At 41.7% G+C, this 933,443-nt stretch overlaps 3 protein-coding genes, 10 long non-coding RNA genes and 1 pseudogene across 42 annotated transcripts; 8 read left to right on the top strand and 6 right to left on the bottom strand.

The window, feature by feature from the left end:
- The first annotated feature begins 39,120 nt into the window (after positions 1-39,120).
- Positions 39,121-409,300, top strand: NCALD (neurocalcin delta). Of its 17 annotated transcripts, none has more exons than XM_035712638.2 (8): positions 39,121-39,184; positions 153,701-153,753; positions 239,311-239,358; positions 263,861-263,948; positions 353,588-353,733; positions 389,550-389,946; positions 403,566-403,671; positions 406,669-409,300. In XM_035712638.2, the coding sequence occupies exons 6-8, from the start codon at positions 389,569-389,571 to the stop codon at positions 406,764-406,766; spliced, it is 582 nt and encodes a 193-aa protein (XP_035568531.1). In that variant the 5' UTR covers positions 39,121-39,184; positions 153,701-153,753; positions 239,311-239,358; positions 263,861-263,948; positions 353,588-353,733; positions 389,550-389,568; the 3' UTR covers positions 406,767-409,300. The 17 variants fall into 17 exon arrangements, with proteins under 17 accessions (XP_035568531.1, XP_025306763.1, XP_025306760.1 ...); XM_049093290.1 differs by lacking the exon at positions 353,588-353,733 and adding an exon at positions 155,061-155,089 and having other exon boundaries at positions 39,124-39,184; XM_049093291.1 differs by lacking the exons at positions 39,121-39,184; positions 353,588-353,733 and adding exons at positions 95,748-95,810; positions 155,061-155,089.
- On the bottom strand, positions 281,807-304,511 carry LOC112662353 (uncharacterized). The gene is made up of 3 exons (XR_003138438.3): positions 304,377-304,511; positions 303,611-303,709; positions 281,807-281,935 (listed from the first exon to the last, which is right to left on the bottom strand). It is a non-coding gene; the product is annotated as an uncharacterized LOC112662353 (long non-coding RNA).
- Positions 409,301-413,798: 4,498 nt separating the features above from the next.
- Positions 413,799-571,397, bottom strand: GRHL2 (grainyhead like transcription factor 2). 5 transcript variants are annotated; one of them, XM_049093288.1, is made up of 17 exons: positions 570,950-571,397; positions 524,707-524,902; positions 518,830-518,897; positions 513,828-514,221; positions 502,322-502,377; positions 498,800-498,956; positions 494,444-494,555; positions 473,915-474,009; positions 471,797-471,823; positions 456,540-456,698; positions 450,204-450,291; positions 449,603-449,742; positions 445,126-445,157; positions 434,216-434,310; positions 430,031-430,116; positions 418,635-418,699; positions 413,799-416,724 (listed from the first exon to the last, which is right to left on the bottom strand). In XM_049093288.1, the coding sequence occupies exons 2-17, from the start codon at positions 524,872-524,874 to the stop codon at positions 416,610-416,612; spliced, it is 1,857 nt and encodes a 618-aa protein (XP_048949245.1). In that variant the 5' UTR covers positions 524,875-524,902; positions 570,950-571,397; the 3' UTR covers positions 413,799-416,609. The 5 variants fall into 5 exon arrangements, with proteins under 5 accessions (XP_048949245.1, XP_048949243.1, XP_048949244.1 ...); XM_049093286.1 differs by having other exon boundaries at positions 571,007-571,396; XM_049093287.1 differs by having other exon boundaries at positions 434,216-434,307; positions 571,007-571,394.
- Positions 571,213-576,777, top strand: LOC125752409 (uncharacterized). Its single transcript, XR_007401850.1, has 2 exons — positions 571,213-571,343; positions 574,429-576,777. It is a non-coding gene; the product is annotated as an uncharacterized LOC125752409 (long non-coding RNA).
- A 39,379-nt stretch (positions 576,778-616,156) lies between these two features.
- On the top strand, positions 616,157-641,390 carry LOC125752407 (uncharacterized). Of its 2 annotated transcripts, none has more exons than XR_007401848.1 (5): positions 616,157-616,508; positions 616,697-616,823; positions 637,127-637,182; positions 639,419-639,542; positions 639,640-641,390. It is a non-coding gene; the product is annotated as an uncharacterized LOC125752407 (long non-coding RNA). The 2 variants fall into 2 exon arrangements; XR_007401847.1 differs by having other exon boundaries at positions 639,414-639,542.
- On the bottom strand, positions 619,278-641,691 carry LOC125752406 (uncharacterized). 4 transcript variants are annotated; one of them, XR_007401845.1, is made up of 5 exons: positions 641,560-641,685; positions 641,069-641,170; positions 625,548-625,719; positions 620,340-620,424; positions 619,278-619,485 (listed from the first exon to the last, which is right to left on the bottom strand). It is a non-coding gene; the product is annotated as an uncharacterized LOC125752406 (long non-coding RNA). The 4 variants fall into 4 exon arrangements; XR_007401843.1 differs by having other exon boundaries at positions 625,644-625,719; XR_007401846.1 differs by lacking the exon at positions 641,069-641,170 and having other exon boundaries at positions 625,519-625,719; positions 641,560-641,691.
- A 58,236-nt stretch (positions 641,692-699,927) lies between these two features.
- Positions 699,928-710,840, top strand: LOC125752385 (uncharacterized). Its single transcript, XR_007401808.1, has 3 exons — positions 699,928-700,494; positions 708,148-708,318; positions 708,467-710,840. It is a non-coding gene; the product is annotated as an uncharacterized LOC125752385 (long non-coding RNA).
- Positions 710,841-772,677: 61,837 nt separating this feature from the next.
- LOC118353833 (uncharacterized) lies at positions 772,678-789,149 on the top strand. The gene is made up of 3 exons (XR_004813255.2): positions 772,678-772,802; positions 787,223-788,045; positions 789,011-789,149. It is a non-coding gene; the product is annotated as an uncharacterized LOC118353833 (long non-coding RNA).
- Positions 786,704-799,751, bottom strand: LOC118353831 (uncharacterized). Of its 2 annotated transcripts, none has more exons than XR_004813251.2 (2): positions 799,509-799,751; positions 786,704-789,555 (listed from the first exon to the last, which is right to left on the bottom strand). It is a non-coding gene; the product is annotated as an uncharacterized LOC118353831 (long non-coding RNA). The 2 variants fall into 2 exon arrangements; XR_004813252.2 differs by lacking the exon at positions 799,509-799,751 and adding an exon at positions 799,135-799,261.
- ZNF706 (zinc finger protein 706) lies at positions 797,929-808,161 on the top strand. 5 transcript variants are annotated; one of them, XM_035712570.2, is made up of 4 exons: positions 797,929-798,048; positions 802,897-803,033; positions 805,124-805,231; positions 805,948-808,161. In XM_035712570.2, exons 2-3 carry the CDS (start codon positions 802,899-802,901, stop codon positions 805,217-805,219), a joined length of 231 nt encoding a protein of 76 aa, XP_035568463.1. In that variant the 5' UTR covers positions 797,929-798,048; positions 802,897-802,898; the 3' UTR covers positions 805,220-805,231; positions 805,948-808,161. The 5 variants fall into 5 exon arrangements, with proteins under 5 accessions (XP_035568463.1, XP_035568479.1, XP_025306156.1 ...); XM_035712586.2 differs by lacking the exon at positions 797,929-798,048 and adding an exon at positions 798,556-798,579; XM_025450371.3 differs by lacking the exon at positions 797,929-798,048 and adding an exon at positions 798,686-798,877.
- LOC112662497 (60S ribosomal protein L32-like) lies at positions 801,708-802,237 on the bottom strand (annotated as a pseudogene).
- Positions 808,162-832,599: 24,438 nt separating the features above from the next.
- Positions 832,600-836,243, top strand: LOC112662259 (uncharacterized). The gene is made up of 2 exons (XR_003138315.3): positions 832,600-833,425; positions 835,474-836,243. It is a non-coding gene; the product is annotated as an uncharacterized LOC112662259 (long non-coding RNA).
- A 12,244-nt stretch (positions 836,244-848,487) lies between these two features.
- LOC112662362 (uncharacterized) lies at positions 848,488-861,001 on the top strand. The gene is made up of 3 exons (XR_003138456.3): positions 848,488-848,924; positions 849,036-849,301; positions 860,770-861,001. It is a non-coding gene; the product is annotated as an uncharacterized LOC112662362 (long non-coding RNA).
- Positions 861,002-868,559: 7,558 nt separating this feature from the next.
- LOC112662364 (uncharacterized) lies at positions 868,560-871,088 on the bottom strand. The gene is made up of 2 exons (XR_003138457.3): positions 869,707-871,088; positions 868,560-868,979 (listed from the first exon to the last, which is right to left on the bottom strand). It is a non-coding gene; the product is annotated as an uncharacterized LOC112662364 (long non-coding RNA).
- Between the last annotated feature and the right edge of the window lie 62,355 nt (positions 871,089-933,443).

The following is a 933,443-nucleotide window of genomic DNA, read 5'->3' as shown; positions in this document are numbered from 1 at the left end:
AATTGTTTATTTACCTGCATGTCTCCCTCTTACTAACATGGTTGCTCACCCAGGGTAAGAGCTGAGCCTTTTGTATCTTTCTATTTGTAGAGCCCAGCACTGTGCCTGGCACTTAGTGGATGCTCAATAGATATCTGTTGGTAAGCATCTTTATTTTCCTGAGAGTGGAAGCTCTTTTTTCTAAACTTCAAAAGTTTGGTTACTTAACAGGAGCAAAATTCCATTGATTTCCATGTCATAGCAAAGTTTTAAAAGCCCTTTCTTATTTAAGGAACAAAGCCATTTACCCTGTATCCCAGCATTAGTGATGGCTGAGAAGTAGGTAGAACCTAGGTCTTCTGTCTCTTAATCTATTGCTCATTGCTCTTGTCACTAGATGTCCCCAAATGAAAGATGGCTCATACAATTTTAACAGGTAGAAATCTTAGAGGGAACATTTGAAATGAATGAGGTTTTAAAAATGCTTAATTGAAGAAAATGTACCATTTTAATTTTTTTTTTTTTATGATAGTCACAGAGAGAGAGTGAGGCAGAGACACAGGCAGAGAGAGAAGCAGGCTCCATGCACCGGGAGTCCGACGTGGGATTCGATCCCGGGTCTCCAGGATCGCGCCCTGGGCCAAAGGCAGGCGCCAAACTGCTGCGCCACCCAGGGATCCCATTTTAATAATCTTTCAGAACTTTGCTGAGTCAGTAAGAGTTGAATTCCAAGAAAGGAGATATCCAGTTATATAGACCAAGTGTTTTTCTTTTCTAAGAAAAGATCTCATCTCATTTCACATTCTCTTGGCCACAGTGATTCATTCAGGAATGAGCCAATGATGTGCAAAAGTACAGTCACTAGGAATCCTGGGAGACCCTTAACTCTATTCTTTTGCTGGACATGAAGGAGAGAGGATGTAGTTGCTGGAACTTCTGCAGTCATCCGTGACCACATGGGGTCAGATGTCGGAACTAAGGCTAATGAAATGGAGAAATGTAAGGAGTGGGAATCCTGTTCTGGATCAATTTGTACCTGAAACCACACTAAAGTGAGTCACTACATTCCCTAGTCTTAAGCCAATTTGAATTATGCTTGCTAGGGGTAAGTAGCACATCAAAGGAAGCAGTATTTGTGGGTGAGGAAGAAAGAAGTGTTTCCTCTGGCTTTTCATGTTAAGCCAGGGAAATGGCTGGGTCATGGATAGTCATATATAGCAGAATAACCTAGGGAGGTTTTCAAACCTGTCCTGCCCTCCTTCTATACCAGGACCCATTCTAGAATCACTGGTGTGTGTGTGTGTGTGTGTGTGTGTGTGTGTGTGTGTGTGTACGGGCAAAGTTTAAAAGCTCTGCACCAAGTTATTCTGATACAAACCAGTCCAGTCGCAGGAATGCTCCCCCACCCCCAACAACATGACAGCTTGTTAATTCTATGGGACCAATTGAGGCCCAATAAAGAATTCTTCTCGCTAACTTTATTTAGAGTATTGGCTTCTCAGTGCTGTCTCAGGCCTTTAATGGTGCTAAGGCTTTCTGTATCTCTGTCCCCTGGGAGAACTGCCCCATGGTCTCTTACTTCCTCTTTATCCCCAATCTCACCTCTTCAGATTTTATTAAGGTTGATCTTTTAGGTCCTATGAACTCATCAGGTTGAAGAACTAAGGAATTAAATGGGAATTCATAATACAATTTCTACTGACAAAAGCTGATTACAGGGATTTGGAAACACAAAAAAATAGATATTTAAAGTGATGATGAGTGGGACATGGATACTAGGAAATAGGGCCTCTGAAGCTTAGAAGTTTGATCCCTTTTCACCCCCTCCCACAGTGGGGCCACACCAGTTGTCTCTCATTTCCTTTCTCTTTACCAAATACTACTTTTTTTTTTTTTATGATAGTCAGAGAGAGAGAGAGAGAGAGAGAGGCAGAGACATAGGCTGAGGGAGAAGCAGGCTCCATGCATCGGGAGCCTGACGTGGGATTCGATCCCGGGTCTCCAGGATCGCGCCCCAGGCCAAAGGCAGGCGCCAAACCGCTGCGCCACCCAGGGATCCCCCAAATACTACTTCTTAAGATGTTGTATTGTAGTTTCTCCTGATGCAAAACCAGTTAATTTTGCCTACATTTAGCTGACCTATTAGAACTAAAATATTGTTTAAAAGGTCAGAGGAAAGGAGATGCTCTTGTCCCACATTTTTGTACCACAAAAGAGAAAATGAATCAAAAACAAAGTCGTGAGCGTGGAACCTTCGATTGAAAATGGACAATGGAGTATTTAGACAGACTCTCTGTAAAGAATGGCTTCCAGGCGGCCTTGCCCAGGATAGATGTGGTGGTAGCTGCCTGAAGAAAGAGAAGAGGAAGACAGTAGGAGAGAGGAGGGGAAAGTGTCTACAGAGAATCATTTCTCAGTTTCTCTGGAGAGAAAAGTCTCTGAAGCTCCAAAACATTCCATTTTGATACTAAGGAGAGGCTTCAGAACACTCTCTTTAAGGTGACATAAATCCGTTTGCTATATATCTTATGCTCTGTATCAGTGTCCAATATATGGGACTATTTCTCCCGAAGCCAGGATTCATGAGCCTGTGATTAAAGGGTAGGAATGGGAGTGGCTAGTGATACAGCAGTACAATTTTTGCTTTACATCTCTGGGCCCTTAGGTTCTGCCAGTCTAGAGATCTAAGTTCCAAAGTGAGAAATAACTTCCACTAACAGATACAACAATGATTCCATTGACCTGGAAGTTGAGACTGTCGCCTCTTCACATTGCAGTTTTCATGTCTCTGTATCAGCAGGCAAAGAAAGTTACTATACTGGCTGGGGTCACTGATACTGATTACCACGGGGAAACTGAGCACCATTACACAATGGAGGTAAGGAGTATATCTGCAATACAGGTGATGCCTCAAGGATGTCTCTTAGTATTACTATGTTTTGTGATTAATGTCAAAGGAAATACAACAACCCAATTCAGGCTAGATAGCTAATGTTCCAGGCCCTTTAGGAATGAAGTCTTGGGTCACCCCACCAGGTAAAGAAGCATGCCCCCCTGAGGTGCTTGCTGAGGGCAAAGAGGATGTGGAATGGGAAGCAGAGAATGTCGTTATAAATACTATGACCAGATGACCAGTTGCAGAAATGAAGTCTAATTGTTATGAGTATTTATTCCTTATTTTTAAATAAATATATATTAAGCAAATAGTTGTTTCCTTTCCACTCTTATTCCTTTATCATCTAACATAAGATGCATTTGTAATTGTTAACTTCATATGATAGCATTTAAGTTACAGGATAACGAAGGAGAAGAGTAAACATCTTAGAACTTCTCCTTCTGGGGAAAGGGTTAGTGAGATTTCAGCTGTACACAGGATAGTTTTTTGCGTTAAGCTTTATGGCTTTATTATTGCCTTTATTTGGAGACTGAATGTGATTTAAGGAAATGTGTATGGGTGCCATATTGATAAGGGTTAGTGATAAGGGACTGTGATGGTCCTTTTAACATGTCAACTTGACAAGGCCAAACTCTTCATTATTCAATCAAGTACTATCTAAGTGTTGCTGTGAAAGCATTTTAAGATATAATTAAAACCCATGATCAATTGGCTTGAAGTAAGGGAGATTTTCCTGGATAGTATGGGTGGATCTGATTCATTTGATAAGCGTCAAAGAGCAGAGCTGAGGTTCCCCTGAAGAAGTAGTTCTGCCTGTGTACAGCCTCAGCCTGTGCCCTGGAATTCCATTCTGTCCTTCCTGGTGGCCTGTGCTATGGATTTTGGACTTGTTTACAATTAGGTAAACCAATTCCTTGCAGTAGGTCTATGAAAATATATCTTCTACTGGTTCTGCTCTCCTGGTTGAACACTGATTAAGTGAACCTGGCTAAAATGCTGTTTATGAAGTGTTAACAATGATTATTTCTCAGGAATGGGATTGATTTTAGGTGACATTTTTTTTACTTGCTTTTTTATTCTTCTCCATAATGTTCAAGTGTTTTAAAAGAGCATTTTAAAAACAGAATAGTTAAGAAATCAACAATTTAACAAAAATATCTAAAGCCTAATTCCATTTGCAAAATGTCTCACAAAATTCTAGCAAGTTTTTGTAAACCTAGAGTTTTGAAAAAACCCTTTAGTCTTTTTCACAGACTGAATAAAAAAAATTCACCTAAACTGTAATCTATTGTGTCTTTATTGTTTTTTGAATGTTTATTGAGCTTGTGGACCATATCTTACCTTCCTTTGTTCTACTTGCTATGCCTCACTCAGGGATGAGTACATTCTAAGTCCTTGTCAACACTTCTTTTTTTTTTTTTTTTTTAATTTTTATTTATTTATGATAGTCACAGAGAGAGAGAGAGAGAGGCAGAGACTCAGGCAGAGGGAGAAGCAGGCTCCATGCACCGGGAGCCCGATGTGGGATTCGATCCCGGGTCTCCAGGATCGCGCCCTGGGCCAAAGGCGGGCGCCAAACCGCTGCGCCACCCAGGGATCCCCTTGTCAACACTTCTTAATAAACACACCCCGTGCACATAAATATATCTGTTCTAATTTCCTTGACTTTTTTCTGGTAATTCCCCAGAGTATCCATTTCATTTTTTTCAAACTAGGATATCAAGTACTTCAATTTTAAAGCATACTAAATATTAAATTATAGCATACACATTTTCTTTATTTTATTAAAAATATGTAGATGGCACTTATTTTTATGGAATTGAAATAGCATGTACTTACCATTTCATACTTTATTCTTTTACTAATAATATTCTAAGCCCATATAACCCTGAGTCAACACAATCCATAAACTTGTCTTTTTAATGATTATAAAGCAGTCTGTCATGTAAATGAACCACAGTTTGCACATGTATTTTTGGATATTTGGATTGTTTCCAGTTTCTTTCTATTATAAATTATGTGACTATGAAGGCTTGTTTAGACCAATAGATTTTTAAAAATTATCTCTTTAGAGCCATTTCCTTAGGTCAATATTCCTAAAGATAAACTATTTGGAAAAAAAGACAGGAACATTTTGTTACCTATTGCCAGACTGCTTTCTAGAAAGCTTGAAACAATTTTACATCATTGTCAACAATATGTTTCCCAGGAGCCAAATTTACATTGGATTGTTAACATTATTATTTATCTTTGTGGGTTTACTAGGTATACACCAGCATCAAAGTTGCTATAACAGCCTTAATATTCTCAGAAGCTCTGTTGCTGGGGGTCTACAAATTATAACCTTTAAGATATTGAGAAGTATTTTTGTCTGGCCTAAGGGTCTCTTAGGCACCAACTTAAACCTTTCTGTCTTTGCAAAAGATCTTGCACCTTTGATCTGAATTTCACACTGAAGCTATGTTTTATTGATAACACCCTAGATTTGATCTTTGCTTTAAGGCCATTTCTTACTTTGAGAACATTTGTTACCTTTGAGAACATACATTCCCTGTAGCCTCTGTATTTCCTCCAAGTTCTGTTCAAATAGTTCTTTATTTAGTTCATTCCTTTCTTCTTGCATTTTATCATAGCATAGGAAGCTAAAAGAAGCCAACTGGCACTTTCAGCATTTTGCCTGGCAATCTCCTTTGCCAGATCTACAGGTTCGTGAGGCACTCTTTCTATTAATACGTGATGTTAACACAGGCAACTTCTCAATAAAATTTCTCCTGATATATAAGTGGTATCCCCTTTGTTCCAGCATCCAATAGCGATCTCCTCACTGCTCTGCCAGCCTTCATCAATAGCCTTCTTGAGAATCTTCAGGCTTCCCCTTACCATTTGCTCCCAAAGCCAGTCCTCTGTATTTTATGTTTTTCATACTGCAGCATTCTGACTGAGTGCTAATTTCTATTTTAGTTATGTATTAATGTGTCACAAATCACCCTTAAGCTTAGTGGCTTAAGACAACCACTATTGTATTATTTTTCACAATTTTGTTGGTCGATTATTTCAGCTGAGAGGTTGTTTTGTTCTATATGACTTTATCTGGGGCTGCAGAGGATAGTCAGTGCTGGAATGTCCAAAATGGTTCATTCATATGACTGGTATTTGGTGCTGGCCACCAGAGGGTAGCTGGGCTAGAGCTGCCATAGAAAGGACTTGAATCCTCCTCCATGTAGCCTCTCCATGTGGCTTGTTTCTACATCATGGTTACTGAGTTCCAAGAGGAAGGAGATAGAAGCTTGTAGTCTTCCTAAGGCCTGGGCCAAGAGATTCCAGAATGTATTTCTACTGCACGCTATTGGTCAGAGAAGTCCTAGGGCATGCTTAGATTCAAAGGAAGGAGAAATAAAACTCCACTTCTCAATGGAAGAAAGGTGCAGGTGTACAGTGAGGGAAGAAACTTTACAATTAGGACATCATACATGGTATGATCTTTATCTTTACTCCAATAGATGGAGTGGATCTATTATGCCAGGTTACTGGGTCATTACCAGCTTTTCTCAGAAGTCCTGTGGAAGTAGAAGAAACTTACTACTTATCCATCCACTCATTCATTCATTCATTATCAGTTTTTTGCTGACCAGCTACTGTGTGCTGGGCTTTGTTCTAACCATTGTGGATATAATGCTTAGGAAGAGAGACCCATCTCTGCTCTCATGGAGCTTACAACTGAGTTGGGAAAAAATTAAAAATACATGTATATTTAAATAAACAAAAAAATTAATAGTCATTGTGGATTGAATTGTGTGCACACACACATCCCCAGCCTGTTTATGTATGCCTTTCCCAATAAGCATAACATTCCCCCAGAGATCATTCACTTTCAGTCTTATAGGGGTTTCTAACTCATTGATCCCACCACTATCAAACACCTATGACCTCACTTTCTTCTCATCCAGTTTAGACACCAAGGTCCATCGTTTTAAATACTCTTTCCTTAACTTTCTCTCCAGTATACTCTTCTGGCATATTTCAAACCTAATTAAATCCAAATCCAGTGCTGACTCGCTGCCTGAACCCATGCTTGTGACTTACTTTGATCAATGAAAGTGATTGGAATTGATGTATGCTCTTTCTTAAGGGAAGCTTTAAAAGCCAATGGACAGAGGGAGGAGCAAGATGGTGGAAGAGTAGGGATCCTCAACTCACCTGGCCCCACAAACTTACCTAGATAATTTTCAAAACATCCTGAACACCTATGAATTCAACCTGAGATTTAAAGAGACAGTAGCTGGAATGCTACAGAGAGAAAAGTTTTCGCTTGTAACAAGGTAAGAAGGCAAAAAATACATATATAAAACAGAATAAAGTGGGAGAGGGACACAGCAAGGAGCCAGCTAACTCAGAGTGGTGAAAGCCTCCAGGACAGGAAAGCCCAGCCCTGGAAAAGTGGGAACTTTAAAAATCCACGTTGGAGTTTTCCCTGATGGAAAAGTGCTTAGCATGGAACTCGGGCAGAATCTCAGAAGGGGCAGTGAAACCCCCAGTTTCCTGGAGTCACTATAAGAGGAGGGGCGCCTGGTGGGAAAGCGCACCACAAACTGCCGGCGGATCTCAGGAAAGGGCTGGAGCGCAGCCCTCTGGGGCATTTGGGAGAAGCCAGTGGGTCAGGCGGGCTGGCTACAGATGGAGGTGGCTATTCTCCGTTCCCTTTGGGAGAGGAGGTCCCTGGGAGCACAGGTCCAGAAGCGCAGGGGCCCCAGATCCTAGGGCACCCAAGTGGACAAAGCCAGCGATCCTGCGCTCCCCTGGGACAGGCGGAGTCCAGGAGGACACAGGACAGCGAGGACGCTCCTGCCGCCGGGCGCCCCCGAGCTGTGCACATGAGCGCCCCCCGCCCCCAGAGCATCCAGGCCAGTGTGGACTGGGAGCTGCAGTAGTTACTGGGGGAGCTGACTCCAGGGCTGGGGAGCTGGCCGCTGCCAGTGGTGCTATTCCTCCTGGTGTCACCCTATGCCTGGGATGGAGCGGGGCCTCCAGGGGACAGGGGCCTCACGGGGTAAACAGGTCCCACTGAGCCCAGCACCCGGCAGGAGGTGGGACAGCTCCCCAGGTGCACACACTTGAGAGTCAGGGCAACAGACCCCTCCCCCAGAAGACCAGCTGGAAGGACCAGGAAGAGCAAGTTCTTGACCCAGCAGCACTGGAAAGCTCCAGGACTGAGAGAAAATAGTATATGGAATTAGAGGGTCCTTTTTTTTTCTCTTTTTCCATTATGACTTGTTTTTATATCAGACTAAAACCTTCCAATATTTTTTCTCTTTTCCCACCTTCACTACAATATTTTACCAGCTCTTCATTTTTAAGTTTTTTTCTTTCTTGACATATTTCTACAATTTTCATATTTCTACAATTACATGTCTTAGATATATTTTTCACTTCTGGATTCCCTTCAACGTATTCAATTTAATTTTGGTAGATACATGAGATATGGGTTTTTGTTTTTGTTTTTCTGACTCATTTTGTTTTACAATGGTGGAAGTTAGTATCTTCTAACACATGACCAATACCAAGTGGAACACCATGTTGGTTCATTCTGTGAGATTATATTCTCTCTTCCTTCCCATTCTTCCCCCCTCTTTTATCTTGTTTATGTTTTGGTGGTCAATGTTGGGACTTTCTATAACTATTACTGGTTCATATAAATTTAGGACTGAGCATCTTCTAACATAAAGAGCAAAATACACTCAGAACCAAGAGGATCACCCTCTAGGACCCCTCAGGGAGACCACATACTCTTTCCACTACCACTTCTTCACTATCACCATCCCCCTCTTTTTTTCTCTTTTCTTTGCTTTTTTTTTTTTTCTCTTTTTCTTTTTTCTTCTTTGTTTTTGGTTTTTGGCCTTTTATTTTTACTACTTTGTTTTAAAATTTGTTTTTCACCTTAGTGGTCCTCCTCTTGTTTTATTTTGTTCTGTTCTTCTTTTTCTTTAATTTTCTGGTCTCTGACCTCTTTGAAATCATCTAGGGTGTTTTACTTAGGTCGTGGTTGATTTTTTTTTTTAAGATTTTTATTTACTTATTCATGAGAGATGCAGAGAGAGAGAGGCAGAGACACAGGCAGAGGGAGAAGCAGGCTCCCTGCAGGGAGTCTGACATGGGACTCGATCCCGGGTCTCCAGGATCAGGCCCTGGGCTGAAGGTGGCGCTAAACTGCTGAGCCATCCAGGCTACCCGTGGTTGATATTTTTGACTCAGCCCACTCATACAGCCACTCTGCAGTGAACAAAATGAGTAGAAGGAAGAATTCACCATAAAAGAAAGAACTGGAAACAATACTCTCTGCCACAGAGTTACAGAATTTGGATTTCAATACGATGTCAGAAATTCAATTCAGAAGTACAATTATAAAGCTACTGGTGGCTCTGGAAAAAAAGCATAAAGGACACTAGAGACTTTGTTACTGCAGAATCAAGATCCAATCAGGCTGAAATTAAAAATAGATTAAATGAGATGCAATCCAAACTGGATGTTCTAATTGCTTGTGTTAATGAGGTTGAAGAGAGAGTGAGTGACATAGAAGACAAGTTGATGGTAAGGAAGGAAGCTGAGGAAAAAAGAGAAAAACAATTAAGAGTCCATGAGGAAAGGCTTAGGGAAATAAATGATGGCCTGAGAAGGAAAAATTTACATATAATTGGGATTCCAGAAGAGGCTGAGGGAGAGAGAGGAGCACAAAATATATTTGAACAAATCATAGCTGAGAACTTTCCAAATCTGGGGAAGGAAACAGGCATTCAGATCCAAGAGATAGAAAGGACCTCCCCCCCCTAAAAATAATCAATAAAAACCATTCAATACCTCAACATGTAATAGTGAAACAAGATAAAGAGATCCTTAAAGCAGCTCAAGACAAGAGATTCTTAACTTATATGGGGAGAAATATCAGATAACAGCAGACTTCTCCACAGAGACCTGGCAGGCCAGAAAGGGCTGGCATGATATATTGGCATGATATATACCGGGTACTAAATGAGAAGAACATGCAGCCAAGAATACTTTATCCAGGAAGGCTGTCATTCAGAAGAGATAAAGAGCTTCCAGGATAGGCAGAAACTGAAAGAATATGTAACCACCAAACTGGCTCTGCAAGAAATATTAAGGGGGACCCTAAAAAGAAAGAGGGAGCCCAAAGAAACAACCCACAAAAACAGGGACTGTATAGGTAATACAATGACTCTAAATTTATATCTTTCAATAGTTACTCTGAACATGAATGGGCTATATGACCCCATCAAAAGACGTAGGGTATTGGACTAGATAAAAAAGCAAGATCCTGGGGCACCTGAGTGGCTCAGTGGTTGAGCATCTGCCTTCAGCTTAGGGCGTGATCCTGTGGGTCCTGGGATCAAGTCTCACATCGGGCTCCCTGCATGGAGCCTGCTTCTACCTCTGCCTGTGTCTCTGCCTCTCTCTTTCTCTCTCTGTGTGTCTCTCATGAATAAATAAACAAAATATTAAAAAAAAAAAGCAAGATCCATCTATATGCTGCCTACAAGAGATTCATTTTGGACCTAAGGACATCTCCAGTCTGAAAATAAAGAGGTGGAGAACCACTTACCAATCAAATGAAAGCTGGGGTAGCAATCCTCATATTAGATACATTAAAGTTTATCATAAAGACTATAGTAAGAGATGAAGAGGAACACTGTGTCATATTTAAAGGGTCTATCCAACAAGAAGACCTAACAATCATGAATATTTATGCCTTTAATGTGGGAGCTGCCAAGTATATCAATCAATTAATAACCATAGTAAAGAGATACTTAGATAATAATACACTAATAGTGAGAGACTTCAACTCGGCACTTTCAGCAAATGACAGATATTCTAAGCAGACCGTCACCAAAGAAACAAGGGCCTTAAATGATACACTGGACCAAATAGATTTCACAGATATATACAGAACTTTCCATCTGAACGCAACTGAATACACATTCTTCTCAAGTGCACACGGAACTTTCTCCAGAATAGACCACATACTCGATTGCAAATCAGGTCTCAACTGATACCAAAAGACTGGGATTGTCCCCTGCATATTTTCAGACCACAATGCTTTGAAATTAGAACTCAATCACAAGAAGAACTTTGGAAGAAACTCAAACACATAGAGGTTAAAGAGCATCTTATTAAAAGATGAATGGGTCAACCAGAAAATTAGAGAAGAATTAAAGATTCTTGGAAACTAATGAAAATGAAGATACAACCATTCAAAATGTTTGGGATACAGCAAAAGCGGTCCTAAGAGGGAAGTACATTGCAATACAAGCCTCCCTCAAAAAAATTGGAGAAAAACTCAAATACACAAGCTAACCTTGCACCTAAAGGAACCAAAGAAAGAACAGGAAGTAAAACCTGCACCAAGCAGAAGAAGAGAGATAATAAATACTCAAGCAGAACTCAATGAATTAGAGACTAGAAGAACTGTATAACAGATTAACAAAACCAAGAGTTGTTTCTTTGAAAGAATTAATAAGATAGATAAACCTCTAGCCAGCTTTATTTAAAAGAAAAAAGACTCAAATTAATAAAATCACAAATGAAAGAGGAGAGATCTCAACCAATACCAAGGAAACACACATGATTTTAAAAACGTATTATGAGCAGCTATATGCCAACAAATTAGGCAATCTAGAAGAAATGGATGCATTTCTGGAAAACCACTAATTACCAAACCTGGAACAGAAAGAAATAGAAAACCTGAACAGGCCGATAACCAGCAAGTAAATTAAAGCAGTCATCAAAAACCTCCCAAGACACAAAAGTCCAGGGCCAGATGGCTTCCCAGGGGAATTCTATCAAACGTTTAAAGAATAAATAATACCAATTTTACTAAAGCTGTTTCAAAAGATAGAAAGGGATAGAATACTTCCAAACTCGTTTTATGAGGCCAGCATTGCCTTGATTCCAAAACCAAAGACCCCACCAAAAAGAATTATAGATTAATATCCCTGATGAACATGGGTGCAAAAATTCTCAACAAGATACTAGCCAATAGGATCCAACAGTACATTAAGATTATTCACCATGACCAAGTGTGATTTATCCCCAGGATGCAAGGGTGGTTCAATACTCATAAAACAATCAATGTGATACATCACATCAACAAGAGAAAAAACAAGAACCATATGATCCTCTCAATAGATACAGAGAAAGCATTTGACAAAATACAGCATCCATTCCTGATTAACACTCTTCAAAATGTAGGGATACAGGGAACTTTCCTCAATATCTTAAAAGTCGGGCAGCCCGATGGCTCAGCGGTTTAGTGCCACCTTCAGCCCAGGGTGTGGTCCTGAGGACCCAGGATCGAGTCCCCAGTCGGGCTCACTGCATGGAGCCTGCTTCTCCCTCTGCCTGTGTCTCTGCCTCTCTGTCTCTGTGTGTCTCTCATGAATAAATAAGTAAAATCTTTAAAAATATATCTTAAAAGCCATTTATGAAAAGCCCGCAGTGAATATCATTCTCAATGGGGAAAAACTGAAAGCTTTTCCCCAAAGATCAGGAACATGACAGGGATGTCTACTCTCACCACTGTTATTCAACATATTGTTATTCAACATAGTACGAGAAGTCCTTGCCTCAGCCATCAGAGAACAAAAAGAAATAAGAGGCATTCAAATTGGCAAAGAAGCCAAACTTTCCCTCTTCACAGATGACATGATACTGTACATAGAAAACCCAAAAGACTCCACCCCAAGATTGCTGGAATTCATACAGCAATTCGGCAGTGTGGCAGGATACAAAATCAATGCCCAGAAATCAGTGACATTTCTATACACTAACATGAGACTGAAGAAAGAGAAATTAAGAAGTCAATCCTGTTTACACTTGCACCCAAAAGCATAAGATACCTAGGAATAAACCTAACTAAAGAGGTAAAGTATCTATATCCCAAAAACTACAGAACACTTCTGAAAGAAATTGAGAAAGACACAAAGAGATGGAAAAACATTCCATGCTCATGGATTGGAAGAATTAATATTGTGAAAATGTCTATGCTACCCGGGGCAATTTACACATTTAATGCAATCCCTATCAAAATACCATGGACTGGGATCCCTGGGTGGTGCAGCGGTTTAGCGCCTGCCTTTGGCCCAGAGCGCGATCCTGGAGACCTGGGATTGAATCCCACATTGGGCTCCCGGTGCATGGAGCCTGCTTCTCCCTCTGCCTGTGTCTCTGCCTCTCTCTCTCTCTCTGTGTTACTATCATAAATAAATAAAAAAAATTAAAAAAAAATACCATGGACTTTCTTCAGAGAGTTGTAATAAATCATCTTAAGATTTGTATGGAATCAGAAAAGACCCCAAATAGCCAGGGGAATATTGAAAAAGTAAACCAATGCTGGGGACATCACAATGCTGGATTTCAAGCTGTATTATAAAGCTGTGATCATCAAAACAGTGTGGTACTGGCACAAAAACAGACACATAGATCAATGGAACAGAACAGAGAACCCAGAAATGGGCCCTCAACTCTATGGTCAACTAATATTTGACAAAGCAGGATATCAATTGGCAAAAAGACAGTCCATTCAATAAGTGGTCCTGGGACAATTGGACAGACAGCCTTGTGCAGAAGAATGAAACTAGACCAATCTTTTACACCATACACAAAGATAAACTCAAAAATGGTTGAAAGATCTAAATGTGAGACAAGAATCCATCAAAATCCTAGAGGAGAACACAGGCAACACCCTTTTTGAACTTGGCCACAGTAACTTCTTGCCAGATACATCAATGAAAGCAAAGGAACCAAAGCAAAAATGAACGATTGGGACTTAGGATAAAAGGCTTCTGCACAGCAAAAGAAAGAGCAACAAAACTAAAAGACAACCTACAGAATGGGAGAAGATATTTGCAAATGACAGATCAGATAAAGGGCTAGTGTCCAAGATCTATAAAGAATTTCTCAAACTCAACACTCAAGAAACCAAAAATCCAATCATGAAATGGGCAGAAGACATGAACAGAAATTTCACCAAAGAAGACATCCACATGGCCAACACGCACATGAGAAAATGCTCCGCATCACTTGCCATCAGGGAAATGCAAATCAAAACCATAATGAGGGCAGCCCTGGTGGCTCAGCAGTTTGGCGCAGCCTTCAGCCCGGGGCCTGATCCTGGAGACCCAGGATCGAGTCCCACGTTGGGCTCCCTGCATGGAGCCTGCTTCTCCCTCTGCCTGTGTCTCTGCCTCTCTCTTTCTCTCTCTCTCTCAATCTTATGAGTGAATAAATAAAATCTTAAAAAAAAAAAAACCCACAATGAGATACCACCTCACACCAGTGAGAATGGCAAAAATTAACACAATTAATAAGACAGGAAAAACAAATGTTGTGAGAGGATGTGGAGAAGGGGGAACCCTCTTGCACTGTTGGTGGGAATGCAAACTAGTACAGCCATTCTGGAAAAGAGTGGAGGTTCCTCAAGAAGTTAAAAATAGAGCTACCCTACGACCCAGCAACTGCACTACTGGATATTTACCCCAAAAATACAGATGTAGTGAAAAGCTGAGACACCTGCACCCCAATGTTCATAGCAGCAATGTCCACAATAGCCAAACTGTGGAAGGAGCCACAATGTCCTTCAACAGATGAATGGATAAAGAAGACGTGGTCTGTATATACAATGGATATTACTCAGCCATCAGAAAGGATGAATACTCCCTATTTGCTTTGACACGGATGGAACTGGAGGGTATTATGCTGAGTGAAGTAAGTCAATCGGAGAAGGACAATCATCATATGATTTCACTCATATGTGGAATATAAGAAATAGTGAAAGGGATTATAAGGGAAAAGAGGGGTACTGAGTGGGAAAATTAGAGAGAGAGACAAACCATGAGAGACTCCTAACTCTGGGAAATGAACAAAGGGTTGTGTAAGGGGAGGTGGGCAGGGGTCTGGGGTAACTGGGTGATGGGCACTGAGGAGGCCACTTGATGGGATGAGCACTGAGTGTTATACTATATGTTGGCAAATCGAACTTCAATTAAAACCAATTTAAAAAAAAGAAGAGAGCAGCTTCTTGCACTATTGCACTTAACAACTTCCTTCAGAATTTTTGCTTCCCCTGCAACTTTGAATTTTACTGGTTTGGAGGTCTTGGTTCTCAAGAGAGAAATGCTTCCACCATGAGACACAGCAAAAGTTCCATTAAATTGGAAGCTGAAATGCAACTTGGCTATTCTGGGTTCCTTGCACTTCTGAATCAACAGGCAAAGAATAGGGATCCCTGGGTGGCGCAGCGGTTTGGCGCCTGCCTTTGGCCCAGGGCGCGATCCTGGAGACCCGGGATCGAATCCCACATTGGGCTCCCGGTGCATGGAGCCTGCTTCTCCCTCTGCCTGTGTCTCTGCCTCTCTCTCTCTCTGTGACTATCATGAATAAATAAATAAAATCTTTAAAAAAAAAAAAAAAAAACAGGCAAAGAATAGTATTAGTATCCCAACTACCAAAGGTGAGTAGATTGCTACACAATGAGAGTGAGGAGGATTATATCTGGAACCTAAGGAGTTCTCTGAGTTGCCTTTTTTTTTTTTTTAAGATTTTACTTATTTATTTATGAGAGACAGAGAGGCAGAGACATAAGAAGAGGGAGAAGCAGGCTCCCTATGGGGAGCCTGATGTGGGACTTGATTCGAGGACCCTGGAATCACACCTGAGCCAAAGGCAGATGCTTAACCACTGAGCCACCCAGAAGTCTCAGTTGCTTCTTAATACTCCCATATCCAAGAGTAAAAGTTAATGCAAATTTACAAAAAAAAAAAAAATCAGGGCTACTGAGGATGCAGATCCTTTAGGAATGAAAGTTTGAGTCACTCTTTCAAGTAAATAATTCTGACCAATTGAGATTCTGGCTAAGGGCAAAGAAAACATGGAATAATAGGGGGAGAAGAAAGTCTAACAGCTTCTTGTGGCCATGTATAGACATGAAGACTCTAACAGTGAAGCTTATTTCCTTCTTGTTATGTGTACTACGTGTGTGTACATGTATATATATATGTGGGTGTGTATGCATTTAATATCTACTATAATAGTATCTGTGCTAATTATTATTCGTGTATGTGCATGTGTGTATTTGTATTTCCCTCAACTCTTCTCCTTTCCCTTATTATTCTATATGGGGATTGATGATATTAACTTTATGATTCACCTTTAGGTAATAAAATCCTCAGCATTGCAACTGTATTTGAGAAGTAATTAATGTAGCCTAGAGATATCTATCATGATTGTGTCATAAAGATTGATTCAATAACTTTTGAAATTTTTTATTTCTTCATTTTGGGGAGAAGATGAGAAATGTTTTTTTGTTGTAGAAAACTAGTTTCCTTTCGTCAGGTGAAAGCATAAAGAAGTTTTTGTTATTGTATGGGAGTTTAAAACATGTAGAAAAGTGGTTATGAATGTTGAGTAGCTAAAGGGATGAACTGTGTCAGTCATCAAACTATTGTGTATTCTGCTGTTGGGTGGAGTGTTCTAGAAATGTCAATTTATTATGTCAATAGTATTATTTGGGACCTCTGTATCCTTGATGAATTTCTGCCTACTTGCTTATTCTATTAATTACAAGAGGAATGTTGAAGTCTCCAGCAGTAGAGTATAGAGAATGGGTTAAAACTGAGAGACAATAGTTTAATAACTGACACAGTTGATCCCTTTGGCTACTCTCTCCTCCAAGCTAAAGAAGGAAAGAGGTTTGAAAAAAAAAGGAGAGAGTCAAGAGCTTCAAATGCTCCAGAGAGATTAAATAAGATGAAGCCCAAGAAGAGCTCATTTGCTCAGAGGCCTTCTTGTGAAGTGAATGAGGCAAAAGTTGGATTGTATTAGATTAAGAACTAAACAAAAGGTGAGAAATTAATGGAAAGTGGGTATTGACTAAATGTTGAAGGGTGTTAGCAGCAAAGTGAAGAGGAAAGAGGTTGGAGGGTGTTAGCAGCAAAGTGAACAGGATAGAGGTTGGAAAAGCAAAGGACTAACCTTTGCCAGGTTTGCTAGGTTCTATGTGTACTTTATTTTATTGCAGTCTAACAGCAGCCTGGTGAAGTATTATCATCCCCAATTTATAGATGGACAGAGTGAGGCTCAGAGAGATCAAAAAATTTGCTAAAAGTCACACAATGAGGAAGACAGGGCACTAGGTGGTGAGAAAGCAACATAGGTAGTGTGACAGACATCGAATGTTTTGGCCACTCAGCATCTACCTCCCCCTCTTCTTCAAGTGACCAACTTGAATTGTAATAAGGAAACTGCACGTTCTCTACCCTCATCCCATAGACTTCAGGTAACCCATGAGTGGACATATGACATAGGCTTTAATCAACACAGCACATATCACTCACATTCTCTTTTCAATCATTTTTTGGAAAATAACCCAAGGACTGGCATGAATAGTGCAATGACCCAGTTTGCTAAGAGCAAAATGTCAACAACATATTCATTCAAGTTACCTTCAACTTGATTCTTTCCTCCATTGCTCTATACTAACATTCACTGCCATGAGCATAGAGCTTGAGAAATGGGGAGGATGTGTAAAACAACAGAATGGGACACAAAGTAATACATGAAATTGGCTCTGTGAATTATCAAGGGTAAGTCATGGTTCTATTCGTTATACTGAAGTATACTCCTCAGAAATTGTTCATTGAGATGGACACAAAGCAAAGATCAGCTATGATGTCATCTCTCCCTAAGCCTAGGTTCTCTAGAAAGGTGAGCCTAAGGCAAGGATTAAAGTATGGTTGCTTTCTTTGAGTAGTGTGAGCCTAGTAGGAGGTGAGGGGGAAGAAAAGTAGAAGTAAGACACAGAAAGATATAAAGCAGTGCTATGTGATTTGTTACTATGCTGGCCAGGCCTTTAATGAGTCACAGAGAGATGTTATTCAACATCTCTGCAGGTTATTCAACAGGTTCACTTGCTGGGGCTATCGGACTTCTCTAGAAGGGGACTTTCCTAGACTTCATAAAAGTCCAAAGAAGGAAGAAAGAAAAAATGTATCTGCCCGGCTTACTCCCATCTACCATTTCCTATTAGGTAAGGTTGACCCCATGGCGAGCTAATTCCCCTGCACTGCCACACCAAGCCATCCAAACTCCTGGAAGCCACTGGGGAAGCCAGATTCCACAGCTGCAGGATGGAAGTCCATCCAGGTCTAGAAGCTGAAGGAGTGACTCAGTGCAGTTGAGCTCTGTGTGTGAGGTGTGAGGTACATGGTTCATGAAGACCTGGGGTTTCTTTTCTTTTCTTTTCTTTTTTCTTTTCTTTTCTTTTCTTTTCTTTTCTTTTTTCTTTTCTTTTCTTTTCTTTTTTTCCCCCACAATAAAGTTTATTATGAAAACAGGCTGGTGTGGGGACAAGGGGACAGACAAGTACATTCAGGTTCGGTGGCTCAGGTGAAGTAGTGCAGCTTCTTCACACTAATGCTATATTGGCTGGGGGCAGGGGTCAAGTCCTCCACGATTAGAGTGTACTTGCTCTTGCTTCGGGAGCTGCCAGAAGCTGTGCCCTTCATTTTGCAGTGCTGTAGGGCATCGCTGGCAATATCTGAGATGAATTTCTGGGCAGCTAGGGAGACGAGCCGAATTAAGTGTGGGTCCGAGGCCTCAAAGCCAGCACGGTTCAAGTAGTAACCAGCCACTGCATCTGATATCGTAGGCGAATAGTTCTCCAGCTGCAATAGTTCTCCAGCACCAGAGGCGTGCTGGACACCACCGGCTTCACGTCTCCGTTGGCGGTGCTCGGCAGTACATAAGCCGTTAGACATGACCCCCTCCGGGGGCGCCGCCTGCCCCCCCGACACGGAGCTGCCCCGCGCCGCCACCGGTCCAGTGCCCCCTGCCGCAGCTCCAGCCCCAGGTCCCCCCGCTGCAGGCTTGGGATTTCAAACTGGGGAGCCCTGCACAGGGTCTCCTGACTTCCCATGAAGATGTGCTCCTGGTGATCAAGGAGGACACTTGTCATGATGAGCACTGGGTGAGGTTTGGAAGTGTTAAATCACTGTATTGTACACCTGAAGCTAATATAACCCTGTATGTTAATTAACTGGCATTAAAATTAAAACTTAAGGGCAGCCCCGGTGGCGCAGCGGTTTAGCGCCGCCTGCAGCCCAGGGCGTGATCCTGGAGACCCTGGATCGAGTCCCACGTTGGGCTCTCTGCATGGAGCCTGCTTCTCCCTCTGCCTGTGTCTCTGCCTCTCTCTCTCTCTCTCTCTCTGCATCTCTATGAATAAATAAATAAAATCTTTAAAAAAATAAATAAATAAAATTAAAACTTAAAAAAAAAAAAAGCCATGCATCAGGGCAGTTCAAGTTGGAAAACATGCCAATCAATAAATACTAAAGGAAAAGTCTTAAAAATTTCATATTAAATTAAGATCTGTGGAGGATATGAAGACATTTGTAAGTCAATCTTTTCTCTTAAAATACCCAAATACACACAGAGATCAGAGTTCTGGACTGGTAAGGCTGTTGGAATTTTCAGGGCAGGGTACCTATGAAGAGGGAGCTACACAGGGGAGTGGCACCAGAAGTATGCATAAGCACTCATGACCAAGAGTTGATATATTAGTTATGTATTGATGCTAAACACCAAAACTTAGCAGCTTAAGATGACACTTTCACCACCTTGCAGTTTCTGTGGCTCAGGAATCCACGCATGGACCCTCTCCTTCAGTATTTTCATAAGACTGCAATCAGCCAGAGCTGGGTCTCACCTGAAGGCAGAAGTAGGCGGGATCCATTTCCAAATTCACTTACCTGGTTGTTGGCAGGATTCAGTCCCTCAAGGGCTGTTGGGCTGAAGGCCTCCTTCCTTGTTGGCTGTTGGCTTGAGGTTGTCCTCAGTTCCTTGCCACACAGGCCTCTCCACTATGGCAGCTTGCTCATCAAAGCCAGCAAGTCTGCTAGCAAGATGGAAGTCATGACATGCTGTAGCTTAATCACAGAACTGACGTGCCATAACTTTTGCTGTGGTCTACTGGTTAGAAGCAAGTAGTTAGGAGCAGCCCACACTCAGGGGAGAGGATTACATAAGGGCATGAATACCAGGAGGTGGGGGACCATTGAGGACCATCTTAGAATTCAGCCTTCCACAATCAGATTGCAGAGGTGAAAGATTGACAGGCCCCGAAGAGACTGGAATTAGGGAGCACCTGGGTGGCTCAGTGGGAGTTCAGCATCTGCCTTAAACTCAGGTCATGATCCCAGCATTCTGGGCTAAAGCTCCAGGACAGCTCCCTGCTGAGCAGGGAGCCTACTTGTCCCTCTCCTTCTGCCACCCTTGCCACTTGTGCTCTTGCCGCCCCCCCACACCTGCCCATGTCCCTCCCCCGCTACACTCAGGCTCTCTCTCTCTCAAATAAATAAGTAAAATCTTTTAAAAAAGATTTAAGGGAGAGAGAGAGAGAGAGAGAGAGAGAGAGACTGACCCTGAAGGGGCTGACAACTGGGAAAGTTCCAAATATTTAGAAATTAAACAAGTATGGGAGAAAGAAAATCAGAAAATATTTTAAACTGAATGACATTGAAAATGTGACGTGAAAATTTGTGAGCTGCATCTAAAGCCATAATTAAAGGAAAATTATTACCTTAAATGTTTATGTGAGACAATAAGAAAAAGTTAAAATCAATGACATAAATTGACACCTAAATAAGATAGAAAATGATGAGCAGATTAAACCTAAAATAAACAGAAAGACAAACACAAAGACACAACAGCAATTAGAAAAACACAGAAAAATAAATATGGAAAACTAATAAAACCAAAAGTCTATTCTTCGAAGAGATCACAACTGATAAACCCTTAGCAAATCCTAAGAGAAAATCCAAATTACCAGTATTAGGATTGAAAGAAGGGCATCACTACAGAAGCCATAATATTAAAAGTATGTGAAGAGAATAATATCAACAATTTAATGCCAACGTATTCAATAATTTAGATTAAAGGTGCAAATTTCTTTAAAAACTCAACTTACCAAGGAATGGAATTGGCACATGGCAGACACTTCCTTGGCCCCTGTTTGGCACAAGATCTTAAACGGGAAAGGGAGAATTACAAGAAATGCTAAAGGAAGCTCTTCAGAATAAAAGGAAATGACACCATATGGTAACTCAGATCGACAGGAAAATGAAAAATATAAAAAATGGTAGTATGTGGATGAATAAAAAAACTTAACTTGTGTGAAATCCATTCAACTTTTTAAAGCAAAAAGTATAGCATTGTGTTGTTAGGTTTAAAATATATGCAGGTATTATATAATTTCACTTTTAAGAAATGTCCAGAATAGGCAAATCCATAGAGACAAAAAGTAGATGAGTAGTTGCCAGGACCAGGGGGGCGGGTGGTGGTGGAAAGTGACCCCTAATGGGCATGGGGTTTCTTTTTGGACTGATGAAAATGCTCTAATATTAATCATGGTGATGTTTGCACAATTTAAAAAAAAACAAAACATTGAATTGTATACTTTAAAGGAGTGAATTTTATCCTATGTAATCGTGTATCAAAAATGTATATAAAAGTAATATACATGGTAAAAAATCGCAAAAAAGATGGGGGGAAATGCAACTGTACTACTGCAAAATTTCTACCTCTTTCTTGAAGTAGTTCAATAAAAAGTCTAAGAAGATTGTGATCAGTGTAAGATGCTTGGTATAATCCCCAGAACAACCAATAAAAATAAATAAAAAGAGCTATAGTTTAAAAAGTCAAGGTGAAAAACTTCTGCTTCCAATCCTGATAGAGTAATGAGGACTGGCCTTAACTTTCCTTGGTGGAAAAACTGAAGAAAATATATGAAACAATTGTTATCAGACATTTGACAATAGGTAACACAGGACAGTTTTCCATGAGAGGATTATTCATGATCACCAAAACCTGGAAGCAAGCAGGATGTCTTTCAGTAGGTGAATGGATAAACAGTTATAGCCAAACAATAGAATATTAACAGCACTGAAAAGTCATGAGCTATCAAGCCATAAAAGACATGGAGCAGGGATGCCTGGGTGGCTCAGCAATTGAGCATCTGCCTTTGACTCAGGTCATGAACCCAGGATCCTGGGATCGAGTCTATATCGAGCTCCCCACAAGGCTCCTGCTTTTCCCTCTGCCTGTGTCTCTGCCTCTCTCTGTGTATCTCTCATGAATAAATAAATAAATAAAATTTTTTTTAAAGACATGGAGGAACCTTATATGAGCACTACTAAGTGAAAGAAGCCAATCAGAAAAGCCTGCGTATCGTATGATTCCAACGTAAGACATCCTGGAAAAGGCAAAACTATGGAAACAGTAACAGATCAGTGTTGTCAGGGGTGAGCAGGGTGGGGTTGAGGAGAGCAGGAGCAATAGGTAGAACACAAAAGGTTTTTAGGGCGACAAATATATTCTGTATGCTACCGTAACAGCAGATACATGTCATCATATATTTATCCAAACCCATAAAATGTACACCAAGATAGAATCCTAACATAAACTCTGGATTTGGGGTGATAATGATGTGTCCATGTAGCTTCATCAATTGTAACAAATGTACCACTCTGGAGGAGGCAGTGTGTGTATGAAGGCAGGGCCTCAATGAGAAATCTCTGTACCATCTACTCAAATTTTGCCATGAACTTAATGCTCTAAAAAATAAAATCTATTTTTAAAAGTCTCACATATTCCCTGACCTAACAATTGTATTAAGAATTTACCTCACAGGGACGCCTGGGTGGCTCAGTCACTTAAGTGTCTGCCTTCAGCTCAGGTCATTATCCTGAGCTGGGATCAAGCCCCACATTGGGCTCCCTGCGCAGTGGGGAGTCTGCTGCTCCCTCTGCCTCTGCTCCTCCTCCCCACTCATGCTCTCGTACTCTCTCGGTCTCTCACTCTCTCTCAAATAAATAAAAAAAAATTTTTTAAAAGAATTTACCTCACAGATATACCTGTCTATGGACACCCACACAAATTTTCAAGGAATTTTATTGCAATATTTTTATAGCAAGAGCCTGGAAACATTATTAGTATCCATCAATATAGGATTGGTTACATAAACGATGCTATATCCATATAGTAGAACACAGAGCAGTCACGTAAAAGAATTAGGCATTATGGAAAACAGTTTGGCAGTTCCTCAAAAATTAAACATAGAATTGCCATGTGATCCAGCAATTTCATTTCTGGGTACATATTCAGAAGAATTGAAGCAGGAGCTCACCGGATACTTGCACATTCATGTTCATAGCAGCATCGTTCGGAGTAGCCAAAAATTGGAAGCGACTCAAGCAATCATGGTCAGATAAATGAAATACTACACAGTCATGTACAATGGAATATTATTATTCAACCTGAAAAGAATGAAATCTGGACATACACTGCAACACAGATAAACCTTGAAGACATTATGCTAAGTGAAATAAGCCAGCTGTGAAAGGACAAAGAGTACATGATTCTACTTGTATGAGGTATCTAGAGTAGCTAAGCTTGTAGAGAAAAAAGTAGGTCAGTGATTGCTAGGGCTTGGGGGGAGGAGACAAAAGTAAGTTAGTGTTTAACGGATGTGGGAATCAGTTTGGGAAGATGAGCAAGTCTGGGGATGGATGATAGGGGTGGTTGCACAGCAGTGTCAATGTACTTAATACCACTGAAATGGATACTTACAAATTGTTAAAGTGGTAGATTTCAGGTTATGCGTATTTTGCCACAATAAAAAAATACAACTCCAAAATGAAATAATTTAATGATGTAACTAAGTTCAGAGATGGAGAAGAAGAAGGTGAATAAGGAGGAGGAGGAGACAGAGAAGAAGGAAAAAAAGAAGGAGATGGCGACAAAGAAGAGGAAGGAGGAGTTGGAGGAGGGGGAGGAGGAGAAGAAGAGAAGGAAATGGAGAAGGGGGAAGAGAAGAAGGATCCAGTCCTGTGTGTACTGATAGTGAACAATGATGAATATTTTAAATGAAAAAAGCAAGGGCAAAACAATGTGAATAACATGTTACCATTAGTAGATCAAACAAACACACACAAATAATCTCTTGTGTGTGTGTTTGTGATCTGTTAACAAGAGCTATTTATAAATACAAAATATAAACACACCTCTGTGGCTAAATATGATAGAATATTTGTGAAAGGATACACAGGTAGCTTGCAGAGTCAAGCGTCTGGGGTGGAGAACTGGTTGGCTGGCAGTCATCATATCACAAAAGTAATTTTTAAACATAAAATTTCCAATGCTTTGAATTTTGAATCACGGGCATGCATAGCCATTCAAACTTTCTAAAAATATATTTCTAATAAGAATTTGTGCAGTGTCTTTGGTGGATGCATAGCATTTGGTAAGACAGAGAGGAAACACATCAGCCCAGCTGATGAAATAATTTGCACAAAGAGGCAGAAATGGAAACTTCCATGTTGTTTCTGAAGCAAGGCACATAAATCATTTGGGATCCTTGAGGATGACGGAGGAGGCACAGTGGGACTGTCCCACTGTGGGATGACTGACTGGGGCCAGGCGGTAAGGGGCCAGCAGATTGGAGCTCCCTACAGGGCCTAGCAGAACCCTGAGAAAGACTGACAGGGACACAGAGGAAGGAAAGAGGATTGAAGAAAGAGAAATCAGGCAACAGCGTGGGTTTAACCTCCAGGGCACGAGTGGGCAGTTGCCTGGGGTTTGGCAGGTTGAAAATAGCAGAAAATAACAGAGATGACAAGGACAAACAATAGGGCAACAGAGCTCTACAGAAAAGGACTGAGCCAGAGACGGGGTAAGAACAGAGGCAGAAAGATCCAAGGGCAAGACCTCAGAGGGAGGCGGTCCTGGTTTCTTATCCCCAGTTGTTGGCATGCCTCAGATTCACCTACAGAATGTTTTTTAAAATGCTGAGTCCTAGTTCCTAACCTAAATCTACAGAATTGGAAATGGAATGGATGGGGGAGGCAGTAAAAATATAGATATTGATAACCATCTCCCCCATTAGCTCCCTAGTCCAGAACACCATCATTTTCTGCCCATAGTATGGCACATGTGCATAAGTGGCTCCCACCTCCATTCCTGCCCTCTCTTATAGTCTACGCTCTTCTTCAGGACACCCAGGATGATCTTCTAAAGTTAGACCTTAGTCAGTCATCTGCTCAAAACTTTCAATGCCTTCCTATCTCACTCAGCATTAGAGCCTAAATCCTCTTGATGGCCTAAGGTCCTTCCTAATCTGTGCCCAGCCTCCAGCTCCCTCCTCTCACTTCCCAAATCTCCCTCCATCCCAAACTCACTCATTGTTAGTCACTACTGGCCTCATTGCTATTTCTTGAAGAAGAACAAAATTAAACTGGTGTTCTTATCTCAGGACCTTTACACATGCTATTCCTTCTGCATAATGGCCCTTTACCTAGATATTCCCCCCAGATATCCATATTTCTTCTTCTCTCACTTCCTTTAGGTCTCTGCTCATATGTCATCTTATCAGAGAAGACCTCTCTGACCATCTGTCTAAAATAACATGTCCCCATTCCCATTCCTTTTGTGGACCTCACTCCACTTTATTTTTTTATAGCACTTGTGACAATCTGACATATTATATATTTATGTGTCTATTTATCATTTATCTATGACCCTCATTCTGCTTTATTTTTCTTCATAGCATTTGTGACCATTTGATATATTATATATTTATGTATCTGTCACATGTATAAGCTCCATGTGAGCTCCAAAATTTTTTTTTGTTCCCTGCTGTATCCTCATGTTTAAAGAACATGTTAGTACTGGTACACATTAGAGACATAATAAATATTTTTTAATAAAAGTGTTTATAAGCTCCCCCAAGTGAGCCTTACACAGCTACCCTGGTGTGCAACTACTTGTATAGCTAAGATGAAGCAAATCCTCAAATATTAAAATGTGGATTTGGCACTGCATTTCTCTCAATTAGCACTGCTTTCATGGACAACTAGGGAACAGATGCCACACAAAACTATCCTTTTAAAGCTATGCCTGGGGTAAGGCATCTGTTCTGGGGACATCAGGGAGCAGAACTTCTGCTCATTTTGTTCCTTGTCTGTTCTCTGAGGCAACCGCATCCCCCCTTCTCATCTGGATAGAAACAAGACTGCATCACTGAAACCCTTGTGAAGGGAGATGTGCCAATTCATCACAGTTGGAAGAATTCAGAACTTACTGAGTGCTACTTTCATTGGTTGTGACATTTATCTTTTAAATTTCTAATTTGATAGTCTCAAAACTTAAATCATCTATCAGAAGTAACACAACAAAGAATAGAATCATGCTGATTAGGGATGCCTGGGTAGCTCAGTCCATTGGGCATCTGGCTCTTGGTTTTGGCTCAGATCATGATCTCAGAGTAATGAGATGGATCCCCACATCTGGCTCCTTGTTCAGCAGGGAGTGTACCTGGGATTCTCTTCATCTCCCTCTGCCCTTTCCCCAGCTTGGAATCTCTCACTGTCTCTCAAATAAAACAATAAATATTTATTTTAAGAAATCATGCTGAAAAAAAAAAAAAGAAATCATGCTGAATAGCAGTTAAAGGGACAAACAAATAAATATTACTTTCTATGTATTAGAACCTCATCACTTACAAAAGGTTTCCACTTATCTTATCCCACCTTGAACCTCTCAATAGCCTTGTAATAGACACAGTCCTGGGATCAAGGTCCATATTTTGCAGATAAGGAAACCATGGTTTATAAAATTTGGTTGTCTTGTCAATTAAAAATTGAGCCAAAGACTTTGACAGCTCATCAAAGAATATATGCAGATGGCAAATAGCATATAAAAAGATGCTCCATGTCATAAGTCATCAGGGACATGTAAATTAAAACAACAGTGAGATAAAACTACGCACCTATTAGAATGACCAAAATCCAGAACATTGACATCAAATGGCAGGTGAAAATGTGGAGAAACAGGAACTCTCATTCATTGTTGATGAGAACAGCAAAATTGTACAACCACTTTGGAAAACAGTGGTTTCATAGAAAACTAAACATACTCCTATAATATGAGCAAGAAATCATGTTCCTTAGTATTTACCCAAAGGATTTGAAAACATGTCCACCCCAAAACCTGCACACAGATGTTTATAGCAGTTTCATTCACAGTTGTCAAACTTGGAAGTGACCAAGATCTTCTTCAGTAGGCGAATGGACAAATAAAGAATGGTACATCCAGACAAAGGAATATTATCCAGCACTGAAAAGAAATGAGCTATCAAGCCATAAAAAGACGTGGAGGAACCTTAAATGTACACTACTAAGTGAGAGAAGCCAATCTGAAAATGCTGCATATTGTATGATTCCAACTATAAGACATTCTGGAAAAGATAAAATTATGGAAATAATAACATGATGTTGTCAGGAGTTGCCAGGGGGAAGGTATCAATAGGTAGAGCACAGAGGATTTTTAGGGCATTAAAAATACTCTGTATGATACTGATACATAAAAATACTCTGTATGATACTGATACATAATGATGGATACATATCACTATACATTTATCCAAACCTATAGAATTTACAACACCAAGAGAGAATTCTAATGTAAACTACGGGTTGGGGGTGATTATGATGTGTCAGTCAAGGTCCATCAACTGTAACAAATGTACCATTCTGGTACATCTGGGGATGTTAATAATGTGGGAGACTGTGCATGTGTTAGAAGAAGGAATATATGAAAACTCTGTCTACCTCCCTCTTAATTTTACTGTGAACCTAAATATGCTCTTTAAAAAAATAATAATCTTTTTTAGAGAAATTGTTTAAAAAAAAAGTTGACTGACAGTGCCAAAATGACACTGCCAGTGAATGGTGGTATTGTGTCTTAGATCTTCTGTTTCTAAATCACAATCTATTTCCACTGCACTATTTAATAAGATTGAGAAGAATAGACATGAATTTATGTCTCACACTTACTACAATATCACTACATTATGATCATTGTACCCAATACCTGTAGAATGCTTTTTCTGTACTAGGCTCACACTAAGTGCTTTACACGCAGTATTCAATGTAAGCCTCACAACAACTCAAAAAGGAAACATCATTATTACTTTAATTTTCAAAGAGGAATTTGAGGCCAAGAGGTTGAGGAACTCTTGCCCAGGTAACAAAGCCAGGTAGAGGTAAAAGTGGGTTTTAAACTACGTTCTGTCTAGCTCCAGAAGCAAGTTTTTAACCACAATCTCATATTTTCTTTATAAAGGAGTTCATGTTATAAAGATAAAACATTAATGTTACCAAGGTTCATGTCCTCATCTACTCTTTTCTATACTATAAAACTGTCCCTTCCCCAAATTTCTCCATATCTGAAGCCTTGCATACTAAAGTCTAAATAATCTTCCTAACAGATTAGGAAGATTGAACAACAATCTTGGACAACAGCAATCTTATTTGAAAATCTCCATTGATTCCAGGGTCCCTGGGTGGCTCAGTCAGTTAAGCATCCAACTCTTAGATTTCGGCTCAGGTCATGATCTCACCGTCATGTGCTTAGTGCAGAGTCTGTCTCTCTCCCTCTGGTCCACCCCACCCTCCACCCATCCCATGTTCTCTCTCAAATAAATACATAAATACATAAATAAATACATAAATAAAATCCTAACAATTCATTTTTGCTTTTGTTTCCCTTGCCTTCATAGATGTATCTTGCAAGAAGTTGCTGTAGCCAAGTTCAAAAAGGGTGTTGCCTGTGTTCTCCTCTAGGATTTTGAAGGATTCTTGTCTCACATTTAGATCTTTCATCCATTTTGAGTTTATCTTTGTGTATGGTGCAAGAGAATGGTCTAGTTTCATTCTTCTGCATGTGGATGTCCAATTTTCCCAGCACCATTTATTGAAGAGACTGTCCTTTTTCCAGTGGAGAGTCTTTCCTCCTTTGTCAAATATTAGTTGACCATAGAGTTGAGGGCCCATTTCTGGGTTCTCTGTTCTGTTCCATTGATCTACTATGTGTCTGTTTTTGTGCCAGTACCACACTGTCTTGATGATCACAGCTTTGTAGGACAACCTAAAATCTGGCATTGTGATGCCCCCAGCTCTGGTTTTCTTTTTTAATATTCCCCTGGCTATACGGGGGATCTTTTCTGATTCCATACAAATCTTAAGATGATTTGTTCTAACTCTCTGAAGAAAGTCCATGGTATTTTGATAGGGATTGCATTAAATGTGTAAATTGCCCTGGGTAGCATAGACATTTTCACAATATTAATTCTTCCAATCCATGAGCATGGAATATTTTTCCATCTCTTTGTGTCTTCTCAATTTCTTTCAGAAGTGTTCTGTAGGTTTTAGGATATAGATACTTTACCTCTTTAGTTAGGTTTATTCCTAGGTATCTTATGCTTTTGGGTGCAAATGTAAATGGCATTGACTCCTTAATTTCTCTTTCTTCAGTCTCATGTTAGTGTATAGAAATGTCACTGATTTCTGGGCATTGATTTTGTATCCTGCCACGATGCCAAATTGCTGTATGAGTTCTAGCAATCTTGGGGTGGAGTCTTTGGGTTTTCTATGTACAGTATCATGTCATCAGCAAAAGAAACAGTCAACAAAACTAAAAGACAACCTACACAATGGGAGAAGATATTTGCAAATGACATATCAGGTAAAGGGCTAGTAGCCAAGATCAATAAAGAACTTATTAGGGCAGCCTGGGGGGCTCAGCAGTTTAGCGCTGCCTTTGGCCCAGGGTGTGATCCTGGAGACCCAGGATTGAGTCCCACGTCCCTGCTTCTCCCTCTGCCTGTATCTCTGCCTCTCTCTCTCTCTGTATCATGAATAAATAAAATCTTAAAAAAAAAAAGAACTTATTAAACTCAACAGCAAAGAAACAAACAATCCAATCATAAAACAGGCAGAAGACATGAACAGAGATTTCACCAAAGAAGACCTACACATGGCCAACAAGCACATGAGAAAATGCTCCGTGTCACTTGCCATCAGGGAAATGCAAATCAAACCACAATGAGATACCACCTCACACCAGTGAGAATGGGGAAAATTAACAAGACAGGAAACAACAAACGTTGGAGAGGATGTGGAGAAGGGGGAACCCTCTTGCACTGTTGGTGGGAATGCAAGCTGGTACAGCCACTCTGGAAAACTGTGTGGAGGTTCCTCAAAAAATTAGAACTGCCCTACGACCCAGCAATTGCACTGCTGGGGATTTACCCCAAATATACTGATGCAGTGAAACGCCAGGACACCTGCACCCCATTGTTTAGAGCAACAATGTCCGCAATAGCCAAACTGTGGAAGGAGCCTCAGTGTCCATTGAAAGATGAATGAATAAAGAAGATGTGGTCTATGTATACAATGGAATATTACTCAGCCATTAGGAACAACAAATACCCACCATTTGCTTCGACATGGATGGAACTGGAGGGTATTATGCTGAGTGAAGTAAGTCAATCAGAGAAGGACAAACATTATATGGTCTCATTCATTTGGGGAATATAAAAACTAGTGAAAGGGAATAAAGGGGAAAGAGAGAAAATGAGTGAAAATATCAATGAGGATGACAAAACATGAGAGACTCCTAACTTTGGGAAACAAACAAGGGGTAGTGGAAAGAGAGGTGGGCGGGAGTTGGGGTGACTGGGTGACAGGCACTGAGGGGGACTTGACGGGATGAGCACTGAGTGATATGCTATATGTTGGCAAATTGAACTCCAATAAAAACAAACAAACAAATAAATTCCTAAAAAAAAAATCTCCAGTGATTCCAAATTACTCCCACAACAAGGGCTAAACTTCATGTCATTTCATTAGATGCCTTTCACAAATCAATCTTAACTCACTCTTCCAAGTTCATTCTTGTAGTTTCACTATGGTTAATGTGGGGTATATTCCCTGAAGTCATCAGACTTCTCTATGCCTTTTTACACAATGCTCTTTCTGCATGAGATATTTTTACTGTCTTTATCTGGCTGACTTGTACTCACCTGTACTAGTAGGTGTAGGTTACATTGTGTTGTTGAAACAAACAACAAACTCTCAGTGACATAAAACTCAAGGTTTTTTTCTCACTCATACTGTATGCCCATCATCAGTCAGCTTTGGGTTCTGTTGAGTCTTCCTTACTCAGTAACCCAGGCTTACAGAGCAGCCCCTATGTGGAGTGCTGTCAGGCACTAGACCAGGAAAAAAAGAGAGAAACAGAGAGAGAGAGAGAGAGAGAGACACACACAAAATTGTGCATTGGTTTTTATTTTTATTTTTTCATTTGTTTTAATTGAAGTTCGATTTGCCAACATATAGTATAACACTCAGTGCTCATCCCATCAAGTGGCCTCCTCAGTGCCCATCACCCAGTTACCCCAGACCCCTGCCCACCTCCCCTTACACAACCCTTTGTTCATTTCCCAGAGTTAGGAGTCTCTCATGGTTTGTCTCTCTCTCTAATTTTCCCACTCAGTACCCCTCTTTTCCCTTATAATCCCTTTCACTATTTCTTATATTCCACATATGAGTGAAATCATATGATGATTGTCCTTCTCCGATTGACTTACTTCACTCAGCATAATACCCTCCAGTTCCATCCGTGTCAAAGCAAATAGGGAGTATTCATCCTTTCTGATGGCTGAGTAATATCCATTGTATATACAGACCACGTCTTCTTTATCCATTCATCTGTTGAAGGACATTGTGGCTCCTTCCACAGTTTGGCTATTGTGGACATTGCTGCTATGAACGTTGGGGTGCAGGTGTCTCAGCTTTTCACTACATCTGTATTTTGGGGGTAAATATCCAGTAGTGCAGTTGCTGGGTCGTAGGGTAGCTCTATTTTTAACTTCTTGAGGAACCTCCACTCTTTTCCAGAGTGGCTGTACCAGTTTGCATTCCCACCAACAGTGCAAGAGGGTTCCCCCTTCTCCACATCCTCTCACAACATTTGTTTTTCCTGTCTTATTAATTGTGTTAATTTTTGCCATTCTCACTGGTGTGAGGTGGTATCTCATTGTGGGTTTTTTTTTTTTTAAGATTTTATTTATTCACTCATAAGATTGAGAGAGAGAGAGAAAGAGAGAGGCAGAGACACAGGCAGAGGGAGAAGCAGGCTCCATGCAGGGAGCCCAACGTGGGACTCGATCCTGGGTCTCCAGGATCAGGCCCCGGGCTGAAGGCTGCGCCAAACTGCTGAGCCACCAGGGCTGCCCTCATTATGGTTTTGATTTGCATTTCCCTGATGGCAAGTGATGCGGAGCATTTTCTCATGTGCATGTTGGCCATGTGGATGTCTTCTTTGGTGAAATTTCTGTTCATGTCTTCTGCCCATTTCATGATTGGATTTTTGGTTTCTTGAGTGTTGAGTTTGAGAAATTCTTTATAGATCTTGGACACTAGCCCTTTATCTGATCTGTCATTTGCAAATATCTTCTCCCATTCTGTAGGTTGTCTTTTAGTTTTGTTGCTCTTTCTTTTGCTGTGCAGAAGCCTTTTATCCTAAGTCCCAATCGTTCATTTTTGCTTTGGTTCCTTTGCTTTCATTGATGTATCTGGCAAGAAGTTACTGTGGCCAAGTTCAAAAAGGGTGTTGCCTGTGTTCTCCTCTAGGATTTTGATGGATTCTTGTCTCACATTTAGATCTTTCAACCATTTTGAGTTTATCTTTGTGTATGGTGTAAGAAATTGGTCTAGTTTCATTCTTCTGCACGGGGCTGTCCAGTTTTCCCAGCACCAGTTATTGAATGGACTGTCCTTTTTCCGTGGATATTCTTTCCTGCTTTGTTGAATATTAGAGGAGTGCTTTTTAAATGGAAATAAAAGATGTCTTCTGTGAAGTTATTGGTATTTGAATCACAGGGTAAGAAGGGACCATTGATTCTCCTTTTGATTTGAAAGAAATTATTAGGAATACTTAAACCTGTCAGAGAAAGAATGTAACATAAAAATGATAAGCATACTTTGAATTTTAATAATTAACTTGTTGGATGCAGCTCAGACTATTTTACAGTCACTCCTAAAATTTAATATGCTGCCCAAGTACCCAGAAGGCAACTTTTTCTATCTGTGTATTTAGATAAAATTTTCTGTTTCCATTTCTTTCTTTATTTTTTATTTTTTTTTAAAGATTTTATTTATTTATTCATTCATTAGAGATGTAGAGGGGGGAGCGCAGAGACAACAGGCAGAGGGAGAAGCAGGCTCCATGCAGGGAGCCCGATGTGGGACTTTGTGGGACTTGATCCCGGGTCTCCAGGATCAGGCCCTGGGCCGAAGGGAGGCACCAAACCGCTGAGCCACCCAGGGATCCCTCTTTCTTTATTTTTTAAAAAGATTTTATTTATTTATCCATGAGAGACACAGAGAGGCAAAGACAGACAGAGGGAGAAGCAGGCTCCTTGCAGCAAGCCCTGATGCTGAACTCCATCTCAGGACCATGGAATCACACCTTGAGCCAAAGGCAGATGCTCAACCACTGAGATACCCAGAAGTCCCTGTTTCCATTTCTTTAAACGTGTTTGTGATACAGTCTTGGACTTCAACATAATCATAAACATACTTTGCAAATATATCTACATATGGCTCATAGAATTTAGGACCAAATATTTCAAGCTACACATGCAAAAATATTGGCTCACAGTCTTCTAACTTAGAACTCAGGAAGAGAGTTCTAGAATCAAGGCCTTGCACTTTGAAATGAGAAAGAGTTGGGTCTATGTGTTGGTTTCCTATTACTGTTGTAATAAATTATCACAAATTTGTGGCTTAAAAAATGCAAATCTATTATAGCTCTGGAGTTCCAAAGTCGGAAATGGGTCTTACTGGGTCGAAATCAAGGTGTTGGCATGCTGTTTGCCTTTCTGGGGGCTCTAGAAGAAAGAGTTTCCTGGACTTTTTTACATTCTAGAGGTTACCCACATATCTTGACTTTGGGGTCCCTTTCTCCACCTTTGAAGCCAGCTATGCTGCATCTCTTTCTGTTTTACGTAGTTCGTATTCCTATTTCTTGCCCCCCACCACCTCTTCTTCTACCTTCTCCTTCTATTTCTTTTTTTTGTCTCTCTCTCTCTCTCTTTTTTTTTTCTCCTTCTATTTTTAAGGACCCTTGGGATTGTATTGGCCCACCCGGATAATCTAGCATAATCTCCCTATCTAAACCAATGGATTAGCATTCTTAATTCAGTCTGTAACCTCAGTTCCCCTTTGCCATGTAGGGTAAAATATTCACAAATCCTGGGAGTTAGGACATGGACATCTTTGAGAGGCCATTATTGTGTGTAATGGCCTTATTCTGGATTCTAATCCAGCATCTTCAGAGCAGTGTGTCATTGGGCAAGTCACTAATTTTTCAAAAGGCGTTATTTGATAATGGGGTACTAGTGGGCTTTTGGTGAGGATGAAATGTGCTAATAGGTGTCATGCACTTAAGAGTCCCTAGCACATAATAAACAGTGAATGTTAGCCAGTTTTGTCTTAGAATTCAGGTATGCTTGCTCACTGTGGGTCTGGATTAGAGATCCCTCTTCTGAACTGCCGTAAAAGCCCATCCTTCTCTGACCATAGTGTACCCAACATTGCAATGTCACCATCTGTTTACATGTCTTTTTCCTCTGTTAAATGAAGTTTCCTGATGGTAGGGAAACCAGTTTATATACCTTTGTAATCTTCTCATTCTTGGCACAAAAGAGGCTTCCCAACAAATGACTGGATTAAACTATGTTATCATTAATTGTGAAAAAGGAATCTTTTTCTAACCATAAGAAAAAATGCATAAAGTTTTCTCACTTGCATAATTTTCTCAAACTTTGGGGGCTTCTCACTTTTTGTCTTCTATGAAACCCTTTTGGATTAAGCAAAATTATTGTTAGTAAATGTACTAATTAATGAAAATCATTTATTTTGGAAAATCATTATTAATGAGGACATTTAGAAAATAACTGATATTCAGCTACCATTGACAAAAAGTTACTAGTCTGTTTTTCCACAGATGTACTTTGGAGATCAAGAGTAGTGCTGTGTGAGCAGCAGAAGATAATTCATATGAACAAAAACTCCTCTCTTCTCAAGCCCCCACAGTGATGTTGAGATTTTGGACTATGTCAGCATATCCTTAGCTAGTGGGCATGAGCTATAATTAAATGAGGACTATATTATTAAATGCACATGTAGGAGGAGAAAAACATGATCTACATGTGAGGATATGATCATACCTGATTGGAGACGAAGAGAGAGACATTTTAAAAAAAATAACCTCATTTTTATAGAGCTTGTACATCGAAGATGGAAAAACAGAAATCTGAGGAGAAATTTTCAAATCCTACTTAAGATGACAGGCTCAAATTATCTCAAAGAGAGTCCACACATTCTGAGACTCCATAACCAAGAGGAAAGCTGTGGGGAAAATCCAAAAAAGACTGGCATTTAGGTGTCTATGAGGAATATAGCTTTGATCTAAGGCACAGTGCCTTTAGTAAGAACTCAGTGGGCAGATATCCCTCCTTCTTCAAGGATCTAGAAAATTAAGACTGAGTAAAGTGAGTACACAGAGTATTTACATTGCCTTGTAACACAGTTTTGTATGTGTCTCTCCCACTAGACTTTGAGGTTGGTGAGAGCACATATTAAGCTTTAATTTCTGTATATTGGGGCCTAAAGTTGTGCCTGGCATATAGAAAACACAGAATAAATATTTGTCATTAAATAATGGAGCTTGTCTCATGGAATTTAAGAGCCAGAAAGCAGTATAGCTATCTTCTAGACTGTACATCTTCAAATTTATGTGGACATCAGAATTGCCTGAGGAGTGGGTATGGTGGGTGCTTTTAAAAAATACAGAATCTAAAATACATAGGGGATATACCCTTTACTCCCTCCAAGGGAAAGGACTCAAAGTATCTTTCTAATCACACTAAATACTTTTCCTTAATATTGGGAAAAGGCAAGGGTATCTTCTCCTGACACTTCCATTTGACATAGAACTGGAGGTTCCAGAGAGTGCAGTAAGACAAGAAAAATAAACAAAAGGTATTTAAATTGGACAGGAAGAAATGAAACCTGCTATTCATTAATGCCATGACTGTCTTCATAGAAAACCCCAAGGAATCCACAAAAATTTCCTAGAACTAGTGAGTTAGTCCATCAAGGTCACAGGTGATAAGGTTAATATACAAAAATCAATTATATTTCTATGTACAAACCATCAATAATTGGGAATTGAAATTTACATTTGCAATAGCACCTAGTTAAAAAAAATACATGGTTATAAGACTAACAAAAATGTGTAGGATCTTTATGCTTAAAACTACAAAACACTGACAAAAGAAATAAAAGATGACTTAAATAGAGATATTCATTATGTTTGTGGATTATAAGACTGAACATTGTTACAATGCTAATCCTCCCCATATTGGTCCATAGATTCAATGGCACCATAAAGTATCAGTAGATATTTTGTAGATATTGACAAGATGATTCTGAAGTGTATGTGGAACGGAAAAGGAACTAGAACAGTCGAGATAATTTTGTAAAAGAAGAACAAAATTGGAAGACTTGCCCCACTTGATTTCAAGACTCATAAGAAACCTACAGTAATCAAGACAACGTGGTACTGGCAAAAGGATAGACACATAGATCATTGTAACAGAATAGTTACAATGGGATCCCTCAAAGGAGTTTAATAGGTGACATATAAGCACATAAAAAATGCTCAACAGGGGATGCCTGGGTGGCTCAGCAGTTGAGCACCTGCCTTTGGCTCAGGGCATGATCCCACTAAAGTAGAAACAGTTCGAATGTCCATCAACTGATATATGGATGTACAAAATATGATACTATATCCATACCATGGGATATCATCATTTGTTCCTAAAAAGGAATGAAGTACTGGTGAACCATGAAAACATTATGGTAAATGAAAGAATCCAGTCACAAAAGGCTAATCTATAAAGGTAGAAAGTAGATTAGTAGTTAGTTGCTAGGGGCTGGGGCTTGGGAGAAAGAAGAGAATGTGTGCTAATAGGTAGAACATTTCTTTTTGGGGTGATTAAAATCAGTTCTAAAATTGACCGTGGTGATAATTGTACAAATGGTGATTATACTAAAAAATATTAAATTGTATATTTTAAATGGGTGAAGTGTACACTATATGAATGGTATCTCAAAGGAGCTTTTTTAAAAGCAGAGATCAGGGAGGCCTGTGTGGCTCAGTGGTGGTTGAGCGTCTGCCTTTGGCTCAGGGTGTGGTCCCGGGGTCCTGAGATGGAGTTCCACACCAGGCTCCCTCTGGGGAGCCTGCTCCTCCCTCTGCCTGTGTCTCTGCCTCTCTCTGTGTCTCTCATGAATAAATAAATAAAATATTTTTTTAAAAAGCAGAGATCATTAAAGCAAAATTTAAAAATAAAGGGGTTTTTTAAATCACTATCTCAGAGACACCCTTGTTTCCAAGTACTTCCACCTTCCCACTATTGCCTTCAACCAACTAGGGTTCTTCCTGTAGTCTGTAAGCAACAAGACCATAACAGCTGGCAAACTGATGATCTTGGGGCCCCTCATGACCTACAAACTCTGCTTTCTTGGCCTACAGAGCATTTAAAAGATTTTAAAACTTAGCTACCAACATTTTAAAATTAGAAGAGTTCACATTAAATGTGAATTTCTGGCTTCTCTGGAAAAAACAAAATGAAAAAAATCCAATTTGATGACCACACTGGCTCTGCATTTCCCATGTGAAAAGACAAGACAGCCCTCTTTAGGCACCGTGCCCTCCCTAGTGTGCCCCTGTACACCTAGTCTAAATTATTTGTCACTTCTTTTTAATACCTTAGGGACATCCTGAGTTTGCAATGCCTGCTCAGACTTTTCCTTGCATCAAAACTTTCTTATTTTGCACCTCATTTCCTCAGGCCCTGTTTGATGATTGGCTAATCCTGGGGTTTCTAACCTTGGCCGCACATCAGAGTCTCCTGGGGCCAAAGGCAAAAAAATCCCTAAGTAAGGGTACACCCCGACCAGTTAAATCAGAATCTCTTGGGTGGGGGTAGGGCTGGGGCACAGGCCAAACAATAAAAAACAAAACAGAAACCCAACTTTCTAGGTGATTCCAATTTATATCTAGGGAGGCAAGCCACCGGGTTAATCTGCTATTTCAATTCAAGACAAAGTCTTAGTAGCCAGTAATGGTTTAACGGCCTCTCAACTTGTTTTTCAAGCAGTGCCTGAATGAGTAAATGATGTGGAAATAAAAGAATGGTTTTGGTTAGGTGAACCTTTTACTTGATTTTCCAATCAGAGTGGGTGTTTGTTGGGACCTAAACGTAACTCATTTCTATAACAGTCATATTAAAAGATTTTGTAATCATTATAACAAGCACCAACAAGTCATGATGCCTTTACAGCTTTGGTGGTGCCTTTCTGTTATTTTTAATAACAAGACTTTTAATCAGTGAATTTAATTGCTATTGAGACCTTCTGTGGGTTCTGGCAACGCCACCAGGGTTGACAAGTACAAGAAGTTAACAGTGGCTTTTTGAGAGGTCATGCGTGGCCAACACCGGGAGACAGGAAGCTCGATAGAGATCGGTTGAATGAATCGACAAGCCATTTGCTTTTCATCATCCGCAGTTGGGATGGAAGCTTTGGAGAAATTTCGCAGTGGGCAACGGGGGTCAGGTGCGGTGTGTGGGAGAGGCCCCCTGACCCCCAGAGGTCTTCCTCCCGAGTTTTTGCTAAGCCATCCCTAGGCGATTCGCAGAAGGCCCTGGGCAGAGAAAATACTGGTTAGGCAAGAACAGCCCCCTCCCCCCGTGGGCCTGTCCTTCCAAGCATCCCTTGAACTTCACTGCCTCAGAGACCCCAGACTCCCCCTAATCAAAGCCTAGAGGAAGTTGCCGTAGGTTAAACCTCGTCTCCCACGACCCGAACAGGAGACAAACGGCCCCCTTGGGAAGTACGAGTGCAGCCTGGCTGCGGGCCGGGCCACGGCTAGGACCCGGGGGGGGGGGGGCGGGGGGCGGGGGGCGCCCGGGGGGAGCGCGCGTCCGCACGGGGCCGGCAGGCGGTCCGCCGCACCCGCACCCGCACCCGCACCCGCACCGCGCGCCCGGCCCCCCCCCCCCGGCCCCCCCGCCCCCCGCCCCCCGGCCCGCAGAGGGGTCGGCGGCAGGACGGAGACGGCGCGGCCGGCCGGGGAGGGGGGCGCGGCGCGCGGCGGTGCTGTCCAGGGGGAGGCGGGCGGAGGGAAGGCGCTGCCGCCGCCGCCGCCGCCGCCGCCGCTGCCGCCTCTGCCGCCTCGCCGGCGGCGACACAGACGCGGGGAGCGGCCGAGGCGGTGAGTCGCGGCGCCGTCGCTCGGGTTCTCTGCAGCCGGGGCCCGTCGGAGTGGCGGCCCGGGCGGCGGGCGGGCGGGGGGGCGGGGGCGCCGCTGCCGGGGGATCCGCGCGCCCCGGGCCGGGCGGGCGCAGGGGTGGGCGCGAGGAGCGCGCGGTCCTGGGGACCCGGTGCCCGCAGCCGTCCCCGGCGCGGCTCCCCGGGTCGGGTGCCTTGTCCTGCCCTCGGGGCCTCCGAGCGAAGAGAAGACCGAAGACCCCGGGGGCGGCGGCAGGAAGGGGAAGAGCCGCTGCTGACGGCGGACGGCGGACGGACGGACGGACGGACGGCGCGCAGAGGTGCGGGGCGGGCTGCGCGGGCGCCGGGTCGGAAGGGGGCGTCCGCGCGCTGGTGTCCGGGGCCCGCGGGAGCGACCCTCTGCGCGCGGGTGGGGTCGGGGCCCTCGCTCGCCCCCCTCGCTCGCCCCCCGCCTGCGGAGCCGGCCCGGAGAGGCCACGGGAGGCCGCGTGCGGTGTGGAGACCGGGGAGGGGGCTTGGGGAGGCGCCCGAGGCGGTAGTCGAACCCCGGGGAGGAAGTGGCGTGCGCTTGGGACCCGGGACCTGACAGATTTGCGTCTCTCGCCCTCGGGGACTCGGGAACGGGTGTGCTGCGGAGATGATGTGTTTGAGTGTTTTTCAGTGCATACCGGTTTATTTTTAGCTCCCAGAGAAGCAGGATGTGCAAAGTGGGTTGTATCAGCCCGGGAGGGGCAGGAGGTCTCCCTGTCCGCAGGAAAACACAAGTTTCTTGCTGCAGATGCTTCAACTTTGGAGCCCGGAGGAAGAAAGCGCTTGGCTCTCCGGCGCCCTCTCTCCGGCGCTCTCCCCACCGGGGCCACTTTCTCCCTGCGGGCCTGTCTGAAGCCGCAGGCCCGGCCGGCCGAGCGTCCTTCTCTGCTTGAGTGCTGGCCCCAAATGAGGGTACGGGTCCTGCGCGTAGGGCGGCTAGTGGAACACAGAAGTAGGGCTGCCAAGGTCTCGCTTGCTGAGAAGGAAACCACACAAGCTTGCTTAAAGTTTTCCGAGCTTTGTCTGATTTGAAAACAACAGACTTAAGCACGCAGCTGCCTTCCCAAGAGCAGGATTCTACGTCCAGGTTTCTCAGACCTAACTGGCCATGCTGGTGAGGTTTTTCACGCTGTCTGGGAGATGCCTGTGTTTTAGGGTCAAATGCAGGATGCAGGGACTGCAGAAGAGAAGGGGGTGGTATGATGGTGAGAGTGTGGGTGTATGGGAGGGAGACTACTGGGAGCTAAGTGTGGATCTAGGGAGGGGCTTCCTTCAGAGAAGGAGGCTCAGGAAGCTGAAATCCAAATGTTCAGGTGCCCAAACCAGACCCCTGGAAATTACTTCAGAGTCTCCCCCATTTCCAGCAGTCAGCATCAGTCCTGAAGATCCACTGACTCTCTGTAAGTGTGCTAGGTGACAGGGCTGTGGGGAGCATGGGCTGTGCAGCCAAACTGCTGGATGGGAGTTCTGGCTGGGACACAGGAAGCTCCTCAGCCCTTTCCTGATCTGTGGCATGAGATTGATAAGAGGTAGCAAACCTGTCTCAGGTGTGTTGTGAAGATAAAACGAATCAATACAGAGAGCACTTCACACAATGCCTTGTGCTTGTGTGCTGCAGAAATGCGAGCTCTTATTGTTGTTGTTGTTATATGTCCCCTTCTCTCTGTTTCTCCTGTCACTGATGTAGCTCATGTCCTTAGCACTTGCCTGAATTGTTCCAGTTGCCTTCACACTGGGTTCCTTGCTCTGAATCCAGACACTCTAGCTCCAGTCCATTCTCCAAACTGCAACTAGAATGCTCATCTGGAAAACAAAAATCTACGCCAGTCATGCTGCTTCATTTCCTTTAAAGGTTTTCCGTGGCTTTCAGGATAGAGTTCAGACTCCAGGGAATTTCATGACCTCACCCTCCTCGTTTCCTCCCCAGCCTCATCTCCCAGGCCTCTCCCTGTGTAGCTTCGGCTGCTCCCACCCTTCCTCATCTGGGTAACTCCTGGGAATTTTTCCCTACTCATCTGTAACAACACTGCCCACCAGCAGACCTCTTGGCAGCCCCCCTTCCCGGTCCCAGCTAATTGAGCTGCGCTTGCTTCCTGCTGCCATGTTACCCTGTGCATCCCCTCCCAGTGCCCTACAGCATCCTCTACACATGGATCTACCTCACTTGCAAGTGCCTTGAAAGATGGAGTGTGTCAGGAAATGTTTGTTGAATTAATAAATGGATATCAGTCAAGCAAAGTTCAGTCCTTTTCACTAAAGCCAGAAACAAACATGGAGAATAATAGGAAGACCAAACCAATCCTCAGTGTAATACTGCACAATAAAACAAAACAAAACAAAACAACCAAAAAACTTTGGGAGATATTAAGGAATCAGCAGTTGGTCAAAAGCAGTGTGGTGTGCTTCCTTGGAACCCAGTTCAGGTGTATTTTTTAAACTATAAAGGGACAGACTAATAATGGGGAAATATAGGGATTTGAACTCTTCCCTTCCTTCCATCATAAAAAGGTGGGGCTTCTCGCACTAGGCTGTGAGGAGGGGGGGGGGGGGTCCAGCTCTTTGAAAAGGTTGTGCCGTGAATTTGGTTCTGGAGGCAGAGAAGAACATTACCACATGCATAGGCTTTATGACTCTTCCTTGGATTGTGGCTTCCCTGGGAGTGTGGACTTCAGCTTGTCCTGGGAGAGATAGGAAGAGAGCAGGAACTATGCTGCCATCAAAGCTCCTCTGTTAAATTTTAAGCAATTCAGTATGTTGTGTGGGTGCATTTCTGACTGAGGCAGTATTTCCAACATCCCATTACTGGGATCTCAGGGACCTTGCAAAGGGAGCTAAGATGGAGCCCAGTTCTCTGAGACTGTCTCAGAGTCTCAAGGCTCCAGAGCAGGGGATTTTGGATAGCTGAGGAATCAAAAATACTTTTTACATTTTTAAAGGGTTATAAACAAAACAAATCGAAATACAAAGAAGAATATGTAATGGAGACCACGACTAAAACACTTACTCCTTAGTTCTTTATAGGAAAACTTTGCCAACTGCTGTTCTGGAGCTGAGACCATTGGTTTTATTTTTCAGGTCATCTTGGTTTGATTGGTAGTGGCTGCCTGGAGAGCTGGTTTGAGTAGGAATCCAAGGCTGGATCTGGACTCAGCAGGAAAGAGTTCTGTGGTCAATTAGTGATGTCTGTCAGGGTGTGGGATTAGGAAGTGGTAGCTTACAATTTTTGTCCTTACCATCCTTCTATCTTTATCACCATGGGAGAGAGTATCACTGAAGGATAATGAAGGCAGAAATCAGGGACAGAACACACGAGTTCAAAGTCAATCTTAGAAGAAGCCAGGAAATTTCTACCACTACCTTAAACTATTACCACCGTTAACATTAGTAGCTTCTTTTTATCCTTCCTATATGTACTATGTATGTACATAGGGATTCCATTAAATTTTGTAATAATATTTTCAGGAGATATGTATTATAATTAGGATTCAATTCTGTTGCAAGTGTCAAACAAACTTAAGTAAAAAAAAAAGGAACATTATTTTGGCTTTTTAACTCCTTGGTCCAGAGGAAGATACTTCAGGTATGGCTTGATCCAGGGCTTAAGCATCGTTACCAGGGCCTGATTTCTCTCTATTTACTGGTTTACTTTCTTGAAGTTGGCACCATTTTTAGGTTCCATTTCCTTGTGGGTTTAAATCCAGCCAGAAAAGGAGAGACTCTATCCCAGAATCACTTGCAATGACTGGCTGTGGCTTTATTGGCTTTGATTGGGTCCACCACCTCTTCCTTTGGCTCCAGTGCCACAAGTTAGTAGAGCTTGGGCTTGATCACAAGTTTTATCCCTGAGGCTAAGAAGCAGGGAGCAGGGTAGTTCTCCAGGAGAATATTGTTAGAGAACGTTGTTGTACTGTCACCAGGAGATGGGCCAATGGATGTTGGATTACAAAGTAACAGATGTCCACCATCGTACTGCTAGCATTCCCCTTCATAGATGAGGAAAACAGGTTCAGTGACACTCAATAACTTGTCCAAGGGCACATGGCTAATAAACAGTGGAGTTCTAATTTTAAACCCACAATTTATATGCTTAGTAGAATTATTTGTGAACAGAACATTTTTTTTTAAGTAGGCTCCACCCCCTGACATGGGACTTGAACTCTTGACCCTGAGATTAAGAGTCTCATGGTCTGCCTACTGAGCCAGCCAGGTACCCCATGAACAGAACAATTTAAAGTGAGCATAGTAAAAGCTCTAATCTCTTATATCTGAAAATATGGCTAACTAACTTCAAGAAATGCTATGTATTGGCTGGCTAGAAGATAGGAGGAAAAAGAAGAGAAAGACTTCTTTGGCTGGATTTTTACTTAGAATGTCAAGAAATATTTTTTTTTAGCAGTTTCCACATATTCAACATTGTGTTAAGTTCTAGTGATACAAGATGAATAAGATCTAGTCCCCTACCTTTAAGAAACTTATATTCCACTGTGAAAGTGCAAGACATACTTAGGGGACAGGTTGCCTGGAATGAGAACTGTGCGGTGGGGGAAGGTGGAGGAGCAGAGCCCCTTTGATGGGGACAGTGACCTTTCAGTTTGTTTACTGTCATGTCCCCACTGCAGTGCTGTGTGTGATAGGCAAGCAATAAGTGTTTCTTGAATATGTCATTTTTTTAAATTGTGGTTAAATATAAATAACACAACATTTACCTTGTGAACCATTTTTAAGTGTAAAGTTCTGTGGCATTAAGTACATTTGTGTTACTGTGCCACTGTCACCACCATCCATCCCCAGAACTTTTTCATCTTTCCTTTAAAAAAAAAAAGATTTTATTTATTTATTCGGGAGAGACAGAGACACAGGCAGAGGGAGAAGCAGGTTCCATGCAGGGAGTCTGACATAGGACCCGATCCCAGGTCTCCAGGATCACACCCCAGGCTGCAGACGGTGCTAAACCGCTGTGCCACCAGGGCTGCCCCTTTTTCATCTTTCCAAACTGAAACTCTATACCCAGTACAAAAAAACTCTCCTTCTCCAAATCCAGCCCCTGGCAACCACCTTTCATTGTACTTTGTGTCTGTCCGAATTTGACTACTCTAGGTACCTTATGTTACATGGAATCGTACAATATTTGTCACTTTGTGACTGGCTTATTTCACTTAACATTATGTCTTCAAGTTTACCCATGGTGTAGCATGGGTACGAATTTCCTTTCTTTTTAAAGCTGAGTAATACTGCGTTGTAGGTATACACTACATTTTGTTTATCTGTTCATTTACCAACAGGTACTTGCGGTGCTTCCACCTTTTGGCTATTGTGAATAATGCCATTGTGACCATCAATGATGGTATCTGTTTGAGATCTGCTATCAGTTCTTTTGGGTATATGCCCAGAAGTGGGATTGCTGGATCACGTGGTAATTTTGTTTAATTTTTCAAGGAACTGCCATGCTATTTTCTACAGCAGTTACAGGCCCACCAGCAATACACATGGGTTCCCATTCCTCCACGTCCTTGCCAACACTAGCTATTTTCAGGTTTGTTTTGTGTTTTTTTTTTTTTTTTTAATATAATAGCCATTCTAGGGAGTGTGAAATGTTTAACATAGTCTTCAAAGTAGATTGGGATCAAATTGTGAGGGACAGTAGTAAGTAGAGTCTGAATTTCATTTGGAGGAGCTGTTGAGTATTTGTTGCCTTGTGACACTGGCATGATCACTTCCCTACATTAGAGAGAGAGTGAAGAGAGGAAGGGCAGTAGGGAAGTTAGGGGGTGATTTTAATTATTCAGATGAGAGAGATCCTAATAGTTTTCTCCACATGTATACAACTGAGGATATTATATTTATTGCCCCACAAAAAAGTATTGGACTTGGGGAGGAAAAGTAAGTGTGTCACCAAGCTAACTCATGACCAGGGATGGCACAGATAAGTTGACCGCTATTGGTAACAATGACAGTAATGATTGCAAATGCCTTGATGCACACTTTCTGTGAACACGGCAGTGTTCTAAACATTAATTTGATTCTGATAAGTCCTTCAGAGGGTTTATCAGCCAGAGTTCATAGGGAGGCAGATGACACACTCACAGGGCATAACTGGAGAAAGTTTAGTGAGGGGACTCTTTACAAAGATGTGGGCAGAGTTAAGGGAAGCCGCCAAGAGTGGCCCGCAAGGCATGTAAGCCTTCACTATCCCAGCCCCGAAAGAGTGATGTGAGAGCAGTATGTGGAATTGGTCTTTAGTAGAGGAATACAGTTAATGCCAAACTTTGGCCTGTCATGGAGGCATCCAGGTGAGGGAGTCCCCAACTACTCTTTTCTCCCGTCTCTGAGTTCTGCTGGTGCACCTGATTGACCAACCTAATCAGAAGCCAGAGGGCAAGAAAACCTGTTAGATGTAAGGACTAGTCTTACCTGGAAATCAGCCTCCCAGGGCTGAGAGTGGAGTGGAGAAGGGAGGAATCTGGATCTGGAGAGGAAAGCAGAGAGGATCCAGCAGGCGGAGTGAGCACTATGGTGAGCCGTATTTCACAGGTGAGGGAACTAAAACATTAAGAGGTTGAATGACCTACCCAAGGTCACTAATAAGTTGTGGGGCTGAGATTTGAACCCAGGAACATTTTCACCATACATCCAGTCTGATCTGGTATGTTAGATTTTTTTTCCAAACCTGTGTGTTTTCATTCTTTGGGAATAATCTGATTTGTACAAATTTCGCTTGGCTGTCAAAATGGAGAGTAAATGACTGCTCAGAATTTCTTCCTCTTCCCCCCTCCCCTAAATAACAACATGTATTTCATATGTATGTTTCATAGCTGAATGATTATATTTAAATTAAAAATATCTTTTTATATAATTGGTGGGGGGTGACAATATGTCCTTGAAATACATGTGAGAAAGTTATGTTTGTTTTGTTTTGTTCTTAGCTGAAAGCTCCAAAGGAGTTGATAGTGTAACTTGGCTGCTTAAACATTAATGAGACCTAGGGCTGTGTTAGAAGGAGAGTGTCCAGTACAAGGGAGATGGTATTTCCCTCTGTGCTATCTTGGCAGGAGGAAGTTCAGCAAGCAGTGTCTAGTGTGGGGGAGCCCACCTCCCCCAAGGCATGTCTGAAGGCCTCTCTAGCCAGAAAAAGCTCTGTGGAAGCCCAATTATTGTGGTCTACACATATATGAAGCATTGCATCAGAGAAAAAAAATCTATTCTAGGGTCAGAAGTAGGCTGCCGGTGCAGCATGGGCTGCATTGGAAGGCCTCATATTTTCCGTGCTTGGAGGTTGTGAAGCTGAGGCCACGGGTGAGAGATGTGGTCAAGGGCTTATGTTAGTTTCCTGTGGCCTGTATAACAACTTACCACAAACTGGGTGGCTTAAAATAACAGAGATATGTTTTCTCACCGTTCTGGAGGGCAGAAGTCCAAAATCAAGATAGCAGCACAGCCAGGCCCCCAGAAGCTTTGTGGGGAGAATTCTTTGCTTGTCCATCCCAGCGGCAGGTGGCTGTCAGCATTCCTGGGCTCAAGGCTGCATCACACTCATCTCTGCCTCCATGGACACGTGGCCTCCTTCTCTCCTCTGTGTGTCTCTTATAAAGGACATTTGTTGTTAGATTTAGGGTTCACCTGGATAATCCAGGGTTATTTTATTTTGAGATCCTTCACCTGGATAATCCAGAGTTATTTTATTTTAAGATCCTTAACTTAATTACCTCCTTTTTCCAAATAAGATCATATTCACCTGTTCCCAGAGTTTGGAAGTGGGCATGTTTTTGGGGGGCCACCATTCATCTTGCTGCACGGCTCATGAGTGTACACTGCGACCCTTGATCCTCTGAATCTGTCATGATGCTCCTAGATTTGGTTGACCACCTAGATTCTAGGTTCCTTGACACAGTAGAGGTTTTATAAACACTTCTGATTTGATCTATTGAAATTTTATTCTAACTTTAAACAACAAAACAAACAAAATATTTAAAATCTACCATCTCTTATTTCTGACGTGGAGGGGTGAGTGAAAGAGGCTCTCAAATACCACTTGGTCCCTGTCTTGAATGGAAGCTTTCTGTGCTTTGCTTTACCTAGTGGCTTGGGAGGAGATGAATGGGGGCAAAAAAAAGACATTGTCCCTATCCTGGCTTCTCACCTGGACTTTCACAGATACTTTCACAAAGTAATTGCTCAGAGAAAGGCTAAGGATGTGGGGGTCTTTCAGGAAAGGGCAACAGAAGCAATATAGGCTCCAGTTTCTAGGCTTTTTGAAAAGCATCAGCTTGGAAATACGGTTTGTAACTGATGTTGGCCCATCAATGAGCCTTCTATGAATGTGTTTTCAGTACCTTGTCCTGAACTGGGGCCTATGTTCACTGGGCGCACAAGGCAAGGTCAAGGGTAGCACTGGCAATTACCTGGCTAATTCGAAGACCATATCCCATTACATGGGGGTACATCAACAGAGTCCACCCAGGGCACAAATTATTCTGCTTGGTTGTCTGCATTGATCACATTCACATTCTCTTATGAGGCCAAATCCATTCCCTCTGTGCTATGGAGAGGCTGTTGTATTTAAGTTCCGTGTCCCTCCAGGGGGCAGCTTATTTTGGTTTCTCAACCACTTTTCAGTTTGACTTCAAAAGAGAAAGAGGAAAGAAAAAAAAAAAAAAAGGTAAAATGGCCTCTCACTTTATTATGCTATATATTCTGCCGTATCATTGTGACTCTGGTTAATATTAACTTTGGGTCTGTTTGCTTTGAATAATACACTTGGAATCTTACAAAACTTAACAGAATTTCGTCTCACCAGCTAAGGAAAGCTTGCCCAAGACCAGCTACTTAATTTGTGAGGCCCAGTACAAATTGAAAAAATGTAGGCCCTTGTTTAAAAATTATCAAGAGTTTTGGGGCACCTGAGTGGCTCAGGCGATTGGGTGTCTGCCTTCAGCTCGGGTCATGATCCCAGGGTCCTGGAATCGAGTCAGTCTCCCTGCTCAGTGGGAGTCTGCTTCTCTCTTTCCCTCTGCCCCTGCCCCTGCTCATGGTCTCTCTCAAAAAAGTAAAACCTTAAAAAAAAATTATCTAGAATCTTAAAATGGTGTCAGCAGAGCATTAGACCAGCCGTGGGGGCTCTTCCAAGCATGGGGCCCCGTGTAACTACAAAGGGCACTTGCCTTTGAACTGCCCTGGCCTTACACACATGCTGAGGATGACACCTTGCTAATGTAGCACCTTCCACACCCCTGCAAAGAGTGACTTGGTCAGTTTACTCTGCCTTAGTGGGAGCACACTCTTCTGCAGGGGTGAGGACACAGCAAGCAGGCTGGACATCTCTTGTGGACTCTTCCACCTTCTCTTTCCTCCCTCAGCCACCTGCTCTGTGTCCTGAGAGGCATCAAGGGCCATCTTTGTCTTTGATTTCCAGTATAATTTGGCCAGTGGTGGGTCCAGCCCACTACTTGGGAGAGTGGGAGGAGAGTCGGGGAGGCCGTTTATTTCCATGTTCCCTCCTGCTGGGTTGCATGCCTCAGTTGGCTTCATGTGTGTGCTGAAGGCTGCAGCTCATGCCAGGCATCTTCTCCATCCAGCCACTTTCTTTGGAATTCCTTTACATCCCCACCTCACACACTGAGGCTGAGGGATGGTAACAGCTTCCTGCTGTTGTCAGTCTTGGCTGCTTTTCTAAACCCTTCATTATTCTTTTCTCAGTAGCCTCTCCAATAGGATTCCTTGGTGGGATTAAAAAGCACCTACTTCCTACCTGCACCCTGGCTGATTCAGCAGCCCTCTGCCAGGATGGGACCACACTTTGTGTTGCTACAGAGCAGAAAGAGAAGCTGATAGCTCTCCTGGCTGCTGTGCCAACTCCGGGTCAGGCTGGGCCAACGGGAAGCAGCATGTGCACATCTGTAGGGGCAGGGAGCATACACTTGGGGATCAGGCATTTTCATTCTCTGCTAACAGTTGGGGCAAGTCGTAGAAAATGAGCATAATGACAGTTCACTTCTAGGGCTGTTTTGAGCCTGGTGTGAGAGCAAATGTGCATGATGCCTAGCACAGTGCCTGGTATACAGTAAGTGCTCAAGAAGCATTGTTACCTTGACCACAGTTTGTTTGTTTGTTTATTTATTTATTTATTTATTTATTTATTTATTTATTTATGATAGTCACACACAGAGAGAGAGAGGCAGAGACATAGGCAGAGGGAGAAGCAGGCTCCATGCTCCGGGAGCCCGACGTGGGATTCGATCCCGGGTCTCCAGGATCGCGCCCTGGGCCAAAGGCAGGCGCCAAACCGCTGCGCCACCCAGGGATCCCTTGACCACAGTTTCTATGGAGTATCTCACTCAAGGGGATCCACTGTCCACTTTGTCTCTGATCTGAACTGTGCCACTTACAGCCTGGATTACATGAATGATTATCAATTATTCACTGCTTCACTGTTTTGGGTATTATTTCTGTCTTCTTAGCTAGATTGTAATGTTCTAGAAGTCAGGGACTTCTATTATTATCTTACAAAATTTTTTTGAACTAATCTAAGTTTTCAACCTAGTTGCTAGCACACTGTTAATTGGTTAAGAAATATGTCTTGGTTAAATATAAGGCAACCATGTTATTTATTGTTCATACTGGATACTTTTGAAAATGAAAGTGGAGTACTTTTTAAAGATTTTATTTATTTATTTTAAAGATTTATTTATTATTTATTTATTTAAAGACACACAGAGGCAGAGACACAGGTAGAGGGAGGAGCAGGCTCCTGTGGGGAACCTGATGCAGGACTCAATCCCAGGACCTTGGGATCACGCCCTGAGCTTAAGGCAGAGGCTCAACCACTGAGCCATTCCAAGAGGAATACTTTTTAATAATTACCTCAAAACAAGAGGTGTGAACACAGACTATCTTAGGCAAATGGGGACATAGAGTCATTCTAGTTAAGTGGAGCTTAAGATAGCTTTCCAGGGATCCCTGGGTGGCTCAGCGGTTTAGCGCCTGTCTTTAGTCCAGGGTGCGATTCTGGAGTCCTGGGATCGAGTCCTGTGTCAGGCGCCCTGTGTGGAGCCTGCTTCTCTCTCTGTCTCTCTCTCTGTGTCTATCATGAATAAATAAATAAACAATCTTTTTAAAAAAAAGATAGCTTTCCAAATGTTGTTTTAGAATTTGCTAGCCTACCCTCACTTGTATTAGTCTGCCTTTGGTTGATGAGACAAAAACATGCTATTTAAAAAATATAGGAAAAATATGTTTAACATTCCTAGTAAAATTTTGGCCTGATTTGAGGCAATGGGTTAGGGCTTCTTATATAGAGACCTACCTTTATATCTTCTTATTCTACTTTCTACTGGATACCAACTTATGCAACTCTCTTCTGCACTTACCTTTTTTCTTTTACCATATATAGTCTAGTTATTGTCCTTCTTGGAATAGTGATTACTTATGTTCAAAGATGGCAAAAATAGATTTATATACATATATTTTTCTGAACATCTTTGTCTTTGTATTTCTGGTTGCCTAGGTGACATTTCCAAGAGAATGCGCGCTAATCTGCTATTATTATAGCAGAGATACGATGGAAACTATTTTTAGGCCCTTTTATACCTCTCCTTTTCTCCACCAGACCATTTAATTGGTTTATTTCTTCTGTTTGCATTATTGAAAGGCCACCTATAACTTCCTTCCTCTGGTTCTGATTTGGGGACTGTAACTTTCTGAAAAATGATGCAGTAATTCAATACTTCATCATTCAGAATTACTGTATCTGTACGGATTGTCTGTTCATTTGGGTAGTTGATATCAGTTGTTGTTTTTACAGATTGTCCAAGCCAGGCTTAGGCAGGAGATATTTTTGGTGTAAGTAAAAAAGAATGTGGATGCATCTGTAGTTCTGTAGCAGAAAGAGCATATCCACTCTGGAACTGGATTGGCTTGGCTTCGTTCAGTCTTAATGCTGTCACTTACTAGCTGCACAACCTCCTGGAACTTATACCTTTAGTTTATAACTGGGGCAACGATGTTACTGCTTCATGGGGTTGCTGTAAGGGTTGAGAAGGTTAAGTGGCTAACACACATGCGAGCATGAGGTGCAACATCTCAGGTACAGAAGTTATGCTGCTGGTGTGGCTGTTCTTTCAGCCACATGACACATGACAAAGGTACAAATGCACCACCACTCAGAAAATAATGTCACACAAGACACTACAAATACTTGAATTTACTAAGGAGATAATTTAGAGGGATCGTTATTTTCTTCACTAAAATTTTTTTACTAACATCTTTTACTAAAATGTTCTTTTATAAATCAGTGTTAATATTTGGAATATTTTCTTTCATTATTTTTTTTTAAGATTTTACTTTTTTAAGTAATCTCCACACCCAACCTGGGGCCCCAACTCACAACCCTGAGATCAAGATCAAGAGTTGTATACTCAGGGATCCCTGGGTGGCGCAGCGGTTTGGCGCCTGCCTTTGGCCCAGGGCGCGATCCTGGAGACCCAGGATCGAATCCCACGTCGGGCTCCCGGTGCGTGGAGCCTGCTTCTCCCTCTGCCTGTGTCTCTGCCTCTCTCTCTCTCTCTCTGTGTGACTATCATAAATAAATAAAATTAAAAAAAAAAAAAAAGAGTTGTATACTCTATGGATTTAGCCAGCCAGGCTCTCATTCATTATTTTTATGTAAGGATATGTATGATGCATATCTCTAAAGTATCATGCAATAAGAGATTTTGAATGTTTACCTGACCATTTAATGTACCCGAAGGGGAAATATTTAGCGTAACTCAGTATTAGGGATAGGGCCTGAAATACTGCAATCGGGATTTGAGATTATTAATTTGGATTGCATGGCAAGTGTGAGGGGAGAGATGGACTTTAATCTGTTGTCATTTAAAATTGTTTAATATGGAGGTGTGGTCCTGGCTGGGGTTCCTTTAGTTCTCATTCTTTTTCATTGTTATTCTATTCAGGTTTATCATTTGATAAGTGAGGTAGATTGCTGCATCATTGTCCAGGAGTTTGTTTTGTTGCCCTTGAGGAGAAAGAGGGAGGAAGAAGCATCCAGGCAAACAGACCTACAGACAGGCACACGCAGGCACATTGCTTTAGACATGTGATCTAAAATTTCTATTAGAATATTTACAGGAAGAGCTCTTTGATGGGGTTTTTTACTGTGGTTTATTGGAAGGGGAGGATTGGGATGCGGTGGGAAGGCTGTGATGTTGAGTTCCCATCACCTCACCCTTTGGAAGACATGACAGCCACTTCCAAGCCAGGCCAAAGGACAAACAGTGAGAATCAGAAGTCAGTCCTGGCCTCTGAAGTTTCTTGAGAGAGTAACAGGAATTCTGTGCCTTAGATTTTTTCAAATGTAGTCGTTTATTTATATATTTATTTCAAATATATCATTTATTTTTTTAAAGATTTTATTTATTTATTCATGAGAGACACACAGAGAGAGGCAGAGACACAGGCAGAGGGAGAAGCAGACTCCCTGCAAGAAGCCCAATGTGGGATTTGATCCCTGGACCCCAGGATCATGCCCTGAGCTGAAAACAGACACTTAACCGCTAAGCCACCCAGGTGTCCCTCAAATATAACATTTAAAGAATATGTTCCCCAGACCTTGGCTACTATTCCCTCGATACCTTCATCTCTATCCTTATTAAAGGAAAGCATTATCATGAAATAAGATCTGCATGCTATAGATTAGAAAGAAAAAAAGTTACCATAATTCAAATATTCAAAGGCAAACAGGGTTAGTATTTGGAACATTTCTTTTCATTATTTTTATAAAGAAATCTTTTTCTTAGTTACACAGTCACACTTCTATGTAATTTTAAAATTAGGTTTTCATTTAACCATATACCCTGGGCTATGATACTGTGATATAATAAAAAATATATAGTTTGGGTCTCTGTCCCTAGTTCCTGGTACAGACCTCCTTAAAAACCCAGGGAATTTCTGAGTGATGGGAGTAGGATGAGTGTCCTTTATTGTTCATTAATAAACTGCTTCCAGCCACATCTGCCTTTATGCTAAAGGGGTAACTCTAGGAAGAGAGAGGCTGGTGGCCAAAGGAACCAACCGTGTAATCAGAGGGTTGGAACTTTCAGGCCCCTATTCTACCCCCAGGAAGGGAAGAGAAGCTGGAGATGGACTTCAATCACCAGTGGCCAATGATTTAATCACTTGAGTCTACATAATTTTGGAGCCTCCGTAAAATACCATATGGTTTCACTCATATGCAGAATTTAAGAAAGAAAACAGAGGAGCAAAGGGATGAAAAAAAGAGAGACAGAGGCAAACCAAGAAACAGACTCTTAACTATAGAGAACAAACTGATGGTTCCCAGAGGGGAGGTGGGTAAGGGGGATGGGGAAATAAGAGGTGGGGGCTAAGGAGGGCACTCATTGTGATAACCACCAGGTATTATATGGAAGTATTGAATCCCTATATTGTGCACCTGAAACTAATATTATACTGTATGTTGACTAACTGGAATTTAAATAAAAAGTTAGAAAAAAAGCCTAAACAGTGGGGTTCAGAGAGCTTCCAAGGTGCTGAGCACATCAGAGTGCTGGTAAAGTGGTTTACCAGAGAGAACGTGGAAGCTCCCCACCTCTTCCCCCATACCTTGTCCTATGCATCTTTTCCATGTGGCTGTTTTTGAACCATATCCTTTCATAATAAACCAATAATCTAGCAAGTAAACTGTGTTCCTGAGTTCTGTGAGCTGTTCTGGTGAGTTTTGGATCCAAGGAGTATATCATGGAAACCCCTGATTTACAGCCAATTGGTCAGAAGTCCAAGTATCTGTGATTTGCAACTGGCATTTGAATTGGGCGGCAGTCTTATGGGACTGAGCCCTCAGTCTGTGGGGCCACCACCTACCTCTGGGTTGTCAGCATCAAAATTGAATTATAGGACACAGTTGGTATCTGGAGAATTGGAGCATTGGTTGGTATGGAGAAAACCCTCACATGTTTGTGTCAGAAGTAAAACACTGAGAGTAAAAGAAATGCAAGTTTTTACTTCTATGAGAATTTTATATTTTGTGCTATATATTCTTTGTAGACAATGCTTAGTTGGGTATATAATATCTCATCAAATGGATATACCTCAGTTTACTTAGACATTCCATTATTGGTCATTTGGTCAAAATTTTAAATAATAGTTTTGCACAAAATCTTTTTCTGTATATGAGATTATAGCCTATGATATATTTCCAGTGGATTTAGGAGGTTAGATGTTTGAACTTCTATTAAAAACTCTTGACTTATTTTGCCATTTGCTTTCTAAATGGGAATTTGGAAATTAATGTGGAAATCTAAGCAGTTCATGTTGTATGACTGTGTTGGTTTAATCTACTTTTCTCTTACCTTGGCTATCATCATTTTGAAATTCTTTTTCTAATTTGGCCACCAAAAATATTTTATTTGCCTCTCTATTTCTTTGATTACTAATGTGGCTGAACATTTCTTTTTCAGGTTGTATTCCAGTTGCATTTCCTCTTTTCCTAATTTTCTATTATATGTTCTTTGTATATTTTTCTCATCAGTTATAATTAATTTTTTTTTTCAAATTATAATCCAGGACAAAGATACATGAAGGAAGGGCTTTCCTGGACAGTGTTTACTCCCAGGCCTCCCCAGCAGCCAGTGTGAAAGGCCTGAGGTGTGTCTCCCTACCTTTCTCTTTGTACATACAAATACAGTCTTTTTAAAGATCAAAAGGGACTCCTTTTCTTATTACCAAAACAGTCATATTAGATACATTTTTCTGTAACCTTGCTTTGTTTTACACTTAAAATAGATCTCACGGGCATAAGGTCTTTAATAATATGTAATAAAATATCTTTGGGCACATTTGCTACAATTATTTCCTCTGAATTGCTTGCACCATGATGTAGTTTTCAGTTGTTAAGTGGGCAAACGTTTCACTATGACTTCTACCATTGATAGGACAGCCTACTCCATTCTTGCACAGGTTTTGATAAATAATCAGCTCTGTTTTCTATTGGTTTCAAAGAATTCTTCACATTAAAGACCCCATATTATTAGTTAACACAACTATATTTTGGTGGAGAGCAAGGAGGAAATGAGGATGTAAACTGATTATTTTTCTCTTTTAACTTGCTAGCTAATTGTCTCAGCACACTTTACTAAATGGCGTTTTTTAAAATATTTATTTATTTATTTTATAGAGAGAGTGAGAGAAAGAGCACACAAGTGGGTGAAGGGCTGAGGGAGAGGAAGAGAGAATCTCAAGCTGGCTCCCTGCTGAGTGTGGAGCTAGACATAGGGCTCGATCCCATGACCCTGAGATTGTGATCTGAGCCAAAATTGAGAGTTGGATGCCCAACTGACTGAGCCACTCAGGCACCCTGGTGTTTTTCTTTTTCTCTCTCTTTTTCTTTTTTTAACCTTTCCATAAAACAAGTGACTTATCTTATTTGTGTATTTTTTTTACAACTATAAACGACTGGTATCGTAATCAGAAGAGTTTTTCCTAAGGGAAGGATGATTTTTTTTTCATTTCCCTGGATGCCACTCAATCTGACAGTTAATTATTTTCTATTATGCTATCTATTTTTCTGTTGTTCCTTTGGATTCCCTTTTACAGAGTTAAATTTATCTTTGAAACTTCAAGTTTGATCACCATGTAGGAACTCTCAGAGAGGTCATAATGATAGTTTGGCCTAGAAATTAGGGCTCTTCCAGGAGTAGTATTAATATTTCTTTAATAAACATTTGTTGTTTGTCTGCTCTGTTCAGGGCAGTCTGTCAGATGTGGGTAATACAAGATGAATAAAACACTTTTTAACCTCCTCAATGGATTTACACCCATTACCTTAGCATTTAGTAACTTTTACTAAATCGAGTCCTTCACTAAAGGATGACAATATTTTGTGTTGCACTCACTGTAATGTCTTGAAACCTCATGGCAGGGGATGACATTTTCTATTTTCTTTTTTTTTTTTTTTTTTTTAATTTATTTATGATAGTCACACAGAGAGAGAGAGAGAGAGAGGCAGAGACACAGGCAGAGGGAGAAGCAGGCTCCATGCACCGGGAGCCCGACGTGGGATTCGATCCCGGGTCTCCAGGATCGCGCCCTGGGCCAAAGGCAGGCGCTAAACCGCTGCGCCACCCAGGGATCCCTATTTTCTATTTTCTATTGAGCAAGTCTTGCACGTGTGTTGGATGCTGTACCCTATTCAAAGCACTGCTGCGTGGTACTTAAAAACACCCGAGGACTTGGCCAATGCATATTTTACAAGCTAAGACCAGCCAGAGACCTGCAGTATCAGTGTCTCTTGTTTCTAAATACACTTTTCGGCCCCAGCTTCTCTTCCTTTGGACATTTAGGTTACTCATTTGGCTACCCAGGATCTAAAAATAAACCTAGAAACTTTGAGTTTTTTTTTCTTGGCTGATTGATGTGTTTTTGTGTCTTCCAAACTGTGCTGTGTAACTATTTACTTTTGCATTATGTATAGCACTTAGCAACCAACAGTGGAAATGAAAGCTAAGAGCACAGGCAGTCCCCAGCTGAGCTAGGGGAATGGGCCAGCCCAAGCCTCGGAGAATTCTCCTTCTCTCCCCCCAATTCCTGCGTGTTGCCGCCATAGCCCTGGCATCCACCATGCTGGCCTCTGGTTCCTGCTTTTTGCCTTTTCTGCTGGTGGCCAAGTAGGGACCAGAAGGAGGGACAAGAAGGACCCTTCCTGCTTCTGCCCTTACCCGTGTTGGGGCCCTGAGCTGGTCAGCGTGGGTGGGGTGAGAGGAAGGAGGGCAGGCCTTGGCCACTACTAGTGTCTTGGCACTAGTGACAGTCCTGTAGGGTCAGAAGCCCTGAAACACTATGTCTTATTTGGAACTCTGAATGCATTTTCATAAAGGAAGGTCACAAGTTGTGTCTGGACTGTGCAGGACCCACAGGACAAAACTATGTGATTTCTTAGGAACTCTGGGTTTAGGATGGCTCTTTTAGGGTGACATAGTCAGTGCTTAGAACATTGTTGTTAGAGGAGAAGACCTTCTAGATTTTAAACATTCCAGGTTGGAACTGGATCAGAAACTTAGCACACCCAGTTTGTAATTCAAGGGACTGACTGTAAAGTCAAACTCTGGGCTTATTCCCACGTGGGAATGTCCTCTTGCCTGAGACACTGGAGTGTGCCTGACATGTTCATTTCTCTCCCCTGGCCCTCTTCTATAGCTGTAAGAATATGCTAGTTCTCTAATTTTTAGAGTAGCAACTATACTCAAAAACTCATAGCCTGACTCTACCAAAAGAGGGGAGGGAAAAAGACCTAGGGAATATAGATTTAATCCTTTGATTATTGCTTTTTAGCAAAAAAATGCAAAACCAAACACATCAGGATCCTCGTGAAAGGCTCTTGTTTTTGTTTCTTAAGAAATCAAACCTCTGTTCCTTTCTTAGGACTCCTATATGCCTCTGATTCTTAATACATTTTGAGGAACAGATTTGAAGAATATTTGTGTGGATTTTTTTTTTCCCCCTGTGGAAGTAGATTTTTTTTTTCAAAATAAAAAGGACCTTTGAAAGGTGATTCATATCATCTTTCTTTGGCAATTTTTTTTTTTTTTTTAAGGCTGGAAACATGGATCAGCAGTTCAGAACAATTAAACAATATTTATTTGGAAAGGGACAAAGGGGCAGCCTGGGTGGCTCAACAGTTTAGTACCACCTTCTGCCGGGGATCGAGTCCCACGTCAGGCTCCCTGCAAGGAGCCTGCTTCTCCCTCTGCCTGTGTCTCTGCGCCTCTCTCTCTGTGTCTCTCATGAATAAATAAATAATTTTTTTTTTAAAAAAGGGACAAAGTCTGTACAGTTGTTTGTGTAGCTTTTACAGAAGGAAACAGAACAGTTAGAGTACCCTCAGCCTCGAGGTGAACTTTTTTCCAACCTCAGAAGAGGTGGGTCTGCTCAAAACAGGAAGTAATCCACAGTACAGTGGTTTGAGTCATGAGCGAAGGCTTCTGGATTTGCCTTAGTTGTTTCCTTCATGCCAAAAGCTGGGACAGTCTATAGACACTCTCCTATTTCTCACAGCACCAGCATCTTTGTGGGGCACATGCTCTGCCCCCCTGGCACTTGATTCACAAGAATCAAGAGCTGCAGAAATAGCTGGAGCTGTAGATGGCAACTGAAGAGGAGGCTAAGCTTTGAGTCGTTGCAGACAAGAGAGAGAAGTGTCAGGAGTTGGCCTGTCAGCCCTGGTATATGGAATTTACTAGCCCTGAGGGGTCAGTGTGGGACGCAAGAGGAACAGGGCACCATAAAGAATGAGGACAAGAGCTTCATACTCTCTTTTAAGTGTTACCAGATTCAGCACTTCTGTGTGCTACCCATGGCTAAGGTTTTTCCCTGTTAAAGAGGATTTTACACTGTAGTTATATCTGGACATTGACAGCTCTATCTAGGTTGTATAGAAATATATTTAAGTTAATCATTTAGTGAATTGCTGCTTTAGTTTGGGCCCTCTCGATGTCAAACACTAGGATATTAGTTCAACTAATTCAGGTACAAAGGGCTCATTGTAACAATGGCTACTACTATCATTGCATTATTCTGAGTATATTATCATACAGATTCTTTACCCAGGAGGCAGGGTGTTATTATCCTTACTCTACTGAAGAGGAGCAGGTGTAGAGAATGTGGCCTCAGGCATGTAGGTGGGAAGCAGGAGTCAAGACTCACACCCAGGTGGTCACTTGGGAGCCTACTCTCTAACCCCTGTACTGCTGTCCCTTGAAAGGATTCTGTGCCTGTCAAACAAAGCAGAGCTGGGTCTCATGGGGGCCAAAACATAGGTCTGGAAAATTGGGAATAGAGCCATTATCTTTCTCAGAGGTCATGAGGTCTCTGCTCAATTGCCTTCTCTCTTTTTCTCTCCTATCTTGTTTTGCTGCTTCGTTTTACATATGGCCCCTGAGTGGCCATCCCATAAGGCTGTTGACTAAGACCTCAGTATTTCCTAGCTCGAACTTATAAGTGAGGGGTTTCCTCTTGGTCCAGCTCACTGAGCCAAGCGACAAAGCCATTGGAGTTGGCCAGCAAAATAATTAGCTGCCTTTGGGTTGGTTGTTCATCCCAGGTCCATCAGTGGGCTGCCTCAGGCACAGATTTCTTTAGCATCATTTCCCTGAGCAGGGGATTGTGGGTTAGCAGCACATGCTGGAATGGGAAGTTGTTCATAGCAGGGATTTTACATCTCTGGTATAAGCTCATTTTATACTTTAATATTTAAAACTAAATATTTTACTACTTCTGCTACCTCTATAAAGTCTCAGCTTAAAGGAATCTGTATCTGTTATGACTCTTCAGGTTGCAAAGGATAGAAACCTAATTCAAAGGGACTTAGAAAAAAAAATCAAATTGATGGGTTCTTATAACTGTAAAGGCAAAGGTGTGGCTGGATCCAGGTCTCAAAAAATATCATCAGAAATCTATCTCTTTGCTCTGCATTTTTCTGCATTGGTTCATTATCAAGCAGGCCATCTGTTTATGACATGCAGACACTACCAGAACTCCAGGCTTCTACAGGAGACACCCCAGCAAGTAGCTTCTCTTTCCCTCTAGTTGCATCAAAATTCTTGATTCTCATTGCCCTGCATTGGTTACATGCCAATTTTTCCTTTTTTATTATTATTTTTTATTTTTTTTATTTATGATAGTCACAGAGAGAGAGAGAGAGAGAGAGAGAGAGAGAGGCAGAGACATAGGCAGAGGAAGAAGCAGGCTCCATGCACCGGGAGCCCGACGTGGGATTCCATCCCGGGTCTCCAGGATCGTGCCCTGGGCCAAAGGCAGGCGCTAAACCGCTGCGCCACCCAGGGATCCCCCATGCCAATTTTTCAATCAAACATGGCAGTCGGGCCAACTGGTCAGTCCTGGGTCACTGCCAACTGCTGGAGAGGGATTAAACCACTCCCTTATTAAAGCAATGGACTGGGAATAGGAGAGTATGGTCTCCAATGACAATTGAGATGTTAGTACTCAAAGAAATGGGAATGGATGCTATCCAGGCAAAAATAGCCCATGTCCACTTCAGAATACGTTCAGGTGTATTATAAATAGCAGGACACCCATAACCAAGGTTTTAGGACTCAGGGTGACAGTCAGGGTCATTGACCTTATCTTATTTGTATGTGATGAATCCAAAACCCTAGGAAATCCAAGTGTTTGGGAAGGCCTAGATTTTCTGTTTGTTAGGTCATTAACCCTGAAAGATGATGCTATTAAACCAAAAGAAATTGTTACTAAGACATGCATCTTTTTGAGAAAGCAAATTTCAGGATGACTTAGCCTTTAATTTTTATCAAGTATGGGGATAAGACTTGAAAGGCTTTTGTTAGGTGCCCTGTGTTTAAAGTCTAAGTTATTCTGGCATTGAAATGATTTTGGTGAATTACGTAAAGGCTTTATGTAAACCTTTCTCAGAGCCTAGGATTTAAGACCCAGTTTATCTAGGTAATGATTAAATTGCCTTATTTATGTATCAATGATCTTAACACCCACTGGGAAATAACTGCTTTGTTTTTAACTATCTCATAAGTCAAGAACTTCAAGGCTGGGGAGGTTAAAATTGCAAGTCCTCATGCTCACAGATAAAGGTTGAATCTATGAAATCTCAGGGCTTGAACATTACTTTGAGGGTAAGGGTCTGTGTGTGTGTATAGATATAATTTTGTGCTGACAAAATTGTCATATCTCTTTGCTTACTGTATATACTTCAATGGCACCAGCTGTCCTTTGGAACAACTAGCTTTTTTTTTGCTGACCAAAGTTTCGCCGACAGTTGCCTTAATTTCTTTTACTTATTTAAAATTTTATATATCTATATATTTTAAGATTTTATTTATTTATTCATGAGAGACACACACACACAGAGGCAGAGACACAGGCAGAGAGAGAGGCAGGCTCCCTGCAGGGAGCCTGACATGGGACTTGGTCCCAAGACCCCAGGATCACGCCCTGGGCCAAAGGCAGATGCTCAACCACTGAGCCACCCAGGCGTCCCTAAAATTTTATATTTGTAGGATTTAAAAAGCCCCTTCATATGCCAAAATGTGTTTCTTTTCTCCTAATTTTCATCTAATTATGCTACTATTATTTGGCTTTATGCAGGTTTGAGGTTCTTAATTGCAAGCAACAGTGCGCACTCTGGCTAGTTTACAAAGAAAGGGAGTTTTGTTTTGTTTTATTTTAAAGAATATTAAGGAGCCCCAAGAATTTCTGGGAGGACCAGAATCAGACTTGGAGTCCAGGCAACCAGGAACACTACAAAATTATATGACCAGGGCTCCAGTGGAGACCCTAGTGTGGCCACCAAAGAACATAGGTCCCTCTGTTCATACCAGAGAGTGAGTTCATTCTGATGCGGTGCCAGAGATCCTGTCACTATTGCCTCTGCAAGTGTCTCTCTGCCATATTCCACCAATCCCCACCACACTGAATTCCACATGGCATCTTCCTTCTTTCTTTCTTTCTTTCTTTCTTTCTTTCTTTCTTTCTTTCTTTCTTTCTTTCTTTCTCTCTCTCTCTCTCTCTCTCTCTCTCTCTTTCTTTCTTTCTTTCTTCTTTCTTTCTTTCTTTCAGGATTTTTATTTATTTATCTGAGAGAGAGAGAGAGAGAACAAGTGCATGAGCAGGGAGAAGGGGCAGAAGGATGAGCAGATTCCCCACTCAGTGGGGAACCTGATGCAGGGCCGATACCAGGAACCCAAGATCTTGATGTGAGCCAAGGGCAGATACTTAACCAACTGAATCATGCAGGTGCTCTAGTACCTCCTTCTTTAACCCCACTCTTCTGAAAAGAATTTTTGCATGGATGTTGCTGATGGTGGAGCCCAGGTCACATGCTTGCACCTTAGGTGCAAGGTAGGTTGGATAGGCAAATGCCTGACTTCTGTCTTGGGGAGGTGAGGACTCATAAGTAGGCAATTTCTCAAATGTGCAAGAATATTCCAAAAAATGCCTTTTGGTCACAAAATATGAGAAATCATACACAACCTGAAGAAAAGGGTCTTGTGATACAAAGTATCCTCCAGATACTTTGCTATTCTAAAACAATGATTACCATTCTTAGCAGTAGGACTGTTCCCCACTGAGTGTTATTTGAATGATCCCAAGAAGGACCCCCTGGCATGATGCCATATAGGAGATTCATTACTTTTATTTATTTTTAATATTTATTTTTCAAATTTTAATTTAATTTTTAATTTTTATTTTAAAGATTTTATTTATTTGAGAGAGAGCAAAAGTGAGAGAGATCACAGAGAGGAAGAGAGATGTGGGTCTGGATCCCAGGACCCTGAGATCATGACCTGAGCCAAAGGCAGACACTTAACTGAGCCACCCAAGTGCTCCAAATCACTACTTTTAATTAAGCAGAAATCTAGTTACCCCCTAGACCACCCACCTCACCTCTTTACTGCCCTTCATTGCCTCAGCAGGATCAGCAAAATCAATCCTTTCCCTGTACAAAGGCAGAGGGCTGATCTAAAAAGCAAAGCTGAGGCCTCTGATGCTCAGAGAGGGTAACCCACAGGCCCAAAGTCACACTGCTTGTTAGTGAATACAACCGAAGTCTGTCTCCAGAGTGTACTCTCTTAAACAATCTGCAATATTGCCTTTGGGAACTTGAGGGTTTTCCTCATCAGTAGTGCCTAGATGGACCTCTGCTGAACCCCAGTATTGTTCTGCCCCTTCAAGGATGAATTATCCAATATAAGTGAGGAATGTGGGATTTACCATATGTCTTTGCCATGGCTAAGCCTCTGATAAAACCAAGAAATGAGTATTATTATTTGCAAATGGAAGCCTTAAAGACATTCACTGGAAACTTTCAATAATACAGTTTTCTTTTTTTTTTTAAGATTTTATTTTTTTATTCATAGACACAGAGAGAGAGGGGCAGAGACACAGACAGAGGGAGAAGCAGGCTCCACGCAGGGAGCCCGATGTGGGACTCCATCCCGGGTCTCCAGGATCACACCCCAGGCTGCAGGTGGTGCCAAACTGCTGCACCAGCGGGGCTGCCCTACAGTTTTCTTTATAGTATAATTCACTATTAGATGGTGCCATGGACTGAATTGTGTCCCCCCTCCCTCCACCCTCCACAAATTCATATATGGAACATTAAACCCCAGTGTGACTGTCTTTAAAGATGGGTCTTTTAGGGAGATAATTATGGTTAAGTGAGGCCATAAAAAAGGGTGGAGCTCTAATCTGATGGTATCCTTAGGAAAAGAGGCAGAGACACTAGAGAGCTCTCTCTTTATGTGCACAGAAAAAAGGCCATGAGAAGACACAGTGAAAATATGGTCTTCTGTAAGCCAGGAAGAACATGTCACTAGCAAAAAACAAAACAAAACAAAACAAAACACGAATGACACCTTGGTCTTGAACTTCCAGCTTATTGAACTGTGAAAAAATAAATAACTGTTGTTTAAGTCACCCAGCCAGTGGTATTCTGTTATGGTGGCCTGAAGAGATGAATATAAATAGATTTGCCTTAAATCCTGAACTGGAAGGTAGGGATGGTAGTTACAAATGCAGCAAAAGCAGAGGAGCAATAGAGCTTCAAGGAAGGTAAGGCCATGCCTGGTCAAGAAAGCATTTTATTTATTTATCTATTTATTTATTCTTTCATTCATTCATTCGTTCATTTATCCATTTATTTAGATTTTATTTATTTATTCACGAGAGACACAGAGATTGGCAGAGACATAAGCAAAGGGAGAAGCAGGCTCCCTGTGGGGAGCCCGATGTGGAACTTGATCCCAGTACCCTGAGATCATGACCTGAGCCAAAGGCAGAGGCTCAACCACTAAGCCACCCAGGTGCCCCTCAAGGGAGCATTTTAAAGGATTCACCAGAGGCAGTACCACATGAAATGGGCACTGCAGGACTGGGGGCCCTACAGACAGGGGAGCTTCAAGGTTAGGAGCATGGGCTCTGGGATCTGATTTTCTGAGTTTGAACTCTGACAGTGGTTTGCTAGCTGTGTGCCTATGTGAAAGTTAACCCTTCTGAGTCTTCATTTCTTTAAAGGGAGAATAATGACAGGACCCATTTCATAATGTTGGGGAGATTAAATGAGATAATGCATTTTAAACTGTTAGACCTGTGCTCAGCCTGTGTAGGCATTTGAGAAGTCATCCACATTAGCTAGTTATTAGTATTATTTTAGCTGGCAGAGAAAGGGGCTGGGTGTGTCTATCTGGAGCCCAGTCCACCAAGGTCCTCTTTCTCTGAGTCTATATTTTCCAATGAGTCTCTTCTTCCTGATTTTGCTTCCCTAAAGGTGCTGCAAAGCAGAATAAAGGATATCTTGGTCTGGCCAATGGTATGTTTCTTATTGTATGTGAATACATTTGCCTTCTGGTGTGTTGGTTGGTGTCTCCAGCATTTGGCTGGTGTGAATCAGTCCCCTAGGGTCTCATCGCCCTTGAGGGAACTGATAATATCAAATTACTGAATTTGCAGAGCTGCAGACCTTGGACCTATAGTGAGCCATGGAAGGTGCAGACATTGTGAGATGCTAGTGACAACAGAGAGCTTGCCTCTTCTCTCCACCCTCCTTGCTCTTGCCTTAAAACTCTCAGAAGGTGACAAGCTGAACCTCAAACATATCGTAGGACTGGGTAGAGCTTGTCCCACTAAAGGAAGATGCTCATTAAATGCGTCTTGAATGAGTGAAGAGTCCTTGCTGCTGGTGATGCAATGGGCAGTGGACTGGGGTAGGAGGGATCTTGCCCTGGAAGCAGGAATCTGGGTTCTGGTCCCTTCTCGCACTTACCATGTGCTTTGGAAAAATCCCTTACCCAAGCCTCAGATGCCTTATCTGTCCAACAGAGATAAAATCCATACTTACTGAAGGCAGAAGATAGCTGAATGCCCTGTGGTGTCTCTTCCAGCTCTAATATTTATGCCCTGGCAAAGTGACTTCCAACAAAATGTTGAGGATATTATAGCACATGTGAAACCCCAAGGGAAGCTCCTGGGTGGTTTCTCCTCTCTCCTGCCATCTCACTGTTTCGTGTTTGCTTTCTTTGTTGCCCCATTTGAAATGTAAGCTAGGTTGTTTGGGTGGAATGTTAATGGTGGGAAAAGTGGATGGACACAATCCTTACGTATTATCTACTATGCCCATTACAGCACTGAACATACCAAGGGTGCTCAGGAAACACTTGTTAAATTTAATCGAATATCACTGCCTAGCAATCAATTAATTCAAATTGCATTTTTCCACTAGAGACATCATTGGCTTCATCTATATAATAGGAATAATAGGATAAACGCAAAAAATAAAATTTGTTATTTTGAAGAACAGAGGATGCATTTTAAGGGCTATCAGTTCTGTTCCAGAGCTGCATTTTTAAAATAATAACATTATTTTAAATAATTTGAATAATGAATGTTTATTAATTCAGTTTTGTTATTTTGAAATTACCACCCCTGTCTCCCAACTTTGTGAGACAGAAGATTAAAACATTGATTTTGTTTTAAAATTCAGGTTCCCACAGCCCCATTTTCAAGAGTTAGGGGTGTGCACACTGCTAAGTGGTCCTTCACGTGATTTGGATAAATGCCACTCACATTTTTATTCCACCCTTTCTTCCATGGAATGTTCATTTCTTATCTGAGAATAATGTGAGAATCTGTTAAACTGGCCAATACATGAGCAGCCTGTTATTATACGTGCAAAAATCCTAAAGGCTGTCATTTCAGATACACAAAAGCAAAACTAAACATACATAAAACACCCTGTTTTCACTTATTTGTAGCTTCTTAGAATAAGGTATGGTTGTGATACACATGGATGCTTTGGATTCAATGGCTAGGCCAGCCACACATGCTGGATATGATTCCTCTGCACCAGCTGATGCTGTTCAGAACTCAGCTTTCTCCTCTCTATCTTGTGGCCTTCATGCCTACAGAAAATGCTGTCAACTCACTGTCTAAAGCAAAAGCTGTATGCTGGAGGCCTGCAGTTGTAGTGTTTTTGGAACTTTAAAAATTTGTTGCCAACTGAAAAAAGAAAACAGATGTCTCATAAAAACGTAGATTTCAGACTTCTCTTGAAAAATCATAATATCTGCCTGTAATGCTAGGTCCAGTTCCTACACAACAACAGTCAGTGAGCTGAGCAACACCTGTTGTTTTTAGAGAGGACACACGCACCCTCCGTCGCCAGAATCTCTACTCTTCCTGCCATTACAAACCTCAACCTGCTTTACTCACCCTCCAGGCCTGTCTGCTCCTATAAGCATTTGCTTTTTGGGGGTTGGGGGTGGTGGCAAAATATACATAGCATAAAATGTGCCATTTAACCATTTCTAAGTATGCAGTTCAGTGATACTAAGTAACATTCACGTATTGTGCAACCATCACCACCAGCCATCTCCAAAATATTTTCATCTTTCCCAACTGAAACTCTGTACTCGTTAAATACTGTCTTATTCCCTCCTATCACCCCCCCGACTCCCAGCCCCTGGCAATCACCATTCCACTTTCTGTGTTTGAATGTGGCTACGTGTAGGTGCCCAACCTAAGTGGAGTCCTACAGTATTTTCCTTTGTGACTCTGGCATATCTCACTTAGCACTAAGTCTTCAAGGTTCCTCCACGTGTGCCAGAATTTCTTTTTCCTTTTTCAGACTGAATAATAGTCCACTGTGCTATATACCACATTTTGTTTATCCGTTTACCTGTCAATGGACATGGGTTGTTCCCCTTTTGGCTACTGGGAGTTATGCTACTATTAACACACGGGCACATATAACTGTTTGAGTCCTGAAGCATTTGCAAGTTTGGGGCAATTTTTCCCAGCTATACTCTTGAAGCTTCAGCTTTACTTTCTTTCAGTGGTCTCCCAAGGGCAAAGCCCTCCGGGACTGGGCTTCTGCTTAACAAATTGACTTCTTTGGGAAGCACTGGAAAAACCTCCTTCAAGACATCTCATAAAAATGACTTAGATTGGGATCCCTGGGTGGCACAGCGGTTTGGCGCCTGCCTTTGGCCCAGGGCGCGATCCTGGAGACCCGGGATCGAATCCCACATCGGGCTCCCGGTGCATGGAGCCTGCTTCTCCCTCTGCCTCTCTCTCTCTCTCTCTCTCTCTGTGACTATCATAAATAAATAAAAATTAAAAAAAAATGACTTAGATTGTAAATTGTAAAATTGTAAAAACTGGTTATTGTGGGATTTTCAAAACTTAATGTCATATTAACAAAAATATCTGGAAGTACCATCTTGTAATTTATTCAGTCTTGAATTTAGTTATGAAAAGCTCCTGCTTGAGGAAGAAATTTGCAATATATTTGGTTTTCTTGATCCGAATGAAGCTTGTTCAACTTGCTTAGGTGTGCTACGTATGCTAGCTAATGAGACCTTTTTTCTGGTAGGTGTTGATAAATGGGAAATATAAAAATAATTTCGATTTTATTTCTGGATTTTTGGGTTGCAGTAAGATGAAAAAGTGTGTTTTTTTCCCCACTAAGTGCTAAATGGAAAGGTCAAATAAGTTTTTGCTCTTCTTTTTTGACAGAGCACTATTTCTGATTTTTTATTAATGATAACATCAGCCTAAATATCACTATCTGACATTGGCATATGGCACTTCCATGTTATAATTATGGGAACAAAATCTTGATGTTGACTTGGAATTTTGATTCTTTAGATAGACACTGGACTAGAATTTGGCTTGCTGATATTTATTTACCATTCTGGACTGATGTAGTTGTGGATGTAACTTTAGGAAATCAAGAGGGCACTTAGCATTACATAGAGAAAATTGAACTCTTTAAGAAACAAATTGTTTCTAAGTACTTACAGAAAAAGTTAGAATTTACAGTTGAGGTGCAAATTTCAAATCTTTCTAATTTCTCTATGAAAGCTGGTCCTCTCCTCATAGCTGTTGTCCTACTGTACAAGATTTTAGAGCTCCCAGTTTTGGTGTTTTCTTAGAAGGTTTAGGATTGCATTTCTTTAAGAGTGTTTCATAAACTAGGTTTTTACATTAATGCAACAAAGCATTGTCTGAATTACTGCTATAATTACTTTTTGTTATTTTTAATGTGCTTCCAGTTTTAAGAGAACATGCTAGTCTTAATGTGTATGGGCACATTTTTCACTTCAAATGGGCTTAAGCAGTAAATCATATTTCAAGGACCAATTCTGTATCTTGATATAGACTTACTGTTTTTCAATAAGGACTTTCCTCTTTTTAAAAAAATTTTATTTTAAAACTAATTAATACATTTACATTTTAAGTCATATAGGTGAAAGTTAAATGTTTGGGATGAGTTTCTCCTTGGAACTGGTCTGATGGAAAAGGGTCTGGTGTGAGAAGAAGAAGAAAGATGCCCAGGACACCAAGGTTCCTGAAAACTCTCCACAGGGAAGGACCAGTTTTATTCATCTTTATTTCTTTTACAGTGTATGACAAAGGCCTTAACAGAATGACTCGATTAATGATCATTAAATAAATGAACATATAAAAAAAGTGATTGAGGAGGGTATAGTTAACGAATTATTTATAGGATGTCAACAAGTTTAAGGAAACCATTGAGGGATGGTAAATGCCAGGAGCCAGGAGCTACTGGAAGCTCTGAGAATCCTCAGGCCTAAAGGGCTAAAGGGAAGAATTGTTCTGGAAACAGAGCAGTAGCTGAGGAGAGGGAGGCCTGATGGGGCCAAGGTCTTGGACTGAGAGACACACCAAACTGTACCCTGGTGGGGAAGAAATGCAGAGGACAAATACTCTGATCTCTCTCTTATCCTGAACTCCAATCTTCTGCTGTGCTTCCCATTGACTGAATCCATCTAGAAGCCAGAGGGCAAGTGAACCCTAGTGGTTTAGGACACGCAGATCAGTCTCCAGGGATGTGGAAGGACAAGTAGAGGTCATCCTAGTCTTTCTCACTCTTGAGCTTCTTCTGACCTAGTCCTAATGCAGATATTCTTACATGTATTCATGCTCTTCCTATTCGTACCCCAAATGCTGACTATACTTCTTGTACTGTCTCTGCCACATGCCTTTGCCAGGGTGCTACTCAGGCTACGTGGGGAGCCCCATTCACATCCTGCGAATGGCGTACTCTGAAACTGTGCTGTGAGGCTTGCTTCGTGGCCCAGCTTTTGCAGTCCCTTCTGAATTGTGTTCAGGGTGGAAGAGTCCAAGGAAAATGAGACAAAGAGATACAGTGGTGATTTATTATGTCATAGCTTCAGATTTGACAATAATAGCTTATGTACCTATCAGGGCTGTAGACTGTATTTTGTCAGGTTATCAGATGGGTGCTGTCAGGGCAGAGAGCAGAAGGACCAAGGTTTCACTGGTAAAAATGATGGGAGAAATTTGTGACAGTCCCAGAATAAGGAGATAATTTGAAAAGAAGTTACTGATTATTGTCAGAGAATTGATGCTAACAAATCAGCTCTATTGAGCCTCACATAGGCATCCAGAACTCCTGACCTTGGCCTTCATAACTCATTCACCTTCTGTTGAACAGTGTCTGTGTGTGTTGACTTTATCGGGAGTAATGGTTCTGGAGTAAACATGTGGAGGTGATGAGCCACAGAGAGCACAAACACAACAGCAAGAGATAATAATATTACCTCCTGCTTGAGTGCCCTTGGGTTTGGAGCTTGGTGTGGGGTCCTCTTGGTTGTGACTAAGAATCCTGGGAAACAGGCAGACTATCAAGTATGCTATGAGTGCTAGATGTAGTAAACAGGCCCATTGTTTGCTTTTCTTTTATTTCCCCTGTCCTAGTTCCTTTTAGTTCCTAACACTTAGTCAACCCTTTTGAAATGTCTCAGACATTACACGTCAAGCTATGACTTGGGTAAGTTAAGACTTAGAAAGCATAGGTCAGTTATCTGGGAATTGCCAGCTTTCTCAGATCCCTACACATCCATGATTTCTAGCTGTGCCCATGTTCTCAGGGCTGTGATAATATTTCTCAGAAGTTGCCAGAGGAATAATCCATTGTGTCTTGCATGTCTTTTCCCTAGCTCACCGTGGAGAAGAGGTAGCATCGCTGCCTTGGACATGCAACTAATTTGTTTCAGTAGAAATAACAAATATTTACCAAGCACCTACTCTGTGCCATCCACTCTTTTAGGCTCTAGTAATATGAGGATAGGTAAGGATTCTGCTCTCAAGAAAATGGAAATAAAGTGAACTGAAAGTAGAATTCTTTTTTTTTTTTTTAAGATTTTATTTATTTGAGAGAGAGAGGGAGAGAGAGAGAGCATGAGCAGGGTGAGGAGCAAAGGAGAAGCAGACTCCCCGCTGAACATGATCTGGAGACTCTGGGATCATGACCTGAGCCCAAGCCAGACACTTAACCTATTGAGCCATTAGGCACCTCTGAAAGAAATCTAACTGAAGTAAAATTATATGACCACTCATATAGAGTAGAATGATAATGGTACCATATTTTGTTGGATGGTCAGGGAACATCTCTGTGAGGAAAGAGGATTTAAATTGAGTTGTGGGGGATCCCTGGGTGGCGCAGCGGTTTGGCTCCTGCCTTTGGCCCAGGGCCGATCCTGGAGACCCGGGATCGAATCCCACGTCGGGCTCCCGGTGCATGGAGCCTGCTTCTCCCTCTGCCTATGTCTCTGCCTTTCTCTCTCTCTCTCTGTGACTATCATAAATAAATAAAAATTAAAAATAAATAAATAAATAAATTGAGTTGTGAATAACAAAAAGGAACGTGCCAGGAGAATAGTGGAGAATGAACATTCCTGATGGAGGCACAGGCAGGGCAGAAGCCTAGAGATGGGAGTGAGCTTGATGTGTGTCACTAGGTTTAGCCTAGCGGGCAAAAGAGAAGTGCTAAATATCAGGCTGCCCAGGACACAGGGGCTTGCAGGCCAGGGCATTGGTTTTGGATTTGTTCTAAGGTCAATGGGAATCTATCTATGAGCTTTAGGTTGGGAAGTAGCATGTTCCTTTTTTTTACATTTAAGCAGTGGTTACTTTTGATAAGAATGGATTGTAGGGAGTAGAAGCTGAAGCAGGGAGACTCATTAGGTTTGTTGTAACCCCAGATATGACAGTGCCTTGAAAAGGGCAGTAGTAGTAATGGAACAAGGCAAAAGGATTAGAGCCCTAATCTAATACCACTGTTCTTGTAAGAGTTTAGGACATAGACACACACAGATGGAAGACAATGTGAAGACAGAGAGAGAAGACAGCTGGCCATCTACTAGTCAAGGGGAAAGGTCTTAAAAGAAAAACCCTACTGACACTGCAGTCTTGGACTTCAAGCCACCAGAATTGTGAGAAAATCACTATTTGTGGTTTAAGTCACTCAGACTGCAGGACTTTATCATGGCAGGCTCAGCAAATTTATACATGTTAAGTTAAAGTACCAGTTGGACCCAAGAGGGGTTGTTAAGTCACCAGTTGAATGTATGGACGTGGAGAGGCATGAATGCTAGAGAGAGAGATTTAGGGGTTGTCAGTCTAGGGGTGGTATTAAATCCTGGACTGGGTGGGATAACCTGGGTTGTGAGCATAGATAGGAAAAGAGGGGGCCCATGGCTGAGCCAGTGTGAGTCCACGTGAAAAGTGACCTTTGATCTTCAGCCTGTTAGCCTCATTTTGGATTCATCTCTTGGACCTATCTGATTCCTACAATTACTCTTTGAATATATGTTTTGGATCTTTGAATCAGTCTCCTGCCCTGAGGTACTTGCTCACATGACCATTTCTCATTTATTAGAGGTAGGGTGACAAACTACCACTTTGCCCAGGACTGAGGGGTTTTTGGAAGGTGGGCCCTTAAGGGCCAAATCCAGAAGTTTTCCAGGCATAGTGGGATGGGTTGGTCACCCCAATCAAAGGAAAATTTTGGCAACATTTATTTCATCTCACTGGCTTCATTGAAAGGTGACTGGTCTAAGAGAATGTCATAACTATTAGAATTATCATCTTTGAAATGTTTATTTTTTCCTGGAAACTGTCTAGAACTTCTACCATGAAACAAGCCTAACAATGAAAAATGAGTTTGAGATACCATTCAGTTCCATTATCCCCTCCTTCGTTTAATTTTAAAAAGAATATTTTCTTGGCTTGAGTTTGTATCATTAGTAATTTCATACATTTCAGGGTGTACATTTTGAGTAATTATCTCCCCAGTGATTTTAAGCATTTGCTTCAGTTAATTGAACCCTATAATGAACCCACTAACAGCATCTTTGGCATAAGACAAAATGTAAAGTTGAGCCAGCTGCTATTCATTGGGTTTTAGCTGGTCCAATCCTAACAGATGTTCAAAAACTAAACACAGGGCCAAATTGATTTACCTTCTGTGGCCCTGATCTTGGTGAGTGGAAAAAATGAGGTCCTTCAAGTCTTCAGGTCCAATAAGGAGGGCTCCTGAATCACCATCCTGAATACTTGTTATTTGATCACATCTCACTGGCCCAGCTTGGTTCTTAAGTCCAAGCCACCCACCACACTTGGTTCTGCCTCTCCCCCACCGCATCTGTCCCCTTTCATCTCTCCCTTCCTGGACTGTGCAGGAGGAAATACTAGACACATTCCCACCTCCATCTGACTGGTGCCCCACTCCTACATCACAAGACATGGACATAACTTTATGCTTTAACCACATATATGTTCCTGCTAAAGCCGAAATAGCACAAAGTCAGGGTCAACCTCCATATTAGTTTCCTAGGGCAGCTATAACAATCACCATGAGCTGAGTGGCTTAAAACAACAGAATTTTGTTCTCTTATAGTTCTGGAGGTTAGAAGTCTGAAACCAAGGTGTCGGCAAGGCGATGCTCCCTCTGAAAGCTCTGGGGAGAATCCTTCCTTGCCTCTTTCCAGTTTCTGGTGGCTGCCCATAATCCTTTGCATTCTTGGCTTTTGGACATATCACTCCAATCTTGGTCTCTAGCTTCATGAGATATTCTGCTCTTAATGTGTTTCTGTGTTCAGGTTTTCCTAGGGCCCTCCCTAGTCCAGCATGACCTGACCGTAATTTTATTTCACTGCATAGGCCTTATTTCCAAATAATGATGAATTCACAAATACTAGGAGTTAGGACTTCATCCTTTCATATCTTTATGGAGGACATAATTCAATCCACAAGAACTTCTTAACTGATTAATCCTGTGAAGAAGAACGTTTGCTCATTATTAGGGCCTGATGAAGTCAACCACACATTCAAGATAATTGCTGGCTTTCAGGCTTCAATTCTGATACCAACTCTAGTGTGTGTTTTTCCCCACACCCGCAAGCAATGAACTCACTTCTGACACTATCTACCTGGAGATAATGACTGATTCCACAGGGTCAGAGCTTAGTCCCGAAGTCTGTCCTCACCACTCAGATGCCTATCACAAGTCCAAGCTGTCATTTGTGCATTGGACTGACCGGCTATTAATCAGAGGTTCCAATAACCCCTTCCTGGGGTTCAATTAATTTGCTAGAGTGGTTCACCGAACTCAGAGAAACATTTTACTTACTAGATTGTCAGTTTATTATAAAAGAATATAACTCAGAGATGACCAGATGGAAGAGATGCATAGGGCAAGGTATGTGGCAAGGGACTCCGAGCTTCCATGCTTTCCACATCTCCATGTGTTCATGAATCCAGAAGGTCTCTGAACCCATCCTTTTGGTTTTTATGGAGGCTTCATTATAGAAGCATGACTGAGTAAGTCCTTGGCCACTGAACTCAATCTTTAGCCTCTTCTACTCCCCAGAGGCCTGAAGGGGGACTGAGTTCGAATTCTTTAATCACAGGGTTGATTTCTCTGGTGGTGATCAGCTCTCATCCTGAGATGACCTTCAGGCTTTCCAAAAGTCACCTGATTAACGTAAAAAAAAAAACCATCTCTATCATTCTCAACACTTAGAAAACATCCAAGGGTTTTAGGAGCAACTTGCTAGGAACTGGGAGGAAGATCAAACATTTACTTCCTATTATAAAATCACAGTATCACAAGGCAGGATGGGGTAGTGAAAATAGTACAGGACATGGAGGCAGAAGTACCGGAGTCCCCCCTTAGCTGAGGTTTTGCTTGCTGCAGTTTCGCTTCCCAAGGTTTCAGTTTCCTTGGGGACAACTGCGCAGAAGGAAACTCCTTCTGATGAATCAAATTGTCAGCCAGTCAATAGTAGTGTAAGACTTGTCACAGTACCTACGTCACTCATCACTCATGTCACTTCATCTCTTCATGTAGGCATTGTATCACCTAACATCATCACTAGAAGGGTGAGAACATGAGATATTCTGAGAGAGACCACAGTCACCTAACTTTTATTACCCCGTATTATTTTTTTTAATATTTTATTTATTTATTCATGAGAGACACACAGAGAGAGGCAGAGACACAGGCAGAGGGAGAAGCAGGCTCCATGCAGGGAGCCTGACGTGGGACTCTATCCTGGATCTCCAGGATCATGCCCTGAGCAAAGGCAGATGCTCAACCACTGAGCCACCCAGGTGTCCCTATTACCCCGTATTATTATAATTATTCTATTTTATTATTGTTGTTAATCTCTTATTGTGCCTAATTTATAAATTAAACTGTATCATAGGTATGTACGTACAGGAGAAAACAGCATATGTAGGGCTTGGTACCATCCTCAGTCTCAGGCATTGCTAGGGGTCTTGGAATGTGTTGTGCCCAAGACTGCGAATCCGAGAAACCACCAAGGAGCCGACACTGATGCAAGCGCTCGAGGGTTTATTAGCAAGCTCGAGCTTGGGTCCAAGTATATCCAACACAGTGGAGCAGGGACTTGGACCCCGAAGTGGGTTACAGCTGGGTTTTTTATAGGCTGGTCTGGGGGATTTTCAGAAGGGGTGGAGGAATTTCTCAAGTTCTGTTTACATTCTGATATGGGGCTTTCAAGGGCATTGAGCTCTGTTCTTGTTCTGATATGGGGCTTTCAAGGGCATTGAGCTCTGTTCTTGTTCTAATATGGGACTTTCTTGTTCTAATATGGGACTACGGGCATGGGCTCTGTTGTCTTTCTGATATGGGATTCTCTGCCTAGGGAAATTCTGAGCTCTGTTGTCTTTCTGATATGGGATTCCCTGCCGAGGACATTGAGGACATTCTGCAGTTTTTCCTGTAAAGTCTAGCTCTTATTCACAGGGACCTAAGATGGCTGTACTTGTGCTAATGCTAAACTTGAGGTGGAATGGCCTTGATTTTTCTCAGCCTCCATAAACTTATGAAGTGTTATATGTCAATTAAATCTCAATACAGCTAAAGGGGGAAAAAAAAAAGATAGCCTTGTAGTCCAATATGGCTGCTGGAGCTAGAGCCATCACAACTATGCTCCAGGTAGAAAGATAGAGAAAAGAAGAGGCATAGAGCGATAACTCCCAGCTGAATCAATACTCAAAGCCTTACTCTCCATATTTTTGTTTTGTTTTATTTTTTAAATCCCACTAACTATACTGGTCTGTAAGGGAGGCTAGGGAAATGTAAATATTCTTAGTGGGACACTTTGTCACCCAATAATATAGATAGGAGAGAATGAATATGTTGGCATGTAACAATCTCCGGCTCAACTCTCTCAACTCATTTGATCAAGCCCTTTATGATAAAAATGCATTTCCTCTTACCCAACCACAATTGTCAATCATACTGAAGAGTCACTCATAAAGAACTATAAAGTAGTTTTTCATCTAGAGCACATAGGGTAATTCTTTAACTCATGGGAACTTAGTGAAGTCATTCATTTATACAAGTGGCCAGTTGTTTGTGTCTCCTAAATATCTGGCAAGGTAAGGCTCTGAGGACAGAGTAATGAGTAAGACAGGCATGGTCCCTTCTCTACTAGTTACAGTCGCTAGAGGAGCAGAGGAACATGGAGACATGAAGAATTTATATGTGATGACAAAAAATTACAAATCTTAGGTAAAATAAAAGGAACTCTGGGCATAGAGTTAGGGAAGGCTCTTGACTCTATGGATGAGTTGAAATTTGATGGATGGGTAGGAAATAACTGGTTGAAGGGGCTGTGTGGGTAAATAGCATTCCAGGAATTCCAGGCATTCCAGAAAGAAAGAATAGTACAGATGAAGGCCAATGGTGGGAGGAGCATGGAAAAAGGCTAGTTAGTGTGACTGGGGCATAAGAAGCTAGAGAAAGCACATTAGGATAGGCGATTAGAGAAGTGGGCAGGGACTAGCCTTGTGGGGATGTGTTAGGCATAATGAGGATTTCAGTTTTCCTCCCAAGAGCAATGAGAAGTCACTGACTTTTAAGGGGTGTGGGGTGAGGGGCATGTGAAATGAACATATTAGCTCTTTGAAAAGATTACTGTAATAGAGGATAGACAGGACTAGATTGAATAGTGCAGGTAGACTAAATAGGAGTCCAGGTAAGTGATGAATGGTGGCTTGGTGCAGGATGCTAGCAGTTGTGGGCATGAAAGAAATAGGAGGACAAATGTAGTTCTGAGGGCCACTTGACTTTTGAGGGCTGATGATGTTCCTGATGTGTTTTTCTGAGATACAGAATTTCATCTTTAATATAAAAGAGAAAGTGGTTACATTCAATTTATTGATCATAATATTAGATTTATTGGTAGATTAGACTAATTGCTCAATCTCAAAATAACTCAAGCTTCACCAGACTGGGGTTGGGATGAGATCTGGTTCTGGTTTGTTTTGGTCTTAGTATAATGTTTTTGATTTCATATATTTTTCTAACACTCAACACTGGGATTTTGATAAAATGTACACCAAAGACCTGTATGCTCTTTCACAGTCATGAAAGATGCATAGGCGATGTATTCCTTGCTGCTATGAGAGTTGTTAACTTTCATTTACCAGAATCTGAGAATTAAAGACTTGAGAGGTTTCAGGTTAAACATGATACCCAAATGCAATATTTATAATGCATGTTTACTCTCCCCCATCCTAAATACCACTAAAATGTCAGAGAAAGGATTACACAGCATTAACTCATGAGGGCAAAAAGAATAGGGAAGAGATGACTGTATACAAGAGATGCCAACAGAATTTTGAGATATGGAAAGTAATTGGATTAATGGTAACTGATTTGGGTTTTAGCTCCTCCTGCTATAGCCAATAATAAGCAAGCTGCTTTGTGTTACAAAGTGAAGACAGGCTCAGATATTGGTGGCACTAGATATCTTTGAAGGTGGAGCTGATTCCCTCCCTCCACTTGTGATGCCAGACAAGTATCTTTCCTCCACTCTGCACAGATAGGTTTATGTCTAGAGGGGATGAACTTGGGAGCTTCCAGACTATAGGACAAGTCAACAGATACTTGGCAATACTTGTAGACATTTTTCTTGTTGCAACTTGGTGGGAATTAGTCACTGGCATCCAGTGGGTAGATGCCAGAGATTCTGCTAAATATTCTACAATGCACAGGACTGCCCCCACAACAAAGAATTATCTGCCCCAAAATGTCAATAGAGCTGAGGTTAAGAAACTCTTAGTTAAGTGAAAATCTAGGATGAGACTCCCTGCCTCCTCACCCACTGAAGACATGTGCATGCACAGGACTACAGAAGATGGAAGAACATCTTTTTTGGGAAGGTGACTAGCCAAGACAAAGATACGGATATCTGTAAACCTCCCAACAATATGACAAGTTCCTGCCAATCACTTACTGTAAATTCCACCCACTCTCCCTGAACTTCCATTTATCTTTTTGAGACTGTCTTAAATATGAACAGAGAGCCAAGTCCTACCAGATAGGTGAGGAGAGTTTCTATATAAGAAATGGAGATAAAAATGAAGAAGAGAAAAGAGAAATCTAGGGCAGCCCCAGAGGCTCAGCGGTTTAGTGCCGCCTGCAGCCTGGGGTGTGATCCTGGAGGCCCAGGATCAAGTCCCATGTAGGGCTCCCTTATGGAGCCTGCTTCTCCCTCTGCCTGTGTCTCTGCCTCTCTCTGTGTGTGTGTGTCTCTATGAATAAAAAAATAAAAATCTTAAAAAAAAAAAGATAAAAAAAGAGGAATCTAGAAGAAAAATAAAGAATGCAAGCAACAGAAGAAAACATTAAAAATAAGTTATTATGTATCTCTAGAGAGGTAAGAGAGGCTATTGTACCTCTCAAACTAGAAACGAGAAAGGGATTTTGATAAAATGAAAGAAGTTATTGGAAATTAAAACTATGAGCAGAAATAAAAATAAAGCGTTGGAAAGTAAGGTTGAAGAACTCTTAGAAAGTAGAACAGAAGGAAATAGGAGAGAAAAGTGTTAGCAGGGGAGGAAAGTCCAAGAAGTCAACATCCAACTAATAGGGATTCCAAAAGAACATGAAAGAGATCAGAAAAGAAAAAAACAACAAGAAAATTCCCCACAGGGTATGAATTTCCAGATTAAAGGGCCTGCTGGGTGCCCAGTACAAGAGATGCATATCATCATGAAATTTTATACCAGGAATGAAGAAAAACTTAGAAACTATCAGAGACAAGAAGAAATCAGTTATCAAAGGGGGACTAGACTTGTTTTTTTTAAAGATTTTGTTTGTTTATTCATGAGAGACACACACACACACACACACAGAGAGAGAGAGAGAGAGAGAGAGAGAGGCAGAGACACAGGCAGAGGGAGAAGCAGGCTTCCTGCAGGGATGCCAATGCAGGACTCGATCCCAGGACCCCAGGATCATGCCCTGAGCCAAAGGCAGATGCTCAACCGCTGAGCTACTCAGGTGCTCCTGGAACTAGAAGTTTCAACAGAAACACTGGAAGCTAGCAGTTGCTGGAACATTGCCCTCAACATTTTGAAGGAAAATTATTTCCAATTAGAATTCTATATTTTGCAGAACTTCAGGCAAATGTAAAGGTAGAAGAAAAGCATTTCCAAAATTATATAACTGAAGGTACTTAACTCCTGTATATCTTGACTAGGAATATGCTGGAGGATGTACATCATCAAAAAGGAGTATAAATCAAGAAGGAGGGGGACGCCTGGGTGGTTCAGTGGCTCAGGGTGTGATCCCGGGGTCCTGGGATTGAGTCCCACATTGGGTTCCCTGCAGGGAGCCTGCTTCTCCCTCTGCCTTGTCTTTGCCTCTCTGTGTTTCTAAGGAATAAATAAAGAAAATCTTAAAAGAAAAAAAAAAAGAAGGAGGAAGACATGGGACTTGGAATCAAGTCAAGAACCCACATAGTAGAAAGTGAAGGGAATGCCTGATTTCAAGTGTACATCAGGCCATGGAGCCTGGGCAGATTGTAACAGGAGGATGGAGCACTCCAAGAGAACTATCTTTGAGGAAGGCCAATGAATACTACATCGTGTAATAAATGCAATGAAAAGAATTTTAGAAACTTGTGGGAGTTTTCAGGATATAATAGTGAAAGTTATATAGAATGTTAAGTAAATGAAAAGTGAGGCAAAGAAAAGAGGATGAACAAGAAAGGAAATCTATTCTGATTGTGCATTTAGAAGGCACTCATCCTATACCAGGCACTCTTTTCAGTGTTTGCGCATAATCATTCACTTAACCCTCACAGCAACCCATGAAATGGATGTGGACACAGTTTTCTTCCTACCATTACGGAAAATGGTGTACAAAGCCACATAACTGGTACCCTTTGGAGTCAGTATTTCAAGCATGGCAGTCTGGGTTCATAGTCATAACAATGTAAATTACATATTGTTTTAATGAAAAATAAGGATGTTACTCTGTTGAGGTGATGATCGGGTGAGGAAAGCATTAGCTTTATGTTCAATCACCCAGTTGTAATCCAAGCTGCTGTACAGGAAAGGGTCCCTGTCCCCATCCACAGGGGTGCTACACCTTTGATATTCATGACGGCAGCCATCATGCTGTGACTGCTTATGGGAAGGCTTGTAAGGGGTTTCAGAATGGTGTGTTTAAGTCCAAACCATTCAGAGCTGGTTTGAAATACTATTCATGGATTGTTTCAATTGAAGGAAAGTGTCTTCTTGGCTTGGGTTTGTAGGTTTAATTAGACAATTTCAGAGGCAAAGTTGTGCTGTTGCCATTTTAGGGTTGAGTCAGACTTTATGAACTCACTGATAGGGGAGACACTCAGGTCGTATATTTTTTCTGTTTAAGAGTCTTGCCTCCTGCAGCTATTTTTTTCGATCCTTATACACCAAAAGAAAAAGAATCATTGTTAATAAATAAAGGAGTGAAATACATTGATTTTTCTTTTGCTCTTTGGAAATAGGGGGAGGAGATGTGCATGTCTCAGTAGTAATTCTTGTTTTTGTCTGAGTCCATTATTGCATTATTCACCCATGGACTGCAGAGTGATTTAAATCAGAGCTGTGGTAGAAGGGCCTTAGCCATCGATGCAAAGGCAGGCCAAATGCTCCCATGAATTCGCAGCCCCATTACAAATGCACCCTGCTGTGAGGGAGCGCTGTTTCTTTTGCCAGAAAGTCTTCTGAACAGAAGAGGTTTCTATTTAACCATGTGTTATCTTGAAAACTTTCTCATTTTTTTTTTAAGCTGGAGACTTCTTGAGTGATACTTCCCATCAGAAAGAAAAACAATGATTCTAGCAGTGACTGAGGAAATATTAATTTCAAATATCAAGTAACACATAATGATGTTTTTCTTTCTTTTTTCTCTATAGAGGTTGCATATTTTAGACCGTTTGGAATGGATGTTGAAGGGAGGTGGATCCTCTGCATCCATTTTATTTGGAGAAGGACTTGGGGACTTTAAACTGCAATTTAAAGAGACTTTTAAATTTTCTGTTTCTGTTAGGGACAGAGAGCTCCTGTGTCAATCATATCTCCAAAGAGAGTTTTACTCTTCAAATTACTGCTGTCTAAAGGGCTGTAACTTGAAAATACTAAGCACAAAGAGACAGTGTCTTAGGACAAATGCTGATGCCTTTTTATTCCTTTTTGCAATCTTAGAGGTAGACTACAATTAGCTAACTTAGCTGTGTCAGCATTAGTACTTGTCTTCAAGGAGGGAGCAGAGTGGTGGGTAATGAAGTCAGATTTAGGAAGACCATTTAAATACAACCCTCAACTCTGTTCCTTTTGTTATGTGATTGCTACAAGGCAAAGCCTTAGGTTAGGATCCCCTACACAGGATCCTGCATAGGATTCAAACCAGCTAGGGCAACTCCTAGCTCACATTCCCACCAACAGACCAAATTCTTGTTTCTAGGATTGGTCTGGCAGCGGATGGGTTCCATTAGGCTTGGTATTGGTGAAAGCACCAGCCATGCCCAGCTGAGCATTTCTCTAGTGCCTTGTAAAGAGGCTTGCAGCTGAGCTCTTTAATTTTTACAATACATTTATGAAATGATTTCTGTCTTAGCTGGGGCTACTATAACAAAATGCCATAGAATGGGTGACTTAAACAACAGATACCTATTTCTCCCTGTTTAGGAGGTTGGGAAGTCCCAGATTAAGGTGCCAGCAGATTTGCTGTCTGATGGGAGCCACTCCCTGGCTTGCAGATGGCCTCCTTTTCTCTGTGTGTGCATGGCGCATGAACATGGAGAGAGATTCTCTCTTCTTGTCATATAAGGGTACAAATCTCATCATAAGGGCTCCACCCTCCTGACTGAATCTAAGCCTAATCCCCTTGCAAATGCCCCACCTCCAGTTACATCACCTTGTGGTTAGGACTTCAATGTAGGAATCTGGGGGCAACATAAACATCAGCTCATGACAATGTTCTATCTTTATTTTTCTTCTTATGATAAAAAGGGAATCATCTTTAAATACCAGTATGATGTCTTGCTTAAGGTATGTGTGCTGTATTTTAGCTGGCTGGCTGAGCCAATGGGAGGATTCATAAAAAAGGAGTGCTGGGACACCTGGGTGGTTCAGATGATTAAGCATCTGTCTTGGGCTCAGGTCATGATTTCCAGGTCCTGGGATCAAGCCCCGCATCGAGCTCTAGCTCATCGGGGAGTGTTGCTTCTCCTACTCCCTCTGCCTCTCCCGCTGCTCACGCTCCCTCTCTCTGTATCTCTCAGTCTCAAATGAATAAATAAAATCTTAAAAAAAAAAAAAAAAGGGAAAAAGGAGTGCTATTTTGAAAGAGGAGAGAGAGTGTGCATGAGTAGGAAACCAAAGAAAGGGTTTTTACCTTCCTGTTTTCTGAATGCTCCTCAACATTCAGTCAATCAGTGGCCCATTTACAGTACTAAACTGTTTTTAAGCCCAGGGACTGTTTGTGCCAAGGCACAGTCTTGTTTTTGTTGGTGTTAAGACACCAGTACTATTAAAGGCAAATTTCTGTAGGAGAGGGGCTTTGTTGAGACAGTGAATACCAAAGACTCATTGGAGACTTAACCTTAAAAATAATGTGCTAATGCATTTGAATTCTAAGCAGACTCAGTTGTAGGCTGGTCATATTGTATTCATGTTGATTTATTGACATTATGGTAAACAGTACATTTTCTAACATTATTGAAAGCGTGAATATTTTGTTCTACCTTTTTTTTTTTTGACAATAAGAGACAAACCACCAAGAGAAGTAGTCATTAAGACTCCCTTTATTGCTTCTATTCTTTTTTTTTTTAATTTTTATTTATTTATGATAGTCACACAGAGAGAGAGAGAGAGAGGCAGAGACATAGGCAGAGGGAGAAGCAGGCTCCATGCACCGGGAGCCCGATGTGGGATTCGATCCTGGGTCTCCAGGATCGCGCCCTGGGCCAAAGGCAGGCGCTAAACCGCTGCGCCACCCAGGGATCCCTATTGCTTCTATTCTTAAGGGAGTAGTTCTCAAACTTGGGGAGCCTATATAAAATACAGATACGAGTGCTTAGATTCAAACCATAAGGATGGGGCCCACAAATCTGAATATTTAACAAATGCCACAGGTAATTATCTTGCAGATGGTCTAAGCATCAAACTTTGGAGGATTAAAAACACCAAACCAAACCACACAAAACTCCATTCTTCAAACTCTCAACAGCAAACTTGTCCCATATATCAAATCCTTAGGCCTTAGTATGCTCGTAGAAGCTTGGCCTTAATGCCTAATGAGTGGGCTGGAGACCTAGACCAGCTGGAGTCCCTCAGTCTCTCTGGTAGTGTATAATTGGAGATCCAGTGGTTAGGTAGGACACAGGCCAGTCCTGATGTCTGCTTGTAATTGCAGTTTTTGCGGGGGCCCCAAGCCCTTCATGCCCATTGTGTGGAGTGGTCACAGAATTTTAGTATCCCCCAGAGGTTCCCCAGAGCCCATGCTTTTATTTGAGAGTCTTCCTTCCAAGTAAAATGAAACTCCCAAATCTTACTCTTTGATTAGTGAGAACAACTATGAAAATTCCCTCTCCCTACCCAGCCTCTACCAAGAATACTTTAATCCAATGGAGTTGAAGTCCCCCCTGAAGTTTCGTGACCAACTCTGACAGGAACAGAACAATAATATACTCAGGAGCCAACCTTTAAAACCCTCTGAAATATTTGGCTTGCCTCAGCCTCCATTTGTGCTATGTGAAAGAATACCATGGTGTGACATGGTATATTGTTTTTGGAATTCTGCAGGCTAGTCTTGAAATAAATGCTTATAGGAAGCTGTCAAGATGAACCTAGTATTAGGCAATAAAGGTCGGCCGGGGGTGGTTTAAATAAAGGTATTTGCTTGAGATTGTTCAGAATAATGGAACTCTTAGGTGAAAAGTGAAAATAGCAAACACGGCTGGCTGCTGACAACACACCGTGCCATTACCCTTTTGTGTGAAGTCACTGGAAGAGAGATGAATTATGTTTCCTGGGCGGAATTTTTTTTTTTTTTTTTGAAGAAGGAGGGTGGCAGCAGGGATCTATTTTTATTTAAAAGGCTTGAGAAGTGCAGTGGAATGGCTAGGAGTTTGCAATCAGGTCTTTGCCATTGTTTGACAAGTCATTAGCAATTGGCGACAGAAAAATCAGTAGTCCTGCCTCATTGCTGTGGCACTTCATTGGATGTGCTTTATAATATTTGGGCAAGTTTGCCATTACCCTGTGTCTTAATTTCTCACTTCCTGAAATATGCTTTAATGCCTCGTGGCATGATGGGATTTCCTTAAATGTTGGCAGATTGCTTTATATGTTCAGATGTGCAAAGGGAAAGTAATCCAATTTATTAATTATGCATTACAGTTAATAATCATATAAAGCTGTCAAGTGATTAGCTGTAGGAGGTGTGTGAGAAAAGGACTGTTAAAATGGCAGCAGTTGTTGCTATAGATAGGGCTCTTTGCTGTTACGCTCATAATCTTTTTAAAGAAATACATAGTTATGGCTTCAAAGCATTATTTTATGAAAATTGTGTTCTGGATGGCAGAGTTGTTTATATTCCCCTTTTGGGAAAGTAAAGGCTATCATGCTGTGATTGTCTTCAAAAGAGTGGGTTCTATGTACTAGGTATAGAGATCATCTTTCATGAGAGGAAGAGTTAATCCTTCCTGTCTTGAAATTCTAACTTTGCCAGGGCCTAGCTGGCTGTCATGCGAAAGACGCCTATACTTCTGGGTCTCAGTTTATCTCCCTGTAAAATGGAGAAATCCCACAGTTGTGCAGAGGATCCTCTCTGTCCAGCTCACTTCCTCAGGGTGATTTACCTGTGTTAGGGTTAGAAAAGGGAGAACAGGCAGCTGGTAGCTAGCATTGCAGTTTCTGCTCTAAACTGGTACTCAGTGCTCTTCGTGTGCATGAAACAAATGCTCAATGAAGCCAGCTCAGGTAAAGGAGGAAAGGATACAACAGATGGATTCAAACATAGGCCCTGGCATGTGAGCAGGCTACCCAGGCTTCTAGCTGCCGGAGGAAGATAACTGGAAATGGAAGCATGAGCCTCCATGCTCTGTAGCCCTGAGGAGTTGCCTGGCTTCTTTCACCTTTGAGTCTTCTCCTCTTAGCTGACTTCTTCCCAAGGTTCAGTAAGACTCCCAACCTTGAGTATTTATGACCCATGAGGTCTAGAAGTTACCGCTGACTGTCTACAGGCTCTAAAACTCATCTGCATTCCTGTGACAAGTATTAATGAGTGACTACCATGCTCCAGTGCGTGTTTTAAGTCTTGCCTCCAGAGGGAAGGTCAGACGATAACCATATAAACAGGCAAATGAATGAATGAACAGTGCGCTTTCAGATATAGGTAAATGAATAAAAAATAAAGTAACATAATGGGATAGAGAATGATAAACCATGAAAGACTCCTAAGTCTGGGAAACACACAAAGGGTTGCAGGAGGGGAGGTGGATGGGGGATGGGGTAACTGGGTGATGGGCATTAAGGAAGGCACATCACGTGATGTTATACTGAGTGTTATACTATATGTTGGCAAACTGGACTTAAAAAAAAGAGAGAGAGAGAGAGATGGGGGATGTTGTGCCACTTTAAAGAAAGGAGTGAAAGTAGTATTTGGATAAACTTGAATGAGGAGCAGAGCCAGAATTGTAGAGATCCAGGAGACCTGAGTCCCAGCAAAGGGAGCAGAGTCTGTGAAGGCCCTGTGTCAGGAATGAAAGTGATGGGTAAAAGGAACAGCAAGAAGCTGTAGTGATGGGATCCGATGGCGTGGCGCAGCGGTTTGGTGCCTGCCTTTGGCCCAGGGCGTGATCCTGAAGACCCAGGATCGAATCCCACGTCGGGCTCCCAGTGTATGGAGCCTGCTTCTCCCTCTGCCTGTGTCTCTGCCTCTCTCTCTCTCTCTCTGTGTGACTATCATAAACAAATAAAAATTAAAAAAAAAAAAAGAAGCTGTAGTGATGGGAGCATAATGAATGAGGGGTCAAGCGGTGGGAGATGGGGCGTGGAACAATTCATCAAGGGACTTGTAGCTTAGTCAGGAGTTAGGAGTTTTTCTAAGTGAAATGGAAAGCCATTAGAAGATCTTAAATTGGGGCTCCATGATTTGATTCACATTTTTAAAAGATCACTCTGACGGGTATGTTGCAAAACAGAATGCAAAGGGGCCAGTGTGGAAGCGAGGAGACCAGGGAGGAGGCTGCTTGCTGCACTAATCCCTGCGAGAGATGTTGGTGGCTTGGGTCAGGCTGGTGGTGGTGGAATTGGTGAGAGCCGGCCACTTAGGGACGTTACAGGATTTGCAGGTGCACCAGTTGTGGGGCGTTGAGAAAGGGATAAATCAAGGTTGATGACTAAGTGTTTTTCTGGAGGAACTAATTGCATAGAATTGACATTTGCTGCCATGGGAAGACTGGGAAAGGAATAGGACTGAGGGGAGAAATTAAATTTCTGGTTTGGACAGTGTTCAATTGTGAGATGCCTACTAGGCATCCAAATAGAGATGTCAGGCAGCTACTTGGATGATTAAATCTAGAGCATGAGAAAGGTGGGGACTGGTGATTAGAGTTTGGGAGCTAATTCTAACCTGGGCTCCAGCTGAGATCACCTAGAGAGATTGTGTCTACTGGGTAGAGAAGTAGGCCTGGGACTAATCCCTAGGGTACTCTGACATCTAGAGGTGGGGGAAGGGGTGGGGAGCCAGCTGAGAAGACTTGAGGAGGAGGTCCAATTCTAGAGCCAGTGAAGTCAGTTGATATCTAGCCCACCAATGTGGGCTTCAAGTTTGCTAAGTGCTCCTGGACCAATCAGTAGTGGCCAAAGTGAATGGGCTGTGAGGCCTGCTGAGGTCCACTGAGTTTTGTGGGCAGGATCATATTTCTTGAGAAGGGGAAAGGACAGAGTGGGGATTCTAAAACCTGGCTTAAAATGTAATTGAAAGTTTGTCAATGGGCTCTTAAGGATATTACTTCTCACTCTTTTTCTCTTTTATCATAGCTTTCTTTTAATTTATCTTATTTTTATAGGCTTATTACTAGGTCTGTTTTACCTTTTACTTTCCAAAGGATCTTAGAGGCCTTTAGTGCCACAGGTACCTATATTTCTCCCCCCTGTCTTCTTTCCTTTCTTGGCCCAGCCTTAAAAAATTTCCATTCCACATACACATTCATGGATATAATCCGCATCCATAAGCTAGCTGGAACTAACTTGTACCTGTGGAAGAACCATGGGGTGGGGCCACCACCATAGCTGACTCTTCTCCAGGCAGTGGTGAAATGATTCTCTCAATCTCATACACTTTGTCAGAATAAATATTTCACTCAGTTAGTGCTAAGGCATCCCAGGAGTCTAGATTAACAGTTCCCCTCAAAGAGTCAGGGAAGCATTATATAAGCTCAGGAATGCTGTGAGCAGCTATTAGTTAAGAGGCCTGATATGATTTCTAAGGGAAGGGGGGTGTTTGGGGAAGCTGGTTTAGCACTGCTTCACTCTATTCCCTGAATTCTCCTTCCTGGCCAGTTGCGCGGATGTGGACTCCAGGTGAGCCACAGTGGGATGAATGTGTAGGTGATTGTACAAATCCATCACCACCGTTAGAAAAACAGCTTTAAGTGTGCATTCTTGAAAAAGGAAGGCATGCCATTCATTGAATATAGTTACAATAACCTGTTCACCAGCTCCAGAGGGACATGCTCAGAGATACAAAGAGTACTTACTCAACACAAAAGTCTCTTAGATGAATGCAGGTATTATTTTGTGTCTGTTCCCTTGATTCTCCTCACCTGTGGGAGAGTGTATTCTCCCAAGCAAGTAATTTTGAGCTTCTGTTTCTCTCATATAACTGTGGATAATAGAGTTGACCTTTCTCACTTAGATTATTGAGTTTAATGCCCTTGACATGTGGCAAATGCTACATGGCCACTAAAATCTTGTTCCATTTCTCTGCTCCAATCCCTAGGTCTTGTTTTCAGAGAGGCATTCTGTTGGACCCCACAAAGCAATAACCTAAAAGGCAGGTGGTTCAGCCCCTTCTTGAGAAAAATGAGACTGATTTTCCTTACTTGCAAACCTATCAGGTCACTCAACTTGATAATTCACCAGTGTTCTCTTAGCAGAACATTTTACAAAGATTATAAAGATATTTCAAAAGTTGAGAAGGAGGGAAAACCTTTCAAATCTTTTCTAATAAACACAACTCTTTACGCCTTTTGTTGATCTTCCTACTATTTACATGCAATTTTGGAATTTTAATTACAGCATACACAAAGCTTGAATATTCTTCTATAATTTTTAATATTTCATAGTTGTATTTTTCTGAATACTATTCCATAGATTAGAATGACCATAGTTTATTTACTTTTCTTTGAGGGCATTTATTTTGTTTCTAGTTTTTCACTGTTCTGTCACTGCAGGGCCCTTGTTCTTTCTTTTGTATTATTTTCTTGGGATGAAGTCATGGGGCAGTAATATGGGTAGGGTTACTACATAAAACACAAGATTCCCAGCTACAATGGGATTTCAGATGAACCATCAATAGTTTTTTAGCGTAAGTATGTCCTATGTAATATTTGGTACATACTTACACTAAAAAGTGTTTATTTTTATTTGGAATTCAAATTTAACCGAGTATCCACAATTTTTTTTGTTAAATCTGGCAACCCTAATTTTGAGTCAAAGCAGGAACATTTTCATGAGTATTAATACAGATTGCCAAATTTCTGTTAAATTAATCATTAAGATTCTATTAATAATTTAAAGGAGGGGAAATTCTCAGAGGGGAGAAATAACAAAGAAAATGGGAACCCTAAGATGTTCTATAGGTAATTATCTAGGCTATTACATTTTCAGTTTTTAGGAAACTTATATAATCATACAATATTATATAAATATTCATAGAGACATAAGGAAAAATTTTTTGGACCGCACATACTTCTGGTAACATCTACCCAGTTTGTATCTGGTTTCTTGGTGAGGTACTTGTTATTATTTGCCTAATTGCTATGTGTGCCCCTTCTTTCTAACTAACAGAACCCTGATTTTGTTCAGGGCAGCAAGGGGCCCAGTTAAAAACTCAATTTCTCAGGCTACCTAACAGCCAAAGGTGGCTATGGGACTCAGTTCTGACCGAAAAAGGTAGGCAGAAGTCTGTAGTGCTGTATTTTTCCCTTCTTCCTTTGCCTGGAATGTAGCTGTGATCTTTAGAGATATAGCAGCCATCTTATGACCTGTGGAAAAAAGCTATGCGTATGGAATAGTGAAGTAGTAAAATAAGATTCATGGTTTGTATGCCCATAATTGATGAAATAACCTTATTCTAGTTTATTGCATATATTTTTATAAGCTTCTTCAAGTCCCTTGTAGAAGTGAGTCTAAATCTATATACACATAAATAATATTTTGTGGAAGTCAGTATGCCCACGGGAAGGGGTTGAGGAATTCTTGTGGAACTGCCATGACTGTTGCTGAAACAGTTCAGTCAGGGCTAAAGGCCAAGTCTAATTCCTGAAACTCAGAGACCAATGAGGCAGGATACAATTCACCAGTCTAGCTCTGGGGCACAAGGATTAAGATCTCAAAGAAAGTAAATGTGACAAACAGGAAGTTAGGTCGGATTCTTAGGGCTTCAGAATCAGCTGTCACACCAAGGTCAAGAACTTCTGAGGTAGTAGAGACAGGGAGAACTTTACAGATTACAACAGGAATTTGTCCAGAGAAGTGAATCAAAACTAGGGAAGGAACCCATGGACCCCATGCTGACTTCTGGTGCCCTTTCTCCACCTAAGTCTGTTTAGTAGTTTACCCTCTGCCTTAGTACCTCTATAGTCATAGAGTCCTGAAAAATGAGGGCAGATGTCAGTTTGAACTGAACTGTCTGCTGCATTCCTTTAAAGAGATGTGCCTGTGGCTCACACATACCCTCTGGGTTGCCTCGAGTGCTGCCTGACGACTTGAGAGCAGTGTATTTTTTAAAATAAATAATACAGTTTGTTTTGAAATTGTTTAGGCAATCCAAGCTGTTGTTAAAAACAAAAAAGAAAACAGAAAGAGCAAAAATGCACCTTTACTATAATCCTGCCATGTGGGATTTGGGTGTATTTTTTTATGGATATTCTTTTTATTGATATCTTTATGTTCCTCATCATAAAAAGGGGGACAATTTCAAAATGTTATTTTGGTGATTAGATTTATGGTGAGCTTTCTGCTATATTATTAAGTATCCTTATAAAAGGATGATTTTAAAAAATAACAGTGATATTCTTAAATTCCCCTTTAAAGGACATTTAATTTATTATTGAACATTAAGATTATTTTATTATAAATAAGATATGGCAAACATCTTTTTTACATATATCTTTATGTGCTTTTTATTTTTTTATTTTTTTAATGTGCTTTTTAAATTATGCACATAATAAATTCCTAGGACAAATTCCTAGAAGTGAAATGACTGAGTCACAAGATATGAAAAATTTAAAGAATTTTATATATACAGATATGCTGCTCTCTAGAAAGTCTGTGAATTTATATTTTTGAAAGAAATGTGTGAGAATGTTTTACTAAACCCTTGCCAGAAATATATGCTATTATTAAAAAAAAAAAAAACACAACTTTGGAATGGTCTCCCATGGTTTTAGTGCTTATTTCTCTGATTGTTGTGATGCTGAACATTTCTTAAGCATTTTGGCTTTGTGTAGCTTCTGCAAATTGTCAGTTCATGTCTTTGGGCAAGAGTCTTTTCTAATTAGACATTTTTAAATTAGGGCAAGACATTTCCCAAAAGATATAAAGTCTTTCATTCTTATTTTCATTATTTTGTGTTTCCCTGTCCTTTCTCTGACTTTTCTTCTCCCTAAATGGAGAGAATATCCATAAGAAAATATACCAATTTCCTTTATCTATTAGACTGAGTCATATGAAACTGAAGTTTTTAGAAGGTCAAACAAAGGTAAACTATCAGCAATTTTATATGGCTAAACCTGATGTATTTCTCTTGATAAACTGATTCAATCTTCCTCCCTACTCCTGTCTACTTTTCTGTTTGTCCATTCATTCATCCTCCCAACAAATATTTTTTAACCAACTGCAGCATGTCACCACTCTAAGGAGGACTCTCCAGCCATTGTTAGCTCTGACCTCTCTTCTGAGCTCTGGCATCTGTTTTTTGAGTTGGCAAGTCAGCCCTACTCTGGCTCTGTAATATTACTGACATCTTCTCTGTTCCCATTATATCCACCTCAGTTTAGATCTTCATTACTTAATGTGTGTCGTAGTCATAACAAAACTACTGTAAACTGGATGGCTTATAAACAACAAACATTTATTTCTCATAGTTCTAGAGGCTAGGATCTTTGAAGATCCTGGTGCCAGCAGAGTCGGTATGTGGTGCGTGGTGCGAGCCTGCTTCCTCATGGATGGGGCCCACTCACTTGTGTTCTCACATGGTGGAAGGGCCAAAGAGGCTCTCTGGGGACTCTTTTATAAGAGCACTAATCCCATTTGCTAGGGCTCACCTTCATGACCTAAGCATCTCAAAAGATCCCACCTCCCAGTCTCACCACATTGCCGACTCAGATTTCAACAAATTAACTTGGGGGAAAACATAAACTTTCAGATTATAGCCATGTGCAATGTTTTCTCTCCTGCAATATTCTTTCCCTTCTCTTACTTCACACTACATTTATTTAGATTCAAATCTTTTCCCTCTTTCAAGGGTCATTTTAAATGTGATACTTTAGACTCTGAGTGAGGGGAGTGGAGCCAGGGTGGAGAGCAGAGGCCGAACTCGGGGATCTGACAAGATGTCTGGGCTGCCCCGCGGGATTATCAAGGAGACCCAGTGTTTGCTGGCAGAACCAGAACCTGGCATTAAAGCAGAACCAGATGAGAGCAACGCCCGTTCTTTTCTTTTCTTTTTTTTTTTAATTCTTTTTTATTTATTTATGATAGCCACAGAGAGAGAGAGAGAGAGAGAGAGAGAGAGAGAGGCAGAGACATAGGCAGAGGGAGAAGCAGGCTCCATGCAGGGAGCCCGACGTGGGGTTCGATCCCGGGTCTCCAGGATCGCGCCCTGGGCCAAAGGCAGGCGCCAAACCGCTGCGCCACCCAGGGATCCCCCGTTATTTTCATGTGGTCACTGCTGGCCCCCAGGATTCCCCCTTTGAGGGAGGGACTTTTTTTTTTTTTTTTTTTTTTTTGAGGGAGGGACTTTTAAACTGGAACTATTCTTTCCAGAAGAATACCCGGTGGCAGCCGCTACAGTACGTTTCATGACCAAAATTTATCATCCTAATGTAGGCAAGTCGGGAAGAATATGTTTAGATATTTTGAAAGATAAGCGGTCCCCAGCACTGCAGGTCCGCACAGTTCTGCTATCGATCCAGGCTTTGTTAAGTGTTCCCAATCCAGATGATCCATTAGCAAAGGATGTAGCGGAAGAGTGGAAGACCAGCGAAGCCCAAGCCGTAGAAACAGCGAGAGCACGGACGAGGCTATATGCCGTGAATGATATTTAAAATCGATCTGATCATCAGGTGTGCATCACTTCTCCTGTTCTGCCAAGACTTCTTCCTTTTTTGTTTGCATTTAATGGGCACAGTCTTAGAAACATTACAGAATAAAAACCCAGACATCTTCAGTCCTTTGGTGATTAAATGCACATTAGCAAATCGATGTCTTGTCCTGATTCACTGTTGTAAAGCACGAGCAGAGGCTAGAAGTACCATCTGGATTGTTGTGAAACGTTTAAAAGCAGTGGCCCCTCTGCTTTTATTCATTTTCCCCATCATGGTTTAAGTATAAAGCACTGTGAATGGGTAGTTGTCAGGGTTAGCTGCAGGGGTGTGGGTGTTTTTCTTTATTATTTTTTTGAGGGGGAGAGGTAGTTTTATTTTAATTTTATGGACTCCTTTCCCCCTTTTTATGTGATCTAATTGCATCGGTTAAAAGCAGCTAGCCAGTTCTTTAGAATATGCTCTCTAGCCAAGCCTAACTTTATTTAGACGCTGTAGATGGACAAGCTTGATTGTTTGAACCAAAATGGGAACATTAAACACACATCACAGCCCTCACTAATAACATTGTGACTTTGCTGTCAAGTATAGAACTCTTCCTTCAAGAAAAAGCTTGTGACCATTTTGTATGGCTTGTCTGGAAACTTCTGTAAATCTTACGTTTTAGTAAAATATTTTTTGTTATTCTAAAAATAAAAAACAAACAAACAAACAAATAAATAAATAAATGTGATACTTTAACTCATCACTGCCTTCTCCCCATCCTTCATTACCCTGGGATAGAAGTTTCACCATTCTGATAGCCTTTTATATGTACATGTTTTCTAGAACTTTCTCCTCCTACCATTTGGTTATTTCTGTACTTTCTTTTATATTGAGATATCATTTACATATAGTAAATGCAAAAATTTAATTGTACAACTTGATACATTTTTACATATGCATATTCCTTTGCAACAACCACAGAAAATTTCCATCACCTTAGAAAGTTCCCTTATGATCCTTCATAACCACTGTCAGCTACCAATGATAACTAATAACTGTCCTGATTTCTATCACCATTGGTTAGTTTTCATGTTTTTGAATTTCAAATTAATGGCATTATGAAATATGTACTCTTTTTTATCTGGCTACTATTGCTCAACATAATGCTTTTGAGTTTCATCCATGCTATGTATCTATCAATAGTTTGTTCCTTTTTTTTTATTGCTGTGTAGAATTCATTGAATGAATATATTTTGTTCATACATTGTTCATACATTCTTCTGCTGATTTGGAGACTTGGATTGCTTCCAGTTTTTCACAATTATGAATAAAGATGCTATAAACATTCTTGAACAAATCCTTCTTTTTCTTGCACATGTACCTGGGAATGGATTGCTGGGTCACAGGGTAGGCATATGTTTAACACTAATAGAAACCACCAAACAGTTTCCAAAGGAGTTATGCCATTTTACATTCTCACCAGAAATACATGGGAGTTGATCTACATTCTTGCCATCATTTCATGGTATATATCTTTTTAATCCTATTATATGTATAGTGGTAAGTCATTGTGATTTTATTTTCATTTTTTTCATTGTGATTTTAATGAAGTATTTTTAATTCCATGATGAATAATAATGTTGAACACATTTTCATATGTTTATTGTCTATTTGGCACTTTTGTCTTTTAAAATGCCTATTCAAGTTTTTTGCTCATTGTCTTAATTACTGTAATTTTATGGTAAGTCTTAAGTCTGGAACTTTAAACTTACAACCCTTGTTTTTCTTTTTCAAAATTGTCCTGGCTGTTTTGGGTCCTTTAAATTCCCATATAAATTTCAGAATGAGTCTGTCAATTTCTACCAAAAAAATGCTTGCTGGGATTTTAACTGGGACTTTGTTGAATGTAGAGGTAAATTTGGGAGAATTAGTGTCTTAACAATCCATGACTATGGTATATCTCTCCATTTTCAGGTTTTGTTTCATTGTCGCAGCAATGTTTTCAGTGTAGAATTCTTGCATGTATCTTGTTAGTCCTATGTATCTGATTTTTTTTATGTCAATATGAATGGTATTATTTTTAAAATTTCTTTTTCTGATTTTTGGTTTAGGGTATATAGAAATACAACTGGTGTTGTTAGTAGTTGTTTTAGATTAAGTTCCTTTGGATTTTCTACATACATAATTATGTCATCAATAAAGAAACCTTACTTCTTCCTTTCTAATTTTATGCCTTTTATTTATTTTATTTCCCTGCCTTGTTACATAATTTCTGTACATTTCTTTCCTCCTCCACTAGACTGTAAGGCAAGATCTTTTGAGACAAAGCTCCCATGGTGCTTCAAACATGGGAGATATTGGGGACATGTGGGTGGCCCAGTGGTTGAGTGTCTACCTTCGACTCAGGTCGTGATCCTGCAGTCCTGGGATCAAGTTCCGCATCCGGCTCCCTGCTGAGATCCTGCTTCTCCCTCTGCCTATGTCTCTGCCTCTCTCTATGTCTCTCATGAATAAACAAACATGGGAAATATTAAGAAAACTTTGGTTGACAATGTAAATTATGATGGGGAAGATAATGAATTAAAGCTGTAAATTACTTTTCTGTATGATCAGTGAGTTACCACCAGGAAAAAGGGTGCTAGTTAAAACCCATTTTTGTGAGTTGGTATGTCTTATTTTATAAGGGTTGTTACAGGTGACTTAAAGACTCCCTGGATCATTCTACCTGGCTTGTGGTTTTCAGTTCCTGGATACTTCTCTGGTGTTATGTTAGCATTCAGTGTGTGTGTGTGTGTGTGTGTGTGTGTGTGTGTGTGTTTTATAAGATTCTTGCCAAGCATTTTGAAACTTCCAAAATAGTAGTGACTGCTTCTCCCCAGGATAGCATGGAGCAGATGGATTCCTGGACCTCACTGCCTTCAGTCCCAATTCCCCAAGCTTCTGTTGGTGTAGAAAAAAGAATCTGCATTTTCAATATTACTGGAGTGAAGCCTGGGAAATTTTCAGTTTTGAGCCTTTAAATTCCAACAAGCAATGTTATTTTTAGATTTCTAGTATGCACTTGGGGTTTGTGAGTGAAATTGTATTAAGGAGTGAGGATGAGGGCTCACGTAAGGGGGCGGTGGTCTTTTCCCAGTAAGCAGCTGCTCTTGCCGGTTCTGAAGATTCGTGGGACTGTGAAATGGCAGCCTGTAAGCTGCAGACACCCAGGGCAGGAGTAAAAGCACTCATTGGACTTTGATACCCATTTTTGCATTTTGGGTGCAGTAGTGATCTTTCTTTTATAGATTCCATTGTCCATGTGGCTGGACGAGGATGTTTCTTGCATCACATGAGGAGTTTGTGCCTAAGGAGGTAATTCCACTGTTTCTTTGTTTCTTTGCAAACTGCAGATATACTGTTAGCTATTTAAACAGTAGATTGGTAAAGTATTTACGGCAGTTTTGACTCTAGGCCACAGAGACTGCTCTGTGTTTCCTTTTGGTTGACATTTTTCTATCAAGTTAGACACATCAGTAGAGAACTAGCATGTGAATGAACTAATTATGTTTTTGCTGTTGAGTGAATCAGGATCACCTTGAAAAATGAAAGTACCAGAGAAATAATAGAAAAGAGAAAAAATCAAGGAATACATACCCTTGTAAATTTGGATTAAATAATATAAATGCAGGGTGATTTCTCCTAAATACTTGACATTTTCAACTTTTATATATTTGGGTCTCTTAAAAATTCACATAATGACATTAAAACAGCGTTCTAAGTATTTCTGTGATTATTATTAATAGAACATTTCTCTTTGTCCCCAGCAACAGGCACTTTGCCTGATCACCTAAATTCCTGCTACCCAGAAATAATTACTGTTTGTAATCATTGGGTACAAAATAATGACAATTAATTTCCATAGTTTGTTTTCATGCTGTAGCTGGTGTTTGGAAATCTCCTTTTGTCACTTAACAATCTGTAATATGGATATATTTGCAAGTTGAGAAATACAGAGCTACATTATTTTAATAGTTAACCAAGATACATTGTGTGTGTGTGCATGTGTGCACATGTGTGCACATATATTAAATAATTTAAGTGATAAGTTCTTTGTTGATAGATATTCTTGTTTTAGACTTTTTTTTTTTTACTATTATAAGCAACATTACAAGGGGCTTGTATATGAATGTTGTATATAAATCTTGAACATCTATCTGATTAGTGTCTTAGGATAAATTTCTGGGAATGGGGTTTTGGAGCTCAAACTGTGTATATTTTATCTTTTGATATATTCTGCCAAACTTCCCTGCAGAAAAGATGAATTAATTTCTATTCTCAGCAACATCAAATTGAAAATGTTTACCTGTACCATTACTAACACTATTGCAAATCTTGACTTGCTTGTATTTTTGAATTCTTGTATATTTGTCTCTGCATGGGGATTGTAAACTAAATTAGTCAGGATCTAGTCAGAAAGCCCAAGACAACACTAGGTAATTTAGATAGCTGGGATTTCATACAAGGAATTGGTTCCACATGTATGGGAAATCTTAAAGTGCAAAGGAAAATGCTGAAGTCACCCAGAGGAAGTAGCAGGAAGAAGGTAGAATGAAGAGAACTCAGAGCTCTGGGGAGGGGTCTGGCAGGGCTGGGCTGGGTCTAGGGGGAGGGAGGGGTTGTGCAGCCTGGCTGCTGAAAGGCACCAGAGACTGGCACTCTGCCTGCCAGGTGGGTATGGCCCAGCTGCCAGCACATGAGGGTGGCTGGTGTTGGGAGTGTAGAGGAAAGCTGGGGGCAGAAGCCAGCCTGTGCTGTTGTTGGTATGATGCTGGCAGAAACTAGGAACCAGAAGGAAGTCCCTTCTCCCTCCTCTTACCTTCCACTCTCTAAGGCCTTGGGTTGGCACAGCCATATAGAACACCACCTGATGAGGGAGTAAATGAAATAAATTTTGCAGTCCCAGCCTAAGCATCACAGATCAGAAAAGAGAATGCTCGGTTTGGAGCTAAGAGGCAATGAGTCAAGAACCAGTTTTATTTGTTTGCTTGGGCTGCCATAACAAAGTACCATGAACGGCATGACTTCAAACAACAGAAACACAATGTCTCACAGCTCTGGAGCCTAGAAATCAGAGATTAAGGTGTTATCCTTTTTATAAGGACACCAGTCATATTGGATTAAGGGCCCACCCTACTCTAGAATGAGCTCATCCTAATCGAATTACATATGCAATGGCTCTTTTCCAAATAAGATTACTTTATGAGACACTGGGCATTGGGACTTTAACATAGGAAGTTTTGGGAGCACACAATTCAACCCATAATGCCAGTACATAAACTTGTTTAGAACAGGGTCCTTTTAGCCCTAAAATGCTATATTACCTCCTTTGTATTCTTCAAGTTCTGAGTACATAGAATGTGCCTAATTATTATTAAATAAATGAATACATGCTAAGTTAAATGATGCACATTTATCTTCAGGTTGTTTTTTTTTTTAAGATTTTATTTATTTATTCATGAGAGACACAGAGAGAGAGGCAATTAGAGGCAGAAGGAGAAGCAGGGTCCCTGCAGGGAGCCCGATCTGGGACTCTATCCCTGGGACACTGAGATCCCCCCCTGAGCTGAAGGCAGATGCTCAACTGCGGAGCCACTCAGGCATCCCGATCTTCAGGCTGTTGAGTCTAAAGTCACGTATATTTTAAATTGAAATTACAAAGAAAATCCATCATATTTTTAAATGTCAGATGTTCTTAAATTTCATGAACAGTTAAATGTCACATGCATCCAGAGTATCCTAGTGATTGCAAAACTTAATCCTATATTTAACATTAGAGTATAATAAGTTTGAGTTATTTCATCTTTATCTGTAATGTCAAACCTTCCCATAGTTAGAAAATCACTTATTCCGTAAGAAAAAGGATTTTCTAACTCAAGTGGACTGAGGTCATCTCAAGTGGGTGGAGGCTACTTGATTAAAACTTAAGACCACAACACTGTTGGTTTTCGGTTAGGATTTGAGTCCGGGACATATATATATATATATATTTTTTTAGGGCTCCTTTTGGGGATCTAGGCAAATGAGATTTAACTTGCTGGCTTCCACAGCGTTCAGAAAGCTTGGTTGGGCATTTACAACAAAAATGGAGTTGTCAATGGCTGAACTGCTAGGGGATTTTTTTTTTTTTTCCATAGCCATGAGTCCCAGTGTGGGCTTCCTCAGAATGTTGATTTCATGAATTGGACTTGTCTGTTTCCCAGTTTCAATCAAAGAATGATATTTTCTAAATGTTAAGGAAAGAGGTTAACTTAATGAATGGAATTAAGTTAGATGATTACTATTGCTTCTGGCAGTACAGACTAGCAGATGTCAAAATGAATGAACAAGAAGTCGCAACATTTTAAAACATTAATATGCAAAAGCAGATGATCTTGCTTAGTTTAACAGCTCATTTTTGTGGGCTTGTGTGCTTCCTGCTGTAATTTTATGTCACATGAATGCATATTATGCTAGTAACTTGTTCCTAATGTATGAGTTAGAATTCCATCAAGTTCTGCAAAATGTGTAGAACATTGTGGCCTTTGAGTGAGATAAACTGTGATTCCAGCAATTAGATCGACATGGTTCCTAGCCTCTGGGAACTTACCAAGGAGAGGAGAGTTAGGAAAACTCTGGTTTAAAATGCGTGTGCCAAAGTCAAACTTACGATGGAGGAAGCTAGTGGTCAATGTCCTGGCTTCTTTGGTTTGAGGTGAAACCCTGAAACTTACCTCTGACTGTTGCCTTCCTCCTTCCTCTCTTTCCCTTTGTGATACTTCTTTGGAACTCAAAATTGGAGGGAGGCATTTTGGGGGAGAGATGAAGAAGTCTCTAACCTTGAAACTCTTGAAACTCAGTTCAGTGGTGGAGATGAACAAATATTCATACTCAGTAGGTTGTATGCTGGAGCAAAATTAGACAAACTCTGGGGGAGACCATGGGTCTGGGAGGGCCAGGAGTCCTGATCTTTTTGTTTTCTTGAGTCCTAGCTAGAGGCATGGTACCCAGTTGAAGGGGGCAACACAGTCCTGAGAGTATTCAAAGAAGGAAGTTACATTTGAACCAGGTATTGAAGGACAAGGAGGAGAAGATGATGGTGTAGGAAAGGAATCTCTTTTACCTATATCTTTTGTCCTTAAGCCCTCTTCTTTAGATACCACTAAAATTTGAGTTATAGCCCTGGGTGTGACCATGGCCCTTCACTCTGTAGGGTGTTTCTTGGGTAAAACTCCCCCCCCCCCCCCCCCCCCCCCCCCCCCGATCTCAGCACAGGACTGACTCAGCCAGTTGTCAGGAGCCATTGGCAGGGAGTCTAAGAAACTGGACTCCAGTGCCAGCTCCATCACTAACTTTGAGATCTTGAATAAGCCATTTAACATTTTTGAATAAAAAGCTAAATTATATGGGTAATGTGTTAAAATGTATGTAACACCATATAGTTATCAAGCATTATGTGAATTAGGAGGTTCATCTTACCTTAATGCTGACTTTGTGTACATAGATTACATGTAAATTATCTTTCAGGAGATGGATGTCCAAATGAGGGAACAGACTCATGATCTGAGGTTATGTGGGAGTGATGAGTGATTCTGGGTTAATTTATAAGGATTCATGGAGGATATGTTTTAGTTTATTACTAAATGGAGTGCTGAGGGTTGACCGCTGCCATTACAGGGGACAGGCTGAGCCAAGAGCTGAGGTTTAGAGAGGAGAGAATCCTACAGAGTGAGTGAAAATGAGGTTGTTTACTCATTCATTCTTCAATTAACTCTCACATTCCTACTATATGTCAACAGGGAACAAGACAGACATGGTCTCTTCCCTTTTAAAACTTTATATCAAGGAAAGCAGACAATGAACAAATTATTACATGATGAATGAATTATATTTATTATAATAAGTGGGAGGGAGGAAAAGCACAGAGTGCAATGGAAGCATAGTATAGAGACCTCACCTGATGTGTGTTGAAAGGGGAGGGAGCAGAGACAGAAAAATGAATTGGCCAATGGGAGGTGGTCACAGGAGAGAAATCAGTACAGTAGGATCCTCATATGTGAAGCTTGAGATGACAAGAAAATGAGAACCTTCCAGAAACCTCAAGAGGGTTGGGACAGAGCATCATGAAGCTAGAAGAGGGCAGGGCAGTATAGGCTTGGTAAATGATTTTGGATTTTGCTCTTGGAGCACTGACAACCTTGGATGTGGTTGAAATTGAGTAATTTTGGCCTGTATTGTGTAGGTGGAGATGAAGAGAAGTGGGCAGATGTTAAAGGAATTTCAGAGGAGGAATAGCTTAAATTGGGGATTGATTTTATGTAAATGGGAATGAAAGAGAGGAAATATTAAGGTTGACTGAAGGTTTCTGGGTGGATAATGAGGCTACTACATCTGAAGGAGGTACAGGCTAGGTGGGGGAAGTTAATGGCCATAGTTTTGCATGTTATAAATATGTTGTGAGACATTCAAGTGGAGATGTCGATTTGGAAATCTGGATTTGGTCTAAGGTTGGGGGTCTGGTTGGATTGTGGACTTAGATGTCTTTAATGTATGAAAGATTATAATTATAACCACCTGAGTGAATGAAATTGGGAATAAAAGAGAGACGGAGAAAAGGGCTCTATCTGATGGGAATAGAAATAAGGTAAAGGTGGGCAGGACAACAAAAGGTGATTATTTCAAAGCTGAGCCCTAGAGCAAAGCACCTCTATTCTTATTAGCCAGACATATTCTTAATTTGGAGGTTTGTGTGCTCTAACTCTGGGCTGTTTTGATTTGACTTAAATTTCCCTTTTCTCCCTTTAGGAGTGGTCTGTAGAGATGACCCATGACATTGGGCTCTCTGGAAAGATTTGCTTATTTTCCCTTGGACTTTTTGAGTGGTTGTAGAGTCTTGGCATTAAAAATTCTTAACTGACACTGGAGTCTCAGCCTCCCTCAGAACTGCATTTCTGAGCTGACTTGTTATATCAAAGATTTTTTTGTTTGGTTATTTTTTTTCCCATCAAAACTGTCTTCAAATTGTCCTTCTCTTTATATATTTTATTTTTATTTTACCTAACAGCAGCAACAGTTTATGTTGTCTGTGTCAAGTTTTCTTAATGTTGACCTCTTCTAAGTGTCCTGTTTGGCTTTTGTTTGTACATTAAATAAAAAAATAGTACATTTCATTTTGCAATTAGAGCTTTTACTTAACAATTAAAAAATAACATGGATTATTTTTATGTAATATTAGAAAGTTACTACCAATCTAACCAAGTCTTATCATCTTATCAGTTTTGTATCCAATTCAGTTTATTCTAAGAACAATGAACAATATCTATATATTTTTTACTATTGTATGAATCTAAGTTTTGTAGGGGAGATATTTTTGTTAGCTTTGTCTAACTTGTAGAAAAGTACTTGGCCCATTGGAGGTGTTCAATAAATATTTGTTAAATGATTGAATAGTGTGTGTCAGAAGTACAGGTAAAGGTGTTTAAAAGACATCAATATACTTGCCCCACCATTCTTCCCCCAAGTTTGGTGAACATCTTTATGACCATTACCTGAACTCTTTATCAGGTAAGTTATTTTTCTCCATTTCGCTAAGGTTTTTTTCTGATGTTTTATTTAGTTATTTTTTTCATTTAGAACATGTTCCTCTGTTTCCTCTTTTAATTGACTCTGTGTGTTTGTTTCTGTCTATTAGATGAAATGGCCCCTTCTCCCAGTCTTGAAGGAATGGTCTCATTTGGCAATGAACTTTATTGTTCAACTTTGCTCTAGCTCTTGGTTGTTTCTTGAATCTTTGTGATTGTCCTAACAGTCTATTTTATTTTTAATAGCTCCCAGTTGTTGAGGATGTGCCAAAATCTGACCACATCCCAAAGGGGAGAGTCTCAGTTAGTACCTATAGTCAGGCCAGTGGGAAGCCAGATCCTCAGGCAATGGCTTTCAAAGTATGCATATACACTCCTGTGGGATCACAAGCATAAGCCCTGCTGGCCATCAGACCAGGTGATTTGGAGGTGTTTCCTAAGCTACAGTCACAAAACTGGGGCTCCAGATGAGTATATAAGCTCCTTTCTGAGAGACACCTGTAAACTGTAGCAAGGTAAAGGGAGAGCACAATAATGACATCGACCAGTCTACGTTCCCTGCCAGTCTACAACTCCTCCGAGGCCTCTAGATGTGCCAAACCTGAAGTAGGCCCCTCAGTCTGAAGCTCCAGGACAAGCAAGTGAGCTTCTTTCACAGACTAGGGCTGTGTTTCAGGCTGCAGTCTGTACAGTGCCCTGGGGGGTGGTAGCCTGTCAGGAACTCTCTCTCTCATTGTTATAGTCCCACGGGACCCAGGAACACAACTTGGCGTTCCACCCTCCACCCCCAGCCAGACTCCACAGCCAGGTGAACAAAGGGTGTCCTCTTGACTGTGGCTGCAAAAACTGGGGCATCACACGGGCACAAAAGCTCCATTCTAAGAGACAGTGGTGCTGCAGACGTGTCTGAGGGAGAGCATGAAGATGGCACCTTCCAAGGAAAAAGAGAAAAAAAAGTTTGGCACCTGCTCTTTGGAAGGTAAAGATGACAACTGCCAAGAAAAACAAAATGTCTGGGGCTAGAAAGAAAGAAAGAAAGAAAGGAAGAAAAAGCCCCACTGGCTTTAGCAAGGGAGAAGGAGAGCAGGAAAAAATGGTGCAGCAGTACCCCTTCATCCGAGAGGGGAGAGAGTATCCCAGTAGGTCTTGTCCCCTCAGGTAGAGGCTTTGAGATTAGCAAATCTCAAAGATTTTAGAATATCTTTGATGTAAAGTCTGGTTATTTTTCAAATGGCTGCTTCCCACACTGGGCTCTGGGGTGAGTGAGTGTGCAAGAAAGCCTTTTAAGGAGCTTTTCTGTTTGCTACAGCCTTTCCATCTGGTGGATGTGCACTCCACTGGTTTTCAAAGCCAGATGTTTCGGGGATTTGTTTCTCAGGTGCAGGTCTTTAAAAACTGGTGTGCCCAATGTGGGATACAAACTCTTCACTTCTCAGGGAATAGCTCCTGGTTTTGTATTCCCTCTCGGTTGTGGCTTGCTTAACTGTGGGTGTTTATGCGAGCACCAGTTTTCAGCCTATCCTCCCTACCTTGATGTGGCTCCTTTCTTGTTTGCTGATATGAAGCAGTTGCTCAGCTAGTTTTCAAGAGAAAACTGTTCTATGTGTATCTGAGGATTCGGGGTGTCTGTGGAAGGAAGAGAGTTCAGGATCTTCCTATGTTGCCATCTCGCACAGCCTCCCAACATGCTTGCTTCAATCAGCAAATTCTCCCTGCTGTGGCATTGGATGAGTGGTGATTAGCTGAATTTCATTAATTTTATACTTTTTTTTTTCTTGGTTAAGAGTGTTTTGGTTTTGCTTTTTGGTCCTTGTGACTATGAGATTTCTAATGTCTATTAATTTATTCAACTAATCTAGCAGGTAGAAATTTCAGTCCAAAAATTTAGGCAAGTAAGAAATATTACATGTTTATTTTTAAAAATTAATTTAAATTTGACTTGGAGCTCTCATCTTCCAGACTACTGAAAATGTAATCTCAGCTGTTCTGGAAGCCCATTTCCTCATCAGGGGTACACCCAAATGGAGAAGGCTTATGGTTAAGGTACTTGGAAGATAAGTAAAAGGCCTCTAGTTGCAAATAGTGGGACCTGGGCTTAAGGTCCAGACTTTCTTGCTATAACACACACACAAACCTTGCCAGGTCTTTAGGATATTGTCAACAGGGGTGATAAGGTCCTTCCTTCTCATTGTGTCTCCCAGCCCCACCCAACTTGTACTAGCCATGGTAGACAACTATTGAAACACATCCAGAACCTCAATGTTTAACATAATAAATATATTTTATTTCCTCATGCACTGTTGAATGCAGATACTCTGGTTAGACAGCTCTAGCCCTCTAGGCACTGACTCAGGACCCTGGGCTGTTTCCATTTTAAAAATTCACCATCTTTCAGGGACTCAAAGTCCTTTGCCCCCCCCATGTGGAAGGAAGAAAAGAATATGAGGAATGAAACCCTTGGCCAGACAAGGTCATACAACATTTTCCATTGGTGAGAACTCATGGAGAATGAGTTCCAAAGGGAACTGGGAAATGTAGCCACTTCCCAGCATCAATTCTACACCATGAAAAAGGATATGAATCTTCTGTGGCAGGTCAGCTATGTCTGCCCATTCCATCTTTTTGCCAATGTCAGTTAGTTTTTACCCATATCCCTTTGTTGTCTTTAAGAGCACTTAGCTAATATCTTCAATGAACTCAAGTTTTAGGGAAAAAACATCAGGAAGGAAAATATCTTGCTAGAAACTTCACTTTGAACTTTGAAAAACAAGATTTTTCTAAGAGAGGTTGGCTTGATTACTTCCATGGAATAAGGGAGAAAGAAGTCCAAAGGGAAGAAACACAAGTTAATTCAGAAATCAATTATCTTGTCATGCAAATATTTATTGGACAGCTACTATGGAAAAAACTAGATCATTTCTGAAATAATAAGTAGACTAAAGGAAATCAGTGGGGTGATGGACTTGAGAGTAACAGGGTTGGGGTAGGGAGGTGAGTTTAGATTGGGTAGCCAGAGAAGCCCTCTCTGGGGATTTGAAGATAACTGTTAGGCTGAGATCCAATAAAAAACCAGCTGTAGCCTTTTGAAAAGCAGTGGGAAGAACATCCTAGACAGAGAAACAGCAAGTGCAAAGGTCCTGGGGCAGGATTATAGCTTGGCTTATGTGAGGGAATAGGAGAGAGGCCAGAGTGGCTTAAGCATGAAGAAAGAAGTGGTACATGATGTGAACTGAGGCTGGAGATGAAGGTAAAGGCAATGTCACCCAGGAACTATAGGCTCTGGAAGGAGTGGAGTTTTTTCTGGCTGCCCTGGACAGCCACAGATGGGTTTCAGCTGGAGCATGGGATCTCCCTGAACACTCCTGGCCTGGCACCTGTCACTTGGTGTCCAGCCTTTTGATGAACCTGATGGTCTTCTCCAGTGCATATCTGGCATGTGAATGCATGGAGTGTCATTTCTCTCTGCTTTAAAGCATTTTGGGCTTTGTGTCATGGTAAATCACAGAATTAGCTTTCAGGTGGACCTATGGGTAAAGCACTAGAAAATAAAGCCAGTTGTGTAGAACAAGACTGGTAAAGATAGAGGACTGGAAATGTAAATGTAATTCTACAGAACAGAGCAGATGTGATGCATGTGATGAGAGGATTCTGGCATTGTGAAGCCAGATGGAAAATAATATTATTAGACCAGGAAGGATAGAAGGGCAGGAGCAACAGGCCTCAGTGTGACATGAACGGGGAAGTCTATTTGCTAGATGTGATTCAGAGTAGCTCTATAGTCTATATTTCTGCTCCCTCTTTCATTGGGTCCCTGGTTCCTGCTGCAGGATTGTGAGGTGTGTTAACACAACAATACATGGAATGAGGTCCTGAGCTACAAATTCCTCCAATTAGGAGGAGAGAGTACAAACGATACTGTGTAGGCTGCCTAAAAGGTGTATGTTTAACTTTTAAAATCTGATTTATATTATTTTACAATTTAAAATACCAGCGTTCTATGGTATCAGGAGGCAGTTGTGATAATTCAGAGATAATTCCTCATGATACTTACTAGATTCTTAGATTCTCTTGCTGGAAAATCCTTATTAAGAGGAAATTATGTCAAGGTCATATAAGGACAGTTGTGTGTGTGTGTGTGTGTGTGTGTGTGTGTGTGTTTGGGATAAGAATGATTCTGTATCACTTAAAAGGATGAGAAAAAAGCTATAGCAGAGTTAAATGTTTGAATACGTTTTTCTCTGTTGATTTGTGATCTGAATTTGGTGTCCTCACAAGATTGCAGATTTAGAATCAGTTTTTGTTTTAAAGTGGCTTCACCTGAAAAAAGAGATCAAAAAAGCAGACTCTTTAATATAGGTTCCCACAGGGGTGGAGGATGGGGGGACATGTGAAATAGGTGAAGAAGATGAAGAGTACATGTGTGGTGATGAGCACTGAGTCATGTACAGAGTTGTTGAATTGCTATATACTGTATACCTGAAACGACTATAACACTGCGTGTTAATTTTACTACTTTTTTTTTTCAGTTAACAAATAAAGAAATAAATGGTAGTATATCCATGAAAATAAAAACCTGTGGAGTCTGGCGCTACCTCTGGGTAGTTAGTGTCAGAATTGAACTGAACTGTAGGATACCCAATTGGTATCAGAGAATCAAAGAATCAGAAAATTGGAAAATTGGTTGTTGATTACCTACCACATTTTGGAATGTCCATAGAAAGGAACGAAGTACTGATGCATGCTACAGAATGGAGGAACCCTGAAAACATGCTGAGTGAAAGAAGCCAATCACAAAACATCACATGTTCCATGATTCTGTTTATAGAAAATATCCAGAATAGGAAAACATATAAAGACAGGAAGTAGACTGGTGGTTATCTAAGGCTTGGGAAGGGGATGGTAATTTGGAGAGACGTAATTCATATACCACACATTTCACCCAAAGTGTGAACCAGTGGGTTTTTTAATATATATATTCACAGTTTTTCAACAATTACATCTCAATAAAACTGAAGAAAAAAAAGGGAATGTTATACAAATGCAATCAAGGTATATAACTCTTTGGTATTAGCTTTTTTCACTCAGCATAATCCTCTGGAGATTGATCCAGATGATTGCATGTATTGGTGCTCATTCCATTCCTTTTTACTGCTGAGTATTCCATTGTATGGGTGTGCTACTGTTTAAGTTATTTTAAAATCAATACTGAGAATGAGCATCTTTTAAGATACATGTTGATCAATTCCTATTCTTTCTCCTCTGCATTCTTTTTATACCCTGGGCCCCTTTTCACACTTCCCCTTTTTTTTATTAGTCTTTTGTCATTATACTATGAATTCTCCCCACCCCCCACCCCAACTTAACTTTGCTTAGGATGATTTTTGAAATAAAATTTTTGACTTAAAATAAATAAAATAAAATGGCTTCACATGTTTCCTCGCCACCTTAGGTGCTCCGGAAACTAGTGTGTTAGAAATAGGCACAGATAGAAATAAGAGTTTGCACGTATGTGAGGGAGTGGACCCATGTCTCTCCATGGGTTGGGATTGCACCAACAGTGTGGAGGACTCTCTATGTAAGGCAGGGTTTGTTGGGTCAAGCAGGCATCAATTTATCATTTTAATGTTTATAATCTGCGAGATTTTTCTTAGTCTCCTGGAATCCTCCTTTAAAGTGCAAATAATTCAGAACCAGGCCATTGTCACCCAATACCTCCACTGTCAGTTAATGTTTCTGCTGGAATGAGTAGAGATGATTTTGGAAGTAGGTGTCCTATGATGATGGATGGAGAGGGGTAGAGCTTGCAGGAGGTCAGAGGGCGTGCAAACAAGGTGTTGACAGGGGCTACAGAAGGGCTACATGGAGGACAAGTCTTAGATCAAATGCCTTCTTCATAATTTGGGGCTGTGCACAGAAGGACTCTCTGAAATGTTGTCAATGTTTGAAGACTTTAATATTTTGATTTAATTTCATTTTGTGCATCTCACACAGGTAACTTGGGATACAAAACTCACATCCCTTTCTCAGAGTATAAGAAAGAATTAGGTAGGAGGTTCCTTTTCAGACATGCCCCACAGTGAGCTCTTAACCCGTGGGGATGTGCCTGCCTCACTGCTGATTTTCCCTTTCCTCTCTAACTGCAAGTCTTGAAAGGAAATGGTTTTCACAAATTGTATTCTTTTTTTTTTTTTAAGATTTTATTTATTTATTTATTTATGAGAGACACCGAGGGAGAGGCAGAGACACAGGCAGAGGGAGAAACAGGTTCCCTGTGGGGAGCCCAATGTGGCACTCGAACCCTTGTGATAATTCCATTATGTGACCTTTGATGCGTCTTTTTGTGTGCTTCTCTGTGCTGTGTGCATGTTGATCATTTCAGTATTTACTGGCCTGACCATTTGGTGAAGGAGAATGTGAAGAAAAGTGACTCTTTTAACTTCTTGGTAGCGACTGCGTGTTGGGTACAGGAAAAGTGAAACTAATAGCTGAAAGAATCCTGGTGGGTTTTCTAGAGACTTATTTATTTGTCTTCCTATGAATAATCGAGAGCCATATATAGTTGTAAAATTATTTTAAATTGTCAAGAAAAACCCCACGGCACTCTCTACTTGGAAATGTGGTGGGGTGGAAATGTGCTGGATTGTTGTTTTGTTTTGTTTTGAGGGAGGGCATTGGTGATATTTATAATATTAGTGCTCCCATAGATAACTTCCGTAGCCCTGAGGGAGTTTAAGTTGGGGACTGAGGTTGAGAGTTAGGATGCAGGTGAGGTTGAGAGTTAGGATGCAGGGCAAAAGCAGAGTTCCAAAAGGCTCAATGCCTCCCCCGCCCACGGTGTTTTCCCTGCAATCACTCGGGGGCCCTCAGCATTGTAGTTAGCATTTGAACGAGGAGGAATAACCTTCCAAAGGTTTGAAGCAAACATTCCTTGGGACTCAGCCAGTCGCTGAGCAGGGGCCTGAGCGGTCCCTGGAGCTGATCACCCCAACCCCCACCCCCTCTCCCTCTGTCCCTGCCCCCTCAGTTCCCAGGGGGGGACAGGTAGCCTGCAGATGGGCTTCGTCAGGAGGTGGTGCCTGTGTATGGGGCAGTGGAAATACATGGCGGATATGAAACAATGCCTCACTGATTCTTATCAGAACAAAGTAATGTGACTCTGCAGATTAGCAGATTGAAATCTGCTGCGGCCTCTCAGCATTTCTATTTTGGGTCTGGAGAGCATCCTTCCAACTCCCACTTTTTTTTTTTCCACTCCCCCTTCAAAGACCCTTCTGCTTGTTAGCTTTTTCATTTTTCCAGGGCTGTGGAGTACACTGCCTGGCGTTTCTTGATTGTCTGCTAGGCTGAGAAGAATTGTTGTATCCTGATATTTTATCATAGGCTGGATTCAGCTAACGAAACCTCAGATTGAAGCAGGCTCAGGTCCTTAGTAAATGCTAACTGAATGAGTGGGTGCATGAGCAGACGAGGACACGTGTATGGAAGAATGAAGCACCAAAGAATAAAGTATGAAATTCTATGAAGGGAATCATTCAGTCCTGGCTACTTTGCAAAGGGACTTCCTACTGATACCAGTTAACTTTGCACACTGGCTCAAATATCCATGATGGAAAGGTTTGTGTTCCTGTTTGGCATGTAAGTTTGTGCATTTAATAGCATCAGTACGGCAGAAAAACACTCAGTTCAGTTGTCCTAGACAGTGGCTAGCTGGATAAGGCCTATATATACGTATTTTTCTCTTCTCTGTACCTCTGTTGGCTTGAGTAGCTATACAGGTGTTTGGCCATTTACTAGGATGGGACAACTGAGAGATGAAACTCAGTTGTTAAATTACATTTCATGAGCAATGAAGTACAGGTTCCTTCTGATATTTCATGCAAGGGATAAAATAAAATATTTAGAAATTGTTTTTAATTTTGATATTTTGTTTCTAGGGAACACTAACATTAAAAAAACTCTTTTCCTTTTATTTTGCTCTAAGTTGAACTCTCAGGATTAATCTCTTAAATGTGTCTATTTACTTGCACTGAGTGCTTTTGATTTAGCTTTTCCTTTAATTGGTTAGTTGCAGTATTTGTTTTGAAGATTTATTCATTTATTTGAGAGAGAGAGAGGGAGAGCATGTGTGTAGGGGGAGAGACAGAGGGAGAGGGAGAGAGAGAATCCCAAGCAGGCTCCACAATCAGCACAGAGCCCCATGTGGGGCTTAATCTCACAGTCCCAAGATCATGACCTGACCTGAAATCAAGAGTCTGACACTCACCCGATTGAGCCCCTCAGGTGCCCCTTGGTTGGTTGCAGTATTAATGACAGTGATGTTGAAGTTTCTGTTTCAATTCCCATCTTCAAGCCACAATTTATGAAAAGCCTTTCCCTCTCAAAATCATTATCATCATCTTATAGAAGTGCAGTGTATCTTCTTCCTTTTGTCTATTTTTAGATATAAAATGGAAAATAATAAATATTCTCATATTATCCAAAAATAAGTTGTTCCAAGAGCAGCTTCAGCTTTGGCTTTAATATGTGTTACATTTCATTAAGTTTCTCTCTGTGGACTTGGTTAATAGCTATAATTTATGGATATAAGACTGGGTAGGCATCTGAGGTATTCAGGATACTATATTTTTAGAATACATGTGTAATTGCTTTTCCTTCACTGTTTCTCGAGTCCCTTTGTAGCAGGTGTTGGAAGGAATAGGAGTGAGTTGTGTCCATCTTGAGCCAGTCATTAATTGGCATCTGCTGTAGCAGGTATGAGGGATAAAGGCAGGATCTCCACTCTCCAGGCATTGAAGTGGACTTGAACTGGCATATTATTGTCATAACAGTGCAGTATAGTGGCTGAGAGCAGGGACTCTGCAGCCAGATAGCCTGCTTTTGAACCCTTACTCTGCTACTTACTACCTGGGTGAACTTCGGTTACCTAACATCTGTAGACTGTTTCCTAATTTGTAAAATTGGAATGGTAATAGTAACTACCTCCTTGAGCTATTGTAAGATTGAATGTTAATACACATAGATTCTTAGAATAGAGACTGACACAGAATAGATACTCTATCAATGTTTGCTATGATGATGATGATGATGATGATGATGATGATGGTGGTGGTGGTGGTAGTAGTGATCCCAAAGTGCCTATGTATATGCTGGGATTGACTGAGTAATTGATTCAATCATTCTGCAAAACGAACAAGTTCATTGAGCAGGTACTATGTACAGACACTGTGCTTGATCTTGAGGTTTAGAAGTCAATAAGATTTAGTTTCTACCCCCAAGGGGTTCTCTGTCTGTTTAATGGTGTTTGTTTTTGACCTGTATCAGTTGTAGAAGTAGAAAGGGCTCCACAAATCTGTCAGAAAGGGAGGAAACAATGTTTATACAAAGAATGAAAGAATATAAAGTTGACTCAGCAGGTATTGGTTATATTTGGAAGACTTAAACCTAGTTGTGCTGTGGAGGTGTGAGAAGCCATCCATTGATTCTTCTTCAGCTTTTCTTGCCCCAGTACACCCATCTGAGGGGTCTGGGTATGAGTTAGAAGGGCGTAGTTCTGTTTTACACAAGTATCCAGTGGCCTTTGCTCTGAACCCTGACAATGTGGGGGAGGGACCTTTGTCAGTGCTCTCTCCTATAGTTGGGAGTTCCCAGAGCTCTGGGCCTGGAGGATGGAAGAGGAAGAGTTAATCTCAGGGCTGTAGCAGCTGAATATACAGCATAAACAGCATTTGAGGATGAGATCACTTCTGTTTTGAGAATCTAAAGGCAAACACAGTCACATTTGTTCGTGTAATCACTGCCTTGTTTGAAATTGTTTATGTTTAGAAATTCATGTCAGAATGTTTATCAGTTGGGGGACAGAAACTGACTCTGATTACTTAAGTCCAAAAGGAATCCACTGGAAGGCTATCTTGCAGCTCCTGAAATTGAAGGAAAAGCATGAATGGTATATGATTTGGCCTCAGAAAGGAAGTTGGTCGGTTTTGGGGTTCTAAATATTGGGCAACCAAGGGATAGACTTTTCAGGACTCCCATCAGGATGAATCAGCTACAATCGTTTCCATCCGGACATTCTTTCCCTGGAGATTCAAATTCCTGGAAGAGCAAGTGGGCTGGGTCATTTTGCCTATCCCCTTACCAGAAGGCCCACCCAGACTGCAAGCAAGGGTGGTGGGTAGTTCTGTGAATGCTGTAAAGGCAGGAATTGATATCTATCCCTGATGACAAAATAATGGTGTATTTCTCAGGCCTCCTTTTTCCTAATCTTTTTGGCTATTTAATCTTAGATAGTCTATCAATAATACTTTTGAACTTTTATTTTATTTTAAATATTTTATTTATTTATTCATAAGAGACACAGAGAAAGAGGTAGAGACATAGGCAGAGGGAGAAGCAGGCTCCATGCAGGGAGCCTGATGTGGGACTCAATCCCGGGACTCTCGGATCACGCCCTGAGCCAAAGGCAGCCGCTCAACTGCTGATCCACCCAGGTGTCCCACTTTTGAACTTTTAGAGCATGAGTTGGAATCATAGTGGAAATGTTGGTAACTCTGAATGAGCAATAGAAAGGCAACAGATGGAGCTGTCGGTCCCAGAACATGGGACTGTGTTCAGAGTGGCTTTATAATGCACTGTGGATAGAGAGCTGTAGATTGGAAATGGTGGGCTTTCTAGGTGTTTCTCTACCTGAGGCCTATGTTTCTCTGGGTGATTCCTATGAGAAGTTAAACATTTTGAAGTTTTATTTAAATAATGATCTTAGAAATATGGCCATTTATCTGCTTATCCTGGATCGTGTGATGACACTTAACACTACAAGCATCAATCCTTCTCTTATTTTTGGTGCATTGGGTTTTCTGAAGCACTGGCTCTGAATAGAAATTCATTAATTGTCATGGTCTAATGAGAAAAAAATAGAAGTGGGCGTAATATAAAAATGTGTTTGCATCAAGTGCAAATGATATTTGCAAATGATATTACCAAATGATATTACTGGGTACTGTTTTAAGAAGAGAGAAAACTGTTTGGGAAATGGGATCTTCATATGGCACACAGCAGCATAGGCATGATGAATGCAAAGGAAACCAGACCATAGGAGTTGGTCCCATAGCCAAAATGAAAGGAGCAATTTAGTTATGGCAAAATGACATAATCTTTTGCATGTACTAATGGTATTTTGAATTTTACTGGCTTTGTAGTTTTGTCTGGGTTTAGTTTGTGCTGTAATAGTGGTATAAGACTACCAGCACAAGATATATACAAGTTATTTTATATTTGTATATATTTAAGTGAATTATAATAAAAAATAACTAGCTAACCCTAGAGGTCCTTGGGGAATTTTGTTTTCTTTAAAATCAAAGGAAATTACTTTATTCAGGTTTTGGAAAAGCTGGTCTATGGGAGATACTTGCTCCCTCTCTACTCCACCTCCATGGGAGCAATATACTTCCTCATCCCAGGGATGTGACTGGGTGTGACCATGTGACTTGCTTGGGCTGGTGGGATATTAGCAGACCCAGAAACAGAAGCTTGAAAGGAGCTTGTGGTTTGGCTTGGCCTCTTATACTTCTCTCTCTCTCTGGGAGAAGATCATGGCCCAGGTGCTGTTGGTCCCAAAGAGGATGATAGACATGTAGAGCTGACCAGAACCCAGCTGAACCCAACTTAGATTGGCTAAATTCTCACCGACCAGCAGTGTGAGCAAGAAAGAAATACTTATCATTGTATGACCTGTGGTTGTTTGCCACACAGCATTATTGTGGCAATAGCTGATTGATATGGTCTAGCATATATTTTTTAAAGATTTTATTTATTTATTCATGAGAAACAGAGAGAGAGAGAGGCAGAGATATAGGCAGAGGGAGAAGCAGGCTCCATGCAGGAAGCCCGACATGGGACTCGATCCCGGGTCTCCAGGATCAAGCCCTGGGCTGAAGGTGGCACTAAACTGCTGGGCCACCTGGGCTGCCCGAGTCTAGCATATTGATTAGTTAGCCACACTAGAGTAAGCTTGGATTTTATTGAGCATGTACTACATGCCAGTCATTGTTGTAGGTGCTAGGGCTATAGCATCAAAAACAGACCAACTCTCAGCCCTTAGGGAATATATATTCTAGCAGATGATCAGTAATTTTTGTTTGGCTACTTATGTATCTGATGAATGCTTTGTTTTTTTCCCTTTTCCAAATAGGCAAACTAACTTTCCCTGACATGTTTGGAAAGTGACAATTATCTGGATAGATGTGATCTTGTCTACATATGGATTTTATTTTGAACAAAACAGTCAGGGAATAATTTGACTACTGATGTTGCTACCATTATCATCAAAACTGTCTCCATTAAGGCATTTACGGCTGTTGACTCATGTCTAGAAATGTCTAGAAAAGAATATAAAAATAGATGAAAAAAATAAGAACATCATCACTTTGTCTACCAATTTCATTCTTGCTTGATTTTGCTTTATACAAAGTTTTGACTGGGCTCCTTAACTAAAAATAATCTCCCCGTGTACATAAAATTTCACCAGGGTAAATGGCTGTGTGTGCACTTATATTTATGCATGTATGAAAGTTCTGCCGACTGTGGAGGTCGGTGGCGGCTGGTCTGGAATAAAAACATCATCCTGGGAAGGGAATTTGAATGTAATGTTGAATACATTTAAAAATATTATTCAAATGACTGAAAAGTTCAGTTTTATGAATTCAGGACTATTGGGAATCAGCAGCAAAAAATCGCATTTCTTTCTTCACGGAAAATGGGGCTAAAATGCAACTGTAAATATTCAATCCTCAGAGGCCTGAAAGCTGCAAGGCCCATTTCAGGTTTAACTCACAGAAAGTAAAGCTTGCTTGCCCAGATCAGTGCTGGATAGGTGATAACAAATAGCAGCCAGTTTGAAAAATACTGTATTGCACTTTGAAGTGCAGTGAAATTTGGACTCTTTTGCGTTGATGCCCAGCTCCCTGTGTCTATGGCCTCAAATGTCAGTGGTCTCGGGCTGGTGGGGTAACCCTACTGATATAGTCAGGAAGTACTTGGATGTCCATCAGAGCCACAAAAAGACTTTTATCTGTCCACCCTGGGGAGCTGTTGGTAAGGAGAAGTCTCAGAGCCATTCTGGCTTTCTCCTCTGCCCATTCTGCTGGTAACTGTGCTCTGGCTGGGCTCGACTGACTCCATAATCTTTGGAATGATGTTCCTCGTTCTTTCTCAGGACTTTTGCTTTATCTCACTGTTTTTGTTTGTTTGCTTGTTTGTTTGGGGAAGGGAGAAAGTGGGGAAGAATGGATTACAAGTGTGGGGGGTGTCTTTTTGGGGGAGGAGTTTGACCATGTTGAGTCTGAAAGAGCACAGTCAATCTAAGCAGTGAGAAATGAGGAGAATAGGTTACTATTGCCTTGTTGCCAGATGTAAATAATACTGCTAGGCCATGCGGAATTGGGAGGGAATTTTTAGCTATATTTTAGAAACAGTTCACCCATTTAGAAATGTTTTATTTCTATGTAAATGATTCACCCATTTGGAAATGTTTGATTTCTATGTAAAGAAGTTAATATTTTCATTCTTACTGAGTTAAGCCCAAAGCATTCAGGACAGTTGCCCAATTATAACATGATTTCATCAGATCTGCTCTTGAGGCTGTTAGATTCCTGGGTTCTCTGATAACCTGCTGCTTCCCAGGGCCTGGATGCTGTGGTTGGTCTGTTTTAATGATCAGCTTCTGGGCTCCAGTCAAAGGAGAGGTGTTGCAATGTCAGTAGGAAAGGATTAGCGCTGAGAAAACCAAAGCTGAAATGAGGGTCGGTTCCATAAGAGATATCTCTGTGTGCTTGGGGAGGGAGGAAGGAAATCATTTTACCTGGGGTTTAGGCCAAGGGATGCTGACCAGTGCCTGGACACAGAAGTGTGGTCTCCTTTGACTGTCCAGAGAAGCCAAAGTGGTCAGAGCCAGAGGCCTGGAGTAAGCCTTGCCCTAGATCAGTGGTTCTTAAAGTGTGTTTTCTTACTGGCATCTTCCAAATCCTTGGGAACTTGTTAGACATGCAACTTCACAGCCTATTCCAGACCTGCTGAATCAGATGCCCTGAGTGTAGGGCCCCAGACAACTTGTTGTAACAAGTCCTCCAGGAGACCCTAAAAGGGTGAACCACACCTTAAAGGTAAGCTAAAGGGCTCTAGGAACCCCAAATCTGTCACCTACAACTAGAGTACAGGGCTCATCACAGGAAAGAGAAATTTTCTCTCTTACTCAATAGTTAAATTTAGCAGGATGGTAATTTGTAAGAGTTCATTAAATGCTCATTTTTCCCACTAAGTGTTACACTAGTATGGCAGTGATTCATGGCAGATTACAAACTTATAAAAATGGATACTTAGATCATATTTTGATATTTTACCAATAGTTTTACATTGTTATAGTCTGATTTCTCTTCATATTTTCCTTGACTTCTTTTAGAAGCCTGTGACCTCAGTTTTTTTTTTAAAACATTCATTCACATACTATGAAGTACCTGTTACGTGCAAGATAGACATGGTGCTTAGTTGAGAATACATAGTTTCTGCCATCAAGGAAATGTAGTATAAGCAGATGATAGAGTTCTGTTTATAACAATAGCCACAGTACTTCCAATTGGGGTGAATATAAAGAAATTTGGGAGCAAAGAGGATGGAGTGACCCACATAACCTGATAGGAGAGTGGCCCCTGGGAAGTCTTCATAGAGAAGGTGATATTTGAACAGGGACCTATAGGAATAAAATGTTGACCAGGCAAGGAAGAATGTGCTAGATGGCAAGAATACATATAGGACTGTATTTGCTGTAATAAATTCCCACAAACTTGGTAGCTTAAATAATACAAACTTATTTATTATTCTGTAGATTAGAAGTCTGACATGGATCTTAATGCACTAAAATCAAGGTGGTGGCAGAGTGCATTTCTTTTTTTTATTTTTTATTTTTATTTTTATTTTTATTATTATTTTTTTTAGAGTGCATTTCTCTATGGAGGCTCTAGGGGACAACACACTTCTATGCCTTTTCCAGCTAAGAGAGTTTGCGTTCCTTGGCTTGTGATCTCCTTCCCCCATCTTCGAAGCCAGCAATGGCAGATGGTGTCCTTCTCACACTGACATCTGTCTGGTTGTCTGGACCCCTGTGATCAGATTGCCACCTACCTGACAAATATAGGGTAATCTGTCTACCTCAAGGTTGTTATCCTTATTATATCTGCAAAGTTCCTTTGCTATGTGAAGCAACATAGTCACATGTTCTGAGGATTAGAGCATCTTCAGGGATCATTATTCTGCCACTGGAAAGCATGGATGCCTGATAGTGTGGAGAATGTTTTAGAAAGAATAAGAAAGCTCTGTGTAGCTATGCTATTGCCAGCAGTGAGAGAGAAAGTGCTGTGGAGGTGTGGAAATGTGTATACGGCAAAATGAGACAGAGTTGCTCTTAGTAGAGGCCCAAGTTTTAAGAATTTTAGTGGCTGACTTACTTCAGTTGACATTTAGAAAGATAATCCCTTTCTTTGTAGAGGAAACATGGATGTTGGCCACAGGGACAGGTGTCAGTAGGTAGAAAAATTCCATTTCTTCATTTTCTAACTTTATTTATCTGTCTTACTTACTGATCCAGAAATTTAAGTCACTGTGAATCTCAGAAGTTTTGGTAAAGTTAAAAGGATTTGCTCCTTAGTAAAATCTAGCATTGCACTGCTGTAGTTAGAACAAAAACAAACAAAAAAAACCCCCAAAGCTTGATATTCACAGTATCTGAAGGTTACAGTGTCCCTTTGCAATGAAATAAAAGTAAATCTTGCTCATCTCCCTTTCTAAGCACTTTGACCTTTGTCCTCATTCTTTTAGCTACTTTCAAAGTTAAAGATGGCATATCATAAAAGGAGACTTTGCTGACTGTTTTGAAGTCTCTAGCAGTGAGCACACTAACCTGGGAAAACATCTTTCTTAGTATGATCTAGAATGTATTTTTGAATGGTCATCATCCAGTATTTATTGAATACTTATCATGAGCAATAATGGACTTTAAATTGGCCATAAACTATATGTCTTCTGATCCAATCTCCATCAAATGCTTTATCATATTAAAAGTTCAGATTGTGGGCAGCCCTGGTGGCTCAGTGGTTTAGTGCCGCCTTCACCCCAGGGCCTGATCCTGGAGACCCGGGATCAAGTCCCACATCGGGCTACCTGCATGGAGCCTGCTTCTACGTCTGTCTATGTCTCTGCCTCTCTCTCTCTCTCTTTCTCTCTCTCTCTCTGTGTCTTTCATGAATAAATAAAATCTTTAAAAAAAAAAAAGTTCAGATTGTAAGAACTTGGTGAATACCAAGTGTTTCATGCTGCAAAATTATCCTGAATATAAGTAGGTTATTATTGTTAAAAATGATTTTCCCCTTAATACTTCACCACTGGGATGGATAAGAGAGAAGAAAGTCAGACAGCGCATGTTAGATGGATCTGAGAACTAAATGTGGAGTCAGTGGAGTCAAAAGAAGTAATTTTATCCTAAACTGAGAAGAACAGTAGATTAGGGTAAGATTTGACTTGAATTTAAATCCTACCTTGTCAAGACAGACAGAAATGTAAAATGAAACAATTATTTTTAAGTAGTGGCTAGAGCTTGAAAATTTTAGCAATACATGTTTCTAACAGGGAAACCATAAAATACAATCAAGCTTACTTATTCAGAGAAAACTTCTATTAAATATCTAGCTGTGTATTCTTGCAAACCTTCTTCAGTATACTTACAGATGTTGAGGTCATAAGTAAAGGGATTCTGTAAATAACATCCTTCTCTCCTGCTTGAGTTCAGAACTAAATAAAAAACACAGGGGCCCCTGGGTGGCTCAGGTTATGATCCCAGGGTTCTGAGATTGAGCCCTGAGTTGGGCTCCCTGCTCAGTGGGGAGTCTGCTTCTCCTTCTCCCTCTGCCTCTCCGTACTCCTTGTGCTTACGCACTCTCTCTCAAACACCCCACCCGCCAAAAAAAACCCCAAAAAAACCCAAAAGAAAACCATAGGAGCAAAACAGATGAAAAAAATTATATATAAATTTTATAAAATTATATATATTTATAACATATATTAGATATTACATTATATAATAATATATATCATGGTTTTATGTTTTGTTTCATCTTTTAAAAATGGTCTCTTGAGTGGTCTGGACTGAGTATGTATATATGTATAGGTGTGTGTGTATCTACAAACCCACCCAGCCTCACATCTAGAGCCACATTGTTTACTCTGGCTCTAGATGGGGCATTAAATGCGAGGCTAAGTGGATTTGTGGAGTCAGCCGTAGGCAGCGTTAGAATGAGAATGTGTGCACCTCAAAGGCAGAGATAAGAGCACTGGACTCTGTGGGCTTGCAGGTCTGTGGAAAGGAGAGAGGCAGAGCACATGTGGCCGTTGCTGTCTAGTTATCAACCAGATAATTCACTGCTTCTTCCAGTGAGAATAACCCGTACTGCTGCTGCCCGAGGGCACACCGGGTCTGGCCTCATGGTTCCTACAGCTGGACTTAGCGCATTGTATTCCCTCCACAGAGTTATTGAATTCTACTTGTTGTTAGGACAGAGTGGTGATTTCCAGGCTCCTTCCAAATGTGGAACCAGGCACCGAAAGTCCTCTTGTGTCTTTTATTTTTTTTTAAGATTTTATTTATTTATTCATGAGAGACACACAGAGAGAGGCAGAGACACAGGCAGAGGGAGAAGCAGGCTCCCTGCAGGGGGCCCGATGTGGGACTCGATCCTGGGTCTCCAGGATCACATCCCAGGCTGAAGGCGGTGCTGAACTGCTGAGCCACCTGGGCTGACCTGAACAAATTCTTTGTAGAAATTTTAGAAAATAAACAATGCTACTAAACCTTCCCCCATATTTAATGATGTTAGTTTTCCTCTCGGATAATTTCTGTGAAGTGGAATTGCTTACTTAAAAGGTGTACAAAATGTTAAGGCTTTAAAAATGTATCCGGGAGGCTGATTTTGGGGAAGCATGCCAAATTATCTTCCAAAAATGTGTATTCTTTATACTAACCTGGTCCCAAAAGATAACTAAGGCTACATACACTGAAACCCAGCTCTGAGTGTTTGTTTTGTGCCTATCATATGTTCACTGTGCTGATTTTCAAGGGCTCTGTTTTGATTTACAACGATAGGAGGTAGAAAAAAGAATGAGGCTCTAATAATAGTTTGGTATTCACCAAGATCCACTAGGAAATAAAAAGAAAGCAATAAGAAAACTGAAGGAGAAATTAGATTTTAGTTTACTTTTGTTCTGTCAGCCATTCATTGTGAAATTCCACACAATGGTATGTTGTGTGTTTAAGAGAAAGATGGTGTAGTTCACACACTAGCAGACTGACTGATGATTGACCCCTTCCCACTCTTCATTAATTTGGTGATGAAAGAATCAACCAGCTGTGTCTGAGCAGAAAGGGATGATTCTATCATAAGGGCTCACTTGGTCCCACTGTAGAGTGGGTAAAGAGCCAGGGAGAAGGCAGGCATTTTTTTTTTAGCAGGTCGCTTAAAATGAAAACAATGAAATGTGTATTTTTATATCCTTAATGATAGCTAATGTTTATCAAGCTCTTACTATTTGCAGACACTGCTCTAGGGACTTTCATCTCTTTCTGTCATTAATGTAGGCTCTTCACTCTGGCGTGTGGGTGGTTGGTAAGTGAGAGCAGTTGCTGTTACTGTCTAGGGGTACAGTGAAGTCCAAATATGTTAGGCACAGTTCCACTGGCTTCTATAGCCTATTGTGAATGGATATGACTTAGGTCTATCTTTCTTGAATGATTTGAGATGGTTTTGAAACTTTCACACTAAATGCAATCTTTCTTCAGAAACTTGGGAACTATTTGTGTCAGCTCAGCAATGATACCCAGTGAGTCTGGCTATGCAGTGCCATGTGGTTTTTCTTCTGGTGTTGGGTCACAGGATGAGCAAACCTTTATCTTTACTAGACATCAACTGATTGCACCCCATAGTGGTTGTACAGGTTACACTCACACCAGCAGTGTGGAAGAGCTCCCTTTGTCCACTGTCCTCAGCAGTCAGTGAACTTTACATTTTTTGCTCAATCAGGGTTTTTTAGAGAAACAGAGCTAATGGGATGTCTGTGCATATGTGGGTATGCATATATATGTGTGCATATATATAAATAAATAAAAATAAAAATAGATATATGTGCACAGAGAGATAGAGAGACAAAGAGAGAGAGAGAAGAGAGAGAAATTTATTTTCAGGAATTGCCTCATGTATTTGTAGAGGCTGGCAAGTTTGAAATTTGCATGGCAGGTTGGCATGCTGGAGACTCAGAGAAGAGTTGATGTTGCAACTAGGGTCCAAAGGCAGTCTGGAGGCAGAATTTTCTCTTTCTTGGAGGACCTCAATCTTTTTCTCTGAAGGCCTTCAACTGATTGGACGAGACTCATCCACATTTTAGAGGGTAATCTGCTTTAATCAGAGTCTACTGATTGAAATGTTAATCTCCTCTAAAAAATATTTTCATAGTAACATGTTGACTGGTGTTTGATCAAATATCCGGGTACCATGTGCTAGCCAAGTTGATGCATAAAATTAACCATCACTGGACAGTATTCGGTTTTTAAACATTCCTGTCCCTCAGATAATAGCCCACACCTAGTAAGCATGTTCAGTGCAAGTGTTTTGGAATGAATGTGAATGAATGGCTGAAAGATGTGACTCCACTCATGTCTAAATTCTTTACTTGTGAGGGATGCCTTGAGGGTCAGTGAGAAAAATCACAATTAACATGTTCTAATATCTTAAAAAGATGTTCCTGATGGAATTGGAAAGGATATAATTTGTACATGAATAGAATTAAACTTTTGTGAGTGATTAGGTCGTTATAGATATATTTTACCTTAATTGGCAAATCAACTTTAAGATTGAGGGTCCTTAAAAAAATAGACATCCACTTGTCTGTAAAAGTAATATATAAATATCTAGAGGAATGAGAAACCATTCCCATTTTAAGAAATTACTGATTCAAAGTCAAAGGGAAATGACACCTCACATCTGACATATGTCAGTGTTGCCAGGTGGTTAACAATGCTACACTGTCTGGGTTTGGGTCATGGCTCCATTACTCATTAATTTTGTGCCTCATTTTCCTCCACTGTAAAACAGAGATAACAATGATCAGCCTTGCTGTGAGGATTGAATGAATTAATCGAGTGCTTAATCTAGTTCCTGGTATACAGTAAGTGGTCAAGCAGTGTTATTCATTAGCACCTCTATTCATATTTAACTTTTAATATGCTACTTTTAAAAGCCAGCTAAGAATAGAGATAATATTTTAAAATATACCAACTTTAAGTATTTAATATTTAAAATATTAAATCCATATTTAATACTAGTATTTTTTAAAGACTTATTTATTTGAGAGAGATTGAATGCAAGTGGGGGGAGGGGCAGATGAAAAAAGAAATCCTCAAGCAGACTCCCCACTGACTGTGGAGCCTGACACAGGGCTTGATCCCAGGATCCTGAGATCATGACCTGAGCCGAAATCAAGAGTCAATCACTTAACTAACTGAGCCACTCCGGTGCCCTCATATTTAATATAAATATTTAAATATTGAACATTTTAAACTCTCTCAATTTTTGAGAGGATGTATAAAATTAGATTTTAAAGGAATCAAGATTCCTTCATTAGGCTTGAATTTCATAACACATATAAAATGAAATTATAGCATATATGGTAATTTTTTAAACATGGGTGCTAAATATTTTCAAAGCATAGGGTTCTTTACATTTGTAAATTGGAACCTTATCTCCTTATAGGATTCCACAGGTAATTGCTAGAAGCATCTGGTTCCTATTTGTATTGTGATTGCCTAATGTTTTGACATTTCTTGTCAGGCAAATTATGACCTGTGGGCTAAATCTGACTCAATGCTTGTTTTTGTATGGCCCTCAAGGTAAGAGTGGTTTTTACATTTTTAAATGACTGGAAAAAAAACAAACAAACAAAAGAAAGGTAATATTTCATAATATATGAAAATTAAATCAAATTCAAATTTCAGTGTCCATAAATAAAGTTTTATTGGAACACAGCCATGCTGATTCCTTTATGTCCTTATTTATACTGGCTTTCATGTTTTAGCTACAGAGGTGAATAGTTGTGACCCAGACTGCATGGGCTGCAAAGCCTAAACCAAACTACCTGGCCCTTTACAGATGTTTGCCAACACCTGTTCAGTTCTTCCTTTTTTTTTTTTTTTTAAAGATTTTATCTATTTATTCATGAGAGACACAGAGACAGACAGAGACATGGGGAGAAGCAGGCTCCCTGCGGGAAGCCTGATACAGGACTCGATCTCAGGATCATGGGATCATGACGTTAGCCAAAGGCAGATGCTCAACCACTGAGACACCCAGGCATCCCACACACCTGTTCAGTTCTAAATGTGGACGGAGAGGTGAGATTCAGCTTTGTCGACTTTGGAAACTATTAGCAGGTGAGGTCAGAGACAGAAGCATTTAGTAAAAATAAGTTCATAATCGGGGATCCCTGGGTGGCGCAGCGGTTTGGCGCCTGCCTTTGGCCCAGGGGCGATCCTGGAGACCCGGGATCGAATCCCACGTCGGGCTCCCGGTGCATGGAGCCTGCTTCTCCCTCTGCCTGTGTCTCTGCGCCCCTCTCTCTCTCTGTGACTATCATAAATAAATAAAAAATTAAAAAAATATAAGTTCATAATCCATATGAGTGGCTTTAACCCCCCTCAAGTCCTCCTTACCTTCTGAGGTAATACATGTGAAAACCCTCAGAAGCACTGTGTGAGAGAAAGCTAAATGCCTTCACAACCAAAAGGTTAATATGGCAGGTGGGCTAGCTACTTAAGACAATCAAGAAGGGGCCTAGGGGGATCCCTGGGTGGCGCAGCGGTTTGGCACCTGCCTTTGGCCCAGAGTGCAATCCTGGAGACCCGGGATCAAATCCCACGTCGGGCTCCTGGTGCATGGAGCCTGCTTCTCCTTCTGCCCCTCTCTCTCTGTGACTATCATAAAAAAATTAAAAAAAAAAAAGAAGGGGCCTAGGAATAGAGGTCTGTAATCCATAATTTTTCAGGCCAAATGTATTAGATAAAAAGGACATAACCCAGTGGGAGTGTTTTCCCTTTTCTTTTCTGATATTCTTAGGCAGGAATCTTCTCAACTGCTTCATCAGGAATTATCTGCTGTAATTACTGAGATCTGTGGTCTGTGTTATCAACCTGTCAGAAGAACCAAGAAATTCTTTCCTTAAAAATTAAAAAAAAAATTATCTTAAGTTGCCAACCATAAAATGCTTAAAAAATAGTTCTTTGTATAACTACATAAAGCACTTCAGAGAGATTCTTCCTTTTTACCTTGATGCTGATAAAAATCCAAAGAACATTAAATTCAGTTTCATTCTAGATAGGAAAATTCTGATGGATATAATTCCCTACAGCAAGTTTAGAAATGTCCATTCTTCTGTCCATTTGAAGACCTACTTAAATTTTTGTTGAAATTCCTTTTGCAAAATAGCTCCTCATTATTGTTTAGAATGAACACCCCAGGGAAATGATATCTTCCAGGAGTCTCATGTTTAAAAACTATTGAAATAATGGAACATTGTTTTAACCTGATACACTGTGGTTCGGAGTCTGCATGGCACACCGTGGTTTTCAATTTCTTGTTTGGATGGCTTGGGCATTGGGCCAAAACTATTCAAGGCCTTATTGAGATGGTTCCATTATTTCTTCTGGTTGTCTTATCCCTATTGACTTTTGGAGTACAGTGCTGTTAAATTAAAGTGTTAACCCTCATGCCAACGTAGAGCTCAGCAGCATTTGCAAAAGCTGCAGCAATCGAGTTACAGTGCCTAGCTGATAAAAGGAAGAAGAGAATTATGGAGCATAGAGGAAGTTTTTGTGTTTAAAACAATGAAAAATGTGAGCATAAGTTATTAAAACTCAACAAGAAGAAAACAAACAATTAAAAATGGGCAAAAGATCTAACAGTCACTTCACCAAAGAAGATACACAGATGACAAATAAGCATATGAAGGTATGTGCAGCATCATATGTCACAGAAATTGCAAATTAAGACAACAACGAGATACCATTATACACCAAAAATTCAAACACTGACAACATCAAATGCTGGCAAAGATATGGAGCAATAAGACCTCTCATTCATTGCTAGGGGGAGGCTGCAAAATGGTACAGCCACTTTGGAAGGTAGCTTGGCCTTTTCTTACAAAACTAAACATACCCTTACCATATGATCCAGCAATCATATTTCTTGGTATTTACCCAAATTATTTGAAAACATATGTTCACACAAAAACCTGCAGATGAATGTTTATAACAGCTTTATGTATAATTGCCCAAACTCAGAAGCAACCAAGCTATCCTTCAATAGCTCAAAGAATAAACTGTGGTATAGCCATTCAATGGAATATTATTCAATGATAAAAGAAGCAAACTATGAAGCAGGAAAGATCAGAGGATCCCTCAATGCATATTGCTACGTGGGAGAAGCCAATCCAAAAAGGCTACATGTTATATGATTCCAACTATATGATGTTCTGGAAAAGGCCAGAGTATAGTGACAGTAAAAAAGATCAGTGGTTGCCAAAGGTTAGGGGAGAGGGAGATAGAGCTTAGGGAATGTTCAGGGCAGTGAAACTATTCTGTATGATATTATAATGGTGGTGTACATTATACATTTGTCATTATACATTTGTCAAAATCCTAGAGTGTATAGCACAAAGAGTAAACCTAGTGTTAACCATGAATTTCAGTTAAAAGTAATTTATCAATACTGGTTCATCAATTGTAACAAATGTATACCGCTGATGTAAGATGTTAATAGTAGCAGGAACTGTGTGGGGTGAGGGAGGGGACTTTGTACCTAAAATGGCTCTAAAATTGAAGTCTATTAATTAAAACAAATAAACAAAGGATAATAGTGACATCTAGGTCTTAACCTATTTCCCTTCCTGTTAACATTTATTAATTTTTGAAACTCTCAACCCCATTTATAAGAGAACAGCAATTCACCCACCCTTACATAATTAATTAGAATGTATATTTACACTGTTGCTCACACTGTTCGGAAATACATGTTGAGTAGAATGAATAAGAATGGGATGGAAGAATGAATGAAGACCAGTGAATCCTATTTTCCTTAGAATTAAAGAAGACTGTTGAGGCTTTTTAAGTGTTCTGAGAAAGGGAGTAATACCCTAGCAATGATTGGAAAGTTTTTTAAATTTCTATTTCTTTCAACTTTCCAATTTAGAGCACAATTGTGGTGTAGTCAAAAGAGGAATGAGGGTAAGGAACATTTAGTCAGTTGGCTCACTAGCCAATATTTATTGAATACTAGTGTGTGCTATACCTAGGTACATGGGTATTCAATATAGACATCTTTCCCTTCAAGGACTAACAGTTTAGTGACTGTGGTCATGGGATCTGGGATAGACAATCTGGGTTTTGATTCTAGCTATGACACCTGTGAGATCTTGGGTGTAAGTTTTAGTGTAGTATTCTCCATCTGTAAAATGGAGATAAAAATCATCCCTACTATTGATGGATCTGTGAGGATTAAATTAAAGTGTATAAAGCAGCTCATACATTGTATGCATACAAATTAGAAAAATATTTCCTTTTATCTCTCTATGTAATTGGAGGTACATCAAAGATGTCAAAGGCTTGGTACCCCTTTATCCTCTTTAAAGTTCCCTCGATAACCACCTCAAGGGAATGTAGTGAGGACAAAGCTGAATTAGAGGCAGCTATATGGGCCCCGCCTTCAGCCCAGGGCCTGATCCTGGAGACCTGGGATTGAGTCCCACGTCGGGCTCCCTGCATGGAGCCTGCTTCTCCCTCTGCCTGTGTTTCTGCCTCTGTGTGTGTGTGTGTGTGTGTGTGTGTGTGTCTTATGAATAAATAAATAAAATCTTTAAAATAGAGGCAGCTGTGTGAAGGATAAGAGACAACTAAATCTTTAACTGTTTGACCTGATAAAGACAAATCACCTCTTCTTAGAAAAATCCCCTTAAAAAGTAAATGTTCCAAAGCAGAACATGTGTGCACGTGTATTTGATTATTTCTCCTCTCCAAATAGAGAGAAGAAAGTACACAAGGAGACAAAACCCACAAATCTAAAACTCTTAATGAAATGTCAGTCTCTGTTTCTGTCTGTCTGTCTGTCTCTCTCTCTCTCTCTCACACACACACATACATACACATACACACTCAGCTCAACTGCAAGTGAATGACAGTAGATAGTTCTTAACTTATAAAGATTTCCTATGTTAGCTTGAGAGAGCATACTTGTAGAGCCAAGTGCCCATTTTTCTTATCTCTTCTTCTGTGCTGTAAGTGGAGGGGGCTGCTAATCCTCCAGTTCAGTTTCTGAGTGGTCAGCAGCAACAATGGTCAGAAGAGCCCATTCAGAGGGGACCAAACAGGAAAGCAACATCTGTGTTAGTGCTGGATGGCAGAAGGACACTACATACTCTCAAAAGATGAACTCCTGGGCTGCAGGACTTCTCAGAGAATTGCCTTTACTGACTTACATTTTCCTGTGATATTGTCTGCTTTTATAGAGGAGGAGAGATGGGAATTGCTTGAGTGTCCTGTATCTATCTATCTTTCTTTCTTTCTTTCTTTCTTTCTTTCTTTCTTTCTTTCTTTCTTTCTTTCTTTCTTAAAATTTATTTATTTATGATAGTCAGAGAGAGAGAGAGAGAGAGAGGCAGAGACACAGGCAGAGGGAGAAGCAGGCTCCAGGCACCGGGAGCCCGACGTGGGATTCGATCCCGGGTCTCCAGGATCGCGCCCTGGGCCAAAGACAGGCGCCAAACCACTGCGCCACCCAGGAATCCCTGTCCTGTATCTTTTTTTTTTTTTTTTCCTGTCCTGTATCTTTAATGAACACTGTGCATCAATTTGATTTCCTTGTTAAGAAAAAATGAGGGAACAATAGATTTTGTGTACAACCTAATGTCCCACATTTTTATTAATTGTTTATTATTATATTATTAAATATTTGCTTTAGCTGGAAACTTTAGTTAATCTTCTGTCTCAGAAGTTGTGTGATTAAAAACCTTCTTACATTATTATTTTTTCCAAATGATCTCTGCTTTTTTATGATCCTTAAGTATCTTAAGCACAGTTTAATCTATAAGCCCCCCTCCCATCCTCTCAGAAGCAGGCAAGAATAAATCTCAAGTAAATGTAAAAATAGTGTCATATCCTTAAGTGGGCAGGGATTCTCTAAACCATAAACACAATTGGAATTCTAGTTTACCTCTTGATCTCAAACCTTTTATTTAAATCACAGAGACATTTGTTTTTAGAACTGGAAGAGTCCTCAGTAGTAGAATTTTTCTTTCTTTAGAAGCCAGTCTTGGGCACTTAGATGGAGGGGATTTCTTTAAAGGATAAAGAAAAAGTCATTTATTCTCAAGTCTCATGTAGAGCTCTTTTTTCTATCAATTGAAATGAAAGTCACACACATACATGGCCAGTGGATATTATAAGAATTTCTGCTCTAGAGGCAGACCAGGTTGGAACCTCAGCTCCATGGCTTACCAGCTATGTAACCTCATTTCTTCAACCAAAAACACAGAGAATAATGATGGTACTTACCAGGTAAAATTGTTGTGAGAAGCAAATTGTATCATGTATGTAAAAAGGGCTTAGGCTAATGCCTGGTCCCTGATAAATTCCCAATAAATGGCTCCTTTTGTTATTATTTTCTTTATTATCAGGATCATTAGTATCCTATGATAAATATTCTAGATCTGCACTAATATACTAGCTGCTAGCTACATCCAACTGTTTAAATTTATAGTAATTAAAATTAAATTAAATAAAAAATTTAGTTCTTCAGTTGCTTCAGCCACATTTGAAGGGCTTAATACCACATGCGGCTAGTGGCTATCAAATTGGACAGTGCAGACATAGAACCCATGATCAAAGCAGATTATATTGGACAATGCTGCTTAAGAGTTGTTTTTCAAGTATCAGCTAATTAATTAACACCATCAGATAGGACCTCTGTAACATTTAAAACATACTCATTGTGAGATGAAGTAGGACAAAGCTGAAATAATCAATCATAATCATAATCATAATCATAATCATAATCATAATCATAATATGTGACCAGAGATTCGATATTTACCTACCTGGAAAACTTACTGGCAGAAGAATGCATTGCCTTTACTCTTCTCTTTTGTGAAGATTGCTTAAGAACATCTAAGGCACTTAAGAGTATGTGATTCTGACAAAGAAACTTAGACAGATATAGGAAGGTTAGACACAGGAAAGAGTAATATTGTAAGAACAGATTATGTTTACATTTTTTAGGAGAATCCATTCAGGTTCTAGGAGAATTTATCACACATGGTTCCCAGTTGGTGAAATGGAGTTTATAGGTTCTTGGTGCAGTATCAGGGAACATCCACCCAACAGTGACTTATTTTAATGTAATTGGTGGACAGGGTCTAACATAAGCTGTGGCCTGTAAAAGCAAAATTAATATCAGCATTGCTTATTTATCAGGTATCCAGAGTATTATCATATACATGAAGATGTTTTTAGAAGTGAATTATATAATTTGAGAATTATCTAAGCATTTGATTTTTTGCACAATGCTTACCATGTAATAGGCTCAGTCAACATTAGTGAACTCAACTGAGTGTCTTTGTGAGTTCCTAGAAATGGTTGGCAGGAATGGTGCAAGCAGCATTATTTAAACCGTAAGCAGTTTGTAATAATAGTATCAGTTTAGGGGGCCATGACCAGCATTTAACAAATGGAATTTATCAGACTACACTGCTTGTATTAAGACAAAAATATCATAATGTAAAATATTGGCTTCAAATATGTATGTATGGGCATACTGAGTCTCCATGAATTTTTTTTTTTCCTATGTGGGTTGTGGTCAAAAGCTAGTGGTGTAGAAGAAGTTCAAGTATCAACTGGGTAGTTGAACCTGGTTGATAATGATAATGATGACCAGAATAGCTAAAATTTGAATGTTTATCATAAGGCAGCACTTTTAGATTTTTACACAAATCACATTGTATTTGGAAAATGCCATATATAATGTATGTAGCAATGCTATATATAATAACCATATGTAGTAAATTATGTAATAAAGGGTAAAATGTAAGAATTTTCTAATTTCATTCTCACCTTGTTGAAGGGGAAGGGTAGGCACATAACACTCCCAGTCTACATTTCAGCGAGCCTTCCTGTTCCTATAGAACTTATGCTGGCTTTCACCACAGTCGGCAGGAGCAACTTCCCAAATTTTCTCTTCTTGGACCCATTTCTATGCCTCCTCAGCATCCCTAGCAAGGATGAACTATTTTTTCCCCATTGGTTTATTCATTGTTTAAAGTTGTAAATAATAACTTTGCAGCCTGTCTTCTCACATTCTTCTATCTCTTCTAGTATTTTATCAGACTGAATTATCCAATTTATCAGACTTAAATTCTTTAAAAAGAATTATTTTTAAACAACTCACATAGCAATTTTCCCATGCATTGTTTTAACATGTCTGCTTAAAATGAAGGCCAGAACTGGTGCAAGTAAGTGAAAATATGTTGAAATGTCAAGTGTTGGTGCTCAGGGAGTCTAGTAACATTTTAGTTTCCATTCTTTGAGGCAAAATAGCCTCTTTGGACAAATGCTCAAGTTGTTTTTCTTCCTAGGAGAGATGTAACCAGAGTCCTAGAGCTGAGGAGTAGCTACTAGATGTCTTCTTTCTGGCCTGGCTTATTCCTTCAGGTAGGAACTGGAAAACAAAGAGAATGAGTGGTTTCGAAATGTTCTTCTTCCAACCCCTACTTCTAACTCCAGCCTGATTTAGTACAACATATGTAGCCTTCTCCTTTTTCTTCTTCTTTCTTTCTTTTTTCTTTTTTAAATTTTCTGTCTGTAACAGTGATGCAGAACAGCTGCTTACTAACCTTCTAACATTTTGTCTTTCATGATTTCAGTCCCAACTTCAGGTCATTTCCTAATGGTCTCAACTCTCTTGCTTTTTCCTTTCTCAAGCTCCCCAAATTCTCACCTTTCAATTATTTTTATAGCATTTTGCTCACGTCCAGATTTTCAACCTGTGACAGCTTATTTGTGTTTAATTGGTAATACCAATATTTGTGGCTGGGAGAAGGGCATGATGGCTGTCACTCTATGGAACAATTATAGAAACCAGCAGAAGAACACCAACCCCCCCCCCCAAAAAAAAACCCCAAAACCCAACTAAACAAAACCAGAACTCTAAACTCTTTCTTGCTAATTAAAAGTTTTTCAAAGCTTAAACTTCAGTAAAATATTATCCTCAAACGGAAATGGGTAAAGAACTCACATAAGCCATATACTAATTGGGGAATTCAGTTAAATGCCTATAGTTATCTCAGGTAAAGTTAAAATAAGAATAAGCAGGTGTGGCTGATGTGACTTCCTTGTGTGTTCATATTTTGCTCCTGATGCACCGATGACGGCAAATCTAAGATAAATATAAGGAGGTATTTTTGTCGGAGTGGTATTTTGTTTGTAGTGGATGTGCTTCTGGAATATGGGGAGAAGGAAGGTAGTTGGCTCCTCTACTTATGTTCACTTCTTCTGCCCATCCCTGTGATTGTGTCCAAGGGGCAGAAAGATAAAGGGAGCCACCAAGTTTTCACTTGATAACACTGCTGTTAGGTAGCTTTATATTCTCTGAGTCTGGTAGGGGTTTAAGGCTAACTTTTTTTTTTTCTCCTGGCTGTTTCTGTGGATTTACTAGAAACTGTCTGCTGCCTCACTATCCCCAACACTAACCCCCTTTGCCTAGCCATTGGGACACCTTCATCTGTAGCTGCCCTGATGCAGATGGCATACTCTCGCTACTCTGGCTCTTCATGTACTGCTTCTTCATCCAAGGAACTTGGAGTCATCTCCAGCTTTCGTCAAGCATCCAGGAGATCCTACAAGATGGGACCTAATATGACCTCATAAGTAGCATTCCTGTGAGTGGCACCATTTCCATCTTGTCATGGGAAATACACAGGCATCCTTTCTGTGGATGAGCTCTGGGAGGGCAGGCCGGCCCAGATTCCAACACGGCTTCCTCTCCTTGAACTCATGTTGGCAGCTCCAGTCTACCTACCTGGAGTATTTTCAGTTCACCATGGCTTCTATTAATGCCAGAATCACAGTCAAGCTCTCTGAGTGGTCCCGTTGAATTGCCCTTTACCAGGCTTGAAGAAAGATTGGAAACCCCCACTCCTTCCCACATGTTAATGTACTGCTCTCTCCAAATACATCCTGCTCACAGATAATTTTCTCAGTTACTTTTCTCTCATCTCTGAATTTGATATTCTTGATATTCTCTGTATCTTCTAACTAGTTTGTGGATGCTAACTTTGAAATTCTGTCTTGGGTTTATTATCTCTAAACAGAGAGGGAATTTTCCATTTTGATGTTCTGTTACGTATATAACGAATAGATGAAACTCTCTGAGGACTATATGTACTAGTAAGCCTAGGCCAAGCTTTGCTAGGGCAAATTATGCTCTCTAGGGATATTAGCAAGGAATTCCTCTCAGGGAAAATAGACTACTTCATAGACCTTACCAGGAGGGAATGACTTCTACTAAATGGTTTCAAACCCACCCTACCATAGTAGGTGGTTGGATTTTTTAATTAGAAAAAGGAAACATTTTTCTTTTATCAAGATATCAATGGTAATTGGATGAGAGTAGCTGAGGCATTTCCTCTTGATTGTGGCCTTTTGTGTTTAGACTGGTTTATTATTCCAGCCTTTCATTGGACTTCCAGGCTGTGCCAAGTGGAGAATTTAGAGCTTGCAAATCAACCAGGGTGGCAATTTTCATAAAGTTCAAGCTGCTTTGACTTTCTCTTTGAGCTCCACATGTCTGCCTAGAGGTCTGCATTCCTTGTATCAAACTGGCCTTTTCAAGAGCCTCCTACTCTCTTTCTAGGTCAGGGGTCATTACAAATAAGTGGCTCCAGGCCATACATGGCCCACTTGTGAGATGTTTGTTTGGCTGTTTTGTTAGATCTGCACAGTGTTTTGAAAGGCAAGTCATCTAGGCTTGCTCATTTTAACTTACATTGCTCCTGTGTGCTAATTGCACAAAACCTGCAGGCATTTGAACTTTCTTACCTCTTTTTGGATCTCTTAGGACATCTTCCACTGCAAATGAAGGTATACTCTCTGAAACAAACCTCACTTATGCAATTGAGAGATAAGGCGAAGCACTTTCAGCGAGAGTTTTCCATTTACTTTCTCAATGACTGATTTGTTGTGGGGGAAGAGGTGTGGTGTACACAAAGAAAAGGACACTGGGCATGCCTCTCTGTGTGCCAGGAGGGCTGCACAAGTGAGTGTCAGACACAAAAGGAGTATTTATTACACACACACACACACACACACACACACAGAGCGAGGATTAGATATTTACTCAGATGCTCATACACCCCCCTCTGCCCCACCAGACACATACCAGGAGTACTTTAAAGCTTAATTTGAGAAATTAGTACACAGATAAGGGTTTGGTTGGTGGTGCTTTGATAGGACAAAAGCCACACTGAGAAAACATACCTTTAATACTCTTGGGTACTCTTTGAACTAGAAAGTTCCTATTATGAGCCTGTCTCTGTGGTATGAAGGTGAGGACACCTTGAACAGCCCCACTGACACAGCCACTACTGTCTTTGTCACCTACTGTCCTGTCACCAAGTCGGCAGCACCTCGGGAGGCATTGCCAGCCCTCCTGTGCCCACCCCAACTGGCCAGAAGAATTCAGGGAAGATGCTTTTAATGGCTTTACTGCTACCATGATCACTTGGAAGGAACACCTATTGGAGCTGATCAACACGGCAGCACAGCCCAGGCAGCCCTCCTGTGCTCTAGGATGTACAGGGCACAGGCTGTGTGAGTCCAGGTGCAGTGGCAGGAACCCACTTGCGTCTGTGTCTCATCTCAAATCCGGGATTCTAGGAAACCAGAATTGAAACAGGCTTCTCGGGCAGCGCGGGGGCCCTCAGCGGTTTAGCGCCGCCTACAGCCCGGGACCTGATCCTGGAAACCCGGGATCGAGTCCCACTTCGGGCTCCCTGCGTGGAGCCTGCTTCTCCCTCTGCCTGTGTCTCTGCCTCTCTCTCTTTCTCTGTGTGTCTCTCATGAATAAATAAATAAAATCTTAAAAAAAAAAAAAAACCCAAAACAGGGTTCTCTTTATAAGGCTACCTAAGGAAGCCATCACACTCCTGTTTGCCCCTGGATCTGTGATCTACTCAGGACATCAGCTAGAGGGTGGAGGTCCATTCTTCCCCTGCTTTGGGTTACCTTTCTCCAGGATAACACATGAGCTCACTGTTGTGGAACCTTTTAAAACCTTAGGCTAAATTCTTGCAGCATCTCCTGTTGGGAAGTAAACAAAGCTAACTTTGCTTCCCTGTGTGTTTAGATACTACCACTAATAGCAATGACACTAAACACGTATCCTGTGCTTACCAGAAACTAAACTTTATATAAAATCATTTAATCCTCACAAGCCCCTAGAGGGTAGGGATTATCATATCCCTGTTGTACAGGTGAGGAAATTGAGGCACAGAGAGTTGAGAAACTGGTGTGAGCCCATGCAGTGAGAAAGTGGCAGAAGAGAGTAAAATCTAGGCATCCTGGCCTCTGAATCTTTGTTCCTGATCACCACTAAACTCACTCAGATTAATGATGTAAAACTCTGATGAGATTGATTTGAAAGTTAAATCATCACCAAACTGTTACATAAATATCACTTATTACTCTCCTTGAGGATGAATTTTAGAGATGTGAATTCCTTCTGAAGAGTGGAAGTATGAGAAAGAATATTAGCAGCACATGTTCTGACGATGTCACAGTGGTCATTGTATTAGTTTTCTGTTGGTGTGTAACAAATTATCACAACATAAGAGCCTGAACTTCATAACAAACAAATTTATTATCTTACAGTTCCTGAGGTTTGGAGTAGAGCACAGGCTAGCTGGGTCCTCTGCCCAGGGTCAAATTAAGGTGGCAGCAGGGGTTGTGATCTCAGAGGCTCAGGGTCATCTTCCCAGATCACTGGTTGTTGGCAGGATTCATTTCCTTGAAGCTGGAGGACTAAAGTCTGTTTTCTTGCCAGCAGTTTGCTGAGATCACTCTCAGCTTCTAGAGACCATAATCTAGTTCCTTGCCAAGTGGCTCCCATGGGTAGTTTGCAACACAGGTGTTTGCTTTCTTCAGTTCAGCTGGAGTGCATCCTTCTGACTTCCCATCTCTCTGGTTGGCCAGGATAGAGTGGCTCACCCATCACCATTAGCCATGTCATCTAACCTAATTGAGGAAGTGGCTATACCATCATATTTATAGGTTTCACCAAACTCAAGGGGAGGGAATTATACAAGGTGTGTATACCTGCGGGTGGGAATCTTGGGGGCCATCCACAATTCTGCCCATTATAGTCATTGTGGTTTTGGAGCCCATGGGAGGATCTCAGCAACATTGCTAAATGAATTGTGAGAACATTGTGAAATGGGTTACTAATGAATATGGATACGCCACCAAATACAAATAGTACTTCTGCACTATTCTGGTTAAGTGCCGCAGAATCTGGAGCCCTTGTACTTTGGGCTTTTAGAGGCTTCACTGCCATGAGAACAATCAAGGCCACCAAATAGCCAGTGGTGAAAATTGCCCAGGTAGTTGATGGACTTGATCCTAGTGAAAGTTGAGGCAGCAGCTCTTGCAGGCTCATGGACTCGTCCTATTTCTTCCAGACTCTGCAAGCCCCATACAGAGAATTATGCAGTAAATGTCTCTTATCTAGGGCAGAGATTGTTCTTTGAGATAACTACTGCCTCTGTGCCACCAACCCATAGGCAATGTTTCCTTTCCTTACAGTGTGGACAGTCTGTGTGGTAAGGTGCTGGTTTAATTTCTGTCATGTTCCACTTGCCTTTTTCTTGGGGCAATTTAAATCTCAAAAGTGATTCAGTCAGAAATTAGCATGGAGGAGCTCTAGGGTCTGAGTCTTACAGTAAGGTAAAGACTGGAGATCCTGGTGAGTCACGGGGCAGAAGGCTCAAGAGTAAACAATCCTATCCTCACCTGACTGGGAATTTTGTTTGTGAAGTTAAATATCTCTATAGATATGTAAACATAGATGACTTAGGGGTGAGGTGAGGAATAAAAACTCTTTATTTGGACACAGGTTGGGTGCTTTGAAACTAGGTGTTGAACTAATAAAAATCTTTTATTGATAGAAAAGGTTATTTACAAAGTGCTATCAGTTGAGGTCAGGATACTTTATTCTTTAATTTTCACAAAGATTTATTTATTTTTTAAAGACGATTTATTCATGAGAGACGCAGAGAGAGAGGCAGAGACATAGGCAGAAGGAGAAGCAGGCTCCCTGCGAGGAGCTGGATGTGGGACTCAATCCCAGGACCCAGGGTCAGGACCTGAGCCAAAGGCAGACACTCAACCACTAGCCACCCAAGTGCCCCTGGTTTTCATGAAGATTTAACAACAATAATAACAGCAACTGTATCTCATGGTCAAGTAGGATGTAAATATGTGCGCAGCACTTCAGTTTATTCCAAGGAATCATGTTCAAAATTGGCATTAGCCTATCAGGAATACTTAAATGAGGGTGCTGAGAGCATTTTTGTATTTTAGTTATAGAATGTAATTAATATGTTAATTGTAAAACATGAAATTGAAAAGATAGAAGAAAGAAGAGAGTAAAAATGCCCATAATTCCAATAAGGGCTATTGGTATTTTGGCATACATGGATGGTATTTCATACATATATACAGATACACAACAATTTATTAACTTCATTAAAAAATTATTACACATATTCTGAGATTTTGAACAAGATATTAAATATCCTTCTGTAGTACAATGATATGATAGTTAAGAGTATGAAGTCTGGGATCAGATCGGACTGCCTGAGTTTGAATACTGCCTCAACATTACCTGATTTGGTGGTCTTGGGCAAGGTGTTTAACCTCTGTGCCTGAACGTTCTCTCTGTAAAATGAGGACAATGCTGGTACTTATATAATAGGATTATAGTAAAGATGAAATGAGTTTATGTATTTATAAGTTGCTTAGAATAGAGCCTGCCACTTAGTAAATATTGTATAATGTTTGTTTTTATTAATTTTTGCACAGAGTTCCTTCTTCTGGGTGAGGTGCAATTTATTGAATCTATCATCCATTGCTTGATATTTGGATGTTTTCAAGTTTTTATTATCACAAATTATGAAACTCTTATACTCATTTTTAATGTGTTCATTTTATTTTACTCAGTTAATTAATTTTTAATTGATTTATTGTCTTACTGAAGTATCATCGACATACAATATTATATTAGTTTCAGGTGTATAATGTAGTGATTTGATGTTTATATGTATTATGAAGTAATCACCATGATAAATCTCATTACCATCTGTCACCATATGTAGTTTTTACAATATTATTGATCATATTCCCTATGTTGTGCTTGACAGCTCATTGAAAACAAATCATTTCTTTAGGCTGTATTCCAGGAAATAAAGTTTTTGGACCAATATATATGAACCTTAAAAGTTACTATTATTTATTAGCAGATTTATCTTCAGAAAGGTTGTACCAATGGACACTTCCACCTGCTATACTGAGAGTGTCTGTTTCCGCTTACTTGCCCTTGTTGAGACAAAAGTAGTGGCTTATGTTCTTTTGATTGGCATTTCTTTGATTATGAGCTAGATATTTTTCCATCTGTTTATTTGCAATTTATATTTATTCTTTACAGATTATTACTTCCTGGATTTTACTTCTTTTTACATTTTCTTTTAAAGTAACATTGTTTCTTATCACAGACCTATTGAATACATTTAACAATGATGAAGATGAAGATGGTGAGAATAGTTGTCTGAGGTGTCTAATGCATACCATAGAGGCAGCAGCCTCATGAGGTCAGGTTTTTGTGCCAGATTGGTCCAGCCTCTGATCTATCATCAGAGATATTTTGTCACAGTGTCTCTGTTCTTCAGATTCTTCATTATTACTGTTTTTTGGTTATGCTTCTCTAGCAACAGTATAAATTTGTAGTATAGATAAATAATGTATTGTGCAGATTATTCAGGGAAGGGTTGCCATGAATGCTTCTGGCAATACTGCCAAAATGAGATCTTGCCTCTGAAACTTCAGAAATCATTTTGAACTGATAGGTTTTTGTCAGTGACATTTCATTAGCGAGTTTTCGTCCTTTCATCATGGTAAATATCATGACTACCTGGAAGAGAATCTTTTGGTTTATTAAATTTCTAAGTAGCCACCTAATGGGAAACTGTCAGTAATCCCGTGAACATGTGGTGAAATATTTATTTTTAAAGCCTGGATGTGCAACAGATCTCAGGCACAAGCAGGATTCACTATTTTAATTAGTTTCTGAATGCTGCTACTTCCCCTCTGGCTACTGGCTGCACTGTTGATGAGTGTTGGATATGAACAACAGTTGATATTCTCTGGATATTCTCCATGCAAATCTTGCTGTCTCACAGCAGGCTAAAACATACCTGATAAAAACATGTTTGTAACATAGCACGGAAAGATGTAAACTTTGGAAAATGAAGGGAACGTGCTCTGTTCTGGATCAATGGGTAGAAGTCCAACATTTTAGATTACTGCAAAAAAGAACTTTTTTTTTTTTTTTTTTTAAATCACACCAGAGGTGCCCACCCATAGTGTGGCTCAGCATTTAAAAACTGTCACTGGGGGATCCCTGGGTGGCTCAGCGGTTTGGCATCTGCCTTTGGCCCGGGGTGTGATCCTGGAGTCCCAGGATCGAGACCCACATTGGGCTCCCTGTGTGGAGCCTGCTTCTCCCTCTGCCTGTGTCTCAGCTTCTCTCTCTCTGTCTCTCATGAATAAATAAATAAAATAAAAAATTTTAAAAACTGTCACTGGGATTCTTCCAGCAGAGATCCATTGACCAAGAAATAGAGGTTACTGAATTTAAAATGGAAAAATGCACAAAGATAAACTCAAAATGGATGAAAGATCTAAATGTGAGACAAGATTCCATCAAAATCCTAGAGAAGAACACAGGCAACACCCTTTTTGAACTCGGCCATAGTAACTTCTTGCAAGATACATCCACGAAGGCAAAAGAAACAAAAGCAAAAATGAACTATTGGGACTTCATCAAGATAAGAAGCTTTTGCACAGCAAAGGATACAGTCAACAAAACTCAAAGACAACCTACAGAATGGGAGAAGATATTTGCAAATGACGTATCAGATAAAGGGCTAGTTTCCAAGATCTATAAAGAACTTCTTAAACTCAACACCAAAGAAACAAACAATCCAATCATGAAATGGGCAAAAGACATGAACAGAAATCTCACAGAGGAAGACATAGACATGGCCAACATGCATATGAGAAAATGCTCTGCATCACTTGCCATCAGGGAAATACAAATCAAAACTACAATGAGATACCACCTCACACCAGTGAGAATGGGGAAAATTAACAAGGCAGGAAACAACAAATGTTGGAGAGGATGCGGAGAAAAGGGAACCCTCTTACACTGTTGTGGATGTGAACTGGTGCAGCCACTCTGGAAAACTGTGTGGAGGTTCCTCAAACAGTTAAAAATATACCTGCCCTACGACCCAGCAATTGCACTGTTGGGGATTTACCCCAAAGATACAAATGCAATGAAACGCCGGGACACCTGCACCCCGATGTTTCTAGCAGCAATGGCCACGATAGCCAAACTGTGGAAGGAGCCTCGGTGTCCAACGAAAGATGAATGGATAAAGAAGATGTGGTTTATGTATACAATGGAATATTACTCAGCTATTAGAAATGACAAATACCCACCATTTGCTTCCACGTGGATGGAACTGGAGGGTATTATGCTGAGTGAAGTAAGTCAGTCGGAGAAGGACAAACATTATATGTTCTCATTCATTTGGGGAATATAAATAATAGTGAAAGGGAAAATAAGGGAAGGGAGAAGAAATGTGTGGGAAATATCAGAAAGGGAGACAGAACGTAAAGACTGCTAACTCTGGGAAACGAACTAGGGGTGGTAGAAGGGGAGGAGGGCGGGGGGTGGGAGTGAATGGGTGACGGGCACTGGGTGTTATTCTGTATGTTAGTAAATTAAACACCAATAAAAAAAAAAAAAGGACATTATAAGAAAAAAAAAATAAAATGGAAAAATGATCCATGCATTCAGCTGAATCTCAACTCTGAGATTTTACAATTATGTCAATTAAAACATTTTTTTAAAAAATCATGAGACTACTTATCTAAAGCTGTCAAATTCATAGAAACTGAATTTTCACATAAAGTACAATGGTGGTTCCCACAGGTGGTAGGGAGGAGGAAAAGGTAGTCGTTATTTAGTGGGTAGAGAATTTCAGATTTGCAAGATGAAAAAATTCTCGAGATCTGTTTAACAATGTAAATACTTTACATTACTGAAGTGTGTACTTGAAAATGTTTAAGATGGTGAATTTTGTGTTGTATGTTTTTACCACAACAAAAACAAAACAAAACAACCTTGTGCCTACTAAGTTTTGCCCTAGGGTGGGCACTGTAAGGAGCACAGAAATATAAGGCAAGACAGTTCCTGTATATAGTTGGCTTACAGTTCAATTCTGCTGTTAGAACCAAAGTGGTGGCACAGGAACCCAGGCACCCACATGAGCCAGTCATCATGTCATCATTGCTACTGCCACTGCTTCTCCCTTCTTGTTTTCCATTCTCTTGCTAGTGCTTCAACTGAGAGAACCCAACAGGCAGTCAGTTGGTAAGTTAGTCTGAGAAGTGTGGTATGCCATCAGAGGATGGTGCATGGAAGAGAGAATGTGGAATTGAGCAAAAGCAGAAACTATTAGGCACAGTCCACCCCTTTGTCCCTGCTGGACCATACACAGCATTCTACCCCCATCTAAACTTAGACAACAACAACAGCAGCATTCTAATGCTTTTGTGGATGCTACTATCACTTTCACAAATGAAGGCATACTCACTCTTTCTCTGATGAATGAGATACAAAAGTTCCACGGTCAATGCATCCATATTTGGGTGATGTTAATTTTGTTCATAGGTAAGCCCAAATCTTATTTACTTTATAACCTGGAAAACTAAATTGTACAGTGAACTATCAACCAACATTCCTTATATGATATAGGGAAAAGGAAAAGGGGGAAAATGATTTCTATACACAAAATAGGAACAAGGGGATGCCTGGGTGGCTCAGTGGTTGAGCGTCTGCCTTTGGCTCAGGGCGTAATCCTGGAGTCCCGGGATCAAGTCCCACATCAGGCTTCCTGCATGGAGCCTGCTTCTCCATCTGTCTATGTCTCTGCCTCTGTCTCTCATGAATAAGTACATAAAATATATTTTAAAAAATAGGAACAAGAAGAATACAAAAGAAAAGTCATGCAGTTGCTACAGTTCTCACTTCTGTAACTGATCCTAAGCTATAATTGATATAAATGTGTATATATATATATATCTGCATATAGACACAGGATCTACATATATGTAGGTCTATATTTATATCTGTATATTTTCCTTATCCATTTCTATGTTTCTCACTCCTTAAGTAGCCCTTTGCTTTGTAAAAATTCTTTTTCTGCTGGATTGGCACAAATCTTTATTCCTGAAGAGTCTGTCCTTAGATATCTGTCCTTTATTGGTCTGGTAAAATCTTCTATTAACTTTACTACTGGACATGGAAGTAATAAATGGAATCCCAGAGGATCCTCTGGATTACAGACATGCCTGTATTGTTCAGCATAAAGCCTATTTCATCTTGATAATTGGGATCAATCACCCCAGTTCATACAGTAAAACCTTTCTTTGTCCATTGGAGTCTAAAATGACCAGGGGAAAACACAAATTTGAGTTCAGTAGAACCATTCTTGTGCCTACAATGGAAATATTTTCCCTTGAAAATGAATAACTCTAAACCAGCAGAGCCTCAAATCTCAGAGACAGGAAACAAAATTGTGATTAGAATATTTGTTGTAAAAAGAGCAAATTCTCCAACTTTAACCTTTGGTTCCCAGATTTATGTATTCTAGGTATGGAAGAAATAATGTCCTCTATGGGCTGTTGATTCAAAGTGTATACTACATTCTGTAAGATAGTGTCTTAAAGTTTCAAGATGTTATCTCCCAGTGTACTTGAAAACGTGACATAATTGAGCCTTCAGTAGTTGCTTTCACCATTCTGTTAGGTCAACTGCTCCTGAACAATGGAGTATGTGGTAAGACCATAGAATTTCATGTTCATAAGCCAGTTGCTGCACTTCCTTTGTTGAAAAATTGCCTTAGCCAGAAGAAATGTGAGGGGAATTATGATGGAAAGTAAGGCATTGTCTAAGTATGTGAATGGTGGTGCTTGCAAAAGGCAAATCCATATCCAGAATATGTTTATTCCAGTGAAGACCAATCTTTGTCCCCTCCATGATGTAAGGGAACTGGTGTAAGTCAACCCCCTCAGATGGCTAGCTCATCTATCAGGGCTCCTTGTTGGCTTCTGCTCTTGAGAGATTGAGTACTCAGTAATGGTGGGAGCCAGATTTGCCTTGGTGAGTCTATATATAACCTGCTTGATTGCTGCCATGGATACTCTTAAGGAGAAGTCCTTGGATAAAGCACTGGGGTAGCTGGGAAAATAACGCTCACTGACATTCTTAGAATGTATTACCTTGTCTACCTGCCTACTCTGTAGTAGATGCTCTGAGTATGCACATGAGATAGGGATACTTCCAACCCTTCACCCATTCCAAAGGGTCATCCATATACCTATTCCTCTGTCCTCCTTTTAATCAGTTTTTTAATTCTCTTCTTTCTAATCCTCTGACTGTCTGGCCAAATCATTAACCACTAGTTATGAGTAAGTATAGATTTGTGCTTCTGGCCATCTTTCAGTCTAGACAAAGTGGATATCCAGATATACTGTTCCACCAATTGGGAAGATTTTCTTTTTCCACTGTATTTCAGGGAGTGATGATATATAATGGAGAATCATCTATAAAGCATGCCTGAGTCTCTTTTTCCCACTGTCAACAGGGAACTCCACTATTACAGGGAATTCCTCATGAAGTCATTATGTGTAGGTTGAGAGAAAGCATTGTAGGGGGCTGTAAAAATGTGAGTCACCTAATCATGCAATTTGTTTGTACCTTCAGGACATGCTCCAGACCCATCTTACGTGTCACTTTCACTTGGTGACAATGTGGCTACACTTACCTGATTTTATAGCACGGTGGATCAAATGACAGAGTTAGTTTATCTTGGGTAGTTCAGGTCATGTGGTCACCAAGAGTCCAAAGCCAGGAGTCCTACCTCCACAAGAACCTAGGAACCAGCTTTCAAGGGTAAATATCAGTAGCTGTTTCTCAGAGGGAGAAAAGTAGCAGAAAAAGGCTAATTTTGTTCCAAAATGTTAATATTCTAAGTTGTAATTCATATATAGGGCTAGCCCCTAGACTGTTACACCATTGCTTCTTGTACATAGAAGATAGGCCGCAACACTTTTCGGGATTACAGGGAGGTTCATTGGGAATGGAAGCCACAGAATTCTATGTATCTATGAACATATTTTTTTCAAGTTTTCTTAGTTGAACTATGTTCCTTTTTAGTTGATTTTTTTTTCTAGTATTGATCATGGAAATGTACTGAGCGAATTTTAACTCACCTTCCCCCAGTAGGAATCATTATTGCCTTATTTACCTATCGTACCTCCCCCAAATTTGGAAAATACCAGGTGGTTCTTTAGATGCTTTTTCATGCTTCTGAGGAATTTATTGGAAATTTCTTTCTTCTTTCTTTAAATTAAGCAACCTTATTGTAAAACAAAGCACAGAAAGACACCCCCTTTCCAAATCAAATATATAGCATAATAAATGTCCATAAGGCAAAATATTTATAATGACCATGCCATTCAGGAAATTGAAATTTTCTACCCACTCCAGAAGCCCTTTCCAAGTGCCCATTCTCAATTGTAGTCCTTCTACTTTCCTTTGTGAATGACCATTATTCACTTTTATAGCAATCACCCAAACATGTATCCTTAGATAATAGCTTTTAAAAATATTCACTCATTTAAAAAATTGGTGCACCTTTCTTTTAATATAGATTCCCACTCCATCTTTTTCTTTTCTGTATAGTTTAGGTGTGAATGTATCCAGTCCGTTGACCTGTAGTGTTTTTCATACTCTGGATTTTGCTGATTGTGAGTCTTTTTTTTTTTTTTTTAAGATTTTTCATTTATTTATTCATGACAGACACACAGAGAGAGAGAGAGAGAGAGAGGCAGAGACACAGGCAGAGGGAGAAGCAGGCTCCACGCAGGGAGCCCGACGTGGGACTTGATCCCGGGTCTCCAGGATCACACCCCTGGCTGAAGGCAGCACTAAACCGCTGAGCCACCGGGGCTGCCCTGATTGCGAGTCTTGATACATTTTACTGTGTTCCTTTGTCTTCTGTATTTTCTGCAAGGTTGATTTTGAGGTTCGACCAGACTCAGATACAGTTTTTTTGGCAATATTAGAGGAGTATTATTCCATCAGGAAGCATATAATATCTGTCTCACCCCTCTTTTTGTAAAGCTAACAATTGTTGATGCTCAATACTTAAAGGACTTACTTATTTATTAGGATTAGTAAAATGGTGATATTCTAGTTTAGGCTATTTTTTTCATTTATCAGGAGGAATACTTTTATAAAAAATTGTTTCCCTTCCTCTATTTTTGGTCACCCAGTGGTATAGTTCATATAGGAAAGACAAGAAAAACATTTGATTATTCTTCTTTATTTATCAGGTTTTAAAATAATGAATTTGTCTCCTTTCATCCTCCAAAGATGTATAGGCATGTGTGACTTATGGATGTAGGCATGTTCGATGGGCTGCATTTAGTGGCAATTATCTTTTTGAAAGCTCAAAGCCCAGTGGCAGCCTTTTAAAATTGGCTCCTCTTTACTTTCCCCAGATGTCCTTGTAGATATAAAACTCCATGGATTGAAAATTTAAGAGTTAGTTTCTAGATCAGCCTTTTCTTCATTCATTTATGAATAGTTTTTAAACAGGGCACACCCTCTATAGATAGGGAATATGTGCTTTCTGTTTACAAATACTCTAAGCTTTGTATTTAGAGACCAGAGCCCTAGCTTCCTGTTGGGCCATTCTCTCTGGAAATTAGATTGCTTTGCCAGTGTTGTTCACCTTTTCCGGGAAGATTTGGTATTAATAGTTTTCTCTGTAATGACGTATTCTTCTATGAGGCATGTGCTCTTGTCTAGTCAGATATCTGTAATAAAACTGAAAACAGTTGAAACATTGTCTTTTAATTATTCCCCCCTGAAATTCTCTATGTAATCCAATAAATATCTATAAATTAACCTTCAGGGAAAATTTAATTAATCTTATTAAATATGAGATTGCCTCGGGCTTTTTTGTGTGTGAGGTAGAAGAATTTGCATTAAAATTAACTTTGCCTTCAAAATGTAATTTCCCATCTTCAAAGAAAACTTATCACATCCCTCCTCTTTTGGTAGCTGCTTTTCCTTTAGCTCAAGTGCTGTGTTTTCAGTTTTCATCTTCTCAAGCTTGGACAATTCTGAACATTTAAACTCTCATTTCTGTTTCTGTGACACAGGCTTTCTGGCAATAGGGCTCCAAGAAAATCTGACAGAAGTAATACTCAACCCAGCAGACAAAATCAGAACTATCAACAAGAGAGAACAAAAGTGGTTTTAAAGCTTATGATATCAGTTACTGTGACAATTTCCTTTTGGTTTATATCATTCATGTTTGCAGACTGGCTAATATAAGTTTACACTTGTGGGTGTTCTTATTGTAGAAAACTGTTCAATAAAAGATCTTTTTGATTCTCTGGCCTTAAGTCTTTAGTTTGACATTCAAGGCCCTCCATGGCCTTATTACTGTCCTTCTCAAAAACCCTCAATGACTATTTGTTGCTTAATGGACTGAGCACACACTTTTCACTGTGGTTTCAATTTACCTCTCCAGGCTCGTCTCCTGTCTTTCCAATGGATACCTCTTCAGATCAGCTACATTAGATTGCTTCCATTTTCCTGGCATACTGTTATGCTTTACTACTTTGGCCTTTGTGCTTACAGTTTTTTTCCATTTGGAATGACCTTCCCTTCCAACTCTATGTACAGAAATACAATTATTGTTTAAGATCAATTTGAAAAATGTTGCTCCTTCATGAATTTCTTCTTGATTCCTCCAAAGGAATTACTTTATCCTACCTTTGAACTCCAAGCAATTTATGGATGGCAGTTGTTTTGTGTTATTTTGTTACATGATTAAATGAACATTGCTATTACCATGATTTATGTATTTGTCTAATATATCCGCTCAAGGGAGATAAATAGGATGACCATATATCCAAATATCCCTGAGATAGTTCCAGTTTTCCTGGGATAGTCCTAGCATCCTGTCTGTTAGCATCCTTTTTCACTATCAAAAGTATGTTCATTTGAATAATAAATTAAGTAGTCACTCTTAGAATAAGTTACTGGAGGATTGGGGGCTGCATTCATACCAATGTTTGAATCTCTGGTCATTTATCAGGAGGGGCAGTACAAGGGCAAAGAAGTTCATAGAAAGGAGACTGCCTGTGCAGGGGCCACTGTGCGGAGGCCATCAGGAAATGCTGAAGAGATTAGTTTGAGTCTTCCCTGTTCTACCCTCCTACTGGCACTGCCCAGAAGCTGTTACTTTTCTATCAGAAGCCTGGGTTCCCTGAGGGCTTCATAGACCATCTCAATATGAAAAGGTGTGGACATTGTTTCCCCCTCAGGTCAATGCAGTTAGAGCTTCAAAGGAGAATATTTAGTGGATACATAAAAGGGACTTTATTTCCTTACTTATTATTATTTCTTTTTCATTCCTTTTTATTTTTAAAATTGACCTACAGAGAAGTTGACAGAATAGTACATTAGTCACAGCTTCTTCATTTTGCTGCATGTGCTTTCTCTCTCTTGTTTGTTCCACAGATACACACATTGGATTAAGTTTGTGTTCAAGTGGAATTGATCTATAAATATGCACATTCTTTTTTTGACCCACTTGAATGTAGGTTAAGAACATCATGATATTTCACCCCTAAATACTTCCACATGCTTCTCCTGACAACAGGGACATTATTCTACATAACTGCAGTGTCATGATTATACCCAAGCCAATTAACAATAATTTCCAAATCACCCAATATATAGTCCATATCGAAATGCTCTTAAGCAGGTTTTAAGACCGGAAGCCATTTGATCCATTGTGCTTCTTCTACCTCTTTTGATCTTGCCGTCTCTGTGTGTGTATACAGGGTGTGTGTGCTTAAGTAATACGTACTGTAAACATGCAGTGTTTGAAATTCTGCCCCTTTTCTTCCTCGGAGAATTTTGCTTTTACCCACTCAGTTTCTTTTTCCTCTCCAATTCTCTAAAGATAGTTCCATCTTTGCCAGGTCTGCTCTTTGCTTTTTATAATTGAGTGATGGAGAATCTGAGATGAGTTAATGGGCTGGAGTAAAGGAAAGGTGGGAGGAAAAGTGGGTGCCTTGCAAGATGGTCCCAGGCTTTAGAAAGACCAAGGTTCCTCCCGATAACCCACCCGACCCAGTAGCTTTAAGATGTGGGGGCTTGGAGAGGAATGGAAGGAACTTTTACAAAGTAAGTGAAGCTCACAGTACCATGAGTTGGTTGAAAAACTTTTATTGTGTGCTAGGCACTGTGCTAGCCTTTGGAGGTAAACTTTGGACCTGAACCGTCTCTACTTCACAGAGGTAAGTGTCCATTGAGGGTAATGGGCTTAGAATGAATAACCACAATGATAAACATATAACCATCAGCCATGATTAGGTACAATAGGGAAAAGAAGAGTAGTCTACAGAATGTGTAGCAGAACCAGATTTTCTTTTGGGAGGTTAGAGAAGGTCTCTCACAGGGAGTCATATTGAACTTGAGACCCAAAGAATGAGTTCAAGTTAGGTAAGTGCAGAGTAGTTAGAAAAGGGCCTCCAATGTGTACAAATGGCTGCCTGGAGGAGGGAAGCAGACCCTCCAGAGGGCTGGTACAGCTGGTGCTGAGCAGTGGAGAATGGGGAGAGTATCAGGTGAAGAGAGAGGTAAGGGACAGACTGCGTTGGCTCAAGGGGGAATTTTCATCTTGAAAGAAGCAGAATTGTTAGATGGACCCTTTTGGAGGTGGGATGGGGAGGAGTTGCTTGATTAGAGGACATAGAGACCTGGATATCACAATCATTGGAAAACTATAAGCAGTGTGACAAGGCTGGAGCATGGAGTATGAGGGGGGGACAACATGTTGAAGTTTAAATCCTTCCTGTAAGTTACCCATTTAAGAGTGGGCCTGAGCAGGCAAATGACATATCAAATGTGTATTTGAAAAAGATAAATGTCAAGGATAGTTGAATTAATTGAAGACATTGAAGGCTAAAAGACCTTGAAATTGCCCACAGTAGATAGAGGGTGAGGGCTTGATCTAGGTAATAGAAGTAGGGACAGAGAATAGGAGACCAATTTGGTTATTGATGAGAGGAAGAGTATTAAATAATGTTCAGGTTCCTGGCTTGTGTGATAAGTAGAAAGGGATAGCCAGAGAATAGATGATACGTGCTAAGTGCTTGTGGGAGATCCAGGCTGATGTTAACCAAGTAACTGATTAATTAGTGTTTTCTGACACTGATGGAATTCTCTCTGAACATTTTTGATATGTTAGCATGGTATTTATTGAGAGTTGGAAACACGCAAGCTACTTATAAAGGAGTACTTATATTTTACAACTGACAGATTGCTTTACTCTGAATGGCTCATGACTGACTTATTTTTTTGTATTCGAGAGACGTTTGACTTGTCACGGTTTTGAAAATATGTTATTTTTGGTATGTTTAGATGGTGGTTTTTCAAAAACAGTTAAATATTACAACTAGGCTTGCTGCGTTTTGTTTTTTCCCCCATTCAGTTTCCAATTAAATATACAAGTATAACATCTGGCACTCTTCTTTTTAAGGACTCTGAAAAAAGAGCTGCAAGGATTAGACTTAGCACTTGACAAATCATCCAACTGTAATATTTTCATCTAGAGTTGAGTCTGAAGCTGACTGAAATGGCCATGTCAGGAACAGTACTGTGTAATGTCACAGAGGAGCCACTTAGGAGTATTCCTAATATGGTCGGGGCATTCTTGAGATGCATGGAATAGCCCATTCGTATGGTATCATCCAAGATGGGAATGCAGCCATAACGTGTCAAGTGACAGGATCCACAGAGCACTTCTTTTCTGTTATTTGTCAGACTTACAGCCCCCTTGGCTGATAATGGCAGTGCTTTCTTCTTTCTTTGCTTCATTTTTCAATAGCAAATCCTTGGACTCTGAACTGGAAAGTCCCTTTCCCGCTTGAAAGTCATATATTCTTAGAGTTGGAAGGGACGTCAAAATTATCTTAATCTGAACTCTGGCATTTTTGCACATGAGAAAAATGAAACACAGAAAGGTTAAGCAATTTAGCCACAGTCATCCAGACAGTTATTGAATTCTCCAGCCCACCTACAGTCGCCCTTCCAAATGGGCAGAATGGCAGCCTCCCTCTTTCTTTTAGTTTATTTGCCAGAAGTTTTTTTCACAGTATGGCACCACTTGGAAATAGCCTAATTCCTCTGAAAGGAGAAATGACATGTTTTACTCAGAAAACTTATTTTTATTTTTTTCCAAATGGGTTTTTATCCTAACCCAGTGTGACTCCCCTCTTCTGAGAGAGCTTTCACAGCACTGTGTGACACCTCTCTAATGGCCAGTGCTGCCCAGTTGGATGTCTACAGAACAGTTACAGCAAAACTCCATGCATTTTAGAGCATGGCATTGCCTCCAAATTCAGGAAAGCAGAGATGCTAGAAACTGGTCAGCACCTTTGCCCGACTCCTTGGAACAGATGATACTGGGAACTTCCCTAGAAGCAACCATTTTTCAAAATGAAACTTTTGAAAGGATCCTTGATTCTTGCAATTAAAAATCTCACACTTGTCTCATAGGACTGAGCATCCCTGTGACTCCTGAGGCCTGTAGTCTTCGCTGCCACCGGAGAGCCAGTGTTGGGTAGGTGAGGTGGGACCTGGAGCATGGCCTAGGTAGGAAAAGTAGGAAAGATTTGAAAATGAGTTTGAGTGAGAAGAGGGAAATTTACTGTTTACCATCTCAGCTTGTAGGGAAAGGATTTGGGAGCCCTGTGCTCAGGGAACATATGTCTGCTCAGTCCTTTCTCTCTTAACAGAATAATCCTCTGGGTATGGGGTTAGGGGCAGAAGCAGGTGGTAAGCATTGCTCTGGCTCTGTTGTCTGTGTTCTGAGACTAAGTGCTGGGGTTTAGGAAGCCAAAAATCTTCTCTGCCCCTGCAGGAACATCTCTTCTGTGAGGTGATGGACACTACAGGATCCTCCTTCTGGAAAAAGGGAGGGTCTCAGGGGATAAGACGAGGAGGGGGAAACATCAATTACTAGCTCCAAACAGAATCCTGCTATATTTGTAAGAGCTCAGTTAAAGGAAAACAGGGACTGCTTAGTGCAATGTTCTTAATCTGAGCTGTTTCCAAGAGCAACAAATGAGTGCTGTTATCTGAGCTATGCACACAGAATGATGAGAAAATGCATCCTGGTGGATTATCCTCAAATCTTTGGAGTAAACAGAATTTTTCTTCTTACTGTAGCAAAGCTTAGTTCTGTACCAAAATGGTCGTAGAATATTGGAATTCTATGGGAACACAGAGATGATGCGTACTGGGTCTTCTCCGTCTTCCGAGGTCTAGTCTTGCCCCTACTCCATGTTGTTCTGAGCCCAGGGACAGGGATCTCCAAGGATCACACCAATGAGTTTATCTGCCCTCTGGCTTCCCCTTGGATTTGGCCATTAGAAAGTATCTACTTCACTATTTGTTGGCAGTTTCCTTAACCCTGTCCAAATAACCCCTTCATTAAAACTCCATTTGAGTGTGTAATCTCTTTCTTCCTGGGACCCTGAATATGACTGTTTTACAGATGAGGAAACTGGCTCACAGAGAGGCCCACTGGATTTTCCGGTGGTATCTCTTTTCTGCTCCTTTTCCCTGCATAGTTGAGCATTCATACATTGAGACCCCAAGACCCTGAAATCCTGGATTGGGAATGAGGGAACCTCTGGCACTATAGTTTGGTCTGCTCTAACATGATGGCACATTTCTAAGAATTTTCCTTTTACTTTAAGATGGTGTTCTCAAAAATGGTATTTTACAGGTATATTCCTATAATGGAATAGTGTTTGGCCTAAAAAGAAAGAAATCCTGTCATTTGCAACAACATGGATGAACCTTGAGGGAATTATCCTAAGTGAAATAAGGCAGTCCTGTGTGATTCCACTTACAAGAAGTATATTCAATTATACAAGAATGACAAGTTCTAGAGAACCTGCTATACCACGTTGTGCCTCTAGTTAACAACACTGTATTATATGGCTGAAAGTCTGTTAAGTAGGTAGATCTCTCTCATATCTTTTAATCATACACACAGAATAAGAAGGAAAAAAAAGTATTTTAATAGGCTAAAAAGCAATTAGGGAGAGGACACACCTTGGGAAGGACTCTGTCCATGAGGGCATGGCTGGACTAGTGGAAAGTTGAGAAATGCCTTCTTACTCCATGGTGGAAGCACCAATGCCAAGGCCTGGCTGGAGGAGGGTGGCTAAATTTATCCTCTACCCCTCAGCCCAGTGCCTAGAGCACCTATCTCCCTATTTCAGTGTGTGACAAGTCAAAATTTCTGGTTATGCTTTTGACTGTGTGTGTGTGTGTGTGTGTATATGTGTGTGTGTGTGTGTGTGTGTGTGTGAGAGAGAGAGAGAGAGAGAGAATTTGCATTCTTCCTTTTATGAACTTTCCTAAATTATCTGAAGAGTCTTTTTTAACCTCTCGTATTTTGTTGATTCTAAGACAAGTTTTATTTTTCTCACATTTTGAAACTCTGTTACCAGAATGTGTCTACAACCAAAAGCACCTTTTGTTGCAATTGGTCAGGTGGCAGTTGTGCTGTAGTTACATTGTCTGGGCATGTGTGAACTTGGTAGTTCTGGTAGCATGACAAGACAACTGCAACCCTGTCTTGTTTCAGTCAGCGATCCCTTTGAGGGATCTGAAAAAGGAATCTAAGTCCTAAGTGTTGACTGAAATCCTATGGCATCTATTAGTAAGATTTTCTTGCCAACACTTACGGAAAAGTATCAAAAGCTTAGAAGAAAATCCCAAATATAATACATGAGTTCTCTTTTAGGAAATGTTGCATTACTAAAGCTCTTGGTGGCAGAGAGGACAGTATTGTGTAGGAAAATACACTCAAATATGTGTCAAATATGATTCAAAGAGTGGCTTCTGAATGTGAATACCTAAACCAAAGTAAATTTGCATAGCAATTTATTCCACCCACTTTTTCATGTTTTCCTTTTATACTGATATGATAAAACTCAGGTCTTACATAAGTCCAGTAGAGCTCTTTAAATAAGTATGAAATAAAAATTCTAAATCATAGTGTTGCATCACAGTTTATTGTGCAGCCGATTTTCTTTCCCTTATCGCTATATGAAGCAGCATTGTCTCTTACAATCAATGAATCTTAATAATCAATGATATGTAGTAGTAAAGTAGAAAGTCTTTTAAATTGGCAGCATGAATCAAAAGATAAGTTAGAAAGTTAAGAAGTGAGGGATTAGTTTAGTAATTCTTTTATTCTATAAATATTTATTAAGTTTTACTGTAAGAACAGGCCTGGGTGAGGCATAAAGATATAGCTGTGAACAAAACAACTGTGATTCCTGGGCTCACAGGTAAGGCAAGATATACTGAATTAGTAGTTGCATGAATGATGTTACAGAAGAGTGCCGACTTCTTTGAAGTGTAAATGGAGAAACTTAAGATGGTCCAGCGGAGTAGATGGCTGACTGAGGAAGTAACACTTGAGTGCAGAATGGAAGGAAAGTAGGAATAAGTCAGGTGGAGGTGAGTGGGGGAGGGGAAGAGGTCATCCTAGTAGAGGAGAGAACAATGTGTATGAAAGCAGAGAAGTGGCAGGGAAGGAGAAGCTGAAGGAAGTACAGTATAGCTGGAGCAGAGATGAGAAACAGAGCTAGAGAAGTAGATGGGCATCAGATAATGAAAGACTTTCTAGGACATAATAAAGAAGTTGCCCAAAGTAAGAGGAAGCTGTGAAGGGGTTTCAGGAGGGGTATGGTGTATCATGGTTAAATTTTAGAATCATCTTTCTGGCTGCTGTGAAAAAATGGAATGCTATAGGTCAAGAGCAGATGCAAAGAACATGTAGTAGCCATTCTCACTTGATTAAAGGGAAGGAGATTAGGAGGGACAGAAGTTATCAATTATGCAGGAGAATCCTGGAGCAAGTGATAGTTCCCATCACTGGCTGCATTCCACATCATACCCTTAGTTCCTGACAACCTAAAACAAGAACTTTCTTTGTTTTTGACAGAGTGACTTCTTCTGACTTGAGCCTACAGCGTGCTTTGAGAAATCTGCCACCAGGTAAATACAGAACAAAAGTTTTCAGATTTATTTATTTATTTTAAAGGCTTTATTCATTTATTCATGAGAGATACATAGTGAGAGGCCGAGACACAGGCAGAGGGAGAAGCAGGCTCCCCGCAGGGAACCCGATGTGAGACTCGATCCCGGGACCCCAGGATCACGCCAAAGGCAGATGCTCAACCACTGAGCCACCCAGGCGTCCCAAGTTTTCAGATTTATAAGCCACACTTCTCTCCCAAGACTCCCTAAGACCTAAATTCAGCATCTTATCTTATCCTTGCATGGCCCTAGGAGTCAGCTGCTGCCTTATTCCCATCTTGTACATGAGGAAATTGAGGCACAGAGAGGTTAGGCAACTTTATTAACAAGCACAAAGATGTTTATCACAACATAAATTATAGTAGCCAAATGAAACAAAGAGGAGAGAATCCAAACATCTAACAGTAGTTAAATTGTATCAAATCAATTATGGTAGATAATTTGATGGAGATATTTTACCAATATTCTTTATCAGATTAAGAAGTTTCTTTCCTACTCCTAGTTGATTAAAAGTAAATTAGCTCATTATGCTAAGTGAAATAAGTCAATCTGAGAAAGACAATTATATGGTTTCACTCATATGTGGAATATAAGAAATAGCACAAGGGACCATAAGGGAATGGGGGAAACTGAATGGGGAAAAATTAGAGAGGAAGACAAATAAAACATTTAACCATGTTAAATCTGGGAAACAAACTGATGGTTGCTGGGCAGGGGGAATGGGATAACTGGGTGACCCTCATTAAGGAGAGCACATGATATGATGAGCAATGGTGTTATACCATATGTTGGCAAATTGAATTTAAATTAAAAAAAATAAAGAAGAAATGAAGAATAAATAAATAAATCTTTAAAAAGACTTTTAAAAAAGTAAATTAGTTCACCTGCACATTGAATTTTATTGAATGTTTTGCTAATCTACTGAGGTGATCAAATGATTTTTATCCTTTGATAAAAATTTTACTCATAGTAATTTACATGTATGGATTTTCAAGTGTTAAGCTATCTTGCATTGCTAAGATAAATCCAACTTGGTCAATGTACTTTATCCTTTCTGTACTCAGTGAGATGTAGTTTCTAAATTATGTCCTGAGATTGGCTAAAATTTTCCTGTCTAGTATTTTCCCTGTCAGGAATGGTTTTCAAAGTATTAGAATTACTGGCTACTTGATTGGGTGATGATACTTGACACTAAAACAGTCGGGGCATGGTGTTTTCTTTGAGGGAAGAATTTCACCTACTGTTTTAATTTCTGATTTATTTAGATTTTATATTTCTTCTTGAGTCAGTTTTGGTAAGTTTTGGTTTTGGCTATCTTTACAATTTCTGTTGGTTTTGTATACAGGAAGGGAATTTCTGAGTCTTGGAGTAGGTATATGTTCAGCTGTATCAAACTCTATCAAAGAGTTTTTCAAAATGTTTGCATTAATTTAAAAATTTACATGTCCATCAGGAATATGTGATGGTTCTGATTTTCCATATTTTTTCTAATACAAGATATTTTTTGTTTTGTTTGTTTGATTGGTTGTTTTTTTTATTAAAGCTCTGTTGGGGGATCCCTGGGTGGCGCAGCGGTTTAGCGCCTGCCTTTGGCCCAGGGCGCGATCCTGGTAGGCCCGGGATCGAATCCCACGTCGGGCTCCCAGTGTATGGAGCCTGCTTCTCCCTCTGCCTATGTCTCCGCCTCTCTCTCTGTCTCTCTCTGTGACTATCATAAAAATAAAAAAAAATAAAAAAAAATAAAAAAATAAAGCTCTGTTGGTAGGTGTGTAGAATCATATTGTAGTTTTAATTTGTATTTCCCTGACTGATATAGTTGAGTACATTTTCATATGTTAATTAACTGTGTACTTTGTTTTATGAAAGTCCCTTTCAAATCTTAAAAAATATTGAGGTGAATATTCATGTCTTTTGAAAAAAATTGAATTGTCTTATTGAATCATCTTTCTAATTGAATTGTAGACATTTTTAATAATATGTATTTTGGATTTGAGCTTTTGCTAGATGTATGTGTTGTAAATATATTCTCTTTTTCCTGTGGTTTACCTTTCACTCTCTTAAATTCCTTTAAAATGGTGCAACTGGTACAAAGGTAAAATGGCTTTTTTCTTTTGTGGTTGACACTATGTGTCCTATTTAAGAAATCTTGGTCTTATTCTAAGTTCAGAAAGATGTTTTCTGTTTCCTCCTGAAAGCTATATTATTTCACTTTTACATTTTGATTTATAATACATCTGAAATTGATTTTATTGTGTATGATGTGAAGTAGAGGGTCAAGATTAATTTTTCTTTGTGGATACAACTTGACCAAGCAGCATCCTTTTGTACAATTTATCTGTTTATTTATTTTGGTTTGGCCTTCTGAGGAATAATTAACACACAGTAAAATGCACTCTCTTGAAATTTATGATTTGATAAGTTTCAGCAAATGTATAAAATCATGTAACCACCAGAGTAACAATGCAGAGGATAGCCAACACCTGAAAGTGCGTTCCTTGGCAGTAGATGTACTTTCCCTAGTGGCAGCCCTGACAACTACTGATCTGATGTCTGTCCCAGAATTTTCTCTTTTCATAATATGTAAGTGAAGTTGCAGAGTATGTAGACTTTCGTTTCAGACTTCTTTCATTTAGCATAAAGTTTTGAGATTCATGCATGTTTTTGCCTATATCAATAGTTTTTTTCTTTTCTATTGCTAAGTAGAATTCCATTGTGTGAATGTACCACAATGTGTTCATCCATTCATCAATTAATGAACATGGATTGTTTGTAGTTTTTGGTTATATGAATAAAGCTACTATAATCTTTAGTTAATGGATCTTTGTATAGATATATGTTTTAAGTTACTAGAAGTAGGATTATTGGATCATGTGGTAAGTATAGCAACTATATTTTTAGTACTATTTGAGAAAAATTCCTCTGGCTGTTTTAAAAGTAACTGTATCATTTTGCATTTCAGTCATCAATACATGAAAGTTTAGATGTTCCACAGCCTCCCAGCACTTGATATTAATTAGTCTTTGTAATTTTAGCATTTTGTGTTGGTATACAGTGGTACCTCATTGTAGCTTTCATTCTCATTTCCCCAGTGATTAATAATGTGAACACCATTTCATATGCTTGTTTACTGTCTGTATATCTTCTTTGGTGAAGTGTCTGTTCAAATTGTTCACCCATTTTTAAACTTACATTACCTTTCTGTTACTGATCCATAATTGAATATATTAGGGATATAAACCCTAGATCAAACATGTGCTTGCAAATACCTTTTGCCAGTCTGTGGCTTGTTTCTTCATATTCTTAAAAGTGTCATTAAAAGAACAGAAGTTTTTATTTTTCACGAAGTTCAGCTTTCAAGTTATCAATCTTTTTCTTTTATGGGTATCAGTTTTGTGTCCTAAGAAATCCTTACAAGGAGTTGTGTTAATCTTGTTAGCAGATGACAAGATCGGTAGTTAGTAGAGACTTAGTAGGGTGGGGTTGAGCTTCTGGTTGCTGTAGTTACCTTCAGTCCACTAGACTCCACCATTCTCCACTGGTGGCCAGTAGTTACCTTATGCTTAGTGTGGCTGGTGTGCCAGAGGGCTTTTCCCACTGTCAAACTCCATTCTCTGCTTTCAGCAGACCTGCCACACCTGCTCCACTGAATCTCTCCACGTTGGTGCTCACCTAGGTGTAGAGTGTTCTTGCTCAGTGCTCAGTGTAATGCAGTGGCAGTGGTGGTGGGGTTGTCAGTTCTGCTGGTCCAGCCTCAGTCTTGGGCAGGCCTGTGTGTCTACACTTTGGGACCTGACCTTTGTCTCTGTTCCTCCTCTTCTTCATGGCAGCCAATCTCTGCCTTGTGTCTCTGGGTGTCTTAGCGGGAGACGGCTTCCTGCCCCTCCATGGGTTATAGCAGACCTCTTCTTTGTGTCAGGACCAGATTCTGAATTTGAGAGTTTGTTGTCCGTCCATCAGGGCAGATAGCTTTTGCTTCTGCCTTTCTCAAGAATCGGTGGATCTTTGCTTGGATCTTCGGAGTAGGAAGGTTTTCTGCTCCTTTCCCAGTGGTTTAAAACTCTTGCTTGGGCAGCCCGGGTGGCTCAGCAGTTTAGTACCGCCTTCAGCCCAGGGCCTGATCCTGGAGACCTGGGATCAAGTCTCACGTCAGGCTCCCTGCATGGAGCCTGCTTCTCCCTCTGCCTGTGTCTCTGCCTCTCCCTCTCTCTGTGTCTCTCATGAATAAATAAATAAAATCTTTAAAAAAAAAAAAAAAACACCTCTTGCTTAACGTGGAATAAAGTTGTGAGAAGTGGATGGGTTTCTTGGTCCTTCTAAAGGATCACTCTTCTGTCTCCGACCCTGCCCTTAATCCTTCTCAGGAGTAGCACTGGAAACCTATGGGAAAACAAGCTTGAAAGAGGCTCCCAGGGACTCCATACTGTCATGCTAGCACACACTAGCCCTTGAGGACTCATGAACATTTTGGCTGTTTTCTTCCTCCCTGCTTTTATGATGACTACTTTCTCCGACAGCACTCTGTCAAAGGCGACAGTCTGTGTGTCCCATCTGTCCTTGGAGGTCCATGCCATTCTCTAAATTAGTTCACCTGGTTGTCTTGTAACCTTAGCTCTTCGACTGGCTCATAACAAGTTATGCTTCTGTTGATTATGCAGCTTTTTCTGGGGTTTTCTGTATCTTCAGTGGATACAGAACGATGTTGCAGCTTTCTAAGAGCCACTGGTATTAAAGGAACACTTAGATTGTAAATAAAAATGCCAGTCAGAAATGGTGGAAAGCCGAATCAAAAGAAGGCAATAAAACCACAATCCAAAACTTAATGGGAAAGCTGAGAGGCTTTAAATTTTCTTCTTCTCTTGGGTTGGCTCTACTTGGTATTCTCTTTAACTTCTCAGGAAGTAACTGCCTACAGTGGCAGGAATCACACAATAGAATAGCTTGATTCTGAGGGCTGGGGTGAGGAAAGGAGGAAGAGTGCCTCTCTCTGCCCTTGTTGCCTTTCAAGAGAAGGAGAGGAGAAAGAGAGTCACGGGAAAAGAAGAGGACAGAGACCATAGGCAGGCAACTGCAGAGGTTTGTAGCTTCTCAGAAAAGGGGTGTAAAGTGTAGTATCCTGAAGAACACCTGATGTCCACAGCACCTAGGAGTCCAATATCATGATTCCCCAGCTATCCCAGGAGCAGTCACATCATCTTGTAGCTTAGATATGTTTAACCCTCTGCATCCTTGCTATTCCAAAGGTGGTCCAGGGACCAGTAGCTGCAGCAGCAGCCGCTGAGGGCTTATTAGAAATGCAGAATGCGGGTCCCATTCAGACCTGCTGAATCAGAACCTGCATTTTTTAAAAATTTTTATTTATTTATGACAGTCACAGAGAGAGAGAGAGAGAGAGAGAGAGAGAGAGAGAGGCAGAGACACAGGCAGAGGGAGAAGCAGGCTCCATGCACCGGGAGCCCAACGTGGGATTCGATCCCGGGTCTCCAGGATCGCGCCCTGGGCCAAAGGCAGGCGCCAAACCGCTGCGCCACCCAGGGATCCCCAGAACCTGCATTTTAACAAGATCCAGAGGGATTTTATGCACTTGGATCTTTGAGAAGCGGTGTTTTACATAATCACTGTTTCTGTTTCTTTTCATTTTTAGCCAACTGTGCTTTTAATAATGAGATTAAAATCCTTCAAAGTCAAAATATTGTGAAGGTAATCCTACCTTAAGAATAAACCAGGGACATAGTGAACAAAATTAAGGCATTTAAATGAATTTTCTAGTTAAATTACTGAATTTAATTGAACAATAATCATTGATATGCATACTTAAAACTTCTTATTTTCAAATTCTTTCTTGAGTTTTGGTTCTTAGCACTCAAAACCTTGACTCTTGTAGCAGGGATTTTTCTGTTGCTTCTTATAAAGGTGTTTCTTAGACCTATGTAGTCGGCCTCATAGAGGCAGTCTGGCATTCCTCTCCACCTTGGTTTCAGCTGAAGAAACAGGCTCCTGCATGAAGCTTCTATTGTTGCTTCAAAACCAGGCCCAAAGGGTCCTAGCAAAGATCCATCCCTCTGTCAAGGTGCTTGCCAAGAGCCATCAGCTTTCGAAGCTTCCCAACTTTGAGTAATTTATGACGCAACAATGAGACTGTGTTGCCAGAATTTGAATTTTCTTTGTTTTTTCTCAACTTTCAATGAAAGTTAATTTTTACATTTATCCCAGTTCTTAAGTTGTTCTCTTTCCTTTGATACCGTAAAAAAGCCAGCCGCGATCACTGGATTAGAGTGTCTGCTTTCCTCTTATTTTTCCTTTTGCTTTCTACCCAGGTATTTTAAGGCCTGCCTGTCCTACCCCTTAGTGGGAGACATGAAGTCAGAGAGATCTGGTGATATTATTAATTTGTTTTAACATGCTTTTTTCACCATGGGACCATCATGTATGTGTTCTCAGCAGGTTGAGGAGGGCACAAGGTCATGGCTCCTGATGGAGGCAACCCAGGCAAAGAGTTGTCTCAGTTGTCCAAGGCCACTGAATTCTACTTTAGTGTCCGTGGTCAGCCTTAGCTGCAATCTGGGAAATGGATCTTTGAGTTGCGCATATTACTGCTATGAAGGAAATCAGGGCTAGCTTTGCTATGGGTGAGGAACTAAATGCAGACTGTAGACAAGGAGCTAAATCTTGGCTTTATTCTCAGGGATGCTGGGTTGGAGGAGCTTAAATTATGGTCAGGGTCAGCTATAATCAGGTCTCCAATTACTTTTGCTGCTGAAATATTCTTTCATGGGAAAGAAAAATAAATAATACTGAGGCCAGAAGTAGAAGGGAGGGTGCCCAGACGTCTGAGTTCTTTCCTTCACTCAGTCTCAGCCACTTGAGAAGTCACCCCCTGGAGGATGAGTGAAGGAATGCAGCTAAAGGAAGCAGTCACCTTCCAGTAGTTTTCAGAAGACAGTTTTATGTGCCCAGAGAATGGTGCTGGGGAGGAGAGCATGGTGCACCTCTGAATAATTGTTATATCCATATGTGTGTGTCCTACACACACAAAAACACACCCATGATCTTAGCATATATTATTCCCTAGTGTGACACAGCTGTGTTATATTTGTTTCTTTATATACTTTTCTCAATGCCTGTCGTTAATGACCTTGTAGTATAGACAGTAATCGGCTATAGGAGTTGAGAAAAGGGAGAGTCACAGGCACTGAAGTTTGTGAATTCCTCACACAGGAGATGCAGACAAAGTGTATACATTGCAAAGAGTGGGTAGCATTATCCCAGGAAGAGAAGGGTGATTTGTGGTGAATGTAGGATGGGCTGTAGCCAGCAGACTTCTAGTTACTTTGGGAGCACACTGAAGGGCTCTTCATAGGGTCTCCTCCATTGCTACACAGCAACGCACCAACCGACAAACAAGCTGCTGCTACTCCCCTAACCCATTGGTGTGCAACAGGGTCTGGCCCCTTTGTGCAGCCTTTTCATCCTTGACTCCTACAGTCATGCTGATTTGAAAACCCACAACAAGAAGCCCTGCTCCCTACACAAGGCTCAGCTCAGGCTTGTGAGCTGACAGCTAATTTTCGCTGCTGATTGCTTTGCTGACAGTGCTTTGTGGCTATTTTGGTTTTTTGCAAGCATTCTTTAATTAGAGGAAATGACATCGTGAGCTGTCCAATCAGTCTCTTGTCGGATATTATTACATTTGTAGGAGAATCAGGCAACATTTAGGTTTCTTCCTGCCAAGCTGATATGAGGGTTGTGGCCTGTGGTGCATTTGGCTTGGCAAAGCAGTGACCCCCACCCAGCTCTGAGACAGGTTTGCCACTGGTGTGAGGGAAGAACATTTTTCATTTCTAGTGTTAGCTCAAAGTGTGCAAGGCTCCATGGGGCCCCCTGTTCATGCAGCAATGTCACACTGAAAATTTATGCTTCATAGTGACTATTGCCCTGATAGGATGTTGACTCTTTTCTCTCTGCAAATGAGTTATATCAGGATTCTTCTGATATTTACCTTTCTGGTTAACATGGAAAGGTGCTTCTATTTTTCCCTGAAGAAACACAGATATGAATGGCTTCTATTTGATGAAGTTTTAGAGGTGGTTTTTCACGTAGTAAAGAAAGTGAGATCTTACTACATTGCTTTAATCAATAGGAAGAAAGAGCTTGTTAAAAATTATTCTGAATTATAAAATAAGTTTGAAGAGCTTTACAACTCTTCACAAAGTAACTGAAATCCACAGAATAACTTTTACTAATTGTTTTTTAAGTATGACTGCCTTCTAAAACTACTTTACTGAATGTTTTATTTTGGAATAGCTGTGTTTATTTTCATATGAACCATGTGTGAAAATTTGAAAAATCAGTTTATCTAATGCTGATAGATAAACTGCATTTTATGGACCTTATTTAATTATTTTTTTTCCTAAGTTTTTTGGTTTTGGTATTAACTGCCTTGCAACAAGGATTATTAAGCATGCTAGGGTGTCCTCAGGGTTAGCAAAACAGCCTGAGTTACAGTTCCTGCTCTCTAAAAACTTACCTTCTAATTGGGAAACTAACATTCTCTAGTAGTCCTTTCGGCATGGCTTCTTCCACACATCTCTGTGGTTACATGGTTTTTCTCCAGGAGTGTTGAATATTGGAGCAGAGAACACAGAATACAGGGTGGATCCAGGGTTAAAAAGAAAAAGACAAAGATAGTTAGGGTTCTGTGGAGAGATCATAAGCATCTCAGATTGTGCCCAGAAGGAAAGGAGGCCAAGGGGTGTGTGTGGGTGCGGAAGGGTGGGAAAGATCATGAAGATGGAAGAAATGATTAATGGACATGGTGGGTGTGTGGACACCAAAGACAGAAGGACTCCATGAGGTCAACATGGGGCAAGAGAGATAGAGTAAAATGCTATCTATTTTCTCCAAGTCTGTCTGATCTCTTCAACCAAAGGGCAAAATGGGCCAGGCCTGGCATTTCTTTTTGTGTCTTTTTTAGCTCTTGGTTTGCTGTGATACTCTAGCACAGGCTTCCTAAATGTTTCCCAAAGAAATTCAGCTCACTCTTGGGTTTTGTGAAGATCATTTGAGGTCATTATCAAATTTCTTTCACACATATGGAAATGATTGAGGTACTCATTTATTCATGTCTATGGTGACCCCCAAAGTGATTCCTGGCATAATCTGAGGGTGGCATGAACATGCCCATGTGCTCTATAGTGAAAAGGAAGTCTCTGTCATCTGATATTTGTTCATTACTGTTGGGTGAAGGGAAAATATCATCCCTAGAGAGACAGTTTAGGTAGACTTCAGAGAGTCCCACATGCCAGCATGTTACTTTGCTTTACCGATAAAGCCAAAAATGCTGTTTCTTTATATAGGTCAATAGTTTTCCTTTTCCTTTTCAAGATTTTTCAGGCTAAGTGCATTTGAGGCCCAAGTGAACAACTTAAACTTCCTGATCTTCTTACTGTTCCCCTGCTTAACATTCAACTTTTTCTTGGGTTTATATTTAGCTGAAGTAATCTTGATGAAAGACTTCCACAACTGAAGTCACAGCAAAAACTAGAGAATAAAATTTTAATTTGGAATAAGAGCTAAAATGTCACAAGATAATTCCTATACATTCTTGTATATTTCATAATTAACCTGCCATTCCCTGGGCATTATGCCCCCTGTGAGTTCTTTGCAATGGCATCTTACATTCACTTGGTTATCCTGGTGCTGGTCCCTTGCTGGGACACAGCAGGGGCTCACAGCTGTATGTACATCTGTGGCAAATGTGTCAGATGTTCAGTTCAAACACACCAGAAGTGACTCTAGTGCAGATTTTCTTAGGTAGCATTTTCAGGTTCCTTAACCTGTACCCCAGACACCACAGACTTGATCAGAATCATGCAGTTACCATGGTATCTAGAGAGCCCTTTGAAACTCATCGACTTCTCCAGGCAGAGAAAAAGATGGAAAACTGCTCTAATAGAACATTTTCTACCTTAGAAGCTGAGAATAGACACTATATCTGAAACAGAAAATCTGATTTTTCAAAACTTCTCTCAAGCATAATCTTTTATAACTGCTGAAAACTGCTCACAGGTTTTGTATGTACTAGCACTGACTTTAACAGATTTTTTTCATCACTGATCTGGAAGCTTCTTTTTGAATAAAATAGAAATGTGAGTGGCTCTGGCTAAGATATCCTTTTCAATTGTAGAGAAGAGTTAGACTAACTGGGCTCTCCTGTTTGTTCAGGGAGAGTGAAGCAAAAATGGGTCTAGCTGTGAATAAAATGGCAGGCCTGCTTTCTTCACAGGAGACTTCTCCCCCTGATAAGTTCTTTGATGCTAATTTAATTCTCACTACTTACTAACTCCAAAGCAACAGAGTTTATATCTTTGAAAGGGTTGCTTTTTATAAAATCTTGTCTGAAATTTCTGCTTAATGGAAAGGCCACTGAACCATTACCTTTCTGGCTTAGAGTTAGTAGACAGGGACTGTTTAAGTCATTAATTTGTATCGCTTGACATTTTTATAACACTTTACAATGTTCAGAGCACATTTACATCCATTGTTATTTGAGCTATGTAACAGCCTTTATAAGGCAAAGAGAAGTTTTGGGTTTTTTTATTCCCCCCCCTTTTTTTTTTTTTGGAATGACAGGAGAGTGAGAAAGATTATGTCTCCTTTAATTCATTGTTAGATCTCCTTCTTCCTTCCTTCATTGTTAGATTTCCAGGGTCTAGACTAGTGCTATATCACATAGTAGGTGCTCAATGAACATTTTTGTTAATAAACAAGTAATAATAATGATAACATTTTCACTTCTACTTTTTTGCTTCTTACATTGGAAACATTGTACATTCCAATGGCATAGAAAATGCTGAATATAAGCGTTACAGGCTACTGAAAATAAATAGTGACATGGGTATAGTGGGGAAGTACAGATTGTCAGTTCATCAAAGTAATGGGTGAAGAATACTGAACTGAGCTGTAGAAAAAAACACAGAAGACACTGAAAATATAGGTCCTGCCTTCAAGAGCTTGAAATCAACTTGGAGAAACCCACCATGGAAAAGATGAAGAAAGTCACTCAGTCTGTTTGGTTGGCCCTGCCCTCTTAGAAACTTGGGTGGAAAAAATAAAAAGGACATGCATTGAAAAAAACCTTGATCTCAGAGGGAGGAGGAAGTAGAAGAACTCTACTGTCACTTTCTTTGTTTGGTTCTATAATTACCTGTACCCTTTCAAGTGTTTTTATGCAAGAAACTAAATGCAGAGACTGGTCGAGGGATGAATCATTCATCCCTAATTAACTGGCATAGAAGGTGAACTTTGACAAAGCTTCAATTGGCTCTTTTCCTTAAATAGTCAAGTAATTATGCTGTAATTTAGCATCAGTAAACAAATCTTTCCATCCTTATCTCAACCAGAACGAATAGTTTCCAAGTCCCTTAAGGATGGTACTTTTCAAGTACCTGCTGCTTGAGTACCTGCTGCTGAAATTCTGATTCAGGGGCTTGATGCAGAGCCTGGGAGTCTGCCCCCACCCCCACTGCCTTTTACTATACATGCTATTTTGGAATAATTTTATATTCATAGAAAAGTTGCCAAGATAATACAGAAATTTCCTTTATTTCCTTCACCTAGCTTCCCCTAATGTTAACTTCTTAAATAACCAGAATACATTTGTCAAAATTAAGAAATTAATATCAGTGTAATAATGCTAAGCTACAGACTTTATTCCAGTTTCATCAGTGTTTGCACTAACATCCTTTTCCTGTTCAATCTAGGACATTCCATTCCATTTTGTCAACCTACCTCCTTCATCTCCCTGGATCTGTGATAATTTCCTTGGATCTGCATTTTTAAACCCCAAGTGGTTCTCAGATATAAAACTCAACACCCATTGCTCTTCCAAAGCCAGGGACACACCTGGACACATCAGACAAATGCTAAGAATCCTGTGGTGAGGGTGGGTAGGAGGGAGGGAGAATGTGGGTTGGGGGACCTCCCCTTGCCTGAGGAAACCTTGTGTTTTTCATTCCAAGTCATGCTCCCATTGGTTAGGGACCCAGCAGGAAACAGAAGGCACACTCTGGAGGACTCTGAGGAGAATTGAGCAAAAGTACTATTTACAGAGGTGTAGACAGAGTGAAGGGAACAAATAAGGGATACTAAGACAACCAGGAATGCCAGGAATGCTTAGCAATGAGAAGCTTCTACTCTTTTTGGAATGGGGGCAAGAGGAGCAGTAGTCAGGGATGTGTAGTTGGAGAGCCAGTCACTGCCAGAACTGTAGGATTCCTATGTTCAGAGGACATGGAGGAGGGAGACCTGGGTCTTTATCACACTACCCTGGTCTCCTGTTGGTGCCTCCCATTGGCAGAACTCCATAAGGAGCCAGAAGGCAGGGGATTAGGCAACATAGTTCCTGGGCACAGAGAAGGGAGGGATAGGTGGAGAATGGGTATGGACAATGGATTTAGAGAGGGGTGGAGGTGAGAACCAGCACTGTATAAAGCAAAATACAGAAGAGATAGCCTGATTAGTTCATTGTGGCTGAGTTAAAATGTGTGCTCTGCTTATTAATTCATAGCTACTATGTCATTAGGGGTCCGTAGCTTAATAAAAAAAAAAAGAGAGAGAGAGAGAGTATCCAATAAAAACATTACATTTAGCCTTGGAAACTGTACAGTTTATCAGCTTGTTGCAAAATCAACAAATATTCTTTTGGTAGATTAATGATATAAAAAGAAAGGTAGCCTCCAGCTAAATAAATAAATATCCAGACTGAAGAAAAAAAGTCCCACCTGAGATATGGTCATAGAACTGATCATGGATTTCGGTGTCATATACCAACTTGTATAAACTGGATAAACCAATGCATTAAGTTTTTTTTTTTTTAATTGGCCCTAGTTTTTGAAAGGCATTATCATCACCCTTTCTACAGTATAGTGAATTGAATTCTGGGCACCCCAAAAAAAGATTCAGACAATGTTCTTCTTTTCCTAATTGCCAAAGAATAGGGATGGATAAAAAGCTCATCTTTTTTCAAGCATCCATGTGACTTATGGAGAATCTCTAGTCTTTAGAATTGGCTTTCCTGAGGTGTATCCAATGGGAATTTACTGATGGTAGAGATGAAAAGTGTATATTTTGCCCCCTCATTTCAAAAAAAGAGTAGAAGTTACAAAGGATGAATATTAGCTATATTTTACTGCTGTTGACATTAAGCTTCACATTAAATACATTTTTCCCAAACAGAAAGCTTGGTGGAGGTTTGTTTTGCGCATGCATGTTTTTTGCAGATATTGGTCTTCTCTTGTGTTTGCCCACCATCCTCAGCCAGGGCATAAGCTCTTCTATATTTATTTTGCACAGTAGTTGCATTGGGATCTTGGCAGGAAACAGAATTTGCCTCAGAGAGTTTGAATTAAGAGAATTTAATGACAGGGCTGTTGCAGACCTGTTGGCAATGTTACAGAAACAAACAAGGGCTGGTTCAGCACCCAGTAACCAACAGCAAAGGGGAAGCCATTGCCCAGGCTGAAGGGATAAGGGGAACAAATAGTGGAGTCCAGTGAGGGTTGTAATTAAGGAGGAAGGGTCACTCAACAGAAGCCATAGCTGTAAAGGGAGAAAACTCTTGCCAGACACTGAAGTAAAATAGGGGGAGAGTAGGGGAAATAGTACCACACTGCTCTCTTCCCACCTTCCTGTATTTGACTGGTGCTCCCCACTAGTCAAACTCAACAGGAAGCTAGAGGCCCAGGGTGTATAGGTGATCACAACCCCTAACCCTACACCACCCCTACTCCACCCGCAGCCCTGGACAGGAAAGGTGAAGTATGGTTGGGGATGTTGTAGAGGGGGAATTGGGAATAACCAGCAAAATGATCCATTGTCATTGAGCCCCTAGAATGATTATTTTGTGACATTAGGTTTGGAGAAAATGCAAAGTGGATGCATTAAATTAATAAGCAAATTAATTTTCTATAAAGCCAGTTTTCCCTAGCCTGCTCTGAAGTTTTACTACATAAAGTTTTCTAAAGTTTCTTTAGTCTCACTGTGTGGTGAGAAACATGTTGACCTTTAATATAATATGGAACCTCATTTTGACCTCTGGGGGCCCTGAGGGAGGGAGATCAACATAGCTTGTGTTATTGGTTGTCCCAACTGCCATTCTCAGAGTTCAAATGTGCAATAGTTCCCTCTTATCCATGATTTTGCTTTCCATGGTTTCAGTTATCTGCCATAACTGTGGTCCACAAGCTGATGATCTTCCTTCTGAGTATCCTCAGAAGGTCGCTAGTAGCCTAATGCTACCGCATAGTGCCTGTGTCATTCATGTCAATTCATTTCATCACGGGGACATTTTATCATCTCACATCATCACAAGAAGAAGGATGAGTATGGTAAGATATTTTGAGACAGAGAGGAGACTGCATTCACATAACTTTTATTTCGGTATATTGCTATAATTGCTTTATTTTATTGTTATTGTTAATCTCTTACTGTACCTATTTTATAAATTAAACTTCATCATCGGTATGCATGTATGGGAAAAAAACCCCATAGTATATATATTGGCTTGGTATATCTGCAATTTCAGGTATCCACAGGGGTCTTGGAACACAGTCCCAGTAGATAAAGGGAGACTACTATATGCTTTTATTGTTTTAATGGGTTGTTTCCGTTGAAGCGAAATGTAAGTACCAAATAATCATTTCCAGTTGTTCATTGATTATTCGTGCATAAATTATTTAATGAGAATGGACCCAGATAACCAAGTGATAGGTTCATTTCTGGGAAAAATGTTGACTCTAGCCCATACCCCCCAGTTGGAGATTATTTGAAAATAAAAGCAGAGTAACAAAACTATCTTCAAGGGTTCCGGTAACTTGAACCAACCTGGTCTTGGGCTCATTTAAGAATTTTTTTCCAGGAGGCTCAGAGAAAGAGAACTGAAAATAGACTGGTTGAAGCAATTTCAGTAAAAGGACCTGAAAATGTTTTCTTTAGCGCAGGGTTTTTAGTGAGTGACAAGTCAACAGTGCCCAGAAGATTGCATTATTGGGAAAAGAAGTTCATATTTGATTTTCCTTTTCCTTGTGGGCTATTTCTCTTTAATGCATTCTATCGAATCTTTAAATGTGATGCATGACAGTCTATCAGTCTCCTCTATTTTCTGTAATATTTTTGTCTATATCACACACTTTTTCTTTCCAGATTTGTGATGGATTCTTAGGCAGGGCTACCTTCATCTAAACGGCTCCAGAAAAAACATAAAATCATGCTCTTAAACTTCAAGGGTCTTTCATAGCTTAAATGATTTAATTGCAATTTTGAGCAAAACTAAAGAAAAATCTGTTGATTATGCTTTATATGAGGGGAATGTCATCGCTTTAAGTGGCTAGAATCAATAAGCTGCTGATAGTTACTCGAAGGGAGTACTAAGACTTAATTTGCCTTTACTGATCTGACCTAGGCAGGGCGTTAGAGCAGGTAGGAAGTGGTTAGTGCTAGGCTATGCTACCTACTATAACTTAAGAACCTGAACCCATGGTAACAGGCATTAGTATTGATATCAAGATCACTTCTGTCCTTGCAGATATTTTTGTCTTGTGTCAGGATCTTTTTCCAATGATCCCGTGGAGGTAAACACTGATGCATCTTTCTTTAACTCTGGTGCCTTCCACACTCCCTCAAAATCAATTAGTCACTATGATCCTAGCTTTGCAAGAGAGACTCATTTCCTTTCCACTGTCATTTCAATAGGCAAGGACCCTCCTAATGGCCTAGTTATTGAGATAACCTCCTGCAAGGCTGCCAGCTCATAGTATTAACTTGCTTCTAGAAAGGAAGCTTCCTAGGCCATCATATTTATCAGGATCTGCCTCTGCTCAGAAACTTTCAGCCAGTTATCACTTACAGAGCAAAATCTCTGTCAGTAACCAACTAATAAATTTCCATGAGCAGCTGCTGTGGGCAAGGCCCTGTGCCTGGTGCTGTAGGAACACAGACCATGTCCACTTACCTGTTCACTTTGTGTCTGTCCTTGATTAATTTGTCATTTCCTATCAAGCAGGAATTATACTTGCTGTGTATAAGTGCACAGCAGCAAGATTGTCTTCTAATCAGCATTCCTGATTACATATTTTTTGTCGAGGATTACTATAAGTTATGCAGCTTGGAAAACTATAATACATAGTCTCCTCAAGGCTCCTTGGTGTGGCTCCTAATATTTCTGAAACTTTCTGTTTAGAATTATCTTCTGAACTGTTAAGTTGTAAAAGCAAGAGTCTAATTACTGCATTCTTTTGTTCAAGACACAATTTGCAGAATGCCTGCTTAGTAGTAGGTGCTGTGCCAAGACCTTAGCATGCTAAGATAAAAAGTCCACCAAACAAAGACTACCAGGGATACGCCATAGTCAAACAAACAGGTTTATTAGCTTGAAGCAGCAAGGGAGAGCACATACCATAGAGGGTTGTAGAGCATTTCAACTGGGTGAAGATGGATTTTAGGAAAGAATATCTACAGAGTTTGTAAAATGAATTAGTCATAGAATGGTCTTGGCTAGAGATTGGTCAGAATTTATAAAGTACGAAATTGCTGAAACAGTCAGTGGTCTTTAAGACTTATGGCTTTGTGTGGATTATTCTTAGACTAGATTGTCTGTGGTCTTATTTAGAATATCATTGGTCTAAATGAGCAGGTGTTAAAGAGTCTGAACTTAGTATGTCTTGTGTGTCATGGTTTGGTACAATTTTTCTATTTTTGTGAATCATAGTACAATTTTGCAAGTGTGGTTTCTGTTTCAATTTTCAATCCTCCCTCACATCCTATGGCCAACTAAACTGGTTTTCCCTTTTTTAGAAGAATAATGACAAAGCTCTTGTCCTCAAAGAATTCTCAGCCTAGGTTATTATAATATAATTGGACATATTCCATAATAAGATACAAATAAGGTGTTACGGAGTTCAAAATAAATAACTTCAAGAAAAAAACTATCATTTTGTTGAAATCCTAACATATACAAAGCTCCACATATATTATATACAAAGCAAATAACATGCATTATTTTATCTAATCCTCAGCACCCATATGAAATTGGTGGTACTTTTCATATCCTCAATTAAAGGCAAGAAATTAAGATGTGAAGAGTTTAAATAACCCACTCAAGCTGGCCACCCAGCTAAGGGATGATAGATCTAGGACTTTATTAAACAAACATTCACTAGATACTGTTCTAGGTGCTTTATACAATCCCCAAAATAGGCCTTTGTAGTAGCTACTGCTTTTTATCCTATTTCACTAATGAGGAAGCTAAGCAATAGAAAGTGAAGTAACCTATCTAAGGTCACAGCTTGTGACCACATTATGGAGGTGGGGCTCAGACCTGGGCAGCTTTCTTCCTGGTCCATGCACATCACTGCCTTGTCTGCTGCTTTTCTTGAGTCCTTGTCTTTGGCTTCTTACTTCTGTGTTCTTTTTTTTTTAAGACTTTATTTAAATTCAAGTTAGTTAACACGTAGTATATTATTAGTTTCAGGGCTAGTAATTAGTGATTCATCAGTTACATATAATATCCAGTGCTCATTACATCAAGTGCCCTCCTTAATGCCCATCACCCACTTATCCCATCCCTCTGCCCACCTCCCCTCTAGCAACCCTCAGTTTGTTCCTTAGAGTAAAGAGTTTCTAATGGTTTCCTTCCCTCTTTGTTTTTATCTTATTCATTTTTCTTTTTTTTTTTTCTTTTCTTTTCTTTTCTTTTCTTTTCTTTTCTTTTCTTTTCTTTTTTCTTTTCTTTTCTTTCTTTCTTTTCTTTTCTTTTCTTTTCTTTTCTTTTCTTTTCTTTTCTTTTCTTTTTTCTTTTTCCTTTCTTTCCCTATGTTCATCAGTCTTGTTTCTTAAATTCCACATATTAGTTGAATCATATGGTATTTGTCTTTCCCTAACTGACTTATCTCATTTAGCATAGTATATTCTAGTTCCATCCATGTCACTGCAAATGGCTGGATTTCTTTCTTTTGAATGGATGAATAATATTCCATTATATATATCACATCTTTTTTATCCATTCATCAGTTGATGGACATCTGGGCTCTTTCCATGTTTTGACTATTGTGGACATTGCTGATATAAACAATGGAGTGCATGTGCCCCTTCAAATCACTATTTTTGTATTCTTGGGGTAAATACCTAGTAGTCCAATTGCTGGGTTATAGAGTAGTTCTATTTTTAACTTTCTGAGGAACCTCCATACTGTTTTCCAAAGTGGCTGCACCAGTTTGCATTCCCACCAACATTGTAGAAGGTTCCCCTTTCTCTGCATCCTTGCCAACATCCATGGTTTCCTGAGTTGCTAATTATAGCCATTCTGAACAGTGTGAGTTAGTAGCTCATTGTGGTTTCGATTTGTATTTCCCTGATGATGAGTGATGTTGAGCTTTTTTGTGTGTGTATCTGTTAGCCGTTTGTATGTCTTCTTTGGAGAAATGTCTTTTCTTGTCTTCTGTCCATTTTTTGACTGGATTTTTTGGTTTTTGGATGCTGAGTTTGATAAGTTCTTTATCAAGTTTGAGTACTAGCCCTTTATCTGATATGTCATTTGCAAATATCTTCTCCCATTCCATAGGTTGCCTTTTAGTTGTGTTGATTGTTTTCTTTGCTGTGCAGAAGCTTTTGATCTTGATGAAATCCCAATAATTCATTTTTGCTTTTCTTTCTTTTGCCTCTGGAGATGTGTCTAGTAAGAATTTACTGTAGCCATGGTCAAAGAGGCTGTGTTCTCCTCTAGGGTTTCTGATGGATTCTTGTCTCACATTCAGGTTTTTCATCCATTTTGAACTTATTTTTATGGATGGTGTAAGAAAGGGTCCAGTTTCACTTGCCTGCATGTTGCCGTCCAGTTTTCCCAACACCATTTGTTGAAGACATGGCATTTTTCACAAAGCTGGAACAAACAGTTCTGAAATTTGTATGGAACCAGAAGAGACTCTGAGTAGTCAAAGTAATGTTGAAAAAGAAAGCCAAAGCTGGAGGCATCACAATTCCGGACTTTGAGCTTTATTACAAAGCTGTAATCATCAAGACAGTGTAGTAATAGCACAAAAACAGACATGTTGATCAATGGAAAAAAATAGAAATGGAACCCAGAAATGGACCCTCAACGATATGGTCAACTAATCTTAGACAAAGCAGGATAGAATATTCAGTCACCTCTGTGTTCTTAACTACTGTACTATTTGCTTTATTGGCAGAGGAAAAGCTTCATAGAAAGGTTGACATAACTGGGGTATAGTGATTAAATGGGATATTTCTGGACAGACTAGGGAGAAAAGGCTGTGCCATCCCATTTAGGAAGAGTAACGTGCACAGAACTCTGGGAGCAGGAAAGGCTCTACTTGTTCAGAGAATGAGGAACTTTGGGTACATAGGATGGGGGAGTGGTGGAAGCAGATAGAGCTGGGCACATGTATTGGGACCAGGCTGGGATTTTACAGTAGTTCCTCATGCTTGGCCAAAAAGATGCTCTTCTCTTCATCTATTACATTTGGCTCTGAGGATCTGAATGACCATTCTGGTCATAATGCATCTGCAAAGAGATTTGTCATTACCAAAGGTACTCCTGCTGGTGGCAATTCCAAATAAGTTCCAGAAATCTATTAAGCAAAGGAAACTTGAGGGGGAAAAATTGTTGCCTAGAAATACCTTGAGATGATTGCTTTGAAGAGCATAACATTCCTTTGAATGTCTATGTCCCTTGTAAGTTAAAGAAAAAAATATGTCATTACTTTCAATCAATCCAGAGTCCTTAATAGCAGCTTTTATTTATGGAGTTATGGAGCTGACATGCATTTAATCTTTATATCAATCGCATAAGGTAAATACATTGTTCATGTCCCACCTGTATAGATGAAGAAATTGAGGCTCAGAAAACTCATGAATTTTGGCACATCATATCATGTATCCTCACTCTGTGTTACTCCGTGGACACCAAGAAGTAGTTCAAAAAGCTGAGGCTGAAATTCTGGCCTTCCTTGGGCAATGGGGAACCCTCAGGCTTACTGGGACATGAATTCATCAGCCAATTAGTAAATACATTTGTATTGACCTTTCTTAATAGAAAGTGATTTCTAGAGGTTTGCTTATTTAACTAATGACAAGTGCCTTCATTAGGAGGGTGGGCACAGCAAGGTCTTTGCTGACTCTGGACAAGTGATAATCTTGTTAATTTTGGCTATGGTACCCCAGTTCTTCACAGCATCAGGGAAAAAGTGGTAGCAGTAGCTAATGAGCCTGGACTGCACAGTTTGGAAATGAAGGAGTGATTTGTTATCATTTTCTCTATACAGTATGCTTGTGAATTAATTGTATTAATTAGTTGACTTAACCTAAGAATGACCAGTCATTTGGCCTTATGTTTGTCCCTATCAGAGGCAATGTTAGATAGCATGGCCAATGAGGACCTGAGATGGTGTTATGCCATCAGATTCTGAATCCTGATGCTCGGCTTATCTTGGGCAAGTTACTTAAACTTTCTGCACCTCAGTTTCTTTATTTCTAAAATGAGACTAATAAGAGTGCCTACCTCATAGGGTTATTTTGTAGATCACCAAGAAAATCCTTGAAAATTGCTCAGCATGATTCAGTTCATAATAAGGACTCAATAAATGATAAGCAAATATTGAGTGAGCACTTGTTCTGTGCCAAACCTGGATATGGTTTTGCACTGCACAACTCCCAGGGAGCCTTCCACATAGACAGCCATGAGAACATCACCCTCAGAGTCACACAATGTAATGGCACTGTGGCAGGACCCACCCTAAGCACTTTACATATACATATTTTATAACTCTTTAATCCTCATGGCAGCCTGTTATTAATCCTGTTTACAATTTAGACACATGTGAGAATTACCTTGCCCAAGTTTAACTAGCTAATAAGTGCCAAAGCTGAGATGTTGGCCATTTATATTATTGTGGTATAGAGGAGCATGGTTGACAGCCACAAAGTGGAGGGCTGGTCTCCTTTGTAGCTTGGTGTGCTTCATCAACCCATAATCCATTGGTTGTCCTTATGTTTTTCAATCTTTTTGAAGCAATTTATATTTTTGGCCTTTATAAGTAATACATATAATTTTAGCTTCATAATGGAAATTCATTAATTCACTTGACCTTGAGAAAAGTCATACAAGTTTCCTTGTCATAATTTAATCATATGTGATTAGGATTGAGGGAGGGATGGAGGAAGTGAGGGAGAAAGAGAGAGAAAGAACAAGCCCATTGAACATTTGCGTAATACCAGCAGTCCTACCTGCCTCTCCATCAGGACCAGGTCACAGCCCATGTGCTTTGATCAGATGGCTTCACTTCTCACAGGACATCCATGGTATGAGATTCTTGCCACATGGAGTTTTAATAATATACTTTTCATACAACATGGCCCCAAAATGAAGCCAGGTAGTTCAGCTGCTACTCAACCAAGGAAACAGAGATTTATGCCAGTGCTGGAACAAAAACCAGCTGTGTTAAAATTTTTGACAAATGGTATGGCGAGGTCCCAGGGAGACACCTTCCTGAGGGACTATTGAGGCAACTGCCCAAAAGAGATCCCATTTGCTCTGGAGGGTGGGCAGTGAGAGGTCAGAAGCACAGCAAGTGTTTTAATGTATTGACTGTGCCTTCTGATTGGTCCAGGTTCTGTGTGGCTCCTGGTTTGTCCACAGACATCCTATAAAAAGCACCTCCAGGTTTGTTCCATTCTCCTTTGTTTTCTCTTTTCTGTGGCACCCTCTCTTTACCTGAGCTCTTTATTTCCTTATCTCTTTGGCCTGTCTTTTCCTTGGTTGGCATCCAAACTTTGGCCCTTCTTGGCCCTTCCTTGAACTCCCCTGGCTCCTATAAGCCTGCGGGGCAAACTCAGGCACACAAGTTGGTACTATTTATGTCAAGAAGATAACTTTTGCAAACTTCTGCATGTTTTAAAATTATTTTTTTCTCCCAAAACTTTACTGGAGAGGCAAAAGTAAGAATATTTCAGGATTAGGGGTTTTGTATTAGTAGGATTACAATGGAGATAGATCAGTGTTGAGTTCCTTTCTTCTTAAATTCTCATCCTGTGTGGAACCCTAAGGGTCTTAGCCTCATGGGAACAAGCAGCATTAGTGGTTTTTCCATGAGAGATTCAGGGGCACATGATAAGTTATAGCAGTTGTGACAAGGCTGTGTCAACGTCAAGTCAGTGTGGTTTCTCTGACTTACCACAGTGAGGCTATTCAGGACACCTTCAGCACTGGAGAAGATGAATCTTTTCCACAAAAATGGCATGTTATCTATACAATGCCCAGCCAAAGAAGATGAGTCAGTATGCTCTGTGCCATCTCTAAAAAAATAACAAAATATGTTTTCTTTTCTACTTCCTAAAACCAAAATAAACTACTTCCTACTACTATCATTCACAGAGCCAGATGGAGAGAAAGCATGTTTTCATCTAGGACAGAGGGAATCAAAATGGCAAGACTGGCAGTTGGTTTGAGGGCCTGGCCCATAGTGGGCAATTGGAGAATGTTACTTCATCTGCTATTTGCTGAGGGGAATTGGTTCCATAAATTACTTTTATAGTTGTCTATTACTGAAATGGTGTTTGGAGGCTGTGTTTAGGAGAATGTTATTCACCCTAAATCCAGGCTAGTCTAAGACAATATGACTTAGAAATGAGAATACAGATTCTGAATTGGGCCTATTTTCTCATCTTTCCTACATGATTGATTTGAATTCATTAGAATTGAATTAAGGGAGCATGTTATCTTTTCTTCCCTGACTTCCTCAAGCCTGGGTTAATTGTGCCTCCTTGGTCTCCCTATGCTTTTCCTCTCAAGCCACTCTCTACATTTTATGAGAATTACCTGTTCCATGCATCTTTTGCAAATTGGGACTGTGACATAATCTGTACCCAAAATGATATCTGGACCATAGTTGGTGCTCACTTGTGGAATGAATGAGTGAATGAATGAGTGGTGTTAAGATGTTATGTTTCCACCTTTTTTGCAAGTTCCTTAAATAAAAAACTAGGTGTAGTTCTATAGACTCTGTGGAAGGGATCACACAGCCTCTCAAAAAAAAAAAAAAAGCATTGTTCCTGCTTTTCTACTTGCTGTTTCAGGCATTCTGGGACAGTTATTTCAAGAAATGTGTTGTGAAAGACTTTATTAACCCCCTAACTCCAATTGTCAGAGAATGAGAAATTTAAAAAGCTTTAAAACCAGAAGAATAAAAACAAAAGCTTGCTTTCTCTTCCTTCCTTCCTTCCTTCCTTCCTTCCTTCCTTCCTTCCTTCCTTCCTTCCTTCCTTCCTTCCTTCCTTTTTTTGTACTAGAACTAAGGAAAGCAAGAGGGGTGAGGCCCAGATCTCTTTAAGCTAGGTGGGCAATTGCACCTGTTAGTCTGATTAAATGAAGGTTACTTTTATAAAGCCATTTAGTCTGAGGAAAATGAAGAGGTTATGAAAGGCTGGAGAAGCCTGGGCTATCCAGAAAACATCAGCAAACAGGGTTGTCGCCTGGAATTCTAAGAGCAGTGTTATTCTCTGTGTCCTTTAAGCTGGATGTAGATAGCTCCAGGATTAGCATTACTATTCTGAATTTTTATAATTTAATATTATATCATAACATTTTTCTTAAGTTTCAATATTATCATTTTGAGCAAAGTCATATCTTTCTATTAAATCAACATGCTCTATTTTGGTTAGTTTGTTGGTTGTTTCCATGTTTCTACTATTATAAATAGTGTTGCCATGAGCATCTTCCTGTGCACAAAATTTTTTCCTTTGGGAAATGCATTAGCCCTGCATGAAGGAGGATAAGTATTTTTATGGTTCTGGATACCTATTGCCAAAATAATTTTTAAAGGGCTGTAGTGAATACATCTAGGGAATATTTAAGCTCCTTTTGAAAGCTGTGTGCTTTACTTATGACATTTGCCACCATGTGTTAATCTGTTCTTGTTTTAAGTCTGAAACCATGTACTCCAAATTGTTCTCTCTGTATAACTTGTTTTACATATAAAATCTAGGTTCTCATGAGGTCCAGTCTCAGTACAATATCACATTCAAGGAACAACATCCAACAACCAAATGCAATTAGAGAAAATTAATTCCTGTCTTTATTGTACTTCTCAAAAAAACTTAAAAGGAGTTTCTTAAAACTACAGTGTCTTGGGGCACCGGGTGGTGCAATCCGTTAAGCATCAGACTCTTGATTTCAGCTCAGATCATGATCTCAGGGTCCTGAGATTGAGCCCAAGTTTGGCTCCATGCTTGGTCAGAGTCTGCTTGAGATTCTCCCTCTCTCTCTGCCCCTCTCTCCCACCTCTAAAATAAATAAATAAATAAATCTTAAAACAAAACAAAACAAACCTACCATGTCTTTTTCATTTCCATCACAGAGTGCATTTGCTGGAAGCCTTCCTTTCTCTCTTCACATTACTATCTCATTTTTAAAGTCTTCTCTGTTCCCTTTCTGCTGACACCTGCTATCTAACTCTAGCATTCAGCCATCTTCCCAAAAGCCCCCACACCCTGCATCTTTTTGTTATGTAGAACATCCCTTAGTAATTTGGCCTAAATGTTCTCTGGTAGATTTCCTCAAACCCAGACTCAGACTTCACACAACAAGAGAAAGCCCTTGAGCTGATCCGACAATCAAGAAATATATCCTCCTTAGAAGCAGGAAGGGAAAGGGGAAGACTATGCATAGTCACAAATCAATAGTTTTGTCCCTGTCAGAGATAACAGTAACAGCCAATATTTGTAAATGTTCACTATAGGCCAGACACTAAGTCCCTTATATGTATTGTTATAGAATCTTTCAACAACCTTATGAATTAACAAATATTATCAACTCTATGTTTTAGATGAAGAGTTCGAACCAGAAAGTGTAACTTTCTCAATGTCACAAAGTGACAAAGCTGGGATTTGAACTAGGTGGTCTGGCTGTGGAGTACAGGTTCTTAACTACTGTACTACACTCCTTAAATTTTAACATATATATGATCTATATATCTATGTCTGTATCTATGATCTCTAACTTTTTCTTACCTGTATCAAAATATTGAGCAAGAACATGAAAACAAAGTGGAATGCTCATTTATTATGAGTTACCTTTTTTAAATTAAAAATCACTTGGGGACTTTATGCTACTGTTGCTGTCAGCCTTCCTGTCTGATCTTATTGATCTAGACCATGGAGTTGCTTTTATTACTTCTTGTTATGAGAAAAGCCTATTTTGACAAGGTCAGTGGAAAGATGTAATTCATCTTAGACTCTGGAATTTAATGTGGTAAAAGACGATTTGCTAGTACCTTGATAGGGAGCAAATGTTGAGCCTCTTAGAGAATAGGGTTCATAATTTAACATGCTTTTATCAGTTTCTTGTTGATGCACACATCCAGCCTATGTTCTTGTTTTTTTAAATGCACAGGCTTTCATCTTTTGTATTTTTCTTTCGCATATGCTGATTGGTCTAATTCATTGCTTTCAGCCCAGAGACAGTGTATGATGCAGTGCTCAGAAAAGACCCCTTCTGCTTTGGAAAAATTGCTTGCAAGTTAGATACATGAACACATCTTGCTTAGTCAGAGGGGGTAAAATGGATTTTTGTTTTGTTTTGCTTGAGAAGAAAATGGCTAGCAATTAAGATCATCCTGCATAGTAAAAATTGACTTTAAAGCCATCATTCAAATGCTCACCTTGAAACACTGCCCGTAGTTTGCTCTGCAAAGAGGAATGTTCATTGAGAAAAGGCAACCGTCCTCCAGGTTTCCGTTGTGGAAAGAATGCTGAACAGGAGTTCAGAGACTTGAGGTCAAAGCCATTCCTGCTGATAACCAGCTGCTTTGGGGCTTATTACTTATCCTCTCCGAGTCTTACTGTCTTCAACTGTAAAATGAGGTTGACCCTAATTTCCACAATTTCTTCATTCATAATAAACACAAGATGCATTTCTGTGCTAGATAACCTTAAAGATCTTGCCTATTCAATGCTGGTAGGATTCAAGGGCTTCCTGGGCATGTCTAGCAACACATGGGCAGCCACCTCCCTGTTGGGAGCATCCCTGCTTCCCCCAGATACTTACTTACTAACCATAACTGATTGGCTCAGACTCAAAATTGCCCAGTTAAAGATTCATTCCTTATGAGTAGGCATTGGTCAAAGTAAAAATATTCCTAGCAGGCGTTTTGTAAGCTATTTCCCCATTATTCAGTTTATTTATCTAATCTAACAAGCAGCAATTTAACACAGAAAGTATTCAAGACACCAAGTGAGGCTCTGAGTGTGTTGGGAGTAGTGGGGAAGAATGGAAAGATGCTGAAGACATGGTCCTGCCCCTGAGGGACCTCTAAGCAGTAGTAGAGAATGGGCAAATTTGTATATGTGTCAGAGCACTGTGGGTTCTGAGTGCTGTAAGAGTTCAAATAGGGAGACAGATTGTGGTCACCTGCAATGTTCAGGGAAGTTTTTTCTTTTTTAAAAATTTATATTCAGCTTGAACATGGCTTTGAAAGATGGTTGACTGATAGAGAAATAGATAAGGGGTTATGGCTTGGCATGAATCAAAGCTTAGGGGTGGGAATAACCAAGGCACATTGAGAAAGTTAAATATATAAGGTGAAGCAATGGTACTGCAAAAGATGGACAAAGACAATTAGATTTAATGCAGTAAATAAGAAGAGGTGATCATTTGTTCTTGAAGGAGAGAAGGACATACTGATGGACATATTTCAGGAATTTCATGTGGCAGGGGAGTGCAGAATAGTTTTCAGGGAAAATAGTCCCTGAATCTTCAGAGCTTCAACTCTTACCTCTTGAATGTTTTTGAATGAGTGTTTCTGGAATTTGATCTGATGTCCTTCTAGGAAGAAGGGTTGACTATAAATAATCTTGCCAGTGAAAATAAGCAGCTTGGGAAGAAAAAGAAAATATTTGAGGGATCTTAAAGTGAAGAGACCGGGATTGGCACGCCCACTCGTGTCTGGTTCTCCAGCCCAAGCAACATAAATGTTGAATGCCTCTCCTCTTCTAATTTTTCTAGCCTTAAAAGTGAGTAAAGTGTCAAACTGTAAAAGGTCAAAGGTGCTTTTTTTCATTATGTTTAGGTTCTCATGATTTTAAGAAATATGACAGTTACAGAATCTGCCTCATCCCTCATTTCTCTGTCCTCTCACTAGATGAGAGCATATTTAACAAGTTTTATATTGGAATTACCAGTAAAAAGTTTGAGTCTAAGCATCTGTTCTGCATTTTATATATTATATATATATATGTATGTGTGTGTATATATATACATATATCTGCATTAAAAATCACCCCCAAACTTAGGGATATAACACAGCAATCATTTATATATCTCATGAATCTCCAATCTGAGCTGGGCTGGATGGGAAGGCCCATCTCTGCTCCATGCAGCATCTGCTGGGGGTAGGGGGAAGGGTCACCTGAAGGCTGAAGGATTCACTTCTATGATATACCCACATGGCTAGCAAACTGGTTCTGGCTATTAGCTGGGAGCTTTGGGTGGAAGAGTGGAGTAACCAGAAGTCTGGAGTAGAGAGCCCGATTCCACTTCATATTAGTCTCTCTATGGCTGCCTGGATTCTATGCAGCCTAGTCACTGAGTTCCAAAAGAAAATAGCCTGAGTAAGAGAGAGAACATGCCAGGCAGAAGCTGTATCATCCTTTAGACCTAAGTTACCAGCATAGCTTCCACCATATTTTATTTGATACACAAGTAACTTAAGCCATCCCATATTTAAGGGGAAGGGAATTCAATTCTTCTTCTATATGGCAGAGATGTCAGAGAATTTGCCAATATGTTTTATTTATTACTAAATATTTTCTTTTTTAAATTCCAGGATAGTTAACATATAGTGTTATGTTAGTTTTAGGTGTACAATATAGCGACCCAACAATTCTCTACATGACTCATGGTATGTGTACTCTTTAATCCCCATCAACTGTTTCACCCATCCTCCAACCCATCTCCCCTCTGGTAACTATCTGTTCTCTATAGTTAACAGTCTGTTTTTTGTTTGTCTCTCTTTTATCCCACCTTTGTTCATTTGTTTTGTTTCTTAAATTCCACATATGAGTGAAATCGTATGGTATTTGTTTTTCTCTGACTGACTTATTTCACTTAGCAGTATACTCTCTAGCTCTGCCCCTGTTGTTACAAATGGCAAGATTTCATTATTTTTTATGGCTGAATAATATTCCCATGTGTCTGTCTGTCTGTGAGTCTGTTTCTGTGTCTCTGTGTGTGTATACATTTATCCATTCATCTGTCAGTGGACACCTGGACTGCTTCCTTAATTTGGCTATTGTAAATAATGCTGCAATAAACATGAGAGGTGCATATTACCTTTCAAATTGGTGTTTTCATGTTCACTGGTGGGATTACTGGATCATAGGGTAGTTCTATTTCTAATTTTTTGAGGCACCTCCCTACTGTTTTCCACAATGGCTGTACCAGTTTGCATTCCCACCAAAAGTGCATGAGAGTTCCCTTTTCTGCACATTTGCCAATGATTTGTTTCATGAGATTTTTATTTTAGCCATTCTGACAAATGTGAGGTGATATCTCAATATAGTTTAGATTTGTATTTGCCTGATGATGAGTGATATTGGGCATTTTTCATGTGTCTGTGGGCCATCTGTATGTCTTCTTTAGAGAAATGTCAGTTTATGATTTCTGCTCATTTTTAATTGGATTATTTGGTTTTTGGGTGTTGAGTTGTATACATCTTTTATATATTTTGAATATCTACCCTTTACTGGATATGTCATTTGCAAATATCCTCTCTCATTCTGTAAGTTGCCTTTTAATTTTGTTGATTATTTCTTTCGCTGTGCAGAAGCTTTTTATTTTGGTATAATCCCAATAATTTATTTCTGGTTTTGTTTCCCTTGCCTCAGGAGACATATCTAGAAAAATGTTACAGTCAATGTTATAGGCCTTGCTACCTGTATTCTCTTCTAAGATTTTTATGGTTTCAAGTCTCACATTTAGGACCTTAGTGCATTTTAAATTTATTTTTTGTGTGTGGCATAAGAAAATAGCCCAGTTTCATTCTTTTGCATGTAGCTGTCCAGTTTTCCCAACACCATTTGTTGAAGAGACTTTTTCCATTGCTTATTCTTGCCTCCTTCATTGAAGATTAATTGACCATCTAATTGTGGGTTTGTTTTTGAGCTTTCTATCTTGTTCTGTTGATCCATGTGTCTATTTTTGTGTCAGTATCATACTGTTTTGATGACTACATCTTCGTAATATAACTTGAAATCTGGAATTGTCATATCTCCAACTTTATTTTTCTTTTTCAAGATTGCTTTGGCTATTCAGGATCCTTTGTAGTTCTATATGAATTTTAGGATTGTTCATTCTAGTTCTGTGAGAAATGCTGTTGGTATTTTGATAGGGATTGCATTAAATGTATAGATTGCTTTGGGTAGTATGGACATTTTTACAATATTTGTCCTAATCCATGGGCACCAAATATCTTTCCATTTGTGTTGTCTTCAATTTCTTTCATCAAAGTTTTATGGTTTTCAGAGTACAGGTTCCTCACCTCCTTGGTTAAGTTTATTCCTAGGCATTTTATTTTTAGTGCAGTTGTAAATGGGATTGTGTCCTCAATTTCTCTTTGGAACTTTCCAACATTTTTAAAAACCACTACAGCATCTACAGGATTCTATCCCTAACCCCATCCCTTTAGTTCATCTTTCCCTCTCTTTAATTATATCTTTAAATGTTCATAGGAGTGAATCTAGAACACCATCTCTGACAGGGCAAGATAGATCATGTAGATAAGTAAAGTGGAATTGTATAAAGGAGAAAAAGAACTAGCTTCTCCTAAAGCAGATGAACTCAGCTTCCCCAGGCTACCAGTTTAGAACATCTGACTAGATGAAGGAAGCTAGAAAACTGCTTTTGTTATTATCTAATTAGTCTCCTTCATTTTTTTTTCTTTAAGAGAGAGAGAGAAAAAACACATAAATGCAAGTGGTGAGAGGGAGGGGCAGAGGAAAAGGATGAGAGAGAATCTTAAGCAGGCTCCACATCCAGTGTGGAACCAAATGCGCGGCTTAATCTCATAACCCATAACTGAGCCAAAATCAAGAGTTGGACACTTAACTGACTGTGCCAGCCAAGTGCCCCTCCTTGATTATTTTTAAGGTCAAGAAGATAGCAGGTGACATAATCTTTGATGAGTCAGAAATGGAAACATGTTTTTAGAAATGTCCTTCATCTTCAAAGCTTGTGTTTAAACAACAGTTCTTAGGGAGTAGAAGAATGCTGGATTAAAGGGAACATGGGACTGGCCTTGTTCAGAGATATTCTGTGCTCTAATAAAGTAGATAATTTCTGGGTAGGTCCTTCAGCTTACATAGGCCCTTCAGCTTCCATAAAATGTATATCCTTGACTCTGGTGTCTGCTGTCACAGGGTACTTGGATGGCTGGTGTCTATTTGAGGTCTTCCAGCATCCCAAAGTGTATGGGGGGTTGCCTGAGTTCTCAGCAGAGGTGAGAAACTGCGTCACAGAGATATGATCTGAGCTGATGACAGGAACTCCTTGAGTGAACTTGTCTTGGAGAGTCACAGAGTCCACCATAAAATGCCGTTCTCTGTGATTTGGAAGTCAAGTACTTGTTTTTCAGCACTCCCTTAACCTTGCTCTTAAGGAAACTTAATCAAGAGAATGTTCCTGTACTCTGTTTTCTTCAGATGGGTTCTGCATGGCTAAAGTTATACTTGATAGCTTCTGGCTTGTCTTTAGTTTCAAATATGGGGGAGAGCAGATGTTATTTAGAGAGTCCTTTAAGCCCTTTCCACTGATGGAAAGAACATGCTTCAGTACTTGTTGATCTCCTAGGTTTCTGAGAGTTGTTTTTGAGTCATTTAGTAATAGCTGAACAATTTCCGTATTAAATTCCAAGCTCCTTTCACTTAAGAGCTCCAATATTTAGTCAGCTGTCCTGTAGAGCAGGTTTTTATTCTTAAAGGTTTAGACCATTTCTTCTCTAAATAATACTATCTGCTGTCAAAATGATATATGCTGTATACTGATATTTATTAAGACTATATCATGAAACCATATGCAGGCAGAGAGCTCCATCTATATTGTTAGTCTTGGGAACAGAAACTTGTTTTAATGGATGCAGACCTTAATATTGTGGTATATGATGTTTTAATTAAGCAGAGATTTTTTGGCATTAAAATCTTTAGAAATGTTAAATAACTAGAAACAGAGAACTGTCCAAAGAATAAGGAATGAGTCATTTTTATAAACAATATATAACCACTTGATTTCTTTCCTCTCACCAGTTCCTTTGATGCTCATGGTTTGTAGTTTAAATCTCAAGTGGAGGCATTTCAAGGCAATGCTGGTTTGAAAGTAATGTTATAGAGTCCAGGCAGGAAATAGATGGCACTCAAGCAGGGAGGGTAGTTGTAAGAGTTTAAGGAAAAACCTATTTATGAAAGTGTAGGCATGGTTAGAGGAAACTAGCAAAGAACAAAGAAAGCACCCTGGGGAGCCATTATTACTCCTAGGCCAGGAGGAGCATAGGGAGGGAACCAGGCTTAGATGTGGGAGAGGCCACTGGCTGAGGCTGTGCTTTTGGCAGAGGAACACATCCACACACCAGGAAGAAGACCGCAAGAGTAAACCTTCCAACTTCTCTTTTCTTTCCTACTGCTCATCTGCCAGGGCCTTCTATTAGTAGACCCCAACCAAAACTCAAAGAGAAGGCAAAAAGCCTTCCATAAAATTTAGCCTTCTAGAGTACAGGGTGGAGAAGAATAAATAGTGAATTTGACAGGCCAATGGAAAATATCCACCACGACAGATAAACACAACACTATAGTTTTGGTTTGTTAGTTGTTCTTTCAGAAAGACAAGCTTATTGGGTTGGCCTGATTGCACGATAAATTTAACATTAGCTTCTCTTGAATTGTATATGAGTGAAATTTAGATTGCATAAAATCTACCTTCTCCTCACTGCCCCACTCCCTGCCCTTCTTGGCCTTTCACTCCTTGCCAAATTAATTAGCTTGGGGACAAAGGGAGTTTGAGACTTCGTATCTTTGGACCATGGTGTGAAGGTGGAGTTCTGAAGGTAGATGGCAGAGGTAGTTGGAACTAACTTTTCTTAAAGAAAAGGAGACACTGGTTCTATAACAGAAAATAAACTTTTGGTAGATACCCCAAGAGGGCCAGGGATGGGGATGAGAAGGAAACATGCCCATCAATTAGAATGCAACACCCCTCACTGCCTGGTGATGGAGGGACAGGGCCTCAGAGACAGGTAAATTTCTGCAATAAATGTGCTCAAAAGGGAGAACAAGTTCTGGGAAGTGTCCAATCTATATTTCAAGAAGTGTATTTATTTGGTGGAACCTGGATATTTGGGGATTTAGAACTGTTTACACCATAGTTTATTTCTTCTTTAAAAATGGAATTGTCGGGACTCCTGGGTGGCTCAGCAGTTGAGCATCTGCCTTTGGCTCAGGGCATGATCCCAGGGTTCTGGGATGGAGTCCCATATCGGGCTCCCTTCAAGGAGCCTGCTTCTCCCTCTACCTGTGTCTCTGCCTCTCTCTGTGTGTCTCTCATGAATAAATAAATAAAATATTTTTAAAAAATGGAATTGTCTATGTTGTGCTTACCCAGTAAGGTCAAGCAAGATAGAAAAAAAGAGCATATGTCTACTGAGCCCTTTACAGTTTACAACATATGCTAGCTGGAAAATATATCACATGGAAATGGTATGTGAATTTTTTTTTTTGTATAAAGAAATCATAGGAATTTTCAAGTCTATAGGCTTTTTTTAAAAAAAAAAGATTTAATTTATTTATTTGAAAGAGAGAACACAGAGGGAGAAGAGTCCTGCTGAGTGGAGAACCTGATGCTGGGTTCAATCCCAGGATCCTAAGATCAGGACCCTAGCTGAAGGCAGATGCTTAACTGACAGAGCCATCCAGGTGCCCAAGGTTATAAGCTTTTATAAGAAACTTGACTACATGCAAGTGGTTTTCAACACATAAAGTCTGTGGTTTCCCATTCAATCTGCCTTAATAACAAAGGAGCAAAAGGACTTGGTATATGGCAAGTTCATGGTGCCTGTTTAAAAGCAGTATCTTAAAGCAATTTCAGCTTGTCAGGCTTTGGAATGAAGCTGGTTTCTTTCTTTCTTTTTTTTAAAATTGTATTTATTTATTCATGAGAGACACACAGAGAGAGAGAGAGAGAGAGAAAAGCAGGGACATAGGCAGAGGGAGAAGCAGGCTCCATGCAGGGAGCCCAACATGGGACACATTCCCAGGACTCCAGGATCAGACCCTGGGCCAAAGGCAGGCACTAAACCGCTGAGCCACCCGGGCGGCCCTGAAGCTGGTTTCTTATCCAAAAAATAAGGTTTTGGACTATCCTCCAAGTTGGGAATACATACACATTAAGAGCTGTGCCTGGAAAAAAGAAACGTTCACATAAATAGGTTATAGTCCTTGGAGGATCCACATTCAGCAAGTGTAGCCATGTGAAGACCCAAAAGGGCTAAGCATTTCATTATGGTCATTCAGTTTGAAAGTCACCTTAATTTGTTATTGGCCTTGAATTCAAATATTCACAAAGGCAGCCTCTGTGTGGGAGAATAAATCAGTAGTGTTAATTGCACTTGTTTAATTCAACCATGAGAAAAATTAATCCTTTCGTATGTGGCTGGTTTTCTGGATGACATTTTCTGCTGTTGAGCCATTCCTTTTATTTCATGATGGAAAAAAAGGTTAAAAATGTTTTTAATTAAAAGCGTCAATCTTTTTTCCCCCTTCTCTAAAAATATGCTGTGGAAGACTACTATTTTAGTTGGAAGAAAAATTTAGCTCAATAAAACTAAAATATAACTGGGTATAATCAGGAAATAAAATAATCAAGATCAGACATCTGAAAGAGCCCACAGCGTTTCTTGAATGGATGCACACAAGACATTTATACTGAGTTCTACAGTTTTATGAAGTAGGCACTGAGGAGTCTTGGGCATTTGCTATGTGCAAGGCACAGGGCCAGTTCTAGCAATATAAGCTGAGGTTATTTCCTTCAAGTTGCTATTGTCTGATTGCAGAGATAGAACCTGTGAAAGGTAATGGATATTCAAAAAATAAATAACTGTTCAATCGAAACAATGCCACAGGGCTGTTCATGCTTATCTCCTAGATAAATGGTATGGGTGACGAGTGCTTTATTCAGAAAAGGGAGGGATGATTATGGAAGGGCCAGGAGCGACTTGGAAATGGAATTTGCTTTGGATCTTTTGGGGTGGGGAGGGCTTGATAGGCTTAGGAGGACCTTGGGCATCATAGGAGGAAATCATAAAATATTAAAACTTAAAGTGGGCAGGGCTCCTCATGGTCACATAATCTGGACTGTACTTGAATACCTCCCCTGAATCAGAGCCATCATGGGTAACCTGTTCGATTTTTGCTCAGCATTAGTCACCAGAAAGTTCTTTTGTTTGGTCTTCAGGTGAAATGTATATCCTTTCGTCATTCCAACTCTTTAACCTCCATTTGAGTTCTTACAGGGAAACTTAAATCCCTCTTCAGATGTGAGCCCTTGGAGTCTTTGAAGGGGACTATTTTGTGTCCTCTAAGTCTTCTTGTTCTTCGGGGTTTTCTTGTTCCTCATTTTTCATTACTGCCAGATACTTTGCCATCTTGGTCACTTTTCTGTATGTATTTCAACACCCTTCCTTTGCGAATACATCTTTCCCCTATAGAACATGGATCTGGTCCCTCCACTATGGAAAACTTTCAGAGGCTTTCCTGTGCCCACAGAATGCACTTCTGGTTACCTGGCACTGTGGCATAGTTCCCCACTGGGAACCAAAAATGTTTGCACTATGTCCCTGCTTCTGTAAAACACCACCCAAACCAGAAGATACAGTGAAACTGTGATGTGGTATCCCTGCACTTCCTTGGGAGTGGATTTGGCTAATTCAAGGCAAGGTCCTGGTTAGGGGAGGGAGAGAGAGAGGAGGATGGGGGTTGTGATTATGGTATTTTTCCTTTGGTAAGGGAGCAAGGCCATTGCCTGAGTGTTCTGAGCAATTTTATTATCCTGGCCTCTGTGTGGTGGCTTCGGGGGATGCTCAGGCTGACATGGAATTGCCAGGCCTCCCTACTGCTCTGGCCTCAGCCTAGTGCTGTGTCTTGCTCCTCATAGCTGCCAAGTTTTTTATTAAGGCAGTGCCTCCACCACCCCTGTGCTGAGCGTGAGCTCACGAGGGCCCTGAGGCCCTGATGTAACACAAAGCTGCCTGAGTTTCTGATTTTCACCACTCCTTGAAGCTAACAGGGTCTTCGGTGGCATTTAGACTAGCTGGGAAAATAAATTAGTTCCTGGAACGTAGCTAACCAAGGTCTACAGAATCCATCTTCAACATTAGTATAGATTTTCATTTGCTTCTTTCTGTTTGCTTATCTTGCTCTGTTGTACAGTGATTTGAGTTGCTATAGTCCAACTCAGCATGCTTATTGCAGTGTTCTGAGAGGAGACATCTACCTATAAATTCAGGGAATAAGTGAAGATTGTAGCTTTTGGCTTTACTGAGAAAACTCAGAATGACTTCCTGGTTTTAATTTGGTTATTTTCAAGTTGGTAGCACGGTTTCTTTGCAGAGCTCTAAACCCATCCTGATATTGCTCATATTTAGTTGTTGATTTGCTGTAGGCTCTGTGAGAGCTTCCAGCATGCTATTTTAATTCTCTGCATAGCACTCATCACTTCCTGATATTTCTCATGTCAATTTGCTGATTTGTTGTAAGGTATATAAGAGTAGAAACCCTAATCTTTATTCCTTAGTCTGTCCCTAGCATCAGTACATGGTAGACATGCATTGAATATCTGTGGCCTGAATGTTGGTTACATCATTCTTAGGGTCAAATGCCTTCTCCATACTTTGGAGTGAAGGTGGCCTTATGATGTTGTTTGGTTTTAGCAAAAAAGAGAGAAATTTCCAGAATGACTGCTATCTGAAAGATGCCTTCCTGGTTACTTACTGGTCCCTTACAGTTGCTCCCAGTGTCCCACTACCAATGGTCATCTGTGTACTCACACTCCTGAGATGTTCTAGAGTGAAGATCCTGCATTATACTTCCCTGGGGTTTTGCTCTGAGTACTTTTGCCCATTTCTATGTGACTGAACAGATTGATCTAAGTGTCCCATTTATTATATGATAAATATTTTGTTCCCAGTTTTGTTCATTATACCTTTCTCTCCCTGAACAATGGAAAAACTGCCTCCCTATTTCTTAAGGGCCCATAGAATTCACATCTAGAAGTTGAGCTTCAGACAGTTATACATGTCTATCTGCTTCTTTAGTAAATATACTGTTTTCTTTTGAAAGCCTGCCTGCCTTCCTCCCTCTCTCCGTACTTCCTCCCTTCCTTCTTTCCTTCCTCTCCTTCTTCTTCAACAAGCATTTGCACCTTCTATGTACCAATCCCTGTGCCAGGTTCTGGGAACACAATGGTAAATATGACAAGCAGGATACCTGCCCTCTCAGAGCTTGCAATCATGAATGTTTATTAGAGACTACTATAAAAGCAATGCCCCACCCTGCAAACACCATCACACAATACATGCTTCAGTTAAAGGGTTAAGTTATATTTTAACAAATATCATTACAATGTAGAGACTGATGAGTGGAATTAAACAAGCCTGGGCTGACATCCCAGGTCTTCCATTTATTAGGTGACCTTGGGCAAATAACTTAACCTCTTAAGGCTTTAGCTTCTTCTTTGGTGAATGGGGAAACATTAATACTCACCTTATGGAATTCGTGGGAAGAGATGTAATTGATATAAAGCACTTAGGGCAGGACCCAAGTCTTAATAAATGTTGGAAATGAGAATGAGGATGGTGATAATAGCTGGGAGCCTAGATGAAGCATTTGGAAATAGTTTGACCTTGATCATGATATACATGCTCTTCTTTTTTTTTATTTTTTTTTTAATTTTTATTTATTTATGATAGTCACACAGAGAGAGAGAGAAGCAAAGACATAGGCAGAGGGAGAAGCAGGCTCCATGCACCGGGAGCCCGACGTGGGATTCGATCCCGGGTCTCCAGGATCGCGCCCTGGGCCAAAGGCAGGCGCCAAACCGCTGCGCCACCCAGGGATCCCTACATGCTCTTCTTAATCTCCAGTTGCTTGTCCAAAGAATAATGGGATCTGTTTAAATTCACAAAAGAGAAAAAGAGGTAAACATAGTTACATATGAGTACAGTAACCGTGTTTTCTGAGCTCAATCAGTCCCTGTCAAACATGTATATGCATTTCTTTGGGGAGGGAGCAGGGAATTTGCACCTGGGCCACTGGTCACTGTGTATATGGGCTACACATCTGCTGTAACAAAAAAGCTTCTGCGTGAAGACAAGGGGCTTGCTGGGGAGGAGCTTCAGAGCAGGGGCAGAAGGAAGAGAGAAGACAAAGCCCCTGGGCTTTCCCATTTCCTGCTCTATTTACCATGACTTGCCTCTAGCTTTTTTAGCCTTATCTTTAAATAATTGAAGACCATCTTAAGTACCAGGACCTTCTGTAAATTGCGTGGAAATGAGTAATATGCCCTATTGCCCAATGCTGACTAAATGGAAATTCTGGCCATACCACCCTAGGAAGACCGCTATGTGTGGTCTCCAAAATGGACAGGCAGGCACATGTGTGCCCTGAGCAGGGAAGCGGGGGGCGTGGAGGTCGGGGGGGGGGTGCGCAGCCTGAGAGAAGACCCAGATGCACTTGGGGTAGAGCAAATTCACCTGATAGGACAGTAGAGTTGCCTGTGAGTATTGACATGTGTGTAGACTTTTAATGGGGCATCTGTTTGAAATAGGTATAAAGCAGGTAAATGTCCAAAGGGGCTAAGTTGACATTCCCTCATTAACACCAAACTTGTTGCCTAAAAAATTCAGCTCATTTGACAATTGGTTTATTTTTTAGTGCCTTTTAAGTAATTTGAGTACTTAGAATGACTCTTTGGGAAACTTAACGAATTCCAACAAATCATCCTAAAGGAAAGAAAAAAATCTCCCCATTCTCTAGGAATACTTTGAATTTTTCAGGAGAGGTATCTAAACATAGTAGAATGTGAATATAGAATAAAAATAGTTTAGGACAAAAATAGAAAAGAGCCTTGTTCTCTGGATATAAAAACATGTGTAACAATCACAATATTTGTCTTTTTTCCCCCCAACTTAACCATTGCTGAATAATGTTTCATTCTGGACAGTTGTTTCTCCTTCTATCCTTCTTTGAATTCCCTCCTTCAACTTTTCAGAAAACTTGCATTCCTTATGCCTTTTTTCTTCTTTAAACTTAAATTTCCATTAAAAGACGATTCAGAAAAGACCATTGTGAGATGAAGTATGTCTGGGGAAATCTGCTGTTTCTTTTGCAAGGTCAGGCTACCCTCCACCAACCTCCTGCCCTGTCAGCCCCTCCTCCTATCCCCATCTTGCCCCTTTGCCTGGTGCACTCTTAGCATTGATCCTGTGCAACATTTATCACAATAGTAATCTAAGAATAAATTCTGTAATTCATTTTTTAATATCTCCCTCTTTTGTTGGACTGTGATCACCATGAGAGCAGGAGAGGAAACTATTCTGTTCAACTTCATATACACTGGGCTTGACCCAGTACCTGGTACATTGTAGAGCTCAGCTTATGTTGTTGAGTAATAGCTAACATTTATTGAATGACTGGCATCCTGCTAATGAAAGAACCAGTCTTCTTGAAAAATACTTGCAAATGACCAAATAAATAAAGTAACAAAATCCATGTGTGAGATCTGTTTTGCATGTAGCTTTGAATTTTTAAGTCATGGCATACATCAAATGCTACAAATAAGTTGGAAGTGAACATTTGAGATTTTGAAGGTGTGAATTGATGTCAAGTAGACTATTTTATCTTCTCATCCCTGTGTGAGATAGAGAAGGGGTGGATAGTTCTGTACAAATTAGGGCCAGCATAGAGAGAGTAAATCATTGGTAGAGGTAGTTCTGACCCCAAACCAGGGTGTCTCATGAGAGCAGTCAAGGAGACATGCTTGTGTACCAGTCAGGGGCCCAGCAGGAAATGGAAGTCACCCTCGAACTGGCAATTTGAGAATTTAGTAAAGCGATGACTTTCTAAAGTGAAAGTAGTGTTTATAGAAACTATTGATAGTGCTCAGGGCTAGCTACAGCTGGGAGCTGGTACTCCCTCTAGTCCTGAAGGGGGAGGATGGAGAGTTACCAACTACCCCAGGGAGGGTAGCTGACAGGAGATAGCCCCCTGTGAGGGGCTATGCCCTTTGGTAACTGAACACAACCCACCCAAGGCACCTTGATAGGAAGGAGTTTGGAGAATGCAAACAGCTACCTCAAGCTTCTGCCACCTGTAACCTCCTGCCAGTCCCTCCTACTGGTATAACCCAAATAGAAGTCAGGGGATAAAGGAACCCATTGGTTTAGTCCATAGGGTCAGTTGTAGGGCCTACAACATGGTAGAGCAAGGCAGAGGGTGAATATAGGGTGCACAGGGAAGATGTAAGGTAAAAGAAAATAGAAGACACAGCTTGTACCTCCTTCACTGAAACTTACCAGAGGACACAGCCTGGAAAATGTGAAAAACATAATGGAATGAGGATGTTCATGTGAGGGCCTTGGAGGGTCAACCTGGGCACGTTTCCAATGACAAAAAGTGTTGTATCCAATTATCATGGAACTGCTCAGTGGCAGCAGCTCACCTGAAATCCTAGAGGTCTCACTTGTTGGTCATTTGTTTTGCAAGTACTTCATTGTTTTGGGCGTGGGAGCTTGAAAGTTCCCTCATTTTCCAGTAGTGCAAGGCTCTCTCTGCATGCTGTCCTTCAGTATAGGTACTCAAGGTGAGGATCCTAAACCAGCAGCACTTGGGGGCTGGTTAGAAATGCAAACCCATGACCACAGTCTGACCTTCTGTATCAGCATATTTGGGGTTAGGCTTTAGAAACCTGTGTTTTATCAGTTGTCCAGGTGATTTCCTTGCAGGCTTGAGTTTGAAAACCTTTAATAGATATTACAAATGTTTGAAACATGGAAATATAAGCTCAGAGCTGTGAATAACACACATACACACACACACAGCCCTGCATCACTGCTGCTCACACAATTTTATCTTAATCTTGGTATATTTTCAAATAGTTCTGTAAAATAAGGAAATTGGATTTAAAAAATGGTTTTTCAATGTTTGTCTGATCCTCTTCAGAGCCAAAGGGTCACTGGGCCAATCCACTCAACTAAAATGATAAATTTATTTTTATAATATTTCATTTGAACGCATTAAGAAGAGTTTGAAAACCCTAGTTTGAGATGATCCAAGATTTCCCCTTGTTCAAATGTTCTATGGTGTTATGTGTGTCAATTGCATTGATTCAGTATGTATGGAATCTATATTTGTATCTTACATAGATGCATATTTTGTTTTATTTCAAGATATGGCATTAATAGCCAGAGGTGCTATTTTTCCATTTCCTGTCCTTTGTGGTACAGTTAAATATCCTGATTGCATGTGTGATTTTCAGAATGGCAGTCACTCCTTGGCAGCATGTCTTTAATTGCTTTATCTCCTACTGCTGTTTTGAACACAAATCATTTGCAGGAAGTGTCATTGTACTTCTTCTTGCATTATTTCACATGCCTGAGCTGTCCGTGTATGCATTAGGCTATTAAATATTTTAAAACAGAGAGTGTCTAATCCTGGTTCTGAATGTGATTTACAAATCCAACAGCTTGGGTGATCGCCCATCATTTTTGTGCTTGTGTTTTCTTATTTATCAAAAGACCATAATAGTATGTTGCCTACAATGTCACATGTGGTGGCTGTAAAATTTTTATATGGAAGAGAGTTGGGGGCAGTAATCTTGTTGCTAGGGATGGGTGGTGGGATAGAGATTTACTTGTCTTGAAGATAAATTTGGAAAGGAAGCACACATCATTTTACTTAGCTAATCAAAATCCATAAAATTAGAAAAATCTTCTGAAGATGCTTTTATTTACAGGATGCAGAAGATTGATAAAATGGTGATGAGTTCTATCAAAGAACACTCCTTAAAAAATATATATTTGAGCTGGCTATGGGAGAGAAATTATTGGGGCAGGAAGAACCAAAGTTCTTGCCCCCAGCCACTTCTTGACATTGCTTCTAAGTGATGTCAGCATATTGTGAAGATAATAAGCCAATAGAAGAACTGAGCAAGTGCAAGAATGGGAGAATTATCAAACTGGTGTCATTTTTATTTCCTTAAGGCTCCTTATTTTTATTTTTAAAGATTTTATTTATTTATTCATGAGAGACACAGAGAGAGAGACACACACACACAGGCAGAGACAGGCAGAGGGAGAAGCAGGCTCCATGCAGGGAGCCCGACGTGGGACTCGATCCTGGGACTCCAGGATCACGCCCTGGGTGAAGGAAGGTGCTAAACCGCTGAGCCACCTGGGCTGCCCTCCTTAAGGCTCTTTAGAGAAGAAGCAGTGTTCAGTTGATCACTGTGTATTTCCCTAGCTACTTGCACCCCGTGCAGTGCCTATTTTTTAGTAGCTGTTAAATAAATACATGAAGTACAGATAAATGTGTAACTCAGATATTACCTGGAGTCACTTGAATATACATAAAATGGACTTGAATCCATCCCAGGTGCTCTAAAATCCTGGAGGTATATGGTCTCATGGCCTACTCTTTCTCTGATCTTTGGTTGCTCTTGAGCTCATGTGGTTCATCTATTCTCCTCTCTCTGCCCTATGTGCACTCACATGTAGTTTCTAGCCCCTTTTCCTTGGTTCCCCCAAACAATTCTCATACCTGGCATTTGTGTGCAATAGACTTAACTATTTAGAGATATCAGTTGAAGGATCATAGCACATAGATAATTTAGGAGAAAATCTTAGTTTTGTTCTTTAAAATTCTCCTGTGGGAAAATAATTCCCATTCCTCAAGTGTGGGCTGCACATAATGACTTCCTTCCAAAGAGGATAGTATGGAAATGTGGAGGAAGAATAACTTTATAGTGGAGAAACCTGACAAACACTACTTCAGCCAGGTGGTCAAGGTCAACATCAACAGTCACAAAACATTGGTAATATGTGGTATATTTTCATCTCTCTGATCCCCAAACCCCATAACCCCAGTCCAATCATGACAAAACATCAGATAAATCCCAGGAGAGGGCCATTGTGTAATATACTTGAGTATTCCTCAAAACTGTCAAGGTCATGAAAAACAAGGAAAGTCTAAGAAACTGTCAGAGCCAAGAAGAGCCTAAGGAGACATAACTAAATGTAAAATGTTAGCAGGAACAGCAAAAGAGCATTAGGTAAAAATCTAAGGAAATCTTAATCAACTATGGACTTGAGTTAATAATAATGTAGTGATACTGGTTTGTTAACTATAACAAATGTAAGCTATTAATAATGGGGGAAGGGGTACAGTATATAGAACTCTATTATCTGCTCAATTTTTCATACATCTAACTTTATTCTAAAAAATAAAGTCTAACATTAATAATATTTTTAATTATTATTCACATACATGGAACAGAAAATTTCTGCCTATTTTCTTATAAGGTGCTGGCCCCGGCATCCTGACCCTCCATGTCACTACTCTTCTCTTGCTCATACCTCTCCTGCTTTGGGGCACCTCTAAATTTTATCCCCATCCCCTAACCACCACTAGCTTCTTTCATGGAGCACGTTGGGAGTTCTTTGCTCCACCCGAGCTCATCCAGCTACTCTTGTAGTTACAATGGTTTCTTTCTTCTGCAGATGAACAGACAAGCTGACCGAGAGCTGGTGGCTGCTAGGCACTGATCCAGTCTACCCTACACAGTGCTTGGGGATTCTGGGATCACAAACTTTCAGTGTGGTCTTAGCTCAGGGCAGCTGAATGGTACCGAGGAGATCAGTGTTTACTGTGGAGAAAAGAGTTTGCTCTTTTTTCAAGACTTTTTCTCAGTATTAATTACATGTGTTTTTCCTCCCAAACTTAACATTGAAATCTTTCTAAACTAAGCAGGTTGGGGGAAAAAGCACCAAAGAAACTTTAAAAATGTGCTTAGTGTTGAAGGCTCTGGAAAGAAGTTGAATTCAGTGAGTAGCAGATTTCATATTAACTTTCAAAATTCATTGTTCCTGCAGAAATTCTTTTCAGGTTGCAAAATTCTTTTCAGGTTGCAGGATCCATGGTATTCTCAATTCCATCCCAAGGAAAAGGAGAGAAAAAAAAGGGAAAAGATATTTAGCCCTACTTTCCTGGAGCAGTACCTTGGTTCTCTCATTTAATTCCTACAACATTTCAAAGTAGATATTTTTGTCCCAGTCGCAGACAAGGAAGCTGAGGTGATTGAACTCCCTTGTGGTCATGCAGCCTGGGAGTGGCCCACCCGAATCTGGAGCCCAGTGCCTCCTGACTCCAAATCCCTGTCGTCTTCTCATTGTGCTGCCTCCCAAACCAGCCCCTCCATCAGCCTTGCTGTCTCTGTCACTGGAAGCACTTGATTTTGTCCAGGTCCCTGGCTTGTGTTTTTATTTGTTGCCAGTGCTTTCCAGAAATACATGTTTTACATTGCACAGAGGTTTCTGCCCCCAGCAGCATTATCCTCCTCCTCTTCCTCGCATGAACCCATTAATTCCTGCTGGGGATTATGTGAGAATACTTTGGAAAGGTTATTTGTATCGGAGTCTCTTTCCATCCAAGACGAGTCTAAGGGCCCTCTCTCCCAAGTACAGAAGGTGGAATGGCTGTCTTCTGATCCTCTACATATTTTCTTACACATTTCCTAGCTTTCTCATACCTGGTACCTATGAAATGAAGGGGGAGAGGGAGCATAATTGGGGTTAGATCAGCAGCCAGGTGGAGAAAAATAGAATGAAGAGGCCAGGTCTTAGTCTTTCATTCAGATATTTGAAGAATCAATCTGATGGAGGCAAGCTCCTGATTGGTGTGCACTGTGGGTCCAGTACCACTATGGACCATCACTTAACCTTGGCACTCTGAGGGAAGGGGTGATGTTTCAAAGACATCAGAAGTTAAGTTGGAGACCATGATGGACACCAAAGCCTTATGCTTTGTATCTTTAAAACCCTTCAGGGAAATGACCTCAGCAGGAGGAGATATTTATTTATTTATTTATTTATTTTTCCAGAGATTTTATTTTATTAAATTCAATTTGCCAGTATTTAGTGTAACACCCAGTGCTCATCTCATCATCTCATCGTGAGCTCTCCTTAAAGGAGGAGAAATTTAACACTGTAACAGACACAGTAAACCCACATAACAGGTATGGGAATGTCTTCTGAATTAAAAAGCAAAAAACAAAAGCCTAAGTCTAATACAACCATGGCAGGAGTAGACTTCTGTAACATGCCTTCTTAAGAAGAGCTGGGTTTATGTTAAACCCCATGTTAAGTATGAGCCCTGAAACTTAACAACTCTATGGAGTAACATATTGCTAGAATATGGTTATCTTGTAAAACTATTTAGGGGCAGATAGAGCCTTACTAGTTCAGGCCGCACAAACCGCAAAATATTCAGTCTGTTTGAATGGTGGAAATCTCTCCTCCAGGATGGGGCAGGCAGTAGCAGTGATTGGAAATTTGCATGGAAAAAAAATTTGTTATTACAACACTATTACAATGCAATATAATAATGCAGTGAAAATATCCATGTGACTAAAAAAAGATTGGAAGGGAAAGTAGCAGTCACCAGAAGCAGTTTAAATAAATGAACAAAACTCCATAATTTTCTTGTTAAGAATAAGAAATAAAAGGCATACAGAAGGCTGTTATTACCTGCATTCTCAGTATCTAGAGAGTATAGGCTGAAATACGTAGAGACTCCAGCTTGGAAACTCTTGGTATTAGCTTAATTACCTACAGAAATCAAGCACTAATTGGAAAAATAAAGCTAGTAAGAATCAAGTTAGAGGCAAGGTACTTAATGTTTATAGTTGTATTTATTTACTTGTTATTTACATGCAGCTATTATTCTGATAGCATGTCAGGAGTTGTATCTCAGTGGCTAAGCCAAATGATTTATGCTTTATTATCTATAATCACACACATGTAATTAGATTTATTTCTGCTTTGTGCATTTCCCAGACCTGAAATAAAACTGAGAGCTTAAGCTTATTTATTCTACAGAAGATTGAAAGTTATAAAGTATTATACTGAATCATATGAAATTGTTTTTGTAAGTCAAAATAAGCCAAAATAGCAGTATTTCATATGATTTAATCTAATATTTGACAGGGCTTGGTAAATTCTAGATGTGTCACAAAATGTAATGAAATGCATCCATTAGTTGGTGGTAGTTACCACAGATGAAGCTTCATATTGGAAGAAATTAAAAAGTCCTTTGATTCATCTTAAAACAGTAAGGGTTTTGTGGGGTTTTTTTTTTTTTTTTTTGGTTTTGTTTTTTGTTTTTGTATTTGTTTTTGTTTTTGTTTTTTTGCCAGGCGGAAGCAATCCTCGGCTCTCGTTGGCAGTGGGCCCACCTAGGAGTCAGGATACCTAGGTTCACTTATGACTTTATTAAAAGAGTTGATAATTAATGTAATTAATACGTTCTCCCAACCTGTGGCTTTCCATCAAATGAAATGTATTGAAGAGCTTTGAAAAATTAAAGTTTATGGTGGGTAACATAATGTCATCATTATTGCTAAGTGTGGGGGAATTTGACTGAGGCTGTTCAGAGACCAGAAGATGTGTAATCTTCAATAGGAGAAACCACCCAGACTACTACATCCATTCTGAGCAGTGTATTCACAAGCTAATGCGGGTGGGGGTTTTCTTCCCTTCATGTGAGAATAGGCCTGCACAGCTTGATTTAGATAAAGATGAAGACATCATTTGGATGGCACCATATTATTTTTTTAATTAAAAATATCTTTAGCTTTGTGCTGAGAACAGCAAGGAACAAATGGTTCTGCATGTCACCAGATCCAATGGAGACAGGTGGTGTGTTCAGCCTTGCCCTGGGTACTTTCCTTACATGTGAGAGCGCCTGTGTTGCCAGATTCCAAGGTGGTTTAAATGACTGAGCCAATGGAAGCTCCAACCTGCTTTTTTCCTCCTGTGAACGTGGAGAATCTTCACAGTGCACTCTGCACTGTATTCCAAAGCAACCTGGGGTCTGCAGAGATGCTTACAGTGCATTTTGCTGACAGGTGTTTTTCACGAGGCAATGGAACCTTAAGCAAGCTGCTTCAAAAAGGGCTCATCAGTTCTGTTTACATCTTGGGGTTTTGCTGAGATTTTATTTGGAGGTAGAAAATCACTTTTCTGTGTTTGAACAGCACAGTGTAGAGAGCACATGTATGCCATTTGGATTAACATTTTGTTTTTTTGGTTTTTATTTTTTTTTTCTTTGTTGTATATGAGAAGAGAGTGGAAGGGTTGGAGTATATGTGGGGAGGAGGGAAGGAAATTCTGAGCACTTTCTTTATGTCAGAGTATTGCACATGCGTTGTATCATGTGTCCAACACACATACATCTATTACATCATGCATTCTTCATAGCATCCTAAGAGGCAGGTGGCATTGTGACTCATCTTACAGATAAAAAGACTGAGTTCGCATAGCAAAACACTCTAGGCAGTTCATTGGTCTCAACCAGTGACTTCAAAGAGATGACTTTTGTTTACCATGACTTTAGTCCTAGATGGTTTAAAACTGCAGCACAGAAAAATCTATTAGTCACAAAAATTGTGTATTGATCTCCTTGTTGGATCCAGAAAGGTTGCTCTGAGATATAAAGGGCTGGTGAAGTGGAACTTAAATCTATTTTTTTTCTTCTAAGCAAGACAAACTGCCCATTAAGGTTATTGGTTATTTCTATTTCCAGCTTTTGTGATTTCCTTATCTGGGAGTAAAACTTTATTCTGAGAAAACCCACTTTGCAGAGCCCCCTTTAGTTATATAGATATAAAACAAATATGCCTCTCACTACTCATTGACTATAACAAGAGAGTTTGAGACTTGGAGAAAACTGGCTTGGAGCTCTATAGATGGATAGATGTGGTCCTAAGTTCTCTAAAACTCATTATTATGCAGAACAGAAAGTTTCCTGGGCAGAGTGCTGGACTGATTTGCATAAGGCCTCTTAAGGGGCAACCTTCCATATTCTTTTTCCCTTTGAGGCTCTAACCCTTTCTCTTGGCTCACAATGTGGATTCCATACTAAGTTGGAGATGTTAGAGGGGAGGTTCTGATTTTAGAACTCCTCTGAATAACCTGCCTTGGCATAGCTCTGTGTGTGTGTGTGTGTGTGTGTGTGTAAATTGTAAATGCTGTACCAACAAGCTGCTCTAATGCTGGGACCCCAAGCCTGTTTGGAGTGGAGTGTCCAAGAGAGTGAGGCTGGGAGAGAATCCTCACCCTCCATTGTAGGAGTGGCCATAGAGTAGGCCTCAATTTCCATACTCTTGTTAGCATTGATAAACCTGGTTCTGCACCATCCACTAGTCGGTAGGCTCTGGTGCTGACAAGCTAGTCTTAGCGGTATCACTGTGGGTTGTCGCCAATGGTGATAAATGGGGCACTTCAACCAGCTGATCCAAATTTTGGCCTCCTCCTTGGTGAAGGGATAATAATCACATCTGACTGCTTGGGTTGAGTAGGAGTCCCTAAGATTCTTGTCCCATCCAAACAGGCATTTCTCAAGGAGACTTCACTGAAAGAGGAAGCAGTCCTGGAGGCATATTGTTTTCACATCAAAAGGGACTGAAGAAGAACTTAGGTGTCTTTGAATTCCTTAATCCTGTTTGTTCTCCCTCCTCTTGGAGAAATAGGAATTCAGCACACTGCCTTAGTAGCCTCTGTTGTGGGTTGTAACACTGTTCGTGAATCAATTGCAAAGTTTAAACATTTTAAGTTTATATCATAAGTAAGCACTATGTGATCACCAACAGATAAGTTAGAAGTAGAAAGAATTAGAATTTATAGTTTGTTCCAGAAATTTTCAGCAGCTGTTTAGAAAGCTCTGGTTCTCTCTCTTTATCAAGTATTCCAACTACTTGTTATCATAGATATGTTATCGTATGCTCCTGAATACATATATTCTATAAAATTAGGATTATACAGTATATATTATTTTGTTTCCTAACTTGTTTTCCCACATGACAGCATTTTGGATTATTAAATATTTTTCAAAAGTGTGACTTTTACTGAGTGTGTTGCATTCTCTTGCATAAATGTGCCATATTTTACTTAACCAACTTTTAGAAAAATGGATATTTTCATTTTACCATTAAAAATAATGCTATAATGAAAATCCTTACATGGGAATTTCTGTAACCTTCTCTGATAATTCTTTAAGGTAGACTCCCAAATATGAAATTTTTGGATCAGAAAACAATTTTAAGTCTCTTTATACCTATGTCAAACAGTTCTAGATAAGAATGGTAGGCTTAGCACTAAATTTTATTAATTTTTTTGAGAAAGAGAGAGAGCCTGAATGGGGGGGGGGGGCAGCAGAGAGGGAGAAGCACTGGGCTCAGCAGGGAGCCCACCATAGGGCTCCATCCCAAGGCCCCGAAATCATGGCAGCCAAAGGCAGGTGCTTAACAAACAGACTGAGCTACCCAGGCACCCTGGTTTAGCATATTCTTGCCAACATGGTTACTAACCTTTAAAAATGGTTTACCAAGTTGATTGGTAAAATATGAGTAACATTCCCTCCTTTGTGTTTTGATTGCTATTGAGCCAAACTATTTTATTATACTGATAATTTATATTTTGTGAATTGTCTAATCATGTTCTTTGTTTCTTCCATCAGAGAATTTATTCTTCATTATTTCATTACTTGCAAGAGTTCTTTATATTTCAGCGATATTAGCTCCTTATCCCAATCATTTCAAATATCTTCCCAATTTTACACTGTTTATTGACATATAGAAGCTTTAATTTTCACAGTCAAATCTATCCTTTATGATGTATTTCATTTTATTAAATAATAAATATTAATAGTGATGTAAGAATAATAGCACAGTATTACTGTTCTTTACAAATCAGGCAACAGAAAATCTTTTCTAAAAATAAATGTTTTTACTTTTGACCTACTGTTGCTCTTTTATTATGCTAAAGAGGAAATGAATTTTACTAATATACTCTAGGAAACCTTTGGAAGCATTCTTGTTCAGGTGTTTCCTATTCCATGCCAAAATATTTTTTATTTTTATGAAATATAAAAAATATGCTCCCATCCTGTGGGACTTTCCCATTCTCCTTTCAGTTAGTCAAGTCCTTGACTGTCCTTGTGAATAATTTGGATTTCTATAATTGTTTAAATATTTAGACAAATGTTTCGATGTTTTCATATGGTACTTGTGACAGATATTGGCCGTTTGCCAAACATGTATCCTCTTTCTCCTGATTACACAGTCAACTATGTTTCTCAGGCATGTGTTTTTAGTCAGGTATGGTATATCACCAAGTTATGGTCATTGGAATGGTAGCTGGAGTGATGTAGACTTTCAGACTTTGGCCCATAACCACACCTTCTACTAGATCCTCCATGTCCTTTCTGTTTTTGTGGTAGCTTTGAAAAGCAGGTGTTGAAGTTAGTGGAGCTGCAAGATGGAAAGATCCTGAGACCATGAATCATAACCAATCAGAATCCTGCTTTTGAATCTTTGTGAGGGAGAAATAAACTATTAGATTAAGCCACTGAAATTTGGTTGCATCAGCTGCTGTCACCTTAACTAATATTATATTATATTCTTGGTGGTCAAGTTAGAGAAAATTTAGATTTGTAATAAATGGAAACATTGTGTGCAAAAAATATAGATTCATGCAAACTGATACCAATGTGTAGGTATATGTCTAAAGGTATGCCACTGGTCTCTGTCCTTTCTATAGATAAGAATGGGAGATGTCTGGAAACTGGAAAGTAAGGTACTTAGAAAAGAGCCATTATCAAAATTTTCATATATCTCAACCTGTGATTTGAGACAGGAGAATTATGGCTAGTGACTAGAATTACAAAGATACATATTTAGTTCATAGTAAAGAATTTTAAATAATCAAATTACTGCCTTGGAAGGATGTGAATTCCTATTCACTTTAAGAGTCTGATAATTATAATTACCTGTCATGGATGCCTTTGGTGGGAAGTAAAATTATAAGATCATTCAGATCCTTTCCATATCTTTCAATGAGACTATGAATTACTATAACATATTGTTATCATAATCAACCTCTTAGTTGATCTAAATATATTTCCAAATAGTTTCTCTCTTCCTAGGATTATAAGGCTGGTAGAAACCATTACATGTTGTGTTTATGATGGCCTTATTTTATTTCACAGTGATGTGGCTTGTTGTTCTATCGAGGAACTTTCTTCTAGGTCTACCATTAGGTTTGCTTTCAGTTGTAGGTATGAAGCCTGGATATGTATTTGTTTATATAATGGAAAGTCCATAAGATGGGCAAGTTCAGCAAAGTTTGATTCAGAAAGTCGAAGATGTTATCAACACCCAGCTTCAGTCCATTTGTCTGCCATTTGCATTTCTAGTTCTATCCTATGGCAGTTTTTGCCCTTTATTGTTGGAAGTTAGATGGTAACAACTGAAGTGACATTCTTCCTAAATCATGGCCTCAAGAATTGGTGGGTTGCAGGAAACAGATGTGGGGAATATGGTCCATATTAAGGAGATCAAGAAAATGAAGTGGAATAAATGCAGTATGAGGGATGAGAGGTAGTTTTGAAAAACAGGAAAATACGATTACATATATGTGCTGAATAATTAATAGGGAAGCTTCTTAGGTTCTGGAGCAGAGGCATGGCATAATGAAAAGTTTATGTTTAAGAGGTCTAGCCTGATGTTATTTGAATAGGTGTGAGTCAGGAGTGGCCATGACTTGAAAATAAGTTTCCTTTTTGAGGGTCTTGCAATGATGTGTTGGAGTAGTTCATTGTAGTTTACAACAGCTTGTAAAAGCTGATTATTAAAGTTTCTGGAGTTTGGCATAACAGTTGTTAAATCATTGGTAGCTTGAAATTGATTATGGGGTATTTACACCTTGAAAATTGGCAAGCAGTAAAAATCGGGAAATTTCCCCTCCAGAGAACCAATTTTTACTAGCACACCATTGGTATTGCTTAATACATCTGGTTTTTTAATCTGCTCCAGGATTATGAGAAATCCTACTAAATAAAAAGGAAAAATAAATTTGAAGACCAAAATAATATCACAAAAAGACCTTATGAGGTTAACAGTTAGTTATTGTTCTATGATAGACAAGCTTAATAATCTCTTCTCCTTCTTCCCAAAGGAATAGGGATTTGTTGGGAATAAGTTTATTTCATTTGAAATAAATAACTCAAAAGCATTATTCTAACTTATTCCTTCTCAGACTTTAGTGTGCATGTCAATTACCAGGAAATTATTAGAAAGATAATTCTAATTCAGCAGATCTGGAGAAGTGCCTGAGATTCCACATTTCTAGCAAGCTTGAAGGTAATGCCACTGCTGCGGATCTGGGAACTTTGAGTAGCAAGGCTTCAATTCTTAATTTTTAAGTTGTGTTCCAGGAGAAAAGGATGAGGGTAAGACTGTTATTATATAACAGAAGTGTTAGATCAGAGGAGTCCTTTTTCCAGGTGACATTTTACAATAAGGACAGAGAACTATTCTTTTCATGTCTGGCTCTGCTAGGGAAACTGACTTTGGTTAAATTGATTAAATGGAAGGAGATTTTCCAGGTACAAATCAGGGAAGCAGACTTTTGGAAGCACTGAAAATGATTTGATTGAAGCTAGTTACCAAACAGAGCAGCAGCCAAATTGGCTCAATTGGTGCAAACAAATCAAGGAACGAGAGCAAGCTGAATGGAAAGAGATGCTTATCCTTTTTCTTTTGTGTTTATTTTATGTTGTAGGTAGATCATATGTTCTGTTGGACTATCAAGGTTGAAAGATGAATGCAGGCTCCCAACTTGAGTTTGGCAGACTCTGCCACAACACAGCTTTGTCTATGAGACACATTGCTTTGTTTTTAACCTCGTTGCCCAGGAATTGTTTTCAAGAGTGGATGATTGCTAAGCCAGTGAGTTCAGGGTTATGGAGGAGACTCACATGAGCTTTTGTGTGAGCAGTATAGGCTTCTGCAGTTTTCCTGGAAATATGAAAATACATGATCCACAATTTGGTTCTCTGCTTTAAGAGTGTTTCTAGAAACTCTCTCTTTGGAGATAAACTCCAAAGGATTACAGATTTCTATCCAGCATCTAGAAATTCCATGAAGAATATCTGGGTGAAATGCCAATCTTTATTGATCTTTTTTGAAGTTTTCCGGGGTTCTGCTCTGGTAAATCTTCCCTATGGCCCAGGCCAAATGACTATTAAGCTAAAACCAGCCTCTGTTTTATGTCTGGAAATTAGGGAAGGGAAAAGAGTGGAGGTGCAGTGGAAAATACAAGAACTCTGCAAAGTTGCCTGGAAACCCCTTGTAAACTTGAGCTAAAAGTATAGTTAGCAAATGGAAATTGGAATACCCTGGCAGTACTAAAATGAGCCTTTTTGAGATGCTGCTAAGGCAACAGTAGTTCATTTTTACCAGCAAAGAATCAACTTATCATTGGGCAAGGCTGGAAACTTTGACCATGAGATACTATTAAATTTTAATCCTGGAAGAGACTTTAGAGATGCTCTCACCCACCCTGCAGCACTTATAGATGATAAACTAAGGCTTGAGGAATTTATAGCTCACCCAAAGTTACCCTGCTAGCTGGAGAAAGAGCCAAGACTGGAATTTGGTATCCAGATCTTTTTTTATTATACCACAGATTGTTGATTTACTATGTATCAGCTTCTATGCCAAATATTTTACTTTTATTATCTCATTTAATACTTATGAAATTATATGAAACAACTACCATTCAGTCATTCATGTCATTCAAACTTATTTACATACCTCCTATGTGCCAGCCACTGTCGTAGGAGCTGGGGATACGATTAAAGTTACTGCACTCATATTCCTACATCCTAGTGGGAGCACTAGACAATAATTAGGTAAAACAACAAATATGATCATTTAAGATGGTGATGAGAACTGTGGTGAAAATAAAACAGGCTATATAATAGAGGGTGTCTGAGATAGAAAGAGACAACTTTAAATTGCGAGGTGACATTTGGGCTGACATCTGAGTGTCACTGAGTGACTATTTCAGGCAGAGGAAACAGTAAGTGCAAAGCCCTGAGGAGGCAAGAAGCTTGATATATTCAAAGAATAGGAATCACATCAGAGTAATCAGATTATATGGTGACAGTAAAACTGAAATATGATAGGAGTCATAAAGGATCCTCAAGGCCAAGGTAAAGAATTTGGAAAAGTCAGAAACCTTGGAGAGGGCAGTGATTAAAAAGCAGAGAAGTGAAATGATCCAATTTATGATTATTATTGGTCCTTTTTCTATCACTTTCTCATTTTACAAATGAGAAGCCAACGTATACAGAGGTTCTGTGACTTGCCAAAGATCATTCAGCTATTAAGTGGCACAAGCTCTGCATTGAACACCTGCAGATCCCATGCTATGCTGTTTTCCATTTTCTCCCCAATACTCACACTATTCCTACATGTAAAAACAGTTATACTAGTACATTAAGTGAATTTTCTTTTTTCTTTTTCTTTTTTTTTTAAGTGGTTGAACCAATTCTCCCATCTCCCACCCCCAGAAAAATGAATCAAGGGTAGTGTGCTTTACTGCATTCGGCGCTTACAGGAAGTGAAGGAACTTTTGTTTTCCTTAGATAGATTCTGATGTTTAAAAGTCTTCTAGCTGTTACTTCAATGAGTTTTGTTCTTCTGGGGTTGCCATTACCTTTTGGATACTGACCAGGCTAATGCAGCAGAATGGTATGGTGGACACTGGTGCATCTCAGTGGAAAGATATAGAAAGTGGAAATCAATAATATGGAAATTTTTTAGTGTCCCTTCCTTGTGAAACTTGTAAATGAGTTAGCAAACAAGATGATCTAAAGGCAGGCTAAGTCCTTCCTCTTCCTCTGTTTTTCTTGAACAATCCAGTCCAAAACTCATTCATGAGGGATGAGCAAGATATGTATTTATTTAGTGTGCATGGGGGGTGGACATCATGGGATTAGAGGAAGATGCTGAAAGTGGCTCAGGCAGGATGTTGGAGCCTAAGTTGGATGATAAGGCTGTCTGCGTAGTTAGGGCATATTGAAGCTGGAGACGGGTGAAAAGGATGTTTACACTAGTGGCAGGGAAGGCAATGGCAACAGGGAGCAATAGATATGAGCAAACCCAGTGCCCACATATTGGTTTCTATATAAAATTTTCCACTAAAAGAAACCAGGACTCTTTGGAGAATTGGCTGATTCCAGAGCTATGGCAGGGAAAGTACAAGATGAGCCTGGAACATTCATTATATTTTGCCAAAAAATAAGAAGGTATTTGAAGAATAATAGAATATGTCAAAAGAACACAGAAGATGGCTTGAAGGATTTCCTAGTCACTGGAGTACTTTGAGCAGAAAAAAATGTGCAGATTAAAACCAAATGAATAAAACAAGAATCTATGAGTCCATATTTTTTTTATAAATTTATTTTTTATTGGTGTTCAATTTGCCAACATATAGAATAACACCCCGTGCTCATCCCATCAAGTGCTCCCCTCAGTGCCCGTCACCCAGTCACCCCCACCCCCCGCCCACCTCCCCTTCCACCACCTCTAGTTTGTTTCCCAGAGTTAGGAGTCTATGAGTCCATATTAATATAGATATATACATACATACATACACACATACATACATATATAACTTGAAAGTTTATTGAGGAATGGGGTATTTACAGTCTCAAAGTATCTTTTCATGAAAAATGTATAAATTACAAAGAAAAAACTAGTAGTTTACATTGATGGGTCTGCTAGATTTCTCCAGTGAACATCATCAGTAATGGGTTATGTCAAAATTACGTGCCACCTGGTAAGTGCAATGAGAAGAATACAGCATCATTTCTGTGATATTCCTGCCAAAGATCAAAACTCAAATTTAATCATGAGGCTACATCAGAAAACCTCAAATTGGGGGCCATTCTTTAAAACAACTATCCTGTAATCTTCAAAAATGCCAAGGTCATGAAAGTCAAGGAGTGATCCAGAAGCTGTTGCAGATTGAAGGAGAGTAATAGCAATACAATTAGTTATAATATGTGATTTTTGAACTGGATCCTTTTGCTAGAAAAAACATTATTGAGGCAAGTGGGTGAACCTGGGTGGCATTTGAGGATGAGATGACAGCAATGCTTTAATGTTAATCTCCAGGTTTTGATCAGTGTGTTTTGGTCACAGCATAAATACACTAAAGCATTCATGGAGCTGAGGAGGCAAAATTCTAACAACTTACTCCCAAATAGTTCAAATGTACTATTTTTTTTTCAGCTTTTCTACGTGTTTGGCATTGTTTCCAAATAAAAAGTTTTTTTAATTAAATAAAAGCAGACTAGAAGATAAAGGGACTAGTGTCCCTTGTATACTGTACCACTGTATTTAAAATGAAACTTTGTTTGAAACATGCTAGTTCTGAAACCAGATTGTCTGGGTCCAATTCTAGTCCTGAGTGTCTTTGGGTGAGTTGTTGGTCCTCTTAGTGCCCATTTCTCTCATCTATTTGAGCACATGGGGTATAATAATCCATTTTATAGGTTTGAGAGGAGATTTTGGTAAAATAGTCATGCAAAGACCCTGACAGGTCCTTACATATGGTGAACAGTCAACAAATATTAGCTCTTATTCTCATTATTCCTTACACTGATAAAACATTTATGTAACTTATCCCCAGTCCTTTAACATCATAACCCTCTTGAATGAGCTCTAAGAAGGACTCTTTGTACTGGACCGCTCCTTATGTTCAGTGGTGATGTAACTAAGCTCCAGTTGTATGACCGATTATGCTCTAAAAGTAAATTCCCACAAACATGAGATTATGGTGACAGACTTACAGACTTCCTAAGAGCTGTTGGGGAGGTCTTCCTAAGATGTTGGTCCATCTTTGGGTGAGTAAACATAATTGTGAGATTTGTCCAGATGAAAACATGTTGATTGCTAGCACCCACGGCCAAGATTATGGAAGACCAAAAGGTAATTTTGGTCTGTTTTGAATCTAGATTGCTCATTATGATTTCGTTTTTAGAACTGGAAAGGACTTCAGAATTTAACAGACTCAACCCTCCCTTTTTATGGGTGAGGGGACTGAGGTATAGAGAGGTAAAAGATGCTCCAGGTAGGATCATAGCACTGGAATTCAGAGACATCCTGACAAGAGGTAAAGTAATGCTGAGTAATGGGCAATGCTGAGGTCCAGTGACAGGAGGAAAAAGGTGTTTCTAGTGGCAAAATGCACATCGTTCAGGTGATAGTGGAGGGATTGACCAGATTCCAAGTGGGGACTTTGCTGTGGGGGTGCCCTGCTACCTTCCAGCCCGGGGCTTCCATTCCAAAGCCTGGTAAAACTCTCAGCTCTGAAAAACTCCCAGTTTTTCTCAAGAGAACTGTATAAAATGTGTCTCACACACCATAGACAAAGTGCTGCCTAACTTTTTATTGCCGTCATCATGTTCCAGCAGGTTCCTGTATAGCCAGGCAAGGTATCAGGCCTATAGTCTTGAACTCCTGACTCATCTTTCTGATTTAATGGTTAAGTCAGATTCAAGTGACCTGATCACTTTATGTCCATTCCATAGTTTAGGAGACTCCCAACTATTTTTGGTCAGAAAACAAATATCCTCCAGGCTACCAGCAAGTTTGCCAAGACACATCCTGATTCATTATACAACCACCAAAATACAAAGCCCTAAAAATAGGGAACTTGCTTTAATATTTCATTTGGCATCAGGATGGTAAGTTCATATTAACTGCAGGCAGTACTTTAGACTGGTTTCATTTGACTTCCTGGGTATTATGCTCTTTGGCTGTGGAGGGCAACTTCTTATTTATCTTCATCTCTGCTTGGCTTCAGATTAAGGCTTTGTGCATTAAAAAAAGAAGAAAAACTTTTCTTTTCACCACCCATCTGTTTAATAATTATTTTCCCTTTTCTTTTTTTAACTCACTTGTTATGCTAACATTACTGTGTCTAAATAGAATGGCTATATTTGATTGTATTGTTCCTTTTGGAACTTTTTTCCTTGTTTGTTTAATTAGGATTTAGAATATGCCAGAACTAGATCCTTTTCAATAATGCAAGAATCAAAATTACTTTCATAAATCCCAGTGGGTTAATGACAATATCTGTGTTTATCTCTGAGATCCATTAAGGAAGAAAGCTTTCCTGTTTTCATTTATTTCTTTGGGTAGAGGGAAGCATTACATTTTTATTTAAATATGACTTGTTCAGAATTTAACTTTTACCTAGTTGGTATTTCTATATTTTATTAACCTGCACAATGAACTTTGGGTAAAATGTATTTTAAGAATGAAAGCAAAATGTAATTGTGACATGATTATACCCTTCTAGTTGGGCATGAGGTTGTGGGTCAGGTAAAAGGATATTCAGCCTTTTCAAGCATGTTCAATCATTTTCCTTGCTCAGGTCAGTGAGGTTATGTATGAGACTTGAGTTTAACTAATTGTCCATATTATTTCTTGATGGTCACCCAAGTAAGCAAGCTCTGTCTCCTTTACTTGCTGTTTGCATGACCTTGGGCGTGGGTCTAAGCTCCACTGTGCAGATAAAGAACCGAGGCTCAGAATCAACACTTGGTAAAGTCATAGGTAGGCCTTTACAGAGATACGACTCCTTGTCCTTGCTCTGCCACTTACTAAAGCAAGGGTTAATCTTTCTGGAAGAACCATTTATGGAAACATTAATTATTATTCTAGAACCATGCCTAGCACACAGGGAGTATTTAGATTGATGATGACGATGACGATTCTCATTTCTTTGTTCTCTGTAAGCATGAGTTTGAGTGTATCAGTTTATTTATGCTGCTGGGAGTGGCAAGCAGCTTTCATTTCCAGTGTTAACTGGATCGCTTTGTAGGGCCTTCCTGGAGCACTGTGGGTGGGGGGAGAATTCTGACCTCAATTCTCTCCTTTCTTCTTGTCCTCTCTTTTCCTCTCACATCCAAATCACTATTGATTGTTATTGCAGAACAGCTGAGCCATCCCTTTGATTGAAGGAGGGTGATGATTATTCCTTCCCAAGTGAGGATGAGAGAGAGAAGGAAGGTAAGGGGGGACATGAGAAGGGTGAGTTGAATAGGGAAATAAAAACAGAGGTCAGGCAAATCAGGAGAGGTCAGAGGAAATGAGAAGGCCCTTAGGACTGGGCATGTCTCTGGTTTCCATGTGGCATAATCTACCCGGCCAGGTGAGATGGGATCACTCTCATAGGAATTTCCAAGGTGGAAAATGTTCTGATCTGAACAAAGTGCTGTTGTATTCCATGATTTTAATTAGGCATAATTTACTGAGCACTTGGGATGTCCAAGTCATCATCCTAATTGTTGTAAATATGGATGAGTAAGAGAGTTCTGGTCCTGGTGTCCTAAGGTGCTGGGGCTCCTTCTGCTGTAGGCCCCATCATGCCCTATAATGCACTTCAAACAAACAAAGCTTCCTCACGCTCCTGATGCCTAGTCAGCATCTGCCATCCTGACTAGGCTTAGCCCTGTGAAGGGGGCCAAGGTCTGTGTCTCTTTCTCACCATGTGTCTGCACAGTCTATTGGGAGTTGCAGTGCAACTGTTACACTAATTAATACTTGGAGTTAGGTTAGATCTCACAGGGTAAGGGCTCAGGCCTCCATAAGACTGCCCTCACTTCAGACACTAGGCACAAGCTCCAGGCCACTTGCACATTTGATCAGCTGGCTACAAATTTGGGGTTTCCCCTACTTCTCCAGTTTCAGTAATTTGCTAGAATGATGTAGGACTGGGGAAAGTGCTATACTTATGATTAGAGTTTTATTATAAAAGATACAAATGAGGACTGTCAAATGAAGGAATGCATAGAGTGGTCCTGGGTGGTTCCCAAACAAGGTTTCCTTGTCCTCAGAATGCATCACCCTCCTGGCACACTTATGTATATTACCAACCAGGAAACTTAACTGAGCTTTGGTGTCCCAAGTTTTTATTGGAGTTCCAATACATAGGCATGATTGATGAAATTATTGGCCATGTGATTGAACCCTATGTCCAACCTCCTTCCCTTTCCTGGAGGTCAGGCTTCTATCACTTGGGGAGTTGAGTCTGAGGACAGGGAAACCAGAGGTTGGTCTCTACCAACACGTTTGGTTTTTCCAACATAGCCATCCTCCATCCTGAAACTATCTTGGGGTCTACCATTAGCTACCAGGAACCACCAAGAGCAACTAGGACATTTCCTATTACTTGGAAGATTCCAAGGGTTGAGAGGGTCCCTTTTAGGAACCAGGGACAAAGGCCAAATTCTTTATTACACTGCAGGAGTGTTCAAAAAAAGCATTGTTAAAAAAAAAGTGAGTCTATTAATACCTATAAAATGAGGCCTGGTGGAAATAGTGGCATGCTGAGGTGCCCAGAGAGGGTGGCATCTGAATGAGCTGGGATGACCAGAAGGTTTTGACAGGCAGAAAATGGAGAGGGGACAGGAGAGGGCAGGGTGAGGGGGAGGATGGGAAGGCCTGGGCGGGAAGGATCAGTGTGTGTGCTTCTAAGGAGTGAGGGTTGGAGGCACAATCAGTAGCACCTCAAAATGTGTGGCTACTCTGGGCAGGCTCATATTTTATGTCCTCTTAAAAATGTTATGTGGATATTTTTTCCATACATATTTAGTGAGGGAAGCCATAAATCAGTTTCCTATTAATAACTCTTTATTCCTTCTTTATGTTTTAATCCATATGTCAACTGATCTTTTTCCCCCTTCTCTGGTCTTCTCCAAAACAAAATTCCACCTTTATAATCTGTAGCAATGTGTGAGCAACATAGAGTGGATGGAAAGGCAGGTTGGAGTCTAGAGCTGGACCTGGCTCCATCACTTACTAGCTGTTTGACATTGGACAAGCCACTCAACCACTTTGTACTCAGTTTCTTCATCAGCAAAATGCAGATAACAGCATTATCTCCCTCGTAGGCTTGTGTGAACTAAACAAGCTTATATAGGTAAGCCACATACAGCACTGCTTACCGTATTATCTATGACACCATTATCAGATTATCATTCTTACCTATCCTTTCAAAAAGCAGAAGGAGAAAAAGTCTGAGTCATTTCCTTTGAAAGGATCAAGCTGTTCTCGACTTGCTTCTCTACCGTGCAGTTGCTGGGTTACCTCTCCCTTTTTTCCCCCTTTCCCACATTTGGCCTGCCCATTCTTTCTTAGACTGCCTTCCCTGGGCCTCCGTCAGTCTTTCACTCCAACTAGTAGACTCCCAGCCTCTCCTGAATCCTATTTTGTTGAATGTCTACAACTTTATTCCAAAAATGAAATCACTTGCATTTGTTTAGAGTGAGACCTTTCATTATGTACCCTTTAGGGGCTGGACATCTGGCTAACCTGCTGTTAATGTGACTCTGAACATGAGGGAGAAGCAGAGAGTAGGAGGAGATAGGCAGCCAAGGGCCAGAAGAGTCAGACTATGCCCTGGGTAGCCAGGGTTTAAATACAGTGGCAGTGGAGAGCCATTGAAGATGTTTGACCAGAAGGGCAGATACAAGAGGAACATTTAACAAATGGCATGAGATTTAACAAATCTCCAGGTATGATTATTCCAAGACCCTCTACATCCAAGCAGAAGGCAAGCCAGTTGCAGTGCTATAAGGCAAAGATGGCTGTGTCCTCTGAAATTCACATAGTCATTTTATAAACAACCTGAGGTCATCTCCTTCTAGCTCATCAGAAACAGCAAGCATTTATTGAGTGACTTTCATGAGCAAGACTCTAGACCAAGCCCTGTCCTCCATGTGAGTGGTTTTTATTGCAGGACCTCCTGAGGTTTCTGATCCTTCATTTCAAAATAGCAAGATTTCCTTGGCTCTTGAGAATGGCAAGTGATACTTCTCTGACATCTTTGTTCTACAAATTATTTAGTGCAAAGCAGATGTTTGCTTATAGTGTCTCTCCAGATTGCAGACAAGACAGATACTGAATGAAGCATGGTTGAATTAAGGCGAGGTCCTGATAGCCATCAGCTGCCCCTTAATTTATGTGATGAAAACTTCAATGGGGCTGTGGCAACCTCATGCTTCCTATGATGTTCTTTAAGTTAGGAAAAGAGCCAGCAGTCAGATACTCCCAGTTTGAGGACCTTATCACCATCAGTAGTGGCTGTTCTTCTTCTAGTGACAGATTAAGTGGGTGACAACTACCGCCCCATATATACTTCAGTTTGAAAGAGATGCTGTCATTCTTCCAAATGCAAATGCATGATCGTCCTGACAGCTCCCCTCCACTTAAGCAAGGAATCTGTATCCTGGGCCAGCTACAGAGGGACTCCTGAAAGAAATCCAGGCCCACTAGAGAGACCCAGGATGTGCAGCCACCCAATGCCTCAAAAACCTGTGGGGATGAAGGAGAGAAGGAAGACAGAAGGGAACTTGAGAAAGAGAAGGTGTGATTCCTAGAGAGAAGAGGATTGCTATTACCTCCCGACAGCCAGTTCTGTCAGACGTGTGTGCTCAGCTGGCAGGTAGCAAGTCCACATGGAGATATGTTCTCTCATTTTGACAAGGTGGAGATCTCTTGGCTCTCCTAGCACCCTGGAAAAAAAGCAGCCTGAGGAAACCTCTCAGGGCCATCCACATTTACTTATCTCTCATCATCACAACAAGCATGTCAAATGCCTCTGCCTGTTCCCCATGTTCCTTTTGCCTCTCCCCGGCAGGTATGTTAGGTGTTAAGCTATGCCTTCAGCCTCTCTGTGCTTTGGAGCTGATGAAGGGTCCCCCTTGCGAGCCTGCTGGCAACAAGTGTGCTCTGCAGCTATGATTGGAGATGGGCGGGGCAGGTGTGTGCAGGGGGTCAACACTGGGACAGGTTCTCTTGGAATGAGACTGAAGTGTGTCTGATTGGCATTGCCTGCGTGGCTCTGCCCTGTGCCTGCAGCCCAGGAAACCAGCAGGTAACGTGAAGTGCGGTTCTGCCCACCAAGCAGACTGAGGCCACAGAGAAAGAGAGATGCTGGAATCAGAAAGAGACACCAGAGCTGGGAAAAGAGAAGCAGTTTGTAAGCCCGGTCGATTTTCCGCTGGTCTAGTGTGATGAGCATATGATGCAGAAGAGATGAGCACGTGAAGATGTGAGCTTTTTTAGTAGTTTCCTTTTACAGACCTGGAGTCTGGTGTAGCTTTCATGGACAACAGCTAGTGCCCACAGCGCCTGGGGCTGGAGGACCATGAGGGACAGCTGTCTGGGCTTTGCTCCTGGATCCACACAGCAGCCATTTCCTATTTGTCTCCTGCCCACAATCTTCTGGGGATGCTAAGAAGCACTTGGATCTAATGCTGCCCTCTGAAGAACTTGCTCTTTTTTGGTGTAATGATCCAAAAAAAAGAAAAGAGAAAGAAAGAAAGAAAGAAAGAAAGAAAGAAAGAAAGAAAGAAAGAAAGAAAGAAAGAAAGAAAGGAAGGAAGGAAGGAAGGAAGGAAAGAAAAAAAGAAAGAAAGAAAGAAAGAAAGAAAGAAAGAAAGAAAGAAAGAAAGAAAGAAAGAAAGAAAGAAAAGAAAAAAAAGAAAGAAAGAAAGAAAGAAAGAAAGAAAGAAAGAAAGAAAGAAAGAAAGAAAGAAAGAAAGAAAGAAAATCCTTGGTAGCTGAAATAGAACTATGGTCTTTAAACAATACATAAACTAAATTTCTTTCTCTTCTCTCTTGTTTAGTCAAGCGTGGCTGTGGTGCCTTGACTTTGGGAGAAGCAGGGATTTGGCATGGAGGAGGTGGATGTCTTGGTTCCTATGGCAGGTGCCTGAGGGACAGTCTAAAGCTGAACAAACAGATCCCGGAAGTTCCCAGTCCTCGCGATAGCTTGAGAATTAGGACAAATATCCATCGTGGAAAACTGACATTGGAACAGACCAAGAGAATTGAAGTCAGGGGGGTTAAGTGACTTAAGATCATTTATTTATTTGTTAGGCAACTTTTGCTGAGTACCAGGCACCAGGAGAAATGTAAAACTATGATATGAATAATGTGCTTTAGGGGTCCCCAGATCTAATACCCTCCAGTCATGCCCAGTGGCAGGCACAGGAGTCTTTTCAAACATAGATGCTTCCAAATCAAGCTGGGAAACACCATCAAAGCCCCAGCGGAGAGAGGTAGGAGTTTGAGGTCTGCACTCAGTCTTGCACTCTGGGTCCATCCCAGAGCTGGACCTCTAGGGTTCCACCTGCCATTCATCCATGGAGCACAGTCTCCCTTCTAAATCCTTGCATCTGTACCCACTCCTTATGCACTTTGGCCTAAGGTTGCTAAAGATGCTCTAGTCCTCTTTGTCATTATTCTACCTGGAAACCTCCTTCCTCAAAGCTCTGAGTTCTTTAGGTAGATTTTCTGTCTTCCAAGTTACCATAGGTTACAATTATACAAAATGTTTTGCATTACAAAATATGGGACACCATTTTTTTCGTCTTTTATAGTATTTTCCTTCATTTTTTAGCCTTTCAAAAATATATATTGCCATATAAAAATATATTTATTTATGTATATACCACCTGTGACCTGTTCCAAAGCCAAATACCACATACTTTAGTTTTGTGAAGGCAGCATTCCACTTGTCTGGATCTACTGCATCTCAGTCAACTATGCTGTGCAACAAATAACCACAAAATATCGATGGCATATCAGAGCAACAAGCACTTTTAGCTCATGTGACTGCAGGTCAGCTGGACTTGGCTGTGGGCTTAGTGCAGGTCTGTTGTGTATGTCTTTCATTCTTCTCGGACCAGCAGTTCCTGGGGGCAGAGTCTGCCCACGGGCAGAGCTATAACAGGGACAAGTGGAAGCACACAATGACTTTTAAGGCCTAGACTCAGAACTTGTTGTGTTGGCCAAACACAACATTAGTGAGGCAGAGATGTAGTTTTTGTTTCTAGGACCTACAAAACCACATGCCAAAGGGAGGGATGAGGAATTGAGAAGATAATGAAATTTAGAATATACAGTTATCCTGCTGCATAGGAAGTGTATCTGGGGATCTGACAATCTTTTAAGGAGACTCTCAGTTAATCCTCTTGCTTTTAGCCCCAATATCAACTTTTTCTTCCAGAAATACCTGGTCCTGCCAATTCCTGAGCCATTTGGGGGATTACGTAAATCTAGTTGCTTCTTGTCTTTCCCACTGCTGCCTTAGGATTCATATTTTCAGGTTTGTTGAGTCAGTTACCACTTGCCCATCTGCTTTCCAGCTTCCAAAATTTTATTGCTTTTGTTTCTTTTCATATTTTCTTTGTCCTTGTGGGTTTATGCCTGTAATAAAATCCTTTTACTGTCATTTTCATGGGGTTTGGGGAGAGAGTAAGGCTAAATGCATGTTTTCAATCTATCATCATTCCCACCTGACTCTTTCTTGACACCTTAATGATCAGCCTTCTCTCCCTCTTCAGCTACTCTGGCTTTAATTACGTGCTGCTCAGAGCCCCTTGTTGCCCGGAGATAACTGAGTGGAGGAACTCTGAGGAAGTGCCTGATGGCGTGGTGACTCACTTTGCGGTCTGGCTGGTTGTTGGAACATGATGTGAGCTGCAGAATAACCCTTTCTGACTCAATATTGCATCTATAAACACAGATGTATTTGAAGAAGTCATCTTCCTCTTCAGAGTTCTGAATACACAACATCACTATTTTTGATCTGAACCCAAGACATAGGAATCATTCAGTTGAGCACGCACATGCACACATGTATAATAACAAGTTGTATTTTCTTACATTAAGTTGAAATGCAGAAGAATACAAAATGCAACCCTCTGCTCTATTTTGATTGCCTTCATTTTTTTTCTATCAGTTCATTGAAATAATGGAGGTGAAAGAGGGATATTCTATAACTCATAGTTCAATCAGCTCTTTAATGCTTTCCAAATGTGGATTGACCATTGGAGCTTACCGTCAGATAGATGGGAAGTCTGAAACAAGAGTGCTGTAGTAATAATAATACTTATGTACTAAATTACTCAACCAAAGGGCTCTCTAATGGTGCTAGCTAGTAGAAGGAGTTGTTGCAGATGAGAACCATCTCAAAACTGAATGGAAACATTTTGGAGTGCTACTGGGACAGGACCTCCAAATATAATATCCAAGCAGGGGAAGAAAGGAACCTGATTTGTAACAATTAGTGAACCTTGAGCCAGAAAACTGGGGTTCAAACCTTGATTCCACTTCTTACATTCTGTATTCCTTTGGGTAATCTTCTTGTTCTCCTGGTTGAGGAAACTAAACCTTCTTGCTCATAGGGTTGCTAGGAAAATGAAAGGCAATGAAAGCTCTTTGCTAAATAAAAGTTTTAGTCCCATACAGTTTTATTTGAGGGTAGCTATGAATGGAAGTAGTTAATACAAGATTGGTAGTAAGAAATCCATTCTTTATACCTTCCATTGCTTGGGACACCTCACTGCTGGCAAGCTGAATGAACTCTGCAAATTGTTGCAATCTCTACAAGTTTCCTCTGTAAGGCACAGTTAATGATATTTAACACCTGATGGGCACTTGGTAAGTGCCATGACCTCTTGTAAGCACTTTATAAATATTTAGTCATGTAATCCTCAGAACAGCTCTATGAAGTGGATTCTATAGATGTTATTATCACCATTTTAAAACGAGGGAAACTGAGGTGCAGAGAAGTTAAATAAAATGCTTAAGGTTGTATCATTTACTAGTGGAGCCCGGACCTACCTACGGGCAGCCTGGTACCTACAGGCCTCTGTCCATACTTCCCATTCTCTCTAGATAGTCTTTTCTGGGCTCTTTTCCTTTTTTATTTTTTTATTTTTATTTTTATTTTTTTCCTTTTCCTTTTTTAACTCACTAAATGTTCTTCAGTGTTCTCCCTTAGGCTCTGTTCTCATCTCACTACCCTCTCCCTGAACAATTGCTATAGCCATGGCTTTAATTATTATCTATATCTAAAGACTTCCATCCTTAGGTCTAGCCAGATCTCTCTCTTGGTGCCCAGAGGGGTTTATTCAACTGCTTACTAAATGTCCTTACTTGGATACCTTGAAATCATCTCTAATTCTTCATAACTAAAATTCTATTCATGATTTTTCCTTCTTGTCCAGTCAACCTACTCTTTCTAAGTCTGGCAGCACTATTCACCAGGTGAGAGACATGGGTCATCCTTGAGGCTCTTCATTCACCTTCTGTGTCCATCCATTCTACCTAAGTCCTGCCAACTTGTTCAGCCAAGCTTGGCTCATGCTCGACCATGTGTGAGGCTTTGGATGTTGAGTCAGTATTCTGGTCTAGGCCAGCATCGTCTCCCATAAGGATTGTTGCCACATCTTCCCTAAACAATCCTTCACCTCCAGTCCTGGAACCCTCTAGTCCTTATCTCACATTTAGTCAATATGATCTTTCCAAAACATAAACTTAATCATGTATTTTCTTGCTTAGTACTCTTCAAGGGACTTCTGGTAACCTTAAGCACCTTTTACTTGGCCTCCAAGTGTGATCATGACCCAACCAAATGTGACAGCTTCAGCCTCATCTCCCATCTCTCTTTTTCTTACATCCCTTCCTATAGCCATAGGAGCCTTCAGTCAGCATCCCTCTGCACCTGTCTCTCACCTCAGTACCTTTGCACATGAAGCTGTTTCTTTCTCCTAGAACAGTCCCAATCCCTCATCCACTACAGCTTTCTCTTCAGTTACTATTCACCCTTTAAGTAATTAACTTAAAGTCACAATTTTCTTGAGAAAGATTTCCATGACTTTTCTAGTCTTTATTAAGTGCCTTATAAGTATCCTATGTGACACTATAATTTTTTGCAATTACTTGCTAATTATCTGTCTTTCTGGCCACACTAGAAGTCCCTTAAAGGCAAGGATTATGTAGGTCTAGCTTATTACTATATCCCCTGAGACTAGCACAATGTCTTATAGGTAATAGGAACTCAGTAATTATTCACTGAATAGTATATGAATATTGTATAAAAAACATCAAAGGTTGTAAATTGTCCCATTCCCAAAATAAGACCCCCCAAAATACAATATTCTTTTGTCCCTAATGGATTATCATATGAGAAGGCAAACTGGAGATATATCTTCACTACTAGTTATCTAAGACATTGGAGAACAAAACAAAGTAAGAGGAGGACCTTCCTCCTCTTTTTTCCTCAGAAGCTTTGACCGGCCAGGGTGCCTGCGTGGCTTAGTTGGTTGAGTGTCCAACTCTTGGTTGGCTCAGGATCTTAGGATCAAGCCTGATGTCAGGCTCTCCACTCAGCAGAGAACCTGCTTGAGATTCTCTCCTCCTGCCTCTTTACCCACTTGTGTGTGTGCAGTTTCTGTCAAATAAATAAATAAATCTTTGAAAAAAAGAAGTTTTGACACCCGATTAACTCAGAGCACTCATACCCTGAGGGAGCAATGCAGTATTGAGGAGATAATGTTGGGTAAGGTGGAACAGCTTCTGAGAGGTACTTCTAAATGCTTTGTGCTGTCAGAAAAAGAATAATGATGAGAACTTTTCCCCAAATTGAACAAAGAAGATGACTGGCACCCCTTTGGGCCTCGTTTCATACTTCTTCAAACAATAAAATTCTTCTCCAAAGTCACATTTTCTGGAGACAGGAAATTTTGGAAGCAGGGATTGAGGACAGTGTCTGTACTGACAGGGCCACCATAATACTTGTCCTCCACATAACATACTTATCAAAACCCAGCCTCGGGATCCCTGGGTGGCGCAGTGGTTTGGCGCCTGCCTTTGGCCCAGGGCGCGATCCTGGAGACCCGGGATCGAATCCCACGTCGGGCTCCTGGTGCATGGAGCCTGCTTCTCCCTCTACCTGTGTCTCTGCCCCTCTCTCTCTCTCTGTGACTATCATAAATAAATAAAAATTAAAAAAAAAAAAACAAACAAACAAACCCCAGCCTCATCTGTTCTCGGTAGCAAAAGAAGTGTTGGAGGTCACATGGCTTTGCCCTATCATCCCAGGCATTTTTACCTAAACATGCTTATGTCACAATCTTCTCCATATTCACTTTTTATCAGTCTCTTCATCCATAAGATGGGTAGTTTGACCAATAACAACTCCAGTCATTAAACAGAATTGATGTTCTAAATAAGACTTCCAATTATTCTCTTAGCTTTCAATTTTCCTTTGACTCTTTGTCAAAGTTTGTAATTATAAGCTTATTTACGTGATTATTTGTTCACTGTCTGCTCCATTCCCTATTCCAACCCCTACCCTCCCTACTTTCCCGATCATTTTAAGATCCATGAGGGCAAAGACTGCCTATTTTGTTTTCCCTTGATCCCCAGAGCCTCACATGATGCCTGGCACCTAGTAGAGTCTCAATAGATGCTTGTATAAGAAAATCACTGGTTGAACGAATGTCATAATGAGGAAAGGCTTGTAGGTGACTCCCTGACTCCCCCATAGATTACTGAGGCTCTCCATATCTACACAGGTTACCTCAGGTGAAAGGATTTATTTAACAAAGGAGCAGGGAGGAGTAAAGACCCTCTTAGCAGACTTCATTACACTTATTCTTGTCTCATTGCTCTCTATTTTGTGTTTTTCCCCAAAACAGCCCCAAAGGGAAAAAAGGCTCCCAGACTGGGATTTGAAAGATAATTCAAAGAAGGGGTTGTTTACAGATGTGTGGGCAGGAGCAGAGGAGCCAAAGTGGGTGCTGAAGCAGTCAGGAATGACAATAGTGAGAATCACTCTGGAGTCCAAAGGATGAAAGCTAGAGCTGGCAAGTATTGGAGATAGGGAAAGGGCCATTGTCCTTGTAGAAGGACAGAGTCACTGTCAGAAGCATGATGCTGGGCAGGGAGGGAAAAGGGAAGAAATACTCCCAAATTCTTTCTCTTCCCATCCTTTGATCTCCTGCTATGTTTCCACTTGGCACAGCTCAATAGGAAGCCAGAGAGCAAAGGAATGTAAGGTGATACAATCTGTAGAGGTCAGCCTCCTGGGGCCTAGAAGGAAAGGGGTAGATCTGGATGGGGGCAGGAGGAAAGCTGGCACGTGCCATTATTGCTAGTAAGTAATTCTTTCTTTAAATGGAGAGAGACTGCTTGTTGTCAACTTCATTCTGCTCCTCACCACCCAAATCAATCATCGTGCCTGCTATTTCTTGATATTAGTTTACTCATCTGTCTTCCTGCTTTTTTGCCACTCTATGGTTTACTATTTTTTATGTCTTGCATTTAAACTCTTACAGAAAAAGTCTGATGGTGTCACACTCCAATATTGGGTAGGGTACTCATAGGACAGCCTGTAAAAACTGCTTTGGGGGCACACACTTGTCTCAAGTTCAATTAGCTACAAAGCAGCCTGGCCTATGATGAAAAAAATCTCTCAAAAAATGTTGTGGGTGGGTAGAGTTGTCAGAGGAAATTATCTGACTGGAAGCCACCTTGCATATCCAATACATGGTCACCCCCACTTCCACCCCAAGGTGACTGTCTTCCCTTATGAAGGATAATGATATCAATGTCAAGTTGCTGAGAAGGATAGACTAATGCTCACTATTAGAGTCTAGCAACACAGGACGAATTGCTTCTGTCGACTGGATTCACCAAATGTGCCTAACACTGGTATCTCTGAAGTATGCTGCATCTTCAGCTTCCTCCTCTAACAGCAGTTGTGTCCCAGATGTTATGTCCAGAGTCTGGTTCATGACCCGATGTCATTTTGCTTCTTATCAGAATACTCATATTCATTTGTCTTCATAAAAAGTAAATGACTCTGTCAGTGAGGTTCCTGATAAAAGAAACAGGGCATGATGCTTTTTATTCATAATCAGCTCTGCAAAACCTCCTGCAAATAGGAAATGAGTGTTTTCTAGCACTTTGGATTATGTTGAAAGTTGAATTTATAAAAAAACAACAGCAGCTGTTTGTTGGTGAAGTTTCAGGATGGCCACCTTTGTTGATGGCAGGGATGTTCTTCTTTCCTAGTGCCCATTTCTCTCTAGTATGGAGTCTTTTTTGAGACACCCCCTTCAAGAACAGATCAGTGGGGCAACCCCATCGTAGTTACTGAGCCATTTCAGACCACTTCTGAATGTCAGAACTCTCCACGATACTCTCCACGAACTCTCTGCATATACTTTTCCCTCCTGAGAACATCTTTACCCTTTCTCTTGACCTTGTGAAATTCTCATTCTTCAGGCTCAGCTCAGATGCCTCTTTCCATGAGCTAGCACTTGGGAGGGCAGGCTCTGCAGTTAGACCATTTACACTTCCTATCTAATCCAGCCACTCATCAGTTGGATCTTAATTTCTTTACCTGTAACTATGGGATGGTAAGGGAGTGAGGCTGTGTATTAGTGGTTAAGCATGGAGGTGGGAGAGCCAGATTGCCTGGTTTCAAATGTTGGCTTCACCACCTCCTAATATGACCTTGAGAAAATTAATGGACCACTCAGTGCCTCAGTTTCTCCATCTGGAAAATGGAGGTCAAAAGGATCTGTACAGATCTGCTGTGATGATTAAATGAGTTTATTAAAGAAAAAGCTGTTAGAGCAAGGCCTCACACACAGTAATGTTTAATGAATGCTGTACTTTATTATTTTCTATCTCATTGAGTTATAAGGATTAAGTTAGGTAAAACACATAAAGCATTGGAATCATGCCTGACCCAAAGTCAGTTCTCAGTAAATGTTGGTAGTTTTTTTGTTGTATTTTTCTTATGATTCTCCAAAATACCAGAGAGAGGTTGTCCATCTCTTATGTTCCTATGGTATATAAATCATACCTCTAATAGCATTTTTCACACTCTCCTTGTTTGGATTTTGTCTTTCATATTGGACTATGTGGTGCTTACAGGCAAGCATAGGTCATACATGCTTGAAATTGCTTAATATGCTTACCTTCATAAGGTTTTTGTTGCTAAACTTGTCAGGATCGACACTGATAGCTTTTCAGTAAAATTCTTTGATTAACAGGAGGCCAGCAGCAAATGGGTTGACTTTGGTTTTGAGTGCATCTGCCTCTCCTCATTGGCTCATATGATTTCACATGTACGTAGTCAGAACATGAATTATAGTGCTGACAGTGGGTCTTTCCCTAGTCTTCAGGTAAGTTATTTGCAGTGTTTGAAATGAATGATGTTGAGTGAGAGGTGGGGCCTCTCCTTTTTGTTCCCCTTTGTGTAAAGCATTTGCTTGTTTTCAAATGTAGTTTTCATCCAAACTGGAATTCCACCACCACAAAGCGTGTGCTGTGAAGACAACCATATCCAACAGATGACTCATTCAGGAGATGGCTAACTAAGTTCCCTCCCAAGCTCATGACTTGAGATGTCTGGGGAGAAAAGAAAAAGGAAATAAATAATGATTTATCACTTCCTACGTGGGGTTGTCCTGACGTAAAAAGAAATATATCTTTGCCTCACTTGAAATGATTTGACTGGTGCTTGTGATATATTAATGACTGTAAAAGAGTTGACATCAGACAATGATTTACTTCAGAAGTTGCTGCAGTTAGGCTGAAATGATGATGTCAACACTCCATGTCAACATGTCATCCCTGCTTGCTGGTAAGCATCTTTGCAGGTGCATGCACATGGCAAGTGCACCACGAAATGCCCAGTGTGAGCTCTTGTTTGTCATATCAGTGGGAAGGATGCAGATGCTATTTTTGCAATCTGGCTTATAAGTTTATGTTATACATCAGAATAATCATAAACATTAGCTCTTATAGATAGTAAATGAATGAACATTATATTTCTGATAAAAGAGAAGCATAGGCTAATTTTGAGGTTTAAAATGTATTATAACCTACACTACAGAAGGGAATTTCTCCAGTAGAATTTCTCCATTATATTTGTTATTTCAGACTAGATTAAAATCTTAAGTGTGTTGGCTTTATTTGTTGGTAAAAAGTTGGCACTTCTCTTCTTAAAAACACATTTATAAACATCCTTAATTTTATTGTAAGGTATGTATAGCATTGGCAGTGGGTTCTATTCAGAAGCCTCCGGGTGCATCCAACTGTGTTCTCTGTGGCAATGGTGGATTTAGCTGTTCTGTGTGATGTGCCTTTAACTTCCAGACAATTTGGCCTTGTTGTGTGTTTTCCATTCAGCAGCCAACCAATTAGCTTCGTACAGTTTATCCAGTATGTTGTGATGCTTTATGTTATCATTTGTCCAAACCCAGAGCTTGTCTGGGTTTGGATTGTCTGTTGGCCTTTCAGCTGTGGTCATTATACTATGTTTGCTCTCTGAGTTTCCCCAAACCAGCTCTGCCTACTGCTGTTTGCCTAGGCTCTGGGGGAGAAAAGGGCTGTCATACTGAAGGTTAAACAGATGCTGGGGCTCTATCTAGATTCTACTGTTTGGTGCTAATTTTCAGTGTATTTGTGTATGGGTTGTATTTTTAATTTCCTATGTATTATGATATTTTGAAACCTTTCTGGCTGGGAAGACAGTGCCCCTCCCTGGGCTATCCAATTCTTAGAGATAGCAAAGGACTCAGGGGCAGCATGCCCTTGTTAAGAAAACTAACCAATCCAGAGCCACACTTCCTCCATCTGGCTCATTCACACCAAGCCAACTTTTCCCTTGCCCTCACTCACACCGGGTCCCAGTATCAAACAGTGAGAGACCACCACTATAGCCCCAAGCCCATTGGAGTTATTTAAATTGGCCAACTGTTTCCTCTGCCCTGCCTTGTCTTTCCCATGGAAGCCCCAGTAAAGACTGTGGCCTAGACTCTCCCTTGACTCTTGTTTTCTGCCTATTGACCACTTGCAGCTTCCCCACATGGCCCTGTATGGCATGGTATGCCTCTTGTCCCTGGGACCTGTGAGTATAATAAACTTCTGTCTTCTCGAACTTCTCTTGTGTCTCTCCTTATGGCTGCACTGGCTGACCATCACATAAAACAGCTCAGAACAATTTGCATTTTCACCAGTAGGGTCAACATTTGAGGGGGACATGTTGGAGTCATTTAAAATCGACTAGGCTTTTGCTTCCATATACACTTCCTACGACGATGGTGGATTATTGATTGTGTGTGTATATATATATATATATATATATATATATATATATATATATATATATAATCTTCACACAAGGGTTCCATTAAATGTCCTTGGTTCATTTCAGAGCTTATCTTGTCTTAGTGTCAGGAGGTTCTCCTTAATATCTAACCCAATTCCTTCTATTGCTACCCAAGGCAACTGATTTTCCTGTGACTCTGCCTTAATTCATTTTCTAAAAATATTTGAGATTCATTTTCAACATGCCAACTCCAGAACACTCATCCAGGTACTCTTCCTCTTAAAATTGCAAATGCAACAAAATCTACAAAAATCTACAAAAATGCAAATGCAACAAAATCTGGGCTCTGGTATCAATAAGTTTTCAAAGAGCACAACTTCAACCTTGAAAAGAATATTAAGTGATCAAAAATAGTACTAAGCACGTGCTGACTACCACTCTCCTAGAAGCTCCACTTCTGCACTGAGTTGGCTCCCAGAGAATTGGGTATTTTTTTAAAAAACAATATGATGAGGAAAACACTTATGGGCTTTCAAGTAAGACTGTCCTAGAATCACGTTAGCCACTGTCACTTTCTACCTGTCTGATGTTAAGGCCACTATTTTACTTCTCTGAGTCTCAGTTTCAGCATCAGTAAAATGGGGATGATGGTAGCCGCCTCATGGTGTTGTCATGAAGATCAAATGACCTTATCAAATGGAAAATACTTGCCAAATGGTAAGTATTCCACAGTGTTGGTTTCTCTCCACCAGGTTTGTTAATACAATGTGACAGTAATGCTCTGTAGTGATAATTACACTCAATTTAATTTTTATCAGAATTTGTAACTATTTAGACAAGGTTGAACAGAAGTTTATTTTTTTACTAAGAAGAAGGGATTTACTAAGCAAATTTTTCTGTCAACTGGAATGGTGCTAAGGGAGAAAAGTTATTTATAGCTTTTAAAAATTCCTACTTGCAATAAAGATAATTAATTAAAAACAACCATTATCTAAGTCATTGAAAGGGTTGGGAAGACAACCTATTTAGTAATGCTTGCCACTGATTTGTGTGCATTTAGTTTCTGTGTGACTTACAAAGGCATGCCTCATTAAAACTAGTCTGTATTTCTCATCAATTAAGATGTCTTTTTTTCCCTTTCAATTAATCTGAATCCATGAGCTTCTCTGACACTGCAAAAAAGGAATATTGAGTCCAGGTAAGGAGCTGTCCATCCCTCACCAAAACTGTGGGAAAGACCTTTATTCAATTATGGTAATTTACATTGCATATTCATTATATTACACTTATGCTGATTATTGCTGCACTCCTATTTCTTAATCCTTCATTAATTCATAGAACATTTATTGACAGCCAATCAATGACCTGGCACTCAATTACAGATTTTTTCTTCTGGCATCAGGGAAAGAAAGAAAGCTTGCCTTTCTCCCACTATGTGCAAATCTTGATCAGATCCACATACTGATAGATACCAGGTTTAACAAGATGTTTAATAATGATATCTCATACACATTTTACTCCATCCTTTGAATGAATAAGGACAAGGCAAGAGTTAATTATTTGACATGCAAACATGAATACAGGGTTGACCTAGCCCTTAGCCACGGCCAGATAGACGTGGGTGGTCACCGTGTAATTACTGAGGATCTATGGGGTGAAAGTCTGACCTCAGCTTCAGGCTTAAGGATGCGCTAAAGGTTATTGTCATTATTCAGACATTTCCAGGATGCAATTACTTATTGCATGTTTCTATTGCTACTTGCAAATTTTTACCATTATTTCTTTGTCTGTTGAATGTTATTAAAAAATAAATAGAAATGACAGGACTGAGTTGGATCATGTTGTTTGCCTGCCCATTCTGATGTTACAATTTAGATCTTTTCTTCATAATATTCTCTAAATATGTGTGACTTGAAAACTCCTACAACCTTATGTCAAGGTCATCAGTCACCTCTTGATGATCACTTCTCAGGACTCATACTACTGGACTTTGCAATAGCATTTGACACATCAATCATTCTTTTCTTCTTCTTTATTTTCCTCTATCATTTTAATTATTTGAATTCTGTTGTAAACTTTAAACTCTTTAGTTTTATACTAGATCCAGAAAAATCTTATCTTGCCACTTGGTTTCATAAAAAGAACGTTTTAATGTCATTCTTGAGTAAATTTTTTATTTTTGTGTTTATTACTATCAAGTAAATGTGATCCTGTCCTCCTACATCAGTGCTCAGGGCATATTTGCCAAATTCAGGGTGACCGTGGTTTTGGACCCAGTTTGGTTTTGGAATAGTCCTTTATCTCCTACTTTATAATAACAAAGTCTGAAATTCTTCACCTACTTTTACTTTTTTTACCTTGTAGTTTTTGTAAAATTCTGTGTATTATTGAGTTTCCTTCTTTGATGTGGAATCCACTCATTTGGTCTAAGCATCTTTAACTCTTCCCTCCTCCCCCCACCATTTTTCTCATTCATTTGCTTCCAGATCTTTATTCTTCTTGGGATCTTTAATTTGAAACTTCTTTGACAAGTTCTTTTTATATATAGTCTCTTATTTTTAAAATATTTTTCTTCTTCCCCCGTTCTTGTTGTGATACTTGCACTTTAGTTTTATCTTAAGTTTGAGGAGAAAGATTCAAATTGATTCTTTTTTTCTCATTGTGTATTTAAATCTTATCTCTTCATTTTAGTGGCAGCTTTGTAAAGCCTATTTTTGTCTCTAAGGTTTAAAAACCTCACAAGTAGGCATGGTTCCCATGCCCTCGTCAACCAAGATACTTGAAAGTGCAGTCTCAACATGTTGCTTCCACTTTGCTCCCATTTTCTTCTAACCCTTTGCTATCTGGTTTTTACTCTCATCATCTAATGTACCTGCTCTGAAAAAACTTCTGGTTTTCTCTTGACCTTGTTAGGACTCATCTTCACTCAACTCCCTTCTTCTCAAAGCTCTCTACCCTCTTGGATTCCATGACACCATTTTCTCTTGACATCCCTCCTGACCCTCTTGGTCTTTTTTGGACTGATTTGTAGGCTTCTTTTCCTTTGCCTTCTTATTAACTCTTATTCCTCTCCAGCGTTCTGTCCTTGCTCCTCTGTTCTTATCACTATGCATAATCTTCCTGGAGGAACTCATCCAATCATATTGATTTAACTCCGCCCCCCCCCCCCCCCCCCCCCGCAAGACTCTGTGCTATTTCCTCTACCATGAATGCTCCCCTGTATTCCCAGGGAAAGTTTTCCTCAGTCCATCCTTTTGACTAACTGTCCCGTCCACTGTGCCCCCAAAGTACCCTTGTTGACACAGTTATCACACCACACATTACATTATAATGAAATTATCTGTAATCTCCTTAAGGGCAGGAACTATTGACTATTTTTGTATCTCTGTGCCTAATATAGAACTCAAGAGCTTTTTTTTGAGGCTTTATGTGCCTAATATAGAACTCAAGAGCTTTTTTTTGTTCTCTCTGAACAAGATAGAATCCTCTTCATGATCTGAGATTGTATTTCAGCTCAAAATAAATTTAAAAAATTATATTTAGACCACATTTTCTCTTAACTTTCTATGGTATCTCTGATAGGCTTATCATTTGCAAACTAAATCCCCTTGATCCACTTTCTAGTTCAGTCAAGGTCACTATCATGTGTTTACATGGTCTAGTTATGGTTTGACTTTAACCATCACCTATATGCTGCTAACTCCTAAATTCTTTTCTGTAGCCCTTACTGCTGTCCTAAATTGTTTCTGCACATCCTACCCCTTGCACACAAGCATTTCCTATCCTCATGCTACAGAGCTTCTGGTCCCTTGAGGTCTCCAACACCCAGGGCAAGTTGTTCAGAGTTGATGAAGAGAGACCTACTCCCAAATCCCTCATTTAGATATAATGTGGAGCAAAGATGGGTGGTGGTGAGATCAGCATAGAAAAGAAGTGTCAGGGTGAGAAGATGGTTGTATCAGTTTCCTATGGCTGCTGTAACAAAATGCCACAAAAATCCAGGATAATCTCCCAACCTCAAGATCCTTAATTTAATCATATTGGTGTTGTTCCATTTGCTGTATGAGGTAGCATTTACAGGTTCTGGAGATTAGGACATGGACATATTTGAAGGGCTTATCACAAGTGGTCCTGAATCAGGGTGAAGATAGAAACAAGAGTGTCTCTGCCTGCAGTGGAAGGAGATCCAGAATCTTTGATTTTTAGCAGATGTGAGGACCAAGATGTGTATATGTGTGGGCGTGATGGAAGAAAAACTATTGCTGTTGGTGCTGTTTCTAGGTAATAGAAAATAAATGTCAAGGGGAAAACATTCTACATATTTTTTTGTGTAAAAGTAACGAGTCATTTATATGAACTGCTTATGACTTATGCCTAAATATCTGATAGCAAAATAATATCTTCTAACTAGTTAACTTGTTACCTTATTGTCATTTAAGTTTTGTTTTAAAATACTATGCTCAGATGTCTGTTCCCCACCCCAACAAAGCCAGAGGTCATTAGCGTCAATAGTTATGATGAGCTTTCCCATTAGTGGAGCTTTGAAGCCAGACTTCAGGACTCTGAGCAAAGGAAGAGAGAGAGATTTTTAGCTTACTTTTTTCTCTTGCACCCTTTTCTTTAGAGAAGCCTGTGGTTAAAGGAAATAACTGGTTAATGGTGAAGAAAAGTAGAAAGTTCTTCATATGAGAAACTTGACAGCCATAGAAAATGCACACACATTGAAGCAAAATGTCTGTTAACAAGGCAAATGGAATTAAAAAGGTTATTGGAGGGATCCCTGGGTGGCGCAGCGGTTTGGTGCCTGCCTTTGGCCCAGGGCACGATCCTGGAGACCCGGGATCGAATCCCATGTCGGGCTCCCGGTGCATGGAGCCTGCTTCTCCCTCTGCCTATGTCTCTGCCTCTCTCTCTCTCTGTGTGTGACTATCATAAATAAATAAAAATTAAAAAAAAGGTTATTGGAAGATGTCTTAGACTGATTTCTCCTGAGAAGCAAATTTTGAAGTATGGATTTAAGAAGGCAAAAAGGGGTGTGATTATTTTAGAATGTCTCCCATTCTGGAGTTGTATCTAGAGGGCAGCAGTGTGTTTATCAACTCCCAATTTCCACTGGCCAAGAACCATCTCTGGGCTTTTCTCCCTGTGCTTCCTGGCTGCACCTGCAGACTCTAGGTCCTTGTAGCATTGGAGAATGCCTGGGGGCAGAAAGCCAGAAGATAACCAAGGGCATGACTAAGAGGACACTGGCAGCTCAAGAGGAATCTGCACTGCCCTCCATCCACCTTCTGGCTGTAGTTGCAAGCAGAAGGTCAGGCAGAAGGTGAGCCAGGTGCCAAAGGCAAGACGTACAGAAAAATCTCTTCTTAAATGGTAGATAGTGTGCAGTGAAGACTCTATGATGACTGTTTATCAAGAGAAAGATGCCAGTGTTCCTAATGGAACAGGTCTGGGCTGTGAATGAGACAGATATGGGATCACAGCCCATTAATACAGTTGTCACCTCCTCAAATCTGCATTCTTCACAGTAAAATAGCAACAATTTCTCCTTTTTGAGATTGTTAATGTGCAGTAGAAGTGGCGATGTATGCGAAGTGCTTTGCATGATGTCTGGGACATGCCTATACCTGTAAATGAGAGTAGTTGTGCCACCAGGAAAATGAAAGACACAGGAGGAAGAAGAAGGAAGAGAATAGAGAAAGAGAGAAAGAAAAAAAAAGGAGAAAGGAAGGAAGGAAAGAGAAGAGAGAGAAGAGAAGAGAAGATAAAGAAGAAAGAAAAGAGAAGAGAAGAGAAGGGAAAAGGAAGGTTATTGATTGAAGAGACGAAGAGAGACCTGATTGTAACCTGAGGCATCTGCTACAAGAAAAGTCACACATGTTCATATTGCTTACTGAATAATGTCTGTGATTATTTCACAACCCAGGACATAAAGTCATGCATATGTTTTATTAGAGTCCTGAGTCCAGATTTCTTTTGCTTCCCACTGCATTTCCTTGAATTTTTTCTGGTAGAGTGTCTGACTTCAGATACACACTCTTCACTTCAGGGTTGCTTCAGGGCTGCCAACATGACCTGGTCAGCCTTGAGAACAAAGGCCTGACCCTCCTCCATTGGAGAAGTCTTAGTTTTGCACCCCGACAAAAGATAAGTGACTGTTGCATGTCATCAACCAGGTTCTTATGCAAAGTTCAAATCACCACTGGGCAGCAATTTTCACCTTGGGATGGACTTTGCTTGTCCACTGGTCCTTGGAATACAGATAATCATCTGCCATAGGCCATATGACCTTGTGGTCCACAAAGAAATTTGGTAGAACAGTCCAGGCTGGCCTCAGACTCAGCAATGCCAGAAATAGTGGTGTTGGGGACACAGTCGTCTCCTCCTCGTTATATGACACCAATAAGTAGTTTCTAGTTCGGAAGGCAAAATCACTGGTGAAATCCCCCAAAAAGGAGTTGTACTTGCTGTACAATAGAAACAAATAGAGACTGCCAGAGCAACAATGTCACTCCTTCACTGGAGTTGAAAAAGTCAAAGTAATGACCAAGGGAATTGTTATCTGGGTTACAGAGAGATATGTTCACTTCTAACCCCCACACACTGGTACCAATGAAGGATGGTTTGGATGTCGCTATTTTGATCTCTGTCTTGAGGAGATAGTGTGGAGCCAAGACTTCATAAAAGCTCCAGTGGGATGAATGATGTTAACTCATCCTGCTGCACAGTTTCTATTATGTTCCCTGAGGGAGGCAGCACATTTTGATGAATCTGGATCAGAAGACCAGACTTCTTCTGACCTATTAAACCGGAAACATGAACCCTTTTTGGCTTCCTATTTGGTGTGATGTGGGAAGAAGAGGACACTCTGATCATGGGGATAAAATAGACTTGGAGGAGGGGAAAGCACAGGGTCAGATGCACTGTGAGCTCAGAAGCTCAGAACCTTACCTTTTGGCCCACGTGGCCAAATGTTCTTATGAGATTTTAAGGAGAAGGAAATTTTGACTACAGTTGGTTAAGAGCATTGTCTCTCCACTTTGCATTTATCCTTTAGTATGAAAACACTGGTGTAGCCAGAGGCATCTTTAGGATCAGTCTAAGAGGAAGGTGAATTAGATGTATTTATATGATTTACAGTCACTTCCATGTATAAATATATCTGGTGTTAATTAATAAAAATATGCAATTATGCTAAGGCATTTTTCAGACTTTGGAACCACGTGTTCCAGACACCTGTTTTAACAGTTCTCACTAGGAAACTCTCCTTAATTCTTCACATGGCACAAGGAAAAAAAAATCATAACACAATCAGAATGTGAGAATCCTGAATTATAAGCATGGAAGCTAGAAGCTAGGGCCACTACACTTAACTCCATCCATTCCTAAGGATACCCATTTCCACTGAATCCCTAACCTTAACTCATTAACTTGACCATGACACCAATGACATTTCTTATTATTTACCACACACTTGAAATTGTGTTTCCCAGGAGGAGAGTGGAGAGCTGTTAAGTTTGTGGTCTTTACAGTCAAATGCTGACTCAGCCACTTGGTATACAGTGGGAGCTTGGCTTGGTTTTAAAATGGGAATAGGTACTCATGGAGATAGTTGTAAAGATTAAATTGGGTAACTCCTATAAAGAGCTTAGCTCAGTACCTGCACATGGTTAGTGCTCAGAAAAAATTCTTTACTCTGAGTCTTTCCAAACCACAGTCATCTTTGAATCAGCTCCTGTGGTCACAGAGAGCTTTGAATATACTCATCAGAAATAAACTGAGACTTTAAGAGCCAGGGGAAAAAAGAAAGTTTATTGGAAGGCTATTAATAGCTTAAAGAGCTGAGGGAAGAGCTGACCAAACAGGTTTTGGGGAAGACAGGAACCAAAGTAATTGGGGGTCTCAGAAGCAGGAACACGTAAACCACCCTTCTGAGATGCTGCTGCTCTTGATAGCACAGCTGCCATTGCCCAGGAGGGAGAACCAGTTGGCCTAGCTTGGTTTGGGCTCTCCCCATAGTCAGAGGAATAGGTGTTTGGCATTGGCAAACTGGGAGACAGTCCGATGAGATCAGGACACTGGGCAGACAAAACTACCTGTACTCCGTGGACCTATGGCTAGGTGTCCCTGAGGACTTATTCAGCAGATTTCTCTTGACTAACTTTCAGCTTCTGCTTTGTCAAAAATGTAATTGCCTTCTGTAATAACCAACATAATTTCCACCCATCTTTCCAAATAATCATCTTTTGAATGGCTTCTATAATGATTACTTTCTTATACATTCATTTATAAATGTTTATTGAACACCTACTAGTTGTTAATTTCTGTTCTGGGGGCTGGTTTACCTGAGTGAACCAAAGAAATCCTATGCCTTCACTTTCTAGTGGAAGGAGATAGACAACCAAAATAAATAAATATATGACATCAAATGACGATGGTGCTAATGACCATGTGCTAATGAGAAAAAATGTCAGAAGGGAAAGGGAAGGACGCTCAGATCAGCTATTCAAGTTTATGTGAGTCTTTCATTCAACGGTTCACATTTTGATTATTTTGTTTACTTGTCTGTCATGAGTGACTAGCTGGCTTCTCCCCTCTAGGAGTGAGCATCTTAATGTTGAAGTCATATCATTCATTTCTACCTCCTAGCCCCTGCTTCGTGGTGGGTGCTCTGTAAATGTTTGTTAAAGGAATAGATAAACACATAGTATGGCTATTGGATGATTGTATTTTTCTACTTATGACCCAGCCTGCCATTCTTCCAAACAGGGCATTGCAGGAGGCCTGGACAAAGGGGAAAATTCAATGTGGGCTCTGTCCTTGTAGGTTCTCTGTTAATGTTGCTGACTGCTCAATTGGCTAAAAAAGACATTTGTTTAACCCTTATTTATCCAATCTCCCTTCCCTGGAGTGAATTTGGTTTCTTTTTGTTACTGTTGCTTTTTCTTTGTCATAACATGCTTTCTGAATTTAAGACCAGCTTTAAGAAGGAAATGAGAAAAACTATCCATTCCTCACAACTTGAGTCACAGAATCATAGCATCAGAATGAATCATACCATGTGAAAGCAGCTTAGGACAGCACCTAGCATAAGCGAAGTTGTGATATGAGGAACAAGGGCAGTAGCAATGATCCCTTAATGGAAACTAGAATCCTATTAAGCCTATTCCCTCCATTCTTGATTTCCATATTTACTGACATGGAGAGAACTAGATTAATCCTCACTTGAGTCCTCAGTCTAAAAGCAGAAAACAAGAGAATAGAATGTTTTAAAATATTTTTATTAACCATTTTGTAAAACAGAGCAGTATTGATTCCATGATGTTTAGAGGTGGCCTCCACCCTAGCAGAATTCATGTCCTTTCACTTTAGACCATGAATGGACTGTCATGGACATGACTCTCTGCTTGCGATGGTAGCTGTGTTTATAAATGATCAACTGTGTTGTGAATATATTTAGCTATTCTAAGTGCCCCTGAGAGGATGAATCTCATCTGTTTCTAGTTTAATTGGGTTTTGGAGCATGGCACAATTTTTTTCCAGATGAATAAATATTAAGCCTTTTCCATTTCCTGAGGAGAGTTAGGGTTGGATTCTGATATTCAAATTACAAGGTTTATTAAATAAAATGAAAATGTAAATGTAAAGAGCTGTTGATTCTATTTACAAGTTCTTGTCACAATATACTGCTCTGTAAAAATGCTATGTTTTGGCACCCGAAAAACTAGATATCAATACTGAGACGAGAAACCATTCTATTCATCATTAGCATGAATACATGTTATGGCTGATGGATAGGATAGGTAGAAATACTGGTTTTGGTAACTAAACAGTATCTTCATACAAAATTTAAAACATTTCAAAGCAGTTTTTATCTGAATGTTCTCAGACTTTCATATCATAAACCTTGAAATTTGTATATGCAACCCAAGATATATAAAGTAACTATTTTAAGCACTGACACCACTAAAAAAGCTATGCTTCTGAAAAGGCAGATTTGGCCACAGCTGTATTTATTTGCTTGTAAACCATAAACTTCCTGATAGAGATCTTAGCATATGTGCTGCCAAAGCAAGCACTCTGATAGAGTTCTTAAAAGTAAGGACCAACTTGAAACAGATGTCAGAAAGGTATCTTCAAGTAAGGCATGGACTTTTCTGTAAAAGAGGTCTAGAGATGGTAAGTGACTACACAAAAGTTAGCCCACTGCTAACTATGACCAGGCTGGGGCTAGACCTCAGAATTCTTGACTTCCCTTCTGTTCTTTCTACCTATCTCCTTGTTCCCCTGAAGTGATCATTTAAATTATCAAGATATATATGTAATCTACAAAATTTCCTTTATGTGTATGTTTCAATGAAAGTTGCTATTATATAAAAATAGATTCTATACCCTGTTCATTATTTACCTGCATTCTTATCTACATTCACACACCACTCACCCCACCTCCATCATTATCTTATCAATCTCTGAGAAAAAAAATAGGCAAGACAGGCTATGTTTCAATGTACTCCTTTGGGCAGATCATGAAACTTGTCTGGGGGCATACAGAACAGAAAGAGCTTTTAATACCCTTCAAGTGATGTTCTCGCCTCTTCCAAGTCCAGCTGACTTAGATGCCGCCAACGAGCTTGGTCTTTAATGGCCTGTCCACTCTGATACTAATGAAAGCTGCTGTGGTCCTATGTCAGGTCAGCTCTAGTAACTGCTCATTTATTTACCTTGCCATTTTAACAACTTTGTTGTTGTTGTTGTTGTTTCAGTAAAATCTGAAAGTCTAAATGGAGTTAACTATATTTTAAAATGTAAAACACTGTGAATTAACTTTGACTAGATTCCACATCCTAACAATGAAAAACTGTAAAATACCACTTTTCAAGTTGTAATCTGTTTGTATTTCAACAAAGTAGCTATGAGGTAAATGAAAATGTATAAAAACCATTTCATAAATTTTTTTACAGTTAAAAAAAATCATTCTTAGAAAGATTACATTTCATTAAGCAAAATCTCTTCTAAACATCTATATTATTAAAATATATAGGTTATTACAAGAAAAACATTAAGAATATATCTTAGATCAGAATTCTTATGTTGCTGGAACTAAAAATAACATAATAACTATTATTTGTGGAATATCCAGGGGCTCAATAACTTGCCTGAGGTCCTAACCACTGAAATATATTGTCCCTATTCTATGTTCGAAGGGGCAAATTTATTACCTCTTTGGTGAAACTCCTAGTTCTGCTTTAAGTATATTCAATACTGTGTTAAATGCTTGGAGGAATATGAGTCCTTGGTACATTGACTGAGATACATTTTGCAATGATGGTGTATCATCAAATACACAGAAATTGGTAGAGTGTTACACCTCTTCTAACATGTCAGTTCTAACACCTTTTCCTTGAATTATTACAATATTTTAAATTTAAAAGGGAGGCTATTTAGAAACCCAAACAATTGCACATTTATTGATATTTTATTCCTGATAAAAATGATACTTGGATATTAAGAATTCAATCATGTGAGTTGGGACTTTTGTTTTCTACATATTTCTCAAGAGGGCTTTGACCCTATTGATAGTTTTGAAACTATATTAGATAGACTAGTAAGATTGTCTAGACTGGTACCAAAATGCATTTTTTTTTTTCTCAGAGAGAGGTTGTAAATGTCAGAAATAAAATCTGAGAGACCACCCCTCTCCCATATCCATTGGCAATGGGATTCAGTAGATCACACCCCTTCCTTGAAGTCTTCTCAATCAAACCCACTCAGCTGAACTGAGTTAGCTCTTCACAGGCTAAACCCTTTGGTTATCCCTTTCCTCTGATCTATGAATCTAATCAATATATTATTCCACTTATTGACCTATTTTATTGTGATTTCTTATTGTTGCATTAAGGCACTGTGCTTGCTAATTCTTTTTGGAATGTACCTAACCTTTGGTACATCTGGAAGGTGACTCATTTGATGCTTGCTCTGACCTGAAAATGAAGGCCCATATTCTTGACTATCTGTTCTCTTGAGTCCATATCCTCTTGCAAGGATTTATAAATATCAGAAAGAGATCAATGCAAGAGTTCTCATTGTATCAGCCTCTGCTTTCTTTTTCTAGGAGAGTCCTTTCTTCCAAATCCATCTCCATCCCACCTGCCCTCCTGTTCCCAAAATGTGTTATTAACAACAAAAGCCGAGTCAGGGGAAGCTTCACAGAGCTCTGCCACTAAATATGTGGGGATAAATGATGTTGTAATCCTTGAAGATATTTGCATTCAGCGTGGTTATTTTGTCTGTTTCCTTTTAGATTATCTTAGCTTGGTCTCTGGGAACTACCCCCTGTGATAGTCATAAGGTAAGTGTATATTTAAATTTTTTTTCAGTCAGATGTAAATGGAAATCTCTGTTTTGTTCAATGATTTTCACAAAAGACAGTTTCAAATATTGTATTTTCAAATATTTTATCAGTGAACAGTTGCATAATGACTGGGCATTTCATATATAGGAAAAGATAATAAACTCCTTTACATTTGTGAAAAGGATAAGATAAAGGTAGGAAATAAAGAAGGCACTGCCTCCCACCCTTGAATAAGTGTATGTGCAGTCCCTGAGTGGAGTGGTTTCATTTCACCATCTTCATCCCATGTAGCTGCCAGAGTCCTCTCAAGGGGCACATTGCAACAGCCTCTTCCTTCATTTTAAATTGGGCCGTAGCCCAAGAAAGTATCTCAAATGGCATTAAGCCAATTAACATCTAGCACAGAATTTAGCACCTAATGGGCACATAATGGATATTTGTTGGAGAATGAATGTGGGTGGATTCATTAATTCATTAATTTTCTGCTTTGTGAGGTCCTCACCACTGTGAGGCAATGTGGTATGCCGGTTATTCCTCCAAATCTGGAGCGAGATGCTTTGGGTCAGTTCCTGGTTCTGTCACTCGCTAGCTGTATAACTTTGGCCTCATGTTTAAACCTCGTAGTATCCTAGTTTTTCCATTCATAAAATGGATTTAATAATACTACCTATCTATTGTTGTTAAGAGATTATTACAAGGATTTAATGAGTTAATATTTGCAAAATGCTTAAAATAATGCCTGACACATAGTAATCTTTGTAAAAATGTTTGTTGAATAAGCATGTATAGGAACATTCTAAGGTCCTGTGTTTAGAGAATGAAAAACTGGTTTGGCCCAGGAGCAATGACACTTTAGTAGCAATAAACATACCTACCACACAAATCTTGGTTTTAATACTATTTTCCAATAAAAGGAAGGCTTCTTGGAGAAATGGCTAATTTAGGACTGGGGCAAGAAATATGCAAAATGAGTCTGGAGTGTATAGTGCCAGAAAGTAAGGTAGTGCTAAAAGAAAAATGAAAAACAAAACAAAACAAAAAAACCCCACCTCACAATGGTGTAACACAAAGTGTGTCATGAGGATACAGGAGCCAACTAAAAATGCTCCTAATTGCCAAAGCTGGAACAATTTGAGCAACAAAAAAAGTAATGGTATAACCCAAAGCATAAAATAAATATATATTCAGATGTAAGTAATCGGATAAATATATGAGGAGAATAGACAAATCTTCCATGCTGAAGAATTCCAAATACTCTACGTAGATACTCTGTTTTCCAGGAAGAAAAGCATAACTCCCCATAGGGGCTGCACATAGTGATTTTCTTCCAGAGAGTACAGTAGAAAAGGGAGGGGAAGAAAAAAAATAGAGTCCCCTACCATCGAGAAACCTGACGAACACTACCTCAAGCCAGATCATCCAGATTCACATTCGCAATAATATGTCATCTTGATAATAGGTATCTGGTCCTCTTCCCCAAAACATATTACCCCACTCTTGTCATGAGAAAAACCTAAGACAAATTTCTTTTTATTTTTTTCCTAAGACAAAATTCAATATAGGTACCTCCTACAAAATACCTGATCACTATTCCTCAAAACTATCAAGGTCATTAAAAATATTAATAGTCTCAGATGCCTGGGTGGCTCAGTGGTTGAGCATCTGCCTTTGGCTCAGGTCATGATCCCAGGGTCCTGGGATTGAATCCCATATCAGACTCCTTGCAGGGAGCCTGCTTCTCCCTCTGCCTATGTCTCTACCTCTCTCTGTGTCTCACATGAATAAATAAATAAATAAAATCTTAAAAAATATATATATTAGCAGTCATAACCAAAAGAAGCCTAAGGAGACAAGACCATTAGTTTGTAATACAGGATTCTGGATGGGATCCTGGAACAGAAAAAGGACATTAGGAAATCTGAATAAACTATAGAGTTTAGCTAAATAAAATATATCAATGTTAGTTAATTAATTGTGAAAAATGCCCCATACTAATGTAAGATGTAAATGATGGAACCTGGGTTGGGATATACAAGGGCTCTCCATATAGTAATAATTCTGCAAGTTTAAAGTAATAAAACGTTTATTTTAAAAAATAAGGAAGTGTGCACATTAAAAAAAAAAAAACTGGTTTGGAGGTACAGTCTCCACTTTCCAAGTACCAAAATAGTAGATTTTGAAAAGTGCTGAATTTAATTAATTCATATTTTGAGAATCATACATAGAGAATTATATTTTGCACTAAAGTTTTGAATTAGATAAAGGTGTACATATCTATAAAACATTCTACTGTATCTCTGTTATTCTCAAATGGAGGAAGAAAATAACAATTGGCAATACAAACCTTTTCTTGTAAGAATAACAGTTTTTGGAGCTCAAAGTAGATTATGACTTGTGCATGAGTTACATATTGCATAACAAATTACCACAAATTCAGTGGCTTAGGACAACACATAATTATTATCCCACCATTTCTTTGGATCAGGAATCTGGATGCACCTTAGCTGGATCCTCTGCTTTGAGCCTCATAGAGTATAATCAAGATGTTGGCTGTGCTATGGTCCCCTTGGGAACTTTTTTCTTACAATTCATGTGGTTGTTGGTGAAATTCAGTTAAGGTTGTTGGACTGAAGTCCCCTGTTTTCTTGCTTGGCTGTCACCTGGGTGCTCTCATCCCCTAAGTGTTACTCACAGTTCCTGGCCATGTGGCTGCTGGTCTCTCACAGGCCCTGTCACAACATGGTAGCTAACTTCCAAGCCAGCAGGAGAATCTTTTATTCCAGTCTGCTAAGATGGAAATTTGCATAATGCAATTTATCTAGGGAGTGACTCTCCCATTGGCTTTGCTCTATTCTATTGACTAGGAATAAGTCACAGGTTGTGCCTGTACTCAAGAGGAGAGGACCATACTAAGGCCTAACTTGTTGGGGATCACCTTAGAGTATATCCACTACAATGGGAGAGTTTTGAAACAGATCCAGGCAGCTGGGTATATATGAGCAAACTAAAGACGAGGAGAGCAAACCAGAAATACTGGCTTCTTGTTTTCAAGCAAACCACAAGCTTGATGTAAATAAATAAATTTCATCCCCACACCCCTACCCCCACATACAAAATTATGTTTAAAAATACTCTTCAAAGTTTAAAAATATTCCTCAAAGTTATCAAATGAGAGTTACAATTATTCAAGATGAAGGAGCCAGGAAAATATATTTGGAGATCAATCATAAATGCATCACATTTTCCTAACGAATGTTTTCTTTTTTATTAGCGGTGAGGAAATTTGGACAAATTTTTAACAACATTTCTGCATTTTAAGAATTGTCATTATAAAAGTTTAAATTAGGGCAGCCCAGGTGGCTCAGCGGTTTAGCGCTGACTTCAGCCCAGGGTGTGGCCCTGCAGACCCAGGATCGAGTCCCAGGTCGGGTTCCCTGCAGGGAGCCTGCTTCTCCCTCTGCCTGTGTCTCTGCCCCCCCCACCCTCCCGTGTCTCTCATGAATAAATAAAATCTTAAAAAAAAAAGTAAAATAGAAGTTTAAATGATCTGATCTCATTTTTCAACATTTCATGACTTAATTTTTTTCCATTTTTGAGAGTGTTTGGTGTCTTAATATGTATCTTTTTAAATTCAGTCTACTAATAGTAATTAATAGGTTGATATTGTTTAGGTAGTGATTTTTACATTTTACATGATGCTTTTAAATGTATGTATTTTAAATATATTAAATATTCATCCTCACTGATTTCTTTTTCTGGATTCTGAACCCTTTTCTTATAAAATGTTAAATACAGAAATACTAATATTGTCATTTTGCTCCAGTATTGTAATCGCTACCCAGATTTTCAGGGTCTCCAAAACAAATTTTTTTCTAATCACTCCTTATAACACCAAATGTTCCAGAAATTCTAACATTTTGCCATTGGAACAATATTTGCCAAGTTGCTGCTTGCATCTGGAAATAAAGTAGTTGTATCATTTGTTAGATCTTGTGTCTAATTGTGGGTTTATATAATATGATCACCATATCTGTGCATCTCCACAGAGATTAATACAAACCTATTAGCTGATTGAGCCAGAGACCTTTGCTGTTTTTGTCTCAAATATGTAGCTGCTTATATCTCAAATATGCAGCCACCTTGAAGAAAACAGGCAAGTTGTGGAAATGAGGCTTATTAGCAAGTTGAAATAAAAGAAAAAAAATATATATATATTTCAATAATTCAATTAAGAAACTCAAAGGAAGAAAGATTTCTTGTGGTTCCTTCTCTCTCTCTCTCTCTCACCCTTTACCTCTTTTTCAAGTCTTTCTACCTGTAATTTTTCTTTTCAGTACCAGGCTCACAACTCAGCCTTAGGTATAGGTATTGGTTTCTCTTATGCAACATGTACAAAGGGTTGTTATTCAGAATGGTGAGAACATAATCACCTGTAGCTATTGGTAAAATAATTCATTTAGCTTATAAAGGTCAAAGCTTACTTGTTTGCTTCCTTCCTTTCTTCCTTCGGGTTATTTTCTTTGTGGGAATTAAATAAAGGGATCCTTAAAAAAAAAAAAAAACAAATAAGTTGGAGTAAATAGAAGTAACCTTTCCTGCTTCTGAAGTAAGTATTCAGTGAAAGCCCAGAAGAAGAGCATTTGGCTTTTGCTGGAAGGTCACAGGATAAAGCCGTTCTTTTTCAGAGCTGAATTCAGTGGAAGGTCTTGGAATTTGCCAAGGTTATTGGCCCACGGTGCTCATCAGATCTCTTTCCCTCAGTTTTAGAAGGGTTTAGACTTGCCTTTGTCATTTGTTTTACTGGCCCCACCTTTGTTTTGATACTTTCACCTATTACTGAAATTCTGGATTTATTTATTATGTTCAAAGCAACTATTACATCTTTTCATTTAAAAAGCTGGACTTAATTTGAAGTAATATATTTTCTAAATAGTATCTCTGTATATTATAACCATCTTCAGATTTTGTTTCTAGATCATATTAACATCATTTAGCCTCATGGTGATTAAATCCAAATGGATTTCTTTGTTTGGGAGTGCTGAGGTAGTAATTGGTTGTAGCCAACTTGGTCTTCTTTTGGCATAAGCTAGGCTTTCATCAAGTCATTTAATCTATCTCTTTATTTAGTACTGTTCTTAGGGCCCCACATACTCCAGTAAAGCTGAAACTGCCTCCTTCTACACTAAGCTCTTCTTTTCCGGAGTTTCTTATTACACATATATTTTGGGCTTTTCTTAAGACAAGACATTCATTCCTGTCTTGTCTTACCCATTTTTGCTATTGATAATTTTCCTCCACAAAGAGACTATAAGTTCTTTAAGGACAAGGTTTCTGCCTTCTTGTCTATTTTGCCTTCACAAGGCTCAGGGTCCTCAGCATTTGATGCCCACCTGCCTCTATGCCACCTGCCTGCAACTCTTACACCTGATCAAATAGTGTTTCCTCAAATCAAAGGAATTACATAACTTCCATTTGCCTCACTCTGTGATGGGGGCCACAAAGGTGGGGCCAGTCAAACAAAATGTCCACTCCTGTCTTCAGAACCTCCCATTCTCCTCTCAGGACCACTTCGCCCCCTCTCAGAGCTGCCAGGCTCTTTTCCAAGCATCTCTCCTGTGATTCATTCTCTGAGGCCCTGTCTCTCACTGAGGTCTCAGCTGAGTATGACTCCTCTTAGGGCAATCATATTCTATTAAAGCAACCCTGAAGACAAGAAAGCTTCAAGGCTCAAGGTAATGCACCTCCAGTGGTGAAATTACAGGCACCGTGATAGGCAACAGTGGAGATATTTTTAACCCATCCTTGACCAGTTTCCCTTAAATCATATCACACAGGCAGATACCTACTCTGCATGCTCACAGTCCCATTCTGCCTAGGGACTGTTAAAAAAAATGAAATGTTAACCTTTGTCCTTATGGTGTGAATACCTAGCAGGAGAGTTGGACTACATGTGCCTACCAAGGCAGACTTCTGCACTGTTTAAGAACCTATCTAATCACACAGTCCTGGCTTCTAATCTCAGTTTTTTTCTACATACCAGTTTTGTGGCCTTGTGAAAGTTTCAAAAATTTTCTGAGGCTCATTTCTTTCATCTATAACACCAGGATAATAAAACCCATCCTGAGGGGTGTCTGGCTGACTCAGTAGAACATGTGACTCTTGATCTTGGGGTTCTAAGTTCAAGCCCCACATTAGGTATAGAGATCACTTAAAAATAAGTGATCTTTTTAAAAAGAGAAAGCCCATCCCAAGATTTTTATGAAACTTCAACAAGCTACCATATGCCCTATTCTTAGCACATAATAAATATGCATGACAGGGGTGCAATCCATAATAATAACTAGAGCTAGGGAGGATTATAAGTCCAACGAGGCAGTTTGGAGGTCTGAGATCGAGAACAGGTATGTAGCACAAGACATTGATGCAGGTGGAGGAAGATGGAAAGGAACTTCCAAGAAAGGACCTCCTTTCCTCACAGGAAAGCATGAGTGCTCTTCAATATCCATCTGTGCTTGCTTAGCCATATGTACTTAATCCTAGGATCACTTGGCCTACACAGAGGCATTTTTGGCTTGGAAGCAGCCTGCTGGGGAATGGAAAAAATATCAGTGGAACCCATGAACATTGTTACTATACAGAGGAGGGGTAAGGTAACTTCACCCTTCTCTGAATTGTTTGTTTCTGAGTCTGTCTTCTCCATTGGACTGTGTGGTCCTCAAAGCCAGGACGGACCCCACTCATTCTGTTATCCTCAGGCCATTGTTGAGAGTATGTGCTCAGTGCTTGTTTACTGGTAGAGTGATTGAAAGGATGGAAGATCCTGGTGTTTTGCTGCACTACATCTTCTAACAACATAAGTGATCATGTAAGAGATTTACTAAGATTTAGTAAAAGTATGTGGACATATTTTCCTCGCATGCAAGAACATGACTCAGTCAAATGAGATATGGAAATATTGTAGTTTGTGGTTCTCCAAAGCAACTTTGTTTGTGGGGTCAGAGAAGAAGAAAGATGTGACTTGGGAAAGATGCACTAGCCTTGAAAATGCTGGTTGTGCTGCATGGAAGGAAAAACCAAAACCAAAAAATAATCCCCAAGTTTGTGAAACTGAAAGAGGAGTCTGTGCAATACAGCCTGGTGCCAAAAGAGACAAGTTGGCAGACTGGAATCGATCATTGCAAATTCCTGCAGCCACCTGGCTTGTGATTTAACACTTCTCTGAGCTTTTGTTATTCCATGATATTTGGGACTGAATTTATTCCCATCTTATTGTCCTTGTCAAAAGCAATAATTTTTTTTTAAAAGCTGTATGTTTTCTTTCCATCTTGTTTATACTTTGCCATCCTGCTGTTTACAAGATTGGTCTCTCACATTCTTCCTGGGGTGTTTTCTATTCCTGTGTAGTTAAAATTGCCAGAGGATTGTTTGAGCTGCTCTGTATTGAAGAATGGGGAAGCCATGTTGCCCCGTGGAATCCCAGAATGGTGTGGCCCCTCCCCAGTGAGGAGGCACGTATCTCTTATAAACTTGTGACTGGCTGTGAAATTTTGCACATTCAAGTATTTTAAACACTTGAGAGTGCCTGCTGTGCATCTTGTTATAGAGATATGATATCAGGTGTGACTTCTCACAGGGGCTGACGCCTCCTTGGAAGTTGCATGGAGTGACATGAAATGTGATTTCTTTCCAAAATGGAGTGCCTGACATTTTCTCCCCAGCTATGGGTTGGAATTGATGTCCTAATGTCTCATGCCCCTTTCCTCTGCTCCTGCATCCTGTCCTCACTTTGGTCTGCTTATTCTCTCCCCATCTGAATGGTCTCTACAGTGTCCTGTGTGGTGCTCCTCTTGATCACAAAATCATGGTGGCATGTGAACAACTGGAAATTATTCCTTTGCTTTCTAGAAGCATGAAATCTGAAAGGTTAGAGGGTTTGAGCAGAAGTTGCTTTGATCACAGTTGCTTTGATTATAATTACAATGGATCCTAGCCCCAAGAGGTCACCTCCTATACTCCTTTAAACCCTGCACCCCATAGATAACCTTCTCTGTTTCTTTTCTTTTTTTTAAGATTTTACTTATTTATTCATGAGAGACACACACACAGAGAAGCAGAGACACAGGCAGAGGGAAAAGCAGGCTCCATGCAAGAAGCCTGATGTGGGACTCAATCTCAGGACTCCGGGATCACGCCCTGAGCCAAAGGCAGATGCTCAACCACTGAGCCACCCAGGTGTCCCACCTTCTATGTTTCTGATGCCCCTGTTTTCTTCAGGCCTTCCTCATCAGGGTAGATAGGGTTCCATACCTTAGCCTCCTTCCCTTATGTGCTATTTTCTTCCTATTTCCCAGATATTGCTTGGGTTACTCACTGTGATCTGAACATGGATGGTATTGTTCCTATTTCCCAGATATTATTCCTTGGGTTACTTCTATTTCCCAGATATTATTCCTTGGGTTACTCACTGTGATCTGAACATGGATGGTATTGGGTCAAAGATACCTATGGTAGATGTGTTCCTCTGGAGTGGAAAGGATGTAATGAAAACTTACCAGGCCCCAGATGATCTGGGTTTTTAATTCTAGTTTTGCCACTTACTAGCTGGTGACCTTGGGTTATGTCACTTAATGTTTCTGAATATGTTCTCACTCATATAATGTATTTGATGAGTTCATGCTAATATGTCTAAAATATGAGATTTTTAGGGTGCCTGAGTGGCTCAATCAGTTTCACATCTGGCTCTTAATTTCGGCTCAGGTCATGATCTCAGGGTCATGAGATCAAGACTCACATCTGCTTGAGATTCTCTTGCTCCCTCTACCCTTTACCCCTTGCTCAAGTGCTAAATCAATCAATCATCCATCAATCAATATCTTTAAAATACGAGATTTTTACCTACAATCATAATAAAGCTCAAGTGAGATGAAGCATTTGAAAACTCTTTATAAATGAGAGTGGTTCTGTGCAAATATAAGATAGAAAGGCAAGAAAGTGCCTTAACCATGTCCAAAATGTCAGCTTCTTGACAGATAATGTGAGGTAGCAGAAAAAGCTTCAGCCTAGCTTTAGCGTTTTCTATAATCTCATTTTATCTGGGCCTCTGTTTCATCATGAATACAAAAGAGTATAATCAAGCCTCATGGGATTATCATGAAGATTAAATGAAATGGTGGATATAAAGTTCCTTAGCATAATACCACTCGGCACTTAGTATGTTTTTAATAAAATGTTAGTTCCCTGTCATCTTAATATGTCTTGTAAAAAATGACTTAAGAGAGTCTGGTACAAGATTTTCCACATGCTTCAAATCCACCTGTATATGTGGCAGATCCAGTAACTAGGATAGTATCAAAGCAGCCAAGAGGAATGATCTATTTTAAAGGCAACATTAAAGAGATGTACATCATTCTCTGAAATAGGCATGGACTTTGATAGTACAAAAGGTGACATGGGCTTGATTCTAAGAGATGAGGAGGGAGAAAGGTGAATAGGACACTCACTTTGGCACAAAATTAAAGAGGGCATTGTAAAACTCCATGATCAAGATAAATAATTTTGAATACAGTATTTTTTAAATCAAAATTAATGCAAAAAATTCATGATGAACAAAATATCAACATTTTAAATAAAAATATGACCAGGTACAGTGCTTTGCAGAGCCATATAGGAGACTGAAACTAAAGAAAAAATTTATTTTTTATTTGAAATATTCATGGTTTATTTAAAATGTTGATGGTTCATTCATTGCGGATGTTTTTTATTTTCAAAAATAAACTAAAGTATTATTTATTCTGATTACTGAGCTTTTTTGGTGCCTCCTTAAGATTTGTACCCAAGGAAAGTGTGCTGCTTACCACACTTACCTCATCCTGTCCCCACCTGGAGTGGTGTCCACTGGGCTGGGAGGAAAGTACCAGAGCAGGCTTCAGGTCCCCACTTCTTATTTCTCTTCACCCTTTTTGGGGACCTGAGTTTGGTTTAAGTATAATTTTGTGGGGAAAAAAAAAAAGACTATATCAGATGAAATTCCAGCCTTCTTTCCAATCAAGCGACTACCACAGTGAAATATAGTTTGGAAAGAAAACATGAAGTAAAATGGTTCATCAGAAGCTTGATTGAGGTTGAGGGTCAGCAAACAATGACCCACAGGTGAACTGCCTGTTTTTGTAAGAAAAGTTTTATTGGCACAGAGACCTGCTCATTTGTTTTTATGTTGTCTGTGGCTGTTTTGGGGCCACAATGGTAGAGTTGAGTAGTTGCAACAGAGACCATATGGTTTGCAAAGCTGAAAATATTTACTATCTGGCCTGATGTGGACCTCTGATTTAGATTATCAAAGCACTCAGATGTTTTTGGATCAGCATGTGGGGTTGGCAACAGTTTAGGATATACAGTCATTTGGAAATTTATGTAACAGAGAATTCAAGGATATTCAGAGAGAATATTATAATCTTCCATTTGTAAGAACTGAGGGAAATGAGGGAGGTCTTAGAGTTCAAAAAGTAAATCAAGAGAGGCAGCAGAGTGGGTAAGATCTCTATCTGTCTGTGACCCTGTGGGTCCTCTGTGAGAGTGCAGTTGTGACTTGACATCGCAAGGCATGAGATGTTTATGAGTGCTTGATATTGTCCATACGCATAGAAGGAAAAAAATGGGTTCATTGAAAAGTACATTCATTAGTATTATCACATAAATGGTTTGTGGATGTAATTACTCCATTTCTGTTAATATGGATAATTTAGAACTGACTTCGCAAATTTTACAAGCATTTAGTGAGCATCTGTATATTCAGAAATTGTAAGATTCACCCTCAAAGTAGTCTACTTCTAAGTCTGAGTGTGAGCTGAGATAGGAAAGTCCCAAACATGGTGTTGTGATGTGCCTTAGTTGGGGTGCATAGAGGAGACACAGGGAGATAAAGAGGAGAAAGATAAATTTATAGAAGGCCCTGAATGCTGGCTAGGGAGCTTGAACTTTAATCAAGAGCCAGTAGAATCTTCCTTGATCAAGGAAGTGGCATATTCATACCTGTGCTTTAGTTAGGATGTTAACTGAGCATGGAGGGGTGAAAGGCAGGTGAGAACAGAAGTAGAGAGACTAGTCCAAAGGTGATTTCAGTAGCCTAGTATGGTTTGTATGCCTCAGAGATGACATGGGCCTCTAGTCAGCAGTATCCATGGGAATGGGAAGAAAGACAGATCTGAGAGTGCTAGTGAAAGTAGTAAAATTAACCAAGATTCAGCCACTCAATTAAGGAGGGCTTCTGGATTTGAGAGGGTGGAGAAGATATTAGTAGAAATAGAGAAGCCAGGCAGAGAAGTAGGTTTTAGGGTCAAAAATACTAAGTTTGGTTTTATGTAAAATGAATTGAATATGCTATAAAAATACCCAGGAAAAAAAACAGAGGAACTGCATGAGACAGAAAGAGAGGGAGGGAGGAAACTGCTAAAGATGGAAGTTTACAAATTATCTGATGAAAGATAATCACTGAAGCCCGGGTATCAAAGCATCATAAAGGAGGAAATTAGAGAGAGGAGATGAGCATTGAAAAAACAACTATGGTAGAGTTGCCAGATAAAATACAGGATGCTCAGTTAAGATTGAATTTCAGATCAATAAAGAATCATGTTTTAGTATGAGAAAGTTCCATACAATATTTATCTTACCTGTACAAAAAATATATATACATTTTTGGTTTGAAATTCAATTTTAACAGAGTGTTCTGTATTTTTATTTGCTAAATCTGACAACCTTTGATTGTGGGGATGGCTCATAATTATGGGATGGTCAGAAGAGGAGGAGATCATAGAAGAGCCTAGAAATAGACAGATAGGTCCCAGGAAAGCTAGGATATTGTACTATCATTAAATCAAAGGGTAGAGTGGTTTTTAAAAGGGCTGAACAGAAAAATCAAGGCCATTGCTTTTGACAATGTGGAACTCATTAGGAATCTTAGAGAAAGCAGATGGAAGTCTGGTTGCAAAGGGTTAATGAGTAAGTAAAGTAAGGAAGAGGAAAATAATCTATGTAGATCACTCTTTTAGACATTGTGATGGAGAACAGAGGAGAGATATGAGATAGTAAAGAAAAACAAAATAGAAGGCAGGTTTTCAGGTTTAGAAAGGCCAGGGTTGTCCCCCCCACCCCCCACCCCCCACCCCGCCCCACCTCCTCCGAGGAACCCAGAGTAGTGGCATCCTGAAGATATAAGAGGTATGATGGGATTAAGGGGTAGGGCAAGCTGTGGATGATGCTGGAAGGGAGAATCAGGACATAAATGGAAGGATGAACCTTTGCATGGAGGATGTTCCCTCCTTATCCAAGTCATAAAGAAGGAGGGGGAGATAAGGACATGGAGATTCTGAGAATAGGGGAGAGGAAGGAAGGCTTTTATTTCTTTTTGCTGTCTGTGCTATTGAGAGTACATGTTATAGAAGAGGGATTAGGGGAACAGGATGGGAAGACTCAGGCTCAAGAATATACCTTCTTTGCTAATTGCATGGGACAGATATAATGAAGAACCTAAAAGTGCATATAATTTATCCAAATGGGAAACATTTATTTTCCTCATGTTGTGTCTTCCTCCCGCTCTGGTGATCCATATCAATTCATAACATAATCAAATTGCTCACCAAGGACAGAAAGAGAATTGAACAGACTCACTCTCCTCCATTTTATTAGACCAAGAGACTGTGGCCATGAAAGGATCAGGGTCATTTTTTCATGTCCCCTGTCCTAGAAGGAGACCATAGGAGCACCCAGCAGCAAAAGCCATTTTGGGAGAACATGTGGAATTCCTACTCTGTGAGCTCCTATATCCACCATGTAGATTGTGTCATGTGGGGTTAATAGCTTTGCCATGTCACACTCAGCATACCAGGGACTCAGAGACCTACAGGTGAAACACACTAATCCCAATCACCCTCTACATTCTGGGAGCTGAGGTCAAAAGATGACCAAACTATTCTACTGTCAGGAGACTGTGAAGTTGAGGAGCAAAGCAGCCTGTAACCTCTTAGCTGCTTTTCCTCTCTGCTGTCAAGAAGAGGTATGCCATTTGCAGCACAAGGAGGGAGCCATTTGCAGAGCTGTGGAAGCCTGAGAAAGCTGAGAAAGAGTTATTTCGGGGGATGGGGGGTACTGTCTGCCTGGGGGAGCTCTTAGGGCCTCCACCTCCAGAGAAAATTAACATTTCCAGCCCATTTTCCACAGCCCTCTTTCTCTCCCTCCTCCTCACCCCCAACACAAAGGCACAAATGAAATTCCTAAAAGTAGACTATTTCTGCCTAGTTATTTTTAGTATTTGCTCTTAGTATTTATCAAGCTTTTCAGTGTTAATTTGTCCTCCCACCCATTTCTCTTCCTGCCTCCACGTGCTGGGTTTGGAATGGAAGGAGCATGTACAAGAAGCAGCTGGTGATCTCATAGAAACATCCCCTAGAGAGAAGAGGCTATGGACCTTGAAAATCAGTCTCCCCCACCCCCACCTCGAAGAAAAGAAAGAAAGATCTATATTCCATTAGCTTTGGAGAACAACATAAGCATTGGTGAAAGTGAACCCATTAAAATGTGTGGGTGGTATGTAGCCAGGTCAAGAGCCCCAGTCAAGGAGCTGGGTCAGGGAATCAGCACATGCACAAAATGTCATAATGCCCACAAAAAGGATTGGAGACCAGGTAAACAAGAAGGATGCCAGAGGAAGATGATGCCAGAGAAGAGAAAAATTTAAAAATCCATGCAAAAAGTAAAGGATTTGAGGGAGCTAAAGGGTTAAAATAAGAAGGGGTGGAGTTAGGATTAAAAAGACCAGAGGAAGAAAACTCTCTATCACCTTAGCACTGTGGTATGTTACAGCTTAATACTCAAACTTTGCTTGTTCCTGCCTCAACTGCCTGCCCTGTCTGTGAGAGTCAGTTATGTCCAGAACAGGTACATTGCTCTGAAGAGCAATTCTCAGGGCATATTTCTAAAGAGAGGTATTGAGAAGCAAGATCTTATTAATCTGCATGGATATTGGACGCCTTGTCTGTCATCAGTGTATTCATTTCTTAGAAAGCAGAAAAGAGCTGTTTCCTTTTGCAACTTCAAAAAACTGTTTTGGCTTGATTTTTGTGGTCTTTTAACATTTTATTATCTTTTTCAGTTTCCTAGAAATTGAAAAGTATAATAAATGAAGTAAGAAATATTTAATGGGTAAGCTCAATAGTAGAATGGAAGAAACAGAGGAAAGAATCAGTAAACTTACGATAAAATAATAGAAAGTACCCAATCTGAACAACAGAGAAAATAGACTGAAAATGGAGAAGAAAAAAAAGACAAGGCCTTAGCGACCCAAGGGGATATAAAAATTATGTACCATGTGTATCACCAGCATCCTGGAAGGAAAGAAAGAGGAGGACAAGGTTAAAAAAGTATTTGGAGAAATAATTGCTGAATGTTTCCAAGTTTGGCAAACAGAACAGACCTATAGTGTCAAGAAGTGAGTTAAAACCCCAAACAGGATTAACCGCCCCCCCCCCAAAATCCACACTAAGACACATCTCAAACTTCTGATAAGTAAGAAAAGAAAAGAAAAAAAAAAAAAAAGATGTTAAAGCAGCAAGAGAGAAATGAGACCTTATCAATTATGGGAAAACAATTAGAATGACAGTGGATTTCCCAATTTCCCACCAAAAACCATGGAGGCCAGAAGTAAGTGGCAAAAAAATTTCAAATGTTGAGAGAAAAGAATTGCTAACCCAAACAGTGAAAACACCCTTCAGAAATGAAGAGGAAATCAAGACATTTTCAGCTGAAGGAATACCTAGAAATGTGTCACAAGCAAGGTCATTTAAAAAAAAAACAGCTAAAGGAAATAATAGAAGAGGGAACATAAGATAGAAGAAAGAATAAAACAAAGAGTGAAAATAGGGATAAATACAATAATAATCTTTTCTTCTCTTAAATTTTCTAAATTAGATGATTAAAGCAAAAGCTATAACACTGAGATGATGTGACTCTCAATGTACATAGAGGAAATATTTAAGACAGTTATTTTATAAATAAGGGAGAGTAAAAGGATGTAAAGGGAGGAAAGGATTCTAGTTAACTGAAAATAATAGACTCTGGGCAAGTTATGCATATGTAAGGGAGTATCAAGAACAACCATTAAAAAGCTATACAAAGAGATAAATTTTAAAAACTACAGATAAATAAAAATGGAATTCTAAAAAATGTTCAAGGATCCACAGTAAGGCTGGAAAATGAAAATGAGGAAAGAGAAAATAAAAAACGTAGGAAACAAAAAATAAAATGTCAGACTATAATCCAAGCATATCAGTAATTACATTAAGTGTAAATGGCCTAAGTATATGAATTATAAGACAGAGATTAACATGATAGATTTTTAAAGAAATGACCCAAATAGGGGCACCTGGCTGACTTAATTGGTAAAACATGCAACTCTTGATCTCAGGGTTGTGAGTTCAAGCTCCACATTGGGTGTAGAGTTTACTTTAAAAAATGACCCAACTATATGCTATCTACAAGAAACTATCGTCAAATACAACAATATAGGAGGGTGAAAGTAAAAAGATAGAAAAAGATATATCATGCAAACATTAATTAGAAGAAAGCAGCCATAGCTATATTAAGATCAGATAAAGACTTCTGAGCAAAGAAAGTGATCAAGGACATTACATAATGCTAAAACAGTCAATCCACCAAAAAGACATAGCAAACATAATATTTTGCATTCAAATCCTAAATATGCACCAAACAATGGAGCAAAATATGTGAAACAAACACTGATAAATCGGAAGTAATTAACAAGTCCATAGTTAGAAATCTCAACACACTTCTTTTAACAATTCATATAACTAGACAGAAAACCAGCAAGTACAGAGAACACAGCAACACTATAAGTCAACCAGATCTAATTTACATTTATAGAATCCACCCAGCAACAGCAGAAAAGACATTCTTTTCAAGCACCACAAAACATATGCCAGGATAGGCCATAAGCCATAAAACAAACTTCAACAAATTTAAAAGAATAAAAATCATACAGAGTGTATTCACTTACTGCAGTGGAATCAAATTAGAAATCAGTAATGGAAGAATGATAGGAAAATCTCTAAACACTTGGAACTGAAACAGCAAACTTCTAAAAACATCTGTGGGTCAAAGAGGAATTACAAGGGAATTTTTAAAGGTACATTGAAGCAAATGAAAATGAAAATACAACGTATCAAAATTCGTAAGGCTCAGGTAAAGCAGTTTGAAAGGGAATCTTAGAGCATTAAATATGTCAGGAAAGAGGAAAAATCTCGTTAATAATCAAAATTCCTATCTCCAGAAACTAATTAAAAAAAAAAAAACCTTGTCAAAAAGAGCAAATGAACCCAAAGCAAGCATAGGGAAGTAATAATAAAGAGCAGAGCTCAATAAAATTGAAAAAAGAAAACTAGTAGAGAGAATAGATTAAAACCAAAACCAATTCTTTGAAAAGATCAACAAAATTGATAAGCCTCCAACACTGAAAGGAGACACAAATTACCCTATATCTGGAATCAAAAAGACTTATCATCACTACAGACCTGTAGATATCAAAAGAATAATAAAGGAAAACTTCAAACAACTCTATACATATAAATTTCATGATTTATATGAAATGGATCAGTTTTCCAAAAAGTACAACTACCACAACTCATATAATTAAAGATAGGTAATTTGAATAGCCTTATAACTAAGAAAATTTAATTAGTAATTTAGAAACTTCCAAAACAGAAAACTCCAGACCCTATGGGTTTCATTGGAAAATTCTACCAAATATTTAGAGAAGAATTACATCAATCCTATAGATCTCTTCCAGATAATAGAAGAGGAACACTTACCAATTAATTTTATGAAGCTGCTCTGACATCAAAAGTAGAAAAAGACAGTACAACATAGGAAAACTAGAGACCAATGGCTCTCATGAAGATAAATGCAAAATTCCTTAACAAAATAATAAAAAATAGATCCAGCAAAATATACAAGTAATTATAAACCCTGACCAGGTGGAATTTATTTTAGGGATGCAAGAAGCATTTAATATTTGAAAATCAATCAGTATAATTCACCACATAAACAGTCTAAAGAAAAAAATCATAGTCATGCTAATTGAAGCAGAAAAAATTATTCAACAAAATTCAGTAATTCATGATTTAAAAGGAAAAGTAAACTCTCAGAAAATAGAAATAGGGGGAACTTCCTAAAATTGATTTAAGAATATCTATCAAACACCTACAGATAACAGCATACTTGATAGTGAAAGACTGAATCCTTTCCCCATAATATCAGGAGCAAGACAAGGATGTCTTTTCTATTACTCCTATTCAACATACTACTGGGAGTTCTACACATACAATAAAGTAAGAAGAGAAAATAAAACCATACAGATCAGAAAAGAAGAAATAAAATTGCTTATATTTGCAAATGGCATGAAAAACATCCAATGGAATCTACAAAAAACTAGAACTAATAAGTGAGTTCAGCTAAGTTGCAGGATATAAAATAAACATAGAAAAGGCAATTGTATTTCTATTTCCTAACAATGTATACATGGATATTGAAATTAAATATACAATATCATTTATAATAGCTCAAAAACATATAAAATACTTATGAATAAATCTAATATAAAACATATAGGATTTGTATGCTGAAAACTACAAAATACTGCTGAAAGAAATCAAAGAACCATACTATGTTTATAGATTGGAAGATTCAACATAGTAGAGATGTAAATTGTCCCCAAGTTGATATTTAGGTTTTAATGAAATTCTTTTAAAGGTTCAGAAAAGAAAAAATATTCCAGAAAGGATTTTTGTAGATATAGATAAGATTACTCTAAAAATTTATATGAAAAGGAGACATATAGATGGCGAGCAGACATGAAAAGATGCTGAACATCACTCATCATCAGGGAAACGCAAATCAAAACTACGATGAGTATCACCTCACACCTGTCAAAAATGGCTAAAAATCAAAAACACAAGAAACAAGTGTGAGCAAGGATGTGGAGAAAAAGGAACTCTCACGCATAGTTGTTGGAAATACAAACTGGTACAGTCACTGTGGAAAACAGCATGGAGGTTCCTTAAAAAGTTAAAAATAGAACTACCCTATGATCCTATAACCACACTACTGGATATTTACTCAAAGAATATGAAAACACTAATTTGAAAGGATATACCAAAAAATGGACTGTTAAGTATAGAGAACAAACAGATGGTTACCAGAAGGAAGATGGGGGGTGGGGGGATGGGTGAGATACATAATGGGGATTAGAGTCCACTTATCATTGAGCACTGAGTAATGTATAAAATTATTGAATCACTATATTGTATACCTGAAACTAATATAATACTCTATGTTAACTATATTGGATTTAAAATTTTAAAACTTCATAAAAATGAAAAAATAATTAAAAATAAAAATGTATATGGAAAGGGGAAGGAACTAGAATATCTAAAACAATTTTGAAAAGAATAAAATGGGAGGAATCACTCTATTTGATTTCAAGACTTATTATTTAGCTACAATAAGCAAGACTATGTAGAAATAGCAGAAGGATGGACACATAGATCAATGAAACAGAATAGTGAACCTGGAAATATCCACATATAAATAAAGTCTACTGATTTTTGACAAGTATGTAAAAGCAATTCAATGGGGGTATGATACTTTTTTTTTTTCCAGCAATAGTACTGGAGCAATTGGATAACCTCAACCTAAAAACCCCACAACTTAACTCAAAATGGATCATAGATTTAAATATAAAACATTAAACTATAAAACGTTTAGAAGAAATCATTGGAGAAAATATCCAGCACTTGTGTGTTTGAAGAGCCCTTAAACATGACACCAAAGGCATGATCCCTAAAAGAAAAATTAAATTGAAATTCATCCAAATTAAAAATGCCTGCTCTTATGAAGGCCTCTGTTAAGAAAATGAAAAGACTAGCTATAGACTGAGAAAAAAAAAATGCTTACAAAACATGTATCTGACAAAGGACTAATACACTATATAAAGAACTCAAAACTTGACGTTAAAACAGAAACAGTTCTGGGACGCCTGGGTGACTCAGCGGTTGAGCGTCTGCCTTTGGCTCAGGGCATGATCCTGATCCCAGAGTCTCAGGATCGAGTCCCACATCAGGCTTCCTGCATGGAGCCTGCTTCTCCCTCTGCCTGTGTCTCTGCCTCTCTCTCTCTGTGTCTCTCATGAATAGATAAATAAAATCTTTAAAAAAAGAGAAAGAAAAAGAAAAAGAAACAGTTCTATTAGAGAATGGGCAAAAGAGGCATTTCACTGAAGAGGATATATAGATGGCAGATAAGCACATGAAGAGGACATTACTAGCTGCTAGGGAAATGCAAATGAAGACCATAGTAAGATATCACTACACATCTATAAGAACAGCCTCAAATAAAGAGTGATAATGCCAAATATTGGCAAAGATGTGGCAAGACTGAATCTCTCATACATTGCTGATAGTTAAAATGGTACAACCATTCTGGAAAATAGCTTGGTAGTTTCTTAAAAACTAAATATAAACTGAATCATCTGACCCAGAAATCACTATCCTGGGCATTTATCCCAGAGAAATAACTTAAATCCACACAAAAACCTATAGACAGCTTTTTCTAACAGCTTTATTTGCAATAAGCCAAACAAAACCCCAAAGCAACCAAAATGCCCTACAGTAGGTGAGTGATTAAATAAAGCACAGTACATCCAAACCATGAGATACTATTCAGCCATAAAAGGAAGCAAACTATTGCTACAGGCAACAACATGGGTGCAAGCGATGCCTCGGATCTCAAGGGCGTTATGCTGAGTTAAAAAAAAAAGAAAGAAAACAATATCAAAAGATCACATATTATATGACCTTTAAATATCAAAAGGTCACATATCAAAAGGTCACATATATAATATGATTGTACTTATTAACATTCTAGAAATAACAAAATTATGAAGATGGAGAACAAATTAGTGGTTTCCAAGGATAAGGGATGGAAGCAGAGGGGATGTGTATGACTATAAAATGATGGGAGGATGGAGGTCTATGTGGTGATAAATAGTACTGTGTCTTGACTGCAGTGCTGGTTACATAAATCTTCACATGTGACAAAACCATATGAAACTGTAAAAAATGTATCACATGTGGGCTTAGCTAAACAAAAATATTTGTTTGTATTTGCCATTCTTGGATCTTATTTATTAAAAAAAAAAAGTCCCTTTCTATATGTCATTACCTCTATACTAGCTTTTTGTTCATTATGCTGTTAAGGTTCACCCAAGTTGTTGCCTGGAGCTCAGATTTATTGATTTTCCTTGTTGTCTAATATTTAATTATATGTATATTACTCAGTTTATTTAATTGCTTACTGGTTGATGAACAGTTGTGTTAAATACAGCTTTTTTTGTTGTTTTTAAGAAAGCCGTTATAAACATTTTGTGCAATCTACAAGAAATTCTCTAGAGAATATAGGTTAAGAGTGGGTTTACTCAGAGGGCATGCAAACATTTGGCTTTGTGAGTTAAGGTTAAATTGCTTGCAAGTGCTTCTATCAACTTCTACTCCTACCATCAGTTTAATTTGCATTTTCCTGATTACAAATGAGTTTGCTCATCTTTTTATATGTACATTTACCACTTTTGTTTTTCTCTGTGACAATGTGTCAGATTTGTTGCTCATTTTTTTTTTATTTTGTTGTCTTTTTCTTTCTGACTTGTAACATATCTTTATAAAAGCTAAATATGGGTCCTTTGTTGAGTTTACTTGTTGCAAACTTGTCTCAGATGTTGACATATCTTCTGCTTTATTATACTTTTTAATAAAGATCTTCATATTATAATAGGGCAATTTTATCAGTCTTTCCTTCTGCAATTAGCACTTCTGTGCCTTAAGAACTCCTTTCCCATTTGGAGATTCAAAAGATGTTCTCTGATGTTTTCTTCTACAAGTTTTAACATTTTGCTTTTCACAATTAAGTCTTTAAACCCCCTGGAATTGATCTTTGGGTATGGCTCCTCCTTGACTTTCTGGCTCGGTGAAATATTCCAACCTTTGTGAGAGCTCTGTTGTCTTTAAATTCCAACTTCCCGGCATTGACTGGTACGGATGCTTGCTCTCTCTCTTCAAATTGTGATTTTTTTTTTTCCTTTTGGTGTGCCTTGTAATTTTTTCCTGATAGCCAGACACGATGTACCAGGTGATAAGAGCTGCTATAAATAGATCTTTAGTACTGTTGGTGGTGAGGTTTTTCAGGGAGAGAAGGTGCATCCTATGATTAGGTCTGTCTTTTAGTGAGACTGTGCCTTTGGACTGTGACCTTCACCATGTTCTAGGTTTTTTCTCCCCCTTTTCTATGATGGTGAGAGTGGGCTGCACTTGAGTTTTTCCCTTCTCTTACAGTGGAAGGCTGGAGGAGACTGGATCCAGTATTTCCCTTCCCCAGGTCACTAAGGTTCTCAGAACACTCCAGCAGGTTAGGCTGTAGTTAACTAGTTTACCCTGAGGGCAGGCCTTGTTAACCCGAATGCTCTGTTATATTTCAGAATGGTTCCTTTTCCCCTTTGCATTCTAGAAGCTGGAGAGGATTTTTCTCTGATATTTACTATGAGAATCTGATAGATGTCCTGGAGAGAAATCTCAGAGTAATGTGAGGACCCCTCTTTCCCTGGGTCCCCCTAAGCTTTAATTGTCCTCACAGAGATTCCAGCAATTCATAAATTACAATTCAGGTTTTCCTACTCTCACACTGCTTCCTATGGCAGTTTCTGCAGGTAAGTCCCTGCTCAGGGAAGCCAAGACTCTCTGTATTCCCCTGTTGCTCTTTCCAATCTTGGGGGCAGTGGTTTGCCCTGTGTCCTTCCCTCTTCTACAGATCCAAGAAGAATTATTGAATTCTATTTGTTGTTAGGACAGAGTGGTGATTTCCAGGTTCCTTCCAAATGTGGAAACAGGCACCGAACATCCTCTTTTATGTATTTTTTTAAATTTTATTTATTTATTCATGAGAGACACACAGAGAGAGTCAGAGACACAGGCAGAGGGAGAAACAGGCTCCAAGCAGGGAGCCGGACATGGGACTTGATCCCAGGTCTCCAGGATCAGGCCCTGGGCTGAAGGCGGCGCTAAACCGCTGAGCCACCCGGGGTGCCCCTCTTTTGTCTTTTAAAACCTGAGTGAATGAGAAGGTCCAGGAAGAAGCAACTTCAACCATGGATTTGGGAAGATGGCCAATTCTCCCTTAGGCAGCTTTGAAAGAAATTTTGGTCAAATGATGCTTTCCTTTACTGTAGCCGAGGCATTCTTGCCTTAGCAGTTCTGCAAGTGCTTGAGGGTCATATGTTAAAAAGCTAAAGAAACAAAAACAAAAGCAATGAATCTCTTCTCACTGATTTTAACTATGACTCAGATCATTTAAATAAGCTATTTGATGAGAAAGAAAGCATAAATTTAAAATGCCTGTTTGTCTGGTATTCAGGGTATGCAGATTCTGCTGTTGGAGAGACACTGCAGTTTATTGGAAATATCACTGGACAAGGAGTCAAAAGACCCAGAATTAAGCCTTGATCTGTCATTATGTGGTTGCAAACCCTCCTTGTTTCCAAAGTATATTCAGCTGCAAGTAACAAGAATCCTTCTACAGTAGCTTAGCCAAATAGAGGGTTTTTTTAGTTGTTTTTTTTTTTTTTTCTCTCCCTCATGTAACAGCCTGGGGGCGGACAAACCAGGCCCAGTGCAATGGCTCCCCTTTTTTTAGTTTTGTCTTCACAGCATGTGGCTTTTGTCTTCATGCTTGTCACTTCATGAGTGCAAAATGTCTTTATCTCTGGCGTTGTATCAATGTTTCAGGCTCGAAGAAGAGGAAGGGCAAAGATCAAAAAGCGAGTGAACTCTTTGAAAGAGCTTTTCTGGAAGCTCTACCTAGTTACTTCAGCTTACATGGCCAGGGCTCAAACCATGCCATCTACCCATCCTTAGCTGTAGTTCTTACAGGGCAAATTGAACCAAATCAAGGTCTGTAAGGAAAAACAGCAGACTAGGAACTGGAAAGGTAGCCAGCAGTGTCTGCCCCACTGTCTAAGCTTCTATTGGGAATGCTTGTCCCCTCCCCCCAACCCTGCTACAGAGTTGTGTTTGGATGTCAAAATGGAAGATCAAATGCAAGAGCACTTCATATACTTTAGAGTGTATGTACTTCATAAACGCAGTGGAAATATTCTGACCTATTTTCTCAGAGAGCAAACCCAACATTGACAGAAAGTTCCAATTGAATGTAAAGATTTGGGTCCTCAATATGTCTTGAACCTCAGCTCATTTTCCTGTTGACATCTCTAGATAACTCAAGAGCTTGTGTTTTCATGGATGCACATCCTCAAATACCTATCTTCAGATTATTGTCAGACACTGTGGTGGACATTTGTTGATTTCCTCCACAATCATCTCTTTTCCTTTCCTTTCAGTATCCTGAATGACTTTCCATGTGATTTTTCTCTGGAACCATCCTACTCTCACCTCCAGGGATAAGCGTTGATTGGTTTAAAGCCATTCAGCTAAGTAGAGTGGCTAATTCAATGATGGGCAATCAGAACTTGGGACTGCCAGAGTGCTAACAGTATCTTTTTGCAAGATACATACATAGTCTTGAACTGCTACAGCTAGTATTTTTTTGCACCAAAGGGAGGCAACCCAAAGTCGAAATCAATCTTCAGAGAATACCTGTGCCAAGGGAATTGCAGAGAATCAAATGATATAGTGAACCTCTGTTTTCCAAAACCAGCCCTACATCTGGACATTTTTTCTCCAGCTCAATGAAGCAAAATATTTCCTTGTTTTGTTATTACTTGAATAAATGAGTTTGAGTTAGGGTTTCTGTTATTCACAGCCAAAAGATTCCTGAATGATAGTTTCCATATATGCTCCAGGAAAAAATATATACGTTACTTTAAATAATATATTACTTATATATGTATATATTTTAAAATAATATATTACTTATATAGTATATATTTATGTATATATATACACATGTATGTATATTATATGTAATATATATCCATACATATATATTAGTATATATATGAGTTTATTCTGAAGTTTATAGCCCTTCCAGGATTAAGGCCATAAGGTCTGAATGTTTTTAAGAAAGCCTGTTTCTCTCTGTAATAAATACCCTGAACAGCATCTATGTAAAGGATTTTAAACTGTGAAATGTTAGGACCCAAGTCCCATACTTTTTGGGGACTGGACTTATCACCCCTGTGGTATAAGACTCACCCTGGGTATTTTGAACCAAAGACCAATTAGGCTGAGATATTTCAGTGTTCTTGTAGGTGTGTTTCCTGTTTCCTGTTTGCAAAGGCAACTACAGAAGAAATAAAAGTAACAGCCTTACCTAAACTGCTTACTGAGCTGTCAAATGTTCAAGTAAAATATTCATTAATTATGAGTGATCTCAGTTGCAGGGCCGTAGAGCTGCTGGTGATTAAAATCTGTTGTGATACCGTGGAAGGCTCTGTGATCCCAGGTGCTGCCTGACTGAATATTGTGAGTTCCTTTTTTAACCTCTCGAATGTCTGGTTAAATTGTGATTATTATTAAGTTATGATTCAGAATGCAAAAACATTGCATCCTGTTGGGTAATTGTGTGTTTATATGTTTGCTATCTGGTAAATAAAAAATGTGAGTTTATTAATCTGCCATTTATCTCTGTCACAATGTATACATTTCTACTTTAACTTTTGATGAATTTGTATGTTAGTGACAAGAACACTATGTACCCCTTCTCATTTTTTAAAAAATCTATTCTCTTCCAGTGACTCTGATTAAATGGAAACTTTATTTAAGTGTAAGAAATTTAGTTAAAAAATAATAATAAACAGGGGACATGATCATGAAGTAAAACCCTGATTTTCTTCCTGGAAAAAAAAAGCAATATATATGTGCCCTTCTATACTTTCTAAATCTACTCTTTTGGTATGGAAAATTGAAGAGGATATTGTGCAGCAAGTAAATGGGATGTTTTTTTTTAATTCAGAAACAATTTTTTTCAAATTCTATTATGGTATAATTAGGGCAGCAACATGCACAATAGTGTATTTCCTGTTAAGATAGGAAAATTATTACTTTCCTAATTTGTTGATGTGGGTCTCGAAAGCCATCTCATTGAACATTTAGGAAATTGGCTTTTCAGGAAGCAAAATCTACTGGTATATGAAGTTCTTGGAAATTTTTCAAGATATGCTATTAGCCAGATGAGAGCCAGACAAGATTTATAGGGAAGGTAATAATATGGCTTAGGCCCTGGTAATACTTTTTTATAGCTGTTTATAAACAAGATATGAATATTATTCTAATGTTTACTTGACCAGATAGTTTTAAATGAAGAACAAATAGCAAAAATAAAATAAATGTGGGTTAGAACAAAACTTTATTTTGTATTTTCCTGATGTCTCAGGGAAGGGAAATAAGTTGATGTCAAATGAAATTTAAGTGTATTCAGCCCTTTCTCATCCTACTTTCTTTATCCCATTAAGTCTCTGTGGTTTAGGTATTAGATGAACAACATGGTTTATCTGGCTGTACCAAGAAAGTGAAAGTGAAAGGTCTGTATTCCAAACCTGATAGGCCAGTCCTTTTTTTTTTTTTTTTTTGGCCAGTCCTTTTAATGAGATACATAGGATAGTAATAAAATAGAGATCATGATAAGCAAACTTTAATTTTTTTTTCATATCATTGAGAACTAAGCCTCAACCCTAATGCATTTCTCCTAGAGGCCAAGGCAGTCTGAAAGGCTCTTTCTTCTTGTGATAGTCTGGTTGAAGTACTTATGATTATCACAACCATAAATATGACAGTAGCCATTGCATTAGTTCCTCAGATCTTTCTGACATCAAACTAAATAAGAAAATGTGTGTTCTTGCTCAAAAGACAGGAAAACATGAGTATGGTTCAACATAAGAACAATCCCCTTGACATGGAGATGCAGAGGATCAATATGTCTGCTATTAGCTTCTGGGATCCCTGTCCCTCCTCAAGCATGCAGATCTCTCTTCTGTGATCTCAAGGCCAGGAGCTTACTGTAGATTCTCTGTGTGAGTGAGCTCCAGCTACACTCTACTTCATCTCTGGTTTATGTGAAGCAAAGAGAGGCTAGGCTATAGGAGTTCATGCTGCATATTCAAGGCATCTTCCAGATCCAAAGGAGTACAATCTGGATGAGAAATTGACAGGAAAGGTCTTGAGGCAGTGAAGGAGCCACTTCCTGCTCAGCTTCTGTTGTCTTGAGAGAGGAATGGACAAGGCAGTGATGAGAATGACCTCTATAACTGAGGCTAAACCTCCTAACTGGGGCTTTCCAAATGGATGACCTAAGTTAGCAAATCTTGCCCCATTTCCTGTGCTTTCAAGAATTTCAGTTATTCTTACCTAGTGACAGAGATCCTGATTGCAATAGATAGGAAAGATATATGTAAAGAAACTATTTTAAGGTTAAGTATATGAATAGACTCCAGGTTTACAATTATTTCCAATTTCCTGTCATCTGGTTATCTCTCTTTAGCTCTTATCAGTTAGAGTCATTTTGTCTGGATCCCCCAAGAAATCCATATTTTCCCCAAGGCTTCCTATGTAAATAGCTTCTCAGTTATATATTACATGGAATTATATTTTTCTCTAGTTTTCTGCATTAAAGACCCCTTTCCTTCTCCTCTTAAAAAATATTATCTTAATCCTTTTAGCCTGGGAGTGTACTACTTTTTATTTTCAACGTCCTATAAATTCTCCTCTATCAAAAACAAAACGAAACAAAACAAAACACCTATTGTGTCAACAGAATATCTTTGTTTCTAGAATAGTAATGGGGGGGAGATTATTTCAGGGGCTGAGAACACAAGATGCCAAATATCTAAGGGATAATTAAAGTATGCTTCCAGATGTTTTCAAATAGAGACAAATACTGATCATCCAAATAATTGATTCCCTGACAACCATTTTCCACACAGTCATGTTCTTAATGCCAAAATAGCTAATAAATTTAGTGGAAAAAAAACAAACCAAGTTGCATTTTTATTAGTATGTAGAAAAGAAGAATAGAAAGAGAGTAATTGATTTTTCAGCAATTTTGCAACATGTTCTGTTAGTGTCATGTACACTTAGGAGCACATAGTTTAATGACAGTAGATAAATGATTTCAATTAACCAAAAAGTGTTGATTAAGTGCCTACTAACCTGGGCTGTAGCGGAGAATGTTATAGTCTAAACCGGACTTGTATATTTGGTAACATAATGTTCCTAGAAACATATTTATTCATCCAATAAATATTTATGGAGTACTTGCTATATGATGCGCACTGTGTTAAATGATGGCGATATTAGTGGGGAACAAGACAGGTATGGTTTCTGCCTATAGTTTAGTGGTGTGGGATGGGATAGAAATGTTAATCAAATAGTTGCCACATTTTACAAATGTGATTATTACTATGATGGGGAAAAAACTAATGGGAAACAGACCGTAAAATACAGGCACTACATTTAGATAAGTGGTGATCAGAGAAGACTTCCCTGAAGAAATTTGCAGAGGTTGGGAACATGGAGGCGAGTGTTCTGAGCAGAAGCTCTAAGGTAGCAGGGAACATAGAACTTACTGGGAACTGAACCAAAGCCAGTGTTGCTGGAGAGCAGAAGGGACGTGATATGAGGGAAAGCTAGAAAGGTGGCAGGGGCAGATCATGAAAGACTTAGTAGAAAATGAATGAACATAAATAGTTTACAACAGAATGAGTCCTATTGTCTTCTATCACCAGTGTGAAAATAAAAGAAGTTTGTGATTTTATAATAATGGTGCTCTTTGGGAGATGATATTCATTCATTCATTCATTCACTCACTCACTCACTCATTCTACCAGTAAACACAAGACAAAAATCCCTGTTCACATGGATCCTAAATTCTAGTGGAACAAGTAGATAACATGCCAATAAGGAAATATATGGGTCTTATAGTAATTTTTGCTTCTTCATGAGTGGTGTGGGTAGTCTCTAGGTGAGATTTTAGAAATAATTTTAAAAAATGTATTATATTGCATCTGAGTGTAGTTATTCCTTCATTTGGTTAAATAAAGTGATACATTCGGGCAGCCCCAGTGGCACACCGGTTTGGCGCCGCCTGCAGCCCGGGTTGTGATCCTGGAGACCCGGGATCGAGTCCCACGTCGGGCTCCCTGCATGGAGCCTGCTTCTCCCTCTGCCTGTGTCTCTGCCTCTCTCTCTCTGTGTCTCTCATTAATAAATAAATAAAATATTTAAAAAAATAATAAAGTGATACATTCTAGCAGTGCTGAGACTGTGCTTAGCACAGGTGTTCTTTATGTTAAGTCACAGTTAAAGACTTTGGAGAAACTCCAAGAGAGGAACATAAGAGAGGAAAGCTGTGAGATTTGTATTCTTGTTTCTGAGGATCCAGTGATACCTCAGCCCATCTTGCACCTTCCCTCCTCTTCTTGGAGTGGAGGGCGGAAGACGATAAAAAGCAATAAAAGACGATAAAAAGCAATAAAAAAGACTTAAATGAAAACAACGGAAGCTAACATTGATGGAGAAGGATCTAAGAGAATATTTCAGAGTTTATTTTAACACAAAGAGTTTAGTATGCATTACTATATACTTAATATACTTTGTAGATTTTGCACATTTACCATCTCTAAAAGAGATTCACATCTTAACAATCAATGTACACATTTGAGGAAAGGTATTTCTTTGCCACATTGCCAAAAGCTGTTATTTAATTGACGGTGCGTCTTAAAATTATAAGTGACTTTACAATTCAGAAAATCATACATATCTGGAACTTTCAGTTTTCTGTCTTTTCTCAAGATCTGCTTGAAGATTTCTTGATGGCAGTGTTTGTATATCTGCATATAAAGTATATATAAAGTATCACCATTGATGGGATTAAATGAGGGTAACTTTGAGAGTCACCTTCAGATCTTGCTTGCAGAAATCAAAGGATAGTTCATTCCTGCAAAGGGAGGCATAATAATTATGTGTTTTGGTGTCTGGGAATGTCCTTATTTCTGAAATTCAGATTGCATGAATCAAAGTGATGGTTTCCATGTATGCCAAGAAGAATAATGAAAATGTTAATGGGATCCTTTAGTACAGGCTTTCTTAACTGCAGCACTGTTGACATTTTGGATCAGTTCCTTCTGTCACCAGGGACTGTCCTCCGCAGTGGAGAATGTTTGGTAGCATTCTGGTCCAGTGGTATCTCCCCGTCATGACAGTGATTTCTAGTATTGCCAGATGCCTCCTGAGAGGGACAAAGTCACTCTTGATTGAGAACCACTGCTTTAGTATATCATAATCAGTGACTCCCAATGCTGTGTTCTAGCTTTGTATTATGGTTGTATTGCAAACACGGTCAATCCTAAACATATGGCTTTCAGTTTAGTGGGATAGTATCTTTATTAACCTATAGTTCTTACATAGCAGTTAAAAATAATATTATGAAACCAGAATTAGAAGGGTAACGAATTAGATTTTTACCCAAACATATGAAATCCTTACATGGTAATACATTTTTCTATGGGGGAGTGTGCCTACACTTTGAGAGGCTTGTTTTATTTGTTAAAACCTTATAAAATTTTACCCTCAAAGTTTAAAACTTTAAAACTTAGTGGCTTACCTCTTTTTAAAAAAATATACATTTATGGGAATCTTAAAAGGACTCCAACTCAGTCAGCTACAAGAATTAACAGGCTTTTGGTGACACATAGAAACTTAAATGAGGCACATTTAATGAGTGTAATTCTAGTTTTATGGGAAGATGAGAACAACAGAGGGGAAAAAAGTGCCACTCTTGTGTCCTTTAGTGATGGCACTTGACATTTTAGGGTAAGTTATTACAATAATATATTGGTTTAATGTTCCCTTAATATCTGTGGTTTAATCAAAGTTTCTGAAAATGGGAAGAATGTGTCTTCTCTCTGTCACTGTTAAGCTAAAAAATGGCATTTCAAAATCATTTCAATCATGCATGATTAGATCTTCTAAAGTGGTGTTTTACTATGCTGTCATGCCTGGGAAGACTTAATATTGCATACATTTACTTAGACATGTGACTAATATATAGCACCATTAGGGCAACTATTTTTTCAAATTCCTTTTTACTGTTATTATTTACTTTACCTCAAGGCCTCCTGCCTCAAAATGTTGCATATAGTTCAGATGAGGACCAATATTATTTTATAAAATAGAGCTTTCTTTTATTTTCCTATCTTGCTCAGGAATATTTAAAAACTACCAATTGTCTCAAAAATAAAGTTCAGTTCTTTTTCATGGTATTACAAAGCTTTCTACCAACTGACTACAATCCCCCTTTTCAGATTCCTCTTCTTTACCTCCGTTTGCTCCCATCCCCATATCTCTCTCTGACAGCAATGAACTAGGTGGCCTGAGTAGCATAACGAACATCTCCTTGCACTTTTCTGCGTTCATAGCTTTTCTCATGCTGTGATCTTTAACCCTTGAAGTTCAAATTCATGCTAAAGAATCATTTCTTCCGTGGAACTTTGCCAAATATTCTCAGTTGGAATTAAACTCTCTTCCTTTCTCTTCCTCTCTTTTCTTTTTTTTTTTCTCTCTCTCTCTCTCCCTCTCTCTTCCTCCCTCCTTTCTTCCATTCCATCCCTCTTTCTCTCTTTCCTATAATGCTTGGAAAGCCCTAGAGTAGTGCTTTTCAAACTATTGATGGGGAGGGCTAGATTTTTTTTTTTTATTTCCAATCCTTTGCATGCCGATATGTATCCTCTTGTCCATGATCAGTACTTAGACCTCTCTGTGTAAAACTTAGTATGCAAGTTCTGCATATACCCCCATCTATACTCCATTCAATGAGATAAGTCCACTCAATCACGCATTTGGATGTTGCAGCAATGTCTAACTACTGTAAAAATATCTAAACAGGTACTTCCAATATCTGTAACCTGTCTTGTTGTGGTCTGATAAGAATTGTTCATGAGGTGGTTCTGGTCCACAGATCACACTTAAAATAGCACTGCCCCAGACGATAAGCTCCAAGAGGACAAGGCCTGGATCTGCTTTTTTCATCATTATAATTCCAGCCCCTCGCATTACCCATCACATAGTAAGCACATTTATTAAATGTATAAGTATCATGCTATAGATAATAGCACTTGTCTCCAAATTAGCTTGGATCAGTTCTTGATCAATTTTTAACATCTACAGGCTTATCATACCTTACTTATCATACCTTACTATATCAGAAAATAGGAAGGAATGAGAATATCAGTCTCATTTATTTAAAAAAAATACTTCTCTTTAGTTTAAAAGCTACTGAAATAAAACATACCCCCTTCTTCTTACTGCTGGTATGGCTTTTATAAGTGAAGATCACTTAGTAATTTAATTTCCTCTCACTGGATGTTGCAAAAACTCACTGCATTCAAATTCACTTAAGTAAAATAATAGGAGTTTAACTTAGCCTGTTAAACAGCAATATTGAGAAATTGTCTGATAGAAATGTATTGCTAGAAGAAAAAAAAACCACAAAAACAAAACTATATTTAAAGCCTTTCTTTTATGCTGCTCAAGGGGACACATTGAAAGTCTTCAGCAGTCTAAAATTGTATTTCTGAAAATGAGCACCACATGGAGGTAATTTAACATCTACCACTGTAATTTCTACTGGGAAAAGCACCTGGGACGTGAAGAACACTTCAAAATTTAAAATGTAAGAGATTCAGAATAAATTACTTGATGATGCTATTTGAACATAGATTTCTAACTTTCAGTAGTTCAAGAGTATCTTTCTGAAGTGGTAAGAAGTCACTGCAGTTGGATTCTTTTTTTTTTTTTTTTTAAGATTTTATTTATTTATTCATGACAGAGAGAGAGAGAATGAGAGAGACAGGCAGGCAGAGGGAGAAGCAGGCTCCATGCAGGGAGCCTGATGCAGGACTCGATTCCAGGTCTCCAGGATCAGGCCCTGGGCCGAAGGCGGCGCTAAACCCCTGGGCCACTGGGGCTGCCCCTTTTCATCGAATATTTCATTATTTTAAAGTTAACAGCCAAGAAAAACAAGGACATTTACTATATGGTTTCCCACCCTTATTAACCACTTATTTTTCCATGGAACATTTGTTATTTCTGGGAAACATATGGCATATGACCAGAACCATAATTGGTAACAGTTTGATGTTATAGGAATTCAAATTTTGGCAATTTCTAGCTTCTTTAGATCAGTGGCTTCCTTTGAAATATAAAAGCAGCAAATACAGATCCTAAGGTTCCATTCTGAGTTAGTTATATCCTCCTTTACAAACTGAAGTATTTGCTTGTTTTGACTATGGAGGTATTTGAAGATTCTTACAAATGTTTAGATAATTCTGCTCCAGATCCAAAAGGTGCCAGAAGGAGGCACTGTTTTAAGCAGTTTGCATATATCAACTTACTTAATCACTGCAAGTAGAGCCAGGAAGACATTAATTTGCCCAAAGTCACTTCAATGGGAAATTGTGCAGTTGAGATTTACCTTAGAAAGTCTGGTTCCAGACTCTCTGTTCTTTCAGAGAGTAGAGTCTCTTATGCAGCAGTGCTCATCTAAGGAGATGAAAAATTCCAGCCTTCCATTGATAGAATCCTTCTGAAGAGGTTATTTTCTTGCAGACTATTTCTGCCTAATACTTCTGGGGGGAAAGGGGCAAGAAGCCATTAGTGGGCAGCTCATTCTGAGCAACATTCTAGCATCTATAAACCAAGGAGTAGTTGTCATCAACACAGGATCTGGGACTGTCTGCAGAGTTGGTCACCCTCACACAGAACCCCCCACAGCAGCATTATCTTTGAATCAGAAGGATGGATATCTGTAGAATGACTGTATTACAAATCTTTAAGGGTATGGTATTTAAAACTCACAATTTTCAAGGACTCATTATCTACACATATATAATGACCAAGGAGAGGAATTCTGAGGAAAAAATGTGTGCTTATTTATCAGTTCATGTACTTTTTTAATTTAAGATTTAACCGTGGGAGATGGGTTAGCAAAGAACCCTTAGACTTTCCAATAGGACATACACCACTGAGTTCTAAGATTCATCCCAGCTAGAGGACAAAGGATAATCATTTTTGCTTTGAGTTAGAAGCCATGGTTGCTGAGGCCAATTATTTGCAGAAGCAAGATACAGCATCTCATCAATCTCAAAATGTAGTTTGTCATCCTTTGTTACTAATGGAGTTATTAAGGACTGAAAATGCAGCATTGCTTAGCAACATGCATCATAGTTATTTACTTTTTGGAGCAGCAGCAGCAACTAGTTTGTCTTATAAATGTCTTAGGGGCTATTTTTATTTTCCTTTTTATCTAACCTTGCTTGTATTCATTGCCACGGTGGTAACCAAAGTGCTTACTGTGGCTTGGTAGGGTGGGTTTAGGTATACTCCCTCAAGTACAGAGATCAGCCCTGAAAGTTGGTATTAGTTCAGTCTAGAACCAAAAGGAAATTAGGCTATAGGTAAGAAAAAGTAGTGAAAGATTCCCACAACTCTAATATTCTATAGAAGTCTTCTAATTTCCACTGCTGGCAAGTATGTGATGGTGGTGATGTCACCCCTGTGAGATGTGGGAACTTGCCCTAATACTCTTCAGACTTCTTGTTTCTTTCGGACAATAGGAGAGTCCATAATAACCAAAAACCATACAGGAGAATCCTTATTTCCTCCTAAGAAAAATGTAACCAAAAAACCCCCAAAAGAAATCATCTTTATTTCCTCCTAATGAAAATGTAACACTTTCACTAATAGCAGTGTTAGCACTCTCCTACCATTTACACTTCTCATGTGTATTAGAGAATGAGTTGGTGTCTGGGGAAAATTTGACCTTGAAAGACTTCTGCCAAAGCCCTCCTTTCTTCTCCAAATTGGAATAGTAACTGTACATCTGAGAATCCTGGCATTCTTTTACTGTCTTCACTTTCTCAGCCACCATAGTCATCCTAGATGGGTCACTTCAATCTTCGTGTTCTAAGTTGCCCTCTGTTCTGATGATGAGTGAGAAATCCCAGGAGTTGGGGCCATCTTGCAGGAAAGACGGTCTCTGAAGAGGCTTGAACAATTGTGGGAGGAAAGAGGGGCCAACATTTTCCCATGAAAACAATGGGGAAAGAATCAGTTCAGTGCTAAAGAACAGAAGCAGCCATTTAACCTGGAGGGGGAGATGTTCCACTTGTGACTGTCACCCAATGATTGATGTTCAATCCCGAAATGCATGGAGGGGCTTTGAGGATTTGAATTAGTGAGCAGACTATTCAATTCTTTGCCCCTTTTGGGGAAGGGTCCTGGAATGTGTGTATCTTCTTCTTGTAGTTTTAGTTTTCAGTCCTTTCCACATCTTTGGCTTTGCTTTTCCCTTATTGTGTCCTAGAATCACTAATTAATTATGGACCTAGATCCTTCTGTGCACTTGCAAATTGGATGTTTTGGAAAATTGCTCCATGCTGGCTTAAATAACTAGACAATTAAAAGGCTGAGAGGTGCTGGGAAAGATAAAGAGGCCATGGCCATAAGAAATCCATCAAATATCACCCAAGATATCTGTTACCCCAGTAACCAAGGGAGACAGCAGTGGGACAGAAGAGTTAGGAGAAAAAAACTCCTCACAATGAAGTGCTGAAAGGGACAGGGTCAGCAAGAAAGTCCATTGTTGAGAACATTTTCACGGAAGGAATTTTGTTTGAAAGTTGTGTTGGGTGGCAGCCCTGGCCACCTGGTGCCACCTATTGGGGAGGTAGGGTTCCCTAAAAACAGGAGGAAGGGTCAGTACTTTGAAGTCTGACATACTGACATCTGTGTCTGGACAGTTTACTAACTGTAAGATTTGGAGCAAGTGATTTTACCTCTCTGAACATCCAGCTCTTCATCTGTAAAATGAAAAATTATAATGCTTGTCTCATAGAATTGTGGTGAGGACTAAGTGGGATCAAGTTGGTGAGTGTCTAGACCACTTCCTGGCACACAGCAGACTCTCAGTACTGACTAGCCATTATTATTATGCAGTTGTATTTTCAATTAATGATGTAATTATAACAAAGACATTACCATAGATAAGGTACTCAGCCTGACACAGCTCGGGAGGGAGGGGTTGGCGTTAAAATACATTGTAGGAGAATCAGTATTCTCATTCCTTCCTTTCTGCTCTTTTTTCTGGCCAGTTTTTTTTTTCTCCCCTTCTCTCTCAGCCCCCTCTCCTTCTTAGGGAGAGGAGAATAATTTAAAAATTGAGTAGGAAAGTGCAGCTCTTCAGCTGGGGGCTTTGGTTTGGGGAACGAGGCTGACAGACCACAGTTGGCCAGATAACCCATGGAAATCATTCCCAAAGTACATCCTATCATTCTGTGTCACTACTTATTTGTCATTTAGATATAGGGTAATTTGTAATTCAGATTCTAGATTTTTCTCCCTCATTAGAATGTAAGTGTCCAAGATGACAAGGATTTTTGTCTCTTTTGTTCCCTGTTAATTCTCTAGTGTCTAAAATTAATCTTTGCACATGGTATGTGCCCAGTGAATATTAGTTTGAGGGATGGTGAGAGGGAGGGAGGAGGGAAGAAATGAAGGAACGAAGGAAGGAAAGACAGATGAATGAACTTTACCTAGCAGATCTTAAGGCCAAAAAGAAAAAAAAGTGGTATTAGAAAGGAAACTCTCCTGGCTAGTCTAACAGGTTGGCAGAGGAGGCCTATAGGTGTTCAAATAGCAAACATTTAGTGAACACTTGTACCTGGCACTGAATTGGATGATAGCAATGTAACAAAAAATAAGATACCATCTTTGCTACCAAGGACAGAAGTCTCGGAAAGATCCAGATGGTCTTAAATGCAGTATTACTGGGGATCCCTGGGTGGCTCAGTGGTTTAGTGCCTGCCTTCAGCCCAGGTCATGGTCCTGGGGGCCTGGGTTCAAGTCCTGCATCAGGCTCCCTGCATGGAACCTGCTTCTCCCTCTGCCTGTGTGTCTGCCTCTCTCTCTCTCTCTCTGTGTGTCTCTCATGAATAAATAAATAAAATCTTTGGGAAAAAAATGTGGTATTACTAGATAGCCTTTGGAGTAAAGTGGATAATTTGTGTGTTATCAGATTGTAAAGGGTAGAAAATATTATCAAAGTATGTAAGTGCTGTTTCCTAGGGCTGCCGTAACAAAGTATCATAAACTGGTAGCTGAAAACTACAGAAGTTACTCTTTCACAGTTCTGGAGGCTAGAAGTCTGCAACCAAAGTGTTGGTAGGACCATGCTCCCTCCAGAGGCTTTAGGGAAGAATACTTCCTTGTCTCTCATCTCCGGCAGCCTCCAGCTATCCTGGGTTTGCGGCAGTATAACTCCACTCCCCACCTCTGTCTCCATATGGCTGGCTTTCTTTTATGTCTCTGTCTTCTCCTTTTCTTCTAAGGGCTCTAGTCATAATAGATTAAGGATATTCCAGTATGACCTCATCTTTATGTCTGCAACAACCTCATTTTCAAATCAGGTCATTCTGAGGTACTGTGGGTTAAGACTTCAACATATCTTTTTTGGGGCACAATTCAACCCATAATAGTTGCTAATATAGGATTTCAGAGGCAAGGTGGAGCCTTTAGTTGACACTGTGTATCAATATTAGGCCAGTTGATTCACAGTAGCTCTGGGGATATCAGTATAATCTTATATTTATACTGATATATATATATATACATATACATAAATACACACACTTATATGTGTGTATATATGTACATTTATACAAATAAATGCATATGTATGTATGTGTGTATACTCATATATACTCATATACACATATGTGTACATATTTTATATATACAAATACACAGAAATTAATATTGATAATTATATTTGTATATATGTAGGTTCATATACATGTATATATTTTCTGGCTGTCTATTGAGAGAGCCTAGAAGCAATGACACGCCAATAAAAATGAACCCATCCACCTCCTACATCTTGGTTTCTAAATACCATTCTCCAGTCAAAGAAACCAAGTTTCCTTGAAGGAATGGCTGATTTTAGAGCTAAGGCAGAGAAAATGCAAGACAAATTTGGAGTACCTTATAATGCTAGAAAGTTTGAAAGTGCTAAAGCCCCCCCACCTTTTTTTTAAGATAGAGCATGACAAAAGGATAACAGGAGTCAACCTTAAAGTTCTCTATAGACAAAGCTGGAACAATTTTAGCAAAAATAAGTGATAATAATGTGAGATTATCACTGAAAGAATAAAATAAATATTCATGAGTCCATAGAGATATAAATAAATGATTAAATAAATAAATAAATAAATGGAAGAAGGAGCATTTTTTTAACAGATGAATTCTAAACTATAAATAGAAGAAAATGGGCAATATAAGATTGTGATTAGCTATCACAGCAATAATTGCTGCAGGCAAGATGTACTGGTGAATCTTAGGATCAGTTGGCAAATATTTAAGGAGAAAGAGAATATTTGCATAGCCTCAATGTATTTCCCTAAAAATATTTACTAATTACTGTGATAGTTTTAATGTATGTCACAGATTCTTTGATAGTTCTTCATCCAGGATGTGGAGCTTAATTTTTTGTGGGTGTAGCCTGGACTTAATGACACACTTCTAACAAACAGAACATAGAAAGGAAGAGAGAAAATTTTCAGTGGGTAAACCTCATAGACATCACCTTAAGCAAGTGATCAAGGTTAATATCACTGTTGATAAGTCATACTGGTGGCATTTATCTGTTAATATGATGCAATGAGAAGGGCACTTCATCATGGTTGTATTCTTTCCCCAAATCCCTGATCCCAGTCTAATCATGAGATGAACCCAATTGAGGGAAAGTTTGCATAATACTTGACCTCTTCTAAAGTGTCAAAGTCATGAAAACAAGACCAGAAGCTGTCACAACTTGGAGGAGACTCAGGAGAACTTGTGACAAATGCAGTATGGTATCCTAGGCTGTATCCTGGAAGAACAATGAAATAATTAGGGGGAAAAAAAAACCAAACTGAGTAAATCCAGAGAAAGCCTGTATAGTTTACTTAATAGTGTTTCACCGATATCAATTTCTTAGTTTTGATAACCACACCATGGCTGTGTAAAATGTTAGCAATAGCTGGGTAAGGGGTATATGGGAACTGTCTGTACATACTACCTTTGCAACTTTTCTGTAAACTAAAATTATTCCAAATAAAACATTTTTTCCAAAATAACACATTTTAAAAGAGGGCTCTGAGAAGAGAACTCTATGATAGCAATATTATCAGAATTGTCCTAGTGACAGTTCTCTGCTTATGTCACTTCCTCTGGCTCTTTTGTCTGAAGGAGATACAACTATTAGCTCCACCTTTTGGCTGAATCCCCCAAAAGTTGTCATACTGGCCTACAAGTCCTGATATAATCTCCCCTGCCACCTTATATTGCCTCTCTGATTTTACTTCCTGCTACTCCCTTAAATCTAGCTAGATATAATCAGAAATAGATAAGACTTGGGGGTGAGAAAGACTCACCTGTCAAGAACAAAGTAGTAGAAAGATTTAGAATGAGCAGACTTTGGGCTTTGAGTTCTAGTTCCGCTACTATTCACTGGGATGATACTAACTAAATCATGTCACCTCTCTGTGCTTTTTAGCTTTTAAACTGAAAGGATTTTATCAGAGTGCTTCTAACTCTAAATCAATGGTAATATTATCCTTGGTTATAGCAGGATAAGAGTTTGATTTATCCATTCAGAAACATTTCTTACATATTTTGGTCCCTGGTGTGAAATTGTGAATCCCAGCCTCTGTAACAGCTGCATTCCCACCCTCTGCCCTAAGCTCAGGGCTTTGCAAAGAAGGAGGAAATATGGCCAGAAGCTGACATCATGCCCTGTTCTTCTTAGTTTCAAATCATTTCCATTAAATAGTGTTTCCCAAGCTTTAGTCGTCTGTGTCCCATCTTCATGATTTTTAACATACCCACAGTCCAACTATACTATTTTTACCTAATATCTTTCTTTAAAACACTCCCTTTTTATATTTGAACTTACATTGCCCTAAGCCATAATAGCTGTGAAATTACAGATTTGATATGCCAATTGTATTATTTATAATGCATATTACAAACAGACAACCCAAATCTACCATAACTATGCAGTACCTAAAATTTTCTTGAGTAACACTAATGATATGCCCAAAGGAGAGGGAAGAAGTAAACAAAGGTATTTTTCTGGCTTAAAAAATGGGAGTGAATAGCAGAGGAGAGTGCTGGAGAGAGAGTAGCAGGAAAACAAAGGGGTGGGGTGGGAGGAATACCGGAGGGGAATACAGTTGCTCACAGAAGCAGAGCGTAAAATGAAAGGTGAGAGACTTTGCAGAGACCCTCCTTTTTTTTGTCTCCCAGACTCATTCATGGTATGAGAACTGATTTGATACACTCGAGGAGCAGCTTGAAGGGGCAAAGAAATGGTATTCCTCAATAAACTTGCTGCTAATGGGATTATGCTCTGAACATGTGAGCTCTTCCTTGATACATAGCTTTGGCATGAAAAATTAATTTACTGTTATCAGACAGAAGGAATTAGAAAGATCTAGGTTTTCTCTAACATCCCTTCACACTTAATAAAGAGAGGGAAGGACATTTGTTTGCCTTTATCATTATATATATATGATTGATTCAAACCCACACATGTGCAAGGGTCAATCATATTTAAAGAGCAAATATTTTCTTTAAAAAAATCTGAATTCCAGAGGATTAAAATATCTCTGTTTGAGAACATCTTCCCTGGCACACAGCTAAAGTAAGTGCCTGCAGATGGTCACAGCCCTGTTGTATGTGTGTTGGAGGGATGCATGGTATTGGAGTCCAACACGCATTGCACTGGACTCCTATAAAAGCTGCTGAGTCCTAATACCATAGAATTTTGTTTGCAGGGGTAAGAGGGTTATGTTAGAAGCCAAGTCAAACGCACAAAAGCCAATCAGATTGGCCAACCTTCTGTATTGCTTTGTATTTTTCCAGCTTTTTCTATTTAAAAATAGTGCTCTCTAAAGGGGAGTACAGATATGGTTTCTATCTTTTCCAAAAGAGGACAGGAACTAGGAGGCTCAGAGAAGACTGGGTATGGGCCATACATTCAAGAGAACAGAGTCAGCCACAAGACAAGAAGCTCTTTGTCAAGCTGAGCCAAGAATGCTATTGATTGCCCTATCCTGGAATGAAATTAGGAAAAACCCAAGAATTAAATTGCCCTCAATGTACATGAAATGCAGCCTCATATACTGTTCTTCTAAAACCTCAACTAGGATATTTATAATAAGGTTTGGTTTCCTTCCAGACTTAAAAGAACACTCATCTGAAAATGTATTTTCTGGTCAATTTCTGCCAGATGTTCTTTAAGTAACTTACGAAAACTTTTTTCTTCTTTTTTCTTTTGGAGCACTGTCCCTTGGATTTCCCTTTCCTTTTTACCTACTTATTTTCTCTTCTACATTTTATAGTTGGCTCTCTTTAGAGGCAGAACCATGGAGAAACTATTTCTCCAGACCTTTCCTCCTCAAAAGGAGAGAGAAAGAAAGAGAACACACAAAAGCACTTTTCACATGCCTTGATTTTTCAGAATTTTCAAGACCATATCAAAGTTTGGACCCAGTCAAACACTTGTATAGAGTCTTTGAATCTCAGCAGCAGCTATGGTGAGTCAGCCTCTTCCAGAAGAGTATTCATCACATGGTATGACCACTGAGTTAATGTACCTCTGACAGCTCAGCTCACAGACCTTGGCTGGATCCTGGAATGATTCAAGCAAAGTAACAACTTAGATCGTTGGACCTGGAAAAAAAAAAAAAAAGTGGATTCCTTCATGTGATTTTGATTCTTGTTTATTTCTTATGAACCTTATGTGAACAAAGTGACTTGTAGCAAGTATATATTTATATATATAGAACAACAACAACAACAACAACAAAAAATATATATATATACAACCAAATCAAAATTGAAGAGCATCTTCCGAGGTAAAGCAGGAGCTGTGGGAAAATGTTTTCTTATTAGGTATTTGTTCTGCACATCCTCCAAAACTCTCATTTCCAGCACTGCTTTCTAGTAAGGAAAGGAGTCATTGTTCTATACACCTAAGCAACTGAAGCAATCACATTTATGATGGGGAACATGTTAGTTAAGGATATGAATTTGAGTCTTGAGGAGTCTGAGTTAAAAAGACCAGGCCATCCAATACAGACCTCCTTTCTCCTGGTGAATTAGTCTTGTACCCATGCTGATGACCTGGTGGATTTTCTGTTTTTAATTTCCTTAATTTTTGAATTGTAAAATAACATATTATGATGTCTGTTTCCTGGGCACAGTAAATAAAGTAAGTAAATATTTGAGAAATTTGATACAGGAAAATTTGATTCAAGGCTTATCAAAAAGGTGCATGAAAGTCCCAACAAAATGTTATATACGATTTATCTTGGTTGATGAAATTGTTCTTTATAGCCCCATGCTGAATAATTTCATAACTTCTGCAGAAGTGGATCGACTACTTGAGAACTGTTGTGCTAACAATACCTGGCATTTTGGCCACTGCGCAGACATAACATGTAAAACTCAAAATATATGTGTAGGCTACGGTTTAAGTCTTTTGTGGAAATAGTATCTTTTGAGCCTATATTACTACAAATTAGTATTTGATGCTGCTTGAGGCAAGAGTGCAGCCTGAGCTGGTAGCTCCTCACCTTCTCTTCCCTTCCCATCTCTGGCCCCTCAGGAAAGATTTCTTATACAAGCATGTTGTATGAGTTTCCTGTAAGCTGCTATAACAAATTGTCACAAACCTAGTGGCAGAAAATAATGCCAACTTATTATCTTGTCATTCTGAAGGTCTTAGCAGTGCTACATCCTTCTGGAGGACCTGAGGGGACACTCTATTCCCTTGCTTTTTTTAGATTTTAGAGGCTGCCTACATTCTTTGGCTCAGGTCCCCTTCATGTCATCATTCCAATCTCTTGTCTCCATCACATGTTCTATCACTGACCTGATCCTCCTGCCTCCCTCTTATAAGGACTCTTGTGATTACATTGGACCCATCTGGATACTCCAGGATAATCTTTTCATCCTAAAATCCTTAACCTCTTCATATCTGTAACATCCCTTTTACCATGTAAGATAACATAGTCATAGGGCTAGGATGTAGATTTCTTTGGAGAGCTGACCACATATGTGAACTTTCTAGTTCTGCATTTTTAAGCTCCATCTTTGTGCCACCAACCATCCCCCCCCCCACACACACACACACACATCTAAAGAGCTGCCTTACCTGCTCTTAAGAACCATAGTAGCAGTGCTGGTCTGCCCTTGGGAGAGCCAACCCAGACAAGGGCTTACCTAGGTCCTAGAAGAGGCTCAGAACAGCTGGACAGGAAATTCTGGGATCCTTGGCTGGAATGTAATCCAGACTTAGAAGAAGGTCAATGCAAATTTGATGCTGGCACATGCCCTCTGTTCCTGGACTCCTTGACCTATGAGGAGGAGTAGAGACAAAAGAAGACTTCTAAAGCTAGAGGCTCAGAGCAGGGATCATTCTTACCTCCAGGAGCCAGATGGGTGACAATTCAATGTCTGGAGGTGGACTGTGTAAAATGGAGACAACCTGCCCCTTCTAAAGGAAGCAGCACTAATACAGTCTAGAGGAAGGGTCCCCATGTTGTTGCATCTTTTGATTCTTTTGGACAAAGCTAGAAATCTGGTTTTGTGTTATTTTAAACACTGTACAAGGAAAAGGAAAGTGCACAGGGGCCACTTAGCTCTCCAATTTGCAAATGCTCTCTAGTTTAAAGGACTAAGCACAGATTCCCTAGGAATAGATAACACTATATTATGTGAGTGAACAATGAATGTCAATGCTAAGTTCAGAGATGATGCATTAATTAAATTACTCAAAGCTGGAAAATCCATCCCTAATTGTGCCACATTGCCCAATAGGCTCATCAAAAATTTAGCAGGAAGATTAAATGACAATATTAAGATAATTATTAATGAAATGCCAACAATATGTCAATGCCTTCAATTTGGTATAAACTTTTTCCTTTTGTGAATTTCACAGAGAAAAAGTCTATCAATTAAAACTCTCAAGTTAAAGTCCAACATAATTAAGGTCCAAAATCAAAAGCTCTTGCCCTTGAAAGTTAAAAGTTCAAGGAAATCAAAGTTCTAATCATTAAGGTTTAAAATTACTTCTGCAAGTTCAAAATTACTTCAGAAATTTCTGAGAAATTACTTCACAGTCATTTAGTCACTCAACAAATAATTATCGCGCTTTCCCAATGTGCCAGGCACTGTGTTAGTTACTCAAGATAGAGCAGTGAGCAAAACACAAGAAACCATTCCCTTATAGAGTTTGTATTTAAGATAGTGAAACATGCAAAAGTGCATGAGCAGGCATTTGTGAACAGATGGGTCTGAAGTTTAGGGGAGAGGGGCCAAGCTGGAGATATAAATTTAGCAATCATCAGTATATAGATTTTATTTAAAGCCATAAGATTGGATGAGAAAATCTTATTTTCTGTTTCACCAATATTCAGTAGGTCTATTATCTATCATACTGGAGATCACAACCTGTGAATTCAGATTTAATGGGGGAAATACACACCTACTATTACCAACAGAAAGAGGAGTGGGGGAGAAAGAGAGAGATCCTCACAGGGATTAGCCCTGCATCCCTAAGCATAGACTGGAAGAGTACAAGAGTGTATGCTTTCTGTAGGCAGTTAATACCCCAGAGAGGGGGAGAGAAAGAGTAAGGAAGGGCTTAGGCTACATATACCTGCTTCCTATCCTCAAAGCTCTGATTGGAGAAAACACTGCTTCTCCTCTAGGAGAGTGAGTCAGGGAGGAGAGAGGCTAGGAATATTCCCCCGGAAATCCTCACATAAGCACAAAGTCTGAGGAAGAAGGATTTGACTTCCACACTCCAAGCCCCAACAATCACAACAGGAAACGAAATTCAAACTATTGTATTTGGTGGATGCTTTGGTATAAGTCTGATTGGCAACAATCATAAAAATTTCATTGATTAAGATGAATTAAGGAATAAAAGCACCTTCATTATTCAAAATTTTATGCTGGAAAATCAAGAACTGGGTGTAGGCTATTGATGCACATAATCTTATATGAACATGTGTATAGGTCTGTCAATGATCCAGGAGAAACCAAAAGCCCCAGTCTGTTGAGTTCTTGAGAGTTGGGAGGCATTGCGATACATCACTCCAACCAATCTTTGTGATAAACCCATGAACAATTCTATCTCGAGTCCTCCATTCAAGATAGATAAAGATTATAAATACTCTTTTCACTTCTAGGAAATTAGAATAATTTTATCAGGTCATATACAATACAGCCTTTCTTATCAAATCCTTATAAAGAAGCTATTTCTTATTACCTTAAAATGCCTAGCTCACCTCTGTCTTCTGGTTGCTCTCTTTATTCCATCAGCATCTAAGAGTGCAGTCTTCCATGCAGGTGTTCATAATTAATCCCATTGACCCTCATCGGCACTGACATCCCAGCACCTAATATGCATGCTGGTTTTTGTTGGTCATAGTTCTGTTTTCTTGTTGGTTGTTGATATCCATGTATAAAAGTAGATGCATTTTCACTCACTGTGTTAGCCTCTTGGAAAGAGACTGGAGCTTCATAGCCTTCACAAATGACTTGAAGCAAAAAGCTCAAGTGGCTCCTAAGCCACCATAAGGCAATAAGTAGACTTGCTTCATGTGTCTTATAAGGTCAATTGAGATTAATTGGGATTACAATAATGTGAAAATGCGTTCAAAATATATATAATACTTTTTGATTTAAGGGGCATTCTGATTGCTGATTAGCATAGTTCAGTTCTCTATCCTCCTGCATGTTAGAGTTACTTCAATCTCCTTAAAATATTTTTGTGTTTTTTAAAGCACTTAATGGCTACTTAACATGAATTAATATATGTGGACTGATAAGGAATTTAAAATTCCATTGCCATGGAGCAACAGGAAGCTGCCCTCTTAAGGTGTCCTCTCTAAATTTCTAATACCCACCACAGAATGCAACACTAGCCTAAATCCTCCTGGCTGGTGGGAAGAAGCAGATGATAGAGGAAGCCTGCTTTTTTTTTTTTTTTTTTTTAAAGTGAGAAACATAGTTTTAAGGCATTTCAAAAAAAAAAGTGGGGGAGGAGATCCAATCTCTCTAAAAATTTCTAAAAATTCAAAACAAGTCTTTGGCAGAGGCCAAGCTGACAAATGGAAGGAAACTTCATCCCTACAGTTACAGAACCAATATCCAGATTGAGTGAATAAATCTGGTTGGTCAAAGAAAAACCTCAGAATTGAGAAAAAAATAGTCACGAATGACAGATGTGCTCCAATTCTTCCAAGTCACACCTCACACCTTGATGAAAGGCAATGAGAAGGCTATTGGAGTAAGGGGTTGAGGAGCTTAGTGGAAGTTTTGAGAAGCCAAGCATGAATTGGTGGAGTAGCAGGCTCCAGGGTCGACCTAGTTGGATTTGAACCCAACACTACCACTGCTGAGCAGCTATGAGGACTTACGGACTTGACTTTCCTATCTGTACGTTCACTTTCTCATCTACAAGGTGAGAATAACAAGAGTCCTGCCATATCAGATTGTGAAGATTTAATGAAATAATATGAAAAGTTTTAACTGAGTACTTGATAAATAGCAAATGCTTAACAAAGATCTACTATTATTAATGTCTTTTTTAAAGGTATGAACTATCAGAGAAAGCTGGAAAAAGTTTTCTTTTAGTCATGTGGCATCAATCCCAGGGAGCAAGGAACAAGACGTGTGACCAGTCTTTGACTCTTCCCAAAATACTGAAAGGGTTTTCTATTTGTCCCTGTTAGGGAAAACTAATGTTAAGATAAGTACTAAGTCACAGCAAAGTTATGAGAAATGCGCAAAGCTGTACTTAGGTATTTCTTATTTTAAAAATGTTTATGTAAATTGTGTTCCTTTTTTATTATGCTATTAGAGATTAATCTCATTTCCATGTAAAACCAGCAGATTTTCATGCTGAGATATTTTACTGCCACCAAAAATGTTGTATCGAAGTTCCCTCATTTATCCCCACCTGTTTTGCAGAATTTCTTACTCCAAAATGTCTTTCCATCCTGGTGAGCTTAAACCTGAATGAGAAGTTTTAATGTATCTGCCATCCGGGAGGTTCCAAAGCTGGCCGGGGCAGGCTTTTCTGGGATGTGCTTTTTAGAACTTTTCAAATAAACACTTATTTAACACTTAACTAAATTCCTGATACTATTAATAGCACTTTATGGATGCTAATTTATTTAACGCTCATTAAACCCATTAGTACTGATATTATTTTCATTTCACAGAGGAGGAAATGAAGCAAAGAGAGTTTGCAGGAGAGCTAGTGAGTGATGGAGCCAAGATCTGGACATGGGAATATGGCTCTAAAGTTTATGTCTTAACTACTGTGCTCTGCTGCCTCTCAGACTGCTTATTTATCTTCCTACTCAATGTTCTGGATCAGAGGATGAAAACTGGCATAGAAATATATATTATCCATGGCCCATTCACAATCCAAAATTTTAGAAAGTTTATATAGAAATCTGGATTTTTATTTTTTTTTACCTTCTTTTGAAAATAGGAATACTAAGCATTATTAAGCTTATGTTTCCAACTCAGCAACAACAACCGAGCCGCAATTAGCTGTTTGGACAAGGTACAGACATGCCAGTTTGCCACAGCCTCCACCACTAACCACAGCATCCAAGCTCTTACCAGTTTGTGGGCTGGTGACCTCTATTCTAGCTATGTATATGGATACTGCTCCAATACATCAGGGGCCAGCTCCAAAATGTGATCTCCAATCTTCTAGACTCCTGATTTTCTCCCTTTTTCCTATAACTATAGTTCTGTTATGTGTAATGATTGATAGATCTGCCCCAAAGATAAAGACTGAATGGAAATGAGTCACTCCCTCTGGCCCGGGATCCCAAACTCCTGTTGTTCTGGAGCAAGTTCTAGCCAAGTGGCTGATGTCATGGGTTGGTTCCCCACAATCAGCTGGATCATAGGACATGCCAAGTTTACATCCAGTAGTGAAACGCAAGTTTCCAAAACCAATACAAGTCCTAGGTCTGGAGGACCAATGGCATCACAGAGGTCACAAGTTCAGAGTTGGACACAAGAGTTAGGAGAGTAAGAAAATAAAAAGAACATAATATGAAGTAGCAATAGAGGAGGAACTCAAGTTGGGAAGACATGACTCCTTTGAAAGAGGAATTTAATATCCACTGAGTTTATACTGCCTTATTCATGTAAGGAAACAGCTCCAGCCTCATCGTACTGCCATCAACAGTCCGTGAAACTGTGCTCTCAGCGTTAGGTATGGCTCTGGTATGATCCATGGTAACCAAAAGCATCCAGGAAGTCTTGAGTGACCACTGAGAAGACTAATGGGCATTTTCAGTTTGCTGACATGCAGAAAGGATGCCTGGGGCGTGGCTGGGTCCAGTAAATTTTCAGGGGCAAATCCATGATGGAGATTGATTATTCATAACCCTTAACATGGTTTACCACAGTGTGTTTTATTTTCATTTTTAGTTGTTTGTTTATATTTAGTTTTATTTTCAAAAGTAAATGGACCAGAAGAGAAGGCTATGGTAGATCTGTGGGTGACAACGATAAATGATTCTTTAAATTTATTAATTACGACTATTTGTATTTTTTTAAAAGTTTAGTTAGAATGCCCTCTACTTCCCTCTCTTTTTATACCATTGAAATACAATACAATCCATGTTGTATTCATATTCATAATGCATATGACTTCAAATCACCTAAGTCATAGTCAAAATGCCTATGATTTCAAATCACCTAAGATTTTGTATTTTGTCATTTCTTTTCTCCCTTTCTCCTTCACTCCCTTCTTTCTTTATAGCATTTCACCGGTCCTGTCTAGTTCAGCATTTCCCAAAACGTAAACCAAGGTACCTTAATCCCACCAGATTCTCCAGGAATTAAAGGGTTTTATAAATAAATTTGGGAAATGCTTCATGTTTTATCTCCCTCTCTGAGATCTACTACACATGTTAAAACATATACAAGGCTCTGAGTTACCTTAAACTTAAGAAGACAAAAACCAAAAAAACTTTTAATCCAGTATTTCTCAAATGCAATTTTCCACGGATCTTTTCCTGTCTCACGTAAACCGTGTTAACACTCTGCTGGGTGCACTTGGAGAACTGTTGAGCTAGGTCTATTCATTAAATGACTTCCTAACCCTGGCCCTGGATTGATTATTGTCACTGCTGCTTTTATTGAAGGTGTCACACTCTATATTTATAGACTTATCTAACTCCCAAAGGCCCCACTTAAAAAAGAAAATCAGAATAACCTGTCTTCTACTCATTCCTTCACACATCTTTGAAGATAAAAGGCTACACGATGAGAAAACTCACACACAACATACATAGAAATTGTTTCAAGTCTTTCACCATTTTATCTTCTGTCTTCTCATGGCTTAAGAGATGGTTTAGTTTAGAACATTCAAGAGTTCTCCAATAACCCATAGGTTCACATATTCCTTTTCTTCCCCAAGTGGCCTTGTATTTAAGGAAAACTCTAGCCTAATACAAGTTTTTCTTTAGTACAAGTATGTAGCATTTTCCCCCCTCACAGGCTCTGCACACGTTTGTACTTCTCTCTCATTTATTTACAGAAAATATTTCCTAAAATTAGCCAAAACAGCCACTATGATCTCCTAGGAAGGTATTTGTTCTGTGTTAGGTTCATTTACACTGCAGGTCAGCTGGTGTGTACTGGTTGTATGTGGGCAGCTGTCTCCCTGTATCTTGGAAGTGCTTTGACTGGGGGTTCATCTGGGCTATGTCCCATAAAAGAAGTGATTCCAGTGATTAAATAGCCCAGAGGAGAGAGGGCTTCACATACAGTGAGTCTTCCTCTGTAGGCAGGTGGCTGATGCCAAGGCCTGTGGCACCTTTTTGGCTTTCTGAAACCTAGGGCCCTGTCAGTGACATGTACTCCAAAGAGCAGTGCCAGGTCCCTCTGACTAACATCAGCCAGAGCTGGACTGTGTACAGGCTCAGTCTGAGGACCTTTTCAGATGTGACAAGGGTATGGCTAATTGGACGTTGGAGGGTACTTTGAATTAACATCATTTGAAAAAAACTTTAAACATTTTTATTAGTTTAGGTCATCTGGGTGGCTCAGGTGGTTAAGCCTCTGCTTTCAGCTCAGGCCACAATCCTGGGGGTCCTGGAATCAAACCCCATTCGGAATCTGCTTCTCCCTCTCCTTCTGCCCCTTACTGCCACTTGTGCATGGTCTCTTGCACTCTTTCTCTCTAACTAAATAAATGAAATCTTAAAAAATATTTTATGAGTTTTATTGAAGTTCTTTGTAGAAGAACTTCCTGAATTATGTGGGCAGTTGAGGAGCCACAAGAAAGGGTCTCTGTCTTTTTTCTTAAATTTTTTTGTATATTTTTTATTGGAGTTCGATTTGCCAACATATAGTATAATACCCAGTGCTCATCCTGTCAAGTGCCCCCCTCAGTGCCCATCACCCAGTCACCCTATTCCCGCCCCTGCCCACTTCCCCTTCCACTGCCCCTTGTTTGTTTCCCTGAGTAGGGTCTCTGTCTTTAATGTGAATGTACTACATTGCCTTGCTCAGAGCCTGTCCTTTTGTTCTTGCTCTTCCTTTCAAATTTCACGTCAGTCAGAACAGCAGAGATGAAAGTTGGCATAAGCTTGTTTCTGCTCACTTATGATTCTGTCCAGGGCAAATTTATGAAATGCATGGTTCCTTCCATCACAGTGGCTGTGTTGGCTAATTTTAGAAAGATTTGAATGCGGGAGACTTCCGTTTCTATGCTAATGTGGCCAGGCAAGTTGCTAGCATCATTAAACTATAGTTAGTGAATTTCACCTTGGCATGTTTTCTGGTTTCCTATCTGGAAAATGAGCAGGAAAATGAAAACCTTTTACAGAGTGACATTATGAATAATTGACAAAAAATTATTACAGGGCACTTTACAAATCAACAGCTTAATATGCAAGCTATGTATCAACATATAATTTTTTATCTTGTAAAATAACAAAGTGGTCACAAATTCTTAGCACACTTTGAATGAGATATCAAATTCTGCTCGTTTGCCTTATAATTTTTAGAAGCAGTATTGTAGAACATCATCTTCAAAGCTAAATTTTATCTTTTTATTTTTTTGTTAATGTCAGACATGTATAAAAATTCAAAGTCAATATCATAGATTGTATTCCTTTAGTACAGGAAGTAGAGAAGAGACTCAGTTAAAGAAACTTCTTAATTCTCAAGAACAGAGGACAACTGAATGCTGAAAATCTTAGGAGCATTTCTGTGTGACTCTTCATGCAAACCCACAGATTCTGGGAACCATGACTTCTTTTCTAAATATAACTTCTCCAAACTTATGTTAAATGCTTTTGGATCTGGAGAGCACTTTGACCATGGGTCTTCTGAGAGGTCTAACAGCTTGCTGTGTCAGTGTGAGAGTTACTAGTTCAGCAGACCTAGTACATGTTCAGGATGTCTCAAATTCCCAAACAATACTTTTTCTCAAGTTTTTTTTCTTCTCCTTCACCTCTGAATTACATCATGGTATCTAAACCCATCAGTTTTTCTCCCATACCTTCATTTTCTCCGTATAGGTTGGTGCCAGAAGCTCGCTGGTACTCTGTGGAGGTCCCAGGATGCAATAGGAAAGGGGAGGTTGCTAGCTGACCCTTTGGGTTCCCTGACTTATTTAACCAGAATAGCTCTGTTTTGGGCTGTTTTTCTTATGATGCTTTCTTAAAATAAGGGCTCCATGAACTTAAAATGTTTGCAAACTAGTGCTCTTCCCCATTAAAACCACAGGCTCATCTTACTCAGCATTACTGCTGACTTCCAGTCTCTTTATATCAACTTTGGATCAGTTCTCTTCTTTCTTGAGACATTGCCTTTCTTAGACTTTTGTAATGTATGTTCCTCCTCATTTCTCTTTTGTACCATAGATAATTCTCCATTTACATCCCTATTACAGACCTGAAGATTTCCCAGCATCCTCTTGTCATGTAGGATCCCTTTTTTTTTTCATGAGATTAAATGGATCTCTTACTTCAAGATTTCTAAATTCAACCTCATGTCTCATGCTCCCCATACTCTCTGATCTAAATCTTTCTAAAATAGCTTCTCAGTATGCCTGGGGAGTTTTCTGGCTGCTTACCTTCAGGCCTCTGTGTCTCACATTTATCCAGGAGCAGTGTTTACTTCCTGTCTTCACAGCTATACCATAAGCTCCATGAAGAAATATATCTTATATTTTCCATCTCCACATCTAACATGGGTCCTTAAAATGATAGGTGTATTATTTAAGAATTTCATTGGCTGCAAATAACACGGATCCCAAAATAATGGCTTACATAAAGTAGAGCTTTCTTTTTTTCCCATATAATCAGAGGTGTATAGGTAGACAGTCCAGAGCTGGCATAACAGCCTGTGATGTCATCAGGGACCCAGACACCTTTGTCCATGCAAGCATTTTAGCATTTGCTGTCACCCAAACCCCTCCTAGCATCATGTCCACATTCTAGGAAAGAAGGAGGAAAATGGGCAATTTGCAGTGGACAGACTAGTTGGTAGAAAACACCAACTAAGTCAGCCAACCTCCTTTAAAAGGCTTTCCTAGAAGTACCACCTGGCGACTTCCACTTAATTTCATTGGTAAAACTATGTCACATAGATATCTAAAGCTGAAAGGAGTCTGAAAAATGCAGTGTTCTTGAGGCTAAGTGTGTTATTGCTCTTAATAAAATTGACATTCTGCTGGGGAAAGAAGTATTCATGGACATTTGGTAGGCAACCTGAAGTCTTTACCAGGATAAGTATGGAAAAATTCTGCTTTTGGATAAAATGGATGGCCCTCCACTAATAGACTGTGTTGAGTACCCAAAAGAGTTGTTTTCCAAGTGTAGTCCCCAGACCCAGACCAGGCCCTTCCTATCCTGACAGCACCAGAGAAAGCTGGGAAGGGTTGGTGACCATTAGACATTAGAAAATCTTTATAAAGCAATTCAATTCATCCAAATAGAGCCAGAACAATCCAAGATCATGATTTGCTAGGTACAGGAGGAACTTGAAAGAAAACCTTTATGAAAGTAGAACCAGGGCAACCAACTTTTAACATGCCAACAAATGTCAAAGACTTATTTCCTTTAAATGTTATCTTCTTCACTACTCATTGGAAGGATTTCTATCCTGTGCAGTAGCAAAACAAAGTATTACTCTAGGATTTTGTAATTAAAGATTATTTGAAATGTTTAATTCTTAAGCTCCAGTGGCTTGTGGGAAGGATGTTTTCACGGTTCTGTAATATCTATCCATACTTTCTCTAAATAACTGCAAACTAATACTATGAAGTAAAAACTGCTCACAGCACGTGGAGCTCTAAGCTAGATCTTATGGCCCAGGCCTCCCAAAGTGTGGTCCACATGGATCAATACAAGAACTCTTTGTTACTGGTCTGCCAGAAGATAAAGAACTTGAGCTAGAATGTAAATCAAGTGCATTACTAAGTTCATTGTTTATTTCATTCAGCTGACATTGTTTTCATACTAAGATTTTCTCAAAAGAGGAATTAGAGCAAGAGGGAAACAAATAGCTTGCCGACCGAGCAGGTCTCCTCGGCTCCTTCGGGAAGCACTATTCTAACAACTCAAGTCCAGTAAGACTGCCACCCCAGCCCTTTCTTCCTGGAAATTCTGGACTTGCCACTTTAGGTATCCTTCTGCCATTCATTTCTTTCTTTCTTCTTTTTTTAAAAATTTAAATTCAATTAGCCAACATGTAGTACATCATTAGTTTCAGATGTAGTTTTCAATGATTCATCAGTTGCATATAACATCCAGTGCTCATCACATCATGTGCCCTCCTTAATGCCCATCACCCAGTTACCCCATCTGTCATTAATTTCTTTAACACAAACTTAGTTGGGGCCCACATTGTAGCAAGTACCATACTGGGTGCTAGGGACACAGTGGGTAACAAGACTGTAAGGATATCATTTATCACCAAATGGTAGTAGCACATCAAACGGTAGTATGTGTGGAAGTACTTTATAACCCTAATTGTATTTAAGAATCAGGTAGTATTTTCTTCCCTGCATTAGATGGAATAAAAGGTACAAAGAGAACGTATCCCACATAGTATTGCCAGTATTAGAACTCACTGTGCCTGACATCATTGCCATTGGCTTGAGTTTACGTCCTTCTTTTCTCTCTCAATGGTGGGTCTTATGTGAAAGAACATTTGCTCTTGAACTTAAGAAGAGGCAAAAGAATTTAGAGTTGTATTTTGGATGAGAAGCATGTGATTTTAGTAATCACCCTCCCTCATGGGTGTCTGAATATAAAGCCCATTCTCAGCATCTACTATCAGAATCTAAGATGAGGCGTAATGAAGCTCCAGGTGATGGAAATTGCTGGCAACTAGGCCTCTGGGGGAACACCAGGGAGAACATTGCACTTCCATCACATGCTTGCCATCTCTTAGCCTAGCGTTAAGGAAGCAGCAGGAAAAGGTCAAGATGCCTAGGAACAGAGACCATCTGTCAGAGAGGGTTGGAAGAAGGCTGGGAGAGAATAGTGCCAGGTCTCACAACTTTAAAAAGACAGGCAAGCAACTCTGGCACATATTAACAGTTGTTAAATCCTAAGAGTATGTACGTGGGTGTTTTGTATTTTCTCTGTACTTTTCTTTACATTTTAATATTTCATAACTTAACATTGAGGAAATTTAAATAAGATCTTAGAATAGAGTATTGCCTTGAGATGATCAATGTAACCCAGAAAAGAAATTTTGTAGTAAATAAAATATTCATGTCCCTAAAATTACGAAGGTTGGAGATAGTGAGGTGTTTGTGTTCAGAATCTTCAGCATGCATTCACACCCCTTAGAATATATGACACAGATTACTGACTCCCCCTACTCCTCACTTAGTAAGTCTGGAGTGAGGCCTAAGAATTTAACATTCCTTTTTTTTTTTTTTTTTAAAGATTTTATTTATTTATTTATTCATGAGAGACACAGAAAGAGAGAAGCAGAGACACAAGCAGAGGGAGGAGCAGGCTCCATGCAGGGATCCCGACATGGGGCTCAACTGGAGGTCTCCAGGATCAGACCTTGGGCTGAAGGTGGCGCTAAACTGCTGAACCACCCGGGCTGCCCAGAAATTGCATTCTTAATAAGTTTTCATAACAAAGAAATCCTAATGATTCCTTGTGGAATAGATGTTATGTGCTCTTTTCACAATGGTCTGGATTGGTTTAATTCATTTATTCAAGGGATGTTTAGTAAGTATCTACTATGTGCCAAGTACTATGTTACATGCAGTAGACACACAGTTTATCTTACACTTACAACTCCTTATCAAGAAGCAGTCACTAAATACATTTTATATGTTTATGCCATGTTCATGTAAATGCTGAAGTAAACTGTTGTATGTTATAATAGCCAATCAACAGGCTAGGGAAACACCCTGGGGAGAGCTGTGTATGAAAACTTTGGGTTTTTTTGATATAGTAATTAATAATGATTATAGATAATTTTCCTTTTCTTGTCCTCCTTCCAGCCCCTTCCTATTCTTTCTTTCCTTTCTCCTTCCCTCCTCTGGATAAACATGGTGGATTGATCCAATAGCTATTTCAATTCCACTGCTTCCTTGCTTCCTATTATCAAAGTTTCTAGAAAACCAGATATTTGCTCTGCCAGATTCTCTGGCAGCCAAGGCTAGCCATGCAACCCAGTTATGGTCAATGAGACATAGTGGAAATATGCTGGGGGCCTCCTGGGACATATTTGTTTCTGTATAAAAGGAACAAGAATAAGAGGATGATCATTGGTACAGCCTGTTTCCTTGTCTTCCTGCCTTGAAGGGCAGACACGATGTCTGGGGTTGTAATAGCCATCTTGTGACCATGAGGCAATAAGCAATAGGATGCCACATCCAAAGATAGCAGAGTTGAAAGAGCCTGGTCTCTCGTGACATTTTTTTTTTAACCAGCTGAACCAGTGTTAGCAGATCGCATAACCAATAAAGATACAGCTTCTTTGGCTGGGAATAGAAGCCACTGCCCTTACAGCTGGTGGATGCTCAGAAAATGATGGGGACAAGATCATAAACAAGGTTCTGGAAGAAGAGTGGGTATCATCCAGGGTGATTTCTCCTTCCTATCCCTAATGCAAAGGGCATTTGGTAATGTCTGGAGATATTTTTGGTTGTTACACCTAGCGGCTAGGGAAAGAGTTACTATTGGCATTTAACGTGTAGAGGCCAGAAATGCTTAATATCGTATCACGCAGTCCCCTCAACAAAGATTTATCTAGCCAAAATGCCAACAGTGCCGAGATCAAGGAACCCTGTGTTAGAAAAAAGGAAAAGGGGTGGCTGTGAGGAAGGTAAGAAGCAGTGTCTGCTGTGGATGGAACTATGTGTGCAACACCTTCCTGTGGGCCTAGCTGGCTGCAGGCTACAGCCCTCCTCAGGGTTGGTCGCTGATCTGATTACACTGACCAGACAGCCCCCGTACACAACTGAGTGTCAGAGACCCGAGTGAGCCAGAAAGATTTGTGCCCACTAAAATTAGAAAAGGCAAAACAAATGATGATTTGGAAATAAATTTGAATATGCCTTTTTAGAACCTCTGAGACTGTAGGCAGACACACAAATAGAACTAAAAATATAAAAATATGGTAGCCTGTCACTCTAGTCACTAGATCTCACCACTCTGTAATAATGCCTTAGTCACTGTGTAGCATTAATGCCTTTTATTATGTAAAAGACATGAACGACCTTGTTTTAGTATATTGTTAGTATATATTTAAATTATTTTCATAATTTTGAAGAGTAGCTCTTTAAGTACTATGATCAACGATTAAGTTTTTTATATCCACCAATCTGACATTGTACCATAAGTAATAAATGTTATAATAAAGCATGCTTATGATTTAAATAATACCTCAACAATTTTAAACTTCTTTGCAAACATTATTTAAATATGATTCATATATGTGAATGATAGACACATTTGTTTCTACAAAGGTGGCTAGATTTTTTTTAAAAAATCAATACCGTCATCTGCAATTTCCTTTGCAAATGTATAATTTGTCCTGTTTGACTTATGGCTGCTGTTTGCAAGATCACATTTTTTTCCTCAAATAAAAATGAAAGAAGCGACATAGAAGATGTAGGCCAAATTGGCTTATAGCATCACAGTATCTGATTTTGTTAAAAGTGATCATGTGCCTACTTTTAGATATAATGTATTAGCTTTGGATATAGCAAAAAGCCAATAATTAGCTTAAATTGGCAGGCATTTTTCTGTTTTATAGGCTATATTTTACAGAGTCTACCAAGCAGCACTCTTGCTTAAATATTCCTTAATCAGTTCATTTGCAGCAATTTGCCTCGGACTTTGTTTTTTAAAGAATCACCACTAATACATTCACTTGTTGGTGCTCTTGTGCATTCATATACATTTTCTTTTGCATTTGCTTCTTTTCTTTTAGCCACTGCCTAGAAGTCAGAACCAGGATTTCATTCAGTCTCCAGTTTATTATAGACCTAGGGTCTTCACAGGAATATTCATTCTTTCTGAAGATGCTCTTAAACTGTGTTTTTCTATCTAGTTGCCTATAGATGACAGATAATGATGTTTTACACATTTAAGAGCACTTCATTTCCTTATTACATGGACATATTTCTAATGGCTCCAGGCTCTTTACTATTAATAGCTATGGAAGATGCACAGTACATCTAATTTAGCACTGCCTGGGGTGACACAATTGGTTCTCAGTTATTTTACTGCCAATAAATACAGCTTGTGCCACAGGGAGTCTGGAGCTAATTGACAAGATCCCTGCCCTCCAAGACTGAATCCAAGACAAGCTTCTCAGACAGTTTTCCTTTCAGTGACCTCTGTATCCCTCATTACTCCATTTATCTTTGGTTTGGTGCTGTGACTGAAAAAAGAAGCCAAGCCACCTCCTAGGTCTGACTTTATTCTAGACACATTTGGCTTTATCCATACACATCCTTCTGGAAAATGGAAACCTCAGAGGTGGCTCCTACATTTCTATATATTTAGGAATAGCATTAAAGAAAAAGACTAGGGAACTTCTCTTGAATGTGTGTTTGCAGGGGAAACATGTTTTGTTTTATTTTAATTGTGTTTTTTTCTGATAGATATTTGGTTGGGAAGAAGAGCATAAAGCCCCTTGAGTCACCCTTTGGCAGAGCCGCTGGTCATTCTCCTCATGGAAAGTCCCTTGTGGTGAGGCCACTGAAGGCCAATTATGTTAGTATGGCTTTTTAGATGATAATATTATTATCATTACAACATTATAATATCATTCTATTATCTCTTGGGCCTTATATCCCATCATCCTACCCACCCCAACCTCCCACACAGCCAAGCTGCAGTTGCACAGGGCTTGTGACCATTCCATGAACAGGATACAGCCTTCTTTTTTCTTCTGTTTGTTAGTTTTTGGTATTCCCAAAGTCTAGATTCTCTCCCCTGCTCCACCATCCAGGTTTAATCTTACTTCTCAGGTTTAATCCTACTTCTTTTTATATTTTCTAATTTCACTGACATAGAATTGATATACATCACTGTATATGTTTAAGGTGTACAGCATGATGGTTTTGACTTACGTATATTGTGAAATGATTACCACAGTAGGTTTAATTAACATTCATCCTTTCATGTAGATACAATAAAAAGAAATGAAAAAAAAATTCTCCTTATGGTGAGAAATAAGGATTTACTCTCTTAACAACTTTCCTGTGTATCATACAGTGGTGTTGGCTGTTGTCACCATGTTGAACATCACATTCTTAGTATCCCAGTACTTATCTTATAGCTGGAATTCTGTACCTTTTGACCACATTCCTCAAAGTCCCCCTCTTCCCACTCCCTGCCTCTGGAAACCACAAATCTGATCTCTTTTTCTAAGAGTTTGAATTTTTTTTTTGTTGGCTTTTTGGTTTTTTTTTTTTTTTTTGATTCCACATATAAGTGAGATCATATGGTATTTGTCTTTCCCTGTCTGACTTATGTCACTTAGCATAGTGCCCTCAAGTTCTATCCATGTTGCCAAAAATGGCAGAATTTCCTCAGTTTTTATGACTGAATGAGCTTTCATTTTATATATATATATATATTTCTTTGGATATAGTCCCAGAAATGAAATTGCTGGATCCTATAATTCTACATTTAATTTTTTGAGGATCCTCCATAGTGTTCCATTGTGGCTACAACAGTTTATAATCCCACCAACAGTGGGCAAGGTTTCCCTTTTCTGCACATCCTTGCCAGCATTTTTTATCTCCTCTTTTTGATGATGGCCATTCTAACAATCATGAAGTGATCTCTCATTGTGTAAACCCTACTTCTACAGAATTAATTACATCCTTCCTCCTATATGCTGACAGCACTTCCTCTACCCCACTGGTCACCGTGGGCCTGTCATGGCATTCTAGCTGTCCAACAAACAGCTTTCCTCAGTGTTGGACTGTGATCTCTTTGAAAGTAGGAACCTTGTCTTACTCACTTTGACATCTAGTGCCTAGATGGTTTCTGACTTTTGTCTGGTGCTCAGTAAAGGCATGTTGCGTGAAGCTCTCACTATTACTATGGTACTCTATCTTTACCAGCATTGACGTAGAAGGAGATGTTACCCAATCACCTGGTGAACAGGTAGCTAAAACATAACCTTATAAATGCTGGCCAGTTTTCTGGATCAGAAAATTTAAAAGAAAAAGATTTTATTTATTTATTCATGAGACATAAAGAGAGAGAGTCAGAGACACAGGCAGAGGGAGAAGCAAGCTCCGTGCAGGGAGCCTAATGTGGGATCCAATTCCTGGACCCTGGGATTACGTCCTGAGCCAAAGGCAAACACTCAAACGCTGAGCCACCCAGGCATCCCTGGATAAGAAAAAATGTAAATATATCCCTGCCTCAGTAAAAGGGCCTAGCCAATGCTTCGCTTCTTGACTTAGGAATCTTGTGAGCATTAGTTATTACACTGGACCCTCATATTATCAGCGTTCCGTAGCCTATAAAAGTGCCATGGAGTAATGCTTTTTAAATAAAACATACATATTGACAAAACAAAGCAGTGATCCGTTCAGTGACTGTCCATTGAAGCGCCGAATGTTAGTCTGTCAGATTTTTATTTCAATGAATAAATGCAGGTTGACTTGGCTTACAAAACGTCTGGAGTACACTGATCTTTCCCTAGATCATTTAGTATGAACTTCTCCAGAATTATTCTTGTTTCTGAAAAGTATTAAATTTGGGGAAGGAAACTTTTAAATACTAATGACCACAGAAAGCTATATGATCTTGAGCTATATTACATTTTTCACCTCTATTAGAGAATCAGATTGTCATCACAACAAAAATGGTTATATGTCACATTAATAAATGGCTCACCAGATGACTTTATATGCCTTTCATCATCCAGTCGTTCAACAATTACCATGTGCTAGGCATTGTACTAAGACCTTGGGACCTAAGACTGAACAAGATACACATGATTCCTGCCTCAAGGTGTTCATGTGTAGAGAGAAGAGACAGAGTAGCAAGCAGAATTGCAATGGAGGGTGTGCTTCAGTTTTGAGACTTTTACCAGTCCATAAAGCATTAGCCCCTGCTGCCAGGCACTTGACTCTCCAACAAACTTTCCATCACTGGCTTGAGAGACTGTCTGAACCAGATGAGGGCCAGTCATATGCTCCAGTTGCAGGGATCAGCGTTTCCCTGTGGGTCCACAGTGATCTCTTTGGACTTGGTTATTTTTGGTATTTTTGCAGGCACAGTCGGAGGGGTGGCTAAAGGTAACAAGATTTACATTTGTAATCTCAGTGGTTTGTTTGTGGAGGAGAATGGCGATGCCTATTAATAACGAGAAGGGACAGACACCAACGGGAGCTCCACTGGCAATGATTGTGTCCAAGTGAAAAAGTAGGAAGTAATCTTTGCTGTTGAATATTGGAGCAAAAGTTCCTACTTGGGGAGTTCCTAGATGCTTATTTTGTTTATACAATAAGATATGACTGACTTGCACAGACATTCAAATGTTAGTAAGTAATGGAATTAAACAGTTTGATTTACACCTATTGGTCTTTGTCACATGTGTCTACACTAATGTTTAGTTATTAATTTGGTATCTGTTGTATACAAAGAACCATGCTAGATACTGAGGGGGCTCTGTTTTGTTCTCAGGGGGCTTATAGCTCAGGAATGGCATCAACCAATGACACAAGGTATGTAGGTACAAGGTCACAGGAAGAATAGCCACCATGAATGGAAGCAGATATTGATTCCTAATGGAAAAACAAGATTACTGTTGTGTTGGGTTATTCTAAAAGTTCATTGCAGTGGAGCAATTGGCATGGAGTGTCCCCTCACATTTTAGTACAAGAGAAAGGATCCCTTAACCCTATCAAAGCAGCGTGGCTGATAATAGCAGGTGCTGGGCTTGAGAACAACTGTCAGAGGTCACACTAAAAATCAAATTTATTAGAGATTCTTGAGATTAAGGTTATCTACATTTGATATATAAAAATTAAATTTAACTAACAATTATTTGGAATCTACCAAGATTCTTCTCTCCAGGCCATGAGGGGTTTCATTGTATCTTCTACATGAATGAGACTAACTTTAAGACTTCCTAACAGACACATAGATAGAATTAAGGGATTAGAACAACCTAATTTTGCATTTTTACTGGTACTTTGGAGGTGAAAAATTGTCTTACAGTGGGACGAATGGAGGCCTTTACTAAAATTGTTTTAATCATGGGACACCTCGGTGGCTCAGCGGTTGAGTGACTGCCTTCAGCTCAGGGTGTGATCACGAGGAGGTCTGGGATCGAGTCCCGCATTGGGGTCCTTGCAGGGGGCCTGCTTCTCCCTCTGCCTAATGTCTCTGCCCCTCTCTTCTCTCTCTCTCTCTCGATTAAATAAATAAGATCTTTTAAAAAATAGTAATAAAATTGTTCTAGTCATGAGAATTAGTCATGGAATATTAGAATTGGAGATGTATAGTGATGTCTGCTGGGGGAGTGGTTTAAATGTTGTTTAGCCATAGAATCCTTTATTTAAACCAAATTTCACACTGAGTTGTGGTATGTCAGACAGCCAAAAGTGGAATTGGACATGGGGACTTTCCGTTGGCTTGCTCCATTTGAGCTCCAGTGGGTTCCCCAGGACACAATTTGCAAACCACTGCTCCAGGCCCGTTTCCACATTTTGCTAATGAGTGTACCAAGGCCCCAGAGAAGTGATTCTCCCCATAAGTCTTGCTTGTCAGAAGCAGAAATAGGTCGAGGTTCAAATACTTTGACTTACTTCATTGAGCTTTCCTCTGAAAACCTAACACAATTTGTATATCCTTTCATTTGTGTTTCTGAGTGCCTGTGGCCTCTGAAACTGGGCCACTGTCTGATTAGGGATAGTAACTGTGGAAAAGAATGATTGCTGTGTCCTGGCCTGAGAGGAAATAGGTTAAATCCACCATGTCTTTCTTGTCCCATTATTGTATTTGACTGTATTCATTTTTGCTCTTCAAATGGAAAAAGAGAATCTTCCAAGAGCTGTAGCCCAGCCTCCTCTTCCTCTCAGTGTGAAATGCAGTTCTATACTGGATAAATGTTTATATCACTTCCATGGATTTATTATTTTCAGGTGGATTTCCATGTCTTTGTGTGAGACTTTCTATGTGATTATGGCATCCAGCAGGTAGTTCAGGTTTGCTCTCACCGTGCTTTTTATGAACACCAAGGAGTCCTTTGTAGATTCCCTGGTGCTGCCACCCTTTGGGTACCAAGGCTTTATGTGATTTCACCTTACCACTGTCTGGTTCACTTCATTCCATAATTTGTCATCTTTATTACTAAGTGGGTTCGGCTGAGGAGACTCTGGGTAGCAGACAGGCAGATGTCCACCAGCTCTTCATGGTCCCCCCCTTGTGTAGCATAGATTTGTTTCTGGGAAATAGCTACTCAGTCAGAGCTCACATCTCTCCCACACCACACCCCCACACCTCCCACTTGCCCACGTGCACACATACACACACACAGAATTAGGCCACATAACTAAGTTTTAGTTCATGAAATGTCAGTAGAAGTTATGTGTGCACTTTAGATCTGACCATCAAAGCTTCCCATGCAGTGCTCCTTGGTGCTCTTTTCCTCCTGTTGGCAGAATTCAAGGACCTACACCAAAGTTTCTTAAGCTCAACACTATTAGAATTTGGGGCTGAATAATTCTTAGTTAGGGAAGCCTATCTTGTGCATTGTAGAATGTTTAGCAGCATCCCTGGCCTCTACCCACTCAAAGCCTCTAGTACCTGCCTCTAGTTATAGCAAACAAAAATGTCTCCATGTGTTGTCAAGTGTCCCCCAGTTAGGGGGGAGAGGGTGGACAAAACGACCCCCAGTTGAGAACCACTACTTAAAGTATTACAGAGCCACAAGATAGAATGAACCCCTGGGTCCCTGCATCACCATGGAATAGAAAGCTAACTGAGAATTACTATGTTGGATTATTAAGCTATAGAAATTTTGAGACTTGTTACAAAGCATCTGGTGGCACCTGAACAAACAGTGCTTTGATCTGCTTTGCGAATCAGAATTCTGTGTAAGATTACTTCTAAAGAAGGGGTTTCCCTTGAGAAAAATAAAGTGAACAAAACCTTTGGAAACTTTTCACCCAGTTCAGCCTCTTCCATTCAGAAATGAGAACCAGGTACAAAGAAGTAAGGTGGCTTGTCCAAGATCTCACAGCTGGTGAGAAGTGAGGTGACTTGTCCAAGATCTCACAACTAATGAAAAGCAGAGTCAAGAACTCTGCAGGTGCTCTGACCAGTGCCTTACCCTGCAGAGTCAAGGACATCTGCAGATGCTTTGACCAGTGCCTTACCCTGCAGTCACCTACCTGTAGCCCTCTCAAGTCAACAGCATACAGCAGTGATAAAACCAGCCACACTGAAAAGTAACACTGACTCAGAAACCTAGGTTCAGTGTAACTTGGCCAAAATCTGGGCCAATATCATCAACCCAGTCCTCCAGGTGGGATGAGTAGACAAGAGGCTCTTCAGTTAGTTTCTGCCATTGTGTTTCTTCTACTTGTTCATTGTATTTTATTATCTGAGTCACTATTTGGGGGTGTTCAAAAGCCTTGTTCAAATGCAAGCTATTCCTAGAAGGGATGTTATTACATATGCTATCCATTAGTTTAGATCCCTTTATTTCATTAGTCAGCTAGCCCAGAAGGAAGGGGAAGGCCTTAAAAGGGGGTTAAAGCAAGGCCAGCATGGAGTTCCAGTTGGGATGAGGAGAGGACTGAGAAATTAAGAAACCAGGACACTGAGGGCTTGGCAGGTGGCATAACCACACCTGGTGTGTACACCAAGCCAGGGAAAAGCCTAGTTGCTGGTTGAAAAGATATTTCCAGCAGAAGTTGAAGCCTGGCTCTCATTGCCACAAGCTCCAGGCACACTAAGTCTGCAGGCCTTTCCTGGGCACCTTGGTGACACTAGTCTGAGCAGGAAGGTATTGGCATGTCTTCACGCATTAGACAGATGAACTCTGGAGACAGCTGTGAAGTATATGTGCTAATGCACTTCACACACTCTTACAACCTCTTTCCTCTGTCCCATACTCCCTTTATCCCCCCAGCCAGTTCTGAAGATGTGGGTCTTGGCACCATTCCAGGATTTACAAATTTCCCCCAGAAGGCACCAAAATGCAGTCCTTTTCTACCTCTTTCTTGTGAATTATGGAGGGAAGAATGACTTACTCTCTCTGGGGTTATTACAAAACAATAGTCATCTGTCCCAGGTGGTTAACTTCCGATATATTCTCACCAGTAGCAGAAGCCAGGCTCTCACTCCTCGAAGAAAGCTGAGTGCCAGCTTTATCATTACCAAACTCATTCAGATCAGTTACTTTTCCTCCTGCTAACCATTCCTTTCAGCCCAAACTTAAGGTAGAAGAAGGGGAACAATTTTTCCTGCTCTTTGAGAGTTACAGATTTTATTTTAAATTGGGATACTTACCACTTTTAAATACTTCTCTCTCCCTGTCTGGATAATAGTTCAGCCTTAGGATGTCTGAGTTAGGGGCTAATTGTTGAGTTTTCCTGAGCCAGCAGCATTCTAAAAAAAAAAAAAAAAAAAGATTTCATCTTAATTGCTCATGGAAAAAAAAAGGTGAAGAAATGTGTCATTGGAGGTCCTATGTGCTTTTTTAAACTAAACTCTTAGCAGTCCTGGCCAAAGCAGATTAGACAGTCTGCTGAACTGGGTTACAGTTAAGGGACTTCAGTCTTTAGATCTTTAGCTTTTCTGTATTGTGTTGCGGCCTGTGTTACTTTACCTTTTTGCATCATTTTGAATAGAAAAAAACTGCAACACTGGAAGTGTCTTTAGAAGTCATCTAACTCCTTGCTGCTCTAAGTGTGTCCATGGACCAAGAGCAGCGTCAGCATCCCCCTGAGACCTTGCTAGAAGCACAAAATTTTGGGTCTTACCCCAAACCTATGGAGTTTGAATCTGCAATTCAACACGATCCCCAGGTGACTTGTGTACACATTAAAATCTGAGTTGCACCTGTCTCGTCTGACTCCTTCATCTGACATATGAAAAAAACTGAGACCCCGGCAGGTTCTCAGAGTGCAAGGGAAAGCTAGGGCACAGGAAGGATCTTAAAAGCAAGCTGCCATGAACCTATAGTCTCTCTTGGTGCGGGTCCCGGGGTGACAGAAAACTCTGTGATGATTTGCCTTGGTGGGCACTTTTCTAAAAACAACAGTGAAAGACTTACCCCTGTGGGACAGATTGGTACTGGCATAGTCATTTCAGCCCTGGCAGGTAAAAGATGAATCACCATCTACTCAGACCCCTGGCGTGACCAGTTTCACAGGGGTGGCAGGAACACAGTTGTCTCTTTCTACAAGGAATCTGGAGGTCAGAACCACAATATTTATGTTGGAGTTTTCACTGTTTATATGAGGAAGCATCCCCATTAATCTCAAACATGTCTGTTGTTGAGTAGGCCCCTGGAGTCAGGTGTTCGTTTAAAACAATAAACATAACCTACTCATATTTCAGGTTTGATGCAATTGCTACCTGAGGCAGCCTAGTTCTTTGGGGACTATATTAGATTTTATTTTCGCTGTAAATAGAACCATAAATTCAATAGAACTGATCACCCATGTATAGATTCTAACATTTTACTGTCATTATAAAAAAGAAATTGTTTCTGTCTATTAAGCCTTCCTATGTGCCGGGAAACAATTATTGTAGAAGTCAAGATAAAGAGAATTAAATGTCATATACTTTTGAGGGGAGAAGATGTCTTGTCACATGTATAGGTTTAAACTCCCTGCCTTAGGCACAAGGGTCAGGCTATTAGACACCCCATTTGAGGCCCCCTGGGTTTATGAGCCTGGAGAGAGGAAGAAGAGGAGGTAAAGAGTGTTTCTTTCCCCTGGAGGGGGTGGAAAAAGGAGGATTTGAATTCATTTGCTCTTGAGAGTGGGGTGCATGTAAATGAGATATAACCTACCTTCAAATGCAGACCAGACTGAGAAGTCTGGCATATAGGAACCACTCAACTATGTTCTTTCCTCACTCCTCTCTCTCTTTGGTATGGAGAGTCAGGCTGATGACACAGTCCCAGGGAAACCCAGAGGCAAATGTGGTTTGTTCAAGAGGACTCTATCTGTCCTTTTTATTTTGCTAATAAAGAGACACTCCATGAATCATGGCTGCTTTGTGAGAACAGCAGCCACAGAGGCAGAATCTTTATACCTCTGGGGTCATGAGAAATTTGGACTTCCTGACAAGGACTGGGGTTCCTGTGGGCTCAGGCTGAAATGATGGGAATGGAGCCCACTGTGATCCAAAATTGGCCATCTAGATCTGGAATATTCTAGAAGAGGTCAGAAGGAGCACATGGCAAATCAAACTCCAATAAAAAATATACATATAAAAAAAGGAGCACATGGCAATTCCCACTTAGTTCACTGTGTAAGGGCTCACCAGTTGACTCCTGGGCAGAAGGAAAGATGCCTGGGGGTGTATGCCCTCAGGATGATTCTCTGGGTTTGTGGACAGGCTACTCTGAGCCCACAAAGCAAACAACCTTTTAGGGGAAAACAAGTCTGTCTAATGCATCGCAGTTTTTCTTTAAAGAAAATATACAGGTATAAAAATGGGAAAGAGGACAGAAGGGAAACGATCTACTTAGAGTTTCAAATATCCTTTGGTAAGTTTCATCCAGTAGGTTATTACAATTCTGATTCTCTAGGGAACTGGAGATTAATTTGAGAATGGGTACATATAAAGTAGTGGACTTAGCTGGGTTAAGATAATTTATATGACATAGGTAGATCTTCCTGAGCAGTAATCATTTCTTTCACTGGTGTGGCTTTTCAGTTCAGAGACCATTCTTTTGTCAGTCTTACAAGGAATTCCTCCTCTAAGACTAGCATTCTTCTCATTAGACCAGTGGCCTCTAAAATGGGCAGCCCACTAGCTCACTACACTCTAGAGGGTATGCAAGATAATCCATTGCTTGCAAAAAACAAACAAACAAACAAACAAAAAGATCTTTTTTCTAAAAAATAAAAAGAAGAAGAAATAAAAAAGGAAAAAATAAAGCTTTATTAACATCTGTCAGTTTGTATGTCAGGCAGCCCTGCATCACATATTCCTAAGTGTGGTTTCCTGAGGATTGAGGGGTTTCCAACATGTCAGAGGCAGAGCCAATGCTTCTGTTACTCCTGGTATACGCTCATCGTCAGCACTTATATGATACCTAAAACAATGACAATCTCATCTGAGCTAGCAGGTTGCCAAAACAGTTTTGCAAAATGAATTACCTTCACTATTCTTGATGAAGAATGTCACCCCAAGTATCCTTTGTATCTTGTAACATAAACTCAAGAACATTAGGAAGCCATCATGAATAGCAACTCATTTAAAAACTAAACATCCAGAACATGAAAACAAACCTCTGCAGTTTATCATCCCCTCCGCCAGTGGCAGGTAAAGATTTTATTTTTTTAATTAATCTCTACACCTAACATGGGGCTTGAACTTAAAAAAAAATACATTTCTTCATCAGCTCATACTACTGGAATAGAGGTAGAAAATACCTCTATTTTTGAAGAATATTTGAAGAAGCAAGGAATAGACTAGATGATGCAGTGTGGGATGTTCACTATATAGTGGTATGAAAGCATGTATGTTGTCGATATGTTCCAGCTTAGAGTATTTGCTAGATACTATTTCAATTCAGAATAATGAGAATTTTAATTCAGAACTTTAAAGAACTATTTAATGTGTGTGTGCACATGTGTGTGTGCATGTGCATACATGTGCATGTGCGTATTTGTGCATGTGTGTGTACAGGGAATGCTATATCCTCAACAATTAAATTTCTTCTTTAATTAAAAAGCATTTTATGGAAAACCTAGAGGAATATGACCACCAAGACAAAGATAGGATCAGATGAAAGTCATTCCCTGACTCATCCACAGGAAAGCTTTTATAACAAAGTAGTTAATGCCAAAAATATACAAAATGTTAACTTTATAAAAACCAGACCTTTAAAGTACAGTGGAGTCTTTATAACTCTGTAAAATGAAATGGATAGTGACCATGACAATCTTGTGTAATACATAGAAGTTCCCTGTAAATTCCTTTATCTTCTGTCAAAAAATTAAATGAATTGTTGCACTCAGGATGACTTATTCATTTTTCTTTTGTTAAAAGATGAGAACCAATAGGCTGACCTTTCCTGCAATGACAATTACACTATCTAGAAAAATAACTTTGAGAGAAATAAAATTAACACTTAAAACTATCATGAAGAATAAAAGTGAGAAAGAGATATGACTATTATCTAATTGACCCATGAAGAGTGTGCTCAGGTGAGTAGAGTATTTGCCTTCCCAAAGCCTGTCGCCTCTGGCTAGGTCATGTGCCCTTGTCTTTCATTCTCATAAAAGCCCTGTTTGCAATCTACCCATTCATCCACCTATCTTTCCATCTATCCATCCTGTCATCCATCTATCCATCCATCCATACATTCATCACCCTTCAATCCAACAAATAATGTGTTCATCACTTACTAGATGTCAGCATTCTAGACAGCGGGAATACAAAATAGTGAACAAAACCATCAATTCCAGCACTCTTGAAACTTACATCTTATGTAGGGGAAATAAATAATTTTTAAAAATGAGTAAGTCACATAATAAGTTAGATAATAAATGTTATGGGGGAAAAACAAAAGAAGGAAATCAGGTGTGCAAGGGAATACATTGTAATTTTTAGTTTAATCATCAGAGAAAGCATCACTGAGAATGTGATGCTTGAATAAAAATTTGCAGGATGTGAGAGGGTAAGTCCTGCAGATGCCTGGAGAGAGGGTTTATGATGAAGAGGGAACAGTAGGAAACAGTAGCCCTGAGGAAATATTGTGCTTTGGGCTTAATTTAGGAGGAGAGGAAGCGGCTGAGATCAGACAGGTGAAGTCCTGGGGGTGGGACTGGCAGTGGCAGACAATGTGGAGTGTTATGGGCCTTGCAAAGTTTTTTGAATTTTAGTCCAAGTGAGATGGGAAGTTCCTGGAAGGTTCTGTGCAGAGGACATGACTTGGTCTGACTTCTGTTTTAACAGGAATGCTTTGGCTGTGCTACAGAGAATAGACTGAATGGGGTGTCTTAGTCTGCGCGGGCCACTGTAACAAAGTGCCAGAGACTGACTGGGTGGCTTATCAACAACAGAAATTTATTTCTCAGAGTTTTGGAGATTGAAAGCCCAAGATCAGGATGCCAGCATGGGTGGGATCTGGTCAGAGCCGTTTTCCAGGCTATTAGACTGCTGACTTATCCTGACATGGTAGAAAGCAGAGAAGGGGAGCAAGCACTCTTGTGACTCTTAGAGGAGCACTAATGCCATCAAGAGGGCTTCAATCTCATGACCTCATTTCACCCTAAATACCTCCCAAAGACCCCAGGTCCTAATGGCATCCCACTAGGGTGTGGGGTTTCAACATACCAATTTTGGCAGAGTGGTGGACTACACAAGCATTTAGTCCATAACATGGGGCAAGTGCAGAAGTAGAGGCCCGTTAGGTGATCAAGGTGAGAAATGGTCCGCGGTGGCTTGGGCCAGAGCGGAGGTACTGGGCGGTGGTTGAATTCTCTATCCCTATGTTATATTGAAATTATCTATTAATTCTTTCGTCCCCTCCACCTGCACAGTGCATTCCCAGCACCTATGACAATGCCTCACCTAGAAAAATCATAAAATCTCCTTTTTGGAAATAAGTTGTGCCCATTTTGTGGGTTCTACTGAATTAATTCTCAAGTTGGTGCTGTCACACTTCCCTAGCTCTCAGGCTGTTCCCTATGTTAATGCAGTGAATGGTCGATCCTCAAGGACAAGCCCTCCAGACAATGACCCCCGCCATCCTGTCCTGCGCACACTGGAAGTAGAGGAGCACCCTTACTGTGTGCTGAGTTAATTGAATGACCCAGCCTTCTGCTCAGAGCTGACAACAGATGCATGAAATGGGCTGAGGCTTGCCTTTTGGGAAGTGCTTTTTGGGAAGACAGTGGTGACCTCCAAACCTGGAGGAATCAAACAGGACGATCAAGTTCGGCAAGCCGCATCTGTGGCTGTAGTCACACTGGGCCACTTCATAAAAAAAGGAGAGGAGGAAAAATGCCTATATAATTGCCTCTTGGAAAAGATTCCGTGTCACATTTCAGAAGCAGAGTTCATGGTGTAATGATGCCGGTAGTTAAGAACATCCAGATTTCTCCCATCATGTGATTTACTATTAGTTTGCGTGGAATGATGATGGCCTCTGTCCAGTCTGACTACCATAGTGTGGCACACTCAAAAGAGCTTAGATTTTTCAGATCAAACAGACACAGATTCAAATACCGGGTTCATTTCATTCTTTTGCTACTTGCATCAATTTGATTACCCCCAATTTTGTCACCTGTAAGAGGGGATAATACTTTCAACTCACAGCATTCATGTCAGGATTAAGTCAAACCGTTAATATGAAAGACTTCTACACTGCTGGGCAATTAATAGCGAATTCTTCGCCCTTTTCAGCTGGTCTTATTGCTGAAAGGAAGCAGTAAATTTAATGAGCTTACTATCTGAAGAGGTGGTAGGAGCAGTGGTTCAGCCAAAAAAAAAAAAAAAAAAAGTAAGGATTTATATAAAGCAAGAGGATAAATATAAACATATAGTGGGTTATTAAGGGAAAACAGGATCTGTGCATATTTGACCCCAGTATGGTGGTTTTATTTGTAATTTGGAAGCTGTTGTCATGCTGTGAGAACGACAGCGAGAATGTTTCCTTCATGGACACAGCCTTGGGCACCATGAAGACTGTGGTACAAAAGGCCAATGGAAACTGACAGTGCTCAATAGATAGGGAAGTTGGCGCTTATCAGTAAGAAATACTGCCAGTAATAATAACATATTCCAGTTTCTATATAGAGGCTGGGAATAGGCCAAGATCACAGTTAGAACAGAGCATAGGTTCTGTGCTCTACTTACAGAAGGTTTTTTTTTTTTTCCTTGTCTTATTTTTGAGATCAGAACAAAGAAACAATTGACTGGATATAGAAGTTTCATGACAATTAAATGACATTCTGTTCAGGATAATTGTAGATTTACATTGTTTCCTTTTGACAGCTGATCAAAGGGAAATAAAAATTTGCAAGGCAAACTGCCCCTGTGTGGATCAATAAGTAAGCTGCTTACATTTAATTTTCTTCCTAGGATTTTGGAAGGCAGACTGAGAGATCTTTCCAGAATTTTCTTTCTCAGTTGACTCTTTTGGCATTGCCCTATATAATTACTTCAACTGTGCTGCCAGTGGGTGGTTGTCATCTTCCACTACACTCAGGGGACTTTATGACTTCTCTTTAGGGCTTTTCTGTATTCCGATCTTAACCCCCAGTTAAGTACATTAACAGCACATTCTGATTACAGTCTTGAATTTTCTAGTATTTTGAGAACATGTCAAATGTGTAAATACCCGTCGGCTCCTTCTCCTTTCTGTAGATGATTTTTTCCCATGCTGTTGGCCTTAAGAAGCCTGGAGACTGATGATCTTTACATCTGTATTTGCTCAAAGTCTTGCCAGGATTGGCCACAAATACTGTTAATACCTTTGTCCTAAACAGTTCTTGAAATTGTAAGGGGGACCAAACACAGGATGTTGGTTGGACTGGTATTTTCCAATGGCAAGGCTTTATATGTAGTTCTTGAAGGAAGAACATTGGTGGTAAACAGAAGTTCCAGGACCTCATTTTTCAACCACTTCCAGACTCTGTCTTTGTCTTCTCTTTTGATTAAGTAGAGAATTTCATGGCCTTGCTAACAGCAGGAAATTTTTTTTTCACATTTTACATGCACACTATATTTCAATTTCCTAAAACTATAACTACTTGCCAAAAATATTCAGTCATTCTATGAGGAAGTACCATTTGTCATCAGAAAACTTTTGAACTCTACATAAACGTAAAATATCAAAGGACATTTTTATATCCTCACATGGTTCATAAAAACAATTAGGCTGCATTTTATGGACTTCGTTGGGGTTGAATATGACTCCAGTCATCAGAAAGGGATTTCTTACTCATTCTTTGACTAATTTAATCAATAAAGTTTTAATTAGAAAGATAGGAACTATGTTAGGTATGTCAAACAAAGGAGATTTAAAGCAGGGGACTGATTTTAAAAGTAAAGCCTGAAGGAACAAAAAAGGGAAGATGGGTGAACTCAGACACCAGGTGAACTCAATCTGCTACTGCTGGAAGAAGACACAGGGCGGCAGTGGTGCCCCAGAGCCCAGGCGCACACTCATGCAGCTGCTGGAGTCTGCATCCACTTCCAAACCTCCAGCTGCTCCTGCAACAGCCAGGACCACTGGAACCCACCTGGGCTGGAAGGAGCCTATCCTTCCAAACCGCCCACTGCCGCCTCTGTCAGAACAGACCCACCCTGCTATACCTGTGGCCCAAAGTAGAAGGGACCAGTGGCTTCTCTCCTCCAGACACACACCAGTGTCTCCCACTGCTTGGATCTAATTGGCAGTCAGTTGACAGGATCCTGGAGAGTGGAGCTTGTAGGGTCTACTCCCTGCAAAACAGAACTGAGCATAGAAGGAAAGGAATGGAATTAAGGGCAAACAGGCAAGGGACCAGCTCATTTCTCTCCTTCACACAGAGATGAAATGGGTTCTAGATGAACCTGGAATGGAACAACTCAGTGTATCACTCGACACCTCCCCACTTCATGAATAAGTAGATGTCCACATGGCTTTCTTTAAATTCTCCAAAGTCTTTTAAATTTTAAATAGCTTTCATTTATTTGATATTTAAGGATGGGATATGACTGGGGAAAAAAAAACAAGCAGTACATTCTGTAGTTATCTTTTATGACTTGTTTCTCTAGAAAAGTTTTGGAGGGAGGCAACTGACATTGACCTATGTGTTTACAAAGATGCCAGGTGCTGCACAGATACTTCTCATTTAACACTTACAACAACCTTATGCGTTAGGAATTACTTTTATCCTCCCAGAAAACTGTGTCTCAGAAAAAGATTCACAGTTCTTCATTTCCAGAGTCGGTGCAAGAACTTTGCCTAACGATTTCCAGCCGGTATGTGGTGGCCTATCTCCTGGGAAACATTAAGATTTTTTACTCACAACCCAGGGGATACCAGGATATAGAGAGAACAGGATTTGTAAATAGGTTGCCAAGATATTTTTCCCACTGTAATGTTACTATGAGTTCAAAGAAACCGTGTACAATCCAATGTGTGGAGATACCCATCCTGGGCTTCTAGAGCTCTCTGCTTGGATCTCCTTACCGCACAGGGTTCTGTATGGCTTTTATGATATTCATTTGCTTGGACAAAGCCCATGAGGAAGGGAGGAATTTAGGTAGAGATTAACATAGAGTTGATATCATCACATCTCACCAGAGTAGATTAGGAATAGGCGAGAGAGAGATCTGTTTTGGAAGGTGCAAAGCTGTGTCTGGTAGGGGAGTGAAATCTGAGTCTCAGTGAGTTGAGAAGCAGAGGTCCTAAATATAATACACAGGCAAGGAAATACAAATGAAAACACTTTTGTGAAAATATGTTCAACCTATCCAGTAGGAAATAAAAATCCAAGTGATGACAGTTACTATTTCATTTATTAAGCTAAAAACAATAAATAAATGAATGAATGAATGAGTGGCTTGTATATATAAACATACACATCTGTTGCAGTGCTGACAAGCCTGTGGAGAAGAGGTATATTCACTTCTTGCTAGTGGCAATTAAAACCATTAATTTATTTAAAGTTTGAAGGGGCACCTCAGTGGTGCAGTCAGTTAAGTAATTGACTCTTGGTTCTGGCTCAGGATCATGAGATCTCAGGTCGTGAGATCGAGCCCTGCATTGGGCTCAGTACTCAGCGTGATGTCTGCTTGAGATTCCCTCTCCCTCTGCCCCTCCTCCTCCTGCTCATGCTCTCTCTGTCTCTCTCTCTCAAATAAATAAATAATCTTTTTTAAAAATCTAAAGAGAAATAGTATCAACAGGCACAACAATTTTCGTAACTATGACTTCATAATCACTCTCATTATTCTTAAAGATAAATGTCAAAGAAGAAAAAGTAAGTGTATGAAGATGTTTGTATGTTTGTATGTTGCTATTAATGATGGGGATAATCTAGAAGTAACTGAATTCTGCAGCAATCAGGGAATGGTTAACTATACCATGCATATCAGGACATTGGCATTTGAAACTGAAAGAATAAATATGGAGACTTTGAAGGCTCATAGAAGGTATTCATTAGCCCACACTGAATGGAAAAAGGGCAAACCTTTGGCTTCTAAAACCTTTGGCTTCTGGATTTGAGTGCCAGCTCTTGCATGAACTAACTCCCCAAATCAGGTCAGGCGTCTCAGGCAAATGATGACCACTCTCCTAAGACTGAGTCTTCTCTAGTTCCTAATAATGATCCTTACTTCATGCAGCCATTGTGAAGATCAAGCAGATAATTTACATGAAGCACTCAGCACCTGCCAAGTGTAAAACAAGCCAAAAAAAAAAAAAAAACTAACTATGTTTATTTTCTTTAGTTGTCAAATTAAAGGTTAGAAGAGGACACGAAGGGAAAGATCTTGTTGCAGGATAATGGGTGAATATTTTTGAATATTTTTGAGCGTTTCACTCTGTCACCTTTTATCCCTTTTTAAACTTGAGCACTTTAAAAACTGTCCTCTAAGCCCAGGGCAAGGGCCTCCCGCCAGGCCGGGCAGGCCGCGAAGGGGACGCCTTGTGTCTTTCCACTTTCCGCAGCTGTCCGTGGAGAAACTGCTGTTCTTAGATGCCTGATTATTCCCCACCTGTGAGGGCATAGTATCGCTCCCTGAGAACCAAATCACGTTTGAAACTTTTGGTGTCAGGCGGTTTTTCAAAAACGGGATGGCTTCGCGCTTCCTCCGAATGCCGCATTCACGGCGGGTCTTCCTCCTGACCTGCGGGAACAGTGGCTCTTTCAGGAGGCTGCGGCCCAGTGAATGGGACGCTCTGAACCTCCTCTCTTTAGGGGTGTTATTCTGAAATCCTCATTGTTGGCAATGCCCTCTTGGCAGCTGCATGGTAAAATGCATCTTTCTATCAATTCAATCTCTTTACTTTTATTTTTATTTATTTATTTTTGGTAGCGGATTGGCTAAAGAAGCAAAAGCCAGCATAGCTACACTTTATTTCTGTGCACCTGCATTATTTATGCTGTCAGAAACTCAAGGCAAGTGGCTGAAAGCATAATGATTATTAGGTTGGGAACCACTAGGACAGGCAAAGAGACTCTAAATGGATGGCAGGGAAACAAAATAACAATCAGAAAAGAACAAATTCTAAAGCATGAACTCCTAAAACGACCTGCCACTTAACCGTGAAGCGGATGGCATCTTAACCGGGCGCTTTCTCTGCTCCCCAGGCTTCCCGGGGCTTGTCCCCTTGCCGTACCAAAGGGGGAGATGCTGCTTCCATCAGGCTTGCAGGGCGCCTTCTCAGGAGGAAGAATAGGGGGGTTCTATTCTTTTTCTATTCTGGCATGTGAATCCTTTCCAGAAGTGCTCAGTTTGGGTTTGACCAAGGAATAGGAGCTGTCAGGAGTGTGCGGAGAGGCGGGGGCATCCTAAATGTCTTCTGATTAAAATACCATCTTCTGATTTGGAAACAGATAGAAATTTTCTGGAGACCAACCCAAGGAAGAGATGTGAAGATGTCATTTTTTAGAGATTTTTCTGAGTATAATAATCACTAGGTTATCTTCAAACCTACAGGGTTTTGTGTGTGTGTTTTCTAAGATTTTATTTGACAGAGAGAGAGAGTGTGCACATGTGAGCAAGCACAAGCAGGGGGAGGGGCAGAAGGAGAGGGAGAAGCAGGCCCCCAGCTGAGCAGGGAGCCCAGTGTGGGGCTCCATCCCAGGACCCAGGGATCATGAGCTGAGTGGAAGGCAGACACTTAACTGACTGAGCCACCCAGGTGCCCCTCCAGTCTACAGCTTTATGCAGTAAAAATGGGCAAGCAGCTGACATATGGGGAAGGGTCTGGGGTGCTTTGTAAAGGACAGATATGCACCAGAAGCCCTAGTCCTGAGACTTTTCTATGGCTCAGTCTGCACAAATCTGGTAATGAAAGACATTCTCAAGATGCCTAGCGTCTGTGGAGAAAGGATCTGCTGAGGTTCATCGTGTGATGCGGTACATCATGCAAGGTGTGTCCTGAGCGCACCTAGGGGCCATTTGCATAGTGGTCTTTGTGCCCATAGAAGACACATTTGTTCTATAATCAGTATGTGTTGCCTTTAGAAACAGAAAAAGAAATGTTAAAAGAACATTTCTTTAAAATGTTAATTGATCTTTATATTAGAGCTTAGATGACTTAGGATCCTCGCTGCCACCCACTAGCTGCGTGTCCTTGAGCAGTGGCTCGGTTACATTGCCACATTGGCTTACACAGCCCTCCATACACTGCTCCACGGGGGGCTCACTCACAGCGTGCCACTCACTCCTCTTAGCGCTCGGCCATCCTGGCCTCTTTTCAACTCCTCTATCATGCCAGGCTACCTCTCTCAGTAGGTTTCAAACTCCTGTTTTCTCATGTCTCGTACATAACTCCTCAGCGATCTCCCTCTTCTCTTTCCTCTTCACTTATGGGTCCTGGTCTCAGGGAACTTTTCTATGAAATCCCAGGCTGAGTTAGGTCCTCCTGGGCTCACGCCAGGTAGCTCTCCTTCTGTCTCATTCATTATTTATTAAATGTTGTAATTCTTCACAACTGTAAACTGCATGAAGCCAAGGTCGGGCTTTTTCTTACTCACTGCAGTATTCCCACAGCCTAGCACAGTGCCTGGCATACAGAAAGAAATCACTGAATATTTTTAAATGAATGAACGAATTGAGCTAGAGAATCTCCAAGGTCCTTTCCAGTTTTGAGAAATCAGTGGCACTAATTCAGTGAAGGACAAAGACGTGCTGATTGTGTTTGTATTAAGGCTCATTTGATCTCAAATGATGGAACACCTACTCAAGCTGGCTCGGCAAAAAGCGAAGTTATTGATATGATGCTGAGATGGCTTCTGGAACCTGTGGAGTTAACTGTAGGATTGGAAAGGTCATGGGGAGCTCAGAAGCTGTAAGTGGGTTCTCCTGCTATGTGGCTCTGACTCCAGGCCCCTCATCATTCTTCTGGTAGGTTCAACTGTTACTCATTCCTAAGTGGACAGCTTTGTCAGAAATGTTCCTTTCATCTTGACTCATGATTCTCCACCTTTGATGAGGGTTGCCCCCACCACCTCACCATCCCAGCCATTTTGCTTCTCCCATCCCTGTTTCAATAATCCCTACTGGCAGTTGAGGATTTCATGGTGAAATCTCTTATTAAAAAATTGTTTGGAGAAAAGGTCAGTGTGAAGTTTTGTTGCTGAAATGTTTCGGAATCCCTTCCAGCCCTGGCACAAGTGCATTTGGCCACCATGGGCTCTTGCTCCTTCTTGGTGAGGTTGCTGATATCATGGCTGAGTTCGAGGAGACTGGCAACCTAGCATTAGGGGGAGCTGAACAACTGAGGGTCTCATTTTACACATAAAAAAGTCAAAGTCATAAAAGCTTTGGTGATGAACTTGACTCACAAACTGTTTTGGTGGTGGTGGTGAGGGACTGGGATTTGCGTATCCCCTGAGTCTCCACCCAGAGCCCTCCACTCCGTGCCCCAGAGATCACTATGCCTCTTCAGAGGGAACTTACATTTTGGTTGTTTGGTTGGTACCAACATGAAGAATGTTGTGTCTTCCCACAAATAAGAGTACAGGAAACTAAAACAGCCTCAGGGCAGATTTGATAGGACAGGCATCTGGGTTAGCTTTGGTTATGAACCATCTCATCCCAGCTAAACTGAGAATGTACCTTTCCTGTAATGCTGGGTTAGGTCTTAACTATAGATGCTAGCAAGAGGGCAGTGTGGTCTCTTGGTTTCTTTTCTTGCTTGCAATTCAGCATGTTCTCTGACCTGAGCCACATTCAGGCCAGCTCTTAAAAATATTGTTTTTGCAATGCAAGTCTTTTTGTAGATAGAATTTCTAGAATCAGAGGACTTGATGGAATGATCAAGCGTCAACAGGGGCAACCCTTTGCCTTCTGGGAAGGCTGCTGTGAAGACACTGCAGCAGGTTTTCTAGTAGTGGGCCTGCTCCCAACTGAGAGGGCCCTATTCCAAGGTTACAGACTTCTTACAGTATCTTTACATGGTGGAAGGGGCAACAGGTTTCTCTGGACCCTCTTCATCCTCATGATCCAATCACCTCCCAAAGGCCCCACCTCCCAATACTATCACATTGGGAGTAAGGTTCTTGACAAATGGATTTTAGGACATGAACATTCAGATCATAACAATTTCCTTTCCTTCTCCAGCTTCTAGAGACTGCTTGCACACTTGGCTAATGGCCCTTTTCTCTGTCTTCAGAGCCAGCAACACTGGGCCAAGACCTTTTCAAGCTGCCACTCTCTGCCTCTCTTCCATTTTTAAGAACCCTCATGAGTACATTGGGCTCATCAGATAATCCAGAATAATCTTTCTATTTTAAGGTCAACTGATTGGCAACCTTAATTCATCCTTGACATGTAAAATAACATATTCATAGGCTCCTGGGATTAAAAGAGAGACATCTCAGGGGGTATGAGTAGAGAAAAGGGAGAGTATTAATTTTCCTATCACGTTACCCAAATACAATAAGTGAAATAAGTAGTCTGATTATTAGGACAAAAGTCAAGAAGATGGATACCTCCTTTAGTCAAATGTCTTTCTGAAAAGTTGTAATCAATCATTTTTTTCTGTAATTGAATTAGATTTTATATGAACCAGAGGAAATAGTTATGCTTTAAATGTTCTAATTAATTACTTTGCTACATTAAGATGTATATACATTTGATTTTATTAAGGCAAGATTCACATATTTTACAGTGTTATAACATTTGTTTTATACTTGCATTTAAAAAAGCCCTATAAATTTGCAGTTCTTGGAGTATATGGTATGTGCTCTTTTTAGGGGTGGCTTTTTTAGAAGAGAATATCAGTGAACTAATAAACTAATGTCTTATTTTCCCTCTTTTATGAGGAATAAATAATAGGCTAAATAGGAATTTATGCTGTGGTTTTAACTGTCATTAAGTGCTATTAAGTGGAAATACAGGCTATGGAAATATAGATCCATAGTTCTGTTGATATTAAGAATTGTTCTAATTTACTCTTTAAGGAACTCAATGAAAGTATAAAATCACACTTTAAGTAAATTTGTTTCTTAGAAAGTATTGATTTAGGGTAAACTGGAGCTTAATTAGCACATTTGTTAATTGTTAATTAATTAATTGTGAATATTAACTCTGTCTCTTGAACTGTAGCAGACGCACTATTAATTTGAACATCATTCTTTATAACCACCTTGCAAGGTAGTTTTAGAGTTTGCATTTCACAGATAATAAAATCAAGGCTCAGAGAGGTTAAGTCAATTGTCCAAAGCCACAGAGATAAAAGTCATATTTGGGAAGCCTACATATAAATCTGAGTGTACCCAACCCCAAAGTTCATACCCTTTCCATTCTAACATGCCAAGAATCGAAACGAACAAAGGGTGGTAGAAAGGGAGGTGGGCGGGGGGTGGGGGTGACTGGGTGACAGGCACTGAAGGGGGCACTTGACGGGCTGAGCACTGGGTGTAATTCTATATGTTGGCAAATTGAACACCAATAAAAAATAAATTAAAAAATAAATAATAAAAAAATAACATGCCAAGAATCCTTGATGCCAATGTTTTGCACAAAAACTCAACAAAATATATGACTTTGGGTTGAAGACGAATTTCAGGATTGCTTCTCTCTTCTTGTTGATAGGAACTGCATTTTCAACAGGCACCACAAGGAAGCCATCTAGATTCTTTACTCCTTTTGGTTTTATTTCCTTATCCCTTAGAAATTCAAAACAATAAAACACTTGGTGATTTGTAAAAGTCAGATTTGTAAATGTGCAACAGTGTCAGTCTGACAGCAAAGAAAGAGTTATGGTTCTAAAGCAATCTTCCCAAAAGAGCAAAACCAAAGATCTTATTACAATATTTGCTTTAAATGTACTAGATGTCACTGATAGAAAAGTAGCATTTTGCAGCTTTTCTTTTGTATGGGAAATTAAATATAAAGAGATGATTTGTGGACAATTTTTCTACAAAACAAAATCCTTAGTTTGCTGTGAGACATTCTCTCTCTTTGAGAAAATAATTTATTTCTCTTATTCAATCTATGAAAAGGCAGGCAGGGTGAAAGGAGAGGCCATTTTTATTCTTTGAATGATTTTGTTGTCTCTTTTCTCCTTTTTCTTTATCATCGAGCCATGCAATTCCTGAGTGTCCAGAAAGACCTTAAGGGATCTTTCATGAATATTATAACTAAAGGGTTTTAGTTTAATTTGGAGAAATGAAGAGCTATTATCTAGCACTTCTTTAACGCTTTTGAATGTATTACAATTTATTTTCTTCTCTAAGGATTCCCGGGAATTTCATGAAATTCCATAAACTTATTTAACAGGTGTCATTTCCCTTGCGCAAAGTTCCCCAATTTTTAAGAAAAAATTTTGAAGTAAGCATTACACCCAACACGGGGATTGCACTCATGATCCTAAGATCAAGGGTCACATGCTCCTCCACTCACTGAGCCAGCCAGGAGCCCCACAAAGTTCTCAACTTTTTTGATGGTGGAAATTCTAACAGTTGGAAATAGGTTTAACATGCACAAATTGTGCCTTAAATAAGAACTTTCCTTTTCCCTCTCTCTCTCTCTCTCTCTTTCTCTCTCTCTCTCACATACACACACACATCTGGAAGGAAGTAATGTAGGACTAGAATGGCAGCTTTTCTCCAGGAAGGCTTCAGAACCCAGGCTTCTTCCCACTCACTTCTCCACCATATATCTGTAGTGTATGTAGCCCATTTCTCCGTGGTCCACAGTGGTGCCCATCACCTCCATGCTCCCAAGCAGAAAGATGGTAAATGGAATGAAAAAGAGAAGTCTAAGAGCTTAGACAAGTTTGTTTGCTCATTTGTTTTTAAGGAAATTCCTGGAAGCTACACATGACATTATCTATTTACATTCAATTGGTCTGTCCTTAATCACAAAGCCACAGACCTACAAGGGAGGCTGGAAAATAAAATGTCTTTGTTCTGGCAGCTATTTCCCAGCTAAGCATGCTACTTCTATGAAGAGGAAAATGAGTATTGGGGGACAACTGGCAGCTGCAGACATAATAGCTACTCCTTTAGATCCCTGAAGGGCCATCATGTGAACCAAAGGATTCAATTTACTCTTTGTAGCATCAAGGAGCAAAACATGAGCCTGGCATGAAAGTGATGGGAAGGGGACATTTGGTTTGAGATTATAATAAGGGAGAACTTTCAAACAGTTGGAACATTCCCACAATGGATGACTTGACATTTTGTAGTGGAGAGCTCACTACATCAGTATAGGCATGGTATAGGGAGGATTTCTCCACTGGAAGGAAGCTAGGACTGGCTGACACTAAGGTATCTTCTATCACAAGAATCCAGGAACCTGTGAAATATATTATTTCTTAACATCTGTAGGATCCACAATGATGCCCTTTTCTTAAAACACACATATTGGTGTGTTTTTTTCTTGTTCATTCTTCTAGGTGTTTTATAAATTCTATTTGTTTAAAGAATCAACTCTGGATTTCTCATTTTCAATTTAATTAATATCTGCTTTCTTCATAATTTCCTTCCTTTTACCTTCTTTGTTTTACTTTGCTCTTTTTTTTCCACAACCACTCGAGGTAGAGGCTTAAATTGTGGATACTCGGCCTTTTAAAAAATTAAATGCTTGCACTGATTCAGAGTCAAATGAAATAGAATCATGAAAATAAGCCATAAAGCACAATACAAGGGTACTATTCATACCACTATTTACTGACTGCCCAGTAACTCTGTGAAGACTAATTTAATATGGCTTTCTTTGTCTCTTGTCCTGATCTCTGCTATGTTGTCTGCCACATTTGGTATCACACCCAGCTGTTAGGCCTCACTAACTTTTTGCTGATTGGGCTAGTGTTTCTTAAAATGCTCTGGGGCATAAATTGCTCCATAGTCTCATCCGATTACATTCATCAAAGGATTTTTGAGGCCAATCTTTGAGTTTTTTTTTCTGACCCCAAAAGGGATATTTTTAGCTGTTTCTTAGCTGGTTCTCTCTGGTAAACTATTGGTCTGGAGTTTGGCTTTTACTCTTCTATCAGTCCCCTCTGAATTTTTACACCTAAATCTCCATTGTTTTTAAGAGCACCCTTAAAATTGAACTTCACCACTCTCTATTTTAAATAAAGTTATTTCCTTTGGGAAGATCTTCATAGTTCTCTATTCTTATGGACTACCTCTCTGAAAAAACTCTAAGTAACTACTCTGGGCACTGGTCAATGGTGGTGGCCTCTGGTCTTCTCAGACTGTCTCCGACATAGAATCTCTGTCCTACAAGGGAACTGGGCTAAGAGCAATAAGACCCCAGCATTTTTTTAACCTATTGTACCTGGAGTAGAACCTGTACTCTTGTGAGTGGAGTTGAGGTGGAAGAAAGAAGCCCCCAACTTCTTAGCTGCACTGGTCAGGAATTTAACACGAGAACAAGAGAAATGCTGATGGCCTGCCTTTTCCAGTGAGGCACTACATCCTTTGATTGAGAGCTGAAGGGAGAAGGAGATCAATCTTATTGGTCACAACTTCCAAGGATTTAGCTTCCAACAAACTGAGCTTAAGGATTGGGAAAGAAGTGAGTCATGACTCAAGTGCCACAGACTCTCAATGTTCTTATCAAGTTTCAGTATATTTTCTTGAATAAACATCTTTTCGTTGGCTGTATGCCAATGAAGATTTTCAGAGACTTTAGGATATTTTAAAGTATTTTTCACAGTTATGTATGTTGCACTGGGAAGCAGGTCCATGGAACTCCTCAAAGTGCCATTCTAAAAGTAGAACTCATGTGTGCATGTGTGTGTATTTTAATATATTTATACATTTCCATTAGTGCTTTAGGTACATACAAGTTTTGATGCATTGTATTTTGTTGTTCAGTTCAAAATATTTCTAAATTGCTATGTAACCTTTTTAATCCATTGGTTACTTAGAAATGCATTGCTTACTTTCCATTTAGAGGTTTTCTATTTGTCTTTAATATTAATTGTTATCTTTCTGCCTCATTGTGTACAAAGAGTATATTCTGTGATTTTGATCATTTATAATGTGTTGAGACAGTCCTAGGGTCCAGCAGGTAGTCAATGTTGTTAAAAACATTTGAGAAAAAAAAATATGTATTTTGTAATTAAGATTATTCTTATGTTAATTAAGCCAAGTTTTTTGTCATTGAAATGTTCTATATCTCTACCTTTTTTCCCTATTTGTTTTATGAGTTACTGAGAAAGATATGTTAAATCAGTACTATGATTATGTTTTTTTCTACTTATCGCTATTTTATTAGGTGCATTTGCGTATTTAGAAAAGTGAATTATGAAGTGTTTCTCTATATCTCTAGTAGTATTTCTCACTTATATTACTACTAACCACTATTTCTTGATAGTAATATTGCTATAGCAGCTTTAGCTTGGTAGTTTGTGTATCACTTCCCAATTCTTGTATCCAATAAAGTTAGAATTTGCTTATTAATATAGTCTAATGTTTGTAATCTTTTAATTGGAGTATTTGGTTGGTTTAAGTATTTTGGCAATTACTGACATGTTTGAGATTAAATCTTTGATGTTACTATTTATCCTATCATTTTCTTTCTTTTCTTTTCTCCTTTCTTGCTTCTTTTGGGAATCAAGTAATTTTAAAAGTGCTTTTCCTGATCTATTAGTTTTTAGCTATGTATTTTTTTGTTCTTTTAGTGGATATGAGGATTACAATGTGCATCCTTACCTTATTAGAGACTTACTAATTAGTACTTTTACCAGTATACAAGAATCTTAGAACATCTTAGTTCTATTCATCCTCTCTTACCTTTTGTGCTAATTTTGCCCTATATTTTGGATCTACCACATTTTAAGCCCCACAGGACATCATTTTATAAAATCAGTATTCATTTAGATTTATCCACATATTTGTCCTTTCTGTATCTTTGTGTTTCCAGCCAAAATTATTTTTTCTCCCTAAACATCTTTTTCTAAATTTAGTGTAATTCTTTTGAAACAAATGCCCTCAGTTTTTGACTGAAAATGTCCTATGTTGTCTTCATGTAAAATAATTTAATTAAACTTTTATTTTGAGTTAAGTGTAGATTCACATGCAGTTGAAAGAAACAATACAGAAAGAATCCAGATATGTTTTACCCACTTTCCCTTAAAGGTAACATTTTCCAAAACTGTAGTATGATATTACAATCAGGATACTGACATTGATATAGAAGCTGTCAAAGTACAGAAGTTTTTATCACTACAAGGATCCCTTGTGTTGTACTTTTATAACATAAGCACTTCTCTCCCACCCATGGTCAGTTTAATTTCTGGAAACCACCAATCTGTTTTTCATTTCTAGAACTTTTCCATATCAATCGTGTTATATAAATGGATCATATAGTATGTGATCTTTTGAGATTAGTTTTTTCACTCAAGAAAATTCTCTGGACATTCATGTAGGTTTTTGTGTGTATCAGCAGTTTGTTACATTTTAGTACTGAATAGTATCCCTTGGTGTAGATATACTAAAATTTGTTTACCCATTTCACCTATTGAAAGCATCTGGGGACACCTGGGTGGCTCAGTTGGTTAAGCTGCTGACTCTTGATTTTAGCTCAGGTCATGATTTCAGGATCCTGGGATCCAGCTCTCCATCAGGCTCCACCCTCAGCACAGAGTCCGTTGAGGATTTCTCTCTCCTTCCACCCCTCCTTCCCACTTGTTCACACTCACACGTGTTCTCTCTCTCTCTTTCTCAAATAAGTAAATAAATCTAAGAAAAAAAAAAGCATCTGAATTGTTTCCAATTAGTATCCATCGTAAAGTTATAAGCTTTCATTTACAAGCTTTTGTGTTAACATAAGCCTTCATTTCTCTGAAATACCAGGAGTACCATTGCTGAGTCATATGGTAGTTGCATGTGTAATGTTTTTGAAAAACTGCCAAACCATTAATGATAGTGGCTGTATCATTTTACAGTCCCACCAGCAATGTATGAGTGATTCAGTTTTGATATCATCACTATTTATATTTTAGTCATTTTGATAGTTGTATAGTGATATCTCATTATGATTTTTCTTAACTTGCATTTCCCTAATGGTTTATGATGTTAGAAAATCTTTTTGTGTGTTTGTCATCTGTACATATTTGGCGAAATTCTCCTCCTTTCTTTTGCTGGTTTTCTTTAAATTTTTTTTTTTAATTTTTATTTATTTATGTATGATAGTCACAGAGAGAGAGAGAGGCGCAGAGACACAGGCAGAGGGAGAAGCAGGCTCCATGCACCGGGAGCCCGATGCGGGACTCGATCCCAGGTCTCCAGGATCGCGCCCTGGGCCAAAGGCAGGCGCCAAACCGCTGCGCCACCCAGGGATCCCCTTTTGCTGGTTTTCTAATTGGATTGTTTGTTTTACTGTTGAATTTTACTATTAAAAAGTCTTCTGTTTGCCTTTAAAGTTAATATGACTTCATGGTATTGCTGCTTTTAATATTTTGTCATTGCCTTTAGTTTTCAACACTTTGGTCATGTGTGATTTTCTTTATTCAATCCAAATAGTTGCTTCAGTGAAGACTATAATAATTCGGGCACAATTTTAGTCAGGAAATTATCACTATTGCACTTTGCCCATTTTCCTTGATTCAAATCTTCCTGATTAAATTTTTCTTGCCATATTATTCTTTAGGTCAAAGTTAGATTGAGATCATTAGAGTTCCCAGATGCAGAAAAGAAAAGTTGGTCTTCTCTCCCTCATAAGAAATTAAAAATAAAAAAAATAAAAATAAAAACAATTCTCAAGTATAAAATAAACATAAATAATTCAATTCTTTCTAAAAATACAGCAAATGTAAATTATTTCCCAGCACTTATGTAGCCAGGCTTCTGGAGTGTAGATCCTGGCTCTGCCATGTACTAGGTAGGCCAGTTATTTGACATCTCTATGCTTATGTTTCATCAGCTGTGAGATGTGGAAAGGAGTACCTGCCTCCTAGGGTTATAGTGGATGATTTAATATCTCTACAGCACTTAGAACAATGCTTCAGGTATTAAGTACTCAATTAATTTCAGTTACCATAAAAAATTATCCAACATTAATTAGCAATAGCCATAAAATACATCATCATATAACTTATGTACACTCATAAAAAGTATTCATGATTTAGTAGAGATAAGTTTGATTTACTTGGTAAATTTATTTGAACCCTTTCATTGCTATATAATGTGATAACTTCAGAGTTTTATTTTTCCTTCCTTTGCCTTTTTTGGAGTTGAGGGGAAGCTCTTTCTTCTCAGTAAGTGGGAAGAAAAGAGAACCATTTTTCTCTGTTGCCAGCATTCCCAATAGTTGAGACACTCAGCATTTACTGAGCGCTCATCATGTCCTGGGTCCTGTGCTAACCCCAGAGTTGTAGAGATGAATAAGAGTCTGTCTTTCCCTGAAAGTCTTTGTAGACTTATCAGAATCAGACGGATAAACCAGAAATGACATACCCATTAAGCCATCTACCCTGTGGCCAGGAGTCAGAACTTTAGAATACACTGACTTTATAATCTTCACAACAACCTTAGGATGTAGACACTTGCCCAGATGAGATTTGAACCCAATGTCTCCAAAAAAGAAGTCCATGGCCTTCCCACTAATATTAAGATGGGGAGACAGGAACATTTTTACCTAGAATTATCAAATAAAAGGCTGATTATAGTTGTCTACTCATGGCACATACCACCTGTTAATTCAGATGAGTGAGCCCAAGTCAGACTCCTTGTTTGGTATTTATCAGTTATTTCCAGCAAAGTGATCAAACTAATAATAGGCAGCCTTGATATTCATACAGCAAGTGAAAACTATGGTGTAGAACTATTTTTGAATGGGTATTTTTAAATTCAGTGAATCATTTTCACCTAAAAAAAATGAGTTATCATTTAAAAAATAAAATGACACATATTCCCTCAATATGGTGGGCTGTGATTGGAGAAACCCTCATCTGTATTTCCTATGATATTTTCAACTACATTTGCATTAATTAGCCAAATCAGTAGAAACCTCAGCTCCAACTGAGATCATCCTCTCCATTTAACCCCTGCAGGTAACTGATAGCTTCTTTAGCTGTAAGAAGAATCCTTAATCCTGGGTAGTTTGCAAAGGGAAAATGAGTGATGACAGGTTGGAAGCATGCTATAGAAAGGATGATTTACATGCAGCCACTTTTCATTTTGAAGGTCAGTCCACTGATTATTTTAACTTATAATGAGTTTAAGCCCAAGTCAATATATAGTAAAACATACCTATCATTTAAAAATGATAGAAAATTCAAAGTGAAAAGATGTTAGTTTTTGCTAAATTTCAAACTAAATTTCAAATTAAAGCAAGCCCTGAATTTTAGACCTATTCAGAATTGAGAACTTCTTATTTCAGAGGACATCACCTTTTGGCAGAGCTTGGTACTGCAGCTTTACTCAGATGCTGGAGCTGCAGAACGAGAACACGTTGCTCAGGCAGCCAAGGATCTGGAATCAGAAGGATCATAAAACAGGCAGCTCCGAGGACATGGGGCCCTGGAAAATCTGGAAAGACATGCTCTCTCTCTTTCCTTCCCATTCCACTCATTACTATGATATGCATTTCTGAACAAAGACCCAGAACTATAACTGAAAAAACTGCAAAATTGTGAATTGTGGCTGTTGCTGAAATCTGCCCCTGTAAGCAAATGGATAAAAACAGAAACTCAAGAGGAGCTGGAAGAAAAGATATCGTCAAAAAACCCCATAAGAATCCACACTGATGTTCTGAGACCATGCTAGTGATGGAAAGAAATACAAGAAACATGGGGGTAGTGGCGAGACATCTCATCCCACTTAGATGGACATTGGGTTCAATTAACCACTTGTTCTTGTGCCCAAAGGTAAATTCCCAACTGTCATGTCTCTGAAATCACTAAAGCACTGCAGCTTGATTTTACTTTTGCACTGCTATAGCTAATAGCTTCAGGAAAATAACTTTTCAAATATAAACGTATCTTTTCTTCCAGTTGGGGCTGGGACAGAAGTAAAAGAAAAGGAAGCTGGAATAGAAGGATTTTATAGCCACATTTTGGACATTAGTCTTTGTTCAACAAGAACCAATTTCTGACAATGAAGAAATTTCATTCTTTGAGAGTGGCACAAATGTAATCTGCTTAGGTGGTTTAGCTTCCATTTATATTTTGTAGTACTCCGGGAGCAACTCTTTTTTTTTTTTTTTTGTAAGAGCCAGAATGGAAATCCTTGTAACACTAGCATGGAAGGGTCCTTCAGGTTCTGAGAGTAATCTCCTTCCCTCTGCCTTTTAGCCCTTTTGCCCTTTGAATGAGTATACATTTTCTGCATGTATTTTTCATAGTACTTTCCTGTGGACTTCATTTCACTTTGTTTAATTGGCTTTCTGTTAATTGAGAGGGAGGATGAAGTAGGAAATAAGCATGTGTGAGAAGTGAGAAATAAGCAGGGATTGTCCTAAAGGAAATGAAGCTGAAGTTAGGAAATGTGCAGGACCGTCCCTCTATACTGCTGCTCTAGGCTTTCACGGCACTTTGTGTTTGTGGGGCATTGCCCATTTACTCCCTGCTGAGCCCCAAAGGGCTGTGGAGGAGAGCATTCAGGAGGAGAGGATTTGGCACCTGTTCGGTGACCTCAATGCAAGGGTCTAAAAGCATTTTAAATGTACTCACGAGGTGTTTTAATGTGGTACTGTTTTGCTACTTTGGTCATCGTTCTTGCATGGACATTTTACAGTGCAGGACTCCGGAATTCATCAGCCAAGTTTCTCCCCTTGGTGTCAGAGTCCTTAGATTCTCTCATCCGACCCTGGGCCTGGGCCACTACCCCCATGTTTCTTGTATTTCTTTCCATCACTAGCATGGTCTCAGAACATCAGTGTGGATTCTTATGGGGTTTTTTGACGATATCTTTTCTTCCAGCTCCTCTTGAGTTTCTGTTTTTATCCATTTGCTTACAGAGAGCTTTAATTAGCTCAGAAAACTTCCCCCAGAATTTTTCAGTTTCTTTCCTTCTGTTCTGGAGGGAGAGAGACACGCTCCATGCTGGTGATAACGAGACCAGTGGGAACTTACTTAGGGTGGCATGCATTTTCCTGCGAGGAACTAGAAAGAACAGACACCAGTCTTCAAGAGGAGAGTTGTAGGCATGCTTGAGTCACAACTTCGGAGGCTGAGGTTGTCGGGGAGCTGTCCGTGATGATTGTGGGGTGCGTGTGTGTACACACACATCCCCTACAGTGACAGATGACCTATTGAAATAATTTCAGAGCTGTTCTCTGGTTGCTACGACAACCAATGCTCTCTTGGCTTTCATCTGGCCATGTGACAGGGACTTTGACGTCAGCTGGAGGCAGACTCTGTGGCTGAGTCCACACAGTCAAAGGCCCGGGAGAAGCTGGTGGATGCGGCCGCGCCTCCTGCGGCTGCTCTGCGCCTGCTCTGCGCCTGCTCCTGCTCCTGCTCCTGCTCCTGCTCCTGCTCCTGCTCTGCCCGCCGCCGCCGCCGCCTCCCGGGGCGCAGAGCATGGACTGTTAAATCCTGCGCTTCTTTTGTGTGAGGTAATTAGTCGGCTTTATATACAATAGTTAGATGTTTATAGATTATTGCGGTTTTCCCCTCTCTTTTACCTCCTACAAGTTTGTCTTCATGAGCAATTATTGTTGTACCAGGGGAAAAAATGTGAAGCAGATTCTAGTTGCTAATTTTGTGCGGAGTCTCTGGAATTTGGTTAAATTTGGATTAATGTTCTCTAAAGTAAAGTTAAAATATAATCGCCCTTCTTGCTCAACACTTGCTAACATGACATTATTCAGAGATACGGATTTTGCAGCTTGAGCCAAATATTCCCCGTTGAATTCCAGGAATCCTCCCTTCAGCATTGTTTTGGGTTTCAAGACTCCAGCATAGTCTTGCAATATGTTGCTAACTGTTTTGTGTTTTTTTAAATTGTTACCCATTCTGAATCAGCCTAGAATAGTTTGGAATTTGGTTTCTAGCTTGCTTGCAACATGCATAATTAGCAACAATAGACACAGTGGGGAAAGAACATTATACTTTGAAACAAAAGTTGGGGTTTTTTCTTGTAAATAGGGTATTCTGAAAATACCAGGGAAACTGTCAACAGCTTCCTGTTTAGAGAAAAATAATCTAGAATATGCCAAAGAAGTTGGGGTGGAACCTCTTATGTATGTGTGCATGCAGTTGCTTTTTGGTTGTTAAAGCAAAGTGCACATTGTCAGTGTCTTCCTCTGCAAATTCAGCAGTGGAAGAGAATGGCATTGGATAGTCTTCACCGAGGAGTCCTGTAAGCTGTTCTTCTATTTAAGAACTGAAATATTGCCCACAGAAGGAAATGATAGCACTAAATCTGGATTATCATTGGTAGATGTTATTTTAATTCAAATACAGATATAGTCACTAATATTTGCTCTCAATTTTGAATGAATAATTTGATGACTGTGATTAATAAGGCCTTTTATCTCCTTATTCCTATTGCAGTAAACAATGCAAATTGTTTTATTTGCCTTTTTATAGTTCATTTTTCCCCAAGTTTAGTAATTTTGGATTTTCTATCATTGCACGCAGACTGAATGATTTTGTAGCTTGTAATTCAAAGAAAACCCTGGCATTTAAGTTAATCAAAGCCTGCCTTTATAACCAGGTTTCTAAATCTTACAAATTCAACAGGAAAAATAGGCAAATTTTAGGGCAGCACATGTAATGTACCTATTATTTTGTTGGATAGAAAATAATGGTTTAACTGTGTATATGAATAATATATATTTTGTGATATATGTATTATATTTCAATGTAATGCAAGAATATATTGTTGTTATTTTTTATATTCTTTATTAGTTTTAAAATTCTGATTGCATTTATTTTTTTCTTGGAGATGAGAATTTTGAACAGTATTTGGTTTCAGTGATAAGTGAATAACTGAGTGCATTAATAATTTTTCAGTAGTTTTCAATGACTGAATATTCATTGAACTGACTGGCATTTGATAAGTCTATTTTGGGTCAGAGTCCTCATGGAGGATTTTCCAAAAAGTCTAATGTGCTTACAGTCCAGGCATATCTACTGAGGCATCATTTCGTCATTTAATTTATCTCATAATTACACTAACTCAGAGGCCACACTCTTAACACCCCCTAGAAATATGTTAATTGATTTTTAACATTTTAAATAAGATGAACAGAACCAGTAGCATGTCATTTAAAAATACTATCTTTGATGGAGTACTTTGATGTTTGCTTCTTTTATGAAAAATAAGTAATTGTCATTATAGCTTAGATAGCAAAGATTTCTTTTTATCTCCCTTTATGATGTTTTAAATGAAAGTTCTTAAATGACTATTTCAATGCCCTTATAAAATACACTGGATTTCAGCAGTGTGGCATATAAGAGAACAAGTCTGTTGATGGCAAAATGTCATGATAAAGTTTATCACTAGGAGAGAAACCTATGCCATGACCTCAGAGATACTCTAGAATCTACAGGTTTTTTCTTGTGGCAAAATGAAAAAAAAAATTACTCTCATCACAGTCATCTACTTAAAGCAGTGAGACTGTGCTGATTTCAAGGTCAAGTTTGTTTCAGCTTCAAAAGATAGCAAAGAATGATTCGCATTGAAATCTGGTTGTTCTTTGTGTACAGTTTCGGGTTGTTGTTGTTGTTGTTGTTTTTTAACATTTTTGGTGTCATGGGCTTCTTTGGCAACCTGGAAAGCCTATAGACTTCTCAGAATGATGCTTTTAAATGTTAACTTATTCTTAAATAATACAAGCTAGCAGCAGGTATAGCTATCATAATTTTGAAGTAGTAATGAGTGTAAAAGATATTTCAGAATATCTATACTGACTATAACGTGATGTGAGAATATCCGTGATTTCTCTTGGTGACAAAATCACAGGTACTGTGGTTTGTAGCCTACATTTTAATTAAAAGAAATGCTAAATTTCAGTTTGAGACTGATGAAACTCAAAGTGTAATGTTTTTCCCATCCGAGTTCTTGGATCCTCTTGAATTCTATCCACCCTTGAGTTAAATGATATGTGAGCAAGTGATGCCAAAAGGTTTCAGAACTGCATCAGACAAAACACACACCATTTCCACATTCAGTTACACATCTGATTTTATTCTGTAAATGTGTGAATTTCACAGTATTCTCAAATTTCTGTGTGAAAAGGGATGATATATCCAGACAGCTACCAAACTAGAACTTTTGTTTATTTTCCAATCCATAGGCATTCTTATGTTACATGGATTGGGAAACTCTTACCTCATTAGATAGGAGTGAAGAGGAAAGACTCATAGTGTTAATGCAAGTTATTCAAGTTAAAACCATGGATCACAGAAGTAAGACTAAAGCTAGTTACAGAACAGCCTTTATTCACTCAGGGAAAATAAGCTAGTAGTACTCAGATGAAGAACACAGGATGTTATGTGAGGTCACTAGAGAGCTTATGTAACTTTCTAGTGTAAAATAAAGCACATACGTGTGTGAATCTATAAGTTGGGTACTCAGAATAGAACCTGCTAGTTTATCTACCAGAAGTCTCCAGGATGGATCACATTCAAAATGAAATGCGAATTAGAGACATTTTCCAAGTAATTTGAACTCAGAATCATATTTTACTTATTGTATATTTAAGAACATTACAGGAGGTATTAATATTATGGTTTAGCATGACTATATAAGCAATTGTCTCATTCTCACGTCACTTTGAATTTGCAGAAAATATTGCCTGATTTTCTTCTCCGACCAACTAGGTAGCTTTGCAGTTGGTTGGCTGATGTCATGTATCATTCATTACCTTTCCAGCTCTGCCTTTAGATTGTCCAAAGCCACTCTTTCTATTACATCAGCATCTCCCATCTCAGCGTCAGAGAATTGGAGCTGTGACATTTTGTACAAGCTGTTGTCTAAACTCAATCCAAATCCCTAACATTTGAAATGGAAGCTTAGCAATTTGCCTTCATGTGTTCTTGGGAAATTATGAAAGATGATTTTTCTCAAACATTTTTTATTCATTGGACAAGAAAAGAACACCTGCTTGGGGGTCTTTGAGTCTCTGAGGCAACTTAACAAAGAAACTTAGAAAAAGTCTAAAATCTCTGACTTCCAGCTGTATTGTTTGCTTCTTTGATGGCAGGTGTTTGAAATTTTAAGTTCAGAAAGGAATGTGCCATTACTCTTCATGAAATCAACTGTTATTTGAATGGTGCCCCATGATGGAAATCCAACTAGAAATAGCATTCCAGAATATAGTATTTTTTATTGTCTCCAGAAGTGATGCCATAAAAGTTAGTGCTCATTAAGACTTTGATATAAAAATTATATGATAAATATTTAAATTCACTGGAGCCATGTTCTTCAAACTAAAGACGGTCTGTTCTTTTTATCTCTTCAATGAACCTTAGTTTTTTGGGACATATTTCTATAAATGCCTTTAATTAGAGACACAGCATCTCTTTAAAATCTAGTTTACACTCATGTAAAACATACTTAGTGAATATTAAAGTTCTATATTTGATTTGCAGGAAAGTAATCTCTAATTGGAATGATATTCAGCTGCTGCTTGTCCTAATATAAGGATCGTTCATATTTTCTGAATTCTGTTTCAATGACTGCAGGAGAACCAAAGGCTGCATATTGCTTTTATGCAGGGATGAATCTTTTAAAGGATGATTCTAGATTTTCTTTACTTTTATGAATTTAAACCCTATCCATCAGAGGCAAATGTTGAGAAGTGTTATATTCTTTGGCTATCTGCTCAGCTCACTCCCACAGACTTTCATGTGATTCATACAACTAAAACCACAACCAATTTTGTGACCATATTTACACCATCCTCAGAGATAAAAAATAGCATCCTACAAAAGTTATCCCATCCTCCTCCTTCCCAGGCATTAGGTGCCACAGGAGGCAAGCATTTATCAATTGGTACTGCATCCACAGTATTATAGGAAGCACTTTGGGCCCCTCCCTCACACAGTCTTTGAGTGATATATGCCACTGGCATAAAGAACTCAGATTACTTTATGGACTTCTCATTTTTGTTTCCTTGAGCTTTTATTCAAACATTCAGTCTTTCATACATTCAACAAGTTTTGCATACCTACTGTGTGCCAGGCATTATCCTAGACACCGGGATACTATGGTGAAGAAGACAGGCAAGGTCCCTAACATCGTGGAACTTATAGTCCACTTTTAGGGAACCTATATATATCAACAGACAAAGTTTCTTCCTAATGGCCATGCTGACCAGTGTAGTCAAAGCAGAGAATTATCTTTAAAAACAAACAAGCAAACAAACATCAAAACAAAAGAGACAAGCAAACAACTGGAAGCCATTAGATTTTACACCTGAGTTAAACCTTAGAAGAGGCATTCTTCAGCTGGTGAACAGCCAACCTAATTTGTTAAGCAATCTGTTCATATCAGTGTTCAGTATTCCAGATCAGTATTCCCAGCCCTATTCTCAGTGGGCCAAAGGCTATCTGTCTTCTAATTACGAAGAAAATGAGACTGGTACTAACTGACCTAAAGAATGATTATCTTTTAGGCAAATATGCTGTATTATGCAAATAAGAAGAGCCATTTTAAGAAAGGAATCCTTAAGTTAGTGGTGCCCAAATGCTGTGACCCTTGAACAACATGGTGGCTAGGGGTGCCAACCTCCCCTGAAGTCAAAAATCCAAATATAACTTTTGACTCCCCCAAAACTTAACTGTTAATACCCTAAATTGACCAGAAGTCTCACCAATAGTATAAACAATTAGCACATATTAGTATATGTATTTTATAGTGTATTTTTATAATAAAGTAACCTAGAGAAAAGAAAATCATAAGGAAAATGGTTACAGTACTATACTGTATTTATTAGAAAAAAAGATACATGTGTATGGGATGCCTGGGTGGCTCAATGGTGAGCATCTGCCTTTGGCTCAGGGTGTGATCCAGGACTGGGGATTGAGTCCCATATCAGGATCCCTGCAGGGAGCCTGCTTCTCCCTCTGCCTATGTCTCTGCCTCTCTCCCTCTCACGAATAAATAAGTCTTTTAAAAAAAAAATACATGTATAACTGGACCCCTACACAGTTCAAACCCATGTTCTTCAAGGGTTAACTCTATCTTATCTTCCCTGTACTAATCCAGTCAAGATAAGCTTACTGCTATAATAAACAATCCCAATGGCATAATGCCATTCATTTTTCATTCACCTGCAAATCAGATTTAGGAGAAAGGTTTTTTTTTTTTTTTTTTTTTTAAGATTTATTTACTTGGGAGAGACAGAGAGAAAACATGAGTGGGGGAGGGGCAGAGGGAGAGGGAGAGAATCTCAAGTAGACTCCCCATTGAGCATGGAGCCAGGTCTGGAGCTCCATCTCACAACCTTGAGGTTATGACCTGAGCCAAAATCAAGAATCGGATGCTTAACTAACTGAGCCATCCAGGTACCCCTAGGAGAAAGATTTTATTCCACACAGTTATCCAAGAATTCAGTCTTCTATTTAGTTAAAATAATCTGGGGAAAATCCTACATCTATCACTTGCAGATGTTACTTTGGGCAAGTTATTGAAGTCACAGTTTTCCAGTCACCTGGATAATATAAGTGCCTACCTTATTGGTTTTTAAGTCAACTTAATTGGCTTAGTAAGTGACAGGTATTAGGTATTCAATAATGTGAACTGTCATCATTATTTTCTACCTCTGGTAGTGCTGCCACTACCACCATTTCCCCAGAAACCATGAAGTACCACTGCCCGAGGTGGAGTGGGTGTCTCCCTGGTATTATGATAGTAGCTAACATATAGGGAGCTAGATAGACTTCTAAGCTCTTTTCAAAATAACTAGTTTTTCTTCACAGGATCCCAATTATATAATTGAGGAAACTGAGGCACAGAGAGCTTAAGCAAACTGTCCAGTGTTACACAAGAATATATAACAGAGTTCTAGGTATCTGGCCCTAGAGTCCTGGCTCTTTATTCACTGTGCTATATTGCCTTTCAAGCTGGAATATATTTTATTTTCCCTATAGGTAACATGTGATAGCAGATTGTACTCTCCAAAATTGGCCATATAATTATATCTACTTCCACGTACTCTTCTAGAATCTTGGCACTCAACATAAAGAGCTGGAATCTGTTGGCCTCTCCTTGAACCTACATGGGCTTATGATTAGTCTAACTGGTAGAGCACAGTGGAAACAATGGTAGGTGACTTCCAAGGTTGGATCATCAAAAGATGCAATTTCTTTGTCTCTGAGGTATTCTTTGTATCTCTCACACATAACATTTGCTCTTGGAAATCAGCTGCCATGTTGTGAGGGAGCCCAGACCAAAACGGAGAGGCCATGTGTGTTTCAGCCAACACCTGCAGCTTAGGCCATAACGAATAGCCAGCACCAACCACCACCAGATCTATGAGTGGGCAAGCTTTCATAGGAATCCAGACCCTGGCTCTTAGGTCCCCCTATTTCCCCTATTCCTCCTGATACCAAGTGGACCAGAGATGAGCTATCCCTGCTGAACCCTAAATTGCAGATTCATGAACAAAATAAAAATTATTGTTGTTTTAAGTCTACAAATTTTGGTATTATCTCTTAAGCAGCCAGAGTAACTGGAACATTAAGGGTAATTAGATGTGACTAAAATACCTGTATAAGGGACTAAACTTCAGGTACATGGAACTTAAGTAGGTTTTTATGATTTGGGATAAGTACCTAACCTAATTAAAAGAATTTCTAGAGGAAAATGTATTTGAGTTACCAAATTACAAATGAGCATTAAGTACACACCTTGTTTGTAAATTCAGAACAGTGTCCTACATATTAATGCTTTTGCTGGTTCCAGAAGAACAGAACTTGACTGTATGCCTTAGAAAAATCTCCCTCATTGCTTCTGCTGCCTGAGACCCTTTCTGACAGACAGTCTGTGTGGACAGCAGTACTGATGCTATTTTTCCCTTGGTTACTGCTTAGTCCTTCTTATCTGCTTTTGTCTCCCTTGCTCACACCTACTCTGTCTAATCTACTGCCTCGTTTTCTATTGTTAGACCCTGCTGTCTTCTTGACACTCTCTTTTGGCTCATTTCCAATGCTTCTAAGCCTATTTTTCTGCTTTAATGGTTTACAGTAAAGCTAGGGAATTCCTCTTGGCCAGGTAAGATTTAGCTCATTCAGCAAAGTCTTCTTACAAAGCTGCCAAAATGGCAACTGTCCCATTGGCTTGTGGCTCCATGTGTTGGTCAAACCTAGCACTTGGAGTACTGAGAAATGTAGCCCTTACATCCTCACTCAAAGAGACACTGCTGGGATGCTTGGGTGGCTCAGCAGTCGAGCATCTGCCTTCGGCTCAGGGTGTGATCCCAGGATCTGGGATCAAGTTCCTCATCGGGCTCCTTGCAGGGAGCCTGCTTCTCCTTCTGCCTGCATCTCTGCCTCTCCCTGTGTGTCTCTCATAAATAAATAAAAAATCTTTTAAAAAAAGAGAGACACTGCTCTCTTGTGCTGCAGAGAAACCAATACCTGTTTTTTTCTTCTCGCTTACTTAAATGTCACCCTATCCTGATGGTTTTCTCACCTTCCTTTAATTGGTTTTTTCACTCATTCATGTATTCATTCAATACAGAATTAATAAATTCTATATAGTGGCCCTGTTGTTCTCCACCTATAGAAAGATTTTTTGTGTCCAAGGACTGGTAAGGTGCCTCCAGTTGTCTCTCATTTGCTTACCATTGATACCAGGCAGATGTGGTCCAATGATCCAACTGTTTCAATAATCAACACATGTCCCACTTTGTTCAAGATGTTCTAGCTAAGTAGGATACATCAAGCATAATACAGGACCAGCTAGTTTTTGAAAAGGTTATAGTCCAACTGGGGAGGCTGGACAGCATATGCATCTGAAATTGAAGAAGCTGTGTCTTGGTTACAACCTCTCATAATGCCCCAGGTAGTGCTCAGCACATTGTATCTAGTCATTAAATCTTTGGTAAGTGACTAATGAATAGATTAACCCTAGAAGGATATTGAGAGGCATCTTCCTTCAGGAAGGAATTAAGCTTTGAACTGAATCTTAAAGGATGGAGAATATTTGGCATGACCACAGAAGTGAAAGGATCATCCACAAGTAACAAACAGCATGGGTAATAGGAATTGACACCCATCTGGGATTGAGAAAACATTTGGGAAAAGGAAAAAAAAAAAAAAAAACATATAATACCTAAGGTGGGTCAGTGGGGATCTAGAATTTATTAATTTAAGGTAAGCTGGATTTGATCAGATAGATAACAGGAAGCTAGTGAAAGTTTGGGAAGAGGTAAGTGATGTACGTGTCAAATAGTGTTATACTATTTTAATAACCCTGTTTACTTTTGCTTCATACAGCTTATTTTAAAATCCCAAATATGTGTTAAGTGCTTCCTTTTTCTCATAGAAAAGTTCTAACTTTTTAAACTAAAAAAATGTGAGTTATCTTTTGCCCTCAATGCTGCGAGAGTGGCCCTTTTAACTTTAGCCAGGCGATATCTGTAGGGAGAGCTATGTAACTTCATAGTTTTAAGACTATAATCTGTTTTTAGCAAAGTCATATTTTACATAAAACTCAAGCCAGCCGAAAAATTGAAGCCTTCCTAACATTTTCCATAGAATTATACTATAGTGATCATTGATATTCATAATGAAACCCCTAGGATATTGCACCATTATTCTGATGTCTTTTAATGAGTCATCAATGAAAGACTAAATTATAGTCAGTGATGTTTTAGTTGTAAGTACATTTCTTTTTTTTTTTAAAGATTTTATTTATTTATTCCTGAGAGACACACAGAGAGAGAGAGAGAGAGGCAGAGACACAGGCAGAGGGAGAAGCAGGCTCCACGCAGGGAGCCCAACGTGGGACTGGATCCTGGATCTCCAGGATCACACCCTGGGTGGAAGGCGGCGCTAAACCGCTGAGCCACCCGGGCTGCCCAGTACATTTCTAATCTTTGAAAATTGGCCATCAGTGTATGTGTTTGGCAACTATCAGAATGATTTCTTGTTTTTGTTTTTGTTTTTTTTTTAAGTAGGCTTTATGCAACGTGGGGCTCAAACTCCCTGAGATCAAGAGTCCCATGCTCTACCGACTGAGCCAGCCAGGCGCTCCACTATCAGAATGTTCTTAATCAGAGTATCACAATCTCAAGAAAAATATTGTAAATTATACATACAGATGTGTGTAGAATATATATTTTTAGTGTATGTATATTAGTATTACATATGTATATATTTATATAATATATATATTTATACACACACAATAAAAGAGTAACAAAAACATCATTTGTTAATCCTTCTAGTGAAATGTGAATTCACATATTGATATTGGTTATAACTTTGCCTCTGCCCCCTGTAGGTTAGTACTGTCCCTAAGGTCCAGTGCCTGCCAGGAATTGAATCTGTGATATAGTTGTTAAGTCTCCAATTAAATATAGATTTTATTTTATTTTATTTATTTATTTTTAAATACAGATTTTAAACCAGTTGAGGACAGAGAGTAGATTATCTCCACCTCCGACAGAGAGTAAAGTCTATGCTTTACGTTTACACAACATGACTCGCCACTGCTGCTAGCGACTGTGCATGTTTGGAAATCAATTCTGTTTACTGAGCCCATTGCACACATTAATGCTTCTTGCTACCTCCTGGCTACTCAGCAGTGAATGGCCACGGAACATTTGGTGATCCCTGAACTCTCTTCCAAGGCCAATTGCTGGGGGCAGTTAACTCAAACCATTCACTCTCTTGAGGATCTACTTTATAAGGAAACTGAGCAGAAGTTTAACTGCAAGTTATAATTTTCATGAAATTATTTTCTGGCATATCCAGAAGTTGTTTACACAAAATAGAAGCTATTTAAGAAAGAGGCAACCTCTGGTCCAAATTTCATTTTGTAAAATAACTATCATTAAAATCTGCTAAATTGGGGTACCTGAGTGGCTCAATGGTTGAGCATCTGCCTTTGGCTCAGGTCGTGATCCTGGGGTCTTGGGATCAAGTCCCACATCTGGCTTCCCACAGGGAGCCTACTTTTCCCTCTGCCTGTGTCTCTGCCTCTCACTCTGTGTCTCTCAGGAATAAATAAATAAAAATTTTTCAAAAATCTTCTATATTCATCTCCAAAAATGTTAGCCAACTTCCAACTTTAAAAGCCCAATCCATTGTTCTTCAGAAAAGAGTTGACTTCTTCCTCTGGCCCTCAAAACAGCCTCACAGTTAATACCAAGACTGACCGAGATGGCTTACTGCTCTGTCAGCATCCCTCCCGGGAGGATTACTTTGTTAAAATCACAAAGGGTCTTGTAAAAGGTACAAAACTTAGTTGTGTTACAGGTTGACAAAAATATACTAATCTATAAAAATATACTGTTAAAAAAAAAAAGGAAAGGTCTCACTGAAATCACATTAAATCATGTCTGGGTTTAAGAAACAGGAAATTTTTTATTGTGGTAAAATACACATAACAAAAATTAACCTAAAAATTTCAACAGTTTTAAGTGTATAATTCAGTGACATTAAACACATTCATGTTGTGCAACCATGAACACCATACCTTTCCAGCAATTTTCATCTTCCCAAATTGAAGTTCTGTACCCATTATACACTAACTCCCCACCTCCCCACATCCCAGGCCTTGCTAATGACCATTTAACTTTCTTTAAGAGGTACATTTTAAGGAAGTTTGAAATAAACCTATAATTTTTCTTTCCCTTGTATACACTCTTCAATTAGTAAAATCTCTGTTAAAAGTCCCCAAATAACTGGGAGATTCTTAGGTTTACAAGTGGGCAAAGTTTATGCAGAGTTCCATGATGTAGAGGTTTCAGTTATACAGTGGAGATGATGGATTGAAACCTGTTTTCCAAACCACCTATTTAAATCCTATTCAGTACCATTTTTGCATAATTATTTGGCTCGCCACTTTGATTATCAAAAATAAAATCATTTAACCTGAGACTTTCTGGTCCCAGTGATCTACTCAAATAGTCTTCTACTAATGCTCATTTTAAGTAACTTAAGTATAGAATAATACATGTTTATGGTAAAACGTTTGGACAATATAAAAGAACATAAAGAAAGAAATCCTCTCTTAATATTCTACTGCCTAAAGTAGCCACAATTAATATTTTCAAGTTAAAAAGCATTATAATTCATTTTACTTTATTTTAACAGAAGAAAAAGAACTCTGAAATAAACTTGAGGATTTGAACTTCAGATGATTTCTTTAAAGCAGGAATTATTGGATTCTAATGAAATTGAATTAAAAATTAAAAATTAAAAATTTTAAATCAATCAAATAGAAAGAGATTGGGGAATCAACATTTCTTAAAAACTAATTGTTTCTTAATGGGTATATAGGTTTATATTTTCAGTTAGTTAAAACTTAGTTAACCATCTCATGAAGATCTGAAAAGACCATAGATAATCAAACAAAAATACCTTTGGGAAAATAAAATGTTTTTAACCAGAGTTCGAAACTTAATTTCACCCTTAGGAATATTCTCCTGGGAAAAAAAAAAAAAAAACTAGATAAAAAGCATAATCTATAAGAAACATCATCCATGAAGTTACAAACCTCTTTCAAAGGGGAAAATAAATCATACAATGGGGAAGCAGTTATTTTACCCAGTGAACTAGAACTCACAGAGATTTTAGAGGAATTCACTGTATTTATTGACCCTCTCCCTTGATCACAGAGGCTTAACTTTATGTGCTTCAGACACCAGTGTTTTTTATATTCCATTTATTAAATTCAAACTATATTTTGATTTGCTTCATATTGAGACTTGACTGCCTTTTATGGTTATTTTTTTAAAAGATTTGTATTTATTTATTCATGAGAGACACAGAGAGAGGGACAGAGACATAGGCAAAGGGAGAAGCAGGCTTCCCATAGGGAGCCCAATGTGGGACTCCATCCCAGGACCCCGGGATCACGACCTGAGCCAAAGGCAGACGCTCAATCACTAAGCCACCCAGGTACTCCAACCTTTTATGAATATTTATCTTCCTAGCATTTCTTATTTTCTTTCTCTTCTCTGGTTGACCTGAAGAAACTTAAATCTTAAGTACATATGTGGTGTGTCAACGTTTGCTTCTTGATTCTTAAGTATCCAGTAGGTCTTGATAACCATTTGTTTGTTGAAGAGTCTTCATTCTCCTGTTTCCTAATTCAGACTAAATAGGCTATTTCACTGGTATATCTTTCCATCAGAACTGGATTATTTCCATGATTTCGAGGTCTACCTACTTCTTGGATTCATTTTCAATTTTTCTAGAATATATTTCTAAGTTGGTCCCTCAAAACAGCAGACCTGCTAACTCCTTGTAAATTTCATTTTGCCCTTATAATTGAAAAACTAGATTCAAAATAATTTTCCACCATTTTATGGGCTTTGCTCTAATGTGTTCTAGCAAACTGAAAAGCAGATGCAAAGTCTGCTGCCATTCTCTTCACAGGTGGCTCTTTTATTCCCTCCCTGAGTTTTCAGAATTTTCTCATTGTATCTGGAAATCATAAAATTCACCAGAAAGTGTCAAGGTATGTCATTTTTTTCATTTTTCCACTTGAAGCTATATTAATCTGAAGATTCAAGGTTTATTCAGCTCAGGAAAATATCCTGTTACTTCTTTGAAATATTCATCTTCTCTGTCATCTGTATTTTCTCCTCCAAAAGCTTTTATTGTTGGAAAGATATTAGAAGACACCTGAGCTCTTGGATCTTAGATCTCTCTCCTCTATGTTCTTAAATTTTCTCTCTCTCTCTCTCTTTTTTTTAAGATCTTATTTACTTATTTGAGAGAGAGAGAGATAGCACAAGTCAGGGGGAAGCGGCAGATGGAGAAGAAGAAGCAGATTCCCCACTGAGCAGGAAGCCTTACTCAAGGCTCATCCCAGGATCTTGAGATCATGACCTGAGCCAGGGCAGGCGCTTAACTGACTGAGCCACCCAGGTGCCCTTCTCTTTTTTTTCTTTTATGTGCATTCCAAGAATTTCCTCAAATTTGTCTCGCAGATCTCAAATTTATTTTTATGTCATGTCATTTCAGTAAATTCAGCCTTTCTACTCAGGATCTTTTAAAAATCTTTAATTTTTTTGAAAAACGTTTTTTTATGGCTCCTTTTTCAAAATATCGTACTCTTGTTTATGGATACAATAGTCTCCCAAATTTCCCCGAAAACAGTAGTAACACTTTAAAAAAAAAAAGTTATATTCTATGTCCTGTTTCAACTCTATTTCTTTTGGCATCAGTTGTTCTGTTGTTCTTCTGAATCCTTGTCTTTTATGCTCTTGGCTTTTCTTACATAACTGTTGCCTTTATGGCCCAATCATATTTATAAATGAAGTCCTGGGTTGACTAGTAGAGGCACCTGGTGGGATTTCCTTGGCAGTTATACAGGAATGTTTTTCTACCGTGCTTCTCATACAGGGCAGGGCAGAGCAGGGCAGGCAGGTTTATGGTAGGAACATTTGAGAATAAGAAGCAGGTAGGCAAGCTATGACTGCCCATACTGCCCAAGTCAGGAAGACTATATTTAGAGGGGTGAACTGCATAGTGTACTGCCTTTTGTGCAGAGTTTGGAGTAGAGTGGGAAAAGATAGGGAAAAAAGCATTCTGCAGAGCCTTTCTATTAATTACCTTCTCTGCTCCTTCTCCCTGTGGCTCCAGATCTGAATTCTCTGGGGTTCTGTTGTTGGGAAGAACAGCTCTCACCTCTCTATCACCTCTCTCTGAAACCTAATCTCTGTGATGGTTTTTATTGACTCAATCCAACCATGTCAGTTCACTATTTTCCAGAAATTTTAACATTTCTGTCTACAGATGGTAACCTTTTCTGATTTCCATCCCTATTACTGATTATTCTTCTTCATACATATTTTCTACCATTTCAGTGGAACTTTTAGAGGTAGAATACATAGACTTGTATGCTTCGTCTGCCATTTTAAAGTGAAGTTGTATTAACATTCGCAATGTTTATCCCAATGTGTTAGTATGTGAGACTAGGGCACATGTGTTTTTCTCCACAAGGTCATTTCTTTTTCCTTCATGGCCCTAGACAGCACTCCCAACCCTGTTTGGACATATGATCAAAATGGATCATTTATACAGAGAAAAGTGAAAGAAGATGGATCACATTCTCTGATTCCATCATTAGACTCATAGTATCTGCCTCCAACAGGTACCCCCTCATCCTTCAGGACTCCACTCAAGCCCTGCCTTTTCTCAGAAGCCCTTGCTAGTTTCACCAGGACTCTTGCATAATACAAACCCGTATTATAACACTAACCACACAGTGCTCTGATTTCCTATTGTCTCTTCCATTAAACCTCATGCTCCCTGAAGGTAAATGAGGTGCTTTGTTTCAAGTCTGTATCCTCAATGTACTCCACAGGGTCTGGCATGCGCATTAAGTGCCTGATAGAGATCAAATAACCAAGTCACTGAATGAATGAACAAGGGAATGAACAAATTTGATGTGGTTATTAGAAACAGGTGTGCTGTATTTCTTTGCAGAAAATGAGACCACTGACTTCCTGATTGTCAGAAGAAGCTTTGAGTAGGGTGTTTCAGACAGATGGAGCATCATGGGAAAAGCCCAAGGCATGGATTTTTGGAGAAACAGGTGGAAGTTGTTCCCAAATTTGCTGTAGATAATTGGTTCATCCAAATACAATCTAATCTCTGCTGTGTCCTTTTCTGCTGAGTGGCAGTATTATTACAAGGTTCTTCTATCTTTGCCAGTTCAGTGAATACAGCCCTAATTAGAACTATTGTACTTTGGCAAAAATGTTGGTGCCTCAATTCCTCATGATTTGAAACCTTCACCAGTCTTCTTTGCAAGTTTACATCTAAGGATCTGCTTATATTTGTCTACAATATCATTACCTGTATTGAGCCCTCACTTCACAGGAACAGCATGAAACCACAGACAACTAAGAACCGGGCTTCCAAGCCCTACTGAGTTCCTGAAGCCTGCTGGAAATTGGTAAAGCATGAACCCCTCAGTTGCAGAGCTCTGCCTTTCACATAATTACCTAGCAGAACTTCCCTGCTCAAATGCCTCTGAACCAGGTCACCATCTGAAAGTCCTCTGCAGAAGTCTCAGGGCCTCGCCTCCCATTTCTGGTAACTTAATAAAAAGCTACTAGTTTTCAGAGCAGGTAGGCTCTCAATTCCTGGTTAATTAAAATGAGTCGTTTCTTTTCAAGATGTGTTATTCTATCCACATAGCAGGTGTTCAAATAGTTGTCAAATAGATGAATGAATGAAATCCAAAAAGGATTGGGTTTGCTTTTTCTGAAATTAGATTCCAGGAGCACATTTATTGGAAAGTACCCGACAGAGGTGCAGAGATCTGCTTTGGATTGCAGAACATTTACTCCTTCCATCTCAGTCATTTCAGTTCCATCACATACTATACACGTCACCCATCTCTTATCTTTGGGGGATTTAGACTGTCACTAAACACATCTCCATAGGATCATTTTATTTGTCCCTAACACAAGATCGTCTGGGGAATACGCTGCTCCCTGTGGGCCCCTCCTCACTTGCCAAGGTGGAGACCCTGACTCAAAGGGCACATCCATGACACCCCCAACTTTTCAGTGTTGCATTGGGCTTCTTTTTGAGAGTGTAGCTCTGTGGCCCCCCAGCAATCTGGTGTTAGATGTGGATGGAACCGTGTAAAGCAGAACATTCCCAGTTGTATGACTTAGGAGCTATCTTGACAACCATCAGTGAAATCCCAGGCCATGCTAACAGGAAAATGAGGTCTGGGAATGCTAATGGCATAAAGTGACTGGCAAAAAGAGACACATTTTTAGCAGCCATTGCAGTAGTCAGGGCTGGAGATGTAAGGAGACAAATGGCTGCATGAAGATGACACAGGAAGAGAAGTTCAAGTCCTCTCATTCAAAGTCCGAGCTAGATCTGAGCTGCTGTGTCAGTGAGCGGGAGCACCAGCCCAACTGACCCCCAGGGGCTCTTGGATAGGATCTTCCCAGGAGCCTGGGAGAAGAGGCATAAGGTCTAAACACAAGCCCTGGCACTGGGGTCAAATCTCAGTAGTGTGGTTAAAAAAATTAGGCTGAATTGAGGACTTTGGAATCAGAATCTAGAGGGCTAGGGCTTGGGATCTGCTTCTACACAAGATTTTCTAGGTGATTCTTAACTCACAGTAACTAACCCTTGATAGCCACCAGCACCTCTTAATCTTCTCAGTCTATGAGGATCTCTTGCTGTGGACAGACTGCCAAGCACCAGGAATTTTAGGCACATGTGGTCAGCATATAACATGAGGAAGCAAGGTCTTGCCCTTGGGTTTATTTAATTAATTAATTTATTTTTATTTATTCATTTTTTGAGTATAGTTGACACACACTATTACATTAGTTTCAGGTTTACAACTTAGTGATTCATTTTGCAATATTCACAAGTGTAGCTACCATCTGTCACCATACATCGCTATTATGGTACCATTGAATACATTCCTTATGCTGTGCCTTTTATTCTTGTGACTTATTCATTTGATCTGGAAGCCTGTGTCTCCCACTCCCTTTCACCCATTTTACCCAACTCCTACCTCCCTCTGGCAACCATCAGTTTGTTCTCTGTATTTATAGATCTGGTTCTACTTTTTTTTGTTTGTTTATTAATTTGATTTTTTAAATGCCACTTATGAGTAAAATCATATGGTATTTGTCTCTCTCAGTCTGACCAATCTCACTTAGCATAATACCATCTAGATCCATCCATGCTGTTTCAAATAGCTGTGCCCTTGGATTTAACAGGTGATTCTAGAATACAGGCATCGTTTTAGGCCTTGAAAGCAACTCTTGCCTTTAGGGATCAGTAAGTTATGAAGTCACAATCTGCACTCTCAATCCAACATGACCACTTAGCATCACTAGCATCACTAGAAACTCTTGTTGTGGATATATGCCACTGGTCACAAAGAGATCTGATGCAAATAAGAAGTCATCAGCCCAGATCACTACCACAACTAGAAAACAACTCCAAGCTCCTTATTTGTGAGGAACAGCCTAAGGATGGGACTAATTCATAAAGCTCACAACAGAGCCTACAGATATCTTAAGTAGGGCTATCAAATTTAGCAAGTAAAAAATACAAGACACCCAGTTAAATTTGAATTTCAGATAAACTTTGAATTTGTTAGTATAAGTATATTCCAAAAAGTATTTAGGACATACTTATGTTCAAACATTAATTGTTATTTATCTGAAATTCAGATTTAAATGGGCTTCCCATATTTTATCTGACCTCTGAGCTTTTTTAGGGACACTTCCCAAAAGATCAAGGTTATCAACTTTGGATATCTGGTCACAATAAGTTGACAAGAGTAGAGGGCAGGGAGCATGCCCTATTGTCTTCACCTTCCTTAGAAATCGTTCCTCAGTGTGTAGCACTCAGGGTATAATAAATACACAAGGGGTTGGTATCAAATGGTTCTTATTCAAAGGAGGCTAACCTCAGTGCTGGCCTCTTAGAAGCTGTAGGACAGAGCCTGGCTAGCAGGACTGATATGCCACAGGTGGACCTCCTCACATCTGTGGCAGTGAGTGCCTCCACCCTGCCTTACTGCCCACGCTCTCCATCACTTGTGAATGAGATGGTGGTTGGCAGGGGCTAAAACTTGCATCTTGAAATCTACATGTGTCTTTCTCTTAGAGCTCTTTCTAGCTTCATGAGAGTAAACTTCACTTCAAATATCATGAGTTACTGTAAAGTTTTTATAAGTTAAATCACATTTCCCCCCTGGTTAACATGATCATTTCAGAGTTCCATCTCTGTTTTGGAATGATTTTTTTCACCCCAAGAGTAATAAGTTAATGAACTATACACAAGGGGAGCTTCTATTTCAAGAACACTTTGGTTATTTTCTTTCATTGTAGGGCCCCACTCTGTTTGAGTCAGGGCAAAGTTACAGTCCCTGTAAACAGGGAACAGTTTGTCAGCAAGACAGCATTGGTTTTCTGGGAGTGTGCCAAAGAACCTATGTTCTTTTCTTTTGATTTATTTTCCCAAATTGCTCTCCAGAAGACAGATATTAACGGGAGGAAAGAGCAGCAGCCATCTATGGGTGATTAGTGAGTCCGAGCCATCTGCTTCATTGCAATTCACTCCAGTTTAAATGTACAACTACTGGGGCTTTCTTGGTAATATTTAAGAGGAAAATCACTCAAATCCCTTTGTTTGTCATAGAAGGATTTTAACTTTGCCTAAGGAGTACCTGATGACCACCTGAATTAATCATTTCTCATTACCCATGTTTGAGGTAAGTTAGTATTAATCCCTCATTATTGCATGAGAAAACAAAATCCTAAAGAAGCTGATTCTGGCCCAACAGTACATGCTGATCAGAGTCAGGCCTGTGATTCTTAAACCCTCTTCCCTCCTCTGAGTAAGCAGATTGTCATCTTTCACCAGCCTCTGTGGGATGTACAAAGACTCAAATTTAGGAAAAGTGTTTCCCCTTACAAACATAGCCCTATGTTTGGGACAGGAGTATTCAACTGTAGTGTCATACAAGAATCACCTAATATGCCAGTGGAACCCACTCCTGGAGATTCTTAGTCGTTTGGTCTGGGGTATGGCCCAGGCATAAGTTTCTTATTTTAAAAAAAGCTTCCAGGATGCTCATGTGCAGGGAGAGTTGAGAATGTTGGTCTAAGCAAAGTAAACGGTTCATGGGATGCTGAAGTTTCAAATCTGACTAAATGATGGTAGGTCTCTACCATCTTACCATTAGAGTCCCTGCATATGGAGTCTCTGGAGACATACACATTTAGCCTGGGTTTGAAGCATTTTGTTACCAGAAAGGGAACATTAGCACAGAGTAGTTCACTAGTTAACTCTAGTAGAAATACATTGCTCTGACAGAGGGACAGGAAAAGGAGAACAAACCCAGGGTATGGTGTGCTGACCAGACTGCTGAGGAAGGGGTGATATTGGGAACCGAGGCTGCCCCAGGATCATGACCACATAAGAGTGCCATGCTCCTGGGCAGTGGTTCCAGAAGGTGAATAGGTAGATCTTGTTTAGGGCGGGTGGGGGGTGGGAGGGTGGTTGTGGATCAAGGGAGGCTTATTGTACAGAGCAGCATGCACTCTGAGGTCAGACTGCCTGGGTTTGAATAATCCTGTTGAACCTGGTTCTATCATTTAAGTTCTGTGACTTTGGGCAAGTTACTGTCTCTATGATCAGTAACTGATTTGGAATATAATCAGTTTCCTGATTTGGAAAACAGGTAAAAATTGCAACTATCTCATCATTTGTTGGGTTAATGAAATGAGATAATATATGATATACCTCAGTACCCCACCCCTTAATCTTTCTAAGGAAACTAGATCACTACGAAATTTTCTTGGTTAAAATGAGGTAGACCATTAACTTTGCTTTCTAGTAACTAATTCTCACAAGGCAACACAAAGTTTGACTTCAGGTAATGAGCCATATGCTGACTCAGGAACAGGAGATTTCATGTATAAAACCTTACAAGAGGGCCCCTTGGCCTCAGAGTTGCAGGGTAATGCTAGGGGCTCCAGGGTCAGTCTATGTCCTTGGACCAAAGAATGAGAACAGCTACCAGGAAGCCAAATGGGATGATGACAAGATTCAGGTCAAAGAGGATGGACAGCTACCAAAGGTAGAGGATATGGACCCAAGCCCCAGGAAAATCTAAGATCCAGAAACTAGAGAAAGTACCTGAGGCTGAAGGAAGTGGTTTTAGGAATATGTTTCCAAAGCTTCTGTTGGGAACCAGTAGGGCTTCTTTGTTGTCTGCCTCCTTTGAAAGTTGCTTAAAGCCAAGGAAGCTCTGGAAGTGAGTATCTTAGTAGGCCTTTCTGACAAGTGTGTGTGCTGTTAGAAAAATGTGGCTTCTAGCTCAGAGCCCTCTAACTCTGCTGGAGGACTGTGGACCTATCAGCATTTCCACAGTGGGACCCACGAAAGGCAGGTTCTATGGGATGTTCCATGGTAAACATATTTGCTGGGTGAAGGAAATTTAGTATGCTTCTTAATTAGAAAAATTTTCAGCACATTTAATTTGCTTGTAAATGTCTAAGGGGAGGGGGATCCCTGGGTGACTCAGTGGTTTAGCGCCTGTCTTTGGCCCAGGGCGCGATCCTGGAGTCCCGGGATGGAGTCCCACGTCGGGCTCCCGGCATGGAGCCTGCTTCTCCCTCCTCCTGTGTCTCTGCCTCTCTCTCTCTCTCTCTCTCTCTCTCTCTCTCTCTCTCTCTATGTCTATCATAAATAAATAAATAAATCTTTAAAATGAAAAGAAAAAAATGTCTAAGGGGAATATATGATAAGATGTGTTTCCCAAACTAATTTGGCCATGGAACCCTTTCTTCTTGGGATCTAACTCTCATGGCTCTTTTGCCATCTTAACATGTGAGGATTTTGCCTTAACACCCTTTCCTCATTTCTCAGGGACGTGTAGAACTCTCTATGGCCTCATTCCAGGCCCCTACTCTTCACATAAAGGAATAAAATGAAGCTATTAACTGTTTGATGGCAAGCCTATGCCCATCTTGATCTCTCTGGCACAAAGTTGGTATTTAAATAGTGCTTATTTGTAGAATAATTATCATTAAGTGAATAAATGAAATAATCCAGTTACTATTTGTAACTCCAATTCCTGCCATTGAAAGTGCCTTGGGTGTTCAGGGTTAAATATTCAACTGACCCACTTTTGGGGGGAAGTGTTTTTCTGAGGTTATGTTGTTAATGGGACCAAGAATCAGGAGATGTGAGTTATAGTCTTAACTTGGTGCCATTCTTTTCCACTTACCCAAAATGACTTATTAATAATCTTGGTACCCCACTTAAGAACAATCATGGAAGTAGTTTGCAAAAATTAAACTCTCCACACATATAAAATATAATCTTAATGATTCCCTTATGAATTAGACCCATCTGTTAATGTTCTGTTGGGCCCTTTAGTATCTAGTCTGATCCTTTCCGAAAATTCAGGATAGGCAGTAAAGGCTACCCCCAAGTGTGTTTTATACCCATAGACTTTGTAAGTTTAAATGGAGAAGAGAGATGGAAAAAGAATGGGCTATTTTCTTTGACTATTTTATAGTGGGCAGTGTTTATTTTCAGCGGTTTCCCAAATAAGTAGAGCTTTTCTTCTATGCTTTGTGCTACTGCATCCCAGGAATTTTTTTGTGAGTTTTCACCCACTCTGACCTACCTTGACTTGCTCATCTGTAGGTAATTATGATGCTAACGTAGTTCCTGCTAAAACTGCAGAGGATCACAATAGACACACAGCCTAACCAACCACAGCTGTGCAAGGAGACAGGGCTTGTTATTGCTTCTGAAGTTCACCCATCTGCACTTACTGGATGGCAGTCATTTTTTATTTTTGTTTTCTGGAGAGGGTGGGCAGAAGGAGGGCAAGCAACTTGATAGGAAGAAATTGGGACTTATATCAGGTCCACAGGCTGCAATGACTAGGAAGAAAGGCTCATTTGTTTGAACTCCTGTGCATTGTAAGTTACGCTTGACTTGGGGAGTTAAATTTAAACCTTATTAATGCACATGATAATGTATAAAAATACAGTGACCATATTATCTTAACCCTGAATTGTAACACAGTTTAAAGATTTTATGTTTTTTAAACATTTATACTAACAGTCTTCAACTAGTATAAAGATTAAACCACATTTAGTTTTAGATTAAATAAATCACTGTGTTGAAAATAAAATTATTTGAAATCATGACTTTTGGAAAATCCAGGCTGTCTCTGCCCTGTGCTCTGGGAGAGCAAAAGAGGCTTGGAAGTTCATGCTGTTTGCCAAGTGGGTCAAGAGTCCCTGTTGTCCCAGATGACAGCTGGCACACAGAGGCATGCCACTCGCTCTAACTTTATTTTTTCCTGGTAAAGAAATAGCAATTGTTTGCCATCCTACTTCTTTGTAGGAAAGCAACAAGGTGTTTATACAGTGATTCCGGCATTTTTAATAATTTGTTTAGTGTAAATTGTTACTGTCACAGAGTAAGAAGGAGCCTGTTGACAAGGAGACCGTGGGTAATGGGGAAAATCTAGAAAAAAAAAATAATTACAATAATTTCGGCCAACCAGTATAATGCCAGCTTTAGATGAGATTTCTTTAAAAGACAGTCTAGTGTGCCAGGCACATAAGCTGTTTGGAGCTCTTGGCTGGAGAAATGAATAATACAAGAGAACCAACTAATGTTCCTTTAGCTATTTCAAAGCAGTCTAGTATCTACACAGAAACATCAATTATTGTGGTGTCCAGCTGGAGAGCACAGGGATACACAGCAGGTTTTCCAAAAACCAAAACCTACTCTCTTAAATGTAGGCCACAAAGGATGCATTTCTGAAATCTGATTGTTTTCTGGCTTGTTCAAATAACAATGACTGATGGTGGTTAGGAACCTTCCAGAGCTATAGACTCTTTTTTGTGCTCAATGACCAGGACAACAAAAGCCTCATCAATCTCCTAACGATCTTCACTCTGCTCTTTGAATTCTATTCCTGGGCTACTGGTTCTTCCTTCAGAGTTTGTTCTCTGTTCAATCTGGCTGGGCAGCATTATCCAGAGTCCTATGAATGTAAGTGGCTCAGCCTTGGTTAAATAGGTTATTTGATTTATTTTCTCCCTGGTGGCTAATTTTGTTGGAGATTTCACAGTGCTTCTAAATTTGTATTTGTAAACAAACAGGGACACTCTTTTCTTCATTTATTTAAATCAAAATTAGGAAGACCTTTTAACCTTTGTACAATCGATGTGATGAAAGTTGCTATTGTAGGTAGGTGTTGAAAATTTTCACAAATGTCTCAGCAAAAAAAGGGACTTTGCTTTCACTTCCAACCATGCCTGCCTGTTTTAGATTTGTAAAGCTGTGGGTCAGTGAGTGAATGTGTATCAATTAGAGGATAGTGTGCCTAGATTATTTTCCCAAGGAGAGGAAAATGGCCTTCTACTCCTAGGTTTGGGAAATATGTTTACAGTCAATGTTCAATTAAAAGCTTACAGGTAGAATATTATAAGTCATTTTCTTTATGAAGAGGGAGAATCAGATCAATTAGGACATCATTGATGGGCTCTTTGAAGCACCAGATAATCTTATGGATTTAAATAAATTTTTTTTAAAGATTTTATTTATTTATTCATGAGAGACATATATGCAGAGAAAGAGAGAGAGAGAGGCAGAGATAAAGGCAGAGGGAGAAGCAGGCTCCATGCAGAGAACCTGATGTGGGACTTGATCCCGGGACTCCAGGATCACACTCTGGGCCAAAGGCAGGTGCTAAACCACTGAGCCACCCAGCTATCCCCTGGATTTAAATACATTTGGTATAGGAGGGCTTCTAGGTGTTGTGGGGTTTTTAAAAGATTTTATTTATTTATTTATTCATGAGAGAGGCAGAGACATAGGCAGAGGGAGAAGCAGGTTCCCTGCGGGGAGCCTGATGTGGGACTCAATTCTAGTACCCCAGGGTCACAACCTGAGCCAAAGGCAGATGCTCAACCACTGAGCCACCCAGATGCCCCAGACTTCTAGTTTAATGCTGGACAATATTGTTATGAGACACTTGGAATATTCTCATTGAATTAGTTTCCTGTAACCGCTGTAACAAATCTCCACAAATGTGGCCTAAAACAACACATTTATTATCTTACAGTTCTGGAGGTCAGAAGCCTAAGATGGGTCAACAGAACGGAGTTCTTTTCTGGAGATGGTAGAAGAGGGTCTTTCTTTGCCTTTTCTAGCTTCTAGAGGTTGCCTGTAGCACTCTGACCTCTGCTTCTGTCGCGGCTTCTCTTCTGACTCTAACACTCCTGCCTCCCTCTTAGGAGCATCCTTGAGAAAACATTGAGCCCACCTGGATAAGCCAAGATAACCTTCCCATCTCAAGACTCTTGACTTAATTGTATGTGCAAAACCTCTTTTGCCGTATAAGGCAATAGATTTCTGGGTTTCAGAGATTAGGACATACACATCTTTGGGGCCCATTATTCTGCCTACCACACACAAAGTAATACACCCTTTCTAATCAGTTTTATTTATTGGTCTTCCCCAAAGCTGAAGAAGTTAATTGCAGCTCTGGTCTGCAGGGTGGACTGTGAATTTGAACAACCACACTGCAGAGAGACCTCCTATGAGAAGAAAGCCTGCTGTGGAATCTGCTCAAAGGGAAACTTCCAGTGGATGCCAAATTGGTGTTTTCTCCTTCTCCACCAAAATCTTGCAAGTGTAACATGTATGTAACTCATTACATAGAATCAAAAGTTGTGGTGGTAGCATTCATAAGCACCAAGGCTCTAGAGGGGTGCCTGGCTGGCACAGTTGGTAGAGTTTGTGACTCTTGATCTCGGGATCGTGAGTTCAAGCCCCACGTTGGGTATAAAGCTTACTAAGAAAAATATAAGCCAAAAAATCCCAGGGCTGTGGAATAAAATGGCTTAAATATCAAATCTGTCCCTTACCAATTATGTAATATTGCATAAATTCCTTATTTAATTAAATAAATGTCTATATCTAAGAGTCAGAGATGATAACTTCTGGACTTCCTGTGAGATTACAAAAAAGAAAGTGTGCAAAGTACTTAGCACATGTGTAGTGTACAGTTGTTCTCAGTGAGTGGTGGTCATGGTGGCCTGCCCTGGTGCTGCGCTGCCAGGCACACCAGAGCTAAGGAGTGCACACGAGCAGGACAGGGAGCACTGGGAGGCCAGAGCCGTTCATGTTAATAAATGAGGCAGGCCACCAGCATTGTGCAAAGGCTAATGGAATTCTGCACTTTCATTGAATGTTCAGTGTTTGCAGACATAGTCTGAAAGCTTAGTAATAAGATCCAGAAATGGGAAGGCAGACCAAATGGAATGAGAAGTGGTATGGATCATGACGATCTGAACATCACAGAAGAGGAGGATCCCAGAGGGTCCCAATCAGCTCAATCCACAGGCAATTTCTTTAGCCATTCTGGATAGGCTGACCGTGGCTGACACCGATCCTTTGCAGATTTACAGCTGTACAAATCATCATTCGCTCGCTGAATTACTCCTACAGAATGGATAATACCATCTTATTCTGGAATGTGGCTTCCGCGTTAGTCTCAATAATCCACTTTATTGTCATCCTAAATCCTGATTTGAAAAGCCTCCTCCAGATGTTGTTAGCTATATGAATGTGGACCAAGTGCATTCTATCTACTGAAAGCACTAATGTTTATTGAATATTTACTCTGTGCCAGACATTGCAAGTGCTGGCTGCCTAAAATATATTTTATTATTTATTCCTTGCATTAATGCTATTATAATTCTAATTGATTTTATAGATGACAAAACAGAGAGCTTCTAAAGTCTGAGTAACCTGCCAAACTTATGGAACTTGTAAATGGTGGAGCCAGGAGTCCAGTCTAAATTTTTCTGTCCCCAAGCCCCAAATTTGGGCACTTAAAGGAAGAAAAACCAAGTGTTAATTAAATAATATTGAGAATGACAACTACTTCTAAAATGGAAAATTTTCCCTAAATGGAAAAAAAATGAGTTACAGGGTTATATGTAGGTTATGATTAGATTTTTGTAAACTAAATAGGAATGTATATGTGTGAATACATAGTTATATATGTTATACTTTATATGCTATATATTCATATATATTTTTACATATACGTATATTTTGCATACAAGTATATTTTTAGGTATATGCATATTTATATTTATCTTGAGCTTTTTTGAAAACTGATAGAAGTTATAGTCCCTTATCCTTAAAAATGCTTCCACATACGTGCACACAAACTTTCTCACACAACTCTAAGAAGTTAAGATCAGGGATCTCTAACATATATGTATTACATACAGAGAATAACCTGGAAGGATATACATAAATTATTAATCATGCTCTTTGAGGGATGGTATTGTTAGGAACCTTTTACATTATCCTTTATATTTTTCTGTATTGGTTGAATATTTTTTCCAGTGAAGAGCATGCATCATTTCTATAATCAAGAAAAATAATTTTAAGATTATGAACAAAGTTCAGTTGTTTCCAACTTAAGATGGAATTCACTGCTTGTTTTTCTCCTGATGACCAGGCTTCTAATGTCTATGTTATAATGCAGACATGATGGATAGACCTCTGAAAAGCTGTGAAGAACGCCTCTGTGATATGTAGTAAATGCACTACCTATGGGCTATTTTGTAAAAAAACAAAACAAAACAAAGTTACTCTCCATAAAGGTAGTAACTGAAAACAAGTGGGTGTGTAGGGGGGGTAAAGGGGGACATTTCTGAAAGCTTTATCAGTGTTCTCCACTGTGAATAAGAAGGGTTCATGAGGCTTTTTGGCAGAGCTCTCTATGTGAGAATTAAAGCAACATTTATGGCTAGTAATGCTGCTCTGGAAGAACTGCACAGTGAGCGAGCTACAGTTGAGATGACCTCTTAATCCGCATTTTAAGCCAGGCTGGCACTAATTGAAATGGTTGTTTCCAGGGCATCCTGTCTTAACTGGGGGAGTTTTCTTAAGCTCTTCACCTACTCATTCTTGCTGTCCCTTGAACTGAGGCTTCAGGATCTTCATCTTACACGGTAGCGCTGGATTTGGCAGACACTCTATCTCCTCCTTATTACCCCTCCCCTACACATACATCCCATTTCTCTTTAGTGTAGGGAATTTCCATAGGGCTCTATAATCCAATCTTCTTCTGAGCATGAACAAAGATTCCAGGAGCAACTTACTTTTCACTAAGAAAAAAATTAATCATGCATTTTTTAAAAGGAAACTAATATTGCAGCCTGATTTAATCTTGGTATATTGGATTTTCATACGTGTCAGGGCTTGATAATAGCCAGAGACCTCAGGAGTTCTCATTGTCAAGGCTGGCAGTGAGCCTCTTCCCACCGCACCCCCCTCTCCAGAACAGTGTCCTCCTCTGTTTAATGTAGCAACTGCAGGAGCAGCAAATATGAAGCTCCCCGGATCCATACCAGTGTACCACGCAAGAAAGGGCAGGACTTCTTTCCACTACCCTGCCTATCTGAAAATAGAATTTACACACTACTGTCTGTTCCTCTCCTTGGATGTGATGTAAGGGCCATTTTCATGGAGTGCTGTGTATAGAAGTATTCCGCGTAAGGATATTGTGTTACACACTGCCATCCTAAAGGGTGGGACTGGAGAAGAATATAAATCTCTTTGCACACTGCTCTGCACAGTTAGGAGCTTTCTCATACCCTGAAAATCCTGACAGTTAACATTTGCCTGGGGCCCTTGCAGGCTTGATCTCTCTGAGGGATGCAGGCTGTTACGGGAGGCAATAAATATACTGTAGTGGTAAAGAATCCCTGTTTTAAAGTTTGAACAACCTGGAATTAAATCCTGGCACAGCCACTTACTAAATGTGGCTTTATAAAGTTTCTCACTTTCTCTTAACATCTGTTTCCTTGCATGAAAGACGGAGGTATTAATATCTGCATTGCGAAACCATTAGGAGGATTCAAATAGGGTGGCACATGTAAAGTACCTAGCACCATGGCATAGTGCTCCATAAATGTCAGCTAATGGTATTACTAACATGCTGTTAGCACTCTCGTTTAAAAAAAAAAAAAAATCCTTTTGATCCCCTTTCTCTACCAACAACTGTCCTGTTTTTTTGCATCCCTTTTGAACAAAGCTCTTCCAAAGAGGGTTCATACTCACAGTCTCCAATTTCCCTTCTCATATTTACTCCTAAACCCACTCCACCAGGCTTTGCCCTCATCTCTTCAATGCTATTTTTCTTGTCAAGGTCACTGATGGACACTGAATTGCTAAGTGCAATGGCATTTATCAATGGGCAGTGACCAACCAGCAGTATTTGATAGAGGATAACACTCTTTCCTCCTTGATGCAATTTTTGCCTTGGCTTCAGAATGTTGCTTTAGAGCAACACACTTCCTTGGTTTCCTCCTGTCAGAGTGGCTGTTCCTTCTCAAGCTCTGTGGCTGAGGTCCCTGATATTTAGACATTGCAGAGACCCAAGGCTCAGTAACTGTTCCTCTTTTCTACCAATATTTATTCCCTCTGTGATCTCACCCAGTCTTCTGGCTTTAAATACTATCTTTGCCAGTGATTCCCAAATATATATTAACAGCCCTAAACTCAGTTACAGACTCCAGACTCATATTCAACTGCCTAATGGACTTTTCCCTTGATATCTAGCACCATACATTAATCAGGTTCTCTAGAGAAACAGAACCAATAGGAAGTATGTATGTATGTACCAAAAAGATAGATAGATGGATGTTTATTTATTATGAGGATTATGAATACAGACAAGTCCCAAGATCTATAGGATGAGTTGGCAAACTGAGAGAACTGAAGATTTAGTTCCATTCTGAGGCCAAGGCTGAGAACCAGGAGAGCCAATGGTTAAGTTCTGGTCTGAAAACCAGCAAGCTCAAGATCCAGGAAGAGCTGATGTGTCAGTTGGAATCTAAAGGCAGGAAAAAGTCCATATGCCAGTTCAAAGGTAGTCAAGCAAGAAGAATTTTCTCTTACTTGGGAAAGAGTCTGCCTTTTTGTGATATTTAGGCCTTCTTCCGTTGATTGGATGAAGCCCACCCATATCTACTGATTCAAATGTTAATTTCATCCAAAAGCACCCTCACAGAAACACCTAGAAGAGTGTTACACCAAGTACCTGGGCACCTTGTGTCCACTGCTGATCTTCTGGACAAGAGTTACTTTACTCACACCTTTCCCTGGTATTGATTGACAACTACATCCTTTCAATTTGTCTTGAGCCAGAAACCTTGGAGTCACCCTGACTGCTTACCTCCTTTCACATCTCACATACAGCCTGTAGCCTGTTTACCTTCAAAACAGACCCAGAATGCAACCACAGCTTGCCATTTTCACTGCTACCACCCTAACCTGAGCCACCGCCGTCATTGCTCATGGAGGACTGTCACGAACACCATACTTGACATTGTTGCCACCAGTTTTCTTGCTCTCCTTTGCTCTAGTTTTATCTGTAAATACTTCTCACCTTTATAGGGCCATATAATGTCCTTATTCGTGCTGATTGTCCTTTTTCATTACACCTCAGGTAGCTGGCCTACAACAGTGTCTGATACACACACAATAAATGTTGATTGAATGAACTGCCATTGTAGAGATGAGGAAATTAGGCTCAGAGGAAGTAAGAATTTGCCAAGGTGACTCAGTTCATAGGGAGTAAATGGTACAATTCGAAAGTGGTACTTAAAAAGGTCACAGGCAAGAAGCACCGATCGATGTTAGGCATGACTCTGCAGCACTGTTGTTGGGCATCTCTTTTCAATTTTTTTTTTTAATCAAAAGTAGACCTTATCCAGATAGCAGGGTCTATAGACCAGTGCTAATTTATGTGATTCTGCTTGACCATAGGAAGAAGTCTATTATTTTATTCTTTTCTCTATGCCTTCTGGTCATCTGTTATGCTCCCTACATCATCTTTTTTGTTGTGCTCTTAAGCCAAGCTGGACATCACTTTAGAGTTGTCCTTGTAAGTTAATCTTTTTATTTTCTTATAATTCATATAATGGTATTGAAGTATTTTACAAGAGCAAAATAAGATTTAGTAACTATATCTCTGTATCATCATGCACAAATACGAGGTGAGCATTTATTCAATATGGGCTCTGTGATGGGGTTGGTGAAATAAAGAAGCTTCCAGAAATTCCTAGTCTATTAGGGAAAAAATATAGATAGGATATTAGTTGGGATATTGATTCAGCTGCTTTAATAGAGACCAAATAACAGTGGCTTAGACAAGTCAGAAGGATTCTTTCTGTCTCTCACTCTCTATCTCTGGCTGATAAGCAGTCAAGGGAGAGGAGATGGTCTCCCAGCGTCATGTGGTATCCAACTCCTTCCATGTTGTTGTTGCCCCACCATACCATATTCTCATGATGGTAGAATTTAGCTCACACTCCAACATGTACATTCTAGGCCCAGGGAAGGGAGTGGTGAGTAGGTAGGAAAAGTAAGCAAGTGGCTTCCTTTTAAGTATATGACCTGGGAAAAGGGAGAGAGGGGTAATATGGAAATTCTCTGTACTTTCTGCTCAATTTTCCTGTAAAACTGAAGCTTCTCTAAAAACTAAAGTCTCCTATTAAAAATAAAAGGAAAAAGTTAAAAAAAAAAGGGGGGGTATGACTTGGAAGTTGCACATCTCACTTCTACTCACATCCTATCCATTGGACAGAACTTAGTCTCATGATCAGACTGAAGACAAGCCAAGAAATGTTGTCTCTACCCATATGCTGAGCTTGGGGATTCTATTACTGAAAGGAAGGAGCAACTGACGTTGGGAGACAAGTGAAAGTCCCTACTTGGCCATGTCCATAAATATTTTTGCTACCTCCAACTAACAGGTCTTGAAGGTAGAGCTGCACCTTCCTTTCTTAGCACGTTGCATACAGTGCATGTTCAATAAATATTTGTTGATTGGGTGGTTTGGTTAATGCATTTTCATCCAAGAGATTTTATGGGGAGTTCTTATTATAATGCCCAAAACAAACACTATTCCATCCCGGGGTAAATACTGAAGGAAAATAAATGTCAAAGGGCAACATTGTCAGAGATGGGTTTTCCATACACTCACACCCCTGCCAAGCTGGAGAGGCTGCCTGTGGTAAAACATGCAAAGTACACTAAATGAGTTCATATTCCTGTTGATTGTCTGCTTCACTAATACAACCAGAGACTAAGCCACTCCTTCAGCAAGTTTACTAACCTAATTTTGGGAACTAGAAGCCAGAGGTAAGTGTGGTTTTGTGGCATACTTGCATTCCTTTCTTAATTCATCATGTTTCATGGGAACCAGGATCCCAGACTTCCCCTCCCCCAGGTAGGTTGGTAGAATTGTTCTCTCAGTCCATAAGGAAATGAAAACGGATCCTGCTGGAGGAAGTAAATAGAGCAGCAGTAAAGCATCCCTCCCCCTGAATCTGAACATCTGTTCAAACTTTTCACAGCTCCCACGAGGAAGGGACAGAGCTCAAGGCTGTGAGCTGTAAAGGAAAAACCTCATCCACTTGCACTCTGCTGACTGGCAATTTATGATCATTTGAACTGAACTGGTCCTGGGTTTATCTCTATGATGCCTTTGAAGGAAGACCAGCCTGGATAAATAAATATGGTAAAAAAAAGGAGTATAAGGGATGATTTTTACCATATTTATGAGGGCATAACTTTGCAGGACTTAACTTCACGAGCTATTGAATTTAAATGTCTGCTGCTTATGCCCAGCAAGAGACAGGTTTAGTACCAGAGTTTGATGCACTCTGAGCGTCAGTTTGAAACTTATGGTTAAAATCAAGTTGAGTTGCTTTATGGACTTGAAAGAAACAGCCTATGCTCTATGGTTTTGGAATTTCACTAATGCACACTGACCTTTCTTCATTTATCTGAATTAGCAAGGAGTCTGCTGAATCTGGTAGAGACAGTTCAGATGCCCTCCCACAACCTCAGCTACCCTTAATCCGCATGTCGGTTTGCATTTGTTTTAGGATGAATGGACTCCCTTCCCCCTTGTGCTGTCATCTGTCCTTCCCAGAATATTTAATGGCATAGCCTTTGGCCAATCCTTTTCTTCTTCTAGTGTAGAAGGCTCCAAGTGGTTGGCTGCTCAGCTGGGCCCCCAGTTGGCTCTTGTTTCCAGCTGCTTCAGGACCCATTGGCCTGGAGGTAGAGCTTCAGTGATAAGCACTGTAAAAATAAAGTCTGTTGCTAGCCAGGCCAGCCAAGCAGTGTGGGAGGAGTGGAAAATCCAGGCTATGTGTTCTTGGCATGGCAAATTGTCAGTATCTGAGGTGGTCTACCAGGAGAAATGGGATGAGATACTCTATAACCAGGCCTAATCTTGTATTATCAGTAGGTAGCTCTTAGAAAGTCATGTTAGAACCAAGCTGATTGGACTGGAGCCATAACCTTGGGCCAGCTTGTTTCCTGATCACCATCTTGACTAGCCTCTTGGGGTCTGGTATGGCCATGGAAACGCAGGGACAGAATGCAGGAGAGAATGCCCTTTATTGAATTACTAAGGAGAATAAGTTTAGCATGTTGTTTAATCAAGGACCAGGCCAGCCTCTCCTCTGATGTGAACTATTGGTGATACATTTTTATCTAACACTCTGAGCATCAGATATTGCTAGCCTTAGGGGAAGCTATATATTTTCACATTTCTTTCACATAAGGGAAGGAAATTATTACTAGAGACTGCTGCCCTTGGAAATTCAGTCTAATAACCTGAAACTTTAGTGACTTTTTCTGGTCTTCTTTGGGGATGTATTGTCTTGCTTTACGGCTCTCTGTTTGTTGTTCTATAGAATGCTTTGTTGTATGGTTGAATTGAAGTAAGAGTAGAAAAGAAAACATTGCTCTACCAGCCCTGAGAGTATGTAGGTCCCTGGGATGTTCTCAAAACCAACCTGAAATTCAGATGACAGCTCCTTCCAGATAAAAAAAAAAAAAAAAAAAAAAAAAAAAGGGCTCATTTTCTTTATTTTACTACTTAAAATTTCCCTTACGTACCCAGGGATTAAAGATAAGTCTGTCTCTCTTCTACCTCCCCCTTTCCTTCTTTCTTGCCCCCCATCCTTCACCTCCTCTCCCTCTTCAGTTTCATTGTCTTTAAAGGCACTGACAACCTTTCTGGCATGTTGCCTAGGCTTAGAAGACAGAATCTTTGTAAAAATTTCTTCTAGCCATTGACATGGAAGCACTGTATAAATCAGCAAGACACTTTGTTGTAAAACTTTCTCATTATCAACATTCACTACTGTTTCATTTTATGAATGCTTCTTTGTCTTCCAAAAAGCATTTTAGATTAAGCAATGCTGTTATTGAAAATGTGGGGTTTCTGCTTGTATGGTTGGCTGGTTGAATTGCAGATGGCTGCCATGAATATTACAATGCCACATTCCTATAGATGAATTTGGAATAATAATTTATAGAGTGGATTGGAGATGGAAGTGGAGATCCAGCTTCCTTATCCAATTGAATTGCTGGATTTGTTCCTACTAGGTAAAAAAGCTCTGAGCTCTACATGTAGTTCAACTATCTGTTTCAACTGGGATCAAGCTTTTTCCTGTTATTGGATGCATAGATTAAAATTCAATCAGCTAAAATAAAAAAAAGTGTTTATGCACATGTTATGTGTTCGTGCTACAGTGAGCACTAGCAGTATGGAGATATATAACCACCTTTGCTATTGAGGTGTTCATAATCTCTCCAGGGAACTTTCATCTGTCAACAGCAACTCCTATAATGTGGTGAGCACTAGCTAGAGACAAATGGCAAGGGGTGGGGGGTGGAATGGGAGATGGTATACTTGGTGAGTAAGAGCACCTGGTCTTTGAGGGCAGATGTATGGGGTTAAATCCTAGATCCACCATTATCAAGTAGATGCACATTTTAGGGAATGAATTAATGCCCAGCACTCATTGTTATTATTGGGATTTTTTTTTAAATATATGTTTTAAATATTTTATTTATTTATTCATGAGAGACACAGAGAGAGAAAGAGAGAGAGAGAGACAGAGACACAGGCAGAGGGAGAAGCAGGCTCCCTGCATGGACCCTGACGGACTCGATCCTGGGTCTCCAGGATCACGCCCTGGATTGAAGGTGGTGCTAAAACACTGAGTCACCCAGGCTGCCCTATTATTGGGATTAAAAGAAATACTAGAATGGTGTATAATGTGCTCAAGATAGCATTTGACACATAGAACATGTACAATGAATGATCATTGATAACTAAAGACTGAACATTGATTCAGGCTTTGTTTGGTAGAAGTTGGGGTCATATGAGGAAGGCCAGTGAGGGCAAGAGCTCACAGCCATTTAAGAAGAGCCTGCCTCTCCCCTGTGGTTGCAGCAGGAATGAGTGGAAAGAGGGTCAAGAACTTTAGAAAAGACAGGGCCAGATTGTGAGTCAATTTATAATGTCAGACTGAGAGGTTAGATTTGACATTGAAGATAATGGGGTGTCACTGGTATTTGCAAGCAACAAAGTGGCACAGAGAGTGGCACATTTTTTTGAAAATGGCCCCTCTGATAGCTGTGTGAAGAATAGTCTTGAGGGGAGACTAGTTAGGAAATGAATACACTAGTTCAAACAAGAAATTATGTTCACATTCACTCTATCAGTATTCTACTGAAGGCTGATTGTATCTGGGCATTTTGCTAGAAACAAATGAAAGCAGAGTGGGCAAGGGACGGAGAAAGGGGAAACAATAAAATAAACTTCGCTGAGATTGATAGCAGATATATGTGGTTAATAGAATAATTTAAAAACAGTGGCTATCTGCAAATGCAGGTAATGTTGGACAAATGAAAATAATGTCATGAAAAGCTGAGATATTTTTGACTGTTGGAATTCAAGATACTTCATCAGATTAAAGAAAGGAAGAAAGACAGCCAACTTCTTACCTTTCTTATTCCAGTTTTTCTTATTCTTTGAGAAGAGGAATCATAGGAGTTAGTGATGGCAAGCCCCTCTGAGCAATTGGTCCAGCAGCCTTCTGAGATTGGGTGGGCCATGTTCTTTATTGGCTTTCACAGAGACGATGAAAATTGAGTGAACAATGAGACATTAGCAAATAACATTGGACAATATTCTCACGGTTCATCATGGTTAAGTGTTCAACTAATTTTCTTTTTAAAAGAGAGCCCAGCATTGGACTTTGGAAAGTTGTTTTCCTGTCAAAGTGGAAATATTATGTGAGACAGATTAAATGATGGAAAATCTGAGGTTATTTGATGAGAGGTTGAGGACAGGATCTGAAGGCCATCATAGGCAAACAGTAGGAGTGAGTGGTAATGTGTAAATATTGACATGGAGCCCAGGAGGAAACAAGGAAAGGAAAAAGCATGAGATCGTTTTGCTTATTGGAAAGATGTTGTTGATAAAGGAATAATAAAATCTTAGAGAGAAGACAGAGACATAGGCAAGTGAGAAGGGGCCATTATTGCCTTTGATTGCATTAATCCCTCCAAAAGTTATCATGGGTATGAGGGTGTAATTTATTGCCAGGGTGAATAAGGTCAATAAAGTACACATTGCATATCAGAGATTCTAATAAGATAAATTTAATAACCATGAAACAAAACACACTATGTATGGTGTATGTTTGGACCAGATTCTTACCAGAACAATCTCATCCAGCCAGATGCTCTTGTCAGATGCATTTACAACTGGTGGGAACTTCACTTGTACCCCACAGCATGGGGTACATGTGAAGTAACATCTCTCTTATTTTTTAGTTAAATTTTCAGAATTCCCATATATCCTATAAGCAGGCAAGCCAATATATATCTCTCGATCTGATCCTTCCTTTAATTGTTCGACAATCTCCAGGGCTTATTCAGTTCAGAATTGGCCCTTGACTTCCACATGCCTACCCTAAAATGCTAAGGTCTCACTGGTCTACCCATACTTGCTTCTCACTGTCTCACAGTGGCCTTGTGCAATCTGACAGTCACTGCCTGTTTATTCCTGCAGGGACTCCTAGCTGGTCCTGCTGACAAGTCAGGCAAGAGGATGTCCCAACCAAGAGAGTTCCCCTGTATAGCCACTTCTTAGGATGCAGGTGAATCCCACATGTGCTGAGTCAAGGCCTCTTAAAGCATCTGCTACTTCATGGAATCTCTTTCCCAAGGTTTTTTTTTTTTTTAACGTAGTGAACCAGCTTTTTTTATTAAATTGTCAGAACAGAGGATCCTGAAACACCCTTCTCCATAGATAGCAAGGCCACTGGCTCTACATTTATACTCATAAATGTAATGTATAAATGAGGCCATCGAGATCTGATTTTTGCCATTTAACTTAAAGAAAAAGAGAGGCGGACAAAAAATTAATCTCTGGTGGGTCCCCTCTGATAACATACCTCAATAGGCATAGTGTGTTTAAGAATTATTTTACTTCTTGGGGTACCTGAGTGGTATAGTTGGTTGGATGTCTGACTCCTGGTTTCAGCTCAGGTCATGATCTCAGGGTCCTGGGATCAGGCCTGGTGTTGGGCTCTGCACTCAGTGCGGAGTCTGCTTCTTTCTGTCTCTCCCTTTGCCCTTTCTGCTCATGCTCTCTTTTTCTCTCTCTCAAATAAATAAACCAAAAAAAAAAAAAAAAAAGAAGAATTATTTTGCTTCTTATTCTCACCTCATCAGTCATAATTAATTCCAGAACTCAAAGTAGTTTAAGCTAAGGTCACGATGGCATTGACGTGTTGGGAATCTCTTGTTACTACCATGATACATTTTCGCTGGTTTAAAAAATATATATATTCTAGTTGATTGTGTGACCCCATTTTCCCAGAACATATACATATTCACATATGACATAGAGGCCAAAAGATAGATGCTTAGCCAGAAAAGGTTTGCTTTTTCCTATATTACTATTTATAAAAGGATGTCCATCTTTAGATGAAAAGATTTTAGCCACAAAGAGCTGCTAGACAATAACAGGATTGTTAGAATGCATTCCTCTGATTTTCAAACCTATTACCCCATTTCTGCTGGCAAGCCTTAGGATGTGAGATGCAAGCTAGTAAGAAGCTACTGGAAGGGAAACCTGTGATACAAAGGAGAAGAGATTTTGAGAGGCAGGAGAATATGGGATAAATGGTAGACAGAAGTGATGAGGTATGGTAGGCTTTGTTCATGAAAGCTCTCTGTGTTCCAGTATTGAATATGAACTTGATGAGTGTTGGATCAATCTTTATCCAAAAACAGCTGTGTTGGGCATGATTGACAGAGCATAGCTGAACAGGCCAAACTAAGTACTAAGCTCTTGTTTACCAGGATTAAGGTGACCATGCAATTTATTGTCTAAACAGGATTACTTTTCAGAGTATTTATATTACTCTATTAATAATAAAGCTGGGGCAATAGGTGTAAACCAAGCCTGTTACAGGCAAACCAGGAGTTATGGTCATCCTAACCATGATAGATTTGTCTATATATTAAGGATACTAGATTTTAAAATCAAGCTCTTAACTAGGAAAAAAATACGTGATTCTGATTGCTATGAGAGCTACAGAAAAGCTGTGCTGCCCAAAGGAATTGGTAATCTGGTTGTAAAGAAAAGACTCCTATGCAAAGCAGTTGCCAGGAGCCATTCAAAGCAGTGTCTAAGTGCCACATAAATGATAACCTTGGGTTGTCAACTATACCTCAACAAAGCTGGGGCAGAAATGATAGTCACAGAATGTGGTAGGAAGGACAATGGCTTTGGGATTAGAAGCCCTGTGTGAGGTCATGGACCTGTCTTTAGTTGGGTGCCTCTCTGCAAGGTACTTAATCTCTTTGAGCACGTGTTTATTTCATTTAATCAATTAGTTCATTTGTTCAATAAACATAGGGACTTGCTCTGTGCTATTGTATTAAGGTGGCAAAGAATATAACCTTTACAGACAGACATACCTGGGTTCAAGTTACTAACTTTGAGACCTTGATTTTATAACTAAACCCCTCTGAGCTTCAGTTTCCTCGTGTGTTAAATGGCGATGATAATACCCCACCCACAGAGCTGTTGTCAGCTCTGTAAATGAGACAAAATGAGGAAGTAAATGAAATTTTGTATATAAAACATTTAACAGTTTTTGACGCATAGAAAAAGCTCAAGAAATTATAGCCATTTTTTTTATTATTATTTTTATCCCAAATACTATACTAGTTACTGGAAATGTAAAGGAAGAATAGGGGAGAATGATGCTGTGCCGGTGAAAACAGACAAGACTCTGCCTAAACACCTCCTGGACTGTCAGGAGGATTTATGAGGTGAAAGAGTTTCACATGCTATCTAACATCCTGAAGAGAGGAAAGACATAGCTATTACCAGTGGTTGAGGCGTTGTCCAATTCTTCCCTTTTCCTATCTGTTAGGATGCTATCACTGGCAAATAAGGGATGACCGCCATGTCTGAAATAATCCATACATATATCCTCTCACAAAACAAGAAGCATTTTGTGGAACGTTTCCAGGGTTGGGTAATTCCATGGTTTAATGATGTCATCAAGAGTCCATATATCCACTCTGCCACTCTCAGATGTTGTCTGACTCCGCTCAGGATGACACTGGCTGCAGTAGTTCCAGGCATTACATCCTCACCACACCTCACACTAAAGGCAGAAAGAGATTACCCCCTCCTTGTATCTGTTCTTAAGATCTAAGAAGCCCCTCTTGGAATCCCACCCTTACCCTTACAGACTAATCTACAAGTCTCATTGGCCAAAATTCGATTTCATGTTCCTTCCTAAGCCAGTCAATGATAAATAAAGTTACTATAATTGGCTTATGCTAGATAAGATACACCCTCCTGGGGCTAGGAATCCTTTCGTCTTCTCCCCCGCCCACCACCAAACGAGGCATAGCAGAGGGTGCAAAACACCTGAACAAAATCAAATTTCTGTTAACAGAGAAGGTCAGACAAATCGTTACTGGGTAACCACGTACGGTATCTTCGACACTGCCTTGTCATTTCCAGTCAGTCACTACATCTCCTAATTCTGCCTCCAAAATAGCTTTTAAATCCACCCTGGCCTTTGCCCTGGTTCCCAATATCTCTTGTCTAGATTGTTAATTCCTTCTATCCCCCAACCATCTGATCTTCCCTTCAGCCACCAGTGAGCTCTTTGTGCAATGCAAGTCTGAGTATACCATTTCCTAACTTAAAGACTCTCAAGACTCAGTTCAGATGCAACCGCCTCTTTGAAGATGCCCCAGATGTTCCTTTTTTTTTTTTTTATGGCTCTTAAAAAAAAAAAGATTTTATTTATTCATTTGAAAGAGAGAAAGCATGAGCAGGAAGGAGAAGCAGGAGAAGCAAACTCCCCGCTGAGCAGGGCATGGCTCTTATATATAGCCTTATATATGAGGGTGGTCTTGCTTCTGAGCTCTTTGAATATTTTCTATACCTCCCACTATCTTCTCTGTTAGATACAGTAGCACTGGCCACATGTGGCCATTGAACATCTGAAATGTGCCTGGCCCAAACTGAGATGTGTTGTCAGTACAAAATACATTTTGAATTTCAAAGATTTAGAACAACGACCAAAAAAAGAGGGATGTAGGGACACCTGGGCGGCTCAGTGGTTGAGCATCTGCCTTTGGCTCAGGTTGTGATCCCAGGGTCCTGGGATCGAGTCCCACATCAGGCTCCCCGCAGGGAGCCTGCTTCTCTCTCTGCCTATGTCTCTACCTCCCTCTCTGTGTTTCTCGTGAGTGAATAAATAATTTTTTTTTAAAAAGAGGGATATAAAATGCTTCATTAATAATTTTTAAATTGATACATGTTGAAATGATAATGTTTTGAATATATTTTGGCTACATGAAATATATTAGTAAAATTAATTCCACCTGTTTCTTCTTAATTTTTAACATGATGACTGGAATATTTTACATTACCTATAAGTAAGTACACATTTGTACCCTCATTGTATGTTGGTACACTAGACTGCTAGCTCTTACAGAATAGGGACTATATCTTATTTACCTATTAATCACCATGTAGCTTTCCTTCCCCACTTCAGGGCCCATCAGAGTTGGAATCTAATCAAAATACTTTATTTGGTTAAAATAAATTGTAAGACAACTCTATTTGCAGATGAAAGAACACAGGATGATTTCATGTTATTTGCTGCTTTTATTTCTGACACGTGCATTTCTTTTCTCTGTTCTAATTAGTCTGAAGCTTTTTAAGTTTGCCAGGTACTTTCTATTGTGGTTACTTCTGGGCACTAAGTTGTTAGGAATTAATCCAAATTGAAAGAGGAGAAACTAGAATTTAAAGACTTTGATTAGGTTTCCTTGTCTCTGTTAGATTTCATTCTGTCTTATTAGACATTCCTCAACAAATTATGTTTTATGCCTCGGAGGTAGAAGTGTCTCCATGACTACAACATCCAGAATATTTTACTTATTTTTACAATTGTTATTAGGAATAAAGGAGATGTAAATTACTCTTTCTGTTTAACTCTACTGAATTATAGCCGGCAGTTACTTTTTTTCATGGATAAAAGAATTTTACATATATATATGTATTTTTACCAGTTATATTCTTAACCAGGATTATTAAGAAGATCAAAGAAATTAACATATTCTAGAAACATTTAGGAGGAAATCTGTTTATAATGGCACAATAAAATCAGAAACTTTTTAAATATTTCATGAGCAGGAGTGAGGGAGTTAAATTGTGTAGTTACAGTAGCCAAAAAATACCATTGTTTAACAGAAATCATCTTTTTTTTCCCCCAGAAACATCTACACAATTTACAGTTCTCATTTGGAAATAAATAGTATCTATGGTCATAAATCATGTGCTGGAGACTACAACAGGCTTATTGGGTTACTCTTTGGTCAAAGGTCCAAGCAGCCATTGAAAGCAGAATCCTTCCTGCCTGCCCCTCCCTGCCTCTGGGGTGTGCTGTCCCCTTGAATGAACAGAAACAATCCTGGAGTCCATTATTTTGTCAATGGGACTACTTTAATAAGTACTCTTTGCCAGGTTTTGTGAAGAGCATTGTTTCCTTTGGCTTTGATCTTGTCTTGGCCACTTAGAAAAGCTCTGTCCCAGTGACAAGTGGATGCTGGGAAGTCAGGATAGAATTCTGGGACCCTTCTCTTTCTTAGAGTTGGTATCCCAGGACCACTGGGTAGTTCTTTCATCTTTCTTTTTTCTTTCTTCCTGTAAAATATATACATCACATCAAATTTACCATTTTAACCATTTTTAGTGCACAATTCAGTGACATTAAGTACATTCACAATATTGTGTAACCATCCCCACAATCCATCTGCAGAACTTTCTCATCACCTCAAACAGAAACTCTATATACACAGTAAGCACTAACTCTTTGTTCACTCCTTTTCTCCTAGCCCTGGTAACCTCTATTTTACTTTCTAACTCTCTGAATTTAACTATTCACACAATATTTGTCCTTTTATATCTGGCTTCTTCCACTTAGCACAATATTTTCGAGGCTCATTCGTGATGTAGCATATTAGAATTTCATTTTTTATTAAGGCTGAATAATATTCTGTGGTGTGTATATACCATATTTTGTTTATCCATTGATCTGTTGATGGGCTTTTGTTTTGTTGCCACCTTGGCTATGTGTAGTTTTTAACAGAGCATAAAAACATGTAATGACACTCTGGCCATTTCTGCATTTGAATCCATTTCCAATGAAAAAAGAAACCCAGTTTGCCTTCCCAGCTGAAAAAGAGAGCCTGCTGTATGGAAGGATGTCACCTTTACAGTTCAAATTTCCCAGGGCCAAATGCAAACACCTCTCAGAAAAGACAGCCCTGCCTCATCGCCTGGCAAAAGATGAGATGCAAGGCTGTTCTCTCTCCACCATCCACGCCTAGGAGGAAGGGCTGAGGTTCTGACAGATAGCTCTTGCTGAGCCCTGTCTGGTTGCTAGCACGGAAAGGGAATTTTTAAAAAGGAAGTGGAAGCGTCTCTGTCTCCAGAATGGGAACACCTTGGAGGAGGATTGCATACCGCCTTTGTTAGGAGAGTGAAGCTTCTTTTTGGTGTGTGTTGGCTGCCATTTTATTCTTTATTCCTTGAGGTAGTGTGACTTGATATTGTACCAAGACCTGGAAATATCCAAATCCTGTTCTGCTAATCCCCTCCTCTTCCCACTGGGAACTATAAACATACAGACCTCGGGAAATCAAAGTTATTCTTACCGTTAGCCAGAAAACCAGGGCAGGCGTCCCCACCGATCAGGTTGGGGTGGATGATTTAGCCTCGAGGCTCATGTGAGGCCTCCACCCTCTCAACTCACATTTCAGTGTTAGCGCCATTCACGGCTAAGCTGGAGAGGATAGAGTCACTGTACTACCTGAAAGCAGAGGGAATAAGGGAGAAAGTGCCAGAGATTTCTGCTTATCTCTAGAGCCAGGTGAAAGCAAGCAGCAGAGGGAATGTACTAGGCTTTAGCAAATAGTAATCCTTGCTTTTGGCAAATTTATAACCTGGAAACTTACCCAGTGACATTAGTGCTTCCCGAGGAGTGACCTGAATAGAGGCAGAGGGAGGGCAAATTTTCCTCCTTCCTCTGTGTACGTAAAGGCATTTTATGTATGTTTCCTTTATAGCAACCACATGGACCACACACACTCATTGTTCTCACTGTTTTCAGGTAACAAAACTGAGGACCTGAGAGTGTGCATAGCCTCTGAGTGGCAGAGCAGGATTTGGACCCCAATCTGTTGGCCAACATGGCCTATGATCTAACAGTTATTCCATAATATTCCTGCTGTCAAATGTAGTCTCCGAAAGAGGTCCACAAGGCCCTAAGTGCGACACTTGCCTCAGTTGGTCCTCTTGCTAATTCTGTTCAGCGAATAGAGTGGGATTTCTGTGATGGGTCAGTTCTAGTAATAAGTCTTGGTTTTTGGGGGAAGCATTTCTGTTTGTGGAAACCATCCATTCTGCAGGGTCATTCATAAGGCTTAATTTAGAAACAATTGAAGTGACTATAACAAGAAAATTGTTTTAAAAGGAAAAGACAAATGATCTTATTTCTGGGTAATGTAATTATTTTAAGAGTACTTTCTAATCAACAGTCAAAAGCCTGGGTAAAATTGAAGATCAGAGGACAAAGCAGCAGTTTTGAAAAGTTGGTTGTTGTTTTTCTTTTTTTAGATTTTTTTTTTTAATTTAAGTAATCTCTGTTCCCAACATGGGGCTTGATCTCACGACCCCGAGATCAAGAGTCTCACACTCCACCAACTGAGGCAACCAGGCACCCCAAAAAGTTTGACTGAGGAGACTGTAAAAGCACTCAGAGTTAGAGCTACACAGCTGGCAATATGCTATTGCACAGTTACATTGACACCTGGCATACAGAACACACACGGGTGCACACACTCCAGGGTGAAAGGAGCAAAAGGGACCACACCCAAGTTACACGATAATTATACTGTGGCACCAAGAAATCTCACACGCTCCCTTCGGGTGGCAGGAGCCCTCACACCTCCTAGAGCCTTTTCACCCTCACCCACCTACCCAGGGTGCTGCATGGATAATGTTATCTCCTATGTGTGCTAAGAAACACTTGCTGTGTCCCATCACTACAATACACATACATGGTAAGTAAAATTCTCACAGATACTTTTCTGACCAAGCCTGACCCAAACAATGAAGATTTATGGTAGATAAACTAATGAAACAGGATCCCTGCTCAGCCTGAAACTCTAACTGTAGATTTCTTTAAACCTTGACAGGGAGAAGCTTTAATTTTTTGGGGGGCGGGGGGGGGAGCTTTAAAAGAAAAAAAAAGTCTTTTAAAAATCCACAAACACGGGCAGCCCCGGTGGCCCAGTAGTTTGGTGTCGGTGCCGCCTTCGGCCCTGGGTGTGATCCTGGAGACCCAGGATCGAGTCCCACGTTGGGCTCCCTGCATGGAGCCTGCTTCTCCCGCTGCCTGTGTCTCTGCCTCTCTCTTTCTCTGTCTGTCATGAATAAATAAATAAAAGCTTTAAAAACATTTTTTTTTAAATCCACAAACACTATCTGTCTGCTAGAGATGGAGACCTGTATTACTTTAAGGCTATTTCTGTGACTCTGAAAAACACCCAAGTGAACTTTGAATTATGCAAATGTGAAGCCATGATTCTTTTTGGAAATGGAGACATTTAAAATGCTGTAGGTTCAAGAAGCTAAAAGTGTTTTTTTTCTCTCTCTTTTTTTTTTTCCTTTTGCTTTGGGAATATGTGGGGTTGAGGGATATTCTGCCGGTGAGGTGAGCTGGGGTTCCCATCTAGGTCTACCCAAAAAAGACCATCCTCCCAACTACCGTGCTATGTTGCCTCCATTGTGAACATGGTGGAAGGAGGATGTCAGAAAGAAGGCTGGATGGATGCAGAGGGATTGGGCTGGAGTCCTGGAGGAGGATCATGAGGACCCCTAATGCCAAGCATGGTGAGAGCTGAGGAGGGAAAAAGAAGAGATAGAAATGGGGTGATAGCCCAGGGACTGAACCTTGATCGGTCTTCCATCCCTCCACCAATAAATGGTTTTCTCCTTGGAAGTCACACAGGGAACTTCCTCTAAGTCAGTGCCATGTGTTCTTTGTATTTTAGAATATTCCACCTTCTCTCAGGAGTTAGGTGAGGGCACACCTCCAGGACTCTAAACCACCTCTGTGATTTCCTGTCCAATATTGTGGCCCAAAGGAATCCTTTCCCCTTTACTGCTGTTGTTCCAAGTACTGGGGGGATCTTTGTTCACCCTTTTTGCAGTTCTTACCCAAGGAGAGAGGAACAGGTTTCACACAAAATTTGATCATGGCAGGCTATATTCAGAACTACACTGCAAACTTCATCCTCAGGATGTTTTTATAATTCAAGTCTGATATCATGTCCTCATAAATCTATGAAGAGGTTGGTTTGTTGTCATCCTATTTCTTCTGGCATCTATAACTAATGAAAACAGGCTCAGAATTTGTAGTGTCACTCACAGCTCCATGGTTTGTTTGTTTGTTTGTTTGTTTGTTTTTCCGAGAGTCTGAGGAATGAGGGGCAGGGAAGTTTTAAGAGAGAAGCATCACTTTCTCTTTGTACTCACCTGGTGCACTGGTTTATTCCCTTGTGACTGTAAAGCCACCTTTACCTTTTTTAATGAATAGGATTAGGGCGCTTGGGTGGCTCAGCCATTGAGCATCTGCCTTTGGCTCAGGGTGTGATCCTGGGGTCCCGGGATCGAGTCCCTCGTCAGGCTTCCTGCATGGGGCCTGCTTCTCCCTCTGCCTGTGTCTCTGCCTCTTTCTCTCTCTCTCTCTCTCTGTCTCTCATGAATAGGTGAATAAAATCTTTAATAATAATAATAATAATAATAATAATTAGGATTATACACAAAATTCAATCATTCTAACTACCCCTGAACCCAATGTCATAGTGAAAAGAACTCCTACTCTCAATGTTTCATGTGCAGCACATCATTGCCTTGCCTAGATCATGTTCCTTGACTGTAGAGACCATGTCTGTAATGTGAAACAATGCTCTATCTGGCTTACCAGCTGACTTGTTTGCCTTGCCATTCCATTCCACTTGAATCCATCTGTTCTTTGAATCCATTGTAATATCTTGCACCACCATAGGTACACAACACATTCTTAGGAAATTCTTGTGAAATCCTCCAAAGGGAAAGGGGATCTCCTGGAATGAAGACACTGCTCCAACCTTCTTCTGTATGTTATAGCACACAATTTCACTCCAGGAATGGTATTTGTTCTAACTTTTCAATCCTATATTTTATCCTATTTGGGGGGGACAGATTTAAACATTTAAAGGTACACCTTTTGGGGTACCTTTTTGGGTCCCTAAGCCCAGGTGGCTTAGCGGTTTAGTGCCGCCTTCTGCCCAGGGTGTAATCCTGGAGACCTGGGATCAAGTCCCGCATCAGGCTCCCTGCATGAGGCTGCTTCTCCCTCTGCCTGTGTCTCTGCCTCTCTCTCTCTCTCTCTCTCTCTCTCTCTCTCTCATTCTCTCTCCCCTGTCTCTCATGAATAAATAAATAAAATCTTTAAAAAGAAAGTAAAGGTACACCTTTTAATGCATATGTAAAGTTCCTGTGATCTAAAGGAAAGAAGTTATTTAAAGTACATTCATACCATGGTTAAAATTCAGATTTTAAAATTTTTGTTTTTGGCTTTTATGCAAAAATGAATCCAATTCAGTTTTGATCATGGAAGTGTATCAATTCTAGTGCCTTCACTATGCTTCTATGTTCTTATATTATTACTTTCTGCCCTATTTTTTGCATAATTTTCTTATAATGGAAAATGCTGCTCTTAAAGAAATCAGTGAAAGGATTTGAATAATATTCTGTTATCGTTTCATACTTTGTTGTATATTGTAATTCATGAATGAAGGGAAAGAGAAGTCTTGGCAAATTTATCTTCACCATTATTCACATAGAATAGTTACATATAATACAACACTTCTTTATTGCTTTTTTCCTCAATGAAACTATCTGGATACATTTCAGATTGTTATTATTATTTTTTTTTCTATAGTCATTTTTCCATAAAGTCCAAGTTTTACAATAGGAGTAAGCATATTTTAATCTTTGGATCTGCCAGCAATGAGAAAGACTTAGGTTGTCAGTTCTAGTTACTTAGAGTATAATTATACTGGTGTTTCTGAGTACATACTATATGCCTGTTTCATAAACTTAAGGTGTTTACTAGTTACACGTGATAAATGTACAGTCTGAAAGTCTCCTCTCCTTAGTTCATATCTGTAGCTCCATACTGGGGCATATTTGCTGACACCACAACGACTAAGTTACGTATATTAATAAGCCCTTTGGTAATGTAAGATTAAATAGAAAAAGGCCAAAAATTGCATTTTTCAGGAAAAGATAGGATGTAATTTTCTTTACAATCTCTTCTAATGAAGTTGGTAAATTTTGTGGTTCAGCAGCACAAGTACCTTGAGTGGGGTCCTGTGTATGTGCCTAGGGACACAGAATGCAGGATGCCTCCGCTGCTTGCCACATTAGCAGGGTGTAGAGACCATCTGATATTGCTCCAGCTGACCCTAAACCAGCTAGTGAGATGCCAGGAAATCACTACAGTGTTTTTGGTGTTTGCTGTAACATAAAGACAAGAAAAGATAAAGGCAACTCAATAGAAATGAACTGCTCCCGCTGGAATTTAGAAGGAGCAGGAAAAATGTTAGGTGGTTCCTGCTGGGAAGGGGGTAGATAGGTGTACAGGCTGATAAGTGAGTGAACCCACCCAGGAACATGTGGCCATGAAAAGGAAGTGATTGGCTGTTTAGACACAGAAACTGTACACAGAGTTGCACACCATCTCTTTGAGAGATGGGGAGGATCCTTTGTTTAGATTTTTTGTATTTAGTTCACTTTGCAGAGGTATTTTCACCTTCTCCCTTTTCAAATTAAGCTTTCATTTTCATTTTTTCTTAATAAGAGGTGGAAATAGCCAGCGTATAAATAGCTAGACAGAAAGGCTCTGCTTAAGCACAAAAACATACACACACCCTCATACACTTGGCAACATTCCCCGTGTGGCTTTGCTCTGTTTTTTACTGTGAGGCACTGCTGAGCGGATGAAGATCTGTGTTCTACTTCCACCTTTGACCCTTAGCAGCCATGTAACCTGGGGAAAACCTTTAAATCTTCACCTTCAATTTCCTTAATAAGTAACAATTATTCTTGACCCTTCTTTTACAATATTCCAAGGATCTACTGAAATAGGTTATGTGAAAGCCCTATAAACTCATGCAGGAAGAGGTCGTGATCCTGGGGTCCTGGGATCGAGTCCTACATCGGGCTCCCTATAAGGAGCTTGCTTCTCCCTCTGCCTGTGTCTTTGCCTCTCTGTGTCTCTCATGAATAGATAAATAAAATCTTTAAAAATAAATAAATAAATAAATAAATAAATAAATAAAATTGTTACTGGGAGATAAGGAAGGGTACCCCTGAGAACGTGACATTGGAGTTGATCTGAAGCAGGTGAAGAGTGAGGCATGAGGATATGATGGGGGGTGGGAGGAGATTTGAACCATGAGGATATAAAGGGAGGCATTCAAGCTATAGGGATGTAATAGAGTGGTGGCACGTAAGCCATGAGAATATGGGAAACACTTGAGCCATGTAGATTCAGGAAAACAAGGACATCCGAAGCCAGGAAAACAGCGTGTGCAAAATGCTAATGAGGGGACGTGCCTTGTGTGTTAAAGGAAAAAGATCAAGGCAGCTGAAATGGAGGGAAGGAATTTAAAGATAGAAGGCTAAAGATAGAAGGTCAGAGAAACAATAACATGATGAAGGTCACGATGATGGAGGAGGAGGAGGAGGAGGAGAAGTATTCCTACGTGCTTATTCTGCCAGACTCTGCTGCATCTTCTCACTTGATCCTGACAAAAACCCCAATTTACAATTAAGGAGAGTTATACATGAGGAAGCATAAGTCCCTAAGGGCCATATGACTAGTATGTCTTGTAACCAGGATTAGCTCTGAGGCCTCTCTGATTCTAACACCCATGTGCTTTGTCACCCCTCTTGCGAAAGGAGATCAGCCCCAGTGAGTGTCTTCTATTCTGGGGGACTTTGTCTTTTCTTTAATTAGCTTATAGTGATCATACTACCATCCAAAAAATCCTGAGACCACTCAGTTTCCTAGGTAAAACAAAGTGTAAGGAGAAAGCCAAACCTAATACCATTTCTGGGTATTATAGGGTCCACTCTGACCCTGGACAAAAAAGATATCAGCTCCCCAGATAGACTTAGTAGAAGAAAGATTCACTGAGAAAAAGTCTATACGCAGTAGCTTTGGTTACTACCAACTGAAAAATCATGAGGAATATTTGCCAACCACCTTGCTATTCACCTGGCACCAAAATATATAAATATCCCAGCTGTCCTCTGCTTCAGGGGATTCTTAAAAGTGAAAAGCAGGGGTCAATGGGAAATAGGCTCAGCAGAAGGAAGCTATCATTTCTTGAGCATCTTCCATACACTGGTGTCTTTCTCAGAATGGTATAAAGACACACCAACAAAACTCCATGAATATGCTTAATGCTCACTTGGAAGAGGAAGGACAGCTGAATGGGGGAAGCAGTGACCTCCATCTGAATGCCAAGTAAGATTTAATAAGTAGGGACGGAGAGAGTCGCAGTTATACTACCGACTATTAGGAAATACCTCAGTGTTTACAAAGGGTTTTGTGTTAATTTTCTGTTTGTCACCTCTGATTTTCCTATGAAAAGTTGGTTTAATAAAACAACTAAGAACCATTTCTCTCCCCAGGTAAGGAAGAATTGATTCAGTCAATTACTGATATCCTGTGTTTGTTACTGGTATCTAATATGTATCCAATTTGTCCTAAAAACACCGGTCTTATCTGGTCAGACCCTGGATTAGAGTCCTCCTTATAGCACTGGTACCTTCCCAGAGCTGGATGGCCTATTCTATGGGGTTCCTCCGAGCCTGCTCTGATTCTGCCCAAACCCTACTTAGCCCTTCCCAGCCTCAGGACAGAAAACCAGAGAAGGAAAGTGTCCTGCTCTCCATCATCTGCTTCTCTAATGGGACCTCTTGCTTAATTTCAGATTAAAATAATAACGTCTATGCGGGGAAAACACTCAGCCACAGGGGTCTGACAGGAGTCCTGGATGCAAATTCACAAATGGCCTTTCACATTTGGCAAGTGATCCCAGGGGAGCGAGTCAGGTTGGAAGCTATCTATCAGTGGTTCTCTTATTTTCTTCCCTTGTGACTATTTTGCTCTTGTTTTTCTAATTCTCCATTAAAGCAAGGAGGGGAGTGTTCCCAAATCTGGAAGGTCATCTTTGTGAACAACTCCCTGAACTCTTATTTCATTTAGATAAATAGTGGATGTATTGAACACCTGTTGGATGCAAGACACAATGTTGAGCTTTTCCCAATTCACTGGGACTCCTTTTCCTCATATAGTCCTTCAGACAACCCTAGGAGAGAGGTGTTATACCTACTTTCCAAACAAGAGTGAGACCAAGAGAGAAGTCAGATGAATTCCTCAAGGTCACATAACATGGTACTATAATAAAGACTTCAATTTAGTTCCTCCGCTGGCAAGTCCAATTCTGTTTCCACACAGTTTGATGCAGGATGCAAAAAGTGCAAGAGCTTAAAAGATGCTACTTCACAGTCTTCTTGTTAGTCTTCTCACTTGGACATTTGTTTGATGGAAAATATTCATATTTCAGCCATGTTAGCCAGAGTGGAAAGTGATTGACTAGTAGCTTCCAACAGAAGCAGCCCTTCAAACATCACAGCAGATGGAGCAGGGATGTGGAGGGGCTGGGTATGGGAATGGTGCTTCTGATCCTGCTCCTCTGCAGCCTCAAACTGCATGACTTTGTCATGAAGTTAGCTTCTCTAAACCCCTTGTCCTTAGAGTAAAACCAAGGTATAATATCCCTGTCACCAACTCTAAGCAAAATTGTGAAAATAAAACATTAATGAGACTGCTTTGAGCTGCAACCAGAATCCCAGATTCTCTTCCTTTTCCTATCCTATGTAGGATACTATTTTTAAAAATAAGAATATTCATGCTAAGCCAGGAAACAGTAGATATTAAACACATGTTTGCTGAATAAATTTTTAAAAAAGGAATTATGAACTATTCTTAGACTCTGTGGAGGGGCTTGTAGCAATGAACTAAATGCATTAGTGGCCCCCAGAGGATGTCTAAAAACAAGGAGTAGAGCTCCTCTGGTACTTCTGGCTACTGGTTACGTGGTGAGGCTTGGATCCCTGTAGTTGACCTATTTGTCTTCCTCAGCCTATGATGACTCACTGTTTTGCTTCATTGTTTTATCAAAACCCAAAGTAATAATTCCTGTCTTCTAAATAAGATAATATTTAGTGCCTTTAGTTAAGTAGACATCTATGGCGATCAGAATTCCCCAGAAGTTGGCCATGGTAGAGTCTTAGCCTATGACAGCTCTGGAGGCGTATCGAGGACTCCCAGAGGTCCCCCCTTTCCACGACTGTGGCAGGTACTGACCTGGCACCTGACCCTGAGACAGCCCAGACAGGCAAGTCTAATGGCAAGGGAACATCTGCAAGCCCTCAACTTCAGGCACGCCAACAATTTCTTTCTTTGAGACAGCTTTGTAGTTTCTGCAGGCCTGAAAGGTGACCATTTAATATGGGCCCTGTCCACTTACTTAAGGGCATGTTAAGCATACAATGTAAGTGAATTGTTGGCCACCCAGGAGGGAGTGGGGAGTCAGCCATTAGCTGGACGTGAATGAAAGTCAAGAGAGGAGTGTCAAGAAACAGAGCACTTAGGGTGCTGTTTGGACAAAAGATCTCTTTAGGCCAAAACAAGAGAGGGGGCATTTCTATGCTCATAGTCATGTACTCTTGAAAGAGCCCTCCTATGGCTCTTTTTCCATAGGGTGCCCTCCTATGCTAGAAATAGTAAAGGCTAACCTCACACACATGTGCCTGTAACACAGGAAGGCCAGAGGGACTGGGGTGGAATCCCAAATCCAATCCCAATGCTTATTCAAGTCTGATCCTAGCTGGTGTGTAAACTCAGGCAAAATGCGTGGTGAGGATGGAAAGTCTCCAGAGGAAAATGGCTTGTTGGAGAATTTCTAAGGGCGGGTCTAAAGATCATGGTACTTCTATAAAACATAAGAACCTCTTTGCAATACATATTCCCGAGGGAATCCGAGAACCAGGACTAAGATACATGCCAAGTGAAAAAAAAAAAAAAGGCAGAATCAACCTACCTGTCCATCAGGAGGGATTAATTAAACTAATATCATGCAGTGGAATGCCAAAGGGCTCTAAGCCTCACATCAGTGACCACTCTGTCAGGTACCTAATTCGGGGCGGGCCTCGAGGGCGGGGCTCCATACTGTCCATTGAATCAATCAATCAGTGAAAACTCAGCAGTTTAAAAAGATGAGATATGGGGCAGCGTGGGTGGCTCAGTGGTTTAGTGCTGCCTTCGGCCTGGGGCCTGATCCTAGAGACCCAGGATCAAGTCCCACGTTGGGCTCCTTGCATGGAGCCTGCTTCTCCCTCTACCTGTGTCTCTGTCCCGCGTGCTGTGTGTGTGTCTCATGAATAAATAAATAAAATCTTTTTTAAAAATAATAAAAAAATAAAAAGACGAGATACATCCATTATCTATAATGTGGGAGGATAGCCACAGTATACCTTTCAAGGAAAATAAAGGTCATAGAATAGGATGGTGTGATCCCATTTGTGGTTGGGGTGTACAGATTTCATTTATATGCATTTACATGTCTAAGAGGACATATATAAATTAAAATTGTCAATAGTGGTTATCTTCTATAGAGTCAGACTGGATCACAGCGAGAGTGTTCACGTTCCAGTTTCTATATCCCCTTATTATATTTTTTACAGTAATGATGTATTACTTCAGTAAACAGCAAAACCAAAAATGATATTTCCATTTTGGGGAGGGGGTGTTGTTAAATAATGTTCTATTCAGATTCTATCAGAAATACGTTTTACTGGCAGTAATAATGGAAAACAGAACTTGGAAAAGAGCCCAAGACCAGGCCCTCTGCAGTCTGAAATGCAGAGTCTATGCAACAAGAGCCCAGATAATTCAGAGACCGTAAGCCCTGCTCACCAGGAGAAGACCAGCTGTGTTTCCTGGACTTTATCACACAGCCTGGGGAAGGCAGCAAGAAGCACAAGGCTGTCTCTAGTGAGCCTCCCGCTCACTGCATCTTTGTACCAGTTTGATTCTCATCTCAAACCCTGTTACCTGTCTGCAAGGGGACCAAGCGCCAGGTGTGTGACCAGCAGTCACAGGTGTGGGTCGGCCTGCCCATCCTCATGGGGAAGAAGGCTTCCCTGCATGGAGTGGCCTTGGGACAGCCTTGGAGGGTGACCATTCTTCAGGCAATGTCAGCAAAGCCACCTTTGTGATTTCCATGAGGCTGTAGGACATAGGTCTCAGCTACTCTTACCAGAGGCCAGAGGAGAGAATATTCTTTGGGCAAGATGAAATGACGTTAGTGAAATTGTTATATAACTTCATTTCTCCCTCTTTAATATTTTAATCCTTCCTTTAATGCGCCACTACTTTATTTCCTAACTTGTCCACTATATCTAAATATATCAATTTATATATAGGTTCTCTTTTATACTCCCACTAAGAAACAAGTTCCACTGAAGAGAAATTTCTGGAGCAGTGTGCTCTTCAGATTTTTCTGTAGTCTCTTTTTTTCCAGTGAAAATCAAGGACAACTGACCTAGAAATTAATTTGCTGGATTTTAGCCACCTACAAAATTCAGATGGATACAATATCTGATGTCATAGTAAATGAACACTTGTTCCCATTCATCTATAATTTTTATTGTTTCCTTCCTTACATTTTAGGAAACTTTTTTCTGGTTGTGTTTTCATAATGTAGACATTCCATTGGTCAAAAATTCAGAGCAACTCTTAGAGGATAAGGTTACATGTCCCAGATAGGCACAGACTTTAATCAACCTGGTCTCTTTCTGGAATCACTGCGGGGTCTGTGATCCTTGTTGTCGCTCAACCTGACTTCACCTACTAGCATCTTGCAAACCCCATTATAGGAACCCTCAGTGCAGTTTGCATTGAGACTTCTCTGAAGTAAACCAGGCTTTCCAAGGGTAAGTGAGACTTTCCCTTAGAAAATCTAACTCTGGGCTCTCAAGAATTAACTCACAGAATTTGTAGAACCAGATGAGGATACAGAAACAAAGTACCCCACATCTTTCACTCCACAGATCCAAGATATAAAGAAGGGAGCACCTATATTCCAGAAAAGTGTCCACTACTCACCATTTCCTTTCCCCATGGCATCATTTTTAAGAGCTATTCCTTTTTTTCTCTTCATTTTAAGTGGAAAGTTAGCTTTATAGATTCCTGGTCATGGTTCTTTGCTGGTGGTTTGATGTCTTCCCATCTTGTATATTTTTCCTTTCTCATCTGTGGTCAGTATTAACCCCAGATTTATGTTTTGGATCCTGGGAGACTGGATGTGACCCAAAATAAGTTGGGAAATTCCACATCGTCCATCCCAGAGTAAACTACTGAATAACAGAATGCCGATGTCTTACAGAGTTGGCATGCACTTCACTTAATGAAATGCAGCAGATTCAGCCAAAAGTAATATATATAAATATTTATAGTCATAAAAATAGTTATACATTTATAAGATATATGATAAAGATTTTATGTATATTTAGTAAACATACGTATTTTTAGATATCTTATCTATATTTAAGATTTATGTATATAGGCATATAAACTAGAAGGCTGAGATATATTTACTACCTAAAAGTCTTTTTCAAGGCTCTGAAGCAAAAGCCCTGAGAGGTAAGAGATGGGCCATGTGGGAGGGAGCCCGGGGGACCTGGGCACAGGAGACCAAGGGATGAGTCAGAGGTGGCCCAGGGTGGCTCCTACAGAACCCTGAGGCCCATGGAGGAAGTCTGGATTTCATTCTAAGTGTGTTAGGAAGCCCCCTCCTAGAGCTTTACACAGAGGAGTGACATAGTCTGTTGTGTGTTTTTAAAAGGTCACTCTAGGGTGTGGTAGGGAAGAGACTGAGGCCCGGATGGGGGTAGGGAGAGGGGAGATCAGGGGAAGAGGGACATCCCACCCAAGAGAGTGATCTGGAATATGGGATGGAGATGATGGCAGTCTGGACTGAGGTGGTGACGATGGAGATGCTGAGAAGTCAATGGACAAAAGCAAAAGAAATGACCAAGGAGTCCTAGGGCTCTGGCTTGGGCGACTGGGCAGCAGATGGCATCCTCCACAGATGCAGGGCAGGCCGAGGGCACTGGGAGTGGGAACCAGGAGCCACGGTTCTTCTGTCCTGCACTGAATGCCTTCCAGGGCCTCCCTGAGCTGGGCAGGGAGGACACAGCAGCAAAGCAGGCCGAGTCAGTCTTGTGCTTTCCTGCCGCCCCGCTGGCCTCCTTCCTGTTCTCCCTTATCAGCTCCTCCTTCTCCCCAAGTCTACAGGTCAGATGGCTAAGGGCTCACCCCTCCTCTTTTCTCCCTCCTCTTTTCTCGTTTACCCACCATCACTGACTTGAGGCTGTAATCCAGTCTTTGGCTATAGATACCACCTGCATGCTGATGATTCCCACATTTATTCCCTCCCTGGACCTCTTCTTCTAACTCCAGACTTTGTCCATCTGGCTACCTACTTGACATCTCCAACTGGGTATATGCTGGGCATCTCAGAATGAATACCTGCGCAGAAGCACAGAGAGCCATGCCCCTGCCTCGCCCCAAAGCCCTGCTTCTGCATTTCCCCATTTCAGGGTCAATTTCATCCTTACAGTTGCTTAGGCCAGAACCTTGGAGTTATGCTGGACCATTCTCTGTTCACAAACCATCAACCAATCCTATTGAGTCTCCCTTTAAGCTGTGTCCAGAATCCAGCCACTTCTCACCTTCTCTGCTGCCACCACCCTGGTTCCGGCCACCATTGGCTCCTGTCTGGGTCCTTGAAGTGGCTTCCTAGCTGTCTCTCTGCCTCCTTTAGTTTACTCTCAATGAGGCAGCCAGAGAGGTCCTGTTAGAATATAAACCAAAATCCTGCAATGGCTCCATCTCATCAGAGTGGAAGCCACAGCCCTTACTGTCACCCATGGGTCACCTGTCACCTGGCCCTTGTTACTATTCTGCTCTCATCTGCCTTCCTTCCTGCCCTCCATTCCAGTCTCATCCTTGACACTCAACCTGCTCGCTGTCCAGACCCTTCTCAGTTGCTATTTTCTCTGCCTGGGACAGCCTTCTCCCAGTCATCTCCACGGCTACCTCCTTCACCTCTTCTCTTCCTTTCCAAATGTGACTTTTTTAATGGGGCCTTCCCTGGCTTCTTAGTTAAAATTTTGACACCCACCCCTGGCATTCCCCAATCCCCTTCCTTCTTTACTTTTCTCCTTGGAACTACTCTGTCTAGCATGTCCGTTATGTATCTTGCTTTTGGGATGTCTCTTGCCACTAGACTGTAAGTTCCACAAGAACTAGGGTTTTGTCTGTTCCCTGATGAATCCCCCAGTGCCTAGGGCCATGCCTTCCTCCTAGGAGACACTCAGCACCTATTTGTGAAATGAATGAGTGCTAATAGGAGATTGCCTCCTCTTTCTTAACTACTTGTCTTTGACTTTTTATGGAACTGTTGTCTTAATTTCTGTCTGGGCTTCCTCCATGGAGTTAGTAGGGCATAGTGATAAAGCCAGTGGACAGTCAACCACAAACAGAACTTAGCATTTGGCCGTCTTATTCCCAGGCTGGGTGACTTAGGATAAGTTGCTTGGGCCGAGTTTTCATTTCTTAGCTTATAAAAATGGAGGAAGCTGTCCTATCACTCAGGGGGGTTGTGAAGTTTCAATAGAATAATGGATGAAAGGCCATCAATGACAAGATGTGGTTTTCATTAACCACAGCAGCTGGCCCGGGCTCAATGCAGGAGCTTAATTATATGACTGTCCCATTTAATTCTCACATCAAATCAGTGAGATACAAACTCATACCACTGAACCCATTTTACAGATGAGAAAACCGAAGTGCACCAAAAAGTTAAGTGACTTACTACCCAGAGCTAATCAGCAATTCAGCCAGGCTTTGAACCCAAGCACTTTTATTCCATGGCCTGAGTTTTTCCCCCTGCTATGTTCTACTAGCACAAAGTTAATGTTTTAATAGCCAAATGGAGTAATGAAAAGGATTTGACCTGACAGGCAACTTCTGTCTCCAGATGATTTTTTCTGGGCTGCTAATTAATGCAGCATTTCCCCGACGGTATTTTTGTCCTCTCTTCAACTCAAACAGGCAGAAATCCCTGTCTTCCAAAAGAAAAAGGTATTGTCAGGCATTCCTCTTTCTTTCCCCTTCACCCCCAGGGAGAGAAACGCTATCATATGTTCCCCGAGATTTCTGTTGTACAGTCTGACCAAGTCCAGATGGTTTTCTCAAGTTCAGACATCATCCTTGGGAGAGTATTTGTATTTATCTACTGAAACAAATTCTGGACTAGATTGCAAACACGGCTTCCGAAAAAACTAATTCCATGCTCTTCTGCCTCGTTTGTGTTATGGCCTTTCTGTGCTAATGAATTTGTAAAAGTGGTTTAATTACTGTTTACTGAAAAATAGCTACACACAGATCAGTCTCAGTGGGAGACTTAGCCAAAATGTTGAGGCAATTTGTTTCTAGTGCAAAAACAGCTAATAAGTGAGAAGCACTTTTTAAACATTGGGGAAGGAACTTAAGTTTAGCTTTGAAGAAACAGTGGTTTATAGGCCCAGAAAAAGAAATCATTCTTTAAGAGGGTAGATTTAAATATCAAAATGGTATTTTCTTCCTAAGACTGGGCACACGGTGATTTGCACAGAACCAAAGTATAGGAATGGTGATTTGATTGAACACCACACCAAAGAGCTGTACTTTACAGAACCCCCAAAAAGGAAAACCCGAAATTACTTGTGAATTTCATACAAATGTTTCGGAGCTCTGTAAGCCCATGTATATGTATTACCTCACGGTTCTGAATTCTTGCCTCCGGCAAATTGCCAACTTAGCAACTGAATGACAGTTTTAAAATTCTAATACAAACCAGCCTCTCTAACTTTGCTTTTCTCCCTCCAGAAAGAAAAGGACACCCGGGCCTCTGGGGTGGCTCAGCGGTTTAGCGGTTTAGCGCTGCCTTCAGCCCGGGGCCTGATCCTGGAGACCTGGGATCGAGTCCCACATCGGGCTCCTGCTGGAGCCTGCTTGTGTCTGTGTCTGTGCCTCTCTCTGTTTCTCATGAATAAATAAATAAAATCTTAAAAAAAAAAAAGAAAAAAGAAAAGGGACTTGCGAGGGAAATGAAAGTTATTGGAAGGTTCACTTTAGAAATTATGCTTCATTTGGAGCTGCAGTTTAGGGGACCTTCCCGCGCCACTGGCCCTGCTCGTAGAGGGGTGCTCTGTTCTCCCGACTAATTTGGCAGGTCTCTGTCTAGGACGGGAGCAGAGCCAGTTCTGTCTCAGGCTCAGAACTCAGAAGATAAAATGTGTCAACTTTTCCAATTACTAACATCGCTTGGCATTTCTGGAACTGTGGATATAATGCAAGAAGTTTGAGCGGTGTGAGATGCAAACACTGCCCTCTAGGAGTTTATTTTTAGTGAAGGCAAAAGACAGGTATGCAGGCAATTCAATATAAGAGATCCCAAACTTGGGTGGGGGGGAGGCGGTGGGGACAACCAGGTAAGGGGGGTCAAAGGTACAATCTTCTAGTTATTAGATAAATAAATCCTATAGCTATAATGCACAGCATGGTGACAACAGCTAACAATACTGTATTGCATATTGGAAAGTTGCTGAGAGAGTAGAACTTGGAAGTTCTCATCACAAGAAAAAAATTAATAACTATGAGGGGTGATGGATGTTAACTCAACTTGCTGTAGTGATCATTCCGCAGTGTATTGGGTCATTATGTTTTACCCCTTAAAGGTATATACAGTGTTATATGTCAATTACATTTCAGTAAAATGGGGGGAAAGAAAGAGATTCCAAGACCAAGCCTTAACCATCAGATAGCTTTAGTGACTCAAATACCCTTTTCATAGCCAGAGGCTCGTCACTGTCACGAAGGACTCCTTTTCTGGGAAGATTATTACAGATTTCCATGTTGTAATGATTCATCTGTCTACCAGTCATTCCTTTGTTCATTAACTCACCAAATGTCATTTTTGGGGGCAGAGAGAGACAAAATAGTCCCGACAGAGACTCTGTCTCAAGGGGCTGACCCTGCAGAGGGAGGGAGACAGGCATTAACAACACCACAAGAGAAAATCTCAAAGAAAATTTGGAATAATGATTAAAATGGGGTTGTGTGGTCTTTCAGTCTCTGATTTTCCAAGCTTTACTTACAGGATTTTTTCCAATATAGGAAAAATGCAAAATACAAGTGCAGAGCCCCTTTATGAGAAGTGGCTCACCTTGACCGTGCTTAAATCATAAGACTTTGGAAATAGGAACTAAGTTCAGATATCACCTCCTCCAAGAAGGCTTTTGTGATAGCATCTATGCCCCCTTTTGGCTTGGGTGTCCTCTCCATGTTCTCTCATCATACCACCATTCCCCTAACAACCATGAATTGAATATCTATTGCACTATCCCCTCATGGTCACCACCACTTCTGAACTTACACAGCTGGGTGCCCCCGAAGAAGGAGGGGCCACATCTCACTCTTTGCATCCATAGTACCAGACACATGCCTGCTGCATAGTGCTCAATTAATGGTGAGTGGCTCTGTAAATAAGAAGATGATATTTCTAGGGGTTTTTTCTCACCTAACAAGACAAGAGTTGCCTTTGTTCCCCGTACTATGTTAAGTTTAAAAATAGGTAACAAAAGTGTATATATTCTTGTTTTTTGAAATGTAAATGTACTTAAACATTTGTTAATAACATATCTATATAAGCACACATATAAAAAAACTTAGGACACACACCAAAATGCTAGCAGGGTTATCTCTAAGTGTTATGATTTGAAATGATGCTAACGTTTTTCTTTATGCATCGCTGTGATGTTTTACTATTTTACTATAGATGTGTACTACTGTTATAATAAGAAAATATGAAGCTAATTGTATTTAAAAAGGAAAGTTTGGCCTCTTCCATAAACATACACATAAACAGTTTATGAAGCTTCATGTTTACCATCTGAACCCAATGTTGACAGTGAATTGACCTTGTGAATTTATACAACCCATCTAGCTTGGTAGCATTTAATCCTATTAGATAGATTTGTATTTTCCTTACTCATATCTGTTTTATAATATTCAGAAGGTACCAAAGCAGCACTTTCCTTGGGAACATTCAAGCAATAAAACATAAATTACCTCTTTTGCCTCTGTCTCTCTGAGTTCCCCTTAAATTCTCCCTGCTAATATTTGGACTAGATGTTAGAGCCTCAGATGTCTTAACGTGAGGCTAGACCTCATGCCAATAGAAAAGGCAGAGCTAAGTAGTCAACTTCTCTGTCTCCTGTCTCTGTCTGACCCCCTCCCTCCTTTTCTCCCTCTATTTCATCGCGAGTCTCTTGTATTCGCATGGCTCCGTACAAAAGAAGTATCAATTTTCTGGTCGGTGGTATTTCTGCTCTGCATCTCCTTTTTTTATTATTATTAAAGATTTTATTTATTTATTCATGAGAGACACAGAGAGAGGCAGAGACACAGGCAGACGGAGAAGCAGGCTCCATGCAGGGAGCCCGACTCTGGGACTCAATCCTGGGACCCCGAGATCACACCCTGAGCCAAAGGCAGATGCTCAACCACTGAGCCACCCAGGCGTCCCTGCTCTGCATCTTCTGACTGCCTGTCTTTCTAACATTTTGTTTGACTGAGTTGGAAAACCAGACAGTGTTGTGGACTAAAAGAGTTTATTTTTTTTTTCCCCAAAGGAACAATCACAAATGATAAAGTGTGCTTCTAAACAACAGGTTTAAAAATGATACATATTCTTCTCTGTCTGCAGCTGAATTCTCGCTGCCAGGATGGGGAAACAGAACAGCAAGCTGCGCCCAGAGGTCATGCAGGATTTGCTGGAAAGCACAGACTTTACAGAGCACGAGATCCAGGAATGGTATAAAGGCTTCTTGAGAGACTGCCCCAGTGGACATTTGTCAATGGAAGAGTTTAAGAAAATTTACGGGAACTTTTTCCCTTACGGGGATGCTTCCAAATTTGCAGAGCACGTCTTCCGCACCTTCGATGCTAATGGAGATGGGACAATAGACTTTAGAGAATTCATCATAGCCCTGAGTGTGACATCGAGGGGGAAGCTGGAGCAGAAGCTGAAATGGGCCTTCAGCATGTATGACCTGGATGGAAATGGCTACATCAGCAAGGCAGAAATGCTAGAGATTGTGCAGGTACGTAGCCCTAGACCTTTACAGACAAGAGTGCGAGTCACAGGTAAGAATTGGACAGTGCACAGTACAGCATGGTGCGGGTTGCAGATTGGTGCCCATCTAGGCTTTGATCCAGCCTACCCGGTGTTTTTAAAACACTGAACCCATATCCCAAACAGGAGATTACACATAAAAACAGAATGGTTGGTTATCTCTTAAAAACTCCAATCTGGCAACACTGGGCCCCCATTCTGGCCTGGCCTGAGTCACCTGGTGGTTTGTGATGACCTCCACCCTACAGATGGACGGAGCAATCATGCTCCTCAGCAAATCATGCTCAGTGTGACCTCTCCAGCCACCCATCCCAGTGACCTGCCCAGACCTCAAGTCTATGGGCTTATAGCCCCTGAGGTGGTGTCTAATGATCAACCCTGACCTGGGGCTCAAACCCTGCCCCTTTCAGTTACTACCTCTGTGACTCTGACCAACGTAATTCATCTAAGTGAGCCTCAGTGTCCTCATCTGTGAAATGGCACTTTCAGTGGTGCCAGTGAGGTTCCTTTAAGATTAGATGTGACGGTCCATGTCGGTGCTTAGCACAGTGCCAGCCGTATGGACAGCCCATCATCACACCAAGTCAGTTGTCATGAATCTACAACTTTCTTAGACTCTGAAATAAAGGCAGGGATCTCTAGGCTCGGTTCTGTCTCATCAGAACTACAAACATAGAATCAAGTCCTCCATCATTTTATTCTATTTTTTTTTTAAGTATTTATTTATGAGAGCGAGAACACAAGCAGGAGGAACAGCAGAGGCAGAGGGAGAAGCAGGAGCAGGGAGCCCGACAGGCAACTCCGATCTGACCCCAGGATCATGACCTGAGCTGAAGGCAGGTGCTTAACTGACTGAGCTGCCCAGGCGCCCCATCCTCCATCATTTTAATAGGAAGCACTCCATTCTGTTTCCCCAGATCACTCACCTAGAGTAAATATCCTGAACAGAACAGGAGAGGGGCCCTGGTGTTGGCCACATTTTCCTCGTCAGACCCCAGGGGAAGGTGGGGAAGGGGCATAAGGAGCTACGGTCATGGCTTTAACAGCTCGATGGGCAGGGAGCGGGACCCAGGGCGGAACGTCAGGGGACTGAGGCTCAGCTCGGAGGATCAGGACAGCTTCAGCTGCAGGCAATAAACAGGACTAGGTGGGTGGCAGCACCAGGGCGGGCTGGCCGTCACTCATCATCTTGGCAGGCAAATGGGCACAAGAGGGAAGCATCTGGAAGCAGACAGCAGTCCAAGAGAGTGGGCACTTGGCTTCCTGGAGGGCTCATCTCAGAAGCCAGCACCCAGGCTCGGAGGGAGATCTGCAGGCCCTGGGAGAACAGGATGGGGGTGGGTGGGTGCTGGACAGGAAGGAGGGGCTGTACCACAGGCGACAGAAATCACCGCACTGCTGGTGAGCTGGGGTGGGGGGGCAGGGCATTCGCTTTCAAGGAACCAAGGAGACCTGGTTACAGAAGCTAAGGTCAGATTCACAAGAGCCCCACGCGACTGACTGGTTATGGGACCCTTGTAGCTGAGGCCCGGGCGGCTCCTGGGCCAGGGGGTCTGAGCCCCAGGGGCAGTGAGAGGGACAGGTGCACCTGGGGCTGGGGGCTGAGCAGGAGCGCAACCGACCCCCAGACTAGCAAAGTCCCCAGATCTGCCAGCTGGTGCTCACTGCAGCACTTGACCCAGAGCTGCGACCACCCGACCATGGAGTCTCAAGGTAATCCCTCAGAGACAGGAGCTTTTTTTTTTAAGATTTTATTTATTTATTCATGAGACACAGGACCCCAGGATCAGCCCTGGGCTGAAGGCAGATGCTCAACCACTGAGCCACCCAGGCATCCTCCCCTCAGAGACAGGATCTTAAATAAGAATAGAGGATTTCTCCTCTCCCCCAAGGATAAATGTATGAATAATGTCAACTGTAGAAATATGGGCAGTAGAGAAAAATATAAAAGCAAAAGAGAAGAATTCTCTCCATAATGCCACTCCACCTACAAAGGGAATCACTGCTATTGATTTTCTAATGTGAGAAAATAATATTTTCTGGTCTTATTTCCATGCATTTAAAAATATCTAACTAGGGCCACCTGGGTGGCTCAGGCATTAAGCGTCTGCCTTCAGTTCAGGCCATGATCCCAGGGTCCTGGGATTGAGCCCCACATCGGGCTCCCTGCTCAGGGGGGAGTCTGCTTCTCCCTCTTTCTCTGCTCCTTCCCTCATTCATGCTCCCTCTCAAATAAAATAAATAAAAATCTTTTTAACAAAATCTAATTGACTTCATAACGTATATGAAATTTTGTATCTTTCCATTTTCACTCAGCATAATACACGTATTTCTCATGTCATAAAAACTTTTAATGATATTTTAATAGATGTCAGACACCATAATTTACTTACTCTTCCTCCATTGTTGGAATTTAGGTTGTTTCCAGGTTTTATTTATACATGATACTGTAACTTTTAAATATAAAATAACATAATTCTTGTGCATGAAACTTTTTCTATATTTAGGATTATTCCCTTGGAATGGATTCCCAGAAGTACAATTACTGGGCCAAAGGGAACGAACATTGATTTCTGAGGCACCCGATGCTCTCTGCCAAATTGTTTTGCCAAACGTGCTCCCGAGTGAATGAAGTGTGTGCCATGTCATTGCACTTTTCTGATTTTTCTTCAACAAAAATTAACATAATTCAACAAAAATTCAGATTTCAAGGGTGATTCATTTTAATTAGCTTTATTTTGTCTCCTTTTCTGGGTGAGTGCTGTGCTCTGCAAACCACGCTGGCCCTCGGTCCTCTGCCTTACTGCAGAGAAAGCAGGTGACTACGTTCTCCTTTTGAAGAGAATTGCTTCCTGATTGGGATCTAAGAAAAAAATTTTTTTGCTAGCCATGGTGCTGTCTCCTGTTGAACATTTTTCACAGTTCTGGCTGCTCTTGGTCAGTGGTTTGGTGGCCAGTGTCGATGAAGAGGTTGACCCCCAGTCAGGGAGAACCCTCCAGACCCCATGGCCTTATGAAAATCAAATTATTCGCACATTCGTTTCACACCTACCACTAAGGCCCTGCTAAGTAGCTGGCACTGGGGGTAAATAGTGTGGGCAGGAACACACACCCTCCTGCGCCGTGGAATTTGGTTGGGGACTTTGCAGAGGATGTGCGGAAGGTGCTAGCAAGCACTCGCTGAGCCCTTGCCCACTTAGTTGGGTTCAGCAAGGAACGTAGAAAGGGATCAGAAAAACAAAGGGGCATTCGGCCTGCCAAGACCTCGCCACTTGCACGGAGCTGCGTCCACTCACGGGCCCACGGGAAGCTTCCAGGCGGGAACAGGGGGGACCTGGGGTTCCTCAAGAACTACTTATCTACTCGGGGTTTTTTGGAGCCAGCAAATGGAAGCCTAGAGTTTCCTTAATTGTTTTCTACAGCACCACACCCTGATGATCAATATTCATGACCGTGGGGAGGAAGCACTGCAGGCACCCTGAGGCGATTTCCAAATTGCCAATGAGATGAAATTAAATTTAGAACCATTTTCCTATTAAGGGCTCTGTTACTCCATTCTGCTACTTTGCAGGCTGATAGTTCACGTATTCTCTCTCATTCATATGCTAATTCCCGGTTTTCAATGACTCTCGGTGAACTGGACCGGGGATGTTGCCAGACTTCCCATTTTATTATTTTTCTCTTTTTTCTCTTCCCCACTCGGAAAGCCTGCACTCCAGGCCCTGGCCCAAGAAGCTGTGTACCTGTGTGCAGATTCTCTTTTTTGGCAGTGTTGGGGGGGTGGCGGGGGGTGGTTCTAGCTGGTCCGCACCCTAGAGGAAGCACCTCTGCAGGGGTGCATGGACTTCAGAGGAGTCACCGTCCCTTGGATGTCTGCTTTGCGTTTGGGTAAATATATGTTAGCGCTGAGATGAGAGCAAGCCTGTGAGCCAGCATCATCATTCACAAATGAAGGTTTCTATTTGTTAAAATGAGTAAAACCTGCAGCTTGATTGCAAGCGCCAACATATAAAATTCTTGGCTGAACTTTTGCTCCTCCAAGACTCAGAAATTAAAGCAATTTAATAAAGTACAAACTCATAGTGTTCACCTGCGGATACTTAGAACTGGTTAGGGTGTAGACTGGGGTCCAAACAAGTTTATAATTAAGCTCAACGATGAATGGAGTGTAGTATTCCATAAGTTTTCTAGTTTTTCTTCCCTGGTGTTGCTTCTTGTAGTTTAGCTTTGGTGTCCACAGTATATTGTTTATGGTGACAAGCTTTGGTCTCTGTGGTTGACGCTAATAATACTGAAATATGCCGTGGGAGCTTCCTCTGGCTGTTATAGCCGGTCACCATAAACTTAGTTGCTTAAAACAACACAGAGTTATTATCTTAGCAGTTTGCCAGGTCAGAGGTCTGGAATCAGTTTTACTGGACTAAAATCAAGGTGTCCATGGGTTACATTCCTTCTGCAGCTTTAGGGGAAAATCTGTGTCCTTGCCTTTCCTGGTTTCTGGAAGCATTCCTTGGCTCATGGCCCCCTTCCCCCACGGACAGAGTCAGCAATAGTAGATTGAGTCCTTCTCAAACCAGCATTTCTCTGGGCATCTCACTTTGCTTTTCCCTTCTACTCATAAAGACCCTTGGGACTACTTTAGGACCAACAAGCTAGCACAGCCTCCCCCTGTCGCAAGCTCCTTAATCACATCTGCAAAATCCCTTTTAGTATGTAAGGTAACATATTCACAGGTTCCAGGGCTCATGACATTTGTATCTTTTGGGGAACTGTTATTCAGTCTACTACCTATGCCAAAATGCAGTTATGTTCCCTTTAAAAAAAATAATTTTGGGACGCCTTGGTGGCTCAGCGGTTAAGCGTCTGCCTTCAGCCCAGGGCGTGATCCTGGAGACCCAGGATCGAGTCCCATGTTGGGCTTCCTGCATGGAGCCTGCTTCTCCCTCTGCCTCTGCCTATGTCTCTGCCTCTCTTTCTGTGTGTCTCTCATGAATAAATAAATAAATAAATAAATAAATAAATAAATAAATAAATAAATAAATATAAACTTAAAAAAATAAAATTAAAAAAATAATTTTGTGCTATACAACATCTGGATGAACAAACAAAACCATATGCAGATTTATTTTTAGAATCTTAAATGAAAGTTTTTACATTCATGTGTTTGCTTTTTTTTTTTTTTTTTTAAGGGACACATTTAAGACATGATTTAGGCCCAGTATTTTATTATTGCATCAACACTGCCTCTCAGGAGTCGTAAGTCCGAGAGATCACAGCTCTGACCTTTCCTCATGGTACAGCAGATGATCTCCTCCAGGAGGGGAGAAGCCTCCCTGCCCTCCGCAGCTTCCTGTCAGCCCAGCTGGAGACAGGTCTGCACGCCTGCACTGGGGACAGCACAGGGTCTGCAGAAGGAGCTGAGCAAGTGGGAACGTGACATTGCCGATTTGGCCATGAATGCTTGGATGCTCCCTGGGATGTTAGGGGTGAGGGAAGGCTGAACTTTGGGATCCATCAGTGGGACCACAGAGCTCCAAGGGAGAGAATGTAGGAAAAAACATAGATAGAGTTAAATTGGTCTCCCTCTGTTCTCAGAAGTACCTGGGACTCGTGAAAGAACCAGTTTTTAATTACAGGACTATCATTGGTTAGAATATAAGCTGCATTGCATTACCATTCATTTATTTTTTTTAAATATTGGTTCATTTTTCTAAAGATTTATTTTGGTGGGGGAAGGGCAATGGGGCAGAGGGAGAGAGAATCTCAAGCAGACTCCATGCTGAGCGCAGAGCCCTATGCGGGGCTCAGTCTCACCACTCTGAGATCATGACCTGAGCTGAAACCAAGAGTTGACTCTTGGTTTGACTGTGCCATCAGGTGCCCCTGAGTTACATTTATAACTGCATGAAAATCACAGACTGAGACAAAAATTGGTCACCCATATCCAAAACAAAAATGAAGCGGAACCAAGGGAAGAATTGGCATGTGAGAATGGGTATCTTGGACAAGCAGATCAATATCACTTTGCCTCTCTCCTTGATCAATCTCTTTTCCTTTTCTTCCTTGGGCAAGTTTACCCAATCTTTCCGTGCACTGTTGTCGTGCTTTGTGAACTGGAACTCATCATAGCACCTGCCTCATGGGCAGTTGCTAAGGTCCAATGGTTGTGACAAATAGAGCACGTGTCAGTGTTATGGGGTATCACTCAATAAATGTTGGCTACCATTATCCTATCACAGTTTCCAGAACTAGGACAGGATGTTTTCCTGTCAAATAAAGGGAAGTTTCCTAAAGGACAAGGTAATAGAATCTTCTATTAAGTTCTAAGCTAAATTTACCTAGTCATAAAATGTATGTTCACAAAGAAGAGGGAGCTAACCCAATGAAACCCTCATTGGTGGAACTCACAGAAGAGATATTCTGGTACAGATGACTTTAGGAGTTCCTGAACTTCTTCACCTGCTATCTTTTCCATCAAACCCCAGCCCACCTGGGAATAACTAAAACTTCTGGGCTACTCTGGATGCTTGCAGGACTCAGATAAAAGAATGATCAGCTTTCCAGGAGAGAATGTGGTTCACACCAGGAACCCCTCAAACCCGAACTGTTGATTGACCTGAGCCCACAGGCAAACTTCATGCGTTGGGACTCTTTGGGGAGGATGTGGCTAGATTTGTTCTCAAGCTCAAGTTAGAGATTTTCCGAGAGGATATACACAGGCTGACATAATGTTACCCAGAACAGTCCTCAGGAAATTCACTTTGAAAACTGGCTTGGAAATTTTCTAATTAGCCTATTTGTTACTTGGATGTTAGTGATCGCTTCAAAAATATTGGTGTTCAAATAATTATTGTTTTGGAATCAGACTCTCCCTCCTCATTGTGACTCGGGATTAATTGGCATTGTTAATGAAGGCAGGGGGAACTTCAGGACACCCTTATCTGCCTTTTCATGCCTTCAAATGAATGAAACCCAAGGGCCCGAGATCGGTAGTATACTGGCAGCTCTTCACAGAAGATTTCGGTTTTGTTCTCTTCGCAGTATTGGATATTTCTTTTTTCTAATTGCCCCGTGTGGTGACAGGCGTGCATACCTGTACAGCCGCTGGATGAGGAGGGAGGGGGGTGATAGTGGGGACCAGGCAAACATTTGACCTCCAGGAACACCAAACAAATGCACAGATTCATCCCAATTGGTTGCAAAATCACCAACTGTGACCTTTCAGACAACCAACTTGTGTTTGTGCCACCGAGGCCCAAAATGAGGACCAGAACACATCTTTACATTCTTTTAGAGCCACTTCCTGAGTGGCACTTCCATTTTTTCTCCCAATCATCTTTCTAAATTGATGTCATAGACACTATGTCAATTTTAATATGTTCCTTGGAGACTTGACACTGCTCTTTTGATTCCAGAAAAAAAAAAAAAAAAGTGGGGGATGGGACAAGAGCTTCTGATCCATTTTTATATATGATCCCTGGGAATTTAGCTCCACACCCTTGCCTAATTCTCAGTTTTGAATGTGGACCACAGATGTGACCCTGGAACGCAACTTAGATTTCTTTCCTGGAGGAAGCTCTAAAGCAATTGCTTGCGCTAGTGACTTTCTCTAAGAACAAATCTTCGTGCTTATCAGTTATACTTGGTTTATCCCTTTCTTATTAGGGGATTAATGTTATTGCAAGAGTTTAACTCTTAGCATTGAGTATGCCATCTGGCAGCACGAGTGAGGCGCCCCTCCCTGGCTCTTCCCTCCCTGTGGCCTTCACGGACTCTTCTTCTGCTCCCGGAACATGGATACTCCCAAGCAGAGTCCCAGCTACAGCCCGTGTTTCCGTTCATTCTCTCGAGAAATCTCCTGGCCTCAGTGCTTGTGATGGGCCAAGCATTGTGCTGAGTGCTCGCCACACTCCGTTTCCCAGGGTGGCCGTAACAAATTATCATAGACGGGGAAGCTTAGAATAGCAGAAATGTATTCTTGCCATGGCTCTGGAGGCCAGAAGTCCAAAATCAAGGCATGGACAAGGTTGGTTCCTTCTAGAGACTCCTGGGGTGAGGGATGGTAGTCTGCTCCTAGCTTCGGTGGTGACTGGCCACCCTCAGGGCTTCCTGGCTCACAGCTGCGTCACTCTGGCCTTGGCTCCAACATCACTGTGTGTCTGTGTTCAAATGCCTTCTTTTTTTAAAAAATATTTTATTTATTTATTCATGAGAGATACACAGAGAGAGGCAGAGACATAGGCAGAGGGAGAAGCAGGCTTCTTGAGGGGAGCCTGATGTTGGGACTCAATCCCAGGACCCAGGGATCATGACCTGAGCCAAAGACAGACACTCAACCACTGAGCCACCCAGGTGCCCCCAAATGCCTTCTTCTTATAGGAATTCCAGTCACTGGATTGGTTAAAGCCTGTCCTAATCCAGTCTGATCTTATTTTAACCTGGTTACACCTACAAAGATCCTATTTCCAAATAAGGTCACCTCACCAAGTTCTAGGTGGACATGAAGTTTTGCTAGATACTGTTCCATCCGGGGCACGTGCATCATCTCTTTGAATCCTCACGACAACCTGATCAGCCCCACCTTATGGAGGAAACAACTCATTACTTCCACATCTCCACCTCTGTTATGTCCAACATTTTTTTTTTTTTAAGATTTTTATTTTTAAGTAATCTGTATGCCCAACAGGGGACTGAAACTCACAAACCGGAGGTCAAGGCTGCACGCTTCACATACTGACCCGGCCAGCCAGGCACCCCTGTTATGTCCTTTTCTTAGTGGACATCTCCACTGAGCTGTTGCACTGGTAGTTCAATGTCAGCATTCCAGAATCAAGCTCATCACTACCCCCACGTCCCCGGGTGAAGGCCTATAATATACATCAGCTTTAGAATGTTTGTTTAGGACAATGAAAGGGCTCTTTGACGGGGCTGTTTGAAGCTGCTTTTGCACTGCACTTTATGTAAAATTGAAAAAAAATATTGTCTGTATCTAAAAAGGTAAGTACCACCATGGACTTAAAAGAAGACAGTGGCAGGAGGAATGATAGATTTAAGAAAATATTAAGGAGGCAGATTTAATGGGTCTGCCAACTGCTAGATGTGGAGATAGATGACAGAGAGGTGCCAAAGATGTCTTTGACTTGACTTGACAACAGGATGGATGGTAGGGTAATCACACACACACACACACACACACACACACACACACACGTTTTGGGAGGTCAATGTTGAGTTTGCTTTCTTCAGGTGAAATCTTACATGAAACCTAATATAAGAATGTAGCTGCTTTCATTGAAAAGGGACAGGGCCTTCTCCTGTCATCCTCTCCCCTCCCATGAAAGTACCTACAGCACCTGGGTAGAACATTAGGAAAGTTCCTGGCTTACTGTCTTCTCCTAGTTCTAAACAAGAAACTACTTACACCATTCCAGATACATAGACATTGATCCTATTTCAAAAGTGTTTCCAAGAAAGATCCTCATGGCTTCTCCCCACCCTCGTTTCCTGATATGCAATATCCTTCTAAGCGGGGTGCTGGTTTTTATCTAGAATCTAAAAGCAACCCTGCTTAACTGCTTAACTTCTTTTGCTTTTGGTCAGTTGTCATGCGGCCCTGGCTGTTAGAAGACCTCCATCTTCTGGTGAGAAAAGGCAGTCTGGTTTCCTTCAGAGAGAAGGTTGAGCTTTAACCTCTGGAACTGTGCCTGCCCTCCATTAATTCTGCAACTTTTATCGGTGCAGACAGGACTCCTTTTCCAGCATCCCAAGAGGTGGTTCACTCAGAGGGAAAATGAAAGAAAAATATAGGCTATTCACAAAGCTGGTGAGAGACCTGGCCACAGGGAAGGCATTGTCCCAAGCCTATGTAGGGGCAGAGCCAGAACTGGGCTCTTGGGTATCCTATAGAGCTCTGTGTTTACCCAGATTCAAGAATAAGGCTCTTCAAGTTTTTTTTTTTGTTTTGTTTTTTGTGGGTTTTTTTTAGATTTTATTTATTTATTCATGAGAGACACACAGAGAGAGAGAGAGAGAGAGAGAGAGAGGCAGAGACACAGGCAGAGGGAGAAGCAGGCTCCATGCAGGAAGCCCGATGTGGGACTCGATCTCTGGATTCCAGCATCATGCCCTGGGCCAAAGGCAGGCGCTCAACTGCTGAGCCACCCAGGCGCCCCCAAGGCTCTCCAAGTTTAATTAAAAACAGGATGTCCCTGTTGGGCCTCTCATTGACATTGCTAAAAATAAGTAGGGAAGTAGCCTGGCCTCTTCATGGTTTAATCCCATTAAATTTGGGGAAGGGGGGTGGAACTGGAGCTAATAAAAGACATGATTTGTTTCAGATTGCTGTCTGGCATTGCGTCTTTTCTCTGCCTGTGCTGTGGAGCCCTCGATTCTGAAGTTCTAGTGCAATTGGCTCTACGTAGTTGATGCCGTGAGAAGGGGACAAAGGAACAATTTCCCAAATGTGGTTTTGCCAGGATGCCATCTACTTACTCATCTTGGAACCACTAGGACTTGTCACCTCAGCTCTTTGCTCACTGCTCTGGTGCCACACACGTCATAGGCCTGTGTGACCTGTTCTGCCAACTGCTAGATGTGGCAGACCTGGTTTTGTGAATGATCCACTAATCCCTATCTATGAGTTGATGCACACTTAGAAAAAAAATCTTGTCTTGGATTATGAAAGAGCTTTCCGGAATGTGAGCCCTCACTTCCTCCTCAACCCTACGATACACTCAGACATTGAGCCTTTGCCCCATTCCAGAAGTCCCATTTGCAAATATACTCATGTAAGGGCATCCTGACTTTCTCCATTGTTTTGGTTTGGGTTTTGATTTTTACAGTAACTCATCTTTATTTCTGTTTCCCAAACCACTTCTCTGGCCTAAGAGCTAAAGGCTAAATCTCTTAAAGACCATCTGTTGATGGAGTGCCTGGGTGGCTCAGTCTGCTAAGCATCTGTCTTCAGCTCAGGTCATGATCCCAGGGTACTGGGATCGAGTCCCACATCTGGCTCCCTGCTCAGTGGGGAGTCTGCTTCTCCCTTCCTCTCCCTTTGCCTCTCTCTGCCTCACTTGTGCTCTCTCTCTCTCAAACAAATAAGTAAAATCTCTCTTTTTTTTTTAAAGACTTATTTTCTAACACAAATTCATCCATTTGCTTGGTCTTTCATTCATTTGTTCAACCAAGGAAATAATCTTTGGGTTATTACACTGTTGACTTCCCATCAGAATTCTAAGAAGGAAAATTTCATGAACACCAAATCTTAAAGACTGAGAGTTTTAAGGAATGCTCCAGACCAGGGAGTTTACCCATCATTATGGGATCCAGAGGTAGTCTTGGTGAAGACTTCCATAACAGTTACTAAGACATCACTGGAATCACTCTACCCATCTAAATGGTGCTTATATAAAATAGGGTGCTTCTGGTCACCAATACAGCATCTCCTAAGCCCTTTGCCAGAGGATTGGTAAGCTATACAATAAGAAAGACTATATTGGTCATTTTGACCATTGACTCTCCACTACCTAGCACATAGTATTCAATAAATAACTGATGAGTAACTTATGAATGATAATTTTTTATCTTTCTTAAAAAAATTTATTTATTTACTCATGAAAGACAGAGAGAGAGAGGCAGAGGAAGAAGTAGGCTCCTCGCAAGGAGCCCAATGTGGGACTCGGTCCCGGACCCTGGGATCACGCCCTGAGTCGAAGGCAGATGCTCAACTGCTGAGCCACCCAGGTGTCCCAGTGAATGATAATTTTTTAATTCTCTGAACACCATTGCCTGTAAGTAAGGGAGTAGAGGTGGACTTGGAAAGTAGGTGAAAATAGGAAAAATCAAATTTAATATCACTTCTATCTTTTTTTTTGCTGCTTGTTGGAGAAATACAGATACCTTCACATGCTCTTTGAGGCCCCCGTGGTCTGTCCTGATCTGCTTCAGAGCCACATCTTATAACAGGCCCCCCTGCACTCACTTTCTCAGCCTTCTTGCCATTCCTCCTACCCAAGTGTCTAGGCACATTTTTGCCTCTGTCCTTTTCCTCTGTGAATTCTCCACTTTGCTCACCTCTTTGCTGCCTTCACTCCTTGGGAAAGCCTGCCTAATCCTCCTAGCAAGGAAGGCTCCCCTATTATATTTGCCTCATTGGACAATAGGCCCATGAGGGCAAGGATGGGGCAGCTAGGCCTGGCACATCATAGCTGATCGATAAATAGTTAGGGGATGGCTGAGTGAAGGGATGAAGGCTTGAGAAATGGGGAGGGGGTTAACTGAGATGAGGGATTTTCTTTACCTGGGGTCTGTGGATGTGCCCCTGAATCCACAAGCCCCTGAAGCTGTCTGAAACAGTGAGTGCAGATCTACAAGCACATTTGTCTGGTTTCTAAGGAAAGAGCACATAACTCTTGACAAACTGAAGAATTGTGGAGGCCAAGGGCAGGCTGCCCCATGATGGGCACTTTGGCATGAAGATTATTTTGAGTTAAAAAGCAGTTGAAACCCAGCAGATTCAGGAACAGCTCTTCACCTCTCCCATGACTGCCTAAAAAGAATTTAGGGAGAGGCCCTGCTCCAGGTAGAGAGCCGTCACCACAGGGAACTACATCATATGAACTAGGTATGATAGACGGGGAGGGACCTGGCATGGCTGGGGGCATTGGATCAAAGTCCTCCATGTCCCAGTGTTTCCGAGTGGCCCAGCACACATTTGCTTACCAAATATTTGCTCTTTTTCATCTTCCTCTGAATTACACTCTTTCCCTTTGAAGTCCCAGATCCCTACTCCTTCTCCTTAAGTCAAGAAGACATATATGCTTCATTTTGCCTGTCTTTGGAATCTTTGATGTCTGTGCGGATTCCCTGTAGGTACTCAATTAAGTTTGATTTTCTCCTGTTAGTCTGTCTCATGTCCATTTAGAAGGGTTTTGAAGAGCAGAGGAAACTCATCCTCTCCAACAGAATCTTTAAGAGGCTTCACATAAATATGTTTAATTATATGAAGAAAGGGAGGAGGAAAAGAAAAGACATGGGGAAGCTAAGACAACTAACAATGGATAAAGGAGAACAGAAGCGGAACAGAAGAAAGCTGAGAGAGGAGGAAGAGCCTGAGAGGAGGTGATGGGAGTTGGAGGGGTCCAGATATTCTTGAATGAATCCTCCAAACTTAGGGATTCCAAGTCTGTGGAAGACCCTGCGTTAGGAATGGCCAGGGTTCAATGCATAGCGCGATCCGACTGCTGCCCTTTCATCTACAAGGGGTTCTCAGGACAGCCATAGCAGCACTACACAGGAGCTTGTTAGAAATGCAGAATCCCAGGCCTCCATAACCCCTACCCCACCCTCTCCAGCAGAAAACAAGATCCCCAGGGGATTCACATGCACAGGAAAGTCTGAGACTCAGGGTTCTCACTGCTGGAGCAAGCTCTGCCCTCGGGGCTTCTCTCACTAGTCACTACACACCGGTTTTCTACAACAGGAACAGGACTCCCTGTGCTGATGGGAGACATCCCTTCACCCTTATATCTGGGAGGTTTAATGATAAGACTATTGGGTTTCTTACGATCACTTTGTTTCTGTCCCCAGGCAATCTATAAGATGGTTTCCTCCGTAATGAAAATGCCTGAAGATGAGTCAACCCCAGAGAAAAGGACAGAAAAGATCTTCCGCCAGATGGACACCAACAGAGATGGTAGGAGGCCATGTCTGCTTTGCTGTGCTCAGGGGGGACTGCTGGAGGGGCAGGGGCCAGCAAGGCAGGCAAACGCCACTCAGGGACAATATATGGGCCACAAGGACCTGGCTCACGGCTCTTTGTGAAAGTGGCTTATCCCACAAGCTCCCCAGCAGCCAGACCAGAGGACCAAAGTAGTCCTCGGCCCCAACAGGCTGGATCCCTGCAGCTCAGCTAATCAGAAAGCAGAGAAAGACTTGGCATCATTCCACCCAAACCCTGGTGGCTTTCACCCCAGCCTGCCCAGGGGGTGCAGCTGGGCTCTTCCGTGCATGCCCTAAGGTGTTGGGTTTCCTGTAGCCAAGTGGTCTTCCCCAGCCTTGTGGACAAGGGGAGAAGGAGAGTGAGCTGGCCAGCAGTTCCCACCCTGAGGGTGCCACCCACAATTCAAACCCAACAAGATGATTCAAAACAAATCCAAAGTGAAAAGGAAGATTGGATTTCCAACTCAAGAATAGTGGATTTTAGATGTTGGGTTGCCAGATGGAATAGAAGAGGCCCAATCAACTTTGAATTTTGGATAAATAACAAATGATGTTCTTTATAGAAGTATGCCCTATGTGATATTTGAGACACACCTCTATGAAAAAAATTATTGTTTTTTTTTTTGAAATTTAATGTTAATCCGGGCATCCTATATTTTATGTGCCAAATTTGGCAGCCCTATTCAGATGTGACACCCAAATTTAATATTTTTTTTAATTTTTAAAATTTTTTTGAGAGAAAGAGAGAGAGAGAGGGAGAGCACAAGTAGGCAGAACGGCAGGCAGAGCGACACATGAATGTAAAGTACTGAGCACTGAGCCTGGTGCGTAAGAAACCCAGAATCACCTGTGGCCCTTGCAGTTATTACCAGCTCCCTTTCCGCTGGGTGCCCCCAGCAAATCTTGTCAGCGATGTGTGAACACTTTGTATAACCATATGGCACTGGTGGACAGAACGACGGGAGGCTTTGTGGCACAGGGGCCTCTCTTTCTACCCCCTTGCCCCTCTGGGGCACTAGCTGCCAGAGACTCTGGTTTTGTGGGGTGCGGACCAATCTGCTTGCTTTGCTTCCTGCACAAAGCAAATAGTTACATCCTATTTCCCCTTATGCCCCTTAATTCATAGCAAATAGCTTGATTGTTCTGTAAAGACTAAACAAATGAAATTGTTTAACAGTCTCTGAACTTGCTGATTTTGAGCTGCAAGGTTTGCTGGTGCTCCGGGGGAGCACAGGTGGGTTTGGGTCCTGCTCTGGGCCCCACTGCTTGGGTGAGCAGGTGAGCAGAGGTGTAGACACCGCAGGACAAAACCCTCACTGTGTGCTGGTTATAGGCAAGGGGTTAGGGGATCACAGAGCCCTGAGCGGGGTAGCGTTCCTGGAACACCTCTCACTGCTAAAAGCCCTGTGTTTTCCTCAGGGGAAGAGTGGGGAGGGGGTGGGAGCTGTACCAGGGAGGAGGAGGGGCTCTAAGTCTGGAGGAGTCAGAGGAATCCGTCTGACCAGGAGACCTGATGCTTTGCTTTGGGACCCCCAGGCCAAGGCTGGTGCCCCCACCTGGAGCAGAGGCCTCACCTAGAGTCTCCTGACATTAGATTCCTCTTGGTGAAAGCTCTTTGCGTCTAGCCCCTGGCTGAGGACTTGAAAAGTCTGGACCCACAGACAAGTTAGCCCTGGAGTCTACTCAGAAGCACATGGGGAGCTAACCCAGGAGACCCAGACACAGAGGTGGAAGTTGGGCTTGCCCGCTGCTGCAGGCTGGAGGTTCCCAGAGCTCACCTTTGGGAGATCCTGACGGGTGCAAGTGGCCACTTCCAGCCTCCTCCCCTCGTGCCAGCCTTTCAGACCCAGGAAGTCATCACCATTTTCACCACTGCTGGAGCAGGGGCTCAGCTCACAAGAAACGACCAGGACACAAAGCCTAGAGGTGGCCTCATATTAAAAATAAACAGATAAATAAAAGCCCACCTTTCTCCTTCTTGCCGCTAACGTAGATCTGGTTAAACCAGGTGCTGGGGGAGGGCTTTGTGGCTAAGGGAAGCGTATTTGTTGATGTCTCTGAGTGGGGGGTGGTGAGGGCTTCAGTGGAGAGCACCCCTCCTGCGGCATGGAATAAGTTGAGAGATGAGGGAGCAGTCACTGAGGTGGAGGATAGAGTTTGTTGGAGGCAGGAACCTAGTGTGAGGCCCAAGGGCACGCAGACGAGCTGAGCCTGGCGGGCACTGGGCTGCCCTGGGAGGGCAGAGGGAGCAGGCCCTCTGGGAGCTCCTGGAGGAGCAGGCCCAGCGGCCCCTTCCAAGGAGGGGGCACCTTCTGGCCAGCGAGGGGGGGATGCTTTGCCCTCCCTAACAGTATGACAGAGGGAGCTTCCAGAAGGGAGATCAACACATATCCCTGCTTACTTAGGAAGGAAGGGGACACAGAAGTGGGTCCTAGGGGGGCCAAGTGTCCCTCCTCCAGCCCAAGGGACCACACCTCTTCATTCTCCTCACTCTGGATGGGGGGCAGCCTCCTCACATGTTGTCCAAAAGAAGGGGCCCTCTCCCCCCCAGATCCCTCAGCTCCCGTGTAGGGAGAGGACTTACAGCAAAGCCAAGCATCCCTCAGGGAGCCCGGAAGGCTCGGGGAAGCCCGGGAACCCCGCCATGGCCTCGGTGCTCGGTGCTCGGTGCTCAGTGCTCCAGTGCAGCCTGCTCGCTTAAAAATGCAAAGGCCACAGCTGTGCGGCGGATGCGGAGCCTCCTGCCCGGGAGCCACAGCGCAGGCAGGCCTGGTGCGGGGCCAGCGGCCGACCCGACCCGACCCGACCCAATCCGACCCGACCGCCGTGGGTGGGCTCCCAGGAGCCGAGCCGCGGCCCCCGGGGGTCCCACCGGAGCGGCCGAGCGGGCGGGCCAAGGTGGACGCTCCTGCCCCAGGCGCCGAGGGACGCCCCCGCCTCGCCTCCGCTCACCTGTCCTCTTGCTTCCTAGGAAAACTGTCCCTGGAGGAGTTCATCCGAGGAGCCAAGAGCGACCCGTCCATAGTGCGCCTCCTGCAGTGTGACCCCAGCAGTGCCGGCCAGTTCTGAGCCCCGCACCCCGCAGATGATAGAGCTGCTTGTGTTCCCCTTCGACCTTTCTTTTTAACAATTATTATTATTATTTTTTTTTTTTGCCAAACAATATTGATGGTGATGCCGTCCCCCGTGCGGTCAGAGGCACCTTCCTCCGTGTCGCCGTCAGCTTCCTTCGTCGTGGGAACGCCCAGAGCCCCCGTGGAGAGCATGGACAGTGCTGCAGTGCACGGACTGTGGTGTTCATTGTCCTATGATTTTTCATTGTTATTATTGTTATTTTTCTTCTGATTCCAATGTCTCTGTTCTAAAACTGAAGACTCGGGGAGGCAAGAGAAGGGAAAACCATCCAGTCCAGTGATTCTGTGGCAAGCTTCCAGGGGCTTGTTTGAAAAACAAAACTCCCCACCTGAGTCTGGAGTCACATGCCCTCGGGGTGATGGCACCAGGTGCCGGCTCCCCAAGGACAAGGGACCCTCTGGGGCCAGGCTATGAAAGGGGCATGGAGGCCTCCACTCCACCCCCTCTCCCCCAGCAGGCTGTAGTGTCTAAGCTGTGAACATTTCAAGGTAAATTCATAGAGAAGAGGAAAAAGGTGGCTCAGCTATTTCGTCACACGTTTACACTAGTTGAGCTGAGTTTCTTTGGAAATTAAACACAAATGGTAACTTATAAAACAAAACCAGACCCATCTTGTTGCCTATTGTGATTAAAAAAAAAAAAAGACTGCTGTATATAAAATATTGGGTATTGCAGACCAAATTAAGTGTTTTGCCTTGTTTAAATGAATGCATGTTTAGTGAGCACTAATACAATCTTATTACAGAAGACTGTTTTTAGTAGCTTAATGTGAAGTAAGCCAACTATAATGAATGTCTATGTCTTGTTTTAAAGTCATATCTGTCTTTGCACAAATGCACCAATCAACAGGTATATTTTATATATTCCAGAGAAGTACAAAGTCACCATGACTAGGGCCCAACCTTAATTTTGAATGCATTTCCAGAGTGGTGGTATCTGCAGAATAGAAGTAGGGCAGGTTTAACTGGCCATGTCAATCGGAACACCAGAAGGCTAATATTGATGAGAGACGTGAGGCAATGGTTAGGTCACTCAGCCCAGCAGCTCAATTGTATTAGATTGAAGGGATGGTGCTTTTCTGAGTAGATCAATATTCTGTTGACCTGGAAACAACAACAAAAACAAAACTCACAAAACGAGACAAATTCTTGGAACTTCCCAATGATTTAATCCATATTATGGTTAGGGAGCTGTATCTACAATGTTGATCTTTTCATGCCCCCAGGGCCCCTTCAAAGAGTCAGAGGTTGGGCAAGGCAAGGGCCAGTGCATCTGTGATTTCCAGGGCCCACTATGGGGAATCCAAAAGTATTTTCCACCACCACGTTCTTTGAATGCAGATTTCAATTTTCAGAAGTGACAGTGCAAATTTGAGTCACCATTTGGTCTGGTGACCTCACATACACTAACTGGAATTGAAAGTTAAGAATAAAAATTGCTGATCACAAGTAAGTCATATCTTCACAAGGGTAGGCCTGGGGAAGTCCAAACACTCAAGGATGTAGATGAGGAGAACTTGCCCCAGGAGGAGGCAGAGAGGTCCCTAGTGGGTTTACCTGTGGCCAAGCTACTTTCTATAGATCATGACCCACAGAAAGACAAATGTAACTATGAGGAAGATGATGCTGAGCCCATTCTAACTCCATGTTCTTCTGTATTACTTGAGTCCCTTTTAACTGGTAGCAAAAATCTGAATTTGTATGGTTGTCCAAAATGCATCAACTTTGCAGGATGAAATTTGGAGACATGGTAAAATAATCTTCATCTGAGTGTCAGTTCCTCACAGTGGGTCTATCCTGAGACTTGCCAAATTCTTCCATAAGGCAAGTGGTAAGATCTAGGTTTGAAAACTAGGGAATTAACCTAAGAGTGGAGGGCAGAGTGGGTGAGAGGTCCAGCAGAGGCGCATCCCACTGCCACCCAACCCACTGTGGACTGAAGACCTAGTTCCCCCTTTCAGTTCTCTTCAGAAGGGGAGTCAGTTACTGCTTGGGCAGGGCCCCCTAGACTCTACCCTCAGTCAGGACATTTTGTTGAGCCAGACTCAACCAGTTCCCTCCAACTGAGAGCTGGAGTGAGGAGCAAGAGGGGCTCCAGCTGTTTAGGAGAGAAAACAGAGCCAGACGTGTGGCTAATGAATGCTGACATGCCTGGGATGTACGCAAATAGCCCTGTCCTGGCCTGCCATTGACCCTGTCTGTATTTTCTTGATGGTTGTTTTTCTCCTTCTACTCCTTCCCAGGAAGGGCTTTGTATGTCTAGTCCAATGCACTTAAAGTCAGCCAGCGGACTCTGCAGCACCCAGAAGGCTGGATGACTAAAGGTTTATGTCACTCCTTTGCCGGGCTGTTCATTGTCATGGCTGTGGTGTGGGACCTCTGGAAATGGAGTCTGTTCTGTCTGAAATCAAGCCAGTCTGGGATGTTCAAGGGACTGGAATAAAGTGGCTTATGACTTGAAGGACAATACACAGTGGCCGACTGTTCATACTTGCTTAGGGTGGGGCAGGGGAGCTGAGGGTGCTGCTCCATCCTTCCTGTATGTCCAAGGGGACCCTTTCCACAAATGGATTTAATAATATACAGTTGAGCCTTGAACGATGAGAGGATTTGGGATACAGGCCCCCTCCCCTGTGCAGTCAAAAATCCACATATAACTTTTGACTCCTTGGAATTTAACTACTCATCACCCACTATTGACCAGAAGCCTTACCTGTAACATAAGCAGTCAATTAATGCCTATTTTGTATGTTATATGTATTATACACTGTATTCTTACAATGAAGTAAGCTAGGTACAAGGAAGTTATTAAGAAAGTCACAAGGAAGAGAAACTACAGATATAGTACTATCCTGTATTTATGGAAAAAAAATCTACATGTAAGTGGACCCATGTAGTTCAAACTCCTGTTGTTCAAGGATCAAGTGAGTATACGTATAGGTCCTATCATATGGAGTGGCCCCTGAACCATGACCTCATGTTGCCTGAGCTTGGCATTCAAGCATGTTGTCTCATGTGATTGTCTGGGACAGGAGGGTTTAATGCCTCAACTGCTGACCAAGTGAGGGTCCAGGTGCTGATACTGCACCCCCTCCAGGCATGGCTTCTGCCCTAGAAGCACAGGAACGAGGGTTCATGAGGGAGGAATGTGGGAAGTGCTGAGCCCAAAGCCCTGTCCGAAAGCATCCTTGGTCTGCACATGGGCTTCTTTACTTCTCTCTACCCATGCACTTCTTCACCTTCACTGTCTTCCCACCTCCCCTCCTTCCTTGTAACTGGAGCCGCAAATTCTAGTCCAAACATTAGGTGCAATGGAAGGCAACTTCCTCTTCAGTTACAAATGAACATCCTCTTCTCCCCTGTCTCACCCTCTCAGTCTGGAGAAGAGTTGATAGAAAAGATGACATGAAAAGATGACTCCACACCCTCAAAGCAAATTCATATGAGGGTTTTTTTGTTTTTGTTTTGTCATTATCATTGGCCCTACCTCCAGCAAATCTAGGAAAAAGGGACTGGGGGTCAGCTACAGTAGGTGTCTCATGGGCCAACTAGACCTCCTGTAGGAATTGAGTTGACCCACAGGGGTTCTGTCTTCATAGTTTGTCCCTGTGGACCAACAATGGACACTCATGAGTATTGAGCATGAGCAGCACCTTGTTGTTCATGGCTCCAATGGTGAGGTGGCTGGCAGCTACCAACCTGATCAGGAGCCTGCACTCCTGCACCTGTCGGAGGCCAACCTGCTGTTTTCCAGCAAATTTCCAACCCCGAGGCTTCTATTTTCAGGATGTTGTTCGAATACTCCAACCCAGCTGGATTCCCTCAGAACCTGGTCTAGGGATGGAGGGGGCACACTGGTTGAGGAGGAGTCTGAGTGTTAAGTCAAGGTAGAGAGATCACAAGACCTATCTTTGGAAGAAATGGACATACGTCACACATGCCTCTCTTGGTTTGAGTATGCCTAGCACACTGCTAAAGTTTTGTTTTTTGAGATGGCTGAAGAAACAAGAGAAAGAACATTGAGCCTTGTATTTTCCAAGGCAGCAGAGCATCAGCTAAATCCACCTAAAATAGAAAGGTTGTTGCACAGTGAAAAGATGTTCAGGCCAAGGGTATAACTGATGGTATATTCATTTCAAATGGGTTTTTCTGCACTTGAATGTGAATCATGACTTAGGTATGTCCTGGGTATTTGCTGCACTGTGTGCTAATGTGCCATGCATGGTCTCAGACATCCCTGGGCTTACAAACAATGGTCACTTGGAGAACATTCCACATTATGGAGCTAACCCCCTAGGGCAGCTCAGAGAGGCAAGGGCCTTAGAGAGGCTTATTTCATGACTACTTTTCACAACACTATTCCAGGAAATAGATGGCATTTTATGACTTCTCTAGGTGAAAGGTTTTACAATTCTGGGTAGCTCAATGGCCCTTATTAAATACCCAAAGCTGCTACTGGTATGTCATATACATGCAGACAGATGGACAGACTCTTTCACAAAAGGTATCTTTCCAATACCAGTATTTAACCACTTTGTGTGCTCGCACGAGTGTTCATGGTGACCCAACACAACACCGAGTGCTATAGTCTCGGAGATGTGTGTATGTTCAGAGGTTGGGGGTCGGGGGGATTAGGAAAGAAGTGGGAGGCCAAGCTCACAGCTCAGCTGATAAGTTTTGTCCAGCACCTTGAATACAATCACAAAGTAATCTACATCTATGTCTACCTCAGAGCTGCAATCAAATTCTTTCCTGAGTGGTGCACGAAGGGTGTTTGCTATGCAGGGAACAAGCTGCTGACATTTGTCTTTAGTGCCCTTTCAACATCCCCTTCTCTTTTGCTGCTTTGCTGATCAGAGGCCCGCCCACTGTGTTTCCTAGAATTCCAGAGTCTCTAAAATTAACCCATGCACCTGTTCAGCAGATCTCGGTAAAGTGTAGGGATGAAGGACCCTGAGGACAAAAGGTATAACATACAAGGGTATGTTCTATGTAGGAAGGGTAGACCAGGAAACCCATTCAAGGAACATTTACTTGTAATAGAGCATCCAGCGACGCTATGGGAGACCTTTCAGGAGGGGTTGGCTGTGGTCACCAGAGGGCTGTTCAGATCTTCCCTTTGGAGCCCCTGCTGCTGCAAGCACAGCTCACGGGATGATAGGCTTCACTCTCTGGGGCTGCTCCCAGTCAGCGACTGCACGAGGCAAGGCTATTGGGCCATTCTTGCCCCACACGGGATTCTTCCTGCATGTGACCTTCATGCAAGGACTCTGTGGGGGTCCTGGCCGAGGCAGTCTGAGGCTCTTCCCGCCCAGGCTTCTTTTCTCCCTTCCCTCCTTCAGCAGGGGTTAGTCCGTATGCTCTCCCTCTCCCCCTGCTCATTTCCCCTTTATCGTTCGTATGCATTCTCCGCAATAAATCTCTTGAATGTCTAATCCCATCTTGGTCTGCTAAGAGGACCTGAACTGACACAGTGACGTCCCCTCTCCCATTCCCATTGACCCTCAGATATATGGGCTCAGACACTCGAGTTGGCAGCCTTCCCAAAGTGAGATTCACACTGGTGATTTCTCATGTTGCACAAGAAGTGTTAAGGGTGGGAGAGGTTGTGTGTCTTAGAACTGCAGCTATGACCCAGCCCTGCTCTCCTGGGGTGAGCCCTTATTACCGTACTAATGATGCCAGGCCACTTTGCACATGAATCACTGCCTCAAAGGGCAGACTGTGTCTAACCCGCCTCTTTGTCCCCAGCGTGGGGCACAGTGCCTGGACCCTAGTAACTGAACTGAATTAGCAGAGTGGAGGCAAGAGCCAGGATTGGCCCCTGTGGCCCTGACAACTAGTCATCCTCACCTACCTGACCTGAGTCCTGCACAGGGAGGTGGGGGACAGGGTGGCACACATGGCAAGCAGAGGTCACTGAGAAGCAGTGCCTTTGCTGCCATGGGCCACAGGAGTGATTACCTCAGGGCAGATGTGGAGACCAGCTGCATCCTCTGTAGGACCTAGACAGGCCTGTGGGTCCACTCAACCACCCATGGGGGCTGTGGAGCATGGATCATGGCAAAAAGGCCTTGTGGCCCATTGCTAATCCCATGATCCTTCCAGAAGTCTCCTCCATCAGCTCCACCCCAGCCTCCTCTCCCCTGCCCTGATCCAGGCATAGAAGCTGCTTGAGGTGCCAGTGGGGTTGCCACTGGAGTGAAGTTGTCAGAAAAGACTTTCTCGAGGCAATTTTTTTTAAAAGATTTTATTTATTTATTCATGAGAGAGACACACACACACACAGACATAGGCAGAGGGAGAAGCAGGCTCCATGCAGGGAGCCCGACGTGGGACTCGATCCCGGGTCTCCAGGATGGGCCTAGGCTGAAGGCAGTGCTAAACCACTGAGCCACCCCGGGTGCCCTTTCGAGGCAAATTTTAAGCCAAGATTTGACAGCTGTGGACGTAGACAACGTGAGTTGCAGAAGGATGTAGAAATGCTGATTGGAGTGGAGAGGCTCTGGTGGATGATGGCTGAAGAGCTTGGTGGCTCAGTGGGGAGGCAGCGGGGCAAGACTGTCATGCTGTCATTGGAGTTTTAGCCATCAGGTTTCAGTCTCTGTGGAGGCTGGTACAGATGAACTAAAGAGATAACTCAGGTGGGGGTGAGTGCACTGGGAGTGAGGAAGGTAAAAGCGGGCAGGCAGAAACTACCGTCCGCTCTGGGGAGTTGGCCAAGAATGACCACCCAGGTGGGACGCCACTGTCACAATGAAGGCCTCTTGATTTCTTTAGCTCTCTTCTTGTGTAACCTTGGGGTGGAGTACAATCCACAGGAAGAGGACACACCTGCTGTACTAAGGCCTAAGACCCGAAAGTGCCCAGGGGCAGCCTAGAATCTTCCCAAGGCCACGCTGCAGCTTCTTTCCAACAGGGCAAAAAGCCCCAACACCCACTTCACAGAAAACACCAGACATTGTCATTTACTCTGACATTATGAATATTTATTTTTTCTTCTTAAAAATGTACAAAAAATAAAATAACTGTATTTATAGTTTATAGATTCCCCCTCTCCCATTTACAAAACTATTAAGTTACATTTGCCTTTTTTTTCTTTAAAACATGAAAGCAAATTGTCCATCTATCAATCTCCCTCACTCGTTTTTAAGAACGGGCCATTCAGAGAATTTGGCACAAACCCTGTTTCTCTTGCATTTTCCTAACTTTAAATAAGAAGGAAAATAAATGTTGATTCATTTCATGCCTCCTAAGTTTCTGAGTTCAGTCTTTTAGGATCCAAGTCCAAGATGATATCTGACTGCATTTTGCTGTTGGTCCCAATTTCCAAACACCTGTTAAGTCTAAGCAACTTGGATACATATAAGAAAAATACTTGTTTGACATGTCCCCCATTTTACATGGATTTTTTAAAAAGCATATTTATTTCAGTGTGATTAACTTAAGGGACAAAAGCAGAGGAGTCAGTTTTTCCTATCTTTCTAGAGTGCTTCTGCTCAGAAAATTGTGCTCATCGAAGCTCTGCTGACATACATGGTGGAGGACACATCCAAGCTAAGCCGCGGGCACTCTGAGGATGGAGCGGACAGGGTAAGGGTTGGGAGCAGAGCAGATGGGAGGTGATGCTCTGCACCACCCTTGGGTGGCACTGGCCTCACATTCTTTGTTCTGGTAGGTAGGGGTCACTACAGTGATTGCTTAGGGATCAGAAACAAATGAAAAAGCATCTCTGATTCATCCTCTGCCTAGGGCAGGACTAGCAAACATTTTCCCACAAGACTAGAGAAAGAAGGGTGGGGCTACCTGTGTCAGACTGCCCAAAATTGTATCTTATATACTATGCACTTCCCATGCTCCTTGCCTCAGGGGCCGGTTCAAACATGAGGGGCGGGTTCAAACATGACTGGCAGATGAAATGGCAGGTACTACTGGGGCACAGACTCCAGAGGACGGAACGGATAAGTCAGGTGCATGGGAAGTGCCTATTTCCAACACTGAATTTGTCTGTCATAGAACAGAGCTGCATCAGTACCCAGTGAGGTCCCCAAGCTACTGGTTCAGGGCATGACAGAGTGGGGAGGAGGGAACAGGCTGGAGCAGAACTGAATCCAGGATGCAAACCTTTGGCACCACAGGAAGGGGTAAGATGTCCAGAAGACACACTGAAAGGTGCCCCCATAAGACCACCCGGACATTTCCCTAGGTGCGGCCCCTGCCCTCTGTTCCATTCAAATCCTCTGCAGCCTCGAGGAGACACAGCTGGCTGAAAACAGCCCTTCTGGCCTGCTCTGGGCCTCAGGGGCAGAAGGGGTGGGAGGCAGGGAGCCCTTGGAGAGAGAGAGCCCCCCAGGTAAGACGTCAAAGTGCTTCTCAAATAAATCTGGGCCTTTACACAGAACCTGTCCTAGCGCAGGATCTTGAGGGGAGGGCGTGCTGACTACCAAAGGCTAGTGCTTCAGCCACATGGGTGAACGCAAACCCCAGACCACTGACCAGTCCTTTCAAAGAGAACAGCGCCCCAAGACGGCTCATGGTTTCATAATTGTTTAGGGAAGCGTTTCTTTCTCCTCTTTGTCTCCCAGGGCACGTGCAGGAGGACAAGACCTTCTCTCCCAGTCCTCCTCGGGAGGCTGCCTTCAGAAGAGCCAGAGCGCTCTGGGGGGGCACCCCCCCGCCCCCACCATCCAGCAGCCTGGAGCAGAGGCGGCCACAGGAGGCTGCCCTCACCTGTGGATTCAGAGCTAAGCTGTGGGCACGACTCTCAGCTGCTGCTGGGCTTGTAAGGGAGCCACTTGAGATGAAGGATGTGCGTGTAAACCGTGAGGTGCCACACAGGGGCCAGGCCCTCCCGAGCCCCACGGAGCTCGGCGGTGGCTCCGGGATAGCACAGCCTCTCGGCAGAGCTCCCCTCAACCGAGGGCCGAGGCCTCCACGCCCTGACCTTTCCCACTGCCTGGGCCACTCGGAGGCACAGGCCGGGCGTCGCCAGGAGCCCAGCACAGTGGCCCGCACAGCGGGAGTGCCCCCAGCATCCTCCTCGGCATCCCCCAGGGGTCCCTGACACCCGAGGCCACTTCCCTTCCCAGCGCCTCCCCAACAGCTCAGGGGCAGTAAACATGCCCACTGTACCACGGGTAAAATATATTATTGTGATATTATAAACACTATGTACACGATGTCCAGGCACGCCTTCTGAGTTACTAATTACATGGCAGCTGAATGTCTTCCTGTACAAGGCCTGGCAGCCACTCGTGACAAACCCTGGGAGGTATTTAGCAAGATGGCCTTCCCCAGAGTGGCCTGAAGGTTTGTGACCAGAAAGTGGCAGCAGCTCGTTTGGTCCAGCCACTCAGGAGAAGTGCAGGTGAGGCGGAAGGGCCCGGGCATTCTCAGGCTCTCTGGAGTGAACGGATTGGCTGTGTCTCCCTTGGAGGGGGAAAGCTCTGGACGGTCTCATCTGAGGCCAGCAGTGACCAGCAGTGCCTTGGCGGGCCTGGACCCTGGGTTCCCGAAGAAGGTGGAGAATAAATAAGTATCTGACAGGCCCAGCACACGTTCCTGAGGGCCTCAGGCTTCAGCTCCAGTAGGACCCTGCGGATGGGCCCAACACACGGATAAGAACCGGGGCTCTGTGCCTCGTCCGGCTCCCAGTGTGGTCTGTAACAGTGGTTTTGAGTTGGGGGAGGTGGGTGTCCGGGTTCCAGGCTGGGGCCTCCATCTCTCCTGGGGAGGAATGCGCTGAGGGCTCCTGCCAAGGGGATGCCGAGAGCTGGGCTCAGATTTCCATGAGTGTGATCTTGAAGCCTTCCACCATGCTCTCCATGTTGAGAATGAAGGTGTCCTCATTGGAGTAGTGCTCAATGATGTTGTCATCCATGTTCACCAAGATGCTGCCAGGGAGTGGGGTGGGGGGTAAGAAACAAAGATGCCGTCAACAAGTGGAGGGCACGGGCAGACTCCAGGCTGGGGGGAGGGGGTCCCCTCAGCTATTCCTTGGTAAGGGAGGCCGGAAAGGATGGAGGAGAGAGGAGATAAAGCAGGAAAAGACCCTCATCATATTTTCTTTCCCCAGAAACCAGCTTGAAGAAAATAAAGCCTCAATTTGTCAGAACTAACCTGGTGACTCCTTATTAAATGGGTCTTCAGAGATCCACCCCCCACCCCCCTTGCTTTATAGACTGGTAAACTGTGGCCCAGAGAGGTAAGCCTGAAATCGCTGAGTTAGCTCTTGACAGAATCAGGTCCTTAACTGTTTTCATTAAGCCCACTGCCTCTAGAAAACACACTTTAAGAAAGTACTCCATAGTGAGAGAAGAGGAAAATCAAGAACCGTGGCTATCCTTTGCTGAGCATGTAATTTGTTTCAATGTTTCAGAGACCTTGTCTTTATTCTTCCCAGCAGCCCTGACCATCGCCACCATGCAGATGAGAAAACTGAGTACAGGGAAGTGAAATCAGCTCCCCAGGTTCATCCAGCTGGGTCTTGGCTGAGTTGGACTGCAAACTGGCTTTGCCTCACTCTGAAGCTTACACTTCACCACATGTGACCTACTCCTTGGTCAACTATCCCAAGTGGATTTGGTTTTAAGAGAATCAACAACTTCCAGGGTCTGTCCGTGATTTGGAAATCAGACAGATCTCAGTTTGCCATTGAAGAACTGACTCATTTGACAGCTATGTATCATCTGGCAAGTTTTTTTTTTTTGTTTTATTCTACTGCAAACTAAGAAGCCTGCTCTAGAGTTGCTGTCAGGACTAACGTATTTAGTGCAGGGCCCAATATGGTGCTCGATGGAAGTGAAATGTTATGACCACTGGCATGCACGTCTGCAATGAGGATTTCTGCCCAGCAGTAAGACCCTGAGACACCGCTCAAATATCACCATCAAAGGAATAGGCTCAGCCTATTGCATTGACCATGGAGAAAATTGTAATGTTCATTTAAGTGAATTTGCCAACAAGGGCTCCAGTGGAAAAGGTTTCCCAAATTTGATTCCCAATCTGCCAAGAGACCCATCACTCAGAAAGCCGGAGCATCTCAGATAATCAATTTCCTTTATGACAGAGGCTCAGCGAAGAGTTTAAAGAGCCATATTCTGCATTTTGTAGAATAGCTCCAGAAGCTGACTCAGCAGAAACTCTCCTAGAACTAAACTTAGCTCCTATAGCCTCTCCTCTTAGAACCTCATACACATAGGAAGCCCCCAGGAGGCTGGAGGCGTGGGGAGGAGTCATAGCGCGGTGCATACAAAGCACGTGCAAGAGTCCCAGAATCTACTGAACGCCCCCAATAAATGAAGTATTGTTCCCCCAATAAATGAAGTATTGTTCTTAACACTGAGAACAGGCAGGTCCAATAATCATTTAGATTATTTTGTTGATAATTACCTCACAGGTATTTTCTATGCCCTGAACGGTTCTCACGTGTCAACATGAAACCAATCCCAGGAGCAGCATGTGATCCTTTATAAACTCCGCTCCCTGCACAGGGTTGACACTGCCTTTCCCCCCAGGGTCTTCACCACTTCTAAACCTCTCTATTCCACCGGCTTATCCTGTCATTAGAATGGGACATCTCAGCCGACATCAAGACAATGTGCTGTCTCCTTCCCTCCCTCTCTTATTAAGATCTCCAAAATGCTCTGCATTTGTAAGCTGCTCAGCAATCCTTTGTAAGGATGACACACACTTTTTATAAAAGGTGGACAACAGAACAAAAGATGGGCACCATCTTTTTTTTTTTAAGGTACTATGTAGATTGATTGGATCTGGAAGTCAGTGTAAGTTGTTTCTTTCTTACCCTTTTTTGCTTTTCTTATAAAGCTTTGTGATCTTCTCCACAGGCAGCCCGTACTTCTCAGATATCTGTAACACCAGTAACAGAAAGGCAGATGAGCACGGAAGGGGAAGCCAAGCAGAGGCAGGAGGGAAAGCTCAGTCTCACTCTCTTGGAAATTCTTGTGGTGTCCGTGTCCCTCACGCAGGAGTCAGGTTCCCAATATGCCCCAGTCGCGAGGCTTTCCCTTGGGCAAACCTTAAATCATTCAACAAGAGAGTCAGTCATGCAGCAATGTAATCTATGATGAAGGTGTCATCTCAGATTAGTCAGTAGAAGATGGACTCTGACATGCTGGATTAAATAAGAAGCCATATTGAAAAAAATTCAACAAGTCAAGCTGGAGCCCTTCTCCACTCTTTTTTTTCTTTTTTAGTAGCTCTAAGCCCATGACCCCAAGATCAAGAGTCGCATGCTCTACCGACCGAGTCAGCCAGGCACCCCATCTACTTCTCACATCAAAATAAATCTCAGATCAAAGATTTACATGTGAAGGCTGAAACCATAAAAGTTCTTTATACTGATACTATCGTCAAGGAAGGAAGATCGTTCCCACAAAGATATGAAACCTGAAGAAAAAAGGCCAAATGTTTGATACAAAAATCATAAATGCCAGTAGAGTAAAAACCACCACAAAAAGCTGAAGACAAATAATATTCTATGAAACCTTTTTGCCACGCAAATGACAACCAGGGAACTAACTTCCTTAAGTTAGAAAGAACTATGAATCCAGAAAAAGACCAACAATTCAATGGGAAAAGAAAGAACACAATATGAAGGAGTAATTCACAGAGAAAAAAACAAGGGGACAATCACATGAAAAAACATTACTGCCTCACTCCTAATTTTAAAATTTCAAATTAAAACAACAATAGGATATTACTTTATGTTATCAAACTAACAAAAACTAAAAGAATGTTAATATGGTGTCAGCCAGAGTGTGAAAACCATCAACTCTCATATTCCATAGATGGGAGAATAACAAGCTCAACCTTCCTGGAGGGAAATTTGATAGAAGCTATTGAGATTCAAAAAGCATATGTTCTTTTACCCACGTATCCTTCATCTAGCAATCTGGTCTACAGAAATACATTCAGGTGTACACAAAGCTTTTCAAAGCAACATTGTTCATAATAGAGAAAACTGTATATAATAACCATCCATTAAGCATGTTTTGTTATTTTCACATCTGAAAGCCATATAGTCATTTTAAAAAAACGTGGCAAGCCTATATGGGGAAAAAAAAAAGTCCTTAACACACTGAGGGGAAAAAAAGCTAACAAATTGACAAACAGTACATATAGTACGACCCCATTTGTATTTTTTTAAAGAAATAAGTATGTAAGAAAGGAGAAAATATGTGAAGGACCTGCTAAGCTATTAATAGTGGCTACCCTGGGCGAATGGACAGAAACAAGAGATCCTTTCACTTTCTACTTTGTACCATTCTGTAGTGGTTTCTTTTCCCTTTACAATGATTGTGATTTACTTTCTTTTGTTTTGTTTTAAAGATATTATTTATTCATTCATTAGAGACACAAAGAGAGAGAAAGGCAGAGGGAGAGGTAGGCTCCATGCAGGGAGCCCGATGCGGGATTTGATCCTGGGTCTCCAGGATCAGGCCCTGAGCCAAAGGCAGACACTCAACCGCTGAGCCACCCAGGCATCCCAATTGTGATTCACTTTTATGAATATAAAGTAATCATAGTTCGGAGATGGATTCTGGAGAGTCCTACCCTAAATGCCTTTTCATGCTTTCTCTGTCCCAAATCCAATCCACCAGGCTCTTCTGAGCCCAGAGGCTGGTGGGGCTCACAACCAGCTGGAGCAGGTGAGGTCTGAGACAGGAATCATGGGCAGTGGGGCAGAGGCTCCAATAAGAGGCTGAGGAACCCTAGAGCACATGCAGGGCAGCTCTGGATCCCCGAAGAGCTTATCCTACAGAGAATCATAGGTTCCCATCCCTTATTCCTCCTCCTGCATAGGAAAGCCTCCTCACTCTGAGAATAAACCCAGGGGAGTAGAACAGGTGGGCCAGGGCTAAGAGGGCTTCAGGAGCCTAGGGAACCAGTGGCCTGCCTGCCCCACCTTTACTGCTCCATCAGCAATGGGACTGCCCAGCTGCCACAGATGAGCTGAAATGAGCCCAGTAGGACAAGTAACATGGCCTAGGGGCAGCAAAGGAAATCCACAGCACTTGTGTGGAAGGCACTCATTTGAACTGAACATAAAAGAACACTTATGAAGATAGCACACACATGCAAAATTCTTATCTAAAGATATGATTATTGAACTAAAAACAACGTAAAGTACAGTCATGAATTGAAGGATGGGTGGTAAATACGGCAAACCAGGGCAGCCTCAGTGGCTCAGCGGTTTAGTGCCACCTTCCGCCTGGGGTGTGATCCTGGAGTCCCGGGATCGAGTCCTACATCAGGCTCCCTGCATGGGACCTGCTTCTCCCTCTGCCTGTGTCTCTGCCCCTCTCTCTTTCTCTCTCTGTCTGTCATGAATAAAAAATAAAAAAAAAAAAATACAGCAAACCAACAGTATTAGGAAAGCTCCATCAGAAACACAATTTCAAAGTGCAGAGCAAAGACAGCATAGAGGAACTCATGACCAGAACAAAAGATTTGAAAAACAGAAAGGAAAAGAGATTTGAAGAACAAAGATAGGCCCTATAAGGTGTGAATCTCCAGAGTCTCAGATAGAGAAAAAGGAACAGATGAAAAAGAGGAAATAATTAAACAAATAATGGAAAAAAAGACTCATGTTTTTGGACAAGACGGGTGTCCTGAATTCCAGGAGAGATCAATGTGGGAATACTCATGCATCTGGCCATTCTGAACAGTGCCAAATCTCCAAAGGGTAATAAAAACATTCTGGAACCTCCCAGAACAAATCACACTCTGCTCCCAAAGGGAACAGAAGAATAAACCTGGCGTCAGTCTTCTCATCTGCAACCCTAGAAACCAAAGGATAGTGGAGTAACCCCTAGAAATTACAGAAGAAAAGGACTTCACCTCAAGAATCCTGTATACCAACAAGCTACACCTCAGGCCTTGGGGTGAAAAAAAATGGTATTGAGGACAACAGGCAACTAGCATTGTGCAATAAATAAATTCTTAAATAAACAGTAACTCTACATGTACCATCTATCTACATATATCCCTGTCTATATTATATTGATATATGTGTAACTAAAGATAGACAGTTGTAAGCTCATATATACCTGTGTATGTTTACATAGATGGAGTGGGTATGCAAAGGAAGTGCTAAACAAAGATTCTCAAAGTAAAAAGGAGATGATGAAGGGGAAATCTCATGGTTTGCTAGACTGAAAGCATTCAACTATCTCAGCAACACCAAGAACTGGGAACGGGGTTGTGGGGACAGCAGGGTGCACACCCTGACATGCTCTGGCTGGCCAGAGAAGGCAGTGGAGGGAAAAACAAAAGCTCTGAAGCCTCGTCTCCAGGAGGGCCGGGGAGCTACAGAGTGTTCGCGAGAAAAGTAGCTGGAATTTTATTTTCAAATCACAGAGAAATAAGGAGGAGGGACTGAAATAATCTAGGAAGAGTAGAGAATAAGTTTGAAGAAAAGGTAGAAGACAAGTTAATATATCAGCCAAACTAAAGACAAAGTAAGAGAAAAGTGCAGAGTAAAATCAATAATTAAGAAAAAGGAATACAGGGGATCCCAGGGTGGCTCAGCGGTTTAGCACCTGCCTTGAGCCCAGGGCATGATCCTGGAGACTCAGGATCGAGTCCCACGTCGGGTTCCCTGCATGGAGCCTGCTTCTCCTTCTGCCTGTGTCTCTGCCTCTCTCTCTGTGTCGCTCATGAAAAGATAAATAAAATTAAAAAAAAAAACTCAAAATTTTAAAAAAGAAAAAGGAATACAGAAGGAAGAAAACCAGGTCCATCGGTCATTATAACAAATGAGATGAAATGTATTTTTCCACTGAAAGAGTGGGTAAAAAAAAAAAAAAAGTTAAAAGAAGGATGGATGTTGGGAAGAAAAACACTTAACAGGGTGCAATGAATAAAGGGGTGCAGGCTGGAGGCCCAGGGAACACACAGAAACAGAATAGTGTGGGAGGGAGTAGATTCGTGTGAGACGAGGCAAGAGGTAAGGTTGATGAGGTCAGAATGGATATTATGTATTGATAAAAGCACAATGTATGAAAAGGTAGAGCAATCGTAACACTGTATGCATCCAACAGCACAGCACTTCAGCCGAACACAGATATAGGGCAAACCTGAAAGGACAATTAGAGTGGGAGATTTCAGCACATCTCTTTCAGAATTGGGCAAATCCTAAGGCAAATGCATTAGAATAGCTGAATATAATCAATATACTAGATTTATTGTTTTATACACACATACATACATACACACATGCATCTTCTATCATGTGTTGGACTACAAAGATAAGCCAAATTACATCAGTATTCAACAAAATTACAAATATAGGATTTAAGGTTTCCAGAAATACTTAATAGTCCCTCCTTATCCTTGGGGGATATGTTCCAGGACCCCCAAAGGACACCCAAAACCTCAAATAGTACCAAACCCTCATGTTTTTTCCTACACATACATACCTATGATAAAGATTAATTTATGTTAGGTATAGTAAGAGATTAATAATAATAAAATAGGACAATTATTACTGTAATTAAAAGTTATGTGAATGTGGTCTCTCAAAACAGCTTACTATACTGTACTCACTCCTCTTTTTGTGATGATGTGTGATAAAATGCCTACATGGCAAAATGAAGTGACACAAAGGACATAGGCACTGTGACATAGTTAGGCTATTGACTCTCCGAAGATACTCAGAAGGAGGATTATCTGCCTCAGGAGCGTGTTTGACCACAGGTATGTAAAATTATGGAAAGTGAAACTGAGAATAAGGGTGGCTGTTGTACTCCTACAGGACCCTGGCCTTCTAACAGCTCAGCATCTCTTCCTTGGAAACCCAAGTTCCTTTAGCAACTGTTTGGGAAGACATTATGCTATATTTGTCTAAATAAACTCTAATATGAGCAAGTTTCTTTGAGCATCTTAATGCTATTTCCAAATCAGGTGAAATATTCTGAATAATGTAGGATTGACACCGATTTTGTCACTCCTCCCCAAATTCAATACCATTTCCCTTTGGGAGAATTTCTACCTCCTTTCTCTCTTCTTCCCAAGCCTGGCACTTGCACTATTTGTCAGGTCTGCTGGTGTATCCACACCTACACATTCAAATCAAAAGAGAACTGCTGACATGAGCTGGTCCTACATCCAGAGCCGTGCCCAAGGGATGAAGGCAGGAGGATGTGGGTGCAGCCATTCCTCAAGAGTGAGTTCACCCCACTCCCTAGGATTCTAAAACCAGTCAGGTAACAGAGCTGGTGCACAGAACAAATGTTGGAGGAGCAACTCTCCTTGGCATAATTTCTGGAGCTGCTATACCTTCAGCACTTCCTGGTTGGTCTAAGCTGGGGCTTCTTAAGCTGGGGTCTGCAGATGCCCAAAAAGTATGTACAAGAACTTGGGTGGGGAAAGCTTACGTCATTATTTTCACTAACCTTCAACTTTATTTTTTTTAATTGTATTTATTTATTCATGAGAGATGCACACACAGAGACAGAGAAAGAGAGAGAGAGAGAGAGAGAGAGAGAGAGAGAGAGAGGCAGAGGGAGAAGCAGGCTCTATGCAAGGAGCCCGATGTGGGACTTGATCCTGGATCCCCAGGATCACACCCTGGGCTGCAGGCGGCGCTAAACCGCTGCGCCACTGGGGCTGCCCTAACCTTCAACTTTAATTTAGCCTTCCCTTCAGTTACAAACATACAGTAATATAAGCAGTGCCTGTGTTTTGTTACCAATGGAAATTGTAGATATTTTCATGTCATATTAGAATTACTGCAGATGTCCCGAAATATCAATCACATTCACCCATACTTCGAGAAAGTAGCATATTTACTACTCCTGCCTATAGGTCATGATAGCTAATGCATGAATAAGATGGGATTCCTATATTGCAAACATTTATTATGACAGCAATGTTATCAATATAATTGGTTTCCTTAGTAATCCTATGTTTTTTTATTTTCTACACTGAAAAACATTATTCAGAAAAGGGTCCATAGAGTTCATCACACTATCAAAGACATGTCTGGCACAAAAAAGGGGAGAATCCCTGACAAACATTCAGTACATAAGAACTTGTCTGGGCAGCCCAGGTGGCTCAGTGGTTTAGCATCGCCTTCCGCCCAGGGCGTGATCCTGGAGACTCCAGGATTGAGTCCCGCATCGGGCTCCCTGCATGGAGCCTGCTTCTCCTTCTGCCTGTGTCTCTGTCTCTCTCTCTCACGGTCTCTCAAGAATAAATAAATAAATAAAATCTTTAAAAAAAAATCTATATATTAAAAAAAAAAGAACTTGTTGTCTGCCTGGGGTCCTAGAGTCCTGTTATTTGTACCTAATTATTCTGACTTGCTCAGTCTGAAAGAGTTTTTTTTTTTTTTTTTTTTTAACTTTTGTTGATGTCCTTTGGAATTTCTTTTTAAAATAAAACAGGGACATTTTTCTACCCAGTATTACCAGACTCATAACTGTAGGTTCCCCTCTCCTGAAAGAAAACTGATTCTGATTCTTGGTCGTTTCAGGGGTTTGACTCCCAGTGTCCCAAAGCATGAAAAATACTTCGGCTCATAAATCAATTAATAACCGTCAGCCAGAACTGGGCAATTTGCATAAAACCTGCACAATTCCAGGCTGGACCTGCGTCTGTTGGGAGTAGCGGTGGCAGCAGCAGCTAGCATCAGTGGGTGCTTACTCAGGTCCTATCATACAGGCGCAAAACACTCTGCACTTCTTAACTGGCTCAATCCTCCCATCATGACAGTGGAACAGGTCTTTTTATGAGCCCTATTTCTCAGGTGAGGCAACTCGAGCTTACGGTCATTACATAAGTTGCCCTGTTAGTAAGCAGCAGAGACAGATTGGAAAGGTAACAATTTTGCAGTCTGGTGTCAGACTTTGAATGCTTATGGAAAATGGGCATATTGAGACTGAGGGCAAAACTGTGCCCTCTGTGCAACTGGCAAAGGCAAAGGCAGAGGCAGCATGGTAACAGGCCACACTGACACAGCGTCCTCTGCCTCCACCCCAGGTGAGGAAGTATGTTTGGCCAAATTCAGAACCCTGGAAAGAAGGGAGACTGTGCTGGACATCATGTAGAAGAAGCTGGCCATCTGTCAGTGGGTTACAGAAGGAATCCTTCTGCCTGGTCCTGGATGATATCACCCATAAACCCTCCTTTCTATTCATGGAAAAGAGGTGCGGTGTGATAGTTTCACAAATGGGATAATTAGTTAGGACTGCTTGCTTTTTAATTTCTGCTTTTCGATTTATCTGAAACAATGATCCACTTTTATAATTCTGAAAACCCAAGACTGATATTTTTAAAGATCCAAAAGACTTCCTTTACAGCCAGGAGGATCCTAGATCTTAGACACATCTCATCAATGTGTTATTGGTTGTCTGATGATCTGTAATTTTTAGACTTTTTTTTGGTGGAGCATTCTCTTTGCCCAGGCACCTCAGGTATGTGATAGGCGGAACTTCGAGACTCCTATTGGTTTTCACCAGCAGAGACCTCAGTCTGCCTCATCTAGAGACATCCAACAGAACAGCCTGCTCTGGAACACAATGACTTTTATTTGGAGTTATGAACTGTTCAGTATGGGCTCTAAGATATACATTTAAGAAACAGGGGACTCTTTCTTGCAAACACTTCCTCAGTGGCTGCATTTAACCTGTCAAGACAGTCAGGGAGTAAGGACCTTTACTCCATGCATGAACAACTCAGGTAAATAGAAGAGAGTGCTACTGGGTCCATGAGCAAACTTTTACCTTGTGTGCTTCAGCTTGTTGCACCAACAGAGAACATCCCTGACCCTTTCTCTAGCACTTTCGGCATGGAGGATCTCAATCTGTCTCCCTACCCCGTAGTACTTACAGTCATCTTCTGTGTATGTATGTATGTACCTACCTACCATCTATGTATAGATGATTTCTATATGCTACTTATATACGTGCTACTTTTAAGTGCCACGTATGTAAACTCAATCTTCACAACAACCTTGTATGTCATTTTCTCCTTATCCTAATAATAGCATCCTTATTTCAGAAATGATGAAACAGGAGTACAGAGAGGTTGAATAACTTGCCCAAAGTCACAGCATGTGGGTAAACATGTTAGAGCTAGGATGTGAACCCCGATGTGTGGTATCATCCTCTACACATACGGATTCTTGCCTGATGGTTTCTTATTGCCTTATCTTCTTTCTTCAGTTGTTGTGAACTGTGACCTGGAAAGTTTATTCTTTTTTTTTTTTTTAATTTTTTTTTATTGGTGTTCAATTTACTAACATACAGAATAACCCCCAGTGCCCGTCACCCATTCACTCCCACTCCCCGCCCTCCTCCCCTTCTACCACCCCTAGTTCGTATCCCAGAGTTAGCAGTCTTTACGTTCTGTCTCCCTTTCTGATATTTCCCACACATTTCTTCTCCCTTCCCTTATATTCCCTTTCACTATTATTTATATTCCCCAAATGAATGAGAACATATAATGTTTGTCCTTCTCCGACTGACTTACTTCACTCAGCATAATACCCTCCAGAAGTTTATTCTTTTGAAATAACTTTTCATAAATGGACATCTCTCTAATTGGACTTAAACTGTTCAATGGCTTAAGTTGGCTCCACCACTTTACCTACCTTAGGAGACCCCCTTCCTGGGCCTCACTCTCCACCTCTGTAAAATGGTGATGATGATACTTGTACTGAAAAGTTCACAGGGGTATTGTAAGGATCTAATGAAGCAATGCATGTGAAATCATGCCACCCATAGCATTCAGCATGGTGGCATGTATATTGTAGGTGCTCAGTTCAGTCAAATATTTATGCTCAAAGATCTGGGGATACATAGAAGACACAAAGTCCCTGTGCTCATGAGCTCTATACTCTATTGGGGAAGAGAAAAATAATTTAAACATCTAGCAAATGTTAAATATGTCAAGTGGTGATCAGTGCTATGAAATAAAACATGCTTCCACTAAAATGCCAAGTTAGTGGAAAATTATACAATGGAATCAAAAGCCAAAACAGCTTTCTATCCTTTACACCATGTCTATAAAGCAGCTGATTATTTGAGAAATCTAAAATCTGAGGAAAAGGAGGAAGTCTTCACACTGTATCTTTGCTAGCTCTGATTCCTACTCAAAATAATGGTTTGGTAATAAAAGCTAACCTTTGTGGGGTCCTTAGGAACCCAGACAGAGAGTTCTATCTGTGCCATCTTACTTCATCCCTACAGCAATCCTATGAGGTAGGTATTATTATGATTTCCATCTGAAGGATGAAGAAGATGTTAAGAAGCTTGCTCAGCTAGTAAGAGCTAGTCAGGATCTACACATGGGTTTCTGAGTGCGAAGTCCAAGTGCTGGCTCAAAAGGCTACACTGTCTCCCTATGTGCCTGTTGGTAAGTGTCAGGATGGCAAAATGCCAAACATGAGAGAGGTGCTGGGCCTCAGAGAACATATGCCATGGAGAAAGCCATTTCTTATCCCACCCCAGCCCCAAAGAAACCTAGTATACAACTACAGCATCCTGCCTTCTTTTTTTTTTTTTTTTTAAGATTTTATTCATTTATTCATGAGAATACACAGAGAGGAGAGAGAGAGAGAGAGAGAGAGAGAGAGAGAGAGAGAGAGAGAGGCAGAAACACAGGCAGAGGGAGGAGAAGCAGGCTCCATGCAGGGAGCATGATGCGGGACTGGATCCCAGGTCTCCAGGATCATGCCCTGGGCTGTAGGCGGCACTAAACCGCTGAGCCACCGGGGCTGCCCAGCATCCTGCTTTCTTAATTCATGATGCACTCGAGTCTTCCCTTAAATAGAATCCATTGTCCTCGGTGGCCACCCCTAAATTGCAGGGCCTGCTGGTGTCATTCCTTTGGAACTCACCAGCAGACTATGTCACCTGAGAATCTGGAATCTGGCCTTACTTGCCAGATATATGAACCACTCAAGTATATATATATGAACCACTCAAGAAGCAAGGAGATCACTGTGTTGGTGCTTCAGTAAAACCTTTCTTTCTGGGTTTAACAAAAGAGAGAGGAAGTCAGAATTGCCCCCAAGGCATCCGCCCAAAGTGATCTCTTCACAGCCTCCAAGGTCAAAGGATATCACGCATTACTCTCCCCCACACCCACAGCCAAGCAAAGCAAGGACAGTGTAAGGAATTCCCCTAAACAAGATCAGAAGCTCGACTCTGCTGTGGAGGCAGTAGTGTAGGCAGTGGTTACTCAGTGGCTGAAAACAAGAGTTCAAAGAAAAACTTGTAAATGTTCACAGCAGCATTACTGACAACAACCAGAGGGTGGAAAAACTTCAAGTGTCTATCACCCAACAAATTTGGAAAAACAAAATGTGGTATATCCTTGTGATGGAATAGTACTCAGCGATAAAAAAGAATGAAGTATTGATTATACAACACCATATTTGAAACTATGCTAAGTGAGAGAAACCAACCACAAAAGACCACAATTATATGATTCCACTTATGGGTCCTATCCTATACATTTTAACATTCTGCCCCAACCCAAGATGTGCCAATATTACAGTTTTGCAGATCACAGATGATTTTAGACTGTCCCTTGGCAGTCCTGTTGTCTCCATCACCATAAAAAGCCCTGATCTTCTACAGCATAGTTGTACAGGGAAAATAAAAGGTGGGAGTGAGAAATATTCAGAGTCATATTAAAGTCATATTCAGATGGATAACATATGGACAAAATATAAAATTACTTCTCCTGATCCCAGGTTCTACAATACTAGGCTAAACTGGCATGAGAAGGGAGGGAGGGACCACCGTATCTCAGCAATATGTATGTGTGTGTGTCTGTGTTTTAACCAAAAGAGGACATAATTTGGGGGGGGGTTAGACTATTATAGCTAGCAAGATACTTCCTAATTGTTTTTGTTCTGTGCATATGTGGAAGTATCTAATCTGGTTTCATGCAAAGAGACAAATGGAAACTCACAGATTAACCTTCCTCTATGGCGCCTTGCTCTGATTAGCCTTAAATTGACAGGGAATTGGCAGTTCTTCAGTTTTCTTCTGCTTAAATGCTAATAAGCCACAATGGTGCGAGAGCAGTATTTCCATAAATCTATTTTTTTTTCCTTACAGAGCTCATTCCAGAGCCATCCCTAAGGCTGCATTTTAATGAACCAACTCCAGCTCAGGAGAACACAAGCAGGTTTCCTGGTAGCTGAGAGGGTCCGCTGCTTACCGCTTCCATCAGGCCCTTCACTGTGGGTGATTTCAACATCAAAGCATCGAACACATCGTCCGTCTCCTTCCGCACATACAAAAGCACTGAAAGAGAAGCAGAGGGGAGGCGTGACTGAGGAGCCCACACAGCCACCACCGCTGCCAGACTGCTTCCTGTCACAAGTGTCAGAGGCTGCCAGCATCTGTGAGGTCGCAGGCTCCTGACACAGGTGACCCCTCCAAGGCTGACTGCTGCACCTCCATAGATGATGGGCAGCCAGGGACCCAGGGGCCTCTCGAGGCATAAACTGACAAGTGAGTTACACTCAATGGACTGTGATGCTTTCCCACACTGTTCACATTGGAATTTCTCAAGGTAGGTCCGTGATTGCCTTAGGACATCTCTTTATGCAACCTGTGTCATCTTCTATTTATTCATTTGATCATTCAACAAATATTGCCAAACATCAGGCTGTGTACCAGAAGCTGAGGTGGCAGCAGTGAATTAAGATGCCTTCTGCTGTCAAGGAACTTGTAGCCACTTGAGAGGCAGGTAGTCCTCAAATAAGCAGACAGCCAGACGGGGCTGGGTGAGCTCAGAAGGAAAAAGCCACGAGACGGTGCTTACAGGGACCTGAGATTTTCATGGAGGTGGGAGATGGGGAGAGAGGACAGGGGGTGCACGTACCTCCTGGCAGACAGACCAACAGGGGCACGGCCTGGAGGGAGCCGGTGCGTGTCAGAGACATGAGGGAGAGGCTCGAGACCTGAGGCACAACAGGCCTGGCTTTGACCCCAGTGTAGCCTACTGCGGGGCCCTGCTCACTTCACCTCTCCAAGGGCTGGTCCACGCTGGACCACGGTGATAATAATATCATCTACCCCACAGGGTAGGGTGGCCATGGGGGTTAAATGAGTAGCAGGTGCCCAGCACACAGCATGCACCGTTCCTCAATCAGCGGAAGTCAGCATGAAGCACCTTTCGTGGTTGTTGGCCCTCGGTGAAGGCGAATGCGGCTTCGTGCTCATTCCCTGTAACATAGCAGTCTCGATCTGATAATGCACAGACTAGGAGAGATGGCAGGGACCCCACACACCCCCACACAGGGAGGAGAAGACGCTCTGTCAGGGCAGACCCTTTCTTACAGAGAGGGCATGGAGGCCCAGCTCCCAAGAAAGAACTGGGCCCGCCATTCAGATGCAACCCTACAGCCCGCTGCACCGGTGCTCTCTCTCTCCGTCCTCCAATGCTGTGGCTTCTGGTTCTAACTTCAGAGGGACAGAAAAGGGCCAAGGCTGCGGCCCTGTCCTCCTGGCTGTGACAGGAAGAATGCACAGTCAAGAAACCCTCCTGAGCACTGGGTGTTATAGTATATGTTGGCAAATTGAATTAAAAAAAAAAAAGAAAAGAGGGCAGCCCCAGTGGTGCAGCGGTTTAGCACCGCCTGCAGCCTAGGGCATAATCCTGGAGACCCTGGATCGAGACCCACGTCAGGCTCTCTGCATGGTGCCTGCTTCTCCCTCTGCCTCTCTCTCTCTGTGTGTGTGTGTGTGTGTGTGTCTCTATGAATAAATAAAAAATCTTAAAAATATATGGTTTAAAAAAATAAATAATAAAAAAGAAAAGAAAAGAGAAGAAAACAAAAGAAACCCTGCTGATCTTCGGACCAGAGTCAGGTACCCAGGGAGCAACAGTCCCCACCAGGCTGAAAGAATGAACTTGGCGCCAGGAAGTGAAAGCAGCTCTACCCCAAATTCTCACCCCTTCCCCTACTCCTCCCCGGTCTCCAAGGAGTTCGTTAAAGCTGCCTGCTTTTTAAAGGCAAAGTCGACATGGGTTCTGCCTACATTTTCTTTCTGCAGGCAGCAGATGTTCCGTTTGTGTATGACACCAAAGGAAAAAAAAAAACCCGAAGTATTGCAAAGTTTCTTCTCTTTACCAAGTATAAAAATAAACTACCAATTAAATAAACAGATTGAATGGGTCTCCAAAGATTTCAAAACGTAGTCCTTTGGAAGGAATATTTGTGTCTCCACTTCAGCTAAAACCATCTAGTGACCTATTGGCATGATCAGAGGACTCAAGGTTAATGGCACCATGAGAAACACTTACACCAGAGGACCTCCGTTAAACTAGATGAGGAAAATTAAACCGAAAAAAGTGGTGGCTGTTCCAGGGACCATTCTATCAGTTCTCCCCACAGGTCCCAATAGAAAAATGTCATTTCCAGGATGCTGACCCCCAAGAAAACCCCAAACATGTTCTATTAAATTGAGTACTGCTTCCATTGGATTTACAAATTTCTTCTTTTAAAATCATTGCCTTTGAAATAGTCTGGCTGATACTCTTGCTACAGGTGTCACTGTAAGGGGTTAACAGTGGTACGGTGGCATATGGATGGATGGGCTGTGAGAGGAAGGCCAGGCAGGGCAGTGCCACACATGAGCATGCTGGGCCTACAGCAGCCCCCCCACCCCCACCCCCGGCTTGCCCAGGGTGGTAGCCTCAGGATCTGTGTATCTGTGGCGGGGCTCACACAATAATCACTCCACTACGATGGCCATAATAACCAACATGCTTCCCAGACACTACAGGAGAGGCAGGCAGCCACAGGGGCCAGCTCCAAGTGACTCCCACCGGAGCCACCCAGAGAAGTGGCTACAAAGGCAGAACAACATGGTTTTGGTGATAATTATGATCATTTTCTTTCCTGGAGAACTTCTAATAAACAAACAATAGGAACCACCACTGACCCTGATTCCTCTTTTTTGTCAAAGACCAGTTCCAACTGGGAGCTCCAGGCAAGGGGCTCAGTAACTCCACTGTCCTTTTCCAAAGGAAAGCCACTCCTAGGACACTACTTGCTCTGTCGCTGGTAGCTTGCAGCGCCCTCGTGTGTTTCTGTGATTTAGATGTTTCATAGGCTGTAGACTTGCTTTTTGTTGTAGCCCAATAAAATTCCCAGTGGCAATTTCTGTACTGACTTCACAATCTCAAAATAATGTGAAAAACACAACCTTTGGACTAGCCAGCATGTACTAAATATGGATGCAAGCTACAATTACTTTTGCCTGTGTGATTCTTGATTTCCATATAATTCTGCCTTCATTTTAAAGTATGTGATATAAAAAGCATGCAGGAATAGAGCTCAAACTGCAGTTGAATAACTTGAATATTTGATGGGGAGCCTGTGAAGTCAATCTTTTAAAGATTTAAATGTTGCTAATGTAATTAACACCACCCAAGTATTTATGCTGTTTCCATTTTGAAACACTAATTACTTATTCACACTGAACAGACATAACTAGATCCAGACCTAATAATAACCCTCACAGCTACAATAAGTGAAGAGTGCTTACTATGTGCTAGGCCCCTGAGTTAAGTGTTTTACACATATTAAAGTTCATCAAGCCTCGCAGCAACTCTATAGGGAGGTATTCGTGTCATCCCAGTTTTCCAATGAGGACTCAAAAGAGCAAAGGGCCTTCCCAAGGTCATGTAACTCTGAAGGGCTGAAGAGGGCTACAGAGGGGATGCTCTTGGCCATCATGCAAATCCCATTACAACAAATAGAAAAGAAATAAAATCTCTCCGTAACAAAAAACACAAAGGTTGTGTGTTTGGCAAATGTATTTAACATGGTAATCTGACTGATTGAAAGTCCAGTGTGGTATGTCTAAGATCTCTGGTAGCTCTTGGTGTTAGCTACAGCAGGCTATGAGGGAAAGCAGCCATCTCCACGCTTTCCTCTTACTCCAAGAAAGGACACTGAGTCACACACAGCATCAGCGTGCAGAGCCAAACACTGAACCACTCTCACTTTGTTTCTTACTCTCCTGATGAAGTGGAATAACACCTCAACACAGAGAAAGTGAAGAAGCTGTGATGTCAGAAAACAGGCTCCCTTACTTGTCTGATATTAATTGTGTGCATCTATTGAATGATTTTCAACCACTGCTGCTTGTGAGATGCTACTGTCACATGAGCAGCAAGAGTTTCTCTCTGACCTTGGACTTCATGGCTGGCTGAATCAGCACCCTCATTCCATGTCTCCCAAGGTAAAGGAAAGAACCAGTGCCCAGAAAGAATAAGTGTTTGCTTAAGGTGCTTGAAAAGGACAGGGTTGAAAGGCCTTCTGTGTGAAGCGCCCCCACCATTCATGATGGGAGGGTGGGTAACCCTGCAATGCCAGAAAGGAGATACCTCGCTTCATTCCTTCTTCTTTCATCTGCTTAGACGGTGCTGGACCAAATTCCTCTTCCATGGGCCTGAACATCCGTTTAACAAGGACACTGCTGCTAGAAAAGATGAGCAGAAATTGTTAAGTAAATAAAGCCTGCAGGGAGTCAAAAGAAAGGTTCATGCATGTATCTGGCACTATCTTCTTCCTTTGTTTATACCATCCCTAGTTCTCTACAACCGGATCCATTCAGCAACCTCCTTCCTCCTCCCTGCAGGTCCCAAGTCATCCCTGTCTGGGGGAAAATACACACACACACACACACACACACACACACACACACACACACATCTTTAGGGCATGGACCAAGGACAGACTCCCCATTACTGCATATGGATCCACAAAGATGAGACCCCCGGGTTTTACCCGCTCTGTCCTGCATCTAATCCCCTTCCTCCTCAAAAATCAGGGCTAGGGTGGGGGGAGCAGGAGTGAACCCTGAGGTCTGTGTGATCTCCAAGTTATTAGCTCCTCCTATTGAGGTAGGGCCTGAGTGTCCTGCATTCTCTTGCCAGCCCCTTAAGGGCACAGCAGGGACCTTGAAATGGGATGGGCTTCCCTGGCTGGTTCTAGTTCTGAGGCTGCCCTGACTTCCTGCTGTTCTATGGCTCCGTCTGGTTGGAGCAGATGAGACTGCAGTGGTGCAAATTCTCCAGACCTTGCTGCCTGCAGTGGTGCAAAAGACCCAGACCTTGGCTGCCCAGCCCTTCCCTCCTCCTTGGGAGGGGGGGTTTCAGCATCCCCCGGACCCCACATGGTGCTGAGTCCCCACATGTCCCCACCTGAGGCCCTGCTGGTGGTCCTGCATTTCCTCCCAAAGTTCCTGTCCATTCTGGGTACTCTAAAGAAGGGGAGGAATCTTTGAGAGGAATGGAAATTGGAAGCACAGACTGTCACAGAAGTGAAGTCATTGGTGCTGAGTGTTGTGGGCTGCATGTGTGTGGTCTTCCCAAATTCATATGTTGAAACCCCACTCCCCACTAAGATGTTAATAAGGGTGAGGCCTTTGAAAGGTAATTAGGACATGAAAGTATAGCCCCTGTGATGGGATTAGCATCCTAATAAGAAAGGACTGCCATGCCAGACACTAACCATACGGGCCCCTGATCTCATGCTTCCAGCCTCCAGAACTCTAAGAAATAAATTTCTGTTGTTTAAGTCCATCCCGCCCCCCATCCTGTTTGCAGTATTTTGTTATAGCCGCCTGAACTGGCTTAGACATGGAGAAAATGCTCCGGAATGGAGTCTTGCTATTCTTCAAGCCTTCAAGGGAGCAGCCAGCTTTTCAGAAACTTTTACTCTCTTTGGAGATTCTTGAAACTAGGCACATGAAGCAATGCCAGACAGGCAGTTAAGCAGAATTATTAAGAAATGAACTCTGGGTCCAGATTACTTTGGTTTAAACCCCTGCTTTATAATTTACTAGTTATGGGAACATGGACAAGTTCTTCAACTGCCCTGAGCCTCAGATTCCTTGTCTTTAAAAGGATGCTGTTGAAAGAATTAAATAAATGTGACATACATAAAACACTCACGTGGTTGCTGGATACACTGTAAGTGCTACTGAAGTGTTAGAGATGATGATGACAGTGATAATAAAGGTGGAGAGGTCAGAGAAAGAGAGATATGCAGAAGAATAAATATGACAGAGAGCTTGAAAGATGCCAAAGTTTCCGTGTACCCTCAGAGAGCAAATAATCTGCATTGGTGCAATTTAAGGAACCAAGTTGGAAAAGCTTCCTGAATGGGAGGTTGACATTACATCAATGTCAAGCTTCCAAGATAAAATGAAACCCTGCTTCAAAGACAATTCCCCATTGGCATCATTGTCATTAAGAAGCTATTGTTGGGGCATCTTGGTGGCTCAGCCGGTTAAGTGTCTACCTCTGGCTCAGGTCATGATCCAGGAGTCCCAGGATTGAGTCCTGCGTAGGGCTTCCTGCTCAGCAAAGAGCCTGCTTCTTCCTCTCCTTCTGCCCTTCCCTCAGCTCATGTGTTCTCTCTCTCTCTCTCTCTCACTCTGACTCACTCTCTCAAATTAATAAAATCTTAAAAAAAAAAAAAAAAAAAAGGGAAGCTATTTGTCAAGCTAGTGGTAGGCTCCAAAGAACACAGGGTATAAAACTATGGATGGTCCAGAAAGTATTTCTATTAATTCTGATAGTTTAAATTATGAAACCAACAATGCTTTCATTTATCACCTCATTTGCTAGGTGCTCCAAAATGGTCTATCAATTTTTTAAAAGACTTCACATTTTACAAAGTACTTTTCATCTTCTTGGGTCAGTTAGGTCTCAGGAACACCGTGTGAGCCAGCCAGGGCATGGGTTAATCCTACCCCTATGTTAGTAAACAGCAAACTGAGGCTCAGTGTGCCTAAGTAGGATGATGTGGTTAAGTAAAACAGGCTGTTTAGAGAATACTGCTTTGAGGGACAATCTCATGATAAAGGTACTCAATAAATCTGAGTTTATGAGTGAGGGTATGAGAAATGATATTAAGAGTCAGCATTCTCTTTTATTCACAAGTAAGTCAAACTGAAAACAACTAGAGGGAAAACTCAAACTCAAGTCCCAGGTCACAGTGGTAATAAGCTGTTAGGGTGCTGTTCCCTCTGTCTTCACCCTCACTACCTTATCATAAAAGCAGGTCATGTTACTCCATTGTGTCTTGGAAATGGGGGTGACCATGATCCCAAAGGGCATATTATTAAAAATCAATCCACACAACTGCCAGTGACCAGTAAGTTACTAACAGGTAAATAGCCTGAAATATCACCAAACATGCTTTCATGCTGTGCGGGGCTTCTTAAACTGGTAATTTTCTTTTTCTCACAAAGCAATATTTATAATCTTCCAGTTCTGTTGACTTTTGATAGCACCCCATCCTAAGCCATGACAAACTCTGCTGTTAAAATAACACCTTGGATAAACCATATGTCTCTTGGGGGTTCAGAAATGCTTTTTCACACTTTCAGATCTATGAACCCAGCAAGAGTCAGTAAGGTTTGTGGTCTAGATTCAAATGTTTCATTTATTTTCAAAGCAAAGTGAGAAAAGAGGAGCAGGTATGGGAGACCCATTTGATAGATGAAAAAAACCACAGACTTCAGGTCTCCTAACGTCCAGCCCAATTACACCATACAGTACCATTGAAGGACCAGAGAACCAAGGGAAGGTGCTTTCTCTGTTGTCAATCTTTATGTCACTGGCAAATATGTGGCTAATATGTGAGGTGACTTCAGCAGAACATAAAGCCACTGCTTTGTGGGATCAATCTCAGGGAGAGAGAGTCCCCAAGGTATAAACAAAAAACTGCTAAGTCTCATCAGAAAAAAACTCTGGGAAGGCGTTCAGATCTGAAGCCTGGGTCTCTGGTCATACTCACCAGGCTGAGCTGCAGTAGCCATTTGCGCCTAGTGACGAGGCACCGAAAAGAAGTACAGAAACGGGCTGTAGGCACCACAGAGACAGTCTGTCTACTTCACAGTTCTGCTTATGGTCTGCATGCGCAAGTTACCATGTGTACCCCCCAAATAAATTTAGCTTCCTTCCCCATATTAGCTCAGAAAAGAGGAAGCTCTCTTATGTTCAAGTCCTTACACTGAAGCTCAGTATGGAGTAGGATCTCAATTAATTTTTTTTTTAATTTACTTATTCATGAGAGACAGAGAAAGAGAGAGAGGCAGAGACACAGGCAGAGGGAGAGGCAGGCTCCATGCAGGGAACCTGATGTGGGACTCAATCCCAAGACCCCAGGATCACGCCCTGAGCCAAAGGCAGGCACTGAACCACTGAGCCACCCAGGCGTCCCTCTCAATTAATTTCAATAACAAATTACACTTTGGGGTATTGATAGAATTCATCTGGCTGAATTAGGCAAACAAACAAATCCCACACATAGATTTAGAAACCAGTACTATAGTTAAGAGCTCAAAAATGCAAGTAATAACTCACTAGGGTTTAGTAGGTCCCAGAAGGATCATATGAAGAGAAAATACAGATATTTCTGCTCTGATAAGATGTAGTTTATGGCATGCCAATGTTCTCACCAAGAACAATGTGAAAACTGTATAAAATTAAACAAAGAAAGGGAAGACCTCTTGAAAATACTGGAGATTGCTAATGGGGCAGTCAGGGCTTGCAGAGCTGAGAGCTCAGGGTAGAGAATGCTGAGAGAGGAGCTAGTAATCAGTGAACCACTGTCCCCACTGAGCAAAAAGTGATAATCCCAGCTGGGCACATGTGCAGGGGCACATATGCAAGGGCAAAAAAGTCTGCACAGCTTTTGACAATCTTATGGTGTTAGAGAAACAGAAATTGGTATTTGGGGCTGCAAAGGCATCTAGGACTTATGGAAAAACTTTCAGAGAGAAGGGAAGCACAGAGAAGTGAGGCAGACAATGCAGTATTCCTTCCGAGATACTTGCCAAGTCCCTAAGCTACACAGAACAAGAAATTGAGCAGAAATTCCTTGAAAACTATAGAAGAGGTTTTGGTGGTCTCCTTAGGCTAAAGAGACAAAAATCAGATTTCAGATCCCGCCAAGGAAGAGGGCCAACAGAAAGTCCCTCAGAGCTACAGTCTAGCAGTTAGGATGAATTAGAGGTTTAGTCTGAGGCTAATACAAATTGCAACTAGGCTTAGAGTCATTTCTGCCCTGTGGAGTACAGTGATCTGCATTCACTCAGGCTGCACTCCAGAGGAGAGAAAACCTTCACAAGAGAAAAACATGGTCATCCAGATCTGTAATTTTTACATATACTGTTCACCATTCAAATAATGCTTATTAAATAAACCAATAAACAGGACCAAGAGAAAAACAGACAATAGAAGCAGGCCACAGAAAACATACCTTTAGCATATTATTGAGTTACCAGATATGAACTTAAAAATAGTTGTGATTATACAATAATCATGAATACAAATGACAAGACATACAGAGCTAGAATCTATTAAAATAAATAAACCAATTCAGTAAAAACCCTGTAATTAAAAAGTACAATAACTGAAATTAAGAACTCAATAGATGGGGGCAGCCCCGGTGGCGCAGCAGTTTAGCACCGCCTGCAGCCCCAGGCATGATCCTGGAGACCCTGGATTGAGTCCTACGTCAGGCTCTCTGCATGGTGCCTGCTTCTCCCTCTGCCTGTGTCTCTGCCTCTCTCTCTCTCTGCGTCTCTATGAATAAATAAATAAATAAATCTTAAAAAAAAAAAAGATGAATTTAAAAGAGTTGAAAGTTAGGTCAGTAGAAAATGCTCAGGCTAACACACAGGGAGCAAAGAAGATGGGGATTTCAGAAAAAGCATGTAAAAAACACAGGGACACAATAAAACGTTCTAATACATATTTCAAATCTCAAAAGAGTGCAGAGAGAGAACAGATAAGAAGCACTGTTTGAAGAGTTAATAGCTGGTAATGGTCCCAAACTGATGAAAGACATCAACCCACAAAGTCAATAGGTGCCATAAAATACCAAGCAGGAAAAAATATAAAGAAAACCTACATGTAGGAACATCTTAATAAAAATTCTGAAAAACTAAGAGAAAGAAAAACATTCTCCTCCTCAAACAGTAAGAAATGTAAGAGGGAGGGAGAGAGGACAATCACTTTGAAATAGCAACATTAAGGCAAACACACAACTTCTCAACAGTAATGATGGAAACCAAAACTGAAAGAAAGTACTTGACAACCTGGAATTTGGTACCTAGCAAGAATATCCTACAAAAGTGATGGTGAAATGAAAGCAATTACAATAAACAAACAATATGAGAGAATTCTTTGCCAAAAGTTCTACAACAACAATGATACAAAAAATCCAACAGAGTTCTTCAGGCAGTAGGAAAAGAATCCCAAGGAAAAACAGAAATCGAGGAAGAAATGAAACAATGGAAAGAATAAATATAGATTAAAGTTTTAAAAGGAGTCTTTAGTTTAAATCTTCCAGTTTACAAAAAAAGCAATCTAGTACATAAGTAAGAATAACTGGTACTAATGTAAGAAACTGATAAAAATATTTTAAATATTATATAAAATGTCCCTTGCCTATCATGCAGATTTGAGTATTACTGAGTGGGTTTTTTCAAAGCAATATATAAGAGTAAAAAATAAAAGTATATCCATTGAAAAGGGGGTAGGCTTCTTCCTTTTTTTTTTTTTTTTTTTAAGATTTTATTTATTCATGAGAGACACAGAGACATAGGCAGAGGGAGAAGCAGGCTCCCTCTGGGGAGCCTGATGTGGGACTTGATCCCAGGACTCTGGATCATGACTTGAGCAGAAGGCAGATGCTCAGCCACTGAGCCATCTGGGCATCCCAAGGGGTGGGCTTCTTAACAACTGCATATGGATCTGCCATTACTATGAAATAAAATTTTAATTAAAAACAATTGACAATAAGAGGCAACATTGTGGCAGACACTTGTGTAACTATTTTAATGTTATAGGAACTAATATCTGTGGCTTCAGATAAAATTTCTTAGGCTTGAAGATAAGGATCTGAAAAGTGCTGTATCTCTACTTCGACAGTAGTGAGATGACAGCAAACACATTATTTTAGTGATGCATATCAATTTTAGTGATAAGACACTATGTCAAAGATGAATTGTAAATAATTAAAAAAAAAAGTGTTTCATAAGATGCAACACACATTTCTGAATTGTGTTACTCCTTAAACGTAGGTTAAGTTATATTAACAAAGTAAGTATCAATAAATCATTGATTCTTTTGGCGATATCCATAATGGTTTAACTATTCAAACTGGCCCCAAAGCTTTAATTTATGTTTTTAGCTCCTCCTTAGGAAATTGAGGAAGTTGTCCTTTATTTTTAGCCACCTTATAATTATGTTTTTGTGGTACAACAGAGCCCATCATACCTTACATTTCATAGTTTGCTTAGCATCATTGAGAAACTTATCAAAGTACTTGGAGCTCTGCAAAGGTGCTCCTTTAAAAAAAGTAGTGCAGAATTCTCAAAAATTTTATTTTGTGCTGATGAACACAGGCTGGTGACTTTTTAAATTTAGTACCATGGTGATTAAATGCACTCACTGGTGATAGATTAATAATATCTATCTTCCCCAAAAGGTATTAAATTTTTTAAAGATTTTATTTATTTACTTGAGAGAGAGAGCACAAGTGGGGAGGACAGAGGGAGAGAGAGGAGAGGGAGAAGCAGCTGCTTCTAGCTGCTCCCTAGCTGAGCAGGGAGCCCGAAGTAGGGCTCAATCCCAGGAACCTGAGATCATGGCCTGAGCCCAAGGCAGATGCTTACCCAACTGAGTCACCCAAGCACCCCATCAGGTAGGTATTATTTGCTATATTTAGATGAGACTCCAAAAAGTTGTTATATAAGTTACAAAGCTTATAAAGGCCTGATTCAAATCATGGCTGGTAGGCTCCAGAGCAGTGCTTCTCAAATACTGCTCAGCTTTAGAATAACCTAGGGACTTTAGAAGGTTCTCTGTACCTAAACTGCATCCCACGTCAAGTAAATCAAAATGCCTGGGGGTGTTACCTATATGTGAGTATTTTTCAACTCCCTGGGTGACTCCAAATTGCAGCAAGAGGCCTACCACTGAGAAGTGGCATCCAAAGCCTCTCTATCAAACTTGTAACCCCAGCCTACGAACAACCCGAGTGGAGTCTGTCGATGCTTAAACTCAGCACCAGAAGTCACCCCCAATACTCACTTTACCATCAAAGAGGCAGAAGCAAGCAGTGTTCCTCTATTTGTTCTGTTTAGGCACTTGGCAGATGACTGCTTCCAATCTACCTCATCTGCATTTTCTCTACTTTCCCCCTTTAATCACACTCAGATTTGCCAGCACTTCGGGCCAGCAGGCTGTATTTGTGAACAGGTATGTATCTGATCTGACCACCACATTGGCCTCGGAGTTGCAAGGGGTGGGGATGGGGGGACTGTGGTGTGCTTTAGCTGTGCTACCTCCTCTGGCTGGTGGTTGAGTGAATGCTGCTGTCTAGACTTAATCAGATGCTTTGGTATGTATTGATTTTGCAGGCCAGGGATAGCCCTAAAGGAGGCTATGCAAATGCCAGGGAAGGTGGCACTCCTCAGGGCTCAGTGAGCTGATCTCCTTAGCCAGGTACACTCATCTGGGCTTGTCACAATATGGGTTCCGAGCTCCAAAGGGTGAGCCAAGGGTGTATCAAGGCCAAAAAGCTATCACAACGAGGCCTGTCTCTGTGCCTCTTTGGCAGCCACAGTTCAAGAACTAAGAGGGTTAGGTGACGAGCACGATGGCTAAAAGCAGGAGTCAGCTAGACCGGGTTCCAATCCTGCCTCTACCACGGCCAGCTGTATGACTTAGAACACATTTCCCTGCTCATTACAAAGTGGAGGTAATTATAGCATCCTCCCCATAGAAATTTTGGGAGCATTCACTGCAACAATGCATATAAAGCACTTACTTAGTACAGTGCCTAGCCAGGATATCCAGTGAGTGTTAATTATTCCTTTTACATATAACAATAGCCAAGTACCAACCATGTATTAACACGGAGGCTCCAAGGCCACCCACAGTGTTCAACTGAACTCTAATTAGATGTGTAAGTGATGGAGACTCGGGCCTCAGGCTTCCTGATGATGCAATAACAGAGGGTAATTCTTACAGAGAGGCCAAGCCATGGGAGTCAGAAGCAAGTCAATTGGCTACCTAAATGTTGCCAACCTGCCAGGAAGGACAAAGGCTGAAGTCAACTTTTCTGCATGTGAAGCAGAGCTGGGGTCTCAGGCACTTCTCCCTTATGAGGTTAACTTCTTCCAGAGAAGAGAAGAGGAGAATGTTAGTGCTAGATCAGACCTCGAGGATCACCTCATATAAGATCCTCATTTTACAGCTGAGGAGATTGAGAGCCAGAGGTCAAGGAGCCAGCCCAAGGCCTCACATCGGTAAGCAATGGCCCTGGAGTAGAATGTGGGCTTCCTAAGCTCAGAGCCACTGTTCTTTCCATGACACCACACTGTCCCTTGTAAAATACGTGAGCAGCAGATTAGAATCCAATAGTGCTAATGTTTCTGCTCATTCCAGCCACTGGGAATACATTACCTATGTGCCAAGATAAAAAGAATAATCCAATTAGGTATTTTGAAAATTCAGAACTCTGAATTTAGAGGTTAGATCCTGGACAAGGTTCTGCTCTTAACCAGCTGGGGGATTCTTTGACTCCTTTGTGATTCTCTATCCTTTAGGCCAGAGGGTGGCACACTTTTTCTGCAAAGGGACAGATGAGCAAATATTTAGCCCACACCGGTTTCTGCGGCAATTATTCCACTTTGCTGTTGTAGCACCAAGGCAGCCACAGGTAAGACATAATAGAATTAACAGGGTTGTGTTCCAATTAAACTTAATGGACACTTGAATCTCATTTATTTTTCACATGTCGCACAATATTATTCTTCTTTTGGATTTTTTTTTCAGCCATTTAAAAATGTTTGCAGACAGGGGCACGTGAGTGGCTCAGTTGGTTAAGCATCCAATTCTTGATATCAGCTCAGGTATTGATCTCAGGGTCATGAGTTCAAGCCCTGCATTGGGCTTCACGTTTTGTGTGGAGCCTATTTTTTTTAAAAAAAGTTTGCAGACTGTACAAAAATAGACAATGGGTTGATTTGGTTCTCAGGCTGTAGTTTAAAACTCTGCTCTAGGAAATGAACTCAGCAATATCTGTTCTACTTACTTCATCTTGAAATGTTTTATAAATAAAGATATTCATTGTATAACCATAGGGATGCTCTGGTTTGACTATCATCTGAAAAAATGATCTAGAGATTTTATATAGATATACCACAAACCACAAGTTTAGTTGTATATATGTAATGTAACATAGATATTGAAAAATGAATGTAGTTCTAGATTGCTTTAAAAGAAAAATAGGGTGTAGGTCACAAGAAGAAATTATCTCAATATCATCTCCAACTCATGTGGTTGAGAACAGATACTTATTTCTGAGAACCAATTCTAAGGAAATGATTAGAAATTTGGTGGTATCCCCTGGAATGCAGATGTTGAAGTGTAATAATAGGAATGGATGGGGCTTTTCTAAAAAGCAGAACTAGAGCCCATAGGTGGAAGCCAAAAGAAGGTGGACATCAGTGTAATAGATAAACTAACTTTCTGAGAGCTGCAACTGTCCAATGGTGTCATGAGCTACCTTACATACAGTGAGAGTATTCAAGTAGAAGCTGGCTGACTACCTACCCAAAATGTGGTGTACCATGTTACACTGCCTAGAAGAGAGGGTTAGCTAAATGACCTTGAAGATTCCTTTTTGTTTCTAAAATTCTAAGAGGGTATAAAGTGAGTAAATACACAGAAAGCACTATGCAAGACACCTGGGAGCCTTAGTGACCTGACGTAAACCCTCTCTTACCTACAATCCCAAGGACAGGGACTAGGCTCTCAGCTTGCCTAGTTTCATTCACACCAGCCTCACCACTGACCCCCAGGATCAGTTTCCCAGAGTGAGGGCTTCAAGAGGTTTGTGTGGGTGACCAGAGCACTACAAAGCAGGGTAGGCTGTCTCCCTGGTTTCCACCTCAAGCCCACCTTGATCCTGCATTGGGGCCAGAGATTTCAGTAATTGGACTATTGGTGAAAAAGTAGAATTAAAGAGATGTGTCACTTAGAAAAACAGCTAGTTATTCAAAGGCAGATCACAGGAGGGAGAGAGATATAAAGAAAGGCTTGGAAGGAGAACAGCATTTCCCCAGCCTTCGTCTCAGACAGTTCTCAAGAGTCAAGCCTTTCTCATTTCTCAGTCCTAAGTTCATGGTTATCCTGTACTCCAAGAGCCATGGCTACTGACATGAACTGACTTTGGGTGAAAAGTGAAAGAACTGAGTGCTTACCCTTCTCGTTCATCATCCGTGTTGTAATACATCTGTGGGAACAAAACAACAGTCTTACTATAGGTCAGACACAAGAAATGGAAATATATTACGTGATGCACATACTTTCCTAGGCTCTTACACTGTCTTAAAAAGACAAAAGGCAAATCTGTTTAATGATGCCTAAGTGTGTGTGTGTGTGTCCAAGGAAAGACAAATTTAACCTCATATTCTCTCTAGGGTTAATTCTTGGGTTTTAAGGAAGTAAAGTTGGAAATCTGATTATTTCTAGCTCAAGTCATTCTGATCAGACTATCTACAGTTCTAAGCCAGCTCTTGCCTTTGACATTAAAGAAGTATTTTAGCAGGATCTAAAAATCATTGTTTAGAAAGGCTCTGGGGCAAGGCCTGTGAGTAACCAATTCCATTGGGTCCATGGGTGAGCAAGCTATAGATACTGTACTCTGGCAAGGCAGGGGAGCAAGAGAGTCCTATGGCAATGCAGCAGAAACCCCAGGCCTCTGTGTGTTCCCCAAAAGGGCCTGGGCTGTCCTGGCATCCCACAACCACAAACACTTAGAGTCAACTGTCTTCGGGCTGGGAAAAGATCATATAGCTCTAGGAGGTCCTCCTGGTCAGAAGACCCCTGAGAATAGATTTCTTAGGTGGTCAGCATGGTTGCAGGCAGAATCAGATTTAAAGAAATTATGCAGCATCCTTATTATTTTATGAAACTACAGAAATCCAGAAGGGAACTGCTATGTATGTAGATCCTTTTGGGCCAATTATTTATAAAAATTAATTGTGGGCCTTTCTTGAGCTTTATCTATGTGCTTCTGGATCATTTTTGTTTGGGACAATACTCAAGTTAGCATCAGACATTTACACTTTAACTTCAAAGTGATTTGTGGTGCTAGTATACCTCATCACTGCCCCTGCCCCAGTTGCCTGGGAGAAAAGCTCTGCCTAGACTGACACCCTCCCTACACACTTTCTTAAAGGCTCCTGGCAGTTCCTGGGATGCCACCACTCCCAGACTTTGCTATATAATGAAGCTGGTTACCTGGAACTCCTTGGGTATGAGTCATTCTAGTCATTAGTCAGATTTCCACAGGGAACTTTCCTCTTGAAAATCTTTTGTATCTATTGTTGTATTGTATACTTTGTTTCTTTTTAACACAAAATAGCAAAGGTAAGATGTTTTCTTCCACCATATCCCAAATTTCAATGTGGCATTGGAGCATCTGCCACTGTGACGTTCTAGAAATGCGACTATTTCAGTGCATATGGAATGACACACATGAGTGAGGGAGCCTGGGTCATATCACTGGTCACACAACTGAATTTTCTGGAAAAAGCTCCTGATGTTGGCCTGATTTTTGCCAATTTCTTTAAATGCAGCATAATGTATCTGCCCTGTCTGACTATATGACAGGGTCATGGAGGGCTCCCTGCAAGTTAACTGGTGACCTCAAATGAAGCAGCCTTCTCTTAAGTGTTTTCCTGCCCTCTTGAATGCTCTCTACGACACTGTCCCTATCATGTTCCTTGCATTGTCACTTCTCTCCCTCAACCCACTGTTTCTTCCTTGTGGGCTGTAGGCCTTATTGCAGGAATTTAATTTTTAGACTATTTCTCAAATTTTAGAATGCATAAAAAATATCTGGAGATTGTTATAAATGTGAATTCCTGGAACCCTCTTCAGAGATTTTGATTCAAAAGACTTGGAATGGAACTTAGGAGCCTGAATTCTTAGCAAGCACTCCTGTGGTTTGGGAGAAGTCCGTTTACAAACTACAACTGGGAAGACTGCTCCATAGGGCACGAGGGAGGAGCAAAGTCCTCCTTGGGTTCAGGTTCCTTGAGGAAGTCTGACCAGAAAGATGACGCCTCTGTATCTCACAATTTCTCCAAACTTCCCTTATCACTTGTTTTTAAAGGCATTCCAGAGAAAAGCCTCGGTGACTATCTGGGATTTAATGTGAAGAGAAAGAGACTAACAACAATTTCCACGGTGCCTGCACATTGGGTTCATTCCCTGATTTTAGTTTTTGACAATTATCTGATGATTCCAACCCACATGTGAATCGATGAGATAATGGAAAAGGGAACATGTGGGCTGGCAGTGAAAACACCTACTCCCCCACCCATGTTCTTGGAATTGCTGTGCCACAGCTCATGAGCCCTCAACATGACAGGGGCGGGGGGGTCTCACTGACCCTAAGAGCTGAAGAGCTGAACACTTTCCAGCTGTGCAGTTTTGATGTTGCTGCACACCAACACCTACCTCTCCCCTCACCCCCAACCCTCGACCCCATATTTTGACAGGCTAATGCTGGATCTTGTTTGGCATGTTAAGTCAGCCACTCCCTGTCCCACACCCACTTCTAACTTTATAGCACTGCTGGCTTCCCTCCTGCCTTCAAACCCATCTCCCTATTTTCTAGCTCTTCCAAGAAAAGGTAGACTTTCAGTCCCAGCCAGCCACTGTAGGTGCTCCTGACCTTGGCCAAGTAAGTTGATCAACCATAGAATATTCACGCGTTGTTCCAGAGCACAGTGGACTGTGTTCCTTTGCTGCCCAGAGATAAGGCAGGCTCCGTCTCTGACCCCTGTAATTCTGCCTCCAAGGCCACAGGGGAAGCCTGAGGGCTCTGTAAGGGTGGCCCCGGACTGTAGAACTTAACTTCGCCAGAGGCCTGGGGGCACTGCCTGAGCTGCTTTGCAATCACTAAAACCAAAAAACTGTAAAGGCTACATTTTCCTTCCGATTTGGCCATAGGCTAGGAATCCAGCTCGATTTGGCCACAGGCTAGAAATCCAGTTCGGACATGGAGAGGCCAATGAGGCCAATGAGGCCAGTAAACTCAAGAGTCGTGAGCAGCCAGATTTGGTCACTGCTCCTCTGAAGAGTCATTTACAGCTTTGTATATTTCAGGGACTCGTTGCCAAGAGAACAGGTCAGGCTGTCAGCTTTGACACAGAGCCAAAGCCAGAATCATGACGGTGAACAGTAAGAACAATTTAACTCAATTGTCCCTTCTTCTGGAAAGTGTAGATACCCAGCTTCACAAAATCCTATGGGGCTAAGACTGTAAATATACAAATCACCATATTCTTGGGAATTAAAAAAATAAATAGAATGAGGTGCTGGCACTCATAGCTTGCTAAATCCTAACATTCCTCTTCTGCCTTGTGTCCTTGTTCCTATCAAACAAGTAAGACAAGAAAGGAATGTTAAATTAATTTCTAGTGGAATGCACTCTAAGAAAAAACTATAGGTATTTTGTTACCATGTTATGTCATGAACAGCAACAAAGAAGCCCAGTTGTGTAAGTACTTTGTCTCATACCTATATGAAACAACGTGGGGAGGGACAATATATTCTTAAGAAAGAACAAGTTGAGACAATAATGATTTCTCCTCCTGACTAAGGTCAATTCCACTGAGTGTCTGAACACTTGGAATGGAAGAAAAACCTGAGTATGTCGGTATGCTCCTATTCTCAAAACAAACTCTTCCTCAGAGGATTCTGAGTTTAAAAGAAAACTAGCCCATACACGATGCACTAAAACCTAACTGATTTAGTGAAAGACAAATCTGGCTAATGCTAGGGAGGTTCTTTTCTTCAATTCTATTTTATCACATAAAATACTAAATCCTAAAAATACTAAAGAAAGAAAAATCATCCATCACATAATCCTACTCATCAAGTGTTGGCAATTTTTCTTGTTACCTGCAAGCTCAGGTATATATCTAGATTCATGGTACAGACACAAACAGGTATTCTAATTTTTTCTTACACTGAACATTATCATAACTAGCTCCTATGTTGCTACATAATTTCTGTAATTATAATTTTAGTGGCCACATAATATTCCATCAACTTGAGCTACCATAATGAGTTAATTATTGGGTGTTTATGTTATTTTAATTTTAGTCTTTAATTTTGCTTGTAGGTATGACTAGAAGACAGGAATTACTTTTAAAAAGGCTTGTCTACAATCTCATTTTTCTTTCGGTGTGAAGTGACTCACCTATTCAATGAAAACTGTTAATTTACTAAGGGAAAAACTGCTTATATGGTTTTATGTAATCAAAAAGTGTTTCCTTTTGGGCAACTTTCTGAAGTTATAGGTGCAGTTCAACTTCCCACCATCAGGTGGAGCTCTACTGCACCAGGCGCATCCCACATGACCAGAGCCACAACACAAAACTTCCTCAGGTTATCAGCCTCCTTACTTTCTTCCCCTTCACTGCTTTGTCAACACTTCACTACTATCAGCTCACTCTCTTCTTCCCCAAACTAAGTCAGTTTCCTCTCCTGAGACATTCCTTTCTATTAAAATCCATTTTCTTATGGAATGACTGACTTTTCGTGGAATGCATGGAGTGCAGGTGCTATTTTCAAGGTCATCACGGTGTGATGGGACTGTCTTAAGGCTCCACCGGCCCCAGGGGGAGGGACGGCAGGTGGATGTTAGCAGGTAGAGCCTACCTGTCCTGTCCTCTGCAGATTTGCAAAGTGAACATCAGGTATGAAGAGGACTGGCTGCGAGTGCAGGTCAGGCATCGTTTTGAAGTAGGTGATGTCGCTTTTCTTCTGTAACGGTATTGCCGCCAACTTCCCATCAGAGGCTGGATGTAAGAGGGTTATGCATGACTAGAAACTCTTAGCTGTGAGCCCTAGCCTGAGTTCCCTGTTTTCTCCTCCAAATCTTTCCAAAAGCCACAGATGTGAACAGACTTTATCACCCCCTCTTCCACTGCCAAAACAACAAAGAGAGCGTGAACTTCGGGTGAGCACTCCTGAGCTGGAGCCCCTCATGCCCTTCTGTCCCTCTCTGTACCCAAGGTTCCTTGTCTGGAGGAGGAAGATGTTGGTCTCCGTGAGATTACAAAGTCCCTCCCAGCGCAAACAATCTATGGTTACATGATTCCATCTGCTTCTCACAGAGACCACGCATCCAGGCTTCGCAGCTAGGGAAGACAAGCCATCCCTCACAGGCCCATGGTTTTACCCACCATCCACTTCTTCCCACCTGTTCCCCTAGTGGACGTGGCCTGGCCAGAGCCCACCCCTCCTCAGCAACACTCACAGCTGTTGCACTGGGTTTGGGAGGCCTGGCCTTTCCCCTTCTTCCTGTTCTGCTTCCTCTCTTCGTCTCGGATTTTCCTTTCTGCTCCCTGACAGGGAAAAGCAAACAACGCCAGGTATGTTATTAGAGCATGCCAACACAGTGTCCACAGACGTGTCTCCAGGATAAGAAACAAACTGGGGGGTGAAGGGAGAGTGGGCAGCTCCACTGCTGCCCCTCCTGGGAGATCAGACCTCGGTTCTGAAGCTGAGACAGAACCTTATATATCTGTACCACATTTCGACCTCGGAGTGATGCCACTTCTTGTGGATTTCCCCCTTTTTTTGAAATCCTGTCTATTGATACAACTTCAATTTTGAATCCATACAGAAAGACCCAGCCCAAGTTCCTATCACAGTGAGGCTGCTTAAGTAACTTTAGTGATTATAATAAAATGTCGTTAAGATAAAGCATTGGTCTGTTAACATCATTCCTACGCACAGAGAGAGCATGAAAGTTGAGTGTGAATTCCCTATAAAACTTTCCCTTTGCTTGATGTCATGAAACTTTTAAAAATCATTACAGTAGGGATCCCTGGGTGGTGCAGCGGTTTGGCACCTGCCTTTGGCCCAGGGCGCGATCCCGGAGACCCGGGATCGAGTCCCACATCGGGCTCCCGGTGCATGGAGCCTGCTTCTCCCTCTGCCTGTGTCTCTGCCTCTCTCTCTCTCTCTCTCTGTGACTATCATAAATTTAAAAAAAAAAAATTTAAAAAAAATCATTACAGTAGTGGAAATGAGGAAGGACCTAAGGAAACTACACAAGATGTATGATCGCTTTGCATGTACAAGTATGATTTTGGTTTTTGTTTTAATGTGTTCACAAGTGCTTGGAGATGGTGCTTGTTCAACCAAATAGGAAAAAAGTTTGATCTATTCACCTCCTTTCCACTCCTCTGTTCCTGATAATCTGACCTTATCATTGGCTTCTCTTGCTAGCTTTCTACCCTCTGTAACCAACTGACCATCACCTAATATCTCTTTCCTTCTTGGCCTACAAGGATTCCCTGACATCATTATCATTATTATTGTCACTCTTCTGTGCCAGCTTTGCCAACTCATTTTCTTCTTCTCACCCTTTCAAATACAGATGTTCCAATGGTTTTCTTTTCCCTTCTCTTTCTCCTTTCTTGCTGCAGAAGAGTTCGGCTGCACCTCTATTTCCATGATGCTCTAGACAGGTGACATCCAGACACACACCCCAGACTAGACTCCTCCCCTAGATTTCGGATGTGCATTTACAGTTCCTTCCCTTTGTGACAGTATAGGTGAGGAGTGGTGAAGCATGTGCTGGCTGGCAGCCTCTAGTTAAAAACTGTCCCTAACTCATCTCACACAAAAAAGATTTGAAAATATAAAAATTTAATCCAGTTATAAAAAAAAAAAAAAGTCAATTAAAAGGCAAAGGACAAACTGGTGAAAATAGTTGCAACAAAATAATGCATAAAGTATTAAATCCTTAATATAAATAATGATTCAAATTTAAAAGACAACTAATACACCACTTTAAAAAATGGACCAGAGCCATGAAATAGACACTTCCAGAAAAAGACATACAAACCTTTGATTAAAACACAGAGATACATGTTTTGCTTATCAAATTAGCTTTAAAAAAAAAAAAAAAAAAGATTCCCAATTCTGGCCAAAGTAAATCCATGACACAAGAGATTTGGACACATGTGGGCAATGAAAGCTTCATAAAGGAGATAGCATTAGAGCTAATTCTTGAAAAATGAGTAATTATAACTAATATTTACATAGCACTTACTCTGTGCCAGGTGAGTTCTAAGAGCTTTACATAGATAAGATCTGGACAGATATAATAGTTTAGCCAGATATTTTAAAGATGTTTTTATGTCAAAAAACTTCTTACTACAAAAAGGGGGTAATTATTTTATAGTGCTTCATTTTAAAGTTTTGAATTGTCATTTATAATTATAAACCATGGAGATGTAGAAGAAGAGGGATTTAAAAATATAGAAATACATCCTTTGGAAGTTTCTTTATAATATATTAAGGTTTTGCAGAGTTTTGTATCTAGATAATATATAATATTTTGAAAAAAACAAACTGTTAATGTACAGACATGGCCTTGTTGAAATTGGTATGAGATATAACCTATCATTCATTTTTTGTTGAGTCCATATAAGACGTTTTTCTATGTACTTGGAGTTCTCTACAACATATTATTTAATACAAATAAAAATTTAAAACTTTATCTATCTACATAAATTATGACTCACTGTAGATACACCCCAAGGTTTGTCAAGCAGTTTTATTTCTAAATTGGTGCTTTATTTTGTACTATTACTTTGAGGAAAAAGCCTGCAATTAATTTGTTCCAAGACTTACATATATTCAGTGTCAATTTTTAGGCAATAAAGTAACCTGATTATTATTTGACAGGCATTCTTTGATATGCCAAACCAAATGGATCAACATAAAACCTACAGTGGCTCCCTACAGAGCCTAATCTTGGTGCCATGTCTATATAAGAAATCTCCTGCCCAGAATGCTCAGATATCATCAGCATGACAAAACAAGTCTGGATAGTACCCAAACATTTCTAGGAGAACCACAGCTCCCATTTCTAAAATAAAGCTTTGACTTCACAATATAACTTTCCAGAAGCTTAGATACTTTTAATTAAGGTGGAGAAAGCTTCCTTGAACATGACCTTCCATGAATTCCTTTACTTCCCTTGAATATTTGGGACCTAAAGCTTCTAAAAGATATTCTTTCCACTCTTATCAAAGTGCACAAAAGTTCAATTCTTCCAGAACAGTATAATTGGCTACAAAGACCAAATTTATCATTTAAAAATAACTTTCCTACCTAAATGTTCACTTTGGAGTCTTAGATTTAAAAAATATGCCTTAGGATTTCCTGATTATATTGTAATGTCTTGCCACCTTTTGAGAAGTGATGGTTAGCTTTGTTTTACTGCACACTTAAATAATTTCTCTTAAATTTAAGAATGTGTCCTTAACTAAATGAAAGTTGGCCAATGTACCAAGATGGTTTGCAGGGGCATCTTTAGCTTTTCATAATTTTCAACAGTCATCATCTCCAAATCTTTCCAAACAAGAATTAATAAAGAGAAAAAAACTATTATAAAAAAAGAACTTGGCTTTATTTCTCAAGTTTTACAAATTATGTACTTACTATTTACATTAATACAATTCTTGTTTTTCAGGAAAGCTAATGGAAGTAATTAAACATAGATATAAAGACATGAACGCAGGGTAGATATATAGACAGATTCCAAATTTTTTTAAATGCAAAAAAAATGCATTTCCATAGAAGTATAAAATATTAAAATAAAAATAGAGAAGGTCTTTATTTGATTCTCACAGGTGTGCTAATTATAAATCAAGCTGGAGGACTATAAATAGTGCAGAACTCCATCTGTTTACGAATCTTGACTGTGTCTGGGAAACAGGATTTTAAAATGGAATAGCTCTTACTTTTTTTGCTTTAGAGGAGAATTCAATCATTGGCATTTACATCCTCATTTAAAAGGGGTAAAAATTAAACATTTTCTCTTTGCATCTCCCAGGAGTAAGTTTTGTCTGGGTTTTGAAATTAGAGCTGCAAATATTACTGGCAAATTACAGCATAAGATTTTGTATCTGAGTTATTCGAAACTTTCCTAGCAGTTAAGGTTAATACACTCTGCTTGAGATTTCTTCCCTATCCTTAACATCAGGATAAGTAAGCTAAACACCACCCACTGGAAACACTTTATATCACTAGTTTCTCAGAGTTCTAGGACATAGCTGAACAACAATGTAACATTATCTATTTATCCTGCATGTTCCTTTTCTTTGAGTTTCAGTATTTATCATATCAACACTGTTGAAAAAAATAATTATATGAGCATTCCTTAAGGCCTCTCTTTCTCACCTTCAATTCCCAGCAGCAATGTAAAGGTAAATGGACTGCCCAGTGTCTCTATCCCATCCTTCCCTCCCTTCTCTCTGCCTGTAATCCCACGCCTTGTTTTCAAGGAGGAGATCCTCAGAGGAGGATTCTGCAACATTCCTTGCTGTATCTGGAATACAGTTGAGGATATTCAAACTATTTAAACGCTGTCTGTTTGTACTTTAAAAGCCCAATGTTATATGTCATTTGAAAATGCTTTCGTTAAAATAAAATGCTTTCGTAATGTTTAATATGCTAAATTAAAGATATTAACTGATTTTCGTTTGCTTTCTTTTGTTTTTAAAGGCTACCTTGGCTCTTTGTTGAGGTTTTGAATCATCAATTGTCATTTTGGCTTTTTATGTATACAGCTGTTTATTAATTCAAAGAGTATGGGTCTGGAATCAGACCTGCATTTGCATCCGGCTTCTCTACTTCTTTTCTGTGATGTGACTCTGGCAACTGACCCACTGTTTTTCTCATTTACACAACTGTGTCTATTGACTTAACTGGTCCCCCACGTTGTGAAGGCTACCTAACTGTCCCTGACCCGAGAGTGCTGTTGAAAAGTTTGATGGTAAGTTTCCTTACAAGTGACTTTTTATTCTATTCTATTTCTATTCTATTGCATTTTACTTAGATGCCTGAAGAATATTTCTAAAGTTTACTAAGTTAACAACTTGGTACTGATGATCCTGGGCCAATCTTCCCAAGTACTTAGTAGACTATTTAATATAGATATATTCATATATATATATATAGTTTATATTTTAAGTTTTCCTGATTTATCATATTTTAGCATTTGTTTTGCTCCACTGTTTTAGTTTTCTCCCTCAAAGTTTCCTATTACATGTATACTGGATCTTCTTTACCTCTGTCCTATATTATTTTCTTTTGCATCTCATTTTTTATTCCTTATGATTTTTAAAATTTTGCCGCTTCAAATTGTATTTCTCTTAAGGCATTCTCTTGTATATTTATTCATTCTTGCTTTGCTTCTAGCATAGTCTTTACTTCTAAAATATTTTAATCTTTGATTTCTGAATTCTTTCACAAATCTTTTCAAATCATTCTATGCTCAAAACAACTCTGGAGTTTTTCTATGGGATTTATGTTGATCTTCATGACTTCTATGATTTTCTTAATTTCATTTAGCTCATTTTGGAACATTAAGCTGTAGGTGTCACCTGTTTCATGGGCAGGTACCCATTGCCCCCAGGGATGTCAGTCTGAGTTTAATATCTTTTTTCATGAGACTCTGTTGGGATTCAACTCTTTTTCTTTTCTGATAGTCATTTTTAAGTAAAATGAGTGGACCAAGATCGTTCTGCCAGCTTCACAGCTCTCATGCTTTTTCTTCTTCTCTTCTGATGTGTTCACAAAGTGATAAAAAAAATATATCAAAAAAGTCTGTATTTCCTGAGATCTGTTTACTCTGTATCCTTTCTCCTCATCCTTTTTATTTGGAACTTCTCTTTCCTTTTTTTGGAGGAGTAGAGGGAGTCCGATTTAACTTGGATTCTACTCCCAGCAGCTTTTCCTCAGAGCAGAGTTTTGCCCTAGAAGGGAACTTTATTTTATAACTTTCCAGAGTTTTCAGAGCCCCAACACTTCAACGTTCCATCCCTTTGCATCTATCAACAATAGCAAATTGGAGTCTACAGAATCTGAATCTTTCCACCCTTGTTTCACATGCTATCCTTGGATGGCACACTTCACTCCCTAGTGAGTACCTTGGGGCAATTTTATAGGTTTCCTGTTCTCTGGTTATCACGTAGCCCCATTGCTTTCCCTTATGATGCTGGTATCATACAGGTCTCAAAACTATTGCTGTTTAGTCCCACTTATATTTGGGATTTGTCAGGATCTCATGTCACATAATTATAGGATTTTAAGCTTTGCTATTTTAATTGCTCTATCTTCTTATGGTGGGATTCAGAGAGATTAAAAAACTGTATCTCCTCTTGAGTGCATGTTTACTAATGAACTTATTTCATAGGTGCCATTTCCATTTCCAAAAGCTCTAGATGAGACACCATTTAATTCATAAAATATACTGACATGCTCTGGGACAGGCTTATACCCAGTAAAAAGTATTAATCTATTATTTTACTTATCTAAGTGAATTAGACTCATAGCACAGTGCAATGTCAATCAGCCATTAAATTAGTGGTAAAATGATTGACTAAAAAAAAAAAAAAGTCAACTGATGACTCCCTGGATATCTAATATGAGTTGAAAATGAAAGGTTACAACTCCCAGTGTGCTTGATAAGGTGATTAACTTGACACCACTAGACAAGAGAAGTGACAAAGAGGAAATGTCATTACAAGTAATATCTAATAACAAAGATACCTTTATGATCTTTACTCACTTTGTCACAGAAGACCTTGATCTGGCAGTAAGCTCTATGAATGGGCTTATTGCTACGATTATTATAACTGTATGTATCAATCTGAATCATCAAAGGAAGTCCTTTCACCCCTTTCTGGGAGGAGAAATCTGTACTCAGGCAATTCACAGTGATGAAAATCTGAGGGTGGGAGAAAGAAAGGAAAAAGTTCAGAAGTCACCATAAAAAGGATCCATTATAAAAATGCATAAGCCTTAGACTTAGAAGCAAAATACTAAATAATCTCATAAGGACAGCTGAAGAATATTTGGATACTCTGAAATAAGAACATGCTGAGCACATAAAACATGATATATTACAGAATTTATGATTTAAATATATAAAAATTGTTGCTTTCACATTAAATCTTGAAATAGACATACTTTCCTTCAAGTGTGTCACAAAATCTTACTTCTTTTCAAACATGAATAAACCAGATGTGTAAAGCATTATCTCTGCAACATATTAAAGCTATAACTTCTAATTATATCACTTTCTCAAATCTCTGACCTGTGGGGGTCAAAACAAAAACAAAAACAAAACTCAATAGCATCTTCCCTTGCACACTACTGCACTGAAACAGTGATTTGTTTATATACCTGTTTTTCCTACCTGACTCTTAACTTTGAGATTCGAGACCACTTCTTAGATTTTTGTATTAGTGGTACCTAATTTACATATCAGTAAAGGACCACATCCATAGGAAGGCTAAGATGAAAGGTCTTTATGACATACTACTTAAGACCACCTTGTGAAACATGCCACAGACTCTCACTTTTCCAGCCACCATCTGAAAACAAGTGGCTAGAAATGATCTAATGATGGATACATTCATTTCATTCAATCATTCTTTTTATTCATTTGATTCTTCATTCATCCTGTAAACATCAACATAAGCCTACGGTGGGTCAAACACAACAGCATATACCTTAGGGACAGAGACGAAGGCCAGACCCCAGTTTCATGTAGTAGATAGTTCAAAAGGAAGATGAATAATCCAGTAAGAACCACCACAGGGTGGTCAAGGCTCTCCAATGAGAGCTGTGTACAGAGGCTATGAGAACATAGAACACAGCACCAAACCTGGAAGACATGTGTGAAACAGAACCATTGTAGACACTGGGATGAGATGATGGACTCCACAAATGCTTGTGAATTATTTAGGAATAGTAGAGAAAAAGAATGGCTAAAAATGAAAATGTTAAGTGACTCAGGGGAGCTGAGTGATAGAGACCACTGAGAAAGAGTACACCATGCCTGTTTCTCCTCCTGAGCTTGCAGGGCAAAAACAGACAATGCTGTCTGCGGCTCCTGGAGATGCCTTAACTACAGAGAACACTCATGCATGACACAAATATTTTTAAATACCTACTATGTTCCTGAGATTGCGCTAGGTACTAGCACGGATGCACTAGTTATGGTCCTATAATCACAGAAATCAGAGGCTAGGTGGGGAGAGAGAGGCAATATGATGGTGCCCTAAAGATTCTAATAACTTCATCAAATGCTCATCTATTTCTGGGTCAAACAAATAAAAGCAACTTTCCTGGGAACACTTGACTTCTTTTATTGTTATTACTGACAGCGGGGTTACCTTGGCCAGAATGTATAAACCACAGCTTTATGACCCCAAATCAGTGATCACTCTGGGGAGCTATGCAATTGCCCCTATTTTTGACCACATATTTCATAAAGAAATCTTCCTGTAAAAACTGTCATCCACAGGGGTCCTCGATGTAGACTGTTTTTTTGTACTCCCTCATAACATCTGCCTAGTACTACAGAAGCAGGAATAGAACAGTGTGTTCAGAGGCCCATTTCCTAAAGTATTAGGATTCACACTCAGGTCAGGTCAGTGTTCCCTTAACCACAGATGGGATGCCCCACTTCCAGGTAGCTGCCGCCGGTCTCTCAGGGCCTACAGGACACCTTCCCCCATGTCCGCTATGAAGCTGTCCCACTCTGCCTGCCTTTGAGTCTCTGCCAAATGGAATCACCCATATATCAGGCATAGTGGACCACACTCCGACAGGCAGGATGCAATATTAACGGTGACCTTTGTCAGCTCCAATCACAAGTAAGACAGCTGGGCTGATGGAACATATATATTTACAAGGGCCACTTGAGTAGGACAGATCCAACTGGCCATATGCTACAAGAAATAGGCTAACCCATCGTTGGAGGAATGGGAACAGCCAGCCACCCATAGTTAGAGTCTTTGAATGCCAAAAGAGCAACAACACAACTTGATTCTACCTAGACACGCTTACATTAGTTTCCTTTAATAGAAACAGATTCTTAGTGGAAGGTCCAATGGGCTCTCTTTGACTTGTGGCATCCTGGTTCTACAGAGTAAACAACATGAGAATCCGCCTTCTATGCTACGTGAGTTGGCAGCGCCCAGAATTATCCTAACAGGCAGGGATTTTATAGTAGAGTTGGTGCTGCTCTCCCCTCGCCTGGCTGCCTGAACCAATAGCAAAGCAGTTTCAGTGCCTGATGGTATCAATCAGAGTCTTGCTGTGTTGCACTCAAAACCTACGTGGTTGAACTTTAACTGCAGTTAGGAGGTAGAGGGGTTGGGAAGGTATGGAAGGGCACTAACTAAAACCTTGGCTTGAGAACTGATAAGCATTTATTTGTTTCATCTTGCAAACCCAACCATGTCCCAGTTCCATGCACAACAGGCAAATGTGAAAGCCAATTTCTTGGAAGTTTATCTACAAAGCACTGTTTGCAAATGTGTATTACAGAAACTTAGGGAAAAGGTATGCTTTCCCCCTCTAAATGTTCATCCAAATATCAAGCACAGAAAATTCTTAACTCCAGTAGGAGCCCTGATTATGTAAAGAGCATATAGGGATCCCTAGGTGGCGCAGCGGTTTGGTGCCTGCCTTCGGCCTAGGGCGCAATCCTGGAGACCCGGGATCGAATCCCACATCGGGCTCCCAGTGCATGGAGCCTGCTTCTCCCTCTGCCTGTGTCTCTGCCTCTCTCTCTCTCTCTCTCTCTGTGACTATCATAAATAAATAAAAATTAAAAAAAAAAAAGAGCATATATAAATGCCATGAAAATTGGGTCTGTCACCCAATAATTATGAATGTTACATATGTTCATATAACGTTTTCAAAGTCTCAGTCTTTAATTTTCCTATAATTTTGACAGTACATAATTTATTCTTTAGAAAAATATTAATTAAACCAGGTATATCTAGGCAGATAATAGATAGTATTTAAATTTTGTCATTGGTTCAAAAATCAATTCAGATACACTGTAATTTATTTGAGAAAGAGAGCATGAGCAGAGGGAATGGCAGGAGAGGGAGAAGCAGACTCCTTGCTGAGCAGGGAGCCCAATGCAGGGCTCAATCATGAGTTGAGAGACTGCTTGCTCTGAGATCATGACCTGAGCCAAAGGCAGATGCTTAACTCAGTGAGCCACTCAGGCACCCCACAATTGACATTTCTTAATAAAATATTTTTACATATGAATTGCAATTTCCATTTTATAGTTCCAACATTAAGACAAGTGACCTTCTCCAGATTATAGTAACCCTCAGTTGTGTACTGTGCATGTAGTAAGATTTATTAAAATAAATACAGATCAATGGGCTTTAGAATTACTACATTAACTTAATTATTAATTCCTAAGATTTTTTTTTCAAGAGCTTGTCTTTAAAATGAACAGGTCTGTCTTTGATTTAAAAAACAATTTGGGATTTAAAAAATCACAATGTCTCTGACTTGATGCAAAACATTTATTTTTTTCCTCTTTAAAACAACTGTAGGGGATCCCTGGGTGGCTCAGCGGTTTAGCGCCTGCCTTCGGACCAGGGCATGATCCTGGAGTCCCGGGATTGAGTCCCACATCGGGCTCCCTGCATGGAGCCTACTTCTCCCTCTGCCTGTGTCTCTCTCTCTCTCTGTGTCTCTCATGAATAAATAAATAAAATCTTAAAAAAAATAAAACAACTGTATTTTGCATCTTTAAGAATCTTCTACATAAAGACAGAGAAAGCTACTTATTTCCGTATATTGAGGCTCCGAAGAGCTCTTTTCCAAGAAATTGCACATGCATTAGCCTCCAAATTACAGCAACATAGCATACACCAAGATATCAGCATTTTCGATCTAAAACACAAATAATATATAAATACATAAGTGTTCTCTTGCCAATTTCCCCACTCTGTTTTCCTCTTGGTTCCCAAAATTATTAAAGACCATATGGATGGTTTTCTTAAACATCAGCAGTTTTCTTCTATTTTATATGATGGTATTTGGGTGCAGATGCAATGCCAAATTGAGACAGAAAGGCTAAAAGTAGATGATATGAACGTGTGGTATCTCAGCCTTGGGCATTCATTCATTGCTTTCATGCATTCATTTATCAAATATTTATCAATTATCTTCTGTCTATGCCTGGCATTATGCCACATAATGGAACACATGAATCTGTGTCTTAGGGTAGACTCCCTACCCTAAGAGAGGTTGCTATTTTGTGGAGGATCTAAGAAAGTCTTAGATTTACTGACACCTCCATTTATATAGCACTTTTAGGGGATGATTTAAAACCTGAAAATATACGTCTTTATCTTCTCCTACAGATACTCTGGGTATGCTTGTATATACATACATACATACACAGTGTATCATAGTTTTCCATATTCTTTTAGACCTCAACTTTTTCCATTTCAAGAACATACCAAGCCTATTCCCAGGTGACAGCCTCCACTATTTGTCATGCTCTCTATCCTCTATCTCCAATGCTGTCCTCACAGACTACCCCATACACTGTCAGCTCCTTCTTCTCATTCAGATTCCAGTCCAATGTCAACTTTTCAGAAATACTGGCTTTGACCAGCCCATCTAGAGTTGTCTTCCTCCTCCTCTTCCCATTTCAGCCCATGATCAGAAGCAAACTCTAATACCTTGCTCTTTTCTATTTTCTTCATAGTACTTAACATTGTTTGGATTTATCTTGTCGTTTATGTTTAATGCTTAATCTCCTGTCTGCTCCGTGAGGCTTCAAGCTCATAAGAGAAGGCCCTTGTCTGCCTCAAGGTCACTCTATTCCTAGTGCCAGTCCCATGACAGACACTCAACAAATATTTATCCAATGAATTAAGAGAAAATTACCTTCCTAAATACACATTTCCCCTTTATCCATGCTCTTGCCTTCATAAGCCAAATCTTCTAGGAGCTGGGATTGCTTCAAGTAGCTGAAGTCATCGAAATAATACAGCAGTAAGCTGCTCAGGCCAGTTTTATCCTTGAAATTTGTTATCTGTATACCAACACATGTAAATTGAGCACCAACTATATATTCAATATAAATATGTATGTGTATATATGTACATGTATATATGCCATGGAGGATGCTATTTATAGATGCTATGGGAAAAACAGAAGTGTACAGTACATGCCTATCCTCAAAGGAAATGAGGAATATAACAGTTTTTGCTACCGTGGAATGAATACCATTAGATACCAAACTGACAATCCCAGACTATACATGCAGTTAAGACTTCATGAAAAGGAGAGAAATCAGCAAGGTAGCCAGGGAAGATCTGATGTAGGAGTCTTGAGCTTAAAGACAGATGGATGCGACTCTGAAAAGAATGAAGAGGTCAGTCTAATGGGAGAGGAGGGTTTGTGTTGGGGAGGTTGAGAAGGAGCCTGAAGGGAACTGGTGAGGAAGAGGCCAACCAAGATGTTTATGTCTCTGTGATCAAGTAATGAACACCTGATGAGGTCAAGTGTATAATATCAGGGCCAGGACAGACAGAACTCTGGCCATAGTATCCAAAGTCCATGTTACAAAGAGGAAAAGGGGAATGATGGCTGAGCAAAGGCCACCAAGTTCAGAAGTAATTAGTGTTTGCACCCCTTTGAAAAGCCAGACTAATGGAGACAGAGGCAGGAAGCTAAATTGCTGGGGTGAGACGGGAGTTGGAGATGGAGAGAAGGCATCTCAGCTGAGAAGTCTGGCGGCAAGCAGCAGGGCCAAATGCAAGTGTTCTTCCAAGATGGAGGAGGTGTTCACACAATAAGAGAGGATGAATATAAGAGGCTGCAGAAAGGTAGAGTGTGGGACCTAAGAGCCTCGGAAGCAAAGATTAAATAGGATTGACTCAAAAGTGAAGTATTATAAGAAAAAAGTCAGAGCTTTCTCTGAAATCAGAAGCCAAGTGAGAGGAAAGCACAGAAGAAAGAAAGAAAGAAAGAAAGAAAGAAAGAAAGAAAGAAAGAAAGAAAGAAAGAAAGAAAGAAAGAGTACAGGAAACTCAAAATTATTATGTACCCAGTGTAGATCACAGCAGTGTGGCCTTGGACTAATTATTTCACCTTTCTGAGCCTCACTGGCCTCATTTTTAAATAGGTACAACAATCCCTACCTTGGTAGTGTGACACTTTAAAATGAGAGGGCGTTTTAAATTGTAAAGTGCTATGAAAATCGAAGGGAGTTTTTCCTCCTCACTATGGTGCCTATCTTCGCAGATACCTGGTCTCCCAGGTGCTCCTAGTCTCTGACCCCAAGCCTTTCCTCACCCCCAGGACACAGCCCATAGGCCATCCATTTTGCTCTCCAAACTGCCCCTGCAAGGCTGCTCTCAGATCTCAGTTCGAGTCTTCCTACCTCTCTGGATTCTCTCTCAAGGCATTTTGTGATGCTATCTCCAAATGGTATAAAGGCAGATTCATTAGCACTCTTGTTAATCTGAGCAAAAAAGATATTTAATGGAGATGAACTGATTTTAAAAGCAGAAAAACCTATCTCTGCACACCACTTTTAGAGGGATGGAGTCACAGGTTTTGACGGAGAAAGCAAGAGAGAAATCTCTCATGCAGAACCTTTATGGCTCTTCCGACTGCTGGTTTCTGCCATCGCGCTGTGTCACCTGAACACAGCTTGTGAAACAGCACCTCAGGATAAGGAAGAATGTGGGCCTTGCATAACAGTGGGTTGGGCTGTCTCACAAATAATGAGCTCCCGGTCAGAGGAAGAATGTCCGCAAGACTGAAAGATTTACTTACTCAACTTGCTGATCATTTATTATTATTGTGATCCTTTTCGGTTCATGCTTAATACTTAAAACTTGTACTGAGTCTGTAATACTATGGCACGAAATTCAAAAGGCACCCAGGTGCCTTTTAAAGAGTTAACCACACCCACCCTGCATAGCTCCCCAACCAACCGTTTCAGTTTCCCATGTATCCTTCTAAAAATATGCTACGCGATACATATTATTTTTATACAAATGGCACCACAGTAAACATACAATTCTGCACCTTGCTTTACTAAATACATTTTGAAAGATATCTTTTCTTTTTTAAAGAGCCATGAAATATGGAGTGATAATTTCTTTAACATTGGGTTGTTTCTAGTCTTTTCATCTTACAATGACACAATGCATGTCTTTCAACACAGATTGTGTACACGTGTGCATATAAATTATTGGCGGTATAGAGGCGTCACTGACTTTTTTAGTCTGACTTTTGTTCCTCATTATTTTACTGAAATCGCTTTCTTCAAGGCTAGCCTTCTCTATAGCAAATTTATAAGCAGGGATTCTCGAATGTAGTATGTATCCAGGAGTTCTTGTTAACATACAGATTATAGGGCCAGATCCCCAAGTTTCCAATTCAGTAGGTCTGAGATGAAAGATCCAAGTATTTGCATTTCTAACTCTTTCCCCAGTTGAGATGGATGATGCACGTGAGGGACCATGCTTTGGGAAACCACTGCCTACAGCACTGACTTCACTGCTCAGTTCTTCTCTCTCCACTTCCCCTGCCTCTCTCTTCTCCTGTACTCTTCCTCCTGACCATCCCTTCCTTGTCTGGTTCCTCCTCCAACATCCCTAACTGGGATGAGTCTTAAGTCCCATCCTTGACCCTCATTTGCCCACTGTCCAATTCTTTCTGTGGCAATCTCCTCCTCTTTCATGACTTCTATTCTCCCCTTTTTACAAACAATTCTGAACTTCTCTCCTGCTCCGTAATTCCCTGCTCTACTCTGCATCTTCGAGCACCCTGTTCTGCCACCTGGCATGCTCTTCTTTCCAACTTCCACATGCTTAAAATTACAACTGACCCTTAAGACACCGCTCCTAAGCCAAATCCTCCCCCACGTCTTCCCTGGAATCTTTAAGTGCTGGAGTATTTCCAAGGGAAGTATAAATGTGTGTGTGTGTGTGTGTGTGTGTGTGTGTGTGTGTGTGTAAGCGAGAAAAGATAAAGGAAATCTGGCAAAACATTAACAATGAGTCAGTCTCAGTGAAGGGTATGCGGCATCAATTGTATTATTTTTTTCAACTTTTCATTTGTAATTTTTTCAAGTAAAAAGTTGGGGACATTTTAAAATAAAAAACAGAGTTCTCTCCCTTTCCAGAACTTTCCCGGCACCTTAACTCTATTTTTATTAGCATCCTCATAACTCTTCCTCTCGAATTACATTAGTTACAGCTATGTCTTACTTCTTAATCTGGCCAAAATGTTCTCTGAGAGCAGACACTTTTGCCTGGCTTATCTGTCCATGAATTTCCACCACCTGGCCTAGCACACAATATGCAGCAGGCAAGTTGCTTCAAAGGAGTGACTGTCCCTTTGTTGGGGATGGTGTAGAATATATTACTGCTAGATCCTCCCCATACAAAAAGGCAGTATTCAAAGAGCACATGATTTAGACAGTCCAAAGGGGGAGTTCCATCTCTGCTGTGTGTTAGCTGTGCAACTTTAGTTAAGCTAACTAACCTCTCTGGGCTTCAAATTCTTCATTATTTAAATGCAAAGAAATGCTATCCACTTGAAATATGAATAGTGCATAATATATATAAAATACCTGGCAGGCTGCCTAGTATACAGTAATCACTGAGCAACATTAACTGTGGTACATGTGCATGTGTGCACGTGCACAAACACATACACACACCAGCCTGTGAAATCCAAATCTGTAACTTAATTCTGAGCACTTACAACAGCTCATGCATGGAAGTTACAGAGCCCTAAACAGAATTCAGTCCAGAAACCATGGATACACCACATCCTAACCAAAGATTAGGGGGCTGATTTCTTCAGTGAGATGCCTTCCACAGATTATTCCTTTTATATATGAATCAAGTCTAGCTTTATAGTTTTTCCTGCCATCCATTACCTTATAAAACTGGAACAAAGGCATGGCTTTGTTTAAGTTCAATACCAAAGACTTCAGTAAATGTTTACCTTTCCCTTCTAAAACTTCCTTCACCCACACCACGCCCCAGCAAACACATAAAAATGCCATTTCCCCTGCTTTGCAGTGTGTATCTTGAACTTTCAAGACCCCTTGCAAGAGCCTCCCCCAAACCTTTCTTTACTTTTGAGACCATGAAAGATGCCTTATAATATTCTCGACATTTCCATTAGACTACTAGTTTAAAATTGTGTCCTACTTAGACAAAAAATTGAGATGTAACTTTTTCTTAATCAGTAATATCTATCAACCTGATGTCATTCTAGAGTGTCTTATAAGCAGAGAGAGAATTCCTCAGACTGCTGGCAGGAGATTGGGGACTGGGGGAATGAACTAGGCCATGAACCCACAGAGCATCAAGAAGAGTATAGTCTTCTTTGGCTAGTCCTCTGGCTTCTTTTTTCATCCTGAAAATCAATATTTACATATCTTGTCTCCTTTCTTGGTGTCCAGCACTGGAATTTGGCAGAAAGAGAACACAGGCCATTTAGAAACATCTTCCTGAAAGGCAAGATTTGTCAAAACTACCAAGACTATAATTTTCTAAGTGCTGTAAGGTGGCCCAATAAACGCTGATTAAATATTTTAGACCAAACCGAGATACTGGAAGGGAAAGAGAAGGAAAGAGGGAAGAAATACCAATTTAATGGATTTGCCATGTTTTGGTTATTTTCCACAAAAAGAGACTGAATAATTTGCAACGTACAAGACTTTTACATAGGCTGTGATCAAAGCACTGGCGTTTCTACCAGCCTGTCTTTTAAACTACTAAAATTGAGATAATGAGGACAGAAAGGCTGTTTTCTCCATCCATTAGCAGCTGATGGAGCAAAAAGTTAGGCTTCACTTGGTGACCACTAGTTGTACCCTGAAAAGACAGCATGGGAAGAGAAAGAGTTGACCCATACAGAGAGAAAAGGAAGAACCCTGGACTTTACATGAACAGAGTAAGTCACCCTACATGATAGTTCTACAGTACGCAGGAATCTGTGACACAGGCCACACCAAATGTCCTTAAGTCCAGGGCAGCTGCAGGACCATGCTAAGACATTAAAGGAACTTCATGTCCCTCTTTAAGGATGGATTTACAAATATAGGAGATAACCTTTTACTCTCAACTTCCACTTTGATTTTCTGGCTCAACCAGCTGACTCATCTCAGGACATCCATGCTTCCATCCTTCAAACTGGATCTCAGTTCTCATATAATATCCCCTTGGGATCAGAGCGAAATCAGACATAGGGCAATAAGTATAAGGCCCAAATATTAAGGGAAATAGAGCCCAGAAGAAATATCAACATGCATCCCCTTGCCTTGAATTTCCTCACAATTTGAAAAATTACGTGGAAATCTCTTTCATAATTCAGTCATTTAAAGCATCCAAAGGGACTCAAAGTTAGAGGAATCTACCTCTAAAATAAATATGGCCTATGTGTAAATATTTGCTTCAAATTTACTAGATTGGTAAATGTGGGCTTTCATTTACTGCATTTTTTAGGTTGCAAACAAAAAGCTAATAGCCAGTGTGTCTGCCTTGTGCAACCTTTACTTTCTCTAATAATGATCACCAGTCTTGCTTTGTATTTTTTTTTGTTGTTGTACTTCCTGCATGGTATTGCAAAAAAGAGAATAGTCTTCATGGTTCATAACAATGTCGTAACGCATAACACATAACAGAAGAAAAAGTGTAAAAGAAACATGTACGTAAATAATGTAAATTAGTTTGAAATGAAATTCAGGATACCAGGGAAAGGAGCTAGAGAAAAGTGAGGAACATGGAGTACAGAAGTATCACACTATGGTGAAGAAGGTACATTGCAAAGCATGCACTGATCTTTAATTAATACAGAGTGAAGTAATGATTATGCAAATGAGATCACCAATGTTAGGTAAATACACACCCAATTGAACAGTCCTCACTCTCATATGATAGCCATAGATAATGTACACCAGGGTAACCAAAGACACGGACAGGGAGAGACCTGTGTGCTGGAAGTACCGGATCAGTGAGACCATCTTTGTTGGTGGGAAGTACAGAGAAGAGATAGAGGTTGGCAAAAGCAGGGTGACTTAATTGAACTGCTTTGCTCAAGGAGATGGGACTCATCATTTGTTGTCTTTTTTTTTTTTTTTTTTTGGACCTGTACTCCATAAACTTCTTTAAGAAGGAAAATCATAGTATGCTTTGGTCTAAAAAGAAATGCAGATTTCTCTCTGTTGGGATGAATGATTAAGAGTATGGACTCTGGACTCTGAAGGGACATGTTTAAAGTCGGCCTTGTCCACTTGTCTAATCTTACAATGCTTCCTATGTAGAAAGTCGATATTTAGTGGAATCAGAACTGAGATACACAGGAAAATGACCTAAGATATCTCAGAGCTTCTCTGCTCCCCACTCCACCCTGACCAAGTCTCAACCCTACCCCCCACAATCTCAGCACAAAAATTTGCAAACAGGTATAAAAACATAATACCTTATCTGTGTCCTTGATCCTTTCTAAAATTGCAACAACTTTCTGTCTATGAGTTCCTCCCCAAACCCCCAAATGCAGGAAGAACATTCACTGCTGATATGACAGAGCAGAAGCATGGACTGGCCTGTTCCCTGAAGTCCTTCCTGCAATTCAGCACAGAGAGGGGAAGGAGGCATAGAAGAATAGGCACCACTCCAGAGTGTAATCACTCCTTCTGCAAACAGAAGTGACAGACAGCAAAAAGTAACCCAGGAGATGCAATTTAATATTATTGAATTATTATAGATTCTTTTAAAAATCAGAGATGGGAGATAGGGTAGTAGTGGGTGTATCTGACTGCTTGGTTATCTAGCAGTGCTGGTAAGTGACGGAGGACGAACATTCTTACTGGATCAAGATCATTCCAAAGGCTTGGATGCAGAGGGATTAAAAAAGTCTTCATGGGAAGAAGCTTCCTTCATCTTAGTTTATAAACCATTAAGAAGCCTGAAGCATAGAAATGGTGGGGGGTGGGGGTGTGTGTGGAATTGCTACCGTGTTCCCGTAGAAAGACACAAAAAGGAAACTTGTTTCTCAAAGCACTAAGTAGCATCTTAATGCTCAAGTAATTGTCTGTGATCACATGAGAGAGGCCTTTGTAGCACATTGAGGTTGGTTTAATCTTGAAATCATGGTGAATAGAGAAATCGGCACTGGACAAAAATAAAGGGCCCCATTTCAAGAATCTCTTTAGAAATCTGGGAGAAAGGGGAGCCTGTAATTAGGGTTTGCTACACTCCTACTCTGGGGGTGATGTCATTGCCTGGAGAAGGGCAGTGCTCCATGCCAGCAATCTGAGCTCACCGCTCTCCAATAATTCAATAAGGTCTTGCATGGGAATTCCTCATCTTGGGGATTAGTGAGCAGCAAATCTACTTTGTAGGTACCAATGTTTGGCTAAGTGGAAAAAAGAATTGAAATGACCTTGTAAATGGGAGTCCTGAAAGAACACAGTACTGTGATCTTCCCATTAGAATCACATAGATTGGACCCTAACACTCTGTCAACATCTACCTGGCTCCCCTTCCTGCCATCTGCCAGCTAAGAAAACTGAAGCTCAGGACGGAAAAGTCACAAAGCCAGCTATTCCAGGGCCACAACTAGCACCTGATGGCTTGGATTCCATTTCAGGGCTGTTTCTCCTGTATGATGTAGTGCTCCATCCCCGCATCAATTTCCAATCTGTGACAGCGTGGGCCCTGAGACCCCACCCAGATATTGCCTGAGTCATTCCCAGGGACTCCAGTTCATGTTACATGAGCTCCCAGATTGCACAGACCCTGAGGGGAAAATAATGTCCTGTTGAAGACTATTTCTGCTGCTTGTGTCACTGCGCAGAGGAGCACTGTGGTACAACCAGCAAAACCGGTTCTGGGTGGAAGAACTCTGATAGTCCTGCCAGAACCATGCTGCAATTGAGACAGAATCTGGCCTTAATCCCCAGACCTCATTTTAACTAATAGTTTTAACACCTTCCCTAGCCCAACTTTTCCCTACCCTTACATTAAACGATTGGAGTTTCACGTCCTTTCTTCTGTTTATGCTTAAGGAGAGCTAGAAATAAAATGTAAGGCAGCAACAAAAGAAAGAAGTAGGAACCGTACTCTAGAAAAAGCTATAACCTTTATCATGAGGTCTTGATTATAGATATGTGGTAAGACTACCAAATACTAGGCTGTTGTTGTTGTTTTTGTTTTTAACATTTTATTTTATTTATTTATTCATGAGAGACAAAGGCAGAGACATAGATAGAGAGGCAGAGGGAAAAGCAGGTTCCCTGTGGGGAGCCTGATGCGGGACTCGATCCCAGGACCCCGAGGATCATGACCTCAGCCAAAGTCAGAGGCTCACCCACTGAGTCACTTAGGTGTCCCTGTTATTGTTTTTTTAGTGAGTGTCCCAAAACTTAAATCTCCAAATAAAAGTTACCCTCTAATATAGTTATCATAGGAAAAGATATGGTTTTCTCAAATGAAGCTGCTGTGACTCAAAGTATATTTGTAGCATTTCTTGTGACATTGCCATCTTTAAAGCTGGTCTTGTACAAGAGAAATCTCATTTTTAACTGTGGAGTGGTGTTATCCAACTTGATATGTACTTATATTTGGGCCCAAGTGATTTTTGATGTTTTTCTGTAAACATCTTCAAAGATTTACTACCATCACCCAGATATTGCCTGGGCATTCAAAAGGTCACAGCAACTCTCTCGAACAGTGCTGACACAAGGCTTGCTGCCAAAGGCCTAGCCAAAGGAACCAGAGAATGCTGGAGGGGCTCCTGGCCCCACTACTCTCTGACATCCTGTGTCAACCTCAAATGGAAACTGCATATTCAGTTGAGGGAGTGTGGTTGAGGCATAAAAACTCAGATGTCCTTGAGGACCAGGTAAGGAAAGTTCCAGAATGGAAAAGGCCAAAGAAAGTATTAAAAAGAACAGGTAGTACCTCACAAGAACCACTCTTGGCCTTGCAAATGCTTGGCTTCACAGGTGCCAGAATCTTTCATTACACAAAAGAATCTGGAAGCCTAGATTCAAAAAAATCATCATCTCTTGATTATTAAATGTGGGCAAAAAATTTTAAATTTGAAATATAGCTACCTAAATGCATGACACACACACATATACACACACACACACACACATTCTGTGGGCCACATGAGAGGTGTAGGTCATAACTTGGTGTCCTCTGGCCATGTACACCAAAATAACATGTGACATTGATTGGAGCGCCAGCCTTGAAGCCCACAGATTTCTCTGTTGATATTACAAATAGTAACTTGAAAGCATGGACAACAGCTCCTGAGAAGCCCATCTTATAAAAATTAAAACTCTTCTGTGAGAGGGACACTTTTACTTCTTACTTTGTTGAAGCTCGTTTCTCAACAACCATAAAAATCTGTTTTTTGCAAACTGCTTATTATAAAATCAATACTATTTTATTTTTTAAAGATTTATTCACTTATTTTGAGAGAGAGAGAGAAAGAGAGTGAGTACATGGGAGCGAAGGGGGTGGGGGGTGCAGAGGGAAGAATCTCAAGTAGACTGCCTGCTGAGCCCAGAGCCTGTCAAGGCTCCACCTCACAACCCTGAAATCAGGACCTGAATCAAAATCAAGAGTCAGATGCTTAAAATCAGATGCCCCTAAAATCAATAATATTTTAAAGAAATACCTTGGGGTCTATAGGTTGAAAAAAAAATTCTAGTCTCCTAAATGAAGTGAATTTAACTTTTATGATGTTTCTTTAAAAATAAACCCTTCTAGTAGTTTGGGGGAAATTATTAGTTTTTTTATTACTTATCGATTAACCCAGACTGCATACGACTGCACCAACCAAGTCACCAAAAATAGATATTAAACAAACAAATTTTGCCACAATAAACAAGATAAAGGATTCTCCACTGCCATTTGTCAAAGTCTACATAAGCTTAAACTTGTCAGCCTGGAACAATGCATATGCACAACCACACACATTGAAAGAACAGTGAGCTCCTACCTGTGGGAGATGAGCATCTGCGCTGGGCTAAAAGAAAGGTCAGCCAGAAAAAAAAAAAAAAAAAGAAAGAAAGAAAGGTCAGCCTACCCCCAACTTGACTACCTCGCTGGTTCACCAAAGAGCTGCCATCATTTAAGCTATCCTTTCCGGTTAGGCATTTTTTAAAAAATTTATTTAAATTCAATTAATTGATATGTAGTGTATTATTGGTTTCAGAGATAGAGCTCAGTGATTCATCATCTTATTTAACACCCAGTGCTCATTACATCCCGTGCCCCCCTTAATGCCCAACACCCAGTGACCCTATCCTCCCATTCCTTCCCCTTCAGCGGCCATCAGTTTGTTTCCTATGATTAAGAAACTCTTATGGTTTGTCTCCCTCTCTCATTTCACTTGTTTTGTTGTTTTCCTCTCTTCCCCTACAGGCCTCCACTGATACATTCACTTCCTAGCACTCACAGTCACAGACTGATGATGAAAACTGGGCTATGAATGCAGTTCACAGTTAGAGCTGGCTTTATAGTGACCAGGTACTTTCGATGACAGGATCCCCCTACCCCCAACACAGTGGGCCTGCCTTTCGCCCCTCACAATGCTGGAAGGTTCCTGGATCCCCTGTCCCCCACCCTATCCTAACCTAGGCATGAGGTGTGGTGCAGCAGAGACCACTGGAACTGTGTTGTGTTCGTACATGGGAGGGAACTGAACTGAAGCCCAGGGAGGTCAGACAGCTCGCTAAGGACTCCAACCTCTGCCCCATGGAGCCACTGCACAGATGGCCTTTCATTATCTACCCCAGTCATCTAGCCTCTGAGAGAGTGCGGAATGAAGAGGCAGCACAAGGTTTGCATGAGGAACTCTAAAGGGAGGCGGAGTGGACTGCAGAAGACAAACTTCCCCTACAGTTCTGTGTGGGACCTGACCTCCCACCTGTTGCAGGGCGGCTTCCTTCCCTCAGATGCACTGAGCCACTGAACATTCTCCAGGCTGTTCTGGCACTCTGTTGCTGCTTATCCATTTGGGTCACCTTCCTTGGGCTTAAAGCCAATTTCACTTACATTGTTTCATACCTGAGTGAAATGAGACACTGAGCAATTCTTCTTCCATAACTCATGCCCACAAGCTCCCATCCAGCTTCCTTTCTTACCCAGCCTTCCCCCTGCTCACAGACAATGAAGCATTGAAGGTAACTATTTACATTGACCTTTTCATTAGTTTGAAGACAGAGTCTTCTAACACCCTCCTAAATGGTACATAACTGAGGCAGAAAACAAGCTTAGGTTTCATCTGGAACTTTCCCCTAAGTGCAAAATAAGGATCAAGGATCAGAGAAGCTAAAGAACACAGAAGAGTGGCACAAGCAGAAAGTCTGTAGTTTTCATAAAATCAGAGACTCATGCCTGGAAAGCAAATCCGAATATCACCAAGTCTTACTTTTTTTTTACCCAAATCAGCATGGTGGTGGACATCTGTCCTCAGGACACAACTCGCCAAAGATTTTACCACTGCCCTTTCTAACCAGAGAAAAACAGGAAAAGCTTCAGCACTCAGCATGAAAGACTAGGCTCAAGGTCACAGTGGTGGCTATACTGCAGCGAGTGAAGGTCAGAGACCTCAGCCCTGCATTCTGTACCTCTCCCTCAAAGAGGGTACACCTGGAAGGACTCATGGGGCCAGAGGCCTACCCAGTCACTTACCTACGGAAACATTAGCTCTGAACACTTTGCTGCCTCTGCAGAAGGGAGCAATCAGGGCTGTTTGGAGGAAACTGCAGTGTAGGTGGAGAAGGTTTTCTCCAGCTTTGCCAGCCCCACATGCCAAAATGAAGCATGGGGACCTGAAGGACTTGGTAGGGACACGTAGCTTGGCCTGTCCTGCAGGAGGCCACAAAGAAGCATGCACTTTTTCTCCTTTACCCCCCAAAAAGGTGATTTCACTGCACATAACTGAATGTGTGTAACTTCTAGAGAAAGAGAACAGGTTCAGTTCCTTTTTTCCTGGCTCATGTTAACAGATCTTCCCCTATTTACAGAGGCTTTTGCAAAAGAATCATTTGCAGAGAATGGTAGCATTATTTAAAAGGCACAAGAAGTTAATCAATACTATTTTTCCACTCACCTTCGCCTCTTCATTCACATCCCAGGTGAAGGAAACAGCATTATATGCAATCTCCTCAATGTTCCCAATTGTATTAAAGCTCTCCTTGTAATCAGCTATAATATTAAAAAAGAAAAAGATTTTAAGAGAGTAAGACACGTACTGAACTGCCATTTTCCAATGGGGAGAACTTAAACTTGGCTTACTCTTCCAGCTGACCCTCAGCAACAGTTAAGGATTTGTGCTTGTTGATACTCTTACTAATATTTACTCTAGAAGAATGTTCCTCTATTAGAAGAGTAAATCGAGGTCAAGTAATGTTCCTAAAAGATTGGTTTCATTTTTTTTATGAGGCTTATAAAATTATTAATTTTTCCCCTCCTGGATCTTTTGTTACCTACCCACTCCCTCACCTACTCACTTTCCTGCAGCTTAATTTTCCTGGAAGTGCCAGAGTATTCCACAGGGATTGTTCTGTAGAATAGAGTATGCTGTTTATCAGCCAGGCAGTGCCAGCAAGACTTCAGGGAAGAAATTCCAGAAGAGTAAACCTTTTTTTACTTCTTTTTGGATTTAGGCACAAAGAGTTAAGTTAATGATACTCAGCTCACTATCACCACTTATCCTTTCGAGGCCATTCTCTTCCTTTATTTGTTTATGTGATATTTATTCATTCATTTTTATTCCTACTATCTTCTCCCACAAATGCAATAGCTATCGATGTGTTTGCTACATATTCTTAGGAAATAAGTAGGGTTGATTTGCCTGTGTGCATAACTTTTATTTTCAGAAACTGGGTTGTTGGTTGCTAGAGTTGCCAGATTTAGCAATTATTTGGGGTATATTTATCCTGAAAAAGTACCTGTTGCTTGTCACTAATTCAAATTTAATTAGGCACCTTATATTTTATCTGGCAACCCTAGCTATGAACCCTTTTTTGATCAAATCACATTGCTGATTGCATGCTTATTTCTCATCATCTGCAGAGAATTCCAAGGTAACTATCGGCCCCTATTCACTTATCCCCTCTCCCCAAAAATAGACACTTTGGTGGTCTCCAGCTTTCTGGTACAGACTACACATTATTATGTTCTCCACAGTCACTGCCTTACTTGGCATTAAGGTCTGGACATGATATTCCTAGTTTTAATCCTCCCTACCTCCGCAGTGTTTTAGCTTATACTTACCATCTGGATTTTCCCCCTACTTCTGGCCTACCTTGATTCTGTACTACATAAACATTGGCCGTGTCCTGCCTGGTTGGCATCATGGTACACAGCCCATCTGCTTTCCTAGGAGGTCTGGATCATTCACAATGTGGTCACATAATCACAAATGTTCTTTCTCTCAAAGCCCCATGATTATTTTTCTAAAATGAAACTCAGATGATTGCTTTTTATAATTTTTTATAAGACTAAAACTTACACTATGACCTATCATGTCCTTCACAATCAGGCCCGGACATTCCTCTATGCCCTGACACTCCAGCCCCACAACTGGGGCCTGAGGAAGATTCAGTTCTTCAGATAGTTAGAGGTCTTTCTGTTTATAAAATCTTTCTGCATTATTTTTCTTTCTGAGCTAGGACAGGAACTAGGTATTATGACTGAAATCCAGGATGTATCAAGTGTTCCTTGTCTACAAAATCTGACATTTTTCTGGCCAAGTGGTCCTTTCTTCAAGCTACATTCTTCGAAGCTGCTGTGTTACTCCAAGGCTGGTGGCTTCTTGAGGCTTTAACAAGCTCTCTATATTAATGCTGGGCCATTTTGAAGTCTGCTTTCCTAAAGTTCACATATCTGATCATTTTTATCCATTTCTTCCTCGTTTATTATAAATTCTAAGTTCATGTGATCCTTTATCAAGATTTTAACTACTTTCTTTTAGTAATACAACTCATTGTGTTGTGTGAATTGGGCTGAGAGAAACGATAGTCCTATTTGCTTCTTTTAGCCATGATATAAATAATAATAAAAGTCCATGATAGTAACAAATCCATATTAATCCGTAATAAAATAAAGTCAGTTTGATTTGGTTTTCTCCTTATTACCAGGACTTGGATTGATGGCTAATCCCAGAAAAACCTACTTAATGTGCTCTCCAGAATGGCCCCTGAGACCCACTCTCTAGAATGAGTTGTCCCAATATAGACTTCTGCCAGAACTCTATTTCCCCTTCACCTACCAAGATTCCACTTTTTTTTTTTTTTTTTTTTTTTGCCAATCCAATGGGTACAAAGTGGTATCCTATTGACATAATATTTGCATTTCTTCACTCGTGAATTCAAACATCTCTTCACATCCAGGATAGCTAACCAAGGTGTCTATTTATAGAAACTACCTGTTCATGGCCTTTGTTCACTTTTTTATTGGTTCCTCCAGGGAAATTTTAAAGCAAAACTATGTATCTTTATATTTTAAATAAAACATATACCCTGTAATACAGAAGTATGTGTATTCTCCATAGTTAAAGAGACCAGAATCTACTCATCCACAACCACTAAAAGCACATGCGTGCAGACTTCACGTTTCCTACCTCAGTCTCTGAATCCCTTTCTCCAAAATATGTAAATATTTTTACACAATATTGGAACAATTATTTTTAATTTGCTTTCTCCCTCCTTAATAACTCCGCATCTTTTTTAATTCATGAGAGACACAGAGAGAGAGAGAGAGAGAGAGAGAAAGAGAGAGGCAGAGACATAAGCAGAGGGAGAAGCAGGCTCCAAGCAGGGAGCCTGATGTGGGACTCGATCCCAGGTTTCCAGGATCACATCCTGGGCTGAGGGCGGCACTAAGCTGCTGAGCCACCTGGGCAGCATGCTCCCTGCATCATCTTTCTAAGTAAATAAATACACTTGTGGAAAATACTTATAATTGCCAAATACTATTATTATTATATTGAATTTTTAAGAGTGCCATAACTTTATTTTGCTCTTATTGGTCACTTAAGTGATGTCCAATACTTTGCTACCTTAAACAGTACTTCATTTAATTATCATTATGGCTAAATATTCACACATACTTCATTATTTCATTAAGATATATTCTCAGAAGTGAAATTAATAGGTCAAAAGCAAATGTGTTTTTAGGGCTTTTAATTCATTTTGTCAAATTGCTCCTGGAAAGGTTGAAACAATACATATTCACGATAAGAGAGTATGAATTCCTGTTTCCTCAAACTGTTTCTCTCCAAAATGGTATGCAAAATGTGGTACCTATTTTAATTTGCAATTCCCTAACTGCAAAAGAGGTAGAACAGGCTTTCCTTTACTGTCTGGCTTTTTGTGTTTTTATATTCTTTGTTTTTGAAATTTACTCACTTATCATAATAGCTTCTTGTTATATCCTTTGCTCATTTTATTCATAGGGTATTCAAATTTTCTTATTGATTTTAAAGTAAATATCTAAAGCTAAGAGATAAAATAGAGAGCAAAGGAAAATAATTTTACATCCTACAAATTTAGAGTAAAAATTTATGGCTTTATTTGGGATGATTTTTTTTTTTAAGATTTTATTTATTTATTCATGAGAGACACAGAGAGAGAGAGAGGCAGAGACACAGGCAGAGGGAGAAGTAGGCTCCACACAGGGAGCCCGATGTGGGACTCGATCCCAGGTCTCCAGGATCAGGCCCTGGGCTGAAGGCAGTGCTAAACTGCTGAGCCACCCCGGCTGCCCCAATTTGGGATGATTTTAAATGCAAACCTGTGTTTTTTTTTTTTTTTTTTGATCAGGCCAGCCAATCTCTTAAAATTCTGAAGGGAGAAGTAGATCATGGAATTTAAAGAAAGGGAGTTTCCCTAATTCTTTATATCAATTTGTTTTAAAAGACAGTCTTATAATTTTTTTTGAAGTTTTTAGTAAGGATTTTAACAGCTTTTTAATTAGTTTTTTTTTAAAGATTCATTTATTTATTTATTCATGATAGATATATAGAGAGAAAGAGAGAGGCAGAGACACAGGAGGAGGGAGAAGCAGGCTCCATGCTGGGAGCCCCACGCAGGACAGGATCCTGGGACTCCAGGATCGCACCCTGGGCCAAAGGCAGGCGCCAAACCACTGAGCCACCCAGGGATCCCCCTCTAATTAGTTTTTAATAAGCATTTTAAGACAGCTTTAGTTCAATTGTAAATTTAAATAAACAATGTCATATTTAGAAATAAAGACAAACCAAAGTGGTTTGGTCAAACACTTTGACCAAGGATTTTAAAAACAAATGCATTACAAATACAAATACAAATACAAATACAAATACAAATACAAATGCAATGCTTTCTGGGTTCCCTAATCTGGCACAGGGCCTCTGTCGTTTCTATCATATTCACTTCATCAACAAATGTATTGAACAAATATGTACTGTGTGTTCCCTATTGCCAGGCAGTGTCCCTACGCTGAGGAAACAGCAGAAAACAAGAGTAGGTCCCTGATCATGCGGCTTTTATACTCCAGTAGGAGATAGAAGACAAATAAGTAGACAAATAATAAATGAACAACACAATTATGTTTAATAAGCTTTTTTGTGCCAATAACAAAAAACAAAAAGGTTGGTAAGGCTACTTTTTACTGGGTGGTTATACTACCTTGTTTATTTCCTTTATTTATTTTTTTTAAATTTTATTTATTTATTCATGAGAGACACAGAGAAAGAGGCAGAGACACAGGCAGAGAGAGAAGCAGGCTCCCTGCAGGGAGCCGGATATGGGACTCAATCCCAGGACCAGGATCACGACCTGAGTCGAAGGCAGAAGCTCAACCACTGAGCCACCCAAGCATTCCGGTTTATTTCCTTTATACCATGTGCCAAAATTTTATTTATTTGTTTACTTACTTATCACCAGCCATTTCCCATTAGCTATTTGCTCTTAAATACTGCTGTTTATTCAGTGCTTAACATCATACAGAAAAAATGCACTTCATACATTTGTTAAAATAAATGAGTTAAGTCAATGAATGTATCCATGAGCATTCTAAACCAAAAATATAACTAAGAGATTGATGTCACCCCTTTTACTTTTCTTTTTTGTTGTTGTTGTTGTTTTTTGTTTTTGTTTTTAAGATTTTTTTAAGAGGAGAGTACAAGCATTGGGGTGGGGGCACAGGGAGCAGAAATACAGGGAGAGGGAGAAACAGGCTCCCTGCTGAGCAGAGAGCCTGACATGGGGCTAGATCCCATGACCTGGGGATCATGACCTGAGGGGAAGGTAGACACTTGACTGACTAAGCCACTCAGGTGCCCCACGCCTTCTTCCTTAACCTTATGCAATACAAGAAGTATCTGCTCATCTTTAGTCTCTAACACATTCCTACAGATGGTAAAATAGCTCTATCATTTGTGACTATGAAAATTTTCTAAGACCAAACAGCTTATGAATATTGATGTTGTTTTGTCCACGTACTTTTTTGTCTAATGAATAAAATGCCGATAGATACATCTCCCATTTCTGAAAACTGTGTTAATGTTGTTTGCTTAAAGGCTTATGACTCACGGTATAGAAACAGAAACTCAGCTGCCTATTGTTAAGCCTTCCTTCTTTACTCAAGAAAGTTTCTCAAACCCAAATTTTATAAATGTTGATAGCTGCTCAACTAGTAAAAGGCACGGTGTTGAGCTGGTGTAATAAGCTTAGTTTCCTAGGGCTGTCATAACAAAATACTACGTACTTGGTAGTTTAAAACAGCAGAATTGTATTCTCTCACAGTTCTGGAGGCCAGACATTCCAAATCAAGGTGTTGGCAGTGTTGGTTCGTTCTGGAGACCCTAAGAGTTAAGAGGCTCCATGCCTCACTCCTAGCTTCTGGCAGTTGCTGGCAATCCTTAGTGTCCCTTGACCTACAGACCTATCCCTCTAATCTCTGCCTCCGTCTTCACATCATGTTCTCTTCTGTGTCTCTGTGTCTGTTCCCCTCTTCTCTTCTCTTCTCTTCTCTTCTCAGGATTTGTCATCGGATTTAGGGTTCACTCTAAGCCAGGATGATTTCATCTAGAGAACCTTAATTACCTCTGTAAAAACCTTTTTCCCAAATAAGGTCCTATTTCTAGATTCTGGGAGTTAGGACATGGACAAATCATTCTGAAAGTCACCATTCAACCTCCTGCACCTGGGATTCTCTCCTATGACCAGAAGTCAGGTGATTTGAGTGCACGGCTTATTCCTGTATGATAGCCATCATAGTTAAAAAGTAATCACCCCCCTCAAAAAAAATTATAAAGCACTTAATTGTGAACATATTACATTTTGAACGGACTTTTTTTTCCCTAAAAGATGACAAGGCAACATAAAAGCTACATGTATTTTACCCTGGTGTGTAAATATCTATAGAATACTAACATCTACTTAGTGAGAATGAGGATATAAGTGGGAAAATGGCTTAGATGTTTCCAAAAACCAGCATGATGGAACAAAATTATAATTAGCTGAAATAGGTTTCTAAAAAAATATATGCCAATTTAATCTGAGTTTTATTTCTTAATTTTTCTTAAGATTTTATTTATTTATTCGTGAGAGAAACAGAGAAAGAGGCAGAGACATAGAGGGAGAAGTAGGCTCCCTACAGCACCCCAGGATCACGACTTGAGTCAAAGGCAGAAGCTCAACCAGTGAGCCACCCAGGTGTCCCTAATCTGAGTTTTATTTTATTATTTTTTTAATCTGAGTTTTAAAGGTAGTTCTTATTAATCTTAATACTTTACACACAAAAGAACAACCATAAAGTATACAACTGACCTGAAGCGTCAAAAAGAACGGAACCATGAAAGAAGAAGTGAGAGTCTATCTAATGAAATAGGAATGAAGTTTATTTCATTGTTAATGTCATGTAGCTGGTGAGAGTCAAACTTTTCAGGGTCCTCTCTAGCAGTGTGTGTGTCTTGGAATGTCAGAGTGAAGTGGATGGGAATGCAAAGCCATATATATTCTCTAGGGCCTGTTAGGACAATCCCCAGAGATGGAGAATGAGTATTTCTGGATTCCAAAGCTTATAGGCTTGTGTGGATGTTCTATAACAGTGCTTCTCAAATCCTGGGGTGCATCAGAACCACTTAGAGGGCTTTGGTAAAATGTAGATGTCTGGGCTCACTACCAGAAATTATGATTCAGTAGGTCTGGGATGTGGCAAAGAATGTGCCATTCTAATGACCTCCCAGATGGGGCTAATGCTGCTGGTCTGGGGTCTACACTTTGAGTAGCACTGTTCTATGGCAGAGTGAAATGACTGAAACTATGGGTGTATCTGATTCAGCCCACATACATTCTTAGAGAAAGAGACATCTGTCACTAAAGTTCTCTATTGATTATCGATGAAATCCGTGTAATAGATTGTTCTTTTTCTTCAAAGATTTCCCCTCGGGTGGACACAAACTACACATATAGGAAAACCAGGCAGTTACCTATATGGTGAGCTCGGAGTACCACCTGCTCCAAAATGTCTGCTTGCTCTCTTGCCTGGGAGTCCCATCCTGAAACATCCATTCCTTTGGTAAGGATACTGTCATCTCGTGACATTAAAATGCAAATGTTCTTTGGATAATAATAAGTGCCATAAACCAAGAGCTTGCCGAGTGCCAAGCCTGTGTAGTCTTTTATCAACATTACCCCATCTAATCCTCACAACCTGTGAGGTAGGTGTTAGCATCCTCCACCCACAGAGAAGTTAAGTGGCTTGTAGAAAATCAGATGGCTGGCCAACTTGGGACTTGAATCTGGGTCTGTCTGATGCTAAAAATCATACTATTAATCATTGCCTATATTTATCTCACAAATTAAATACTAAATTGTCACCAGATATTAATATCTTGTAGAGAAAAAACATAGCACATCCTACATGGTAACTAGCTGGTAGAGAAACACTTGAGGAAGTTCCATGAGGCAGAGACTATACATTTTGGGCCCATCGTAAATTCCTTGACAAAGCAGGGCAGGATTGGGTACAAGGAAAGCATCTCTATATCCTGAGGGGTACCAGGAAGATTGAAAGACAAGTTCCAAAGTTAGTCCTTCTGAGAAAACAAGAGGTTTGAGGAAGAAAGGTGACAAACTACAATGTCTCACTGAAGGGCCGCTGTGCGTGGGTGAATAAGCAGTGCTTTTCATGTATGTTTTTGGCAAGTTACATTCTGCAGAGAAATTATGAGATTCAATTTTATTTTAATTGTTATGGAAAATATGATGGTGAATCCTTCTGCTGTCTTATTCTTTTATTTTGTGTATATAATCGGTGGTCTGTTAATAGGTTTTTTGACTCAGACTTTTGTAGGTTGAATTTTCTTCAAACTGTGTATGTAAGTGTGATTCTGGAATGCCGTCAAAGGAACTCTTAATTCCTTCACCTTAATTAAGCTTCACGTGCTTGGTAAATTACAACTATCCCTTTTAATTATTTTTTGTATATATTGTTGGAGATTAAAAGGAATGGTATAATTAATATAAAAATTGTTGCTCTTCCGAAATGTATAGATTCTGTCTGGACTAGTGAAATAATGAGCCTGGAATGCTGAAAATGGCTCAGGGCACGATTGCCAATTCAGTAAGTTACACCACAGCCTAAGAAGATGTTGTTTTGGGAAAGAAAGAAGAAAGAAAGAAAGAAGAAAGAAAGAAAGAAAGAAAGAAAGAAAGAAAGAAAGAAAGAAAGAAAGAAAGAAAGAAAGAAAGAAAGAAAGAAAGAAGAAAGAAAAGGAAAAAAGAAAGAAAAGAAAGAAACCAAAGATTTGAGGAAGTTTATATTTGGGGTTGGGACATACAAGGGATCAATTTATAGGGTGGGACATACAAGGGATCAATTTATAGGGTGGTACCCAAAGCATAGGAAGAAAGGACACTGGGGGTGGAGACACACAGACCAGAACTTAATTTCTATTCTCCTCTCAACAAGCCCTGTGACCTTGAGTGAGTTATGGAAGCTCTCTGAGCCTGTATTTTCTTATCTACAAAACAGAGACAATATATGGAGCCCCTGGGTGGTGCAGTCAGTCGAAACGTCTGACTCTGTTTCAGCTCAGGGTTGTGATCATGGTGTCGTGGGATCGAGCCCCATGTTGAGCTCCGAGCTTAGCAAGGAGTCTGCTGGGGTTTCTCTCTCCCTTTCCCTTTGCCCCTCCCTGTGCTTACACACACTCTCTCTAAAATAATAAACCTTTAAAAAAGAGAGAGACAATACCTAAAGAACAGACCTTGCTAGTCCTTTAGTGGGTGAGGGGAACAATCCTGGTCCCTACTTCCCCCAACCCACTTGTCCTCAAACATCTGCTTCCCTATGCCTGCAAAGACCAAATAGAATGAGCTCAAATTCAGGAAGCACTCGAGGGTCATTCTACAAGTATTTATTCTGACTTAAAATAGGTAGAATAAATAAACCCTAGTCCAAGTAGGTTTTGAGATTTTTTTGTTTTTCAAAATCAAAGAAGCAGCTTCTTGAAGCCTGGATGACTCCTAAGAACTCTAATGAGTCTATTATATTCTTTATCGTGCTTTCCCCTAGTCAGAGGTAACCTGGGTTTCCTTAAGTGTGTTGACACTTGAGCTGATTTTTAGAGGCTCTAAATGTATTTTCATCATTTGGTTCCAGCCCCTGAGCAAACAATAGGATTAGCTACCAGTTTTTGAGAGCCAAGTGTGTGCTAAATATACATATTTCACAAACATTACCTCACACAATTCTGATCAGTAGCTTTTTAAATTATCCTTACTGAGTAGAATAGGAAATAGGCAAATGTGTTAAGCACCTCCCCTCACTGACAACCACTTAGTTTTTAAGCTGCTAACCTGGGGTTGGAACCTAAGAAGTTCTGTCTACAGACAAAGCCGGAACCCTTTGATTTTTGTGACATACAACCTTTCAAATGAGCACCTTTTCACACATAATCTAGAACAATAATGGCTAAAGTTATGAAGATATAATTTTGTGACTCAGAATGTGATGGATATAGTGTGACTCTAGTATTAAAACTAGAATTAAATACTATATACTGTTTACTCTTCATAGTTGCTTATATTACCTTCATAGACATCATCTAAGAGGGAATCTTTCTTGAGCTAAAACAGTATTTTATTTGTGTCTGACTCACCCTTCTGTTTCTAGCAAAGGAATTTATAAACCAATGTACTAGCTTTCAACTGTAATGGCAATAAACTTACAGTAGGAAAGCATTTTCACTGTAGCCTATGACTATAGCCCATGTATGCTAGTATTTTTTACTCTTTTTTAAAGGAATGCTGGTCTTGATTTGTAAACTTGATTTCAAACTGAGAATAAGTCATATCCTATCTGTAAACACACAAACACATATGCTTTTATAGGATCTATATATGCATTATGAATTCTGACTGAATTTAAATAAGCTTGGATGGGCTTAAAATGAGGCACTTCTCATTAGTCTATGTTATTCAGTGAGATTTAACTTCAGTCTATTTTTAACTCAAATTATTTTGTCTCTTGAGAAATCATGCCTGGTACTTTCTGATAGTGTGCTGAATGAATGAAGGTATGGATAAGCGCTTGGGTAAATAATTTACTCTTGTATACTGCATGAACTACTCATGTTTAATTTTAGTTTCTCATTCTTCATCTTCTTACTTAATATACTAACACTCTTAGAGGTAGGGGTGGGGGCAAGAAGTTATAGGCACACAGGATTACAAGTTACTGCCCACAGTGGCCAATCCACCATAATCATCTCAGACCTACAGATGGGGCTCCTACCCTCCAGCACCACAGTCCCCAAAGTTTTTCCACCCCAGATGATATTTCCAGACACTGTAACTTCTCAGTTAAGCCAACTCTGACTTATAAAAGAAAACTGAACTCTTAGATGATGGTACTTTATCACTAGAAAGAGACCTGAGAACTGCCATTCTACGAGAAGATATTCCAGTCTCTTTCAAAGACCCATTCTAGTGCCTGCCAGCCTTCAATGTCAGAAATCAGTTTCAAATACAAAGAATTGTACTCTGAGTTTCGGACTGAAAACATTCAAATAAAAGAAATGACTTCTTGGTAACGGTGCAGGACACAGACATATTACAAAAACTGTAAATCCTCACATGGATTATCTTCCAATAAATCTGAACCACAAACCCAACCCGTTCAGCTGCTCAACTTCCCCTAAGATTAACCTCCATTTTAAAAAAGTTTTAATTCCAATGTAGTTAACACACAGTGTTGTATGACTTCCAAGTGTAAAATATAGTGATTCAATAATTCCATATATTACTCAGTGCGCACCAAGATAACGATACTTTTAATCTCCCTCACCTATTTCATCCATCCCCCCCCGCCCCCACTTCCCCTCTGGGAACCATCTGTTTGTTCACTATAGGTAAGAGTCTGTTTTTTGATTTCTCACTTTTTTCCTCTGTTTTGTTTCTTAAATTCCACATATGAGTGAAATCATATATTTATCTTTCTTTCACTGCCTTATTTTGCTTAAAATTACACTCTCTAGATCCATCCATGTTGCTGCAAATAGGAAGATTTCATTATTTTTATGGCTAAATAATACTCCATTGTGCACGTACACACACACACACACACACACACACACACACACACCTTCTTTAGCCATTCATCTATCTTTGGGTAAATACTCCGTGGTGCGATTGCTGGCTCAGAGAATAGTTCAATTTTAATTTTCTGAGGCACTTCCATACTGTTCTCCACAAGGGCTGCACCAGTTTGCATTCCTACCCACAGTGCACGAGGGTTCCTTTTTCTTTACATCCTCATCAACACTTGCCATTTCTTGTAGATTAATCTCCCTTTGCAACTTCCCAAGCTGCCCCTGGCTGCCCAATCATACACACCAAACTGGTTACCAGATATAGGAAGATGAGTGTGTGACATGTGTGATGGGCACAGGGTGGGGGAACCACATGAGCTATTCTAGTTCATTATACAAGTGATTTCTGCTTTAACTGCTACTTGAATTACTCACGCTTCTATTCCTGTTTACTTATTTCCCACCAATTATTAGAGGATTTAGATATCATTTTGAAATTAAAATTCCAATTCTCTTAAATATATTTTTTTAAGAAGCCAAATTTGCCCTTCAAAGGAGGGAAGCTGATGCTTCTGTTACTGTTTTCTTTTTCTTTTTTTAAAGAATTTTATTTATTTATTCATGAGTGGCACAGAGAGAGAGAGAGAGAGAGAGAGAGAGAGGCAGAGACACAGGCAGAGGGAGAAGCAGGCTCCATGCAGGGAGCCCGATGTGGGACTCGATCCCAGGACCCCGGAGTCCCACCCTGAGCCAAAGGCAGACACTCAACCACTGAGCCATCCAGGTGCCTTCTTCTGTTACTGTTTTCCCTTGTGATGTGGACCACAGCATCTGGGAACTGTGGGTTAGGGTTCAACATGATCAGCAGCCACCTAAGTAAAGCCGCCTAATTGCTCTAAGCTGGTTTCCCTATCTGTGAAATGGAGGTAATACCAAGACATACCTCAGAGGATCACCAAACAATGACGAGTCGCTCATTTATTTAGCGCTCCTTCATTTCAATGCTAGTCTTTTCAAAAGCAGAAAAACTAGTGGTGGCTCTGCATTCCTGGAACCTGTTCAAAGACTTTTCTTCACATTAGCTTCACCTTATTTTGGTTTATCCAACCTCAAAGAGCTTAATTTAATTTTGGTAAAAACTTTCTCTTGGCAAGTTTTAGGTTGTGTAAACAGAGAAGGAAAACTTTAGATTTGCACAATTTCTCACTTGGGGATATTGCAAAGACATAAATTTGTTTCTGTTGAAAAGTGTAGCAAGAGAGAGGCTTCTAATAAGTGCTCATGGATAGCTAACAATACCAGCTCTGTATTTTGTTCAGTACATAGATGAGCCTCATGAAACTGTCAGGATGTATCTCCAAGTTTTGTTTTGTTTTTTTGTAATTTTTAAGCCAATCAAATAATGCTAAAAACATGAGACTATCAGGTTACCTGCAATCTCATTAAAAGCACCTCTGAAGAGGGACCCCTAGGTGGCTCAGTGGTTGAGCATCTGCCTTTGGCTCAGGTCATAATCCCGGGGTCATGGGATCAAGTCCCACATCAGGTTCCTTCTCAGGAAACCTGCTTCTCCCTCTGCCTTTGTCTCTGCCTCTCTCTGTGTCTCTCATGAACAAATAAATAAAATCTTTAAAAAAAAATGTTTCCAGTTTGTTGGAACTAAAATTTTCAAGAAAAGCTTTACCTTAACATAAAACTGGTATTTTAAAAATGGGCTCTAACGAAATAGATTTGTATGAGGGCACAGATGAAAATCCAATAATCCCATGCTAATAACCAAAGATGAACTATAATTACCTGCTAATTACCATGGAAAACTACAAGATTAATATCAACAACAAAACTGACACATCCTGCTACAGGGCCAGATTACTGCAAATCGAAGCTGAAGACAGAGAAGGAACGAAGAGCAAATAGTTGGTTTCACAATTAACTGCAAATTTCTTTTTTTTTTCTTTCTTTTTAATAATAAATTTATTTTTTATTGGTGTTCAATTTGCCAACATACAGAACAACACCCAGTGCTTATCCCGTCAAGTGTCCCCCTCAGTGCCCGTCACCCATTCACCCCTACCCCCCACCCTCCTCCCCTTCTACCACCCCTAGTTCATTTCCCAGAGTTAGGAGTCTTCATGTTCTGTCTCCCTTTCTAATATTTCCTACCCATTTCTATCAATAATGGTTCATTGGATGTGACTATAAAGTAATGAGGCTTATTTGGATGTGCCTGTGGAATTAGTGTCATTACATTACAATCCATACCACCCACTGTGAAAATGCAAAAAACCACTGAGTTCTTTATTTTGGAACCTCTGCATCTGTAAAGTGGCAAAGTAAATCTTATTTCTGTTTGGAAAAGAGAAATTGTATGTGAACGTGCTTCAATTTATCTATTGTAGCTTCTGGCTCACATTCCATTCAGTTAATCTTAGTTGTTGAACCTCTTCTAACTTTCCTTCCCTCCTTGAAGGAGAACAAAGAGACAAAGGGTCAACCATTTGTACTTTCTGGCCACAGTCGCTCCTCTTGACACCCCTACCTTGGAGCAAGGCACCCATTTACTTAGCAAGGCCACACTTTTTATCTGTGATCCTTTTCTTCTCCTTTATCCTCACAGCCAGTCATCACGGAGGCTCTATCAGTTCTAGAATTTGTCTCTTGTTCCTGGGATAACTTTGCATCGCCCCTTTATAATGCACTCCTCTGGCTGCACTCCATCATTCACCTGGCTACGAATGGTCTTCTCACTACTGGTCTCTCCCTCCCTTCTGCCATCCTCCATGCTGGCCTGGAATCACCTCCCTGAAGTACAGATATCACCCCACAACAGTGCTGCTAAACCCTCAATGGTTATTCAAAGCCTCTGAATTCATGTACTTCAACTCATTACAAAGAAATGTCATTTCATTACAATATCCTATTTGCTTGCTATTTTTGCAAACTCCCCTCCATCTGTCCTTATCAACAATCTGGGAAGACTGATGTACAAATGGCATACACCCACTTGGATGAATGACAACACACAGGTAAGATTTTTATCCCTCTCTTACCTATTCTTGGATCTCTAGAATCCACCTGATTCAACAACAGAAAAACAGGATTAACTAAAAACAAGGTATGCATGCTACCGCTCATTATAAAAAAAAAGTACAGACACACACATATTTGAATATCTCCCCAACAAAACTTCACAGCAAGACTTTATGAAGCCAAGATTGTGTTAAAGCAGCCAAGGGAGAAACATCCTGAGCTTACTCCCCCTTCAACATGCGCAATGTAGCTGTGCTGATGCTCCTCTGTGAAGACCCTAAGATAGCATTTCCCAAATGCAAGACTTTCCACAACTATCAAACCCTTCTCCCTCATCTCCTCAACCTTGTTGTCACCTTATCAAAGAGACCTTCCCTGCCACCTTACCTAAATGGCACACCCTCATCACTCTCCAGCCCCTTTACCTTTGTTATATTGCAGAGCATTTATCTCCACCCTACATTTTACTTGTGTACAGATGTTTCTGTTTCTTATTGTGCCCACCCTCCAACTGGAAGGTAAAGCCCATGAGGCCAGACCCTTGTCTGGGTTAGCGCAGGACTGAGACATAGTGAGCTGTCAGTAAATCTTTTCCTGAATGAAGGAGTGAGTTAGTGAGTGGATGAACAAACGTGTGGATAAAACTCTAATTCCACTCTGGACGGAGTGAACTGGGTCCTCATAATGCTTCCCATGTGTTCCTTGTTTTCTGTGTACCAGGCTCTTTCTAGACGAAATATGTAAGCATTTTATCCTTCGTCCACAAAACAGCTAATTTTCTTGTTTAAAAAGTGAGCCGGTTAAGAATCAGAACTTCCCTTACCTTACTGCCTGTATTAGTTCAATCAAGGGACACTCTTACTAAGACGTACAACAGTTGCCACTGCCCCCATCTGTGCTAACAATTCCATCAGACTTTATAAGATAGTCGGCCAATCTCGTTTTGGTTCTTCTGCCTGGATTGCTATATAAGCCTGTGCTGGTTTCTTGGCTTGCAGCACCCTCCCCCACCTCACTGACCTCATGTGCTCTCACTGTCATTTCGGAGGGGTCTCAGAAACACTTCAGGGAAGCACTCCTCTAAGACACCATATGACACGTGACATCTTAGCCACTGATCTGCTTGCCTCCAGACTTGAGCAGGCTGAGGACAGGGGCTCTGTCTTAATTACCTCTGAATTGCTAGTTCCTAATGAAGGGTCTGGCCTGTTTTCTGAATGAAAATGGAGTACCTATACCTTTCTGCAAGCTGGTGGGAACACGGGACCAGCACAAACTCCGCGTCCTTACAGAGGGACATCCACAGAGACGAGCAAACAACAGAAACAATCTAAGTGGTTCTTTTTTTTTTTTTTTTTTTAATTTTTATTTATTCATGATAGGCACACAGTGAGAGAGAGAGAGGCAGAGACACAGGCAGAGGGGAGGGAGAAGCAGGCTCCATGCACCGGGAGCCTGATGTGGGATTTGATCCCGGATCTCTAGGATCTCGCCCTGGGCCAAAGGCAGGCGCCAAACCGCTGCGCCACCCAGGGATCCCTCTAAGTGGTTCTATACAGGAGATATGAGGTCTAATCGGCACAGGAATGCTCCTTGGGCTGCAGAATGTAAACTCATTTATGACCTAGAATAATTGCTGTTATTCAACAAGCTCACAAGAAAGAACTTGTGAGGCTTGGAGAACTCTGTTTGTGTGCTTTGAAAAGCAGCAGGACCCACACCAGGGCCAAGGTCTATTTGTTTTACTTTTATCAGGTAAGAACTAATTGCTAATGTTTCCTTCCCCGCTCCCCCAAACAAAATAGTTTATGGCCTGATGTACAAGAACCACATATCTGAACTGGCTTACAGAAATGTCAGAACTAGCAGCAGCCAAGAGTTCCACCCTCTCCCAGACTGCAAAACGTTCTCGACATCTGGAGAGGAAGGCATAGAGGAGGGGACATCAGCGCCAGGCCAGGTCACAGATGTCTGCAGTCACTCTGCGAGGCATCGGGGCCTGGTAGGGCCAAGAACTACCTACATGTTGCCATATAAAGATGAACTACAGTGGAGTGAGGACCGGAGTATAATAAAAAACAAGGAGTGCAAACTCAGACACTCTTGGGCTTCCATTCCACCTACACCAGTCACCAGGTACATGACCTTGGGTAAAATTCTTAACCATTCACCGGCTCACTTTTTAAACAAGAAAATGAGCTGTTTTGAGGACGAAGGATAAAATGCTTACATATTTCGTCTAGAAAGAGCCTGGTACACAGAAAACAAGGAACACATGGGAAGCATTATGAGGACCCAGTTCACTCCGTCCAGAGTGGAATTAGAGTTTTATCCACACGTTTGTTCATCCACTCACTAACTCACTCCTTCATTCAGGAAAAGATTTACTGACAGCTCACTATGTCTCAGTCCTGCGCTAACCCAGACAAGGGTCTGGCCTCATGGGCTTTACCTTCCAGTTGGAGGGTGGGCACAATAAGAAACAGAAACATCTGTACACAAGTAAAATGTAGGGTGGAGATAAATGCTCTGCAATATAACAAAGGTAAAGGGGCTGGAGAGTGATGAGGGTGTGCCATTTAGGTAAGGTGGCAGGGAAGGTCTCTTTGATAAGGTGACAACAAGCAAGGACCTGCAAAAAGTGAGAGAACAAACCATGTAATGTGCGAGTATCTGCCCAAGGAGAGCTGTGCCTGGTGTGATGTAGGAGCAGCCTCATTGGGAGCTCCAATCAGGATACAAGGAACCCAAGAGTCAAGGCCCCATGTGCTTTGAGGAGCCACTTCCTTTCCTGCACCCAAGGCCCTCCGGCCCCCACTGTTCCTTGCACAGACCTACAGGAAGGACTCCATCAGAGACACTGAGCGTCCTCTCCCCATCTGGCAACCAGCACTGAGGAGCTAATCAGAGGATCAGAAGTCTGTAGGAGATGAGGAACAGCCTTGAAGAGCAAACACCATTCTAATCCAAGTGAGATAAATGTATGTCAGGAAAGATGTAGACTGTTCGCCAGCCATCAAGGCAACAGACAACAGCCGGGACAATAGACAACAGAGCAATCCTTGAGCATAAGTGCTAAAGGGATGGGGAATAAGGAAAAATACAAGAGATGAAAGTTTCCTTGGGCTTTGCTTGGAGTGGAGGTAGAGAGACAGAGAGCTGGAGGAGGGCTGGTTAGCCCAGGAACCCTGAAAAATGAGAAGAAAGAATAAGCACACCTCTACACACAAAACTGTGTTGTGCATAACCCGAGGAGCTTGAGGTTCCCTCAAGTCCACCCACAGACTCCCAAGACCACGGGCTAGGAATCTCTGCTTCAGCGAAAGGGGCCCTATCTTGGTTTCTAACTCCAGTTTCAAGATCACTACCTAGACGGCCCAGTTGAACTGGGTGACCACAGTGACTGGTGGAGATTTGGAACCTGCAACCTGGGAGCCCCAATTGCAACCTCCAGTTTCACAGAGGTTAAAATGTTGGAGTCTTCCTTTTTTTCTTGAGGCTACTAGAAGGTTCTTGATCCACAATGATAACTACATGGTACATGCACCAGTCAGCCTCCCTTCTCCCTCAGCAGGCATTGCTAAACCCCTAGTGGAAGCAAGGTAAGGCCCTTCATAAATGTTCTCAGCACTGCCCTCCAGAGCTACCTGCTGACACTGCGCCACACACAGATGTGCACACCATCCCAGCATCAGCTCCTCCTTTATGCTGGAGATGGTGTTAACCATCCAGAGGAACACATGGTTTGACTTTTTTTTTTAAGTCTAGTAAAGTAATGAATTATATAAGATTTTTGCATATTTCCTCACCGTCCGTGAGTAGCTGACAGGTTGAAGCTGTGGGCAGAAAATCCATTTTCCATTTGAAGCTAAGGGACTGATTTAATACCCTTCAGGTTCAGGTTCAGAGCAGGTAGCGGAAGGAGTCACAGAGCTCAATCTCAAAGATAAATCATGTGTGTGCATGTGTGTGCACATGTGTGTGTAAAGAGTTACAGAGAAAAGTCCGAAGGCAGGTAAGAGGAGATAAGAAAGTTAAGATTTGAGGTCCTGTGAGGGCTGAGAAATCATTCTGGTCTAAGAAAAGTAAACCTTGTAATAATATCAAAGTTGAACCAACAGGTAAGCCAGTAAAATGCTTTTATTATTTGCCTTATTTGGATCTAGTCCATATTTCTATTTAATTGCTCCTCTCATTTTCTTAGGTAATAATTATAAGGCTAACTTTTCAAATAAAATAAAATTGTTCCTCTGCTCTATGTAGATTGGCTACAAAGCAGGTTAAGGCAAGTATTCCCAACCCCTTGTCCTAGTCAATCAATCTTGTGGTTTCTGTGTATGAACTGGGTGAAGAAGATTGTCTAATCCTACCTATTGCACTAATTATCTAAGGGTAAGCCACTTGGTCAGTGGGTCTCTCTCGGCTTCAGTTTCCTGGTTTATTAGATAATTATGTTTGACTAGTTAATAGAAGGTGTGTGTGTGTGTGTGCACATACATGTGCACATGGCATGCACTGGGGTAAGTAGGGGTGTAACCATTTTGTAGGATAAACCAACAATTAGTTTCAGTATGTTCTATTGTGAGTCTCTAACCTTAACCTAATCACTATCCTCTGTGCCACTGGTCAAAGGACTTTGGCAAAGGTGAGATGGAAGGTCTAAAAAAATCCATCACTGCAGTGTGTAAGAAACTAAAGCAATGACTCAATAATACCTTCTGATACCCCACACAATGGAAACCTTTGCTTTGCCTACGCTCACTGGGATTGCAGCCTCTTGGTCTGCAAAAGGAGGTAAGAAAGCCCATAGATAAGAATTTACTTACTTCTTACAAAAATAGCATAAAAAATACTAAAATTACTTAGAAACAAATATTTTACTGTCTTCATTTTTAATAATCTCTAGAAACTTTAAGATTCAATCCCTGACTTCCTCAGTTTTATTCTGTATCCCAGAGGTTGATTCCTACAAACTGCATTTGCTACAATCACGTACCCAATGGCTTCAGGGAAAATTTGGCTCCTGGAAAGCACTGGTGGGAGAGTACAAGACAGGGAAAAGACTGGGCATTCCTTCTCCTCCCTCTTGGCATTCTTTGAGAGGTGTGTCTGGCAGTGACTCCTCTGTGCTTCTTCCTCCTCTTGCAAAGCTGCTCCGTCTGTGGTCCCAGCTCCTGCTGAGGCAGCCTCCACTATGGCTGGAGCTCTTACTGGGTGGCTCCCCCAACACCCACAACCTCCTCTCTTTGATCCTCCAGCCCTGCAAGTAATAGCAACAGACTCCTGCTGTTGCTTATCTCTGGACTGCCTCATGGTGCCTGCAGCCCTCCCAATCTCTGCAACAAATTCCCTCCATGGGACCACTTGGCATGGGCTCTGCCTTCCTGGCTGAACTTGACTCCCACCCAACGGACTACAGGTCTCTAGAGCACAGAAGTCGTGTTGAAGAATACAGAGACTCCAGAAAATGTACCTGGCAGATTCATTCCTCTTCTGCTGCTAGAAAAGATCTCTCAAAGGTTTTGTCTGCCAGACCACCTAGTACTATGAGCAGCTGAAGGAACACTAAGAAAAGAATCAGGGAACCAGAACCCACTTTCCAGTCATATACCTTGACAAGTACCTTAGAGTCAAATGACCCTGAGGTTACTCATGTCACAGGGGGATAAGAGTTCATCTGGTCTGCCCGACTAGCCATTAGACCTAAACACAGGAGAGCATGGAAACATGTTTTAGAAACGGACAGAGTCCTTGCAAATCCAAATGTGTCACTGCTATTATACAAGGCACAGATGACTTCCATAGAACAAACCAGGCTTTGTACTCAGCTTAGCCTGATTCTGATGTCTCCGCCTGACCTGTACTAAATGTACTAACAAAGGAAAAGTGTCCAGACTAGTGCCTGGCACATCTTACTGAGAGCTACGTGGGTCCTCGCTGTGAGTCGTGTGCCAGGCTCTCCTTGGCATCATGACAACATGTCAGTTCATGGAAGACCACAAAGGGAAGTCAGGATCAACTTACCAATGTCAAGGACCCTCTGCTTTGCCGTATGCTGCCGGGAGTGCCAGTACTTCCAGTATTTCAGCTGCTCATCTCGGTTTTTGTCTTCACTGAAGACCACCATCACCACGCTCTGCAGAGGGGAGAGCCATGCATCTTACTTTCTGTTCACAGCCTCCGCTTCTGGCAGAGCTGTGTTTCTATAATGTTGCTTCTCTTGCTTGACAAAAGCCCAGACAAGCTCAGTTGTTTAAAACTGGGCCTCCTTAAAAAATGCCTGGGGAATGAGAACAGTACACAGGAAAAAGAATCCTACATCATTTTTTTTAAAGTTGGCTCCACACAGGGCTTAAACTCACGACCAACTAAGCCATCCAGGCGCCCTCCATATCATTTTTACCATGAATCATAACCAAATTCACCAATTAACAGCACGTCCATGTGAGGTGAACAGGAATACCAAAAAAATCTTTTTTGTACTGAAAACAAACACATTTCTGAAATACTGTATTCTTAAATGTAGAATTTGGCACCATTTGTAAAGAAGCAAGCATCTGTTTCTAGACTAATTAAGTGCCTCGGGCTGGAATACTGGAGTACTAAGAGAAATACTAAAGTAATGAGAGAAATACCACAAGATGAGTTCATACCGAGGAACACAGATCCAAACTACAGATATTTCACAGACCAAAAGAGGTAAGGCCAACTATTTATTTATTTCAACACAATTTGGATGTACTTGCTTGAGAAACTAATTATATCTTGTAGAAATAAGAATCCAAAACCCCTTTTGGTTCTAAATTATAAAAACCCTCATTAAACTAAATACACACTTATCACTTATGAGATGGAGAAGTTATCAACACATACTCCCAAAAATCCCCTTAACTACAGTATCAGGGATACTGCCTCTCTCCTTCTTACTCCATAACCAAAATATTCCTTAGACATTTTCCTACTATTCCAGAATATTTCATTGACTCTCATTCCTTAATAACTTCTCCTTTGTAGCATTTTGCACACTTGTAGTCATTTACTTAATTATTTACAATTGTTCAGTCGATGACAATGTGTTCCCCTTGACTTCAAACTCAAAGAGGACAAGGACAGTGGCCTGGAGCCTGGCAAATAATAGATACCAAATACATGCTTGCAATTGTACTGTTCTTTCAAAATCTGGCTCATTCCCAAAGTATGTGTGAATATTTGTTGGATTAGAGACCAGATGTTAGGAAAACTAGTTTAGAAATATGTATCCATATTATTCAAATACACTAGCGGCATGAACCTCAAAGGTAAGGTACAAAGAAATGACAAGGGGAACCACTGGCTGTGCTGGTGGAATATGAGCTACAAGCTCTTCATTCTTCTCTCTCCCACCTCCTCAAACTTTGCCATTTACAGTCGTTCCCCTTCCCCATGGTTTCAGTTACCCACATTTGGTCAACCATAATCTAGAAGCAGATGCATGCCTTCTGATATATCATCCAAAGGTCAGTAGTAGCCTAACATTACAGTCACAATGCCCACGTCATTCAACTCACTTCATCTTATCACATAGGTATTTTATCATCTCGCATCATCATGAGAAGAGTGAGTACGGTACAATAAGATATTCAGAGACCAAGATACCACATTCACATAACTTTTATGACAGTGTATTGTTATAACTGTTCTATTTTATTATCTGTTGTTGTTAATCTCTTACTGTGCTAATTTATAAGTTAAACTTTATCATAGGTATGTATTTAGAGGAAACACCATAGCATATATATGGCTCAGTATATCCATGGTTTCAGGCATCCATTTGGAGGTCCTAGAATGTATTCCCCACACATAAGGGGCAAGTCTACTGTTTATGTAAGTTCACTGTGTGGCCTCTTAGTGTTTATTATGTCTTTCTGTTCCAAAATAAAAATAACAGGTAATATTTTCTTTCCTTAGCAAATAACTATATTATTAGCCCAAGTAATGGCATATTCTTGATCTGGAAATTTGTCTTCACTGATAAAGCGAATGTCAGCTTGAAAATGCTATTACCAAGCAAGCATACATGCTTCAACTCAGAATGAAATACAGTTCTCCAAAGTAATGCAGGTAAGTTCCAAGTGAATCCCTCTTTCTCCAGGGTGCTTACTTACTCTCCTAGGGCTGAGGCATAAGAAAGATCCCCTCTGAGAGGCACCATTCTAACTCACCAAGGGTGTTAGATTGAAGTCCTTGAGAAAGGAGGGCTCGATTTAGCCAAAATAAAACAGATGGAAAGAAAACTTCCATATTAAATTATTTACATGATTTCAATGAAGCAAAATTCTTGGAAAAGTTTCTGTACTTAAAACTCCTGTCATGGCATTAGAATGTGAACCGTCCATCATCTTTTCATGGTAATGATAATGGTGTTGTTAAAGAGGGTGTTTGTGATTTATATGCTTGCTTGTAATGTACAAGATTGTTTTGTGAAAAGTAAGTTTATCCAGAGTCTTTTTACCTGGCATCTACATGGGAAGCTGTGGAGTGTGAAATCTAGCATATATATCCAGAGGTGAATCCCAGGCTAAAATGCCTCTGGCTTTTAGCCCTCCATGGGACTCAACACAGTGTACCCTAGTGGTTAAGAGAGTAGGTCTAAGAATCTGACTGCCTGGGATGTGTCCTAATTCCCTCACATTTTAGCTGTGTAACCTTGGCCAGTCACTAGCCTCTAAAAAGCCAAGATTCCTCATCTGTAATATTATGAAAATAGTGCCTATGTCATAGGGTTGTTGTTAGTTTCAAATGAATTGCTATATATATATGACACTTAACATAGTGCCTGGCATATAGAAGATATACTCAATAAATATTAGTTGTTATTTTGTGGCTCTTGTTATTGTTGTTATTATTAATTACAGCACCTCTCTGCCATTATTGTTGTTATTACTATTTTTTTAAGATGTTATTTATTTATTCACAAGAGACACAGAGAGAGAGAGAGAGACAGAGATACAAGCAGAGGAAGAAGCAAGCTCCATGCAGGGAGCCCAACGTGGGACTTGATCCTAGGTCTCCAAGATCATGCCCTGGGCTGAAGGCGGCACTAAACCACTGAGCCACCTGGGCTGCTCCTGTTATTACTATTTTGGTTATTATTACTATATCCCTCCACCATTATGAAGATAAGGAGGAGGAGGATGGCATCCCTCTGCCTTGACCAGAGGGTAGGAACACTCCAATTCCCCTGGCAGGAACATAACAAACCAGGCACCTTTCCACTTGCAATGGGCTCAGCCTTGGGTGGGACATGAGCTCCACATCTTCTCACTCTCAACTGCCCTGCCTCCTACAGCTCTGATCTGGGACTGGGACAGGGACAGGCTTGGAGGGAGGAAGAACTTTAGGATTGAGAAATGAGTGGCAATACTTCCTTCTCTTTCTCATTAAAACAAAGCCAGAAAATCTAGCTGTCTCAGAGATCACCACTGAAATTTGTACCTAAAGCTAGTAACTGACAAGCTGCCCAGCAAGTGACCAAATACTCTTCTTTCTCTTCTACTTTACTTGCTATCTTTGCAGGGGATTCTAGGATGGGGGCAAACACACTATGCTCTAGGCACAGCATGGCATTCTTTTCAGTGTGCTGAAGTGCTTAGGAGGCAGTAGCTACGGACAAAATAAGATAGGGTGGGCACTATGCACAGTGCATGTAAAATAAATCATTTTACAATAGGGCAGGAAAGCCCTTCAACCTCCTTTCAGAGAGCTCTGCTATGATTTTCCTTTTCAGTAGAGAAGGGTTACCAGTTCCCCCCCCTTTCTTGGCAGCAGAAGAATGCCAGAGCTGGTAAACTTCCAGCACGGTTCCATTTCCCACAAACAGGTCTAATACTTACGAAGGTGAAAATTCCACCAAGTCACTCCTGGTCGGGATCATATCATGCCTCACTTTACTCCTGAGTAAGCAAGCACTGGGCTCCAGAAGGCTTAACTTTAACCAAGTTGCAAAGGACACAATAAATTACATCCCCCCATACTGGAAACAGCAGCAGCTCTTTTTCTGCCCACAAATAAGGTCGGATGTACAGCCACTTGCTTGAAAAATTAAGATCAATTGATTGAAAACAAGAACAACTGGGTAGCACAAAGGCAATGAAGGAAGCTGGGAAAATACCTTGGATACAGTCAGAAAGCATGCCCCAACCATGTCCCTTCCCTGGCATTTATTGGTTACTGATTAAAATGATAAACTGGAAGCCAGTAAGTTCTCCTGCTCCAGCTCTCTGACATTTGTTCTAGAATTATTTATTTTGGAATTTTTTCCACGCCCTTCCACAAGACTGTTAGATAGCAATTCCCTTCATCTGATCCCTCTGTGCTTTATTTGAGAAATGAGGCTCATACCCGGACTTTGCTGATTGGGTGTCGGAAGCATTTGTTGTCTCCAGTCTCACTGAGCGTTATGGCATAGAACTGTCCTTTGTTGAGGTAGGTCATGGGGCCCTCCCCCTGCTTCTGACGCAAAGATTTGGTGGCTTCCAGAGTGTACTGAAATGTGCCGCTGTGAACAGAAAACAGTGGTCAGAGTCACTCACTTGGACATTTCTGCCTTCCTAATCAATTTCACATTTACAGTATTTTGTATAAATATTAACCAATACTTACTCTATTTCAGAGACAAAACACAGCAACCATATGGCAAAAGAGATGCAACCTGACCAAAGGTCACTGCCAATACAATGTATACAACATTTCTAATAGTAGCTCATAAACATGATGGTTTAGAAGGGGAGAAAGTCCACGAGGTGCCTGTCCAATTATGCAAGGCTATGCCAGGAGAACCTGTTAGGTCTTGGGTGGCAATCAGTAATGCCTGAGGCTTAAGAATTGATAGAATTTGCCACTTTCATCCTAGCAACAAGCCAAATGTGTGAAAGCTTTTGTTCAATTCATACCTGTACTTAACCGTCTTTTTTGCATAACTAAGATGTCGCAAATAGCTATATCCCACTTTAAAACATTTCAAAACGTGAAAATCTAAAACTCAGACCCTCACTGTTGAGAATCTAGTTCCATAACAGTGACTGTTGCTTTTTTATTTCGTTTTCTATTTTAAGACTGCAAAAGAACTCATTAAAGGATCACTACTGCTCCAAATCAGGAGTTTGTCAATAATGGACCACTCGTCAAATCCAGCTCCCTGCCTATTATTGTAAATGAAGTTTTATTGGAATAAAGCTATGTTCATTCTTTTTTTTTTTTTTTAGATTTTATTTATTTATTCACAAGAGACACAGCGAGAGAGGCAGACATAGGCAGAGGGAGGAAAAGCAGGCTCCATGCAGGGAGCCGGATGGGAGACTCGATCCTGGAACTCCAGGTTCACGCCCCGAGCCAAAGGCAGACGCTCAACCGCTAAGCCACTCAGGCGTCCCAGCTATGTTCATTCATTTAGATCTTGTCTACAGCTACTTTCACACTACAACAGCAGGGTTTAGTAGTTGTGACGCATAGTGTGTCAAATCTAAAACAGTCACTATCTAACCCATTGTAGAAAAAGTTTGCAAATCTCTGCTCTACACAATTTCCCTAATATTTTTAAAATAGTACTTAATTTACAAAATAAAAGCACTGATTTTCCCAACTTTGAAGAATGTATCAATTACTTAAAATAAACAACAGGTAAGAAGGTAAGAACCACCGTTGGTCAACAGGTTTGACCACTGTGGTCAAAAAAGACCAGAGTCTTTTTTGTTCAATATGTTGATTCAGAAATATGTATTTCTGCTATACTACAGGATGGCTGATAGTGATGATCCAATAACCAATGCTTTGTGCACTTCATCACCAGAAACTCTTCACTAGGCCTATCTATTTTCTTAGCTCTTTAATTTCATAGTCTTTGAAAGGCTAGGTGTAAAAATGCCTCAAAGTTCACCTCTGGAAATGGTCTACTTACAAGATTATGAGAGACCCCTATTTTCTAGGTTAAATATTTCTGCAACGTTTAATTTTTTGTAACTTCCATAAGGAGAAAGAAATTTGAAGGGCACAATAATATTCCTCTTTTTATGAGAACAACCTTACACATGAGCTGATTCCGGAATACATATCTTAGGACATGGTGGGAAATAAATCATTCAAGACAGAACCAATTTCACTGTTATTTTGCCTGTAAAGCAATTTCAATACAACCACTGAATCATAAAATTTGAGACCTGGACAGGATATTAGGAATCACCTAGACCAGCAGCTTGCAACTTTGTCTAGGGCACAGGCTGCCTTAAAAACAAAACAAAACAAAAAACAAAAAAACAAAAAAACATGAAGAAAGCTGTGAACCTTCTCCCCGGAAAAAAGCACATAGGAACAGAAATCATTCTGAATATAATTTTGGAGGTTTCATGCTCCCCAAGTGTATCCATAACACAGGAAATAAAAGCACCTTCCTCATTTCACAGGTGAGGAAAGGGTGAGAAACTTGATCACTCCAGTGGACAATGCAGCAGAAAGAAAAGATAGATCCAGTGATTGGTAGGTCAATCAATGCTCTTTTTACCAGCCTGATAGCTGATTACATGGCAATCTGGGTTTATATAGCATATATAATTTAAATTATACATGTATTTCCACATTTTAGAAGGGGACTTGGAACTCTATGTTCCCTACTTCACCCCTCCCACTCACAAACACCACACACTGAAACTGACTTGGATGATCTGGGGCGGATGACTGGGGAGCCTGAGGCTGGAGCAAGATCCTAAAGGATCAGGAGAACTGAAGGTGGAAACAGAGAGAATAGAAGAGGGCCACAAATGTAAAAGCAAAGGAGCGAGAAATATGGTGGGACACAAGGTTTAAAGTACAAAGGGACCAGCACATAGAGGGCCCTGCCCACCTTCATGAGTAATTTGTGTCTAATCCTGTCTGAAATGGTGACATCACTGATAAATTTTGTGAAACGAAAGAGATCAATTCATTTCTTGCCACTCTCTTCTATCTATGGGGCATGACCATGACCAAAGTCTTTGAACATCCGGTCCCTCCACCTAGAATGTTCTTAATCTTCCTTCTTTCCCTGGAAAACTCCTGCTCACAATCCTTTAGCACCTGGTTCCAATGCCCTCTTCCTGCAAGCTTTTCCCATCCCCACCACTCCTAACCCCCACCACACACAGACCCATAGGTCTTCTCAGCTATCTGTTTATGTATCTCTGTAGCAGGACTGATTCATCACTTAGCAAATTGTAATTGCCCATCACTATATTTGTCCCCTCCAAAAGTCTATGGGCTTCTTATAAGGAGAGGTTCTATCTTATTCCCATACCTTTTGCATTACTTGTACATGGAAGGCACCAGTATGATAGCTGGTAGCTAATTATGTGCAAAGTGGAACAGAAGAGAAAAGAAAGTGCTGGCAGGAAGATCAATTATATTACAACAGTTCAGAATATGAATAAGAGTAAGCTACAAGGAACAGGACACGTAGAAAAGAACATTCAGCACTTGGCAAGTGTGATTAAAGTGTAGCAAAAAGTCAGGTAGATCTTTACACCTGTAGGGTGAGTAACTGGAGGATGGTTGCATCATTAGCCACAATAGGAAATAAAAGCAGAACAGATATCAAAGAAGTGGAGAAGGAAGGAAGAAAAGAAAAAGAAAGGTAAAGAGTTCCAATTATTCACATACTATGTTGGAGGTCCATGTGTCTGAGATTCAGAGAACCACCTAAGAAGGGATATCTAACCAACAGAAGAACGGAAAAAGGGAATAGGCCTCAGAATATAGGTCAAGATTGGAAACAGTAATTTAGAAGTCACTATATAGAGAAAAGAATTTGTTTTAAAGGTTCAAAAGTATAAGTTGGGGATACATTTAAAGTGTGATCAGTTCATTAGTTTCTTGGGGCATCTCCTGATAACCTACCCTGATGTCTGGTCATACAGGTACTCCTCAGCCCCAACTGAAGCACTCCGGAATTTCTGCAAAATTTAAAAGTCATCAAAATTAAAACAAATACATAAGCCATCATGCAAAAAAAAAAAAGGGGGGGGGGAGTAATAAATATGTCCAAACAGTTTTATCCTCACTTCAGAAAGAAAGATAATACATTTTTTAGTATTGTTTTCAATTACAATGAAAATATTTACTTACTATTTGTGCACAGAACTTGCAAATCACCTGCACATTGAGGATTATACTTAACAGAAAAGACATTTGTGCTTTGTGTATTATTCATATGTCCATATTCACATGTCCACAGGAGTTCTGAAAGTGTGTAGGTACTGGAACCTATTTTTTCAAACATATAAAACATTGCTTCCATTTCCTATTATCTCCAATGCTTACTCCGAAAGTCACAAATTCTAAGTTAATATAACATTAACTACAGAGAGGCCACATGCATACAGAGCATAGGGCAGTATTTAGAATGGTTAGGGGCAGAGTTTCTAGGGAAAGGTTGTCTTAGCATCAAGTTCTAACTCTTACCCACTACCTGTATAAACTGAGGCAAGCGCCAGATTTTCTCCATCTATAAAATGCTCATTTGCAGTGATAAGCATAAATGTGATAAAAGATGTGAAGTACTAAGTACAGTATCTGGTACATAGTAAGCTCTATCTGTATTCAATTCTATTATATAGTAATCACTTGTGCATATTCAGTGCCCTTGTCTAAGACTGTCATTATCACAATCTTGTAAGTTTTGTACACAAAACTTTTAAGGGAAACTCTAAGTCCTAGTATTATACATGATGAAGCTTGGATCCAGAGATCTCCAGTTGTTGTTAGGTGCAAGTAGGATACACTTTGTTACATTTTAAAACCCTTTCAAAAGCAGATGCACAGAAGCCCCAACTCTTGATTCTTAAGTGAATATAACAGAATGAAAAAGCACTTGATTGACCCCAAACACCTGGTCCTCCCACTGTGACCTTTTTGCAGGATCTCTTTCAAAGAAATAACTTTCCTGCTTCTCATTTCCCAGCCATAAGCTTCCATCCTTTGACTAGCAGTTTGAAGGTTTCCTTCTCAGGAAAGGGTTACTCAGCTATTTTCCAAATTTTCTTCACAATCCCTAATCACCATCTTTAGAATTCAGTTTATATGTACATATATATGATCTTCTTTTTATGCAGTCTTATAAATTCCCTGGATCCAAGCAAATGGTTTGCCCTTCAAAGTGCATCCTAGGAACATTTCACAAATACTTGACTGATTCAGTAATTGTGACAAAGAATCAAAGATAACAGATTTGTGTTTCTTTTACAACCAATCAACAAAGCATGCAATGGGAATATTCTGGGGCTCCACCAACTGAATGGTGCCCAGAGAAATACAGAAAATATATAAAACACTGTCCTGGCCTCAAAAATATAGTTGAGGAGATATACTGGTGGAGGAGATAGGTAAATTCACATTAACAACAAGAACAAATGGAAGTAAAATACAGCAAATGACTAGATGTGAAAGTCTATTTTGAATCATTCATTCATTCATTCATTCAGGTGTCCTAGTTGGAGAAACACAAAATGAGCATTGCCAGGAAAGGAAAATCACCAAGATTACAGGAAGATTTCGTGGAAATTGTGGAGATTGCTCTAACCCCGGGAAGCTACAAGAGAAGCTGTATTAATTGAAGGAATAGAGAAAAAGTAATCCAGGGGACCAACATGAGTCAAGACAAAATGATAGATATAAATGTGGCTCATATATGGGGCCAAGGACATAGGCCTGATTTGAGTATGAAGAGAGGATCTAAAAATCTAGGTTAAACACTTAGTTTCTCAAGCAACCAGCCACATTTTAAATACTAAATTGCCATATGTGTCTATTGGCTACTACATATATGGCTATTGGCTACTACACTGGAGAGAATAAAGGAAATTTCCATCACTGCAGAAAGTTCTGCTGGACAGGCTGATCTGTGAAAAGGTATTTACGCTTAGTATAGTTAAGAATTAGGAAATTTTTGAGTAGGAGGGGAGCATGAAGAAAAGGGCATTTAAGGAAGACAGAGGAGATGCATTTCCAAGGTGTTCTTTGAAGGAATATGCAGTAACCCATAACAACACATGATGAACCAGTATCAGTAAACATGGCCCTCAGTGAATTTATTGTCCATGCCATAGAACTCTGAGGCCTAAGGCTTAACTAGCTTACTACAACATATTGGACTAATAAATTCAATGATTCTAATCCCTCAGGTGATGCAAGAAGGTGTGATACACCACAATTGTTCAGATTCAAAGAGATGATCAACTATATGCTGATTAAAATAGAGAATCTTACTCCAATAACATGAATGTATGTGGATAAGAACTATGAAAAAATAAAAATAGTAGACATCTTACCAACGTGAATACTACTTTTTTCAAGCTTAAAATGTTATCCTTAATTCTTTTATATTGTCTTTATAATTTAAGAAAAAAAAATTATTCCACCTGGAAAGCATCACAGTTCTTTATGAGATCTGATCACATTGACGGATCATATGGCCCTACGTGATTTGGTGAGAATTACAGCCGAAACATTTGGGTCATTACAGTTACCAACTATTTGGAAAACTTTTAATATAATTCATAGGATGCCAAAAGGCAGGCAGACAGCCAACATCACTATACCTTACCGTGATCTGATATAATGCATCCATACATTTCTTCATTCGGACTGACAAAATGATAGTAAAGAAGGTATAACATATTTTAAAGATTACCCTGAGGGATGCCTGGGCGGCTCAGCAGTTGAGCGTCTGCCTTCGGCTCAGGATGTGATCCTGGGGTCCTGGGATCAAGTCCCGCATCAGGCTCCCCACTTGGAGCCTGCTTCTCCCTCTGCCTATGTCTCTGCCTATCTCTCTGTGTGTCTCGTGAATAAATAAAATATTTAAAAAAATAAATAAAGACTACCCTGAAAGGACTTGAGATACCAGGCAATATTAGAATGTTATGTTTAAATTCTGAATATTAGAATTCTAGTGTTTTTCTTAGGTGGGAGCAAAGAGACACCTGCTAAGAGTCTAGTGTGAAAAGACAAATGATTCTTCAACTGTCAGAAAATCAGATACTTTCTGATTCCAGAAATGGTGGTCTGTGATCAGTCAACATTTTTTTTAGGTCTTATCATTCGTTTATTCATTCATCCACTCTTCCAATAAAGGCTAAGCATCTACTTTGTATCAGGCAGTGTCCTAGGTGCTACGGGTACCAACGTGAACCAGAAGAGGCCTCTGCTCTCATGAAGCTTCTGGTGTAGCAGAGAAAACACATTACTTGAAAAGAGCAACAGAGTTCCAGGAACTGAGAAAATAAAAATGAGTCCCACTGACAATCAGTCTTGGTGTACTACTTCCAGTGGCACACAGACAAGGCCAACAGCAACATTCCAACAGAAGCCCAGAAGACAGTCACACACTGCTATAAAAGTGAATAACATGTCTTCCTTCTGAGGGACTGCTGCTTTCTTGGCAAAGGCATCTTCAGTCCTGCTTTGCTCATCTCATCTCCTGAACCATGGTTACCCAGTTTCCGAGATGCCCCAATGTCTTATATCCAGTCCAGAGCTGACAGTCACATCTGTAATCCCTCCTTACACTTACCCACTGTAAGCCCAAACACTCTTTCTGACCTAAGGGTCCCCTGCTGAAGCAGGCTAAATAAATGTAATCCTGCTTACAGATGTGTTCATGGTGGTCTTTAGCTGGGAGACTTAGTTACAGAGAAAATTGACTCTACTGGGAACAGAAGGGAGGATGGGGAGGGCTTCCTTGAGTAAGTACACAGGAAGAAGGATGAGGGAAGGGGCAAAGAATATTCTAGAAGAGTGCTGTCCAATAGAATTTTGTGTAAAGATGGAAGTGTTCTGTATCTTCATTGTCCAATGTGGTAGTACTGCTCACATCAAGGACTTAAAATGGTAGTTAGTGGGACTGAGAAACTAAAATTCTTGATTTTATTTAATTGTAACTGCCACACATGGCTAGCAGCTATGGCATTACAAAGCACAATTCTAGAACGCGGAGCAGCATGTACAAAGGTCCTGAGGCAGGAGGAAGTATATCAGGTTCACAGAACTGTATGGAGCCCACAGCAGAAAGCATAAGGGGGAAAGAGGTCCAAGATGAAATGGGAAAGGCAGAGGAGAAGCAGAATATACAATGCTTTCTATACCTGTTAAAGATTTAGATATTAAAACTAAAAGCAATGGGATTTAAGTGATGCGGTGGTGATACAATCAGAGAAGCATGTCAAAAACAGCATCCCTGGTACAGTGTACAAAAACAGGCAGAGATAATGACAGATTGTTCCAGCATGGTGGAAGTGGAATGAAGAAAACTAGATGGCTTCGAGAGATACTTAATAAGTAATACTGGGGGCAGCCCTGGTGACTCAGCGGTTTAGCACTGCCTTCAGCCCAGGGTGGGATCCTGGAGGCCCCGGGATCGAGTCCCACGTCGGCCTCCCTGCATGGGGCCTGCTTCTCCCTCTGCCTGTGTCTCTGCCTCTCTCTCTCTCTATGTCTCTCATGAATGAATAAATAAAATCTTAAAAAAAAAAAAAAACAGTAATACTGACATAATTGACAATGTATGATGAAGGAGAGCAGAATATCAAGCAAATATCCTAGTTTCTTAAGAAACCAGGATGCTGATGCTACCAACTAAGGTGGAAAAGACAAGGAAAGATTATAAATCAGTTTTGGGATAGGTGGAGAGTCACAGGCAGTTGGATATAAAGGTCTGGAGCAAAGAGAAGAGAACTGGGCTAGAGAAAAAAATGTGTAAGTTTTTAGTATATACATGATAACTGAAGCTGTAGACATGAAGCCAAGAGCATTTTAAAGAAGAAGGAGTGATCAAAACATCAAATGGTGCTGCAAAGTACCAGCTGCAACAGATGAGGGTTTTCCATAGCCATGATATTCATGAGGTGGGAAGATGACTACTACGAATCTGAATAATGGTTCATCCAATCTCATCAAATTTCACTACACATAGAGAAATCTAAATCTTCCTAAAGTATAAAATATATACACTAGAGATTTTCCAAGATTTTGCTTGATCCAAAAACAAACTGATATAATAAAATGATAGAAGTCTGATAGTAACATATGCACTATGTCATATGTTTACAATAAACATAGTAAAATCAAGTGTATTAATCACAAGTGAAGCTATGTTCCAATTTAGTACTTGATTCCACATTAAGATTTTTTTAAAAAATTTTTTTAGTATAGTTGACATACAACGTTATATTAGTCTCAGGTGTATAACATAGTGAGTCAACTTTTCTCTATTTTGCCACTCTCATCACACATGTAGCTACCATTTGTCACCATACAACACTTTTACAATATCACTGATGATATTCCTTACGCTAGCCCTTTATCTCTACGACTTATTCCATAACTAGAAACCTGTATCTCACACTCCCCTTCACTCATTTTGCCCATCCCCCACCTGTCTTCCCTCTGCCAACCATCAGTCTGTTCTTTGTATTTATAGGTCTGATTCTGCTTTTGTTTATTCATTTGTTTTGTTTTTAGATTCCACATGAGTGAAATCATATGGTATTCGTCTTTCTCGAAATGACTTATTTCACTTTGTATAATACCCCCTAGGTCTTTGCTGCAAATGACAAGATCACGCCCTTTTTTATGATTGCTTATTATTCCATTGTGTGTGTGTGTGTGTGTGTGTGTGTGTAATACATCCTATCTTACTAAGGTTTTATTATTTAAATATGTGGAAGGAAATGAACTCCCAGTTAAAAATTAATCATGCTGGACAGGGCTTAAATTCAGGCTAACTTCTAGTATCAGTCTGATGAATATAAAATCAATAGACTAACCATTATATGTCTATTGAGTATGACAAATGATCATTCTTTGCTTTCATTTCAGGATTCTCTAGAAACTATGCTAATTTGACAAATAATATGCCAGGGGTTGAATTATGAAATGCATGGTAGAAATATCTGGTGCTTGCCCATATATAGTTCTTTTCCTGAGTACACAGCAGGACTGAACTTCTCAGCCCCCTTGCAGTTAGTTAAGACCCTGTGACTAGTTCTAGCCAATAACATATGAGCAAGAGTGGCCCATGTCACTTCCAGGTCAAAGTGTTTGCAAGTCAGTCTGCAATCTTATGATCTCACTTCCCCAGTAAGGGTGACTCAGAAGCCACATTTAGAGATGGTAATGTCATAAAAAGGAGGGAATTTGGATTTCCGAGTCACTAACAAGAAAAGAGGTCTGCAGACATGTATCAGGATTATTATTAACAAGAAATAAACTTTGAGTGTATTAAATCACTGAGATCTTAGTGCTCCTTTATTCACAAAACTAGACAAACTAATGTTAACTGACACAAAATCACAGTATAGAATAAAATTCTTCCTTCTATTTTGATTCTTTTTTTTTTTAAGATTTTATTCATTTATTCATGAGAGACACAGACAGAAAGAGGCAGACACATAGGTAGAGGGAGAAGCAGGCTCCCTGCAAGGAGTCCAATGCAGGACTCGCGACCCCACGATGACATCCTGAGCCAAAGGCAGACATTTAACCGCTGAGCCACCCAGATGTTCCTCTATTTTGATTTTTATTATGACTATATAGATAATTTTTCTATACAAACTCTTCCTTCCATGTCTTAATATTTACATGTTTCCTAAAAACATCCTAGGTGTTAATACCTCCCTGATTGTATTTATCAGTTATACTCCTTTACTTATTAGCTGTGTGACCTTTGGCAAGTTTCTTAACTTCTCTGAACTTCTATCTTTTCATCAGTAAGACGGAAACAATAACATCTTTTTGGAATTATAGTAAGGATTAGAAATAAAATGTGTAAGCCACAGTGGCTGGCACACAGTACTACAAAATAAATGGCAACTATCATTATTTCTCTTCACAGATATAGACAGATAGTAAGCTTCTAGAGGATAAAAATCAAAGCATCCTTCCTTCTGTCCTCTACTCCAACATCTAGCACAGCACCTAACACTAGTAGTAAACATTTACCAAATGTTTTTTACAAAGGAGCTGTACAATAAAATGTAAATCAAATTCCCTAAAATCAATCCATTAAAGAACTTTTTTCAATTTTTTTTTAAGATTTTATTTATTTATTCATGAGAGACACAGAGATAGAGAGAGAGAGAGAGAGGCTGAGACACAGGCAGAGGGAGAAGCAGGCTCCATGCAGGGAGCAGACTCAATCTCAGGTCTCCAGGATCAGGCCCTGGGCTGAAGGCGGCGCTAAACTGCTGAGCCACGGGGGCTGCCCAATCCATTAAAGAACTTTTTAATGCTACCACTGTCTTAAGAAAAAAATCCCAACCTGAGTTGAGCCAAACTGCTCCCTTCTCTGATACCTACCTACACACACATACAGAAGAATCAGTCTCTAATAAAAAATGAAATTTGTTGGGGTGGCTGGGTACCTCAGTCATTTAGGTGCCCAAGTCTTGATTTTGGCCCAGGTCGTGGTCTGGGGTTGTGAGATAGGGCCCTACAGCTCTGTGCTCAGGAGGGAGTCTGCTTATCTCCCTCTCTCTCCCCCTCTCTCTCTGCCCCTCCCCTCATTCATGATGGCTCTCCCTCTCTCCTTTCTCTCTCTCAAATAAATTTTTAAAAAAGAAATGAAATTTGCCAATCCAACAAGAATCCAAACATTTTAATAGCTTGCCTAAAAGAAGTACTAGATTTTAGACAAGCTTTTCTTACTGAAATTCACTTGGTGAAATTACTCTGAACTCACCTAATCTTACAACCAGTTAGGAATGCCATGATTTAATTTATGTCAGATTTAAATAAAATATGCAAAATAAACACTGATTTCCAAAGCTAAGAGGGCAGCTAAACCAAATTTAGTGAGAACAGTCTTCACACTGAGTTTCTGGTAAGTTACTTTCTCATCTACTTCCAAATAAAACCCAAACACAATAGTTTCCTTTCACAGGCCTCCTTATCTACAACACAAACACAACTGATAACACACCCCCCAAACAGCTTGATGGTTCTGTTGACATTGGGCCACATCCATGGGCTCTTCTGTGACTAATGGAATATTTCCACACCTGGTGAGAAAAACATCAGTGGCAAACTTTTAGTGAAAAAGCATGAGCCTGACATTCCCATGTGGAGTAATTTGCATTTCCTGCAGAAGCACTCCAGCTATTAACTATTTCAAGCAATATGGCCCAGGAAGCTAAGAAAGCTAAGTTTAAGACAATATTTTTTATTACAAGGACATTAAAAGTTTGATTATAAAGCTACCAGAACTCAAGAAATATGGCAGCCTCTTAAGGGCAGGGAATTTATCTTGTCTCACTTTGCTTTTCCCCAATTTCAGAGAATACAACAGGAATTCAGGAATGGCTGGTGCCCGAAGAAGAAGGGCTACCAGAGCAGCCTATCTACCTAACTCCCTGCCAACACTGCAGAGAGCTAGTCCCTTTGCTCTTCTTCCCCCATCTGAAAGATAAGAAAGGTGTAATGACATTGATAAAGGACACTCAGTTTAAAAAAAAAAAAAATGTTTAGGAATTGAACTACTGGGACGCCTGGGTGGCTCATGGTTGAGCACCTGCCTTTGGCTCAGGGTGTGATCCCAGAGTCTGGGATCTAGCCCCACATAGGGCTCCCCACAGGGAGCCTGCTTCTCCCTCTGCCTATGTCTCTGCCTCTCTCTCTGTGTCTTTCATGAGTAAATAAATAAAATCTTAAAAAAAAAAAAAAAAAAGGAAAGGAACTACTGAGGATTAGAAGACCCCACACAGTCTTCTTTAAGAGTGTAGAGATAATCGGTAAGGACATTGTTCCTGGAGCCTGATAGCTTGGGATGAGTCGCATCTCTGCCACTTACTGCAATATGACCATGGACATCGGTAGGTTCTCTGTGCCTCAGTTTCCTCACTTGGAAAATAGAGATGACAAAAATAGTTCATTCCTCATAGGGACTTCTCCAGGATTAAATGAGTATATTTCACTCAGAATGATGTCCAGCATATAGTAAGTAGGCCCATCAAATGTTTATTATTTTTAAATATTATTTGGGATGCAATCTCAATATGAGGTAGCTGCATTTTGTCCCAATGGTAACTAAGTGGGCAACAGGCTGCAAGCACTTGGCACACTGCCACCACACTAACTCCTCTTTAAGAAATTAGGAACCATGAGTTTCGCCTTTTGCCATTGTCTTTTATTGTCCTAGGTAGACAGAAAAAATGGGAAGGCTATGACCCTCATCTCAAATACAGAGGCATTGCTCCTAAGTGTCAAAGAAGCTGACATGAACCAATTAAAAAAAAAATGCGTTAAGAATTCTAGGTCAAACATTAGAGAACTAATTCAAGATTACACCAGATCCCAAGGCAACTACATGGAGACAAGACTGTCTTTCTAACAAATGGTGCTAGACCCACTGGATATAGATACCACACACACACAAATGGACCTTGACCGTTCCGTTATGCCATTATGAAAGTTACAAAAGTTAGCTCAGGATGGATTATAAACTATATGTGAGAGATAAAACTATTAAAAGCCTTGGAAGAAAAAAAGCAAGAGAAAATCTTTGCAACATTGGGTTGGACCAAGATTTCTCAAGCAATACATCAAAAGCCATCAACTACAGAAGAAAAAAAAAAAGATTAAATGTACTTCATCAAGATTAAATACTGATGCTTTTTGAAAGACATAGTTAAAAAAACAAAAAGGCTACCAGACTGTAAAACATGTAATTGACTTCACATTATTTAAGGAACTCTTAATTAAAGGAAGACAGATAACCCAATTTAAAAATTGGGCAAAATATTTCAAAAGATATTTCATAGAAGTTATAAGAATGACCAAACATGGCACATGAAATGATGTTCAACATCACTACACATGAAAGAAGAGAAAATTCAAACCACAATGAGATACCATCACATATCCACTAAAATAGCCCGTTAGAATGACCAACCAAGTTTGGGCAAGGATAAGGCAAATGGGAACCCACATATACTGCTAGTGGGAAGGTAAAAGGTACAGCCACCTTGAAATGCTGTACAGCAGTATCTTATAAAGTTACACACACATTTACCACATGATCCAGCAATTCCAGTCCTAGGTATTTACCTAGGAAACAAAAGCACACGTCCACATGAAAGCATATGTAGGACCGTTCACAGCCCCATTATTTAAACTAGCCAAAACCAGAAGCAACCAAATCTGTTAATTAATTGGTGAACAGATCAACAGACTGTAATACAGCTTACCACTATTTAGCAAGGAAACAAAATAAGCTTTTAAAACAAGCAACAAAACAGCAACTCAAAAAGTAAAAGAAAAAGTGAAACTATAGACAGAAGGCAGATCAGTGCTTGCCCAGAGCCAGAGAGAGGAGGAGGTTTCACATGCAGGGGGTCAAGAAAACTTTAAGGGTGAGGGAAATATCTATGGATTCTGACATTATATACAATTAATCAAAACTTTCAAACTTCACTTAAAACTTGTGAATTTAAAACAAACAAGCAGGGGGCGAATGGACGGTTTAGTCGGTTAAGGATCGTGAGCTAGAACACCAAACCAGGCTCCACAGTTAGTGTGGAATCAGTTGGAGATTCTCTCTCCCTCTGCCCCCCTCCTCCTTCTTTAAAGCAAATAAATAAATCTTTTTTAAAAACTTTAAAAATTAAAAAAAAAACAATCAGAGAATCTTGTTTGTGTAAGTTCTACAGACATGTGAAAAGAATATGTGGTTTCTATCTGTAAAGTATAAAAGGTATACATATACACACTTGATTATGATAATACAGATTCCTTCTTGAGTATCTCATCACACTAGGTCTTAAAGAGTTACACTTTCAAAAATGCATAGGGAACACTTTCAGCTACCACTTGGAAGGTTAAAACTAGAAAAACTTTACAAAGTAGGAAGTTTCCACACAAACATCTCTTCATTCCTCATAAATATTTAATTTCAAGACTAAAACTAAAACAACGAAATATCATTTAAGGGTCAAGAAAAATTTTTATTATTTTATTTTATTTTATTTTTCGAGAGAGTGAGACAGCATGCCAGCAGGGTGTGGGGCAGGGGCAGAGGGAAGAGAGAAAGAATCATACGCAGGCTCCACACTTAGTGCGGAGCCCAATGTGGGGCTCAATCTCACAACCCTGACATCATGATCTGAGCCAAAATTAAGAGTCGGATGATTAACTAAGTCACGCAGGCATCCAGGGGTCAAGAAAAATAGAAATACTCCTCCGCACACATAGATCAAAGATTTATTAAAACCTTTTTATAAAGATACAGACACATTTTTTTTAAACCCCACTCACAGTTTAATTAATCTATCCCACTTAAAAAGCAAACAGAAACAAAATTAGCTGGGGTCTCTGGGTTTAGGTTCTGGCTACAGATGACAGCGCCAGTACTCACCTCAGTGTTTCCATCCTTGAAGCTCTCACTGTAAGTGCTGTCCGGGGTGCTGCGCTGGTCATCTTTGAGGTAGGTGCTATGGCTGGCCATGGAGGGCACGCCATACTGAGTCTGTTCAAAGATAACCACACGTTGTTCCTCACCATCTCCCCGGGGATAGTGCACCGGTGGGGCCATGAAAACAGGTGTGAAATCTTCAGCTTTCACCACTGTGATTCCTGACACGGGGATGATGGCTGGGCTCTCAGAGATGTTTGTGCTATACTGTTCTCGTTTTGAATTCTCCAGGTGGTCTTGATTTAGGGAAAGGTTCACTGGAACAGTCTTTAGGACCTGCACTCGGTTTTCTCCTCCACTCAAATTACCCTGGGCTTCACTGGTGCCAAGACAGTTTCTGCATGGTGAAACCCACGCCCCCACACACAACATAACAGAATTAGAAAAATCACCATTTTGCAACTCCTAATAAAATAACTGATACAAGCAATAATCGGTAGATGTTAATGCCATTAGGGGAAAAGTTGATGGTGAATTTTACAATGGAATGCAGAGGATCTTTGCACATCAATAGAAGTAGGGCATGTGTTTCGTAGTACTATGCAATCAATCCACCTATAAAGTGCAATTGGGGAGAAAAAAAGGTGACCCTAAATTTAAGCAAGTCTTTATATCTAATTCCCAGCTCTCCGAAATTACAGGACTCTAGAAGAATGACTTAAACAACATCAAAAGGAAATAATCATACAAACACAACGTAGTACATCTTACTGACCTGGTTTCTTCAATAAGTTAGAGGCATGAAAAAAAGAAAAGAGAATGGGAAGCTTGTTCTAGATTAAAAGATTTGAAAGTTATAACAAATAGGATGAGTAGATCTTGTTTGGATCTTGATCTGAAAAACCAAAAAGGCATTTATGAGACAATAGGATCTTTGAGGCAATTGAATATGGACTGGGAGTTAGGTGACATTAAGGAAGTATCGTTCATTTAGTTAGATGTGATAATGATTTTGGATTATGCTATAAAACATCCTTTTTATTTAGAGATACAGATGAGAAGTAGTTAAAGATGAAATGACACGATGTCAGGAACTTATTTTAAAGATTACTGCAATTAATAAAAAAGAAGAAGAAGAAGAAGAAAGAAAAGAAAGGTAGAAATTAAGCAGATGTAACAAAAAGTTACCACTGCTGAATCTGGAGAATTGGATGGGTATGAGACACCTAGATATGTTTGAAAACTTTCAAAGGAAAAAGTTATAAAATAGCTTTTTTAAAAGGGTGAGGGGAAGACAATAATTTAAAGGGGGGCAGTGGGAAGAATATTTTTCACAGTTCTGTGGGTTAACCTCCTTGTAGAAAAAAAAAAGGCAATGAGAATTTATCATTAAGATATTTTCACTAAATTGAGAAACAACATGGGCTCATTGATATCCTCTTCATTGAATGGCTTTCACGACTTGAGGAACAGTGGTGGTATAACTTGGGCTTATGTAAAACAAGATCTCTCAGATCTCAGACCTCCTGACTGGTACAGCGAGAAAGGAGAGGGTTTGGAAAATTCATTCTCACCAGGCTGGAATAAAATACTTTCCATTTATACTATAGAATTCTGGGAGACAGCAATAGCAAAGAGAAATCCGTCAATGGAAGAGTATTGTTAATAGCACAACGATTTTACTAGCAAAGTCCCTGCAGTCAGTTAAATTTGGGGTCACCTCTCACTTATTTATAGATTATTCTAAATGATATGGAGAAAAAATACATATTTTGCATGGAGTCCTGTCTCCAATGTCTGTTTTTTTTTTCTTTTAAATTAGTGTGATTTCTGCGGCTAACTGGCATCTCTCATAGAAAAATACTTGAATAAAATTGTTTCTTCCCAGAATTAATCTCTCCTGACTCCTCTGAGCTTACCTGTCAAGCAAGACTATGTAGTTTTAGCCTTGATTTCTCAGACAAATCCTCAACGTGAATGAAGCTTGAGGAAAACATGGCTTCACATGAACAGAGCCAACAGAAAAATACTGAAACTTCTTGGAGCCTGTCACAAATCTGTAGAAATCATTCTAGAAAGTAATCCTTTAAAGTATAAAATGGCAAGTCTACAAACATCCTGCTTTAAGTACTAACCTGCTTCCATGGTCATAGCAATAACATGACTCCGTATATAAGACACAGCAAAAATTTAGAAATTATGTTTAACCTGAGTCCAGTTAGCTAGATGATGCCAAATCCAGACCACCCATTTATGTCAGCATTTCCTAAACTCCATTGTTTAGAACACTGCATAGAATGTTAATAGATGTTCCTCAAAGAAAAGACTCTATGACAAAATCAGTATTTTTTAAAAAATTGCCATAAAGCTATCCTGTTGTGGGCCACAAACGTAACACAGTAAACGCTCCCAGGCATTCCTTCACCTGTTTAATTATAACCCAGAATTTCCCAAACTAATTTTACCTCAGACTCTTTCGTGGAGGATTAACTATTAATATTTGTGGATAATGTCCTATAAGTTGGATGTAAAAGGAGCTGGTCTACATTGATTAGCTACCAAAGCAAGTGTCCAGTTCCGCTCCTCTGGACTTTACACAAACACAGACTTACTGCCTTTGACAAAATATTCAAAGTTCACTAACTCCATTTCAGGCCAAATTTATTAGGTCTTTAAATTCATGCAAAACACAAGTCAAAATATTTGGGGCATTCTTATAAACAAATATTAGTGGAACGCCTGGGTGGCTCAGCGGTTGAGCGCCTGCCTTCAACCCAGGGCACAATCCTGGAGTCCCCTGGATCAAGTCCCGCATGGAGATCCCTGCATGGAGCCTGCTTCTCTCTCTGCCTATGTCTGCCTCTCTCTCTGTTTCTCATGAATAAATAAATAAAAATCTTTAAAAAATAAAAATAAACAATTATTAGTGAACTATAGAATTGTATAAACCTAGTCAAATCGTCATTACCATATACGGGAATATTAGATGCAGCATCATCCTACAATGTGTACCCGCCTTGGTAGAACGGTAGTTTTAGAGGCTCAAGAACTTCAGAAAGATGTCCAAAAAATGGATGATTAGAACAAAGTAAGAATTATTTGGATCTACTGAATCACCTGCAATAGAATTTAAAATTGAACAGAATATTGTAATACGAGAAAAATGCAATGCTAAGAATAGTGCATTAAAAATACTTTTTAGAAATTTTGGATCATGCCATCAAGATTTTCAGTTATTTTTCCATGTACCAACTTCTATATACAGACAGTTGTAATGATATCATGCTAGCACATGGCACCTTAATTCATGAAAATACATTGCAGACCAAATGATATCCTTCCAAATTAAATTCAACCAGAAGTCTCAGTCATAATTAGTCTATACAAGGCGGTTTTGTCTACACCTCACTGCCAGTGTTTTTGAAGGTGCTCCACTGAAATCACAAAAATAACCATTAAAATACGAGGGGCTGGGACGCCTGGGCAGCTCGGCAGTTGAGCGTCTGCCTTTGGCTCAGGGCGTGATCCCGAGGTCCCACATCAGGCTCCCTGCTGCCTATGGCTCTGCCTCTCTCTGTGTCTCTCATGAAGAGATAAATAAAATCTTAAAAAAATAAAATGAGGGGATGTCACCCTTTAATGTTGTTCTAAAAGATGCTTTTACGAAAAATGGTCTCTTTTGTCCTTTATGATACAGACAGAGCACATATCTTCAAACATGTTTTCCCCTGACTCTTCTATGATACTGGTATACGATTTAACAGACAGGACACACTTAGCTTAATAAATACTGGCTAAATGGAGGAAAAGCCACAGGACCTGAAGAATGTCAGGCTCTTTCTCCCTGTGGGCTACTAACTAGAGCCCACGGCCCCAAAGACACTATGGAGCATCAGAAGATCCCTCTGAAACTGTAAATCAGATGCAGACAGCTTAATCTCTGCTGAGGATGTACTTTGGGGGTGATGCACAGCCCGGAGCTGCTGGGTGGTAGTCATTAACAAGATCATCATGTCACAAGCAGTTCCTCTCAAGGTCAGGTAAGATTCCAATGTATGTGCTAGCAGGGGATTTCATTTCTCCTGGCTTCATATTCCCATATAAAAGAACCACCAAGAGGAAAACACTGTGGCTTCTCCCCATTCCTCAGCAGAAGAGGGAGACATCTGATTGGTGGGTCTGGGAGAAGCAGCTGAGTGAGGAGGTTCAATCCCTCCTGTTCCCTGTTTAGGTCTGGATTATCCTGACTGAAGAGAGAGAACTCCAGTCACCACTGCCATACCATGGTGGCCTGTCCCTTCAGGGAGACCTGGAGACCTGCCTGAGATTGGGTGAGTAGACATATCTAAATCAGGATGGACACCTTGCAAACTGGATTCAAAAATCTCATTCTCCATTGGCTTAATCAGAAATAAAACTGATTTTTTTTTCCTTTTTAATTTCAATCTGTCTGCATCTTGTTTCTCAATTGGTTCTTAATTCAGGGTTGCAGGAAAGGTGGGGGTCACATAATGATCTCCTAACATCTTTCTTGACCCTGCACCCTCATGGTGTCTGCTGCTACTCATGGCTCTCTACCAGCTGCCTCCTGGAGGGAGAAACAGTCCAATCTCCTTCCTCTCCCACTCATCAAAAGCAATTTCTACATGGCTCACTCCCTCAGGGACTTGATTACAATTATCCAGCCATGGGAATGATCAGAAAAGTTTGCCCTGGCAAACTTGCCAGCGTTTCACCTCTAACCACAGATTTTCAGCCTTCTTGAAAGAAGATAGGATATATCAAGAACCTGCTGATGACCCTTTGAATGCACAACCAAAATATGCAATTTGCTCTCCCTACTAAGAGATACAGTTTGGGTCCAGACTAAAAGACAGAAGAGGCTAAACTCCTTGATCCCATCTCCTCTCAAAAGCAAAAATTATAGTTTAATGCTGTTGTTTTCAAAAATACAGAAAAAGAGTTATTTGGGGAGCCAGGCATATTCCTTTACATAACACCATACCTTTTATCCTGTTCTTCTTGGCTGTCACTTGCTTTGCTTACAGACAGCAGCCTCTTGTCTCGGGGAACCTAGAAATATTACCAAGCATAGTCAGACTTATGTAGATGTAACTGTGAGTAAGTATAGAGCTAGAGACCAGCATAAGCAAAGATATTCAAATGGAATGTTCTCCAGGAAAAGGTGGCACATCTGCCATAGGCAGATGAGTAGTCTGAGTGGCAATGACACTCAGACGCAAAAGGGGTGATGATAAACAGAAGGCCATAACGATCTTGGTTGTGCTGTGCACCTGCTGACACAGGCAACTCAACGTGACCACCCTCCCCCACCAAACCTGCCCCACCTTGGGAGTGAATGAGGGGAAAGAAACACCATGAGTGGTGGGGGAAACTGGACCCTGGAACAGATAGAAATCACCTTGGGTTTAGCATCCTCTCAAAGAACAGGAGCGGACCCTCCACTCTGAGGAGGGACCTCAGGTGCTGACACTGAGAGGAGCAAAGGGCATGCGGCTGTCCCGTGCAGAAGGACAGCAGCATGTAGTATACCTGGACCATCCTTGAACCACCACCCCTCCATAGCTTGTAGCCTTGCTTCCATAGTTGTTCTTCTAATGCACTTTTGTTATTGTCTTGGCAACCACAACACCAACACATTACCTGGAAGATTAGTGAAAATGTGCTACTACAGAAAAGAGATGCCTCTACCAGCCACATTTCTGACCACCATCCAATCGCCCCACTGCAGTACAGAACATTCTCTTGTCTCTGCCATAGTTTTCAAACACATGAATAAAAGGTTTAGATTTGTTTGTGTGGTTGATTGGATGTTTTGCTTTGTTTTTATTTTTGTGTTTTTTTGCCACATCTCCACATTTTCATGCTAGCCTCACTCCTTTGCACGCAAATGCAGCCTTCATTATTTTGACATAAAAGAGCCTTTATGAAAAGTATCTCTCTTCTGGATTCTTCCAGAATTTTTTATGGTTTCCACTCACCTGGATACACAGGCAAGCCCAGTCAGCTGGATAAGAGAGGCAGCATAGCATAGTAGCTACCAGTCAAGATCCAGACCTGATTATCTAGGTTCGAATCTCAGCTCTATCAGTAACTAAACTCTGCCTCACTTTCCCTATCTGTAAACCATGCTTAATGGCAGTCTTATGTCTCACAGCATTTTTACTAAAATTAAATGAGTTAATTTTTTTCAAAGCACTTGGAATATCTGGTACTTTATACGCATTTGTTAAACAAATATAAAATAAATCAGAGTATCTGGGTGGCTTAGTGGTTGAACGTCTGCCTTTGGCTCAGGTTGTGATCCTGGGGTCCTGGGATCAAGTCTCACATTGTGCTCTCCACAGGGAGCCTGCTTCTCTCTCTGCCTATGTCTTTGCCTCTCTCTGTCTCTCATAAATAAATAAATAAAATCTTAAAAAAGTAAAATAAATAAATAAAATAAATCAATTTTAAGTCTTTTGTTCACATGTCAATGTTGAGGGTTTACAATGTGCCAGGCATTGCTAAGTGCTAGATAGAAATGAGGTGAATGAAACATAGCTTCTACCACCAACTGAAGTTGACAGATAAACATAATGTTCACAGTATCATTATTCACAATAGCCAAAAGCTGGAAAAAAAACAAATTCTGTTCACAGATAATGAACAAAAAAAATATGGTATATATGTATACAATGGAATATTATTCAGCCTTAAAAATGAACTGTGGATACATGTTCTAACATGAGTCTTGAAGACACTTATGCTAAATCCCATATGTCTCAAATCTATCCACTTCCTTCTGGATGTTTGCCTCCTGGTTCAGCCTCCAATATCTCTTGTCTGGGCTACTGTATCAGCCTCCCAACTGGTCTCTTCTCTCCTTCACTTAGTCCCTGCAAATCCACTGGATCCATTAAGAAGATCCAGACTCACTTTAAAAATGCAAGTCTAATCTCATTACACTCAAACTTGAAATTCTTCAATGCTTTCTATTACTCTTGAAAACATGGCTCCAAAAAGTTCCCACCTCAACTTGAGCAGCCTCGATCAGTGCTGTGCATGTAGCCACACTTTATCTCAAACACACAATGCTCCTTCTCTCAGCAGAGCCATCAAAGTCCTCTCTGTCTTTGGATATCCATTCCACCTCCATATCTACCACCATTGCTGGACGGTCACAGCTAGTTAATGAATATTAGATGGGTGGATAGATAGATGGATATACAGATAGAAAGACAGATAAATGGGCTATATAAACGGACAAACAAGCAAACCAACAAACTGGTTTCCAGCACTACATGGTCAACAAAACAGATAGGAACCAATTAGCCAAAGAAGCATGTTTTCATAGAGCTGGAATCAGATAATAATGAACCACCAGCTCTCTCACAGGAAAATGAAGTAAGATAAAGTGAATGAAACCACTTTTAAAATTAACTAATGGAATTTGTTGTTTTTCTGCCATGCCTGAAATTCATCAAAAGTTCACATTTGACTTTAAAGCTGCTATGGATAAGTAGCTTGAACTGGATAGAAAATTGGGCTTCTATTTGAGGCCCTAAACTTTGAAAATTCTAGCAATTGGTTATTTTTTAATAATCTCATTTAATATAGTTTGAATGGATTTCTAAAAAGTTGAACCCATCTTTAAGTGGGGGTTCAAAAAGGCAATTTCTAATGGTGGACAGTGTCATGGACTGAATTTTATCTCTGCAAAGATCATGTGTTGAAGCCCTAACCCCAATGTAACTGTACCTGGAGATAGGGTTGTTTTTGTTTTGTTTTGTTTTTTTAAGATTTTCTTTGTTTATTCATGAGAGACACAGAGATAGAAGCAGAAACATAGGCAGAGGGAGAAGCAGGCTCCCTGCAGGGAGCCCAATGTCGGACTCAACCCCAGGACCCTGGGATCACACCCTGAGCCAAAGGCAAGACACTCAACCACTGAGCCACACAAGCGTCCCAAGATAGGGGCTTTCAAGAGGTGATTAGGATTAAATGAGGTCATAACAGTGGGGCCCTAATCCAATAGCACATGTCTTTATAAGAAGAGACACCACAAAGAAACATATACACTCAGAGAAATATACACACACATATGAGCACACAGCCAGAAGGCAGCCATCTGCAAGGGCAGGAAGGAAGAGAGGCCTCACTGGAAAACAACCATGCCACTACCTTGATCTTGGACTTCCAGCTTCCAGAACTATGAGAGAATAAACGTCTGCTGTTTAAGCTCCCCCTAGTCTATGGTATTCTGTTATGGTAGCCCTGCAGACTAATACAGTGTAATTATTCAGCATTAGGGAATGTACAGGACTGTCTAGTGACCTTAAGTAAATCCCATTTAGTAGCCTGAACTATAAAATATGATGGGCTTGGGACGCCTAGTGGCTCTGCGGTTTAGCGCCTGCCTTCTGCTCAGGGCATGATCCTGGAGTCCCAGGATCGAGTCCCACATCAGGTTTCCTGCATGGAGCCTGCTTCTCCCTCTGCCTATGTCTTTGCCTGCCTCTCTCTCTCTCTCTCTCTCTCTCTCTCATGAATTAATAATAAAATTAAAAAAAATAAAATAAAATAAAATATGATGGGCTTCACTGCAGTGATCCTATGGTGACAATTTAAAATTTACATGAAAAGACTTTGAAATGTATGAGGTATTATACCAAGATATGTCTTTGCAGTTTCCAAGGACACAGATCACCATTTCTTGAGTGCCTGCTGTGTGTCACACACTCCACTCTCTGACAAAGCCCACTATTGTCCCCTGAAGGGCGATGTACTCCAACCTTAGAAGTGAGGGAAAATAGTGTATTTAGGACTTCCAAAGAGGTATAAAAAAAATCTATAGAATTTAAGTGATGATATATCAGTAACTGTTACAATAATTTAACTTTCCAAAACATATTCAAAAAATAGAATCTTTTTTCATTAATATTTTACTTCATACAGAGAGAAGGTCTACCCTCAAAGTAGATTTAACTTTGTTGTAACTTTAGTACCATCACAAAAGTTGTGAATGCCAGAGATCTGACAAAGCCCCGAAAATTATCATTTGCACAGTTTCCGGAAACAAGACTAATTCTTAATGTTTAAAATGTTTCAAGTAAAAATATAATATAGCTTGTATGAAATAAAAGGGGCCATATAACTCTATTCATCCACACAATTTCAGGAAACATTTTATTTCAATATTTTATTTCCTAAATTAATAAATTAATCCTGAAAAATATTAATTCAATAGAAAGAGTTATAGACTTGGCAACAAATTGAGTTTTACATAAACTCTCTATTCTGCATCTGAACATATTTAAAGACAGTAAATGTTTCAACTTTCCTTTAAATATTAAAAAATGCAAGAGGAGAAGTAACTAGATACCATATTTACTAATAATTATTCTCTGAACCTATGGGAAATAAAATACATTGCTTTAATAAATTACTAAGTATTTTGTTTTGAGGTATACTTCTCTTTTCATTAATGAAAAAGAATTGCCATCTAATACAGGTATCTGAAATGATTTCCATTTCACAGAGATGGAATAAAATCTATTTAAAAAATTAGAACAATATGTCTTCAAAATATATCTTGACATTTTTCTTCAACATCTTACAAAACTATTAGCTAACATATTGGTTTAATATAGTTATAAAAGCCGCAAAAGGAAGTTGTCATGGCCCAAGTGATTACATCAGGGTCACATTAATGGTAGGAGGTCTTCAGAAGTATGAGAACTCTGGTTTAGGAGACAGGAAATAACACAACTTGCAAATGTGCAACACAACTGCTGGAAGGACGGAGAAAGCAGGAAACGAGGAAAACAGGAAGAAGAGACTAAAGCTTACTAAAAGGAGAATTGTTCTTCTTGGATGATCTCATGATGGAGGGAGAGAAGGAGGCGGGGACTCAGTTCTTATTCTAAAATAAAGCATTCACTGTGCCCAACCAACAAAATAAACACAGCCATTTTCACCTTTGTGCCAATTCCCAGCATAAGCCAGTGCTGTTTACAATCAAAGCTGGCACTCTCCTCATTCAGTAAATACATGCTGTTTTTTTACACTTCACCAGTGCTAACAGAATAGATCGTATCTTTCTAACAGACAGACCACTGTGTCCCTTAGGTTTCCTAAAATACTCCTATTTTGAAGGTATTGTGTGGCAGGTATTCTTGAAATGGAAGTGAATTATATTCATTTTGTTTTAAAGGTTTTTCAAAATAAATATTTATTACCCATCAAAACAAATAGAAAAAGGATTATAACAAAATTAGGTTTTGAAATTGCTACAAAAGTCTACCACAAAGCACTCATTAGAATATTCCTTATAAGACTTTAAAAAAATCAATAAATCTAGAAACCCTGAATGATTCTTATAAAATGAGAAATCTAAAAGCAACCTAAATGCTCAATAACCAAGTGATGACTAAATTGAGGTATAGCCATGTAATGTAATTTTTTAAAAGTAATCTCTACCTCTAACATGGGGCTTGAACTCACAACCCCGAAGTTATGAATCCCATGCTCTATTGACAGAGTGTGCCAGGTGCCCCTGTAATATTTTTATTCACCAAAAATCATAAAGAGAAATGGCAGCAAGGAAGTATTTGCAATATGGTATGAAGTACAAATTACATGGAGATAGTATGTACATATGTGAACAGAGGCCACAGAAGTAATTATTCCAAAATGAAAACTTCCTCTGGGTGAGTAGTGAAGTTGTACTCCATTGACGAGAACACAGGGAGACAATGAGAATAGCAACAGGCTGAATTCCAAAGTGAGTGTGGAAATACTATGTTCTCTCCCCTCTTCATACCAACAAGGAGAGTCTCTGGGGTCAGACAAAGGAGGGAGGCAGGGCTGCAGGATCTACCTTGTAGTAGTCATACAGTAGGCCCAGGGCAGCAGCACTGTCCTCATCACCGTTAATGCTCATCATCGCCTTGGTGGCCGCCGTCAAGGGATTCTCCAAATATGACTTCCAGGCTTCATCCTCACTGGTGTAGGCTCTTCTGGTATTGAATGGAGGGTCACTGGGCATGGGCACTAATGCCACCAGTCGTTTATTACTGGAAAATAAGAGAAGTGTGGGGTTCATTATCAGAGAAATGTTCCTTTTTCCACTAAAAATACATACATTAAATGGTTAATTTGTACTTCCCTAGAATGGAGAAGGGAAGTGGATGCCACATTGCATTTATGGAGCCCTGAGAAGTAATGATGGTCTTTACAAGGTTGGATAAGTAATGCAAGGTGATTCCCTCCACACTTGATTTTTCCTATTCTGTCATTCTAGGAGCCAAATCATTTTTATTTGACTGCTCTTTATTACTGAATATTAGAATGCATGTGACCCTGTGGGAAGCAGGACATTTAACTCTCTGAGTTGTAATTATACATAAATAAATAAATATGTATAATATATTAATGCAGTCAATACATTAGCAATTACCAAAAACTTTCATCTAGTTTAACCTACATTTGAAATTGCTTGCAAATTTATAGGCCCATCCAAGTCTCTTAATTAAAAATGGCAGAAGCTATTTTGTAAGTAAGACATTGCTGATATGCTGCATGATAAGAATATGAAGCAACACACAGACTTTATATGAGAATCTTGTGTTGCCCCCAGGATCATATTGAAATGACACAGAAGCTCCAGGCTATAAAATCCTCATGGAGAGTGAGGAGAGTATCTAGAGAATTTTCAGTAGAAACAATAAGGGGATGGAGTCATTTATCAATCCAAACCAAGCCAAACTTGGGTAAAGTAGCAATTGACAAGGCAATTTCTTGCAGAGGATGTGACAGTGACTCAAATACCCAAATACAGTGACAGTCCTCAGCAGGTCCCTGGGCCGGGACTAGAGGTGTTAGGTAAAGGAGCCTGGAGAGGCTTTGGCATTTGTTTCCTGGCCCTCTACTGTTTGTTCATTGAAAAATAACCAAAATGTAACAATGACATATTGTAATTCAATAACCACTACAACTCTTAATAACATCATACAGACAAGTGACAGGACTGGTGAAGACAACACCTGAACTAATGAATGGAAACTGAGCCACCATGGGTCCTCTATGGTCACTCAGCTCTAACCTTTCCTTTCAGAGGAACCTTTCAGCTGACACTCCTATGGGACCTTCCAATGGGAGATGGTCTCTCAGCTCACTCTGTGATAAAGAACTGGTGTGCACTCTCGATAAAGACTGCATGGAAGGCCCTTTCTGTGCTGGCACAGTGCGATGCCTGTGTGAGGTCAGAAAATGACACTGTCATTGGTGGTAAGATCTATTAGGGAATGACACTGGGAAATCCACATTTAGTAGAGTGGAATTCTAGGCTAGATAGACTCCAGGCCCCTGACTTCAACTCTGCGCTGGTGTTCGGTGAAACTGTTTGGGAAGAAAGAGATGATAATGAGTTGCAAATGAAGTGGATTAAAAGGGTCGTAATGAGGTTTCTGGAAGTAAAGGGGGAAAACCCTGGTGGAAGGGTTTCCTGAGCATGAGGCCATGAGGTGACATGGACTGGCAGTGGGTACTGGAAGTGAGTCCTTGCTCACCATTTACAGACAGAAAACTTTGAGTTTCAGCTTTTTCATGCCTTAAATAAGGACAGCAACGCCCACCCTACCAGGCTCACAGTACGCCTGTGAGAAGCAAATAACATAATAGAGAAAATAGAGTTCTAAATTACACTGTGCTATACAAATAGCAGGTACAATGATGAATGCACAGTTCTTTGTTTCTATGAAGTTTCTGGTGCAACAATTTTTGGTGAAGTCAGTTATAGTTTAAAAGTGTTAAAGATAACCATGTTAGGGGGAAACTGAAGTTGTTCGCTTAGCAATACTCCTTAAGTATTTACCGCAAACTCGATAGGAGCCAGGCCTTATGCTAGTCATCAAGGATGCAGCGTGGCACAGGAAACAGATGTTGTCCCCCTGACCACATAGCCTATAACCAAGTGGAGAGACAACACCACCATTACAAGAGCAACAGGTGAGAGAAAGGAAATGGACAGTGCCATGAGGGTATATGACAAAGGGGACCAACCTAACTCGAGAATCAAAGAGGAGCTGAAGTTTTAACAAAGACCTAAAGGTAGGGATGTGGTGGTCCATGCTGAAATGGGTAGATGTGGAAAACATTTTGCAAACTGAAGGATGTTTTGGGTAATTTGGAATAATGGAATATTTGACAAAAGGAGCACATTTCTATTCATTTTGGAATCAGCTAGAGAAATTTATACTATTCCAATCTAACAGTAAAATAGCATTTTCATGTTGTAAAAATTACTCATTTACATAGGATAGAGTTGGATTTGGGGACAGAAATGTTGGTGACATCCTAAGAGTCTATCAGTGGAAGAAATGAGGCCTCTGGGGAGAACCAAGACAGCAGAGATGGTAAGCCCAGGTGTGGCAATGCCACCACCACCCCTTCTGCAGTTGTTCAACTGGGGGCATCCTGGGTGATTCCCCCATATAGAGGGGGAGACAGCAAATTCTGAAACCCCATCTGTGCCCTAGAGGGTCCAGCCATCATGCAGCCTTCCTAAAATGCTCATCCTACAGGAAGAAATGAGAGCTTCATGTTATTTGCAGTGACCTAATTATCGAAAAAGATTTGGATCTGATTTTCTTTGATGACTGAGAGAAGCATATATTGCTGGGGAAAAAGAAGGTGTTAATTACAACACTGGCTAATTTCCAAAAGTCTGGCAGGAAGTGCCAGGCTGCAGGATAAGAGCCAACTCCTGGTTTGCATTTAGTGGTATCCTGATTCACTGGAGAGATTTTCTTCAAGTCTTCCTTCTTCAAGTCCCTACTCCTCCACCCTGCTGAGTCTTCTGGAGTGCCGATTTCATTGGTTCTTAGTACAAATGTTCAGTCATAAATTTAGATTCATCAGCCTTACCCCTATGATGAAATTGTTGATGAATCCTTACATGACTAGTGGAAAGAGATATTCTGGGAAAGTACAACTTGACTAGCTGTTTACTTTCACATTTTTTTTTAATTTTTATTTATTTATGATAGTCACAGAGAGAGAGAGAGAGAGAGAGGCAGAGACACAGGCAGAGAGAGAAACAGGCTCCATGCACCAGGAGCCCGACGTGGGATTCGATCCCGGGTCTCCAGGATCGCGCCCTGGGCCAAAGGCAGGCGCCAAACCGCTGCACCACCCAGGGATCCCACTTTCACATTTTTGATGGCCAAAGGAGCCTTTTATGCTCTTTTCTTTAACTGCATAATGACTCTGATTTTTGTTTTTTGGTTTTGGGTTTTTGTTTGTTTGTTTGTTTCATAAACTATAATCTCTCTGGTACAGAGCATTGTTGAATAAAGCTTGGTTTAATAAAAAAAAATAATAATCTCTGGTACACTAAGCAAACGTGTAGCTGTATAAAGACAGGAAAGTTTCACAGAGCAGATTTTACCAGAGTTTGGAACACATTCTGGAGCTGTTTCATCAATCGATCTTTTGGAATGGCAGTTCTACTTTATCTCTGGTCAATTTTTAAACATTCTTTTTGTAGTTTTAGGTATAGTATGTTCTGGGTAGCCTCAAACACAGAACTTAAACAGCAGCATAAACTCGATCCCTGATCCTTTGGAGAAAAGTTTAGATTAACACCTAAGACCCATTCACAGCAAGGCTAAAGGCTGTTTTAGGTCACACATACAACTTTGTGTTCTCCTTTTTTTCTTTAATCCACTACTTCACTCCGTGGATGTTGAGAAAACAGTTGAGAGATGAGTCATCAGCGGAAGTAGGGAAAGAGGTGGAGCAGTCATGTGATTGAGATCACAACTCAGAGTCAGGAAAAGCTCCAGATCTCTCCGCCAAAGGCAACCTACCATCCCCCCATGAGCATTAGCAAGAGTCTAAGGCAGGAATGCTTTGCTAGGGAGAAGCCAACGAACAGTAGCGTACCAAGTCTTTACCTTCTAAAAATATGTGCAGTAATAGTCAATAAAACCAGACATAAATCTGTTCCACTTGGGACCACAAAACAAAAATGAGGGCATGACATATTCACACAAATTACCACTTTCGATCTGTTTCTCATCATCCATTTCTTTTATACCTCCTAAAAGGTCGCCGTTGGTTTTTGTGGGTTTTTTGTTTTATTTTGTTATTGTTGTTGGGGTGATGGGGTGTCAATCCAGAGGGAGGATGGTATTGGAGTTGAATAAATCTCAGTTTTAATTTCAGTTTTGTCAATTGTTGAATTTGAACGAGTTACTTTCCTTCTCTGGGCTTCCTTCTTCATCTGTAACATGGTATCAATCTCTCATAGTGTTATAAAGGAATAACTCAGATATTTATGGCACATAACAGATAAATAGTTCCATTAATAATAGTTGGAAGTATTACTTCTCTTTAAGAATGATTCTATTCATCACCATTAATTCTATTAATTATTTTTATTTAGAAACAGTTATATTATTTTTCTGTTCAAAAATCCAATAGACTGTTCCCAGTTTTTAATCTCTTTGAATTTTCTCAGACTTTTCTTACTTCTGTAGAATCTTGCTTGCCTGGCTTCCCAGACATTGTAGGAAGGTGGTTCTCCTCTGCAGCTCACCATTCTTTCCTAGTTTTTATTCCACCTCAACTCTCCTCCTATTCCTCTAATTCTGATAATCCTGGGGTCTTTGCTCTTTTGTCTCCATTGTTGATTCTTATGACTTTCATTGATTTTCTACCTTAATGACTAACATGTATATTGCCAGAGAGCCAGTTCTGCACTTTCTGCTCAGATGCTCTTAAACTAAACATATCCAAACTAAGCTAACCACCATTTCTCAGTTGGGCACTCCTCACCATCACCTCTGTCTCTGGTCGTCTAGAATCAAATCTTGTGTACTAGTTTAAAATATAGACTCTGGAGACATAAAATCTTGTGTACTAGTTTAAAACACAGTCTAAAACACACACACACACACACACACAGTCTGGAGACATAAATCCTGGCTGCACTACTTACTGGCTGTGTAACCCTGGACCAGTTAGTTCATCTTTCTGTATTATCAGTTTCCTCACTTGTAAAATTGGGATATACCCCCAAATGAAGTAGAATAATGATATCCTTAGTATTTTTGTCAGAATTAAACACAGACACAGTGTAAAAGCTGCGTACCCATGAGCTAGTGTTATTTCTCTTTGCTCTTTACACAGAGTCAATTACCATATTCCATCCTCATAGCTTTGGTCTTCTCTCTTCAGGCCTCCACCCAGTCTCCCTATCGTTCAAGTTTCCCCTCTTCAATCCAGATTGCAGCCCTGTGGAATAATCTTCCCAGAACATCTAAGTAGAAGTTGTAGTTTCAAAAATGATACAGGGAATGCGAGGAGCCATATTTTTCATGTTTTCATAAAATCAATTTATGATGTACTTGTAAAGTTGGTTGTGAGCTATAAAGTGCTACACAAATGTAGGTTGCCTTTATTTTAGGAAGTATAACTGTACATTTAACCAGCATTGATCATATATAAACTTTCTCTTACCTCCTAATTCTCACCAATTAAATTAAGGATTCATTCTTCTATTCTCCTTAAATTTGAGCTACAACACTAGGAAACCAAACAGATTTACATAACAGACCAGAGGCAAAACAAGGGAAGACTAAAATCCAATCACTAAAGGTCTGAAAGTCATGGGCCATTCTCCTACCCTGTTGTCCATCATCCTCAACAGTGACTTGAGTTGGGGACAAAATAATTTTTCCACTTGGGACAAGCCACATCCCTCTCTCTCAGAAGTGCAGCTTTTATATCATTCTCAGGATTTCATGTTATATCCTGTACTTCAATCTCCCCCTCCAAACCCCATTCTCATCTCTTTCTTGTTCTCTCTCTCACACACACAGACTTTATCATGAGATAATATGAATTCTATTCTCCACATAGAATATTTTATCTTACACTCTGAGTGTTCAGCACTTGGGGTTTAGTCTTCCTCTATTTCAATAGCTTGAAGCTGATCTACTGTAGCTGATTCCTGGCATATAATTCCTTTAGCTCCAGGGGTGGAGGTGATGCCATATTCAGACCCTAAACTTAAGAGTGAAGTTTCAAGAAGTGACAATTATTCTTTCTTTTGGAATCTTAGCATTTTCTCCATTAACAAAATAATACTTGCAAATAGAAACTGGTGAACCAATCATCCTAGCCAGGGTTAAAATCACTGTTTAAATGCCAATGATGTTAGTCATTCCACTGCTGTCTTCCTTCAGCAGTGAATATTCTCCTTTTGGTGTTTGCTCGAGGAAATCACAAGAGATAGCAGACAGCTTCCATGTTAGAACAAGAGTTGAAATTCATTAGGAAGTATCTACACTGAGAACTTGTTCTTAATGACTCTAACCTTAGCCTTTGACCTCATACATATAGAATTCGAGGAAAATGAAATGAATCCACGAGCCTCGGGTAATATTGATAATCTTCATATTAATGACAGTTATATGTTTTAAAAAGAAAAGATCCGGGGATCCCTGGGTGGCTCAGCGGTTTGGCGCCTGCCTTTGGCCCAGGGCGTGATCCTGGAGACCAGGGATCAAGTCCCAAGTCAGGCTCCCTGCATGGAGCCTGCTTCTCCCTCTGCCTGTGTCTCTGCCTCTCTCTCTCTCTCTCTCTCTCTATCATGAATAAATAAATAAAAACTTAAAAAAAAAAAAGAAAAGATCCAATTAATTCAATATACATAATACGATGCCCTCCATCACGCAAAATGGATAGGTTTTAAAATTATAAACTTTAGTGAGGGTGCCTGGGTGGCTCAATGGGTTGTGTCTGCCTTCAGCTCAGGTCATGATTCCAGGGTGCTGGGATCAAACCCAGTGTCCATGGCTCAGTGGGAGCCTGTTTCTCCCTCTCCCTCTGCTGCTCCCCCTGCTTGTGCTCTCTCTCCATCAAATAAATAAAATATTTTGAAAAAAAATAAAAGACAAAACTTATGTTTATTGAAAATAATAGTTTCACTTTATATATACTCATTGCCAAATATGCTGATTCACTGGTTGACACTTATTACCTCTCTCTCCCTTCTCCTCCCTTCCTCCTTCCCCCGCCCTCCTGCACCTTTCTCTCTCTCTCATTGGTGTCCCAGCTTTGCTAGTGTCCTTAGTCCACCTAGTAAGTAATCCAGAACTGAGTCGGAGAGAATGAGGAAAATAACTAAGATATAGAAAAGGCAAAACACAGGGCACTAGTAACCACCATAAGGAGAAAGGTATTACAATCGGAAGTGGAAGGAAGAAGACAAGAAAGAATCACAAAATAAAAAGATTTTGCAGAGATCTCAATCTGTGCTAAACTAAAACTGGTTAACATGTGTTTGCCTGTAAATCAAAATTCAAAATGTTACCAGTGATCAAACGTGAGTTTTTATTTGCTTCTTTCTACTTTTACACTTTTCAAATAGTGTTCAATAATAAGTCACGCATACTTAGAGAGCACCTCCCATATGCCAGATATGAGTTTTCTAAACCCCTAACATGGGTTAACCTTTTATTCCTTACGATAGCCTTAAAGTCAGGCAATGGTAATGATGCCCTTTGCACAGATGAACACATTGAACAGAAAGTGCTAAGTAATCTGCCCGAGGTCACATAGCAATAAGCTCAGAACTGCTTCCCAGAGGGTGAGCTCTTAAGCATCCTTCCCTTCTGCCTATTCTTGACTATGCTGTACTTTCATAATCAGAAAAAAAAATAAAGTCACTTGAAAAGAAGGAACGAGAAAAGAGTCTGGATACAAGAGTCCAAAATCACAAGGGATTTCTTACACGGAAGGAAATGAGAGGATGTCTGAATTCAGAATACTAGAAAAATTGTGCAAAAGGGAAGTCTATAAGGTTCTTGAAAATAAAGACAACATGTTTAAATTACTTGTAGAATTCGAAGGTACTAAAACATTCTGCAGGCTCCATATCATATTAAGCAACACAAATAAATTGGGGGGGTGGGTAGAGGAAGGGTAGTAACTCCTCCTTAATTCATCTTCAGCGTGACATAGATAGAGGCCATCTGTTTTTAAATATCCTGTGAAAAATGTCAAAAACCTGAGATAACAGAAATGTAAATAGTTAGAATATATTAGATATACTATATTTATATAGCAACCAAAACTACAATTTTTAAAGGAAAAAATCATTTTTAAATTAACTTCATTTTACAAATTAAAAAAAAAGAAATCAATTGTTTGGAGGAACTTACCATGCTCAAATCTCTAGTAGATAAAACAAAATACAAAAGCCTCTTTAAAGGCTGCAGGACAGACTTCTATCTCAAATCATTCCATGCATGTACTTCTCTATCTCAAAGATTTCCCTGAAGTGAGAGAAGTAACCATGTATATAACCAATGTCGAAATAGAAATTTTAGTGCAATTCCAAAAAATAGAAAGCAAAAGAGGTTGGAATGGAGGAGAAACCAAAATCAAGAAGACTGCACCCCAACTCTGGGGCAAGAGGGGTTGATGTGAAAGTGAGAACTGGTTTTCCCACTGAGCCCAGAAAACTGTAACACAGAGCCTTTGGCATCCATGACCAAGCCAGTTCCTACATGGTGTATCCAGAGGAACTAGATGCAGCATTCAACATTCGCTTTTTTTTTTTTTTTTTTTAGAGCAAGCCAGGTAGTAGAAAGGGTGCAGAAGGAAAGGGAGAAAGAATCTTAAGCAGACTCTACATCTGGTGCAGAGCCTGACACAGGGCTCAATCTCACAACCCTGAGATCATGACCTGAGCCAAAATCAAGAGTTGGACACTTAGCTGACTGAGCTACTCAGGCACCCCATCGTCTACTTCTTAAATACAGAAGAAGTTTGCCTTTGGGGGGCCCTAGGACAAGAGAGAGAAATAATTCGATGAAATGCCTAGAGTAACTTCAAAGTACCAAATGGGAACAAAGAAAAAAAATTCAGCCTAAATCAGGAAAATCCTCTAATGTGTTCAATTCCCACTTTACCCCCTTGGACCTCACTTGTACACACACAGAGTACTCTTTCAGGTACCCTCAGCACCTGTGGGCCACTCCTTCCACTAAAGAGAACAGCCCACCCTGGGAAGAGTGAGCTCCACTCAGCTAACAAACACCGCCAGCTCTGAAAGGTAAGTAGTCACACTCTTCACCTTTAATAAGAGAACTAACAATCACCAGATATTTAAGGAAACCTAACATGAATGAAAGAGAACTCCAACAGCTTACTGATGAGGAAAATAATTAATGTTGGATATTAAAAAATAATGTTAAAAAAAGATAATGCATCTACAAAGTAAATGTAGGAGACTATGAAAAGGAAATACAAGATACAGAATTTCAGGAATCAAAAAAAAATTCTATGAGGGTTAGAGCAAAAAAATTAATAACCTGGGAGAACAAGGAAAGGAATTTTGCCAAAATTTTTTTTAAAAGGGAACTATGAGATGTAGTTTAAAACCATAAAGAATAGATTTGGGGGCATAATGTTCAATTAACAAGAGTCACAGAAGAAAGCAATGACGATGATGGAAAGGAAAAATAAATAATCAGAAATAATAGAAGAAAATGTTCTCCAGCTTTAGAAAAACTTTAGCCTTGAGAATGAAAGGCTCCAGAGTACTGGAAAGGATAATAAAAATAAACACATCTGTCCATATCCTGCAAAACTTCTTTGTTAAAAATTAAATGGAAAATGCTACAAACGGAAAAAGAACTAAGTAACTTTCAAAAAAAAAAAAAAAAACAAGAAACAGTCAACTAACTTTTCATCTATATCACTAAATTCTGCAAGAGAAGAGACAGGAATCTGAATGTGGAACTGTGAACACCGCAAAAAAAAAAAAAAAAAAAAGATCAATTCTGTGTGATGGCAAATTCTGTGTGATGGCAAAATAAAGACATGTTTGGTCATGAGAGGATTCAAAATCTATTCTACTCATACATCACTTTTTCAAGAATGATTCCTCATTTTAAGGTGAAAACAGTCATGGGTAGTGAAGAAAAGTGACACAGCAATCAGTATCAAGTTAGTAAAATGTTAAATTCATTTGTAAATAATTTCAGATCACAGAAATAAAGTTTATACCACTAAGAAAGGACTGTTAAGAATAATACCAAATGGGGTATCCCTGGGTGGCGCAGGGGTTTGGCGCCTGCCTTTGGCCCAGGGCGCGATCCTGGAGACCCGGGATCGAATCCCACATCGGGCTTCCAGTGCATGGAGCCTGCTTCTCCCTCTGCCTGTGTCTCTGCCTCTCTCTCTTTCTCTCTCTGTGACTATCATAAATAAATAAACATTAAAAAAAAAAATACCAAATGGTGTATGGAAATGTTGAATCACTAACTTGTACCTGAAACTATTACACTGTAGGTTAATCAACTAGAATTTAAATAAAAATTTTAAAAAGAAATTTATCTGAGAAAACATCTTTGTGGTGAGAAAACTCTCATTTTAATCATTTCATCAGTTTGGATTATTAGAGGCTAATTTTTGCTAAGAGAAAAAGAATAATACCAAATTCAAAGGAAATATCCGAGAAATAATAGGAGAGTAACTATTTGAAAAGTATACTGAAAATCTTGCTTTGTATAGAGGACCAGTAATGGATAATGGTTCATTCTTGATACTGATAGAAACTATAACTTTAAATATGTTTATTAAAAACTCCATGATTACAATTACCAGGATAAGGATAAGATGTAGAAATTTTATAACAGCAATTCTCATAACATGGTCTGCAAACCCCTGGGGTCTCTTAGATATTTCAGGGATTCAAGAGGTCAAAATCATTTTGGTAATAATACTAAGACACTTTTCGTCTTATTCACTCTGTTGACATTGGCACTGATGGTACAAAGCTAATGGTGGGTAAAAGTTTTCACTCCTGACATGAATCAAGGCAGTGACATTGAGTCATAGTGTTCTTACTGACACATATTCACAATAAAGACAAACCAAGCAAACAAACAAGCAAAAGTACTACTTGGGAATGTCCTTGATGAAGCAGTATGAAATATTAATTTTATTAATTTCAAACTCTGGATACACATCTTTCTAATATTCGTTGTGGGAACATGGACAATACCTACAAAGCATTTCTGCCCACTGAGGAACAATGATTGCCTCAAGGAAAAGCATTTGCGCAATTGTTTGAGTGGAAGCTGAACTAGCTGCTTTTTTTTTCACAACTGAACTTTAACATTAAAGACAGGGGGCATCTGGTGGCTCAGGGGTTGAACGTCTGCCTTCAGCTCAGGTTGTGATCCCAGGGTTCTGGGATAGAGTCCCGCATCGGGCTCCCCGTGAGCAGCCTGCTTCTCCCTCTGCGTGTGTCTCTGCCTCTCTCTCTGTGTCTCTCATGAGTAAATAAATAAAATATAAAAAAAAAAAGACCAACGAACTATGCTTTCAGACTTGAGTGTTTGCCTGACATCTTCTCAAAACGAAACCAAGTGTGACTCTGTCACTTCAAGGAAAACAACTGGCAATATTTGTCGCCAATGATAAAATTTGAGCTTTCAAACCAAAATTATAATTTTTAAAAATTTGCATCCACCATACTGATAAGAGATAAGGATTTCCAAAGAGATCGATGGAGATATTAGCAGATGTGATTTTTTATTAATGTATCATGAAACATGTTAACATTTGGAAGATCTGAATTAACTTAGTCAACCAATATTACCAAATACCAACACATGACATTATGAAATCACACACATGTAAAATATCCATTCAAAGTGCAAGACAAACCTAGGGACTGTAATGTCACAGAAAGTTCACTGCATGATTTTGGTTTCCACACTGCAACTAACCTTTAAAAAGAAATCACTTGTCAAATTTTGAGACCATATCAAAGAATATCTACATTGTCTGGAAAGGCTATAAAAAATGCTTTCTTTTTCTAACTATCAGTGTAAAGCTGGACTCTGTTCATACACTTCAAACAAAATAACATTTTGCAACAAACTGAATGAAGCAGATGAGAACCCAGCCTTCATCTATTAAGCCAAGTATTAAAGAGAATTGCAAAACGTAAAACAATACCACTCTTCTCACTAAATTCTTTTTTCAGATTTAATTTTTCACTTTATGTTAATACGTATTAGGTATATAATTATTATTTTAATTAAGACGTAAATATATCTTTAAAAATTGCTCATCTTTAATTTCTAATATGGAAGGCTCAACATGTATCTATTTATAATCCACACAAACAGTCTTTTCAGGGACTTCAATAATTTAAGAGTGTAAAGGGATTCTGAGAACAAAACATTTGAGAACTGCTATTCTAGAGAATTGCTAAAGAAAAATAACAGTAAAAGAAATATCTTTCAATGAAAAAATAAGAATAAAAATGATGATATAGCACGGGGATAATAAGAACCTATATATCAGCAATCGCAATAGTGAAAATGATTTAACCTTGCCTTTAAAAGATAGATGCTTTCAAAATGAATTTTAAAAGAGAAAGCTCCCATGATACATAAGAAATTTTTAAGCTCCCATGATACATAAGAAAATTGACACTGTATTGGGCCATTAAACAAGAACGTCTATTTCAAAGAATTCTTATAATATCAACTTAATTCTCTGACCACACATAATTAAATTCTAAATCAACAAAAAAGATGGATTCTAACTGCTCTACAATTAAAAATTACAAAACACTCTTCCAAATATTCACAGGTTAAAAAATAGCTCTTAAGAGAAATTTTTAAAAATTAAAACTAAATGATAAAATACACCCTATACATTGTGAGATATACATAAATCGGCACCTAAAGGTAAAAACATTTTTTAGCTTTGAATGCTTTTATCAGAAATGAATAAAAGCTAAAAGTTAAAGAGCAAAGTATACACATTAGAAAAAAAAGAATTGAACTACTCCAAAGAAAGAAGAATCTACTAAAGATAAAACAAATTAAGACATAAAAAGGACAAATTAAATCAAAAGTCAGTTCTTTGAAACGACAAAGAAAACTAACAAACTGGCAAGACAGTCAAATTTTAGAGAAGAAAAGAAGACATCATTTCAGATGCAGTACAACTAAGAGTTTCTGAATTCCTTAGTACTAATACATTTGAAAACTTAGACAAAATGGAAATACTTCTAGAAAAAATATAATCAAAACTGATTCAATTATTTGGAAAGAGAAAAAAGTTAACTTTACAGTAGAGAAACTTGTCAGCTGCTACTTAGCCAAGTCATGAAGGTTGACATCACTAATGATGTCATTCACATGCTGACATGATGCGACAAGGACACTTCACCTCTGCGGTGTTCTTTTCTAAAAATCCGTAACTCCAGGCTAATTATGAAAAAAACCTCAGACACACCCAAATGGAGGGGCATTATTGATGATTATTGATGACTGATTATTGATGACTAACTGATTATTGATGACTGATTATTGATGACTATCCTATTACAGTGTTTAATCAAGTAAGTATGCGAGTCAATAAGTAAGGAAATAAGGTCATGAACTAGAAAAATAAAATTAAAACAATGAACATTTGCAGATGGAACTGTCAGTGATTTGTCTCTATTTAGATTTTATTTAATATTGCTTATGCAACTGAATATAAATGAAAGAAAAGACCATCCAAGCTGACAGACAAGTACTGGATTGAAGGAATTAGCTTAAAAGAACTAATAAGCTGGGCATATTCTTCTCTGTGGCATCCAGAATTCTTGATCTTCCTTTCTCTGCTTCACACATAAAGGCTGGTCACAGCAACCTTTATTTGACTCATCGCTCCAAAGTATGAGGCTTCTACTGTGCGCCTTTCCCTCTTCACCCCACTGGAAAAACTCCCTCTGATTCCTTTCAAGAATAGATTTCTATTCTGTGAACCCTCCCAATTTGTGACCAAAAGGTCTACTTAGAAGAGAGATGGAATTTTAAAAAGCATCTCATATTTTGTGCAAAATATCAGCCAGCTCTTCCTTTCTTCCTTCCATCTTTCTTTCTTCCAGTAATCTTATCACCAGAGCTTCTACTAGAAACCAACAAAAATCTAATCCCAGTGCTCTCATTTGAGGACTTTTTTCCATAATAGGCTCCAATCCTTAGATACAGGAGAACAGGTCTAAAGATGTAACAGAAAATTGTATCGTGGAAGGCATGTATTTCATACACAGGGCACTTCTTTCATAAACCTCGAAATTAAGACATTGATTGACATTGACTGAATGCCAACTATGGGCTGGTATCGCTGTAACTACTGGAATACAGTGATAAAAAGGCACAGACTCAGTCTCTGCCTTGGTGAAGCTTTTGCAGATGAGTACACCACTGCAGATTTGACAAGTGCTAATGAAGAAAAAGCACAGGGCGCTATAAAAGAATTATGTGGATCCTGTGCTGGCCTCCAGTTCACCGTTCTCCATAATGATCAAGGGCCCATTGCCAGCTCTGAAATCTATCGTGATATCTGTGTGAAGGCCATGCTTCCTCATGGACTGCTGCTAGCCAATCATTACACATGGCAGGACTACTAGGACAGGCCCAGTCCTGGAAGGCAGGGATCTCCTCTTATGGCTGACTTTGGCTTAAAGATTCCCCAGTGAGGGGATCCCTGGGTGGCTCAGCGGTTTAGCGCCGCCTTCAGCCCAGGGTGTGATCCTGGAGACCTGGGATCAAGTCCCATGTCAGGCTCCCTGCATGGGGCCTGCTTCTCCCTCTGCCTGTGTCCCTGCCTCTCTCTCTCTCTCTCTCTCTCTCTCTCTCTCTGTGTCTCTCATGAATAAATAAATAAAATCTTAAAAAAAAAAGACTCCCCAGTGGCCTTGCTGAACCTTCCTTAGAATACAGCAGAGTCGAGCAGCCCGGGTGGCTCAGTGGTTTAGCGCCGCCGGACGTGACCCTGGAGACCTGGGATCGAGTCCCACGTCGGGCTCCCTGCATGGAGCCTGCTTCTCCCTTTGCCTTGTGTCTCTGCCTCTCTCTCTCTCCTCTCTGTGTATTCTCATGAATAAATAAATAAAATCTTAAAAAAAAAAAGAAAAAAAAAGAATACAGGGGGTCTTGAGGGTTTCCACTCAACACACCTTGCTGCTCTCCTTCACTGGGGGCCAGATGTCCTTGAGGGTCTGAGAGCCCTTCCCATCACTGCCAGCTTCCTCTCCATGTTTTCTCACAGGTGGTTGCCCTAATGAAATTCTTGCAGGCTTAATTCCATCTTTGAACCTTCATCTCAGAGAGTGCAAACAAACACAGGACCTAGTTTAGATTGAGATGAGCTGTTTAGGATTGGGTTACTGGGGAACTAAGACTCTGGGGTGTCTGGGTCAGTGTCCGACTCTTGATTTTGGCTCAGGTCATGATTTCAGTGTCAGGAGATGGAGCCCCACATCAAGATTCTCTCTGTCCCAGGGTGCTTGAGTGGCTCAGTCATCAAGCATCTGCCTTCACCCTAGGTCATGATCTCGGTTTCCAGGGATAGAGCCATGTGTCATCAAGCTCCCTGCTCAGGGGGAGTCTGCTCCCTCTCTCTCTGTCCCTCGATCTCTCTCAAATAAATAAATAAAATCTTAAAAAAAAAAAAAAAAAGATTCTCTTTATCCCTCTGGTCCTCCCAACTCTGCACTTTCTCTCTTTTTAGGAAAAAAAAAAAAAAAAAGTGAGACTCGAAGGAAGAGAAATCAGTCAGATGGAAAAAAAAGGAAAAGGAAAAGTGAAGAGGGCATTGCAGGAATAGCATATGTAAGGTCCCTGAAGCAGGATGGACCTTCTCCCAGTCAAGGAACTAACTCAAGGGCAGTATAACTGGACCACAGCATTTCAACAAGGAAGAAAGCAGGCAAAGGCCAGATTATACAGGGACTTATCATTTAATTCAAGAACTTTAAACTTTCTTCTAGGTGGATGGGGTAGGTAGACAGGGTCTTCAGCAACAGAACAACCTGATCAAATGTGTGTTTTGCAAAGATCACTGGAGCTGCAGTAAATGGATCAAAAAGAAAAGAGGGTGCTAGGAAATCAAGACCACTGAAATGGTCCAGCAAAGAGATAAAGGATTAATCTGAACCTAACAGGAAAAATCTGACATAACATGTGAATTAGTTCATATTCTTCAAAATTAACAGAAATACTCAATGGTAAAAACGTTAGACTACACCTCTATCCTTAATAGATAAGGAAATAGATTACAGACCCATAAATGTTACACACGGAAGTAATGTGAAAGCCCATACAAAGTCCACACTACACACACTGATAACACAAGATGTTCCTCCTCTAAAACAAAATAGAGAAAATACGTAGGCTTTACTCTATAATAAAGTTCACCTAAAATAAAAATGCTGGAAATAAGAAAAACCATGAAACTTTGGTTTGCCTCATTAGAATTTTTTAAGATTTTATTTATTTATTCATGAAAGACACAGAGGGAGAGAGAGGCAGAGACACAGGCAGAGGGAGAAGCAGGCTCCATGCAGGGAGCCTGACATGGTACTTGATCCCAGGTCTTCAGGATCAGGCCCTGGGCTGAAGGCTGCACTAAACCGCTGAGCCACCCAGGCTGCCCACCTCATTAGAATTTAGATGGGCTTCTGAGAACACTATGAGAAAAATAAGAACCAATTACTTGTTTATCTTCTTCTGGAAAATCATCAGAAACACTCAGTTATTCCTCTGTGCTTGAAGTTTTAAAAGATTCTCTAATTTTACATTTGTACATGTTATGTGAATGAATAGGAATGTGCACATATATATATATACACACTTGTATCTTTACATACACACACTTCGGGGTGTGGTGTGTGTGATGTAGGTAAAGGGGAGGAGTGCAGAAAGCAGTAGCAGGAAAACCAACTCAAGAAAGGCACAAAAAAACACTGTGTATAATACAACTACACTGTGCATTTATGTAAATTATGTGTGTGTATAAAATTATATACATTTAAAGAAATTTTAAAATAATGAAGGAAGGAAAAAGAAGAGTAAGGAAAAGGAAAGAAAAGAAGAGTAGGAAAGAAGGATGGAGAGAAGTAGGAAGGAAAGGGACTAAAGGAATTTCTCTTGGAATAAACAATGTTGGGGCAAGCAGATGAGGGTTTTTATTTCATCTGTGTGTCTGTGTAGTTAGATCCTTACTTGAGACCATTACTATAAACTCCAGACAATTTTTAAATGCAGTTTAGTATTCAATCACACATATTAAAATATAGAAGAATATGTAAATAAATATTTAATTTGTTCTTGGATTTGGGAAGAATTTGTTGAACACAGAAACAATGGAAGAATCCATGAAGAAAAAAAACTCTGACCACTTAAACACTAAAAGTGTGTAAGAATGTCAAGTTAAACACATAAAAGTGAGGCTGTAATACAAATTCCCTCTCATAAGACCTAACAAAAATGAGGAAAAAATAGCATATCTGTGTGTGTACCTCAAAATTTCATCAGTGAAGGAGCATGATGCCATGTCACAAAGTCCAACAGATGGTGCTTAAAGCGAAGAAACAGAAGGTTTTGGTACCAATGTGCCTCACACAGAGCAATACAGGAGACAGAAATTAAAGCACCAAATTATGGAACATTCTCACTAATATTTCCTCGGTAAGCCCAAGGACAGATGAATAACAGCTTGGGAAAATCTTTTGAGATAAATCATTACTTCCACCATCAGACTTTACCAGAAATGAAAAGGACTTGGGGTCTTTCTCATCTAGGAGAAAAGAGGAAAAGAATGAGCTCAACCATGATACGTAATGTGGTTGGTTAAGAGTGAATCATTCAGTACTGAAGGGCCATTGATGGAAAGATAGTAAGTTGTTTCAGTGACTTACATGGAGGTACTAGCAGAAATACCTAAGATGAAGATCAGCAGCATGCCAAATGGTTATGTTCTTATGACCAAACACATGAGGAGAGACTGGAACTCAGGTGGAGCTCCACTAAGGGAAGAGGAGACTGTGTGGGCACTACTGCTGGGTGCCCTAGCAAGTTTACTTTTATAATGGGAAAAGCCAATGGAAGTTTAATAAGTGATAATTAGGAGGGAAGAGATACTAGAGAGTTCAAAGAGGGCATGCTATATTACAGACAAAGCACAAAATCACAGTGGCTAAACCCACATTATGAATAAAGAGGATCATTTTGAGCCTGGAAGCTCTAGAACATCTAGGACTCTGCGGACACTCCAACTCTCCTGCTAACCACGTGACAAGATCAGTGTGAATAAGCATGGTGTTGGTAAATCCAAGGTTAGCCTTACCTCCCCTGCCTAGAGTCACTGCTGCAGGAAAATGTGCGGTTCTGTTCCCTGACGTCAACCATGTTATGCAGATGCTATAGCCAAATCTGTGCTAAGCCAATTAGAAATAGAGGTGGGGTTGTAGGAGACATAAAGCTTTCTAGGAATTGTAGCTGCTTAATTACAATGCTTGTGAAGCTTGTAACGAACTACTTCAAACATACCTGAAAGTCTGAAGAAAAGACAAATGTCAGTGTGGTAATTTTCATATTAGCCAACCCTCTATGAAAACCTCATCTTGTCTGTCTTGTTGCTAAGGAAAGTGGGCATTTTAAAAAATTACACAGATTCCTCAACAAATGTTAGAATTCTGCCCAATAAAAAAAGTCCTACAGAGCTCAATCAAATACAGTGCACACTCTGATTTCTTTGACAGGAAGAAGTCACTGGACTGCTAGTCAGCACAGTCTTTTGTCCCGGTGGCTTTTGTGACTTGCTGACATTATCGTGGCAGCTGTCTGGACCCTCTCTCTGCCAACTTTGTTGTCCTGGGGGCTCTGGTCTAGCCAGAGGGGTTAGGTTGAATGGAAGAAGAAATCGCTGATAAATATTCCCAGAAGTGAAGAGGAACTTAGCAGAAATGGAAACAAAATGGTAGATAAATTCAGCAAGATTCTTTGAAGGAGGGAAAACTGGAGAAGAGGCAGAGAGACTATTAAAAGCTCTAGCTGAAGTTTCTGACAATTTTCCACTACGAATTACTAACAATGGTGCCAACATTTTCAGGTACCCTTTCCTTTTAACCCAAGTGGCTATCGAGAGTGAGAATGGAACCAGAAAAGGATGCCTTCCTGCAGATGTAGAGTCAATGCCACACAGAGCATTTCACCAAGTCACTCATAGGCTACACAAGGCCAAGCTGAACTTTTTCCACACTGCCACATCTTCAAGTGCCTAGGCTTCAAGCTGGGTTTAAAAAGCCATGCAAACAGGTCTCAGATGGGGGGAAGACACTAAAGAAATCATTCATTTTGACTATAACAAAACAAGGTCTGAATAGAACAAATCAAGCATGAACAAGTCAAAAAGAAGGGGTATAGAAATAGGGCAAAAAAAAAAAAAGGGCAAAAAATGCTACAGGATATCAAATAACGAAAGAACATAGCATGCATAAGAAAACTGAACTAATCTCTCCGTTCCAAAAAGAATAAAATTCCCAGAAGTTGCTTTCTACTATAAAATATAATAAGAACATGAATTCCATAAAACGAAAGTACAAAGGGGATGGCACAACAGAATTAGGTAGAAAAGATAACTGCAGAGCTAAGAAAAGAGAGGACCAGAACAACAGTATTAGTAGAACAAAAAGGGAACTGAAAATGGAATCAATGACAGGAGAAAGGCCTGAGATAATCCCAGTGAATGTAGAAGGGAAACAGAAATTAAGAGTCACTAGATTTTAGACAATCAGGGACAAAGAGGAACAAATGTGGAGATAATAAATATCCCAGAAGCAGAATGCCAAACGAAGTAAAGGGAAATGGTATAAAGAGTCCTGAGAGACTTTTGGTTAAATATAGCAGGTTGAACATATTATCAGAAACCCCACTAAAATGGTAAACAGGTCAAAAGATTGGGAGAGGAGGCAAAAGCCCATCAGAAAAATCAATTTAGAGAGAGACAGTAAATTAGAAAAGTGGCAACTGCCCCAGCACGGTGGAGTAAATGAAGTTTAAATGCATATAGAGGAATATACAAAGAGCGCATCATGTAGTACTAAAGAACACGAAAGCTGGAGGAACTAGAAGCAAACTGGATCTTGGAATGTAGGAGTGTGGGGAGTGGCTGAAAACAGGAAGCTGGTTAAAAGTAATTGGAAGAGGGGTACCTGAGTGGTTCAGTGGTTGTACGTCTGCCTTTGGCTCAGGTTGTGATCCTGGGGTCGTGGGATCAAGTTCCCCATCAGGCTCCCGCAGCGAGCCTGCTTCTTCCTCCTTCTATCTATGTCTCTACCTCTCTCTGTCTCTCATGAATAAATAAATACAATTTTTAAAAATAATAATAATAATTGAAACAGTGAGCCTCTCCCTCCCTAAATCTCTTTTCCCACCCCCAGTAGTCAGGCATCTACCATCTACCTCTCCCACATCCTAGCGTAGATGGACAGTGAATTCTCAGGTAATACTGCACACAAAAGGCCCTGGGTTTGGGGGCACCAAGCACTGGAGAGAGATAAGGCCCTTGAATAAAAATAGAGGGACTGTGTGACAAGACAACATAATAAACCATGAGACTCTCCTCACTCTACCAGTTTCCAAAATCCCATTTCCTCACTTATAAGCACAGAGTCCTCTGGAGACAGTCACTGGCTTCTGGAGTCACTAGAGAAAAGACCTAGAGATACTGACTTTGGGGGGTAACCCAAAGAAAACGCACTGCCTGTCACCCTTCAGAGAAATGAGCCAGTCAAGGAGCCAGCCCAATGCTGCCCCGGCTGCCACTCTAGACACACGGCTTCCAACCAGCTACTGAGTAGCTGTTGCACTCAGCCATCAAATACCGAGCCACTAACAGCTCAAGAGAGAGGCAAGATCATGATGGTCAACACAAAAGCAGGCTGCAACAAAAACACAAGAGGTTTCAGGTAATAGAGATTCTGCAAAAACCAGAGGAAAATAAATGTAATATCCTCAGAGTGATAAAAGAGCTCACTGCACCTATACTGTAAAAAGAGGAGGCTGTTTAAAAAGAAAGAAAAAACTCTTGTAAACTTAAAAAAAAAAAAAAGGTATGACTAAAATGTCAAAAATCCTATGGAAAGTTCAGATGATGAAGCAACTCCAGAAAGCAGAGTAAAAGACAAAGAGACAACAGGAGGGAAAACGTGAGCCAAGTGGAAAAGCAGTCCAAGTGGCCCGAGCGTGAGAAAAGTAGGAGTTCCATAATGAGAAAAGAGAACTTTTTTTTTTTTTTTGAAAGATTTCATTTATTTACTCACGGGAGATACAGAGAGAGAGAGAGGCAGAGACACAGGCAGAGGGAGACGCAGGCTCCGTGCAGGGAGCCCGAGGCGGGACTCGACCCCGGGACCCCGGGATCACGCCCTGAGCCAAAGGCGGATGCTCAACCGCTGAGCCACTGGGCCTCGGAGAAAAGAGAACTTAATGTTAAGTGGTTATCACAGAAATAACATTAGAAAATTCTCCAGAACAGAAGCACCTGAAGGTCCAGATCAGAAAGTCCATGGAATACCCAGTACAAAAGCCGGGGCGGGGGGCAACCAAGGTATTTATCATGAAATTTCGGAAAACCAAGGATACGAAGCGGATTTTAAAAGCTTCCAAAGAGAAAAAAAAGTCCCACGCAAAGGGTCAGCGCCTCCGAAACTGAGGAAAAAGAATTCCGTATCTAACCAAACTATCAGTCCAGCACGATGGCAGATAAAGTACGAGGAAGATAGGCAGGGACTCGCGAACGTACCTCCGCTCCTGCACCCCGTCTCCGGCACGGCGGGAGGCCGCGTGGGGCCCGGCCGCCGAGGGGTCCGCCGCGGGAGCAGCGCCCCGAGCACCAGCCCCGAGCACCGAGCACCAGCCCCGAGCGCCGCCGCCGCCGCCGCGCCGCGCACGCGGGGTCACGGGGTCACGGGCCCGCCGGGCGCCTGAGCGCGGGCCTGCGGGCGCCCCCGCCTCCCAAGCGCTGCTCCGCGCCCGACGGCCGCCGCCGCTGGCCTCTGCCTCTGGCGTCTGGCGTCTGCCTGCCTGGACAGGCCTGGAGGGCCGTGAGCGGCCGCGGCGGCGAGGGCGAGGGCGAGGGCGAGGACTGTGCTGGAGGCGGCCCGCCTCAGCGGCCGTGGAGAGCCGTGGAGAGCCGCGCCGCTGTCCTGCGCCGCCGCCACCCTCGTGCCCGGCACGGCCCCCTGCTTCCCCGGCCCCACTGACGGATGCCGGCCTTCCGGGCCCCCGGCCCTGCGTCCTCGGTCCTGAGGGTCCGACGGCTGTGGAGCCTTGGGGGTCAGAGGGACGGGAGAACCTGAGGGGGGCCAGCCTGCGGGAGCCCCAAGGGAGCCACCGCCGTCGTGGGCGCCCCACACCTCAGCCCAGGCATCCGCGTCGGGGCCTCACCTCCCGGAGCAGCCCCGGGCAGCCCCCGCTCAGCCCAGCGCTCCCGAGCCAGGCCCGACCCTGCCGAGGAGCACAAGGCCAGCTGCCAAGCCTCCGCCGGAGCATCACCTCGTGTGCCACCGCAGGACTCAGTAACCCTGGCCTCTGGCTTTCTCGAACGCACCAGGAAACTCAGTGGCTTTGGCTTCCGCACGGAACTTCGACTTCTGGCTATAGCCAGGGCAGCAGAACTGAATGGTCCTGACTCTTCTCTCATTCCTAGTCCGGAGCTTGGGTTCCCCAAACTGAAGCAGGCAGCCTCCCAGTGGGGCCTGAGGAGCCAAACCATGGGCTGGTGCCCCTTGGGGCCCCCGCGCGGCCTGCTCTGCCCTTCCAGGGCAGCCCCTTGACTCGGACCTGAGGCTGAAATGTCCTTCTCTTTCCATCTCTCTTCCTCCCTCCCTCCCTCCCTTCCTCTCTTTCCTTTTGCCTCAGAGACATCAGAATTAATAACACTATTTTTGATTTGGGTTGGCAAAAAAACCTCTCCACGGTTGGACGTCAATAGATAATACCTAAAATGAACGGATGAAGTATTTGTTACCGAGACATACAGAGGCGAGTACGAAGGGAAAGCTCAGTATGGCTGCCTCTGGAGACCAGAATCCAGGGAGCAGATGGGTCTTAGGAAACTGTTGTTTTTCACAAGCCTTTTTAGTATTGTTCAATACTTTAAACGAAGTAATTTTTTTGATAAAAATTAAAGATACATGTTACAAAAACACTATATGAACCATATGAAGCATGTCTGCAGCCCAGAAGCAGCTCATGATGGCCAGTTTTCACCCACCAAACTACCAACTTTCTGGTGAAATAAAGTAGGTGAGTGGGCACAGGACTCTCCTGAGAAGGGGATCATGACCCCTACCTAGCCTGTTCTCTTTCAAAGGCAAGGAAGCATGATGACTAAATTCAGAAGTGGAGACAGACCTCAGGGCTTCTAATCCCAGCTCTGCTGCCAATTAGCTCAGGCACCCTGGGCTTAGTTACTTAACCTTTCTGTGCCCCATTTTCTCATCAAGTTTCAGAGGTCTGATGGGAGAAATAATTGAGTTAATACATGTAATGCACTTAGACTCCTACCTGTGGCACAGTAAGACTATATATTAGCTATTAACATTGACATTTGAAAGTTTGAAATTATTAAGCCATCCCTGGTAGATGGAAGTGACTGCAATGCCAGTCAGCTGCCAAAAGATACCAGAAGTTTCTTTTTTTTTTTTTTTTGGAAGCTTTCTTTTTAAAAGATTTAAAGATTTTATTTTCTTTAAATAATCTCTGTACCCAACATAGGGTTTGAACTTACAACCCCAAGATCAAGAGTCACATGCTCTACTGACTGAGCCAACCAGGTGCCCCACCAGGAGTTTCTACTGGGAACCTCACCAGAAGGAGAGGGGCCCATCAGGCTGACGCCTTGGGTGTGATCTGCAGGTCTTCGTGGGCATCCTACCTGCTTGATGTAGGCAGTCTCTCCTGCCCCAGCCTCCAGCACTATAGGTGTGCCTCAGGGGGGACAAAGCACCCTTAAACTGCCTCTCATCAAAACCTGAAAATTTAGTGACCCACAAACAACACACCTTGATTTCCAACAGTGACTCCAAAGGACAGCAGAAGCAGAAAGGGCAGAAGGAATGGAGGCTCCCTGGCCCCATGTCACAGTATTATTTTCCTGACTGCTGTGAACCAGGACTGAAATGTTGACCCAAGGAACCTGCAAGATTCATGAGCTTAATGAAGAGACAGGACCCTGGGTGGTGGGAGTCGATGGAGGGAGGCAGCCTGAGCAGAGGGGGAAGGGATGGAGGTGCTGAAGTGTTTCATTTCAATATTAAAAGAAACTTTTTATTTGTAAACAAAGCCTAAGAAATAGGAAGAGTGATTATACACACCCCAACCGTGTGCCTGTGACTGTGCACACATGCATGTGTGTGGGGGGGGGGGGGGGCGGGGAGGGTACGCAGAGAGAGACAGGGACAGAAAAAGAGACAAAGAGAAGAGAGAGGAAAGGAGGAGAATGAGAAGGATGCAGGGTGGGAAGAGCAGGAAGTAGAGGAAGGGGAGAACAGAAGAGAGAAAAGGAAGGGTTGGGAGTGTGGGAACAGAAGGACAGAGACTCTCTCTCAAATGTAAGCACACCCTATACCTGTGCACAACATCCTTCTGCTTAAACATCTCCAGTAAGAAGTCTCTACCTTACAAAATGATTCATTGCCCTGCTAGAAAGCTTTCATTGTTAGGAAGCTTTTACTCTGTGATGGACATCCACGTGCACCCTGTAGACCTCCAGCAGCCTAGAGGGAACAGACAACGGCCCAGCTGCCACTGAAGCCAGCCCTCCCACAGACGGCCCCCACCAGTGACTAAACTCAGCCTGAGTGCTAACACAGGTGCAGAACCGCTCTGATGGCACAAACTTGGGACTCCGAAGGCTTTGAGGACACTTCCATAGACTGCTGGGCAGGCAAGAGGCTTCCACCCAATTCCCCCCTCTCTCCCACATTCAGGGTCAGATTTGCCTCTGGGCCTGAGGCTTTCCCTGCCTTACCCAGGGCCCTCCCAACACTCCCTTAGAGGACTCTGGGATAAGGCTTTTCCTTCATAAAGTCCTTATTTATTTATTTAAGATTTTATTTATTTATTCATGAGAGATACACAGAGAGAGAGAGAGAGAGAGAGAGGCAGAGACTCAGGCAGAGGGAGAAGCAGGCTCCCTGAAAATAGCCTGATGTGGAACTGGATCCCAGGACCTCGGGATTATGACCTGAGCCAAAGGCAGACGCTCAACCACTGAGCCACCCCGGCGTCCCAAGTCCTTACTTATTTAATCTCATCTTAATGATGGCTTCTTGGAGGATCTGAATTAACTTATACATAAATTGAGCCAAAATCTTATGTATATTTTAACTGAAATGAGACAAAATCTCATTTTCAAGTGTTGGTCCCAGTTCTAGCTACATGAATCACTGCCTAAGTCTTTTCTCCTGTGGCCCCATTTTTTCTAGTCAGTTATCCATAAAGGTGATAATGAGCTGTCTTCTGTGTATGTCTGTGTATGTGTGTGAATGTGTGTGTATGTGTGTATAAGGGTGGGGCTGGGGTGAAGGTAATAGTAGAAGAGGAAATTCAATTAACAAAAAAAGAGTGACAAATTAGAAGACATACCACTGATAAAGAAAAGATCAGAGACTGATGATTTCCTGGAAAATATAAATGCTGAAAGTTGGCCTCGAGTAGACAGCCTGAATAGACAAAGGAAGCATACAAGAAACTAAAAGGTTAGTCAAGGACCTTCATCAGGCACAGGCAACCTTCAAGGAATAGATCATTCCAACATTGTGTGAATTGTTGCAGAGCATAGTAAGACATGGAAAGAGTCCCAACTCATTCTAATCAGCAAAATAGCATAACGTGGATATTAAAACGCAAAAGATTGCATGCACCTACACACACACACAACACACACACACACACACACACAGGAAGCAAGAGAACAGGATCAGTAACAATGACAATGAAAAGGAAGTTCAAAAAAAAAAAAAAAAAAAAAAGAAAGAAAAGGAAGTTCACTGAGTGTTTCCTATGTACCGTGGACCTATATACCTCACCCCAATGCTGGGAGGCAAGATCTCTTACTCTTATTCCTGTTTTATGGAGAAGAAACTGGGGCATAGAGAGACTAAAGGGCCTTACCCAAAGTCACAAAGATCCTAATTCCAGTATGTAGTGGGACTGGGGTGAATATAGCCATTAAAATCCTCAAAATAATATTGATGAACTGAATTTATCAATATGTTTTTATATCATGACCACACAAGGCTTATCCCAAGAATACAAGACAGCTCCAAAAACACTTAGGAAATTTATTAATGGATATCATTATAGTAAGAGAATAATATAATATGAAAATCATTCTTGAGAGTCAAGAAACCTATAGTACTGCCACATGTAAAAGTGAGACATAACAACCACTTCCTTTACAGAATGGCCTCTGTTACCTATTTCTCAATGTTGTACTTGACATCCTGAGCAATGTAATAAGAGAGAAAGATTTAAGCAATCTGAAATACTGGGATGCCTGGGTGGCTCAGCGGTTGAGCGTCTGCCTTTGGCTCAGGACGTGATCCCGGGTCTGGGGATAGAGTCCCGCATCAGGCTTCCTTGCATGGAGCCTGCTTTTCCCTCTGCCTATGTCTCTGCTTCTCTCTCTCTTTCTCTGTGTCTCTCATGAATAAATAAGTAAAATCTTAAAAAAAAAAAAAAAAAAGAAGAAGAAGAAGAAGAAAGAAATCTGAAATACTGAAAGGAGAGGAAAAAGATCATCATTATTTTGTAGACAACATAATTACTTAATGGACAATTTGAGACTCAGAGAGAGGAAAGGGGGAGATAAATGGATAGAAAGATATTAGAATAGAGGAGTTCATACGGGTAGTCAGGTACAAGATCACATAAAACCAGGAGCTTTCCAAAGACTAGATCATATTTAATGCTGAAACCCTGAGGACATTAGACAAGGATGTCCACTCTCACACCTATTACTATTAACTAACATTGCTCTATAGTGACAAATTGATACACTTAGAAATGAGAATGAAGTAAAAGGTTTAAAAATTGGGAGAGATGAATAAACATTATTTACACACACTATGACCTCATGACTGATACCCAAGAGAATTGAGGGAACAATTATTACAAGCAAAAATCAATAAAATAAGGTGGCTTGTTACAAAATAACATTCAAGAATCAGTATCTGGATGGGGTAACTGGGTGACAGGCAATGAGAAGGGCACTTGATGGGATGAGCACTGGGTGTTAATACTGTATGTTGCAAATTGAATTTAAATTTTTAAAATGTGAAAAAAAAAAAAAGAATCAATCTTTCCTATATAAAACCAGCTAAGACATGTAAAGAAAGACTCCACTTAAAATAATACCAGGGCAGCCTGAGTGGCTCAGCAGTTTAGCGCCTCCTTCAGCCCAGGGCATGATCCTGGAGACCCGGGATCAAGTCCCACGTCAGGCTCTCTGCATGGAGCCTGCTTCTCCCTCTGCCTGTGTCTCTGCCTCTCTCTCTCTCTCTCTCTCTCTCTGTGTCTCTCATGAATGAATAAATAAAATCTTTTAAAAAAAAGTATAAAAAAAATAATACCCAAAAAAACACACTTTTAAGAAAAGTTTTTAAAATAAACTTAACAATAAATGCACAAGAGCTATTATCTCTGATGAGAAACATCAAAGATTAAAATACACGAAGCAAGACATACTCTGCTCTTAAATAGATATAGTATTAGCAATATTAATAAAATTAATAAAGGATACAAAAAATTTTTTTAAGATTTTATTTATTTATTTGACAGAAAGAGAGAGAAGAGAGAACATGCAGAGGGAGCAGAGAGGGAGAGGGAAAAGCAGGCTCCCTGACCAGGGAGCCCGATGCAGGGCTCGATCTCAGGACTCTGGGATCATAAACTGAGCCCAAGGCCAACGCTTAACCAGCTGAACCACTCAGGCACCAAAGGATACAAAATTAATAAAAGATAATTTATAAAACTAATAAAATATCAACTCTATACCAAAGTTATCCATAAAATTTAATGTAGTCACTTCCTTCTTCCCCACTTCCAAATTAGGATTTCTTGAGAACCCAGAAGCTGATTCTAAACTTTATAATGAAAATGAAAAGAAAAAAAAGGGAAAAACAACCAGGAAGATGCTTTAAAAGATGAGTAATGAGATGGAACGGCACTTTCAGATATGAAAACATTATATAGAGATAAATGAATAAATAGGTACGTGGTCGCTTCTGAAGCATAAATGGTTAGGTCAGTGGAACAGATAAAAGAGCTGAAAACAGTCCCAAGACACATAGATATTTAATATGTGATAAAAGCTGGATTTTAAATAAGAAAGGGAAGTTTGTGTTATTCGATAAGTGGTACTGACACAATAGGGTGGCCATCTAGAAAAGCAATCAAGTAAAAAATTCTACTTCACTTCTTCATCAAGTAAATTCCAGATGGATCAAAGCTTTCAATGGAAATGTGAAATCCTAAATCAGAGAATGCCAGAATAAAGTTTGGAAGAAACTAGTGTTGGAGGAGGGGTTGTTTGAAACTTTAGAACAGAGAAAGCCTTCCTAAGCAAGGCATAAAACCTAGAAGCCATTTAAGAAAACATGGAGCTTCTGCGCAGCTCAGTCAGTTAAGTGTCTGCCTTTGGCTCAGGTCATGATCCTGGAGTCCCAGGATGGAGTCCGCATTGGGCTCCCTGCCCAGCAGAGTCAGCTCCTCCTTCTGCCCTTCACCCCGCTCATGATCTCTCTCTTGCTCTCTCTCTAATAAATAAATAAAATCTTAAAAAAAAAAAAAAAAGGAAAACAGACGAATTAAGCTAACAAAAAATTAAAAATCTTTGCAAAGCCAAAAACACAACACAGTCAAAAGACACATGACAAACTTGTAGACAACAGGCTAATCTCTGAGTACATACAAAGCTCTTAACATTTATCAGGAAAAAAAAAATCATCAGGAAAAAGCCAAGAGCACCATGTGATCCAGTAATCTCACTTCTGTGTATATTATTGAAAAGAATTGATATTAGGATCTTAAAGAGATCTTTTCATTTCACTGTTCATCACATTACTATTCACAGTAGGCATAATATGCAAATAACCTAGTATCCATTAACAAAGGAAGGGATAAAGAAAAACGTGATGTATACATCAAGGGAATATTATTTCACCTTAAAAAAAAAAAAAGGAAATCCTGCCATTTTCAACAACATAAATAAACTTGGAGGGCATTACACTAGGTGAAATAAGACACATACAAAAAGACAGGGGATCCCTGGGTGGCTCAGCAGTTTAGCACCTGCCTTTGGCCCAGGGCGCGATCCTGGAGTCCCTGGATCGAGTCCTGTGTTGGGCTCCCGGCATGGAGCCTGCTTCTCCCTCTGCCTATGTCTCTGCCTCTCTCTCTCTCTCTATGTCTATCATGAATAAATAAATAAAATCTTAAAAAAAAAAAAGACAAATACTCTATGACTTCACTTATATGAGGTGTCTAAAGTAGCCAAGCTCACAGAAAGAGAGAATACAATATTGGCGCTAGTAGCTGGGGAAGGAAAGGGAGAGTTGTTATACAACTGGTTTATCATTTCAATCATACTAGATTAATAAATTCTATACAACATAGTCCCTGTAGTTAACAATGTGGTATTATGCACTTCAAAATTTCTTAAGAAGGTAAATCTGATGTTGTATTCTTAACATACATACACACACACACACACACACACACACACACGAACAGAAAAACCTCTGGGAGGTGTTGTATAGGTCTATTATCTTGATTATGGTGATCGTACCACAGGTGTTTGCATATGTCCACACTCACTGATTTGTACATTAAGGTATGTACAAATGTCACATTAAATACATGTAATTCTTTGTATATCAATTACACCTAAACAAAGCCGTTTTTAAAAAAGACCAACAACAAAATAGAATAGGCAAAGAGCATCAACAATTCACCGAAGAGAAAAAAAACAAACGGCTTTTAAATACATGAGGTGCGCCTGGTGGCTCATTTGGTTAAAGCATTTGACTTGGGCTCAGGTCATGATCAGGGTCAGGGGATCAAGCCCTACACTGGTGAACCTGCTCAGTGGAGACTCTACTTCTCCCTCTCCCTCCGCCCCTCCCCTCACTCATGCTCTTTCTCTCTAATAAATAAAATCTTAAAAATGAATAAATATAATTAAAGAAATGTAAAGTAAGAGAATAGATACATGTTAGGAAAAATTTTGAAGACTGATAAGATCCACTGCTTGAGGGTAGGCAGAAATGGATATATTCAAACATTATTGATTAGAATATAAATTAAAGTAGCATTTTGGGGGGACAATCTGTCTTTCAATATGCATAGCCTTTGCCTCATTTCTATGAATTCATCCTTTAGCCACACACATATTCATACTGTAGAATACTGTGCAGCCATTAAAAAAAAGTGTTTTCTAAATTGACATGAAACAATCAAAAATCATGTAACAACATGTATAAAATCGTTTATGTAGAAAAAATGAAAATTTAAAAAATCTCAAATACATACACATTAATTTGTTTTTTTTTTTTTAATTTGTGATATAATACCTAGAAACATATGTAGAATGCTATTCAACAAACTCAAAATTCTGTTGAAAATGGTAGGAGCAAAAGAATTACAGAAGGGGTACTTGTTTTTTTTTCTCCTTAAATATATAGTCAATGATAGCAAACACACAGGTAATGATCTTTAGTCACTAAAATATTTAGAAAAAAAATCATAAAGTCATGGACAAATACTTCCAGGGTCAGACTGGCAAAAAGAGAAAAACATGCAATATGACCAATTACTTAAAGATTGCCCTTCCTTGGCATAGTGCTTTATAGTTTTTATGGGGGAAGGCCATTATTTCTACCTTGCAAATGGCAGACTTCCTAATTAAACAACTCTTAAATTTACAGCTTCAGGAAAATTGGAAATAACAGGAGAAAGAGTAACACAGATCACAGGAAATCCTAGATAATCAAAGAATATATTTAGAATAATGAGTTCCACCTTCGACTGGAATTAAATATTTTTTTCCTCCTTAATCAGTAGCCAAACTAATTTAGCTGAATTTTCCTTTTCATGCCCTCTGTTAGGTCTCTAGGAAGAAAAAAGTTGTATATCCAAAAGGTTAACCATTAGAGGAAGATTGAAGAGAAGATCCTCCATAATTAACAAACCAGATACGGGTTCCTGATTAATGCAGTCGGCCACCAACATTTTAAAATAAATTTCTAATTGTCCTAGATGTTTTAATGTTGTATATGTTTAGAAAAGTACCAAATCTGGGACACCTGCATGGCTCAGTGGTTGAGCGTCTGCCTTTGGCTCAGGGCGTGATCCTCGGGTCCTAGGATCCAGTCCCATATCGGGCACCCCGCAGGGAGCCTGCTTCTCCCTCTGCCTCTCAGTGTCTCTCATGAATAAATAAATAAAATCTCTAAACGAGAAAAGTACCAAATCACTTCCATAAATTTCCAGTTTCCACAGATGCTATCTTTAACACTTCAAGCAACATGTATATGACAAAGAACACAAATTTGTTCTAACCCCATTGCTCTAGAAAAGTTTTTTAACATAAAGTTTAATTACAGAGCCCTAGAGATTTATCTTTGAAAAGTGATTCCATTCTAAATAGCCCTACTATTTAGATAAACAAGCAAAGTGTTTCTTTTTTTTTTTCTTTTTAAAGATTTTATTTATTTATTCATGAAAGACAGAGAGAGAGGCAGAGACACAGGCAGAGGGAGAAGCAGCCTCCATGCAGGGAGCCCCATGTGGGACTCGATCACGGGACTCCAGGATCATGACCTGAGCCAAAGGAAGGCACTCAACCGCCGAGCCACCCAGGCGTCCCTACTGAAGTGTTTCTTAAACCACTAATAATAGACCCCCTTAAAAATGCAAAAGGATGAAAGCCTGACCAAGTCAGAAATGAAATAAAGTGACAGGTCTTTTCAAAGCAAAATAAAGCAGAAAATTTGAAGACTTGCACTATTTTGTCTTATTCTGGACCTTCCTGCCTCCAATTTTCCCACAACTAATTGCTTCCAAAATGGAAGGTAAGTGTACATTTTTTTCTAAATTACTTTTTTTTTCTAATTATATTGTTTAAGGTTCTCAGACCTTACACTAGTGGTCTGTTTCATCTTTTGGGGTCTCAGCACCTGGCATGGTGCCCAGCTCTGTGCCTGACCAACAAGCACTCGATAAATCACAAGGTGGAATAGATGTGTGTGGTGACCACTTATTTGTTGTTGTTTGAATATAGTCATCCTCTATTCAGTCATCATCAGTCAGCTTGGAGATATAGGCTCCTTGTCCCTGGGTGCAGTTCCCCGAACTTGTGAACTTTGGTTAGGAAGATTGAGTGCAGACTTGGGTCATTGCTTTCATTTGCAAAGAATGGATGCTGTGCATTAGGGACAGTTCTCAGACCCAGTGACTGGGAGAAGAGACCATGCCTGAATGTTCTGCTAACAGTCTCTTTACTGACGCTAAACTGTCTACAGAATCCCAACAAGAGCTTTTAAGATATCAAAATATTTTACACCTTAAAAACAAAACATGGGATGCCTGGGTGGCTCAGTGGTTGAGTGTCTGCCTTCAGCTCAGGGTGTGATCCTGGAGTCCCGGGATCGGGTCCCACATTGGGCTCCCTTCATGGAGCCTGCTTCTCCCTCGGCCTGTGTCTCTGCCGATTTCTCTGTGTCTTTCGTGAATAAATAAAATCTTAAAAAAATAATAATAATAAAGCTCTCCTGAGATAGAAAACACGATTTTAGTAAATGGAAAGAAATACAGTCCCAAATAACTTACCATTTTTACCCTACCAAACTGGCAAAGACTAAAAAGAGGATAATATGCATTGTTGGGAAGGAACGAGAGAAATCCTTCTCTCAGATATACTGTCAGTGGGAGTGTTAATGAGGAGAAAATATCTGGATGGCAATTTGGAAATATGAGCCAAATGCCTTTAAGAAGAGCATGCAAATGATCAGGGATTTCTATTCACTGGAATGTTTTTCAAGGATTAACTTAGTTTTCATAACTAAGAAGTATGTGAAAATTTAGCTCAAAGGATAATCATGCAAATATTCACTTTAATAGTAAAAAACTGAGAAAAAAAATCTAGATGTATGACAATAGGGAACTGGTTAATTTGGACATTTCCATTCCATGTAGAACTATGGGGCTATTAAAAATGCTTATCATCATGGGAAGTTACCCATGATCAATATTCATGTAAAAGATAAGTTATTAAACAGTATGTAAATTACTATCTCATCTTTGCACACATTTGTATGTATGTATATAGACAACACAGTAAAAATATAGACGTCAAAGTGTTAGTAGTGTTCAGATCTCTGTGTGGTAGTTTTGAAAATGATTGCATATTCTAATGTTTTTACAAGTAAGTATGAATTAATTTACCTTATCAAGGATCTTTTTTCCCCAAGTGCCTTAAAACTGAGGCTAAAATAAAGGGAAAAAAATGTAATGAGTTAAGCCCCTAAAGGTTGATCTCAGACTGCACATCATGAAAGCCATGAAAGTACTCACACATACACACAAGAGCTATATGATTTGACATCATAAAGCATAAAGCTCTGAACATGTTTTAAATCATGAAATTAAATGACAAGAAGTTGGGGAAACAATAGCCAGAATTTTGACAAAAGGGTTAATAATTACAGGTGTGTAAAGAGTTCTCACAAATCAATAATAAAAATATCAGCATCACAGGGTTTGTTTGTTTTAATGAGTGGAAAATAAGAAAAGGGCGCTGCTAACCCATATGGTGCATTTGTACAGATGGTGGAAGGTACCCTTTTCCCTGGGCAGGGGCCAGAGTGAAGCATAGCTGGATCTCAGCCCCAAGGCCCCCGCATCCAGGACCATAACAACACAACCATATACATATGCTATGGTGAGCCAGATCTTCAATAAAAAGAAGTATAAATGACCAATAAACATCTGAGAAAATGTTTAACTTCATTAATTATGAAACTGAAAATTACAACAAAAATACACTTTTATTTTGCCTTTTAAATGGACAAAAAAATTGTAGTTCTCATTTACTGATGACACGATGTGCAAGACACTAACACTGCTGGGAGAAAAATTTTTATAATCTTTCTAGAAGTCATTTTCAAATTATGAATCAAGAACCTAAAAATATTTATGTCTTTTCAATACTTCCAGAAACCTATTCTAATGTAATAACCAAAGATACAAAGATTTGTGTATAAGCATGATTTATAATAATGAAAAAGCAAAACAACCTAAATAAAAATAGAAGATGGTTGATTTCATCTTTAAGCGTTATGTGGAAGAATATTTAAAAGACTAGTAAAATGCTAATAATGTAACATTAAATGAAAACCCAGAGTGGCAGGAGTGATGTAAAAAAAAAGGGGGGGGGTTGTCATAACTTGTATGCTCTTTTATAACCATATTCACATGCAGGCACTTATTAAAAACTGTAAGGAAATACATAGTATTAGGATCCTGGAATTATGAGTGATTTTTTTTCTTCTATATACCTTTCTCTAATTTCCAGTTTTCCTCAGGACTCTATATTATGTTCATAATCAGAAAAAAGTCTCCCCAAGAAATGGTGCTTTAAAAAAACACACATGCAAATCCCAAAGTGCCTCATAAAATAGTTATAATGAAAGTCCACCTGGGAGATGGGCTTGGAAGCAGTTTAGTGGGTCATTCAGAAACAGTGATTTATAAAATAGTCCATCATATGTCCAGTACAGTAAGAATCTCGGAATCATAACATTTTCAATTTCCTCCATATTCCAGGAATATGTGATACAACAACAAACAGCAACAACAAAATCTGGTTAGTCCTGAAAGCTCTGAATAGAATGTGCAATTTTATTCACCTGGCCAAGCATGGGTATCCTGCAGTAGAAAAACTTGCGACTTGTAATTAAATGTATCCCAGGTATCTACCACACACATATTTCATTGTTTAGGAAGGATCAGGAAGACAAAAAAAAGCATATGGGCCCTTCAAATGAGAGGAAAGAGAAAAACCATCGCTTACCCCAGTTTATTTCGATTTTAGGACACTAGAAGCAGTCGAATGGTGTCCCAAAAATGTGTGGGCAAATTCAAAAAGCAAAATTGAGGTTTTGTGTGGCTGAATAGAATACAAACCATACCTTCTGGGTTGTTGATTAAAATTGAAAATAAATACAGGATTAAAAAAAAAAAAGTCCTTCATTCATCTCTCCCACAAGTTCTGTAAGAATAAGTGCTTATATTTAGACTTTAAACATTCAAAGAAAATAATGATTTTTGAAAATGTAAGACAGAGTATAAGAGGTCTGATGAATTTCAGCACAAAAAGAAGGAGCGTGTTGGGGAGGGGAAACCAGGGAGGCCTAGGAGAGAAAGAGGTAATTGCAAATTTCACTTTTGAATCCACAACCAAAAGGCTTACCCACCATATGAGTTTCTGCTTCACAAATTCTTGTGTTGTTCCCACATCCAAACGTTGTTTTGGTTTGCTCCTGTTTGCAAAGTTCAATTTCCATTTTTTTTAAGCTTCTCCCCCCACCCCTCGTTTTTTTTGTTTGTTTGTTTTGTTTTTTTGTTTTTCTGTTTTTCCTTCCTGACATAACTTCAGTGATTCTGTAAGGCTATTTTCTCTCTCAAGTTCCCATCATGTACTTTTTGTTCTCCTGCTGTGGATGCTCCTTGGATATGTTGATAAGCAAATAATTTCACATTTTCTACAAAGGCTCCATGAAAGAGCCTGCAGGAAATCCAGTGATGCAATCTCATACAGCTTAACTAACAGACTCCAGCGTGCATCTGGCATGATCTATGTACCAGCTTGTAGAAGCAGGTAGATGAGTCACACGCTCGGGCCCTCCAGGGAAAATGCAAGTCTACGTTATGGAAAAAAATAAACTGTGGTTAAAAAAAAAAATAGAAACTCAAACTTGCCTACAACTGCTTTTTATTCTTAAAGGAAGCCGTATTCTGGGCTCTCCCTGTTACTCCTAAAGATTAAATACAACTGGATTCACCACCCAGAGCCTCTCCCAAGAACACTTGGGTGGAGTCTTAGTGAAGGCTTTCTCCCCTACAGAGAATTTTCTTTAAGGGAAGCTACGCAGGCACAGCCTACATACTCTGTCCTTCTTAGTCATTCCTCTGCTTCAAATTATACGAAGGTTGGAAACTCCTACACCCATTTGTGCTATTCTGGAAAATAGTTGGAATCTGATCATTGGGCAAATCCAAAAATACAGAGTTGTTGAGACATAACGTCAACAAATCTACAGGTGAGTGAGGCACAGTGCAGAAGACACATGTGGTGCACCAGCAGTGAAGTGCAAGGTGGAGTGCCTCTTCTGTGGGGGAGCCAATACATTCTACCTTGAACCAGTAAGCAGGCACATTTTTCCATTTTATTTAGAGTACATATGTGTTACTCAAAAAAAAAAAAAAAAAAAATCCCTGGCAGAATGACTGTTTTAAAGTATAACCTTTAAATATTTCTCTTTTATTACAAAAGCAGTACAAGCTCATAATGCAAACTAGAAAAACATGGAGAGGCACAAATCAGAGACAGAAGTACCTATGATTTCTTCTACAGAAAGCAAATTACTGTTGATCTATTGTGGCCTTATTATTATTATTATTATTTAGGTTTTATTTTCTATGCTATAAACATTCCAGTAAAATACGTCATGAATATTTTCTCCTGCCATTAAATATTTTTCCAGAATATGATTTATAAAGCTTCCAGAGTATCCCGTCTCACTGAGCACAGCTTACTAAAACCAATCCTTGGTAGTTGGGCACATAAGGGTTTTTCGGATGTTTCACTTTCAAAAATAATGCTACAATTAATATCCTCGTTTATTTCCGTAAGACAGATGGCTATAACTAGAATTCAGGTGTGTTGTCAACAAGTAGTACCATTTCAGCCGGTTTTGCCAAAGTACCTTCCAGAAAGTTTGTATTCATTTATAATCCCCCTAGAAATGGATTTTCCCCAAACCTAGCTTTTTATAGCTTTTGTGAATTATCTACTCATGTTCTTTGACCATATTTCTACTGAGGCATCTGTCCTTTATTAAAATGCTTTCAAAAATATGTAAGATATACATATTTTTTAAAGTAGACACCAAGATTTCAAAGCAGCTAAAAAATCATGGTCTGCATAGGAAGTATAAATGTACCTCAAGGGTCATGTAACCTATAAAAAGTCCTCCAACACGTAAACCTTCCAAGGGCTATCTATTATCTATCTATCATTATCTATTTCGTCCTGGTATCAGTACTGACTTCAGAGAAGACTGACTTCGGAGAATCCTATATATATATATATAAAACTCTAACAGAAGGAGATTTTATTCCAGACCTAAGTGAATGGTCATTAAGTGCCTGATGTGAAATAATATATTATCTTATAATTGAAGCGAACCACAGATACTCTTTTCATCCATGTATTATTTAATACCTTCTCTAAACACTTACTAAACTATTGGCTTCATAATACTGTCTGGAAACGGGTGTCCCTGAATTATGTTTTATTAAGAGGAAACGGAGTATGGAAGAGGAGGAGAGAGGGAGAAGAAAAAAAGAAGAAAGAAGGAGGGGAGGAGGAGCAAGAGGGAGGGGGAGAAGTTATCCCATTTAAGTATCTCAGCTTTCTAAATTTTACTCAGTGTTCCATCCATTCTGATATTGCCTCACTCTCACTCCACAAACCTGCCCCGAGTAACCCACTCCCTAGGCTCTCCCTGGAAAGAGTTCTCAGAGTACCTGCCAGCTCTTTTTATCTAATTTTCTTATATCCTTTATGTATCAGCCCACAGTGAAGCTGTGCAGGTGTCCTCTAGGTAAACTACTGATTTTATTCCTAGTTGCCCTTCTGAATTCCATGGGCCCTCTGAATTCCTCCCACCTGCCAGAAGTCTGTTTCTCTGTCATCTTTTATCAAAAGATTCACCTTTTATTTTGGTAACAGGATGAGGGTGGCATGAGAGTGGAAGCAGGTCCCACTGTGCCCAGTACTTTCTTATCTTGCTAAGATCCATCACTGCTTCTGAGCCACCACCAAGTCTAGACCCCTCTGGAGGGAGAAAATGAGATGCACAAAATGTTGCAGCAGGTGATTTTATCCTCAGAGATCATTTATTTCAACTTTGTTTTACAGATGAAAAAAATGAAAAAAGAATCCTCTGATCTTATGTTAATTATCTTCCTGGCAATTCAGGAAGGAGGCAAAAACTACCTTTGTTCCTTGCTTCTTTGAGAAGTTAGATCCAAGAAGTACAGAAAGCAGTTATTTTATGGGGCTCAATGAACTGAGAACTAAAAACAATGATTTGGGGTGAGTGTGGGAAGGAAAGTCCATTCCAACTCACACTAATACTATCAGAATCTTAAACAGGTGTTTCATATATTCATGGTTCTATTTTAAGAAGTAAATAGGCAATGCCTCTCCCCCCCTTCCCCAGTCTCCCTTCCCCTCTCCCCCCAAAAAAGACAGCGTATTTTTCTCAAATTAGTTAAAAAGTCAGATTTTCAACCTATACTTACAACCTCAACATGCAACACAGAAGGAAAAAATGCCTGGCACTTTCCTCCTTAAACAAAACTTTTAGCTCCAAATCCTTTACTTGGTTACTCACATGCCCTGTGTAATCTCTATGGCTCATTCTAGCTCCAGGATTCTAGGCTTCAAGTTTTGTTTTTTTTTTTTTTTTAAGATTTTTATTTATTTATTCATTCATGAGAGACACAGGGTGGGGAGAGAGAGAGAGAGAGAGAGAAGCAGGCTCCATGCAGGGAGCCTGACCTGGGACTCGATCCCACGTCTCCAGGATCAGGCCCTGGGCCGAAGGCGGTGCTAAACCGCTGAGCCACCCGGGCTGCCCTAGGCTTCAAGTTAAAGTCAGTATCAATTCTCCAGAAGGGGAAACCACACGCCATCCCATACTAGACTTCAGCCTGGCTGGGACCCTCCTACTGAGAAAAACGCTGGCAACTCAACAGTAGCTAAAGCATGGTTTCTTCCTCCTCTTTCTTTTCCTCTCTTTTCTCCATTCTTTACTTCAACGCCTTTTCTGCAACTCCAATCTAAATTCAGAGACCTTAAAAAACAAGACTACGGCCCAGGGCGTGAGCCATATACTTGTACATCCAGCATTCAGATGAAAGGCCCGCGCCACAGTAAAGAGAAGCAGCAAGCAAATCTTGCTTTCTTTTTCTGCTCTGGAGGGTGTCTGCATTCACACTTGTAAAGGAAGCATTTCCTTGGGAGAGAATGTGAAGTCAGATCACTTTAAAAGTGCTTCCCACAAAGTTCATTGCCATGTTCATTACAAAGTAAAATTAGGCTCTTCATCCGCTGCAGGCAGCAATTGCTTCCCACTGAATGCCCATTCAAATGCATGAACAATCTCCATAACCCAACTTATTGTTGAAATGTACATTGAAATCCCCTAAAATGGATCAGCTTTTCTAGGATTCTCCAAAGAACTCTAAAAAGGTGTACTTGTGTGGCATATAGCAATTCAAAATGTTCTGTTTTTAGAAATAATGTTTTTTTAATCCTGGTAGTCTCCAAAACACAAGTTAAACACTTTTAAATCCTCTTCCCACTAAAAATGAGTGGGGGTGGGGGTTGCGAGGTAGATCCTCAAAGAGATACTTTCCTGTTTTTATCCAATTTAATCCATTATAGTCCAGTCCTTTTTACCATTTACCATTAAAAGCCTTAGAATAAAAAATAATTTCCTAGTAATTAATGGATGGATGGATGGATGGATGGATGGATGGATGGATGGATGGATTTGAACTGAACTGGGATTTCTCTAAAGGATGGAAATATACAGGGCAGGTGGAGAGTAAAGTGAATCTGAACTTTTGGGGCCTTCCCAAGACCTGTGAAGCTGTCTGCGGGACTCCCAGGTACATGTTGTTGTTACTAAGCAACCACTAGTCCTCCTGGGCCAAAGCAAAAATTCCTATTCAACCTGTTGCTGCTCGCTAAGGAATTTTTCCTGGACAAGTTTGCCAACCAATCACTACTCGATTTCAGCTTCGACTTTGTTATAATTGAGCATGAATCCCTGAATACCTCTCGAAAAGGAAGAGAAGGTCCACACCCTGATAGGAGGCCAGGCATCATAAGTGAGGACTCTAAGTAACTTAGGATAAGGCTTTACTTATGCTAAAAAGAACGCAAAAGGAAAGGTTTTCCAAGGCTAAACTCCATTGACTTCAATTAAATAAGGCAACATCATTTGGGCCATCTTAACTTCTGGCTCAGGTAGCAAGGATGGGGTGCTGATGCTCAATGTAAATGCTAAGAGAATGCAGCAAAGTTCGCTGACTAAAATGACACCTAAAATCACGTTCATCTCGATGCATAAAACCTGTGCATGTGTCAATTTCCACCAAGTAATATGAGAGGAAAAAACATCAAGAAAGTAGTATTAAGAGACAAACCAAGGAAGAAAGGAAGGAAGGGAAGGAGGGCCAGGGTGGGGGGAGTGGGAGAGGTGGGAATGTTTGGCTCAGACTAGGGAGAAAGAGGGAAAATATTCTTTATCTCAATTGTTCATTTTTTAACCAGAAATATATGCCTAGTCATGTCAAAGTCACCAAGAGAAACGGAAGCATTTGCATGAATTACCTAAGCCTTTTTAAAAAGTAGATTTAAAAACCTAACATCAAAATAATAATCTTGTTTAAATTATCTATAGATTTCAAACAAATACTTCTTGGGTTATTGGATATTGTTGTTTAAATGTGCCTATGTATGTTTGACTTACCTGACCACTTGTTTAAATTCTCCTTTTGACTTTGCAGAGTCTAACAGAAATTGCTAGATATAGCTCCTCATCAACTGATCCGGCACGTACTCTTAATCCTCCTTAAATCAGATGGCACTGGGCCCATTTGGGTGGCCTGATCCTGGCATTCAGTTTAAAACAGAACCTAATTACAGGACAACAGGTCTAGTACCATCTTATCAGGCTAATACTTAAAGCTACCATTAGCCCTAGAAATGAAACTGCAGCCATCATCCCATTAAATCATTTCACCAGGGACCAACATCTGACTGGAACTTGTTATCTTTGACTTTGCACTACAAAATAGATTCCAAATTCAATGAAATGACTGTCCCTAAGAAAAATGAACACCAGTTTTAGGTTCTAATGTAACACAGCAGAAGGTCAAGGTTGACCTAATTCTAACCTAGCACCCTAATGAGTGGGCTCCAGCCTAAAATCTGAGCTTGACCTTAGCTACAGGCTTAGCAGAGGCCCACATGGGTGACATCACTCCAAATCAGTTCTTTAGCAGCTCTGGAAATATATGACCTGTCAAAAGGACCCCATTCTTCCAGAAGGGGTAGTTCAGCAAAACAAGGAAAGCAAACAAAATTGACAAGAGGCCAAAGAATTCTAAAGCCAAGTTAAAATTGTATCAGAAGCTGCTTAAACAGGATAGCACAAGGAATGTAAAATAAAGCCCCCAGGTTTCATTTCCCTGTCACACTGGATAAACACTGGAGAAGTCAGCATATAAACTGAATTTATTATGTAAAGTAACATTGAGCACTCAAAGCATGATCTCACTAATAAACCCTATCATAAAAATGTATATAAAATGTTCCTGGGATAATTTTTTAATTCAGATGCCCTAGCCCCTCTGATTTCACAGCTCTGGGGTAGGACCCAAGAATCTGTAGTTTTACCAAATGCCTCAAGTGGTATTTTTGTAATCATATGAGTTTGGGAAGCAATGATTTAAAGGGCTTCTTGGAGATTTCTGTTATTAAGCACATTACACGTAACCACAGTAGTGTATTTATTAGGCACATACGTAATTCAACTTTTTTTAAGTCAATTAAAATTTTTATCTTGTTGTCTAGCATTTTCTTATTTTTCAGGTAGGTTACCTTTGCCTGTGTATTACACTTCACTTCATTGAAGATATACCAAGCTAACCAAGCACACTGTAGTGTCTCCCTTCCAAACACAGTGGATAAGTTCCTGTTTTCTGGAGGATATAAGTTTGTAGAAACTGAATGAGGGCAAGAGGAAGACAGGAAAGGCAAGCTTTATTTTGCAGGTGGCTAATGTCAAAGGAGCTGAAGAGTGGTAGGTTTCACTAAGGGTGACAGAGCAAACACCATTTGTACTTGGTCTCTCTTCTTCACTTCTAATTCCCAGGAGTCTTCTAGGATGTGTGTACTTATTCATCTCTAAGTTAAGGAGTATGTAGAATTTAATCCATTATAGAGAAAAGAACACTAGACCTTAACCATTAAACTGGTGATACTTGGGGAAAGAGATAAGGCTGATGCTATTAGCTTATTATGTACTTACCTCTCCATTGCCAGGATCATTTATTAGTATGATTTTGTCTGTTCTTGAATGTACAAATATCTGGACTATTAAGGAGAGAATAGTTTTGTTAGTTTACATAATTACCTCCCTGAATGACAGGCTCCTTTCTGAATATGCCAAGTATTCTTCTTGGCGAGACCTCAGGGTCTTTGCACTTGCTCTTCCATCTACCTGTATTCTTGTCCCAGGTATCTTCAGTGCCTGATCTTTCACTTCCTTCTGGTCTCTGCTCAAAGGTCATCTCATCACAGAGGCCATCCCTGACCATCTTATATAAAATATTTCCCATTTTTCTTAATCTTTTTATCCTACTTTGCTTTCCTTCATACCATGGATTACCTCTCATTTGTTATATATTCCTTCTTGATTGATCTACTGTCTGTTTTTCCCCCTACTAGAATGTAAACATCATGAAGGCAAGAACTCTGTTCTATTCACTTAGTGAATTTCAATGCCACCATCAATGCCTGGTATATAGTGGCACTCAGGATATATTTGTTAAATAAATGAATAGATATTTTTAATGGTTTGAGGAGGACATTGTCTCATTACTTCTTAATACTTGTGATCTTAAAATATACAAGCATGCATCTATAAAACTAAAGAGTAGAAAGTTTAATTAAAATGTTTCATCCTGTTACTTGAAAGTTCCTACCGTATGAGATAGCTATAACTTTGAGCATTTTCTGTTTCCTTTCTAGAAAAATGGCCAGACTCCTTAAACACATAGAATGACTAAAAGAAATTGTCCTAGGCAAAAGCGGGGTGAGTAAGGAGAAGAAAGATTGAGATATCATGACCTGATAAATACATTATCGTACTTACATTGTGACTTTTAGGCACTTGCCAGGTATTGGCTGAATTAAAATTATGTCTATGCACAGCTCGCTTTCCTTGAGAGTGTGAACCCCTTGAGGGCTGGTTCATCTCATACATTTTTTTACCCTCCTATAATGCCTATGTGAATGTGTTGCAAATAGTTTGTAACCAGAAAACATCTGTGTAGTGAAAAATACCTGTGGGTATCAAATAAAATTATATCCATATATGTAATATTATATTCTCCCTGAATATATTTTATATATTTTGACAATAAAAATAAAGTTTCTAAATCTATCACTGCCTTACTAAAATACACACGCTTGTTGACAAAGACCATAAATCTTATAGAATTTAAGGAGGAACAGAAAATCTTCAAATATGTACAAAGACAAGCTGTCCTAAAAATAATGATAGCATCAACATTACAGAACATAAAAAGCAGAACATTACAATCTGAAAAGTCCACAATCATAAAAAAGATGATGCTACTTCAGTCGGGACTTGCGACCTGGAATGATCTTCTATGCTATCCAAAAGATTACCTACACTTTGATGGGTTTATGCAAAAATATCCCGTGCGTATCCTTTCAGGTCACTTCTAGAAAACAGACAGGCATCCTGGGTGGATTTACCATGAAACGGATAAAGCTCAAGCTTCGGGACTCTTTGCTTGCTCTGGCAGGAAGGAAGCCAGAATAGGTTTCTCTCTTCAGCTCTTTTTTTTAGAGCCCACACTCCCACCCCACCTAACACACACAGTTGCATAAGCTTCAGGCCCGTGAAACCCAGACCCACCCCTCCGGTCCTCCACACTAAGGAAACAAAGCTAGAATTCCTAAAACCCCAAGTTATCATTTATTAATTTTAAGCGTTTCTCAATAGTCCAGGCAGAGGGAGAGAGGCAAGTGGGGTCCAACAGTCTTTTGTGGGTATTGTTCTTAATGGCATTACTTTTACCGGGATACAAAATTAAGTCTTGGAAAGTATGACTAGATAAAAGCTGCTTTCATTACATAGAAGTATATGTAATCCCGAATAGTTATTACCAATAAAAATTAAGTAATGCATCGTGGTGAAACCAGATTGCCAAAGCAGAACTTATTTTCAATACTAAACAGTCTGTTGGTGCCAGGAGTGACAGCAGGTTAAACTAAAAATCGGTCCGCTCTCGCTCCGAATCCAGCGGGGTCGCGGTGCATCACAAAACTCAGAGGGCCACCAGTGCTAATCGTGGGGTTCGATTAAAGAATCGCAACAAGTCGTATCCGATAAGCACTAGGTTTGCAACCATTTTCGACACGAAGAGGAAAACAATCCCAAAATTCCTGCTGTCATCTCCGGGCTTTGGCTACCGAAATTTTCAAGCTCGGGGAACGATTTCCTACAGGCTCCAGGAGCGAGCTCCGCACCGTCCCACACCTTCCGGTCCCGACGCCAGGCGTGGAGCGAGCGGCTCTGGGCTGATGGGTGGCACCGTCCTATCATCTGGTGCTGGTTCTGGGGGGCTGTGGTCGCTGTGGTGCGGGTGGGACAGCCCGGGGCGTCGGGCACTTCTCTACCCGCGGCGTTACTCGGAAGACGGCCCGCCCCGCCCCCGCCCCCGGCAGGCCCCTAAGGCACTCCCGCGGCCCGCTCGCGGCCCGTCCATCTGGGACTGGTCCCGGGCCAGTTCGGGGGGCACCGGCGGCCTGGTGGCGCCCGGCCCCGGCCCCGGCCCCGGCCCCGGCGAGGGCGCCTCGGGAAGGTCTCCTTGGGGCGCCCAAACACCGGGGCGGCGTCGCCGCGGGAAGCAGAAAGGCGGCCGCACGCCCTTCCCCGGGGCCTCGGCCAGGTCCCAGCCCGGCGCGCCCGAGCGGGAAGGGAGAGCCGCCGCCTAGTCCCCAGGAGGCCGCGGGCCCACCTCAGCTCCCTCCCGCCCCGCCGTCGGCCCCACCTCCCCGCTAGCACAAAGCCGTCCCGAGGCGGGGGCGGGGGCGGGGGCCGGGGCCGGGGCCGCGCGAGGCCGCCGAGACGCGACCGGACGGCGGACGGCGACCCCGAGGCTGGGGCCGCGCAGGCCGCCGATCCCCGGGCCCGCCCGGAGGTCCCGTCCCGTCCCGTCCCGTCCCGGACGGAAAGGCCGCGCTTGCCCGCGCCGCCCTCGGGGCGCCCGGCGCGACCCACGCCGCCTCGCCAGCCAGGCCCGGGGTGGCGGCCGGGTCGGGGAGCGCCGAGGGCCGCGGGCTCGCTCGCGGGGCCGTGCACGCGCCGCCCGACGGGGAGAGCCGAGCGGCTGCGGGCCCTCTGGCGCCCCCGCGGACGTGCCCGCTCGAGGCCCCAAGTCGATTCCCCTCCCTTCCCGGGGCCCCGCGCTGGCGCACCTGCGGGGGCGACACGCGGGGCGGGGCGGGGCGGGGCGGGGCGGGGGGACCCCGGGGCCGCGGCACCCCCGGCGCCCGCGCCTCGGCACAGGGGCGCACGGGCGGGCGCGCACACACGCTGCCCGGCCGGGCCCGGGAACATGGCCGTTTGGGCTCCGGTGTAAGGGCCCTTTGTTGCGCTCACACAAAAGCGGCCGGACCCGCTCGGCTCGCAGGCCCTTCGCGCAAATCGAGGGAGCTCGGCTGAATTTCCAAGTGGCCTTAGAGGCCTGAAGCGGCGGGAGCGACCAGGGGGAGAACGCAGGCCTCCCGCCTCGTCGGCCCGAGCTGTGCCAGGGGCCAGTGCTCGCCCCGGGAGGCGGCAGCGGAGGTCGCCCGCGGGGACCGTCTAGGCCCAAAGGGGGTATTAGACGTTCGCATTCTTGTAGGGTTCCTCCGCTTAACCAAGGTAGAAACGTAATCTGGAAAAGTCTGGATACAACAAAAAGAAAAAGAAAAAAGAACGAAAAAAAATACCAACAATAGCAACTAAAAAAAAAAAAAAAAAAAAAGCACACACCAAAAACAAAAACATAACAAACCAGTTGCCATCAGCCCAAAGCGGTAGCAGCAGCAGCCGGCGCGTGTGATCCACTTACTTGTCCGACTCTTGTGACATGTTTGATCCAATGAACTCGCTCCCCTTTTCCTGGAGCCTCAGCCTCTGGTGAAACTGGACTTTCAAGTCTGTGCAGGTGACGGTGTGTGAGCGCGCCCGAGATGGCAGAACAAGAGCTACAGGTAATTCTGCTTTTCCGTCCCCCCGCACCGCTCTCGCTCGCTCGCGCGCCCGCGCCCTCACCTAGCCGGAAAGGTGGGACAAGGGGGGCCTCACATGGGGCCCGGGCTCGGAGGCGGCCGCGCGGCGCGGAGTCCTCCCGGATCGTGGCAATGGGCGGCCACAGAGCAGAAAGTGGCGGACTTGGGCGGCCACAGGTAACTTTCTCGCAGGGAGCTGAATTCTTTCACTAAAGGATACAAGCCCGAGGGACGAGCTGCGCGGTGATTGGCTGCGAGGCTCCCTCAGGTGAGCTGCCATTGGCAGAGGCGCGCTCAGGTAAGGCCCTTCTCCAAGTGCAGGTAACTCACTCCGTAGTTTACCTGCGTGGAGCGGCGGCACGCCTGCAGCTCTGCGGCCGCCCGTGGGAGCGGAGGGTCGCTGCTCTGAGCAGACCTACGCCACGCTCCCTTCCTCGCGGAGAACGGCCCGGGGGGCGGGAGGAGAAAAGCAACACCTGCAACCACTAGGGATTGTGGGTCAAACGGAAGGCCTAAGGAGAGCTGAACTCAGGTACCCCAAGCCGGCCGGAATCAAACGCGCAGCCTGACCGCAAGGCTTTGAATACCCACTTTTTGACGTTGTCAGAAGAGTGAGGGCCTCAAGTTTACCTTGTGCTCCGAAGGGTAGAAACACAAAGATTGCCGAGTCGGTTGTGTAATTGCATTTTTAACATTCTTATCCAGAACAAACACTTTTCGTGTCCCGATGTGTAAAAGATACCAGGTAGATTACAGATTTTCACATGGATGAGCATCCTTTCATGGGCTAGGCCGATGAAGAGTGGGGTGGTTCTGATGGGGTGAGAAGATTTGGGGTGAATAGACGCTAAGATGGCCCAGGCCTGTGTCTTCTATCTCAACTCTAGCCTGGGATTCCAGAGCTGCAAACAACCACCGAATCCCTTCTATAAACCTGTTGTCATTTGACGTTTCCAGGCAGGCATCAACATTTACATTGTAATTCAATAGAAGCAGCGACTACAAAGGTGCTTTATCCTTCCAGCTTAATATGGTTGCTATGGAAACAATTCAGGATGAAACTGACTTTTTTGCGGTTCTGTTTCCCCTGGTTGGGAACAACGCAGATTACCAAAGGTTTAATTTATAACCACTTGTTCCTAAAGAACATTGGTGAAAGTTCTGACAGGAATGTAGTCCATACCTATGAATCGTTGAACTAAGGAAAGCATGGAGAGTATATCATATTTTATTTCAAGTTAATACTACATTGCCAGAAATGATACCCAACTTCTATTTTAATCTTTATGGACCAGATATTTCCTGAAAATTATGCCCTGAGACAGGTTGTTTGTTTGTTCCATGTTTCATGCTCAGCAAATGAATTAAAACTTTTATTCTCACACAGTATAAGCACACACACTTTTTAAATATAACATATTTAAATACAATACAATACCCACTGTTTCTCTACCTTCTTAATCTCCTTTCTAAAAGCATCCACATTCCACTTTTAGCCATCTCTTCTGTCATTGACCTCTTTCTTTTTTCTTTCTTTCTTTCTTTCTTTCTTTCTTTCTTTCTTTCTTTCTTTCTTTCTTTCTTCTTCTTTCTTTCTTTTTATAAAGATTTTAAGTAATCTCTACACCCAAGGTGGAGCTTGAACTCATAACCCCAACATCAAGAATTGCATGCTCTTAGGACTGAGCCAGCCAAGGTGCCCCGACCTCCCCATTTCTAAACAATTTATACTTTTTTTTATGCCACTGAGAGGGATTTATTCTTCCATGAAATTAAACTATAGCACTCTGAACTGTCTATTTAGAGCTGCAATTCCATCCAGGATTTATGTTAAGATTTTTCTCTTCACTCAAAAACAAGACTCCAAGGGAAAAAAAAAAAATCATTCAGGAAAAAGAAATTGAAAGCCCTCCAAAATAATTAATTTTGTTTACATCTGGAAATAAAGGCAGATGTTACCACTTTACACTGACAGGTGCCACACCATGGGCTCATCCACACAGGCTCCTCCTTATAAAACTTGTACTGCACTTAAAGTGATTTGACACCTAGAGCTCTCCCTTGAAGTCACAGATAGGCGCTCAGGACTTCCTCTGCAGAAGAGGCTCAAAGATTTTATAATTTATACTGATATCTTTTGATTTATCAATTTAGATGTTGTGCTTTGACCACCTGTCACCCTTCGAAAAGGATTTAGATCTTTCAAACTTCATACAGTTTCCCCTTCCACCATTCTACCAGCATAGATAGCTCTTTCACCATTTAGCGGTAGTAACTGGTGACTGCAAATACCAGTGACAACAGAGCCAACTAGTGTACTGTGGTTGTTTTCTTTCTTACAAAACCTTTAATCTGTTTACTTAGTAATGCACCAATCTTTATATTTTTCCTGCAACGTATCTATCAAATGACTATTACATTTATTTTCCAAAAGATCAAATAATCCCATTTCCCCCCACCGAAAACATCCCTCCAAAAGTTCACTGTCCTCCTATTCCAAAGGAGATGAATTTGTCTCAGGACTCTGTTGTCATCTTGAGACATTCTCTCATCTCCAGAGCAAGAACTCCATTTCTTTGTCCTGTGCCTTCTTTCTTGGTTTACCGCTTCATTTTTCATGGCACATGTTCTGGTAACAACCCAAGAAAGAGTACAGAAGGCAAAACTTCAAATGGCTTTATTCAGTCCTTACTTTTGAAAGAACGTTTGACCAAGTGTAGGATTCTAAGTTGAAATTTTTCATTCAGAAATTGATAAAAATTGCTCCTTCTCCTCTAATATCCGGTGTTTCTATTGAGCATTCCAGTGAAATCCTGATTTCCATTTCTTTGTGACCTGGAATTTTTCTCTCTAGAAATGTGAAGAATAGTCTGTTTATTTCTAATATTCTGAAATGTCATAATTATGCTCCTTAGTTCTCTAGTATTCTAAAATTTCGCTGTGTTGAAGGCCTCTATCAAATGTCTGCAAACCTTTGACTCTCCGATTCATACTTAAGAACTAAGTCCTAAAACCCACCAGAAATTTTACGTATAAGGGTGGGCAGGAGTGGGCTTGCTGTTCAGAGATCAGATGGAGTTTCTTCTTTCCATAGATCCTTCTTTTATTTTGAGCTCTTCAGTTTCTCAGGAGAAATATCTACAATCTTTTACCTGAAGGGACTTTCAGCTGGCTGCCGATATTCTGGAAGCAGTTCAGGGGAAGGGGTCCAGGTAAGTCATTGCTTACTATGCAATTTTTCTTGTTCTTTTCTTTCCTGTAGGTGCCTTGCTCCTGCCTGGTGTACAAGGTCTCTCTGCTGTTTCTCTGGCTGGAGGTAATCATCTGGCTGCAAGAAATGGGACAGGAGACCTGAAGATCTAATAACTCCAAATGCCCACATTCACTCAGGCCCCTGCCTCTCACCTCTTCTCCACTTCTGGGACCCTGAGCCCCCTCATCAGCACCTCCTTCTGATTTCTGAGGCTTGGTAGCCTATCGAGCTCTTTTTCTATTGACCTCTAGGATGATATTAGATTTTTTTTTTCTTTTTTAAAGATAGATTTATTTATTTATTTATTTATTTATTTATTTATTTGAGACAGAGGGCACAAAGGGGGAGGAAGATCAGAGGGAGAGGGAGAAGCAGACTCCCCACTGAGCAGAAAGCCAGATGTGGGGCTTGTTCCCAGGACCCTGAGATGGGGATCTGAGCTAAAGACAGATGCTTAACCAACTGAGCCACCCTGGTGCCACTAAGACAATATTTGAAAGTAGCTTTTGCTGCTCTCTTAAACCAGTTTCTACTGGTCCACCCACCCCATCTTGCAGAATTGTGTTGAAGTAATCTTTTGCAGATGACCCCTCCTTCATGCCCTTTGTTCCTGTGTATTTATTCTTTGTGTTTCATTACTGTCATTTTTAGGAGACAATAAAGATAAACAAGTGTGAGTCCGTCCATCATATTTAGTTTGCAGCCATTTTAAAAAAATATCCAAAAGCTTTTATCACATTTGTCACAAATTTGTTGGTGGAAACAAAACAAATGGATTTCTGGCCAAACTTTTCTTTTTATTGGTCAGTGATGTTGAGGATTCGTTTCTTCTTCTCCAACATCATTCCATTCCCAACCTAGTGATTGTTTATATAATGGTTGACCACTGTCTTTATTTGGAGCAATTAGCACATCAAAAAATGAGTCTGGAATTTGCCACAGTATTAATCATAGACTTAAAAGTCTCCGCACAATTTAGGGTTTGATGGTCACTTTAGGTGGCAGCAACAAAGCAAATTTTCAGATAAAAAGCTAGTCATAAAAAAATATTGTTTTTAAACTAAATTATTTCATTTGTGAGATTAAAGTTGTAGTTAAATTCACAGGCAAGAAAAATAGAATTCGGGCAGCCAGGGTGGCTCAGCGGTTTGGCACCTGCCTTTGGCCCAGGGCGGGATCCTGGAGACCCGGGATCAAGTCCCAAGTAGGGCTCCCTGCTTGGAGCCTGCTTCTCCCTCTGCTCATGTCTCTGCCCCTCTCTCTGTGTGTGTCTCTCAGGAATGAATAAATAAAATCTTAAAAAAAAAAAAAAAGGAAAATAGAATTCTTTATTTTATTAACATTTTAGTAGTAATCTTTAGCATCTATTATGATGACTAATTACATTTTCCTAAAGCAAAAAGTTTAATGTTTGATACTAAATTGCTGTTTTATCATGATGAATCTTTAATTTTTTATTTTTAAAGATTTTATTGATTAATTTGAAAGAGACAGCATGAGCAGGGCCAGGGCCAGGGGCAAGCAGACTCCCTGGTGAGTGGGGAGCCAGTGGCAGCTCAATCCCAGGACCCTGAGATCATGACCTGAGCCAAAGTCAAAAGCTTAACCAGCTCAGCCACTCAGGCACCCTTACGGTGAATCTTTTATAGTGAGACTTTGGGAGAAGGATGCCACTTCTGCAGAATCTGGGCAGAAATCTCAAGTTTTAATGGCTTACAGTTCTAGTAAAACAAGTCTGGCTACTGTTTGTTTGCCCACCACATATTATCATACACTGGGCCACTACAGTATGACTGTCATTGAATATACTGCAGAGCCATAGTATTTTGTACTATAAAAACACTAACTTGTTTTATTGGCTGTTATCCCCCAGAAGAAACCTTGGGAAGAATGAAATGGACCCAGATGCCTGAATTTGAAATCAACAAAAAGATTTATTACTTAATCACCTGAGCATTAAAGAGCAGTTTCCTTGTTGTTTGGGGCCACTTCTATTTCTCACAGTTGCATGGATAGGTGTATTTGCATGGACATTTACTGATTCTATAAAGGCTCTTGAACCATGGTGTGGAATCCAGCTAGCAGTTAGCTGAGGTTTGCATATTTCCTTCAGGTTAGCAAATGTTTCGGTTTCTTGGGCTGGCCATTAGTAACTCTTTAGTAAAAAGAGTGGTCTTGTTAAAACAGGGTGCATTGGGGCACCTGGGTGGCTCAATGGCTGAGCATCTGCCATTGATTCAGGTCATGATCCCAGGGTCCTGGGATGAGTACTGCATCCTCCCTCTGCCAACATCTCTGCCTCTTTCTCTGTGTCTCTCATGAATCAATAAATAAAACCTTAAAAAAAAAAAAAAAAAAAAACCTCTTTGTTTAAAAATAAAATAAAACAGGGTGCATTGAACACGTCTTTATCTCTACTTCCTCCTGCAGTCCCACTGGTAGAAGAATAAGAGAAGAGATGATAAGGTTAAAGATGACAACAAAATCTAGTAACTGGAAAGTAACTAAAGGAGAAAGAAATGACTTAGCTGAACTGTGAAAGATGAACCTGAGCATCTGTAGGCTCTAAGATCAAGCCTGGTTAGCCTGCAGAACCTCATAAAGGTTAGAGCAATCAAGGTTCCAGTTATCATTGAAGGTGGATACTCATTGAAGAGTAATAGGGCTGAAACTAGAGGGATTGATTCAAAATCTGGATACAAAACTATTAGGCCCCTACGTCCTCATGCCAAGCAGCATAATCAAGTTCCCACCCTATTGCTTTGCTAGGGCTGCCCTAACAAAGTGCCACAGACTATGTGGTTTAAACAACAGGAATTTATTTTCTCATAGTTCTGAAGGCTTGAAGTCCAAGAGTCAGGGATTTGGCAGTTAGTTTCATTCTAAAGCTGGTGGCCGGGGAATCCCTGGGTGGCTCAGTGGTTTGGCGCCTGCCTTTGGCCCAGGGCGCGATCCTGGGACTCCAGGATCGAGTCCCGCATCAGGCTCCCGGCATGGAGCCTGCTTCTCCCTCTGCCTGTGTCTCTGCCTCTCTCTCTCTCTCTGTGTGTCTATCATAAATAAATAAGTAAATCTTTAAAAATAAATAAATAAATAAAGCTGGTGGCCGATGTGTGGTTGTGTCCTCAAATAGTCTTTTCACTGTGAATGCATGTCTGTGTCCTAATCTCCTTTCTTTTCTTTTCTTTTTTTTAAGATTCTATTTTTTAGTAATCGCTACACCCAATGTGGGGCTGGAACTCATAACCCCAAGATCAAAAGTCGCCAAATGAGTCAGCCAGGCATCCCCTAATCTCTTTTTCTTTTTTTTCTTTTTTTTAAAGATTTTATTTATTTTTGACACACACATACAGAGAGAGAGAGAGGCAGAGACACAGGCAGAGGAAGGAGCAGGCTCCATACAGGGAGCCTGATGTGGGACTCGATCCTGGGTCTCCAGGATCACACCCCGGGCCCAGGCTGCCCCTAATCTCTTTTTTTAATAAGGACATTAGTTATAGTGGAATAGGACCCAGCCATATTATCTTTTTTCTTAATTCATATTATCATTTTATCTTAATTGCCTCTTTAAAAGCCCTCTCACTACAATTACATTCTGTGGCACTGGGGATCACAACTTAACATTTAGGGGAGGCACAGCTCAGCCCCAAACCCTATCCTTCCTCCATGCTGGCAGGAGACAGACGTGTCAAATGGAACCCAGCAGACTTTAAGCTAAGGTACATCAATAATCAAGAGTGAGGCATTGGACCTAACAGCAAGGAGAGTAAGTGAAAGACCAAATGCTCATCAGGGAGACACCATCTCCTCACTCTCTCTACTCAGCTTCGTGAACCTGGAGCCAAGTGTATACTACCACCACTCATGCCTCCCTGCGTTAGTCAGCAAGTCCCATGCTCACACAGGGAACGTCTAATATGCCACACTCTTAAATATAAATATGAGATCACAGATTTGAGAGAAGCCATCAAAATGAAGTATAAAGACCAGAGCAAAAATCTAATTAAGAGAGTGATCTTTTTTTTTTTTTTTTTTTTATTCATGACAGACACACAGAGAGGGAGAGAGAGAGAGGCAGAGACACAGGCAGAGGGAGAAGCAGGCTCCATGCAGGGAGCCCGATGTGGGACTCGATCCTGGATCTCCAGGATCCAGTCTTGGGCTGAAGGTGGTGCTAAACCACTGAGCCACCTGGGCTGCCCAAGAGAGTGATCTTGAGGTAAACAATACAGGGATGGGATAAAGATTATAAAATTAATATATAAGAAGGTGTTACAGTCATGAAAGAAGAAGAGCATGCTGTTTAAAAACAATAAAACAGGGGATCCCTGGGTGGCGCAGCGGTTTAGCGCCTGCCTTTGGCCCAAGGCACGATCCTGGAGTCCCGGGATCGAGTCCCACGTCGGGCTCCCGGTGCATTTAGCCTGTTTCTCCCTCCTCCTGTGTCTCTGCCTCTTTCTCTCTCTCTCTCTATGTCTATCATAAATAAATAAATATTTTAAAAAATAAAATAAAATAAAATAAAAACAATAAAACAATCATCAGAGAACCAAAATGAATTGTGGACTTCAAAATATAAAAGCTGGGCAGCCCCAGTGGCCCAGCGGTTTAGCACCACCTTCAGCCCTGGGTGTGATCCTGGAGACCAGGATCAGGTCCCATGTCATGCTCCCTGAATGGAGCCTCCTTCTCCATCTGCCTGTGTCTCTGCCTCTGTGTGTGTGTGTGTGTGTGTCTGTCATGAATAAATGAAAATAAATAAATAAATAAATAAATAAATAAATAAATAAATAAATACAAATAGAATAGAAAAGCTGAAATAGAGCCATTTGTCATATAGTTGTAGATAGAATCTAAGAAAGCTTCCAAAAAGTAGAATAAAAAGACAGCAATATAGGCAATAAGAGAGAAAAGATAAGAAAATTGCAGAATCAGTTAGGAAGATCTAATATGTGACCAATAGGTGTTTGAGAAAGAAAGAATGGAAAAAAGGTTGGGAAAAAAAAATTTAGAGGAAAGACAAAATACTACTTTTGAGAACTCAAGCATTGTGAGTCTCCTGATTGATCTGATCATGTAGTGTGCAGTACAGTGGATTCTAAATGACGTAAATTGAGGCAATTATGATTAAATTTCTGGGCTGACCTTTCCAGAGAGTAAAAGTAAAGTGAAATGAGCAGAGAAACTGCTCAGACACAAAGGCTCAAGAATCAGAATATATTAGCTCTCTCAACAACATTGCCAGCTTGAAGCTATTAAAAGCAGTACCTCTGAATACTGAATTGTATGCCTACACAAGTTATCAATGAAGTATAAAAGTAGGATGAAATTCAACTTCAGAAATGGAGTCTCAAAAGTGCCTCTCATGCACTCTTTCTCAGAAAAATTTGGACAATGTACTTCTTTAGAAATTAGGAGAATGAGGCAGAACCAAGAAAGATAGTCTTAAGACTCAGAAAATAGGGGAGTCAGCAGAAGAAGCAGTTGGATGTCAGAATGGTGGCTTTGTAGCAGGCTCAGAGAGCAATGAAACCCTCTTTCAACAGAGGTCTCTGGGTGGCAGGAGGAGGTGGAACCCAACGATTACATTTAACATTGTGGAAAGTTATATTGAGAAATTTTTTAAGGGTGTGGAAAGCCAGAGAAAACAAAATACATAGTTAGCATTCAGTAGCTCCAGGGGGAAAGAAATTATACAAGAATGGAAATACTATCATACTAATCTTAGTATATACTTGGTTTGACAGCAAATAATATTCATGTGATCATAGTAATGGAGTTACTGAATGGTAATTTATTAAAACTGTTGATAAAACTCAATCAGGAAGGTAGAGGGAGGAAGACAGTGGTGTCGTGTGGGGGAGGAGGAAATGGCAGGTCTTGACGGAGAGTGATGTCCTCATCTACTATAACAGAAAGTCAATGGTTGTTGCCTAAATCTCATAAATCACAAACTAGCGACATAAATACTGAGTCAGGAATGCCTTGTGCTGCTAATAACATCAAGGCTGATTAATAGTGGTTTAGAAAAATAAAATTTCGTTTTCTTCACTTTAAAGAAAAAAAGATCTGAGAGTTAGCAGCTGCTTGCTTCAGTTCTGATGCTCAGTTTTGACATCTCTGAGAGTCTCTTGGCCTTTTTCTTGTGGATACAGAGGACCCCTTCAACTTTAACCATTATGTTTAAGGCAGTAAGAAGAGGAAAGAGATTGTGTGAACCTCAGTGGTACCATGTATCAGGAAAGCAATTCCCTCACTGACATTGGCCAGTATGGGATGGCTGGGTGGGTCAGCAGTTGAGCATCTGCCTTCTGCTCAGGGCGTGATCCCATGGTCCTGGGATCAAGTATCACATCGGGCTCCCTTCATGGAGCCTGCTTCTCCCTCTGCCTATGTCTCTGCCTGCCTCTCTCTCTGTGTCTCTCATGAATAAATAAATAAAATCTTAAAAAAAAAAAAAAAAAGAAGAAGAAGAAGAAGCTGCCAGTATGAGCTCGTGTCCTTAACCAAAAACTGGGTCACACAGTCATCCCTCTCTGCAAAAGTGGCTGGAAAGATTGGTATCTAGGTTTCCCAAACCCTAAGGTGGAGGCAGGCAAGAAAGAAAAAAATGGAAATATATTCTGGGTCAGCCAATCAGCATTATTATTTAGAAATATGGAAGTAAATGCTAGAATTTTAAAAAGAAAGCTCATAAAAATAGATTGCCTCTTAGGAGTGGGATTGGAAAAAAAAAAAGGAGTGGGATTGGACAGTGGGGCGGGATGAGGCATGGACTGCTATTTTTCATATGCATTAATCAATGTAATAGTCTATATTATTACTTAATGTAATTATTTGGCTGATAAAGCTATGGATATCATTATATATATATATATATATATATATATATATATACACACACATACCTTATACACACATGTCTACATGTTATACAATTTTGATAAAAATAAAATTTAAACATAAAAGTGCAAAGAGATCCTGTTCCTTCTTGCCCAGGGTCTTTGAATTTACTACTCCACCTCCCTAAACCTTGACTCTCTTTTCTCTTTTATCTAACTAGCTCCTATCTTCCCCTCAGGTCAGGACTTCATCATCAGGAAAGTCTCTCTCTCTCTCTCAGATTCAGGGTAGTTATATTGGGAAGATGCGTTTCTCCATTATTTATTAATGAGGATCAACATGCTCCTCTTCTTGAAACCACTTATCACAGTTGTAATTTCACATTTACTTGAGTGATGTTTAATCATTGGCCATCTGCCTCCACTACACTCTAAGCTCCAAGAGGACAGAAATTATGCCTATTTTAGGCTCATCATTGTTTCCCCAGAGCTTAATACCTTACCTAGCATTTAGTAAATATGGGATGAATGAATAAATGACAAATACTCTGAATTATGTGCATCCTTCCCATCCTACAACTATTCCATGGTCAAGGGACTTCGATTGAGAGAGATATCAAATTGAGTACTTTCACCTGCAATGTTGAATAAATAAGTGAATTCCAGGAGTATATATGGTGTACCCTCTATATTCTAGGTGCTAAACTGGATTCCTCTTTAAGTTTCAACAGTACTCTATGAGATAGGTAATTATAATAGTTAAGAATGCTTTCAACAGCAAGTCAAAGGGAAGCCAGCTAGCAGGGGCTTTTACCCAAGACTGGTTAATTTATCTTATGTGATAAAAAGTTAGGATGAACAGGGGGAGGTGATTGCTAGCATCAGATTGGCAACTCCATAACTCAGAAGTTGGGGTCAGTGTCCTTGTGCTTGTCTACCTCTCAAGTAAAAAGTATCATATACAACCAAATTGAAAAGCAAGAAAAAGGTAGGCAGGGCACTCACTTCAGTCATGAAAATCTGTTCCAGAATCCCTCATCAAACTTCCCTTTATATCTCATTGATCAGCACTGGGTCACATGACCAGTATAGATCAGGAACTGTATCCACCTTCCATGAGATCAAGGAATCTCCACTCAACATTTGAACAAATAAGGGTTATCTTAGCAAGAAAGAATTGGGAGACTGGCCTTTGCTTAAAAAGAGAAAAAAGGGCAGCCCTGGTACTCGGGGGTTTAGCGCTGCCTTCAGTCCAGGGTCTGATCCTGGAGACCCTGGATCGAGTCCCACGTCCCACTCCCTGCATGGAGCCTGCTTTTCCCTCTGCTGTGTCTCTGTGTCTCTCATGAATAAATAAATAAAATCTTTTTTAAAAAAATGTGGTAGATTTAGTCAAGAATGACTTCATAGAAGAAAAATACTTAGGCAAAATTTTGAAGGAAATAACACAAACTGATTTGATGGAGAAAATGGAAGGGTAGTTGTCGGGTATTATATTAATACCGTTCTCTTCATGTTCACTTTCATATAAAAATTCTTTTCATGTATCCCACTGATCATCAGAGCATCACTCCCTATTTGGGGAATGATTATTACTTTGATGGTCTAAATGAACTATAAATAAACTGAAAAGAGGTGGACATTTACCCAAGGGAAAATGCCAAAATGGGAACCTAGAGACCATGGCTGGGGCAACAGCAGAACAAAATGTTCTCTCTGAGATTTTTAATGAGGCATGCTCACTGTTGATGCTTCAACATACTCTTGAAAATGTCTGAACCTGGAAAAATATATTTAAATTTCCTAATATCATGAGATTGTCCCTTCCTTGTTTGTAAACCTTCAGCAATTCCGCAGTACACATAGGGTAATCTAATCCAATCTAATCTACGAATTGAGACCTACCCCAATCTAAGTCCAATTGCCTAAATCCAGCTACTCTTGTCTTCTGCTAAGGAAATCCAAGTTGAATGTGGTCCGATGTGAGATTTGCAGGGCTACAGACTAGAGGGAACTGTCCTTGTCCAAAATCACAAGTGTGAGCAGAGTCACAGACCAGGAATGAAAATTGGTAGGTGGAGCAAAAATGGCAGAAAGGGTATTTGGAGGAAACTTGAGTACATGGGCCAAAAGGTAATACTAAAAGTAGGCCATGATCTAGGATATCAAGCCAAGACACAAGCATCAGTGAAGGCCAGTTGGGAGCACTGAGATTCAGACTGTAAAAAATCTAGGGCAAGTGCCAGTAGCATTTGTTTGATGGGCATGATTTTTTTTTTTTTATGATAGGCACGCAGTGAGAGAGAGAGAGAGAGGCAGAGACACAGGCAGAGGGAGAAGCAGGCTCCATGCACTGGGAGCCCGACATGGGATTCGATCCCGGGTCTCCAGGATTGCGCCCTGGGCCAAAGGCAGGCGCCAAACCACTGCGCCACCCAGGGATCCCCGGATGATTTATTTTTGTTATCTGCCCTAATCTGGATACAGCTTCCTCCATCCCCTGCATCACATGATCTCAATTCTTCCTGAGTGGCTCTGGCAGAAAGCCCTGACCTTTCCCAGGGTACTGTGGAGATAGTAGGTTGGTCTCTGTGTCGCATATTGGTCCATGCCCTTCTCAGAATACTAGGTTTAGGAGAAAACCAGAACACAGTATAACTTTCACTGTACTGTTCCCATCTCTAGTTGCAGAGCTTCAGGCAGAGATGTGCATGAAGAGAGGACAAGGAGATAACTAAGTCTAGGTGGTCCAACCCAGCAGAAAGGAGATGGTCATAAGCTCTTACGTTGGAGACAGAAGTCATAAATGGAAGACTTCTGAGGCCATGACTGGTCCCGTGTGGTACTTTCCAAGTTAGAAAAGGGCAGATTTAAAAAAAAAAAAAAAGAAAGAAAGAAAAGAAAAGGGCAGATTTGCCAGGAAGAGAGCCCTATAGTGTTGTCCAATTCTGAGGTTCTCTCTAATTCTTAGGGCCAGTTGTCATATATCATCAGGAAATTTCTTGAAAATCTCCAAGTGCCCTATAGCTCCTTCTGGTTCCTGTGAGATATTAGATGTTAGAGGTACACTAGGACCTTGCTTCATAAAGTGTAACCACAGATCAGTAATATTGGAAAAACCTGAGGGCTTATTAGGAATACAGAGTCTCAGGCCTCCTGAACTGAATCTATATTCTAACAAGATTCATATGCACATTAATATTTATGGAGCATGTGTCTAGAGCATGGAGATACAGCCATGAGTGGCAGCCATATCTTTTGGGGGTTCAGGGCAAAGAAGTACAGTGACTCTTGAACAACACAAAGAGGGATTCCTGTGTGGCTTAGCGGTTTAGCACCTGCCTTTGGCTCAGGTCATGATCCCGGGGTCCCAGGATCGAGTCCCATATCAGGCTTCCTGCACGGAGCCTGCTTTTTCCTCTGCCTATGTCTCTGCTTCTCTCTCTGTGTCTTTCATGAATAAATAAATAATAAAAATCTTTAAACGAATGAATAACAGAAAAATTAGGGGTGCCAACCCCCAGTGTAGTCAAAAATTCATGTGCAACTTTTGACTCCCCCCAAAATTTAACTACTAGTAGCCTACTGTTGACCAGAAGCCCCACCAATAACATAAACACATATTTTATATGTTACATGTATTATACACTGTATTCTCACAGTAAATGAAGCTAGAGAAAGAAAATGTTATTAATAAAATCATAAGGAGAGTTAATACATTTATAGTGCTATACTGTATTTATAAAAAAATCTGCATAAGATGGACATGTGCAGTTCAAACTTGTGTTATTCAAGGGTCAACTGTACAATTGATTTGTATAAGTAAATTGTAACCAGTGGACCAGGTCTTTGTAGCAAAGGTTCCTCTTCAAAACTCCCTTGGGATCATCAATGGATCCCAACTAAACTAATATGATGAATGGCTAATGGGAAACTTTAGAATGAGCTATTATGTGGTCACCACGTTAAACCTATTGATCAGTCTTAGCATCACTAAAAGTAGAACAAGCAGACCCTATGAGCCTTCTGAGGCATAGTACCACACAGTCTATGGCACCACTTTCGAGGTGTTATTGACTAAAAATGAAGCCAAATTTTATCAAGCCTTGGGAAATAAGGAAAATAGGGAAACAAATGTAAGGACACCCCAAAAGGCCAAAGAGGCAAATGCGGACTATTGGGAAGCCAATAAGAAACAGATTCACTGCAACAAGTCAATGACATGTGGAAAAAAAAAAAGTGGGGTTGGGAGAGGAGGAATCTGCATTAAAATGGATTTAAAAGACAAATGAGGGATGCCTGGCTGGTTCAGCGGTTGGGCAGCTGCCTTTGGCTCAAGTCATGATCCCGGGATTCCGGATGGAGTCCTGCATCGGGCTCCTGAGAAGAGACTGCTTCTCCCTCTGCTTATGTATGTCTCTGCCTCTCTCTCTCTCTCTTTCTCTCTCTGTGTGTGTGTGTGTGTGTCTCATGAATAAATAAATAAATCTTTAAAAGACAAATGACTGAATGTAATTTGTGGACCTCGTTTGGGTCTTGATTTAGACAACTAACATTTCAGAAATGTATGGGGAAATATGTAGAGGTATAATGACATGATATCTGAAATTTGCTTTAAAATAATTCAACAAGAAGTGGAAAAAGATTAGATAAAGCAAATGTGGCAAAATCTTTCATAATTATTGAATTTAGGCAAATGGGTATGAGAGGATTCATTGTACTGTTTTTCTACTTGCCATGTGAGCTTAATTTTTTATAAGCAAAAATTTGTTTAAAAAAGCAATAAAATCCAGAACCCAATTTCCATTTTTGTCTAGCTGCAATGCTGCAGGGAAAGGAGTGGACAGGTGGAGGTGGGTATGGAGGGCTTTATTTTTTTTTTTTTTTAAGATTTTATTTATTCATTCATGATAGACACACACAGAGAGAGAGAGAGAGGCAGAGACACAGGCAGAGGGAAGAGCAGGCTCCAGGCAGGGAGCCTGACATGGGACTCAATCCCGGGACTCCAGGATCACGCCCTGGGCGGAAGGTAGGAGTTTAAACCACTGAGCCACCCAGGCTGCCTGGTATGGAGGGCTTTAAACAAGGCTTTCAACAACCAGAATATGTGGGTCTGGCTGAGGTCTCCATGCTTCATCGGCCTCTGAGTGTGTGAGAGCTACAGAAGTCTGTGTGTGTATGTGTGTGTGCACATGTATGGGGGAGCACTCAATTTGAAAATATGACACTTAAGGAAAATGATATAACTCTTTACTGGGAGCCAGTGAGGACAGAGCTAAGGATAAAGTTCCTAAGGACCAGATTTGCAATAGGAAATTCCTTTCCCAAAATATCAGGTGATGCCCAAACCAAAAAAGAAAAGGGAGCAGAAAGAAACTGGATGAGAAAACAGGTTCCCCAAAGCTAGGTAGGTCCCCAGGAACAAAGAAGCCTCACAAATTATCAGGAGCAAGTTCATGGCCAGGCCTTGGAGTCAGAGATGCAGAGAATGAGCACACAAGACTTGCAGAAAATAAGGCCAGCCCATGGAGAATCATGTATTGCTTATCCCAGCTCTATGGGCCAAGAAAGAAAGGACATCAACTTTCTTTTCTCAGTTTTGCTTTCTAACAGGCCCCTTCATCGACTCTGTTCTAGGCGAACAGCTGTGCACATTGTCTCTTAGGTACTCACTGAATTTTCTAATGAGTATTCAAAGCAGTTTAACTCAAGTACCTCAAGACTGGAGGGCTGACTAGCTGGCTCAGTCAGTAGTGTGCAACTCTTGATGTTGGGGTTGTGAGTTCAAGCTCCACATTGGGCAGATTACTTAAAAACAAATAGATTTTTTTTTTTTCAAAAAGACTGTCAGTGTAGGAATAAGAAAGAGAAGAAGGGAGAAGATAGGTGATTGCTCTTGATTCTAAGGATTTTAAAGGATTAGGCTTCCATCAGAATCATCAATAGTCCAGAAGGAAGGATCTTCAGAAATTATCCTGGCATCTTAGATTTAATCTTGCTTCTTTTTTTCATTCTGTCAGCTGCTGCTACATAGTTTTTGTAGCAACAGTGTGCTCAAAGTCAGAGTTGCCTGTAAATTTATGGCATGTAAGGCATTAATTATTTGACAATACTCTGCTTTAAAAATGCCTTTGACATTTCAACAGGAGCAACTCATAAAAGAACAATTTAGGAGTTCTGTTTGTATTTTTGAGTGCATAAGCATTTAAAAATGAAACAATGGTATATTAGTTATCAATTGCTGTGAAACAAACTGCCAATATATAGCAGACTAAAACAACATACATCATCTCACTTGGTTTCTGAAGGTTTAGAAACCATGAGCAGGTCTGCCAGGTGGTTCTACCTCAAAGTCTTTCATGAGGTTGTGGTCAAGCCATTAGTTAGGTCTGCAGTCATCCAATGGCTAGAAGATCTCTTTCCAAATTCTCTCACGTGGTTGTGCCATGGACTATTGGATGGTAGGCTCAGTTATTTGCCATGTTAATCTCTCCACAAGGATGTCTCAGTATCCTCAAATGATGACATCTTTCCCCTAGAACAAGTGACAGAGAAAGAGAGAAGGAAATAGAAGCATCTGCATTTTTTACAACCTCATTTTTCCTTCTGTTGTCACACAAACCAATCTCGGTGCAGTGTAGGAGAGAATGAAACCAGGATATGAGTATCAAGGAGGTCTCCACCTGCTATTCATTGGAGCCATCATAGATACTGCCTTCCACATATGGGTAATTTTTAAAGCTTAGGGAAAAAGAAACAAACCCAAAAAACAAATGGACGGAATGGTCTCACACATCTTCACTTATGACAAAGCTCTATGCAGTGTAGGAAGAACAGGATGGTCTTCTAAAAAACTGAATCTGGGCCAATAAGATATCTAAATTAAGGAAGGAACTTAACCTCTACTTTACATAAAACAAGTTAATTCCGGGTGGATTGTAATTTTAAGTGTTAAAAGTAAAACAATAAGCCTTCTAGAAGATAACACAGAGAGATACCTTCATGACCTTGGAATAGACCAAAAGAAAAAGAAACAAGAAAAGAAAAAGAGAAAGGATAGAAAGAGTGAAAGAGAAAAAGGAAGATTTGTATAAATCCATAAGAAAAAGACAATCCCCCCCCCAAAAAAAGAAAAGAAAATCCAATGGCAAATGAGCCAATAAACTTGAACAAGCAAATCCAAAAAGTGAATATTCAAAAAATTAATAAACATAAATAATACACTCAAAAACTTGCTTTTAATAATTCATTAAAACAAGGGCTTGTAAAAGTTTTATATATGTGTGAGGACACTGTGTAATCTGTTGGTGTGCATGCTTCTTAAGAGTATCAACTCAATTTTACAGGAGAGCTTAGAGCATTCTGTGTCTCCTATAAAAAGCAGCCTTCATTTTGGATTCTGCAATGGTTATATTTTCTCCACAATAATTAAAATCCTTTTTTGTTTTTCCTCGCTGTTATATTTTGCCACAGACATTTTGCCTTTTTAATCTGATTGTGTCTTTCTTGTTTCAGATGTTAGTTGTGTCCCCTGGTTGGTAGGAATTAACCAGGTATCCACCGGTCTACAGAATCTGAACTGAGACTAAACTTTTGTACTTTAAAAAAATACCAACAGTGAGGATGGGCAGATTTGGAAGGAATGAAAAGGGAAGGGAAGGAAAGTCTGAGAATGGAATTTGCCAGTTTGAAACCTGGGAGATAGCGTTGGTGAGTGCACCGTGCTTGGTTGCCTTAGGGGTGAAATGCAAAATGGGTCCTTAGCCAGGATCAGCCCACCTCCCTACCCTCTCTGTTCTGGGCTCCAGGCATCTCAGCCCTGTGAAAGGAACAGCCTGTCCCCAAAGAGAGGCCCCAATCCCAGCTCCCACAAATTACATGGCATTGACAGCCATCTGTGTCCAGTCATGTTAGGAGCTCCTTATTGCCTCTGATAATAGGCAAACTGGCAGCCCTCGGGGGGATAGGGAGGATTCTGACAAGAAATGTATATTGCTGTGTTTATTACATAAAGAATGACTATCTAAAGAACACAAATTAGTCATTGTCATAGAAACCTATAACTAGAACTAGGATAAATGAGACCATACAGGATGAAGACATTGCCAAACTGAAAAAGAGGATAAACATTTCAAGAGTTTTTTGTAATGTGTGAATAAAGTCAATGAAGTTGCTGCAGAATGCAGTTATGAATTTGACGTCAGGATGTTTAAACTTTTTGCAGATGTGAGTTTATGAAAGTATTTTCTGAATGTAGCAAAATACATCTGCCCTAACTAGCAACTGGGAGAAACTGGAGCTCTCAGCATGTGCAAAATAGGACTGGAAAAATGAGAAGAATGGTTTGTTGGGACTGCCAAAGAACCCTCCAATAGATTGCATTTTTTTCCCACCTAGGTTCTAAACAAGGTGAGATACAAAATAAAGATACAAAATGGAGGCCAATGGGATCCCTGGGTGGCTCAGCGGTTTAGCTCCTGCCTTCAGCCCAGGCGTGATCCCAAAGTCCCCGGATCGAGTCCCACATCGGGCTCCCTGCATGGAGCCTGCTTCTGCCTCTGCCTGTGTCTCTGTCTCTCTCTCTCTCTTTCTCTCTCTCTCTCTCTTTGTGTGTGCATGTCTCTCATGAATAAATAAATAAAATCTTTTTTAAAATAAATAAATAAATAAATTAATTAATTAATTAATTAATAATAATAAAATAAAATGGAGGCCAAAATGTCATCTTTACAATTGAGAGAGGCACACTTGAGGTCAAGGCTTAATGAGAACCAAATTGGGCCTGAAGCCTAAACTCCAGAGTTCCAGTCCGCTGGGTCCCAGGCCTGCAGACTGACACTGTGGACGCAAAGGAAAGCCCGTGCTCCCTGCAGGCAGGTTTTGATCAAGATAATGAAAGCAAGCAAGCAACTAAACAACATTTCTAGTTTATCTTCCCAAATTTCCAAATCAGTGAAGTCACTCTAAAATCATCAGTGGTGGGATGCCTGGGTGGCTCAGCAGTTGAGCGTCTGCCTTTGGCTCGGGGCGCATGATCCCAGGCCCGGGATCAAGTCCCACATCAGGCTCCCTGTGAGGAGCCTGCCTCTCCCTCTGTCTATGTCTCTGCATCTCTCTCTGTGTCTCTCATGAATAAATTAGATAAAATTTAAAAATAAATAACTAAAATCATCAGTGGTATATTCTATTGGTGAGTGCACAAGTATAAACAGTACCCTCTAGGTAGCTCTATTAATGAATGATGTCAATGAGAATTTAAATGGGATCAAAGAATTCTTAGTCATGGCAACTGTCATAGGAAAAGATTTGGTTTTATGTCCTGTGCAGTTATCAGCCTATATTGGTAAAATTCACCATGTGACCTCTGATGGTGTCCTTGTGAAGGGCAATGTGAATGTCAGACTGGCTTCAAATCTTAGTCTGTGGTGATAATATGTTCTGTGTTCATGGAACATATAAATGGAGGCTATTGAGCTGCAGTAGATCATAGCAATGAAAGCATAATATGCCAATATTGCAATATCTAATTTTACAAGTATCTTGGGAGTAGTTACCTTAAATATAAAAAACAGGAACCTACATTTGTATATAGTTATTTTCCATTATGAAACAGAATTCAATTAATCTCACTTAAAGGAGTCAGCGAAAGGCACAACGTGAAATATAAGACCTACCGTAGCATTTAGGGATGCAAGGAAAGGTGAATGTTCTGTGGTTCTAATGAAAGGGGAATGAAATGCTACTACCTACTATGTACAAGCAACATCTACAAGGCTCTTGTCTCTTCTTACCCTTAGAGAATGTCATTCTAATTAGAACTCTGAGTTGCAAGTATTTGAACTTGTTTTGCCAGTGGGATTACATTATTGGGGTCCAGGGATCACAGAATCCAAAGGCAGATGTGCAGATAGTCTCAGAAAGGAGCTGTGGCCCATTGCTGTGTGGTTAGAGAGCCGGGGCACCCTCTCATTGCCTCTCCTCCTGGTCTCTCTCTGATGGTTCTGCTGGTTCTTCTTTCTTGGCATACTACCTTGCTCTGCTATCGATCCACTCGATGGGCAGAAGACGACTTCCCATTCCACTCAAGTTTTTATGGTTGACCCAAATGCAGGAAACCCACTGACTCTCTCTCAACCTCCCTCTTGGCACTCCTCTCTTTCTCTCTCCTTCTCTCTCACTCCTCTTGCCCCTTCCCCATTCTAAGTTTCTAGGATAAAAATATGATTGGTCTAGATTAGATCAAGTGTTCTCTTTGCAGCAGGCAGGATCATGCAGGAGAAATAGCTACCACTCCCCACACCAACCCTACTGCCACCAATTTAGAAGGACTGGGTTCATAATCCAAAAGGCACTTTCTAAAACGTGGTGTGGTAAGTTGGTGGGATTCTTCTCCTGGCAACACATAAACACACACACACACACACACACACACACACACACACACACACTCCATAGCTTCAAAGCAAAACAGTGACTCTTACTCCTTTTTTCACTTTCTGTTTCTAGCTCAGTGACCTAGATGTTAGTGAAAGGAATATATGTAGTAGACTGAATATGTATTTGTTATATGATTGACTAAGAATACAGAGAACAGACCCTGCATCCAGGGCAAAACACGCACATGAGTGCATGCACGCATGTGTGCACACACAGACTGAATGAGTTATGTCTCTGAGGATTCAATCAGAAGAAATTAGTTCTGGATACTTTAGCCAGAAATGGATTTCAGTGGAAGCATATAAATAACTGACAGATTTAAGAAGAAATCCAAATATTCAGGCTCAGGATGGACAAAAACTGGGGCTACTCTCAGGTTCTGAGTCAGCAGGAATGGGTGGATGGTCTCCTCACAAGGCTGGCACACTGTCTTCTGCCCCTTAGCTCAAGACTCAGATCCCAGAGAGAAAACATCTAACTGGCCTAGCTCTGGCCAAATGGCCTCCTGCCTGCCCACCCCAGCACCTTGACCGATAGACCCACCAAAATGGTATCCATGAGGACAAGGGGAAGGGTCCCCAAGGCAATGCTGGGAAGAGGAATACAGTCCCAATAGAAAAAGCCAACAGAGGTCACTACAGGGGCCTTTCAGACTGTCAGGACAGTTATGTCTCTGGTGAGGTGCAAATGGAAAATGCTGGCCGTTGTCCAGTCCATTCACCTTGCCTGCCAAAAAGTCTCTTAGCGGCCTTCTCCTGTCTTGGCAACTAGCTAGCACTCCACCCAGGAATGTCACCTGACTACGCTTCCTGCTATCCAACATTCTTAAATAGAGTAGATCTGGATAGGAGTTTGGACCAACACGGCTTTGGTTAAGTTTGACTCATCCCTAAAGATTTTGGAGCACTTTCTAAATCAAAAAAAAAAAAAAAAAGAAAGAAAAAAGAAAAGCAATGAGAGGAAGAAGGGGGTCTTTTCCCTGGGGCAACAAGAAGCCTTAGTTAAGTTAAACTGTTCTTCAGGGTGTTGGATTTTGTCAAATACCTTTTCTGCATCTATTGATATGATCATATGATTTTCCTCCTTTGGCCTTTTGGTATGATGGGTTGATTGTTAATTGCTTTTTGAATATTTAATTAGCCTGGCATTCCTAGAATAAATCCCACCTGGATATGGTACCCAAAAATGAACAGTTATTCAACTGAAGGATCAGGAGTAAATCATCAAAACAATTATAAAACCCCCTTAAATAGGTCAATTAAGATAGTATTTTTTAGTTACCCTATATAGTATCATTATATATATTTTTAAAGATTTATTTATCTATTTGAGAGAGAGAGAGTTTGTGTATGAGTAGGGAGAGGGACAGAGGGAGAAGTAGAATCTCCAGCAGACTCCTCACTGAGCGTAGAGCCCCAAGCAGGGCTGGATCCCACAACCCTGAGATCATGACCTGAGCCCAAACCAAGAGCCAGACACATAACCAATTGAACCACGCAGGCACCCCAATAGCATCACATATTTTTTATTTCCTAGTTTTTCACTGCAAAAGTAATGGAATTCATTTCAATAATCACTGTAGAGAGAAAGAATACAATAATCATTCAATCTTAACCACCTAAGTTGGCATTTTTGTTACCAGTTATTTTCCACTCCGCTCTCAAACTTCAAACCCATTAATAAGTCTTGCTCTATTTTTAGCCTCAGAACAGCATTTAGAACAGACTGGGGAGATGTTCTTGTTCTCCTAAGCGAGGCGTGCATCCATTCCTGACTGCTCTCTGCCAGCCCAGCGGTTTCTCCAGAGACAAGCTAGCTCTGTCAGGTGAGGGACACCTGTACCCTGGGGACCATTAGCACATTCCCCAGAGATTAGTCAATTCTCACTAACTAGATGAAGATCACTAATGGCCACAAGGAAAGACTAAAGTCACTTATTTCAATGATTTTTATTTCTTTGTGGGTGTGTGTATTCTTTATTTCACCTCATTTTTCAGAAATTTTATATTGATTATTTTTAGTTCTTGTAACTGAATTTGATGTAATCATGTGAAATATTTAATCTACCATGTGGGATCCTTTTTGTAATGACTTGAATACCCATTTAGCTAAAATTTAATGTGAATTTTTATTTTTTTTAATTAAAAATTTTTTTAAAGATTTTATTTATTTATTCATGAGAGACACAGAGAGCGGCAGAGGCACAGGCAGAGCGAGAAGCAGGCTCCATGCAGGAAGCCCAATGTGGGACTCGATCCCGGGATGCTAGGATCACGCCCTGAACCAAAGGCGGACGCTCAACCACTGAGCCACCCAGGCATGCTTAATATGAATTTTTATATTGTTTACCATTCTGTGGAAATACAAAGCAATTGGAAATAAGTCAGTTGTTCTCCCACCCAACTCTTTGATTATAAAAACCTCTAGATGTTTTTTGTTTTGTTTTGCTTTGTTCTATAACATTTTCTGAAACTAGTCTCATACTAGTCTCATAATTATTTTCATTGGGATAACTTTCTGGCAGTTTTGTGTGTTTTAGTCCAGAGAAATTGAAGAGTAGAATCCAAACAAAATCTTGTTTACTTTTGCCACACTTTAGGAACCAGAGTAAATTCAGTCCAGAGGACCCTAGGGGAAAAGGAGGGAAAAGGAAAAGAAAAGAAAAAAGAAAAAGAAAAGAAGGCTATTCATTGTGCACAATTGAAATTAGCAAAGAAGGCTTTATTTACACTGGACATTATCATCCTAATTAAAAGTGTAAAGCAATACATCCATAATGATAGATAATTGTCCTTGAGAGCACTATTAATGAGATTTGATAATCAAATGCTTGTGTGGGGGCATTTAGAAATTAGCAGAGTCTAATTATTTGAGCTGCCCAATTTTTACAGAAGGAAAATTAGTTTTGGGCAAAGTACATTTTTCTGGGCGTCCCCCTCACTTGGATTCAAATGGGTACTGTTTTTTTCTGGAGCGCTTGTCTCTTCATTAGATTGGCTTCCGGGAGAAAGGCCAGCAGTGTTCTCCTGCTCTGGGATAAGGCTGTCTGGTCGGTCAGTCTGTCCAGGTGGGCAGCGAGCCAGCCAGCCTATCTCTGTTTGCTGTTTCACCTGCCATTCCCCTGTTCCCACCTGTTGGCTCCTAGTGTGGGACGCTGTTGTTGGGCTCTGGTTTTCTACCTCAGTGAGCATTCAACAGTCTGTTTTGATGCCTTGCTTTTAGAACCAGGTTTAACAAAGCAAGGGGTGGAATTGCCTTCCTGGGAAGTCAAGAAAAACAGTGCCACTCAAGCTCCACTGGGAGGTTGTTGCTACTATTACTGCTTTAAATCAAGGCAGGCCTTCTCCCTTTTCATGCTATCTCAGACCATATGCAATTGCTGCTCCTTGACCCATTTTGATTCTAAAACTGTCAATTTTATGTGATCAGCTTAATAGTTGAATTTGGAACACAATGGAGTGAATTTCAGCAAAGGAGGAGAGAACAGACATTTACTGAGGTCACAGCGTGCCAGACATGGTAACTCACTCATACCTCAAATTACCCCCAGAATACAAGCTACATAAGGGCAAGGAGCACGCTTGCCTAGTTGACAATCCCATCCCCATTTCCAGCACAATATATGGCTCAAGAGATATTCACAGGCAGTGGCATAAAATAGACTAGAATATCAATACAGCTTGCAGAGTGCATGCGATTGTAAGCCTGCATATATATACAAATTGATCAATAAGGTACCTGGCATATGAAGCAGCTCAATAAACATTAGGGTAGAGAGATTGAGACTAGGAGAGATGAAATAATGTGCCCGAAGGTAAATTGCTCAAAAACAGTGAAGGCAAATTGGAACATATTTGGTTAAATCCCAAGCCCACATCGTTTCTGTTGTGCTCATACAGTTGTATTTCACACAAGGTCCAATCTTGGTAGCTCTTTCTATTCTGTTCCCCACAATCCTCCAACTTCCATCCCCAGTTCTTAATCATGTTACCAATGAGGTCTCTGGAGCCAGAGGAAAGGGCAAAGACAAGAGGACCTGCCTCAGTTGCAACCGCATTGCCTCCCCTGCCTACAGCTTCCCTACTGGTCCCTGAGAACCTGCTGATGGCTGAGAACTGACACACCAGACTGTGCCGTCTTGGCAGACATACAATTCTGCGCCCCTGCCCTGCCTCCTATTTCCAGAGGAAGTCATAATAGTAATAAAGAGGAGAAGGAGGAGGAGAAGGAGGAGGAGGAGGAGGAAGAGGAGGAGGAGGAGGAGGAGGAGAAACAATAACAAGGTCACTTCCATGTGCCAGCTGCCACTCTAAGCTCTTTGCTTGCATTATTTCGTTTACTGCTCACAAAATTCCACAATCATCCTCATTTTACAAACTGAAGTCACTTACACAAAGCCAAGCCATTGATTTTAACTCGGCTCTATCTTACTTCAGAGCCCAAGCTTTTAACCCTTCCTTATAACCTAAGCTGGAACAGAAATGTCCCCATATTATCAAGAAGGACCATGAAAAGAGCTAGAGAAAAGCAAGATTGGAATATCAGAAGACAGGCTATCATTTATCCTTTCTTCCAGTAACAAAAGTTTGTCAAGGTTTCAGTTGCTCTGAAATTCGCACACTTGTGCTAAGGCCGTCTAGGGGCCCAATCAGGGGCTACTGCTCCGTCATTAGGAAGGAGGAACATGTGGGGGGAAGATGCTGTCCTTGATAAAACCACCCTTCAGGATAGGAGGCAAGAGAATTGAAGGAAGATAATGATGGGCCAAAAAGGAAAAACTAGCATTCTACCTCTATAGAGAAGCAGAATGAGGGTCCCAGAACCCAGCACACTTAAGCTTGAAACCTGGCTCCACCATGGGTTTACTGAGTGACCTTGGAAAAGTTATCTCCCCTTTCTGAATCTTATTTTCTTTATCTGTATAAAAGAGAACTAATAATGCTGACCTCACTGGGTGGTTACAGCATTTAAAATGAGGGCGTTTGTAAGGGACCTGGAATACTTCAAAATTTAATAAATAGTGATTCTCCTCCCTCCTTCTAGGGAATTAGAGAAAGCAAATTCACTTTGTTTAAATGCATATAAAAAGGTTTCAGACGGCTCCTTAACAATGTAGATTTTTGTCAGTGAATATGCAAGCCAGAAATAAAGAGGGTTAAGAAACCTTGGCCAACAGTATCCCTATCTCTTCTTATGATCAGCCTCCTCATGAAGGCTTTCCTCCTCAGACAAAAAAGCAGAGGCTCTTGTTTGAGACACTCAGCCTCTGGTGGGGATGAACCCCCTCCTTCTCTGACTCCAGCCCATGCTGGGCACCAAAGCATCTTGGAGTGGAAAGCCTTCCCTCCTGGTGCTCCCTTTGTCATTAGCATGTGGGCCAAAACTTAAAAGATGAGGCGGTAGAAGAGGGGGTGGGGAATGAGAGTGTGGCAGCTGGGTCCTACTGCGTGTGCTATGAAATGTGCAAAAGAGAGGACAATTCATAAAAATTCAGAGGTTTTGGAATTCAAAGCAAGACCACTAGCTGTCACCACTGTGACAATTTTAATAACATCGTCTGTCTTCAGTGTCTGATCACAGGTAAATTGATCGTAGGTACAAATCACCGGCACATTTAATGCTCTTAGCACCCACTTTGCATTTCATTGGCAGATATAAGGAACGGTTTCAGCTACTTTTCCATTTGTAATTGTTTTCTTTGGATCCTGATGCTTTAGTCACTGCTCATCACTGCTCATCAAAGAGCTTTTATTAACTCATGTCTTCAGGTTAATTCTGCCTTAGAAAGGGAGTTGGATTTCAACATGTACCTTGAATCTTTTAGGGATCAGGGTAAGCCCATGCCTCTCCTTCCTGTATGATGCTGTGCGAAGCTGGGAAAGCCCTGCACTGCATGGCCCAGTGGTGCATGCTCCGTTTTCCCTCTCGTGTAACCCAAGGCAAACATCTCAAATGGATCATTTAACCCCACTCCCCACTTTCCTTCACCTCTGTTTGATCTCAGGCTTAAAAAAAAAAAAAAAAAGAAAAGAAGACTCCTTCAAATTGATTTATTCAAATGGACAAAATGCAGTTTATATAAGGAGCCCTGAAACACCATAGGGATGGTCTTTATCATTGTGCAGGATAAAAAAGGAGAAGCAAAGTGACTCAAATGAGTGTTTATGTTGTTCAGGAGGGCGTGGGAGGCGGCTGGAGAGATGGCATTCTATCTCCTTCCCACTTCTTTCCTCCTGTCCTGTACATTAGCACTTGCCCTCTGGGCAAGTGGGCTAATTTTTTTCTGTTGAGAGAGACTGCTTGTCCTTCATTTGGCCCACACTTTTATTTTTGTTGCTGTTGTTTTGTTTTAATAACTGAATCTCTTTAGACTTTAACCGCAGAGATTAGTCTGCGACCCTCAGGCCTTTGCATGCCAAGAGAGGGAAAGGCAAAGGCTGAGATATATGCAGATATCAGGTAAGTATGGTGATGCCTTTCTGGATTAGACAAACACAGGCCAGTTTTCTTCCAAAAGCTTGTATTTGCTCCAGCACTTACCTTCTTTTAACTTGTCATGTTTATATAGAAATGGTTACGTGCTATATGAGTGGTGCTTAATTCACAGAAAGAATTTGGGATCCCAACAGCCATACTGACTTTGCTTTTCTAAAATGCCCCAATCCTGTTCTACCGTCACCATGTGAGTTCTTAACTAAATAGAGTGTTGGCATGGCCAAGCAGCAAGAATATATCAAATACTGGCAAAGGGAGTGGGTTTCCACCTTCACTACGCATGGCATTCCCCTGGGTGATTAAAAAATATATATACGGTTATCCTAGCTCTGCACCAGAAATTCAGATTCAATGGGCCTAGGCGTAAGTATTTTTTTAAAGGTTCTTCAGGTGATTTTAATGAGCAGCCAGGCTCTAGAACCCTTGGGCAAGGCTCTCTCCTTTCCCAGAAAGATCCAGAATTGTTTTAGAAGTACCTATCTAGACGTGTGGTGTCATGGTCTCTAACTACTGAAACTAAAGCTATATGATTGTTCCTTATGTAATTAACTCTCCTATCATGAACACTCGTGAACACTCTAGAGTTTAGTCTTTTCAACTGTAAGACAGAGGCTTTGTTTATATAATTCCAAACACTGCTTGGTGGAGCCAAATCTTAAGCTAATTCCTTTAAAAGGTTGGATATGTGGCATGGTTTCAAAAATAAAAGACTTAATGGAGCCCAGCCTCTTGTGACTTTGGGCAGATTTCTTAACCACTCTGTCTCAGTTTTCTTATCTATAAAATGGAGTAAAAAATAGTACCTATATCAGAATTTTTTAGATTAAGTGAGTTAATCCACATACAGTACTTTGAACATGATTTGGCTAATAGCAAGTGTTCAGGAAATATCTATTGTTATTATGACTATAAGACTCTGTCCTTTGACCCAGGTTCATTTGACTGCAACTAAAATCCTCTCCCTGCCTCTCCCTGCCTAACTCTCTCATTAGCTGAATGAAATTCTTATCAAGGAGAAGAGTGAGCTCAGCTATATTGTAAAGGTATGTCTCTCGTTGTGAGAAAATATTACTTTAAAGAGGCAAAATCTAGATGTTTGAGAGTGGTCATGCCCCTACACGGGATGATAGGGGCTACCATAAAGTGCTTGCTCAATAGGGAGACCAGCTTAGGGATTCCCAGCAGAGCAGCATCTGAAATTTTGATTTTGTTCTTGGAAGTAACACTAGGCCATCTTTCCTCAGAAAAGAATCAAGAATTCTCTCAGAAATCACAGAGTTGGGTTATTGCAGCTTTTGCCATACACACTGGGGCAGTGTTTCTGAAATACTATGAGAGATTCAGGGAATGTTCTGGGGAATCTGCTGCCCCAAAATAGACCATATGCTTTAGTACAGTGCATACCCTGGTTCCTCCACTGTTCAACTTTTTCCTGTGCAGGATTATAATCCCAAAAGAATCAGTATAACCCTGAAAGAGAACAGCTGTTTATTGAAGCATGATTTAAATTCTCTTTTCCCACATCTATTATAGCCTTGGGTTGTTCTTAAGCAATCAGAGAAAATAGGACCAATGCTTGGAAGAGTGATCCCTTCTTCAAATGAGTCAAATTAAGACATTTGTTGACTTCCGCAGAAGACAAAGTAAGAAGCAAGGATTTGACTTACTCAAGGATCTCTCGGCTTATGTCATGGCAAAGTTCTCTTCATTGGTTTTTCTATTGCCTTTCAAATATGAGTTGACATACAAGCATTTGATATAGTGTGAGAAGTTAGATAAGGGGGGTAGAATGTCATAAGCCCTAGATGGGGATCAGGACACTTAGTTTCCAGTCTTGCCTCTGCCTTAGCCAAATTTAAAATTTCGGCCTCAGGCATGTGGGTGGCTCAGTTGATTGGGCATCTGCCTTCAGCTCAGGTCATGATTCCAGGATCCTGGGATCAGGCCCTACATCAGGCTCCCTGCTCAGTGGGGAGTCTGCTTCTCTCTCTCCCCTACCCCTCCCCCTGCTCCTGCACCCTGCACTGTCTCTCTGATAAATAAATAAAATCTTTTAAAAAACCAAAAAACTTCAGCTTCTTGGGCAATTGTAAAGCATGAGTAGAGGTCTGAGGTCTCTATCCATAGTAAAATGTCATTTAAATCCAAATCCATTTATAGGTGAGTTTTAGTCAGTGTAGCTAAATGTTTGTCTCTTTTATTGTTCTTTTCAAAGAACCAGCTTTTGGTTTAATTGATTTTTTTCCCTATGGTCTTTCTAGTCTCTATTTTATTCAATTTCTACCTAATTTAATTTATTTTAATTTAATTTCCACCTAGTTGAAGGTCTTGCCATTGTAGATACCCACCATGCTGCCCACCATCTCTAGCAGGATGGATCATGTCCCATAAATTTCTCTTAACCACCTCCTGCTTCCCCAAGTGGGGAGCCTCCTCCTTCTTGGCATTGTGCAGGTACTTCAGCAGTGAGTGCTGCTTCCTCAAAAAATCCAGGCTGAGACTGTCCCTGCTGGGCGTTGTATAGCTGCATCAACTGCCTGTAGGCCATGTCCAGCAGTTGGTCAATGTCCATCCTGCTGGTGAACTCATGGTGCATCGTTTTTGCTCCTTCTGCTCTCTTATTAGCTCTTCCTTTATTTCCACTTTAATCTTTATTATTTCCTTCCTTCTGCTCATTTTTAGGTTTAGTTTGTTCTTTTTCCAGTATCTCAGGGTGGAAGATCAGGTTATTGGTTTAAGATCTTTCTCCTTTCTTAATATAACAGTCACAGCTATGAATTTCCCTTTAAGCAGGGATTTAGCTGAATTCTATACATTTTGATATATTGTATGTTCATTTCATTCACTTCAAAGTGTTTTTTTTTTAACTTTTACTTATTTAAGTAATCTCTACATCCAAGGTTGGGGCTCAAACTCATGACCCCAAGATCAAGAGTTGCAGGCTTCTCTGACTGAGCCAGGAGCCCCACCTCAAAGTATTTTCTGATTTCCCTTTTAATTTCTTTTTTGATCCATTAGTTATATAGGAGTGTATTGTTTAATTTCCACATATTTATGAGTTTCCTCAATTTTTTTCCTACACTGATTTCTAATTTCATTACATAGTGATCAGAGAACATACTCTATTATTTCTATCCTTTTTGATTTATTGAGTTTCATTATGTGGCTGCTGTAAGAAAATACCATAGACAGTAGCTTAAAGAACAGAAACTTATTTTCTCACAGTTCTGGAAACTGGGAAGCCCAAGATCAAGGTGCCAGCCCATTTAGCTTTGGTGGGAGCCAAAGGCAGCCCACTGCCTTCTCACGTGTTCTCACATGGTAGAGACAGAGAGAGGGAGAGAGAGAAGAGAGACAGAAAGCTCTCTAGTGCTTCCTCCTATATGGACACACTTACCAGTGTGCCTGGGTGGCTCAGTTGGTTAAATGTCTGCCTTCTTCTCAAGTCATTGGGATTGAACCCCGTTTGGCTCCCTGCTCAGGGAGAAGGCTGTTTCTCCCTCGCCCTCTACCCTTCTCCCACATTGTGCTGTCTCTCTCTCTCTCAAATAAATAAATAAATAAATAAAATCTTAAAAAAAGGACATTTATCCTACTATCAATTAGTTGAAGTCTACACTCGACTTTGAAAGACTATTTCAGCATAAAGTAGTTCAGTTTCTAAGGATTGTTTATGTCTATCAAGCTGTGTAGTCACAGCATCCTTGCAAAGCAGGTAAATAATGATATTGGTATTCTACTTTTTAAAAATGGACAAGTAGGGCCCTGGAACAATTAGGAAGCTAGGACCACGGTGAAGGAGTGCCTGAGCAGCGACAGCAGTCACATCTTCTGAGTGCACCCAGTGTTACCTTCCTTGCAGACTACACCGCCTTCCTATGGACCAGTTAGGAGGTAGGAGACGTTCCGGCTGTGTGCGTACCTGTGTACGACAGAGCAGAGCAGACAGAGACAGAGAGAAAGTGCACAGGCAACTGCAATGTTAAATTTCTGTTTATCCTGAAGCTATCATCAGGTTTAATCATTCTTGGAATTCTGGTACATGAACAGGGTGCAGTTTTGAACTCATTATTTACACAACATTCTCCCCTCCCTCTTGCCTGAGGGAGAAAGGGGCTTTCTCTAGAGCCAGCGGAGACCTCAGACCTTCCCACCTCGTCTTTCCTAGCAGACAGCCAACAAGCATGCCTGCTGCCTCCTCCTCAGGACTGTGTTGTGAGTGTGAACTGGGGTGATTTTTTTTATTAATTTTATTTATTTATTCATGAGAGACACACAGAGAGAGAGAGAGAGAGAGAGAGAGAGAGGCAGAGACAGGTGGAGGGAGAAGCAGGATCCATGCAGGGAGCCCGACGTGGGACTCCATCCTGGGTCTCCAGGATCACGCCCTGGGTGAAGGTGGCGCTTAACCACTGAGCCACCCTTCCGCCTGGGGTGTCAGATTGACCATTAATAAGGAAGAGAAGCTGCACACAGCTTCTCTCTTCTGTGCTTCCTGCCTTCCCTCATTCTCACCTGACTGTCGACATAGTAGGCTCTTAATATTTATTGATTTGGTTTTGTTGGGAGGCTAGGCCAAGTTGTACCCTAGTTAATGAGCTGATGATGACTTCAGGGAGAGGTGGGACTGACACATACCCCAACAGACTCCCAAAGTCTCTCTCTGAGAAGAGTGGTAACTGAAGATTAAGAAGGGAGATAAGAAGTAGCAGAGCTGCACAGCGAGAGGGCGGTACCTGGACCCCAGTCCTGCTGCTGAGGCTCCGCACATCTTCAGTCAGCCACAGCCTCCGTTTCCCTGAGTGTACATGTTGGCCTCTAGAGTTTACTTCCACTTTAACATTTTCTCTGTGAAATAGCTCATTCCTTTGTTCACTTGTTTTCTTTTTTTTTTTTTTTTTTTTTTAATTTTTATTTATTTATGATAGTCACAGAGAGAGAGAGAGAGGCAGAGACATAGGCAGAGGGAGAAGCAGGCTCCATGCACCGGGAACCCGACGTGGGATTCGATCCCGGGTCTCCAGGATCGCGCCCTGGGCCAAAGGCAGGCGCCAAACCGCTGCGCCACCCAGGGATCCCGTGTTCACTTGTTTTCATACTCATACTCTGATTCAACAAACATTTATAGAGTACCTACTGAGTGCCAGGCACGAAGTAGATCAGAGGGGGAGAGACAGGGATGGGGATGCAGAGGTAAAAAATGAACCACTGCAGCCCTTGAACCCATCTCGTTGGCTGCAGGGAGAGAATGGGAGATATCCACATGGAAAACAAATAGTGCGGCAGGATTAGATGGATAGCTCTTGGGGTAATTCCCCCACACCTGCCTGTCCAGATGACCCTGGCCTCAGAAACCTAGAGAACTAAGGCAAAGCTAAGGGGAAGCTGGGAGGTGGGTGGGCTCAGAGGGATTCTCCTGAATGTTTAATTATCTTTGAGAAGTGATTGATCATCTTTCACTTGGCCACTGATGATAATTAGAGAATAATGGATATGATGGCTGCATGTCTAAGTATTTTGGGTGGAGTGCAGAACCCACACAGAGGTATTGGTGCTATAGGCTGTGTCCACCAAATAGGCTACCAGTGTTCTCTGACATTGGTTCCACTGAAGAGGTTGTTTCTCAGAGAGCAAGAGAACTCAAGTTGGCCCAGAAAGAGGCCCATGGGTCTTCTAGGACTATACTCCTGGAATAGTCTCAGTGGACCTGACCTGCAGCTGAATACACGGCATCACCTCAACTCAGCTCAGCTCAGCTCCACACCTGTGATTGCAGAATCCACAAGCCAAACTGGCCCACATATATGTCCAACAGAGCTTGCAAACAAAGCCAAAACTAAAAACGAAAATTAAAAAGAAATCCCAAGTTTCACAGGCCCTGGTGCAGCCCAAATAATCTTGCTGCCATGCACAGGGGCACTCGTCCATAGTGTCCGCTTTGGGGCTAGTGGATGGCCAGACTCCAATAATACATTCTCTTTACCTGTCTTCACATGGGGCCAAAGAAAGAGAAATCCCACCTAGGTCTGCTCATACAACCAAAAAGAGCAACAATGTGGGGGTAATTAAAATTCCACAATGGCAGTGAAACAACTGTGTGACAACACAACTGAATTGATTGCTTATTGTGTGCCAGACACTGTGTTAAGCACTTTACATGTATTGGCTTACTTGGTTCTTCATCCGATGAGGTAGGTACTATTGTTGTCCCCATTTCTAGTGACAGGAAAAGCAAGGCTTGGAGAATTTCAGCAAACAGCACAATAATTAAAATCCAGACAGGGTAGCTCCTAATGACTCAGTCTTAACCATTACTCGGTTATTATGCTTCTAATGTGTCTCTTTTACCATCAGTGAAAATTAAGCACCAGAACACACACCCTGAAACATCTTTCTTCTCCTGTGGCTTCTCCTGAGGTTTGATCTGAGTTTTTTTGTGTGTGTGTGTTTCTAAAGTACCTGGGTGGCTCAGCTGGGTAAGCACCTGGTTTCAGCTCCAGAGATGATCCTGGGGTCCTAAGATTCAGCCCCACGTCGAGTCCCCTTCTCAGCTCCCTTTCCTCTGCCCCCCACACTTAGGCTGTCTCTCAATAAATACAATCTTTAAAAAAAGCATTTTTGGGGGGCGCATGTTTTTAATATTGTAAGCTACCTCGAATCCTTGATGGAAATAGATACATCTTAAGGCACAATTAAATAAAAAGGCAGAAGAACGCACACAGAGTTTGTGGAAATCGGCTCCAACCTCTGTCTGGTTGTAACTGCTTTGGGGTGAGGGCTGGGGGCGTTGTTTTCGTGGCTGCCAGACAGAAGGTTGTTTGAACTTGGCTGGCTATGAGAGCCAACAGAGTAAATTTGAAGAGAAAGATAAACATACAACAACTGTTCAAAGCTTCAGGTGTTATGATTGCTAATTGAGAAAGGCTCTAAATAATACCTGCTGGTGTGTAGGAATTTCACTCCCGGGGATTCATGGCTCAGGCTGGGATTCTGTTCCTTCAGATTCCCCTGTAAAGAAATTTCAAGTGGTGTCCTGGGCAGTCAGGGGCGGGTGTGCCTCGGTATAACCCAGAGGCACTAAATAGCACCTTTATTTCTGAACTTTTCCAGTTGTACCCTTGATGCACAGTCTTTCTCTCTCTCTCTCTCTCTCTCTCTCACACACACTTAGACTTACCACACACAATTCACACATGTGCTCTCAGACACATGCAGGAACATGTGCTTTCTTATGCACGCTGGCTCTCCAACCTATCCATGTGCAGAACACACGCCAGCTCACAGAACACTCAGATATTCACATGCACCTTCTCTCATGCACACATTCCTACACCCCCCCCCCCCCACACACACACACTCTCTCTCTCACCTGCACAACATACTTCTGCCAAGCTGCTGCAGCTGTGCTAACCTGCCCACGTTCCTTTCTGGGCCCAGCCCAGTCAGCATTTTCCCAGGCCCAGGCTCACTTGAGCCACCCCGCCGTCTGCCCTCAGAGCCCGGCCACACTGTCCCTGACTCCAAGTCGCCGGGTGTGAGCGACTGGCGCCTGCTGACGTAGGCGGAGGTGTGCTCAGCGGGTGGCAGGTGGGGTAGAAGCTGGGAGCCCCTCAGCTGCCCTCCTCACAGGGACCTCCCCTTCCCCGGCGTCACGGCTCCATCTGGCTTCTTCCTCTTCCAGAGACAGCGGCCTGTAGGGGCCGGTGCTTTGGGAAACATCCGGCCGGGGCAAGCTCCGTCAACTCCTGAGTCTCAATTTCCTCAGCTGTGAATGGAGCTAGTATGTTGCTGAGCTGCGCAGAGTATAAATCCCACGCTTGGTGTGGACGTGCGAGTCCGGGGGGGCCATTAGCAGCGACTCCTCTGCCTGCTAAGTGGTAAAATGTCTCTCGACTCGCTCCTGACTCACGCGGCCAACTTCCCTGCCAGAGGACTCAGCTTTATGTCAACATTAACTTCGACATTTTTTTAAAGACCAAAAGAGGCGCCAATACACCGCACAGATTAACATCACAGGAAAGTATCTTCGTGCTGTTTCTAATAAATGAATGCACAAGGAGAAAACACTTTTAAAAAATCTTCATTTTTATATGTGATGACTTTAAGAGTAGGTTTATATTTCGAGTGATGCAGCCTCCAAGCTCAGGCGTGATTTCAAAGGCGGAGAAACGATGCCCTCTCTCCTCCCCGTGTGCTTGCCTCTCCCTGGAAGTGCTTAATGGTGCTAATTAAGTACTAATTTTGATACGAAAAATGTGAAATACCACAGTCCCTCAGGAGAGAGAGAGAGAGAGAGAGAGAGAAGCTACAGATACTGAATATAGAATCTCTCTTGGCGAAATTTTCCCAAACATGGTGGTTCAACACCTTCCCCTGGTGAGGATGGCTGTGAATACCCCTCCTCCCGGCCCTGCTGCGGCCCAAGCACTATTTAGCATCTAACATATTCGGTCTTTCTTTTGCCTCGGGGCACTGACCACAACTGCACTGATGTCAATATTGTTACAATCGATTCAACGCTGGGCTCTCTCACTAGAGGACGAGCTCCAGGAGGAGATGGGCTGGCCTGCGGTGCTCTGTCTTAGTGCTCGTGTGGTGTCTGGCACATGGCAAAGCTTAGTAAATCCTCACCGAATGAATGGATGAGCTACAGTCCTTGCAGCAAAGTAGCAGGTTAGGCATAATTATCTCCATTTCGCAGATAAGGAAACGAATGCTTAGAAAACTTAAGTGGCTTTCCAAGGAGATACTAGTTTGTGTGCTGGGAATCCAACCAAATTCTGTTGATTCCAAACACATTTGCTCTCTTGGCTACTAAAGTGACTGTTTAAATGAGAGCCCCTCTGAATTGCCTTGGTTTGTGTAAGGATGAAGATTATTTGATAATAAAACATCTTTCTGGGTTTAGCTCCTTTATCTGGTCCTTCATCTCCCTGATGGGTTATAATCTTACCTTTAGCTTCTCAACTCACTTACTCTTTCCTATTTTACTCTGTGCTGCCTTTGTTGTCAGTTTCTTTCTTTCTTTCTTTCTTTCTTTCTTTCTTTCTTTCTTTCTTTCTTTCTTCTTTCTTTCTTTCTTTCTTTCTTTCTTTCTTTCTTTCTTTCTTTCTTTCTTTCTTTCCTTTTTAAAGATTTTATTTATTCATGAGAGACACAAAGAGAGAGGCAGAGACATATGCAGAAGGAGAAGAAGCTGTGGGACTTGATCCCAGGACCTTGGGATCATGACCTGAGCCAAAAGCAGACGCTCAACTACTGAGCCACCCAGGTGCCCCCAAGACCCATCCCAAGACAACTCTCATTTAATCCTCCAGGGATTCTTCTTACCTCTAGTCCCTTCCTCTGCCCCAGGAACCCTAGCCAGGAAGCAGCTCAGGATAAATTTCACCATATCTCCCCCACATGATTAACAGCCACCCTTACTCCCTGGCTGGAGCCAACAAGAACCTCCTTGTTTCCAAATCCAATAAATACTCCAGTGTTCTCACCCTTCCTGGACTCGCATCTGCATTTGCTACTGGTGCCTGCTGCTATGGGAAACCACTTGTGTTCCCCACTCTTACCTTGGCAAATGGTGGTGGGGTTCCAGGGTTCTCATTTTGTCCTATGTAATCTCCCTGGAGTCCCTCATCTACTCCCCTGTGGTTTTGATATCATCTTTATCCAGAGATTCTCAATTTAAGCAGGCATGAGGATCATCTGAAGGAGACTGCTCATCATCCTGAGTGCCGATTTGTCAGGTCAGGGGAGGGGCTGCATTCACATGATGCAGTGCAGGTTGTCCCCAGACCACAGGATGAAACTTTGTGCCACAGGCTAGTATTTCCCAGCAGCATGCCCTTCCAAGCTCTAGACTGTGTAGTTGGCTCAATATGTCCTTGGCTTTGGCAGTCACGGCAATGTGCTGTCCAGATCTCCCTTCAGGGAAGTACTTTCTGCCCCAGCTGCAGAGAATGCTGTCTGCATCCAACCTTCCACCCCTTCCAGGATTGCCTTGGTTAGAGAGACTCCCTTTGTCCAAGGTCACGCCACTTCTTGGGCAGTCGCATCCAATCACTCATCAGTGTGGGATATAAAGCCTCCACCATCTTGGCCCAACTTGGAACGGCTCTGAAAGGCCATCCTAGGTCTAAAGTTCCCTGAGAGGGGAAGTGATGGGCTGGTGTTCTAGCACTGTGTAACAAACCATTCCAAATATAATGGCTTTAGACAATGGCAACGCATATTTAGCTCATGAATCTTCAGTCTGGGCTGGGCTCCAGGTTGGAGAAGGAGCAGAGATCGTTCATCTCTGCTCCACTCAGTGTCGCTGGGGTGGCTTAGAGATTGGGGCTGGATATATATATTTTTAAATATTTTATTTATTTATTTGAGAGAGATAGCAGGGGGAGGGGCAGAGGGAGAGGGACTCCCAAGCAGGCTCACTACTGAGCATGGAACCCACTTGATCTCATAACCCTGAGACCATGACCTGAGCTGAAACCAAGAGTTGGCCTCTCAACCCACTGAGCCACCCAGGTGCCCCAGGATGGGGTGCATTTAAAAACTCCTTCACTCACTCATGTGTTAGGCACCTGGATTGGGCACACTCAAACGGCACAGGGCTAGACCGCTGGCCTCCTTGCACATCTCTCTCTAGCTCTGTGTGATCTCTCTACATGCTTTTCCCAATGTGGAAGCTTCAGGGAAGCCAAACTTCTTACTTGTTGACTCCAGGCTCCTAAAATGCATATGGCAAGAGAGGAAGCTAGGCAGAAGCCATACTGCCATTTATGACCTAGCCTCAGAAGTCATGCAGCATCACTCTGGTCAAGCTGTTTAAAAATCTCCCCAAGTTCAAGAACATGGAGTGTAGACCCTACCTCTTAATGGAGGAGCATCCAGCTCACTGTAAGAAGAACATGTGGGATGGGCCATAAATAGGTGTGGCCATCTTTGGAAAATATACTCTGCCTCAGCCAAGGCTGTCATTAGGCCTGCCTGCAGCTCGGTCTCTGCCTCTGCCCACTCCTATTTCTTCACCCTCCTTCCTGTGTTGCACTCAAGAGCATACCCTAAGAAACACCCTGTTCATCAAACTGTGACTCAGAGCCTATTTCCCAGGAACTCAGCCTGCAAGACTAGCCCCCCTCAAAACCAACAAGTTCAAGTAAAATCCCCAACTTTCTCTGCCTCTTTCCACCCCATCTTCTCTTTTCTGTGCCTTAACTCAGTGAATGGCCCACCTCTGTCTAGTGTCAACCCTCTCCCTTGGGCAGTCTCCATGGCCTGTGTTTCTGGGATATCCTTCACACGTGTCCCTTTCTCTTCTTTCCCAGGCCTTGTCCAAGCCACTCCAACTCTTACTACTATCTGCACAATAGTCTTTTAACTTGTCCTCTGTGCCTACTCTTGCCTCCCCACTGCTCAACTGTACTTGCTGCCAGAATTATCAGTCTCATATTTTATTATTTTATTCCCCAGTACCCATGTGATAATGCCCAGACTTCTTAACTTGGTCTTAACTTCTTGGTCCACAGCTGCCTTTGTAGCCAGACCTTGCCCTCCTTTGGAGTACCAGTTTCTCAACCGTGCGTCAGGTCCACTCACTCTTTCTTTCAGCTCATTTGTTATGTTATGAGCACAGTAAAATCTCTGTACCCTGTCAGGGATCTTCCTCTTGGTGGATAGCACTGTCCTTCTGCTACACCCCAGACCATCCTATGTGCTTATCTTTCACGTTTTGATCCAAATTTCAATTCCTCCCGCCAGCCCTCCATGACACTTAGACTGGGTGAGGGGCCCTGACTTGAGCTCCTGAGGTGCCCTTCCCACCATTGCACAGCCATATACTTCGTGGAAATCACATTGCGACCACCCTCCCTGGAGGCTAGAAGTTCCACCAGAGCAGTGACCATGTCATCTTGTTCACCAATGGAGCCAAGACACTTAGCCCAGTGTGTGTCACACAGTGGACACTCAGGCTGCTCTGTACAACAGAGCAGGTTGTGCACTGGTCGACTCCAAGGAGCTTCATTTGCATAAACTACCCTGTGCATACATCCCCTAGAATTATGCAGTACCCACCCTATGCATACACAGTGACCCAGCCAACAGTTTTAATTGTATAATCAAATGAATACATGAATTATGCTATCTTTGGTGTTCTCTGTTAACCATGAGATTAATGTTTGGCAAAAGGAAATTATCTGATTTCAGCAGTCTCTTTTCCAATGCCAAAGAATGCAACATTGGCAACTAGAAAAGAAAACGCAAAAGCCTAAAGCAAGAGTTCTCAATCCTGGATACACATTAGAATTATATGGAGGAGCTCTAGAAAAATACAGATGCCTGGGCCTTGCCACTGGCCTATCACAGAAATTCTAGGGGTGGGGCCCAGAAGTGGCTTTTTTTTTTTTTTTTTTTTTACTTCTCCCCAAGTGTCTCTCCCATGCAGCTAAGGTTGAAAGCCTCTGACCTAAAGAGCATCCAAGCAAATCCAGGGAGCTTAAGAAACCCACCTAGCAATCATTAACCTTACAAACACCTCACTCAGGAGCCACCGGGCTGAGCACCCAAGATTAAAACCTTTTGAGGCTAAATGTACTTCTCTGGGATTGGGACCTCAGAGGCAGTGCTCAGTTCCTCATATCTGTCAGTTCATAGTATGGTCTTCATTGGTCCATGCAAGGCCCTCTCTCATTTGATTTATTTATTCCATTTTACTCCATCCTCCCTGCAAGTTTCTTACCCTCACCGTGGGCAGCCATCCTAGCACACCTGATGCAGATACAAGTATATACGTGTGTTCATATGGATTCTTATAAAAATGTGTTTTGCTGCTTTTTGTGCCTGTACTTTTTTTTTTTTAATGTAAATGCATTGTACTCTAGGCTCATTCAGATAGTTAATGTTTCACTCCATCCCATGTTTCACTCCATCCAATCTGTTGTTCCTGTCTGCTGCAGAGGCTTCCAGTCTGGGCTTCCACCATGCTTTCCCCATCCACACCCCCAGTGGCATTCACCCACATTGCTTCCAGTTCCCAAACACCACAGCACTGCAAGAGCCATCCTTGTGTATGTTCCCTTGTGTACTCACCTTAGAATTTATCAGGGTTAAGTGCTCTCTCTGGTTTATTAGCCATATATTTTAGGTCTCACATTACTTATGTGTTTTTGCATAATGGATACTCTTCTACTAATATACCAAGGAGAAAAATCCAAGTGATTTGTGTAATATATTAACTATAATAATGGGGCCCAAACATGTGTGAGTGGCTATAAGAAAACAATGTAACACATTCCTGATGCCACAAGAAGTGCTGGGAATCTTAGCATTTTGTGCTATTTAACCCTAATACTCTATCAGGCCGCATCTTAGTAAAGGGGGTGGTCTCCACCAGAGACCACTGGATCACCTCAAATGAAACCTCGGTGAAAGGTAAATATTTCTTGGATTGTTCCAAAATGTCACTGCATAAGACTTCCAATTGCTATGGATGTTAATTGAGCCTCTTATAGGTTTAAAAGGGGCAAAGACTAAACCCAGAAATTAGGTTGTATGCATTAAACCTAACCTCTACTGACACAACTAGGCAGAGTCAGACATTCTAGTTTGGGAAAGAAAAATGTTGCCAAGATTCTGCTTGTTATAATGAACATCATAAGCTGAATGGAATGTTTAGAGAAGACCCTTCAACATTTAATTGGTGAATATCTTGACTGGTAGTAGTTCACTGAAAATCCTCTGCATGATTGCTGTGTTGTATAATACACTGATATCTCTGAGATTTCCAAACCAAATATCTGTGCTTCAAAGCAGTTGTTACTTTAGCAGAAATACTGGGTTAATGCTGAGACTTCTGGGAGCCTTTCTGCTTGACTGGAAACCCAGACAGTTACTGAGCATTTACTCTCTAGCTAGGGAGAGAGTGGTGGTCAACATCACAGGCCACTTCCTAGTTCTGTCACTTGAGGCAAAGTGATTCGCCTCTCTGTGTCTCAGTTTCCTCACCTGAACAACAGGGATGGTGTTAGAACATGCCTTTGGTGGTGGTGGCAGGATTAAAGAGAATAACACATGTAAGGTACTTTGCAGATAGGAAGCCTCACAGTGTCCTAAGTCCTGGAGATACTCAGCAAGTTTCCTTGTGATGATTTATTTGGGCATCCTGGTCAGAGCTAAGACATTTCAAGTCTAAGTAAATTCTTTAGATCTGTTTATTTAATAAACGTCCTTCTCTGGCTAATCCCATAGCACATGCTCTTCTGCTCTCTGACTCCCTGTGCCCCCAGGCAACTAAACCACTTTCTTCATTCATCCATTGCTGTAGACAGCCTGTACTTTCATATGCATTTGTTTTATCTACCCAATTAGATTAAAATTGGAAGGAAGTGAGAGAGAGGCAAACCAAGAAACAGACTCTTAACTATAGAGAACACACTGATGGTTCCCAGAGGGGAGGTGGGTGAGGGGGATGGGGGAAATAGGGAGTGGGGATTAAGGAGGGCACCTGTGATGAGCCCTGAGTGTTGTATGAAAGGGCTAAATCACTATATTGTGCCCCCGAAACTAACACAACATTGTATGTCAACTAATTGGAATTTAAATGAAAAGAAAAAGTCAAAAAACAGAATAGAACTGGAAGGAAGTGATGATATCTTCTCAGAAAGCCTTGGTGAGTTCAAGGACACATTATAGACTGATAGAATGCTTATGTATAAACTTACAAAGTCCTTCTGGATTTGGCCCACATTAGAATTGTACTTTCTTAATATATTCTATAAATGTATTAATGAAACCTGAACAGGGTAGCTTTTCCTTCCCTCTTCGCTAGAGAAGTTAGGCTAGTGTTCCTCTGCAGGTAGCTTCAGCCATTTACTCCAGGGTATGGCTCCTTTTCCTCCCAAGCTCCCATCAGGGACAGCATTGATTTGCTTTGGACACAATCTTCAGCCCTATTACTTTTTCCAGAGAAGGACTTCCTGTTGATGTAATTGAGCAGCACAAATCCTGTTTTGTGTGTGTAAGTATGTGTGCATACATGTGTTTGTTTGAACATACAAACACTTCCCTTTTACACTGGTGTTTCAGCTTCTCAGTGTTCACATCTCATTGTAGGCCATTATCATTTGTTATTACCTTTTACAGGTAGGAAATTGGATGCATTTCAATTGCTTCAGTCAGCCACTAATTGATTCATGTGCGCTTTTCTGACATTCAAGTTTAAACGTATTTCTTCCATAAACAGAAGCAATACTTTCCATTTGGGGATATGGCCTGCACATTCTTCTATGACGCTCACTCTTAAGGCACAAGCTGATTTCTGCAGACCATCACTGCACCTTCTGTAAAGAATGTTTCTCCTTCTCATGAAACATGTCTTGTTTTGTTTTGTCTTGTTTTTAGAGAGAGAGAGAGAGAGAGGGAGAGAGCAGGGAAGGGGCAGAGGGAGAGAAAGAGAGACAAAGACAGAGACAGAGAGAGAATCTTAAGCAGGCCCAGTGCAGAGCTGAACGTGGGCCTCCATCTCATGACCCTAAGATCATGGCCTGAGCTAAAATAAAATATCAGACGCTGAATCATCTGAGCCATCCAGGTGTCCCAAAATGTTTCCCCTTCTGATGTGATTTTTTTCTTTAGCTGACTTTATGGATGCTACTGATGACTTGGTGGATTTTAGTTGTATATTTCTACATTTAAGAAATTTTTATAAGCACCAATGTCACTTCTCCCTATTTAACTTCGATATTAATTTTTAATTTATTTAGTTATTTTTTTTTACCTTACCTTGTCTTGGAAAGGACTTAACAATGAATGGCTGGTTTAAGAAAAACGTTCCTTTCTCACATCATTTGTTTAGCAAATCTTGCTATGTTCTCTAAGTTTTGAATTAATAATCTTACTCATCCTCTCAGGATCCCATATATACCAGCTGCTGGAGAGAAACCAAGGGTCAGGCAGGCGAGGGCTCTGGAACACAGCAAAGGCAAGATGGGAAGGAGCCAAAGCAACTGGATGTGACTCTTCCCTTCACACTTAGAGTCTTAATTTTCTGCTCCTGTTCATATTTATTTCTAACTAAAAGCTGTGCCTAAATAATGTTGACTTTTTTCTCTGTAAGGGCAGATGGCCAGATCAGTTGTTGTCCTCATGGCCTTCTTGGTACTAATTCAAGACATTTCATCCTGAAGCCCTCTTAGGAATACCTGGGTGAGATATTAGAAAGCGTTTGGTTCACACTATTTGCCATGTCCTTTCCATGCTGGTTAAAATAGTTCAAATTCAAACTCCCTCCACTATGTCTCTAACCACTACCAGTCCCAGGACAGTCTGTTCCTTCTGCATCTAATTTTGTTTCTCTCCTCTGAACTTGGGAGCTCTGGGGGTGGGGGTGGGGGGTGGGGGGGTGGTCTCTGGAAGTGTAGGGAACTGGTATTCTTGTATCCTCCACACATCGCCTAGAGCTCTCCCATGTGTCATCCTCCCTAGCCTCCACCTCCTAGTCTCAGAGTGGACTCTTCTTTCTGGCCACTCTGGCCACTCCCTGTATCTCGGTTTTTGGAGCACTGATTTTTTAGACCTCATTCTCTCCTCAAACTTTCTAACTGCTAGTGTCTAGACTACAAGCAAGAATGTGCATCTAGGGGCGCCTGGATGGCTCAGCGGTTGAGCGTCTGCCTTCAGCTCATGTCCTGATCCCGGAATCTGGGATCAAGTCCCATATCAGGCTCCTTGTGGGGAGCCTGCTTCTCCCTCTGTCTCTGCCTCTCTCTCTCTCTCTCTCTCACTCACTCTCTCTGTGTCTCTCATGAATAAACAAATAAAACCTTTAAAGAATGTGCAGCTATACCCCAGAATTCTTTTCTACGCATTATCAAAAAGTTCTTCAAAATGTGGCTGTAAAGGTGTCTTTTAAATACTTACGGGAGTGAAAATGGCTACTCTAGTGGCTCAAAAAGCAACTGCTCCCACAGGGCCCACACACCTTCCTTTGAAAGGTCTCCTGTTCACTTGAATTAGAATTTGAGGCTCTGGAGAATCTTTTGATCTTTCTCATTATTGCCTCAGAGCCTCATTAACTAATTATTTGACCTCTGACTTGTTTAATTACAGAGAGAATTGAGCATTCTTGGGGCAGCTTCTTGTAGAAGTTAAAAGCATAGGCCTCAATCCCATAGATCTGGATTAGCATAGACTCTGCCTCTGTCTCAGGTGGCTGACTGTGGGCAAGTTATTTCATGTCTTGAAACTCAGTTTCTTCATCTGTCAAATGGGCACAGTCACACCTGTGTTCCTCGGTGGTCCTACAGATTAAATGAGAAAACACCTCCTGAAGGGCCCACTGAAGGGTCTGCAGCAGTGACCAGGACGGACGCTGTGCCTGTCATCGTGCTGCCGAGAGCCTGGGAGGAGGCTACAAACTGGTTTTGGTAGAGTGTAGACATTCCTGAGGAAAGAGATGCATAAGCAGAGACCTGGGAAATGGGTAGAGGCTCCCTCCCAAGGCAGGGGAGATATCCCAGGGAGAGGGAAGAGCAGGTGCGGTGTGTCCTGGATCAAAGCTGGGAAGCAGCCAGGAGTGAGACTGGAGAGAGAAATCTCAGCTCAACCATCAAAGGCCACATAAAGGATTCTTAGAAGATCAGCTAGGATGCTGTTACATTGATTCAAATGCAAAACCTCAAAGCAATGAGGATGTGGAGCATTTAGTAGATTTGAGAGAGACTTAGGAGGTAGAACTGACAGGATTTGGTGATTCATTGGATGTGCTGGGTTCCGACAGCCCCAATTCAACAACGGTTTGTGGAGTACAGCCTCTGTTCCAGGTAGGACCTTGACCGATTGACTTCCTTATCAACCCCTAGGCCAAATGTCGTGCAAACCTCCTCATCCATTCCCAGAGGCCCTGCTGCTTTTGCCTGGGGCAGGGCTCTGACCCTGCCTTGTGGAGTGTGCTTGGGATAGCCCTGGGCCATTATGATTTTCGAAAAGGCAAGGCTTTCAAGAGAGCTGTCAACACTTGAGGATTGGGAAGCTGATTATCCAGTGAGAAGATTCTCTCAGCCTTTAGACTCCTTTCTCTGAAAGCCGGCTTTGTGATCAGTGTGGTGACCTAAAGAAAGGGTCAGAGAGGCACAGTCACCCATTATCACTACTGCCATGTGGTCATTTGGATGAGCTGTAGCCAACCGAGGAGGAGGATGGGAGGAAAACCCGAACCATGATCCAGAAGACCCTCTCCCTCAGAGTGGCTTTCCTTATCACAATTTGGATTCTTTGGGCAGCCTGGGTGGCTCAGTGGCTTAGTTCTGCCTTCAGTCCCAGGTGTGATTCTGGAGACCCAGGATCGAGTCCCAGATCGGGCTCCCTGCATGGAGTCTGCTTCTCTGTCTGCCTGTGTCTCTGTCTCTATCACTCTCTCTGTCTGTCATGAATAAGTAAAGAAAATCTTTAAAAAATAATAATAATAATTTGGATTCTTTGATACTAAAATCTGTTTGTTTCACCCACAGATGGCAAGTAGAGGCATCGAGAAGTGTGAGGGATGGCAGGGGAAGGAGCCTGGGACTGAAGGCAGCGTGTGGACAGAACAGCTCTGGTGTATAAGAAGCCCCCCTTCACAGTGTTGGAGAATGACAAGTAAGGAACTGCGAGTTATTTTTAAGTTACTTTTTGATCATTAGACATACCATTCTGAAACTGGGCCGTGTGGGTCATTATTTTTATAAGTTTTATATCAGTAACAACAACAAAAAGCTGACATTAAATGCATATTATGTGGGAGGCCCCATTACCAGGCAGGAAACGCTATCTCATTTATTCCACACAATGAAGCCATGTCTTAAGTAGAACAATTGTTCCCAGTATGCAGATCAGGGAGCTGGGGCCCAGGGAGCTGGTTTAACTGGCTCAGTGCTCCGCAGCCAATACATGGTGGAGTGAGCCTGTGAAGAGCATGAAAGTTAGGACATTTGGTGTTTGATGGAAGCTGATGGCTAAACAATACATCATGTGTGGAAAGTTTTGTGTTTGGTAATGAGAAAATAATGCTAATCAGGTGTGTTCTGTAAATACTGGGGACTGTTTATTTTAAAGCAACCACATAGTGGTCTACATGTTCCCAAAGGTCTTCACAAGGAGACAAAGTGCCCTTTCGTCCAGTTTGACCTCTGAAGACCCCTTCCATCCAAACAGCCCCTTTGTGTGTCAGGGCACGAGGTGGGCCAGGGGGTCACGGCACCCACAGAGCAGAGTGCCCTCATGAGTTAATGCTCTCCAGGGATCAAGCCAAGCAGGCTTCTGGTTGGAGTCTCCCTCCTTGAGCCCATGCACTGTACACTTTGCCCTCCCTAAAGTGAGCAGCTGGTAAGAAAGGATGCTAAGCAGGCCTGCAGACTGCCTGACTCCACCATCTGAGAGCCTCAAGGAAGTTTCTCTCTTGGGAGCCAGCCCTGCATGTTTGGTTCTGGCAGACAAGTCTGAGCTGGATGAATGAGCAGGAAGTGCCAGATCCTGCTCTGCACACAGTGATCCTGAGCTTTTTGTAGAATAACCTGTCCAGCCCAAGAGGAGAACGTCCCATACCCATGCCCCCCCCCACCCCCACCCCCCCCCCACTGCTCCAGCCCCAGCCAACTGGCCTGATAGCACCTCCCATCTCAGAAGAGAGCTTATATTCCTTGCCTGGATTTTTGAAATTCCTTAATTGGAGCAGAGGGAGCATCTTCCAACGTTACTTCTCTGGCTGTGATTGTGCTAGTCAACTCCCACAGTCCCTTAAGTCCACAGCTTGACTACTTGAGGAACATCTGGTAACTCATATCCCCCTCTAGGCCTCAGATTCTTGATCTGTAAAACGAAGTGTTTGGATTCAGTGAGCTTACAGTTTTGGTTCTGAATTCCTTATCAGTAGGATAAAAAGGGTAGTCCATATGACCAAGCAATCAAAATAATCCCCTCTCCCACTTAAAAAAGACTGACCTCATTAGCTGAGACACTGAAGGGAAACATTGGGGAAGAAGGATGTCTTGTATTCTATCCAGATGTCCCAAGACGGGAAGCCCACATGTGAGTAAAGTCCCCAGACCTGGTAACTCATCACAATGGACCCAAGATGATCCAGGGCTCCCCTAGTAGCACCCATGCCTCTCACTCAATCCCAGATGCTGAAGAAGCATCAGCAGTCCTGTGACATGATCCCCTTACCTTGAGTAGTGTTGGAAGAGGCCTTAGAACCTGTGTCACCTCCTTCTACTCTTTACTAAAGAAAGGAAGCTGAGCACAGCTGAGGAAGCTGTGACTTACTCAAGGTCTCACCTGTCACAGGTTTGGGGCTGAGCCCACAGGCCATAAATCTCTGCTGCCAGCCCAGTGCCAGAAAGGAGAGGAAGGGAATTTTTACCTGGGAAGCACTTTGATTTTTATCCACCCCAGGGAATTCACTCTCCATTTGGTCAGGGTGGACAACCTGTGATTTCCATGAATGATTTAGGGCTAGGAGATTTCATTTCAGGAACTTTGCTACCCCTATCTTCACCTTCCAGTCAACTTAAATTACGACCGGTGTGCTAGTCCAGAAACCCCAAAGGGCACATGGAAAGAACCTAGGGGAGGAAAAGAAGGGGAGGAAAGAACCTAGGTCTTTCCCGTTAAAAAGTCATCTTTTGGATTTAAATCGGCCCTGGTTAAAATAATCAAGGGAATTGGGGGAACTATAGAAAGGTCAAAGGTTTGCAGGTTTAGGGTTTCGTGGGAACATGCGCATGTTTGGACCAGACCCAAGTGCTTGGTTGACCTGTTTGACAGGTAACAATTAGAGAGTGGGAGCTTGCCTGGCTGGAATGTGGCTGCAGAGGCCGGCAGGAGGATCTGGTTTACCTGCTCAGCAGGTGGGGCCTGCTGAGTCGGGCAGGCATGTGCACGCACAGCATTCCAGAGAATCGGTTTTCTTTTAAAGACACAGAAATGACTGCAGGGCACAAAGGGTTGGGTTGAGCCTTGGCTGGAAGCCGTTAGCTATTTGCAAGGTAAAGAGGCAAAATAAATAATTCCCTCTAGACAGCTCAAGGAAGAAACTGTAAAGACATTCAGGACTTTTTTTTTTAAAAAGATTTTATTTATTTATTCATGATAGACACAGAGAGAGAGACAGAGACACAGGCAGAGGGAGAAGCAGGTTCCATACAGGGAGCCCGACGTGGTACTCGATCTTGGGTCCCCAGGATCACACTCTGGGCCGAAGGCAGCGCTAAACCGCCGAGCCACCAGGGGTGCCCAATATTTGCTACTTTTATTAGCACAGCTGAAAGAGACACCCAGGAAAGTAAAGTTCTGAGTTTTTTCCTCAATAAATTGTACATAATCTGTATATTTTTCAAGTTAAAAATACTGTTTTGATAAAACATAATGGAAGAAAGTTTTGTGTTAAAATAACGAAAGATCAGGATAATATTATATATATAATATATAGCATAATGGGGAGTCTACACAAACATACACCCCCATGCAGCACATGACTTCCTTTTGATTCCAAAGGTTTTTTTTTTTTAATATCAATTTAACTTCCTTGTATCATATTTATCATTGATGAGAAGGGGGAAGCCAAGGAAGTTGGGACCTGAAAATTGGTTGCAATGTTAAAGGGAACATGGCTAAAACAAACTCGACACTCTGAAAATTTCCAAGTAATTAATTTTTAAAAAGATTTTATTAATTTATTTGAGAGAGAAAGAGTGGGAGGCAGAGGGAGAGAGAATCTGAAGCAGACTCGGCACTGAGCGCAGAGCCTAATGTGGGGCTCGATTCCATGACTGTGTGATCATGACCTGAGCTGAAACCAAGAGTTGGATGCCTATTGCACTGAACCACCCAGGTGCCCCTCCAAGCAATTAGCTTTTAAAAATTTGCCAAATTCGGGGCGCCTGGGTGGCTGAGTTGGTAAAGCAGCTGCCTTTGGCTCAGGTTATAACCTCAGAGTCCTCAGCAGTGACTCTGCTTCTCCCTCTCCCACTGCTCCTCCCCGCTGCTCATACATTCTCTCTCTGTCTCAAATAAACCTTAAAAACTTTTTTGCCAAGTTAGTTTTCTTTAAAAACAAACAACAAACCTCCCCCTTCTTTCACAGTCTGTCTTCATTGCAGAAATTATTTAAGTCACCTCCAAATAAATGGTGGCTGCTTCCCCTTCCTCTGTGTGCTCCCAAAGCTCTGAAGTCCATCATTGGATGCACATCACTTGAGTCCTGGTAGTGAGATGGGAGGGCAAGAAAGGATTGGCAGCTGGTGATTACATAGAAAGAGCCTTGCTAGTTCAAAGAGTTAATTATAGTGAAGCAAAGGATCTTAAAATTCAATTGGCAGAAACAAACAAGCAAACAAAAACTTAGCTGTCTCATTGTTGACTATTGCTGGTGGTAAAACAGCTGCTACTGTGGCAATTTAACTCTTTAGGTATCTGTATAATGTGAAGATTCTTGTGTGCAGATCATTGACCAGGACTGATCAAAAGTCAGTACTAATAATAGCGAAATGTCAGAACAGTAACAACTCCCAGATCCTGAGTTCTTCTTACTCTGTGAAATGTGCTGTTCTAAACTGTCCACATTTTCTCATTTAATTTCCACAACAACTCTGAGACAGGTATTATTATGGTCTCCATTTTACAGACAAGATCGAGACACAGAGATGTTCCAGAACTTGCCTAAAATCACACAGTCCGTAGGTACAGACCCAGGATCTGAACTTAGGCAGTTCATTCATTCATATAGTTTTGAACTCCTGTTCTGAGAGGCGCAGTGCCAGGGGTTCACAGGACCATGGTGAAGTCTTAGAGTTCATCCTTCATGGACAAATTATAAGTCACAGAATCTAGTTACTGTTTCTTTTTCTTTTTTAAAAGATTTTATTTATTTGAGAGAGTGAGTGAGAAAGAGAGAGAGCACAAGTAGGGGGAGGGAGAGGGAGAACCAGACTCCCCGCTGAACAGGGAGCCCAACATGGGGCTCGATTCCAGGACCCTGAGATCATGACCTGAGCTGAAAGCAGAGACTTGACCAACCTAGCCACCCAAGCACCCCTAGTTACTGTTTCTGACTCTAACCCAGTCTCTTGACTATTCTCAAGAGGGCCCCTTATGGATGCACACACTTTATTTTTTTTTTATTTTCTTATTTTTTTAAGCCTATGTATTTATTTATTAGAGAGAGAGAGAGAGAGAGAGAGAGCACAAGCAGAGAGAACTGCAAGCAGAGGGAGAGGTAAGAAAAGCAGAGCCAGAGTAGGCTCCTGGCTGAGCAGGGAGCCAGATGTGGGGCTCAATCCCAGGACCTTGGGATCATGACCTGAGCCAAAGGCATAACGGACTGAGCCACCCAGGTGCCCCTAATTACTGTTTCTGACTCCAACACCAATTCTCTTGACCATCCTCTAGACAGCCCCTTAGTCCATACCCTTTAATGGCCGCAGTTGTGTCTGATGCCACCTATCACTGTACCAGAGACCACTACCTTCATTTCTTTGGTTCCTAGTCATGCTGAGACACCCTCAAACTCAGTGTCATCGAGTGGCAAAGGATGATGGCTGTTTTCTAAGGCATATGCTACATGTACACTCCAGGCCTGCTTTTATTTGCTTAATTAGCATGAGAACCATAAACCCAAGTTTGAAAGTCCTGTGAGCAGAGCTTATTATGGGTATGAGAAGCCACTTCAATTACTAAGTATTTTATCAATAACAAATATTTGCATGATACTTTTTACCCCTTGATAATTAGACCTTGATCTCCACAGATTCTAACATACTGACTACTTCTGGTAAATCCTGAAAAAAACAAACGAAAAAAGCAAAATTAGCTTGCACTTTACCCAAAGGGAAGTACCAAAAAGCAGTTTCCTTACCCTGTGGCATTGTACATTTTCCCCCATCCTTTTTATTTCCCAACTGATATTTCCTTCTGATAGTGTCTATAAACTCTGAACTTCGTGCTCTTTGGTGTGTGCCTTTGAGCAAACTCTGAAGGACAGACATGGGGTCTTTTGGTTGTTTTTGTTTTAAAGATTTTATGTTTTTATTTGAGAGAGAGAGTGAGCATGAGAGAAAAAAAGCATGGGGGGGGGGGACGGGAGGGAGGAAGCAGGCTCCCCACTAAGCAGGAAACCCGATGTGGGGCTCCATCCCAGGACTCTGGGATCATGACCTGAGCTGAAGGCAGACGCCCAACCAACTGAGCCACCCAGGCATCCAGGACAAACATGGTTTCTCTGGCAATGACCCACATTTAGTGGCCATGGAAAGGCTGAATGGCCTTTGGGGTAGAGTGATAATAATAAGTGGTAATAATAGTAAGTGTATGGAAGGCCTACTATGGGCTAGGCACTGGGCCAAATACTCTACAGGCATTGTCTCATTGAATAATTACAGTGGCCATAAATAGGTATTATGATTAGGTACCAGGGAAGGAAACCTACTCACAAAGCATAAAGAGCTCACCTGAGGCCATGTAGCTAACTAATGACAGTGCTAAGATGCAGAACCAGGCCCACTAGGCACTGGTGGGCATTCTGCATCAGGCAGCATGTAAAAGCAAACGACCATTTGGTCTTTAAGATTTTGTGATTCTGAGATGCTCTTCTCTACTCTGCTTTGAACAACGCTTATCAGAAGTGTTAACCTTGAGTTCCTCTGGTCCCCATGCTTTAAGTGGAAAAAAGAAAAAGTCTGAAACAGGTTTTAAGGAGAACCACCAGTGGAGAAGCTACTCAAACCATGTCATGTGAGGAAGAGTTTATGGAACCAGAAATATTTATAGCCAGATTTGAGGAGACTAGGATTGGGGTGTTGGGGTGGAGCAGGGAGGAGAGTATGTTAATTGCCTTCAAATAATTGAAGGACTGTCAGATGCAAGAAAGAATAGGCTGGTGTTGTGAGGCTCCAAGTTAGAAACCCGGGACCAATAAGGAGAAGTTGGAGGGAAACAGGTATTGATCCTACAGAAAGACAAGTTTGTTATTCCTCAGACTAGAAAGTGGTGGAGAGAATATTTAAATGCCAGTTCTATCACTGTGGTAAGCATTTGTTGTTTTGCTTTCCAGAATCCATTCCTCTTTATTCTAAAAGCAATGGCTTGGTTCCTTTTGGGGAAATGACATTTCCCCATTGACAACAGTCTTGGTGGCTCAATCAATCAATATGTACTATTCACTCCTGGCCCAGAGTTGAGCATGTGACCTAAGTTGGCCCCATCGGATTCAATTCCCCAGAACCCTCTCTCTTGACATGAGGGTGGAAAATGGCCAGAGATGATTCTTCCTTGAGCAGAGCCCTGACAAGAATACCCTGATGAGAATACCAAAATACTAGAGACATTTTATATAGGAAGCATCTCCTTCAAGTTCAATTTTCCCACCATTTGCTTCCAGTCTTTTTTTTTTTTTTAAGATTTTATTTATTTATTTATGAGACACACAGAGAGAGAGAGGCAGAGACACAGGTGGAGGGAGAAGCTGGCTCCATGCAGGGAGCCCGATGTGGGACTCGATCCCGGGTCTCCAGGATCATGCCCTGAGCTAAAAGGCAGCGCCAAACCGCTGAGGCACCTGAGCTGCCCAGCTTCCAGTCTTTAAAAAGAATCATCATGAGCACTGGGTGTTATATGCAACTGAAGAATCACTAAACTCTACCTCTCAAATTAATAATACACTGTATGTTAACTTTTTTTTTTTAGTTTTAAAAGATTTTATTTATTTTTTCATGAGAGACACAGACAGAAAGGCAGAGACATAGGCAGAGGGAGAAGCAGGCTTCCCCTGGGACCCCAATGTGGGACTCGATCCTGGGGCTCCAGGATCATGTCCAGAGCGAAAGGCAGAGACGCTCAACCTCTGAGCCACCCAGGGGTCCCTTTATGTTAATTATTTTTAAAGAAAAAAAAAATGAAGCTGAGCCCCTTCCCCCAAAAATAAAAAATAAAGAGAATCATCAAGGCTTGTATCTCCAACCAAAATTCCTTATGATGTGGTTTGCCTACAGAATAGAATTATTACCATCCCTGTTTCTTATTTCTTTAGCATTCTCTAAATTCCATTCACTACTCATATCTTCCCAATAGCCTCTATTTTTGCTTAAGTTAATAGGAATTTTTTCAATGAGAGCAAAAAGTTCTAACTGGCGACCATTGACTAGATGTGTGGCTGTGATTGTGGGAAATGATTTGACCTCTCTGAGCCCTAGCTCCCTCATTTGAAAATGATCCCAGTGGGTTTTAGAGTTTAATAAGGGACAGCATCTATAAAGAGAAAGGCACACAGTAAGTGCTCAATAAATGCTGGTTCTCTTTCTCCTTTAAAACATAAATTTTCTGTTTTCAGAAAATAAGATGTTTATAGGATAGCTAGCATAGTGCCTAGTACACAACAGGTATTCAATAAATGGTATAGTAAATGATAGCTATGGAAGGGGTTTAATTATAATTTTTTGTCACTGAAAGTATTCAAATCTGGGCTAGAAAATGATTGGCCAGAGATTTACAGAGGTGATTCCACCATGAGATGAGTTGTTGAGCATGATATCATCATTTCTTTCTTACACTGAGGGTCTGTGATTCTATCCTAAAGAGATTTAGCACTGGATGAGCAGGAGATTGTGCAGCTCCTTTAAATCAAAATGACAGAGGCAAGTGTCTTGGAATGAGGACTGAACATGGTTGGGTGTATCTCTTAGGCTGAAGTCCAAGCCAACATTGAGGAGAGGTCACAAGCAACCTGCTGTAGAAGAGAGTTCTATTGGTCACCCATTAGTGTCCTATAGACTAACTCAGTACTTTCACCAGTTTTTGTCTTTTTTTTTTTTAAGATTTATTTATTTGAGAGAGAGAGAGAGAGAATAGGGAGAGGCAGAAGGAGAGAGAATCTCAAGCAGACTCCCCGCTGAGCCCAACACAAGGCTCGATCTCATGATCCTGAGATCATGACCTGAGCTGAAATCAAGAGTCAGGTGCTTATCCAACTGAGCCACCCAGGCACCTCACCACCAGTTTTGTCTTAATCAGGAACACTGACTCCAGAAATAATAAAGTTTATTGAAAGGACACACATGCATTGGAGTTTTGGAAGAGCCAACGGAAAGGAAGGCAGCTCTGTGATATGCTCTTTTCACATTTCTAACTCTCTCCCTCACAGCAAAGTCTCTCTCTGTATGTTGTCTCCTTTAACTTCTTCCTTGCTAGCTGGCTACTTCCAGTTATTTGTCTACGCATAGCCTAAAATGGCCATTTGGTCCCCAAGTCTGCCTGGTCATCCAGTTCCAGCCACCATAACTAACTTCCACCTGAGTGTCTTTACCTAAATCCAGAGAGAAGAATTTGACTGACCATTGAGTCATAAATGTCACAGGCTACTCATGGGCCATCTCAGAGACTGATGTTCTTGTCAGGTGCAGTCAGTTGAGTCTGGGGCAAGAGGCTCACCTGGTCTGTTGCCCATGCAGAAGGAGATGTGGACTGGTCAGGAAGCATTAGCAACATCTCGTAAGAGGCATCTTACCTGTGATGATACCAAAATACAAGATGCATTCTTGTATATTAAACATCTCCTTTAAGTTGTATTTTTCTGCCATTTTCTTTTAGTTTTTATTTATTTATTTGTTAAATTTTATTTATTCATTCATGAGAGACACAGAGAGAGGCAGAAACACAGGCAGAGGGAGAAGCAGGCTCCCTGAGGGGAGCCTGATGCAGGACTTGATCCCAGGACCCTGGGATCATGTCCCCAGCGGAAGGCAGAAGTTCAACCACTGAGCCACCTAGGTGCCCCTTCTTTTAGTTTTTACAGAAAAATTCTAAGGGTTATATCTCCAACCCAAATTCCTTTTTTTTTTAAATTTTTATTTATTTATGATAGTCACACACACACAGAGAGAGAGAGAGAGAGAGAGAGAGAGGCAGAGACACAGGCAGAGGGAGAAACAGGCTCCATGCACCGGGAGCCCGATGTGGGATTCGATCCCAGGTCTCCAGGATCGCGCTCTGAGCCAAAGGCAGGCGCTAAACTGCTGCGCCACCCAGGGATCCTCCTCCAACCCAAATTCCTTATGATGTGGTTTCCCCTTGAAGAAAATCTAGAGAATATGGACATTTCCCTTTGGTGGTGAATACAGAATGTCGACTTGAAGCAACGGGGTCTTTCAGATGTGTTGCATAAAATTCGTGAACTAAGAGGGAAGGGTTTAATCAAAAGGCTTTAGTTTCTAGTCAGAGGACAGATGGAAGGAAGACCTCAGGCCATGGGAATGGGGAGAAGATGACAGTAATAAGGGAGTTAGGTGAGAGAGCTGGGGAGGAGCAAGAGGTCAAGTGAGAGCTGGAGCTCAGAGTGGGAGGCAAGCCAGCCAAGACCACAAACCAGACAAGAACATGTTGCTTCCCTCATGGGTCCCAGAACACCTAGAGTGAAACTGGGAAAAGAGTACAGCGTCAGGTAGAATGAGAGAGCCTGGCTGGGTGAGGGCTTGGCTCCAGTGACTGTGCGGAGTGCCAACCCCGCACCAGGCATGTAACTCTCTCCAGGCTCAGAGCTGTGTTTATCTCATGAGACTCTAATCATCAGCGTGTGTTCAGTTTGAACACTTGGAAGGTCTTAGCTACAATGGTCTCATTGGCCTCTGACTAAAAGGAGTTTCAGGGGTAAGAAGGAGGATACATTTTTAAGATCAGGTAAATGTCTTAAAACATATTTAAACAAAGGAGAGTGCAAACATTCTAAAAGGGCCCTGAACATAATGTTCCCTGAGAAGTTTTGAAAGCCAGCCCAGGGATTGCCCTGTCATTTGTTGTAGTCTTGTGTGCCATTCAGATGCTTGTGAGATCTGACCACAGAGCTGGGCTCACATCATTGCAATTGTTTGGGGATACTCCTTTGACATCATGTCTCTAAGAAAACACTACCACAAATGTCTCTGTAGGAATGGGAGATTTGATGGATTATCCCTGGGCCTCCGGGGACTGGGCTAAGAAGAAGATACTGGATTTAAAATTTTGGGCCCACAGTCTTCAAATTTGAGGATTAATGCTTGATCCTCCTCTGAGGGGGGGCTTAAGCCTCTGCTCATTGATTCCAAATGTTCTAGACACAAATTTTAAGGTGGGAACTCTGTGAACAATGAAACAGCCTCAGAAAAACTCTGCAGAAAGCTTTACCTTAACTCATTACTCAACTTTGTGAATTTTGAGGATTTAATGAGACATTTTTAAATAAAGAAAGGGATTACTTAAAGGCTAAGGATATCTGGGACCAGCTTAAATTGGGCAATGGGAAACCTAAGTTGCCCTTTGAGGATATTATTCATCCTATAAAAACAAAGTGTATTTTTTCACAGTAAACATGTCAGAACGGCAACTGCATAGACAAGTGTAGACTGGTTGCTGTCCAGTCTGCCAATTTTCAGATAAAAGACTGGGATCTGATAAGTGACAGATTACCATGAGAACATTTGCAGCAGGATCTTTTCTGGTTCATCATTTCAGTGCCAAACATGTAAGTGTATCAGTAAGAGTTTAATACAACTGCTCTTCTCACAATGTATTTGTAATATTCATCTACAAGGGGAGAAGGCTTTATCCAACGGCCACATTGGCCGGAAAGCATTGTAATCCCATGGCCTGTGAATATAAACCCGTAGTCCTGGTGCTTGCTTGTAAGGACTGGGCAAACAGATTCCCGATCTGTAAATAAAAATATTTTTGTTCTATCTATGAGCAGATACCATCTCTTCTCCACCCACCAGTTAATACATCTATGAAAAGGAGAGAATTATCCTTGTTCAGTGTCTCTCACAGTTCAACAAATTGCGTACTACCGCACAATTTTTGCCCTATCATCATACTGTCTGTAAAGTTATTTATGGATTTTTTCTTTAAATCAACTCACTTTAAAAAAATCTAAATGAACATATATATATATTTAAGGTTTTATTTTACTCATGAGTGACACAGAGAGAGGTGGAGACATATGCAGAGGGAGAAGGAGGCTCCCTGCAGGGAGCCTGATGCAGGGACTCCATCCCAAGGACCCCGGGACCACTACTTGAGCTGAAGGCAGATGCTCAACCACTGAGCCACCCAGGCATTCTAAATAAACATATTTTTAATAAAATTGTTAATTTCTTTTTAAATCTGCTTTACCTGTGGAGTCATAGCTTTTGTGAACTAATTATTTTTTCTAATATCAATTGAAAACAAATACATAAAGCTATTACAAGAAAAAACTGTTGGCCCATTTTGAAAAATAATAAGTAAAAGCATCCTGTGTAACCATGAGTGGCATGCAGGTCATGTGTTAGAACATACTGCCCAGCTGTAAAGAGGATGAGAGGTGCGAGGGAAACTTTATGCAGACTGCCTAGTTCTGCCCTGGAAGAGGCCAGTTGCTTCCAATATTCTCATTAATTGTTCAACCAATCCTGGGTTAGTCAGTCATCCCCTGCAACTTCATTTCCTCCTCTAAGGAAGTTGGACTAAATAGGGTGTGAGTTCCTTTCTGTCTCTAACGACCTGTGATTTTTCCATGATTCTGTTTTTGGGGCCCAACACCCCACTAGCAAGAGCAGGTGGCTGTGAACACAAGTCGGTTTCCTGGCAGCACTCCATAACGTGCTTAATCTTCCTGGGAATTTTGCAGAACTTTGCTTTTCTTTTCATTAGCAATGGTTAAAAAATACCCCTCCCAGCCAGTAGATGGGAGAAAAAGCCCCCTTTCTCTAGACTGGATGATTTGTGATGGTGGTGGGGGGAAAGGCAAGTGGAAAAAGGAATTTGGAAGGTGGCTTTGAAAGGTGGCTGATTTAGCCCCTACTGTCACCACCAGACTATCACCCCCTATCTAACACCCCTACTTCTCTGGAATGATCTTGGGGAAAAGGAGAACCTAAGGTGATTATTCCACACCTAAGAGCACAGTGATGGGGGCAGCCCCAGTGGCTCAGTGGTTTAGCACTGTCTTCGGCCCGGGGCGTGATCCTGGAGTCCTGGGATCAAATCCCACCTCAGGCTCCCTTCAGGGAGCCTGCTTCTCCCTCTGCCTGTGTCTCTGCCTCTCTCTCTCTCTGTGTCTCTCATGAATAAATAAATAAAATCTTAAAAAAATGAAAAAAGACCTCCTGAAAAGGTCTTGCTAAAAAAAAAAAGCACAGTGATGATAAATAATAACAACGATGCATAATTAATGCGTTATCAGTCTAACGGAGTAACAGCAAGTCATTAATCTCACTGAGCTCATTTCCTCAGTCAAGAAAGACAGAATTTGAAACTGACCGTGTGTGAAACTTCTGGGGGCTCTATATAGTTCTTTGAATGTAGACCTTCAGCTTTTATTATTTATTTATTTGTTTTAAAGATTTTATGTATGTATTTGAGAGAGAGCATGAGAGGGCGTACAACAGGGAGGGAGGGAGATCCACGAGCAGACTCTGCACTGAGCGGGGAGCCCGACGTGGGCTCCATCTCAGGACCCCAAGATCACAACCCAAGCCAAAACCAAGAGTGGGTCACTTAACTACATGACCTAAGCATCCCCCAGCTTTTATTTTTTAAGCAAAAAACTTTAAATTTGACAGAATTCCTTTAAAAATCTGGCATCAGGGATCCCTGGGTGGCGCAGCGGTTTAGCGCCTGCCTTTGGCCCAGGGCGCGATCCTGGAGACCCGGGATCGAATCCCACGTAGGGCTCCCGGTGCATGGAGCCTGCTTCTCCCTCTGCCTGTGTCTCTGCCTCTCTCTCTCTCTGTGTGTGACTATCATAAATAAATAAATTAAAAAAAAAAAAAAGTACAGTGACCGGGACGCCTGGGTGGCTCAGTGGTTGAGCATCTGCTTTAAAAAAAAAAAAAAAAAAAATCTGGCATCATGGGACACCTGGGTGGCTCGGCAGTTTAGTGTCTGCCTTGGGCTCAGGGCATGATCCCGGAGTCCCAGGATCGATTCCCACATCGGGCTCCCTGCATGGAGCCTGCTTCTCCCTCTGCCTGTGTCTCTGCCTCTCTGTGTGTGTCTCTCATGAATAAATGAATAAAATCTTTTAAAAAATTAAAATAAAATAAAAATCTGGCATCAGAAGACAAAAATTAAGTTACCTTTTAGGATAACCATCTAGCAAACTTTGATACATATAATTTCCATAAGTTTTGGGAACTATGACGTGGTCTGTGGTACAACTCTATCTATATGTCACATGTCTGTGTTCTTTATTATTTCATTTACTTATTCAGTCATTCTTTCTTCAAACATATACTGCGCTTGTCTTATGTACCACCTAGCAGAACATGGTGATTGGAAGTGTACTTCTGGAAGCAAAATAACTTTATATTGAATTTCATTTCCACTACACATTAGCTCTCTGACTTTGGGTAAGTGACTTAAGGGAATCTCCTTGGTTCCCTTGTCTATAAATTGGGAATGACAAAATATTGATCATGATCATAGGATTATTGAAGATTAAAAGAGATAGCAGGTGGAAAGTCAAGAGTCTGGTATATACTAGTAAGCACTCAATAAATGGCAGCTGTTTCTGTCCTCTATGTCACTGTGGTTATGGGCTAAATTGCACCCCCCCCCCCACAATTCATTGTTGAAGTCTCAAACCCCAGTACCTCCGAATATGACTATATTTAGAGACAAGACCTTTAAAGAAGTCATTACGGTAAAATGATGTCATATGGGTAGTCCTAATCTAATATGACTAGTGTCCTTAATTAGGACAGGGGCTCCTGGGTGGTGCAGTTGGTTAAGTGTCCAACTCTTGATTTCAGCTCAGGTCAAGATCTTGGGGTTGTGAGATCAAGCCCCATGTCTGGCTCTGCACTTAGTGTGGAATCTGATTGAGATTCTCTGCCTCTCCACCCCCTTCCCTGTTCTCTCTCTCTCTCTCCCTCCCTCCCTCCCTCCCTAAAATAAATAAATAAATCTTAAAAAAAGAAAAGGCATGGGGAGTAGGACAGATGTATACTAGGTAAGACTATGTTGAAGGCACAGGGAGAAGATAGTTACCTATAAACCAAGGAGAGAGAGCGTGAAATTAACCCTAACCATGCCTTGATGGTGGACTTCTAGTCTCCAGAACTGTGGGAAAATAAATTTCTATTGTTCAAGTCACCCTGTCTGTGGTACTTGTTATGGCAGCCCTAGGAGACTAATAGGATCCTCACCGTCACCACGTGCTGGGATTCAAAAGTGATTATGCCATTAACTCTTTTTCCATGAATTCACAATCTAATAGAGGGAGAGAAGCACCTAAGCAAATATGCTTTGTAATGCAGCCTGTTAAGGGGGAAAACCCAGGTCTGTATCCATTAAAGCATGGAGAGAAATGCTTCTCAGTGTGGAGTGGGGAGAGGGTACTTAAGGAGAAGCCAAGGCGGGCAGCCTGCCTTCAGCTCAGGGCGTGATCCTGGAGACCAGGGATCTAGTCCCATGTCGGGCTCCCTGAATGGAGCCTGCTTCTCCCTCTGCCTGTGTCTCTGCCTCTCTGTGTGGCTCTCATGAATAAATAAATAAAATCTTTTTTTTTTTTTTTTTTTTTTTTTAAAGGAGAAGCCAAGGAGAAATAGGTAAAGAAGGTCATTTGGGGCGACAGCACATGCAGTAGAATACTTGTGAAACAAGGACGTTCTTCAGGATTTGTTATTTAGGAATCATTTGTTCTCAAGCATGGGATCTCACCTGTTTGTGGTGTAGAGAAAGTAAGTCCTACCCGAAACACAGTGATCCATTATTCATCAGCTGGCTAAGCTAGTGCCTGAACGCTCATTTCTGCAGTCCAGATGAGTTAAGGATAGCACAAAAAGATTCCATTTGGGCCCACCAGAAGCATTAGACATGCCAAGTGTTTTTTGTCTTGAAGCTAAGGTAACAGGACACCTCAGCTTTAACTCAGAATGGATAAGAGGACAATGAGAAGGGGGCAGGTTCAGAGGTGGTGGTTAAAATGTAATCCATTTGTTTGGATATACATATGTAGAGATTCAGAATATAGAAAAATATGATTACAAATGGCTTCGTATAAAGCCCTCATCCTAAATTCAAATAAATTATACCATTAAATGAATCAGATTAAGCTAGGTGGGGAAGGTAATATTATTCTCTACCTGTTTCATGGATTGTTGAGGATTAATGAGCTCTAATGTCTGTAAACCTCTCTTGCAATGCAGAAGAAAAGAACCAGAGAATGAGGAGGTGTTATTATACTCTCTCCGATCCCTTGCAAAGCTAAAGGACCAAATACCAAACAGTCTGTCTCACTCTTTATCTTTTTCAAAATAACAAAAAATGATTAAGGAACATTTTGGTAAAAGACACACATACAAAATCTCCCATTTTATTGCTCCATAGTTCCTTCACCTTTATTCTGATTCATCCATTGGTTGTCATCATTCACGTATTTTGAGTACTTACATATTTTGCATTAGCTTTCTTGTATTTACTTAACATACCATAATTTATTCATGTTGCTATACAATCTTTAAAGTATTATATGGATGCATAACTTATATACCATAAAATCCACATATTTTAGTGTATAATTCTAGGACTCTTAAAAAATTTGTATAGTTGTGCAACCATCGCTAAAACCCAGGTTTAGAACAATTCCATTACTCCCCAAAGTCCCTTGTGCCTGCTTTGTAGTTCCTGCTTTCCTCCCCTGCCCTAGGAAACCACTGATATGCTTTCTGTGTTAGAGATTTGTATTTCCTAGAAATTCTATGTAAATTTGTGTCTGGCTCATTTTACTTAGTAAAATGTTTTTGAGGTCCATCCACATTGTAGTTATGTGTCAGTAGTCTGCTCCTGAATAATATCCTATTGTATGAATATTTTGTTTATCCACTCGCCAGATGATGGACACTTGGATTGGTCCCAAGTTTTGGCTGTTACGAACACTGCTGCTGTGAACATATGTCTTTGTGTGGACTTATGTTTTCATTTCTCTTGGCCAGATAGGTAGGAGTGGAATTGCTGAGTCATATGGTAACTCTGTTTAACTTTTTAAACAAACAACCAAACTGTTGCAAAGTGGCTGCACCATTTTACATTCCCACCAGCCATGCATGAAGGTTCCGATTTCTCCATATCCTCGCCAACACTTATTATTGTCTCTCTCTCTTTCTCTTTTTTTAAAATAGGCTTTGTGCCCAACTCGACCCTGAGGTCTCACCTGGCATGCTCTACGGAGGAGCGAGACACGTGGTCCCATTGTCTCTCCTTAATTGTAGCCTTTAAAGTGGATGGGAAGTGGTTTTGTTGAATTCAAATTGCACTTCCTTAATGACTAATGATGTGAAACATTTCTTTGTGGGTTTTAGCCTTTTATGTGTCTTCTTTGGTGAGATGACTTAAAATCTTCTGCCCCTTTTTAAATTAGGTTGTCTTCCTGTCACTGAATTATAAGTGTTTTTCTTTTTAGTTAGATATACAATTCACAAATATTTTCTCCCCACGTGGTTTTTCTTTTCATTTTCTTAGTGGTATTATTTTTGAAGAGAAAAACTTTTTCATTCTGATGGAGTCCAACTTATCAGGTTTTCTTTTTTCTTTTACAGATTGTGCTTTTGGTATCATACCTCAGAAATCTTTGCCTAATCCAAGGTCACTAAGGTTGTCTCCTCTGTTGTATTCTAAAGTTTTATAGTTTTAGTTCTTATATTTAGGCCCGTGATCAATTTTGACTTCGTTTTTATGTCTGGTATAATGTAAGGTCTAAGTGTTTTGGCTTCTGCATGTGCCTATCCAATTGTACCAACACCATTTGTTGACAAGACTATCCTTTCTCAGGATCCCTGGGTGGCTCAGCGGTTTGGCGCCTGCTTGGCCCAGGATGCAATCCTGGAGTCCTAGGATCGAGTCCCGCGTCAGGCTCCCGGCATGGAGCCTGCCTGTGACACTTTTTAATAGGTACAGAAGAATAGTCTGTAAAATGGATGTTTTATAATTAAGCGTACTTCATCATTTAACTGTTCCAGTTTTTTTTTCTATTGTTACTAACTTTGCAGAGAATACCCTTTTGTTTATACCTCATTTCCTCTTGGTTGTATAGTTGGTTTTTTTTAAAGATTTTATTTATTTGTTTATTTATTAGAGAGAGAGAGCATGCATGAGTGAGGGGGGAGGATCAGAGGCAAAGGGAGAGAGGATCTCAAGCAGACTCTGCACTGAACGCAGAGCCCAAGTCAGGGCTTGATCTCATGACCCTGAGATCAGAACCCTGAGATCACCACCTAAGCCAAAACCAAGAGTGGGCTGCTTGATTGACTGAGCCACCTAGGCACCCCTTGGTTGTATAGTTTCTTAAGGTGAGTTCTGGGCAGAGGTGGAGGGATTGCTGGATAGAGGGCTATGAATGTTTGGACCCCCACCTGTTTGGTATAAAAGGGACAGGTAGGGCAGTGGTTTTCACACCAAAGGGCTAACATTTATTGAGCACTTGTGAAGTGCAGGCATTGCATGAAATGCTTTATTCCTATTATTTCACTGAATCTTCGCAACTATTTGTAAAGTAGATGTGATTATCCCCACTTGACAGGAGAGGGAGTTAAGTACATTGGCCCTGTTTGATCAGCAGATGGTTAGGAGACCCAGGACTGCAGTTCAGAAGCTCAGAAAGTCTCTCTGACTTAAATACTGAAGTACCTCTCTCTGCTCACTGTCCTCAGCAGTTGCTAGTTGTTCACTGGAAGGATCTCTTGCAGAAGTGGGCTCCACTTCTCTTCTCTGGAGTATCAGCACCATCATCATATGTCACAGGAGCTGCCTTGTGGACTGAGGTGGCCCATTTTATAGGCAGGAAAAACTATTAGGAGCCTAATAAGACTGTTAAGAAATTAAAGATCATCACTGGAGGAGGGGATGCCTGGGTGGCCTACCAGTTGAGCATCTGCCTTTGGCTCAGTAAGTGATCCTGGAATTTGGGATCAGGTCCCACATCGGGCTCCCTGCAGGGAGCCTGCTTCTCCCTCTGCCTGTGTGTGTCTCTCTCTCTGTGTGTCTCTCATGAATAAATAAATAAATCTTTAAAAAAAATCACTGAAGGAGGCCCAAAAATGATTCTGATTAATGTCTCCCAAGCTTCTTTGGTTTCTCATAAATACTACTGAACCAAGGGAAAACTTTCTAATTGTTTTATGTTATATTTTAAATGTGAGTTTCATGGCAAGTGTTGCCAGAGGCTCAGTGCTGGACATTTGCACTCCCATAGACATTCTCAGCCTACGACTTTTTTCCACCCTCGCTTCCTACCCAAGAGCTCTGAAGCCTTTTAAATTGAGGACACAGCATCCCCCCCTCCCTTGGCCTGCAGTGTGGAAGGAGAGGAAGACCTAGGGGCGGGTGACGGGACGCACAACGGTAGAGCTGTCCTGCAGAACAAAGCAAGAGTCTGGACTGGGGAGGAGATACCAGCGCCACTGCTCTTGTCGCTCCAAGGAGCAGCCGTGAACAAAGCCGCCGGGGCCCTGCCTGGGAGCCTGCAGCGCGGAGTAATGGACACTCAGCCCTGCTGAGCCCAGGCGGCGCGTGCCAGGGGAGCCTGGGTCTCTGCTTTGTCCAGGCGGGAATTGGGGCTGCCTGGCCCCGGCTCAGCCCAATCTCGGTCAAAAGCTGGCATTGATGAGGGCGGCGGGTCCTGTTTCATTCCAGGGCTGTGCCCTGAAACAGCACGAGGCTGAAAGTCGCTCTTCCTTCCCTGGGGAGATGCTGAGAATGCACAAAGCGAAAGTCTCATGCCCCCCTTTCCAACCACCTGCAGACAGAGCTAACCCCACACTCCAGGCTATTGTGCAAATGTTTCCTCTGCCCAAAATGGCCTTCCTACCTCCCTATCTGCCATTCTGCCAAGTGCTGCGCAAATCCTATCTACACCATTGAGTCTACACGAATGCCAACTGCACGCTAGGCACATGTCCCAATCTAGGAAATTGTCCTAGGTCTCCCTAGTGTGAATCAGCTCTCCTGTCCCAGTATTCTCTTAGCACTTGGTCTCTAACTCTACTCTAGCTTTTACACAGCCGGGCTGTCATTCCGCTCTAGCTTCTGAGCCTGAACTCTGGAGCTTCTTCGTCACTCTTGATTCTGAGCTTCTAGCTTCTAGTTGCTGGCTTAGCAAGCTGAATCTGATCTCCTGGGTCTTATTTAACCACGAAATTCTTTTGTTGTTGTTTTTCTCATCATGTCCCCTATAACCAGTGCTTCTTGGCATATACTTTAGGAAACCTTGCTATACTTGGAAGCCTAGACTGGAAGTCTGATTCAGAATTTTTTTTTTTTTTTTTGCGACTTCATTTACTTATTCATGAGATACAGAGAGACAAAGAGAGGGGGAGAGAGAGAGAGAAAGGCAGAGACACAGCAGAGGGAGAAGCAGGGTCCCTGAGGGACTCGATCCCAGGATCCTGAGACTGTGACCTGAGCCAAAGGCAGACGTCCAATCACTGAGAAACCCAGGTGCCTCCTGACTCAGATTTTGATTGCTCCCTTGACTCATGGCTTGATTTTGGCCTTATTAGCCCCAGGCCAACTGAAGCTATGGCCATCTAGCCATTGAAACTTTGCAGTAAGAACTGCCTGCCTTCCTTAAATATATATTTTAGTAGTAAGTAGATTTTGCTATTGATAAAATTACCTGATAGTGGAGAAGTTGTACTTGTGATGGTTAGTTGAGGCTGGTCTGGGGAATAGACACTCCTGACTTTCTGGGAAATGTGCTTCTTTCAGAGGGTATTGAGAGTGGTAGTGGGGGTTCAGTTCAGCTGGTGCCCTATAACTCTGGAGGGAAAACATTAGGGCTTCAGTGTCATCACTTAACTGGCTCTTTGCCCAGTGTTACCCGAGGATGATGAGAAATCTTGGTCCCCTAACACTGCCCTGTAACTGGGTTTATTATCACTACCATGGTCGATGTTCTGTTCCAGGGTAAAGATGCTACTGTAATCACTCAGTCGGTGTCTGCAGCTCCCAGGAGTCACAGGTGAGTATTCAGCACTGTTTGTATACAGAGGAATAACAGAGATGGCCCAGCCCAGAAATAGGCTGCTCTGGGGCTTTTTGCTCAGCTTGCAATGCCCCCTGAACTTCCCACTCTATACTCATTCACAGAAAGCTGGCTCCCTGCAGTCACGTTCATTTTAAACATTTTATTTATTTATTTATTTATTTATTTATTTATTTATTTATTTATTTGAGAGAACGAGTGGGGAGAGGGACAAAGGTAGAGGGAGAAGCAGGCTCTCTGCTGAGCAGGGAGCCCAATGTGGGGGCTTCATCCCAGGACCCCGATATCATGACCTGATCTGAAGGCAGACAGTTAACCAACTGAGCACCCAGGCACCCCTCGGTCATGCTCACTGAACTTGATGTTGTACCCTGGGTCCAGCTGATTGGACTACAAGTGGCCATTTGATCCACACAGAACCAGTCAGAGCCTATTTACAGTAAATGTCAGGGTGGGTTGTGGAGAAGGAAAGGAAAACGAGAGAGAGAGAGAGAGAGAGAGAGAGAATCAGTGGAAGGTGCAGGGGAAATCAAAGTTTCTGCCTTTAATCCTAAAAGTTCAGAACCACCAGGAGGTCAAGAATGGCATGAAGAGAGTCACCTGTGCCCCTGGAGCTGGCAATGCCCATGCAGCAATGTCCACTTCCAGAGGCAGAAGCTGTGCTCTACAGTGGCAGCTCCAGCATTCCTGTGGCAGCTGAGAGCTAGAATATGGTGGGAAGACAGTTGTTAAGAGAGGATTTTTTTGGGGTGCTGTATTTGCATAGTATATCCATTGTTTTCAGTTAGATTGTTTGTTTTGGGATAGCTTGAGCAAGAGGAGCTTAATTCTCCCAACTACCTCCTGGCACTGTTACTGGTTGTATCAATGAGCGATTGCCACATACTGTTGTGTAACAAACCACCCCAAAACTCGTGGCTTACAACAGCAGGCATTTCTTCTCACACTCTCAGTCTGCGTGGATCCGTGGTGACTGCACTGAGCTCCAGCTCCAGCTGGATTGGGCTTCTCTCGTGGATTGGGTTTAATAGTCTGTGTGTTCTCTCTGGGGTCCAAGCCAAAGGGGCAGCAACTATAAGGGCTCTTTTCACAGCCATGACAGAGGAACAGAAGGACAATCCCAACTGTCTGAGTTTGCATTACAACTATTGGCACCCCATTGCCAGTCACCCAGCTGACCTCCAAGTGAAGGGATAGGGAAATATACTTTTACCAATGGAGCTGTAAGGGAAGGCGTGAATATTCTTTTCTTTTTTTCTTTTTAAGATTTTAAATTTATTTTAGAGGAGGGAGAGGGAAAGAGAGTCTTAAGCAGACTTCTTATTGAGAAGAAGCCTGATGTGGGGCTCAATGTCACAACCCTGAGATCACAACCGGAGCCAAAACCAGAGTTGGACACTCAACCAACTGTGCCACCCAGGTACCCCTGAGGCATAAATATTCTTAAACAAGCAACCATCTACCGCCCTCACGTTCATGAACATTTCTCAATTCCCAATACTCACCCAAGAGCAGCATGAGAGGTAGAAGGTAACTTCTGTTAGTGCTCAGGAAGTGTGAGCTGACTCTTGCTGGGTGCCTTACCCCCCACCGAATAGCTTCCCCAAGATGGTGATTTGAACAGAAGACCCCCAGAGGTCTGACACCACTGTCCCCACAGAGCAATGATTCCAATTGGTAGTTTTATAACTTGGGTTTGTTTACTGTCTGTGCCCTCTCCTCCAGATGATGAACTTTACAAAGGCAAGAACCTGTGTCTGTTTTACTCACCACCCATGGTCAGTCACAAAACTGGCACTCAAAAAATATTTGTTAAAGAGATGAGTGAAATTACAATAGTAAGTTTCATTGTATTGGAGCCCAGGTCTTCAATATTTCCCCAAACGCTGGCCACATGCTCCATTTTAACTTCTCCAAAAACCTTTTGCCAAGTGAGTGAAGGTGGCTGGATTGCAAGCTGAGTGGTGACAGAGCCTCTCCGTCGCTGCCTGGGGTTCCTCCCAGCTCCTGCAGTGACATCTTGTTAATAGGCTATCTGCCTGGACAGGTCACCTCTGCCCTGACCCGGGTGGGGGTCTCCTGGCCTGATGACGATCAAGTGTCCTCATAGGCTGACCATTGCCTACTTTGCTCAGAGCTGTTGGGGTGTAAACATGCTGTGTTCCATTGATTTTCTTCTCTCTCTCTCTGTTTCCTCTTGCCTCAAGTGCAGCAGAATGATCTGATGATGGAAGATTTGGGGAGGGGATACCTTCCTGGTGACCATGGAAATCAAGCCCTAATAAGCCCAAGGCACAGCTGTCTCTGGAGTGGGGACTTGCCTAACCGGACCTGAGGTAAACAGCAAATGCAAAATCAGAGTACATCCTGGGCTTTGCCTTGGGCTTTAGAGAGGCAGATTTGGGTTCAAACCTAATCTCTACCACTTTACAGAGCATGTGACTGCGGACAAGTTTTGAAGGTTCTCGGTTCTCTCATTTGTAAGGGCTAAACGGTGCTGCCCTGCCGTGCACTTGGGAAGATTCGATGACAGTCTATTGCAAGTGCCCAGCACAGTGCCTGCCAAACGCTGAGTGCCTCCAACAACGTGTCCTTCCTCATCCCCATCTCAAATGCTTATTCACTTGTCTTTTTTTTGCCTCTAAGTTTTTGTTTTTGTTTAAGATTTTATTTATTTATTCATGAGAGACAGAGAGAAAGAGAGAGGCAGAGACACAGGCAGAGGGAAAAGGAGGCTCCCTACGGGGAGCCTGATGCAGGACTGGATCCTGGGACCTCAGGATCACTCCCCGAGCCAAAGGCAGATGCTCAACCACTGAGCCACCCAGGTGCCCCTACCTCTAAGTTTTGCAGCAAAGGCAGGTTAGAATAAATATCACATTATCCAAGAAGCCAGGTTAACCAGTCAAATCTGAATTTGCGAGGAAAGAACTATCTTAGCATTTTTTTCCTAACCTTTTCAAACTGTGTGTCTGATAAAGCCTACAGTGCATAAACTTCTTTAGAATATTTTTTCATCTTTTGGAAGATTTTCATATATATTCAAGATTTGAAATTCATAACAAGCAAAACTAGGAAACATTTAAGTTGCTACAGGATGTTGGGTACATCAAGGATATGATAGAGAAGATTCTGGGTTTCTGAAGCAGGGATAATAAAGTAAATCTGAGTCCCAGCATATCACCCATGACACCATATCACCATGTCACACTTCATAATGAAGTATGGTGGGGGTTGGCGGGTGTTTCCCCCACTGATGTATTCTGGAATGTTCAATAAAGTTTCACTTGCTGACTTACAGTCACTTCAGAGAGCTGTTTAAGCATCTCCCTCGTCTCCCCCAGCTGGCAGGGTTCTAGCCTTGACCCCTCCCTGGCCCTCCCGGCCTATGATGGGTCTGCCCCTTGTGCCTCTCTGCCTGGATGTCCCATGAACCCTTAACACTCAACACCTCCGAAGCAGGAGTTGCCATCTTCCCCCAGTCCTGCCTGTCCCCCAGTGTCCCTCCATCCCAGCTGTGGGCACTGTCATCCACCTAGCCGCAGCGGCCGGGAACCACCAGCCCGCCCCCTCTGCCCCTCCTTTCCTGCACTCGGTCAGCCTCCGAGTTTGTTGGTGGTCAGCAAGGGTGCGTGGTGACCAGCCGGGCCAGGCAGGGCCTCAGACACCAGGACCCCAGAGGGGAACAAGCAGGCCTTCAGCTTCTGGAGCTTCCCAGCCCCCCACCCCCCATTTCTTGCCTTTGCTCTGTCCATCCTGCCCTGAGCACCTCTGCGGGGGGTGAGGCCTCTTCCACACCCAGCTGCGCTTCGGCCCTCCTGACCTTCCCTGCCTGCACCCCACCTTCCGAAGTCACTCTCACCTCCTGACCACTTTTCATTCCAAAATGCAGATGTGCGTCACTCCTTTGCTAAGACCCTCCCTCTGCCGTTCCCCTTGAGCCTCATTCCCAGACATCTGGATTCTGTAAGGCGTTGAAAAGAACATAAAGCAAAGTAAGATAAAATAAATAGTAAAGCAGAATAAGACAACCCTGGAGAGCCATGTAGAGCCGCCAACCTGTTCTGCCAGGTAAGCCGTTTGAAACGGTGACCACTGAGCGAGCACTACTTTTCCACAAAAGAAAGGTCATTACAACCAAACCGAAACTTAAGAAAACTTCATTTCAGCAAAGCCTGTGAAAATTCCATCACAAAAGGCTCTTTAGGAACCAGGGCCTGTGGATGGACGCGGCCTCGCAGGACGCCCGAGGCCCAGCCCGGGTCACGGAGTCACGGGCCCCCCGCAGCCGCCGGCCCCGCTCCCCGGTCGCCGGCCGCCCTCGCCTCGGTCTCCCGGCTGGGCACGACTCACCCAGGAAGCCCTCGAGGGGACGGGTGCTCCCGCGGCCCCGGGGGAGGGTCTCTGGTCCCTCCAGCCAACCAGCCTTTCGAGCGGCTGGGTCCCCGCCCCGCCTCCGGCCCAGTGCGCCCCAGCCGCGGCGCCGCGTGTGCGTGTGCGTGTGCGTGTGCGTGTGCGTGTGCGTGTGCGTGGGGCCCGCTTAGAGGCCCGCCAAGCCCCCGAGGCCGCCGCTTAGACGCAGGCGCTCAATGTCGCCGTCCACCGCTCCCTGTCCTCAGCCCCGCAGGCGTCTGACCCTCGGGGGGGGGAGGTCTCCCCCTGAAGCCAGCCCCCCCCCCCCCCGCACGTGCCTGCCTGCCCTCTGGGGGCCCCGACTCCTGGCGCGACCCTGTGCGCAGGCCTTGCGGTCTGCATCCCCTCCCCTAAGACCTGCGTCTACTTCTGAATGTTCAGAACTCACCGTGAGTAAAAAAGTGCTGGCTCCAGGCGCGAGGGTGACTCTAGCTGGTTAAGCATCTGCCTTTGGCTCAGGTCATGACCCCAGAGTCCTGGGATGGAGCCCAGTGTCGGCTCCCTGCTCAGCAGGGGTCTGCTTCTCCTCCCTCTGCCCCTGTCCCTGGCCTGTGCTCTCTGTCTCTCTCACCTTCTCCCTCAGATGAATGAATGAATGAATGAATGAATGAATGAATGAATGAACAAACAAACAAACAATGTTTTTCTAAAAACTGCTGTCTCCCGCAGATTGGTCCCTGTTAGCAGCATACAGCAACAGCAGGAGCTCTGAAATCAGTTTTTCAAATACATAGGCAGAGAGGTAGCTCTTTCAGATACCAGGCTCCGTGAACAGGAAGGGAGCCATCCAGAAAGCAGTGGGGTTTGGTTAGTGGGCCCTGGTTTGTTTGAGTTAGTGATTATTTTCCTAGAGATTTGTCAACACAACTTCTCTGGTAGGCTGGAGCTTCTGAGGACAGGGACTGACTTATCTTTATCTCCTCAGGATGAAGCACTCAGTACATGTTTGCTGAGCAAATTAAAGAGCTCATGAGTGGAACCAGTGAGCATACAAGAAACATTTGTTGAATAAAACATATATATATATATATTTTAATAAATATATATATTTATTATATATATCCGTATATATATGGATATATATATATATGGATACCTGGGTGGCTCAGCAGTTTAATGCCTGCCTTTAGCTCAGGGCATGATGTACTGGAGACCCAGGATCCAGTCCCACATCAGGCTCCCTGCATGGAGCCTGCTTCTCCCTCTGCCTGTGTCTCTGCCTCTCTGTGTGTCTCTCATGAATAAATAAATAAAATCTTTAAAAATTTTTTAATCTAAAAAAATTTCTATATATATGTATCTATATCTATCTATATAGCTATATATATATATATATATATGTATGTGTAATCCAGCCATAAAAAATCCATTCCAAGATAAATAGAATATTATCCAGCCATAAAAAAGAGTGAAATCCTGCCATTGCAGTGACATGGATGGAACTAGAGAGTATAATGCTAAGTGAAATAGGTCAGTCAGAGAAAGACAAATACCACATGATTTCATTCATATGTATAAGATCAGACACGAAACAGATGAGCAAAGGGGGAGAAAAAGGAGACAGAGAGAGAGAGAGAGAAACTAAAAACAGACATTTAACTGTAGAAAAAAACTGATGGTTCCCAGAGGGGAGGTGGGTGGGGGGATGGAGAAATAGGTGTTGGGGATTAAGGAGGACACTTATTATGATGAGCACGGAGTATGTATACAATTGTTGAATCACGATATTTACACCTGAAGCTAATAGAACACTATGTTAACTATGCTGGAATTAAAATAAAATTTAATTTTTAAAAAAGAAATACTTATTGAATAATAGATTGAATCAATGGATTGATGAATACATTCTGCAGTGCTGTACCTTACTGCACTTTCTTCTTAGCAGGTTTATATCTGCCTGTTTTGGACTCAGGCCATTAACCTGACCCTAACTCCTCATGACATTCAGCTTGGCTTGACTTTGGGCTGTATAGAGTTTAGTGGTTAAGGACGCAGATTCTGCAATCAGAGAGATAAGTTTCAAATATGTGTTACTTAGGAGTCCTGCATGACCTTGGGCAGGACACAAGGCTTAAGTGTGAGTTTCTTCCTTTTAAAATTCAGAGTAACAGTAGTACTGACCTCAGGAGGTTTGGGAAAGGATCAATTGAGATAATCCATGTAACATACCTAGCATGAGGCCTTAATGCCTAGCACAGAGCAAGCGCTCAATAAATGATGGGCGTTGTTATTAATTACTGTTATTGTCTCCTCTTTGTCATTGTTCTCTCAGATGTCTGGGCTTAGTGAGAAGGCTCTAAGTCCTTTCCCCAGGACATTTTTGCCTCCTTTGGAGATTACCACTTACCCCTCTTTGCAAGGTACAGCTGCAGTGAGTTCAGATGTTCTGATTATTCTAAGTGGGTGGTCTTCAAACCTAGTTTGGGGAGGAGGTGGTTTGTTTTAACAATATAATTTTTTTCTCTTTTAACAAAATTTTACAAGAGATGCCAACATACAATGGATCAAAGTGGAGCTTTTCATGATGTAGTGTTTATGAATGTAGCTTCTAGAGCCACTTGCCTCAGTTGGCATCCTAATTCCTCCACTTACTGGTATGTGAGATTGTCCAAATTATCCAACCAAGCCTCAGTTTCTGTATCTGCAACTGAGTATAATAATGGTTCACATCTGCAAGGTAGTTGCATGAGATAATAAAACAAAAAACAAATGGCATCTATTGTGCACTCAAAAGTTAGCAATTATTATGGGGGTGCCTGATGGTGGAGGAGAGGATGAACCAACTTCCAGTTATGGCTCAGAGATCTCCTGAAACCATATTTTAGAACTCTAGATCTTACTGGTTACACTGTTCTAATTTTATGTCTGCCTAGATTGATGCCACCACCACCACCTAGGAACATTCCAGAGTACCGCTACTGTGACCAAGCACTTGGTTTTCTCCACAAAACCCAGTATGACAAAAATTTGCTTTGAAAAATATCAGTTCTACCCTAAGCTCATGCCCCCATCATGTCCTTTATCCTTGGCTCTAAAAGCTGTATTTATGGATGGGAAGGAAATTGCATCTAAATCATGTAGCCCCCACCCATGTCATACTCAGTTTAATTGCACTCATTCTGAGAAGGATGCCTTTGCCTTTTATTTGTCAATCAAGAAAAATGGAAGCAATTGGTATGGTCTAGTGGTCTTCAGCTCTTTTCAAAGTCAGTAACAATGTGAATCAATTTGAGTTAAATTGAATTATCTAGAAAAGATATTAAAAAATCATCACTTTTACAAATGTGTCACTTTTGCAGACACGATTTTTTCCAGTTATATAAAGGCTACAGATGATTAGGATGTCATTTGTAAATCTAAAAGGAACTAGATTAAGTAATGGGATATGCTTGAAAGCAAATGACATTTATAAAAACCACACCAGGATTTCCTCTATTAGAGAGAAGGCAATTTTTAAAAATCAGGAAATATAAATAAATATAAGCACTATTTCCTAGATTTTCAATCTAAATAGCCAAAGTAATAAGATACAGTTCTAATTGGTTCAAAAAATCCGTGATTGGAATTTTTCTGGAGTGGCATGCTTTGGTTAACTGGATTTTCTCCACCTTGCAAGAAATATTTCTAGAACATAGCCTTACCCCTTCCTTTCTCCTTCTTTCCTCTCTCCTTCCTATTTTTTCTCATTTCCTTCTAAAAAATAAGTATAAGGGAAATAATTTGTCTGGCTTTTCTGGACAATCATTCTGAACGCGAAATTCACTGTTCAGTTTTGAGGTATAGAAATTAGCTTGATTAATTTTTTTTGATTAATGTTTTTGTCAATTCTTTAAAAAGATTTTATTTATTTATTCATGAGAGATGCAGAAAGAGAGGCAGAGACATAGTCAGAGGGAGAAGCAGGCTCCCTATGGGATGCCCAATGCGGGACTTGATCCCAGGACTCCGGGATCAGGACCTGAGCCACAGGCAGATCCTCAACCACTGAGCCACCCAGGTGCCCAGTTTTTTGGACAATTAAATAGTGAGTAAGTCTACAATTATTTGACAGATCTCATCAATCTCTATGACATAGTCTTGATTTCTTTTCTTTATACCAATGCAAGGCTAACTGAAAATAAAGAATTCATTTATCTGTGTATGTGTTTACTATCTGCCTGGCCCTCTCAAATGGAAGCTTCATGGCACAGGAACTTTGTCTAGTTCTTTTTTATTTTTATTATTTTTTTATAGATTTTATTCATTTATTCACGAGAGAGAGAGAGAGAGAGAGAGAGAGAGAGAGGCAGAGACACAGGCAGAGGGAGAAGCAGGCTCCATGCAGGGAGCCTGATGTGGGACTCGATCCCAGGTCTCCAGGATCACACCCTGGGCTGAAGGCAGCGCTAAACCGCTGAGCCACCTAGGCTGCCCCTTTGTCTAGTTCTTAACTGCATCTCCAGCATCTAGCCTGGCACAAGATAGCCACTTCATGAAAGGTTATTGGAACACAAATATCTTGGTTCTGATTCTTCTCCTATCACCAAAAAAGTCAAATGAAACATTTCTTCTGGGTTCTACCTCAATGACCTCAATGCCAAAATACCATCACAAGAAGTCCCTACTTTTCACCACATAGTGTTCCAGAAGACTGCATCATAAAGTTGATTGCTACAAAGCAAATTCTATTTTCTCAGAAAGAGGGTGAGCTTCTTTTGAGGTAAAGGTATTTAATTAGAGAACATCTTGAAAGAATCCATATTTGTGCCGAAATTTATAGCCCAAAGACAAACAATCTATAAATAGTCACAATATTAAAATCATCTCCTAGATCATTGGTCTTCAAATTGTGCTCCTGACCCATGTAGTTCAGCCAAGATATGCTGGTGTGCTGGGGACTTCCTCAGGGAATTGGCCTCTACTCTCCTAACTCTTTCCCATCCTTCAACCCCTTTGTTTCACTTTAAGAAGGGATCCAATGGTTCAGAAAGGTTTGAGAACCAGGGCTGTGATCTAGATTACCGTCATCCTTCACTGTAAAGTACAGTGCCCCAACTAATTTCTATTCACTTAGCCATTCAAAAAAATTCCTGGGTGCCTCCTTTCCATGGCCCTGGAGATATAGCTGTAAATCAAGTAGACAAAGTCCTTGTTTTCACCAAGCTGGCATTCTTGTAGTGAGACTACCAAAATCTAATCAATGAGTTCGGTAATAAATGGTAAGGAGAACAATAAATCGGGGTCAGGGTTGGGAAAGAGGGTGATGGGGGAAGGCTTAACTGATTAGGCAACATGAGGGTAGAGGCATGAAGGGAGTGAGAAAGGAGCTGGGCTGGTTTCTGAGGGAAGAGTATTTTCCCCAAGGGAAGAGCATGGGCAAAGGTTTTGAGGCAGAAGTGTACTCGGTGTCTCCAAGAAATGAGAAGGAAGCTGGTGAAACTGTGAAGGAGGAGATAAGTCAGCAAGATTGGGTTGGGCTGGTCATGACTCTGTGGCACTTTGATTCCTACTCTGAGTGAAATGGGAAGGCATTGGAGCATTTGTAGCAAAGGAGTGATAAGATCCTTCTGACAGCTGCGTTGAGAACAGATTGCAGAAGGACAAGAATAAAGTCAGAAAACCAGTTAAGATGCTTCTGCAAATATGCAAAAGAAGAATGATGGTGGCTTAGTCAAGGTGGTAACAATGGAAAGAAGGCATCAGATTCCACCTATATTTTGGAGGTAGGACCAAAGGGATATTGACCATTAAAAGTGCAATGTGAGAGAAAGGAAGAGTCAAGGATGACCCCACGGTTTTAGCCTGAGCAATTAGAAGGATGGAGTTGTTATTTTACTGAAATGTTCAGCTTTCATGTACAACATTCTTGAAAAATGCCCTGGTGTCTTCTGAGAACTTCAGGTGTTGAGGAGAGGGTCAGTTGACCCCCAGTGGAATCACATCAGGGCTCAGAGGCCAGGAGGTCTAAGAATTCACATGGTTGAATGGGAAAAAGAGAACGTGGCCTCCCTGAGGGAATGCTTCCTCAGAAAAGTAGAGGAGACTAGCTGGGACCCTACCCAACCCCACCACAGGGATCCCTGGAGGCTTAGATGGGCAGAACCTAAGACTCCTGGAGCCTAGGCTTGGGATAGTTTAGAACACAAAGCCCTCCTATATACCTATTCTTTCTAGTTATCTCCCTTTCTACTTTTCCTGTGGTTGTCCAGTCTTGAGCTCTTTCTGCTGAAACTGTTCTCATGAAAATGAAAATATGTGTCTGCTTTCTGCAGGGGCATAAATGTGGCTTAGCTATATTTTTCTCCCCAGAACCTGGAACCTTGCATTTATTTGGCCATCCACCCATCTGAAGATTGGGGAAATAAGATGAAAATGGGTAAAGATTCAGAAAGTCCCGTCTTGATGATTTGGTACCCTGGCATGTCTCTGCATATGTCTAAGCTGTTCCCCTTCCTTGGGCCAGCTTGATACATGAAAGATACCAGCAGAAGTCAACATGCAGTAATTAAGTAGGCTAGGGAAGCCTGGTTCCCATGTTCATAGTCCATATTTAATTCAAACAAATCAACACTTAGGATCTTTTAAGTTCTCCATTAGTAACCTGTTCCTCTGTTTCAAACACTACCACATGTTTGAGATTCTCGGTCCCCATTTTGAAAGTGAGCCCATGGGGCTAGCTTTCAGGCAGGCAGAATGGAGCAGAGCTAGAGCTCTAAGTCTTATGAAGAGGGGATGCAGGAGGATGAAGAAAGGAATGCTAAAGACAGAATATCTGTCCATTTTTCCCTATTTTTATCATCTTAACAACGAACTGATTTCTTCATGTTTCTAGTTGGGTTCTCCCATAGATTCATTTTACACTTATGGGGATGGATGTTCTAAAGCATGGAGTCCAAAGTAGGGCTTGAACTCATGACCATGAGATCAAAAGCTGAGCTATCCAGACACCCCAAGTTCATCTTTCCAATGTGCACTGACAATTGCCTCTTGCTTGGCTGAAATAGAATTCCTGTCTCCCTGCATCATTATTTACACTTGCCTCTAAGAGTAAAAAAAAAAGCCTATTTACTCACCCCTTCCTGATTAGTTATCGTGGTGCCCACTGATCAGGGGGTGGTGGGTGATGGCAAGAGGATTTGGGGGGCCAAAGATCAAATGAAAGGAGCTGACAGGCCTGAGGAAGCCACTAACCTAATAAGGAGATGCCTGCGGACACTGACAGGATAGATCTGACTGGGAAGAGGCAAGGAGGTAAAAGAAAGGGAACCTGTTCCCTCCTCCTGAGAAAGGAAATGAGTTGAATGTCAGCAGTTCCAGAGGAAACTAGACTCACGACGTCATGGCCAGTTAGTCTGGATTTTGATCTCTTTTTTTAAGCAGTTCAAACCAGGACACTGCTATCAACCAAATCTTATGTGATATTATTATCATGTTTAAACCTTGAAAAGATGCAGTACACTTGTGATCAGAAATAAGAGCCTGGCAGCTGAGAATTGGTTTTAAGCATGTTCTAAGTCTCAGTTGGAGGCAGAAAAGGTAAGAGCATGTGAGCAGGGACTCAGGAAATCAGTAGAAAAGTGAGAATTACGAAGTGACGGTGCTTTCCAGAGAACTCGAGCAGCTACTTTAAATTACCAACTTTTTCCACAAGGAAACTATGTTTGGCCACTGTGCTCTCATAACATCTGAATCCATAAGACATTCATATGCATGAATTTTCATGGTATCTGGCACTTTCTTCTTTACTATCAATCCTTATCTATTGAGCCCTTTGAACAGATATCTTTCTAAGTCATAGGGTTTACATTTCTTGCCAGGGCATTAGACCATAGATATAAAACATGAGGCTGAGACAAGCTTCTTTGCAGCAAGACTCAAAGGATAGAATGGGAGCACTGGTAAACCAGGGCTCAGCCTGAATCAGGGATATGGACAGGTCCTAAAAACCAGCACAGGCAGGGACGCCTGGGTGGCTCAGTGATTGAGCATCTGCCTTTGGCTCAGGGCGTGATCCTGGGGTCCTGGGATTGAATCCTGCATCAGACTCCCCGCACAGAACCTGCTTCTCCCTCTGCCCCTGTCTCTGCTTCTCTGTGTGTCTCTCATGAATAAATAAATAAAATATTTAAAAAAAAACCCACAGACAAAAGATAACCACTTTAGGGCATCTAGTATTGTCTGCAGTTTGGTGGGGTTCAAGGAACCATGTTAGTCATAAAAGAACTCTCTACTTCTTCCTACATTGAGGATTCTGAGGGGGATCTGCAGGTAATCATCAGTTCTCTATTCCAGACGTTGGCCCCAAATGACCACCCAGAGTTTTTGGCCCTGATAAATGAGGATGGACCTCAGAGCAGGAAGGACTCGTTTGGCCTCGGTTAAAACCGGGCTAATGGCTTTCATGGCTCTCTGGATCTTATTACTCTTATTGTGAAAAGGTTCAGAAACAATTAATCCAAAGGAGGAGTGCTTCTCCTAAAGGCTCAGAGAAGATCTGGCATGAGCAACCCACCACCATCTTGAAGCTGGAGGGCAATGGGAGCCCCAGATCCATCTACTTTGCCAGACTCATGGGAACTCAAGGGTGAGAAAAAATGCAGAGGGAAGATGACACAGAGTCAAGCCAAGACCATAAAGATGCTAGGGCTCCTAACCTCTTTGGTCTTCAACCCACAAATTTTACCCTGATCGTTGGAACTTGACAATATTATTGACCTGACCCATATCAGTTCCTCCTATGCCCAGAGATCACACAGGGAGGAAGCCCCAAAATGCCACAGTTGAAGGGGTGATCTGAGCATCAACCCTAAATCCCAGACAGTCAGGTGTGCAAATAAATATTCATCACCTCCTGGATTCTTCATGCTCTCTGAATGCCAGGTATTTGCTAACTGTTTTATAAAGATTTTAATACAGAATCTTCACTACAACCTGTTCAGGATATCTATCATTATTCTCATTTTATAGATGGAGAAACTAAGACTCAAAAAGATGATGGAATTTACCCAAGGTCAGATGTTGTGGGATGTTAGCTCCAAAGCCCATGCTTTTCCTTCTCCACTACATTTCTCATGGGTAGAGGGTGTATGAGCAGAGTCGAGCAGCACCTTCTAAGAAGCATTTTCTGTCTAAGCCAAAATGAACTTCAATCTTTTTTTTGTCATCTAAGAACATCATTATGAGTGTCCTCCATTGAAATGCATTATAATTCAGTCACACTCCATGAAATATGTGGTTCTGTTTGCCTGTGCACCAAATGTGCCCAACTAGCTGTGCATTTATCAGTAGTTTCCTTCTAGCATTGCTTGCTGCAGTCTGTACTTCTGGGCAGCTTTTGGTCTTTTCAGTATCTTTGTGCATAGCTGCTGTGAGCAGGCCTGAGGATGACTCTGCCTTTCCTATGAGTTTATGAGAGCTTTTTGCTATCCAAAGATCTGCCCTCTGATTTTGGTATTTATAGTAATACTCTGGCTAGAGTCACCAAAGACCCAATTTCAGCATCACAGAGGGACTAATCAAACTGGACTTACAGATTAAACGGGATATTACTGAACCTTTTAAATATAGATTTCCCAAAAAATTGCAGAGCTAACACAGAGAGTTCCCCTATACTCTTCACTCAGCTTCTTCTAACGTTAACATCTTACATAATCATGGTCAGAACAAAGGGCTAAGCATCACCTGCATGTGATCGATATATCGTAATATGCTGAGGATATGAGCACTACATTACATAACAGATATTTCCTAATTTGCTAGATGATCTCATTTGTACCTAACAGTCCAGGAAGCTGATTTCTTCTTGATGCCTTAGCTTACAAAGTTCTTTGGGACCAAGTGTTCTATTTCCCTTTACCCTGCTGAAGAGTTTACAGCTGTTGCAAATTCAAACTTTTGGTTCTTTCTTCTTCTTTGTTATAGAAATGAATTCTATAGAATTCTATAATTATAATTTATGATTACTAATAATTCTATATTATAGAATTAAGAGAAAGAATGAGATGTATTCATAGCAAAATAGCAGCTAAGTACATAATTTCACCATCACTGGTTTGATTTTGTATATCAGGTCCTCTCAGGAGCCTGTGGGTAAATACTATTTACTTAACCAATTATGGAAGAATAAATATTGCTGCACTCATTTCACTTGACCCAATGGATGAAATCCATCCTACAGTTTCTCTCTTCTTTAGATTTCAGACAATCGGAGTACAGCCTTTGGGTTACGTGGTTATTTCTAAAGGAAACTGAGAGACTGGGACCACTATCTTATCAGTTCTCTATTTAGCACCTGTGTAACAACCAGATAATACAAACAAAGAAAAGAAGAAGGCTAGAGAGAGATCAGAAGGAGCAAGAGGAAGAGAAAAAAGAGAGATTTTAAAGTTGTTGAAGCCAAGAAGAAACCAGGAATGAAGATACACAGAAATGAACTTGTAAGAAATCCAAGTGGCAGAAAAGGAAGTAAGATGAAAACCAGGAGGCTTTGTTGTCCTAGGTCAGGTCTCCCAGGAACAAATTCTGAGATGGAGATTCACGAGATCTAAGGAATAACATCTTTATGGAAATGAGGGAAGCAGGAAGGGGCAGAGGAGAAATTCAGATGTGATATAGTCTAACCAGCCCGATTGAGAGTTCTGGAGCAGGGACGGACCTTTAGAGTTGTCCCAAATTGAGGCAAAGGGGCTTTGCACCCTTACATCAACTCACATCAACCAGTCCTTGGGTATGGGCTATCTCTGGGAAGGGGCGCTTAAGTTTAGGCAAGACTCTTTGTTTATCTGAGAGCAATTTTCAGAGATGCACTGAGCTTCGAGCTATCAACCACCAACACATCTGACAACTAGAGGAATGAGTTGCTTGGCCTTACTGGGGGAGTCTGAGAGGCACACCAGAGCATCTTTTATATCTGGTATCCTCAAATCCAAGAGAAGAGAATATTTCAAGAAAGGAGTGGTTGACTATATGAAATATTTCTGAAAGGTTGACATAGATGAGGATAGAAATATGCCAAGATAGAGGTCTTGGTGACTTTAACCTGAGTAATTTAAGTGGAACTGGAAGGATGAAGTTCAAATGGGAGCGGAGAAGAAAATGGAAGATGAGTTGGATCCAGTAATATAGATAATTCTTCTGAGGATCTTATCACTAGTAGGAGCAGAGGGATTGGGTGTTAAATGGAGAAAGACATGGAGCCAAAGAAGGTTTGTTATTTAAGTCAAAAGATAGAACGTGTTTGCTGACCCAAAAATGACGTGAACGATGGGAGAAGCCGAGGCCTGAAGGAGGGCTGGGATGGTTGCAGGAGTCACGACTTTGAAAAGGAGAGGAGTAGCAGGATACAGGGCACAACTGGAGGGATGGCCTGGGATGAGGCTGGGGACTCATCGTTCATAGTACAAACAGCGTAGGCCTCCAGTGAGTACCAAGTGACTCCACCTCCTTGCCTGTATTTGACAGAAGAGAGGAGATAATAGGCCAAAGTGGGGCCATCAGATTCCCTCTCTGGAATTTGTTAAGAGACAGAAGTCAGTCTGGGAATGTCTCCTGAATGGTGATTTGAACCCAGGAAATAAAGAGTGGCCATTTTCCATCCACCATGTGTTCAAGGAAGTAGAGAGCATGAGGCAAGAACCTGTAGAGATGAGAAATGAGAAAGGTTCCTGTTGAGTTTACAAATCCAGGGTCCAGGACAGTCTTATCATCTACAGTACGGAGTGCTGCCTGACTGATAGGCAATTAGCCTCACTCCAAGAAGGCGTCCATGACTTGAGCCAGCCTTCAGCAGAGAGCTGCTCTGCCAGCATGATTCAGGCCCTTTCCTGGACCAATACCAGTGCCATCCTGGGAAATCTGGGTGTGAGAAAATGTAGAGTCATAAGGAACAATTAAGATAAATATGATCTATGTTTTCAATGAACAGTATCCAGCCATTCAAATTGACTATTATGAAGACTACATAGAAACATAAAGCAAAACAGGACACTGATTTTAATGCACACAATTGTAAAAAAAAAAAATGCATTTCAGAAAAGATGGGAATAGTAGTAATGGGAATCATTACTGAGAATGGAATCATTCCCATCAGAATGGGAATAGTAGTAATGTGTTAGGTTAGTAGGATCATGGGTATTTTCCCTCTAATTTTCCTATTTTATTTCTAAAACATGGCTATCTTATGTAGACAGTTTAAAACAATTCTTCTTACAGCTCATATCTGAGCAATTTGGGTAATTTCTGTGAGGCCCTCAAATCATCACAGATTATACGTCTGAGAAGGACCTGGGACCAGAGAAAGGCATCAGAGGATGTGGCTGTGTGCATCAAAAGGGATGCCCTTGGGCAGTCTGGCGGCTCAGTGGCTTAGCATCGCCTTCGGCCCAGGGCATGATCCTGGGGTCTGGGATCGAGTCCTGCATCAAGTCCCTGCATGGAGCCTGCTTCTCCCTCTGCCTGTGTCCCTGCCTCTGTGTGCGTGTGTGTGTGTCTCTCATGAATAAATCAATAAAATCTTAAAAAAAAAAAAAAAAGCGGACACCCTCCTGCTGGCTGGGATGTGAATTATAGTCCCTCAAATAAAGCTCAGGAGAACGGGTGACCACTTGAGTGTGATCAGATCTTGTAGCCTGTTCCCACTGCAGAAATACTGCCTTGGAATAATGGGAGAAGATGTTGTCCAGTGAGCACAGGTGCCAGTTTCTTGGCCAGGCATTACCCTCTTTCCTCCTCCTGTTGCCCATCCCCTGCCTTCCTCAACAGCCCTCCTCCTAAAAGCACCAAGGGTTTTATTAGGAGCCACACTAGAGTACTGACCCTGAACTTCATTTTTGTTAAGTGCCTTCAAATTACCTTAATGAGGATTCTCCTCCATCCTCTAGGAAGTCAGCTCAGGGCTGTCCCATGACTCTTTTTCAGGCAAGTACAATAGGTCACTAAATGGCTTGCTCAGAGACAACCCCCAACCCTCCTAGAGAAGACCTAAAACAAGAACTTTGTGTTCCTGGGGTTTGGAGATGTTTCTGGCCCCAGTGTTTCAGGACAGTAAGCACTGAAAGAATAAGCAGTGGAGGGAAATGAGGACTTGTGACCCACGCTCTGTCCTGAGTGCATAGCCATGCTTCTGTGCACCTGTTCACTCCCTGAGCCTCCTATTGTTACAAATCCATCACACCATACCTATTCCTCCCCCTTAATCTTCCAGCTTGTACAGAAGCCAAGGAAGGGTGGACTGCTATGGATTTAAGTTCATCAGAGTGGTAAGACCTCCATCCCAGAAGCCAAAATATAAATTAGCTATTGGTCTTATGTTTGTGGGTAGTAATTAGCCCAGGCAGATAGAAGCATGTTAGCAATAAGTGTGCTTTCCTCCCAGAAAGCAAATGAACGTGAGAATAATGTGAGTGGGGACCTCCACCCAGAAGATCAGAGTGTTATCAAAGAAATGCTAATTACTTATTGTATATTAAATATTACAATTTAGTGAATGGCTGCCAATTAGCATAGACACTGTGCTAGGTGGGCCTCATTGCTTCCTACCCCCACTTCAGGTCTCTGCTTCAACACCATTTCCTCCCAGAAGCCACCCCTGACTCCCACTCCAGGACTCCAAGTTCCCCTGTTAGACACTCAGATTGTAAGTAGCATTCATGAATGTCATTTTTTGATTAACGGTCTGTTTTCACGAAAATAGGGATGGAAGAGTCTTTTTATGATCACCATTGGTCCCTCAGCCTGGCTCTAGTAGGTTCTTTATAAATATTTAGTGAGTTGATATCCTTCATAGTACTCACCACATGGAATGGATGTGAAAGCTCTTAGGTCTCATCTGTTTTGTTCATCGCTAAGCTTTACGTCCCCAGCACACAAAGACCTCCTTTTTCTTGCTCTCCACCAGCATTGGCGCAGAGCCTGTGTGTGGTGGCATATGATACTGGTGGCAGGAATAAATAATGACAGAATAAGCAAACATAAATAAAAGTCCACAAATCTAGAAATGGGTAGGAAAAGGAAGACAGCACTGAGCGGTGAGGAATCAAATATGTCCAAGAATGGAGTCAGGTGAGCAGAAAGCAAAAATACTAGGACTTCTGATTGAGTGGACATGGGGTGCCCAGATTCTCTCTTCCAAGTGTGGACTGGGTGGTATCTGTGGCTAAGGTAACAGAGAAGGCACCACCACATTTGAGATGATAAACCAAGGCCAAGGGCCTCTTTTTTTTTTTTTTTTTTTTAAGATTTTATTTATTTATTCATGACAGACACAGAGAGAGAGAGGCAGAGACACAGCACAGGCAGAGGGAGAAGCGGGCTCCATCCAGGGAGCCCAACGTGGGACTTGATCCCAGGACTCCAGGATCATGCCCTGGGCTGAAGGCCAGCACCAAACCGCTGAGCTACCTGGGCTGCCCAAGGGCCTCTTGACCCTAGAGAAAAAAGTTAAGCCAATTGTTTCCTACTCTGCAAAGTAAGCCTGGATCTTTTTCTTTTGTGGGATGAAGCCTTGAGCTCCCCAAAGGTCTGGGGAGCAGAGGGGCAATGGTTTAGCACCTGCAAAATGAGGCCCTACATATTAAGGATGTATTCTGGCTCTTGACCGGGAGCTTCAGTGCATCTTGCTGAGTCTTTGAATCACCAAGGCCTGACTAGTTATGAGATCAGTCTCATGGCCGCTATGTGGAGACCTGAGCTTGCATCATTTGGGGCTGCTGCTACAACCCCTAATCCCTCTTCTTCCCAGTGGTGTGCAGACAGCCTCAGGGATGGGTTAGAAAGGTGAGTGAGCCTGCATTTTACAATGGGGTGACTACGGAAAAACACGCGTCATCCGCAAAGCTACTTGAAGTGTCTCTCCTCTTTCTCTTTGTGATATTGTCTCTCCCTGTATCACTTGCCAGAGACGGCTGCTAAGGCAAGAACCCTCTTGGAAGTTAAGAAACTGTACACTTTGTGTGAAGAATCAGAAAGTGTAAGCCAGCTTCCAGATGGGAGTTGCTGGAAAAGGCTTCTCTTTCTGGGCCACTTCCTCCTCCCTACACTACCATTCTAAAACTTTTTTTTTTAGGCTGTTTTTTATGAAATTCCCTCTTATCCCAATTTCAGCTTCCTATTTTCCTTGTTACCAAAAAGAGAATGGAAAGCATTGAATTTTTATTTTATTTTTTATTTAATTTTTTAAAGGATTTTCTTTTCAATTTTTATTTATTTATTTATGATAGTCACACACAGAGAGAGAGAGGCAGAGACACAGGCAGAGGGAGAAGCAGGCTCCATGCACCAGAAGCCCGACGTGGGATTCGATCCCGGGTCTCCAGGATCGCGCCCTGGGCCAAAGGCAGGCGCTAAACCGCTGCACCACCCAGGGATCCCGAAAGCATTGAATTTTTAAAGCAGCTACCTTCTTCCCCCTTCAACACACACACACACACACACACACACACACACACACACCATCCCTCCAAAATACTTCATCCATTTTTAACAATTGAAAAGGTAGAAGAAAATGTGAGATTTTCTATGATTTGTCTTATTGCCTGGTCAATCCATTTGGATGGGAAATGATAGATTTTACAATAGTGCCTCATATTTTAGGCTGGCTGCACTGTGATTCCCTCAATCTTGCTGCGACAAGGCTTTTGTCACTAATCCTTTGTAGGACTCCTTAGTGGGTAGAGGTGACATGTCCCATACACAGCTTGTCTAAGGCAGTTTTTAATTAGTTTGTGCTAATATTACCAGTCTTTGAGGGGACAAGTCAAAATCTTTCCTTCTTTGTGTGTATATGTGTTTATGTATGGATATTCTTATATTTAGTACTTCAGATCACCGCTCCCCAAATTTTCTAGATCCGTTTACTTACTTACTTAATTAATTAATTAATTTTTATATTTGATAGTCACAGAGAGAGAGAGAGAGAGGCAGAGACACAGGCAGAGGGAGGAGCAGGCTCCATGCACCGGGAGCCCGATGTGGGATTCGATCCCGGGTCTCCAGGATCGCGCCCTGGGTCAAAGGCAGGCGCCAAACCGCTGCGCCACCCAGGGATCCCTAATTTATTTTTTTAATCAAAGTGTCACAAATGCTAGATATTTATAAATTGCTCTGAGTTGATTTAAGCCATTGTCTAATTTGACCTTAACTATAACACCAACAATGAAAGGCATATGTACACAAATTCTTTAGTGTTTCATTAGAAGCAAGTACTTTATGCATTTACTCAAAGTGTTCAAAGTCATGTTTTTACTTAAAGACTAGGATATCAAATTTCCAGGAAAGAATAGAGTGGTACCTTAACTTGTAACTTTTATTTTTTAGGATTTATTTATTTATTTGAGAGAGAGAGAGAGCAGAAGCAGGAGTGGCAGAGAGAGAGGGAGAGAGAATCTCAAGCAGACTCTGCACTAGAATGAGGAGCCCGACTTAGGGCTCGATCTCAAGACCCTGAGATCATGACCTGAGCCAAAACCAAGAGTGGATGCTTAACCGACTGCACCTCTAACTTGTAACTTTTTAGTGATCTCTGCTGATAAATGGAACCCAGCACATGTGTCTACATGCTGTAGGCAGGGCACAGTGGTAGAGGTGACCCAGACTGTGAGCCAACAGACTCCTGTGATGGTCCTGAGCTATCATTCACTTGCAGACTGTATAAATGTGGGTCAGTATCTTTGCCTTTGGGGGCTACTCTTCCCTTCTGTGGCACAAGGGGGACTGGATTTGAGGCTTCTAGTTCTAAAATGCCATGATACTAAGAATAAGGAGGAAATTTAGGATCATCTAGTTTAGGGCCACCTCTGGCCCACTGCTTCATTATATAAATGGCAAGGGAGGAATGGCTTTGATGTTTTTATGTGGGTGGTAAAATAGTATCTTATGAAAGGTGAAAATGATACAAAATTTACATTTTAGTGACCATAAATAAAGTTTTATTAGAGCACAGCCATTCCCACTTGCTTGTGTATCAACTATGGCTGCTTTTTGCACTACCAGGGCAGAGCTGAGGAGTTGCCATGGAGACCGTATCCTAAAATACTATCTGGTCTTTTACATTTAAAAGGTTGCTGCCCCTCATCTAGTCCAACTGCTTGACAGATGAGAAAATTAAAGATTGGGCAAGTTCTGGTTAAAAAGACAAAAACATAGTTATAGAAAGAAAGATGCAGAAAAGGCAGCCCGGGTGGCTCAGCGGTTTAGCGCCGCCTTCAGCCCAGGGCCTGATCCTGGAGACCCGGGATCGAGTCCCACGTCGGGCTCCCTGCTGGGAGCCTGCTTCTCCCTCTGCCTGTGTCTCTGCCTCTCTCTCTGTGCCTCTCATGAATAAATAAGTAAAATCTAAAAAAAAAAAAAAAAAAAAAAGAAAGATGCGATGGCCATTTTGAAGCATCCAAAGAGACAAAAACAATGAACAATAAACAAAAGATTAAGGAAGCAAAAGAAACTTCTTCCTCAAATGACAATGGATAATGTGTTATACAAGAGATAAGGACAAAGAAATTGTGAAGCCCTTGGAGCACCCTGCATTTATTTGTACGGAAGAACCGATGTTTTTTCTTTTTCTAATCTGGAATCAAATTACGATGGATTCATGTGAAGGATTTGGGAAGTGGGCAGATTACATCAGAAAAAGCTCAAGATTCTTCATGCTGATAAGACTCTTGGAAACTTACCTCCAAACTCACTGAAGGAAATGGAGGTGAACATTAGAAACGCTTTAGTGGGTCTTTTCAAAAGTGTAGGAAGTCTGGAAATAGTGATGGGGGAGGGAAGGAAGCCTGGAACAGATTAGAACTTTTGGCCAAATAGAAATCCAGCGCTGGAAAATCCCAAAGCTCTTTATGACACAGAGGCTCTCCTCGGAAGAGCCAGCATAGTTCTGAGAGCCTGGCTCTTTCTAGTGACAGGGCTCATGCCTGGCAGGATGGCAAATAGCAGCAAAGTAAGTATGGAGTTGGCTATGTATCAATTTTAGGAAGATTTATAGAAAGTTTCATGGGGATATAAAACTCATCATTTTTCACTTCACATAGGAGTATTTCCTTTGCCTGGGAAGTTGCTGGTGATGTGCAATAAATATTTCAAGTCCAAGCATGAATCAGGGAGCAATGAAACTGCTCCAAGATCCTCACTGTTGGTGATCAACCAAGTACCAAACACTACTCTTGGGGAAAGAGCCCTAAGCAGTTAAAATATGTAATTGAACTTGCTGAACAGATAGGATTTGCCCTGGAAATTCAGATTATTTTCAACATACAGCACGTGTTGCTGGGTCAGTGAGTTAAAAGGGTTCTCTCTAAATTTAACTCAGTGGTTAATGGCATGATTTTACAAGTCAGACTGCTCAGAGTTGCATCTGAAATTTATTGCTTGGATTCCCAGGTAATCCCAGGTAAATTGTGGAACCTCATTGCCTTCTGTAACAATAACAATAACAAAAAATAATGGTAATAATAGTACATATATTGTAGGCTTCCATGAGTATTTAAGTGAGATTATTGATAGAAAGTGCATGGGAGAGCTGAGAATTAGTGAGTGCTCACTAAATGCCCCCATGCTCACTGTTGGCTGCATTGTCCAGCCTATTTGAGGATATGGGTTTACTAAAAATATGGATTTGGGTGCAATAGTTCTGAGTTAGAGTTCCAGCCTTGTAACATTGAGGAAATTACTTCAACTCTTCGACTTGAGGCTTCTTATCTGTAAAACAGTGATACCTTAGTGAGAAAATATGCTTAAAGTGAGTGGGACAGTTTCCAGCCCTTAGCTATTATGATGATGATCATTATCATGGTCATTCTTATTTATTGGCTCCCTAATATCCAAAAATATTCCAAAGTTGGTTGAAACACGGGAAGCCTGATGATATAAGAGGCATATGTGGCATACACAGTATAAAGAGTTTTCACATAAATGATTTGATCAAACAGTGGTAAAATGGGTTTGGGTTGTCATGAAATTCTCTGGTAGGCTAAGAGATAAGATGCAGGTTCAAGGAAGATTTTGGAGGAGAACCCACTGGGCATTCTCCACTGGCCTGGGACCTCTTTCCACCCCAAAGTCCTTTGTGCTGATCCTGGAGGAGACATGTGTTCTGGCTCCTTTGATTCTCTCCTTCAGAATCACTGGCATTCTGGCTTCTTGTTTTCCCACCTTCCTTCTACCAAATTCTATTCTTCTTATTTCCTGTCGGGCTGCTCAACATTTGGAACATGTGATTTACAGTACCACCTTGCATTCCAGGTAAAATGTAAGTTCCTGCCTCATCCTCTGTATCAGCAAGAAGATGGAAATGATGGCCTCTGAAAGGAAAGGGGCCTTTAGTATCTGGCCCAGTCTCTCTTCTCAGTTTGCAGAGCTGAACTCTGTTTCTCACCATTAGCAAATTTGTTTACTTCTCTGATATTCCCCAAATTGAATACCCAGGAATCCACAGTGATGGAGCCTGACAATCGTGCTTTCCTTATTACCTGCTACCCACATCCTTTCACTTCTGCTAACTTCCTCACAATGAACAGAAGGTAGCCTATCTCCTGAGATCAGGAATTATGAGAACATGTGTTATAGAGATCAGTGGTGCATCGTTTAGCATAAATTGTGCTTAAGTCCAAAGTGTTGCTTCTACTCAATTTCTTAAGAACTGAGGGCCTCTTTTCCCAAATCAACCAGATTGGAAAGTTTAGCTTTTCTTCTGCTTTCCCACGTGTCCATTTGGGGGTGGGGGAGGGGTGCCACTGGGGAATAAATAATGCATGTCACTCAATCCCTGTATTCATGGAGTCTTTCCTATAAAAGACCAGGGGATGACTTCATCCAACTTTTTCATTTTACTGATGAGGAGGGCAGAAGCTATAGGGACAGCTGGATTCTAGCCAAGCCAAGCCAGGAGCCCAGGCCTCCTAGCTCTCAGGCTACCACTCTTGCCTCTTCAGAGCCCTTAATTGCCTTCCACACTCATGGCTGGAGTAGATTCTCCTTGGTGACTTTTCTGATTGTTCAATGCAGCCAGGACTCATTTGGGCTGAGCCCAACCTTTCCTCTAACTCTTTGGTTTTGGCTAATGTTTGGTCTTCCCCCCACAGACTTAAAGATATCCCCCTGTGGCTTATAGTCAGGACAGATGTTTATCTAGGGTGAAGAATCAGGCTGCCTGAATTCAACTGGCAGAAGGTTTTATGGTTTGGAAGATGAAGTCAGTGCCTGTTCTCTCAGCTGAGGTAGTACCCAGAACCCAAGTCCCAGTAGGAAAGCTATGAGCTACTAGATTATGAGCTAGTTTAGAAACCAAGTAGGCCTTAAGAGTCCGAGGCCCACCTACTGCCTTCTTCTCCCGCAGCTAGAGTCCTGGAAAGCTAGTTCAAGGAGTACCCTGATGCCTTTTATTTTTTAAAGATTTTATGTATTTATTCATGAGAGACACCAAGAAGAGAGAGGCAGAGGGAGAAGCAGGCTCCATGCAGGAAGCTTGATGTGGGACTTGATCCTGGGACTCCGGATCATGCCCTGAGCCAAAGGCAGACGCCTAACCACTGATCTACCCAGGCGTCCCTCCTGATGCCTTTTACTAATGATCAATGGTAGGTTGAATCAAAGGATGATATCAGGGTTGTGTCCTAGGAAACACTGATATTGGACCGCAATGGTGTCAACAGAGTGTATGGCCAAAGACAGGAGCCCTGTGGGGGATACTGGGAATCAAGGTACGAAAGGCTGTAAGAATGCTTGTGTGGGCAGGATTATCCCTTCTTGGCCAAGACAACATGGGCATCTCTCTTTGAGTTCCTTGAGGGAGTCTCCCCATCATAAAGGCCAGGAAAGTAAAACTTGGAGAAGTTCTTATCCCAAGTTACAAAGCTAGGGTCAGAGTCAAGACTGGAATCCAAGTCTTCTGACTCAAGTCTGTGTTCTTTCCAGGTCACCATGCTGCTTTTTTAGAAAAGCCCATCGACATTCACCAGAAAACTCTGATTGCTGTGTATGGTGTGGCATTCTGTAATCATACAGTCAAAAAGCATCCATTCTAACTCTAAGTACATTGTTTTCCTTTGCCACATGCCCTGAAGAGGTATCTCAGGGACTACACTGGGAACAGTGAAAGAGGATGGGCATGTGTAGCTGACCAGGTAGCTTGCTCTGGATTCTTCACCTCTTTCCATAATGGTCTTCCAGTCACCACGCCACTCGTACAGGGCACCATCACCCCTTTTGCAGAATATAAAGGCTTATACTTTAGACGGAAGATCGAGTCTAGGGAACCCCTCAATAGTTCTTTATATAAAACTCATTCTAGTTAAAAAATATTTTAAAATTTCAGGAAATGTAATCTCAAGACACATCTTTAATCATATTCAATGTGTTGTTGGAAAAGAGGGGTTAGTTATTAAACTAAATCCACCACTTAAAAGGCAACTATTAATCATTTGGGATGGGGTGGAGCCTCCATTTCTTCTCATTTGGGGTTAATAACAGAGTAAAATTCGCCATTTGTCTATGGAAGCCTAACACTGAAAGAGAAATCTTGAGCTGTGAATTAAATGGTCTGGCATTGAAAAAAAACAAAAAGTGCTGTCTACACTCCATCCCTAATACTCCCCAACTATCTCTTCTACCAGAATTGCTCCATTTCTATGGGTTGGAATCCTATGTTTCAAAAGGGATTCCACAAGGGTGCTTGGGTGGCTCAGTTGGTTAACATCCAGCTCTTGATTTCTGTCAGGTCATGATCTCATGATCTCAGGGATTGAGCCCCACGTCCTATTCTGTGCTCAGTGGAGAGTTTGCTTGAGGATTCGGTCTCCCTCTCCCTCTGCCCACCCCCTAACTGTTGCGCATGCATGTGTGCGGATATGTGTGTGTGTGTGTGTGCGCGCGCGCGCGTGCTCCCTCTCTCTCTAAAAGAAATAAATCAATCTTAAAAAAAAAAAAAAAGTTTTCCACCACCTCTGTTCTTTCAGCTGCTGTTACTTGTGGTTCAACATCTTGTGTCGAAAGAAACTCACAAACTAGGTGGGCTTCAAGATCCTCCAGGGCTGAGCTGATGAAGATATCTGCGTGGTGACCATGAAATTGTCTTCTTGTTGAAAAGCCTGGCAATGCCGCCAAAAGTGCAATGATTGGAAGCTAACACAACCACAGGAGTTAAAGGCTGCCTTAGAATTTCCTCACATACATTCATTTACTTAAGAATATTTAAATTAGAACCATTGTACATCTGGTCCAACAATCTGGCTTTCACAGAGGCCCTGGTTGATACTGTTATGGCCCAAACAAGACAAATCATTCTGATGTCACCCTCTAAAGACCCAAGCAGGGTACCCTCAAATCACGGTTAATGATCTGTGAGGCATGAACTGCTCTAAACTTTCTTTTTCTGTAAAGCTTTATTTATTTATTTCAGACAGAGAGCAAGACAGAGCATGAGCAGGTGGAGGAAAATCAGACCTCCGCTGAGCAGGGAGCCTGACATTGGGCTCAACCCCAAGAACCTGGGATCATGACCTGAGCCGAAGGCAGATGCTTAATTGACTGAGCCACCCAGGTGCCCCTCATCTAAACTTTTTAATACTGATGCTATTTATGGTTTTGGCTGTCATCACCTCTTGACATAACTAAGTCAGTAAGTTGCCAGCACCTAGGCACTTCCTTTTTTGCCGTGTTCTATATTTACCTCTCATAATTTCCAGGCGGTAACCCCTAGGTGTTGTATGTTGGTAAACAAGTTCAACCTGATGTGGAGGAAGCACCAGTTGAACAAATAATTCTTGAACTGACAGTTCTGACAAACTGCATCATTGCAGATGCACATTGTCCCGTTAAAACTCTTCCCCTCAGCGGTGTTCTGAAATCTTGGGCATGTAAAGCATTCTTTCTATTCCTTTGACAACCGAACAGCTGGAGAATTCTGAGCAGCTGGAGTAGGGGTGTTGGTTGTTTCTCTTTTACCTGGGTTCCTTCACAAAAACTCACTTTGATCACCCTCACCCACCCTATGTACATTTAGAGAAATGCAAACAATTCTGTTATCTTTTGATATTCTGAGGCTCAAAGTTCTCTTTCTGGCCATGTCTGCACAAGTTATCAGTAATTCCAGAATCTCTTTGATGCCTTCTAATATTATCTACTATAGATGAGCCCTAGGTAACAGGCATCATGAGGCAATAAGGGCACAGTTCTGGGTAAAGGAGTTCAGATAACTGCAAGAGTATAACTCTTTAAGCTCCAAAGAGTTTTATAATTTGTGACCATTTGCAGCCCAAAGTTTCTCCAGGTGGTTCATATCGGCCTCATAGACTGTAACAAATGATATTTCTCTGCGGTGCCCCAGCTGCTTAGATGGGACTGTGGTTGTCATGAAGGGGGAGTGTGATTGTCTGATGGCCCCCACTGCAGCCCCTCTGGATCTACTGTCACATGCGTGTCACCCATGGCCATGTTTCCCAGGGGCTGTGCCCAGCCAGTGACCAAGCATGACGGCGCTCTTGGGCGTCACTGGACACAGGACTCCTCCACGGGGAGACGTTGGCTCCAGAGCTCCCCTCAGCCTGGCTGACGCGTTCTGAGGACCGGCCCGCTGTTTGAGACTCTTCCTATTAACTCCTCCTTCACGGGGCTCAGACATGCAACACAGTCCGAAGGCCCTCTCTGCCTTCGCTGGCTCCCTCTATTTCCCTTCACAGGTATTGTCCTCAGTCGGTCCCTTGACATCTGACCCTGGCAAGGGTCCCTGTGCAGAGCTGCTCGGTGCTCCCGTTGTCACATTTCACTTTTTGTGAGAAGTCATCCCGGTTTTGTTTTGTTTTGTTTTGCCCACAGTCTCCTTTCCTTTGAACTTATAATCAATCCTTCATCTTCTTATTTTGTTGTTGTTTTAAAAGATTTTATGTATTTATTCATGAGAGACACAAAGAGGGGCAGAGACACAGGCAGAGGGAGAAGCAGGCTCCATGCAGGGAGCTTGATGCAGGACTCGATCCCGGGACCCCGGAAGCACACCCTGAGCCGAAGGCAGACGTTCAACCACTGAGCTCCCCAGGTGCCCCTCAAAGAGTCTTCTTGTGAGCCCCCCAGAATGTCTAGATTCCAGAGTGGTTATAGCACAGACCCAAACAGGGTCTACAATATTCTGATTTTTGAGATTTTGTGGATTCATTTGTTTGTATGTTTGCTGTGTGTGTGTGTGTGTATGTGGTGTGTGTATGTATGGGAGGGTGTGTAACAGAACTTGTGTACTCTTGCTTCTCTCTCCTGCCTGGTAAAGTCCCTGCATCCATCACTTGGATGATAAAGTATCTGTCTCTCACCGCCTGTTACTTTCTCAGCTGGCTGCCTTCACTCCTGATGCTCTCTTATTATTGCCAATATTTCTGCTTGGCAACTCTTTGTCACTGCATACTGCAGAGCTTTGTTGGACATATCTAGTGTTAGGATTGTACTAAAATGTAAAGAGGGGCAGCCTGGGGGGCTCAGCGGTTTAGCGCCGCCTTTAGCCCAGGGCCTGATCCTGGAGACTCAGGATCGAGTCCCATGTCAGGCTCCCTGCATGGAGCCTGCTCCTCCTGCCTGAGTCTCTGCCTCTCTCTCTCTGTGTGTGTCTCTCATGAATAAATAAATTAAATCTTAAAATAAATAAATAAATAAATAAAATGTGAAGAGTTATAAATGAGCACAGTAAAGCAGGATGTATAGTACCTTGTTTGTAAATGGTGAACTGAAGGAAACTGAAGGACTCTGGGGCTTACCAAGGGAAGAATGCTAGAAGCTATACTAAGTAGGCTTGGCAGATTTCCAGAAAAAATAATGGGCAGACTTGATGAAATTTTTTGAATGATAAATCTACATACACCAAAAATAACCACATGTTGCAGCAGACACTGTTGACTTTCCTGGGATCTCTACTATTTCTGTATACCCTTCGCCTAGTTTTGGTGAGTTTTTACTCTAACCACTTGTGACTCTGACTTTGCTTTGGAACATGTCCTTCAAGTTACTGGAACACTTTACTTTCAGGTGCAGAGAAAGAAGTGCCTGGGATTTTATACCTTTCCAGGCAACCTTTATCTCATGATGAACATGGTTTGGAGTCCAGCTCCCTTGCTTCAACTGGGGACCAATATGAGGCATAATTTTTATTATGTTAGATCTTCCCTGATTACATCAAAGAACCATGTCTCCAAAAAAAAAAGCTTACCTGCCATTACAACCTCACTTGGCTCCTTCTGTTCTCTTCCTGGCCTCCTCTGGGAGCAAATAAATGACTCCTCCTTAAATAAATGGCTTGCACAGAATCTTCATCTTAAAGCTGCTTCTGGAGAACACAACTGCATTGGATTGAATGATGTCCTGAAAAAAATCATGTCTACCTGGGGCCTGTCAGGGGGACCTTATTAATATGCCAATGTAACCAATTAGGATTTGGTCATGCTAGATCAGAGTGAGCCCTAAATCCAGTATGACTGGCGTCTTCCTAAGAAGAAGGAAATTTGAACACAGAGATACAGGCACAAAGGAAATGGCCATGTGAAAATGGAGGCAGAGAATAGAATGAAACATCTACAAGCCAAGGAATGCCATGAATTGTTAAAGGTCACCAGAAGCTGGGAGATTGGCAAGGAACAGGCCTTTCCTCAGAGCCTCCAGAAGGAATTGAGGCTGCTAGCACCTTGATTTTGGATTTTAGTCTCTGGAACTGTGAAAGAATAAATTTCTGTCATTTTAAGCCATACAGTTTATGGCATTTTGTTATAGCAGCCCTAAGAAGCTAGTATACCCCAACCGAAGAGACAGATATAAGCTATAGGAAGCAGATGAGCTATAATCTATCTTACATCTCATATTTTACATAAGATCATGCAGCTTTTATCAATATTTATTTTTAAAACTTCATTTAAAAAAACTTCATTCAGTGAAGTACCTCTCTCAAATCAATAGCTGACATTATACTTAATGAGAGAAGCCTACAAGCAATCCAATTAAAAATCAGAAAGAATACAAGGATGTCCATTATCATCATCATTATTTAACATTGTTCTGGATAGTGGATATTCTAGCTAATCCAATAAGATAAAAAGGGAAAGCAAAAAAAAAAAAAGAAAAAGAGAGAGAGAGAGAGAGAAATCGGGTATGAATATTGAGCAAGATGAGATAAATTGATCATTACGGCAGACATTGACTACTTGAAAAACCACAAGTAATGTATGATACTATATTAAGAAAGCTCAGGAATAAAAGATAACTTACTTATAGACTTCGATAAATTTTAAAACACCTGTATGGATAGATTTTATGCCGTACTTCTGCATTAAAAACTAAATATTAAAAATTTTGAATTATCACATTAATACATAAATTTACTAAAATTCCCATTAAAGTTTCAATGAGATTTTTTTTGGTGGTGGGGGGAATATAATTTAAAAATCCTAAGATTCACTCCAAAGAACAAAGACATGAGAAGAACCAAGAAATTTTTGCAGAAAGGAAAAAAGAATTCTCACCAGATATTGAAAGGCAATATAAAATTAGAGCAATTGACTGTATCCAGTAAATGACATGGTTCTGGTGCAGAAATATACAAAAGGGTAGGACAGAATAGAAAGCCCAGAAATAGACCAAATATTTATATAATCATGATTTATATAATCATTTACAGTATGATCGTGATGATATTTCATGTCATTATAAAAATATTACTCAATGAATTATACTGGGAATGAAAAGATAACTCACCCAAAATTAAATACATCCCAACTGAATTAATGTTTTCAGAAGAACTTCAGTTTTCCAACAAGGGCAGACCAAGCAATTTGATCAATCATACTGCTGAAAACAATTTAAAAAACTGAACAGATTTTCAAATACATTTGCTTAGAGGCATCTGAGAGCTGAAAAGCCCATGAAGAATGGCATGGTCAAGGTCTAAAAGAAGAAGGAAACTCAGGGACATGCATTCAGCATCTGGGGATGCTTTACTCCCAGAGGTGTTAGCTAATTCCAAAGTAGGTGGCTGAGAGGCTGTAGACAACAGCGCTTTTGAGAGCCTGAGGAGTGAAGGGTACAAAATAGAGTATGAGGTTAATTGAAAAAGGAAGCCTCCAGTAAACTCCCATGCATTGGTTCAGCATCCTGAAAGGTACATCTCATCTGGATAAAGTGTGGAAATAGATGAGCCTTTATACTGAACACAGCTTTCAATCATCTCCAACTTGGGAATGAAATTAGCTTGATCCGGGATTGTTAGAACCCAAAGCTTTCTTCCAGAAGTAAGTGTTAGGTCCTCTCTGAAGGAAGATAGCATCCTCATTACCTGAAATTTTTCTACAGTTTTACATATACAATATCTGAAACTCAATAAAAATAATCAAGTGCAAAATGAGACCAAATGATATTATTAAAATCCATGAAAATTGTTCCAAGATTCTTGCATTATTTTAGAAAAGAGTAAAAATATCAAACAATACTAAAAGACAAATGACCACATAGGCAAATATTTGCAAATCACATCACAAGGAGTTAATATCATTCCTATGTAAGACATCAAAGAAAAACATTACAATAGAAAAAATAGTCATAAGATATGCACTGGTACTTGACAAAAGAAGATGCATAAATGGTCCCTGAATATATTAAAATATCTAATCTCACTAATAATCAGAGATATAATAAGAGAAATGCCCAATCTCACTAATAATCAGCTAATTTTCAAATATGAGCTATTATTTTCATTTATCATATTTAAAAAGAGAACAAAAACAATCATAATAATTAGTGGTGATGAATGTCCAGGAGCTAAGTAGGGAGGAATAGAAATAAAAACAATGTTTTTTTCTGGAAGGCAATATAACAATATGTATCAAAAGATTTGAATGCATGCTGCTTAATTCAGGAAATCCATTTTTTGGAGTTTGGCTATAAAAATCACATATATTTGCAAAGATTCGTTTTGAAGTATGTTTAAATAGGACTATTTATAATGATAAAAAATTTATAAACATCCAAAATGAGAAAATTGACTATAATAGTTTAGTACCCACACTAAACGGAGTAACACAATTCAACCCTTGAAAAGATAGCAAAGGCGAATATTTAACAAAAATGAAAAGTTATGCATGACACATTGCTAAGAAAATAAAGCATGTTGCAAAACATAACTTCACTTTTGTGTATATAGGATAGACAACAATTTGTTTTTGTTGTTTGTAGAGGTAGTTTTTATTTTGTTCAATTGTACATATCTGTGTTTTTAAAAATAAAGCTCCAACTTTGAAGATTACATTAAAAATGTAGCTTAGGCCAATTCTACTTTCATATATAAGATGTTTTAAATGCTTGTTGAAGTTGAATATGAAAAAAAAAGTTGAATATGAATAATTTGACCAGTAGACTTACAGAGTGAGAAGGGAAAAGCTTTACAGTGGTACAAGGTCCCACGTGATTCTTTGTCCTCATCTTCTGCTACCTACCCACCCCTACCTCCATCACTCAGGCCATATTGGCCAATTGTTCTATAAAGGACCTTATACCTGCCATCTAGCCTCTGTCTGGAAGTCCCTTCCTCCAGATATCTACACAGCTCCCTCTTCTTTTCTCCAAGACCTTTGCTGATATATTAACTTAATGATTATTTTCCTGACCATTGTCCTGACAATATTTAAAATTGCAACCTACCATTTCCTCATTCTGTACCTCTTTGCTACTATATTTTTCTCTAGATCTCTATCACCATGTAACATGCTATATATTTTGTTTTGTTATTGTTGTTTGTCTGATTTATTTTACATTTTCCCAAGATCCCAGATGATTCTAACGTGACCCAAGTTTGCAAGTAGCAGGTTGGGGCACAGGCTTCAGGGTTATCCAGTCATGGGTTCCAGTTCTGCACTGCAGCTGAGAGGTACCATAACCTTGGGTAGCTCCTTGGTGTCTCTAAACCTTGCTTGCAAAATGCAAATCATAGAAGTCCCTCTTATTTCCTAGTTTCCTGTGAAGATGAAGTGAGACCTGCAAGCACTGGGCTTTGCTCATGGTGCCTGGCACACGCCAAGTCCAAAGTAACCAACAAGCTTTTCACTAGCTGAGATGTAGCTTTTTTCCTCTACAATGGTTGTGGAGCCTGGTCGCAGTTACTGCCTCACCTTTTTTTTTTTTTTTTTTTTTTTTTTTTTTGGTGGAATTTGTTGAGGTTTTAGCAAAGCCCCTGCTTGTCCCTTGAGAGCCTAGGTTTTCTTTGGTGTCAATACTCTTAACTGTTACTTAGGCTGCACCAGTTCCTAAGAGCAGAGTGAAGACTATTGAAGTGGCAGTTGCCAAGGGTTCCTGGCTGAAGGTGCTATCAGCAGGAGAAAGGGAATGCTGGGAAGCTCCTTTTGAGGAATTGCATATATATGTGTTGATTGTACTTGAAATTTTCATTTGAAATATTTTCTTTCTTTTAAACTTTCTTTCTCAGAGGCACATGGGTAGCACAGTTGGTTGAGTATCTGACTTGGTTTTGGCTCAGGTTGTGATTTTAGAGTCCTGATCTCAGGGTGTTGAGATCAAGTCCTGTGTTAGGCTCTGTGCCCCTTGCTGAGTGTGGAGTCTGCTTGGATTCTCTCCCCCCTTCCCCCATCTGCCCCTCCGCACCCCATGCATGTGCACACTCTCTCTCTCAAATGAATGAATGAATTAATTAATTAATCTTAAAAAAATAAAACTTTCTGGGAGAGAAAGATCATTCCAGGAGATGGCCTAAGATTCTAGCACTGGAAGGCTCATTTCCTTGTGGAAACTTCAGATTTGCTTTATTTTAAAAGTAAACTCTTAGCCCAATATGGGGCTCAAACTCAGGACCCCAGCATCAAGAGTCACATGCTCCACAGACTGAGCCATTGGGCACACCAGTAACCTTCAGGTTTGTACCAGGAACATTTCTCAGATTTTTTTTTATGCTGCTTGCAATTTTGCTATTTAGGCAAAATTTTGCTATTACTCAGAGAGCCCTATATTAAAGTGACTTTTCAGTGGAAATGATTTCTCTCTAACTTACCTTCCTGAAAGATATGATAACAATGAAGGAGCAAGATACTTTTTAAAGAGCTTATTGGGGCAGCCCGGGTGGTTCAGCAGTTTAGCGCTGCCTTTGGCCCAGGGCATGATCCTGGAGTCCTGGGATCGAGTCCCACGTCAGGCTCCCTGCATGGGGCCTGCTTCTCCCTCTGCCTGTATCTCTAGTTCTCTCTCTGTGTGTGTGTGTGTGTGTGTGTGTCTCTCATGAATAAATAAATAAAATATTTTTAAAAATAAAAAAATAAAGAGCTTATTGTTATTCATTTAAAGCAGAAAAGTATTTGGAGCTCTAGTGGCATGTGGAATCTGAAGCTCTAAATCTGGCCTTCAAGCAGTTTCAGTTCTATTAGGGAAATCAGATTTGCATATAACTAACTGCAGTAAAGTTTGCTGACAGTAAAAACAAAACAGACAGAAAGAGCTAGGTGTGGTTATTAGCTAGAGCTAATAACTTCCAGCTAGGTGTGGAACAGGCAGGCTAAATGGCTTTACAGAGATTTTGCCAGCCCCAGATGAGGAGGAAGGGCATTCAAGAGTAAGGATCAGCAAGAGCAAAGTTGCAGGGATAGGGCAACAGGTTGCACATTTGCAGGATGGTGAGAATAGTAGTCTGGTGTGGCTCCCCCCGGGGCCACAGGGAGGAGTGGTGGAAGAAGGTGCTAAGAGAGGCTGGTGCGTGGCATGTATGAAAAGTCAGAAGAGTCACACTTAGAAATCTGAATGTTATCCTACAAACAATGGGGAGTCATTGTTTTGAGCAAACACAGGTCATGACGGGATCTGTGTTTAAGAAAGATCTTTGGGAGACAGGGCCTCAATCCTTGACCTGACACTGAAGTGCTATCATTCTGTGGGGTTCACCTACATCACCCCTAAAGTGATGTAGGTGATCATTTGGGAGAGGAGCTATGGAAATCCCAGGCAAGTAGGGGAGCCACAGAGAGACCATCCAGGCAGCAAAGATCCCAGAGCATGTCCAGTCAGCTTTGGCAGTGTGTAGGGGTTTGCTTTGACAGCAGTTTATCTGCCTGCTGTGGAAGAACATTTGTTCCCCTCACCCACATTCAACTGTTGAAATCCTAACTCCAAGGTGATAGGATTCGGAGATGGGGCTTTTGCGAGGTGAATGGGACTAGTGCTTTTATGAAAGAGACCCTGGAGAGATCCTTTGTCCCTTTGCCCACGTGAGGACATAGAGAGAAGATGGCCATTTAGGAACTAAAAGTCAGGCCCTCATCAGATACTGCATATGCCCGGGTGCCTTGATCTTGGACTTCTTAGCCTCCAGAACTATGACAAACAAATATTTGTTGTTATAAGCCACCCAGTCTGTGGTGTTTTGTTATAGCAGCCTGAATGTACTAAGACACCACCTGACTACTTTTCTCTCAGACTCATTGAAAACTGAGTTAGCATTCTGAGTACATACCCACTGGTACCAGTGCAGGTGACCATGGAAAGCTCAAAGCTGGGGGGAAGTTTGCAAGGGTGGGAAGAACATAAGAAAGAATCAAACTGAGACCAAAGGTTCTCTGATGCCTCCTGACGGTGTGACTCATCTTCATGTAATTGCTGAGAGCTCGCCACTCCTCATGGCCCCACCTTCTGGCCTGCTGTCTTAGGAAGCCCACCTGAAACAAGGATATGAATGAGAGTAGCTTGTTTGGGAAGTAATTCTAGGAAGCACCAGTAGGAGTGTGGGGAAGTGAGGCAGGGAAGAGAAGGAAGTCTATAGCGTGCGTCAAAGAGCAGGTAGCTGCTGTGGGCAACTGAGGTCAATCACAGTGGGACCTCTGAGTGACACTGTAGAACAAGGGTGAGGAAACTGAGATATTCACCTACCAACTCTCATCTGCCATCAGCTGCAGGCTGCTTCCAGGGTGTAAACTCTCCAGCAGGCCTACCAATGGACTCAGCATGGTCCAGTGACAAGAGTCTCAAGTGCTTACAGTGGGAAAGGCATCAACACACACAGATATTTAAAACATCTGCAGAGCAGCAGGCATAATGCTTGGCACTGGGATAGAGGAAAGCAGGGTAGACTCTTAGCTGCCATCTTCGATTCTTCCCTAATACCTCCTGGGTAGTCAAGCCTCCTTTCTCACTCTGGCTCCTACCATGGAAGTCGGTTTGGTTTGGTTTGGTTTGGTTTGGTTTGGTTGGTTTTCCCCAACTTCCTTTTGGATATAATTTGGTGGGATCATTCTCATCTCTCCAGGCTAGACCAGTCAGATACTCTCTCTCCCTTATGGAAATTGATCGTTAGGCTGAATGGCAGACATTTGAAAATGGTTGCTTTGTCCAGGAACTCCCCCTTCATGACCCCCTGCAGAGCAGCTGGGTATTGCCTGTTTCTAACTCTGTGACTTTGGGGGTTCTCCATAGCCTTCCTATAACCTTCTTTTTGCTTAATCATGCCAGTGTCAGTTTCCACTTGGTGTAAACAAAGGACTCCGATGCAGCCTTCTACTGCAATTTTAATCATTTTTAAAAGTGTTTATTGGGCAGCCCTGGTGGCACAGCGGTTTGGCGCCGCCTGCAGCCTGGGGTGTGATCCTGGAGACCTGGGATCAAGTCCCACATCGGGCTCCCTTGCTTCTCCCTCTGCCTGTGCCTCTGCCTATCTTCTCTCTCACTCTCTGTGTCTCTCATGAATAAATAAATAGAATCTTAAAGAAAAGAAAAGAAACCTTAAAAAAAAAGTGTTTATTGAGCATATGTACTAGGCACCCATTAATCATGGGAGATACCATGTTTTAAAAAATGTCTGCCGTCGTGAGGCTTTCAGGCAAAATATGGGGGAAATTTTGAATAAATTATTCCCCAATGGGCCATAGAGTGATGCGTGTGACAAAAGCAGATTTTAGGATATTAAGCAAGTGGGTATCCAAGATGTTAATTTGGATTGGGCCCAAGGAGACAGCACAGAGGATGTCTCACGCAGGCAGAGACATGAAGATGAGTGAAGAATACTCCAGGCACAAGGGATAGAAAGACCTGAGCCAGGTTACCTTGGCCTGACCTTGGCCTTTTCTCATTTATCTGGTTGAACTTGATCCTTCCAGCTTCTTCCTGCTCTACTATCACCTAAGGCAATGGTCCTGGCTACAGGAACTTAGCTCTTTTTCTCCACAAGCTTCCCATCCTTTATCTAAAGCTCAAGGGAACAAGTCAAATCAGTCACCTGCAATGAATCTTAGCAATGTGGGAGGTGCAGTGGATGCTGAGATGTACCACCCAGATACCCCTCATGACGGAAGAACTCATTCCTCCCGCTGTGAGTCTTATTTGAGAGCAGACCATTCTGGAGAGCCATCCCATGTTCAGAACTCTAAGACGTCCTTTGAGGCTGCATTGCCACCCAACTTCTCCCTCTATTCAGTCCTACTTCTTCCCCTTCCCTTCTACAGACTCTGGTCCCAAGAGTATTCCTTACAACTCTCCTGCACACCAACCATCATCTCAGAGTCTGCTTCCCAAGGAACTACCTTGCAACATATGGAAGGAACCAGAATTAAGGATGAGAAGACTGAGCCTGTCACTTCCAGACTATGTTATCTTGAACCTGCCTCAGTACTTTCCATTGGGGTCAGTACCCACTAATTGAGAGTGCTTGGTGATTCAGACAATGGATGGAGCTTTCTCTTTAAATATTTTCAAAACACACAAAGTTGTCAGTTATGATTATTTTGAGGTGGAAAGGGGAAAAACAAAACATAACTCCAATGAATAAATGAAAGATGGTACAAAAGTTAGAGACCTTGGAGAAGAGATAGCAGGCAAGAGGATACCACGGTTTTCTAGAAGAGACGCAATGAAAATGAGAAGGAGACCAAGCACTCCTGAAAATGAGAACTTGGAAAGAACGGAGACACGGAAACCGAAGGGCAAACAAGAATCCAGTAAATAAGCCATCAGTCATGTGCAGAGCTTCAGAAACATCAAGTGGGTTAAGCAATGATGTCAAGTGTCATATTTAAGAGCATTGTCCACATTCACTCTTCCAGAAATGTTTAATTTGCCTTCAGTAGTCAACTTGGAAAGTGGGGAGTATGGGCAGGAACATATCTGTCTCCTTCATCATTGCAGACTCTAAGCTGAAGAAGCTGCTGGTGCTCACTGGGCATCTGCCAACTACTTATCATTGTTGAATAATTCTTAAGTGTTTGAAAATAAAGTGAATAGTTTCTTGTCACTATTGAAATAGAATGTTGGAAAAATCAGTGTGCCACCAACCTGTGCCACACACATAGAATTCAGATGTACCCACTCCTACTTTGTCTAGCTAGCCCCATTGCTGACCATAAACAGATCTATTTCTTGATATATGGGAAGCTGTTTGTCCTATGCACCAGAGGAAATCCCTTAGCTTCTCCCTTATTTAATGTCGATTTTGTGCAGCCCGGGTGGCTCAGAGGTTTAGTGCCACCTTCAGCCCAGGGTGTGATCCTGGAGACCCGGGATCCAGTCCCACCTCAGGCTACCTGCATGGAGCCTGCTTCTCCCTCTGCCTGTGTCTCTGCCTCTCTCTCTGTGTCTCTCATGAATAAATAAATAAAATCTTTTTAAAAAAATAACATCGATTTTGAACATTGACAATTCTCTAAGGAGTATGTAAATGAAGCACTAATAAGACAGCATGCTTCTAAATTTAGTCAGGAGAGGGTAAACACATGTTATAGAATATAGATGAGAAACCTAATGGCACATTTTGAAGGGTCTGCTAACAGTCAAAATAAAACAGTTCTTCTTTGAAGTGAGACTACATCAAAGCAAGCTCTTTTCACCTTTAATCATTTGCCTAAGTAGAAAGTATAAATACACATGCCCAATTGAATGGGCAATCAGGACATAATCTCGCTTCCCACTTTGGCCTAATTGTGGTAGTCTGTTGTTTCTCTAGAAATGACTGTGACATTTGGTGGATCACCACACAAGGATCTGTCTCTCTCCCCACTGAAGGGGATTTTTAATCAGAGATTTAAAAATCTCTGATTCCCTAGCATGTTGCAGGGTACCTGGTGCATGGGAGACATTAAAAGCATATCATAGGAAAGGAGAAGAGAAAAGGGAGAGGGGAAGGAGAATGATGGGGAGTCCAGTAAGACTCACAAGGATCATTCAGACTTGTTGGAACACTTAGCTCCTGCTGGCTTCCAGGTAGCTTTCTGACTCTTTGAATACTGGGAGGTAGTGAGAAATACATAAAACTGGGGATCAGGAGACGTGGGTTTGTGTCCTGGCTCTACCGTGTAATGCTTGTACATCATTAGAAGAGTAACTTAACCTCCAAACCTCAGTATTGCCTTCTGTGAATTGAGGTTTATTATTTCTGCCTTAAAGAAGTCTTGAGTGATTAAGTGAAATAATATTATGTGAAACCATGCAGCAAACTACTGAGTGCCGTGTAATTTTTGCTTATAATTATTATTACCTTGGAATCAGAGAAAACTTCAACTGAATATTTTGAGGAAGGAGAAAATATGTGGGTGATCTTTCATTCATTTTTCATTCATTTTTTTTCCTCCTTATTTTTAGGATTTTACTATTGTATTTGTATTGGATGATTATGTTTTATTTTGTTTTTTAACTATCTCGCAGCAAAAATGATTCTAAAGTTTTACTAGTGGTCTCTAGTCAAATCAGAATCACTTGAAAACTTTATAAAATATAGATTCCCAAGTCTCAACCCCAAGGGATGCCATTCACTTGTAGAGTGGAGATAGAGGTGCTGTATTTTGAAACGCTACCCATGTAAGTCTGATGAGCAACCAGGCCAGGAAACCTACACAGGCCTTTCTTTTTCCTTTTAAAACTTTCTGAAGACTTCAAGGTCAGGCCTGAGAGTTTATAAATATGTCCCTTTTTACTGGTTGATTGCCTGGAAAATGCTATAAGGGATCATGGCATTAGACTTTGTTATTTGAAACTAGTAATGTTACAGTAGAAATTCTAGCATGACCAGGACATTCCCGTAACAAATTAACAGACAGGCATTTGGACCTAAAATCAAAGCTCTGGAGTAGAGTGGGAGATACGGAGCTTAGTAAGGCTTTTAGGAAAAACACTTCAGTTGCTTGCATAGAATTTCCTCCAGCTTCAAGAGGGAGTGGCATTGAGACATACCTCCTTCTCTCAGAATGATGTTTGGATCTGAAAATTAATGTGAAAATGAATGGTGTTCAGCAGATATGCATTATCATCTGCTGGTCCAGACTAGTATTTCTTTCCAGGGTTATCATCCATCACAAATGTTGGGGAAAAAGACAGTCTGTTGAAATTCTCATACTTGTCTGTTAGAAATGTAAATTGGTACAACCTCTTTGGAAACCTATTTAATAGTCTTTAGTAAAGCTGAACATTTGCATATTCTATTTCACTCCTACACACGTGTTTAACAGAAATACAAACATATGTTTACCAAAAGACATGTACTGGAATATTTATAGTCTCACAGGTCATAATAGCTCAAAACTGTGAACTACCCAAATGACCATATACAGTAGAACGGATAAATTGTAATATGTTCACACAACAAAGATAATGAATTATCTGCAATTATTTACAAAGTTAGATGAATTTCACCCACATAAATTTGAATAAAAGAAGTGAGACTTCAACTGGAAGCTGAAATTAAGCCCAAGATGTCTATCTAAAGTGTAGCTGATGATGCTCACTAAGGGAAAACTGGCATTCATTTTCTTTTCTTTTCCAAGATGCCAGGAAGAGCCCACACACTGTGACCCCTGAACACTCTTCCCAACTGACTATATTGCTTGTCTTTAGGGAAACCTGACAAAACAATATCTGAAAAAAGATATGCCCATAAGGTATATTTTGTTTATTTTATTTTTAAGTTTTTTTCAAAGATTTTTAAGTTTTCTACACCGAGTGTGGGGCTTGAACTTACAACCCTGTGATCAAGAGTCACACACTTTACCAACTGAGCCCCCATAGGTTTGTTTTACAAACGCTTTCTGAGTTGATAATTCAACAATGCCTTCCAAAATTAAGGAAAATGCTGGTTCCAAATCCAGAGTAATTTTCTTTTTACCTCAAAACCTATCTTGAACAGAGCTCAGAAAAAAGTACTCCTTAGTTGGCCAGCTGAATGAGATATTCAAAAACTACTGCAGAAAAAAAAAATGGTGCATTTTAAAGAATTTGAAAAAACTTTTACTGTATTGCTATGTATATGTTTTTAAATTTTTTCTTCATTTTAAGTCAATTGATATGGAATAGTGCAAAGCAGAAATCAATATATTAAATAAAATCACCCTAAGTCACCTCCCCAGTGATTATTAGCATTAAGTGAGTATAATTCCAATTAGTCTCTAGGCATAGACAGAAATTATTTGGTAAACATGGGCGCAAACTTAAAAAACAAATTACGAAGGAAAATTGCTTGGGAAATCTCCATTTATCTCTGTGCCAAACCTTTTTCAGGTCATTCCTTTGATGAGATGAGTGCTCTGATAACAAAATAGTTGGAATTCTAAGGCAAATAGTGCCTTTCTGATGAAGCATTGGCCTACTTGGGTGGCAGGCAGGTTGGAAGTTCCCTGTGGGGACAGAACCAGGATGTGGACTGTCACAGAGCAAAGAAGGAAAGAGAAAGCATGATCCAGAGTGGCTGCTGCCAGAGTAATAAACTGCTGAGGGGGAGAGAGGAAAGAGGGGGAAGGAGGAGGGATACCCATGAGGAGATGAACAAACAGGAAGAGAAAAGGTGATCAGGATAATGAAGACTTGGAAGTTTTGTAAAATGATCCTGAATCTGACCAAAGGAAAGAAATAAAACAACATAGTTTGTCACTGGTCTAACTACTCTTAATTAAAATAATTCTACGTTCTTCTGTAACTTTTAAGAGGAGATGTCTTGGACTGCTGATTGTGCAAATTCTTAAACTCTAGCTGCTTTCAAGTGAGCTGAGCACAAAAATAAAATTCTTTGTTGCGCACCTCCTTCTCCAAGGGTTTAACAAAATTTTCACAAGATCAGGATTAATTTAATTGAGGTTGGAAGTGGAGATGCGGTAGAGGGAGGACATGGTGGTGGAGGGGGATGAGGATAGTAAGGTGCAAAGTTGGGCTTTTCAGCAATCTGAGATGCCGCCTTTCTGGCCTCGGGTGATTGAGTTATCACTAGCTGGTCTAAGGGACTCAAGGACACTTCAGAATGAGAAGGAGGAAAGATAGCTTTTCCCTGCCCTGAAGCTTTCTCAAGTGTAAGAGCTTATAGATCACAGCCACCAGGGCAGAAAGCGCTTAGAACTTGGCAAATCTCTCCTTGGACCTTGCTTCCATATCAAAATCTCAGTTGAAGCCTGCTTTTGATACCCATCCTCCCTGGTTACTGAAACAGTAAACCTGGGCCACTCATAGCCCACTGTTACTGAACAATATGTGCCCTTCCTTCACCCATGAACTTCACATGTACTAGCCTGTGTAGTGCTCTTCACTCCATGAAGTAGGTACCGTTATTATCTCCATTCTACAGATGACAATGGAGGCAGAGAGAAGCAAAGCAACTCGCCCAAGGTAGCAAGGCTAGTGTGTGATTCCAAAGTGGGTACTCTGAGCAAAGGGCCTGGTGCCAAAAACCTGACTCATGAAAGCTGGAAGCAAATTAAGTTAGGATAGAGACCACATTTCCTTAAAACAAAGCCAGTGCCCTTGCTGTAAGCTCTCCAATGATTTCAAATGGCTTTAGAGTCACAAAATCCCACAGTGTGCCACCCTCTTCCAATTCATTATGCTGGTTGTCGGCCTCCTGCCTTGCACCACACCAGGTGCTCAGCTTTCATGCAGGAAGGAAGAGGTAGACGTGTGTGAGTGAGTGTGTGAGTGTGTACATACCTGTGTGTCTATGTGAATTTTGGCTGTGTGTGTGTATGAATGTGTATGTGAATGGATGTTTGTGAGTGGGAAGGTATGACTTTATGTAAGTGGAGGGGTTTGACTGCATCTGTGAGTGTGTGTGTGTGATGTGTGTGTATATGTGAGTATATGCAAGTGGAAGTGTGAATGAGTATGAAAGTGAACTTTTGAGGGTAGATGTGTGTGGATGGGTGTAAATGTGTCTGGATGAATTTGTACGTGTGTGCACATCAGTGTGTGCATACATACATATGCATATATATGTGTGTTCATGCAAATGTGTGTGAATGTCCAAGTGTGTGCATGTGTGAGTCTGTGAATAAATACATGTGCGTGTGCGCATATTTGAGCAACACACAAGTGTACTTGTGTGTGTGCACGGTGTGTGTGTGTGTGTGTGTGTGTGTGAATGAGTGAATATGTATGTTTTTCCCAGCTTCCTTTACTGGTGGCAAGATCAAGTGACACATGAGCTCTGCTCTCTGACAAGAAAGCTTGAGGAAGTTGTCCAAGGACAGCTCTGGCCACAGAAAAGAGAGGATGTCAGCCCTGTGCCACTGCAGGAAGTTGCCAGGTGGACTCTGACTGGCCGGACCATAGCAAGCCCACTGGTGCCACTGCAGGCCTAGCTCCCTGGACCACTCCATGTGCATGCTGCCTGCGACCTGGGGTCTTATGGGTTTATTTTTCTCCTAGATGAGCAGTCGAGTGCTAGAGAGGGAATAGCTTAGGCTTTGGAGTCATACAGACTTAGGATCAAATTCCTGCTGTGCCTCAGGACGTTGAGTGACTATGGACAAGCTACTTAACCATTCTGTCTTCAGCTTCACCACCTGATAAAAGAGAGCAATAATACCCAGCACAAGGTTTATGGTGAGGATCAAAGGGGCCAATGTATCTAAAAACAACAAGAAAACTAGGCTTAGTACTTTGCACAAAATATATGCTTAATAAATGATATTACTGTTCCAACAGACAATGAGAACAACGATTCTGTTTCTTTCTCTCAAGTTGCCACTTTGGGAGGCTGGCAGAAGCTTTCTGGCCCATCTTAGTTATATATTAGGGCATGTTGGAGGCCATTAACAAGCAGGGTCAGAGAGAGTTAATATACCAGAACAGGGACAACGCTGCTCACGGTCACAGGGGAAATGGGCCCTTCACTTTCCAAGAGGAAAGTATGAGTCTCTATTTTGCCACAAACCCAATTTGACAGCTGAAAATTCACACTAGAGTGAATTATGCCTCTTTAAAAATGCAACACTCCACTTGTAAGTGCGAGTTGATTGCCCAGTGTTTCAAGGACCAGAAGATGAAATAAAGAAAAGAACTCTCAACGGGGAGCCACTGTGTCACGGAGGAGAACAGATCAGAACAATGTGGCTGGCCGAGGCCACCTGCCTCAGAGGCGGGAAGTGAGTCAATAAAGGCACTAAACAAACAGTTAGGCTTTAGTGTTCTAAATCAGTTTGTACAGTGGTTAAAGCTTGTGGGCCGAGGAGCACTGAAGGCCTGCACACATCCTCTATTAAGTCTGAGCCAACCTCCTCTGCCAGTGCTTTGTTTACTCAGCTTCTCTCATTGCAAAATGGCAGCCCCTTTAGGGTCAGGAGCACAGCTGGGTGGAGCAGGGGACAGAGGATCTCGGTGATGGTGATGGTGATGGGCGGGGTTGGTGTCTGCATCCACAGGTGTGCTGGCTCCTCTGCCCGTGGGAGAAAGTGTTGGCTGCTGATTCCTCACAGAGAGGGGCTTGGGGTCCTGTCACCTGAATAAAACAGAAGCCTCAGGTGAAGAGAGTGGAATGGAAAGACACAGGCAGAAAACACTGTCAGAGAGAGTCTCGGAAAACAGCTTTTAAGATTATTGCTCTGAGGTGGGAAGAGGACCCGTGGGGAAAGAAGGCGGCTTGCAGCAGTTCTGGTCACCCTGGAGAGCAGGGCCTCAGCCCCCTGCCAGCCTGCTCCTCTGCCTTCCCTCTAGGTGCTTAAAAATGCCTCTAAATGTTAAAAGGGAGTTCTTTAGAATTTGGACAGATTCGAATTAAGAAACTTTGGGAATATGTGTTATGGTCTCACAGGTGATAAATGACATGATGTTATACCAGTGAATACCAGGAGTCATGACATTCACAAGAGGCAGCTTTGCCATCATGAGAAACTGGAAATGTTTTTGAAGGGGAGAAGCGAGGGTAGGATGGTTCCCATAATTAGCCCTAACTTCACAACATCTCACATTTCGGAGGCAGTGAAGGAAAGGAGACCAGGCAGGTTCCAGAGGACACAGAGATTCCATGCAGGTGCAGGGCGCTGTTCCATGTGATGTACTTGTCTCTCACCTCAGAACACTGAGGAGGGTTTTCTGGGCTGAGACACAAGTGGATCATTAGAAGTAAAAGGGTATTGACACCCCTCTACCCAAAGTTTTCCAGGCTTGGCCTCCTCTAACTCTCCCTATGTTGCAAAATTTCTTACTTCTTCCATCAAAATTCTCATCCTTTCAGTATAGTATAGTGGTTCTCAACTGGAGGGGATTTTACCCCCAAAGGGACATTTGTCAATGTCTGGAGATATTTTTAGTGATTCCACCTGAGAGTTGGAGTGCCGCCGGCATCTCTGTGGGTAGAGGCTGGAGATGTTGCTCAACATCCTGACAGGAACAAGAGAGCTCCCCACATCAGAGAATTATTCAGCCCAAATGTCATCAATCCTGTGGCTGAAAGAAACCCTGCTTCTATGTCCTGACACCACAGCTTTTTATAATAATTTTATTATTGAAAAGCATCTATTAGTACTACTTGTACTAATTATTGTTTAAAAGCATCTATTTGTACTAATATGGTTTATTTTTTTAAGATTTTATTTATTTATTCATGAGAGACATAGAGAAAGAGGCAGAGACACTGGCAGAGGGAGAAGCAGGCTCCATGCAGGGAGCCCAAGGTGAGACTTGATCCCAGGACCCTGGGATCTTGACCTGAACCAAAGGCAGATGCTCAACCACTGAGCCACCCAGGCATCCCTGTACTAATATGGTTTAAATGGCCAATAGTCTACATATAACCTGCCAGGGTCAGTTGGCATTTAAAAGAGGTTCTCACTTGTTGGCAGGAATTTAAATCCTCACAAAAAGGAAGTGAAGACCTTTAGGAAACTACAGGGAGAAATACTTTGCATGTGTGTGTTGGGGAGGCCCTCCTGGTGATCCCTATGGTCTCATCGTGGAAGCACCCACCCACCGGCTCCATGGGCAGAAAGACCAGGCCATGCACTCATTCTGGCAGGGGCTGAAATGAAAACCCAGGAATGCCATCTCCCTTACCTGCCACTGATGAGAGGCACAAAGCATGGACTGACATACTATACTATACCTGGCCCAGGTCACCATGTGATGGGAATGATTCTATGTTAAAATATTGAAGGGATGGCATAGGTTGTGTGAAGAATGAATATACCAGTCCATGATGCCTACTTCTACACTGTTCTCTGCAAGCTGTGTGTGAGAATGCTCGAAACGAACCTCGTCGGTGGCTCTCAATCTTGGCTGAGTGTTAAAATTCACTGAGGAGGCATAACAAATTCTGATGCCCAGGTTGATGCCAAGGCATTGAATAAAAACCCCTGGAGGTAAAACGCAGGCATTAGTATTTTTTTAAGTTAAATTTTTATTGAAGTATAACATACATCTAGAAAGTGCATTTCTCTCTAGCAATTCAACTTGCATAACCAGCAACCAGGTAAAGAAATCCAATATTGCCAACACCCAGTAAGTCCCCTTTTTACCTCCTCTATAACCTCCCAGTCACTATCCTTACCCCAAGGATAATGATATCCTGACTTCTGATAGCACAGCGTAAGTGTCATTTAACAGATCTGCTATTGCTTTTAGGTACATCATATTTTATGTAACTGTTCTCCATTCATTTAATTAGACTTTGAAGATGCTTTTAAAAAAATGCATGAGATGCTTTGCCCATATGTCTTTGTTCACATGTCTCCTTAGAGTAGATTGATTCCTAAAAGTGTAATTTCCAAGTCCAATGGTATGAAATTTTTAAAGGCTCTTGATTCTTATGGGCATTGGTATTTTTAGAGATCTCCAGGGAACAAGATGTGCAGCCACAGTGGAGAATCATTGCGTTGGTTTATGGAGTGCTTCAGATTTGTTCTCTAAGGAATATACCTTGAGGCAACCTTGTTGGGTCCCCTCTCTCTTTGGGAACTTTGTATGCTATCATTCAATAAACTTTACTATTGCTCAAAAAAAGGGGGGGGAATATACCTTGAGCCACCACTGATACCTGGTTGAACTTGATTCCAATCAAAATTCTTCACAGATGAAAAAAAAAATTCTTCACAGATGGAACAGATACCGATGTGGCAGTGGGGATATCTTAGTGCAAGGAACGTTAACCAATTGTACATCACTTTAACAACATTGCTTGTTCTCACCAAACAAGAAGCCCCAGGTACATAGATAAATAAAGAATTTGGTTAGGAAGAGAATGAAGTAAAGAGTATGTATAAAGCATCGCCTTTCAAATCCTTTTTAGAACAACATGTGTATCTAGCCAGGGAGATGGGGACATGGAGTGGGAGAAGGAGAGAATCTAAGTAAATAAATCATAATATCTTAGGCCGGGTACTTGATGAAGTATTTATAATTTATTATTTCATTTGATTTGACACACTACACACAGAGACACACATACAAAATATGGAATATGTATTGCTCTATTTTACATGAGGTCCAAGTCAGAGATTTAAATGATGTGTCCAGGATCATACAGTTAGCTAGCAAGGGCCAGGGCTCTAACATGGTCTCAATCCTGGTGCCTTGAGCACTTACCCTGCCCAGGGTCAATTTTGAGATACTTGCATCAAATGATCTCAGAGATTTATTTTAGATTTTTTCCTTGATTGGAGTGCCGTTTTCAACAGTTTTATATTCATGATCTACTGGAAAGCAGGACAAAAGAATAGATCTGAAACCAATGACATTGGCTGTAGCTTCAGGAACCATTCAGGGATTAAGGACACTTTAGCCAAAGCTTTGAGCTTTCGCTCACCCAAGCAGACTGTGGGCTTTGGGATCCAAAGCCCCATCATTGTGTGACTCTCCCTGGATTCCAAGCCCTCCCAAGTCCCAGGGCCACCTTCTTCTCCTTGGATGGGGCTGGCATAAAATTCAATTGCCATTAACTTGAGTCATGATAAAATAGTGTGCAGCTGGCCATGGCCCTTTTGAACTCAGAGCCTTTCCAAGAACATTTCTCTCCTCTTGATGCTTACCATCCATAGATGCTACCCATTTCTATTTCTTGTTCCACAGCACCAAGATAGTCTTTTTTGTGTCCAGCCAGGAAATGGAGGAATCTTGTAGGTTAATTAAGAGGAGCTTACTCAACATGATTCAGAAGGAGATGCATTTTCCTCATATGTTAATAATATTCTTACTAACATCAAAATGTCTTATGAGAAGAGCAAATTAACATTGCCATGAGAACTTCAGAATTTTCTGACATTTTAGAGTTGACATTTTTAGCTTCAAGCTTTCCTCGACAAGGTATTTAGCATTTAATAAGTTCTGGGGTTTGGAGCTTTCTTCTCCAGAGAACAATATTAGCTGTAGTCCACAAAGATGGCAGATGCCTAAATGTTGAGTAAACCTAGAATGTTTACCCCAAATATCCAGAATACATTTAATTAACTGCTACCTATTTCTCACACTTCCCATAGCTGTGCATACTCTTCTGCATACATATTCACACAGAAATAAAAAAGAATCTCCAGACATTTCTGAAGTGGGAATTTTATGTAACTGTTTTGTTTTTTTTTTTTGTTTTTTTTTTAGTATTCACAATTTTCTTTTTTTTTTTTTAAGATTTTATTTATTCATGAGAGACACAGAGAGAGAGGCAGAGACACAGGCAGATGGAGAAGCAGGCTCCCTGCGGGGAGCCCGATGCAGGACTCGATCCTGGGACCATGGGATCACACTCTGAGCCAAAGGCAAATGACCAACCACTGAGCCACCCAGGAGTCCCAGTATTCACAATTTTCAATGTGACTACGATTAATGTGACCAGAAATGTCAATTTAGGATTTTAAAAAATGACAGCTTAATGAGTCTAGAAACTGGATATTAGTCTTGAAAGAAGAAAAAAGAAATCATTTCATTTTTGCAGAGAGAAAAATACACTTCTGGGTATTACTTTGTCCATGTCATTTTGCTAAGTGATTCAATCCATCATCCTCTCTGTTTGGTTCAGATACTGTCAGCTGGAATGGAAGCAGCACACTGAAACTTCAAACCAGCAGAGGTTATAACGGTGAGGACAGACTATCCGATACACATTCGGCTCTGGATTTCTCAACATTTACCTTTAAAGAGCAGATATTCCATCCATTCAAATTCATCAAGGGTGACGGCGCTTTATTATTCACAATGGTTTCCATTTATACATTCTGCTAGGATATATAAACACATGCGAAGTCCAGTGGAAAATTGAGGACACACCTTCCCAACATGATAAGGACATATAAAAAATACTATGCAAGCCTTTCTTTCTATATCACTTCTGATTAAGGTTTTCTTTTTCAAGTAAAATTAGTTCGTCTAATTTCCTTTTTTTTTTTTCATTCAAAACTAGTAATTAATATCAAAGGGGACCATATGGTTTTCATTTTAAAAAGTGGGGGCTGAGGGTGGTGTGCAACCTATTTCTACTCTGGAATACCTGCTGACATCTTTTTTAGTTCTCAACATAGGCCAGATCCGCATCTAAAAGAACAAGTGTTTTCCTTCTCCCAAACAGCTGGGTGGAGGAAGAAAGGCTACTTAACCAATCTATCTCACCCTGGGCCTAGAAGGTCTGCCACGCTGCTGGTTCGTGCTTTTCTGAACAGTTCACCAGACCAGTCCTTCTGTTGGATTTTCTCCTGCAACATGACCAACTAAACCGTGGCTGAAGGCCTGTCATCCCTCATCTCCTAACCCACCCTGGTCTCAGCTCTCAGGGCTTCAGCCAAGGTGTGCTGGTAAACATTGTTAACAACAAGCTCTCTAAACAGGAAAGCTTTGGATTTGCTAATTCTATTGGTGTAAATAAACCTACCATGGCTGATTTTAAGCTACCAACTCGAGATCACTGAACACTGAATTAGGAGGAGATGTGCATAATCTGCCTAGTAAGCTGCTCCAGCCTGCCTCTGGCTTGCTAGAGCCAGCTCCCTGATGATTGTGCCACAGTTCCTCACCTTCTTTTCCTGGTGAGCAGGAAGGGGGAGGGACCAGTCCCACTGTCAACTTGGCCAACCAGGATAGTCCTTTAGACAGAAGGGCAACTCTCCTGGGCTGGGGTGCCTTATTTAACGACTTTATTGATTCTTCTGTCCCACTTGTTCCCCAGAGAAAGCAAGCAGCCAGCATCATAGAAAATGCAACCCATGAGGTAGATATGATGTTTGTCTCCATTTTACAGAAGCAACTGAGGCACTGAGAAGGTGAGCAGATTGCCCAGTTAGCAAGGGAAAAGGACTGGATACAAATGCCCATCCTACTGGGCCTTTATCTGCTTTGACTCCAGAGACTTGAAGGTTTAACCTTCCATCTTTAGTTTTAACATTTCCTGAATTCTTTCCCCTAACCCTATGGCTATATTCACTCCTTCTATCCTGGCGGCCATCACATTGCCTTGCAGTTGTTGTTTGTTGATATAATTTCCTCTCCTCTCCTCTCCAGATAGGTTCTGAGCTCCTTGAAAACAGATACAGAATCATACTCCTCTTTGTTGCCTGAACACTGGGAACAAAACCAGGCACCCACTAAGGGAGAGTTGTCCTAATCAGGAGAGTTTTGATTATAAGTAACAGAAACTCAGTCCAACTAGTTTAAGCAAAAGGGGCAATTTAGAGTTTATGTAACAAGGAAAGCTATAGCTAAAGAAGACTGTCTTTCCACTCTCATTTTTGCTTCTTGGTACTCTTAGAAGCTCTTCTTCTCTTCTAAAGGCAGATGGACTCATTCCACACAGAGGAACCATGGCTGCTATATACACTCTCTCATATCTTCCCAACCTGGTCAATGGAGAAAGCAGGGCCCCTCCATCACCACCACCAAAGACATTCAATCTTAAAAAGTCTCCTTGGCATAGTGAAGGTGTCTCCTTAGCATGGCCTGTATCCCATCTCTAGTCCTAATGTAAGTAGAGTGGGACATCATGATTGGCAGCCATGGATAGAACTGCACAATTGAAGTAGGGAAGGAGGATCAATTTCCCCAAAAGAGGTGAGGAGGGAAACATGAATTTACTAGAAGCTTACATGAGTGCTAGGCAAACAAAACAATATATTTCTACCATAGGGCTCCAGTTCGGTTTTGTTGGACTGAAATGGCATTGGAACCCTGCAAATCCTACCAGGAGAACTTAACCCTATATTCTTTTCTCTCTTAAGAGATAACTTGGTCTTACCTGACACTTATTCTCAGGAGTCCAGTGGGAAATATCTAGATATAATTTCATGTGTTTTGTGAAACAATGTGCCATGAGGAATAAGAAGAAATATATCAGGAAATGGGAGACACACCAAAGAAGATTTTTGGGGGGCCATTTTGCAAGTTTCCCTCAGGAGCAGGCTAGGTCCTGGTTAATCCTGTTGCTGAGATTTTACTTGAATAAATGATTCTTTTAAATCTGCTACTTGGGGATCCCTGGGTGGCACAGCGGTTTGGCGCCTGCCTTTGGCCCAGGGCGCAATCCTGGAGACCCGGGATCGAATCCCACGTCGGGCTCCCGGTGCATGGAGCCTGCTTCTCCCTCTGCCTGTGTCTCTGCCTCTCTCTCTCTCACTGTGTGCCTATCATGAATAAATAAAAATAAAAATAAAAAATAAATAAATAAATCTGCTACTTGAAGTGCTTGTAGTGCTTAATTAATCGATGTGCAATTTAATAAGCCATTGCAAACAAGGAAAAAACTGGCTCAACATTTATGATTGAAAAGGTAAGTAAAGTTAGCTTAACCCCTGATCATTACATCCTGGGTCCAGGGTGCCAGGAACAGATGGGATAAGCCAAGGTAGAAAAAAGCATCTGTGCTACAAAGAGTAAATCATTTTTCCAGGAGGAGGACATTCATATTCTGGTATCCCCAGCTAGTGGAGCTGCTCCGTTTGAAGATGTGAAAGCAGATTCCTTTACCTCTTTCCTTTTTTCTTACCACTGTCCCCTGAGTACCAGGGGAATACAATATAGAGACATAGTTCTTGCCTTGAAAAAAAAAGCCCTGTAATTATTTGGAGGGACACAACCCCAAACATATATAGATGAAATGACATGACAGTATTTGTAAATCAAAGATGTCCTTGGGTGGGAAATGTTTTTCCTTCCAGTATGGGAGGACTGCTGTCTGGGTGTCAAGAGACTGGGGCTCTGGCCCTAGCTGGGGGCTTTGGAAAGTTCTGTATTTCCCTGCACTTCTGTTTTCTTTTCTATATAGTAGATAATGTAAACATATTGAAAAACAAATATTATGATTCAGTAAATGTGGCCAAAGATTTATTCTTGCGCTTGGCTTTGTATATATTTATGAGGTACCATTTAAACCTAGGACATCCATTAAAACCTGGTATTAAAATCAACTGACTTTAGGCTTAAGTATTGAAATACAATTTTTAAATAATAAGAAGAACTTGCTACTAAGAATGGACTTTTAGTCATACAGTTTTTGGTAATTTGGTATTCATAGATCATTTAAATCATTGTTAAAATATTATTTTTTTCCTTTTCTCTTGTCCTTTAAAAATATCCTTTTTTGGGGGGGCACCTTGGTGGGTTAGTTGGTTAAACGTCTCCCTTTGGCTCAGGTCATGATCCCAAGGTCCTGGGATCAAGCCCACATTGGTTCCCTGCTCCACGGGGAAGCTGCATCTCCCTCTTCCTCTGCCTGCCATTCCACCTGCTTGTGTTCTCTCTGTCTCTCTGTCTCTCTCTCTCTCTCTGTCTGTCAAATAAACAAATAAAATCTTTTTTTTTAAATCCTTTCTTCTGTGTATTTTATACCATACATAATATAATGGTATAATTGTATATGGTTAGTTTTAAAATAATATACAAATACAAAGGCATGGGCACAAATGTTTATTTAGTATTACTGATAAGAGACATGATTTAAAAAGTTCAGCACCTATTGTTCCCATCCAGGTCCATGCAAGCCCCTGGTAGGCCTTTTCCAGTCAGGCTCCCGGGTGTTTGTAGAGTCACTTTGGTCCACTCTCCTAGGACCTCTCCAAGGTCCTTGAAATATGCTTTCGTGATGAGGTCTCACATAGAATATGGTTTTCAAATAAGATCTTCACAAAGGCAGAGCAAAAGCAGCAACTTTCAAAACTCCCAAGCCATAGTTTGCACGTTGGAAAACTGTATGCCTTGGCACTTATAACACCCAGTTTTCAAAATGCTTCTAAGTCACCTGAGTAATTTAACAATTATTTAATATTGTCACATTATTCTTCATTTCGAGAAGTGCAACCCATCCTCAGTGCTCTCTATGGGGACCTTGCATGCATCCTGAAATACAGGCTGCCAGACTGTCTTGCCCTACTCGAGTAGAATAGAGTAAGGTAATTTCCAAGTATATCCTCATCTGCAAAGCATGTGTCGTGATACCTTCTCTATGTCAACTGCTCCGTACAGTGTTTGGCATATGGTAATCCCTCTATAAATAGCAATTATTGTTCTCACTGAGTGATCCAGGAATCCAAAGGGTAGGAAAAAAAAGATTTTGGATTTTAAAAGTATAAAAAGAATCTAGCTGAGGAAGTCAAAAGATCAGTCCAAAAATAGAAGGGAGGAAAAAAAGACTTTTTGATGAGCTTGGGTCAGGGCCAGGGACAATATTTTGTACCAGGAGTGCAGGAATCTTTAACAGATATAATAATATACTTTTCCCCAAGTTGAATGCCATCTAATTAGGAAATAACCTAAATGTATGAGATTAAAACCCAAATTATAAAATAATTTAATAGCATTTAACCGAAGAAGAAATAGCCCCAAGCACCATGTGATTAATTACCGGACAAACCATCAGAAACCAAAGGTGGGGAGCTCCAAGGCACTGGCAGATCTCCAGAGCTGGGTCCCATTTTTGGTGGTTGGTCTGTTGTGGCCATTTAGAATTAGAGCCGTGTCTCATGTGACCCTCAGACCAAGAGCACAACTGGCCCCATATCAGAATAAGACCTTTTGCTGTTCTATTCACTTCCACAAATGTTGTGTACTTACTCTATGCCAAGACCTGGGGTGGGTACCAGGTATTCAAGGATGAATAAGACTTGGTCCTGTCCTAAGAAGTTTATGGTCTAGTCAAGAAGACAAACAAAGAGATGCCTGGGTAGCCTTTGGCTCAGGTCGTAATCCCGGGATCCTAGGATCGAGTCCCACATCAGGCTCCTTGAAGGGAGCCTGCTTCTCCCTCTGCCTGTGTGTCTGCCTCTCTCTCTCTCTCTCTCTCTCTCTGTTTGTGTGTGTGTGTGTGTGTCTCTCAGGAATAAATAAATACAATCTTAAAAAAAAAAAAAGGAAGAATACAACAAGAATCATTATTTCATTACAACACAGTAGGTGGAGTGGAAAATCAGCCTTAGCAATGTTACAAATACTCAAGATACTCTCCTTTTCATTTATCTCATTTTATTCTGGAAACAACACTGAGAGGTAACTAAACTGACCATTCTCAATGTTATTAAGATCTTCAAGTTTTACATAAACTTTCCTAATTTCAAAGTGCCCTCACATAATTAACTTCAGTTAATTATTTATCTGGGGTCTACTGCATGCAGGACTTCATACTGGGGTCTGGGTCTATATGAGGAAATGCAACTTGGTCCCAGAACTTTAAAAACATGATACTGGGGAAGAAAATCAGGCTATTTGAATAAACATATATAAGTTACAAATGTCAAATGGTAAATGAGCTATAGTTAACAAGTGAAAAATATATTATTGGAAATGACATAACGGGGTGGGAAATTGCTTGGCAGGAAGACCAGAAAGCTGAAATGCGGTTTCAGGCACTACCCTTTTCACATTATTCACCTCTACAGAGACTGACAAAGAGAAACACACTTGGCAAACAAAGCAAGACAACAAATACTTTATTACTGAGTTGACCTCAAACTCCAGTGCACAGCTCCTGTGAGGTGACAGGGTTCATGGAGAAATTCCTTTACCGAAGTTTAGTTTTTCAGCATGGCCTAGAATAGAGTTAAGAGGGCCTGATCTTGACTCAACCACAGGTCTTCCCACAAACCAAAAGAAAGCACTACATGAAAATCAAGAATAAGATGGTGTGCTTACTCTCCCATTGTTGCTTAACAGAGTTCCAGAAGCACCCTCCAATGGAGTTAGAAAAAGAAACAAGAAATACAGATATTGGAAAGTAAAGTGACCACGACTTACTAATGAATGTGGTTATATTTTTAGAGGGGTAAAGATGCTTACTCCAAAATTTGGGAACTAAAGAGAGTTTTAAGAGGTAGTGATTTCATTAAAGTATACAAATTAATAGTTTGAATATGAATAAACAATCACCAGCTGGGAAATATAATAGAAAGAACATCTTGTTTTACCATCACAAGCAAAAAATGCATATATTAAGAAATTGTAGAAGAAATGTGGAAAACAATAAACAGAAAATTTTTAAATGAGCAATATAAGAGAAAATTTCAGAAAACAATAATATAAAATCAAACTTCTCTAAATTAGTCCAGAAATGTCAGTTCAATAAAATAGTATCTTGGAAGACAAGGAATATTATAAAATGATACTGTAATTCAAAGAAATGAATACAAGTAAAGTCTTGGGGGGTGGGAGTGGAGAGAATAATTGGCCCTAACAGATATTAAAGCCTAAGACTGAATAAAGTCCTATTTCTGGCAGCCCGGGTGGCTCAGCAGTTTAGCGCAGCTTTCAGTCCAAGGCGTGATCCTGGAGACCATGTCGGGCTCCCTGCATGGAGCCTGCTCCTCCCTCTGCTTGTGTCTCTGCCTCTCTCTCTATCTGTGTTTCTCATGAATAAATAAATAATTTTTTTAAAGTCCTATTTTCTTCTGGAGAGGAAATGGACAAGTAATTCAATGAAATGGAAGAGAATTCACAAAGAAAGTCAAACACATATACTTATTTAGTATCTTTTGAAGGTAGCATTCCAAACCAGTTGGACAAGTTAGATTATTCAATAAATTATGAGAAAACTGATTGAAAAAAATATAAAGCTTAATCCCTGCCATGTTCACTTATCAAAATAAATCCCAAATAGAGTAGAGATTTCAATATTTTTAAAAACCCATAAAAGTAAATATATATATATAATCTCAGAATGGTGTAGCAAAACACAAGATCTAGAGCCATAAGGCAAGTATTGATAAATTGTACAACAAAATAGTTAAACTATGTACATTAAATATAATCAAATGACAGATGATAAGCTGGAAACTATATGTTCCATATTTCTTGAATGTATAAACTTCTTTAATTTATAAAGGGTCTTAAAATTTTCTTACAAAAGCTAAAACAATCTAGTAGAAAAATAAACTAAAAATAAGAGCAGATAGACGCAGATGGTTCCTACAATTTTTAAATGTAAAACAAAACAATAAGATAAAAATGTTATACTCATCTAATTTGCAAAAATCAACACATTTGGTAATGTTCATTGTTGATGAGAATCAAGTTGTCTGACAGGCAGTTGTTGAAGCCATAAATTGGCACCACTTCTTTGGAGAAAAATGTGATCAAAATTTCAAATGCAGGTGTCTTTTGATCTGGTAACACAATTGCCAGGAAATTTAACCCAAAATATATTTGCAAAAGTTTAGCAAAGTATATTCTTAGTAATTCTTGCACTGTTTAAGATAGCAAAATCTGTCAACAACATAAGATGTCTATTAACAGGTGACTGCTTACATAAATTATGATGCATTTATATGATGAAATTCTGTGTAGCCATTTCTTTTAAATGATACAGATCTGCGAGCATAATGTAATTCTTTTTATATTAAAAGCTACAATTATCATCATTTTACAGATGAAGAAACGGAGGCACCAGATATTTTTCAGTTTACCCCACATCACACAGGTACCATGTGGCGGAGACAAGTATTTAAAACCAGGCATGTTAAGGTTCAGGCTAGTTAGTGGTTGTGAAGATGGTGTGATCATACAATGAAATTCTACACAGCAATGAAAATGGACAGACCACGACTAATAGACCATAACATACTTGTCTTTCAAACATAACATTCAGCAAAAGAAGCCAGACACAAGGGAACCATGCCGCGTTACCCATTTACAAAAAGAGCAAAACCAGGCAAAACAAATCTATGATTAAATCAGAAAAGTGGTTACTTTTGGAGAGGAGGGAGAAAGCACAAAGAGGGCTTTTGGGTCCCAGCATAGTTTCATTTCTTGACAGGAGTGGTGGTGAACGAGTGCTCACCTTGTGAGAATATTGTGTGGTATACTTAAAATGTGTGCATTTTCCCGTATATGTGTGCACTTTACATTAGAGAGTTTAAACAATAAAAAGATATGTGGCTCACCCATTCACTGATTTCTTCATTAATTAATTCAGGAAGCCTTTGTTGAGGGTTGGCTACAGTATAATTTAACTGTTAGGGGGTTGTAGTGTACTTTCTTATGGAAAAAACAAAGGTTCTTGTTTCTCTTTTGACCCCATGATGCTGTCTGTGTAGAGTGTTAAACAAAAGGCAAGCATTCCGGAAACATTTATTCATGACACTTGGCTTAGTCTTTCCTCCATCATAACTTGATGGTGAGTAGAGTCAAACCACTTTGCCTCTCTGGACATGTGATAATCTCTGAAGTAAATTATTTTGTCTTTGGCTTTGAAATTCTAATTAATTCAATCAGCTTGAATGTGTTTTGCCTATGCTACTTCTTGTGCTCAGGATCGGAGGCCACAAAAACAAGCAATCACACAGAAACATGGTCTGGCCCTCCGGAAGCTCCCACCTTGCCTGATAGCAAGGGGCCATTATGTTACAGAGACAGGGCTTCGAGGAGATGTTTGTCCGGATGGTAAGAGAGCACATGTGAGGAACAGCTAACAGTGACTCCCAAAGGCAGGCGGCTCAAAGCTGGTGGGCCACCTGGTCCCAGGTAGGCAAGGTATGAAGTGCTGCTGTGTGGGGTAGAGCGTCAGGCTGAGCCAGCAAGGTTTCTCCAAGGCCTGGAAGTAGGAGGAAGCTTCTACCAGACAGAGAAGCAGAAGAAAGACAATCCAAGATATAAGGACCCGAATGAACAAAATAGAGCTTTTTTAATGCTTATTTTTCAGGTTATGGGAAATCTAATCATTTGTGCCATTGAATGGTGGGGGCAGTGTATGGAAGGAGTAGGAGTCCAGAGTGTGGGAGGGCCAGGGCAAGCAAGGCCTTGATTGCCATGATACAAAACCACAAGTCAATATTTACCCATCAGGAAAGAGCTCCACCTCCTCCTCCTCCTCCTCTGGTTACAACTTCCGGGAGTTCCGTGCTGGCTGAGCAAGGCCAGGGGGAAGCAGGCTCCAAGTGGAGAGTGGAGAGTACCTGGCTGCTGGTGGCCCGGTAATCTTGCTCCAAAGGGTAAAAACCCCAAACCCCAGAGGAATACAGGCCCCCTGGGAATGCGGATAATTAACAATGCAGATGTGAAGTCTGCTGCACACAGGAAAGCCCAATAAGCAAAACTAGGGACCTCCGAGGTCCCCACTAGATATTTTTGTTTCATGGAGTTAGAAAGAGAGCAGCCAGCAGTTCCCCCTCTGGCAAGGATCTGTTGATTCTGTTTATCCAACTCTCCCAAAGGCTACCAATCCTTTGACAGGGCTGAAGGGTTGCTTTGCATTTGGTTGGGCTCTGTAGATATGGTTGTTTGCATACAGGTAAATTTCCACATAGAGACATGAATGAAGATCGACAGGTCTTCACATTTTTGAATGTTAGTAAGATTGAAACCTGGACTCTATCCAGCACCCATTGGTGAAACCAACTAAAGGTTTCAAGATTTATGTCAGAGAATCCAGATCTGCAGTTATTTTAAGGTAGGGAGTACTCTTAGAAATGGAACTGAGGGGCAGCCCCAGTGGCCCAGCGGTTTGGGGCCGCCTTCGGCCTGGGGTGTGATCCTGGAGACCCGGGATCGAGTCCCACGTCGGGCTCCCTGCATGGAGCCTGCTTCTCCCTCTGCCTGTGTCTCTGCAGAGTCTCTCTCTGTGTCATGAATAAATAAATAAAATCTTAAAAAGAAAAGAAATGGAACTAAGAAAAAATTTCAGAGGAACCTAGACAAGCCAAGGTGCTCCCAAGCACTCTGCGTGGCAGCCCCACTGGGAAGGCTCCCCTGCTTCCCTCTGAGAAAGGAGGTTCTGATTACCAGGCCCACTGTCCTGGCCCATTCTGCTCTTTGGAGGTGCTCTGGGTTATCACTGATGAGGAGGCACTGCTGGCCTTCAAGGGAAACAATGTTTCAATGTCTGTGACAGTCCTGCCCATTGAAGAGTGGTCCCATCTCACACGTGACTTTTAAATGTTCACTTTAACATTTACAAATTACAACTTGGAGTGGTACAGAAACGTTTAAATTATGAGACAAGTGATGAGAGAGGAAATGTAGATCATTGCTAGAATATTGAAAATCCACAGGAAAATAGATGCCAATTTCCAAAAGTCCCATTCAGATACAATCTTTTTGGAATACTTTTGGGGATTAATGGTGCTTGTCTTTAAATTGAGCCATTGCTTTGTGTGTGTGTGTGTGTGTGTGTGTGTGTGTGTGTGAGATGGACTTTCAGTAGGTGGAGGCAGTTTAGAACACAGAGCCTGGTGAGGCTGCAATTAGATGCTCTTGGTGTGATGTCAACATCCAAGGAAGAATACTGGGGCTATAGTCGGGTTTGTAGGTTGAAGGTAAGAACGCTAAGGGATGCTGGGGCTCTCCTAGTGGAACTCACTGGGGCCTGCTTTGGGGATCCTGTGTGGCATGAGCATGGGGACCACAGTGTCTCCTATGGGCAGATCTTGAGATGCTGAGATCTTTCCAATCAGGAGTTAGCATGCATGGACATGGCCCAGATTTGTGGAGAGCTTGGGAATAAGAAGAAAGAGGGAGGTTGGAGGGGCAAGATGAGTAGGCCCCTCAAATGGATTAATATAAGAACCTGGGTAAACCCAAGCTAGAGACTCCAGAGTCATCCTCCACTGCTCTCCCTGCACCTGCAGTGGTCATCAAGGCATGGAGTGCGTACTGGGTTGAATGGTGGCCCCCAAAAGATATGGTACCTGCAAATGTGACCTTCTTTGGAAAAAGGGTTTTGCAGATGTTGTTAAGTTAAAGATCTGGAGATGAAATCATCCTGGATTATCCTGATGGACCCTGTATCCAGTGACATGTGTCCTTAGAAGAGAAGACACAGAAAGGCAGAAGGCCATGTGACAGTGATGGCAGAAGTTGGAGCGATGCAGACACAAGCTAAGGAATGTCTGGAGCCACCAGAAGCTGGAAGATTCTCCTCTAGAATCTTCAGAGGGAGCATGGTCCTGCCGACACTTTGATTTCAGATTTCTCACCTCCAAACTGTAAAGGAATAAATTTCTATTGACTTAAGCCACCCAGTTTATGGTACTTTGTAAGAGCAGCCACAAGAAATGAATACAGAGTAGGTCTGGGAACCAGGCACACCCAGGCAGCTACTTTGCAATCCATTGTGGGGACCCTGAGCTATCATCAAACCCACCAGGTGCTAAAATACTTTTCTGGGGGCTGCAAAGAGGGGTGATATGGGGGATGAGAATGTTACATAAAGAAGGGGATAGGGTCCAGCCTGTCAGGGATTACCTGGGTTGGGAGGACTCATCCATGGTCAGTGCTGTCCATGAGGCTGGGCTCAGTCCTGAAATACTGAGCTGAGGCTCTGCTGGAAGCCATAAGAGAGGGCCACTGCAGTGCTGGGCCCCAGTGATGACCTTGCTGGTGGAATGGCCGTGTCTGGGCACAAGGTAGAAGCAACACTGAGAGTGGCTAAGGATGCAGGGGGTGGAGTAGCCCTATGGCTGGGGATTCCGAATTACAGAGGTGGGGTATGCCTGCTGGCCACACTTCGCAGCAAGCACAGAGTATGGTGTCCTGTGGGCTATAGCCAGAACCCTGAGCCCAGGTGTTAGACCCAGTCCAACGCCTGTCCAGGAAAGGGGCAATCCTAGCTGTGTCTGTGGTCCTAGGGATCCCAACAGTGGTGGAGGTCATGACCATACATTTACGCTTTGGCTTACCTGGAATAAAAAATGATAGCTGGAGTTGATGTATGCCCAACCTGGGCTTAGCACTTTGCTTGCTCACCAAAACCCACTAATCCACATTTTATAGATGAGGAAACCAAGGCTTAAGAAGCTTGAGCAGCCTGCTAGTGCTCCTTTAACATGTCTGGGCTCGGGGCTGTGCCCAGGTCTGTCTGCCTCCAGAGCCCAGGCGCTCACACTGCCTCTCGCTGGGTGAGGAGCTCATCTGCCAGCCGCTGAAACTACTCTTTGCAGCAAACCATTTTTTTCTCCCACTTGGATAGAAATCTCTTCATCCCGATCTCATTGCCCACTTACGTGCCTTATGAAACGGAGCACTGCAGATACAAGTCTTGTTCAGATGGGTGGCTCGGGGCCCTTATACTGGGCTGAGCCCTGTGTCAGTGACACCCCTGGGGCTGTCCCAGCCCTGCAGTCCCAGGTCTTGAGTCTCATTTTTGCTCTTTGCCTCTGTTACCAGACCTACTGCTCTTGACCTCTGAACCCGAGGCGGTCTTGCACCTGCCCTCAATGATGCTTCCCTTTTCCAACTCTGCTACGTATGGGAAAACGAAATAGCCAGATGAGAATTCTGTCCGAACTAAGAGTAATCAGCTCCTAGTAAGGAGCTCAGTGTCCCTCTCGGGAATACATCACAGGAATTTGCAACCATTTTGTTGGCGTAAATGCCCCCCGTCCCTGACCTTGCTTCACTTTTAGAAAGGGATCTTAACAACTGAAATTATTATTGGATTGGGGGATCTCTAAACAAATGAGATGTTAGTATAATCTCCGTCATCACTCCCTTTCCATTAGGTGACTCTGAGCCCTGTGACTAGCACCTGCTTTCAGATGTCAAGAGTTCACCATCAAGTCCAGTGGCTCTCTGGAAAGGGTTTAAGAATGTTGGTTCCATTCCTCACCGAGGTCTGAGGGCAAGCAACGGGACATCCAAGCACCGCTGCAAAGAAGCTGCCTGAAATATTTGTACTGCCTTCTTCATGGGAAGAGATAGGATTCAAGAGATCAATTCAGAACCCACTATTTTAGTGGGTACAGCATACAGTTCATGACGCGAAAATAGAGCCACCGGTTACCTCATCTCTAAAGAACATTAAATGTTCCTTGTGACACAATATTGCCACCTGCTGACCAAAGCGAAACAGTGAAATCACGCACATAAGGAGGAGGCGCAGACATGTATCAGCTTCCACCCTGGACCTGGACCTGGACGGGAAGGCCCATCACAGCGATCTGTGGCCCAGCCCTAAATAACAACGGCATTTCCCAGGCTTACCCGGCAAGCATCGACTTCAGATCACGTTTCCTTTCTTGAATTCTTCGGAAATACGCTTCCTTTTAAAATAAGAAGCCACAGTTTATTTATTTTTAAATTTGCTTTAGCCTTTACAGCTCATAAATAAGAACTGTAGGAAGAAAATGATAATGGATTCTATATCTGATGGTAAAGGGAACTAGAGGAAGCCCGGCCCTGCTGAAGAGAGACCTGGTTTCCCAGTCCTCCCCTCCCATGGATGAGCTGTGGAAACCTGAGCTTCAGTTTCCTCATCTGTAAAATGGAACTGAATACCCACCGCAGCGTACCGTCCTGCAGGATAAAGAGCGCATAACATGGTTCATGGCACAGGTACTTTAATACACGTTGATTTCGCCTTCTTTTATTGAAGAACAATCATTCTGTTAACTATGCACCATCTACCATATTTCCTCTAGAACGATCTTAAGAGAAATATGACTTCTGAAAATTTTTTTATTTAAATTCAATTTAATTAACATATATTGTGGGCAGCCCAGGTGGCTCAGTGGTTTAGCACCGCCTTCAGCCCAGAGCCTGATCCTGGACACCTGACATCGAGTCCCACATTGGGCTCCCTGCATGGAGCCTGCTTCTCCCTCTGCCTGTGTCTCTGCCTCTCTCTCTCTCTCTCTCTGTCTGTCTCTCACGAATAAATACATAAAATCTTAAAAAAAAAATATATATATATATATAGTATTATCAGCTTCAGAGGTAGAATTCAGCAATTAATCAATTGCATAGAACACCCAGTGGTTATCACATCAAGTGCCCTCCTTAATGCCCATCACCCACTTACCCCATCCCCCAATCACCTCCCTTTCAGCCACCCTCAATTTGTTCCTTATAGTTAAGAGTCTCTTACGGTTTGCCTCCCTCTCTGTTTTCTTCTTACTTTATTTTTCCTCTCTTCTCCTATGTTCATCTATTTTATTTCTTAAATTCCACATATGAGTGAGATCATATGGTATTTATCTTTCTCTGACTGACTTATTTCACTTAGCATAATACCCTTTGATTCCATCCATGTTGTTGCAAATGGTAGATTTCATTCTTTTTGATGGCTGAGTAATTTTCCATTGCACATATATATACCACATCTTTTTTATCCATTCGTCTGTCGATGGACATCTGGGCTCTATCCATAGTTTGGTTATTGTGGACATTGCTGCTGTAAACATCGGAGTGCAAGTGCCCCTTCGAATTATTACGCTTGTATCTTTTGGATAAATACCTGGTAGTGCAATTGCTGGCTTATAGGGAAGAGAAATATGATTTTACTTTATTTTATTTTTGAAAGAGAGAGCAAGAGTGAGCAGGAGAGGAGGGGCAGAGGGAGAGACAGAGAATCTGGAACAGTCTCCACGCTTAGCATGGAGCCCAAGGCAGGGCTGGATCTCACAACCCTGAGAACATGACCTGAGCCAAAATCAAGAGTCGGATGCCTCCCAGGCACTGCAAGAAATATGATTTTAGAGCATAAATCCAATACAAGACTCTAAAAGTAAAAGGAGAACTCAGATGGTAGAATAGATTTTAGTCTTTTTTTTTTTTTATCTTCATGGTTCTTGGACAATGATTTTTATTGAGTAACTTATCAAAAAAAATTAGTGAAGTAGGGTTATGCTCTTAAAAACATACATTTTATTTTTAAAGTGAACCCAAGACTTTGATCTGCAGAAGAGACAGCTGAAGAGGTCTGAGTGCATGATCTCCATGAGTTGTGAAAGCAAGCAAGCCTCAAAGAGGAGACCAGCATGTGGGTCTTCAAAAGACAAATGTTCCATTCAGAGAGCAGAGATAGCTTCCTAGTTTCTTTATCTCATATTCTGAACATGAATTACCTCCTTCTAAAAGTATTACAATTAATTAATTAATTAATTAATTAATTTTTATTTTAAAAAATTCTTTATTGAAATTCAATGTAGTCAACATATACTGTGTTATTAGTTTCAGGGGTAGAATTTAGTGATTCATCAGTTGCATATGACACCCAGTGCTCATTATATCACCTGCCCTCTTTAATGCCCATCACCCAGTTACCCCTTCCCCCCCACCCATCTCCTAAAATTATTTATTTTAACTTAATAGATCAATACAGTCCTTATTCATGGTGTACCAGTTAAGGTGGATTCTGGAGTTAGATTCAAATTCCAGTCTTGAGTAAGCTACTTGAACTCCCTGTACCTTCCTTGTCAGGTTATGACCAAGGTTAAATGAGCCAATGCATGCAATCGCATGTGGCTAGAACAGTGCTGGGCACCAAGTGAGTGCTCAGAAATGTTGTTTATATATTTTGTAACAGCGAGATGCCAGTCTGAGATTAGTTGGATGAAACAAGTTCCCAAATGAAAATTAGCCAATACATGTAAAGCATTTACCCTAGTGCCTAGCCTAAACAAAGTGCTCAACATGTGTTAGCTATTGTCGTATTAATAATAGTATTAAAATAAATAATAAATGGAAATAAAGGATCACTTCCCAGGCTTGTGCTAGATGCACAAAAGTCTAGAGGGGAGAAGTGAAAATACAGTATTAGAAGGTCCATGTACTATATGTGAAGTGGTATATTCTCACTGGAAGGGAGATTAATAAATTACAATATATACTGCAATGCCTAACACAACCACTAATAAAACAAAGAATTATGGTTAATAAGTCATTAAAGGACATAAATGGAATCATTAAAAATATTTAAGTAATCCATGGATGCCTGGGTGGCTCAGCAGTTGAGTGTCTGCCTTTGGCTCAGGGCACAATCTTGGGTCCCAGGATTGAGTCCCGGATTGGACTCCTTGCAAGGAGTCTGCTTCTCCCTATGTCTATGTCTTGGCCTCTCTCTATGTCTCTCATGAATAAATAAATAATAGCTTTAAAAAATATATTTAAGTAATCCAAAAGAAGGCAGTAAAGAAGAAAAAAGAGAAGACTCATAAAACTAGACAAGACGTAACATGGTAGATGTAAACAAATGATATCAATAATCGTGTTACATGTAAGTGTTCTAAATAAGTGCAGAGACTGTCAGCTTGCATTAGAAGGGAAGACCCAACTATACAGTATTTTTCATAAGTACACTTGAAATATAAAGATACAAATGCCAGAAAAAAAAAATAAAAAATAAAGATACAAATGGGTTAAAAGTAAAAGGACGGGGAAAGCTAGACCATGCTAACTTTAACCAAAAGAAAGTTGGAATAGCTATTTTAATATTAGATGGAATATATTTCAGAGCAAAAAATAATACCAAGCATTTGAAAAAAGGTGATTTCTTTTTTTTTTTAAGATTTTATTTATTCATGAGAGGCAGAGAGAGAGAGAGAGAGAGAGAGAGGCAGAGACACAGGCAGAGGGAGAAGCAGGCTCCATGCACCGGGAGCCCGACATGGGATTCGATCCCGGGTCTCCAGGATCACGCCCTGGGCCAAAGGCAGGCGCCAAACCGCTGCGCCACCCAGGGATCCCAAAAAAGGTGATTTCTTAAAGACAAAGGGGTCTCCTCATCCAGAGGACATAAAACCCTAAATATTTATATATCTAATAACAGAGATTCAAAATACACAAAGCAAAAACTGATTGAACTTCCAGGCATAATAATCAACAATTATGGCCAGAGATTCCCCTCAATAACTGATAGGAGAAGTAGTCAGCAAATCAGTGATGATGTAGAACGTTTGCTATTAGATAGGCTCCATATCCAACATGGGGCTTGAACTCATGACCCTAAGATCAAGAGTTACGTGCTTTACCAACTGAGGCAGCCAGGCACTCCATGATATAGAACATTTGAACAACACTAGCAACCTGCTTGCCCTGACACAGAACACCCAACAACAGTAGGACATGCATTCTTCTCAAGTGCACATAGAGCATTTGCAAGACTAGACCATATTCTGGGCAACAATATAAGACTCAGTAAATACTAAAGGGATTCTAGTTATATAAATGACTTTTTCTGACAATGATGAAATCCCAGGGATGTGGAAATGAAATAATACACTTTGACGAACTCATGAGTCAAGGAAGAAATCAAAAGGCAAAGTACAACTTAATGAAAATGAAAACACATGGGAATGCCTGGGTGCCTCAGCAGTTTAGCGCCTGCCTTCAGCCCAGGGCGTGATCCTGGAGATCCGGGATCGAGTCCCACATCAGGCTCCCTGCATGGAGCCTGCTTCTTCCTCTGCCTATGTCTCTGCCTCTCTCTCTCCTCTGTGTCTTTCATGAATAAATAAATAAAATCTTTAAAAAAATGAAAACACAAAATTTGTGGGATTCTGCTAAAGAAATACTTAAAAGGAATTTCATACAACCAAATATTTATATTAAGAAAGAAGAAAGATCTTGAAGAAAGGACTTCAGTTTTCATTTTAAGAAACCAGAAGTACAAAAACAAGTGAAATCCAAAGTAAAGAGAAGGGGGAAATAATAATAAATATAAGAATAAAAATCAATGAAAGAAAAAAATGAGAGAAAAATTTATGAAACCAAAAACTTTGAGAAGATCAATAAAATTAATAAATCTCTAGCCAAACTAGTTAGAGAGAAAAGAGAAAAAACACAAATTACCAATATCAGGAATGAGAGAACCAACATTGCTACAGATCCTGCAGCTATTTACAAAATAATAGTGGGATAATATGAACAGCTTATTGTTAATAAACTTGACAACTTACATGAAATGGACAAATTCACTGAAAAATACAAACTAACAAGGCTCATTCAGGAAAACATAAGAGAACCTGGATGGCTCTAAATCTACTAAAGAAATTAAATTTGTAGTTAAAAACCTTCCCACAAAGAAACTTCCTGGCCCACATGCTTCACTAGTGAACTCTATCAAACACTTAAAGAAGAAATAAAACCAAATCAACACCAAATCTTCCAGGAAATCCAAGACTTCCAATTCATTTTATGATGCCGATATTACCCTGACTCCAAAATCAGACAAAGATTTTATAAGAAAATTACAGACCAAAGTCCATTATAAATATAGATATAAAAATAAAACTTTATTAATTCAAATCCAACAATACATAAATCATGACCAAATGTGATTTATCCCAGATATGCAAGATGGGTTTAATATTCAAATATCAATTAATGTAATTCACTTTATTAAAAAATTAACAAAAAGAAGCCATAGAATCATCTCAATAGACCCCAAAAAATCATTTAACAAAAATCCAATATTCATTTCTGAAGTCTGGGCCACAGATTATACCTGCAAAGTTTCCTTCCTCTCTGCTCCTGAAGAACTACCCACACTCCCACCCCACCCACTACCATCGTCACTCCTTCTGGCCTCTCAGAGTCCCAGCCCCCTCTCACTATCTGCCCCACGTGCCCAATAGGGCTAAGAAAACTCTGTTACTGTGAAGAGGGAAAGAAGAAAGACTGAGGAACAGCTGGCCATCTGCCAGCCACACCATGTTCTCTTTAGTGTTTTGGTGTCTGTTAGTGGAGATGTACCATTTCTTAGTCAATTCTGCATCCCCAGAATCTAGTCCAGTGCCTGACACATAGTATGTGTTCAGCAAATGCTTATCAAATGAAATGAGTCACAGAGCACAAACTTTTCAGTGTAAACTCAGTAAGGATAAATAAAATAAAATGTGTTTTATACAAGTAGTGCATTAAGGATACTCGTTACCTGTGTTCTAATCTCAAAGCCCAAATGACTTCTCATTTCTTCAAGTATGGAAATCTTTATATCAAAGCAATAGACAAGAGGTGGAAAATAAAAAGACCAATCAGTCTAAAGATGAGCTTAATCTCATCTTTCTGAGTTCTGTTTCACTCTCTTCATTTACTCAAGAAGATGCCCATAAACCTTGGAAGCCTTAGGAGGAAGCTTGTCTTTCCTTTGCCACAAGAGTAACAGACATAGTGTCTGCCTGTTGCAGGAAAGGGTGGCACCAAACAAGAAAAGAAGATGGATGGAGATGAGGTTTTGGACTTACAGTGTTCAGGAACATAGTATCAAAGAAAATCCTGTTGATAGAATAACAAAGCAAGGTTTAGAAAAGCTTCTTCCAGACTCTACCCAGCTCCTTCACTCTGGCTCTGGATTTGTTCTCTCCTTTGCTGCTCACAAAGCTCACAGTCTAGCGAGAAGAGAGAATGATTACAGTCCAGAGTTCTGGGCAACATCCTGGGGTGTGGCCAAGACATCCAGGGCACAGTAGAGTTAGCAGGTGGAGTGGCTGGGAGCTTCCACAGAGCTGGTCAAGCTTCAGAAGAGATTGGAGGGTGAATGAGAATTTATCCAGTCACAGGATGAAGTGAGGGGATGGTTCTAGACTTAAAAACAGTGGTAGAGCAGGGGGAAGGAGGGCCCAAGGCAAACATACCGGAGGAACTCCTGGTGGTTTGGTGAGGCCCATGAGGAAGATGGCACATGGGGCAGAAGCTAGGCTCACCATGTCAGGAAGTTTGGATTTCATCTATTGGTGATAGACATTGACAAGTTTTTTCTTTTTAAGTTTTTATTTATTTATTTGAGAGAGATTGAGCGAGAGAGAGAGCACACAAGTTGGTGGGGAGACGTAGAGGGAAAAGCAGACTCCCCGCTGAGCAGGGAGCCCAATTCAGAGCTTGATCTCAAGACCTTGGGATCATGACCCAAACAAAAGGCAGATGCTTAACCGACTGAGCCACCCAGGTGTCCCAACATTGAAAAGTTTTAAGAAAAAGAATAACATCATTGGGTTCTGTCATGGAAACATTCTGGCAGTCCTATGGAGGATAGAAGAAGAAAGACGGGACAAGTAGATTAGTGTACTCATACAAGAGAGATAAAGGAAGGACTAGCTGGGACAGTAAAAGGGAGGATTAGAATCAGGAGTACAGATTTGAGGGGTGAGGGGGAATCTAACATGCTTTGGACAATAATGAGCTCTAAGGGAATGAGAGAGGAAGAGTAGGCAGTGTTAGTCTTCAAATTTTTGACAAGGAGAGATTTGAAGCTTGATGTTATCATCACACTTTAGAGGAGCAGGGTTGGGTTGCACAGAGACATCAGAAGTGGTGAGTCTGATTTTGTCACATTGAGTTTAAAATATCTGAGGGATGTCCAGGTGCAGGTATCCAGTATGCAGTTGGCTCTGCTGTCCAGCTTGGGAGATATCCAAGCTGGTGAGAGACAGCTGGAGTCTGATATCTTCCCAATGTTCCCAGAAAGTAGGCCCTGAGATGAGAATTCAAGCGCAAGTGGTTTGATCATGGAAGCGCTCCCAGAAAAGACCAGTAAGGAGTGGGAAGTGGGACAGGGAAAGGTAGGAAATCAAGTGTATTGGTCTCCCCGGCTGCCATTACAAAGTACTGCCATCTGGGTGGCTTGTACAATGGAGATGCATTATCTCATATTTCTGGAGGCTAGAAGTCCAAGGTCTTGGCTGGGTTGGTTCCTTCTGGGGCTGTGAGGAAGAATCATGCCTTTCTCCCGGCTTCTGGTGGTTTGCTGCAATCTTTGGTCTTCCTTGGCTTGTAGATGCTTCCTCCCAATCTCTGCCTTTATATTCACCTGACATTCCGCACGTGTGTATGCCTTTGTGCCCAGATTTCCCCTCTATATAAGGATGCAAGTCATACTGGATTAGGGCCCACCTTACTCCAGTAAAACCTCATCTTAAGTATATCTGTAACTATCATATTTCCAAATAAGGTCACATTCTATGGTACTGGAGGCCAAGACTTCAACATGTAGATTGGGCAGTAGGAGGGAGGCAAATTCAACCCATGACACCAAGCAAGGGTAAGATCTCAGGCAGAAGGTTCTGCAAGGCTCAGCCTCAACCTCATCCCCCAGGGAAACCATGGACGTAAAGAACATGTCAGAGTTGTCCCAACCTGAGGTGGGTGTTCTTGCTCCTACACAGTCAGTGGCTAATGGCCTTAAGACTATGGAGAAGGGGATGGGAACTCCTGAGCACTTGCAGTGCTCTGTCTTTGTGTAGTTAAACAGATCAAAATAATATTTTTTAGGGGACCCAAGAGGAACAAGAAGCATGACATTGTCTACTACAATAGTCATCTGAAGAAAATCTCATCAGTTCACCAAAGGAATGGCTGAAAGCCCAAGACTCACCTTCCAGAAGCAGAAAGAACAAGAGTGACACGGAGTAGGGGAAATGGGATGAAAGAGCTACACTTCAGGTGATGATATTCTTACAGTGATTCTGGATCCTAATCCAAAAATCAAGACAGCTGGCCAAATAGATATGGTTGGGGACAAAGGGACATTTTAGAAATCAGGACTGAAAAATCTGAAAATATCTATGGTTGTCACATCTGGCCTTTGCAGGTACTGGGAATCTGCTGATGGAGCCTGAGAACCAAAATGAAGAACACGAAGGCTCCTATTCCAATCTGCTGATGTCATTTCATGATGGTCAACAATGTAAGAACACACGTTTTTTGAGGTTTGGATCCCAACACATGGGAATTTGAATAATAAGCAGCATTAATTACTCTGGTGGCGACTAAAATTTGAGTCATATTTAAAATAACGATAAAATAAAATCCAAAAGATCTTATTTGAAAAACATCATCTAAGTAAGAAATCTATTTGATGTGTGAGCACACTCATCATATCCCCAGGCCTGACCAACACATTTCTAATCAAGTCACAATATCTAACAAAATGTTTTCTCTGCACTTTTCAAGAAAACTCTTCAAAGATAGAACCATCCAGAAGATCAAAATATTGAATGATTTGCTAAATAAGTGATTATCCAAAGGACACCATCCTCGCCCTAACCACTAAATCTGAGATTAGGGGAGGTTCCAGGGAGCACCAGGGAGCTGCTGCCTCAAGAAGGGGTATTGGATGCTGGGTTGGTAGAAACAATGGATTTCCATAAACAGGATTTGTGAGTGCTGGTTCATTGTAACCAAGTAGAAACCTCTCCTTAGAGACAGATTGAAAGGGCATATGGATCTATCAGAACAACTCAAAGGACATCTCTAATAGCAGAAGGACTTATAAGGGGCTACCTTCATGGCTCTTGTACCTAATAAGAAATACAAAAAACCCTGAAATATTGCTGGCTGTTACTATTTAAAGATTTACTTGTTAAGTTGCTAAGGAAGTTACAGAAACAGATGGACCATACTACTTAGGAGATGAAATCTTAAGAGTTCCTGGGGGTTATGGGGCTCCATTTCCATCCCTCCCTCATTCCATCTGGACTTTAATGTGGGCTGTGGCAAAAATATCACCACTTTTCTGCAGAACTGCAGAGTTTAAAATATGGCCATTTCATGAAACTACACTGATGATATACCTCAGTTAATGTCTTAGATGTCAAACAAGATGTGCTTGTTTAAGGATCTTGCCTTTTAAATCCATTCATGGTGGATGGCAAGTAAACCTTTAATAAATGAATAGAAGAAAGTATGAATTAGTAAACAAGCACTTGACATTTTTGAGCATCTGTATACACAAAACTCTGGGTTAGACATTTACATGTGTAATTTAACTTAATCTTCATAATAATCTTGAATTGATGATCAGAGAGATCTCTTCAAGAAACTATGGCTCTTTAGTGTCTGGTGTACGAAAATGGTCCAGTTTCATTCTTCTACATGTGGCTGTCAAATTTTCCCTGCACCATTTATTGAAGAAACTGTCTTTTTTTTTCCATTGGATAGTCTTTCCTGCTTTGCTGAAGATTAGTTGACTGTAGAGTTGAGGGTCTATTTCTGAGTTGTCTATTCTGTTTCATTGATCTATGTGTCTGTTTTTGTGCAAGGACCATACTGTCTTGATATAGTGATCTGAAAGGGCACCAGCACCCCAATGTTCATAGCAACATGTCCACAATAGCCAAACTGTGGAAAGAGCTGAGGTTTCCATAAACAGATTAATGGATAAAGAAGATGCAGTATACACACACACACACACACACACACACACACACACACAATGGAATGTTACCCAGCCATCAGAAAGGACAAATACTTACATTTACATTGATGTGGATGGAACTGGAGGGTATGCTTAGTGAAATAAGCCAATAAGAGAAAGTCACTTATTATATGGTTTCACTCATATGTGGAATATAAGAAATAGTGCAGAGTATCATATGGTAAGAGAGGAAAAACTGAATGGGAAGTCATCAGAGAAGAGAAAAAACATGAGAGATTTTTTTTAAGATTTTATTTATTTATTCATGAGAGACACAGAGAGAGAGAAAGAGAGAGAGAGAGAGAGAGAGGGGCAGAGACACAGGCAGGGGAGAAGCAGGCTCCATGCAGAGAGCTGATGTGGAACTCAATCCTGGGACTCCAGGATCACACCCTGGGCCAAAGGCAAGTGCCAAACCGCTGAGCTACCCAGGGATCCCTGAGAGACTCTTAACCATAGGAAACAAACTGAGGGTTGCTGGAGGGGAGGTGGATGGGGGGTGGGGTAACTGGATGATGGGCATTAAGGAGGACATGTGATGTGATGAGCACTGGATGTTATACCCAACTGATGAATTATTGAATCCTACATCAGGAACTAAGTAGATACTCTATGTCAGCTAATTGAATTTAAATTAAAAAAAAAAAAAAGATACTATGGTTCTACTTTGGGAGATAAGGCATAAAAGAGAAAAATTAAATGATAAAACAACAGTGTACAACAACACAAAATACTCATTTATTCACTCAATAAACGATATATTATGTTATGTGACTGCCATGTGCCATACACTGTCCTGGGTGCTGGAAAAATAATGGTGAGGAGCTTATGTTCTATTACAGGAGAGAACTGATAAAGAGGCAAACGGAAAGTACATGAGGACAAGTTAGATGGTAAAAAGTGCTCTGGAGAACCAAAAGCCACCTAGAGTATGATGCTAAATGAAATGCCATGAAGAGGAAAAGGAAGAAGTGGCCTGAGGCTGGGCCATCACTAGGGATTCCCAAAGGAAGAGGACTTGAGTTTGTTCCTGAAGGATGAGTAAGACTTAAATGAAAAGAGATGATTTGTTCACCGCTGAGACAAAAGTCTCAGCACTTACTGTCTGCCAGGAACTCTAGTAACAGGTGTACTATCTACATACCAAGCAAAGTTCTAAATGCTTTATACTTTACTTCATTTCACTCCCAATTTATAGATGATGAAATTGAATTATAACAAATGAAGTAACTCAAAGTCACAAGGTTAGTAGCAGAGCTGGGATTTGGGCCCAGGCAGTGTGACTGCAGAGTAATAAATAATCTTAACCAGGGGCTGGCAAGCTGTGGCCCATCGGTCAAATTTGTTTCACTGTCTGTTTTTGAAATACATAGAATATAGCCAAGCCTATTTGTATTGTCCATGGCTGCTTTTGTGCCTCAAGGGCAGAGAGACTGTGTGTCCCATAACATCTGAAATACTATCTGTCTTTTGTAGAAAAGTTTGTTGACCTCTGACCTTAGCCATCTCACCATAGTTCTCCCATGGGCTGGGTGGACACTAAGGAGACAATGATAAATTAAATGAACCTTTCTGTGAAGGGACTCACAGTCTAGATAAATAAGAATCATTGTAAGAAGGATAATATAAAAATAATAATTAACAAAACAATGCATCAATAATTAGAATATACAGAGAGTTAATAAATAAAATCTTAAAAAAAAAAAAAAAAGGAAGAAGTACAGAGTTTAGCAGCATTACTCACCAAACATTGGGATCATAAAGACACAAGCAGGCATTCTGGATAAGGAGAAGAATTCAGGGAGGCATAAAAGACAAGCACCAAATTATGGCAGTGTAAGCTTCAATCTCCACAAAAGTTGATTAGGCCAATATTTCCCTGGTCAATTATAATTAGATATATAGAAGATACATTTTACTGAAGGGCCTGATCATTAGAAGAAATCTACTCTGACAAAGTTTTGAGCAGTAAATCTCACCAGGAAGTACTCTACTTCATCCTCAAACAAAGGGAACGGAGTCTAAGCAGAGTCTCATGAGGAAAAATGCCAATAGCTCTGAAATCATTGTTGTTGACAAAAATTTTGCATTAGAATGGCAACTCATATCAATACGTGCTCAATAAATGCATTTGGAATTGAAGTATATTTCTAACGCATAAATACTGAATGTTCTAATCACTCGTTTCCTGTACCATCTCAAGTGGCTCAGATTGTTCCTGTACTTCAAAATGAGAAGAAGCTAATTACTACACAAGTGCCAAGTACTGTGCTAGTTGATTCAGATCCCCAGCATATTACCAGATTTAATACAAATTTTAAAAATACTAGGATTTTCGCTTCCATCCAGGGGCTAGATCCACCCTCCCACCCCAACCAACTGGATAAATGGACAAAATATATGAAACGATGTCTTACAGACATTAAATGATAGGGATTTCAGGGCAGTGATCATTGAAGAAGGGAAACAAAGGAGATGAGTCCTATGAGTATCCTAGTTTAGGACCTGGATGAAGTTTACAGCCTGCAGTGCAGTGAAGATGGCCCATACAGAGTCTAGCATCTCACTGAGCTGAGAAGACTGAATTCCGAATACAGGGAGGCAAGAATGGCTAAAATTTGAAGAGATAGTGCTGGAGGAGACACGGATACAGAGAGAGATACAGAGAGATGCAAAGAGAGAACACTTCAAAGTTCTTCAGAGGGATCCCTTTGTGTCTTTGTGTTGTACTGATCTCCACATGCATGTAAAGAACCACTGATCAGGGGGAAATACAGGAATAGGATAGATAGAACAATTTCAAGAATTCCAACAAATCCAAGGTGTCTAGAGTAGTTCATGTATACTAGCCCAATTAGGAAAACCTCCAACTACATGGAGCACTGGGTAGTCATTACAGGGTATTCCTTCATAGTAGGGTCAAATAAGTTTTAGATTAAAAACTATTCTAAACCCTCTTCCTAACTAAGCCAAAATCAAGGCTTGAAAGGATCAAACTGTTCCCAGGTGACTTAAATGTATCATAGAACTAAATCCAACAATATTTAAAGAATATTTAAAAATATCCAGTATCCAACAATGTAAAATTCTCAATATGCAGCATCTAATAAAAAATTACCAGACATGGAAAGAAGGAAAATACAACTCATAACCAGGAAAAAAAAAAGAATAACTATTAAATCTTTTAAAAAAAAAAGATTTTATTTAGTTATTCATGAGAGACACGCAGGGAGAGAGAGAGAGAGAGGCAGAGATATAGGCAGAAGGAGAAGCAGGCTCCAAGAGGCCAGGTAATTCAGTGGGGAAAGAATAATCTTTTCCACAAATGGGGCTGAAATAGTTGGTTATCTGCATGTTAAAAAAAAATAATAATCTTGACCCATAAGACCTAAGGGTAAGAAAAGCTATAAAGTTTTTAGAAGAGAATAGGATAAATTTTAATGATTTGGGTTGGGGAAAAATTTCTTACATGGGACACTAGAAACATGAACTATAGAAGAGAACATTAATAAATTGGACTTCATCAAAATTAACAATTTTGATTCTTCAAAATGCATTGTTTAAAAATGAGAAGACAAGCTACAGAATGGGAGAAAGCATTTGCAAATCACATATATGATAAAAGACAGTATTCAGAATCTATAAAGCAGTTTTACCACTCAATATTCAGAAAACAAACTACTCACTCAAAAAAAATGGGCAAAATATTTGAACAGACATTATGCCAAAGAAAATATATAAATGGCCACTAAGCAGATAAAAAGTGTTACCAGAAAAAATGACAATCAAAACTACAATAAATTACTACTACAAACACATTAGAATGGTTAAAATTCTAAGAGACACATAATACCAAATGTTGGTGAAGATGTGGAGCAATTTGCACTCTCATACATTGCTGGTGAAGATGTAAAATGATATCACCATTTTATGAAAGAGACTGACCATTTTTTATGAAGTTAAACATATACCTGCCCAGTTCTTTTACACCCAGGTGTTTACCCAAGAGAAATGAAAACGTATGTCTGCCCAAAGACTTACATACACATGTTCATAATAGCTTTATTCATAATAGCCAAAAACTCGAGTTAAATGTCCATCAACTGATGAATAGACAAATATATTACAGAGTATCCATAAAATAGAAAGCTACTTAGCAATAAAAAGGAACAAACTATTTTATTTTATTTTATTTTATTTTAATTTATGTTATGTTATGTTATGTTATTTATTTTATTTTATTTTATTTTATTTTATTTATTTTATTTTAGGCTAGTCAAGTGAGGCAATGGAAGGGGAGAAGGAACAAAGAAACCTGTAACTTGTTGTGACAATTAGTTATAAACACCACTGTACTCCGACCAGCTAGAAATGAACTCTTGATAATAGCAACAACATGGATGAATTTCAAAAGAGTCATGCAAAGTGAGGGGGGAAAAAAAGAGTAGACATAAAGATTATAATACTGTATGGTTCCAAGTGTAAGAAATTCTAGAAACAGCAAAATTGTGATAATAGAAAACATATCACTAGTTATGTGATACGGCTGGGAGAAAGGAAGGAATTGACTGCTAAGGGGCATGAGGAAACTTTTAAAAATTAATTAATTATTGTTTTTTTAAATAATCTCTACTAGCAACGTGGGGCTGAAACTCACGATCAAGAGTCACATGCTCTTCCGACTGAGCTAGCCAGGTCCCCCAGAGGACACTTTTTAAGGTGATTTGTTCAATATCTTTATTGCAGTGGTGGTTACACCATTATACATATAAAACAGAACTCATCAAATTGAGCACTTAAGGGGCACCTGGGTGGCTCAGCGGTTGAGCATCTGCCTTCGGCTCAGGTAGTGATCCCAGGGTCCTGGGATCGAGTCCCACATCAGGCTCCCTGCAGGGAGCCTGCTTATGTCTCTGCCTCTCTCTGTCTCTCATGAATAAATAAATAAAATCTTTTAAAAATTGAACACTTAAAATTGGAAATTTTTATTGTGTGTAAGTTATACTTCAATAAAGCCGACCTTGCCCCAAATTAAGTGTGTGTCATCCCCAGTTGACAGATATAGAAACTGGGGCTTATAGAATGTAAGGAACATGCCCACAATATGTTTTTAAGTTATGAACGCAGGAAATAAGTGCCCACTTCGCCCCACCACATGCCTCTTCTCCATCCCCATGACCCATTAGCCTTGTAGACCTGATTTGTGTATTCCTATGGCTGGTCTACATTCCCACCATTGCCTTGGCCTGGTTGCACCTGCTTCACCTCCCTCTCAGTCATCGCATCAAACAAAACCCTACCCATTTTTCTAGCCTCAGGTCAAGGACAACCTGGTTATACCCATGAGAAGCAACTGTTCTCGGGGTGATTAGTGCTTATTTGCATCATCCCTCACTCCCAGGGTGGGGCCAGAACTGGGTCATGCACAGGCTTGCATGCCCCCCAAGGACAAGGATTGGTTCTGACATAGACTAGGGACTCCTGAAATATTTGCTGAATGATTGCAAAGTTTACTTATTTCTCCATTGCCTCCAATTCCTGAGAATCTCAGATTCCAGAAATCTCAGATGAATATCTGTTATACATTGAAAAGACTCACAGAAAAGGTATTTCACTGCTTCTCTCCCTGGCTTGCTCTAGGATATAAATCACTCACTGTTGGGAAATTCTTCCTGATGTTTAATTTAGCTTCTCCAGCCACACGGTAGGCTGATTTTTTTGGTTGTCATTGTTATCACCTCTGTACTGAACAGCTGGTGCCCATATTTGGCATAACAATTTTTGGTAGACCTCAGAATCTTGTTACTACAGGATTTGCTATCACATAGGGTAGCATGATGCCTGTGAACAGGACCTCATAAAGTGGGAGCCGCCACGGTGTGACTAGCTCACACACATTTTAGTCCTATTTTTATCTAATCAAGGCTTGCTTTTCATTTGAAGGTTCTATTAAATCAACTTTCTTCTTCTTGGTTAAATAATCCCAGTTCTCCCAGGAACTATTTCTGGCCTTATCCAATGTTTTCAAGTTGAAATAGAGAACAATATTCTTGCAAAGATCTAAGAGAAGCTTCAAAGTATATTAAATCCTGTGTGCATGGTGTCTGCATGGTGTGTATATGTCATGGTGTGTGCAGTGTGTGTGTGTGGGGGGTGTGCATGCCTGAGAGAGATCCAGAGATTTTAGAGCTTTCATTCTGAAGATCAGGTTACAGTATAAAAATAATAAACTAGTCTGAAGTTTACTGAACATACGGTAAGCATTTGGAAACCCTCTTAAGAACTTGGAATGGCTCTTCTAACAGCTGGGCCCTCTGTCATTTCAGCTACAGGAAATTGATCAAAGACTATCAATTAGCCCTTTATGTGGTCACCTCCGTCTGGCCTCAGAGCAGCAGATGTTGAATGGGGTGAGAGAGCAGTATCTCCCACAGAGTGTGAGCTTGGCATTTTTCACTTTTGAGTTTTTTGAAGATTCTTAGGTTTCACTTTCCTGGCGCAGACCCAAAGATTCTTCACTGGATCAATCCCGAAAGAGTGGTGAATTTTGGTTTTGCATTTGTGAATTAGGTAAAATCTTAATCATTGTCTACACACACACACTCACCCATGATGATGCTCACTCCAACTAGTGAATACACTGAGGATGAGGCTTGCCTTGTGCTCTTTTCCAAGAGCTGCTTTCAGGCCACCCTCCAGGATGTGAGAAAAACAAGCCCAGTTTTGTCCTATCCAGCAGATGGCGTCGTGCACCGCACTCTGCTGGGCCATCTAATGGTGCTTTTGAGGGACTCTACAACCTCCCAACAGGAGAGTTGTCCCTCAAAGCCTGGTGTTGGGGCCAGGCTGTACTCTGATCCACTCTCCTCTCCTCTGCAGTCTTACAGGCATTATTCATCCACCACAAGCCCTGGATGGATCATAAAATGTATAAAAACTGCTTCCTACTAATGCATTCATTCAGCAACCTTTAGTGAGTGATGCCTGTATGCCATGAGCAGCTCCTAGAGCTGCGGTATACAATGGTGAGCAAAACAGATGATTACGCAACATCCATTCCCATACAGAACTTGCTAATTAAGGAGTAAGATGATAAAAACATACAAATAACCCCATTACCTCATCTTGGCCATCGGTAGGTACTCAAGAGAAAATGAGCAGGCTCCTTCAGTGGGCTGGTCTGAGACAGACTTTCTGGGGAGGGGGCAGGTGACAGGTGAGCAGAGGCCTGAATGATTCTGAAAAGGGTACCTTGGAATCACCTGGGGAGCTTTCCCAATCCTGGTGCCCAGGCCCACCCCAAGGCAAGCTGACTTGGTCGGTCAGGGGCAGGGTCTGGGCACTTGGGGGTGTTAATTCTCCCAGGTGTTCCTAATGTGCAGCCAGGCTTGAGAGCCATTAACTCTACATATCTCAGCAGGAAACCATGCCCCTCGGTAGGGAGTTTTCCTGTAGCTGAATGACAAGTGTTCCAGGATATTCAGAATGCCAGAAAGGTGTCAGCAACTCTTCTTGCGGCTGTCTGGCTGGCATACGGCTGGCTGCATCCTGGAGGCCCTGGGTCGGCATTGTCTCAAGGCGGCTACCGGAGGTCCAGTCAAGGTAGGCAGCAGAGCTCACTCAGCAGGCCAGAAAACACTCCACAGCCCTCTGGGTGGGTAAGCCGTCTCCTCAGAAAAGCAAGGGCAACTTTGTCACTTCCCTCTCCTACCTCCCACTTGAGTTTATTTGAGTGCCCTACAGGGGGGAGAGGACTGTCCCACCATCTCTCCATCTTAGGGTAGGGAGTGCCCTGCCCTCTCTGTCCTGTAGGTGACTATCCTAAGCTACTTCTCCCACATCTGCACCTCTCTGACCTTGTCCCTGAACTCCCTGACTCTCCCCCTTCTGCTCTGAATTCATTAAGAATCTTGAGGTAAGGGCAGCCCGGGTGGCTCAGCGGTTTAGCGCCGCCTTCGGCCCAGGGTGTGATCCTGGAGACCGGGGATCGAGTCCCACGTCCGGCTCCCTGCATAGAGCCTGCTTCTCCCTCTGCCTGTGTCTCTGCCGCGTTCTCTCTCTCTCTCTCTCTTTGTGTCTCACATCAATAAATGAATAAAATCAGGACGCCTGGGTGGCTCAGCGGTTGAGCATCTGCCTTTGGCTCAGGGCATGATCCCAGAGTCCCAGGATCAAGTCCCACATTGGGCTTCCTGCAGGGAGCCCACTTCTTCCTCTGCCTGTGTCTCTGCCTATCTCTCTCTGTGTCTCTCATTAATGAATAAATAAAATCTTTAAAAAAAATAAATGAATAAAATCTTTTAAAAAATCTTGAGGTAAATACAGAGAACATACCGGCAGTTGCCAGAGGGAAGGGGGGGGGCAGTGGGCAAAATGGGTGAAGAGAGGGGAGATATAGGCTTCCACTTATGGAATGAATAAGTCCACTTATTCAAGGGGACCTGGGGGGCTCAGTGGTTGAGCATCTGCCTTCGGCTCAGGATGTGATCCCAGGGTCCTGGGATCAAGTCCTGCATCTGGCTCCCCATAGGGAGCCTGCTTCTCCCTCTGCCTATGTCTCTGCCTCTCTGTCTCTCTCATGAATAAATAAATAGAATCTTTTCAAAACAGAAAAGAATAAAAGGCTCAGCATAGGGAATATAGTCAATGACACCGTAATGGCGTTGTATGGTGACGGTTGTGGTGAGCGGAGCATAACTTACAAAGTTGTTGAATCACTATGGTATACACCTGAAACTAATGTAACATTGGGTGTGAACTATACTCAAAAAAAAGAAATAGGGAAAAAAAAGAAATTGGAGGAAAAAAGAGAATCTTCAAGGGAAAGGGGCTCTTAGAACTAGATTCTAGAACTGTTGAGTGGGCCCAGGTGTGCTCTTGGGGCCTGATGGATTCCAGCCTTCAGCTGCTGACCCTGATTCTATCTTGTTTGGGACACATGAATCCCTTCTTCCCTGGTGCCTGACAGTGAGCTGCCCTGGTGAACACTTCCTTGTTTCTCTTTCAGATAAGCTAGAGATTGTCTTTCCCTCATCTGAAATGCTGGCCAGGAGTGGCTCGCCACATCCACCTTCCTGAGACTCGTGCTTCAAGGTGGATCTTTGCCCTCAGACACTGAAGTGCTCAAGGAGGCCAGTGAGGGGACCGAGGCTGAGAACAGACATACTAAGAGAAGAGAACCTTCTGTAATGAGATCTCCATGGTATTTGTCCTGGGACCTGAGGCCACAGTTCTCTTTCTCTTTGTTTTTTAATCATTGAAAATTCAAAACAAACACAGAAATAGAAAGAATAGTAAAGTGAAACCCCATGGACTCCATCATTCAGCTTTAACAGGTTGTCACCCTTATGCCATCTGTCATCATAACTCTAGGAGGCAGAGATAGAGAAAGTACAGCAGGTTTCAGGAAAATATGCCATTGTACCCATAAACATGTCAGAGGCACATCTTTTTTTTTTTTTTTTGAGATTTTATTTATTTGAGAGAGAGAAAGAGAGCGCACAAGCAGAGGGAGGGACAGAAAAAGAGAGAGAAGCAGGCTCCCCGCTGAGCAGGGACCCCCAATGCAGGACTCTATCCCTGGACCCCGAGATCATATGCTGAGCTAAAGGCAGATTGCTTAACCAACTGAGCCACCCTGGCGTCCCTCAGAGGCATGTCTTTAACTGACAGTATTTTTAACACCCCCACCATGCCTTTATCACCTAATAGCATAGTTGTTTAGGTTCACATCTCCCCATTGTCTTTGAAGATCCCTTCTCTCAAACTGAGATCAAATTGTTGCTTAATACAGGCAAATATTGTATTCATTTTTCATTTATCCACTTTAATTCTCCAACCCCTCTTGTTGGGTGAGCAGCAGGAAGGTAGGTGGGAATATTTCCTTTTGACATTGACCTGAGATGTGTAATGGAAGGCATGTGGGACTTGGTTCAGTCTGAATCCTATCCGCTGCTTCACGACTCAGTGTGGGATCTGGATGAGGCCCCCTTCCCTGTCTCTTGGAGGTGAAGACAAGCTTACTTGTTCTGAGCCTTAAAATTCACAGAGAGTGGTTTGTTAAGAACTTGTCAAAAGCAAATAAGCATTATTACATAAATCCCCAACAGTATTTCCCTGTAGGGGAAAAAAAAGGTATTAGTTAAGCTCTATTCTCTGGTGTGAAAAGTCAACTGATTCACTCAGATAATTCTTAAGAAATGCATCCAATGTTTAATGGCCTACTTCTTAAAAGGGGCACCTTCCCCCTCTCAGTTAAATCACACTTTGGAGTTTAGAAGTTTTAACAAAAACAAAATTGACTGTTTTTCCCTCCCTCAGTCATTAGAAGATAGTCTTCGGTTCTTGGTTAGTTTTAATTCTTTTCCCTGGAAGCTGTTCTCTTAGAAAGGAAGGGAGAATCAAAGAGTGTGTTAACAGGGATTTAGTTGAAGGCAAGATGCTAAATTGTACCTTATTTTGGGGCAGAGATCGAATTTGCTATACTTTATTATTTGTGAGGCTGACCCCTTTGTTGATATAAACCCCATAAGATCTTCTTGTAATTTCTTAGCTATGCTTTAGAGAAGGATATTAGTCTCCTTCTACTGTAACAAACTCTAAATTTGGTGGCTTAAAACAACACAAACTTACCAGCTTCCAGTTCTAGATCAGAAATCTAAAATGAGTTTTACAGCACTGAAGTCAAGACTTTGGCAGGGCTGGCTCTTTCTGGAAGCTCCAGCAGAAAATTTGTTCCTTGCCTCTTCCAGCTTCTAGTGGCCGCCCACATTCCCTGGCTCTCAGCCCCTTCCTCACATGGCTCGGATCCCCCGCCTCCCTACTGTAAGGACCCTTGTGATTATGTTTGCTATCCCCAGATGATCAGGATAATCTCTCCATCTCAAAAATCTTTCATTTAAACGCATCTGCAAAGTCTCTTTTGTCATATATGGTAACATTTACATGTTCAAAGGATTAAGATTTGGGCATCCTTTAGGGGAAGGAAAGAGCTGTTGGAAATCGGGCCTCACAAACCACCCCAGAACTGGATCCTCTTTTGATCTCCCTGGGGGTGGCCAGTTGATAATCACATAAACCGTAACCTGGGAAATCCAAAGCTGACCATTTGCTAAAGGGTAGAAATTTGTGGGCCTTGAAACAGATAACATACATTTTCTCCTCTGTGAATCAAAATTCCTCAAAACTGCAAGCATCTGTTCATAAACAACTATTCAGATATCATCATCAAATAGTATCAATTTAGGGCTTCTGTTGTTAACATGGGGTTGTACAAACATGAGATAAACTTGCCATCCCTCTCAATCTGGGCAGGCTCTAGTACTGCTTTGACCATGTCTAGGCCTTAGGAGTCAGACAACCTTCTCTTCCTGTCTCTCAGAACACTGGTTCTGAGAGCCTAATCTTCCTCACAAAAAAGTCCCACTGTTTTTGCTGGGGACACCACACGGAGAGGTCTGGAGGGTACTGGGAGAAGAAGAAAGGCATAGCTTAGCACAGCCTTCCAGCTGTCCCTACCAGGGTACTGGGTGTGTGTGCAGGTTGTCTTAAGACCTTCCAGGCCAGCCCACTCCAGCTGAATACCACTGAATGACCCAGTCTACAGTTCAGGCAGGAGAAGAATCATCCCTGTCAAGTCCTTTCTGAATTCCTGATCCACAAAATTGTGAGATATAAGAAAGTGGTTGCAGCATTAACACTCTAAGTTTTGAGGTCCTCTGTTGTGCAACAATTAGATAACCAGCAGAATTCGGTGTCCACCACGTTACACATGCTAGTTACTCTCTAGAGGGTCTAAGGGTAGAAATGTGAGGGCCATCCTTCCACAAATCCCAATCCATAGCATCATCAGAGAGGGTTGATTTGGACCTTCCCTGTCTACATAGTGAGAAGCTGATGGATTAACTCATCTCTGAAGTGGGGATCATGGAAATGAGGAGTCACAGAGTTGTTTGGGGTGACAAATGGAATAAGGAGAGTTTTGTGATCTGAGAAACCCTATCTCGATGTCGTAGTTAGTAGTGGTAATTATAGAGACAGTGGTATGGGAGAAATTCAATGGAGAATAGTCATTCTCTGCTCATTTAATATTGTCTCCAAGGGTGGGTGTTGATAACAGGTTTAGAGCAATTTGATTTTGCATCATAAGTCATTTTCAGTGTTGAAGAGGAAGAAAAGGACAAGGGAGAATGAAAACAAATTATTTTATTTCCTCCCAGAGAGTTTGGGATCTAGGTGTTACTTGCTAACGCATTATGTAATTGTAGATTATGTAATTTGTGGACACATGTATTCTCTTCCTGTCCTGAGCTGACCCTTCCTTCTCTTGCCTTCTCTGATCTACATGGAATTTTATGTGTGCCCTTCCACTACAATAGAATGAATATGTATTTTGTAGACTTCCCTTGAGCCTGTGACTGTCTATTTAAAATCAATTGCCCTTCAGAAAGTTTGATCAAGCCTCGCACAAAGAATGATCAAAGAGCTGGAGCAGAGTAAGCCTGCCTCTCTAGGGAAGGCAGTTCATGAAACCAAGGCATGAACTTGAGCCCAGAAAGCAGCTAGCACATGCGATGTGCTGCCTTTGTAGAGCTGCCTTTGAAGACATTTTGAGTTTAGTCTGCCCATACTGAGGTCTGCAAAAGATTAGAAGCTGGAATTTAAGGTCTGTCAGGAGCCAGCCCGCATTGCCTCGGGGACCAGAGGCCTTTGGTCAAAGATCTGGGAGCCTTGTCTCAAGCAACTGATACAGAGCATGCGAATGCATATATTTCTCTCTTGTAGCATAAGATTCCTGGGCTAAATGTCCATTTTGAAATTTAAAAACTGGTTTAGATTTCTCCAGAGGCTCTTAGTCATAAGAAAGGCTTTGCTCATAGTTGACTGGCTTACCCTAGTAGAAAATGTTGACTAGGGTGCGCAGTCTGTTGAGCATCTGCCTGTGGCTCAGGTCATGATCCCAGGGTCCTGGGATCGAGCCCCACATCAGGCTCTCAGGGGCAAGTTGGCTTCTCCCTCTATGATCTCTCTTGCTCTATCTCTCAAAATAAATAAAATCAAAAAAAAAAAAGAAAGAAAGAAAGAAAGAAAGAAAGAAAGAAAGGAAGGAAGGAAAAGAAAGTTCTTGACTAGCCTACCCTGATGGAAAACAAACAAAACCTGTGGCTTTGAAAACAATGCAAGTCAGACTGGTCATTGCTCTGCTTCCCAGCAGTGGGTCTTCTGGTCTTTACCTTTCACTACGGGAGCTGCTCTAAATACGGTAACAGGGCTCTGCCAAGGTCAGGGTGCCTTCTTGCAAAGACAGGACCTCTAACTTGAAAGAAACCGGCTGCGCCCTAGGCCGAGTATTGAAGTCAGAGACCCAAGTGCATCCCATGGCCTGGACAGAAGGGGAAATCACCAATACTGTGCTCCCCGGTGGTGAAGCTGTTTGTTTAGGCTGAGAGAGGGATGAAATGCTTCTTTCTCCTCATACAATGAAATTTCCCACTGATTACACCTCTGTCCTGGCCAAGCGGCAGCACACACAACTCGCCAATGAAGTGCCTCCAGAGGAAGACACAGGTCTTACTGAACCAGCAAGTGAGGGCAGGGGGCAGTAGGGAGGAGACTCACCCTGGGGGCCCAGCAGAAGCTGGGGATGAAGAACAGCACAGAGGTCAAAAGGAAGGAATTTGGGACAGGCACGCTTGGCTTTGATTTGTGGGTGCCTTCTGACCTCTTTAGTTTCCTCATCGGGAAAATGGGGATATTGTCTATTTCAGGGGGTGGTTCGAAGATTCCACATGAGAATACCTATCACAGGTCATGTTCACAGCACATGTGTGTGCTGTGGGAGGGAGGGGAGGGGAGGGCAGGGGCTGCTGGAACACAAGAAACCGGTGAGGCTGATGGGGTCAACAGGACTCATTCCCAGCTCCGGGCCGTGTGTGGAAGGGGATTCTACATAAGGTGTGGGCCTCAGTCAGGACAGCTCTGGGACCCAAGGAGTGGGCGGTGAGAGTGCTCCTAAGTCTGTGCAGCATCACTGACCTTTTCAGCCCTGCGACGCGAGCCAGGCCGGGCTGGGGACTCCAGGCCACAACTGCCTGACACCTGCGCCAGGGCGGTGCAGACCCTCAGTTCTTAGCAAATGCTGGTATCAGCCCAACAAGTCTGATTTCCTGGTTGTGCTACTTGCCCAATCTTCATGTCCCCATCTGGCAAGTTCACCCACAAGACCCATCCATTTTTATGAAAGTTGGACTTTAAATGAATATTCAGTAAGTGATTAAGTGACAGGGTCTTTACTTCCCATTTCTTTTTTGCAGCTGTTACACCAAAATAAACTTGCTTTTTTACTTTGAGCCAAAAATTTCTCTTGATAGACAGATGATATACAAATGGTGACCTTTTTGGATTTGCAGAATTCTTTGAATACGTTATTTATTAGTTCACAGGTGATGCAGATAGCTGCAAGACTGATGAATGTCAAGAAGGCCAAAGAAGAAAATGCTAAAGGAAATTCTGTTCATGAGTGTGGTGATGGGAGCTTCACAGGATTTCTAAATATGTCATGGAAACTGTATGTCAGCATCTGACTGCAATGGTCCTGCAGGTTAGGGTGGGTAAATAGCCTGGATTCACTTTTATTGTTTTTATGAAGTCTAGCTTAGTAGGGGGCAAAAATAAATAATAGAGCATCTTTGCAATAAGACTTTCCCAAATGTTTTGCATCTGCTTGCTCATGAGATAATCATGACAATCTTGTGATGGAGCAGGAGTTGGTATGGGGCCAACAGTGATGCCAGTGGAAACAAAGTCACAGAGCTAGAGCTACCCATTTAGGGCCCGGGCAGATGTCACAAGCTGATAGTGACAGAGGAGGGCTGGAGCCCAGCTCTCCTGTCTGCCTATCTCTTACTGGTGAATGTTTTAAAAATAAATATTTTTTTCTTTTAATACATACTCACGGGGGAAAAAAACAGGAAATTGAGAACATTATAAAACCAAGATCACTTAATTCTACCACTCCAACACAATTATCATTGACATCTTTGATCCGGAAAATAAAGGAATTCTCTAAGCTCATACTGTGGTAGATACCTGCTTTTAGCAATCTTGCATTAACTGAACTGTCACACGGATCCTTCCTTGGCATTTGGAGAGGCCCACACAGTTATGAGTAGAGCGGCACCAAAAGAGAGCCATTTGTGCCCACTCCCTTCTTCTGGGCCATTATTAAGTCACTTCTTAGGCTAACTAATCATGCCTCCAAAAGGCAGATCCCCATTCGTTGCAATTCGGTCTCAAGGGATTAGTAACCCATTAGCACCCATTAATGGAGATGCGTTTCTCAGAGTAAGTGGCTCAGAACGAGGCTCTGATGGAAAGGAATACAGGATGGCTAACTATTAAAACTAGTGTTAGGAGTCTTTTCAAAGCTATAACTGGGGTGGGTGGTCTCTCTAGTGGATGTGGGAAGGATGACCAAGGCTTGTTCTCCTGCTGCTATCATCATCATATAATGGGGCAGACTGTGTTTTCCAAAGATAGAGATACCTACCTCATCCAACATGTGCTGCTCACAATGTGACTGACGCCCACCCACAGGGAGATAGGGTCTGCTTTCCTTCTCCTTGAGTCTAGACATGAGCCTGTGACTGCATTGACCATTGGAGAATGGTGGGAGTGATGCTACATGACTTACGAGGCTAGATTGTCAGGAGGGTAGAGCTTTCACTTGGTGCTTGTATTTTTCTTTCTTCTTCCCTTCTTCACCATCTTCTCAATGTTCACTTTTAGAATCCAGTCACCACGCAGTGAGGAAGCCTAGATTGGTTCAAGCAGAGAGACCATACGAAGAGAAACTGAGGCCCTCAGCCAAGAGCCAGCATCCACCACCAGACATGTGAGTGAATGAGCCTTTAGAGGATCCCAGCTCTCAGCCTTCAAGGCCTCCAGCTGAGGCCCAGGCACTGGGGAGCGAACATAAGCAAGCCATCCCCATTCTGCCCTGACTGAATTCCTGACCCACAGAACCCATAGGATATCTGTTTTATGCCACCAAGTTGAGGGGGTAATTTTTATATAGCCATAGTACTGGAACATATGCACCTAACAACATCTAAATGAAGCAAGACATCTATCCAAGAAAATCAAGTGTTCACTTTGTGGAAATGTAGCAGTAGCCCCTGACTCTCATGCTATAAACACTGCAATCTAAGGGCCAAGACAAATGCCCTGCCCAAGTTCACCTTCCTTAGACTTGACTAATTCTCCACGTCATCCGCTCCCCAGGTCAGAGGTGCTTTAGCCTAGGTTATCTGAGGACCATATAGTTATTCTAGAATCCACCATTTATCTCTCTTCTCCTAGTGTCTCATCAATGCGGAGAATTAAGGTTTGTGAGAGTAAGACACATAGGCCCGTATGAGGGTCAGTGTATCAGAGATTAAGGTATACAGTCTTCAGACACTTGCTCCCGAGTGTGTGGTGGCTGTCATGTCATATCTTTAACCTAGCAAAAAATACTGCATGTTGAAGATTTTTAAAAATCCAAATCACGCAGAGAGTGAGAAGTAAACATTTTCTAATCCCCTCTTCCCATGCCAGCAGTAAGCACAATTAGCACTGGGTAGGATGGTGTCAGCACAAACCCTGGAACCATACCCCCTCGCTTCGAATCCCAGCTTTGCTTGAGGACTAGCTATGGGACTTTAACCTCAGTTCCTCCATGTGTATGATGGGGATAACCAATCTCCTAAGTTGTGAGTTGTCATGAGAATTCCATGAGTTAATATACATAAGACACATAAACCAGAGTCTGACACACGAAGTCTTACTCAGGATGAGCCATTACTACCATCACTGCTGCTGCTAGTATTACTATCATTCTGAGTAGTATTTGCTGTAACCTTAATGGGTTCAGCAAATGGAAGGTGTTGGGAGGAACCAAGAATTAGGGAGAAGGGCTCCTAGACCATAGGCTGGCACCTGTGGGCATAGTAGCCACTGTGGAATGTCATGAACACATCCCTCCACATCCTCCACACCACAGCCCCTTTGAGGATGACTAAGCCCCTGACGCCTCTGTCAGGTGTTTTTCTACTCATTCTGGCTTATGGTAGAGTAAGAGGCTAAAATGTTGTGACCAGAAAGAATGGAAGCCCAAATTGGCCCATTCCTGACAATCTGGCAATCCTGACAGGTTGTGAGAAGTGTAGCCACCTGACCCTTTTGAGCAAGTGCCCCCTGCAGCTTTCATTTCCAGAGCTCTGTGAAGTCCCTCCTGCTCCTACTCACATGGTCATTGGAGATGAAGGTTGCATAGGCAGGCACTGGTTAAAATTACTGAATGAATGTGCCTGAGACCTGTTCCCAAGCACCCAGCAGGAGGAAAGAGAGCAGAGCCTTCAGTTTGGTCTTCTCGATGCAAGAGGCCTCAAGGGGCACAGTGTGGGCCCACTGACAAATAAGCAATCTGATCTCCTGAGTGGAGGGAACATGGTTTGTGACCCTGAGAATTTCTTTTTGTATCAGTTTGGATGCTTTTGGTAGCAAACAACAGAAATACCTGATTAAAAGTAGCTTCAATAAGAAGAAAAACGGATTCACCTAACCAGAAGCAGAGGGAGGGAGGCCCAGGGTTGTTAGCCCTGGGACTGACAATGCCATCAAGGCTCAGGAGATTTTTCACCAAGAAGAGCTTTTACAGAGTGCACCCCCCTCCCCATTTTATCTTACATCTCATTGGCCAGAGCTCTGTCACATGGTGATGCCTAACCCAATCGTTGGCAAGAGGAATGGAATTACCATGATTGTCCTATACTGGTCAGTGCTCATCTGCAGACTAGTCCAAATGGGCAGGCTGGAAAAACAGGGAAGAAAGGTATGCTGTAGTTAAATAATGGGCTACCTCACTTACTGATTCCAAAAAGCTCTCTTCATTGGCACATGCTATTTAATAAGATAATATTCAATATTATCAAGGGATGAGGTTGGAGAAAACAAAAACAAGATATCTAAGATGAAGACTGAAATACTATGGAGTAGAACAATGCACATCATGACATCCTCTGGGCTTTCTAAGAGTAGACCATAAATGTGGGTTTAGTAGTCAATGCCAGAAGTTGCCAATGGTGGCTTGTAGGCCAAATGTAGCCCATTAATAAGTTCTGTTTGGGCTTTTCTGATACTGTTTATTTTTCAGTTGGTTGGTTGCCAACCTTAAAAAAATGAGATATTTCATATTGTTTGAAAGTATTTCTAGCTTCCCTTTTTAAAAAGAATCAGAGAATATAGCAATATGGGGCCTGCCTTCCCAGCTGGCAGCATCAGCTAGAGCTAACTGGTGTAGCTGTCCCCTCTGAAGCATTCACGAGCTCTCAGTTTACAGGAAGCCCATCCAGCCCAAGCTCCTCATGTCACCTGTATTGCCCCATGAGCCTTCAAGTGCATGACCCCAGAGTTATTTTACAGAGTCCCTAGGATAGAAGCCAGTTCCTCAGGAGAACGTGGGTGTCCCAATACTAAGCCTCAGACAGTTACCACTGCGGTAGAATGAACTACCCACCCCCATCTCATTGCACACCCCTGGAAGACTCTCACAGGATTGTTTCTTACTAAGGCTTTCTACACAAACCAGGGCACAAAGATGGATGGAGGAGGCATATGGGCAGATGGAGAGAGGGGCATGAAAGTCTTCCACCACTTAGGGATAAGTTCCCAAGAGAAAGTTTCCAAAGGTGCTTCCCATTTGAAGAGGGCTGGATTTTGGACAGAAGAAGAATCTGTCTCAACAGTTGAGATTAAAGGGAAGAGGAACAGGTTTGGAATGAAGACTGGATTTGAAGAACAATTTTCACTGTGGCACAATTTTACAATTTTTCTCTATGTTGAACCTCTGATGTTTCCCTCCATTGTTAGGTCTTAGATTTAAAGAGATGTTTTCTGCCTTCTGATTCAGCCTGTCATGGCAGCCATGTCTTCTGGTCCAGAAATGTCCACTGACTCCAGTGAGGGATGTAGAAAGGCAGGCAAGTTTTTCAGTCACGTTATTGTAAATGTGAAACTCTTTCTCCAGAAACAGGTAAAGAGGTCCCTAAGCAGATGTGCACACAGATGGGGCTTATCTGATTTCCTCTCCATCTACGCCCACATACTGCCGGCTCTCTGGAAAGGTTAGATAATGACAGTGACTCAGGAAGCCAAGAATGTGAATTATGTGACATGCAGCCGGGATCTGGCCCATATATGGTTATTATTCCACCGACCACAGCAAGCTTGGAAATGAGAGGCCATCTTGTTTTTTAAAAAATGAAAGGTTTAAAAAAAAAAAAAAAAAAAGAAAGGTTTTGCAACCCATCTGTGTTTGTGAAATAATAGCCATCAAGTTTGTTGGGGAGAGAGACAGAGAGAGATAGACACACAAACAGCAGACAGAGAAACAGAGCAGGAGAGAAAAGGACTAGACCCAACCAGCAAACTTGCTTCTGACTCCCTGCAGCATGTGTACCAGCACACACTGCATTCCCATTTCCCTACCAGTCTGCACTACCTGGTCTCCATCAGAATGGCAAAGGCCAGGGGTAGAACAAGAGCCAGAAACCAAGTTACTAAGATGTTAGCTAAAGCAACTGGAACTCCATCATCACACTATATGTTTCATTGAGCTCCTTAACTGCAGAGAAGCAAGCATAGGGGCTATCCCCATGGAGTGACAAGTGGGGACAGCCGCTGTCCACCTGACCTTGATGGGAGGTCTAGAGGTTCTAGAGGTCTTGCTGGGGTCTAGAGGTTCAAGGACAGGAAAGAGAGAGCAGAGGCACTCAGAGAAGATATGAGGTAGACATGGCCACACTCATTTTAACAAGATTGTGCCAGAATCGAGCTTCTTGAGAAAGAGAAAAAGCCCACATTGTGTGGAGATAGCAGACTACCAAAGGGCCGAGGCTCTAGAGGGAGATAGCCTGGCTTTGAAAACTTAGCTTTGCCTTCTGTGATCTTGTACCCATTTAGCTAACCTTTGCCTCAGCTTCCCTATCTGTGAAATGGGTGTGATATTATTCCCTTAGAGAAATAACAAAGGATTACTATGAAGACAAAATGAAATTATGTAGGAAAATCTGGACCCAATGCTAGACATAAAGTGCTCAGATAATGTTGGTTTATTCCTAACCCAGACTCCTCACAAAAATATGACTGAAATTACCATGTATAATACAAAATGTATCCCTGATTACAGTCAGAAAAAGCAAGAAGCCAAATGAAGGAATATCTCTGACATATCTTAATAAAGTACATAACACTATTCAAATTTCAGAGTTCACTAACGTAATTTCAAAGAGGCCTGGTATTTTTCAGCAGGGGGAATAATCAAGTCAGAAAATATTCACTACATTTCCACCATGTGCCTATCACTACAGGGGGAAAAAAGTAGAATATGGAATAATAATTATATAATTAGTACCTTTTGCATCCAAGTACTGCCTACAAAGTATCTTTATTCCATGCAATCCTTCAAACTAGATATTATCCCTACTTTAAAAATGTAGAAACTGAGACATAGAGGTTAAGCAACTTGGCTATGGTTGGACTAGCTGGGATTGGAATCTGGATCTGTCTGATGACAGTGGTGAAGTTGAGAATAATTACTGAGTGCCTTCTAAGTGCCAGGCAAGGTGCTGACCTCTCCCTCCATTGCTTCATCTGCTCTTCACACCACTGCTGTGGGGCAGGTACTAGGTACCATCATCATGCCCATTTTACAGATGGGGCAAGATTAAATAACCAAGTCTCACAATCACATAGAGCAAGAGTCAGGTGTCCACTCCAGGTCCTGGTGAACCAAAGCCCAAGCACTTAGCTGTCACCATACTGCATCCTTTGTCTCAACATCAGCAAGAAAAGCAACTGGTCCCCACACAAAACTCTGCATAATTACAAGGGCCCCCAGTTTGTGTAAACAGCCTGAACTTTAGAAGAGATTTTGAGGGTTTTTTTTTTTTTTTCAGCACCTACACATGGTTATTAGCAAACATCCTCTCCTAGGAAGATGTGTTCAATGTTCCTGCAAAGAGATCACTCTTAACCTCTCATGGCAACCTAAGAAACTCAAGGTCATGGGAAAGTGTCTAGAAGGACCTGGGGTGAAAGAACAAGAGGTACTACAGTAGTTTGGATGTAGCTGGAAGAACTTTACCAAGAGAACGTTAGAATGATTTTATTCGAACTAATTACACCAAAGAGCATCCTGAGTGGTGTCAGCCTTATAATTAGTGCAGGTAAGTCTATGATTTGTGGGGCCTGCTAGTGGGATTCTTTTACAGATGGCACCAGTGAATCATGATCCTTCAACTCCACAGCTTTCTTCCAGAGACCCAGGTGCAAGGGGAATTGTCAAAAGCCAGGTTTTCACCCTACTCCTCCCCCACCCCTACACCTTATCCACCTCCGACAAATCAAAACACTTTTTAATCCTCTGAAGAGAAAGATAGGATTGTCCCCTAACACATGTGGTCTGATACGATAGTCACAAACCATATGTGACTATTTAAGTATAAATTAGTTAAAATTGCATAAAATGTAAAATTCAGCCTATCGGTCACACTAACCTACATTTCACATGCTTCATAGCCACCCAATGGCCAGTGACCCTCAATATGGACAGCACAGATATAGAACATTCCCAGCATCACAGGAGGTTCTGTTGAAGAGCGCTGATTGACAAACTCCAATCTGAGGCCTAGGGCTCCTCCTAAGGTGACTGTTTTAGTTGGGGTTTTCCCAGAAGCAGACTGGGGGCAAGGATTCAACCATGAGTAAGTTATTTGAGAAGGACAGGGAGAAGGGCAAGCAGCTAATCGCCTGCTTAGATGTGTGGAGAGACTGAGAGACGGTGTAAAATAACACATCTCCAAATTCTCCCTCCCAAAGGAAGAGAGTTGGTATTTGTACATCCCTCCTGCGAACTGCTTTTTTTTTTTTTTTTTTTAAGATTTTGTTTATTTATTCATGAGAGACAGAGAGAGAGGCAGAGACATAGAGGGAGAAGCAGGCTCCCTATGGGGAGCCCAACATGGGACTAGAGCTCAGGACCTTGGGATCATGATCTGAGCCAAAGGCAGATGCTCTACCACTGAGCCACCCAGATGCCCCACTGTGAGCTGCTTCTAAGGCTCTGAGTTTCCTGGCACTTCTGGTCTACCTGTAGGTGGGCAGAGATTTCAGAGGCTGGGTGGGGGTGGGAGGTGTAGCTCATGGGTTCAGGGGCAGAGACTGGCCGTAGAAGCTGACAAGAGCCCCCAGATTCTGAGACATATGGATGCCGCACAACACTGACTGCTATACAAATGTTTAAGGGTCACATTCTTCCCAGAATTTTGCCTAGAATATTATGTCCATGACACTTTCCTAATGTTTGCACTGAAAGTTTCACATCCTGGGAAATTCCTCAGTCCCAGGAAAACTGGGACAGTGGTGTCTTAGTCCATTCAGGCTGCTCTAACAAAAATACCACAGTCTGGATGACTTATAAACAACAGAAATTTCTCACAGTTTGAAAACTGAAAGCCCAAGACAGGGGTGCCAGTATGCTCAGGTGAAGGCCCTCCTCCAGCTCACCTTCTTCTCATTGTGTCCTCACATGGCCCACAGGGCTAGGGAGCTCTCTTCTGGGGTCTCTTTGATAAGAACATGAGTTCCATGCATGAGGGTTCTACTCTCAGGGCCTAAGCACCTCCCAAAGACCCCACCTCCAAATACCATCACATTGCAGATTGGGACTTCAACATATGAATTTGGGGATGACACAGACATTCAGACCATAGTACTTGGTCACCCCAAATTTAGCGGACTTGATTGAATAGTGGCAAGGGGTTAAGAAAGAGGAAGGGATCAAGAATGAATGACCCATTTCATCCTGGGATCAAGCCCTGCATCAAACTCCCTGTTCAGCAAGGAGTCTGTTTCTCCCTCTCTTTGCCCCTCCCCCCATCCTTGTTTGCTTGCTCTCTCTCCCTCTCTCTCACAAATAAGTAAAATTAAAAAAAAAAAAAAATGAATGAATGACTAATTTCAGGCCTGGGTGATTATGGGGGCAGCCAACACCTGCAAAAAGGAACGAAAAGCTGGTTTTGGGTTTTGAAGATAAGCTGGTTTTATTGGTTTGGGACAGATGGCATTGTAGGCGTCTTTGGGACATAAAGGTAGGGGAAACTGAGAGTGGGGAAGGTCACCCTGGGAAAGCAAGAGCTTGATCTGCTGTGATTAGGAATCCCTCCTGATGAGCAATTTGTTTTCCTTTTATCAAAACCACATGTTTCTCTAAAATACTGATTTAACAATTTGTGACCATTGCCTGTAATGGGCATGAAGGCAACTCCGGCACTCAAAGAGCAGTTTCCTTTCAATGTCTAGAATTTGTTCATCAATGTAGCAATTTGTCACCTAGTAGGCGACAGGGATCCGAGCACAGGGAAGGTTCGATGGCAACTCTCAGAAAGTTGCAAATACAAGTCTCCCTGCGTGGGGGAGCGAGCCCCAGGTGCTGCGAGCCCCTTTGTGCTCAGGGCCAGAGAGTGGGATGCAGGCAGACACCTGGGAGGTGGGAGGAAGGCTAAGAGCAGGGAGGACTTGGAGAAAAAGAATGAAACGTAGCTGGCACCAGGCTTGACAGGCGCATCACAGGCCTCACCACTCAAATCCCCCTTCGCTGATCTGCCCAAGACAGATTCCGGGGGTCAGATTAACCCCCCATTTACTTCGATGCGTTTTCTCCATAGTAACTCCTCACATTTGATAACAACTCTGACATTCTTTGTTTGACTTTCTGGGCACCCTTAAAACCCTGCCAGGGTAATACACTCGTTGTTAATACAGTGGATCACTTTCTACTTCACACCCTACTCTAAATACTTTACACTTATTAACTTGCTTGATCCTCACAGTAACCTGGCAGGTGAGGACTTTTCATTACTATCTTCATTTTTACAAAAGAGGAAATCGAAGCACAGAGAGATTAGGCAGCTTGCCAGTCACTTAGCTGGTAAGTGGCAGTACTGGTACGTGACCACATGATGTCACCAAATAGGGAGCTAGAGAGGCGTCAGAGCCAGAGCTGACTCCAGCACCCCTGCAACCCTCTACTCCCCAGCCTGCAGATCCTGGAGAGCAGCCTCCCCCTCACACAGCAGGCCTCTACCTTCTGTGCTTCTAGCTGATGCCCAGTTCCCCTGCCTTTCCCACCTCTTTCGGAGAAATCCCTGGGCTCCTTCTTCATCCACATTTTAATGATTGAACAGATTGGTACCTTTATTCCTCTCCTTCAGAAAGCATAATCCTTCTTCGGCAGCTATGTATGGTGATGCATCCCAACTTGCACTGGGAGTCCGGGACCTGAGTTTGACATGTAGCATTGTCTTTTTCTGTGTATTTCTGGCTGTTTCACTTCATTGGGTCTCCCTGGCTTCCCACGTCTAAATGATTAGGTATGAATTTGGTCAGTGATTTTCAGTGTAGACAAAGGGGTGTCAGAACCCTAAGGGGTTCAAGGACTACTTCCAGCTGTATGATTCGGGCTGTTCTTGATCACCTTTCTCAAAATGTATCTGTCCTGGGTTGCCTTTCCCCAGAGCTCTGCCTTCTAGATGACAGAAAGCAAACCTGACAGTTAACCCCCGCAACCCAACCTCTTGTGATTCCAAATGCGACCCTACATCCCACCCCTGGGGTTGAGATCACTGCTTTAGAAGGTCTCCTCCTACTGACAGAAGTATGTTTCATCCCTTTAGAGTGTTGGGAGGAAAAAGGATTGTGAATCCTTCCCAGTTCCAGAGGATCTTTGAGATCCATGGCAGTGCTTACACTCTATGAGACTGTGATTTCGATAAAATGCTAGTGTGAACAGCTAAGTCACCTCCCTGTGATTTATGCTATGAAGCAGAGGAAAAGATAATTAGCTTTTAAAACAATGGAAGGGGTAGGGCTAATATGCCAGGGAGTCACATGATGAGACATAGAAATGTTGTGCATTAATAGAGTCACCGAGAACAGCCTGGGCTGTCTGGGGGGAGGGAGAAGGCATCTCTCCAACCCTATAGAGAGATGTCTTAAGACTCACATGATAACGCACAGCTCCTCTGTCCAACGAACTCTGCTCAGGGAGCTCTCTGCAGAGGGGCTGTCCACTTACTTTATTCCTTCACACTGCTGATGAAATCTGTCCCTCCCATCTTCAGTACGATGGGTTAAGTCACTCAATTACTGAGTGTTCCCTGAGCCTGGAATTGGGGCCAGATGGGGAGCAGGGGAGGAGGGGGCAAAACCTAAATAAGCTCTAGGCCTTGCTCTCTGGAGTTTAGTCCAGACCGCTCCCCTGACACAACTTTTGAGAGGAGGAGAAACCTGGGGGATGAAGAGAAAACAGGCCCCATGTTCATTTATTCATTCACAAGATTTTTCAGGGGCAGAGGTGATGAGCACACACTGAGTCTGACAGCTTCTTGGGCCATGGGTGTGGTCCTCTGCCCCCTAGTCCAGACCCTCCCTGCTTTACCCAGGCCTAGCAGTTCATTCCAGTCCACTGGTCAGGCGATGACCCACTTCAGGGCATTTGGACAGTTGTGCTCAGACCTGAATTGTTCCAGCTCCCCTGGAAACTCAGAATCTGGGCTGCCATCTCCATGAAAAGATAAACACATCCATTTTATGCTTCTGCCTAAATTGTATTTCTCCAAAATTTCTAACACAACAGGGTTTTTCTATTACCATAGTAACCCCTGCATGTGAACAGCAGACTCCAAAGAGAAGAAGATAAAAATGCAGAGAAACCCAGGCTTCAGAATGGTACATGCAGAGAGGGGCTGGCAGGTGGGGCTGGCCAGCCATAGGGTTGACCCTGCAGGAGGACCTGACCCGGGCCATCAGAGGAGGAGTGATCTGTGATTTCTTTTGCAGTTATAGTTGCCCATAGTTTATAATATCTGGAGGCCCAAGAATACTGACATTGCCCTGGTTTTCATTTAGTTGCCATAGGACTTTCTTTCTTTCTTTCTTTTCTTTTGTTTTCTTTCTTTCTTTCTTTCTTTCTTTCTTTCTTTCTTTCTTTCTTTCTTTCTTCTTCTTTCTTTTTCTTTTCAGGAGATCTAGGGAAAGATACTTTTGTTTTCAGATGGTGTCATTCTGTGGCAGAGTTTGAAAGAGACAGGATGCAAACAAGGATGAATACGATACGGGATGGAATCAAAGAGCCGGAAGGGAATAGCTGCTATGCCCCAAAGCTGAAAGCACTCTGTCCCCCTTTGCCAGGGTGGACAGTCCTTTGGTCTTTGTCCCTTCCAGGTCACAAGGCCATGGGTACAAAGAGCCTCCATTCAGGCTTCCAAAACAACAACAAGAGCAGCGAACCAGCAGAAATCCCGGTCTCCGGGTTAGGCAGGGCAGGCTATTACAAAATCTGCCTGCCCATCAAACGTTCCGAGAACATACCCGACATCACGCAGGTAAAATGCTTACCAAGATTTTGAGCTAACAGGTCCGCTACTTTAAAATATGCAGTGGAGGTGTTGTTCCCAGGGTACCCACATTAGAGGACCAGCAGGCTTATATTTAAATTGTAGTCATGTAACAGTGAATGAAATAGTTGTATCACTTTTTAAAAGTTCCTTAGGTCAAACAACTATCAAATGGCAAAGCAGATGTTTAAACCCAGGACTTGGGCCAGTGCCCATGGTCTTTACCACTATGCTAAGTTGCTTCCATTACACGTTCCCAGGCTTTCTGTGGTGCTTTCTCAGCCCACGTGTGTAGACAAAGCTTCTAAAACAAAGCAATGTGGCCATTTTGTGCCAATAGCTTCCTCCTCCTTTGTAAGCCTTGCTCAGAATGCTGGCAGCAACAAATCAAGAGCTAAATCCTGAAGAAGCAATGCCCAGGCATCACTGGGCCATGCAAAGTTCTGGGCGACTGGCCCAGGGAAGGTGTGTGCTTTGTTTGGGGTAGGTCAGCATTTCTATTCCCACTCCATTAATTTCTAGACAAAATTTATGCAAGTCCTAAAAGCTAGAAGCTCTGCCTTGGGTTGAATCCACACACAGTCTCTTCTTTCTGACTTTTTTAAAGATATAAGTGTCTTAATAAGTTTATATTGTTTTTAATTTTAATTACAGTATTGTTAACATAGGGTTTAATCTTAGTGTCAGGTATACAATATAGTGATTCAACAATTCTATATGTTTCTCAGTGCTCATCATGATAAGTGTACTCATTCATCCCCGTCCTATTTTCCCCATCCCCCATGCATCTCCTGTCTGCCTGGTAATCATCAATTTGTTCTCTACAGTTAAGAGTCTGCTTCTTGGTTTTCATTCTCTCTCTCTTTTTTTCCCTTTGCTTGTTTGTTTTCTTTCTTAAATTCCATTTCTGAGTGAAATTGTATGGTATTTGTCTTTCTCTGATTGATTTCTTTCCCTTAGCATAATACTCTCCAGCTCCATCCATGTCCTTGCAAATGGCAAGATTTCATTCCTTTTTATGGCTGAGTAATATTCCATTGTATTTGTATATACCACATCTTTATCCATTCATCAGTTGATGGACACTTGGGCTGCTTCCATAATTCAGCTATTGTAAATAATGCTGCTATTAAGACAAGGGTGCATATGTCCTTTTGAATTAGTGTTTTTGTATTTTTGGAGTAAATAGCCAGTAGTGTGGTTGCTGGATCATAGGGTAGCTCTATTTTTAACTTTTTGAGGAAACTCCATACTGTTTTCCAGAGTGGCTGCACCAGTTTGCATTCCCACCAAGAGTGCACGAGGGTTCTTTCTTCTCCACATCCTTATCAACGCTTGTTTCTTCTATTTTTGATATTAGCAATTTTGACAGGTGTGAGGTGATATCTCCAAGTGGTTTTGATTTGCATTTCCCTGATGATGAGTGATATTGAGCATCTTTTCATGTGTCTGTTGGCCATCTGGATGTCTTCTTTGGAGGAATGTCTGTTCCTGTCTTCCACCTATTTTCTTAATTGGATTATTTGGTTTGGGGATGTTGAGTTTGATAAAATCTTTATAGATTTTGGATACCAACTCCTTATCAGATATGTCATTTGCCAATTTCTTCTCCCATTCTGTAGGTTGTCTTTTAGTTTTGTTGATTGTTTCCTTTACTGTGCAGAAGCTTTTTATCTTGATGAAGTCCCAACAGTTTGTTTTTGCTTTTATTTCCCTTGCCTCAGGAGATGTATCTAGGAAAATGTTATGGCTGATGTCAGAGAAATGATTGCCTGTGTTCTCTTCTAGGGTTTTGTACTTTTAGGTCTCACATTTAGGTCTTCAATTCATTTTGAATTTATTTTTGTACATGGTATAAAAAAGTGGTCCAGTTACATTCTTTTGCATGTTGCTGCCCAGTTTTCCCAACACTACTTGTTGAAGAGACTCTTTTTCCCATTGTATATTATTTTTGCCTTTGCTGAAGATTAATTGACCATATAATTGTGGGTTTATTTCTGGGTTTTCTGTTCCATTGATCTATGTGTCTATTTTTGTGTCTTTTTTTTTTAACTAAAAATACAATGTATTGCTTCTTGGTTAAAAATAAATTAACATTTATCATAAAATAACAGATTAGACTTAATCTAATGTATTAACAAAAAACATAATATACTGTAGTAAACAGGATTTCCAACTTACTGTATAACTAAATAAGAAGTCAGCTAAATACTTGTTTTAGTAAAGGGCAAACATGAGTCGCTGCCACCTAATCCCATAAATCCATGCTGCTTCACATGTAAGGCAAAACCCAGTATAGGTGTCTCCCCTGCCCTTCCCATTAGAAACGCACTGAAAAGTGACAAGCCCAGCGAAGAAGAGAAGAAGCTATATAGCAAGTTAGAACTGAAGTCAAAATTCTACTTTCATTATCTTTTTAAAATTTAAACTCAATTAGCCAACATAGAATACATTGTTAGTGTCAAATGTAGTATTCATCAATTGCGTATAACATCCAGTGCTCATCAAATCACCCAGTTACCCCAACTCTACCCTCTACTTTCACTATCTTGGGGGAAGTGGAAGGGATGTGCATTATGTTCACCAGGTCTACATGGAAGGCAGTTTGATCATAGAACAGCCAAGGGAAGATTTCACTTGCAGGGCATTTTGTGAGCATGGCCATGTCCTAATTCTTTCTTGGGGTTTGGAAGTGTCTCTGGTCATATACCCATGTTTTGGTTAGATGTTAATGCTGTGTCCCAGGACCTCCCCAAGTGCCACCATGGCTCTTTCCTTAAGATGACCAAAAAGATGGCTCTCCTTTCCTTAGAGAGACTGGCTCAGTGTCCGGAGTAGAAATTGGGAGGTACTGTCAACTCCAATGAGTTGAGTCCACAGTTTATTAGTTTTTTAGAACCTCCGTGAGATCTGCAGTAATAGGCAATCACCTTTTTGCGCCAATGAGACATTTCTTACATGCCTTTTGGGTTTGACTCAAAGGTTGAAAGCTACTCTGCTGTTCTAGAAGACAAACGCAATTCCTTTTAAGTCATAAACTAACGTTTAAGTCCTAGAGTTGAACATGTCTCCATACTATCACCCCCTGTTTTTGGCTTCCATATAGACAGATGCACTGTACTGCTGCATGGAATATTCCAGCTCAATCAGTGGTTAACTTTTCCTGATACCCAGTCTGTGAAACACAATCATAAAGTTCCTGGGTAGTAAACTTGATACTTTTATAGACCTCATACTTGATTAGGAAAGTATAAAGGTCTCAACATCTTGATAATTACTGGTAGAGGCCAAAATCCTTTTATGAGCAGGAAGAAGGCTGAGATGTCTTCCTTCTGATTTTTGAGGCTTAAAATTCTTTTTTTTTTTTTTTTTTTTTTTTTTTTTAATTTTTATTTATTTATGATAGTCACACAAAGAGAGAGAGAGAGAGAGACAGAGACACAGGCAGAGGGAGAAGCAGGCTCCATGCCCGGGAGCCCGATGTGGGATTCGATCCCGGGTCTCCAGGATCGCGCCCTGGGCCAAAGGCAGGCGCTAAACCACTGCGCCACCCAGGGATCCCTTAAAATTCTTTTTTATTCAAAGTTGTTTCTGATGAAGAGGCCTAAAGGCGGATTTGAAAATGCCAGACACCATCAGTCACAAAGAAAGAAGCCAAAGGGACCCATCTGAGGCACCAGATGTGTAGAATTTGGGAAAACGGTGCAGTTTTCTATTTAATGCAATGGAGAAATGTCATTCTGAGTGTGCCTCTGCTGTTTCTCACCCCCATCCCACCACACACACCCTGGTGAGGTGGAAGCCAGAGGTAATATGGTGAAGAGCAGGCCTTTGAAAAGACTTGCCTTCCCTGCTTGCTAGTCTTGTGAGCCTGAGTGAGTCTGTTTTGAGTCTCAAATTCCTCCTCTGTAAAATGGGTCACCAATGCTCCTCTGAAACAGATATTGAGGGAATTAAATAACATCATGTATATAAAACATTTAACAGTAAGACCTAGAACACAAGGAATACTATAGTTCAGTAAACAAATCTGGTGGACTTCATATTAGCCGAAGAAGGATGTTCGGTTCTATTCCAGTTCCTTTGATTCACTTCAAATTCCCTTTTGACAAGAAACTTCCTGTGCCAGAATAGGACTTACATTTTTCTAGAGGTAGGAGGTACATAGAGATTAGGTCCCACATGAGTGCAGAGAGCAGGGGGAAAGGAGAGGGAAGGAGGATAATGGGTAGAGGGGCCCATGGCCCCCAGGATTCCCACCCCTTGGTATATGTGCCCTGTCCAACCCCCTTCTCTTATATGAGTAGGACTTGGGAATATGATGGGACAGTCAGGCCCGTGATTCCTAGTGCAGATACAGAGTTCCATCTTAGTGGGACTGGTAGGAAAGATTTGTCTCGCTGGCCTCCAAGAGGGAAACCAATCACCATGTTGAGAACTGCTTATGGGGGCATGTGACAAGGACATGAGGGAGGTCGAGCTGAGAGCCTCCTGGGCTGGTAGCCAGCAAAAAAAGCAGAAACCTCAGTCCTACAACCCCTAGAACTAAATCCTGCCAACTCACTGAATGACCTCAAAGAAGGCCCCTGGGCTCTCACCATGACCACAGGGCAATTGATGTCTTGACTTCAGTCTGGTGAGGTGCTGAGCAGGGAGTCCATGTGAACCTACACTTCTGATCCCTCAGAGACCTGAAATAATAAACAGGTGTGGTTGTAAGCCACTGCATTTGTGGTAATTTGTTGTGTGGCCTAGAAACCTCTACGGAAAGAAAAGGCAATGATTAGAATTTCTTCTTGCCCCTTCACCTGCTTCTCCCACAAGCAGAGACAATACTTGGAGAAGTCATGGAAGAGGTGCCCAAGGCTAAGAGTCTTCCAGCTTTTGGCGCACAGGGCCCTCCACCCCTCTGGCCATTCTTCTTTTGCATTCTAGCCTGTCTCCCTCCGATCTCCAGTCTGGCTCCATGCTGCCACCAGAGCAATTTTTCTAAAATAAAAATCAGATCACATCACTCCTCATATATCCTTCAGCAGGTTCCCTACCACCCAGGGGTTAGAGCAACTCTCAAGGTCTGCAAAGCTCTGGCGCCATTGCTTAGGAATGCTTTGGGCACTTACAGAGCATCCAACTAGCAGAGATTTCCACAAGCAAAGACATTTCATGACTTCAAGTCTAGAAGCAGGCCATCAGAGCGGAAGCAGTGGTTCACCCTCACCAAGACTGCTCTTTCTACCTCCCCACTTCACCCTCCTTGCTCAGCATGTGGGTTCACCACCTGAGAGGCACAAGCGGCTTGCTGTGATCCACGTCTGTGTTCCAAGAAGCCCTCAGAGCAGGCAGGACAGTTTCCCGCTTTAGGAGAGCAGCACAGTCTGCTGCAAACCCCAGCCCATAGAAGCTTAGGTGTCACTGGCCACAGCTGTGATCCATCGGGACGGTTGTGGCGCTGCTCCAGCAGCACTGAGCCTGTCACTGGTGGTCCCCTCCCGCCTGCCCAGCCAGCGTGCCCGGAGCACCATGCCCCTTCTTGGGTTCTGAGTCTGGAACATCGTCAGCGCCCAGCAAGCCTAGCAGAGCGCGGCTCCTCCCTCACCTCATGCCCCTGCCGCCTCCGCTGAGCCCGGCGCCTCCTCCTCCGAGCTGTCCTGCAGGACTTCCCGCAGGACAAGGCGGGGGCCCAACAGCCAACAGCCGGTGTGCCCTCGCAGGAGGGCCCTGCTCACGCTGAGCTCTCTGAGGACAGGTATTGTATCTCGTTCCAATTGCCCCCGATTTAGGCCTAAGACCTTGGTCATACCTCCTTTGCTTTTCTCCACATCCCATATCCAATCCGTAGCACATCCTGTCAGTTCCATCTTCAAAATACATCTAGACCTGCGTTGTTCCTCACCCCGGCCAGCCCCCCCCTGCTCCGCCACATCTCTCACTCCTACTGCAGGGGCCTCAGCAGATCTTCCTGCTTCTGCCTCCCCCACCCCCGACCCCCAATGAATCTGTGTTACCATAGCAGATTATGTCACACCTCTGCCCTAAAACCCTCAAATGGCCCCCCATTTCACTCAGAGCTGAAGTGAAAGTTCTCACATCCTGTAATGCCTACATGATCTGCTTCTAGCCCTTATTTCCTGATCTCATCTCCCACTACTCTCCCCGTCACCAGCGCAGTCCAAACCACCGTACTGACTCCTCACCAATCTTTCCAAACACTCTTGTGCCTCAGGGCCTTTGCATGGACGGCTATTCCTCTGCCTACAGGGCTCTGGCCCAGATACCTATAGGGCATGTTCCTTACTTCCCACCATCTTTATTGGTCTTCATCATCACAAACTGATGTCATCAACCCTAACCACCCAATTTTAAATTGTGTTGCCCTCCTAACACTCTCCATTTCTCTTCAAGCCTTATTTTTCTTCAGGCACTCTTCTAACGTTTTATATAATTTATGAATATAATTTGTTCATTTGTCATCACCACCCTCCCTATAAATTACAGGTCCCATGAAGGCAGCTTTGTTCCCTGCTGGGTAACCGGCACCTGGAACACATAATAGTAGCCCAACCAATATTGATAATTGGTTGGTTGAATGAACGGAGTTTGCATCCTCGGCACAATGCCTAGCCCATAGCAAACAGTCAGTAAATGTATTGAACTCATGAACAAATAACTGACTGAACTCAGAAGTTCAGATTGGAGGGAACAAATGTGCTGTGCAAAGTCTCTGTTAAGAAGCTGGCATTAGGACAGTGTGTCAGGAACCAAGCCTCACAGCCCTGGGAGCAGGAGTGTGGGGACAGGAAGAGAAGGAGGGCAGTGGCGTTCAAGCCATTCATCCCATCTGGGATTAAGTGCAATTAACCCCCCAAAAGGCAACTCAGTTCTGTTTTCTGTTTCATCCTTCAAGTTCAAGTTCTACTAGCAAAAGCTGCTGCCCACGGCATGAATCTTGATTTAGCCGGTAGGAGGAGGGCTGGTTTTGTGCAGATGGAGGAAAAACACAAGAATAGGAAGCCCCGCTGACTTTGGTGGGTGGACAGCAGAACAAAGGTCCAATTGTGCTGGTGTGTGGCCCGGCCAAAGATAAAGTGCGGAGGAGAAAAAAAAGGGAAAAGAAAGGCCTGGTGCAGTGCCCAAAATCTGGCCACTTCTGTAATGCAAGCTGTGTTTGTGACCCATTTTAACTGCTCTTGGTTGTGTGTGTCATAGAGTCAAATCTGGGCGAATGTGGTGGCTGTTTCGGAATCTGATTCAACCTGGATACATTTTGTACCAGGTTTCTCTTAGGTGTGCGGTTTCTCCCACAAGTGGTTTAATTACCTCAGACCTGGATTCCAGAAAATACTATGTGTCTCAACCTGCTCAAGGTCAGAAACTGTTAACACCAGTCAGAGGCAGGGAAGACGCAACTATTCTTATAAACTATCCTTATAGATCCCAAGTGACCACGCGCACTTTGTTAGTTTCTGAATATTCGTGTAAATACATTTCACCCAGAGCATCTCCAAAGTGGGAAAAACTAAAGCCTCCAGACATGAGGCCCAAATGACACTAGATGTGGTGGATAATTTACAATCTTTAAGATGAAACAAGGACAAATGTGTATTAAAGGTGCCAAATACTAAAGAGCTTTAGTTTCCATATGTATGGTCCTGAGTTTTCATTTTGGTTGTTGTTTTGTTGTTGTTATTTTTATAGTCACCTGCACAGAGAATGTAAATCCTGCTTTGAGAAAACTATCATGTGACTTGATGTATTTCCACTCCTTTTAAATCCATAAAACACTTATTAAATCTGAAGGATGTTTTCTTGTAAAATACTCCGGATTAAGACACACAAGGAGCTTCGGGGCCTGATCCTGGAGACCCAGGATCGAGTCCCACATCGGGCTCCCTGCATGGGGCCTGCTTCTCCCTCTGCCTGTGTCTCTGCCTCTCTCTCTCGCTCTGTGTCTCTCATGAATAAATAAAAAAATAAAATCTTTAAAAAATATAAATAAAAAATGAAAATCTTAAAAAAAAGACACACAAGGAGCTTAATTTTGTTGACATTGTAAAATAGGCAATTTATAGGTGCTTAGTGTTATATGTTTAAGGATAAGTTGTCCCAAGAGCAGCATAATAGAAAAAAACTCAAATAACAGAAGCCTGTTTTCATATTTGTATAATTATAATTTTATAAGCAATATAAAAACATAATAAAACTATATTACAATTAGGTTTTTATTAATTTTAGAACCTATTAGAAATTATTTGGCTGCTGTGTTTCCATGTTTCTGGAGTATAGCTTTGTCAAATTAATACGAAAACTTCACTACTTCTATCTGTCATTAAATAAAGTCTTTGGCACATTGGTGTTACCAGCTTCTCTTGTGAGAGGAGAGTCCTGGTGGCCGAGAATTTATAATCTCATTCTTAGAAATCCTAGACATTTGCCTGACCTACATGTTTATTAAATCCTTCTGAAACTTCCTTGGAACGAAACCAGAAAAAAAAAAAAAAACTTGAAAATGAAGATAAAATTTCCTTTCAAAGTCTTTAATGGAAAATGCATTGACATTAATCGAAGATCTTTTTCTTCGCATTTGAACTATTGACTTTATTAATTCATAATCTGAATTTTTTAAAATGGACATAATAAAGGGTCAGAATGCTGAAGTTCCTCTTAAATATTAATTCTGCCAAGTTTCTTAGAAGAAGCCTGGTAGGTGATCAATCTCTATTAAACTTGCTTTCAATGTTCACAAAAATAGTAATAGAAATTGTTTATAAATCATTTTAATCTTCCTGAAAGGAAAAACGAATGAATTTTTTAAAATAAGTGGGCATGGCTCCATACCTCCGCACCTTCAGGGCGGCCACAGCTGTCCCCGGCTTTCTGGGGTAATCCTGATCCAAGTCGTTTTATTTTTTCCAATGTTGGCAATGGGTTAAATGTATAGCTGAATGACATTTAAATGTGATGAGCTTTCCTTTTCATAAGACCAAGAAGTTATGAAGAACCATTGGTGAGACCACACATCTTGTTGTTGTTTTCAAGGTTGTATTTATTTATTTATTTGAGGGAGCGAGAGGGCAGGATGAGATTCAGAAGGGAGAGAAAGATGGAAAGAATACCAAGCAGATTCTGTGCTGAGTGTGGAGCCTAACGTGGGGTTCGATCTCACGACCCCGAGATCATGACCTAAGCCAAACCCAAGAGTCAGACACTCAACTGACTGAACCATCCAGGTGCTCCTATCCTGTTTTTTAGTTTGGGAAATATCGTCACTGTGACCACGAACTTTTTTTCTTTTAAGATTTTATTTCTTTAAGTAATCATCCAATGTGGAGCTAGAAATTGCAACCCCAAGATCAAGAGTCGCATGCTTTCCAGACTGAGCCAGCCAGGTGCCTTGCCCTTGAACTTTTTATTGAGACCTATAGGACTAGAGCTGCTGGGATTGTTTTAATTTCTTCCAATTTCTCTGAAAGAATGCAAAAAAAAAGGGGTATGCAAAATCTCTTCAAAACTGGAGGGCAAAAACAAAACAAAACTGGATGGCAAATTTGCCTCCTGCAGGACTATGTTCCCAGGTCTTGAGTTTAAGAGATGGGGAGAGGGGATCCCTGGGTGGTTCAGCGGCTTAGCGCCTGCCTTCAGCCCAGAGTGTGACCCTGGAGTCCCGGGATCAAGTCCCACATCAGGCCCCCTGCATGGAGCCTGCTTCTCCCTCTGCCTGTGTCTCTGCCTCTCTCTCTCTCTCTCTCTCATGAATAAATAAATAAAATCTTAAAAAAAAAAATAAGAGATGGGGAGAGGAAGACACGAGTACCAGGTCCAGCCGAGGCTCCAATCTACCAAATGGGTTGATCAAAGTCCCTGTCTGCTCACTTGCAACATGTGCCCAATAATACTGTAACTTCCTCCTCCTTGGATTTCTTTCAGGATTGCATGAGATGAAACTACTCTAGAAACCACTAGAGGCTGTCTGTCATGAGCCAAGCTAGGAGTCAGGTGCCCTGGGCCTGCACCCACACTGGGCTGAGAGATCACAGCCAGAGCAGAGGCAGACCCCGGGCAGCTTCCTCAACGGCAGGAGAGAACAAGGAAGGCAGAGCAGGGCTGAGGCACCAAAGGACAGCGCACTTGAGGACCTGCTGCCCCTGCTCAGGTCCCAGTATCTGGGGTGAGCTGTGTATATTCCTTGACTACAAGCTTGACCTTCAGCTGTCTTGGGGGAGGTAGTCTGTGGGACCACCCAAAAAAACACCCTGGGCTCTGAACTGTAAAGTACAAAGATGCACAGTCTTCTTCTTTTGTAAATTCACATGACTGAGTAAAAAATAATAACGTTCATCCTCTCTTTCTATTAACTCTTTCCTCGGCTCTCACCTCTGCCTTTAAGAACCCACTTTTCTTAGAGGGGAGAAAGAGAGGAGCTCTTTCTGCTGATTGCAAATGTTTCTCCTTATAACTCTGAGTTCTAGTTACACAAATGAAAGAGAATCTTGTGATCGGACCCAGATTTGCTGTGTCACCTGTATATACCTTCATGCAATTAAAACCTCTCATTGAAACAACTATAGACCCGTTTGGCCGTGTAGCATGCAGCAGTCATCTGAGCACGGTGTAACCTTGGATACCAAGAAACCCAACTTTCTCAGTCTTGTTGCTAAGGCAACAGGACAGCGGTGGGTATGGGGGAGCCCAGCATGTCTATCTGCACACTGTGCTGCCAACAGGAGGAAATGGGATGGAGGGGTAGGGAGGGTCCTGGGCTGCACACCTCTCCAAGGCCTCAACTGAAAAGGCTATCCTGTGTCACGGATAGCTGGGGAACCTCTCTAAGCAAGGCTCTTTTTTACACTCCTAGAGAGGTGTGTGGCAGAGACAGGGTAGGCTGAGGAGAGGTGGTTAGAGGTGGGGAGAAGGAGGAGGCATGCTGGTGAGCTGAGAAGAGTGGGGTAGAGGGAGACAGCAGCTACGCAGCCACATGGGCGTGGGATCCTGTACTGCTGGCATTGATACTGTGCCAGCAATAGTCCAATATTGCTGACACAAAACCAAATATGAGGGAATCTAGAACACAGTGCTAGCCACAGAATTCACACCAGTGGAATATGCATGTTAGTCTGGTTAATCCTATAATGAATCACCAGGGACTGGTTGAAAAGTAAAGCTGAAGGCTTTAGCATATTCTAAAGATTGGGTAAAAGGAGAGAAAAGTACTGAAAGAAGAGTCTGCTTCTACCCCATGACTGGTTTGATCCAAGACCATGTGTTTACTGTTTCCATCAGATCTGACCTGCAGAGCCCAATGCCCTCTTTAAGTGTAGGAAGGCAACAGCCCTTGTTCTCCTTCAGGGCATGGAGGGGGAAGAAGGTCCCTGATGCCCTCTGGACTATAGTGGGGAACCACTCTCATTAGCCCTCAATCCAAGCAGTGCCTCCAGGGCCAGGCCTTCATGACCCTGAACCACTGGTATCCACCCTGTTCAGGTATTATTTATAACTTTGATTATTTTGTTGTAAAGATTCATAATTTTTTTAAATATACAGAAATTGACCAAGACACAGAGGCAATGGGACATTAATCATTAAGTGAACAATTCATAGACTTTTGGATGGAAGAGAAGGGCAATCAAGGAGCAGATAGGAATGGGGTTTTTTTTGTTTTGTTTTGTTTTAAAGATTTTATTTATTCATGAGAGACACAGAGAGAGAGGCAGAGACACAGACAGGGGGAGAAGCAGGCTCCCTGCAGGGAGCCGATATGGGACTCTATCCCGGGATCACGCCCTGAGCCAAAAGCAGATGCTTAACCACTGAGCCACCCAGGCGTCCCAGATAGGAATGTTTATATGGGCTCAGCGATTAGACCCGATCAGAGCCAATGGGATTCGGTGACGACCATTGTAGGGACTTCGGGGAAAGAGACCACTCTCTCTGCTAGACTTGGCGCAGCCGCTGCCGTCTTGCTGTGCCATGGAGCTTGAGTATGGAGCCAACACACAGAAGACTGGAGCCGAAGGATGCAGCAGAGACCAGGGTCCCCAGGACCTTGTGTGAGGCTGTCTCGCGCTGCTCAACTGTGCCTGAATCCAGACTCCTCTTCAGCTCTTCAGTTAGCTGCTTGTTGCCACAGGCAAGTGAAACAGCCCTAAACCAAAGGATATATCCTCTCTGGGGTTGGGGTGAGGCAGAGGGGGTGGGAAAGTCAGTGGCCAAGCACACAGGCCTTGCGAGTAGGAACAGCACGACTGCAGTGTAGAGGAGGCAGGAGAGAAGTACAAGTTATTCGGACTAGTGGTTGTAAGTCTCAATGAGGCAAAATTGAAGCACTTGTAGTTGTCTTTTTTGTTTTTCATGTGGTTAAAAAATTGTGGTGATTTTTTTTTAAGATTTATTTATTTATTTATTATTTATTTATTATTTGAGAGAGAGAGAGGGAGTGCACACTGAGGGGCGTGGCAGATGAAGAGGGAGAGAGAAACTCAAGCAGACTTGTCACTAAGTGCAGAGCCCAACATGGGGCTTGATCTCACGACCCTGAGATCACATCCCATGCCATGCTCCTCTGACCCCCCCCTCCCATGCCATGTTGATATGGCATATGCTCTCTTTAGGGCATGTTTTCTTTTCCCCTTCCATGACAGCCATCCAGGGCAAAAGAACTCTTTACACAGGTGCTGCTTTGATCCTGAAAATTTGCCCCAATTTGATTGGCTGGCCTGGGGCTAACCATTAGCTTCCCTTTCCTCTTAAATTCCTGTTGTCTTGAAACAGGTGCACAGATTCTCTGGCTGTCTTCAGGTACATCATTCTCAGCCTCACTTCTGCTTTTAGAACAATCAGTAAATGTGGTTTCATCTTTCTTGAGTTTGTATCTGTTTTCCAAAGTGGGCTTCTAAGAACACAAGTCCTATACGATATTTCTCACAAACAGAGCTTGAAATCCAATTTGGAAAATATTGCACACCATAACTCACTTTGGAAATTCAGTGTACACTTTCATTTTGAGGCTTTGAGAGTCCTGCAATTTAAATTTTGGTTAGCCCACCTTTTCTCATGTTCTGCTATAGCAAGGGATTTTCTTTAATGTTGTGTTGCTAGCATTCTTCAGAACAGGTATTCCGTACAACATGCTCTGAGAATGTCTGGTTTAAAATAGAGTATGGGGCAGCCTGGGTGGCTCAGTGATTTAGCGTTGCCTTCAGCCTAGGGCCTGATCCTGGAGACCAGAGATCGAGTCCCACATCGGGCTCCCTGCTTGGAGCCTGCTTCTCCCTCTACCTGTCTCTCTCTCTCTCTCTCTCTCTCTCTCTCTGTCTCTCATGCATAAATAAAGTCTTTAAAATAAAATAAAATAGAGTATGATCAGTGAGTTATACACAATACAATTAACTCTACTATTGTTATAAGAACGGAACCTCAAATAACTTAAAGCAGATTAGGAATGTTCTTTCACCCTCTGCTTTGGTGAAAGCAGATGATTTTTATGTGCAAATGGCTATGTATCCATCATTTTCCTTATATTTCTCAAATCTTGCAACTCCAGCTGTTTCTCATGCAGCAACCATGCAGGCAGCCAGTGAGATGAGGATGAAGATTTGCCCCTGGATTTGCTCTAAGGGAAAATGCATGATCTAAACAGGGAAAAGGTAATAGCTGAAAATACGTAAGCTATGCAATAGGCTGTAATGATGGCATTGAGAGTACTAGCAGAGGTCTCTTTCATCAGCATTGCTGTCCTCTCCCCAAAGGTCAGAGGAATACAGAGCCAAGGAAATGGAGAGGCAGAGCTGTTCGGGGTTCGGGAGTTCAAGACAAAGAGTCAAAAGGACATCGTTTCCCTTGTTCCCAGTGTGAAACCACACATACAATTATGTTTTGAATGCTACATGTGCCAAGGACAGGGTGAAGCGTTTAATATAGACTATCTCCTTTAATCCCCACCAAGGCCCTGAGAATGTAATTTATCACTACTTTACAGATGTGGAAACTGAGATTTAGAAGTTGACCTAAGGCCATAAACTGACAGAGCCCCTGTATCTCTTTACCAGGAAACTGCAAAGTCTCATGTCACCTTGGCAATGGCCAGCTCACCCCACTTTGTCCCAAAGAATTACATAGGAGTGCAGCAGGTGTGTCCCAGTCTTCAGGTTGGTTGTCTCCAAAGACTTGCGAGCAGTTTTCAATGTATCTAGATAAGTGCTAGAAGGAGAGAAATGTAATTGGCATATCTGACTCGTATTTTCATTTTTTAGTACCATAAAAATGAATTACTTTTATAATTAAGAGAGGCTTTTGGACTTGAATAAAAATATAAGGGAAGTAGATGGGGGAAAAAAACTAGTCTTTGGGGGGTAATAATTAACTACTATTAAGAAAAAGTAGGAAAAAGTAGGAAACTTGACACCTTTTAAGTTTTTTTATGATCCAGGGAATTTTGAGGAGAAAGAGACAAAAGAAGTTCTGGACCAACTGCAGCACAGCCTTTGGTGAGGGAGGGACACTCACAATGAGTTGTGGCGCACCTGGAGGTGGGAAAGAAAACGGGGAAATATCTTGGGGGAGCATTATCTCACAGGCCGCCTATTTTTTCACTTTTACCTGCTGTCGGAGACCTGGGGCTAAGTCATCCTAGCAAAGGCACACATTTGCCTTACACATCCACCTACTGAACTGGCCTATTATGTAACTTTTTCTGGTTGTTTGTTAACTATGCATGTTGTCTGACACTCTCCCTGTTTCATACTTCCATATGCTACTTACATAAGCAACAGTAAGAGTGAGAATTTGAAGTCAGACTCACCTGGGTTCCAAAACTGGCTTTGCATTTGAACTTGGACAAATTGCTTCAATTCTAGGAGTCTGTTGGAGGAAACAGACTGTAAAATGTAAAATCCCCTTTAAAAATGGGGATAATAATAATCCCTTTCAGCATACAGTCAATAATATTGTATTAACTTTGCAAGGTGACAGATGGTAACTAGACTTATTGTGATGATCAGTTTTTGCAATGTTTGCAAAAGTTGAATCACTGTGTTGTACACATGAAACTAACAGAATATTGTATGTCAGTCACACTTCAACAACAAAAAAAATAGTCCCTTTCTCAAAAAGTTGTTATGAAATTGAAAAAGCATGATGCCTGATGCCTGTAAAGTTCTTGGTACAGTGCCTGGCAGGCACATAGAAAGCGCTCAAAACATGATAGTTCCCCTTTCTAAGAGAAAAGCTCTTTGATAATGAATGAAAACTTAATAAGTATTTATAAACTATTTTTATGCATATTATCCTGATCCTAATATAGGAACTTGCAATTAGGAAGTAGGTTGTTGGAGAGAAATTGGGATTCCTTTGCAATTATGGTGGAAGAGTAATTGATTAATCTTTCTAGAGGGCAAAATGGGAACAGGGATCAAAGACATATCTTCTGAACCTTTGAGACATGTACACAAACATGTATATGCAAACATGCTCATCATAGGGATGTCTGGCTGGCTCAGTCAGTGGAGGATGTGACTCTTGATCTCAGGGATGTAAGTTTGAACCCCATATTGGGTGTAGAGATTACTTAAACATAAAATTAAAAAAAAAAAACCGTTCATCACAATCTTAGAATAATAGTGAAATTTTAGAAACAACCAAAATGTTCAACAGTATTAGATAGGTTAATAAATTCTGGTACATCCATAGAACATGTATGAGGAAACTTTTAGTTGCAAGTTACTTATCATTGCTCATTAGCATTAGCTTATATCAAAAAGGAGCTTTATTGGCTTATTCAGGAGAGGCAGGCCTAGCTCCAATGCCCCTGTTCTGGAAACCTTCTCTGACCCCACCAGGCTGGATGGATCATTTCCTCTCTGTGCTGTCAGAGTAGAGATTTTTTTGTATCCTTCTATCCCTAATTCCCAAAACAGTGCCTAATCCCAGCTAGGGGCTTAGCAAATGAATCAGTTAATGGTTTTATGTGAAGGGTCAATGTGGCCTAGTGGAAAGAGACTTGGAGGCAGAGAGTCTCAGTACAGGGCCTACTTTCTCTGCTTATTAGCTGTGTTATCTTGGTCAAGTCACTCAACCAACCTGAGCCTCAGGTACCTCATGTAAAATCATAGTGGCCACTTGAACAGATAACAGCAGAGGAATGAAAAAGCCATCTATCTTTTTTAAAACATTTGAGTATCTATCTTTCTAATTATCAAAGCAAGGGAATGAAATAACATCTTTTGATACCCCCTAAGTGACTTGAAGATTTTGGCCAACTTTTTTTATGTATATTCCCCCTTTACTTAATTGCAGCCTAGATAAATACAAACTGGGATTTTAGGTATTTCCTAAAGTAACATTCTTTCATTCATTCATTCAACAAATACAATATACATCAGGCACTTGACAAGTTCTGAGATTCCTGAATGATGGAGAAAGAGATATTTAGAAAAATAATAGCAAGGCTATATGAAAGGGACTGTCAAAGAGGTGTGATTAAGAAGCTTGCTATGGAGGGGCACCTGGCTGGCTCAGTTGGAAGAGCATGTGACTCTTGATCTTGGGGTCACGTGTTCAAGCCCTTGGTTGGGTATAGAGATTACTTAAAAATAAATAAGAAGCCTGCCATAGAAACACACAGGGCAACTCTAGGGTAGATGGAAGAGAGTGAGTCCTATCTGCAAATCACTGCCATATGAACTTTAAAGTTTGCTGAAAATGTGGGATTTTTCTTAAAGTGAGCAAGACCTTGCAGGGATGCTGGTCTTCCAGTTCTACCACATGGCAACCATAGTAGAGAAGAGGTGACTTTAATGGGATGACCAGACTTCCTGTTTCTCCCATGAGGTAGGAGGGATTGGACTGATCTCTTGCACTGGGGATGCCCCCAGGGCTCTGAGATAACATGGAGGATGACCCGAGGAGGGAAGGTGTGGACTTCGTGCTAATGGAGGCCTGAAGGGCCTCTGGTGTTGGATCTTGGGTCCATTCAAGGGGTGGTAGGTCACTGTATCAAAACTGGTAGAACAAGAGACCTTGGTTATATTAGAAAACCTCATTCCGTTGGTGGGAACTTTCATCCCTAGTTGTGAAAATTCTATTTCAGGTTCTAATTGCAAGCAGAGCAAAGGCAGAGTTAGCTGACAGGTATCTGGGTGCCCCAGATGTCTTCTAGTGTCTTTGAGGTCCCAGGTCTCTGAAGCCCCAGGAGTTATCTGTCTTGTGGCCACCACATGGGCATTCTAGCTCCCATCTTGCCTTGCCACGTAAGGTAGGGAAGCACTCAGGCTTCAAAGATGGGACACCTGGCTTTGGGCACCCCATCCCAATTGCCCCCAGTGCACATCCTTTTTCTGGTTTCCCCATTGTCCTAGATCCACATCTAATTCTTCATTTAAGCTTCCAACCCCCTGCCCTCTGTCATTTTGTTCAGAACAATGAGAACCTCCAAGTACTCTCCTGGTGCTGGGGCCTATGAATAGAGGTTGGAGGAGGTGCATTTTGAGCTGAATCCCCCTTCTGCCCACTTGCTCCTACAACCTTTCCCTGGAAACAAGAGCCATCTGCCATTCTGCCTTAATCTCACAGCTTCAAACCATGAACCATTCACTGAGTAAATGGAATCAGCAGAGATGTGCTTCCCGCACCTGAGGCCATCACTGCACGCCTTCCAACTCAGGATTCTCCATCATCTCCCACCGGGTGCTGTGAGGACACAGCCTGTGCGGGAACAAAACCAGGGAACGCTACACGGGAGCATTTGGTGGGTGCTCGGGAAGTACTTCCCCAAGATGCTAATGATGGCAACTTGGCACTCAGAAGCGTGTTAGCAGAAACATTTAAGATGCCCGAGTCTCCTTCAACACTGACAATCCACAAATTGAAATTAAACACGAACAAAAAGATAAGCAAAGCGCACATTCTCCGTCATTCCAGATTCATGGACTGTCTTAGCTACTGAGGGAGCCTTGCCTCCTCCCGCCACAGCTTCTGCCTTTTTTCCAACGGGCAGCCCTTGGCTTGGAACCTCCCTTCTGTTCAGCTTTCCCCTTTGCCACTCCCCATCTTGTAAGACTTCAGTTCACAGTCAAAGTGGGGAGATGGCCAAGTCATAAAAGCAACTGCAGGCTGAGGATGCCGCACTCAGTGGGGGTGTCCCCGTGCCGCCCAGAGTGCCGCAGTGTCTCTGCCAGTCACATCCCGAGCCAGCCGGTGGGTGCACGTGTCCATTCATTTCCTCCTGCACTGCACCAAAATACTGTCAGTGGAAGGTAGATGGAGCTGTAATTACAGCTAAGCGGTTGTTATTCAAAGGATATCTTTTTGGCAGCTCCTATCTTTGGAAGAAAATGAAGGAAGATGACAGCAGGGTCAGATATGTGCTTTGGGAAGATGGTTCTGGAAGCTATGTGGAAAACAGATTGGAAGTGTGTATAAGCTCAGGCAGTTGGAGGCTGCTACAGGAAACAGAGAAGAGAGATGGCGTGGTCGTTCTCCAATGAACCATGCCTTCCTGTGTTCACACCTGTCACATGACATTGCCACTCCTCCTATGAAGAGATTTTTATCCTTTGCACCTTTGAATTGGACCTAGCCTTGGGACAGGGTTTCATCAGTACAATGCAGCAGCCCTAATGTGACCTTCAAGCCTTAAGAGGCCATGCAGCTTCCTGTTCTCCCTCTCAGAACTCGGAGAGCACCGTGCTGCACAGAAGTCAGGCAAGCCTACTGGATGATGAGAGACAAGGTGGGAAACTGAGGCACCCCACTCAGATAGCCATTCCAGCAACTCCCTGACTGCAACTGTGTGAGTGAACCCAGTTCACTGAGACCAGCCCAAGAACCACCTGTCAGAATAAGAGATGAGTGTTGTTTAAAGTCACTAAGTTTTGGGTAGGTGTGTGAAGGTACTGGAAATAGTGCAGATAACAGAAATAGTGCATGCTCTGCACTCGGGTGTTAGTGGCATTCATTCATTGAGCAAAGATTTTTGAGCACCTGTTTCAGGGTAGGCTCTACTGTAGGCACTAGAACACTGCAAGTGAACCAAACAAACACATGGAGCCTGTATTTAGTGGGGGTGGACTGGAGAGGGGGCAAGTTTGGGAAATGTTTAGGGCCTCGTGAATGAAAATAGAGAGCACAGGAGAGGGCAGTACAGGATGGCTTCTCAGGCTTCCAGTGTGGGTGGTGAGGGCAACGTTGGGCCATCGAGAAGGAGCAAAGCAGACTAGGGGTTGTCCAGTTTGGGACACATGGGCACCTATGGAACAAAGAGATGGCAGATGTGAGGAGGTGTCTGAAGCTCAGGAGAGCTGTTGAGATCAATATTTTGGCGTCGTTTTGTCCTGCACAATTTAGCAGGTATTTATTGAGTGACAATCATATGTCAATCATCCTGAGGCACCAGGAGATACAATGACAAACAAGACATGGTTTAGTGAAGGAGATAAAAGCATTCACTGTGGCAAGCAGTTTACTAGAGAAGATGCCAAGCTCTGTCTGACGCAGACATGGAGAACAGGGAAACTGAATGGAGAGTTGGTTGTGACCATGACACTGGATAGGGTTATCCATGGACTGTACACAGGAAGAAAAGTGGATGGGCCAAGGACCAAACCCTGGAAAGTATTAACATTCATTTTTGTGCTTAACAGTAGTGGAGAAGGCATATATGGAGGGTAGGAGATACTGGGAGTGAGGGAGTAACAGGAGGAAGAGGGGCCAGGAGAGGGAGAGAAAACAGGATGCCTTTTGTCACTGACAGAGGATTTTAGGGGCAACAGGCTGGTGAGGAAGTAACAGGCTAACCACATTCAAGTCCTTTTGGAGTTGACTGTCTAAACTGTTTCAAGTAGGGTCTGGCTTGGCCTAGATGTGTTGTGGACTCCCGGAAGCTTTGGTTGCGGGGGAGGATCACTGATGGCTGCTCTGGCACAGGCTGACGGGACTTTCATTCTGCAAGTCCCCAAGGGGCTCTCTGTCCTGCTGCTACTATAACATCAAGAGCTTTGTTTTCTCACATGCAACCCTGGATTCCCTTTAAACTGGCTGATTTATATTAATTTTGCTCTTATTCTTTGTTTCTTAATATCAGGGAGTCATCTCCCTTGGGGCCTCTTGTTTCATGAAGCTACTGCCCAGCTATAGCCTACCATTCCCCATAGGTAGATGCCTGTAGAGCGGATGGAAGCGGGGCACAGAGATAACCCCACAGCCAGCTCTCTTTATCTGCCCTGAAGAGGAAACATTAGCTCAAAGAATGCTGTTAGGAGTTGAATTGTGCTTTCCCCAACTCCCTGCCTGCGTGAAAGATGTGTTGGGGTTCTAACCCTCAGTACCTCAGAATTTGACCTTATTTGGACATAGGGTCTTTACAGAGGTAATCATGCCAACCAGAGTCATTCAGGTGGGCCGTAATCTAATATGACTGGTGTCCTTATAAAAAGGGGAAATTTGGACAAAGAGACAGACATGCACACAGGGAGCACACCATGTGAAGATTGAATTATGCTGCTACCAGTCAAGTGGCTACCAGGAAATAGGGAAGAGATCTAGTACAGATTCTTAGCTAGTGCCTTCAGAGGGACCATGGCCCTGCAGACGTCTTGATCTTGGACGGCTAGCTCCAGAAGCATGAGACAAGACATTTCTAGGTCATTCTGTTGTGCTACTATGTTGTGACAACCCTCAGAAACTAATACAAATTCCGAATTTGAATATTCCAGAATTATTTGATTGGATCTTTGAAACGTATCAAGATGAAATTTTCATTCAATGGGGTTCAACTGGATCAGGAATTATAATGAATTCAGAAGAGCACTAAGTAAATTTTTTATTATTTGCTGAATAAATAACATAAAAGAGAAAGCATACACTACCTGAAGAGAATAAATTGTTTTCAAACTGTCATTTGGTTTAGAAGTACTATTTACATACAGCCGAGGTACTAACAAAATGTGGTTTCTTTTTTTTTTTTTTAAGATTGTATTTATTTATTTGACAGAGAGTGAGCACAAGCAGGGGGAGCAGCAGAGGGAGAGGGAGGAGCAAGCTCCCTGTTGAGCAGGGAGCGGGACATGGGGCTCAAACCCAGGACCCTGAGATCATGAGCCTAAGGCAGACGCATAACTGACTGAGCCACCCAGGTGCCCCCAAAATGTGGTTTCTTATTTATTTACTGAGGTGACCCTCCAGGGAACTTTCCTGTTTCCCATGCAGTATCTTGTTGCCTAGTCAGTAGTTCAGAGGTCACTTAGACTGCTGAAACTAATGATATTCTATATGTTAATTAATTGAATTTAAATTAAAAGATAAAAAATTTTTTAAAAGATTAAAACTAATAATACATTATGTTAATTGAATTTAAATTGAAAAATTAAAATTAAAATTAAAAAGAATGTCATGGTAAAAAAACAACAACAACTTAAATTGACTGTCTCCTCAGCTTGTTGGAACAGGTGAGATTTTAACGTCAGCTTTTCTGGGTCGTTTCTGCTTGCCTGTCCTCCCTACCTTGAGCCTGGGAAGGCTGACCCACTTGACAAGTTGGGTGCAGCTGAACGGAGGTATTGGCAGGAATTGAGGGAAGGAGGAAGGAGGAGAGACAAGGAGCAGCGTTTGTTCCCCAGGTGTGGTGCTCCCTCTCCTGGGATCCCGTGGGCTTCTCCTTTAAGAGGCCACAGCAGGTTTGGGAGGCAGTTCCCTGCAGCCCTTTCTGTGTTCTGTGTACTGCTCCCTCCCAAGCCCCAACCCCTTTAGGGCTTTTGCCATCACTATCCCCACAATACTTCAATATCCCTTGTCCTTAACCTTTATACACTGTCCTTACCTTTGTAAATACCTGTAGACCCTTTATGAAACCCTCCCGAGATTATTTGGTTTGAATGTCCCATCTGCCTTCTGCGAGCCGGATGAATACGCTGGCAAAGTGTACCAATGCCTCCCATATGTTTGAGGCTATACTGAGAACTTCATGTGCATTTGCTCATTTAATCCTACTAACAATCCTTATAACATTTAATCTTATTAACACACCTTGGACGCCAGCTTCTTTGCACAGAACAGACTCATCTTCACATTGTGTTTTACTCAGGCTAATATTAAAAAGTGCTTGCGTTTCTTTCTTTTTTTTTTTTTTTTAAGATTTTATTTATCCATTCTTGAGAGAGAGAGAGAGGCAGAGACACAAGCAGAGAGAGAAGCAGGCTCCATGCAGGGAGCCTGACATGGGACTCAATCCAGGGTCTCCAGGATCACGCCCTGGGCTGAAGGGGCACCAAACTGCTGAGCCACCTGGGCTGCCCAAAGTGCTTGCATTTCTTGAGCAGCTATGACAGATACCAGAACACTCTGGAATCCACAGGGGCACAGGAGATGTCACATTGGATTCGATATTTGGCATGAAGATAGAAGGAAGAAATAGTCAACTATGGGTAACCAAAATGCACCTTTCGTAAAAACAAGAAGTTGGGCAGTCTGGGTGGCTCAGCAGTTTAGTGCCCCCTTCAGCCCAGGGGCCTGATCCTGGAGACCTGGGATCTAGTCCGATGTTGGGCTCCCTACATGGAGCCTGCTTCTTTCTCTGCCTGTGTCTCTGCGCACCACCCTCCCATGAATAAATAAATAAAATATTAAAAAAAACAAGAAGTTGACTCTCTAAATAATGAGGCCTGGTAGGGATGGGAGTGGGGAAAGAATGGGTATCTGGGGAGATAGTTTCTGTAAGGTGCAAGAATTCCTGTGCAGCAAGGTAGCAGCTAGTGACAGAGTGTGCCCTCTATGCCCCCCTGCCCTCTTTTACACATTAATGGTTCTTTATGAATATTGATGCCCTATATGGCTTCGTTAATATTTATTTGCCCATGTCATCATTCTTCACCCAGGGTTTAAGGAGGGAGCCATCAATTTGGTGCTGTCAGGGATTTCATGTGCAAGATTCCCTAGTGAGAAGCAATCAGATGGGCTCTCCTCCAAAAAGTCTCCGGAAATTCTTAAAGCATCAAAACTTGTTGGGGCAATTTTAAGAACATTTTTATATTTTTCATTTTGCTTGACTTCTCTTTACATTGTCAAGCTAAGAAACCTCCCTAACTGACCCCTGGTGGCTTTTAAGGTGACTGAATTGCAAAGCAAGTATCCCCAGGGGTTCCTGGGCTGCTAAAACAGAAAGCATTCATGCTCTGCAGCAGCAAAAAAATTTAAAAGGCAAATTCATGCACGATTTTCAGTCCATTGGTCTCTGGCTGAGCACAATTACAAAGGCCACACACGCCTTAGCATCACCCTTCACTGTCCTGGTCCCTGCGCCAGGGCTAGCATCCAGAAATTGAAGCTCAGTGTTCTCTCTGAAACAGTGGCTAAAACAGGCTTTCACAGTCAGTGATCCTACCACTTTAGTGCCCCAAATCCTGTTTGCCTAAAAACAAAGAGGCCCCGGTTAATTACTAAATGCACTTTGCTGCTCATGTTCTTACTGCTGAAATGAATAGTAGTAACACAGGACTTTACTGTCAGTTCTATGTCTAGATAGCTGGTTCTCTCTAACAAATTTAAACTTCCAGAAGTCACAGAGGAATGTCAATAACAACTATATGGGAAAAATAGATCAGAGAGTTACAGATCTTTGGAGCCGAGCAGAGCTAAAATTCCTGTTTTTATAGGACACAAAAGGTCTGAAGTCATTTGCCCAAAACCACACAGCTGTGTTTCATGGCAGAGGGGAACCAAGGACTCTTGATGTCAAGGCGGTGCTCTTTCACGACATTCATTACACAGTGAGATGCTTGGGTAGTCCATGAAAATATCACTGGAAGTCCCAAGGTCTGGTCTTTCATTCTTGCAGTTCATTCATAATCCAACTCTGACAATCTCCTAATCTATGTCTCTATATCCAAGTGATGAAGTTTTGGAATTATAGGTGAGGTCCGGAGCCGACCACTAAGAAAGAATTCTTGAGATGTCTTTGGTTCAAAATAGTGGTTTTATTAAATCACAGGGACAGGACCTGTGGGCAGGAAGAGTTGCTGCCCTAGGCCTTGTGAGGGGTGGCTCATTATATACCTGGGAGTTGGGAGGGGTCTGGGGATAGCATACTCTCTAAGGAATTTTGGTTTGTTTTTTTTTTTAAGATTTTATTTATTTATTCATGAGAGACACACAGAGAGAGAGGCAGAGACATAGGCAGAGGGAGAAGCAGGCTCCACAGGGTCCACACCACGGACCCTGATGTGGGACTCGATCCTGGGACTCCGGGATCACACCTGGGCTGAAGGCAGGCACTAAATCGCTGAGCCACCCAGGCAACCCTTCTCTAAGGAATTTTGGAAGCAAGGTTTCTAGGCCCTTGAGGGCACTAGCTATGGCTGGGAAAAGGTCACTTGTTACCATCTAATAAAACCTGAGTCATGAGACCCTTCAGATTTATATCAGTGGGCCATGTGCTTGGGGGATAAGTACCAACACATATCTTGGGGGTTTAGAGATAAAGGGAAATTTCTAAAGGAAGTTTTATATGTTAAAGTAGGCTTATAGGATCCTGGGGGTCGAGCTGACTGCCTTTTGCCCTTAGCAAAGTATTAACATCGAGGTAGTTGAATCTGTAGAAGAATGTCACTCTTTTTTTTTTTTTTATTTAAAGATTGTATTTATTTATTCATGAGAGACACAGAGAGAGGCAGAGACATAGGCAGAGAGAGAACCAAGCTCCCAGCAAGGAGCCTGATGCTGGACTCAATCCCAGACCCCGGGACCATGCTCTGAGCCAGAGGCAGACGCCCAATCATTGAGCCACCCAGGCATCCCACTCTCCCTGTTTCAAGGACTTGTCAATGTGGTTTGTCCTCAACTAGTCCTCTGTTCCCCCATCAAAAGAGCTTGGCCAGAAAACAACATAATTTTTAGAAGTGTATTTGATGATTTAACAAAATATAAAAATTGCAATAATGCAGAATATACAAATAAGGTAATATAAATCATACTCATATGACCCAGATATTGTGTTCTTGCTATTAGTATTTAAATAGAATGCATGATTCACGGGTGCTGAAACTATAGTGATTCTTTTCATGTTGTCTTCAGTATCAAACAGAGTGCCTAGAGTATAGTTAGCACTCAATAAGTATTGTTGAGGATGAGACTGTTATGAAATATTGGTACCAAAATTATAAAGTATAGGTCATGTCATACAAAATATATTAGGATATCCTTATAAGATGACATTATTATTGCCAGATTTTTTTTCATTTTCAAGTGTCTTTATATTTCATCGCTGACCTAGGGATATTATTTGCTTCTGACATTAACTACTGTTTTCATACAATACTACAAATTCCATAAGGTTAAGGACTATTTCTGTATTACCTCTGTATCTCATAACTGAACCCAAAGCTTGGCACAGAGAAAGCAGTCCATAAATATTGGTTATTGTGGGTTTTTTTTTTTACAACCCAATAAGAGCATTTGCTTATTTGCCATTCTGTGATTGTCAGCAAGATTTGCAAATCTTACTTCAGAGCACTGGCTGATTTTAAGACTTTGTAGCTAGCTTTAACTCTTAGATGGCAATGAAATACAACCAGCTGCCTAACTTTGGGCCAGATGAGTTCTTAGCATTTATAAATACAATAATAAAGTGCCAATGAGAGTACCAGACAGGTTGGCTGTGGGACTGATGAAATAGGAGCTCCATAAACACTCAAACAATCAATAAACCTCCTTCACACTAATAGGAAAAAAATAACTGGCAGCTTTCTCATCAACTCTACTTTCTCATCTAAAGGGAAAATGTTTCCTAAAGTATTTGTTCTTTTGAGGGCTCGTAGAGGGCAATGACTTAAAGGCCTTTTTAATACTAGTAATACACTGCATGATCCTAACCAAATTCCAAATGGCATCAGTTGACTAGACTTGGAAAGTCAGATGCTTACAAAAGTACATGCCAAATGCCCATCAATTACATTCTGAAATAGTAGGCAAAGATGTGGGTGAAAAAGGCATTCAGATAAGGGGATGACATGGAGGAAAGTACAGTGATAGAAAAGAAAAAAAAATTGGTTGACATGGCATAGACTAATATAAATAAAATAGTTGCTGAAAAAGAGATAAGATGAGGTATACTAGCTGGGTTCATGAATTCCTATTCAAAGGCCTTGAATTTCATGTGAATTAGTTAGTTATTGCTGCATAACAAGCCATCATAAAATTCAGTGGTTTAATATAATGTATAATGATATTGCCCACAATAATAATATCCTAGGAAGTCCTTTTGGTCTTGGCTAGACTCACTGATACTTCTCCAGCCTGCTATGGTGTGGGTAGACAGCCCTGCTGAGCTTGGCTGATTCCTGTCAGATATCTGATGATTGGCTGGCTATAGGCTTATACAGGAGAGAGTTAACATTGCAGACTGACACTGCTCTTTAGAAGGATCTGCTTGCAGATATGACCCTTGGCTGGTATCTGGCTGGTACTTAGGTTTTAGAATGTTCTCTATGTTAATAACTGTATTGGTTTTCAACTGCAGATATAATAAGTTGTCACAAATTTAATGGCTTAAAACAACATAAATTTATTAAGTTACAGTTCTGGAGATAAGAAGTCCTTGCCTTTTCAAGCTTCTAAAGGTCATCTGCATTCCTTGGCTCATGACCCCTTCCTCCATCTTCAAAACCAGAAGCATAGCAACTTCAAATCTCTCTCTCTTTCTCTCACCTCCGATTTTGTCATCACCTTTGACTTTGATCCTAGATAAATCAGGCAAATCTTCCTATCTCAAGATCCTTTACTTACATCCTTAATACCACTTTTGCCATGTAAGGTACCATATTAATAGGTTCTGGGCATTAGGTCATAGGCATAGTTGGATGTTTCAGGTTTATTAACTGATAATGGAGAATAACATGCAGGAAATCTAGAGGCAAAGCAGTTAGAAAACTATAGACAATTGTTGGTGGCACCTGGGTGGTTCAGTTGGTTAAGGGTCCGACTCTTGGTTTTGGCTCAGGTCACGATCTCATGGGTCATGAGATCAAGCCCCACTCAGTGAGGAGTCTTCTTGAAGATTCTCTCCCTCTGCCCCTCTCCCTACTGCCTCTCAAATAAATAAATACATCTTTTTAAAAAAGAGAAAGCTATAGGCAATTGTTCGGGGATGCAATAAACAGTGATTGGAGTACCAGCCAGGAAACCAAGTTATCTATTTGAAACTGGTACATAAACAAATAACAACAAAAGCTATGTTAATTAGGACCAGTTCAGGTAGATTTATATACCACACATAGTGTGTACTATGTGCTGAGACTACGAAAGGAAGAAAATAGACATGTTTCTATCTCCATGGAACTTACTTTCCAAGTGGGTGTTTCTAAGAAGGGAGCATTTAAGCTGATCCCTAAATAATAGAAAGAGTCCCACAAAAGCTAAGGGGTTCCAAGGAAAGAAAATGGCATGTACAAAACCTTCGGGTTGGGAAGAATGTGATCCTCTGTAAATGTAATAAAAGTTCCAGGAGACTGAAGTATAGAGAATAGCAGGGAAGGTAAACAGATGCCAGTCCATGAAGCAAGGGTCTTCTAGCCACAAGGAGACTAGATTTCATTCTAAGCATAACTAGAAGTCTCTGAAAGGCTTTGTTTTCAAAATGATAACTCTAGCATTGAGGGAAAAGAGTGGTAGTGGGAAAATTAGTTAGGGCTTTGCTGCTCAGTCTAATCAATAGACCAGCAGCAGCAGACTGACACATGAGTTTGTTGGAACTGCAAAATATTGGTCCCTACCCAAATCCAGAATTAGAATCTACTTTCTAACAAGACCTCCAATGATTCATTTGTTCATTAAACTTTGAGAAGCACTAAGTTGGAAGACCATGGTAGCTTGACCTAACATAGTGGCTGAGGAGGTAGAAAAGTAGAGGGAACATCTTAAAGGTAGTCATAGGCATGCAGAACTTGAGTTGGAATTAAAAACTGGTATAGGGAGAGCAATGTTTAAAACACACAGAGATATTAGTTAAACGCAGGTATAGAAGGCTAGTCTGGTGTCAGAGATGTTTTCAGGCAAAAGTCCAGTACCCTGGAGAGCTCCCATAAACCAATAGTTTTTTGGAGACGAAAGTCTAAGGATCAACAGAGAGATGCCTTTTAGACTCAAAACCTTGAAGTCATTCTCTTGATGTAGCTCTGATGATCACTGGATTAAGTCCTATGATTCCTGGAAAACATCTTCAATACCCAAAGACCTTTCTGTTCCACATGTTAGAATGGCCATGGTGTCTGCTCTGACTTGCCCACTCCAGTGACATTATAATCCTGAAGGAGGCTAAAAGGCTGAGACGAGGTGGAGGTAAAAGGAAGTCCTCTTTCCTGATGCCATTTGCCCTCAAGTTTCTCCTCTTTTCTGGAACAGTAGCTAGAGTTTAACCTAGGTTCAAGGGTTCAACCCCAGAATGGAAACTGTCAGAGCATTAAATATATCAATAACTCTGAAAATGGAAAAGAGTCTGATTTTTTAGGAGATTATGAAAGAAATATCAGCAGAAGTTGGTGAAGGACAGGGAGAAGGCAAGTGTGGAGTACCAGAACATCTAACTGATGCCAAGATCCTCTTATCACTCTCATGAAATGTATGTAGCAAATATAGAAAATGCCACTGACCCTGCAAGATGTCAACCAGGTCATTCCCAGTAATATGATTAAATTGAAAAACACATATAAGTGGGGATATGAAACAATTCATACCTTATTGGTGGGAATGTAAAATGGCACATCATGGGAAAAAGGTCTGACAGATTCATATGAAGGTCAATATATACCTACTATGTGACCCAGCAGTTGCACTCCTAGATAAAACATACTTCCACAAAAAGACTTTTTAAGAATCTTTATAGCAGCTTTATTCATAATAACCAAAAACTAGAAACAACCCAAATGTTTCTCAATTAGAGGAGAGATGAACAAATTATGGTGTCTTTTGTAATGGAATATTACTCAGCAATAAAAAATAATGAAAGGCTGATATGCATAATAACAAGAATAAATATCAAAAACATTATGGATAAATAAATTGTGGTGTATTTATAAAATGAAACATTAGCAGTTTCAGAAAAAGAGTTACACATACATGCAACAAGGATAAATCTCCAAACTAAGAATCTGGACACAGAAAAGTAGACCAAAAAACAACATACTGTATGATTCCATTTATATGAAATTCTACCGGTTGGGCAATGATTGAAAGGAAGAGGAAAGAAGACAACTTTCTAGGGTGACAGAAATGTTCTACATCTTGATTGGAGAGTTGGTTTCTTAAGTATATACATTTGAAAGAAATCATCCAATTGTACTTACTTAAGATCTCTGTGTAATTATTGAATATAAATTTGACCTCAATAATTTTTAATTAACAATAAAAAAATTCCATCGGTCTTTGCTTCATTCCAAGGGCACATGTACCTATATATGCTGGCTTGTGTCATTCTAGAAAAATTTGTGAGAGATACTCAACAATCTCTCTGGTCTGGAAGCAACGTGGCAAAGGAGCTGACAGTCTGCCCAAGTTAATGCAAAGCTGGAGGCAGCTGGTCTTACAAAAGCTTTCACACAAGCTTAGGACAATGCCTTTAACAGGTAACCACAAAATTGTAACATCCCCAGTGGAGCCTTTGTGTCAATAGAAATCTCATTTAGAGTGGGCACCCAGCTCCTTCTAAGCCACAAGAGCCTGATGAATTGCTCAGCTGTTCTTTCAGGCTGTTCCAGTTTTGATGGTAACTAAGGAGAAAGAAACCCAGGTTTTCAGTGTTGTAAAAATTCAGTCTAGCTAGCATAAAGTGTCGTGAAAGAGCAGCCAAAAAATAAGACAACAGAATAATGAGGCCACATGCTCCCAGATCTGCTCTTCTTTCTTTCCTATCACCAATTTAGTCCTAATTCTAGTTGACTAGAACATGTTGGATTTACTATGAGCCAGGTGCTGTGCCATGTACCTGGAATGCAGGTAAAAGATCCCAATCCTTTAGAAACTCAGTCTGTTGGAATTAGCTGTCACATCCATCATCTAATTTGATCCTTGCAATCTCTCTGAGACAAGTAAAGCAGGAGTAATTACAACTCCTATTTTTCAAATGAGGAAATTCAGACTCAAGAGAAATGAAATTATTTGCCCAAGGCTACATAGCAAGTAGTAAACTTAAGATTTGAATTGAGATGTTCTTCTGCTGGGTTCCATGTTCTTTCCAATGCATGATAGATATATGTAAAACAGGTAGGTGTCCCTTCTCTACTGTAAATACTTTGAAATCTTGAGTCTGAAGAATATGAGCATAGAACTGATGGTGAGAAAACGAATCAGCACCAGGTGGTGCTTGATCCTCCACCAGGCATCCAAGACATTACTTGTGCACTGTCTGAATAGATACAGAGAGTGTGGAATTGGCTCAGACAGGTGATCCATATCCGCAGTGATGTGATCTGATGGATGAATCTGATGAGGGACGGTGAATGTTTAACCAGGTAAGTAGCTGGTAGCCACGTTAATTAATTCCACTGTTGTCCATCAGTATCATTCATTAGTCTCTGATCTATGGGTGAGGGCAGAAGAGCCCCAGTGAGGCAGGGAGGGCACCAGAGTCCCAATCCAGTAGGAAGCAGCTCAGAGCAGCTTTTCACATCTCTGTCCAAGTTCTTGGTTGAAAGCAACAGATTTGGACTCTGCTCCCTTTAGCAAAAAACAATCTATTAAGAATACAGGTGGCTCACAAATCTATGGAAAATTTGAATATCCAGTCTTCAGAAAGGACAAAACTAGAGAGAGTCTGAGGATTCAGGTACCAAGGACAAAGGGAAAAATCTCTTCCCACTGCTAACTTCATCAGTTTTTAATCCTTTCTTGTCAACCAAGATTCAATATCCAAAGGGAGACAGAGCCTGATTGGCTTAATTTGGGCCACCTGCTTTCTCTTTGCCAGGTGATGGAAAGAGTACCTTGAAGAAGAATTCCCTGAAAAATCACAAGCACTAAGTCAAGACTTGGTTCCTCAAAGGAAAATCAGTATTCCATTAATGCTGCTTCCAGAGAAGCAATGCTGTGAAGGCAAAGAACCTTGGATGTTCACTATCAAATTCACAGGCAACCAAAAGACTAGGAAGGGAACCAACAGGGAGACCAAGTCAGAGAATGTAATGGCAAGAAAAAGTAAGCGCTCCTTGTAGCCCAGAACTCCCCACTATACACTAACTCCAGGTAAATAGCAGCAAACATCTTTCTAGACCCCAATGAGTCCTAAACTAAGGCTGATGAGATCTTTATTGCCTTACTCAGAACAGGCTCAGGAATCGGAAGAATTTGAGACTTCAGAGAATGATAACAACATTAGGCATGACATCTTGGAGAAGCTAAAAAAAAGCAAGGGCTAGCCAAAAGAGAGTAAGTATAGTGTTAAGCTCACTGTAGCTTGTGAATGATAAACAATAAGAATCAAATGGCTTGTATTTAAATGATTATGCTATTATAATACAGAAAAACATGATGAAAATGCATTAAAATATAGGAAAGAAAAACCACTGAAGATATTTTAGCATTAGATACACTTCATCAGAGAAAGATAGTCCATTGGTTTGAAACTTGTACCATGGTGTACCATTCAGAATGCTTTGGCTATAAGCAATAGTAAACCTTTAATTACTCTGGCTTAAACAAGGAAGAAAGTTAGTATTGCTTAAAACAAAATACACGGAGCTAGGACAAATTCTAGTAACAATAAAATTACTAACTCAATGATACCATTATGGCTTAGACCAGCAGTTATCAAAACTATTGGTCTCAGGACACTGTTTATGTAGGTTATATCTATCAATATTGGTTGCAGTGAAAATTAAAACAGAAACAGTCAATGTTGTTTTGTTTAAAGTATAAAGAAAAAATTAGTCTTTTTTTTTAATTTTTTTATTTATTTATGATAGTCACAGAGAGAGAGAGAGGCAGAGACACAGGCAGAGGGAGAAGCAGGCCCCATGCACCGGGAGCCCGACATGGGATTCGATCCTGGGTCTCCAGGATCATGCCCTGGGCCAAAGGCAGGCGCCAAACCGCTGCGCCACCCAGGGATCCCGAAAAAATTAGTCTTATACAGATAATGTAGTTAGAAAAGGAAGAAGCATTTTCATAGCTTTGTCAGATAACTGTAGATATTCTTTTTTTTTAAAGATTTTATTTATCTATTCATGAGAGACAGAGAGAGAGAGAGAGACAGAGAGAGAGAGGCAGAGACACAGGCAGAGGGAGAAGCAGGCTCCATGCAGGGAGCCCGACGCGGGACTCGATCCCAAGTCTCCAGAATCACGCCCTGGGCTGAAGGCGGCGCTAAACTGCTGCGCCACCGGAGCTGCCCAATTGTAGATATTCTTGATATTATACTCAAACTCAAGATTAGTTTCCTGAAGATTAGTTATAATGTGGACCTGAAATCATATCAGTGAACTTTTTATATTGTTATACCCATTGGTCTATCTTGCACCTTGAATGGATCTTTAACCTATGCATAATTTTGTAGAATTAAGCATTGGCCATTTGGAAAATATTAGTTCACTAAATTATGCAGATCTTCCAAATATTGACACATTTCATTATACGATATCAAAATAATCTGATTAATATAAACCCTCAAATATTGGGAAGCTATCAATAAATATTAGGAAGATGTCAAGTTCACAGTAACAAATCAAATTTTCCAAAATTCTAATTTTGCTCCAAGGCTTGACCTTTATCACTGATAACAAATACTGTCCATTGTTTTCTCTGAAGTGGCTCACTTTGTCCAAGTTTGAGATAATGTCTACCAAATCCTCAAGTTTAGGTAACCATAGTTTGTCAGTCATTCTTTCAAGCAAAAAAGGAGTTAAATTACTTCAGAACCCAAGCAGTCACACATGTGCTTTCCCCCAAAACAACCATCATACTTTAATATGTGGAGAAGGGATTTATGAACATTTGCCATTTTTAAAATACAGATACCAATGGGCAGCCCAGGTGGCTCAGCGGTGTAGCATTGCCTTCGGCCCAGGGTGATCCTGGAGACCTGGGATCGAGTCTCACGGTGGGCTCTCTGCATGGAGCCTCTGCCTGTGTCTCTGCCTCTCTCTCTCTCTCTCTTCTCTCTCATGAATAAATAAATAAAATCTTTTAAAAAAATACAGATATCAAAAACGTGTATTCAAGGGTCAAAAATTAATAGAATTAAAACTTTTTACTTCATCAGACATTGAGTGAAACTAGTTGGGATTCTTTTTCCTCCAAGTGCATGGTGCAAGGCAAGAATACAATGATAAGGGCAGCCCAGGTGGCTCAGCGGTTTAGCGCCACCTTCAGCCCAGGGTATGATTCTGGAGACCCGGGATCAAGTCCCATATTGGGCTCCCTGCATGGAGCCTGCTTCTCCTTCTGCCTGTGTCTCTGCCTCTCTCTCCGTGTGTCTCTCATGAATAAATAAATAAAATCTTAAAAAAAATACAATGATAAGACAATAGTGTGTACAATATGCACCAATGACTAACAGTTTTACCAACCAGTGCAACATCGGTGCAAATGTCAGCTGTAGAGTAAAGGGAAATAGTATTTTAGTATTATTTTGAAGATAGTTTTGATCCCATAAAACTCCTGAAAGGACCTTAGGGACTACACTATGAGAATAGCAGGCTTAAACTTAGCAAGATCTGGAGGACAGAGTGGGATCACTTACCCTAAATCATGTGGGAGAGGAGTAGGTACCTAAACAAAACTCGGATTCTGTTAGGAAGAAAGAAGGAATAATGGACACCAGTAGATAATCAAAAGTACCCACTACATATGGACACAATATATGGAAATCATACCACAGTTAATATGGTTAACTGCTGTGGAATTAAACTAATAGTTATAAGCACCTTCCTAAATGTTGTCAAAGTAACTGGATATATACATGCAAAGTATAAGGTTGGATCTCTACCTCAGACCATATACAAAAATTAACTCAAATCAAAGACCTACATGTAAGAACTAAAAATATAAAGATCTTAGAAAAAAACAAAAAAGGTAACTTTTGATGACCTTGAGTTTGGCAATGTCTTCTTAGATATGACACAAAAAACATAAGCAATGAAAGAAAAAAATAGATGAGTTGGATTTAATAAAATATAAAAACTTGTATATCAAAGAACACCATCAAGTAAGTGAAAAGATAGGGACACCTGGGTGGCTCAGTGGTTGAGTGTCTGCCTTCAGCTCGGGGCATGATCCTGGGGTCCCGGAATCGAGTCCCACATCAGGCTCTTTGCATGGAGCCTAGTTCTCCCTCTGCCTATGTCTCTGCCTCTCTCTCTGTGTCTCTCATGAATAAATAAAATCTTTAAAAAAAAAAAGTAAGTGAAAAGATAATCCACTGAATGGGAGAAATATATGCAAATCATACATCTGATAAGGATCTAGTATCCAAAATATAGAAAGAACTCTTATACATTTCAATAACAAAAGACAATCCAATGAAAAGAAATGGGTAAAAGATTTTAATAGAAAGATATACAAATAGCCAACAAGCACACACAAAAAAATAACCAACATCACTGGTCATTGGGAAAATACAAACCCAGACCACAGTGGGATATTACTTCATACCCACTAGGATGACTATAGTAAAGAAATGAAAAAATAGCATGTGTTAGTGAGGATGCAGAGTCACTGGAACCCTCACAAATTGCTGGTGGGAACATAAAATGGTTCTGCTGCTATGGCAAACAGTTTGTCAGCTCCTCCAAAAGTTAAACATAGAATTACCATACGATCCAGAAATTCCTCTCCTAAGTATGTACCCAAAAAAATTGAAAACAGGAGTTCAAGCAAAAAGTTACACACAAACATTCATAACAGCACTATTCGCAATTACCAAAAGTTGGAAACAATTCAAATGTATCCATCCACACATCCATGGATAAACAAAATGTGGTATATGCGTACTGTGGAATATTATTCAGCCATACAAAGGAACAAAGCACTGACATGCTACGACATAGATGAATCTTGAAAACATTTTGCTAAGTGAAAAAAGCCAAACACAAAAGATCACATATCTTATGACTCCATTTGCATGAAAATTTAGAAGGGACAAATCCAAAGAGCCAGGAAGCAGATTCGTGTTGCCAGGCCTGGGCAAGGGGAAATGGAGAGTGACTGCTTAATGAGTGCAGGGTTTCCCTGGGGCATCAGGAAAATCTTCTGGAATTTGATAGGGGTGATGATTGCACCCCATTGTGAACATACTAAGAGCTACTAAATTGTATGCTTTTTAAAAAATGGTTAAAATGGTGAATTTATGTGATGTGATTTTTTACCACAACTTGAAGAAAAGAGAAACAAAAACAAAACGAAAAAACCTTGCTAAGGTTGTACAATAGCAAATAAGTCTCAGAAATGGAATGGCAAATGAATTTGCACAGTGCTGGAAGTCTAAGTCCTGCAACCATTGCAGAAGGCAACCCACTAGGTTCAAGCCATAGGAGGCAGGCAATACCCCGACAGAGAGACAAAGTTTCTACTGCACTCAGCTGACAAGGCTGTGAGGCTGACTGAGCCGTATCAGGGGCAACACACAAGCACGCTAATATAAGCAAGCAAGTATACCCCCCTGGAGAAAGAGACAGAGCTGATCAAAGTACACCTGGCATCGGATGTTACAGTGAAAACAGACCTTGAAAATATTCTCATTTTAGAGACTTTAAAATCTGTTTCAGAAATTTCAGGAAAGTTACGACGTGCTTCAGGGAACATAGCTGGTTAGTGGAAGGACCTAGTGCCAGGGAACCAAAGCGTCCTGCCTCTTTCTACCACAGGATCTTCCTAGTCAGAGCAATTTCATAAACATCTTTCAGAATAGTTGTAACGCGAGTGTTTGTTATGCCAGGGACGACTGTATTCCCCCTACACATCCCCTCAAATATATGTACAAAGAGAAACCTGCTAGCTATCCTTTTAAAATAGCTCCTATCTTTGTGTTCTAAACCTTGGTTTATGTCACACCCAAGTTAGAGAGCTGGCTTATCTGAGACTGCCCCCCTAACTCGCCCAGAAATCAGTCACCAAACCTGCCAGTGCTCACTTTGGAACAGGGAGTGAATCCGGACGCTCCTCTGTTCTCATCACAATTCTCTGACCTTTGACTTGGACTATTTCAAACACCTCCTAACTGCCCAGACTTACCCATGGCTGCATCCCACACTGACTCAAGAGGCACATGAACTGTAAGTGGAAACTTGGGGAGTTCCAAACCCTATGACATTTGCTGTAGGTGGGATGGAATCTGGTGTAGTAGTGTTCTCCTCCTTGGACCTGGTTCCCGATTTAACAGTGACCATGAAACTAAGCTGTAAATACATTTAAAAGACTCTGACCTCAATAGTGGCAATGGAGACAAAGTCTTGGTAATTGATTCCTTCAGATGCACAGAGAGAGCAATCTTGACTTAGTGGTACAAACACCGGATTCTCAGGTTTCCTTAGCAACCTGCCAGTCCTGCCCTCGGTGACAAATTGGCAGCTCCAATTTCCTTCTAGCTCTAAAAATTCTCATTCTATGAATATCTGTGGTTTTAGAGAGCCTACCAAAGGGGAGTGGTGCAAAAGTAAAACTATTAAACTTGACTATTAAACTTGGACTATTAAAATAGAAGCAGGGACACAGATGGCTGGTTCAGAGGTAATCTGCTGGAATTCAGGGAAACAGCAGGCTGTTTCTCCCATGGACAGAATATGGTACCAGGAGAGTCCAATGGCAATTCTAAATTCGCACAAGTTTGAGTTATGCTCCAGCCCACTCTGTTAACTAAGGAAAAGTACAAATGATTGAAAGCTTTCTTTTTTAAATGGCTACAAACTATGAATTTCAGGAATTCCATGGTCATATTCCAGAGAAAATGTCATTATCCAGAACTATTCTCTGCCAATGCATGACAAGCTATTACTGTATTGTACCATTAGAAACACCAGTGCTAAGTCTAGATGTTCAGATGTTCAGACTTGAGGCTGAGGTTCATGTTTGATCTGAGCCTACAGCATCTGGAAGGACAGGGAGAGAAATAGGAAAACCATCAAATGGGGCCTGAACTTCCCAGGACCTGCAATGTCACAGGTTGTCCTTCTCACAGGAACACAGGGCACACAGTAGGCTGCAACCAATGTTCTTGAGCAAGATAAACTAAGGGTGGCTGTTCTCTTTACTATAAAATATATGTGGCTTCAGACCCAGGGAATTTATATAACATCCACCAATCCTTTGCTTAGAGTCCCTTTTGTTTACTGTTCCTGTGAGTTTCTCTCTCTCTCTCTCTCTCTCTTTGAGTTTTGTTTTTGATTCAAATAACTCCATGAAGAGTTTGGGAAAAACTTATCCATATATATCACAAAGAAGCCAAAAAGACAGTCAGAGATCTCACCAGGAGCCCTGGGGAGTGACAAACCAGGTCAGGACATCTTCCTCTGCTGGTGGCCAAGTCTTGCCTGCAGAAGCCTGGCCACCCACAACATTCTCCAGGTCCTCCAGGGGCCCAAGGAGAGCAAGTCACCAAGTTCTGGACAGAAGCAGCAGCAAAGAGCTAACAAAATTCCACTTTTGCTGCCCAATGAAAGCTAGGTTAGGGAGTATAGCTCAGGGCCATTACCCAAACAGGTCTGTTAAGGTCTGTTAAGGTCCAAGGTCAGCCTCCACCCAGGGTAAGGTGGAGTCTGCAAAGAAAATACACTTGCAGACTGGCAGGTGGCAACCTCTGACTGGCTCAGAAGGAAAATGAAGGACAAGAACAAAAGCTTACAGTGGAATATTACTCAGCCATCAAAAAGAAAGAAACCTTGTCATTTGCAATGATGTGGGTGGAACTAGAGTGTATGATGCTAAGTGACAAATACCATATGACTTCATTCATATGTGGAATTTAAGAAGCAGAACTGATGAACATAGGGGAAGGGAAAGAAAAAGTAAAATAAAAACAGAGGGAGGGATGCCTAGGTGGCTCAGCAGTTGAGCGTCTGCCTTTGGCTCAGAGTGTGATCCTGGAGTCCCGGGATCAAGTCCCACATCAGGCTCCCTGCATGGAGCCTGCTTCTCCCTCTGCCTGTGACTTTCCCTCTCTCTGTGTGTGTCTTTCATAAATAAATAAAATCTTAAAAACAAACAAACAGAGAGGGAGGCAAACCATAAGAGACTCTTAACTATGGGAAACAAACTGAGGGTCACTAGAGGGGAGTGGGGTAGGGGGATGGGGTAACTGGGTGATGGGCATTAAGGAAGGCACGTGATGGAATGAGCACTGCTATATACAACTGATGAATCACTCAATTGTACCCCTGAAACTAAGAATACACCATATATTAACTAACTTGAATTTAAATAAAATCTAAAAAAGAAAAAGAAGGAAGAAGAAGAGAAGGAGGAGGAGGAGAAGGAGAAGAAGAACAAGAACAAGAACAAGAAGAAGAACAAGAAGAGGAAGAAATGCTACTCATTTTTCCTGAGGAGCTGTGGGAGATCACTCTGCCCAATCAACAAACCAGACCAATGACTGTGAGCCAGCGCCCAAAGTCTATGACCACCTATGACCACAGAGGAAGCTGTGCGGTAGGAGGCTGGCTCTATCTATGGAGGGAAATCCTTCACAGCACCCCTAAAGCAAATGAATATTCATGATGCCTAGGAAACCTTATTAAACCTTGCCAGTTTAGGAAATAGGAATATCTCAAATATTGGTCCCCTGCCTGCCAAGCTTTGGGTGCTAGAGGGTGTTCACTCGTAAGATGTGCTCTGCCAAGGCCTTGAACCTGAAAGTCTGGTGGGCAGGGTGGAGTCTAGAGACAACAGGGGGCTCCCATGCCCGGGGCTCAGTGTGTGCTTTAGGACAGAGTGGCTGCCCCCTCCTTTGCTGCCAGTGTACTGTGGGAGCCTGGAGCCGCCCTCATTCTATTAAACACTGCTCAGATGTTCAAGGGACAGTGGTCATTTGCCCAGAGCCTCTGTTCCCTTTCCAGCTCCCTCTGAGAGAAGACCTGGCCTTGAACCTCTTCCCAGTTGGCTGGATGCTCTTCCCCCTCAGTCTGGTTCCTGCCAGCTCTTTTCTTGCCTAGTCTTCACCTCCCCCTGCCCCCGCATTGCCTGCATGCTTCTAGGATACCCACAAGACCTTGAGAACTATTGTCACTGCCATTCCTTTGTTCCCTCCTCCACCTCCTTGGATCAAATAGTGGCTTGAGTGTTGCTGGCACTCAACCCACAGAGGCAAAGAGAACTGGCAGGAAATGGGCAACCCTCTCTCAGTGGGCCTTTGCCCAGTGTGGCACAAGAGATCAATGTAAGAAACTGCCTGGATCCCGACGTTAGTGCCCCTCTCCCTCTGTACAGCCCCGCATCCTCTCATTTATACTCTTTCCCTCTTCTTTCTCTGATTTACCCCTTTTCTTCGTTCTGTCTTACTGGCTCCTTTCCTTCCTCTTCCTCTTTCTATCTCTGGGTGTTAGTTGGGGTTTTTTTTTCTGCCTTCCCTCCTCTTCACTTCTTCCAGTTTCTTAGCCTCTCCCACACAGAAGTGTAATTGGTTGCCTGGATTTGTACAACAGCCCCCTAAAAACCTCTCTGTGGATGAGGCCTCCACCTCTAATTCTTTCTTCACTTTAGACAGAGTGACTGCTTTAGGTCACTCTCTGATTCGAGACCCTGCACCAACTTCCCAGTGCCCACAGGCCGGAGTCCAAACTCCAATATGGCAGAAGGTGCCCTTGGTCACGTGCCTTTCTCCTATCCACTCAAGTGTTTATTGGTTTAGCAAACAAATCAATTCCATTATAGAGCACCTACCTTGAGCAGATACTGTATCAGGAGCTGAAGATAAGTTAAGTACAGAATAAACACAAAAATATTGACAAACGAAACCATGTAGGAGATTTGCTTCAGGAGTCAGTATAGACAAAACAAGCTATAGAGAACACAAGATTGACTATGAGGTGATATTTATTGAAGCTGGGTGATGGATGTGGGGCTTCATTGTGTTATTCACTCTATCTCAGTATAGGTTTGAAAATTTTGTGTTAAAAATACAATGGGTAAGAGATTGGCAAGTATCTTGGCATCCCTTTTCTCACGGTTCTCCATGGGCTTGATGTTTGGAATTCCCAAAGCAGCTTATCATAACGTTATTACAATTTGTTGTAATTTGTTGCTTAATTGTCTGCCTCTTCTACTAGGCTACAAGTTCTGTGTGCACAGGGGCATGTTTTTTGGCTCTCTCTCTACTTTTTACCCAGGGCCTAGCACACGCTAGACGCTCAGCAAATCTTCACAGAATGAATGAGGAGAATGAACTCTGTAGGCTCTAAGCAGAGCCCCTAGCACAAACCTGGCCTCCCTGCAGCGTCTGCCGGGCGGGGGGAGGGGGGGGGAATGGGTGAGGAAGAGGAGGAGCTATCTCGGCACTGGCTGGGCACCATGGTCACAATTTGTACTCTGGGCTACTAGCTTTGGGGCAGAACCCACTGAGAGTGGTGTCCTAGAAATTTTCTGGACAGAAAAATTTGAAGCTCCTTTTGTAAAGTCCAGATTAATTACCTGGTAATACTTTTTCTGACTTTTCAATTAATTATAAAGTGAGTCAAGATGACATTTAGTGCAAGTTTCTTCTCAATAATACAGCACTGGCATCTTGCCATACTTTAACACAGAGCACATAAGTACAAATTGTTTAAAATGACATGATTTATACTTAAGAGAAGTGTCCAGTGCAGGACAATTCCACCTGGTTGACATATATAGCTGGTCATATATCTGCCTCTCAGAGCAAGACCTTTCTTGAAGCAGCTACCCCATCTAGTCTTGCTATCTCCTGTTCAGTTTTTTAAATAGCATTAATCACTATCTGCAATCACACATGGTGTAGTTATTGGTGGTCTTAGAGTTTGAACAACCGATAAACAAGGGCTCTGTCTGGTTTTAACCAATGCTGGACACAAGGTAAGTACTCAGTGAATGAATGAATGAAACTGGCATTTTTTATGGAGCAGGGTTCCTCTGCATTAACGCAAGGAAGAATTGTTTGTTTCTTTGTTTGTTTGTTTGTTTGTTTGTTTTTAGAGAGGGAGAGAGACAGAAAGGGGCAAAGGTGGGCAGTGAGGGAGAGGGAGATAGAGAGATCATGACCTGAGCTGAAATCAAGAGTCAGATGCTCAACCGACTGGGCCACCCAGGCGCCCCAGAAGCAAACTTTTTAATACAGTCTTTTTGTCTCTGCATTCATGCAAGACTACAAAAGTGTTCTTTCAGTAAGTATACAAAGGTAATAACACATTTTAACAACATGAATGAAATGAGCAAAAGAAAGAGCTCTCTTAGCCCGTGATCTCCCTCTGCAACCCAAAGAAGTTCTGAGTAACATCAATGGCTTCAAATATAAAACGTTAGCAGCACAACCCCTTTTATCTTTTCAGTGGAGTACTTACGTAAATAAGTACTGTCTAACTAAGGAACAGTATGCAGTATTCACAGAAATGGAACCATTTTTACAAGCCTTTGGGAATTCTTCTGCAATAGCATTTTTAAGGATTACGTGTTGTTTTGCTGTATGGATTTCCTTATTACTGGGCACTGAAGTTAATCAAATGTTTCACTATTTTACGCGCTGTTGCTATTAAAATGTTTGTGTTAATAGTTACATCTTTGTGCTAGATAATTACTTCTATGGAAGAAATTCCTTGTAACCAACTTGTTCAATTGAAGGATATAAATATTATCAAAGCTTTTGCTAGCTTTCCTTATTTCCAAGTTCTTGATCTGTGAAGCTAAGTAGGTCCCTAATTCCATCCTAAAACTAGAGTCCTGCCCTATGTCCCTATCAATGGGTGGAAGCTTGGCCCTCATATTTAGGCCTCCCGGACGGCTCTGTATGTCACAGGTATGCCTGTCTATCTGGCTCTCTCTCATGGCTCCTTTCCAGATTCTCTGCTCCACTGCTCTGTCTTCTAGAACAGGACACTTTTCTGTACCCTATTAGACATTGCCAGACCCCTTGCACAGGGTCACCCCTGCCCTAGTCAGGTGCTGCCTTCCCCTACTGCCCTCTCTTGTGCGTAAACACACAACAGTGCTAAGCCGTGACAACTACTACAGTGTCTTGGCTCTTATGGCACATTTCTGGTTATCTCTACAATTACGTATTACTGCTTCCTTGGTCATGTACTCTTAAATGTAACTCTCGATTATAACTTTGTTCCTTTAATAGAACATGATCATCTTTATGATGACCAACTCTGTGGCATGGGTTCTAGGATGCCTTGTGGAAAAACTGCATGACAATTACTAACAACACCTTAAAAGACTAGTGATTCTAATTATCCTAATCATAAAAGAATGATATTTAACCCACTTTAAAAAATTTTTTTACTATGGTAAAATACACATAACATAACTTTACCATTTTAACCATTTTTAGGTGTACGATTCAGCGGCATGTGAGTACATTCACAGTGTTACATAACCATCACCACCACCTATTTCCAAAACTCTTGCGCCACCCCAAACAGCAACTCTATAACCATTAAGCAATAACTTCACATTCCCCTCTCCCAGTCCTGGCAACTCCTATTCTACTTTTCTGTCTTTGTGAACTTGTCTACTTTTGACATCTCATGTAAGCGGAATCAGAAGTGTTTGTCTTTTCGTGTCTGGCTTATTGCACTTAGCACTAATATTTTCAAGGCTCATCCATGTATCAGAATTTCGTTCCTTGTTATGGCTGAATTATATTCTGTCACATGTGTATACTGAAGTTTGTTTATCCAGTCATCTGTTGATGGACACTTAGGTTGTCTCCACAATTTGACTATTGTGACTAATGCTGGTGTTACTAAATGGCTAACAACTCTAATTACCCTAATTGGAAAACAATGGTATATAACCTGTTTTTGTGTTCCACCTCTGTTCCAAACAGTATATATATATATCAGTGCTTTAAACGTATAACAAACTAGTTTAATTTCATGTTCACCTTGGTCCAGGAATTATTTGAGGAAGTTACAAAATACAAAAGAATCAAAACAGGTAAAGAGGGGGAAGATGAAAAGAAAACTAAGGATGGTATTATAAAATGAAGCTAGTGGTAACATACATAAAAATGCACAGTATAGCAGAAGTTCTGGCAAAGTAGATAGGCTACAATTTCTCAGCTTCCTACTGACCAAAGAGAGAAAGAATTACTCATAAGAATCACAGGGTCTATAAAATAAATAAATAAACACTGCGAGTTGCTCTGGAAAAAGAAGCCTAGATGTTCCCACTATTGAATCACAAGAGAATCGGTGATTTGATACAGTAGAGTGTGTCTTCGTTGACTTCCTTAGTAAATACAAACTGAGTTTCACATAGCTGTTTCTTAGCGAGCTACTCTAAAGTAGAACATTAATAACAACAAAACAATAACAAAGGGAGGAGGTAAATGAAAGCTATCCAGATACTCAGTTCTCTGCTCCAGGAATGAAATGTGGGTCTTAACAGGAATTGATGAACTGTGTACTCTCAAGGAATGATGTCTTAATTATGATTTCTTATAACTACATTTTTTATTGAGTTGAATAGCAGAAAACTTTAGGTTATAATTTCTGAGAAGAATCTAGAAGCTCTTTGCCCATGCTATTGATGAGGGGAAAATTGATTTACTGAATAATTTTCTAAGCAGAATATAGTCCTGGCAACCCTTTATTTAAAATTAGAAGGCCTAGGGATGCCTGGGTGATTCAGCGGTTGGGTGGCTGCCTCCAGCTCAGGCTGTGATCCCGGGATCTGGGATCGAGTCCTGCATCGGGCTCCTATGAAGAGTCTGCTTCTCCCTCTACCTGTGTCTCTGCCTCTCTGTCTCTGTGTGTCTCACATGACCTAGACATTTCACTCTTATGTATTTACCCAAAATAATTAAAACATGTTCACAAAAGGACTTACATAATGTTCGTAACAGCAACTAGGCTTTTTCCAGTTTTTCATAATAATAAAAAACTAGGCGTCCATCAATAGGAGAATGGATAAACACACCGTGGTTTACCTATATAATAATAAGGAAATAAAATAAATAAAAAAGAAAGAACAATTTATACAAGCAACATTATGCTGACAAAAATTTGGTAGATGAGGAAATCACGTGAAAACTTAAAAGTGTGCCGTCGAGTCAGAGTGAGGATGCTTGTCTAATTCCAGGGCCCCGGTTAAGTGGCCTCAGTTTTGTCCTGCAGAAAACAGAACTAATATCCCACAGTTGTGAGAATTACTTAAAGATGGATGTGACTTTATTTTGTATTTAAAAATTTTACATACCAGTTATCTGTATGTGTCATTCTGTAATTTGCTTCCATTCATTTAACCCATTTGAAAGTACTTGGTAAAGATCAGCACAGAATAAATATTATTAGTCAAAATAAGATATCAGATGGCAGGAGGGGAGAAAAGAGAAATATAGCTCAAGGAAGACATCATATAATAAATTTATTATGTTTTGTTGCCAAAAATATCATGCCGAATGAAAGAAGCCTTACCAAAGAGTGCACACTATGATTTCATTTATGTGAAATTCTAGAACAGATGGATATATCCATCCACAGTGGATAAAATCAGAGCAGCAGTTACCTCTGATGGGTTGGGGGTAGGGATTGATTGAGACAGGAAAGGGAAAGTGGAATGATGTGCTATGTTTTACAGGAGTTTAAAAGGGACGAAACTCATCAAATTGTACTCTTACTTTTTTACATCCCTTTGTATATAAAATTTACCTCAAAAGAAAGAAAACTGAGAAGCCTGGGTGGCTCAGCGGTTTCTTTTTTTTTTCTTTTTTTATAATAAATTTATTTTTTATTGGTGTTCAATTTACCAACATACAGAATAACACCCAGTGCTCATCCCATCAAGTGCCCCCCCAGTGCCCGTCACCCATTCACCCCCACCCCCCGCCCTCCTCCCCTTCCACCACCCCTAGTTCGTTTCCCAGAGTTAGGAGTCTTTATGTTCTGTCTCCCTTTCTGATATTTCCCACACATTTCTTCTCCCTTCCCTTATATTCCCTTTCACTATTATTTATATTCCCCACATGAATGAGAACATATAATGTTTGTCCTTCTCCGACTGACTTACTTCACTCAGCATAATACCCTCCAGTTCCATCCACGTTGAAGCAAATGGTGGGTATTTGTCATTTCTAATGCCTGAGTAACATCCCATTGTATACATAGACCACACCTTTATCCATTCATCTTTCGATGGACACTGAGGCTCCTTCCACAGTTTGGCTCAGCGGTTTAGCGCCACCTTGGGCCCAGGGCGTGATCCTGGAGTCCCGAGGATAGAGTTCCATGTCGGGCTCCCTGCGTGGGGTCTGCTTCTCCCTTTGCCTGTGTCTCTGCCTCTGTGTGTGTGTGTCTCTCATGAATAAATAAATAAAATCTTTAAAAACAGAAAACTAACTATAAAGAAACATTGAACTCTTATTAATCAGTGCATTTAGATGGAAGTGTACTGATGTCCACAACTTAATTTTAAAGTTCATTAATCATGAGTGTATGACACAAGACAAAGTAAAAAATGTTAATGGTAGAATCTCTGTGGGGATATACAATTATGTCCTGTAAAATTCTTTCAAGTTTCCTGTATGCTTGGAAACCTTTGTATTCTAAAAACTCCAAAAGAAATTGGAGATTTTAACCCAGATTTTTGCCTAAAGTTATGACCATTCCATTTCTGCAGAGAAATGGACCTAAGGAAAAAAATAGTTTAACAATAAACATGTTTAAAGTTCCTAAAAGAGACCTAGATATCCCTGAAGTTTCCATTATTAACCTAGGATGTGTTTTTTAATTGTTTATTTACAGTATCCGTCAATAGTTTGGAAAAATTCTAATGAGGTAAATCCTAACATCAGCTTGACATGTTCAACTCAGGACATTACTCTTGCAGTTTTAAGTAAAATCCACCAGGTGGCAGAGGAAAGGAATCACAGAAAACATGTACATTTCCTAATTTAAATGAATAGTGGCAAACATCCTATTACTTCTGTTAATAGAAAAGATCTGCAGACTTTTAACATGAAGTTCACTAGACAGAACATAGAAGTTAATGTGCGATTTAAATCTGAATGCCAATCTCTGCCTGAGGATATTTGTTTATACTATAAAAAAAAAAAAGGTGCTTTTTCTTATTTGCCAAACTTGTTTGCACAATTGCCTTCTTATAGGAGACTGACTATGTAGTTATCCACTCTCACTGCTCACGTGATGCAGCAGGTGCACCATCACTCCCATTCGGCTTACAGTGGTCCGAGCCTCCCCACTCCCACCAGAGCCCAGAGCCATTAAGCTTCTCAGTGCATCACCACTATTAACAGATTTTTATTTTTTTTATTTTTTTTTAATTTTTATTTATTTATGATAGTCACAGAGAGAGAGAGAGGCGCAGAGACACAGGCAGAGGGAGAAGCAGGCTCCATGCACCGGGAGCCCGATGTGGGACTCGATCCCGGGTCTCCGGGATCGCGCCCTGGGCCAAAGGCAGGCGCCAAACCGCTGCGCCACCCAGGGATCCCTATTAACAGATTTTTAAAATTCAATTTGTTTAAAATTAATTTGTTTAAGTTAAAAAAGCCCACAAGACAATTCATCTATTTCTCCCACTTCCAACCCTTCCCCACCCCCGCCTTGAGCAACCACCAATCTGTTCTCTGTATCTATGAGCTTGGATATTTTTTTTCTAGATTCCATGTATAAGTACAGTATTTGTCTCTTTCTGTCTAATTTATTTCGCTTAGCATAATACCCTCAAGATTCACCCATTTTGGGGATCCCTGGGTGGTTCAGTGGTTTAGCACCTGCCTTCGGCTCAGGACATGATCCTGGAGTCCTGGGATCGAGTCCCACATTGGGCTCCCTGCATGGAGCCTGCTTCTCTCTCTACCTGTGTCTCTGCCTCTGTGTGTGTGTGTGTGTGTGTGTGTGTGTGTGTCATGAATAAATAAAATCTTAAAAAAAAAAGATTCGCCCATTTTGTCACAAATGGCAATATCTTATTCTTTATTATGGTGGGGTAATATCCCATGGTATATATATACCACATCTGTATTCATTCATCCATCCATTGATGGCTATTTAGGTTATTTCCATATCTTGGCTTTTGTAAATAATGCTACAATGGGGCAGCCCGGGGGACTCAGCGGTTTAGCGCCACCTTCAGCCCAGGGTGTGATCCTGGAGACCAGGGATCCAGTCCCACGTCAGGCTCCCTGCATGGAGCCTCCTTCTCCCTCTGCCTGTGTCTCTGCCTCTCTCTCTTTCTCTGTGTCTCTCAAGAATAAATAAAATCTTTAAAAAATAATAATAATAATGCTGCAATGAACATGAGTATGCACGTATCTTTTCATATCAATGTTTTTGTTTTCTTCAATAAATACCCAGAAGTGGAATTGCTGAATCATATGGTAGTTCTATTTTTAATTTTTTGAGGAATCTCCATACTACTTCCCATAGTGTATGGTTTCAGAGCTTGTGTTCAAGTCTTTAATCCATTTTGAGTTAATTTTTGTATATAGCATAAGATGGTGGTCAATTTTCATTCTTTTGCACATTGCTGTCCAGCTTTCACAGTACCATTTATTGAAGAGACTGCCTTTCCCCCACTGTACATTCTTGACTCCTTTGTCATAAATTAAAGTCGACTGTAAAGGGCAGCCCCGGTGGCAGAGCAGTTTGGCGCCGCCTTCTGCCCGGGGTGTGATCCTGGAACCCTGAGATCAAGTCCCGCGTCGGGCTCCCTGCATGGAGCCTGCTTCTCCCTCTGCCTGTGTCTCTGCCTCTCTCTCTCTCTCTCTCTCTCTCTGTGTGTCTCTCATGAATAAGTAAATAAAATCTTTTTAAAAATAAATAAAATAAAAAATAAAGCGACTGTAAATATGTGGATTTATTTCTAGGCTATTTCCTTCCATGATCTCTGTGTCTGTTTTTATGCCCATACCACGGTGTTTTAACTCCTATAGCTTTGTAATATAGTTTGAAATCAGGGAGCATAATGCCCCCAGCTTTGCTCTTCTTTCTCAAGATTGCTTTGGCTATTCGGGGGTCTTTGCTAATTCCCTACAAACTTTAGGACTGTTCTATTTCTAAATTCCTCACCACTGTTAACAGATCTCTTAAATACTACTCTTGTTGCTTTAAGGAAATGCTTTACTTGCTGTAATGACAAATTCAAAGTAGCGGAAATAAATGGCGGAAAAAAAAAACGAAAAATTATTCCCTACAATGTAATTACAAAGAGGCTAATAAGTAAGTAGATGAGACATTTTGAGTTATTCATAGAAATCAACATGTTTTCTAGATACGATCAACCTCCTGATTATCTCATTTGAGCAGGCCTTGATTTGACTTCTATAATTTTCCAGAGGGATTCCTAATTAGTCCTCATGCTGAATTAAGGCAGTCCCTCTACATTTCCCTTCTCTGACACATACTTTGGGATGTCAATGAAGCAGGAATGATGTAAGAAAGTTTCAACCATTGTCAAGCTTATTTTTTTGTGTGGGAGGAGAAAAAAGATGAATAAAAAAACAAAAATCAGATTTGTGGAGTGAGAATTCCTTTGAGCAAATAGATTGATCATATTTTTAGATGATGGAAAATGACTGTCCATTGGCAATTCTGCAGGTATGTCACGCTACCAGAGCATTCACGAGATTTTCAGTATAAAGGAGTTAGTGACATGGCATGGCACATGTTCAGCGAGAAGATGGTGAACATCCGTCAACTGCTCTCAGAAATTACACTGATATCACCAAAAACCCTGCTATGATATCAAAATCCTCTGGCTCATTTTGTTTTGCTGAAAAATGCATTGCTTGGCAATTTTTTTTAAGCTGACAAACATCATCTTAGGAGAGCAGAAGGTGAGAACTAGCACACAGTTTCAGAGCTTCTGGTTAGTCTCGGTTGGACTCGTCTAGCGAGTCGACTCATCCCTTTCCTAACGAGGCAGCAACCAGATGTATTGGTAGTACTTAGGATCACACCCTGCTGTAAATGCTTATTCAGCCACATTTCCAATATTTTGGAATTGCTACTTTCATTCCCATTTTAATACACATTTATGACCTAGTTTTTTTTAACTCTGCCACTTTTTTTATTACAATTCAGGCTAAACATTTATGAGAAAAAGAAAAATCAACAATGTTGTGCCAGCTGAAAAAAACACCCTAATTACAATAATGATAAAACAGCAAAAGGGAGTTTGTCTGACAATTAAAGAACTCAGGATCATCATGTTATAGCAAATTTTATGAATAGTGCATTTTATTGAATAGTAAGAAAAACAAGGACTAGTATATATATATATACTATATATATATATGCTTCTTCAAAAACTTTTGACCTCAGAATAGGAAAAATCCTCTTCCTATTTCTCTCAATTTCTTTCTCTTTTCCTCATATTAAATTTCCTCTAAACTAAAAAAGTTCTTTTTAAAAAAGCCAATTTTCAACTTAGTTGTAATTAGGTTTTAATCAATACAATTGTTTTTAACATTTATCACTGTCTTTCTCTCCAGTTAATTGGATTATCTTATAAGCCAGTCAACTACTTGCAATCAACATCAAATATCAGGCAAAATATTGGCTTCTATTGGGTGCCACAGAGGTATTACTATCCCTGGGGAAAATGTAGACACAGAGATTCAATCAAGTAGCATGAGTGGCCTTAAAGAAGTCACATTTCTTGAACTGAGTGATTGGCGATCCAGACTTGAAGGCTAGTCGACTAGACTTTGAGGCTAATGGGACAAGGCTTCCGGTCCAAGCCTCTGGTGGGCCAGATAATAATATGCTATCCTGGGGCCACAGATTCTAGTGAGCTAAACGTCTTACCTGTGTAAGCCGTAGGTCAAAATATAGATCAGACACAAGAAGGATCTTGCGTATCTACCCATCCCCACCGACAGAAAGATAGCTAAAAGCATAAGCCCTGCTGAGACCAATCGGTAGTGAAATTAAATACTGAGATTGACACGTACACACACATACACCTTGGAAATGTTAACTATGCTGAGTATGCTTGAAGTATCCTGACCACCATGTTGGATGAACCTACACATCATATTGCATTTGTCCCAAATGACACATCATTTGTTTATTAAAGACCTCTTCGGGCAGCCTGGGTGGCTCAGTGGTTTGGTGCCGCCTTTGGTCCAGGGCGCGATCCTGGAGACCCGGGATCGAGTCCCACGTCGGGCTCCCTGCGTGGAGCCTGCTTCTCCCTCTGCCTGTGTCTCTGCCTCCCTCTCTCTCTCTGTATCTCTAATAAATAAATAAAATTAAAAAAAAATAAATAAAGACCTCCTTCTTTTATTTGTACTTCAAACTTCAGGCCACTAAAGATCTCCTTCAGGTTAACCAATTCACGTGTTTTGTTGACTTCCTGGAATTCTAAGAAAGAAAGAAAAAAGATAAAATATCAGCTAAATAAAGCTAACACTTGAGTAGTTGGGTACTTCAAGTCTACTTTGGAAATAAGAAGGATTTAAAATAGAAATGTCTCATGCATCAGAGGGTAGCAAAGTTACATTTTAAGAATCCAAATTGTTATCATAAAAGACATCTACTCCAAACCCCTTGTTTTTCAGAGTAAGAAACAAGAGCCGGAGATCATAAGAGCTCTCCCCATGCAACGCAGAAGAGCAGCAGGGCTTAGTCACGACAACAGAAAGATGCCTGCTGCCCACGTGAACCACTGTCAGCGTGATGCGGTTCAGACACACGAGGAGCTCTCCACACTGGATTTCATCCGTTCCCAGGGCAGTGTGGCGTGGGGGAGAGAAGGCAGGGTTTAGAATCAGATTTCAACTCTCAGTCCTGGCTCTTACGCTTACTAGCTCCCCACCTTCTAGCTGTGTGCCAGTGAGAAAACTAACCTCTTGGAGTCTGTTTCTTCATCAAAAAATGAGACATAATCGGAGTTTCAGGGAAGGTCTGATGTGAGGATGAGAGACACAGAGTAGGTGCCCCAATTATGGCTATTGTTACGGGTAGGAGGCTCAGAGCAACAATGAATTCAGTTTGATATGGGAAGACAATAGGAGGGATGTGGCTTTGGTCGGGCATGGCCTATGACTAATGGTCCCAAAATAACAAGTAAAGCTGCAGTGATTATCTGTCATTCTCCTACCTCTGTCCCCACAGGCCTGTCACCTTACACTTTAAGATTAAACATTTATTTTTCGAATGTGGCCCAGTCTAGGGGTTGGATGCGTGATCGGGAAATACCGCAAAGCTATGCAGCCTGCAAGGGGACTGAATCGGAGGTCTGGGTTATCATCTGTAAGGTGTCCCACAGAAGTGAGCCAACCATAGCCACGAGGAACATGCAGTACAGGGAGTTCTCCTGGTTCCCACGGTCAACAGAGACCAAATGTCTGTCTCATTTGGACCCACGGGATTTTAATTTACGTAAGTAACAGAACGATGATACAGAAAGGTCAATTCAGGCTACAGGGATGAATTCTGATGGCCTGCTACCTGGCCCTGGGACGACTTAGGTTCCGGGAAATATTGGTGTCTGTCAGGGAGTCAGAAAAGGAGGGTGTTGGGGGGACAGATGTGAGACTGTGTTTTTACACAGAAGGTATAATTCTAGGTAGACTGTTATCTGCAGAGATTAGCTAGCCCTGGGAGGTGTAGTCTCTCTCCCTGTGGCTGGAAGGCCCCCCAGATATTAAACCATCGTAAGATACAGGGAATAAAAGCCAGAAGTTTCAAGCAAGTATTTCTTCCTTCTTGCTATTTTCTGCTCCTCCCTCAAACACTTCATGCTTTCCTATAGTATTATGAAATTACATTTTCATTTTCTATGTAAATAGTAAGCACCCTTGGTTTCAAATTTGCATATTTGGGGGTGATTTTTATTCTGCCTTTCATTAATAGAGCTCTGTTAAAAGACCATGAAGGGACACCTGGGTGACTCAGCGGTTGAGCGCCTGCCTTTGGCTCAGGGTGTGATCCTGGAGACCCAGGATCGAGTCCCACATCGGGCTCCTTGCATGGAGCCCGTTTCTCCCTCTGCCTATGTCTCTGCTCTCTGTGTGTGTCTCTTGTGAATAAATAAAATAAATAAATAAATAAATAAATAAATAACCATGAAGTTCATGTTGAGTCATCAAGTCACAGAAGTTCAAGGACTAGAAGGGGTCTGGGAAGTCACTCAAACTGTCCCTTTGATTTTATACCTGGGGAGTCAGTCATTAAAAATTCTTCTGAGCCATAATGGCTTAACTACTATTAAAATCAAACATAGAATATAATTAAACATGTAGTTAAAAGCATTAATAACCAAACTTAGCCAAAAAGTGGTTAAATTTCAGAGTGCAACTAAATGCTTTTTTCTTGTCTTCTGTCCTCCAAACTCCAAACATTAGAAAAACATCTCTGCAGATCGGCAGAAGTCAGGAGAAATGAGAGAGTCATTTTCAGGACTCATTTCTGTGTATGGGATCAGTCTGCCATCCATCACCAGTGCAGTCAGCAGACTTCTGACAAAATCAGTGAACCATCAACTGGACTAAAAACGCTTTATGGTTAAAATCAAGGCAAAGGCCCTCACCCAAGAGACACCTGTACGAATTCATGTCTGGGGAAAAATGAAACACTCCATGCTTGATTTTTCTATTTTGTTTTGGTGTTTCCACCTGCTTCAGAGTACTAATGTAATAAAATGACAACGAGGATGGGCACATTAAATTTGGATACTCTCTTCTCCCCTAGCTCATTCAGCTACCTGATGGTCTAAAGATAAGGATGGTATGCAGAGAACTAGAAAAATGGAACGGTGGAACCCAAAGCATGTCCTTACCTGGAATGAAAAGTAGAAACTAATGCAGGGAGATGCCAAGGGTGCTAATAATACCTGGACTGATATTATGATACCTGGAAGCACTGAGCACCATGAAGACATACATACCACCTGGAAACAAACATGGTTAGGAAATTATTAGAAATACAAACCATTTTGTACATTTAGTTTCTGTTTTATCACAGTAAAACATGCACACAGTTGAAACATATGACTAGTCCTACAAGACTAGTTATGAAAAACAGTGGTTTCTTGCCTGCCAAATTCTCTCTTTTCAGCCACAGCTATGTACAATTCTTTTAGTCCGTTCTTTTGGTATTTATCTCTATACCTCTAAGTAACATTCCTTTTTTTTTTTTTTTTTTTTTTTTGGTGGGCAACAAAGCAAAGTTTATTGAGTGATAGTACAAAGCTCCCGAAGAAGAGGGAGGGGACCCGAGAGTGTCGCCCAGTAAGATTCTTATACTGACCCCTTGAAAGTTTTTCTCAGTTTTATGCATTATCTAGGGATTTCCAACCGTGGCAAGTGAGAACTTAGCTCTCTTTGAGTGCTCTTCCCGCCCTCCTTTGGCCCCATCACACATAGACTTCTCATTCCCCATCCTCCCAATTAAGTTATATTTGTAATTATAATTGTGGGTAGGTCCATATTTATATTATTATCACTATGTAAATCCTATTACACATAGACTTCTCATTCCCCATCCTCCCAATTAAGTTATATTTGTAATTATAATTGTGGGTAGGTCCATATTTATATTATTATCACTATGTAAATCCTATTACAGCATGCTCTGTGATACTTAGGAGGACTCTTCACCTGGTATGCAGGGATCGTTCAGGCATATATTCACTCAACAAGGGTTTATGCAATGTCTATACCATACCAAACACTATGCTCAATGTTGGCTACACTAGGGTGGCAAAAAGAGCTATAGCACCTACTGCTGTGGTGTAGGCCAGTGAGCCCGGTGTCTGAAACCAGATTTTTCCACTTACTTGTCGAGTAATCTTGGGTAACTTAACTGTTTTTTACCTCAGTTACCTAAGGATCATCAAGAGGATTAAATGAATGAAAATGTGTCAAGTACAGTACTTGGTAGATAGTAGGCACTATGTAAGTGTCACATCTCATTGTTTTAGAAGTCAAATGGAAAGGAGAAATGTACATATGTACATATATATTCTGTAAACATATATACATATGTGTATATATATACTTATATGTTTATGTATATATGAATACAATCTATGTTTACAATAAACTGTGTACATGATAAGTGCTAAGAATGAGAAGTACAGGATGCTGCAAGAGCACTAAACCAGGGAAAATATTTGCTTACCTATTGACACTTTAAATATATTCAGTTTATTGTATGTCAGTTATACCTCATTAAAGCTGTTTTTCAAAAGTAAGTACCTGAAGGTTTTTCTGCATTCATTAACTGCCCTTAATGGAACCAATAACCTTGATGCTACCCATTTAAATACTGTTCTACACCCTACCCCCATTATAGTTTTTTTAAATCTTTTGCTATTAAATATTTTTTACTTTTACGAACATAGTAGATGGTATAGATTTTTTTCCCCTTAGAACTGCCTTTTGCATTTGTTTCTTTTCTTAAAAAAGTATTTAGTTGACACACAATGTTACATCAGTTTCAGATGGACAGCATAGTGATTTGACAAGTTTATACATTATGCTATACTCACCACAGGTGTAGCTACCATCTGTCACCATATCTTGCTATTACAATATTATTGACTATATTCCCTATGGTGTGCCTTTTATTCCCACAGCTTATTAATTCCATAAGTGGAAGCACATATCTCCCCTTCACCAATTTTGCACATCTTTCTGTTCCCCCTCCTCTCTGGCAACCATCAGTATATTTTGTATTTACAGGTATTTTTTGCTTTTTTCTTGTTTATTCCGTTGTTTTTGTTTTAGAGTCCACATATGAGTGAAATCATGTGGTATTTGTCTTTCTCAGTCTGACTTATTTCACTTAGCATAATATCCTCCAGGTCTGTCCATCTTGTCTCAAAAGGCATGATCTCATCTGCTTTCATGGCTGTGTAATATTCCTCTGTGTGTTTGTGTACCACGTTATCCTTATCCATTCATCTATCAATGGACACTGAGGTTGCTTCCATACCTTAGCTATTACAAATAATGCTACAATTAACACAGGAGTGTACATATCTTTCTGAATTAGTGTCTTTGTTTTCTTTGGGTATATACCCAATACAGGAATTATTGGATCATATAGTAGCTCTATTTTTAAGTTTTTGAGGAATCTTCACACTATTTTCCACAGTGGCTGTCCAGTTTACTTTCTCACCAACAGTGTACAAGGGCTCCTTTTTCTCCACACAGAGGAATCCTCATTTATTTATTTTTTTTAATATTTATTTTTCAGTAATCTCTACACCCAACGTGGCACTCAAACTTACAACCCCAAGATTGAGAGTCATATGCTCTCCTAACTGAGCCAGCCAGGTGCCCCCAGGGGAATCCTCATTCAGATGGGCGCTCAAGGAAGGAAGGTTTCTCTGAGAATGTGATACTTCAGTTGGAATTTGAAGAGAGAATAGAAAGTAGCCATGCTCGAAGGGAGGGCAGGGCATACAAGAGAGGCAAGAGATGGTTGGCTTAAGGAACTGAAAGACCATGGAGGCTAGGGCACAGCAAGAGAAAAGAATTTCAGGAGCCCAGACAATGCTTTGTGTGCCATGATAAGAAGACAGGATTTTACTCAGTGTGCCATGAATGGCCAATGAAGGGTTTTAAGCATGGAAGTAACCTGAGCAGATATGCAGTTTTAAAACATCATTATGATTGCCCAGAAGTAATTATACTAAAGGAGAGCTGAAGAATTTCTTCATTTCCTGGTAGGTTAATTGCTCCAGACAAACCAGGTGAAAGATGGCGACTTGGACTAGAACAATGGCAGTGCAGTTGGTGAAAAGCGGAGAGAGTCAGTACATATTTTGGAATAGAGTCAACATGACTTGGCAATAGATTGGAAGTGGGAGATAAGGGATTGAGAAGTATCAGGGCTAACAATAAGGTTTTGAAATGGTTACCCCAGTGGGTGGCAGTGCCTTTTCTGAGGTGGAATAAAGTGGATCAGAAGGAGATTTGCTGCATGGCAGTGGAGAGAATATTGGATGTTCCAGTTTTTGTCATCCAAAATCACTTTTTAAAAATATAACAGCTTTATTGAGATATAATTCACATAAGATACAAATTACTTAAAGTGCACAATTCGGTGGCTTTCAGTATATTCAGAGTTGTGCAATTAACACCACAGCCAATCTTAAAATATTTTCATCATCCCAAAAGAAAGTCCAGGCCCATTACCAAGCACTTCCCATCCCCCTCCAATTCTCCCAGCCCTTGGCAACCACTAATCTACTTCATCTTTATAGACTTGCCAATTTTGAACATTTCAGATAAATCAAATCATTATACAATATGTGGTCTCTTGTGTCTAGATTCTTTCAGTTAACATAATGTTTTCAAGATTTGTCCATGCTGTCTCAGTGCTTAATGTCTTTTTATGGCTGACTCGTATTCTATTTTATGGATATACCTCTTTTATTTATCAACTCATCATTGACGAAAATTTGGGTTGTTTCTATTTTTGGGTTATTATGAATAGCCAGAATGCTGTTTTGAGCACTCATGTACAAGTTTTTGTGTGGATGTAAGTTTTCATTTCTCTTGGATGTGGACTTAGGACAGGAATTCCTGGACCATATGATAATTCTGCATTTAACCTTTTGAGGAACTACCAGAATGTTTTCACACTGCCACCAGCAAGTATGGGGGGAGGGGTGTCTATCTTCTCCACATCCACTCCAACACTTAATACCTATCTCTTTTATTACAGCCATCTTAATAGGTGTGAAGTTCTATCTCAGATTTGCTTTTCCCTGAGGGCTAATTATGGGGGGCATCTTTCCTTGTATGCATTGGCCATTTGTATGTCTTCTTTGAAGAAATACCTAATCAGATCTGTTGCCCATTTTTTAAATGAGTTACCTCTTTTTTTTTTCTCTTCAGAGATGGGGGAGGAGGGGCAGTGGGAGAGGGAGAGAGAGAGAGAATCCTAAACAGATTCCATGCCCAGCATGGAGCGCCCAAAGTGGGGCTTGATCCCACAGCTCCGAGATCATAACCTGGGTGGAAATCAAGAGTTGGACACTTAACCAGTTGAGTCACCCAGGCACCCCTGGGTTACTTCTTTTGTCATCAGTGCTTTTGGTGTCATATCTGAGAAGGCTTTGCTTAACCCCAGGTCATGGAGACTTATTCCTGTATTTTCTTCTAAGGATTTTATATTCTTAGCATCTACATTTAGATCTGTGATCCATTGTAATTTTTGTATACAGATGAGGTAGGGATCCAATTTCATTCTTATACATGTGGATATCCAATTGTTGCAGCACCATTTGTTGAAAGGACTGCTCCTTCCCTGTTGAATTTTCCTGGCATCTGTGTCGAAATCAATGTGAATATATATGTTTGGGTTCTCAATTCTATCCCATTGATCTATATGTCTGTTCTTATGATAGTACCACAGTCTTAATTACTATAGCTTTATAGTGTGTTTTGAAATTGGAAAGTATAAATCCTCCAACTCTGTTCCTCTTTTCAACATTGTTTTGGCTATTCTGATGTAAGGATAAAACAGACTCCTCTTCCCTGTGTCTCCTCTACTCCCAATAGTGCACTACAACACTACTTCCCTTCTGACACTAGATAGGTAGGACTTCCAAACATCAATTTTGCAACACCAGATAGATATCCTGCAATTTACTGTCTAGGGGGATAGCATCAGGTCCCACAGGTTAAGAGGTCAGTCGTACAAAACTACCCCAATATCCGCTTTCAGATGTCAATAGCAATAGCAGCTTGCTACCTGTGCTTCTGATTAATCTGCTATAAATCAGAGGTTCCCATAATCACCTCCTTAGTTTTGATTAACTTGCTAGAACAGCTCACAAAACTCAGAGAAACATTTACTTATGTTTAAACTGTTATTGTAAAAGATATTATAAAGAATGTAGATGTGCAGCCTGATGAGGAAGAACATAGGGCAAATTTCAGAAGGGTCCCAAGTGCAGGAGCTTCTGTTCCCATGTAACTGGGGTGTGCCACCTTCCCAGCATGGGGATGCGTTTACCAACCTGGAAGCTGATCAAATATTGCTCAGTAGTTTTTATAGAGCTTAATCTACAGCCCCCTCCCCTTTGCTTCCCCAGAGGTTGGTGGTTAGGGCTGGAAGTTTTAATCCTCTAATCACTTAGTCTATCTCTGGTAACCAGTCCTATCTTGACATGTAGGGGCCCCACCCCAAGTCATTTCATTAGCATAAATTCAGGTATGTTCAAAAGGAGCTCCTTATGAATGACAAAAGACACTCATATCACTCAGGAAATTCCAAGGTTTTTTGGAGCTTTGTGCCAGGAATGGGGTCAAAGACCAAATATACTTCTTATTTTATCACATCTGGGTTCCATGGAATTTCCAGATGGTTTTCACAATAAGCTTGTTGATTTATGCAAAAATGACAGCTGAGATTTTGATAGGGGAAGTACTGAATTTGCAGATAAATTTGGAGGAATATTGCCAGTTTTACAATATTAATTTTTTTTTGATCCATGAACATGGAATGCCTTTCCATTTATTTAGGTGTTTTGTAAGTTCTTTCAATAATGTTCTGTAGCATTCAGAATATAAGTTTTGCACTTCTTTTTGTAAATTTATTCCTAAGTATTTTCTTTTTGATGCAATTTTAATAAATTACAATATTTTAAAAACTGATTTTAACATCTCTGAAATTTGAGATGTATTATATAATCAAGGGTGTCTTAGCATTATGCCATAGTTCAAATGGCAGTCATTTTTTTTTTATCTTGGTGGAGATAAATGTAACTTACAATCAACAGCTTCTTTGATTCAATACCATACGGTATTTAAATATGAAATGTCTATAAAACATTAAAGTGGAAATGGAAAATAGGCATTTGGATATACCAATTTAGAAATCAGAAGAGAGGGTTGAATTAGTAGGCGGATGTAGGGTCATCTGAAGTTCATTATTTAAAGCCACAAGAGTGAATGAGATTCCTTCGGGGAAAGAGTATAGAGAAAATGAGAGAATCGAGGTTGTAGCCCCGAGAAATGGCAACAAGAAGTTGATTAGAGGAATAAGAGCTAGAAAAGGAAACATTTTTGTTTTGAGTTTATTGTTGTCATTATTGCTATTATTGGTGTCAGTAGATGGAAGGACCTATGGGGCCAGGACCTCGCCTCTTTTAAACTCTAATGAACCTCTAAGCTAAGCACTTTACTATATTTAGATATTAACCTACATGCCACAGATAAATTGAAAGTGATTCAGAATAATCTGTTTGAGAAATAATATATTGACTATCAACTCTTTCACTCCTGAAAATCAGACATGAATACAAATAAATAAATCTTTTAGGTCTTTAGAGAAGCATTTTAACCTGGTTGTGATTTTGGCTTGAAAATAGGCATATGGGGGCATCCCTGGTGGCGCAGCGGTTTGGCGCCGCCTGCAGCCTGGGGTGTGATCCTGGAGACCCGGGATCGGGTCCCACCCACATCGGGCTCCCTGCATGGAGCCTGCTTCTCCCTCTGCCTGTGTCTCTGCCTCTCTCTCTGTCTATGAATAAATAAATAAAATCTTTAAAAAAAATAGGCATATGATTACTGTATATTAACCTCGAGTAATTGTCTAAAGGTAGAAGAGAACTAGTCAATAGAAATACTGCAGCATTCACAATTAAAACCAGCAATGTGTCTAAAAATCCTTCTAAGGTTTTCATATCCCAGTTGCTGTCACATTTCTATAGAATAAGTAGGACACCAGCTGGTAGTAATGCTAATTCATCCACTTTTCGTTTACTGTTCATCACTTCTCAGATGTTGAATCTTATCCATTCCTTTCTTCCCTTCATATTTCAAATGCCCTAACCAACATATAAAGTTACCATAATACCATATCCTGTAAGCAGCAGTTTTTACCAGGGGAGATTTTGACCCCCAGAGGACACTTGGAAAGATATGGACACATTTTTCATTTGTGACGACTGGAGATAGCATGATATTGGCATCAAAAGGTTACAGAGCAGGGGTATTGCCAAACATCCTACAATCCCTAGGACAGGCCCCCCAGAGCAACAAATTATCTAGCCCAAAGTGTCAGTGGTGCCAAGGTTGAGAAACTCTACCAATGGAGATAAATGTCTATGTATACGAACTTTCTGGGGGCAAAGTCCTTAGCTTTTACCATACCTAAAAGGTGGTATAATGCAGAATTTTAAGAAACACTAGCTTAAATGGATATTTCGTCTAGGCATCGGTAACAAGTGGCATAGTAATATCGCCTCACAGCAAAAATCCCCTCTCCAGGTAAGACTTATTTCAGCCTGCCAAATTTCTCTGTCCCTTTCCACTGCCCACTCTGATTCATGGCTAGACAAACGCAGCTCTTTGGATTTCCTGTCTTTAGGTTCTCTGAGTACCTCATCCCCCTCCTGTTAGCCAGGTTAACACAGTCATTATGGTTGTGGTGACTACTGACTAAGCTAGAGCTTCATGCTATGTCCAAAGTTTTGCTTTCTTTAGATACCTCCAGTTCATTTGGCCAACATCCATTTAATCAGTGCCTACCATGTTTAGCACACTGCTAGGCACTGAGCATATGGTGATGAAAATGAGCTTGCAGCTCAATATTGGAGAGGTATCGGTAAGATTTAAGAACGTCAATTTAAAACCAGGAGAGGGGCAGGCCCGGTGGCGCAGCGGTTTGGTGCCGCCTGCAGCCTGGGGTGTGATCCTGGAGACCCCGGATCGAGTCCCACGTCGGGCTCCCTGCGTGGAGCCTGCTTCTCCCTGCCTGTGTCTCTGCCCCCTCTCTCCCTGTGTCTATGAATAAATAAATAAAATATCAAAAAAGAGTGTTTAAAAAAATAAAAATGATAAAACGGGGAGAGATATGAAAGTAAAGATGAGAGAGGCTGAAATGAGGATAAGGAAGGACTTATCAACCAGATCGTTGTATGCTACCCAAATGCGACGAGCTGCTAGCTCCTTCCCGCTTATTTTGAACCATTCTGTCACGACTGTATCCCACTCCCCCGAGTTTATATCAAACTCGCTTCTCCTGGGTACTGACAGGCGAGTGGAGCGTGGACGCTATGGGCAAGGTGAGGACGCCAAACACAAAGGCTTCCCTTTTCCTCGTTACTAATAAATCTAATTAGAAACCAACGCGCGCGGTGGGGGGCGGGGCGGGGGAGAGGCGGCGTAAAGCCAAAGTCTAAAATGCCATTTCCAGATGATCAGCAGATCACAACCGCAATAGTTCTTAATCAGGTACTGGAGGTTGAGGTCGTGGCCTGTAAATCAAGAAGCAAACAACAACCAAATTCAACTTAGCCATTTCCCCCAGTACTAGCAACTCTGCGCATTGGTAGTAGATGGCGGAGCCGGCCGGGGACCCAGCCAGCGGCGCCGAGGCAGTGCGGCTGGAATCCTCAACTCCCTAACCCCCCAGACTGGTAAAAATAACCGTGGTTTCCGTGGGAACCAGGCTGCGGGCCGGTGCGCGAAAGAACAAAGGCTGCGCGGCCGCGGCGGGGGGGGGCGGCGGGGGCGGCGGGCGCCCCGGGCCCCACGGTCTCCGGCGCCCGCGCAGCTCTCGGGGCCGGTCCCCGGGCCGCGGCACTGCAGGCGCCGGCGGGGCGGGAGGCGGGTGAGAAGGGACGCGGGGCCCGAGGCCCGGCCGCCGCCCCACCGAGGGAGCTGGCGAGCGACTTGCGAAACACGCCGCGGGCCGTCACCCAGCAGGACCGGCATCACGCGGCTCCCGCGCCGGCAGAAGCCGCCCAGAGAGCACGCGGCCGGGGCGGGGCGCCGGGGACACGGGGCGACGTCCCCCGCAGTTCCCGTCGCGCAGGGGCCGCCGGCGCCGCCAGGCCCCGCCCCCCGGCGCTTATGTAACAGGGGCGCGCTGCCATTGGCCCGTGCGACCGGAAAGGGCGGCGGCGTGCGAGCAGGGGCGGGGCGGGGGAGGCGGCCGCAGCAGGAAGGCGAGTGGGCGGCGGGCGGGCGGGCGCTGGGGCGCCTGGGAGCGCTGCGCGGCGTGCGCGGGCACGAGCGTAGTGGCCTCCCCCGAGGCTGAGGCGGCGGCGGGCGCGCGCGGCGGCGGCGGCGGCGGCGGCGGCGGCGGCGGGCGCGAGGCGCGGGCTGTTGTGCTCTCCTCTTCCCGTCCTCGGCGGGTGGAGGCGGCCGAAGCGGTGCTGGGCGCGCTCCCCCTCCTCTCCCTCCGGCCACCTCCCCGGCCGCCTCGCGCTGCGCGGTCTCCGACGCAAGCCTGTCCCGGCCCGGGTGAGCGGCTGCGGGGGCGGCGCTGACGCCGCAGGACGTCGGGGAGCCGGGTGGGGGCCTGGCGGCGGGGTCGCGGCGGGTCGCGAGGGGCCGCCGGCCTCCGGGCCTTCCAGGCGGCGGCGGGGCCGGGCCGGGCCGGCCCTGTGCGGGCGCGGGGGCGGGCGCGGGCGCGGCGGCGGGGAGCTCGGCGCCTGCCGGGCCCTGCAGGTGGCGGGGTGCAGGCCGCCCGCGGCAGCCGAGCGCGGCGGTAACCTTACCCCGTGGCGGCCGCCGCCGCTGGGCTTCTGGAGCCGCGGCCGGAGGGGCCGGGTTTCGGCAGCCGAAGCCCGGGAGGCGCGCCTCGGGCCGGGGTCTGTGGGAAGCGGCGGGTAGGTGGGGGCTGTGTGGCGGCTGAGGAGGGGTGAGGACGGGGCTCCCCGCCCGGGGCCGGGGCCGACCTTCTCCTGCGCTTTCCTCTTCCCTCCCCCGACGGGACGGGGCTAAGAGCTAGGGTCGGAACGTCGATCAGCCCGGGCCTCTTGGTTTCAGAGGGTTGTGGAGAATGCTCCTACTTCCTGGATCCCAACATTTTTCTTGCTCGTCTGTTTTGGTTTTAAGGGGATCTTTTCCGGGGGGGGGGGGCACTGCTTACTTGTTGCCTCGGTAAGAGCTCTTCATTTTGGAGAGAACTCTTGGTTCTACTTCCCTCTCCGCAGCGTTCTGAGAAAACCACACAGAGTTACGTTAACAACCTGCGCTTCAGGGGTCCTGCGGGCCTCAGTTTGTCCTGTGCAATTAAGAAGTCGTGCTTAAGATTTTGTAGAAAATTCGAGTGGCTTGAGAGCAGTTCCTGAGTTGAGCTGCCCAAAAGCAGGTGGCTCGTTCGTTTGCATTTCTGCTTTCAGAAAGGAAATCAATGCAGTGAGTTGTTGGAAGTCAAGGGCCTACCCCACGCATTTAGACTGTTGACTCTATTTCCTTTACCAGGTGCTAAGATTTCTGTTTTTAAAATGAGAATAAGCGATTACAGTTTCTACTTATTAAAGCTTTTATGGTTTTATTTGTTACTGTTAGGTGAAAATGGGTTAAATCTATTGTGTAATGTTATATTTTAGGAGAAGCCCTAAATGGAAAAGTTAAAAATAATGTGCATCTCGTTGCATTGTGCAGATCACTGCATGAAAATAGTTAATAACTTGTAATTACCAAAGAAACTTCTGGAATTGGTGGCTTAAATCAATTGAGGTTACCCACAGGATCTGTGTTAGCATTCGTAGCAGACATTCTGTAGAAGAGTTCAGATGCATGGAAGACTGAAGTATTCTAACATAAGGTACTGATAAAAGATGTTATAGAAAATTGGGATACATAAAGATTGAATACCTATGATCATCCAAATCATACTTAAGTGTCCAAATCTGTTTCTGTGGGAATAGGTTCCATATGCTTGCCATGGCATTTGTACTTCATATACATTTTTAAAAAAATCATCCCACTTGGCTTGGGATTAATAAAGATTTGGCTTTATAAAAACTAAAATGGAAGTTTAGTTTTCAAGGGCTAACACATCTGGTAATATTTACTATTATTTGAGAATATACTAAACTAGCATACTAAAAATTTTTATAGTTTGTTAAAATATTCAACTGAGTCTTTACAAAAAGCATTGATCCTCTTCTGTGTTTTATCTGACTTTCAGTCCTGAGCAAAATACTAGTGGGAATTTGGCCAAGCAGTGTATTTGTTTCTTCAGTTTCCCTTTTTTTGGGGAAGAAGCTCATGTGTTTCTATGAAATGCTTTGACTTTATATCCATTAACTGGTTAGGTTTCCAGTCAGAAAAAAAGCCAGCCCCGTTTGCTGGTAAAGATGATCTAGATCCATATTGTGTTCATATCCTACAATGATTTAAAAGCTTAAAGCTTAATTGCAGTGCTAGTCAAGGTCCTACATCAGAATTCTACTTAGGACCCAATTTCAATATACTTAAAAAGCAACTGGGGCCTATTAGACCCTTTATGAGCAGGTTTAACTTGTGTTGTCTAATAGAGGACTTTAGTTTTTTTTTTTTTAATTCCAGTATAAGTAATATACAGTGTTACATTAGTTTCAGGTGTACAATATCAACAATTCTATACACACAGTGCTCTTCATGATTAAATGTACTCTTTAATCCCTATCACCTATTTCACCATGCCCCATGCACCTCTTCTCTGGGAACCATCAGTTCTCTATAGTTAAGAGTCTGTTTCTTGGTTTGAGATAACTAATTTTTTTTTTTTTTTTTTTTAGGATTTTATTTATTTATTCATGAGAGACACACACAGAGCGGGGGGGGGGGGGGGGGGGGCGGCAGACACACAGGCAGAGGGAGAAGCAGGCTCCATGCAGGGAGCCCGATGTGGGACTCAATCCCCAGGACTCCAGAATCACGACCTGGGCCAAAGGCAGGTGCTAAACCACTGAGCCACACAGGGATCCCCGAGAAAACTAATTTTAATGAAAAAGTAAAGTAACTTTTTTTTTTCAGTAACTTATTTTTAACCCATCTAGCTTCATTTCAGACTATCAGTAAAAGGTGGTGCATTTCAGTTTTGTAAAGGCATCTTTACCCTTTTTACAAGGTTCATTCTCTCAACTGGAAACTAATTTAGTCTTATTTAATTATTTCTCCAGCAATCCTGCAGGGACTAATTTTTTTTGAAAGGTTTAAGATAGTACAGTAGTTTTATGGAACCTGAGTATTTAAGAGAACTGTTCCCATTGCTCTTAGTATCTCCTTTAGAAGCTTTAGATGACAGCCCTTATTTCTTTTAAAGTTGTAAAAATCTTTTCTTTTTTTTTTGGTAGTTTTATGGCTTTATTAACACAAATATGACACACACATAAGCTGTCTATTCATTTTCTTCGCTACTGCAGCCTGGCATTGGGATTGGTGACTCTGATGGCCAACTGGGCTGCTCTTTCCACAATGGCTTTGCTTTCTTGGAGAATACATTGTGAGCAATCTCTGCACAATATGATTTGTTGTTGCACATCAGCAGCACTTAAAGCTCCTTGACTTTGTGGACTAGAAACTTCCGGAAGCCACTGGGCAGCATGTGCTTTGTTTTCTTGTTGCTCCCATAACCAATGTTGGGCATCAAGATCTGGCTCTTGAATCTTCTGCGTACTCTATTGTCAATGCCTCTGGGTTTCCGCCAGTTGTGCTTAATTTTGACATATTGGTCTGACTGGTGCCGGATGAACTTCTTGGTCCTCTTTTTAATGATTTTGAGCTTCACCAGAGGTCTCAGGGCAGCCATTATGCCCAGCAATAGATGACTGCTACCTCTTAAAGTTGTAAAAATCTTAATTCACAACAGTGAATACTGGAAAGTAAAGTGCTCCAGCAAATGCTTGGGAAATGGCACTAAACTTTTCTGGTAAATTTTTAAAGATTACATATAGCGGAGTGCACAAATCTTAGATGTAAAGCTTAATGAATTTTTACAAATGAACACACCCGTATGACCACTACCCAGATGAAGATATAGAACCAATCACCACCCTTAAATTCCGCCCCCATGCCTTTTTTTTTTCCCCCCAGTCACTACCTCCTAGGGTAGCTTTGCCTATTTTGAACTGTATACAACCTATATACTTTGTGTCTGGCTTCTTTCCCTTAACACTGGATACAACCATGTTGTTACTTGTAACAATAGTTTCTTTTTGGATGTAGCATAATATTCTATTGTATAAATATATGGCAAGTTATGTATCCATTTTACCAGTAACTGGCATTTGGATTGTTTCCAGTTTTAGAAATGATGCTCTGATATACAAATATACAAATATATATATTTATATTCTGAGATTGTTAGGTTATAGAATAGACTACTACCAGTTTCCCACAGTGGTTGTACTAATTTATTCTCTAGTAGCATTGTATGTGAGAATTTGAAAACTCATACATTTTGATACCTATATAAAACTTAAGTCTCCAACTCTGAGAATGTTATTCTGTATTAATCACTGTAATGCCTCAACTTCTGTTTTTAGATATGGCTCGTGGACAGCAGAAGATTCAATCTCAGCAGAAAAATGCCAAAAAGCAAGCTGGACAAAAGAAGAAACAAGGACATGACCAAAAGGCTGCTGCCAAAGCTGCCTTAATATATACCTGCACTGTTTGTAGGGTAAGGGGAATTGAAAGACATAGTTTTCCTGTGGACAATTCTTTCCTTGGACGTTTGTTTATATAGGTTAAAATTTTGCAACTAAGGCAAAATAAACAGTAGATTGGAGAGCTGGTTATTTTAAGTGTCTGTCTTCAGTTGTCTATTTAACAGATAATTTTTTGAATGGCTCCTATGGGCAGGCACAGTTCTCTTTGTGTCAGGGAAAGGGAGAGAACAAAGCAAAGTCCCTTTCCCTCGTTTAGAATAAAGATGTCTTCAGGGCAGATACTGCCTTTTGAACTTTGTAAGGAAATCAGATCTTCATTCTTAGTTTAAGCTATGTAGGATACAAGTGAATATATCTCTGATTATAGAGTTGACTTCTTTTCCCCCCACTAAATTCATAGTGAGGATGTCTGCAAAACTATATGGAATATATTTACATTGACTAGAACTAATGTGTTTTAATAGATTTGAAGAATAATCATAACAACTACTATTCAGTGCTTATCAAGTGTTTTATATGTATCAGTCCACTAATCCACCATATGAAATAAAGGACTTGTATTCTCATTTTGCAGAAGAGTAAACTGAGTCATGGGGATTAAATAACTTGTGCATGATCACCCAGCTAGTGCAAAGAGCTGGGATCTGAACCCAGGCAGTCTAATTCTGGAGCCTACTTGTATACACACTGCCTTTCAAAGAAGTTTCTTTTAGATTCCAAGCCAGAATCTCTTTCTTGCTTTTTTGTTCAAGCTTAGCAGAAGCCCCAAAGGAAAAGTACATAGTAAAGTTTGTCCAATATATATGCATATATATACCATATGTATAAATGTGTTTTTTTTTTTTTCCCCCGAAGTCCTGCACCTGGGTAAGGTTGTGGGAAAGGATCTTGGCAAGACATGATTCTGAGACTAAAGTTCATCATCTGAAGGCATTACTGATGGAATAGAAGTTCCTAGCTATGTAAAAGTTCTCTTTAAAAGAGGAAATCCATTAAATATCTTGTCCATACTGAACATTGATACACTCAAAATAATGAAATCAAGCAACTTTAGACTTGTAAAGACAACTTTCCAACTTGTCTTTGTAAGAGAAGGGTAAAAGTAAATTTCATTAAATTACTAATGAGTAAATACTTAGATCTAAAAGTACTTAGAGTGGTTCACCTATTTAAAAACTCAGAACTGGGGCAGCTCGGGTAGCTCAGCAGTTTAGCGCCACCTTCAGCCCAGGTTGTGATCCTGGAGACCTGGGATCGAGTCCCACGTTGGGCTCCCTGCATGGAGCCTGCTTCTCCCTCTGCCTGTGTCTCTGCCTTTCTCTCTCTCGCTCTGTGTTTCTCGTGAATGAATAAATAAATAAATCTTTTAAAAAAATAAATAAAAACTCAGAACTGGGACTCCTGGGTGGCTCCGCGGTTTAGAGCCTGCCTTTGGCCTAGGGATCCAGTCCCACATCGGGCTCCCTGTGTGGAGCCTGCTTCTCCCTCTGCCTGTGTCTCTCCCTGCCCACCCCCCCCCCCCCCCGCCATGTCTCTCATGAATAAATATTTTTTAAAAAATAAAATAAAAACTCAGAACAAAACAGCAAAAACTTTCATTTTGTGTTTTGGTTTAATCAAATGGGCTAAAGACTAAATAATTGAAGGTCGTTGCATAGGGAAGTTGGTATAGTGTAGCATTTGAGAACTGAAGTACTAGTACTAAGTTAAAACAGATCTTGCACAAGTTACAGTCTAGGTTTTAGTTTCTTTATCATGCGAAATGAGAAAGGATAGTAGGAACTAATTTAAGATTACTATAGGAAGGTTCTGTGAGAATTCAGGTAACCTGCTTGACATAATGTGTTAAGTAAATGTATCTGTTTGCTGTTAAACAAGCAGAATGCCTCATTCTTAGTGACCCACCCTTTGTTCATATGTGAAATTTGGTGATATATTAGGAATTTCTTTGTTACAAGGTCCTTTTTTATGTCCACCACTAGTTACAGGAACTTAAAAGTGTTTTGGAGATAATTGTCTATCATGAGCAGGCTCAGGATTTGAAAAGTTAACATTTTTATTTCATGAATAAGGTTTCTTTTTTCCACAATTTTTTAATTAGACACAAATGCCAGACCCGAAGACCTTCAAGCAGCACTTTGAAAGCAAGCATCCTAAGACTCCACTTCCTCCAGAATTGGCTGATGTTCAGGCATAAAGTTGTTTACAGGTAGTTGACCTTTTGTCTTTTCATTTGTTAATGTCAAGGTTGTAAGCAAGAGCAAAATGATCTTCTGTAACTGAAAATAATGTGTACCTTCCAGCTGAGTTTTTATTGCTTCCCCGTGTTAAGCTCATGTTTACCTTTACAATTGATAAAAGCCCATTTTCCCAAACCAGATCTTCTCAATGCCTTTGAAACACCCAAGTATTTTACTACTGTAGCCCAAAATGGGGGGATGAGGTGATGCTGACCAACTCTGGTCCAAGAATGGAAGAGACTTACCAGCTAAAAGAAAATAACTATTACAAAGGCATTTGAGGGTCTTGCTCCCAGAAACGATGCAGAACAATGTTCCTGAGTGCCTTGTTGCAGGTATTTCACTTCCAGTATCTAACAGAGCTTCTGAGTGCATTGAGGTATATGGCAAATGTAGGCATATACTATATAAACTTGATGGTTGCTTGAAAATAATCTGTTTACACTTTCTGTGTGGTTGGTTTTTGGTTTTTTATTTTCCCTAAGTGGTGATGGTGGTGTGAGATAATTTTTTCTTTTTAAAGTAAATTCATCGAAGATTTGTTGTTTATAAAATCTTTGACAAATCCATCAGACTAACTTGATAGCCTATGCATGTGGTGCATTTTTCTTAGACATTTGAAATGCATTTAAGTTGTATTTGTGCAATGCTTACATTCACTGAAAATTTCATTTATGTTTTATAGGTGAATTCATGACACCTTTGACTCTTCTACTGTCTCAGACCTTAGGTAACAAACCTGCAGCTGCTTTTCTAACAAACTGTTGATCAGCAAAAATAAAGGGGCTACAGAAACACTCATTTTTATGCTGTTCCCTTTTGGGCTTCATGCAAAGACAATTCTGTGTAAATGTACAGTTGACTCTGATTTGGAAATCTGAAAATCAGTCCATCCTTGTTATAAAAATTTTTTTACAATTGTAATTATATTGATGTTCATATTGTGTAAAATAACTCATTTAATAAAGTAGTACTTTGATTTTACAACATCACAGGATAAATGGTTCTAGAAATTCTGTTCTAACTTTCCACATTATTTGCCTTATGAAAATCTAATGAATTCGTCAGCTAGAATTGCAAGCGCAATTCTTAATCTCCCTCTCTCAGCTCAGTGGCAGGTTCATTAGTTAAACTAGAACAGACTCATTCATACAGTTTTATTGGCAGCTGTTGACCTAGGTGAAAAATGACTTACTTGCTGCCTTAGTGTATTAACATCATGTGTCATTTCCCCCTCTGATGTTTCTATGTTTGAGGTTGGAATATTTCAACTTGCTATATGACCTGGCCGTAGCTGCCAGCCAGGTATACCCTGTAGATAACTGATAAATTCCTAATGTGGTTGGATTTTCAGTGAGCCCTTCTGAAAGATTAAGTTCTGAAGTATATGCCATAACAAAATCATCAGTAAGGCTGCCATTGAATACAAAATATGATGGATCATATGTGAACTGGTAAAGATCTATCTTATATAAGTTATACCAGATTCTTTCAGAATCCAAGTTCATTAATTGGCAATTAAAACTCAATTTTTGAAGGACTTTTTGGAAGTTATTAATGTTTTGGCCAATTTTATGAATGGTTTTTTATTAATAGGAAGATTGGAATTGCTTGTCGCTGGGTTAATTCCCCAAAACCTTCTCCCTCCTTTCCTTTGTAAATGAATAGTTGATTTTAGGAGTTTACTTTGTGCTGGTTCCTAAAATCCAAGACTGTACAGTATGACTTCTATCTGAACTAGTAAAGGATTAAAATAGGCCAATCTCCACATTCTTTTGGCTCTGAGGATGGGGAAATGGGCTGGTTCAGATGGATGAGGTAAATCCCTCCCAGTTAAGACAATTTTAGGGTTCTTCTAATTTGCTCTTGTCAACTATTAACTTTACTAGTGTAACTGCTGTAACTGTTTAAATTTTAAAGTTAATAGGAAGAACACTCAACTATTTGCTGGTAATTGCTTAGAGCCACAAATCTGATCCTGTGGATTTACAAAATGCATTCCCTCTTTCTGCTGTAATTTATCACTGCATTTGTTTTGTAGCTGTGCAGATTCTGCCCATCTTGTTTGACTTCACTGTAAGTTTAAGATATTGACAAGGAAAAGCTTCTTCAGTGGTGATAGTTTCTTAGCGACTTCTATTGCAATCTTAATTTAGTCTTTTTTTCCATGTATTTAATTTCCTAAGTTTCAGATTTAATATCTGTTACTTCCTAATATGTTGGGTACCAGAACATAAGAATTTGCCTGATTGCTTGTGGTGGGTATTATTGAAGTTCTGGTTAAATTACAATTTAAAGGTTTTTAAAAATGCTTTGACCATATGTATGTTTACATTTAGTAACAAATCATTTAAAAATCATTCACAAGTTTTGGTTTATTTTTTTTTTCATTTGTTTTACTGACTGTAATTCAGAATAAAAGCTTTTTGTTCTTGTATTTAACCCTTTTTTATAAGCAGCTGAAGACACCATATTTAATGTTATATCTCAGTGATAGGAAAATAGCTGCATTGGTCTTGCATAAGACATTAATTCTCATGCTTTGTGTAAGGATAATTAGTACAATCCCTTTCTATTATGTTTGAGTTAAATTTGCTCTAAGGGGAAAACTATAATTCTTAAGCATCCTCATTATTTAATTTGAAGATTCTTTAACAGATCACAGCAAAGTTCATCATAAAACTGTTATGGTGTCTTCAAAGACTTTATAAAATCTGAGACACTGAGAGGGAATTGGTCCGTTGTATTCTGTGTTTCCATTAATTGCCAAAAGGAATGGGGTAAGATTATATTTGTTTCCATTTTACTTCCTATGGATCTGCATCCCCATGTTTAACTGACACACTTGGGGCTCAGTTGTGTGCTGTAATGTCTTATTAAAGAAGATATTAAAACTAAACTAGTCTAATTTCTTCTACATTTGAGGAGATTTTTACATTGCCTCTTCCCATTTTTTTTTTTAATTTCTCAGACTTGTCTCTTGAGTGTAGAGGTGTAGAGTTCAGTCATTCTAAGGGCAGCAAGAAATTTCTTTCATTTCTCATTGTTTTTCCTGCAATTGGTCTATTTTAGGTGTACAGAATACTTAAGAGTGAAAGGAAAAAGGTTGTCATTCTGAAACCTTCCTGCACAGGAAAAGTGTAGTTATTGAAAGGGAGAAGTAATTGGCTATTAATATACAAGTAATATTAAAAGGAAAAATGCTTAGGTCAGTAAATTAAATGAGTAAATCCTTTATGACGTTGACTCCCAATTTGAGATAAGACTGGTTTTATATAAGGCTACTGCACAGCTAGTTAATGACATCATAATTCAAACCCAAGAAGTATGTAGCATGAGTACAGTAGAATTTACCAACATTACTATTTTAGCAAAAAGACCCTTGTTTTTTATTTTTATTAGTATATGGAATATACTGCATCTGTTTTAAAATGTAGTTAATATCAAGGTAAACTACTGAATCTGAATTACTTTATTTGTTCTAGATTTTTCATTTTGGAGGAGTTTTTGGTTTGGTTTGATTTTGGCCAGACACTGTACTTTTTCAAGTGCCTAGAAATGAAGATCAACACTGGGGGGTTGTGTTTACTGTGACTTTACAGTCTGACATCTTTCCGGCTAGCCAAATTTTATCTTCTATAAATGTTTCAGAAAAATCTTAAGCCCTTCCCTTTGTGTAGACTTACTAAGATATCTATATACTTCTTGAGAAAAATAGATGTTTTATTAATAAAAGTTCAATGTGTCATTAATTGCAGATTACTATATTGAACTGAAAATTAAATATCCATTTATTTATTTATTTGAGAAAGTGCACAAGGTAGGGGGTAGCAGGAGGGGCAGAAAGACAGGATTTTAAGCAGGCTCCACACCCAGTGCAGAACCCAAAGCTGGGTCCCCATCTCACAGCCCTGAGATCAGGACCTGAGCTGAAATCAGGAGTCAGGTGCTTAACCGACTAAACCACTCAGACACCCAAAAATGTCTCCTATTTTAAATGTTCTTTGGGTTAGCTGTTTACTGAGTTACCATCTTTTCGGAGCTTTTTGTTTATTTTTTTTATTTTTATTTTTTAAAGATTTTATTTATTCATGAGAGACACAGAGACAGAGAAACAGGCAGAGGGAGAGAAGCAGGCTCCATGCAGGGAGCCTGATGTGGGACTCGATCCTAGGTCTCCAGAATCATGCCCTGGGCTGAAGACGGCACTAAACCACTGAGCCATCCTTTTTATTTTGAACAGCCATTCTCTAGGTCCAATTTTTTGTACATAGCATGGCTCCAAATTTAAAATCTGCACATACGGAGCCAGACTTTAGTTATTTGTTTATATCCATACGAGCAGATCTACAATGTGAACGAATTATGTTAAAATCATACTACTTTCTAATCATTTTTTATGTATACACCATTATTGTTTCTATACATATCATTAATAGCTTAGGCTTTTTTAGATCAAATAAGTACCTCACTTTATCACTGTCTTCTGTCTTGTAAAATTCTGAATGTGACTTGCATTTTGGATTCCATATTATTAAAATTTTAATTAGTAGGAAGTAGGCCAACATAATGTTTCCTCTATAACAATGTAACAGTGTTTTTCAAAATTAGGTCTGTAGTTATGGTGATCATACATCCTGGTTTGCCAAAGACAGTCTTGGTTAAAATATCAATTTAGTATTAAATATCAGACTTATACTAGATATTAAGGTGTTTCGTTATGTTTCTCTTTTTTTTTTAAAGATTTTATTTATTTATTCATGAGAGGCATAGAGAGAGAGAGGCAGAGACACAGGCAGAGGGAGAAGCAGAATCCATGCAGGGAGCCTGACATGGGACTCGATCCTGGCTCTCCAGGATCATGCCCTGGGCCAAAGGTGGCGCTAAACCGCTGGGCCACCGGGGCTGCCCTGTTTCGTTATAAATCTTAATATTGCCTCCTTTTAGTCACACGTGTTAACCAGTTCATAGGTCACTTTTGTCAAACAACTGAGATGCTTTTTTAAAATGTACATTTTTAAAAAAAATCTTATGGTACCCAGAAATTCTTTTTTTTTTTTTTTTTAAGATTTTATTTATTTATTCATGAGAAACACAGAGGCAGAGACACAGGCAGAGGGAGAAGCAGGCTCCATGCAGAGAGCCTGATGTGGGACTCGATCCTGGGATTCCGGGATCACACCCTGAGCTGAAGGCAGATGCTCAACCGCTGAGCCCCCCAGGCGTCCCGGTACCCAGAAATTCTTATTCCTAAATGGGAACATGTGATACTGGCAAGGTTTGTCTTATAAAGGCCTTCCATCTATTTTTATTTAAGTTTTTTTTTTTTTTTTTTTTTTAAATCTTACTGAGACTTAAATGTCTGGTCAGATAGATGAAACTAGATTCCAAAACCTTGAAATGCCTTTATTCACAAGAATTCATATAAACTTAATATTGTTTGTACTGAGTTCAGACTTTTATTTCCTGATCATCTCTTCTCCCAAAGACTTATGGAAAATATCCAGTTGAGATTAGAGGTGCTGCTACTTAGTACAGAGCACTTACTGAGGAAGGGAGGGAGATCTGTCCCCTGGCTGCAGATTAGTCCTCTGGGCAAAAAGCAGTAAACACTTTAGGGAAATCTTGAGATTTTGATACATGATGCTTCTACGTGTTTTTTGATCTGGATCTCTGCAGTTTTTTTTATAAACTCTTTATTTGTTTCGTTCTTAAAGGTTTTATTTATTTATTTTGAGAGAGACAAGGAGAGGGGCAAGAGAGGGAGAAGACCACACCCCACAGAGCAGGATCCTGAGATCATGACCTGAGCTGAAGGCAGATGCTTAACCACCTGAGACACCTAGGCACCCCTAAACTCTTAAATTTAGAGTACTTCTGGATTTACAGAGAAGTTATAAAAGGTGTGGTGTAAGATTAAGTTTACCCTACTGTTAAAATCTTACTGTGGTGTTTATCACCACTAAGAAGCCAGCAGTGGTACGTTACCATGTATATTACCATTACTAATTTGTCTATTAATGTCTTTTTTTTTTTTTTTTTTCCTGTTACAAGATCCAGTCCAGATGCCACATTGCATTTAGTTGTCGTTTCTCCTTGGTCTCTTGTGGTCTGTGGTGGGTTCTTAGTCTTCTTGTTTTTCATGACCTTGACAGTTTTGAGGTATGTTGTATGATGTCCCCTAGTTTCATTTGGTTGGTTTTTTTCTCATGATTACATTAGGGCCTCAAGTTTTAGTGAAGAAGACCACAGGTGATATGCCCTTCTCATTGCATCCTGGGAATAAATGATTCCCCACAAGATATCACAGGTGGTATTAGCCTTCATCACTTGATTAAGGCACTGTCTGCTAGGTTTCTCCACTGGAAAGTTACAATTTTTTTCCTTTCCCATATGCTGGTTTTTCAAAGTCCAGCCCTTAACTTAAGGTGAGTGGGGATTTAGCTCCATCTCCTGGAAGGGAGAGTACCTATGTGTATTATTTGGAACTCTTCTATATGGAAGATTTGTTCTTCCCGATGTTTATACATACGAACACTTAATTCAGTATTATTTATTCTTCAAATTATTTCAACTTTGGCCATTGGGAACTCTTTCAGATTGGCTCCTCTATCTCTTTACTATACCCCTTCCTTTTCTTGAGCATTTCCTTACTTGTAGTAGTACAAAAAGTTCCATGTTCATCTTGTATTTTTTCTGCCCTAGTCCTCATATGAGCCATTTCTCCAGAGTCCTAATTTCTTTTATTGGAGAATGGTATTTAAAAACCAAGATCTGGCCATTGGGTATGAGGTTTGATTTGTGTGTGTGTGTGTGTGTAAGAAATATTTACCTTTTTTCTACCTTTATGGGATGAGCTCCCTGCACATTATTAGTGAAGCACTTTTTTTTTGCCATTTAAAAAAATTTTAATTTTGTTTTCTTTTTTTGAAGCATTCTCTTAAGTCACCAGGATATTGAGAATAATACACGTGAAGTTGCTTTATGAGCTATATAAAGCATTATGTAGAAGTAACTCATTATTTTGAAAGAAATAACAGAAAAGGTCCCTTTAGATATTAAAATGCATTTTAGGAAATAACATATATTTACTCAATTTTGGGTCGTATGTTTGGTGTGTTTTATAAACAATAAGGTCTATAGGGATATGTAGAAGGGAGATGACTTGTAGGTTGAACAGGTTGATTTGGGGAGTCAGCTGATGAAGAGTAGAAGTGAATAGGAGAATCCAAGTGAGGGTGGCTGATTGAGCAAAATCTCAATTAAGTACATAAAGTTTCTTTGAGAGAAAGTGAGTAGGTCAGCCTGAACATAAGGCTTGTGAATGAGAGCCTTTGAAAGCATGGATGACAGTGGGGAACAATTATTAGAATGGGAGATTGCATGCACACTGCAATAAATAATTCAAATTACTCCCAACACTATAGGAACACTTGCAGGGTTTGGGGACAGGAGAGTGACACGATGGTAGGGGGATTAATATTTACTAGTGATATATTCTGTTGGTACTTTTTTGATAGAGATCTTTTTACAGTCTTTTGTACTTGTTTTTTTTTAACAGTATACTATCCATAGTTTAACTTTTGAATTACTCAAGGTCATTTTTAATGCAGATTTACAGGCAAGAATTTTGCTCTGATGTATTGCAGTGATACCACTGTGATACATTATAAAAATATTAATATTTTCATTACATATAGTAATTTGAAGAATGTAGTAAAGTTGGATTTTGTGTAGTCACTTTTTACACATTGATGTTTTCCATTTTACTTAACATTATAACAAGTGGGTTCTTTTCATGTTACAAACATTGTGTAAGCCATTTTTGTGGCTGTTTAATGATCCTTCCAATGATCCATCCAGTAGATTTGCTGTATAGTTGGGGGTTTTTTTTATGTTAAGTTTTTATTATGTTAATTCAAGTTACAGTAACAAAATAATCTTTCATGTTTCTAGATCTTATTTCTGGTCTGCATTTTGTTTCATATTTCTGTATATGCATTTTCATAGTAACAAAATAGACTGTATTTAACCCTTGTTTTGAGTAGCCAGGAATATCTGTAACAGGAACACAGTTTCTTAACTAGGGTAGGAGGTTGTACAACATTTGAGGCCATAGGTGAATAACTAGTTGAAGGATGTAGTTGAATGGCAGCATTGAGGTTCAGATTCGGCTCTGCTTTTTCCCAGCTGAGTGAATGTGGACAGGTTACTTCAGCCTTCTGAGCCCTACAGTATCTTCTGTCACATTATGAAACACAGACACTAATCCTTCCTGAAAGGATTGTTCTGATTTCAGGAGAAAATGACATAATGATACAAGTACTTGTGTAGTCAGTTGATACTCCAGAATTTAGCTCTCTTCCCACTCTCTTCCTCTTCCTCATCCTCCTACTGAACATTAGTACATAATGTGTCTCTTCTTATTTATTTATTTTTTTATTTTTTGGTTTCTGCCTGTGTGTTTTATTACTGAAAGAGCTTTCTTTTCTCTGTCTGACCCAGTCTCTTCCTGTGGAAATGCTACCCATTCTTCAGGGCTCAACTCAAATGCTGATCTTTTTTTTTTTTTTTCTGGAAATGTTTCTAGGTTTCTGAAAAGCAGTAAAGAAAAATAATGTGTTTATTTTCAGTTAAGCAGCAAGAATAAGAAATGGGTATTGGATAGCACTACCTCAGCAGTGTCTATTTGCTGTGTATTTAGTGAAAGCCTCATTATAAAAATGCAACAAACCTAATATGGTGGAGTTCTGAAGAGGGACTTGATTTCATTGGGTCTTCACTTGGCCTTGGTTTAATCACAACTCAGAAGGCTATAGGAATTTGCAGAATTTGATATTGTTAAGCCCGAAGCACTGACATTCTAGGAAAGTAATACAGATGAGAAGCTATTCCAAAAGATAGAGATAGGTAATTTGTGTCTTGATTTTCATAAAAAAGAGGATATTAAAGAAAGGACAGGGCAGCCTGGGTGGGTGGCTCAGCAGTTTAGCGCCGCCTTCAATCCAGGGCCTGATCTTGGAGACCCGGGATCAAGTCCCCACATCAGGCTCCCTGCATGGAGCCTGCTTCTCCCTCTGCCTGTGTCTCTGCCTCCCCCGCCCCCCCCCCCCCGCGTCTCTCATGAATAAATAAATAAAATATTTTTTTAAAAAAAGAAAAGAAAGGACAGAATTGTAGATTTGCTCTTAGTCTCTAGGTAAATGTATGCATTAGCTTTTAATTATGAATTTCCTTTTCCTCAACTGGCCTGACTACATGTGTAGTTTACTAGTCTCTTCCCCCAACCATGTTTGTTTTCCCTGCAATAAGAAATTCTCCGGAAGCATAGTTCAAGCCATATCCCCACCTCTGAAGCTGTCGGTTCCCATCAGATGAACACACTCCTGGGCTGAGACTGGCAGGTCCTCCACAGTCTGGCCCCAGAGCGTGCTTGCAAGCCAGCTCCTTCTGCAGCCCTTGCTGAGCCCGTGTTGTTCCTTGAGTAATTCTCACTACTCTTTTCTTGTCTCCACACAATTTTTCTGCCTTTTAACTAAGGTGCCCTCTTTTTCTCTCTTCCACTCTTTAGAGGCCTATATCTAACTCTTCCTGATGCCTGACTTTATTTATTCAGAGAGAGGCAGAGACATAGACAGAAGGAGAACAGGCTATGTGGGACTTGATTCTAGGACCTCGGGATGAGGACCTGAGCCAAAGACAGATACTCAACCGCTGAGCCACCCAGGTGCCCCTCAGCCCAGGTCTTGATTTCATGGTCATTGAGTTAGAGCCCCAGTTGGGCTCCACACTGGGCATGGAACCTACTTAAAAAATGGGGGGGAGGGGGGAATGCAACCTTAGTTTAGGAGAACACACGTACACAAAGTCTTCTTTATTCATTGATAGCCAGTTTTCATGTAAAATTGGTGTTTGATTCTCTGTGTCTTTGGTTTTGTTGTTTTTAAGTGAAACAGTACCTGGCTAGATTCCATTCAGCAGGAAGAGGTCTAGGATGGTGAGTAGATTTTAAACTATGGTTCCAAAGGAGGCACTTGGAGAGTTGCTATTTGTCCCAGGGGGCAGATCTGGAAGATTATGAAAGAAAAATCATTACAACACCAGGAGCAGAATGACTTTCTTATGGAGTGAGCTTCTCTTCCCGGAAGTTCGTAGCAAGGCAGTTGTCTGGTCATGCCTGGACAATGCAGCAGGATCTTCTAGAATGTGGAGGGAGATGAAGTAGATGAGTTCCAAGATCTCTTCTCATCCGGTAATCCTGTGATATCAAGTAATTCACAGTGCGGGAGGTATGTAGATAGTCCTATACTTTGAGTGAGTTTTGTCAAGAGAGAAATAGAAAAAGTAGTGGGAAGAACTACTCTTATATTGAATTCCTTTAACATAAAAATTATTTGATCTTTATTTGTCCTCAACTTTCTCAGAATTTTTAAAATTTTACATGGGGATAATAGTCAGGATAGGTGTCAGGATATCTTTTTTTTTTTTTTTTTTTTTTTTGGTGTCAGGATATCTTTATCACATTTGAACTTGAGATGTACATCCAACTATAGGGTCTATTTGTGTCAGTATTTTAATAGGCTCCTTAATAGGCTTCTTTTTTATCACCCGGTGAATTGTATGTAATAATACATAGTTTAAGTCAGGACAATTCTTGTCAGTGGACTCCACACTTAAATTATAAAATTACACAAGTAAAAAAGTTCTTGACCATACACTAATGTATTTGTAAATGATATGCATGTGTGTTTATTATAATTATAAGCCATCAAAAATAGACCTCAAATTAGGATGAGATGAAAAAACATTCTAATGTTTTCTTTCTACATTCAAACAAATCATTGTGTATCAGCCCCTGGCACAAACACACACCTCACTTTGGAAACCATTGTTTTTTGGCATAGAACTTAGGACCTTGGTTTTCCCATTTATTTTTAAGCTGAAAAGCCTCTAGCAACTTAGGAATGCATAGATTTATAAATCAATAAAGGCAAGTGAATTGTATCTAGGGCCCACACTGCATATAAAACATGCGAAGCCTGTAAAAAGTATAAGATACAGTCTCCCCTTGAAAAAAGTAGATTGGTAAAGGGCAGTAGCAACATTTTTTGGGTAGTTACCCCATTTAGTTTGGAATGTGATGCTGGGACTTAAGACTGAAAAGAGATTTTCCTTAATGTGCATAATGGTGATTATTTCTTTTTCTTTTTTTTTTTTTTGGTGATTATTTCTGAGTCAATATATAAACAAGAAAAAGTTGCAAAAGAACTTTGGAAATCCCTCACATTCAGAAATGGGTAGAGAAGGAGCTAGGAAAAATACTTAAAGGGCAGTTGACAGGGATATGGAGAATAACAGGACAATATGGGCTCCCGGAACCTGTGAGGAGAGTTTGCACAAAGGCTGGGTAGCCATGGGTGTGTACTACCATTCATTCACTGAATGCCTGCTTTGTGCCAGTGTGTGGCTTAGACACATTTCTGAATTGCAGTGGTCATCATCCCAAGTGGCTGCTTTGAGGTCAAGGGAATGTGGTTTCAGGAAAATAGGAGGTTGGAAACTAAGTATCAAGGTAGGAGCAGATGTAGACCACTGACTTGAGAAGCCAACTAGTACCAGATGGCAAATGTCCAGGCCTAAATCAAGACTTCTTCAGAGAGGCCCAGAGCCCTGATGGCCAGAAAAACCTGTTTGTAATTTGGCACAAGTGCTCAAGTTCAAAATGTACTGTGAGGTTGTCCATCTTTTAGGTGCAACTAACTTAATTTGTATTTAAAATGTTGAGCTAAAATATTTAGAAACAAATATGTCATATTTAAACATAGCATCTTAACCTATGTTTTCAGTGTTTTATTTCTTGGAGACATTAAATTTACTAACCTAGCACGAAAATAGAACATACCAACTTACTCATTTACTGTTGGTTGAATAGGAATATACTGACATGATATCCTTTCAGTTGTTTAAACTGAGATTTGGGGATCCCTGGGTGGCTCAGCAGTTTAGTGCCTGCCTTTGGCCCAGGGCGCGATCCCAGAGTCCTGGGATCGAGTACCGCATCGGACTCCCAGCATGGAGCCTGCTTCTCCCTCTGCCTGTGTCTCTGCCCCTCTCTCTCTCTCTCTCTCTCTCTATCATGAATAAATAAATAAAATCTTTAAAAAATAAGTAAACTCTGAGATTTATTTTAAGTCTTTTAAATCAAATGTAATAGTGGTTATTTTCTCAAAAAAATTCCTAGAAGTACAATTTCTGAGTTAAAGGTATATGCAGAAGTTTTCACACTGGCTGTCCTTTGATGCAGGTCATGAGGCCATGTGTCCCAACATGTTTTGCATGGGGAAATAGTGGAAGAGCCATTCTTGGCAACACTGCAAGGACAATTTAATATATATATATATATATATATTATTATATTAATAATATAATTATATATAATATAATTATATATAATTATATATTATATAATTATAATATAATAATAATATATTATATATATATATATAAGCATTTCTGTAAAGTCTGAAGCCCTTTGGAGTGTGGTGCAGTATGGTTTTCCAAAGTGGTGTGCGATGTGCTAGTGTGTGGGTTCTAGCAATAAAAAGCAAGTTATTAGACTCTTTTAGGAATTAGAATGGATTCAAGGTTGTCCCCTACAAGAATACCACTTAGTAGTGGCTCAGCGTGCTTTCTCCGGAGGGAGAGAAAGAGCTCAAATTACAGGCAGCAGGTGGAGAATCCCATGCAAGACCCTAAATACACCTGTGTGTCGTAGATGTGAATGTGAAGCAGCATGTGTATTACAGTGGGAGGAAGACAGTGTAAAGTCTCTGATGCAGAGGAGATAGCATAGGCTTCTCTGCCAGGTAAAGTTAGATTTGGATTTATCCCTGCTATTTAGAATCCAGGTGACTGAGTAGTAAACTCACCACACGTCTCTGAATCTCACTGTTCTTATCTCTAAAATGAGGATAACCACCAACTTTCATTTCTAACAACTTTAACAAAGTAGAAATGAAAACCCTAAAATATGACTCTTGGCCATTTAAAAGGTAGTATTCCCTGGAAAAGGAGGTTGTGCAAATCCATTGCTGGACCAAGGCATCCTGTCCAGATAGATGTACATGTTCTAAATATTTGATGATGTTTTGTATTTTGAATGAGTAGCAATGGGAAATACCTTTCTTCATTCTCAAATGCTTTGGAGCTTTTCTTCATTTATTTTGTTCTTTACTAGTCTTGTTAGGAGTAGTTTAAAAGTACTACATGCTTCATGGTAAATAGTTCAAGCAATGCAGAAATATGAAATATAAAATAAGTAAAAGCCCCTGACTTTCCCATGCATACTATGAAACATTTTCCTTTTGTTTTGGTTTTGACTGGTTTGTTGACTGATGGACTTACTAGATTGGGTTTAGGTTTCCACATTCAAAATGCCACTATTTTTGAATGGTTTGTTTGCATTGTCTAAAGGGCAAAATTTCTTTGACCAGTGATCAACCTACTGACAGTCAACAGGGCCTCTGTGATTTAAAAGTTCTAGCGACAAAACTCACCAACTTAATATTAAACCCAATTTTAATTGGCTTATGTAGTGAAAGGCTCTAATTAAAGAGCCTGCCACTTCAAGGAAATGCCACAGCCCGCTGGCACACACTCCCTGTGTGAGGGAGGCCTGCGGCTTGCTGTCACAGCTGAACTCCAGATCCACCTCCATAAAGAATGTTTGATTGCATGAGCAAAGAACTTGAGGTTTACTAGTGTTTTCTTGTTTTGTTTTTAAAAGTCTAACTATAGGCTCACAAGAGTAAATCTACCTGTTGTGGGATTATTGTGACTACCACTAGATCCCTGGAGAAAAATAAATTACAAGGAAAAATTTGAGTTTCAAAGAAAATGGTTTTAATGCACAAAGACAATGAAGTGGTTCTTAACATCAAAATATGGAGGTTTGCCTCTCATATTCTAAGCTGGTTCTTCATTAAAATAATTTTATCTAAAGTAAAATAAAAAGTTCAGTGTTAAACATTTTCACTTAAAAGGGTTGAAGTTAGTGCCCAATGAACCTGTATCCAGAGCTGATTACTAGCTGTACCAGCCTGTGTGGCACTGCAGGTTACCATACTGAAATACTTCTACCCAGTAGGGAATAACCTGTTGATTATCCCAAATGGTGCCCACTCCTCAGCCACCCTGCCCCTCTGCTTCCCATAACCTCCTCACAATCCAGCGACAAAAGAGCTAATAGACTAGGGGCTTGTTGGACCCTGCACCAGCACTCCAAACCACGATCCAGTCTGATTAGCCCGTGCCCTCCTAGCTGTTGATACCATCTTTTGAATGTTCATCCCTATGTCAACAAGAACTGAATGGCACAGCAGTGATTAATCCAAAATCAGCATTTGGCCATTTTTCCCTTAATACTCAACACAGCAATGTGATGTATGATTTAAATGGTCAGATGCAGAACTGGGAATGCCAAACCTTAGGAAAAAAGCACATGCTTGTTTAACTCACTTCACTCTTCTGTATTATCCTACATTCCTTTTCTCTTTCTCATATACTCAAATTTTCTTTCATTGCAGCCTGAGAGGACACTGCCCCATTTTGTTTTGTCCATTTATCCTCGGATCTTGACGTGGGTACCTTGAGTCATTTAGTGTTAGCATCAGCAGGATGCTATCACTGTCAGTGTTGATATTACCCAGCTGTTTTAACACTGAGATCCATTTATTTTTCTTCTAAGAAAAGGCAGAATGTAATTCTGCTCTGTGATTTACTGCCTTTTTTTTTTTTTTTTTTTTACTGCTTCTATCAGATGTTTTATTGACTTTTCATTAGTCTCCCAAAGATCTAACAATCTATTAAGTTTTCTTTGTTTTGAAGGGAATGGCTGTTTCTTGTCATTGGGATGAGGCAGTGTAGTGCAAGAATCTAGGACATGGGCTGTGAACTCATCTGTGTTGAGTTTCAGCCCTGACTTTAGGCGAGTCACCTAACCAGGCCAAAACTATTTTGTCTTTGGTAAAATAAGGATGATAATAAGAGTTAATTAACTCTTAAATATGATATAAGCATTAAGTGCTTAGAGCAGAGTATTCAATAAATGTCAACCACACACAATAAGCAATCTAATTTTCTGACACTGGCAGATAAGCTGCTTGAATATTTGCTATCTGAATTGTTGAAAAGTGCCATGTGATTTTGGGAAAGTTACTTGATTATTCTGAGTTTCAGAAAATGTGAAAGCAACTACAGGACAATTTGCTTAATGACTGCGCACGTTTATGAGATACAGAAGGGACAAAGTAGACAGCTGGTGTTCATGTGGCTTACACAGAAGTAGGACTAAATACTGTGTTTTAGCCAGACAAGGTGAAGAAGTGCCACGTATACAAGTTATAAAATCAAATGTGGTTCTCCCTCTCAAGAGAGTAGGTTTTATTCTCTCTGAAATTAGTGAAGCATTCTAGTCACCAGTAGCTACAAAGATAATGTTAGTAATTCAAACAAGGGGCTGTAGTTGATGACTTTGTTAACCGAGGGATTCACAGATACTCGGGGGTGAACATACAGCTGCCTCTTGGGAGCACAGGCCCGAGTGGTGGCAGAAAGGGCCGTGTCCGCCAGTGGCTACCTATTCTGCTAGCTCCTGTGGGAACAGATCTGTTAAATGAAATCTAGAACGTATCTGTGGTGACCTGGAGCCCTGGACGATAAACCAGAAGTTCTCGGGCTCAGGACTTTCATGTCTCCTAGTTGAAGGTTGTGCTTGGAAGAGGGATGGGAAGTGAGCAGATGTTTTATACACAGTATCAGATAAGAATTTGTTTTTCTGGACCACAGTTTATAGTATCAATATTTCAAGGTTCTGAAAGGGCCCGTGGGAAACTGACACCCAAACTGGATTGGAAGCGTGACAGATTAGGGGACATGCCTGTGAAGGAGAAAGGGAGAAGGTGGGAATAGGCCTGGCCAGCCTCCGGAGCACCGTGCAGTTCTGGTGGCTGTGAAGGGAGGAAGGCCAAGCACGGAGGTGCTGGGAAGAAGCGTCAGGCTACAGCCCAGTTGGGAGAAAGCTGCCCGGCCCATGGGTGTCGTCCGGCAGGGGAACCCTGTGCAGGACCCAGCTAGGCCAGCACTCTGCTCTGGCTGCTCTGGCCATGGGAGGAGGGTGGCCTCAGCAGAAGGACCGCTGGGTCCAAGGGGGCCACAGCCGGGGCTGTGAGCCAGGTTCCCACAACCTAGGAGATGGGAGCAGCAAACCCTGATGGGGGCTACAGATCCTAAACTGCACACCTTCTTGGGAAGCTGTGGCATTCGAAGGTAGGTCCTTAGGAATCTGTAAGCCAAAAGACCCACCTCTAGATCATCATTTGATACCGATTACCTATGTCAGGCACTGGGGGTACAACCCCAAGCAGGGTTGATAGAAGGATCCTTGCGTTCATGTGGTTTGTAGTCTGCTGGGCAGACAGGTAGGGCACTGTGAAAGTACCATAGGTGTGTCCTTGTCTGGAAAGGAGGGTGGTCATCAGATTCCTCTCCAGAGGCCAGGTGGCCTGGGCCTTTCTGGGGAAACAGTCAGTACAGAGGCCCCGAGGCAGAATGGAAAGGGTCTGTATGCTACAGTGCAGAGAACATTAGAGATGAGGTGGCACGGAATGAGGTTTGAAGGTGATCAGGAGCCAGATAAGGCAAGGCTTTGTCAGCTATGGTGATGCTTTTGGACTTGCTTTCAAGTGCCATGGGAAGAATTGAAGATGTTGTGAGCAAGGGAGGGATGTGACCCAATTTTACATTTTATTTTGTCAGGAGCACCCTCCCTGATGTACGGAGGATCCTTTAGAAGGTGGTGAGTGTGGTGATGGGAGACAAATCAATTCTACCATCAATTCTAGGGAATGGCAGTGTAGACTTGGACCTGGGTGGTGGCAGTAGACAAGTGGACTGAGTTACAAGCTATTTTAGAGGTTAAACTAACTGGCCTTGCTGGTGGCTTCTTTGTGGATGAGAGAAATGGAGGAATCAAAGTTCACTGTCAGGTTTCTGGCTTAGTTGGCTAGGTCGTTAGTGATGCCGTAAGCTGACCTAATAGGGAAGCAGGTGAGGGAAGATTTTGAGGAAGAATATACCAGGAAGTTAAGACCTCACCTCTGGACAGGTTTGGGATGCCCATCAGCCAAGTGGCAATGTCAAGTACATTGTACTTAAAGCACATGTGTCCAGGTGCATATATGATTCTTGGGGAGAGGTGAGGCTGGAGTTATAAATTAGAGTTGTCAACATGCAAAAGGTATTTAAAACTATAGGACTGAATGAGATCACTTAGAAAAGAGAGGAGCCCTGAGGAGTCCAACATTCACATTAAGTAGAGGAAAAGGAGTCAGGAAAGGAGAGAAGGGAGTCAAGTCAAGGGAGAAGGGAGTCAAAGCAGCTCCGAGAGGAGGGTACTTCAGGGAGGGAGCACTCACCAGTAAGTGTTTCAGAGAGGAGGCCTGGTGAGAGGAAACTACCAAAGCCTTGCTGGCAAGATCACATTGGTGATCTTAAGAAGATCACTTTCAAGTGAGTAGTGATGATGCAAGCCAAAAATGGACTAAGGAAGAAATGGGAGACAGGAAGGTAGAAACAGCAGGGGTATAGCCCCCATTTCAAGAGTTCTTTTGTGAAGGGAACTGAGAGATGGGCTAATCACTGGAGGAGGAGTCCAGTGGAGTCCCAGGGAATCTTAAATATTTTTTGTTTTGTTTTGTTTTGTTTTAATGTAACAAGTTAGGGACTCCTGGCTGGCTCGGTCAGCAGAGCATGTGACTCTTGATCTCAGGGTTATAAGTTCAAGCCCTATTGGTTGTAGAGATTACTTAAAAATGAAGTCTTTTTAAAAAAAGATTTTATTTATTTATTTGAGAGAGAGAGATAGTGAGAAAGCATGAGCAGGGGTGAGGGAGAGGGAGAAGCAGGCTCTCCACTAAGCAGGGAGCCCAACATAGGACTTCATCCCAGGACGCTGGGATCATGACCGAGCCAAAGGCAGACACTTAACTGACTGAGCCACCCAGGTGCCCCTTAAAAATGAAATCTTTAAATAAAATAAAATAATATGGGGATCCCTGGGTGGCGCAGCGGTTTGGCGCCTGCCTTTGGCCCAGGGCACGATCCTGGAGACCCGGGATCGAATCCCACATCAGGCTCCCGGTGCATGGAGCCTGCTTCTCCCTCTGCCTGTGTCTCTGCCTCTCTCTCTCTCTCTCTGTGACTATCATAAATAGATAAAAAAAGAAAATAAATAAATAAATAAATAAAATAAAATAATATGGAACAAAGTGTTAAAAGAACATTAGGACTAATAGTCTGCATCCCACTTTGCTGAGATCAGATTCTCCAACAAAAAGGAAGAACAGAACGTGTCCCTAGCACTGGGTAGAGATGTCCAGGCCCACACGGACTCTCATGCCAGCTCAGGATGGTTGGAGCAACTGTGAGCAGCAGGTGAGAGTCCTTGGAGGTGGTCCTAAGTGGCGTCAGATGGCTCCGACCTAGGTCTGAGGTGATGAAGCTCCTCTGAAAGGTGCTGAGTGAGAACTTCAGCAGTGCCAGCCTCTGAGGACTTCAATAAAGATCTGTAACAGAAAGAGGGAGAAGCATTCTCCTTCCTCAGCAAATGACAGCAGCAGCCAGAGGAGGGGCCAGGTCAGCATGCAGGCCTTGGGGGCATTAAGATGGGCACTAAAAAAGTAACAAGGTCTTCTGATACCTGGCCACACACACACTGCCAGCCGAGGCTTCCTGGCTGTGGAGCAGAAAGTACAGCACAAGAGGTCATGAGCCCAAAATCATCTCTTGTCATTTCTTTCATGAGGGTTTCTCAAACTCTTGATTATCTCTAGCAAGCAGATGACCTGCATAACAATTGCCATGCCAGAACAATGGACTTCTAGCAAGAGCCAAAGTTCACCTAAGAAGATATGGGAAAAACAAGCTTGTCAGAGATTCGATAATTTTGCCAAGAAGTCTACACTGAAATTTGAGAGAGTGAGAAAATGAATGGCTCGAGTGAAACTGTAAACCTTAGTATTTATAAGAAAATATGTGTGACACAGACATAGAGCAATTGGAGAATCCTCTAATTTTCATGGAAAAATGAGGCAAAGGTAAGGAATAATACATTGGATTTCAAGTTAGGAGGTTGTATTAGGCAAAGGGAATTTGAGATGTTAGCACCTGGAATTTCCCAGGGTCGGAAGAACCAGGGCTAAGGACTGCCCTAATATGGGTGGCAGGGGGATGTATGTCCAAGAATTAGAAGTGATGTAAGTGATCAGAAATGATTTCACTGTAGGTAGGGGTTGTGGTCCCTAAAACTTAGGGACCAGAGACTACTACCAGCATCTGTAGGCCATGGCTTCCTAATCCTGATTCCAGAAAGAGGCAAGATATAGTTGAAATAAAAGTGTGTTCAGGGATCCCTGGGTGGCGCAACGGTTTGGCGCCTGCCTTTGGCCCAGGGCGCGATCCTGGAGACCCGGGACCGAATCCCATGTCGGGCTCCTGGTGCATGGAGCCTGCTTCTCCCTCTGCCTGTGTCTCTGCCTCTCTCTCTCTCTCTGTGTGTGTGACTATCATAAATAATAAAAATTAAAAAATAAATAAATAAAAGAATAATGTATTTAAAAAAAAAAGTGTGTTCAGTTCTCAGCCTTTATTAGAATGCTCTGCTAAAAGAGTGAGTGCATTTGGTAAACTTCTGATGTGTTGATAATTTCTCTTCTGAGATGATGAATGAAAAATGACAGTAGACTATTTATGTATACTTCTCTCTCCTAGAAGGAAAAATGTATCCTTACAGAGTCCACAGTTCCATGTTGAAAAGGTATTAAGACTAACAGTGGGCAAGTGGTGTGAAAACAGAGAAAAAGCTGTGCCCAGATGCTAGCAGGGAGAGCCTGGGTAAGCAGAGAACTTGGCTCCAGGGCAGTAAGGAGTCCAGCTCTAGGCTCTAGGAGGCTTAGCTTGAATGAGCTTAGAAGACCCTGGGTAGGATTTCATGGCCAGAAACTAAAAAGGACCATAGTATAAGACAGGCAGAGCCTTCAAGAAGGCAGTTTGGTCATATGATCACATGACTGACATGGGCACAAAGTCACCAGGGTAACTCAGAGGCCCTGGGACAGTGGTAGAGCTTTCTCCTGACTGGGAGGTGCCTGGAGGGCTCCTGAGCAGCAGACACTGGTGAGAACTGGAACCTGGAGGACAGAAAAGGCCAGGGAAGCTGTGGCTTTCCAACTGGAGCTAGTCAGGACTTAGAAATTGTGTTTGGAGGGCAAAGGTTAAGAAAGGAGGGGCATAAAAAAAAAAAAAGAAAGGAGGGGCATGATATAAAGAAATAGCTGACAGGACATTTCATTGCAGGACACTGCTGGGGAGGGATTGGCAAAGAAACAACCTGGTAATGATGAGGACCTTCCAGAAAACATGGCATTGTCTGTTTCTGTAGTCCAGGATCTGCCTGTTCCTTTTGGATCTGCTGACTCTAAGCCATCCTTGGCCTGTCAGGGTCACATCTAACACTGACAAGTTCTGCTTTGAATATATTAAACCGTGTTTTGTAAGTCTTACAAGGCAGCGGGTGCCATTGGCTAAGGCTATAGGATGTAGCATTAGGATTGTTTGGCCTGTAGGTAACAAATGCCGGGATCCCTGGGTGGCGCAGCGGTTTGGCGCCTGCCTTTGGCCCAGGGCGCGATCTTGGAGACCCGGGATCGAGTCCCACGTCGAGCTCCCGGTGCATGGAGCCTGCTTCTCCCTCTGCCTATGTCTCTGCGCCTCTCTCTCTCTGTGTGACTATCATGAATAAATAAAAATTAAAAAAAAAACAAAAAAAAACAAAAAAAACAAATGCCCACCTTCCTTCCTTCTGTCCCCAATCTATTCAGAAGACCTACAGATGGATGAAACTCCAGGAATCTGTATTTCAAACACGGTCCTCAGATGATTCTATCCAAAAATAGTTTCTGAATCACCGAGCTACATAGTCTGCCCCTACCTTTGTTGCTCAAGGACCCCATGACTCTGTGGGTTTACAGCCTGAATATTTTTTTTTTTGTCCATCACAACTTTGCTGCAATTTAACTTCTGGGACAATAGTCAAGAATTCTTATGGAATAAAGCATTTAAAAAAAGCCATACATTTTCTAATGGTTAGATTTGCAGTGATTCTCAGTTCTACACATTAGAAGAACACAAATGCCCAGCCCCATCCCAGACCAATTAAGTCAGGATGTCCAGGGTGGGACCCAGGCCTTTTTTTTTTTTTTTTAATTGTTTTGTTTTGCCTTAATCTTTCTAAGTGGTTCTGATGTACAGCCAGGGTGGAGAACCACCCCTGTTTAAACATTTTTAAAGTATAACACTTCTTCAAAGACTCTATTCTTTGTGATACCTTTAAATCAACAAATAACTCCTTTTCATTTCCTCTCCATCAAAGATAGCTCTCAGAAAGGATGAAACAAATCTGGTTAAAAGAGAACACTCTATACAGGGAGCTGTACAAAATAGACTTGTCTCTTGGCCCTGAAAACTTGCTTTCAGGGCACTGCAAAGATTTGCAGATATAACTGAGTAGCCATAAGTTGTTAGAGCGAATGAGAAAGGAGAGTGCCAAAAGACGTGAATCAAGGAGATGTCAGCCCAATTGTCCAAAAGGTGACTCAGGGACAATACAAGCCAATAAGTTTGGATCTGTTTCCTGGAAAAATTATAGAATGCTTAATTAAAAAGATACTTTGTGCAACTTTAAAGAGGAATGTGTGAAGAAGAGTAGACCATTCCTATTCGGGTAGATGAGTGAGTGCTAGAAATGGAGGTTCTCTTTAAATCTGACAAGATCACAAAAAAGAGCCTCACATTCCTTGATGTGGAAGTGTGGACCCAATTATTACCCAGTTTATGTGAATTTACAGCTGCTTGAATACATCCAAAGGGACCTCTAGTCCTCTCTCTAGTACTAAGATTCTTTGAAAGCTACAGTTGTGAACCTTATTATAAAAATAAATTATTTATGTAAAGAATTTTGTCCAAGGGCACCTGGCTAGCTCATTCGGTTAAGCATCTGCCTTCAGCTCAGGTTGTGATCCCAGAGTCCTGGGATCAAGCCCCATGTTGGGCCCCCTGCGTAGTAGTGAGCCTATTTCTCTCTCTCTCTCTTCTCTTGCTCTCTCTCTGTCTCTCATGAATAAATCTTAAAAAAAAAAAAAAATCTGTCCAAAGTGGTGGGAAATATATATATATTTCATCAAAGATCATGTCCTCAGAGTTAGGATGAAACAAATATGGTTAAAAGAGAACACAATGTAGGTACCTGTGGAAAACATATGTATGTCTCTTGGCCACACACATACACATACATATGTATATATTTGGAGTGGGGGCTTGGAATAGCCCAATACATAGTCTTCCACATTTGGCTTCTCTAAAACTTCACTCCCTCCCTGTAACGCTGTGCAATAATATGTAACAGACTTTGGCTTATTGGGCTCTATGTCCAACCTCAGCTGTTGTTGTTCAGCTTTAACTTTGATGACTCACTTGTGTTCGGTTGTCATGCAGATATTATAGCAAACCATCTTAGCAAGAGCTGAACTGATTTTTATCCCCCGTAGATCGCCGGGGCCTGGCCTGCTGTCGTGCAGTGTGTGTCCACGTTCTCTGTCCACACAAGTTCACCGCCGCCTCGTGACCATACAGGCTCTGGGCATATCCTGTAGACTTAGCTGAAGACTGCATTTTGGGGATGTTTGCTTCCCAAAGCATCTCCTGTTTAAAAAAAAAAAACACACATATATACACATACATTTTTATCACTATGAAGTAGCCCTATTTTCCAATCACATAAATTTTCTGGAGTATTTTTGAAGAACCCAGGTTTAGAAAACCTGCTGAGTCCTTCAAAAATGCCTTTAGTTCAGTTGTAGACAAAGTCAAATGAATTCTCTGAATATAAATCAGAGCAAGAAAGAAAATAATAAATAAATAAATAAATAAATAAATAAATAAATAAATCAGAGTAAGACGGTATAGTCCAAAAGTATACCTAACAGAGACTTATAGTATCAATGACTTAAACAAATACCGAGGCTTATTTCTCTTACCTAATAGTTTGAAGGTCTGCTGCCTAGGATTAGTGAGGTGACCCCCTGGTGTCATGGACCTAGGCTTCTCTTGCCTTACCACTTCATACTCTTCAACAAGTGGCCCTCATCCACAGGGGCCTCAGATGGCTCCCTGCAGCCACCATCCTCAGACCAGACAGGAGAGGCAGGGCATGCTCTCCCCAGAAGCTGCACCCTAGAGGAAGAGAACAGACACTGGAGAACCACCTCTCTAGTAGTCTCTCCAGCATATTCCTGGAAAACATTTAAGAAGGGGGAGTGGGTGGCTTGGAGAAGGAGGAATCCTTATCTCATCCAAAGAATGATATCTGGCTTAAAGTATCAAAGTCACCATCAAAAAGGCTTGTGCTGTCCCTGGCTTTCCTTTAGAGGGCATCCATCCAGCTGGAGGGACCCCTCCCCAGCCCCCACCACTGAGGGGGCTGCCCCCCTCTGGGGACCTGGGCCCTGCTGTGGGAGGTGGCCCAGAAGGGGAGCAGAGTTACTGACCCTATCAGAGCCAGCCCACAACCTCTTTAGGTCATCATAAGAACCACACACAAAATTCTGGGCTGGAAGAAATGGTCCGAAACTGGAGCAAGAAGATTCAACCAGCCACAAAGCTCATTAAAAGGAGAAACCTGTTTTCCACAAGCACCTCTTCAATATGCACAAATTCTGCGTTCTTGGCATTCCATGCCTCCTTCAGCACCGAAGCATTTTCAACCAATTCCTGGTTGCTTTGCTCCTCCCTTTACATTTAGCAGTCCTTTCCTAGGGCTCCTCCCTTTCATTCCTCCAGCTGCGTAGAACAGTTTTCTGGAGCATTTGAGCAAACCCACATACGTTCATTCCCCTCCCCTACTCTTCTTTTTTTAAGCAAAGAGAATGCTGCTTTCTATTACACACACACACACACACACACACACACACACACACAGCCGGAGACAATTCCGCCCTTGAGGTCCACAGGGCGGGTCTCAAGTCGCGCATTCCTCTACCTGTGTGGAACTGTAATTAGTTTAGGTGGGAGGTCTGGGCCAAGACACAGCAGCACATCGCAGTGGCGATCTGCAGAACAGATTTTTCCCCCTTAATAAGGCAATTTCAAACTGAATACCACTAGCAGTTTGGAAACCAGCGATGCAAGTTACTAGACACCGGGCTGGTCCTCGGTCCTTTGCAGGTGTGAGCGTCACCCGCGGCCAGACGGGCCCCACTGGTACCCGGAGAGCCTGCACCTGATCCGCTGTGTGCTCACCGGAGCACCTCACATGCGTTGGCTCAGCCTGCTGGTAAATGACTAATATCACCCCCATTTTGGTGACGCGAAAACCAAGCTAGGAACGGTTAAGTGACAGAGGCTGAACCAAAACTGGGTCCGATCTGTGTTGCTAACATAAGATGTTCAGGAACTGTCCGCGGTTAAAAGAGAATGAGCGCTATTTTTAACAATGTTCTTTCCTTCCTGCTGCAGTCCGAGATGGCCCTAAACTTTGATTTGATAGAATTATTTTCCACAGTCCTCTAAGTCAGGCTTTGAAATTTCTGTTCTGCCTCCGGGTCTTGTTTTGCCTTGATGTAAGGATGGCAGGCAGGGATCCTTCTTATGTAATCTCCGGGTCTGATATTTTAGTTCTCTACCTGAAAATGTGTAAAGTCACTTTGCATCTACCACAGTAAAGGAAAACAGTCTCTCGTTTCTGCTATTTAAGAATTAGATAGGGCAGCCCGGGTGGCTCAGAGGTTTAGCGCCGCCTTCAGCCCAGGGCCTGATCCTGGAGACCTGGGATCGAGTCCTGCGTCGGGTTCCCTGCATGGAGCCTGCTTCTCCCTCTGCCTGTGTCTCTGCCTCTCTCTCTCTCTCTCTCTCTCTCTCTCATCTTTCTCTGTGTCTCTCATGAATAAATTAAAAAAAAAAGAATTAGATATTTAAGGGACATCTGGGTGACTCAGTGTGTTAAGCATCTGCCTTTGGTTTAGGTCATGATCCCAGGGTCCTGGGATCTGGTCCTAGGATGGAGCCCCACCCAGGTCAGCTCCCTGCTCATCTGGGAGCCTGCTTCTCCCTTTGCCTCTGCTGCTTCCCCTGCTCGTGCTCTTTTGCTCTCTCGGTCAAATAAATAAAATCTTAAAAAAAAAAAGAGAAGTCAATATTTAAGATTTAAGGAACTACATATAAATATTGCTTATCCAGAAGCCTTCTGAACATTTCATTTCTAGTGAAAATGCTGGATGTTTTTAAGAAACTTTATCCCTTACAAAATAACTTGAAAAGAAATTTTTAAAATTCTATAAGGGTAGCAAGAACTGTTTTTTTTTTGTTGGAAGAAGGTAGTGTGCACAGAAAGTAATTCTCAGTTTTTAAGACTGCCAGAAAATGGATTTTATATTGAAAATAGCTAAGAGCACAATCATTGTTTTAAGGATTCGTCAAGATGGGAGTAAATGTTCAGTATTTTTAACATGTATTGACATGTATCTGGATGAGCTCTTTTAAAGAAAAATCACAAGTTTTATAAAATCTAAGAAACTTTAAAACTGTGTCATTTATAATGTAAAATTAAGGCAGTTGAAATTCAGTGGTTGACTCATAGCTCCCACATCCATCTTCAGTTCTCTTTAACTCATATGGTTTTCTTTAAAAATTAGTGATATCAGCTAAATGGGACTATTTCCCACTCCTACCCACAGAGAAAAGTGCTTTTTGTGAACATGTCAGCCCTGTTCCATCATTATATGCCATCATGGAGTGAAACAGAAGCAGGCTGGCTGTTCGCACTTGATCACCAGTATTAGTACAGTGGCAGGAGCCAAATCCAAATCAGACAACCCTAAAATTTCCACCCATTTATTTTATGCACATAAGCTACCTTTTCTTTTTTAAGAAACTTTGTATCTTGCAGAAGAATGAAACTAGACCACTCTCTTTCACCATACACAAAGATAAACTCAAAATGGATGAAAGATCTAAATGTGAGACAAGATTACATCAAAATCCTAGAGAAGAACACAGGCAACACCCTTTTTGAACTCGGCCATAGTAACTTCTTGCAAGATACATCCACGAAGGCAAAAGAAACAAAAGCAAAAATGAACTATTGGGACTTCATCAAGATAAGAAGCTTTTGCACAGCAAAGGATACAGTCAACAAAACTCAAAGACAACCTACAGAATGGGAGAAGATATTTGCAAATGACATATCAGATAAAGGGCTAGTTTCCAAGATCTATAAAGAACTTCTTAAACTCAACACCAAAGAAACAAACAATCCAATCATGAAATGGGCAAAAGACCTGAACAGAAATCTCACAGAGGAAGACATAGACATGGCCAACATGCACATGAGAAATTGCTCTGCATCACTTGCCATCAGGGAAATACAAATCAAAACCACAATGAGATCCCACCTCACACCAGTGAGAATGGGGAAAATTAACAAGGCAGGAAACAACAAATGTTGGAGAGGATGCGGAGAAAAGGGAACCCTCTTACACTGTTGGTGGGAATGTGAACTGGTGCAGCCACTCTGGAAAACTGTGTGGAGGTTCCTCAAACAGTTAAAAATAGACCTGCCCTACGACCCAGCAATTGCACTGCTGGGGATTTACCCCAAAGATACAGATGCAGTGAAACGCCAGGACACCTGCACCCCGATGTTTCTAGCAGCAATGGCCACGATAGCCAAACTGTGGAAGGAGCCTCGGTGTCCAACGAAAGATGAATGGATAAAGAAGATGTGGTTTATGTATACAATGGAATATTCCTCAGCTATTAGAAATGACAAATACCCACCATTTGCTTCAACGTGGATGGAACTGGAGGGTATTATGCTGAGTGAAGTAAGTCAGTCGGAGAAGGACAAACATTATATGTTCTCATTCATTTGGGGAATATAAATAATAGTGAAAGGGAATATAAGGGAAGGGGGAAGAAATGTGTGGGAAATATCAGAAAGGGAGACAGAACGTAAAGACTGCTAACTCTGGGAAACGAACTAGGGGTGTTAGAAGGGGAGGAGGGCGGGGGGTGGGAGTGAATGGGTGACGGGCACTGGGGGTTATTCTGTATGTTAGTAAATTGAACACCAATAAAAAAAAAAAAGAAAAAAAAAACCATCAAGCCATATCCTAAAAAAAAAAAAAAAAAAAAAAAAACTTTGTATCTAGACTAGAGCTTTGAAGTCTTCCAACCTAGCTTCTTTATTATAGACATGGGGAAACCGAGGCACAGAGAAGTCCAGCAGCTTGGCCAATATCACACAGCTCATAGCTGAGCCTAGAACCCAGATCTCTGTAACTCCAAAACCTTCATTCCTTCTGCTGCCTTGCTTCACAGAACAGAGATGATTTGGTCTGTGCACCCTCCATGCCTTTTCCTGCATAGCTGCCTTCCCCTGGTGTCAAGCTATTTAGAGGCAATCTCACACATTTCTGGAAAAGCCCTCCCTATGTGGGGAGCTACCAAGTCCCTCTCTAAAGCTCACCCCCATTCTCTGCAGTCAATGTAGGTTTCTCCAGACTAAGCGGTTCCATCCCTCCTTCTGATGATGTGCTTTCCCGTCAACCCTCTCCAGACACATTATGTGACACAGACCAGTTGTTAGTGCCTGTTTTATTACAAGGGGACCCACCCAAAGTGGGACTCCTCCGACTTGTTCATCATTGCATCCCCAATGTCCATCAGTCCTACTGTTGTCCTGCTTGTCTCCCACCCCCCAAATCTAGTTGTCTTTGCCTCTCCTCCTTCCCTCCCAACACCCAGCATCCAAGCAATTTCTGACACAGCTCACCCTTTTTCTACTCCCACGACTCAATGTTTTTTACTTGACTGTGGACGAAGTCCCTTAACTGATTTCCCTGCCCCCCAGGCCAGGTCTCTCCAGAAATGCTTTCCTAAACTCCAACAGCTGTACAAGGTCTAATCACTGTTGTTGTTATTCCCAGGGGACAAAGGAGCCATCAGTCCAGGATCCTGGTTTTGCTGTTCCTCTGCCATCTCTGTGGCTTTAGGTACATGATTTATGCCTTGGGCCCATTTCTCCTCTTATAAAATAGAAGACATTAAACAAGACCATCTCTAAAGAGATGCCTCCAATTCTAAACTATTGTGTCTCCCCACTTTGATCTGCCCACCAGATTGCTTCCAAAGAAATCTTCCTAAACACTGATCTTTTTGTTGTTGTTGTTCCTCTTTGCACATAAATCCCAGTCTCCATAGCCTGATGCTAAGGACTCCCTTACAGATTGGTACTGACCTCGCGCCCCCCCCCCCCCCCCACACACACACCTTATTGTTCCGTGCTCTTTACAAGCCCACACTCAAGCTAAACTCAGCCACCCACTTTGGGTCACACTGGTGCCAAGCTTCCCACCTCTGCTCTTGCAACACCAAATGCTGTCTGCCTTGTGCTATACGGAGAATATGTGCCATGTCTTTGTAAGCTTCAAAGCAGGGCAGCACCTTCCCCATCTTGTCTCTCACACAATACTGAGCACTAGTAAGCCCTGAATAAGTAATTGTTGGGTAAGTTTATTCAGCCCAAAATTGCACTAACATTTTTGGCCATAATACCATATTCTTGACTCATACTGGGCTTCCAGTCAAATAAAACCCTTAAACCTTTTAAAAATATAATCTTGGGACGCCTGGGTGGCTCAGCGGTTGAGCGTCTGCCTTTGGCTCAGGGCGTAATCTTGGAGTCTCAGGATCGAGTCCCACATCAGGGCTTCCTGCATGGAGCCTGCTTCTCCCTCTGCCTATGTCTCTGCCTCTCTCTCTGTGAGTCTCTCATGAATAAATAAATAAATAAAATCTTTTTAAAAAAATAAAAATAAAAAACAATAATATAATCTTTAATTAAGTAAGTTTTCCTCCATTCTTTCCTTTTCCCCATCTTTGAACTAGTATTCAGAATTTCATCTGTTAAAGTTAAATTTTCATCCATTGTTCTTATCTGTACAGATATTTTTGGTTCTTGATTCTCTTATCTACATCATTGGTTTCTCATTATGTTGTCCACCAGTACAATGGGTATACTGACCATGCCACTGAAGTTGCCCACAGTAATGTTGAACAGGAGACAGTCTAGGAGCTTGGCACCTCATTCTCTGGCTTGACAATGACCTCTTCTCTAGCAGTTTGGGGATATGGTTACTTAACCACAAAAGATTACCTGCTCATTTTATTATGATTCATTGTGTATATAGACAATGAAGAATAATCTATACATTCACCCAACTCATTTATTAAGAACCAAGGCAATGTGTGAGGCTTCATGTAATACAAAGCAATGATTAAGATTTGGTCCCTGTCTTCTTTGAGCTGTAAAGAGCAACCAGGACTCCCACACAGAACAATGGAGTCCAATGTAGAATTTAGGTAGGTCAAAGGGCTTTGAGAGCCAAAGGATGGAAAGGCACATTTCTGCCTGGATGAAGCCTTACAGAATGAATAGGATTATCATATGTAGAGATGAGGATATTAAGGTACAGGCTAAGCCGCTGTACCAGAAAGTCTACAATGCAGAGGCCTTGTACCACAGTCTCAGCAGTCAGTGTAGGGAGGAGATCCAAGCCTTGCTGCTCTGTCCTTAATAGACTTCTACTTGTGTGTTCAGGGTGACTATTCCAGGTCTCACCATTACCAGCCAGAAGGAAGGGAGATAGAGACCAAGACAAGCCACTCCCTTGTTTTAAGGCTATAACCAGGAAGTTGCTTACATCGTGAATATGTATTGATGAATGAATATGAATTTATACCACATTGGCCTGTGCTTAGTCACATGACCGCACCCAATTGCAAAGGCATCTGGGAAATGTAGTATTTCACTGAGTAGCACCACGGCCAGCTAAAACTATTATTTTGAAGGAGAAAACAGATATTGGGAAGGCAATGAACAGTCTGCCACAAGAAGAAAAAGAAGTCTTATGTTCCATGTGAGGAGAAAAACTGTAAAAGAGGGAGCTGATTGATTAAATTCTCAGTTGAGTGAAAGTTACTGGGAACAGAGATTTGGATTTCTTTTTTTTTTTTTTTATGTTTTTGTTTTCTTTTACAGATTTGGATTTAGTAGAAAAAATTTAAAACTTCAAAGGAAGCAACGGGCTGTCTTGAGAGTTAGAATTCTTCACCTCTGAAAAGTCAAGAAAAATGATAAAAGGCATTTACACTCTGAGGGAAGATGTACAAAATGTCAGCCTTTCAGGCTGGTGGCTGTGTGATGGGAAGCAGAGTAGAGAAAAGAGGTCCAGGAGACTGGCAGACTAGAAACTGTCAGGTAACTACAATACTAGCCCTGACGTGAGGAGACAAGGGTGGGAGCAGAAAGAGTGGGCTGGAAGGAATGAAGTGAGAGCGACAGACAGCGTGGCCATCCATCCACCTCAGCAGGGAGCTGGGGACGTGCGGGGCAGATCTGGGAGCACATGAGCTTGGCAGCTACGGAGATTCAGAAAGGCGAGCTCCAGGGCTGTGGCCAGGCATGCGCTTCCCTGCAGCGTCCCAAGCCCAGCACATAGAACCCAGTTCTTTCTGGATAAAACAATGAACATCCCAATGGGCTCTGCTCCTGAGAACGTATTTTATTTATGAACAAACGCTTTTTTCTCCCCACACCCTCTCCTGCCTCGGTCCTGATTTTTGTTTCTGTCTAAATTCAGTAAAAGCATTAATGAATTTTAAAATAATGTGGCCTGTTTGCCCTACCCCTTCCTCGGTGAGCAAAGGTATGTAATCTGGTTGTTCCCAAAAGGCAGTTGTTTTCTGGATGTATATGTACTCTAATACTTAATGTTTTGTGTAACAATAAAAATCATCCCCTTTGGCAGATACCATTGTTGCCTTGTGTTCTGTCCAAGAACGCTATTTCACATCTGTTAAATAGTAGCATTTCCCCCACTAACCAGATTCCCTAGGTGGCCAGTTTGTACTTTAAATCAAGGGTGTCAAAGCTTGTGGCTGCTGACGGTTGGTCAAGGCCAGGTCTAAAGGGTCGGAACCATAGAGGAACGTGCTCAAGCAGCCCCTGTGGGTCCCTGAGAGAAGAGATATAATTGGAAAGGGCCTCCAGTGAGGATCCTTCCTCCCCTGTGTATCTGAGGCATTCCTGTTGGGAAGGCAGGAACATTCATGATGTTGGCACAATCACAGGAGCTTCCTTCCTTGTACTGAGCACCTACTATGTGCCAAGTGATGGCCTGAGGAGTTACATGCATGATCTCATTTGTCCCAATAGTGGTCCTATGTGGCAAGTTCTCTCTAACTCCCATGTCACAGAAAAGAGATCAGAAAGGTCAAGTGACTTGAGCAAGGTCACACAGGATTTGAACCTCACTCTGTGGAAGTCCAGAGCCAGAGGTCTTAATCCCTATGTTGAACTGCTGAGATGGAGCATGTACTCTGCTGCTGCATAGACTGTTTCTCTGCCTCTTGGGCATGGTAAGTCGGGACAGTGCTGCCATAGGGGCAGGATTCCCAGGAGGAGCTAGGAAGAGCAGGAGCACACAGAGCCTGAAGCTGGGCCTCAGAGGGAGCTGGAAGGCACAGAGGGAGCTTAGCTGAGGGGATCCATAATCAGATGTGCTAGACTCACTCCAATGGCAGCTGGGTGGCACCGGGGTCAAGACCACAGGTTCTGGAGGCAGGTCGCCTGAGTTCACCCTAGCTATGCAACTTTGGCCAAGGTAGTTACCTTTGCTATGCCTCAGTTTTCCCCTCTGTAACATGAATATAAGAATACCATCCATCTCATAGGAGGGCCATGAGGATTCAGTGAGGGAATACATCTGAAACAGAGGCTGTTTTTCCTACTCCTTTTTCCTATAATTATTATTTTGCATTAAATCATGTATGAGGTGAGGCCAAATTACAGTTGACCCTTGAACTGCACAGATTTGAGGTACACAGTTTCCCTTGAATGTGTTTTTTCTTTTTAGTAAAGACAGTACAAAACTGTCCATGTATTTTCTCTTCCTTATGATTTTCCTAATAACATCTTTTCTCTAGGTTACTTTATTGTAAGAATACAGTAGATAATATATATTCAAAATAAGTGCTAATCTACTATTTATGTTATAGCCAAGTCTTCCCACCAGCAATAGGCTGTTAGTAGCTAACTTATTAGGGAGTCAAAAATCATATACAGATTTTCAACTGCACAAGGTGATCAGCACACCTAACTCCCACATTGTTCAAGAGTCAACTGTAAAACACAAGAGCTATGGAAAACAGAAGACAGGGGCGCCTGAGTGACTCAGTTGGTTAAGTGTCTGCCTTTGGCTCAGGTCATGATCCCCAGGGCCTGGGATGGAGCCTCATGCAGCAAGGAGCTGGCTTCCCCCTCTCCTTCTGCCTGCCACCCACCCTGCTTGTGCTCTCTCTGTCAAATAAATAAAATAAAATCTTAAAAAGAAAGAAAGCAAGCAGAGGACAAAATTGTATCAGAACACTAGACTGAGGCTGGTTATTAAAACTGCACAAAATTTAGCTCTGAGTTGCCTGGCTGCTTTGGCTCTGAAAAAAGAGAAGCCTTTTCCACCTTCTGAGCAGAGGTTTCCTGTTGTGCAGGGGTTTTGTAAAGCACCTGAATCTAGCACTGCTGTGCAGGAGGTTGGATGGAGACGAGAGAAGTGCTCATTAGGAAGCCATTGCAGGAATCCAAGTACAAAGTACTAAAGGATTTCGGCAGCAGAACAGGAGTCAGGGAAAAGATATAGAAGATAATTCAAAGGAGCTAAAGAGGACTTGACAAGGAATAGCTATGGGGTTAAAGGAAGTGTGGATGTCAAAGATGACTGAAGCCTCACATCTGAGCAATTATAGTCAGATGTCTGCTACTAAAATGCTGTGTAACAAACAATCCCATAATCTCAATACATTACAACAACGGGCATTTATTTACTGGGCATGCAGGCAACTCTGACTCTCTTGGGTAGCTAGAATGAGGTAAGTGTGGCTCCAAGCTACCAGTTGTGTTCAGGTCTGTTCCAAATGTCTCCTCATTCTGGGAACAGAGGCACTCTGCGCAAATTCATCTTGCGGCAGGTGACAGAAATGCAAAAGACCAACCAAGCCATGAAAGCATTTTTAAGACCCCTGTTCACATCACTTCCACTAATTTCTTTCTCCTTTTTTTTTTTTTAAAGATTTTATTTATTTATTCATGAGAGACACAGAGAGAGAGAAAGAGGCAGAGACACTGGCAGAGGGAGAAGCAGGTTCCATGTAGGGAGCCTGATGTGGGACTTGATCCGAGATCCCGGGATCATACCCTGAGCCAAAGGCAGATGCTTAACCACTGAGCCACCCAAGCGTCCCACTTCCACTCATTTTTATCAAGCGAAGCAGGTCATGTGGCTAAGTCTAAAGACAATGGGGCATGGACATATCAGCCAGCTTTACCAGAGGGCACTGGAAGGGTCACATAATGGGAGGAACAGACCAGGGAACAATGATGCAATTTGCCACAGCAACTAAAATAAGAGTGATATCCCAACATAGAAATTCGAAGTAGGGTGGGGCATACTCAGTCTTTCTCTTATTGCTATTTTATGCCATAGGTGTTTAAACTAGACCAGCAGATGGATATTTTCTCCCCTGCATTTTTCATCAGTTCCCCTTCCCCTCATGCACCAGAGAGAGAATCCTGCTGTCATACAGTCACTCCTGAGATCTGCTTTGCCACAGATGTTAGTGGATCAGACATAAAAACAGCTGTCAAAATTGGACCTGCTACTAGAAATAAAAGACTAGAAAGAAATATTCCAAGATGGTACTACCATGGTGGGACTCCAGGCTATTTTAGGTCTTTCTGGATTTTCCAACCCTTCTTTGATGAACATATACAGATTTTATAATTTCAGGGAATTTTTAAAAAATCTTGTCAATTCCATTCCATTCATCCTTCACCAGTAAATATCCAAAACAAAGTATATCTGAAGCCTTAGCACGAAGCACCCACCAAGCAATGCCTTCCTTGTAAGAACACAGGAACCAACTAACACAAAGGTAGCTCCTACCCTTCTAACCTGAGACATGGTTTGAGCATTCTCTCCACTCCCTAAATTTTGAGGTGGTGGGCAGGAAGATATTTAGTTTGAACACAAAAGAGCAGATTGAGGTTTTCTCCTGTTTTGCCTCTTTTTCTTCCCTTAGCTGTTGTATTGGCTTTGGACCTGCCTAGAACAAAGTCAGGCAGGAAGTACATACAAGATACCAACCAGCTATGTACTTCGTCATTTTCCCAAACACTCCTCTGCCCCTGTGATGCACGGACCTGAGGTGAAACCACCACAGCTGCACAAATGCTCCGTTGGGATTACTTCTACCAACCGAGTTCTCTCAGGCACAGAGGAGCAGTTTTTGACTGAAAGGAGCATTGGAGCCACTGACATAAACCCTGCCTTGACCTTGCCCCACCCACCACTCTTCTTTCTCATACCTAATCTCCCACAGAACTCCCAGAGCCACTGCCTCCCCTCCCTGACTTCTCAGGCAGCCTGGCTTCCCACTCCCGCCCCTCCCTCTAGGGATCCTACCCTGTGGATCATCAACAATCCCCTTGTCAAGTCCAAAGGCCAGTGTCCTATTTACCTTGCCCCTTGGCTTACATGAAATCTTCGATTGTTTATTCTTCAAACTCTTACTCCCTTGGTTTCATAGAAACCATTATCCTGGACTCTCTCTGAGCATTTAAGTTCTTGTTCCTTCCTCCTTGCAGCCTTTGCTCCTTCTCCTGGATGCCTCCCGCTGCTCACTTGTATTCTCTCCCCTCTGCCCTCTCAGTACTGATTCGTTTTTGGTTCCAACCATGATTTACATGATCTATGGGCCAATAACTCCAGTCCAGACCTTTCTCCTTCTGCTTCATATTTCCTGGAAGTGCCCATCCTCACATGGATGCCACATGGCACGAGACCACCAGGTCTGGGACTGAATTCATCTCTTCATTAGGGATCCTAGGTTGTAAGCAACAAGGACTGACCCTGATTTGCCAGAAGAAACTAATTGTAAGGATCGCAAAACAGGTCCTAGAATCGAGAGAATCACTGGACAGCCTGGGTGTCTGGTAACAATAACAAGGCCTCTGCACACAGATTCAAGTTCCCAGGAGCAAATTTGACACACCCAGCTTGGATGATGGCTCCACTTCTTGGGATCTTTTAATCAGAATAAAGTGGAATGAGAGTTGTGGAAATTCCCAGACAAGACAATAGCTACCGTGTCTCTCAAATGGGTTTTCTTCTGGACTAGAAGGGAGTCTCATTCCACAACTCAGGTATCTCAACACCAACAAGTCATTAAATTATGATATTTTTAAAGTAGTTTTCCAAACAGTTGCCTTGTCCCCATCACTTGGACCTCTGGAGCCTTATTATCTCTCACCTTGATGACCACTGATGGCTTCCTAAAGAGTCCGTGCCCTCCCTCTTGTCCACCTCCAGTTTGTCCTCCATGTAATAGCCAGAGTGATCTACCTAAAAGCAGATCTAACCATGTTACTCCCTTGTTTGGGCTCTTTACCTAGAAGGGAAGCTATGGGACTTGCAACCTATATTTCTTGAGACCAAATAGAATACTGCCAGGACCTGACTTCTACCCACAACCCCTAGTCCACACTCGCTTCTCTGTAGCACGTTTTGTTTGTTTGGTTGGTTTTGCTTATGGCACTCCCTCTGCCTGCCGGCCTTCTTCTCTCCCTACCACCCTACCCCCAACCAGGCCAGCACCAATTTATCTGTAAAAATCAGTTGAGACCACATCCTCCAGGTTGCCCTCCCTAAGTCTTTCCTGACGTTTCACATGGAGTTGAGGCTCCTAAAATGCCTTGAACATATCACTGTCACTGCACAAAACCCACTATTGGAGAAATATCTGTTTATGTACCCATGTCTCTTACTATCTGTACATTCTAGAAAAACAGGGACAAGGCATATAGTAGGTGCTCAATAAATGTTTTCTGAATGGTCATTGGCCTTGGTAAGTCCTATAATGTCCCTGGGTTTCAGCTTCCTCATTGCAAAAACAAGATAGGTCTGCCTATCCCATGTTGTGAGATTAAGTGAGATAATATGAATGAAATGCCTTGCACAGTACCTGGCACACAGTAAGTGCTCAATTAAAAGTCACTTCCTTCACCACCATTCATCCTCCTGCCACAATTTTAAGTAAAAGGGAAAAGAATGCCTCGTGCTTAACACTGTGTTTCCTCTACTGCAGTGGGAGCTGTTGGAGAAAATGAGGCCAGGTCTTTAGTATTCGTTGCTAAATCTAGTGCATATGGCAGGTGTTTAGTCAATATTTTTAGGATAAATGAGTAACAGTTATATATGCTTATCTGACCCTGTGTTTGTGCCTTCAATGAATTTATAGTTTTGTTTCCTTTTACCATTTAAAAAAAATCACCAGCCTCAATTTATTTAGTATGCATTGTTTCCCTGTCGCAAACCAGCCAAGGCTGGGGAAAGAATGGAGGCTGGGCTGCTGGACCAGCCACCAGGCCAGGCAGGTCCAGGCATTTGCTGGCCATGCTGTAGCCCTGGGTGTGTGTGTGGGGGGGGGAGTGGGGGGAGACTGTAAATGCCCTGGGGAGGAGCACTGCCACTCCTGCACCTGCTACCTGGTCTGGAACACATGCTGGCTCATTTACTTCCCCTAACAGTCCTGCGAGGAGGATACTGTCCTCCTGCCTTATCAGGTAGGGTCCCAGAAGGGACAGATTAACATACTCCAGCTGGGTAACTAAGGAGAGTTTAATAAAAGGGTCCTCAGGTTCAAGGGAGTCAGTAGGGGATAGGGTAGTGCCCCAGGGCTAGCAATAGCAGGGAGTCTTTATCCCCCCTGAGGAGATAAGAAGAACAGCCAACCTACAGCAACCCAGGAGGGAGGGAGCTAGGGCCGAGAATACCCTGGCCGCACTTTCCTTCTGCAGGTCTCCAGGCAACCCAGGTGGCCCGAGGGGCGAGCTTTCCAGGCCCTGGGCAGAAAGAAAAGAGTCAGGAGTGACCTGTGTAACTAGGTTAGAGAGCACAAGGTGAGGCAACCCTGGCGCTCTAGCTTCCGACCTACCCACTCTGCTCCCCTGCCTCTGCAACAGCGGGGCACGTGGCTCCATTTCTCTGGCCTCACTAGCCATGCCGCCAGTCTCACCAGTGAAACCAGGGCCCACTGCAGCACTCTGGGCTGCCCTGGAAGTTTCCATGAAGACCCTAAGAGATGGCTGCATCAGCATGGGACAAATGGGGAAATCCCAGATAAGGAAGGAAGGGAGCCCAGCCTTTATAAAGACAGACACATACACACATCCCCCATGCTGCTCTGTGAACACACACCCATGCTGCTGTACGAATATGCACACCCCATGTGTATATACATACACACACCCCATGCTGCTCCGTAGACACACACGCACACACACACACCCCATGCTGTTCTGTGAACCCCCCAGGAAAGTTCCCAGTATCTTAACTCCAACAGCTTGGAGAACGCGTCCGCGAACCTGCCCTAACACAGGGCCCTGTGGCAGGTAAGGTCCTAGCTTGGGAATCAGAATGACCAGGACTTGAATCCTGACTCTATCACCAGCCATGTGAATTGGGTCCCATTTGAAACATGGACATTATCACAATCAGTAGGAGTGTTGTTAGAATTAAAAGCAACATGTAATTAGCTTTGCCCCTATTAAATGTTATCTAACATTTAATCATCATCAGGATGATTGCTACAGCTTTGCACTACCAGAAATTTTGACCTTATTGCTTACTCACCCAACTTTCAGAACCCTTTAAGAATGGATACTTCTACACTAAGAAAAAGGATAATGCCATCTGGTAGGGACCTACAGTTTGGAAGGACTTTCCCTTGGCTGATCAAACAGGACTGTCACAAAAGCCCAGAGGGAACGGCCGTGCAAATATTATTCTGCTTCTTTTAAAGATGGAGAAACCAACACCCAAAGAGACCAAGTGACGTGCTCAAGGTCACACGTGGAGCAACCGGCTGAGTCGGGGCACTCCCCCCGCCCCCAGAGGCAGCACCTGTCAGCTGGTCTCCACTGCCAGGTCCCCGCTTTAGCCCCGAGGGGCCGCCACTCGCCCCCACATTACCCTACGGAGGCCTTTTGGCTGTGATCTGCTGGATCACTTAACAATTTGTGTTTTCCCAAATTGTAATTAGGTCCTTGTTCTCCACAAAGAATATGTGAGCCACTTCCCTCAGCTACGCCCGTGGGCGGGGGAGTGGCCAGTGCCCGCTCTCGGGCTGGCGCAGGGCATGGGCTTTCCCTGGGGTCGGGGGAGCGACAGCAAGTGGTCTCAAGGCTCCACTTACTGCAGGTGCACAATTGACAAGGAGAAGCCCGTCTCTGAAAGCACAGCGTCATTAGCATCCTCTCCTTTGGAGAGAGCTATTTTTGTCTTCCATCTTCAGAAACTGTGTTCCAAAATAAAGGAGACAAGTCTCAGAAGGAGAACCAACGACAACCAGCATCTCCGGCTTGGAGGAGAGCAAGTCACTATTTCCCCAACAACCACGACAGCGACAATCACCCTGGCCGCGGTGGAGTTGGTGTCCTGTTGCCCTTGGGTACAGCCCCTTGTCCTGCACCTGCCATCATCTTTCCGTGTGACTTCTCGGAGCGGGTTCGTTGCCATGGTTACTAGCAAATCACATGACAGCCTGGCTACCTAGCAGTGTGGGAGAACAGTGGGATCAGATCTGGGGGAAGCATCCCTCCCCCCGCTTGGCGGCTTTCCCTTAGCAGGCCTGCAGGGTCCCAGAGGTCCTTATATGTGACCTGCCTACCTCTGGGGTTAAGGGTCAGCTTTCTTTGAGCGCCAGGACATTGCTTTCACAACAAGATCAGCGCCAGTCTTCCTCAAGGGCTTCTCCTTCTGGTTCGGGAGTCCCTCTGCCCCTCCCCAACCCTGCCTTTCCCTGGCCCCCTCCCCCCACTCACACCCTCACGCAGTTGCTGTGATTAAATAGCTGGGCTGAGTGGGAAGGGGTGGAGCATGCAGCCTACACCACTTGAATAAGCTCTTTTTAAAAATCTGAGGATGGCATGAGTCAGGGAATTTTGAAGCCTTGATACAATCAGGACACTGATGCCTCAGGGGGTGGAGGCAGGGACCGTAGACTCTCCCAGATGCTGGAGGGACCAAGCAGGGGCTGATCTTCCAGCCATAGCCTTCCGGGGGGGTCTGCAGCCCTTCGGACATGAACTCACGGAAGTGGGTGTGCTCTGCGGGGCCCTGAGGGGCACAGTGTCCTCGCCCCGGGTGGCCCTCCAGGGAGAGCAGGCCTGAGGCCTGGAGCAAGCTCTCAAAGCACAGAGCCCTCTGCCTCTCCTCCCCCGCTCCCCCCTCTCCTGCAGAACCAGGCGTGGGAGCAGGAGTTGGTGCTTGAGAGGCGGGTGGGTGGGTGGGCCCAACTTAGCAGCAGGGGCAGGGGCTGGAAGTGTGTCCTTTTCTCCCTGACAATCCCAGTTGCCGACTTCTTTGGGTTCAGATTATATCTCATCTTGTGGATTCCATCAAATTTCCTGATCTGCTTTGCTTTCCCTGTTGCAAAAGTGAAGTCCAGGTGACAGACTCAGACCCGGAAGAGTCAAAGGGCAGCAAAGGGCAGGGCCTGGGAGGGATCCTACCCCAGGTGTACTCGGCTGGTTCTGAGGACCCGCTTGCCTTAAAGAGCAAAGTGTGTTCAGGGAACATTCATGGGCAAGGACCAAGGAGACCAGAGGCCTCTACAATGAGGGGGGCCAGGATGCAGCCCGAGTGTGTGACACTCTACCAGTGGTGTACAAAATACAGAACTTCTGTTTAAAGTTATTTTATCTCTTCTTTTTCGTATCTGTCTTGGCATGTGTCTTATAATGTATATAACTGTATCAAGTAGAATCAGTTTGGGCTGAGATTAAGAAAGAAGAGAAATTCAACACACTAGCAGCTTCATCAGGAGAGAAGTTAATTTCTCTCTCATGTAAATGGAGTCTGGAGATAAGCCACCCAGAGCAGGTAAGGTGGCTTTTCTGGTCACTCGAACATTCTTAACATGCAGCCTCCACTTCGTTATCCAAGGCTGTTGCTCATGATCAGGATGTCCTGTTCACCTTCTAGGCAGCAGGGAGAAAGAAAGGAAGAATGCCATGCCTCTCCCATGAGGACACTTCCTAGAAATTGCACTGTACACATTTAGCATTTAGCTAGCACTTAGTCATATGACTTCATCTAGCTGCAGAGGATCCTAGGAAATGTAGTCTATTCCGGGATGCCATGTGCCTGTTAGGGAATGCTATACTAAGGAAGTAAGGAAGGATGGACACTGGAAAGCCACCAGCACATGTGCATACTTATAAAAAATAAATGTACTTGTTAGGGCCTAATCAAAGTTGGGACTTCTTAGGTAGAGTTCAAAGACCACTGCTATGGATTATATAGTACCCTAGAAGTACCTAAAATTGATCGAAGGAAGAAATGAGGGATTTTTTTTTTTTCACCACCACCTTACATCCATCCATCTTTTAAAACAGTGTGGAGAATTTTGTGTGTGGGCTCTTCTCTCCCCTATTCTCAGCCATACAGTTGTGAGAGAGCCCTAAATTAGTCTTGGCGAACCAATTTCTCCCACTCTCTTGGTCACCAGGATTGGTGCAGGTTACTGAAAGTCGGGTCCAGGACTTCCATTTGACTCTTAGAACGGTGATGGTGGACATAAAGCTATCAGCACATGAAGTCTGGAGCCACCCAAACCCTCCTACGACCCAGATGGGAGGGTGCAGCCCACATCTATGGGAGGGGGAGCTGTGCCAAGAGAGGACCAGGTCCTGGCTACACCATTTTAACTCCTATATCAAGCTGCATCTAAACACAGGGTGAGGGACACCTGGGTGGCCCAGCGGTTGAGCACCTGCCTTTGGCTCAGGGCGTGATCCTGAGGTCCTGGGATCGAGTCCCACATTGGGTTTCCTGCATGGAGCCTGCATCTCCTTCTGCCTGTGTCTCTGCTTCTCTCTCTGTGTCTCTCATGAATAAATAAATTAAATATTTAAAAATAAATTAATAAATAAAAATAAACACAGAGTGATGTGTGATGAGGCGCCTTCTGGGACAAGATGGATGAGGTCGGTCTCCTAGAACGAGCTGAGCAACTAGGTGGAAAGAGCCTGGGATGGATGACTTCCTGGAGTAAAGCCACCGTCCTGGCTGGATGTGTATGTGAAAGAGAAATCAGTTTCCATCTGGTTTAAGGGATTGTTTATTTAAGAGTCATCATTTTAGCAGCCAGACTATACTCTGATACACATGCATTTTTTCATTTCATTTATTTTTAACACTCTCATTTAATTGCCCAAGGTCATAGAAGCAAGTGGGTGTAAGGCCAGGGCTTGAGCCCAAGACAGCCTGACAGGGGAGCCCAGCTGCTGGTCATCACTTCAGCACTCTCTGTGCTTGTGTCCCCGAGGCTAATACTTTTCCCTCTGAGATGACTGGAGTAACAATACTTTACCTGATCTCATTGTCTCTATGCACGTGTGGGTGCTCTGGAGCTAGAGGCTGTGCTGTTCCCTCTTGCTTTGCCCAGGTCTGGCTGGGCCTTGGTGCTCCCCACACATGTTGATCCAATAAATAACAAATGGTCTCACTGAGCTCAGAACGCATGTAGCAGGCTAGTGGAGGATCAAATGAAGTAATGTTTGAGGAGAGGTTTTGAACACTACAAGCCAGTATGTACACAGTAGTTATAGTTAGCCCTCTTGTTAGGAAATTCCCTTATTTGGGGCAGGAATGTGGCTGTCTATGATTCTGCCTTCTGGTGCCTTCCTCTGAGAAACAGTCCTCCAGGTCCTGTTGCTCTTAGAGTCAGAGGACACCTTTGAGACCACTCAGATGCACACCCTCCCACCCCTACCCCAGGCAGGATTCCCCTCCTCGATGGCTTCACTAAGGGGTCAGTTGGTGGTGACTCTCATAACAACTGGGCACCATGATTAAAATAGGACTCAAAAGTGTAGGTTAGGGGACAAGTTCCATGCCTCTCCCTGGACATACCCATGAGTTTTTGCCTCCTTACTTCTGCACAGTCTTTTCTCTGCCATAGTCTGGAGCCCTCTTTCAAGGTCAGGCTCAAAGTCACCTGCTCTGCAGAGGTCTTCCAACTTTGACAGGCACATTCGCACTCAAGTGCTTCTCTTCTTTTTCTTGCTGTGTCATTTTGTACTTAACTCTATTATAAGACATATCAAATTCTATTTTTTTAAGATTTTATTTATTTATTCATGAGAGACACAGAGAGAGGCAGAGACACAGGCAGAGGGAGGTGCAGGCTCCATGCAGAAAGCCCGACGCAGGACTCAATCCCGGGACTCCAGGATCACGCCCCGGGGCCGAAGGCAGGCGCTAAACTGCTGAGCCACCCAGGGATCTCGAATTCTATTTTTAGGGGCTCTTGGGTGGCTCAGTCAGTTGGGCATCTGCCTTTGTCTGGCATCGTGATCCCAGGGTCCTGGGGTCAAGCCTGCACTGCATTGAGCTCTCTGCTCGGTGGGGAGCCTGCTTTCTCTCTCTGCCTCCTGCTCCTTCTGCTTGTGCTCTCACTCACTCTCTCTCTTTCTCTCTGTCAAATGGATAAATAAAATCCTTAAAAAGTATATTTTTATTTGTGTGTGTGTGTGTGTGTGTGTGTGTGTTTAGTAAACCCACTTTATCAAACCACCACCAAACCACCACCCTTTATCTGTGAGATTTTCAAGGGCGGAGACTGGGTCTTACTCATTTGATTCTCTGGCACCTCCCTGGGTGCCTGGCACCTGCGGACCGTTTGCTGAGCGCTTACTGAGAGGCCGAGTGCGCAGGGAGCTGAAAACTCGTCTCCGGCATTAGGCAGGTTCCTGTCCAAACCCCACCAAGCGACTCCTGCATTCACACGTGCCCGCCGTTCCTCCAGGCGCGCGGGCGCCGGGTGCCCACCACGTTCCAGGCCCGGCTCGGCCTCACAAGCTGTATCCGAACCGCAGAGACCCAAGCAGGCAAGCGGTCCGCGAGGCGAGTCTCTGCCCTGTTCTTGGAAGGACGAGCGAGCGCGGCTGCGGCTGCGGCTGCGGAGGGGACCTGGCGGGGACCTGGGGACCTGGGCACCTGGGGACCTGGGCGCCCCCGCGGCGGAGGGAGGGGACCGAGAGCCTCTTGAGGCTCGGCCGGAAAGAGGAACAGCCACCAACCTGAAAAAGCCACTTCTGTCGCCAAGGCTGAGCTTCCTGGCTGGTAAATCAAAATAAGGAGAGCGGCCACGGCCCCAGCGCGGCGCCCAGCCCCAGGAAGCCCCGCCCGGGCTTAGCTCTTACCAGTCAGGGTCACGCCGCAGAAAGGAAACGAGGGGAGCCCATGCGGCCCTCTCTAACTGCCACTTCCTTTTCCAAGTTCCCAAGCCACCTGCTAAATAACCCACTTATGAATGTTCCTGGGCACCGACGTCAATCCCTCTGGTCTGTGGTCTCTAGAATCTCTTTAAAAGGTGTGTAAAGGCCTAGGTTGATAGCAAAATAAGCCAAGTGTGGCAGTGCAGGTAAAGCTGCAACTGTCGTGGTGACCACTACTGTGTTGTTTCTTGATCATTTCCCCATAGTCTCCGGACACCCCGCGTCTGGCTGCCAGCACACCACCCGGTTTGCCAAGGACCTTCATAAAATAAGGCTCCTGAAACTGCACGTGGACCTTCAGGCAAGCTCTGGCAGAGCCGGGCGGCAGCCTGAGGCCCCTGGGGCCCAGCACAGCCTTGCAGCTAGGTCGTGAATTAGCAGCAGAGGCCAGAGAAGAGGCAGGTCTCCGCCCCACAAGGACAACCGGCTTCCCCTGCAGCACCCTGTGGTCCAGCGTCCTGTAGTCTAGCAGGTGAGAAGAGTTTTGCCCTGTGACTCCCGAACCAAGCTGACTTTCAGGGAATTTCAAGACACTCACCAGGCTAGCTTTCCTTACTGGACAAGTGGGAGGATCTTGCATTTGTACCAGCAGCAAAGGGAAGGATTCTAGGAATCTCAGAGGCAAAAGGTTTTCTGCAGTTCAATTTTTTTTGAACCTGCGGTTTCTCTGTTAAGGTGTGTGTGTGTGTGTGTGTGTGTGTGTGTGTGGTGTATGCATGCACATTCGTGTGCATACAAGACAGGAGAAATAGTCCTGGCTCCATACTGTAAAGCCACTGACTCTTGCAGATATGGTTATTTTATGCATACATGTTTTCAAGTGTGGCCTTAAATGGCCACATAAGCAGAAAGATGCCAAGGAATGTGGTGGTACAAGGGCTTAATTACAGGGACCTTTGTCCAACTAACATGCCAATAATTTGCCTAGCTGAATGATTCAGCAGTAATCCTGCCAGGTTCCCAAAAAAAATCCCCTATCTGGGATGACGTAATGTCTCTCCAGCCCAATGCAGCCATCTCTCCACGCCCACCGCCACACATTTACCATCTCCTCTTAGAAGCCACATTTCCATCTGTGGGATCTTCACTTGCCATCTGCATTGTGACAAATATGTATTTTATTATTGAAATGGTATTACAATATACAGTGTGGCTAATCTAGCCCTTCATGCTTAAAAATTCAACAAAAAATTAAAACAGAAAAAAATCCTAGCCTCCAGTGAGTTATAGATTAGCAAATCATGTCTGCAGAATGCCTCCAGTATGTCTGATTGGATATTTGATCTATGTATCCCATGAATATTTATACTTTGAGGCAAAGTGATTGACTTAATTTATCACTGAAAATTGAGGTGACCGTCTAGACTGGCTCCGTGGTGCGCGTTGCAGAGCATAGGAAGAGAAAGGGACTCTGGTCCGGCCCCAGTACCCTCGGTGGGAGCTGGCACATAAAATTTTTGCTTGCCGACATCAGATCCATCAATCTCACCCTTCTTTCTGACCTGACAGTACTCAGGGAAGATGCTCTTATCCCCATTGAAACTAATTTTGCTTTTCCTTGTGACTCCTGGCTGGGCATATCCTTTATTTTATTTCAGTTTCTTTCAATGAGAAATGAAAGGAATTCTGCTGGGAGTTGGTGGGGGTGGGGAGTTCTGGGAAAGATGTCTTTCCCGATAAAATGAGATCCAAAGAATAAGTTGCCACTTTTTTTGAACTCTGGATGTTGTTATGATGCAAGGAACTCCTACAGGCATCTTGCAGACATGAGGGAAGGTGGCCAGAAGGATGACAGAAATGGCAAAAATCAGGGTCCTTGATGTTGATAAGTTGATAAACCAACCCAGATCTGCCTTCACTTTTAGACTTTTCATTATAGCTGGTAATAAACCCTTTGTTATTTAAGCTGATTGGATCAAGACTTTCTGTTACATAGAAACTGAAAACATCATTACTGTGTGAGGCAGTGACTTTCTAGCTTTTTGATCATAAACCAAAATGAGAAATATGTTTGTGTGTAATGTACTCTAAGATGTTCTATTGTTTCCACTTAATTTTTAAAAATTCAGGTCATGACCCACTAAAGTGATTTCGAAACTCACTTAGTGGGTCATGATCCACATTTTTGAGACCGTTAAAGTCATAGGGAGCATAAGCCACTGTGATATAATGAACGCATAATGTGACAAACGTCATAAAAGATATATGAACACAGTGCTGATTACGTTGAGTTTGGGGAACCAGGGAAGCTTCCATGGAAGGGCTAGACCTTGAAAAATACCTACATTTGGGGGTTTAAAGAGTGACAGGAGAAAAGGCAAGATGGTGAGAAGTACGGACATATTCCAGCACCTGTGTGTAAACGTGGGCAGAGGTGAATGCGTATGATTTAGAGAGCAGTGAGAAGGCCTGATTCTTGTTAGATAACGTGCAGCCTTGAGTGGCAAGCAAATGAGAGGCCATAGGAAAGCCTGTAGAGAGAGCTGGGCCTAAGAAAGTCTAAAAATGCTGGCAGCTTGGGTTGGGTCTGTGTCCTAGCAGAGGCTCAAACGGTAGAGTTTATAGCTTGAGGCAAATGGCAAGGGCCTCTCCTCTGGGAGGTGAGCTCCTGCTCTGGCACTTCATTCGGCCCATAGTCACTAAAGACCCCCCCCTTTTTTTTTTAATTTATTCATGAGAGACACAGAGAAAGAGAGGCAGAGACACAGGCCGAGGGAGAAGCAGGCTCCCTGTAGGGAGCTCAATGCGGGGGGGGGGGGGGGGGGGGGGGGGGGGGGGATTGATCCCAAGACCTCCGGGCCTGAGCCAAAGGCAGACGCTCCAACCACTGAGCCACTCAGGTGTCCCACTAAAGACCCATTTTACGTGCTCTATCTGTGAGCTGGTTTTAGTGGTGAACAGTGAGCTGGCCTTTCTAAGCTGGTAGCCCCCAGTTGAAACCAACAGTGCCAATATTGTGATTCTTCTAAATAAAACCAACAGAGCATGGGACGCCTGGGGGGCCCGAAGGTTGAGCGTCTGCCTTTGGCTCAGAGAATGATGGGGTGGGGGGCCCTAGGAGTCCCACATCAGGTTCCCTGTGAAGAGCCTGCTTCTCCCTCTGCCTGTGTCTCTGCCTCTCTCTCTGTGTCTCTCATGAATAAATGAATAAAATCTTAAAAAAAAAAATAGAAGCAAGAAGGAGCAGCCAATTTTCTAATTCAGAAAGGCCAACAATTCCCAATTTATTGTTCTTCTTGAGCCCATCTACTTGCCTTCTGATGAGTTCACGTCTTATTAGATCCAGCCCCAGAAAGTGGGCTGAGCTTTGCTACTTGGCACCTCTGATGAAAAAAAAAATCAGTGGAGGAGGATTTGAAACTGCTGGTTAAATTGGATGTTTGTGCTATCTGTGGATCTTAATTACCATTCCTTCCCTACTCTCTCCCTGAAAATCAAGAGTTGACTCTCATGATGGAAATTAATCAGAACTCCTCCTGGCTTCTCATTTATTATACCCGCAGACCTAAGGGATGGGCAAATCAGAGTGGAATTTTACCGGGAACCCAAATACTGGAGAATAGAACCAGATTATGATACATCTAAAGCAGAGTTAAGTTTATTCTTATCCTCTCCTTTCAAATTCAGTGACTGGTTTTTAAACTATAAGTCAAAATCATCAGATTTCTGGAGTATTGTTTCTGTCTTGACAGTTGACACCCTTCGTGATTTGGGCAAAGGTCCCAACATTTCTGCTGCAACTGGTTCCACACAGAAAATTACAACTAAATACATAACCTGTGGGAGCACAAAGAAAGTTCATTGCTTCATGGTGTGTGTGTGGGGGTGGGGGGGACATTTTGATGCTGAAAAGCACCAGCTTGGTTGCATTTGACCTCAGGGCATGTGAAATTAAGTGATGAGTTAGAATAATTACATTGATTCTGCCTCAATAGCTTCTTCAAGTGGTCTATTTGGGCTTTTCTTTGTAGAACCTCATTTGTTAGAATCTCAGAATGGAGTTTATACGGTGAATAAATGTGTGAAGGAGAGAGTAGACGGGACAGTGCTATTCCTCTCAAGTCCAAAGCCACACTATCTGTCTCCTCCCAGTCCTGCTTGTGCTCCTGTCTTTCCTGCTTGAACAGGCCCCTCACTCCCTTGCACCATATTCCTCAGTGGCTCCCCATCAAAGTCTAAACTTATGAACACAATACACAAGACCGTTCAATGCTGAGATCCAACCTCTCATTTCAGTGTTTTCTCCCACTGTGTCTGTTTCATGGACCAGCGTGAAGGTTAGAGAAGAAGATACTTGTATTTCATCATGAAGAATTTATCATATTTATTATAATCCCTTGGAGTCTGAAGCACCTTCTAGACTATAACCTTTAAGGGGGCAGGGGTTGGGTTTTCGCTATCAGTGTCTACCATAGTACCAGACACATGATTTGTATATAAACAGTGTCAAACTGAGGGAGTCAATGAATAAATGCAGATGTAATACCTCAAGGTTTCTGGTTTTTTCTTTTTTAAATTTTTATTTATTTATGATAGTCACAGAGAGAGAGAGAGGCAGAGACATAGGCAGAGGGAGAAGCAGGCTCCATGCACCTGGAGCCCAATGTGGGATTTGATCCTGGGTCTCCAGGATCGCGCCCTGGGCCAAAGGCAGGCGCTAAACCACTGCGCCACCCAGGGATTCCTAGGTTTCTGGTTTTAAATGGAATTTGTTTATCAATACATAATATTACATTTCAAATCTACTAAAACACCTATTCAGGATGCACAAAACAGTAAGGACTTGTAATCCCACCATAAGTGAAAACAATTGTAAAATTTACTGCCTGAGTTTGGAGGAAACTGAGGGTGATTCTAAGACTTACATGGCCAACTTGAGACTCCAAGTCAGGTATAGTACGTCCTTCATGAGCTCAAATGAAGCAGGTCTATAATGTCAAAGAAGGAAGGTAGACATTTTATTTCTCTCTAGATTTTTGTCCTGTGGCTTAGAGAGAGGCCTAAAATCTGGATTGTCCGGGATCCCTGGGTGGCGCAGCGGTTTGGCGCCTGCCTTTGGCCCAGGGCCCGATCCTGGAGACCCAGGATCGAATCCCATATCAGGCTCCCGGTGCATGGAGCCTGCTTCTCCCTCTGCCTGTGTCTCTGCCTCTCTCTTTCTCTGTGACTATCATAAGTAAATAAATAAAAATTAAAAAAAAAATCTGGATTGTCCAAATGTCGGTAATCCATTCTTCCACCACTCGGGTTTTTGTTGCAAGGTAGAACTTCAGGGATGCCCGGGTGGCTCAAGCAGTTGAACGTCTGCCTTCGGCTCAGGGCATAATCCTGGGATCCCGAGATCGAGTCCAGCATTGGGCTCCCTGTGGGCAGCCTGCTTCTCCCTCTGCCTCTAATGAATGAATAAATAAATCGTTAAAAAATAAAGGCAGGGCAGTCCGGGTGGCTTAGCAGTTTAGCGCCGCCTTCAGCCCAGGGTGTGATCCTGGAGACCCGGGATCGAGTCCCACATCGGGCTCCCTGCATGGAGCCTGCTTCTCCCTCTGCCTGTGTCTCTGTCTCTCTCTCTCTCTCTCTCTATCTCTAGATCTCATGAATAAATAAATAAAATCTTTTTTAAATAAATAAATAAAGGCAGAACTTCATTCTTCTCAAACTTACTAACAGTAAGCTCCTGCTTTCTGCATTTATTTAGAAATTGCAAGTCCTAGTTTAATAAATAAATTCCCAAAAGACAATAGACAGGAAGTTGTGTACATGTGTGCATGATGGCAGAGGGTGTTTAGGCATATTTCTGATGGTAGTTGTGTACTGGGGGAAGTATAGCTGCAGCATATAGGATACCTTTGGGGATGACAGATATAGGAAAAGTTCTGATAACAGTATATTCTGGGTAATATAGTTGTGAGTGTGTATATGTGGGTATGTGTGCACATTTCATCTATTCAGAATGTCAACAAACCAGATGCTAGATGTAAGAGAACATTCTGATTTAGTCCTATGAAGCTAAATTAAGGGAGTAAATGCATTCTGGATGTTAGAAAATGCACCAAGCTGTGCACATTATACTCTCTTCCAGTTGAAGACCTGAGAAAAGGATTCCACCAATATCCAAATGAACAGTGAGGTATATCAAGAGAAAGCCACATTCTATCTTCTAGTAACCAGAATATCTGGACAGACCTCCCTTCATTATAGGATAAGTTCTAGAATACTTCAGGTAAAGTACATGCACTGTCATCCTGAAATCTAGCAGAAGAACATATTTGAAAACAAAGTATTGCAGGAACCAGAAGAGAATTTTAGAAAATTGCTTTGAGTCTTTGTGAGGACACAACAAGATATGGAGAGAGGATGAAAAGGATGAGGGAAGAGCAGATACTAATGAAATGAGGAAAAAATTCAATCAAGGACCATTGTGGGAAAAATGAAAATGCAATGACACCTGGTGAATGTGATTAAAGCAGTTAGGAGTGGGTCAGAGGGCACCTAAAAGTTAACGATGTTGCCATAGGAGAAAGGAAAGCCATAAGCAAAGCATCTCTTAAGGCACAGGTGACCGGGTCACCATATCCATGAAGCTTTGCCCAACAACTATTTGTTCAGTAATATGTTGAGTGCCTACTAAGCAACTGGCTGTGTGCAATAGGCCAAGATAAGATGGTGGCCAAATGGACACAGTGCCTGCCTTTCTCTGTGGTCCCTTCTGCACCTTTTGCCTGATTCTCCTTTGGCACCTTTAGCATTTAACATAACTGCCGGCATAGCTGCCCTGCAACAGGAAGGTGGCATTCTCAAGGACAGGATGATGACCCATTCATTTCTGTATGCCCAGAATCTAGTATGAAAAATGTTTTTTGCATGAATAATCAAGTGAATAAATGAAATATGACCAGACTGACTAACCGCAAAAGTTCTCCTTGGATTTCTTTGACAATACCAGCTCAGAATCAACTCCTCTGGAACCATCTGGTGTTGATTTTCCGACCACACCTCCTGAGGCCTCCTCGGAGTCCAAAATCCACTGTTATTGCAGACATGAAATTACCTGGTGTTTCCTTTCCATGTTTTTATTTTTATTTTCTTCATGGACATTTATTCAAAAACAATTTCTTTCTTTTAACACATTCTTTTTTTATTATTAAAGATTTTATTTATTTACTCCTGAGAGAGAGAGAGAGAGAGAGAGAGAGAGGGAGAGAGAGAGGGAGGGAGAGAAAGAGAGGCAGAGACCCAGGCAGAGGGAGAAGCAGGCTCCATGCAGGGAGCCCAATGTGGGACTTGATCCCGGGACCCCAGGATCATGCCCTGGACTGAAGGCAGCAGCACTAAACTGCTGAGCCACCCGGGCTGTCTTCAAAAACAATTTCTAATAACTTACTTTAATAGTCTTTCCTCTAATTTTAAAAGCAACAAAAGCCCCTTCTGTATATAGAAAAGCATAAAGAAAAAAATATTGTATCTGTAAGAGGTACTAGCTGAGGTCAGTGTCTATTCTATGCTTGCCATAGAATAGACACTCAATAATAAATATTTGTAAGATGGATGGTCCTGGTGCAAGTACCATGGTCTCCTTGTCTTAGCGCTTACCTGGCTGAGGGAAGGCAACGCCCTGGTCCCTTGAAACCCCCCTCAGCCATGCCTCCAGGGCTTCCAGTCATGGATGTTGTAGCTCCTGGGAGCTAGTACCTCATCTCTATTTTTGGTGCTGCCATCACCCCTGGGCTTGTGGCTACCATGTATCTTCTATAGCTGGAGTGGTCCGAGGCTCTTGGGTGTATGGACACATAAACCATCTCTGAACATAAGAGTCCTGGTTTTCGGGAGTCCTCCATGCAGTGAATCTGAACCCTGTGCCCTTTAAGAATGGAAAGAAACCACCCCTGTCTTTTGTCATAAAGGTGGATTGCTGGTGGCCTTACCTACCTATGACTTGGTTTTATGAAATTTTTAATGCTTTTGATATTTTGATTGGTTTTCATATTTTGATACTTGCTGTTTTAAATGCTCTCCCACTGCTCATTGAACTGTGGCTTCACCTGAGGGTTGCTCTGCCTCGCTTTGAAGATGCAAAAACAGAATGATTTGGAAGGAACCTAAGCTGGAAGTTGAGCCCACAGCAGGACACAAACTCTTGGGCCTTCTTAGCTCTTCAGTGAATATGCAGGTCTTCCCTGAGTGCACCCCTGGGGGTAGGGCAAGGGGACCCAGTCTCTGAGTAGGGGCTTCTACAGAGCTGGTTCCCTCTCCTCCCCCAGGGAGGAGCTGGGGGGTACCTGAAGCAGAGACTGCACCCTGAGGCTCAGAGAGGGACTTGTGGAAAGGTGGGGAGCAATCCTTGGGATACGCATTCCCAGCCGCCAAACAGAGCAGCTCCCCTTTAGTTGGCTCTGCCCATGGGCCCTGTATGACATTTCATTAGCCCCACAGGGTGCACAGCTAGCCAGCAGAAGCTAGGAAGCCACCGGCTACCCAGAAAGGGTGCATCAGGTGCCGGCGCCTACTGTAGGACCCCACCCTACCCCGCCAGCTTTACCAGTCCCAGAACTCCACTTTGTCGGACACCCAGAATCTGTCAGTTCTGAGGTCCTGTATTGATTTAACCAAATTCATGGGAAATGATGCATTGAACAGAATGTCAGTGTATCTGTTGCCATTGAGGGGGCTCCTTTTCAGGGACCAGAACCCTAGTTGCCAGCATGGGGATCAGCCCCACTGCACACCCCCCTCACCCCAACCCGGTCTGTTCTTCCCAGTATGGAAGCCAATTGGCCACGTTTGTCATCAGAAGGTTGCTGGCAGGGCAAGTGGGGCTTTGGTGAGCAGTGTCTGACCCGGGCCAGGTGGAGCTGAGGACTGGGCTCTCCTCCAAGACAAAGTCCTCTCTCCCCTGCCTGGAATGCTGCGGCTCCGGCCCAGTGCTTCCTCTCCTGCCTGGTGCCAACCAGCAGCTGCCTGGTACAAACAGCGCTCTTCCTTCTCACCCTGTGGCCAAGTCCCACGTCCTCCTTCCTGAAGGGACCGGATTTTGTTCTGACATCACCATCCTCTGCTGCTGGTGGTGAGTCCCATTCTCTACCCCACAGATGAATCTCCACGGCTCTGAAGAGTGGCTCTCATTCCATTAGATCCAATGCCCTCTCTTAGGGCAAACATTTTTACAACTTCGCCTTTACTACACTGAAAGGAAGTTTTGGTTTTTTCTTAAAGATTTTATTTATTTATTCATGAGAGACAGAGACAGAGACATAGGCAGAGGGAGAAACAGGCTCCATGCAGGGAGCCCGACGTGGGACTCAATCCCGGGTCTCCAGGATCAGGCCCTGGGCTGAAGGCGGCGCTAAACCGCTGAGCCACCCGGGCTGCCCACGCTGAAAGGAAGTTTATAGATAACATAGTCTATCTATACATATAATTTCAAAACTTCAATAACCAATGTTATAAAGTGTTATGGACTAAATGTGTCCCCCCACAAATTCAGATGTTGAAATCTTAACCCCCCAGTGTGATGGTGTTAGGAGGTGAGGTCTTTGGGAGGTGATTAGGTCATGAAGGTGGACCCCAGAGGATGGGATTAGTGCCCCCCCATAGAAGACACCCCAGAGAACTCACTCTCTTGCTGCCATGTAAGGATACAAAGAAAAAAAAATGATCATCTGCCTTCATCAGAACCTGGTCAAGTTGCCACCTGATCTTGGATTTCTAGCCTCCAGAGCTCAGAGAAATCAGTTTCTTTCCCAGATAAGCAAGGAACTGACAATGATGCAAAGTAGAATTTAAGTGGAAAATAATTAACAATAAAATAGGGTGTATTTCAACATGAAAGTGCTCTGCAGGACCACACTAGGAGAAATAAATCAGAATGTTCCAGGTGCGAACGTCCATACCCGGAATCCTTGTGATTCTGGCAGCAGCCAGAGCAAGCCCGGACAGGTTTGTTGTGGCAGAGACTCAGATTCCATGAGTGGTGTTGGCATTGCTCAATGGCATTCTACGACAGTGAACGACTTTTCCAAAGGTTCCAAAGTAGGGTATTCCTTACCCCCCCCCCAAAGATTTATCTACTTATTTGAGAGAGAGAGAATGCAGAGGGAGAGGGAGGAGACTCCCGGCTGAGCAGAGAGCTAGATGTGGGGCTCTACGTGGGGTTCAATGTGGGGCTTGATTCCAGGACTCCAGGATCATGACCTGAGCCAAAGGCAGACACCTCACTGACTGAGCCACCCAGGTGCCCCAGGTATCCCTTGATGAATTCAGTAGTTGCTTTCCTGGAAAATGCAATGTCTTTTTAAAATGCTTTAGGTTTACAGATAAACAAGAAGTAGGCTTTAGCTCAGAAAATTTGGAACACTGTCTTCACCTGTGGGAACGGTCAGCGAGAGGTTCAGAAACCATGCAGCTCTCACGAAAGGGACTGTCCTGTGCACTGCAGGTCGTTCACTGTCTCTAGCCTTTACCCCTGTACGTGCTAATGTCCCGAGCCCTCTCTGAGTCGCCCGGCCCGTTGACCACGGGCTCCCCCACACTGCTTCAACACCCCAGCTGAGAGCCGCAGATCCATGCAAATCCTGATGCTCCCATCCCCCTTGCCTGGGATGAAGCACAAGAGGAATCCTACTGGGGGCCTTTGGCCCAAGGTGTGTCTACTCGATAAAAAGAGACACCTCTGAGGGGACACCTGGGTGGCTCAGCAGTTAAGCGTCTGCCTTCGGCTTAGGGCGTGATCCTGGGGTCCAGGGATCGAGTCTCACATCGGGCTCCCTGCGAGGAGCCTGCTTCGTTCTCTGTCTATGTCTCTGTCTCTCTGTCTGTGTCTCTCATGAATAAATAAATAAAATCTTTAAAAAAGGAAAAAGATAAGAGACACCTCTGCATAAACAGTAGTTCTCTCTGGCTATGGTTACCCTGTGAAGATAGGCGATGGGGGGAGGGGGTTGCGGGGAGAGCTGCAACCACAGGCTGGTTTGAGGAGAGCCGGCCGGAGGCCAAGGCCAGGGCACAGAACCGAGCAGAGCAGAAAGGTGGAGTGAGGAGCTCAGTGACTTTAAATGAGCTACTGAATGCCAAGCCCAGAACTGTTCCGGCTCCATTCCTTTGATATGGTAAGTAATTGTGCAAGCTGGTGTAGTTGGGGTTTTCTGTTATGACAGCCAAGATCTTCTTCCTGATAAAAGTATTCATATTCCAATTGTTTGGAGACCCCCCTTTCTGGGCTTTATGCAGAGAATGTGCCTCCTTTTTTTGGCTCTACCATGAAGTGTGGTGATTAAGAAGTTTCTGGGTTCACATTCCAGGTCTGCTTTTACAGGCTGGGAAAGTTTAGGCAAGTCACCTCATCTCGTGAAGTCTCCTTTCCTCCTCCGTAAAATAGGAACAATCACAATCATGGTTTTTCTAACTTTGGGGAAGTCGGGATTCAATTAAGTGAGTTAACATAAGAAAAGCATTTCAAACTGCCTAGCTCAGTCACTGATGCTGAATGTCTCTTTTGGCCACTAACGATGGAAATTCAATTCCAACTAAATTAAGCAAAAAAAAAAAAAAAGAGAGAGAGAGAGAGAGAGAGAGAGAGAGAAGTTGTGGACAGCTGAGGGCACTGAGATGGGTTACAGAATCAGGGAGAGCTGCTGAATCAAGTTCTCAAGGATGAGATATGGTGGTTCCCAATAAGCAATTCACAGCCTTTGGTTGCCCATAAGAATCACCAGAGGGTTTTTAGAAGTCTTGAGGCCCAGGCTACACCCAGACCAATGAAATACAAATTTCTGGGGCTGGGCCCGGACCTCAGCAGTTGTAAACCTCCCCAGGTGATTCCAACGCACTGCGTAGACCTCTCTCTTTGCTTCTCTCGCCGGGTTCCACTCTACAGAAAGCTCTTCCACCCTCCTATCATAGTCTCATTTGAGAAAACAAGTAATTAACGAAGCTTCTTTCTTTCAGCATCTGCATGTCAATGGATTTGTCCTGCTCAGAGTCTGTCTCCTGCTCACCCTCCTTATTCTGATCACCCTTGCCGAGGGTTGGGATACCAAGCCACCCCAGCAACCAGGAATCTTGATTGACAACACACCAAAAACACCTGGGATGAGACAGAGCAATTCCCTCAAAGGACTAGAAAGAACAGGGAAAATCTGTACATATCATCTAATTAAATGAAACTAATTATGCTTCATCTTGGTTGATACAATTAATTGTTAGCGAGTTTTGCTTCAGCCATTTTCCCTAATGGATAAGACTTGGGCTTGATGGGCTCTTTCCTTTAGGTCTCTTAGCCACCGCAAGTGACAGGTTATTGCTTCGCTGGGATGATGCCTGGCCTGTCGATGGCAGGTTGTTCATTCCCAGGATCTGCTTATTCACGCCCACGGATGACTGAGCTCATGGGTTACGTACGCTCCTGAACTCCCTGCAGGATGATCTCCTAACAATGCTGTCACCCATAGGTACAGCATTTCGACTCAAACTGAAATCCAAGTTTCCGTTTCCTCCAACTTTGGACCTCTCATCTGTTTTACTGGCTTGTCTTTGGGTGGAGGAGCTCTTGTGGGAGGCACCCTCTTTTAACTGACAGATGATTGGAAGGACACGTGCAGACCTCACTTGTGTTTATCCACTTGTTCTGAGGAGCACTCACCAAATTCCCTTTTCTAAACTGGACATCATTGAGAACAAGAAAACACATTCCCAACCTTCCAGAAAGTGGGAACTTTTTAAAATCAGTTTGGGCAAAGAGTATCTGGGGAGAGAAACCACAATAAATACCTGCGTATAATTAACATAATTACCACCATTAAGCAAACATATCTGCATCCCCAAGGGTTCTGGCAGCTGTGGTTTATCTCTGTGGCCCTGCCTGTCACATTTTCTGAATTCAGCTCAGCTCTCCTGCAGGTTTCACAAGGTTCTGGTGACACACTGAGCTGTTCGTTTTGATGGCTGTGTTTCCCAACCAGCTAAAGGCATTGCTGCAACACGACAGATGGATGACGGGCAAGTGGCCGCAAGGTGGGCGCAGTTGGGGGAGGGGGCGGACGGAAGGCCTGTGGTTGTGAGCGCTGCCTGGGGGGCTGTTCTTATAAAGGAAAGCTTGATTTCTTGGTTATTTAAGTAGATACCTCACTATGTATTAAGTAGACATGTATTACAAAACCATTCTCTTCCTGTTATGTCCGGGCTTTGCATAGTTTCAGATGAAACGAAAGGGGCCCCCAAAGGGGCTTTGCTCCACCACTAGGTGGAAGAACACCATCACCCCCAGAGCGCTGGAGGCATGGGCCCAGGGAACAGGAAAAAGATCTGCTGCTCCCCTCCTCCCCCTCCAGTCCCCTCCTGCACTGGGCAGGAAGCCACCTGCCTCGGCAGCAACGGCCACCAGTGGAGTCGCACTCAACGTGTGCTTTACATTTTGAGATCTGATTCCTGCGTGAAGCCACAGCATCCTCTTTGGTGTTCTTTGAAAGTTCTGTGTTTTTCCAGCTGTTCCACAAACCTCTATTGGCCAGGGCAGCCTTGCACATAGCTTTCCAAAATTACCCAGGCCATCAACATTCTTTCCACCCACAGTATCCGCACTGACCCCTCTACCATTTGTTGATGCAAATCCTTCCCCTTCTAACCGGGTTGTCTCACTTCCGCCTAGCACAAAGGCGGTGCACCCCACTCAGCCCACAAGTAGAAAGGGGAAAGGGGTCACCAGGCACAGCCAGGATTAGTTTTCTCTATTCTTGAATTTTATATAAATAGAATCACACAGTATGTCCTTTTCGTGTGTGGCTTCTTTTGATCAACACGTCGTCTGTGAGATTCAGGCATGTAAGCCCTTCTTATTCCATTATATAAATAGACCACAGTTTGTCACTTCCCTTATGGATGGACATTGGGGTTATTTCCAGGTTTTGACTGTGATGAATAAGGCTGCTATGGACATTTTTTGTTCAAGGCAATTTCTGGTTGTATGTACTCACATCTCTTGTATGTATACCTAGGGGTAGAATTGTTGGTCCTTCTAAGTGTGTGCTTCGCCTTACTAGAGACTGCCAGCTTTCCAAAGGTTTTAATATGTTTCCTCGTCGCAACAGCCTTAAATGTTCATGAATCAGTTCACCATCACTTACTGAGCACCCACTATGTGCCAAGCACTGTTCTAGATGCTGGGATATAACAATGAATAGACAGATAAGGTTCCTGTGATCGAGGCTCATTCTCAGGGTTTGGGGTTAGGCCACATGACCAAAATAAAGAAGGTAACTTCAGGCGCTTGAAAATAGGGTAATGAGATGGAGCACTAGGGAATAGGAGCCGCTTCTGCCACCGCGTCAGGAAAAGTCTCTTTGAGGAGCTGAGTCTGAGTCAACACCTGAAAGGTGGAGCGGTGTGGCCACACAGAGCTGGGGGAACAGTGCTAGAAGCAGAAGGAATAGCATATACAACTGCCCTCAGACAGGAAAAAGTGTGGTGGGTTTGAGGGAGAGAAGGTCCATGAGGCCGGCAGTCATTCATTCATCCAACAAGTAAATATATAGTAAGCTTCTGTTATGTTGCAGGCACTTTTCGAGGCCCTGGAAATGTAGCAAGTGACCAAAATAGATGAACAACCTGCTGTCACAGAATTAGAAGGAAAGAGCGGGTAGGAGGGTTTGGAGGAGGAAAGAGAGGCCACGTTAAGTAGGACCAGATAGATCACAGAAATGAGTCTAGATTTTTATCCTGGAGCAGTGGCAAGTCATGGAAGGGTTGTAATCAGAGCCAGGAAAATGATCTAACTTATAAGGATGGAGTAAAGGAGTCATTAGAAGGCCCTGTGATCCAGGCAGAGACTCTGGGCTGAAACTCTGTGACCGTGGAAACTGTGAAAATGACCAGACTTCAGGGTATTTTTTTTTGGAGTTTGAGCTAATAGGACTTAATGAAAGATTGGTTACAGGGTGAGTAAAAAGAAGAATACAATTTAGATTCTAGGTTCTTAGCCGGAGCAGCTGGGTAGATGGTGACACCATGCATGGACACCAGGAGGACTGAGGAGGGGGTAAGAATTTGGCTAGGAAAAGCAAGAGTCCTCCGTTTTGCTAAGTGGAAGATGCAAATGAGCATTAAAGGGGAAATGTTCAAGAGGCAGGAGTTAAGGGATCCCTGTGTGGCTCAGCGGTTGAGTGCGGCTGCCTTTGGCTCAGGTCTTGATCCCGGAGTCCCAGGATCGAGTCCCACATCAGGCTCCCTGCGTGGAGCCTGCTTCTCCCTCTGCCTATGTCTGTGTGTGTGTGTGTGTGTGTGTGTGTGTGTGTGTGTCTCATGGATAAATAAATAAAATCTTTAAAAAGTAAATAAATAAAGGTGCAAGCCTGAACGGGAGTGCCTAGGAGGAGCATATGGGCCAAGAAGGTGCCAAGGAAGAGTCTTAGAATATACTGAGACTTTCATGTTCCAGTTTACAATGAAGAAACTGAGGCTCAGAGGCGTGAAACAAATTGCCCAGGGTCACATGGTGTGTGACAAAGCCAGTCTTACTTCAGAGTCTGCATACTACCCACGCATCTTTAATGCTGTGGTTTCTCGGTTCTGCCACTTAGATGCCATGTGACCCGGAGGGAATGATGTAGCCTCTCAGTGCCCTTACCCTGTTACCTCATCTCTAAGGGCAGGGTAACCATAATTCTGCATAGCACATAGGGCAGTGTGAATATCAGATAAATTCATATAATGAAAGGGCTTAGAACAATGGCTGGCACACGGTGGGGTTGGCTCGGATCATTACATAAGCCACAGGCTAAGCGCATGCCGGCCTCAGAGGCGAGAGCAGGAACGGGGTCCCGAATCTGCATGGCCAGGGTTGCTGGCTCCGGATGCCAGGGCCAGGAAGGTCCACTTCAGGCTGAACTCCTTTATACTTGTTCCGACAAGAGGTCCCAGGGCATGGATAAACCAGGGGAGCTATGTTTCTTTGGGATCAGGTCAGTAAGAGGGCGAGGGCAGGGCTGCCAGGCAGAGGTGACCGTGACTCCTCAGCTCCAAAAATGCACAAAGGTGTGTGCAGGAGCCCTGCTTAATGCCTTCTATTCTGCTCTGGCTGACATTGGATGTCTAACCACGTTTGGTGCAATAAATATATTTGGTCTTTGTCCTCAGCTCCTAGCACAAAAATCTTAAAACTCTTGGAATTTCCTCAGTGACAGGCATATCTTTTGTCATTCAGCGGACCCCTTTCGAGTATACCCGAGTTTAGGCTAATGAGGTGGCTTAGCCTGGGGCTGCTAGATTTCTTCTGAGGGGCTGACCTTTCAGCCCCACCCATGACATGTGGGAAAGAGAAGGAGGGGGTGACTGCAGATTTAACTCTCTAGGAACTCTTGAATAACAAGATTTGATGAGCTTCTGGTTGGGAAACACATCCATGAGCCAGGTGGGTGGCATACCCCAGTTCCATGGGGACAAAAGCTCCTGTGCTCCAGACCCTTCCAGACCTCACCCTATGGACCTCTCATCATTTATATCCTTTATAATCCACTAGTAAAGGTAAGTGAATGTTTCTCTAAGTCCTGGAAGCCACTCTGGCTAGTTAGTCAAACCTGAAGAGAGCTTTGTGGGAACACCCAGTTTACAGCACAGGTGACAACGTGGACTAGCAAGTGACATCTGAAGTGGGAGTAGTCTTGTGGGAGTAAGCCCTTCACTGGGGGGATCTGATGCTATCTCCGGGTAGTGTCAGAACTGAGCTGAGTTGTAGGCACCCACTCAGTGTCCGCTGAGAATTGGAGGATTGCTTGGTAGTGTTGGAAAACACGCATCAGAGCCATGACTCAGGATTCTTCCAATTAGCACCTCGGCTGTAAAAGCCGATGTGAAGGCAAGAGAAGAGAAAGACCTTGTGACTATCAAATGTATTTTATGCACGTGGGACAAACACCTGTTTTGTATGTGTGTGAGCACAGTGTCCCCCGCCCTCTGCTCTTGGTAATGGCAGCCCTCCCTTCCTTGGGGTTACCACCCCACCCCCCACCCAGTGTCAATCATAGATCCCATGCCCCAGCCTCAATGGTTGTCTGAAGGGTGGATGCATGATCCCAGCCATACCAACCAGAAAAGTGTCCTTTGGCTCTACAGATATTGGGAGAATAATCTTTCTTTCCTCAGGGGATGCTGAGCTGTGATGATGTAAGAATGGAACGGTCGGCCTCCATACCTCCCTTTGTTCATCAGCCATTAGGAGAGAACAAAACCAGTGGAGAGACAGAGGGCTTTTGCAGCTTTAACCCAGCCCTGGCTCAGTGATGGGAGTCCGAACATTCCTTCGGTTTGCTTAAGCTAGTTGGGATGCCTCACAATCCTAAAGGACTAATTCATGTTAAGTTCCACTAGTGCTAATTTTCACAGTCCTTAGTTGAGACTCTCCTGAAAGTAATTCAGTGTTGTCATTTAGTTTCATGAATGATGAACCTTGAAGTTTGAAAGTTCCAGCCAAGGTCTTTTTTTTTTTTTTTTTTAAGGATTTTATTTATTTATTCATGAAAGACACAGAGAGAGGCAGAGACATAGGCAGAGGGAGAATCAGGCTCCTTGCGGGGAACCTGATGCGACCCCATCCCAGGACTCCGGGATCACAACCCAAACTAAAGGCAGATACTCAACCACTGAGCCACCTCAGTGCCCCTCAGCCCAAGGTCTTATGGCATTAAACAAACTGACTTGTGACTTAGAACTCTGAAGTCCTCGGGGGATCCCCATAAAAAAAGGAGCCCTCAGCTCATGTGGTCAGAGTATTTGGAGACAAGAGGACACCAAACAGACAATACTTTGCTTAAGGACCTAGGACATCTCAAGACAAGGAGACTGAGACAAAGGAATCAAGTGAGTTGGGATTGAGATCCTACTGGATGGAATCAAAGCAACCCTTTGGACTTGGATTTCTACAGTTCTGGGTCCAGTAAAAGGTCCAGTTGAATTATGAGTCCCTGAAAGATTTAGCAGATTTCCAGAATCTTACGGATTCTAGTCTTCCAAGAGAGAGTAGATCACTGGGTGGTATTTGCTTCATTCATACATATGTGTGTGTGTACATATACACATACACACACACACACACACACACACACACACACACACGCAAACAGGCTCTAGCTCACACATTTCTCCAGAAAGGAAGATTTAAAGAAATGGTGGGGAAAAAAAAATCAGAATTCCTTAAAACCTCCTGGGGAATCATGTGAACTTGGCCCCTATTCCTCCTGCAAGATTTTCATCTCAAAGTTCTAAATTCTTTTCACAGCTCTTGAGTAGGTGAAAGCCCCTTGAGAACGAGGAGTCTTGTATTGTCTTGCTTTCCTTTGGGAAGCAAGGAGGGAAGATTGAGGAGTCGGAAGGTTGGGGGATGGGGGTGTCCATATCCCCTGCGCCTCCAACCTGGCAGGCCCAGGTTTGAAAAGCTCCAGAAAATGCAGCACTTGAAAATGTAGCCAGGAGAGCGTAGACCCAGGAGGCCCAGAACTAGAAGCAAATGTGGGTTTTCGGTGTTATTCTTGTCTTCGCTAGGCCAATCACTCCTCCTCCCTGTTCTTGCTGCCTGGAGCCGAGTTTTTAAAGGGTAACTCTCTCCCTGCTGAAAGGGAGCTTTTGTCTGCCTAGGGAATTCCTGAGCACGAAGGAGGGAATCAGGAGAGAGGTTCGGGTTCCTGCCTGGCCACCTCCCTGCCCCAGCGGGCTCAAGGTGGAGTGTGTGCCCCGGGGGTGAGTGCTCCTTTCTCCACCACTGTTTTACTGGTGGCACAATCAGCCTCTTAGAAGATGCTAATGAGATTCTGGTAGAGAGCTACAAAATCATCTGTGGCAGATGGTAGAAGGTTAGGTTTTGATTCCTCTTGTTCCACTGTTGTTTTTCTCTAAAAATGTGCTAACCAATGTGCTGCTTTCTTGTGCTTAATTTTGACAAAGCCACAAATTAATTTTTTAATCCTTTTCATCCATCTTTCCTCTAATCGTAAATATCTTTTTAGAAATGAAAGCGATTCATTATGCAGCTTCTTTCCTCTGCCCCTCCCCTGCAGTCTGTATTTTTTTACACAGAAGAAATCATTTGAATTCTCTTTGAACCTACAGAGAGAATATAGGCCAATGCTCTGAGTGCCCCTGGTAATGTGTAATTTCATTTTCTTATCGACTGGTGCAAGGCTAGGTTATCATGTTTTGGTATGTTTACACTCCCTCGTGGACAGATATAAGAACCAAAAAGGAGCCAACAAAAGGAATACCACCATTTATTGAATACCTTCAACACTCCGGGCATCATGCTAAGCAATATATGGACAATATTTTAGCTAATCTTCACATTAATCCTAAGTAGGCACTGTCCCTATCCCCAATTTACAGATGAGGAAACTGAGACCAGGAGAAAGAAACATGTCCAACATAGAATGGCCAGGAATTGAAAGCTAGGGAGTTCTGCTCCGAAGCCAATGCTTTCAGACAGTACATTCCTCTGTTTTCCTTGATGAATTTCAGTTGCATTAGTGCTGGTGGTCTCTAGGACTCAGGGGCACTTTTCCTGATTCCAAACCCTTGTTTGGAGGCCAGATATCAAAAGGTTTGTTTATGGTGAGAGAATCTGATACTAGTTACAGAGTCATTGGCTTAGCTTCAAAGATGGAAAGCAGACCCACCATTTTGCAAATGAAGATGTTAGGGTATGAACGGTGTTTCAGGGACCTATCACTGTGTAACACACCACCCTAACACTAAGCAGCTTAAATCACAAAACTATTTTATTGCTCCCAATTCAGTGGGCCAGGTCTTCAGGCAGAGCTCAGCGGGGCTGTCTGGTATCAACCGGGTTGGCCAGGTAGCTTCGAGGCCCTGAGGCTGGCTTCTGGCTCTCAGCCCAGCAAGATAGCCTGGTACTCTACGTGGTGGCTCAGGCTCAGAGAACATGAGGCCTTGGGCCAGAACCGGAACAGCATCCCTTCTGTCTCCTTCCATTGGGCAAAGCCAGTCCCAGTACCAGCACAGATCCAAGGGGAAAGGGAATTGACTCTACCTCTTGATGACAGGAGCAGCGCATACACACATGGTCATCTTTACAGACAGCACCACACACGGTGACTTGTCGGTCACAGATAGCCAAGGGTTAGGCCAACATCATAGAAAATCTTACCACGGCAGCCTTCCTGGAAGGCAAAAGATTCCCCTCAGAATCTGTGTTCTTTTTTCTACTCTTTCAGTCCGAACAGGTAAATGTGAAAGGTGTTTTATAGGGAATGGGGTGATGCCACTCATCTAATCCTGTGGGTGATGATGTTCTATGAGCCCATGTGACTGACTGTGTCTGTCCCACATCACACTCAGTGGCACCTCCTCTGATCTGGGCCAGCCTGCATGTTCCCTTTGCCAAGAGTGAATCCCAGGCAAAGGAAAGGGGATCGGAGGTGTTTGCCCTACCAATGCCACAGAGGTGATGAGGCCAGAGATGTTGTAGAAGCTACCAAGATGATTGAGGAAGAGAAAACCTCCACCCACCCAGAATGATCAGCCCCATGTGCCTCTAACAAAAACAGATGGAAGGCCTCGCCAAGAAAAATTCAGTGAGAAAAGAAAGGAATTTCAGGCCTTAACTAGGCAGGCCGTTTGCAATCATTTTAAAAAGCTCATCCACCGACTTGAGTAAGGAGAAAACATACACTCAAGGTCCAGTGTAGGAATATGTACCTGGGAAAGAAAAATAAAGTGGACTATGACCAGGTGAAGAATAATTCAAACTTAGCAACTGTTTGAGCAAGAGGGAGCCTAAGAGATCAAATTTAGTCCAAACCCCATTTTATGCGTGAAACAATTGAGGCCCAGGAGAAGACAGAGGTGAGGTGCCTGCCCCAGCTCCCACAGCTCAGTTATTCTTACCTTCGTAATGATCACTTAGTAACCACTGATTAGGTGGCAGGCGTTTTGCTGGGTGATGGAAACTCGAGGTGGAGTAGGACACTGTCCTTGCCTTCACAATGCTGACTGTCTAGGGGAGGAGAAGTTTGTGAAAAGCAGGATCACAGAACAAGGCAGGGAATGCTGTGCCAGCCATGCTCAGAGTGGACCAAGGCTGCCCCACATCTCAGCTCGGGGCTCCTTGCTTGCTTGAAGTCCATGGGCTGCGTGTAGAAGAAAGCTTGGTTTCAAAAATCCTGCCAACTGAGCTACCCATTGGAGCTACATCAGAGCCCTGTGCTTTAAAAGAGAGTGTAGTCTTTCAATCTCATGTGCATTCAGAAGAGAACATCCTGAATGTGCCTTGCATTTGGGCAGGTCCTAAGAGAGCATTCACACATCTCAGGACAAGGACAATGTTGCTGCATGTGATCACCACCACCAGTCCCAAGGGAGGCGGGAGCTTTAATCCAGAACCTCTGACTTCCAACCCCTTTGCTGGGCTACCACAGGAGACATATTCTGGCTGGAGGTCACCACAAGCACCCATGTGGGGTCCTTTACCAACTCATAAAGTTGGTTTATAAAGGGTGTTGGATCTAAAGGGAGCTTAAGAGGTTTGGGAGAGTACGGCGATTCACTGGTGGCTTCTACTTTCCACAGCCTTCAGCTTCTACCAGTGGTCCTCAAAGGTTGCTGCCCCTTCCAATCATCTGGGGAGCTTACAAAAAAACCTGTGTGATTTTTTTTCCTACCTATGTGAGGGAGAGAGGGGAGCCCAGACCTGGGTGTGACTTTACTCTGCAAGCCTCAGGTTGCTCATCTGTCTGGGGGGAGAAACTCACAATCCAGAACCCCCTCAGAAGGCTTGACGTGAGTCAGCCACCCATCAGAGGGCTATACAGGAGTGCCTTGCTTAGTTCTCACGACAGTTCGAGTTAACGATCCTAACTCCATCTTACAGATGAAGACACTGAGGCTGAGACCTTAAGTCACCCTGCCCACAGTCACAGGATGAGCAATAGGCTACAGTTTGGGGGCAGCCTCTGGGGAAAGCCTGCACACTAACCTCTGCCACACCCTTTCCAAGGGGCAACGACACAGAGAGAAGTTCCCCAGGTATAGTCGTCTTCTCTCCTGGATCCCGCCCTTCCCGGTGTCTCTCTGTTCCCTGGGATCCTGACCCTTGATGGCTCCTGCTCTCTAGCTTTCTGTGACTCTCACCACCTGCTCTGATCATTCTTCCTGCCACCGTCAGCGCCTGCCCCCAGCAGGACTGTTCTCCCAGGGACTCAGGCCACCCAGGGACCCAATGCCAGCACCGCCCCCCGCCCCCCAGGCTCTCATGTGGACCCTTCCACGTATTCCATCCAACCCAGTCTCCCTCCTTTTTCTCCCCACCCCCACCCCGCCCCCCAGACTGTTTGAGCTTTGGCTTCAGCCCAGCAGTCCTCCTATGAGGGGGGCAGAGAGCAGGGAAAGGGGAGCCTGGAGAGCTCCTTCCTCTACTGTCATTTCCTGGCTGAGTCGGCCATGAGGGTCGGTGGAGAGCTCAGCCGTCCTCACAGAGCTAGGACAGCTCGCCGGGCGCCGGGGCCTTCCCGACGTCGTCTCACCTCTAGCTTGCCAGACACTGGCAGGCCAACAATCACACCCCCATTTCGCCCATAAAGAACCGGGCGGGGCCCTACTTCACCAAGCTGGAGAGAGGCACAGGTGGGATTTCAACCCCTGTCCATCTGCTCCACAGCCCGCATCGACCCTATTGCAAGAGAAAGGCCGAGAAGCAAGGGGCGTTTACAGAGGTGTCTGGCAGCCCCACATGTACCCCCAGGCATCCCCGGGAGCTTGTTAGAAAAAATGCAGGTTCTCGGGCCCCGCCCCAGACCTCTGGAATCGAAACCTGCATTTTCACAAGGTCCCAGGGGGTTCAGTGCCTGCCGTGGTCCGCCGTCCGCAGCCGCGGCCGAGCGCGGGAAGCACCCGGGAGCTTTGACCCGGCGTCAGGGGTGCGTTGGCCTTTAGCTCCCCAGCTGGTTCTGAGGCGCCGCAAGCTTTGGGCACCACCGGCAGGAGGAGGTGGAGGCCGCGGAGGTGGAGGGAGGCCGCGGAGGTGGAGGCCGCGGAGGTGGAGGGAGGCCGCGGAGGTGGAGACCGCGGAGGTGGAGGGAGGCCGCGGAGGTGGAGGGAGGCCGCGGAGGTGGAGGCCGCGGAGGTGGAGGGAGGCCGCGGAGGTGGAGGCCGCGGAGGTGGAGGGAGGCCGCGGAGGTGGAGGCCGCGGAGGTGGAGGGAGGCCGCGGAGGTGGAGGGAGGCCGCGGAGGTGGAGGGAGGCCGCGGAGGCCTGCCATCCCTGTCCAGGCCGAGCCCGCGGTGGGCCCGCGAGGCCCCTGCCAGGGCGCGGGCGATCTGGGGCTCCGGCCCGCGCGAGCTGCCGGCCGGACACCCGCTGCCGAGGGACGCGGGGCAGGGCGCGCCCCAGGAGCCCGACGGCCGGGCCGCGCGGAGAGCGCTGGGGGGAGGTCTCGGGGCGCGGGGCGCAGCCAGCAGGGCGCAGGCGCAGAGCCGCGAGGCGCGGGGCGGGGCTGGGCTGACCGCGGGCTGCGTGGCAGGGGGCCCGAGGGGCGCCTTCCTTCCCGGGCCGGCGCGTCTAGCGGGAGGAGGGACGCGAGCCGGGGACGCGGCCGCTCTCCCGCAGCCCCCACGGCCCCTGTGCAAGCCCGGAGCCCAGGCCGGGACTGGGAGCCTGTCCCCGAGGATCCCCCTGCCCAGGGGATGGTGACCGGGAGGCTCCGGCAAGGCTGCTCCACAGGTCTGGAGCGTCAGGGTTCAGGAAGGTTCCTCTCGAGCGGCTCCATGGCCCCGCACCTGCCTGGAGGTGGGGTACCTCCGCCCTGGGCCCTCCGGAAATGCACGTTCTCCAGCCTCGTTGGCACAGGATGAGATGAGTACAGCTGGGGAAGACCATGGAATCTGCATTTTTTAAGTACCCTCAATGTTGGGTTTTTTTAAGCATGTGGTTGCTGATCCTAACTGGAGAATCGCTGATTTTGTAGACGTTCCCCTGAACATCGATGATGCGTTAACCACAAATGGGTGTTGCTGAACAACAAAGTTGAGCTGCCTGGGGAGGGAGATGCCACTGGCAGGCGTTGGCTGAAGTGAAAATCAAGCCAGGGGCACCAGGCCCAATCTTGTCTCTATAAGACAAGATTGTCAAGGGTCAAGACAAGGGTCAAATTTACCCTCAGGGAATTCCCAGGGAGCTTCTCCACCCCTCCCTTCTGCTTTTGTGGTATTGAATACCACCTGAGGGATCCCTGGGTGGCGCAGCGGTTTGGCGCCTGCCTTTGGCCCAGGGCGCGATCCTGGAGACCCGGGATCGAATCCCACATCAGGCTCCCGGTGCATGGAGCCTGCTTCTCCCTCTGCCTGTGTCTCTGCCTCTCTCTCTCTCTCTGTGACTATCATAAATAAATAAATAAATAAATAAATAAATAAATAAATAAATAAAAATTGAATACCACCTGAAATAAAGTGTCAGCTGGCACTTTGACACCTCTTAGTTTTAACAGGATATACTTCCAGTTTGGTCAAACGTTATCCTGTTAACAGCCCATAATGGGGGGAAAAAAAGAACAAATTCTATTTTCTACGACGAAGGCAGATGACCTTGGCTCAAATCTCATCCTTCCCACTTATTAGCTGGTAACCTTGGGCAAGTTTCTAACTTCTTCCTGCCTCCATTTCCTTATCTGAAAAAGGTAGTTGCAAATATTTATTTTATACTTACTACTTCTAGATAAGAGATTTGCAAGTGTGATCTTCTGTAATTCCCATTTTACAAATGAGGAAACTGAGGCACAGAAAGGCTAGATATTGAGATCATAGTGCCAGCAAGGGGTAAAGCTGGAACTTATGTGTGGCACTCTGGCTTCCAGGCCTGGGTACCAAACGCTGTGCTGCACTGCCAGTTACATAAGATGGGAGGGGGCTACCCACCAATGCAGCAACGCTGAGGTTTTTCCTTCCCATTAGCACCCTGCTCCTGGGTGCAAAGTTTCCTTCTGCCAGAAAGCTTGCAACTCTACTGGGCCTTTTAAAATTGGTATTTATATAGGAAAGCTGAGAGGTGCTTTGGAAAAGACTTCAGTACAAACCAGCATTGAATCTCCTGGTGACCTTCAGGCAGGCTTCAACAGAGGCCCATCTACAGCAAGGGATGGACACTGATGTGGCTTCTTGTCCAGGGGCTGGCAGTGCTGCCCAATGTAGGAAAATGGCTTGCAGGCTTAGCCTCTACTCGTCGACTGGTCTCCTGCATGACAGCCTGGCTCTGATCGTCTCATGTGTGGTCGCTCTTCTAGCATGAATTTTGAGGTGCATGCTAGAATTATGGGTATTATGGACAATTCTGATAAGGTCTCAGATGTAAACAAGGAACATGTTATTGGGAACTGGAGAAACGGTGATCCCTGTTATAAATTGGCAAAGAGCTTGGCTGAATTGTGTTCTAGTGTTTTGTGTGTGAAAGGTGAAAATTGTGAGCTGTGAAATGGAGTATTTAGCTGAGGAAATCTCAAAGCAAAGTGTTGAGGGAGCCAGCCGCTTGGTATCTCCTGAATCCTTATAGTAAAATGTAAAAGGAGAGACATGAATTAAAGAAGGTATTGTTAAGCAAAATGGAACCAGGGCTTAGAGTTTTAGAAAATTTTCAGTCTGCCATAATTGCAAGAGAAAAAAAAGTTAGAAAGCTTGCTTTGAATAGAACACTAAGCGTGTGGCTGAACAACCATTTGATAACATGAGAATGAGCACAGATCTAATCAGCCAGCCCAGTGGAAGCCAGGCAAGGGATGGGGTTATACCAGCAGACGCTGCCCGTTTGAATTGAAGGAACAAGAGAAAGCAGGACAGAATGCAGGAAAGTTTTTCAACTTCTTGTGTGCTACAGGCCCATAGCACAGAGCTATTTGGCTGAAATGTGCACTCTTCTTCAAGGAAAAGGAAGAAGGACCCTATAGGCAATTCAGAGATTAGTAAGCCATCACCTTGCAGGCCAGAAAGCTTTGGTAGAGCTGTGGAGATGAGACCCCTGCCCCAGTGGGTCAGGAAGGCAGAGCACTGAACCAAAGAGGATTATTCTTGAGCTTTAAAATCGAGCAGAATTTGCCTTGTTAGGGCTTGCTTGGGATCCATTACCCCTTCTTCTTTCCTCCTTTTCCCTTTTTTTTTTTTTTAAGATTTTATTTATTTATTCACAAGATACACACAGAGAGAGACAGAGACATAGGTAGAGGGAGGAGAAGCAGGATCCATGCAGGGAGCCTGATGTGGGACTCGATCCTGGGACTCTGGGATCATGCCCTGGGCCGAAGGCAGACGCTCAACCACTGAGCCACCCGGGCGTCCCTCCTTTTCCCTTTTGGAACGTGAATGCCTACCCTGTGTCTGTCCTACTGCTGTATTTTGGAATATATAACTGGTATGGTTTCAGAGGTTCATAGCTGAAGGGAAATATTGCCTCACAGTGACTCAGACTGGTCAGAACTCTCCAGCATGAGATATCTGGATTTGGGTAACTCATTGCTTTAGATGACTTGTTGAGACTTTGAGCTCTAGAGTTGCTGCTGGAATGAGTCTTGACTGGTGAGTTGCTGGGAAGAATGGAGGTGTTTTGCACGTGAGAAGGACACAACTGCTGTGGACTGAACTATACCCCTCCCCCACCCCAAGTTCCTGTGTTGAAGCCTGAACCCCTCTGTGATCTTGTATTTGGAGGTGAGGCCTTCAGGGGATAGTTAGGGCTAGGGGAGATTAGTGTCCTCATGCAGAGAGACCAGAGAGCCTACTCACTCTCACTCTCGCTGCCCTGTGAGGACACAAGAAGATTGCCATCTGCGAAGCACGAAGAAGGTTCTCTCTAGACACTGACCCTGCTGGCATCTTGATATTGGGCTTCCAGCCTCCAGAACTGTAAGAAAATAAGTCTCTGCTGTTTAAGTCACCCAGTCTATGGTATTTTGTTATGGCAGCCCGAGCCCACTAAGATAATTCTCAAATGCCTGTTTTGAACATTTAAAAACTCCGACTTCCTGAAGCAGCAAGGATGCTTCTAACAGATTTGGAGAGAAGCTCTGCACAAAGAGCTGGGGCACAGGGGTGGGCTGTGGAAAGGGAAGAAACGCACAAAGAATATTATTTCAAGGCGGGGATCGACTGAGCTCCTCCCACAGTCTAGGCGCTATGCTGAGCTCCACGCTGGTGAAAAACTGCCTTCTGGCCCCCAAATACCTGGGAGAGCTGTTCTTTCTGGCCGGCTGATGGCCAAGGAGCTCTCTAGATGTCTCTTAATCCTTGCTTCTCAAACCTCCCTCCAAGGACACCCCATTAAGGATGCTCCAGTGCCCAGCAAGCTAGGAGAGCACATGCGGCCCAGAACAGACTGTCTGCCTCTGGTTGGCTTGCTGTGGTCAGAACTCTCCAGCATGAGGAAGAGCTGCCAGTCCCAGACTCCAGTTCACCACTCAGAGCTCCTGCCTGCCCATTCCCAAAGTCCCAAAGTCCATCCAGCTTCTGGACAGTGCTGCCAGTAAGAGGGAGAACTGATCTGAACTTTACTTCTTGTAAATAAGCAGAATAATGACCAAAACTTGCGCAGCAGCTGAGGGAAGAGAAGGGAGATAACCAATATTCACGAAGGCTCTGACAGGTGCCAGTTGTTTCACCCTGAGGCCACAGTGACCTCCACAACACCTTGGGCAAACAGACAGGGAGGGATGAAGCTACTTGCCTAGGATCACCCAGCTAGAAAGGAGCAGAGGCGGGTGGGAGGGGAGCCCTAATCCATCCCAAATGCACCCTCTGGCCTCTATGCCTCACTGCCTTCAAGCAAGAGGAGCAAGGACCTGGACAACCTCTGGACCACCAGCATCCCCTGAGGGTGCCTGGCCAGTCAGCGCTCTCCTCCCTGCTGCACTTCAATGGGCTGGCAGCTGTAGGAAAAATACTGATGCTTGGGCACAGCCCTGAAGTCCTCACTTCGTGGTCTGGGGTCAGCCTGGGTCTTAAAGATCTCCAGTGATTCTAACATGCAGCTAGGACTGACCTCCACTGTCCTCGGGGATACCTCCCAAACTGTGAGGTGCTGTGGGTGCTGTGAGGCTGAACTGCGAGGCCCAGAGGCACAGAGGCTTGGAGAGGGAAGAGACTCCTTGCCCAGGACTATGGGAGCCCCTACCCTGTGCCAGGTGTTACGCCACTGGCCGGGGGTGGGGGCAGGGTGTCCTCCCCGAGGTGGATGGTGCCCTACACTCCTTGCACCTGCCCAGCATCTTACAGCTTATGGATCCCTTTGCTCCATGAGCCCGAGGCTGGCACACTGCGGCCATTCACAAAAGTCTGTTAAATAGATGAATGGATGATGTCCTTTGCCCTTCACAACAACTGTGAGAAGCAAGCTGGAGAGAGATCCTTACCCCCCTGATTCTGTTCCAGAGGTAGGGAATCCAAACTCAAGTCAAGGTTCTGTCACTAGCTCTGTGTCCAGGGACACAATTAAGAGAGCTTCTCAAAGCTTTTGTTTCTTCATTTGCATAATAGGACTTTCTAATAATTCCTTTTTTGTGAGGCTGTTCTGAAGAACTGCTGATCCAATAATATAAATTATTATTTGTTGAGAGAATTGAGGTTCAGAGAGGTTAAGCGATTTGCCCTTGGTCACACAGCTAGTAAATAGGGAAGCCAAAACTTGAACCCAGGACCAAAGAATTTCTGGGCTTTTCTCATTCCCCTTATGAAAGCACCAGTCCACATATACTTTAAAAACAAAAACATGCACCCCGATAAGTACCTGGTTGTAGAGGAAGAGACTCAAATATTTGGAGGGGTGCTGCTCGTCTGACCTTCACTCACCTGTGTGCAAACTGGTGCCCCAAGGTCACACTAGGAAGGAAGGAAACCAGCCTGACCACCTGTCATGTCACCTGAGATAACAATGCCATTAGGTTAGGACCTCATACCACTCAGGGAGAGAGGCATTCAGTACCCCATTATACAGGTGAGGCTCAGAGACATCAGGTCACTGGCTACTTCCCAGGGTCCCTCTGTCCTGGCCATTCCTCTAATGCAACCCCAGAATCCACGTATCTGGGCTCCCAGTGAACTCTGGGACAGGCTGTGCAGGGCTGCTCAGCAGGCAGGCTGGCATTACCTAATTGCTGGCCGGCTTCTTTTGTCACCTCATTTTTCCAAGCTGCCTGGCTCTGAAAGCCTCCTCCTCAGACAGACAAATGAGACTCAAGCCTTGTTCAGCCTGAATGCCAGCAAAAGGAAGAGATCAGAAGTGGTCGCCTTGATGGAACAGCTGCCGGCATATGTACAAAGTGCTGGGGCAGCGGATGTCTTTAGCAGGCGACAAAGCCCAGGCTACTGCCCTACTTACGGCTGTGACTTCTCTTATTGGGCTCTGCCTTCTGCTGTGAGGTGCCTGGGGTCAGCATTCTGGACTTTGGGACTTGATCTTCATCAGCTAGACTCCCTAGGGAGATGAGCCATTGTTAGAGCCAGCCCCTAGCGTCCTAAAAGCCTCTCCTACCCCCACCAGGCAGATGTTTCTGGGGTCAGGGAAGAAAGTCCTCAAAGCTATGTACTCTGCTGCACAGCCTCAAACAGGCAGGCAGGGCTGGTGCACGTTACCGAGCTCAAAAGCAGCATCGTGTGTCCCCTCTGGACTCTGGCCTGAGGCTACACATCTGCCTCCAAAGGAAGTCACGGAAAGGCTGAGGGTAGTCTGGTCTCCATCTGTCCTTGTCCTGGCCGGTAGGGGGTTGGACAGAGCAGCCCTGATGCCCTCCCTAGCCTGAGCATCTCAAGGGCAGAAGCCAGGCCCATTGAACTTGGCATCTCCTGGCACAGGTTAGCATGGACCAGAGCCAAGTACTGCCCTGAGTACGTTAGGTGTATGAGCCCACTGACCATCACTTCAACCCCAGGAGGTGTTATTCGCATTTTTCAGATGGACAAACTGATAGGAAGATTAGGTTCCTAAAGCTCATGAACAGGGGGTCAGGATTTGAATTCAGGCAGCCTAAGGCCAGAGCCTATGTTCCTAACCCTTATATTCTAGTGACTCTCAGTGAACAAATAATGGATGAACAAATAAGTGAATGAATGAATGAAGCAATCAGTTAATGGCTTGCAGAGAGAATGACCAAAAAAGCCCCCTGTTCAAAATCATTTCCTCTCTCAACTGTTCCAGGACCCGAATCTCCCGGTGAAATACATACTTTTGAGTTTTCATCTGTGACTGTCCTAAGAAACTGGCCCTAAGAAACTGGGGTGATGGCGATTATTGGCCTGGCACTGTAGCCCCTGGGAAGTCCACGTGAGGCCCAAGGCCTGGCGAGAGGGAAGCCAATGTATAGGAGAGATGAGCAGGGAGATGGGGGTTTCTGTAAAATCCGCTGGCGCAGAGGCCGCCCCGGGCTGGGAATTCCTGGGGCTGGGTTCCAGCGGCTTCGCCTCCTCCCTGGCCAAGTCCACGGCCCCTGCCAGCCCTGGTCCCCACATCTGTTGGTGGGGATGCTCATACCTGTCACAGGGTTTATGGCTAAAGCAGTGGTGTAGGTAACGCGCCCGGCACGGAGTGGATGCTCAACCGATGGCAGCCGTCGTCGTCGTTGTCGTTATACAAGTTATAGCTAAATACGTGAGTCCGGAACCATCACTGACCTGTTCTTTCCCAAACTGACTTCTGCTCTGGCGACACTATTCGTGGTCTCCCAGGCGCTGGGGTCACGCCTCTTCCCTCCACCCCCCAGCCCTGCTGTCCTTCCCCCGCTCTTTCTTCCTGGGTGTCCTCTCCCTCCCACCTGTGCCCCGGCCAGGGCTCCCACTCCCTGTCACCTGTCCACTCTCCAAGTCCGGGAGACAGAGAGCACGCCACAGGCCGGGGTGGAAGAAGCTCCCAGAACGCCCACCTTTCCCAGTGTCCCCGTATTTGTCTAGTTCCAACTCTTGGCCAACTTGGATCTCCAGCTGCTCTTCGCCTCCCTACTCCTTTTTTCTCACGTTTTCCTTTCTTCCCGTTCCCTGGCTGGCTCCCTCTGGCTCCAGCTCAGCTCTAACTCAGTTATGGAGCCGTGGCCGTGAAGCCTCCTCTCGTTCTAGCCGCTCATCAAAAGCTTGTGTACAACACACCCCGGACACAGGATCCAGGGGCCCCGGGGGGTGAGGGTGGAGTCGGGGGGCAGCAGGAGGATCCCTGACACCAGAGGGGCGTCAGCGCGCTTCTGCACGTCCTGGGGTCATGCATTCGTCTGTCGTGCCGTGACAGAGGTCCCCAGTTCTGACCACACAGGAGTGGGGGAGGGCGGTGGGGGTAGGAACAGGCACTTAATGAAGATGCCCATGAAAGTGCTGGGAACCAGGCACCTGGGGGGCTCAGTGGTTGAGCGTCTGCCTTTGGCTCAGGTCATGATCTCAGGGTCCTGGGATCGAGCCCCGCATCAGACCCCCCGACAGGGAGCCTGCTCCTCCCTCTGCCTGTGTCTCTGCCTCTCTCTGTGTGTCTCTCATAAATAAATAAATAAAATATTTTTAAAAATAAAAAAGAAAAGAAAAAGTGCTGGTAACCATCACTCTGCAAGGACTTCGGATAATTACGAGCATTTAGGGAAGGAATCCTGATTGACAAAACCTCTATCATCGGCTCTGTCACTGGACCCCCATGAGGTAATGAGTGAACCCCGTTTCATAGATGAGGAAACTGAAGTCTTGAGGATTCAAATAACTGGCCCAGGGCCTGGGCCGCAGGGCTGATCACCTGAAGCACTCCCTATCACTTCTCTGCGCTACTCGCCCTTTTCCACCCTCAGCCACTGACGCCCCTGCCCCCTCCGTTAGCCTTGGCTGGCCCTGGGGTCCTGAGCATTTTAGAGGAAGTCACGCAGCCGTGGGGACTGTGCCCAAGATGGGCCCAACCTCCAACCTCAGCCAGGCTCTCAGCATGCTCCTCTCCCGTGCGTGGCCTGCCCTCTTCATGTGCTCCTCAAAAATACTTCCAGATTGTCCCTTCCCTCCTTCCTGTCCCGTCACACTCAGGGGACAACCTCATCTCCTGTTACTCCAAAAGGTCATGGTCCCTGGGCAGGGACAACCCTGAGTTCCAGCCCCTGCCTGTCCCCACCCCCTCTGATTCCCCCCTCAGTGCTGGGGCTGTGGGCACTCTTATTCCTGCTTGAAGCCCCCCCACCCCGGATCAACTCTTGACCACCCTCCTGGCTCTGTGGCATCCTCCTCCGTCAGCAACTGAACTTGTCTTCTGAATTCCATCCCCTTCCCCTGTACCCACATCCCTGGCCCAAGAATATGCTACCATCTCTCCCCCCTTCCTCACCCCTGCATTTTTTGCTCCACTTCCCTATCCAAACTAGCTTCGTGAAAGGGTAGTCACACTGGCCTTTGTGAGCCTCGGCCCTACTGACACGGTTGTGGGGACTGTCTGTGTGTTTGCCTTAGTTTGCTTGGACTGCCACAACAAAATACTGTGGATGGGTGGCTCAAGCTAGAGACCTACTTCACCCGGTTCTGGAGGCAGGAAGGCGGAGATCGAGGTCTGGCAGAGTTGTTTCTAGTGAGGGCTCTCTTCCCGGCCTACAGATGGCCACCCCTCACTGCATCCTCCCATATTCGTTCCTCGGAGAGTGGCCACCAGCTCTCGGGTGACTCTTCTAAAGACGCTAATCCCATCATGAGGACCCAACCGTCCTGACCTCATTGAAACCTAACTGCCTCCTCTCCACATCCTATCATGTTGGGGGGCAGAGCTTCAACATGACAATTTGAGGGGGCCGCAGACATTCAGTCTATAACAGCACTGTAGGGTGCTTAGCCACATCCCTGCCTCTACCCTGTCCATTTGGGAAGATGCCAGAGAACCCTAGCTCCCAGTAGTGACCGTCGTGATAGCCTCCACCAGTTGTGACAACCCAAAGGGTCTCCAGACCTTACCAGACATCCCCTAGAGGACAAAATCTGCTCCCTCTGTGAACCACTGGTCTACACTATCTCTTCTACTTTCTTATCCCCATTCATTTCTCAATTCGCTTGCGATTCTATTTCTCCCCTGGCCTACTGAAACGGCTTTAGCAAACACTCCCTGCACCCCATATCGTTGCATCACCTGTTTGTAGCACTGGGCTACTCTGCTCTAGTGGAAACCAGCACTCACTGCTTCTGAGAGCCTCTGCTCTGAGGCCTCCAGAGAAGCCACTGTGAGCCACTCTCCCAATGGCCAGCCTTTCTCCTGCCTTCTGGCAGTGAGAGCTCAGTTCCTGCCACGAGACTGAAATGCTAGTTACTCACTTGCCAACCTCCCCTCAGCTGGGACTGGTTCATGGGATCTGAGGGAACATCCACCTGGGAGGGCTACATACAAACATTTACTTTCTGATGAAGGGGCAGGAGGGACACAAAGAGAAAGCCATACTGTTGGTGAAAAGAATGATGTTGGGAGGTGCTGCAGCCATCTCTCAAGCACAAGGAGAAGCCCAAAGAGGGACTTAGTGGTTGAACCAACCTTGGAATTGCCTCCTATGAATGCCTTGTAAGAGAATCAACATTTCTATTACCTAATCAGTCAGATTTTTCTACTTAGTAAGCTATTCTATGACTTGCAGCCAGAAGTACCCTGACGGATCCAGCTTCTGAGACTCTGCTCAGTCCCTGTTCTCATGCTTTTCTGGTGGATCCTTTACCACCTCCTCTAACAACTCCTCCTCCTCCCTCTCCCTGACACGTTGATGTTTCTAGGCCACCTGTCCTCACTCCATCCTCTCTGTCCTGTTGATGACACCCTAGGTGCTTGTGACTTACACATCTGAACCTGGTGCTTTTGAGCATCGGACACTTAAATCCAGCTGCCCACTAACACATTGTCACTTTGTTGTTTCTCGTGCCAGCTCTCATTTCTCTGCCCCCTCTCGATGTTGGGATGTCCCAGGGCTCATTCCTGGGTCCTTTCCCCTTTTCCAGCTATACCTGCTATACCTGCCTGCCACCCCCCAGGGTTACCTGATATAGGGGGAGGTGACATTTCTATGTTGAAAACCCAAGATTTTGCATGGATGTGGAGGGCTCCAGTGAGGTCTGGATTTGAAAACGCAGCTGCCAGTTGACCGCCTGTGTTCAGAACATCCCACAGAGCTGTCCTACCCACCTGCCCAGTATTCTGTTCATCCTCCCTCCTTAGAAGCTGCTCCTCTCTGGTGTGCTCCAAATCAGCAGCACCCACCTCCGTCCTCCCAGACCAGAACCAGCGAACTAGGCAGGATGCCTCCTTTTTCTCATTGTGTGTTCCAAGAACTGCCAAGTCTCTCAGATTTTACCTCCGAAATATCCCTGTACTCCTCCCCTTCTGACCCACATTGCCTAGTTCCGGCTGCAGCTAGTACACAGTCATCTCCGCATTGACCAAGCACCTCTGCTCCCACTTCCCTGCAGTCTATCCCCTTGCCTACCAGCAAAATGATATTTCTAAAATGCAAATCTCACTGTGTCATCTTTAGGGTCAAAATTCTTCATTAACTAACCATTCCCTTCTAGCAGTGATTTTCCAACAATTTTCAGCATAAGTCCTCCAATATACAATTAATTAAAGCAGAAGAGTAACAGTTGAAGTTAGGGAAGGACATCTGGAGACCTTCATGGAGACTCCACCTCCCCATGCACACATGCACACACAAGTCCACACATATGCACACACAATTCCTGTGTTACTTTTGTTCAGACAATAGATGCCATCCAATTTGCCCTACCTGGATATACAGGCCACACCACTACCACATCCCTGGTAATATCCAGCATCTATTGGAACTTTTGAATAACATGCAGCTCACTACTTTATATGATCCATTTTGGGGTCATATTTTGAAAATCAAAAAGAATTTCAGTCATTTTTGTGACCACATGCAACGCAGGGCCTGTATTACCTGTAACTTGGTATAGCGAGGATTGTCTTACCTGACTCTGGAGGACTTGGGGTTTCTACTACAATTTGTACTTGGGTATAAGCAGAAAAGGGAATGCCTCTGCACACTCATTACGTCATCCCACAGTGCTGTCTCAGCATTCAGCCACTGGAACATGTTTAGCCAGTTGGGGCTGAATGGCTAGACTATAGGACCAGATTAAAGGAACAATAGAAACCATGCTTGTTTCAGACTCCCGCTCACTGACTGGCTCAGGCCATCCACACCTGTGGAAGTGGGTGACATGGCATGGACCACTCCAGGTTCAAACCCCAGCTTAGCCGCTTAAGAAGCATGTGACTGGGCTAGATAACCACTCTGAGCCTCTGTTTCCTTATCTATGAAATGACTGTCACTAGGATGAGGACAGTGTCTATCTCATGCCAAGTGCTTGGCAGTTTTTCAACAGATGGTGTTTTTTAGGGGGCACCAGACAGCAGCCCTTCCTCATTCCTACCTGAGCTTAGAGGTCGGTGGCTTCTGGGTTTTATTTGTGAATAAATTCAGCCTCTCCTCCTGCTCTGTAAGGTGAAGGTGGTAACTTGACTAGTGGATGAGTTCATGCATCCTTGGCACAGCCCCTCAGGGGCCCTAATCTTAGACACACTTGAGGTCAGCTGTCCAGGCAGCCTCAGCCTCCATAAGGAGAGCAAGGGCTGCCATTTGGGGAGCAGTTCACTTGGGGCGGGCAGGAAGGATTAGGGAACCTCGTGTGGCTGCTACATGTAAGCACATTCCAGAGAAACGTTTCCTATTGGCCTCTTGACACCTAGTAATGACTTTTTGAGGGGGAAGTTCAAGTGACAGGTGAGCATGTGTACAAGGCAAATGTCAGGTGTTCTTCTGGTTCTGAGCAACTTTGAAGCTCAGTGTGTTACATGTGACATCAGAAGGGGAAGGATCTGTCTCACTCGCTCTGATACCTAGCAGGCTGATAATAATACCTGCTCACTCTGCTGCAGAGGAGCAGGAGGGGACCTGGAATGGGCCAGGGACAAAATCGGGCCCTCCCTGGCATGCTCCTGGATATGCCGTGGTGCCCCCTGGAAGAGGGAGCTGATTCATGTAGAGGACTTAGTGCACAGCCTGGCACAGAGTAAGTAAATATTGGCCTTTGGTGCTTGGTGGAACTTTTCTTGGAAAGAATAAAAGGATTACAAGTAGAACTGAAGCCAGCACAAAACATAAATCTTGTCATGGCCTCCCCACTGCAGTGCCCTCAGTGGCTTCCCTTTGTCGTGGGAGTAAGGACATGCCTTGTGCACTGCCTGCAAGCAGGGACACAGGCTCACCAACCTAGCCCCCACTCTCACCCTTGCTCACTCTCATGCCAGCCATGGGGCCTCATGTCAATGCTTTGAGCAAATGACCTCTGATCTCTCCTGGTTCCAGATGCCTGTTCCCCTTGCATATGCCTCCCAAGGCTAGAGAGAGCAGCCCCCAGCAGGGAGCCCTCCAGTCAGTCCAGCCATTAGGATCAATCTGCTCACTGGGTAGAGACACTACGGCAAAGCAGCCCCTGGGAAGATGAGAAGCCTTCAGAAGGGCCAAAGTCTGGGGTTCCTTGCTTCTGAGCGCCTACACCTAGCTCCTCAGTGTTCCCTGTTACCACCTGCTGGAGGGGGAGGGCAGGTGGCAGTGGGACACAGTACCCTTCCCTGGAAAGGAAATAAGAACTGCTTTATCAAGGCCATTCACTGCACAGGTGCTCAGGGTCAGCAGGAGAGATTGGACAGTGCATGCATACACGTCTGAGATTTATGCCTTGCAAGGCCAGAACTGGTACCTGAATTGTCTGCCATTGTGGCCTGTGTGTGCACCCTGCCCCTGGCAACATGGTTCCAGTTGTTACCCGGGCTGTGCAAGAGCTGTGGAAATGTTGTGGGGGCGGGGTGGAGTTAAATGAGGTAGCGCCTGAACACTGCTTTGGAAACAATGTATTAGGGAACTGTGTTCCCACTGTCATTGACGAAAGAGCTGGGGAGATTGCCCTGGCACTTAGGGGTAGAATGGGGGCGAGGGAGATGGTCTGGGCATCACTGCTCACGTGATCATATGCAGGATCCATTAGATGAGTGCCTCGAATGATCCCAAGGCTTTCTTGACTCGCAAGATTGGGCAGAAAATAAGAGTCTTTCCTCCAAGAAATAATAATAAGTATTAATTGTAATGACCAGTACTGACTGGTTAAGCATTGTGCCGACCATTTTACTGCCTGACCTCTCAGCGCTCACTGTAACACAGGAGAGAGGGAGCATCGCTGACTCCTCCATTGTAGAGATGAAGAAACCGAGGTCTGGGGATGGTAGATGACCTGCCCAAGTCACACACAGCCAGGAGTGGCAAAGCCAGGATGCAAACCTGGGTCATCTGACTCCTGAGCACATGTTCCTCCTGTGTGCAGAGTGATTTGTCCAAGGATGACTTTTCAAGAAGGGGTTCACTCAACAGCCAAGTCCCATTAGGCCAGAGCATGTCAACCCTGGCTGTGCTGGACCATCAGGAGGGAAGCTGTGTAACAATACCAGTGGCTGAGCCCCATCTTACACCAGCAGAGTCAGAATCCTGGGGGTCTGGTCATGGACATTTTCTAAATGCATCTCAGGTGGATTCAGGATGGCCAAGGTTGGTCAGAAAGGGCACTGAAAGCAAACAAGGGAGAAGAGCTGTCCATGGGGATTGGCTCCATCCCTCCCTCTCTGTACCAGCCACATTCTGAGGGGCTGAGCACAGTCCAGGAAGTCCGACTTTCACCCTGACCTTGGCATAGTACCGCCCCCTAGGACTGCTCAGAGGGTCCCTCCTGCACTCTCTCTGACTGTGCAGCTGGGCTAACTAGCACAACCCTTGGACCCATGAGGAAAGGGAGAGGAAAGGGAGCAAAAAGCCTTTTTTTTTTTTTTTTTTTAATTGGGTCAAGAGAAAAACAGAATTATAAAAAATGCAAGTCATGGTTAGAACTCTAGTCATTTTTCAGGATGCTGCTGTGCTCTGCATCTCCCACATGGGAGAGCTGGTACTCCGGTGAGGAGTGCGAGAACAGTGTGCGGTCCGTGTGCCAGGCACTGTGCTGGCCACACTTGTGCATGATCTCAGCCTGGCCTCATCCCGTGAGGGAGGCATGACGAGGGCCCTTTGGTAGCACAAGAGTATAAGGCAGCCTGGCACCGCTTCCCCTGGGCCAGTCCAAGTGGTTCTGTTTGGTGGTGTCTCCCAGGTGGTCCCAGGGCTGCCAGGACCCCTGCCCCACTTACCTCTTTTGTCCTTTCTCCCTGCTCTCTGCAGGCTCATAATGTGGGCTCAGGTGATCCCAGACCTGCAGCTCTGAGGCCACCCATCAACACTGGCCACCCACAGAGCCGCTTGCCCCCAAGGCCATCTTAACTGCTGGTTTGCTCTGTGTTCTTGAGAAATCAGGAGAGAACATTCAACCTCCCGGGCCCTCACGGGGTGGCTGTGAAGTCCCAGGACCTGGGAGGGATGGCATGTGAATCCTCTGGGAGTCCTCCATGTGCCAGACGCAACTGGAACTCCGACTGTCCCCCCAGATGACATTTACGGAGAACTCCCTGTCCCATCTGGCTCTCTGACCCGCTCTCCCGTTGGCCTCCCTACGTCCCCACATGCAGACAGGGTGGGAAAGGAGGCCAGTGCGGGGCTGGGGAGAAGACTTGCAGCACCACACACTGTTCCTTAGCCATCATTTTCCTTCCTGCAGTGAAGAATAGTCACTCCTTATTCAGTTCACATTCTTGAGCCTCTGAGCTAAGTTGCAGGCGGTGCTGCCAAATCCACAGCCCTGAGCCGGGGGAAGTCACGGTTTTGTGGGATAAACACTCGCAAGTTGTCAAGCCTTGGGATGACGGCAGTACCAGAAGCACATCCACGATCCAGCGTCAGCCCAGAGGAAGACGTGATGAACTTCTGGGGGGAGAGGTGCCAAGTCAGGGGAGTCCAGGGGAGACCAGGCTTTGAGCAAGGCATGACCTCTGGGCACACAGGCCACATTCTCCCTCCTCCCTGGAGCTGGATCTGGCCATCCCCACCATCCCCGATCCCCCCTTCTGGGGACACAAACAGCACGTTTTCTTGTGTCTCACAGATATTCTCTTAACTCTGCTTTGTTCACGATGATTTTTTTCCTTTGTCTAGAGCCCCCTCTCTCAACTGGATTTTAAGTTCCTTGGGTAGGGACCACTTCTGGCATTTCCTCTCCTCCAGGGGGCTGAGACAGCGTGAAGCATCTTGGAATACTAAGAAACACTGATTGAGCTAGTGACCTAATGCCCACTGGAAAGCTTGGATCTTGGGCTTTGACAACCAGTTCCAGGCAAGGAGTGGGAATGCAAATGAGGGCACAGTGAGCCAGCGGGCCTGGGTGCCGGATGGGGACTTCCATCAGAGAACCCGTGGAGCAGACCTCTGCCCTGGAGGAAGGGCAGGTGGGAAAGGTGGACAGCTTTTAAATTTCTCACAAGCTGGCTGTCCATAATGTAATTTATGACCTACGTGTAGTCAAACAACTGTGAAATTAATTTCAAAGTCAAATATTGGGTTGAGGATTATGTGCTCTTCGAGGTGATTAAAACTGCTTGTCCATTGGAAGAAAGACAGTCTCTTCAATAAATGGTGCTGGGAAAATTGGACATCCACATGCAGAAGAATGAAACTGGACCACTCTCTTGCACCAGACACAAAGATAAACTCAAAATGGATGAAAGATCTAAATGTGAGACAAGATTCCATCAAATCCTAGAGGAGAACACAGGCAACACCCTTTTTGAACTCGGCCACAGTAACTTCTTGCAAGATACAGCCACGAAGGCAAAAGAAACAAAAGCAAAAATGAACTATTGGGACTTCATCAAGATAAGAAGCTTTTGCACAGCAAAGGATACAGTCAACAAAACTAAAAGACAACCTACAGAATGGGAGAAGATATTTGCAAGTGACCTATCAGATAAAGGGCTAGTTTCCAAGATCTATAAAGAACTTATTAAACTCAACAGCAAAGAAACAAACAATCCAATCATGAAATGGGCAAAAGACATGAACAGAAATCTCACAGAGGAAGACATAGGACATGGCCAACACGCACATGAGAAAATGCTCTGCATCACTTGCCATCAGGGAAATACAAATCAAAACCACAATGAGATCCCACCTCACACCAGTGAGAATGGGGAAAGTTAACAAGGCAGGAAACCACAAATGTTGGAGAGGATGCGGAGAAAAGGGAACCCTCCTGCACTGTTGGTGGGAATGTGACCTGGTGCAGCCACTCTGGAAAACTGTGTGGAGGTTCCTCAAAGAGTTAAAAATAGATCTGCCCTACGACCCAGCAATTGCACTGTTGGGGATTTACCCCAAAGATACAGATGCAATGAAACGCCGGGACACCTACACCCCGATGTTTCTAGCAGCAATGTCCACAATAGCCAAACTGTGGAAGGAGCCTCGGTGTCCATCAGAAGATGGATGGATAAAGAAGATGTGGTCTCTGTATACAATGGAATATTCCTCAGCCATTAGAAATGACAAATACCCACCATTTGCTTCGACGTGGATGGAACTGGAAGGTATTATGCTGAGTGAAGTAAGTCAATCGGAGAAGGACAAACATTGTATGTTCTCATTCATTTGGGGAATATAAATAATAGTGAATATAAGGGAGAAGAAATGTGTGGGAAATACCAGAAAGGGAGACAGAACATGAAGACTCCTAACTCTGGGAAACGAACTAGGGGTGGTGGAAGGGGAGGAGGGCGGGGGCTGGGGGTGACTGGGTGACGGGCGCTGAGGGGGGCACTTGACAGGATGAGCACTGGGTGTTATTCTGTATGTTGGTAAATTGAACACCAATAAAAAATAAATTTATTATAAAAAAAAACTGCTGATCTGTTTCATAATAATAGAGAAGAGGAAGGAGGAAGACAGTATGCTCTGCTCAAAGAGCCAAAAGGCCCAAAGAGGTGATTTTTTTCCTCACTTCAGTTTCTAGTTTTAAGAGGAAGAAGAAAAGGCAAATAAATAAGCCAAGGCCAAAAAAAAAAAAAAAAAAAAAAAAAGCCAAGGCTGAAATTACCTTTTTATGTTAATTTTGATCAAGGTAATAAACATACCTTATTTAAGCATCAAAAGGCATCACGAGGCTTATAATAAGAAGCAGAGACTCCCTGACCCCATCCTGTTGCTGACCCCAGGTCCCACTTTGCAGACAGGCATTTTCAACTCTTTTTGACATTTTCTGGTATTGTCATCCATAGTTTTAAGTAATATATTTCTTTATCCCCACCCCCCACCCCCATTTTAGACATATATTAACTTTCTACAAGAGCAGAGGGGAATTTAATCTTTACATTTTATACACACTTGTACACCTTCACAACCATCCTCCAACATGGTATTTCACCTCTTTTGGATTCATTACTACTCAGAATTTATGTTGATATGCCACAGTAAATATTGTTGTTGTTGTTGTTGTTTTTAAGATTTTATTTATTCATGAGAGACAGAGAGAGAGAGAGAGAGGCACAGACACAGGCAGAGGGAGAAGCATGTTCCATTCAGGGAGCCTGACGTGGGACTCAGTCCCGGGACTCCAGAATCACACCCTGGGCCGAAGGCAGGCGCTAAACCCCTGAGCCACTCGGGCTGCCCAATAAATATTGTTAAATACTGTTTCCAGCTAAGCCTCAGAGTCTGCTCTAACATTTCCTCTCATGTACAATGTTTCGTTTTCCTTGGAGTTAATCATCTTGGTACAGTTGCTTAGATTTTCAGGGGCCTCTCACTCAGTCCTCCAACTTCTTGTTAAACTCTTCTTAATATAGGCAAGCACATGAAAAGGCTATCAGATAATTTGTCCTTGTTATGGCATGAATGCTGGTGTCCAGTGTCCTCCATCCTGTGCCTCTCCTCTGAGCTGAGAGCTCTCCAGACCTACTGAACCATGTTGCCCTGGACATGATTGCATGGACTACATGTTTCCCCAAGTCACTTTTTGTTGGTTTACTCCCTTGTTTTGTTGAAGTACATCCTTTGGTAGCTTTTAAAAAATGATCCATGGAAAGTGAATTTGTTGAGATTTTGCCTAACTGAAAAAATGTCTTTAGTTTATCCTTACATTCAACTGACAGCTTGGAAGTTATTTTCCTTCAGCTTTGTAAAGGCTTTGCTCTGTGGACTTCTGGTTTCCAACGGTATTGGTGAGAAATCTGAATGCCATTCTGATTCCTAATTTTTTCTGTTTTCCTCTGGAAGTTTTAATGATCGTCTTTTTATCCCTGGTGTTGTCAGATTTCACCATAATTTATCTATTTTTTATTCAGTGCTCTGAGCACTTGGCCCACATTTTCTTGTGTCTTTTTAAATAATTTCTTCCTCTCCATTTTTTGCTCTCCTTTCTTCCTGGAATGCCTATAAATTTGGTGTTGGATTTCTTGCATTGATCCTCTGGTTTTATCTCTTCTCTCCTATTCTTCATCTCTTTGTCTTGTTCTATTTCCTGGTAGACTTCTTCAACCTTACTATTCAACTCTTCTATTGAAATACTCATTTCTGCCATAAACATCTTAATTTCTATAAGAGTTTTTCTATTCTCTTCTTTTTTATCCTCTTCTTGATTCATGGATGCAACATCTTCTAACTCTTCAAGTTTACAAACTTCAGTTTGAAGCTGTCTTCTGCCTTCTGCATTATTTCAGCTTTAAGATTTTCTGCATTTGTTTATCTGTTTGCTTCATTAGATCTCTGGCATTTGGCTTAGAGGCTTTTCTCAAAAGCCTGAAGATGCTTGGCTTTCTCTTCATATTGAAGAATGGTGACATTTAGGAAGTATAAATTATTTTAAACTGAAAAGTAACATTTTTTAATTAAAAACACACATTAAGAATGGTGACATTTAAAGCTACTTGAATGCTCTGGGTACATATTAATTATAATTCTTAAAGAGCTGGAGCTCTGGATTTAGCTAGGCCTGTGTTCAAATTCTCTATTTTTTTTTTTTTCTTTTTAGCTCTGTGATCTTGGGCAACTGCCCTACCTTCTATCCACCCCGTTTTCTTCTATGTTAGAGAAGGAAATCAGTGTAGTGCTCAGGCTGGGGAAGTGTGAGGCATTCTCGGGGCTGACCTGTCCTTTCAGGACTCCAAGAGTGAGCGCCTCCTTAAGTCTTGTGCCTTAGGGTCTCGTTTCCCACCCCCTTGTCCTGGCCCTCCTAGTGACCTTACAACCTTAGGGGAACTTTGAGGATTCAGCAGGATATGCATTGTGGGAGCTTGGCCCAGACCTGGCCTCTGGTAAATGCTCAGTAACTATTAGCTGTTAGTGCACATCTAGTGATGCAACATGTATTAAAATGAAACATTTATTTAATATCCACTATGCATTTGGTGTTACGACTATGAAGTCAGAAGATTAAAACAGAGAAGGAAAAAGGAGGGAGGACTAAGAGAAATGATGTGAGGAAAGCATTATGATGATAAAAGTAGAGAAAACTAAGGGAAAATAATCAAAATCTAACTAAGAAAGGCTAACCCAGGAGACAGAAAACCATATAAAGCAAATTTTTATTGATGCTGAAGCTGCGGCTGGAAAGATTTTCTGGGTGAAGAGACATACCTTTATCATAATGAGAAATGAGTTAATAAGGAAAATCTGGAATTCCTGTCTCTTCAGAAAAACAGAAGTGATTGATTCTTTGAGCCTTCCTGAAGGAAGAGAAGCAGCCTCAGGCCTGAGAGAAAATGATCTTTTACAATCTGTGTCTCCTTGATTTTAATACATGCCAGTCACTGCTGCTGTTTCTCCACATTTTAATTGATCATCACTCTTCTGGGAGAGGGCCTCAGGGTGATTTGAGTCAGGAGCAGGGCGAGTTTCTAGGTCTGAGAAACAAATACTGGAGATTTCGTCCCTCCTTAAGATTATGGGAAATAAAATCTTTATGAAATAGGATCCTCTCGGGGCCCCTGGGTGGCTCAGTCGGTTTAGTGTCTGCCATAGGCTCAGGTCATGATCTCAGGGTTCTGGGATCGAGTCCTAGGTCGGGCTCCCTGCTCGGGAGTGGGGCATCTGCTTCTCCCTCTGCCTCTGCCAGCTGCTCTGCCTACCTGTGCTCTCAGTCTCTCTGTCAAATAAATAAATAAAATCTTTAAAAAAAAAGAAATAAAGAAAATCCTCTTTCCCCACCCCACCACCCCACATCCCCTTCCCCCTACTCTCTCCAAACACCAGCAAGAAGTAGAAAACTAGGGGAAATCTAGAAAAATATAAAAGAGCCCATGGAAGTCATTTTCTTCCTCAAACCCATTGCTCTCCCAGTTTAAGAGCTCTGTGTTACTTGGACTCAGTTTGACTTATGTGCCTAAAACAATTATCGATAAACCTTTGCGGTTATCCCAGTTCTCTTCTCCTGTTTTGGCCTAAACGTTGGAGTGTAGCCCTCCTGGCCAGGGCCGCTCCTGGGCCTTCTGAAGAACAGAAGCCACGGGGCATCTGATAGGAAAGCGGAGATGGAGTTGCGGAGGAGAGAGGGAAAGAGCGCAGCAGCCCCTGCCCAGGCCTGCCTCAGGAGGAACCTAGGAGAGAGGATGGCCACGGCACGTCCACTACCAAGCACAAAGGAGATATTTGACCACGAACCATTTGACCTTTCTGGCCTCCCATTGTTTCTTTGTGCTTTGCTGGCATTGAGGGAAGCAACAGAAACACCAAATCTGTTTTCAAGTAAAAGCTCGATTGCAGGAGGTGAGAGAGGGTTCAGCAGGGCCCTCAAACCTTTCCTGAGGAGCTCAGGCATCCTGGGAGGAGCTACAGCTGCTAAGCCTGGGTGCCAGGAATGGGGTGGGTTCTGCCCCATATGAGCGGGCCCTAGTCTAGTAGGGCTCGTGTCGTGTCCTTACAGGAAGAGGGAGACACACCAAGAATGAGGGCACATTGGGGAGAGCCATGTGAGGACACAGCGAGAAGGAGGCCATCTGCAAGCCGGAGAGAAGCCTTCAGGGGAAACCAAACCTGCCGATACCCTGATCTTGGACTTTCAGCCTCTAGAACAGTGGAAAAATAAATTTCTGTTGTGAAGCCACTTGGTCTGTGGTCCCTGGTTATGGCAAACTAACAGAGAGATGGTAAGAGTCTCTTAAAATTTTCTTCTAATTTCACTATTTCCCAAGTGACATCAGAAGCAATGTCACCAACTGAGATGTAGATGCTGGGGCCCTGAACAGTGAGGGGACACATGGGCGCGGGGACATGGCTGGGTTTTCAGGGAGCACTAAGGGCTCCCTTACGTTTAAAGTAACACCAATCAGGGGCACATGGGTGCCTCAGTTGGTTGAGCACCTGCCTTTGGCTCAGGTCATGATCTCCTGGGATCAAGCCTTGAGTCAGGCTCCTGGCTCAATGGGGAGTCTGCTTCTCCCTCTCCCTCGGCCCCTTCCCACTGCTCATGGTCTCTCTCAAATAAATAAAATATACATACATACATAGAGTAACACCAATCAGTCTCCTTACAACCATTTTCGCTGTTCATGTTCAATGTTGAGGGGCAGCGTATGAGGTGGGAGTAGGGGTGCCAGAAGGCCAAATTCCCACCAGGGCTGCAGTTGTGTGAGAGCCACGGCAAGAGAAGGGTGAGGGGATTGACGTGCATGGAGTTAAGACTGGCAGTAGCCTTGAAGCTAGCTAAGGGGGAACTGGAGAAGATACTTGTGGTAAGACCAGTGACTTGAGGTCCTGGTTCAGTTGATGAGGGGTGGGCATTGGGGTTCTGGAAGAAATGAACAGAGCTGGGAGGTGAGGAGGAGGTGGAAGAAGAGGTCAGGGAGGCTCTGCAGTTCTTTTTTTCTGTTTTTTAAGATTTTATTTATTTATTCATGAGAGACACAGAGAGAGGCAGAGACACAGGCAGAGGGAGAAGCAGGCCCCTCGCAGGAGCCCAATGCGGGACTGGATCTCAGGATCCTGGGATCACGCCCTGAGCCCAAGGCAGATGCTCACCCAAGTGCCCCTCTGCAATTCTTAAAGATGGGAAGGTTCGGGTCCATGAGCGAGAAGAAACCAAGGAACAGGAGTGGGCAGTTACAAGAACCACGTCTGTGGCCACTGAGATCAGGAATGGCTGTTGGGGAAGCTGACCGGGTGACAGCAGGTGCTGAGCCTGGGCCGGGGGGAGGGCCGCTCCTGGGTGTCCAGGGCCCGCAGGTCTGGCAGGCGACCCTGCCCCGTGGCCCCGGCGACAGAAGGCTCCCCGGCTCCCTGGCACCACCGGTGAGCAGGCCTCCCGGGCCCCACCCTGCCCCCGCCGCTCTCACACGCGCGCGCGCGCACACACACACACACACACACACACACTGCATTCGAGCCGTCTAATAAGAGAGCCGTCTATTTACATTTTGTGCCTGACACTCTACGTTCTGGCTTTCAGGACCGTACACGGGACTGACCTTCCTCCCACCGTAGGCTTCCGATTAGGGGCGGACGCCGTGCTTTTCACCGCAGCCTCCAACAGACTTCATATGACCGCAAGACAAAGAGCCGTGAGCGTGCCCACAGCATGGGTCACCCGCATGAGCAGGCGCCCCCCACTCCGCCCGGCACCTCCAGATCCTCTCGCCGGCTTTCGGGAAACAATGTGGGCTGCCAGTTCCGCTTCCACACGCGGCCAGGACGCAGAAGAAGTAGTACATTTGCATGAGAAAAGCCTCAGGCCATCTCCCCGTGCCAGGCCCACTTGGCATCGTCTCTGCTGCACATTTTCTGCCATCCAGAGGCTTCGGCAGGGAGCCTTCCCGCCATCCTGCCGGGTCTGCCACCATACACGGGACACACACTCACACCTTTTCCTTTAAAACCCTAATGAGGAAGGTACGTGGATCCAGACAGAGTGAGCTGGAAGGGAAGAGATTCCCTCTCAAGCCCCAGGTCACCAAAACACAACCTCCATTCCCGGGACAGTAGAGACACTCAGCTCATGCGGCCAAGGATACCCCAAAAATGTGTAGTGGTCTGAGCAGAGCCTTGGATCATGGAGACCATTGAATTTGGTTCTTCTAATTTGGTCTTACTAGGAAGCATCTGAAGCATCTGGTCGCATTTGTCATTTGACACCCCAGGAATGCGGCACTTGGAGAAGTAGCATGGCCTTCTCATAGCTACCCAACTTGTGAGTGGCCTGGCCATGACTGGAACTGGGTCCAACTGACTCCCAGCTCCTAAACAAGTGCTCTCTCCCCCTCCTAAACTATCACCACTGGACCACACAGTCCACTGGTGTGCGTGTGTGCATGCACGCACACACACCCCTTGCTTCTCCTAGCCGGCCTCCTGACATTAGGTACCTGGTCAACTTGGTGCAGACCTCACACAAGCCCTAACTTTAGGCCAGGGGCTAAGGTACAGTGCAGTCGGGCTTTGTGACCCACAGAGGGTGGCAGGCCCTCCAGAGCCAAGGCCTCATCATGTTGTACATTCTGTGTGTGGTAGTCAGGCTCTTGCTGGGGTGGGCAGCTACATGCACAGTGGTCAGCCACTTGTCAAAGGACTTCCTCAGTTCCAAAGCTTCAGAGGAGATCCTACTCACATCTAACCTTGGATTTAGCCAGCATCAACTATAAGAAGGCAGCTTGTCACCATGTCATTCTGGGGAAAGTTCTCAATAATGGTTATCAATTTGACCTGTGGTTTGCTCTAGAACCATCTTCTGCACAGCATCCTCAACTGCAGCAAGACGCTTCCTGCAAGCCAGTGACAGGCCTCCAGAGCTCCAGAGAGGCCCTGGCCATCTCCAGGCACTTTAGGCCCCAGTGAGAACAGAGAGGTGAAGACAGAAGTGAGATCGTTTGATGGCGGGATTTTTAGGTTTTGATGATGGATCTGTTGCGGGAGCCATGGGAAGAAAGAGCCAAAGTTGGTGGGATAGAATAAGAACCTCCTGAAGCTTCCAGGACACAGCTGTTGTGTGGTGTGGCGAGACAGACCGGGAGAGAAGTCTTCTCACCACACCGGACCTAATGCTGGGAACCAAGTCAAGCTCAGGTTAATTAAGGATCACCTCCCTCTTCCTCCTCCCACATTTGTTTTCAGGAAATGGCCCCACCACCCCTGCAGTCCCTCAACTGAGCCAGAAGCCTGGGAGTTATATTCAGCTCATCCACCCTCCCCCCCACACATCCCATCCACATCCAAGTTGTACCTTCTTCTCCCATTGGCCCCAAGTTTGTTCAGCTCCTTGATTCCAGCAATAATGAGCTAGTTGGCTCCATTTTACCTCCCTCTGATCTGCCTGTCACGTCACCACCAGAGAGATCCTTCTACAGTGCAAATCATGTCCTGCCATTCTCAGGCTTAACCCCAATGTGGCACCTCAAGAACTATCTGCCACACCTCAGCACGCCCTTCTCTCCTCCCAGGAATGCTCTCACTTCTTCTCGTCACCTGGAAACAGTCACTATTGTGGGGGGAAAGGATCAAGCAGGAAGTCTAAACTCCTGTGCAGCAGCACCTCCACCTAGATGATCCCTGGCACTGCAGACTTAGCATAAATCCCCCAATTCTCTCCTACCCTCACGGCAAGGCTGCCCTCCTCTAGGTAAATAGCACCTCCATCAGGAGTTTAAGCAAGAAACCCAGCTGACTGTCCCTCATTCTCAGTCCTCTCTTCATACCCAGATATCCAGTCCAGCTTTCCCATTGCACATTCGCCCACTTCTCCCTATCTCTGTGTACCGTCCCCAGCAACCAGGCCAGCACCTCCAGGCTGGACACCCAGGCCACTCCTGGACACTTGCCCTGCTTCCATCTGCCCCTACTTTCCCCGGCAGCCAAGGTCTTTTGTTTCTTTAGAGTTGTAATTCCTCCTCTCCAGAAGGACCCAAACACACACGCGCGTGCACACACACACACACACACACCCTGTTCTTAAACGGTATACACCCTACACCCATGGCTCTGAAACTTGTTCTTTTTTAAAATTACTGATGTAGAGTTGACATACAATGTTATATTAGTTTCAGGTGCATGAACCTTGCTTTTGAAAATTGACTATATGTACATCTCAGAGACTGATCCCCATCGGTACATAAAAAGCTCCCTTATCCCAATGGTTGCCCAGCAGTATATTGTTGGATGGCCAACATTTACTCATCTAAGCCTTTACTTGTGGATATTATTGGGTTTAGTCATTTACTGATATTTAGGGCCTTTTTCAATCTTTTGCAATCATACAGTGCCAGGATGAATGATCTAGTTTAGTGATTTTGAAGTATATATGTACAGGATACATCCGTGGAAACAAAGTTGCTGAGTCAAAGTAGTGCATTTCTGATTCTGATAAATATTGCCAAATTGCTCCCTTTAGGGTTTCTACAAATTTATAACTATACCAGAAAGCTATGAGATTGTCTGTTTCCCACACCTTTGCCAACACCATGTGTTTTCAAACTTTAATCCTTGCCAATCTGGGACAAGGAGAATGATTAAAACACACACACACACACACACACACACACACAGAGAGAAATCAAATTATATCACTGTCTTGCTTAAAGCTCCTCAGTGGCTTTGCATAGTGTCTGTGTGAGATCTGACCTCTCTGTCCTGACCCACATCCACCTCTCCAGCTTCACCTCTTGCCTCTGCCACTGCACATCTGCTTCTTTTCAGTTCCTAAAACACATCAAGGCCACCAGCAACAGCAACTCAGGGCCTTTGCACAAACTGTTCCTGCCACCTGGAGCACCCTTGCCTGAATCTTCTAGGTCTCAATTGTTACTTCCTCAAGGGGGCTCTTTGACCACCTTTAAAAGTCAATATCCTTGCTGTTCCTTACTATTGCACACTGTTTCCTTCATATCATTCATCACAATCAGAAGTTATTTGTATGTTTACTTTTCTTCCCCATTAGATTGCAAATTTTACAGTGCCTGGCTCATACTGGGTGCCCACTCACTGAGAACATGTTGAAAGAATGTATGAATAAATAAACGAATGAACACTCCTCCCTGAACTTCCAATGACGTCGGGCCTTTCCCATATTCTCTCTCATCCCATTGTGTGTCTTCAAGATGTTGTGCTTCTAAAGCCACCCATCCCCCAGGAGGCTGCATTTCCCAGGTGTCTTCAGCCAGCTAATATTATTCATCAGGATCCTTCTGAAGGCAAAATGTGACTCACACCTAGGTCACAGCTGTCACAGGTGTGTCCATAGAAGCCGATTAGAGGCTCCATCAAAGACTTTCTATAGTTGCCAAAACAGATTCCAGTCTGCAACATGCTGTCTTAGGAAAAGAGAGATCTCCGGGCTCATCTCGGTTAATAAGATTTTTCAAGTCAATCCTCTGCATTGGGATGCAAACTTAGGAGATCCATAGTAACACTTCACATGGGAGACAGAAAGCATGTGAGTTCATGGAACAGGTTTCACACAGGTCGAGTTGTACTGCCCCAAAATCCATATGTTGAAGACCTAACCCCAGAATGCGACTATACTTGGAAATAGAGTTCTTTCAGAAGTAAGTTGAAGTTATACTGATGCAGGGTGGGTTCTAATCCAATAAGACTGGTGTCCTTAAAAAAGGAGAAATTTGGACCCAAATGCACACAGGTAGAGTACCATGTGAAGATGGAGACAGAGGAATGCAAAACGATAGCCACCAAGCCCCCAGAAGCTAGAGGAGAACATGACATGGATTTTCTTTTGCATCCCTCAGAAAGAACCAACTCTGCTGACACCTTGATCATGAATTTCTAGCTCCAGAACAGTGAAATGATCCATTTCTCCTATGCCACTTAGTTTGTGGTACTTTGTTACAGCAGCCTTGGCAAACTAATACAATCATGTTAGGCTAACTTGGACACCTGTATTTTGCATGCCCAAAGTAAATTTCTCCATTTTTCCATCTAAATAACCTCAATCACAAGTGTTTTCTTGCTTGAGTGGTAGAAAGAGCATGTGGCTTGGGTGGGAGATCCCAGGGTGTAGTCCTGGTGCACATTCCTCATTTTGGCTTCAGTAGATAGCAAAGTGAGTGGGTTGTGTAAATGATCTCTCTGATCCCTCCCAGATCAATGCTTGATGATTCTGTAGCTCCCACACCCTTTCCCCCCATAGGCATGGTTACCACCAAACAGTTTGCAAAGTTTAGGGAGCTCAAGGCCAGAAACCTAGCTACCTTAGATGTCAGAGGTAGGGCTGTGGAGATCCTTTGCAGTTGGACTAGGTAACTATATCCTGCAAGCTCTCCTTTCTCACCTTTCCCACTAACAGAACTGCCGTCTTTTCCATTTGTGTGGAATTCAGTTTTAAACCATCTCAAAATGGCTTCATTTCCCTGGAGATCTCACCTGGGAATGTTACTCTTAGGAGTCATTTGGGAAACTGTGAAGGCATTCTTAGGTAGCACCATGGTATTGGGGGAAGGGCATCAGCTTCAAGGGCAAAGGCCAGGGTGCTAAAGATCCTACAGTGTGCAGGGAAAACCTACAAAATAAAAAATTCTCCCACCCAAATTTCAATAACATCTCTGTTGATAAACACTCATTGAGTGGTGCCAAGGAAAGAATATGGACCTTGGTATCAGGCAATGTTTCAATTACCTACCACGTAACAAATCACCCTAAAACTCAATGACTTCAAATAATAATCTTATTATTCTCTCTCGGAGTTCTGTGGGTTGACATGTTAGCTGAGTGGTTTCACTTGGCATCTCTCATGTGGTTGTAGTCAGTGAATGGGGCTGGAGTCAGCCGAAGGTTCACCTGGGCTAGTATCCAAGATGGCGACTCACTCACATCGTTGGCAGCTGACGCTAGTTAAGCTGGGATGTTAACTAAAGTGCTTCTACGTGTGGCTTAGGCTTCTTCCAGAATGATGCTGCTTCCCAAGGGAGAGTGCACCAGAGGGAATATCCCATAAGACCGAGCAAAAGCTGCAAGGCTTCTGATGACCTTGTCTTAGAAGTCACCAAAAATCACCCACACAGTATTATATTGGTCAAAGCTCACACAAGACCTGCCCAGACTCAAGGGGGTAGAGAAATAGACTCCATCTTTTGATGGAGGAATGAAAGAAGAGCATGAGGGATTAGTCCATATTTGAAAATATAATCTACCACAGAGAACTTGGTTTTAGGTCCTGCCTCTACCACTTACTACAGCAAAGATTCCTATTAAATCCTGAGTTCTGGTGTTTTCCTTGAAAGCATGGGATAACATGGTGGCAAACCCACTAGGGTATCTCGAAAGCCTGTGGAAACTATTTCAAGTTGTTACTATTAGTGTTTTTGTGTTAATAGGAATAACAGCCCCAATTCCAGAAATTCTCCTAATGCTATGTATGTAGCTGCCACTTTGTCTTTGCTGACTTTATCATTGAGGGATTTGAAAAGCACCTTAGGTGTGTGTTTGTAAAGCCATTGTTTGGCCAACACAGGTCCAGCCTTCTTTCCTTTATTGTATCTTGAATTGATTCTTACTTATACTGTATTGAATTATACCATCTGTGAAAGTCCCTTGACCTCCTTCCTGCCTCATCTTCCTTTTGCTCTCCAGAGGCAACCACTTGCAACATTCATAGCCTTTCTTTTTTGGTATTTATATTTTTAGATAATAGGCATATACAGCTCACTCTCAAGTAACTTCTTTTAAATATTTTCCACTATAGTAGGCAAATATTTTAAATCGTTCACCCCTCCCCTTCCTGTGCTTTCTATCCTTCCAACGTAGTTGTTTAGCAGGTTTTGGTTCAATCCCCACACAGTGTTTTCATTATGATGATTATGTAAAATAAACATTTTTCACTACCTAGCCAAGTAGTGAACTGAGATTTTTTTTTTTCTCAATGCCTTCTTTCTGGGGTTAATAGCTCCTTTATAGTTTACATTTGCTTTGTTTTCCCTAATATCTACATCTTTCCATATTTCCAACAGCCCTGCAAACTAATTCAATAAATCAGAATTTCCTAGAGAAATTCTTCTTGGAGTCCTCAATGCTCAACCCAAATGGTTGGTTCTTAGGCCTGCCCCATAGCTGTAATTCTGGGACTTTCCTTCACCCCCATCTTGGAAATTCCCTTTGCCCCTCTGCATTGTTGGATCACAAGCCTTCTTCCTCTTTCTTGGTTATTCCCTCATCATGGAGCATCCTCCAGTGGCTTCCTAAGAAAGGGTACATCAAATGTAAACTTTTTTGTATTTTGCTTGTCTTTATTTTGTCCTCCTACTTATTCAATAGTGTGGCCAGGAATAGAAATCTAGGCTGAAGATAATTTTCCCTTGGGATAATGAAAGCATTTTTTCCAAAGTCTTCTAACTTCCAGTGCTGCTATTAAGAAGTCCAATGCCATTTTGATTCTTGATCTTTTATATGTAACTTTTTAGTTTTCTCTTTGAAAACTCATAAGACTCTCTTTACCCCTAGAGTTCTAGTGTCACAATGGGGTATCTTAGTCTAGGTCCATATTCAACTACTGTGCTGGGCATGTTAGCCAAGATTTGTGTCCTTCAGTTCTAGAGCATCTTTTTGTATTATTTCTTTAGCATTTTTCTTTGTTCTCTTTCTGAAAGTCCTTATTGGATGTTGAGCCTCCTGAATTACTCCTCTCATTTTCTTTTTTGCTCCTATTATTCTTCTCTTTGTTTGCTTTCAAGAAATTTCTGCAACTATCTTCCAACACTGGCACAGAATTTTTGAAGTTTTCACTTCATACTTTTTATTTCCAAAAACTCTTATTTATTTTTTTTGGATTTTATTTATTTATTCAGGAGAGACACAGAGGGAGAGAGAGGCAGAGACACAGGCAGAGGAAGAAGCAGGCTCCATGCAGGGAGCCTGACATGGGACTCGATCCTGGGTCTCCAGGATCACGCCCCGAGCCAAAGGCAGAGATGCCCAACCACTGAGCCACCCAGGTGCCCCTCCAAAAACTCTTCTTTGCTTCTCCCTTTTTCATCAGATCCTATGGATGCAGTGTATTCTCTTATTCCTCTAAAGGTATCAAATATACTTTGTTTTCCATTTCTGCTTCCTTCATAGATCCTTTTGCTCTCCTGTTTGATTATTTTATTCTCTGTCCTGTTGGATGGTTTCCTCTCTGGTGATTGTTGACTGCCACTCAGATTTAAGGCTGAGGCCCTAAAGACTGACTCAAGTTCTGTGTACCTGGATGGGATTTATTCTAGGGGGTGATCAATATGTATAGGTCTTTTTCCTGGATTGGGTCAGTTTCTACACAAAAGAGTTTTTCAATCTCCTGCCCCTGTCGTTCATAGGCTAGGAGGAGGAAGGAGCAAGGGAGAATTGTTCAGTTAGCGTGCAAACTTTCACCTGACCCCAGCCTCCCTCTGTATCTGACAGTCAGTAGCACTAAGTCTCTGATTCGGTTTTTCTAGAAACTAACTCTCCTGTCCCCTGCAGGAGGGGGAGTAGGTGGTTGGGACCTGCAAGTCTATCTGCCTCTTATAAATACTTCCAAATAATCTGTCTTTTTTCAGGCCTCACATCATCCCCTGCTACAGGATTGCCAAGGTTCTATAAGCCATTAGCAACCTCTTTGTTATTTGCTATTCTGCCCCGACCATCTCCTCCTCCACCACCACCCCTCTCCCCAGGGCACTCAGTTCAGACTTCCCTCCTTCCTGCTAATTCCTTCATCATTCTACTATCTCTATACACTGTGATTCAGGGTTATATTATGTCTGCCAATATGTGAGAGACTTTTGAGGAGGGGTTGGAAATTGTTCTACTCACTGGCTTGAAACTGATGGTGCTGGCCGCCCACAAGTCACTGTTGGGAAAACCTGCCTTTTGTGTAACCCTCGAATCAACAAACTCATGTTTTGCATCTATAAGAGCTTAGAACTCTAATACTAATAACAGCAGCAACAGCAATGGTCTTCTTTAGTGCCTACTATGTGCCCAACATTTTTGATCCTACCACCTACAAGGTGAGTGTGATTATCCCCAATATACAGAAGAGGACACTGAGGCCCAACCAGTGTCAATAGCTTGTCCCAGTTTATGCCTTTGATAAGTGGCAGGGTCAGGATTTGATTCCAGGTCTGTCTGGCCCCAAATTGGCCTCTAACAACTGAAGCCTTACAAGTCTACCTCAGGTCACCCAGTGAGAGGCCCTTAAATCTTGGGGATCAGTCCTAACCAACGCACTGCTATGTATCAGTGCTTCCAGGGACGCCGCGCTGCCCCCTTTCACGGTGCAAATCAGTCCCTGCGGGGTACACTCTCTATTCGGTTGTTCTCATCTTGTGTCTCTGAGCGAAGCCCCCAGGTAAGCAGGCCTTGAATCTGCAGTGTGCAGCCTTGAGCGGATTTTAAAAGAACCCAGTTCCAGAGGAAGACTAGGGAGCCCAGGCGCCCGCCCTGCCCCGAGCGATCCCCCCCACCCCCAGCTCCCGAGGCAGCCGAGCCCGCGTAACCATGGTGATGGCGCGGCGGGGGAGGGGCGGGCGGGAACCAGGAGGAACCCCCGCGGGGGATGGGCCCCAGGGGTGCCTTGGGGCTTGGGGCCCGGCGGGGAGGGTGGCAGTCGGGGGCGGGAGGCCGCTCCCCCGGGCCGGGCCGCGCTGCTCGCGTTCTCACCTCTTCCGGGCTCCCCGAGCAGGTGGTGACTCGCGGGGCGGGGGGCGGGCGGCGCTCAGGGGCTCCACGCGGGGAGGGGCGTGAGTGGCGTCCGGAGAAGGCAGACCCGAGGGATCTGACCTTCACTTGGCCAGGGGTGGGAAGGTGGCCCTGGGGACCCACTCTCCTGGCATCTGTCCCTGACCTGCCTCCATCCCCACCATTTCCTGGTCTGTGGGCCTAGGGACCCCATAGCCGTGAGCACTGTTTGACAGAGGGCTGAAGAGGCCTCTGGGCCCTGGGCTTTCACTGGGCTGGGTGCCCAAATATAGATCCAGTATCCCCTGAATGTCGCACCTTTCTGCAGTCCCTCTCCGGGCTTCCCATTGCCCCCAGCATGAGGACACAACTCTGCAAGTGACTGACATAGCTTCCTCTCCAGTCCTGACTCCTACCTTGGTCCCCTCCACCCTCTAAACCCCACCCCCACCCCAACACACACACTGGCCGCCTTCCATTCCCTGCAGTTTTCTGATAGGGCCCTGCCCTCCCTCCCTCCCTCCCTGCTAAGTCCCCTTCAGATATCCACCCAAACAAGACTTCATCAGGAAAACCTGGATTGGCCTCATGGCTCTGTCACTTCACCCTTCAGGCCCCCACGAACCTCTTCTTTACAGCATTCCTCATAGCTGCCATGTCTTAATATGATGTCTCTACTTCCCACTGGATTAGAAGGGTCAGGAGCAGAGGGCCAGGCCTTTGTCTCTGCTCCCACTGGATTCCCTGCACCTGGCACAGCGTCTGGCAGGTGATTGTCAATAGAGAGGGAGGGAGCTGCATATCCATTTGCCCTGCTTGGGTAAACAGCTGATGCAGCTCACTGCCCTGCACCTGCCCACACTGGGAGGCAGAAATCAGTGTGACATGTCTCCTGACCTCTTGTTCCCCCATTGGACCACAGGCTATGATGGTGAAAATATTATCATTTGGGACTTGGGCTCCTTAAACCAAATGATCATTTGTCTTACTCTCAAAAATGTATTTCTTGAAGGTGGAGCTGCTAACACTTCCAGCATGAAAGGAAGCCTTCCTTGAGAACCCTGCCATTTGGCTCACATTTCAGAGCGTTTGCTTTCTTTCCTGAAACCACCAGGCCAGATTCCTGTCACTCAGCTGTCTAATTTCTTCAGGATAAGGTGGCCCTAAAGACCACCAACATGCAAGGGTCTTGTGGGAAAGGCTGGGAGTGACTTCTGGGGCCAAGATCCCCTAAGTGATGGTGGTGGGGGCTTCCAGCTGGGGGAGATAGAAAAGACTGGAAGTTTAAGAGGCCCTTCTCTCAAGTGGGTAGAGAAGCTGGTACCTCTCAGCCCTGCAACCCCAGCCCAGGTCCTTGCAAAGGGCTCCAAGGAGTGAGTCATCTCTGATAAACCAAGGCAGGAGGGATTTTGATAAGATAGAAGGAAGGGTGTTTACACATGGGCCTTCGATATTGGGTGGGTCTGTTTGGTGTGGAGGCCAAAGAACATCCTTTGGAAAGTGGAGGAAGTCCTGCTAGAAACAAGAGGGAAGGCAGAGTAACTGACTGCCTCCAACTGACATGTCCTTGAACATATTTTAAAAGGGCTCTTAAAAAGAAAGAAAGAAAAAAAAAGGGCTCTGAGGGCAGCCCGGGTGGCTCAGCGGTTTAGCCCCGCCTGCAGCCCAGGGCCTGATCCTGGATACCTGGGATTGAGTCCCTTGTCAGGCTCCCTGCATAGAGCCTGCTTCTGTCTCTGCCCCACCCCCCTCTCTCTGTGTCTCTCTCATGAATAAATAAAAATAAAATTTTTTTTAAAAAAAAGAAAGGGCTCTGAGTCAGTCCTACAAAAGAAAGGCATCTGAATATACACAGTGAATAAATACATTCTCTACCTGATTTTGAGTAAATCACCTTATTTCTCTGCTTGATAAACTGCTTCAAAGCCAACTTGGATAATCTGTTGCAGACCCTTTCACTCTAATAAATATTTATGGATTCATTAATGTACTTAAATTTGAGTCTCAATTCTAGAATTCACTGATTTTTCCACTCTGTAAAATGGAGCTGAATCACAAGGCTGTATGGGTCTCCAGCCCAGTGCCCTGTTCATGGAAGGAAGGAGCTGGCGATTCGTTAGTCACTCTTCCCCCTCTTTCCCCCCCTTCCACTGAGTGTGGAATGGGCTGCTGCTGGTGTTTGGAGACAGTACACTATGTTTCTGAATGGAAACTCGTGGCTTGTTAAGAGTGATCCAGGAAGCCAAAAGACTGTTCCTTGTCTCAGCAGGTGCTAGGCCCAGAGGCCTTCAGTCTTGAACCCACAGAACACTTTTATGTGAAACCCTGTGGCAGACAAACCAGTACTATGACAAGAGCCAACATGACTGAAGAGCCCATAGGAGCAGAGGTAAGGGAAGCACAGAGGGAGCGGGATGCCCTGTTCACAGGCCAGCTCTAGAAATAATTACAAAGCCCATAAAACCAAAGTCAAGACCCAGAGAGTTCTTAGGGGTGGCTTGCCCCACCCCCCTGGGGTAACATACAAGGAAACAATCCACAAAGGTGAGGTGAACCACCTAGGATCATCCAGATAGCAGGTGGTAGAGCTGGAACAAGAGCCCAGTTCTCCCACCACCAGGGAGAGGTTGCCTTTGGACCTTAGTTACCCATTGTAAGTTCTTTTGAAGCATAGGGCCCCACTCATTTCCTTCAAGGATTAACAGGGCACTGAGGTATAAAGTTCAGGGGGTTGGAGCTAATTTCCTGAGCAGTGACTTCCTTCAAGCTTATGAGCTTACACACAGTACAGCAAAATGTAGCATTAGGTCAACAGTGAAGACTGTCTTATCAATCATGAAAGGTCATTTCTAACTCTTCAGTTTCGTATGATTAGTTTGTTTTTAATATTAGCCAAGGATAATCCTTCATCTCTAGACCTCTTGAGACTCAGCCAACGTGTCAAAGATCTCACTGAAGTGGCAAGAGATACTGTGATGAGATGGAATACCATGGTCCCTGAGGACTCTGTGTGGCAGCCCACACATCTGCACCCCTGCCTCCCTGCAAAGGCCCAGGGAGAGATTATCACATGTGACTGATGAGCAGTGTCAAGTATAAATCCTGTAGGAATACTCTGAAATAAACCAGTGTCCCAGGAAACTGTGAAGGCAGCAGAGTAAGGCTGGGAAGAGTTTCCTTTTTTTTTTAAATCAGAGACTAGGAAAGGACCTGCAGGTTAGTATTCTCCATCTCCTAGAGTGGGAGCAGGACTCTCTGGGTCCTCTTAGCCATGTGAGAGAAGTAAGTGGGAAAGTTGTATTTGTTGGGTCCTGAGGAATATGATGTGGTCTCCCAGGAAACAACTTCTACCCCAGGGCAAGAGAAAGGGAGTCACTGCCCCACCCAAGGGTAGCCCCACAAACCTTAGCTCCCAAAACCACAGGTGGTGCCCAGGACAAGGAGTGGCAAGAAGATAAGAAGAGTTTGGGGTCCTCAGGGCTGGGGGCCACTGCTATCAGAAAACATGGAGCTGTGAGTAGATGGCACAACCTGACAGAGGCAATGGTGCATAGAGAATAAGATTCTGTTTAAAAAACTTAAGAGAAATTACCAAGTTTTCTTTCAGGCTCTGCTAGGACAAGAAGACAAGGTTGCCAACAGACCTTGGGGGATATGGAGCAAAGAAGGGGGGGCAGTAGGAATGAACCCAACTGTAGAACATATAGTGTCCAAGTTAAGAGCACATGCCCAGGAAGATGACAGCCTGGGTTTGAATCCCAGCTCCTGCACTTACTAGATATGTAAAGGTATTGGGCTGATGTCTAAACCTTGGTTCTCTCAAATGAAAAGTTGGGACGAGAATACCCATCTAATGTTGATTAAATAACATCAGATATATGAAGTCACATATCTTATCACAGTGTCTAGTATGTTAGAGTAAGTGCTTGTATTGGTTATCTGTTGCTGCATAACAAATTATCCCCAGACTTAGTGACTCAAAACAACAAACATTTACTATCCACAGCTTCTGTGGGTCAGGAATCTGAGCATAGCTTAGCTGAACACTTCTGCCTCAGCACCTCTCAAGAGATCGTAGCCAAGCGATTGGCAAAGAGGTCTCATCTGCAGGCTCAGCTGTTGTGGGGAAGGGATGCATCCAAGCTCACTAACATGAGTGTTGACAAGCCTTACTCCCTTACCATGTGGTCCTCTATACAGGGCTGCTTCATCAGAGCACACAATCCAAGAGAGAACAACAGCAAGAGAGAAAATGCCCAAGAAAGAAGCCACAGTCTTTGAATAATCTAATCTCACAAGGGTACCCCATTATTTCAGATGTATCCTGAATGTGGATTCTATTCATTAGGTCAATAGATCCAATCCATCCTCAAGAGGAGGAGTTTCATAGAGCATGAAGATCAGGAGGCAGAGATCACTGAAAGCCATTTTAGAGAATGCCTACCACAGTGTTTAATATTACCTATTTTTATTATTCCTTCTGTATATCTTATTCTCCAGTGATGCCATTGCTACAAGTTTTTGCTTCTATGTTTTGTTGCTGCCATTCTTTCTGCTACAAATGCTTGCTTTCAAATATTTACATTTTCCAATCCTACCCAACTTGTAGGGCCAGATTAAAATGGTACCACCATGAAGCCTTGGTCAACTGCCACCTTGTAGGAAGTAGTGGTTTTCTTCTCTGAAGTCCAAGAGGGAAGAGTTTGATGGAGGAAAGTGACAAAGGACAGCTATTTTGTGCTCAAGATAAATGCAATGACACTTAAATGAGAAGGAATAAAGTAACTCAAATACATTCCATGTACTTTTTTCTCAAAAATAGGCTATTGGTTTTGGCATTCTGGATCAATGAGGGCACCAGCTCTGTTAGACGATCGCAGGAATTGCTTTCATACGTCTGCTTGTTCTGGGCTGGCAGAGCACGTACCCATTTGCTGGCCTTTAGGATGAAGCTTTGCTAATAAAGGTAATGTGGGTCAAAAAAATAAAGGCTCTTCTGTAGGTAGGCAACAATTGCTCCAATAGCAATGTGCAGACACAGAGCTTTCTGCCTAACATGGAGATAAATCATTTGGGAAATAAACTGAACTGTGCTGGTTTGTTCTTCTATGATTTCTCTTGTTATTTTGAAAATTCCATCTCCCAACAAGATTCTGTTAGGCCTGAGCAGAGCCTTATCCCACATCAAAATGCTCTTCTCTAATGAGTCCAGGAATCTCAAAAGGATGAACTGCCATGGGGTTTCTATGGGGGTCATGGGCTGCTAAGGAAGAGACAAAGCCAGTGCAGCAAATGTGGCTTATGTGGAGTCAAGGATCCAAATGGAGCCAATTCAGCTTGAGTAGAGGGATATTAGGTCAACTAAGGTCACGGGAAGGAAATTTACATGTATTATCCAACTGCTGTGTATGAGACTGAGCAGGTAATAGTTATGGCCTTATTGAATCATCAGGAAAGCCTGCGGAGCTAAGGGGGTAATTTTCTCATTTTACAGATAAGAAAACTGAGATTCAGTGAGGTGAACTGGCCTGCCCCAGGTTCTACCACCAGTGGAACACAGGACTGCTAGGCTTAATGCCTGTGTTTGTTCCATGATTCCCTCTTACAAATGATGTGGAAAGACAAAGGGAAAGGTGGGGCTATAAGAGGAGCTTACTAAAGTGACTCCAAGAAATAGCTATTACAGACCAAACATGAAGTGTCATTCAGTTCTCCAAGTTCCCAGATCAAATCATAGCAAGGCTTCTCTCGTTGCTCCTGAGTTGCAAAAAAGCAGTCTTCCATAGTGACAACCTGGGGAAGAGGGTGAGAAAGGATGTTTAGTATGATTAATAATAAGACTTCCACAGTCCCCTGCCCCCTATTTCCACCCCATCTTTATCAGAAGATACATATTTAAAGTGATGACACAACCAGAGAGTTAAGATGGAAAATCTAAATCTAATTATCAGCTTCTGTTTTTATGTGAACCATCCCCCTCTCTCCTTATTTTTCTTACTCCATCTTTCTGTTCTTTTAAGATTGGGCCCAATTTCCTGCCCCAAAGGAGATGTCTCCCAGAAGGAAGTAGAAGGCTCAAGCCAGGAGAAGACACAGGACTGATTCAAGGCTGTGGGGTAAGATCAGCACAAAATGGTTGATGCCATTCCATTTCTGCTCACTTCAACTTGATGAGGTGAATTGATTCCACATTGAGTCTTTTTGGGGGCATGTTTAAAGAGAAACTGGGAGGTCTAGAAGATCCCACTTAAGACACTATGGCAGCATTTGTCCTTTGATCTTTTTGACAAATATTCAGTTAGCACAAATTCTCTGCCAAGCACTGAGCTAATAGGTAGAGTGGGACTCAACTGTGTGGATACTCAGACCTTGTCCTCAAAAGATGTAGAATTCTATAGAAAAGATAGAATGTGCCTATGTCACTTAAAAATAAGACTGCATGTTATAAATGCCATTAGAAAAAAATAATCAAATTAGTATTCCTTAAAAAGGAAGGAGATTCTAGGATGCCTGGGTGGCTTAGTCAGTTGGGTGTCCAATTCTTGATTTCACCTCAGGTCTTGATCTCAGGATCGTGAATTCAAGCCCTGAGTTGGGCTCCATGCTGGGTGTGGAGACCATTAAAAAAAAAAAAGGAAGAAGAAGAAGAAAATTCTAATAGATGTAATACTTCACTAATATTCTAAGTGAAGTAAGCCAATTACAAAAAGATAAGTACTGCATGATTTCACTTACATGAGGTACCTAAAGGAGTCAAATCCACTGAGACATAAAGTAGAATGGTGGTTGCCAATAGTATGGGGAGGTATTGTTTAATGGGTACAGAGTTTCAGTTTTGCAAGATGAAAAAGTTCTAAAAAAAAAAAAAGAAAGAAAAGAGTTCTAGAGATTGGCTGCACGACAATGTGAATACACTTAACACGATTGAACTGTACACTTAAAAAATGTTTAATGTGATAAAATTTACTTGTATTTTGCCGTGACTAAATATAAAAAAAAAAAATTAATGGAAAAAAACTGCTAGTGACTTCAGCAGACAAAGCAATTATCTATGTAACTGGAGATACCAAAGAAGTCTTCATGGAAGAGGGGGCATTTGAACTGAGCTCCCTTTAGAATAGAGGGCTCAAGATGGACAGGAATAAGGTCATTCCAGGTGAACAAAGCAGCAGGAGCAAAGGCACATCTTTAAAAAAAAAAAAAAATCCAGAAATTTCTCTCTTCCATTGCAGTAACTCTTAACAGACATTTTTCCAGTGATCAAACTGCTGGAGCCTGTATCTGTGACTCTCTCCTGTGACATCTCAGCAAGGCCTGGCTCCTGCCTTCTCCCTCTCTTCATCTCTTCCGCTCTTGCTGCCTCTTGTTCTCTCTCTCTCCCTGGTGTCTTTGAACCTTCTAAAATGAAATCCTTGACAAAGGTTTGCTTTCAGCCCAGAAGAAACATTCCCTGAGATCTCTTTAGTACCAGAAAATACCCAGACTCTCACACCTTTGTTAACAGACCTTATTGGGTTGTTCTTTTTTCCTCCTTGGATACCAGAAGCTTAAGAAATTACCTCATCTCCTACAACAGACAGGTCCCAGTTGTGAGAACAGCCTTTCTGACAGACACTCCCATTGCCAATTCGCCCTGATGAACAGCAGTTTTTGAGAACAGCCCTCTGACAGGGAGGAAAAAAGGAAGAGATGCAGATTTATACTTGATTCGTGAACAGAGTCGAGAGGAGGAAGATAGGTTCTGCTGAGCATTTCTTCATCTTCGGAACGATTATTTAGAGTCAGAGCTTATTAATCCCCATGTTAATCATCGAGATTTAAGGCAAGAATCCTTTTGAGATGAGAATGGTAATCAAGCACAGGGAAGGCATCTAAGGCTCCAGGAAGACAGCCTCCCAGCCAGTGGGCCACCATGGGCCCTCCTGCAGCGGCTGGGAGACTCAGGGCAGGCAGGCAGGAGGTTCATCCGATCCGGAAGGAGGCCTGGTGCTCACTCTCCCCATCCCCAAAGTGCAGACTCATGTAGTGGGGGCATGCACCAGACAAGCCTGGTAGAGCGAATCGAGTTGACCTGAAGGGAAGGCCTGCTTCACTCTGCCTAGGGTGATTTGGAGAGGCTGCCAGATTTCTGCCTTTTCTTTTCTTTTCTTTTCTTTTCTTTTCTTTTCTTTTCTTTTCTTTTCTTTTCTTTTCTTTCTTTTCTCTTTTCTTTTCTTTTCCTTTCTCTTTTCCTTTCTTTCTTTCTTCTTTTTTTTTATTTCTGCCTTTTCATCTGGCCTTTCACTTTCAGTCATTACCTTGAGTTCTGAGTGAGGAGGATGTGTGCCTTTTTGGGAGGAGGAGGGGCTTGAATGGAGCCTTGGCCTGGACCTAGCATGAGGAGCATAATCACAGGCCCTGACTCCTCTCCTCGGGGCCTCTACCCTGGAGGACATCCGTGGCCCTTTTTCTCAGCTCTTCAGCTCTGTCTAGACAGCTTTCAAATCATCAGATGCTGGAAAGAAGGCAGAGATCAGTGTGAACATTTACTTTGTTGGTATTGTTTTCTTTGGAGTTGAAGGGGGGAAAACCCAATTTAGGGACCAGGGTCTTTCTTGGGTATCTATTCCATTCTATTGAAGACGAGAACAGCAATATCATGGAATCTCAGCACTGGGAGGTACCTTAGGTATTATTTTGGCCAAGCCCCACATGATGCAAGAAGCCTCCAGAAGCACCCCAGCTGGCTACTGCTGGCTCAGTCAGACATTCTCCCTGATGGAGAGCGACCTCCTCTTAGGGGTGAATTCACTGTTAGAAAACTCTTTCTTGGACTAAATGAAAACTATAATCTTATTTGATAGCTTCCACCCGCAGACACTAATGCCTGGCGTGTATGTATGCTGACTGACCAGCTGACTGGCTGGCCGACTGAATAAATGAGTAAGAGGAGGAAATTGGCAGCAAGGGGGAGAAACGGGCAGGAGAGAAAGCGCCGTGACTAGCAGTAGGACAAGTAGAAGGAGAAAACATTTTTCTCTAAGGATTTTTTTTCTCTTTGGTGAGGAATAGCGGAGAAGCCTGGGCTGTCCCAGCCAAGGTTTTCATTCCCTCCCATCTTCTGAACCAACCAACAAAACCTCCCAACCATCTAATTTGTGAGTAGATCACACTTCACATTTGGGAAATGAATTAAATTACTTTTGATCAGTAGGAAAGTTACCAAAGCTAAGTGTTGTCTATTTTCCTAAGTTACTTTGTCATGACTCCTTCCCTCCCTCTCTGTCTCTCTTTCACACACACGCACACATGCACGCGCGCACACACACGCACATCCCAGGGTTTACACATCATGTCCTCCGGGTCCCCTCAGGGCAAGCCAGCTCGCTAAAGGAGCCAAGGGTGACCCCTTGGCTTTAGCTCGGTGCCCCCCTCCGGGTCTGGCAGCGCTGCTCAGCTAGACACAGGGCGGCTGCCGTGTGGGAGGCCTGGAGGGGAGCCCCAGGCTGCGGGCTGCAAGGCTCCCCTGAGTCTCCGCTGAGGGTGGCTCGCGCAGCCTTGCACGGCTTCCGCCGTGGGCCTGGACCCGGGCCCCAGCATCCGGCATCTTCGCAGCCCCCTCTCCTTCCCACTCCGCCGGGCACCCCGGGCACCCCGGGGAGGGAGAGGGCCCTAGCCAAGATGTCAGATGTCTGACGTCTCCCCTGAAGGAGCCCATCCTCCAACACAGCTCCCTCCCGAGGCCCCTGGAGTAGGCGAGCGGCAGCAAAGACCGCAGCGGCTGGTACTGAACCTGCCACTGTGTCCTGCCTGCTTTCTAGATAGGGACCCTCCTCTACGCCCCCGCCCCGTCACCCAGTATCTGGTCACCCAGTATCTGCAAGTGGGATGCCCCACGGGGCGGCTGTAGGAAACCCTACACCATCTCCGGCAGCAAGGACAGCCAATCCAGATAACACCAGGCAGATTCTCCCCATCTGTTTGTCCCCTGATCCTGCCTATCTGTTTGGTAATTGAGCTACAAATAGACCCTTGGCTTTTTGCCTTTCATTTTGCAGATAATTGTAGCTATAAATGATCAAAAATCCAAAAGATAGTCTCTGTGCACTGGTGCATAGACACGGAGTTCTCAGTGTGGAAAGGGCCCTAGGTGTGAATCAAGGTCTATGGAGCTCCTGCTATGCATCTGACCTTCCGCCGGCAGGTTTACTTCCACTCATCAAACAGAATGTTGTTTTCAGCCCCATGAATTGGAATTGGTTAATCCGTCGGCTCTTCATTAGACGGATATTCTAGGACAATTTTCACGTGGCTCTGTTATGCAGTTAGTGGGTGTCTTGCCTGTCTCTGCACTCAGACTGGGAGCTCCGGGAGGTCTCCCATGGCTCACGTGAGACTCTGATACTCAGGAGCTTAACAAGGCCACCTGCAGTGGATTTCCTTCCCTTCTTCGGCTTTCCCTTCCACCAGCCCAAGAAATAGCCACGTACCCCCAGCAAAGGGAGTCTGGCCTCCATGCAAATGGTCCCCATGTATAGATGGGTTTTATTCAAGGATCTGCTGAGACACAGAGAGGGGAGTCAGCATGTGCTCCAAGGACCCTGTCAGAACCAGTAGCAACAACATGTAAGGGCCTAAGCCTGAGTCTTACAGGGTTGTCCTCCTCTGTATGACCTTGGCTTAATGACAGGAAGCCACAGGCTTCCTTTGGCCCATGATACCTGGAGCAGCATCTCTCCTCCCATTAAGTCTTATCAGAGTGGCAGCTAAACCTCCCTAATTTTGCTGGATAATTTCCATTTTAAATGTCTGTCCCATTGTTCCTATCCATTCATGTGTATGTATCAGACTGTGCTATTTCCGGTCTAGAAAGCAGAGTTTGGAATTCCACTGTCCCAGAATCATTCTTTTGGCTCTTCATAAGTCCCCTGTGATCGTCCGGGTTCCTCCTAAAGCGGGGATGCTGAGACAAGAATTCAATCGCAAACAGTGTATTTGGGAGGTGCCGAGAAAACTAGAGGAAATGGGGAGAGAAGCGAGAAGGGGAAAGGAGCTAATAAAGGGTCTGTGACCTAGCCAGCTGCCAGTGTGGGTGACGGAGCCTCATCCCATCAGGAAACTCTGGGGCTCTGAGTCAAACGCAGTGCTCAAAGGTAGCTCACCTGAAGGGGGCAGGGGCCAGGGTATTCTTCGCCAGTGCTCATCTGTCATTGGTTGCAAGATGCTCCAGGGCCACTCTCAACCTGCCATCAGTCAGCAGATGGTGCTTCAGTGGTGAGGGGAAGCCCCTAGGCAGCAAGACACCAGTGCTGGCAGATGGAAGCCGGAGTGGTGTACATCGACTGCTAAGAGCCAAGAGAAGCAGTGGGGCACTGGCTCCGTGTTCTACACCTTCTTCCCTCTAGGAGACGTGACTATAATCCACTGATGAGGGGCTGTGGCTTTTAATGACTGAGAGAAAAGCCATTGAGAACAGGACCCAGGATATAAATCAGTGGCTAAAGAAACGGAAGAAAAAAGATACTGAAAAATGTGGCGGGTACGCACTAATGCCAACTCTTCATGCCTCCTGATTGGGCATGGTCCAATCTGGTTGGTCCTGCAGGGACAGGAGGCGTACGTGCAGGCCCGTTTCTAACAGGTGGCTGCATGAGCCTGATCCCAGTCAGAGGCTGTGGCCTGTCTGGCAGCGTTTCACTGGGACTTCAGTGTGAGGAAGCAGGAGGAATAAGGAAGGGTGCGATGAATCAGGAACTAACACCAAATCCCTACTACAGGGCAGCCCTTCCCATTCAGTATCTTATTCCAGACTCACAGCAAACGCTCAAGATCAGCACGTGAGCTCTGAGGTGGCTGTTGGGGGTAGCGCCTGCTCAGAATGGCATCCTCTCCCTCCTGACAATGTTAGTTTAGACTAATGTAGACCACAAGATAGGGCAAGGGCCGCCAGTCATGGTCCTCCATCCATCTGGCCAGAGACTGTTCACCCCGGTTTTCTGGATAAGTATACGAAGGCTCAGAAAGGTTAGGTAACATGCCTAAGCCACACACTGCCCCAGTGCGAGGACCAGGGAACCTCCTCCACCCCTCTGTGTCTGTCTGGTTCTGAAGCCAGGGCTCTGGATCTTCAGGACAGTTTCAGTAACAGCCTGCTGGGCTGAGCTGGAGCTGGCTTTTTTTTTTTTTTTAGACTAGTCAAATGCAGTAGTGAGAAGGGGGGAAAGAGTAGAACAAGGAGTTCGATCTGTAACTGACTGTGAACAATCAATTGAGATAACTCACTACCTTCGGACCAGCCTGGAGCTGGCTTTTACTTGGGAGAAACCATCATTAACATTCAGGGATTTTGCAACCCAGCTAACATCATGTTGTTAGCTTGGGAGTATTTACACCAGAGAAATTGGCAAATATACAAAATCAGGGCTTCCTCCCACCTATTGTTAGACATTAGACACATACATCTTGGACATACATTTCTTCTCTAGGCCCAATAAGGACATTCTCAGTATCACTCCCAGAGTGAGTACTTGTCTAGTACCCACCAGCTGTCTGAACCTGGTAAGAGATGCTGCCAGAAAGGCACAGATACTTGGCTGGGCCTTCCTCAGACCTGCATCAGGGGCAAGAACAAAGCTCCTTCTGCTTTTGATCTTATCCAGCTCAGCTCAGCTTGAGACTCACAGTGAGGGCACACTGCCTGATTTGGCAATGAAGCAATCCTTGCAGCCAGGCCTGTCTCACCCAGGAAAGGGAGGAAGAGCTTCAGGGGCCCTCAAAAGTCATCACTCCTAACTTGCTTATGGAGTATCCCACAGAGAAAGGAAGAAGGAAGTCTCTTCCTATGAGATGGATGGGGAACCATGGTGTCATGGCCACAAGCATGCCTTCCTCTGGCTTGTCCTCATCACTCTTGGGCTGAGGTAGTCACAGCCTTTGTTTCTAAGATCAAATCTTGTATCATATTTGGCTGTGATCACTGAAAACAGAAGTCAGTCACCCATTTTGAAGGAACAGACATTAATGTCCTCAAAGCAACATCCAAAAACAGAGTCTACACTGTCTGTGTGTTCATTTGGTTGAGTTTTGTTTGTTGTTTTTGCCAGACTTGGGAGAGTCCTCCAGAAAAGCAAAGGTGGGGGACTTCTGTGGCCTTCAACTAGAAACCAGGACAAAACAAGTCAGTGGGGCGCAGAGGTCTCTGGGCCCAAAGAGGAACCTGGGGGAGACAGGTTCATTGCTCCAGGCTACAAGGGTCCTTGCAGAAGGAACAATTTCCAAAGCTAACATTTCCCTAAATGCTTGCCTGACAGCTTGGCTAAAATCCAACTAAAAAATGCATTTGAAAATTTTTAGGCAACAACTTAGATAATTTTATTTAGAACTGGAAAGAAGTGACCTTGGGTTAAAACTCCTCCAACCCAACAGAACGATTCAAGTGCACGTGTCAGTGCTGATATTTAATCTGCTACCAGCACCCAAGACAGCAGAACAATCCCTCCTTTCAAACTTCCTCAGGCTCCTCCCCTCACAGAACCTTCCAGAGCTAAGCAATTTGAACTTTATTTTTTTTTTTTTTTAATTTGAACTTTAAAATGCAAGCTATTCTTGCTTATTATCTCCCAGTAAAGTGCTACAAGAGCCCGAGTCCCATCTCCCACCTTCTGCCCTAACAGCTGTGGATCACATAGATCACAGTGATGTAGCAGGGACTGCATAAGCCCCTCCTGTTAAAATCTAAAATTAAGTAGCCAGGGACCACTCTGCCTCTTGAGTCACCTCAAAAATTAGGAGCCCACTGCTTTCTTTAATTTCCGGGGCACTCAGGCTGCAAGCACCTCTGGGGGAATAAGCTTCCCCAGGCGTCAGGCCTCAGGTATATGAAAATCCCTTGAAATGATGCCACATGGTGGCTCTTGGTCACATCTGAGCCATGGCTCTCCAGCTCTGGGAGGGCAGCCTCAAAATGTGCTTCCCTCTTCACTATCCAGATACCTGACACTTGTGCCCAACTGGTCCTTACGACACACACTAGGGTGATAAACCATCTACTCTTGAGGACATGTCCAATATCTGTTGCATTTCTCAACCTCTTTGGTTCTAAGTTTTCAGAGGTGTGGTTTGACTTCCTCACATATTTGAATGCAACTTTTGCACCTTCCAAGCTGACTTACCACCCTCTGCAACATTTCCATCACATTTCTTAAGGGACATTGTTGAAAACCTTTGAACTTTGGAGGTCTTTTACCAAGATAATCTTTTATAAAAAAATTTTCTGTTTCTCATTGCCAACTTGAATAAGTAATACCATATTTTTCACTTTAAATTTTTACTCTGTATACAACACATCTATATTTTGCTATAAATGTATGTTCCTGCCTAATTTAAACCTTTAAAAACTCAAATCAAGTCAATTGCTTATCAGCATGTATAATGTGTTCAGGCTATGGACTAGAAAAGGAATTAAAGAAAGTATAAGCTCTGTTCTTTAGGCTCAAGGAATATAAAATCGGGTCAAGGGAATAATACAAAATGGTGTGAGTAAAGTGCTAGGGTATATGGGCAGTAGCAGACATGGACCATCAGCCCAAGAACTAGTTTATAACCCTGCATCTCCAGGAAAACAGGATTCCCACCACAACCACGGCCTAACATAGAGGATGGATGACAGCCAGGTTCTTAACTAGCAACTATTGCATAAACCGAACTAGAATGACCTCTAGAAGGACAAGTGAAAAACCTTCTATGAAGAACCCTGTGGAAAACATGAACTGATCCTTTTACCAGATCCTATTTTGAAAAGCCCTGACCCCTGAATTTCCATGATAAGATGGAGAAAGTCCCTTGCAGCTCACAGTAAAAACAAAGGCTTCACTCATCTTGTGTGTATCCTGTTCCATGGCCCTAAGGCTTTGAATGTCTCTCACCTAAGTCAAAGGGGTTCATTTGACCAGAGCTTGTTTAAGTCATAAGAAGGTATCAGCTCCCCACATTCTCACCCCAATACCATACCAGTCCATGTCTGATAGTTGACTGGCACATTATCAGGGAGAAAGGGAAGAGCAAGTTTTGTCCCCAGTTCTATCGTGGAGGTCATCCTCCTCTAAGATCTCAGCATCAAAAAAAAAAAAAAAAAAAATCTCAGCATCTTTAGACACATGACAACAGCCAGAGCCCTGGGGATGTAAAGATGGTTCTGTGATCACTTTACTTGCCCTTTTGGCAGCAAGAGTTTCCATTGGGTCTTCCTCTACAACCAGACTCATTCAATCAGGTGAACCCTAAATTATACAAATCCAACTGGTACGATTTAGAGGAGAAAGAAGAAGCAAAACACTTAGTGGTAAAAAAGAGAACACAGTCATCATTCTGCTTAACATATGTTAACAGAGTATCAGTGCTGGAAAAAAGGGGGAAATTATTCAATAATTTTGGCTCCCTATTCCTTCTTCTAAGTGAGGAGTCCTGAGTAAGTCACCTGTTTCATCTGACGTCAATCCCAATTCATGGATTTATGTATCATCTTGTTTATTCAAAGTTCTAGTAGTTCTATCCATAAACTGCAGTGGTTTGGGCCATATTGCTTGACCTCTCTAATATTGTTTTCTTACCCGGAAAATGAAGCTTTGATCTCTAGGTTCCCTACTAGTTTTTTTTTTTTTTCCTACTAGTTTTTAAAATCTAAAATTCTGTGGCTATACTGCACAAAGATAGTCTTGCCATCAAAGAAGCACTCTTTATTTAGGGAATGATTTCTGTAGGTATTAATCTTTAGCATCCCAAGAAATGCACCATGCCACAAGCAGGAGTCTAGAACAGAATACTTTCCCAGGAAACCCAAAGAATTTTCCAGAATGCTCAGGGTGCTCCACTCACACCAGCCTTTGCAGTCACACTTGACCCAGAAAGAACTACACCATCTGCAGGGATGAGTAGCTCTAAAAAAGCAGGGCAATGACAGAAACCATGGGACTTTTAGATACAGCTGGTTGGACTTTCAAGAAGCAAAGGACTGATTGACAAGCTGACGGTAGACTGCCATGCCAGGAGCACATGATTTTCGCAGTGATCGGGTCTCTAGACACCAATTGTTCTCCAAACCTAGGCTTGCCCCCAGCCCCCAAAGATTTTAAAGATGAGGCTAGGAGGAGAAGCAGAGCGAGAGGAGGGTGAGATACATTAGTGCGGAGTGACAAGTTGCCTCGACACTTACATGAGCCCTGAATGAGGTGTTGTTTGTGCAACCGGTAACCAGAGCTTCTCTCATGTGTCATGTACAGTATGGGTTTTCCCCACCCTGCCTGCTGGGCCTGCAGGGTGTGTCAGATATGTTGAAACAACCTTGGGCTCCAGAAGATGGCTCACCACCAACGGAATACTGTACCCAGACACTGCCCTGGCCTAAGGCATTTCGGGAGTTCTGCTGTGTCAGCGACCCAGTGCTGCAGTCCTTTTTTTTTTTTTTTTTTTTTTTGTCTTTCAAATGAGAGGTGACAGGCAGCCCAAGAAGGGATGCTGTGACATGAGCCTGGAGAGCACTAGATGCCATGTACCTTTTGCCTGCATCCCTGAGGATGAGAGTAGAAGATGCTGGCAGTTCTGGGAGCTCAGTGACCTGGCATCACGGGCACTTGCCTGACTTGCTCTGTGGGCATTTCCTAGCCCAGGAAGCAAAGGGAACTACTTCCTTTCAACAGGAGAAATGGACAGTTCTCGCCCGGGATGTAGTGATTCCGTCCTGTTCCACCCATTAGAGGACAGGGGGCCACTAGGGTCACACACACACGTAGGCACACACATGGACACACACGCGTGCCTACTCTGCACCCTGCCTCCTGCTGTGGCTGAAGAGCCCCAGGCTTTCTGGCACACTGGGGAAACCCCGCTCTGCCTCCTGCCATGGGCAACACTGGCTGGAACCAGGTGGACCAAGTACTGAAGAAAGGGTCCTGGTTTGGCATTAAAGCTGCTGAATTTGCGGCTGGTACTCCCATAGGCCAGTACTTCAGCCTCTGTCGAAACAGTCGGAGCATAAAACACACCCCTAGATCTAAATCCCTGTGGGGTCTCTGGGCACAAGTCCAGTAACTCCATATCACCCCAGATGTTCCTGAACAGGAATGAACTTCATGCCTGTCCTGGAGCTACAGTCACCCTGCAAGGAAAGGCAGCTTGGGTGGGGTACCCTTGGAGGAGACTCCTCAAAGAACACCTGTTCTGAGAAATGGTACAGATGACTCACCACATGGCACTCTTCCCTCGAACTCAGCCCAGACTCCGTGCCTAGCCTGCGGGCGGGGCCTTGGAACAGTCATAGAGGGTGGCTCTTGGGTGAGTCATAAACCAAGAAAGCTGACCATTTATACTCCTGGGGGAACCCGAGACTTACTCAGGAAAAGGCAGGCAGAACTAATTTCTATTCACTCTCTCTCCTTCTGGCACCTGTTTGCCCGTAGTGGTGATGGCAAGTGCCATGGAATGTGCTAATATGCGTTTTCACTGCTTCTGGGCCATGTCAAGCAAAATAACTTAACTTGAGAAGGCGACATAGTTTATCAGTGTAGGTGATCAAATAATATAGTCAGTCATCTAAATCACATCCAATATGGCAGCTACTGACTACACATGACAAGTTAAATAAAATTAGTTAAAATTTAGAATTCCGTCTCCCAGTTACCCTAGTCACATTTCAAGGGCTCAGTAGCTACATGCGAGTACAATAATGGACAGCACGACTATATACACCATCATCACAGAATTTCTATTGGACAGAGCTGATCTAAATACATAGCAAGTGTGAGAAGCCCACTTAACCACCCATTCATTTGTTTACTCAACAATATTTATGGAGGGTCAGCCATGTGTTAGCAACTTTTGGGGGAACAAAGATGAAAAACAGGTGGTCCCTACACCCCAGTAGTTTGTAACTGGTTGGGAGTACATATGTGTAATCAAAGCTATAGAACTTTTCCATCTGGGAAATGAAACAAACTACACAGGAGTAAACAGAACTCTTACAAAAGGCTTTAGGGGAAGAAGAGCAGAGGAGTAAATCGACCTGGTTGGACTTGACCAATACTTCATCAACATCTGCAGCAGATGTGTGCTCAGTGAGTTAGCTTAGACCTGAGTGACAGGTGTCATAGTCACAGAGCAACGAAGCCAAGAAAAGGGAAGCTGAGACCCAAACGCCTCCCAGGAGAACCTCTGACTGCGCCTTCTAAAGAGGGCCATTCTGGTCAAAGAGAGGGCCATTTTCTCAGGCAGTCATTTCCCAACCAAAGGGCTGGTGTAGATTAATTTTGCCATTCACCGCCCAGAATTCTTGAACACTGTGCTTCCCACCACACTTCTGAAAAAGTGGTGAGCAACCAGCTGGCTCTTTCTCCAGCACAGCTGTTCCTTATTTGAAGGATTTTCACTGAGTGATTTTTAAATGTTTTTACAAGGTGTTCAAATTGGGCAACCACATTTGATATGCATAAAGTATAGAGTCTGGACAAGTAATCACAAAGCACCAAAAGTGATCAGTTCTCAAGAACTTCTCAGCAAGGTCATCTTTGGAAGGAAATGCCCAAGGAAGAGAAACATCAGAAATAAAGGGCAGACACTGCTTTATTAAGTAGAAATACTATCTGAAAATGACCAGTTGAGTGAGAAAGAAGCACCTGGGAAAATGTAAAAACCTGAAGCAGAGCCCCCAGAAGGATGAGGGGAAGTATTTTCAACCTCAGCTGGGTGAAGCAGTACAGCCGCCGTCTAAAAACATATATGAATTTGTTTAGGGGGTATATTTCTTAACACTGAGTGCTCACTGGAGTTGGTGTGAATCATAAGACCTGGTGCTGGATTCTTCTGGCAGCCAGGCTACCACAAGAATTCTGAAAGAAATACTATGGAAACCGGAAACTGTTTTGTAATATATTTTTTAAAAGATTTTATTTATTTATTCATGAGAGACACACACACACAGAGAGAGGCAGAGACACAGGCAGAGGGAGAAGCAGGCTCCATACAGGGAGCCCGACATGGGACTCGATCCTGGGGCTCCAGGATCATACTCTGGGCTGAAGGTGGCGCTAAACCACTGAGCCCCCAGGGCTGCCCTTGTTTTGTAGTATTTTGAATAGAGTACATACTCACATGATTCAAAATTCAAAAAATATAGAAAGGTTCCCAGGGGAAAGTCTCCTCACACTTACACATATCTGCCTGGTTCCCAAACCTCTCGCAACTCTACTTGGGCAATCATTTTGTACCTCACTCAAGTTCCTTTATGCTTTTATAAGAGAAGGCAAATAAATAGTCTCCTTTCTCCTCCCCTTTGTTATACACAAAATGCACCAATTATATGCACTGGTCTATCTTTTTCTTATTTATCTCATAACTGTCTTGGATATCTTGGGGGCATTCCCTGTCATGAGCATACTTCATTCTCTTTCACTGTTGCATATTCCACTTACAGAGTCTACCATCACCACCTGTGGAATGGTACCCTATTGAGGACAGCTAGCTGCTTCCTACATTTCACCATTCCAACAATGCCATAATTTACAACCCTGAATACACATTATTTCACATGTGTACAGTATATCTCATAGTCAAATCCCATAAGTGGAGGTCAAGGCAGAAGCAATTGCAACTTGGGTAGATATTGTCAAATTGCTCTCCACCGAGTTGTGCTCATTTACCCTTCTACCAGTGGTGGTTGACATTGCTAACAGAATGTGTATTATCAAAGCCTGGGATTTTTGCCTACATAATGCATGAAAATGGGATCTCAGTAGAGAATTAATTTGCATTTCTCTTACTATGAGTGAAGTCAAGCATCTTTTACATGTTAAAGGGCCATTTCTATTTCCTTTTCTGTGAACTGTCTAATCAATATCTTTTGTACATTCTTCTCAGGAGTTACTGGCTATTTTTAAAAGTTAGTTTATTAATTTTTAAAGTCAACTTTCTTATCAATCTCAAATTCTTTATTTATCAAGGACACTAGCCCTTTGTAATATGAGGAACAGTGAATATAAAAACAGAGCTAATCAATAACTGTCTTGCTCAAAGATGTTTTGATGATTTCCTATAAAATTCTTGACGAGGCAAAGCCCTCCATCCCCACTCCCTATGCTCTCCTCCAGCCACCTGACCCTACCACCTCAGGTCACACCAGGTGTATAGCTGTCCATCTTTCACTTGGTTTTCTTCCTTGAGGCCTTTGTATTGGCTTTTTCCTCTTCCTGGAATGAAATTTCCCCTTTATCCTCCTGGTAAATTTCTTTTAACCTTCTCAAGCCCTGTGGCACTTTCTCATTAGAAAGAACAAGTGGGGACAAAGAAGAGTGACATCTTGAAACTGTGGGACTCTTTCCCAAATCCTGGTGAATTGAGAGGAGACCCAGGCTGGGCAAATGACTATGAGGCAGTACAAGTCAGGAAGTAGGGGTGAGTGGGAGACCCCAAGGGAGGCAGAGCAATGTGAGGCCCAGAAGAGGGTGCAGCTGAGTGAGGAAGCTTCTGTAAAACAGGAGATATGGAGGGTGGTCCAAGAAGAGGCAAATCCTGATGGGGCATGAGGACTGGGCACATCTATCTGTTCAGGGGGCTGTGCTTTCAAAAGGGACCAGAGGACAGAGGACAGAGGACTGGAAAGGACATGGAGTATGAATATCAGGGACCCAAAGTGGGGGCTATCGCACCTCTCAGAGGGTTACAAGAAGAACAATTTCATTCAACTGGAAATCTAGGGACACTGACCTCCTAGTGCCTGCTGTCCCAAGAACCTACAAAGGTGAAAGAGTGAGGTGATCTCTCAGTCCTTGCCAAGGAGAGTAAGGAAAAAATTTTAAAAGTCTGAATTTACAGCAGCCAGAGATGGAGAGAGAAATGAGAATGCCTGGGAAAAGATTCATGAAATGCTTCAACCCTAAACCATGCTGTGGAAATCACACCCAACTGTGTACCCAGATTCACCACACTGTGGGAAGAGAGTTTCGTGTCTTTCAGGTTGGTCTCCTGGAGACACTCTGCTCCAGGGCGGTGAAGCTGGGTGATTCGTGGGTACCACTAGGAAAGGAAGGGATCAGAGGATAAAACCAGAAGTTCATCTTTTCAAGAGAAACGTCCCTAGCCAATCTCCCAGGTGGCACCAGCAGGAAGCCAGGAAAAGTCGCAGGAAGAACTCAGAGGCACCTTCTGGCTAGGGGGCTGCCCTAGGAGCAGCAGGTCAGCACAGCCCATGCTGAGGCTCCCCCAGACATTCCTTTTCTTGTATTCATCCAATACCTGTTTTGTGGACACCTATCGTGTATCCTAGGCACTTTGCTATGAACTGTAGCGGTCAGTAAATCACCAGCCTGCCCCGGTCACTGGAATCCAGTGGGAGAGATGGACACATACACAAGCCAGTGTCATGTGTGCTCTGATGGAAGTGAGCACTGTGGTCAGAGGCAGTGCAGGGCGGGGGGCTGGCCCAGGTTTGGGGTGTCTGGAAGGCTTCCTAGCAAAAATGACTCCTAAACCAACTGGGATCCCTCAGAGAATGGCCTACCCATGAGAGGCCCCTGAGAGCATCTGTCTTGGGATGGGGCAGAGAGCTCTCCTGTGCTTCAGAGGGAGCCTCAAAGTGACATGCTGGACTTCCAGGTAAAGGAAGAGACTTTAAGGGAATCAAACTGAGAGATGAAAGCTTTCTTCTTTCTGATTGTTCTGACCCAGGCAGCCAAATTCCTGCACAACTAACATCTCAGAAGTAATGTCTATGTACATTCTAAGCCAAGAACAGGAGCCCGACCTGCTAAAACCCATTCTCCCTCCTTCGTGGCTGACTTTGCATTAGCTCTTAGCGAGGGTCAGCATTTCCTGACGCCAACTTCTGCACTGATCTCTTCCTCCTCCTCCTCCACTCCTTCAAGGACCTCAGATTTTCCAAGCAATCTGATTGAATATTTATGTGGTCTGAACACAGTGAGGCTGCTTTGACCTGCAGTGAGGATTGGAGATCACTGGAGCTCGGCCCTCAGGGCTTTCCCTTGATTCTTGGTCCCCAAAGTTGCCCCTCCCCCAGGGATCCCAAGAGCCCTGCAGGGGAGATGAACCTCTTTGCTCAGAGTCTTGGCTTCCCCTGAGCACAAGTACTGACCCGCCAAATCCTGTGGAACAGGGGAAAGAACTCTACCTTGTATATTTTAGCTAATTCTTTCTTAAAACTCAGAGAGTTGGTCTTCATCTTTCATTGTGACCAGTTAGCAGAAGCAAGAAGTCAGCAAACTCTCAGTGGGGCCAGTGCATGCAACAGGGAAGTGGATAGGAGTTGGAACTGTTCTCTTTCCCATTGCAACTTAGAATTCCTGAGGCCGGTCTGCCTGTTTTCTTTCTTGAGAGGAAGCAATGAGATGGTGAGACCTGTGTGGCTCATTCCCTCTCTGACAAGTGCACATGTCCATCAGATACTAAATAAGGAATGCACCGTTGGACTTGCTGCCAGGACCTTCAGTGAGAAGTGAAGACCCAGTTCAGACATCTGTATTGATTTGCCTCCAGCTACAGAGGGTCTGGGGTAATACTAAGCTGACTGCTTTGCTCTCTCTTATCTTCTCCACCTAGCTACAAAAAGAATGCTGCTGTCATGGCCGCATCCCAGACAGAACCTTCTAGGTCAGCTTGCTGCTGGGCAGCATTAAACAACTGGGCTCCCTCAAAGGACAAGAGGCTTTCTGCCACCGATTTATATTCCCCAAATGAATGAGACCATATAATGTTTGTCCTTTTCCAATTGACTTACTTCACTCAGCATAATACCCTCCAGTTCCATCCACATCGAAGCAAATGGTGGGTATTTGTCATTTCTAACAGCTGAGTAATATTCCATTGTATACATAGACCACATCTTCTTTAAACATTCATCTTTCAGTGGACACCAAGGCTCCTTGGGAAGGTTAAGTTTTACAGTTACCAAAGTTTAAAAGGGTCCTTCACTGCCACTTTATGATTAGGAGTCCAAGTGAATTCATTTTCTTTTTTTCTCGTGGGGAGAAAAACTCTGAGCTACTGGTTCATTGGGAGATTCATGCCAGGCAAGAGCAGGGATAGGCCCAAGAGGCACTTGCAAATCCCAGGAAGAGCCTTCAAGACTGCACTGAGCAATGTTGGAGATAGGAATGTAAGACGATACCTTATCTGTGGGGCCCAAATCAATCCCCATTTCCCCCAGCAGCTCAGAGTCTGAAGGACTGGGCCGAAGCCTGGAGGAAGACACAGAGCAACAGCTGCTCAGGCTTGAAGTCTCTTTGGTGATTCCTGGTACCTAGAAAGTATGGAGAAGGCAATAACTCCCACTATCCATCCCACTCTTACATTGCTTCATTCATTTATTTCTTAATTCACTTGAGTCACCAATATTTCCCATGGCTCTATCTTTGGCTAGGCAGCAGGACTTAGATGTGGGAGTATTAGCACAGATTCCTGCTTCCAAATTTTCTAACTGTCCCCAGCCATGTCCCCCTCAGTTCTCAGGCATGTATTGCTTTGGTGTGCAATAACATCAGAAAGACAGAGACAACACCGTTGAGATTGAGGAGCAAGGCCAGGCTTTCCATCTGCTAGAGCCTAGGATCCCCAACACCAAGGTCCTAGCAGGCACTTTTTGGGGTGATGGACCAGTTCTATATCTTGTTTGTGAGCATAAGTACATGATTGTATGCTTTATCAAAACACGCAGAAGTAGACCCTAAAAAGAGTGAATTTGCTTTATGTAAATTATTACCTTAATATACAAAAAGTACAAAAGGATATATATAATATAATACTATTTATGTAAAACTTTTTAAACATATATAACAATAGAATATACTTTTTAAACACATATACAAGCCATAACAAAATAAAAATCTTTGAGGGACTAGTCATTCCTCGCAGAAGCAGGGGACAGCAGAGCTGTTGGGCTCTATCTATAGTGACGGACTTATTTCACTTTCAAAAAGAGCAGGATCTGAAGCAAATATGACAAAATGTTAACATCTGTTTAATCTTGGTAGTAGATAGGAAGGTAATTTATTACTTTCTGATCTTTCTGTATGTTTATCTGGGAGACAGAGAAGCAAGCAAACCATGAGGTCATGATATCTTCAGTGCAAAGGGTAAGAAAGTGATCCAGAAGCTTCTGGTACAGAAAACCATTTTGTGAGACCTCTACCATCCATCCCTCTCTCCAGCCTCACCTCTGGGATATTATTAGTTTCTATTGCTGTGTAACAAATTACCTTTCTATTGAATGGCTTAAAATAACCAACGTTTATTATCCCACAGAGTTGGTGTGGGTTAGGAATTTGAGATAGTTGGTTGGCTGGTTGTGGTTCATGGTCTCTTAGAAGGTTGCAATCCAAATGCTATCAGGGCTGCAGTCACCTGGAGGTTTGCCTGGGGTGCAAGGGTCCACTGCTGTGTGGCTTCCTCGGAAGACAATCAACCCCTAGTTGTTGGCAGGAGGCCTTAGTTCCTTACCATGTGATCCTTTCCATGGGGTACTTGAGTGACCTTACAGCATGGTGACCAGCTTCCCCCAGTGTAAATGATCTGAGAGAAAGAGCAAGGAGGAAACTAAACATGAACATCCTGATCATAGGAAGCAACTTACTAAGCTCAGCCCACATTCTAGGGAGGCAGGGGTGGAATTAAACTCCACCTCCAGAAGGTAGTGGGGAGTATCAAATAATTTATGGACTTAGTTTAAAACCACCGAATAGCATGAAGGAAGGAAGCCAGATTTCCTGAACTGCTCCACTGTCCTGATCCCCAACATGTGATGGAATCATGGATTCAGTGATAATAGCATGAGGAGACCCACTTGACAAGACTGGAATTGGGATTCAGATATACATGGGAAAGGTTAGGGGTCTGAATATAAGAGCATGGGGCACCTGGGCAACTCAGTCGATTGAGCATCTGCCTTCGGCTCAGGTCAAAGTCCTGGGGTCCTGGGATAGAGCCCAGCATTGGGGGGGAGGTCCTTTTCAGTGGGGAGTCTGCTTCTCCTTCTCCCTTTGCCCCTCTTCCCACTCACTTATGCTTGTGTGCTCTCTCCCTCTCTCTCTCAAATTAAAAAGTTTGTGTGTGTGTGTGTGTGTGTGTGTGTGTATTCAGAACTGTCACTCCTGGGATGAAGCTCTCAGGGAACCAGCATGAGGAGGGAAGTAGAAGCCAGGTGTGAGCACTGTTAGCCAAGGTCTGAGCTGGATAATAGGATGAAAGGGGGGATATGGCAGTGTCCAAGAGACAAGCGGCATCAGGAGGAGGACCTAGGCCCCAGACCCCGGGCTGGACTGCACAGTGAGCCCCCTAAACATGAGCTTAAAGATACAATCCAGCAGGCACTTCCTACAAAACTAGAAAAGGTTCAGTTTCAGTGAGCAAAAATTTTGCAATCGAAGTATCCCAAGTAAAGTCGTTATTTCAAACACTTGTGTAAAAGTTTGTATTTAAAGAGTCAGTATTATTTTTATTTTAAATTTTATTTTGAATTACATAATGGGGATGGTGGATTGAGAATTTCTAAAGCAGGATTTGCTGATTGGCATATCACAGCCCCCACCAGAGATGTGCAGCCAGTGGCCAACACAGAGAACCTGACATAAGGGGTGTGTGCATGAGGGCTGAAATCCAGCCTGTGTCCTGTCTACCAAGCCTGGCAACCTGGCTCAGAGTTTGAGCCAGACTGCAGAAAAGGACACATTTTTGTTATTTCTAGTTTCCACAGCTGCTGGCTCTACAAGTAGGTTATAGACCCATTTGATTATGAATGCCTTTGGTCCTTGGGGAAGGAGGGCAAGCAGGCTAAGACAATACTCTGGAGCACCCAGGCCACATCCCTCTACTGGGAGCAGCCTGCCCAGTGTCCAAATTAAAAAAAAACAAAAAAACAAAAAAGAGGGACACCTGGGTGTCTCAGTGGTTGGGCGTCTGCCTTTGGCTCAGGACGTAATCCTGGAGTATTGGATGGAGTCCCACGTCGGGCTCCTGCAGGGAGCCTGCTTTTCCCTCTGCCTATGTCTCTGCCTCTCTCTGTGTGTCTCTCATAAATAAATAAATAAAATCTTAAAAAAGAAAAGAAAAGAAAAAAAGGATAACCAACTGAATACAATCCAAACGAGGCAACTAACCAATCAAGCATCATTACAATACCTTGAGCAGGGCCGTATGTGCCAGTCTCCCACTTAGTAATCAGTCCCCAAGTATGGGTGGCACAGGATTCTAGCACCAATCTAGGAGGCACAGAAGCAGAGCCAGAGAGAAGCAAAGAGACACGGTAGCCTCCACCCAGAGCTTGTCCCCTGTGGCTGGCTGGGGAGCAGCACGCTGAGGAAGTTGAACAGGCCTGAACTTCCAGAGCACTGGAGGTTGGCTGCTGGTGGCCGAATGTTAGCAGCACTTCAGCAGTTCCACTCCACTCCCTGGCCCTGCAAAGGGCTGTGCCTGGGCCCTCTCTGAAGTGCTCCACTCCTAGGACAGCTTCCTGCTGTCAGAGGGGCTGTGAGCTGGCCCAGAGAAGCAAAGGGATGAGGGATATGCCACCAGAGCCCGTGGTATAATAAAGCCTGAATCTGATAGTAAGAGGTCATCCTGGACAGCTTTATTTGTCCACAGGACTTGGAGTCAGGGGCCTGTGGGCTGAGATGTGCTGAAGGAAGTGACATATGCAAATAAGTCACATGCCCTTACTGCTGAGACTAAACTGACAGCTTTATCATGCAGTACCCAAATCTCCCAGAGCCTGCTTATAAAGAGGCCTGGAGTCTTCTCTTGTCTTTTGGCAACTGTCCAGCTTACTCAGGCATGACTTAGCACAGAAATTGGGTTTGACTTTAAAAATGCTCCTTGTGATGGTAGCTCTGCAGCCAAGACAGGCTCTGTGCTGAATTATTGGGTGGTGCGTGTGTTTGCCTTCCCGAGGCAGAACCTTTCTTCTCTGTAGCTCCATCACCTGACAAGTCAGTTTAAATATGTAGCAACACAAGGCCCTGTGCTCACTCAGCCTAATGCTGAGCCAGATTCCAGTCATATTTGTATAGCTGCCAAGACACCCTGGGCACTAGGCTTTACTCCAGGATCATGGGCACTACAGATTTGGACAAATGGATATCTTGATGATCTCCAAGCTATTGTCCCATGGGAATCATACATTAACACATCTAGAACCAAAATCGTGAATTAACCCCCCCAACCAGCTTCTCCACCTGTTTTCTCTGTTTTCACAAATGGTACCACCAACCACCCAGCCGCCTGAGTCCAGGTCTCAGCTTCACCCATAACTCCTGTTGCCTCCTCTCTCTGCAACATGGCAGTGATCTCCAAGTTTGTCTATGGAGCCTCTAAAATATTTCTCAGATATATCCAGTCTTCCCCGTTTCACTATTCCTGACTTGTGGCTATTATCTCTCTTCTGGGCTCCTAACTAGTCAAGCTCCCCATCTCCCATCCTCTTGCAACACCATCTAATTCTATTATTGCCTAACCTTCATTGGTCCCTATTAATTGGAGGATAAAGTCTAAACTCTAGCATGTTTGTCAGAGATATCTCAATTTGAATGTGAGTTCTGCCCCTTGCAACTTGCCTTGGGCAAGTCAGCCTGTAAAATGAGAGTAATATCAACAGCCAGGATTAAGTGAGATAATGTATATAAGTGACATAGTTTGATATCTGAGGTCTAGAAAGTACCAGAACTGCTAATCTTTGTCTCTTTGTCTAGCCAACGACTTGCTACTTATTCATAAGGCCCATCTCAAGTATTACCTTCCTTGAGGTGGTCCTAATGCCCCCCTCTTAGCACTTTCCTAACCTTTGTAACTGTATTATAACTTGTTGCCTTGAAATATTTGTTTTCAAGTATGCTCTCCTGTCATACAGTGAGTGCTCCAGGAACAGAGAAAAGTAGCCATTCAAACATCCAATCAATAATAGGCATGTGGTATTTCTCTTGGGCCGGGCACAGTGCTAGACAATCCCAACACAAATAGGTCTTAGATACTATCTCTACTAATCAGGGTGCTTAACTGCCAACAATAGCATAACTACTTTAAGCAGAAAGAGTTTTATTTTATTTATTTATTGAGTAGCTTGCAGAATCTTTGGAAGGGCCAGGGCCAGGCTTGGTGTCTATACAGGCAGCAGCAATGTAGCTGAAAACTGCAGACTAAGACCAACTACACCAAGGCAATGTTCTAGTGGAAACACCATAACCACAGCTACCCCATGCTGGGGGCTGGATCCTAGAAACTCTACTGTACCTGCCCCCAAAGGATCAGATACACCACCAAGGTTGCCAGAAGATGAATCTTCATTCTTTGCTTCTATTTAAAGTCTCATACAGGTATATCTGCTCGATGGAACTTCTATTACGTTCCTACATCCCAGCTGCCAGGGAGTCCTGTAAATGCAATTTTTAGCCTTCCAACTCAAACAGGAAAATATGCTATGAAGGATTTGCAATGAGTGTCAAGCAAGCCAAACTACAAGATCCTGGCTCTTTTAAAGAGCTCCAGCTTAGGGAGAGAGGAAGGCGAGCAAACAGATGTACCAGGGTTATCCATGTAGCATGGGGGCTGTGAGCCAGAAGAACAGTCCCCAAGCCAGGTGTGGGGGTTTTGTGTGAACATAAAGCTCTGTGTGCCAAGGTTTTGTTTTGTTTTGTTTTGTTTTGTGCTGAGTTTTAAAAGCTTGCATTTGACCCTGAAAGCATGGGATAGTCATTGAGTAATTTAGACATATGAATGATATGATCAGAATTAGTCCTGGAAAGATGAACCTGAATTGGAGAGGAGCAAGGCTGGAGAGGAAAAAGCCAGTTAGGAGAGCCTCTGGGTAAGATGATGATGATCTGCACCAAAGAGATAGCAGTAGGGCTAGAGAAGGACAGAGATAAGAAATATTTTAGACCTGGTAACAGGTTAACCATGAAGCTGGGAGTGGTGAGACTTGGAAGTTAAAAAAAAACAGGCCAAATCCTGACTTGGGTGGTTGGGCAGATTGTAATATGCTTCACCAAAATGAGGTACACCAGCAAAGGTGTAAATCTATGTGGAAGGATGGTGAGTCCTTTGGCACATATGCT

This window comes from Canis lupus, chromosome 13 (assembly GCF_003254725.2).
Source record: "Canis lupus dingo isolate Sandy chromosome 13, ASM325472v2, whole genome shotgun sequence".
NCBI classification, from domain to species: domain Eukaryota; kingdom Metazoa; phylum Chordata; class Mammalia; order Carnivora; family Canidae; genus Canis; species Canis lupus.
Note: the sequence above shows the minus strand (reverse complement) of the source record. Positions and strands in the feature narration are given on the sequence as shown.

Coding starts and splice junctions, on each gene's coding strand:
- ZNF706 (XM_035712570.2), top strand. CDS start 802,899: ATGGCTCGTGGACAGCAGAAGATTCAATCTCAGCAGAAAAATGCCAAA. Junction 803,034..805,123: donor ATACCTGCACTGTTTGTAGG/GTAAGGGGAATT, acceptor TTTTTTAATTAG/ACACAAATGCCAGACCCGAA.
- GRHL2 (XM_049093286.1), bottom strand. CDS start 571,026: ATGTCACAAGAGTCGGACAA. Junction 524,903..571,006: donor ATGTCACAAGAGTCGGACAA/GTAAGTGGATCA, acceptor CTTATTTTCCAG/TAATAAACGACTGGTGGCAT. Junction 434,311..445,125: donor ACGGATGATGAACGAGAAGG/GTAAGCACTCAG, acceptor CATCTTTTCTAG/CAGCAGTGTCCTTGTTAAAC.
- NCALD (XM_025450975.3), top strand. CDS start 389,569: ATGGGGAAACAGAACAGCAAGCTGCGCCCAGAGGTCATGCAGGATTTG. Junction 389,947..403,565: donor AAATGCTAGAGATTGTGCAG/GTACGTAGCCCT, acceptor TTCTGTCCCCAG/GCAATCTATAAGATGGTTTC. Junction 403,672..406,668: donor GATGGACACCAACAGAGATG/GTAGGAGGCCAT, acceptor CTTGCTTCCTAG/GAAAACTGTCCCTGGAGGAG.